The sequence below is a fragment of the Urocitellus parryii genome, chromosome 2 (genome assembly GCF_045843805.1).
Source record: "Urocitellus parryii isolate mUroPar1 chromosome 2, mUroPar1.hap1, whole genome shotgun sequence".
In the NCBI taxonomy this organism is placed as follows: domain Eukaryota; kingdom Metazoa; phylum Chordata; class Mammalia; order Rodentia; family Sciuridae; genus Urocitellus; species Urocitellus parryii.
This window is the reverse complement of record NC_135532.1, coordinates 17,358,284-18,511,716: the sequence shown is the minus strand read 5'-3', so window position 1 is coordinate 18,511,716 and position 1,153,433 is coordinate 17,358,284. Positions and strand designations below refer to the sequence as shown.

At 34.3% G+C, this 1,153,433-nt stretch overlaps 1 protein-coding gene and 1 pseudogene across 1 annotated transcript; both read left to right on the top strand.

The window, feature by feature from the left end:
• The first annotated feature begins 190,312 nt into the window (after positions 1-190,312).
• Gpc5 (glypican 5) lies at positions 190,313-909,323 on the top strand. Its single transcript, XM_077795349.1, has 8 exons — positions 190,313-190,475; positions 235,750-235,911; positions 442,573-443,267; positions 467,728-467,861; positions 487,533-487,658; positions 593,351-593,471; positions 810,449-810,608; positions 909,094-909,323. Exons 1-8 carry the CDS (start codon positions 190,313-190,315, stop codon positions 909,321-909,323), a joined length of 1,791 nt encoding a protein of 596 aa, XP_077651475.1.
• Positions 195,462-195,592, top strand: LOC113190971 (U2 spliceosomal RNA; annotated as a pseudogene).
• Positions 909,324-1,153,433: the final 244,110 nt, after the last annotated feature.

The window sequence follows — 1,153,433 nt, the reverse complement described above, 5'->3', positions numbered from 1 at the left end:
ATGTAGATAAGCTGGCAACCTTCTACATCGCTGGTTGTTGCATTGCTGTGAAAAATATTTTGGAACTTTCACAAGGAATTTAGCTTTGAATAGTCATGCGACCTAGAAATTTCACTCCCACTTATATTTGCAAAAGACATGAAAACAGGTACTTAAACCAAAACGTATACACACATGTTCATAAAAGCAATATTCACAATAATCAGTGAATAGAAACAACTTCAGTGTCCATCAATAAATGGATGCATAAACAAACCTGGCAGATTCATGCAGTGGAATATTATTTAGCCATAAAAATGAATGAAGTACTGATGCGTGCTACAACCTTCATGTAACTTAGAACATTATGTTCAGTAAAGAAGTCAGACACATATGGTCGCATATCATATAATTCCATTTATATGAAATACCAAGAATAGTTAAGTTCATGGAGGCAGAAAGCACATTGGTGGTTGGCAAGGGCTAGGAAGAGGGGGAAATGGGGAAGAACTGCTTCTTGGGCATGGAATTTCATTTGGCAATGAGGAAATGTTTGAAAACTTGAGAAAGGTAGGAGCTGAACAACATTATGAATATGCTATTTTACCATACAGATGAACTATATTGCCTATATTTGCAGAAAAATACAAGGAGGATAGCACTATTGGAAAATAGGTTAGAGAGTTGCTCTATTCATTCATATGCAAAGGACATAGGAAAAAGTGACCACAACTGTAAGCATATTTTCATATAGACCTCTAGAAGTTTCAATCATCTGTGCTCCATTTTTTTCTTTTCTGGAGAATACCGAAGGTCTTTTCATTGCCAATGTTTGGTGAGTCTATGGGATGTGCCAAACACCATGATAGACACCGAGTTCTTAAAGGCGAATAAGTCAAACTTCCAGTCCAGCAGAAGATAAGTAAACAGGAAACAATGCCACAGAAGGGTAAAGGGGAAAGTAAGTTCAATGGGCACCAGAAACGGGAAAGACCCCTGATCAATATGGGATGCTGAGCCATGGAGTCAGGTGGAGTAGGGAGGATTGGAAGTAGGAAGTGGGTTTAAGCTCTGGAAGGTTTTCCTTAGAGAAGTCACAGCTGAGACCCAGAGGACAAGAACTATTGAACTCAGTAGGGCAGGGTCCAGGGCAGAGGTACAACAAAGGTTTCTGGTCAAGTCCAGAAACTGAGACCTGGAAGAGAAGTCTTTGTGTTAACAGATCCTGCTACAAAGGAAACTGTTTTATCGGAAAATTGGCATGTTTCATCCACAGGTGGCAGGACTTATATTTATATCAACCAGAATGATATTCTTCTGTTCTTGCACCTTATGGTGGCCTGCCCCTGGACTGTCCCTCTCTTCAAGGGTACTCAACCGAGCACCTGAGCTTTGGGAGCTCTCTTCGCCCACTACTGTTCCATAAAAACCATTTTTCCTGTCTAGTCCCCGAGTCACAGTGACTGTCCATATTGTTTAGTTTTGTTTGATTACACAAGGATTCTTATCTGGTTTCTTCTGCTGGTTCTATTCAATTGTGTTTCTGTCTTTTCACTGTATGGGATTGCACTTCATGTTTAAACTAATGATTCATGTTTTGCTCTCTTTTTTTCTTTCTCTCTTACATTTTACTTTTAAATGAGGAACAGGAAGCAAAATGACACACTGGATATGATGAACAGATTTCAGTTCACACAAATTCATCACTTTCTGCCTAAAGGTTGTTTTTCTCTTTCACCAAGTCCCCAGTCAATGCAGCGATCTGTATTAGGAAAAATAATGTTGTTCTTGAAAATATCTAAATACTTTCTTTTAGAAAGATCATCAACCAACAGTCTACTTCTGGGGAAGACTTCATCTACGCCAGGCCTCTGATAGTTTTCTACTCAGTTTCCAACCAAATCCCCGTTCTCTGTGGGCTATGGAACTGACTCTTCTAGATTCTCTGTGTGTATTTCCTTCCCTGCTTACACATAACTTAAGTAGGTAAAGTCACCATGTCCTAGTTATGCTCTAAAAGTGGCCAATAGGTGATCCATTCACTACTGTTTTTGATGTGTGTGGTTTTTCAGGGAAGGTTTAGGGAGATTCAGGCTTGGGTGTCTGCCAATGTCCTATGGAACCTATGTGTCCTCTGAAGTATGATAAAATTTGTTTTCTAAGTTTTAACTCTGAACTGAATAAATACTTTAAGTATCATGAATTTCTTTAAAAATTTACAGTATTCAAATATAGGAACATTAAACCAAAACATTTATTTCAACACTACTGTAAGGTACCTGTGAGCTTTCTGTGTATGGTGATTATACACCATTAGTGTAGCTAAAATTTCATGATTATTGAGCAGCTGCTGCATAATGTGATGGGTTAGCCTAGAATAAAATAGCCATTTTTACTTCTCAAGAAGAAATTTTATTTTCAGTACCTCCTAAAGGTTATAATCTATCCCAACCAAGATAAAAGTTGGAAAGAATATTTTCAACCCTTTTCTTCATTCATTTTTCTTCCCTAATCAGTACTTCATCCTTCCCCACCCTTATATCTCTCTAGTCTAGATTATTAGAAATCTAGTTGAGGAATTGTTCATTCCCCTGGACTTTAGTCCCATCTTTTAAATTTGAATGTTGCTCTACGTCATAGAAGACTGATACTAACTATTTATGGCTATGGTCAGATTTCATGTATTTGAAATCATGAACAGGAATGGAAAATAACAAATAATGGTCTTTGCCCATCATTTGTAAGAAAATCATCTTATTCCACAAACTCTCCCACTAAGAAATTTACATTCTAAGTGTATATTTCTACTAGATATTTAAATACTCTTCTATTTTCTGCTTTTGACTAATGCTCTTGGAGGAAAATATCTTGTATCTGGTCAGCTCATTTTAGAAGGTGCTCAACACAGCCAATACCACGTGGTTACACACTTAAGACCTATGTTTACTGGAACAGCAGGCCCTGTCCCATTTAGGCATTGCAAAAGACGAGGAGAAAAAAAATGAAAGCATGACCTTTATTCTGCTTTTATTCATCCAACTGATCCTTTCCTTGATGTTCTTGTTATAGTATTTCCTCTTATGATTTCCCAACTGGCCAATTTCTTCCCCCCAAATTTTGGCTATGTAACAACAATGACAACTCAACTGCCTCTAGTCTACCCCCACCCTCCTCGGGTTCTCCTTCCTCTGTATTCTAAGCTTCACATTCAGTACTGAGCCATTTTCACTCTGCACCTCTTTCCTTCCCCTCTGAGACCTCTCCTTCCCCAGCTGGTAATCGTGCCCACCCATTCATACCCACTAAAGGCATTGAATCAAGGGTATGTATAACTTTCTTTTCTGGACTATTTAAACAAACCTCTTAAAATTTAACATTAGACATTCTGGCCTCAAAAATCCCTGAGCCATCACCATCTCTAGAGAATGTTTCCTAAATGTCCCTTTTACTTGGGTAAACTCCTGCCTTATCAGACTGACCCTCTCCCTTCTGGGCAGCTCCCCACCATCCAATTTCTTTTTTATTTTATTTGAACCCAATTTACCAACCTTCTGTTGTGCTGTCTCCTTCCAATTCCTATAAGCATCAGTTCCCAAGGTCAGACCATTAAACATTTTTTTTTTTAAACAAAAGACTCCAGAGAAAAATTATACCACTTCCTTAGGGGCAAAAGCATCTATGCTGTTTGTAGTTTTAACTAGCATTTTTCCCCCTCGGTGTTACTTTATTTCATTCAACAACAGCTAATGTAGTTCGTTATGTCAGGGTCATAATAACCAGAGAGTCCCTGAAACCCCTCAAGCTTCAGAAGTGCTTTTGCGGGAGATTTATAACAGCCTAACTCAGAGTCAGAAGAGATAACAACAGTGATGAAAGAATTAAAATCCTCATTTTCTGTTTCAATATGAACCAGTTCCGAGATGTGAAAAAGGCAACACTTCTTTTATTCTATTTCCAAGTTGGAGAGGTGCAGAAACATTAAGCAGACTGTGACTAAGTCATTAATTGAACAGTATGCTAAATAAATTAAATAAGCAAATGTCTTGTAAAAGCACAAGGCAATCATGGTTATGATTAGGGAAGCTGAGGTGCAGAACACCCAGAGAGAGAGCTGACGGAAGTATTAAAGACTCCATATGGGGCCCACCTGGCTGGAAAGAAGTCTGGAGAATAAATCAGAAAAGTAGATGAAAAAGAAAGATGGAGAGTAAAGTAAATGGAAGTGAATTAAAAGAGAAGGAAAAAAAACTTTTCTATAATATGACATGATTTTAAGGGAGTCAAACAACACTGAAGAAAGCTACTGTGTATTTTGTGTACACAATTTATCTATTTGTAAGTTGTCTTGCTGGGTAGCAATCAGTATGCGTTTTCAGCAACAGGAGCCAACTCAAACTGAAGAACAAAGAAAGGAAAAGAAACCAAGAAAGGAAGGAAGGAAGGAAGGAAGGAAGGAAGGAGGGAAACTACTAAAGGGTACCACTGATTTGGGGGAGGAGGGCACTGGAGAATGAGTTTGAGAAATAGGTGCCGACACCCAGGGGACAGGAGATGGTTAAAGGCCCCCACTAAGCAGCCTGATTAGGATATTCTCTTATTAACACCACACTCAGTGGGCCCTCAAGACATCCTCATCACCATTCTGGAAAATTCCTCCCCAGTCACATTTTCCCTTAAGATCAAAGTCCCAGGCAAGGACATGTAGTTGACTGAGCCTGAGTCACAAGACCACTTCTAGAATGAAGTAGCCAGGCCTCTCACCACAGCTTACAGACTTGCAATGGGGAAGGGAGCTGGACTTCACCAAGACAGAAGCTCCTCCTTTAGCGCCCCATACACAAAATAAGACACGTCAATGGCCGCCCCAGATACTGAATATTTCATAACATTATCAGTTTAACTTAGACTGACAAACAGAAACATCTAGAATTAAGTCTTCCTAATTGATCTTTTCATCACAAAACAGAAACATGGGGTATTAGGGGAGAGGGGGTCATAACATATTATGTGGGGAGGGCATCTTTAAAATCTCAGTTATCTCAGTTATAACATTTACCATCTTTGGACGTGGGTAAATCTTTTACAGTTTCATGTTGGTGATAGCAAAAACGGTAATGACAATGCTCTTTACCTCACAGAGCTACTCTAAGGAAGGAATGATTGACGCCTCCAACTTGCTTACTATGTTGTCTGGAACATGAGCAAGTGTTGATAAAACACCAGCAGCTCCTTCCCCTCCCACTGTGGTGCCAACACAGGCATTGCAGGCGGGTAGTTTGAACAGATTCTTAATCTGCTATTTCTCTTGCTCCCAGAGTTGAGGAGTGTCCTGATGTAAGGTTTCTGCATCAATGATCTTGACTGCTTTACTCAGTTTGTCCAGTCAACCCCATTTACCTTGAGCCACAACCTACTGAGGCTGTTACCTTGTGAGTAGAAGAAGTTCTCCTTGTGTCTCTACTCTTCAGTTCCATACTGGGTTTTAAAAAAGAATCCCAGCAACCCCTTCTAGGACTAGAGCCCAGTTTTTATCTGACCAGACAGTTGGCTGCCAATCTCTAGCCATCTAGTGTTTGGATCCTACTACCATGACGTCAGCAGGACGACAGATGGACTCGACTTTTGGGGCTTTGAATCAAGCTTTCCCACTTACAAGATTTATGACCTTAGACAAGTTACTTCACCTCTCTGGGCCTCATGGACATCTTCTGTATAATGAGGATGCTAAAGAATTTGGAACATAAAAAATGTCTTTAATATCTCAAAGACTGTGCTTAACTGAGTCACAGAAGCTTCTGGTGGATACCATATGAGAAAAGGTTCTACAATTTTCCCCCATGAGAGGATGCAAGTAGAACTAAATAGAAGATGTAACAGCAGCTCTGTAATAAATGAAGATTAAGATTACTACATTCAGGAACTTAATAAAATTATTGCAAGACCAATGGGGATAAAATCCTCTTGCACCTCAGCCCTGACATCATCATGGAAGAGGCAACCACGATGTGACAGTAAAAGGGACAACCTCACAGTCAAATCATCACAGGATTGGAGACCAGTTCCCAGTCTCTGGATTGTGTTTTATCCAAAGTGGTGGTTTCAGACCTGGCTGCAAGATGAAATCACTTGAAGTTATTTTCAAAAACACCAATCTCCAAGCCCCAACCCCAGAAGTCTACCTCTTGGCTGGATTAACAGGAGAAAGAAATATAATTTAAACATAATTATATAAAATTTTAGAAAAAAAAAAGGAGATTGTGCAGAATCACTGTCCAGTAAAGTTACTGTGTGAGGTCATCGTCATCTGGGTCATTTTTCTACTTCCTAAATGCACCTTAAGATCTGTACACAAAATATAAAAGCCCTGAATACATTCTTGGTAGGGCTGCTCATGTGCCTACTGGCTCAAAATTTTACAATTAAGAAATTCTTACCAGAGTCTAATCTAACTCCTTCCTGTTGAAAGTTAAGCCCCAGTTTTATAGCTCAGAGTTAGTTTAGCTCAAAGGAAACAAGAACTGTTCACAACATCCAAATTTTACCCCTTTCCATCCTTCAAATGTCATCTAGATTTATACAAGGTGAGCTTCTTTTGTACTTAATGAAGTCAACCATTTCTACCAATCTGTACTGTCAATCAGCTCATAAGCCACTCAGAGGAGCGTGCTGCTTGTCTCCTAAACCAGGTGAGAGCAAGCTTCCCTGTTGCGAGACCATTTCACGGACCCATGGCAAAACCCAGAATTTTAGCCTCTGCTCAGAGTAACCATAACACTGGCCTTTGGCCGCCAGCCCCTGGTGGTAGCCTGACTTTAGTAAGCCTTTCTGCCAATTCTGGGAAATGAAAAACGAGTCTTTGGAAATCTCCAGTCTGACTCAGTGTACATGTAAGCCAAGGTATGAAATATAATAGCCACTGTTACTGAGCATCTAGAAGGCTGTGCCAAAAGCGTTGTAACAATTAAGGGAGAGACTTTAGGTACACAGTGTACTGCCAGGCACATGGTAATCTTGATAAGTGATGACTACTGTAGACATTACTGCTAATCCCAGAAGTGTCTGTGAAAGGGTACATGATCACCCTCATTTTAAAATGAGGAAATTGAGGCTCAGAGAGGTTCCATGACTTGTGCAAGGTCACACAGTTCATAAATGGCAAAGCAGTCATTAAAAGCAGGGTAACTGTTTAACAACAGAACCTTGCTCAGCATTGGTAGGGGGGGAGTAGGGGCAGGTTCAGCTGTTTATGATGGTTTCCCTGATGATTGGGAAAGAAGGTGAACGAATTACCTCTTTTTTTTTTTTTTCCATTGAATCACATACCACCTCAAACTAATCCTCCAGTAGACTACTGTTTCTGTGGGCAAGCATGTGATTCATTAATTTAATGGGACTAGTACAGAAGCAAGTACCAAACTGGATTGCATCAAAGACACAAACTAATCATATTTAAAAATGATTCAACAATATCAATCCTCCCAATTGGGAAAGTATTTATTTTAAGAGCTTATTATAGGCTTGATACTGAATGCTAAATTCCTCAGAGGACGTAAAGAAAAGATATGACAGAGTACCAACATTTAGAATTTGGTGTAACTAAAACTCTCTGTGACACAGAGAATTAAAGAAGATAATAAACTATGCAATAAAGTGCTAAAGTAATCATAAAATTAAGTACCAAAATATAAAATAAATACCTCCAGGATGAAAGGCCTTAAGGAAAGAGTTAGACAGTTGTCATGAGAAAAGAGAACTAGAAATAGGGACCTGGGAACCTGAAACCAAATACAGAAAAGACCATGACTGATCCCCCTTGGGGATCAGCCAAGGCAAGTCCCCTAAGTCAGGAATCCATTTGTTCATCCAGTAAGTAAACCTACTGTGTATGGATTCTCTGGTAGGAAGAGAAATAAGCAGGATGTGCACTGGGAACAGTTGAAAAGCCTACTCAACAGAACTGAGTCTAATGGGGAGTTTTAGGAAAAGGACCAGGGATAGTCTAAGACACCATTTTGTACCCCTGAAGGACAGAAATTGGATAACTTAAGAGAAACCTGTTTAACTTTTTGCATAGGGGAAAGATAAATCATAGTGGTGTTAAAAGAAAGTAGATTCGTGGTACACACAGACATATTCAAACACTACTATGTAATTTGCTTACCTTGAAGTGGTTCGGCCCAGCTTCAAGAAAAATAGTTTTTGAACGTGGTAACAAATACTCTCAAAGGCAAAAACAGAGTCAGTGGTCTGCCAAGTTTTCAGTTGTTATCTCTGATATCTGATCCCATGACTATCCCCTTCTGGGACATTTTCTCCAGTCCCATCATGGAACTTCGCACAGGCTTGGCTTTTTATTACCAGGAAGCAAGGAATATCGGGAAGTTTTTCATCTGCATCCAGGAACCCATATGGTTAAACGGGGTAGTTTTTTGTTTTGCTTTTTTTTTTTTTTTTTTTCCATCAGAGACATGAGGTAATTGGTAAAGAAAACAAGATCTTTCAACAAAGGAAATCCAACTAGCTTGGTGTGCTTCACTATTACAAAAAAAAAAAAAAAGAAAGAAAAAAGAAAAGAAAGAAAGAAAGAAAAAAAACATAGTACAGAGATCAAATGTTATTTTCCTATTATCAGACCAAACTTCTCACTTTTTAAGGAATCTATGATACCTCAGTTAATTAGAATGAATCTGTACTAAATTGCAATCAGCTTCATTCCATGATATTTAAAAAAAAGTGACCCTGGTAGGTGGGAAGTGAAAACTGCCACAGAATGGCTTTAATTTTAGAATACTGGGAAAAATGTCTCCTGGCGGCAAGCATAATTTCACTAAAGCTGCATGAAAACAGTATATACCTAAACTGCTATAAATCTTTGCTTGTAAAAATAACAGTAAATGCAGTACTTCTGATGAATAAAAATGAAGTTTAAATCTATGTTCAATATTGGCGTGGCTGCCACCTGATCAGGTCTAAATCTTGGTTTATGACCTGCTTGCTTAGCTCCAGAGCATGTGACTTTGCTTTCGCATTACCACTTTATCAAACACCAAAGCAACCATCTCAACCAACTGTTCCTTAAACAAAAGCAAATGTGTTAGTCTTCACTCAAACACTGCCTATTGGCACACAGGTGTTTCAGCCTAGACAGGAGTTAGCTGAGACTTCAGAATATGGCTATATTGTCTTTTTATTCCAAGTCTACATTGTCCTTTCCTGAGGTACACATCATCAGCAGGGAGAGCAGACATGGGGATATAATCAAGAAAAGGAGCTTGGAAATGTTGGACCCGTGAATTCCTCATGCCCAATCCTACAACAGCAATGACTGCATTACTCTGGTTTTACAGTTTTTCGAGAAACAGGAGTCATCACTATTCATTTGAAGGCTGGCCAATTTTGACTAGTAATCCTGTGCTTCCTACACTATTGCAATTGTTCCTGTGAGAAGAGGGCATCAAAGTCAGCTATGGGTTGGCAAAGGGAGGAACTTGCTTTTGCTCCTTTCAACACTGACGACCATCGTGAGACTCAACTATACCCACATGCCTTTTGTAGTGATGGCAGTTTGACTGACAGTCTCTGAACTGTGACTACAAACAGATTAACAAAGTATAATCTCGCTTCCACAGTATAGACAATTCAGCTAGCCAAGTGCCCTATCAGTCAGACCTGTATTTCCTAGCCTTCCTGAGAACTAAGAGTGATCATATCACTATGTGTCTGGCAAAGGAATACAGCAGAAGTTATGGATGAAAGTGAAACAACTGTCATTGGGAAATAAGGCTGTGCCTTAAAACCATGAACAGACCTGTTCTGGGCTCTCTCCCCTTCCTTCTTGTGCAACCCACACAGGGTAGCAATTCTGTTTCTTAATCGCCCAGAAGGATCCAGAATACTGACCTGCATACATCACCTAAGAAAGAAACCAACTTCTATATTCTTTAAGCTTCTGTCTCCTTGTAACTTGATCCCAAATAATATGCCTCACATATCCAATATAGCCACACTCGTCAGTTAGTTAATTCATTATGAAGTAACTTATTAATCAAAAAGTGGCTTTGAATATTCAATTTCTTGCCATCTTGAACTAAAATAAAGCAAATTCTATTTGTACCTGATTTTTAAAAAAGTTTACATGAGCTGTGCTTTCCCAGTGATGTTTTATTGTTGAAGTTGTTCCATCTGAATGATATCCTTAAACATCTCCAATTCAAAACTTTCACCAATACAATTTTTGAGAGGAGGAAGCATATGACAAAGGAATTTTTTGGAAGAATAAATGCGCTAGAAAAGACAGGATTTAAAAATAATAATAAAGAGATTCTTCCCTTTGAAATAGTAAAAGACTCTTTAAAAGACTGTGATCACTTTTTAAAGGGGATGTACTGGTCAGAGAAGATACAGGTGAATTCATTCAGATGAGAACATACAGATAGGACAGATCATAAATATAAAAGTATTATGCACACAAACACATACACACACATGTACACACATGCATACACTTGCATGTATAAACACATACATATAAATTTACATTTACATATGGCTATGGATTGAATGTGATTTGTTCCCCAGAGTTTCATGTGCTCGAAGCCTGGCCTTCAGTGTGGTAATGACGGAGGTGGTACACATTTAAGAGGTAACATTTAGTGCAAATAATCAGGTCATTGGGGGAGCTGCCTTCAGAAGGGGTACATGTAGTTCTTTGGAACCCCAAAATGGTTCTCACAAAAAGAGCAGGTTGTCATGAAAAGACAAGACTGTCCCATTCCCCACTCTCTGGCTTCCTGTCTCACGTGTGCATGCTCCTGCCATGGTACCATCTGTTAAGATGTGATGCAACCAAGGGGGCTCACCAGAGGCTAAATCAACTATGCTGCCCAATCTTGTACTTTTAGCCTCCCAAACTGTGAGCTAAATAAAACCCCTTTTCTTTATAAAGTATCAAGTTTGGGGGTATTATTATAGCAATGGAAGATGAACTAATACAGATATATTTTGGGGTTAAAGGGGGCATCTCAGAGAAAAAGAGAGGCAGAGAGCAGAGAGAGGAGAGGAGGAGGGCATAGAGAAAAAGAGCAGAGAGCAGAGGAAGAGAGCAGAGAGAAAGAGATTAGAAGAGAGGAGAGAAAGAGAGCATAGGTGATGTGGCAGGTGCTGATTGGCAGGGTGACTCAGGAACAGCGAGCGAACACTGAGTCCCATGGGGATTAGTCAAGAAAACCTTTGAATTTGGTGCTCTTCAGCTTGGAGCCCTTTGGAGAGAAGGGGGAGGGGTAAGGGATTCCATGATGTTCTCCGGAGAAGGGGGAGTCTCCCACACACCCAATACAAGCTGTTAATAAAAACAGTGCTGGGACAACTAGCTCTCTTTGAAAAAGAAGCAAAAATCAACTTCTACTTCACCTCTCATAGCAACATATAGGTCCAGACCACTCTCCCCTGCAATAAATCAATGGCCAGTCTCATACATGTGCCATATATGAAAAAATAAACTTCATAAAGTTTATTTAATTAAGAGATAGGAAAACAATTGCTAAGAGTCACAGCCAAGTAGTATGATGCATGGCATTTTTGGTTGAAAGGTGACGCCAGCAAGCCATTGAGATGATATGATTATGTTAAGATTTGCATTCATACTGGACTCCTGCTGTCCACCTCGGCCTGCTACGGGACTCCTGGAGAGTTCCATTGGTTGGGGAAGTGCGGTAGGAGGGAATTCCGGGGGAAGAACTTCCTCTTGGGATCCGGGAGAACCCTGCGTGCGTCGATGGGCAATCTTCCCGGGAGCATATGGGGCATTGGCGGCAGTTTCAAAAAATAAAGTTTATTCCTGCTTGAGTGGCTCATGATTTTGTGCCCAGCCAGACTACAGCAACAATTTCTGAGAATGACAAAGCAGATCCTTCAAAACAAAAAATAATAGATTTGTGTAAAAAGTTAAATTTTCATTATCAAATTTTTTGATTCAAAGAAAATGACAAAAATGGAAAGTATACAAAAGATATCAATGTCCTTAAAACACATAAAATTCTTACAAGTCATTAAGAAAAGATGAAAAATGAATTTGAATAATCAGTCATAGAATAGTGATTTAAAAGTGTGAGCACATTACAATCTAGATATAAGGTATCCCCCAAAGGCTGATGTGTGAGACAATGCAAGAATGTTCAGAGGCAAAATGCTCAGATTTTGAGACGTATAATTTAATCAGTGAATTGATCCACTTATATCAATTAACTGGGTGGTAACAAAAGACAAGTAGATACGGCCAGAGGAGGTAGGTCACTAGCAATGTGTCTTTGGTGTTTGCATTTTGTCCCTGGTGAGCAGAGCTCTCTACCACCTGGTCCCCATGTCTGGAGCTGCTTCCCTCTGCCACACCCGTCAGCCATAATTTTCTGTCTCATTTCTGGCCCAGACCTATGGAGTAAGTGGTCTGTGAACTGAGACCTCTTAAACTGTGAAGTTCCCAAAAAACTTTCCCTCCTCTAGGTTGGATGTTTTGTTCACAATGACACAAAGCTGACTAAAACTGAGCATAACATGTTTAGTTCCAAAGGTATATAAAACTTGAACTCAAAACAAAAGCAAAGAGTGAGACCTCAACTATAAGACTGGTAACAAGGCAATTCCATTAGCAGGAGAACTGCAAACTCAAGGAGTAAATGCACATTAAGGTTTATGAAGCCCTGCCACCTGGACCACCCGTGCCAGCAGGGTCTCTTCTATAAACCTACAAAATCTCTTCCCTCTGTTTTAAACTTCTATAGTTTCATGAGATGGGCCTTTATTCACACCTACTATCACTTTTGCTGTCTATACTTAGGATTCTAGAAGGTTCTTTCTGGGGCTTATATCATTAAAAATGATCAAGCACACAAGATGTTAGAAAAATATCACCCATTGTCAAATAAGAACTTTGGTTGGCTACAGCTGAATGAGAACTGTATAAGAAAAATCTGTTGGCTAATTAGGAAAAGGTTGAAGGGGCTGGGGATGCTTGTGGAATGAATTTCAGGCTCACAGAAGAACATGCTTGGTAAGTAGCCCATCTTTGTTTCAATGTCCTCCCTGCTTTATCCACTTTTTGGATCATCTGCCATCAAGACTGGGCCTTCTTTTTTTTTTTTTTTGTTTTGTTTTGTTTTGTTTTTCCAGATTATCTTCCTAAATGAGACGGCTTGTGTCCCATTTCCACTTCCCAAAATAAGGAAATCAGCCAAACTACTAAATCAACCATTCCTAGTAATGAGGTAGCAAATAAACCTATTGTCCATCTTCTTTTGAATCCAGTGAGCTAGTCTATTAACTGGATCCTTAAACTAAACAGGTGGTCCTATAATGCTGATTTATGCTGGCACCGTGGCATAGTTCTCAGCCCTGGCAGCAAATGAACAGCACCTGAGGATGACACCAAAACCGAATTTAAAATAAATCAATGGCCAGTCTCATGCCATACCAATTTTATAAGAATATCTGGCAGCAGAGCTAGGGCATACATCTTTTGTTATTTTTATCCCTGTTATTGGTTTTGGTTTGTTCTGATTAAATTTAAAGCTCCAGAATTGATTCTGATGCTAATGTGCAGCAAGAATGAAGAAGAATCAATCCCTAGAAGAGAGGTTCATCAAAATGTGGTCCCCAGATGGGCAGTTTCAGAATCACTTGTTAGAAATACAGATTCTCCAGCTCCACCCCAAACCTTCTGAATCAGAAACTCAAGAGGGGGGGGCCCAACACTATTTTAGCAGTACCTTCAGGCGACTGTGACAGGCTCAAGTTTGAGAGCCACTGCATTAGGTCAGTCATTCCAACATACTGTGTGAGCCCTTCCTGTGACCAGGAACACTGCTTACCAAGATGAAATGGAAGTAAAATCTATTTGATGTGATAAACATCATTAGGAAAGATTAATTTATGGACTAGAAAAATCTAGAAGAAAAAATGAAGCCTCCTTGTGGGAAGGCTTTTCACACATCCCTTTCAAAAGCTTCTCAAGTATTATTGTGGCCCTAAGATCTGACCCTGGCCATGGACACCGCCATGTCAAGTGGATCAACACAGATCATAAACTGGCTATCTTAAGCCTAAGTATCCAGTTTACTGCCCATTTTCCGAAGAGATCTGCTGCCCCAGTTATAGAATGAGTCCAGGCACAAGGAACACCACGGCAACTGGGATTTCCTTGTGTTCTGAAGTCAGCTCTACCCGGTGCCCCCACTCCCGCTGAGTCTTTCCCAGGAGATGACCAGTCAATTTTTGCTGAATTTAAAGACTCTCATTTCATTCCCCACCGTGCAGCCTGGAGCACGTGACCAGGGCCAAACCAAACCCATGCCAGACTCCAACACTCAGCGGCCCCATACACACACACACACACACACACACACACACACACACACACACCCCTCCAGATAAACCCCAGGTGTGCCTCATTCCCAGCCCAAGAAGTCTTTGACAAAAAAGCTACCCAGAAGGAAGGAAAAGGCACAAGAAGCCAAAGCGTTCGTCGTCTTCTGCCTTTTGCACGGGGAGAAGGACCGCGCGCTGCCCGGCCGCTGGCCCCGAGGTCCCTGCACGTCCGCGGTGCGCGCAGTGTCCAGCCCCTAGCCGCGCGCATCGCGGGAGACGGGAACCGCGCTCGCTCCAGGAACCGCGATCAGCGTTCAGAAGGAGACCTAGGGTCAGGTACACCCCGCCTTTCGCTGGGAAACAGCAAGCCCGGTGCTAGTGTCCTCCTCTGGCCGGATTCCGTCCAGCTCAGCTGATTTGTGGTCCCCAGGGGACCTGAGGGCGCTGCGCCCAGAGCCTGGAAGGAACCCCTGGCGCTGGGATCCGGGAACCTCTTGGCCTCCGGGCCCTCCTCCTTGTCTCTCCCCACCCTTTCTCCACTTGTAATTCTTGCCCGCCTAGTTCCCCCTCTGCTCTAGAAACATGGGAGGGAGCAGTGGCCCTGCTGCACTCCTGACCTTGAGCATTCCTGAAAGCACCTTTCAGGGTGGTTTGAAAATAAAAAAAGCAAATGCTGCTGAAAAGAATCTTCGGAAATTATTTCGATGAACTTCCATTCGCCCCCCCACACGCACACCTGAAAGCCTATAGAGTGGTTAACCCTGGGCAAAAAGTCTCTTTAATGTACTATGTCGTTCTCCACCCAAGAGAAATGGGTCTCCATCCTCTCATTTTGCTCAAGGCTTCCTGGGTGACTGGAATATATTGGCTCCACCTTGGTTTGGCCCACACCTGCTTTCCTCTCTCTGCCCTGCATCTGGACTTGTCTCTCCCTCCTTCCTTCCTACCAAGTTTCTCCCTTGCCCCAATCCTTCAGAAGATAAGTCCTTTCCAAACAAATAAAAAAAAATAGACCTCATATTTTTGCTCAGTGTATTTTATACTAATATTTTGGTTTTCTTTAGATGTGGGAACCTTGTCATAATCACAGAATCTTCATTTGGCATTAATTGCACTATTTCTCCAGATAACCCTTTATGAACTTGAGGTCTTGCAGGCAGGATCATCTTTGTGTTGAAAGGGATAAGGATAGACTCTGGGGTAATAGACGTCACAATGTAAACCCACAGGTTAAAAGCATATCTCAGTTTATCAGGTATCATTGGAATGAGGGTTGGGTTTATGGGGAAAGGGTACTGTGGTGTACACTCAAAGCACTGGGGATGGGCTTAAATATATATCAACCATTTTTTTTTAAAATAAAGACTATTCTTTTGCTCTAAGATGAAGTCTGGATATAATTTTGGGGTTTTGCATTACCTTTTTTTTTAAACTCCTTTGGAAATTCTAAGATACTGTAATGATTGAGAACTGCTGCTGTAGAGCAGTTAAAAACATACAGTTCCAGGACCAGCAATATCATTATAAGCTAAGAGTTTGTTAGAAATGCAAATTCTCAGGTGACACCCCAGAGAGACTGAATGGGGGAATCTGGGATAAGGCCCAAGAGTTTGTTTTTCAACAAGCCCTCCAGATCATTCTCAGGCATGCAAATATCTGAGATCCATGGGGGTTGTCTGATCTATATCACTCTGAGTTAAACATAGTTTGTTTTTAAAGCACTATAAACAAACAAAAAGGCTGGGCAACAGTCCTATGCAGCCCTCAAAATCTAAAATAGTTACTCTCTGGCCTCTTTCAGAAAAAGACACCATTCCACACTGTTGTGTCATACATATGTCATCCCACCAGACACTGGCAGCATGGGGTTACTGGGAAGTTTTATGAAGTAAGGGCTTGTAATGTAGGGAAAGACAGGGAGTATCAAGAGTAGAGAGAAGGAAATATATTTTATTCTCAATCATGTGAAACCAGGCATGCTTAAGAAACGAGCTAAAATCACTATTGTTCAAAGATTGCTCTCTTTTTTGTAGATATATATTATTATTAGCATCAAGCAAACAAGTAAGGATGATAGGTCTTGAATTTGATATATGTGAGCCTCAGCAGTGTTCCAGGTAGAATCCGAAGCAGGCTGGTTCTGTATTCAGCCCACACCAGTAGCTCTGTCCTTACCAAGGCTGTTGGTGGGTGGTCTTGGCTTTCCCTAGGAACCTTTCAAGTCCTTGGGGACACAAAATAGAGACTGTACTTATCTCTGTAGTAGTGTGGCCTGAAGTAGAACAATGGGTGCACATGCTCTACTTAAATGTGTACATATTCAATAAATGTTTTAAAACTAGTTATATGTAAAGAGTCTTTAAGACAGTAGTACCAACACTGCAGATGAGCAAGGTTAGGTATTTAGGGGAACTGTAACAACTTTCAGTTAAAGGGACAAAGAAAAATGTTAAAGGCCCTGCAGCATACAAAATAGTGAAAAGTATGTATTCCTAAAATAAATAATGCCTACCTTTGACACAACAGGGTGTCCTCCATGAACTGGGGTACATCTTTAGCCACTCAAAGTAAATATTGAGATGGAAAAACCTAATGCTGGTTACTGTTAGTGTTATTTCTTCGCCTTATATGGGTCACCTTCCAGCTCAACATTCTTCATAAGTTTAGCCAACTAAATGTGTACATATAGGTTTCAATTTGAAAAACTAGAATTATAGCATCCATTTCAATTGAATGATGCTATTTCTAGGCTTTGGATGACAGCCATTACTAATACTACTTGGCTGTGGTGAGGCTAAAATGAATTCTATTAAAAGAAAACATCCTAAGTAACAGATATGTTCACAAGTTGCTCTCCATTTAGCATTCAATCTGCTTAAAAATATGTGATTCCTTTAATCCAGAATTAATGTAAAATTATTGCATTTCAGCACAGTATTATGTGTTTTATTAAACTCAACTGCTATGCCAAAAACGTCATATTATAATTTGGGGAAAGGCGATCATTTTGGGTTAGGGTAGTCTTTTACTCAGGGGGGAAAAAAAAGTTTGTTTCCTCAAACTCATTCCCACTGGAATTACTATTATGTTTCAAGGCCCCTTCTGACACTCAGGTACCTTGCTTGTCATTAAGAAATGATGTAACATCACCAGCCTAATCTTCAGTGAGACCTTGTATACTAGTCAGTTCCAGCTGCCAATGAGAAAGCCAGCATGGTCAGTTTCTGGTGAGGCCTCTCTTCCTGGCCTGCAGTGGGCCTCCTCTTCACTACATCCACACAAGGGGTGGAGAGAGAAGATTCTGTCTTTTCTTATAATGACACTAATCTAATCAGATCAGGGTTCTATAGTTATGTCCTCATTTGACCTTTATTTCTGTAAAGATCCTACCCTTTTTTTTTATTGGATTCATCTGCAGGCATAAAATAGCCAGAAACCATCTGAAAATATTTTTCCATAGTAGGAGCAACAAAACATGGTTCTTGCCTTCAATTAACCTTCCAGCTATGGGACAATGATATAAGAGTTTCCGTGCTTCAGAATGAAGAGAAAGGAATAAACTGACATGCATTGAGCTCCTCCTATGTTCCCTAGTCTGGACCAAGTGTTTTAACAACACTGCTTTACTTAATCTAATAAAATCTTGTGTTAAGAGACAGTTCTCTGGGGTCTCTTATGACTGTGCACAATTTACATGCAAAGTCTCTCCCAGCTTTTGTTCTAGAATTTCAAGTGAATGCCTTGAAAGATAGAGATGGTGTCTCCTTCCAGAGCAGAGGGAAGGGTTTTTGTTTTGTTGGTTGGTTGGGCTTTGTTCTTGCTTTTACTGTCCAGTAAAATAAAGATAATATCTTACTCTGGACAAAAGTCAGGTGGGTTTGATTGTACTTCATTATATAAAGAGATCGGAATCTTTTTTTAAGCTTGAGATACCTGAGCTGTGTTGCAAACCCACTTAGTACCCAGCACCTGCCTGGGGTGTCCACTATCACAGATCACACTTGGGTGGCAAATGGAACCAACTGGGACATGAAACTCAGGCTACTTGACATGTTCTTAGTTGATGACCCAGGAATCCTTTGTCTCTTCCCGGCATCCATGAAACTGCACCAGGCTAACTTATCAGCTTGCAATGAGGATCAAATCTCAGACCGCTTCTGAAAGACACTAGGAATATGGGACCAGAGTAAGCCAAGAGAGGCACCTCAGACCACTCACTGTGGGGATCCTGCTGAGGCCTCTGCTGCAGGCACCCTTACTCCAGTCCTGATCTCACTCCACACCTTGGATATACTAAGGATCATTATGCATTTCATGGATGAATGTTTTTCAAATGTGTTCAGTTCTTAAACTGATATATAAAATATGTAATTATCATTCAAAACATAATGTTTCAAAGAATATATGCATTGTGAAATGGTTAAATCCAGCTATTTAGCAAATGCACTATGTGTATGGTTGGCCAGGTTTTGTTGTTTTTTCAATCCAGTACAAGAAAGATAATATCTTACTCTGGAGAAAAGGTCAGGCAGAGTCTCCTGTACTCCACTGTAAAAGGGCTGGATCTTTTATTTTTAATGTATGTGTGTGTGTGTGTGTGTGTGTGTTTACTATTTTTGTGGTGAGAACATTAATTTTCTCTCCCTTAGCATTCTTCTAGAATACACTATGTAATTATTGACTATAGTTCACCATGCTATACATCTCTTGAACTTAGTCTTTCTAAATATGAATATACAGATAAATTATATTATATATAAGTAATGTGGTTAGCCCAAGATCTGTCTCCATTCAAATCATATTTTGTCGTGCGTATATATTCCTTCATGAAGTGTTTACAAATAGAAAGGATCCGAATTGGCAATGACACTCAAAAATTGTTACATAAAAACAGAGTTACCTGAAAGAAACAATAAACCAAGCTTCTGAGTTGTTTGGTGGAAACTGGACATTGTCATCTCTGATACCATTTTGATTTTGGAGTTTGGAATGCGCAGTCCCTCTGGTACCACAAACAAATCGCAGTGTGCTAGGCTCTGTTGCATGGCGACACTAACGTATTATCTGGCCTTCACAGGGAAGACACCAGAACTCCCACTGGAGTTTTCCACATTGAAGAGGAATCCACACTATAGAAAATTGGTTCCTATGAAAGAATAACTCAGTCTGAACTAAAATGCTTTGCAGACCATGAAGGAAAGAGGCAGAGCTGTAAATACTAATGGGCCTTGTAAACAGTGCCTTCAGACATTATATCCAACTACTGTGGCAGATGAGTCACATTTTTTTTTTGTCTTTAGTGTCAGATGCAAGCACAGAAAATACACATCACTGGCAGCTTCCTTGAAAGCTGATGAAAAATTTTATGGAATATAAGAGAAAAGGAGATCTCTAGGAGACTTAAAATAAGACTCTCATTCCTATCACTTAAAGGTTTTTTTATTTCTTGAGTTCTCTTAAATGAGGTGCTTAACTCTTTATTATAAAGAGTAATTTGAGAATCTTTACTTGAAAAACCTGAATTACATTAATAGGTATTAACACTAGATTCTGATGTTGATCCATAAGGTAATTCAGATGGATAAGAATTAAAGGGCAGATAAAGTCAAATTTAAAGTTCATGTTTTTTAAAAAACATAAGATATGAAGTATGCTTAGAACTTCTAAAATATCAGTCTTTAAACAATGAAAGTTATATCATAGCTAACTTTGGTTAGATGACATAGGCCTGAAGGAGGTGAGATCCATACACATGATGCAATCACTCATATGTAAATATAAACATATAAATAGAGATAAATACATGCATATGTACACATACCTGTACACAGGTATTATTGCCAGACTCAAGTAAGTTCTATTAAGGCAGCATTCTGTTAAGAAGGCTACTTATTTTGATTGTCTGTGGACTCCATATCTTTACTGAGGTCACTAGGTAAAAATCCTTTTAGTCCTATTGTTTTTGTAACCATCTAAAGGTATCTATGAAATTACCCAGATGGGTTATTTAATTTAGAGTTTTATAAAACTATAAGACTTCATGGAGAGTGGTTAGACAGACATGGTAAAAGACTCATGTTCAGTTTTACTCATCAGTAAACTTAAGTGCTGACACTGAATTACTTAATTCAGTTATTTAACATGCAAGTTACCTAAAATCTTTTAGTTTCATTTTCCTCCTGAGAAACATAATGGAAAAGAATACCTTCACATTATTGTGGTTTAAAAATTATGCAAACAAAGTGCTTAACATGCACCTAGTTTTTAAATTTGGAGGCTATTTTTTTTATCATGCATATCATAGAAAATATACTTCCTCCTCACAGAGGCTTGGTGAACACCATGTCATGAATGATGCTGAGGCTCTGAGTTTCAGTTCTTCTCTTTTGATCTCTGAGTTCTTCTTACCATCTTCTGAGTTCCTTACAAGGTTCTTATTCTACCATCCATGGGAGTCGGATGCCTTCCTACATCAGGGCTGAGAATTCTCTGATGTTATCTGCAATATCTCAAAAGTTCACATTTCAATATCCAAGTCTTTGTCTACCATAGTAAATGATCTTCAGCCTCTCCTCCAGAGTGCTCTTCTGAATGCCTGCCAAAGATTACTCATGTCCCAGAAAATGGTTTCTCCCACAGCTTCCTGTTCCTCTCCGAGGGCTCTGAGCCTGATGCCTCTCCCTGCTGCCAGATTTGTGTCCTGAGCTCTACTCAGCTGCAGGGATGGAGGGAACCTGATTCCATGACATTTCCGGTTGGAAGAATCACCCCTGAGTTTGGTCACGGCTGAAAAGAATCCCTTCTTTTGTGACAAGTCAGTCATGGAGCCTATCTAGCTCCCCAGAACATCAACTGAGGGACAGCAGCCAAGAGACCTCATTTTTCATGAATGTCATCCCTGATATTTTGTGCACTGCAAATACAAACATACTCTAAAAGTGTTATTATCACAAACACCATGACATCCCCTTTTACCCCTTCCCCCATACACAGCACACATTTATAAGGTGCTTTCTATATGCCAGCCATTGTTCTAAGCACTTTATATATAATAACTCACTTAATCTTTGACAGCAAGATGATAAGATTAAAAATTAGTATCATTGCCATTTTATAGATGAAGAATCTTAGGCACAAAAGAGTTCAATTGATAACTCGGGACATAGCTAGGGAGCTGATAAGGGATTCTAGTGCTCTGCTTCCTTCCAAATGGCACTGTAAACTCCTATTTATATAATCATTATAAATCAACTTAATAAAGCCATTCTCTTGCTTTGAAATTGTAATCATTGGCACATAGAAATTTATATCTATAAGATAAAATTTGTAAAAAGAAAAATACTTTGGGTATAACAGTCGAGTTAACTAATTGGAAATAAAAGCCAGTTGTCTTACGGCAGCTTTCCTAAAACAAGAATTAATACATGGTGCAAAAGATTACAAAACCAGACCTGAAGTAGATTTTATGCTTTCTCTTTATAGAAGAAGAAAATACCAGATAAGTAACTAATTCTTGAAATATTCTTGGGAAAACCGTAAGTACCTTTAAAAATTACTGCAACATAAGTCGGCTTGAAATATCTTGATTAATACTGCCATCTAATGCCCAATGGAGAAATCCAAATTTAGTTCACACTGAATTATGTCCTAGCACTGTCCTCCAGCATTACTGACAGAGATGGCAACATGAACTGTTATCAGCTAAGACCCTATAACTGCATCAATCATTTGCAGATAAATTTTAAAAAGAGATCTGGTCTCTTTAACAATACAGTCTAGCTTCAGACAACTTCAGTGTGAGGGCAATGTGGTTAGTCATAAAAAGGAATTTCATTGTAACTTCCCATGTTATATAAAACAAACATCACACAGCAGTGACAATAAACCCTAATCTTAGAATCAGTATTTATTCTGGTCTCTGGTCTCTCTTCATATTTTTCAGATTTTTTTTTCCTTTCTAGCTTCTTCTTGAAAAGCATATTGATAAAATCCATCTTCTCTTGACCTTAGCAACACACCAAGACAAAATGCAAAAATTAATGAAAGCTGAAAATAGAGCCAGGCATTCAACAAATTTAAAAAGGTACAATTTATTTTCACATTCACATATATGTGTTAATGTAAATACAAATTTTTCAAATGTAACTCTCTTGGATATTTCTTGGTACTCAATTGAAAATTATTTCCTGGTACAAGTAGACAAGTTTACCATGTATTAACAAATTTTGTCTAGCTAGATATAAAATAAAGGAAAGGTTATTTATTGTAACCTATATACTAGTAAGTTAAAGAAATTTGATGCTCAATACTTCAGAGATTTTACATGTTAAATATTACACTTAAAATATTCTATGTATTATTACATTCTCAAAAATTCAAGTGTTGGCTACAGGTTGAGTATCCTTTACCTAAAATGCTTGGAATCAGAATTGTTTTAGATTTCAGGATTTTTGGATCTTGGAATATGTGCATATATATAATGAAATATCTTGGGGCCGGAACACAAAACTAAATGCAAAATTCAATGTTTCACACATACCTCATACACATAGACTAAATGTAATTTTATATAATATTTTTAATAATTTGGTATATAAAACAAAGTTTCATGATGTAGAATTTTCTACTTGTGGCATCATATTAGCACCCAAAATATTTTGAATTTTAGAGCATATTAGATTTTGGATTTTTGGAGTAGAGCTTTTCAAACTGTAATAGTATTATTTTAATGTATGGTAGTATTCTGTTAATTATATCCTCATTTTTGTCAACATGGTTGAGCAATTGTTTAATAACTATTGCTATAATAACCACATGTATTTTATACCTAGAATTCATGATCTAAAACTCGTCTGATCATTCAACTTCCCCAAAATAAAAATGCTTCAGTTGGTACAGCAAAACCACAAGTGAACCATCAGTTAATCAGCTTCACAAGTAAAATTCTCACACCATGAATGGGCCTAAGACATGGATCCGCCCAGATCCCCTGTGGCATGTGGAAGGACAACTTGAGCAGGGTACAGAGTGGAGTATCAGGGTCAAGACAGAGGATTCTTAGGTGGGAGGTGAGTTTGCCATAGCTTACCCACCTATCATCTCCTTTCCCCTTTGCCCTCAACTCAGATTTGCTTGTTGCCCTGACAAAAGTGTGCTTAACTGTCTAGAGGCAGAAAATCATTTAGGACTAGAGATACCAATTAATTCCATCCTATGATATTTACATAATCATAGGATGGGAAAACGAGAAAAGATGGTACTTATGCAATTTTATGATTTTTTTTAGGAGTTGATTTATTGTTAAAATGATTCTGGACATCCATAAAAAATACTGCCGAATTTATAACTAAGTAGCTATTTTCAGAGTAGCAAGTGGTTTCGGTCCATTCAACTTCTACTATTCAAATCATTTTGTGGTTGGCAAAGCCGAAATCACTTGCTGGGGTATTTGGAATTGAACAAAAAGAAAAGGAAATAGCTTGACCTGACATTAATTAATATAATGTTGCTAGGAGCAATTTAGCTTGCTAGTTGCAAGACCAAAATTCTTTGAGATTTAACCTTCTGGTATGAAGTACTTCTAAGCAATTTTCAGCCACTCCATGTGGAATTCTTAAAATGCAGAACTAACATTATTATAATAATGGCTATGAACCAAGGACGAAAAATAGGCGGACATTCATCCAGACAGAGATAAATAATAGGCAAAGTAAATTACTGTATTAGCTGGATACTTGTTATACATGAACTAAACCGGCTCACTTATATTTATACACAAAGCATATTGGAAAAGGAAAGACAACTGTACTGGAATCTATTCAAATGAGCACAATAGTAGTTACCAGGGAAAAATGATTTTGATTGTATCTTTAAATTTAAAACATTCACTTTAGGCATTGAACACAGCCCTCAAGTGGGCTTTTTATCACAGGCTTAATGTGAAGAGTGCAGGAAAAAACTTGCAAGCTAATGTTTTTAGCATCTAAGACTCTTCACTCTGTGGTTAGAATATTGAAAAATACACATTCAGGAAAAAAATATATAAGTATTGCATTCCTCGATACAGCTCCAAAACTAATGTGAACACAAATTAAAATGAGGGAGGGGGAAGAGAAAGCTCCATTGATCTTAAGAGATTAATTCCAATAAATTTTATTTTACAATTGAAAAACTACTATTTAGACATAAGACAGCATCAAGAAAGGGGGTTTTCTCTCTGCTCAGGTTAGCGAATTTCTTTGGTCTTCTGGGTCTGGGAAAAGGTCTGTTCCCTGAATCATTCACCATGATCTGAAATATGTGTACATTATGTTGAGCAATAATTACCCATGTTTTGAGAAAAGTATCTGTTATTTTGTTGTCCTGTTCTCGCCCAGTAATTAAGGTGGACCATTTTGTGCAGTGATTCTAATCTTCCCAGTTGTTTCTGCTGTTTTTGACACATACCCCTTCAAGAATCTGATGCTCCTACAGTATTATTATAGCATTTACCTTACCCCTATCTACCCATCATGTACCGGTTATGGTAGATAACTAAAAATAATCACATATGTTTTTAGTCTATCCCATCAAGAGGTAAAGTCTATTTGTCCATTTCATGAATCTGATCAGCTTTGTGATTTCCTTTAACCAACAGAGAGACCTTGTGCATGTCCCAAGCCTAGGTCTCAGGAAGTCTTGCCGCTTCTGCTCCTTCTTTGGGAATCCTTCAACCATGCAGGCAAGCCTGAGCCATCTTTATGGATCAAGGGTCAGCAGACATTTTCTGGAAAGAATCAGATGGTAAATATTTTAGGCTTTGAGGGCTTTATAGTCTCTGGCAGAACTGTTCAACTCTGCCTTTTTTGTGATAAGGCAAATATAGACAAAAATGTAAACAAATGTATTCCAAGATAATTTATTTCCAAAACAATCAACAAACTGATTTGGCTCCATGGGCCATACTTTGTAGCTCCCCATGACACACGATAAGAAATGATCCAATGTGAGACCATAGCTATTCCAACTGTCCTTATATATCATCCCCGCTGAGGCCCCAGATGTGTAAGCAAGCCCAGCTTAGAAAAACTGAAACTTCTAAGATCTGAAGGGTTGTCCAGCTGAGCCCCACCAAATGGGCAGTCTGAAGAAAACAGAAAAGAAGACATGGCCTTTCAGCCTCTAAGCTGTTTGTCATGCTGCAAACCTTAAAAGCTAAACAATATACACATTCCAAGCTTCTTTACCAGGCACCCATTCTCCAGTAGCTGTGAGGTTGCTGAGGGACCACAACATCACCCTCTTCCTGAGAATTGCCTTACCTAGAAAATTACACTCTGCCCCTGCAGAAGCCCACAGTAGATGATTGACAGTAAGCAAACAAGTCAAATCCTCACCTCAAAATGGGATCAACTCTAGTGTAATTCATGATCCACAGGTCCTCACTGGGAGGTTAGTTTCCACCTGAAATCTGCTTAGTTTTCTTCCCTGATCCATCTTCCATCCTTCACTTCCCATCTGCAATGTCTTCTGCAATAAAACCATTTGCACAAAAATCCCATCTCCAGTTTTGCTTTTAGGAAACCTGAAAAAGATAGTTTCTAAGATTTGTTTTGTTACTCAGGGCACAACTTGGGATCAAAGACTAAAATGCAAATGTACAGGACAATATAATAAAACAAAAAGGGTACATTGAACCCAGCTTAAGGATAAGCAAAAAGAATATGATCTACTACCTCAAATTCCCTGTCTCAATCTAGAAGTATTAGGAGGGCAGGGGAAACTAAAAGTAGAATTTCTTGGAATAAAATTAAAAACTGATAATTTTATCTCACTTAATATCATTTTATTAAAGTTAGTTAAATCAACTAAATTTTTGACAGGTGTTTATCATATTGCTAAAAACTTATTCCACTGGACATAGTCATACTATTAGATAATGTCAGTTCTAAATCCTGTCTGGCTTTTGTTCTTCACTTCTTCACTCACTGAAACCAGCCGATCCACCCACCACCTCACTCAAAAATTGAGCCTACTGATGATTTCATGCCCATAAATTACATTTAAATCATCAGATGAACAGTAATTTATAAACACAATATGCCTATCATTATTATTATTCAAACTGCCTTCCTAGTATTTTGAATAACAACAACTAAGTAAAGGAAAAGAGATATTGCCACCAGCAGGTTTTCTGCAAACTGGGAATTGGGTAGCTGGCTAAAGGAGAGATCTGAAGGAAATCTTAAGAAAAAGTAATGACAGCAGCAGGGTTCCCCTTTCAAAAGGAGAGAAATAAGGAAGTGTCAGAGAGGGAGCATTAATAACTAGCAGAGTGGAGTATGTGAAAAGAATCTCTAAGTGATATGAGAAACAGAAAGACAGAAGCCCAAATCTAGAGGCTGGGAAGGGAAAATACAGGGGAAATGCATTTATTCAGACAGATGAAATACTTCTTCCATGTTGTTATGTATTCTAAATAATGAAAAACTCAGAAAAAGAATACGGTGAAAAATAAAGCCAGGGCTACCTACAAACACCCACTAGACTTGTACACTCTTAAATATTTCTTATTTAAAAAAAAATAAAGATTTATAACAGTATTTTAAGTTCTACTTGCCATCATTTCTATTATTGCATTTTTTTCTTAGTGATAATGACTATTCAAAATAATTCTGTCATAGTTGCATTATTAAAAAGAGAAAAGATGGAGAGAACACCTCTAATTACAGACTTGTTTTGAAACCATTCAAATTTCCCTGTTTCCTCATCTGTAAATGAGTAAATCAGGCTATGTTTCAATATTCAATAATTCTTGGGGAAAAAAAATTGCGTTTTTATTGCATGACTACTAACAGGAGGAAACATCCTAAATGGCATTTTAAAGTCAAATTGCTGTTTGTAACCTTAGAATACCACTTAGAAAAAGCAATACTTTCTGCATTGCCTCAAATCATAAACCAAAAGTACTCAGAAAAGCTAATTTGGTACAGCTGGGAAGAGATCTGAAGATGTATGTTAATCTAATGACTGTTTAGTGTAGGAAATTATAGCTTAAATAATGTATACGAATTTGGATATTCATTAAGATTTTACCGCATTTCAAAATGAGTTATTTTAAGATTAAGAACTAAAAATAGTGGTATTTTCCTTCCCAGAAACTATAAGTAAATGGCAAAGCATAATCAATGCACACATTACTTCATTTTAGGGCTTATGCAAAGCAAGAGTTACAGAGACTAATAAAGATAGTTTGGGCTCAATATATGTAGATATCTGCAGGGAATACCAGATTGAAAAAGGAATTCACTAGAAACATTTAAAGTTAGCAGGAAAGTTTAGAGTTTTGTGGATGGGCTTGAGTTAGTCATAATCAAGCAAAGGAGGAAAAGGGAGAGAGTTCAAGATGGCCACGGATACTCAGGGAGAAATGTCCCAAAAGAGAAGGCACGAATGAGGGCCATGCTCATATGGAAGGAAATGCAGAAAATCAACTGTTCCTCAGACGGAGGGGAAATGAAAAAGAAAGAGCAAATGTGACTAGCTGCTCCTTGCCAAAATGCTTGCTTTGCCAGTTCTAGTGTTTGTGTTTAGTTCTATGCCATTTCTCCTTGCTGCCAAGATCTGGAAGTGCATCCTGACTTCGTGTCCTTCCAAGTCCCTGTGTCGTGCCCAACCCGTTTGCATTGTGACAAACACTCTCTGGGTTGGTTCTAATTCTCTAGTTGTAATTGTACTCTAGTTGCAATTGATGTCCTTATGAAATTGAAGTTGCAGTAGAATATATATTCTTCCATGAAAAAAAGCTAATTATCATTTCCAAATGGAATAATATGGATAAAAAGATTAACTAATAAATAAGATTGTACTATTACTCATAATTTTGTATTTAAATTTTAGTGAACATTTTTCAAATGAAAAGAACATGGTTTAATTAGACACTGTTATCTTTCTAATTTTACTGGCAAGTCTAAAAAGAAAATGAAAGACCTTGCCTGAAAAAACAAAGGTCATTTAATTTCCTTTACATTGTTCAGTAATCTTTTTAAAAATATTTTAATGAGCAATAACATTCATGCCTAAATTTATGTAGATTTTCTCCACTTCAATCACTTTATCTTATTAAATATACTCTAATTACTGATGTTAAATATAAAAGTGAACCACAGATGACCTAAAAATCACTTCTTAAACATAATATGTAATTATAAATTCAAACATTATGAATGTGAAAGAAACCTGTTAGAATCCTTGATTTTCATGGCACAGAGTAATATCTCTATGCAATTTTTACAATGAAATGTTGATGCCTATATATATATATATATATATATATATATATATATATATATATATCAATAATGTTATTTATATGTGAAATATAATAAATGTGATAACACACATGTATCCTACTCTCACTATTTTTATTCAACAATGATCATTCATTCATTTAATTACCCCTATATTGAGTACCTATAATATATATAAGGTGCTGTTCTAGGGTGTTTTGACATTTATATTATGACAAAGTCTGTTTTACATGAACTTCATTGTTTTTGAACTTCTGTCATACTTGCATTCTTAAAAATAAAACTAACATTTTATATGTGCATGGCATGTATACATGGATTTTTATAGGTTTTGACTCCAGATTTACCTGGTTTTGAGTAACAGTTTTGCCAATTACTAGATATGTGATGTATGTAAGCTACTTTTCAAGCTTCACTTTTTTCTCATCTGTGCAGTAGAAACAACCATAGAGGTTTTTTAAAGGCAGTTGTTGCTTAATGATTACATCTTATTGAATCTCACTGCTGCAATTCAGGAAAGATCATGCAGAGTGACACTCTATTGGTTTTCTGTTGCTACAGTAACAAATTGCCACAAATTTAGCCATTTAAACAATACAAGTTTATTATCTCACAGTTCTATAGATCATAAATCCACCACAGGTTTCACCAAGTTAAAAACCAAAAGGGCAGCATTCCTTTCCATAAGCTCTAGGGGGAAATCTATTCCTTTGCCTTACCAGCTTTTAGAGAACACCTACATTCCTTGGTTCATGGCACCTTTAATCTATCTTCAAAAGCAGCAATAATGGATTGAGCCCTCACATCACATCACTGTGATTCTTGCCAGGAAAAGTACTCTACTTTTGAGGACTCATGTGATTAAATTGTACCCACAAAGATAATCCAGGATAATCATCACATCTCAAGGTCTATAACATTAGTGACATCTGTGAAGTCTTTTTGCCATGTAAGAAAACATATTCGCAGGGTACAGGGATTATAAAATGCACATTTTTAAAGAGTTTTTTTTCTGCCTATTAAAGGTGCAATGGGAACAATTGGAAGTTTTGCCATCATCTCCCTGTATTGTGGCACGAATGGCAGGAACTGAGATATAGCTGCAGCTGTTGTTTGCATGGAATCTCCCTGGTAACATGCAAATCGATCCTAAAGAAATTTCAATTCTTCCTCTATTCACATGAAATCATGCTTAGAATAAAATTTATGAATTTAGAAACAATCATATACTATATAACTTTTCTAAGAAAGTACTATGCTAATAGTATGCAAGAGTCAGAGTGAAAATAAATTCATTTAGGCTGAAATCCTTGAACTCTCTGAAAACACCTTCCTATCACTAATCAATACATCTCATGCTATAACTACCTGTAGCTTTAGTGCTTAACAACATTATGTATTCTGTCACACTGTATGTTCTTCTGAATATTCTGAGCAAGATGACACAACTGTTTAGGCAGCTTCACCTGGAGAAAGCAAGTGGATGATTCTAAGTGGTTCTACCTTAATTCAGTTTTGCCATCATCTCCTATTTTCTGTCTAATGATCAAAGATGCAATAAACAATTCAAGTAAATCATTTGGCCACTATATTTAATTCCTTTAAATGAATTTATCTTGTAGAGGAAACAAGATATTTGCTATTTTAATAAGCAATGAAATAGAGTGGGCAATTTGTTTGACCAAGTCTTAAAATCAAAGAATTTTATGCAACCTCAATACAGTTTATAAGTATTGGGGCATATGGTATTTCTACAAAGTTCTGAAAACTAAGTAAAGTAACAGAGCTTCCATGATGAAATATAAATAATCACTTCACTCAAGCTAAACTAAATTCAATGTAAAGTCAGAGACTCTACCATACAAATCTCTCATTTAAGCAATAAGGTAAGTGAGTTCCTAAAGATTTAAATGCAGCTGGTTCCACCTTTGATACATAATCCACCTTCTGATCCCCTGAAGTAGAATTCATTAGCAAGATGGGGGTTCTGGGATTAGTGAGGTCAGAGCACTTCGCAGGGCACTGACTCCAATTTTCCTGGTAATTCAAGAGAGAAAGGTGGAACAGAAGATACCAAGCACATTAACATTACTAGAGAAGCAATCACGGAAATGGCTGGGGCTCCCTTGTCAAACACATCAGGGCTTTCATTTCAGTCCAGCGTGATGTTGGCTTGTGAGCTTTAGCAAAATGATTAAACTTTCTAAGTCTCAGATGCTTAATTCGTAAGGCCTAGAGACAGCGTGGCACAGAGAACAAGAATCCAGACTTCTGGCTTCAGAATCACATGGGTTTGAATCCTGGCTCTGCCATCTTCAAGCTGAGAAATCTTGAGCTCATCACATGCTCTCTATTAATTTCATTAATCTGAGAATGACAACACTTGCCTCCAAGGTCTTGTACAAGGAGTGGATGGTGTAGTAGAGCACAGAGGATTGTGTCTGAATAACAAGAAGTATGCAAGGAATGGTAATAAGAAATATTACAAATTGATTTGCAAGTGCATTGTGAAGATTTACAATAAAGGCAAGCCAATCTCCTTGTAAATGAAAATTTCCTTAGTCTGCACAGTTGTGTCCCCTCAAAATTCAGATGTTGACATGTGAACACAAGGTGATGATATTGAGAGGTAGGGCTTTTGGGAGGTGATTAAGCATCTTGAAAGTGAAAGCCTCCTGATTGGAATTGACACCCTCATAAAAGAGAGCTGAGAGAGACCCCCTTGCCTCTCCCAGCACGTGAGGACACAGCCAGAAGCAATATCTATGAATTGGAAAGCAAGCCCTCCCCAGAAACCAAACCTGTCAATCCCTTGATCCTAGACTCCTCACACACCAGACTGTGAAGAATGAGTGTTTGTTGTTTTAAATCTACATTTCTGTATTATTTAAATAGTTTATGGCATTTTGTTATGGAAGCCCCTGTGGACTAAGACAGCAATGGTATGCATTTCTATATCTTCCTAACAATTTATATTTCTAAGTTTCTATAACCATGGACCCTGCCCTGGTTATGTGGTTAATTTTTCTCCATTTCTCAAAGTGGGAATTTGACTTTGGAAAAGTGCAAATGGTTTGGGATTATATATTAAAGTGGGAATGGAGAAAGAATTCAAATTCCATGACCCCTGGCTCTCTACTTGCTGCTTTACCTGTTAAGTTATGTCACCTTGGCAGTTTAACAGTACACTGGAAACATTTTCAAGGAAGAATATTTATGTACACAACTCTTGGCAACATAAATATTTGTCTGAATTTATCCTGCTCGGGGCCAATCAACACCTTGTGAAACTTGTGATTTAAAAGGCTTGGATTTTATTCATGCAATGTTAATATAATGGAAAACAATTCAGTATCTCCAGCAGGAGTGATTTTACAGGCATTAGCAGGTGGCAGACTACATAAACTTTGCCTTTCTTGACATTTTTAAAGAACTAATATAGTTTTAAAGCATGTACATTTCTATATTATTTAAATAGTGAAACAATTAATGACATATAAGGCTTGTAAGGAATGTGAATCTGAAGTATTTTGTTTACATTGAGAGAAGTATGTATAAACATTGATAAATGCTAATGGGAGTTATCAATGCACATTCCTTCCATAGCAATGGAAGAACATTCTGTACAATTCCAAATACCCTTTTTAACCTTGTGAAAAATGAATAAGGAATTGGAGTGTGTAGCACACTAAAGCATAATAAGAGCAGAAGTAAATGAGTTTATTCCAGTTCATTCTCAGGCTAAATAGCAAAAAATAATTTCAAACAAGCGCATTTCACAAAGACTTATACATTCATGGTTCTTTCCTTCTGGCCTAGTCAATACAGAATGCTCTTAATTACTTGCTACTCATTTCTCCATAACAACTGTCTGGCTTTCTGCCTTATCTGATGTGCTTTTGTAATGCCATATTGAATTAGAAATATAATTAGCAAGTATACTCTAATTTATTCCAGGAGAGTGTATTTAGCACCAAATACCATTTACAATAATAAACAAGATAGCTGTCCCTACTCTCCAATAGCTTAAAAACCAGTGAAGAGCACAGAAACTAGGCAGAAAGTTTCAATACAGTGTAATAAATGTGATGGTTTAGATATTAGGTATCCCCAAAAGCTCATGTCTGACCCAATGCAAGAAGATTTAGAGGTTGAATGACTGGGTTATAAAAGCCTTAACCAAAACAGTGAATTAGTCCCCTGAGAGAGATTAACTGAGTAACTGAAGGCAGGTAGGGTTGGCTGAAGGAGGTGGGTCCCTAGTGGTGTGTCCTTGGGGTATATATTTTGTATCTGGTGAGTGGAGTCTCTGTCTATATCCTGATGCAATGTCCCCAGCTGCTTTCCTCTGCCACACTCTTCCTTCATGGGCCCCAGGGAATAGAGTTGGCCATCTATGTATTGAGACTGTTGAAACTGTGAGGCCCCAAATAAACTTTGCCTCCTCTAATTCTTCTTGTCAGGTCTTTGGTCACAGAAACAATAAAACTGACTAAAACAATAGCTAAGGCATAAAGTGGGAAAAGGGGTAAGACCTAAATAAGTTGGATGTTCAGAAAATACATGGAAGCACATTATAACCAAGTAACTAAAGATTCAAGTGCAAGGCATAGAACAGTTGCTGAGCCAGACATTGTATTCAGTTCCTGGTGTCCAGGGAATTCATTTCAATTGGGAAGACAGAGCCAAAAGTTCTATTCTCCCTTTCTCCAGAATCAAATTGTCTCCTAGACATCTTTTGGGATATCTACCCATGACTAAAACTTACCATATACAGTACTTGAGTTTGTCTCCTCTCTCCAGTCTGGATGCTTACCTTCTGCATCTATAAGCACCTGGTTCCAAGCATTTAGGTGGCATGCTTAGGGGCAATTTCTTCACCTCTTACTCCAAAAGCACAAGACATTGTTTGAGAAGGTGAATAGTAAGGAAATAGGATTAGCCCACAATGATTTTGAGTGACAGGCCAAATATTATATTTTAGGCAGTTTTTTCATTAAATTACTGCTAATATTGCCTTGTCATGTAAGAAAAAAATAAATATATTTATAAAATGCTCAGTAAATTATTATTAGTGATAAATATACATTGGTTGGTTTTCATATCTGACTAGTAAACTCATCAAGGAGAAATTTCTCTCAAATCATAAATACATTCTAAAGATAAACATTAATAGGAAGAAATCATCATTTAAATAAACAAAGGTGTATATACCAAATTCTAAAGCCACATATAGAAAGCTGTGCAACTTTTTACAATAAGCATATTAGATAATGCACACAAAATTGTGTCTCTTGAAAGTGGTCATTTCAATAGCCCACAGAGATAAATGTTTAAAAATCAAAGCTTCCTGTATCAGATAGAACTTCCCTGACATTGTGCCATTTTCCTACCATAAGGCTTTGGGTCAGTAATTTAACCTGAATTTTCACACTCAGAAAATGTACATCCGCTCAAAATTTCAGAGTTTTTGTGATAGTTAAAATACGCAACTAAAACTGAATACACAGTAAAGATTCAATAAATTATAACTACAACTAAGGTTTCTTCAGGAAAAAAAAAAACAAGGAGAAAAATGGCACTTGGGCTGTGAAGAGGTCATTTTAAAGCTTCATCTGGCTTTTTGAGGAAGAAGCTATTAATAGCTATATGAATATACTGACAAGATGGTAGAATAAAATGAAATGAAAATTATCCGGAAACAAACTCCTAGAAATGTTATATAAAATTTGCCTAAATCCAGCCAGGTGCAGTGGCACATGCCTGTAATCCCAGCTGCTTGGGAGGCTGAGGCAGGAGGACCCAAGATTCAAAAGTAAGGTGCTAACCAACTCAGTGAGACCCTGTCTCTAAATAGAATACAAAATAGGTCTGGGGATGTGGCTCAGCAGTCAAGTGCTCCTGAGTTCAATCCCCAGTACCAAATATATATATATATATATATATATATATATATATATATATATATATATATATATTGTTTTTAATTTGAATGCTAGTTGAAAGACCAAAAGAGGGAAATACAGAGAAGTTATAAACAAAGAGTGTTGACAACTAAAGCTTCAAGTGAATATACTGATGGGTAATTTTCCCCCTGCTTGGGGTGATAAATGGGGACAATTTTCATATACTTAGGACATAAGTTTAAATACCATGAGCAACAAGAAATGAGGCCCATTTAGTTAGAACTAAAATTCCCGCATAATCTGAGACCTAAAAATGTCTCCTTATTAGTGAAAAGTATACTAGAACAAAAAGCACTCATAAACTCCACAAGGGCAGTAAGCTCTGTCTCTACCATGGGTTTTCATGGAAAAAAATACAATAAAACTTAGAAAAATCTAAGCCATAGACCAAACACCTCAGATGGGTTTTTGATTCAAAATTCTTCTACCCATTTTGTTTAGGAATTTCTAAATAAACAAATAAGTAAAAACAATAACAAAATAACTCTGGACAGGAATGACTTGTTGGATGTCTGATAGAAGCAAAACCAAGCTGCCTTAGACAGCAGGGCCTCAATTTACTCTCCCCTACTCTTGCACATACATGTGCAAGCACACTGAGGTTGGGATGCTAAAATGTGTTTACAGTTGCTTTGGGATGTTCTTCAATGAGCAATGCTCAGCAGTCACAGTGAGCAAAAGGATTAGAACCTTACAAACTTTATATAATAGGAGGATCTGGTGAGTCACTTAGAAACAAGGAAGTTTAAAATTATTAAAAGAGAAATCAACCTTAAGAAAGTAACAAGGCAATATAAAGTTGAGAATATTTCAAAAAAGAACAATTAAAAATTCTAAAATTCGCAAATACAATCATGAAAATTAAATCTTAATAGACGGATTGTAGATAAAACACAATATGTCACAATTAATACAACTGAGCAGATCTGAGGAAATTGCCCAGAATATATCACAGAGAGATTAAAATGTAAGGAAAATGAAAGACAATTTAAAAGCCCAAGAAGACAAAATGAGATAATTCAATATAGAGTGCATTAAAAATGAGTTCTAAAGGATGATAAAAATATAAAAAGAATATAGAAGTATTACTTTGAAAGAGCTGAGAACAATCCTGAATTGATGAAAGAACAAAACTGTCATTCATGAATCAGAAAGCAAAAGAACCTGCCAAGATCAATGAACAGATAGGTATTTAATGGTAGATATATAGATAATAGGTTAAGTAGGTAGATAGGTGGGAAGGTAGGTAAGCAGAGAGGCAGGCAGATAGTGAAATTGTAGAGTAATAGTTATAGATGAGACATTTAAAGTAACTAAGACAAAAGTAGAGATTATTGACAGGGCACCAACAACCAGACTGACAGCAAATTTCTAAATAACAAAAGATAAGACATTACCTTTAAAAGCTAGGAAAAATTAAACTGTTACCCTAGATTTCTCTTCTTTTGCTAAGGCAAATAGCTATGTTTAGTATTGAAAATATGAAATATATATTACCTTCATTTCTTTGGGGCAATTTTAAAGACAGAATATAAACTTCTTTGACTACATTGCTTTACCTACCATCCTTCTAAAGGCTAAAATGACATAACAAAAATATAAAACAAGATCCCTTGCAGCTCTAGGACTCAGTAATTTGGGGATTTATAATTCAATACTTCATCATTAAAGGTGTTGATTTCAAGAGTGTATTGTAATCTTTTCAACCCTGTAGCCTTATATCAAATAAGGAAAAAATACAATTAACGATTAGTACAAATCTCTCCCAGGGACAAAGACTCTACTCAACTAACTCTTAAAAGTATTACATGAAAAAAGACAGCAGCAGACAGTAGACATCATTAAGTTTTTATCGCATAATTTTATTTGGTTTTAAAACCGGTAGCAACAAGATCTTTCTCCATTTATAACATTAAAACATTGGAGTTCATGTTTTTCTTAAATTCAACCGCTAAAAAAAAAATGCTAGCCTGAGTTATTAGAATGTATTGTCTTATTCAAAAAGAAAAGCTGGCGGAGCATGGTGGCTTGTACCACCATAATACACTGATTCAAAATTCCAGGGGCTCAGGAGGCTAAGGCAGGAAGTTCGAAAGTTCAAAGCCAACCTCAGCAACTTCACTAGGTCCTAAGCAAATTAGTGAAACCCTGTCTCAAAATTGAATATTAAAAAAGGACTGAGGATGTGGCTCAGTGGTTGAGTGCTCCTGAGTTCAATCTCAGGTACCAAAAAAACAAAACAAAACAAAAAAGCTGGAGAGTCAATTTAGAACATCTTACTATTTTTTTTTTAAGTTTTGTTGTTCCTAAAATCCATTTTTGTCCTGGAGGAATGCCTATGAAATAGATAAACAGTTAGGAAGAGGAGGAAGTGGGGGTGTTTGAAGAAGTTGTGCCTCTGAGAGATCCTATATATCCAGGGGCTTCTGAGCTCTAATGTACCATAAGTAATTAAAATGTTTTTCTTTGTTAATGAATTCTGACTTAATAACTTTGATTACTTTTTGTCTCCACTATAGTTCATTTTCACATTATAAATGTGATTATGGAAATATACATTTTTTTCCAACCAAATAATTGGGTAAATTGTATTATAAAATATTTCCAGCCTACATATGTATAAGTGTTTTAAACATTTCTATATACCTTTAAAGGATACTTGAACTGTCTGAAATGTAGGGTTAACAATTCAATGACTGAAGTTGAAAATGTTTTTTAAACTGGGAAAATAACATCAAACCCTTTATGTCAGACAAATCTTTAAAAGTTACCTAATAATATTCAAAATATATACTATATACCCAATAAAATATTCAGATCAAGACTCTAGATAATTTCATATTGTTTACTTATTGTCTTCCTAAACTATAGTGATATCTTTAATATCATTTTTACTCAATACTTGTCAAAACAAAAAAATAAAAATAAATTTTTTAATGGAAAAAAAATCTGGGCATCAAAATCCAGGATATATTTACACCTTCGTTTGGAATTACAAACAATTTCATAAAACAGCCAAAACTCATCACATTCACGAGCATCTTCGGGCTATTACAAGAACTGAATGGCAGCCAAAGATTTATTTGTTTTCCAACAGATACTGAAGTACGATATACATGAAATGATTTGACAGTTACCTTAGCGGTAGAATAAAGAAGACTTTATTTCATAAACCAGCTTAAACACTAAATTATTAAATGACTGAAACTCGATTTACAAATGATGGGCTTAAATAAAATCACAAAAACTAGCAAGTAAGTGAATACCTAGAAAGTAGTTGTCAAGTTACACGCTAATATACCTGAATACAGCAGAAAAGTGGAAGTAAAAATAAAGATTGAATTGTACAAAGTCATTGTGCAGCCAAGATTTGGGGGAAAGAAGTGTAGACTTTCAAGTTTAATAGGAAGTTGACACTCTGAGTTACATAGTCTTTCTTGGTCTGTGTTCTCAGTTCTTATCACTGCATAGTGATTTATCTGGGGGGAAAAAAGAACAATAATAATAGCTCATGTTTTAGAAGAATGAATAAGGACAGGCACTGTTTTAAGTATTTTACATTTACTAACTCAGTCCTCATAAAAAGCCTTCAGAGATAGATAATGATCTATCTCCATTTGACAGATAAAAAAAACAAAGGCAGAACAGAGTTGACTTTACTTAGCTAAGGTCATTTTGTTAACAAGACAGACAATTTGAATATAAACAACTAATCCCCAGAGTCAGTCTTTACGTGTTGTGTGTGTGTGTGTGTGTGTGTGTGTGTTAGAGTATAGTAACATAAAACTCACTATTCTAATCATTTTCAAAGTGCATGATCAGGATCATCAAGTATATTCACAATGTTGTACCACCATCACCCCCATTAATTCCACAATTTTTTCATCCTCTCAGACAAAAATTCTATGTCTTTAACATAATAAATCTTCATTTCTCCTACTCCATGCCCCCACTGCCTGTCTTTTTAACTTCTATTTCCTTTTATTCTTTTCAAGGGTGAGGGAGGTTATAAATGAGGTGGAACTGAATGTCTTTAATAATGAGATTTGAAAAACTAAAAAAAAAATAATAACAAAACAGTTTATCACCAAATATCCTTAATAATGGAAAGCCCAAGGGTATATGTTAAGCAGAATGAAAACTATCCCAGAGGGAAGCTCTGAAGGAACCATAAACAATTGTAAAATTTTGATTAAATCTAAACAATGTTGATAATATAAAATAATGTTAATTTAAAAAATGTAATGTCTAAAATATCAGACACCAGTGGGATATAAATTGGAAAAAAATATGATAAGAATTAAATAATTCTAAGATTCTTACATTTTTCAGAAATATAGTCAATATCTTGCATAATTTGATACTCTGTTGAATATACAGGTGAAATAAATAGGATAACTTCTACAAGAATATATTTTAAAAAACTGATAAACAAGCTAATGAGAAATAAGCAAGATGATGAAAAGGGGAAATAAATTCAGTCTAAATAAAAGATAAGAAAAATAAAAAAAGAAGCACATACATTGTCAAAAAATTAATTGGTAAAGCTATGGCTCTTATAGTGTAATATATTTAACTAAACCTGAATTAGAAAAGTAGAATGTTAAACATTAACAAATTTAGTGTGGAATCCAAAAATTTAGTAAAAGAACAGAAAGTTAAACACAAAGGAAGTAGAGGAAATGAATATTAAAGATAAAATCATAACAATACCAAGCAAAAACAAACAATAGAAAGAATCAACAAAGTCAAAAGTTGAGTCTTTAAAGAGATTAATAATACAGAAAAGCTACTGACCAGATTATTCAAGAGGTGAAGAGAAGACACAAAATAGAAGAGAATATAATTGACCCTACGTACATATGTGACTACAGACTAGTATGAGTCTACATCAGGTACAACCAGAAAAATGAGAAATTATACCCCATTAATGTATGATGTGTCAAAGTGCATTCTACTGTCATGTATAACTAATTAGAACAAATAAAAAAGAATATAATTATAAATGCTACAGAGATTAAAAAGATGAAAAGTGATTAGAGGCTCTAAGATTTTGAAAATATTGACAAAATAGATAAATCCTATAAAAATTCAATTGCCAGGGCTAGAGTTGTGGCTCAGTGGTAGAGTGCTTGCCTAGCAGGTGTGAGACACTGGGTTTAATTCTCAGCACTACATATAAGTAAATAAAATAAAGGTCCATCAACAACTAAAATTTTTTTTAATTCAATTGCCAAAAAACACTTAAAAGGTTATTTGTCCCATAACCATTAAAGAAACTGTATCAAGTTAAAAATTTAAAGTCCAAATGGCTTTATAATGGAAAACTAATCATGGTTAAAATCTTTCACCATTCTTCTCTTACCCCTCCTTTCCTCTTATATGTAATTTTGTAGAATAATACAAGTGGAAGAAATGATTTACAGTAGAGAGGGTAGAGAGAGAAGAGGGGAGGGGAGGGGAGGGGAGGGGGGATAGTAGAGAATAGGATAGACAGCTGAATACATCAGACACTAGAATGGCAATATGTAAATCAATGGAAGTGTAACTGATGTGATACAGCAATCTGTATACGGGGTAAAAATGGGAGTTCATAACCCACTTGAATCAAACTGTGAAATATGATATATTAAGAACTGTGTAATGTTTTGAACTACCAACAATAAAAAAAAAATCTTTCACCAAAGAGAACACTAGGTCCTAATGGCTCTATAATACAAAATTCTAATCCTATACAAACTTTTAGATAATTAAAAAAATAAAAGTTTCATCTTCCTTAGTATATTCTATGGTGCTCCCAGGCTGTGATATCAAGGGAAAAAAACAGGAAAATACGACTCACCAATCTCATGAGCATAAATTCAATAAATTATATATAGCAATATTAAAAAGAATACATTGTGACTTGGCGCTGCAATAATTTAAAAAAACTAAGATTGAATTAATAATAGATAAATTACTAACATGATCCCCAACTCTAAGAGGAAATACAAAGAAAAATATTTTATTACCTCAATGGATATAAAAGAGGAGTTTACAAAATTCAGTATCATTCATAAGAAATGCAAACAAGCAGATAAACAAGAACATGGCAAGAGAATGCATTACCTTTCCCTGAAAAAGAAAATTAAAACAGACATCATACATAATAGTAAAGTGTAGAAAGTATTCTCTTTTAGATAAAGCAACTTTATGATGAAGACAGCCATTGTTATTACTGCTATTGCAAAAATGTGAACTAAAGTAAAATTGTATTCATACTTTCTATCATACACAGAAATCATTTTAGAAGGATTAGTGAATGAAACTTATTAGTTTTGGAAGACAATTTATCTTCATGACTTCAGAAATGGAAAAGATTTCTTAAAATCCCAAAAGCTCAAATTATAAAGAAATATATTGATAGATACAATATATCAAAATTTCAAACTTCAGCTAATCAAAAGATACTATTAAAGGTATAAAGTAAGAACCACATAATGGGAAAATACTTGGTTTATAGATAATTAGCCAAGAATTAGTACCCATATAGTTAAAGAACTCCTACAAATTACTAGGAAATAGGAAAACCTATAAAATCATGAACAAGAAACCCCTTTTAAGTTTCACACACAATCAGGGATGAAATCACAAGTTATTGTGAACCACAATGTCATTTGACCTCCTAAAGTTTTTAATTTTAAGTGAGATTAGTTGAAATAATCATTTCATGAATTGTTCATTCTCTGAAATTTCCCTAAATGTAGTATATCCAAATTCTTGGCTTGGGGTCAATTACGGGTCTCTGAAATTCTCCTAATATCCCTTCTACTGTGACTTCTGACTCATGTTAAATTCTGTTTCTGTTCCCTGCCCTGTGTCTCAGGGGTTCTTTATAAAGAAGGTAGACCAAAGGTTCCTCTTCAAATCCCTTCAACAACACAAACAAAATCAAGCCTATCAACTGTAGCAAAACCTGAACTGGAGATTGGGGTGATTCTGAGGAGGCAGTTTGCAGCCTCTCCCTCTAAGGGCATCTCAGGAACAGATTTAAGGCCATGTGGCATCCAATCTTACTTACTTTGATTCCACACATCACCTCCACCATCTCACACCGTCGCCTTCTCTATTTCTTCCCTCTATTTCTTCCCACTCTGGCTTAAAGCAGCCCTGCAATTTCTTTTTACTCTCACTTCTTGCCCTGGGTTGCTCACTGCTCCAGTGAATGCTGCATGAACAAAAACAATAGTCCCCTAAAAGATGTTTCCCTGCTGCATTTAAAAGAAACAGGTCATGTGCCAGGATTGGCAATAAACAATGATTCTTATAAAGATATCCCACATATTGAGATTTTTATAACAACCACAATCTGTTGAGAAAGAATATTTATTAGACTATTCTTCCACCTAACCTTTAGGTCATAGGCTGGCAAAGTCTTATTTATTAATTATTTTAATCCAGATTTAAATTTGAATCTCATATTTTTGTTTGCTTAATGTTTTATCTATTCCTTTTACATCTATCATCACACAACTTGATTTATTTAAGGTTTTCCTTTATAACATAGTTAAGAGTAATTTATTCTCATGAGAACTTTATAACGTACTTTTCCCATTGAAGGACAACTGCATTTTAGGATCAACGAATCACTATAATATAAGTGATCTTTTAAGGTTGGTTTTCAAATTAAGACAATACACGGATATGTCTATCTTTGATCATTCTGCCTCACTTCCACCCCCAACCAGTTTTCTGCAGTGTGGTATCTAGCCTGAGTGCTACCACCTGCTCTTCTCTAGATAACGGCTAGTAAAGATGGGAAGTGGTGGCCAAAGAGTGGGTCCCTAGTCATGACTGTGATTGACAAGTTTCCTAAACCATTTCCTCTTCACATAATAATGTCTCTTGGTTTTGTGACTTCCTCATCTTTACCAACACTGAAAATTATTCTTAAAAAAATCAAATGGCCTCCATTGATAAAAAGAAGATCAAACTAACAACTTTTTAATAAAAATAAAAGCATTAGCATTATAACTCTTGGAACAAAGCTTAAGGCACTTTTATTATTACAATGGAACTGAATTCTACTCCAAACAATGATATTAAAATTAATGCTCTTGTTCCTTCAGTACTCCTCCTGTCTTTAAATACTCCCACTGCATTGCCTTAGGCTTCTATACTTAACACTTGGGAATTGACAGCTAGCAAACTTCACACACATAACTGTTTCTTCCCACAGTTCTCTAGAACTTCTCAGCAGTTTTCGCTATAATGATGTTTACAAATTGCAACATGAAAACTTGGTTAGAATCTCCCAGGAAAATGGATTTCTTACTATGAGATTTTAAATTTTTGCATTACAAGACTTTAACACCATCACGCAGTCAGGGAGAATCACCACAGCCTAACAGGGGCCACAACAGTTATTTCTGACAAACAGAAGGATGCGTCCCAGCCACATTACTTCACAGTGGCCAACATATACATAACCACAAACTATTTAGGGTTTAGCTTGGAAGAACAGTGAGGCTTACCTAAAACCAGTAATTAAGATTTCAGCCTAAAGTTAGCTGTTTTGAAAATCTTAAGCCTTCTAAATTCCAGTCAGAGAGGAAATATATTGAGATAATATGCCCTGGTCAAACTCAAATTTTTTTCTTGAGAGAAAAGTAGATGAAAATAGAAAAATGGAATCTGAAAGTCAAAAAGTAAATCTAACTTTTTCTAATGTTTTAGCTTTACTGGTCTCTTTTCTCAGCAGGTATCTTAGCCAGAAATACAAAAACTGGAGGCAGGGAAACTACATATGCTTATTCTCAGGATAATAGTCTTTCTCTTCTAGGACTTGAAAATGGTTCCTGAAATTATGAAATTCCCCATAGCTTTGGGGATAAATGTTTTGTTTTATTTTTTATTTTTTGCAGTTGTTACTAATTGTTTTATTCTTAAAAAATAGCTACGAATATAAATGAATCTTACGACTTGATACTAAATATTTTCTGTTTTTTAAAAAAATATCGTTGGACTGGGGATATATCTCAGTAGCAGAGCACTTTCCTAGCATATATGAATCCCTGGATTTGACACCCAGCTCTGAAAATAAATAAATGAAATAAAAATTTTAAAATATGATTTCTTTGAAAGGTAACCTACTTTATCATTCTAATGATATGACATCCTGGAAAAAAAACTATGTAGAGAGTAAAAGGATTGGTTGTCGGGGACTGGGAAAGGGGAAAGAAGCATGAATATTTGGAGTGCAGAGGGTTTCTAGGATGATATGAAATGACACTTTAATGGTGAATACATGTCGTTATGCTTTTATCAGAATCCATAGAATGCACGACACCAAGAGAACCCCAGTGTAGATGATAGGGCTTAAGAAATATTAATATAGTCTCATCAGTTGTAACAAATATAACACTCTGGTGAGGGTTGCTGATGGTGATAGAGACTGTGTACATGTGGGGACAGAGAGCATTCAGAATTCTTCCTACTTTTTCTGTTCAATTTTGCTACAATTCTAGAATTGCTCTCACACAGTCTATTTAGCAAGTATGGTTAGTAACTAAGATAATAACATAGTAAGCAATGGCAGTTATTGTCCTACAAAACCTCACATTACAGAATTATTGCAATAAATAATTTTAGAGGAACCTACATACAACACTTCAGGAATGAAATTTAGTCTCAAATGAAAACTCTTGCATGAAATCCATAACTATGTGACTGTATTCAAAACAGAAGCATTATAAAGGGCCACAAATGTTGATGTACACATGTTCTGTCATAAGAATAACAGGTTGCAAAGGAAATGAGTGTTGCTTAGTGTGTACAACGAAGGAACAGAACCATGGTTTAGCAATGAGACTTCCTCAACCGAAAATAGAGCTCTCAAGTTCAAGTTTGATCTATTCCTTTTCTTCAATGATGTTGAGTCATTTCCTCTTTCACCTTCTTCTGAGAAACCAAAACTTTGAAAATCTCACACATTTTGGAATTTCAGGTGGTCTGAGCATTAGCACAGGGAATGTGTGTACTAAGGTAACATGCACCTGAACTTGGAATTATCAATCCATCAACCCTATTTGATTCACTCTCATGGAGAAAAAAAAAATACGTTTAGCTTGCATTCATTTTTCTTAACTTCCATGCCCATTTTAAAATTTATTTTCACAATACCTCTTCACATAACCATCTTAAGAATTATATCTCCATTGTAAGGGCTCAGAAAGTTAAAGGGCACTAATGCCAAAGCACTATACTGATGCTGCCCAATAAAAATTTTTGGTAAAACTAATTTCCCTCCATGTCTATAAAAACTTAGAAAATTGATCTCACATAGTAAAATAAAATTTTGTATATTCTCTATGTGTAATTGCCCATAAAGAAGTTGTCTGGTCCACAGGATTAGTTTGCTTCTGAATTCCTGTGAGATACCTTACTGTTCTACACCTTACTTACTCTCTAAACAAGTTACTCCCCTAAAATACAAAATAAAACTAAAAAACTAGACATACCTATACCTCTAAATTTTCTTGTATTTCTTGACCCTTTGATGTCAGTATAGGATGAAAATAGAAGACTTCTGATTTCTAATGAAATAATTAGAAAGAATGAATGAAAAAAGCATCCCCTTAAATTTCCCTAGGATTCAGAAATATTTGGTATATACTTAAAGACATGTTTAATTGGACTCAGTTTTTGGAAAACTCAGATGCCTCGAAGTTTGAGACTAGGTGAAGGATGCAGCAAGTGAAGAATGTGATTGAATTTTAAAAGAAATTTCATTCCTTATGAAGGTAAAACTAGAAACTATTTACAGGTGAGAAATACAAAGCAATGGCAGGCTCAACTTGACTAAAATTTCTCTCAAGAGTTCTAGCTATTACACACAGGCAGAAGAATATTGCAGATTCTTTACTCAATTAAAAAAACACTCGCATTCTTGATAGAAAGAGCACTTTAAAATTACATAATTTTCACAAAAGGTTCATCAATATCTCATCCTGTGATTGACCAAAGAACAGAAGGAGTCCTCTAGTCTGGCAGAAAGCAGGCAAGCCCAAAGGCGATTATATGATATAAAATATGTGCATTCTACTGTGATGTATAACTGCTTAGAACAAAAATAAATAAATAAAAATTAAAAATAAATAAAATAAAATATATGTGATTTATTTACTCCATTTCTAACTGACCAAACTTGTAAGACAAACTCCAAAGTCACTCAATTCTACCAAAAAAAAAATCCCTAAAATAAAAGCTTCTATATTTCAATTTATTCAGCTCTTCTCAGGAAAATATATAATAGAAACAGATTATGTTTATCTCAGGACATAAGCACGGACAAGTGCAAGAGGAAGGATTGATGATCAAGGGTCTCATCCTATCTCTCAAAATTATGATGCCTGGTGTAGCTAACCAACAAATCAAAGAGATAAAATGCAACCTTCAGTATTTTTTAAAGTTATCCATCCCTTTCTTTGAATTCTGAAAATGACAGAGCATTTATTCTTTCATTAAATTATGTTCATAGACGAACTCTAGATAGGGCAGAGGGGTTGGAGGGGAAGGGAGGGGGCATGGGGTTATTAATGATGGTGGAATGTGATGATCATTATTATACAAAGTACATGTATGAAGACACGAATTGGTGTGAATATACTTTGTATACAACCAGAGATATGAAAAATTGTGCTCTATATGTGTAATAAGAATTGCAATTCATTCTGCTGTTATAATAAATAAAATAATTTTAAAAAAGAAATTATGTTCAATGGGAAATTTTTTTCGACTCATGCTGGTTTTCCTGCTTCCCCTTTTGTTGGACTCTGTGGATGTGCCACCCTGATGTCTCATTGCCCCAAACTTTCTTTTCAGTGAAGCCTGCTAAGACTCACACAAAATGTATTCTAGGTCTCATTTTGCTTTATTGTGTTATAGAAAATAAAACTTGACGATTCTACTTGCTTTAAATACCAGGGTTTCAACTCCTTCACCAACAGGTCTAAAGGTTCCCCCCCAAAGATAGGAGGAAATAGAGATTGGCTTCCTTACCCCATGACCCAGCTCTGCTTTCGTTTTACATTTTGGACTTCCACATGTTTGCTTAAAGGATGGGCTCAGTTCTACATAGATTTGAAAACCATAATTTGATATCTAAATTTTAATGAATTTCATCTGATCTCTTATTTATACATCCTTCAATCTGCAGAGGAATAGGGTCCAGCAGTACATGGCAGGAAACTGAGTTAGAGTTTTGTCAACCTGCCCAATAACTCCAAGTGCTTCATAAAGAGCGTGCACAAATAGTGTGTGCACAAATAGCAGGTGTAGACAATTGTAAAAGAATGAGCCTCTCTGTTAAGCCTGTCCCAGAATCCCCTTCTAGTTGCATGCCTTTGGTGCCTAATATCTTGTACTTTCCCTCCTACGTCAACATTCACACCTTTCCAGCAGTGTAAGTCCCTTATTTCAGTGTTAGTATCTTGTTCTTCATATTGCTAAAGCCTTATTTTAATGCATTTCTCTCTGTTATTTAGAGGAATGAGAACATGATTTTTGAGATCTAGAAGAGATAAAATAGCTCTGAATCAAACTTCTAATGGAGATTAATCTTTGCAAATCTGTCAGAGACTCGCAAAGTGTAAAATATATGTTTATTTTCTAACGAATATTTGTTGTGCTTTTACCGATTCCCATAGGCTTCTAAAACAACACTCCAAGGACACTTGAAATCTCAAGGTGGAGGCATAGCTGGTGAATAACCGGCATTTAGCCTTATAAACTGTGAATCTCAATTTCAGCTTACTCAGGGGCAGGGAAGCTCCACAAACGTAGAGCAATGATCACAGGAATTGGAGCCAAAAACAGAGGTTTCCTTCTGGTTGCATAGCTTATTAGCTGTTTATGCTTTTAAGCAAGTGACTTAATCCTCTAAGAAGAAAAAAAAAGTTAAGAAATAATACCTGTCTCCCAGGGTTGTTGTGAAGATCAGATGAAATGGTGCGTACAAAAGGGTTTTATATACTGTCCCTGACTGAACACGTGGTGGTTAGATTGGCTTCAGGAGAGTCTTCCCAAAGAGAGGGGACTTCTACGTGCCAGTAGGCACCCAGCAGGGATTCCCTGCAGGCGCCTTTTGAAGGCTGATAAGCATCTCCAACAGCTGCATAAGAGAATACAAGGACCAGGCTAGAGGGCAAGGGTCATGCCCTTTGCCCTTCTACTTTCAGCTCAAAGGACATCTGCCAAAGATCCCCTGGAGGGAAATGTAACTCTAAGAAGGGAGGCCCGGAACATTTCAAGGGATCCTAACATGATCACTTACAGACCTCTTTACCTTTGCACACATAGTGTTTTTCCTATATCTTCCATCACCTGTTTAATTCAGCATCCTATAATACTCAGTTCAAGCATTAACACTTCTGCAAGTTCATCCAGATTCTCCATATTTGGGGTTCATCTCTCTTTAGTGCTATTTAGAATTCATTCTTGGCAAACTCTCACCCAAATTTCTTACTCCTTACATGGAATTCCTTAAAGCAGGAATCATGTGTCTCCAAAGTTTATTTCAGCAATTCTAACAATTTAGTCAATTGCTAAAGACACGCTCCTTTATTCCAGGAGATATTAAATGCAAGGCATAACTGTCAAAATCTCACGGGATACTTTTTAAATTAAAGATTTCTCAGTCTCTGCAATTTTGATTCAAGAGTTTTAAATTAAGCTCTTAGGGACTATATAAAAAAATTTTGAATGATAACAATTCTAAGATTCCCCAGGTCATTGTGATGCAGTTTACCCAAGGCACATGGACCCACTAATTTCAACTACTGAGATCATCTTGTTGGAATTTAAATATTAAAACAACAACTTAATTTCATTAAACATTTACAAATGCCTTCTTAGAATGACTTCATGTAATTGTATTCTTTTTGCTTCGGGTGTTATTTATGCAGTTGGCTATCTTTCATTATATAGTGAATATTAGTATCAGTTTCACTAAAGGAGCCTGCTTCTCTTTTGTTTTGTTTTGTTTTTTAAGAGCTTTTTACTGTAGATTCCAAACACTTCACTACTGTGGCTGTGGGCATAGTACACCAGTACACCATGCATTTAAGAAAATGACCCAGAAAGACATTTTCAAAACAGACACATAACTGTTGGAGGAGGAGCATGAGTCTATTTTTTTTTTTTTCAGAAAAGGATCTTAACTGCTGACTGCTTTTCTGCTGAGCTCCTGACATTGGCATTTTTATAGAAGAATAAGAGATGGCTCAATGGAAGTGATAAGCAACCTCACAACAATAAAGAAGCAAAAGCACAAAAAAAACTCACAAAGGGAGTTCTGACATCCAAAGTTAATTTCCATCAATCACATTGACTTTGAAAACAGATAAATATATGTGGTGTGACATTTAGCAAAGTGACTTTTAAAAAACTAACCTGCCATAAGTCATAAACGGAAATAAATGTTGTCCCTTTATAATACTTGTTTTCATCTGAGCTTTTAGTCATATTTTTGTATTGCTGCTACAGTAGCCTAAAACCATGGATCTCTTCTGAAAACAAAAGAAATGTTTTGAAAAATATAAATATGACAAATTGTGTTGATAACAATCTGAATTTTTGTGAACAGCCAGGATATCTATAGCTCCAAATCTGACCCCCCAAAAATTGGGAAAATGCAAGAAATTATGATTATATAAGGTGAGTAATTTTTGGTCTAATTTTAATTTAGTTCTGAAGACAATCAAAACCTTGGGGCTGGGGATGTGGCTCAAGCGGTAGCACGCTCGCCTGGCATGCATGCAGCCGGGGTTCGATCCTCAGCACCACACACAAACAAAGATGTTGTGTCCGCTGAAAACTGAAAAATAAATATTTAAAAATTATCTCTCTCTCTCTCTGTTTAAAAAAATTTAAAAAATCAAAACATTTCTGCAAAGTTTTAGAACATAATGCTATTTGAGTAAGAATAAAACTTCTTATTATGTAATATGGTTTTGATAATATTTGTTTGAATGTTTATATGCTAGAAGGTGAGAAAAGTCAATCCAATTATTTTGTAGACATACTTAATAGAAAGTATATGACATGGGTCCTTTTAAACTGTTTTGCACATTTAATAAAAAAGAAAAAGGACAGCTTCCTCAGTTTGCATAAGGATAGCCAGTGTACCAGATGGCTGCTGTCTGTTCTCCTAGTCCTTTTTTCTACTTAGATTTTCTGAAGTATTCAAAGCATTTCTTCATTTGAGAGCAAGAATTTAGAAAAAGAAATATTCAAGGTGCAAATTAAAAGAACTGCTTTCATGGAAAGCAGGAAGTTCTTGGCACAATGAAAAATAAGCTGTGTCAGAGGCACCACATCTGTGAGACATCTTTGTTGGATGCACCAAGGGCTCCTGAGATAGGAGTGATGGATGGATAATTAGAGGCGGAGGAACCAAGACTCTTTCCAATATTTGGATGTGATCCCCCCATGGGCAAAACCCAAAAAAGTAGAGCAAAGATTGTGTTGGAAGATTTTCTCTTCCCCTTTTAATTATCACAAACTGTCTCTCAAAGACCCTTATTAAGGTATTAGCTAATAACGACTTAAGGAATGTAAATGAATTAACCCCAGCAAAAAGGCCATAAGTGAGCTGAGGACAAAAATGTTTCCTTTGCTATGGGAATTGTGCCCCTATTGCCCCTTTTAGGCTGTGACTGATGGGAGATTGTTATTTCATTCTCTCACCTAGCATTACCCGAAGAAGATATACTTTCCTACAGTTTCTTAAAGAGAAAGTACTGTAAACCCAATGAGAGAGCCCTGATGTCAAATCCTAATTTGAGGAGCTGTTGTCATTCAGAAAGACCCCTATGCAGGCTTTCCTGAGACCCACCAGGCTGGTGACCACCAGTGTTGCCTCCTTGTGATGCTGATTTACCCCATTCAAGACACCCATGCCATTTTTGAGGCACTGCTATGCTAGTAGCAGGGTGAGACTTTTATCAAACATGTCACAGCATCGATAAAAAAAAATGAAACAAACAAACAAAAAGTATTCAATGACACTCATTAAAGCATGGTGAGAAAGACTGTGTTCAGAACTGTCATAGGTGCATGGGTCACAGCAATGTGGTCTTGCAGTGGGGATTGTGCTCAGTCCCAAAGTCATCATGAAAAAGTGGAAATTAATAGCCCAGGGGCAGGTTGTGGGTCAGAGGATGAATATGAAGGATTCTGGCTAAACCAGCCTAACAGGATTCTTGCTGGAGACAGGTCAGGGTGATCAGACCTTACCTGAGGGGCCATGGAGATTGAAAAATCTGATCACATATCCAGGGTGGGGGAATCTTGCTGAACTGCTTCCTTAAAATGAGACACCTGAGCCATTTTCAGTGCACTACAGGAAAATTAGATGACTAGGTCTAAGAGAAATTTCAGAAGCTTGACCAAAATTTGGCCAAAGAATCTTTATCACCACATGGCAGAGATATCTAATAGATATCTATTAGAAAAAAAAGTGTGTGTGTGTGTGTGTGTGTGTGTAAACACATAGTATTTAACATCGGTCGTGTATGAATCAGCCAGTTTTCTCTGATAGTTGAGCAGTGACTAGAACTGACGTTTTGCTGCATAAGCATATTTGTGTCTCAGTATTATTGTGACAGAAGGGCCCTATGAAAAAGAAGGAAGTCATTCTTGCAATGACTCACAGTCATTTTACTTGAAAGCATAAAGGAGTTGATATCCCATCTGGGGCTTGGTGCATTACCCTTGAACTACATTATTGTTGGACACAGAAAGTATGTGTACGTTATGAGTCATAGAGAATCAGAAGTTAAAAGGAGCTAAGATCCACGAAGGCCCTCATTCTGATAATAGATTTCCTGATCCCTGCTACTCTGTAACCATTTCTCAGTTTGAGTTTGATTCAGTATCACTTTCCTAAATAATCTGTATTGTCTTCCCCACCTCCAAAATCAGATAAATAATAAATAAGGATTGCAATTCAAAACAAACATAACCATAAAATTCAAGATTTGAGTTGAGGAATACCACAGTGAACATTACCCACAATTTATCTTCCAATCCTTACCCTAGGCTACTATAAGTTAGGAAATCAGAATTACAAGTATATTTTAAACACATTTATATTTTCATGAGGAAATGTGTATTGTAGAACCCATAAATAAAACCATATATTCCTCCATCCAAAATTATCTCCTCTCTCATCTCTTTAGAGAATATTACTAAAAGTAATATTGCCACTGAAGGAAAGCACCCAAATTCATTCTTCAGAACTAAAGAGAAATAAAACATATTTATGTGTCTTGCAACTCCAAAAAGTAATAAAACAAGAAGATTTTATTAATTCCTGGTTCAAAAACATATTTTATTGTGACATAATCATAAATATTGATGCTATAGTAATGGTACCAATAATAACAATAAGCATCTGTCCTCTGTGTGTAAAAGTGAGTCTATTCTTGCTGGAAGTTCTGAAAAAAAATTATGATATCAAATAAGCATGCATATGGCATTATCTTAGTTCTCCTTTAGGTTATATTTCCTATTTCCTGAAGCAGTCTTTATTTTTCTCTCTTTCAGCTCCTTGGGTTGTGTTATTCTCACTGACACTAAATTTCAAGAGGGCATCAACCAGCTCCTTGCTTCTTTTTCCATACCCTGACTTTCTCAGCCTTTTCAGGGATCTACCATATGCAAAATGCATACCACCTCCCAGCCCTAAGTCATCCCAGCTTAATTTTTAGAAATATGTCAGTTCCCAGCTAGCATGATCTTGGCAAAAAAAAAAAAAAATCAAGCTATCTAGATTTCTACATTGTGTGGAGTTAAGTTTGATGTCATACTCCCTAGTACACATCAGCAGTTGTTGTCGTCCCTCACTCTGAATTGTCTGTTTGTACAGTACTATGAAACATCTTTGAAACCACCCAGTGTCCCCATGCTTATCAGTAGTTGTGTTAGTTAGTTGTCACTAAATCAAAATATCTGAGATAATTAACTTAAAAAAAGATAAGACTCATTTAGGTCCCCAGATTTGGGGGTTCCAGTCCATGATCAAGTGACTCTGTTGTTTGGGACCTGTGTGATATAGCACACGATGGGAGTACATGATGGACCAAAACTATTTATCTCATCTCCAGGAATCAAAAGCAAAAATGAGGAGGAAGCCAGGGTACCACAATCTCCACTGGAGGCATGCCTCCAATGACCTAAGGATCTCCTGCAAGACCCCACCTCCTAAATGCTCTGCCACTTTCCAATAGTGCCATCCTGGGACCCAGTTCTTTTACACATGGACCTTTGTAGTACATTTATCCAAACCATAGCACTGGCAGTGAGTATGGATTCCCCAATAAATTTACACTGTCATAATGGTGCTTCCTTTCTGAAAATGGGGGAACACGATTTCTACAAGTATGTAAAAATGAGCAAATATTCTTGCTTTGTTGTTGTAATCAGGGAAAGTTTAGCCTACTTACTCTTTGGTTAAAAATATGATTACTATGGGCTTATATTATTCATTTAATTTAGATCAAATAGGAAAGTATTTTATTTGTTCAACAAAAATTCATATTTCTTAAGCAAAACAAATCAGAGCTCAAGATCATCTTCTCTGATTTTTCCAAAACATTTTGGTACGATTTATATTTCTATTAGCAATTCTGGCTGGTAAATCTGGCTTCAGCTTTTGGAAATTTTATTTCAAGAACAGTTTTGCCATCCATATCACAGCTTAGATCCTATATCAAGCTAGGCTTCTCAAGTACTATAGACTATTTTTAAACTAACAAGGAAGCCCAGTTTCATGGATGCTAGGAGAAGACAACAGAACCTAGGTCATCGAAAAAAAGCATAGTTTATTAGTTGCAAAAAAAGTATTAGTCAGAGCATCAATTTTCTTGTGCTGATTCCTTAGTCCCAATTAGGACACTGTGGAGAGGATCAGGTAACACCTGCCTGTGGAGTGGATTGTATTAGAGAAGAACAAGCCTGAATTTAAGGTACCAATATGTTTTTAAATTAGCAGTCAGAGTACCTCTCTTTTTCTCCAGAAAGAGACAATAGCTCCATATTCCAAGGCAGTTTGCTACACACACACACACACACACACACACACACACACACACATACACACACAAAGGTGATTGGTAGTTCCATTCAAATAATTGAATCAGTAAATCTTTGGAGAGATTGTCTGAGGATCATCAATCTAACCTGCCTATCTTTCCATATCACCACAATAACTGCAAGAATGAAGTTCAAAAAGATATACAGATGATTTGCATAGGAGATGCAGGATTTTGGACCATTCCTGGTGTTTCCAATAGGCTTTTAGGCATAGTTTTAGAAATGGAGATCAAATCATGGTCAGAATCACATGGTAAAGAATGGCAGATCAGAAGTTAGTTAATTTTAAGGTATCTACAACACTTTGAGAGAGAAACATCATACTATTTTCTTTTATGAGAAAATATTTAATATTCATTCTGAAAGACTGAAATAATTAATGTCCCTCCTTCCTCAGTACCTTCTGGAATCTACAGTGTTTATTTCCCAGGTCATTATTCTCCTTCTACCACCTTCCCCAAAACAAAAACAAAAACCCTAGTATGTTCTATTCCACAACTCTACCTATTTCCAATAATCCTTTGCTTGTACCTGCTCCTTTTACTAAGAAGATCAAACCCAAAAGTGATAAGTACAACTTTATAAACCCTTCAAAGATCCCTCATATTTCTTATTTTGTTTTATGTGTTCCATCTTGGGGAAACTCATTGACTAATATACACACCTATTTGTTCATTACCCATATGCTCTTAGACCTTATAAATCTAACCAGAGAATCCAGGTAACTGAATCAAAATTTAAGCCTCCAAGCCTAGGCTGCGCCCGCCCCCTCAACAGGTATATGAACCAGACTAGACTGTGGTACTATGAAGGAAAAGAAGAATCATCATGCTCAGGAATGGTCAGGGGAAAATCCCAAATTTTTCACAATAGGTATATATAACTCCCCTGCCCAACCCTATTCACCTTGATCCTAACTCAGGAAATAGCAAAGAGAAAATAATCCCTTTCTGAAATTAGCCATTCAGTGACCAAACTGCTTTTAAGTTACACAGATCAGAAAGAGATGAAAGTAGATTCGAAAATGTTTTTGAGTTAACTTTTGAGAAGGTCATTCCAATTCTCAAAATACCAGATACTTGATGAATTACATAAATCATGGAAGGTTTATCATATATCTTGACTGTTAGTTTACTCAGCCAGTAATGTTGTCACTCAGGACAGTGCAGCCCCAATCAGCAGCTTGGTTACAATCATTCTCATCAGGGAACAGTGTCTTAACAATGACTATCTGCATAAATAATTCAGATGGCCACCCTTTGTCAGGCACTCCAGTGAGCAAAACCATACTTACATGGACTGACTTTATGGTCAATTTTCTCAAGGTACTCATTGATTCAAATTCTACCAAAGGAGGCTGATCTGTAGAGTAATTGATATAAAGGGCCAAGTAAAATGCCCAGATGAGACACATACTGTCCCTAATACACAAAAAAACTCAATAAGGTGAGGGGTCTCCTTTTTGGTGGCAAGGACAAAAGACACAATACTTATTCCTTGACTGCTGAAGAGATCGAGCGTTATGCATCTATCTACAGTCCCAAGAAATTTTATCTTAATCCACTTATAGCACCTTGTGTATAGGAAGCATTCAATAAACATTTGTTAAGTTGCAAGATTATTATGGGGAGTAAACCCCAAGTAGTAGCTCCCTTTCTCTGAATTAACTTCACATTATATTATCCTTATCCCCTTCACATTCATCCATCTATAGCTACACATGACACTTATAACAAGTTGATCGTCCAAAATAAAACATGAACTTAAAGGCAAAGTGGGGTTGCATCCATATCCTGAGGTAGAATAAGTACTGATAAGTGTTGGAGCATGCATACCAAATTTGAAGAGGTAAAAGGTTAAAAGGATATTTCTCAGAGTTAGTTAAGAGGTAAGCAAATCGGGTACCAAATATTTGCTTCCAAGTTATTATTAGTCATCATAATAAACCACAAAATTCATAAGAGGCAAATACATAGATACAGAAAGCATATTAGTGGTTTCCAGGGTTTGGGAGAAGGAGGGAATGGGAAGTGACTACTTAATGAATATGGAGTTTCCTTTTGGGATGATTAAAGACTCATGGAACTGGGTAGTGATGGTATATGTATATTGCATACGCTTTAAATAGTTAGAATAACTAATTCTATGTGTTGTACCACAATAATAATAATGTTAAATAATATTATCCACACAAGTGAGAATATGTTTTTTATTAGGAACACTGAGGCTATATCAGAGATGCTGTGGGGGGTGGTGATAAATGGTAAAACGAGAAGGAAATACATGTCTAAGTAAATCCAGAAGAAAGGATGGATAGATACATAAATTAAATGAAATTTATTTACTATTGGAATTTTATGTGTTACTTTGCAACCAAAATTTCACTGGATTTAAAAAAACATTCCAACATCTATAATTAAGTAGATGTAGTCCATAAAACTGATAGAATATGATTAGTCACCAGGTCAATACACTCAGTCTCACATTTTCTCTTATCTTTTATATTTCAGTTTACCATGGTAAGGAATAATAGTCTTCTTTGTGAAACAGAATTTTCATAGTGCACACATTGTCTTGAATCCTAAGCCCAGTTATGGCATTTATAGGGTTTATTCTTGGTTTTGTCTTTTGTAGGATATTATTATAACTCAGGGGCACAGTGAGTAATGAATTTAAATGATTTCTTCTGAAATATAGTTCCACCAATAAATATTAATCCCTGTTGGATGCTTCAACATTGCTTTTTTAAGAGTGAAACTCAATGAAATTATATAACTGGTGATTGTGCTGAGCACCCTGTGGCTGGCTGTTCTATAAATATTAATAGAATTGGAATGCAAACATAGAGACCAGGAATGCCTGGAAGTAAGAAGTCCTTGCTGAATTAGGATCACATCCTTTTGTGCTACAATACAGAAAACATTAAAGCATAAAGAAGCCCTCTTTTTAGTGGTTCTATCAAGAGATGTTAACTCAGGGAAGCCGTCTAGGGATATTTTAGTTTTTGAGACCATCTGTCTGTTTGAATGAGTTTCATTTAAATGAATGAATTTACACTGATGCTATGAAAATTGGTCAGCAGCAACTGATTATTTGGTCAATTAGCTTCACCCTCCTCTCAGTTTCTAGAGCAATTTTTAACACTTAGATGACTGAATACAGTCTTTACAGCATAGGATCTTCCTTCCCCGTTAGACTATGAGATCCCTGAAGGCAGGGAACAGGACTTATTTATATTTGTAGTCCCAGGATCTAAACACAGGGTCAGTTGACATTAAGCAAATATTTATTAATAAAAATGGGCTGCAACTATGGAAAACTTTTAATCAGCAAGTTCACCATGAATACTGTGGTCAGTGATAATGAAAAGCACCATGGAAAAGAAAACAAAGGAATATACTATCTTCAGGAATATCAGAAAATAGAATCCTACCTCAAGTTCTATAATTTCCCAGGGTTACAGAGAGAAGGCAGATTAGGGGAATATGGTATATTTTATGAATCAAGATATCATCATAGAAGCCAGTTTGCTTGGTTGACTTGGAATTCTTTAACTAAAGTTACAACCAGGTATCATTTCGAAAGTCCATTTCAGAAAGACAGACTTTCTTTTTTATAGGTAAACTGCTTGTAGTATCTTAACCAACATCCTCTCTGTTTAGCCATGTTTCATTACCATGACAGTCACCCACATGAAAATTAGACTGAAGGTTTTGGTCGAGTGACACGATAGATCCTATATTTTTATAACCCCCTAAGATGGAAGAACCACACACAAATCAGGGCGCTTACATTCCAGAGGCTTCTGACCAATCTGGAGTCCTTGCCCCTGCCCTTCACCCACCCTTACCATAAACTAACCCAACATTATGCTTTGAAGATCTCAGGTTTTCTAAACTATATGTGTCTTTGGGGTTAAACAAGAACAGTTTCTCATCCTCATCAAAAGTGCTATAACATATGACTGATAAGAGAAAAGTTCAAGCCAGCTTAGAGAATGTCCTAAAGCAAACAGTTGAAAAACAAAGAAAACCAAGAAAGGCTGCAAAATAAAGTGTATTCTCTCTCTCTCTCTCTCTCTCTCTCTCTCTCTCTCTCTCTCTCTCTCTCTCTCTCTCTTTGCAGTTACCCAGCCAGAACAGTGAGAAATGATACTAGTACTGATATCATGAATAACCTATGCTGAGGTCTTATTATGCACCAGGCATTGTGATATACATTTTACATATATCAATACATTCATTTCCATCTCAACCCCACTAGGTAGCTAATATTATTGTCCCTACTTATAATAGAGGCTATGGAGGCTAAATACCTTGTCCAAAGTTTGAAGAATGGCTAAATACCTCGTCCAAAGTTTCCAGGCAGTAAATAGGAGAGAACAGATTGAAGCTGAAGACAACCCACACTCTTACGGTAGTTGAGGTAGCTGCTCCTGGAGTTTGTGTCAAAACTGTCCACTCTTCAGCACTTCTCAGTCCTATTCTGAGTGGATTTTATGCCTTTATGTGACTTAATATTATTAATAAACACAAAAGTTCAACTTCATAAAAAGCAGAAAAATTCTATAAAACCAGAACTGAGAAAGACTTCTCTCTCTTTCTCTCTCTCTCTCTCTCTCTCTCTCTCTCTCTCTCTCTCTCTCAAGAAGGTGAGAAATCTAGTAGATGAAAAATACTGATGTCACTTGAAAGAAATGGTTTTTGTCCTCTTCTCTTCCTGGCTTCAACCAGTTAGAAACTGGTCAGAATGTGCATAACAATGCCTTCTGAATGATCGTGTGAAATGACTTTCTACAGGAATGTTAGATTTATCTGATGATTTTAGTACCCTTCATTCTAAAATGCTATTATCCTGAGTGCATGCAGGGGACAGTGCACTTAGTCATAAATGATGGATGAATTCATTATCTTCAGCCAATTTTAATGGGTCATCTAGAAAGGAAATCACCAGTCAGTTTTGGCTATTGAACATTGCTACCTCAAGTACCTTATTAAACCAAATACAAAAATGAGTGGTTTTTCATTTTCCTGTCAGACAAAAAAGGTCACCTATGGCAAGCTTGAGAGCTAGTCAGGTTTATTTCCCTTTGGCCTAAAAAAAATAGATAGTGTCAAAGTTTTTATCTTTTCCCATTGTGCATTGTATATTCCAGAACTGTGTGCCCCATAGAGAGGGAAGGTGCTTTGCAAGAATTCAGAATGAAAGGGTTCCCATGAAGAGAAATAAAGGTTGACATTAATGTATTCCCTGGGTGACATTTTTAACCTATTGGCACTATTGAATAGTAGGGCTTCAGCCCCATCATTAAGTCGTGGAAGTAAACACATTGGTGTGGAGTATAAGCAAGTGTGTCTAGAAGTGTCACTGATGGTCTTGTAGCCTCAGGCACCAGGAATCAGAAATATTAATACACACACCAGTACTTATTCATCTCTCAACTTTCCTTTTCTGTTCTGGGTTGGTAAACCCTGATTTCTTATTTTTTAAATTATCATTTTTCATTTGACTCATCAACTTCACCTTTTACTCTCTGGCCTGATTCTGAGCATCTGCAACTGTTGAATACAATAATAGTAAACAGGTATAAGTTTCAGAATCTGCTGCTCCTAGCTAAGCCTCCCTACTGTTGGTTCTCAATTGAGTAAAATTGGACATTATTTTAATGCAGTTATACATCGAATAATTATTTGAACTGTATTGAAAATGCACAGATTAAAAAATTCTGCATTATTAGCAAGTTGTTGAAGTATCAAATTGTACAATGAGAAATTTTATGACTACTAAGAATTAAGGAGACAAGTATGCTGTAAAAATTCTAGTGCATATTTGTTATACCAAAATAACCAAGAAAAGATATTGGGACTATATTGTAAATGCCTGGAAAAATTCCAATAAGAAAATTATTGGCAGATTGATTTGATTGCTATTTAATACAGCTCATCATTGTTGCACCCTTGAGTAAGAGATGATCATTTTGATGATTTTGTCTGGTGGTTGGTAATTGTGTTTAGAACTAAAAAACATTGTTTCAAAAAAAAATCTTAGATGAAACCTCAGCAAGTTAAATTTATAAAAGTAGAGCTGCTCTGTAGAAGGGGGACATTTAGGGATAAAGTCTTGGCTTCAATCCCCTTTCTTCCCTCTCAGAGGTTCTTAGAGGCCAATATGGGATAGTAGGATTCAAAAAGGTCTGTCTGAACTCAGTGGCCTAGCCCAACAAGCTTAGGAAATGGACATCCAAGAGAGTTGTTCTACCTCAGTGATTCCGGCTAAAGATAGTCCCCTAAGTAGCTTCTTTAGAAATGATTGTGTACGTAACCAACACTTTTTCTACAAATAACTGTCTGTCCTGAGCTTCTTTGAGATACTAGCTTTAAAATTTTGCTTTATAAAATAATTTTAAAAGGCATCATATTTCTTCTCACATAAGAAGCAGTCCTCCATCAGAACTTGAAATTTATGACTAATATTTTAGAAAGCATATTCCTTCCTACAGCTAAATATACTTGTGAAATGCTCCATTATAATAAATAATTTTCTATAGAAGGTAACTGGAATAGACAAAAATTTTATTAAGTTTGATTTTTTTTACAATAAACTTAACAGTAACTATGTAAGTAATGGTCTATTTTTTCCATTAAATTTGGTTAAGATTTCTTGAAATCTATATCATATTTCCTGGGTACAATGCTCAAGGCGACTCCCGATGACTACTCAAACTACAAGAGGGAAACTCTTAAACAAAGAAGGGTGACGTTAGTATCCTTTTCTTGGATACGGTTAATGAACTTAATAAAGAATAATTTGTTTTTTGTTGATTGAAAAAACATACTTGTTATGAAAATAGCAAAGCAATAAGAATGAAATTATTAGTGAAATATACTTTGAAAATTGTAAAGTCATAGAAATAATTATTCAGAACAAAAGTCTTTCCATCTCTTTCGCCCATTTCCTCTTCCATGAATTAAAACTACTATCTAAAAACAATCATTTTCTTTAGAATTCTCAAAAATATGAAAGCTCAAGAAAAAACACATTTCATTTTTCAAATATATAGTCATCTAGAAGTATTGAAATATATCTTACACCTTATTTCTAAAATGGATAGAATATTGTCCATAATATAAAAAGCCTTGCCATATTATAACTTACTAAAATAAATTTTAACAGAAGTTACCAAGGATTTTAAGCAGATGCAAGTTACTTCTACCATACCCTATGTTTATGAATATGGCCCAAAAAAATGTTAAAGAAGATTTTAAGCAGTAGCAGATAACACAAGTCCATCTGCTTATGTCATCTGCTACTCTTTATGTGACACAGTAAGGATTATAAAAGGAAAATCAAATTCACATAACATAGCATTTATCTAAGAGGATTCTATAACTGAATTCTTAAAGGATTTTTAATTTCTTTTCCTTTACTTTTAACTCTACTAATTAAAATAGTAAATTGATACTTTTTATTTTTCTTTCTTTGTTTAAAGCAATACTCTTGATATTTACTAACCCAATTTGATAGGTTCAAGTTACTTTTTTAAATACTTTATTAATTCATGAACCTATCATGAGGCAGAAATATGTTAGAACACACCTGTTTGACTTCCTCCTCTACTTTTAGTGATTATTAATTAAAATTTTAAATTGCACATTAATATTCAGATCTATATGATTGACAATACAACTGTAGCTCTCATCATTCTAATTTAGATCCTATCAGTTTTTTTCTTCATCTATTTCAATGCCTTCCGGGCCATTGTCCCAGACTATAACTACAAGCCCTAATCATTCCAATCTAAGTCATGGTCCACCTAAAACTTCACTGTAAAGGACATATTATGGACGTTAGCCAGAGGACAACCTTCTCCCCATTCTTCCTAGGAATGCTCGAGTCAGTACCAGACTCATTGGGCAGCAATTCCAGGAGAAGGTACTTTGGGTAGAGCACACTAGAGAAGGTCAATAGTTTGGTGCCAGCATGGAGCCACTCATCAGGGTGCATATCAGTCTTAATGTCCTGCATGGAACCGGAGCACCTTCCTGAAAGTCCTGGGCTATGCCTAGTGAAAGAGTATGAAATAGAACCCTTGGCCAAATCTGCTGCAGGATTTAAGGAGTTTTTTTCTTTGCCATGTTCTTCTTCATTCTTCTTTTGTCATCTTTTCTTCTTCCTTCTTTCCTCTTCCTCAACCCTCCTTATTCCTCACCTCCTCCTTCTATTCATTCAACAAATATGCACTGTATGAATCCAGTACTGTGTCAGTTCCCAATATAGGTTGAAGAAGACACTTATGGTCCCTTCCCTCCTAGATCAAGGAAGATAGATATTAAACAAATAATTTCATCAGTGATGGGAATAAGAAAGGAGGAAGTTTAGGATGTGATGGAAACAATAATAGAAGCCCTAATATATCCTGCAAGGCCACTTTTCAGAACTGACATCCAAGTACAGATCTACAGAAAACAAGAATTAACCACTTGAGTAGCACAAGAAATGGGAAGAGTACTGCAGGTAGAGAAATCTGCTAGAAATCACAAAACACTGAGGAAAGAAGAGAAAGAGAGAAGGAGGAAAAGGAGAACAAGAAGAGGAGGAGGAGGGAAGAAAGAAAGAAGATTGATGAATGCTAAAAATTGAAAAAAAAATCAACTTATTCAGAGTAACCATGAGGGAGAACTAGTAAGAAGAGGGAAGTTTTATATACACAGTAGAAGGTAACTAATAGAAGAAGGTCTTGATAAGGGATTCTACTAGAATTCATGCAAAAATATAAGGCATATAAGTCAACAAAAGGGGACCCTCTGCTGGAATGACAAAAGGAAAGGAAGAAAAACAAGATTTGTAGGGTAAGATTGAGGTAGTGCCTCTCTTGAGATTTGTTGGGTTTTTTTGTTGTTGTTGTTGTTCTTTTTGTTTGTTTGTTTATAGTGAAGTCATTTTCTTAAACAGTAGAGTTTTGAAACAATTGTTGTGGAGCACAGGAACATGAGCCAATTGAGAGGTATATTAAAATTACCAGGCAATGTTGAGAGCCCCAGTGAGGTGATGATTGTAAATTAATAATGGTACCAATCTTCTTGCTTATGCAATTTTCTACAACAAGTCTTATCAGGCAGAGCAATGGCACAGAGACAGTAGAAGTTAGATTCATCCAAGGATGATGACTTGCCAGAGTAATGTGATGAAAAGAAAAGAGAAGAGAACAACTGGCAGTAAAGTTGCTGAAATTGTAATCAAGATAATTTATGATAAAAAAAGAAACATAGAGGAGTTGACAGATCAATTGACTAAATAACTAAAGTAATTGAATAAACAGACAATTCCTGTTCCCTTGAAATTCACATCCAACCAGAGAATAAAATAAACAAATAAATGAATGAGTGAGGAAGTGGTAAATACCATGGAGAGAACTGAAAAACGATGAAATGATAGAGAGGGACAGGGTGGTTGCTTGATAGGGAGTAGTCAAGGTCTCTGAGGAGACACCATGTAAGTTGAAATCTGAATAATGAGAAACATTCAGCTTTGAAGCATGAAAAGAAAGATGAATTCAGAAAGATGATAAAGCAATGCAGATGCCCTAAGATGGGAATGGGCTCAGAATAGAAAGAAGGCTCACAGCAGCAAGAAGAATGACAAGAACAAAATCCAAATGACATAGTTCGTAGTGTGTACAGCTTAATAGAAAAAGAGAGGGGGCTTTTTTTTTCTTTTTTTTTCCCTTTCTTTCTTTCTTTGGCTTTTTGTTTGTTTGGTTGGTTTTTTTTTTAAATTTTTCCAGAAAGGTAAAGTGAAGGAGTGATCTCTTTTATGCTTTGAAAGATGTATCTGGCTCCAGTTGTGTTGACTGTGAACAGCAGGATCAGGGATAGGTTGAGGGTAGTCATTCCAGGGATCCAGGGGAGAGATGAAGGGAAAGTAGTCTAAAGGGTGAGACTGAGAAGGTAAGGGATGGAGTGTTTAGTAACTGGGATGTGGGAAATAAGAAAAAGAAAACGACAAGGCATGGAGGCAACAAGGCTAAAATTGGCATCATTTTCTGAGGAAGAAAGACAAGGATAGAGCAGATTTAAGGGCACAGATAAGAAATCTATTTTGGCACTATTCGGTTTTGAATTGTTTCTTAGGTCTCTAAATGGATATCAGTCATGGAAAGATAAACAAAGTGAAATTCTTAGGACTCCAGATAGAAATTTGAAAATAACAGGCATAGATATAGCAAAGGAGGCGAATAGGAAGAGTCAGAGAAATGGATAGCGGAAGCAAAGATGAGTTTCTTAAACATGAGAAGATCGGTGATGGAGGGACCATGTCTCGATGTTTCAATTCACTTGCACAGAATATTAGGAGGAGTTATGTTCAGGGGGAGAACCAGGTTTTGCTAAGGCTAAAAAAACTATGGAATCTCAAGAAGGATAAAATTGATGAAGAATTCACAAATGAGTCAGGAAGAAAAAGCAAAATTTTATAAGAGAAAACATGGAGAAGTTTATATTTTAACCAGAGAGAAGGAAACCTGTAAGATGTGGAGCAGAGGTTGGAATTTGAACATCTCTCCAAATTCTTGGAGAATTTAGCTGCAACTTAGAAAGCTGTGTTAGTATATCCTCTTCCTTATGCTGCATGGCAGCATCTGCAAACTACATTTGCTGGCCTAATCCTGCCCAACACCTGCTTTTTGTAAATAAAGTTTTATTGGAACATAACTATACTCTTTCATTTATGTAATGTCTATGGCTGGTTTCACACTACAGTAGCCAAGTTGACTAGTTGTGACAAAGATCATACAACCCACAAAGCTGGAAATGTTTATTATTTGGCATTTCATAGAAAAAGCTGATCCACAATTGCTGATCCACAATCTATCGGTCTAAGAAGAGCAGTGATGAAGGAAATTTTAAAATGTGAGCAATTCTCAGAGTTAGGGACACAATAGAAGGGGTTTTGGGATCATTTTCTAAAAGCTTGAAGAAAGATAATGCAAGTTCTCACATAATGTAGACCATACTTCAAACAATGTGATAATGTATTGTAGAGCTCTTTCTATTACACTTGAGTAAGTCCTGCTCTTTCTCATTGTTTGTAGAGCAAGTCAGGACTCTGCTTACTCCTTGAAGCAAGACTCCATGCTTGATTTCAATGCTAACTGCACAGAGCATGCTTGCCATTATTGGCATCTAAATCCTCTGGGTACTTAGTAAAAAGATAATACTCTTTCTACTTCTTGATCAGACAAGAAGAATCTCTCAGGAAGGTTCCCAGGGGTCCAATTCAGTTCAACTGTTTTAATTCACACACACAAACAATTGCCCCCAAACAAAAATACACTGCCGTTGTGACACCCGGTACATTTTAAGACTAGTAGGGGAAGATCTAAAAGGCGAAGGTTTAGATATATGTTTAGATTGGGGTCACATACACAAACAGCTACACACACTGTATCGGATTATAAATTTGCAGCATGGAACAGATGATAAGAAAGAATGGGTATTGTGGCACACTGGAAAAACCCTTTCCCTATCTAAACAGAGCAATTGCTATTCAACTCCAACTTTGTGGCCATACAAGAATAAAAATCCAATCAAACTGATTGTTTAAGAATAGTCAGATCCCAATTTTTATGCTAAATTTCTGGTTTCTTTTAAGCACTATCATTGGCAAACAAAGACTGTGTTGAATTCCCAAAAGAAATCTTTCAATATTTCATATACTGCTAAGTTTAACTCAATTTCTAAAACAAAGAGGAAAACCCACAAGCCTGTTCTTGGTAGCAAAGCTGAGACCTGATTTCAAAAACAGTCTTTGTTGCAGGCACATACCTCAATTCATTAGAAAACCTCACAGGTTAAGGATTCCAACTCCCTATCTGGTATTAAGGTTCCTTTTCACAGTTTTATCTTGGGCTGCTAAACTCCACCAGATATAAGACATGCCTTAGTACCAACAGCCAGAGATAAAAAGCACTGGCTAGTACCAGCTTCTCAAACCCTTGGAAGCCCTCAGCAGCCAGATTCTAAGAAGGAATGTAGAGAAGACAAGACAAAATCTTCAGCAGGACAGTCAAGGTCCTCTATAACCTGATTTCAGCAAACATTTCAAACAAATCTTCAGTTCTGTACTCCACTCAATTACTATATTTAAAATAAAGTAGGCATTTTAATTCTTACATTGCCCCCTTTTACCTCTATGAATCTAGTACATTATGTCATTTTTTGGTGATTTTTCAATTCTATTGTTCTCTGACTCTTATTTTTTTTACTTCCTGGTAAAATTGTTTTTAATTTCTCTGAGTGCATTTGATTTCATCATCATCTAGTGTGCTACCCCGGGTCTTCCAAGAATAAGATGTCAAGACATGATTAAGCATGCAAAGAATTTTATTAGGGGAAATGCCTGCGAAGGTGAAAGGGAGCTAGCTGGAGAAGACTGAGAGAATCAGCCAAGGTAATGCAAATTGGATCTTAAAAGAAGAATGGAGAGAAAGGTTGGGTAGAAACATCATAAACTGATGTACAATTAGAAGGTCCAGCACAACACTGCATGAAGTGTCTTTCCTTGAGCCAAAATCCACTGCCACAGGAGTCTCAGGTCTCTCTGGAATAGACTGCCTTATTATTTCATCTGTGCTCAGTTGCTGACTGAGACTGTCTCCAGGAAGTATGACACAGTGCCTATGTGGCAGTGATGGACCTCAGAATACAAGAGCAAAAGTCTCTTGCTAATTGCCCTCCTTACAGTAGAAGAACTGAGAGGTACATTCTTGTGACCATCATTAAAGAGATAATAATAACCTCTTTAATGATAGAAAGCATGTCCAATATGCTTTTTTTCTCTTCCACAGCAATTGGAAAAATATCATGTTCAAAAACACACATACATGCATACATGGTTACATAAACACATTACTAGGTAATATATAAACCTTTAATTTAGGTTTAATTTCTATTTTTATTTAAAATATAAAGACATTACAAGTATGAAAATATTCCTTCCCCTCTACAAATAAAGCTATTTTACACATCTAATATTATTTAACTTCATATCCCTAAGTGTATTCATATTTATCGGTAGCTAAGAAATCCATAAATAGGGCCTCAAAAACTGACCATTGGCTTGAAATAATTATTCCACATCTCCAGTATCCCATACACCATACATAACTCCCAAGTGACAACAGAACCCAAAAGGATACTAGAGCTTATCTGAGATATAAAACACACAATCCTTTGAACATTATAATATGGTAAATGTTCCTTATTGGTGTGTGTGTGTGTGTGTGTGTGTGTGTGCGCGCGTGTGTGTGTTCCTTATTTTTTACTTAATCCACTAGTAGAGGTCATGGAAATATCACTTAGATTCTTACTGCATACTTCCCACACTTTCATTAAACTAATTATCTTGAAATATAATTAGCTAATTACTGAGAAAGGTAGATAATGATTGTGAATGGAATGTGAGATAAGCATTAATGAACAACAACAGGATCCAAATATTCCAGTCAGGGAGAAGACATTCAGAGTTGGCAGAGAGACAAGGAATATTCAATAACCTTTTGATCAGTTGCACTTGAATCAGAGCTAACAATGCTACACTGTGTTATTGCAACTGGGTAGAAATCCAAGTCCTCGATTTTTAAATCCTAACAAAGCTTCTTTACATTTCAGTAATGCTGAATGATGTACTGAAGTACCCTGGTGCAGACTGATTGCAATTTGTCAACCAGACTTTTTCATCTTTCCCTTTTTTTTTTTTGCCTTTTTAGAAAGCATTATGTGGAAAAGATCTGTTTTCATTTGTAGCTAATGTCAAAGCCATGGAATTTATTATAATTAAGTTACAACGTGTTTTCGGAGGGCCAATATTCTAAAATTTAAATTATTCACAGTATGGTAAGGGCCTGTTTGTTAGATATGAAAAAAGACCAGGTTGAAAATAGGTTTGTAATTAACTGGCTCAGGATCAGAGCACTTTTCAAATGAAAATACAATAGGGCATCTAATCAGATAGGTTATTTACCCAGAATAATTGAATCCATGCTATAGCAGACGCCTTTAAAATGTGGTTTTGCTGCCATGTTCTTTAGTTATCTTAATGTGTTCAACTACCTAGACCATGGGACTAATGTAACATCTAGCCTGGATAAGATACCTGCAGGAACGAATATCCGCCCTGGAGAAGTACCATGTCCAGACAAGAGCAGCCACCCTGTAATCATCCCACAGGTAGTAGTAGTAGTATATCCCTAAGATTTCCTGGGCAACATATTCATAATATTACTTCAGAACAATTCACTTGCCCAAATTCCCTGTTAGATAGTGGGTTCCTTTTGAAGACAGAGATTTAGCCTAATTCACCTTTTATCCCCTTCCCAGTACTTAATGGACCCTCAATAAATGCTCATCAACTTAAAATGTAAACAGTGCAGAAGAAACTAAGGCTAATTTGATTCACTGCATTACTTATTTATGTTAGACAAGGCATGGAGCTGGCTACAAATGAAAGAGAAGCCATAGGTATCATCTGGGAATGTGTAATTATCTTGGAATGGAGCATCTAGGATGTATAATCCTGAAAAGATAAGACACTCACTCATGAAACATTAATAGCCAAATAAGGGGGTTCGAAAACTTTCTGTTTTAATGAGTGCTACAAATAGTGAATGCTGACGGAATTTTTTTTTTTAAAAAAGAGGAATCTATGTAGGTAGAAGGTAAGGCATCCACTGGATGGAGAAATCAAGTCAGATACATTGATAGGATGGCTGGGAAATGGGTGTCTCTGGAGTGAAAGATTCAGGATAATGAGTAATGAAGGTAAGAAGGGAGAGGTCAGGTTTGACAGAGGTGAGCCCTGAGGCTAATGTGGGAAGTAGGGACTGGGTAACCGGAAAAGCCCAGAACTGAATCAGGAGATCTGGCTCTAGGCTTTCCTTTGCCTCCCTACCCCCACCCCTGCCCTTTGCTCTGACCTTGAGTAGAAAGTGTACCTGTCTGGCTTCAGTTTCCTCACACAAGGAGCGAGCTAAACCAACAAGACCCCTACAAGTCCAAGGTCTTTGCAAGATTAGATTCTGAGAAGACAATTTATGAACAAGGGAGTAGCCTGAAGAAAGAAAGGTTTTGATGACTAGGGTCAAAATGGGCCCTGGGGTTGGCCAAGGTAAGGTTTACACCAGTGAACCAACACCTAGGGGCCAAGTGCTGGGATGAGGGGCTTCAAAGGAAATGGAATGTGGGCAATATTTGAAAGCATTATCATTCAATCAATGAAGACCTGATGACTTGTAGAGACATTGACTCAAACATAATGCCATTGTGTTCAACCTAGGTGACTAAACATGAAGTCTAATTAGAAAAAAATACATATACATGTGTACTTAATTGTTTATTAATATCTTTAAGTTTTTTATGCATATCTTTTATTTTGTACTCTGTCCAAGAAAATTATATGCAATCATTACTCTGGCCAAGAAAATTATATGCATTTTTATTTGAAAAACTTGATTTATATTTTGGTTCAAAAATGCTCAGATGCTTGGGTGTTTTTTTTTTTTTTAAAGTCAAGAAAGAAGTAATACAGAACTCTCAAATTAGCTGTTTTTTTGGTTTTTGTTTTTAATTTGCATCAGATCATGTTGTGTGCTACTAAATCTATTTGATACAGCAAGTGGTTACTAAGCACTTAACATGTGCATTAAGGAAATAAATCAGGACACCTTCCCCCAGGGGTGTGTAATTTTGTGAAGAAGGTAGTATTTATATGCAATAATTAAAATACAAAACAATAGATAAAAATGTACTTTAACAGTGATTCAAAACACTAGGAAAGTGGAGCAGTTGAGGATAACAGATTACTGATAGGCTAATTGAGTTTACTGCATATGCAAATAAAGAGAAATCTAATTACTAAAACCTTCATGAACTAAAAAGAACTTTGTAAATCCCTGGAAGTCCCTGGAGATTCAAGGAAAAAAAATATTCTTCAAAAGAGAGGCTGAAAATGTTAAAAAGAGAATTAAGGAAGAGATGTCACAAGTAGCTTTGTCTTCTTTGCAGAGACTGAAGGTGGAATTTCAATAATGAGGATTAAGATAAAATGTGTCACCTTGTTTATATTTTAAGCAAAAGTAAAGGGTAATTTGTTAGCCTCCAATAACCATCAAAGATAAAGTCTAGGTAATATGACCATTCTTATATGACAACCTTAGAACTACCTCATCTGTTGTTTATACATTTTGAACAAACTGTATGTGAAAGAATCCAAAAACCTTGAATGAAGATAAAGTTATCTGATCCATTCTTTATTATTGGCTACTATGTTTTAGGAACTTGATTTCTCTATTGTTCTGTATTATCCCACAGTAATGTAAAAATTAGAAACCTATATATATATTTAGTAAAATAGAACAATTATCATAACTGTATATCATTCCTTGGAAAAATTTAGCAGGATTTTTTTTTCATTTTTCCGGAAACGATGATATGAAAATTGTAATCAGATCTCAGTCTGATTCCTTATAACATAGTGCCATCTAGAGATTAAAGCTGATGTTGCTACAAGCTACATTAACCACAACTGGCTTCTAAATTATAATAGTACATTTTATAGCTAATAAGTTTAGTAGGGTAGGTTAAGTTTCCATTAAACTACATCTATATGGAGTTCATTTTAAATAAATTCACGACTACTTACACGGATGGGTTCCCCTCTAGCACATTGATATCTTCTGTTCCCATCATGTGGTTTCTGCTCTAGGTGAGGGAGTCTTTTTTTCATTCATACATAACACTAAGATGTCTAGAAGTTTAGTGACACTGTGGTATCAATGAAGTTAGATGGAAATGCGATTGTGTGGAATATGAATTTAATCATGCTTTGTAAGGAGGGATAATTTAATTTCTACAAAAGCAAAGACAGTTTTCATTATAAATATGAAATATTTAGTAAGTACCTACTATGACTGAAGCATTGTACTTACTGTCTGTATTAGTTTGTTGAGGTCACAGTAACAATGTACCACAAACTGGGCAACTTAAAATAACAGAAATGTATTCTCACACAGTTCTAAAGGCAGAAGAAGCCCAAAGTCAAGGTACTGGCAGCTCACATTCCCTCTAGAGTTTCTCCCAAAAACTTCCGTCTTGTCTCACAACTTCTGGGGCTGCCAGCAATGTTTTCCTTCCTTGACTTGTTGTTGAGAGCCACAGCCAAGTCGGGATGGCGCCTGGCATTTTGCCAGAAGGAGTGGTTGGGAGGTGATGCTAGCCAGCCATTGGGATGATGGTGATTAAGTTAAGCTGTGTATAATTATTGGGATGGTGACTGATTGCTGTAATTGGATGATGCTCGATTGGGGCAAGCTGTGTATTCAGTTGTGTATGTGGACTTCTGCTGTCCGGCAGTGGGGCGGCTCCTGCTGCCTTGGGTGCCCGCTACTTTTGAGTTCTCACGGAGTTCTCATTGAGTTCCCATTGGTTCTCGCAGAGTTTCTGGGGAGTTCTAGAGAGTTCCCGTGGGGTTCGGACAATAAAGTAGTTCCTGTTTGAACTTACATGTGGCTCGTGACCTCTTGGTTATTTTATGCCCAGCCAGACTACGGCAACTTGTGACCACATCTCTGCCTGTCTTCTTGTCATCTTCTCCTCTGTGTTTCTGGCTATGGTCGCACCGTTCCAATCTCTGTTTCTCAAAGACGAACAATGACAAGGACACTTGTCACTGGATTTAGGTTCCCACTTGGATAGTACAGGATGATAGCCTCATTTCAAGACCCTTTAATTAATTATATCTCCAAATACCTTGTTCAAAGTAAGGTAATATTCACAAGTTCCAGAGACTTGATGTGGACTTACCTTTTTTTTTTTTTTTTTTTTGGAGGGGGGCATCATTCAACTCACTACACTATGATTTTTAAAAGGCAAAAAAAAAATATATGGAAAATTAAATGATTTCTGGTTCATTGAGTTTACAGCATAATCAAAAGAAAAGCTTATGTACACAGAATAGCCTCCAAGACAATGTTTCTCAACTTGGCACTATTGATATTTGGGCTGGATTATTCTGTGTTGTGGGGACTGTCCTGGGCATTTTAGACTGTTAAAGAATTCCTGCTTCTACCCATGAGATGCCAACAACACCCGCTCTAGTCATGACTACTAAAAATGTCTGAAGACATTGTTAAATGTCCCCTGGGGAGCAAAGTCAACCTCCGGTTAAGAAGAGTGATTCTGATTATCATAAGCAAATGTCAAAAGATAGAATGTCAAGAGAGGAAGAAATTAAAATGAGCCAAGGTAGTTAAAGAAGGTTTCATGGAGGAGGTAAGGAATGAACTGTTGATTGGAGGAAGATAGAGCCTTGAAATGGAAAGATAATGAAAAGCACAGTCAACCTCTAACACCTCTTGCTGAGAAGCACTGTGAGCTTGTCAAGACTGAAGGCCAGACCTTTGCTTATCATTGTGTGTGAGATCAGAGCACAGTCCCAAGGGCAGAGTATCTTAGAAATGTTTGCTGAGTGAGTCAATCAATGAGGTTAAATTACTAGGATGGTGGAGTCATATTATAAAACATCTTAAGTGATAGGCTAAGAAACTTAAAAGCTATTATGTTGGTTATGGAGAAATCTCGAAGGATTTTTAGAAGGAAGATGAACTGAGTAAAGACAAAAATGGCATAGAGAAAATATTGGAGAGGTCAAAATGATCAAGATCAGCTGCAAAATTATCAAAATAGTCCTTTTGTGATATGATGAGTTCTGGTACCAGGACAATAACAATGGGAATTAAAATCAAAGATGAGGAAAAAATAACTATGCCTTTCTCATTTACTGATTCAAAGCAAGTAAAGGAGAGGCATAAAGAAAAACTTTCAAGGTGACTAAGAAAATAGAGTTTATTAATTTGAGAAAAATAAGGATGTGAAGAAAGGAAGGAATATGATGCATTGAGGTAAGGATACACATACACATTGCTGAGATGCAGAACCAGTGACTTTTGGTTAATGTTAGGGTCACCTTTTTAAAAAAGTTATGGTGAGATATTACCCAGCTATCCCCACTCATTGATGTATATCCAAAAATCTAAAATATAGGGACTCAGCCACATTGATGTTTATAGCAGCACTATTCACAATATCCAAGATATGGAAGCTACCTACATGCCCACCAACAGATGAATGGATAAAGAAAATAGCATATACGTGGTGGGGGTGGTGGGTATGAGATTGGCTTACACGACTGGAAGCTGGAGAATCCCACAGTGGTCACCTACAGGCTGGAGAGCTAGAGGAAACAGTAGCTGCTCTTAGAAGAAAATAGACCTCAGAACAAGAGGAATCAATTATGTGGTCTGAGTTGTGGATCAAAGGCTTAGAAACTCCCTGGAGAGTCACTGGTCAGAGTCTGGTTTGAAAGAGTGAAGGAACTGGAGTCTGACATCATCAGGCATGGCAGCAGCAACCAAGGAGCCCCTCAAGAAGATCCAGCTGCTATTTCCTTGTTCTTCCAACATTTGTTCCATCCAGGACGCCAACCTATTGGACTGTGCTGCCCACACTTTGGGTGGGTCTGTGACTCAGTTTGCTGTCCCACATGCCAATCATTCCTAGAAACACCCTCACTGAGACACTCAGTAGCCTCTTAATCTTAGGCATCTCTTAATCCAATCAAGTTAAGAATTCAGATTAACTCTCATAATATATTAATATAGCACAGTGAAACTCACCTTTATGTGAGTTTAAGGCATTAATTTTTTTTAAATCTATAAGTAAATAGCAGAAAGATCAATAGAGTAGAGGGAAGAGAACAGAGGGTGGAGAAGGGACTGAATTAGAGCAAATTATATTCCGTGGTTTTATAATTATGTCAAAGTGAATCCTAATGTTATGCATAACTAAAAAGAACTAATAAAAAATAAAACTGATGGTGAGAAAGAAACTTAAAGTGTAAGAAATAATTTATAATCAAATTTAGGAGTTGCTTGCTAGATATTATTCCCATAGAAATTCACAAGGCCTCCGGGTCACTGAACAGGGTCATTTTGCAAAGATTTCTGAAGTAATTAATCCCAACTCAAAATAATGGATTCTGTTTGCATTCAACCATTCAACAACTCACTTTAGACTGACTCTGACTTGCCAGTCACTGTGTCTTGAAGAAAGAATGGTATTCACAACAAATAAACCTTAAAACAATAGTTATTTTAGCATGGAAAACAAGTCTGAGAATGCCATTTATCTTTTTAAAAAGATAAAACATTTTTAAATCTTTTAAGCTATATTTTCCTCATTGTTGTCTATAGTTTAAGCAAACTGATTATTTGTGACTTGAAGAGATAACTATATAGGAACTTCAGTTAATATTTTTCCTTTTTCTTTCTATTTTCTATTTGGCAAGTTTGATTTTGTCATCTTTTGTAAGCATTTTAGCATTCTAAGTTACAAGGTACCATCTGTGATGGGTTTTGTTTTGGTTTGGTTTTTTAATATTTTAAAAATATCTTTTAGTTGTTGATGGGACTTTCTTTTATTTATTTGTATGTGGTGTTGAGAATCAAGGCCAGTGCCTCACACATGCTAGGCAAGTGCTATTCCACTGAGCTACAACCCCAGCACTGTGGTGGTTTTTTAAGAATAAAATATTATATGTTTAATCAAGAAAACAATTGTATTTCAAAAGCATCTCTAGGCTAGAAGTTACTAAATGAAGAACAGAGACAACTCAAATTCTAAATGTCTTAAAGTAAATGAGGATTTTGTTCTACTACATAGAAGATTATCTAATTATCTCATTGTCTGAGTGGCAGTTTTAGAATCACAATTTGAAAACCCCTTCCTAACAGTATTATTGATAAGTAAAGGCAATCCGATATCTAGCTTAAATAGTAATTTTGTGCACACTGGAAGGAAAACTTACATTTAAGAGTTTTTACTGCCATATGCCAGAAAATTACAAATATATATGAATCTATCTCTCATTGCTTCAATGAATGATTCTCCCTAGGTTTTTATTGTCATCTAACCTGCACAACTATTCACAGTGGCCACAAGTATATTGCTAAAAATCACTTCCAGCTAAATGTGATTATTAGTTTTCTATGTCAAATAGACTAGTCCACAGGGCACCCAGATGTTATGTTAAAGATCCTGGATGTTTCTGAATGAGACTGACATTTGAATTGGGAGATCTTGCCATGCCCATTGCGGGAGAGCTTCATGCAATACACTGAAGGCTTGGATAGAACCAAAGGCTGAGCAGGAAACAATTTCAGTTTCCCTGTTTGAGTCTCTGAGTTGGGACCTAAGTCTTCTGCCTTCAGACCTGGACTGGAGTTGCCATCATTGGCTTTCCTGAATCCCCTGCCTTTGGACTGCAGAATATGGAACTTCTTAGCCTACATAATTGCATGAAGCAATGCCTTAGGATAAACAAACGGATAAATAAACAGCCTATTGTTTCTATTTCTCCAAAGAACTCAAAACAACAGGTTAATGTATCAGATTAGCCTTTTCTATTTTAACTGTTTTAGGAAATGTGACATTGTCTGAGTCTGTGTTTGTAAGGAATGATATAACTGGAATCTTCTATATTTTCATAAACCCCTCAACATAATTAAGGAACATTGAAACAAAAGAGGAAATTCTAAAGAAACTAGTAGAGTTTATGGAGGGAAGGTTTGCATCAATTAAGAAACATGCAAAAATTGTGTTTTGGTGATTTGGCTTTTAATTGTCAAAAAATAACATATGATATAGAAGACATGAACTCAGTCTTCATTGCAAGCATAAGTAAAAACAAATCTTTGTCTAGTATAGACTTAGAATATAAAGTATGGAATGCAGATGTGAGTGTATTAACTAGCACATGTGTATTCACTATGCATATTGGCATTTTTTATAAAGAATTCAATAATTAATTAAAATTTCTTTTAAATTATTTAGCTCTAACAATTTTGCCTCATGTGATAATATCTAAAAGACTGATTTATTTTTCCCTCTATTAGTATAGTGGTTTTAAGTAAAGCAAGAACCATAAAGGAGCCTGATTCTCTTTATGGTCAGGGTGAAGCAGTCACAAAAATAAACAAAAGGATATTGGGGCTACGTAAGGGCTTTATGATTTTCCTCATAAAAAAAAATGCACAGGAAACTTCCAAGATACCTGAGTATTTTTTAATATGTCATGGATTTCAAGAATGAGGCAGGTTTGTGGAAACATATACGGGTTTTTTTTAGGAGAATAAATTCAAATTTTTTCTCCCACATCATATAATCTCAGGAAAAAATGCTTTCTTTTGCTACATGTAGTAGAATCCCTTAAGTGGTATCAGAGAATGGAATTAAAGGTAATTTACACCTGATATACATTGAATGTTTACATAGATTTTTGTCTCAAGATTGATTTTAAAGTTGTTACATGTAACATACTTTAATTTTTTAAAAAGGTGAAATGATCAATTGTAATTTTATTGAGATCTTAACATGATTTTGTTTGAGGTGGTTGTTTTGTTTTCGAGTTTTCATCCTCGGGGATGCAGGTAGACAAATACCTCGAAGTATTCAGATAGCCAGGTGGGTGTGCAGAGTCACAGTCCTGAGGGCCTCACTCAAAACCAGCACTGGAGACACGGGTGGGCCAAAAGTTGGAACTCGGTAAAAACCTATAACTCAGTCTGTGAGTTTCTGAAAACTCAAAGTGTATTGGACAACAGGGTAACATAGCACTTCAAAATATCAGGTTAGAATCAGACATTAAAAATTCCAGTTCCACCATCTACATATCATCTAATGTGGGTAACTTCTCATTCTTCAAGTCTTGATTTATTCATCTTTAACGCAGTTGAGCAACAGAGGGACAGTGGTAGAACCCTTCACTGGACCATCTACCAACATCACCAGAACCCAGACCATATTTACAAAAAACCCAGAGATGACAAGTAGGCAGTCACTACACCCATTGGTAATAATTGTTGGTGCTGGCAACTTTCCTAAGTACATGGTTTCCTTTCATTTCAGCTGGAAAAGGTGTCCCCTGATTTTTCAGTGAGACTTCAGTCCTTCCTTGTTTCCACCAATGAAAGGAAAAAAAAAAAACTATGCTTGGGAAGTGAATTAGATTTACTGAAAAAATAATTCACTATTTGGCAGAGACAAGATTACTCTGCTCAGAGTCTGTTTATTCATTCACAACACCCCCTCCCAACCTCTCTTCTAATACTAGAGACTGAAACAAGGGGACTTTATCATAGCTTTAACATCTCTAGATCTTTTTTTTTATTATTATTTGTTATTTGGAGACCAGATCTCCCTAAATTGTGGAGATTGACCTTGAATTTGCGATGCTGTAATCTCAGACTCCTGAGTAACTGGGATTACAGGTGGGTGCCACTGCAGCAGGCTTTATTGTGATTTAATTAATGAAAACCATGCCACTTTTTATTATAATTTTCTGAGCTTGTTACTATTGCTGTGATTGACTTTAGTGCTGGTATACATGAAGACTACACTGTCAAAAAAGAAAAAAAGTTCATGCCATTTCCTTACTTCTTTAACATCACCTTCATTTGGGGATCATTTCTTTTTAGTTTTATCTTACTCAAATATCACCTTGTATTGAAATTGAGAAAACAAAGATTATTATGTTTTTCCTCCCTGGTTTCAAAAGCAAGAATTAAAATCAAAGGAGATAAGAGCACCCTGAAAGTTTATAATTTAAATCATCAAAATACTTTTGTGTGTTTAACTGATTATTCAACAATTATTTTTATTTATGGTGCTTATTGGCATTTAATAAACTGAATAAGGTTATGCTAACCTATGAATATAAATTAAAGAAAAGTTAAATTCAGTTCTCTTCTCCTAATTTATTTTTAAAATACCAACATTGAAGAATATTCCTGCAAGAGAATTAAGACTATTCTATACTGCAGTAAACCTGATGAAAGCTAAGCTTCGATGTTTACATTAAGAACTTTTAATTTCTTTGCACTCTTACCTATCAGCCCAATGTTCAATTATTGAAACATGCATCTTATGCATTGGAATCCACTCATCTCTGTATCACAGAGTTCTTCTCTTTCTCAGGAAGGAGTGTGCATTCTAAATACAGAGGAGGCTCTTTCAGAAATTAGTACAAATTCCTTAAGATTAACTTTAAACATTCTGGAACCACTTCCCTCAAACTAAGACATTTTCTATTGTGAACACAAATTTACCTTAAAGCACTTCACAAGTTCAAAAGCTAAAGGAACATTTTACTCACACAGCTCCTAACTCATTTTGAAAAAACCAAGTACCCCTCATGTATTTTTAAATCACCTAAAATTTTTCATCATGAGTGTAAATTATTAAAATACATACAATTTATAACATAGTGTAAATATGACATTGTAAATTAAAACATTAAGTCATTGTTTTAAATTTTATCAAGGGAAAGCTAAATATCTTAATGATATATATATATTACATTATCATCACAACTAAAACAAAACTCATCTTTACCATTCATTTCACATTTTTTTGTTTTTTAACTTGTGTTTTTATTCTCTTCCTTCATTGAAATGTATTCTTATATGTTGTATCGTGCTTAAAAATTGAAAATCATGGGTATCTTTTGATGATTACATATCAGATTATCTATAACTAATATATATAAATTTTATTCTACATACCATTAATAAACAACTGATTAAAATGACACAGATACATTATAAATCGTAACTGATAAATATAAAAAAAAAAACTACTGGGAATGCATCTCTTACTTGAAGCAGCTGAGTACAGGTTCTTTTTCCCAATTATTCCACATTTCATGTGGTCAGACAGATACAGGTGTCAGCATCAATTCTTTTGCAATTTTTCATTTTAACAAATGTAAGCATTGAGAAATGAATAAGTAGAAAAGAATAGAATGAGTTTTGGCACTCAGCTGTCACTAAATTTTTAAACTTTCTGAGCTATCTGTCAAAAATCACGAAATTATCTATTAAATGAAAATTAAATGTTATTTTTTGATACTCTATCAGGTGTCTATTCAAATTTGGCTGAAATCCAAAATATTGAAAACCTACTTAAAGTACAAAAACAAATTTTGTGAACAATCATTCATTTACTTAATTTCAAAGGAGAAAATTTATCAAAACTTATCAACTAATTATTAAATAGTCTGTTACTCTCAAACTGATAATCTTGAAGACGTTAACATTTTTTTCTGGCATTTATTGTTTAAGTTATGGAAATAAACTTGTTTATATCCAACAGAATTTTGACATTTCCTACACACTAAACTATGAATACCTCCCTCATAAAAATCATACCAATAAATGATAATGGCAAGATATATAAAATTTCCATTGCTTTTTAAGGTATGAGCATTCAAAAATATCAAGTAACAGCAAATTGAGAAAAAAAAGAAATAATCTCCAGATCCAAATTCTACTTGGAAAAAGAAGTTGACAAGTTTCTATTCTTTTATTTATTAAGCTATACATGATGGTGCGGAAGAGCAAGGAGTTTATAATCAGACATGCTTTTATAACCAGCCTGCTTTAATTGGGCCCAAATTCTTAAGACTAGAGCCATTTTAGCAAAAGGCTAAGTTTTATTCTTTGTTTTGTTTTTTTAAATATTTATTTAGTTGTAGATGAACATACAGTATCTTTATTTATTTTTATGTGGTGCTGAGGATCAAACCTAGTGCCTCACACTTTTGAGGCAAGCACTTTACTTGCTACAGCCTCAGCCCCAAAGCTAGGTTTTAAAGTCAGTGGATAAGGTGAAAATAGGTACCAAATTGGGGTACATTGGAAAACAACATCATCTCTTAATAATTCATAGTAGTTAGTTTTCTTCTTGCCTTATTTCTTCCACCAAATACCAGATTAGTTGGTGTGTGTTTAAGGATCACAGGATACAAAATAAATAAACTCTACCTTCTCATTCAGTATTGAGAGTTAAAGAGCCAGGTATAAGGAAACTTTGCATTATTTAAATTGTCATTTTGCTTCATATCTTCCTCCCTACAATTGTCCGGGGAATCCCTTAAGATTATTAATGTATAACATGACACCAAAGTAAAGATAGACACAATTTCTCATCAGGAGAATCAGGAATACAACATCTTTAACGATAACTTTCAAAGAACTATCAAGGGGATTGAATAAGATTGTATATATTAAGTACTCAGGAGAGTGCTTGTAAAGTAAAGGTACTTAATAAATTACAGCTATCTAATTAGTTCATCAAATAATTTTTTCTACAAATAAACAATGATAGTCACAAAATTTTACTTTTTGACTTTGAAGATAGAGGCAAAGTTCTACTTCTATTCCCCAAAACACACAAAGCTAATTCATAAAGCATTAATATGACCACTCTGTGTTTTAGAAGCATGTTTTTATATCTCTGTGCCTCTCCAAAATTCACTCTCTCCCTTCTCTGCCCTGGTCTGTGCTCTAAAAGACTGAACTTGGACTGGATCAAAGAGGTTCCCTGGTTTTCAGTTTGAGTCTGGCCAATAAAAGAGATTGTCAGGAGACAGAAGAAGGGGAAAAATGTGAAATTAGTATTGGCTCCCCGTGTCGCTCTGGGCTGTGTCCCTCGAGGGCTCTGTTCCTCTACCAAATGCCTAGGTCTTGTCACCTGCCCTCTGACAGCTAGAACCTTCTCCTTTGGTAGCAATTTCTTTTCCCTGCCAGTGCACATAACTGCTGCCTTCTGTCACATGGTTTTGGATTGGAGGGGAAGAAGACTGGAAACAGAAAAGAGTTAGAAAGTATTGGCAGATAGGAAATAAAGGTGATCTGACCAAGCTATGGATTATGAACCAGAGAAAACAAGACAGAAATAATATGCATTTAGACTCTATTCAATATAGGATAGAAACAAAATTATAACTTTGGAATTTGACAAAGAGCAAAGGAGATAAAGGAGGACACCCAAGGTTTTGCTTTAGCAAATAAATTACTGACGCCATTGACAGAGACAAGAGATAGTATCATACGACTCTTTTTTTCTCTCCTCCTGGTGTTTACTAGGACTTATTTGGAGATTGACCATTTGCTTCTTTGGTATTTTATTTGGTATTTGCTGGGACCTCACATAGTCTCTTTTATAAGACTGTGAAAATGATTTGAGTATAAGGATTTATTTTTAGTCCTCAGACTTCTTAGAGCACTCTTTTTAAAATTTTAAAAAATTAAACAGTTTTATGTCATGCATATTTGTTATAAATTGAGTCTGGAATGTCCCCCAAAGGCTCATCTGTTGAAGACCTGGTCTCTGTTATGGTTTGGATATGAGGCATCGCCCAAAGGATCCCTTTAATGCAGGAATATTCAAAAGTGAAACGATTGATTGTGAGAGCTGTAATCTAATCAGTCCACCCTAGTTTGAATGGACTGATAGGTGATAACTGTAGGCAGGTGGGGCCTGGCAAGAGGAGATGGGTCACTGGGTCATGCCTTGGAAGGTTGTTCTTCTGTGTCTTCCTGACCTTTCCAGGAGCTGAGTAGGTTTCCTCTGCTGGGCCCTTCCTCCATGATGTGCTGCCTCAGTTTGGGCCAAGAGAAATGAAGTTGGCCATCTATGGACTGAGACCTCTGAAACCATGAACGCCAAATAAACTTTTTTCTCTTCTTAAAATTAATTAATTAATTAATTAAACTGTTTTATCAAGATAACATTGACATAAAATTGACTGCATTTATGTCAAGGGTACAATGTGAAAATTTTGACTCACAGGCCTGTGTAGCCATTACCATATACACTAGCTTTTAACAGGTCATTGAACAAGACCCCTTAAAGCTTCCTGTGGGTCTTTTGTGATTTATCCTTCTCACACACCTTCTCACCCCACACAAGCTCCAGACAACAAAGATCTGCTTTTTGTCAAGATAGGTTAGTTGCTTTTTCTGAAAGTTCATGTTTTATATATTTGTATTTTACAAATAAAAATGTCTAAATTTCTGCAAGTACGATAGGTGTTTTTAATCCCCTTAGCTTCCTTCATTCAACATAATTATTTTGAGAATTATTCATGTTGAGGTATGTTTTCCTTTTTGGTACTGTATAGTGTTCCATTGTATGAATAAACCATACTTGTTTATACATTCTCCTGTCTGTATATTCACCCAGAGGTGCCTATTGAGGTTATTTTTCCCATTTTTCTAACTATCACAAATAAGTCTGCTATGAACACTAATGTGCACATCTTTCTTTGAGTCTTTCATTAGAGAAGCACCTAGAATTTAAATGGTTGTATTATATATAGATGCATGTCTAATTATTGAAGAAACTGCCAAAATGGCTCTCCAAGAAATGAATTACAGTAGAGGGGGTAGAGAGAGAAGAGGGGTGGGGAGGGGGGATAGTAGAGGATAGGAAAGGCAGCAGAATACAACAGACACGAGTATGGCAATATGTAAATCAATGGAAGTGTAACTGATGTGATTCTGCAATCTGTATACGGGGTAAAAATGGGAGTTCATAACCCACTTGAATCAAAGTGTGAAATATGATATATCAAGAACTATGTAATGTTTTGAACAACCAACAATAAAATAAATAAAACATGCATATTGAAAAAATAAATTTAAAAAATGGCTCTCCAAAGTAGTTGTAGCATTTTGAATTCCAGTGGTGTGGAAATTCCAGTTCCTGCACATCCTCACCAACCCTTTACATGGTCCTTCTTTCCAATTGCAGGTATTATAGTGTATGTAGTCCTATCTCCCTCAATATTTATTATCCAGTTCTGCAGCGAATAACGATGTTGGACATCTTATGTTTATTTTATATCTGGATATCTCTAGTGAAGTATGTCTGTTAAAATCTCTTGCTCATTAAATTGTCTTTGTTTTCTTAATGAATTTTGAGAGTCCATTGAATATTCTGGATACATGTAGTTATCATAAAAATGATTTTCAGATATTTTCTTCCAGTCTGTGGTTTATTTTTTCATTCTCTTACAATGTCTTTCAAGGAGTGAAAGATCTTAAATTCTGAGGAAGGTCAATCTATTATTTTTTTCTATTTTAGTTATGCTCTGGTTTCTTAGCTGAAAACTCTTTGCCTAAGTTAAGAGCTCAAAATTTTTCCATGCCTCCTTCTAAAAGTTTTATAGTATTAGGGTTTATATTTAACTCAATTATAAATTTGAGTAAGTTTTGAAGTAATATCAAGTAGGATTATATTTGACTTTTTTATTTTTTGCTTGAGGATATCCATTTGCTCTGGGCCCTATTTATTTCAGAGGCTAAATTGCCACTGGGTTGACTATGTGCCTTTTTGAGAATCACTTGCTAATATGTATAGATGTACTTCTGAACTCTCATTATGTATTATGTATTATTTTTCTTGTATTGGGTCCATAAGTTTGATGAAAATAATTATAGTTCTACATAAGCTGAATTAAGCCACAAAAATTAACAAATGTTTATACCCCTGAGAATTTAAATATCAAAATATAAGACTTATTAAAATTGAACTTTCAAAAAGTTTTTTTTTTAAAAAAAGAGAGAGTGAGAGAGGAGAGAGAGAGAGAGAATTTTTAATATTTATTTTTTAGTTCTCGGCAGACACAACATCTTTGTTGGTATGTGGTGCTGAGGATCGAACCCGGGCCGCACGCATGCCAGGCGAGCACGCTACCGCTTGAGCCACATCCCCAGCCCCTCAAAAAGTTTTTATTACTGGATTTCTTAGGACTATTGAAGTAAACTGACTTTGCATCCCTCAGCATTGAGATTTATTCTAAACAAAATGAAATCCTTTTTCACCTATTAGCCTAAGACCACAATAAATAAATAAAAATATCTCGGTGCTTGCCTAACTATTTAAGTTTTATCTCTGTGTTCAGATTATATACATCTGAGTACTGGAGTACTGTATTCAATAGGAAAAGAATTGTATTCTTTCAATCCAGTGGTATGAGAACATTATCCAAAAACATAAGCAATGAAAAATGGGAAGTAACAATGAAAAGTGTTTTGACTCAGATTTGCAGTCTTCTGTAAATTTTTGCAGACCTAAAAATTGAGAGATCGCTTAGAAACTGCTATTGAATTTCAGTATAATTTTGCAGTATACCAGACTTCAATGTCAAGACTCTTGGTTTTTCTGAAGCTTTTGTTTAGATTTCTAACTCCTGATGTTGCAATAGTTATCTGGGAATTATTCTGTAAAGAATCCTAAATCTTGGGAAAGTTACATTTGTTTTAAATATGTATTTTCTTCTATGTGGTTTTCAGAGTGATTTTCTTCTGAGCCTTGTGGGGAATGAAAACCAGTCATTCCTCTAAGAGGAAGTCTGGAAAAATATCCCACTTAGCTGCGTGGTCACGTGCAGCTTCCTGTTGCATTCCAGGAATTGCTCTTGGGCATAAACAGTCATCTTCCAGGGAGCAGGTCATGGTGCATCTGCCTTGTCCATCACTCTCCACTTGTAGATCCATGAAATATAACACAAAGTCTTCACTTGTTCATTTGCAGACTTTTGTCAAGCTAACTGAATAAGCACAAGTTTTAGACAACTGTGATGTCAATAGATTCAGTGCATTTCACCCAAATAAAGCATGTTTCAAAGAAAAATTTCTACAAACTATTTAAGCTTTCCAGCATCTGCCAACAATAAAGATGATAAATAAGGCCCTGCCTAGAAAAATGCCCAGAATGTCTTTTATTCAAAACACAAGAATACATGGTTTGAGAAGTTATTGAAAGATGAAGAACCAACCTTCTGGATCATATATATTACCTTAGTTATAAGTTAGGATTTTACTGCATATAGTTGTAGATTTCTGTCCTCAATGACTTAGATAGAGATGTGGCCAACACATGAAGAGTTAATATTAAAGTTGATTAAAGGTATAAACTATGTTGCCCAATATGGAAGCTACTAACTCTGCTTGACTATGTAAATGTAAATTAAATAAAATTAATAATTTACTTCCTCAGACTCACCTGCTACATTTCCAGTGTTCTAGAGCCACAGACAGTGGCAATCAAAATAATAGCATAGGTATAGAACATCTCCATCATCAGAGAAAGCTTTATGGGATAGTAAGGGTGTTCAAAATATAACATATAAAAAAAGATTGAAGAAACAAGGATCATTGCTCTTAGGAACAAAGGAATGAGTGACTTCTATAGCATATGAAAACTTTATATGTTGTTTATATTGATTTTTTAAAAAATATATGCTTCATCTTAGTTTTTGAATTAAAATGACTATAAGTTTTAACTATTGTTACATGGTACAGAGGAGAAAATATAGATATTGTGAATCAAACCTATAATTCTGTAAATTTTTTTAAGGAAAAGAAAAACAAAACTCATTACTCAGAAGAATATCTTTTATTCAGAATGAAGAAAGAACATAACAAATGGCAACTTTAAAAATACTGACAAATAGCACAAATATTAATAATTTTAAATATATTATTACTTATATTGAACACCCATCATTTTCCCTCATTCTACAACAAAGTTCCTCTATAATGTTTAGATGATATATAGGAAAGCAAGTCAATCTTTCATTTAGATTGGTCAATTGAATTTTTAATTTGATATTAAGATGCACAAAAATGTGATTTCACACAAATATAAGCTGTGTGTGTGTGTGTGTGTGTGTGTGGTTTAAACTCTTATTTTTAAAAAAAGGTATGTATGTGTTGTATTTATAGAAAATGAAGCTTTTTCTTTTTTTATATTTTTTTATTGGCTGTTCAAAACATTACCAAGCTCATGATATATCATCTTTCATACATTTGACTCAATTGGGTTATGAACTCCCATTTTTACCCCAAATACAAATTGCAGAATCACATCGGTTACACACTCACATTTTTACATAATGGCATATTAGTGACTGTTGTATTCTGCTACCTTTCCTATCCCCTACTATCCCCACTCCCCTCCCCTCCCATCTTCCCTCTCTACCTCATCTGCTGTTGTTCAATTCTCTCCCTTGTTTCCCCCTCCCTTTCCCCTCACAACCTCTTCTATGTAATTTGAAAAATGAAGCTTTTTCTAGTACTCACAAGTTTGTTCTCCACAAACACGCACTTCAATCAGTTCTCCACTGTGTAATTCCTGACAAAAAGGGAAAAAATTATGTATGATGCATTGATGATTGTTTGTGCTGCATGATAAGTGTTCCTGATGAGGTAGAATTTCCATTTTGACTAGGTGTTGTGAGAATTCATTCTCTGCTTAAAGTTTTACATCCTGACAAATAGAAGAATTTTCCACAGATTAGTTTCTGGATCTATACACTTTAACCCCTTATGTGTTCCTTCTTCCCACATAGGTCCAGAAGCAAGTGCCACAGGACAAGCTCCTATCATTTGACAACATGTGGCCCCAGATCATCATTTCATGACATCAGTATGCCATAACTATGGATATTCCTGGATGCAATTCCTATCCTGGGGTAACTAGCAACAACTGTAATACACAAAGAAATGATTATAAACCACAAAAATATGTCCATGAAACCCAAACAATATGTATCTAACCCTCCACATCCTTTCAGCTGGATCCCCAAAATGCCCATGTCCATTCTACTGTTGTTTAGTACCAAGGGAAAACATTGCAATGGTAATAACACAAAGTAAGAGCAGTCTGAATGCAATTAAAATATCCTAATTTTGCAAACATTGTGAAAATGTAAGCCCACATAACACAGTGTCTGAGTCCCTCCCAAGTCTTGGAAGGAGCTTATGCAGGTGAGGAGGCAAGAAATAGGACTCCATTTAGTTTTATTATAAATCCATCTCTGATATAGGATGGCTTATTTTCCATAACCAATACTTATAACAAATTTAGAATATAAGGATTCCAATTAAATATGAGATAGATTCCCTGACAGCATTGCTGATTTAGTAAGAAGAAGAAGCTGTTTACTTCCTTTTTTGTTATTGTTCCTTTGCCTTTTGTTTTAAATATATTGCTACATAATAAGTGCACTTCTAAAGTTTTTATGGCCTAATAATCTGCATTTTCATTACATGAGAGCAAGTCAAAATGATATGTCTACATTAAACAATTCTTTATAATATCAGGGAAACAGTACATATTAAAGAAGTAAATTTTAAAGGATACTGAGAGTTACACTAGACACTCATTTTATTTATTCTCAATTATTTTTCATTCTTTTCCCTATACTTTGCTAAGAACAGAACAGTTTTCCCTACTCTCTCTCTCTCTCTCTCTCTCTCTCTCTCTCTGTTGTTGGGACACATTCAGAATGCTGGTGTTACATGGCTATAAAAGCATTTGATCTTCTAAAAAAAAGTGCCAATGTTTTCCAAGTGTCTTTTTCTTTCCCAGTTCCATATAATACAAACAAAGCAATTGCCCCAGAAGGATAGATAGATAGGTAGATTCTGAAAAACAGAATTTTCATTTGTAGTCCTCTTTCTCCAGCCTCCTACACTAGCCAAAAGAGAAAGACCACAGAAACCCAGCAACTGTTTCCCCAAATCAAGTTTTCTGTCTTGTCACTTCGAGTTCATATTTACATTACATATGTAGAGGATTCTCCCTCTCAACTTTATTCCTCTACCCAATCCCATTCATTTATTTTTATGACCACCATCTCAAAGTTAGACACATCTGCTCTTTGATAAACTCATGTGAAACAGCATATAATTTAAAATTTAAGTTTCTGTTAGAACACAACTTTAAGCAGATGCATTTGATCAGAACATATTAAATGTTCTAAAAACTAAGATAAATTTGTTTCTTCATAATTGAAAAAGATCACTGGCTGAGACTAAAATTTTACAAAGTGTGATTTGTAAAGATGATCTTAAAATCACCAAATATTCCCTCAGTAATTGTAAGTATTATTTTATTTCTCTTATAGACTAATATAATTAAAGAAAAGGACCATTAAAGCTTCTCTAAATAATAATAGTACAAATTGATAATTGGTACAAAATATATAAAATACAGAAAAATATATAAAAGATATAATTTATATAACTGCACACAGTTATAGAAAATAATCTGTAGGAAAGCGTTTGAGTTACAGTTTGAGGGGTAGGTGGTGTTATGTGAACACAGGAAAGAGGGAGAAAAGTAGAAGACATATGTATATGCTTTATTATTTATCTAAAGTTAGCATGGGAGAAGAGCTAAAGAAAAATTTCAAATAAAAGTTGGGGACAAGAAAATGGATGTAGGACTTGAAATCAAGTTAAGCCTTTGATTGTATGGATAAAACAAATCCAATGGGGAAAAGCTTATAGATTACTAAAGCCTGGGTATGGTAATTTAAGAGCTGTAATCTGGCAGGGTTATCAATATCATCTCATTTATAGAAGGAAGACCAGAGACAAAGAAATCCATTCTATTATTAGAATCCCATATGTTGAAGCATTCTTGAGTTCCAGGGAAAATTTTCTTGCCAATAATGAATTTGTTTTCACTTATTATTAATCATATGAAATAGCATTTTATTTAAGATTTTTTGTCTATACATTGCAGAGTTCTCTCTTATGATTATAAGAGAAATATTCTCCTATAGTGACATACTGATCATTTTATTAATGCTATAACTTACTGAGTGCTTTCTGGGTGTCTAGAACTATGCCAATTATTTTTCCTTCTAATTTTACAGGACATAAATTTAAGCCTACAAGCAGCCACTTGTCTTAGGCTACACAACCAGTGCAGAGAAAGAATCTGAACTCAAGCTGTCTCTTTCGAAAGCTAGAATTCTGACCAATATGCTATGCTGTTGTATGGAATAAATCAAGAACTTTCTCATCTTTACATCAGAAATCACAAAGCCAGAAGGCAGTGGGATGATATATTCAATGTGCTGAAAGAAAAAAAAAGTGTCAACCAAAAATTTTATATCCAGCAAAACAAAATCTAAAGAATAAATTAATGTTCACTCAAATAAGCAAATCTAAAAGAATTGGTTTCTAGCATGTTGATCCTATCAAAAATACAAAAGAAGAGCCCCATTGGCTGAACTGAAAGAATATTAGACAGACTAGAACATGATGAAAGCACACTAGCTGACAAAAGAACACATAGATACAAAAGACAATAAAAATTACATTCGTGTCTATTCTTTTCAATTTGATTTTTCCAAAGATTCCCCCTCCAGAGATTATCAAGAGAATATTACACCCCAGTTTTTATTTCTCTATGCTTTCATTTTAAGGTCTCTGTCTTGAGTGTGGATATAGTAAACTCTAGCCCTGCCCTGGTGGGGAACACCAGAGGATTTGGTTATGGATATTTATAGTGCACCTTTCATGCAATACTTTTATCTCTTTATCTTAGCAGTCAGACTAATTCTTAAGTATCCAACCCATGGCAAGGTCCCCTTTCACAGGAAGCTTTTATGAACTGGTAGAAACCATTGTGATTCTTGTCTGACCTGCATCAAAGTTTCAGGCAAACATAGCCACTCTCTGGAAGAGCCTTGAATGTGAAAAAAGTTAGGTTTGTGTGTGTTCTCTAGGTGACTTGTAAAGGAAGCAGCACAATAAAACACATTAAATAACAGAATTGCTTTATTACTTACAGGTCAGGAGAGAAAAGAGTTATCAATGAGGAATGGTCTTAGGGGCATTGCATACAACCAGCAGATGGGGAGCTGGACAGAAGTTGGCCTTTATTGTGGTCCAGTGTGTTATCTAAGCAGCTTTCTTGCAGAGAGTGTTAACTGATACAACTAGCAAGCAGACACAAGTCCAGTGGGGCCATGCTATGACTGAGGAATGGTCACTACAGTATATCTGCACGGTCCATGCAGGGTGTGGGCATCAGTGTGATGAGCCCAGGAGCTTGTATCTACATGTCCCATAGGGAGGCGATTACTAGGAGGTTGTTATATGGGACAGATAGCTGGATCAGAGCTGGAAACTGAATGGCAAACACTGCTTCTGATATGAGGCAGTCATCCCTATTCTTGCAGTGAATGTTGATGCAACATAAAATTACAAGTATTTCTACACTTTTGTTCCTGCAATGTTCAATATCTTAGTCTGATAAGCTGGCCATAAAAGGATACCAAGACCAGATGACTCAAAGCAACAGAAACTTATTTGCCCAATTGTCTGGAATTTCTAGAAATTTCTAGATCAGGGTACATGTGGATTTGGTTCCTGGTGAAGGCTTTCTTCCAGATTACAGATGGTCACCTTCTTGCTATGTCCTCACATGGCAGGAAGGGAGAGATACTCTCTGGGGTCTTTTCTTTAAAGGACTCTAACTCTACAGGATCAAGTCTCCAATCCTATGGGATCTCATTTAACTTTACTTACACCTCAGAGGTCCTACATCCAAATACAGTCCAAATACACTAGGGATTAGGATCCACATATGGATATTGGAGGGACCCAAACATTCAGTCCACAGCAGACTACACCCTCTACTGGTTCCTCTCCTTCTTGTTTGACTCAGAGAACTTTAGTTCTTCACTCTTACTTCCTAATATCACCTTCCAAATAATCTATCAATATACAGGTAGACCAAGTTCTCCTTTCAATCTTGTTATATCCCTCTTCAGGAGTTACATTCAGGAATTTCCATAATAGTACTGTTAATAATAGAGAAATAAAAGAAGGAAGGAAGGAAGGAAGGAAGGAAAGAAGGAAGCAAGGAAATGGGAGGGAATCCAAAAGAGAGGGAGTGAAGGAGGGTGAAAAGAAGGAAGGAGAAGGGAAAAAATAATTTATATGTTATTTGACTCACAAATAGAAAAAATAAACTGTGGTATATTCATAACTGAATTAAGTACTGAAGTTAAGATGACATAGGAAGCAAACCAAAGAAGAATGCATACAGTATAATCCAATTTATGTTGAGTTCAAAACAATATGCCATGTTTGTTAAAGGAATTGCTTCACATGTGACAAGACTATTTAAAAAAAATTAAGGAAATTATAAACATATCATTGAGTGGCTACCTTTCAGGATGAAGAGAGAGGGCTTCAAAGTTATTGGAAATATATTTCTTAAGCTGAATAGTGGATCCACGAGTGTTTGTTTTTACCATTTATTTTTACATCATACCTGTATCTTTATAGAATAAACATCACACTTAAGAGTTTTATATGAAGGTATAATATGTTCATTACACATATTAGTTAAAGTAGTTAATTCTTTAAAATGAAAAATATTAGTTTGAAACACTCACAGTATATTTTTAAAATACAGGTTTTGTTAAATGGTTCATTCATTTAAATTTTTTAAAAAGATGCAATGGCAAATTTGTTCTTACCAAATATTTTCAGATTCAAATAGGGGAAATCCTGGGAGAAAAAGCTTTTCCTTCATAGGCAGTGTATATTTCAAAATCTACCAATAGGAAAGCATCTGTCAAGATGAACTTCAGGATGAAATCAGCTTATAATTAGCATGTAGTTGGCTGCCAAACTTTAGTGACCGAAGCTCTAAACCAAGTGGCAACAGATCTAAGGTGCTTTTTTTCTTTTCCTTTCACGTTCCACTTCTGGGAACTGGATCCAAGCCAAGATCTTCAGATGACTCAATTTTTCACTCTATAAGATGAAGACAATACCTGCTGTCTTCCAAATAGAGGTTTTGAGGATTAATTAAAGCATTTGGAGGTCTTTATAAAGATTAAACCCATATATAAAATTTGTTGTATTTTATACGTGTGAGTTTGCAAGACCAGGTACCTTGAAAGAGCCTATTCCTAAGAATTAGGCCTATGGTTTAATGTCTTATGACACCAATATGTGGTTCCATCTTAGTTAGGGATTCATGGTCTTGAATAACTAGACTGCCCACTTGATATGGTTAATTATGAGAGATGATAACAATTTGTCCTTTAGATATTTGCATGTATTTACCCTTCCTGAGGTATGGCTGAAATTTAAAATATTGGAGCTGGTTCCTAGGAGTGGCATGGGTTGGGTCTTACTGCTGGTTTAAAATCTAAAAATCTATGGGGCTGGGGTTGTGGCTCAGTGGCAGAGCGCTTGCCTTGCACATATGAGGCACTGGTTCAATACCACATAAAAATAAGTAAATAAAATAAAGGTAAGTGTTCATCTACAACTAAAATTTTTTTTAAAAAAAATCTAAGTGTTTCATAGAAGATGGACATGAAAGTTCATCTCAAAAATGTAGTTGATCTGGGGCTAGAGTTGCATCTCTGCGGTAGAGTGCTTGCCTAGCATGTGCAAGTCCCTGGGTTTGATCCTCAGCACCACATAAAAATAAATAAATAAAGGGCATTGTGTCCAACTACATCTAAAAAATAAATAAATATTAAAAAAAGATATACTTGATCTAGTCAAGGTTGCTTTTTTTCATTAAAAATCATATCATTAACATTACAGTTTATTGATTAAATACTATTTATATATTAGCATTAAAAAGAAAATACATTTAAACAATTCCTACCTATCCCTTGTCTAAACTTAAATTTCTATCTACTGTTTTATAAAGGTGTTTTCAAGATTTAAAACACTAAAAAATAGCTCTGTGCTCCAAGTAATGAGCTTCAGGGTCATTTCCATTCTGTTTTCAGCTTGGCACCATCTCTGATTATATTTAACATGCTCACTTTTCTTTCACCCAACTTCACACATTCAATTTTCATTTATTTATTCATTCATTCCACAAATGTTTATTAAATGCCTACTGTTTGGCAGTTTCGTTAAGTAAAGAGATTCCAGTAAAATATTGTTCCTGCTTTCAAAGAAATCCATAGTCCAGTAGGTAAGACAAAGATGGAAACATGATTACGATACAGTAACATTTTTTAAAAATCAACAGTTTAAAAAATTAAATGCATTTTCATGCCACTCATGTATGAATGATTGCATCATACCCCTAGTTAAAACCTCTTTACAGGGCTGGGGTTGTAGCTCATGGTAGAGCACTTGCCTAGCACATGTGAGGCACTGGGTTTGATTCTCAGTACCACATAAAAATAAATAAATTGAATAAAGGTATTGTGTTCATCTACAACTAAAAAATATATTTAAAAAGAAAACTCTTTACAGTTTCTCTTTTTAGGATATACTTGTATTATGTGTACAGGGCTTATCATGAATGTCCCTGTTCCCCACTACCAGGATAGTGGCATCCTGCAACACCTGTAGTCAAGTGACTTCATGGCTCAAGCTGTGCTGAGTTTCCCTCATTCTTTGCCTATGCTGTGCCTTCAACTGGCCTGCCTGTTAGTACCTCCTCTTTTGCTAGATCATTCTTATCCTTCAGGTTTCAGCTTAGGAGATTTCTCTACAAAGCCTCCTCTGTTTCCTTTAATTTTATTTAAATGCTGTACATCTTTGCCCTATACAACTCTGTGCACACTCTTCATATAGCATTTATCTTTCCCTTTACTTTCTCTGATAGACTATTCAGTCCCAGAAAACAATACTGTATTTAATTTCTTTAACTGAAATACCTATCACAGTGCTTTCCTTCATAGTATCTGCTGAATAAATTTTGCTGACCTAATGCTTTACCAAATTAATACATGATTATACCTGTATAAAAAGGTACATCTGATAGAGTACAATATAAGGAAATAAAAGAGCACATAACTCAAAATGGGGATGGGAGGCAGGAAAAGGGTTGATGCTTTCCTGCAGAAATGGTATTTTCTGAGCCAATATGAAAAGTGGTCTAGGAATAAGCCATACACAGTGGAGGAGATAAGAAGTGGTGTCTTCCTGCTCAGGGAGCAGCATGTATGATGACATAGAGGTGAGAGCTAGTCTCTCAAAGCAACTGACCAACAACACAGAAAAGCTCACCCACAACCAAAAGTGGAGGATGAGTCGTTGCAGGTTTCCCTTTGTCAGGCCTACCATTAGCTTATGACTGAGGGCCTGGGCTAGGTTAGGAGTGTCCCACCTCCCATTTTACTTTCCTTCCTTCCCAGCCTCCATTTACCTGCCTCTCTGACTCTCTATCACTCTCTCCTCCCATCCCCATGTTCCTTGCTTATGTTTTTCCTTCCAGTCAAAGCAACAGCTGGTTACTAGCATATTTGGAACTTAAAGATCATCCTGATCTACTCCATTATACAGAAGAGGAACAGGAGGCTCAAAACATCCTGACTTTTTCTAACTTATCACCGTCTATCCTAGCTGGCAACCTAATGCTGAGATCACAAAATCTGATTATTCCAATAACTTAAGAAAACAGCAAAGAAAACACGCAAAAGAGTACCTTTTCAAAATCCAGAGATGGCTCTGTGACCTTAGGGGTCTGTGGAAAGTGAGAGAGCCACTAGAATTCTTTATTCTTATATAGGGACACACAAGGGGAGGTTCCATGAAACATTCTATCCCCCAAAGGGCAAAGGGGTAGGATGAGTGTAACAGGTGAGTGTAACTCAACCCCACCGAGTGATGCCTACACCTCATTATCCGAGTGGAGGTAAAGCCCAAGTTATTGTGGGGCGCAATAATTGTTCAGTATCTCTTGCTCAGGACTTAAGGGTGTGTATTTCCAGAGTGGCTCCTGACACTTCTTATAGCAATCACTCTAAGTGCTAGAACAAAAAAAATAGGACCCTAGTTTTGGTTACTGACAAACTGCTACAACTTTATGCCTATGGAATTTTTAAAAACTATTGAGGCCCAGGAGAATTGTTTTCAAAACTTTGCTTTCTCACAGCATGAGAACATTTTTTTCTCCATATAGACTATAATATTGACTTCCGGGAGGCTGCAATGATCTGAATGTAAAACACATTATTGTTTGGATAATGTATGTGTAAAGCTTGAATATTTCCTTCTTGTTGAACTATATATTTTTATATCAAGGCACCCATTTATATAACAAAGTCAGAAATTATGACATTAATGTCCAGCAGAGGTATTCATCTTAGGAATTCTGTATTGGATAGGGTGGCCCTGTTTATGTGAATTGAAGATGAATTAGTTTATTTTCTGTCAACTATAATTAAATATCTGAGTCAGGTACTTTACAATAAAACAGAGTTTAGGTTCCAGGGCACGGTGCTAGCATCAGCTCAGCTCTGGTGAGCAACTCCTGGTAGATGGCATCATGGAGTGCATGCAAGGAGAGAGATAACATGCTGAGACAAGCAGTCAGAGGCCAGGGAAGGGCCAGGTTGTTCTTTTAACCCTCTCACAAGAACTAACCAGGATCCCACAAGAACAACACCAATTCTTTCTAAGGGCAGCAACTTCAATGACCTAATCAGGTGCAATCTGGAAGTTTCCATACTAACTTCCAACACCTCCACACTGAGGATCTGGCTCTCAACACAAGAACCCTTGGGGGAACACATCCAAACCATAGCACAGGAGAAAGAAAGAGTAGCAAGTAGAGTTAGCAAGACACTTGAGAAATTGCTCCATTCCTGAGCTCATCTCACTTCTTTAGTCAGATTATTAAACCATCAAAATGTTTAATGTGAAGGGACTTTGGTGGAGACTGAGGCGTGACAAACCTCTCCACTCAAGTTAGCTTCAATTAGAAGGAACACATTGCAGCAATCCTACAAATACCTCTCCTATGTCATATCCTCTTCTTTTTATCAACAAAACTTCCCTTTCATTTCAGGGTGAAAACATGCCCGGTCAACAGTGCTGATCAATGGGACACAAATCTTGAATTGAAGAAGATTTTGATTTCTTAATTTGGTTGCCATCCTAACTCTTCTATTTTCCTACCCGCAGTGTGATCGAGAGCTTGAAAGCGAGCCCATCATTTGCAGCCAGGAGAATGAAAGCAGCATGCTGAGGTGGAAGGACCAGAAATGAAGCAACTTGAGGCAGTGATGACATTGTGGAACCAGACTGAGAAAACTACACACTGAACTGAGCTGTTGCAAACTTCTAAAAGCAAGTCTTAACTAATAAATATACACAAACCAAGGAGAGAAGAGAGACAGGAGCATGAGGTAGTAAGCTGGAGGAGAATTGTCTGAAACCATGGGGAAGGCTTTAGATTCTCACAGACCTTAAACTAGGGAGTTCAAATTATATTCAAAATCTGAGAAAAAATAGAGATTCCACTGTACATCTTGGTGGAATTGTATAGTAAGAATTTTAGTCTCAATTGGATCTGCATTTATCCTAAAACTTGGGCTTAACTGGGGAGACTATATAGGTCTTAGGAAGTAGGAATGATGGGAGGCTATTTACAGGAGAATAGAAGAAACCTTCTGGAGAAGCTCATTCTAAAGAGACAAATATAGATGTATAGGAGATTGTTTCAAGAAAAATGGAATTGTTTTCAATGGAAAATGTTTTATACAGTGTTTTTATTATTATTATTATTATTTTAAATTGCTGTTTGGACAAATGCCTGAGGTCTTCTGCTTAAGTCCTGGGAAAAGAAGACCATAAAAGGAAAGAGTAGAATTAAATGCACTTTTCCTAAGTATTCTCTTGAGGATATTTAGCAACTAAAATTTCAGAAATTTCTCATCATAACCTGTGATAGAAATCAATGACTAAGGCAATAATCACAGTAGTGACACACACACAAAAAATTGTAAAGTCACAGGCATTGTAATGATAACTTCAGTGTCCTCAAATGCCATCAGTGGGTATCCAGATGTTATGCTCTGAGTTTCCCCTGTATGCAACAAAGCTATTAGGACACTTTAGTCATAATTCTGAAGATGTCCCTTGTCCCAAGATACCCAACACCAGGTAATTCAAACACTAAGCTAAGTATTACTGTAAAGAGACCCTGCAAATGTAATTAAGATTGTAATCAGCTGATCTTAAGGTACTGGGGGTCCAAGGTAATCATGTGAGATCTTAAAAGTCAAAGAGAAATGTGCAAGGGTAAGGTAGAAGAAATGAGCAGAAGGAGATGTTAGAAAATCAAAGTGGGAGAAAGACCTGACCTGCCCTTTCTGGCTTTTATGATCAAGAGGGCTACAAGCCAGGGCATGTGGGTGATCTTTAGAAGCTGAGAATGGCCCTCACATCCAGCCATAAGGAAAAACATCCTGGTTCAACAGCCACCTAAAACTGAATATTGCCAACAACCTAAAACAATCTCCAGAGGCTCCAGCAAAGAGAGTAGCTCTCCTAACACCTTGATATTAGTCCAGTGAAGTCCATGTAGGAATACAAATCCATCAAACTGTGAGATAATACATTTTATTTTAATATACTAAATTTGTAGCAATTTGCTATCACAGCAGTAAGAAACAGATATATTATCCTAATTCTTTGTATTTATTTCTCTATATTTCTGTCTCCTCTACTAAACTTCTGTTCTTTGGAGAAAAGAGAATGAATGTCTCAACCATCCTGTTATTTTTGTTCCTTTATTTTGCCTACTCCACCTAGCCAAGACTTGTGCTTTTTTTCTCCTTTTAGATATAAAATTTCTACTACCTTTTCTTTGAAATATTTATAATTTGTATTCAATTATTTCTGCAAGAATAATAGTTGTATCTGATTTTGCTAATGTCTTTTTTAGAAGGAGAAGTAAAACCTACTCTTATTTGATCTCAAATAATAAGAGTTACATTTAAAATAGGCATATATGTGTTATGCTCATTTATGGGGCTAAAGCTACTTAATAGAGAGTTGCATTGGTTGCTTCTAGTTAGTAAGTCCATTGAGAAGAATTGCAGAGATACTGTTATGCCTTTTTCATACCTTGGGAATTTAAACTTGTTCTGATATCTTCTCACTACCATTTATAATTTTATTGCTTTCACATTTGTAGTTAATTCATGTTCCCAGTAGAAAACACATTTAAAAATCTTTTTATTTTGAAAACTAGGAAAAAAATATATTAAATCACAAATCTGATCACTGTTGTTTCTTTTCAAAGGAATTTTTAAGGTCAAATAATGAGTCATAGGGATAAACAATGAATATGGTATTGATTTTATTTAACTCGTAATTGATGAAGAAACTGGTAAAATGTTAAAATCCATTCAAAGGAAAATACAAAGAACAGTCACATTTATGGATCAAAACAAATGAAATGAACATTCCAAGAGAGGAGGGAAGTATATTGAACATCCCTATGCCAGAATTTGTTTACATGACTATAGCTAAGGAGTAGTTTGCATTGCTATCATTTACCTACAAGTACTGTTTGTAAGATTGTTCAAAGGTAATGAAAAATGCAGAATCCCCATAGAATTAGAATCATTAGGAAGTGAATATTCTGAACTATGCATTAATTTCCACTCAAACACAAAATTTCACCTACCCTTTTGTGTATCCCATTTTGTAAAGCATTATTGTAGCAATGGGAAACAAAAAATGATTTTGAGCAGGATAATAAATTATAGGTCTAACAATACAAGTTAATCAGAGAGCTATAGGCCAAAGTAGAAAAATTTAGAAATAGTAGGTAGTGATTTAAACTTGAAATAATTTAAGAGATCCTTGCACAAAGTGATAGCAAGTATATCTAGGAATGGAAAATAAACAAGTAAAGATAACTTCACTAAAGGAGATAGCCATGTTTTTCTCATAAATTAAAGAGAAAATGAGAAAGATAAGTCAATGAGTCTGAAAAGTTTAAATCTGAAATCCCAAAAGAAGTGTTTCATATTAATGCTAGTAGAAAAAGGGAAGTTATAGGATACGATAGAGCCTGACTACAGGATGAAGAAATTTATTTTTTTTTTCATTTTGAGATGATATCCAGACTTCCTAATTGCAGGAGGAATTAGGAGCCTGGATTTATAAGACTGGTTTGTACGACTGCTTAATTCTATGATTCAGTATTAGTAGTCTCATTTGTCTGTCACATAAAAACATATCTTCCAAGTCATCTCTAACAGTAATATTGATTTGATATTTGGTATTTGATTTTTCAATGAGTTCAGAGCCCAGGACAAAAAAGAAATGAGGCTGATTTGGAATTCTCTATATTAACAAAAAACATTCAAAACAATGCTACACTTAAAATTTTTAAATTTATTTCATTTTGCATTGTGGGGTGTTGAACCCAAAGCCTAACAAATGCAAATCAGGCACTCTACCACTGAGATACATTCCCAGATCAATGCTGCATTTTCAAAATTTGATGTTGATTTGTTATTCTTTAAATTCATAATACTAAATAGTTTTTCACTTTTTCAATTCAAAAATAAAGTTGGAGGAGGACATTCTATTGTTAGTTTATTTTTCTGTTCACCATAAGAATGATTTTTACATTATTTTATACTATTTATTCAATTTTAAGCAGTCAAATTGCAGATTAATGCTTTCAATATAAGCTAATTTAAAATTAGAGAATTTCTATTATACTTATATGAACGACCCCAGGTAGAGCACTTAAGCAATCTAAGACTTGTGGCTGTAATATTTCAACAAGATAATCTAAGTTTTCTTTCATCTCTCTTCAAGTGTTTGCTGTGATTGATATAGAGAACTAGTTTGCAAATATACATTCATGGGTTATTTTGCATTTTGACTGAAGACCACCTTATACTGTGGCTGCATATTACATTCATTCCTATGTATAAGGAAAAAGTAAATATCCTTAATTAATGAAATTTAACTGGTTTCACTATTAAATTTCAGTTAGGTGATGTCTAACTTGAATTACCTACTTAAAAAGCATTTATTAATGTGTGATATTAGAGACTATTATTATAACTACTAGTGTTTTATATATATGAATGATCCAGTTACAGTATTACTTATCAGTTGAGTTTGTTAGTACTTCCCAAAATTATACATTGAGAATTGTTACTAATGATTTGCAATTTACATCTTTATATGAAACAAATATCTTGTTGCTATTATTGGGGATATTCAACAAATTTTAAATCCTTGAAATGCTAAGTAATTTAGTTATTAGAAATACAAAATTATTCCATTCTTTTTTATTCTACATTTTAATACTTAGAAAATGAATTTATTGTTCCAGCATTAACTATTGTACATATTTATTTCTAACATTTTTCTATAATTGTTAACACAATAAAATTAACACATTACATCACTGCTATAAAATATAACTAGTGTTTTCTGATATATGAATACAGGCATATATTTGGTTTTATCTCTTGATGTTTTACATGTAATTTTTTAGCTTGTTAGGTGGGTAGAATGAAGAAAGGTGAAAAAGATATTCTTTGTGAATATTTTGTTTGTTCTATTTCTTTTCAAATGCATTCAACCTTCATGAACCTCCTTTAAATTAATTTTAGCAAAGAAACTATTATCTAGTAACTATTGTCGTAACCTTATCCACTCCCATGAGAAACTGAAGGGCAGCCAAGGAATTTTCAGCAGCTTCAGCTTGATATCTAATGCTACTTTCCCTAAAATAGTCAGAACAAAAGTCACATACTAATTAAAAGGCTTACAGGTTGGTTCTACATCTCCAGGATAATAAATGTACGTTCAAAGTAAAGGCAGTGAATACATCTTTTACAAAAAGTAAACAAGAATTCCATGGTGGTAGACAAGAATAGGGTAGTTATTGATAAAATAAGTTAAGGATTCTTCCTGCCTTTTCTTAAAGGCATCTGATCTCTGCTTCTTCCACCATTCCTGCATCTTAACTGTGACCCTGCATTTTACTGACAGAAGCCTGGATTGAATTTTTGCCCTGTAATCCTTTATTATATTGCCCCTTGCTGTTTGAAAAGTTCATTTTCAGCCCTCAATTTTTCTTCTAAATTCTATAGGAAAATTCAAATATGTTCCTATTATGTTTTATAATAGATAAAAAGAAGCCAAGTAGCGCCTTCAGTACACTGCCTGGAAATCTCCTTAGATTATCATTTCTCCACAATGTTGCAAAAAACCGTGATGCCAATTTTCCACACTTATGTAGTAAGGGCCTCCTTTCCTTCAAATTTCTGAAGTATTTTCCTTGCTTTCATGAAGCATCGACAAGCAACTTTCTTAAATCCTGTCAATCTTTTATCCATTGCTCTGTCACCCAAACTGCTTCATGATGACGGCTTTTTATACCATAGCCCACTCTTATTATGAAATGCTTTACCAGTTATCTACAGCTACCTAACAAGTGAACTCTGAATACTCACATATCCATGGCTTAAGAATTCAAAGACAAGGCTAGTGTTATGGCTCAGTGGTAGAGTGCTTGCCTAGCATGTGTGAGGCACAATGAAAAGATAAACAAATAAGGGAATTCTGTCCAACTACAAAGAAAGTTTTAAAAAAAGAATTCAGAGACTATGTTGTTTGAGTACATTTTTTTTCCCTTCATAGTGCTTGAAGTCTCAGCTGAAATACTTGCATGATGAGGGATGACACAAACAGCTAGAAGCGTGAATTATCTGGAGACTTCTTCATGCACATGTCTGGTGCCTGGGATGGAAGGACTTGTAGGCTGGGATGCAGTTGGGATATTGATGAAGAAGCTTTGTGTGTCCTCTTCATGTGATCTGGGTTTTTTCACTGCATAGTAGCCTGGGAGAATTTGGAGTTATTCTATGGTAGGTCAGAGTTTTGAAAGCAAGTGCTCTATCCCATAGCACAAGTTGCTTGACCTTTTATGACCTCATCTTGGAAATTGCATATCATCACTTCCATCACTCTCTATTGTTCAACAACATAGTCACAGCCCACCCAGATTTAAGTTAAAGGGACATAGACACCACTTCTCCATGCAGAAGTATCAGATAACCTATGGCCAAGCTTTGAAACAGCCACAGGCATTAAATCTAAACAATTCAAAAGTAAAGCTGAAAGCAGTGTCTCAGCAAAGTAATAGTTTTGTTTGTTTGTTTGTTTTCCCAAAATGTAGCAAGTTTCAACTGTGTTCTTCTGGTGAGGTCTTTCAAAGCCTGAACTCAGCACGATGATCAACTACAGTTAGACATAGTGTATCACTGAGCCACCACCAAGTGACAGAACTGGTGTGACCTCCTGGTGAGATTCATTTGCTCTGGTACTCCCTCAATACGGACAACTTTATGGTTGATAAGTAGTCATTGGTTAATTTTTTAAAACAAAAAAAAATCTATGATCCTATTTAGTTGCTTTTGAAAAATTATTTATTTTGAAAGAAGTGAAACTTATCATTTTATTTCAGACAAAAAAAGTCATGCAAATAATCACTCCCTATTTTTTCCAACTGATATGCTGCTAATATGAAGCATCTATAATTTCTAAGCTTATCAGTCAAATAACACAGATCTGGCCATTAAACTAGTACACTCTTCACTCTTTAGCTGCATTGTCGGTTCTTTTTGTTATACTGGCATAATCACACTCCGGAAGAGTTCAACAGAATTTCTGGTTTACACTTTAGTTAACACTTTCTGGAGCCTGTCTAGTTGACGTCTTAAAAGCTGTATATTATGTACCAAAAAGAAAAAAGAAAAGAAAGCAAGCATTAATCAAGTAAATCTTGCCTAGACTTGTGACATTTAACCAAAAATCACAGAAATAATCTCAAGTGAGACTCCAATGATAATATAATGATCATCCATTTAACTTAGGTTGGAAATTGTTTCTGCAAAGGGCCAGTTACTAAACACTGTGAGCTTTGTAGGTCATAAGATCTCTTGTGCCACAATTATTTAACTCTGTCACAGAAGCACAGTTGCAGCCATACAAAGTAAAAATGGATGTGACTGTGTGCCAATAAAGTTTTATTTACAAAACCCAGGAATGGCCAGATTTAGCCCATGGGCTTTAGTTTGTGGAGCCCTAATTAAAATCAAAATATGCTCCTGGGACCTCAGCATTCGCACCACCTGAAAACTTGTTAGAAATACAAATTCTTAGATCCTACCCCAGGTGCCATGAATCAACCACTCAGTGCATGAGGTCACAATCAGTGATTTAACAATTCTGCACATAGTTCTGAAGTTTGAGCTCTAATGTTAAACAGGCAATGTAGATTGATTTTCATCAACAGATGACAGATTTAGTTGCATAATATTGATTATAAAATATTTAGGAGATTATTATTTCCAATTTTATAGCACTCATATAGCAATTTCATAGCCTTATTTTACAAATTGAATGTTGTATCTGTGAAAAATGAACTCAGTTTATTCCTTTTGCATCCTCTACTCCAAACAGCACATAATACGCTGTTCAAGAAAGATTTTTTGAACAAAAAAAATAAAATAAAATAAGAAAATATGAAGAAGCATGTATTGACTGATTTTCCTTAGAAGAACAGTTTGCCAAGGAAACTAACTGCTCATTGCATTTGTTTTTTATTTCTAAATACTGAGTGAATAAATGAATGATTAAAAAGGGGGTAGGAAAACATGTTAATTTATCTGTGAATCTTAAAATTATATTCTCTATGCTTAAATAATTTAAAAGTAAAAGAAATAACTGTTAGCACTGACAGAGGTTAAAGGAAAAGATCCACATTCTTTCATTTCATTTAAAAATTGATGAATCTTTATCTCAAAAAAGTGAAAACAAAGTACTAGGAAGTAAGAAAGACTTTCAAAAATTTAGAACAACGTTGGGCAAAATTACTAAAGAAAAATGATCTAAATGGCTCCTCAAAAAATTCCTGCTATTCTCAGGCCCACTTCAAATTCTACTTCTCAACAGTGCTTTCCCTGGCCCCCAACCTAAGCCCTTAAGAATGCCCAGTGGAAACACAGCTGAATCTACTTCAGAAGAGGTAAACCTAAAACATCCAATAGATTACATAAATGTCAATTGCAAGTGTTTCTAGAAATCTTGGTCTTTAGACACATTGGTTCCATAGTGATGTTCCTTTAAGAGCTTCAGAATTTGTCTATTTGCTTTTCCTTCCAATTATGTCCACAGGTGGGTTATTAGTATTTAGCACTGTGATGGAAATATAATAGAAACTTGACTAATGTTTGTTGTAAGAACATGTGAGCTCACTACACACATTCATCAGTAGATTTTAATATATGTATTATAATAGACACTGAATAAAAAATAAATTTATTTATTGATCTATCTATCCATCTTTAGAACTTTTAGCATGAATCTTGTCCTTACAACATTACCCAGAAATTAAAGGGCCTGAACTAGTTTTACTTAGTGTCCTGAAACAGGCAGCCAAAATGATTCATGAGTAGACTTTTTTTTTTTTTTAATACTGAGGATTGAACTCAGGGGCACATCACCACAGAGCCACATACCCAGCCCTTTTTATATTTTATTTAGAGACAGGGTCTCACTGAGTTGCTTAGGGCTTCACTAAGTTACTGAGGCTGGCTTTGAACTTGCAATCCTCCTGCCTCAGTCTCCTAAGCCTCTGGAATTACACACATGTGCCACAGATGCCAGATTTAAGTGATTTTGAGAGAAAAATAATACAGTGCCTTCAATTTATAAATAACATTGCATCTTTGGGTATATTTTATCTAATAAACAGTAGAAAACAGTTTTCTTCCACAAGTGTTTTTTAAGCTATGGTTTACAACCTACCAGCAGACCATGAAATCAGGTTAGGGGGTTTTAACCAGTGTTTTTCTTTCAGTGAAAAAGAAAGGAAGACAAAATTTCTGAGTGAAAACCAACTAGCAAGATCATTCTTTTGTGAAATTTTTGTTTCAGTTTTATATAATATATATAAAATATATAAGTATTTGTAAAATATGTATTACATATATATGTATTTTTATATGCTAAAAAATTTAGCAACATGATTTACAGTCAAAAAAAATTACGGTAAACATATGCTTCTTCATGTTTTCTTATTTTAAGTTTAAAATTTGGCTGTATGTGGTTTGACTCTCAATTCTCCTATATAGATTCTTCACAGCTAATTTTTAATATCAATAATAGAATAAAATGTGTTAATTCTAGAATGGAATTAATCCTACAAGTTGCAGTAGATTTCTGTAGTATTAAAAGACTTACTGACCAATTTTGCACAATTACAATGTTTCACTTCAGCTTTTCTGAATATCAATGTCAGATGTTGACTAATTTAGTGGGGGATTATTTTTTTTTTCCTACAATGAGGAACAATGACCCATTGTTTTGGATTCTAAGAAAGTTAACCAATGGCTATATGGCTGGTTTCAATTTCTCTGAAGTAGAGAATTAGTGGGGACAGTGCCTACTAAAATGGCAGTAAAATAGCAAAATAATTTCATAAGAATAGATCATGGATAATGTGGGCAATGTATTATAAGTACATGGAGAGAGCAGGTACAAAACTTAGCCATTTTCTTGTTATTTACACATAATATTTGTCATCCTTTCCTTTAATTTTATACTACAAATATGCCCATACCAGAGACAAAGATCAGAGTAAAATTAAAATTAGTTGTCAATTTTCTGGGTATTTACAATTAGTAAATCTAATTGGTTTAGAAACAAACAGAAAATAATTTATATATTTTTAAAATTATCTGATAATTTGGATTATACAGAAACATCTTCAAATTTTAGCTACCCAAGGCAAATTTGATTTCAAAATGTTTTCAAGAAATTGGGTAAATAACTTCAACCATCATTAATTTCTATATAAGAATGCAATTAAACTTAATTAGCATTTGTGTATATAACTTACTTACATATGAATAGGATTAGTCTTTTCATAATATAATTTCATAAATAAAAATATGTCTTCGTTATTAAAAATGGATGCAATTTTCTTTTACTACAGAATCCAAAGTGATGACAACTGTATATAAATAATACAACATTGTAATACAAAATCTATTATTTTTACCACAAATTGTTTTGTCAGATGACTGTCCCTTCAAACATTAATGTTGTGGGATGTAGGGTAATTAAGAATTTAAAAGGATTACACACTGTTGATATTTGTGGAAATGTTTCAGAATTGCCCTTAATTTGGCATATTCTTCAAGCAGGAATAATATTAAGGCTTAAATCTTTGGCCCAACACAGTGCATCATTTAACAGAATTAACTGAATACCTCTTATTTAAATTATGGAACAAAAACATTCACTTATTAACTGAATTTCAATGAACAGAGGGCATAGTTGTTACAACTGATAAGGGCTCTTATGTCCCTGGGGAAAAAAAAAATGTTAGTTTCAATATCTTTGCAACCATCAGTTCTATGTTTAGTTAAGAGTTGTTTTATTAACTATATTCATCAGAAGCAATGATAAATAATTTTAAAAAGTGAAATAGTAAAAAACTAAAATGAAAATGAATAGAAAATAAAGTAGAAAAAAATGAACACTTGATTTTTTAAAAACTGTCTTAAAAATATCATCTTATTTCTAATTCTCCAGGAAAAATTAAAGATAAATGTATTTTATGAATTTCCTTAAAATATTATGTATTACCTGATCAATTGATTTATTTATCCTTAATCAATGCTTTCAGATATTACATAAAACACACAGATAACACATAATCAAAGTTATCCCAAGGACATTTTTTTAGGAATCCAAAAATAACATTTTAAAAGCAATAAAATAAGATTCATAAACAGAATACTACTTGCTGATTCTTTTCAAAGTTTTAGTTATTTAATATAGGAATTCATTTTTATCTAAATTTCATTAAAATAATCTAGGCAAATTAAAATTTTAAAATACAGATTGATTTTTAAAAACTTTTTATTTGGAAATAATTTCAAATTTACAAAACAGTTGCAAAAATAAAAATAGTACCTAAAAATTCCATATACTATGGTTAACATTTTATCCTATTTGCTTTATAATATGAGAGGTGCACACTTGTGTGTATTTGTGTTCTGAAAAATTTGAGAGTAAGTAACATATTTCAAGATTTTGTCCTCATGTATCTCAATGAATAGGATTATTGTTTTACTTATATACAATTAACTTCAACAATTAACACAGGTTAATTTTACTTTTAGTTAGTCAATCACCATTATCCCAATTTTGTCAAATAACTCAATAATGTCCTCTATAACACTTTCCTCTGCTACTACGAGATTCAGTATGACTTCAAGTACCGCATTTAGTTGTCAAGCTTCTTTCGCCTTCTTTAATCTTGAACATTTCCTTACCTTTTGTCTTTTACAACATCAGCACTTTTGAATTATAGAGTCCACCTTTAAATAGAATGTTTCTCATTTTAGGTTTGTCTAATATTCCTTGTGACTGGATTTAGGTTATGCCTTCCTGGTGAGAATACTGACTTTATATTCTCACAAAATGGCCATCTGCTCCTTGTGAATGAAATTAATTTTGGTCATAGCCTAAGTGTTGTCTAATTTCTCCACTAATTACTATTTTTTTCCCCATGTAACTAAGAAACACTCTACAGAGGGACTTTTCAACACCATACAAATATTCTGATCCTTCAGGTTTAGTGTCCATTGATGATTCTTTCCTTATCAGATCTTTACTATTGATAGTTGCAAAAGGTCAATTTTCTAACTCTAGCACTCCCTCCACCTTTTCCAGTTGACCCTCAGAACCCTGCTATGATCAAAAAGTCTCCCTTCTCCTTTGTTCTTGCATTCATTCATTAATTCATTCATTCATCAACTGATTATTAAGGTGCATCATGCATCCTATTGAGTTTTTTACACTGGTTTATAATGAATTTTAGGGCTCAAATTTTCCAGATTTGACCAGTAGGAGCCAATCTGTCACCTCTATTCTTGTAACATATGTATCTCCATTTGATTTTTATTGGCTTGTTTGTTTGTTTTTAGTTCTTTCTTAACTTTGGGCACAAGTTTTTGTTTCAGGCACATCTTATGCCTACTCCATCTCCTCCTAGGGATCAGTCATTTTCCCAAGGAGCTCTGATTACTTCTGGTGAGGAATGCTATTAGAGACCAATATCTGAGCGCTGGAGGTGCTCTCCAAATGTATTTGTAATAATTGTCAAAAATTAGCTAAATGCTATCAAACAGTGGAATCCATTTTTTGACTAAATGAGATCTGCCTTATGTAAGTGACACCTAGTTCTATTTTATTATATATTGAGAGTTTATACAGATAATAAAAAATCATAAAGCATTTCTGATGAAGAAAAAATCTTTTAAAAGACGTACATACTTACGACATGATGGCACCCTTGGCATAACGATCTCTGCATTACACAAAGACCATAGGATATTTGCAGATATTCTTTTACACAGTTCAGATCAATCTGAAAGGAAAACTAATTTCTTTGATCAAATGTGAAATTATTGTAACTTTTGACAAGGGAAAAAATCATTTCATAGATGATATCGCAATCTTCTTTAAAATTTGTTTGGAATTCCACCTCTGTATGTCTACACATATGACGTGAGTCTCACTTTAATATATTTTACCAAGGCATAATATAAAATCTTTTCAAATCTTAGGTATTTAGTGGATTTGTTATAAATTGTTCTACTTTCTTGGGGCTATGTTCTCTGATCCCCATTTTTATCAGGAGTGGAATAGGGTCCCCTGACTTGCTGCATAACAATACTCATTACATTCTTACTTTCTTGACTGATGGCTATCTTCTCTGTCAGAGAGAAGGGTACCTGAGTGTAGAGACCACATGTCTCCAGGGGTTTGTTATCTGGTAGGAAGAACCATAACCCAACATGGAACATGTAGATAGCATTATTTAGCGTCTTCAGTGAATAACTGTATGTCTTATCCCAAATCAGAAGACTACATTAAGATTTCAGTGGAGCAGCTAGGAGACTTAAGAAAGCTTTGTAGGGTACATTAGAAGTTGCTTCAGCTTAATGCTTTATGAGTGTACAGTCTTCCATCATTTTGACTGGTGGAAGCTGTGCATTTATTCAAATATTCATCCTTGATCTGGAGTCCTTTCTGCTCACATCAAGGGACTATGATGAATCCATATGAAACACAGGCCTCATCCAACTTGCAACCACTTCCAGTAAGTAATAAATAAAGAAAGGAGGATTAGGAAAGATTTAAAGGAGATTTCAATTTTTTAAAAAAATCTTGATTAGTAACATACTTTTTAAAAAAATGATTGGCTAATAAAATAACCCGGCATTTATGAAGATTTTTCACTCCTTTTGGTAAAATTAGTATAACCCTACTAGAAATGCTATTCACACTCTCAAATATCTCCTTCTCAAATATTAGCAAGCACTATTTATATTAACTTAGAATTTCTGATTTTCAGCAGCATATCATCTTCCCCAATTATTGTTTAAAGAGTGAATTGAATCAGGCAGAACAAGGAATAATGAGTAGAAATTAAAAGGAAGTCAATGGCAGATCATTATAAGGAAAAACTTTCTGACAATAAGCATTATTAATCTAAAAATGTAATATTTTTTTCCTCTTTCTTCAGAAACTAGGTAAGGTAGGGGAAAAGAAGATAATATTTCAAACATAGTGTGATTTATTACATGAGATACAAGGGGATATTTATAAAAAGGATAGTTGATTGTTTAAAAGGATGGATATATAGAGAGAGGACTTGTACATAATATAATTGAAGAGACTAGATGGTAATAATAGAATTAATAATAATGACTGTATAATAATACCTACCATATTGTACAGTGGTATAGGTACACATTCAGTCTTAATTTTTTTCAAAATTTATTCTCATAATTATCTAGAAAGATAGGCATTACTATCCCGGTGTTATAAAGGAAGATACTGAGGCAAGTCAAGAAGGCAATAAGATAATGAATTGAGAGTTAAACACACTATTAAAATTCTCTCAATCAATAATATAGATTAAGTCCATCTAGGAAATGTATAGCTCATACTTTGTATAGCGCATATTTATATATCAACATTTTCTTCCAAATAATACATCAAACTCTAGGGATTCTTCTTAAACTAATTATTTGTTGAACATTTAATTAAGCAAGAGAATTACATCTTCAAAATAGTAATAATAATAATAATAATAATAATTAAATGGTGTTTACTGTGTACTGAGTGCTGTTGTAATGTGTAATTTATGTCAGATTTCAACATTATCCACAATAAATCTGTATTTAAATATTTAAAATATGTATATATATATATATCATAATATAGATTCAAAAAGTTGTTATCTCTTTTACCAATGAACTAACCCTAAGTTAAAAATAGGAAGTGAGATAAAAGCAAGACACATTTCTTCCTAAAGTACCATCTTCCCTGTTCATGAAAGTATCTTTAGAGACTGTGCTACCCTTGGGACCTTTTCCACTCCCTTGGGGTTGCTAACAGAGATTCTTGTTAATTGCAGAACTGCCAAATTTTTTCTTTCGTGAGACTTTACCAAATTATTTTAGTTTTGTTCTCACAATTAGTCTACTTTACAATAAATTCACTTGATTATTATGGATAATTTTATACTCCATTTCAGATTTAAGATTTGTTAGAGTTCCAGTGCCTTGAAAATCAACCATATCCCTCCTCTCAGGCTCTCACAAGGGGACAATACTAAGAATAGACCTGAAGTTGGATGGGTCACATTTTCGTAAAGATCTTTTGCCTCCTCCCTAGCACTACTTCAGGTACTAAACCAAACATGTCACTGGGCCAACTCCTCGAGCCAAAGTTAAGGAATCAAGCAGAAGCCACTTTATGTCATGCTTTATGACTTTACAATCTTCCATCATTTAGACTGGTTCATTACTGGGACTCAAAATCTTGGGGCTCAGATTTTCCAGATTTGAACAGTAGGAGCCAATCTGTCTCCTCTATTTTTTTTTTTAAGAGAGAGTGAGAGAGGAGAGAGAGAGAGAGAATTTTTAATATTTATTTCTTAGTTCTCGGCAGACACAACATCTTTGTTGGTATGTGGTGCTGAGGATCGAACCCGGGCCGCACGCATGCCAGGCGAGCGCGCTACCGCTTGAGCCACATCCCCAGCCCGTGTCTCCTCTATTCCTGTAACAAAATACCCAAAGACCAAAAAACAACAACAACAAAAAAAAAAAACCTGTCACTCTCACTTGTATTCTTGGATCTTGATCACTTTAATGCCACTTGTTTTCTGTACTAATTCTTCCCCTTTAATTCATTTTGCAGGAATGTAGTGAGAGCCTATTACTATACTAATCATCCAACCCACATATTTCTGAAATCAATACATTCCTTTCCCCATAATTAGGTTTATTTGATGCCTACTTCTAAGTCACACCCCAGCCCAAGGTTCTGAGGATTAAAATGAATGGGGACCCTGGAAGTGCAACTGGCCCCAGTCACTCTTTCTGTGACTCATCATGCTGAAGCTTAGGCCAATGCCAGCAGAGTTTTCTGGGTCTGACAGCTGAGGGTCAGCTTTGCCTCTGCTTCTCTGTGGTCCCGTTGGGCCAAATGCTCAGAGCTCCCTGGAACTGAAGCCCCTCCAAGATTTTACTGATTCCTTTCTCAGCTTCTGAAACTCTTTCTCTAAACTTTTTCTAAGTAAGTGTCTGGTCATCAGTGCCCGTACAATGGTAGTAACATTCAGATGAGCATTAAGGGGGCTCAAGCAAATTTGAAATATGTGACTAAAACACTGTACTTCTAAAAGTTAGCCTCTTCCTCCAAATTTCTGGAAATTTTATATCTTTGAATTCAGATAGTACATTATAAAATCAAAACATCTTTAATTTGTTTTTACTTTAGTCATCAAATTCCTATTGTAAATTTTTTTGAAGTCTAAATATTTGTTTTTCAAAGGATTTAGTCACAAAAGAAAATTGTTATGATATTCTGAAAAATACATATAAAGTTTCAACTTTGTTTGTTTATTGGGATAATACTTCCACTTGCTCAAGTTACAGAGATGGAATATTCTGTTCCATTTTGGAGTCTCATTTTTTAAAGATAGCGTGATAGAAATATTATTCCAGAAATAATACTAGAAATGTTAAAATATCTTCAAAAAGTATTCCTTTTTTCTGAAAAGCAAAGCAATTAATAAAATGGGAGTACATACTATTGTTTGACAGACTCCTTAGATTTTTCATGATTGAAAATCTAAAGATATTATACTATATCAAGAAACTACTATATGATCTATCCATGTTCTTCACTTCATTTTAAGGTTCTAATTATTAGCCTCAGGTAAAAGTGTCTCACAAGTGGACAAGAAAAAGAATAGATTTGAGTAGATGGTGCAGTTTAGTGGTAGAGCACATGCTTGGTGTGCATGAGGCCCTAGTTCAATCCTTAGTACTGCAGCACTAAAAAAGCAGAGGAGAAAGGTTATGAAGAAGGGTTATGAAAAGAAGATAGTACTGTCTGAGCAGACAAACTATGGGAGTATCCATTTTAATACAATATTAAAATAATTCTGCCTTTCATCAAATGTTGAGTTTAAACAGTCGGTATAAATATTTTTTTATTTGTACACTAAAAATATTCATAGGTCATTTGCTGTGTGTTTCTGTGTTCTTCAAATAATAATGAAGACATTTGGCAATTCCTGATACTGAGAATATAGGAGAATTTTTCCCCTATGGATATTTAAGAGAACATAATAATACAAAAAGCATGCCTCCTTATAGTAAATACAGCTGTTTCTTTTAACTTGCCTCAATGTAAAGCAATGAATACTCAATAAATTTTTTTAAATACCATAAAAGAGATTCTCTACGGATTAATAGGTTTATAAAACAATAGAATCCACATATAAATTTCTGTTGGTCTGTCTTGTCTAATCCATGGATATAATTCTGAGCATTTTTTCTCTCTCTCTCTTTTTTTTCTTTTTTCTTTTTTCTTTTTTTTTTTTTTTGCTTGTTTTTGAAATCAGTATGAAGAGAAGGGGGTGGAGAGGAGCAGATAAAACATATCCAAAGAAAACTACTCATAAGCACAATACATTCAATGCCAGTCCAATATTTTCATAAGTTCCAAGATGTAAAATCATGGACTATGCAGATATTGCTTTTTCAATTTCATATCCAAATCTATAAGAAATTCATAAAGTCACTTTAATGGTTTGGAATGGCACCCCCTTCTCCTTGAAAGTAGAGGAAATTTTGTATTTATATATACAGAATAGGAAAACATTGTGGTTAAATCCAATTCATATTTATTATAAGAAAAAAGGTGAATAAAATAAAGTTTTATTTGATAAATAAACATCCCTGAAGTTCAGGTAATCCTGACAGAAAGATTTGCTCAAGAGAGATCATATTTATAAAAACTTACAAATTAGATGATTAGGGCAAAATGAAAATATGGAAAGAGAAGGAAAAAAATGATTTGAAGGATAACTCAAGTAAGGATAACTTATTTGAAGGATAACTCAAGTAATTAAAATATTTTGATAAAGATTAAATTAAATGAAATACAGAAAATAATAAACACAATAGATAATGACTTCACAAAATAGAATATGGGAAGAAGAAAATTTTCTAAAAGTTACAAAGAAATAAAAAGATAAAAAGGATTTGAAAGAGTGATAAAATAGAAGACAAGCAATGAAAATCAAAACACATATAATGAATATTAATTGAACAAAAAATATTAAAAGCTATAATCTAAGAAAATTTTCTGAGCTATTTGAGAAAAATATTATTTTGTTAATTTAACAATTTTTTTTCTAAAATAAGAACCCTTAAAATTAATTTTATGAGTTTATATGACATGCCTAAGTAAATTGACCCATCATGGACTACCCTTATCTTGCTGGGAAAGCTGCTGGCCTAGTAAGTATAAAAACAGAAGACTTTCATCCTTTCAAAAAAAAAAAAAGAAAAGAAAAAAAAAGATCTATCCGTTTGTAAGGAAAGAAAATTAGATTATTGTTTGTTTTTTGCATGCAAAATATTTTATGTAAAATAGAGAAGTATATTTAAAAATCCTCAAGGAAAAAATAGAAGCCACAGATTTTATCTCTAATGAAATCAGATTTTAAGTACAAAAGTGAAAGAGAAATTAACACACATATGCAAGAACTCAGGAAAGATTGTTTCCACAGACCCTTCATGAAAAATTACCTAGACAGAAACTTCAGGTATCCAAAGAAAATGGAGAGACATTAAAGTTAAAAAAAAAAAAAATGGCCAGGGTTGTGGCTCAGTGGTACAGCGCTTGCCTAGCATGTGTGAGGCACTGGGTTCTATAATTGGTACCACATAAAGCTAAACAAACAAAATAAAGGTGTTGTGTCCATCTACAATATATTGACCTATCTGTAACTAATTTATGTTTAAAAGGGAAATAACATAAATATATGAAGGCCATGTACTCTTACAATATAGGTACAAGCACAACCATCAAAGAATAAAGTAAGAATGAGAGTGTATAAGAAAAATATATGAATGCATTTGCCTTGGTATTTGTAAAATAGAGTCAGAGAAGAAGAGAAAAAATTAGAGTCCAGCAAACATAATAATGAAAAAAAATTGGCAAAGTTTTGTCTCTGTTTTATATAACTGTCTATTGTATCAATATATAAAAATTGCTATTTGTGATGTGTAGTTAAAATAGTAGGAAAGCCATTGTACCTGAGGATCCTGATCCTAGGATTTAAAGCTTTTGTAGAATATTTGCAATGATTGTATTGTGCATATTATAGTGAATTTTCCCAAATAGCTTTTCTTTCAGCTGAAATCTTTACAAGAATAGCAGGGCAATGATACCAAGGCTATTCATCCTCAGAGTTACCTGGAGTTCTATCATATTTCTCTCTCTCTCTCTCTCTCTCTCTCTCTCTCTCTCTCTCTCTCTCTCTCTTTGTGCATTTGATCAAAGCCAGGGCCCCAGGTACACTAGGTAAGTGCTCTGTCACTGAGTATATCCCCAGCCCCTATTTCACCAATTTTAAGTGTTATATTTTCCTTCATATTTTCATATCTGAAATTAAAGCATCTTTTGCATTTTATGGTATCACAATTATTTCCGGAATTTTTTCTTTCTACATATGTTAAATAAGTAATTAATTTCTGTTTCTTACCATTGTGTTATCTTAGAGTATGAAAATATAACAGTTCTCCTGTTATTTACAAAATGGTCCATTACATGCTTTACAAATTTTAAAGGAGTTGGCCTCTTTTGGTCAAAAGTAAAACAGTTTGTCCACTACAAGAGAATTCAACACTACTTTGTCCAAGAGGCAATTAAAAAAATGTAAATAATTACTATTGGAAGTACAGAAAAACTGCATATAAAATTATACAGAAAAGTAATTTATCACTTGAATTTTACTTTTTAACTGATTTCCTAACATTTAAGAGCTTAATACCTGTGGTAGCAACATTTGTAATTATGATTTATTAAACTTTTATGAAGTCAATGTTCTATAAAAGAATGTTGGTCCTATAGAAATCAGGTTACAGGGCCAGGGGTGTGGCTCAGTGATAGAGTACTTGCCTAATATGCATATGGCTTCAGTCCCCAGCACTGCAAAGTAAAGAAAAAGAGAAAAAGAAATCTGGCTATAAGCAAATTAGAAATTTGAATAGAACTGAAACAAAATCTGCAGTACTGATATCACTCACATCGTTTGTGCCCACTGATACTATATGAATTCTTTCTCTGATAATAATAAACACAAGGAACACAATGGCTTATTTTTAAATCAGTAAATATGTTAAAACAAAAATAATGTAAGTATTATAACTATGTTGTGTCCATCATAGATCTCTCATGTGATAATGTGGTACTTTATCCGCTAATGTATTAGTCTGGGCTCAACCAGGAGAGAAAAATCATCCAGTAACTTAAGGAGGAAATGTTTAAAATGAAGAGTTATTACGTTATGATAAGGATGTTTAAAAAGAATGCTAAAGGAACCCTGTGGTTGATGAGAAGTACCTATGGAAGGATAGACTTGGAAGGGGCCTCCCTTATCAGGGCTAATTGGAGAAGGTATTATTGTAGTCCTCTAGATGGTGGAGAGGTTTTGCCTCATTGCTGGATCACAGGTAGTAGCTAGAAAAGCTCTTGAGAATAAAAGGAGCAACAGGTAGCAGGAGTATGTGCAAAGGAAGTAGGGGAGCTGCTATGGGTAAGAAGCCTCCAGTGTGCAGTGTCAACCTCACAAGGGCCACAGGAAGATGGTCCTGAGGCCCAGGCCAGGGATCCAGGGTTTCCCAGAGTACACACTCAGGATGCTTGGTCAGGGAGAGCCCCAGTGCATGTCTTCACACATGACCACTACTGACTGACCTCCAAGCAGGAGCAAGAACAGAGAATACCATACACAGAAGAACCAGGAGAAGTTCCTCTCTCCCTCCTGCAAGGTCCTTCCCACTCTTGTGGGCTAAATTTACATCATGCTCATGAAAAAGAAAAATATTTGAAGATTTTAATCTGGAGTATCAGAACAGGAATTGAAGGGTAAATCTAGAGCCTAATAAGCTGATAATTTGCAGAGATCAAGTAACGAAACACATCTTTGAAATGTCTGCTTTAGGGAAGGACTTGAAAACCTGAAGCTATATGCCAGCAAAAGCCCTGGGAGGTTGGGGGTGTAGCAGGAGTAGGGGAATGAAAAGGAGATAAACAGGAGTAAAGAAATCAGACTTGCCAGGTATGGTGGCACATGCTCAGGAGGCTGAGGCAGGAGGATCGAGAGTTCAAAGCCAGCCTCAGCAAATGGGAGTTGCTAAGCAACTCAGTGAGATCCTATCAGTAAACAAAATATCAAAAAGGACTGAGAATGTGTATCAGTGCTTAAGTGCCCAGAGTTCAATCTCCAGTACCCTCCCCACTAAAAAAAGAAATTATACTCATGGAGAATATGCTTAGGAACATAGTGTCTAGTTCTTTCTTTGTTAAAAAGAACTCCTAGAGGATTAAGACTTTTATAAAATACTATATATTATATTTTGATCCTGTGGGATTAGCTTAGTCACTTCTATTATAACCAATTTATACATGAGGAGACTGTGCCCAATGAGCATTACCAGACTTACCCAGACTTACCTAGTGAATATCATGGGGTTCAATTTATATGTTTAGAAATGCATGAGTAGCTAGCACTATGATACATAAATTGGCACTGATCATAAAATTAGAGATTACAACTGTCTTGGGGTCCTGTTACCTGGAACCATGTTGCAAATTGCAAATGAATCTCTGAGCAAATAATCAAGAGTGTGCTCTAGTGGTCTAGCCATCTTTGTTATTCACTGAGACAGCAGCTATTTCTTTCCTGTACAGCTGTTCTAAAGAATCTTCTTCTAGTACTCCCCCATACACATGTGCATGCACATACACCAAAAAATACAAGGGCGCTACTGTGATGCTATCTAGCTGTGAATATTTTTAAACCTTATAAAAATAACCTGTAGCTAACTTTTTAGATTGAATAATAAAATAAAAACCAAGGTGCTAAGCAACTCAGTGAAACCCTGTCTCTAAATATAAAATACAAAATAGGACTGGGGATGTGACTCAGTGGTCAAGTGCCCCTGAGTTCAGTCCCTGGTGACACACACCCTCCCCCCCAATCCCCCACCCCACAATCAAATAGTCCTCTGGGAAAAATAATTTGATAGTACAATTTTTCCCCCTAATTCTTAATGTGGACAGTAGATCATAACCCATCTTTTTTTCTAGGAATGGATAGCAAAAATATTTAACCTTAATGGCCATCCATTAGTTTAAAACAATCTTTAGCCATGTCTACCTAGATTTAAAAACTTTTGTTGTTACAAAAAAAAAACTGTCCTAAAAATATCATATTTTTCTTTACTTGCAACTCCAAATTTTTAAGTGCACCAAATGCAATGATTCACAGTTCTGTTTCCTTTATGTTTACATACAGACACACACAAATAAATGTAAAGCCTAGAAATAAATGCAAAAAGGGGCTTCAACTCAATAAATTTTTAAAATTAAAAACACATTTAAGCTTTTAAATCTTTTCTATTTAAGAACATTTTAAAGTTAAAATCATTTTAAATATACATCAATCACAGGAAGAATTATTAGAGCATACAAAGGTAAAATTTGACAACACACTAATAAGTAGACTTGCTATGTTTTAATATGCCTGTTATTTTTCCTGACTCAATGAGTTCCTCCCTTATTCAAATAATTTTTAATGCTATATAATTAATCTCAGACACAATCTTATAACTTTTCAAATTTAAGTCTTCAGTTCTGCTGACTACACACTGCTTTAAGTAGTTAAATTATGCCTAAGGGTGAACATAAGAGAATCATAGTTAAAAAAAAAAAAAGAATCTGTTTCTACCTAAATATCTAGATAATAAAAAGGAATACTCTATTTCATTTGAATAACACAGATGATTTCCTGTACTTTCCAAGTCACTTCAGATATTTGCTACACAAACTATCACCATCCACTATGGGGTTGTTGACTTTTTTTGTTTTGGGGTATTTCTGGTACCTCTATGAAACTTTGATTGCCAGAGTACGTGTGCCCCAGCCGGGGTGTGATACAGATCCTTGCTTTCCTTCTTGGTTCTCTATGAAGCTGTTATATTATTACTAAATACCACCACCAGAGGGTAGGCAGGATAAGGGCAAATCAGTGAAACTGAAAATTACTACTTGAAATTTTAGAACGAAGCGGAGACCAGCATTGAGTGTCTGATTGTCAAGTGGACAAAAGCAGAAATAATTTCCAAATTTACAAACTGGGAATCTTCCTTATCTGAAGGAGAATGATTAGGATGATGAAGAGAAATGGATGAACAGCCTAGTTTTCAGCTGCTTCCCTTTCCTTCATGGAATTTTTCTTTCAAGTCTGCAAAAATCACAAATCTCAGTCTTAAAGCAATTTACAATAACAGCAACATTTAATGAAACCAAACTTGAGTCTCTAAAATTGTTTGGAAAAAAAAAAAGACTTTTTAAAAGATCTGGAGATCTAAATAAGGAAAGCATTTAGTATGGAATTTTCTTGGAATAATTTTTTTAAATAAGTATTTTTCAGAAAATCGTGCTGTTTAGCACTCAAAGGATGATTTCCTGGGGTGTCTCTGTTAAGCTGCAAATGCCATGTCAGAAGCGGGATAGAGAGCCATATTACAATACAGACTGCGTGAGTCAGGCAGTAAATGGTGGTATGAAAGTGACTGTCAGTCAAAATCACACTTTAAAAAAAAGCCACACATTTAGTTGAATTAAGGTCATTACCACTGAGCAGGAGAAAATGCTCCACCTTTTCACACTGAAAACAAAAGATATTTGAAAATAAAAACTTTGCAAAAATAATGTAATGACACAGGCAGGTTTTGTTTGTTTATTTATTTGTTTGTTCTAACAATTCTCTGGTCATCATGTACTTTGGTTTCTGCAGATGCTTCTCAACCCATCAAGAGAATTCTGCCTCACTCCTATCTGCAGACCACCTAGATTTTTGGGTAAATAAAATTTTCCCTTATTTATTTTTGTTACCTAAATCTCCTTTCTAAGACCTTTTTTTTGTAAATTTTTTACCATTGCAAATCTTGATTTTGTTGAAACAGTGAATAAAATATTTTTTCATAATAAATAAATATGCAGGGTTTTACATGAATTTCATTTTCTTTTTTAGATCAAATGTTTACAACTGACACAAAATAGCAGCAAATACTCAATACAGTCCCTCAACTTTTTGTATTACATAAAATTTTCTATGACATCCAGAAGTTTAAAGCTTGTATATTTAGTATCTTAGCTTAAGTCAGATGTGAACCATATTTTAGAAGTAGAATTCGTTTTTTAAAGGCATTTATGTTCTCTGGACTTCAGAATCATTATAAATTCTGAATAGATCTGTTTGAATGATTCTGGACAAGCCAACTTTTCAATTGTCATCCATTTTCATTAACATTACTTGAGAAATTCAGGTAATATCGTTTAAATATGAAAAACCGTTAGGCTTCTAATTCACACACCCAGAGGCACAGTGACATTTTTAGGGAAAATTAGACTTGCTGGTAGATGACGTGGTGAGTCTGCCAACTACTATGTATTTTAAAATCTGTAAGTTGAAAATAATAATTTTAAAATATGTGCTTTGTGGGTCATTGTGAGCGATTTGAACAAAGGAGGACATGGAGATTAATATATGAAGAGTCAGGTTACTTCGGATAATAAAGAAAACACAACTTTTAGAGCCTTTTCCTTCCACAACCTATTGAAAGGAAAGCAGTTAGGTTGAGCTTATGTGAACAACAAGCTTCACCCTTTTCTTGACTATTAAAGCCACTAATTAGCAGCTGTTCAATTCCTTAAAATAGTCAAACTATACATAACTGGGGCTTAGGACAGAGGGCACAAGTAAAAGAAAACCAGTAGCAAATCCATTGTTTCCCTTTTAAAGGATAATTGTTAAATAGGATCATATGCCTTGACTTCTTGTCTTAATATAAGCCTGGGTCCTGCTAGGAAATAGTAAATTCACAAATACTTATCAAACATAAACATATTTTATACCAATGAAAATATTAGTAAAGTATAAAACTGAATAACTAAAATAACATGTATTGGCTGATTCTGTAAAAGTTAATAAATGCCCAAATATTTTTTGATGATTAGTGTAATTTTAGGCAAAATTCTGCTGCAAAATAATTCATGGTGTATTTTAGATGTGTATGAAACATTTGGGGGGAAATAGTTGAATTGGTTAAATATTTTTTCTTAGCTAACAATTAATAATTATTTTAAGCAATTATTGGCTGATTAATTTTTAAAATTATTATATTTGTAGAAATAGATCATATAAATATACATAGCAAAAATGTACAATTTGGATGTATTTAAAACAGAGTATATTTTGTTAATTTCAACTTTTTATTTGTAATTTTATTTATTTGTAATTTTCTTGTATGTCCTACATTTATTAGAATCTCCTGTTTTTATTAGTTTGAAAATTAGGATCAAAATGCTATATTGCCTAAAATATATTAGAAACCTGAAATTAAAAATGTTTGATAAGATGATTAAATCCAAAATTTTAAAAATTAAAATCTTTGTCATATGTGGCAAATAAGTCACTGTTTTCCAAATATTTTAAAAATATTTCACTAGTATCATTTGGAATAATTAAGAAATAAAAGTTGTTAATTGTTGAAAATGTAAAACATTTTCACTTCAAAAAGTACAAACATCAAAAGCAATTTATAGAATTCTAGGAATGTTATTTCAAGAAAATTTTAAATTAGAAAATGTTCAGTAATCTGCTAGCATCAAAAGAAAATAATAGATTGACAAAATGATTTTCAAAAAAGTCTATAGTCAACCCTCAACTTTGCTTTATTACAGTTATTTTAAAATAAGGACAAAAGGTTTTTAGGATGTATTACCATATTTTCAGCATAACATATATTCTCTGAATTTACCCTTCACCTTCTGAACAATTAAGTTTGAAGATGCCATTAAGAGGAAATAAAGTTTTTTTTTCTTTTTCAGATCTACTAAGTGTTTCTTCATTTAACCAACATTTTAAATTAATATAAACAATCATACATACTGTCTGGCTCCCCTTTTCCTATGGGGAAAGATTCTTCTTTCATCCAGCTGCATTTATTCGGCAGCAATTCAGGATGTAGATAAATCTACACATGTCTGTGTTGTATTGAAAAGTTTAATTTAAATACACACACAGCTGTTGGGTGTGTAAAATGCTTCAACCAATGCAGAAAAATAATTTGATTTACATGGTAAAGTTTAATATATGCACACTGTATGACCATCATTGTGTATGATCTTATAATCTGGAAAAATTGCTTCACTGGTGTTCTGGGAGACATGTTTATCCAAGTTCATACAATATTGTTCACAATAGCAAAAAAATGTATGTAAATCAAAAGTCCAGTGGCAGTGGATAAGATAAGCGAGTCATGACATATTAATATACTGTAATGCTTTATGAGATGGAAAATCAATTAACTACATTTATAAGCGTCAATGAGAAAGGATCTCAAAAACACATGAAATGAAAAATTAAGCAACAGAGAAATACAATATGATTGCTTAGATTTTGATTTCCCAAACAGGCAAACTAAATAGAATGTTTATGAATACAACCGAATATAGTAAAATAATAAAGAAAAGCAAGGCAATGATAAACCCCAAATTCAAGGTAGATATTACTTCTGGGGTGAAGGAAAGAAAGGGAAATGAGGGTGTACACTCAGAGGACTCAAGGGTACACTCTCTGGAATTTCAGGGGTGTCTATGAGATCTTTTTTTCCTTGAAATCAGTGGCAAGTACACAAGAGTTCCAGGTTTGTTTGTTTGTTTGTTTGTTTTTCTTTTCATACTGGCAACTTTTTAAAAAAAATTATTTCATATGTCACATTTCACCAAACAGAAAATGAAATAAGAAATAAATTTAGTCACGTAACGAAATTAACAAACTGATGGTAATTTTCTGACCAGATTCAAAATAATCTATCAAGTAATTTTTTTCTCTTCTCCCAATCACAATCATGTTCAGAGTAAACCTAGAAAGATATTAATTCTAACGAATAAGCAACTGAGTCTAAATTTGTCAGAGGTAAATTACAATGCAGTAGTTTTCCGCAAAACTGCGGTGTGATCTTGAAAGAAAGAAGAAAGAGGGGAGGGAGAGGAAGGAAGGAAGGGAGGGAGGGAGGGAGGGAGGAAGGAAGGAAGGAAGGAAGGAAGGAAGGAAGGAAGGAAGGAAGGAAGGAAGGGTCCAAGGCTGACACTGATATTAAGTCAGAATGGTGGTGAAGGAGTTTGAAGAAGGCTGCCTCCCCAGTTTTACATTTTTTTTTCTTTCAATTTGAAGATCCCAATCATCACCTTCATCCATACACCTTCAACAAGAACTTACTGAGCACCTACAATGTGCCAGGCACTTTGTCAAATAAAGCAGTGAACAAAAGAAACAAAAAGTCCTAAAATTTCTGAAATTAAAAAAAACACAAAGTAGTAGTCACTTATCTGATAGAATTAGCACCAGTGTTTAGTGTATTAGTGGACATTTATAACTATACATAGGCACCTACAGTTCATGCATCATTCTTTTGATACATTGTACAGTCAAGTCCTTTTCTTTGGGTATGAGCCCACTGACGGGAAGCTGAAGATATTCCCATAATGCACTGTGTTCAATTTCACGGTTCATTTTCTTTCAGGTGGAACAAGAGCCAAAGGTTGGCTAAAAGTTATTTAACCCATCATCTTAAAAGACAGTTATCCAAGAGCAGAATTTGTTGGGGGGGAGGGGGGTAGTCGGGTTTTTTTCCTCCTAACCTCAATCTCCCACAACTAATTTAATAGTGATTTTTATCGCTTAACTTTTTCTCATGGAACATCCTAAAATATTCTACTTAGTTTTCCTAAATAACTATTTGCTTTTCAAGTTTATCTTGTACCTAAATTATGCCATTAAAATAACAACTACCACTGACATAAATGGGTTTAGAACCTCACATAGTTTGGGGAACTAACCTGGGGACCGGCTGGATGTAACTTAACTATTGGCATCAAAGATGAGCAAACTTACTATGAGGGAGGATTTTGCTAACTTTAAAAGTTCAGTGTCTTTGTTATCAGTCAGCCTATTTTATGAAACAAATGAAGAGGTTCTGTTAATCAGTTAGGAGGAGACAGGTTGTGAGAATGAATTCTATCAAAGCAACAATGATGGGCTGGGCTTGTAGCTCAGTGGTAAAGTGCTTGCCTAGCCTGTGTGAGGCACTGGGTTCAGTCCTCAGCACCACATAAAAATTAAAAAAAATTAAAATAAAGGCATTGTGTCTGATTACAACTAAAAATTATTTTTAAAAAATGACAATAACAGCAAAATGTTGTGAGCAAGAGAACAGGAACTCTGGGGAATTCTGTGGAAAGAAAATTTCTGTGTAGGAGATAGTATCCCCTGAAAATTCAACTGGTAGAGTCTTCAGTCCATACCAATAGGTGCAAAGTTTCTACCAGATTCTTATCCTATAGCTACCACTCACAACGTAAAGAAAATATAACATAGAAAGCAGTTGTTATTAAAGTTAGCAATAAAAATGATGCTGTTTCTAATGACTCCCCAAGGAAGATTAAATGCCTATGGTTAGGTATTGAAAGAAAATTTCTGTCACAACCTATTGGCATTACCCCATTAAAAACTACATTAAAAAATGAAAACATTGATATTTTTTTAACCACATTGTGAAAAACAAAACAACAACCAGAAGCTAAGCTTTGAGTTTCACAACACTCCTATAGAGCCAGCAGTACTGATGCTCTTTGGGGCAGAAGTGTGGATCCCACACAAAGGCTCAGACTCGACACAAGGGATTGCTCCTGAAGCACCAACCAGGAAGGACACAGCCAAAAGGGGCCCGAGTGGGCCCAGGGGGAGTGGAAGCAGAAAAGATCTTGGCTGCTCTGTGTCCCATTTTCCCTAGAGATAGGATGCACAGGAGCAGGTCCCTCCCAGACCCACCTCAAGCCAGGACTGGAGGTGATGAACCTCTGTGGACTATGATTTCTATAAAGAGAAGTGTCTGAAATTGGTTACATAATAAGAATATAAAACGAGAAACAAAAACTCAGAAATGAATATATTATAATTTTTTAAAAGACCATATAAAAGAGGGGAAAAAAACATAGACAAAGATCCCTTCCTTCTCACATGAGACTGAAATTTGGTAGAATTGGAGGGGAGAAATGTTCCAAACGGATGGTGTGGTTCTGCCTCTAGGACTGTATACAGTGGGACCTGGAGTTTCTATTGCCTTCTTCAAACTGCCCTCAGTAGGCTGTAACTAGCTACAACATCTCCAACTAAACCACATCTGCCACCAGGTGTGTGCAAGGAGTGCCTGGATTGACAGACCCTGGTTCCTCCCCTGAACTTTTAAAAGTGTTGAACAAGCAGAGTTCTCTTTCCTTTGAAATAAGTTTCAAGTAACCGAGTTTTGAGAATTTCATGACATTCAATGCAACAGCTGGAGACATACTTGTTTTGTAAAATCAAGGCTTGGAGGAAATTTTCAAGACTTGAAATCACTAGTATGCGCAGTTCTAGACATGTGTATTTCATAACCCAGTCTTTTATTTATGTTTCAAATTTTACATTTTATTATTTAATAAAAATAAATACCATTCCTTAAACATAATCATGATTGTCCTTTCAAAATGGGCGTTTTAATTCCATAGAAATAAGAAGACTCTAATCTTGATAAAATCAAAAACACTAAATTTACAAAAAAAATTTTCCTTAAATTTACAAAAAAAAACTTACAGAAACTCACTGATGCCATAATTATTTTTCTTATTTTTGCCCTACCCATGCAAATTCACAAATGTGAGAGCAATGAAGGCATATTTTCCTAGATCAGTTTGATAGCTTAATATGTAAACCAAGAGAACTCTTAGAGGTGTGCTTGTATGATCATTGCTCTTGTTCAGCATCCAGACTCACTGAAAAAAAAAAAAACTCCGTGCATTATCAATTTTCCATTGCTCTAACAAAATACCTGAGGCTGGGGAATGCATAAAGAAATAAGAACTATTTAGTTCATAGTTTTGGAAGCTGAAAGTTTATTGGCCCCCTTTGCTTGGTCTCTGGTGAGGATCCTCTTGGAGGACAGCATCTTGGCAAGAGTTAAAAGAGAAATCACATGGTGAGATAGAAAGGCAGAGAACAGGCAGGGGCCACTCTTGTTCATACATAATAACCCTCTTTTTGGAAACTAATGGGTTTCAGGAGAACTAGTACAAACTACGTTAGTCCCTTTGGAGGGCAGTGAACCCAGCGAGTTCACTACCTTGTACTAAGCTCCACATCTTAAGGGTTCCACCATCTCCCAACATCACTATAATGAGGACCAAGCTTTCAACACATGAACTCATGAAGTATGTACTTGAATCACATCCAAGCCATAGCACTCCATTTCCCCAGTTCATCAATAGAGGTATATATGCTAATCATGAAATGAATAAAGTCTAACCATTAGGCTATTTTCAGAAAACATATTTATGTGAAATTGTTGGTTGGGTGCTGTTGCTGTCCCATGCTCCATTAAGGCAGTTTCTAATTTGGGATGCAGAATAGTGTTCACCAAGGTGACATGCCACGTGCATGATGCAAGTGGAAAGGAAAAGAACTTATCTCTAGGACATTTCGATAGCATTCCATGTGATCAATGGAGAAAGCTGATAAAGATCTGTTCATATAGTAACTCATCTCTGTGGTAGGAATGCATATAATATTCTTTTTGAGATTTCCTTGCACATGATGACTTCATGAACTGATTTATTAGTGTTAGTAGGGTTTGATGGATCAGACAGGCCCAGGTTGTTTCCTGACTTAGCCACTTGATTGTGCAAAGATTCAGAATAAATTCTGTTGCTTCTCTGAGCTTCAGTTTTGTCTTTTTCAAAACAATGGTGGTAATCTTTATTTTACTAACTCATCATGAGAATTTAAACTTCTAAGTGTAATATGAAAGAATATTTTTTAAATTAATTTTTTTAGTTGTTGATACAACTTTATTTTCATTTATTTATATGTGGTGCTGAGAATCAAACCCAGTGCCTCACACATGCCATGCAAGGGTTCTACCACTAAGCTACACCTCAGCCCCATGAAAGGATATTTTTTTAACATAAATACACGGGAGAGAATATCTATTCACATGTACACAGTGAGTTAAACATGAAAATGACCTATGAATTGGAAGTATTAGCAAGGTTGAAGCAATGTACTCTGCCTGCACATGATGATTGTACATCTGGGTTGGGAGTGCAGAAAAATCTTAGGAGATAAGCTCTCTTATCCCTGCCTGAGTACAAGAATTGGGTCCCACAGACTTCTTTGGCTTGAGACTCTGCAACAATTACAGGTCAGAAAGATGAAAGCTCAGATATGCAGGTATACTTGTGGGCCCGTAGACTTTAAAAGAGAGTTGAGCTCCTGACTTTTCTTTATGTTTAAAGGGAAAGAATAAGGAAAAGAGGAGTCTCATTATCCCTTTTACATCAGAATGCCTGTTCGAGAAGTTGTGGCCAAATAGTTTTTCTCAGACTTCACCACATCAGTCTTCAATGAGCTGGTCACAGAGGGGAGGTCATGGGAAGTAGTCAGAGGCAACAATGCTCACTCAGCACTACAGGGGGTTTCTATGACCTTGAGGGTCTAAATATGGAGGCAGACCAAGAAGAGCATGTGACTTAACAGCAGTCAGAACAAATATATCCTTCTCTAGAGAAGAGGATCGGAGCTCAGACTGTAGGCAGACTGTCAAATGAAAATCTTGGCTCCACCCCTAACCAACTGTGTGACATCAGGGAAATGAGTCAACCTCTCTGTGCTGCAGTTTCATTACCTTTAAAATGAGAATCATATCTTCAAAGAGAGATTCAGAATATACAAATTTTCTTTTTGCCCATTAAAGACATTTTAAAACTGTTTCTATAATCTTAATTTTATAAATGTCAATTTTAACACAAAAAACATAAAATGAACGTACTTTAGAATAAATATCAGTTTTTAACCTTGATTACATTTGGATTTTAAAATAATAAATTGTCCTTATTTTTCTGTTTATATTATGGGTTAGGGAACATTATTCAGAGACCAGTGTGGGAGACACTGCTGTAGACCTCGATACTCATGAGACAGTTTAACCACATACAACACCACGTCTCCTGAACTACCTTTGTCCCTTCAAGTTGAGATACACCAAGTCTTACAAAGTGACCTTGATTTTAGGAAATGATAAAGGGAATCTGTTTTCTGCTTTACAAACCCAAGTTATTCTAACTACCTAGAGGTCTCAGATATGGCCAAAAACTTTACTAAATGCTAAGATAATCAGTGTTTAATACTGCATGATTGAAATGAGGCTTCTCAAGAATTGTGACATGAAAATTAACAAATTTCATGCAAATAGTGTGTATTAATATCAAAACAATGCAAAATGGCAAACTTTTATTCAAATTAGGTTAGCATTACAGTATATTAAAATAAAACACATACACATATGCATTTTATTCTGCAATTTAAAAAAAATATTTAATTTTTAGTTGTACACAATATCTTTATTTTGTTTATTTACTTTTATGTAGTGTGGAGGATCGAACCCAGGGCCTCACACATGCTAGGTTAGCGCTCTGCCTCTGAGCCACAACCCTAACCCTCTGCAATATTTTTGATGTAAGACCAAGACTGTTTTTCAAGTATAGTTTCACTGATTAGAATTTTATTTTAGATCATATCCTTCACATAGATGCCAGACTTCAAAGCATCCTCTGAGATTTCTAATATTTAGTTTCTCTAAAAGGAAAATAAAGACATAAACGATTAGCAAAATAACATGAAAATTTTGTGGATTTGGGATTTGTTTTCTGCATAAATTTTTTGTCTTTCACACACATCTAATTTAACAATATTATTTCTAAAATTATATTGCTTGTAGGGAGTGTTTCCAAAGAACTCAATCTAGTTTTCCTAAATACGACACCTTTTTTCTTCCAAGTCTTATTTCACCAGTTCATGCAACATTTAATGCAATTACATGATTACAGTAACGAGTGGCAATAACAACCAGTTTGGAAACAAATGCAACTGACATTTGTCAAGACCCCCAACACTGCCTGGTGGAAGTAGAAACACGGAGTACAGTGGAAGGAAGCTTCCTAGTTCTAGTAAACATTCTGGCCTTGGGTCAGTATGTTTTGTAGGGGAAAGAGAAGGCTTTGGTTCATCTAGTGAGTATAAGAAAACATACATTTGGTCTAGTTTCTCATTTAATTTCATGAATTATTAAAATGCTAATCATAAGTCAGATACTAACATTTTTAGTATTGTCATGTTAAATAACAATGAAAATTGTAATAGTGATATGCACAAACCACAAAACTTAAAAAAGTTATATCTGGAGTGTTTTGGCTTTAAAAAAAAAAAAAAGACTATAGGTCTGAGGTAGCAATTTTTTATCAACCCTGCTCTTTCCTGAGATTTTTAGTTGGCAATAGATAAACTATAATATAGACAAGTTTTGTTTCCTTTGTTTTGCTATCCACAGGTCTTCTTTCAGAAACTCATTGCTTTTATCCCCCTTTTTTTTCTTACTGCTTCTTTCAATTCTCTAGTAAATATGGTAAGCTGCTTCCTAGCTGGTCAAGTGCTTTTAATTCTTGGTCTCCAAAATTCTACCCCCTCAAAATACTCCCATATCAGAAGTTTCCTTCTCCATGTTTCAGTCCTTCAGATTCTGTTTTTTCTAAGTTAAAGTACTTAAACAGGTAAATTAACACGAATATCTTATTGTAGCTAACACACGAATGTGTAGCAAAGGCCCATAAGTTACTGTGTTACCCCACTAAATGTGAAGTTTAACAGAATTTCTTTGGAGGTAATCCCTCACTAAAAAGGTATGATTAATAGTAGGAAGTTTAACTGATCCTTTGGAGACTTAGGAGTTGGAAGAGAATTTTCAATGACTGTATTTTTAAGCCCTCTTTAAAAATTAATACTATAGAAGTCCCTTAATTGTTCTAACCATTAAGGCTAGCTCTTAACTTCTTGTATCAAAGACAAACACAAAGTTATCTCTTCCAAAGAAACAGGGCAAATTCACAAGCTGCATGTGAAACTCAAAACTACCTTTATTTTATTTTGATCCAGAATGTCAGTTTCACTCTGTGTGTATGTGTATGTGGTGTGGGCATGCGCCTGTGTGTATGTATATTTTTGGCATGCTTGTTAAAGTATACATTTCCGAAGGAAAAGATGCAAACCATATTAATTTCTAGAGGAGTGCTTATTTCATTTTAGATCCTGCCAAAGGGATTATTCTTAATAGAACAGACTCACATCTTTATTAACAGGCATCTAGGTGGCCATAATCCACAAGCCACCGGCACCATGATTGTCCCCAAACTTAGAGTTGGTCTGAAATCCTTCTTTTCTCCACCTCTTCCCCAAGCTCCATAAATCAGGGAATGGAAACATTTATTCTCAGTCCATGCCAGTTTACAGCAAGTACAGTCAAGTGTTTGTTATGTTGGAGATAAAGTCTAGGTAAAAATGGAGAAGAGTACATATGGCATCCAGTTCATTCAATAATTTTCAAGCATCTTTGAAGCTTTGTTTTCTTCCTTTGGTTTTCAAGTTCTATATGCTCCATTTTAAATCTAAGGCCAAAAAAAAATGATTCTACAAATTCTGATTGAGACAATATCACTTTTATAAGTGCATCATCACCATTTTTTAAAGTAGGTTATTTTCCAAAAGCTCTTTTCACTGTTCAGTTATTTTTAGAATCACCACACATCCTTACCTATCTAAACATAGAATCATTTAAAAAATATCTGCTGTTTGTCTTCATCCATTAGGGATGTATAACTTAACAAGAATATCCAAAACCATGCATGTGTGTATATACAGGCTTTCTGGATCAAAGTGGCTTATTTATTTTTATTTTTTTAATTTATTATATTTTTTTGTAGTTGGAGATGGATAGCATGCCTTATTTTATTTGCTTGTTTTTGTATGCGGTGCTAAGGATCGAACCCAGTGCTTCACCCATGCTAGGCAAGCGCTCTGCCACTGAGCCACAGCCACAGCCCTCAAAGTGGTTTTTTGGCAGGGAGGGAATTTTGTTTTTTTAAATTCTAAATGTGACTCCTAAATTCACCCCACTTTTTTAGTAGGTAGTTTTGTGGTATATCTTCCATGCAAGGAATTAAGATTCAGTCTTAAAAATTGGCTTCTACCAAAGTAGACTTCTGAACTGTCTTGCTTTCTATAGTTTTGACAGCTTCGATGAAGATTATATGCTTCCTTCCATGTAAACCACTAAAGATAATTATAAAAGTGACATTTTTTAAAGTCTCTTTTAAAATGTATCGACACTGGTTGATGGCCTGCTTGTAAGCAAGGTTTTCAAAGATAGTTGACTACAGACACAGTTCATTTTAGAAGACTATTAAAAGCTTCTGGTTGGTAAAAGTGCTATATATCTAAAAATACTTAATTAGGGAGTCCACAAACACCAAGAGGCATAAAGAGCTCCATTGATCCAGATTGTTGGATCCTATCCTCATAGCTGCTTGTTTCACTGCATAAAGATCACCCTTGGAAAACCAGAGAATCCCAGCCCATAAGAACAACACAGTATGCAATTATGATGATCAACTGAGGTGTTTGCATTTTTTGTGAAGCTAATGATAATGAATTAACATCTCCTAGGATGAGGTTAGAATCTTAGAAATAGTAAGGTTCTCTTTTTTTCATGCACATATTTACACCACTCAGAATAAATTAACTTTAAGAAGGTTTAACTCAACCTTAAAACTTATTCTCTGTTGTTTTTCTCTTGGTGCATTTATCTGATTCCCATTTGGCAGAGAGGGGAGTCTCTAGGGGAGACTGGCTAGAAATGACTGTGAGCGAAACAAAAATGAAATTAAGAAAAAGGTAGAACAAGGAACTAGAATCTTTATGTTGTGAAGAATCTTTTAAAAAAAAAACGTGGCTGCCCCTGTAAACCTTATATTTAAACGGAGAGGCAGAAAATAAACAATAGACATGATCAGAAAGGAAGTTGAATAGAAAGTTTTAAGATAAGTGCTAAATAGTAGAGCACAGAAAATGTTGGGGAAGATTTGCAGTTTCAAATGCATTCTATAAAGAACACAGAAAACAGCATTTGGCTCCAGATTTGGGGTGAGGGGGAAGTCCTGGTAAAAGAATGTTTAGAGATATATGGATGAGACTTCTCTAAATAATTGAGGAAAGAAGTTAGTGTTCCCTTCCTTTTCCTGTTTCCCCTCGCCCATCCATGAGCCAGGGCTGGCAACTCTCTTAACCTCAGTTCTCTGTCCAAACAACACTGAATGATACAGGCAGATTGGAGAAGATTACTTTCTGTATATTTATTTTAGAAATGTATAGACACATACAAAGAAACCCTGTGCCCAGCATCTTCTCGCTGCAAGACATTGTGCTGTCTGTTTTCCTATACAATACCAGCACACACGTCCATTCCATGGATATTTCTCCTTGAAAACAAGCTGTCTGTGTTATACATTTCTGTATCCACTCAAGGATTATTTGTTGAATGAATAAATGAATGAATTCCTTTATTGAACTATTGGATTTGACAGAAGGAAAAACAAAGCGAAACTGGTTCTATCATGCTCCAAAGGAGGATAAGAACAAATTCAGTTTAGAGCAAATGTACCCATTTAGAGGTGATTACAAAGTTAAGTTGTCATTCCTGTAAATCTTAACGAGAAGAGAAGACTTTGAAATAAAATAAGTTTTTCCTTCCCTTTGTACTAACTGCATAATTAGGATCAAATGAATTGTTCATTTTACTTCATAAACACAATTTGCTCAGTTCTGTATCTTCTGCATGTATGCATACATATGTATGGGTATGTAGATATGAGTCTATGTAGGGCAGTATTTAAGTACTTTTATAGAAAAATGAACCATTTTATGGTGAAAATACTACAATAATAATTTACTCAGGAAACAGGATGTTTGGAACTGTGGTTCAGTATGTATAACTATATAATGTAATATTTTTCAACAATAAAGAAGAATCTAAATGTTGAAAACTAATCTTACATGTTACATTTTAACTTTAATAGTTAATAGTTAATATTTATTAAGCCCTGCATGGCCTTCATGACCCTCAGCCATTTTACTTACAACATCTCATTTAATTCTCAAAACAACCTGATAAAATAGATGTTCTAATTCTAAAGATGAAGAAATTGAGTAGTTAGAAGGTTGACCCTGACTATAAACTAGATGTAAAAGATCTGGGACCACCCTCGAGTCTCTAAGGCTTTGAATTACATTCTTTAACCTAGTATAAGTTATTTATATTTTAATAAGTAGCTTTGGAAATGCCAAATGTTTTATGGACCATCTGAAAATATTTTGAGATACGGGAGACTTTAAGAGAAGTTAAGAAATATCACTTAATCTATGTTATAGTCTCAACTTTCTATTGTCTAGATTAAATGGCAACATGAGAATAATTATTAGCTTTTGTTTCTTCTAGCAATCAGAACAATAATGACTTTGTTATTTATTGAATCACTTTGGAACTAAAGAAAGTGAGACACATTTTAAAGGAGTTTAGGTGTCTTGAAAATGTTAACATTTTAATTATTGTATTTTTATTTAAAACATTCATGCCAATTTCTAGTGACCAATAATTCCTTATCAAATTAAGATTGGCATTTATTTAAATTGGCATTTTTTAAAAAGTTGGTTCTTTTCAGTTATACATGAGAGTAGAATCCATTTTGACATAATTATAAAAGCATGGAATATATCTTTTTCTATCTAATTCAGTCCCCAGTACCTCTCCTTTGGCAGTTTTTTTGTTTTCTTTTCTTTTGTTTCCATACCAGAGATTGAACCCAAGGGCACTTAACCACAGAGCCACATCTCCAGCCCTTTTTACTTTTTTTTTTTTTTTTTTTTTTGAGACAGCTTCTCCCTACATTGCTTAGGACCTCTCTTAGTTGCAGAGGCTGGCCTCAAACTTGCAATCCTTCTACCTCCACCTTCTGAGTCACTGGGATTACAGGCATGTGCCACTGTTCCTGGCTTGTTTGGCAAATTTTAGGTTACAAAAACACACAATATTCCTAAATAAAAATGAAAATTAAATGTATAGGAAATATTTTAATTCTTTAAATCTCTGAGTGTAGTTTAGCTGATATTGTTTTAATGTCCTCTGAAACATTAAATATGGTAGTACACCTATGAAGTATTAATAAAATGTAACGTGTAGTCTTGTCCGCAGAGAGTGAATGGAACTAGGGAGGAGCCTGTTTCTAGAGCCAGGTAAGAGGATAAACATAGGGAGCTCTGTAAAAGGTGGCCTCTGATGCTTTATCTTAGAATCTACATGTTCTTGGTTTCTTATCACTCTTACAGTCTCAGCTTTCTTACAGTCTCAGCTTTCCTCCTCTACCTTCTTGGTTCAGGACTGCCAATGGTTAGATACCATCTGCAAAGGATATATTTAAGAAATTTCTAATTGGACAGAATTTAGTCAAGGATCATAGTACAATCTACTACAATCTCTTAAAGGTCTTTCAGAGTTCCGGTCAAGTTTGTCTGATATAAATATCCATTTCTATCCCACATCTATTTTGGGTTTAAGTCAGGATTATGTGATACTCTATACAGGTCCCTAGAAATCTGACTAATCAACCTATATCTAGTCCATGTCTGAATTCTTGCACTTGCAAAAAAGTAACTGATGTCAGAATGACTCAGATGACTCATGTTCAGTGGAGAAAGGCAGTTTCCAATGCTCTTCAAGGCAGATCTTTACCTGTGAGTCAGTGATGCTTTGGGAATCATGGAGCCATCCCAGATAGAGCATGCTTTCCTAATATTCATTCATGACACCAACAAGTGATTCTGCACCTCACCTCTGCTTCTGCTTCTCTGATCCTGAATCAGTTGATTAACCATTTTTCTGCTTCATTGCCATTGTGATTACACCCCCTATCCCTAGCCATTATCTATGTTTTACTCCTCGATTCCAACTCACTTCCGATTTCATAGCTCAGAAGCCTGACAACATTGACAGATTCAAGTATTAGTATCTCCATCATCTCTTCATCCTGGAACCTTCTGATCTATAATCTCCCACTTTTTATAATACACTAGATGAGTGTAAATAAAACGAAAGATAGTCTGTGTCCCTTTTCAGATAGGACACAAAACTTATTTATTAAATATGTCTCAAAAGATACATTAATAATACGGGGATTATATTCATTATTCTGAAGATAGAATTTTCATGTTCATTGATTAATTTAACAATTTTTGAGCAATATTCTGTGGCAATTATTTTAGATGAACACATTTGACTTTAAAAACAGAGTTAATTTGTTTCACTAATATTTGGCACTAAGCTATCTTAAACACTAGATATTGAAAAAACCAGCCACCATAGCTAATGTCGTATGGGGATCTAAACAATGCAGTATACCTGGATAATGTAAGATGCAGTCATCTCTTAAACATTTTATGTTGAAAAAGAGGATTCTCTTGGCTAACGTTAGAGGTGAGACTTTCTTAATATTTGATATCATAAAAGCTAGCTCTTTAATAGTTTCTTAAATCATACCTGATACTGATTTGTCCATTTTATCCATGGCTCTATAATTGCTATGAGTTCATTCACCTATAACCACTTAGAGAACAAACACCAATAGACTATATGCAAGTGATTAACCACACTGACCTTGTATGTGTCTCATTAATCCCTGTTTTCTCTTTCCCCTGGGTTCTTTTTTTGGGGGGAGGGGGAACGGTTACAGGGGATTGAACTCAGGAGCACTCAACCACTGAGCTACATCCCTAGCCCTATTTTGTATTTATTTATTTTTTTAATTAGAGACAGGGTCTCATTGAATTGCTTAGCACCTGACTAAATTGCTGAGGGTGGCTTTGAACACCGGATCCTCCTGCCTCCACCTTCTGAGCCACTGGGATTACAGGGGAGCACCACCATGCCCAGCCCCCGCCTTTGGTTTTTAAACTGATCCCTTTCTCTTGGTTGCTGTTGTTTGTTATTCCTTTCAGTATTATTTTTTTGAGGTGTGAGAGATACAAATATTTGAGATATAACCATCGAGCACAAAGTACAACAGTCATAAGTGTCTACTGATGCCCCCCCCTTTTTTTTAATAGCCCTGTAGTCACCCATCATCAGATCCAAATACAGATCATTTCCAATATTCACCTTCCTAGGCCTTTTTTCATACCCTATTCCTATCCTTTGGACTCTATCTTCCTCCTTGTTTCAGCTTTCCTCATCCTTTCCTATCTTGACATGGCTTAATACTTTCTTGAATTTGTTTTACTTGCAGCCCTTATTCCCACCAGAAAAGGAGCACAAATGATTTTCTCTAAATATTTTGTAAGCAAAAGTTAACACTGAGCACTTCTAAGTTTATATAGCTAAATCTAATATCAATTGCTTTTAAATTCATTCTCACATAATTTTGGAAAATGTCTATAAATCAATGTGTCAGCCATAGCTGATCTTCCTACCAAAACAATATCATCGTATGTACATTCTCAGACAACAAATAAGATAGCTCACATTCTTAAGGATAATTTCTGAGGCTTGGGTGGACACTGACTTCTCTCTGGACAATTACAGTGCAGATTTCCCACTCACTTTTCATAATGTTAATCAGCCTTTACACTTTTATCTTTTCAGACATAAAAATGAAATCATTTATTCCACTTCAGTTTGGGATTTATTTGGCCAAACTTCTGTAGTATACTTGTTTGTTTTGAACATTGATATGTGAGAAAAATAACCTGCCATGTTGGAATTTACTGCTTACATGGGAAAAGGCTTAATTAACTGGTATGTAGGAGAACCAGAGAACAGTTTGCAGGAGTACCATCAGAAAGGCCAATTATTAAAGACACTAACTTCAATAACATATTACATAAAATAAAATTTTCACCATCTTGATATATATAGAAAGTATTAGGATGGACTGTTAGGATGGAAATTATTTACTTAAGTGTACTCTTGTAAACAGTATAACAAATATGAAACTTTATTATTTTGGCCAATCTTAAAGAGAAAATTACATCATCAATTTCTTCATTTGTTCCTAGAACTACTATCTAATAGAATTAACCTAAATAATATATATAAACAAAATCTAAGAAGCTTTTAAAGAATTTAATGACATTAGTTAAAAGTAATAGCATTTGTTAGTATCTCCTACTCTAGCCCCTTTTTGTTGTCTATCTTGTTGTTTTTAAAATGTTACAGATAACCCAGATAATCTCTGATTCTAAGTAGTGATAGAAGAAAAAAATTCAACATGTCATATCTAAATAAGCACACTTCGGAGATTTTTTTTTTTCAAACACCACACAATTTATGTGAGGAATAATCTTCTATTGTTAAGAAAATTTCTTAAATTTTGCAAGAACAGATAGCAAAGATATAAAACAGCAGTTTACAGTTTACAGTATGCCTCATAACACAAGGGTGCTACAGTTGACATTAAGCCTTTAAAAATTATTTCTGAAGGTTTTGTCTTTTTTAAAAAATCCTTATTCCTATAAATACTGACGAGGGGTCCAGTATATCCTAGGCCACTGTTTCACTATTTTTCTGTGTCTGTTAGAAAGAAACATATGCCATGTGGATGAACACAGGCACAAGCACCTATCAGGTTTAACCAGCTAAGCATGATGACTAGTCAAATATTTTTATCTATTGCAACAACTGAGTACCAGACTTGACAGCTTGATTTCACACAAGCATGACCTGGGAATTTTTAAAAAGTGATTTTGGCCCCACTTGTGAGTAAATTAGAATATCTGAGAATAAGGGCCAGACATTTACATATTTAATTGTTCCTTGGATGATCATAAAGTACAGCCAGTTTGAAAAGCTCTGAATTAAGTTGAGAATAAGAAATTAAAAGTAAGCTGCTTCTAATTTTGATACTGTATTCTTTTAGTAAAAACATGGGAAACCAGTGAACTATTTTATTCTAATGTGCTATAATGATACATTTTCTTGAAATGTGTAATTGTAAAAACATAGGATTTTTTTCTTTTTCATGAAATTCATGCAGTTTTACACATATTGACAGACATTAGAGCATACTAAAAAAGTAAACTTCCCGAAGGGTAGAAACTGTCACTTTTTTGTGACAAGTAGGACCTAATAGAACTGGTTTTCTTAAAAACTCATCGGTTACCCCCATCTGGTTCTACAGAGTACCACAGTGACAATTTCAAAAAGAAAATAGAAAGTAAAAAAGAAGGAAATGTTCTTCTAATTGTTTTTTTCTTTACTAAAAGCCCACATTTATTCAGCTTTCCTTCTATGATTTATAATTGCTTAATTCTAAAACCATAGATGGAGCCATCAAGTTAAATGATCAAGTGATCATGGTCTTTGTATTCACTATAAATTTACTATCCTTAATAGCATTTTTAATGTTATTTATAGCCAATAATTCCTGTTTATGTTATGCATAATTATCAAATAACATATACAAAATTTAAATAACCCTGCTGTTAGAGAATTATTCGATTACACATCAAAGGAGCAAATAAAAGCTTGCAGACGTGACACTTTAAGCTTATTTATGAAAGATTCTTGGTAACCAGTAACTGTAGTTGTTGAACTTTCGTAGGCATGGGCTCTATCTTATTCTTTGGTATAACTTTGATTGGTATAGGAAGAATAGCAGGCACTTAATACATGATTGCTAACTTGAATATTCTTTAAAATCCTAAATATTAAATATAATTAATATGATAGGACTAGATTATGCATTTTCAGATATTTAGAAATAATCTGTTGAAAAAAATCCCAAAATTCATAAATTTGTGTCACTGATCAGTGTGTTGCACTGTAAGAATCCACAATGTTTTTAAACTAGTTCATTTTCTAAACTCAAAGTGATATTTATATATTTTCTTTTTCCCATTAAATGCAATACTCAGAAAATAATAAATAACTAGAGTATAGGCATCTATGTTAAAAATGTCAATTTTCTAAAATATGAAATACATTTAATTGCTATGACTAATTTATAGATTATACCTGAATTACTACTTAAATATACACATGTTTAAAGTAACACCAAGGATTCATATTAATCTTATATTCCTACAGGATTTCTGTTTTTACATGTATAATGTGAATGTGATTGTCACTTTGAGTTTCTTAAAATTCTACATTATTCTAAAAAAAATTTTTACTGTTTAATTTTTTTAAATTTTTTTACTTGTAGATGGACACAGTATCTTTGTTTTATTTATTTATTTTTATGTGGTGCTGGTGATCAAACCCAGTACCTCACAAGTGCTTGGCAAGCACTCTACCACTGAGCTACAACCCCAGCCCCTTAACTACTTTGTATTTTGAGAATTCAACACAGTTGAGTCAATTGACGCTGACATAGTTAAACAGCAAAAGATATGAAATAAATTCTTAATGTTATTAATAAAGTCCACAAATTTTTCCTTTAGTTATAATATATATTAAGCTGTGGCCCCTGAAATTGAGGAGAATGAGTTTCTAATTAGTGTATGTATGTATGTGAATGTCAGTGTGTGTGTGTGTGTGTGTGTGTGTATACACAAACATACATTTATGCTTGTGTATACACACACACATACATAAAATATTTGGCTAAGCTTTAAATTGAGATTGAAACTTTTCAATTCTATCTATTCTTAAGATAATTTATAAAATTTGAAAGGAAGTATGAGTGTAGCCCTTAAAAATAAAATGCAACCTACTAATTCTGAAACTTTCTGGGATTTCCAAGACAGTAGGTTTAAATGAATTTACATCTTCTAAAATCTCGATTACGGTAAAAAAAATGCATATATTTTAAGAATTAAATCTTGTATACTGTAATCACAGAAAACAGTTGATGGTCAGATTTCCAGAGAGATATTGTTAGATGTGTGAAAACAGCTTTTTAAAACTGGAAGTATTTCAGTGTTGATTTTAATTGGAAGGAAACTATGAGATAAATAACTCTGTCCTGCTAAGAAACTTGTTTATAGGTGGGATTTCCCATGATTCTGAGAACATGGTGAACACTTTTATCACCCTCTTACCCCAACCATTGTAATTTAAAGCGGAAGATAAAGTTTTAAAGAAAAATTTGCATACTAGTCAATGCTGGCTAAAAGTAATGTAAATGAGAATTTTAATAAAATTAGAAATCAGTTTTCCCCTTTGAAAGATTCATAAATTTTTATATTACAAAGAGATATTTTAAATACTGTAAAATTTCAGATTTGGCCATCTACTTAGAATTACAAAGCAGGAAATGTCTAGAATAGATTCTTAATATAAAAGAGTAGCAAATCCAATACTCTAATCCATTTTTATATGATCACCAGTTTGACAACTGAATTTAAATGAGGCATGATAAAATAAAGGTAGTAAATGGCAATATTAACTCAATGTCAAATATCTTGACATTTGGATATTACAGACATCTCTGGGTAAAAGGTGTTTTTACAGTTACTTTCTATGAAAACACAAAATAGTGATATGTGTTTTCCAACGACCACTTACTGAATTATTTGAAACCAGTTTTAAATTACTGTATTTGTAATAAATGTTATGAATCCTCACTTCTTTTTACAATTACATTTCTGAGAATTCTGGAATTTCCTGAACCACAATGTGTAAAAAGAGGTGCTCCTGAGTGGGCTCCTTTTCTCAGTTTTGTGGTTGTTGATGAGGTTCTTTCTGAGCTATGCTCTTTCTCCTGGAGAGTTCTCACTAAACGCAGGCGGGCATGGGAGGATCAGGTACTGCAGCTGTGAAACCTCTGCTCAGTCCTGCGTTTTGGTTTACACAGGGCCAGGTTAAGGAAACAGACTTCAACGATTTGTGTATTCGTAACAGACTCTGGTTTAATGTGTTCATTTCTGGTCTAGAATGATCTTTGCATTGAGTAATCCTCTTTCGATGTGCGAGTAAGTCACTGGATTTTATTTATCTCTGATTCACGGTGGCTTGAAGCAGGCCGCTAATTACCACCGAGCCCCATTAGGGGCAAGTAAGTAAGAAACCTTAATTCCATCGCGTCCCGTCGAGCCCCGTCCGGGGAAGTGCACTACTCTCGGAAAGCCCCAAGCAATGTGCGCTTCCAGGAGGGTGTGCGGCGCGCGGGGGTCTGCACGCGCGCACAGCATGTTAACGGAGGGCGTGCCGGAGGCGTGGCGCGAGGTGTCCCGGCGAGGCGTTCCGCATGGCGGGCGGCGGTGGGCGGGCCACGGGGGAGCGCGGCCCGGGGAAGGTTGCGCGGCGCCGCAAGCGGCTCACAGCTCCCGCTCTCCCGGCCGCCAAGAACGAGCCGCCGTGGGCGGGGCCTGCGGTGATTGGCGGGCGGGCGGGGAGGTCGGAAGTACTTTGTTTTTTATGCTAATGAGGGAGTGGGGCTTGTCCGTATTTACGTTGAGGCGGGAGCCGCCGCCCTTCATTCACCCACATGGTCCTTCGAGGTGCCGCCGCCGCCGCCCGACCCGCGCCTTCGCGCCACTTCGCGCCCTCGAACGAGGCCGAGGGGGTGGGGACGACCCCCGCCGCGCCGCCGCAGCTCGCGCCCCTCTGCGAAGCCCCCTCCGCGGGGCGGGTCGGCCGGCCGGCCGCACCCCCGGCCTGGGGCCTCGGGTCGTAGTAAAGCGGAGGCGGGTGGGGAGGCGGGAGTGAGAGCCCGCGGCGGGCCAGGCGAAGATGGTGGCGGCTACTCCTCCCGGTGAGTGTGCCCGCCCCTCCGCCGCCTGAGTGAAACCTGTTGTGTGCGGCCCGGGTCCGGCGGGCGGGGCGCAGTGGCCCGGGGCAGACTGGCCCGGGGCAGCGTGGCGGCGGCAGGCGGGCGGGTCTCGGGCCGTTGGCCGCCCGGCGTGTAGCAGCCGGACTCGCTGCCCCTCACTCGCACGCGGGCTGGCGGAGGGGCAGGGCGGGGAAGGCGGGGTGGGAGGGGGCGGCGGCCGCGCCCGGGACCCGCGCGGACCCTTCTTGGGCCGATCCCGGAGGGCGGGTGGGCGCGCGGCGCACACAATGGCCCCTCGGGGAGGGGACGCGCGAGGCCCGCGCCCCTGTCTGGGCTCGTAGTGCGCGCGGCGCGCAGGGTCCCGGGCAGGCAAAGTTTCTCCCGGGGGCGAGAGTTAAAGCGCCTCCAGAACAAAGCGGCGGCGGCAGCAGCACATGGGGCAGGCCGCGGGCCGGGAGGGGGCGCGCCCACGAGGTACCTGCGCGCCGGCGGGCGGCGTGGCGTGGGCGGGAGCCTACGGTCCCCCAAACTTTGTGCGCGCGAGGGTGGGCGGAGGGGCGCAGGAGCTCCGGGCGGCGCGGCCTGGGCGCCACCCCCACTCCGCGTGGGCTTTGTTAACCCTCGTGGGCAGCCCCGGGGTCGGGCTCGCAAGTTCCCTGGACATGGCCCTCGTAGGAGGCCAGATCCCGCCTCGGTCGTGGCGAGGAGCCGCTTGCGCCCGCCCGCTCCTTGGGAGCGCGGAGCGGGAGGGCCGCCCCGGCTCGGCGGGAGCGGCGTCCCCGCCGCCATGTTCCTGCGGGGCGGGCTGCGCGGGGGTGAGGGCGGGGGACATGGCGGCGACTGCGCGCCGCCGCCGATTGTTCGCGGCTTAGGCCTCGGGCCGCGTGCAACGGGCACCGCCACCGCGGAGCCCCCGCCCCTCTGGGCCGGGCTCGGGGGGGTCGGGGGACACAAAGGAGGGGCGGCGCGCCCGCGTCCCCTCCGCACTCGGGCCTCGGCGACGCCGGTCGCCGCGCGGCTGCCGCCGGGAAACGGGGTGGGGGGGGGGTTGCCGCGTCCGGCGCGGCCGGTCTCTGACCTACCGCCCCCTGGCGGACGCGCGGGGAATCGCAGGGCCGCGCGCCCCCTTGTGCGACATGTGCTGCCGGCCCGGGCTCCATGAGCGTGGCGGGCACTTTGCCGTCTCTGGTGATCGTGCCGGTTTTCTGTTCTTAAGCCAAGCAAAGGTGGAAAAGAACTGGAGAAGGCGAGCTCATTGCTGCGATATCTTCAAAAGAACAAAAATTAGCAACATGCCATCAGGACCACAGCAGTTGGGGGAAACAACTCTTTATCCCGGCTTGCAGCCACGAGGTCTTGATTGGGGGAGGGGTAGTGAAGAATAGTCCCTTGGCTGCTTTTTTTCCTCTCATTGGAGCTGTACAGTAGAGTTAATGATTGCTGCTGATCATACTGAAGTATTTCAGGAGCTTATTAATTAAGGCATGAATTTGATACCTAGGGGTTTTTCAACTTAATAATCTTACACATTTTCACCCAAACATCTTTGGTCTTTTAAATCTTGTTAACATTGCTTAGCTCAATTATACTTGATTTTGTAAGTGGGTGGAATTAATTGGCATTAGTGGGGTTGGAAAAGAGCAAATATGGATTATGAGAATGATGGTAATTTTGAGCAAATGTTTCTCTCTTTTCCCCGTTTTCCCCCACCCCCACCCCAGTCATACACGTGGACCTAACCGCACCAAAAGCTTTTCTAAGGATATTTTGCTGCGAAGGAAGTTTACTGGAATGGGTGAGTATGTTTTAATTTTCTTCTTTAATTTAAATTTCTCTTTACTCGAAAAATTTGGAGTCGAGTAAATACAATAGGATTGGGCTTTTAAAGCATGAAATAAGTGTTTTGGACTTTGTCCTATTTACCTCTTTTAGAAAATTAACTAAGTTTCGGTCAGCTAGTTTTTAAGGTAGTAAAAGTGCATCTTTGGAAATGAATACAGATTACAAAATGTAATCTTAGGATTTCTTTTAAGTTGTAGAGTAAGGAAGACCTAATCTGGGATGGCAAATTTAAGATTTTAAAGAGTACATTTAACTTGTACAAATAAGTTCTAAACTTGAAATGAAGTCTGAAAGTAATTTCATTAATCATTTTATCAAGTATTTGCTAATTGGAAGCCAGAAGAAAAGGAAATGTTTTGCCACTTGGATGTGAAGATTTCCTCTAAAAGGTACTCATGAGTCAAAATGCCTTGCTGATATTAAGTCTTACTTTTGTGTGGTATGAATTTTATTTTTAAGTATGTAGTATGTATTTGGGAAAGGCCAACAAGGAATAGCCACTACCACTCTGTTATGGTTTTTGAAGTAGTGGTTAGTTTATGCCTTCTGTAAATAGTTTTCCACTTCTAAGGCATGTCTAAGTGGAACTCGTTTTTAGATGAACTTTTTTTTTTTATTAGAGGTTAAGCTGAATTTTATGTTTCATAGCTCTTAGTTTGAGGTGTTTATCTAATTATTTGTTTCAAATTTAGCAGGACTAAAGAGAACATCACCTTGTAAAACTGAAGATTGTGACCAGTCAGAATAATGTCAAAGTGCTTACAGTGCAGGTAGTGATATGTGCATCTACTGCAGTGAAGGCACTTGTAGCATTATGGTGACAGCTGCCTCGGGGAGCCAAGGTGGGCTTTAAAGTGCAGGGCCTGCTGATGTTGAGTGCTTTTTGTTCTAAGGTGCATCTAGTGCAGATAGTGAAGTAGATTAGCATCTACTGCCCTAAGTGCTCCTTCTGGCATAAGAAGTTATGTTTTCATCCAATAATTCAAGTCAAGCAAGTATATAGGGGTTTAATAGTTATTGTTTGCAGTCCTCTGTTAGTTTTGCATAGTTGCACTACAAGAAGAATGTAGTTGTGCAAATCTATGCAAAACTGATGGTGGCCTGCTATTTCCTTCAAGTGATTTTTACTAATTTGTGTACTTTTATTGTGTCGATGTAGAATCTGCCTGGTGTTTCTGATGTGACAGCTTCTGTAGCACTAAAGTGCTTATAGTGCAGGTAGTGTTTAGTTATCTACTGCATTATGAGCACTTAAAGTACTGCGAGCTGTAGAACTCCAGCTTCGGCCTGTCGCCCAGTCAAACTGTCCTGTTACTGAACACTGTTCTATGGTTAGTTTTGCAGGTTTGCATCCAGCTGTGTGATATTCTGCTGTGCAAATCCATGCAAAACTGACTGTGGTAGTGAAAAGTCTGTAGAAAAGTAAGGGAAAATCAAACCCCTTTCTACACAGGTTGGGATCGGTTGCAATGCTGTGTTTCTGTATGGTATTGCACTTGTCCCGGCCTGTTGAGTTTGGTGGGGATTGTGACCAGAAGATTTTGAAAATTAAATATTACTGAAGATTCCAATTTCCATTGTAAAATGTTAAAAAAAGACACAAAGTATTAAAAAAGAGACTTTGTAACTTCAAATTTGTTCCTTTTTGTTAGTGTAAAATGTTTAACTTTGTATCTTGAAATCATGTGTTGTCTTTGGTACTAAACAGTTCACTTCTTTGGTCTCATGTTCAACTTAGCAGTATAAATGTTGACACTTTGTGGAGTTAACACTTGGACTATCAAGTGGTCCGATATGATTGCAATTGTACAAAAAATTCATTGTAAATGCATGACAAAAAGTTATTGTTTTATATTCATGTATTTAAATGGATAAAAATGTCAAGTCTGTTTAAATCCATGTCTTATTAAGCTTGATACTCAAGATTAAGGCCTCATAATACATGAATTCTTGATGTACAGCAGTTAGCTGGTATGCACTCAATTCTTTGTTTATGATGTACATCCTGTAAGTGACCCAGGATGCTGTTTTTGCCATCTAGAAACTTTAAAAAGTTGGAATAAAAGAAAGACTGGTACTAAAAGAGTGACAAGTACCTGTTTGTGTACATGCATTTCTAAAGCCAAGAATGTGGTGAGGTGAAAATTTGAAGTTTTTTTTATCCAAGTCTATATATGTTTTCCCCCCATTTAATAAGCATGAGTTCAAAGGGGAGTTGATTCCAGGTTGCTGTCATTTCTGTCTCTGGTGTAGAAACTAAGAAGTGCAGCTTAACATGACATTTCTGCATTTCTTTTGTTTCATCTCTAATCTGTTGTTTTTATGTGTAAAAATATTGGATGTGGCTGAGTGGTTGAACACTCCTGGGTTCAACCCTGGTGCTAAACACAAAACATGGGTATCTTGACCTGTTACATTGGAAAGGACCAAACTGAACTCAAGCAGGGAAACTTGGATGCTTTCATTTTGCAAAATATCAATGTATTTTGAATGAAAGTTGCTTAGTAATATGAAGTGAATTTCCTTAACTTTAGCACTTAACTCACCTGATAAATTTTAGAGAATGTCTTTTAAAATACATTGGGTGAAATCTTAATGGACGTTTTCACCTCTAATGTATCTCTTTAGAAATTTTAAGAAGCTTAATCTTCTAGTAGAAAGGTAAGAGTTACACAGTTCTGGAATTACATGGTAAACTTTCAAGAAAAGAAAATAATCAGAATTGTACAGTGATAGAATGAAGTAGAAATCTAATTATTCTTTACCCAAATCTTTTGAATTGAAGGAAACCTAAAAATTGTTTTGTTTTGGTTATTTAATGAAAAGCATTGGCTTTAAACTGTTTTAAAAGTTCCATAAGGTTAACCTATCTTAATGGTACTCTGCAAAATGGTACTATCTGGTTATAAGCGGGAAAAAAAGTGTATACATGTATCAAAATGTCTTGTTCAAAGCTTTTAAATATCCTAGCAGTGGTTTCTTAAATGTGCTTTAAATATGTCAAAATTTGTAATAGTCATTAAATGGTTACCTCTATCCCTGGGTTTTAAATCTATGTTACAGAACTTATTTGGACTTGAACTGAGATTTTAATTTCAGTAAAAAAGTTAATGAGTATGTTTTTTGTGGGGTTGGCAGTAAGCTGAAGTTATGTTGGTTTTAGTGGGAATTGTTTTGATTTGTTTCTGGTTTTAGAGTGGCAAGTTTTGTTTTTGATTCTCTTTGATTTCTTTTCCTTAGGGATGATGACATACATACCAACAAAAATGTAAATATATAAACTTTGACATTAACCATCTTGAGGTACAGATGAGTCAATAATTGATCTGGGTGAAACTGTTTTGGCATTCCTCCCACAGTGCTTTAATCAAGTTGTAATTTGGAGTTGGTGTTGCTTCAAGCCTTAAAACTTTAGGAAAAGAGGACTTTCTGCATGTTATGCTTAACACTGCTTGCAAAAGTATTGGTGATTTTACTGAAAACTTTGTTGAGATCTTCATTTTTACAGGCAAACTTGTCTAAGCAAAGCAAACCAGACTTTGGGTTTCCCTTAATCATAGTTTGAAGAGCCCAACATGCTGATTCCTGACAATGGAACCTGCAACTGCCTGGAGAAAAATTCACTATCACATTAAAAGTTTATTGCATGTTTAATGAAATACTGTTGTTAGTAATTGATAATCATGTAGATTGTCAAACAGAATTGAGCCTATCAGCTGAGCAATAAAGATAAGGAGAGCTCAGCATGCAAGTCCAGTTTGGGGTATTTGAAAATGATGAGAAGCAAGCATCATGCCCCATTGAGACTTTGCAGACTATTCTTTGGCTTAAGGATGTTTTAGTTCACTTTCTTCTTGAAGCCTAAATTAATGTAATTTTCTGTATTGGTAAATTAAAATCAGTATATATTTCTGAACTTTTAAAGGATCATTAAGAACATGCATGTATCCCCGTGAATTTTAAGACCATTAAAAAAATTGTTGACAAAGTTCTACATCTAATAAGCTGAATATAGAGGTGCATACCTAATTATGTATTTAGTTTGGTCACAATATTTAGGTTTTAGTGCATTTAATGTTTAAAATATTTTTAACTGCTTGTTAAGAAGTTGTTCAAAATAAACACTGAAATAAAAATTATTTATTGTAGCTTTTTTTTTTTCCTGGTGGCTACTTTCTTTTTGTTACTACAAATGATCCAGAAGTTTATGTTTCTTAATTGGGAAGGTGGGGCCAAGTACCAGTTGTTTGGTTCACTCTCATTTTCTATGAAATCTGTTTTTATATCCTAATTTTTATAGGTGGGAAATTATTTGAAGGATACAAAGCTGATATTCAAACACATACTCAAAACTTGTCCCCTTTTTTTTGTTTGCTTAATCTGATAAATTCTCAAGTCATGCTTAATTTTTTTTAAATTTGGATACTTAAGTTTCTAATAAGTAAAAATATGATATGAAAGACTCTTGAGAACTATACTGAGCACTTAAAATCTAGCCAGTCAGGATTTTATTAATCTAGTCATGTTTGTTTTGACTAGGTTGTTTATATCCTGGTGATACATTGAAGTTTAGAAGAGACCAACGTATTTTATCCCTAATTTATCTGATAAGTAGACACATGCTGGTTATAATGGGTCTACACTGTTTAAAACAAATTGACATGGTTCATGGAAGCAGCAATTTCTAGGTGACCAAACAATCATAAATGTGCTCGTTTGTGGCCAGTAAAGCTGGGAAATTTCAAGTCTCACACTCAACCTTAAACAGGTTTAATTTTAAGTGAGGTAAATACTTAACATGAAGAACAAAAACATGAGTATCAAGGAAGTGTTCAGTAATTAAATCTTATTGGGTACATCATAAGACCCAGAGGCCTTAATTTAGGGTCGTATACATTTTTCACAACACTAAACAGTAGTTAAGCTAGGGAATACAGAATCAACCTTCAGGAACACATTTTTGAATTGTCTAAAATCACTTCCCTGTTACTCAAAAGAATTGAACCTGTACCTCAGTTTAGGTGTAGTTTCATTTCATCTGGTCATTTATACTTTGTATGCCCTGATACTGTTCTGAATTACACAGCGTCCTTTTAAAATTGAAAACTTCCTTAGGACTGGGGATATAGCTCAGCTGGGGGGCTTACCTTGAATCCATGAGGCCCTGGGTTCAATCCCTAGTCCTACACATAAAATTCAAGGCTTCCATCTTTCAGTGACCTGCCTTTTACCCCTCATAGGAATCTTCGAATTTCCTAGGTTCCATACTTGTTCCTAGCCTAGAAATCCTGCCCCAGATAAATGATTTAACCTTTTCCTCCTTGTACTCTTTGTGTACAAGTGTCAGGTCAAGCTTTTTGATTATTTTCCCTAATGTAATTGTGGTATCATTATTTCTCAAGAAATAGAGAACCAGAGCATTTATCCAAACCAGAATTGGCATGTTCAGTTTTAATAATGGAAGGAGTCCCTTCCCCTGCTACAATTAATTTGTAAGCTTCTTGAGGGTAATGATTTGGGGATGTGTGGTTCATTGGTTTACACTCAACACCTAAAATCACATCTGAGGTAAAGAACATATATAATTACCTTCAATGAACAAGGGGAAGTGTCTATATTAATATTTTAAGAATCAGAAGGGAAGGGAACAGCAAAACTAATACATGTCCCATAACTACTTGAGGGTTTAATTCACTCAGCTTTAGTAAATGAATTAAGGAAAGTTCATTGCGGTGGCGGGCTCTAAGGCTGTGTTAGGGATTTTCCTCAGCAGTATTTAAATGTCTGTTGAAAGACTTAAGGAGAAAAAGGTAAGTTGAATCAACTTCCCAATTGTTCTAGTCTATGTGAAATGAAATATTGCTTGGAAGAGCTTATAGTGCACATCTCAAAATTCAGTGTAGGAAGTATACATCAGTCAACTAGCAAATTAACTAAAAGACCTCTATGGGGAAACAAATATTTGTTAGCCAATAAAAATGTAAACATTAAAGAATTGCTTTTGGAAATAAAATCTGTTAGGAGACCACCAGGGTTTGAAATCTTAAAATTAGCTCATATTGGGAGTGAACCTTTGGAGACAGGTAAAAAGTAAGCAATTTATTCTCTGCTTTATTAATTATAAGAATGGTTTGAATATATTTTATTTTTATTTCAAAGAAGCCACCAGCAAAACACTACTTGGAAATCACTAGGGGAAAAAAAGAAGCCCACAAACGAGACAGGGCCTGGCATGGTGGCACATGCCTGTAATCCCAGAACAATTTAGGCAGAAGGACCACGTATTAGAGATCAGCCTATAATCCCAGGGAGGCAGAGACAGGAGGATCACAAATCAAGGCCAGCCTTTGCAATTTAGACCTTATGTCAAAATAAAAAGGACTGGGAGCGTAGTTCAGTAGTATAATGGCCCTGGGTTTAAAACTCACTTTGAAAAAAAAAAAAAAAAGCATTTTAGTTGAAATTAAGCACAAAATATATTTAGGTTGTGTTTTAACTCAGTTATACTTAAGTTTCATAACATGAAAACAGTTATATTTTCAGCCATTGGAAATGTAAGCAACTGGTGATTTGTCTGTAGTCAAAGGTATATCGTCTTCCTTACCTCAGTACTTTCCCAGCAACAAAAGTGGTTAAATCTCAGGTCCTTGAAAACAAGGGATAGATCGTCCCCAAAACAACTCAAAAATATTTTAAATGAAAGCTACTGTTAAACAATATTTTACCATTAGTATATTCTTTGATGCACTGCAGTGGATATTTCCATACCATTCATAAATTTCTCATCTCCTTATGCCAAAATTTGTTCAGAAGTAGGGACTGAGGGTGAAGTTTGTTGGGAAGATTAGCAAGAGACTAATGTGTGGCAGGGGCACAGGATCAGTGGATACAAAGAAAAAGCTCTACACACATCTATGTGTGGTTTTCAGAGTGAGATGGATGGCTGAATAGAAGAAAGTGACCTGGTTGTTTCTGGGAACTTTATTATTGGGTCATAGTGTGATAAAAGGATTTAGAATATATCTTAAGCAGAATTAATCAGTAAAATTCTACACTAGTTTCTTTTTTACTTTTCAGCTATTACCATTCTCCACCAGATCTCTGTAGTCTTATGCATAATCCTATACTAAAGGCTATGTGCCCTCAAGGAGATTATATAGGTACTTTTGAGATAAGTCTCCAGGGTAAAATTAGAATTAGTAAAATGAATTGATAATGGACACTAAATGAAAGACCAAAAAAGTAAGTGTGCTTCTAGAGTTCAGAAGGGGAAATGACTAATACAGTAAGTACCATGTGCATTTGGTACACATTATAACACAGGTAATTAAAAGGGCAGACTTGTTAGTCTAATTTAGCATACATAAATACAGTAATGAGACTTTTTAAAATTTAGTCATGGTGTGTTGATCCTTGCTTAATGTGAAGAATCTAATATTTAACATTTTTTAAGCCAAAAATGAAATGTGCAAGTTAGTACCAAGTAAAACAATTCATTCAGTCATAGTTGATTGATAAAATTTACTGTCAGAGAATAAATTCCTGATTTTCTTATATAGGATTTGAGACATCTTACTGGAATAGAAGTGCTGTATGTACTTAAAATGATGATGGAATATTAGAATATCAAAGACCCTAAGCACGTTTTATTTATTTCAAAGATTTATTCAATCCTATTGATGTTTAAAACCTACCATAATATTTTAATAATAGGTCTGTCTCCGGAAGGATGCCATTCAAAAGTAATTTTCATTTTTTTGTATAGGTTTATTACTTTGTATTCATTTGGTTTATAAAAAAAATAAGGGACAGCAATACATTTACCAGTCATGTAATTCAACTCTAAATTACAGGTTTCTTACACATATCCAGTTCTGGATAATGATAGGATCTAGAAAAAGAAAGCACTGATGAACTTAAAAAAAAAATCTATGGGGGCAATGTTAGAATCATACGTTACAATGCAGCAGTTAAGTAAACATGTAATGCCATTATTTTAAACACTGAGAATGATTTAGCCATGACCTGTGCTCATTTTTAAGAAAGAATAAAATGCTAGTTCATTACAGAGCACATGCTAATAAGATACAGAAGAAAATTCTGAGATTGATCATTGTTCTTATACATTCAGTATATTTTAATAGTTTGGTGCTACTGAAGCTATTCTTAAACTCATCAAATAACCAGGTCAAGTTTGAGGAAATCGATCTCTACTAAATAGTTAACCATAAGGTATATTTGTGTTAGCAAGCAAAATGCTTTCAAAATGTTCCACTTTTGAAACTGAATCTTTTATGTTGACCCAATGACTTTGTTTGCAAAGGTAAACTGAAGTGGAGTTAAGCAATTGATTGGCAAATTTGAACACTGCAGATGACCATACAGGATAAAATTAATAAAAGTGATTTTCAGAAAATTTACTCAAGGACAACAGAACTTTACTGTTCCTCAATGTTTAGGAGATTTTGTTTATTTGAAGAATTGAAATTGTAAGATTGCATGTTTGCTTGCTGAAGTTCATTGTGTACAAGGTATTAGGAGTAGAAGATGATAAAATATTTGAAGAGTTTGGTCTAGAATCATTTAATATAGTGAGTAGGTTAGAAAAGAAGAGGGGAGGCGTAGCTATAGGAGGAGGGGATGAGATGAGATTAGAAACAGTCTTTGTCCAACATGAACTTTAACTTCTGGGCCCACAAAAAAAGTGCAAGAGGGCCACAGCTACTCTTACCCATTGACAGGATAAAAGTGGATCCTACTAAAAAACAAAACAATCTATTGTGCCTCCTCTGGACCTTGACCCCACAGTAAAAGTATACCTCTTACAACTGCCTTTGTCCCTACTTATTTAGTTTCTTAGAAGAAATGAAGTAATAGACAATCTGCTCTATGGAAAAACTGCCTTGGGCAGTATAATGATTTCACTGGGTAAAAACTTGGAAGAATGATGTTTTTTTTATGATCTTAAATATCATGTTTAGTAACTTGAGTAATTTTCTTAAAAGTTATTCAGCCTTCCATCCTTCATATAAGACTTGTGAATATTTCCCCCCCACACATTTTAAATTGGCATTATATTTGTACACATTGATGGATTTGTTGTTACATATTTGTATGTATGCACAGTATAACAACATAATTTGACAATATCACTCCCCAGCACTTCCCTCTCCCTCTGCGCTTCTGACCCCTTAGTCCCTTTCCTCTACTGATCTCCCTTTGATTGTTAAAAGATCCACTCCTACTTTTGTTTTCCTTTTTTCTCTCTAACTTCCATATATGAGAGAAAACATATGACCTTTAACTTCTGAGTTTGACTTATTTCACTTAACATTATGGTCGCTGTTTCCATCCATTTTCCAGCAAATGCCATAATTTAATTCAGTCTTTATGGCGGAATAAAACTCCATTTGTATACATATACCTCATTTTCTTATTCACTCTTCCACCTAGGCTAGTTCCATTGTTTAACTATGAATTGTGAGTTGTGCTGCTATAAACACAGGTATGCATGTATCTCTGTTGTAAGATATCTAATTCTTCAGGAAAAGTACCGAGAAATCTTATATCTGGGCCATAGGAGCCTCCATACTGATTTCCATAGTGGTTATACCAATTTACAGTCCCACCAATGATGTAAAAATGTTTCTTTTTCTCCACATCCTCTCCAGCATTTATTATTATTTGCATTCTTGATGACTGCCACTCTGGTGTGAAATGAAATCTCAGTGCAGTTTTGATTTACATTTTCCTAATTGCTAATGATGTTAAACATTTTTTTCATGTATTTGTTGGCCATTTGTTTGCCATTCTTTATTTAAGAAATGTCTGTTTAATTAATTTGCTCATTTATTCATTAGGTTATTTGATTTTTTGGCGTAAAGTTTTTTGAGCTCTTTACACACTTGAGATATTAATCTTCTGTCAGAAGAGTGGCTAACGATTTTCTTAAGAGAGAATCCACAGGACTTGTGATATTCTTATGAACATTATTATATTAAGTCTACTTAAAATTAATAATGATAACTTAATAATCATTATCAAGCACTGGGTATTCATTTAATTCTAACATAAACTCTATGAGATAAGTTACTATGAAGATTATTTCTGTATAGATGATAAAACTGAAGCAGAAAGAGGTGGTAGCTGAACAGGTTCAGAGGGCTAAGTGGAGGTGCCAGGACTTAAAAGTAGGAAGTTTGGTTCTAGAACCAGTTTTCTTAACTGCTATACTGACTTTAAAGCCAGCTAACACATTATGATAACTATGTTAACAAAATTCAAGGAAATAAAAAAAACATTGTTAATCACTGAGCAGAAATATTTGGGAAGTTTTGATATCCTATATTTATACTCTTACCACATTTTGTAGAATAATTACATTACTGTTACATTTAGAAAAAAGTTAATACTTAAAATTTTTACAAAAACTTTTGAAAGATTTACATAAAAGACTCAAACCAGAAAACCTGGGAGAAATATATACAATATATTTCATTGTGTATTATGAGTAGTGATTTTTTAAAGTTTATTTTATTATTCTGATTTGTTATATATGACAATGGAATGCATTACAATTAATATTACATATATAGAGCACAATTTTTCATATCTCTGGTTGTATACAAAGTATATTCACTCCATTCCTATCTTCATTCATGTACTTTGGATAATCATGTCCATCACATTCCACCATCATTTGTAACCCCATGCCCCCTCCCCTGCCCTTCCACCCCTCTGCCCTATCTAGAGTTTGTCTATTCCTTCCATGCTCCCCCTACCTACCCCACTATGAAACAGCTTGATGCTGGTTGTTTTAATGAATCATAATAATAGCCAATATTTATCAGGTGATTAGTATGTGACCAATACTGTTAAAACACTTCATGAACTAGATATCTTTTAAAAGTCATGTTTGTTGAGGTATAATTTATATATGGTACAATTTACCCCATTTAGTTTTATAGTTATATCAATTTTGAAAACACAAATATAAAAATGACAACATATATATGGATATATAGTACTACCATCAAGATACAAAATATGTTACCTTGTTCTCCTTTACTACTTCTTTTAAACAGAGAAATTAATTTTAATATATTTTCATTTAACCCAATGGATTACCAACATAATTTGCAAAGAAAATAATTGTTAGTAAGATATTTCATGTTCATCTTCTTGGTCCTAGTAATTATTTGGAATCTAATGTCTATTTAACACATAGCACACCTCAATTCATACTAGACACATTTCAAATATTCAGTGGCTTCATGTAATCAATGGCTGCCACATTGGCTTCTTTCTCCATCTTTCACCTTTTGGTGAGACATATGTTGTAACCTGCATGATAAGTTCCCTTGTTATGAGGTTTCTTGTTGAGTTCCATCAGAAAGGGATATCAAAGAGATGAACTTAGACTGTATAAGAGTAGAGCGAGGTGTTTTATTCCTCCCTATAAGACTTTATTAGACTCTGAGTTGGTTTCTACATGCTTTTGGTGGGAATAACCTCAGTTAGGTCACCTTTTCCTATAAGTTTTTTCATAATGGCTCTCCTTTATTTCACCTCCTATCTCTCCAAGTTTAAAGAAGGAAAGGTGCTTCACAAAATTTGTTAGTTACCCTCAACATTGCCCTTACTTTTATAAATATCTTATTAAATAATTTTTACTCTAATTGAACTTTTTCATCCTTGAATCTTGAATAATGGATTTTAAATTATAAGAGAGTAAAATATACCTCATCTCATATCACAGGCAATGTATATACACATACTAGATTAATTATATATTAAAATACAAAATGCTCAAACTTTTAAAGAACATATTTGTATAACTTTGTGAAGAGAAATTGAAAACAAAAAATATGAAATAAACAAAAATCTGAAAAATTAGATGATATTGTAGTTAAAAAATTTATCAAAAAGAATCGAAAGAGACATGAATTGTATTAAAGGTCATTTTTGTTTATTTTTAATATTTAGCTTGACTTAGTTTCTCTTTTGGTTGGCTTTTCCTTTATGCCCTTTGATGTCTCAGGATGAGTGGTGATGTTTTCAGTGACTTTTTTTCTTTTTCTGTATTTCATTTGTTGGTATTTAGTTTTAAATATATAGATTTTAAAACTAAAGTAGAACTTGTATATAGGTTGTTTATGCTAAAATATCAGCCATCTTTAAATAATAACTGATTTTCTACAGAAAGTATATTTCCAAGAATAATTCAGAAAACAAAGAAATTGTCAGCAAATCAATAATCAAGAAACACTTTAAGACATAGTTTATTACTTCCATCAAAGACATTGAGCCTAGAGAATCTGGGGTATTGAGTTATTTTAAATTTCTGAAGTACGGTAGTGTACACCTATAATTCTAGCACCTAGGGAGACTGAGGCAGGAGGATCATGTTCAAGTTCAGCCTCAGCAATTTAGCAAGACCCTAAGGAACTTAGTGAGACCCTGTCTCAAAACATTAAAAAGACTGAGAACCACTGGCTTCAATCTCTAGTACAAAAAAAAAAAAAGGAAAAATTCTGAAAATAAGTGAATTCCAATGCTGTTATGAATTGTTAACAGAGGAAATGGTAAAAAGGCTTCCTAATGTGTTTCATTAAGTTAGATTAAAACCTAAGAAATATAAAAAAATGTAAAAAATATATTCCCATTCATGATAAATACATAACTACATAAAATAATGCAAATAAAATCAAAACAAATATAGTAGATATTAAAATAACTGCTGTCACCACTAATACTTAGCTCTGCTTTGATTAGTTAAAAAGCTCAGTGAAAGAGCACAGAAATAATAGGCATAATTATTGGAAAAGTAGAAGCAAAAATATCAATATTAGCTATTCAAATATTGTCCTTCGAAAACTCAAAAGGAATTATTAGAAAAATTGAGTACTGAGAGACTTCACTAAGGTAACTCAACAAAAAAATCAGAATATAAAAACCAATGATTTTCTTTGATACTAACAAACAGTTACCCACCCCCTCCAAATCTGCAGAATAGTAGCAACAGTATAAAATATCTAGAAAAGAAAATATAAGAGACAGAGAGAGTTAATGGTAAATAAATAAAGAGCTACCAAGTTTTTTGTATGAGAAAAAACAACACACTTACTGTATTATGTGGGCAGCACTGCTCCAATAAAAACTTAGTAAAATTTACTTTTGGACTTGAGAAAAATAATTCTAATGTCCATATAAAAGAACAAACAGGTGATAAGATGAGTAAATTTGAACAATATGGGAAATACATGACATATTAAATGTTTTGCAAAGTTACACTAATAAAATGAGATAAACTGACAATAATCAAGATAAGTCAATGGAACAAAACACATAGATCTCAAAGCCTTTGCTATATAAGTAGAACCCAAAAGGATATATTTAAGAAAATGCCAGAACCAAAAATATAATATGTTAATCAAGGAAAACATGAAGCAAATATGGAAAATAGGACTACTCTGCTTAATTTTAAGCCAATAATTATAAAAGAAATCACAAACCTCTGTAAGAGGTAAACAGGCAAAAGATAGGTGTGGATAATTTAGGGAAAATGAAAAATGGTATGTGCTGATTAATAGTAATGGCCCTCAAGCAGGGGCCCTGGCCAGACATCCAGGGATTTCTACTTGGAGGTAGAAGGAACATTTTTAGAAAATTGTTCAATAATATTACTATTTTCTGTATGTTGCGAAAGGAATTGCTTATAAACACTCCCATATTTGCTTCTCTCATTTCCCATCTAGAAACAAGCTCAGCAAAGTTTCCCTCAGGGACTTCTGTCCAGACTCCTTACTGGAGGAGTGGCTATTTGACTAAGTTGTCCCTGAGAAGTATAAGAAGTGTTATATGCAACTTCCAGGTTAAAGTAATGTGCTCTGCTTTCTCTGTCTCTTCCCCATTCCCCATCCTTTGGGATGAAATACCAAGGTAGTACCACTAAATAAGCTTTGACTATTGCAGAAAAAGAGTGGAACTCCAGGGTGAAAGGCTTTGTTCCCTAGATGACCTTTTGGAGCAGTCTCCTTCCATTAATTAATTTGCCTTCATATTAAAGTCAAAGACATTGATCTACATACAAGTATATAATTTATTGTAGAAGTGATTCCAGGGATGGGAATGAGGGGAGTGAAATGAGAAAAGAGTCATTAAGTTGCCACCATGAAAGTTACCTGGTTTCCAGCCCATGAAATCCTCTAAGGACCTTTATGAAATGCTCCCCAAACTGCTGAGGAATGAAAAATGGGGTCATTTTTTCCCCACTGGTTCTCTTCTCTTATTGTTGTCTCAGAAGTGAATGAAGTAAGAGGTGTGAGATTTAAGACAGTGCACAAAGGGTGTCTAATACAGCACACCCCTGGGCTTTCAACTCTGCTTTTATTGTACATTAATTCTAATCCATAACAGAGCTCCCTTCAGGGTTGTAGCACGCCACAATCCTATGTTCTCTCATGTTTTAAAGATTTCTTGGTGAAATCTTACTTTTGCCTTATGTTCTAAGCAACATGTATCCTAGATACTGAGACTACAACACTTTGCCATGGGATGCATGTAATTCATGCTGGCCTGTCCTAACTCAGCAGGGGTTGTCCCTGACCTGGTGCTTCTCTGACTCTTAAACAGCTATTCCATCGATGATGATGATGATGATGATGATGATGATGATGATGTTGTTGTTTCTGAGTGAGGAGCAGTGTTTAAGACTTTTGGACAATGTGTCAGTGGCCCCAATTTCTTTGCTAGAAAGTGAGATTCTTGATTAGAGGAATATGTGAGATAGTATGCTGAACTGGATGCTCTGTAAATCTTCAGATAGTAATGCTATAGAGACAAATCTATAAAAAGAGTTACAAAATCTATATCTGGAGATGTTATCTATTTAAGGAAGGACAAATTGTTTCTTCCTTCAAAGTTTAAGTTTAAATCATGTAATCAACTTGTGTCCCTGGCTAGTTTCTTGGTACATCAGATTTAACCATTACTCCTGCTATAGACACTAGCCTACTTCTTACACTATGATGTGAAGAATTACAGATGTATCTGTTGTTTGAACCACAGTTGTTATGACAGTTTAAGCCTTGCTTGAGTTAATGTAGACATTATTACCTGGACATAGGGTATTGCTATAAGAAAAACTTAAAATATGTGCGAGTAGTTTTTTAGTTAGGAAATGGATGGTAAAGAAATAGATATGGCAGGCTAGACAATGACTGTCATGTAAGAATGAGTCACATTACAAGCAGAAGTGAAAAGGAATAAAGAAGGCCTTCTTATTCTATAGTAAAAAACATTAGTCGACTGATTTGACAGTATTTGGGGACTCCCAGGTTTAGAAAAGTCAACTTCTGTACCCCAAAGTAAGAAATATCATTGTTCATCAGGGCATGTCTCAAGAACCTGAAATAAATATCAGCCAGGAAGTGGGAGCCAGCTCTACAACAGTAGTTTAAGGTCATTCCATTCCCACCTAAACCTATTAAATTTAAGTAGCCACAAAGTAGTTACTAATAAATTAAAGGAGAGCAGGATGCATTCAACACAATGACCAGAAAATAGAAAATGAAAACTTATAATTACAAAACTTGATGTCTGATTGAGGTTGTATCCACTTGCAGGTGACTAGGAATATGTTGTCTAAGAAACTACTGAATGTGGAGGTAAATTATTTCCCAAAGAAATCACAGTCATGGTGTCTGTGTCTACTAATCGCCAGCTAGAAAATACCAGCAGAAAGCATACTGTAAAAGTCATGTAGTTACCAAGAGGGTTACTCTCAACAACTCACTTCAGATGTGTGCCAATTAACTGATGCTTCCCAGCTCTAAATTTAGACTTCATTGTGTGCACTGCAAAAATGGAGCTTCAAAGATTTTGCCATGTCAGATGATATAGTGTTAAGCTTTAGAAATAACAGAAGGAAGAGGTTTTCTTTAATGCTTCTGGTATGCTCATTGTCCAGATCCTTCAAGGTATAACAGTAGCCCCAGAGACAACAGCTTCCTTAGGTAGTTTCATAGTAGGATTTGAATGGCAGGACACTGCCTTATGAACAGCTATCCTTAATACTTTAGAGGATGGGTTTCTAAGAAATTTCACTGTTTTGACCCTGTGGAATTCTCTGCCATACAGTGAGCCAAACTGACCCTCTCCAATGACGTCCATATCTCAGTCCTCCTGTGCTGTTTTCCTTTACTATCCCAGCCCTAGGGATAATTATTGCTTCGTACATCTTTATTTCTATATTCCTTTTGAGTTTTTAAAAATTCTTAATTACTAAGTTCTCATTATTACAAACCCCTGTTACAATGAGTAATATACTGAACTTTCCTTGTTCAAATTACTGTATAGTTTATATCCTGATTGGACTTAAACTGAAATAAGATTATACCATGTAGATAATGGATAATTGGAGGCAATGCATTTACCAAGAGGTAAGTCTAGTGGCCATTGTAGGTAGGATATAAAGGAGTTCATTCCAGTTATATAGAGCCTGATGAAGGAATTTATTTGATTTCCTGGGAAGAAGTCTTTCTGAATTGATATCAAACAGGAAAACATAGTGATCGTCGGGTTTCCCATTCCTTATTTTCAGAATGATAGTTTTCATTGCAGTTCTTTATTTTACTCCATTTTGCATTAAGATATATTAGGCTGAAAGTAACTTGTCAATCAGATAATAAATATGTGGTCCTTGAAGAGCCACTGTTAGCTCAAGTGGGGAGAAATAAATATTTAGAAATCTTAGATTTTTGAACTGAGAACAGTAACTGGATGATCTTTTTATTCCTTGGGAAGGGTCTGTGTTCTCTGTGTGAAAAGATTATTGTATGTGTATAATTGGGGTGGGGTAGAAGCCAAAGGCAGTGACTTCTAATTGTTCCCCAGTGTACTTTCCCCATTATCTTTTTTTTTTTTAAGAGAGAGAATTCTTTAATATTCATTTTCTAGTTTTCGGAGGACACAACATCTTTGTTGGTATGTGGTGCTGAGGATCAAACCCGGGCCGCATGCATTCCAGGCGAGCGCGATACCGCTTGAGCCACATCCCCAGCCCCCCATTATCTTTTTAATAATAAAATCCTTTGATTTTTTGCTGAGTGCTTGTCCAGAGACTACATTTTTTTCACTTTTTCTTTGTAGATATGTAAGGCTGAGTTCTTCATGATGGAATGTGAGGAGAGGTGATACATGTGACTGTCCAGTGTTATTTTAAGCACAATTGGGTATATACTCAGCTCTCTGCTCTTTTCCTTGGTTTTGAGTAAAGACACAGTGCTTGTGAGCCAGTTTTGAAATGTAGTCAAGAAGGAGCTCTTGAAGGATTTCAAAGAATCCCATACAGAAAACCTGGGTTCCTGAATGTACCCTTTTTATACAATGTTTCCTGCTTCTTCTGGACTGATGTGTGAAAGAATAATAAATTTCTCTTTTTGAATTTGTGTATTCTGGTCTTTTTGTTATATCAGCCGAACCTGTTTCCTAACAAACACAGTTTTCTCTCTCATATGCATTTCAAATTAAATATTTTCTTTCTATTGGATATGCAACTTTTACAGTATTTCTTTCCCTTGAGTCTCCTTCTCCCATTTTTTTTTAGAAGTGTTTGCAGAAATCTTTGGTTTCATCTCATTACTCTTTTACTGTCACTGCCTGCAGGCAGAGCCTATATTGTAAATGTAAAATTGTGTTTGGCATAAGTCCCCTTGAGTATGTAATTATAATGCATTCCAGGGTGCACCTAAATAAGAATCTGCTTCTCCAACCTAAGATTGCTTTTGGTGTCAATCACACAGTAAGATATAGACAGAGGCAATAGTGTAGTAACTAACACTAAATGAGGCAGAGCACAATATAAAACATTATCCATTTTCATTGCTGACGATCTTGAAGAATTCAGATAACATAGAGGGCCTAAGGGTAGAGTAGGAGAATTCTAATATGATTGAGAGATGTGCAAAATGTTTCATAACAAAATAGTATTTTTGTTCATCTTCAAAAGTTACCATGTGATTTAGTTCTGTTTATTCTGAACACAATGGCTTATTAACAAAACATCAGTATTTTCTATCATCAAATCACAAATACTGAACAAAGTGTTAGACATTGGTTTCCATTACTGTGTAATCTAAAACTAACATACAAATATGAAAATACTTTCATCTATATAAATATGCTCAAACTTTTTAAATGTAAAAAATTTACACATATAGAACTCTAAAAACATGCACATAAAAGCAGTCATTGTAAGGTGATTGTTGAACAGCTATTTTATTTGCTAAATTATTTATTTTAAATCTTGAAGTTTTAAATATGAAGTGAAAGTTGCAAATTATTCTGATTGAATCTTTTTTTTAGAGAGAGAGAGAGAGAGAATTTTTTAATATTTATTTTTTAGTTTTCAGCAGACACAACATCTTTCTTTGTATGTGGTGCTGAGGATCGAACCTGGGCCGCACGCATGCTAGGCAAGCGCGCTACTGCTTGAGCCACATCCCCAGCCCTGATTGAATCTTTAAACACATAGCACAAAACTTGAAAGTATGGAAGAGAGTAGTTTGTGAACCATTCAGTAAAAATATTCAATTATTAAAAATAAATGCTTTCCAATTCTAAAGTAGATAAGCATAATTGCTGACATTAACAAAATACCTTCTGAAAATTTATTTTGGAAACCTAAAGGGTTAAATACTAGAACTTGGAGTCAAATAGATCTAAAAACTTAGAAATAAAGGACTTCCCCAATGTTAATAATTTTAAAATCACATTCACAGTTTTTTTCCATATACACATGACACCTAAAATAATATTTACCAGATCTTTTTATATTTCATTCCATTTTTACTTAAGTGTGTTTGAATTTTTAAAAAGCATCATGGTGTTACTTGCCATAAGTATTATGCTCAACACATATCATTTTCATTAAATAGAAAGAACACATATTAATACACAATCAATAACTACCTAGTTAAGTAAAAATATTCTTAGATGTGCTATGTATTAAATCATCATACATCACCCACATTATACACTTTAATAATTGATATAGCACAGCAGTACATAAAATCTTAAAGTATTCAAGGCATATTTTCTTTGAAAAATCTGCTGGATTCAAAATCTCATTGTGGCAAAAGTGTGCAAGGCCATCAGTCATAAATGGTGTAATAGGTATGTCTCCCATCACTTCCACATACTAAAGTTCTAGAGCAAACCAATAAAATTCAAAATAGACTATATGCAGAAGAGTGATCTGACACAGTATGCTGTTATTAATAAGGTTACCTTCATAAACTGTTCAGACTTCACATGACTACAGTTAAAGAGCTAAAGGCAAATGGCAAGGCCCCCAAATGAACTGTATCTCTAAAATTTTATACTTAATAGCAATTATGTTATTTAACAAGACTTCTTTTTTAAAAAATTATTTGTTGCAGATGGATAGAATGCTTTTATTTTACTTATTTTTCTGTGGTGCTAAGGATTAAACCCAGTGCCTCAGGAGACATGCTAGGCAAGAGCTCTGCCACTGAGCTACAGCCCCAGCCCTTAACAAAACTTCCTTAGACCCAACTTTTCAGGAATGTTTCTTTTGCCCAAAACAATTTAATAATATATTTTGTAATCATCTTTGCTATAAGAAAATAAAATTATCATGGCATTTAACAACTTTTTGGGTTTTTATGATTGTGATTGTGGTTTTTGGATATTTGTAAATTACCAATTTGCAAACAAGAACTTTAAATACTTGAATTTATTTATTGGGCTATAAGTAAAACAATTAGCCTGATTATTATAAAGTTCATTTAATTTTAATTGACTCTATATCTTAGGGAAGTGATTTGGAGACAATATATTAAGGATAGGATTTTTCTATCATCCAGTTCCTTAGATTATTACCTGCTAGCAAACATATTTATACACCAAAATGGTAGATGGAATTGAGTTTCAATCCTACATGGATCTTAGAGTTTTGTCTAGATCAAATGTGTGTGGTAAACTGGGACACTATACATGCTTTTGATGGACTAAAGTTGAGTGATAACACCTCAATACCCCTACCCTTCCATGTCGCATCAATGTATGCTTTTCCAGAGTGCTGAAAGGGATTTATTCCCACCACCTTTGTTGTTGTAGTCCTTTTTCACTGCTATATAACACATCGCTGCAAATTTATCTAGCAGCTTATAACAGTACCCACTTCTTAGCTCACAAATTCTGCAGATCACAAGTACAGAGATAGCATGGCTGCTTTGTACTCAATATAACAATATGGTGTCAGTCAGCCAAATTCTCACATGGGATTCAAATTCATTTTTCTAGCTCAACCTCCTGGCAGAATTTAGCTTTTGTGGTTATAGGACTGAGGCCTCTGTTTCCTTGCTGGTTATCAGCTAGGCAGAGAGCTTTCAGTTCCTAAGGTGGATCTCCATAGTCTGCCACTCCTTTACCATGAGATCCCCTCCATCTCAGCAACTGCATAGTGCCCTACTAATTTCTCTGACTTTCCCTTCTGTGAGTTGTCAGAGAAAACTCTGTTTATTTTCTTTATTTTTTTCTTTTTTTTTTATTGGTCGTTCATAACATTACATAGTTCTTAATACATCATATTACACGGTTTGATTCAAGTGGATTATGAACTCCCGCTTTTACCCCGTATACAAATTGCTGTATCACATCAGTTTCCCTTCCATTGATTGACATATTGCCTTTCTAGTGTCTGATGTATTCTGCTGTCTGTCCTATTGTCTACTATCCCCCCTCCCCTCCCCTCCCCTCCCCTCCCCTTTTCTCTCTCTACCCCTTCTACTGTAAATCATTTCTTCCATTTGTATTCTCTTGACTTACCCCTCCTTTCCTCTTATATGACATTTTGTATAACCCTGAGGATCGCCTTCCATTTCCATGCAATTTCCCTTCTCACTCCCTTTCCCTCCCACCTCTCATCCCTGTTTAATGTAAATCTTCTTCTCAAGCTCTTCGTCCCTACCCTGTCCTTGTTTACTCCCCTTATATCAAAGGAGTCATTTGGTATTTGTTTTTTAAAGATTGACTAGCTTCACTTAGCATAATCTGCTCTAATGCCATCCATTTCCCTCCAAATTCTATGATTTTGTCATTTTTTAATGCAGAGTAATACTCCATTGTGTATAAATGCCACATTTTTTTTTATCCATTCATCTATTGAAGGGCATCTAGGCTGGTTCCACAGTCTTGCTATCGTGAATTGAGCTGCTATGAACATCGATGTAGCAGTGTCCCTGTAGCATGCTCTTGTTAGGGCTTTAGGGAATAGACCGAGAAGGGGAATAGCTGGGTCAAATGGTGGTTCCATTCCCAGCTTTCCGAGAAATCTCCATACTGCTTTCCAAATTGGCTGCACCAATTTGCAGTCCCACCAGCAATGAACAAGAGTGCCCTTTTCCCCGCATCCTCTCCAGCACTTATTGTTGTTTGACTTCCTAATGGCTGCCAGTCTTACTGGAGTGAGATGGTATCTTAGGGTAGTTTTGATTTGCATTTCTCTGACTGCTAGCGATGGTGAGCATTTTTTCATGTACTTGTTGATTGATTGTATGTCCTCCTCTGAGAAGTGTCTGTTCAGGTCCTTGGCCCATTTATTGATTGGGTTATTTGTTATCTTATTGTCTAATTTTTTGAGTTCTTTGTATATTCTGGTTATTAGGGCTCTATCTGAAGTGTGTGGAGTAAAGATTTGTTCCCAGGATGTAGGCTCCCTGTTTATCTCTCTTATTGTTTCTTTTGCTGAGAAAAAACTTTTTAGTTTGAGTAAGTCCCATTTGTTGATTCTATTTGTTAACTCTAGTGCTATGGGTGTCCTATTGAGGAATTTGGAGCCCGATCCCACAGCGTGTAGATCATAACCAACTTTTTCTTCTATCAGATGCCGTGTCTCTGATTTAATATCAAGCTCCTTGATCCATTTTGAGTTAACTTTTGTGCACGGCGAGAGATAGGGATTCAGATTCATTTTGGTGCAAATGGATTTCCAGTTTTCCCAGCACCATTTGTTGAAGATGCTATCCTTCCTCCATTGCATGCTTTTAGCCCCTTTATCAAAAATAAGATAGTTGTAGTTTTGTGGATTGGTTACTGTGTCCTCTATTCTGTACCATTGGTCCACCCGCCTGTTTTGGTACCAGTACCATGCTGTTTTTGTTACTATTGCTCTGTAGTATAGTTTGAAGTCTGGTATCGCTATACCGCCTGATTCACACTTCCTGCTTAGTATTGTTTTTGCTATTCTGGGTCTTTTATTATTCCATATGAATTTCATGATTCTTTTATCTATTTCTACAAGAAATGCTGTTGGGATTTTGATTGGCATTGCATTGAACTTATAGAGAACTTTTGGTAATATCGCCATTTTGATGATATTAGTTCTGCTATCCATGAGCAGGGTATATTTTTCCATCTTCTAAGGTCTTCTTCTATGTCTTTCTTTAGGGTTCTGTAATTTTCATTGTATAAATCTTTCACCTCTTTTGTTAGGTTGATTCCCAAGTATTTTATTTTTTGGGGGGATATTGTGAATGGAGTAGTTGTCCTCATTTCTGTTTCAGAGGATTTGTCGCTGATATACAGGAATGCCTTTGATTTATGCGTGTTGATCTTATATCCTGCCACTTTGCTGAATTCATTTATTAGCTCTAATAGCTTCTTTGTAGACCCTTTTGGGTCTGCTAGGTATAGAATCATATCATCTGCAAATAGTGATAATTTAAGTTCTTCTTTTCCTATTTTTATGCCTTTAATTTCTTTTGTCTGTCTAATTGCTCTGGCCAGTGTCTCGAGGACTATGTTGAACAGAAGTGGTGAGAGAGGGCATCCCTGTCTTGTTCCAGATCTTAGAGGGAATGCCTTCAATTTTTCTCCATTCAGAATGATGCTGGCCTGTGGCTTATCATAGATTGCTTTTACAATGTTGAGGTATGATCCTGTTATCCCTAATTTTTCTAGCGTTTTGAACATAAAGGGATGCTGTACTTTGTCGCATGCTTTTTCTGCATCTATTGAGATGATCATATGGTTCTTATTTTTAAGTCTATTGATGTGGTGAATAACATTTATTGATTTCCGTATATTAAACCAGCCTTGCATCCCAGGGATGAATCCTACTTGATCATGATGTATAATTTTTTTGATATGTATTTGAATCCAATTCGCCAGAATTTTATTGAGGATTTTTGTGTCAAGGTTCATTAGAGATATTGGTCTGTAGTTTTCCTTCTTTGAAGTGTCTTTGTCTGGTTTCGGAATCAGGGTGATGTTGGCCTCGTAGAATGAATTTGGAAGTTCTCCCTCTTTTTCTATTTCCTGAAATAGCTTGAAAAGTATTGGTGTTAGTTCCTCTTTAAAGGTTTTGTAAAACTCTGCTGTATACCCGTCCGGTCCTGGGCTTTTCTTAGTTGGTAGTCTTTTGATGGTTTCTTCTATTTCTTCTATTGTTATTGGTCTGTTTAGGTTGTCTATATCCTCCTGGTTCAATCTGGGCAGATCGTAAGACTTAAGGAATTTATCTATGCCTTCACTATCTTCTATTTTATTGGAGTATAAGGCTTCAAAATAGTCTCTGATTATCTTCTGTATTTCTGAAGTGTCTGTTGTGATATTGCCTTTTTCATCCCGTATGCTAGTAATCTGGGTTCTCTCTCTTCTTCTCTTCGTTAGCATGGCTAAGGGTCTGTCAATTTTATTTATTTTTTCAAAGAACCAGCTTTTAGTTTTGTCAATTTTTTCAATTGTTTCTTTTGTTTCAATTTCATTAATTTCAGCTCTGATTTTAATTATTTCTTGCCTTCTACTTCTTTTGCTGTTGTTTTGCTCTTCTTTTTCTAGGATTTTGAGATGAAGTATGAGATCATTTATTTGTTGGTTTTTTCTTTTTTTGAGGAATGAACTCCAAGCAATGAATTTTCCTCTTAGAACTGCTTTCAATGTGTCCCATAGATTCTGATATGTTGTGTCTGTGTTTTCATTTAACTCTAGGAATTTTTTAATTTCCTCCTTGATGTCTTCTAAAACCCATTGATCACTCAGCAACCTATTGTTCATTCTCCAGGTGATGCTTGATTTTTCCTTTCTTCTTTTATCATTGATTTTCAGTTTCATTCCATTATGATCAGATAAGATGCATGGTATTATCTCTACCCCTTTGTATTGTCTAAGAGTTGCCCTGTGACATAGTATATGGTCTATTTTTGAGAAGGTTCCATGTGCTGCTGAGAAAAAGGTGTAGCTACTTGATGTTGGGTGGTATAGTCTATATATGTCAATTAAGTCTAGGTTGTTAATTGTGTTATTGAGTTCTATAGTTTCCTTATTTAACTTTTGTTTGGAAGATCTGTCCAGTGGTGAGAGAGGTGTGTTGAAGTCTCCCATGATTATTGTATGGTGGTCTATTAGACTCTTGAACTTGAGAAGAGTTTGCTTGATGAACACAGCTGCACCATTATTTGGGGCATATATATTTATGATTGTTATGTCTTGTTGGTGTATGGTTCCCTTGAGCAGTATGAAGTGTCCTTCTATATCCCTTTTGATTAGCTTTGGCTTGAAATCTATTTTATTAGATATGAGTATGGACACTCCTGCTTGTTTCCGCGGTCCATATGAGTGATATGATTTTTCCCAACCTTTCACCTTCAGTCTATGTATATCTTTTCCTATCAAATGCGTCTCCTGTAGACAGCGTATTGTTGGGTCTTGTTTTTTGATCCATTCTACTAGCCTGTGTCTCTTAATTGGTGAGTTTAAGCCATTAACATTTAGGGTTATTATTGAGATATGGTTTGTTCTTCTATCCATATTTGTTTATTGATGTTACTAAACCTGATTTGTTATCCTCTTTGACTACTTTCCCCCCTTTACTCTCCTACCTCCCATTGTTGGTTTTCAATGTTATTTTCCATTTCCTCTTCCTGTAATGTTTTGCCAAGGATTTTTTGAAGAGATGGTTTTCTAGCTGCGAATTCTTTTAACTTTTGTTTATTGTGGAAGGTTTTAATTTCATCTTCTAACCTGAAGCTTAATTTCGCCGGATACACGATTCTTGGTTGGAGCCCATTGTCTTTCAGTGTTTGAAATATGTTATTCCAGGATCTTCTAGCTTTCAGAGTCTGTGTTGAGAGATCAGCTGTTATCCTGATTGGTTTACCCCTAAATGTAATCTGCTTTCTTTCTCTTGCAGCTTTTAAAATTCTCTCCTTATTCTGTATGTTGGACATCTTCATTATAATGTGTCTAGGTGTGGATCTCTTATGATTTTGCACATTCGGCGTCCTGTAGGCTTCTAGGATTTGGGATTCTGTCTCAATCTTCAATTCTGGGAAGTTTTCTTGTATTATTTCACTGAATAGACTGTTTATTCCTTTGGAATGGAGCTCTGTGCCTTCCTGTATCCCAATGACTCTTAAATTTGGTCTTTTGATATTGTCCCATAATTCTTGGATGTTCTGCTCATGGTTTCTTAGCAGACTTGCTGAGCTGTCTATGTTCTTTTCCAGTTGAAATACTTTGTCTTCATTGTCTGATGTTCTCTCTTCTAAGTGATCTACTCTGCTGGTAGTATTCTCAATTGAGTTTTTAAGTTGGTTTATTGTTTCCTGCATTTCTAGAATTTCTATTTGTTTGTTTTTTATTACCTCTATCTCCCTGTGAAATTGATCTTTTACTTCCTGGATTTGTTTGTCAATGTGATCTTTCATTGTCTGATTTTGCTGTCTCATGTCTTCCTTGAGACTCCAGATCATCTGAAGCATATATATCCTGAACTCTTTATCTGACATTCCCTCTGTTGCAGCTATTACCTCTTCTAAAGTTGAGTTGGCCTGCATTGCTTGTGGTCCTTTCTTTCCTTGTCTTTTCATACTGCTCGCGTTTCTTTCTGCTTGGTGCAACTGTTGTGTTTTGAAATTTACCCCCTATTTATTTATGTTGCTCTTGTATACTTGAAAAGTCTCCCTTGCAGGTGCGGGCGGTGGCTGTGCCCCTACTCCAATTGGGGTGACGTGTCTACCACGCTGGCGGCTCTCTGGGCCTGTTCCGGGAGTGGAAGGTGGCTCTGCTCTGTCCCTATTCCAATTGGGGTGTCGTGACTACCATGCTGGCAGGTCACTGGGCCTGTTCCGGGCGTGGGCGGTGGGCTTGGCTGGCGGGATTCCACCTAATGGCAGTCCCTAACCTCCCTGCTTGCTAATTAATGGCTTCTCTGAGGCGCCACGCCTTCTGTAACTGCGGGGCAGGCCGAGCGAATCAGTTGGCCTGGATCTCCGGGGTCCTGCTGCTGGCTGTTTTGATGTTGCAAGCTGTTGGAGAGTGGTGGTGTATCCTTCAGCTTTCCCGGATGGTGGCCGCTGACTGCCTGGATGGAGTGTCCGCTGTTTTGATGTTGCACTCTGAAGGAGAGTGGCGGTGTATCCTTCAGCTTTCCTGGATGGTGGCCGCTGACTGCCTCGGTGGATGGGACTGTACCGCTTCCTTCCCCTTCTGAGATCCCGTGCTCGGCCCAAGGGTCCGTGTGGGCTTGGCTGGCGGGATTCCACCTAATGGCAGTCCCTAACCTCCCTGCTTGCTAATTAATGGCTTCACTGAGGCGCCACGCCTTCTGTAGCCGCAGGGCAGGCCGCATGAATCAGTTGGCCTGGATCTCTGGGGCCCTGCTGCAGGCTGTTGGGATCCCTGGCACTCTATCACTTTGATTTTTTCTGCTTGCCCCTCCCCCAGTGCTGGCTAGCCAGGTTTCGTTTTGGCTGCTACTGGGAGGAGGGGTTGGAGGTCAGGTGTCTCTAGTTTCCCCCTAGTCTTTATGGAGGCTCAGCTTGATACTCCCTCTCCTGGCAAGCCTAGGAGAGATTTTATGCGAATTCCCGCTGTCTGGGGGGTGAGCTGAATGACACCGACCTGTTTTGATGTTGCACTCTGAAGGAGAGTGGCGGTGTATCCTTCAGCTTTCCCGGATGGTGGCCGCTGACTGCCTCGGTGGAGTGTCCGCTGTGGGGGATGGGACTGTACCGCTTCCTTCCCCTTCTGAGATCCCGTGCCCGGCCCAAGGGTCCGTGTGGGCTTGGCTGGCGGGATACCACCTAATGGCAGTCCCTAACCTCCCTGTTTGCTAATTAATGGCTCCACTGAGGCGCCACGCCTTCTGTAGCCTCAGGGCAGGCCGCGCGAATCAGTTGGCCTGGATCTCCGGGGCCCTGCTGCAGGCTGTAGGGGAAAAACTCTGTTTAAAGTACTCGTTTAAGTCTGATTCTCCAAGAGGATCTCCCTATTTCAAGATTATTAGTATTAAATCGTATACTATAATCACAGGAATAAAATGGCTCAAATTCATAGTCCTGAGGATTTTGCAAGTTGTATACACCCAGGACTTGAAATCTGGGCTATAAGGAGTGGGATCAGAAGTTGACACAAGAGCTCTTGGAACTCAACTTCCACATTTTGGTTGGGGTTACTAAGCTGTGGATGACCCTCATTTCTACAATGTGGAGTGGGTGGGGAGTTTACATGCAGAATAAAACAAAACACAGACAGGCAGAACAAGAGAAAGCCTTCCCATGGACAAAAACCACGAGTTAACTGTGCTGGTATTTGTTTCATCCCCATTTCAAGGAGAAGGGAAAAATAACAAGGACTAAAATTAATTTTAAATTATTCAAATAAATATTATGATAAGTTGTTTTGATTATGCTTACATGTACTCACAATACAACTTGACTGGATTAAACTATTTTAATCACATTTAATAAATGTTTAGAGAATGATAATAGTATAGTTTTAGATTAGGTAACTGGAAAGAATATAATAATTTTTTAATATTCTCTATCAGCAGGAATTTCTTATATTTGTATAAATATAAAAGAGTGCTCAACTTAAAAGAAATGTCAAACCTCTTTGAGATTCTACAATGCTCAACATGTACTCGTATCATTTTGGGATGGTTGATAATTTTATTTATAATTTTAAATTGTCAAACTCCCCAAATATTATTCTTGAATATGATCCATGCACTAGAAGGTTTATGAAGATTAGTGTTCACTGAATAGTTTTATTTCCAATAGTAAAATCTTTACTATTGACTCTATAGAATATTGACTGCAGAAAAGTAAATCTTTAATTCTTCCTTAATAATGAAAGTAGTGTCATTATTCATATTACTTATATAATAAAGCATAATATTTTAGAAAGTTGGTATTTTTTAACAGAATCAGGTCTCACTATATGAAGGACTTTGACAATAAATAAATAACAGACTTTTGAGGGCCACCAATATTTATTCTTTAATTAACAGTAGTAGTATCTCTTCAGAATCATCTTCTCTAATTTTGACTTAACTGTTCTCAAATTTACATTAGATCATTATAAGAAGTAACCACTTGAAAACTTGCTTTGACATTTGTATTAAACATTTTGTTAGTACATTATCTTTCCTAAAACTAAGTGAACACATACTGAGAAAAGAAAAAAAAAAGGACAGACCAAGAGAGGGAAAAAAGAATGAAGGAAAGAGGAAGAAATGGAGAAAGAAAGGGAAAGAAGGAAATAAACAAGAAAAAGGAAAGAAACAAACAAAAGAACTTTGTGTCTTAAAAAAGTAGGGCCTTTCTTTTTTCTGAAAAAAAAAATTTAAAAATGATGCCTATTGCCTTGTCTGTGTTACCAATAGGTCTATGAATTGAGGGCAGTAAGTGTATCTTTATCACTTTTATTTTTCTGGTGTTTAGAACAGAATATTGTACATTTTACATATTAAGCATATTTAATAAATGAATTAGTCATGTTTTTTCTTTCTTTCTTTTGCCCTAGCATAAAGGCTAACACTTTCACTTCCTCTAGTACTTTGGCCTTTGGTTTTCTAGTTTAATATTTTCAACATATTTTTAATGTGGTGGAAACTGCACGGGTTCTGAAGTCAGATTGCTCAGTTTTTATTCTTATTGCTACTGTGATGTTTTCTCAATATCCTATTCCAGTCTAGCCAAACTCTTGTCCTCATTATTCCACCAGCAACACAAATTTATGTTTTTTCTTTATTCTCTCATTTTGTTCTCATTTTCTGGAATATCTTTCTCTTTCCTTCCTTGTTGTCCAATTGTTCTTCAAATCCCTCATGGATTTCTACTCTTTGGTGTAGTATATGAAGGTTCTTTGAACCACTGTTAAGTTTAACACCATTCATATTTTGTAATTTTCATTTCTGTGCCATATGTATTAATTTTGCCCCACCGCTAGTCTGTAATTTCTATTAGGGTAGAAATCAAGTCTCTACTTCCTCTGTATAACACAAAACAGCTGGATTCTCTTTTCTACCTTCAAGGTATACTTTAAGAATTTATTGTTTTTCATTTGAAATTGCATTAATGATAACATGTTGTATGTTGCAAAACTTTCACATATATTTGTTACCCCAAACAAGTGTTATTTTTCAAAAGAATAATTCTTATTGTAAAATTATACCTTAAACAAAACATTTTAAAATGAGACTTTCAATAGACACACTTAAAAGGTGTTCAATCAAAAACAATTTGAGAATATCTTAAAGTTTTAGCCAAAAAGTACATTTGAATTTAGACATTTACCAAGAAACTGATAGTTCCAGGGATGTTCACAGAAAAGATTTTATTTTTCATATAATTCAGACAAGAAATCTTAAAATGTTAAATTTCTGAAAATCTTGATATGAGTCCACAAAGGAAAAGATTGTACGATTATCATAAAACTGAAAAAAATCTCTTTAAAGTTTTAATTTTTTTTAACTTGCCTAAAAATATGTGTCTTAAAATACAGATTGCTTAAGTTACCAAACACAGTTTTCATGTCTGCTGTGGTTTGAATGTGGCTTCCAAAAGGTCATGTGCTGGAAACTTTCCCTCCATTGTGATGGTGTTAAAGTAGTAAATCTTTTAGAGATGGGATTTAAGGGAAGGTGATTAGGTTACTGTGGGCATTCCCTTGGAAGGGGTTAGTATAGTTCTCTTGAGATCCCAGTTAGTTCCCACAAGAGCTGTTTTTTGTTTGTTTATTTGTTTGTTTTTGTTTTTTAAATAAGTGAGCCTAGTCCCTGATTTTCTCTTGCTTCCTGTCTTGCCATATGACGTCACCTTCTCACACAGGCTGCTACCATCTGCCATGTTGTGATGTAGCCAGAAGTCCCTTGCTACAGCCAAGCAGATGCAGTACCATGTTCTTGGACCTCTAAAACTGTGGGTTAAGTAAACATTTTCTTTATATATTACTCAGCATCAAGTTTTTGCTATAGAAGCAGAAAGTAGACTAAGACTATGTCTCTCTTCAAAATTGGCTGGTGCAATTAGGCTACTACTTCTTATAATTCTTCTCTAATGCCATCCACAGTACAAATGTGTCATGTTTCATTCTGATGTTCTCTAAGCACAGACATTTCTTTCACATGTTGCATCTCTAAAGTTCATTTTGTTAGTAAAAAATAAGATGAGTGTTTGGTAGTAGTTTCTATCTGGATGAAAATACAGAGTTTAAGATTTCTCTTTGGCTGCAAACATCACAGATAAAAGTAATGGCCTGTCCTTTTTTAGAGAGGATTTCCCAGAACTACAGGATATCTTTGCTGAGCTTCTTAAATACCATGAAAGACCAAACTAAATGAGTTAAATTCTATTGTTGGAACTACATCCTGTCCATTTGAAAGCTTAAATTTGCTAAGTTTGTGCAGCCTGCATTTTTCAGCCTCAGCAGAAAATGTATACCTCCTTATTCTTGGGGCCAAGTAAACCTGCAAAATTTTTCATCAAACCAGTCTGGGGACCTTGGATCTCTGGAAAGACCCAGAAGGGTCCATCAAGTCTTAGCCACTACATGAAGTACCTAGTCCTGTATGAAATACCCACTTGCATTTAGGGGAACTTCAGTCATGATTGTCATTAGCAACATTAGTGGATGAAAAAGGGCCCTGGAGGCCATGTCCCTTAGATGTCAATAGATTTTTTTTTTTTCAAATTACAAAGAAGTTCTCAAATTTATGAGCATTTCTTTTCAAAAGTATGTGTAATCTGTTTTGTTAAATGTTGCATGAGCTATTAATTGTTTTCTGGTTTCTTCCAATTAAAAATTTCAGACAGCATAATAATATGTGAATCTATTTATTATGTATCATAGTCTCTTTACAGTTTTGTATATTCTTATCAGTATTCTTTTATTATGAAAAATTTCCATCTATTTTCCAAATAGAACTTATTGAAATGCCAGTATTTTTTTCTTGATAGACAAACCACTCTAATTTAAAGTAGAAATTATGGGCTGGGGATGTGTCTCAAGCAGTAGCGCGCTCGCCTGGCATGCGTGCGGCCCGGGTTTGATCCTCAGCACCACATACCAACAAAGATGTTGTGTCTGCCGAAAACTAAAAAATAAATGTTAAAAATTCTCTCTCTCTCTCTCTCTTAAAAAAATAAAGTAGAAATTATACATATCACCTACATGATATTCTCAACATTTCTTTTCATTACAGAATTGTGTTTCTCACACATGCTTAGTTCTAGTTCTGCAAAGAATTCAGCAAGCTGGGTATTGCCACTTTTGAACAGTTGGTGGCTCCAATGCTTTGCAACTGTCTTGTAAGTGTGGTACCAAAGTAAGATGGCTCTCTTTTAACTGTTCAAGATATAATTTGAAACCAAAATTCATTTGAGTAGATATAGACATTTTATGAGAAATGAAAAGATTTTTTATCAGATGGATTCAAAAGAAAAGTTTAATACTAACATATGCTTCAGAGTACAGTGTGATACCTATTAGGATGTTTACTAAGTGCATTTAAAGGGTTTAAAGTATTCTAATAGACATATAATATGATCCACATTTGTAACTTTTAATTTCCTAGAAACCACGTACTAAAAGTATAAAAAGGAATGGATGATCAATAGTAATAACATATCTTAGTTCAGTTCACTCAAATTCATATCATTTCAACACTAATATAAAAATTACTGATTAGATATTTTATGATTTTCTTTGGTGCTAAGTCTTCACCCTATGGTGAAGATGTGATGGTGTTAAAGTGGTAAAATAAATAAAATAAAGGTGTTTTTATTTACACTGATATCTAATAAGAGTCTAGGTCAGTCTTCCTCAGTGTATTTTATATTTAAAACATATCTCACTTTGGACTAGTGATATTTCAACTGCTTAGTATCTGCATGCATCTAGTGGCTGCTGTACTATTAAGCTGAGATCTAAAGAAATTTAAATGCCAACCCTTCTATTCAAATTAGATACATTCTATGAATATTTGATGAAAAGTAATTTTGTAAAGGAAATATTATTTTTGCACTAGTTTTTGTCATCACATTGGATTTCTTTTCCCACAGAAAATAATTCAGAAAATTTGGTTCACAATTTTGGTGAGATGAGAATGAAATATGTAGCTTAGCTAGCAGCACATTAGTATTGTGGTATTTGCATTTCTAGGGTTTTACATTACTAAAGAATTCTTGGATCTCTCTAGAGACTTTGTTGTTCCCTAGTATTTTGGATAGATTGTACAATTGCCCCAAATGCTGGACTTCACTTTCTGACTCTCCTTTCCCTATATTTCCAGAATTTAAGTGATCTATTATTTTACTGGCATTTAGAAGTTCTACTGGACTCAATATTTGCATCACACTTTACAGGCTGCTGTTATCTGGGCTGTAAAGAACCTGGCTCTGAAGGCTCCACCATTGATTAGTCCTATGAACCTTGTCCAATTACTCCTTGTGCATCATATAACATTTTTAAAAATGTAGAAAATTATAGTATCTGGCTCATGGGTTGTTATGAAGATTAAACAAGATATATTAACACTAGATATCTAGCACACAATAAGTACCAGCACACACATGTTTTAGTTCAATCTATAGATTCTAGCAAATGTACTAGTATTCTGTCTTATCAGGTTTGTTTTATTTAACAAAATGAATTGGCTTGACACTAGACCTTTGTTTTATTTATTTATTTTGGGGGGAGTGTGTACTGGGAATCAAACTCAGGGGCACTCAAACACTGAGTCACAGCCCCAGTCCTATTTTGTATTTTATTTAGGGACAGGGTCTCACTGAATTGCTTAGTGCTTAGCGAAGTTGCTGAGGCTGGCTTTGAACTTGCAATCCTCCTGCCTCTGCTTCCCAAGCTCAGGCAGACACCACCGGGCCTGGCCTTGTTTATATTTTAATTGCATATTGATTATGAGGCATTTCATTAGAAGGTGTTTTTATTTACACTGATATCTATTAAGAGTCTAGGTTAAACTTCCTCAGAGTGGAGGAAAGGATCTTCTGAAATTTTCACAAAGCAAGTGCTGAGTAAAGCTCAAGAGATTGCAGTGCATTGATGTGAACAGTATTTTGGAAAGCATGGTTTCAAACAAAATGCATGATTTTCTTTCCATATGCTGTTTATTCTTTAAAAAGCAGGATCCATTCCACTGCTAAAAAAAAGTAAAAATTCAACTTTTTAAAGTATGGTGAGTCTGTACATCCATACAGCATATCTATTTCATAATTGTGGAATGCTAGAAATAATAGTTGTGATATTGGGATAATAGGGGAAAATGAGGAATTTAGAAAGTTTGAGCACAGCAAACTAGATTTGGATCTTAGGCAGTAAACTCAACTTGCTACTTAATTTCATAGAAATTGAATAAGTTTTTGAAGCTAGTTAAGAGTGTTTATTACTTTTTCAGTTATACTAGCTTTCACATTAAAACATTTAGAACATCTGGAAAAACAAGTAATCTATACCATCTGCTGTTGTCTAATTCAAGAGTAATGATCTGGAGATGAAAACCATAAGTTGGTAACAATTCCAAAAACAACTGCTAGAAAAATATTTGTGTAATTGTTGGTATCTGAGCTTTTCAATTGGTAAGCATTTTCCATCAGTGGCCACAGCTATTAAATCTACTTCTGGACAATAAAAATCTGGGATAAGTCAGGAACTGAAAACACACAAAGGATATCATAGAATAATTTGTGATGAAATTATACAGGAATAACATGCCATGTTTATGCTTTAATCCTCTATGCCATTAAATTCATTAATGTACAGATAATATCTCTAACTTCAGTAGTGTGTAGGTCCCTGACATCTTTTAACTAACTTAGTTGTCACACATTTGGACCTCTTTTGTATTTAATCATTTTTTAATTCTTTTGAAGGGACAGCTTTCATGTTGTAGCTCAGAGAGGTCTCCACAGAATGGATAGGTTATTGGTAGGTTGAAGCTTTGATTAGTCTAAAGGTTAAGAAAAATCCCACAAGGGGAAATCCCTGAAAGTTTCTAAAGGGAGATTTAATGACACAGAAGTCCCTCGCTTATCCTGGGGGGATATATTCCAAGACCCCCAGTGAACATCTGAAACCACAGAAAGTACAAAATCCTAAAATTTAATGCTTTTCATCACAACTAAGCACTTACCAGCCACTGTGGCTATAACTTTTGCAATTTGATGTATGACAGAAAAATGAGAATGAATTTATTTTTTCTTCTTTGAAATTTCATGGGTAGAAAATTTGTTTTTAACATAGATCTAAGCAACCTCAGCATACATTTTTTTCTTAAGTTTCAGGTTTGTGGTTTCTCTTTGACATATCCTGATTGCCAGAATATTGCTCTTTTACTTTGGGCCATTATTCAATAAAATATAATTAAATAAAAACTTGAACACAGACACCGTGATTCGAGAACAGTCCATCTGATCACTGGGACAGCTCTTGTATTCCCATCAGACAAGTAGAGCATATAGTATGGTTGCACTGCATAACAGGATGATTCTCATCCTGGTGGGGATGGTAGGTGATTTGATCACACTACTCAGAATGGCATGCGATTTAAGTTTATGGATGATTTACTTTTAGAATTTTCCATTTAATATGTTTGGACCATGGTTAATCTCAGGTAACTGAAACCATGGACAAAGAAACTACAGGCAAGGGGGAACTACTGAATAACGATTGACTAAATACTCACGTTAAAAAGGAAATAAATATCAGTAACACAAAATAATAAGATGGTAGCTATTTAGTATTTATGTTGTGGTGAAAGGTGAGGCATTTAGATAAGATGGTTTTCTTTTTCATAACCATAGTTATTTGGGGACCAGAAGGCTGATAGATTCAGTTTTTGAAGAGGTTTGTAGGGCAGTGAAGCAGACAGGAAGCTTTAATTGAACAGACATATTTTTAAACAAGCCAAGATACTGTTTGATGATATACTGGGTTTTTTTTTCTTTTTGCCACAAATAGTTGGCAATGAAACGCTCTGCAACAGAACTCCATGGCCTGAGAGGATGGATCAATTCTGTTAGCGTAAAGTTTTTTGATCCATATTTTCTGCTTCTAATTGAAATCTCATCCTAAGAAAGAAAACTTTTTTCAAATTTATCCACATATAGATATTTTTACTGTGAAGATACTCCTATGTTTTTCTTTTATCTTGAAGTTCTATAGGTTAACCTGAAAAGTCAATGAGATTAAAATTGTAAAAGTGATTTTCTTTGATGAACTTTAAAAATTATTAGATATACTGTTTTATTCAAAGTATTAACAATTATTATGAAAATAAGAATTTTAAAAAGAGCTCAGTGGCTCAAATTGATGCTTTCCCAACATTTTGGTGAAAGTTAACTAAACAAAAAATAGTATCAGCTTTTTGTATTTCTTTTTTCTAATTTAAGAGTGTATGTTTTTTCCTTTTAAATGATATCTTGATGAGACTACCTCCAATTTCCATGTTACCAAGCTTTAAAAAATTCATTTAAAAACTTTCTGAATATCTGAGAACAAATAGTAATATTCTGCATCAAATCTTTCCTCCTGTGCTAGATTTTTTGAGGATATAAAAATGAACTCTTCACTGATTCTGTGTATAAGGACTTCACTCTACAAGAACTGACAAAATCAAGACATTTGAAATGTAATACCCAGTAACAAGGTGAGAAATGTCATATGAGGAGCACAGATGAAGTTATATGTCAGTTGAGGAAGGGATTATGACTTCCAAATCAGAAAAACTGGTTTCAGGAACAATGGATATAATTTGAAACATGATTAAGGACTGAGAATAAGGATCTAGAAAGAAACAGCTAAAGACACAAAAACAGGGAAAGGAAATGTTTCATTTTGGTTTGAAGTGAAGTTCATATGAAATGGAACAGTGAATTACAATTCTAAAGAGATAGGTGGGGTTTAGTTCAAGAACAGTGGGCTAGTTAGTTCAAGCAGAACAGTATGCTAGGTAATGGATGCTTGTGTGTTGTTGGGCAGAATAAAAAGGGTTTATGAACACAGGCAAATCAGACAGACCTATGTCCAAGGTCTTGTTCTGCCATTCCTGCCTTTGTAACCTCAGGCAAGTTACTTAACCTCTCTGAGCCCTGATTACTTTCATTTGTGTAACCTCAGTTGTAATTGTACCTAGAGGCTGTAATGTGGATCAGATTTAAAAATGAGTGTTAAACATCAGACATTATCACACTCTAAGTGGTGTTTTTTTTAAAGCAACTGCTAATATCTGTAATGCTAATAATTAAGATAGCCTTAACTTTTGCATTATGTAAAATTGTTTTAATTCCTTAGTTACCCAAATCATGAGACAAAACTATCCACTGCCATGCCTTAGCAGAGCTAGACTTATTTTCTGTATTATTATTGATTGTCTGTCTTATTTTAATTATTTATATTTTAGGTGCTGTGTTTATGTACATGTACAACATGAAGACTAAAAAGTCCGTATGATTCTTCCAAATCTACCTAAATAGTTAGAATAAGTACCTGTTTATTTTGAGCAATTAAGCTTTTTCTGCTTATTGTTTTTCAAGAGACTTTGTTTAAAATCAGTAATTCTCTTGCTCTTTAAAGAATTCATACCTGCAGGAGTCTAATAGGCCTTTTAGCTTGGCCCCCCTCTTGAGTATCTTTAAGCTGAGAGTGTGGTGACTGGCTCCAGTTAATAGAACACTAAAAATAAAGGGGCATTTTGATCATACCCAGGGACTGTTCATTTTCCCTACTCCTCCTTCCTGTTTTTGTTAATGTAATATGATTAAAAGTGATTTTTTTCCCTAAGAGCTTAACACAGAGAATACTGCAAAGAACCTTATGAGAATTCTTTGGATATGTAATATAAAGTAATTGGAAAATACTTTATTCCACTTATAGTATTATCCAAATTAGCCTCCAAACAGCACAAAACACCACTTACCCATTGCCTCTTGGATTTTAAAAAATAGTTGCTATATTTACTGTTTATATTTCACCATTAGTGTTTAGATTGATTTGATTTTACCTTCTGTGTGCCACCTTCCTGACTCTCTGTCAGTGGAGTTACTGGTGGGTAGGGGGATATGAGGCCATAAGGAGAGGAAACCACAGGCAAGAAGGACAGAGGGATATTTCATCATACTTTAAATAATTGAAAGTACATAGTTGGCTTCAATCTAACTACCATCCCATTGACTTTGGCTCCTAAAATTGCATTAAGATTCATTAATTAATTTGGATATAAAGATTCATATTTAATAAAAATTTATTGAGCTGCAGAATGAGCATTTACAAGCTCCTGTGAAATATTCTGAAAATCTTTTGTGCTGTGAAGGTAAGATGAGTGCTAGCTTTCTTTTCAGAGCTCTTCTTCCACTATTTATTTATTTATTTTATATACTTTCTTTTCTTCCTCTAATATTGGGGAACATGGATATTTCCTGTAAGTACAGTGTGGAATTTGTGTATCATTCATTTTCAAATTACAGCTGTAAATATGGAAAATACTTGAGACCCACAAAAAGGAAGTAATAAACCATAAATAACTAGATAGTATATTTTTATCTTCCCCTTTTCGATGAAATTTGTATTGCAGCTGCTGTCATATTTTATGTACAGTTTTACTCTAAGTCTTCCCATCCAACATTCCTCAAGTTTTTTGAAACCTTTAAAACATAGTTTTTATTAACTACATTCCTTTCCATCATATTGATGATGTGGTATGTGGATTGTTTTCACAAGTTCTGTGAGTTAAAGAGGGTCCGAATGCGAATCTATGCTTTGGAAACACTATGATTTTCAGCATTCCCCTATCCAAATGACTTATTTTAAGGAGATTCTTATGCATTATTTAAAATTTTTATTTGATTAAATTGCATTTTGAAATATTAAGAACATATGTTAAGCAATTGCACAGGGAAAGCAGCCTGGTTGCCGAGCCTCACGTCTCGTGAAGGCATTGCAGCCTTTCTTTGTGTACTCTGATCAGGGCATCTGTACCCTTTCATGGTCCTTATTTGTTTATGTGCTTGTCTAGGCTTCTGAATTGTACATTTTTTTGAGGGCAGGGACTGCATTTGATTCAACTCTGCATCCCTAGTTCTGTACTTGGAATAGAGCCTGGCATGTAGATGCTTTGATGTTTGAATGAATCAATGAAGTGATTCAGGGCATACTGAGAGTTGATAAAGAAGTCAATGGGGTTTAGTCTGAATGAATGGTTTAGGTAATGCTTTTCTGATTCTGAGGAAACATTCAGTGTTAAATATGTGGATAGGGATGATATTGCAGATCCATGTGATTGTTTCTCCAGTTTTCTCTGGGTAACATCTGAGAAGTGAGAATAAGGAATACAGAATTCAGGGAATGCATTTTGAATTCTGAGATTTGTAAAGTAAAACTTCCTTTTTTTTTTCTTCTGAGAGAAAGCTAAGCTAATTAGTGAAAGCCAAGGCACCATTTAAAAACACATGTTGTCTTTTGATTGTAAAGGTTTCTTCAAGTGCCATTTGTGTTTACACTTATTTGCATTAAAAAGATAAATCAGGTTTGTAGAATCTATGTATAGTAGATACTCCTCTACTATATTTATGTTTTCCTCTTCATAAAGAGCAATAGAGATTATTCTATATTTATCTTCCAAAGTTCATATGCCTCAGACCAAGAAATCATTGTTTTGATTTACATGCATGTGGTAATGCTCAATAGATATCTGTCAAAGTGAATCAGTGATTTATATTTAAGAGTATTTAAGAGTGAATAATGAATATTGATAGGTTTCAATTTTAAATTATACTTTTATCTATATAATAATTATTTGTTTAGTGTGTTCATCAAATTTTATTGTTTTAAGAATCATTCATGGGACGGGGGATGTGGCTCAGTGGTAGAGCACTTCTCTAGCTTGTATAAAGTCCTGGGTTCAATACGGGATACTGACAAAAATTAAAAAATAAAAAAGAACAAATCAGTGACTATTAAACTACTAGAAAACATGATTTAAAATTGATAGTTTAAGTCTAGCTATCTACTCTCAGGTTCCTGAGGAGCAAATATAAGACATATTATCACTGTTACATTATCATTAGCCTTCATAGTTTTGCTCAAAGTGGAATGAGCAGGAATATAATTGTCTGCCTCCCAACTATTTTATTTTTAAGGAGGCAGTTTACATCCTGGTTGGTCTTCTATAATCATTGGTAAGCTTTCAAGGTGCTACCCTTAGGATTTCTTTCAAGCATTCATTCAACACACATTTACTGAATGTGTAAATGGGTCATTATAGACTAGATTCTGTGAGGGAATCTGGGCAGTTAAAGTTTTTTTTTTTTTAAGGAAACAAAGCAAAACTATATAATACCCAAATAATCATATATAATCAGCAAATAGTAATTGGCCATTAACATGCTATAGGAATCCTGAGGTGGAAGAAAATAATGTGAGTTGCATAGCTGGAAAAGTTCTCATGATGAATATGAAACTAGAGTGGAACTTCTAAAGAAAGAGAAGTGGAGAGGAGGAAGGAAGTAAACTAAGCTAAACAAATGTTTAAAAGTGGAAATGAACAAGGTGTATTTTAAGAAAGATAAATGGTGGATTTTTCTGCCCCTGGATTCAAATAGAAAAGTGGCTTTACAGCAAAATAAAGGGAACTCACTAAATCTAAATCTTGAGCTAGAATAAGCATTTTATGAGAAATTATCTGGATCCCAAACCAAGACTATGATTTGGATATGATACAGGAATCTGTATTCTAATAATCTCAGTAAATATGATGCTGACATTCCCTAAACTATATGTGAAGAAACACAAGGGTAGATTCTAGGGTCTGCTTTGTCATTAATAACTGATTTCTTTGAATATAATAAAGGATGCACATTGACTAACCTGTGCACAGTATGGCAGTTGATTTAGATCAGAAAGAGACTTGAGGCAGTGAACCCTCTCCAGGATTAATGCAATCAATCATCTTGGAATTTAATGAGTAGTGGTGGGAAAGTTGGGATGAAAAAGATGAATACGAGAGGTAGGTGGATAAATGGGAAAGTCTTGTAATTCATATTACATAGAGAGATAAAAGAGGAGTGGGATACAAACAATTCTGGGTTATCAAGGAAGACTATATTGCTGAAAAAGCACAGACCTCAGAATTTTGTTTGTCAAATCAATAAATTAATGGATGAGGGAGTGTTGAACTGGAGAGAAGACGATAAAATCCCTTAGTAAAAATAGAGTTTGAGATGATGGCAGAATACCCAAATGAAAAAGAAGAGGCAGATAAGAAGGCAGTCATGGAGGGAAGCATCTGCAGATATTCAGTACAGATGCTAGAGGTGAAGGCATGAACACCAAAAGCCTTCAGCATATTTCCTAGACCTGCCACAGCCACAGACTTGGTGGCTTAACCCAGAGTTACATTCTCTCACAAAACCAGTCTCCAGAATCTGAAATCAAGGTGTTATCAGAGTACTTTCCTTTTGGAGGCTCTAAGAGACAGACCATCTCAAGACTCTTGGTTTTCAGGTGGTGGTCTGCATGCTTGGCTTCCTTTAGGTTGCAGCAGATCACTCTGATCTCTGCCTCTAGCTTCATGTCACCTTCTTTCCTGTCTCTGTTCTCCTTTCTTCTCCTTGTAAGGATGTCAGGGTTCACCCTAAATCCAGAATGATTCTAGTTGAAAACCCTTCATTAATTATATCTGCAAAGACCCTATTTCCAAATAAAGTCACATTCTGAGGTTCCAAGTTCACTGGTGGATATGAATTGTGGGGGGGGGGGGAGAGATTCACCTCCTAGGAATTACATGTAGAAAAAGAAGAGCAACCCTTAAAGCCAAAGCCTTGGGAAACTTGAAAGCAGAACAAAGGGGAGAAATAGGCAAAAGAACAAAAAAAGAAACACTGTTGAACTAGGAGTCCTAGGGCAGTGCATTGTTAGAAAAGCTGAGTAAAGGAGGGACTTCAAGAAAGAATGGTTTATATGTCAAGTTAAGCACATCCATGCAAACACATGGCCTGTAGGAGCTAGACAAATATGACTAATGGACATTACGAGAGTAGTTATAAGATCATTTGGAAATAGGGGTAGATAAAATAGAGAGAAAAAGTTAGGATGCTCCCTAGAGATCTGCTAAAGTTGGGAAAGACTGGAAACAATTCACCAGGAGCAGAAAGTTGGCAATTGCATGAAGTCTCCTCTGGCATATCCAGACAGAGGATTGTTCTCTCTTCCTCTGAAAATGTGGATCAAGAAGAGTATTCAGAACTGGTCAGAGCAAGGGATTTCTCTTTTCTGCTTGAGAGCATGAACTGCTTGTACCTTTTCATATGCAAATATAAAGGATTAGGCTGAATACTAATTAAATTGCAAAGACATTTGTAAAGTAATATCACATCTAGGGGCAGTTAATAAGGTCTGTACATGGACCTTATTTATAAATAGCCAAGATTAAACATATGATAAAAGGAATCTTTACATGGAACAATTAAAGATCAATTACGACAATGGTATACAGCAGTGAAAGCCCCTGGAAGAACTTCCTTCTCGTTAATCAGAGATAATTATCAATTATGAGGCTTAATCATTAGTAGAGTGTCTACATTTTGCATCTTAAAAAGCTGATTATAATTAGTCTCCAGATCTTGCTCCAAGGGCTCATTATGTTCTGAGAGGAGTGACTTTCTTTCTTTTAAAAGTGACTTTTCACTCATGACCTTGAGCAACTTGAACTATTCTACACCTATACTGAGTTGAGATAGAAAGCTCAATTTTTCCTGTTATTCAAAAAAATTGATTTGATAGATGGGTATACACTAAATAATGTAAAAGGACCCTATTACAAATATAGGGAAAGAAAAAGATTTTACTTTTGAATAGTTATTGATTTAAAGGAGAAGGAATTATTATCTAGGATGTGACTAATAGATCATGAATTAATGACAAGTATTTTTCTACTGGAGAAGAAGAATGTCTGTTTATTGAAAGGTCATATGAACCAAAAATTGTAAAACACTCTTTATGCATATTATTCCAGTTTACTCCATGAACAACATTATAACACGGAAGTTAAACTTCCCCCCTCTTTTTGCATAATAAAGAAAGGTGTTATCAGAGTGGTCTCAATGACTTGACCAAACTAACACAGACACTGAATAATAATTCTGGAAGATTTTTAAATCTAGTATTAAAGTTAATTTTACCCAAATTATTAGTATTTAAGATACTATCATGTCAGATGTTGCAGGAAAACAATTAGGAAAATAATTCTTTAATTCTTGATTCAATAATTTATTTGGTAGTGACATTAAAGTCTTCAAGCATATATATTTATTTCATCAAAAGTAAATAAAAAGTGAAACAGACATTAAATATTTACTGAAAGTCAAATACTAGATGACTCAGTGGTCCATAAATAACTTTGCTTAAAAAATGACAACCTGATTTGAATGTGTTTATTGATACTATTCCATCTGATAGTAATTTTTTCCTACTTAGAAAATAATATAAAAATCTAGGGATTGAATTGAAGTTAAAATGTTCAGTGCTTCTTAAGAAATAAAGACTTTGGATGAAGATATTCAGGATACATGAGAATGTCAGACTTAGGGCTGAGTCCATTCAATAAATTTAAATGGTGCCTACACACTTGCTGTTCAGAGGGTGGAGGTGAATGAATACAAGGAGGCTCAGCTGACCTCATGAGGTTTCCTGTCTGGCAGTTAGACTTCTGTGGCCCCTTAGTTTTTATTTTAAATGACCAGCAGCAATCAGGTGTAAAATAAAGCTTTTTTTTTTTTTTTTAGTTTAATTTCTAGAAAACACTCATTTTAAGGAAGAATATTATGTAGCCCATATAGAAAACAACTTAATTTATTTTTAAATGCAATTATTTTTCTTGAAAATATTGGTATAATTAATTATGGAATTGAATTTTGGGTGTGCATTTTGTTCTATTTGGAAATAAAAATGGCATCATTTTGGTGCAAAATGTACATTTGAAATTGAGAGAAATTTGTATGTATTCATTTACTTTATAATATACAGTAATTTATACATGCATTATATATTGCAACTTTGAAGGACATTGTTTTGAGTATTTTATGGAGTATTTTATTTGCTGTGTTCTTTCCTGTCGTCTGTCTTTTCAAAACCATTGCAATCTTGACTTGAGAAAACTTCTGGAGAGGATTCCTCAAGTTCCTCTGGATACCAGGTGGCAGAAATTCATTGCCAGGGCCAGCTGGGGCTAACCTCTACTTTGGTTCCCTTTGTTAGTGCAGCTAAGAGCATATAGCTGACCTTTGAAAGAGATAGAAGGTAGGGCAAAACAAAAGTCAGGTTTTAAAAAAATAACTAAATGGAAGTATTTGTTTTGAAGATGTTCTTATTCCGATGATCTTATTCACCCTGTTGATGAAGAAGGGAGCCGCTTTCCCTAAGTAATATGAGATGAGGACACAGACAGTACTGAGCAGATGAGATAGTATAGCAGTTTGTAAGTCACACAAACTTAGCAGCCCAGGGAAGGAGGACACCTTTGGAGTGAGGACATGCCTTGCAAGACTACATGGAGGTTGTACTTGGGGCAGAATGAACCAACAGGGGCGGTGAAAAGCAAAATTTCTAGTGAAAAGAAGGTGAGGAGGACTCATGGTTCCACAGGAAGATATGATTGGCTTGCTTGAATAATTGCTCTGGTAGGGTGGTAAACCTAGTAGGGTAAAGATAAAGTGGGATTGAACTGGCCCACCTCACAGGAGAGTTAGCTGAGAGGGATCCTTCACTACTGGGTGATGGCCATTCCCTGGCAAGAGAAGGAGTATTCATAGCTATGCTTTTTGGATCCTGTGACGCTTTAAGAAGTCAAGGTAGTATGAGAATGTTAGTCTTATATTTCCCATGGTTAAAAGATTAGGAATTGTCAGCGGGAGGAAGTAGTACCTGGGTCATTTGCAAGGCAATGAAAAACTGCTGGATCACAATGCAGCCACTATAAAGAAGAGGTAGAGCTGAGTGTTCACAAGATAGTGAATACCAGGGTTTGTACTCCTGTGAAAGGGTGAGTTCAAGGGGCGACACACACCCAATGTATGGCTCATCAGAGGCAGGAGAGTTCATGGGTATGGAGTGTGGAAACTGTCACACATTTGGGCTCTTATCAGACCTGTGGCGTATGGAAGTTCACTTAATCTCTCTGTAGTTCAGTTTCTTCCTTAGTAGTATAATAGTAACTGTATCATGGGATGGCTAAAATGTTAAATGAGATAATACCTGTAACCAATTATCTATTATTATTGATTGGGCACAGAAGTTACCCAAACCTCTTCTGAGGGTGAGCTAACTAGTGCTTAGCTCTTGGCCTAAAGTAGCAGTCAGGGTTTAAGACTCTGCAATATCATTAAGAACACTTAAACTATACTCGAGATTATCTCTCTTTACAAGGTCCTAAGTGACAAACTATAAACTGTTACATAGAAGTATTAGGGAAGCTCTGCATTTATAAAATTATTAAGGTGCATTTTAAATAATAACACTTTAAAGATTCTCCTGTCTAAGGGTATTGATATTTTGAGAGCAAGGCCCAAGGCCTATTATTACATAAAAGACATTCAATAAATTTTGATTGAATAGCTTTTGAAAAATGAGGCATTGTAGTTCTCCAATTATGGTAATCCCTCTGTAGCTTCATTTGTAATATTTGCAAGTAAATTGAACAAAAGATTAGTTGTAGTCCAGTTTGCAAAGATTGTCCCAAAATGTGCATCTAAAAGGCAATATTAAACTGTATTCTGATTGGAAGATGGGAACTTGTCTTGAAGTTCCAGAGAAGAACATGCATATTATTTATTTGGATATAGGGATACATAGAAGAAAAATCTCTTCCAAGCTACTTGTTGACTCATCCACTGTGGTAGATGTAGGGAATAACAGTTAGTAACAAAATGTATTTGTTATTTTTGACTGTAAACATTTTATACAGACTAAACACACTTATTTTCTTGTTAAATATTACTCCCTTTTTATATATGACTTCCTACCTGTTTTGTTGAGATAAACTGTAAAATCACCAAGAAGAGAGCTTGCCTGCATGTCACTGTAAGCCCCATTATGCCTAATATAGTGTTTTTTGATGTCATGTGTTCAATCAATATTTGTTAGTTGACTAGTTTTTATTGATTCATCAATACTTCCCAGTTGTGTTTGTGATTTTCTCCTTGCAAGACAAATTGTTTTAGAGACTCCAAGTGAATGAATTGTACCAGGTAATATAAAACTTCTTTTAATGTTCACAGTCTATGGTGATTAACTCTATCAGGGAGAAATCTTAGTAACAATAAAGTAGTTCTGAGAAAACTTAGGAATTTATGAGACATATATTAACTTACAAGTGATTCTACAGAATAAAATTATGTAGATAAAAATTATGTATATTACTAGAGAAAAGTATGATAGACAGCGTTTGGTGTAACTGACCATAACCTGTTAGGTGCTTAAGTATAGCATGGAATGACTGAGGAACACAGGTTCTGGCTTCCCATGCCCCAGTTTGATTCCTTATCTTAGATCTTGTGCAAGCCATCTTACCTCTCCATGCCTGCTTCCTCATCTGTGAAACAATGAAAATTGTAGTATCTGCTTTATAGGGTTATTATAAAGATTAAATAAGTGATTTAGAGTTCATAAGAAACTTATATTATCTGGTACATGAACACTATATAATTTTTACTATATACACTTCACTATAAAAATTTTCTCATTTCTTCCCATAGACTTCCAAGCATTCTTTCCATGATGGGGGTGGGCAAGCAAAAGATATTCATGGGAAATTTTCTTTTCTGGAATAAAGCTTTGCTTGAAGGTCTAGAATTTACAAGTGCTATTCTCATTTATTAAGAGATCTCATTTATTATGAGATTATTATTAAGAGATTTATTAAGAGATGTTCTAAGAAAATAGTCTAATATTCAGCGAATGAATGTCAAAAGTGAAGTGAGCGAATTTCAGATGGAAACAGTGTCCCAGCCATCACCCTGGAATGATTTTAAAGCAAGTAATCTCCTGCTGAAAGTGCTGTCTTTGATATCAAATGGCCATTAAAAATCCCATGACACTTCACTAAGACTTAAAATTATTCAACACTATCTCTAGGCAAGCATTCAGATTTGAGATGAAATTCCCCTAAAGTGGTTAAAGTATTTATAGTCCCCTAACGCTTTTAAATAGTTTTCTTCTGCTGGAGGAGCATTCTCTTCAGGTGGCCACAGCTGAAGATTTGACACTCTTTGTCACTCATCCAGGTTAAGTTGTTGAGTCAATCACATTTCCAAAACATGCTTTGCCTTTTGGTTTATGGTTTTCCATGAATTCTGTTTGTAAACAGTAAATTGACAAAATTCTTTTGTCATCTTTAAATTGCTAAAAGTCTGTTTTTTTCCTTTTCATGAGAAATTTCCCTGAGCACTCTTACCTTAGTTGTTCTCTAAGAAATGTTTCAAAGAAATTCAGAATCTGATAAAAACTTAGTAAAGCCTCCATAGAAACAAATTGTTGAAGTAAAGTATGTTAAAGAGTGATCAGAGAATAAACTAGACTTCACTATGATAAGTATGTGATAATATTTGATTTCAATTCTCATGACTTCTGAATTCTTTCAGAAAATTGTGATGCTATAGAAAAATATCTTCAAGCAGTAACAAAAAATAAAAAAAATTAAAAAAAAAACTCTTCACATGTACTGTTTTGAAACCTAAGTGCTATTCGGCCTCCCGCAAAATAGTATTTTGTATTATGCCCTGGTCCATTTCATGAAATTTTAATACAAATTCCTATGAATAGAGAACACAATTTATAGAGAAATGTTTCATTTTAGTTTCAATAGATGTTTCTTATGTCCTGTATTCTCTGATTCTCTTCAAACATTCCCTTTTTTCCTCAGACGACGGTTTCCCTTTGCTTTTATTTATTTGATTCTTCACACCAGTCGTGGCTGGTCTGATGGCTCTCCAGCCGCGGGACCCGGGTTGACAGCGTCTGAGTCGGTGCTGAGAGGCGCCGCGCGCCGGGGGCGGGGCCTGAACGCGGGGCGGGGCGGGGCGGGGGCGGGGCTTCCCCGTGGAGCGCGGCGCGCGGGCACATCCCAGGTTAGCTGCTGTGAGCCGAGCCCGCGGCGGCTGCGGCGGTGGCAGTGATCAGAGCCGGATGCTCGCCGGCTCTCCGCGGCTGACTCCAACGCTTCTCTTCGTCTGCGCCACATCGACTCGCCTGGGCTGGGGAGGGACACCTGGCAGTGATCAGCCTGAAAACTAGTGGCACAGCCTCGGGACTGAAGAGAAAGCTGAGTCCCTCAGGTGAAGCCAGTGTCGGAGCGCAGTCCCTCAGCGCCCGACTTCTGATCGCACCCCCGAAAACCTCCACTGCCCGTCTTCAAGCGCCGGCCGCGCAGGGCGCGTGGGGAGAGTGGGGTTCACTGCGTGGGAAGGGGGGGCCGGACACCGATGATGGACGCACAGACCTGGCGCGTGGGCTTTCGTTGTCTCCTTCTTTTGGCGTTCGTGGGGTCTACCCGAAGCGAGGGTGGCCAGACGTGTGAAGAAGTTCGGAAACTTTTCCAGTGGCGGTTTGTGGGCGCTGTCAAGGGGTGGCCGGATTCGCCGCGGGCAGGTAAGGAGCCGCTAGCCGGCGCCGGGCACTGCACTTGGGCGCGGTGCGGTCCTCTGAGCGCTCGCCCTGCGGTACGCGGGGCTCTCGGAGGTGGAACTTCGCGGGAAGATGACCTTTGGGCCCCTCCAGCCGCGCAAGGTGAATCCCGTGGCGGCTCCTGGGGATGCGCCTGGGGAACGTCCGGAGCGCAGCGCGGCTCCGGGCTTTCCCTAACGCGCCCGAGGCTATTCCGAGCTCGGGCGTTCGCTGCCCGCCCGGGCTTCCCTAGTCTCGGATGATGTGTTGGAAGGAGCTAGGAAAGCAGAGAGGTGTGGGGGACAGCGCGGCCTGACCGTGTTTCTGTTGGGGGGCAGAATGTCACCGGGGTGTCCTGGGTTTGCCATTTTCTCACAAACTGAAGGAATTGGGTTAGTCGTCCCAACTTGGATACTAAAAGCACAGACCTTCATTATGCGCCTTTGTTGGAGTATGGCGAGTGGGCCACTAACAAGGGCAGCCCATCTGATCTCATCTGTAATTAGGATCCTGACCCCGTACACCTGGCTTTTTCCGTGCACCAACCCTTCCTTTCAGGAGCGCAAATTGCACAGTGTCTTCCGGAACCCCGAGGTAGTTTCAAGCCTGATAGATGTTAAGGCAACAGGCGGATCAAACTCAACCTATTGGGGAGCCACTTAGCATGGATAAGATAACAGAGATCCAAAGGGAAAGAATACAGTTAGTGTGGCCAGTGTAGAATATGCTTCCTGCAAGCGCCCTTTGCCTGATTTTTTATCACCTCTTCCCAGTCCTCATCACGCAAATTTTTGTCCCCTGGGGGCAGATCCAGTGCTCCTTCTATCCCGAAGAATAGGTCTCAGTTGTCAACGCAATAGCAGGTGTCTGGAACTAACTCAGATCTTACTGGAACAATGCACCTCTTCAGCTGTGATTATGAAGCCAACACATAGGGCTGAATGCTGTGAGGTTGTTGGTTGAACAAAGAAGTTGTGGAGAATTCTTGTCTGAAATCCGTTTTCAGCCTGAGTCTCCAAGGTGAGGAGACTTGCACTCAGCACTACCCAGCAGTGAGGTCTTCCCTGGACTGTTTTTCTGGCCATGCACTCCATTCTTGTCAAACCACAGGAAATCTGTTTGTTTGGGAACATTGAATCCCTGTGTGTGTGTGTGTGTGTGTGTGTGTGTGTGTGTGTGTGTGTATTTGGGATTGAATGCAGGGGCCCTCTACCAATGAGCCACATCTCTGGCACTTATCATTATCTATTTTGAGGCAGGGTCTGACTAAATTGTAGAGCCTGGCCTCAAACTTAGAATCCTCTTGCCTCAGCCTCCTCAGTAGCTGGGATTACAGGCGCGTGCGACACCCTCAATGCACATGGCTACAAGAACATTTTAAAACACATTAATATTTATTTGAATGCCTATTCAGTACTACCAGATGATATTCTCAGTTTAGGATAATTCTCTCCTCATACAAAATACCTACTTATGAATATGTATTTTCTTATTTCAGTGTATTCTTTTCATTAAGAAATAAATCTCACTTAGCTGCTGATAAAACTAAAATTGTGTGTGTGTTGGGGGTGGGGTGGGGGGTGAACTGTGAAAGCCTCAATTGAGTTATTAGACTTTGCCTCCTCAACACCATAGGTTAGGTTGATACTTCAAGTGAATGTTGACATCTCCCCAATAAGGCCTTGACTTCAGTCCCTTCTCATATCTCAATATATCTGGTACCTGCTGAATACAACACATAGACTAGAAGGTACTGCATTTCTGAAAGCTTGTATGCCTCATCTCTGTTGAAGAGGAAGTTCTCAACACATTATGAGGTGGCATTTTAGCAGGATAAAAGGGAAAACCAAAGCTCTGCTCTACCTTAAAGGATTCGGGGGCCATAGTTTACAGTTGATACACAGAATACAAATAAGTGCCAGGGTGGCAATGATCTTCTAAGTCATTTTGGATTGTTTCCCTGTCTTTATGTGTGGCTTACGGGGATGGAGAACTCACAGCAGCACCCACTAATGGGGCTGGTTTAAGTTATAGTCTTAAACCCTAGTGGTGCTAGTGAAAAGATATGCTAAATTCCTTTAATATTTTCATTAAGAAAAAGTCATGTGAATGTATTATTCTGATTTAGGCTCACCCAATAGAAGACATTCATATTTGGATTTTATATAATTCTGCATTTTTCTTGTTTCTGTATTATTGGTGATTTTTTATTTGAATAATTCAAGAAAATATTAAACACTTTTCACATTGGTTTCTTTCTTCTTCCCACTTAAAAAATCTCAAGTAAATCACATATAACATGTTTCATAATTTTTTTATATCTGTATCTATATGTAATCTGTAATGTTTACCATGATTGAATTTAGTAATTGGATATCTTATTTTCTAAAATTATCCTCAATCTCAAGAGAGAATGCAGTTAATATATAAGTACTCATTTCCACATGAGGATACAAATGTTAATATTCTTTTTAATAAAATATGTTTGTTTAGCACTCAGCCATTCATTGACTAACATGAATACAATTAATTTGATATTTGTTTTTCTTGAAGGTATATTTCTTAGTGCTTTTTATTTCATTTAGTTTTTCCTCAGTGGTTGATTCCTGAAATGCCTAGTCAAAATGCTGTTTTTATAATACAAGCAGGTAGAATAACTTCTTACAGTTTCTTATATTTGTGACTTTTATATCTTCTTAAAAATATTTTCTAATTTGAAATTATTAAAATTGTAAGAACAGCCATTCTAGCTGTTTCTCAGATTTCCCTTACCTTTGTTCCTTATGCTGCTCCAGTTCTTTAAGCCTATTGAGCTCCTAAGAATGTTTGGATGAGAAATGTAAAAAAAGAAAGAAGGTGTAAATGTGATTAGAATTACAGATTTCCTTGTGTTCTGATTTTATTTCCTAAGTAGTAGTCAAGGTGCCCTTTGCTCTTATTTATTTTATTCAGGAAAGAACTGTTAGTGTATTTTAAAAGTTCTTTTATTTTTAATTTATTTATTGGGGAGAGGAGATAATGCTTTCCCATTGAAATTCTCTTCACACATGCATTGTTCACTCATGTATTATAGTCTCTTTGAGAGGATAATTCAGAGATTTGTACATCGAAGACTACATTCAGATAATTTATTTGCCAATTTTTAAAAACCAAGCATTCTTTGGTAGAGAACTCTATGTTGAATACTCTCTCCATGTCAAGTAGTTTGTCAAGGGTAACTGTCAACTTCCACTAATATGACAGAATACCTGAGGCAATTAACTTGTAAAGATAAAAGATTTATTTTGGCTTATGGTTTTGGAGGCTGTAGTTCAAGATCCAGTGGCTCATTGATTTGGGCTGCTGGCAAGGTAGCACGTCATGGCAGGAATGCCTGGCAGAGGAGCAAACTACTTACTTCATGAGCCAGGAAGCATAGAGAAGAAGAGGCCAGAGACCCACAATTCCCTTTGAGGATATGCCTCCAGTTGACCTAAAGACTATCCCACAACGCCCTACCTCCAAAATGTTCCAGTGTACCTCCCAGTAGTGCCACCTTGGGGACATTTAATGTCTGGGGGACGTTTAGCATTCCAAACTATATAGTTAAAAGTCCTATACAATTTTCCTTGTTAGATATTGTCTATGAATAGAATAGTAACAAATTTGATGCGGCAAAATGAAATTCTAATATTATTAGACTCTTTTAAGTAGTACTCTATAGCTTTTTTTGTTTGTTTGTTTTAAACTGCCTCCGTTAAAATCAGATCTTATAATCACTCCAAGGACAGTTCATTTCATTCTCACATCCAAGGAAAACAATTTACCTGGTAACCTTGAAGTTTGGAATTGTAGACATCTGAGTTTTAGTCTCAAACTCGGTTCTTCCTTTTGTAGTTCTGTTAATCAGTTATCTTTGAGCCTCTTTTTCATCATCTATAAAATGGAAATATTCTAAGAGGTGGTTGCATAGATGAAATGAAATAATGTATGTAACATGACACAAATCCAGGCACATAAGTGTTTAAATATATTCTTGTCATAATTCTTTATCTCATGTCTTGATTTTAACTTTACTTGATTTTTAAGGATGAATTTTTTAGTTTTTAACTCAAAATTTATATTCCTGTGTATCAAATATGTATTTTATAATCATTTGTTTTTTCAGTTAAAAATGATCATTTCTAAAATTGGGAATATTTCTGTCCAAAATGGTCTTTATTAGGTTATTGTCATTTTTTTGTTATTGTTAACAAATAAAACTAAGAAAGAAACAGGGTGGAACCACTGCTAGCCACTACCTCCACTTGCCACCACCACTATTCTGTCTGTATGCAGTGACAAAATAGTATATAAGGTGCAATTACTCATAATTAGCTGGCTAGTGGCTAGCGGCACTTATTGACAGCAGTCTCAAACTGGGCTTCTCAAATGGGGGCCTATGCCTGTAATCCCAGCTACTTGGAGGATTATGGCAAATAAGGGTTGGGGATGTAGCTCAGCAATAGAGTGCTCCTGGGTTCAGTCCCCAATTATGTTTCTCATGAACTAACCCCTTTTTTTCCTATTTGAACTTTGTCATCATGGTGATCAAATTTCCAAAGCTCAAATTGAGACCTGTGGTCTGACATAGGGGTGTATTATTTATGTGAGGTTTGCCCTGTGTTGGAGCCCACCATGCAAGAACTGTTGGAAACAAGACTGTGGTCAAACAAATGAAGTTCCCTTTACTTGCTGCAACAATGAAGATTGCGCACTACAGGAGCCATAGGTGTTTTGGTAATAAACAGTTGGGAAGGCTTTGTATAGGATTTGTCCTGTGCTGGATGATATTAAGCAGGTTTAATGAAGTGGGGCAATTCAGGAATTGGCTATCTTGGTAACTTTTATCTAGGTATTAGGAAGATTAAGGTGGGCATAGTTGTCATTAATGAAAGAGGCAATGGTAACCAGAGTTGGTCAAAGAGGAAACTGTTCAATAATTTTATGTTTATCGCTTCTCGGCCTTTTGGCTAAGATCAAGTGTAATAATTTTATGTTTGCAGAGTATCTTTGTCCATGTATGCTTGCATCACAGTCTCAAAAGGTGTTATCTCATTGTTGTCTTCTATACATGATTTATAAATGAATGGTCTTTTGGCATAACTGTCAGTTTGTTAAAATGAAGCCAAGGGAGATTTCAAACATATGCCTTGTTGAAATAGATTTTTATGATTGTGGTACTTGGTCTACTCAAGTAATGATAGAATTTGATTTTAATAGAAAATAGCCATTTTTTATATCTATCTTTTTTCATAGAAGTCTGACCTTCCCCTAGAAGAGTCCAAATATCCTCAATTATACTTTTTATCTGTAATAAATTTTAGATTTTACTAATTATGCTGCTGAAATCATCCTAATATGAGTATTTATTTTTCTGTGAATTAAAAAAATATAAAGCTTCTTATTAGCTGTATTAGGTCTGCATATGGCTACCTTGTAAATTGAATGTATAATGTGCTTTTATAGAAATAAAATGAGATCTTGTATTTTTATGGTTTATAAAATACTACACATTCTATTGAAATCTTAAAATACTGAAATAAAGTGAAATAATTTTAATATTCAAGTAACCACAGAACTACTTGTGTTTTCTTTTCAGCACCTGCATCAAACCTCTGCTAAACGTATATCATTTTGAAAGAACATAGAATCTTTTTGTCTTTCTTTGTAATATGTTTTTTCCAACTATGAATATGTTATAGTTGGTAATAGTATCAGTATCAGTATAGTTGGTATAGTATCAGTAATTTCCATGCCTTTAAACATTTATCTAAGCATATTTTTGGTGGCTGTATGGTACTCTAGTGAATCACCATAATATAGGTTAAATTCTCCCTTGTTATAAATGTAGGTTTCTAGTATTCATTACCCTAAAGTCATGTGGCTTAGGACAGAAAAGGCAAACATCTCTTAAACTCTTACTTCATCATAGCTTCACATATGATCTGCATTCATTCTACACTAGAGATTTTAGCCTCCACACTATTGTGGAGATGGATTGTCCTTCATTATGAGGGCCTATTCTAAACATCCCATAATATACAAAATAGGCCCTCATAATGAAGAACTATCCACTCACTAGATCCTGTTAGCAATACCACCAGCTCTCAAGTTAACTTATTATAACCCATAATGTCTCCAGACATTGCCAATAGTCTTGTGGAAGGAAAAATCATCTTGGTTGAGAACAACTTGCAAGAATTTGTACAAACTGTTGACCCTTCAACCCCCCTCCCTTCCACAGACACACTCACACACTCTCTCACACACATACAGAGATTGTACAGCTGTATTATTTACATGTTTCAATTTTCAGTTTAAATGTCAGCTATTCAGAGAGAACTTTCTTAAGGGTCACTAAACTAGATTACAGCAGTTATTGTGGAGTTGCTTTTGTCTCCCATGTGGCACTTATTATGATGCTGCATTTATTTCTTTTAACTCTAGATCTTTCACCATATCTACTAAGGCCAGTTACATGGATGTGTGCTCAGCTTGTGCAGTCCCATAGGATTCCACATTCAGAAAGACCCCATGGTTGGTTTAGTGTTCTTTTGTAACCATATTGAAATTTGAACAAAAGTCCCTATATTTTATATTTTGCACTGGGCCCTGCAAACGATGTAGTTGGTTGTAATGTGTACCTTTTTTCACTGTAGACTCTTTGGTGTCTAGAGCACAGCTTGGCTCAGACTAAGAGTTGAAATATTTATTAATTTAGTAAAACTGCCAAGAGCATCTTGGTACATCTTTTGAATCTCTCTGATTCTTAGGTTAACCTCTAGCAGTAAGCCTTTGAGATTCAGCAACTAGTACACAGGGAAAATTTTTAATGTTTTATGGTATTAAATAAATGGGTTAAATAAAGGGTTTCCATTCTTTTTATTCTTCACAGTGGGCTGTGACCAAAGCCTAAAGCCCCCTAGGGCCTAACTTTAAATTTTCACATCCAATTGCTTTAAACATAGCTGAACTAAATGTATTTTTAGCCATTTAGAGCCTGCCTACTTTGCATAGCCCATAAAACTGCACCCAGCATTTGCAAACGGTAGATAAAACAACCCCTGGGGCTATGAAAGACCCCAAGCCTTGGCTGTCTCTCTTAGCTCTCAGGGACCCAGAGACTTCATGTCTTGCTGTTGAGGAATATCATCTAGATATGTGAGTCCCCTCCAATTCTCTGTTCCCTTGAGCATTTTCTTGGGCTCTTCCTCTTCTGCAATGGCCCTGAAACACTATCCTTAGAAGGTCTCATGTTATGAGGGACTTCCAAATCTCATTGTTTACCACTTCCACCTTGTGATCTTGTCTTTTTCTTGACCACCCTAAATCTTGAAACTCACAGCATATGGGCCAATGCTTAGTCATTTCTAATATAAAGCAGACTCAAAGCAGACCATAGGCTACCTGAGCTCAAGCTCTGTAATTGGTTTCTCTTTTTATTTTGTTATTAGGCCAACATTAATCAAGGCATTTTTAATGTGTAGAATTAGTTTTATATTTATAGTTACCTAATAGTTCATTTATTGTGCTTAGTTATAATTTTTGGTTGATGTTAATATAATGAAAAATATAGTAGACAAAATATATTAAAATATAATCTGAGTGTGTCTGAGTGTGATTGTGTTGCTCAGTAAATTGTTTTCATAGTTATTTTTCCTTTGTTATTTTTTTCTTAGGTAACTTTGTCACAAATTCTACAAAGTGACCCAACCCTTTTAAATTTAAATATAAAGGAATTTTTATCTATACTATCTAATATTTTGAATGGAATAAATAAATTACCAGACAAATACATGGAAGAATGTTTCTCAAATGTCCTGGAAGGAAAGAAAGGGAAATTATTTAACATTTAAAGGATTCATTTGCACAGCTTATTTGTCATCATGTAGCCAGTGTGATGGATCTACCTCAGCATTTTATTGACCTGTTGTTGAGAGGCTTGAGAAAAATAAAGGTGACTAAATACTATTTGCATTTGGGTCTGAATTAGGTGGTCTATGTTTAGTTTGGATGTTATTTCTTGCAAAATTAGATTTTTCACAATGAAATTAATAGCAGAGAACTAGAAAATGATTCAGTTTCTCTATATTCCACCTTTGTTAATTCTGTGCTGGAGGAGAAAGACTTATTTATTGTTGATCTGTGGAATTGTTTCCAAGCTGAGAAGATCATTCTTAAAAGATACTGACTTGAAGTTTAGACTTAAAGTAGACCAAGTGGTGGTTATAGCCTTTCCGTCCTTTACATTTAAGAAAATAATTGCTATTAATTCACAAAATATATATTATCAAACTATATTCACCATGCTAGACAACAAATCTCTTTGATTTATTCGAACTGTATTTATTTTCATTGACCAATAACTTTTGCAAAGTAGTACATTCCTTCAAATGATGGCTGGTAGCCACCATTCTGCTCTCTACTTGTATGAGATTCTTTTTGGATTCCATATGAGTGAGACCATGCAGCAATTGTCTTTTTGTACCTCGCATGTTACACTTAACATAATATCTTCTGGGTTCATCCATGTTGTTGTAAATAACAGTATTGTCTTCTTTTTAAGGTGGAACAGTATTCCACTGTGTATTGGTTGATGGATACTCTGGTATGTCTAGTCTTTAAGACTTCTTTTCATTCATATATATATATATATATATTTTTTTTCCTGCATGAAGTGTGATTCATTATTTGTTTAGGATATCTTATAAGAAATGTGAAGTAATCTTACCTAAATAGAAGAATTACTTAATTCAGTGCTAATAAAACACACACATTTTGATAGTATTCAATTATATATGCTTCAAATACAGTCATATTTATTTTTTACACATAATATAAAATGTATCCTCTTAATAATTTTTAACTGTACTGTTCTATGATATATATTAAGTAATTCATATTGTTGGGTGACCATCACCGCTATCCCTAGCACTCTTTTGCACCTTGCAAAATAAGAAATATTATTTGGCTGGATGATTGAATATCTTTTCCCTTCCTCTATATTCATGCATGTTTACCCTATTCCCTCACCCCTTTTTATTCTTGGTACCAGGGTCACTTAACTACTGAGCCACATCCCCAGCCCCTTTTTATATTTTATTAGAAACAGGATCTCACTGAGTTGCTTAGGGTCTCACTAAGTTTCTGAGGCTGAGTTTGAACTCACAATCCTCTTGCCTCAGCCTCCTGAGTTTCTGGGATTACAGGTGTGTGCCACAATGCCTGGCTTCCTTTTTTTTTTAAAAAAAAAATACTACTAAAAGCTGTATTTTGTTATATTTTTCTTCTTTCCACATTTTAGTGGGTACATTATAGTTGTATATAATGATAGGATTTGTTGTTGCACATTCATACATGCATACAATATAACAGTATAATTTGGCCAATATAACTCTCCAGCACTCCTCCTCTTTCTTCCCTGCCTCCCATGCCCTGGTCCCTTTCCTCTACTTCTCTTCCTTTGATTTTCATGAGATTTCCAATCCCCCCTTCTACCTTTCTTTTCCTTTTTCCTCTCTAGCTTTCGCATATAAGAGAAAACATAGAACCTTGACCTTTTGAGTTTGACGTTTTATTTAACATAATGGTTTCAAGTTTCATCCATTTTCCTGCAGGTGACATGATTACAGTTTTCTTTCTTTTTTATTGTTGGTAGTTCAAAACATTACACAGTTCTTAATACATCATATTTCACAGTTTTCTTTAATGCTGAATAAAACTCCATTGTTTATATATACCACGTTTTTTTCTCTATTCTTCCATTGATAGACACTTAAACTTGTTCCTTAATTTGGTTATTGTTAATTGTGTTGCTATAAACATGGGTATGTGTGTGTCACTGTAGTATGATAACTTTAATTTTTTAGGATAAATAGTGAGGAGTAGGATGGCTGGGTCATATGGTGATTTTATTCCTAGTATTTTGAGGATCCTTCATAAGGATTTCCATATTGGTCATAACTAATTTACAATCCCACCAACAGTGTAAAAGTGTTCCCTTTTCTCTACATCTTCTCCATTTTTATTGTATCCTTGATGGCTTCCATTTCATTCTAACTGGTGTGAAATAAAATTGTGTAGTTTTGATTTGCATTTCTCTAATTGTTGCTATATTGAACATTTTTTTATGTATTAGATGACCATTTGGATTTCTTCTTTGTGAAGTGTTTAATTTACTTGCTCATTTGTTAATTGGGCTCTTTTTTGGTGTTTAGTTTTTTGAGTTCTTTATATATTCTAAATATTAATCCTTAATATAGTCATATTTAAGAGCTATTAAACATTTCTCATTTTGTTAAAATTTTTTTTACGCATATTAGGATATTGAGATTGAGTTATTTTTTCTCTCCCTCTATATTGTGATGACCAAATCTATTTTAGTTTTCTTAATTCTATAGAGGCAATATAATTCTATTCACAAGAAATAATTAAATAATCTTTGCAGCTGTCCTTTTGATCTTCTGCTTTACTGTCTTACAGTTTGGAAAAAAGATACAATCTGAGAAGAGTGTTGAATGAAAAGTGTACAGATGTGCCTGTATTGATCAAATGAAATGAATGAGAAAAAATTACTTTTGAATGTCCTTATTCATTATATCTATATTCTCTAAGTGGAAGACTGTCAATATTAAATTACCTGTTCAGATTTATTTGCTTTCTGAATAACTCTTATTCAGTAAGGTAATACCAAGTTGCATTTGGTTCATTTTCTTTTGATCATTGAGATGTCTGTGTTTAATGAGCTGAAACTGAAGTAGGTCAATAAAATGAAGAGATTAACAGTCCATCCTCACCAGGCTTGGAACACATTTTACTCTGGGTAAAATAAACAGTCATTTTTTAAAAAAAAACGTTTTTGATCTACTTAAAAGGTAAAGGAAATAGGAATAACATAGCAAAACTTAAAAAGCTGAGAAGCCAATGAGTTCTTTAGTGTACCTTTTGTCATGTGAAATTATGTGGGTCTGTGATTTGTACAGTTAAGAACTTTAGTTGTCAAAAGCAAAACTAAATTTTACATTTTCATTTAAAAAAATTTTTTTAGTTGTAAATGGACCTTTATTTTTATATTTATATGTGTTGCTGAGAATTGAACCTAGGGCCTCGCACATGCTAGGCAAGCGCTCTATCACTGGGCCACAACCCCAGCCCATACATTTTCATTTTATAAGTAAAGGTGCATCAAAGAGCTTCAGATTATTAAATATTTAAAATTCATTTATCTTTGGAAGCATCCTACATTTTTAGTAAGGAAAAATAGTTTGAAAAAGCACTGAAAACGGGCTGGGGTTGTGGCTTAGTGGTAGAGCGCTTGCCTAGCATTGTGAGGCCCTGGGTTCAATCCTCAGCACCATATAAAGATAAACAAAGAATTGTGTGTATCTGCCACAGTCCGGCTGCAGCAAAATAACCTTGGGGGGGGGTGGTGACGAGCAACTTGTGTAGATTGATACAGCAGGAGTGGGAGCCGTTTATTGTAGGACAGGAGGGGTATATATACATTCCACACAGCTTATCTTAATTAACATAAACTAGATACAGCAGTCAACCAATAAGAAATCTCCACACTTAATGGCTCCATGGCATTACTTCATAAACCACTCCCCCCTGGCAAAATGCCAGGCCCCATCCTGACTTGTTTATAAACTCTAACATGTATCTACAACTAAAAATTATTTTTTTAAAAGCATTGAAATGGGATAAATAACTGGAAAAAACGGATACCTTAACAATTTGTCACATATTATAGTTACATATTATAGGGACTATAAATGAATGTGTAGTTTTTAAATAGTTTAGATATGGTACAATCCTTTAGTAGCTGTGTGACCTTTAGCAAAAACTCAATCTTTCAGAAAATGTTTCTCTTTATTCACAGAGATGGTGATGTAGGCTTGTGGTTTTTACCTTTTGATGGCTTTAAGGATCACTTGGCTTGTTAATAGTGCTTTTTAACGTTTTTCTAATAATTTTCTAATTTTTTGTAACATTTTTATAAAATGTGACATAATTCTATGACCAAACTTCTTTCTTAGTTGTATTTTAAAAATTCTTCATGATAGATCAGGCAACAAACACAGAAATCCATAGAATCATTTTCCTTCATGCTAATAAAATACCAAACTCATAAATATTTGTCACTCATCATTCACCTTCAAAGTATTAATCCTGTACTATTAGGAGAATAGTCCATGCTTTCATTATTTATTTAGCTTAATAATTTATTTTTTATAGTTTAATCCTTGGTAAAATCGGAATTGTTTTTTCGTATATGTAGTTTAAGAACCAAAGACTGGGCTTTTGCAAAATAATACTATTTAAATTAATTCAATTAAGGTCAAGAGGGTAGTACTTCACCTGAAAATATGAGATGGTTTTAAAACTAGAGTTAATGCATGTATGGATAGGTTCTACAATGTGTGGCTGACTTTATCAGGCAAGTTGGATTTAATTCTCAGCTTTTGTTTTATTATACTACTAATGGATCTTTGCTTGCCCCTTATATTTTAAATAGGAATTTTCATCAATAGAAATGGTGCAAGCATAGAGTGTGCCTTCTGATGGACTCAACCCAAATCTGTTTCTGTACTTTGTCAGTGTGCATTCTTGTGTCCAGCAGTTAATGGGAAACAAAGGTTAGAGAAGGAGATGGGGTAAGTGGAGTAAAGTGGATCCCAGGCCTCACCTTGTAACGTCACTGCAAGCTGCCAATGTTTCTTTTCCTAAAAGCACAGCACCTGTAAAGTGACCTCACAACTCTGAATTCTGGTAAATGCTTCTCCCCCTTGTTCCCTAAAGGGGAATAATAGTGCCCTATCTACATGATTAGCTAGGAAGAATTGGACTGAAACTTATAGTTTTTCTAGACCCTGTCCATTATAGAAATGTAATTAAATAATCCAATTTGAGAGTGCCAACCTATTTTCTCCCAGGATTCTCTGTGATAAACCTTTATATACTTTAAATATTTAAGCCCACAGCTTTCAGAAGATAATTTGATTTGCATTTAAAATGTATAGAAACATAAATCTTTTCTAGGGGTACTTTCTAAATATTTTTAGAAGTTCCAATTAGTGATGACTTCTCTTTTCACTTTCAGTTTCCTCATAATCCTGTTTTTGTTAATTGTTTATTTCCCTCCCTCTCCCCTGCATTTATGAAGAGCATCGGTGCTGCTCACTTTTTAAGCTTCAGTTGGAAATGTGACTAAATCGATAACACCTCATGATAACATTCTGTGTTTACTCACAGCTGTCCTACCAATTCAGCCAGTCACCAAATTATCATAGATTATATTCCAGAAATATCTCTGTAATTTCCCTACCATTGCTACGATCATGCTTTGAAAACCTGCTGTCTTTTCATGGATGAATTACTCACTTAGCCTACATCTGCTTTTGGCCCTTGCCAGTTCAGTCCCCACTGGGTTCCCAGTTGAGTTTCCAATAAAACTCAAATCTTATCTTTATGTCTTGTGTTTAATGCTGCAATGATTTTTCATTGCCTTATTTAAAAATAAAATAATATGATTATATTTAAATATGTAACTTCTATACAACAGAATAAAATAAAATACCACAGTGAAATAAATGGTGGTGGGGGTCCCTTTGGCATTTCATCTGTAATACATAGCAATTAAAAGATCGGTATCCTTGATCATAACTGAGCTTTTATAAATCAGCAGCAAATATATTACTATTCTGAGAGAAATGAAAAAGAACATAAGGAGGAAATTGAAATGATACAAATGACTAGTAAGGATATGTGAATATGATTAAGCTCAAATTAATAGAGGAAAAAACAATTCTCATTAAATCACAGTGTTAAAGATTAAAGATAGCACTATCTAATGCTCCTGTGATTAAAGAAAACAGTGCATCCTAATCTACAAACACTGGGAATGATGATGATAAAGATTATCTCTCCATTCAAGGAGAATTATGTAGTATAACTTAAAATGTACATATTGTATAACTTTGGCCACAATAATTCCAATTCAAAGGAAAGTAATTGGACAAATTTAAACAAATGTATGTATATATACCCAAACATACTTGTTTAATGCACATACAACTTGCAGGTAATGCAAATATCTACTAATGTCAACTAAATGACATTAATTAAATCAAGAGGGTAAAGGTACAAAACCAAATTAGAAGAGGTGACTTAATGTCATTTTGTAAAGGAAAAGCAAGTTATGGCTGTGTTTTAAAACAAACTACCTACTTATCAATTTATGTGTGAACAACCCCCAAATAATGTCAAAAAATGCCGTTAATTGTGGATAATATTGGAAAATAGGAGAAAAAGCAGTTAAGAATAAAAATGGTGTACTTAATATGTCCTTTGAATTCTTAAAGATTATTTTAAAAGTGAATCATATCTTTAAATTTATCCTGTGATAAATTGAAGTTTATAAAGGTTTGTGATTTCCCCTTACAGAAGCGCTGAGATGAAGTCCTTGCAGTTTCACCTTCCTGGGGCTCTCTGTGTAATTACACCTTTAAGACTCCTGGGATTGAGTCTAGTAGGGCAATGAAAATGGAACCCCATTTCTCCTTATCCTAAAGGTCTTGTATTTGGTGTAACTTACCAGTCCCTTCACAATCTAGCCCCTTCTTTATATGATCTTTCTCTCCATTTGGAAGGGTAATGTTTGATGTTGAGCAGTAAAATTATTTCTTACAAATTATGCCTGGAAATGAGGTGCTCTGAACTAACTACAGATACAGGAATTGTTCTGGTATCATCTCTGAGTCAGAGTACCTAGGTATGGCCATATCTTTAAGGACATGTCTGTCAGGGTGAAGAAACATTTCTCCCTTGGACTGTTATGTCAAGTCTACTGGTTTCATCTGAGTGGTGTCCTCATTGGAAGCCATTTTCCTTACTGCTTCAAGGTGATGTTTCTAAATGATAAACCTTAGGCAATTGATCCTCTTTAGTTTTCTCTTTCAAAAAGCCAGACTAAAACTGTCTTAAAAAAGGAGTCCATTGAAAGTATATTAAGGGGTCTTATGGGCAATGAAGATAAAGGAAGTGCAGGGATGAAGATGGACTAAAAAAGTGAAATTTGGGATGAACATGCTTACAGATTCTTAATTCTGTGTGGTTTTAGGATTGTTTTCCTGCTGCTGAGTTGCCTTCTTCACATGGCCGAAAAAAACCGACTGTCCTAAAACTTCTACCAAAAATGAGAAATTAACCCAACTCCTGAGTGCAAATTAAGGTATTTCAGGAAGGGGATCACTTATAAATTTTTTTATGAACTGTAAAGATCCATTGGCATCGGGAAGAGGAGGTCCTAGAAAAGCTACAAAAGCCATCCATAAATCCAGAGGTGTTTGATATACAAATGAAAACATCCTTCATCATTCCCTGGTGCTTATGGCAAAGGCTCAAACTCCCATGTATTACATTTAAAGTTCTCAGTGATAAAACTCTTGGATTTTTTCTAGTTTTGTTTCCAGCGTTCTGTCACTCCTTCTCTCTCACCTCCCTGTTATAAGAAGTAATGCACCACAGCCTCTGACTGGATTTGCATGTTTTTACTGGGTACACCTACAATGCAAGGTTCTGGCTTCCCTTTCCTTGGGCCATTTTTCAGTGTTGTGTTAGCAGCTCATAGAAGAATGGTACCCTCCCAGAACAAAAAACAGACTTAGGTTTACTGTAAAATAGTTGAACACCAGTAAGTTCAATGTTTCTCCATGTAAGGCAATCCACTATCTATACAGGCATCTCTCTAGAACCCCTGTGGACCTGGGTGACTGACATGATGTTCATGCTGCTTGCCAAGTTGTGTCTCATGTCTTCTGCTGCCATCTAAGAAATGGAAAGTAGGGAAAAATTCCAGACCCTTCACAACTCCCTCAACCTTCTCCCAGTTCCAAAACCATACATATATCTGGCAATGCATTTTAGCCAAAGCTTAATGCTTTAGGTTTCCCCAGGGAATCACACCTCCACACCCTCTCTGGAATATCATTGCCTTCCTTCTTTCTTCCCATTTTTGATCAGACTGAGTTCAGATTTGTTTTGCTACTCATAATCTTTATAAGTTTTGAGGAATTTTTACAATGAACCTAATTTCTCATTTATAAAATAGGATTAGTTTTACCTTACAATTTGTAAGCATCTATTTAAAGATGATAAAGAAGTTGCTCAAAAATCTCCTCTGACCAATTCTTTTTGTTTTTGCAAGAAGAAATCCTTCCTTCCTCTGTTCCCACAAAACTTAGTACATCTTTTATGACATTTTATCACATTAATTTTTTTTTTTAACAAATCTGCCTCCCTCTAGCCTGAGCCCTGAGAAATTGCATATTATCCTTCTTGTTACCCTTAATAGCTATCATAGTGTCTTGTACAGAACAGGTGCTTAATCAATATTTGATGAATTCATTTGATTTATTAATCAAAATAAAGAGCAGGAAATTACTCTGTAATTCAGCACAGGTGGAAGGAAGACTCAGCATCTCCTGAAAATTCCCCTGAGAAGTGGGGACAGAGAACACATTTATACTCTAGGGCTACCCACTTCTTCCACAATGTAGATTGCCAGTTTGTCACTGCTTAACACTCTATTTCTAAGAACTCTGGTGAAGTTAACCTCAGAAAGAATAAGGAGTAGAATCCAAACTGTGTTCTGCTGCATTTCATTTCGTTTAGCTGCTTATTAATGTTGGAAGAAATTCTGTAAACTATATACAGGTTTTTTAAAGAGCCACAATATACATTAAAATTTTAAAGTTCTGAGAATTTCTACACTTGAGAGAATCTATTTGGTTATTGAGAACAATTAATTCATTTTCATAGGGAAATGTTTTGTGACTTGGCTTACCTGGTATTTTATTTAACTTAACATCAGTCAGAGAATCACTTTTGGAAAAGCAGATGGAGATATTAAAAAAGTAGAATTGTTAGGTCTTTTGAGGGAGAAGGAGGTGTCTAGTATGATTCCAAGATTTTAAATAGCTTTCAGGAAGTAGAAATTACTCTGTGGGGAAGAAGGCATAACTTCTATCATGTCAATGTTGAGGCTATTGTGGATATCAAGGTGCTAATGTATAATAGATAGAGACATGGGTCCAAATATCACTTGAGAGAGTAGCATCAGGTCAAGATTTTGGAGACCTAGTGTAAGAAAAGAGAAGGATTTTGAGACCTAGATGGTATATCATGTCATATTTCACAGAGGTCAAAGGTGGTTAGAAAAGGATAAATAGTTCTTAGATTTGCAACTAGTAGTTCATCAGTTACTAAGTGTATGTATTTACCACAGACGGGCAGGCTCAAAGTTCAAGTTAGAAAAGTAGTGCAGGAAGGCAATGGAGAAAAGAATTCAGACTACTCTTTTAAGAAGCTTAATTTTATAGAAAAGAATAATCTATAGTATTATTTGTAATTCTTGAATGTGTTTGTTTTGTATAGTACACATTTCATGAACGTGTCTTAAGAAAGTCATTCGGTGAGTGCAGAAGAGGTGAATGAAGGAGGCTGCAGTCAGTCGCATAAAACCTTTTTTGGCTTTGTTAAGGATTTTGGACTTTATTCCTAGTGCAATAGAAAGACATGAAAGATTTTTTAGCATAGTGCCATGATCAGATTTGCATATTTAAAAGATCTTTTCTGCCTGTAAGGTATCCATTTAAGACTTCCTTTATAGGTGTGAGATTAGAATGGTGGGAATACAGATCTGAAGAAGTAGTTCAAACATTATTTAAGAGATTGAATCAATATGATTATGATTTATTTCTTCTGGTTATCCTGCAATGAGAACCTGTTTAGGTCGCCATGAATACAATTTTTAGGTTGCACATGCAGCTGAAATTCAAAAAGGCAATGGTAATATATTGACCTTGGCTTCACGACTGTGAGAATATCTTAATTATATTGTGTGTTGTGGTTGGCTAATCATATGATATAAACTTCTCACTACACAATTAGTCTTATGCTGTAGGTTCCTTCTGGTCATCTGAGTATAAGTTACAAAACTTCTAGAAGAGCTAATAATTTGAGAAATAAGGAATTAAGTGATTAAGTTTATATTTAGCTATAGATATTTTATGTATTTGAATTCTATATTAGTTTACATAAATGAACAGGTTAATATAGTCTGAGGATGATAATACTGAAAAAATAATATGAATCCAAGAATTAAAAATAATGTTAAAAACAGGAATAGGAAAAACAGTATGCAATCAAGCATAAGGTTAGAACACAAAATACATGAACATTTTATTTTAGCAAATAAGGCATCAAAAGTGTGAACTCTGATGAAAACTTTGGTTTTGAGTTTTCTACTACAAAGAATTTCTATTTACAAAGTAAAATTATTTAGAATAGTTATTAGGAAGGCAGGGTGGAGAAGATAGAGGAACAAGAACTTTTCTACAGATCCTTCTCAAATGGATTATATGCCATTATGAACAATAAGTTAGAAGGTGAGATGTCTTTAACTAAGAAATACTCCATGTGGAATATTTGGATTTTGGTTTTCCTGGCCAGGAAGAGACAAAATGAAGAGGAGACTTTTTCTGTGTAATAAGGTTGAACTGAGATATACTGTTAGAATGGAAGTCAAGATCCCATAGGTCTATCTTGTAAAGATGCTAAGTATATCTCCTTGATGACAGTTACTTACAGATTTCTTATAGTGGGCTATACCTGTCTGTGCTTATGATGAACAAACCTGGTATATTTGGATCTATGGGTATAGATCACAGGAAAATATTACTTTAAAATTTGTAATTATCAGAGTATAAAATAAAGATATTTCTTGACCAAATATTTTTTCTTGTTTGTGAAGTATTTGATGACCTCTTATATTTATGAACCCTGGATTTATTCTCAGGTGGCAAGGAGGGACATGGAAAGCTGCAGGGATTGCCTCAGATGTCTTCTTATTAATTACTTATGTTTCATAATCCTATAAACTTAGGTCTCTTAGTATACCATGATCTGATGTTTAATTCTGTGAGTCTGATTTTACAATCCAGCTTTTTAAAATATCTAGCTTTCTACCATAGTGAATTTTCATACTTATGGCTTTCCTTTATTATTCCTTTATTTTCTGCATTTTACATATCAAAATTTTGGGTTAGATAAGTGATATCTACTTCCTCTATTCAAAGGTGGATGTTCGTCTTGTTTTTGTTGAGGAATTACTGAAATGCTTATATCTCCTTGACTCATACCTCTGTACTCTGCTACTTAAGATTGGGAAACTAAGGAGTCTTTATTTTTGGGACTTCTGGTCTTCTGCATGTCAAGACATTATTCTTCATCTTTTTCAATTCTTACTCGATATAGCTACCATTATTTATTCATTTCTATAACCCTTGAAATGTTTTCAGAAATTTCACCATATTAAATTTATATTAATAAAATATATTTCTTCCTCTTCAAATAATATGTGAATAAATTTATGGTATATCTTTTAATATCTTGAAATGGAGAATGTGCAAGGGAAGATCTTTGAAATCAACTCATTTCTCACTTTATTAAGCATAATTATGCTACCATGAGTATATTTTTGTCATTCATTGCAAAATAACCTTGCCTTCTATAGTCACCAGGCCTGTAAAACTAGTAAATAAATACTTCCAAGGGTTTTAGAGTCATTCGTTTTTAAACATTTTTATTTATTCCTTTTAGATATACATCTCAGTAAAGTATATTTTGACATATTATACATACATGGAGTATATCTTATTCTAATTAGTATTCCAATCTTTTGTTTGTATATGTATGGAGATTTACTGTGGTATATTCATATATGAACATACAAAAATTATGTCTAATTAATTCTTCTGTATTTTCTATTCCTATCCCTCTTCCTTTTCCTTCATGCCCTTTTGCCTAATCCACTGAACTTCTATTCTCCCCACTCCCTGTTGTGTGTTACTATCCACAAATCTGAGAGAACATTCAACTTTTGGTTTTTAGGGATTGGCTTATTTCATTTAGCACCATATTCTCCAGACCCATCCATTTACTGGCAAAAGTCATAAAGTTATTCCTTTTATGTCTGAGTAATATTCCATTGTGTATATACTATATTTTCTTTATCCATTTATCTGTTGAAGGGCACCTAGGTTGGTTCCATAGCTCAGCTATTGTGAGTTGAGCTGCTATAAGCATTGATGTGGCTGTGTCATGGTAGTATGTTGATTTTAAATCCTGTGGATATATACCAAGGAGTAGAATAACTGGGTCAAATGGTGCTACCATTCCCAAGTGTTTGAGGAATCTTCATACTTCTTTCAATAAGGGTTGTACCAATTTTTAGTCCCACCAGCAATGTAGGGGTGTACACATCCTCTCCAACATCTATTTTTGCTTGTACTACTGATTTTTTTTGCTGGACTGAGATGAAATATCAGTGTAGTTTTAACTTGCATCTCTCTAATTGCTACAGATGTTGAACAGTTTTATCATATATTTGTTGACTGTTCATATTTCTTCTTCTGTGAAGTGCCTGTTCAGTTCCTTTGCCCATTTACTGATTAGGTTCGTTGTTCTAAATGAAACAAAAAAAGTGAAAGCATTTCTTATATAAACTGGAACAGGACAGGGATGTCCTCTTTCACCACTTCTATTCAACATAGTTCTTGAAACACTAGCCAGAGCAATTAGGCAAAAGAAAGAAATTAAAGAATACAAATAGGTAAAGAAGAGCTCAAACTACACCTATTAGCTGAAAGACATGAATCTCTATTTAGAAGTCCCAAAAAACTCCACCACAAAACTTCTAGAACTCATGAACAAATTCAGCAAAGTAGCAGCATATAAAATTAACAACCATAAATCAATTGTGTTCATATACACTGAAGATAAATCAGCTGAAAGAGAAATTAGGAAAACTGTCCCATTCACATTAGCCTCAAAAAATATACTTAGGAATCAAACTAACAAAAGAGGTGAAAGACCTCTACAATGAAAACTGCAGAACAATAAAGAAAGAAACTGAAGAATATCTTAGAAAATGGAGAGATCTCCCATGTTCTTGGATAGACAGAATTAGTAGTCAAAATGGCCATACTACTGAAAATGATATATAGATTTAATGTAATTCCTATTAAAACTCCAATGATGTTCTTCATAGAAATAGAAAAAGAAGTCATGAAATTCATTTGGAAAAATAAGAGGCCCAGAATAGCCAAAATAACCCTTAGTGAGAAAAGTGAAGCAGGATGCGTCACAATACCAGACCTTAAATTATCCTACAAAGTTATAGTAACAAAACCAGCATGGTATTGGCACCAAAACAGATATGAAGATCAATGGAACAGAAGAGAAGACACAGAGACAAAACTGCATAAATAAAGTTATCTCATACTAGACAAAGGTGCCATAAACATACTTTGGAGAAAAGATAGCCTCTTCAACCAACAGTGCTAGGAAAACTGGAAATCCATATGTAATAGAATGAAGTTGAACACTTATCTTTCACCCTGTGCCTATAGAAGACAAAGTAGGCCCAATTCTCCATCATATTGGCTTAAGTACCAACTTCCTGAACAAGACCCTTAAAGTATAACAAGTAAAATCACAAATCAATAAATGGGATGGTTATCAAACTAAAAAGCTGCTTCACAGCAAAGGAAACAATCAAGAGTGTAAAGAGAACATACAAAACTGGAGAAAGTCTTTGCCACCTGAACCTTAGAGCATTAATCACCAGGATATATAAAGAACTTAAAAAAGAGGGCTGGCGTTGTGGCTTAGTGATAGAGCAATTGCCTAGTATGTATGAGGCACTGGGTCCGATCCTCAGCACCACATAAAAAAAATACATAAAATAAAAAGATATTGTGTCCACCTACAATGAAAAAATATTAAGAACAAAGAACTTAAAAAGACTTAACACATATGATTTTCCCTAATTGAATCAGGATGATATACACAATTTAAACAGATCAATTTCAAGTGAGGAAATAGAAGATGCCATCAGAAGCCTACCAACCAAGAAAAGCCCAGGACCAGATGGATACACAGCCGAGTTCTACAAGACCTTTGAAGAAGAACTAATACCAATACTCTTCAATTTATTTCAGGAAATAGAAAAACTATCCAAAACTACCAAAACTCATTCTGTGAGGCCAATGTCACCTTTATTCCAAAATCAGGCAAAGACACATCAAAGAAAGAAAACCTCAGAACAGTATCTCTAATGAACATAGATGCAAAAATTCTCAATAAAATCTGTTAAATCGTACACCTATCAAATAGATAGTGCACCACAATCAAGAGGGATTCATCCCAGGGATGCAAGGTTGGTTCAACATATGGAAATAAATAAATGTAATTCATCACATCAATAGACTTAAAGATAAGAACCATATGATCATCTCAATAGACACAGAAAAAGCATTTGACAAAATACAGCACCCCTTCATGTTCAAAACACTAGAAAAACTAGGGATAACAGGAATATATTTCAACATTGTAAAAGCTATCTATTCTAAGCCCCAGGTCAACATCATTCTAATGGAGGAAAAATTGAAAGCATTACCTTTAAAAATTGGAACAAGATAGGGATGGCCTCTTTTACCACTTCTATTTAACATAGTTCTTGAAACACTGGCCAGAGCAAATAGGTGAAAGAAATTAAAAGGATACAGATAGGAAAAGAAGAACTCAAAATTAGCACTATTTGCAGATGATATGATTCTATATCTTGAAGATCCAAAAAATTACACCAGAAAACTTCTAGAACTAGTAAATGAATTCAGCAAAGTAGCAGGATACAAAATCAACACCCAGAAATCAAAGGCATTCTGTATATCAGTGACAAATCATCTGAAATGGAAATGAGGAAAACTACCCCACTTAAAATAGCCTCCAAAAAATAAAGTATTTGGGAATCAACCTAATGAAAGAGGTGAAAGAGCTCTATGAGGAAAACTACAGAACACTAAAGAAAGAAATTAAAGAAGACCTCAGAACATGAAAATATCTCCCTTGTTCTTGGCTAGGCAGAATTAATATTGTCAAAATGACCATATTATCAAAAGCACTATACAGATTTAATGAAATTACAATCAAAAGTCCCAATGGCATTCCTCATAGAAGTAGAAAATGCAGTTATGAAATTCATCTGGAAAAAGAAGAGACCCAGAATAGCTAAAGCAATCCTTAGCAAGAAGAGTGAAGCATGTGGCATCACTATACCAGACCTTAAACTTCAGAGCAATATAACAAAAACAGCATGGTACTGGCACCAAAATAGACTGGTTGACCAATGGTATAGAAGAGAGGACACAGAGACTAACCCACATAATTACAGTTATCGTATATTAGACAAAGGCACCAAAAACATGCATTGGAGAAAAAATAGCATCTTCAACAAATGGTGCTGGGAGAACTGGAAATCCATATGCAACAAAATGAAATTAAAACCTTCTCTCTCACCATGCATAAAACTCAAAGTGGATCAAGAACCTAGGAATTAAACCAGAGACACTGGTTTAATAGAAGAAAAAGTAGGCCCCAATCTCCATCATATCAGATTAGGCCCCCACTTTCTTAATAAGTCTCCTATAGCACAAGAGTTAAAATCAAGAATAAATGGGGTGGATTCAAACCAAAAAGTTTCTTCTCAGCAAAAGAAATAATGAGTGAGGTGAATAGAGAGCTTACAACTTCAGAGCAAATTTTTACCCTTTGCACGTCAGATAGAGCACTCATCTCTAGGATATAAAGAATTCAAAAGAAGCTAAACATCAAAATAACCCAGTCAATAAATGGATCAAGGAATTGAACAGACACTTCTCAGAAGGTGATATATAATCAACCAACAAATATATGAAAAAATGTTCAACATCTCTAGCTATTAGAGAAATGCAAATCAAAACTACTCTACGATTTCATCTCACTCCAGTCAGAATGGCAAATATTAAGAATACAAGCAACAATTAGTGTTGGTGAGGATATGGGGAAAAAGGCACACTCATACATTGCTGGTGGGACTGCAGGTTGGTGCAGCCAATATGGAAAGCAATATGGAGATTTCTTGGAAAACTGGGAATGGAACCATCATTTGACCCAGTTATCCCACTTCTTGGTCTATACCCAAAGGACTTAAAAATAGCATACTACAGAGACACAGCCACAACAAAGTTTATAGCAGCACAATTCACAATAGCTAAACTGTGGAACCAACCTAGATACCATTCAGTAGATGAATGGATAAAGAAACGGTGGTACATATACACAATGGAATATTATTCAGCAATAAAATCATGGCATTTGCAGGTAAATGGATGGAGTTGGAGAATATAATGCTAAGTGAAGTTAGCCAATCCCCCCCAAAAAACAAATGCCAAATGTTTTCCTTGAGTTAAGGAGGCTGATTTATAATGGGGTTTGGAGGGAAAGCATGAGCAAAGGGAAGGGAAGGGAGTGGGCAAGGAGTGTAAAAAAGATGGTGGAATGAGATGGACATTATTACCCAAGTACATGTATGAAGACGTGAATGGTGTGAATATACTTTGTATACAACCAGAGATATTAAAAATTGTGCTCTATGTGTGTAAAATGAATTGTAATGCATTCTGCTCTTATATATTACAAGTTAGAATAAAAAATAAAAAAGACTTAACACTATAGAATCATTCACTTTTATATGTTAGCTTATATTTAAAGAGTCTGGTGGATTATTTCCTTGTATCCATGGGTAGAAACTTCTCTAAAAGTCATAAAGAACACCTCACTATAAATTTATTTTTAGGTTTTTTTTTAAAAACTTTATCCTTTTTAGTTATACATAACAGTAGAATATATTTTGACATATGCAAAATTATATTCCTTATATAATGTGTGTATATATGTATGTATACACATATATGTGTATATATGTGTATGTATACACACATATATCAAAAAATGTATGTGCGTATATGTGTATACATATACACACACATTTGGTTTTTTGGGATTGGCTAACTTCACTTAGCACACACACACACATTATATATATATATATATATATATATATATATATATATATATACACATTATATATATGGAATATAACTTTCCATTCTTGTGGTTGTACATGATGTGGAATTATACTGGTTGTGCATTCATATATGAACATAGGAAAGTTAGATCCAATTCATTCTTGTTTTCCATTCCTCTCCCTTCCCTTCATTCCCCTTTGTGTAATCCAATGAACTTATTCTTCCCTCCCCTTCCGTTATTGTGTGTTAGCACTTGCATATCAAAGAGTACATTTAGCCTTTTTTTTTGTGATTGGCTTATTTCACATAGTATGATAGTCTTGAGTTCCATTCATTTACTGACAAATGCCATAATTTTATTATTTCTTATGGCTGAGTAATATTTCATCATGTATATATATCACATTTTCTTTATCCATTCATCTGCTAAAGGGCACCTAGATTGGTTCCATAGTTTAGCTATTGTGAATTGATGTGGCTGTCACTATAAAATGCTGATTTTAAGTCCTTTGGGTATATGCCCAGGAGTGGTATAACTTGGTCAAATGGGTTCTATTCCAGGTTTTTTGAGGAATCTCTCTATTGCTTTCTAGAATGATTGCACCAATTTGCGTTCTCGCCAGCAATGTATGAGTGTACCTGTTTCTCCACATACTCACAACATTTATTGTTGCTTATATTCTTTATAAATGCCATTCTGACTGGAGTTCTCACTATAATTTTTGGAATGTGATCGCCTTTTTCTTTCTAAACAGTGTCATGCCTCTCCAGAATTTTTATCTTTTTACAAAAGGATACTTTATAAAAGGGAATAATAAAATACCTTCCAGAGTGGATCCCAGAAATCCTAATATTTTAACTCTGGTTTTTCCTTCCTCATCCTCCAAATTATGATAAAATGACTAATGGGATAAAACAGGAAAGATTATAATGGAATGTTATTCAATACCAAAATATTTGACAAATTTCTGTGTGATAAAGTTCATGGAAGACAAGAATGTAGGGAAGACCAATAAACTCATAATTTGCTATATCTTTTAAAAGTGAATTTGCTCCAGAATTAAGAAATTCTACTATTTAAACAGCCTCACTAACTCTATAGAGCCCCTGGGAAAGGTGAGCCATTAGACAATCAATGAAAGTAGACAGAATTGATTGCATTCGTGTCTGCTAAGTTTCTCCTTCCACTTGTTGGAATTCACAAAGGTATGTACCTTAACAAAGCTGCATGCTATGTAAAGCAAGGCTACTGCTAAATTGATTCCCAATGAAGACTGGGTATCACCTGGAGAAGGAAGTATCAACTTGGGGACCACAGAAACACAGAAAGGAAAATTGGGCAGAGCCTTGATGATCTCCTCTCTTCTTAGTGATGATTATCCTTTGTGATGATTATTCTTTCCCATCTCAGTTGGATGCCTGAGTCTTTCAGTACTGAAGAAGCACAGCAGAAAACACTCAACATTCCTTTTTGTCCTGAAATTGACAACAGAAAGTTACAAAATCTGACAAACCAGATTTCAACTCCAAATACTCCATAAAACAGTAACTTCTATATGGGTTCATATAAAAAATAGAAGAACAATTTTAGATTTGCAAAGAAACAAAACTGTTTTACTTTAAGGGATGTACAGCAGGGGCTGGGGCTGTAGCTCAGTGGCAGAGCGCTTGCCTAGCATGTGTGGGTCACTGGGTTCGATCCTTAGCACCATATAAAAATAAAGAAATGAAATAAAGGCATTCTGTCCATCTACAACTACCAAAACCAAAACCAAAACAAAACAAAAAAGAACTTAAAAAAGAGATGTACAGCAAAGAGTATTTCATATCTCAAATTCCTATTTTGTGTTGCATTCATAAAGACAAAATAGCAAAACCTTGAAATTCATATTAGAACAGGAAATGATTTGTGAAGATAAAAATCAGGTATTTTTGATTTTTGGAATCTGAACCCACGGGTGCTTTACTATACTGATGCACATCTCTATTCCTTTTTAATTTTTAAATTTTGAGACAGGGTCTTGCTAAGTTGGTGAGGGTCTTGCTAAATTGCTGAGGTTGCCCTCAAAGTTACAGTACTTCTGCCTCAGTCTACGAGTAGCTGGAATCACAAGTATATGCCACTATGCCTGGTGAAAATAACTTTTTTAAAAAAGGATTTGTTGAAGCTTGTGAAAGGTGGACTGCATAGGAAAGGTAATCTTAGAGGTTATAGGAGAAATATTGCTGAATCAAACATTTAAAGCAGTATAGTTTACTGGTGCAGTCTGTGGCTTTGGAGCTGCAATGGCACAGTCATTTCTTAGCTCAGCCTTTTATTAGATATTTATATTATTATTTTTTTCCTATTTGAATTGTTGAAATGGTGTATATTCTGGTAAAATTTCTAAATTTTTATGACTTAAAAAAACAGAAAAAAGTCAATAGAAAACAGATTAGTAAAAGAACAGATAGCATTTTCAGAGCCACATAGCCATAAAAAGTATGTTATAGGTATATGATTCCCTTTTAAAAAAAAATTAAAGTTTCCAAGTCAATTGAGATATAATTGCAAATAATCATTCATAATAAATACACTTGGAACAAAATGACCAGTAACAGAAGAGAAACAAATCATAATAATAATTTTGGGAAATAAAGAAGATTCTTGATTTCAATTTTGTGTTTCCTGTTGATTCTAAATCATAAATCTGCTATTAAATTGCTGAAGATAATGAGAGAACCAAACTCTTGCATCATTGTAGATCAGGTTTGGAACTCAGTGACCCATGAGCTTTATTCAAAGTGGGTTTCTGATGATTTACAGGGTCCTGGGATATGCAGTGACAAGTGCATCAATTTCATCAAGACATTGCTGTATCTTCTTGAAACAAGAAAGATTTCTTTGGGGGATTGGTGGCAGACAGGGTAGAATGCAGTGGATGAAGACTGTGCCTTGTAGAAGCTAGCACTTTCTCAAGATGCATACTCAGAAAGTAGTTACACCTATTGGATATTGTGGTGAGGACCAATATCCCAAGAGCTTAGGGAACAGTAGGCCCTGTAGAGGATGGCAATCTAATAATGGTTGGGGAGAAAAAATTGACCCCATTATTGGAAGTGCAATTACCAGCAAGAATGTAATACAGTTACTGGAATTCAGGTAAGTTAGGAGAAAAAGGTACTTAAACATGTTGAACAAATACTGAATGGAATTTGAGGACTTAATTGAACCCTTGAAAAGAATTCAGTTAATATTAGGATCAAGAATAGAAGGAGCAGCAGGTAAGAATAGGGTGTATTAGTTGAATAAAGTGAAGAATTCTAAATAGATTGTTAATTTTAAAATGAGTTGTTGTGAAAAGTTTGATCAATGCATACTAAGTTACAATTAGATAGCTAAGAGAAATTCTGATGTATTATTGCAGAGTAGGTGACTACAGATAATAGGTTTGATGTATTTCAAAACATTAGAAAACAGAATTTTCAAGTTTTTACCATAAAGATAAGTTTTGGGGAGATAGATAGGTTTAACTTGTTTTAAATATTACACAATATATACATCTATCAAAGCATCACATGGTATCCCATTAATATGTACAACTTTTATGTCAATGCATTAGTCAAAATAATATTTTAAACTTAAAAAAATCAGATATTTTTCATTTAAATGGGATGTGCAGTTATTAATCTGATATTAAAATAAGAGTCAAATATTTATTGATAGTTTTCCATATGCTAAGTATTTGCTAAGATTTTAAATAAACATTTTTGTTAATTTTAGTGTATTTAGACACAACAGCAGAGATTTTAAGAAATGTAACCAATTTTCAAATTGCAATTTGCATTTTTTTCTGGATTTCAGTTTTTGTTAAAGAGAGAGAGAGAGAGAGAGAGAGAGAGAGAGAGAGAGAGAGAATTTTTTAATATTTATTTTTTAGTTTTCAGTGGACACACATCTTTATTTTATTTTTATGTGGTGCTGAGGATCAAACCCAGTACCCTGAGCATGCCACCCATGGATTTCAGTTTTTAGGTGAGCAGTATTTGAGAAAGTTCAATCTCTTATTATTCACACATTTCCTGGGTGAAATACATCAGGAAGTAGGAACTTTTCTTTTCTCCAAATTCAAAAAATTCAAAAGCAGTTTTTTTGTTGTGGCTAATGCTAAGCTTTAAGTAGTTCTGAAATAACAAATGCTTATGTAAATATAAACCCCTTTAAAAATGGACATTTTTATTTGCCTTATCAATTTTGAATTTTGTTTTAGGGAAAAAAAGACTTTAGGTAGAGTTTGTAGTTTTTAAAAATCTATTTAATTTATGAGCCTCTGTTTTAATAAAATTTATTTGTTCTTCAAGAAAACTCAAGGACTAACAGAATAACTAGATTTTTATTTCTTTTCTTGTTTGACAAACACTAATAAGATGTTGCATAGAGGAGAAATATTATCTGGTCTTTGTGCTCAAGAAGCTGACTACTTGGAGGAAGCAAAGATAATTGGAATAAAATTATAATAAAATATTTTACATACTATTACAGTGGTTCTGGCAGCATTGAATGAGGACCCAAGTGGATGTGAGTGTGGGTTTGCTAATCCTAATGGAGGCCCTCAAGACAGAATGAGTGGAATATCAAAAGAGGAGAGAGTAGTTAGAAAGAAAGTGGGAACAGAGGTCAAGGGCATCCTTGCCTGAGGGAGAAGTAATTTAAAGTCATGGAAGTGATGGAACACCAGTCTGTGTTCAGAAAATTCCAAGTAATTCAGCAGTACTGGAGCGGATGGTGTGAAAGGAAGCAAAGTGGGAGGCAAGGCAAAGGTCAGTGGCTCTCAAATGTTCATATTGCCAGACAAGAACATAGCCACTCTTAGAAATAAAGGTCTTCTAAACGTCCAGATTCAACCAGTTTGGGACTGTTCATTTTCATGAATCATTTCACCTTGTCTGCATTAATGTCATTGTCCCAAGAAGCAGGAATGCAAGGAGGAGTTTTAAGCTGGGATATTTTTGTGTTACATTGTTCACTATGGCAACAATGTAAAAGATATGGAAGAGTGCAAGATTAGAGAAATTACATTATTAGGGAACTAGGCCAAAGCTCTGCAACACAAGCCATGACATACAGTGGCTTAAATAAGATTCAATTTAATTTTATTTTTTGAGACAACAAAATAAACTTCCAAGTCATAATTCCATTTGAAACTTGAACAAGCATAAATATCTACTAAATTAAAGAGCAAATAGAACTTTAGATCCTTCTACCTCGATGCCTTCAAATATTTCTACATTTAAACCCATCTTCACTATGATCTCTTATTCTTAGTTATAAGAAGTCTTATTGTTTAGGAATTGAATAGCCCAAGGCTACAAGGATGGGTTCTACTGTAAGGCATATGTGGCCCCTAAGATTTTTTTAGAGTTGCTGTTAGATTGCCATGGGAAAGGAGAGGATGGTGGGAAGAAGTGTCTAGCACAAATATTTTTAAAGGAGATACCCTGAAGTTTGTATCTTTTTGATTTGAATACAGTCATGTGCCATACCTCAGGCCTAGGGGTACCCACTCTGGTAGCCAAGAGTGCTCATGAGAGGAAAGGTGAGCACTAAGGCTTGTGCAGATCTCAAACATGTGTTTGGAACTGTTTTGAGTAGAGAATTTCAGGATAATGACTTCTATGTATATGGTGGAAAAGAGGGGTTGGGCACATTCAGGAAGGCCTACAAATTTCTCACTGTATTAGGGAAGCACAGCTGGAGAGCCAGGTCAGGGGCCTCTTTTGTCTGGATCAAAGAAGCAGTACTGTCTGTAAGAAGGTAGATAGAAGAAAGATGATGAAAGTAAATAAGCAGGAGGAAATAACCCAATGAGTGGAGGATATAAAGTTATGGAGGTGAGATATTTTGTGTGTGTGTGTGTGTGTGTGTGTGTGTGTGTGTGTGTGTATGTATGTATGTGTTTAATACTGGGGATTGAACTCATGGGCCCTTGACCACTGAGCCACATCCCCAACCCTATTTTGTTTATTTAGAGAAAGAGTTTCTCTGAGTTGCTTAGCACCTCGCTTTTATTCTCCTGTCTCAGCCTACTGAGCTGCTGGGATTACAGGTGTGTGCTACGTGCCCAGCTGATGTTTAGTTTTATATGTCAACCACAGGATTTCCAGATAGCTATTAAGCATTCTTTCTCAGTTTGTATTTGATAGTCTTTCTAGGAGAGATGCATTGGAATTGCTGGACTGAATAAATTAGATATACCTTCCAAGGTATATGGGTATCACACAACTTGTTGCTTGCTCAAAACAAAAAGGCAGAAGACTGTTGAATTCTCTGTCTCTTAGCTGTACTATAAGAGCTGAGACCTCACTCCTCTTTGAACTGGGATTTATACATGTTTTCAGGGATTTGGACTCAGACTCTGAGATTTATACCACTAGCTTTCCTGGATCCCCATATGGCAGATCATAGGACTTCTTAGCCTCAATAATTACATGAACTGATTGCTTATAATAAGTCTTATTCTAAGTGTTAATTTATGGATTAATGAATAAAGAAAATATGCCATATATGTGATATATCTTCTCTATATATCCCATTTACCACTATATATACAAACACAGACACACACCCTCATACACAGAATATTATTTAACCTTAAAAAAAGCAGGAAATCCTGTGACTTTTGACAGTATGGATGAATTTGGAGGATATTATTCCAAGTGCAATAAACCAGGAACAGAAAGACACTGCATGATTTCATTTCTCTATGGAATCTAAAAAAAAAAAGTTAACCTCACAGAAGCAGATAAATAGGGAGATTCTGGTCAAAAGATATATGTTTCTAATATAAGATAAATAAATTCTGGGGCTCTAACATATGACATGTTGATTATAGTGAATAACACTGTATTTTTACTTGAAATTTGCTAAAAGAGTAGGTCTTAATTGTCATTTCCTCAGTTCTACCACACAGTCATAACTAAGTATGGTTCTGTATACATTAATTAATTTGATTATGGTAATCATTTCACATGATATATATATATATACATATATGTATATATATATACATATATGTGTATATATGTATATACACATATATATATACACATGATATATATATACATATATACACATATATGTATATATATATACATATATGTATATATATATCTAATCATCACATTGTATGCATTGAATATGTATGTATACTTTTGTCATTTGTACTTCATAAAGTTGAGAAAATCTTTTTCTGTCTGTAGAATCTAATGCGCAAACATTTGTTAGATATTTTTCTCTGGAGAATCTTGTCTAATAAAACTGAGGGTTGAACTGAGGGTGCTGGATCTAACTTCCAGAGAAGTGACACACATTTTCCTGAGGTCATAAGTAAAGATATGTTTAAATGTAGGGATATTTGAAGGCATGGAGATAGAAGGATCTGAATTCACATTTGTTGTTTAATTTAGTAGATATTAATGCTTACTCAAATTTCAAATGGAATTATTGCTTCCAAGTTTATTGTTTTAAATTCTGTCCAGCAATTTGGGTAGGAGAATGAAACTGACAAAATAATTCGTGTTATGATAAAAACTCAAAACAAAACAAACCTGCTTCTTGGTAGGAATGTAGAAACTCTTTCCCCATTGTCAGTAAGTATCTTCAGGGACTCCAAAGTGTATTTTGTGTACCCGCTAATTAGTTTGGATTCCACTATACAGTGGTATAGGAGTTGGCACTCTCTCAGGAAGAAGTAAGTAAGTAAGTAAGAAGTCAATTGCTCCTGTACTGGTCACTGGCCATTTTCTAGTCACTGTCATCCATAACACTATACTATTTTTTGGTTTGAAACTGAGCTACTATTTCTTACACATGGATTTTAAGTTGGATTGACCCAACCTTGACCTTCTACTTAGCTTAAACCAATCAACATCCATCATATTTTGGCCACAGTCATCATTCAGGTATGGGTTTTTTAAACTAGCGAGAGCCAATAACATGTGAAGTTTGCTGAGTCTTCTGAAAAATACATTATGTCTTTCTATTAGAACTACCTTAAATATATTCTCTTTTCTCCTTGGTGTAGACTGAATTACAGCAGCCATTTTGCTACTTGAGGCTAGAGTTTCTTGGTGTGCTCCTTATAAGGAAACTAAGGATGAGGCAAAGTCTACAGGAATCGAAATGAAAAGTCAGAGCAGCAGGTCTTCTGTGAAACTGTTGAAGCGGCTATATCAAAGATTGCTTAAAATTATAATTGTACTTTTAGTGTTCTGAATCAAATTAAACCCCTTATATTTTTCAATTTGCATAGGATTTTTGTTTACTTTCATTCATAAACATCTGGATGACACAGTTCCCTTTAACGTTATTTGTGTTAAACAAACATGGTAGTGGGAGTTCCCTACAGAAAAGCTGGTGAAGTGTCAGGATGCAGTTTATTTTTAATATATGATTTATTTCTTGGGACATGAAATATCCAGATAATTAGGATTGGGACAGTTTCAAGTATCAGTAACTATCTGCATCCCAAACCACTCTGCCTTCCTACACGTAGGTTCTAGGTTTGGCTTATTTGACTGGGTTTTCCCTCTGCTATTTCAGAGCTCCTGAGAACCTTCTGTGTGATGTTTTTTTAAATCCCTCTTCTAATACCTTCTTACTAGTGTTAGACAATTTCGTTTCAATAAATAGAAGACAATTTTTTAATCCCTCTTCTCCTAATACCCTCTTACTAGTGTTAGACAATTTCATTCAATAAATTGAAACTAATTTTGCCTATTTAGTGCAAATTTTTTTTTTTTAAACCTTTGGGTGAGATCCAAAGTATAGGAAATACTTGAGCCTCAGAAAAGGACTAAAACAGGAACTATGGGGAGCCTCGTCTAATGATTTCCTGTCTATTTCTTTGGGCTTCTTTGTTTTGGTTTCTTTTTTGTTTTTGAGATTTCTTTGTCTCTATGGTGAAATAGCAGGGGTATTTCACTCTTAAATGATATATAAAACAGCTCTACTGCAAATAGGTTAGATCTATGTTATAATCCTAAATTCCCAGGTGAAAGAATCCAATTGGTTCTGTTTGAATCATAGATCCAACTTTACTTCAACAAACAAATCAGAAATGTAAGGTTACTTGACACAAATGTGGCAGGGAAGTGTCTCCCCCAAGGAAGAGGTGTTGAAAGAACAGTTCTCAGAGGAAATGGGGCTTATTATGAGGTGGGCTTGATACCCAAGACATTATCTATTGAAGTTAAGTAAGTTATTTTGGTTTGAGCTCCATTTATGGTTAAAATTTTCATCCCCTTTCCCACATCTAACCCTACTCCAGCAAGTCTTCAATCCATATGCATCAGTTAAAGTAAATATATGCATGAAAAACAAGACATAACATTTAATTTAAAGTGCCAGTTCAAAGTCTCAGCTTTAGCTCTGCCTTGAGGAGCTCTGTCACATGGATATGGTTTCATTTGGAGAAATGGTGTGGGTTATTGAGGTAGCAGATTGTTGGATACTAAAGATAAGTGAATTGGTTAAAAAGCAATAGAAAAATTTCATACCTCCTTTAAAATGTGTGAGATAAGATTGAAATTCATTTTTTCATCCTTTAAGTACAAGCTATTCTGCTGCTGCTGTGTGTGTGTGTGTGTGTGTGTGTGTGTACCTTTTCTCCCCCAGAGTTTTAACTGTTAACTCCAAATTCATGACTTGAAGTTTAAGAAAGCATTTTGTTTAGCATACTTTCTTTATGCTTCTAGACAGAGAACATATGCTTTCATATTAGAAATTCTTGCTATTAGTAATAAAAGAAAAGATTTAAGTACGTCATTTTGTGTGAACATTAATCATCTGTTGCTGGAAAAACTCTGAGCACAGTATCTATTGAAGAATCAATGATGCCATTTATATATTTGAAGGACAACATTATTATTCTATCTGTGAATATTGTGTTGACCTTATTTTTTAATTTGTAGTGTGCTGAATGTTTTTATTGAATCTGAGACTATAAAAACTCATAGTTACTGAAATACCCAATATTCCTTTGAAATTATTTTAATTTTAATGAATAATATCAATGCATACATTTGTAGAATAATGCCTTAGTCTTTAAAACAAAAAGATGAATCTATAAATTATAGCGATACATTAAAATGAGTAATATTTGTAAACATGTAAATACAGTAACCACAAACATTATTCCAAATGGTTTATTGAATCAGTTTTTGGTGTCTTCAGCAATATCTTCTTTAACACACACACACACACACACACACACACACACACACACACACAAAGCTTTTTCATTAATTTTGAGGCAAGGCACTGCCTTCTTAGATTTCTTAGGAAATTATGTGCAAGTTAGGAAAAAGAGGATGACTAATAATTTATTGAAACTCCTTTATGCCAGTTACTGTTTCAGTTACTTACAATATGCTTGGAAATAAAACAAAGATGGTCCTTATCCTTTTGGAACTTATAGATTTGGTTGAGAAATAGTATTGAGTAAGCACACATATGCAAATGTTCAAGAAAGCCAGACACAAGGTGATATTAGGGAATTTTGGGCAGCCCTTCTTATCAAGAGTGGCAAGTTAGAAAGAATGACTATTAAAATTGGAAGGGATGAGTGTTAAAATTGTTAAACAGGTTTTAGTACAACAGCTTTCAGTGAGGTGAGCTGACCTTTTCATTATTCCTTGTAATGTATAGGATCCCAAATGCAATTGTGATGGTTTATGAGCAGCTGTGCAGTTACAGTTAAGGAAACAACCAAAATGGTAGCCCAGATGCTTGCAGGTCTTTACAAATCTCAGACTTCTTTCATGCGTCTACTTCCCTAAACAATATTGATCTCCTTTTTAAAAATACTTACACAGGTCCTTACCTCCATTCTTTTTCCTTCTACTTCATTGGCCACTCCTCAAGATCTTTTAAAAGATTCCTCCTCTTTTCTAATCCACATTGGCACCCTTAGGCTTTGTCTTGCCAGTGGTTTTTAACCATTGGTGATTATACCCAAGGGAGGCATTTAGAAGGTATATTTTAATGATCACTCTGTGTGTTTGTGTGTGTTGCTAGTGGCCTTAAATCCATGGTGTTCAGGATGTTGATAAACATCCTGAAAATTCTCTTGCCCCAAGTTACAGTAGTGTTGAAATTGAGAAACTCTCCAAAGTTCACTAACTAAACTCTTTCTTAAGGTGATCGTATCAAAACCCTCAGTATTTAAACCATATATCTGATTCTTCATATGTGCAGGAATTTTATATTGTCTCTTGGATACTATGAGTGTAATATTATTGTGATTATGGAGTCTATAACATTCCTCCAAAGAGTGTTAATATGTTCCTCCTAGGAGAAATTTAACTGGTTTGTGCTCTAATTGCCAATTGTGCCTCTTAGGGCAACAACTACAATCTTTTTTTAAAAATATTTTTTTAGTTGACAATGGACCTTTATTGTATCTATTTATATACAGTGCAGAGAATCGAACACAGTGCGTCACTAGGCAAGCTAGGCAATGCTAGGCAAACGCTCTACCACTGAGCCACAACCCTAGGCCAACAACAACTACAATCTTTATCCATTTCCTTCACACTCATCAAAACCTTCATATGTGAGGTATGGTCAACCAGAGATTTGGGTAAGGTTTACACAGAACTTGGGGTTCTCACTCTCTGGTTCTCACTTTCTAGCAGCTGTGATTGCCCTGAGCTCAGTTTTGTGGTCTTCATTCCAGAAAGACTGTTAGTTTCTGTTGGAATTTTAGTAACTTTATATAGGGAGTGTCCTCAGGCCAAAGCCACAGAGATGAGAAACTAACCTTACTCTGACCCCTTCATTCGAATGTTGATTCCTCCACAGAATCTTTCCCCTTTAGTTCATTCTCTAGGGTTTTGATGGTTTTGTGCAGAGTTAATGGCTTTTAGCTTAAGATAGCACAGCCTTACTATGTGTGGAACCCTTCCTATTTCTTGGCCAAATAAAGTTTGTTTCCACTTCAGGATGGGGATCTTGAGCAGCATTCAAAGGCTGTTATCTGTCCCTCCATTTAGTATAAAGTCTCTTTAAAGTTCTGGAAAACTATAAAAGAAAATGGAATGGTTTGACCTGCTATTACTCTGGGCAATGCTATTATTGTATTGGGTAGATTTCTCTATATTGCAGATGATAAGAGAATCTATGATTGATCTAGTCTTCACTCAGAGCTGGAAAATGATTATGATATTGGCAAGGCTTTCATTCTTGCATCTTTAAATTCAGTTCTTACAGAACAGTGAGAACTATGTTCTCCTAGGTATCTCAGCAAATACCTCTTTGAATTTATTTTTTGTGACTGGCTGTTTCTCACATAGTCATTATGCTGACAGGATAGGATACAATGCTTTAGCCAATAAACTATCCTTATGTGGAAATCAGTCTCATCTAAATTACATGTATGTGAGTGAGAAAGAAACCTTTAAAGGAAATTCCAGGAGATGAAGTTGGCTCTCTCTTACCAGATTCAATTCCACTTAATAATTCTGTGCTAGACTTGAGTATTTTTTATTTTACATGGAAAAAAGAAGAGAAAGGGATGGAGAGATAAGTAGTATATCAAGAGTCATGCAAGACAAAAAGTTCCAGAGATCTGCTATACAGATCTCTGTACAGCAATAGTATAACACACTTAGATATTTGTTAAGAGGATAAGTCTCCCGTTATATTTTTTATTATAATAAAAAGGGAAAGATATAGATAGCATAAAATATTTTTAAAAATGGACAACATATTAAACTATTTTGAGAAAGACAAAGAAGTATTTATAAAATTCAGTACAGTGGTTACTTAAAGGTGGAAGACAATTTTTTGATTGGGATGGGACTTGTGAAGGGACTCTGTCACAGTTCAACTTCTTGACTTTGGTGGTAGGTACAAGGGTGTTTAACTTATAATAACTTACTAAGCCAAACATGTGTTTTGTGTGGTTTCTTGTATCTGTACTTTATTTTATAATAAAAATGTTTTAAAATAGAACTCTTCTGGATACATCTTTTGAGAATCTAAGCCACTTGGCTTTCAGTTTCTCAGTCCATATATTGCTGGTTGAATATTTATGGTGAGGCAAAAAAATGTTCCTTAGTACATTATGTTTTCTCCAAATTGGCAACTGGATTCACAGACTGGATTAGATTCAGGTTTGTTCCTTTGGTAAGACATTAGTTGGTATTTGGCAAGATTGTGAGAGGCACTTAATTTCTGATTGTCTCTTTTTTTTTTTTGTCTCTGATTTTGGCAGCAATTGCTGGCTAATGTCTATATCTACTAATTCATTTGGGCTTAATAAATAGGGTATTCTAATTTTGTTATTACTCTTTCATTTAGTATAAAGTAAGGCTTCCCTAATCTACTATTTGTACTTATGGGTACAGTTTATATCTGAAAGGTGGAATAAGTATTTGCTTCTTTGTTTACTAGTTTCTAGCATAACTGATCTCTCTTTCATCTTTTGAAGGTGATAAACTTACTTTTTAAAATAAAATTTTAAAATTAAATGTAAGTATTCACATTTAATCACATGGGTTGTTTCCATTTCATTGAAATTATTATTGAAGCTCAAATTGTCCCATATTGACCACTGACCACCTTTGAAGTTGGCTTCTGTTATGAACTAAATTGTGTCATCTTAAAGTTCATTTGTTAAAGCTCTTTTGTGTGTGTGTGATACTGGGGATTTAACCCAGGGGTGTTCTACAACTGAGCTTCACCCCCAGTCATTTTTAATTTTTATTTTGAGACAGGGTCTCATTAAATTGCCAAGGCTGGCCTTGAACTTGTGATCCTTCTGTCTCAGCCTCCTGAGTCTCTGGAATTATATAAGTGTGTCACCATGCTGGACTCATCTGTTAAAGCTCTGACCCCCAAAGTGAATGTATTTGGAGATAGGGACTTTAAGGGAATAATTATGGTTAAGTGAAATTATTAAGATAGGACCCTAATCCAATGTGATTATTGTCCTTATGAAAAACAGAAGGGACACCAGAAGTGCTTCATGTGATAGACACAGAAGATAGCTCATCAGCAAGCCAGATAGAGACCAACTCTTCAGCTGGTACCTTAATCTTGGACCTCAGCCTCCAAAACTGAGAACATAAGTTTCTTTGGCTTAAACCACAAGTTTGTGGTATTTTGTTATGGTAAACCTGGTGGACTAATACAATTCCTTAGTTATTTTGATTGGAGTCTAGTAGTTATTCAAAAACTTCTTCACTGTCTGGTGGGTTGTGGTGAGCCGTTTCTGTGAACTGTGGCTGCCATTACAAGATGGCGCTGGTTTCCCCTGTAGTCTGTGACAAACAACTCCTTATCAGAATGAGTTGGCACGCTGTGACTTGGCACCCTATGAGAAAAGTCCACGTGGCAGTTGTGCATTGGGGCTTTATCTGATTTATTAAGGCTGGGGCACGTAGCAGTAGTAGTAGTAGGAGTAGTGGCAGTAGGAGGAGTAGTAGTAGTAGTAGTAGTAGTAGAGAGAAAAAGAAGCTTCCAGAGACACATAAGTAAAGGCCTGAATAAACTGCTGAAAGAAGATTCCTGAGTTGTGTCTTCCTTGCGGGCAAGGGGTCGCGACAGTGGGTAAGATGTTTTAGTATCTGTCATCTCATGTAATTCCTGCTTCTGTTTCTAAAATGAACCATGTCTTTAAGGAGCCCTGATTTCTTTTTGAAGAGAAAAAATATTACAAGACTGTTACAAGGCACAAGGGATGTCCTTTGCTATTTGCTTAGTCATTTTTTTCTAGGCCTTTTTAATGAAGCTAGGAAACATAAACTTTTTAATGATAAAATTTTTTCATGATTTACATTGATACTTTCAAGTTTAAGATTACAGAGCTTCTCCCAATCGCTTAATGATATCTGTCTCTCTTTCACACTAAAAATTCTAATTTGCAAGGATATAGTATAGAAGTAGAGAAAGGAACTTGAGTATTTCACAGCTACTTGTTTTATTCTATATTACACTTGTAACTGTTTCAGAATAACCTAAAATACAGCTTTTAGTATTTATCCTGTTTTCTTCTTAAGGGACTTATGTTATTTGTACCTCTGTTCAATATTAGTTGTAATTGTCTTTCAAATCCTTTTGTTCTTTTTGATTTTTCAGAATTCTTATTTTTCCTCTTGAGGCATTACCCTTGTGTGATAGACTCTTTTGTTCCTTCTAGTTGAGTCTTCATTTAGAATTTTGTTTTCATCTTTAATTCTTTTCTGAATACCGTCACCTCCTATCTGATTTTTCCAATTCTGATTTATGTAGTTCTTTCATCTCTTGTGTTGTTATCTTTTGGTTTGTTTTGAATAGTGTAGCTAAGTTTCTGATGTTTTTTGTTGTATGTCTTTCAATGGCATGTTTTCTTTCTGTGTAGGGATGTTATTCTATTCTTCTCTTTTTTATTATGACTCTGTGTGAGATTTGACCCCAATATTTGTTGTTGTTTGTTTTATGTGAAGTTAGTTTTTCTGAACATTTCAGTTGAGACGTGCTTCAGAATAGCTGTTCTAACTTGACTGGATTTCCTCTTCTGATGTTTTCATTTGGCATTCAAAAACATGGTTGCTTGTTTCCTGGCATTTCCTGCATTTGTTTCCCTTTCTGCTTTGGTCTAGACCTTCTTTTTCTATGTCTGTTTATTCCCTGCTCTGTTGAACTCTATTTCCACTTCTAGAAGTTTCTCTTCTGTGTAGGATCTGTCTTGGAAGGGAGACTTGTTGCCCGTTGTTCACTTATTTGTTTCTCTTATTGATCCATCACACATGTTCAATAATTGAGAGGGCAGAATTCTTCCAGCCCCACTGCTATTCCCAAATCAGTCTGCTCTGCCTTCCTGTGAATTCTATTCAATACTTTGGGTTTCTCTTGTTCTCAGGTCCTTCAGACATTCCTTCATTGCTTCCTTCTTTTCCCTCTTGTCCAAATACTTATATTGTGAAGAACTTGTGGCTATTGCTGGTCTGTTCCATTCTGTTTGTATTTTGAAGTTTTGGGGGGATATTGCTATCATGTTAACTAGTTTTGTAGTAGTTTATTGTGGATTTGTTTTGTAGTTCTGTCTGGTTTTATGTGAGGATTTGGAGATAGCGAAAACCATGCTGCCCTTGCCACCGCCTTTTCAGAATGCCTCCCTGTTAAAATGTTCCTACTTTAGCACACTAAACACACCAGCAGGTAGATGGCTTCAGGTTTCTTATGCTGGAGAACATAAAGGAGTAGTGATTAAACAATACTGCTGCTTCTAAGTAAGAAATCTGGAAAGCACCAATGATTTTGGTTGAAGGCTTCTGACTGGAGGAACACTATTTTATTTTGTTTTTAGTATTTCTTGCAAAGTTTGATTTTATTGTTCAGAAACTTGACAGCTGCCCTAGAGCGTGGGCACTCTCACTGTTTCATATCATCCTGAAATGATGCCATGTTTCTTAAAGCCAAGCTTTGAAATCTTTTTTAAAATATCTCTTATTGCCATGTGGTATGTTATGGGTTAATTCTAGCTTTGCTTTCTTATGATGCCTGTTTTACTTACAACAGGAAAACTGCAGTCTGGGCTTTTTTTTTTTTTAATCAACAAGCATCTTATGTCCTTTGTGCTTATTCTAGAAACAAGTAAGACATGGTCCTTTCCCTGAGGATCTTGTTTAGTCCATCTTGTCTGTCTCTTGGACTGATACAGGAAGGAACAAAGGGAACTGGAATCTTTTTTGCCAACTCTTTTCCTTCTCTACTGGCACCCCAATTCTAAGTTATTTAAGCATATCTTGTAGGTGATATTAATGAAAAATATCATGCCTAATAGGTAAGTATTGTGCCTATTTATGGTGCTATAGCTCTGATTTGGTTTGGAATTTAGTTTTATCTTGTCACTACAAACTTCTAAGATTCTAAATGAAAGTCTGAATTAATCAGTGCAGACCCTCATCAACTTGAGGAATGTACTTTGGCTAAGTGGTCTAAATTGCTATGTTTGCTTACTCAGAGTTGCTGAGGCATAATGGTTTTTCTCCTACAGGATATTTAGGATAGCAGTAGAGGCAATTTGTTGCATCTTTCTAATGTATTTTCTACCACTTAAAATTGGGCAAAGAAGCAAATGGCAAGTCTATAGCTTTGTATTTTAGTCTATTTTATTTTGATAAATCTCCTTGGATAGTTCCTAACCTAAAATTTATTTTCTTGCAACTTACTAAACAGATGCCTTCTTTCAGAACAGGAATAGGAGATGGCTAGTTATGTCTATAAACAATCCATTTATAGATTTAAGACTTTCTTTCCTCTTGTGGAATAATGGTGAAGAACATAGTTCTTCTGAGTTAGTTTGCCTGTTTCCCAAACACCAGCTCTACCATTTTGTAATCTGGATAGTTTTCATTTTTCCTTTTCTTTATCCATTTCTTTTCTTTTGCAGTATTGAGGATTGAACCCAGGTCCTTTTGCATGCTAGGCAAGCACTCTACCATTGAGCTACATTGTACCCAACCCTGACACTGGATAGCCTCTTTATGTGTTCATCTCCTCATGTGTAAATGTGGCAGTAATATCATAGTGATGATTAAATTAGATAATACATATGCATTATTGCGTGTTTAGCATGTATTAGGCAATGTTCTGTGCAACTGGAATATAAAAGCAAGCAAAATGGTTCCCTGATTGGAACTTAAAGTATTGGTGAGGGAACAAATTAATTAGAATCACCTGAAAGAATATAAAAGTACAAAGATGACATGTGCAGTGGAGAGATATGTGGCCCTAATGTCATGTTATCTGGACTTGTGTTAACTGGGAGTTTACAGAAAGTTTCTCTAGGGAAGACAGAGTGGGGATCTTAAGAAAAATGGATAGTAATGAACTAGGTGATGGTAGGTGTTTGGTGCATGTGTGGGTGAACATAGCTGGACAAGAGTGCCCCAGATAGAAGAAAGTATTGGGGAATGACTCTGTGGCATTGTGAATATGAGGAACTGAAATGGGCCTGCCTGTGAAAGGAAGAGTACTGAGGCCTCTGTTTCTGGAGAGGGAGTGGGAAGAAGGGTCACATCTCAGGGGTCCTTTATAGACCATGTTTTTGAATATAATCTAGCCAAACAGTGTTAGATATTTGACCTCAGTAGGCATATTTGCAGTGAGACATTATTATTGTTATTATTATTTTAAAATCCCCTAGTAGTTATTCCCACACTAAATAGATTTGTACACGTCAATATTTATTCATTTGGTTCTTTTCCCTAGTCTCTATTGTTGCTCTTCTCTGAATGCTAATTCCTCAATCCTTCCATTTAGGAATAAAACTGAGAAGATAGCTTTGTTTCTTTCAATCAATTTTACTATTTGAAATAGAATTAGCTTTTGTATAACTTTAGGTAAGATAAATGAAAAACAATTGCCAACATGTTACCTACTGTGACACTTATAAATATTTTATGCTTCTTAGCCTTTGTAAAATGCTCAAATGCTGTCAGTTGTTGTCTATCTTCAACAAACCAAAGCTGAAATTATTAGAAATGTTGGTGTCTTATGTTGGCAGGAAGCTCAGAGTGATTTCAAATGTTTTGATCTTATCCAGAACCAACTTTTGGAAATGTAAAACCTGAGGCTGACTGTGTGAAGAAATAGGAAGAGCTTGAACAGTGTGAAGGCTGTCACATGTATGCGTTTGTGTGCGTGCACAGGCATATTTTACTTTTGCTGATCTAAAATCAGTCTATGCAGAGCTAATGTGGGAGCTGTGAGACTCCCCAGACACCAAGGGCCACAGCACTTCTTCCTGTTCTGAAATTAGAGAATAACTGTTTCAGGGCCTGTAAATAAACTTGTCACGAGCATTAGAAAACAACTTGTAGGCTTGGGATGCCTGCACATTGTGGTGTTCCATTAGGGGTTGGTTCTCTCTTCAGAGGCTAACTGTCCCCTGTGTCATACCTTTTCCTCTTTGTCTTCTACCACATGTGCTGTGTATTCAGGTGCTTTCTTAGCATCTCTATCCAGGATGAGAATTGTTCATCATGTTAGAAAATTATTTTTTAAGTACAAGTATGTGTAATGACTTTACATTTAATGTAACATTCATCCTCACTGGGTTTTCTAAGTATGATTATACAACCAAAAAGTGATTTAATGGTAGGAATTGCCTCTAGACAGATATATAGTGAGTAGAGTCTTGGATCTTGGATTTGGGCCCATGGGGGATTTCAATCTACTGTCATTTTATTGCAGAGGATATTTTATTCCTCAAGAAGCACAAGCATCGTGGGAGTTGAGAAATCAGATGATGTTCTTTGACCTTTATTTGATGCACAAAATTTGATTTCACTTCCTCATGAAGAAAACCATTTTAGCCTGTATGATTTTCTATTACATATTTAGTTTAAATAAGTTTGGCCAAATTAATAAAATAAGCAAAAATTAACTCTTTCTGATCTATTGCTTATGTAGTAGTTAATTTGCCACATATTAAGTAGACATAATTAATATTGGATCAAGAATTTAAATTATTGAGCAAAGAGTTAGTGGTTTGGAATTTTTTTTCATGGTTGTATTAATGGGTGATAGAGAATTTTTCTTACAGTAAGTAGTTTTGGTAAATCAATTCCTCACATAGAATATTAACCACTTCCCCAAGGACTTAAAAATAGCATACTACAGGGATACAGCCATATCAGTGTTTATAGCAGCACAATTCACAATAGCTACATTATGGAACCAACCCAGATACCCTTCAGTAGATGAATGGATAGGGAAACTTTGGCATATATACACAATGGAACATTACTCAACATTAAAAGAGAATAAAATCATGGCATTTTCAGGTAACGGATGGAGTTGAAAAATATCACCCTAAATGAAGTAAGACAATCCTGAAAAACCAAAGGCCTGATATAAGGATGCTGACTCATAATGGCAATGGTGGGGGGAGCATGGGAAGAATGGAGGAAATTTAGATAGGGTACAGGGAAGGGAGGGGGCAAGGGGGTAAGAATGATGGTGGAATGAGTTAGATATCATTACCCTAAGTACATGTATAAGACACGAATGGTGTGAAAATACTTTGTATACAACCAGTGTCTTGAAAAATTGTGCTCTGTGTGTGTAATATGAAATGAATTGCATTCTGCTATCATGTATAACAAATTACAATAACTGAATAATTTAATAAAAATATGAACCCCTTGTATGTAGGACTTATAATGCATGACATATGACATGTAATATTTTTTTAATGGATAGATGATCATTCTGGAAAATCTTATATATGTTTCAGGACCTGATCTTCAGGTTTGCATATCTAAAAAGCCAACATGTTGCACAAGGAAGATGGAGGAGAGATACCAAATTGCAGCTCGCCAAGATCTGCAGCAGGTGCTTCAAGCATCCACCTCTACATTAAAGCTGCTAATATCTCGAAATGCAGCTGCTTTTCAAGGTAAATGTGCTTGAGCTTTGGAACTAAGGACCAGTTCTGTGTAATTTGCCTATTTTAGTGATAATGGTAAATGTGACTAGGTATATTTCCTTATATTTGCATATTATTTTGGCATAAAGTAAAGTTTTATCTTTTTCTAACCCTTATAATTTGTTTTGGAGGTTATCTTGGGCATATTTTTGAGTTGGACTAGAGAAACAGTTATATTACTAAAGTTGTCGTTAAACACATGCCTAAATTTATAGGGTTCTTTTGGGTTCTCCAATATTCTGACCCATGGTTTTACTTAAGTGTGAACATACATAATTATTAAGTTTTATGAAAAATGTCTACAGCATAAAATCTCATTGCTTTTATCTGGGTAGTTATAGGTAAATTTTTAAAAATATGACTTGAAGAAATATTTGCCTGAGTTTTCCCCTGCACCTTCATGTCTTTTTTAAAAAAAGTTTTAGTTGTTATTTTATTTATTTGTATGTGGTGCTGAGAATCGAACCCAGTGCCTCATGAATGCTAAGCAAGCACTCTATCACTAAGTTACAACCCCATCCCTTTATGTGGTTTTCATGAGAATATCAGTTCAGTATATCAAAGTGCAGGCAGGTAGGCCTGGTAAATAATCAACTGGGGAATATTAATTGGATGTTTAAGGATCAGCTAAGACCACAACTCAACTATGTCTCAATATGTTCAGAAATAAAATTAATGAGTTATAAAATTAAGGAGCAAAATGAAAAATACATGATATTTTTCTTATTTTAGTCATCTCTTCCATAAAATTTCTTATTGCTACAATAAAATAGCTTAATTTATTTTTCCCTTTTATAAAGCATTAGCTACTCTGTATATGACTAGAATGAAAATATCTGTATTACATTGCTTTTCAAACAAATTTATTGCTTTTGTTCAACATAGGATATAACTTCTGTTAATATTCCTTTTTAATAAGTATATTAATGTCAATGTATTTAAATAATTTGCTTTGTTTGCACACATAGCTGATTAATTTTTAAAGCCATACTTACTAAATAAAATAAATACAATAAATCAGAATAAAATTTAAGTTGAGTTAAATGTAGTACATGATGAATTGATATTTTTATATAAATGTAAAAATGTTAGATTTTAAGATGCTATTAATTTTACATTGTGTTAAGATGGTTTAGAATGTGATTTTATTCTGACATGGGATTTATTCATATGAAATTGTTGAAGAAAAAATTTTTGATATACATTTTAGTACAAGAAATGTGGTTTGAACTGGTTGAATTAGAAGGTTGCAGCTACCCACTGGAAGTTATATAATTATTTCTCATGAAAATGATAGTGTGTACAATATAGAAAATGCATTTTAGAGGTAAATGGGCAGTGAATAGAAAAGCCTGAGTCAAACAGAGGGTTAGTGGTTGTCAAACAGATGCTGGTAAAGGTATGCCAGACTCAGTGAAGAAGACTTCAAACACAAATGTTAAGTTTGAGTTATTGAAATTTTTAAACTGGGAAGCTTTCTTATGACTTATCATCTTTTAATGTCAAAACTACATTTCTCCAAATAAGAAGATGCCTGAAGATCATGATGAATCTAGCCTGTTTTTTTGAATAGCAGTATTTGTAGGTAAGAGCAAGTTGTACAGTTACTAACAGGCCCTCAGTATAGCTGAAAATTTCTGCTGCCTTCAAAGACACAGACACAGACTTTTTACATATTCTTAGATAAATTGATAATGATGGAGCATATTCAATTCAAAGATTGGAAAACCTGGAATATTTAGATTTTAAGATGAATTGAAGCTACTGAAAGCTTTTGGTGATATTGCTAAAAATCGGTAACTATTTAAGTAACAGAAATGCATATTAGGGTATGAGATTGTCTTTAACTACCAGAGGGCCAGGTAGTTTTATATAACCTTTTGTTATTTTATGTTTAATAAATTGCACCTCTGCATTTAATAGGTTAATTTTTGCTGTTTATTTAAAACTTAATTATAAAAGTAAAAAGGTAGAAACATTCTTAAATATGATTTGTTCTAAAAAATTGTCATTTTTCTCTTTTCTCTGAATGTCAAATTTTATTTAAGAAGCATGAATAGGCAAGACAAATTTAGAAGAAATTTGCCTAAAGGCCAAGTTTACTAGAATAAATTATCTTTCAAGAATTTCAGACTTTAATTTAATGAATAAAATAAATAGCTTTAGGCTTATTTTCATGAAAACAAGCGTAAGTATATAAATGCTAAAAGCAATATGAGAGATCTTATTTGCTGTATCATAACTGAGCAGATTAGCATAATTTTTCAATAAGTAAAATGCTGTCCATCTAGTTTCTATACAATCAAAAGAGCTGAAAAAATTTCAGGTCTTTATTTTCACAAGAAAAAAAAAGTCAACACATTTTTATTAGGAAATCTTGTCTGCTTGAGAGAAATTTAATAGCAAAATCAATTTACTTCTCCCATGATGTAAGTAGATTTGCTATGTTTTGATCTTTAATTTTTAAATACTTCATGTATATTTTACTATGCATTACATCAACAATTTTAACCTTCTTTTAAGTGGTATTGAGTGTATTAAAGATGTTGGACTGGGATATAGTATGGTGTCTTCCCTTATGGCTCTTACCGGACTCCATGGAAACATTTTTTTTGAACAGTCCCTTGAATTTGGAAAACGGGGATGATCCCTCTGGTCTGAGGATTTAGTGGTTCCCACACTACTCTTAGATGAAAACTGTGAGTTTGGAAGTGCAAAGGGGAGAGAGGAAGCCCTGCGGGCTGGCTCCTGGTACTACAAGAGTCATAAAGTTATTATTCTATGTGGAGTTTGCATTTAGCTCTGGAGTCTGCCACCAGGGTACGTATGGGTTAGGCAAGAGTTGGCCTCTGGGACAACTCTACATTTTTTCCCCCTAAGAAATTTATTGTAGTTTGCTTCGGTCAAATTTTCTTAAAATAAACAACATAGTTAAGACAAAAATCTGTTGTTGAAGGGCCCATAATTGTGACCTAGGATATCATTATTTCCTAAGGGCTACTCATGCAGGATTTTAGAAAGTAAAAGGAACAAGCTGATATTCCTGTTTTTGTTGTTCACAGTGAAGAAGTGCTGTTTGCAAGAGAAGTGCTGGTCTTGTCATAGTGCAGACAATAACTGTTCTTCATTTGCAGGGGCTTAACAGTGTTCAGGAATAAAACAGAACTGCCTGGAGTGAGGCAAGAATTTCTTTTCCTTCTACTATTTTACTATGAGATTTTGTTCTTTAAAAGTAGTTTAGAATTTAAAACAAATAAATATATATATATATATATATATATATATATATATATTTTTACGCTGAAGTATACTGCGAATCATGAAGAAATAGGGGAAATTGACAGAACATGTCACTAACTATAAAAATTAACTCTTATCTAGTGTTCAAATTTGTCAGTTTTAAAATCCCTTCAAATAAGATAATGGGAATTCTTAAAATTAAAATTAACTGAAATTTTAGCTTCACCTTCAAAAATGAAATTAAGGAATATTTTGGAGGGCACTACTGGAAGATTGCGTTTTGTTGAAATCTTGGGGAGATGAAGTTAATACTATATTTTTCCTTATATGTATAACTTTCTATATTTCTCTCATATTCAAATATATTCATGTATTTATAAAATATATGGTAGATAGTCTTTATTTTTTGAAAATTTCTAGTTTTATATATGTCATCTAAAATGAATATTATTACAAACCTTTGAGTGATAAATGATATTTAGAAGAGGAATGATTTCACATTTTTTTATTCTTTTGGCTAATTAAATATTCATTCCTTAATTATAAGTACTTGAAAGATTGGCAAGCTTGTCCTCTCAGGTTGAAATGTTAAATTCTAGAATTTAGTAAAAACTACATTCCTATTTTTAATGCAACATAGGAATCTGTTCAAGATTTTAATGTCTTATTTTAAAAAGCAGGTGAAATGAAAATATGACTATAATTTATGGATTTCTCTCTTTAGATACAGCTACTGTAATGTGCAGAGATAGTATATAGCTACTGGGAAACTAAATTGTCTATACATATACACATATATTGTCAAAGACACAATGTATTGAATATATTATAATGCTCAGGAGGGCAATTATGTTTGTATAAATGTTATAATGTTAAGCACAGAGAATGTTTATTTTATTCACTTCAGTTGTGCTTTAAAAATATGGATTTTTAAAATAATCTCTTGAAGGAGTATTAGGCGGAAGGAATTATAGAATAATGATATTTCTATCACTAAGGATTCTTTTATCAAAAGCTCAACGATACAGAACAGATAGCCTTAGGTAGGCAGTGTCGGGGAGACTTGTTTCTCTCAGTCTATAGCACTTAGAGCAGACACTCAGCAAATGTCAAATGAACTGCATGAATATATAGAGGACGAATGGCACTGAGCAAGAAGATGGTTCCCAAATAAAATGAGATTCCTTCCCTCTCACTCTTCCCTCTTTACCTTTCTCTTTCTCTCTCCCCCTCTTTCTTTCTATTGATGCTTAATACATTTGTTTACTACTTACCAATACCAGAACTATCACATGCTAAGGTTGTATATGGTATCCAAATACTCAATGTATTTCACTTTTATTGGCTCCCTCAGACTTCTAAAGTCCTAACATATGTTTATTAGTTTATTAATTTATAAACCAGATTGGGGTATATTATAGCATTTCTCTACATTCTGAATGTAATTGCTCTTTCTTCTCCTGCAGTTTTAGGCAGCTCATGGTTTATTATGTTCTCATAGAGCAGCTATCCATGCAACTGGTCTTTATCCAACTGTCCTTTATCACTGAAATGTTAAAAAATGCTTCTTTTGAATCTGTGTTAGCAGGTTACCATTAATTATGAAAGAGAAGTAATTTTTCTGTATTCTAGGTAAAAAATTATAAGAGCTTAAATTACTTTACAGCTGGAAATAAAGCTTGCTTTGCATGAAATGTTATTGATACTAGAAAAAATTAACTGTGGACTTACAACTGGGTTTATCTTTGCAAACTCTAAGAAGTGAACTTAAATCATCTTAATTCTGACAGATGGTAGCTATGATAATATTACCTATGGCAATGGTAATCTCACTCTGACACGCACAGAAACTTGCTCATAGTAGGCAAAACAATTCTTTCTTTATTTTATGTACATTTTCAGTTAATCTTTTCAATATGAGGACTGTACATGTACTGTCTAGAAGATGAATTGACATTTAATCAGATTATCATTTTATCTTTATATTCACTAATAATAGTTTAATCTTACTTTTGCATAAGGAATCATAGGGATGATTCTTAAAAGCTGTCTGTTGGGAAAAGCAGACTATCTAAGGGATGACAAGTAGTTATGTTTTGAGACTCACCTGTCTATCTATTTATCCCATATGCTGTCTATCTATTTATCCCATCCATTTTATTTGATTTATTAAATTCCTTTTTTATACTGGGGATTGAACTCAGTTAAAATTACTTTTTATAAATGTGTGACATTTATCAGTCTCCTGTTGATGGGCATTTCAGTAATTTCCAACTTATTTTTACATTTATGTTGTGGTGAACATTCTTGATAATGTTTCCATGGGTGTGTTTCTCTTTTTATAAGTAGAAGTGCAATTGTGCTTATAGGATCCCGCATTGTCACTTTTACTAGATTACTAACTAAAGTTGCTCTTATAGGTAGCTGAATCAATTTACATTCCCAATAGTAGTTTGTGCACATTGCCATTGTTTTACATCATTCCCAAAACCTATTGTCAGAATTTTGAAAGTTTTAGTAAAAAGATAGATGTGAAGTGGTGCCTTATTTTCAAAACATGTGGTTCCCTGATTATTAGGGAGTTAAAATGTCTTTTTACACACAGTTATTTATTTTGCATGTTCTTTTTAAAATTTATTTTATTTTGAAATTTGTCTTAATTAGTTATATGTGACAGTAGAATGCATTTTGACACTTTTTACACAAATGAAGTACAACTACTTCTTTCTCTGTCTGAACATGGTTCAGAGTCACACTGGTAATGTAATCATACATGTATATTGGGTAATAATGTCCATCTCATTCCACCATCCTTCCCATTCCCACACCCCCTCCAGCCCTCACTCCCTTCTGCACAAAGTTTATTCATTCTTCCCGACCCAATCTCCCCCCATTATGGGTTAGTATGTGTTTATCAGAGAAAACATTCATCTTTGTTTTTTTTTGGGGGGGGTTGGCTTATTTCACTTGGCATGTTATTCTCCAGCTTCATCCATTTACCTGCAAATGTAGTACATGACTTTTCAGCTTTTCTCATAGGGCATGTTTTAATAGTTGTTAGCACATTTAGTTTTAGAAAGGGTGACTTTTCTGTTAAATAGCCACTGCAACTAATTAATTAAAAAATAACAAAGACAGTATTTTAAGAATTCATAGTTTTAAATATTTTAAGACCATACAAAATTTATCTAAGATGATTAATGATAACTTGATTAATTTTATAGGAAAGATAGAATAATGACACTATTAAAATATTTAAGAAGTTATTTTACAAGTAGATGATCTATCTTTTTCATCTTTTGCATTTACCTCATAACAGTTTATCATGAGATATCAATTATGTTTTGGCATGGTTATTGTGTAAAATATGTTACATGATAACTGTGTGTTAGTCTTCCATTAGTGTGACAATGTATCTGAGATAATAGATTAAAAGAAGAAAGATTCATTTTGACTTATGGTTTCAGATGTGTTATTCCATGTTTTCTTGGCCCTGTTGCTTTGGGCTTTTGGTGAAATAGAAGATCATGGCAGGGAACATGTGTTAGAGCAAAGTTCACCCCATGGAAGGAGGGAGATAGGAGGAGAAAGAGGAGGGTATCCCAACATCTCCTTGAGGTCATACCCCAATAACCTAATTTCCTTTCACTAGCCCCTCCTTTCTAATAGTGCTATCAGGTGGGGACTAAATCTTCAACAAATGAACCATTAGGGGACATTTTAAGACCCCAAACATAACACTTTTTCTTCTCCTTTATACCTGGTTGTTGGAGCACCAAATTTTGGGGGTTACCATCCTTAATGGCAGTGTGCTTAAGAACAGTGAACTCTGCTGTAGCTAAAGGGAGTGATATAAAATGGAATAAGAAGTGTGTATATGATTTGAAATAGCTTTTGTGGGAAAAGCACGTGGAAATTAACTAAAAAGCAATTAGAAAATTAACATTAGAGATAGATAATTAATAGTAACACCATTATGCACAATGTCTTGATTATTTTCATTTTTAGTCCTTTATAGTACCTAGGAGAAGATATAAATAGAGTAGGACCATATATATGGTTCATTACGTACAGCAAAAGGTGATGGATCATTGAATACCTGTTCATTCATCCAGTAATTTTTCCTGAATTAATGCTATTTTCCAGCATTGTTTTAAGTGCTAGGGGGTGTATCATTGAATAAAAGTAAGATCCCTATCCTCATAGTTTGCATTTTTATCCAGAGAAGACGGAAAATGAACAAATAACAAATATAATTCAGATGTAAGTTAGGAAGTGTTAAATGTTTTAGAAAAATTGCATAGAGCTAGGTGAGGGAGAAATACTTAAGTGTTGCAAAAACTTGGAAAAAGCGAAGGCATTAGTCATTTAGATATCTGGAAGAAAAACATTTTGGGCATCAGGGGCAGACCATGTAGGGCCTCTTAGGCTTTTCTTCTGAAACAGGAATTTTTGCTATAGAACTGGCTATATTTAAAAATACTTAGTCATTAGACTAGCCTATATATACAGGGCTACACTGAAATCAAGAAACCCAGTTAGGTGGTTATTGTAATAATCTAGAAGATATATCATGGTGATTTAAACCAGAGTGGGTAATGGAAGTAAGAAGTAGTCATATTCTGAGTATATTGTCATCAGCGGGCCTTGGGAATAGTAGGAAAAGAATTGAAGCCAATATGGGCCAGGGTGTGGTGAGATCTATCAAGGTTGTACTGTGTGGTGGGTGCCTGGAATGTAGTAGTCACAGAAGCCCTGGCTGTAGGTATAGGATGGGTTTCCACATGGACTTTAGGATCTGAAACTTTTGATGGAGTTGATGTGAGACACACTATAACCTGTTTTCCCAAAGTACTCAATGAAAGAAAGCCATTGATTGTTGTGGCCAGGACATTATTTGATTACCTGGTAGAGGCTAATCTTTGACACAGATTGAAAGAATAATGGCTTGGCAGAGCCAGAAAATTTCTAATGCTTCTCTACTATCTGACTCTTTAAAGTGATAGAAATGTAGTTTTTATAGTCAAATATCTAGAAATGAAAACAGTTGATTTTAAGTCATGATTCTATTTGATGAAATATTCTCAATATTTAGTGTAATTTAAAAAGTCAGGGCATGATAAAAATGAATAATGCACAAATAGAATCAACTAGACTGAAATTTGTGAACAAAAAATTGGAGCATTAAAGGCAGAATACATGTAATGAGACAGTGTTGAATAAAATTGCATACTAGTAACTAGGGTCAAAATCAAAGAGTTTGAATGTGAGAAATTTGCTTAAAACAAAAAGATATTAAAGGGTTATCTTACAATTGAAAATAAAATTCTTTATTAGTTCATAACTCAGCCAGCAAGTATATTGTATGATGAACCTAAGGCTCTTGGAACTGAATTTTGAAGAGGTAAGTCTCATAAAATTAAGAACACATTTGCTATTTTATACAAATTGAAAATGAATTGAAGTTCTGTGTGCCAAACAACATTAATTATTATCAAATATCTTTTTATTTTATTATCTTTTATCTAATTAGAATTTTTTAACTAGCATTAGTGGTAGCTAAAAATTTTAAATATTACAATTTATTGTAAACCATGAATACCCTTTATTAAAAATGTGGAAATTGTCTTAATATTTAAGCCTTTTTTCTAGAGCCTTGGAGGAAGAGCAGATTAAGATGAAAATTATTATAGCACCATCCATAATATTCAATTGGCAAAGTGATAAGATATAATGGAAAATAAGATACCTCACTTTCCTCAAACAGGGGACTTAAATTTTATAACCATTCCTCAATGTAGCTGTTCATGATGGGAAATTATCCATGCATATCTTTATGCTTTTAGCATAAAATATATCTAGCAATAAATACAATATAGATGCTATAGCTTTTATGCAGAAGGCATAAGGCTTGAAACGATATCTCAAAATCCAAAGCTATAATAGTAAATAAATAAAGGGTAATTCTTGGATAGCTATGCTGTGCTTTTTTATTCTAGGGTAATTCTGCCTGTGGGCAAACTTTTGTATAAACAAAGATAATTGAACTTTTGTACCTTAAAGGATATTGTTCTCTTGTACTATTTATTTGACTTCATCCCCACTGGGTATAAACTTGACTTGAATTGTACCTTAGGAAACATATTCAATATTTTTTTCCTTAAGTAGGAATAAATTTAGGATACTCCATAATAGAACAAACATTGTTCTTTGCTGTGGGAAAACATTTCTTGTAATTGGATAGGCAATATACAAATTCACAGTTTAAGAACAAGGGCTTAGAGTTTGAGAGTTTCAGTTTGGATTTCCTATGTTTAGACTCACTTGCTGGGCCTTGATTTCTTTGCTTGTATAATGGGATAATAGTATTCTCTTCTAGGCTGCAATTACTGAGGTAATTCTTGAAAATTTCTTAGCATGGTGCCTGGTACATAATAAGCACTCAGTATATGTTAGCTATTCTTCTTCCTTTATTTATGGAGTATGTTTTTCCCTCAATATTTGATAGGCAGTAGGAATGTTTCAGGGAAGAAATTGTCTAATGGCTTTTCTGTAAAAAGGTTAAGGGGAATTGTATGAATTCAATTGTCAGTTTATTAGAAGTGCTATTATAGTGGCCCAGTGGGAGAAGGGCCTAAGCAATACAAACTCTTAGATTCTTTCTTGGATTAAGTGTGCTTGATGGTGTTTCCAAGAGTCACATTGTGAGTGCTTCGGGTTATGGCCAAACATGTTCTACATTTGTGAAGGCAAGCCATTGAGAAAACTTTTTTGGTGAATAATAATAATTTGTACATTTTAAAACAGACTTATATCTATTGCCTCGCTGGTAATTAAATGAAATTTAAAATTTCATTAAATGGTTTTTAATTGTAATGTTTTAATTCTCAATGAAGCTGAAGCTAAGATGAATATTAAAATCTGAGTTTTGACTAACAGAATGATGCAAAGGGACAGAGTCCGTGAAAAAATATTAAAAGGCTGGCTTAATGAATGCAATAATCTTACTGTTCTCCAAATGATAGTATCTCACATGAAAGAGTCTTCAAATTTTTGATACCACTCATTGATACTGGTCACATTCAAGGATATTTGCAATTCATTTTGATATATCTTAATACAGTTAAGCCTTTAGATTATGCAATTTGCGTTATTAGATGGGATCACTAACTTGAAGTATGTACTTTTCACAATAGCATTACTAAATAAATGCATAGCCCTCAGAACAATGTGAAAGACTTTGTTTGATAGAATATGCAGATAATCTAATCAAGAATGGTTTTATATTTGATATAATATGGAATAAAAATTAATCTAAGAATTTATTGAATTTCTTTGGAAGCCAGTGTTCATTAAGATAGTTTTTATCTTGGTTGAAATGTTGCTACTCATTTCTTCATAAAATTGTATAACTAATAGTTGAATTTCTGGACATGTTGAAATGCAAAATATTATCACTTGTCTGCATAGCATTTTAGAGAATCTTTTCTCTATACAAGAAACATAGTGTGGAGAGAGATGGGCACTTAAAGTCTCTGCAAAGAATGCTTTAAGAATCTTCACAAATCATTCTTGGAAGGGTGGGGCAAAATTGTCTATTGGTTCAAGAAGGAAAAGTAATTGCTGTATTTGCATGTTGACTTTTAAAATCTGTGTTTAATGTGCTTACTTTCTAGCCATACTCCCAGGGCAATACTTCAGGATGATCTAGGCCAACCGCTTATCTGTTTTTATTGCAAACCTTCAAGTAGATTTAAATTAAATTATCTATGTGTTTAGCAACTCCTACTCAATATGTTAAGTACATTTCTTATTTTAATGAGATCATATATTTTGAATGTAGATTAAGAATACATTGAATAATTGTTATAGCTATTTTGGAGTGCAATTCAACTGCACTTATTTAAATATGTGTTACCCACTGGATATATTCAGTAGGTAAAAAAATCTATATCTCTCTCTCTATATATATGAAACTATAAATATATATGTGTGTATATGTATATGAATTGTTTTTTAGAGACCTTTGTTGTAATAAACAGGTGTTGAGAAAATGTGCATATCTATAATTGAGGGAAAGGTAAAGAAATTGCACAAAAATGGAATAGCACTAATCATTAGGAATAAAAGGATGAATATATACATAGTGATATGGATAGACTTTAACAAAAAAGAGTGGAGGAGTGGAGTGATGAAAGAAAGAAAGAAGGAGGTTTATAATACAGTACTATATGTGTATCCTAAATATGTATGGAAAAATTCTATGTTCATTACTAGAACAAATGCAAATAAAAGTGTTCATATTAAGCATGTTAGATTGATTGCTTAAAGGTATATAATAGTATAATTTACCATTAAATGCTAAGCATAGTTAGAAATAAAGTGAAGGAAAGTTAAAACCTTAGTTACAAATCTTCTAAAACATGCACTGGCTCAGTATGCTAAAAATGCTGATGAGAGAAATCAAAGAACCTCACTAAATGGAAAGGCATACATTTTTCATTAACTGGGTGACTCAACATTGTAAAGATAATGGATTCAACAGAAGGACTCTATAGGCTGAATATAATTTCTCTCAAAAACCTAGAAGACATTGTGTAGACTATGAGATAATTTGGAAAAACTTTTTTTTGTAACTGCTGTACCTTGTAAGCGCTACGCTAATTCTTTAAAATTGGTGATTTTTAAAATTATAATATTTTGGTTCTGAAATGCCTAAATATTTCAGCCTAAAAATTTTCACAGGCACTGCCTTTTGTGCCTTCATTCAGAACACTGTTCTTTAAATTATTTTCCTAAGGCAAAAATTATTAAAGAAGTCATCTCTGTGATTCTTTTAAATATTTTAATAAGTCTAAGTACTGTAAATCATAGACCTTTTCACTGCTAGTTAATTCTGGTAGAGAATATAAATTTATTCAAATAAAAATAGCAGTTTCATCAAAAGAGTGTTCCTACAACTAGAATTAATACAAGTCACATTTAAATTATGAGTGCTATTTGAGATTCCCACTGTTTAATTTATTCAGTTCCTCTCTTGCTTTTAGTTGGGATAAATTTTAATGGCTTTTTTTGAAATGTTGTCCTCAAAAGTTGAAATATATTATAAGCTTGAAACACTGAAGTTTTTTTTTAAATTTTTTTGCTACTTTCATTAAATATTTTGACTTGGGATTCCAGGTGTTATTTTTCTGGCTATACACTGACCAGTTAGGCTATTTTAATAGTTAGAGAAAAATAAAAGGAATGAGTTTTAGTAATGATGACAGAGAGGAGAAGAAGTTTTTAAGTATATTTAGAAGGAAATTTTAACAGGACTGGTAATAGAATTATTGTAAAGTGGGATTAGGCAGAAAAGGAACCAAGGATCAGAATGAATATTTCAAGAGACTCCTGGGATCTTTTACAGCAATTTCATTTTCTTTACTTTTATCTTTTAGTAAAGTTTTTTTGGGGGGTGGGTGGGATTCTCCCTAACTCCCAATTGTCTGGGTAAGTTTCTATAGAGAATGCACCCAATTTCTCCATCAACATTTATTTAGTATGTGTTAAATACTGGACACTGGACAAAGCATTTCTTCCTTTGAACAATTTTGTGTGAACTGAAACAGGTGTAGTTAAACTGGGTCCTTACTTTTCATAACTCAATTAATCTGTTATCAGGGAACTGCAAAAAAAATGTGCTTGTATTTCATAGTAATATGACTGAAAATTATGACTTCTTTAAGAAGCTTACAATCTTTTGTGGAAAATAGAACAATGATTGTAATTTGGTGTGCTTTGCTGTGATTAAATTAAAAATATCATAGAGAAGACAGCTGATATGGACTACTGGGGAAAGAGGTGTTGTGGAAGGAGGTAGGGGGAAAAGTTCTGAAAATGATGCTATTACGGGGAGAAAAATGGTGAGGTTATTTCTGTCCCTAGAGAGGAAGATGGACTCTGGGGAACCTAGAGGACTCTTCCACCAAGGCCCAGCCAAGTGCAGGCAGTAGGAGCATTGGGAAGTTCGCCCGGAGGACGCCTTGTGTTATTCTAATTTCCTGGGAATTTATGTTTGTGTCGTTTCATATTCCTAACTTTTCTCTTTTTCTTTATTCTCTTATATTTATTCTCATGTTCTTATTAGTAAAAATACTTAATATTACAAAAATATTTTTAAAAGTCTTTTTAAAAAAAATCTGCTTCTCATGAAAATAGAGGGGAGACTAGTAGAGTATAGGAAGGGGACTAGGATGAGGAAAGAAGGGATGAAAAGGGGAGATCACTGGGGAATTAAATTGACCAAGTTATGTTATGTGCATGTGTGAATAGGTAACAGTGAATCCCATTATTAGGTGTAATTATTAATAGACCTACTTAAAAAAATCAAACATTTTCCTTATTTGTGTAATATTTTAGGATGGACAATTTTTTTTTTTTTGTATGGGGGATTGAACTCAGGAGTACTTAACCACCGAGCCACATCCCTAGCACTTTTTATTTTTGTATTTAGAGACAGGGTCTTGTTAAATTGCTGAGCTTGGCTTTGAACTTGCGATCCTCATGCCTCAGCCTCCTGAGTAGCTCAGATTATAGGTGTGCATCATCATGCCTGGCAGATAACAATTTTATAAATTTAGGTTTTCTTCTTGGTAGTTGCCACAGTCTGGCTGGGCACAAATCAGGAGCCACTGAAGTAGGAACAAACTTAATTTCTGAACTCCACCAGCACACTCCACACATGCTCCCGGGAACTCCTCCCCAAAGCCACTCGGCTGGTCCAGGAACCAGCAGCTGGAAATATCCTCCGGAAATCCCTCCTCCTGCACTTCCCCAACCAATGGGAACTCTCCGGGAATCCCCGGGATTTCCCCACGAGAGCTCCAAAGTAGCGTGAGAACTGCGGATAGTAATGCCTTGCCTGTCAATCAATACTATTGGCAAAATGCCAGGGGCCATTCCTACTAGGCTATGGCTCTCAGCAGGTAGTGAAAGTATTCTAGGGGGTAATTTTTCCTTTGTTTGCACTCTTGCTATATTGCATAGGTTTTATTATGAAGTGTTATTTTCATTTTGTTTTAGGTAGTCTTCAATTTTACTTTTGCTTCTCCTTTTTGAAGTTGTTGAAACAGTTTTTGGTCAGAATTTGACTAAGTTACAGTGTCCTCAAAATATCAGTAGCTTGTCCCCACAAAGAGGCGCAAGACCTCTATGAGCAGATGATGTCTTTTTCTGCGCAGGCTGAGGAGGAGCCCTGTTTGAGATATTGGTGCTCTAATGGCGGTGGCAGAGGGGAGCTTTTCTCCAAATACATCTGCTTGGGAGTGGGGCATGTTACTTCCATTTACATCCCATCTGCCAAAGTGACTATCCTTGGTGTCAAGACATGTGTTTTTGAACATTTCTGCAAGGAAAGAAGGATATATCTTGAATGAAAACTCTACCCTAAAGAATATTGCCCCCCCAAAAAATAATAATAAAATAAGGTAACAGCACTATAAAAAAAAAAAAAAGAATGTTGCTGTGGGTTCATTTGTGTCCCCTCCCTCCCTCCCTGAAGTATGTTGGCTTCTATATTCCTGGTACCAGAGAATGTAACCTTACTTGCAAATAGGGTGTTTGAATAGGCAATCAAGTTAAAAAGAGGCTATTAGGGTATACCTATCCCATATATCTTATGTCCTTATAAAAAGTGGAAATTTGAACACAGAGAGAGACATAGGAAGAATGCAAAGGAGTGCGTAAGTCACTGGAAACTTGGAGTGGGACGTGGAAAAGATCCTCTCTCACATTTTTCTGAAGAAATCAATTTTGATGACTTTTTTTTTCTGTTTTTTTTTTTTTTTTTTTTTTTGGTATAGGGTTGCTCTATCAATGACTTGCATCCCTAGTCCTTTTTATTTTTTATGTTGGGACAGGGTATCACTAAATTGTCAAGGCTGGCCTTGAACTTGTGATCCTCCTTCCTCAACCTCTCAATTTGCTGGGAAATACAGGCATGTACCACCATGCCTGGCCCTACTGATATTTTGATTTCAGACATTTAGCCTCCAGAACTGTGAGACAGTAAATTGCTGTTTCAGTCATCTGGTTGTTGGTGTTTTATTATAGCAGCCCCAGGAAATGAATACAAACGTATTTAAAATTTTCCATGTGTTTGGTTCCATTCTTCTTATTTCTAATTTTATAACATTTTCATTAGAAAATTTAGCCAATAAAATCTCTACTATTCAATATTTAATTTTATTCATTGCTAATATGATCAGTTTAAAAAATTAGTTTCAAATAAATTATCTACTTGAAAATTTCAAAGGTTATAATTTTTTTCTGTTTAGAATTTTAAGTAGTAGTAGTATTCTCTTCTAACTTACTCAGTTTTGCAAATTTTAATTATGTAAAGTTTAGATTCATGTTTTTAAATAAATAATTAAAATAAGTACCGTTGGTCCTATGGTATGCTTTTCTGTGAGTTTTAAAATTAATTTGCAGTGACCAGAATGATTAAAAGTATACTGCATTGATTATATCATTCTGTATTTTACCATTATTATTCTTTTTCTTTTGTTGTTTCAATTTTCTTTTATTATTTTTTAAGTGAAGCAACATAATTATTTCCTTCATACATCTCACTACAATGCCTGTCTATAAATTCCTCCATCTCTGTAAAACAGTTCCTTAGAGGGTAGAAAAATACTATTAACTACTGAAATCTTCATTTTCTTACAAATTTAGATGAGACAGATAGTGATATTACATACAGTTCAGCTGGGAAATGTGTTGGTTAAAAAACTGGACAGGAAGGAATATGGAAAAGAATATAATACATGTTGCTTTGTTGTCTAGAAAAATTTAGATGCCATTGGAAAGGATAGAATTTAAGTATATGATTTGTGATCCACTGAAACTGTCTTCACTATTCTGCATCATGCAAATATTATTCTGTGATGTGATCTATTTAGAGTAAGAGCATTGTTTTAGCTTATGTTTTTTGGCTTATTTATCTCAAGCACTATGACCTTGATGCTATTTTAACTTACATGTTTATACATGTAAAAGTATCTAAAGTAATTAATATAACCAGTATTGTATCTTTAAGATTAGCTGTTTGCATAGAGGAAACAAGCCTCTGTAAGAAACAGGAGCAAGCCTTCCAGTTGGACTATATTAGAATTCTATCTACATTTTAATTTTGTTCCTGCTGTGTGGATATATGAGTCTGAATCTATTACCTGGCTCAATGGTCCTTTCAGACAATTTCCCTTTCTCATTCTGATTTTATTGTAAGTGATCATCAACATACTGTAGAAGTGTGCAAATCCAATTTTGATCATTTCCATGAGGCATTGGTCACTATAATCTTACATTAAAAAATAAGAACCAATGGAGTATTGTAATATTTAATAGGTCACCTTTCTATGAAAGGAGCTGGTTACATAGTGTTGTGTGAGACTATAATATCCTTAGACATTGCTTCTTTAGTGATTCTTCATTTGGGTGCTGTGCATAAGAAAATCCTATAGCAGTCACCTCTTGGGCAGCAGGACCTGATTTAACAGTTAACATTCTTATTTTATGTTAAACACTATTTTGAGTTTCCTCTTTTCCTGGTGATCTTGAAGCACCTGGTGTTTTTTCATTTGGAGATAATGTTTCTTTGAGAGTTTATTATAACTTCATCTTTAAATATAGTCCTTTCATGCATTTAATACAGTTAATCCTTACTGTGAAGCAGATTAATGGACCTTGGGTGTAAAGTTGAGGAACATTAATTTAGTTTACTCTGGTTTTTTAATTGTGTTGCAGTCTTACCGGGGTGTACTTTTTTAGGACATGTCTAGAAATTAGAGAGATGGTGTCACATGGTAATAACATGGCATTTCATTTTCTCATGCTGCCCAACAGTGTGATGAAGAGCACTTTTAGAGAAATATGACTAGTAATTACTGATTTGATTTGAAGCTTGATGTTCTCTTCCCCATCTTCAAAACTGTCTACAATTCACTTTGATTCTGCAACCCTGTTTTGATCCTTCATCCTTACTCTAGGATTACTTCCTAATTCTTTTCATCTTTTCTTGTCAATATTTTTGATATTTTATTCCTAATGCAGAATTTATTTCCCCCTCCTGTTCCTATAGATACTTTTATCACAACAACCTCTTGATGGGGCTAACAACTTTCTATTTTGTCATCTGTTGATACCAAATAACCTAACAGATAAAGATTTTAAGTTAGGATATTCATGTGTTTCCCTCCAATTAAATTTTTTTCTATGCTTTGTAGTTTCCTCCTGCTTAAAATGATATTTAATATTCTTAGCTTTAAATGTCTGCTGTAATTTCTGTTATATCTATTCAAAATTAGTTCTTACATATTTCAATGAATTCTCTCCCACAGTAGATTCTGTTTCCAGATTTCTCGTTTCATTCATTATTGTTACTTTACTGAGAACAAAAATTGTATCTTAAATTTGTAATTATGAGTATATCACTTTCCTCAACACAATGTTTAATTCATGAGAGATGTTCAATTATTGTGATTTTTGTTTTTAGATTTTTTTGTTTTTCAGTGTAAATGGGGTTGAACTTTAGATGGATGGTATAGCGATTTAACATTCATTCTGGTTTAGACCTTAAGGATACAGTCTTTGGAGTCACGTCCTCTGGACAATCTCTAATTATTGTTGTATGACCTTAGAAAATTTTACTTAGGGTCTCTGGTCTCATTTTCCTCATCTGAAAAGTGGAGATAACAGCTATAGTAATGTTAAAAGAGTTATTATAAGATCCCTGTACAGGATTTTAAGAGAATGAGTGATACCCCTAGGAAGCACTCAAGTAATTATCAGTGAGATTTGGGGTATGTAATATATTTTTGTAAATTGATATTACTAAAAACATTTCTAGGAATTGAGCAGTTATATAGAGAGAAGGATCTTAATTGTGAAACTCAATTTTTAACTTTATTCCTAGTCATTGACAATGCATATGTTCTTTTTATAATAAGGTGTTTACAGATTCATAAATGATTTTGTACTATTGAATCTGATATATGAAAATTTTCTTGTAAGTGCTGATAACAGTAGGAATATTGGATTTACTAAATGTCTTTAAAGATTAATTAGATTATTATTAATACTGTTATTACTCCTCTTACCACTACCATCACCACTATCATTTATAGAGTACTAAAAATTTGTTATTTGAGTTTTATTAGTAAAACAAAATAGTAGGCAAAAATTTGCCACAAAATATAGACAACATATATTATTACATAAGAGTATAAGTATGTTAAATGATTAAAATTATTATTCTTAAAATTATCTGATGGGAAAACTGCCAAGTTTACAGATTATCCTTAATTTCTCTATCTTCTTTATCCTCTATTGTCTAAAATATTTCTCTATAGTGTAGAATTTGCTGGAATTTGTTATTTATGATACAGGCTTTTATTTTTCCGCTACTTTTATTATATGAGACAAAATACTTAAAAATGATTAAAATGTGAAATGGCATTTTCTGGTAATATCTTTTAAAATGTTTTGGAAAAAACATCACTATTCAATAAGGAGAATAATCTGACTTTTCCTGTTTTGTAGCAGAATTTAACGTTTTCTATAGCATTTGAGCCTTGATGATATATCCCAAAGTGAAGATTTGGGAAAATGTATTGGAATGACTATTGAATTCAACCTAACAAACATGTTCAATATTTTTTTCTGGACCTGAGATTCTTCCAGGTGCTAAAGTATAGGGCTTCCTGAGGTGTAGTCCTTTCCCTGGTATTTCACATATGCTGATAAGAAAGAAAATAAATAGTTATAATAGAGGGTGGTTAACAGAGCAATAGAAGTGTGTTTCAGACAGTGGATTGATTAAGTTTTTAGGAGGAGAAACATAAACATGGTTGGTTGTGGAATGCTTCCCAGTAGGGGTACAGCATGTGATTTCTTTTTTTTTTGTTTTTACAATTTAATTGCAATTTAGTTGCTATATTTCTTTTTATTTCCATATATTTGATATTAAGCCAGAATATTTTTCTGGCTGCTATAAAATTGTTGTACCAAATCTTCCTAGCCATGACATAGTCATATACCTTACTGTAAACTTCAGTTTTATCTCCTTCACAGGTGATATTTAGAGTTTGACATCCATCAACAAAGCTTCAAAACAGAATACTACTAGCAAAGCAAAGGAACTTAAATAGGCAGTTCAGAATTTTATTCATACTGCAGGAATAGTAAGGAACCTGTTTATGACTGCTATTTCTCTTCTTTCAGCTAAGATGCTTCATATTTTAACAGTGTTACTTGAGCAAGGATACTATGGAAAAATAGTTTCTTTTTTTTTTCAGGGTACTCTAAGCTATCAATTTTATAGGCTTTGCATAATTCTCAACAAGAATATAGTTTGAAGCATGCTGCTATGACTAATTATTGCTTATTAACTGGATCTTCATTCTGCATGAAAGAATATTGCAGGTTTTTTTTTTTTTTAATTCTGAAGTCTTATATTAGATTTGAAATGCACTGGGAGAAGTTGGAAGACGAGATGCCCAGGGTGAGTTGTAGAGAGACCAGGCATGTTGAAACCTTTGCTTGTGTAGCTTGAAACCATTCTAGTTTCATTGTAATTGTTCAATAAAAGTAAATTAGATTCTCAACAGAAAAAAGTGTTAGAGTCATTTTTGATAGAGATATATTTCATATCTTGTGCTTTATATATGTCTTCTCTTGGCTTGGCAGTTTTCCTTCATCATTATTCACATTTGTTTTACCTAGAAGCTCTTGAAAGAATGCAGTATCCAAAATATTAAAGTCATTGAATTCAGATCAATTTTTTGTTTTACAGGATATCAACTAAACTAATAACTTTGTTAATCAATATTTATATGAAGAAAAACTAAAAAAGTAACATGCAATTTATCTATCCTTAATCTTTTACATATGTGGTAGGGGTATAGATTTGTGCATATGATTATATGCGATTCCTCCTTAATAGTTGAGCTGAATCTATCATTTCTCAATATCTACCTTTGAGAGTCTGATACATGTGATTATGCAAATATAAGCAGTGAAAACAATGTAAGAAAGAAAATGTCCTAGTTTCTGATTTACAGGCAAAATTTGACTATATATGATTAGAATAACCATTTCTAATAGTTCTACTCTTTTGTAGGTGCTTAAGAAAAACAAGAGAAAAGAGTAAATGCTTAGCATTGTTATATTAACGGAACCTGACTACCACAGAAAATTTGTGGAAATACCTTTTTATTAAATAAGAAAATTTTTGTTAGCAGTTTTAGAAGCTAAGGACAATATATGATTGATGGTGTTTTTTGATAATAAAACATGCATACTTTAATAGTAGTGTCCCCACAGTAGGGGACACTACTATTAAAGAACATAGTGTACAAGGATTTAAGAAGGGTAATATACTAATCTTCTGTGTAATCATAACACACCAACAAGAAGAAATCAAAAACCAAAGATATAAGATACATGAAGGGAGGGGAATGGGAAAACCAAAGATGGTGGAATGAATCTGACATAGCTTTCTTATGTACATATATACTATAGTGAATCTCACAATCGTGTACAACCACAAGAAATTAATTAAAAAATAACTATGAGTAAATGGCAGAAAGATCAATAGAGAGAGGGAGTGGGGGTGGGGGAGGGAAAGGAAAGGAGAGGTACTAGGGACTGAATTAGAACAAGATGTATCCCATGCTTTTATAATTATGTAAAAATATTTTTTAAAAAATATAAAGCATGTATCTATAACTTAAAAATATTCTGAAGAGTAACTTTATTTGCCCCTGTAGAGAAGTTAATCTTAATATATATATTTTTCCTAGTCATATGAAGTGACAAAAAATGTTATTAATGTGATTCTTATCATATTCCTTTCCTGTAGGTTTTTAAATTTTGTTTTTATTTTTTATTTTGGTACTTGGAGAATGAACTCAGGGGCACTTGAACACTGAGACAAATCCCCAGCCCTGTTTTTGTATTTTATTTAGAGACAGGGTCTCACTGAGTTGCTTAGCGCCTCACTTTTACTGAGGCTTTGAACTTGTGATCCACCTGTCTTAGCCTCCTGAGCCACTCTCCTGTTTTTTTTTTAAATGAATACTTACTTAATCAACAGTCTCACTTTTTGGACATTTTCCACTAGTAATAAAACCTTTTATACATAGATATATAAGCTTACACACAAATTGAAGGGAAGAAAATCCTTTAGTAGGTGATGCTAAAGCTATTATTTTATTTTAGAGAGAGAGAGAGAGAGAGAGAGAATTTTTAAAATATTTATTTATTTATTTTGGTTTTCGGCGGACACAACATCTTTGTTTGTATGTGGTGCTGAGGATCGAACCCGCATGCCAGGTGAGTGCACTACCGCTTTAGCCACATACCCAGCCCCCAAATGCTATTATTTTATATTCTTCTGTGAGAGATTCAGTTCTGGTAGGAATATATCTTAATGTTGAGGGTTTTTTTTTAGCTTTTTTAATGTAGGGAAAGTAATAGTAAAACAGCATATGGTTTATCAGTCAGATGTCACTGTATAACAGATAGCCACAAAATCTCAGAGGTTTATAATCATAAGCATTTATTTCTTACTCCTCTTTGCACATTGTTAAGACTTGGGTGATATATGTTCAGTTCTTGGCTTGATCAAAACTCTGGATCCAGACAGGTCTATTTCAAGCTCTGGCTAACGGGATGTGTGTAGATGTGTTCCCTATGTGTCCATTTTAAAGCCTGTATAAAGGGAAAAGCACTTAGGAGAAAACTTCTTTGTTGTTGGCAGGAGTGTTAGAGAGCAAATGCATACATGCTTTCTTAAAGGCAAGGCTTGGAACTGGCACATTGAAACTTCTCTTTGTATCCCATCGCTCAAAGTATGTTAATGGATGGGGATGTCAGGGAGGGAGGGAGTGAATGTTTACTGAACAATGTTGTCATATACACAAGAGAAATGTGATTAGTGAAATCACACAAATTCAAATTCTATGAGAGATTGGAAATAAATGAATCTCTTTTTATTTACAGTCACTATCGTTTAAAAGCACTAAAACTGATTCGTACTATGATAAAAGCATGCCTGTATTGCCCTATGGTTTTCTCCACCTTGTGCCACTGACTTCTGGGACTAGGTAATTCTTTGTTGTGAGGAACTTGCCTGAATGTGGTAGGATATTGGGCAGCATCCTGGCATCAACCCACCTGATGCCAGTAGTGTCTTCCCTCTTCAAACTGGCTTCAGACATTGCCAAGTATCCCCTCACTCACCCTGGGAAGCAACATTGCCCCCAGTTGAGAATCCTTATTGTCTTATCTATGCTGGCAATCTTTGCAAAAGGAGAGTACTTTAAAGATGGATAACCTGAGGCTCAGAAAAATGGCTTTACCTGGGGTTACACTGAGGTAAATAACAGATTTGGGAATAAAATTCAGATCTCTTAATTCCAAAATACATGGATTTACATGTGTTGCTAGGAGCTAATAAAGAAGGTGGATTTGGATAGGGTTTTCCTTCAGTAGTGTACCAGAAAAAGCAATTTCAATATTCAGATAGTAAGATCTCTAAAGGTGTGCTCAGGAAATGATGAGGTAATGATGAGAACAGAGGAAGATTATTCTTCTCATACAATTGAGACAAGCAATAGCAGGATTAGTTGTACTACTAAGGGGTTAATGTTAATTAACCAGTTGAAGGAAGGCAAAACAGGCCTCATTAAATAGAAGGAGCAGTATTTATACAGTCTTATATTTATTTATTTATTTATTTTCAGAAAATGGAAATGGCTTCAACAATGAAAATGGTAAAAAATGGGATAAATGACTGAATGTGAAGTAAAGGTAAACCAACAGTGATTTAATCCATGCTATGAATCTTGAGCTTTAATTCTGAAAGCAATGTTGGAGCCACTCAGGGATTTTCAACAGAGAAATTACATAAACATAGTTAAGCCTTTTCCCTGGGTAACATTACTCAGTCCTCCTGTGGAGGTTGGATCAGAGGGAGTATTACTGGTGACAGGAAAATTTGCTATGGTGGAAACAAAATTATGTGGAAGAAAATATATTCAAATATTAGGAACATTTGCTTTTGGATGAAGATTATGTCCTTAATTTTCTTTTAATTGTGTTTATTTTGAATTTTTCTACAGTGATAATGTATGTTGCTTTGTAAAAAGTATAGTAGTCTCTCCTTATCTGCTGGGAGTATATACTGAGGCCCCCAGTGGATGCCTGAAACTGTGGATATTACCAAACTCTAAGTAATATATGAATGACTGAGATGGTTACTAAGTGACTAACAGAGAGGCAAGACATATGGTCTGAATATGATGGCAAAAGAATGATGCATCCTCATCTTAGAGGATTTTTTGTGATTTCTTCATGCTACTTAGAATTCAGTCTAAAACTTCAGAATTGTTTATTTGGGGAATTTTCCATTTAATATTTTTGGACTGTAGCCTATTGTAGATCATTCAAACTATTGAGAGTGAAATTATATAGTTGAGGGGGGACTATTACAATACATTTCATAAAAATAGTTCATTGTGGCAATTTAGTCAAAAAACAAATAATGATGGAGGAGAAAATAATTTATCTGAGAGTGATTTAGTTGTATGTCTCTCCTAAGATGTGATTTGTGGAGTGTTACTGCGAGAAAGGGAAGAGTCCAGAAGGTTCCTTGGGTTCCTGTCTTGAACAACTCATAAAAAGTAGGATTTAAGAAGATGGAAAGATGTTTTTGGGAAGAAGAAACATTCTGTTTTGATTCTGGAAGTACCTTGTGGGCACCTACATTGAGAAGGTACCTAGTTGTCTGTTGGGAAGGGGATTTGAGAATTTAGGATAGGTAGGGATGGAGAATTATAGCTTTAGTAGTAACAAAAAGCAGAGTGATCTGTTTAGGTGACATTTTCCAAGAAGAAGGCCCTATTGAGAGAAGAAAAAGGCTATGAATGTATTTCTGGTGTTAAACATGAGACATACAGTGAGTTAAAGTGTCCAGGGTCATGTCAAGGAAGCCAAGACAAAGGGAATTCTCAGAGGAAGGGAATAGGAAATATAAAAAATGACAAGGAAAGGCCAAATGTGGTGCTGTGCCATCTTTATATTTAGCATGTAGGTTTTTGGGCCGAAGTCAGAGTTGGAAGTGAAATAGCAGTGGCTTGTGGTAACAAAAGATACACCACAAGAGAGAAACATACTTTTAAGATGTTTTCTTTGAAAAGAAAGTGGAAAGTGGGTGGTTATTTGATGCACCAGAAGACTTTCCAAGTTATCCATGTTTCTTTAGTCTAGGAAAATTTTCTAAGATAATTTGGAGGGAAAAAATATACACATATGGATGGCATAATTTGATATTAAGAGGACTTTTAATATGAGAATCATCTGTTTTGTCTTTATTTTGCTTCATTGTTAAATTTATCTATACCTTAAAATATCCATAAAACTTTCAAAAAGTTAATCTTTGTGTCTGATACTTGGTATTACTCTTTTTGTTCAATAATGGAATTAAAGTACTAAAATTAAAAGAAAGATATCCTTTTGAAGGATTTTACCTTTCCACTGGTATATGCATTCATAAACTTACTTTGTATCTACAAAAATCACTCAGTCCCTTCTTATTTTATTTCACTGCCTTTTCTTTTCTGAGTCATTTTTTTTCTTTCTTATATTTAAAAATTTTAGTGTTATGAAATGTAATTATCATTATTTAAAATATGTCAGGATGTTTTATATATTGCCAATTGTTTTATATTTTTGTTGTATTTTTATTATCCAAATCATTATCCTTTGTATTTTTTAAGTTATTTACCAGTTTATTTTAAAAACCTTTAAGGTTTCTTGTTGTAAATGCTTGGATTTTGAGTGCTCAAACTTATTTTTAAAAAACCACTTCCCTCCTTCCATTTTTTTCTGTATTTCTCCTAGTGTGATCCATACTTATATGAGGGAAGCCTAATAACGTAGTGGAGATCAGTTATGAATCGGGAGAATTGAGTTCAAGTCACTGGGCTTGCTGAGTAACGATGTAACTTTGGTGAGGTTATTTATCCTTTACCCACATTTTCAAGTTTCACTTGCTATAAATAAATCTTTGGGATTTTAGAACTATTAGTCCTTTGCATCTGAAAAATGAATTTTATCACATCAGGAAAGCATCTAAACATTCATTGAAAGGTATGTTTTAAAATAGGAGTAGTGCATGACTGTGGGGCATGAAATAATCTGAGCAGAGACTAAATTGCACAGTGTGTGTTTCTGAGGCACAAGTGCAGTCAGCATCCTTGGGCAGTAATTATGAACACACTTGGGTTTCTGAGGGTAAGAATAAAGAGAAACAGGATCTAGTAACAGATAATGGAAATTGAGATAGAAGGTTATTAAAGCTTAGAAATTTCCCAACAAGGTAGTCTATTTAAAGATTTCGTCGGAATTGGGGGTGAAGCTACAGCATTTTTGCTCACATTCGGGGCGCGCGGAACTGGGGGGGTCCCTAGTGGGCGCCCGCAGTTAAGATGGCGTCCGCAGTGGAGGGGGACGTGGGAAAGGTGGTGGAGCCGATTGGGGGTCTATGGTCAGGTTTTGAGGAGCTGAGCCTTAACAAGTTGGCGACGTCCCTGGGCGCGTCGGAACAGGCGCTGCGGCTCATCATCTCCATCTTCCTGGGGTCTCAGTAGATGGCCCAGGCTGGCCTAGAACTTGCGATCCTCTTGCCTCAGCCTTCAAAATCACTGAAGTCACAGACGAGCATCACCACACCTAGCAGCTTTAATGTAGATAGTACACCCCCCAGTCCGCACCCCCTCCACGGGGGTCCCGAAGGTCACAGCTTGGCCGCTGCTGCCGCCGCCACCGCCGCCGCTGCAGCCACCGCCGCTGCTGACACCGCTTTCCGCGGAGCACCTTAGAACAGACTCTTAACCTCGAGAGTGAGCTGCCGAGTGAAATGGAACAGCTGATAAGATGAGTGACAATTTAAAATCTAAATGATCCAACATGGCGGCGGACGCAGAGAGATCAAGTCTCTAACCCCTTCAGCTGCGCGGGCATAGGGAGAAGTAAACTGTCAAAATACTGTTCGCTCAGGACCACTAGGCACGGTTGAGCTGAAGTGGACCCCGGGCGAACAGTCTAGCCTTCTCAGAACACACCGAGCCCGAATTGGCTGCATTCTAGCTCCGGTTCGCCTGCTTCATGTGACTCAGCACTAATGATCCCACTGAAATAACTAGTCGGCCCACCTGAACTCAAAGAGGTAAAAGCCAACTGAGCACCACAGCCAGACCCAGGGAATCAGGAGTGACGCAGGACTAGCGGCGCAGGACTCCCAGCTATCGCTATCACCAGTGCTGACAACAGGTCCCTTGCACCAGCTATCAGGGGAGTTGCTGCTACCTGAGGGCAAACAAATTCGCTGGGGGCCCTCAGCCCCAAGCCCAACAAACTTAGGGTCTGAGGGAGGCAAACAGAAAGGGTGTGCCCAGGCACCCATGAAAACAGGGCTCCCAGGAGCAGCAGACCTGGCGTGTAGTCAGTATTGTGGTGAGTGTCACAGGTGAGAGGGGCCTGGCTTGAGGAACCACAAGAGAAGGCCCTAGGCACTCAGGATTGGAGACCCGCACAGTCTGGGAAGAAGAGCTGAGGCACAGTGATTGGTTCCCACCTATCAAGAAGAGAAGCCTGGCCCAGTGGGCATAGCTCCACCAACTGGAAGAGAAGTTAATTGAGCTATATGACTGCATGTATTATTATTATTATTTTTTTTAATGATTATTATTAGTATTTTTTTATTTTTTATTTTTTATTTTATTTTCACTTTTTGTTGTTGATGTAGTTGTTGTTCTTTAACGTTCTTATTAATGGTTTCAATTTTTTTAAATTCTTTCTATCTTATTAGTATTACCATTATTTTTTAAACTTTAATTTCCATTTTTTTACTATCATTATAAAATTTTTCTTTTTTTTTGGTTTTAAATTTTTATTTTTTTCGTTTCTTCTTTCTTTCTTTTCACTTTTTTTTTCTTTTGTCTTCTCACTTCTTTTCAATTTTCCTATTCCCCCTTCCTTGAACTCTACCTGCCTACACTCATTCTCTTTAGTGACTTCTTCCCTCCCCTTCTAATATCTCTCCTCCCCAGTGCCTGCAAGCTAGGCAAACCTGCAACCCACGGGTGGGTCAGGTCCAGCAACCTGCCGAGTGACAGAACAGCTACACGTGTCTGCAGGGAAAGCGGACAGGACCCACAAGTAGGACAGGGCCGGTGGCTTGCTGAGGGGCGGAACCGACCCCTCCCCCAGTGCCTGCAAGCTAGGCGAACCTTCGACCCATCGGGAGGTTAGGCCCAGCAACCTGCGGAGTGACAGAGGTTCCCCTCGTGCCTGCTGGGTAGGCGGACCTTTGACCGACCAGCAGAGCAGACCTAGGGCCTGCCAGCGTGGTAGACGGATGACACCAATTGGAGGAGGATCACAGCCACTACCTGCCCTGCAAGGGTGATTTTTCAACTATACAAGAGCAATATAAATAAATAGAGAGAAAATTTCAAAACACAACAGTTTCACCAAGCAGAAAGAAACGCCAGCAGTATGAAAAGACAAGGAAAGAAAGGATCACAGGCAATGCAGGTCAACTCAACTTTAGAAGAGGTAATAGGTGCAACAGATGGAATGTCGGATAGAGAGGTCAGGATATACATGCTTCAGATGATCTGGAGTCTCAAGGAAGACATGAGACAGCAAAATCAGATAATGAAAGATCACATTGACAAACAAATCCAGGAAGTAAAAGATCAATTTCACAGGGAGATAGAGGTAATAAAAAACAAACAAATAGAAATCCTAGAAATGCAGGAAACAATAAACCAACTCAAAAACTCAATTGAGAATACTACCAGGAGAGTAGATCACTTAGAAGAGAGAACATCAGACAATGAAGACAAAGTATTTCAACTGGAAAAGAACATAGACAGCTCAGCAAGTCTGCTAAGAAATCATGAGCAGAACATCCAAGAGTTATGGGACAATATCAAAAGACCAAATTTAAGAGTCATTGGGATACAGGAAGGCACAGAGCTCCAAACCAAAGGAATAAAAAGTCTATTCAGTGAAATAATACAAGAAAACTTCCCAGACTTGAAGAATGAGACAGAATCCCAAATCCTAGAAGCCTACAGGACGCCGAATGTGCAAAATCATAAGAGATCCACACCTAGACACATTATAATGAAGATGTCCAACATACAGAATAAGGAGAAAATTTTAAAAGCTGCAAGAGAAAGAAAGCAGATTACATTTAGGGGTAAACCAATCAGGATAACAGCTGATCTCTCAACACAGACTCTGAAAGCTAGAAGATCCTGGAATAACATATTTCAAACACTGAAAGGAAATGGGTTCCAACCAAGAATCGTGTATCCGGCGAAATTAAGCTTCAGGATAGAAGATGAAATTAAAACCTTCCACGATAAACAAAAATTAAAAGAATTCGCAGCTAGAAAACCATCTCTTCAAAAAATCCTTGGCAAAACATTACAGGAAGAGGAAATGGAAAATAACATTGAAAACCAACTATGGGAGGTAGGACAGTAAAGGGGGGAAAGTAGTCAAAGAGGATAACAAATCAGGTTTAGTAACATTAGTAAACAAATATGGCTAGAAGAACAAACCATATCTCAATAATAACCCTAAATGTTAATGGCTTAAACTCACCAATTAAGAGACACAGGCTAGTAGAATGGATCACAAAACAAGACCCAACAATATGCTGCTTACAGGAGACGCATCTGATAGGAAAAGATATTCATAGACTGAAGGTGAAACGTTGGGAAAAATCATACCACTCATATGGACTGAGGAAACAAGCAGGAGTGTCCATACTCATATCTAATAAAATAGATTTCAAGCCAAAGTTAATCAAAAGGGATAAAGAAGGACACTTCATACTGCTCAAGGGAACCATACACCAACAAGACATAACAATCATAAATATATATGCCCCAAATAATGGTGCAGCTGTGTTCATCAAGCAAACTCTTCTCAAGTTCAAGAGTCTAATAGACCACCATACAATAATCATGGGAGACTTCAACTCACCACTCTCATCACTCGACAGATCTACCAAACAAAAGTTAAATAAGGAAACTATAGAACTCAACAACACAATTAACAACCTAGACTTAATTGACATATATAGACTATACCACCCAACATCAAGTAGTTACACTTTTTTCTCAGCAGCACATGGAACCTTCTCAAAAATAGACCATATATTATGTCACAGGGCAACTCTTAGACAATATAAAGGGGTAGAGATAATACCATGCATCTTATCTGATCATAATGGAATGAAACTGAAAATCAATGATAAAAGAAGGAAGGAAAAATCAAGCATCACTTGGAGAATGAACAATAGGTTGTTGAATGATCAATGGGTTTTAGAAGACATCAAGGAGGAAATTAAAAACTTCCTAGAGTTAAATGAAAACACAGACACAACATATCGGAATCTATGGGACACATTGAAAGCAGTTCTAAGAGGAAAATTCATTGCTTGGAGTTCATTCCTCAAAAAAAGAAAAAACCAACAAATAAATGATCTCATACTTCATCTCAAAAGCCTAGAAAAAGAAGAGCAAAACAACAGCAAAAGAAGTAGAAGGCAAGAAATAATTAAAATCAGAGCTGAAATTAATGAAATTGAAATAAAAGAAACAATTGAAAAAATTGACAAAACTAAAAGTTGATTCTTTGAAAAAATAAATAAAATCGACAGACCCTTAGCCATGCTAACAAAGAGAAGAAGAGAGAGAACCCAAATTACTAGCATACGGGATGAAAAAGGCAGTATCACAACAGACACTTCAGAAATACAGAAGATAATCAGAAATTATTTTGAATCCTTATACTCCAATAAAATAGAAGATAGTGAAGGCATCGATAAATTCCTTAAGTCTTATGATCTGCCCAGATTGAGTCAGGAGGATATAGACAACCTAAACAGACCAATAACAATAGAAGAAATAGAAGAAACCATCAAAAGATTACCAACTAAGAAAAGCCCAGGACCGGATGTGTATACAGCAGAGTTTTACAAAACCTTTAAAGAGGAACTAACACCAATACTTTTCAAGCTATTTCAGGAAATAGAAAAAGAGGGAGAACTTCCAAATTCATTCTACGAGGCCAACATCACCCTGATTCTGAAACCAGACAAAGACACTTCAAAGAAAGAAAACTACAGACCAATATCTCTAATGAACCTTGACGCAAAAATCCTCAATAAAATTCTGGCGAATCGGATTCAAATACATATCAAAAAAATTATACATCATGATCAAGTAGGATTCATCCCTGGGATGCAAGGCTGGTTCAATATACGGAAATCAATAAATGTTATTCACCACATCAATAGACTTAAAAATAAGAACCATATGATTATCTCGATAGATGCAGAAAAAGCATTCGACAAAGTACAGCATCCCTTTATGTTCAAAGCTCTAGAAAAATTAGGGATGACTGGATCATACCTCAACATTGTAAAAGCAATCTATGATAAGCCACAGGCCAGCATCATTCTGAATGGAGAAAAATTGAAGGCATTCCCTCTAAGATCTGGTACAAGACAGGGATGCCCTCTCTCACCACTTCTGTTCAACATAGTCCTCGAAACACTGGCCAGAGCAATTAGACAGATGAAAGAAATTAAAGGCATAAAAATAGGAAAAGAAGAACTTAAATTATCACTATTTGCAGATGATATGATTCTATACCTAGCAGACCCAAAAGGGTCCACAAAGAAGCTATTAGAGCTAATAAATGAATTCAGCAAAGTGGCAGGATATAAGATCAACACGCATAAATCAAAGGCATTCCTGTATATCAGCGACAAACACTCTGAAACGGAAATGAGGACAAGTACTCCATTCACAATATCCCCCCAAAAAATAAAATACTTGGGAATCAACCTAACAAAAGAGGTGAAAGATTTATACAATGAAAATTACAGATCCCTAAAGAAAGATATAGAAGAAGACCTTAGAAGATGGAAAAATATACCCTGCTCATGGATAGGCAGAACTAACATCATCAAAATGGCGATATTACCAAAAGTTCTCTATAAGTTCAATGCAATGCCAATCAAAATCCCAACAGCACTTCTTGTAGAAATAGATAAAAGAATCATGAAATTCATATGGAATAATAAAAGACCCAGAATTGCAAAAACAATACTAAGCAGGAAGTGTGAATCAGGCAGTATAGCGATTCCAGACTTCAAACTATACTACAGAGCTATAGTAACAAAAACAGCATGGTACTGGTACCAAAACAGGCGGGTGGACCAATGGTACAGAATAGAGGACACAGTAACCAATCCACAAAACTACAACTATCTTATATTTAATAAAGGGGCTAAAAGCATGCAATGGAGGAAGGATAGCATCTTCAACAAATGGTGCTGGGAAAACTGGAAATCCATTTGCATCAAAATGAATCTGAATCCCTATCTCTCGCCATGCACAAAAGTTAACTCAAAATGGATCAAGGAGCTTGATATTAAATCAGAGACACGGCATCTGATAGAAGAAAAAGTTGGTTATGATCTACATACTGTGGGATCAGGCTCCAAATTCCTCAATAGGACACCCATAGCGCAAGAGTTAACAACTAGAACCAACAAATGGGACTTACTCAAACTAAAAAGTTTTTTCTCAGCAAAAGAAACAATAAGAGAGATAAACAGGGAGCCTACATCCTGGGAACAAATCTTTACTCCACACACTTCAGATAGAGCCCTAATAACCAGAATATACAAAGAACTCAAAAAATTAGACAATAAGATAACAAATAACCCAATCAATAAATGGGCAAAGGACCTGAACAGACACTTCTCAGAGGAGGACATACAATCAATCAATAAGTACATAAAAAAATGCTCACCATCGTTAGCAGTCAGAGAAATGCAAATCAAAACCACCCTAAGATACCATCTCACTCCAGTAAGATTGGCAGCCATTAGGAAGTCAAACAACAATAAGTGCTGGAGAGGATGTGGGGAAAAGGGCACTCTTGTTCATTGCTGGTGGGACTGCAAATTGGTGCAGCCAATTTGGAAAGCAGTATGGAGATTTCTTGGAAAGCTGGGAATGGAACCACCATTTGACCCAGCTATTCCCCTTCTCAGTCTATTCCCTAAAGACCTAACAAGAGCATGCTACAGGGACACTGCTACATCGATGTTCATAGCAGCACAATTCACGATAGCAAGATTGTGGAATCAGCCTAGATGCCCTTCAATAGATGAATGGATAAAAAAAATGTGGCATTTATACACAATGGAGTATTACTCTGCATTAAAAAATGACAAAATCATAGAATTTGGAGGGAAATGGATGGCATTAGAGCAGATTATGCTAAGTGAAGCTAGTCAATCTTTAAAAAACAAATACCAAATGACTCCTTTGATATAAGGGGAGGAAACAAGGACAGGGTAGGGACGAAGAGCTTGAGAAGAAGATTTACATTAACAGGGGTGAGAGGTGGGAGGGAAAGGAAGTGAGAAGGGAAATCGCATGGAAATGGAAGGCGATCCTCAGGGTTATACAAAATGACATATAAGAGGAAAGGAGGGGTAAGACAAGATAATACAAATGGAAGAAATGATTTACAGTAGAAGGGGTAGAGAGAGAAAAGGGGAGGGGAGGGGAGGGGAGGGGAGGGGTGGGGGGATATTAGAGAATAAGACAGCAGAATACATCAGACACTAGAAAGGCAATATGTCAATCAATGGAAGGGTAACTGATGTGATACAGCAATCTTTATACGGGGTAAAATTGGGAGTTCATAACCCACTTGAATCAAACTGTGAAATATGATGTATTAAGAACTATGTAATGTTTTGAACGACCAACAATAAAAAAAAAAAAAAAAGATTTCGTTTGTGGCTTGATAATAGGAAATTCACATTTCCTAGTGCAAGTTGTAAGGAATGTTAGAAAACACAAATAATATGTTGTTGAATTAAATAAAAATATAGCTTCATTTTCTAAATCAGCATACGTACTAATACTAAATAATGATTAATGTAGATCTTCTATTTTATTAAATAATGTGGAATGACTTATGTGGTATAGTGAGAGAAAGTAGAAGTCAATGGCTGCTTTTCTGTGATTCCATTCTCAGTCTCCATTAGCAGTGGAGGATGAAATTTAAGGGTAAAAACTTGCTAAGAATATTTGTGAAGAAAAAGAAATGCCTTATTTGGACTTTATGAATTTATAGAATTAGAGAGGAGTATAGGTTTTAGGCTGTAAGTATTGTTTATATGGACTTTGCAGCCCAAACCCATTACTCTATGTGCATCGAATGTGGCTATATCAGAGTTAAAAGTGTTCTAAGTAGAATAATTAAACACCTTTTTATATTAATGAGGAGGATTCATTTAGTTCAGTTTGGCAAACTTTATACATTTGTCTTCTTTTAGGTTCCTGTTGTGAAATGTATGCTGTATACAATATAAACACATCTTCATTTATAGAACCACAAAGAGCTTCGTTGTGGACAGGGCATTTCTCCTAAAACAGATGATTGCTTTTACAGTATGGAGAGAAAAATAGAGCACTAATCAATTAATTTTCTGAATTTCCCCTGCTGTGGGTTTCCTTCAGTGTTAAGTCCTTCACCACATGCACACATGCTTCTCTATAAAGAGTGATGAGTGGGAAGAGGTAGTTGAGCTGCCATTACTTGAATGTGTGGAAAACCACTTTCTAAAATCCATTGCCAAATTCACCCTGGCTATCCATTACTTACTACTAAAAGGCTCTTTTGTAAAACTTTCTAAATAATTCACTGGAGGCTCAGTTTTCTATCAAGATATACTGAGTGGGATTTCTGTTAGGCTTTTTCTTGAAAAGACAAGTTGAGGATAGGAAGAGTATTTCTAAATTAAGAAATGTCTGGGAGAAAAACTTTCCATATATCCAATAGCTTTAGAGCTACTAATATTGGGGCTGGGGTTGTAGCTTAGCGTAGAGTACTTGCCTAGCACAGTTGAGGCACTGAGTTTGATCCTCACCACAACATAATAAATAAATAAAAATAAAGGCCACCTACAATTTTAAAAAAAGAGCTACTAACTTTTAATGTTTTGGAATTTCCACTTAGTATTTTGGTGATGCCATAGGCTAATATCATCATAATTTTCAGATTCATAGCTTCTGTTCATTGTGAATAAACAGATCACTTCTGTTTTACTTAAGTAAAAGAGGGATTTTTTGGAAAATTTTGAGCAGTCTCTCAGTATTGAAGAAAACTTTGAAAAACTGAGCCCAAAGAAAGAAAGAGCAAGGCAACTTGAGGGACCTCATTAGCTAGTTTGTGGAATTTTTCTCTAGAACACAGTCCTAAAATAAGCATCAATCATTCCTAGTCTCCTTGTGCTTCTGTTGATATTTCAAATTCTGAGGCAGAGAATCATATTGGTTCAGTTTTCATCAGGTATCAGATACTTGTTTCACTGGATAAATCAGCTTTGCTAGTGGCCAAGGCCACACTGTGTCCACATAATCACGGGATTTCAGCAATCGCATATTTTGTGCCCAGTGTACAAGCCCAAGGTGTATGTGTTGTGTTTGAACCCTTGTCCTTGAAAATAACCCATTGTCACTTCAGCTACAGATTTGAGAATCAGTGTTATGGGATTTCTGTTTTCTGAGTCCAAAGTCTCTTGGTGATTTTTATTTTTTTACTATTACATTATGATTTAGGGTGTCTTGAATATCTATAAATACAGAATAATAGTAAGGAAAAAAGAAAGAAGATGTGAAAATAAATTTTATGTGTTTAGTATCTATTTACTTTGTGAACATATATATTATGTACATACACACAAATATATATATTATGTACATACACACAAATATATATATTATGTACATACACACAAATATATATATATATATATATATATATATTCACACACAGTACACTATACTTACACACATATTTATACGAAATGACTGAGAGAACTTATAGTCTTGGAATAGTAAGCAAGAACTTGTAAACAGAGACTACAATTCTTGATTCTGCAAAGGACAGAATCACAGATGGTAGTTGATTTTTGAGAACAATTTCAAGTTCATCTTTCTTTAGCCTGGCTATATCATTAGTGGATGGGAGAAGGATCTTTAGGCATAACCTCGTTTATAAAGGGTTTGCATCCTTTATAGTTGTAGCTGAGCAGAGTTGCAAGTATAGCTATATCCTTACTCCTTCCAACTCAGGGTGTTTAGGTAACCTTATTCTTTCTTGATGAACAGGACAAGGAACTTTAACCAACACAATTATTCCCATATCTACCTATTCTACTAGATGAGAATTCCCAGATAGCCAGGTGGCAATCTCAGTTGGAGCAATAATCATTTTGTTTTCTGTCTTGGAGTTATTCTCTTTTTTCCCTAAAGCCTGCAAAATAACAGAACCTCAAGTTGTGTGGTTGTTTAAACTAGGGCAAATGGGCTTCAGTAAATGATAGTCCATGTTTGTGCCTAACCACCATGGATTCTATCTTCACAAGTTCATTAAACAAACATCTGGCTTGCTTTTCCATGTGAAGAATATCCTCAGAATACATTATCCTACCACATGGTTATTACCAGCCTTTTTTCAGATTGTCTTCTATTGAGTATTAGTGTGAGACATGGGGTATAATTATTTTAAAGCTATGGTCCCCAAATCTCTATGAAATATTTCCAACCTCATTCTTCTTTCTTGCAAAAATTAGTTCAAATGTTAGCTATGGTGGAGGTATCTTATCTAAACCCTAATCACAGTCTATTATTCCTCTTAGGTAATGTGGAAGATCCTAAGTGTCTACCCAAATTTTTGCACATAGAAAAAACTTGCCTTCTACATTGTTTTTCAGTGTCATCTCTGAGAGATATTGTAATCCTAATGTAGTACAAGTCTAGCAGGTGCTAGCATATTGTGAAGCTATAAATCCAATTTATGTTCAGGAACTCCTTTGCTATGATGGTTTGGGTTGAGGGAGGCTCAGAGGCGTGGCTGGTGTCATGTTCTTGGCAATGTGAATAACACCTTGCAACTTACTCATGCATGTGGGGAATCTCTGCAGCCTAACTGCATAAATCACCTATACTTTATTGTAGAAAGCTGCTGGGTAGCCCAAACTTTACAGCTAAATTGATTTAATAGCATATACTTGATGATGGCAGCTGGGTTGAAGGATCACCTAAGATGCCATCCAATATTGGAGCCAAATAGCAGACAGAAAGATGACACTTGTTGAAGAACATGTTGGCCTTAACCCCAAACTCTAAGTGCCTCTTTCAGATTCTTTTGTCCGGGGTTGGCATAAGCTTCATGCATTATTGAGAACTAAGTAGCAGAATCATTTGTACTGGAATCTGGGCCAGCTAGATGTCTTTCTTCAGCTTTGTACCTGGCTCAAATTTGATAGCCTTGGAAGGACAGAATAAAAGGGTAGGAGCAGAATATCCCCAATCTGTCACTCTGCCTTCTTGATCCGAATGGTTCATTTTGGAGGACCTAGGCCAGCTTTTCAACTATGCTTCTTTTAGTGTGATCCATAAAATAGTACCCTATCATTTAGAAGCTTTTTAGAAATGAAAATATCAGACCCATTTCAGACTCACTAAATCAGAACCAGTATTTTAATAATATCATCAAGTGATTTGTATGCACATTAAAGTAGGAAAGCACTGGAGTAGGAGGCTGCTTGTTTCCTAGGGATTTATCTCCACCCCTGCCATGTTCTTCCTTGCTCTATAGATCTTATCAGCATGGCATCATTAATGCAGTGTGTCTGTGTGGTGCTCTGTGGGAAGGTTGGAAATCCACAGCTCTCCTTCAGGTTATTGACAGTTGCTGTTCATGATTTCTGTGTGTGAGAATGAAGGGAATTTTTTGTTATATTATTGGGAGTGCTGTAAGTCTGTTTCAATTAGAAGACCACATTTAGGATTGCAGCTAATTCTAGCAGTATAGCTCTGATTATATTTATTATAATCATGGTAATTTTTATGTAGACTTTCTAGTATTTTACTTTAGCCAAATTGGAGTGCAGTGTTCCAAGGTTCATAGGATCTAGTTTTAACAGAGAACTATTATCCATTATTCTCAACCATGTCCTTCGCAGGTGACATAAATGGGGTTCCCCTTGGTGGGTTGGGCTGGGTGAGAAATAAAAGCTAGGAAAAATAGAAAAACAGAAAAACCACAGGACACAGAAAATAATTTCAGAAAGTGGGGACAGGACAGGCTAGCTGATCATATGGATGGAGCTTCTATACTCTGGCAAAATGGAGCCAGCACTTGCTTTATTTATATTGGGGACATCAAAGGCAGGGATAAGGTTTCAAGGGCAGAGTCTTACTTCCTGGTGTCTTGCAGTCAGCAGGTTGATTGACATCTCGGCAGGGCACACCTATCTCAGGTGCTGTGTGGGTCATGCAGAATGGGAAAGAGATTCACCTTGTCCCTGGGAAGGGACGCTAACCAGAGGAAACGTCCACTGGCCATTCCCAGATACCAAATGTCTTTATCCACAAGGCTTCCATGTGCAGTGACCCATATGCCCCCCATGGATGGCTCGTGACACACTATAACCACAAAATTTGTTCAGTCCCCTTCATGTAATTTGTAGCCATCTAGACCTTTATTGTTAAAGATTAAATGAGGGATCATAGTACAGGTTGGTGAAGGTCAAACAGGTCCTTGTTAGTAGCTGATCTTCTCTTCATATAAGGGGCTCTAAAGTCTGATCTAGATATTGGGTTAGAGCTATGTTCTCTAGGCTAGTGACTCAAGTATGTCCTTTGTAAGCTCAGGAATTGTTTTATTTTATAGCAATTAGTCAAGATTTTAGGGAATGTGTAATAATTGTGTTTCTGAAGATATCTTGATTAATTAATGATATCCAGTAGTCTTTTAATGCCAGACTGTTATGAATACTCTGATGACTGTTCTAGCCTGCTGCTTTTTCTGATGCTCATGTGCTATGTTCCTGGTAATTAAATGCTGCTACCTGAGTTTGGCCATCCTGGATTCCTGTGATCCCCACTGGAATTGGGTTTACACTAAGCTTGCCCATGAACATTTCTGACTTGGAGGTAACAGTTGATCAAAGCGCTATTGAAGACATAAATATTTTTCTTAATAATATTCTCATTTTAGGGACTGTAGAATAGTAGAGAACTATGCAGATTAACATTAAATAACATATAATACTTTCCATGAATTTACCATGTGTCAGTATTAACTTCATATTCATTTTTATAGGAAGCATTGTCAAACTAAAGCTTATATTCTCTTTGAAAAATAGCATTATTACAATGTTTACTTTGTAGAATGTTTTAATTATTATAAATAATAACACATCAATTTACAAATTAATGGGTTTCCCTGGAACCTTTACACACATACATATAGTGTGCCTTGATCATGTTTCCATTCCTTTCTGCCCTCTCTTACCCTTCCCTGTCCTTCTCCTCTTCCCTAGCACCCCCCCCCCTTTCTTCCCTTAAAAAGTTCCTCTTCTACTTTCAGGACATATTTTTAAAAATGTCTTTATTTTTTAGTTTCCATATATGAGAGAAAACATACCCTACTTGTCTTTCTGTGTCTGGCTAATTTTATTTAACAAGATGTCATCCAGTTCCATCCATGTTCTCACAAATAGCATGTTTTCTTTTATGGATTTTCTTTATCCATTCATTTATCCATGAATACCTGGGCTGATTCTTTTTTAAAATTTTTAAAATTTTTTAAAATTTTTTTATTGTTGGTTGTTCAAAACATTACATAGTTCTTGACATATCATATTTCACACTTTGATTCAAGTGGGTTATGAACTCCCATTTTTACCCCGTTTACAGATTACAGAATCACATCAGTTACACTTCCATTGATTTACATATTGCCATACTAGTGTCTGTTGTATTCTGCTGCCTTTCCTATCCTCTACTATCCCTCCTCCCCTCCCCTCCCCTCTTCTCTCTCTACTCCCCCTACTGTAATTCATTTCTCCCCCTTGTATTATTTTTCCCTTTCCCCTCACTTCCTCTTGTATGTAATTTTGTATAACCCTGAGGGTCTCCTTCCATTTCCATGCAATTTCCCTTCTCTCTCCCTTTTACTCCCACCTCTCATCCCTGTTTAATGTTAATCTTCTTCTCATGCTCTTCGTCCCTGCTCTGTTCTTAGTTACTCTCCTTATATCAAAGAAGACATTTGGCATTTGTTTTTTAGGGGTTGGCTGGCTTCACTTAGCATAATCTGCTCTAATGCCATCCATTTCCCTCCAAATTCTATGATTTTGTCATTTTTTAATGCAGAGTAATACTCCATTGTGTATAAATGCCACATTTTTTTTTTATCCATTCATCTATTGAAGGGCATCTAGGTTGCTTCCACAGTCTTGCTATTGTGAATTGTGCTGCTATGAACATCGATGTAGCAGTGTCCCTGTAGCATGCTCTTGTTAGGTCTTTAGGGAATAGACTGAGAAGGGGAATAGCTGGGTCAAATGGTGGTTCCATTCCCAGCTTTCCAAGAAATCTCCATACTGCTTTCCAAATTGGCTGCACCAGTTTGCAGTCCCACCAACAATGAACAAGTGTACCCTTTTCCCCACATCCTCGCCAGCACTTGTTGTTGTTTGACTTCCTAATGGCTGCCAATCTTACTGGAGTGAGATGGTATCTTAGGGTGGTTTTGATTTGCATTTCTCTGACTGCTACCGATGCTGAGCATTTTTTCATGTACTTGTTGATTGATGGTATGTCCTCCTCTGAGAAGTGTCTGTTCAGGTCCTTGGCCCATTCGTTGATTGGGTTATTTGTTATCTTATTGTCTAATTTTTTGAGTTCTTTGTATACTCTGGATATTAGGGCTCTATCTGAAGTGTGAGGAGTAAAGATTTGTTCCCAGGATGTTGGCTCCCTATTTACCTCTCTTATTGTTTCTTTTGCTGAGAAAAAACTTTTTAGTTTGAGTAAGTCCCATTTGTTGATTCTAGTTATTATCTCTTGTGCTATGGGTGTCCTACTGAGGAATTTGGAGCCCGACCTCACAGTATGTAGATCGTAGCCAACTTTTTCTTCTATCAGACACCGTGTCTCTGATTTGATATCAAGGTCCTTGATCCATTTTGAGTTAACTTTTGTGCATGGCAAGAGAAAGGGATTCAGTTTCATTTTGATGCATATGGATTTCCAGTTTTCCCAGCACCATTTGTTGAAGATGCTATCCTTCCTCCATTGCATGCTTTTAGCCCCTTTATCAAATATAAGATAGTTGTAGTTTTGTGGATTTGTTTCTGTGTCCTCTATTCTGTACCATTGGTCCACCTGCCTGTTTTGGTACCAGTACCATGCTGTTTTTGTTACTATTGCTCTGTAGTATAGTTTGAAGTCTGGAATCGCTATACCGCCTGATTCACACTTCCTGCTTAGCATTGTTTTTGCTATTCTGGGTCTTTTATTCTTCCATATGAATTTCATGATTGCTTTCTCTATTTCTTTTTTTTTTTTTTTTTTTTTTTTTTTTTTTAAATATTTATTTATTTATTTTTTTAAGTTTTCGGCGGACACAACATCTTTGTTGGTATGTGGTGCTGAGGATCGAACCCGGGCCGCACGCATGCCAGGCGAGCGCGCTACCGCTTGAGCCACATCCCCAGCCCCCTGCTTTCTCTATTTCTACAAGAAATGCCATTGGGATTTTGATTGGCATTGCATTAAACCTATAGAGAACTTTTGGTAATATCACCATTTTGATGATGTTAGTTCTGCCTATCCATGAACAGGGTATATTTTTCCATCTTCTAAGATCTTCTTCTATTTCTCTCTTTAGGGTTCTGTAGTTTTCATTGTATAAGTCTTTCACCTCTTTTGTTAGGTTGATTCCCAAGTATTTTATTTTTTTTGAGGATATTGTGAACGGAGTGTTTTTCCTCATTTCCATTTCAGAGGATTTGTCACTGATATACAGGAATGCCTTTGACTTATGCGTGTTGATTTTATATCCTGCCACTTTGCTAAATTCATTTATTAGCTCTAATAGTTTCTTTGTAGACCCTTTTGGGTCTGCTTGGTATAGAATCATGTCATCTGCAAATAGTGATAATTTAAGTTCTTCTTTTCCTATTTTTATGCCTTTAATTTCTTTCGTCTGTCTAATTGCTCTGGCCAGTGTTTTCAGAACTATGTTGAACAGAAGTGGTGAGAGAGGGCATCCCTGTCTTGTTCCAGATTTTAGAGGGAATGCCTTCAATTTTCCTCCATTCAAAATGATGCTAGCCTGAGGCTTAGCATAAATTGCTTTTACAATGTTGAGGTATGTTTCTGTTATCCCTAGTTTTTCTAGAGTTTTGAACATAAAGGGATGCTGTACTTTGTCGAATGCTTTTTCTGCATCTATCGAGATGATCATATGGTTCTTATTTTTAAGTCTATTGATGTGGTGAATAACATTTATTGATTTCCGTATATTGAACCAGCCTTGCATCCCAGGAATGAATCCTACTTGATCATGGCGCACAATTTTTTTGATAAGTTTTTGAATCCGAATCGCCAGAGTTTTATTGAGGATTTTTGCATCTAGGTTCATTAGAGATATTGGTCTGTAGTTTTCTTTCTTTGAAGTGTCTTTGTCTGGTTTAGAAATCAGGGTGATGTTGGCCTCGTAGAATGAATTTGGAAGTCTTTTGATGGTTTCTTCTATTTCCTCAATTGATATTGGTCTGTTTAGGTTGTCTATATCCTCCTGACTCAATCTGGGCAGATCGTATGACTTAAGAAATTTATCGATGACTTCACTATCTTCTATTTTATTGGAGTATAAGGATTCAAAATAATTTCTGATTATCTTCGGTATTTCTGAAGTGTCTGTTGTGATATTGCCTTTTCCATCCCATATGTTAGTAATTTGAGTTCTCTCTCTTCTTCTCTTTGTTAGCATGGCTAAGGGTCTGTCGATTTTATTTATTTTTTCAAAGAACCAATGTTTAGTTTTGTCAATTTTTTCAATTGTTTCTTTTGTTTCGATTTCATTAATTTCAGCTCTGATTTTAATTATTTCTTGCCTTCTACTTCTTTTGCTGTTGTTTTGCTCTTCTTTTTCTAGGATTTTCAGATGAAGTATGAGATCATTTATTTGTTGGTTTTTTCTTTTTTTGAGGAATGAACTCCAAGCAATGAATTTTCCTCTTAGAACTGCTTTCAATGTGTCCCATAGATTCCGATATGTTGTGTCTGTGTTTTCATTTAACTCTAGGAAGTTTTTAATTTCCTCCTTGATGTCTTCTATAACCCATTGATCATTCAGTAACCTATTGTTCATTCTCCAAGTGATGCATGATTTTTCCTTCCTTCTTTTATCATTGATTTTCAGTTTCATTCCATTATGATCAGATAAGATGCATGGTATTATCTCTACTCCTTTATATTGTCTAAGAGTTGCCCTGTGACATAATATATGATCTATTTTTGAGAAGGTTCCATGTGCTGCTGAGAAAAAAGTGTAACTACTTGATGTTGGGTTGTATATTCTATATATGTCAATTAAGTCTAGGTTATTAATTGTGTTATTGAGTTCTATAGTTTCCTTATTCAACTTTTGTTTGGAAGATCTGTCCAGTGGTGAGAGAGGTGTGTTGAAGTCTCCCATGATTATTGTATGGTGGTCTATTAGACTCGTGAACTTGAGAAGAGTTTGCTTGATGAACATAGCTGCACTGTTGTTTGGGGCTTATATATTTATGATTGTTATGTCTTGTTGGTGTATGGTTCCCTTGAGCAGTATGTAGTGTCCCTCTTTATCCCTTTTGATTAACTTTGGCTTGAAATCTATTTTATTTGATATGAGTGTGGACACTCCTGCTTATTTCTGAAGTCCATATGAATGATATGATTTTTCCCAACCTTTCACCTTCAGTCTGTGTATATCTTTTCCTATCAAATGCGTCTCCTGTAGGCAGTATATTGTTGGGTCTTGTTTTGTGATCCATTCTACTAGCCTGTGTCTCTTAATTGGTGAGTTTAAGCCATTAACATTTAGGGTTATTATTGAGATATGGTTTGTTCTTCCAGCCATATTTGTTTATTTATGTTACTAAACATGGTTTGTTTTCCTCTTTGATTATTTTCCCCCCTTTACTGTCCTACCTCTCACTGTTGGTTTTCATTGTTATTTTCCATTTCCTCTTCCTGAAATGTTTTGCCAAGGATGTTTGAAGAGATGGTTTTCTAGCTACAAATTCTTTTAACTTTTGTTTATCGTGGAAGGTTTTAATTTCATCTTCTATCCTGAAGCTTAATTTCGCTGGATACACGATTCTTGGTTGGAACCCATTTTCTTTCAGTGTTTGAAATATGTTATTCCAGGATCTTGTAGCTTTCAGAGTCTGTGTTGAAAGATCAGCTGTTATCCTGATTGGTTTACCCCTAAATGTAATCTGCTTTCTTTCTCTTGCAGCTTTTAAAATTTTCTCCTTATTCTGTATGTTGGACATCTTCATTATAATGTGTCTAGGTGTGGATCTCTTATGATTTTGCACATTCGGCGTCCTGTAGGCTTCTAGGATTTGGGATTCTGTCTCATTCTTCAAGTCTGGGAAGTTTTCTCGTATTATTTCATTGAATAGATTGCTCATTCCTTTTTTTTAATGTATTTTTTTTTAATCTTTTTTTTAAGAGAGAGAGAGACACACACAGAGAGAGAGAATTTTTTAATATTAATTTTTTAGTTATCGGCAGACACAACATCTTTGTTTGTACGTGGTGCTGAGGATCGAACCCGGGCCGCAAGCACGCCAGACGAGCACGCTACAGCTTGAGCCACATCCCCAGCCCCCCAATGACTCTTAAGTTTGGTCTCTTTATGTTATCCCATATTTCTTGGATGTTTTGCTCATGGTTCCTTAACAGTCTTGCTGAGCTGTCTATGTTCTTTTCAAGTTGAAATACTTTGTCTTCATCGTCTGATGTTCTATCTTCTAAGTGTTCTACTCTGCTGGTAGTATTCTCAATTGAGTTTTTAAGTTGGTTTATTGCTTCCTGCATTTCTAGGATTTCTGTTTGTTTGTTTTTTATTACCTCTATCTCCCTGTATAGTTGATCTTTTGCTTCTTGGATTTGTTTATGTAATTCATTGTCGAAGTGATCTTTCATTGTCTGATTTTGCTGTCTAATGTCTTCCTTGAGACTCCAGATCATCTGAAGCATGTATATCCTGCATTCTTTGTCTGACATTCCATCTGTTGCAGCTATTACCTCTTCTAAAGTTGAGTTGACCTGCATTGCTTGTGGTCCTTTCTTTCCTTGTTGTTTCATACTGCTCACGTTTCTTTCTGCTTGGTGAAACTGTTGTGTTTTTGAAATTTTCCCTCTATTTATTTATATTGCTCTTGTATAGTTGAAAAGTCTCCCTTTCAGGGCGGGCAGTGGCTGTGCTCCTCCTCCAATTGGGGTGATCTGTCTACCACGCCGACAGGCCGCTGGTTCTGTTCTGCCGCTCTGTCGCAGGTCTGCCTACCTTGTAGGCGTGGGTGGCGGCTCTGCTCTGCTCCTCCTCCAGTTGGTGTGATGTGTCTATCACGCCCGCTACCCCTCTGCCTGTTCTGCCGGTGGGTCGCAGGTCTGCCTACCTTGCAGGCATGGGCGGCGGCTCTGCTCTGCCCTTACTCCAATTGGGGTGATGTGTCTACCACGCCGGTGGGTCTCTGGGCCTGTTCCGGGCCCGGGAGGTGGCTCTGCTCTGCCCCTACTCCAATTGGTGTGACATGACTTCCATGTCGGCAGGTCGTTGGGCCTGTTCAGGGCGCAGGCGGCGGCTCTGCTCTGCCCCTACTCCAATTGGGGTGTCGTGACTACCACGCCGGCGGGCCACTGGGCCTATTCTGGGCTCGGGCGGCGGCTTTGCTGTGCCCCTACTCCAATTGGGGTGATGTGTCTACCATGCCAGCAGGCCACTGGGCCTGATCCGCCGGTCAGGGGCAGGTCTGCCTACCTTGCGGGTGCGGGTGGCGGCTCTATTCTGCCCCTCCTCCAATTGGTGTGTCTACCACACCTGCAGACTGCTGGGCCTGTTCTGCTGGTCGGTTGCAGGTCTGCCTACCTTGCGGGCGCAGGTGGCAGCTCTGCTCTGCCCCTACTCCAATTGGGGTGACGTGACTACTACGCTGGCAGGCCGCTGGGCCTGTTCCGCAGATCGGTCGCTGGTCTGCCTACCTTGCGGGCTCGGGCGGCAGGTCTGCTCGGCCCCTACTGTAGTTGGGGTGAAGTGATACCACGCCGGCAGGTCGCTGGGGCTGTTCCGGGGGCAGGCGGCGGCTCTGCTCTGCCCCTCTGGCCTCCACAGTATTCAGCAGGATCCTGACCGAGAAGCAGTTTCCGCGGGTTCTTTAGCCCTGGGCCAGAGCAGTTCCGGGAGCCGGAATTCGGCCGCTCGGGCTCGGTATATGTTCTGATAGGAGCAGGCTCCAAGAAGCAGTTTCCGCTGGTTCTTTAGCACTGAGCCTGAGTAATTTGTCTGCGAGACGCAGGCGAATGGCCTGGACTGATTCTTTATCTTAGCTGTTGTGAATAGTGTGACAGTAAATGTGGGTATGCAGGTATCTCTATTATATACTGACTCATTTATTTCAGGTATGCCCAGGAGTAGGATAGGTAGATCATATAGTAATTCTATTTTTTTTTGAGGAAACTTCATACTGATTACTGATTTCCATAGTGGCTGTACTAATTTTCATTCCCACCAACACTGTATAAGGGTTCCTTTTTCTCTACATCCTCACCAATATTAGTGTTTTATCTTTTTTTTTTTTTTCTTTTCTTTTCTTTTTTTTTGCAATAGTAATTCTGAGTAGGGTAAGATGAAATCTCCATGTAGTTTTGATTTACATTTTCTTGATGGCAAAGATATTGAGCCTTTTTTCATGTCTCTATTGGTCATTTGTACTTCTTTTCAGAAGTATCTTTTTAGATCCTTTGCCCACTTTTTTGGGGGTTATATATTCTTTTATCAGTCAGTTTTTTATGTTCTTTATATATTTTGGATATTAATCCTCTGTCAGATGAGTAGCTTACAAATATTTCTCTCCCTTTCTGTTGTTGTCTCTTCACTGATTATTTCTTTTTTTGCACAGGGTTGTAATTTGATATAATCCTACTTGTCAATTCTTGCTTTTGTTTCCTGAGCTATTGGAGTTCTAGTCAGTTGCCTGTGTGAATATCTTGGGGTGTTTCCCCATGCTTCCTTCCAGTAGTTTCAAAGTTTCAGGTCTTATGTTAGGTCTTTGATCCATTTTGTGTTGATTTCTGTGAAACATAGGATTCTAGTTTCAGTCTTCTACATGTGGATATCCAGTTTTCCCACACCATTTGTTGAAGAGGCTGTCTTTTCTCCAATGTATATTTTTGGCACCTTTTTGGAGAATCAGTTGGCTATCTATACTTAGGTTTATTTCTGACTCCTCTATTCTGTTCCATTGGTCTATGTGTCTGCATTTTCTATTCTACTCTCCAGTGTCACTGGTTTTCACCAAGTCTCTGTCTTGAACTTCACCACTGAACCACAACATTCTCTCATGGTCACTGACCCTAATGAACAGCTACATTCTAGTTGTTTTAATTTGGTCTCTTGGAGACAGAAGGAAGGGCTGGGTGATTCTCTAGAATGCTTTTTTTGTTTGTTTATTTTTATTTGAATGAGCTCTCTTTTCTCAAATGTTTGACATTATTTATTTGGTGTTTGTACTATGAGGTCTCATTTGCTTTTTACATTAATTTTCAGTGGATTGAGTAGAGCACTTTGATTTAATGAGAAATGGGATAATGGAGGATAATCACTTGGAGAACAAAGCTCCAAGTGTTGGCTGAAATATCCATAGTTTAGCAATCCTTGGAAGGTTCTCAACCTCCTTCTCAATTTCTTTTTCTAAATAATTAAATATTTTGTCTGCCTGAAAGGATTATTGCTTTGACTACTTAATATAAATGTAAAAATAAATTTTCTTTTATATATACCATGAAATCTTATTTAATCTTGTGAGAAGAAAATACCTTAATCCTGATTATTTTGACTCAAGATTAAATAGAAAGGTGAAATATTGTGAGAAAGGTTGGATTAAGAGTTTGAGGCCTAAAATTATTATTATTTTTTAATCCACAGGTAAAATTATATGAGGAGTTGGAGATACTGTAAGCAAATAAAAGACATTTGTTGTCTTGCTTTCACATATTTTATTGGGAAATAAAAGAAAATTTAGTTTTAAAATAGTTGAGATATCTTTAGCGATAGAGACCAAAACCCAATCAAAACCAAAACAAAAAAATCCCAACCTCTAAAATTGGAAAACAGAGCATCCTAAATGAGAGACCGTTGAAGAAATGAGTTTTGAATGCTTACTTTTTCCTTGATATTTTGTGGGTACCTTGACATCGTTTGTACTTTCCCTGTCCTGTGAAGCTCCCTTCAGAAAGTTCCTCTATGTGAGTGAATGGTGCTCTCTTCCCTGCCTGCTGCACAAAGCCTGGTCTGCAGGTCAGCAACATGGGCATCCCCTGCGAGCTTGGCAGGAATGCAGAATCTCAGCCCTGCCAGGCTGCTGCATCAGTGTTCTCACTTCAACAGATCACCAGGCGATGCTTTGTGTGTATCAGCATTTGAGAAACACTGCTCTAGATCACATGTACAAATTTAGGTTTTAATTTTAAAATTCCATATAACTTTGTATGCTTTTTGCTCTATTACCAAAGACTTCCCCCATCTTCTTTTTATTATGTTATTTTTCTCAACTTCTTTTCCCATGTCAGAATAGAAAAAATTAATACTGGTAATAAGTAATGAACCATCTTTTTTCTTCTTCTTCCCACTAAGATCCTATAAGGTTCAATTTCCTACTTTAAATAGTCACCTGGATAACCAAGATTCTGCACTAGTTATTCCTGGATCCCCTTCTTGTTAGAATAACCACTGGGCTCATTTTAACTCCCCCTTGCCCCGCGCCCCCCACTTCTTCATGATGAATTGGTCTTTACCAATGAATTACTTTTTTAACTGAACCCTGCAATTTACAATTTGCCTCTCTATTCAAGCCAAACTGCTTCTTAAATAGACATTGACCTCCTTTTCCCCCTCACTGAAGCTTTTCAATATATTTGAATAAAACTTAATGTAGCAAAATAGTTTCAACTGTGTCAAACCCATTGGGTTCTTTTTAGGGACCTTAAAAGAGATCCTGGAATAATACTCTATAGTCATCTGCAAGGTTGGCTAAAGATTAATTTGATACGAGCTTGCCAGGTCTTGGAAGATGAAAAAAAAAAAGTAAGGGGTAGATTGGATTGAAGAGTGATTCTCTTATATATTGCTGGAGTGGTTCTCTGTGTCAAACCTACATTCCTGAAGTACAAAAGATGTGACTGATATCAAGGGGGGAATTGAAGCTTGTATAGAGTTTATCTGAGAAATAAAAATATATGAATTGAGTTTTCATTCAAGCTTTGATATCTAAACATTGAGTGTTTCATGGATCAGCTTATGATTGAGGCAAGTTTAATTTTTAACCAGATGGGAAATCTGTTATCTCTATTTCTCCTTCATATATCAGATGTTTACATTAGATGAAGCTTGTTGTGAGTATTTCTTCAGGCTCCATTTTATATCCTTGTTTCTATCTTCATTGCAAGAACCTATATGTTTTTATTATCCTTCCAAATAATGTCATCAGAAAAAATTTGCTGAGCTCTTACCATGTGGGAATTCTAACATGAAGCAAAGAGATTTCTTTGGGGATATGTACAGTATAGCTAAGGAGATAGATCAATAAAAAGTAAACAAGATAGCATGCTTAGAGAAAATTCACTATATACACATTTAATTTCAACATAAGTTTTTGAGTGGAGGGAGAGAAAAGAAGAGAGAAATACTTATGACAAAATACACTGTTACATTAACGAGGATAATATGATCCAAAGAATAGACACAGTGGGAGAAATGGACCAGTTATTCCAAGTTTCCATATTACTATTATGGTGTAATAAGACCTTGATATTCTTAGTAGGAAGCATCTCACTGGCTGAGTATGATGCAGAATTAAGGTTCTTTCTTTTATGGGAAATTTAAAAGACAAGAAAGCATTATCTGGACTATACTTGTACAGTGTCCCATATCTGTAATGCTTGATACTAGAAATGTTTCAGATTTCAGATTTTTGGAGGGTTTTGGAATATTTAAATATACATCATGAAATATCTTGAGGATTATACCAAGATCTAAACACAAAATTTATTTGTTTCATATATGCCTTTTACACATAGACTGAAGGTAATTTTGCATAATATTTTTAGTGTGTCTGTTTTGATTGCAACTTGTCACATGAAATTACGTGTGGAATTTTCCACTTGGCAATGTAATGTCAGCACTCAAGTTTCCGGTTTTGGAGCATTTCAGAGTTTGTACTTTGTATTTAGGGTGCAAGTCAATGCTATGCTTAATTTTCACTGTATATACTGAATTCTTGTAAGTTTCACCTTCATAATGCCAAAGAGTGTCATTCTAATGAGAGATTAGAAAAGTGAATTGGTTCCCTAAGGGAAGCTGTAATTACTTGAGTTGGGTCTTAAAAGTAGGATAGAAATAAGTGGCACAGAATCAAATCTGCAGTGTGTTAAAGGTAATGGTAAGAATAAGTGAATTAATACATATGACCAAGTTAGACCTAACTAACCTCTTTTTACTTTTAAAATGATTTCAGTTTGAATGATAATGTACATAAAAACCATTTAGTTCATTTTACTTGAGACTTCATCTTTGTTTATTCAAAATGAAGTTAATTTTAAAAAGTTTTAGTTGCTGTCATATATATGACATGATATATATATATAATGCATTTCATAGTCTAAGGAAGTCAAATCTGCACCCTACCTTTTTGAAGTAAGAAAAATGTTTGTGTTAGAATTATTTTAGCAAAGCCTAATTTCTCTAGAAAAACAGACACATAGTTACAGATATAAAAATACTTACAATTATTGTTACCAATTTAATTACCTCTGAGTAGGGAAATAGGAATTAGGACCATAGATATTAAGATTTTTGTTTCATTGTTCACTCTTTTTTTTTTAGTTGTAGATGGACACAATATTTTTATTTATTTATTTTTTAATGTGGTGCTGAGGATGGAACCCAGTGCCTCACTCCTGCTAGACATGTGCTCTACCAATGAGCCACAACCCCAGCCCTCACTGTTCACTCTTAAGCACATTTGGAAATTTGCATCACAAGCACCCATGAATTATTAAAAGAAGAGGGTGGGCTACCTAAGTTGAAGATTGTATAACATTTTTTATATACCTATGTTCTCTTATTCATTAGTTAAATATAAATGAATAAGATCAGGAATAAGTAGTATTTGGTAAGGGATGGTATGCATAAATCAGAACATTAGTTTTCGTACACATTTTAATAATTTAAAGAGGGGCAACTGGAGTCAGAATTTAAAATTAAAGTGCTACAGTGGAGTGATGGATGGAAATAGAGTCAAATGGGTGAGTTTCAGAGATACGTGCCTGGAGGAGCCATAGGTACCTCTCTGATGGCAAGAAGAAGAAATGTCAAGCTTTGAGACCTGGATCCTGATGAGAGTACCACTTTCAGATGGTTTAGGGGGGAAAGTATTGATTTTGGACTTTTGAGCAACAGTCAGACGGTGGACTAGGATGTTTAGGTAGCATTCTCTCAGGTCTTTGCTCATTGTTTTATTTATTTCCTAACTCTTATCAGACCTTTTTAGCCATTAAGTTCAATTATTTAGCCTGGTTAAGTATTAATAAACAATATGGTAAACTAATTATGAATAAATGTTCAGGACTGTTGGTGTTATTGCCCAATTTGCATTTTAAATTAGGGTTTCAATTCCTTAGTACAATAAGAGTAAAAATAGTCCTTTGAATAAAAATGGATATAAATTTGACTTATTTTATGTTCTTTCTGGATTTAGCCCAGAGAGAAATGGCTAAAATTTCAAACTTCACTCAAGGAGAGAACAGTCCAACAGCTTTCTTCTTTGCTTCCTCTTCTGGTTTATTCCGTTTACTATAAAAATTCTTCAATTTGCAGTTTATATTTATCATGTCCCTGCAGCTCTTCACTTTTTAAAATCCAGATATATACATTCTCCTCCCAGAAAACCCCTTTTTTTCTCTTTGTGTGCTAGTCTTTTTTTCACAGGGACTTCTATTTTCAAAATGAAAATCAGGTTCTGCTTTTCACCCTCAACCAAAACCTGTTTCTCTTTCTCTAAGGTAGAAACCTCTTTGCTCAAATTAAATTCTACTTCTTCTTTGATAGCCAGCCAATCATGAAATGCTATTAGTTGCAGCCGACAATTAATCTCTTTCTTAGCCTGGGGCCATTGTTTAGGTCAAGCTATTAGCATTACTTTCCAGTGCAATATGTTACCTGTAATAACTGATTCTCCAGTTACAAGAATTTTCTTACTCCAATCCATACTTCATATTATCATGAATTGTGTTCATGCCTCTTCTTCATCCCTACAATTATCATATAACTCTGTCTTAAAATATTCATTGCTTTATGGGAATCTTCAGAATAAAATCAAAATTCCTGTACTTGCTATGCTACATGTGCAGTATTGGGCACCTAACCTCGTTTCCCTTTCAGAAATGTCCTGTTCCTTCATTACTCCTTGCCTTTGAACATATTGTCTGGTATAATATCTCACCACATACTTTTAACTTCTGGGTTTTCACACTCTTATCTTTTTTGTTTTTAAATCAAGATTCAGTTCATCTGTCTCTGTGAGATTTTTCCATTGTGTTTGCTTCCCTATATTCATTTTCACAACAAATTATCATAACTGAAATGACTTAAAATGATAAAAATTTATTTTCTCACAATTGCATAGGTCAAAAATTCAAAATCAAGGTAAGAACAGGACTGTAAGCCCACCAGAGTCTCTAGGGGAAATGCTAGTCCCTGACTTTTCCAGCTCCTGGTGGCTTCAGGTGTCCTTGGCTATATTTCTCCATTCTCTGTCTCTTATTTTTATATCCCCTTGGTATTGGTGTCTTTGTCTCATTTAACTCATTGCACGTAGAGACTACCTGGGCAATCCAGAATGTTCTTCTCAAGATTCTTAATTTAATGATAGTTGTAAAGATTCTTTTTCTCAGGTTCCAGCTGGACATAACTTTTTTTCTTGGGGTGGGGTACTAGGGATTGAACTCAGGGGCACTCAACCACTGAGCCACATCCCCAGCCCTGTTCCTGGAATTTTAAAAGGGTCATTAAAACTGTCTATATTTGCAGTCTACAATTTCATCCTACTCTCTTTTGAATCTATTACAATAAACTTTCCCCTATGTCACCTCAGAAACACTTCTTATCAACATGCCTGTTGATCTCTACCTTGTTAAATCCAACAGCCAATTCTCTATCTTTATCTTGATTGACTTGTCAGTAGCATATGACAGAATGAGCACTCCTTTTGGAAATTTGTTTTTTACTTGACTTCCAGGTTACTGAATTTACTGGTTTTTCTCCTTCTGATTGATTGATTGCCCTTCTTTGGTCTCCTTTGCTGGTTCCTCCCTTTTTTCTTCCAGTGTTAACTCTAAAATGTGCCAAGTTTCAGTTCTTAATTCTCTTTTTCTTCTTTTTATCTGTGTTTACATTTTTAAATTATGTTGCCAGCTCTCATAAAGCTTTAAAATTCTGAACTGCTATCTTATCATAGATTTCCATCCCAAGTACTGACTAATATATAAAACCATATTCTGGACATCTTTATTTGAATTTCTAATGGATATCTTAAACCCCAGACTGAGCTCCTGATTTATTCTTCAAACTTGCTTCCATTCATATCTCAATGAATGGAAATTCTAATGTGGGGTCATGCTTGGCTTCTATCTTTTTAAGATGAACACATATTATTGACTCCAACCCAAATATATCCTCAGTCTGACCATATTTCATCCCTTCTACTATTACCAGTACAAGGCACTGAAATTTATTTTTTAAAATCTAGATTCTTACATTATGTTGCTGGCTTTGCTGTTTCTTTCCTTGCTTACTGTGGTGTATTTTTAATGATATCAGAGGGATCATATTATGTCACATCTGCTCAAAGCCATCCAGTGGCACCCACTTCCACGGGATAATAGTCCTGCAGTGTCTTTCAGGGCTTTACTCAATCCAAACGTCCCTTCGATGTCATTCATACCTTCTGTCCCACTTTCTCATTTTTCCAGCAAGGTAATCCTCTCATTTTAAATTTATTTATTGATAATCCTACCATCTGCTTTTTTTATAATGTACTCACTGTTTTTCTATTTATTTTATTCACTTTTATATATGAGTAAGCAATTAATATACTTTTTTTTTAGCTTCCAGGTTATTTTTGTGAAAAAATATTTAAGACCAGTAATGGTTCTTTATGGGACAATACTTGTCATAATTACTAAGAAAGATGTATGGCCATTTATAATTATACTTAGCAGTTTAGAGTTATCTTAATCATATTTCTGTCCAAACAAACTTGATTTAAAATCTTTCTCTAGGCTATTATGTGTCAGATATCTTACTGGGGTCAGATATAGTTTATGCTTTTTATTATTATTTTTTAAGCAGTGAATTCTCTACTACAAAGAAAAGAAGGGTCATTAAATTAGTCTGGCTTGGAAATTTTGTTAGTTCCTTAATGCTCTCTAAATAATGGTTCACTTTCTCTTTACTTGTTCTAATTCCTTTAGAAGGGATAAAAGTAATTTTTAAGTTATTTCAAATGCCCCTTCTCTTATTCATGCTTCAAATAAATATCTTTATTCCTTCTAGCTTGATCTAATAGTTAGAGTATACATGTACCTTCTTAACTATGCACAAATTAATCTGCACAAATTAGCCTATGAAGATCAATACAATTCCTCCTTAGGTAGGATATACTTAGGCACAGACTAAAGAGGAAGGTAGATAACTGAAACTGCACTTTGAGTAAGGTAGAACAGTTTTGGGTGTTTGCCAATGTCAGAATTTGTAAAAAGATAAATTCAATCTATTTAATTTAAAAGTGGAAATAAATTATTCTTACCATTTATTTCAATTTTATCTTAAAGTGAAGACTTAAATATTCCACTGCTTAATACTCTCCAATGACTTCTAGTTACACAGGGTAATATTCAGATTCCTCACTATGGTCTCTAAGCTCTCTTTCATTTTTGCTAATGCTCCTTCACATCATCCCTTTCATTACTTTTTGGCTATTTGCATTCTATTCCTGGCCTCTTGTCTTAAATATCATCTTTTCAGAAATTCTTAAATGTTTTTTTTTGTTTACTTCATCATGGTTATCACTATATATATATATATATATATATATATATATATATATATATAAACATATATACACACATATATAATACATATAACATATATATATTATACATATAACATATATATTATACATATAACATATATATTATACATATAACATATGTATAATATATACATATAACATGGCCAAGGCCATGTGTCCACAAACATATATATGTATATGTATATATGTTTATATATATATATATATATATATATATATATATATATATATTTCCTTACTCATTTTGTAAGTTGCAGAACTTACTGATTGACTGACTAAATGAGTAAATAAAAGGGAAAAAAGAGCAGCCTGCCTTATGGGCAGGCTACTGTTTGAGGAGAAGTCTAGAGACATTATGGGTCATGATTTGATGGTTTATATAATAAGAGGAGGCAAGGATTCCACTATGCCTGGGATGTGACCTGGGTTGGGATGTGTCCACAAAAGTACAAAAGCATGGGGATTTGGGACAACATTGTGGCTTTAAATATGGTAGTGATATGAGCATAGTTATGTTTTAAAAAGGTATCTTAGGAGAGTAGAGAATGAGCAGAATAGTGGGCAGAATAGCCACAGCAGAGTCATTATGAAGCTGCCACCATAGGCCATAATGAGTGGAACTTAAGAAGTGGCAGAATATGAAAAGAAATTGGAACAGGGATGATTTTTGTTTTTTTGCATGGGTGGGGTCTAGAATTGGATTCACATGGCCCATGAAGGAGGGAAAACTAGTCAGAAATGGCTTTGGGATTCTTCCTCAGTGACTGGATGATTGTTATTATCCAAGAGTAGGAAAAGGTTATTAGGTGTAATGAGCCAGGTTTGGTATGGTTGAGTTTGCTGGAGCAGTATTCTGTTATTATGTTCAATAAATAATATGCATTTAGATCTTGAGAGACAAAAATATTAGCCCTGAGCAAGGAAGTAAATACTGAAACAGTAGGGGGTAAGCAGAGGGAAAAAGATAAACCTTAGAGAAGGGAAAGAGAAATACCTTGTTTTTTTTTTTTTTTCTTATAATTCTCCAAATGCTTCTTAGTCAGCTTTGCCATACCTTCTTCACCAAATAGATCTTGAAAATCAAGCTTTCCTTAACATATGACTTCATCAGTTAATCCGCCACTTATTTTTTTGCACAAGGCTCACAGTTATTTTGATTTTCTTTTCCTAGTAATTCCTGTTTCCCTTCTTCTGAGTCATGCAAATGACAATGGCATTGAAATGTGCTTTGCATTTTGGTGCTGTTTGTTTACTCTTTCTTCCATTAGGCTTGTCTGACCTGGTCACTCTCACCCCTTTTCACAGGCAGTCCTGTCAGGGGCAGCCATCTGTAAAGCAGCTTCATCTCCATTCATCAGATTAGTCGTTCCTAACAACTTGATCTTAAACATTCCCTTTCTGATTCATCACCCTGTATTAATTTCTACATAAAATTGACCACTACTTGATAATCTTCATGAGTTGGTCTTATTTATTGTCTGTATCTATAATGGGCTCCATGATAGCAGTTACTAATAGGTTTTGTGTTTCATTTGTCCTTAATGTTTGCTCTCCCAGGAAATTCTTCCCTTAGAGATCCTTTTGGATCACATTTCAATTCAGTTCTTTGCTTAAGCATGGGCTTATCAGGCAGGCTTTCTTTGTCTACCCTAGATCAAATGTATTCTTCCTTCTACTCTTAGAAGTATTTACATAACTCATTTTATATAACAGATTGACATATTTTTATAATTGTTTTTCTCTTGCCATTTGAATGCAAATCCTTGAGGATGGCTCCTTGCATGAAGCATTTACTTAATTAATATTTGTTAAATAACTGGCAGAATAGAGAAAAATAGAGAAGTGTCAGGCAAGAACCTGGGTCAGCCAGTGTGACCATCTGATACTTCATACAGATACATTTCTCCCTTATACTTGTAATCCATTTAACACACTCAGATTGGTATCTAGGGAGGATTCCCATGAAGAGAAAAAAACAGAATGCCCAGTAAAATATTACTTTCAGAAAAAACAACAAATATTTGGTTATGTATATACCATGTAGCTGGGCTACATTGCTAGTAAAACCTACTTTCTATTGTACCATTTGGAGATTATCTTTGGAGCCAGATAGTTATGGACTATTGTTGGCCAAGTCAGGAGATTTGTGTTATCTGTCCATTGATCTGTCTAGATGGCAATTCTTTTTCCTCAAAAACATAGTGGGCTTTTGATCTCTTTGTTTCTGGTCAATGTTATATTCTAATAAAAACATCTTCAGATTTCTTTTCCATTTTTGGTGCTTGGAATTATACCCAGAGTCTTTCTAATGCTAAGCATGCATTCTACCACTGAGCTACACCTCCCCCGCCAGCCCTCAGCCACAGATTTTTTATATAGATATTGTATTGCAGATGTACAGTGTTTATCATTTAACATCAGAACTCCATCTGTTAGTGCATTAGTCAGCTTTTTTTTTTTTTTAACTGTGACTAAAATACCTGTCAGGAACAACTTAGAGGAGGAAAGATTTATTTTGACTCAAGGTTTCAGAATATTCAATTCAATTAATGGTCGAATGACTCCAAGACAGAAACACTATGGTGGCAGGATGTAGCACAAGAAAGCTCCTTAGCTCATGGTGGTAGGAAGGTGAGGAGGGGCTGGGGAGAAAAGAATTCCTTCCAAGGCATACCCCCAGTGACCTATGTACTCCAGCTAAGTCTTACCTCCCAATAGTTCATTCAGCTCTCGGTGGATTAACTCATAATTATGGAAGTCAGTTTTTTTTTTTTTAAAGTCAGTTTTTTTTTTAACATAGCAAGGAAGGGTTAGAAAATTGGAATGAAAACTCAGAACAATAGTTTCAAGGTATTTAGGAAGTGATTCAATGAGAGTAGTGCATACCAGGCTTATTAAATAAAGCAATAGCTATAAATTCTAGGACCCCCCTTTCCCTCCCTACAACATCACCACCAAAAGCAGCTAACATTCATAGTATGGCTGATACTGTGTTAGTTTATTTTCATATTATTTCATTTTGTTTTTTTTTCTTTACTAGGCAAAAACTATTTTTATATCTAGTTCACAAATAAGAAAGAGCTTTAGAGTACTCGTAACAAAATAGTGAAACCAACATGTGTACATTGGTTCATGACTCCAGGGATCATGTACGTATACTCTGGGATATACTGTATTCAGAAGAATAGACATAGTTTTAAACAACTTCATTATTCCACAAAAATGATCTCAAATACATCAAATATATGTATTTTAGGAAAATTGTACTGAAGTTTTAGGAAAATAGAAGGAATAAATAAAAAGTAAAATAGAAATTATTTAGAAAAACATCCACATATTTGGAATAATTACTATATATGCTTCATTAAAAAAATAAAGCAACAAAATCAGTAGGAGTGAGGGAGAGAGAGAATAAGAATCCAAGCATGGAAAATCAGTACAAAACCATGAATATGTACATAGGTATGGTAGAGCTTTTCAGAATTATGAGAGGCTCAGTCTCCAATTTTTGACTAAAATTTTTAGAGAACTATGATCCAACAAAAATTGACTAAAAGAAAGGAAGAATCATGAAAAACTGTAATACAATAATAATGTTCACCAAGAATTCCATTCCTTTCCAAACTTTACCCCTTTCAAAAAAGAAGAAAACTAAAAGTCTTTAGAAGACCCAAGAGAATTTCTGAATAATTTCTTTCAGATTGTGAAGAGACAGATATTTACAATTAATAATGAAGCCATCCTGGAGTACTAAGAAAGTGGGCTTTCCAAGAACTACATTGCCATAGCTCAAAAATCTCACACAGAATCTGTAGAACAAAACAATCAAATAAAAAACAAAAAAATACAAGAACTAGTTCTGTCATTATTATTATTGAAGTAAAATATGTGTGCAAAAATAAACCCAATAGTATATTAAATAATATATTACAATTTGAAGGATTTTTTTCCAGGATCATTACAATTCATTATTATTAAACCTATTGATAGGCTTCATTATAATTTAAAGATAAATATTCTTCTAAATATATTGAGAAGATTTCATGAAAGTTAACTTTTATTTCTGACATTGAGATGAAATTCCCTTACACTTAATATTTCAAAAAAATTTAAATCTCTGAAATGAGTAGACAACATGGCAGGCATTTTTATACCTACCACCTAAAATTTTTTAAAGTGTAAAGTACAAGAAGTTACATATTCATGTTATTTTAAAAACCCAAAGTCTCTATAAGCTTAATTCATAACCCTGAAATACCAAAAGCATTTTCAGTGCAGTCAGAAAGAATACCAGGAATCACATAATCATTGTAAGTGATAATTAATGTGATTGGATAAATATATTGAAATACAGTTATCAGGCAGGGGAACTAATTTCTAATGATATTATAATACTTATGAAACCAAATGATTAAAGAAAATAAAAGCAAATGATTACAAATAATAGAATATAGCCAAGTTATGGATTATTCTTATATAATGACAGTAACTTTTTAGAAATTAAAAACAAATGATAAAGAATCCCATACAGAATGATAGAAAGTAAATAGAATATCCTTAGGGATAAATTTAGCCTTAAATGATAAAACTTATGAAAGAAATTCGAACAAAGCTGTGTGACATAAGAGATAGATACATTGTTTTCTTGGATAGGAATAGCCAATGATTTAAATACATAAATTCTTTTTTTTACATTTTTCTTTTAGTTGTAGATTGAAACAATATCTTTTATTTTTATTTATTTATTTTTTATGTGGTGCTGAGGACTGAACCCAGGGCTTTACACTTGGGAGGCAAGCATTCTACCACTGAGCTACAACCCCAGCCCACATAAATTCTTTACATATATTTAATGTAACTCTAATCAAAGCTCTAAGACATTTATTTATTTTTTGAACTGTAAAATGAGAACAAATATTTCTAAAGTAAACCTGGAAAAATAAACAATAAATATAGTTGGTAAGATCCATCTTAATAATCTTGCCCTACTAGATATTGAACATTCTTATACATAACTAAAATAATAGAACAGAAGTGGGCAGTAGTGAGATAGTTCAAGAGAACAGCAGCAAAACAAACAGACAAACAAAAACAACACTCTAGAAACAGACTCAAAAATATATATAGAATGATAATTTGGATAATCACACTTGCCCCAGAAATATTTAAATACCATTAACCTGAACCCCGTTCCACTATCTGTGGAAGGAGAAGGCCCTTCCCCAAATTTCTACATACTTCCAGTCTGGCGGCAGGGACATTACGTTCCCTTGCCCTCCTCTATCTTCTGCACTTCTAATTTCTTATGTGCTCTGCTACATCAGTCCAAATAAAAAACTCAACTGTGTTCAATTTCACAAAATGGAAACTAAAATCAACCAACTAATCAAACATATGCTAAGTGGGTTGCTACTCCTCCATACTGTGTCCATGCTCCAGAATTTTAGCTGTCCTTATCTGCTCCTTCTCTTCTCTTGGTCTTGGCCTTTCCCACTCTTATGTTTGTTGCTTCAGTACAGATTTTATAGGGACATCCGTAAATGTATGCATTTAAGATGTTGCATAAACTGGAATCTTCCTCCCCAATAATTCCTTTTGAAAAAAGATGTTCTGTTCTTAAATTCAGACTTTTGATTAAATCTCAGAAAACAGCAAGGATTTTTTAAGTGGTTTAAAAGTGCTATTATATTATTTCCCTTTTCTTTATAGGTAAGATTTATTCTAAAACAAGGTAGTTAATATTTGTGTAATATTTACACAATATGTTCCTATTGTGAGATATGGGCTTTGCATGGATTCCCTTATTTAAAACTTCATAGCAACTCCATGAGTAAAAATTAAGGATGTCAGACACTAATAACTTTCCTTAAGATCAGTAAGTAAATAAGCAGCATATTGAAGTGAAGGCCTAACTGGAGCTCATCCTTTCACTATATTCCTTCTATTCTGTTAGGAGTAAACCCAGCACTGTTTAGAAATGAATAGTTATTTTCTTAAGTATAGCTTCAAAAAATAATTCCAAGCTAAACAGTTATATTTAAAGATGAGAAGATAAAGATGAAAAATATAATATAGTAAAGCCACCATTATACCTTGTTTTATCCTCTAATGTTCACAGCCATCAATCTTTCTCTTTTGTTTCTATGGGCTTTAATAATGAGTTTCTCTGTTGTATTGATGTGTAGTCCAGTTTCCAGTGTTTTATCTTGATTCTCTCTTCCTCAACAGGATACTGCCAGATATTACAAAATTACATAAAATTCTAAAATGAGAAAGAGCTATATGCCAATAAACTCTTTGTGTTTATGGATAATATAGAAACAAAGTAGTTAACAAAGGAATAAGTAAAATTTATTTCCATGCTGTAAACACCAGAGTGTTTGAGAAAGGCAGAATATTTAAATGGAGTTATAGAAAAAAATGACTGACAAAATACATTTTAGACATTGAAATTAAAACCCAAGAATGTTGTTATGAATTTTAAGATAAAATGGATTATTTGTAGATGACTTTTATTAATAATTCAGATTGTAAAACATGATGTTCTGGGTATTTTTTGCTTATTAAATTGATGGATATTTGCTTATTATAGCTATTATCCAAATATGAGTTTAAATTATAAAAACAAAATGACAAATGAAGTGAATGACACAAAAAATGCAAGCTGCATTGTCTATAAATTTCTACCCCTCAGTGCTGAGCTAATCATGATTAGTGTTTTGGTGTGTACATTCTTATACCTACTAGATATGCTTTGTGCCCAGACATTTGAAGTTGCTTTGAAGGTATTTTTAGATGCTCCTAGCATTTAAATCAATAGACTAAGGAGGATAACCCTCCATAATGTGGGTGGCCCTCATTCATTAGTTGAAAGCTGTAAGAGAGAAAGACCACAAAGGAGAAGGAAGTTCTGCCTGGGGAATACCTTTGGACTCATGGCTGCACTTCAGCTCTTCTTTGACTCCCCTGCAGGCTTCCTTGCAGGTTTCAGGCTTGCCAGTCCCTACAACCACGTGACCAATTCCTTAAAATAAATTTCCCTTACTAAGTATTATAGCCTGTTGGTTTTGTTTCCCTATAGAACCCTGACTACTAACTAATACAAAGCAGACTGCTTATCTCGAAGCAATAAAATGCACCTGTCAAAGCTGGGTAACTAGGGTAGTTTAGCAGAAATAGAGCAAATTAATGATTTCCGGTAGAAATGATGATTTGGGAATTTTGGTACCTATTGAAGAATAATCCAAAGTCATTATCATTTAAAAATTGTTTAGGGATTTGGTCATTTAAATTAATTTGATAAAATAATTTCAAATACCAATAGATGTATTTGTGTATTAGAAAAGTTAACTCCTTAATGGATGTTCTAAGCGAGTTCAAAATGAGACCCCATGATAATTTAAATCATCCTTCATTATAGGGAGCAAGGCCAAACCTCTTGTTTGTATTTGGCTATCTGCCCTGCTGTTTCTCTTTTCTTCTTCTTCACACAGTGGAAAAAAGAAGTTTGGTTTCTGGAATTGTCAGGCTGGCATTGTTTCATAAGAATTGAAACCAATTCAAGAAAATTAATATAAAACACAGTCTTAATACAATGAAAATCTTAGTGGGTTTCTCTGCTTTTCATTTAAGTTCCACAGTATTCAATATTATTCTAGGAATTGAAGCTGAAACAACTTTTGTAGAGAGAGAGAGAACTATAAGCACATACTGAAGAGCACTTCCAATGAGTGCCTCTTTCTACTCATGACTTAGTTAAATGTGAGAGCCATCAAAGGGATGGATACAAGTATGTTTCTTTCCCTCCTTTCCTCCTTGGCTAAATTTTTCATTTCTTATCAGCATAGAGTGCTTCTTACATGATTTTTTTACTTTAACAATGACATTTAACTTAGAAAATACAAATAGTGTTATATAAAAATCTGGAATAGAGTCCCCTATAGCTGTGCACACTTTTCTTAAGGGTTTTGATGCATTCTTTTTAATGCAGAATGAAATAAATGTAAAAAAAGGGGAGTGTCACATAGTTTAGAATGTCTGTTATCCAAAAGATAATTGATAACAAATGCTGGTAAGCATGTGGATACAAAAAGGAAAACCTTGCCTACTGTTGGTGGAAATGTAAAGTCATTGTGGGAAACAGTATGGAGGTGCCTCAAAATTAATAAAGATTCTGTGTGATGCAGCTATCCTACCCTAAGTATATATATAAAAAAGAAATTAAATCAGTCTGTCAAATAGAGTCTTGCACTTTATGTTAATTGCAGTATTATTCACAGTAATCAAGATAAGGAGTTGACTTTGGTGTCCACTGATGAAGAAAAAGTGGTATATATCCAATGGAATAGAATACAGTCTTAAAAAGGGAGGAAATCTGTGGCATTTACAATAACATGGATCAACCTGGAGGACATTATACTAATTGAAATAATCCAGACACAGAAAAATGCTGAGAGATCTCTATTAAATGTCTCTAAAATGTCAAATTCACAGAAGCAGAAAATAAAACAATGGTTAGTAGGAGGGAGTGGTGGGGCTTAGAATGAGGAGAACTGGTCAAAATTTTAATTATGCAGGTTGAATTATTTTGGAGATCTAAAAGTACAATAGGGTGTTATAGTTGATAATACTGTATTGTATATTTGACACTTGTTGAGAGTGGATCTTAAGTATTCTTGCTACATACACACACAAATGTAACTATGTGAAGTAATAGGTATGTTAATTTAACTACTTAATAATTTCACAATGTGTATGTGAATAAAAACATGTTACACACCTTAAATACATTCGATTTTTATTTTTTAAAAAGTACATAATTCCAGTGAATTAAAAAAAATATTTTTGAGGACATCTTTGGAAGAGTTTTATCTACTTGCATAGATAAATCATAATTTAAAAATTATTTATTGTTGGAAATCTGGATTTTATTTCTCTATTTTTTGGTTATAATAAGAATACTATAATAAGTGTAAGTAAATTTCTAAAATTCAAAGGAAAGCTACAAGTAGGGATACTCTTGGAACTTTACAAAAATCTCTAAAATGAACAATTAAAAGAGTAAATAATTTTAAGCTTCTTTAAAATTCCTATCCCCTCTCCACACCAATACTTAAGAAGGTGAAAGCTGAGACTCACAGGTTTTAACCGCATGATTTGCCGAACCAGGACTAGTACCCCTATTACTTTGGACTCTTAGCTTAACATGTTGTACCTGATGCCCTGTGGTGGAAATAATCACTCTAAAGGTGAGTTTCTTATGTTGCGACTCAAGTTTAGTATGGTGTTATATTTTGATTGGTTCAGTGTGGTCACAATTAACTTTAAGATTTCAAAATTTCATTTCAACTAATATATATACTTAACTATGAAATTAAAACAAGGTCAGATCACACTGGGAAGATTTTTAGTGAAAAAATTCTACAGTCTCCTACAACACTGGATATCTAGAATTTGTAGGGTACCTTATTTTTTCAAGAAAAAAAAATGATAATTATATTTTTGTTAATATACCAATTAAGGGTTTATTTCCATTAAGTTATTTCTCTTGCTTTCAGCTTTACTTCTTCTGTGGCCATGAAGAGTAGGAATTAGTTCTTTGCCTTCATGTGTATGTTACTCGCTGCTATAGTCAGGAATTGACTGCTTCCCTGGATAACAGGGGCTGAGGGCCACTCTGTGTAGAGGAGAGAACATGATTTATCCTTTCTCAAGTATTGCTTTCCTTGGTATCTTATACTCTGTACAAAGTGGAAATATATAAAAGAATATTTCTTTAGTTAAATGCTCTTTTCGGTTTTCTTTTAAAAAGGTTGAAACAATTGAGATTACATATAAGTCTACCACATTGTTAATGTTTTTTAGAAAATTACTCCTGTATTACTAATGAAAAGATATAATTTTTCCATTACTATTAAATTATAGTCAGATATGCAAATGCAAACATTGATGTTCCTTTAGCAGAGTACACTGTCAGAAATTTTTATTAATATTTATGTAGACAGTTTCCTCTTGAGTTTTCATCCCTTTCTCTTTTCCTTATATATGTACAGCTTGTTTCTGTATCCAGAAGAATTGTGTGTCTTTCATGTGGGAATAAAAAGTGCATATATTCAAAGGATTCTAATTTTTATTCTGGGAAATACTTTTAGTATTCTATCAGTGGAAATTCTTTCTAGAGCATCTGGAAGGATTTAGTAACTTGTGCAGTCAATAAAAATCTTAAAGTATGTTGTTTGTATGTCAATATTTAATATGCATTGATAAATTTAAATGTTATTTGATACTAAATATTGAAATATATTAATGGCATACACCTCTCATTAGGTTATACATAACTTCAGGAGCTTATCAAATAATTGGTTATATTACATACTAGCACCAGTAAAACTTGTGCTTAATTATGGATATCTACAGAACTGCAGACCTGAATACTGATTTTGTATTTTTTGTACACCATCATTTTCTGACAGTTGACTACAAAGGATGGGATAATATGAGCCAGGTTCCTGAATTAGAGAGAGAAGGAGCAATTCATATTGTGTGCCCAGAAATTTAATTATTCAACTGGTGTTGTTTTCTTTTCAATATATATACTACTTTTGGTTTACTGTGTGTAGGGTTCTGAATTCATTTTCATTTCACTGCAATTACCATAGTGTTTTTCTATCAATAATTTTGTGCTTAGAATTTAACATAAAAATAGGACTTCAATCAAAAATTCATTGGAGAAAATAACAACATATATTTTATAATATTCATCATGCACAACAGACCTAAACTATTCTGGGAATTAGGAGAAGTGGGAAACTTAGCATTTGTTTTCTATCACTTACTCACAAGATGTACAAACTGAAGTATGGTGGTCTTCAGGGAAAGTAATTGAGAATTTGGGTGTTTGAGAGACAGGGTATTGATAAAATGGGAGGGTGAGATGAAAAAAAATTCTGTAGCTATTATCAAAACATATGGTTCTTTTAAATTTTGGTTTAGAAAGTGCTATCTAAATTCAGGCATGGGGATGAGGGGATGGGGTGGAGACAGAGGGAATATTTTAATACATTTGTGAGGTACACTGCTGCACCCTTTACAACTGTCATTAGTTTTTTTTTCCAGCATTTATTCAACTTTCATGGAACACATGATGCTGGATGATGGGAATAGAAAGATGAATTTCTTTTGCCTTAAGTTCAAGAAGCTTGCCACTTTCGGGAAGTGATGAGTGGTGAGATAAGAGGCAATCCTGGCTTCACGTGATAGAACCATAGTGAGTACTGCTCTGTTGTACAGAGGCAATACTTATTTCTTCCAAGAGAAGTAAAAATGGAAATCAGAAATGTAATATCGTCTCAAAAACTGTGAGAGAAAGGTAGATTAGAAAATTTAGAATCCAGAAACCTAGATTTAATTTTTGCCTTTTTAATAGTTTTTGCCTTTATGTGATTGACAGGAAGTTTTGCTTTTCTAAAGGGTACTGCAGAACTTGTCAAACAAATACAAGTCTGTATGTCAGAGGCTATGACACTTGTCATTTTCAGTGCTGTTTTTCTTTGCTTAATGCTAGAATTTTGAAAATGATGAATAATGGTGGATTTTATTATTATATTTTAAGTATGAAATCTCAGTATAATTAGTACACAAAAAGCGAAACTATTTTTTGGCTTATGGAGTAAGATTCTCTTTTGCTTAGTAATGGTTATTCTTTCAGACATCTTAGATATTTGTATCTCTTAAATTTTATTAATGCCTCTCCTGACTTCTTAAAAAATAAGTTTAATTTACTTTTAAATATTTTAAAATATTTTTGGAACTATTGAAACTCTTAAAGGTACTATGTAAATATGTATGCTATTGAATTTTCCCCAATTTCATTAAGTTTATCTTGAAAGAAATGTAAGGAAGAGGAAGTAAAATCACTAGAAGTAAAATGCATTCTACTGTCCTGTATAACTAATTAAAACAAATAAAAAAATTTTAAAAGTTCTTATGAAAAACTTGTTTTCTTAAAGGAAAAAGAAATAGCTGTGACGTGATACCCAGATATAAGCTTTAGCTCTCTTTGTTTCCTGCTTTATGCTTTGAGAATACTTATCTCTCTAGGATTCATGGAGTTGTTAAAAGGAATATCTTTCCAAAAGTAATCACATAGTAAATGATAGTTTTTAATAACAATAACAGCAATATTGTTAAAAAGATTTTGTGTGTGTGTGTGTGTGTGTGTGTGTGTCTGTATGTATATATGTTTGTATTTCCAGGATCCTTTGAAAGAGTCCCAGGGATTGTCCTTGGGGCAGGGGGTGTTTTAGACTGTGTAATAAGGCCCTAGTTATGTAGTGTTTGACTATGACCTAAGATGGTTGTGAGCTGGGGCATCAGCTCCTGGCTCTGCAGTGTTTACTTGGCCTCCTTTCTTATCCTTACTCTACTAGGCACATTGATAGATGCTAAATGCTAAACCCTCAAGTGCACTGATAGCCTAGGTCTCACAGTAGCATTTCAACAAAAAATAGTCTCTGCCTTCTTTTGTATTACATGAACATGTTTTAGGGATTGATGGATGGTTACACCTTTATGCTAGACCTTCCACAATATCTTGTCAGCATACATGCATAGGAGGTTTTCCCTTACTTTGGTGTTGTGAAAATCCTGACGTTTGGGTCATTATTGTCCACTTAAACCAACAGTGATTCCTGCATTCATTTATTTACCTTTAGTTTTCTTAGACAGCAGGTTGCTGGAGCTAGCTCATGCAGACTTAGTAAAGGTGATTAGGAATTTTTTAAGCAGGCTGATGTCATCTTGGTAGCTTGAAATCAGCTATACTGGCACCGTTACACCATGATCAGCAAATGCTAAAAACCAGGAATTCCCTGACCCAGAACTAACTTGAGTTGTAGTTTTGGGCCTCTGAAGGCAGTATTCTGACATTTGGGGCTAAGGTATTAGTCAATGAATAATGTCCCTCTCTCATTTTAAAAATAAAAAAAAATGTATGAAAGTCCTAAAATTTTTTCTGTGCTGATTTCACCTTATCTTTGTCAGCAGCTCCCATGGTACAGAGCCACTATCTTTTTATATCTTTCCACCCTGTTTAATAATAGAGTGCATGTTGACATTTGTAAAAGCCAGTTAGATTTCATTTACTACAAACCAAATCAGACTGTGATTATATTAGGCCCCACAGGATATAAGCTACCAAGGGAGCAAACTATTAGCATGCTAAAATTTCTTTTCTTAAGTAATTTTTGCAGCATATATTTTATTTAATTTACATTAGCATCTTTAGAGTTAGTGAACAACATTCTCCCTAAATTGGTCATATTCTTGATCCTGCTATTTATTATGTTATAAAAAAACTCTTCTGAGAATTGTGATGAAAAGTCGTTTGTTACCTTAGTAAGGATTGGTCTGTGTCTCAGAAATTTGGGTTTGTTGGATTTCTTTTCCTAAACTTGCTCAGTCTTACTGCTGATAATGAATTCCTCAAAACTGTCTCATTTAGCAAGTTATTTTAGAGAATTTATCTTAAAATTTTCTGTGTCTACTAGATCCAGCTCTGAAGAATACTACTGGAAGACTGATCTGACTGAGGTAGACTTCATAATACCTTTGAGTAATGATATGATTTACAGCTTAAATATCATTGTAGCACATTGTATTTAAAGTCTTATTTTGTGGTATTGAGGTTTGCTCAGAAATGATTTACAAGAAGTGGTTCACTGTTTTCTCTAAGGCAGCTTATTGTTTATTGGATAGCTTGTTATCCAGGTCATTCTAAAACCTGAAATGATTTAGAGAAGTTACTATGAATAAAGAAAAGATCACAGATTTTTTTTTTTTTACTCTAGAAATTCTGTTTTAACCTAGTGACTCTCTCTGAGGTACTGGGAGGAAAAACAGCTATTAGAGAAATATCCTAGCTTGCTCTTTTAAAACTCACAAAGGCAATATACTTCTTAGTATAAATGTTGAAACTTAACTCTGGGTTCCTTTAGGAAGTCCTCTCTCACTCTTGTGGAAGAATATAGGGGCATTTCATTAGGTATTAGGTACATTATAAAATGTTAGAAGACAGATATCTTTATACTCAGTCCTTATTCAAAGAATAGCTATGTTTATGTGCTTTTCTTTCTCCTTGCTCTTTATAGGAAAGTAGCAGCTTGGATAGAAACCCTGCTAAGTGTGCTCTAAATAGTAACTGGTATGTGTGGTAAAACTAGAGGGTAAATACTTTGGAACTGACATTTCATTTTTACCAATTTCTGTGTAGTTTGTCATTCAACTTGATGCTTTCTTCGACTCTGAGACTGAAAAAGGTGATTGAAATGCTCTGTTTCATCCTTTCCATGAGTCTCTTAGACCTTCTCACTAAGACTAAATGTGTTACATGCAGTGACATGATTTTGTAAAAAAAAATTTTTGTGGGCATCCAACTAACAGAACTTTCAAATCTATTCAGGTATTGAGCATTTGATGATTTGGCAGGGAATTAGATAAGTGATTCTAAGAAACTCAATTCACTCCTTATTGGAAAACATAAAGAGGGAAGATTAAGGAAATTGACACTTGAGTGAAGAGTTTAATACAATTTTGACAAAAATCTTGAATATTCATTTATTGCTTGCCATTATTAAAGGACTAGCTAAAAATGATTAAATTGTAAATGGTCTTGAAAGGGGAAGAATTTAGCAGTTATATAAGCCAAAATGCAGGAAGGAGTCCAAGATCAATCAATTAAATGATTCTAAGTAGAGACAAGTACCAAAGAAACGTCAGGTCCAAAATAAATGAACTGTGTTGCTAATTGCAGTCTCCCTCTAATTTATTCACAAGCATATCTGTTTTTTTTATCAATAAAGTTTCTAATGATCAGGAATTTTTTAGTCTTTCTTTCACATATAGCTTGGTATATTCATTTACTTATATATCTTACAATCTGTTTTGAATATTTTATGAGCTATATAAGCTTTGGTGAATTTAGTCAGTAAGGGAAAAATAATAAAATAGTGCCCCTTATTAAAAGATATGTGATCTAATAGAAAATAGAAAATACATATTGGCAAACAAATTACTGGTTGTTTTAGACAACATTTTTAAATGCTGGGACTAATCTCAGGGGCTCTGCACTGCAGCTTTTGCTTTCTACTCAAACCTGCTTACCTTGCCTTCTCAGGGAGTGCCCATAGGGATCTAACCATGCTGCACTTTGCCTGGCTTCCAAGGCTTTCCTTTGACATCTTAGTGGAAACCTCTATGACCCCCTAACTGTACCAAGGTCTGCCATCATCTTGAGCAGTAGCCAAGCCTATAGGGAACATGACTGCTGACTCTGAGTGTCTGGGTGGCTGAGTGTCTGGGACTTAGGAGAAAAACCTTCCTAAGCCCTCTTGTTCAAGAAGGATTCCCCATGGGTCTCTTTTCAAGAGAATTTTCACTTTTACTGCCTTGAGCTTGAGATGGTTATAATATTGCCAGCTCCTGAGATGCCCCCAAGTCATCTTTCTCATTGTCTCTGGGCAAAGTCTTTAGCATACCTTCAGTGGCTATAAGTAATGTCTTTAACAACTTGCAACTTCCTTAGCCCCAGTTTTACTCCCACCATTCAAATTCAAGTTTTTCAAATCTTTCTGTTCTGCTTTCTGCTCCTGATTATCACAATAAATTTGGATAAAAATTGCCAGCAATATCCATGCCACCACCCAAATGCTATACTGTCTAGAATTTTTTTTCCACCAGCTAAAGAATTCCATTGCTTGCTTGCTTTCTTTCTTTCTTTCTTTCTTTCTTTCTTTCTTTCTTTCTTTCTTTCTTTCTTCCTTCCTTCCTTCCTTCCTTCCTTCCTTCCTTCCTTCCTTCCTTTCTTTCTTTCTTTCTATAATTTAACCTTTATTTATTTGTTATTCTTTATTTTTTTATTTTTATGTTTTTTAAATATGGTGCTGAGGATCAAACCCAGGGCCTCACCCATCTTAGGTAAGTGCTGTACCACTGAGCCATAACTCCAGCCTAAGAAGTCCATTGCTTTTAAAATCAGCCTCACTGAATGTCTCAGGACATGACCAAAATGCAAACTTCTCAGCCAGAACATAAAAGGAATGGCCTGTAGTCCAGATACCAATAACATCCTCTTTTTCCTTTAAACCCTCTTGAGCACTGTTTTCACTGTTCACAGTCCTATTGGCATTCTGGTCTTCTGAGTTCCCACAAGAATCAGCCATTAAGCTCTGCTTATAACATTCTAAAGCATTTCCTGCTTGCACTGCTAGGCATCTCAAAATTCCTCCACCAATTCCAAAAAGCTCAAGGAACTTCTGAACCACATGGTCAGATTAGTGACAGCAACACTCCCACTTCTCTGTACCAATTTCCATTTTAGTTAGCTTTTTTTTGCTGCTGTGACTGAAAGATCTGACTAAAAAATTATAGAGGAGGAAAGGTTTATTTGAGGGCTAATGGTTTCAGAGGTCTTATTCCATAGACAGCAGACTCCATTCCTCAGGTCTCAAGGTAGAGCTAAACATCATGGCAGAGGAGTGTAGCAGAGAGAAGCTGACATGATTATGAGGAAGCAATGAGAGACCTCCACTTGCCAGTTAAATATATACCCAAAGCCACGCCCCCAATTCTCCACCTCCTCCAGCCAGATACCATCTGCCTTTAGTCACCACTCAGTTAATTCCATCAGGGGATTGATTTACTAATTGGGTTAAGACTCTTACAACCCAATTACTTCTCCTCTGAACCTTCTTGCATTGTCTCATACATGAGTTTTGGGGACACCTTTCATGCAAATTTGCAGATGGATGCATGGATGGTTACATTTACTTATGCATTCTAGAAGAGAAGAAACAGAATTTGGAGTTAGATGTTTAATCTTTGAATATGTTGCAAAGATAAGATAATTTGAACTATAATTTGAAGCTTGAGAGGTAAAAAGAAAACTGTGGGTAAATTTAAAAGCAGGAATGTATCTGGTAACTGCAGGAAAGAGATGGAAATGGGATAACTGTGGAGTGAGGGGGACCAGGTGATTTTTCTAACATATGGTATTTCCCAAGTTCTTTCTGTTATTTCCAGTGATTTTCAAGGAACTGATGTAATCATATTTTATGGAGAAAATTAGTTGGCATACTGTAACTATCATTAATAGTTATGTTTTCATTTTCTCCAAGGGTCAGCTTATATTTTTTTAAATAAAAGAACCCACATGGTAATCTGAGATTAAATGTGCCTTAGTTCCATGTGTGAACTAAGATTTGGGCTATTGTCAGAAAATAACAATCTTCAGCTTTCCACCCTGTTTGGGGAAGATAGATAATTAGCAATAGAGAAAGTGCTGTATAAGAGAACTTATAGAAGGGTCTTGGAGCATTTTAAAATGTAAATAAGATGGTTAGCAGAGGACACCAAAGAATGTGAAACTTGAGCAGCTCTATGAGTGTCTTTGAGTAACCTCCATAAATTATTTTCCCCAACACCTGCTCAGTACAGTATATATTAATTTGGAGGTAATTAGGTACTTGAGCCTTATGTATGATTCTAAATTCAAAGATTTAGAGCTCTCTAAAGCATACTCCTTCCAAATCTGAATCATAGACTTGACATCTAGAATAATGCAGTTAATGAAAATGGGGAAGGGGAGATTTCAAATGAAATATTATCTGTGCTTTAATATTTTTAACGAAATAGGAAGCAGCATTTCTTCTCAGCTGCTCCCCTCTGAGAATTTGCATTCAAGCACAATAATACAATTTGTGTGTGTGTGTGTGTGTGAGAAAGAATGGTCTGCCCTGCTGAGAAGACAAAGCACGTTTTGTCTTGAAAGGCCATTATAGATTTTATATTGCTCACCTAAAGTTGGAGTACTTCATGATTATGTATTTTGATTTAAGTATAAATTACTTAGGAAGGACAGAAAATAATTTTCTATTATTAAAGATGAAAACCTTATTCTTTGCATCTCTCTTTAGTTATAGAAACCCTATGTGTCTGCACATACACATACATATAAATTTATTAGTTAATTGCACATTTTGTGTATTTTAATGTATTACTTATCTTACTCATTGCCTATATAAGCCTTGACAAGTTAGCTAAATTCCTTATGCCTCAGTTTCATAGCTGTAAAATGGAGTCTGCTTTTTATAATGTGAAGAACTTTGAGCATTGCTATCCTGTACATAGAATTTAAAATATATATATATATATATATAGCAGTTCCTACCGAGAAAGTTAATTTTATTGAAAATCAAGTTGCTAAAATTAAGCACTCATTGTGCTGGAATTAATCTTCATAGAGAAAAAAATGATAGATCAGTAGAGTGTGATTGAGAGGGTTTGAAAATGTAACTCATGGAATACTATTGTGGGGAGGGTTGTATCATCTTTAATTTTTCTACCACCCTTATTTACTCTATTTAATGAATCATTTAATCCTGCCAATTGTACTTCCTTAATTTTTCTAAAATTCTATTTTTTTCTTACCCCAGTACATGTCACCATTTTATTGCTATATCCTGTGGACTCTTACAGCAATATTCTGATCCCCATTATTCATCACAGAGTACTTAGGGTGCTCTTTTAAAAGTGCAGTTCTAAATATATTGATTTTCTGTTTAAACCCACTGAATGGTCTTCCATTGCTCTTAAAAGCAGATCCAAAATCCTTTAAATGGACTCTATGAAGCCTTGCAAACCATTTCTTCTCAGATTTCATTTTTATCTCTACCCATTTGCTCTATTTCTTCAGTATAATGAGTTTAATCACAGTCTCCCATACCCCAGGAGAATTGCATGGACAATTTTCTTGGTCTGGAATTTTTTCTTTTGCTTTCATAATATTTGGTACTTATAATATAGGACTTAGTTAAGAGACACCCTTTCATCAGAAAGCTCATTTATGGTATCCTTGATATAATCAAATCACCTATATTTTGTACTGTAAACCCTAATTTTTATCAGATATATGAGTCTGCCAAATAATCTCTGTGTAGCTATACCAGTTCCTGTATCTTTTGTTGCATCAGGAAGCCTGAGGCATGTGTCATTCAGACAATAATGTTCCATTGCCTTTCTTTTCATCTGAAAAGAAAGTGCTATTTAATATAGTTAACTTATAACAATATTAATAAAATATTATATGTATATTCATTTATTTGAAATTAATCCTTCAAAAATAATTTCTATATTCCTCTTGAGTGTCTAATGTTTTGAGACAGAGTATTAACATGTAAATACAGCCTCTCTCCTTAGGAAATCACATTTCAGTGGAAAGTAAAGCAGTTAGCAAGTGGTAATGATGAATAAACATATCTCATGTATCATGGATATGCAGGGAGCCTTTGGGTCTATGTGACAGAGAGGAGTGGGGAGAGCATATCTAGAGATCTCATACTTAATTGGTTAAGAGATGGCTATTACAATCAGACATGCCTGAGTTTGGATAGTTGTTCTGACACTTGCTACCTGTTCATCTTGGAAAAGCTACTTAAGCTCTAAGATTCAGTATCTACATGTATAAAATGGAAAGCTTTCTATCTTTATAGCATTGGTGTGAAAATAAAATGAGATGATGCATGAAAATCATCTATCAGTTTTAACATGTAGAAATGTTTAACAAATATTAGTGGTTAATACTATTTCCTTGAATCTTAAATCATAATACAAATAGATATCAGTAACAGATGACAATTTGGGACAAACAAATGTCTACAGAAAAAAAAATACTCCTAAGTAATGAATGGCTCAAGGAGGAAATCACAAGGGAATTTAAAAAGACTTTGAGAATAATTAAAGTGACAATGCAACAGATCAAAACTTACTGTAAAAGTAGTGATCAAGGGATAATTTATACCTATAAATGACTACATTAAGAAAGAAGGAATATTTCAAATCAATAACCTAAACTTTCACCTTGAGAAAAAATAAGAACTAAACCCAAAGCCTGAAGAGAAAAAAATAATAAAAGCTTTAAGGGGAAATGGATAAAGAAAACCAACAAAATCAAAGGTTGTGTATTTGAAAAGAACAGCAAAATAGACAAAACTTTTAGCTAAGCCAAAAAGGAATATAAGAAAGCTGAAGTGATAGAAATCAGCAATGAAGGAGGACAACACTGCTGACTTTATGGAAATAAAAAATATTACAAGGAAATTCTCTGAATGGTTGTATGACAACAAGTTAGGGAACCTCAGTGAAATTTAGACATATTTCTAGAAAAATTCAAACTATCAAAATTTGTTAAATAAATATAAAATCTGAATAGATATACTGGTATTATATCAATACGAAAAATGTTCCATAAATAGAATTTTAGAACTAGATGGCCTCAATGATGAGTCCTTCCAAACATTTGAAGAATTCACACCAATCCTACATAAGTTATTTTTAAAAAATGGAAGATGAGGGAAGATCTTCTAGCTCATTTTGTCAGGTCAGTGTTACTCTGATACACAAACCAGATAAAACCATTTAAAGAAAAACTTCTGACTAGTATCACTTATGATTATAGATAGGAAATTCATCAACAAAATAATAGCAAATCAAACCCACAGCATGTAAAAACATTTTATGCCACGAGAAAGGGGAGGTTTCCAAGAAGTGCCACTTGGTTAAACATATTAAAATTAACTAAAATAATATACCATATTAATGGGATAAAGGAAGAAAAATCACATTATTATCTCAATAGACATGGGCAAATATTTAATAAAATCCAACATATGCTCTTGATAAAATCACTAAAAATACCTAAAGGGAAATTCTTCAACTTGAGAAAGGTCATTTATGAAAACTCAAATCTAATACTATATTTAATTGAATAGATTAAAGCTTTGCCCCTAAGATCAGGAACATTATAAGTGTATTTGCTTTACTATTTATTCCACATTGTATCAGAAAGTTCTATCAAGAGTAGGAAGGCAAGAAAAAAAACCAAAATGCATACAGATAGGAAAGGAGTGGTAAAAACTATTTATATTTACAGATAATATGAACTAATATATATAGAAAAAAGATCTAAGACATAAGTATGTAAATTTTACAAAACTCAAAGATTATGTTCATGGTGCATATGTAATTACTTAGAATATGCCAGATAGTGATAATATAGGAAGCCATACAATCAAATCAAACATAGCAGAAATAAAGAATAAAATTAAGGTAAAAACATAATATAATTAGAAAATGGACAAGTTATAGCACTGCTTTATATTGCCTGAGAAGAAAGGATAATTACTGGGAGCAAATAATTGATATAATTGCTCTAAAATAAAAAATAAGATATCCCTTTCATGTTTTACATACTGCAAGTCAGTGTTTCCGTTGGAGGCACCAATTAATGTTGCAAGGCAACAGAAATTTAAAATATATTTCACAATAGAAAAGCATTAGATGAAGCTGCATAACTGAAACAAAGGTAATACTTCATCACTGATGAAAGAGTGCTGGTTTCCAATTTTATTTTTCATTTCTTCTTAATGAAATATCTTTTTTTGAGGGGTGGTGGTATGAGGGTTTGAACTCAGAGGCACACAACCATTGTGCCCCATCCTGAGCCCTATTTTGTGTTTTATTTAGAAACAGGGTTTCACTGAGTTGCATAGTGCCCCATGGTTGCTGAGGCTGGCTTTGAAATCGCAATCCTCCTGTCTCAGCCTCCCAAGCAGCTGAGATTACAGGCATGCACCGCCGTGCCCAATTCATAAAGTATCTTATTGAGTATGTTTTATAATGCAGGCTTTCTAGTTTGGGTAGTTGTTCTGCCATTTGCTACCTTTTCACCTTGGAAAAACTACTTAAGCTCTAAGATTTAGTATCTACATCTATAAAATGGAAAGCTTTGTATCTTTATAGCATTCTTTCAACTTTTGTTTTTCATGGAAGGTTTATATTTTATTGTCAATTCTGAAGCTCAGTTTTGCTGGGTATAGTATTCTTGATTAGCATCCATTTTCTTTAAAAGCCTTGTATATGTTATTCCAAGATCTCCTACCTTTTAGATATGGGTTGAGAAATCAGCTGAGATATGGATTAGTTTCCCTCTAAATGTGACCTGTCATTGATCTCTGACAGCCTTTATAGTTCTATTAGGTGTTAGGCATTTTTATAATAATGTGCCTTCGTGTGGGTCTGTTTTAATTTTGTATATTTGGAGTCCTATAAGCCTGTTGTGTTTGGTTTTCTATTTGTTCTTAATGTTTGGGAAAATTTCTGATATTATTTAATTGAAAAGATTGTGCATTCTTTGGTTTGTATTTCTGAACCTTCATCTATCCCAAGGGATGTTCTCTTTTACCAGTTCTATTCAATATAGTCCTTGAAACTCTAGCCAGAACAATTAGGCAAAAGAAAGAAATTAAAGAGATACAAATAGGAAAAGAAGAGCTCAGAATATCCCTATTTTCTGAGGACATGATTCTATATTTAGAAGATCCAAAACACTCCATCAGAAAACTTCTAGAATTCATAAACAAGTTCAGCAAAGTAACAATATATAAAGTTAACACCCATAAACACTAAAAATCCCCATCAATAAATAAGTGAAGGAACCGAACAGACATTTCACAGAAGAATAAATACAATCAGTCAACAAATATGTAAAGGAATGTTCAACTTTCTGGCAACTAGACAAATGCAAATTAAAAGTACACTGAGATTCCATCTTACTCCAATCATAATGGCATTTACCAAGAATGCAGGTGACAATGTTGGCAAGAATGTGGAGGAAAAGGTACTCATACATTCCTGGTGGGACTCCACATTGGTGCAATCACTATGGAAAATAGTATGGACATTTCTCAGATAACTGGAATGGCACTTTCATTTGACCCATTATCTCAATCCTTGGAATATACCCAAAGGACTTAAAATAAGCATACTATAGAGGTTCTCAATGGGGCTTCAGTGCCCCATGGAGTGGGCTTTTAGAGCAGGCTTTTGTACCAGGCTCACAACATGGCCACAGAAGGGTGACAGGTCAGGACAAGTTTGCTTGCAGCAGTTCAGGATCCCCACCCTGCAAGGTGGGCTCCATGCTTCTGCAGGTCCTGCTTGTCACAGGTGCTCCATCCCACCCAGGCCACCACTCCACTACTGCTGCTCAGCCCCACAGGGGAGCCAGAAGCTATGTTATCATCACTGCCCCTAGCATGTCCTCCTGTGTCTTTATCACTTACTCTTAATTCCCTTTGGATTTCTAAAGGTTTTCACTTTTCCATCTTGTGTTTCTCTGAAGACAATACCTATAGTTTGTATACTCTGGCATTCCATACAGAAGTCTTCAGCTTAGCTTTTCTTTAATTTATAACTTACTCCTATTATCTTTCAGCTGTCTTCCCATGTTGTTACTCATCTTATTTCAAGTTTATAATTTATGTTATTAGTTCATATGGTCTCTAAATTTCTGAATTTCTTTTAGCCCATTTTGAAATATTATGTCACAATCTCAAGTTTGTTTATCTGGTAAAACTTTATTGCCTATAGGTCTTATTCTGTACCTTACTCTCTTACATCTAAAATTATACATATATATATATATATATATATACACACACACATACATATATACATACATATATGTGTGTGTGTTTGCACATATATAAAACAATTATAAATAGTTATATAAATGCATATAAATTGGGCTACTACAATTATTTATTATAAATTACAAATGATTATATATAATTATATATGCACTGCCAAATTATATTATCAGTAGGCAATGAAATTTAGCATACTATATTGATGTGTCCACATTAAATTTTATAGCAGCTCAATTCACAATAGCTAAGCTAAGAAACCAACCCAGATGCCCTTCAACAGATGAATGGATAAGTAAAATGTAGTATATATACAGAATGGAATATTACTCAGTCTTAAAAAGATAACTTTATGACTTTTGACAGTAAATGAATGGATCTGGAGACTACCATGCTAAGTGAAGTAAGCCAGTCCACAAAACCAAAGGCCAAATATTCTTTCTGATATATGGATGCTAACATAAAACAAGGGGAGAGGAGAGAAGAATAGAAGTGAGTGAACTAAACAAAGGAAAATGAAGAGAAGGGGAGGATGGTAATAGGAAAAACAGTAGAATGAATAGGACTTAATGTTCCTCTGTTCATATATGAATACACCATCACTGTTACTTCACATCATGTACAACACAAGAATGGGATCTGAATTAGAATGTTATACTCCATGCATATTTAATATGTCAAAATAAACTTTACTGTCATGTATATCTAAAAAGAACAAATAAAAAAATATAGTGCTGGAACTTAAGCAAAGTAATTCAGCTGAATATTATAGGAAATGCTTACTCCTAGAAGAAACATGAGGAAACTGTTTATTTACTTATCAAATGTAACAGCTTGCTTTTCAAGATTTGCTTCAAGATATTCTTAGTGCTAAAATAATCTAATATAAATTCTTCCCACTCTCCAACACATCTCCGTCTTCTAAGACCTGACATAAAGTCACTGAGCTACGCCCTAGAATCCTTTAAAGAATACACATCGTATGATTCCCCATTTATATGAATTTTATGTAAGGCATGCATTTATGGTGATAGGAAATACCTTAATCTTTGAGGAGACCTCACAGGACTCAGGAAAGTGAGGATGCAGGGTTTCTTGGGTGATGGCAAAAATATTCTTAAGTTGATGATTACATAAGTATGAAATTAGAATTGAAATTGTAAAATCCAATGTGAAAACCATTAAATTGTACAACTTAAGGTGGTGCTTTATATATATAGCAATCAAGTGGATATACATTTAAAAACATGTAAGTGGATGGACTTAGAAAGTAGAACAAAAATAATGTGCATTTGGAAATTTTATTCTTGTCATTAGTTTATTCAACAGTTATATATGCATTCCTATTGCACTTCTGGAGCTGTTCTAGATGCTGTGGATGGGGAAGTGAACAAAACAGCCAGATTGTCTTGCAGTTATGAGTCTTAGTGTAGAGCAAAAGCATGAGTCCCAGATGGCAACCAACTGCATGAATATAACCTTCAGAGTTCACATTAAGACATGAGGTCATATAGAAATAAAAAAGCAAAACTGGTAACCAGTGGCCACGACATGGTGGTTAACTTATGAGTCAAAATTCATAACTACATTTCTGGTAGTGAATGGATAAACATTTACATTATTTTGTACTTTAGAATGGTAAATTTTATCTCAATTAAAAAAAGTTAAAAACACACACATACATATATTCACAAGTCTTGGTCCACATTTTCTAAAGATTGTTCAGCTGAGATACATTTTTAAAAAGTGTTTCATTTACAGTAGGAAATTTCTCTAATTTTTGTGTATAAATGCCTACAATCAAATCAGTGTTGTATTTCTATTTAAAGCATCTAAATACTTTTTAAGTGTTCATTCACAAGATGAAAGTTCTATGTACTGTAATTGAAATTGAGTTGTTAAAAATAAAATTAAATGTTTCAATGTGGTTGCTTTTTTTGTTCTCAAGTTGTGTATTTATGTAATTTGTCTATTCCTCTGAGTACAGATGATTTTTCTTATACATTTACTGTTCAGATGGCAAAAAAATTAAAAGTTGGTTAATTGGATAGCCAGTGACATTTTCCCCTGGATATTTTCTGTCACTCTTGCAGAAGAGTGAGTTATAAGTCCCTTCTGTATGAACCTGTAATACCTCCTTTATTACAAACTTCATTCTTTGATTTACTGGGTCTGTGTCAATGCAATCTGCTGTATATTTCCAATTATTTTAAAAGATTTTTTTCTTTATTTCCAACTATTTCAATTTTCTTAAATATACTACAGGTGTCTTCTGTGCCCACAATACACTTACAATATATTGTAGACAGAAATTGTAAACAATGTGACTTTCTGTTTTGCAATATGTGTTTATTTCTATGGTCTCTAGCATATCATTTTATAGAAGTTTCATTGACATTAGTATTTTATGTTTTTAAGGTAACATGAACAAATAACTATTCTATAACTATTAAATGTATCATTAAATTGTTATTGAAATGCTATTTATATTTGTTTAGATTTTTTCTTTCTCTCATTTTAGCTACTGCATTTAAAGAGTTAAGTATTTTATTTTCTCCTTATGTTTTTATGGTTTTTTTTCCTGTAGAAATTTGGATACTTTCTTTTTCAGCACTATACTAGTTATCTATTACGCCGTAAGAAATCACCCCAAACCTTAGCAGCTGAAATCCAAAAATTTCATTTTCTCATTTCTCACATGGTTTCTGTTAGGGATATTTTATGGATTCACTGAATATTTCTGGTTCAGGAGCTGGCCTGCCATCCAGTGGGGCTAGAGGATCTGCTAATAACAAGACTCACTCCATGGTGATTGGCTGGAGGCCTCAGTTTCTCACTGTTTCCACATCCAACACAGGAGGCCTCAATTTCTTTCTGGTGCATCTAACAACAGGCTCCTCACAACATGGTGTCTTACTTCTCCTAGAGGAAGCAAGGAGAAAGTCTTAAGTGCTTTTTGTGACCTGGTTACCAGATGTATTTCTATTTAAAGCATTTAAATGCTTTTTAAGTGTTGATTCACAAAATGAGGCACTTATGCTTTGCTCTGGTCATTAGAAGTGAGTTAAATCCCACAACTATTCAAGAGTAGTACTAGGCTCCACCTTTTAAAGGGAGGAGTAAGCAAAAACATTTGGATATATTTTAAAACTGCCACAAGCACCTAAATATTTGTGTCTATAAATCTTTATTGTATATTTTACATTATCATTAAAATTTACTATTGCAAAATGATCTTCTAGAAGTAAGTTAAAGCTTTGGAGGTTGACTTTGAACTCTCCTGATAAATTTTTTATTCATTTGACTGATGCATATTTATATATCTTTTGGTTTTCTTTTAAGTTTATGTCTTGAAGATGACATTAAAATTAATTGTAATTTGTGGATTTATGTCTAAATTTGGGTAAGAGAAATAAATTTTTTTCATAAATGCATATTTATATAAATATATTATTTTTCTTTAATTTTTTTAAAAATTGGATTTTATTGGTACATTATACATATACATAACAATGTGATTCATTATTACATTCATGTATGCACATAATGATTTGATCAGTCTCATTACCCAGAACTCTCTCTTTTTCTCTCTTCCTTCCAGAAATATATTTTCTTTATCACTATATTTGAAAAAAAAAATCATTGTTCTCCCGACCACTTAATATGAGATCTATCCTTTTTATAAATGTTTATATGTGTAGCAATACCTTATTATTGATTGTAAGTACAATGTTATATAGCCGATCTCTCAAGTTTATAATCTGGCTTTTAAAATTTGATGCCTTTTGATTAGTAACTCTCCATTTGCCCTTCTGCTTAGCCCTGGAAACTATAATTCTGCTTTGATTTTATGAATTTGACAGTTTAAAATACCTTATGTAAGTGGGATTGTGGGATATTTGTCTGTCTTACTGACTTTTTTGACTTAGCATAGTGGCCTCCAGTTTCATTCATGTTGCAAATTGTAGAATTTCCTCCTCCTTCTTCTTCTTCTTCTTTTTTTTTTTGTGGGAGACAGGTTCTGGGAATTAAACTCAGGGGCACTTGGCCACTGAGCCACATCCCCAGCCCTATTTTGTGTTTTATTTAGAGACAGGGTCTCACTAAGTTGCTTAGTGCCTTGTTGTTGCTGAGGCTGACTTTGAACTAGCCATCCTTCTGTCACAGCCTTCCAAGCCAAATTTCCTTCTTTTCAAAGGTCAAAGCATGTTCAATTGTATGCATATACCACATTTTCTCAGTCTATTGCTCTGTCCATGGACATTTAGGTTTCTTCTGCATCTTGGCTATTGTGAATAATGTTACAGTGAGCATAGGAGTGCTAATATTTCTTTGAGATCTTGATTTAAATTCTTTTGCATAAATACCCAGCAGGGATATTGCTGGATCAACTGACAGTTCAATTTTTAATTTTTTATTGGTTCTTTTTAGTTATACATGACAGTAGAATCCATTTTGATATAATTATACAAGCATGGAATTTATCTTATTCTATTTAGGACCCATTCTTATGGATGTACACGATGGTGAGATTCACTGTGGTGTATTCATATATGTACATAGGAAGATTATGTCAGATTCATTCCACTGTCTTTCTATCCCTTCTCCCTTCCCTTTATTCCCTTTAGTCTAATCTAATGAATTTCTATTGAGCAGCTGTACTAATTTGCATTTCCAGTAAAGATTTCTCTTTCTTCACATCCTGGCCAACACTTTTTTTTTCTTTTTTGTAATAACCATCCTGATGGGTGTGAGATGATATCTCATTGTTGTTTTAATTTTAATTTCCTTGATGATTAGTGAGTTTGAACATTTTTTTGCATACCTACTGGCAATTTGTATGCTTCTTCTTTTTGTTTTCAGAGTTACAGATATGAGCTTATCAGAAGGCACTGGACAGGGGAAAAGGAGACAATTTCAAGGGCACAGAGGAGTTTGTCCTCTGAGACAGGAGAGGGACAGAACCCCCCTCCTGTTCTCCAGTTTTACTGGGAGTCTCAGGGAAGTTTCCAGAGTCTCATCCAGGTCCACCTTTTGACTGTCAACTGACAGCATTGGAACTGCATGAACTGTCTCCAAAAGAGGATGTTGTGGTGCTCACAGAGTTGGATTTTTTTTTTTATTTTTAAAAGAAATTGGGTCCCTGTTTTTGTCTCAGTTTCCTGTCCCTTAATTGGTTAATTATCCTTTAGATAATCCTCATCAAGCTTTCCTTGCAAGGGTATTGATGTTTTGGTTGCCAGAGTGATTGGGGATTGTTGTAGTTTCAGTGATAAGAGAAGGTCCAGGCCACCTGGTAGTGTATGATATGATCTTGAAGCAGTAGTTTTTCTTAAAAGGATGTAATTAAGGTTGGGGAGATTTTAATATGTCAAGTATTAGATATAGAAAATGACAAACCCCCAAATAGTGTGGCCTGGGAAGAGGGAATGAGGAAGAAAACAACACATTGATAACATTGATCCTTTCCCATTACATTCTTTCCCAGTGACAAGACAAGCCCTGGGGAGGAGATATCCATTAAGCCTGGAATGAAAGTCTCTGAGAAGAGGCCAAAGCATTGATCCTTTCACAAACAAATCCTTTCTTAGGCTCTCCATCTGGCCCAGTAAATACAAATCCCAGATACAGACCACTGACCCCAGACCCTCCATCTCACCCAGTAAAAACAGATCTCAAATTCCTGAGGGCCCAAACTGACACGCTCATTAATTCAAGTCACCTCTCAGGATAACCTGTATAAGCACACACTCCCCCTTTGGCCAGTGGCTTATCTTCCACCAGGAAAGTGAGTCCATCAGAGGTGTGACTCTGTTGCTGAATAAAGGCTCCACTGATCCATGAAGTTTTCACTGGGCTCAGTCCTTTTGTGCTAACACCAAGCCTCCATCTTTCAGGTGCTTTTCTATAATATGAGCTTCCCCATGGTGTTCAGTCATCTTTCATTGTCTTTTCCCTGCTCACCCTTTATAGCTAACTGGCTGTCTAATATTTCTCTGCTTAAGGACATGGATCCCTGAATGCTTTTAGGGTAAATTGGAATTGATACGGACAGTTAAAGGTATTTTGTATCTGGGTAGTCCATAGTGGCTGTTAGTGGTGACTGGATGAGGCCTACATAGGGAAGGGATCATGCTAAGACAGCAACAAATAAAACAAAAGTGTTATTTTTTTTTTTTTGTAAGCAGTTAGCACAAAAGCAATTAGTAAAAAAGAGCAATTAAAAAAAAGAGCAATTAGTATTATCAACCATGAAGGCAATAGCTCATTAAAGCATAAGATAGAATCCAGCATGCCACCAAATTGTGAATGGAGGCCATTTAAGGCTTTAGAACCATTAGCAGAGTTGCTAGAAATAAATACATAACATTTAGTTTTTATAATGGCACAGGTGTCCTCTTGAACTGTATAGTTAAGGTGTCTAATACCATATGTTTTGTGTAAAATCGCATTTTATTAGCATTGCTTTTGTTTTAGTAGAGGGGTCCTTTTAGCTGTGACTTTTAAAGTTCTCCTGGTAAAGTTAGGGCTTTTATGTGACACATCTTTTATACCAGTACAAGGAACACATGTTGGAAGTAGATAATTATACCGGTGAAAATATAGGCCAAGTCTGCTCTGTAGGCAGTTAGGAAGCTTTAAAGTTGTGGAATCAGGCTCAGATTGACTGAACTACTGTCCAGTACTTTTAACTCAGAACTACACATAATCTATTGTCTTGTAATATATGGCTTATTGCCTTAAGTTAACTCAGGTTGTTCTGTAACAAGTAGTCCTTCTGCAAAACACTAACAGGTAATTGTTATAAAGTTTGACAAGGAAAATTCAAAATGAAACTAACAAGAGCAAAAGCATTCAGTTTGTATAATGGCTTTGAATTAAGAAACATTATTTTGGTAACACCACTAATACATCTTTGGGATCCATTTAACCCATACAAAAGACCAATAATTTTTTATAAATAATAAACATAGCTTATGAAAAACTTATTGAGTAAAATATTGCTGTACAGGCCTGCCATGTGATTAGGTTTTTCAAAACCTAAGCCCTGGATTATGATATTTAATTATTTTTTCCCACATTATCCATGTAAATTGCCTTCTTATTAGTGTCTTGAGATATTGCATTGGGATCTGTCTTCCAGGCAATAGAATGGTACATGAGCCCATGTAGAGATTCTTCATCAGTAGTTTTTGAATCTCACAAATCAGTCTTCCTTAATATTGTCTTCTCTTTTTTAAATAATGCTTTATAGTTTATTTTACATATGTATTTATGGTTAGTTATATTTATGTTTCTTTTTTTATTTGGTATTTTTAGATACACATGACAGTAGAATGTATTTTGACATATTATACATACATAGAGTACAACTCATTCCAATTAGGATCCCATTCTTGTGTGTGGAATTACACTGTTTGTGTAGTCATATATGAACATAGGAAAGTCATGTCCAATTCATCTACTTTCTTTCCCATTCCAATCCCCCTTCCTTCATTTCCCTTTGTCTAATCCAATGAACTTGTATTCTTCCCCTTCCTTGTTGTGGCTTAGCATCCAGATATTGGAGAGAACATTTGGCCTTTGGTTTTGGGGGACTGGCTTATTTTACTTAGCATGATAGTCTTTAGTTCCATCCATTTACTGGCAAATGCCATAATTTCATTTTTCTTTATGGCTGAGTAATATTCCATTGTGTATATATACCACAATTTCTTTAACTATTCATCTATTGAAGGGCATCTAGATTGGTTCCATAGCTTGTTTATTGTGAATTGAGGTATAAACATTGATGTGGCCACATCACCATAGTATGATTATTTTAAGTCCTTTGGGTATATAGCAAGGAGTGGGATAATAGGTTAAATGGTGGTTCCATTTCAAGTTTTCTGAGGAATCTCCATACTGTTTTCCATTGTGGTTGCACCAGTTTGAGTCTCTCCAAAAATGTATGAGTGTACCTTTTTCCTTACATCCTTGCCAACATATATTGTTACTTGTATTTTGATAATTGTTACTCTGACTGGAGTCAGAAATAAAATTTCAGCATCAGTTTAATTTGCATTTCCCTAATTGCTAGAAATGGTGAACATTTTTTTCAGATATTCTTTGACATTTTATTTCTTCTTCTGTGAAGGACCTGTTCAGTTCCTTTGCCTATTTATTGATTGGGTTATTTGGTTGTTTTTGATGTTAGTTTTTTGAGTTCTTTATATATCCTGGAGATTAATGCTCTAAATGAAGTGCAGGTGGCAAAGATTTTAGACTGTCTGTTCAAATTCTTGATTGTTTCTTTTGCTGTGAAGAAGGGTTTTAGTTTGATATCACCACATTTATTGATTCTTGATTTTACTTCTTGCGCTTTAGGAGTCATATTGAGAAAGTTGCTTCCTGAGCTGACATGATAGAGAGTTGGGCTACTTTTTCTTCTAGTAGTCACAGGGTCTCTGCCTTAATGCCTAGAGGGCCAATAAATTTATCAACTCAATCACATATGATATCCTTCAAATTTTATTTTCTTCTAAAAACTCTTTTATAACCTTCAAATACCTGTTTATAATTTACCCAAACCTTTACTTAGTTTTCTATTATATCCCTTTTTATTTTGAGATCACAGTCATCTTTATAAATATTTTTCTTTTGAACATAATTTTTAAATAGGCTTAATTCTGATCTACTTTGGAGCCATCCTAATATGGTATAGGATGAGTGTGGTATGTTCTTATTTCAGATGAGGCTGGCCTTTTGACAGATCCCAGTAAAGTGTTTTATTTTTAAAGCTCATCTTTGCCACTTTTGAAAATATCATTCTACAAAATTCTCATATATTGTTACGTGACACTATGTAAGTATCAGTTAATATGACATCATATCTGAAACATTAATCAAATAGAAAGGCTTAAGAGAAGTCTTAACTTCCATTTTTGTGTGTATGTGTATGAAAAAGTGGCAAAATGGTTGCATGTTTTACATTGTCAACCTTTAAGCAAATCAGATTCTCCTTCTTACTTTCCAATAATATATTTAAATTCCAAGCCCACTGTAATATTATTGATAACAGTTTACTTTGCCAAGTAGAAAACATTACATGGTATAAATAATCTCCCAACTTTTGCATAAGTCTGAAATACTATTGCTTCAGACAGATTTAAGTTAGAACACCAGCTTGGTAAAGTATTCCCCTAAGCTTTGCATTTAAAAAGACTTGGAAAACATGGACACATCTGATATATGAATAAGCCAGTAATAATTAGCATCACAATTACACAGATGTTCTTATATTAACTTAATTTGAACTTTTAAAGTAAAATTTAGAATCTATAGTGTAAGGTAACTATAATCACATCACTGCCCCAAATCAAAGGATAGCTTTAAGTCTCTCATAAGTTTAGGAAACAGTGTTAATGTTCAGAATTCAACTTGTTATCTTATTTGTAAATGCATCTCATTAATATAAAATGTTTATGTAGTCAAGGCAAACAGATGTAAGCCAGGTTTTTAAATGGCAGTTTGGCCCTTTTGTGTCAAATACAAGGTTGAAGAGAGAGCATTTACTAGTTACCTTGCATATATTAAATCTGCACAGTTTTCTTCTTTTTACAGATTTTTACATAACACTTTGACAAAGCTTGGAACAATTTAGTTCTCAGATTTATACACATCTGTAGTCACATATATTTAGGATGTCAATTATATTATAATAACCTACAGTAACTGTTTAATTGGCTTTATAAAGCAGTCATTCAAAAGATTTTAAAATAGGTATAAACCCTAATTCCTTCAAGACTTAGTTTTCCTAAGTAATAAAACCAAATAGACATAAGAAATTATCTTGATAGATCAGAACAGATAAATATTTTAAGAAACCTTTGTTATTTTAACTCAGAGGATTAGATTTTGTTTTTATATCAGCACATTCAAAATAGACCTTAGAAAAAAAATTAAATAACTTTGTGCTAATTATAGCCATATACACACTTTTTGAGATCTGTCTTCCATAAACCTTTTGTACATTTAGTTTTGTCCTCTGTTTCTTTTGGGACTTTAGGGGGAAAAATATTATTTTGATACTTTCTCATAAAAAACAACTTTTAAAAAATTTTGCTTATGAAATATATTTTCATACTTATAACTTTCTTATTTTTCTTTCCTAGTTGCTGATCCTTTCCAAGTTTATATTACTGAAACATTCCTTATGAAATTTCTGAATTTAGACTAATTACTCCTCTTTAATAAGATTAAATACTTTGTTTTCTACAGTACTTTAATCAAAACAGCCAAAATTTTTTGTACTCTGTATATAGGATTATATCTGTCAGAATGTTAACTTTTAATAACTTTGCTTTTAGTGAAGTCCTAGAAACAAAGCAATCTTAAGCTGTTTTTTCATTTACCATCAATTTATAGAAGCACTTTTAATAGACCCAAATATGTGTTGTATTATAGAATTAAAAAATCTGAGAGTACTTGCATCCACACTTAGCAGTTGCCATGTTTTAACTTTGCATAATAATTGTATGCCTCTTAATAGATATATATATATAGAGAGAGAGATTAATCCTATTCATATTAAAATTAATTTACCCAATTTTAACTGCTAACTTTAGGTTATCCATGAAAACAAAGATATCCCACAAACCTAGTTAACATTTAAATCCACCTCTTTCCTACTGAAGAAAAATCCAAAAATCAATGGACATTATACTTCAAACATTTTACAGTAACCAACATTCACTTTTTTTGGTTGACCACTTAGAAAATGTGTGGATTAGTAATTTTGAAGATATCTTAACTCTTATTTTTAATCAATTTAAATTGACCTTTTTTATTAATAATTTAAGTCATGTGAATTAAAGACATTATGATCCCTTTTTTTCTTACTTTATGAGTACTTAATTATCTATAAGCCAATATTGATACGGTGTAAACTATTTAGACGCAAGCAGGCATGCAAAATATACATTAATCAGACAGGAAACAAAGATTTTATAGTGTTTTATAGGTATTTGTTCCCCACATATAGGAGACTAAACAACTAGAGATATTTATTATATAGACTGTGAATTTTAACTCTTTAGAAGTTAAAACAGAGTATGCCAAAGATTTTTACAGTGTGACTTGGATATGGGGAGAGCCTGTGCAGTGGGGGATGTTAGTAGTAGAGTCTGTCAGCTGTGCTAAAATTGAAGGTTCAGAGGGCTGCTCATCCTCCATGGGAGTGGATTTACTGAATATTCCTTCCTTAGGACTTTCCCAAGGAGAAGATCACCTTTAGTTTCCAGTGTATTTGAGACTTTACCCTTGAATAGTTGGCCTCTGAATACAAAGACAGCAGGAAAAAAAATGGAAGGCTAAAAAAATAAAATAAAATAAAACAAACAAAAAATGTTCCAGTTAGACAAAACAAAACAAATCAGAACAAAAGTATATTAATTTAGGTGAGCAGGACCAAAGGTGAATTTACCAGGAAAAAAAAAAAAAGAAAAAGAAAAAACTAGAAAACAAGCTCTAAGAAAGGAGACAGGAATTAAACAAACAAACAAACATATCAACAACAACAACAACAAAATGACATGGCTGTAATTATATTAGTAAAGGAGCACGTAAGAACATCTATTTTAGACCAGAGTGTTCTTTTTGATAATATTAGAGTCAGTCTAGATATTTAAATAATGTGGTAACCTATGAAGAGGGAGGATCTCAGGAAAAGATTCTCAAGAAAACTTGAACTTGCATGTATGGGATTGTTCTGTTTTCCTTTCTTGTACAATTGTTTCCTATCTAGAGAGAAGAGAAAAACCTGCAGGAAGTAGGATGTCCCCTGACACTCCTCGGCTTGGGTCTTAGCTTACTGAAGCTGAATCCCTTTGGTTTGGGATAATACCTGCTGCATTGTCCCCAAAGTAGAATGTAGACCTCTTAAGCATCCTCAAAACGTCTGGGACCTGACATAGCTGGCCTATCCAGATCCCCTTATTCTTTGTTTCCCCCTTTCTCTAGCATTGAGGAAGGAACTTATTGAGAGAGCAGAATCCCAGAATGTAAGAAAAGAGAAAAGAGCCATTTATATTTCCATAGAAATTTGGATTTTTTTTCCCTTAAACTGGCTTGAGTAGTTGCTCTGGCAGCTAACATTCCCAATGAGAGCCTCAGAGGGAGAAATATCTGGCAGGCAGCTAAGGAATAAGAAAAGCTGCTGCTTTGAGCATGATGGGTAAACGGCATGAAATAGGTCATACCTCACCCACAGACGGAGGGTACCCCTTTACCTTAGTAGTAAATTTGAGTTTCCACCAATTTGAGCCTTGAGTGAGGTCCTACAATGTTCTTATGGTTCAGAGATAAGAATAAAAGGATAAGAGAAAGAGAAAGAGGTCAGAGTTGAAAAATCTTGTGATCACTGAACTTCAGACTCTACAATAGTTTTGCCCTTGCCAAAAATCTTTCAATTGCCAGTAGGTGAGTTTTGTCTCAATTCTTACCCCTAAGGGCTGAGGGAAATTTCAGTTCTTGACTAGAGTTTGCTCTATCCCCAAATCATCAATTATCTCAATTTTTTTTTCTTTAGTCACCAAGAACACAAGATGCACACAGGTTCATAAAAGACTGAGTGGAGAAAATACAGAGAAGAATTGGTGTAGCCTCTGATAACCAGGTGAAAACACAAATGTCACAAGTCAGACCCACTGTGAGGTGAGATAGCTGTGAAGATCAGTCCTTCACCTGGATTCCAGCAATCATGCCAGAAGTATTGCAGACATATCACTCAGAGTAACAGGCATGAGTTTATTAGAAGGCACTGGAGGATGAAATGGGAACACTCTTAAGGGAGAAAGTGGTTTCTATCAGAGAGGAAAAGGACCTCTAGGCTTCTTTTGGGAAATAGCTTATTCAAATTCTTAGCTCATATTTTAACCAGTATATTGGTTATTTTAAAGTAATAATTTATGTTTTCTGATTTCCCTCACCCCCTATTTTATATTTTTTAAATATAAAATGTAATTTTTAACTTTTTTCTTTTCATTACAAAGATATAAAGATATTCTTTTTATAAGTAATTACATTAACTTGATATTTTAAAAATAATGTTTTAATCAATTCTATGGATATTTAATTGCTTTATAGCAGAACATTGATTTGTTTTTTGCCATAAGGTAGTATGCAGTCATATTTTAGATATAATAATCTTTTTATTTGATTACTACTACTTAAATAATATTCTTGGTTAGTATTCACCCATGTCCTTTTATTTATTGTACTTTAATATTGGCCTTGTTTCTAGTATTTGAGTAATCACTCTGGGTTTTTATCTCCTGAAATATTTCCACTTAACATAAATTTATATAGTCCAAGTGACATATTAAAATTGATGTGGTCATGAAATAACCAATTTTTATTGAATAATGTAAGCATTGTTCTTGCAGATCATTTAGTATAATGTCATGATCTCAATTAAATGAAAATTAATATATCTATTATACCTTTCTAGTTATAGAAGTACAATAGAAGACCATAACTGTTATGTATTTACTTTTAAAAACATGATTTAAATTAATGGTACAGCATAAAGTATGATGTAAAGTAACATATAAATTTATATTTTGATGTCCTCAGATAGCTTTAAGTATGCCTAGTTGAGTTTCAGAAATCAAAACTGTGCATTTTGAATAAATAGAATAATGCCTTAAAATTAACATTATATATGATGCAGAAACAATGTTGCAAATGATAAAATATCCCACTCAGTTTCTGTCAAGAAACTTAGTAAGTCTGTAATTAGTAATTTTGATAAGCTCAGACAATGTAAAAAAATGTATTACCATTAGCCATGTGATATTTAGTTAAATTTTTATAAAAGACTTTCTTTTTAATTCTAGACTAATTTTTTTTCTAAATAGGTCAGAGACATTTAAAGATGAATTTATTTGCTGTGCTTGACAAGATTTTTGTGTTTTAGGAGTATTTTTGTTTACTCTCATTTTTTTTGCAAAAAACTTAGTTTGTCTGGAAGAATTAAAAAAAAAAGACCAGTAAAAGGAAGCAGAACACAATCAAAAACATCAAAATGGACATTAAAAAGCCATATTGAGGATTTTAGATTTTGACATAAAGATAGTTGAAAACATTGAAATATTTTAATTAAGTGATCACTTTGCATTTAAAAAGATTGCCTTGCTTAAAATTAAGTATGAATTGATTTCCCTGCTTAAAATTGAGTGTGACTGTGACTCAGAGAAGATAGTGTAAATCCAGGTAGAACAATTTGAAGAGTAGCTTAGCAGAAATAGTTTTGCATTGAATAGGGGGAGGATGATGAGAATGGAAAGAAAATAGAAAATTCCAATCATATATGAATAAATTTTGGTGTGCAATAAGAGAAGAAGATGTCAAAGAATGATCCCAGGTTTTGACCTTGAACAACTGAGTGGATCTAGTTTTATTTTCCCAAAGAGAAAACACTACAGAAACAATAAGTTTGGGAAGAAGTAGATGAGTTCAGCATTGGAAAAGTCAGATACATTCTGTGACATATCCTGCTGGAGATGTTTAGGATATATTCAGCCATATTGTTCTGAAATTTAGGATGTTGGCCTCAAATGGAAATAGAGTAATGTTATCTAAGAAAGAAGAAGTTACCAATTACCAAGAGTAGACAAGAAAGAGAGGACATTACTACAGACACCATGGGCATTAAAAGGACAAAACAAACTAATGTTACATTCTACATCCACAAATTTGATAGCCAAGGTAAAATGGACCAATTCCTTGAAAATCACATAAGAAGTAGAAGATCTACATAAGCCTAAATCTCCTTTAGAAATTGATGCATTAAGTTGACTTCCAACACAGAGTGCACTATGCCTGAATGGGTTTACTGATTAATTCTATCAAATATTTAAGGAAGAAATTATATCTATTTTGTGTAGTATCTGCAGAATGTATAATCTGAGTGAATACTTTATAACTTATTCTGATGCCAGCATTACCCTAATACTAAAAACCAAAGACTTAAAAGGCAACTACTGATCAATATCTCTCATGAGTGTAGATGTAAAAGTTCTCAACACAATATTAGAAAATTGAATCCCATGATCAATTTGCAGGTATGGAAATCTGCTTCAGCTTTTGAAAATCAACATAACCCATCACATCAACATGCTAAACAAGAAAAATCACATGATCATCTCATAGATACAAAACATTTTTTACGACTTTAACAACTATTCACAATAAAAACTTCAATAAACAAAGAACAAAGGGGAACTGTAAAAATCAAAAGAATCTATAAAAATCAATAGCTAATATCAAATTTAATGATAAATTAGAAATTTTCTCAGTAAGATCAGGATCTTGGCAGGTGTATTCCTTTTTACCACTCCTTTTCAGTATTGTAATTTATTTCCTACCTAGTACAATAAGACAATAAAAGGAAATGAAAGGTGTACAGATTGGTAAAGAAAAAATACAAATGTTTTTCTTTGCAGATAACAAAGATCATCTATGTAGAGGATCATAGTTCAAAATCCCAAAGAATCAACAACAACAACGAGTCTAGAAATAATAAGTGATTATAGTAAAACTGAAGGCTATAAGATTAAAACATAAAAGTTGATAGTTTTTTATATATACCAGCAATGAAAAGTGGAATTTGGAAATAAAAACATAGTACCATTAACATTAGCATCCTAAAAATGAAATACTTATGTGAAAGTCAAGTATGCACAGATCTGTATGAGAAATACTGCAAAACTCATGGAAGGGATTAAAAGAGAATTAAATAAATGGAGAGATAATCCATGTTCATGAATTTTCAGACATCTTGACATTGTCAAATTACATTAATCAAGGCAATGTGGTGTAGGCCAAAAAATAAATAGATTAATGGAGAGGATGAATTCAAGAAATAGACTCACATAAATATAGTCAAGCTGTCTTTGACAAAGGAGCAAATACAGTACAATGGAGCAAAGATAGCCTTTTCAACAATTGGTCCCAGAAGGACTGGGCACCAAATTAAAAAAAAAAAATCTAAACACAGACCTCACATACTTCATAAAAATTAACTTAAAATAGATTATGTAACCAAATGTAGAATGCAAAAACTATGAAATTCCTCGAAGCTTAGAGGAGAAAATCTAGATGACTTTGGGGATAGTCATGACTTTTTAGGTATATCACATCAAAGGCTTACTCCATGAACGACATAATTAATATGTTGTACTATGTTAAAATTAAAAATTGCTGCTCTGACAAAGAAAGTATCAAGAAAATTAGAAGTCAAGCTAATGACTAGAAGTGAAATATTTACAAAAGACACATTTGATAAAAGACATATTCAAAATATAAAAACAACTCTTAAAATTCTACCACCAACAACCTGTACAAATGGACCAAAATCTAACAGATGCTTTAACAAAAAAGATATATGAATGTTCAATAAACAGGATCATATGTTCAACATTATGTTATCAGAGGAATGCAAAAAATTGTGAGATAGTACTCTACTATCTAATGGCCAACATTCAGAACAGTGATCATACCAAATGTTGGCAAGGATTGGGAGCTTCAGGAACTCTCATTAATGACTGGTAGGAATGAAAAATGATATAGCCACTCAGGAAGACAATTTGGAAGTTTTTGACCAAACTAAGCATACTCTTACCATACGATCCAGCAATCCCCCCCCAAAAAAAAATATGTCTCTTGGGTTTACTCAAAGAAGTTGAAAATGTATGCCCATGAAAATCTGCACATGGATGTCAATAGCTTCTTTATTCATAATTTCCAAATACTCAGAATGAATCTAGAAATCCCTCCATGGGTGAATAGGTAAATAAACTATGGTACATCCAGACAATAGAATATTATTTAGTGTTAAACATAAATGAAACATTAAACTACTAACAAACATGGAGAAATCTTAAATAAAAGCAACTCGGTGAAAGAAGTCAATTAGAAAACTTTATTTATGATTCCAACTTTTTAACATTCTGAAAAAGGCAAAACTACGCAGACAGCAAAAAGATTGTTTCTTGCGAAGGGTTGTTGTGGAAGGGTATGAGTAGGTGAGACACCAAGGATTAGGGCAGTGAAAATATTCTATATGATACAATAATAATGAATAACTATCATTTTACATTTGTCCAGACCCACAGAATGTACAGGGCCAGGAGTGAACCCCAGAGCAACCTGAGTACTTTGGTGTGTTATTGTGGGTTTGTCAATTGTAACAAATGTACCCCTTCGGTGGGGGATGTTGACAATGTTCAGAACATGCATGACTAGCACTAGGGAGTACATGGAAATTCTCTGTAGTATATGATCAATTTTACCATGAACCTAAAGCTGCTCTAAAAAAACTAAAGTCTTTAAAAGAATATCAGCACAAGCATTAAAGGTACATTTACTTATTCATTGTTGATGTTCTCTTTGATGAAAAATTATAGTTAAAGGACTCCAAACTTTATGTAAATGGGAACATCAGAATTGTACTTCTGCCAGTAGGGAGTAGGGAAACTTTGGATGAATTTATTAACTAATCTTAAATCTAGTTTTCTTAGCCATAAAATGAGGCTAGTCATAACCATGTCCTGGGTTATTGTGAAGACTGAATGAAATACCTGAGCTAGAGAATTTCATGTAGTCTTCTTTAATTAGTCATCCCTAAATAGTAATTCTAGGAGGGTGAACATCATTGTAAAATGACTAGGTTAATATTCAAGTGCATTTTGTTTTGGTTCAGTGAATAGAAAGTAAAATCTTTAGTGTACAAAATCAGATAAAATGGAAAATTGCTCATAGTTGAAAAATTATTATTGTACATTACCCAATAATACATTATATTTTATAAGAATTTTAAAAACTAAGGAAGATACTGTGTCAATCTCTGTTTAATATCTTCTAGAGTAAGGAAGACAAGACAGGGCAACATTTCATAGAACACCCATAAAATAAAATGACAAGAGTTAAATGGCATAAGATATCAAAGTGACAATAAATGTGAGACACTTGGAATAGTTTAATCCCATACTATTTTAGGTATTGCAGTGGTAATTGAATCACAGGTTAATTTTGGGAGTGAAGATTAAAGAAAAATGTATAATTAAATGTGTATGGAGGCAAAGTATAGCCCTGTGAGTTCTTTATCTATGATGAAGTGATAGTTAACTTTCATTTATTTTATGCTAATCACTATGCAAATACATGAAAAGTAGAATTTTTTAAATTAAGCAATTTAATGAAAATGTATTTTGTACTTTTTATAATATCAGGGGACAAAGGACAAAGTAATTCATGAAAAAAACCGATGTTCAAGATGCAGTGTTTTCTTTTAGGATGTGTGTGTGTATTTTTTTTCCTTGTAGGAATGCTATTTATATTGATATTAAACATAAAATAGTTTATTAATAGTTTCAACTTTATTAATATATATTAAACATTTATTTTATTCTGTCTAATGTTTTAGGCTAAGAAATTAGACCAGAAATATCAATATAAATATTAACAGAAAATAACATAAGGATGGAAGTGAATTTCCAAGCTTTATTTTGCTTTACTACAAAAAATATACTGCATTATTAAATTGGTGCAGCCAATATGGAAAGAAGTATGGAGATTTCTTAGAAAATTGGGAATGGAACCATCATTTGACCCAACTATCCCTCTCCTGGGTCTATACCCAAAGAACTTAAAAACAGCATACTTCTGGGACATAGCCACATCAATGTTTATAGCAGCACAATTCACAGTAGCTTTACTGTGGAACCAACCTAGATGCCCTTTCATAGATGAATGGATAAAAAATGTGGCATATATACACAATGGAATATTACTCAGCAATAGAAGAGAATAAAATTATGGCATTTGCAGGTAACTGGATGGCCTTGGAAAGACAATGCTAAGTGAAGTTAGCCATTCCCAAAAAACCAAATGCCAAATATTTTCTTTGATATAAGGAGGCTGATTCGTAGTGGGATAGAGAGAGGGAGCATGAGAGGAAGAGATGAACTTTAGATAGGGCAGAGGGGTTGGAGGGGAAGGGAGGGGCATGGGTAATTAATGATGGTGGAATGTGAGGGTCATTATTATCCAAAGTACATGTATGAAGACACAAATTGGTGTGAATATACTTTGTATACAACCAGAAATATGAAAAATTGTGCTCTATATGTGTAATAAGAATTGTAATGCATTTGACTGTCATATATAAATAAAATTTTTTACAATTAAAAAATATATATTGCATTGTTATTGTTCTGTTTCAATCTTCATGAACATTATATATAATGTTATATTCATAATATTTTTAATGATCATTATGCTCATTTTAGACAGGAGAAGCAAGTCAAAAATTGAATTTCCCAATGGTAGGGCTGAAGTTTTATTCTATGTCCTTTATTTCTTGGTTTTCTCTGCTAATTGAATATTATTTGAGAAGCTTATTAGTTGTATGGGTGATGGGCACAGCTTATTAAATAAGCAGTTCTTTGTTTTGCCTAACATGCAAAGAATATTGTGTTTTATGGATTTGAATACATTTTGTTTAAAATATTTTACCATCTCTGAACCTAGAATTTATCTTAAAATCAAGGCATTAGATTAAACTTGATGATGCATCATAGTTTTACTGGCAGAATTTTCCCTTTCTAAATAGAATATAAAATAATGATGAATGTTGTAGTTGATATTTTAGATTTGGTGAAATATAGTATCCCTTGTACATCTTGAAGAGCCAATTTAATTGATTTGGATGATAAATATGAGGGGAATGTAGTAATTTAAGTCAGTCTAGATAAATGACTTTGTAGCAGATAACATTTTTTCTTTATATCTTTCCCTTTACTTTCACAAGATTATGATGCAAATTAAAGCTCTCTTTCTATTCAGATACTGTTGTGATTTGGATCTGGAATGTCCCCCAGGTCTGGTCTGTCCCAAAATTTGGTCCTCAATGTAGCTGTGCTCAGAGGTAGAGCTTTTAGGAAGAAATTGGATCTTGAGGGCTCTAACCTTCTAAGTGGATTAATTCATTTGATGGATTAATAATTTGAACAGATTACTGGGAGAGATGGAAACTGTAGGCAGGTGGGGTATTGTTGCAGGAAGCAGGCCACTGGAGACATGCCCTTGGGGACTAAATCTTGTTCTTGGCCCCCTATCTCTCTGCTTTCCTGCTACCATGAGCTGAACAGCTTTCTTTTGCCACATCCTTAAGCCATGATATTGTGCTTTGCCTCAGGCCTAAAGCAATTGAACAAGTCTATAGTGGACTGAAAACTCCAATATCATGAGCCAAAAGAAATCTTTCCTCCTTTAATTTCTTCTTCCCAGGTGTTTTAGTCACAGTGGTGAAAAGCTGACTAATTCAATCTGTTTAATTTCTAAAAAAAATATGAAGTAAGCCAAGTGCTTTGATTTGGGGGAGGGCAGAAATATCTTACTACTTAGGTAATTTTTACCAAAGTTTAACCAACATGCAAACTCCCTGCAGGCAGGAATAATGTACAAATTTATTCTCTTTCTATTATTTATTAAAAAGTACAGTTAGTGCTTAGGAAATGCCTATAGAACTAAATCTATTATACTGTGCATTTAGATATCAAAATGAATTTTCTATTACCTGATTCAGTTTGTATATGAGGTAAATTCTGCCGGGCCAGGAACTTGCAGGAAGTTTTTTGATTTTAAATCAGTTTGTCTTTGAACTTGATGTATTAATTTTTGCAATTTTTATTTCCTAAGGCATTATTTTATTTAAGAATTTCATGTCGTCTTAGAAGATTCAAAGTGAAATAAATGTTTTTATATGTTATTTCATTAAGTGAAAAGTATATATGTCTAGGGCTGGGGTTATGGCTCAGAGGCAAAGAGCTCATCTACCATTCATGAGGCATTGGGTTCGATCCTCAGCACCATATTAAAATAAAATAAAGATATTGTGTCTACCTATAACTAAAAATAAATATTTTTAAAAAGTATATATGTCTAATGGCACTGTTTACGTTATGGTTTGAAGATGAGGTGTTGCCCAAAAGCTATGTGTGAGACAATGCAGGCATGTTCAGAAGTGGAATGATTAAACTATGAGAGCTATGACCTAATCAGGGGATATATTCACTTGAATGGATTGACCGTGTGGTAACTATAGGAAGGTAGGGTGTGGCTGGAGGAAGTAGGTCACTGGCAGTTTGCCTTTGGGGTTGATATTTTGGCTCTGTGAGATGAGCTCTTTGTTTCCTGACTGTCCTGTCCTAAGATGTTTTCCTCTGCCATACCTTTCTGTCCTGATGTTCTGCCTCACCTCAGGTTCAGAGCTATGGAGTTTGCTGACCTTGGACTAAACCTCTGATATTATAAGGCAAAATAAAGTTTCCCTTCTCTAAGGTTTTCTAGTCAGGCATTTTGGTCACAGTGATAGAAAACTGACTAAAACATTAATTATGCACTTCTAATAAAAGAAAAGCAACTCATAGAAATTACAAAAGGAATACAAAGCTCTCTTAATAATACACAGCTGGGACCAGTTTTAATTTTTAAGAAGAGTGAAGTTAAAGAGTGTTTAATAATCAAAGAGATTAGAAATTAATGAAAGATGTAATAATCAAGCAACATGATGTTATCCTTTATTATAATAAGACTTTAAATTTAAATGGGTTTTAGAACTGGAAATTCTTAAATATTCATTAAATTTCCCTTTATAATCAAGCTTAATATAAGTCTTTTTGGTTTATTTATGATTGTCTTTAAAATTTTTTTTTAGTTGTCAATGGACCTTCATGTAATTTATTTATTTATGTATTTATACATGATGCTGAAGATCAAACCCAGTGCCTCAAATGTACGAGGCAAGTACTCTACCACTGAGCTACAACCCCAGACCTATGATTGCCTTTTAACACTATGTTTTGCCCAGTAAATAAATATTCAACCAAAATTAAATTGAAATTTCTTGTTTGCATCTTAAAGCTTGACAAAGAACTTAAAAAGGCAAGAGTTTTTCTATTTTCTTTTTTTTAAATATTTTTTGCACTGAGATTACTCAATTTATTTGCCAGGCATGGAAAATAAGAATAAATGTACACACACACACACACACACACACACACACACAATAAAGAAATTCACAAGACAATTTGCTAAAGGGGCAAAATAGGAAATAATGTAAACAAATCCTATGTAGCCTTTACCCATTCCCTGCCCCATGACAAAATAGCAATAGCATCACCAGCAAGATGTTGTCATTGGTACAAACAAGTATAGATATTTGCATCACTACAAGAATCCCTCCTGTTGCCCTTTACAGTCATACCCTCCTAACTTGAACCATGACAATCTTTAGTTTGCTTTCCATTTCTATAATTTTTGTCATTTCCAGAATGATATACAAATGGAATTGTACAGTATGTGATCATTAGTATTGATTTTCTTTTCTGTTTCTTCCTTTATTCTTATCTTTTTAAACTCAGAATAATTCCTTAGAGATGCATCCAAGTGTTATGAATCTATAGTTTTTTCATTTCTGTTGTTGAGTAACATTCCATGGTTTTGGATATAACATAGTTTGCTTAGTCATTCAGTGGTCAAAAACATCTATCTTTTTTTTGTTTGTTTGTTTTGTTTTGTTTTCTATTAGGAGTAAAGCTGCTATAAACATTCATGTATAAGTTTTTGTCTGAACATAGTTTTCATTAGTATAGTGGTAAATACCTAAGAGTGAAATTGGTAATTGCATATTTAATTGTAAAAGAAACTATCAAATTGTCTTTTCAAGTGATTGTACCATTTTACATTTCCACCAGCAATGTATGAGTTATTCAGCATCCTTGCCATTATTTCCTATTGTAAAAAAAAAAAAAATTCACTTTAGCTGTTCTGATAGCTTATGTGGTTTTAATTTGTATTTCTCTATGGCTAATGATGTCGAAAATCTTTTCCATGTGCGTATTTCCCTGCTTTTTAAATATAAATTAACTTTTCTTTTTATTTTTTCTTTTATCCTTCACCTAGATCAGCAAATCTAAAATTTAGCTCCATTTATTTCATGACTGCCTTTGGTTCCTGAGAAAGTACATAACCAGCCTCATTGTTGCCTCTAGTGCAGATGACTTCTGACCATGAGTGGGCTGATGTGCATGCCCAGGGCTCAGTATCCTGTTGTTCTTAATTGTGGAGGTGCCAGAGCGTTTAGATTCTAGACAGAATACAGAATACAGAATCTTCCTGACTTCAATATCTACTAATTTTTACATTGACCTTCTGAAAATGCACTATTATTTCACAATTTTCCACATTTAAACCAATTAATTTGTTTTCTAAAACTGCTTAAATAGGAGCACAGTAATAAGTAATCAACCTGGGAATAAATAACTTCGCAAGAAAAAGATGTTCTTGGAAGACATACGTTATGTGTGAAGAGGTATTTCTGCCTTTGACCCAACAGCTTTTTTATCTTAGCCCCTGCAGTGCTTTTAGCCCTTTAAAGCACAAGTTCTGCAACTAATCCTGATTGGGTTATGGGCTCTATTGTTGACTCAGAACACACCAAAAGACCAGCAGGAAAAAAAGGGATTGAAGCAAGCTAAATTTATTAGGCTTAACATAATTAGAGAGAACACTCTTTTGTAGTAGAATTTCAGAAGTTCAAAGTTGGAGAATTTTAAACTGGATGATTGTAAGGTGGAGTTTACAGAGTAGCAAACTGGTTGACATGGACCAGTTTCTGCTTAACAGGTATAACTTTGGGATAGGTGGGTACTGAGAGGTAAGGTTATGGAATGAAGTCTTAATGAGCAAGCTGCTGTTGCTGATACGTAACATGTTCAGTTGCTCACAGGTTTTATCATTCAGAAACAGGAAATTCCTGGAGCACATAGCAAGTTTATGTGCTTAGTTTTAGTATTGGTTGGTTAACTTAAAGACCAGGGAACATTATGTCCTGGTGTAAACAGCTTATGTACAAAAAAATGTGCTAGACTTTACAATTGTATATGTTCTAAAATACGGGAACCCCATAAGAGCAGATTCAGAGGGTATTAAGCAAAAAAGTGCAAAACATAATAGGAAATAAGGCTGAATTTTTTGATAGGAGTATATTTATTAAAGAGTTTAATTTTAAAAGTGTTTGCTTGTGCAACTTGAGGCAGCACCAGTTGCTTACTTGGTTAGTTGACTACTCAGTGGTGGTCCATGTTTAATGAATTGGAAATGGAAGAACTTACTGGATATGAACTGGACAAAGGAGAAAAGAGTTTTGGAATGAATTTGTCACATATCCCCTATAGTGTTCTATGATATAGTTCTGAAGACGTACTCTTCACTAAGACATTGAGAAATTCATGGGTGAGTGTGGTACCCACATCCTTAAAATGATGGGTTTGGATCTGTGATCTTTTGTCATTCAGATTTAGAGGTTTCTACCACTGAGATGGATTTCCTAATTTCAGTAGTAAAAATGGGAATACCAAAATAGTCAGGACTCTCTGTGGCAGCACTTAACTACCCAAGACAAAATGAACTCATTTACAATAAGGTAAGTGGAAATATACTCATAATCAAAATGCCTTAAAGAGATTTTTGGTAATTGCTAATTGACCAGAATGAACATGAGAACAAAAAGATAGGCAGCCCACTGATACACTGATCTATATGAGTAGAAAATCTATAGGTCCAGAAGCTTAAACCTCCACTTGAATCATGATCTCTTTCTCAGTTTTCACACTTAATACAAAAACATGGGATCCTTTGATTGAAGTGTAGGCCCTGTCTTCTTGAGAAATGCTCCTCCAATGGTACCACAAGGATACAAGGTTTCTCTGAGCTTTTCCCAATAGGGCTGCACCCATTTAATAAAGTGAACATGCATTCAGTGATGGGAAATAACAGACCTTTTATGGATTACTAGACACTGTTCTGGAACTCTTGTTAATTCCCAGAGACTCCTAAAAATTCTGACTACTCACTCTAAGAAGAGGTTTATGGTGGCCAGGAGATAGATGGAGTCTTAGTTTGATTCTGCCTTACCCAGCTGGTTCATCACTCATCCTGCGATTATTTTTCCAGTTGCTGAATGTTTGTTTGTTTGTTTATTTATTTATTTATTTATTTGTACTGAGAATTGAACCCAGGGCCACTTAACCACTGAGCCACATGCCCAGCCATTTTTAAATTTTTTTAAATTTTGAAATAGGATCTCACCAAGTTGCTTTGGGCCTCACTAAGTTGCTGAGGCTGGCTTTGAACTTGTGATCTTCCTGTCTCAGCCTCCTGAGCTACTGGTATTACAGGAATGTGCCACTGCCCCCAGCTTGGATTTTAAATTTTAATAAACCCTTTTAACAATTTGCAGTGTAACCACATTGATATATTGGCTCAAGGAGGGAATCTCATTATAGTACGAAAGGATAAATAGAAGCTCCTGGAATTGTCTTTACCTGTCACAATGGCAAAACCAGCAGCAATACTACATCTCTTGGAAATTGAAGATATTAATGCCATCATCATAGACTTGAAAACATTAGACATGACAGTCAGTACCTGTCACACCCCCACTTAATTCATCAGTTTGGATCTTGGAAAATAACTTTGAACTATTGCAAACTTTATCAGTGGTCATTACACTTTTGGCAGTTTTCCCAGATGAACAATGTGGAGTACGAAAAGTGAACATGTTTTCTGATAGTTGTTACTACTGACCTGGGGTAGTGATTTAATCCATACTAATTTGAAAGCTACTACCAGTAATGCATACAGTTTAATGATATTTACTTTATATTCACTACAGTGTTTTAAAAATTGTTTTGTACATAGTAACTTAACACATATTTATTGATTGGAAATCTTATTGTCTGACCCTTAAAACCAAATGTGTAATAGAGAGAGAAAAGAATGGTAGTGAATAAATAAGAAAAGAGAATTCACACTACAAATATTAAGGACAAAAGGGAGCAGGTTGATGATTTGTGGATAATTAAGAAGTGGAAAAAGTGAATAAATATACCATGAAAATTCATATAGTGAGGTATATGTGGTCACTTTCATGAATGTATGGGGGGAAGTCTCTAAACATTGAGAAATATGAATCATCAGCAAAAATTTATTATGTTGCTAGCAATGCCCTGTATTTACCATTGCTTTTTACATTCTTACTAGTTATTAAATGAATAAGATCATTGGAATGGTAAGCTGTCATGTTCCTGGAAACAACCCAGGAACTTAAAAGGCTGCTTTTGATGGGACTTCTGTTGATGGACTTCTGTTGATGAGACCTTTGTTCCTGGAATTAAACTTGTCTCTAAACCATCATTAATTTCAAATGAAGGTCTCATATTTGAAAATTTTCTTAGGGAGTATGTGTTATTTTGTATCATTGAGAAAAAAAATCAGTTCCTCACTGAAAATAATTTTATATACTAATGTTTTATCTTAAAATGTCATTTACTATCCTGAATTATGTTTAGGTTTATTGTTCACTAGCACAGAAAATAATATTTTAAAATAAATTGTATTGTCAATTTTTGTTCTATTCTTTTTCAAAATTTATTCTGTGCAAAAAAAATTGTAAGTAACAATTTTAAAATTACATATATAGACAAGTTTCTTTATGTTATTTCATCAAGGGTGCTATTTTTAAAAATAACATCCCAGGTCAACCAATCAGGCACATAGATTCACTTAAACAGACATATACACATACATAGGTACTGACTGCCTGCTAATTATGTCCAACCATAAAAGGAGAAAATAATATCAGGAATTATGGTATGTTATTCTTTGTAGAAGTAATTTCATAAAACTATCTGCATCAGACACTAATGCAAATGAGAGAATGAAAATGATTTTATATTTACATGAATATTTTTATGCTGACATATATTAAATATCTTTGACATCTTTCAATGTTGAAACCTGTAATCAAGATTACATATTTAGTGAAATGAAATTATTAACATTTTAATGGAAGTTTAAGTAGTATTCTAACTTGCAAGTAAAACTACTTAATTGCCCTTGAAATTTTTTCAGTTTTATTTTTCAGTTGAGACATGATAAGGAATTGACATGATAAGGAGTATACATGTGTGTATACATTAACAATGTTGATATGTGTGTTATAACAAACTGTGTAATCCTCATTTCTGTTGACAATACCAGCAAAAATCTTTCCTCCCTCTCCTCTGCATGCTGTCCCCTTCCTTCTGACTGATTCCCTGTTTAGCATTGCTGCTTTCCCCCTCTGAGGGGTCTCACTAGAGTATAAGCTGAATTCTCTCATCATGAATAATGCTTAATGCCTCTGAAATTAATTGGAAATGAGTATTTTGCCCACTGAAGACAACTCTCCTTTTGGGCCTCAACAAATGCTCCACAAGGATGAATTTAAAAAGTATTTAAATGACAATACCCAATAACCTGAACCTATCCCAAACTTAAGCATTGCTAATGTTAGACATGTTTCCTAAAACAAGACATTTGCTTTTGGTTCTTTCTGTTCATTTATTTGAATGAATGCACCTTTCCTGTTTCCTTACCATTATTTTGGTGATGAATCTTCTTATATTCAGTCTATAAACAACAGTCAGTTGTGTTACTGAAAGATCAAATATGATCTGTGCCAGAACTTTCTACTGGTGGATCATGACCCACTTGTATGTCAAGAAGAGGTGACAGGTATGCTAACATATTGATCAGTTCAGCCTTTGGGACTACCTGGCAGGATTTGTTTATACCTGGTCTCAGACAACCTTGTCACTTTAATTCTGTATGGAAAGTTAGTATTCTTTAGGAGGCTTATGCTTTCTACAATTTCAAGTAACATCCCTGGGATACAGATAGACATGAATAATGCAGATAAAGATTTAGCAATCTAAGAAAATAATTGGCAGACACAAATGAATTTTAACATATTTGCAAAGCAATCTCATGAGCATGTAACTCGGAATAGCATGTGGCAGAATAAATCACCTGCAAACTGTTTTCTAATCTCTGCTATCTTAATGGACTAGCAAATTTGTTTATAGGTATCCCTGATATATATAGGTGTAAATAGAGATAAATAGTATATTTCAATTTCTTTCCAGGTTATCAAATAGGACTTTTACATTTTAAAATTATCATGTATTCAGGTGATTTTTGTTTCATCTTTAACAATTTTACTAGTCTTCTCAAATTATATTACATTTTAACTCAAATAAAATATTTTTGTATTTCATAAGTTATATGAAATTAGTCAAGGTAGTAAACTAAAAGATTTTTTCCCTAGGTCTAGATTAGTTTTGACTTTTAAATATTTATATTTCAATGAAAAACTAGAGTTCAAACAAAGTCTAGTTACTTATAACTTAAAGTATAGTTGTTAGAGAATTTTGAATCTTTGCTTTTATCAGTTAGGATGTTTTGGTATTCAAGTTATAACAGAATGTTAACTAAAGTGTCATAAACAGTAGGGATATATTATTTCATTATTACAATTTCAAAGTTAAGTGGTAGCAGAGTTATCAAAGAACTCAGTGCTTTTCATATTTCTCCTCCACTTTCCTAGGCATATGAGTTTTCTTCTTCTTGTTGGTCCCCATGTGGTGACAATATGGCAGCTGCAGATACTGGCCTTTCATTTTCTTATAATTACATTTAAAGCAGAGTGTGAAGGGCCTTCCTGAGCATTTATTTTAGGGAGGAGGATAAGCTTCCAATAAGTCACTACAGCAGTCTTTTCCTTGTATCTCAAAATATTAATTTTTCTCACAACTTATGATTTTCTGACAACTAATTTATTATTTATGTTCTGAAATCATAAGGGACCTGATACCAAACATGTCCTTGAACCTGTCTTTGAAAGTGTGAACAGTTGCTTTGGTGACATGTCAGAGATAGATTTCTGTGTTTATGAAACCTAATTATTCACCTAATTTTAACCTAGTGGCAATAAAAGAATGTAGTATACGACAAGGTTAAACTTGGAAGCTTTGAAATCAGTCCTCTCTGAGTTTTAATGTTGTACTAACTGGCTATGTGTCCTTGGGAAATTAGTCTTTTTTAGTTCTTAGTTTTCTCATCTATAAAAATGTAAATGATATAAACTCAAACTCTTAGAGATGATATAAGGGTTAATGTAATTAACTGGCATAAAATATTTAAAATAGTAAATGTTCCATTAATGACAGGTCTTGCTATACTTTTATAAATGACTCAAGGAATTTTTTAAATTCCTAAATATTATCACTAGGAAGCTATATAGATGTGGATTCAATCTCTTACTGTTTTATATTCAATGTCCATCTTTTCTGGACTTACTGTGATTTCACTAGCATGTTTCAGACATGGACACAATAAATATTATTGACTTATTAATTCGCTACTTAATTATAGGGAAATATAAAAATATCCTTTGTACAACAAGAATAAGATTCTAGGATTTTAAATATATATTACTTAATGTTTTAGAACTGTGGCATTAATCCTGCTATGAGTTTATACTTAAAGCATTTGTATACTATTGAATTTTTGAAGGACACCTTTTGTAGTTGCAATAAATTTATTTTATCAAACTACAAGTAAAAAATTCCATGAATATATAATTTAAGGATCAAATATTATGTTATGATATTTAATGAGACTTTTTACAATAGTGTTGTGTATTTCTGAAAATGGAATTCAACTTTGTAGATACCTGCTTAACTCTACCCATATATTTGGAAGTTAGCCCTCTTATAATTTAGATACATGGGCTTATCACAAAAAGTTATTTGGCATATTAAAAAGACTATTAATTCAACTCATTAGCCTCAAAGAAAAGGCAATAAAAAAGAAGTAAATAATTAGTAAAGTGTTCTGGGGAAGGGGTAATTAACCTACAGTGTATCCTATGCAAGATCCAGGAGATACTAAGTTGGAAGAAACTGTTATTTAAATAAACCAAACAAGATCTTAGAACCTCAATTGATTGTCCTGAGCGTTGTGGCTGGCACACAAATACTTAACAAATATTACCTCAGGACTCTGGCAGAGTCAAGTTTCTTATTCAAATAATATCTTAATTATAAAACTATACAGCCCTCTAGTTAGTTTCTATTATACATGGAATCAACAACTTATTTTTTTAAAACCATAACTTATCTCAATAGTTACTTTTCTTTTCCTAAGGATTTCCTGTTTTTTTTTTGTTTTTTTTTTATCTCAAGCATCTGTCTGATGCTGGAGTTTGCATACAGCATCCTAAATTTTCTTTGCACCTAGCTTTATTCTAATGTTTCTTATCTTTGTGCTACTGACTAACAAATGTTTTACAAAACACTGATGTTCCTCCCTGGAGGATGAGTCAGAGTTTATTTTGCATCTAGAGCCAATGTTCACTTTTAATCAATGATTAGTATGCAAGTATAAAAATGCCTTTCATTTGCACTGGGAAAGAAACTATTTGCTTTCAATTCTCTGTGAATTCCTTGAATTGTCTCCAATAGAGGCAAGTGTTGTGGAGCCTTTTGTAGACATTACTGACAGTGGGGAGGAGGAAAAGATCTGATCATTAATGGAGAATCTTCTGCATTCTTTTGTTTTCCTCCAATTGCCAACTTTTTATTTTGCCATATAAGGATATTTAAAGCCAACAAAGAAAACAATTACATAAAATTTATAAGTAAAAAATATTTTTACACTATCAGGTAGCAGAAAATTACCTTCAGTTAAAGGACAGTTCTTTCCAAGAAAAGACAGTTTAACCTTGGACCAACGAAAAACATTTATTTCCCAGTATTAGACCATACAAAGTTTAAATATTCAATTTCTAATTTTTTGTAGTTTGCTTGTTTTCTTGATGCATTTGCCAATCTGGAGATTTGTATTTACTCCTGATTCTTGGTTCTTATTATAATACTCACTGAAAATCCATGGCCATAAAAGCATATTGTTGAAAATTAAAGCAACTCTTAACACATCTTCACTCAATTCAGAACATTCTGGCAATACTGAGAAAAGCTAAGGAACCATGTCCATGTTACTTCTTTGATTACTTCCTTATCTTCTTGACATTCTGGGAAGAAAGTAGGTTCTGGCAAGCCAGGGTGGCTATAAGAGGGCCAAGTTTTATCACAGTTAAGGTTCAGGAAAGTGCAAGTTGGTCCCTTATTTCTAAGGAAAGCTGTCAAGAATTTATGTGAGATTGATGTAGACTCACAGGCATCCTCCGGTTTATTGCTCATATGAAAATCAGTTGAACAACCACATTTGCCTCTGCAATGTTTAATCTAGTTAAGATAGCTACTTTGAAGTATTTTAGTTTCACATATATGTATAAGCAACTTGCTAAATACAGATCATTTCTTGTGTAGTCCTAAGGATTGTTCAGAGAAGATGACTGCTTGTCAAATCTTTTTTTTTTTTAAGCTTGTTTCCTAGTACCATTCATGCTACAAAGTAATGGATTTTAATGTATTTAGAGTTATTGACTATTTTCATTAAAATGCACTTAGTGATTATTATATAAAATGCTTTTAAGAGTTCAAAATGTATCTATATATTAATTATAGTATTGATACTTTTATTCTCAAATATTTGAGGCTGAAAAATTTTTCACTGATAGCTTTTTGGTAGCTATAACAGGTTAATTTTCTAATGATATATTATATAAACATATTGAAATCCTTTTGCATTCTTGAACCCTAGTCAATATAGCAGTTAAGACTACATTATAGATTATTTAAGTAGATAAACGTGAAGAGATTAAATTCAAATAGACTCAGATATGAAAGTAAGTGACTCAAAATGAAAATATGCCTCAAAAATTTCAGGAAGAAATGATAGTATCACTTTTTTGATAGAAATGTAAAATTGATAACTCTAATGTAAATTTTAACATTCCATAAACCTTTATACATGTTGAATACAACCAGAACTAAATTCTAATTTTCCATTTTGTGTTCTGGAACTGAATTTAGCTAAGTACCTCAAAAATATGATATTGGAAATATGGACATCTAGTTTCTAGTCTATCATTACCTGTGTAACTTCAGTTACTTAAACTCTCTGGGCTTTGGTTAGCCAACTGTAGAATAAAATATATTTAGCTCAAAATAGTACTTTGTAATTCTAAGAGTCCATGGGTATTAATAGGTAAGAGACAGATGCTTTAGGCAACTTCAAGTGTCGGAATCAAGTGACTCAATGGATTCTACAAGGTCAAAAATAAGGCAAGCACTAGTACTGAAAATTCTTCTCAGGAAAGAAAGAAGAATAAATAGCCAGTCAGAGGATCAGTTTGCTTATCAGAAATAATACCAAAAATATTAGAAAGTCATAGGATTCCTACCAAGAGGAAGGACACCATATGTGTATACCTACTTCTTGCCAGTCCCCAAGGTGGTTACATCACTTGGTTTAACTTTTGCTTTTCAAGTGTCATGAAAGTAAAGGCATTACCCCCAACATAAACTATCTGCAGTAAAGGTTAAATGAATTGTACAGTGCCTTACAATTTGAATTCTAGCCATGTTCTGCTATGGCTACTGACTAGTTATAATAATGATTACTAAAACCTAAAGTTCTGTAGATGCAGTTTAAAAATATAGATCTCTCAGAGTCATCTTAGACAAGTGGAATTGAAAATGTGAGCAAGATGCCATGGAATCAGGCTTCAGGTATGACTCAGTGGTAAAACTTTGGCCTTGCATGTGTGAGGCCCCGTCTTCAATTTCCATTTTGAGAAAACAACAACAAAAACCAAAAAATGATTGTGTGGAGTCTGCTTTGCAAGAGAGCTCTCCAGAGCACTCCCAGAGTCCATGCAGAGAGGAAGACTAAGCAATAATTTAATGTGTGTATGAAAATTTATATTTGATTATTGAGGTACTTCTGAAGTTTTTCTATGAATATCCTAATTTTATCCATTTCAAAACCTATAAACCGTCTTCCTTTACCTGTTTTACTACATAGAACTTGTTTGTAAAGTATTCAACAACACAACAAATTTTCATTTCTTGCTTTCTTGGAAGAAAGCCTCCTAAATTATAGTGTAATAAGGTCAAATTTCTAAGTATAATCACAGTTATTGAAATAGATGAAATGCAAACCCCACATGAATTACATTGTGTTTGTTCCATGAATTTGAAGCCTATTGCTAATTGACACTTTGAAAAGTCCTAGTATTACCCACTTAAAGATAGGGTATATTGAAGAAAAAAGTTCTGAAAAAGCCATTTGCAACTGGAAAATAGGCAAGTTGAGAATAACAGCCCTATATTAAAAACTACCCGTTAGCTTGCATAGTCTCCCCCCCCTCCCCTGCCCCAGCCCAAGGAGAACATATCATTTTATATGCATGTTTAAAACTTAGCACACTGGCAGAAAAGTTTTATGGACTAGCTGCATGATGCTTAATTCAATAGCCTGCAGCTTTTCTATTCCTATCTACATGTTAATTAGTCATTTTTTTAAAGTTTTTCTATTTGAGAAATAAAAAATATATGAGGACAATTTGGTGGCTACAAAGTAAGAAAGTTGTGACTTGTTCCATTATTAATAATTTGAATAATGGGGCTATTTTCTGTAATAGTGTACTTGTGTAAGCAGCTATACACTTGAAAAGCTATTTTTGTATTATATCAATTATGTTTTTAATGGCTTCTAGTTGCTATATTACTTTTAGTGCCAAAAAAAGAGTTTTATCAGAACAAAGGGAGGGACAAATAATTGAATAAGTGTTAAAAAGATTATTATATTATAGATGTTAATAATCCAGTAATTTAGGCCAAATTTATTCAGTATAAAAACGAATAGTGTAAGAGTATCAAAAAAGTAGTAAGTACAAATATCCTGAATTTTGTTAGTCAAAAACAATGTAGGATTATGGTTACCATGAGTTGGGGTGGGAGCATTGGGCAGATGTTAGTCAAAGGATACAAAATTTTCTTTAGAACAAATAAATTAAAAAGATCTGCTGTGCTAAATGGCAACTATAGTTAATAGTGATGTATTATATTCTTGATGGTTGAGAAGAGTAGATTTTAAGTGTTCTCATCACAAAAAACTAATAAGTATGCAAGGTAATGCCTATATTAATTAGCCTAATTTAGTCATTCCACAATGTATGCAGATTTCAAAATACATAAATAAATATATACAATTTTGATTGTCAATTAAAAAATGAATTAGAAAACAGAGCAAAGTCAAAGGCTGAAAATAGGTAGTAAAAAGCAAAAGTAGATTAGAGAACTAAAACTGCTTAGAATAAAGCAAATTGGAAAAAAAAAATCCATGTTATGTCAGGATCCCAGCAGGGAATAGCACTGTGATTTGGGATTTTTGAGGAAACTTTCAGTTTTCAAAGGTGTGTGCCAAATTAGAGACACAGTGTGTGTTAAGGCATGCAGGGATTAGCGGCATCAGGATGATATCACACCTCAAGGGACAAGAGAAAGAGATGTGTTATTAGAGCCTGCTGAGAGCTGGAACAGTGTAGAGAGAGATTCCTGCCAGAAACTGTGTCATAAAAGGTATGTAGCTAAGCCAGTGCATCACATCAGCAGTAAAAGGTACATAACTAAGCCAATGCCTCATATCAATAGAGATGAAACAGAAAGCTCCTATTGGACAAATTCAAGTGGAAGTCACAGCTAAAGAAATGTTTTAGATATTTTGTATTTACATATAACACTTCATGTCATGCTTTAGAGATTTCAAAATCAGTTGGTTACTTACACTTCTCAGCCTCTGATCCAGCTACATTTTTTTTTTACATATGAAAAGACATTTGTATGTTTCTCTCCTTTTCTTGTGTCAGAGTTTTTTGCATACATTCTATATTCAACTGCCTACTCATTCCTTACTCATTTTTGCAAGGGTGCTCTACCAGCCAGGTATGTATTTTCCATATAACTGTTTAAGTAGATTATAGGTTCTTATCTTGCTAGGTACTATATTGATTTTCCTGGTGTAAGTTGACTGAAAGGCTGTGTGATAAGGACTTCCTTTTAGCCACATAAACTGTGAGATGGGGGTTGTGGAAGCAGTTGGTCAATTAAACTTAATAAATGTGCTTCATTTTCTCCATTTATTTTTTGAAATAATGCTAGTGAAGTTAAGATCAGTTAGTAAAGGAGTAGATGATGTCCCAGTAGGAAGAACTATTTGAATTATAAATTGGTTTTTCTACCACTCCTCTACCCTCACAGAAACATCAATTCCTTGGCTACTTTGAAAAGAAGTCCCCTTACAGAAAAGCTCTAGGGCCTAAGAACTTTTCTTTGGTATGCTGATGATCCATTTTTCCACACTGCCAAATTTCATGGCTGTTAGTAGTGCATTGTATGTAATTGGCTCCTCAATTATTGTTCAGTGTGTTTCTTCCTCTATTTCTTCATGTCCTGTCCAGAAACTTATAGATCACAATCCTTTTTTACTGTGACAGATTTGTTATTATTATGAAATATGGTTAGAAAGAAAAAAATGGTACCATTAGGGCTGAACTTCCTCTTCTAAAGGCTTATCTGTGGACTTCCCAGAAAGTTGTTGATTTAAGGGTAGAAATACTGTTTGGCTTTAAAATAGTTTTGTCTTTTGCAAAAACTCCTGACACCTTTCATCGTTCATTATACTAACATATTTATGGTATATGTGATGGTTTGTGATATGTCCACCATTCTTTGACTTCCCTTTCAAGAGATGGAGCCTACTTTTTCTCCCTTTGAGTATAAGCTGGACTTTGTAACAAGTTTCTAATATAGAATAAGGCAGAAATAAAGTGTATGATTTGTGGGGAAAGATGCTGTGGCATCTGCCTTCCTCTATGATCATGGATCACTTATTCTGGGATAAGCCAGCTGCCATGTTGTAAGGAAGCTCAAGTAGACTTTTTAAATAAGCTTATGTAGTAAGTGACTGAGGTCTGTTGCCCACCTGCAGCAAGGGCATGAGGCCTGCTGAGAGTCCTGTCAGTGAGCCTTCTTAGGACCAGATCCTCTAGCTCCAGCAAAACCTTCAAATGACAGCAGCACTGACCAAAGTCTTAACTGCAACCTCACGAAAGACCCTTCAGCCAGAACCTTGTAGCTAAATTGCTTCCAAGTTCCTGACCCATGAAAGATGTGAGATAATAAGGGTTTTTTTTAATATTTATTTTTTATTTGTAGTTGGACACAATAACTTTATTCCATTCATTAATTTTTATGTGGTGCTGAGGCTAGAGCCCAGGGCCCCACATGTATTAGGCAAGCACTCTACCAATGAGCCACAACACCAGCCCCAAGGGTTGTTGTTTTAAGCAGATAACTTCTAGCTAGTTGCTTATTCAGCACTACATTTTCTTTCAAAATTTACTATTCCTTTTCTTATTTTACCACCTGTGATAGAGGAGAGTTGTTGCTAATTTCTTAATGTTCTATTCCTGAAAAGAAGTTTGATTCAAATTTTACTCTGGTCCCTAAAGTTGATAGTCCTTATATTAGGATAATTCAATTTTATTTTGTAATCTACCTTCTTCTTTTATTTGATTTTTTTCTATAAGGAAAAATGTATAGTTTAGTCTTAACTGTAGTTTTGAGTCTTTTATTTATTTAAAAAAATTTTGGTACCAGTGATTGAACCCAGGAGTGCTTAGCCACTGAACTACATTCTCAGCCCTTTTTATTTTTTTTTATTTTGAGATAGGGTCTTGCTAAATTGATTAGGCTGATTTTGAACTTGCCATCCTGCTGCCTTAGCCTCCTGAACCTTTGGGATTACAGATATGCCCTACTGTACTTGGCTGAGTCTTTTATTTTTATATGCTGTGCTAATGCTTTATGTCTACTTTTAAAATATTTTCTAAATTAATTGTTAATGAATTTGAATTCTGAAGATTTACTCTTAAAACACACACAACAAAACAAAAATATGTCATATTCCTTCTGAAGTTATTTTAACCTCTTGAAACAGTCTCTGGTGACTGCCAGGCACTGTCATGCCTGATTTAATCACAGAGAATACTTCTAAGTTTCCTCAGAGGTCAGCACCTTGCATGTCTGTTTTGGATGCCTTTTGGGCCTGGAATGTCTTCTCAGCTAAATGTTTGCTTTTTCAAAACTCAGCTCAAGTTTTATCTTTACCTATGCCTCTTGTTCCCAGTCACCTCATTGTTTTAGACCTCAGCCTTTTCCATACATGCATTTATGAGAGTGCTGTAACATTTTATAGTTCTGACTTCTCTGATGTATCTGTTCCTTCTTGTCAGTCCTTGACAGTGTGGAATCATGCCTGATTTATTGGTTTTCAGCTCTCATCTGTCACCTGAATATGTTGAGTAGGATTTGGCTCTACCTGTTTTACTTGTGTTTTCTACCATTCTTACTCATTAAGCCCTTAAAATTGGGAGTTTGCATTATGATATCTTTCTGTAATTTCATTGCTGTCTATAAGAGGTTCAGAATTAATGCTTCAGAATGCTTTTCAATCTTTATAAGGTACTACTTAGGTCATAAATTTATATTGTGTGAGAGATTTAGCATTTCAGTGGATACATTTTTATCATAATTAATCTCTCTTTAAGGTGCTTACTTTAAACATTTTTAGTAGACAGTGAATTTAACCAAATAAGTTAAAGATTATTGAGTATTTCTCTCTATAAAAATGTTACATATGAGTAAAAATAGTTTCTTTTCCTGGAGTGAAATTTTTGGCAGCCTTATTTAGTCAGTGAGAACTTTTTCTTTTCTTTTTTACCTGAGATCTAGCCACAGGTCTGATCACCAATAAACAGGAGGGACAACATAAATTAGATCAACCTCTTACTTAGGAAATCTCAAAAAAAAATTGTTGAAGGCATTGGAGAGCTGGTATGATAGTAAATAATTATAGGGCCAAAGTCCAACAGAAAAATGAAACTCAGAATGGTAATCTTGGTTTAGAGAGACTTTCTCCCTTGTGTTTCTAAATTTCTAGGTTCTGAAAGAGGGAACTAAAGACTGAGACACCAAGCAGAGATTTTAACAGATTTTACATGACTGGGGTGATAAAACTTCAAATTAGGTCTTGCCAAGATTGGGGTATCGGTTTGTCAGAGTAAACTTATATTAGGAGTGAACTATTTCTTCTTGGGATGGGAGCTAGGGATTGAATAATCTCAATTCCTGCTTAGATCAGTATGATATGGGCTTCCTAATATTCTTGGCTAACTCCAAAAATCAAAAGTAAATATTTTCTGGGAAATAAAATGTCATCAGAGACTTGAGATTATCTCTTTAATGTTCCATAGGCAACATCTGGCATGTAAGCAAAAGGCAGACAATTTGAAAACATGATAGCTACTCCAAAAAGGGGCTCACAGAGGTTGCAGGAAATATCAGGCATCAACTTAAAAAAATATATGATATTTCTTTTTAGAAAAAGGAAATACAAGTTGAGATTTTTGACAACAGAAGTTTGATTAATATCAGGAAATCATTTAATAATTTCCTATTTTGAGAGAGCAAAGGGAGTGGGGAGCAGGAATTTTGGGATCATCTCAATATAAGCACAAGCTCATTTGATAATATTTGAAATCTGTCATGGTAAAGACACTTGGCATTTACTACTGGTAAATGATTTGGTAAAAATAGCTAAAAGAGTGTCAGCAAACATTATATTTGAAAATCAAATGTTGACGACATTCTTAGATTGCAAAGGAGGCAGTGATGCTCACTCTCATCAGTGCTGTTCAGACATTGTCAGATGTGTTAGCAAAGGAAATAAAAGGTACATAGTTGGAAAGGAAGAAAACTTATTATTCACCAACAACATGATTTTATAAATTCCATAGTAACAGACAGAACTGAGCTGTTAAAATCAGTAAGTGAACTTTGCTGAAGTTATAGATATAATAAGGTCAATTTTAAAACATCACTTCAATATATCAATAATAAAATAAAGCTTACCAACACTATAAGCTAAAAATGAAATATACCAATATTAAAATAAAATTCAAAAAATAGATGCCATTTATAAAAGCAAATACCTAGGATCAATAAGATTGATGTGAAGGATAAGGGAAACTTTATTGAAAAAAAGCAGATGTATATACTCAAAATGGTTTCAGGCAAAATTTGTGATATTGTTTTTTCTTTTTCTTTTTCTGTTTTGGTGGAAATTGAAATGGTGATTCTATAATGTATATGTAAAATCAAAGAGACAAAAACATATAAGAAAGTTGTAAAACTCTTGAAGAAGGTAGGAGGACTTAACCTATGAGTATACAATATTTATTTAAGCATGTTATACTTTAAAAAGTTAAAGAGAATTTATTGTCCATAATTTAAAATTGAATTCTATTAATTTTATATACTTTTTTCTGACATCATTTTCTTCTTTTTACTATTATTTTAAGTCATATTAACATGAAAAAATGAAAATCAGATACATTTTGAAAAAAGCAAACAAGAAACTATATTCTTTAAAAAATGAAAATCTCAATCATAATCCAAATTAACAGTAGATCCTTCAGGTACTGTGGCAATTTAAAGCTCAATTATGATTATACCTTAAATATAATGGACGAATCAATTTGTTTGCATACAATAGAGCCCAGTTTTAGTTACATATATGTAGTTAGGTAATTATTTATTTAGTTAGGCATACATTTAGGTAAATTTCTTAAGTTCTGAATTTGCATAATATGATCTTTGGAATTAAATTCCTGATTTCCAGGCATATGCTACTTGGCTGTGTGTGGGAATATCAATTGTCTCAAAGGGTATACTCTAGTCAAGGATGAAGTTCTAGAATCATCCTGCCTAATATGAGTGTGTTATCTTGGGAGAGTTCTTTAATTTTGATTAGTATGGTTTTGTAAAGAGAAATATTGTGTAGACACACAATCTTAATAAGGATAATAGAAATGAGTTTAAATATATATTTAAAATAAAAATTTCAAGTCTATATTTATGTATAAAGTAAGACACATTGGTATTGTATTGGTGGCCTTATATAAACAACTTAAGAAAATAAGCAAAATACGAAGTAGTTGGGATAAGAGATTGACTTTTGCATTTAACCTTCAGATTAACCTCCCTTGCTTCCTTTTCTCTTTCTTTCTTTCTACATTTAGACAGTCATTCAGCAATATTTGGGAGGACCTTTTCATCTTCTTTTATGAAACACTTTACAAACTTTTATTGTATATATCGAGTTTTCTGATCTTATAATTGCATTTACTTTTTGAAATGTCATCATTTTATTATTTACTTTTTAGCTCTTTGATGCATGTTCTTTTTTTCTTATGAGCTTATAAACTTCTGACAGTAAGAAATGCCTTTTCTTGTAACAAAGAACACAGAATATACCCAAGACTTCTGACAGTAAGAAATGCCTTTTCTTGTAACAAAGAACACAGAATGTACCCAAGACACCCTCATCAACTAGGGTTGTATAGTTAAAGGTTGAGACTTGTATGTATGAAGTGCAATATTTGGGGGAGATCACTGTTTATAAAACTTCTCCTGCATTGTATATTATCCTTGCTCTGCTGCTATTAAAGTAATGAGATTTCTGGTTCAGTACTCATAATGTGGAACTTCACAGTAAGAAATGATAAAGAACAGCTTCATGTTAGCTTTAATATTGGTTTCACATATAAACCACTAGAGATCTTCTATGGTACCTTACACAGACTGGATGTATTTGAAAGGCCAATTGACCAGTGGAAATTAACAGCAGTGATGTGCTCTTCACTGGACTTGGAGACGTATTGTTTCAACTATAGGTACTTTGCTTTGTTGGACTGGCTGATACTAATCTTACATCAGTAATCTTTACATACCACTAGGAATAAATGTTCTTAAGTTTCAGACTTGCATGACTTTTATACTTCCAACTTTCTGGGCATGTGCTACATGACTACATGTAGATTCAGATTATCTAAAGCGAATTTTGCCATTTGAAATCATTAGAAACAAAAATCTATAAATTTCTATATATTTTTGTCCCATGCTAGCCACCATATTCAGAGCACTGAAATAAAATTGTAATACATGTATCATTTTTATTTGCTTTTTTCACTTGTGTGATTAATTAGGAATCTGTTACATTGGGTGTTAGCATTTTCTTTTAGGAACCTCTTTCTACATTCTTCGTCACTGATCCTGTATGTAAGGTTTTGACATTTTTGTTGCAGTAATATTTTATAATATAATTCCATAGGAAGTAAAATTCTACCTCATGGTGGCCTACCTTTTTCTCTCAGGTTTTTTTTTTTTTAAATCTCTTGTTTGCCTATGCTTGTATGTTGGACTAGAAATACAATAGATTCCTTTGTTTGCTTGTTAAGATTTTTTAAAAAAATACTTTTAGTTGTAGCTGGCACAATACCATTTATTTATTTATTTATTTATTTATTTATTCTTATGTGGTGCTGAGGATTGAACCCAGCTCTTCACACATGCTAGGCGAGCGCTCTACTGCTTTGTCACAACTCCAGCCCTTCCCCGCTTGTTAAGATTTTTTGATCTCTGGTTTTGAATTTGAGTAATTGAAAATGGTGGGGAGAGAAAGGGACAAGATGTAAGCAATATTTGGATAAAATTTAATAACATGTTTTGGATTCCCATACATTCACCCACTCCTGCCTTTTGTAGATGCTTCATTTTATATGCTGCTTCATTTTCTCCTCTTTAAAACATTCACTTCTTTTTCTTTTTATTCATTTTTCTTTTTTTCAGTTTCCTATACTAATCACCCACATGAAATTCTTTATTGTGTTAAAATTATTTAAAAATATGCCTTAAATAATTTCTATGATTTAACCTTCTCTATGAAAATCAATCATCTTGTAGTAAAAATCACAAGTTCTGGACTTTATCTCATAGGGTTGTTAAAAACATTATTGATGTTTGTGAGATTCTAGGAAGAGTGCTGGGTACTTAATGACTACTTTAGAAGTGTTGGTTAAATACATATGTGTGTTCTTTCTGGTTAAATACATTGTGTGTTCTTCCATCACAATTAAATAGAAAAAAATGCCTTGTTGCTTCTCTGAGTCTAAATTTTCAAATCAAACATGAATTCTTAATGTCCCTCACTTCCTCAGGGATCTTCCCCATTTCATAAATTACCTTTTAGTATTCTCAAGCTGGGCTGGGCATCATACATCTGTGATAATGTTTATTTGCACAGTGAAAAAATTTTTGTGGTAGGATGAGATATTTCTAATATGCTATCATCTTTGGGCCTTTATGTAGAACTTTTCCTTTGAATAGAATTCTTTTTTTCCCCACCTTGTTTATCTGCCCTGAACATTGTTCTGATTTTTACATTTTTAACCTCCTCTGCTAGAACATCAAGTGCATGCCTTCCTCATAACCTAGACCACACTGACTTGTAAATGTTGCTTTATTTGCCTGGGCGCAGCAGAAATGACTGTTCTTAGAAAGCCATGATGTATTCTTCTGTCTCATGTCCTCAAAAAAATCACTGGTCTCAGTTATATGTGTGTGTTTTGTTTTTTAATCAGCAAAATAAATGAGTGTTTGAATTTTATAAACCCCTTATTGTTCTGTTGTATGAATCTTTTTCTGTAATGTATAACTTTATAAGTAGCAAAGAGATTCTCTTTCTAGCCATGGTTAATAACAAATGTGCTCTCATCAAGAATTTAAAAAACATAAAAGGATGCTACTTGATAGCCTAAATGACAAGAATAACTTTATTTTTTAACAAATTCTGACTTGGGAGAAAGTCTCATATATTATTTATTATAAAATTAACTATCCAGTGTTTCAAAATGATCAACAATTCGATACATTCCATGTTGCTATAATCTTTCTTTATAGCTTTTTGCTAGGAATTAATTTTTCTTGAGGTTAATGCAGATTATATTTTTAATCTAAAGGGAAAAGATTAGAAAATAATGTTATATCATCTCATTATAGAAATAGAAACGAGTATGATTAGTTTCTGTGACTTCAGTGTCTGAACATATGTCAATAGCATATAGTCCCAAATAGAGGCCTTCAAAAAATATTTAGTGGCTTATGTATGCATTTTTGAGATATTGAATGTATGGTTTAGTGATTTTTATACAAGAATTCATTGTTTCATTGATCTTATATATTTCTGTTTGCCTTTGGTAGGAAATAAAAGTGACATATTTGTTCTAGTTTGTTTTGCAAATACAAATGGCAACATATTTCCAGTGTGTCTCTCCTAGTGCTTTGCAGGTTTTGCTTTTAAGCATTGATCTGCTATCTTTTTGATAAGATTGTCAAGAAAACTTTATATCTTATGTTCTTAAATAGTCCAGATATAGTAATAAACTTACAGAGCAGCTATCTTCCTTTCTATTTTTTTAACTTCCAAGTAGACTTCTTCTTAATTAGTAGCTAGCCTTTAAAATTTTTAAATATGTAATTTAAGATTACAAATATCCTTTTGATACCATTTTAGCTCCCTTACCCAAATCTTTATCTCTAGTACCTCTAAGATTTTTGCTTAATTTAATGTTCTTTATAATTTTTATTATGATTTATTCTTTAGCTTATGAATTATTTAGACATGTATATTTAAGTTTCAAATATGTGAGTTACATAATCCTCCTTTTACTGGCTTCTTTCCCCTTGTTCTTATAAAGTTGTCTCTTGTAATTTTCTTCCGTCTGGTACTTAATTTTTTCCACTTGAACATAAATTTCCCTTTACTTGTATATATTTGTTCTAGTTTGTTTTGTATCTCAAAAAAGCAAAGAAAATTTTTGGCCTCACATTGACCTTTGTTCAACTAATTTCTTAGCTCCCCTGTATAGCATCTCTTTGTAGCAGCCCTTTTAGATTCAGTGTTACCATGTGGTGTCTTTCCATTATCTTCTCAAACAACTTTAGCTTGGTTGCTGTCTCTACCATTCTCCTTCAATTGCTTTAATGACCTTTATCTTACCAAATCCACTGGTGATATTTTGGTCTGATTACCTGTCCATTCTTCTGTCAATTACTGAAAACAGAGTACTGAAATCTGATTTAAATTGTAGATTTTTCTTTTTTCTCTTTGCAATCTGTCATTTTTTGTTTGCTTCAGGTATTTTGAATTGTTATTGAGTGCATAAACATTACTGACTTTGTATCATCCTGCTGAACTGACCCCTTTATTATTATGAAATTGTATTCTTTAAACTTGATAATAACCTTTATTCTGAAATACCTTTTTGTGACATTCATATAGCCATTCAAGTTGAATTTGATTAGTAAAGGAACATATAATTCTGATATACTTTAGTATATTTCTTCTTTTAATTTATTGTTATCTTTAAAGTGTGTTTCTTTTAGGCAGTATGTAGTTGAGTCTTATGATTTTTTATCTAATCTGTTAATCACTACCTTTAAATTGGTGTGTTTAGGTAATTTACATGTTATGTGATTAAATATATGGTTAGATGTAAACCTATGATCAGTTTTAATGTCTTTCCTGCTAATTACATGTTTTTCAGTTCTACATTTGTTTTGATTTATTGATCTTTCTTTTAAGTATGGGTTGTGGTTTCTTGTTTCTTTGCATGCCTTATAATTTTTAAAATTAAATATAAGAACTGTAAACTTTACCTTCTTGAGTGTTGCATATTTTTACATTCCTATATAAATATTCTTGAGATTTGTTATGAGATACAGTTAAGTTTGGTATTTGGGGGGCTTTCCCTTGTAAGGGAAATAAGAGACTTGTTTTTACTGGGGTTAATTATTCTCTACATGAAACAAGACCCTTTGTGTACTCTACCCAGTATTCCGTTAATTATGAAATTTCCAAGTGTTGCTGGTAGGAACAGATACTATCTCTTCTGTGAGTCCCTAATATTCCCTCTAATTCTTGAGTAACTCTTTCTCCTTTTCTTGGTATTAACCATATATACATGGTCTGATTAATATTCTGATGAATAGTTTAGGGAGACTTAAAGTCTGGAATGTGGTACCCCAACCAGAGTTCCTGCATTAATGTAGGAATATTCAGAGGTAAAACAATTAGGTTGTAAGAGCAGTAACTGCTGTTCATTCTAGTTTGAATGGACTATTGTGGTAGTAACTGTAGGCAGGTGGGGAGTAGGTAGAGGAAGTGTGTCACTGGGAGTGTACCTTTGGGATTCTTTATCTTGGACCTCTGGCTTCTCCATCTGTCTGCTTCTTGGTGGTCATGACCTGTAACTTTCCTCTACCACACCCCTCTTACATGTTATTCAGCCTCACCTCAGGCCCAGACTAATGGAGTCTGCCCACCATGGACTGAATCTCTGAAACCAGGAGGCAAAATAAACTTTTATTTCTGTAACTTCTTTTCAGGTATTTTGGCCATAGCAATGAAAAGCTGGCTAACTGTGAGCCCTAACAGATTTTTAGAGTTCTCCTCTAACTGTGCATCTCCCTCCTTTTTGGTTCTCCATCTTGTAAACTCTAGCTATTTTGACTTGTGCAGACTCTCAGCAGTATCCCCTAATTAAGCAAATCTTTCTGAGTCTGCATGAGTTTCCCTTCATAATTAAAGCCCTGGAAAAATAATACTTTTGCAGGACTCACCTTTTTTTTTTCTACATCTCAAGAATTACCATCTTTTATTGAAAATATCCAGGATCTTGAAAATCATTGATTCACATATTTTTATTATTTTTTATGATTGTTTACTTTTGACATGATGTGAAATTTAGTGCCTGTTATTTAATTTTGGTCAGAAGCAGAAGTCAAACTTCTTTTAAAATTATTCTTTAGTATAACTAATGTAACAAAATTAATTCTTATTTATGCACTTATTAACACTATCTTCTCAGCATCAAACTGGCTCATAATTTGCAAATCTTCTCCCAGGATTATCTTCTGAGAAACATTTTCTTTTATGTACTGTGTTAGTTTTCACCACTATTATTTGAGATAATCAGCTTATAAAGAGACAAGGTTTATTCTGGTTTATAGTTCAAGAAGTTTTAGTCCATGATCAGTGGCCCCATTGTTTTGGGCAAATGGTGCGAGTGCTGGGTAAGATCATGTGGTGTAGCAAAATCACGTACTTCATGGTCAGGAACTGAAAGAAAAATAATTCAGGGTAGGGTCTCACAATTCTCTTCAAGGGGATGCCCCAGTGATCAAAGACTAACCATTAGGCCCCATCTCCTAAAAAATTTCACAACCTTCCAATAGCATTATGCTAATGATCTGGGCTTTACACATAAACCTTTAGGAGACATATATCCAAACCATAGCATATAACCTCCCAGTGAGCTAATTTGAGTCTGCCAATTCATTTGCAACCTCAGTTTATGTCAAGGCCTCAACTCATGAATTTTGCTCATTGTATAGTTGTGAGATCTTGTCTCTTCCACCATACTCCATGAAATATAAGCCTATTTCAAACCAGATTCACTAAGTGAATCTGTACCTGCATCCTCGCCACAGGGAACCACTTATTTTAGTTAGGTAGATGAGTAGAGACACTATTCTTATCCTTATTCATGATAGAAACTATATTTAACTCCTGGTTTCACATGGGATACTTGTTTCTGCCCTGAGGTCCAAAATGGGACATGTTTGTGACAACCTTATTCTTGATACCTACAGTCCCTTCTTGTCTGTGGGTTATGGATTTTAGTTCCTGTTTTCTCTTCTGGATTCCCTATTTTTTTATCATTCATAGAAATTTGCTTATTTGGATTTTTTTTCAAACATGGAATGTTTTCTATTAATTTCGTACTTTTGGAAGAGAAAAGGAAAGTGTTCAATTTGTGTTTAATCTGATATTTAACCCAGAATAGGTTTTAAAAGATGATAGAAAGTGAAGACCAGGGGGAATGTATCGAGTTATTTTAGTAACCTATGATTCTGTATTATTTGAAATTCTATGATTTTACATTTTTTAATTATTTTGTATAGACTTTGTGCTTATCTTGGCAGACATTTTGTTAAAAGACTAAAAAATTAAGAGCCTGATTTAAGAGGGATGATAACAGTCTTTGATGAGGCTGCTGCTATACTAGTGTTTTCCACAATTTTGATAACAATTGGAAGAAGGTAAGACTAACTTGTGAAGTGTTAGTGACAGTGCAATTTTATATTGTATGAAAAGAGACATCCTGAAAAACTAAAAAAAAACTTAAATGATATAGATTCTTAAATATATGTTTCTGATAGAGCTGTTTTATCAAGAACTTTCAAATAAAATACAAAGAATGAAAATCTGATTAGAGTATTTAAAAGTGAGAAAAAAGATTCTGGTTATGGTCACTCTATGACTGACTTTATGTTTCAAGTCTTTGCTGAGATGCACACTCCAGAATTTCCAAAAGCCTTGTATACCTTAGTCCATTTTTACCTTGATGTTCTTTGTAGTTCATTGTTTTAAGACAAGGCAATAATTTCACATTACATGTATTTTCACAAATGTAATGTAATAGTTGAAGTTTTCTGATTGTGTTAAAAAATAAGTGCTAAGAGTCACTCTTATTATCATATTTTACTCATCTTTTTAAAATGCCTAGCAATTTAAAACTCTCCTATGAAATATTGGTCCATATTCTTATAATTCTTATTCTTATAATTTTCCTTGCAGAAATGGTATTATATAATTTCACTTGTTTTTATCATTCTGCTATCAGTTTTCTCTTTATAGTTACTAAAAATCTAAATACTCTTAACATTTGCATGTTCAGGATACTTGAGTCTCTTCCTAACTTTATAAAGTTTCTGTTCATTTTCCTCTTATTATACACCTGACTTAGTAATTGATTATCATAATTGTTATCTTTGAGCATTTGGACACAGAGCAGCCTTAAGCAAAAATCATCATGAATTGAGTCATAATTGATTCACATTGAGTCTGGTTTTTCATTGAAATTATTAAACAAAAAAGTGTGTACTTTAAAAATTCAATAGTATAATTAAGTGGAAATAAAAATAAATAAAAATATTGAATGCAGTTATTATAGGAACAATTCACTTTTATAAAGTAGTAAAATTAATATACAGAAAGAACAAAAGAAAATTCACCTCATAAATTTTTAATTACATAACCCTCCATTTTAGGGTAGAATATAGAGCAATGATATGTGTTTTTTCATGAAAACATTTTATAAATTGAACAAGCTATTTAAATATATATTTAAATATATTAAGACTCTCCTGCATTTAAATCTGTTGATGTGATTTGTTGAAACCAAAACTGTCTTGGGGAGCTGTGTTTGTGGCTCTGTGGTAGAGTGTTTGCCTAGCATATGTGAGGCACTGGGTTTGATTCTCAGCACTGCATATAAATAAATGAACAAAATAAAGGCCCATTAATTTCTAAAAGAAATTTTAAAAAAGTCTTGGGAGTTTTCTAATTAGTGGAAATGTGGCAAAAATTTACATGGAAAAATAAGCATACACAGTATACATAGTAAGACCTCAGTGAATGTGTTTTCCTTTTAAAATTTTCTTTTCTATTGTAAAAGTAACTACTTGATCTAGCTAAATATATGAAAATGTTAATTAGCTTGATTGTGACAATTATTTCACAATGTGTATCAAAACATCCTATGCATTATAAATATGTACAATTTTTGTAAATTATACTTCAATAAAACTGGGAAGAAACATTATAATAATATTAACAAACAGGAACCCCAATTATTGCCAAGCATGGTGGCACTCACTTGTAATCCCAGCGGTTTAGGAGGCTGAGGCAGGAGGATCTCAAGTTTGAGGCTAGCCTCAGCAAGCAACTTAGTGAGGCCCTAAGCAACTTAGCAGGGCCCTGTCTCAAAATAAAAAAAAAATAAAAAGTGCTGGGGATGTTGCTCAGTGGTTAAACACTCCTGGGTTCAATTCCTGGTACCAAAAAAAAAAAAAAAAAGAAGAAGAACCCAATTATTTATAAATCATGAATAATTATTCTCTAGTAGCTGTTACACTGGGGCATAACTACAGACTTTCACATTTTTGCATCCATTATCTATTTCAGTGTTATGGCATTGATTTAATGTCTGATTTTAATCTCATAGGAAGATGTATATTCCTTTGTCTTTTCTTTTTAAATTATTTTCAGGGAAATCATTAGAAAATACATAGTCAATACATAAAAGAAATTGGTGTATTTGTCTTCATCTTAACCTATAATAATTAAGGTATACATTTGTTAGTACATGTTGAGTTAAGCTTGCCTAGAATAATTTCTTATCTCTAGAATATGTTCAAGACACTGGGTTAGGTCATGTATACATGTAAATGAATATGATCATGAAGCCTCTATTCTTTTTTTATTTTTTTTATTTTTAGTTGTAGATGGACACAATACCTTTATTTTATTTATTTATGTGGTGCTAAGGATTGAAACCAGTGTTCTACACGTGTTAAGGCAAGTACTCTACCACTAACCCACAACCCCAGCCCTAAGCCTCTATTCTTTTTTTAAAATTTATTTTTTATTTATATATGACAGTGGAATGTATTACAATTCTTATTACACATATAAAGCACAATTTTTCATATATCTAGTTGTATACACAGTATATTCACACCAATTTGTGTCTTCATACCTGTACTTTGGATAATAATGATCATCACATTCCACCATCATTAATAACCCTATGTCCCCACCCTTCCCTTCCAACCCCTCTGCCCTGTCTAGAGTTCATCTATTCCTCCCATGCTCCTGCTCCCTTCCCACTAAGAATCAGCCTCCTTATTTTTTTATGAAATCTACTTTAATTCCAAAAAATATTAATCCAGAATGCACTGTATATTTTGTTTCTACTCATGCAGTGAAAGAGTGAAAGTAACAACTTTCTATATGTAATAAAAGTTTCCTTACTTATGTATTCTACATATGATCATTACAGCATAGATTTAAGAGTCCTGATAGGATTGGAACATCTTCTTGCAACTATTGCTTTATGCCTGAGAAGGGTAAAGACCACATCTGAACTTGTAATGACCTCCTATCTTAAACTCATTAGGTGTCCTCAGAAGAAACCGTCCATAAATTTTTAATGACCTGATTCCATTTAAAAAAGAGAGAGAGAATGGTTTCAGAAAATGTGAAAATAGAAAATCCTGCTATTTCTTTGTCAATTCATGATATAAGGGGAAAAAAGAGATATTGCATTCCTCTATGGAAAAAATAGATTTGGAGCAGTGTTCTGATAGGTAAAGTATCAAAAAGTCTAAAACAGCCCCCTTCCTCAGGGCAACAAAAATGACTTTCATGTGTTTATCTTCTGAACTGCTCAGTAACTCCAAGTGATTTTCAAATTGGGAGGCAAATCATTGGCATTAAGTTCATCAAATTTAGATCTATCTTGAACAGGGACATTATAGAAATCAAGAACATCTCTGACCCTGCACATCTGGTAAAGCCTGGAGTTAGGCACTGCATGGCCCAAGTCATCATCCAAATGTGCCAAAAGATTAAACTTCATATGACAATCTTCCAGGGAGATATCCTGCCAAATACTAGGAAGGGATGAACCAAAAACTTCTTTCATATGAGATTCCAAACGTTCGGCTTCGTAAGGGAGGACACACCAGAATAGGCTCTTTTTTTTTTTTTATTGATTGTTCAAAACATTACAGAGCTCATGATAAATCATCTTTCATACATTTGACTCAATTGGGTTTTGAACTCCCATTTCTACCCCAAATACAGATTGCAGAATCACATCTGTTACATACTCACATTTTTACATAATGGCATATTAGTGACTGTTGTATTCTGCTACCTTTCCTATCCCCTACTATCCCCCCTCCCCTCCCCTCCCATCTTCCCTCTCTGCCTCCTCTGCTGTTGTTCAATTCTCTCCCTTTTGCCCCCTCCCCCTTGCCCCTCATAACCTCTTATAATTTTGTGTATCATTGAAGGTCTCCTACCATTTCCATATGCTTTCCCTTCTCTCTCCCTTTCTCTCCTCCCATTCGTCTTTGTTTACTGTTAGTCTTTTCCTCATGCTCTTCCTTCCTGTTCTGTTCTTAGTTGCTCTCTTTATATCAAAGAAGACATTTGGCATTTGTTTTTAGGGCTTGGCTAGCTTCACTTAGCATAATCTGCTCTAATGCCATCCATTTCCCTGCAAATTCTATGATTTTGTCATTTCTTAGTGCTGCATAATACTCCATTGTATATACATGCCACATTTTTTTATCCATTCATCTATTGAAGGACATCTAGGTTGGTTCCACAGTCTAGCTATTGTGAATTGTGCCGCTATAATCATTGATGTGGCCGTATCCCTATAGTGCGCTCTTTTAAGGTCCTCAGGGAATAGTTGGAGAAGGGCGATAGCTGGGTCAAATGGTGGATCCATTCCCAGCTTTCCCAGGAATTTCCATACTGCTTTCCAAATTGGCCTCACCATTTTGCAGTCCCACCAGCAGTGTACAAGTGTACCCTTTTCCCCACATCCTCGCCAACACTTATTGTTGTTTGACTTCATAATGGCTGCCAATCTTACTGGAGTGAGATGGTATCTTAGGGTGGTTTTGATTTGCATTTCTCTGACTGCTAGAGATGGTGAGCATTTTTTCATGTACTTGTTGATTGATTGTATGTCCTCCTCTGAGAAATGTCTGTTCAGGTCCTTGGCCCATTTGTTGATTGGATTATTTGTTATCTTATTATTTGATTTTTTGAGTTCTTTGTACATTCTGGATATTAGGGCTCTATCTGATGTGTGAGGGGTAAAAATTTGTTCCCAGGATGTAGGCTCTCTATTTACCTCTTTTATTGTTTCTCTTGCTGAGAAAAAACTTTTTAGTTTAAGTAAGTCCCATTTGTTTATTCTTGTTATTAACTCTTGGGCTATGGGAGTCCTATTAAGGAATTTGGAGCCTGACCCCACAATATGTAGATCGTAGCCAACTTTTTCTTCTATCAGACGCAGTGTCTCTGATTTGATATCTAGCTCCTTGATCCATTATGAGTTAAATTTTGTGGCTGGCGAGAGAAAGGGATTCAATTTCATTTTGTTGCATATGGATTTCCAATTTTCCCAGCACCATTTGTTGAAGATGCTATCTTTCCTCCATTGCATGTTTTTAGCCCCTTTAACAAATATAAGATAGTTGTAACTTTGTGGATTAGTCTCTGTGTCCTCTATTCTGTACCATTGGTCCACCCGCCTGTTTTGGTACCAGTACCATGCTGTTTTTGTTACTATTGCTTTGTAGTACAGTTTGAACTCTGGTATTGCTATACCTCCAGATTCACACTTCCTGCTTAGAATTGCTTTTGCTATTCTGGGTCTTTTGTTTTTCCATATGAATTTCATGATTGCTTTATCTATTTCTACAAGAAATGCCATTGGGATTTTGATTGGCATCGCATTAAACCTGTAGAGAACTTTGGGTAATATCGCTAGTTTGATGATGTTAGTTCTGCCTATCCATTTTGATGATGTTAGTTCTGCCTATCCATACCTCTTCTATTGTCTCAGTCTCCACTGGTTCTCTTTCCTTTCTGGGTTGAGACCAAAATTCTCTGCATGTCGTCCCTAAGAGTATCCACGTCAAGCCTCTTCTAGCAATGCTGGACACACACAGCATCGCCATTTTCGCGAAGTGCTGGTGACCTAAATCGTCAGCCTCCTTATATTAAAGAAAATATTCGGCATTTGGTTTTTTGGGGTTGCCTAAGCCTCTATTCTTAATTTTGTTGTTGTTGTTGTTGTTGTTGTTAGGCTATCTTCCAGATTTATTTTTAAAATTCTTTGAGAACAAATGAGTATTTAGTCGATGGTTTGACAGATTATTTTTAAAGTAAACAATCATACAACAACTTTCTTAGAAATATTGAGTTAACAATATCTGGTACAGTTGGGTACCAAAAATATATGACTCTTTGATCTAATGATTGTATGAAGAAAATATTACTAATGACTAATGAAGAAAATATTACTAATGCCCAATCTTGGCCTGTTTTTGCAAGTGGATGTTTAAAATATCTTATATTACTAGACATAAATTTGCAGATTAACTAATGGAGAGGAATGGAAGGTAAAAGTCATTAATGAGGTAGGTGAACAGCAAATACATTGTCTTCTCTTCACTGTCCAGGTACAATAATGTGTTGGAATGTTGCCTCCAGTGCCTCCTTTACCTTTTTATTCAAGGTTTATCTGTAGAAGAATGACACACATGTAATCACAATACTTCTGCATAATGCGGTATTTTCTATATTCATTCTGGAAATATTTATACATCCAAACTCTTCTAGCTTCTGTAAGCACTTATTTCAGATAAATTGGAGTCCATTTGTATGAATGTGGTGTACTTAGTTCATTTACTAAGTAGTTGTTTTAGATAAAAGTAAATCATTACCCTTATTGAAATCAAAAGTAGCAATCTTTAGAGTGTCTTGACTTGCATTTTTCTATCTTGGCAAGATAATAAACAATTAATCCAGTGATTAGAGTGCAGGAGATAATTTGTAATGATGGATGTAATAATGGAATTTAATTAACTTCAAATAAATATTTTAGTGAGAAGTCATTTGCACATCAAGATATTTATTTATATTATAATAGCTTCTTTGTTTGTCTTTAACCACTGCACAAAAATCATGCAGCAAAGATATTATCAATTTAAAAGGCCATGATCCAAAAAGTCATAGCTTTTTAGTGTTTGTAGCGTTTCTATCATGATCAGTATTCAGACCACAAAAAGACTGTCAGTCTGATGTGATTCATGATATTGTTTTCTAGTTCTTAAACACATTGCTCAGATTCTTTCAGATAGGGTTGTGTGTAATGGATGATTTTGTATGAGATTGGGTATTTCTTGATTGATCTAAGGTCATCATTTATAAAGCATACTTTAAGAAACCCCCTTTTATAATTATTAAAAGAAATAATCTTTTTCTTCCTCTATTATTTGAATTAAAATAGTCAAAAGTATACTAACATATAGGATTAGAATGTGAATCATAGGGGCATCCTTCAACTCACATTTGTTTGACTCCACCAAGTTACAAGGGGGTAAGGATTCTCTCTTTGAAAAGTAACCACTATGATACAAATTTAGAAACATTTGGGCATGACTGCAGTAGTGGGCTGGTAATGAAAAAGAAGGTTTCTGAGAATTTATTACAAGGGTAATAACATCAAGCAGAGGAGCTTGACTTAGCTGTCTATTTTGGTTTCTAGAGGGCCATCTTAGTTCAGGACAGAGTTAGATCATTGTTGTTTGAACCCAGCTCTCATTCAGACCACCTGGCAGGGAAGATAGGCTACATGTGAAATTCTCAAGACTTCTCTCCATAAATGCAATGTCCTGATTCAAGCAGTTTGCAGCAGGGCTTCTGTCAGAGCAATGAGTTGCTTCAGTCATAAGCAGTGGCAGCCTGGCCAGCTCTCTGAGTGAGGGTAGGGCATTGGCTAGTGGTTCTAAAGTGCCCGTTGTTGTTTCACAGTTATTAATACTCATGGAACATCAAAATACAGTTCAGAAGTGGTGGCAAAAGTGGTCCTTTTCCCATTACAAATAGTATGAAATTCCCACTGGGATATGCAGTGATAATATGGCTGAAGACACACCTTTTTTTTTTTTTTAAAAAAAGGTTATTGTATTTTTTATACCTTTATTTTATTTTTTTTCTTTTTATGTGATGCTAAGCATTGAACCCAGTACCTCACACATGCTAGGCAGGCATTCTACCACTGAGCTACAACCACAGCCCTTGAAGAGATATCTTTGAATTCACTACAACCAGAATGATGCAGGTACTATTTATTTCTAAGTTTACTGAAATTTGTACATAAAAGTTAATATGATCTAATTCACAAACACGGGCTAGCTAGATGTGTGTTTTTGCTTTTGATGTGAAAATCTGAAACTGTTTTTACAGTGAAATTTGAGATCAGCTAAAAGATTGTTCTATTTTATGTGCTTCTTCTTAAGGAAGAAAAGCAACCATCTAGCTATTATGGAAGATGGATTAATGTGGATACATTTATAAAGCTTTCTTTTGTATTTATATATTAACACTGAATGATGCCCCAACAATGGACACTTTAATATTTATGTATTATTGCATATTTCTGCATAAGAAATCACCACAAAATTAACAGTTGAAATTAACACTTTTGTCATCTCAAGAATTTGTATGTCAGAAGTCCAGGCATGGCCTGAATGGGTCTCTTGTCCAGGGTTTCTCAAAGCTGCAATCTAGGTGTTGGCTGGAGACTCAGAGAGGGGAGAAGCCACTTTCAACCTCACTCAGGTTGTTGACAACATGTATTTTCTGTGATTATAGGACAAAGGTGCCAAATTTCTTATTGCTGTTAATGGAGATTACCTTCAGATCCTGCTGTTCTTGCAGGTTGTCCATCCTTCTTTGCCACCTGTACTTTCTCAGCATGGCCACAAACCTCTGAAGCCTGCTGAGTCTTTAGAATGAATATCCTAGTAAGAGTCTTTAGAGTGATTCTTTACTTTTGCCATATCTTTATTAGAAGCAAGTCAGAGATTCTGTGTACACTCTAGGAAAGGGGATTATATGAGTGTGTGGCTACTAGGAAGCACGATTCATGGGGGCCACCCTCAAATCTGGTCACCATAATTGTTTTATGGTTTATATAGCACATATTTATTTTAACAAACTCAATATTTTCCTGAACATGTATTATGCTAAATATGGGTTGAAATAATGATCTGAAGTTTAGGAAAGTTCTTTATAACACTTCCATTTAGAAGTATTTATTATAATTATTTTTTATTTTTCTCTGTTCTGACCATCTAAAATCTCTTCCTAGGCTCCCCTGATTGTGCTATATTTAGTTATAAACATGTATCATGTAATGTTAACTGCTAAACTTCCTGGGCTTTGTTAATATATTCTTTAATTATATCTGGGTTAAATGGTTTGACTGTATGTTACAAATTCCTTCAAACTCCCTTATTTTAGCGAGTTAAACCTTTGAAGAAAATACTTGAAATAACAAGCAAGCAGTAAATAAAGGGTTCTAGGTGACCATGTCAGTAATAATGTATACAGTCCTGAAAATCACAGGATCTCCTCAAGATCTGGGCACATTTTGGCTCTGAGAGTCATATCCTTCCGTGTCTGGGTGGGATGCTGGCTGAAACCATAGTTCATAAATCCTAAAGTACTTATCAGATTTTGGAATTTGAAGGAATTATTTTTTCCTCAAACAAGTTGGGTGATTTACCCTTGCCACATACAATTTTCACAGGCTGGGGTAAGAGCTCCCACTTGTCTTATGTGCTTTACCTGCCAGAGGGGAAAATGGATGGCAAAATAAAAGAGAACTGTTCCCCCGTCCCCTGCAGCCAGCAAAACTCATTCAGAGGGTTCAGATTATAATACCAGGTCATAAAACAATCCTTTGGATTGACGAATACATGAAATAATAAACACTTTTTTTTTTTTGGTTCTGTATATGAATCTAAGCAAAGGATTTTAGAAGAAGGTAGCCTAAGCACATAAACAAGGGTTCCATTTCCTGGCTTACTACAAGATGTAATCGTTACCTAATTCAAGTGTTGTTTAGTATTCATGGCCAGATTTTTAGAAAGTTTTCCCCCAAAGAAAAGCATGTGGAGAAAATCTGCAGTTCACATTTCCTAATATCTGTATCCTAAACATGAAAAGGAATGGGCCTTTTATTCATTTTCAGATAGAGGAAATAGGGAAAAGAGAGTAGAGATGGAAATAATATTTAATATTGCTTTAAAATTTTTTTTCTGAGTTTCTCAGTAATGACAATTTTGAGATACTTCTGAAGAATATTTTTTAGTTCCACAATTGTTATTCTCAAAAAATGTATTTATTTTAATGATTTTCCTATGGGAAATTTTCATATTTTAATATTATTAAGCAAATTTACTTTATATGACTGCTGAAATGATTTTTCTCCTAAGGAAGTGATAAGTCCAAACACTGTTCTCAAGTGACATGTTTGAGGTATATGGGAATAAGGTGGTTAGGTGTAATAACTTCAGGGAGTTCATTGATTATTCAGTAATCGTTTGTGTAACATCCATTATGTTCTACAAGTGCTAGGGCTGAAATACAATAGTGAGCTGGTTCCTGCCAGTAGAGAACAGGAAAGAAGAGAATTTGTCCTCATTTTCCTAGGGGAAAAATGCTTGTATGGTATTTTTAATCTTTACAAAATTTGATTTGATTTTAGGCTATACTGCAATGCTTAGTTGCTTACATGTACAGGTTGTGGCAGAACCACACACTTACTTTTTCCTGAGAGTGCCTTGTGACTGCAGCTGCATCAGTGAGATATGTTATAGAGAGACTAGTCCTAATTTCAAAAAGAGTACAAATATGTACAAAGCAACTTGTACCAACTTAAATGCCTGCAGTTATCTAGGGCTGTTCAAGGGGCTTAGAGTGCTAAACCAAGAAAAAAGGTTATAATAGAACAGATAAGAAGTGAAAGAAAACAAGTATTAGCTAATTTGTATCATATTTAGTTTTTCTCAGTAAGATTTAGAAAATTCCAAATTGAGATGGTCTGAGCTGGTTTCAGTGGCATGTGGTGTTAATGATTGAGCATCAATCTTGTGTTTGCTTTCCTCTTTGAGTATAGATGTGGAAGCTGGCAGTTAAATTTAAATTTGTTTATTTAGGATTTGTGTCCAAGAAAAGATTTTATCTGGGGCGATTTAATCAGACTATTAATAAAAAGTCAAATTCAATGTGACAACTTTGCAGGTGTGTGTCATCCAGGTATAAAATTTAGATGTGACCAGCAAATCATGAGGGAGCTGGTGATAGTGTCTTTGTCAAGGAAGGAAGATCAGTCTTTCAGGCATATTAAATGAGGTAAATATTTTGTTAGAATCTCCTTCTACCACTAAGATGCCAGTTCACAGAGCCAGGTCTCTGAAATTAACAGGCCATGTAATTCTGTATCTGACGAGATCCAAATGCTGTATTAGGTTCCAGTGGCTAAAGCTTCAGAGCCAGGATTGGCAGGAGAATTTTAACAGGAACAATTAGCTTCTTTGTATAGTACCTTGGAGTAAATGGATACAAAGAACAAACAGGAGAGAACTATAAAATATGCAGAGATACTACGAGAGGCAGAAATCAAAAACTTGATTTGGCAACAAACTTGGTTTATCCCAAGGATTTTTTGTTTTATGTTCTATGTTATTATATTTATCATATTATAAAGTTTATTAAATTATAAACTAAAGCATATTAGATATATATGTGTTATATCTATATATTTTATGCATAATATATAGATAAAGCATGGTATTAGATCAGTCTATTGCTAGTCTTTTCATGTTTTTAATATCATTGACAATAGTCATAGCTGCTTTGTAGTGATCATTATTATGATGTTGACTGTTTTCATAATCATGTCACCTGCATTATGTCAAAACAGCTTATGAAAGTATTCTTATAACTTTTTGCAGATAAACAGTAAGGCTCAAGGAGATATAGTAGGTGGCATGAGGTCATCATTGTAACCAGATAAAAGAACTCAGTCTCAGTCTTACTAAGTCCTAGTGCTTTCTTCTTTAATGGACAATGTCACTTTCAGATAATGATTTCTGACTAAGTTCATTAGATTTATTTTTTTATCAAACATTTCTACCTACTCTGTGGGATATACTTTAGGCAAAGTTAACTTATATTCAAGATTAAAGTAAATCTGCACTCCATAAACCAGATCACCTTAATTTGGCATATTTCCTTCTGAACTTTATCTTCCATGAAGTTCACCCATCTTATAGTTTCATTTACCATCTATGAGTCTAATATACATGTCTTCAAGACTTATTTCCAAAGCCCCAGGCAGATATTATATCATTTGGAATCCAGAGAGGTAAACAGAAACTATACTAAATATTTAAAAAGAGGACATTTATGTAGAAAATCTACAAGTTTGGAAGTCTGGAAGAGCAAAAAATGAGAAGATGGTTACCCTAGAGATGAATAAATTTACCCAGTAGCTGCACTTGTTGTTTTCTTTTTTTTTTTTAAAGAGAGAGTGAGAGAGGAGAGAGAGAGAGAGAGAGAGAGAGAGAGAGAGAGAGAGAGAGAGAGAGAGAGAGAGAATTTTTAATATTTATTTTTTAGTTTTCGGCAGACACAATATCTTTGTTGGTATGTGGTGCTGAGGATCGAACCCGGGCCGCAGGCATGCCAGGCGAGCGCGCTACCACTTAAGCCACATCCCCAGCCCCCACTTGTTGTTTTCTTTCAGTTGCAAGTGAAATAAACTCAGCCTAAATTCCCTTAAGAATAAAGGGACCATACTGGGTCATAGAGCTGAGAAGGAATCAATTTGGTTTTGCTCATTGGAATCAAAGGCCAAGGAAAAGAGTTGAGACATAGGCAGTACAGCAAGATATATCTGTCCATTCTCTCCCTTTCTGTCTTCTTCCACTATTTTCTTCTTCCTCTCCTTTCCTTCCCCTTTTCTCCCCAACAATTGAATGTCTTTCCAAATTTCAGAGAGGATAAAGCCAAATTCTCATATTCTTGGTAGAAAAACAAATATTATATTTAATTGCTGCTTTATTAAGATATATCCATATCTTAATCCACTGTGACGATTTTGCTCACAGGAACAATTTATGTTGTCAAAGGAATAGTCTTCCATAGATTGGTTGGGCATGGGTCAAATACCAATTCTTGAGATATGGAGGTAGAATTGTGGGAGTGGAATTTCCTAACTGAAGGGATGTTTATCAGGCAAAACCATCATATAGTCATATGCCCACACAATATTATTGTTGTTGGTGGTTTTATTTATGGGAAAGATAAGGAATTTTTTGGAATACTATAAATAAATAAATAGATAAAATATCTCAATCCTGGTTTGATATTATACTGACAGTTGAGCTAAAATAAATATGCCTATATTCTTCCATGTCTTCTGTGCTCAACTTTTTTTTTATCTTCACATTGAATTCTAGAGTTCCACATATTCTTGAAGCAGAATTTGTATTTTTTAAGGCCATTGTCTGAAAGAAACTGATATGTTACCCAGACTTTCTAGCTTTGCATTTTCATATAAAACAATTTTCCTTCTTCAAAATAATGCATCTGTAAAAATAATTTATAGGATAGAAGCTATATCTTATTTTTATTTAAGCATGTAGAATCTTTTTATAATATTATGGGAAGAGGTTTGTTTTAAAAATTTCTTCAGAGCCACCTTGTTCAGTAGAATACCATGCAATGAATCAATCCTGTAGGATGACTCCAAACACCCTACCAGTTTCTGTTAAGACTTTTAGAACATTTAGAAGATTTTGCATAAACCTCACTACCAGAGTTTGAGTCAAATTAGGTATCATTTGCATAAGACATCAGACAAAGCAAATTCATTACTCACTGATAGACAGTGAGAATAAACAGAAACAGAAGCCTAAGGATACATGGAGAGCCTGCCCTTCAAATACTGGAAAGCTGTGCATGGTGGATGAAGTCTTGTCTATGCATGTTCTTCTTTGCACCATAGTTGAGGGACCCCAAAAGCATTCCATTCTGGGTGTGAAACCCCAGGGCATCTGTTACCTCATGGCTGAAGCATTGCAGGGCATCCTGTTCTAGGAGGGATGTGAGTGAAATCCAGACTGTTCCACACTGTTCCTTTTTGTCCTAGGATGTTTATTCTCAGTATATCCTGACTTAGAAGAGAAGAGATGGAGTGCTGAAGGCCATTCAAAGACCTATCCTTTTGCACCCCTTTTTGTACATTCATTTATCCACTCAGTTACTCAGCAACTATTTGTTGATTACTTTCAATGTACCATGGGTGGTGTCAGCTGAGTCTTTACTATCAACTACACAATTGTTACTATAAGGGCACTAGTTAGCATAAACATCACAGATTTTTATTTTTTGCTCAGCACTTAATGACTGTGGATACTTCTTAATTGTGTCAGATCAGTAGGAAGGTAGATTATAATGTGATTATAAAATGTTTACACATCTCTGAGTCCAATTGTTTTCCAGGGGATGTATTGGTGATTGAACCAAGAAGTGTTTTACCACTGAGCTACATACCCAATCCCTTTTATTTATTTACTTATAAGCACAGACTTACTAAGTTGAAGAGATTCTTGCTAAATTTTTAAGGCTGACCTCAAACTTGTGATCCTCATGCCTCACCTCACAGGCATGTACCACCATGGCTGGCCTGAGTTTAAATTTTATTTTTATATACCACAAATATAAATGTCAGCAAATGTCTTTGATTCTGGAAAAGAGTAAGAAAAAAGATTTGCTCCTGTTTAGTTATTTATTTGACTTTTTTTTTGGTACCATGGATTGAACCCATGGGTGCTTAATCATTGAGCAACATCCCCAGCCCATTTTTTATCTTTTATTTTGAGACAGGGTCTCACTAAATTGCGGTGGCTGGCTTTGCACTTGTGATCTTCCTGCCTCAGCTTCCTGAGCTGCTAGAATTACAGGCATGAGCCACCGTGCCCCACAGTTCATTTGACACTTAACATACCATGCTTTATTACTATATATTTTTCTTCCAGACATCACAAACTTTAGCCATATTCCTTAAATGTCAGGTTCATTTTATCCTTATAACTCATTTTGAGCCAAGTGGTGAACGCAAATGTAAGCCATCAAGAAGAAGACATCATCTTCTTTAAATGCGACAGGGCTATTATGGCCATGTCAACACCCCGTCAGGAGCTCATCAGTGAGTATGGCTCTGAGTCATAAACTACCGTCTCCTGGTGGCTTTCATCTTTTAAATCATAAAGCTATAAGTTTAGCTTTACTCTTTTGTTGACTTCATTTAATTTTTCAGGGAATGTATTAATTTATGTGATTGAAAAACAAAACCTGCTTTTATAAAGTAGTGTTTTAATGTGGGGATAAATACAAATAATGCTAAATTTCCAAATTAAAATAATAATGACACTTTAATTCTTTCTATTTCTGTCCATTAGTCCAAAAAGTGGAGAGGGGTTGTTAGGTTACATGTCGTCTTCTAGTGGAGAGTTTTACATTTGGAACTGTAAAGATTTGCTTAAATGTTGAGTACTCTAAGATTTTGCCTCAAGTTGAAGGGTAGATTTTATAAACAGGATGGGGTCTTAATTCTATCCTAGAGCAAATGAGGTTTTAAAACTGACAATGATGATAAGGTTTCTTTCTTTATTTTTTATCAGCTTGTCTGATAGAAATTACAAGGGAGTCTGGATCTCACTGGGTGGTTATGAAAAATTTGTCAGATTAGTTAGAATGTTCAGTAATATAATGACATTAGTTAACTAAATTGCTTCCTTAATGAGGGCATATGACATTGGGTTTTTAAATAATAGCCTAAAGATTTTAGAGATATGTAGATTAGGAGATTCAACAAATGCAAACCAGTAAAAGAATATAAAAATTCTTTGCTAAGCAATTATGAAACATCTTTGTTGTATGAATTTCTTATAATGATTTTCTGAGCAGTCAAGGCTATTAGGCAAAAATGACAACAGTGTTCTTTGTCCAAGGTCATGATTTAAAATGATAAATATAGAATTGTGAACCCTGCTTTTATCTCAGACTTTAAGTCCCTTCATTGGATTCACTTATTTCCCATCAAACCCAGGCTGACTTCATATTATGGATCTAGTTTTGTCCCCAGTTGGAACAATTTTAAGAACCTTCAGCCATTATGTTCAGCAGAAACTCAGTCTACTACTGGCTATCTTTGGTCCTGAAATCTAATCAAGATTTGTCATCATTTTCTAGGACTAAGCTCCTAGTTAATATTCCAGTTTCAGTTCTCAGGTACCTATATAATTGCAATGTGCCTAAATCCAGAGTTTGGTTCCTTACCAGTTCTCCTAATTCCTCAAGAACTGTAATCCTGTCACAAGAATCCCTGAAGTTCATCTGACTTCAATCCTTATTTTTATTCCCTGACAATCCTGACACTCTGGCCAGGTCATCTGCTTACTGTTTTCTGCCGGCTCCTCTGATGTACCTTTTTCCTGCCTGATGAGATGTACACCTGCACACTGATGGGCCTTTGTGCTGCTGACTCCCTGACTCATTACCTGTCAGGACTTCTTTGCATGGTCTGCAGCTGCATCCACTCTGATCACTTCTTCCATGTCAGTGGTCTCTGTGTTCTTACCTATATCTGGAGAGGCATGTTCAAATCATCTGAGCTTTCGTAGAGACAACAGTAGCCTACTAATGTTATTTAGTCATTTACTTGTATTCATTTCCAAGTTGGGAAACACTATTTAATAAAATGTTGGGAAATACTAAACGAGACTAAACGGCAGGGACATCTTATTTCCTAAGTGGTTAAAAACTTCCCCAGATAACCGTGATAATATGAATAGTACTTTTATATGGTCCTTGTATGTTTTCACTTCATTGTCCCTTTATTCACATCCATCCTTCCATCCTTTCTTGTGCTCACAGATCCATCCATCTATTCACATATCCCTCCATATCTACAACTTAAATCTTTCTAGATGTTCTTTCATTAACCACATATTTATTGATTGATCCACCATGATTCATAATGAGGCATTGGGAATATACAAATCAGTATGAATGATGCTTTTGGTTTTCATGGGATTTTATTTTACTTAATTTTTGTTATAGGGATTGAACCCAAGGTTATATTCCCAGCCCTTTTTGTTTTTTGATACAGGGTCTTGCTAAGTTTTTTAGGGTTTACAAAGTTGATGAGGCTGGATTTGCTTCAGCTTCCTGAGTCACTGGGATTACAGGCATGTGCTACTAGCTCTCACAGGGTATTTTAATTAAGATAAAGATTCAGCTTAACCAAGATAGATACATACTTCTCTATTTAAGTCGTTCCAGAAATTCAGGTTCTTTCCCTCTTTTTACCATCTCATATGTTTATCCATGTAACAGGAAATAGTCCATATATCCACATACTAACCAGGGGAAGGAGGAAAGTGTCTGCTTTCACTCTTTAGTCCAAAATTTGAATTGATAATTGCACAATTTTTTTTCTTTTTCTTTTTTTGTTATTGGGGATTGAACTCAGGGACACTGGATGACTGAGCCACATCGCCAGCCCTATTTTGTATTTTTATTTAGAGATAGGGTCTCACCAAATTGCTTAGCACTTTGCTTTTGCTGAGGCTACCTTTGAACTTGTAATCCTCCTGTCCCAGTGTCCCAAGCTGCTGGGATTATAGGTGTGTGCCACCACACCCAGCAATAGTTGCACAAATTTCTTTAGTTCTTATTTTTTTGGCCAGAAAAAAAAATCACATCTTGCCTAGTTTCAGAAAAGACTCAAAATAAAGTCTTTACTTTGTATGACCCTATGACTAGCTAAGAAATCTAGGGGGGGAAAAGGAGAAGCAGATACTGAAAAACGAACAGAAATTTCTCACACACAGAGCCAGTGTTCTTGGAGTTATAGGCAGGTGAAGTCACAATTTCCATAAATTTCAGAGAGGTCACAGTGGTAGAGTGTCATGGGAGTTCATAGGACTGTCTCATGGCCAGGATTTCTACTGCAAAGTCCTTTCTGAAGGTTTTTTTTTATTACCAGAATTAGCACTCAGCATTCCCCATGTCAAATACTCTTTTTGTTTTACTTTATTTATTTCCCCAGAGTAACTCACAAAGTTTTGAGAAAAAGATAGATGATTAATTCATCCTAACATTTCCATTGCTAGTCACTTTTTAACACCTTCATCCCTTGTTATGGTTTGGATATGAGGGTCCACTAAAATCTTGCAGGAATATTGGGAGGCAAAATGATTCGATTGTGAAAGCTGTAATCTAATCAGTCCATCCTACTTTGAATGGACTGGGTTGTAACTGTAGACATGGTGGGAGGAGGTGGATCATTGGATCATGTCATTGAAAGGATTCATCCTCCCTGGGGGTCCTTCCCCTTTCTCTTTTTGCTGCTTCCTTCTACCATATGGTGAACAGCATCTTTCTGCCAGGAATTTCTCCTGGGGTGTACTGCCTCACCTTGGATCCAGAGCAATGGTGTTGGTCCTCTATTAACTGAGACTTCTGATACCTTGAGCCAAAATAAACTTTTCCTCCTCAGTTGATTTTGTCAGTATTATTGTCACAGTGACAAAGAAGCTGACCAGAACAACTTTGTTATTTACATTACTAGAATAATTTCTAGTATCTTAATTGGTGGATTTTCAAGGTATTTTTAGATTGAACTGGTTAATGTGCCATTTATTATTAACATTTGAAGCTTAGAAAAATTAATTGAGATATTACTAAAAACAATACAGTAATTATATTGACAGTGGCAAAAAATAGGAGTTTAAAAGAAAAAACAAACAAACAAAAAAAAACAAACACTGGTCTCCTGAATAGAAGAATCTTGTAGCAAGGAGCCTTACATGGTCTCATAGAGTAGATACAGCCTCAGGTCAAACAATTTCCTCTGTATGACTTCTAATTTCTTATTCTTGATTCATTATGGAGCTGGACAATATTTCCATTGAATTGGCTTTAGTTTTAAAAACCAAAACTGTTATGAAGTAATTAAATATAACTGTCTTCAAACTAAACAGATCAAAGCTTGGTAAAATGAGTATAGAAATAGTATCTATTAGGCTTAGAAACCTTGGAAATAAGAATGCCCTCCAGTGTTTTCTACAAAGTTATCTCTAGGGTTGATAAACTATGGGAAAGCTTCAGGCAGCCTGGGAGTAAAAATAACACCACTAAATACAGATTATCTCATTAAGGGTAATTCAGTTTCAGTCCAACTATATCTACCTGGTTATTTTGCTGTCTTATGTTCATTAAGGATTTTTATGACTTGTAATTTTTCATGCTGAATGTGTTTATCTCTGCCCATTTCTCTGATTTCAGTGTTATTTTTAAACATATAAACTAAAAATTTTGTTAATCCATGGATATAAAATTGTTCTTAAGGGACTGAAAACAACAGATTCTTCTAAGTGATATTTTATAAATTGCTATGTAAATTTAAAGAACTAGTATTATGATAGGTTTAATTTTGACAACTTTAGGTAATTTTTCTGTATATTATGTACTATTTATGGTTTTTTAGAAAGGAACTCAAAATTTGATCAAGAGGTGAGTAATAATATCCTTTCAATTGTCACATTAGGAGCCTTTATATTGATTCTGATGCTACTATCTTTGCATAAAACCTTTTATTAGGGGATTTGAGTTTTTCACTTAAAATGGAATTATAATTTAATTTTACAAGAGTTTTTATTTAAAAAACGTACAGTCATGTCACAACAATTGTTTAGATATTTTAGTGTTATACAATTGGCTGGTTATTGATCTTTTTATCAAACAATTATTAAACACCGTTTGTCAATTAAATATCATCATTCATTTTTTAGGGTGCTCATAATTGTGTTAAGTAACAAAATAGTTAAAGCAAATTATAATATATTGAAATTATTGACTCAGTGTGCTATACATAAGAGTGAAGAGGAAGGAGCAATTTCCTGGCTCCCTCCTTCCTTTCCTTCCTTCTCCAGTAAATTTATTTGAATGTTCCTTCATAGATGCTGGGGACAAAGAAGTGAGCAAAACTGGAATGTTGTCAGCATGGAGCTTACATTCTAGCAGTGCAGCTTACACTGTAGATCAGCAGTCTGAAAATTGCTTCTGTAAATGGCAAGTTAGTAAATATTTTAGGCTTTACAAGCCATTTAATCTCTGTTGGAACTACTCTACTCTTTCAGTGAGAAAACTATGGATAATACATAAACACATGATCACAGCTGGTATTATTTTATTATAAAACTACAGTTATACACTGAATTTTGAATTTCATAAATTTCCTGTGTCACAAAATCTTTATTCTCCTCCTCCTCCTGTTCTTATTCTCCCTCTTCCTCCTCCTTTCTCCAATCATTTAGGAAAATAAAACTCATTCATAGCTCAAAGGCTATACAAAAACTGGTAGGGTAGATTTGGCTCACAGGCTATTGTTTGTCAAGCCCTGTTCTAGAGGTTCAGATTAATGGATGTATTAATTGACATTATCTGGGTGAATCAAAACCAGTTAACATATTTAAAGAATTTAGAATGTAGTCCATGTAACTATAATATAAAACAGAGAAATTATCCAGTTCTGCAAGAGAGACACAAATAGAAGGTTTTGGGCCAGGGATAGTCCTGAACATTAATGCCTAAGTAAGTAAAGGTCACATCAGATCTTCTGGAATTTCACTTTCCCCCTTCAATGCCCAGGCTTTTACTCACATGGAATTTTTGTATATAAGTTATTCTGGCGGTATCTCAGGATATCTGGAGGTATCCAAGTTCAGCTGAACCAAGTTCTTGTCATCAAATTGTGGAATCCATTCAGGCATTATCACTATTTATCTTCACCTACTTTTGTGAACACAGTCTAGTGTATGATTTTCTCAAATGAGGGCTGCAAAATTAGAATGAGTGTAGTAATCCAGATGTTTCTGAAAATAAGCTATTGGGCCTTCAGACTAGTTGCAAGACATTGTCTGTGCATTTTAATGACATGCTTTTAATCAGCTCACAATATTACTGTGCTTCCCTGTTGAAATTCTGAAGTTATTGGTGCCTAGAGGCCAAGCCTAACTGTAATGAAGCTGTGTGACACTGCACATCATCAGGGCTTTGTCAGCCTTAGTTTTCTATTTTAAAAAACAGGAATGATACTCATACCTAACTTATAGAGATGTTGCATTAAATGAAATAATTATCTTAATCTTACAAAACACATAATAAAGTATTTTGCATATAGAAAAATTAATTGTTACAACCATTACTGAGATTATGGGAAATCAGATAAAATTCAGTACTTTTCTCCTAGCACAGTTTTGGCAGCTGTTTTTAATAGTGAACAAATATTAGAAAGAAGAGAGAATTAACTTACTTCAGAAAAAAAATCTTGATTTAAAATCCTAGGAATATTTCAGATAATACAAGAGGAAATTAAAAATGAGCGATATCATTTTGAAAGAACAAAATCAATTGTTAAACATTTCAAAAAGTTTAATTTAGGAAAGGTTAATTACCTTTACTATGTCAACTGCATTTTTAAATGAAGGATTTATAATTCTTTTGAAGCCATGCCCAAGACATATTCATTTGTTAATTTAATGTTGTTTATGGTGTGGACTCCCAAATTTGATAGGAACAGTATGAACAACTATAATACATCTTGACTTGAAGTCTCACCAAGGCCACTGTTGATTTCAGTTGCTAAAATTAGAGTATGCTCTTTTCAACTCTCAGAATTTGCCTTGGTTTGACACAAGTAAGAGGTTTTATATTTTCTTTTCATTTCTGGGAAGAATTCTAATTGGTTCCATGGCTCTTAGTCAAGTATCATTTTGTTTCTCAACAAATGATTTAGACTTTTGAGGAATCATAGTATAATTTAACTGTAGAACAGTGTAGGACTTGACAAACACACACAGCAGACTGGAGATATTGATGATCTGATCTTTATAAGATTGTGTGAAACGCTAATGATTTGTCCTTACAGTTTTTGTGCTTTGGAGGTTTTCTTCAACAGATAGAAAAGACAAGGTGATTCCTAGACATTTTCATTTCCAGTTTGCTTTTTACTCAATGTTTTTGTACATGTACATGAACATAAAAACATATTTTTTTAACTAAATACTTAGAGCACATGGAATTTATTTATTTATTTAAATTGTACTGATTCATACATGGCCATTAATTCTTCTATCAATCCTTGAGTGAATTATTTCTCCTGCCCTCAATTTTCTTTTCAGTGAGATAAAACTAATATCTGGAAAGGGATTAATAGGAAGTTGAGAAAAGATATATATTAAATGGCTGATTTTATGCCTTAATTACCACCTGATTTCTTCCCTTCCTTGTCCTATGCTGCTACTTTGACACTCTTTTCTAAATCATGTTTTAACCACCACCAGGTCTCACCTGTGATTTCTAAAATCACTATGTAATTTATTTATACTTTTGATCACATGCAGAAAAATATACTAGATGTAATGGTACTGATTCAGAGAGTTTCAGTTTGTAAATTATGAATAACTACCCTAAAGATAGGTTGCAAAGAAAACAAAAGGAGACAGAAGCAAGATGCAGAGACAACAATGGCTTATTGGCAAAATGGCTGCTTGCCTGAGCTGCTGGCTCTATTGGTATCAATAGATTATATATTCTGTCACAATATAAAATGTTTTGCTTATGATTAGACATTTGTTCTGGCCAAGCATGCATTGGTTATCTCAAGAGTACCTAGGAAAGACTGCAAAATATTCCAACCATGGGAAACATGTTGCCTGTTACCCCTGGGAGTTTGCTCACCTTAGGAACGCTGCCTTGTACATTTCCATGGTCAGAACTTCTACAATAGGTTTTAACATAAACTAAATAATTTGATTATGAAATCAACATGAATCTGTAGGCTGTTATTGTGTTTATGGTTGAACATGAAAATGTAGCTGTCATGTCTTCCAGTAAGTGAATTTTGATCAAATGACAATCAACCTCTAATTATTTCCTCTTTGACCACCCATGAAGATTTGGCTACTATTTCCTATTGCCAATATCATGAGGAGACCCTTCCTTTCTGCCTCTTTCTCTAGTGAACTCTTAGATTGAGTAGTCTGCATTGACATCTCTACCACAATAAGATTATCTGGCTACTTATAATTCTTCTCTTCCCCCAAAATATCCACCTTTATTACTATGAAGTCTTTGACTATGTTAACTTCTAAGACCTTGCAGACTTTTCCTCACCTTCAAAGTCTTTGTGAGTGAGCCTGTTTTGTCACTTCATGTTTAGAATTATTTGCAGGTCACGCTGATGGAATTGTTCAAGAGGTTTGAAATGGTCTCACATAAGCATCACTATGGTGTATATCTATTGGTCTGCAAAATCTTATTTGCTTTGGGGCTTTTACTATATTAGGTCCCAAAATGGTCAGCTGAGTTGCCAGAGAGTAGATAATATATGTTTGAAATTTTGTAATAATAAAATTTTATAGTGGACATTTCTGAGCAATCTCCAGGCCACTATCAGGTCTGGTACTAAAGGATTCATGCAACAGAGATGTCCACAGCCAAGAGATCTGTGTCTACTATTATTCTGTGTAATATGTGAGGAAGAAGCTCATATATGTCTGTTTAATTCCATCATATCTCACTAGCTTACTGGTTGGTAATATGGATTTGAAAACAAACAACTTAGTTTGTCTGATAGGAAGTTTTTAAAGGCTGGATATATTTTTATACTTTCTTTTAAAAGATAGAAATCAACATCATACTGAAAATAGATAACTGTTGTTTTGCATGCTTCATGCCCATGTCCCTTTCATCTAAGAGCAACACACTCATTTTCCATTCACATGTACCATCCTTATGGTTAAAATGAAGTTAACCTGGACACTAGATGATGTGGGCAGGTGATGAAGCTTGGCCCAACTTGTGCTTATTTCATTCAGCAACAGGGAGGCCCATTAGAACTAAGGAGAGAAATCCAAGGCTTCTTTTCAAGAATTATTAGAGCAACAAATCTCTCTTTTGATGGCTGTGTCTTCTACAGTGGAATGCAAGCCTACAGTTGCCATCAGCAGGAGACAGCCTGCTTGAGAATATTTAACTACTTAAATATTTTGTGTAACATTCATTTATCCTACTGTACAGTTGTGCCATAATTTGTCATTCTTTCATTGTTTACTATTTTATTTTCAATGAGCAGTAATATATATCAGCATTTGGTACATTTGTAAGATATAGAAATGGCATTGCTAATTCAAAGTGTGTAAATGCTTTTTAGGTCTTTTATATATTAGGCCATATATTGAATATGTTGGTTACTGCAAGAGTATTGTAGGTTAGGTTTTGATTTTGTCCCAGTTTATAATATTCACAAACTGTTATGAAAAAGTTTAAATATGGATTGATCAAATGAATAATTTTCATAGAAATTTAAGAAACAAGAATCATTTCTGATCTGGGGTTAAAACTAAATCAAGAAAACTAATGAATTGCACAATAGAACATAGGCTGTGGAATCTTCAAACAGCTACATCTGGCAGGATATGCTTTTGTATTTTTAAACAGAGCTCAGAGAATTATACAACCTGAGCATGTGTAGTTGGGATATCTATTTGTGATGCTAAGATGGAGATAGTGAAGGGGAGCTTAGTGGCATGTCTGACTCCTCCCCTTTGGTTTCTATATCTCTTACCCTATAAGGATGAAGAGAGGTTAGCAGTATTCTCCAAGTCATACATAATTTCCCTTCCCATGTGGCCCCAACTTCCAGATACACACTGTGGCCCTAGGAGTGGTACTCCCCTGCTGGTCTTCCATATTCCATTACCATGCCAGTATGTTGAGCTAGCCCTCAAGGGAGTCTTCCTGCCTTATCTCCTTTCTGCAGCCCAATCTCTCCTTCTCCAATGCCTACAGCTCTTGCCTCTCTGAAGTACTCTCTTGTATCACATTCTCACCTCCCAAAGGGCTCCCTTGCAAAGCCAAATCACATTTTTTTTCTAGTTGAATAGGTAATGTTAATTATACTTACATAAATACAAAATTTGTATTAGACACTTTCTAATTCAAAAAATAGATGCTATAGAGGAAAACATGTCACCTTTGAAAGAAAAAATATTGATTCTCAACACAGTTGTTCCACACACTTTCTCTGAGACTCTGTTAAATTACTTACCACTTCTTAAGTCTTTGTCAACTTTTACTACTAAGGATACCAACCAGCAACATAGAATCTTCCAAGCAGCCAAAAAGCAAGAAAAAAAAAAGTGTTGGTTTTTTTTTTTTTTTTCCAAATGGTAAAGGGTGACCCACATGATAACAGCCCTGTGCTTCCCAACTTTCCAAGAATGGCTGTTGTTTCAATGCTCTGAGGAGAAAGAAAGGAGTGATCAGTGGGAGCGGATATGTAGACTGTTGAGAACAATCAGAACCTCTTACAGCGACAGCTCCTAACCAAGAGAGATGCTGTAGTAGTAGACTCACTCACTCTTTATTTCTCTATTTTTATCTCTGGCTATCACTCTGCACAAAGCTTTTAAGTAAAATAAGGTCAAGCACAACAAAACAAAGAAAAAGACATTTTTGACATTAAAAGAAAAAAGGTAAATTTGAATCAAAAGTATGATATGTCAAGATCATTGTATTGTCTTGAGCATCTAATAAAAAAAAGAAAAGAAAAAAGGTAAATTAAAATATCTAGTAGATGAGTTGGAGAAGGTGGCCAAATTAAAATCAGAAATTATGGTTAGAAAGACAGAGTAGAAGAAATAAAACATTAATCAGAAATATAAAGTGATGAAAATTATGAAGGTAAAGAAGAAAATATGAGGGAAGATTAAAGAGACTGAACATGTGAATATTAGGAATTGTAAAGAAGAAAAAGTTTTGGATAGAAGTGAAGCAATGTTTTAAAAAAATATATAGATAAGAACTCAGCTGAGTTTGTGAGTCTGTAGATTTAAAATCCCCATGAGCTTTTGGTAAAGTTGAAGAAAAAGATACATACCTTTGTAAATCCTGACAAAATTTCTGAACTTTAAAGACTCAAAGAAACCATGCAGGCTTATAGACTGAAAGAATGTACTTACAAAATAGAAAAGGATCAAAAGGATTGTGATTATTATCTACAATACCAGTGTTTGAAAAAGGTTGAGGGGCAGCTACAGATTATGGAGAGAAAAGCACTTGACAGAAAACTACAAAACCCTCTGTGTCACCTGTTAGTCTAATGGTGCATAGAGTAAAGGCATTGTGGACATTCAGTGATCCAAAGAGTATATCACCTATGTACTCATGACAGTAGCTTGAGAATAAGCTCCATTAAAAATAGTAATGTATCAGCTCAGAGACTTCAAGGTAGAGGAAGAAGAGAGGAAAAGTGGTGATTAAATCTAACTTTATATCTCTATATTTGCCAGATTTTTTATCATCTCTCTCTCTCTCTCTAACTGGTTAAAAATAGGGAGAAGGAATATTTTTTAATACAAGTAATAGTTTTTGAAGAACAAAAGCAATAACAGGAAAGTAGTTAATAATCTAGAACTCAATGTACTATATTACTCCAGCAAAATGGGTGTACTGAGTTCAGGGATGATGCCTGAAGTGGTAAGAGCACACAACAAAGTTTATCTGGTGGCACTTTGACAGGTTTGCATGTGAGGGGAAGTCCTTCACAGCAGGGCACCAAGTGGAAAAAGAAAGGGCTAAAGGAGTATTTGAAGAAGGGAGGATTTTTGTGTCTAGGTGATGTCACTTAGACACACTACAGGGAGTCTGGTCAAGAAAACTTCAAGGGGAAGCAATGCTTTGGAGTCTTTTATGGCTCCCAGGTTTTGTCTTATCTATGGTCTTCAAACCTTAAGTATTATTTCATGGGGTATGCATAATGAACAGTCTTTAAAGGTCAAAATTCTGCATATGTGTGCTACAGTTATATATATATATAATTTCTTTAACTGTACCACACATTTGAATTTGGCACTGGCAAAATTCTGGTCTAACAATTGTCCTATATGCAAATATGATTATGTGACTGGTGTGATTCTACATCATGTTTAACCAGAAGAATGAGAAGTTATACTCCATTTACGTATGATGTGTCAAAATGCATTCTACTGTCATGTATAACTCATTAGAATAAATTTTTAAAAACAATGCAGGGCCAATATACAGGGACTATATTTGGCTTATTTATATAATAAGTTGATAATGGGAGCAGATGGTCCCAATGTCTAATCTAGGGAAGAAGAGTACGGAAAATAAGAATATCATAAAGGTCTTATCATATGGAAATGGGATATAAAAATGGCAGGAAAATATATTCTCCAAATGGAAGTGGGGTATAAGAAATGGGGGTAGGAGAATTATATATGTATTTTTTAATAATTGAGGGATATTTAATTAGAAGTGGGAAAGAAACTAACAGAATGGAAAAGTAGAGTGGAATTTCCAATTCAACATGAAGCAAGCAAGTGAAAGAGAATGAGCAAGCAGTTTGACCAGATCAGAAAAATATCAGAATAGGAATAAAGAAACTAAATTTCAAAAGAAGATAAAAAATAAAACAACTAAATAAAAATAATTATGCCAATTTTAAGCTAATCTAGAGATTAACAATCTCTTTCATACTATATGCTATTTATAAGAAGCACAAGTGGTAATAAATAGTAAAGATAGTCAAAGGCACTTACAAATGTATAGGCATTATATAATAATACAGTGTTGAATACACCAACAACATAATTGCTAAAAATGCATTGAAAGAACTGTATATTAATAAAAAATTCAGTTATAAGTGTAAGATATTAATATTCCTGTTTGGAAATCAGTTCCAGTAGACAAAATAATTGAGAACAAGGAGGAATCAGATATCAATAAATATCATATAAAATATATGTCTAGAATTTTATAGTTAAAAGTAGAAAGTATTGTTTTATATATCAATAAATACTTATAATGAAGCATATACTTGGCTATGAGGAAAACTAACATAAAAATATAAATTTTCAATTTATAAGTTACATTTTGTATCATAATAAAATGAAATTAGTAATCAATAAGGAGATGCAACCTCCTCAACTATTGGAGATTAATAACCATGGTACTAAATTTTTTATGGATCAATAAAATTACAAATTACATGCACAAACAGAAATTATAGATTGACAATTATTTTGAAAACATTATGAAGAAAACTATTTATTTATTTTTGTGCTGGGGATTGAATCCAGGGTCTTGTGCATGCAAGGGAAGCATTCTATCAACTGAGCTATATCACCAGCCCGTGAAGAATTCTTTATAAAACCAATAGAATCAACAAAAGTTTAACTCTGAGGAATAATTTCAAACAATGACAAAGAAAAGTTTCTTTATGCTTTAAAAAAATTAGAAGAAAAGGAACAACAAAATATAAAGTAGATAATAGGAAGCACCAACTTCAAGTTCTGTAATAAAATTGAAATACAAAGGCTAAAGTGAAACTGTTTCACTTGTACGTATTCAAGAAAATCAATAAAAATCTGTTGAAGCAAAGAAAAAAGAGGAAGCAAAACTGTGCCTGCTTGTGGCTAAGAAAGATCACAAAACTATAGAAACTGAAGAGATAAATGACATAGGCAAATACTATATGCAAAATCAAATAATCAAAATTCTAGAAGAAAATTGAGCCTATTCCATAAACACGGACTAGGATTCAGGAAGAACTAATGAATCAAGAGAGGAAACCTGGTAAATATTAAAGAAAAGATAGATAAATTTTCAGCAAAAACATAAATGAAGTCAAGGAAAATCAATAGGTTTTTGTAACATGACCTTTTTTTTTTTTAATTTGGAGGAAAATATGGAAGGACTATGTCCTAGGCTATTATCACTGGTCACTTAGTGGTTGGGTAGAGAGGGTGGGTGAGTAGAGTGAAAGAAGTGGAAAAGCTTTAATGCATACAGACTTTAGGTAGAAAATCTACAGATTCTCTACTGTACAGTTTTTCAATCAAGCAAGTACCTTATATGGTAGAAGAATCCAAATGTGAGGAGATTTTTCTAAGTATCTAAAACTCAAAACTATCCCATTTAATTATATTACTTAGGGAGAATGAATCAGAGATCCTATAAAGCAGTGTGATATGATAAGGGTCTCTGATTCGTCCACCCTAAACAATAAAGTTGTCATTGAAAATAGTAATATGTTGATCAGCCCATCAGAAGTGTCTTATTTGTGTGGACTTACATACTATTGTTTCTTCCCTTCAAACCTCAATTTAACTTCCATGAATCTTTTTTTCTTAATCAGTTTTAAGCAGACATATAGTTTTTCAAATTCACTTGCCATGTATTTTTGAAGGAGTAATGGCCCCGTCAACTGCTTAAGGCCTGACCTGTGTCAAACAGGGTTTATTTTGTGATGGATGAAACAATAGCCTGTTTCTTAAGAAGCAATAACTAATTTCCTAAGAAAAGATTATGGTATTGGAGTGTTTTTTTTTTTCCTACTTAAAATCTTGGAACAGGAAATTCCCTAACTTGTTTTTTGGGGGATGGAATTCTTTCATTCCATATTTCAAGGTTACCAGTATGGAGAGACATTTGTTACAATGAACACAAATCACCGCCATATATCAGTTTGACATATAAAGTCAATAGCACATTTCTAAAATAGAAATACTATGTATTATTAGTTGAAGTACTGGAAATCTACTTTGGATCTCCTGCAGATATTAACTGACCATGGAGTTTAGGACCTGTTACTGAATTTCTCCTGGGTCTGGTTTTTGACTACAGTATCATCCTGGTCTACCTTGCCATAGGGTTTGTGGGTGAAGATCAAATGAACACTTTTTGTAAAAGGTATTTGTAAACAAGAATTCTCTATGTATACATTAGGACTTCTGTGTTCCCCTGGAGTCCTGCCTTCTGCTCTGCCCAGTTGGTTTGATGTCAGCATTGCCTGAAATTACATTCTTAAATAATATTTTTCACAGTGTGATTGAATAGTATTTTTCTTTGAGGAAGGCATTTTATAAACTTTTCTGTTAGACCTTAGATTTTACTTGTCATTTTGTGCATAACGTCTAGGCAGGGATTTATCAGTAGTACAAAATTTGAATTTCTAGAGATGATGTTTGAATAATAATAAAAACATTGTTTTATTCTTGTTCATGGCATGAAAGAAATACCATATAAGGGAGATGTATAATTGTGTTCAATCTTGCAACAAGTACTTAAAATACCAAACGAAGTTTGTCTACCTGGACTCATTTTAATTCTGTAAAATGTGATTTCATAAAATAACTAAAGACCAAATTTTCATGTAGTACCAGATTCTCTACAGCCTTCTGAAGGATATGATCTAAAGCTATAATAAAATATTATGTTCCCTCTAATAGTATTTTTCAACATAAATATATTATGTAATTCTAAGCAATTACTACAAGTGGATGTTTACCAGTATTACAAGAATTCTATTTCTTTGTGTATAAGGGAAGTAACTTATTTCCAACATTCTGGAACATTATATACTTGTATTATTTCTTTAATCACAATTCATAAAAATTTAACACATGCAAATAAAATAATTTAATTTTTAAAATAAATTTCAAAAGACTATATTAACAGGGTAACTTTGTGTTAATGAAAGAAATTAACTATTTGTTTTAATGGTGCCTATGTATTATCATTACCTCTTAGAACCTGAAACACTGTGTTTCAGCATTTACAACACTGTTATAACATGATTATAACACGAGTGATTAAAATATTTTTAGTCTTTCTAAGTGCTTGGTCCTGGTTACAGATTTAATTTTTTTCTATTAGGTCATCATAATAGTTTATAATAAATATTAGCATTACTTCTTTATTCACATGAATAAATGAAAAATGGCATTAACTGTAGATTGAAATAGACTCAAATGAAGGGCAGTGGATACTATTTTGAATGTTATAATTCACATATAAATTTTAACTAACGCGGTTGACTATATCTACCTATTGTTTGTATTTATCTACCTAATCTGTCTACCTATCTGTCCATCTTTCCAGCTATCCATCTATCTACTTACCTACATATTTATCATCTATCAGTTAAAGTAAAATAGAATATAATTCCAATAGGAAAATAGCATAATATAAAAGAAAAATTATGGGCTTTGAAATCACATGGGACTTGATTTTACCCTCAGCTCTAACCCTAATCATGCAAAGGCAACCTCTTTGAAGGATTATTTTTTTGAAAAGACTATCAAGTTTTTTATAACTTTCAAGCTACTAAATTTCTCTATCTTACTTGATTTATCAATAGTAACACAGACATTGGCTAAATATCTCTCTTTTGATTTCAGAGGGTAATACTGCCTACTCAATGCTTGTCAAATTTTGTGAATAGGCATGTCCATCCTAAGGAAGTCTTTCTTCAAATACAGATTCTGTTTCAGCATATCTGAGTTATAACTCAAGGTTCAGCATGTCTAATAAGCAAATAGATCACTGATCCATTTTGGGTAGCAAGGTTGTAGTGTACACTGAAATGCAGAAGGTTGGATTCAGGATGGATGTGCTCCTCTTCCATGTAAAATAGGCATAATAACATATTTGAAGAGTGACTGTGGCAGTAAAAGATGATGAGTATATACATGACTACCCTGTATTCTGCTAAGTGGAAGGAGCTCAGGAGACATCATCACTGTGATCATCTTTTAGGAATTATCTACGTGCAAATAAATCATTTATGCTTAGCTCTAATGCAGGTCACAACTGGGAGTACCAAACAAATTATTTTGTCTGGATTTCAGAAGAGGAAACAGATTTCTAGAAGGCTAGTTTCAAAACTAATACCCTTTTCATCCCAATACAGTGCCTCTCTTGTCATAAAACCTGAATACATTTGAGAGATTTAGTTAGGAATGATCTAAATTTAATTTTTCAAAGGTGACTAGGATTGAGAAGAAATTTAAATATACAGAAGGAAATTCTTACAAAATTAAAAAATACCAGTAAAATTGTGGACTTTTTTGTGCCACGGTTGCTTAATGTTTAGAATCACTGTTTTGGGCACAAAATGTGAAAAAAATGCTACTTTAATGCAAAAATGACTTTGAGTGCTATAATATATACTCAGGAAAATCATGTGCAGTGAACCAGGTCAGCTAGGACTGTCCCCACACCACACTGTGAAGTTGGAAAAGGGTATTTTCAACACTTTCCCTTTGCCTTTCTGTGATATTTTCCAGTGACCATGTTGATTATGAGGCACAGAATTTTCTCTTGGCTGCTAGGTTTTCCCTCTCCAGGGAGACACTGATGTGGTATGCTCCTTCATGCTCTAGGAATCAAAGAATGAGTTCTTATAGCTATATTTGTGCTAACGACAGCAAACAGACTCCAAACATTAGGGAGGCTGTAATGTCTATTTATTAGGGTCTTGTTTCCTTTCAAATAATGTTATAGAAACTGTTCTTTTTTTTAACCTTTTTGGAGGAGTAGCTTCTATTAAGGCTTCAAAATAGCAGTAGAAGGCAACCTCTTCGAAGGATTATTTTTTTGAAAAGATTTCAGGGAACATTTAGACTCTGAATATATATTTCTTCCTTGTTTTCTATAGATGATTGGAGGACAGAAGCAAGGTTTGAGGGGCTCAATAAATAATGCTATCTTGTTTTTCCATCCCCATTTTCCCCAGATAAAGAAGCCATAATAAGGAAGACATAAAATCAGGTATATATATATATATATATAAATAAAATCATTGTGTCACTGATGGGGATGAATATAGGAAAGTCTGCTCTTCTAGCCAAGTGGGTTTGCTAACAATCTTCCCCTCAAGGAGAGAGATTCAGCACAGGTAATTGCAGAGACCCAATTATATCCAGTGGCAGCTTGAAAGGATAGTGGACCTCCCTCAATATGGCCAACCTCTGGAAATTACAGGATGGAGGAGCATGCTTTCCATGGGGACATTGGTGGCTGTAAAAGGGTAGAAGTGCAGAGCTGAGCTACCCATGTTCAGTTCCAGCTCCCAAATGTACCAATCAGAAAACATTCACACTCCTTCTCTGGGGGAAAAGTGAGGAGGGAAGACAGAGGTCAAGAAGCTACTTTAATGAACATCTTTCAAGAGGGATAGGAGATACATTCTTCTCTAACATTTCACAATTTTGTTCTGTTTATCCACTGGTTTAACCATAGGCCCAATATCTGATTTCAGAAGGTTAAATTTTGTCTCTGACTGATTTCTCTATCACAATTAGTTCTGAACCCAGAAAGGAAATGTGATCTATTTATTGGAATCACTAAAATTTATTATCTTAGGCTTTGGGTAAAGAAAATTTGATAAAGAATTTAAGGGTGAAAACTCCTAGCATGGACAGAATTGGTGGCTTAAAAATTTAGGTATTAGCAATAATATAGTGGCTTATATTATGCAGACTTTAATTTGTGTAGTTGTTTTTTAACTGGTGGGACCTGGAGGAGTAACTCCCTGCCTTAGCTTAATAAACATGGGTACTGCCAATAGAGGTCAGTACTATACTTCATGAAGACTTTGTCCAAATATATACAGCTATTTTTATACCACAGTCATATAAGATATGCCTTTATAAAGCAGTAGCTATTTGAAGGCCAGAGCATGTATGCTATTGCCATGAACTACATAGACACACTAAGATTCTGGTATTGTAGTCAAGGAGCATATAGAAATTAAAACATTAAAAAAGTGTTTCAGTCTCAAAGTAAATAGTGCTTCAGAAAACAAACAAACAAAAAAACACACCAAATCCTCAACATAGCCAAGAGCTACCTGTGTCATGGAATTGTAAGCTGTTTTTGTACTGTTTGCAGATAGGTACTGATAAACGGAAAAATCTATCTTCCTTTTACTGCAATTATAGTTGCATCACTCACCTGGAAGTTGAAAACACTTGTGTGCTTATATTATAGAAATGAATTGTTCATGGGTTCAAGATAGAACCAGAGAATTTGGAAAACACTCTTCAGTTTCATTATCAGGACAGTAATAGTAAAGGAGAGAAAGTAATAGTAAAGGGAGAAAGAAGTTGATGAAGCTGGAGGGACAGAGAGAAAGGTTGCATTATGGAGAGCATGACAATTTAGAGGACCACTGGAGGAATATAAAAGGGAGTTGAGATGGTCAAAAGAGGCAAAGGAGGTACAAGGAGGCCTTAAAGTCTTATAAATGGAAGGGCCCAAGATAAGTCTTCCTAGGTCTTAACTGTTGTATTCTGCTACCTTTCCTATCCTCTATTATCCCCCCTCCCCTCCCCTCCCATCTTCTTTCTCTACCCCATCTTCTGTAATTCATTTGTCTCCTTGTTTATTTTCCCATTCCCCTCACAACCTCTTATATATAATTTTGTATAGCAATGAGGGCTTCCCTCCATTTCCATGCAATTTCCATTTTCTCTCCCTTTCCCTACCACCTCATGTCTCTGTTTAATGTTAATCTTTTCTTCCTGCTCTTCCTCCCTGCTCTGTTCTTAGTTGCTCTCATTATATCAAAGAAGACATTTGGTATTTGTTTTTTAGGGATTGGCTAGCTTCACTAAGCATAATCTGCTCTAGTGCCATCCATTTCCCTGCAAATTCCATGATTTTGTCATTTTTTAGTGCTGTGTAATACTCCATGGTGTATAAATGCCACATTTTTTTTTTTTATCCATTCATCTATTGAAGGGCATCTGGGTTGGTTCCACAGTCTAGCAATTGAGAATTGTGCTGCTATGAACATCGATGTGGCAGTATCCCTGTAGTACGCTCTTTTAAGGTCTTAAGGGTATAGTCCGAGAAGGGCAATAGCTGGGTCAAATGGTGGTTCCATTCCCAGCTTTCCCAGGAATCTCCATACTGCTTTCCAAATTGGCCGCACCAGTTTGCAGTCCCACCAGCAATGTACAAGAGTACCCTTTTCCCCACATCCTCGCCAGCACTTGTTGTTTGACTTCATTATGGCTGCCAATCTTACTGGAGTGAGATGGTATCTTAGGGTGGTTTTGATTTGCATTTCTCTGACTGCTAGAGATGGTGAGCATTTTTTCATGTACTTGTTGATTGATTGTATGTCCTCCTCTGAGAAGTGTCTGTTCAGGTCCTTGGCCCATTTGTTGATTGGGTTATTTGTTATCTTATTGTCTAATTTTTTGAGTTCTTTGTGTACTCTGGATATTAGGGCTCTATCTAAAGTGTGAGGAGTAAAAATTTGTTCCCATGATGTAGGCTCCCTATTTACCTCTCTTATTGTTTCTCTTGCTGAGAAAAAACTTTTTAGTTTAAGTAAGTCCCATTTGTTTATTCTTGTTATTAATTCTTGTGCTATGGGTGTCCTATTAAGGAATTTGGAGCCCGACCCCACAATATGTAGATCGGAGCCAACTTTTTCTTCTATCAGATGCAGAGTCTCTGATTTGATATCTAGCTCCTTGATTCATTTTGAGTTAACTTTTGTGCATGGCGAGAGGAGGGGATTCAGTTTCATTTTGTTGTGTGGCCTAAGATTTAGTGAAGCAGCCTCTTATGGAGAAGCCTCTTGTTTTCAGCTGTGCTCATGACTGGTTACATATTCCCAGAGTGGATTAGGCAGAAATAATTAGCAAGTTTGCTTACCTGAATTCCCTTATATGCCAGTGTAGCCTGACTCTTATGACTGTCTTTCAGTTGACATCAATATTGGGCTGGGAATGAAGACATCAATTACTGGAAGACTCATATTTTATCCTGAATCATGGCATGTCTCAACGGTATAGATAAATAATCTTAAAATAAATCTTAAATAAATCTCTTAAAATAAAAAAAATTATTAGTCAAATATAATCTATTTCTAAAATTTCTTGAGTTTGATTAGGCATAAGTTACTTTAGTATTTATTAAAGAGTTTTGGGTCTTCCGTGAAAAAACCTCTAAAAGTCATGATTTTAAATGCCAAGAGGTCTTTGTAATTGTCTATTTTAACCCATTTTTGTTTGTTTGTATGTTTAAGTAGTAGCTGAAGAAACTAAGACTGAGAAAAAAAGAAGATACCAGCTTAGGACACAGTTAATTTGTGGAAGAATGATTTCTCTTTTTTCTTTATAACCTTGACATAAGCTGAGTTTATACTTACAGTTGAATTAGAACAAAAGTAAATGATTACTAAAGTCCCATAAATCCAGGATCTGCTTTTAAAACAAATCACCTAATTTAGCTCAGTCTTCCAATCAAGTGATCTCTGTTGTTTATGGCATACTCTTTACACTTTTGAGAGTAATAAATTTTTTTCTACATTCTTTATTTCACTTGATAAATACTGATGTCTTTCTGTGTTTCTACTGGAGCTTGAAATTAATATAGTTTCATATACCACTGTTACCAATTATGTGAGCACCATGATGGCTATCGGGCTTAACTCATTGAGGAGAAGCATAGAAGTAGCTTTTACTGTTAGGCAGAGTATGCCATTTAATAAATGCATGTGAGTAGGCTGGACAGATAGAATGACTTGGTCATGATTGTGTTATTCCCACTCTCTTATTCTTTGGTTACCAACATTTTTTTCAATATCCTCAAGAACTTATGTTCCTTAATAACTGGCCCTCCCTCATTTCATCATTTTGTCTTTGTTGGAGAGTGGGTATAGTTTATATTTTATCTCTTTATGTGTATATGGTGCTGTATCCTGAAGTTAAATTTTAGAGTAAGGTCCAGATTTGGGGAGAAAATTAAAGATGAATATATTGAACCCCAAGAATGTGGTTTGGCCAGAGTCATAGATCCATTAGTGGGTGAACCTAGACTAGAGTCTCAAACTCTTAATTCAAATTTCAGTTTTTCTACTCAGTATTTTAATATTTCTCAGAGAAGAAAATCTTTTCTTTATGCATGTAAAATTAATATAAACCCATGCAGACATCTTCAGCAATAGAGAAAATAATAATAATTAAAACACAAAGGTATGTACTATTTTTTGAAATACCAACATGATTGCCCAATTTAAAGATATGCCATATTGTATACAAATATTTGCCTATTGTTGGACATGTTTTCACCAATGGCATTTTTTATGTTTTTTTCTAGCAATTAAAATATTAATGAGTATTTGATTTAATATCTTTACTATTAAATTATATTACAGTGATACTTTTAAATCATCTCGAAGGTATTAGAGAAAAGGCTATGGGGTAGAGTTTGAGCTTTATATTTTCCAAGAACATAATTAGTTTCCCAACACTACTTACTGAATTGCCTATCTTTTTTTTTTTCACTCTACTGATTTACTGATGCCAGGTATTCTGAAGATTATGCTTGCAGATAAACTTTGGAGTTATATTGTCAATTTTATATTTTCCACCCCCTTGGTATTTTGTTGAATTTACAGATTTCATTTAGGGAGAAGACTGACATCTTTACAATGTAGAGTCTTCCTATTGAAGAAGAAGATGATGTCTCTACATTTAAGTGAATCTTCTTTTATTCCCCTGAGTAGTTTTATATTTTCTTCATTATACTTTCTGCACATCCTTATTGCTTATTTCCTTTTTTGGTTGTTATTGTTGGATCCATACCATTCATTTATATTTAACAGGACAAGAGGTACTTTTTTTAAGTGTTTGGAATTTTCAAATTCTGCAATAACATATCAAAAATAATCATTTTTGAGTATTTTTAATATTTATACTTCTATTTTACTGTCTTTTAAGTTATATTATCTAGCACTTACTTTGTAATGCAAATGATAGTATTGTTTATAAACCTCTGATTTCAATAGAAATGTTAGTATTGTTTTATCATTTAGCATGTTGACTGTGTCAAGCATATATTAAATTCAGTATATGACTTATACAATATATAAAAAGAGGTCCTGCTTTTATTAAAAACATACATATTATGCATGTGTGTGTATGTTTACGTGTGCCTACATTATACATAATGTATTATATATGTATATATATCCCTTTAAAGCAAAATCAAATTTCTATGCAATAATAACTATTTTTGTTTCACAATTAGAGGAAACATGTAGTATCACTTTATAATTTGGGATATAATATGAATAAATAAGAATATTTTTCAGGTTTTGATAAAGCAATTTCTAACAGATGAACTAAATCTCACTATGGAATAATAGTTTGCTGGCAAAATCTGACTGAAAATATTTCTTTTTAAATTAATGAATGTGCCTTTTGTCAGTGACTCCTTCATTAATTAAAATTAATGGAGTGAATTATTAAAGTAGTTTTGACACCTTAATATAAATTAGTTAATCACACCTTGACTGTTGTGAAAACAATAAGATCTATATGGACTGGATAACTGCTAAGTAACACAGGAAATCCTCTTACTTATTTCTGTGGATATAGAATGAAGGAGAATATCAGAGGTTGATAAAAGTTTGCTAAAATTGGTTTTGAGTGTAATAAACTTATATTTCTCCTGAAATATATTTACATTATCTAGGCACATTCAAATATCACTGTCCCTAAGAGAGTGAGGAGTAAATCTATGATACAGGGTAAAGATTTACATCATAAGAATGATATATGTTCTTAAACATAAAATGTTTTACAAAGAGCAAATTCTCAGGGAACAGAAATTTTATTATGCCTACATCTGTGTGAAAGGTGCATGCAGTTATGAAGGAGAGAAGGAATCAGATACCCGATAAGTTCATGATTCTGGAAAAATTAAAAAGTAGATAACTTCAGAAGAAATGCTATAACATCATTAAAAATATACAAGAAAAGGGAGGAAAAAGGGTAGGAAGAGACTAGGAAACACTGATGCCAATTAGAAGAAATTGGAAACAATATAACCAAAGATGTCACTGCTGAGATGAAGAGAGAAAGGAGCTGATAAGAAAAAGTACTGGCCTCAAAGGATAACTCAGAAAAATCTTTATTGCTTTGGTGGGGAAAAAGAAAATCAGGTTCAATTTTAATCCCTCAATTGGATTTGGTTTTATAGCTCTGCCTCAAATGTGTCAAGCAATGTAAAGTTTTGGGTGTCCCAGGACCCTTACTGTTGCCAAATAGAAGCCATGTAAAGTTAAACTTAAGTTACAAGAAAAAAAAATTCTGATGATCTTTATTGGAATTTGGTTTTGGTAGCAGTGACACTTCTTACTGCCCTAAATGCCAGAAGTTTAAGAATTATGTTATTCTTCACATGCTTTTTTTCTAACTCCACTTCCACTTAATCTTAGAAATCCTATAGAACATAAGATTTCAGTCACAATGACAGGCACAGTCCTGGGCTGCAGGAGATGGTTGGCAGGCTGTCTAGCACAAGTAATTTTTTTTCTTTCTCAGAGTTAACTGAAGACATACCACGTTCCAATGTTATTCCACGTCCTTCTAATGTGTCATTTCAGTTTATTCTTATTAGAATTCTGAAAATGGACTTTATTTTCCTTATTCTACAAATAAGGCAATTGAGTATAAGAGAGATTAACTCTGTAAAAGCAAAACAATGGATGCTGACCTCAACAGCTTCAGCAAAGGTGCTTTTGTATTCGGGATTCAATCACTCAGGTACCGAAGGGTATGGGTAGAAAACATGGCCATAGGTTACAGAAAGGGTTTGAATTTTATAGGGTATGATGAGGATGGTTTAGTTATTGGAAACTGCTGATTTGCCCATTGGACAATCAGGGAACTAGTTGTGCAGGTAATTCAGGAAGGCAGTTGTAAAAAGTTTGAAACTCATTGTTACTGGGATGAGATAGGAGCTAGTATCCCAAGGGATGAATACTCAAATCCTACCCATTGCTTTTTTGCTTCCTCTGGGATTCATTGTTTCCCAGAGTTTCACTATTTATGGAGTCTGGGTTCAGGACTAATTGGCAATGGGGGAGGGTCAAAGTTTAGAACCCAGTGTTCAGTGTCTACCTCCTTTCCTTAGGGCCCATTGTTCTGGAAAAGGATTTACTGGGAGAAGTTTAATGTTTGGCTAATTTCTCTCCCACCTCCTAAGCCACACCATCTTTCTATTTTCCCAGGCTGTCTTGTAGTAATATTATTTCCCTTAACCCTTCAAACTCTCAAGTAAACTCTAAGGCAAGGAATTAGACTTAAGTCAGTCCTATTCTGTAGTTTATTTACTATGCCATGATATTCCTGTAGGGAATATTTAGTTCTCATTCTCTCTTTTTTTTAAATATTTATTTTTTAGGTAGATGGACACAACATAATGCCTTTATTTTTATGTGGTGTTGAGGATTGAACCCAGGTCCCGCCCGTAGCTAGGCGATGGCTCTACCACTGAGCCACAATCCCAGCCCCTCATTCTCTTTTTTTTCCCATTGATTTTTTTACAGAAAGAGAAACCATATTCATAAAAGTTGTGTTTCTATTATTTAGAATTCATTGGAAAGGCAGCTGATTTTTTTATAAGTATTGATGCAGTATTACATTTGTATTAAAAGTCACATAAAGATTGCCATCTAAAAGTTTGTAATTCGTAAGTAATTTTGTTGTAGTATAAAACACTAACACTACCTCATGAGAACAATTTAGAGGAGGAAAATTTTATTTTGGTTCACAATTTTTGAGGTTTAGTTCATCTGCCAATTTCATTGCTCAGAGTCCAAGGTGAGACACAAGATCTTGTTGGAAGGGAGTGATAAAGGAAAGCTAATCAAGTTATGGCTGCCAGGAAGCAGAGAAAAAGAGAGGGGAAGGGGCTGTGGGGAAGATGAATCCTTCCAGGGTATGCCCCTTCAGTGACCCACATTCTCTTGCCATACTCCACATGCCTATTTCCCACCAGCTATTCCATTAAAACTAAGATAGTCTAATGATCTTTTTACCTCTGAATATTCTTGCATTAATATAAGAGCTTTTGGTGGACATCTCATATCCAAACCATAACATTCTGCCCCTGGTCCCCAAAATATTACATCCATCTCACAATGCAAAATTTATTTAATTCACCTCTAAGAATGTTCATAGTCTTAACAATTTTAGCATTGCCTGAAAGTCCAAAACCAAAGTCTTCCCTGAGTTTCAAGGCAAACTCATTCATGTATAGCTGTGAGCCTCTGTAAAAATCAAAAGCAAAGTATATACAATATATAATGACACATAATAGATTTTCCTATTGTTATGCTCGAATTCAGGACCCCCAAAAGACCACCAGAGACCAAGATCCATGTAAGCAGCAAAGAGGTGTTTATTGCGAGCTAGCTCGGTCCTCCACATGCACACAGCAACTGGGGACGCTAAGAGGCCCTGAGCCCAGGGTTTGCAGCAGTTTTATACACTCTTTCGGGAAGACAGGGACTTCACATACATCATAGCATCTCTTAGCAAATCATCACACACCACGGTAAAATCATAAAACAACTCTAAAACATGATTAGCACATTCACTGGCGGGAACAAGTTGGGTAAAGGTGATTGGTCAGTACAATAGGGGAATTCCTTTGAACTGATTGGTTTAAGCCATGAGGGAGTACTTGCTGAACTACATGGTTTCCCAACATATTATCAACCACCATAAACTACTGGGAGGGTCACCTGGCATCCCAAGTATTTTCCCTGTCTCATGCTGATTGGTGGTTGCTAGGGGGGTGCTATGGGTCCCCACCTAGCCTGACTGAGTCAGGGACACCTTGCACAGCAGATCTCTCCAGTTATTTGTAGATAAACAACTCAGCAGAGTGGGTAATGCCTAGGAGTGCTCTGTAGGTCTTTCCAAGGACAAGGGTCATGCCCCCTTCCTTGGACAGGCTTTGCTCTGAGGTAGAGGCTGGTTTCTCACTATTCCAAAAAGGAGGGACAGGTACATATAAAGAAGGAATGGAACTAAAACCAGACCTAAACATATCCAGGTATATATTTCCTGTACTTCTACTTTTAGCATCTGGGGTACAAGGTGGTTCAAAGGTCTTGGGCAGTCCTGAACCCATAGCCTTACCAGTTTCTTAGCTTATTTCTTAGCTTAGCTCTGTGCACAAGCAATATCTTTCCTTGCCCAACAAGTCCATGTTATTGGCATCTCTTAATTCCTGAAGTCTCCATTCTAGATTCAGCTCACCTACACAGCTCCATGAATCACCCTATCAGTGGCAGCCTGCAGGATTCCAACTCTGTTATAACTTTCCTGATCCCATCCACTTTCTTTTGAAATCTTAGTGGCAACCTCTATGACCCCCTAACTCCTGCATCCTGCATTCCTGCAGAACTAGTACCCATACTGATAATGCCAAGGTCTGCTGCCAGCTGGAGCAGTAGCTGGGCCTTCTGGTACCAAGGCTAGAGCAACCTAAATTCCTGGGTAGCTATGCATAGTGAAATTAATCCTGAGGAAACAGCTCCCTAGGCCCCCTTTTGAGAGCTGGTGCCCACAAGGTCTTTTAAATGAGTTTCCACTTCTATACTCTAGAGCCTGCAATGGGTATGGTTTTGCAAATTCTTGAGATGCCTTCAAGCCTACTTTCCTGTTGTCTCTGTGCAAAGTATTTAACCTCTCTTTAGTGATGGAATGTTTTCAACAACTACACTTTACTTGCCTCCCTACCTCCCCCCCCCACCAAAAAAATTTTACATGTACTTTTCTTATCAAAGTGCTGGCTAAAAGCTGATAGCAAAATCCATGACACTGCCTTGCTGGCTTGAAATTTCCTCCACCAGATTATTAGTCTATCACCTTTTCATTTGTCCTCACACAAAGTCTTAGGACATGGGCATATGCATATAGGTTATTTGATAGAATATAATAAATGGCCTCTAGTCCAATTCCTGATCAAATTTTTGCTTTTCTCTAAAACTTTATGAGCAATCTTTACTACTGCATTCCTACTGGCATCTGAATTCCTACCAGAATTGCCCATTAAGGTCCACTTACAACATTCTGATACATTTCCAGCTTGCATCTTAAACTTTTTCCAGACTCCTCTGACAGACACATTACAAAGGCATCTGAACCACATGGTCAGGTTAGTTATAGCAGTGATCCCACTCCTGGTGCCAATTTCTGTTTTAGTCAATTGTTGTTGGGATGAAAATACCTGACAAAAACAATTTAGAGGAGAAAAAATTTATTTAGGCTCATGGTTTCAGAAATTTAGTCCTTGGTCAGCTGACTCTATTGCTCTAGACCTGATGTGAGGCAAGGAATCATGGTAGAGGGTGTGGTTAGATTAAGGTTTCCATAATGTAATCATTTCACCTTTGAATATTCCTGCATTAACAGAAGAGCTTTTCGGGATAAGTTGTGTCCAAACCATAACATGCTCATCTAGTATAAGATATCATATTTAGTTTATCAATGGCTACATACAAGTTATAGATATAAAAACATGGGTTGTGTATGAAGAAAACTGAGTGCTTTTCTAAGAAGTCATCCTGAAAGCTGTGGAAGTCTTGAAGGATTTTGCTGTGAAGTTGGATAGTCTTGGGGAATTGGTCCTACTGAAGGACAAAACCTAGTTGAAAAAGGGTAAGGATCATACTAAGGTTGATACTGGAGATATGTTTCAGATAATGAATGCTAGAGAATACATTTATGGGAACAATTTTAAGTGCAAAAGTATTTTCCTATATTTATGGATTACCTGAATGGATTTTTGATAATGCCAAAGATGTAGGTAGTTTAACAAATAGACAAAGTTATCTTATACAAACATTTAGGAATAGCTAGTTGATGGAAAATTTGTTTTGGTGATTTTGAGAGTGATAGGCATCAAAAAATTTGTGGGGGGCAGATAATCTGTATATTATGTGTTCCTGAACTTCAGGGAATGCAGGCTCTTGTGTTTGTATTTTTGCAAATAATTTTTAAAGATAAATGCTTAGATTTCCATTTGTCTTGGAATCTGTGACTCAAAATGTTTAAAAAGCACTGGTAGACTTGGTGATGGTAGGTATGGTTTTGATGAAGTCATTGGGAGGGAAGTAGGGAGATATAACACAGTGAGGGGACCATGGCCCTAAGAATGAAAAACATAACACACACCTAGTAATCAGGAACAAGCACCAGAAACATAACACATGAAGAGACTGAGAAGGAATGACTGGAGAAATATGAGGAAAACAGGAGGAGGAATTATGTCATCAGAAATGGGAGGGCTCTAAGGATGATGGTAATAACAATATTGCCAGTCACCACAGAAAAGTCTAAATGACAAAGTCAGAAAGCATCTGTGAAGTTTGGTGATATGGAGATGATTAGTGATACCAGAGACAAGAATAATGGAAGTGATAACCCAAAGGCAGTGGGAGTGACCACGCTGAGAGGAAGAGGAGTTACGAAACATAAAGTTAAGAAAGAATTTTGCTTTTCCTTTTTATAAATGAGGTTTAAACATGTTGTATTTTGAGGATATGGAAGCATTAGACTGGGAACTATTAATTGGAAATAGTTAAGTAACTATTAAATAGATAAATCTAATAAATAGTTAAAACTGTTATATATACATAACTGTTAAATAGATAAATCACAATAGGTAGACAATTGCTAGAGTATTTGGTCCTGAGAATATGGGAAGGGATTAGGTATAAGTACATGAGTAGATTATTGAGTCTGTTAAAAAAAAGAGCAATCCAAATGGAACTAGAGATTTGTAATCAGAAAATTAGTAATGCCAACTTCAATTAAGAATTCTATTATCCGTATGTAGTTACAAGTCCTGTATGGTAGAAGTTGCAGTGAATGGTGAAAACTTAAGGTTTAGCTTTACAACATAAGTTAAGGCATCACTGTCCAATCTGGGAGTCCCTCACCATACAGGCTACTGAACACTTAAAATGTAACTAGTATAACTGAAAATGTGCTGTAGTGTAAAACGCACACCAAATATTAAAGACAGTTGATAACAAAAAGATTTGAAATTCTTCAGTTGACAGGATGTGAAGGATGTCTTGGATCTAGAATCTGGACTCTAATCTGCTATACAATAGTCCATCTTTATAAAGAAATTAGTATGTATTTTCATTAGTGGGTATTTAAAAAATATTAATTATATTACTTGGCACTGTGTACATCTCTAATTTCAGATACTTCCATTTTTCCTTGGTCATTATAGCTTTGGTTATGATAGCTTTTTACCTCTAGCATCCTTTACTAATCAGTATCTAATTTTTCTGGTTACCCAATGTGTATTTTATTATGTACTTTACTGACTTATATACTTTGTACAGCAGAGCAATGTATTTTTGCTATTTTTACCTTGACTTTTGTTTGTAACCTTCAAGCTGTTATCAGAAAACAAATTTTCTGTACATGTATAATTCTTTTTTTTTAAATATTCTTTAGTTGTTGATAGACCTTAATTTTTTTATTTATATGTGGTGCTGAGAATAGAACCCAGTGCCTCACACATGCCAGGCAAGTGCACTACTGCTGAGCCCCAGCCTCAGATCTGTATAATTCTTTTACAGAAAATCACACAGTATGCTTTAGAATAGTATTTATTTTGTGGTAGATAATGAGTATATATGAAAGATTATGGAAAAATGCAAAGGAATGAGTTGTGACAAAAAATCCAAATATGATCTTTATTGAGGGAATGATAATAATTTAAAGCCCTTTTATTCCAAGTAAGAAAGATATTTAAATGATTTAAGTTTAAAGAAATATTATGCTTTGTGCTCATAAAGTTGAATATGTTTATACTGAAAAAAAGCTGAATTGAACATTTTGGGAAACTTTGCTTTCTTTTCCTGGCTTTATCTCTTACTATATGATCTTGTCTTAGGTAGACAAAATGAATCAACACAATTGAGTATCAACACAATTGAGTAGGAGGTTAACTCTCAGAGCTTTCAACAGGTACTTCAGGGACTGAAGTTCTTACCTTTGACTTTAGTTCAACATCCCGTTATTCTACCATCTCTATAGCATCATCTTTGACCTTGTATTAAGTTTGAAACTCATACATCATTTCACCCATAACTATTGCCAATTTTACCCTTTGATGTTGATTGACCTTTGTTTTTTCATTTGGATACAATAGTTTGGTCTTCACTTCCATCAGACTTTTTCTGGTAATTATTTTATACCTTAACTTTGTGAGCTTGACACTTGATTACAGTTAAGACTCAAGTTAACCTCCTCTGTGGAGCTCAGTAGTAAGACCTAGCAAACACTATCCCTCTTCTTGATAGTGGAACCCTTAAGTCTTTTTGTTAAGGGTTTCTTTATAAGAATTTCTGACAAAAATTTAGAATTTATCATAAATGAATTTGGAAATTTGTATACAATAGTGTGTGGCCTTTTGGATAAAGGATTTCGCAACCTATTGTATTTACATATTGAAGGAACTTTCACATTAAAAATTAAGTCTAGTTAATCTAAATTTCTTTTTCTGTCTCTGAGGAAAATACATGGCATGCTGTCATGTTTACCATTGCTTCTCAAACTTCAATATGCAAAAAGTCACTCAGAGAGCTCATTGACTTCTGGCCTTCACCCCAGAGACTCTGATTTAAATGATATATGGAACCTGCAAATTTGCCCTTCCATCTAGCACCCTGGTGATGTTGATGGTATTATTCTGACTCACTTTGTATAGCACTGACACAGTGTAAATATCCAGGAGACTGTTCAGCTGAAATGACTTGGTAACATGTCAGTAATAGGTTGCAAACATGTCAACATCATTTATCTAAAGAAAAATAAACTATTGATAATTCTTTGGTTTCTGAATGTTATATTAAGCATAATGTAATGAAAGGGAATGACCTAACTAAAATGCACAACTAGTTGTCTTCACCAGGTATGCTTTTTTTTAATTGTTGTTGTTATTTGTTTAATTGGTGCTGGGGATTGGACTTGGGGCCTCATGCATGCTAAGCAAGTGCTCTACCATTCCCCTAGGCTATAAATATGCATTTTAAATACGAATTTAACCTTAGTTGAAAATGGTATAGAAAATGAATCCTTCTTGTTGTTGGCTGAAAATAATTAACATTTAAGGAAATGTGCTTTAATATGTAATACTTTTGAGATAAATTTTGGTTTTCAAATATCAAAATAATTTCTATTGTCAGTAAATTAAGTATAATGACACTTAGATATAGTTATCTACATTCAGATTTTAGAGTGTATATATATATATATATATATTTCCTTTATATATATATATATATATATATATTTCCTTTATCAACAAAATATTGAGTATATGCTATCCATTGAACAATCAATTAGATAATCAAGACATAAGAGCCATTGATTTTACTTTTAATCCATGCTCATGGTATAGTATACAGACTCCCAAGTGCACTCTACTAGGCAAAAGACTTTAGGTGTTTGAAAAAGAATAGAAATGTGATCTGTAACCAGACCAGAAAAAGTATAGAATGCATGAAAATATGTGTATGTATCTGTTAATGAGGGTAGGTGTGTAAATGTAAAAGTGGAGAAGAATTAATGGGGCTTTTGTAATTCAAGCTATCATTCATTTTTATATATTCTGAAAAATTAACTATTTATTTTTATCTTTCATAACTTAGCTATAATATTCTTTTGATACACTAAAATTAAGCTGGCAATACAACTTAATGATAGAAAATATTTATGAGAGAAATGTCATGTTAAGGAACAAAGTATAATATGTATGTGCATGTGTATCTAAAATGTGCCTATGGTATTCATTCATATGTTGTTTGAGTGCCTCTTCTTTATGTAGGATATACATTTGGCAAACATATCAAGAATAAATGTAACATATATCTCTATTTTTTCTAATTTTCTGATTTTTAGATTTTCTGTCAGGTTTGCTACTCATGAGATTGTGATTACTTCATGGAAAGAACCCACCCTGTAAGTTAGCAAGATATAACATTTTACATTTGACACCATTGTTAAAATTAATATTAATGATTATTTAAAACAAAAGGTCATCTTTGAATGCATTATTTAGATGATAATTTTGTCTTGTATGCTATCTACATCTGGGCCCTGATCAAGACCCAGGCCCAGAGCACTGTTACTATATTTCTGCTGAGGACATTCCTCCACAGCTGGTCCTTATCAGGCATGTGTGAATGTGGCAGGGCCACTAAGTCAGGTCTCTCCCTGAAAGACCTGGGACTTCTATGAGTACTGACTTTGGCTCCAAGATGACCTCATCACCTTAGACATTTCCTTAACCTTACTTTTTTTTTCCTGTCTTGAACTCTGGGTCAGACTTGTGTCATGGTCTGAAAACTCTCCCAGAATTTTCTGTATCCTTCTCAATTTTCTGTCATTGGCATAGTCCCTAATAAGATCCTTGCAAAAAGTTGATGAATCACATTCTGGTACCTGCTTCTTAGACACTGGCATCTTCTCCTTAATGCACTGTATCAGTGACTATACAACCAGCTACCAAAGAGGCATGTACATTTAAAAAATTTGAAGCTACTGATGAGAGCCTGTGATTCTGTTCTCTCACTGCAGTGTCAGTCATGATATCTGAAAGCTCCCTACTACTGCTAGAACTATGCATCTCAAGAAGTCTCATCTCTGAACTTTCCTTAAATTTTTATTTACTGAAATGTGATTCTCTTTCCTTTGAACTTCTTGATAGGATTATATATTAGTATGGAAGAGTACCTGAGTATACACAGTGCTATTCTTATTCTAGGTTGCTTCCCTTTAGCCTTTTCATTCATTTATCAAGCATGTATTGTGGATTGATTTTCTGTCAGGTTTGATCCTAGACACTGGAGTACCTATGCAATGTGTTGGGCATAAAGATTTTTTGTTATAGAAGTGGCATAATTTCATCTTCCCATTTAAAGCAAAATAAATATTGTCTTTAATTGCATTAAAAATTCTTTGTAATAAAAATGTGGATCAAGAACCATTGAAAACTAAAGTAAAATATGAAATTGCCATTTTGATATATATTTAATAACAGGTCATATATATGTGGTTTTTCTGGAGGCAGACAGTCATTCATAAGGCAATTTAGGGTCATTTTTGTTATTTTAACTTTTTACATATAAAGTGTTTATTATAAAATGTAGAAAATGTAGGCTAATAATATATAACTCTAGCATCAAGAAATAATCACTGTTAACTTTGTGATCTATATCCATCTCGAATTTTTTTTTATCGTAAAGCACACATACTTTCTTTCTCTTTCTCTCTCTTCCTGATATATTGCCATCATTCATTTTGCCATATATTTAGTGAGCATCTTTTCTGTGCCAGGCACAGTGTGTGAAGGCTGTGGATGCAGAGAACAAAAGAAAACATTGTTCTTGCTCTCCTGGAACTTGAGATTCAATACAGAGTAGTATAAAGAGGATGAACTCCGGAGTGAGGCCAGTTGTGTGTCATGTCTCTGTTGTGTACTATTATCTGTCTTTGGATATGCCAAACTGACACTGGCTCTGCAACTTTAAAATGGAATAATAGCCCTAACTACCACAAATGTTCCTAGAGAATATACAGCAGATTCTTATTTAGATGTGTCCAGCCTATAGGAAGTGTTGAGCCATTGCTTTTATTACTGCACTACTAGTTGGCCCTTCCTGATATTACCACAAAACCACTGCCTCCCATAAAAGTAGTCAATCCTTAGTGCTATTCATTCTGGATTGCCCTTATGATTGTAAATAAGACTTAGATTTACAATCATGGTCATATTGTTTGACCACATCATGTTGCTATGAAGGGCATGACTATAGTGGCCAGCATTCACAAGGGCTTTTGTTTACCTCAGTCATGTAGCATCTTTGTAGCCTGACTATATTTCTTTTACATGCTTACACACCCACACTAGTGCCCTCTAAATGTATTTTAGTGTAGTCCATGTGGATTGTATTCTTCTGATCATCCCAAACATATCATCTAAATTTGATATTTTTCTAGGAAGTAACAAATCATCAGAAACTTAATTTGTTGCCAGTAATTAATATAGTGAAGTTTGTAAAATTCATAGTTCTATTTAAAAAAATAACTAGAGACTCACAGGAAGTTATAAAAATACTACATAGAGTCTTTATTCAAATTCTTTATTCAGCTTTTTCCATTTGTTGGCATTTCACATACCATGGTGCAACAGCAAAAAACAGAACAATGACAATGGAACACTACTGTTAAGTGGACTACAAATCTTCAAATCCTACCCAGATTTTATCAGTATTCATATGCATGTGGTGTGTATGTGTGTGTGTGTGTATATATATATATATATATATATATATATATATATATATATATATATATATTTCCATTTACTTTGATCATATAGTTGGATTTTTATATCCACCACCATAATCAAGTTACAATACTGTTCCATTATCCCAAAGGAACTCTATCATGTTATCCCTTATAAATACACCCATCTCTCATCTGTGTCCCTGTCTCCAATAACCTTTTCTTCATTTCTGTTGTTTTGCCACTTCAAGAATATTATGTAAATGGTATTTTGGAGTATGTAATCTATTAAAATGAAGTTATTTCACAAAACACAATTTCTTTTTTTATTTTGTTTTAATTAGTTACACATAACAGTACAATGACCTTGACATATCATACATTTGAATCAGATAGGATATAATTTATCATTTTTCTGAGTGTACAGGTTGCAGAATCATATTGGTCATGCAGTCATATATAAACACACAGTAATACAATATGCTTTTGTTTTTTTCTTAACTCTATATATCATGAATATTGTGTTAGTCAGTTTTTTGTAACTATAACAAATTACCCAATAATGTTAATTTATAAAGATGAAGGTTTATTTGGCTCTTGGCTTTAGAGATTTTAGTCCATGATTGATTAGCTCCATTGCTTTGGGCGTGTGGTGAGGAAACATCATAGCAGGAGCATATGGCAAAGTAAAATCTGCTTACACCATGAGCCAGAAAGCCAAAAAAAGAGAGCAAAAAGGGACCAGGGTTTCACAATCCCCTTCAAGGATATTCTTCCAATGACATAAAGACCTTCCAGTAGTCTACATCTCTTAAAGTCTGCACAACCTCCCAATAATGTCATTCTTGGATCACACCTATAACACATGGTCTTTTGGGGGGACATTGAGTATCCAAATTTCAGCAAATAACTTTTCATTACACTTATGACTTCTCTATGTTCTTGGATATAGAAAAACAAAACAAAATGAAACAATACAAAACAGTATCAGACTGTTTGACAAAACTTTGAAGGGAAAAAAAATTCTTGGCAGATATAAAGTATTAGAGAGGTACTTGGTTTTCAGTTTTCACTTAAATAAAACAAATAAAAACAACTTTAACTTAAACTGAAAGTAAAAGGAAATAGTTGGTCTCAGTTATATCTTACTATATATTAGACTCCATGGAAAGCAAGTACAGAAAAAGTATGAATGTCTATGACACAAAATTCTTAAGATCTTATTAACATAGAGGGCTGAAAGTCATTTGTTCTCTATTGGAAAAATATATTTTTAATTTAAATGAAATTATAACATTTTCTGATAAAGTTTAAAAGAGTTTTCATTTATGTAGGTGCCTTCTATCCAGCAATTTTAAGCAAAGGATTTCCTTCAAAGTTGTTAATATTGAGTATATTTCTAACATTGCTGAATATTCAGTAAGTCATTGATATAAATTCAAGTAATTCAGATGTCAGACTGAGTTCTCAGTGGTGATTTACACTAGCAAGTGTTTTATGAGGGTGCATTATTAGTTTGCTGACTTTCTTAATATATAAAGGTTGTAAAAATTTTTATCCAACAGTTATGATTTTTAGCATATCTCCAGGTAGATGTAAATACCCCAAAGAGTACATATCTTTAAAACTTCTACAGAAATAGTCAAAAGTGATTCAGCTTTTTAAATTACGAACATCTTTTTCTTTGTTATTGTTACATGATATTTGTAGTCTTCTCACATTATGAGTGAAAACATATCTGACAGCTGTTCTAATAGTGTTGTATAATCTCAGTATTCACATTTGTTTATGAGCACCACCCATTCCTTGTCTATCTCTGATACTTCTATCTCTGATATCTCTATTGGGACCCTGAGTTTAACCATATGTGCTCTTTTGGCATGACATATTTTTCATATATTCATTTAAGAGTCTTGTCTGTGTATATATTATTCAGATGGTGAAAGTGGAATCTCAGAACATGATTAAATTTGGAGGTTTCACTGTCTGTGTAAGATTTGATTTTTAAATTTGCATGTGTAAGCATACAACTTTATTCATTTCCCTAGAATCAATCATTTAGGTGCCAGCTTTTAAAGAAGCTGATTTAAAAAAAAATAAATGTAATATATTAATTATGGAATTCTAAACATGTGTTTTCAAATGTCACATTCTCCTAGAGACAGGGAAGAAATTACCTTCTCAGGAAACTAAGACGTGAAGAACTTATTGGACAGCGAATTAGTGATTTGGGTGTTTCTTAGGAAACTGCTTCAGGAAACTAGAGAGATGTAGGTTCTCTGTTTCTAGTCCAAAGATTCAGGCTTTTGTGGTCTAGGTTCTGTTATAGATTACTAGACCTATCAAGATTATCACTGTGCAATTAAGCAGACATATACTGTTTTAAACTCAACAGATTGCTAGGGGGCTCTATGAATCTGTTGTAGTTTGGTCAGAAAGGGCTTTTTTTTTTTTTGTATATTTCTATTCTTTTGGTCAAAGAATTCTTTTCCAGTACAAACATTTTCCTACAGGGTGAACAGTCTACAAACTAGGCAATATTCTATAATTCAGCTGAATTGTAATAGTAAATAGGAACTTAACATCAATATGATGACTTTATTTATTGATAGCACATTTTTTTGTTTCAAATGGATTTGTTCTAATTTTTAGGGAAAAGGCTCATATCTGTTCTTTTCAAAGATCTGTTAGTTTTCAAGATTCAATTAATCAGGCCAACTTCTTCAGATAATTGATTCCAAAGTAGAAATTTTGATCCAATTATCCACTCAAATTGACCTTTCTTGTGAAATACTATTTGAATTGCTATACTCAGCGTATGTTTAATTACAGTATCTGACTATGTTTAATTATTGTATCTGAATAATGTTTAATGAGCTCCCATGTTTAATTACTGTATCTGACTAATATAATTACTCCTAAGTAATCTCTGTCATTATCAGCTAATCTCCCTAAGCTCTATGGAGTCTGTCCTCAACCCGATTCTCCAGGCTCATCTTTCTTCATCTATCTCTCTTATGTATTTTGTGCCAGCCATTGGCATACTTTCAGTGCCATTAATGTGCCAAGCTGCTTCCTACCTCAGGGCCTTCATGCTTGCTGATTCTCTCTCTTCTGCACTGGTTTTTGGATCTCAGCTACAGAAAAGTTTCTCTGGTTTTCTAGAATATTTCACGGCCCCACTTCATTTTAATGTTATCATGTTACCATATAATTTTCCATTATATCAGCTACTGCAATTTTTCTGTTTTTAATCTCTATTTTGTTAATATTATGCATCAAGCCCTAGGCAACAACTCACCATTGTATACCCAGCAGCATTTGTTGAATAAATAAATAAATAAATAAATAGATGAGTGAATGAATGATTCCGTCAATCTCAAAATTAAATAGACATTTAATTTCTAGTCCTTTATACATATGGGTTTCTAAAGCCAAAAAATTAGCCCAGTGATCAAAAATACAAATGCACATAAAACCCAGAAAGTAACAAAAATTAGTGAAGCCAATAGGGAGCTTGATGAAAATTTTCAGGACAGTAGTGAAGTAGATAATTAAAGCCCTTGGAATTCAGAGTCAAATACTTTTAATAATCTGGGAGGTCAGTGAATAACAATATTAAGTCCATGGACCAAGTATGGTAGCTGTTGAAATCTTGGAGCAGAGGCAACCATGGGACACTAATCTGGGCAGATGGTTAGATATGGTCATTAACACAGAACTGCTTAGATGTCACTAAATCAAAGAACCAAATGTGCCTATGAATATTCAGGAACAATCATTTAATTATGTATTTTCTAAGATGTACCATTTATTTAAACAACATTGAGTTACAATGTGTATGAAAATGGGACAAGTCTAAGAATAATCTTTTTCAAGGAATCCAAATAGAAATTTATGCTTAAGATCCCAAACTTGAATTAGCTGAGAGGTATTTATGAAAGAGGTAGGTAAGACTATATGGTGGCCATCTCTTATAAGCCCCCAGGGATGTCTATCTCATGAGGTTCTGAGCCTTGTATAAAATCCTCCACTTGAGGGTAGGCTGGACTTAAATAAATTGGGACTACTTAAATCATAACTAACAGACTATTCAGAGCTTTCTGTAATAAGATAGTCAATGTAGTCAGTCTCCATTTGCTTCTATATGGCTGTGAATCAAAGGCAGGCAAAAGAATGGGAAACCTTTTTTTTTTTTTTTAAAGAGAGAGTGAGAGAGGAGAGAGAGAGAGAGAGAGAGAGAGAGAGAGAGAGAGAGAGAGAGAGAATTTTATTTATTTATTTTTTTTAGTTCTCGGCAGACACAACATCTTTGTTGGTATGTGGTGCTGAGGATCGAACCCGGGTCGCACGCATGCCAGGCGAGTGCGCTACCGCTTGAGCCACATCCCCAGCCCCAATGGGAAACCTTTATAGAGGAAAAAAGGACGTCTTGAGATATGCTTTTATTGGACTCTATAAGGGTGGGGAAGTGGTAGGCAGGGTGATTAGAAGTGGGTAATCTCCTGTGATTAGTTAAGGGAGCATCCTTGGCTTTCTTCAGTTGTTTCTCCACTGGAAGTATCAGTTATTGATCAAGTCTTGGCCATCTGGGGCTAACTGCTACAGAAACTATGGCTCCTGGTCAGTTTTCTGCAGAGCTTGTGGTTTGGTTTCTAATTAGTTGTGGCAGTTTGTAGTCTGACCATTTTCTGTTTGTGTGTTTGATCTCTTATGAGACAATCCTACACAGAGGCGCACCTAAGTGAGTTCAGAAGCGGAATGACTAGACTTGGAAGGATATCCTCACCCAATGAAGCTTTGAAATGACAAAAGCTGTGGCAAGTTTCCTGATCATAGCCCTATGGAAGGTTCTAGGGTGATAGTCCTCAGCTAAGTTACTGTCTGATTCTTGACAGAAAGTGTAGGATGGTAAATGCTTATTATGTTTGGTAAGATAGGTATTTTGTCAATCAGATCAGTAAGTAATGTAGCTCAATATCTTCAAGTTGGTTTGTCTGTGATATAAAAATAAACAATGAATTTAATTCTTATATGTAAAGACAGATTCTACATCATCACATGGTATAGCATAAAGAATAGGCTTTGTTAATACACATTGTAAGCCAAAGGGCAGCAAGAAAACTTATAGGTACTGCTGGTAAAGTAGCAACTCTATGTTCCAGTGAAGGGACATCACCTTCTGGGTATTATCTTACTGTGAGAACATGGGACCAACTACATTCGTTGTTGAAAGGACTATTTGAGCACTTAGACTATGTAGACAGTAGTTAAAGTTGTTACCTGGGAAAGCCAGTTGTCCAAACACTTGCAGACCCTGGAAGATTCAAACCCTTATCCATGGATATCTATGGAGCTTCACTTTAGGTCCTCTACCCATGATGGTGGTGGGGGATCCCCCAGTTCTTTGTTACAAGCTCATGCAATCACTTTCTGGAAATTCTGCTCATTGTATTGCCACGATAAATAAGTCATTTATACAATATATTATGTGATAAGTAAAATGCAGGAAAAAAAGTCGCATATGAGATGTAGGGCTGGAGGGTGCAACATGGAGGATGGGTTCTTATTTTAAATAGATCTGTTGAAAAGAACCTCATTGAGAATGTGACATTTGTGCAGATTTGAAACAGGGCATTAAACATGAGGAAATCTGGAATAGAACATTTCCAGAGGCAAAGCAATTGTCTCTAAGTAAAGAATGTGATTTGTGTGTGAGGAGCTGTGAAGAAGCCAGCAGAGCTGAAGTGGAAAGAGAAAAGTAGAGGAGAAAGTAAGAGAAGTGATGAGGAGTCAGCTCATTCAGGCTTTGTGACTTGAGAACCTTGTTTTTATTTCTAGTGAAATGAGGAGCCTTTAGAGAGTTGTCAGCAGTGAACAGATATGGTTTTTCTTATGTTTAAAATTTTTAATGCAGTGTTTTGAGCACAGTCTAGATATATCTGGAATTTATGAAAGAGGTTTAGACTAGAGATAGGCAAATGGGACCCACTGACTCACATATAATATTTAAAACATGAGAGTGGATGAGATCATCCACAAGTGAATGTCGGTATAGAACTTAGGCACAACCCCTGAGCTCTCTAAAATTTGAAGGATGGATGAAAAGTGGGGGAGGAGGCTCGTAAGGAATAGCTAGGGAGGTAGACAGAAAGAAAACCAAGGAAGTATAGTGTATTGGAAAACAAAGAAAACATATCAAGTAGGAAGGAATGAGCAACTGTCAAATACTGATGACATGTTGTCTGTGATGGGAACTGAAATTCATTAATGTATTTGGCAATCAAATGGTGGTTACCAATGAGGTTTTCAGAATTAATTTGGTGGAGTAGTGAAGGTGAAAGCATGATAAAAGTGATTTTTACTGACAACTGAAAAAGAGAATTGGAAGTAATGATAATTGGATTATGGAGTTCTGTAGTTCTTGCCTATGACACCTGTTTCTATGCATATCTAGCTTATACATTCTTACATTTGACCACCATTTTCTTCAGAACTTTATTTCTGTGTTTTCAATTATTTAGATTCTTTTCTTTCAAAATACCCTCTACTTTGATCCCTCCCTCCTATATGCTTTCAATGTAGACTCCAATCACCTCGTATTAGAGTACTTATTATTCCCTGAAAATTGTGTCCTTTGTTTATTTTTTCATCTTCTAACTCATTCTGTGCACCATAACTCAGTTTGTGCACCAGATTATTGCCTCTAAAATATTTCTTAAATTATGCCAGCCTGGTAGTAGCTGGCAGCAAAAATGGGGGTATGAAAAAGACTATTTTTATTTTCCTTAGGATCTAAGTAAGAAATCTGTCTTAAGCCCGGGAGACATTTGGATATCAATTTTTGTCCCCCTTTCCACTTTTAGTTTTTAACATTATTTTCCTATATCTACTATTATTACCTTGTTGAATTTCCTCTGTTCCTATGTTTTATCTCTCTGGACAATTACCCTAATATCTCACTATTTTCATTATTGCTATAGTTTCATCTCATTGTTATTATAACATCTTCTCAAACATAGCTTGCTGTAGCTGCTAAGCCTTCTTAATCTTCAGCAACCAGGAAGAAAGATACGTAAATCAGAGTTGAGAGAGAAAGTTAGGCCTAGATTGCACTGGAAGGATGGTCTGCAGGATGGAGCAACAATTGTAATATTTGCAGTGTCTACACAATCATGCAGAACATTACTCCTAGTCAGGGTCTTTCAGTGACCAAAGTCTGATTTTTATAAGTAATAATGTAAGAGGTGTGGATTTATGTCTCCTTTGCTGTCTATCCAGGTGATACTGGGTGTTGGATTTAGGGGCACAGATGATTTTAAGGACCTACATTTTGAAGAATCACAATGTTTTCTATGTTAATTTCTCATTGGTTCCATTTCATCTTCATGTGGAAGGTTTTTAGATCATTAGATGATGTTTGTTGCCACATTCCATGTACATATCAATACATGCTTATCCACATTATGAATAAATATTTTCTCTACAAATATATGTTTTATGCTTATATTTTAGCATCACATTTTCTTTCCTCTCATTTTAGAACTGATTTTATTTTGTTTTAAATAATAAAACATCATTCATTTTGTTGATGCAGAAATATTACTGCTTCAATAACATTTTAAACAATTACTGAATCCAGACAGATTTTTGTGTGCTAATGATAAACTAGGCCCTGACTGGATAAGAATTATAATTTGATGTAAAATATACTTATTTGTTTTTTAAGGAATTATATGTCTTGAAATCAAAGGTTACTTAACACAATAATATCACATATTATAAATCAATGTTGTACAATAAGCTCTAACTAGATGGCCTTTTATAACTTTTGGTGACATTTTGGAAGACCTTGAGACACTACAGGCAGGTTATTCATACTAGAAAAGATCAGATGTTTCTGATCAAATGCTGATGGCTTAATTTCTGTTTCAGCCAGAGGATAAGAACTCAAAAGCTTCCTGTAAAATCATGTGATTCAACTCTATGAAGTTTCCCTGTATTATGAATATTCTAATTAAAGCATTTATCCCTTAGTGCTGGCCTTGTCCCTTGTGTTTTGTGTTTTACAATCACCTCCATAACCACATATTTGTGTTTTATTTTTCTGCTTTGAATTACATTTTGGTTTACTCACCACTCTTAGAAGGAAATTACCATCTGATATTTTTTTTGCCAAATTTTAAGTGATAGTGTTTTTCTAAGTATATTTCCTCTCTCAAAACAGATTTATTCATTTTCTATGACATGACTTGTATCACTAAATATTTCATGCACATTGTGAGAACAGGAACTAACATTCATGTTCTGCATTGAGATTAAGGTCTATATATTGTTTACTGTTCATGATGACTAAGACACATATTCTTTAGAGTTTTTCAGTTTTTTCACTATTTAAATTTTACATTAGCAACCTATGCAAAGGTGATACTAAAAGGGGACATTAACCACAGCTCTTGCTTATAGACCTTAACATGTATATCCTCTGTGAGGCAAATCACAAGCTTTCTATGATTGATGCACATTTTCTGAAACTAAGCTGGAAGGTGCCCACTTCATTCTCATATTATGCATGTAGTTAATTGGTATTTTGATTGAACCAGCAGAAGAATAAAAATGCCTATGAATCAAAGGAAATTATTCTCATTAGATATGAAACAAAGAAAGCAGTGGTTTCAAGAACAAATATTATTCAAAAATATTCTCATTAAAAGAAATTGCTCTCTTTGGTATAATAAAATTCTTCTAAAGAGAAGCATCTGGCAGAATCATATAACTTACTGTAGCATAACATTTGGGATGAATTAAGTTGCTTCATGCCACAAAATGCTTTCAAGGCTTCTCAATATTTTTTCTTCAGTTTAACTTATCTGTGTCTCACAGTTCTGCAATTAGGTAATTTTTTAACTTCGTATTTTGTTTAAGGTATCCTGTTATGAATATTACATAGACATTACAGTCCCTTGAAGGCTAGAAATATTGCTAAGTAGAATTAGTTCAAACTCTTGTGTGGAATGTGAAAGTCTTTTTGTGTTGTATCCACCTGCCTGGTTGTCCACATTAGTAGCTGGGCAGGTTAAACTACAAGTGCTCAGACAAATGAGCTATGGGTAAAGAGTACAGAGGAAAAGGTAATCATTTTAGTTCATGTATTATAGGTCACTTACATGTAAACTTATTTTCACCCAACTCTTAAGCATAACAGATTTAATTTGTGCTATTGAAATCATAAAACTAACTTGTCAGCAGATCTCAAAGTGGGAAGGAATTTTGACGTTATCTCATTCTTTAATCTCTCCACTATCTCAGATCAGTTGTTACTAGATTCCTTTAACAGGGTACTTACTATTTTTGCAGAGAAACCATTTCCATTTTCTAAAAGCTTTTATTAATCTAAAATATGCCCTCTTCAGGTTTCCCATATCTAGAAAACTTTTTGAATCCATTTTCTATATAAGGGTTTTTAAATTTCTTATGGAAACTTCCACACATTCCCTAAATATTATTTAAGCAGTATGTGCATAGCAATGTGGGAACCTTAAAGGGAGTTGGAATATTGCCTCTGCTTCTCAGAAGAATGTATTGGAATAAATATAAATACTCTGAGTTTTAGACATACCAGGGTAGAATTCCAGCTTCTAAAATTGCAAACTCTGAGGAATTTCTATTAAAATATATTTAAATATGGATAATATCTCTACTAATTTAGTTATATTTTCTGTGATTTATTAATCTAGTGTTCTGCCAATTGTACCATATAGTTTGTATATTGATAGTATTTTAATACCTAGAAGCCTGATCCCATTCAGTATTTATCTTTATTGTGTTTTGGAAGCCATTTGTAGATATTTAATTAAAATCAAACAATTTTATTGAGATTGCATTCAATAAATATATTAATTTTAGGATATTTGATATTTTATGGTATTAAATGTTTTTAATCTAACAATGTAGGATGTCTTTCCATTTACTTAGATTTCTATTTTATTTAAATTAACAAGTATATTTTTAAGTAAAACCTATATATCTCTCTAATTGTGAGATTTTAGCATTTTATAAACAAGTGTATAGGGTATTTTTTAATTTTCCATTTTCAGATGGTTAGGCTATGTTAGATAAGTGCTACTGATATCTTTCTTTAACTTATCTGTACCAAATTTCCAACTTATCTTACTTCCTTTCCATAGCCTCTTGAAGTTTATAGGTAAAAAGTCACATATATTTATCATTTCATTTCCAATTCACTTGACTAAACTCTTCAAAACAATTTTTAATGCAAATGGCAGTGAAGGGCACTATTATTTAGCATTTTATCATTTGGAATAATTAATGTTTGCTGTTTGTTTTGAGAAACAGTCTCTTATTATACTTAAGTAGAATTCTTCCATTTCTACTTTATTGGAGTTTTAATAACACAATGGAAGAATTTTTTATCAAATGTCTTTTTCTATCTGTCATTAATGATGGTTAGTGATCATGGTATATCAATATGATGGGACTTTGTAGGTTATTGGAGTTGTGGATTGTGATATTAAGCTTATTTTAATTTAATCATCTTTACCCCCTAGAATAAATATTTGCTTTCAATTATTCCTTGTTTTCTATTATGATGGCTCTTGTAATGAATTAACCATATGAACTACAAGTAAGTGGTTGCTAATATGTATACTAGTGTTTGGCTCTAGTACAGATGCTCATGAACCTTTTCCTTTGTATGTGTATACATGTACACAGAAGGTCAATAATTCATGAAGACTTGGTTTATGATTGTGACTCTATGCTGGTGTGAAGCTATGCACATGCAGTAGACACCATACTTCAAATTTCCAAATTTGACCTTTCCCTGAGCTGGGGTATGTAGCTCTGTTGGTACAGTAGCAGAAAAGCTGCAGCTGCCTGCCAGTCCTGAGATTCCATGTGGAATAAACCCCCTATCTACAGTGTACTGTGTAGCTAAGTTGTAATGTTTGGCAGTTTAGGAATACTAAATGCATTTTAGACTTTTAATGTTTTCCAGCTCTAACAGATCAGCTCCTTTCTCTGCCATGTTCTCTAGCTCTAGGTGCAGCTCCATGGAATAGAACCTCCAGGACCTGCAGATAGTGGGGAATATGCTCAGTGAGCCATGTGAGGTCAGGCTGGTCCTGGTGTGGTCTATTCATGGCTCTGATGTGTAGAGAGCCAGAAGCTCCTGAGCCCTGAATAAGGCACTGCACTGCCCCAGTGTAGACTGCTGCAGTTGAGGCTGTGAAGAATATATTTTCTTCTTTTTTCCATTGCTCAGATAACGCAACACTGTTTTTGTTAGGTTTATTAGTAATATTTGATGGCCTTATTAAATGAACTGTGATGGCTTCTACTTTCTACTGTAGTCAATAGAATGATGATATTTAGATATTAGAACAAATGCATCCTGTCTTCTTTATTCCTTTGCTCACAGACCCACATCTGAATCTAGATTCTGCCACTTATGAATCACACAGTTCACTACATACATCAGTGCAATTTGAGCACTCCACAGAAAGGAATAGAGGCTACATCCAGCTGTGGTTTGCTTTTCAAATGCTTGGTTCTGGTATAGATAAGCATGTACCATATCCTGTTTCACATAGAAGTTACCATATCAGCAAACAGCACATAGGATTGAAAGGAAGGGAAATTAATGCAAGCCATTTCATCCCATTGAACTTGTTTTCTCACCAACTAAATTGATTTTTTAATGCAACCACTTCTTACCCTAAATTCTCAAGTGCATGTATTACAATTACTGGAATATTTGGCCTTATTTTATTATCTATGTAATTATAATATTTTATTAATATTCAGATTTTAGAAGGATAATCTTGGAATTCTACCACTGTTTATATACATTCTCTGAAAAAGAAAGATACTAGAATGCCGGGGGAATGAATTGTCCTTGTCAAAAATAAAAAATAATTCCAGACCATAGTAATGATTTAAAAGTCCAGTTCTTATTAATCATTATCTTATTGTTTATGGGAAAACATTCAACATGACAACTCGAAATATAAGTCATAAAATAGGAAATGTTTAACAAATATACCTTTATCACTGTTCTCTATCTTTGTAAATGAATGCAGAAATTGCAGTGGCATTTTCTAACAAGGAGAATTCAACCAATCCATTTTTATAAAGTGAAAATAGGCGTCAGGGTAAAATAGCACACATTGATTAACTACTTAATACACCATTGACTTTACAAGGCTTAACAGAGGAATACTTTCAAATGATAGTGCTTAAATAAAAAATAATATTGTGCAATCCTGCATAGTAATTACAAATGCATTAGGAAACTCAACAGCTGTGCTTGGAATACATATCAGAATAGACTGTGAAATATGGTTCCAGTATCATCTTTAGAATATGTTTGCATCTGAAGGACTACACTGTGCAAGCCATTGATAGTTGTTATTTTGATAATATAGAAAATATATATTACAAGATTACAGCAAGCAAGAGTGAGACGAGTACATGTTTCTTTCAAAGGATGATGATCTAGGTCTGAATGAATTAACAGTTGTTGTAGGAGCAAGGTGATGTGAGTCAGAATATGATTTCAATTTCTAGCCAAATCGGAGAACTTACTTCACAATAGGATAGTGAAAGTTTCAGGTACAATCAGGCAACAGAGAACAGGCATTAATATAAAGTGGGGTATTTGATACGAATAAAGATTTCAGTAGCCATCCTTGTTAGCCAATATGTCCTCTACTGATTTTCTAAGAGAAATTTCATTATATCCTTAACTTAAAGAGCCAGGGAAAAAATTAGTAGAACTTTAGCTGGATGTTAACAGCTCAGAAAGTAGGAGAGGAATACATTAAAACAAATAAACCAACAAAAAAGAAAAGTAAGGTAATTCAAAGGAGGGGGTTGTTCATTATCTCTGGATTATGTTATGAAATGTCTATAAAAGTGATGTTTCCATTGCGATCACAGCTGAAGCCTCACCAAAGCCTCATCCTCACCGAAGTCTGAAAAATCTGTAATGACCCTAAACCTATTTGATAGCAAGAGATGTATTTGTCTGGGTGTGTGTGAAGGTGAATCTCTAGTAGATACTTATGAGTAATGAGTAATGTGTCTTTTGAAAATCTGAATTCTCATTTTATCAGTAATTTTTCCTGGCCTGCCTTGTTAAGATCTCAAAATATCATGTATGTCAGTTGTTTGATTGGGCACTGAGTGCATCCAGAGTAAAAGAAGGATCACTATAAGGTGACTACAATGGGTTTCCAGGGAGAATTGAGATGTGAGCTATGTTTTGAAGGACTGTGAAGAGTGTTATGAACAGAAGCAGAATCTCAAGTTGGTGCTTGAATGGCAGTACAGTAAAGCCCCTGATACAAAGCTTTAAATGCCAGCATATCACCTTGGTTTACTCTCTGGCAATAGAGAAACTTTCTGTATTTTGAGGAATGAATGCACATGGCAGTGTTTGGAGATTATAAGTGTATTAGTGTTTTGTTGGAATTAGATTTAGGAAAGAGTTCATTGTTGAGTCTATTGCAATAATCAAAGACATGGATGTAGAGATCAAACTGGCTACCACAATGTAAAAAGTAATAAAATCTGACAAAATGATGTGAACCAGGAGAAAGAATCAAAGACAACTTTAATGTTAGCATGGGATTAGGCAGGTGTGTGAGATAAAAATCAGAAGGGGAGCTCATTTTGGAAGATTAAAGCAAAGCAAATCTTACTGTAGATGCACTCTATTCTATTAAAAAACATAAACGAATGATTTTCAACTAGAAACATCAGAGGCTGCAGCATCTCCAGAAACTTACCACAAATCACTGTCTTTTGTCCTTGGATCTACTCCAGTCAATAATTTGGAATTCTCTTTTTGTCTGTTGCTGAGGTCATGCCTGTTTGAGGGTGTGGCTTAAACTGTGCAGTGTAATTTAATATGAAATAATTTCTGAGGCTGTTTTTTAGTTCCTGAGAACAACTTCAGCATGATTATCTCTTCCTGACTGCAGACAGTTTTGAAAAAAAAAAAAAACTAGCTTGGCATGAAATTGACAAAATATTTTCTTCTTTAAGGAAACTGATAGGATTCCATCCCCCGCAATATTATAACCCTCCTTTAGCTTTCCTAAATCATACAGAAAGCCAACTATTATGACAGCTATTGTTCATATCTTTGGGTATTACTTTTCATGTTTGACATTGATAGCAATTAAATCCCAGGAATGGATCACAAATTAAATCCCAGGAATTAGATTTAATGTAGACATCTCAATGAGCTTTGCTTTTGATATGTAGGTATAATTAGTGCATTGAACACAAGTTAACCCTAATTAAGTTGATTAACTTGGGCAATATTTGCCTGGGTTGATATAATGAAGTAAGCCTAAAGATTCCTTTTTGATTTAGCTTATTTTTCACTTAGTTCATGTCTTACTGGATTCATGGCTACATGGTCACAGTCAACTTTAGTAATATATTTTAGATTTTATGCTGTGATGGAATAGTCTTGAGACTTGAATAATTCTGTATTAAAAGTTGCAATATATTTAATAAAAAGGAGATGTATATCTTTTCACATCTCATTTTCAAAAGAATTTGGTCTATTCAAGTGACTAAATGTTATCTTGTTGCTGATTATTTGTTCTGAACTTATCTAATAACCAAATTGATCAAATATGTTCCAGTTATTCACATTGTGCTTCTTAGTATGAGTTATGATGTCTCTTAGGAGAACACATTATAAACAGTTTAGAGGATGCAGATCTTTTCCACCCTTATGAAGAGGTAGAGAAGGAGCTGCTTCTGGGCATGATCTCCTGAGGATGGTAGTAGAAGCTCCTGTCCTGATAAATTAGTGCAGGAAACGCCACCCCAGAATAGGTACCCACTACTCCTCATCAGTGCTTTTTTTAATGGATTTATTATTTGTTTTTTACTTTGACATCTCTCCATAACACTCCTTGATCTAAGAGGATTTAATTATTGCTGATAGTAAATGTTTAATTATTAATTATTGATAAGACAGAAGTGGGTGTTGATATTCTCAATGACAGCCTAAAGAAGCCCTATATCATCACTATAATAGCATTTATTTTCATTTTTGTCTTTTCCATTCTTGCATCGACTTAGAAACAACAAAATAAAGTCTGTAAATCTACTAGACACATGTCTTAGTCCACAATTTCTCTGCATAGAGCACAAGCCAGAGAGTGTCATTTTAAATTAATTATTATAAGTGTTGTCTCTTTAATTTTATGACCAAAAACTTCACAGATATCACTGAACTTGAACTGTATGAAAAGAGAACGCAAATTTCACAAATGTTTCCATGTATTTGGTGTTATATGGGTATAATATTTGGAGTAGACTAGATATTTGGTTTAACATTATTTCTTGGCATTCTGCAAAGAAACTCTGAAGGCAGTTGACATTTAAATCAGTAGACTGAGTAGAGTAGACTGCCTTTCCAATAGAGGTGGGTCTCACCCAATTTATTGAAGGCCTGAATAGAAGGAACAACTGAATAAGAAAGAATTCTTTCCCTTAGTCTTATTATCTTTGATCTAAGACATTATCTTCTGCCTTTTGACTCTGACTCAGACTGGAACTTAAACCACAAACTCTAGTGGTTTTCCTAACTTTGACCTGATATTATAGTATTAGCAGTTGCAACTGATTATCAAATCAGCTGAAAATTTTGAAACAAAGGAATAAATTAGTAAAGTAAGCCAAAGAAGTTCCTGGATATTTATGCTTAGTTTATAGTTTGCTGGATTTGTAATAGTGTATTGACATTTAAACGAATAACCCACATCTTAAAATTATAGGAACATTATTTCATTTCCTCAAAGAACTGAAGGTTTATATATTTTCCTCACACTTTTTCTTTCCTTCCTTTTTTATCTCCTTCCCTTATCCCCTTCTTTTTGCTTTACTTTCTTCTTTCCATACTTCTATATAATTTTAATATAATATGGTGTTTATCAATAGAACATGGTCCTGTAGTATATAATAGTCATTGGTTCTCTAAAAATGAGCTCATCTTTTTTCCTACAAAGAAGTTACCAAAAAGATACAAATGCCCATTTAAATTAGGAATATAGTAAACTAGCTTCTTGAAAAAGTTGTCCAGGTAGATAACAAAATAAGTGAGTATATTTACATTAAAGAATAAAGAAAAATCTTCAACTGGACAGAATAAATCATTAATTCAGCAAATATTTTTTTTTGTGAAAGTATTGTGTCTAACACCCTAGAAAATACTGGAGGTTTCAGATGACTAAAACTTAGAACCTGTTTTCTGAATGCTTATTGTTCAGTGTGTGGGGGAGAGGGGGTGGGAACTGAAGCATGCTGAAGCCCAGTGTGAGAGAAGACTGAAGTAGTCTGGAGGCAGGGTTGGAAGAAGTGACACTTGAAGGGATTAGGAGACAGCCCAATTAAAGGAGGGGGCAGGTGTTTACCAAAAAGGAGGATAATGTAAGCAAAACTGTGTTTGTTTATTGGAGACAGAGGATACAGAATTTTGTAGAGATGCTCTGAGCAACAAAAGTTTATGTTACCTTCTGCAGACAATTAAGGCAATACTACGTTAAACTATGTCAAAAGAAGTTAGGTAATTTTAGTTTTTCCTTTGGCATTTTAATAATCTTTTTTTTTTCTTAGAAAGAAAATAAAATACTAAAATCTTTCCAAAAAACTTTCCTTCTCCCCAGGCCCTCTGCTCAGATGGGATATAGCAAGTCTGTGTTTTAATGTCCCATTGGGTATCAGCACTGGCAGTAATGGGAAAAGAGATGCAAGGACAGAGCCACATAAGCTAAACAACCCTGTGCAAAGTGTCCTCTGAGGGCCAGCATTACAGGAGGTTCTGAGAATACCATTGTTCCTGCCCCCAAGAAGCTCACAGCTGAGTGGGGAAGGTTCTAAAGTGAACCAAGGGTAATGATGCAATTTACAGAGTGCTCCCTCTAAAAGAATTTACCCCTGCTTGGACAGTTTCAAACAGGAAAGTGTTGTGTGCTAAGTGACAAGTCCTTCTGCATCTCCCTTAGTAAGTACCAAAGAAACAAGTTTAGCTTTTTTCCTGTATTAGAGTTTACAATCAAGGTGTTTTCATCTTTATTCCTTTCAACCACAAGACATGTATGAGGACTGCTTTATAAAAAATAAAAGCACTTTATATTAAGTGATACAATCATAACATTTAATTCCAAAGTATCTAAATATCTAAATATCTAAAGAATACTTCACTAGCAGTGTGAACCTATGATTATAAAGAGTAAATGTGAATTATGTACACAATACAGGAAAAAAATTCAGATGAAGGGTTTCATTGAAGACTTTTTTATTCTTTCTTTTATTATTAAGAAAAAGTAGTATGCTATCTTATGGATACCGATCAAAGTCCCTTAAAAAGATTAACTGATTTAATTTAACATTAATCTATGAAATAGAAAGTATTATTATTTCTATTTTATAAAGAAGGATCAGGAACACAGAAAAGTTAAATAATTTGCCCAAAGTCCAGGGAATGGGCAACAAAGCTATAACTGGAAACAAAGCACAGATTGTGGAACATACACTCACTGGTGTGTCAGTTTTGTATTACTAGTGCTTCAGTCTTCTAGGCTCACACTTTCTTACAGAAAGTCCTTTTATAAAAAGTCCTTAAGTACTTTATATAAAATGACATAGTATTTGCATGTACCCATGTACATTACTCTCATGTACTTTAATTCATTTCTAGATTACACCTAATCTAGATTATACCTAATACAATGTAAATACTTGCCATACTGTAGTGTTCAGGGAAAAATAACAATAAGTCTGTAATGTTTAGTTCAGACACAATCTTTTTCCAAATATTTTCATCCATAGTTGATTGACCTCATGAATGTGGAACCCATAGATAGGAAGAACCAGTTGAATAATGAACAGTCTGATTGATCAGGGAAACTTCATGCATAAAGTGGCATTTACTCTTAAGGGTGAGGATGAGAGTTTCAAGCAGAAAGGTAGAAGAAGGAAGGGAATGCATGAGGGCTTGAGAAAGCAAGACAGTTATCAAGTGTCTGTGTTTGGAGCATTATCTTCCTGTGTGGTAGATGCTAACTGTGTGAGGTCATATATAGCATCTCTACTAAAATGTCATTGATGAAACTTTACCAAGTGTTTTTTTCTTTTATACCCTCCCTTAAGAACTATAAATCCAATTAAATAACTTAATCATTCTGAACATTAAAATAGGATCCGTGCTTTGAGAATAACTATAGATTTTCTTCACTGTACTGAGGTTTTCGAAAACACTACCACAAATTATATGTGGAGGGATATGTGACTTTATTTAAACTACCAAGCTTGTTATAAGCTTCATCCAGAGAATAGTTTTAAAGAAGCCACTGTTGAACATGGCTGGAGTGGTAAGTGGGCTAGCACTTACCTCATCAGGTTTAGTTGGGCAGGCAAAGGGCCCACTACTCTGAGGCTGTTGATGGACTCTAGAACAAAGTCTGAATGTTGTCCCTGGGCAAGGGACAGCTTGTACATCACATTATGGGAAAGTGGAATCTGCATGAAAATTGAAAGTATGATCTACATCATGAGCAACGTGGAAAAGCTCTTGAAATAAATAATGTTGATGATTCCGTTGGAATCCATTGTGGAAATAATAGAAGAAGCATCATGGATAATTCTTTCAAAATGAAAGAAAATAGGAATCAAAAGTAGAAGTGCTATGCATGGGAATTATGATGGAGTGGTTCTATTAACGCTCAACGTCGATTAGTCCCTTCTTAAATGATGCTTTCTACTTTTTAATGATTTTCAAATGCGAGCTAATAGTAATTTCCAAGAAAACAAATTTAGAAAACAAAATGGATTTTAACTCTAGTTTTATGTAATTTGGTGTATTAGCTACAAAGCCACTCAGTTTTGACTGTATTAAAATGGCAGTGGAGCACTGAGAGAGGTTTTTAATTTGGAAGTTTTGTTTGTATTTGTTTGTTTTTTAATAGAAGAGAACTTCAAGTCCCTGAGCTGGTTATGGGGGCATTTTGGAGATAAATTAGTTTATCTGTCAAGTTGTTTTGCATTTCTAACATACTAATATTTTTCTAACATACTAATATCCCAAACACTTTGCCTTTGCTCTGCAAAATTGTGGCAATATGATTTTAAAGTCTTATTTTAAAAATTCATAAATAAGGAAAGCAATTTCTTTTGCATTGGTAGATGTTCATAAAATATATATTATTTCATGTCTTTGGAATCATAATTATTTGAAATTTGGATTCCTACAAGACTTACCTTTGGAGCACTTTTATTTTAAAATTTATATTGCTAGTGAAAGGACTGTTAGCATCACATAATTGTTACACCCTAGTCTTTCTACTTTTGACTGTGTTACTGTTGGAGTATTTTGTGATAACAGCTATGAAAGCAGGAATGGATATTGTAGTAAAACGAACTCTTCTTGGTCTGATTGATTTTGTGCTTTATAACCCATTTCGGTTATCAGAAAGTATTGCAATTTTTTCTCCTGCTATTTGGAAAGAATGTAATAGTCTAAAAGATTGCCTACCTTCTAAAGGAGTTTCTCTCTGTCAAGATAGACACAGTATATTTATTAAACTGTCTGTAACTTTGGAGTGAAAACTTTCAATTCATTTATTTCTCTGTTTGCTGATCTGTAAGGAAGAAGGCACTAAAACATGACACTTGGCAATATGAACCAGCAAATCTGTAGGACCAGGATCAGAATGTTCAAAATTCAGGAGTTTCCAGAATGGAATTGAAACCAGTTTTTAATTCCCTTATGTTAGACCATATGGTTGTTAGAACTCATCAATATTAAACTTCAGTGTGCATTTGTATAATGACTTAGAAAATATTCCTGGGTTTTTAAATAAAATACCTTAGCTATTATTGTACAGCTAATAGAATCAGACATATTTTTAACACTATACTGTAGGAAAATATTCTAACTACCATGAGAAGAGGAAGATATAAAAGTCTGTGATGCACATTAATATATTGTTCTTGGGGAAAAAAACACCAAAACTTTCTAGGTTTTAAGAAAAGCATGGAAATTAATAGTAATTCTTAGAATGATAAATGTGATCAAATGACTTTTGGTGAACTGGTAAAATAAAAATATAATTAAATATGATGACAAAGAAAAACTAGTATAGCTGTTTAAAGGATAGTAAGAGATTTTGCTGGAGGCCATTTCCTTGTGTATTTTTATGTATTGTATAGAGATAACTGTAAAAAAAAAGATTGAGGTTAGTTGTCATATAGTCAGAGGAATGATCATTCCAACTAATTCATTTCAGTTTAGAATGCCATGTGCTACTTAATGAAAATGACATTGCTAGCATCTGGATATGTTTTTAGGTATGTTTTGGAGACACCATAATGCAAATAAAATTTTGTTGGTTTATTCAAGTACATGAGGTTTGGATTGGGTCCTGGAGTGCACATTGTATTTAAATAAATGTATGGGAAGAAATATGAAAACAACTAGAATATTCAATATAAGAATGAATAAAACTGTGCTTAGAACTCAATGGGAGCTTTGTTAATATTGTAGGCTAAATGAGAAAGATTTTAGGGAAAAATTCAACAATGAATAGATTAAAAGAACATTTAAAGTACAGTTATTGATGACTGACTAGACACTGGAAAGTTTAAGACCATGCATCTTTATGCCTAGAAGATTGATCCTAATGGATTAGATAAAGAAATCAGGAAGGTACTGAGACAGTAGAAAGGAAAGGAATAATTGTCAAAAAAAGATCCAATTTGATATGTTGATGTTTTGAAAAATAACTAGATCTTAGATGAATATTTTTGCTTAAACAAGAGTTCTCAGAGTTCTAGAGAACTTTCTGAAGTGCTCGGACGTGAAACTATTTTAATAATACAATTAAGTCATTGATTGCCTTTTTCCTGCATTGACATTTGCCTTGATAGTGCAAAAGCAATGGTGAGCAAAACTATGGGGACTTGAACACAAATTGAATCAGACGCACCATATTGTATCAGCAATAATAGTATGTTTTACATATATGAACACATTTTTAAAAAGCCAGATTCATTTAGGAATGTCCTGATGAACACTATACTTTATTCCTTTTGTTTAATATAAACCTTGAATTACACATGTACATATTTTTCATATTCTATGTTACAAAATGAGAAGTATGCACAAAGTATGTCTTCTGGATTGAGATTTGGGTGTTTAGCAGACAGTTTCCTAAAGTTTATGTAACTTTAAAGAAAACAGCTTACTGCGTTTGTTTTTTCCAAGGATAACTGTATTAGTCAGTTTTCTAGCATAGTAATGAAATACCTGAGATGACTAATTTATAAAGAGGAAATGTTTATTTTGGCTCTCAATTTTAGAGGTTCCAGTCCCTGATCAATTGACTTGGTGTTTTGGATCTGTAGTGGGGGCATGTAGCAGAGCAAAACCACTCCTCTCATAATCCAGAAAGAAAGAGAGAGATAGAGGAAGAGGCTGGAATCCTGCAATACCCTTCAGGTGCAGACCCGCAATGGCCTAAACACCTCCCATAGATCTCTCCTTCTAAAGGTCAATAGCACCTCCCAATAGTGCCACTAGTGGGGACCAGCCTTTAACACATAGACCTTTTGGAGCCATTTATCTGAACCATAGCAATAACATTTGAGCTTTCAAGAAAACTTAGAAAATTTATATCCATCACCGTGACTTTGACAGATTCTTAATACTTTAAAAAGTGATGTGTCATTTTTGGGGAAATCTGCATAACCTGTGAAAAAATATTTTTCAAATGTCAATGAATGACTTACAAAATCTTGCCTGGGTAGCTGAACCATTCATAGTGGAAGAATGACCAATGAATGTTGATTAACAGAGTATGAGAAGGTCATTGATAAACTTTCCTATTCTACATTGCAACTAAATTTGAAGAAACAATTTATTATTTCTTGATATAAAACAAAAGAAGAATGTTACCAAAGATGTGGAAAGGCTACTAAATATCTCTGTCTTTCTCAATGTCTCATCTGTATGAAGCTGAATTTTTTCTTTTTAAAAATTTTTTATTTCTTTTAATTAGTTACACATGATAGTACAATGACCTTGACATATCATACATTTGAATCAGATGGGATATAATTTCTCATTTTTCTGAGTGTACAAGTTGCAGAATCACATTGGTCATGCAGTCACGTATATACACACAGTAATAATAATGTCTATTTCATTCATCAAGAAAAACATGTACTTTAACAGATTGTGTTCAGATATAGATATGAGAATCTAGCCCTTTCTCATTGAGACAAACTTTAATTAAATTTATAAGGATATAAAACAATAGTGCTCTTCACATTAACTCTTATTTTATATATATATAATATATATTATATATATAATAAAGTAATTATATAATACAAAATAAGTATCTAATATAATTATGTTTGTTGTGGTTATCTTAATATAATAAATGCATATTGTAGATAGTATCAGTTTTTTATAAAATAATTATGTATATGTCCAAATGAAACCCACCATAACAAAAACTCTTCAAGTTTTTCAATATGTTTTTAAGAGTGTAAAGGATTCTTAAATCAAAATCTTTGAGGATTACTAACTTACATATATGTAAGTGTACAAGTCATCAGCTTGGACTTTCATTTGATATTGTAAAAGTTGTGCTGCATTTTTAATTAAAAAAACATGGAAAAAGAATGAAGACTTTTAAATATCTAGAATAAATGTAGAGGAATGAATGAACAAAATAGTACTTTCAGTAAATAGAAGACATAGAAAAATCCGAGGCACCAGATTTAGAAGCTTGAGTAAATAGCAGAATCTGAGCCTGGAGAATTAGTCATTGATGTTGCAGTTGCTAAGGAAGAGGTTGGCAGAAACCTGTGAGCCATGTTAGGGGCTTAGTACAACCTGTTGTCTGAACTAATCAGATCTCTCTCTTCCTGCCTAAGTCTTCCACAGTTCTGTAATGGAGTTGATGCACTTCACCAGAGACATATTCTCAAGCTATTCTCTGAAAAGAATTTCACCTTCTTTTTCTAACTAAAATTTTGTACATTTTTCCCATATGTTCTCTTATGGCACAGATATTTTTGGGTAGGAGAAACTGATGAAGGGCAGAAGTATTTATTTACTTTTCAACAGTGTGTTTGGTGATAAAGAATTTACATAGTATCTTTGTTTCCTAACGGTTGCACATTTTTCAGTTTGTAATTACAATAATAGAAATTTCTCACCTGAGTGCTCTCCAACATAACACACACAGAACTTTTTCTTGTGGCAGAAAGAGAGATCCCTTCTAAACCCCAGCCCTGCACCCTTTTTTTTTATTAGCTCTTTGGTTTGATCTAGGATTCCAATTAATACAGGAGATGATTAACAAGAGAAAAACATGCAACTTTTTAAAAAAAATTTACAAATATCTTGGGATCTTCACAAGAAAGTGAAGTCTGAAAAAGTGAACAACACATGATGCTTTTATGCATTTTGGACAAAGAATAATAAATTTGTTAAGAAAGGATAGGAAAAATGGATATCTGGACTAGGATAGTAAACTCTAGGGATGGTACAGAGATAAATCGGGGGAAATGTATAAGCTATATTTAAAGTTGCTTTGGCATTTGTTTATTCAATTTTATAGCACCCTAATTAATAGTCTCTAGTGACAAAGACTGGATTTCAAATTCAGCCTCTGGATTTGAAAGACTTGGTGCATGTGAGGACAAACAGGCCATACGGCCCTTTCTGAAGTTACCTTTCTTAGAGTGATGTGACCATAATCCAAGAATGCCAGGGGATGCAAGCAGCCACACAAAACTGGAAGAGCAAAGAAAAAGTTTCTCCTCTAAAGCCTCCAAAGGGAGGTGTGGGCCCAGCCCACACTTTGCTTTCAGCATGGAGTTAATGAACTTGGAATTCTGCATCCAGAACTGCTTCTAATTCCTGTTGTTGAAACCACCAAATTTTCAGCACTTTGTTTTAGTAGCAAGAAACTAACACAAGTATCCTCTGTAAGTAATGAGGTGTGCTTATTGATCTACAGAAATCTCACCATTCTCCTAAAAAATCCCCTTGAACGAGGATACCAGAAGTTTGACCACCTGCCAGCCTTCAATGTTGGCTTCTACCTTACTTCTGATCATGTTCCTTTAGCAAGTCAACCTCTTCTGACTTGCTGTCTTTCTCTTCACATTCTCTTATGGTCATTCTTGGCACTTCAGCATCCATTAAAATATTTAATATTCTGATTTCTGTGAGTGCTCAAGATCAAATCCTTTTGCTTATTCAAGGAATTTCTTCCTGAAGTTCCCATTCCCCTGATAAGTCATCAATTTATTGCTCTTTGAATATTCAGTAAATTCTTCTTCCTCATCAAAACAAAAGCATTTGACTTCATATTCCCCTCCAGTGTCTACCTTGGATCTCTGATTCTATTATAGTCAGCATTTGTAAAAAGTTGTCTATACATTGGCTCAATTCTTGTTCTCTTTAGTGCTTATGTTCTGCTGAAGCAGCTCTTATCAAGATCCTTGAGAGCCTCTCTCCTGTCAGTTCCAATGGTCAGTTGTTGTTACTCTTCATCTGAGTTGACCTCTTAATAGCATTTGACATGATGGATTACTTTCTTCCACTTGAGTCATTTTCTTCCCTTGATCTCTAGAGTACTACTTTCCTGATTTTTTTTAAAGCTCTCTGGCTTCTAACTCTCTTCTTGATTATTTTTCTGATCATCTGTATCCTTACCTATCTTCTGCCTTTAGGTTGTTTTATCCAGTACCATGACTTTATCTTCCATGTTAATCACTCTCAGATTGGTATCACCAGCCTTAGCTCTTTCCTTGAGATCTGAATTACTTTACCTAACTGTATACTAATACACACTTTATTTGAATTTGTAAATAATGTCTCAATCTTGACATGCCCAAAATAGAACTTTTAATTTCCAACTTCCATCACATATAAACATGTACCTTTTTACATAGTCTTACTTTTTCTGTTAACGATACTACTGTGTATCCAGCAGCTAATGCCCAGGATTCAGAGTTATTCATTTGTGCCTTTTGCCTATACACCCTCCAAACAATAACAAGTTCCTTTGTCTATTATTTCATTATGTATGGCCAATGTGATCACTTATTGTCATTAACTCCACAACCACCATCACAGTCCAATTTACCATGGTCTTTCACTCATATTCTTACCAAAGCCTTTTACCTGGGCTCCCCGCTTTCACTTAGCCCTGCCTCAACACTCTGTTTTCCACACAGCAGCCACTATATTCCATTAAAATGCATAACAGGTCATAGTTCTCTCATGTTTAAAATTCTTTGATAGCCTTGGATCCCAGTTCCTCTGAATAAACTCACCAATTATATTACCAAAACTGGTTTCATTTTATTGCAGAAGTCTGCTCAAAGTTGCCTCCTGAGAGAGGGCTCTGTTGTTCACCTTATTTTAAATGGTCAATCTTTAGAAAGTCACTCTGTCTAAACAAATTTGCCTAAATACATTTTTTTGGCCACATGGCCAGATATATATATATATATAAATTCAGAAAATTTTCTTTTGGAAATAGATTAATCATGGAACTTCTTATTTTTGGGGTGATGGTGGTGGATCTAGGGATTAAACCCAGGGGCACCTAGCCACTGAGTCATGTTCCAGACCCTTTTAAAATTATTTTGTTTTTTAAACAAGGTCTCACTAAGTTGCTTATGGCCTCACTAAATTGCTGAGGCTGGCTTTGAATTTGTGATACTCCTGTCTCAGCCTCCTGAGACACTGGGATTACTTACACACATGCACCTCTGTGCCTGGCCAGGGAACTCATTTTTTATGGTTTTTTAATGCATTGATTATAGACAAACTGTCTTAAAGCTGTGTAAAACAGTGCCCCATCATTTGTTCTAACCCCAACTCTAACCTCTCTAGTACTTATATATCATAGTTTTTTATTTGTTTGCTTTTATATTTTCTTTCCTACTCCAAAGATAATAAACTTTATGAGACAGAAATTTGTATGGCTTCCTTAGCTCTTGCTTTAAGGTCTAGAATAGTTATTCAAAAATCTTGGTTGAGGCGCATGCCTATAATCCCAGTTGCTCAGAAGGCTGAGGCGGGAGGATTGCATGTTCAAAGCCAGCCTCAACAAAATTGATGCAATAAGCAACTCAGTGAGACTCTGTCTCTAAGTAAAATACAAAATAGGGCTAAGGATGTCACTCATGGGTCTAGTGCCCCTGAGTTCAATCCTCTGTACCCTTCAAAATAAAAATAAATAAATCTTGGTTGAATGGATGAATGGAGGAGTAAGTTTAAAAAAATTAGATGTGAATACATTGAAGAGGGAAAAAGCATTGTGCCAATGGAAGTAAAAAATATAGATCATTTGATTTTCTTGAAATGTCAGAAAGAGAAAAAAATAAATGAAAGATTTTGTTTATTTAAGTAAGGGAGACCCATGTCTTAGAGTGTGAAAAGAACAGAAAAAAAAGAGGACAAAGAACCAATGACAAAGGGTATTGATTTATTTGTTCTGTATAAAAGTAGAAAATTATATGAATTAGTAAGAAATAGCTCTATTATATGGCTGATTTGCATTTTCAGATTGCATTTCTGAGTTCATGTTAAAGACTATCGGAAAATTTGATTTTAAAGTCTTCATTTCACAATAATTTATGAAATAATCTATCATTAGTTGTTTGGCACTGATCTTTATCTGTCACATAAGAGTTTAATGGAGTTAAAATTTTTACTAAAACCTATATTGATTTTCAGAAAATAAATGACTATAAAATTATATTAGAAATAAGTTTGATGCACTATGATAACTGCATTAATGAAGAGGGAAATGAAGAAGAAAAGTTGAGAAAGCATTTTTCCATGCAATGCTTGCCTTAGAAGACTAAATTAATTACCAATATGCTAATTCTTGGTGATACAGATTAATATTCCAGTATTTGTATAGATGACTAATTTCTGAAGAATTATAAATCATATGGCATAACATTTAAAAAGTCATTAAATTAATATTCCAGAGAACTTTTATTACATATTTGCTTTCTGAAACAATTGAAGAAGTATGCAAATATAAGGAATGAATTTGGTATAAACACTTCCAGGCTGAAAAAATATGTAATTCTTTATTTAATATGCATATCTTCAGAGTGGCTATAATGGTCTTTGGGTGATTCAAGGGATTATTAATGTGAAAGTGTTAAAATCATTGGAAGACATTTTTTTTAAAAAGTAGATGGAATTAACATTTATTTTAATATACATAGGTTAAAAACTTATTGAGAAATTACTCTTACAGTGATGTACCTATCTGTTCATCTATCCATAATTTAATGCACAGGGATACATAGTGTCAGGAACAAAATAGGTTTGAAGTAGCCGAGTAATAATGAAATATCTGTTGCATTAATGTAATCTGTGGCATATAATACACTCACTCTGAAATTTTTTCTTCAACCTAGATATACATTGTAAAATCATCTGATTATCCATGGTTGATATGATTGATTTAATCTTTTTTATCTATTTCATTGCTGTATTTGAGAATATCTGTGGCCTTAAATTGTAATTGACACTTCACGTTTTGTATTTAAAAATGTTCGTATATCAAAAATAATAGGAAGTATGAAGAGTCATAAAATGTTATTCATGTCATGCTGGAGAAGTTATTGCAATACTTATTTCATGATTGTTACCTTTTGGGGTCAATTTTATCTAAAACCAGTAAAAGTCTTACAAATATTGTTTCTTCCATTGCAAAACATCCCATACATACGAATATTTACTGAATTTGTGATTTGTTAAGTTTAATTTAAAATAATTATCACAATTTTATCTACAGTGTTTTATTTAAACTTAAATTCTTGATTTATGTTTCAGTAATCATTGGTATGCATGATAAAAGATCATCAAAGGGAATATGGTCTGGAAAAGTAGAAATAAAATTTCCATTCTTAAGTATTTTGTCATGAAATTATCACAGAATGTTAATGCTGAAAATTAAAATAGATTCATGCATTTTAACTTAATTCTTCAGTTGGATTACACATAACTGATTTTTATGTATAGATAAATTAATTTCCCATAAAGCTTGGAGGAATTATATTTTTTGTTCCAACAGTAACTAGACTGCAGCCTTTTATACTGCCTACCACTCAGGCATTACAAGGAAAGCTGGAAATTATTCTGTCTTGATAGATTACTGGAAGGAAGATCTTATTGAAATTGTCAATTACAAACACAAAAAGAATTTTTTTTGTAGTCTATTATCTAAGTTCCTTAACCAAACCTGGTAAATGTTTCTGTTTATTTTCAAGATGCATTAACTATTTTAGCACTTGCATAGAATGCTGCTAGTAATATATCTAGGTTGAAAGATGTTTCATATATATTAAATCTTTGAAATAAAAGGTACAGTTTCTCTTTAATAACTAAGTAAATATACAAATTATTTAGCACTTAACCTAACTTGGATTTGTAAGTGCTGATTTTTTTTTAATGTGGAATGTTCTTTTTCACTCCAGCAAATAATGTTTTGTAATTATGAATGTTTAAATTCCTGCTAATACCCTATGTTAATTTTATAAAATGGAAATGCTCAACTTTTTGGTAAACATGTTATGAGAACAAAGTGATGGATTTTTAGCTCCAGAATTAATACAAACAATTTGTTTTTATAAATTCAACTCCTGATTTTATCAACTTTTTGTAACCAGTTATCAACAAGATCTTCCAATGGCTGGTTTATTAGATTGTTCATTTTTATAGGTGTTTATATATTCAATTTTTTGAAGAGATTAGGATGGAAATACACAGCTATATGTTTAGGTAATTTAATTAAAAGAATGTTTCAATATCAGATTTAATACAGTTTGAAAGCAAAAAATCCAATCCTCATATTTTAGTGATTGAATAACATAATGAAAAAACTATCATAATAACTCAATTTTTAAAATCCACTTTTTTGTTTAGACATTCGAAAAATAATCAGAATATTGATATTTGGCAATATATAATACTTCCTGCAAAGGGTACTGAAATCAGTACATATTTATGAAAACTAAAATTTTAATGGGGATATTATTAAAGTTAAAAAATTTCACATAATGATTCTTAAAATCTTTAACTGTTTTTTGTTATTTTATTTTAGAGAAAGAATAAAACTAAATCAGAGGAGAACTAGTTTGATATAAATACCATCAGAACTGCAGACTTTGTCCAGAAATTTATTTTTAATTATAATCTCAAACACTAATCAAAATTAGTTTGTTGCCAGTAGTACAAAGTGGACTTAGGACATAATGATATCTGGAATTACTATACTCATTTTTATTTTGAATGGATACCTCTAAATATTACATTCTCTTTGATGTTGCTTTAACAAAATAAGTTATTTTGTAAAACTTATAATTATGGTTACTGAAAGATAAGTTCCATGTATTTTTAAGTTAGTGTGTTATACATTTAAGTGTGTTATATATTAAGAATTTATAAAGAAACATGTTACTTTTGACTTCTAAAAATTTCACATTGGAGCATCATTTAGAATTAGCAAAAATCATATAGAACCTTTGTATTGCCAGGGTAAGCAACATTCAAACTTTATTCCACTGAGAATAAATGGCAGATATCTGTTAAATAAAGGGCACTTTAGAAGCCTAGTGGAAATCATGTAAGAGTGCATGTAAGAAAGAGACAGAGTACCATTTAATTTGTCATTTTTTATCTTAAAACTTAATTAATTTGCAAACAGTGCTGTTTAACTGTTACTGGTAAACAAAATCATTTGTGATCTACCTCACAATTAATAGCCACACACAAGCAATTAAGGAAAATTAGCTTATATTATGGAGAAAATTATAAGTTTGGAAATTTTGCTTTAGCCAGGTGTGGTGGCACACTTTTGTAATCCCAATGGCTCAGGAGGCTGAGGCAGGAGGATTGGAAGTTCAAAACCAGCCTTAGTAAAAACAAGGTCAGTGAGACCCTGTGTCTAATAAAATATAGGGCTAGGGATGTGGCTTAGTGGTTGCGTGCCCCTGAGTTCAATCCCTCATACCCTCGTGCCCACCCACCCCCCAAAAAAAGAAATTTTACTTTAGTTCAGACCACAACAGGTCAATCTGGTTTCCTCTTGTGGAAAGTACAAGTATAGTGGCTGAGTTTGCATCTGAGAAGCCAGAGGAAGGCTTGCTTATCTATGCTATAAGAGCAGTGGACATTTGGCCACATTTGTAATTTCAGTGTTTCAAACACTAGCTGGATTGAAATAATCACCTGGGCTGCTTGTTAAATATATATTTCTGGACCAAGACAAACCTGCTGAGTTAGAATTCCCAAAGCAGAGGCCTGATAATCTGTATTTCCCCTACTGCAGCCTCATGATCAGGCCAACTGGGCAAACTTGATAGTAACGCTGTCTCACTTGGCAGAGATGCCAGTCAAAATTGAAGTCTTCAGTTACCATCTCATTTTTATTGAGTTGCTAGTGTGTAGTCAGTGTGTAGTCAGTGTAGTGGGCACTAGAGATGCACAGATAACACATGAATCCTAACCATCTAGTTTGTAGTGCTCTGTTAAAACAGTTGCTATAGCCTGTAAGAGCTGTTGCCTTTGATTGCAGGGTAATATATATTGATACATCACCCTAAAGCCTGGGACCCAAAAAGAATCTATCTCCAGGCAAAATAAGAACACATGAGATTGTTTTGTCATATATTTGTATTCTTCATAAAAATGTGTTTTTTTATATCTTGTTTTGGTGAGGATCATGTGGTATATTCATGATACAGCTACTTTATTAGCAGCTCTCCCTGAACCTCTGCTTTTTATTCTTTCATTTTATTTTATTTTTTACTGTTCTTCCATTTCCTTTTATAATATACTTAAACGAGATTTGCTTCCCAAATTATTTTGTGGTCTTTTACAGCCTCATAAAATAACTCTGAGATTGGGGCTAAGGGAAATCATTTTATTGAATATATTCTTAATTAATTATGATTTGATACAGTCTAGTATCATTGCTTAGGCTAATTATAATATATAATTATTGGTATAGCCAATGCTTAATGCTATAATTTGAAACACTATTTTAACTTCCTGATTATTCTAATCTCCCATTTTTAGATTTTTTTCTTTAATTTGTAGCTAAATTATTCTTTTTTTTTCCCTTCTGTGGAGAAACTGATTTGAGAGCATCAGTTAAGTAAAAAAAGAAATTATCCCACAGTAAAGTCTTTGAAGATAAGATGATAAAAACAACAGACTATAACTAATAAGGGGTCACAATTATTTACTATCATCAAATAATGTCACTCATGGTTTTCCCACTGTTTAATGAGGTGTGATAATTTGCAGGTGGTCTAATAATGAAAGGTTTTACTTCTTAGTTTGAACATGTTAAAAGGTCTGAGGATTGTTAGGTTTTCCTTTGGAGTTTAGCCTCTCTTTGTACCAACTAGTGTGTAATCTACTAGCTTTCATTCTGGGAAAATAAAAGATGATGAAAGTACAGAAATATAGTGGGTGGGAATTCAAGTATTCAATGTTATCATCTTTTGTAAATAATGAACTCAGGTTATGAAATACATTTATTATTAGTGGGTTATGAATGACTAGAGGAAATAGTAAGAAACTACCTTTACATGTAACTTGTTTTTTAGTTCTGTACTTTTTTATCAGACTTTGATTCTAGGAAACATGTCAGTATGAATCTTGTATGTTGCACGTAATGACCATGGTTGTCCAGCCATTATCCTTGGAAAATTAAAGTTGGTTTAGTAGATTGAGAATTATGGTAGATCCTTAAATTAGTTATGGTACATTAAATTCATTTACTGTCTGGAGCAAATGGATGAACAGTTTTAAAATGAATATTAAATCTTTTCATCTTTTACCTTTGCTGTGTTACAGAAACCCTTGAAACTCTCATCAGACAAGCAGAAAATTATACCAGTATACTTTTTTGCAACACCTACAGGAACATGGCCTTAGAGGCTGCTACTGCAGTTCAGGAGTTCTTCACCGATGTAGGGCTCTACTTATTTGGTGTGGATGTTAATCCCGAAGAATTTGTAAATAGGTTTTTCGACAGTCTTTTTCCTCTGGTCTACAACCATCTCATTAATCCCAGTGTGACTGACAGCTCCTTGGAATACTCGGAATGCATCCGCATGGCCCGCCGGGATGTTAGTCCATTTGGTAACATTCCCAAAAGAGTAATGGGGCAGATGGGAAGATCTCTGCTGCCCAGCCGCACATTTCTGCAGGCCCTCAATCTGGGCATTGAAGTCATCAACACCACTGACCATCTTCATTTCTCCAAAGAGTGCAGCAGAGCTCTCCTAAGGATGCAGTACTGCCCTCATTGCCAGGGCCTGACTCTCAGTAAGCCCTGTATGGGGTACTGCCTCAATGTTGCCAGGGGCTGTCTTGCCCACATGGTAGAGCTTAATCCACATTGGCATGCATATATCCAGTCCTTGGAAGAGCTTTCAAATGCAATGCATGGAACCTATGATGTTGAACATGTGCTCCTGAACTTCCATTTGCTTGTAAATGATGCTGTGATTCAGGCTTACCTCAATGGACAAAAACTAGCTGAACAGGTAAGCAGTCAAGCCATGCCTCCTGTCTCATTTCTCAAACATTAACCAGAACATCATAAATTTAGTTGATTATTAGCATATCATTATGCAGTTTAAAACAATGGCAGTTTAACAAGTATATATTTTAGGAAATAGTAGGAGGATGCATGGGGTTAACATATTTGATTCAGTATATTATATTTTATATAACATCTCAAAATGTTGATTGGTAAAAGTACCACTTTTTTCCTAAGCATTAACAGCCTTATCAAAAGTTTAGTTTATTGAAGTGGCAAAAACTCAGGTTCTGAATTAAGAACAGCATAGATTTGAATCTGCAATCAGCAATAATTACCTTCATGAAATTAGGCAAATCTCTTATGCTTTTTGACCCTCAATCCTTATTGATAAATATGAAATAGTAATACATATTTTCTGAAATATTCCTCTTTGGAGATAAGTGTTTTCTTGGTATAGTATCTAATACTGAACAAATGGATAGTTATTGTTAGAATTTCAGAGGTATTCATCTATACTGTAGAAAACATCAGTTGTGTATCCATGAAAGTAAGACTTGATATCCATGTGTTCAAAGTGTTTCTTTAGAGCCTCTTCAGGATCTGTCAAAGTGATAGTGTGATGATTTTTTAAAATGTAGCAAATGTGGCATATATACTGTCATGCTGTTTTATTTCTAGTAGACTTGAGAATTTTTTGAAACAGAATCATCAGATCAAGGGATGTAAGAGTTTTCTCTTTCTCCCACATCCATAGAATCATATTCTTAAATATTCATAGTCTTCCTTAGTAATGGTTCTCACGTCCCATACAATAAAGAGGACATGTTGCTAGTGGTTCTCCTAAATCTTTTCCCCTAAAATGATATTATACTCCCTAGTACCAAGAAAAAAGTGTTTCTCTACCCTGGTTCTGATTTACTGAATTAATAAACATTCTCATGATGAGCTTTATTTCTCTGTTCTTTTAATTTCTGATAGAAATTGGACTTGAAAAGCTTTGTGTTTAACTGCTTCCTTCCCTTATTTTCCTAACTCTCAGGTCTGTAGGGCCTGCATGAGCCTACATGATACCTTTCTGCACATTAGAGCTGGCACCATCTAGGTGGATGCAGCAGGTGATGTGGTAGAGTGACCTGGATTTCATATGCTCCCTACTCCATGAAGCTGGGTTACCCTATCCAATGAACAGGATTCCTAAATTCTTGTAATAGTCAGGTCGCTTCATCCTTTCTCATCACTTATGAAAATCAAACATTAGCCAGAACCTCTAGAAGGGATTTAAAATGGAGGTACAAATGAATCCTGAGATTTCAAGTATTTCCTAGTTAGGGGAAATAAGCATTTAAATGCAGGGAATAAAATGTCCATAATGGGATATCAAGTATCTTCACAAGGGAAAATAAGCATAAGAAATCTAAGTCCAGATCTGGATCATTAATTTGGGGGTATGGCATTTAAAATTTTATGTCAGAGCATATTTATATATTTTATGTAAGATATATATCCTCTTTGTTATTTTGACCTTAGAAAGACTTTTTGAATTCTTAAAATCCATAACATTAAAAATGATATCTTTTTCCTATTATAGAGGCTAAGTCACAAAGGACTGTAGTAGATAGACATGTTTTCACATACTTTGTTTTCTTCCGATTTGTGATCTGGGTACGCTACTAAAACTGCTGAGAGGAAGTAGTGGTTTAAGTGGGGCCAGCCCTGCACAGATCATGGTGAAGCAGTTTATTTTAGTATCTCAAAATATTAGAATCAAGTGTGGGCTTTATAAATAAGTTTTGCACAGAATTTTTATCACATGAAACTTTTTGGTGGATTTTCAAAGAGCACTCTTTTTTTTAAGCAAATAGTCTGATTTCATATAATAAATAGTCTGATGATTATCTTGAAAAACATCAATCATTACTAATAAATTGTAGATTCTTTTCTAAGTAAAACAACTGAGATCTTTTTTACTTATGGGGAAAGAAGAAGAAACTAACTATAAGTTCCTTGAAAATTGACTCATTAATATTTATTTCTGCCAACTTCAAAGTGATTTATAAGCTGTTTATCAAGCTTTGATAACCAGTTCACACATCAATGAAGCTAACAAATTCAAAGTAAATTACGGAAGAGCCAGCAAATAATGACTTTCTCACATTCCCAAAGCAATCTGTGAGATCAACTACTTCCAAGTCTAGTTCTCAGTAAATACATATTTCCACTTTAAGAAATCCATAGAGGTAACCTGATATATCATATGTATGTTGGATGAATTTCAACTGGAAAAAAATGTTCTCAGTTTCTTGAGAAAGTTGTGTCTTATATTTGGAAAAATCTTCTAAGAAACAAAAGCCAATTTATGAGAGACTGTGTGTTAATTTTATAGTTATAATTTCATAGTCAGAAACTATTTAACTTTGTGTTCCCATGCCCCAAGTACCTGTAAAAAAAAAAACTTAGGGAAGGGAAAATTGATTTTGGTTCATTGCGCTGGACCCAAGTTGAGGCACAATATCATGATAAAGAGTGTGGTTTAAGAGTGCTGCTCCATTTGTGGTGAACAAGAAGCAGAGAGAGACAAAGAGAGGGAAGGGGAAAGGGGCCTCAGGGAAGAGACACCCTTCCAGGTCAGGTCACCAGTGATCCAGTTCTTCCAGCTATGCCTCACCTGCCTACTCTTACCCCCAATCTATTCAAAGTAGGATACACTGATTAGTTACAGCTCTCACAGTCCAGTCATTAAACCTCCAAATATTCCTGCATCAGCACAGAAGCTTTTGGGGGACACCTTATATATAAATCTATAACAAAAACAATGTCAGAAAGAAGTAGGGATTAAAAGTACAGGTTATAAGTGTCAGGATGGATTTCACATCTCTCTGTACCACTTACTAGCTGTGAGTTTGGCTATCTCAGTATTTAGTCTCTTAGCTTTGATTTCCTCTTTGGTTAAGAACACTTACATTATAGATTTCTTGTGAAAATAAAATGAGCTTTCATGTTCAGATCAGTTTCTCATGCATAATGTTTAAATCCTATAATTATTATTATACTCTTTATAAATCCTTTATTGATTTTTTGGTATTTTAAATGCTCTAAAAGTAAATATTCCTTTTTTAGGAGTACAGAGCTTGAAAGAAATATCAATGATGTAGAGCTCAAAACATATCTGTATTTTTGAATGATCTGTTTAAGTGATTATAAGCAAATGATTGTAAAGATTTTTCTTGAATGAGAAAATACTGGAGTATTTAAAAAATATTATTTTTTTAACACAGAGATCATTCTCTTGCTAATCATTTATTAATTTTATAAATATTTTTGAAATTATACTTTTTATTAATTACATCTAGTATGACATTTGTTATAATTTAGCAACTTATTAAAGGCACAGGAACACAGAATTGGTATTAATTTCAGTGTTTCAACATATTCTAAATGAAACAGATATTATGAGGAAACTACTGAATACTAAGTCTGTATAATTTCAGAAAATCTGTAGTGGGATAAGAAACATAATTTCCAAAAAGAAATATCTAGCTCTATTTTTTGTTTAATTTATTTTTCATCTCTTTTACCTATGCAGTATTAGTAGACATTCAACTGGTTGCATCCAGATTACCTTAGAATCAGTTTCAGTATATGATTCACTTTAAAATAATAAATCTTATCAAAATTTAGTGTAAGATAGATTGTGCACACTAATGAACTTTAATTAGCTGTTAAAAATTGAATATCTTATCATTTCCTCTATGTGTACAAACATTTATCTAATCTCTAAAAAGTATAGTAAATATTCTTGTGTTTTTATATAAAAATTAAAGGAAAAAATAAAATATACTTTAGATTAATTAGGGCACAGCATATATTTTATTTTCTAATTTCTACAATGTTGTATACACTTTCCTAAAATATCCCTGTGTGAGGGATTTTTTTCAAAAATTTTGCTTATGGAACAAATAAGATTGGGGGAAAATAGTTGAAATCTCAGTTTCCAAAATAACCCAATTAAATGTAATGCCATTGCAGTTTTAGATGGTTTAAGTTGGTTATCTTAAACATCATATTCTGTAATAAATATCTCACTTGAACTTAAGAATTATGGGTTTCCTTAATGACAGTCAAAGTAGTGCAGTGTGGGGCTTTTGAGTAAAGAAGATGTAGCAGAGCCTATCTGTGTTTGCAGGCTGAGACATTTTCTCAATCATAAAGCTGGTAATCCATTCCCCCTAGTGAAATGATGCTCACTTATACACAAACATATGCAAAATATCACATATAATTGTAAGAAATTCACAGCTTATTCTGTGAGGCCACAGGCAGAGGTATAAGGACCCCTGGGTTAAAGAAAGGACATCTTTATTCTTAATGCAAAATAAGCCAATAGTAGAGTTAGTTCTTTCCATCTTAGACTAGCATTTAATTTCAAAATTGAGTGTAAGGTGGATTGTGCACACTAATTAATGGCTGCAATTATTTTGAAATTTACATTGGATATATATAGTATATAGTGTGTTCTTTTGGCCATGCTATATATTGGAATACACACACACACACACACACACACACACACATACACACACACAAACACATACAAATGCATATGCACATACATGAAGAGGCAGGATCAAAATGAACTAAAAAAGTAGAATCTCTAGGATACTCCAGGATCTATGCTAAATCAAAAGCTGAGAAGATATTATTTATGAAACAAATTTTTAAGAGCTCTCATTTATGTATTTATTGAAGTATTTATTGAACTGCTATAAAATAGAAGATGGTGATTCAAGGTTTTATATCAGCTACCTCATGGATAATGTTTGTGGGTGGTTGGGCAGAACTCCATTGATATTTTCACATTATGTTGAAGATGTAATTTTTACCTTTGCTTATTTTTAAAAAATTTATGTGGTTGGTTGAAGTTCAATTTTTAATAACTACAGTTCTCTAATGAACTGGCCTTTCTGAGAAATGAGACTGGAACTAGACAAAAGAAAAGGGAAATGTATAAGAATTAAATTAGTAACAAGGGGGAGAAATATAAGCTTCTAGGGGAAGAGAGATCAGAATGAATCCAATTAAGGTGGGATGACGAGAAAGAGAGAGAGAGAGAGAGAGAGAGAGAGAGAGAGAGAGAAAATTCTATAAGCTAACAAAGAAAAGGAAGATGAGAAATTCATCCATTACAACTCACCATTCTATACAGAGATCACCTCACAGGGTTTTCTCCCAGTAATTTTGGGACACTAAGTAGCGATAGGAATCTTTTCTCCGTAAGTGGCCGTCTTAAGCATGTGGAGACAATTGGTGGTTTCTCTCTTCAATGCTAGACTAAATTTGTTTCTGTCCAGTATGGAATGAGGGTTTTTCTGATTAGAGATATGTTAGAGTAATTTTATTACACATTGATTTTTTTTATTCACACAAATATTATAGTATATTAATGTTACTCTATAATGTTTTTAGCCTCTGCTGGTTGTTTATTTTACTTTTTATTCCATGCCTGATTAGATATGAATTCTTTACCTTTTGAAGATTTGTCCCTAGCTCATGTGGATCACTGGGCTGTCAAGGTGGTGGTAGTTTGTGGATTCAAATTAGCCCTTTGCCAGCCTCTTCTGAGGATGAAGTGATTGACAGTAGTGAAGGACAGTCAAAACCACATATCACATATGAGGCAAGTCAAAACTTGTTTAGGAACACATTACAAAACAGGCTTGAATAATTTTTGAATAAATATATCATAGAACTTTGAAAATTTTATATGATTAAATTTGAATTTTATCTTTCTGGAAAAGATTGTGGCATGATTTGGTAAGGATCAATACTGAAAATCATAATTCTTTATATCTAACTAATTTCCTTAAAGAAGAATTACTGTCTTGTGAATAGCTGAAGGTATACAAAGAAGAATCTGGATGAAGTTCTCCCAGAACAGTGTTCCACTATGTTTGTAGACAACTCCAGTTGTTTCCATCTTCTTTCCTATCTATATATCCCTATTTCAATCTAAAAGTGATAAAGGTAAAATAACCACTTAAAATTTTTCTCAATTTTTATATCAAGTATGCTTTGGTTGTTGTTAATTATTAAGGTTCCTCTGAACTGACAGAGCTCTTATTATTCAAGTATTATGAGCTTTTTGTCCCATAATATTGTTATTAAATAATAAGTATTTAATAAATACTCAGGGATGCTGTAGAATTTTTCTGAAATAGTATCTTCTTCAATTTTATAAGAATGCAGCTCTTCACATGCATCACTGATGTTTTCAACTGCTATGGAAATAGTCTCTGCTACATTTGTGGGTAAATTCTCTTTAAATAAGATACTTCATAAAACTTGTTGTGATTTTTTTTACAGTTTAAATTTGAACTTTTAAATTTTAAAATTATTTTTAATTGACAAAATTTTATATTTTAATGCATAACGTTGTGAAGTGGTTATATTAAGCTAAGTTTTCCATTGCCTCACTTATATTTTTGGTAATGAGAACCTTTACAGTCTATTCTCTTACAGTGTTTGAGTATGTATTATTATTAGTTATGATCGCAATACTATGCAATAGATCTCCAGAGCTTATTCCTCCTGTTTAAATGGAACTTTGTATGCTTTGAACAACATTTTCTATTTCCCCTCCCCACATCCCCAACTCTGGAAGCATTATTCTGTTCTCTACCTCTATGGTTTCACTTTTTTAGAGTCTAAAAATAAGTGAGATTTTTGTCTGATTGAGCAAAAAATTATTGTTTTACTTATGTGAAAAATAGTAATTATATAAATCTAACATTAGAAGAATATTTCAATGTAAATCATGTAACTAAAAAGTCTAAAGGTATAGATAACTAAAGGACTGACTTTATCTCATTTTTCATAAATGTTATCAGAATTCTTCTTTCCTTCCCAATGAAGTTTTTGTCTACATGAGTTGTTTCTCAGGCAAGCTGTTCCCAAGTGATAGTAAGATAAGCCATTATATTACAAGGCTCATCCTCTTCTGGTTTAGCAAGAACAAACAAACAAAAACAAACAAACAAACAAACAAAAAACTGAACCTATTTCCCATTGCTAAAATCTAGTGTAGTTCTAAGGTAAGTTTCTGTGCAAATTTTGCAACTTTTTAGTAGGTTTTTGTTGTTGAATTACCATTGGAATATGGTGAGCTTTTAATTCATATTATGTTTAAAATCACTTGATGTTATATGTGATAAGTAGCCCCACATTTGAAAATAGTTGGTAAGATGAAGATATAGGCTGAGGCCAATAGAAGAGCAGAGACTGAATCGATTGGGCTGGAAACCAGAGCAAGTTTCTGATAACCTGGATGACATATTTGTGCCAGTAATCCTCTACTGCTGAGTTATAAGAGCAAGAGATAATTGAGAATTTATGTAAGAAAATTAAGGAATGTACTACACAAGACAAAGATGAAGTAGACAGAGATTGGCAGGCATCTTTGAGGATGCTCAAGAGAAACATGCAGAGATAAAGAAGCTGGTGCTTTAGTGCATTGGGCATCTGTTCTTATCTGGGGAAAACAAGCAACTTTACTAACAACTTCATTGCTAGTTCTTTAGTGAAGTTTCTAATGCCTCAAACTCACATGTGGTTTACTAATGCCAATTTACCAAATGTTGAAAGTTTTGTGTTGGCCATGAGAAGATCTCATAGTTATTAACTTGCTTTGGGTATTTTTGACCATATGAAGGGATCTCTAGAATTAAAAATCTATTGGTATTTTCTTGATATAGTTACATTTATGATGTTTAAGCTTAGACAAGCAAACTAACACTTTAGTTTTCTCAGAAAGTTTATCTCTATCATGCTACCTGTGCTAAAATTGTGTAAGGTTAGTGCAAGTGATTTAAGCAGTACAAAACAAAAGTTTTTAAAAGTTGTGCTAATTTTTGAGGAAGTTTTTAATAACTGACCCCCTATTTATAGATTGCACATTAAATAGAATATCACACTAATGTGGCTAAAATTCAACATTCTACATATTATATGTGTTTGTTGTATATTATAATTAGCATCCCAAAGTGGGAAAAAGCTTATAAATTTAAAAGAAAATGTATATGACTTGCAAGCAGAAAAGGGAGAAGAGAAATTGGGAAGTTTTTTAAATAGTTTTAAAAAATTTAGATGGTGAGAGACCAATTTATTACACGAAATATATCAAATAGTAAGGGTTCTGTAGTGCAGGAAACTTCACAGAACTGTTATTTATTTTGATTTTTAGCAGTTTGTTTGCTGTATATTGTTTTACTCTGGGTGACCCTAGTTATTTACTCAAAGTTTCCTTATATCTAAAAACAAAAGAGAAAATATATTAAGTATATTCCTATGTTCTAGCTCTTTGCTCTGACTTTGGGCTTCTGCCTCTTCCTGCAGCCTATGTTGCATTCCAAATAGACATTCTGGGGCCATATTCCCACCTTGGAGCTATGTGTGGGTTCAGTTGATCTTGTATGTCAACCAAGAGTCCTAGAGTGTTCCCCAGAGGATGAATAAATGGCAAAAACAAAAATGGAAAATAAGAAATGAATGGTATAATTTATAATAATAAAGGATGCAACCCATAAAGAATATCAACTAGTTAGGAATGCACCAAATAGCAACAACATACATGTCACAATAAGTTAATAAAAACATCATAGAAATAAATACAAAAATTCAAGATAAGGGTTGCATGTGTCAGTCAGTGGTAGAGCAAGGGCAGGCTTAGCATGTGTAAGTCCCTGGGTTTAATCTCACTCATACACATGCAGACAGACAGACACACACACACACACACACACACACACACACACACACGAAAGAAAGAACAAAATGAGAATACAACATAGTAGAAAACTGAAAAATATATAATTTCAAGATTATAATGGAATTATTGGAAACATTTGCTTTAAGTTCAGAAATAAGACATTTCTGTTATATATTAATGTTCCCATGGAGGCAGTGTTTAAAATAATTAGACAATTCTTACCACTCTTCAAGGAAAGCAATAGGCAAAGGGTTTATTTAAATATACATTGTTTTTGGGCTGGGGTTGTGGCTCAGTGGTAGAGTGTTTGCCTTACATATGCAAGACCCTGGGTTCGATCCTCAGCACGACATAAAAATAAATAAATGAAATAAAGGTATTGTGTCCAACTATAACTAAAATATTTAAAACAAACAAACAGACAAATAAAGAAAGAAATAAACATTCTTCAAGGAAGGTCTGCAAATGGCCGATAAGTATATGAAAAGTTGTTCCACATCAGTCTAGATACATGCAAGTCAAAACCATAATGAAACAATGAAATACCACTTCTCACTTCATAGGATGGCTATAATAAAAAATATAGGCACTAACAAATGTTGGTGAAGTTGTGGAGAAATTTCAGTACTCGTACACTTTCAGATTGCTGAGGGAATGTAAAATGGTACAGCAACTTTGGAAAACAGCTTAGCATTTTCTTAAAATGTTAAATCTAGAATTAGCATTTAACTCAGAAATTTCATGCAAGATTTTATATACAATATAATATATATGTCCACAGAAAGTATATACTGATTGATGATCATCATAACATTATTTATAAAAGTCAAAAATGGAAACTGAGCAAATGTTCATTGAATGATAAGCAGGTAAATGGAATGTTTTACATTCATGGAATGAAAATTGGTTGGCAATAATAAAGGATGAAGTACTGATACATGCTACAATATGATTAGACAGTGAAAAAATAAGTAAAAACAAACTTGGTGACTGTAGAATTTTAGAGTTTATTTGAGCCGACAACTCCAGACTGCAAATGGTTCAGGCTCTACTGAAGGGCATCAAGCAGAAAACTTTTATAAGGTTTTCATCACAGAAATAAGACAAAGAAATTACTTGATTGGTTAAAGTGAAAACATAGTCTTAGAAGTTAATTGGCCATTTCTGATTGGTAAGATTAAGTTTCTGTTTCCTAGGAGATGAAGTGTACTGAGCTGGGTTCCTGGTTTTTTGTTTTTGTTTTTGTTTTGTTTTTTGCATAAAATCCCAGAAGGCTGGAGCCTCCTCAGTCCATTTGCCTCCCAATTAATTATTTTGAACACATCTTATGTTCAATCAGTCTAAAAGACCACATATTATATGATTCTAATAAAATGTAAAATCCACAGTAGCAAATCTGCTAAGACAGAAAGTAGTTCAGTGGTTCCCAAGGGCGGGGGCACAGGGGAGTGGGGAATGACTACTAATATACTGTGAGTTATTTTTGGGTGGTGGTAGAAATATTGTAAAATAAGATGTGGTTTTAGTAAAATACACATAAAACAGTAGAGTTACAAAAATGTTACAATGTATAATTTTGAAAATTGATTCTTAGAGTTGGAAAACCAGTCTATTCCAGTGAATAATTTCTAGTTGTGGGTTCATTCTATTGTTCTTTTTGTTGGCACACTTTCTTGAGGCTTTGGGAACTCTAGAGGAACAATGTATCTTTTCATTTGTCACCCACAATGACACATTAAATATATTTTTTGAAACATTTTTACTTTAATGTTACAAGGTCCTTAAGAGAAAAAAAAATCCTCATATATTAAAACGTTTGTTTTCCCCACAGATGGTAAACTTTCAGACCTTGGAAAACCTTTTTTATCATTTAAAAACGTTGGGGGGTCAGATAAATTAAATGGGAGGAGGATCTCATTCATTCAATCAAGCATTCAACTGATAAGCATTGAGTGCTTTCCATGTAGGAGGCACAACTAGACATTGGGTGCATGCCCACTGGGCATGCTGTTGCACTGTTGGAACTTAAAATAGGCTAACTCACTTTTTAATGACCTCTTTAGTACTTCTAGTGTATTCTCTGCACAGAAGTCCGAATAGTCTTTCCAAAATACAAAATAGATGGTGCCTAAAGTCTTTCAATGGCTTCCTTTGACCACAGAATAAAATCTAAAAGCTTTATACTGATCTTTAGTGATTTGTACAACCTGGATGCTAGACCACTTTACCCTCAGCTAATGATCCCTCACTGTAACCAGGCTGGAGTGCCATCATCTCTCTTGAATCTTGTTGTTCCTCTGATTAAAACAGTCTTATCCTTGACTTTCTCCTTGAAAACTTTATCTAATCTAATGCTACTCCTTATTTTTTTATCTCACCTTAGATATAAATAGCTATAGGAAGTTTCCTTGATTTTAGAAGCAAAGCATAGGTAAATTTCTAATATATAATCATAGTATATAAATAGATATATTTATAGCACTGTACCTTCTGTAGAATTTTGCTTGCATCAGCTATGCATTATTTGTTTACATTTTGTATTGAATTTTAGGTGCCAGAAGAGCAAAGTTCATTACTTGTACTTATCACTCTATCTCTGCAGTCTAAGTCTTGACATATGGGTTTTACAATTAATATCTATTAATCAACTGAATAAATCTGACCTTTATCATTATTACCTAAACTAGGAGAACTTACTCCAAATTGATCTGTTGCCTCCATCTTTGCCTTCATGAAAGAATCCAAATTCAGCATGGTATAGAAGTCCTCCGTGTGGACTATTCATCTGTCTGGCACATTCTAAGCCTCCTGACTTGCCCTCTTTTCTTATGAGTTCCTATCAAAATACATGTAGTCCTTTACCCATTCCACTACCCCATGTTGTGCTGAATATTCTCCTACCAGGTCTACCTTACCAGTGAAGCTGGGAAATTATCCAGATAATTCATTGAGTCTTCTTAATCTTTTTGTCCCCAGTACTCATTAAAGTGTCTGGCAATATTCTTTGATCTGAAATGACCTCAAACTCAACAGCAGAAGCTTTTTGATTTAATGCACTGAATTAGATTTAATTTGTCACTTACAGTTTTCACTGAAACTTAAATTACTAACATTTCATGTCTCCCCCGAGAGCACAGCAAGACAACTGTGATAATCTATGATTCTTTTAATGAATGCACAAAATATTTCCATTTAAATTTTTATACAGACACTTTGGCATTATTAATATTGTATCTGCATTTATCTTAAGTCCAATCAAAAATCCTATTTATCAAATTAGCTTATTGAAACTAAGGACAAGAGAAAAATAATGAACAGTCAAAGAAAATCGTGATAGAGGTTCTTATAATTTGCCGCAAATAGTTCTTGGAGTGGTCCTACAGCAAGCCTTCCAGCTTCTAGTTCTCAGCCCAGGAATGCAAATGTCAAGTGTTTGGACTTTTCCATCTCACTTCTGGCTTCCAGGGCAACCAGAGCTGTCCAGGATACTGGAGGAGCACAGTCTCCACTGACAACCTAAATGCTCTTTAGATTCTACAAGCCTATTTCTGATTCACAGAATCCCAATGGTTCATCCGAGGAATTCTTAAAGTTATTTTGTGCAGTTCACTAGTGTTCATTTAGATTAGTAGGTATTCTTTGAAAAAAGTGTTACATGGTCTTCAGTTTGAGGGAAACTCTGTATAATTACCATTTCCTAGAAAAATATTGCAGGTTGTCTTATGCAAATTATGTGTCAAAACCTCTAATAATTTTTGCCTAGATGTCTATTAACTATAGTAAATAGAATGTTTTCCATTCCTATTTAACCAAGAAAACCATTTGGGTCTGGACACCTTATGGACATTTTGCTAAAAACACTTTGGGAAATGCTGCTCAGAGGTATGTTTCATGATTTCTGAAGTGGTAATTCTCCTAACCAAGCTTTATTTGGGGGCATTGTGCATAAGCAAATTACTTTCGGGGGACATGAAAGGTAAAGTAATGTGGCATTTGTCCAGGTAGCTTCAAGTTTAGCTAGAGTATCGCAACTGTGATCCTCCTCAAATTGGTCCCCACCATCAGGGAAAGGATATATTACTTTAAATGTTACCATGGGCTCTGGGAATAAAGTTGAGAAATGGGTTTTCTTTGAAAAATACATGTGCATTTGGTTAAATTAGATTTTTCCCAGGTGAAGCAATGTGAAATCAGAACTCAACAGTCTAATGCCTTTTAAAAGGTGGCCTTTTTCCATAGAGAAATATGACTCCACACAGCTGAGATAAATATATTTGTCTGAAGGATATTTTTCTAACCACTTTACTTAATTTTTACCCATATAAACTGAGTTTTAATATTCACAAGGACCATTAGGATAAATTCTCTAGCTAACAGATAATCTGATTCCCACACCTCCTTGACAACATTTGATAGTATCAGTCTTTAAAATTTTTCCTATTTGAATGGATAAGATCGTACTTTGAAATTCACAAATGAACATCAAGTTTTAGTCAGCTTTTCTGTTTGTTGCCTTCATATTTTTTCTGTTACTTATGTATCATATTCTTTTTCATTTATTTTTCTCACTAGATTATTTGTCTTTGTTTTTCTAATATTCTGAACACTAAGCGTTTGTCTATTAAATATGTTGACATTATTTTCCCAGGTAAAAGTGACTCTTTTCACTACCTTTCTAATCTCAATTTTAGGACACATGACTATCATATTGAATGATAGTTATGGGTCAGTAGATTGAAAATAAATAAAGGTAGAAAAACTTTAAAAATTTCTGTAAGTAGCAAGACACAATATAATTTTTTGAGAACTGAAAGGGAAGAGAGTATTTAAATTGTTCTCTGAATTGTCATTTGACTATATCCAAGAAATGAGGTAGTTGAGAAGAAAACTTAATAATTCATTTAAATAAATGTGTATTAGCTATGTTGGGGGCATATTTATATCTGAGAACTGAAAAAAAAATACAACCAAAGAAAATATTTCCTCTTCTGCACTCCAGACTGCTATAGACAAATCCTGTTGGGGATGTACACAACAAATGCTTGCAAGATTGATAAATAACCTCAAGTTGAGAGATCAAGGGCAGCTTAATTTCACAGATGATATTTTAACTGAACCTTGAAAGATGGTAATATTTAGGAAGATAGAAAGGAGGAAAAGGACAGAGATGGAAAAGTACAGGGAAACTCTGGAGACCATAAGTAACACAATGTCGCTGAAACATAGGTTGTTTAAAGTGGAGTGCTGGGAAATTTGGAGGTTCAGCTGTAAATTGACATGAAATACTTTGCTTTGTACTCATTAGCACATGGGAGGAATCACCAAAGGCTTTGTAGCAGAGAAGCATGATCAGAATTGTACTTTAGGAAGATTAATCTGGGAGCCTGGAACGGACCAGAGCTGGATGGTGATAGGAAGAAAATCTACAAGGAAGCTCTTGCATCTGCAGGGAAGAGCCAGGGAGCTCCACTCTTAGTGATAAAAATTATGGTGCAGGGGAGGAGAAGTGGAAATGCAGGACACTTGCTCAGAGGTGACAGCCTTTGCTGCTGCCATTTCTAAAGCATCTTCATGGTTTTTCAGCTTTTAAAACATGGCAAAATTGGTCCATATTGATTTATTCACATTTTTCTTTTTATCTAATTATTATTATTTAAAATATTTACCTTTTCAATTTAGAGGATTCTTACTCTGTCTGAGAAATTAAATGATCAACTTCAATTTTAGGTATCTTAGCTTTTAAGTTTCCTTTATTCTTAAATTTAATTACAAATTGCTTTTCTTTCTTCTTCTGTGGCTTCTCACTACCTTAATGTTGAGGTGGTGCAGGTGGTTGGTCTCTTCTCTTTGTGACAGAACCTCATAGTTGGTGGAATTTTGTACTGTCTGACTTAAAATGTTACAAAATCCAATTACCACTTGAGGAAAAAAGTATTCTTCCCCCCGCCCCCCAAAATCAATAATTGCAAAATGTAATTGAATCAAGCCTTACTTAACCAAAATGATACCCACTGTTCAGAGTCCTGTCCCATCTCTAACCCTTCAGATAGGATTTTTTACTTTCCACACCGATTCAAGGTTTGCCTAAAATCTTTCTTGGTGGACTGGTTCAGAGATTTTATAGGGTTTCCTATGTAACTTATGCTTACAGTATTCATCTGTTATATATATTGTACTGAATTCAACTTAATGAATTTATCAACTTATGTCATACTTGGAAATCCCACTTCTTTTCTTCTTCTTCCTTTTTTTTTTTTTTTTTGATACTGTGGATTGAACTCAGGAACACTTGACCACTGAGCCACATGCCTGCCCTATTTTGTATTTTATTTGGAGATAGGGTTTTACTGAGTTGCTTATTGCCTTATTTTTACTGAGGCTGGCTTTGAACTTGAGATCCTCCTGCCTCAGCCTCCTGACCAACTGGGATTACAGGTGTGTGCCACTGCACCTGGCCTACTCTCCTTCTTAAAGACAAGAAATCATACACTTGACAACATACATTCTGGGTCTGGTTCTAGTTTTTAGTGCCATTGTCAATGATCCTTCACATAGTTTAAAGAGAAAAAAGAAATACCTACACTTTAAGTGTTTTTAAAAAATTTATGGATAAAATCCTCATGGATGCAATATGAATTAAGCATGCTTATTTTGCAAATTTCAAAAGATGGACAAATTTTACAAACAAATTGCTTGAAGTCAGATAATGCCTCTTCTCCTGAAATCTGTGAATGCCAACTGCTCTTCCAGGATAAATCCATTATCTTATTTTCTGTTGTAGTTTAGATGTGAGGCATCCCTTAAAATCTCCTCTGTTAATGCAGAAATGTTAAGAAATAAATTTATTGGATTGTGAGAACTGTAACTTAATCAGTACATCCTCTTTTGAATGGCTGGGTTATAACTGTGGGCAGTTAGGGCATGAATGGAGAAGGTGGGTAATTGTAGGCGTGCCTTGGAAGGGTGCATTTTTCCTGTAGCCCGTTTCTTCTATCTCTGCTCTACCACCCTGTTGTGATCCAGGCTTCTTTCCTCTGCTGGGCCCTTCTACCATGATGTACTGCCTCAGCTTCGGCTCAGAATAATGTACTGGACCATCTATGAACTGAGTCCTCTGGAACTGTGAGCCTCAAATAAACTTTTGCTCCTCTCATCTGTTCTTGTCAGATGTTTTGGTCACAGCAACAAAAAAGCAAACTAAAACAATATCCCGATACTATCAGTTTACTGACAGGATCCCAAACTTTTGGATTATCTAAGATGGTGAGTCCAACCTGTATGTCTGGCACTCTATTTCTAATCCTTATTATGTTCACAAACCAGTTACCAATAAGTGAACTATCTCTGAATTCTGCAAATCAAATATTTCACATTATATTCATCATTTCTGACAATTTCCTCTGACTTACTCTTATATGTCTAATCTCAATTTTATCTTATGGAAATGTTCAATACACTTAGTCTCATATCTCTTCTTCTTATTATTATTTTATTTTTTATTTTTATTTTTTGCTTTCTCTGCTCTGGAGAATCATTCTATGATATACTATTTCCAATATCTATAAGTAATCTATAAATAATCACAGAAGGAAAATCAGCCTGAATTAAATTATTTGTTTAAACTACATGTTTCCCTGGCACGTACACACTATTAAAAATTTTGTCTCATTTTTCTAGGAGCCTCATAAATATGTCTTCCTTCTTTTACTACCAAATTCCATGAATGATGGCATGATTTTTAATTTTTGCTTTGCTTTTTTATTTACTTTATCTCTTGTAGCCCACTGACTATGCTTTTACCCTTTCTCTCCACCAAAACTGTACTTTCCATAACTCACCAATGACTTTTTCCTCATGAGATCCAAGGATTAATTTCAATCATCACCTTATTTGAACTATCAGTAGATTTTAACATATTTAATCATTCTCTTAAAACAACAACCAAAAACCAAGCGCTGTTTGACTTTTGAAGTATCCCATTCTGAGATTGCTCTTCCTGCTCCAAAATTTGCTTTTTAGACTCTTTACTACCTTCTCTTTGTCTTTCCATCTAAATGTTGGAATGCCCAGAAATCCATCTTATGCCTTCCTCCTCCATCTCTTTTCATCCTAACAACATGCTATTGATAGCCTTTTATTTCTTGTGTCTGACCTTTTCCTTGATTTTACAGTTCATATAATAGATTCTACTGGACAGCTCTTGCTGTATAAATATTTCTAGGAAGTAAAAAATGTTCAGGAGAGATTTTTAATATCTCCCCAAATCCTCTCTTGCTTTAGTCTTCTCTATCTCATTTAATGGCACATCCATTTGTCTAGTTGTTTCAGACAGAAGATACTATAAGTCACTTCTGGGGTCCATGTTTCTTTTCTTGTTATTTTCAAGTCCTGCTTGCTATCTCTATCTTCAGAAGTCCTACTGTCTCTATCTTCAGAATGGATCAAATCTATAATCTTATTTTCTGTTATAGTTTAGATATGAGGTATTCCCTAAAAGCTCCTCTATTAATGCAGGAATGTTTGGAGGTAAATTTATTGGATTGTGAGAATTGTAATTTAATCATCATCCTCATTTGAATGACTGGGTTATAACTGTGTTCCTTCCAGCTGGATCTCAGTGCTTATGGATGTTAGCAAAGGCAGTGTCATCTTCTCCCTGAAATATACCCAAACCTTCCGAATGTGGACTCACTCTTTCCCTATAACTTTCTTATGCCCTATTCAGACTTCTCTCCATACAATAGCCAGTGTGAGGTTTTTAAAAGATAAAACAGTTAATATTATTGCCATGCTCAAAACCCTTCATTGACTTCAGAGCCATAGAACATACAGTTGTCCCTTAACAGAGAATATATGAAACTACATGATCTAGCCAGCCTGTCTCTAACCTTACCCCACCCCATTTCCCAGTACTCTATGGTATTCTTTAGTTGTAGTGGCCTTCTTTCTATTTGAAGATTTATTTTAACTGCATTCTCTGTGCATATGAAGATCTTCCCTGCAGTTCTCCTATTGCTGACTTTTAACTTTGTTCCGAGCATAATTTACATACTACTTTCTAAAGAGAACTTTCTGACCACCTACTTGAAGTAACCCATGATAACTTCACCCTATTTTGCTATCAGTGATACACTTGTAATTGATTATTATTAATAAAGACACAAAGCAATCTATTTACTGTTATAATTTCAGTTTCTCCCAGTAGAATAACCTCCCTGAAAGCAGGTTTAGTGCTGTATTCCCACCTCTTAGAATACGGACCTACAAATAACAGGCATTCAATTTATTGATCAGCATTGTAATCTGTGTTTAAACAAGAACCAAAATCCATATCTGACTCTGGGTCCTCAGAACTTGCTAAACTAATATGTCCCTATAACTGAAATTAAGGGATATAAGAAGGAAAGAAGGTAGGAAGGAAGAACGGAAAGAAAGGAAAAAGGAAGAAGTAAGAAGTAAGGGAGGGAATGAAAGTAACAGGAAACATTGAAGCCCTTGGTCATTTTCCATATCTATTCCTGAGAACAAGGCAGTTTAGACAGGACAAATCAGCCTTTTCAGACTCCACAATCACTTATTAGTTGGTTTTTCCATTTCTCATTTGATCACAAAGGCTTTGCAGCATGAGTCTGGTAGTTTTATATAAAGGACTTGATTTTTATGAAGATTTCATGCAGATGAACATATGTCACTTCAGCTTACAAGTTGGATTTTTCTTTAAGAGTCCTTAACTAAATGATTTTGAATGAACCCATACATAAATTTAATTAATGATGATGAATAGGATTGAAATGCAGACGCTCCCTCTGGTGGTTTAATTTATAACTAAACAAAAACAGTGCAAAATGAAGACACTGCTCACAGTGGGCCCAGAAATGATTGAAATATTCTTCTTGGCTCCCTGTCCTCCTTCTTTTCCCTACCTCTCCCTTCTTCTTCTAATGTGAAATGTAATTATGAGTTAGAGTGGAGACCTTTAAAATGATAGTTAGCAGAAACAATTATGGAGAAGCAACTTCTGGAAAATTAAAAGGAAATAAAGAGGACAAAGAGAAGCCAACAGCCCAAGCCTAGATGTTCTGTGCTTCCAAGTAAACATTTTTAAAGTGAGTTTTCTGTACTCTTAGCTAACTGCAATGTAAATATATCTCTAGTCCTTGCAAGGTGGAAATAGCGGGTGTTTCACTCTTTGTTAAACTTTAACCCAGCTTTATTTTCTTGTCCTGAAAAACTGGTCACTTTACACCAGTTTGGGATTCTCCAATTGATAGCATATTTAAAAAGTGGTATTATGGTTGTAATTTTTTTTATCTTTTTCAAATTGTGCAGTTATTTGTACCTTGAATTTCTACTAATCATGCGCATTATTTGGATGGTGGTGGTTTCATAGTTTTAGGTCATGATTACATAATCACTTATTTTCTCACTTCTATTGATTCAAACAGCTAATGCTCTTTCTTTCTCTTCCTCCATGTTTTTTGGTTTTGTGTTTTTTTGCAGAGAGGAAGTACGTTAGCGTTCTGTTTCTCCTTCTGCCTGTGATGTTCCATCTAAACTTTTTACATTCTACATACATTTTGTAATTTCATCTGTTTTCATGAGTTTAACTATTGATTCCATGCACATGATTCTGTACATAAACTTGCTTTTTATCTCTAATTCATCATTTAGAACTGCCTTTTAGAAATTTCCTCATGAGGGCCTGTGGTTCTGGCTCAGTGATAGAGTACTTGCCTAGCATGTGTGAGGCACTGGTTTCTATTCTCAGCACCACCTATAAATAAATAAAGGTCCATCAACAACTAATAAAGTATTTTAAAAAAAGAAATTTCCTCTTGAGTATAGTTGTAAAAGGGAATTAACCACCCATACCAAAGCACAGATGTACCCAATACTTTTACGTATCAATTATCGGCTCTAACCCAAAAGAATGATCTGGTTGCATTGTATAAAACTACCAATAGCTTTAGCTTTTCCTTTTTCAACTCATAAACGGAACCAACCAGAAGCCAAATTCCAGTCATCCTGCTCATCAAAGGGCTTTTTCTTCCCATTCCTCTTATTCCACTGGTTCTTGCTGAGTTTATTCTGATATTCTCTTATATAAGAGATTTTATTCTGATATTCTCTTATATATTCCTTGTTGGGTGCCATGACTGCCAAATCTTTCTAACATAGGCTTTGATAATTCCATTTCTTTGTTCATTAATTTGTAATATGTTATCATAGTCTGTAAAATGAAGTCTAAATCTAATGAACCTGGCACTTAACCAGTGTCCCTCTTTTGCTTCCAGATCTGGCTCAACTTACTTTTTTCCTAAATTTATTTTTATTGAATAAAAAAGTAAGGTCATGGATTTTATCTCTGTCTGGGAAAGTTAACAGATTTTTGCTCTTAACAAATTGCTTCTAAAAATCATAAAGTTACTGAACATGAGAAAATAAAATCAAATTTGTTGTTATAGCTGTAAAAATGACCAGTATAACATTTCTTCCTGATAGTTTAGAAGTAGGTTTTAATATAATGGAGCATCAAACATTTGATAAAACACAACCTTGTTCTTTATTTCATTTATTATTTTTGTTTTTAAGGGTATGTAGAGTCATTTTTTAATGTAATTCCTGTTGATGTTTTCTCTGTTAGCATGAAGCATCCTAGAAGTGGCACAAGGAACAGCAGTCACCCTTACATTCAAGGTGCTGTAGAGTGTGCCTTTGCCTCAGCCTCTGAACCAAATTGCTCAATAATCACACATAGCACATCTGTAATTGTTGACTGTCAATTTGTAATATTCTAAACTTATTTCCTTTTTCAACTTGTATTTTTAATAATATACACTTTAAAAATAGCATTGTGAAAGATTCCTAGTCTCTGCAGATGAAAGTGAGATGAAAAATAAATTAGTTTGGTCCTTAACAAAACTTTTTAGAATTATCAGTAGAAAACTTTGAGTATTTGAAGATTTGAATCGGACTGAGTGAACAGACACAGGGATGCAGTAATGAAAGATAAGTTTATATTCTGTATGTGGTGCCAAGATTACTTTGAGAATGGGGAAGCCAGCTAAGTGACAAGGAGTTGTTGAAGCAAATACTTGGAGTGGGAGAAGTGATATGGGTTAGAAGCAACTAAGAGAGTCATTTCAAGGTGAGATGGGAACTTGAAAATCAGTGGGAAGTCAGAGATGGAACTTTAAGCAGGAGTTGATAAGTATTAGGGAGGAAAACAATTTTTTTTTGAGACATGTAAGACTGATTACAATGGAGAATGGTAGAGACCAGGGAGGAGAATAAGGAAGAAATTGCAGTATAAGTCAAAGATGAAAAATTGTCAATGTAAGTGTGAAGGTTTTTTCAATAACAAGAAGGAACTTGTATTGAAATATGCCACCCAAATTGGCTCACCTCAGGGGAGCTAAGGTGACAGGCTAATGTGCTGGTAACAGATGGTTTTCCATTCCCTTTCAATAAAGTGTGAAGCTAGACTCCCTGATAGTAAGTCAACAAATATAAGGGTTTTGAAATTCATTTGTATTTATTGGAATCTGCTATACATGCTTGTATCTTTGGATACAATCAAAGATACCTTGAGTCCTTAGTTTGCACATTCTCTTGTATTTGTAAGGAAAAATTGCAAAGGTGATGATAAGAATAAAGACCCTGTGAGTCTGGCATTTTACAGCTCTCCATCAGCTTACCTAGGAAACATTCAATAACAGACATGGTTTTAGGTTCAACCTAGGAGGGGCAGGGTGAGATAAGATTTCTCTTAATTTATGACTGCTAAGTGATCTTACTTTCTTGAGTTTCAAAGATGGAAAAACAGATTCATAGAAGTTCCATAACTTGCTGCAGTCTCCATGGATAGTCATATTTAGATGATGATTGCAGATTCTGTTTTCCTTTCTCTCTGCTCCAAAATATCCTTCCAAACATCTTACTCTGGACATTTCCACTATCAACTTATATCATCTTCCCTTCATTCTTGTTACTAGGAGTTGTTGACATTGGAGATTCTCTCTCTATTTAGAACCTTGCTGATGTATTTACATTCTTCTCTCACTAGTTTTTAGTCTCTGGGATTGGAAATTGAGTCTTTTAACAACTTGGCCTTTATGTTGCCCTTACTTTTCACTTAAAGTCATTTGTCAAAGCATGTTGATTTTACTTCTATCTAAAAGGCATGACTGTCACTGGTGTAGTTCAGAACTAAAATATCTCTCCTTGGGAATGCTCAAGGAATCTGTAAATGGTTTAGTAGTTTTGTTTTCTTTCTTTATTTTTTTCTTTCTCTTTCTCTCCAGTACTGCTTGATGCACTTGCTAAAAACCTGCTTTGGTATTTTACTTTTCCATTTGGCAGCCAGCAGTTGCCTTTGTCTAATAAAGACATCTTTTTAGCCTAGTATTCATTGATCTGTTTCCAACTACCCTTAAAAGAATTTCCTTTTAATAATACATCTATGACCCCTTCTTACCAGATAAATAAAAATTTTAAACATTTTCTAGATCCAACCCATGTATTCTTGTACTTCCATCTCAGGATTTTTTCTCTTTTATCATATTCTTTGTTCATTAACCAAATCAGTCTCCTAGAGCTACTGTCTTTCCCTCCTTGGCATCTCTGGTATCTGCTTCTTCTTTTTCATCTTCTGCCTCATTGGGCCCTCACATTTCTCTTCTGGCCTGGCCCTCACTCTCCACATTGCTGTCATGATGATTTTTCTCTCGTGGCAGTCTTCATTTCCTTGCTTGGAAACTTGGCTACAGTCCATGTTTTGAAGCAAGTCCTTGAGCTTGGCATTCAACTCATATCATGGCATTTTCAAATCTTTCACACCACTCTTCCTTCTTTCTTGACTGTATGGTGTACTTTTTTTTTTCTAGATGTGCAGCTTAAGTTGTTGCATATATGTTTGTTACTCTACTCTTTTCTGAAATTCTCGCCCCTGTTTTTTCCACCTCACAAATTCTTAGTTCATCCTTTAACTTGTTGTTCAGGCATGACTTCCTGAAGCATTTTCCTGAGTACCCCAAAAAGAGTTAATATACCTATTTTCTATGTAAGTGTTAGAATGTTACTGACTTTCATGTAATTCTACAGTTGCTATCATGCAATGACACAATGGTTGTTTTGCATGTGTGACTTCTATTTTAAGTGTGTGTAGGGGTGCATACCTTATTCATATTTGCATCTCTAGTACTTAACATAATGTGCTATGAGAAATATTTATTTATAACTAGGTTGAATTAAAAGAAACCTCAGCATTTCCAAATCCAACAGAAACTCCAGATCTTTCTTTGGGTATTCACTTAGTGTGCCTTCTCTTATATCAACCCCAACTGGGAAGGATCCCATCTTCCTCTAATCCAGAACATATTCTAAGCTCCTTTTTTTTTTTTTTTTTTTTTGGCTGGTTGGGGGGCAGGTACCAGGTATTGAACTCAAGGGCACTCAACCACTGAGCCACATCCCCAGCCCCATTTTTGTATTTTATTTAGAGACAGGGTCTCACTTAGTTGCTTAGCATCTCACTGTTACTCAGGCTGGCTTTGAATTCTCAATCCTCCTGCCTCAGCCTCCAGAGCTGCTGGGACTACAGGCCTGTGCCACCACACCTGTCTCCAAATTTTGACACATGCTACTTGTGTTTTGATGATTGTGGATACCTTTTTCTTCTAAACTCTATGGTCTGTTAGGAGAAAATTTAATTACCTTTTATTTCATATCATTTAATATATGAGCTTTGCAAATATTAGAAGACAAATATGGGTGAAATAAATGAATAGATTCATAAATCTTGGAAAATTAAAGAAATTTAAAACTTTAGAGAAGATTAGAATAATCTCTTTCATTATACATATCAGATAATCAGATTCAGAGATTCTGTCATTTTTTTAAGGTCTTAGCATCAAGAAAAGAAAATTCAACAAGAAATAGTTTCCTGGTTTCAGGGCAATGATTTTATGTATTATCTAGTTTTGCTGCTCTGGATCTTCATGTATATAAGTTATATGAATCTTTTTGATATATTACATGGTTAATTAATTACTTAATTTTTTCCAGTGGTAATTATGTAAATTATACAAATATATTTGCTAGTTTAGAATTTTTAAAAACAATAAATTTTCCACTTGGATAAATGTTCAAAAGACTATAATAACACTCTGGAAATCACAACAGATTAAGAGAGAAGATATAGAATGATTATAAAATGAGATATTTATATTAAATATACTGACATTTCTGAAAAAAGACTATAAGAAGAAAACTACAAAGGTATTTGCTTTTACCCTTAGTACTCATTTTAAAAATTAGGGCATATTCAGTAGCAAATTAGTTTATTTTAAAATCAGTACAAGGATGTGATTATTCATATTCATAAATGTAAAACATAAATATTATCTATTCATTGAATGGAAAACAGTTCAGTTTATTAATTTAGTTCTTTAATTTTGCATATTTGCATATGCATACCGTAACTCATATAAATATGTTTGTCACCATGTATCATGGTTGCCATTTTCTGCATATAATTTGATTCCCTCTGTTTAAAAACTGACAAATGTTACATGTATTATAGGTTAATATTGAGATATAAGCAAGAACATGTCATTGTTTGGGCCCCTGTAAAACATTACATTCCCAGAAAAGCTGGAGATTGATTTCTAACTGTCTTTTAATGTTTTCTCTTTAAAAGGTAAATAAGATTTGTGGCCATCCAGTAAGAACACCTACACAAAGCCCCCCTTGTTCTTTTGATCCTAGCAAGGAGAAGCATGGAATGAAGATCTCCACAAGGAATGGTGAAGAGACACTTGCCAACAGAAGAAAGTAAGACATTTGTTTTACAACCAGAAAGAGAAAAGAAAGTAAGCCATTCATTTTACAACAGAATAGAACGTATTCATTAAGTAGACCCAAATACAGTATAGAAGAAAAAAGATCAGCGTTCATTAACTTTGAAATTCAGTGGCTGTACCTGTCCCATTAATTTGGAAGACAGATTCAGCTTGTGAGACCAATAAAAAAAGTCCCTGTAGTAATGGAAATTATTCTATATTATAATACGCTAGGTACAGACACACGTGACCATTGTGCATTTGAAATGTAGGTAGTGCAACTGGTGATTGAGTTTTTTATTTTACTTGTAAGCTGAATTCTGCATACAGCTAGTGGTGACCCTACTGAACAGTGTAAGACAGAATAAATTTAAATGATGTATTATTGGGTTCAGCATTATTGAATATTTAGCATCTCTTAGAAATAGTTGGATAGAAAAGAAGTTTCCATACAGCTTACCTGGAATAGTGAAAATGGCTGTGTTTTGGTACAGAATGGTAAGAACTGAGCTGGGCTTGCTTCTAGAACTCACATTTCTAAGACCATGCCCATCATTACCTCACAAATTAAAGCCTTTATTAGTGTTCCTTTGCTAGATAATTGGTACTTAAGCTGAAAAATTCTTAAAACTGTCAGTAACTGTACTTGACTGTATACATATAGGCAAACAAAAATTGTGGGGGTGGCCATTATTATGGACTGATTGCTTGTATTAGTACAAGAATAAAGGCTATTCAATTCATGAATGGCAAGTAAAGTCCCATTAGTTCTTTAATTAAATCTGTTGTAAATTTGTCTTTGCCAATATTTTCAAGGGTAGTATATAGTAAAGTACTTATATGTAATAGATACTTACAGAAACATAGGAAATAGGATGAGGAATGAAGAAAATACATAAATGAAGATAAAACAAATAAGGAAAGGAGTAGTCAGATAAATTAGGATACTATGGCAGGAATTGAGAAGGATATTCAACTCATCCTTCTGTATCTGAGAAACAGATATGCTTGAGCATGAATATATATTCACACACACGCTATTATTGAAAAGTATTTTTTAAACTTATCATTCCCTAAGTAAAAAAAAAAAAGTTAATGTTCTCAGTTGAAATTTTCATGAAAACTGATGATACTCATTTTTTTCATTTCATATGTTAATATTGTTTTTCATTGTAGTGTGTATTAAATATAGTTACCATACAGAGATAAAATAGGATTGGACAAGTATAGCTGTTGACTTGTTTGGATTTCCCACTATGACTCACTAATTAAAATTTTTAAAAATACATGAAAAATAGATAAAAAAGAAATGAATTTCTAAGTGACCATCTAGATCATTAACAAAATAACTCTGTGTAATTCATTAAAAAGTGAAGTAAAAAAAGTTTATGTATCCTTAGTTACTTTTAAAAAGTGAAGTTAAAAAAGTTTATGTATCCCGAGTTAATTTTTATAAGTTATTGTTAAATACATGTTAGTTTTTCTTAGGTATTCATTTTTTAAAATTTACTTTGGACAATTCTTATGAGAATACTACTAGCAGAAACTACTTTCTATAATTTAAACCAAGTCAAAACTATTAAAAGAAGGACATGGAACAAAATAACTTAGTAGTTATTATAGTTTAATATAGTTTCTGTGGTAGCCCAGAATACTCAATTACAAAATGTGCCTATGACTTGGCCAGTGAAAATGAAGATAAAACTATATTATGTTGTCTAAAATTTTAAAATGCATTTTATAGAAATAAGTTGTAGCCTTTTCAAATTATATTTTTATAGTTTACTTTAGACTTAGTTTAAAATTTCTAGAATGATGGAATCCTAACTTAAAAAAAATCATTTTAGTCCCACCAGCAGTGAACAAGAGTGCCCTTTTCCCCGCATCCTCTCCAGCACTTATTGTTGTTTGACTTCCTAATGGCTGCCAGTCTTACTGGAGTGAGATGGTATCTTAGGGTAGTTTTGATTTGCATTTCTCTGACTGCTAGCGATGGTGAGCATTTTTTCATGTACTTGTTGATTGATTGTATGTCCTCCTCTGAGAAGTGTCTGTTCAGGTCCTTGGCCCATTTATTGATTGGGTTATTTGTTATCTTATTGTCTAATTTTTTGAGTTCTTTGTATATTCTGGTTATTAGGGCTCTATCTGAAGTGTGTGGAGTAAAGATTTGTTCCCAGGATGTAGGCTCCCTATTTATCTCTCTTATTGTTTCTTTTGCTGAGAAAAAACTTTTTAGTTTGAGTAAGTCCCATTTGTTGATTCTATTTGTTAACTCTAGCGCTATGGGTGTCCTATTGAGGAATTTGGAGCCCGATCCCACAGCATGTAGATCATAACCGACTTTTTCTTCTATCAGATGCCGTGTCTCTGATTTAATATCAAGCTCCTTGATCCATTTTGAGTTAACTTTTGTGCACGGCGAGAGATAGGGATTCAGATTCATTTTGGTGCAAATGGATTTCCAGTTTTCCCAGCACCATTTGTTGAAGATGCTATCCTTCCTCCATTGCATGCTTTTAGCCCCTTTATCAAATATAAGATAGTTGTAGTTTTGTGGATTGGTTACTGTGTCCTCTATTCTGTACCATTGGTCCACCCACCTGTTTTGGTACCAGTACCATGCTGTTTTTGTTACTATTGCTCTGTAGTATAGTTTGAAGTCTGGTATCGCTATACCGCCTGATTCACACTTCCTGCTTAGTATTGTTTTTGCTATTCTGGGTCTTTTATTATTCCATATGAATTTCATGATTCTTTTATCTATTTCTACAAGATATGCTGTTGGGATTTTGATTGGCATTGCATTGAACTTATAGAGAACTTTTGGTAATATCGCCATTTTGATGATGTTAGTTCTGCCTATCCATGAGCAGGGTATGTTTTTCCATATTCTAAGGTCTTCTTCTATGTCTTTCTTTAGGGTTCTGTAATTTTCATTGTATAAATCTTTCACCTCTTTTGTTAGGTTGATTCCCAAGTATTTTATTTTTTGGGGGGATATTGTGAATGGAGTAGTTGTCCTCATTTCCGTTTCAGAGGATTTGTCGCTGATATACAGGAATGCCTTTGATTTATGCGTGTTGATCTTATATCCTGCCACTTTGCTGAATTCATTTATTAGCTCTAATAGCTTCTTTGTAGACCCTTTTGGGTCTGCTAGGTATAGAATCATATCATCTGCAAATAGTGATAATTTAAGTTCTTCTTTTCCTATTTTTATGCCTTTAATTTCTTTTGACTGTCTAATTGCTCTGGCCAGTGTTTCGAGGACTATGTTGAACAGAAGTGGTGAGAGAGGGCATCCCTGTCTTGTACCAGATCTTAGAGGGAATGCCTTCAATTTTTCTCCATTCAGAATGATGCTGGCCTGTGGCTTATCATAGATTGCTTTTACAATGTTGAGGTATGATCCTGTTATCCCTAAAGGGATGCTGTACTTTGTCGAATGCTTTTTCTGCATCTATTGAGATGATCATATGGTTCTTATTTTTAAGTCTATTGATGTGGTGAATAACATTTATTGATTTCCGTATATTAAACCAGCCTTGCATCCCAGGGATGAATCCTACTTGATCATGATGTATAATTTTTTTGATATGTATTTGAATCCGATTTGGAAATCGGTATGGAGATTTCTCGGAAAGCTGGGAATGGAACCACCATTTGACCCAGCTATTCCCCTTCTCTGTCTATTCCCTAAAGTCCTAACAAGAGCATGCTACAGGGACACTGCTACATCGATGTTCATAGCAGCTCAATTCACGATAGCAAGACTGTGGAACCAGCCTAGATGCCCTTCAATAGATGAATGGATAAAAAAAATGTGGCATTTATACACTATGGATTATTACTCTGCATTAAAAAATGACAAAATCATAGAATTTGGAGGGAAATGGATGGCATTAGAGCAGATTATGCTAAGTGAAGCTAGTCAATCTTTAAAAAACAAATACCAAATGACTCCTTTGATATAAGGGGAGTAAACAAGGACAGGGTAGGGACGAAGAGCTTGAGAAGAATATTTACAGTAAACAGGGATGAGAGGTGGGAGGGAAAGGGAGTGAGAAGGGAAATTGCATGGAAATGGAAGGCGATCCTCAGGGTTATACAAAATGTCATATAAGAGGAAAGGAGGGGTAAGTCAAGAGAATACAAATGGAAGAAATGATTTACAGTAGAAGGGGTAGAGAGAGAAAAGGGGAGGGGAGGGGAGGGGAGGGGGGATAGTAGACAATAGGACAGACAGCAGAATACATCAGACACTAGAAAGGCAATATGTCAATCAATGGAAGGGTAACTGAAGTGATACAGCAATTTGTATACGGGGTAAAAGCGGGAGTTCATAATCCACTTGAATCAAACCGTGTAATATGATGTATTAAGAACTATGTAATGTTATGAACGACCAATAAAAAAAAAAGAAAAAAAAATCATTTTAGGTCTTTTTCTTTCCCTAAATCATTTTAGGAAGAGCTTAACTTGTATAGCCTGGATGACATCAAAGAATTCTTTTCAATGTATGTTAATACAAGTGTAGGAGTAGGAAAAATGGCTTCCCTCCACCCTCCAGGTTTTTGGGCTGAGGGTGTGAATTAAATTGACATAAGACAGATCAACCAGAAAATCTATTTTAGTTATGTAGGTAGGCATTGAAGGTCCCCAAAATATATGAGACTCAAATTTGAGGCTCCTATGGGATAACATTTAGACCTACCAAAAGGCTTATGGATTCTTGGAAGTGGTGGAAATAAATTGTGAGAGGGGGAGGGGAAAATGTATGGTGAATGGAGTTTACTTTGTTTACTAATGATAATTTCCTTTATATATGTAAATTTTTTTATAGAAGGGCAGCTTTTCATAACTACTCCTGTATCTGCAGTTTCTCAAAATATCCAGCTTGAAGTAATTGATAGCTGAAGAGTTATAGTTTTGAGTGGCATGTTCTGGTCTCCCCTAGTCATGTTTTGATATTTTGGGGTGGTATGTCATACACACAGCATAAACATTGTTGATTTATAAAAAATTTGACCAGCTTCCTTTCTTTTTGACTAGCCAACAGTGTGAAGTGATGATTAATCAACCAGTCTTTGTTATACAATTGGAATGTTTAGTCCATTTTTGTAGTCATAAATAATATTCTAGTTTTTCATAAGTAGTTTTACTTAAGAGTATCATCTTGCTTTTTATCTTCTCTTTACTCTGTGTATTTCTCTTTATTCCTTCTTTCTTGCCTTCCTTTGAATTAAACTGACATTTATTATTTCTTATCCTTTCATAGCTTTTAGATATGTATTTCTTTATTATTCTCTTAATGGTTACCATAGGATCACAATATGCATTTTCAATTTTTAATATTTTAAATAAGGACTTGTATCACTTCGTGGAGCAATAAAGCAATTTAGAACAGATTTACTCCATCATTCTTTTTCCATCTTGTGTGGTTATATCAGCAAATATCTTACTTATTTTCACAACTCTTAGGACATTAGTTTTGTTCTTATTTTAGATAGTCAATACTTACTTATAATTACTCACATTTTATTCTTTCTGGGGCTACTCCTCCCATTTCAAGTGTTAATCTATAATCATTTTACTTTTACCTAGTATATCTCTCATTGATTTTGGTGGGGATGGAAAAGATTGAGGATTGAACATAGGGCCTTGAACATGCTAGGCAAATATGTTACCTCTGAATTAAACCCCAGCCTTCACTGATTGTTATTATCAATGAATTCTTTTAGTTTTTGCTTGTCTGTGCAATCTTCATTATTGCAAAATATTTTCTCTATGTCTAGCATTTAGAATGTTGTCAGTCTATCATTTTTAGACATAATGTCTAAGTCAACATTAAGTTCATCACATGACATTATGTGTAAGTAGTAGGGAAAGTTAAGGGGAACCAATTTAATGAGTGAGAGTCAAGGTAGCTGATACTGCTGTTGCCCCACTCATGTGCCCTCTACCTGGCCATTTTCCTGACTGGCTGCTGTGTCCTGGCTGCTAACTCACTGCTGCTCTCTTCTCTGAGGAACTGTGTTGAACAAATCAGAGCCATCGGTATTTCTTATCTATTGCTACCGAATAAGTCATTATAAAATTTAGTGCTTAATGCAACAATAAGAAATTATTATTCTATTTTCTGTGGGTTAGGAATTTGGGAGCTGATCAGTAGTGGGGCTTTGGCTCAGTCTCTAGGGAGATTGCTGTCAAGAAGTCTCTGGGGCTTTGGTCATCTGCAGGCTGGAGTTATCGAGTTATCTTTTCCCACAACAGTTTAGTGATGTGCCTGTTAGCAGTAGGCCTCAGTTTCTTGCCAGGGTGAACTTCCCTAGAGCTTTCTGAGTGTTCTCTTGAGGTTGTGACTGGCTTCCCTGAGGGCAAGGAATCTAAGAGAGAGCCAGGCAAGGGCTGTAATTTTATAATCTAGTCTCAGAAGCCACACTTTGTCATTTCTGCAACATTCCATAGGTTACACAGCTTAGCTCTTTTCACTGTTAGAAGGGGTACACATGGCATGAAGGGAAGATTGTTGTGGTCATCTTCAAGAGAGGCTACCACCCATCTTATCTACATTAAGGAATAGGTAGACTCTCACCTACCTCATCTGTTTGTCAGCTGCTGACAGGCAATAACTGACAGGATGTGGTGATGTAAGAGGTTTGCTCCTTTCTTAAGGTATTGAAATTAGTGCTTTAGCACTACCTGTGATTTTTGGCTAAAACTCACATTTTCAGCTAATCTTCTTCTTCCCCACCCTCTCCTCTTTCCCTTACTCCGTTTCTCCAAAGAATTATCTATCTGATTCCAAATTCCTGTCTTGGGCACTGCTTCTAAGAAATCTGACCTAGAGATGTCTGAATTTGGAAAAGTAGCTAAAATAAATGCAGAATGAGTATAAACTAAGAATTTTAGTATCATAACTATAGATATTTCTTTCAATAGCACCAAATTCATAACTTTTTCTTTCCTCCCTCTTGCTCTTTTGTTCACTTTATAGAAAACTCTGTTAGATATATGCTTTTATTTTGTACTAATATTTGAAAATGAACAATTTTCTTATTAAAATATGTCCTTTTATAAGACTTGTGCTAAACAGCTTCATAATGTATGTAAATCTTTCAGTTTGGAGAGAAGGGAACCAAACTGGAGTTGGATTGTTTTTGTTTTGGAGATGTGACTGTCCAGTTCAATCTTCCTTATTTTTTTTCTATATGCATAGGCAGTCTAATTGAAGACTCTGGATTATTGATACATGCTACTTTCAGTAGTCTCCAGCGTTGAGCAAAGCAAGTAAGAGCTACTGCTCCTTTAAACAGCTAACAACACATCACTATTTCCTCCTTTTGGGCAGAAACCAATCAGTACAGCTGTATGGGACATTGCACTCATATAGATGTCTAAACCATCCCAGGCAGAGGGATCTCCCTGTGGCAGTTCCTGTTCTCTGCTTGATTTCTTGAAGTTAGCTGGTAAGAATAAGCTATTAGCAAGCTTAAATCGGTGATAATTAGCTGTACATTATTATTTCAAAGTGGTGTGGCTGTGCCAATTAAGTGGGTAATTAGGAAAACCCCAGGACAATAAATTAAGACAGAACCTCAACACAGGGCCCCATCTGTTCGCCAGCAAGCATTCCAATTAGGCAGGCCTCTCACTGAAGAACACAGGAGGAAGGGGATTGGTTACATTCATGGGTGTGTATTTGTTGGTAAGGACTGTCCTAGGTGCTTAATAAAAATAATATAGTTTTAATACCAGGCAGAATTTTTGATGCCACGTTGGGGTGGGGAGAATTTTTTAAAAATATTGTATTTGTAATGTTTCAAACAAAATATAATAGTTTATGGATCTTTTTCCTCAAAATTTCTCTTCAGAATTAATTGGAACATCATATCAGGCAATTCCATTTTATCCTAATGTGTTTCTTAAATCATGATTTGAGTGAGAACTTTATCACTTGGAACATTAACAATTTTTTTTATTGAGATTAAAAACTGAAGAGGACTCTCAAAATTTCAGAGTTTAAGAAGACAATGAGACAGGGCATCAAGAACAGTGAAATGATTAAATTGGGAGAACTTTAGCCTTATATTAAATAAGAGAACTTAATCCTATTTAGGATTATTGCTAAGATAGATAGAATAGTTTCATATAAAATTGGCTCACTTAAATACATGAGTTTATAGTTTCATAATCAAATCTTATCTATCAGAATACTTTATTATTGAAAACAAAATAAACTAATTTTTTAAAAATTTTTGATATAGTACACTGGGTATATGTGGTTTTTTAAAACATGGTAATTAGTATTAAGATATACTGGGTTTAATATGATGTATCAAAAATGCAAATATTCCTTCCATAGAAATATTCATAGGTCGCAGAAAAATCAACTCTTTGAGAAAAATTTAATATCACTTATAGTAGTAAAGAAAGCAATTTACAATCTATTTCCTAAAGGAAGTTAGTGCTTCTTTGAGGTGCCAATATTATTTATTACCTGTAAGTTTAATTTACTAAAATAAAGGTCATGTTCCCTTCAGTGAGAAAATTTCTGTTTAATTTAAAACAGTGCTTGGTAGGTGGTGGTGGTAAGTGCTTCCAGGGCAGGGCAGGCCAAGACAAAGCTTTTAGACAGGCGCTGAGGGAACACAAGCTCCAAGGCAGGCCAGAGTCAAGACCTACATGAATAATGAAGATCAGGACCTGCAGGGGGTCAAAAACCAGGCACACAGGAAGAATGAATGCCAGAAGGCAGAGCAAACATATGGCAAAAGTTTAGGCTAGTTCTTAACATTTGGGGATCACATATCCCACTGAGAATGTGATAAAGCATTCCCAGGAAAAGAAAGTTCATAAACAAATGCATGCAGAATTGTGTTGCATTGGAAAACAATTTGCTCCTCCTGAAATGAACATTAAAAATAAGATATATATTTTTTAAAATTAATGATTTGTTTTTATATTCTATATATGTTTCTGGAAAAATTCATGGCCATTTCGTGAAATATCTTAAACTAAATCCAAGTAATTCAACTAATATTAAATATTATTATCTTCTTCTGAAAGGAGTGACAGCTTTAACTGTTATAAAATATAAGCTAAAATTGTGATTGACCTTAGATGAGCCTATATGCACATAGTTTGGTATCCAACAGAATCCCACTTTGTGCTTTGATAGTGACAGGAACCAAAAATTGTAGAAATCTTGTGTAACTATCATTGGCTACAATTAGAACTTTAATAAGCTTGCTGGCTTAGATAAGGAGAGATTTTTTTCAGGAAGCATGAGATTTATTGTAAATTCTTCAGGTTTCACCAGTGTTCCATAAGACTTTGGTTCTCCAGTTAAATTGTGATGTTGGTAATACTGAGGCTGTCAACTTTAGGATAATGTGAGTAGAAGTAAATCTTCCTAAATTTCTCATTACTGAAAGATTAGTAAGATACATATTTTCAAGCTGTAAGAAGAATGGTTTTTAAATTGGACAGTTTTCAAATGGGTTCTGCACAATCCTTCTATTTGTAAGTAGCAGTTTTGCCAGATGTAACAAGAGCTTTCAACAATGTTCATGATGGTGACTAAGGTTATCTCATTTAATGACTCAAAATATCTCTTCACTGTAGAAAACAAACTATGAATGAAGTTCTCCCCAAATAATATGCCTGAGAGTATATTTTCCTCAAAAAAGGTGGGTGGGTGGGTGGGGGATGGGGGGGATGGGTAAACATCTGCAGGATTGAAAAGAAATTAACATTTGGCTACCATTTTTTTTTTCCTACTGAAATTCTCAAAGAGGTGAGGAGAATTCAAGGTACATGACATAGTGAAATTGATTATTTTTATGAGTATATAAAAATTATATCAGAATGTTTCATAGAATCTATGGGAGCTGATAAAACAAGATGTTAAGTGAAGCTTGTTCCTTTTACTAAAGTAGCCAAATTAATTGCATTGGAAGCATCATGGGTCCTTGATCTACATCAAGAGTATCAAGCACTGTCTTCCTCTTTTATTCTTTTGCATGTCAAAGAACATATCCAACATTTTAAATCTACCAGTGCCTTTGAAATATAGATTGTAAGTGGTAGATTTCCTGACCCCAAAGCCCATTTCTATATTAGAGTCCAGAGACACAGGTATTTGAACTCAAAAAGAGAAAGTATCTGAAAATATGCATGAACACTTCAAACCAGGTAAATATGTCCATCAATAAGATAAATTTTTGGATGCGCCCAAGCATACCTGATTATAAGAGCAAAATGAAAAAAGAAATAGGATAAAGAAGTCCATTCATTATTAAAAAGAATATATTTTGTTATTGTTTTTCTTATCCCAAGAGGAAATACTAAACATTGTCCAAAATATGTTCCTGTTCCCTAAGTCATGAAGTTTAGTTTTAAAACATTAGTAGCCACAAAAAAATCTTATTGTAAAAAAAAAAAAAACTTTTGAGAGTTTTACCTAAAATACTGAATTGCAGAATATAAGTTCTCAAGAACGATTCTTTGTATGAATGACATGCTTGAAAATCAACACATTTGCAAATACCACATTTGACTTAACCTTCTTACTGGTTTTGACTTAATCATGAAAAAATAAAATCAATAGAATACTTCTTTAAGGTACTAGGATTGAGCAATTAATTGTGTATTTGAATTAAAATGAACAAAAATGTTATGAAATAGAGTAATTATATCACATCTCTTTTAAAATACATGTCCAGTTGACTACTATCTGATATATTTTTTAATCTTGAACATGTGGTCTGGTATTTATTTAAAACAATAGGTAAAAGACTTTGTTTAAAGTCCTTTTTTTATATGAAGAAACGAGTCAGTTCTTAATTTTAAGGTACTTTTTTTTTTTTTTTTACATCATGGAACAATGATATTAGAACAAGTTTTGAAAGCCTAGTTTTGGAAGTAAGTTGAAATCACCATAGAGAAGGATCCCTTCAGTTTTACTGGGACACTAAATGGTAACATGTTGGGTTTGAAAAGCCTTTGAAGAGGGACGACTGGAAATATCCTAATTGTGCAGGTGGCTATGAACTTCTAGCTCAGGACTCGCATAAAATTACCAGAAAGGGCTAGAAATGAAGCACCTGTCAGAAATGAACTCTCTGCCAAGGATATCAAGGATATTAGTGAATTTCATGGGCTTCTTTCCATTTCTCTTTCCCATTATTTTCCCTCTTGCTCCTCAGCCTACCACCCATTCTTAACCCCTCAACTACGCTGAGAAATCACAGTCAATCCTTTAATGAAGGAAAATCCTGTCATGTGAACAAGACTTCCTCTGAAGAAGGAAAAACCTGGAATCACTTAACCAGAAAAGAAAAAAACTCTTCTCTCTGAAAATGGTCTCGAACCTTAGGTCACAGTTCCCATAATGAGCAGTGAGTTCGGGTGAGGTTCAGAGAGCAGACTTCATGAATTTCTCTTTCAGAACAAATATTTTTTTTTTCTTTTTAATCAAATATGAATGTAATATGTTTGAAACACATTTATGTTTGTGATAAATGTGCCTGGTGCCATATATTGCTCCCATGATGAATTCTCCTACTCCTCCCATCTCTCTGGGGCTAAGAAACTTGACTTCGACTCTCCCTATACCTCATCTAATTCCATAAATTTAATTATTTTCAAGCATTTACAATGGGGTCTGATACTGCTATAGGATAGAAAGCTAAAAATATTTTGTCAAATAGAATAACTTAGGTAAGAATAAAGTTAAATGATTAAATATAGATTCAGAACTGCAAGAGAAAATAGCTCTTATCTAGAAACATGTAATTATATATTTCCTCTGCTGAGCAGGAGACTGACATTTTAAATGTCTACTGTTTGACAGCTGTGGTCAGACATCTCTACAGGGTTGAGCCTGCTCATTAGTGCCACATTAACCTTAACTTTGCCTCAGGCCATTAACTAGCAAACTGCACATTTGACCTTTGTTCTACAGATATTTTCAAACAGTTCGCTAGGCCCTGCTTTTAATTTGGGTTCTGTATTATGTGTGGACTGACTTTAGGAGTAGAAAAAAAATCAATCATGTCATTAAATAAAGAAACATGTGGTCTGAGACATTCCATAGAGAAAAGCTCCATTTGAAAATAAGATTCTTCTCCAATACGTTTTAAGATAATTAGCCTTGGTCAAAGTTAGAAATAGTCTCTTTTGTATTATAGTCAATGGGAAAAAAAGGAGTGGAAGTACAGTATGTGACAATTTATAAATGTTTTAAATGAAACAAATTGCTACTAGTTGAGGCCATTAGATGGAGAGGTATGCCTTTTGAAGATAGCTGTTTCCAGAAATGTCTTAGGAAGTATAACATAAAATCAAATGTAGATTATTGCCACATGCTTAAAGGAGAACATCTCCCTAGAAAATCAGCAAAGTTTGAGACTTACATGGTTGCCACTCTTCAAAACATACATATGAGGAGTATGCTAGTCTTATAAATAAAAACCCAAATTAGTTTAGTGAAATATCTTGTTAGACTATGACTGTTACCATATTCAGTTTATGACATAGTGTAACAGCTCTATACACATAAGTGAGACCTATGTTTGTTAACTTGAAAGGAGTTCAGGATATACTGTCTAGTGAGAAAATTCCTGTTTTCTCCATGTATACAGATTGGTACCAAGTTTGCAAACCCAGGTCATCTATAAGTCTCTGTCTCTTTATCTTTAGCTCTTAGCTGTCTGTCTCCCCTGTCTGATTGCTTATCAGTGTGCATGCAGAGAAAGCTGAGGAAGGACAAGCATCAGACTGTTGACATGGTTCCTTCAGGAAGAAGGGATGGAAATACTATGGAGAGACGCATAATAACCTGCTCTTCATGCACTTTTAATTATTTTACCACTTGGTAGAAGATACGTAACTTTTAAGTTAAAAATAAAGTTTAATGATAAGAGTAGAGCCAATTGAAAATGTTGCTTAGTTATACAGTAGTAACTGGGCAGTATTATGTCAACAGACCCAGAAAGGACAACTTCAGGGTGGGTTTCATTTCCTTCTTTAATTTTTTACCATGTAATATGTCAGGAGACCTTTCTGGCATTGTTGGCCTCAAGGGCATGGGAAGCAATGAAGCAATAACTATGCTAGTCCATGTTTCTCCCTTGCCTTTAGTAAGCTCAGGGCAAACAAGGCTGCAGGCTATGAATGAGCAATTGTGCTGAAGCCTTTTTATTCTTTACTGTGCTAGCACAGTGCACAAAGATGGTCATTAGCCAGTGATTAGAATTTACCCCACTCCCTGCTTCCTGCATTGGGCATTTTAGATGGGTCAAAATATATAGATCACTTCTGTCTGAACATACAGCATTCTGTAGACTTTGGCAAGAAGAGATTCATCTGTTTTCTATTGTAACAACCCAAGAACAAGTGTTTTTGTTAAAAAGGATAATTTACATGAAAATTTAAGGACAGGTGGAAATATTTTCTAAAGATATTGCTAAGATATATCATTTTAATTAATTAGCTAATTAATGAAATAAGATATGGAAGTCTGCGTTGACTAAATTCCTGACTAAATAATAACTAGTCAGAATTTTCTTTTTACTTCACTGATTTTCACTTTCCTAATTTATAAAATGAAAGGTTAAGCTAAATCATTGGTTTTGAAACTCAGCTCACATCAGGGTCCTGAAGGAAGCATTCACAAAACCCAAACTCTTGAATCATTCCTTAAATCAATGAATCTGAATGTCTGAGAGAAAAATCTAGGCATACAGTTTAAAATGTTTTCTTAGTGGTGATGTGCAACTAGGACAGAGAGCTGCTGGAGTGGATGATCATGGATGATCCTTAGGGATTTAACTCTGTCTCCATACATTACATCTATGATGTATTAATTATAATAGCTGTATCACACAGAGGTGCAACTAATGTGTCACCACATGTTAATTTCAACATCACATGTACATGGACGCTGTCTTGAAGTAGAGTCTGACACAGTTTGAAATACTGCCTTTTAGATTTTTTTTCCTCCTCTTTTCTAATCAACACTCTAGGAAGGTCTCTAGTATTGTTCCACCATCTAGGAATAGCTCCACTAGTATTAAGTTTCAAAGTCGGGCTGGGGATGTGGCTCAAGCGGTAGCTCGTTTGTCTGGCATGCGTGCGGCCCGGGTTCGATCCTCAGCACCACATACAAACAAAGATGTTGTGTCCGCCGATAACTAAAAAAAAAAAAATATCAAAAATTAAAAAAAAAAAGTTTCAAAGTCATCTGTATTCTAAAGGTATCATAATTTTTTAAAAAATATGTACTTTTGTAGGAACTTATAATTTTAGAGGTTGATAAAAACTAAGACTGCAAGAATTTGTATGTGTGTTGGGTACCAGCTATAATCCAAACTCTGGAGAAATGAGAACAATATGGCTCTTGCCTTGAGAGAATACATCTTCTACTCAGGAAGACAGACTCACATGTAAAGGAATAATAATATCAGAGAACGAGGATGTGAGCAGACAAGTGCAGGACGAGAAACAGGGATGAACTCACAATGCTACACAGGTTGGTCAGGGAAGAAGTTGGAGAGAAAGTGAGATTTAAGTGAGATCTTGAAGGATGGGTAGAAAGACAGAGTAGGAGGAGAAGGCAGTTCTGGATGGAGGAAACTGTGTGGGCTAAGCCTGGAAACAGGTTCAGTAAATACTGAGACATTTTATGAAATGTGTGTAATATGGTTTTTGCTGTAGTGTGTGGGGAGAAAGAAGGAGGACAAAACTATGGGCAAGGAGACCATCTGTTATACTTTTGCAAGCCCAAGTAAGAGTTTAAGTTTTTATATGGATCTGACACACAGACTTCAAATAAATACTGAGACCAGGAACATATTCTTCTTTTCCTTTAAATATTTTCAAACTATTACGCTCAATAATTATGTCTGATTTCTGTATTTCAAGAACAAAATAAAAATCTGTCACAAGTAGTACAGTTCTTGAAGGATAATTAGCTGGAACTTCTAATATCTCCCTGCATTTATTAGGCTCCCAATTTTAATTGGAAATATTCTTATGATTGTGGAAAAATAATTGTATGGTTGTAGTCACTCTTCTAGTACTTAATTTTAGAATCATCTTAAGAATGTAAGATTATATTCACTGAGACATTTCAGCTAAAACTGGGAAAGGAGTCATGTATGTAGTAAAATGAACATAGATTTGGGAAGAGAGGTATGAATTCTGGTAATAGACCAATATTAATTGGCTCTGTGGCAGTAGTTAAGGCTTTCAGTAGTCCTCTCTAGGACTACTAGTATTCTATTTCCTCTATTCTCTCTATATTGCACCAATTCAATTATTTTTTTCTACCCCTCATATAGATTTTTTTGGTCTTTAAATGCAACCATGTTTTGCAATGCTACGTTTAATTTCTGAGACCAAAAAAATAAAAATATGTAAACACAGAATATAGTGTTCCAGAGCAGAATCTTCCCTTGATTTTTTATCTTCATAAATCTTAACATTCAGAGAATATCTTCTCCTTATTTCTATCTTAGAGGAAATTTCTCCAAAGCTACACCTGTTTTCAGTAATCTTTCCTTTCTCTTTTCCTCTGAATTTATAATCTGGGCACAGTGGTGCACACCTGTAATCCCAGAAATCTGGGAGGCTAAGGTAGGAGGGTCATGCGATCAAGGCCAACCTGAGCAGTATAGCAAGACCCTGTCTTAAAAGAAAGAAATTTGCAATCAGTTATTTATTTTTGTGTTGTATCATTGTATCAATCAAGAGAGACTAAGTGATAATGCAATAACAAACTATTCCAAATCATCATTGGTTTAGGAAAAATACATTTCTCTGCACAGTCTGTGCCCATTTCAGATCTGCTGGAGTTACTAATGAAGCTTTCAGTGCTTACTCAAAATAACCAACAAGGTAGTTCTGAAACCACAAGTCATGAAAGAACGTGTACACCCAAAGCAAGTCCTGAGGCCACAGCTAAACTTACAGGGGGTCAAATGCCCAGAAAGCTGAGAATTGGAGTATTTGGGAACAAGCTAATGACAATTGTTATCTTCATTCCACTATATACAAATATTTCCAATTTTCTCTTATGTTCAAGTAAGCACAATCATAAAACAATCTGCTGTAATTTTCCTTTTTGAGACTTGCTACCTCTAGTTTCTCATCCTCTTTGAATGCTCATCACTCTCCAAATCTATATCTCCAAGTCTATGACTCTACTTCAAATGTTTTAATTATTTTATTAGTCATCTAGGGCTGTCATACTAAAATTCTAGAGGCTGAGTAGTTTAAATACCAAAACACATTGTCTCACAGTTGTGGAGGGTGAAGTTCAAGGTTAAGGTATCAACAGGTTTGTTTTTTCCCCTGAGGTTTCTTTTTTTGGCTTGAGATGGACACCTTCTCCCTTTGTTTTCATAGGGCCTTTTCTTTGTTCACGTATATCCTCATATTTCTTTCTCTTCTTACAAGGATGTGTAATGTGTAATGTCCTTATTCTGTGGATCATGCACGGTCACAAGTGCATTCCATGTTAAAGTTCCAAGGCCTCATCTTTGACAGCAAACCTCCACAACACCCGTGTCTCTTGTACCAGTAGCTGCAGCTTCATCTGTGCTTTTTTGAAATGGAGTATTTTGATCCCTACCATAGAACTATTAAATCTCAATGAGCCTATTGGCAAGATTCCCAGATCATGTTTACACATAGAAAATTTAAGAAGTAAGGTTCACTTGATTTTTTTTTTTAACCTGAGTCTTCCAAAGAAATCTCAAACCAAACACATTGAGATTGGAAGGATTAATTCCATGATTTTTACTCACTGATTAATTTGATAACTATTAATTGGACTTACTGTATGTCATCTTCACTGCTCTAGAATCTATAGCTGTGAACAAACAAATACCCTTACATTGTTCTGTGATGATGTCACTTTCTTCCTGAAAATCATTTATGAGTCTAACTTCCTTCTGAATAAGACTAAAATACCTTATGATGATCAATAAGGCTGATTAAATTAGTCTCTTCCTATTTTTTTTCCATAATTTCTTTCCATAAGCACACCCCCCCCCAAAAAAAAATATTAGCATATTCTCTTCTAATCTTTGCCCATCCTGATTTTTTGGTTTTTGTTTTGTTTGTTTTGCATGGAAAACTAAAGTGTTACCTTGTTTGTAAATATTTCCTGATTCTTCTCCTGCCTAAACCTTGGTACTAACGACATTATTCTTGTGGATTTTCATCAAAGTGTATATTCTTAGAAAGCAGGGACTGTCTTGTTTACTAGTGAATTCCTAGTGCCAACACTTGGGATTGTATCACACACCAAGTACCTAGAGCTGGTAACCCAATCCTGCTTAGTATTTTGTGACAAAAACAGGATAGCTGATTATTCATAGAATGAGTAGAAATATTCTGAGTTACCATTCAGAGCAAGCATGTGCAAAGGTATGAAGATATTTGGGGGGAACATCAGATACCTTTCTTTTTTTATGGGACCTACAGTATGGCTTTAGTTACTGCCGAAATTGAGATGAGAAAGTATCTTAATATGCCTTTCTAAGAAGTTTGGATTTCATGCCTTAGAGAATGGCCATTGATTGGCTTTAAACAAGTGAGTGACAGGCTCAATGGCATATTACCTTTGAATTTTAAAAGGAGATTCTCATTGAGAATGGGAGGTGTTTATTAAGGGAAGAGGTTGGGGTTGGAGATATGGAGTCTCTGTGCAATAAGTACAGAGAAGATAATAAGGGCTTGGACTAAAGCTATGACAGCATAGCACTGGGAAAAGGGGACAGGAAAAGAAAAATGTAGGCTTCTCTACTGGTGTCTGCTGGTTTTGAAGGGAGAAATGAATCTAGATACTATCACTAAGATTAGAGTAGGTGGGTTGGGGTCCATTAAAAATATGTATTCAGCTTTATACTATCATTTTTGAGTTCTCAACAATCTGTGCCAGGCCTCTTCATTTCTAGAAAAAAATTTTGATGCAAAACAAATGATCATTTATAGTAAATAAAATTTAGGGCAGAAGTCACAAATCCTTCCATTCAAAAAGTAATTGTTACTTTCTCAAAAAAATAATTATGTTGTCATGGGTGAAAGAATTGATAATTTTTTATGCATTTAAGTTAAGGATATATCTGTCAGAGAGGGACTTATTTTCTAGTACAGGAAGCTGACTTAAAGTAATAATATGAAATATAACTGCTGTGAAATCAAGAAAATAAAAATTTTTTATCAATCATAAGTTAGAGTTGAATGAGATTTATGCCTTTTATAGTCATTTTGTGGTTACTAATCTGGTAAAGTTTTGTTAAAAATGAATTCTTGCTATGATAACTTCTAATCATGTGAAAATATGTTTTCTCATGCTACATTTTTAAAAATCATGTTTATTCTTCCTACATATCAACTCCAACAATTTTGATAGTTATTTAAAAACTAAAAAGAAAGAGAATTGTAAAATTAATGCAGTTAATCAACAGTGCTGTCAAAATCAGATTTGATTTTTTCAAAATTCGTTATTCCAGCTATAACTTAGCATCACTCCATTTTGATCTCATTTTCAAAGAAACTGTGTATTTTATATTTCAAAGGGGATGTGATTCCATAATTGCTACATTTCAACTGCTCATCCCAAGAATGAGCAGTTGAAATGTAGTTTGCTTTCCTCTCAATGTTTCCTTCTCCTGCTCCTCTCTTCTAGTGCAGAGAATATCTCCTCTGTAACAGGATAGATATTGTCATTTCTTTTTCTAGAATATTTGTTTATGTCAAAAATATGGAGCTAATCTCTTTAGGTCTTGATATTTTGAAATGCTAAGACTCAAAGTTTTTTATACTTCAAAGTCTTGGTTTTACAACTCAGAAGTCTTGACCTTCTAAATTAAAAATACCCGTACCTGGATTTTTATTCTGTTTTTTTTTCTCCCATAATTTTTAGGGGGACAGGAAGTAATGTGGGAGGACAAAAACTTCATTTAACATATTAAATATTAAACTCTCCAATTACTTTATCACTTTTGTTTTCATGCTTCTGAAAATCTTATATAGCTGGGGTTTTGGGTCATAGTTAGTAAAGACTTACTAGTTTATATTCTTAGATACCAAAGAGAAGATCCAGATAGGAAAATAACCCAAGTCTAATAAACTTTTAATCAGTAGGCAATTAATTAGCATGTTGTAAGCATCTGACATTTTGTTCATGGAAAAAGAAAATAATTAGTACCACTGAGTTTTGATGCCAGCAGCTAGTGAGGACTTTAGGGAGGTTAATGAAGGGTACATGAGTGTGTGTGTGTGTGTGTGTGTGTGTGTGTGTGTGTGTGAGAGAGAGAGAGAGAGAGAGAGAGAGAGAGAGAGAGAGAGAGAAAGACGGACAGATAACAAACACTGGTATGGAGTATTCACAATGTCTTGCACCTGGAATTATATAATATTCATACCAAGTGAAAAATTTTATTCAAAGAATAAATTTGAATGTTAGTATTCTTTTTTCAGGATAATATATTGTTCCTGATTATTTGAAAAGTATCTGAAATATGTGAAAATGAGTGAGAAAACAAAAATGTTGCATTCTAAACATTATATACAACAATATATGTCATTTGTGTTAACAGTCATTATGGATTTGGAGGATTAATTGTCTTCTTTGTTCTTTCAGAGAATTTATCAACAGTCTTCGACTGTACAGGTCATTCTATGGCAGCCTGGCTGATCAGCTTTGTGTTAATGAATTAGCTGCTGTGGATGGGCTGCCCTGCTGGAATGGAGAAGATCTAGTAAAAAGGTATTTTATGTTTCATGGTCTGTGAAAACATAACTGCTTGTCATCCTCCCTTTCTTTTCCTGAATCTTGAATGAATTACTTCAGTTTTAACTTTGCCACACAAGTTAGAGAGTAATTCTTTCTCTTTAGTTTGTTCAAAGAAAATCTGATTCTTTTTGAAATTTTAAAAACATAATATTATGTAGTTTTTTTAAAAGGTTCTCTTTTCATTTCCACCTACTTGTAAATTATACAACAATCCTACTTTTATTTTAAGTATGACTTATCCTCCAGTCATTTTATCACTTTTTTTTTTAGTTTAATTTCATGACAATTAGAAATAAGGGAATTCAGTAGAATGAAAATACCTTGCAAGAATTCATTGATATATGAAAATGTGCCTCAGTAGTTTTAATGGTTTCTTCTTACAGTGGTCTGTTTATTATTGGGGGCACTTTTATGTATGTCTGTTTGAAGCATTGTTTTTTTGTATCTCTCAGTTGTTTTCAAATTTAGGAGTAAAATTTCACTTTTACCCTTTTCCCTCCCTATGTGGAATATCTTTGACAGCTTCTTCTCCTTGGCTTCTTATCACTGATTATACTCTCAAATAATCTCCTAAAGATGAGAAAGTCTTAAATTTTCCCTCTATGTTTAATAAAACTAGTTGGAAATTAGTCCCTTGATTTGCCAATGCTGGTGACTTTAATAGAATGTGGGATGATGAGACTTTGAGTATATATTTGAATTTTAAAACCTAAAATAAAATAGACTTTTTATTTATGTACTTTATTCATTAAAATGTGTACTTTGGATTTGTATCTGTTAAAATGTGCTTATTTTGAACAGTCTACAAAAAAGAATATAGGATTAGGTATGCTTTCTTACTTAAAAAAACACATATTCCTTATGAAGACAGGTGATTCAGCTATCAGAAAAGCAATGAGTTCATTTAAAATGTTATTTACCAAATTAAATTTAGTATGTGTGTTGGTCAGTTTTTTGTTGCTGTGACCAAAATATCTGACCAGAACAATTTAAAGGAGAAAAAGTTAATTTTGGCTCATGGTTTGATCCATGATCAGCCAACTCTATTGCTATAGGTCAGAGTGAGGTAGGACTTCAGGGTGGAAGGGCTTGGTGGAGGAGATCTGCTCACCTCATAGCCTCTGGGAAGCAAAGAGAGTGTAGGAGGATTGAGGGACAAGATATATAATCCCAAGGCTACCACTCCAGTGAGCTATTTCTAACCATGACTACTGTTACATAAGGCCTAATAATCTACTCATATTAATAAGTGATCAAGTAGCTTAATTCATTGATTAAGTTACAGCTTTCATAATCTAATCATCATTTCACCTCTTGACATTCCTGCATTGTCTATCATTTGAGCTTATTTGGGTATACCTCAAAAAATTCATTACACTATGATAAATATATACTAAGATCAAGTTTAGTGTCAGTTTATATAATAGAATCTATTTACATATTTCTGGATGATAATGTTCATTATTGTTAAAAGTTATATTCCTGAAATATCAAATAATTAATTTACAGTATATATATGAATAGCTCATAGAGACTATTAAAGTTCTCAGAAAAAGGTCCTTGAAGGCAAGAGCTATAATTTTAAGTTTAAATGAAATATGTGGCCAATATGGCTAGTGCTATGTTTTCATTATGTTTCTTAGACATTAGAATGTAAGAATTTCCTAAATATTTCTTTGGCTTTTACTGAGAGCAGTCATAGCATGTGTGGAACTTTTACTTATAAATGTAGTTATGCCAATATTGTTTCTATTTCTAGTTTAGGGTAATTCATTTCTATAATATTTTATGCTTTCTCTTTGCATACTATTCAAACTTCAGATAAACATTTTATGTGTGTTAATAATTTTTTTCTACAAGGACTAATGAGACTCCCACAGTGATTAATGAAAAAATAAGCATATAATGTAAATATATTAAATACATTACATCATCCAAATCTATAGCTGTAAGAATTTTAGTTTCCATTTTCCCCATACTTTTCTTGCTAGTTGGTCTGAGATTTATGTGACAGGAAATACTACTGGAGAAATCCATGATTTTACTAAAATTTTTGGAGAGATAGTATTTCCAACTTAGAGACCAACTAGTTGTCCTGATGGAAGCTCATGCCTTTCCTTTCCTGTATACCTGGGCCTCCTGTCTATTAGCCCCTTCCAAGTGCACAGAGATTCCAGGTTCCTGTGAACAAGCTTCACTTGGAGTCCATCTATTTTTCAAATAAAATCTTCTAATTTCATTGCCTTGGTGGGCAGTTTTCCTTCCTTCCTTCCTTCCTTCCTTCCTTCCTTCCTTCCTTCCTTCCTTCCTTCCTTCCTTTCCTCCTCCTCCTCCTCCTCCTCCTCCTCCTCCTCTTCTTCTTCTTCTTCTTCTTCTTCTTCTTCTTCTTCTTTTAAATTTTCATGGCTATCTCACGGGTCCTCTACCTATTCCTACTCCCCTTGATTTGCAACCAACAGATACAGACACACTTTACATTCTTACTAGATTCTTTCCAAAATGAATGCATTTCAGCCCTGATTATTTTGTAGCAGTGAGCTAAGGGTTTTATAAGCATTAGCTTGTTTAATTCTTTCAAGACTTTAATACTCTAAAATGAGTTGATTGGACTATATTTCTTTTTTATTTGTTGTTGAAAAAACTTCATGTTTACTTTGACTTTTTAAAAATTTAATTATAATTCCATTTTTGACTCAATTCTTATTGTAAATTTAGAATGACATTTTTTAGTGCAAACTCAATGGTAAAATCTAAATATTCATACATTGGTTGATTGATTATGTGTATTCAGCATGAAATAAATGTAGCAGTCAGAAATTATGCATAATTATAAATGCTGTTATGATGTTTTCTGAAACAATTGTTAAGTAAAAGTAGCTAGCAACAAGATACTATCGTTTTTTACCAGCATACTTAAATAAATAAATAAAATGGATACAAATATTTGTTCTACATAGACTATTTCTGAAAGGTTACAGGAAATTGTTAATCTAAATTTAGAACAAAGTCCTGTGGGTGGAGTTTTATTTTAGAATTTTATCATACATATTTATTTTTAATAAAAACAGGTGTTGTAGCGATTCAAGAAGGGGATCTTTATATGGGACATTATTGTTTTCTTTTCTTTTTCTTTTTTATAACTCTTTGCAAAAAAGTAAGAATTCATTTGCAAAGAGTACTACTTACAGTGCCATTTATTTATACATTAAATTTCTACTAGATTTCCATGACTTGTGACCTTGTTGTGTCAAAGCAGTAATGGATATGGTTCAATTTTGAACTACTGAATTTACCTAAGAACATTCCTATATGAAGCTGAGTCCAGAAGACTATAGCAGTGTTAAATCTTTAACCATTTTCTCCTTGAGAAAAAATGAAGTATAGCAGTGAGCAGAAGTGAAAAGCTAAATGTGATCCTCATATAAGATATTCATTTCAGAGAATGTATAGTTAGATAAGGTAAATAATGCCATTCAATTTTGAGAAAATGGATGCCAAGTGAATGTATATAGACTATTTTCCTTTTTATAGTGGGTTATAATACTGAAGTTCATCCTGGAAAATTACACCAAGCACATCAATGGCTAAATTGGTTGCCAAGATTGAGTTTATCATTCATTATAAGAGCAGAGTGATTATTTTGGCAAGCTTTCTTCTCCTGCAGGCATTTTTTAGGAGGTGGTTGATAAGATTATTTATGTGCACAGATGTGCTGCCTCAAAGAGTAGGAGAAGCACAGAGACTGTTTCAATATCATTACAGTCCTGTAAAAACTGGGGGAAATCACCGATGTGCTCATCAAAAGAGGTGAAATTCCTTTGTGCTTGTAGATGAAAACATCTCAAATATGTATAGTGTATAAAGCAAGTTTAATTTCTGAAGCAGAATCTGTTTTAATTCAACTGATGTTAATGACTGAATTATACATACACTGTATGGCAACACCAAGGTCAACAGTTCAAACAATTTTAAGATGAAATTTTTTACTGAAATCCACATAGTCTTTATCTCCTGAGGTCCCTCTTATCAACCCCCTCTGTTTATTTAGCATGAAAGGAGATTGTTCTTTGAAAGACTTGTCAATCCCTACTCTGCTCTCAGTTCTCTGTGACTGCAAATTGATTGTTCCATGATTTGTACTCCTCTCTCTGGGCATTGAAGTTCAGGTGACAGCTTCTTAATTACCAGAACTTCCTTTTCCTTTTTGATTAATAGACAGATAATCTAGTAATTCTCCTTCAATCGCCAGGAATTTATGATCTCCACAACAACTCTTAAACTAGTCAATAGCTGTTAAGTACTCTTGTAAAATTAATGTCATAGTATTTCCACTTCATCTTGATTTAGTTAATGCTTCTTTCATAATCCACTTTTTTTTAGCTTTTATAATGTGATCCCTTTTCTCAAATAATTATAATTGGATTTTTAAAACCCGATAAAAACAGAAAAACAGAACTGTCTGAAATTTTGTACTTACCTATTACCAGTTTCCACTCTACCCAGTCAATGGAATTTTCCCTGGCCACTTTTTCTATTTTTTCAATTTCCCTTTTTACCTATTATGTATCTTGAAAGCCACTTTACTTTCAATCTTATTTTCCCCCCTTTTTTCTGATCTTACAGCATTCAATTTTGTTTTTCCTTTTTAAAGGTGTGGCCTAGTTTTCAAATGTTAGGAACTTCATTTTTAGAAGAATCAGTTTTCAGGATTTTTCTATTTTATTAATGTAACAACTAGTTGCTTTTGCTGTGTTTTCTGTGCAAAAGCAATATGTTTTTCACATCTTAAACACCATCTGCTTCCTATTTGTTTTACTTTCACATTCTACCTATCCAATCGGGTTTTCTAATATTGTTGAAAAATACCTTCCCAATAGTGTTTTCATATCTATGCCCCATTGTATTTAGTCCAAAATTAGAGGTTACCCAAAAAATGTGATTTGGAGATGTCTCCTTTCATTTATCAGCAATTTACTATGGAGCTTAAAATTCCCAATATTGACAGAATAATTTTCAACTACTTTATTTTCCCCATGTAACTGTATATACAGCTTTTCAAACTCCCACTTTAACTTGAGTCCTAGAGAAATGAATCCCTTTATTTGTGTTCCTAAATTTGTTGTTGTTGTAGATGGACACAATACCTTTATCTTATTTATTTATTTATTTATTTTCATGTGGTACTACAGATCAAACCTAGTGCCTCACATGTGCTAGGCAAGAGTTGTACCACTGAGCCTCAACCCAGCCTTTGTGTTTTATTTTTACTCCTAAGTACAGCAAGACCACTATAATACTTTTTGCATTTATATGATTTATATTTTCTTTCTTTTATCTATTATAATTTCTTTAAAAATATAACTCCTGTATTATCTGAGAGGCTAAAAACAATATCATTGAATATCTCTGAGTAATTTTTTTAAACAGAGAGAGAGGAGAGAGAGAGAGAGAGAGAGAGAGAATTTTTTAATATTTATTTTTCAGTTTTTTGGTGGACACAACATCTCTGTTTTTTTTTTTTTTTTTTTTTTATGTGATGCTGAGGATCAAACCCAACGCCCCACGCATGCCAGGCGAGATTGTTACCACTTGAGCCACATCCCCAGCCCCTCTGAGTAATTTTTTTGAAGATAAAAAGACTATGAGGAAATGGAATTTTTATAAGTGTTCGTGAGAACTAAGAGATTTGGTGCTTTGAGAAGTGGCTTTACGATAATACTTTAGTATATAATATGTGCTTCTAAAGTGAAGTTGGGTATCTGAAAGGACAAATAGAATAAGAGAAATTAATCATTAAAGTTTCTACCTGTGGCTAAATTTGAATGGGAGGTTTTTTTCTTTTTCTTTTCTGATTTAACTTTAAGATCATGTATAGAATGTACTTCCATTGATTTTTTTGTGAAACCAAAGTCTAGAAAACACCACTAGTATCAACTGTTTGAACTAAAAACATATTGGGCTGGGATTTTCCCAAACAAAAAAGATGAAGCACTGGGGTTGGGGGTGAATAAAAGTACAAACGCTTGCCCAAAGTAGAAAGTCTGAGTTTATGATCTTCAGTAAGGAAAGAATTGAGATACTTCAGTTCTTTGGTGGCAGAAATGAAAAGGTAGTTTTAGATATATTGAAAGGGACTGTGGGAATCCTTGCATTGCAGAGTCTACACTGTAGGCCCAACTGGACAAATACAAGTGCAGCTGATATATGAGATTGGGAATGAACAGAAAATAAATCTCAAGGATTCATGGCTATGCACTATGTACCACTGGAAGCCTCTCTCTGCCTTACTCTAGAATACTTTCTTGGCAGATAATTCTTATTTAAATGACAATCTCTGAAGTAGCTATCCCATGGTTTGGGTCTATAGCCAACAATATAGAAGATGTTAACAGGGCAATGTACATTTACCAACTTTGCTCCAAATACTGGCACTCCTAACTGCTGTTGAAACCTAGGAAACAACCCATCCTTCTCAGGCTAATATACATATTTTGGTCTTTCTGAAATGCTACATTAATTGGTCAATAAATTGCATGCTATCTCATCTTCCAAACTTAGACATTTCTTTTGAATCCTTTCTTTTAAATGGGACTTGGTATTCCTTTTTTTTAAAAAAAAATTTTGGCTATACTGTGGATTAAACCTGGGCCTCACGCAGGCTAGGCAAGTGCTCTGTCATTGAGCTATAACTCAGCCCAATCACTTATCTCATTGTTAGGCATGTAATTATTATACTCAGAGATCTGTACTCAGAAAGGCATTAAATCTGTGGTATTAAATCTACTAGAAGGCTATTTGTCAATAGAATGGAATCATGGACAGTTCTCAGAACATTTTTGGTTACTGTTACTGTTAGTGTCTAAATGATCTTTGGTTACTGATTAATCTTATGAAGTTAAATTCTGTAATGAAAGTATCCAATCCATAATGGCGTAAGAATGGGAGAAAGAAGAGGCAAAAGAATGCTCTTTTGACAGAAACTTTCTTGATATCTCTTTTATGCCTCTTTTGGCAGGTGTTAAGGGTTGCTTCCTTAGGGTTTTAGAGGGTACAACAATGACAATGACTCTTCCTTGCACTTCTTTATTTGATGGTAAGTTTTTGGTCCCTTTCTGCTGAGATGTTTTGGTAGGTTCTGTATCTCCCACATGGTCTGTTGGAAACCTGGCCCCTTCTCTGCTGTGTCTGTCTTCCTTCCTTCCTTCCTTCCTTCCTTCCTTCCTTCCTTCCTTCCTTCCTTCCTTCCTTCTTTCCCACAAGTCTACTACAGAGCTCCTTCTAGCTCTAAGGATTCTTCAAATCTCTTTCACTTAGGATGAACAAATGAGGGAATACCATAGCAGTCCAAACAACTTTCTTTAAATAAATTCTCCTATTTGACCTTTTCAGTATCTATGTGAATGTCAAGCTGTGGAACTAAAAACCATGCTTCTGTCATTTGCTTTTCATGCCTAGCACCTCACTTTGGAGGATGAGGGAATATGTGCCATCAATTTTTTGTTCTTAGCTGAGATGGAAACAAAGTACTTTGTTTTGCATCCTTTTATGTGTATTTCAAAGTAGTTGGGGGGCAGGCAAAAATACTGGATTCGTGTTCAAGAAACTGCATTACACTTTGAATGGAACATAAAGTTATGTAAGATATTGTCCCAATTTTTAAGGAATTTGGAATATAAAAATGTGTAGAAAACATATTCACAATATATGCACAACAAAGAAGACTCTGAAATAAAAATGGCATAAAATCCCACAAGTTTTTTGTGAAAGACTTTCCATTTGATTTAGGGGATTTCAACGTTTTTAATGAAAGAAGCAATATGTGATATGTATCTCCTTTCCTTAATGTAAAATAACTTCTCTGAAAAATTTATGGATGAGATGAGATGATGTCTGAGAATACTTTTAAATAATTCAGTGAATGGGGGGGAAGAGAGTCATCCTCCATAAGAAACAAGGTTTTCTGAGTGGTTAATCACTGAGGCTCTAAGATGGTCCAGGGATGTTTGTTGTAGTATTCTCTGTGTATTTGTTATGTTTGAAAACTCTAAGAAAATAATAAATATAAAAACATAGGAAAGCATAATAAAATCAACTTGTTGGGTAATTACTCTGTCACATACACTGTTCCAGACAGTGGGGTTACAGTGATGGAAAAGACAGACCTATGCTTATCTCCTATATAGAACAGAATATAGATGAGACAAATCATGAACAAATTCAGATGTGATTAGTTTACAAGATGTTTAAGATCAGATACAATTTTAATCAAAAAACTTGGAAGAAAGAAAGAGATTAGGAGCAAATGTATTCTTCAGTGAAATGCTCCAAGTTTGGAGGCCTCTATTCCACATTATTTCCGTTTGTGCAAAATCTTTCAGGTTGTTTTCTCCTTCTTGCTGGTCTCTTTATTTCAGCTTCATGGTCATGTTCTAACTACTTAGAATGAACTCTTCTCTCATTCACTATAGTATACCCATTCATTCAGAAAGCTGATGAAACTCATTGGTTCAAGAGCCAAGGTACCAAGGTTCTCGATAAAGATTAGTCACTTACTACTAATATAAATTTAGGTATATTTATTAAACTTTAAGTGTATGAGTTTTCTTATTTTTAAAATATGGTTGAAGCAATGCTTACCTAGTATTTGAAGATAAAAAGAATTATTTACATAAAAAACTTAGAATACTAGCTGTCACATAGTAAACATTCAACAATTGTTAAATCATATTATGATTAAACAAGATACATACATTTTCTCTCTTGTACTGAATGTCTCTCTTCACTGGATGGATTCTATCTTGGATCAGAAGACGCCCATTGGGAAAACAATTATGTGCAAAGGTTAGTTTATGAGATAACAAAAATCAATATTAGGGACTTGGGGTTGAGAGTAACAGATAATCCTTTATTAATACACCAGAAGTTTATCCCATTAGGGCTAGAAGTAGGGAAAATCTATCTTAATAGGCAGTTCATCAAATACTGCAACTGTGCAGGGATGTTCTGTCTTGTACAATCAATAAATCATATTTGTCATGGGAGAACTTAAAGTTAAGATACAAAGACAAAGCATTACAGAAATCAAAAGAAAACTTTTGTTCCTGAGCAGTATTTGAGGAATGAATTGCTGGTGAGGCTTACAGTTGATCACAATGAACCATCAGTTGACTGGAAATAAATCTCTTCAGCCATGCTAAATTTCAGTGCATCATACAACAGATTGTTTTGGATGACATGACAGTTCTAAGGCCGCTGTATTCATTGTCACTTCCCCTCATCCACTGAATTTTTGAAGCAAATGTGTATTATAAACAGGGTCCCTAGAACAAAATGAGGTTGAACATCAGCCATCACCATGTGCCTGCTCAGTTTCTCCCCATATTGACGCTGTACAAGTGGACTATTTTTAACTTGTTAACATGCTTGTACAAGGCATCTAACAGAGGAAAATAAAAAGATATAAGACAGCAAGATGAAAGTTCACTGAAGTGGAAACCTAAAGGACATTTTCCCGTCTGTTTAGCACAGAAGTTGTTATCTGTGGGGGTATGGATTTCATTGCAGTTCCATAGATTGTGACTTCCAGATTGTGTTATTGCAAAACATCAGCAACCTTAAAGGACTCCAGGATCCAAATATTACTTTAGTCAGAGAGTTTATTATTTAGCACTTGTTTTTATATTGGGCTTCTGTCTGAAAAGCTATTCCCTTGTCAGTAAAATGGATGTAAATATTTTTTCTTTGATTATTAGTTCCTGAATTTTCATATTATAATCTATAAATTTATCATGGAATGATTTATTACATTTTAAGTAAACTACTAGAAGAGAAATGAAAAAAGAATAGTCATTTATTCATATTTCTTTTCTTAAAGTAGACTCCAGTGAATTCTAATTTAATTTCTAAAAATAGCTTATCAATTATGAGCAAGTTTTATTGCCTAACTGTCAAATGCTTGTTTTCTGATACATTTCTCAAAATAAGTAAATAATCAACTAAATCAATAAACTGATAGATATTGTCAAAAAGAGTTTCAGAAATCTGGTTTGAAATTACTTGCACATTAATAAGAGTAACATGTGTACTATGGTATATTTTGGCTTGCACAAGTAGCATAATTATATATTTTCTTTTTCTAAATTTTTATTTCCCCATGACTACTCTGAAGTGAGATATATTTTATTTATTTGTATTCTTAGGGCAACAGATAAATAGAAATTATTTTTTGTGTTCATTTATCCATTTTCAAAGTTACATCTTTAAACAATTTTATATGATCATAGTCATAGAAGGTGGATGTTATAAATATTTGAGGTAATGAGTAAGAAACTCAAGAATCTCAGAATCATGAAAGAAATGGATCTCACTTTTGAAAAAAAAAGCCTAAAAATCAGTTCATTCTCTACAAATAAAGCTCTAAACAATGGTTGGGAGAAGGGGATATACAAATAAAATTATTATTTCTGCTCACTTCAGCATAGTGCTTGATTATTTTTACATAATATGGCTGTATTATTATTACTATTAAAAAATCATCTTTCTATTTTAAGAAATGCCTTGTAACTCTTGAGTTCCCTTTATCATCCTCAGACAACCTATACCTTAATTGGTACAAAGTTGTCCATTTTGGGGCCCCATTTTATGTAATTTTGATAGCAAGAAAACTCTTCTGCCTAATAATCTAAAGCCTTATTGGTAGTTTATCAGCTGGTAGGGTATGTGATGTTGCAAATATATTCGTTTACATAGATTAAATATAAAATACAATCAATTATATGTATGGATTAAATATGGGTCATTTAAAATTATTCTAGATAGAATATGGACATTTTAAGATTCATTGATTGAATCATTAAATCAATAAGAGCTAAGAGTAAACTTGTTTTGTTTTAACTTATTTTGTATCAAAAACCTAGCTTACCAAGCTTCCCTGAAGATTTTAGAATATTCAGCCCCTGTAAATACATGAGTCAATACCTTAAAATGACTTTCTGTCTATGTATAATGTACTTTTGTTTGATACAAAATAAACCCATTTACTTTAAATGTGTCTAGTGAGCATGACATATTTAAATACACAAAATATTGCTAAGTATTAAAATGTATATGAAACTGTTGGCTTGGAATTGTGTCATGACTATTGAATTTGACATCATGCTTATCATATTGAAATATGTATTTCTACAGAGGTAAGTGATGATACTCTGTGGGCTAGAAAGAGCTATAAGATGATAGTCCCAGAGTCAAAGGACTTGCTATGCCTTTGTGGATAGCATGTTAGTTATTGATCAGAAAAACGGCTGTGCCTCTCTTCTCTCTCTCTCTCAAATGTGTGCATGATTGATTCTCTCCCATTGTTCTGAAATCTTTTTGTTTTATATATATGTGGATAAATATGCATATTATGTACATCTATATTCCTACTCATGCATACATATTGTTATACACATACAAATACAGTGTTAGTCAACTTTCCATCACTGAGACAAATAGCTAAGATACATCAATTTATGAAGGAAACAGTTTACTTTGGCTCACAGTTTTGGAGCTTTCAGTCATGATTAGCCCCACTGCTTTGGGTCTGTGCAGAGAAACACATTAAGGTGGAAGCAAACAGCAGACCCAAACTACCCACCTCATGGCTGGGAAATGAAGAAAGGAAAGAGAAAAGGGGCTAGGGTGCCACCAACCCTTTCATGGGCATACTCCCAATGACCTGAAGACCTCTCACAAGGCCCCACCTCTTAAAAGTAGGTTCTGGCACTCCCAGTAGCACATCTGTGGACCAAGTCTTTACAATATGGACTTTGGGGGCACATTTATGATTTAAACAATTTATAACACATACACGTATATGTGTGTGTGTATGTCTATATACACACACACACAGATATATGTGTGTATGTATATACACACACACACACACAAATATATATGGATTGTTTTGAATTACTCTAGACAGAATATAGACTTTTTAACATCACAAGATTTCAGCATAAATGAGTTTAGCTTATCTTGTATCAAACAAAAATATTTAGCTAGCTAGCTAGCTAGACAGAGAGAGAGAGACAGGGAGCTACTTTAAGGAATTAGCTCATGTAATTGCAGGACCTGGATACTTCAAAATCTTCAGGGAAGCTTGTAGGCTAGAAATTCCAGTAAGGGTTCATGTTGCACTGTTGAGTCTAAAGACAGTTTAGAGGTAGAATTTCTTTATTTTCTGGGGACCCGTTGCCTTTTTTCCAAAGGCATTTAGCTGATTAGATGAGGCTCACCCACATTATGGAGAGTAATATTCTTTATACCGTGTCTACTAATGTAAATGTTAATCAAACCTAAAAACAAATCTTCACAGCAACATATAGACGGTTATTTGACCAAACTTCTGAGTACAGTTGCTTAGCTGAGCTAAATAAAATGAATCATTATAAGTAATGCTCTGGGTGATGAACAAGGTGTCAGATTGCACTCTTGTGGGCTGATGTTCTAGAGTGGGGGTGAAGGAGGAGGCTATGTTAGATGAGGTATCCAGGGAAAACTTCTCTAAAAAGAAATCACATTTAAGCTGAACATAAGGGAAGATGTGAGCATTCCAACTACAGAGAACATCATGCTTTGTGTGTCTGAGGAACAGAAGGGAGATCAGCATGTGCAGAGCAGAATGATGTGCATTGCCTGGAATGAGATTGTAGATGGGGCAAATGTTGGATCACATGAGCCAGGGAAGAAGTCTGGATTTCATTCTAGGAACTTTGAGAGGTCATTGGAGTTTTCAAACTGTAAGATAGGAAAAAACAAACTTTCTTTTTTCCCTTTATGCTCATAGGCAATACAGAAAACTTCAGTGACTAAATATAGGGGTGTGTCCCACAGTACAAGATTCTCTAGTGCTCTTCAGACACTGCATGTCCTACAATTCTGTTCAGTCTGACATAATCCGAATTGTCACAGACCCCTGGGGTTAAGGGCTTTGTCCCAGAGGACTACTCCCTACTTAAGATGCCAATCTAAAAAAAGTAGTAGGTTCACAGTTACCTATAGCTTCTGTATGACTTGGCTACACGTTGCAGGGTCTTACAATCCCATTCTTGAATTCTATCATTTGCTAGAATAATGTACAGAATTTAGGGGAACACTTTACTTACTTTTATCCTTTTATTTAAAAAGATGCAACCTAGGAACAGTCAAATGGGAGAAATGCATAGAGCAATATATGGAGGAAGGAATGTAGTCTTCTGTGGCTCTCTGGGACACCCTGCCTACCCTGCACTTCCACATTCTCTGGAACCTGGAAACTCTTAGAAATCTGTACTTTGGGGATTTTTATGGAGGGTCTATTCCCTGAAGCATCAGGGGGTAAGGGTGAAGGTTCCAGTTTCTAATCATGACTTGGTCCTTCTCGTGACTGGTCCCATCCAGAACCCAAGCAGAATCACCTCAGTAGAATATAAAATGCTACTATCACTAAGATCTTTTTTTTTTTTATTTCTATACCGGAATATCTAAGACTGGATAAATTGTGAAGAAAATAAATTTATTTCCCCATAGCTCTGGATGCTGAAAAGTCCAAGATTAGGATACTGGTATTGCAGAGAGCTTTCTTTCTGCATCCTCACATGGCAGAAATCATCACCTAGCAGAAGGGCAAAAGGAAAAGGGGGCAGAATTCTCTCATTTACAATGGAATTAATCCTACTCACAAAGGCAGAGCCCTCCTGGCCTAATTGCCTCTTAACAGTTCTGTAACAGTCGTATCTCTTACTATATTTACAGTGGCAATTTCAACATGCATTTGGGGGGAGACAAACATTCAAGCTATAGAAATCCATACTTAAGAGTTTTTTTTTTTTTTAATTCTGTGTCAGGAATTAATCAGAGGAGACTAAACAAGAAGAAGGACTGAAATTGACTAACATACCTGGACAGACTTTTGTCACACACCATTGTCTTTTATTTAGGTTCCATTCAGTACTCCAAAGAGAATGATTTTGAAGCCAGTGCCTGTTCTCCAGGCTAAATGGACTTTGTGCCAGACATTGTGTGTTTCCCAAGTTGATATGATTCCCCTAAAAATCATTTATTGTTCCTCCTAGGTATTGCATACATTCCTATTCTCCCCCTTCCCTACAGAAAAAGGGGTATATAAGTTTCAGAATCTCCTTGGGCTAGTGTTTAATTATATTATGTGGTTGTCTCCATGCTCGTAATAAATTTGTGTGTCTTTTCTCCAGTTAAACTTTCTTTGTCAGTTTATTCCAGCAAACATTCAGAAGGCATAGAGGAAATTTCCCTTTGCCCCTACACAAACCAAATTAAAGAATTTCTAACAAATCAAATAAATGCAATTGAATAAAAATCCAATAAGTATTTTTTTGCTTATTATTATGGCAAATGTCATGAAATTTTAAAATCCAGGGCATTGTCCAAGGCATGAAGGCAAAGGTATTTCTATATCCCAAAAAGAGATACAATTATTTCTGTGTTTTCAGAGGGCAACTGGGCAAAATATATCAGTATTTCAAAGGCATATGACATTTGAATCACCTATTTTACTTGTAGAAATCATTCAACATAGTTTACATTAGCATATGATAGGAATAGCCAAAATGTTCTTTAGTAGGCAAATAATTATGGTTTACTTTAATAATGGACTATACCTTTTGAGTTTTAAAAAGAGGTAGCTCTATAGGTAGTGATATTGAAATAACTATGGAAGAAGAGAGTTGGATGATAAGTTTATGAGGAAAAATCGATCATTTTTCTATATGCTTTCATAATTTTTTTACCATGTACTTTTAAAAAACCAATTAAAAATAAAATCAAATCATTCTTGTTATGTGATGGGAAAATTGTCATTTGTATAAAATTCAGAAAGATATCTTGTTTAAGAACAATATATTGAAATGTAAATGCATTTTAAATAAAACTTAAGCAAATTGGCAAATAAAATTAAAGCAAATAACAAATTTTAAATGTTTTAGTGTTGTTTATAATTATTTGAGAAATGAATTGTATAGAACTTAAAGAATGTCTATGGTTGCTACCCTGAAAGTCAGCCCAGTAGTGGATTAGAACTGACTGAAAACTGCTTTACCAACCCCTGTGAGACAAAACCAAAACCATGTGGTACCCATACCATATCTGGAGATGGCTAAGGATAAGGAGAGCACTTCATCACTGGTGATGACTACTCTTGTCTTTTTTTAAAATTAGAGTTCCTATAGTTTTTTATTAGAGCACATGGGTCTATCAGGAAATGGTGTATTACGTTTTAAAGTGAAGTGTGTCATAAACTTAAATTCATTAGTACTGTAGTATAGAGACAATAGGGGTGGTATAATTAAAAAGAAACAAAAAGTTAACCAGATACTGAAAACACAAGTGATGGCATTTGGAAATTACATAGAAATAATTATTTTATATCTGATTTTCATAATATAAAACCATATATTCAGGAATTTCATAATATAAAACCATATATTCAGGAATATAGTTGTGTAGTCATAGGTAGTGTTACATTTGCCTCTGTTATTTGAAACTTTTGTGTTGATTTGCCTTATTTCCATTTAATCACTCTTCTTTTCCCTTAAAGATTTTTTAAACAATAAAATAGGTATATTGTATGTCATCTAATTCATTAGTGAAGAATAAAGATGATTAAGGGAAATGCCAATTATATTACATGAAGATCTTCAGGAGAAATGCAACTTGATACTCCCAGAAGGAGATAATAAAAAACTTTTAAGAACTTGATTCTTAAATACATTTTTATTTCATAAACCTTATGTTCAGTAGTTCCCAGTGTGTGGTTCCTAGAGTCTCAGTCCCCAAACCCTGGACCTCTAGTAAATCAGAAATTCCAGGAGTTGGGGCCTGGATTCTATGTCTTAACAAGGCTTCCAGATGATGATTTCTTTCAAGTATGAGAACCTTATCTTAGGGCACCACAATTATTTTTTGAAATAATTATTGTTTCCCCCCCCTAAGATTTTTAGAGTTTTTTTTTTAAATAGTAAAGAGTAACATTTCCATCACAAGGGGTTCAGATAGCATGATATTACAAATCATATTATAGAAATGTTGCTGAGATTCTCATTTGGATGAAGATTTTAGAGCAGTTTTGATATATGATAGGATTTTATTTTGATATACAGAGCACCTTCTATAAAATGAATTTTGTATTTCAAATGGATGAAGCCTTTAACACAGATGGAATTTTAAGTATTGCCTATTTCCGGAAGAAAAGCATTGATCACATCCTCCTTAGCTATTTAGTATCACCAATGGAAATTAATTATTTAAACACATTTGGATCTTCAACAGTCAGGAGGTGAAGTGTTTTAAGATCACCATTCTTTCATAAACATATACAAAATATAATAATATTGAATTCTGCATAATAATGACTGTTTGGGGCTTTCTAAATACTGATCCTAGTAGACTGCTGAGTAACTGAAGATAAATTTAAGGTAAAGATCAATCCTACCTATTCTTAATATAGCAACTGCAGAAAAATCTGGAAGGAAAACTCATGGATTATTAATGATGGTTATTTCATTTAAAAGAAATGTTAGGACTGAAAAAAGACTGTCTCTAAGGAAGTTTGAATCTTTATATATAATTTTCAGTGCAGGTATTTGGGATAAAGATTTTTATTTTGAACATGGTTTTCAATAATGTTTGGTTTTACAATTTTTAAGTATTGGCTAAAATTGCCTGTCTAGTCCAGACCAGCAATCAAGCTATTTGTAGAATGTAAAAGCTTCAGGACTGGACAGCTAATTAGGAATTTATTCATGCAGACATGCAAGTCAGCTTCTCTTTGGGACTCTGTCCAATTCAACACAGAAAGCATCATAATGCCTATGCAGACCCAATCCTTTACTATTTATACTAACGTCATTTATCATGCTTTTTCATGTGTATCTTTTGGGAACTATTCACCCACAAACTTTATTATTATTTTTATTATTACTTATCTTTAAAAAAATGTGATGCTGTTTCTGAGAAAACATATTGTTGTTTTGGGATTCCTAATTAGCAGTTTCCTGTTCATTTTACTTGCAAATGCTTTGCTTTCCTCTCTGAAAGTTTTGTAACAGCCCAAATGACAAACTATTCAGCTTCCTGAAGAATTCACCAACAAAACAAATGTTTTGTGTTTAATTCATAAGAAACTGAAGAGCAACTTTTGGGTGGTACAGTATGGAGCAAAATCTCACCTGTCCAAGGGATTCTTACAAAATGCATGTGAACATCAACATTCTTTCTCTTTTCTCCACCTCAGTGAAGCAGATGGTTTGTAACTGCATGCAAACAAGTACAAATAGCTTGACATTTTACAGTGTAAACTGCTTCAAAAGAAATTTCCTATTGGAAAAATTTCTGTTATGGGACTTTAACTTCCTCTCAGTTGAACATTAACAATCTTTATTGCGTGCCTACCACGTGTGAGGCTGCAGATCAGGGCATTAATAATACATAGCAGTGATCCTTGCCACCCTGGGAATCACCCCTGTGGGTCATGGGATAGTGTAGCACAGGGTGCTATGGGAGTATATTGGAGAGGCACCTGGAAGTCAGAGTCAGTTCAGGATGGCAGTAGCCATTGTTGGTTCCTCAACCCCCACTTTCACACTGAGGTCCACAGGAACAGCCCCAGTGCCTCCAAGTGGAATTTCTGTTTTATTGCTTCCTGGTGGGACCAGAGGACATTATATGCCAGCTGACAGCCCCAACCCTCATTTGTTACAACTTGTATCTCCTGCTCTATCTTGTTTCTGTCATTTTCATTCCCCTTAGAGTATTTCCCCCCAAAAAACTGCTTCAACAATCAGACACTTCTAGGGAAAGTGATTTAACAGAGTTTAATCATTTCAAAGAGACCTTCAAGGTTAGTAGGAGTAGCTATAGTTAAAAGGAAAAGGGTAAGGGAAGAAAAGGGTTTTCCATGTGGAGAAGATATCAGCTATAGTGGGGAACCAGCACACAGGAGAGCAAGAGTTCTGGTTAAAGAAGAGAGAGATGTGTTTTGGGGCAGGGTGTGAGAGTTGGTAGTAGGTGGCAAAGGAGTCATGTGAGATGATGTTGAAAGGATTAAGAAACATTGTAAGTCAAGTTGCAAATACTTCAACCCAATGACAAAAAGTTGAGAAACATCAGATTATTGCCTGTATTTTAGTTTATATAAAATATGTGATATTTGAAATTATTTATGTACTTAAAGATCTTATGGATATTGAAGGGAGACCAGTAGGATAGAGGAAAGGGACAGGAGAGGGTAGAGAGGATGGAAAGGGGAAATATGAGGGAATGATGTTAGCCAAATCATATTGTTATATTATGTGCATGTATGAATATTTATTGAAAAATCCCACCATTATATACAACTGTAATGTACCAATAAAAATGGGAAGAAAAGTTATTCAAAGTAGTGTTCTAAAATGAATTCCTTAGACTGTACTACAGGAAAGAGGCTGCCATCATCTGATTAATCCCAAAGGGCCATCTGTGTTCAACCTTACTTATCTTAGTCCTCAGTATTAAAGATGCAGCTTGTGGGCAGACAGTGTTGCGTATAGTGGACTTCTCCTTCTGTTCCCCAAAGGAAGACCCCCAGATGTGAGATGAAGAACACATTCTAAGTCTATAAAGCCTAATGTTTAACAGTCCTGTGAGAAAATGTGTATTTCATATAACATTTTCCATTTATCTCAGTGTAATACAAGTTTTCAACCTGCTCATTCTGATATATTCTATAATCTATATAATAAATATGGAAAAAAATATGTATTACAAATGACTGCCAAACATAAAACTAAACCAAGAGTTATTTTCTCACACTCCATTCTTTTCTACCATTTGTGTTGTAATTAATGTTGCATTTCTATTTGTCTAGTTGCAAATTGTGTATATGTGACTGTCTACAAGTACACTGACCTGAAAATATATACAGAGGTAGGGAATACTCAGAAGGAAATTAACTTGGAATTGTGTTCCTCCCTTTTTCTTGTGCTAGTATTTCTGTTTTGCCACCATTCCTCTTTCACTTTAGTCCTCATTTCCCATTATCTCTGGATTTTTATTCCATCCACTTGCATTTTTGTGCCATCCTCCCTTGTGATAATTTCTCCATAAAAAAATCAACAATTCAGTTCAGTACGTATAAATTCCTTCACAGTATGAATTTTTTTCTGCATCTTCAGATCTCTCTCTCTTTCTACTCTATCTTTCTACTCTCTCCCATATGTCTCCAGTTCAGGAATACTAAATATACCTCTTCATATCTCTGTGGGTTGGGGTAAATATTGGTCTTGTTGAGTGTATTTTTTTTTTGGTCTCAGTCTTTCAAAATCAAGATTAAATGTTGCCTCTAAGACTTGATCAACTGGCCATTTCTTTCTCTAGAGTTGCTTGCACTTGGTATGTACCTCTGTGAGAGCATTTACCTAAGATGTACTTTAATCACTTGCTCATATGTCTATCTTAGATGGTTTCATGATTGAGAGTCCCAGATTTCATCTGAGCATAATTCAGATATATGGCAAAGTGAAACTGGGACCATGGATAGCTAGAATCCTACTTTCTGGAATATTTATCCAGAGAAGAGGAACAGACACAATGAACTGGAAATTAGGTTAATGTAGCTTTGTTTGTTTATGGAACCTTGTAGGGTTTGACAGCCTACTTGTAAATATTGGGATGCTGTTTAGTTAATTAGAGAATATTACTACTTCTTGGAAGCCTAGCTATAGCTAAGTACTTTGTATTATCTTTTTACAACTACCCTATTAAGGAGAAAGAGAAAACAAGGATTGGAGATATAAGTCACTAAGTCAAGATTCTATCAGTAGCAAGTAGCAGAGCTAACACCGGAAATCTGATGCCAGATCATGTTATTTTCATTGTTATGCTTCAGTGCCAGTCCCTAATAAATTACACATGTCAGTGATGAACTACTAAATGAATGGATGTGAACATAACTAGTGTAATTTTTCATTCAAAAACAGCACATATGTGTACACTGTAAGCATGAATATTTTTCAAGTGTCTGGTATGGCCCACATAATGAGACAGTGTTGCAGTCGAATTTATGGTTCAAATCCCAATCTGTTGCCAACCATCATGCAACCATCAGAAAATAATTAAATCTCTTTCCATGATCCTTCAAAAGCTCTTTTTAGCTCCTTCCAACACACACCTATTTAACATTGTAATGTGTAACTGCCCAATAAAATTGCTTTTAAAGCCCTTCCTGCTAACCTTTAACCCTCAGGACTGTGCATAATTTATTATCCTCTAAACAATCAAATCCTTTCCTTTCTCATTTTTGAGGATTTCCTTTCTTCCTCCTCCCTCATCAACATTACTTTCTTTACTGGATAATATAGAATCAAGACATTTTGATTATTTGTCATTTTAATTTAAGAGGTAGTTCTGTGTTTCTAATTAGCATTTAATGAAAATAGTTTGTTTTCTACAACAAAATTGTTGCTTGGGTTTTTTGTTGTATTCTTTTGGTGTTTTTATTTTCCCTCCACTTTTTGAACCAGCATTCATTGAAGGAATAAGGAAGTTGCCATCTACTCTTGGTTAAGCTATTGCGCTCTGGGAGTGTTGTGATCCCAACCCAACCAAACAGTCCACTTTTTCATCTTTACATATGCAGAGAAACTCAGTATGTGAAGTCATGCGAACATGTGAATCCATACTTTTTGAAAATGATACATGATTATAGAAATGTCAGTGCTCAATTCCAGAATTAATTCTGTTGACTCATTACTTAGATATACAAGGACAGTTATATTCTATAAAGGTCTTGTAAATTTGTTGAAGTCTTACATTTCCAGGCTCCATACAAAATTTCTCGTCTATTAATTAAAACATTACCTTGATGTAAGGATGTAAGATTGATCTGGATTTTGAGTAAATTTAGATCCTAGACAGGAACCCGAAGGTTCTATTTGCTCATCTTCAATCTCTGGACCAACACTTCTAACTTTTGTTTTCCTCAGTGTCCTTGCTCAGCTTCCTTTATCTAAAAGCACTTCCTAAAATCCATTTTAAAAAAATTTAAGAGAATAGTTGGGTAACTTCTTCAGAGTAACATGTTTAACTGTTAAAATCTCAGGGGTGTGCCTGTCTCTATACCACCACAGGCTGTCTTTTCTAAGCAGCTAACAGTCAGTTGAAGCTCATCCCCCAGTGGCACTTCAGAAAGCCCACCTTCATAAACACTACTCAAGTGCTGTCTAAATTCTAAAGACAGCTAAAACTACTTTCTCAAATATCAACTTCATTTCATCAGAGTCTACAAATTCTCATATGCAAAAGTTTCATAAAGGATTTTCAGAATTCTTAAAAAACAAAAATGTGCCTTGGCTATGAAACAACTCACTAGAGGGCCAAATTGGTACTTTTGTTCTTTTTACAACATCTTTCAGGAAAATCTATAGCAAAATCTTTAGGAATCCAAGCGATGCTTGTATTATTAGGTTCATCTGAGTAGCTAGTTAAATGAAGTATACAAAGCAAAAGTTAAACTGAGCATTCAAACCAAAGATTATGGAACTGGTCTTGGTCTTCTGCACTTCAGTAGTTTCTAGGCCATCTCCTCCTATTCCCATCTTCATTCTTTATCCATTAAACTGGATTCTCATTCATCTCTGGGTTTCTGGTCACATAATTAACTCTCTCTTCCATCCTAATACAACTTACACAGTGGTTTTCCAAAAATATAAATACGAACATTGGGTTGTTTTAATTAATGAATTCTCCAATGCCTGCCATTTCAGAAGTTCAGATGAACTTCAAGCTTCTTTGCTTGATGCCTGAGGCTAGCATTTACCTAAATGTGTCTAACCTCATGTACTTTCCTTTTACATCCCCTGTATGTGCTTTATGTTCCATTAATGTAGAATTTCTCATATACTTGCCCTGTGATTTGGAGCTTGCTCTTCTCTTTATAAGGGCACTTCCTTTACCCTCTTTAGTCTAAAAGTGAGTCTAGTTCTTTTCAGCCTGATATACCACTGACTTGCTTAATGAAGTATCCTTATCAAAAATAAGATGGTTGTTATCATTTGAAGCTAGATTTACTTGTCCAACACTGACTCCCAACTTAAAGGAGGAATACCTAAAAACTCAGTCTAACAGAGCACTTGCCATACTGTGGCAATAAGTAAAAGACATTGAACAGAAAAAAAAAAGAGGATGTTTACTTGGTTCAAGACTCACTAAACAAGTCTAAACTTATTTATAAGACATTGTTTAGAAAAGCATCACACAGAATGAGTGAGAGGTAATATGTGGAACATCTTGCTTGTAATGGAGTCATATATAATCAAAAGTCATCCAATTTTGTCATATTGTAGCTTTTTGTCTTTTATATGCCTTTTATTGCAATTGACAACTTTGCCTGAAAAAGTTTTTCCCTATTACAATTCTATGAAATAGGTATTTTTTTCATATGTGAGCCAACTGTTACCCAGATAAATTAAAAAAAAAATACACCCTGTTTCATAGACTCATCAAGCACTGGGGATTAAAATTCCTTTTCAAAGCCAATGATCTTTATCTTGGCAATATTGCCTCTGATAAAGTACTGTAGACAATACTTCCCACTCTTTCTCACTTCTCCTTTCTTTAAATGAAGATTGCATCAAAGGAATACATTGGAAGCTGAGTTTTAAACATTTATTACACTCTGAGCTAGTCTGAATGAATAAGAATCAGACTATCATGATGTTTTAGATCATTTTTCTCAAAATACAGTAAAATATGATTCATTAAAATATACTATATTTTAATTAAACAATTTCCATTTAATGCATAAACTAAATTATAATTACTTCTATTTTTTTTTTTACATGTAGACATGCATTTTCCTTTAAAGTAAGATCCTTTTAAATTCCTTTTGAAATGTGAGACTCTTCAGGCTGCTTCTCATGCCTTCCCACTGTTTCTGTATCTTTGGTTGCCATCCAGTGGCAATAGTCACATACTTCACTTGAGAATAAGAGAAGAGAGAAAATCCCTCCACTTTCTAAGCAGACTGTCTTTTATATTCAAAAGTGAATGATACATATCCATTTTATGTAATTAAGATTTTAGCCATGACTCCTTCTGAGTCTAAGAAAGATAAAAATAAAACTAGATACTGACCTAAATAACCTGTAAGTTCTAATTAAGGAAAAAATTAATTCTTTTATTTTTCTCACAAAATTTATAACCAACATTTATCCCTTCAGAAAATCATTAGAAATAAAGTATTTGTATTAAAATTTTTTCCAGGGTGAATAATCTATAAATCCATGTATTGGTGATGAACGCAGTATAATCAAATGCTACCTTCCTTATGGCATTCTTATTTATAATATCTCACCCATGAGAGGAAATTCTTGTGTAAAACTCTGAATGGAGAATTTAAGATAATAAAGCGTGTGTGGATGATTTCTTCCCAGATGGGCAAGTTGTTATCTGTAACACAGATGTGATATATAGGAAATAACTTTAAAGCAACATCTTCTAGAACCATCTTAGAAACTTATATGTGAGCAGAGGTGAGGAAAATATATTTCTCTTAAACAGAATGGAATTTCTGTTTTTTTAATTTCTAAATTTATTTATTTTTTAATAAAATTTATTATATATGACAACAGAATGCATTACAATTCTTATTACATATATACAACACAATTTTTCATATCTCTGGTTGTACACAAAATATAGTCACACCATTCATGTCTTTATACGTGTATTAGGGTAATAATGTTTTCTCATTCCATCATCTTTTGTAATCACATTCCCCCTCCCTCCCCCTCCCACCCTTTACCCTATCCAGAGTTCTTCTAATCCTCCCATACTTCACTACTCCCAACCCCATTATGAATCAGCACCCTTATATCAGGATAAATATTCGGCACTTGTTTTTTTGGGATTGGCTAATGCCATCCAGCATTATCTTCTCTAACTCCATCCATTTACCTGCAAATGCCATGATTTTATTCTCTTTTAATGCTAAATAATATTCCATTGTGTATATATACACCACATTTTCTTTATCCATTCACCTACTAAAGGACATCTAGGTTGGTTCCAGTTTAGATATTGTAAATTGTGCTGCTATGAACATTGATGTGGCTGTGTCCCTGTAATATGCTGTTTTTAAGTCCTTTAGGTATAGACCAAGGAGAGGGATAGCTGGGTCAAATATTGGTTCCATTCCCAATTTTCCAAGGAATCTCCATACTGCTTTTCATATTGGCTGAACCAATTTGCAGTCTCACCAGCAATGTATGAGTGTACCTTTTCTCCCACATCCTCACCAAGTCTTATTGTTTTTTGTATTCATAATAGCTGCCATTGTGACTGGAGTGAGATGAAATCTTAGAGTAGTTTTGATTTGCATTTCTCTAATTGCTAGAGATGTTGAACATTTTTTCATATATTTGTTGATTGATTGTATATCATCTTCTGAGAGGTGTCCAGTTCCTTGGCCCATTTATTGATTGGGCTATTTGTTTTTTTTTTTTTTTTTTTGGTGTTCAGCTTTTTGAGTTCTTTATATTTCCTAGAGATTAGTGCTCTATCTGATGTGTGAGGGGTAAAATTTGCTCCCAAGCTGTTGGCTCTCCATTCACCTCATAAATTGTTTCTTTTGCTGAGAAGAAGCTTTTTAGTTTGAATCAATCCCATTTATTGAATCTTGATTTTAATTGTTGTATTATAGGAGTCCTATTAAGGAAGTTGTGGCCTAATCTGACATGATGGATATTTGGGCCTACTCTTCCTTCTAATAGGTACAGTGTCTCTGGTTCAATTCCTAGGTCCTTGACCCACTTTGAGTTGAGTTTTGTGCATGGTAAGAGATATGGGTTAATTTCATTTTGTTGCATATGGATTTCCAGTTTTCCCAGCACCATTTGTTGAAGAGGCTATCTTTTCTCCAATGTATGTTTTTGTTTTGTAAATTTTTTCAATTGTTTCTTTTATTTTAATTTTATTGATTTCATCTCTGATTTTAATTATTTCCTGTCTTCTACTGCTTTTGGTGTTGTTTTTTCTTCTTTTTCTAGGGCTTTGAGATGTAATGTGAGGTCATTTATTTGTTGACTTTTTCTTCTTTTAAGGAATGAACTCCATGCAATTAACTTTCCTCTTAGTACTGCCTCATAGTGTCCCAAAGATTTTGATATGTTGTACCAGCATTCTCATTTACCTCTAAGAATTTTTTAATCTCCTCCTTGATGTCTTCTTCATTGTTCATTCAATAGCATATTATTTAGTCTCCATGTGTTGGAGTAGCTTCTATTTTTTACTTTATCATTGATATCTAATTTAATCCCTTTTGCTTAACTTTGGGTTTAGATATGAGAATGGAAACCTCTGCTTGTTTCCATAGACCATGTGAGAGGTATATTTTTTCCCAACCTTTCACCTTAAGTTTGTAGATATATTTTTCCATGAGATCAGCCTCTTGAAGGCATCATATTGTTGGGTCTTTTTTTTTTTAATCCAAACTGCCAGTCTGTGTCTTTTGATTGGTGAGTTTAGGCCATTAACATTCAGGGTTATTATTGAGATATGATTTGTATTCCTGGTCATTTTTATTTATTTTTTGTATTTAACTTGACTTTGTTTTTTATTTGATTGGTTTTTCATTTAGTTTAATACCTCCCTTTGCTGGGTTCCAGTGTTGTTTTTCATTTCTTCCTCATAGAATATTGTGCAGAGTATGTTCTTTAGTGCAGACTTTCTATTTGCAAATTTTTAAAAATTGTGTTTATCATTGAAGATTTTTATTTCATAATCAAACCTAGAGCTTAATTTTGCTGGATATAAGGTTCTTGGTTGGCATCCATTTTCTTTCTGAGCTCAGTACATGTTGTTTCACGATCTTCTACCTTTCAGGGTCTGGGTTGAAAAATCTGCAGATATCCTAATTGGTTTCTCACTATTTGTAATCTTATTCCTTTCTCTTGTGGCTTTTAAAATTCTCTCCTTATTCTGTGTGCTAGGCATTTTCTTTATAATGTGCTTTGGTGTAGATCTGTTGTGATTTTGTACATTTGGTGTTCTGTAAGCCTCTTGTGTTTGATTTTCCAATTCATTATTCATGTTTGGAAATTTTTCTGATATTATTTCATTGACTAGAATGTACATTCCTTTGATTTGTAACTCTATGCCTTCCTCTATCTCAATAATTCTTAAATTTGGTCTTTTTGTCTTATCCCATAATTCTTGAATGTTCTGCTCAGGGTTTCTTGACTGTGTGGTCAACATTCTTTTCAAGATTGTATATTTTTTTCTTCAGTATCTGAGGTTCTGTCTTCCAAGTGATCAAATTTGTTAGTGGTGCTTTCTATTGAGTTTTTAATTTGGTTTATTGTTTCTTTTATTTAAAGAATTTCTGTTTTTTTCCTTATAAACCCTCTATCTCCTTATTGAAGTAATCTTTTGCTTCCTGTATTTACTGTAGCTCTTCTTGAAATGTTCTTTTGCTGCCTGTTTTTGTTCTTTCATATTATCCTTTAATTAACAGAACATTTTAATTATGTACATCCTAAACTACTTCTCTGTCATTTCTTCTGTTGTGCTGGCCATGGATTCTAATAATGTAATATCTTGGTTTGTTTGGGGCACTTTCTTCCCTTGTTTTTTCTTGTTGTTTATTTGTTTTTCCTTCTAGCATTGTGGATCCTAGGTGTCACAGTTTTTATCCTATAGGCTTATGATATCCCTGCAGGGATACCTCTTCTTCAAGGGGGAGAACAATGTTAACAGATCCCAATACAAACAATATACAGCCTTAAACCAAATAGCTGCTATTAAGACATTGATGGTTTTGTTGCAATTTATAGAAATGGAGAGTTGAGTTATTTTCTACAATATGAACAGTAGGTTGGCAAAAGGGTCTACAGTTTCTGATGGTGGACAAAGACAGAACCAGGGGTTGTATATATGATGAGATATTAAGGAGGTAGGAGGTGAGGATGTAGAGTTATTAGATCTTAGGAAGCATGAAAGAGGAATCTAAAGAAGTTGGCTAGTAGCAGGAAAAAAGATAGAAAGTGATTTTGGGAAGACAAGTAAGTGGGAAGACAATGGAGAGAGTATAAAAACAAACATAAATATTAAGAAAAATAAAAAGTATAAAAATAGGAGATAAAAGAATATATAACACAATTGTAATATACTATTCAGACATCCCAGTCCTCAGTAGACTAATTCATGAAAAGTACTTGGTTTCACAGATGTTGGGGATGTGAAGGCGGGAGAAGAGAGACAAAGAAAAAAAAAGGCAGGGGGAGAAAATAAGTCTTGAGAGAAGATACAAGGATTGTTTTTGTTGGAGTTCAGTATCTTTCCTGCTTCTCTTCTCATCCAATAGGTGTGGGTTGTCGTTTGCCCGTATCTCCACCCTCAGGATGGTGAAGGTTTTTAGGGCGGTTGGGTTGGTCTTGGAGCAGAGCTTCTGGAGGTAGGGTATAGCACTTGTCATTCCCTGATGGCAGATTGCACAGAATGATCTCCTTTTTGGCCTGTTTGTGTGATATTGGCATATGTTCTTATCTCCTTATATCACCTATAGACTTCACAATTCCTGGTCTCTAATTTGGTCTCTAACTGTATCTCACTCACCCCCTCCATTTTTACTTTCCAGTAAAGAACCTTATGGGCTGTGCTCTGGGGGCTGTGCATCTGTCACAGAGAGCTGTTTTGAATTGGGCAGTTCAGGACCAGGTTTGTGAGCTATGGACCAGATGCATAGATACAAGCACTGTGCTGGTTAGTGGCTGCCAGGGAGAGGTAGGAGTTGGGGACTTCAGGTACATTGATATTGCTTCTAGGCCCCAGCCAGTGTCCCAGGCTGGGAGTTGCCCCAACTAAAGATGGCAGCAAAGGTGTCCCAAGATAGAGGCGACCACTTTCAGAGATGGGCTGTCAGAATGGGTGGGGCCAAGTGGTAGCATTGGGCAGCGTGTTTAGAGATACAGCTCTGTGGCGTGTGGTGTTGTGGCTGGCAGCTGTCTTCACACCCTGTGCAGTGTACCCAGGTACAGGCTACCACATGTAGGTATAAAGCAATATCTCATGGGTTGAAGTGTCCCAAAATGGAGGTGACTGGGGGAGCCCCATGTTGGTAGGTGGGAGTCCACATGGGAGTGGTGACCACAGATCTTGCTCACGGGCAGTGGCCAGGTGTCCTGTGTGGGTGCTGATGCCAGTGGTCTTGCATGGGCAAGTGGCCAGGAGTTCTGCACTGATGCTGAGGCCTGGGGACCTGTGCCAGCATGGTGGCTATGATTCCTGCATGGGAGTAGCTGTCGGGGGTCCTCTAATAACTCCCAGAGAAAGAGTATTCTCTACTTGAATCCTGGAGACACAGAATGCAGCCTCCCTCTAGCCCGCCATCTTGGATTTCAAAAATTGTGTGTCTCAACACTTCTACAGACCCCATCCTAATTAATCTCTAGCCTTTGGTAACCACCATTTTACTCTGTTTCTGTAAATTTGACTGTTTTATACTCCATATTAGAGAAACCATTCAGTATTTGTCTTTTCTATGCCTAATTAACATAAGGTCCTCAAGATTCATCCATGTTGCTTAAAAAATGTTAGCATTTTCTTCTTTTAAAAATCTGAATAGTACTTTACTATGTATTTATACCACATTTCTTCATCCATTAATCAGATGATGGACACTTAGGTTGATTCTATATCCTGGCTATTGTGAATAATGCTGCAGTGCACATAGGAGGACAGTTACCTTCTGAATGCTGAGTCCATAGCCTATGGATATGTACCCAGCAGTGGGATTGCTGGATCATATGGTAGTTCAGATTTTGATGGTTTGAAAAATGTCCACACTGTTTTCCTTAATGTTGTATTGATTTATGTTTCCCACAATAATGTACAAATTTTCCCTTTACTTCAAATCCTTGCCAATACTTATATATTTTTCTTTTATATAACAGTCATTCTAAAAGGTATAAAGCGATATCTTGTTGTGATATTGAGGTCCCCCACCATGTACCATTTGGCTATTTGTATATCTTTCCTTTGAGAAATATCTATTCAGATTCTTTTAAAAAGACCTAAAATCTCAATAGTAATTTTTCTTAGAACAGTCTTCTAGGTCTAAGTGAAACTTCTCTGGTAGATTCAATATGTTATTTAATTGTTAACTCTTGCATTCAGACATTTGTTCCTGCAAATATATTTATGTTGTTGGTATGTACCACACTTTCTTCTAATTGCCAAAGGTACAACTTTTAACAAAACAGAGCTCCTAATTTTTTGAGCTACATTCTAGTTCATGATAAAGATAATAATGATTAGCTCTGAGTTGTAAAATCAGAAATTTAAAAAGAAGTGATATGTAAGTCTCATTATTTTAGATAGGATTTGTAATAATGTTTTTATTTTAAAAAAGGAGAACCAACTTTTTCTTTGACATGTTTAGCGCATTTAGAATATTCTCAAAAAAAAAAAAGAAAAAGTAACTGACACAACATGATAAACTAAGCACTTGTAATTATCTTCCCTCACTCTAAAAAATTAAAGTATATCATGACTGCAACAGGAAAGTCTCCTTTGGGTAGTAAGCCAGTTTTTGGATTCTTGAAATAAAAATATATGTTGATGAATTCTTAATAGCTATTTATTTCTTCTCTGCACATTTCCTGTAAAGAATTATTTGTAATGACAAAATAACTTGGGACAACATTATCTGAAATAGTTGTATCTTTTATACCCATATTTCTCCCCATTTTGTGGCACTTACATTACCTTGAGTAAACTTTTTGTGAATGCAAGTGTCTTTGATAGATTTTAGAAAAGGCTGATGATCCTTCAATCAGAGTTCAAACAAAGACTGGATTATTGTTTTCTATTCTCACAGTTTTAAACACAAGGCCCTCGCTTGTTCTCTGAAAATAAATGCTGTGAGAACTAGCATAAATGTGGTTCACAGAGACAAATCTGTCTCCACTAGCCTAACACTTCTGATTCTCTCTAAAGCTAAGTAGCAGAGGAACAAAGGGAAGTGATAGTGTTAGTATAGCCCAAGGAACCTCCATGGAAGCTGGTGCAGGCTGCCAGGTGGAAGTCTTGAAGGAATGCAGAGGTAGAGCTAGTGTTGCAGGAGCTGGAACCATGAAGCACAGATGTTGCCTAGATGCCCTGTGGAAGAAGAGAAGAATTAACTATCATCTTGACTTCTCACATGCTACAGCACTCCAGTCTCCCCTGAGGGTCTCTCATGGATGATATCTACTGGGAAGCGAGTTGGCAAGCAAGAATGGAAAATGTAACTTGCAGATTATTATCAAGTGTTGGTTCTGAAAACGACTGGTACAACTCAACCCTTTTGTAACTAAGCCTCTGTTCCCATCTTTCTACCCATACATTCAAGTCTGTTATAACAATGACAACTCCATGGGGCAGCTCTCCAGTGCACATACAAAAATAGTTTCTCCCACTGCATTACAGGGGAGATCTGGTGCCCCAACTCTCACCATGTGCATGTCAAAGTTCAGCATTTCTATCTGATGGTATATCATGTCTGGATGTGGTTTCTAAGGACTGATAACTTATAAACTCATTGTAAAATTAAGTAATATGAAACAGAGGAATGCCAGAGGGGAAAACCAAATAATTGGTTAAAATATGCTGCTACATACATAACTCACATATTTGACTATGATTCTTTTTTACTGAATAAGTAACAAGATCACACTGATAACTGTCATTTCCTTTTCTCATCACCCATTCCATGTTCTCCTTGGTTGCAGCCAGCATCTTGGAGAGTAGGAGTTTATGTGGTTGAATGCTTCAAACCTTCCTTCCTGAAGGTTCCTTGATGTTCTTAAGAGATGCCCCAGTGAAACTGCCAGCTACTAACAGTTTTCCTTGTTCTCACTGTGTAACAGCAGCAGATCATTTCTTGACAACCAGGATTGATAACCCCAATAGCCATTCATTGTTTACCCCATCTACTATAAGAATATATGCATTCTATGCCTTGTTATTGGCTCAATAACAGGAGAAGAGCACAAAAATAACAAAATGACAGTCTCTATTCCTAATTCATTTAAAAGCTTTGTGTCTTTTTTGTAGAATTAGTTCTCCTTAGGGATTAAGAGCCCCTAAACAAGCAAAGCCCATGATTATAGTGTTATAAAGCAAAACTCTGCTTTTTGCTGGTGTGTTCATTTATATTAAGAAGAATAGCAACTATCATTCCCACACTTTGATTCCTAGACCCATGTATTTTGTTTATAAGAAAAATAGTATAATATTGGTAGCTCATTCAATGTATATTTTCCTTCTCCATTATGACATCTCAGATTAGCAGGGTATTGCTTCCTGCAAGGAGCCACTATGTTCTTGAATAGCTATTTCTTTGTTCTTTTCGATTAACTATTGCAAGTGATGCCATTTGTAGTAAAACCAGTGAATTCCATAGCGTTGATTTTTATGCATTTCTTTTACTTTCAAAAGCAATTTTGCATAGAACATATGAGATTATCATGTGATTCTTCCTAAGGAATGGCAGCACTATATTAGAAATACTGATATTAGCAGGTGACCCTCAACAGTAGAGCTAGCTAGACAAACTTTGAGGAAATCCCGTGGAGGGGCGGTTATATCAAACCCTTGAAATAGTTCATTGAAACCCTTCCCACTAGATTACGATAAGGAGGTGACATTTACCCAACAAATATAGTTCTCTCCAGAGAAATTTTTCTTCTTAAATCTTTCATCAGTCTTCCATGCTCTGAGGAAGAGTATTCCATGCTTTTTATAACATGTGGGAGTATGAGGATTTGAAGAATCCCTTCTAGCAATGTACAGTACACTTCAAATAAATCCTCATATTTTTCCTTATTCTCCCTTCACACTGACCATACTATACATCCTTGTGAGGTTCAAGACTTTATAAAAAATTATGTGATATTTTGTATATGAGTCTGGCACATTCATTTGTAGTATGATATCTTTTGTATTTCAATGTCCCAGAAAAAGTTTATTGCTGTCCTTTGGTATCCTCAGGAGATTGGTTCCAAGACACTTGAAGATACAAAAGTCCTTGGTTGCTCCAGTCCCTTATCAGAGTAAATGGTGTAGTATTTGCATATAACCTATGCACATTCTTCTGTGTACTTTAGATCATCTCTAGATTACTTATGATACCTAAAACAATGTAAATCATATGTAAATTGTTGTTACACAGTATGGTCTGGGGAATAATAACAAGACAAAGAGTCTTCACATGTTCAGTATGGACACAATTTTTTCTGAATACTTTATAATTGTGTTTGGTTGAATCTGCAGATATGGAACCCACAGATAAAGAGGGACAACTGTATGTAAAATTATAAGTAATGTAACAATGCCTCAGTGGTATTCCTCCTTCTCATCCCCTACCATCTGATTTATTATCCATTTGTATCCAGAACAAGTTCTACAAAATAAAATCTCTTATGCAAAACTTCTTTTCCTTCTGTCACCTGAAGTTTTTAACCTTAGACCAGAGAAAACAGAGATCTGATTTCCAGAGCTAGAAATTGTAAACCTTGGTCCAGAATTGTAAACACTTAATTATTTTTATTTTTGCCTCAAAGTTCTCTCCCCCAGTCTCCCTTGCATTCTATAAATAAGCTGAGAGGGATCTTTATGATGTGCCTTCGTTTCATTTAAATAGATGCTTTTATTGATATTTCTTGGTATATCTTCTTTAGATCTGGCTTATAACATTTTTTGATGAATGTCAATGAATAAAACATCATCTCCTCCTGTCTCTTCCCTATCTTTGGCCCATTTCCTTTGAGGTTAAGTTTAATTTTTTTTATTAAGGATTCCTTAGTTACTTTAAATAAAATGACAAAACCTTTATATTCTAGTTTACCTACCAAGGGCCAATCTGCCCTCCATCCTGGCCCTCCTCATTCTGTGAGTGGAGAGCACATGTGTGGCCTCCTAGGCTGCCACTCATTCTGTGAGTGTTCTGGGCTTTCTCCACTGATTCACTCAACACCATCTGTTTGAATGCTGTCTTTCAGAACTGTATTGAAATCCTGGCTTAATGTATTACTGACCCCTGTATTTGTGGCTTTTAAACACATTATTAGTAGCTAGAAGAGAGGATTTTGACTGTTCTCACCACTAAGAAATGATAAATGTATGAAGTGATAGAAATGCTAAAAGCTTTGATTTGATGACTGCACATTGTATACACATCAAAACATTATATTGTCAAAACCATGAATATATGCAAATATTGTATATTAATTAAAAACCAGCAGAAGAGTTTAATTTCTTATGTAACAACAACTAAACATGTTTACACCTTTAGGGTCTGTTGTGTTTAATTGAAGGCTGATGGCCAGCACGTCCATTAGAGAGTAAAGTGCGTTTAGTTGGTTCCTTATACCATTTAGTGTGTGTTTCTGTATCACAGTATTGTTAGTTAAGCAGTAAACCAGAGATTTAAAAAACCCTAAATTATTATTTTTTACTTCCATTATAATAAGGGATCAGAAAAAGATGTAATACACATCTCCATTTGACTACATTAAAAGAGAGGATGTTTGATTCCTTGTGTGTGTTTAATTTACTTATTGGTCAATTTAGTTTTGTTCTTTGTTTGCTTTTCTTTTGTGTGCTTTGTTTTAATGGTAGCATTTGATTTGTTTTTTGTTTTGTTTAGTTTTTTTTTGTGGCGCTGGGAATAGAACCCTGGGCTTTGCTCCTGCTGGGTAAGCAGTCTGCAACCAAGCCACAAACCCTTTCTGCCTTTCACTTTATTTTTATCTTCTTGAAAGGATAGGAAGTTGTGCTGTTTTTTTTTTTCCCCAGTAGTATATAAAATTTTAAATTATCTGCCCTTTTTTATATTCTTCATTTATAATAAAATAAAAGCATCATCCCTGTTTTTTAATTTCTTCTGTCTAAACAATTAAGACTATTTCACTATTTAAAAAACTTAATTCATTATATAACAGAGGTACATCCTTGAACTCACTGATTGACATTTGTAGTTATAATTTGTACTTTCCCTGCAGATGATGTTAATAAGCTAATGATTTTTACCTTGATATTGCATGTAGAAAAAAAAATAGTTAGTACTTATGAAATTCTGAACCTGAAAGTTAATGATGCTGATTTGGATTCAAACGAAAGGGATGAGCCCATTTTAGTAGCTATTTCAGAGTCTCACTCACCCGGCATTCTATTGTATATTCTGTGTACTGAAACAAGCTCCTAAATCTTAGAGGTCAACAGTTTAAAACAGTGAACATAGGAACTGAAACTCATGACACACTCCTGAAACTGAAAGAAAGGAATTTGTCTGAACGCTATAGATCACCTCCTCTCAGCCTTCTCCATTAGCTCAGAGTAATCCAGTTTCCTCCTGCAGTAACCTCATTTCCTATCCTCTAATCACAAAAGTGGGCATTTTTGTGCAGAGCTTAGAGTATGCTTAATCTCTTTTGTTAATAGAAATTTAAAAAGGACCATTGTGCCCTTCACTGAGGCTATAACTGAGTCAAATGGCAAGCATTCTGGCAATAAAATTTTTAGATAAAAGTATTGGGTTTAAAGGTAGATTTATAACTGCTTTCCCCTATATATTTTTTGAATATGCTCTAATCATATGGTTTCTAAAGTTTTGGATATGGTATGGCAGATTTCTGGACATGGAATCTAGAACTATATTTTCATTTAATTTTTTCATCTTTGGGTAATTCGTATATTTACATATTTTAAAGTTTTATATTTTCTGTTTCCATAGTATTCTCATAAGATAAAATGGGTTGGTATGTTTTGAGTTCTTAAGACTATGAAACTATACTTTTGTTTCTTTTAATTTTTAAAAATATCATTAACTTTTTATTTTACTATATATTTATTACTCAAGCCTGAGAAAATAAACATACTATTTAGGTTTTATACTGCGGGCAAATCTTTCTGCCAGTTTCTTTTAGCTCTGAAATTCTCTTATGCTGAAATAATGAGGGATATTTTGTTAGCCTAGTCATTGCATAAAAAATGTTAAGACCATTAATAGTGAGAAGCAGTTGTTTAATCTCATCATCACTCTCTACATGGTTTTATCTAAATCTAAACCAGATGTTGAACAGGACAAATTCCTGTGACCTTCATCTTTACATGTGGATATATTTGAATGTGTGTGTTTTCCTAAAAAATCAGAATGTTTGGTTGTTTTCTGATTTTGTTCTGAAACTTTAGCAATCTGACACTGGAAACACATTTTAGAGTTTATAATTGTTTGTTGACTTGAATTGGAACAAATTTTATACAGCATTTTTAATTATCCTTGGCACAATTCTTTCTTGTGTTCCTTATGTGTGTTGTTCCTCTCTGAATAAATTCTGTGGCTGTCCCAAAGAAATGTGTCCTTGAGTTATGGATTATACCATGTAATTGATAACAAAATCAAATAGATGATCTCCAAACAATAGAAACAGAGGTAAAGTGATTAATTACTCTACATCTTCATATCATGATTTTTAAATGCCCTGTAAGTACATGTCAACAGTGGAAATATTTCTAGTAGCTAACATTCATTGAATACTTCCTATATATTAGGACATTGTGGTAACATCTTTGTGGTGCATACTGCTACTATTATCACAGTTTGCACCTTGCAGAGATGATGTGTGTAGTCCAATACCAGTGCCCACATTGCAAATCCATGCATGCCACAGTGCCATGGAGAAGATGGCTCTCTATGGCCGAGCACTTCTTCACAGCACATTATTAAATGAGAAGACACTCCTTGGATGCATTTTCTCCATTGCTTCAACAGCCCAGATTAAGCAAACGATACTGTGCACTAAAAACACAAACACAGACCTGTTGGTGTATTTACACATCAGATCCTAGAGACCACTATTCGCAGTAGACAATACTAAGTCAAATCCCAGAGCCCACTATTCTTAGAAGACAGTAGACAAACTGAGTATCAATATAACATTAAAATGTGAACCCTGATCTTACATCAGAAGATATGGACTCATTCTCTCTCTTCTACTTGATAAATGAATGATTTAGACAAATCACTTGAACATCACTGAATATTTCCTCATTCCTAAAGGGAAGGTAATGATACTTTTCTCTGGATTGTTTTAGAGATTAAATGATCTGATGAATATAAAGCTAAAAGTAAAGAAATATAGTAGAAAATAAATATGATAGTATTTTTGCTTCTTTCTTTCCAAGCAGATAGTTTAAAAATAGTTGAAATAATTTATTAAAAGAATCCAGAAACTTAAAGTTTTTGACAGAGGGTTGTTTGATTTTTGATAATTCTAATTGAAGCCCAAATTAATTATTTTAAACCATTATTTATAATAACTTTTGTTGATTAATCATTTTAAAACTGTAATTATTGAAATGCTAGTTTAAATGATTGATCCTGACCATACAATTTTTAAAAGAATACACTTATAAAACATGTTTTATTCAAATTGTTGAGTTGTGGTACATTCGAGGGTTATGAAATCAATTTAGACATCATCTATTTTTTCAATACAAAAGGAGAACAGAATAAAGCACAGTATATTATTCATAGTAAACTTCAGTATTATTTTTTGAATCTTACTATTTGGTTTTGCACATACACACAGACATATACATTTTCTTGGTCTTATGTATGGATGTGTTCTTTTGTGATATCAATGTAATTTATTACCATAAATTTCAGTATTTAAAAAATTCACTGTTTTAAAGGCCTACTAATCTCTGAACAGTAAGTTGCTTTTTTTCCCCCATAAAAGTGTAGCAGTATTGCATTGGAATTGTTTATATTCAGACATGGTCTTTGCTCTTGTACTCTCATGCCAAGGTATTAGCACATTCTTTATAATTATGATATTGACTTTTATTCCAGTGCTCGCCTACAAGCTTTTATTACAAGTAATTTAAATAATTTTTAAAGTCACTTTCTTAAGGCAAGAGATGTTTCATTTAATGGGTGCATGGTTTTTGCTACTAGTTGTTGTAAGGCACCAAAGGAGGTTTGCAGAATAGAGGGCAGGTGAGAGGGAAAAAGAGTTTATTTGTTCATTTATGCTCTTTTTCTGATAATTCTTACTAATTTTGATAAGTTTAAATATGCTAAAATGATCTTGTGAGAAGAGTTTGATAATTGCATAGCACATTAGGTTAGCAAGGCATTATGTCAACTTTTCTATGAGAGGCAGGCTTATCAGTGCAAGAAAGATCTGCTTGTTACAGTGAGATTTTACTGGAGACACGCACATGCATACCTTCACTCAGGCATGGGAACTGGAGTAAAGGAGATGAAATCTCAATACCAGGTCTGGCAGGCTTGGTTGACATGAAGGCCATCTGGTTCCTGTCACTAGTGTCAGGTGGTGGAATGAGCAGGGGGTGACAGCATGCTGCTTAGTTCTGTTTCCTTGTGCACAGTTTCAGAGCATGAGGGGAACACTAACTCTGTGACCACCACAGATTTCTCCCAACTCTCTCTTCTGCCTTTAACAATCTGGGTTAGTGGAGTGAGTGACTCAGGAAACAAACAAACAAACAAAATATAGGGTGAAAAAATGGTGAAGCCAACAGAAAGTTAGTGGTGTATCTGACTTTTTACTTTTAAACACATTTTAATAATAAAACTTCACAAACTCCTCTTCTGCTGCCACTCCCTCCAAGTGCTGTCCTCTATTCCCATATAAAATTGAACTGAAAATAATTAAAGCTAAAGGTAAAAATGAGAGGTAGGAAGAGATTTTGCTTGAAAAATATGAGTAAAGAAGCTTTGCTATTTAATCCCTTGATACTTTTTTATGTATGCACTTAGGAGCTATTGGAAGGGAAAATACAATATTTTATTTACCAAATTAAGGAGTTGTATTTTGCTTCCATTAAGATACCCTAGGCTTTGCTTTATTGCATCATTAATTAGCACTTGAATGGTCAAAGGGACTTATTCAGTTACAATGTATCTTGCAACACACAAGAGGCATATATTAATGAAAAGCTAAAACATACCCAGGAGTCTCTTATTGCTATATTAAAACATTTATAAATGGGACTTTAATTTAAAGTGCTGTTGAAATGAAAATGAAATGTTATATTGATTCTCAGGCCAGATGCTCTTTAGAAAATGCAGCGTTGTGTATTATTCCCACTTCAAATTATAACTTCAAATCTGACCTGGACATTCTCAAAGATAATTCTCTGAAGACCAGATGTAGCAAATAAGGCAATTAAACTAAGTCATTTAGATTCTCTGGGATGGCTTTGTACACTAGATGGCAGAGGTATCTAAGATTATCCTCTAGTATCAAGTACCATCATCTTGTCTGCAAACGAAAATGAAAGTTCATCAAAATTTTGTTTTTTTATATTTGATTAAGATACTCTTTTTTACTTACTTATGGGGAAAGTTTGTACTGGAATTTAAACAGCATATTTTGTTTTATGTGCATCTTCAAAAAATGCAATACATTTTTTCTTTATTGAACTTATTTGTCCATACCTAAGCAGACATAGTCTTGTTATTATTAATATTTAATTTAACTTTAGTTTGATTAATTTACTTTTATTTTTACTTTAACACATCAAAAATCATATTTAAATTACATGATTAAAATTAGTCCATGACAGGGTATAATGTCCCACTTTTATTTCATCCTTAATGCATTAAGCTAATTTTATAGAATAGTAGAATTTAGACAAGGTAAATAACTTCTCCCAGATTAAGTAGTAAATGATACTTTTTGTTTTTCCTGATTTCTACTTGAGCATAAGAAAATTCAATAGCATTTTAACTCAAAAGGAACTGTAAGCATATTAATTAGTGGGAATGTACAATATATTTATTGAAGGGATACAGATACAATATTTGGTAATAAAAGGATAGAGAGAAAAGTCAATTAGATGAATTTGTCATTTGAAAAAGTATAATTTTCAGCATTATCTTGAAAATTACAAAAATTTTAATTTCCATCAGCATTTTTAATTGAACCATTTCTATATGGTTTCAGTGTATTCAATTCATGGTATTTTTTTAGGTATTCAAAGAGAAGTGAACTTTTTGTTAACAGACCAGTGTTTCTTTAACCTGCTTCTAATATCAAATTCACCAAGATTTTATTAAAAATACAGACTTCCAAACCTTATCAATTTATTTATTTATTTATTTTTGTGGTGAATGAAGATATTTTCATTTTCAACAAGCTTTTCTGATGTGGCTACTATGTTTTGAGAATCAACAGATTTTACTTTTTTAAAAATATATGGACACAAGAAGAAATATCTAAACAGGATTATGATTACCAAATCTTCTAATTATCATTTTTTTTTTGCAAAATACTATTTTATGTATAATAGAGGAGATTACATAATAAATTAAATTGGAAATCAAAGTTGGAAATAAAGAAAATGAGTGCATGCCCACATTCACACATGTTCACTGTAATGCAAGGGTATTGAGGGCTGTAAATGCCTCCAATCAAATACTAGTTAATAATATTATTCTTTGGAAAATAAGATGAGAAGTGTCAAATTTTTTTTTTCTGGAATTTATTTTTACCTTTGATTTCTATGTAATCTACCAATCAGCTATTGTACATTCTGTTTGTTTTCTGGTGTAAATTTGGCAAATAATTACCAATGGTAATAGTAATAATTTTGAGTGATGATTATCTGTTATGCATTTTAATGAATTATATTAAAAGTACTGAAAAATGAGCTGATCATTTACATAATGTAGACATTAATATTAGTGTAGATCAAAGATAAATCATAAAAATCAATATTTTCTGGGATTTGATTTAGGAGATATTCAGAGTAATAATGAGGAAAATGTTTCAAATAATTTTGGAGGTCTTATTTTTTAATTAGATATATTTTTATTTGTTTTTAACTGCAAGGTTCCTTAAAACAATTAATAGGCTTAGTAGTGAATTTTTTGAAGGCACTGGTATAGGTGCACTGTTTACTGAACATAATTTGTAACAAAACATTTCTAATGAGGTATCTTGTGGAACTGGTGTAGTATAGGGCATAGTTTAGGAAATTTGAATTTAAGAGTATATAGCACCAACAAAACACATAATTTATTATTTCTAGTCTACTTAAGACTGGTCTTTTTAGGAAACAGATGAATTGTGGATGTTCTGAGTATGGCTTATTGTAGAAGTATTAAAACCTCCCATCCCTCCTTCCTGCTCAAGGCATCTCTTGCTAAAATAAGTGGGCACAAGTAATTTTTTTAAATTACTTTGAACATGATATAATAATCCAGAGGCCTCAAAGAAGGAAGAGAACACCATTTCATTGGTTACTGATTATATCTCTGGCGATTTCATACCTTCCCATATTTGCCATTTTGATGGATTCTGATACATCCTATCTATTGAGAATCCAGCTCCTTTTTGAATCTTTGATCTGACACACAGACCCTGATGAGTTCTGTTACAATTTCCTGAACTGTGCTCTTGTTTATTGAATATCTCATGGATTCCTGACAGTTCTTCACTATCTCCACTGCAATATAGGATTCAAAGACAGGTGAATGGGAAGTTTAGATCAACTAACTCATTCTACAGAAGAGGAAATAGCACATATTTTTTCTATCTACTTCAGCCCATGAACTCTGCCATGTGACAATAGTTCCTTGAAATTTCTCTGATTTTTAAACAATCTACAGCTCTAATTTCTCCAGAGCTGTGCCTTCAGACTTCCACTTAGGACATGCCATGCCATTTGTTTTAGTCAGCTTTTGCATTGCTGTGCTCCAAATACCTGACAAAAACAACTTAGAGAAGCGGAAGTTAATTTGGGGCTCACAGTTTCAGAGGTCCTTCCTTTACTCTGGACTCAAGCTATGGCAGCACATCATGGGATAAGAGCCTAGCAGAGGAAAGGTGCTCAGCTCATGGCAGGGTCACAAGGCAGGGAAGGAGGAGAAAGGGGATCCAGGGAATATGTACCCCTCCAGGGCACTCCCCCAGTGACCCACCTCCTCCAGCCCTGCCCCAGCTGCTTACAATTACCACCCAGTCAGTCCATTCAAATTGATGGACTGATTGTATTACAGCTCTCACACTCCAATCATTTTGTCCCTGAATATTCCTGGATTTACACAGGAACTTTTGGGAACAGGACATGTTCAAACCATAACACCTTTGAAGTAGTCTGAGGCAACTGCAACCCCCATCCCATTGGTGGGAATTACACTATCAGTCAGTAAATTACTTCTGAGCAGTGGGTAGCATTATTTTGTATCTCTGTATTTTAGTATTTTGCTTTCCAGTTTGTGGCTAACACAGAGAAGTTCCTCTGTACCTTTGTGTTATGACTTAAAAGCAATGTTTAGAGTAAACTACATAAAAAGGGCTAGGTATCAGCAATATGAATTGTATATCTTTTTAATTAATTTTTTAAATTAAAAGTTGATTGTTATTTTCATTATATCTATAAGAAATATGTATCTAGTACAGCACTAGATTATTTTATACTTTCAATAATTAGTTGATAGTTTTACATCTTTCACCTGGAAAAATGCCATCAGTATTTAACAGTTATTTAACCACCACTGAAATTTTAAGTCCATTGCTGTTTAATCACAGCAATTATCCTGTCTGCAGTTTCCAATGACAAAGAATTACTCTGTGACTGACAACTAATGATACTAACTCTGGCTAAAAAGAAGTGGAAATCCTTTCACACTTTCTTTGGCTTACCTCGCGGTGTCAAAACTATAAGTAACCTACCCACTAGCTGACATTGGATTTGATAAAACAGTAATTGTCTTGTTGGTTGTCGCTTTGCTAGAGAAAAAAATAATATACATAATCAGACTGAATGCCAGCTCAGATGATTTCCTCAGCCTGCTTTTGTTATAGAATCAACTAGAAGTTTAGTACCCTTTCTGATTTACATTAGAATGTGTTACAGCAATCAAATTCATTTTCCACTAGTAAAATTCCTACTTACTGCTTTGTTTTTTATAAAGAGAAACTTGTAGCACAGACTACAAAGACATGGTGAAACATATGTTGAATAGACTACATCAAAATTTATATCTACTTCTCTGAATGATTCTTGTGAATATGTGACATAAAAGATACACAATGGAATATTACTCAGCCATAAAAATAATGATTCTATGACTTTTGCAGGAAATGAATGGAGAGATTATCAAGCTAAGCGAAACAAGCCAATCCATAAAATTCAAAGTCCCAATGTTCTCTCTGATATGTGGATGCTAACACACAAAGCAGGTGGGGGTAGGAGGGAAGAATAGAAGTTCAGTGGATTAGACAAAAGGGAATGAAAGGAAGAGAGGAAGAATGGGAATAGGAAAAACAGCAGACTGAATCAATAGTAACTTACCTATGTTCATGTATGAATACACCAACAGTGAAACACCTCATCATGTACAACCACAAGAATGGGATCCTAATTAGAATAAGCTGTACTCTTTTTATGTTTAATACCTGTCAAAATACACTCTCCTGTCACATATATCTAAAAAGAACAAATAAAAAAATTGAAAAGAAGTTACATCTACATTAAAAATGTAAATAAAGTTTTTTAATGAATTTTTAAGATTAAGTAAAAAGGAAAATTACTTTGTAAATTATCTCTGGTAATTTACAAAGTAAATTTCTTTGGTTTCTGTTAATAATTGAGCTGAAGGAAATAAATAGTTTATTAGTTTGGGGGATATATATGTCAGTGGGCCTTTAGGAAGGTTATAATGTAGAATCTAAAACCAACGTGTGTGTGTGTGTGTGTGAGGGGGTGTATTTTAGATTCCATATATATGGAATTTTGAATCGTTAAAAAGCAATACTTTAGTGGGCACTAGTATATAATTGTGCTCAATCATTTTATTCCAAAGGGAAAGCAAAATCACTTTTTTTTAAACATAAAAAATACAAATTTAGAGAGAATTCAGAATATAATAAAACAAATTAATTTCAGGGAATCATTGTAATAGTAGACTACTAAATCTGAGATTGCAAGCTTATTATATATGTGACTAAGTCATGTGATGTCATTTTCCTCCTCATTTGCTAAAACAGCAAATGGCAGGAATTGTTTTTTATGTTCTAGAATTTCTATTAGATAATTAATAGATAATAAAGATTACTCTTATATCATTCATTTTAAATTTCATTTTATATATTAGGGCAAAGAGCTTGAAGACAGTCATAATACCTAATGTTATAGGGCCAGTGAATGGTTGAGCTTAGAGTTAAATACAAACCTTAATATAAAGTCAATGTTCTAAAAACTCTACAATTACATACTTAGCCTCTGTAAGAGTTGTCTTTCTTTTCCAAGAATGGAATAATCAATTCAGTTAATATAGTAAAACTAGTATAATTTAATTTCTTGAAGAGTTCAATTTTATAGACAAACAATAAATTAATATAGAGTAAAAACCTTTTATAACTCTGATGTGCCTCACAGAACAGTAAGGGAGGATGATCTCAATGTCCAACAGCAACAGATGATTAAACAAATGATGCTAGATCCTTACAATATGTAGCACATTTTTCAAATCACCTTTTAACATAGTGTTTAATTACATGCTGAAATGTTATATTATAAAACCAAGGGGAAAATAATTAATACCAAACAGGGTCTTGATAACATAATAATTAACATTTTATCACTTAATAGTAGTATTATAAGAAATGCTTTCTTAGTTCTTTTTTTCTTTTTACTTAAAATCACAAAGATCTCATTTAACCAGAAAAGAAAACAAAATCAGGAAGTGTCTCACATATCCTAAAACTACTAACAATCTCAGCAACACCATTTAGGAAACAAACAAAACAAAACAGAATAAAAAAAAGGAAAAGTTCTTCAGGTCCTAACCATTTTCTTCCTTCTTTAAATTTCAAAATCTACAAAATTGTCACAAATTATTTTAAAGTAACTTGAACTATCCCATATTGTTTAGTAGTCTGGGTGCTTTATTGAACACAGAATGAAATCTTAAATCTTTGAATGTCTTGACCTTCAAAATTATTTTATTTCTAAATAGCAGTTAGAATTTGACCTAAAGACGTGATATATTTAATTTTTTTAACTTTCATAAAATAATAGTAATTACACTAATTCTAACTTTTCAGAGAAAAGAGATAATTCTTGCTTAACTTGCTTAACTGTGAGGTGTTTCACTGATTTTGATATTTCTATGTAATCCATTTTTAAATTTGATGTTTTAGGTTTATATTCCTTTACCATGTTTTCCTATTATGTTATATAATGATAATTTATTATTAGCAAAAAGAAAATATTAATAAATATTTCTTCGGAGACACTGAAAGGAACTATAAGCTATGCTGGTTGTACGACTTTAACTGTTGAATAGTATCTTATTCCAATGTGCAGTTGCTGTCTATTCAATTTCATAACTTGATACCATAAACAGAAAGCAACTTTAAGGTCAGATTGTTTTTGAGAGAGCATTTCTTTTCAAAAATACAATAATAGGTCATTTTTTAATTTAGTACAAAATACATTTATGGAGAAAATAAAATCATTACTATATGCTAAATTATGGGTTATATAATCCTGTTCCAGATGTGAAGGCCCTCTGGTCTTCATATCTCCTCTCTGATAAGAATCTTCATAAAAGACAGTAACACATTGATAACATCTTATTTTCTAAATGATATTATCATTTCATACTAAAAATCTAAATACACATTTAGCTCTGAGAACATTTTCACAGTCTAACCACAATGTGGAGCTGCAATGTAAATGAGCCACATCCTGGGCGCTGAGACAACTTGCTGAGTCTAGGGAAACCAAACATGTTAGACAGACTGAATGAAGTGCAAAGACAGAACCTGAAAGCTTGCTTTAGGCTGAATCAGAAAGATCTGCATTTTCAGTGAAGAAAATACTTATGATTGTGTTACCTAAAATGAAATTAGCTCTTAGAGATTCAGAGTGACACTTCTAGAAGTCCAGGCCATAAGTATAAAAATGTGTTTGTGTTCAAGTCTATTAAATCTTCCTGTTCTATTTCTTGGAACTAGGAAATTGTGCCTGTCTACATTCACATGCACTTTTTTTTTTAAGTGCATCAATTTATGTTGCTTTGAAACTATAGAATAAAGGAACACTGCTAGGAAAATTAAAAAAAATTAGGGAAACCCAAAATAAGAAAAATATTTATGAAGCACTTCAAAACACTAATTTACACAGTGCAAGAAACTTAGGAAGAGATTTCAACATATTTTAGTAATGTTTTCCAAACGAGAAAACAAAGACCCAGGAAGCTTAAATAGTTGCCCAAATTTACATCTCCTGGTGAAACCAGCATTTGTTCCCTGTTAATTTCAGCATTTCTTTCAGCCCTTGTGTGGGTGTGTGGGTGTGTATTTATTATCTGATATTCCCCAATTTTCTGTATTGAGTTCCTATCCTGTATGTATTTCTTCCTTTTAGTGTTACAATACTAATCACTGGCCAATAGAACAGCTTTCTCATGCTTTGTTAATCCTTTATAACCAACCACTTAATTATTGGAACAGCATTAATTCAATAGCAACAATAAATATAGTTGTTGAAAAGTCAGAAATATTTTGCATTTATTCCTTGTATTTTCCTTGTATTTCCTTATATTTTCCCAGTTTCCAATAATATATTAGTAGAAAAAATCTTGACTTCTTTGAATTACTATCCACAAACACTAAGACAAAATGAAGTTCACAGTCATTGTCTCCACATATGTTTGTTGGTTAAAATTATATTTGCACAGTACAGTTCAAGTTGAAGGGTGATACAGCTGCTACATTCTGAGAGCTCAATGCAGAAATGTTAAAGTGAGACATTCAAACTGCAGACATATATGTTTGTTCTTTAGACCTAGAAAATTCGTATATTTGTAACCTCTTGTCTGTTTTGATCATCTTGTAGCTACTTGCTAAATATTAAAAGAGGTTTTTTGACACCTATAAAACAGGGTTTATATGTGCATGTTTATTTTTATAATTTGCAGTTTTTGCTAGGTCCAAGAAGCCTTTGTATCCCTTCTTTGGATTGCTTTGATGCACCTGTTAGGATCTCACTGAAAGCACTCTTGCTTCTCTGGAACTCTGAGAAAGCTTTGTACCTTTGAAATTTTCATTAGCTTTTGACTGGCTGCCAAGACATTGGCTGCTGTGCTCAGAGCAGAGGCGGTCAAGCATTGGGCTGCCAAGTCTCAAGCTCCTGCTTTGCATGACAGCGAGAAACTTAAGACCTCACAAAAGCAAAGTTCATTGGCAGAACAGAACCATATTCCCGCAGTAAGTTGTTGGTGCCAAGGTTGAGTTGGTCCTAGATACAGTGAAGTCAGTAAGGTCAAAAATCAGAAGTTTCCTTACACGTGGTTTCCAGGTCAGGGGTGAGTGGATAGAGATGACCTTGCCAAGTATGATCTGTATGGGGGATATTTAGAAAAGGTGCCAGATACTGATCTTAATCTAAGTTTTCCCAGCATCTGCTCTTTTTATGAAAACAGTACACTCTGGAATAAAAATAATATATTAATAATATATTAATATTAATAATAATTAATTTAGAAAACCAAATAAATAAAACATAAGTAGAACATTTTTTAAGACTTAGACAATGCAACATTTAAAATATCTTCTTCCCCCAGTTAAATTTTATCCATGTATATACAGATTTTGGTAAGATAATTAATATTTAGATTGATGTTTGAGGATTATCTTAACTGAAAATTTCAATACAACTTTTAGGGATATCTGTAAGTACTCTTGAAATTCTGTCATGTAGTTCTCTATTGATATGTACCTTTCTGTATGTCTTATACATCCAGATCCATCTATTGAACTCCCATTTTTGGACTTTGTAAATTGTTTCAACAGGGTATGTGTGACAAAGGCGCCTGCCATTAAAATATTCAGAATTTTTACAAATATAGCATTGAAATTTATTCTCAAGATCTTGGAATGCAATAGTTTTTGATTGCTTGTTGTCATACTGCCACTGTATTTATTGGCTGAATGTCATTATACATGGGGAGGTCAACACCTAGGTTTCAGTTTTCTCTATGGCATGCATTTGGAAGATTTTGAAAACAGTATAGCCATAACTTGCATTGTAATTGCTTAAAGAGCTACTTAAAACTGAGTATGGAAATCAATAGTTGTTCTTAATGCTAGTTTTAAAAGTCATCACAAATAAACCTGCAAGAGAAGGCCAATAGGCTTACCTCCTTCTTTAAAGAAGCAGATCAGGCAGCCCAGAACGTGCACTCCTGTTGGTGTGTAAAAGAGACAAAGTAATTTCATTCCATTTACTGGCCTATTTTCCTTTCTTTTCTGGAATTCTTTTAGTATTTATATTTTATAGCACTGTCTCCCCAACAACCCGCACTGACAAGATGAACTGGGTTTAAGAGAGCTGGCTGAAACATTAAACTAAGAAAGTGGCAAAAAAATCACACAACACAGACTTAAGTTTTTCAGATGGAGGGTGGGATTGACCTTAAAGGTCAACTTCCATGCTGGAAAGAGCGCTGGAAAAGACAGCGTGCACCCAGAATCTCTTTATGTTTATAATGGGACTCACAAAGGAGTTTCCATAGAATGCTCTTCACCAAATAAGGCAGGGGATAAGGCAGGCATATAAGTCATCTGACCCACAGTAGTGAACATCTGGGCATCTTGATTCCTACTTGAGTGTAATGTTGATGTACCCCGCTGTTGTCTGTGATGCTGACCAGCTAGGCTCCTGCTCCAGCAGTTCCTTCACACCCACATGGGACCAATCTCACTCAAGATAAGAACAGTGTCTGCCTCTGTCTACGTCTGGGTTTTTACACCATGTCTCCTCCAGTTTTGATACACAGAATTAATATTTTTTAAAAATTTAAAATTTTTATTTTCCCTAAAGGTGTAGAATAATTCAAAGGAAACTCCCTTTTTCTTCCTCCACTCCTTATTGTCATCTCATGCCTCCCTTTCAAGTCTTCTCCTTCCACCAGCACACTATGAAATACCTGTTGATTATTTACTTGAGTTGTCAAGATGGGAAAGAAGTGTAACACATTGCCCCCTTCCTGCAGAAGCTTACCTAGAGAGGTGTGTGGGGGGAGAGAGAGAGAGAGTGAGAGAGAGAGAGAGAGATCAGTAAGGTCTAAGTTAGCACAGAAGACTTCATTTAACAAATAGTTAATGATGATTCACTGTTTGTAATTTATTTGCCTATAGACTGCAGTAGACTCCCAGAATGCACCCTTCTGCTGTTATAGACTCTTCATGGGCAAGGACTGTATTTGTCTTGTTCAAATTTGTCCACACTTGCTTATGACACTTATGGTGGGCACTGGGAATGTTTGTTGAGTGAATATGCAAATGAATAGCAATCAGAGCATTGATGTCCTTTTTTCTTTCAGTGATATGATACTTCAGAGGGAAACCATCACAGGAGGGCATGATAGACTTATTTTCAGAGTGGGAAAGTATATTTCACTAGAGTCCCTCTTTTCGGATTCCTATTCTGTCTAGCTTAATAAAGGGTGAACTCATGCAGCATAGAAATCAAGGGGAAGATGATGAACTACTTAGTCATTTATCTGCCTTCATCCCAGCAGCCAACTGTTTTCTGGATCATATTTTATTACAATTTATATATAAAAAGTGTCTTTGCAGGAAAAACATCCACTGCAGCAGAACTCAGAAGTTTGGAAATAGTGTGTATTTTACACCTACATGAAAAAAACTTCCTATGAGTTACCCTATAAAAGCAAAAAATCAGCTCACTCCACCTTTTTTTAAAGCTGTAGAACAATTCCCCTGGATTTTTCAGTTTGGGTAGAATGGAAAGAGGGTTAGCCTTGAGGTTAAGGTCATGGGTCTGAAAGTTCGCCCTACCACCTTGTGGTAGGGGGTGGGTTTGATAAATGAATTAACTTGGGTGTGGCTCAGTTAAAACTTCCCTCACAGGGTGAGGAGGCTTGAGAACTAAGAGAGAGTGCTTGTGTTTTAAATTTTTTTAAAAAAGTTTTTCTTTCCCTACATCTGCAGTACAAAATTTACTTTCTTGGAAGTCTATCACATAATTTAGGAAGTATTTCAATTCGAATTATTTGGTGGGTATTAAATCTTGAATTTTAGCTTGATTTTAAACACTTTGTGGGAAGCTGATATTATATACTAGTTTCATTATTTTGTAATTCTCCCAAGACAACAAAATACAATGCCAACTTTCAATATATTGTTCTATCTTTAGGCACAGAGATTGAATTCCCTTGTATTATAAATAAGTGGATTGCATAGAGCATTGCATGGTATCTAACTGGAATGAATAGATTTTAGAATTTATTGTACTTCATAAAGAACAGATGTTACAAAATTTAGAAAATCAGGAAAAGAACTACATCTTTTGGAATTTTCCTGTAAAGCATTTATTTTGATACTTTCAGAGAAGCTGGTGAAAATATGCAGTCAGGTCTGTAGATGGCATCCTTGCACCAGTTGGAGTTAGACAGTAATTAAGTATGCAAGATCTTTCCCAGAACAATCAACCTGTTTAGTGTGAAGTCCATGCTTAAGAATCCATGATATTGGTATTTGGAATTGGGAAAAGATATGTGGGAAGTTGATATGTACTTTTGAGAAAAAGTTGGGAAATCAAACACAACCTCTTAGGTGCTATAGTAATTGTGCTAATTTTAAAAAAGTATTTTAGAGAACAAAAGAAAAATTGAAAAGGGGTTCACATAAAATGTTTCACCTTTATTTTCTGGAAATATTTAATTAAACTAAAAAGGACCAAATTAGACTTAGTCTTATCAGTGTCAGTCCTATACTACCCTCAAAATAAAATTATCTATTTCCTCCTCTCCTTGGGCATATTTATGTTACAAAGAACTTTCATAGCTATTTTATTTTCTTATGACTTGTATTTATTCTGGCTTATGTAAACTGCTCACAATGTATTTATATTTCTTATTTAATGAACCTATTATTGTTTTTGTGTTTCTAATCCTGGCTAGGGTACTAATGTTTCATTATTTTTATGTTTTTATAGTTTATGAAACATTAATGGAAATTTTGTCAAAAGGATGTTTTATAATTTGGTTATTGCAATAAATTATTATAATACATTGTATAGTCTTATCTTGAAAATTGGCATTCACTAACACAAATGATCTATTACATGTGTGGGTTATTTTTTATTCTAAATTACAGTTAGTGTACAGAGATTTAAAGACAAGCAGATATCATTATCTCCTATGAACTATAAATTCTTTGTTCATTATTGTTTAACAATTTGTGTACACAACTGTTGGTCCATATCCACTTTAACCAAATCATACTTGAACAAATATTGCATCAACCTTCACTAATAGTAAATAACACTCAACTTTTCATCTTCCTACTTATTATGAACTATAATAGTTACCATTTATAGCTGATATTATTAAAATGACCCTAATAAGGTAATTATTGCATAATGTGATCACAGCTACAATTATGTGAACGGTATAGTTCTTATAATATTTAAATTTAATTTTTCTATAAAGGAATCATCTTACTTTCCATAGTTTATTTAGACTCACTTTTGGAGATTCCAGTCCATGGTGAGTTGTCCCAAAGACTTTGGGCTTGTGGTGAAGCACCAGATCATGGTGGTAGTTCGAGCAAAACTGCTTGCCTCATGGTCAGGAAGCAAAAGAGAAAGGGAAAAAGACTGAGATCCAACAGTCCTCTTCAGAGTCACACCCCAAATAATCTAAGGACCTCCCACTAAACTTCACTTCTGAAAAGTTCCACCATCTGCCAATAGCAGCACTCTGGGGACTAAGCATTCAGCACATGGACTTTGAGGGACATTCAAGATCTAAACTGTGTCAGGTTTCCATTGTAGAAAAATATGACAAAAAAATAATTAAGATGCCGCATTCCAGCAGACTGGTTGATATGCCTGTGTTAAGGTCAGCATTAAATAGAAGACATTTTAACACCAACAAGTGCTAAGTACTGTGTTGGGCCTATAGATACAAAACTGGAAAACATGGAATCCCTGATTTTGAGAGGCAATAATTTTGTATAGAGAACAGTAACTTGCAAATAAGGAATAAAACAAACCTAGAATTATAAGATATGTAACTAAGTTTGCTTGAAGAAGTTGGGTCAAGCTTTAAGTGTTGGAACTAAGTCTTGGTGACAATCTTCGGAAGATTTTACTTTAATTTGCATTTTTAATTGTTAATGTGACTCACAGTGCAAAACATGTATGAGCAATTTAATGAATAAATATAAAATGAAGTCATATAAGCATCATCAAGCTAGAAGACAGAATATTAAAACAGCCCCACTTAAAAACGTGGGCCTTTAGCCACATTGCAAAATGCTGCTTCCTCCTTGATGTAACCAATATCCTGACTTAACCAAGAATCATGCCTTTGTGTTTAGGAAAAAATACACATTTTTTAATTTGTTCTTTTTAGATAAACATGACATTAGAGTGTATTTTGACATATTGTACATACATTGAGTGTAACTTACCACTCTTGTAGTTGAAAATGATGTGGAATTACACTGGTTGTGTATTCATATATAAGCACAGGAAAATTATGTCTAATGCATTCTACTGTCATTCCTGTTCCCATCCTCATTCCCTTCTCTTCATTCCTCTTTGTCTAATTCAATGAAATTCTATTCTTCTTCTTCCCTTATTGTGTGAGAACATTTGGTCTTTGGTTTTTTGGGATTGGCTTATTTCACTTAGCATGATATTTTCCAGTTCCAAACATTTACCAGCAAATGCCATAATTTCATTTTTCTTTATGGCTGAATAATATTTTGTTGTGTATATACACCACAGAAATACACATTTTATTTCACCTATTGTGTATTTGTATTGTATATTTCAATTATACTATACTCATCCTTAAACAACTGAGTTTTGCCTATTTTTGAACAAGTATGATCTATGTATTATTTTGTCTCTGATATGTGAAACTTGATATTTTGTTTGCAAATCTACCTGTGTTCTTGTGCACAGCTATAACTAATTCATTTGAATTTTTGAATATTTTGTGACTATAATACACTTTATTGATCTGTTGTGTTTGGGAATTTGAGTATTTTTATGTTAGGATGATTCAGGACAACACTGCAGGAGCTGTTCATATATCACTGCTCATATGTATGTCTCTCTTGGTGGACACTAAGGAGTGAACCTACAAAATCATGTTTTGCATACGTTGAGGTTGCTAGATGATGCCATGCTACCTTTCAACAGGAATGATGAGAGACTTCCCACTGTCCACATTCTGAGCAGCACACGGGTGCTACCAGACTATACATTTTTACTAAGTTTATAGTTATGTGTCATTTCTTTTAATTTACATTTCTGTTATTGCTAATATAACTTGTCATTTATGTTCCCTCTTTGTGAAGCTTTTGTTCAAGTATTTTGGCCATTTTTTATCCAGGTAGTCTGTATTTTTCTTAGTACTTAGTTGTTGAGATAGGAATTTTTGTTATTAGTGGTGGTGTTTTGTTTTTCTAGTTCTTGTTTAGTCTTACTTTTAAAAACATCTTTTCCCATACTGTTGCATCACTGATTTGCATCTGCCTTGAGGTTTCCTGTGCAGAAACTAAGTATCCTTTAGTGTTCACACTGGACAGTTGGCTGATGGATGCAATGTTTGGCCTCGAATAATCCAGAGTACCAGAAATGGAGTGGATGAGCCAGGCCTTACTGAGGGTGCACATAAGAAACCCTGGGAACCTAGTGGAAATCACTGTGTTTGGGCCACTCTGCATATGGAATCAGGTGAAGAGCATTTATTTCCCTGAGCCTGGCATCTTGGTACTTGAAGACATAACACTTTGAGGAAGGCTTCACTTCTTGAAGGCTCCTCATCATGGCTGGACACTCTCCAGCATCCAATGTCTTAAGGTAACCCATAAACATGGCAATAATTAGACCAATGAGGACAGCCCTGTTTTTGTTAGAGATGGAAGAGAAGTATTCCTAAATCTCTGCATTACTTTCTCCTGTGCCTTTTGAAAAGGAGTTTATTTTGTTGCAAATGTGTCTGTAGAACTATTTTAATAAATGAAAATTTGTCTGGAGTACAGACATGAAATAAAGCAAATTTATAAAATTAAAAAAAATGGGGGAGGAGAATAGCATTCAGCTATTTAACCTGCAGAACTATGAAAAAATAAGAGCAGAGAAAATGTATTCAATCACCCAGTCCCCTTAGTGTGCACAGCTGAAAGCTTTGTATGTTATGCCACTAACTCTCAACTGCCAGTATGTGGAAAAGATATATCATTTACACAGATTTAGAGGTTCTCTCACCTCAGCCTATATCTAACACAAAGGGAAAACACATTCTTAACAAAATTTGTTCCTTTGGTTTATTTGATGCTCCCCAGATATGAATATGACATAACAGACCCCTCATAACAAATTCTAAATTAGAGTACAGTTAGCAACCAGCATAAGAAATTAAATCTATGCACCACTACAATTGAGTGAAAGAACTGATTTATTCCAAAGATTTACCTTCTTTGTATTTCTTTCATTTTCTTTAATTTGAAGTATATGATTCATTGTTATCCTTAATGTTTTATTAATCTCTTAAAAGTTATGATCTGAACTCTATGAAGTATCATAAATTGCATAAAACTGATTCCTAGTATATAGGAGGGCATTTTTTGGATAAAATCTAGTATCAAAATCAGTCTTCATCCAGTATCATTATATGTAATGGTGTCTTTCCTTTCTTGATGGCTGTTGCATTTCTATGTAATCAGACCTTCCAGTATTTCTAGAACTAATGTTTAGAATCTTACATATAATACCTGAAATTTATAATTCTATTTCTAAGACCATTTCCCTCATGGCTGAATGAACTCTTTGAAATGTCAATATAGTTGGTGTTGTACTTTCAGCAGAGTGTCCTAATGGAGATCTTTAGGACTGGCTAGTACAGAATGCATTAGCTAGGTAAAACAGTAAGTGGTCATATGTGATTTAATAAAACCAGTGCAGTTAAAGACTTCAAGGAAGGAATAAGACTTAAGTCTAATTTACTCTCCTCAATGCTTAAAACAGTATAATATGTGATTATGTGCTATGTGAAAAATTTTAAAGCATCATAAAACTAAATTTTGGAACTAATCCAATACAAATGAAATAAATGGATAAAAAGAAAGAAGGTTCAGGTCATGATTGAATTTTGGTGGCAGGAAATTTTGAAGGAAGAAATTTAGAGTACTATGTTGAAGAGGGTGTGAGAAGACAGTCCAAGGAAAGAAAGTCCAGAAAGCATTCAAACTGCAATGTTTTAATAATAAGAGGTTTAAATGGCTCAGTGCTCACTTCAGATTCATAATAATCCAATTTTGCAACATGAGGAAGTGAAATGTGATAGGCTTCTGATACTGGCTGAGATACTTAATGGTTTATGATGGTGGATAAATGACTTCAAGATTTCTAAGATTTAGATTCTTCATCTGTAAAAATGGAAGTTAGATTTACAGAGTGTTATGAAAGCCAAATGCAATCATATTCAAAAATGATTGCCTCTGTATTTGGTATAATATACCTCCTATAACTTTTTATTGTCTTCCCCTTCCCATTTAATATTCTTGAGACTCTTTATCCAGTTGTGATAGATTAAATCTGGTATAAATATACCACAAGACAGTTTACTTAATTTTTTTGTAAGGAGATTAAACCCTTAGTATCTTGAAATAAAACTTTATTCAGTAGTTACTCTAAAATCCAATCTCTGTTGAGCGTTCTATGTATATCACATATTCTGTTTGAGATACCACATTTAATTCTCACAGCAATTTTACATGTTATTACTGTCATCCCTTTCAGAGATTTGATTGTTACATACAGGGAGTAAGCGATAAGCCAGGACTAAAAGCTAAGTATGTCTCACTCTGAACCCATGACCTTTACCACTAAATTATATGCTTAATTGATACACATCAATGGTGTTAACATTTGGATATTACAGATTTAAGATCTGCTTGTTTTCCAGAGAGAGTGAGTGAAAGACCTAGAGGGAATACCAATAGAGTATGGCATGACTATGATTGATTTTTACTCTCTTCCTTATTTTTGAAACTGTCCAAGCACCAGTATCTCTCAGTCTTACATTTTGCAGTGTGAAATTGGATAAATATTCCTATCTGAAATGTTATTTTAGGATTAAGTGAAATTATGTTCATGTGTTAGGTCTAAGCACGTTTGTATGTATAGTGTATAGCACAGCACTATTCTTGGCAGACTAAGAAAATGAGCTGCCAGTTTTTATACATTGAAAATATTTGAATCATAAGGCCTCATGATGACTGAAATAAAAAGTGAACCACTTTATTCCAATTCCAATAATAGCAACAGAGTTGGAACTAAGACATATAAACTATGAGGAAAATACAAAAACAGCTATTTGAAAGCACAGGAGAACGACCAAAAGAAAGCAGATTGTAAGTGATTTGACCCATAAAGAAGAGAACTGTAACTGGGGAGATTCATGTTTAAATGGATTTTTTATCAGAGAAAATTTTCAACCTCACATGATACCACGTGGCTAGAATCCAAGACAAAGCCACAGAAGTGGCTGGAGGAGTCAGAGGGTGAGGTTTGAGTCTACAAGAAAGGTTTGAAAGTGAAGGGAATCTAGTGAAGAAGGAAAGTACAATCCTACATATAAATTCTTCTCAAATCTTTGGCTCAAACATCTGAAACCAATGTAAGAACTAGAAGCCTAAAAGAACTGTGTGAGCTTAGCAGCTGCCCACCAAAAGAAGGTACACCTGGAGTCAGTCCAGCCAAGTTAACTGCAAGAACTAGAAGTGACCTTCTTCAGAGGAAAGTAACATTATCCAGAGTTAATTGTATATCTACAAAGTTCAGTTTAAATATGTGTGTATACACATATATATGTACATATACACATATTTAAATGCAAAGAATTATGACAAATAAGATCTAGAATCAAGAGAAAAAGCAGTTAGTATTCAACAAACCATAAACTTGAGATGTCCACCTGTTGCAATTAGCGGGTGAAGATGTTGAAGCAGCTATATGAAATATATTCAAACAATTGAATGAAAATACGTTTATATTAAGATAATTGATGCAGAATATCATTATCTATGTATTGACAGTACTAAATGGAAGTTATGGAACTGAAAAATAAAATACTGAAAATTATACTTTTTCTAGGAAGATTTTAACAATATATTGGAAGAAGATTCTGTAAGTCAATTTGAATTCAAACCAATAGCAATTATCCTAACTAAAGAAAAGAAATAGTAATAAAAAAAAGAGAAATTCAGAAACATTTTGGGTGATATAACATGAATTGCCCTGTATGTAGATGGAAATATAAAACATGAGAAAAAATAAGACAGAAAATGTATTTGAAGAATAGACAAGATTTCCAAATTTAGTGAAAGCAAGTAATTGAAATAACTAAGTAGATCAGTGGACTCAAAGTAGGATATATATAAGAAGAACAATGAAGTAGTCTATCAGAGTAAAACTTTCAAAAAACAAAGATGAATTGAAATATTTGAAAGTCACCATATTTTTAAAAAATACTTTCTTTACATGCTGAATGAAAATAACTATTTTTTCCCAAAAGAACTAAGACAAAAGACTATGGAAAGATATTTTTGAAGCATTGTAAGAAAATTATACAAGCCTCTCTGCTAAGAATTCTTTAGCTAGTGAAGTATTTCTAAATAATTGAAGCAATATACCACATGTATGGATTGAAACACTTAACATTGTTAAGAGGTCAGTTGTTCCCTGTATTAATATGTAGATTCAATGAAATGTCAATCAGAATCTAAATAGGTCATTTTATGTAAAATGACAAAATAATTAAAAATATATAAAGGGCATAAGATAACCACAAAAGTCTTGAAAATGATGCCTATATTTGGAGGATTTATACCACTTTACACCACAATTAAATTAAAACCTGAGCATTCAATATAGTATCCAGCTGACAGTGGAATAAGATAAATGTATTGCCAAAACAGAAGAGTAAGATCAATTATTTTATAGCAAAGCTGGCAAAACAATTGAATTAGGAAAGGAAAGTATCCTCAGATGGTTTTAAAATTCCATTCAACTGAATGTGTTCTTTAAAGATCAAAACAAATGCATTTAAAGTGAAGAGGAAGTAGTTAGGGAAGAAGCCAGTTGGAAGAAAATACTAATAATATATTTAAGTATTAAATATTACTATGTGCTCATTAGAAAAATATTAATAATTAAACAAATGTTATAATTAGAAAATATTGAATAGTGATATTATTATTTAGGAAACTGATATTATCATAAACACCAAAATCTGAGTAACAATTTTTTCACACCATACACAAAAATCAATTAATGATGGATCACAGGTATAAACAAATATAAAATCTATAAAGCTTTTAAAAGAATACAGCAGTAGTCTTCTTGAAAAGTAGGTTTGAGAAAAGACAAAGTGAGTACATAGTCACACACTGGACTGAACATGCATAAAATCTATGTTGGGCAAAGGTTTATCTAGAATATATGAAGAATGCTATAAATTAATTTTTGCAAAGGACAAGGTAATAGAAAAACCAAAGACTTGAACAGACACTTAGATCATAAACGGAGGTATATGAACTGGCAAGTAGTGTTTGCTCCTTTCTCAAAGTTGTGGATTGGTTCCTGGACTAAGGACAAACAAGTATCAAGAGACTCATTAAGGGCAGGCATGATGGCCCAGGTTGTGCCTATTATCCCAGCCATTCCACAGGCTGAGGCAGGAGGAATCAGACTCAGGAGACCCTGTCTCTAAATAAAATACTAAAAAGGGTTAGGGATATGCCTCAGTGGTTAAGCACCTCTGGGTTCAATAATCCCCTGGGGTGGGGTGGGGGAGACTCATTAGGATAGAATTATATTAAAGTGTTAAATTCCTGATTTTAATAATTGATGTTGGTTTAATAAGATAATTCCTTCATTAATGGAAGTATACACTAAAGTGTGTGCACATGGGAGAGTGAGGGATATGGGAATCAAAAAACAAAGGGAGTAAAACCTAAATGATTAACATGTCTTGGTGAAAACCATAATAGAATCTTTGCACAATTTTCACAAATATTCTATAACTTTGAAACAATAAAATGCATACCTTTTACCATTATTATTTATATTTTATAGGTACTGTTTATTCTGCAAAAATTTCGGGATATAAATATGGTTACCGTCTCAGAAAATAAGAAGTATTACATTAATTAAATAAACTAAATTAATTGTGACAGAGGAAAAGAAAGACTGATTGTAAAGATTTTAGATCTAATACTCAGTCACACAATTTATTAATGTCTTACCCTACTGTGATTATTCTGTCTCTTTAAGATTAAAACAAATGCAATGAAAGTGGTGGAGAGGAAGTAGTGAGGGAAGAAGCCAGTTGGAAGAAAATACTAAGACTATACTTAAACATTAAATGTTACTATGTGGTCATTAGAAAAATATTAATAATAATATAAATGTTGTAAGAAAATATTGAATAGTCTTATTAGCATTTAGGAAATTGATATTCTCATAAACACTAAAATCTGAGTAACTGTTTTTTAGGAAATTGTTTCTTTCTATACCATTGTCCTGTGTTCCTTTTCAGTTTTTACTTTCTATTATTTTATATTGAATTTTTGAACACTTTCTTCTTTTGCAGTATAGTCAATATTCTTGCTCTTCTTCTGAAAAAGAGTTATGCATTTAAATTTGGTGCCAGTGTAGAGTTACTTCCAGCCATATATACACATATATTTATTCTGCCTAAAATATAACTTTCCATATTACTATTTGTTTCAATTATTAACATATAATCAATTTAAAAATTAGCACTTTTTGATATAATAGGTACATTTATAAAAGAATGTGTGTTCTTAATCATGAATTTATTTTATCACATAAATACTAATTTAATCTGACAATACATTTTAATACACCTTTAAATATCACCCAAAGTATATTTTGAAGTTTATTTTATATTTAAGAAAACAATTTCTATTCATATTTGCCATCATTTACATTCATATACCTCAGAGTCCTTAGTTTTTACTGGCAAGTGCAAATTATAAAAACTAACAAAGTTATTTACTACCTTAAGTATATGTAAGTATTTTAAAAATATCATTATTATACTCGAAAAAACATCTGTTCCCATTGTAAATCAACTATGTTGTTTTGTTTCCTAGAAAATTTTGGCAAATGATTTTGCCTGATTGAATATTTTAAATAATTAGAGGTTTTAAAAATATTAAAAAATTTATATCTGAAATTTAAACCAGGATGTATGATTTGGCATTGTATATATATATATATATATATATATATATATATATTTTTTTTTTTTTTTTTTTTAAATATATATTTTTCTGACTTCTGAAGTAATTTAAAGTTCTCTAAGTTGTTTGTGTTTTCCAATTTCTTCTGAGAAATCAACTGAATGTCTAAATTACTATTTATTATAAACCTCTTTCTTATTAATTTTTTTTAATCCCCTATTTTAAAAGGACTTTGTCAGGGTCTCATCCTGTAGGAAAGAAAAATTCACCAGAAACTGATCCATTTGCCTTTCCTGTGTGAAAGTCAGTTATGGTTCTATTATTGGGAATTAGGAATTGATTCCCTGAATGACAATATGGGTCAAGATCACCTTGATGCTTGTTAAAGAAGATGCTCATCCAGAGACCTTTAGCTTAATGACCCAGCTTCTTCTGCATAAGTTACAGTCTGGGGCCATGCAGGAACTTTCGAAGCTTCATTAGCCTTTTAGGCCACAGGGGAAACATTAAATTAACAAAAAAGGAAAGAAAGAAACAAAGTCTGAAGTCAATAATCTCAGAGGCCATGGTGTGTTGGCTTTCTAGTACTCCTTACCTATGAAATACTACTTTGAGTCATATTTTGGTAAATTTTGCATAACTTCTGCTGTCATTTAACTTTGGAACATGTCTAAATATATTAAACAATATTCCATGGTAATAACTTTTTGCAGTTAGACAATTATTGTGTCATACTCTTCACACTGTGAACTCGAAACACCTTTGCTGCAAAGTGGAAGTTGGCTTTAATAAGTCTGAAAAAGTAGTTGGGGATTAAGAGTCTGAATCTCAAGGGAGAAATGAGAGACAAAGTCATGAATTTGGATGTCATGGTGATAGGTTGAAAAATGACATGGATGAGGTCACTCGGGAGAGTGTTTAGAATCAGAAATCCAGGGAGCTGAAGATAAGATTTTGAATTCTCAATTCAAAGCAGCAAGAGATGTAGTATTGAACCTGGGGAGAATAACATACAGAAAATGAGGGGGGACATTTCAACATTAAGTGACAAATAAAGCAGAGAGGCCAATTATCAGACATATTTAATGATGTAATGCAGTCTTAGCAATAAGATCTGTGGAGTTCTCAAAAAGGAAACATATCTGTGATAAACATAAAATCAACTGAATAGACATAACTGAGTAAAAAATGGAGGAGTTTAACAGATAATTGTTATTATAGCCTGGTGGATTTTTATTTTATTTTATTTCAAGAGTATTGCTGAAAAAGGAAAGTAAGCAATGCAATACAAATGAGGCTAGACTAAATTAGTACACAAAGGATCATCAACATTTGAAATTTAATTTTCAAAATTTGGGGAGTAATAGGAATAGAAGGCATGGTAGAAAACTACTGCCCCTGGGTTTCCTAAGGCTCCCTGCTATCTCAGCTTTCACATCCACAGGGACTAAGTGTCATCCCCAGGATCCTGCAACTAAAAGAAAGCTCTCTGGCTATTGCATAAATAGTGCTGTATTTATCATTCAGTCTCTTTCATATCACCCAAGAGGGTACCAACAAGCTCAAAGGAGGTTATATTTTTTGTTACAGTTTTTAAGAGTGAGATCATGCATGTTTACAGAATGAAGAGAAGTGTTGGATAGAGAAATCAGTGTTGAAGTCAAGAAGAGAGGGAGCGAGAGAAGAATCCTAAGGTGCACAGAAGTACATATTAGTCTTGGGTGAGGGGGAGGCAGTCATTCCCTGGAATGGATGAAAAGACTGAGCATGGGCAACTCTGCACAGTGGTGGGTAGGAAGATGGCAGGCTCCTAGTCAGGGTATATTTTTGTGTGTAAATTAGGAGATACTGTCATTACATTCCAAAGTGGACAGGAATAATAGGGGGCATGGGAAAACACTTCCTGTATGTAATGTGAAACATCTGCTCTTTGTAGGGATCTTCTATCGTTGAATAAATTTTAAGATAGGGATCAAATGTTAGTATGTATTTCATTCCTTCGATTAAAAAATGTATCTCAAGAGTGATAATACTAATAGCATAAAATATAGCCCTCAGTTTCCCATGCTTCTGCATACATACCTAGACATAATAAAATTTTTGTTAAAGACAGAACTTACAAAAATATGATCCTTCTCAATGCTATGTATATTAAGCTCTAATATTTCTTTCATCAACATGTAGTAGTCTTTCTAGTAGATTATCATATAAATATCTAATTCATCTTTAAGTAACTATATAGTATTTAATAACATGCTTTTACTAATTCAATTATTCTTCTCTTAATGAAATTTTACGTTATTTTTCCCCTGTACAGTATATATTTTTGTAAACATATTGTTACTTGTAAAAAGATTTCTCATATTTTTATATTGCTTTGAATTTTAATAGATATTTGGTATTTTAATATATATTTTTCAAAGAGATCTAGCAGTTTATATCTCACAGGCAATCTATGAAAACCCTTTTTTTCTGTATCCATACCAGCACTGAATAGTAGTATTTTCTGTCTGCTTTGGGGTGGAAGGTAGAAATATGGGCCAGTACTCTATTTTTCTTTACATGTGTTTGAAAGTTAATCCATATGTAACTAATAAAAATCTTTTACATATAACCAACTGAGTTGCATGCAAAGTTTTCTGACTATAGGAAAAATAAGCTGGTTCAAGCTCTCGCTCATCCTTCAATGCCTTGGGAGCCTGATCCATTTCCCTGTTTAGAAATTTAAGCACACATAGTAGCCAAGCTCTGCTGGTCAGGGCTGAAATATCAGCTTCATAAGTTGTGAAGACATAATAATTTCAAATTCTTATCAAGATATTATTATTTCAATTATGAATTATAAATTATCATAAGAAGGGTGATAATGATTCCTTTTGAGATATTATACAATCAGAATATTGAAGATGTTAGAATTTTATGCCACAAAGTTCACTTACAATTCAATAACAGTGAATGAAATCTAAATTAGAGATGATGGCAACAAAGGCCATCTATCAGGGTCTAGAACTTGCTCTTGATAATTATCCTCCTTCTAGATTATTTGTTCCTTATATGCCAGCACTATTCCTGAGATCTGCCATGCATGTGCATCCCTTTCAATAGCAGTGTAAACCACTGAATGGAGTTAGAATTCCTTTGCCCTCTCCCTGCTGGGGAAAGTCATGTTCAACTGACAGGGCCCAACTCAATGCCAAAATTTTCCTGGTACACTTCTAAACTTTTTTATGTCCAATTTTTTCAATTAGATCTATTTTTATTTTCACTAACGCTACATGTCCTTGTCTTCTTTACTAGATTTTAGGAGTTTTGAGATGAGGGACTTTGTCTTACTCATCTTTCTGTTTAATAACCATTTATATTATCTGACACCTATCTTAATGCCTCACACATAGGAGACACTCAATAACAGTTGAATGAGTCAAAGTATGTGTGGATGATGAAGTAGGCTAGCTAAATCAGGTTGGAGAAGGTGCAGCTGTCCATGTCCATTGCTGGTTATAAATCCTGGGAAAACTGTATTAAGGACTTCAGGATATAATGAAGGCTGCAGTCAGTCAAAATGCCCTTTCACAAAACCTTCTGGGAATTGAACAGGCCAATAGATTATATAAAAACAAAATGTGAGACACAGGAAAAATTAGTCTTGCTTCTCCTCCCTGTAGGTATCCATATTTGACCATGTATTTTCATATTTGCAATACATTTTTTCTTTGCATCATCCCAGATGTGTAGTTAAAGAATTTTACTTAATTTGGGGAGGGTTCTAATGCTAGTAAACAATGATTTAAAGATTTCAATTTTATGCTTTTAAAAAATACATTTTTAAAAAATATTGACTAATATTTGAGTATAAATTCAAAACTCTTACTGTATGTTCCTGGTATTTATTCCTTAGTAAATATTATAATGATTAGGAAAATCTCTGCTGGTAACAGCACAATGTGAGTCAAGAATAATGTGTCTCATTTTTAAAACTCTGGTAGTGTGCTGTCTTTTAGAAATTCTTTTATCTCATAACTGTAGAAATATCCTTAAAAACTAGAAAAATGTGATCATAATATTTCAAATTGATTATTTTCTACTACTCTGACATATATATATATATATATATATATATACATACATATATACACACACACACACACACACTTATTTTTAAAAAGTGTGAAAGCTAGTCTCTCTGTAGATGCTAATACACACAGAACAATCCATATATGAATTCTGAAGGAGCCTAGAAGGAAGAATTTTTCACATAGACAGATGAATTAGGATACTTAGCTGACAGGGTCATCACTACATTTCTTATCGGAAAAATGGATTTCTACTGCAGGGCTAGAAAATATTAAAAAAATCCTCAAATAGGCTGTAGCATTCAATGAATCATGTCATAAATTGAATGGGAAGAGAAGCTGAGCCTGTCTTGCAGAATATGGAGTGAGAAAGCACCCTGCAATATCAGGCATGCTAGATAAAGAAAAATACCTTATGCCAGCCAAGAGAGCCTTTGGGCTTGAGGTAGAAAATTGAAGGCTTACGTTTAAGTGAATGCTTCAGTAGCTTTTTAAGTAAAAAATTCATCTGTTTTCCCAAGTAATATACTGTGCTAAATGTTGTTTATATCTTCTAAATTATTTCACCCATATAAAGATTATGGATAGAAATTCAGCAGTCGTGGAAGTACTCAGGTTTAACAAGGTGACCAATGAATAATACTAACAGTATTTACTCTTTGCAAGAACATCTTAAAAGTGGATTTATACCAGAAATTTAGAATAGCTTACAGGCCAATTGAAGGAGGGAAAAGAAAGAAAAAACAGGAAAGGAGAAAGGAAAGAAGGCAAGAAAGAAGGGAGAAAGGAGAACAGCGGGCTATACAAGGGAGGATAAACATTTAATACAATGACAAGCTATCTCATTGAGTCTTTGGCCATGTGGGCAGCCTGAAGCACTATTGTCAATATGTGCCATGTTTTATGGATATTGCAGTATCAACTGGACTTAGTGATTCCTGCATTCCACAGCATAATGTAGATTTCAGCTTGTGCCAGGGAAGAGAATCCTTTTGAAGGACTCATTTGAAATTTGATGTAACCTTTTCAACTTTTTCACTATGTCTGTGTGCACAGGTACTAATGGTGATGCAGGGGTTTTCACACTGTTTGATTTTTATCTATGCTACACATCTGTAACCTCAAAGCATCAGACCATATTCTTCTAACATTCAAAAAAAGGCTTTCTTTCTATTCATAAATATTTGTGTTTAGAGCCAGGAATAGGAACATATTTAAAGAGATAGCATTCATTTTAAATTTATCTGATCAATGGTATGTAAATAAAGGAAAATAATAGAAGAATGAAAAATTTCAAAGTAATTTATTTCAGAAGCTTATCATCAAAAAATATAGGAAAGGTAGCAGAATACAACAGTTACTAATAGGGCATTATGTAAAAAGGTGAATGTGTAACTGATGTGATTCTGCAATCTGTATTTGGGGTAAAAATGGGAGTTCATAACTCACTTGAAACTAATGTCTGAAATATGATATGTCAAGAGCCGTATAAGGTTTTGAACAACCAATAAAAAAATATTTTATTTCATCCTTAAATTTTTAAAAATTCTGTTTTTTGAATTTTAATGCTGCCAAGGGAGAACTATGTTGTTTTTCCAAAGGAACTCAAGGGGCAAACTTGACTCATAAGAATGATATATTTTAATTTTAGGTTTGTTTCCAAAGATCTTCAGAATATCTGATGTAAAGTTAATATGAAAAATGATGACATATACTCTCTAAAAGTTGTTGACTTCTCAGAATAGATTCTAGTCACCCAAATTAATGGACTTCTCTTAATACTCTAAGGTTAAAGTAGAGTAAGGTAATATGAATTTCATCCTCTTGTATTACTTAATGCTTTTATATTACTAGATGTATTATTGTGTTTGGAAATATTTCAATGCCTGCTTTGCTTTTAACATCCAATTATTCCCTTTTTCTTTTCATATTTTTAAAGGATTATTTGAATAGAAAACATAAATCATCTGTAGTCATGATTTTTGACTTTGCAATCATTTATTATTTTAGAATTGAATTAAAAACGTTTATGGAGCATCTCTTTTGTATAAAGCTTTGTGCTATACAACAGAGTAAAAATAAAATATAATGACTAGTGATATTCATGCATTTAGGTATTTATAGTCAACACACTAAGAATGACAAATGTACACATAAAACTCCAAACAGGTTCAAATGTCAAACTTTCAAAATGGAGATATAAATATATATTACAGATTCATGAGGGAGAGACAATATGTTGACTGAAGTATCACTTAAAAAGTGAATCATTGAGATTTAAAAAACAGGAGTAAAATTAATGGGTATGTGAAGGATCAAGGCATTACAGGGGGAGAGAGAAACATGAACAGACACTGAAGGGTAGAATTGCAGGGTTAGTGGGATTAGCTAAAAGGAATGGATTTGTCTATTTTATTAAAATGAAGCCAAGTTTTAAAAACAATGGTGTGACAATTTTGACTTGTACATAAGTATTTTATGGAAATTTTAACTTTTTATTGGTTTAGTAAATTAGTATTTCTTAGGAATCAATATAAATAAGTAAACTGAATTTGATGTTCAAATATTACTTGAATAAACTGAGCAGCTTTAGGATACCTAGATCCTTTTGAAGTGCAGTGTCACAGAGAGAAGGAATACTTGCTTGCTTATTCTTCTCCATCCTTACACCTTAATTGGCCACATACTGAAGCCAGACTGAAAGAAAGACTTAGAATAATTTCTAAGTACTTGAAAACCTCTGTAAGTATAGCCAAGTATTATTTCTTTACCTATTCTCCCATTTCCTTTTCTTTCTTTCCTTTTATTTATTTATTTATTTATTTATTTATTTAGAACCAGGGATTGAACCCAGAGGTGCTTAAGCACTAAACCACATCCCCAGCCATTTTTATTTATTTATTTATTTTTATTTTGAGACAGGGTCTTGCTGAGTTACTTAGGGTCTTGTTATATTGCTGAGGCTTACCTTGAATTTGCAATCCTCCTGCCTCAGCCTCCTGAGTTCTGGGATTACAGGTGTGTGCCACCACACCCTGCTCTCTCCCATTTCCTTTAGCTAAACTCATCTCAAATTCTTTAAATTTTGAAAGTACTTTAAAAAGAGATAATAACTTTCAACATTTAAAGGAATTAAAGAGACATTGAAAAAATGGACAATATTAATGGAAACATCCTTAGAGAAATTATTAGTGCGAACTCTAAGTTCAAAGAGGATAGATGCTTAACTAGTGTTTTGTGCAGCTGAAATATATGTGAAAATATAATTGACAATTCATAACATGATTACTAGAAGTTGTGATTCTAAGGATGCCTCCACCTTGGATAGCAGTTTAATAGGTTTCTAAATATACATTTATTATAATATTGTGTATATATATATTTGAACACACATACTTAAATTGGAATAAATGATGGCCTTCCTGTAAGTAGATCATAACTCAATTGGAAAAAATACTCTGTGTTAAAAAGAAACACCATACAAGAAAGCCTGTATATTTGTCATTCTTAGTATATTGACTATAAATACCTAAATGCATGAAGATCACTAGTCATTTTTTTAAAAAAATTGATGTAGTAATATTTCTTTAGTTCCAAGTTGCAAAGTGAACAAAGAAGACAATAAACTCAAAAGAATAGTATGATTAATGTTTATATAAAAAGATTAATGTTTAGAATATAATTTAGTAACTATAACAGGAAGGAGGAAGTATTTAGAAATAAATTGGTAATTAAAACAAATTATCCCCTCTTGTTTTTGGGAATATGATTGGAAATTATATCTCCTAGTTCTGTTCACTCATTTCTGAGATTATTTTATGAAGAAAGACTTGTTTTGGGAATAAATCTTAACTCTCTTTAAAATTTCTTTTAATAATTATAAATATGATTTTAAAAATGGATTTTCCTTATAGTTTACAGTAGAAATTACAGCCTTGAGTGCCATACTCTTTTCATCACTTGGGAGATCATTTATCTGGTTGCACAAATACTTTTAATATCTGCATATAGAAGCAGCTCCTTTGCTAGTATCACATAATTATTTCTTGCAGGATTCTGGTTTTTAGAAAGCAAAGAAATCAGTTCATAGTGTGGGAACAAACCGCTTCTTTTCAGTCTTAACTTTTCATACACATATCAGAATTATTGATTTTAGTAAGTCTGATGCCAAGTATTTGAATGCCAATTTTTATTTGAATGTCAATATTGTTTCTTATTTATTTACTCTCACCCTGAAAAAGTAGCTTGGTCTATTTTATAATGGAGAAAGCACAATTTTTTTGGGGGGGAGTGTCACCTCAGTTCATTTGTTATATACATCTGACCAAAAGTTATTTATTAATTTTTAATTCATAAGATATTTAATGTGGGCTCTTGAATATTAAATGCAATAGTTGAAATGAATTTAAACCATAAGTTCTATCCTCAAAAGCTTCTAATAATAGGGAAGGGTAAAGAAAATGCATTGAGAGACAAGCCCATCTGGAAACATGCCTGGGGGCGATTTCTGGGGGAGGCTGTGCCTAACCCAGTGGGAAGAGCAGAAAGTGGAAATGGAGCAGAGAGGAAGTATAACAGGGACAAGGTTCAGACTAGAGAAGAAGATGTTTTCAAGTGGTTCAGCTTCTTTCAAAAGTGAGGAATATCTGTAGGTTATGAAATGAAGGCAATAAGGTATTTGATCTAATCTCTTAAACCACAGTAGTAAAGATTTCCAATAGATTCCAAATAGTATAGTTATGATTCAGTTACAGAGATATTCCAAAGATAGATTCATTGAAAGTTTTATGTTATTGTTATTCAAATAATTTTTATGTTATTGTTATTCAAATAATTTGCAAGTTATTACACCTATGGCCTTGTAATTAAATAGTTTAAAAATTCACATATTTATAAAAAAGATATTTTTATACAATATGGCTATTTCCAAAATTTAATAAATTTAATTGCTGTTATTTTATGTATTATGTTGAATCTAGAAATGCTTAAATATAAAGCTATTTTTAGAGATGACAAGGCAGATCAACCCCTGTCTTTTAAAACTTAGCTTTCATTTATTAAAAGAAGGAGGTACCCTCTTCCTGACACATTCCACTACCTGACCCTGCAGTTTGTCATTTCTACCTATATGCTACAATCCTGTCAATGATTTAATGATGAATACATTTGCTCCTGATTTGTTTTCACATAGATGTGTCTTAAAGCCTTGTGATTTTCAGTACACTTCCATCTGCCCTCATTGTGTTGTGATGTGATAAATGTTGCTGTGCTCAGAATGAACAGTATTTTTGCATCTGACTTTCCAGGCTGATTTTTCTCAGACACTCCTGTGGAGTCACTCTCCTTCCCAGCAAGGCTGGCATGAAAAGTAGAATGAACTAATTTGTACCCATTGAACATGGTTTAACAGCTCCATAGGCATTTCACACATACATATGTTTTCAAGTGGTTTAACTTCTTTCCTAAGTGAGGAATATCTGTGGGTAACTAAATTAGGGGTATGATATATTTGAACTAATCTCATAAACCACAATAATAAAGATTTCCAATATTTCTGAATAGTATATTCTTGCTTCTGCTATGTATTTATAGCTGAGTGTATATATACACATACACATACATATATGGACATAGATATAAAAGGAAAATACCTTCCAGTATTTTCCATATTTAACCAATTTTTATGTTCAAACAAAGATGTTTTGCCAAACCTTAAAAGAAAATCATTAAAACTTCTGTTTTATGTTGAATTATTGGAGAGGGTTTGGAGCATCACCTGCTTAGCGGCCTTTAAATGTACTCCCTTGAATATCCATAAAGCAAAGTTGGAAAATTATTGCCTTAAATCAAAGAGACACTTGCAACTGGCTATTGAGACAAATATCTTTTTATGAAAGAAAAACTCCAACAATCACGCTTTATGCAAAACTCTTACAGATGAAACATTTCTATGCATAAGTCAAGAAGGGAATATTTTTATTTAATTGACAAAATGAACTCAAGATAGGGTCATATGATCATGAAATATTAGAGGTATAGACTAGGAAATAATTCAGGCCTTCAGTGTGAAAATGAGGAAAGTGAGGGACAAAATTGAAAAGTCTATTGCTTACACTGTCAAAGAGTAGAGGCAAAGATAACTTGGCCACTAATAGTTCTTTAATCTCTCTTCCAGTATATCAAACTGGAACTTAATAGTAATCTACTAAGTGCTGATTACTTATATCTGTTTTACAGTAGAGCTTTTTCACATCAATATTTGTGTGAAAGTTATGGAATTAGTGTTTGTTTGGATATCACTAATCTCACCTTTGAAGGCCAGTAATACCTAACCTTTGATAACCAAATATAATATATCTAGCTAATGATAACATCATTAAATTAACCACCACTATGTTTTCATCATCTATGCATTTTGCTAAATCTTCCTTGAGTCTGTAGAACAATCAGGGGCACTTTTGACATTCAGGTAACATTTACCCATTGGCTGTAGCCATTTTTGCTGGTCATAGTAAAGAATTTTCTAGCCTGAAATGTTAAGGTTTATTAAACCCCTCTAGGGGATTTATTGTTGCTCTCTGCAGTATCTATATGTAGTAAATTACATGTTTCCTATACTAGTTGAAAAGAAGTTGGATTTTCCCTATCTTTTTGGATTTTAAGCACTTGTACTTGCTCCTGTGTTGTAATAGTTCATATTTTGGGTGAAGAGTTATGAATGTTTTTGTCTTTATTTTATAGAATTTTCCCATTTTGTTCTAAGGTCTGTTTTCAGAATCTAATTTCGCATGAATGTCATTACTTTTCCTTTCTGATTTTTCAGACCCCATTTGTTAGATATGCTTAGATATATAGAAAAATCTTGTATTTTATAGGTGAGACTCTCTTGTAGATCTATAAACAAATAAAGCTGTGTTTTCTGGCATGTATTGCATTTGGGTTTATATTCTTACTATTGATTAATTATTTCATGGGATGATTAATAATGTTTTTTTAATACATTGAAGAAATGCTTACTGAGTCCAGGGAATGCAAGCTAGATACATACCTGCTCTCTGGAGCTTAGCTTTCTGGAGGACATACATAAATGTATGATAAATGAGATATGATGTGGATGGAAAGAATATGGAGGGTGCTGTGAATGTACATGATGTTGGCATATAACCAGGGAAGTGATGTTTGATCTGAGACCTGATGAATGATATGGACAAAAGAATTATCTCTGAAAGAGAAAATGTGCTTCAATATTTAGAGGATGAGGCACAGTCAGTGCTCCATACAATTCAAAATACCTTCATGAGATAACTTAGAGCTTCAAGAGCGTTATTTCATATATGTTCATTAATTATGAACCATTTATTGAATGATTCCTCTAGAACAGGCCTTGTTCCAGGCATCAGGAGAATGCCTGAAGAAGATAAGTGGAGTCCTTGTCTTCATATGGCTTACATTTCAGTGTGGTGGTTTGTTAGTGTTATTAATCTATGTGGGCAGCATCCCACTAGCAGACTTCAACCTTTATACACTCAGTACAGGTACTCTCATAGACTGTATAATGCATTGAGTAGGAAGTTAATGGAATATAAAATTACCATAAAATAATAAGTTGCTGTTAAATTGAGATCCATTAGAAATTTGTTTTAAGAAATTTTGATATTCAGTTCCTAATTCCTCAAGCCATCCTTTGGGGTTTCTTCTTTTCTCCTATGGAATATAATGGTTAATGTGGCCGAGGTTTTTTATCCCCCTTGGAGAGATTTTACTCCTTTTTCATTTAAAACATAGTTGATTTGGCAGATACACTGACCAGTAGCACTTACAGAATGGTCATTTTTAAAGCACCATGCTAAGTTAAAGACCTTTCAGAAGAGGGTATGTTCCAATTACGTGGCCCTTACACTAAAACATGTGGAGACTTTACCCTGGCACTTCAGCATGGAAAAGTTTAAAACAGCCTCCAGTGGGTGAGATGTAGCTAAAATATTAATGGAGAGTCAGTTATCAGTACTCTTAAAAATGCATTTTTAAGAAATTTCTAGAAATACTCATATTATCATATGTACTATTTTTCACAACATCTTCAAATGTTTACATTGATAATATTCATGAAGTTGATTTTGAAATTTTTAACTTAAAATGGTTCTACAGTTCTTTGAAACCATATTTTTCAGAGTTCTGATTTCAGTTTAGTCATGTTGGAATAAAAAATGAAGTCATTCAGGGAACTTATACTGGAGATAGCTGTTTCTAGGTCATAACATTTTATTGGATACAATCAGAAAATGTGGTGTGGTTGGCAAACCCTACTTTGGGTTTTGAAATTACTGTGCTACCAGTATGTTCCAATCAATGAGATCCTTTCAGCCATGAATTTTTATTGATTTGTATTCCTCAGAGTAACATAAATAGCTTTCCTTAAGTCTTCCAATTTCACTATCATCATTTTTTCCCCTGAAATCTCTGCTGTGAAAAGTTCTGTGTATGCACTTATTCTATTGCTTTCCAAGCTTTTTACGTTGGGCCAAGGTAGGTATCAGGGTTCTATGAGCAAGTGGGAGTAGGGGAAGGATGCTGTGACCAGTTACATTATTCTATGTAAAGTCGGACATGAATATTTCTATAATCAGAACTACATTTTAGCTTTAAAAAAACAAATAATATGCTGAGAAGTTTGAGTATAGAAAGAAAAAGGGAACAATTAAATCTATTCTAAAAAAGAGCCTGGAACATTTCAATAGTATCTATTCACTTTAAAAAATATGTGATATCTAGGCCTCCACTCTGGCATTATTGATAGATATATTTTCAAAACTTCTTTAAAAATAGGATTTTGGGTTCCTAGAATGACGATATAATGTTTAAGTGATAATTCAGTACCATCAAGGTGCACTTGATGTTTCTCCATTCTTTAATATGTTATTTATTTTTAGTTGCCTAGAAATGTGAATCAATGTATTAAAAAACAATCTTATTGCTTATACAAATTAAAATACACTGAAACATTTCTATTTCTATTGTCCAATTGCTTTTTTATCCTGTTTTAAAAATTTATAGATTAAATTTCAGAAAATATGGCAGTAAAAACTGATAAAGAGGAAAATGTAATAGATGTTGGCAGACTTTATCTTCCTTACATATGTTTGCATGTTTTCTTATTTTCCAGTAACTGTGGAACAAAGATAAAAATATATAGCTTCAAACTCCATTGACTTTCTAGCTCTGAAAAGTACAGTCTTCTAAGCAATGAAATCTTGCTTTATTTTTCTTAAAATGTCTGTAAAATGTGTTCTTTCCCACTACTGTTGCAGTCTTTATTCAAAGATGCATATGAAATAGGTTGCTCTTTCCTGATATATTAAAGCTTCAGAAAATTAGTCCTAATGGGGTAAAGGCTGTTTATATAAATCATTATACTGTTCTAATTTAGAATAATAGCAATATTATAAAATGGAAAGGTAAATAAGAATTGAATTTGACATTTCCTAGTAATTTAAAATTAACTTATCCACTACTTTTTCATTAAAGTAATTAAAGAAGTTACTGCTAGGACACAAGGAATGGAAAGCATGGTTATTTTTATGCATATAAATCTCAGGTTAAGAGTGATTCCAAAATGCCTTAACATTGAAGACATAAAAGGAATTTTGCTGCCTTAAGATCTCTGATTACATTTGTAAATCTTAGTTTCAGTGGTATGCTTTTTTTAATGATAGACTTTAGTGTGTTTTTAGTCCTAACTTTTCATCATTATTGGAACATTATTTTAAAAATTATTATATTGATAGAAAATTTACATTATTTAATTTTATTTTTGCATAGTTTCATGAAGACAACACTTGAATAAAAATACAGGAAATTTCTGTGTCCTAGAAAGTACCCCTTGTGCCTTTCCAGTCATTCCACAGCTCCCAGAAGCAAGGTCCTCTCTAAGTCTATCTCCATGTATTAGTTTTATCTGTTCTTGTATTTCATATATATTGTGTCTGGTCATTTTTATTTCAAATATATTTTTTGAGATTCATTCATGTTTGTTACATATCAGAAGTTCATTGTTATTATGGTTGAATTGTATTCCATTATATAGAAATACTGAATTTAATATACATATTCTTTGAATGAACATTAGTTTTTTTTAAGTTTCATTACTTTGAATAATACTGCTACAAACATTTGCATAAAATACTTTGGTGGACATATTTCTGTTTATCTTGCATAAAATAGTAGAATTGGTGAGTAGTGTGGAATACTATTTAAATCTGTAAGAAACTGAGATTGTTTTCAAGAGTGTGTTTACTATCTTTATCTTGTCTATCAACAAATAACAATAGTTTGAGCTGTGTCATGTTCATCAATGCTTAGTGTAGTTAACGTTTTTCATTTCATCGGGTAAGGTAATATATCCTTGCAGTTTTAACTGCATTTCCATTTGAATAAGATGCTAGGTGCATTTCCATGTGCACCACAGCCACTTTTATGTCTTCTTTCAAGAATTATCTATTCAAGTCTTTTATCAATTTCTAAATCTGATTATCTTTTATATTACTGTAGTTTAGAATTTCTTTTTATTTATTTAGTTTTTATTTATATATGACAGTGGAATGCATTATAATTCTTATTACACATATAGAGCACAATTTTCCATATCTCTGGTTCATACAAAGTTATGTATTCAGAATTCAAGGCCTTTGTTCAGCATATTTATTTTAAATATGTTACCTCAGTCTATGACTTGACCTTTTATTATCTTAATAGGCTTTTGATGCTATTTTTTTACTTTGAAGAAATCCTACGAATTTTTCATTCCTCTAGTTATTTTGACATGTATAAGTAATAATTTTATATTAGAGTTACTTTATTGTACTATATAGCATAACTACTCCCCGCCCCATGTTATAGTAATCATTAGTCCCTTCCTTTTTCCTGTCCTTCATAGCCTCTAATGACCTCTCTTCTACTCTTCACTTCTATGTGATCAACTATTTTTTCTTCTAACTAATGAATGAACACGTCTTATTTATCTTTCTGTACTTGTCTTATTTTAATTAACAGATGTCCTCGAGTTGTATCCATGTTACTGAAAGCAACAGAATTTTATCCATTTTAAAGCCAGCATAATATTCCTTATGTATACCAATACTTTTAAAAATCCTTTCATCTCTTCATGAACATAGCAGTTGATTTAATATATTGGCTATTCTTAATTACAACGCAGTACATTTAGGCATGCAGGTATTTCTTTGATGTAATGATTACATTTCCATTGGATGTACACTCAGTAGTGGGATTGCTCAATCATATGGTTGTTTTGTTTTCATTTGTTAGAGTAATTGACATGTTGCTTTCTGTAATGAGTAATGAAACAGAATAGAAATCCAGAAAATAATCCACCTGTTTCAGCCAGCTGATTTTTAAGAAAGGCATAAAAAGTCATACATTGGAAAAAAAAAAAAACAGTCTCTTTGATTAATGGTCCTGGGGAAACTCATTGTACATATGCAGCAGAATGAACTGACCCTAACCTCTGGATCAAGGACCTAAAAGTAAGTCAGTCCCCAAGCTATGAAACTTGCAAGAAAAACAGTTGAAGTACTCCAAGACAGTGAGGTAAACAAAGATGTTTTAAAATAAGATGGTAAAAGCAAAGCTAGATAAATAGGATTGTATCAAACTAGGAAGCTTTTGCACAGCAATAGAAACAGTCTCCCATGTCCTTAAAGATTTTTCTCTGTGTTTGCTTTTTACCAGTTTGAAGATAGTGTATTCTGTGCTCTGTTTTGCTGTATTTTTTTCTTGTTAAAATTTGCTTCAATTCTTAGATCTTTAACCATTTGATATTAAGCTTCCAACTTGATGCCCCATCTTCTACAAGTATTTGAGTAGAGTGATTCTCCAACTGGAGCAGTTTCTCCCTCCAGTGAACATTCTATAACATCTAAAGATGCTTTATTAACCTTAGGCCAGGGTGGGTGGGTGATGCTTTCAGTTACTTAATAGGGGCAGGGCATGTTCTAAGCATCCTACAATTTTAAATAAATCCCCACAAAAAAAGAAATCTGTGGTCTAGACCAATAATGATTGTTCCAAGTTTAAAGAACTCAGATTTAGTCTATATTTTCTACAAATTAAACACACACATATAAAATTTATATGTTCTACACCCCCCCACACACACAAATGGGTGAAGAATACAACCACCACCACAGAAATTTGTACAATACATTGCTACCATCTAATCCTAAGGACCCATTAAAATTTCACCGGCAGTACCAATAATGTATGTTATAGCAAAATGATCAAGTTCAGACACATGGATTGCCTTTAATTGTCATATTTTTTACTGGTCTTTTGTCAGGAAGAGATCTTTAGACTTTCTTTCACTTTCCCATGACACATTGGAAGAATTCTGGCCTGTTTTTAATCCTCTCCTCTCCTCTCCTCTCTATTTTTCAGTTCTCTTCTTCTTTTCCATTTCCCTATACCTCAGTTTAGGGGTTCTGGTGTTTCCTTGTGATTAGATTAAGTTAATTCATTTTAAGATGAATATTGCACAATTGAAGCTCTCTCTTTTTCATTGTGTCTTATTAGGGAGTGCATGATTTGAATTTGTCTCACTATCGATCATACTTATTTTTTATACCTTTATTTTATTTATTTATTTTTACATGGTGCTGAGGATTGAACCCAATGCCTCACATGTGCTAGGCAAGTGCCCAGACCCTTATTATACTTATTTTAACAGTGAAATCAAAGTAGTGTATTCCAAGCATCTTTTCTGTTATTCTTTGACTAAATTTTATTATTTTATCAGATGTTACTTTTCTTAACAGGCAATAGGAATTTTTATGTGATTTTTTTACATTGAGTTTTGTTTGTTCCTTAAAATAAATGGTTTTATTCTTTACTGTACTTTTAGTACATAGTACCTAGTATAATACTCAAACATTTGTTGAACAAATGTCTGGAACGAAGTCTGTGCTTCTCTCACAAACTTGTCTTCCTGTAATTTTATTGTCAGTAGGAATATCACTAACTACCCAGGTGGTCAAGCTAAGATTTTAGGTAAAATAACTAAAGCCCTTGAATGCACATTATTATCAAGAAGCTGAAGTTTTATCATCCTACAAATATAGTGAAAGGTCCACCAGTCCTCTAAGATTTGAGATGGAGAATCATGCAGCCAAAGAGTGGAATGGAAACTTATTCAGGCACAAACCCACCCTGGGTTCATCTCTTCCATATAATGTGAGAATGAAAATTACTCTATCAATGGGGATAGAGTTATTTTCAACTAGATAAAAAAGGGAATACATGAAATATACAGTAATTAGCTCATATGTGTAATATCACATGTATGCCTGCCCATACAGCCTTTTATTAGTTCTATTTCTTTAGAGAACCCTCATACAAAAAGTTAGTAAATAATATTTATGTATTTACTGATACAGATGCCTAACAATTATGTCTGTGTATAGATTTACATCAAGGTTTATGTTTACTTTATTCTTATTAAAACTTGTTCTAATCCTTATGAAGTTGGTTGTTATTAGAATGAATGATAAATGGAGATTTTTCTGTTAGTAAATTATGTGTTTGTATACTCATAACTTGGGTCCAAATTTTAGAGGGTGAGTAAAATGTCGGACTTAAGGAACTTTGTGTGCATTCTCAATGCTTGGATTAAGATGATATCTTCTTTGGAAGATTTGGAGGATTTGATTTCTTTTACCATTCATTCATGACCATTTGTTCATTTTTTCACATATGAATTAGGTTTACTTATAAAAACTAAAGGAAATCATGCTTTTTTTCCCCTCAGGTGCATTATAAATTGGAAGCTTTTTCCTGTCTTTATTAGTACAAAAATATTCATGTTGTATTATGTTATAGAATCTGTTAAGTCCTCCAGATGCAGTGGAATGTTCTGTGATTCTAAATGCAAATGTATCTGAATGGTATCTGGACCATGTAGCAAGTTTTGCCACACTACATGTAAGTGACATTAATATGAGTTATCTTTAGCAAAATCAATTTAGCAGTTAAGCTATAAATAAAACTGAGTAGAAGTCTAACTTTTAATATCAAGTGCCATTATAACATTGAAAGAAAGTGCCTTTTAAATTAAGTATTTGCAAGATTTTGATTTTAAAAAAGCGTTCTGCTTAAAAAGTAGATAGAATAACCAGAGTTTGCAAGTTAAATACCTGTGATCATATTCAGGAAAAGATATTAGAAGTACTCTTTTGAATGTTTGACTCTGGAATTCTGAAACTTTTTAACTGTCAGCAAAAATTATAGTAAGCACATCTCTTCAATTTGATTTTGTTTTAATTTTCAATGTAAAATGCCAGTATTTTTTAAATGACTTTGAGAAGAATAGAAAAATCCCCAAGTAAAATTTAAAAAGCTTTTTCCTATTCATTTTTGTATTTTACTTTCTCTTAAATAGATATCTCTTATACAAATATTACTAGTTAAAATAACAAATGATGGCTTTGGTGAGCAGCAATTCATATAGGCATTAGTTTTGCTAATGCACAAATGCCTGGAATAAAAATCTGTAACATATAATGCAATCCCCCCCCAAAAAAAAGAAAAGAAAAGAAAAGAAAAATGTAGAGGAAAAAAATTTGTAACAGTCAGCATAGTGGTGCACTCCTAAAATCCTGGGTACTCAGGAGGGTGAGGTAGGACTATCACAAGTTTGAAGCCAATCTGGGCAACTTAGTGAAAACCTTTTCACAATAATGGAAGTTATCAAGAATACAATAATAAATGCCGGTGAGGATATGGGGTAAAAGCTACACTCACATATTGTTAGTGGGACTGCAAATTAGTACAACTTCTTTTGGAAAGCAGTGTGGAGATATGACCTAGTTATCCCACTCTTTGATACTTATCCATAAGAGCTAAAATTAGCATGTTCTAGTAATACAAGCACTACAAACATTAATATTGATAGCAGTGCAGCTCACATGGAACCAGCAAAGGTGCCCATGAACAGATGAATGGACAAAGAAAATGTGGTATATACATACAATGGAGTTTTACTCAATCATAGAGAAGAATGAAATTATGGAATTTTCTGGTAAATGGATAAAACTAGAGAGCATCATGTCAAGTGCAATAAGCCAGACTGGGAAAGTCAAGGGTCTAACACTTTTTTCTCATATGCAGAAGCTATAGCAAAATAAGGAGAAAAAAGGGAGGGGAGAGAATTCCATAAAAATAAAAGACCAGTGGGATAGAGCAAAGAGATTGAGCAGGAGCAAGGAAGAATGGAAAAGGTGAATGGAATTCATGGAATTATGCTATGTATATATGTGAAAATACCACTGAAAATTTCACCTTTATCTATATCTATAAAACACTGGTTATAAACCAATAAATAAATAGAAAATTAGTAGAGTAGATGAAGGGGAAGAGAAGAAGAAAGGAAGGGGATCAGGGAGGGAGGGAAGTAATACTGGGGAATGTAATGTATGTAATATTATGTCAAAATAAGCTCTACTGTTATGTATAACTATAATACACTAATAAAAATATTTTAAAATAAAATTTAAAAACATATAAAACATAATATGGTGATATAGTTCAGTGGTAGAGCATCATTGATTTGATTCCCAGTACTATAAAAAATAAAAATAAATAATAATAAATAAAAAATCTGCAACAAATGGAAAAAGTAAAAGAACAAGTAAGAAAGCAAAGTTTTTAATGAGGTCCTTTTAAAAGGAGTCATCATCTGTTGTTCATGTTAGAAATTTACTATACTAAAATCACATTTTATTTACAACTTTTGAATTTTCTGAAATTTTAAATACTCAGAGATTCCCATAATGAAACCATCAGGTAACATCTAAGCATTTTTCCTTTTCCCTTCTTTCTTTATTTTCCTATTCTCCCTTCTCATCTCTTTTTTTCTTTCCTACCCACTACTCACACCCTGTTGCCCCAGGCTTTCTCTTTCTGTTTCATCCCTGCACTATATAACACTCAAGTTCACCTGGTCTCAAATCTGCACTGAGTGCTTTTACATTTTAGAAACTTTTAAAGAATTAAAAAGTATAATTATCAAAAATAACAAGTTGTGTGTAAAATAAAATGAATACACTTACAATAAAAGGCAACAGACTGAATACATACCCACATTTTATATTAACATTTTATTTCTCATTTCTCTTATTTGTGTGGTTGCCTTCCACTTTTCCACTAATAATACATTTTTAACTGACTTCAATATGCTTTAAAAATTAATATACTTTTAGCTATGTTTCAGGAAGTATTAGCTTTCACTATTGAGGTAGATAGTTCACTGAAACACTGTTGTAGCCCTAGCTATTGTGTGTTTACCCTCAGCTCCATCTTTAACCCAGGGGAGCAAGGAGTCACCACAACTAATGATCCATGTTTGCTGGTACCTTGATTTTCCACACTTGTTACAGAAAAGATGAAAAAGTGGCTGTCCAGGGCAGATTGCCAATTGTAGAAATGATGTCTAGTCAGTATTTTCCTTTGTTGCTAGCTATAAAAAATAAAGAAGGTAGTGTGGTTAAAAGAGAGAGAAGTTTTAATAAGATGTTTTTATTCTAATAAAGTCTTAGGGATACATGCATCCTCCAATATTATCTCAAGTACAAAGGGTGATGTTCAGTGTTCTTGCTCTCTTCTCTCTCTCTCTCTTTCTCATCAATTTCATTGTCATTTACTCAAATTTCAATTCTACTAAAAAGATTTTTTTCTCAAAACTCAACAAATGCTTTGTTGTTAATTCAACATTATGAATTGAGATGAGCTGTGAATTATTTGGAAGTTCAACTAAGTTATATAAACAAAGAAAAATAATATCAAATTTTATTAAAAAATTTATATATTTATGATCAAATATTCCTAATTTTATTCTAAATAAACAAAAAGCACATAGTATTTCAAAACAATGGACATTCCCATTGGAAATCCTGTCTAATAAACATTATTCACGTTTCTGGAATATTTTGTGTAAATTCAGAATTTTTCAAAACAGGATATAGCTAGATTTCTAAGTGTGATTATTGTTGAATAATATGCTCACAAATTTGCTAACTGGTTAAAGCACTGTGTGAAATGTTTATAGTTTTGTAGATACAGGAATATGGCATATTTTAACCACTGTATTAAATTGGGCTGTTACTATTCAAGAAATCATCCAGTTTTAAGGTCGTGGTGAAAAGTGAGATGCAAAGAAAGCTGACAAAGAGCAGCCATAAAGAAAAGGGAAGTGAACTGAGTCAGAGAGGCCAAAGCAGGTAATGGTCCACCATGTGGAAAACATTAACATTAGATGGCCAGCAAGATGAAGCCAGAAAGCAGCCATAGGCTGTGACAACATGGCAGTTAGTAGAGACTTAAAAGTGTCAGTTTTAGAGTAATTATGTGATAGACACCTAGTAAAGAGAAATAAGAATAATAGAAGGTAAATTAGTGGAGATAAATTTATCTAAAAAGGAACACAAAAAATGAGGTAGAGATCAGAGATGCTGGGAGGTATTTATGAGAGTTTACTTGTTTTGTATTTTTTTTAAATATGGGAGATAGTAATGCTGATGTGCAAAAGAAAGATAGGTGACATTTTAGAGAGGTGTATAAGGCAAGGACCAAGTTCCTTGATCATGCAAGGAGCTTGGCCTTTGAGAGGATAGATGTTTCCTTTGTTGGAAGAGGAGGAAATAAAAAAAAAAAAACAATAAGTGTGGTTACAAGTAGATAAATGAAATTATCCAGTGATGGTGTTTATATGTGCTCTTTGGAGATTATAAAGTACATTCTTAGGAAAAACCAGGGCACCAGAAAAAAAAGATAAAGGTGCCACAAGAAATCAAGATCTTGTGAAATTCACTTTAATAAATAAACCTTTTATTTACTATTTGATATACTTATCTTTGTCATTACTGCTATTCTGCAAGTAACATGTGTTTCCACCTACATTGTCATTGGGATTTTTATTTCAATGCCTCTAAGGCCTGTCTAGCCCCAGGACTGATTTGGTTTTCGTAGTATAAGTACAGCATGACTTTCTGATAATATTTTTTCCACTTTATTGGATATTCCTGTTGATAAAGACTTGTACATTGAGAATTATTTGGACTAATACACTACATCAACTTCTCTCATTCACTAAGGTAAATTGAAAATCTATTTTCCCTTTTTTGTACCAATATAACTCCTACCTCCCTAAAAATGAAGAACTCTCTTATGCACCATAGAGTAAGAAATGCTTCAAGAACAAGAGAATGGTTCATTAGAAAATGAGTAGGTAAAGATATTTAAATAAAAGACAGAGATTCTTATCCTGAGCCTTAACTTACCACCCCATAGGGCTGTCTACAAGAGGAAAGTATGATGAAAAACAGTTAAAATATTAGAAAGTAAAAGGAGAAGCTCACCACACTAAGCTCTTATAAGATAATCACAGTCCTACAGGGGCTAGCCATTATTTTTATGAATATAATTATGATTAAATGTACTTATTAAACAGAAGATACAATGGGATACTTACAGTGTCATTTATTTTACCTCTAGTAATAGGGAACTTACCATGAATGAATACCTTCAGGGCAACAATGAGTAATTTCTTCCATCATTTGGCTTCTTCACACTGGAGATACAAACCTTGGAAAATTATGTAATAAAGATGCAATCGATGAGCTTGGGAAGACTTAAGAGTTTGGGAGTTCATTGTGCATACAACATAGCATGAACTTACAAAGTTATCAGTATATTTGAGTGAAGTTCTTTTGGTTTCTTGCTTAAACAATAATATGTTAGAAATACACAGGCTTGACAAATTTATTTAGTTGATAGTATTTCATTTGGACAGAATATAAATTTGCCTAAAGTAGAATATATAGAAATAAAGTGAAATGCTACTTTTAAATTTAGAAAACATGGGCTGGGGATGTGGCTCAAGCGGTAGCGCGCTCGCCTGGCATGCGTGCGGCCCAGGTTCGATCCTCAGCACCACATACCAACAAAGATGTTGTGTCCGCCTAGAACTAAAAAATAAATATTAAAAATTCTCTCTCTCTCTCCTCTCTCACTCTCTCTTTAAAAAAAAATAAAATAAATAAATTTAGAAAACATGATAAATATGTCATTTCTAATTTATTTTTTGGCTCAGAATCACCAGTGTAAGTTTCCAATCCAATGTTGATAAGTCTGTATAGTTTTAATATGTTAATTACATGGGCTTTAATGAAGACTCGTGTTTGCAAATTCAGATTATTTTCTTTAGTTATTTTAATTAGATTTTACATCTCTAAAATGACTTATTTTTGGAAAAATCTCCACTGTTCTTTATACAGTAATGGAGTGAGCAGAAAGAAATTGAATTACCACTTTATTATCTACAGAGATAATAAAGGGCTTCAAACTTCTTTCCAGTTGACCATGAAAAGAAGCTGCTCAATGTGTATGATAGAAAGGATAAAAAGGATAAGGAAGGAATGCCAATTTCTACTATTTCAGACAAGAAAATAAATAGGTTAGAGAAAGCAAGGCAATGCAAAGGAAAACTGAACCTGTAGCATTATGAAAACACTTGAGGAGAGAGATTAACAAGGTGTGGATGGTTTCATTTCATCTCCTGGGCATTTTCCTCTTTAGAAATGGAAGAATTAAACTAGATGATGGTGATGCTGCCTTTCTCCAGGCTCTACATTCTTATTGTAGTATTTAGTGTACAGGAGATCCTTAAGATAAACCAGTAAAGAAAGGCCTGGAGAAATAGCTCACTGAAGTCAAAGTACTATATATAATATATAGTATATATGTTTTATATATATATATATATATATATATATATATATATATATATATATATATATAAATGTGCATTTTCTTATTGAAATGGACTTATTTCTCACAAAACCATATAACATATGTAGCATAACCTACTTGATGTCCAACCAGATAGAAAGTGATAGAGAAGATATATGGATACTGTTTCCCTATTGCATATCCCATACATTTTACCATTATGCTTTATTGATGTTGTTAGAATACATTCAATGAAGAAAAATAACTCAGTATTAAACCTAGCAAATTCTGTTTTATAGTTAGTACAATGGTGTTCAAAAAAAGTTTTATAGAAGAAAGGACAAAATAGGAAATTTAATGATGATTTTACTTATAAAATCAGTGAATAATTAAAAAATAGAACCACAACTGGTCACATGATATGGATTTATTAATCCACCATCACTGTTATTTTATTTTTATATTGTACCAATAGTGATCAAATAGCTTCTTTGTTTTGTTATCAATGAATTATTGAGCCATTTTAAATGCCTTTCTTACAACAAATAATTTGCAAATAACATAGACAATCTAGACAATTTTGAACTGTTTTAAATAGATAAACATTTCTGCAAGTCCAGGCTTTCTTCTTAGTACTATGATATGCTACTTTCCAGTGTTTCTGAGGAGTATTTTTCATAGTGATTAAGGGTAGGGACTTTCCAGCCAGATTATCTTGCTTTAAATTCTACATCACCAAATTGGGGCAAGTTATCAAATGCCTCTGTGCCTCTGATTTCTCATGCATAAAATGTGCTTAATGATATTATCCATATCCCTGTGTTCTCCCATGAATTAAATGAGATAAAATACACAAAGTACTGAAAGGCATGCCTGGTAGTACTAAAAAGCACAGCATAGGTAGGTGTGGAAGACACCCCCTGTCTCCAAGTGAATCCCAGGTTAGGTCTGTTGTCATAAATTACAGGTAAACCCTCTTTCACTCTCACTAGTGCCATTGAGTAGACATTTTATGTTTGAATTTTTTTGCTAATATTTCTATGCATATTCTTAATTCTGTATGATCGAAGTTGAGGTAATAACTAGGTAATTTTGCTTTTGTTACCTTCACATGGTGTAGTCAGAATTTTTCCATGCCAATCAATTTTTTCATAAATATATCTTAATACTTGTATAATTGCTAGAATTAATAGTTCACAATTCAGTTATGTATACTTCTATTGTTTTTAGATTTACTCATCAAAATAATTCTTGATGAAAATTTTTGTCCATATATTTTGACTACTCTTCTGTTCAGTTACTTATAAATGTCAAGCGACTGGGTCAAAAGTAACTAACATTTGGTAGAACTCTGATAATGGTTTACTATCTTCAGCTATGGAGAATTTTAAAATATAGTTTAATCAAGAAAAAAGGCAGCCAAACTGTTTCTGCCCAGGCTTTTGCTGAAACTGCATTTCAGAGTTGACATTACATATACACTTAGGTTGATTCTTTCACTTGACCTTTATTGCTGAATGCCCTTTTTATCTTGTGTTGGTAATGATATTCAAGTTTCTCATCTGCTTGGTATTCTTACACCATATCCTAGCTGTCATTTTGTGCTAATTTTCCATAAATTATCTAGCAAAAACAAACCACTCAATAACAAAGAATGAATTGAGTGTATGCCCCTTTGACTTATGAATGCTGAAGCTGGAGATCCCTTGTGGTTAAAGGAAAATATTCACCATGTCAGTGTTATGTCAAACATCAGTTCTGAAATTATCAGGTAATCTCAAGTCTCCAAGGCTGTTGCTGTGGGTTCCAAGAGACTTGCAGAATTGTTTTAAAGGAAATAGGAAATGTCAGACTTGTGTCTCTAAGGTTTGGTCTCCCGAGTAAAGGCTTGTATGTGTCCTTTATTGGATGCCCTTTGTCTCTATAAAACAGAAATATTCAGCCTGTTTGGAATCTGTGCTCTTGTATTTTGATTCTAATTAGGCTTGACAATTTCATATCTTCCCTTTGTTTGCATTTTTCCCAGGGTAGTAACCTTTGTTTTTGTAGCTGCTTTCACACATATTAAGCTCCTTTTTAGTGGTAATTAATACTCAGTAGTACCACAAGATAAAGCTGTGTTTAAGAGGATACCTTTCTGTTTTAATCAAGAAAATCTAAAAAGCAAATTAATATTTTAGAAAATTTCAGATTGTGGTAGATCTATAATCACAAAGAGATTTGCTATTTCTCAATTTTAAAAATAGGCAGTTTTTAGTAATAAATTTCTATTTCATTTAATCATGTTATAAATTTTTTTTCCTCAGATAACATTTGTATTTGATCCTCATTCTTTCACTTTGAAGGATGAAATCCACTACTTCTAAAACATTTCCTTTTATAATGTGTCGTGCAACTTTTGTTTTTCTCTTCCTGAAGCATATTCTCTGGGATTTCAATTTGGGTTGATTTTTTTTTAAGTTTTTCAATTTTGAAATAGTAATAGACTTGCAAAAAAATCACAAATAAAATGCAAAGAAACCCCAAGTATTCATCACCCAGCTTCCCCCAATGATGACATTTTAGGTAACTTCATGTTACATTATAAAACCAAAGAAATTAATGTTTATATAGTATAATTAACTAGACTAAGTTAACTCAAGTACATGAGGTCTTGGCAGTCTAATTAATATTATAAACTATCCATAGGTAGCATTCGCATAAGGGGTAGAGTTGTATTTCAGAAATATTATTCTGAGTATGTATTTCTTATTTATTCTATATATTTTCTTTATATCTATGATTGGAGGAAAAGGAATCATCCTAAAATAAATAATTTTGCCTTCCTTCTTTTAGTTAGAATAAAGGTAACCAATATTTGTTTAAATGCCTTATAAAAAACACATGAATATTGGTGTTATGCATGCATGGTTTCATTTAGCATTTAGATCAATCTTGAAAAATAGGATACAGTATTATTATTTTAGAAATTTGACAATTGAGGCTCAAGAAGGCATAATGAATTAACAAGTCCAGATTGTAAGTTAGAGACTGATATGGAATTCACATTCAAGCTTTGTGTTTGACATTGGAAATCTTTGTGATGAAACCATATTTTCTTACACAAAGATAGAGATTCATTTTGGGATATAGTTGCCTAACCTCCTAAGTATTTTCCATATGTCATTTATGATCACACAGAATTTATCGTAATTGAATTAGTTTTAAAAAGCTACTGCTGATCATTTACTCTGTCTTTTATGATATAAATTATTTTTATTTGTGCTTCCCTCTAATGCTTTGACCATAATAAAATAATAATGAAATGGTTTAAAATAGTTATTTAATCATGGTAAAGTCATATTCTGTAATGACTTCATTGAATTTTGTCAGTTATTTAAGAAGATGTTTAAGTCAATTGGTCTGCTCTAACATAACACCTTAGGCCAAAATATAAACAACAAAAAATGATTATTCACAATTCTAAAGGTGGAGAAGTTCAAGACAAAGGTGCATGAAGATTTAGTGTCTGGCGCAGGCAGACTCCTGATTTCTAGGTGGTTGTCTTATCATAGTGGCTCACCTAGTAGATGAGGTAAGGCAGCTCTCTGGGGCTCTAATGGTATTAATCCAATTCAAGAGGGTTCTACCCTTATGGCCTAATCACCTCCCAGAGGCTCTGCTTTCTAATACCATCACATTGGGATAATGATTTAACATATGAATTTGGGGCCTTAAGAGTCTTAGGTCTATAGCATTTGAATGAATGTGCAGTATAAGTAAATGAACCATTTATTGTTCTGTTGCATCAAACTGACAGTTCCTGGTACTGAGCCATCCTCATCTGCCTAAATTTGAATCTTGAATCCCAAACTATAGGAATGGGTGATTTCTAACTAAGTATGTAATTCAACTTTTTTTGCTTTTAGTTGAGCCAATTTTAACTATGATCACAAAAGACACTGTTTAATTATTATATCTTTTGTATGAACTTTATCAAGAGTTGGGGTAGATTTACGTTTGCTTTATAAAATGGAATGGAAAGGAAGCTACTATTTCTTGCTTTAATAAATATATAGTTGGTCTCTGTTTTACCATGATTTTGTTCATTAACTAAATTGTCAGGTTATGGAGCATATTTAACAGACATTTTCAAAATAAACTTTTAAAGTTTTGTGCAAAAATTTTATGTGGCTAGCCTTTGTATCATTTCTAGAGTAAATTTAAGATTCTCTTGCCCATTACATGTTCGTTTTAATGAAACATAATTAACTTTCTAGCGTAATATAATCTGTATTAAGAACAAAGTATTCCTTGCCTTTATTTTGTACTTTAAATTTCAATTTCTCTTAGTTTTTGTTATACTTAGCATCATTTTTTTATTATGGGTTATTTGCTTAAAAATGAACTTTTGTATGTGTTTATAAATTTTTATTATTTTGTATTTATATCCTATTGCCTTTTGATTTAATATTTAAATAGTGTATCTTATAATTTTATTAGGTAAGTTTTGCTGAGTTATTTCTAAATTTGCTTTAAAAATTGCTTTAAAATTTTAATTTGCAAATGATTATATTTATACCTATGCATCTTCTGTTGAGCTCAGTTTGGGATTATCTTTCTCAAAACTGATCATATTTCTTTTTTAATAATTTAATCTATTTTATAATATTATTTACAGAAGGGTAATAGTAGTGATAGTGGTATTTCTATTGTAACTTTCTCTTAATTTCTGATTTTATGAATTTTAGGTCCGTAATAAAATCCATGTAATTTCTACTTTAAAAAAAAACATGGAGATTCTTACTGTGGTCTTTGATATGATCTATAGTTTTATAATGAAGATTTGAAAGAAAAATATTTTGTTTCATCCATTTTTTTGTGTATGTGAAATCCTATTATAATATTCAAGTTATTCCCTTTAAAACTTTTACCTGTTTACTTAGTCATAAATGCAAGTATGGTGAATCTGTCACAAACGATAACATCATAATTATATCTTGAGTAGATAATGAATCATTATCCTGAATACATAATCATGGTTCTAAAATATATTTTGTTTTGTAAATATTGACAGTATGAAGCCTATTGGGAAAAGTAGTTATTGCTGTTGTACATTTATTGACTATTTTTATTGTGCTGTGTGATATTTATATTGTTTACTACATGAAAACATTTCATTTAAATGCTACTTTATCTGAAATCAATGTTGTTAACCAAAATTTTTGATTTTTACTTTTCTTATTAACATGTACATTTTGTGTATTGTTAAACTTTTAGATAAGTTTGTACATTTTCTGGAGCTAGAATAGAGCTTTTTATGTTGTTAAATCCAGTTTGAGTCTTATTTGTAAAATAGAAAATAGTATAATTCATCCATGTTTATTATACCTATTTTTTTTTATTTCTCTGAACTTATTTATGCTTTCTTTATAAATAGCATTGTTTGTTTACTCTTTCATTGAATTGAATATGGTTTTGCGTGTGTATGTATGTACATATATATACATTATATATATTTTTATTACATATATTTATTTTTTATTTTAGGTATTGGGGATTAAATCTGGGGGTATTTTTCACTGAGCTACTTCCCTAGATTTTGATTTTATTTTCAGTTTTGAGATAGGGTCTTGTTAAGTTGCTGAGGGACTCACTAAATTATTGAGGGTGGCATCAAAATTTTGATCTCCTACCTCAGCCTCCTGAGTCACTGGCATTACAGGTATACACCACCACACCCAGCTTGGTTTTATATTTGTAAGTAAAACCCTACAAATGTAACCTCTATTACCATTTAGTATTACCCATTCAATATTCAACAAAATTTATTGAGTGACAACTAATAGATTTTTATACTAGTGAATAAAGGGCATAACAAAATAAATGGGCTCATTTGTTTGGTTTCTTAACAGAGAGTATATAACATGAGGAAAATGAATCAATGTTGTTAACCAAAATTTTTGATTGAGGGCAGTAGATCAGTAGATGTAGGGTAGTGTTATAGTTACTATTCCTGCTTAAGAAACTAAACCATAGTTTATTAAGAAAACAATACTTTATTATATCTCCTAGAATCTGTAGGTTGGGAATTCAGAAGGATTCCTCTGGGACATTTCTTCTACTCTCATGTCATCAAGGAGGGTGATCCAGTGATACTCAACTGACAGGCCAATTTGTAAGGTTCAATTAACTGACTTAGTCATCTCCTTTCAGGAATCTAGATTTGTAACTTATTAATTCTTTCAGCATTCATTTTGAAGATTTTGATTTCTAATACATAATCATGTATCTGAGTAACTTTTCATTAGAAGTATGAATCAATGTCAAGATACAATATACAGATGCCATTCTTTTGCATTCAGAATTAGTCAACTTGATAGATATATTCTTGGTCATTATTCTTACTCTTAAAACCTTCATGAGTTCTAAAAATGTAAATAAAGCAGAAGAAAAGTCTGATGCAAATCTGGCATAATTTATTTACAAGGAACTTTTCTTGGTATGTGGTAGTGGCAGGCATATATAGCATTTTCTTTATTTTCAGGATTCAGGAGCTTAGCTAGTCTTAATATGGGTAAACTATGCCCCATTTCTCTCCTATCTCCCTTGGAATTGTGGGTCTTTTTGTTTGTTTGTTACTGTTTTATATCTATTTCCTCCTTTTTCGTTCCCCAATGCACAAATTATTCTTGGGTCTACACTCTTACCCCAGCACCCTGTTTGCCTTCTTCTCCCTATTACTGTATCTCTTTCTTTTCCTTGCTGGACTCTGATTCAATTACTGCTTTAACTTTTCAGCATGGCAGTTTTCTTCTCCATGGATTTCACTGTGGATGGAAGATCTGCTCTTACATTTTAGTTTTCCTATAAACCTTCTAATCTCAGCCATCTCTAACTTTGCCATGGGGCCTGTTTTGTCATTGTAACTTTCATTTCTTTTTGCTCAATGACATACCTTTCTATACATCATCCAGAGTTAAGTAAAAAGCCATGTGATCAAGACCTGGGCCTGCATGGGCACAGATTGCTTCTAGCACCCAGACTGCTCCACTGCCTCCCAACCCTGCTCTCTGCCCCCAAGGCTTTCCTTGAGGGCGCTGTGGCCAGTCCTGGCTTCTCCTGATGCATTTTGTTCTTATAGTATGGCTTCTGTCTCCTAAAGAATTTACCTATATTATCTTTGTGGGAATGACCAGTGTCTGGTCCCTCCAAAAGCAGGGCTGAAGTTGTAAAGAAACAACCTGTTACCTGGGATACTCCAGGAGTCTAACTCAGGTTGGGAAAATAAACTACCATCTCATGTGATTTTCATATTGTAACATTAAAGTATTAGCATGTGTGTAGCACCTGAATTTGGCACGTTGAATTCAATAGACAATAAACTCTTTTTATACAAGATAGCACTTATTTTAGTGATAATATGGAAGTAAGAGCAAAAGTAAAAGTGATAGGCAAGAGACAAAGACAGAAAATATAAAACCAGATCAGGGAAAACACCAACACCTGAAGCCATGTAGCTGGGGAGTCCTGGGGCAGCTTTTCAGGGTCCTGACTGGAGAGTCTCCAGCAGAGAATCCTTTCCATGGGTGAGACTCCCAACTGGGGCTCCAGTGGGGCTCTTTGAATACAAGTTAGAGCAAAAAGAGCTCCATTCTAACAATCTGTGTGACCTAGTGATCCCCTCAAGTACACTTCATCTGCACAGGACTGGCCAGGTCCCTGAAGGGAGAGAGGGATAGCCTTGAGATAAGTGATGGACTGAGTTCCCCTGAGTGAGCCAAATCCACCAAGAAGTCAGCATTGTTTAGATGTTGCCTCAAGGGTGAGCATAGGTCACAGTAGGCACAGGGACAGGGAAGATCTTTACTACTTTCCTTAGCCCTTTACATATCCAGGAAATTCTTGCCTTAAAAAATAAAATATGCATATGACAGTTTAATTTAATTGTTCATACAGTTAGTAAAAACAAGATCAGTCTAAGTATTGAGTACCAATTTTAGTCCTCGGTGTTAAGGTCATGTTATTTATTTATTTATTTATTTATTTAATTTTTGGTGGTGCTGGGAATTGAACCCAGGGCCTTGTGCATGTGAGACATGTACTCTACCAACTGAGCTATATCCTCAGCCCTCTTTCTTTATTTTTTTCTTTAATCTTTCTTTCTCTTTCATAGGGACTTGGATGTGACTCCATTACAGGCTGCCATTCAGATGCTGTTTAATACTGGACCAAATTAGTATTAAAAGGAAATTATACACTCATAAGATTTGTTACTAGAGTCAGGAATGTTTAGGAATAACTGATATGAATCTTACAAGACCCATTTCTGAAGAACATAAACAATTCCTTAAAAATTGTTTTCAGTTTGCTTTCTTATCAATCACACATTCACTAAGATAACGGATACACACTGAGCTCTCTCATGGTCTGAACATTTTGTCAGGCCCTGGAACTTGATGATTAAAACAGATGCACTGCTTGACGTCAAGAAATGTACCTCACACAATTACTTTCTTAATTACAACCATGATATGTGCATCCTGGAACAGAAAGTGTGGCCAAGCAATAGTATATGGCAGAAGCAGCCCAGGAGGATTCCCTATTTTGGGGACTGTATAGTTTCCTGTGGCTGCAGTGACAAACCACTACAAATGGAGTGACTTAAAACAGAGTTTATTCCCTTACAGTTTCAGAGGTCAGAAGTCTGAAATCTCTGGGCCAAAATTAAAGTGTGAAGAGTTCCATGTTCCCTCTCTAGGGAAAACCCACTCCTTGCCTCTTCCAGTTTCTGGTATTCCTGAGCTTGTGGCTACATCACTTCAATCTTGTCTCCTTGTTCCCATTACCTTTTCCTTTCTGTCTTTAAAAACAGAAATTTTATCTATTTCTCTCTTAAAGGGATACATGTGATCATATTTAGTATCACACAATCCAGGATAAGCTCCCCATTTTAAGACCTGTAATGTAATCATATTGGCAAAAACTCTTTTTTAAGCCTACTAGAGTTAATTGGAGAAAGAGTTCAATGAGTTACAATTTTTCATGTAGGGAGGCAGAGTGTATAAATCCTGAGGAACTTGGCAGAAATCATTTGGGGCTGAAAAGAGGAGAATTAGAGGAATAGTGAGAGAGTGAGGGAGATATTGGCCAAATTTACCTCTAGGTGTAAAATATCTAGGTCATCTGGACCAGAAACATCTATTCTATTTGGACTCCAGATACGTTCAGAAATCTCATGTGTGCATTTTCATATGCTGAGTCAGCCAAGTGTGTTTGTGGGTAACCACAGCTATTAACAATCCCAAAGTCCCTAGACACATCTAGTTCTATGGAGCTGAATTTAGCTGTTTTCTGCACAACTGGGTTTGCCAAGAAATGGCTAGAGAAGCAATTTTCTCACATATGCAAGTGGATACCAACTGAATTCACTTACTCATGTGGATGATTTTCTCAGGACTATTTGATAGTAGGAACTTGGCTGAAGTGCAGTTAAGGGGAAGCACTGATGGAAAGTTCCATCATTTTCCTACCTCCTCTTCCATCTCTCTTCTTCCCCTCCTCCCTCTTTATAATAACCATTATTTGAAACTTATCAATTTTTATTTTGTGATTCAATAGACCATAAAATAGAACTTTTGGATGGGAATTTAAGTTGGAATTGGAGATAAGATTAAAACTGTTATGTTCAAATTTTAATTATTTTCAAATGCTAATTACTAAAGTGCTATCTTATTTAAAAAAGTGATCTACAAATCTTTCACATTTTAAGCCTCTTTCACAGGCACAGAAAATCATCTTGTTTGTTATTAAAAGTAAAAGCAAATATAGGAAGATACGTGTATATGTGCATGCATATGTGTGTAAGTAAACACACACTAATTTCGTTCTCATGTTATTATACCTGGTATTTAAGTGTCCTTTTTTTCTGATAAATTCTAAAATAAAAGCAGAAAAAGAATTATTCATAATTAAAGTCACACACACACACACACACACACCCCAAACAGATAAACAAACAGGTTTTGACTGATTTGACAAGCTCCCATTCCAAATTCAAATGCACATGAACCACATAGTGAGACCATCTGATTCATAAAGCATTGATAATGGACCTGACTTAAAAAGTCTGAAAATCATTTATTTTATTAAAAATATAAAAATGTGCAAAAGTGTAAAAGAAGAAGACAGTGACTTCATTAAACACGGGGTCAATAAACCTATTAGACAATATTCAACTATTATTAAAATGCATCTATGTTACCACTGTTCCCACTCTCATCCTTGTTTGTAAATTGCTCTCCCTTGTCCCTATTTGCCGCACAATGTAGTAGAAACAGCCAGCCTCTGCTTTATGATTTATCTCATATCATTTCAACCCTGAGATTCTTTTCCTTTAGTGATCAACCAGTTACCCAGAATTTATACTTTCCATGAGGGGTAAATTATCAGTTAAAACAAAAGTAAAGTCAGGAAAGTATTTGTCAGTTGTTCTTCTAATTCTCAAAGGTTACATTTTATCACCAAATCACCATAACCAGATCCCAACAGAATAATATTATGCAGGCAATTTAATGTCATGTAATTTAAAATCATATAATTCAACATCAGGCAAGAAGCTTCAACAAAGCATCATATAAGAAAAGTTTATGGTTATTTACATCTTAAGTGTTTTGAAATGTTTTCATTATATTGTTATTTGTTATTTAAAAACTCAAATCCTGCTTAAGAGTTTAGCAATTTACCAGAAGATAGCTACTTACATGTACAAATACTCTCTTTCTTAGCTAATAAGATATCTTTGAATTCTGATTTTCCTGTTGCCTTTGCTGACCAAAGCCTAAGGGTAAGTTCTGGCCTGAGGATTGGGCTCCTTCCCTAGGTCTCTTTGTATAATTGTCACTTCCTTCTCTTCATTATTATGTCATTTACCCTTGTTTTATAGTGTCTGTGCCTTTCATTATAAACTGTCTCAGAGGCTTTCCTGAAATACACAGTGCATACATACAAAATGATGAAATAAACATACTTCCTCATTTCATTTTAAAAGATGCTTGGGTTGAACTAAATGACCTCTAAGGTCCCTTCCAGCTCTAAATTTATGTTGCTGTCACCAAAGACAGACAAAAAGAAAATCTATTAGGCTATAGGCCAAGAGATGAATGCCAAGTACTATATTCCTGCTTTAGATATATTTCTTCTTGAAGGCAGAGCATCAGATTCAGCAGCCTGCTAAAGATCCTCACAGTCTTATGGTGATAAAACATGAGAACTAATTGCTAAAAAAATAAAATCTCAGTCAAAACCACTTTTTACTAATAAGCATGAACAATGGCAAAATAAGAAATGAAAAAAACAGAAGACCCTGGTTATTTATTTTGAGTCATTTATATAAATTTGGATAACTAAGATGAGTCTAATGAATGCAAAAGTTTAGTGAAATTAGTCACATTTGACTATTGTCACAATATTGCTATCACATTAACATTTGTGTAATTAAAATTTATTCTATGTGCCTAAATGGGTCCCCATAGCATCAGCTGTCAACACCCTCATAATAAACCAGCCCTTCAGTGCTTTTTGGGCACTTTCAGAGCAGGTGGTTGGGCCTTTGCTACAGAGAAATCATTTTTAAAGGATTGTTCCTGTTTGTGTAAAGTAAAACATAGAAGTTGTCCTCTGTACTGTTTATTTTTGATGGGAGATAGAAGTCATTAAAAATATAGAAAAAGCTAGATAATGTATACTGATAATTTCCAAAGCTGCTGCTGCTGCTGCTGCTACTGCTGCTGCTGATTTTGGTACTGGGGATTGAACCCAAAGGCACTTTACCACTGAGCAATATCCCCAGATTTTTTAAATTTTTTATTTTGAGACAGGGTCTTGCTAAGTTGCTTAGCACCACTCTAAGTTGCTGAGGCTGGCCTGAAACTTGTGATCATCTTGACTGAGCCTTGGAGTCACTGGTATTCCAGGCATGTGCCACTGTTTATAGTATATAGTAACAAAATTTACCTTGTGGAAAAATAGAATATGATCTTCATGAGGTCCAAGTGAAGAAAATGAAAATTTGTTTTCATTTAGACAACTTCCAGATTTTTACCCTTATAGTGTTCTGTGTACTGGGGTGAATGGAATACTCCTGAAGTTAATGTCCACAAGGGTCTGTGAATTTATTTGGCAATTAATATAAGGATAAAGATTAGATAGTCCTAGATAAGGGTGGGCCTGAAATCTAATCTAAGTTTCATTATGAGAAATAAAAATAAATACAGAAACACAGAAAAATTTGTAGGCAGATTGGGGCAGAAATTATAGTGATGTGGCTATGAGTTAAAGAAAGACAAGGATTCCTGGGAGCCACCAGAAGTTGGGGGGAGACAAGGAAGAATTCTACCCTGGTATCTTCAGAGAGAGTATGGCCCTGCTGGAATCTGGATTGCAGATGTCTGAACTTCAGAACTGTGAAATGTATTTGTGTCTTTGTGGTAATTTGTTGTAGTGACCCTAGAAAACTAGATTATCCCATAGTTTAGAAGTTCTTTCCCGTGATTTCATTATATTGTTTATTGGCACAAATAACCCAGGTATTGCATTTTCATAGTTTGTTAGTAATCTAGTTTGTTAGGAATTATTATATCTTGCAACTGATTTTAAACTATCTTAATGTAGTCAGTAACTTTTTTATCTGAAATTTAATTGATGCTAATGTCAATTACATTTGAATAAATATGTAAGATTCTAGAAATGTTTAAGATTTCATCATGTCTCTAATAAAATACTACATGAAATTCATAACCTTAATCTTTTGACTACTAGTTAGCTCAAATATTGTTAATTCTCAGATAATAATTTCCCCCAAAATATATTTTTACTTGTTGATATTGGTATCAAATAGTGAAGTGAGAGAGAAAATCAGTGCAAATTGTGATTATTAATCAGTATAAATTCATGAAAGAGATCCTTGATCTAAGAAGAGTTTAATTTTGAAATGTGTGCTGGAAAATGGAGTTAGCTATTATTTCAAAATGCACTAGTTTTCTAGTAAAGTTGGTTGATTAGAGTTAGAACTGATAATTTTAAATATCAACAGTCACTTTGAATCAAAAGAAGGTTATTACACATCAAACCAAAGTAAATTCAAAACAACTGAATCTTTAAATAAAAAAAAGTTAGATTTTAAAAGCAGGGCTTCAACTATAATAAAGGTATTTATGATTTCTTATTAAGATTGGGGAGGGAGGTTAGGAAAAAATTAAGTATTTTTAAATTATTTTTTATTTATATATGACAGCAGAATGTATTACAAATCTTATTACACATATAGAGCACAATTTTGTGAATATACAAAGTATATTCATACCAATTCCTTTCTTCATACATGTGTTTTGGATAATAATGTCCAAGTAACATTCCACTATCATTTCTAACCCCATACCCCCTCCCTTCCCCTCCCAACCCTCTGCCCTATCTAGAGTTCCTCTATTCTTTCCATACTCCCCCTCCCCACCCCACTATGAATCAGCCTCCTAATATCAGAGAAAACATTCAGCATTTGTTTCTTTGGGATTGGTTAACTTCACTTAGCATTATCTTTTCTAACTCCGTTCATTTACCTGCAAATGCCATGATTTTATTCTCTTTTATTGCTGAGTAGTATTCCATTGTGTATATATGCCAATTTTTTAAATCTATTTATCTATTGAAGGGCATCTTGGTTCCACAGTTAAGCTATTGTGAATTGTGCTACTATAAGCATTGATGTGGCTGTGTCCCTGTAGTATGTTGTTTTTAAGTCCTTTGGGTATAGATCAAGGAGAGGGATAGCTGGGTCAAATGGTGGTTCCATTCCCAATTTTCCAAGTAATCTCCACACTGCTTTCCATATTCGCTGAACCAATTTTCAGTCCCACCAGCCGTGTATAATTGTACCTTCTTCCCACATCCTCTCCAACAATTATTGTTGTTTGTCTTCATAATAGCTGCCATTCTAACTGGAGTGAGATGAAATCTTAGAGTAGTTTTGATTTGCATTTCTCTAATTGTAGAGATGATGAACATTTTTTCATTATTTGTTGATTGATTGAATATCATTTTCTGAGAAGTGTCTGTTCAGGTCCTTGGCCCATTTATTGATTGGGTTATTTGGTTTTTTTTGGTGTTTAACCTTTTGAGTTCTTTATATACCCTAGAGATTAGTGCTCTATCTGATGTGTGAGGGGTAAAAATTGCTCCCAAGATGTAGGCTCTCTATTCACCTCCCAGATTGTTTCTTTTGCTGAGAAGAAACTTTTTAGTTTGAATCCATCCCATTTATTGATTCTTGCTTTTAATTTTTCACTATAGGAGTCTTATTAAGGAAGTTGGGGGCCCAATCCCACATGATGCAGATTTGGGCCTGTTTTTCTTCTATTAGACACAGGATCTCTGGCTTTGTTCCTGGTCCTTGATACATTTTGGGTTGAGTTTTGTGTATGGTGAGAGATAGGAGTTTAATTTCATTTTGTTGCATATGGATTTTTAGTTTTCCCATAACCATTTGTTGAAGAGGCTACCTTTTCTCCAATGTATGTTCTTGGCTCCTTTGTCTAAAATAAGATAATTGTAATTTTGTGGGTTGGTTTCTGTGTCCTTGTACCATTGGTCTACCAGTCTGTTTTGGTACCAATACCATGCTGTTTTTGTTACTCTTACTCTGTAGTATAGTTTGAGATCTGGTACAGTGATGCTACCTGCTTCACTCTTCCTGCTTAGGATTGCTTTAGCTATTCTGGTCTCTTATTTTTTACAGGTGAATTTCATGATTGTTTTTTCTATTTCTATGAGAAATGTCATTGGGATTTTGATTGGAATTGCATTAAATCTGAATAGTGCTTTTGGTAGTATGGTCATCTTTATAATATTAATTCTGCCTATCCAAGAGCAAAGTAGATATTTTCATCTTCTAAGGTCTTCTTTGATTTCTTTCTTTAGTGTTCTGTAGTTTTCATTATATAAATCTTTCACCTCTTTCATTAAGTTGATTCTCAAGCATTTCATTTTTTTGAGGCTATTATAATGGAGTAGTTTTCCTCATTTCCCTTTCTGAGAATTTGTCACTGATATACAGAAATGTATTTTATTTATGGGTGTTGATTTCATATCCAATTAAGTACTATTTTTAACATAGGATAAAGTTCATTTGCATTGGTTTTTATTAAGTAGTTATTTATTTGAAAAGACAGTTTCTTAAATACTACAAAATCTGTAAGTGTAGTCAGTAATTTTTCATATGGAATACCATCTTTGAAGTTCACCCAGCTGCTTATTTTATAAGATGTCATGAAACTACTTACCTTTGTTCACTTGGCTAAACAGGCAAGCATAATGCATGCCTTACCAAATGAAGTTCATATGGAGTGAAGAATATCCATTATTTAACATGTTTATTTTTTCTGAGTTTTTCTAAACATATTCTTATTGGGTTTATAATTGATATGCTAAACATCCCTTGTTAGTTGTTATACAAAGCATGATTGCCTTATTATATTAAAATAAATGAGTATTATCTAATAGATACCACAAAATATGGTATCTTAAATAGGAAATGAGTTGTTTGTAAATAACAAAAAAGACTATAACATGGTCTCCATTAATTCTATTTTTTGAACATCAAATTCATAAATGACTTCTCATATTTAGACATTATTCATAATTATTAGAGGCCAAATAAATAGTACAGATTAACTTAAAAATTTTTTTAGCTCGACAATTGAAGTGAGATAGTGGAATAATGAAACATAATTTTTGAATGGATTTTACAGTTGTTTTTATTCTCTAAATCTCCTGTAAGCCCTGTATATACTATAAGATGTTATTTACATAAATCTAGCACATAAAATCAATCATGATTTCTTTCCATTCTGAGATTTCAAAACTTAGAACTTTCAAAGAAGAAAAGATGATATAGAATCAGAGTATAAACAAAGTAGCACTGTCCAATAGTGTTCACTGTCACCCATGAATTTGAGGAAAACTTACAAAATCCAAATCTCCAGTGCTTCCTTTCACATTTGCTACCAGAACCAGGAAGTGAGGTCAAGAGATGGTCTGGAATGTATATTTGTTTTTGCAGAAGGGATTTATGGGCAAATACTTACAATGTATTTACCATACCTTCTTTGAACCTAAGGTAGCAACATATATTTCAAGGTCAAAGATAAAATCAATATTATATCTCCTAGAAGTTAGAACCCTAGAGATGGAAGGAATGTTAGTATCCAACCATCTACCACTTCATACAGCAAAGTAATGAATGGACAAATTAAACAGCAAAAATAATAGCAATAGCAGCATGGTTCCCATTCTCAATCTCCAACTGGTAGTAGAAACAATAGTAAAAAGAGAAGAAAATCCTGATCAGGGATTTTCCTCATCTTGCATCAGTGACAGTGGTCTTACATCTTGTCCCAGTGAAGTTATTGAAGATATCTGCAATAGACTCCTTAATTGATTTGTAATCCCAGCATCAGATTCCTGATACTTTTGCCAAAATATTATATACATACTCATTAAATACTATACTTCTAGTGTGACTCTGAACCAAATTCTGTTGTATTAGAAAGAAAATGAAATTAATATTGGCCAACAGGGTATGGCATCAGTTTTCAATATGAAATGTTGGTAAAGTCAGGAGAAGTAACTTCCCAGTAACATTCTATTTACAGATTTATTTGCTTTTTCCTTAAAATTTTATATGTTCAGCACAAAGAAAACTTTAATCTTATTTAATCAGCATTTTGAAACATTTTTGTAGAAATAAATATCTCAGTACTTGTGTAACTTCCTTGTTTGAGAAAAACAAGTGCTTGGGAGTGAGTATTCCTATTAAATTGCCATCATTCATTTCACAGTTCTACTGAGAAGATGTAAAGCAATGTAGTGAGTCTATGACTTTTCTAAAAAACAAAAAGAAAAACACTTCTTTTTTTTTTGATTTCTTGTTTTCCACTTCTTGAAATGTGACCAATTATTTTTAAAAAATTAATTTTATGGTTGTAGATGGACAGCATGCCTTTATATGTTGTTGTTGTTGTTGTTGTTATTATTATTATTATTATTATTTAATGTGGTGCTAAGGACCAAACCCAGTGCCTCACATATGCTAGGCAAGCACTCTGCCACTGAGCTACAGCGTCAGCCCTGATCAATTATTCAAGTCAAGAAAACTCAATAAAAGATCCAATATAATGTTTTATCCAATATAAACATACATTTAGAAGGAAATGGAATAATGATCTTTTACAATTTCATAATGAGAGAAATCCAAAACCTATTTATTTGAAAAATTTCAATTAATTTAGAAAGTATATATTTGAATGCAAATTAAAGTGTACATGCAATAAGATTTTGCATCAAACTAGGATCCTAAGTTACTCACTTACTGATGACAGAACTATTTTTCCCACATTATATGCCTGTGTGGGTCTTTCATTTACAAATTTATACATTTCTTAATACAGATTTGTCTTTTGTAAATATATTAAGAAAAAGAACACAAAAATTTTGAATATATATGTTTTATTTAGTTTGAAAATTCATTTACACAGTAAAATGTGAAATATTAACTATCAACTCAACATTTTATTTTTACCAGATAAACACTCTGCAATAATCAAGACCCAAATTAAGAAGAATGATATTTTTTCTTCCAGAAACTCATTGTGATTTGGGATATAATTCATAAGATTTTCAAATTTTAATCAATGAATAATAGATTATATATTCTGCTTCTTCATTGGTTTAATATTTAGTTTGTAGGATTAGTCAATCATTGACTTATTGTTAATTTATTTATTTTCATTGCTGTAGTTCATATGTGATAATACTACCATTTATTGCCTATGATGATGTTTATGGATATTTGGGTTGTATTCAGTTTGGGAATATTTTGATTGGTGCTTCTCTGAGTATTCTTGTGTCTGTCTTTAGGTTAACATAGTTGGATATTATATTAGTTTATGATCCCATCCACAATGGGACAGTTTCAGTCACTCTCCATCCTTGTCAGTACTTGATATTATCTCCTTTTCATTTAGACCATTCTGATATTTATGCAGCACTGTCACATTTATATACAGCATAAGAAAATTGTGAAAAATTGCATGTATAAGAAAATTGCATTCTTTTTAACCTTACAAAAATAGAAAATAATAACTAATTTTAATAAGTTATACTCCATTCAAAGTATTTTAGATGTCCTATTTTGCAGTAGTTTTCCTTATTTAAATGATAATAAGAATAGCGATGCTGGAATACTTAATAGTACTATAGCTGGAATTGAGATTCTTGATCAATTATAATTCTGATAATTTTTACCTAAATCTCTCTAATTTTTCAACTGTGTTATTAACTATGATAATTAAGAACAAAAACAAAAGGCAAGAAGTTCCTCTGACTAAAATTTAACTATACTCCTGTATCTTAAAAGAAAGTTTCCTGATTTGTAAATAAACCAGAATGTGAATCAGTTCATAGCTTAAATGAAATTACGAGATGCTTCTGTTTCCATTGCCTGCATTATATTTGTGTTTCTAAAGAAACATAGGAAGGCCATATGTCATTCTGTTAGTTTTTTCTCAGACTGCCAACATCTGTTACTTTAGATTTTAGCAAGCACCATGTAACTGCTTGCTGAGGAGAGTTTTGAAGGAAATTGTACATCTCTTCTTAAACAATGGAGGCTTTGTAAAGGTTGTAATTAGAGGGAAAAAATACTCTGCACCAAACTAATCCTATCTTTAATGTATATTAGCTGGATTCAATAGTTTTCATTAGTAGCTGTTAAGTGATTGTATTTTGGAGTTCACATTTCCTGATTTCAGATCCTTGTTTTACACTTTACAAATGGCATGGCCTTTGAATAGTTACTTAACCTATTTAGATCCCAGATTCCCAAGCTATATAATGGATATAATTATAACACAGATATTACAAGGTATGTTAGGATGAGTTCTCCAAAAGAAAGGTATTAAAAAGAGGTTGAGCAAGTATGTTTGATTGGGTCTTGTAAGATAAAGATATTAGTTTTAGAAGAGTCTATATTTTCAGTATAAATATTTTACCTGGAAAAGCATTACAGCTTCACTATTGGGGAGAATCCCTGTAAGACATACAGAGGGTTAGCTGTGTAAGGCTGAAGGAGCTGTTGGCTGTGAAACAAGTCTGACTAAAAGTGAAGGAGAGAGAAAAGGATGGTTGAGTGGAAGCACACTAGTCCCATCCTGTCTAAGGAAGGTTTACCAAGGACTCCAAGGTATCCTGCACTAAAATTGGCTGTTGGAGAAGCCGTATGTCTTCCTATGTTGGAATTGCTTTAGTAATTATCTACACTCAGTCACTGGGGGAAGTAAGGGCAGATGCAGAACTAGAGTTTAGGCAAAGCAGCAGTTGACCTTAATCAACCAAGCTTCCTATACTTGAAGCTATGGAGGGACTCATGGCTATCACAGATAATTATCATGAAGATGATTTGACAAATTCCAAATACAGTAACTAAAACAACATCTGCATCACAGTTATGCATTATCCACTTAGTTTACTAATCATCATCATTATTAATACTTAATAGAAGTGCCACATGTGCAATATGCCTGGAATGTTGAGAAAGTGAATAGTAATGTAACAATGCTACATAGGATTAAATTTTACTTGATTCATTCAAGTTGGAGAACATTACACATTAAAAACATAAATGTAGTTTTCCTTCTACTATTTTTATTGGTGTGTGTGTGTGTATTTCTAAATCCTAAATGGATACTAGAAAACCTAACTCTGAACTCCTCTGTTGCAGCACAAAGAAGTAGATTCAAATTTGTTTTATTAACATTATTATATTTGTCATATCCAGTTGATATTATCAATTTCAAAGGATTCTGTTATTTAATATAAGTTGGAGGACTTAGCAATTGCTTGGTTCACTTTTTAAAATTGGTCATTGGGAGTATATAATCTTAGAACCGAATATTCCTTAAAGGTTCTTTCATATGGCAATATTCTGAACAGTGTAAATTCCTTTAATCTTTCAAAGATTTTTCCATTACTGAAGAAAATTCAGAAGGAGAATATTAATAGTTGTGACACTCTGCACAAATAGTGGGAAGGGGCCAGGCATGGTGGTGCTCACCTATAATCCCAGCAACTCTGGAGGCTAAGCAAGAAGACCACAATTTTGAGGTCCGCCTTCTTAACTTAGAGCCTTTCTCAAAAGATGGCAAAAAATAGCTGGGGTTATAGCTCAATGGGGGAGTGTCTCTAGATTCAATTCCTGGTACTTGAAAACAAGAAAAAAAAAGTGGGAATGAAAATTACATTAAATTAATATGAACATTCTTATTGAAAAGTTTCTGAGTCTATGTTATTATATGAATGTAAGCATACAGATTACTCAGAGGACATTCTTACACCTATCTTGAGAGTGTGACTCCTTACATTCCTGCATTTGTGACTCAACTTTGTAGACAGAAGCCTAGTTATTCTTCTCAGTATGGATTGCTTATGAGCCTTTGCCCTTTTTCCTGCCAGTATGTTATCCTCTGCTCTGGAGTTCTCATTAAGCACACCATGTAAGACCCATTCCTACATTATTACTTAAAGTGATACTTAAGTTCTAACTTCTCCTTGATATTTTGTCAAGTGTCTTTGCCCTGAAGGGCTTCTCCATTGCCGCAGTCTGGCTGGGCACAAAATCACGAGCCACTCAAGCAGGAACAAACTTTATTTTTGAAACTGCCGCCAATGCCCCGTATGTGCCCAGGAAGATTGCCGATCCACACATGGGCATTCTCCCAGAACCCCAGAGGAAGTTCCTCCCCCGGAATTCCCTCCTACTGCACTTCCCCAACCAATGGGAACTCTCCAGGAGTCCCATAGCAGGCTGAGGTGAACAGCAGGAGTCCAATATCCATGTGAATGCATATCTTAACATAATCATATCATCTCAATGGCTAGCTGGTGTCACCTTTCAACCAAAAATGCCATGCATCATATTACTTGGCTGTGGCTCTTAGCACTCCATGTTCCAAATGCCCATGGTGTGTGTTATCCTACCTCACACACTGTTAAGAAAATCTGAAAAAATACCTGTCAAGAAGCGAATGAAAGAAGGACACACACACACACACACACATACACACACAGTGCAGGGGCAAGAAAGCAAGTGGCTGCTACTCCCAGCAGCTGCCTTTATTATCTCAAAAGTTACATAGCTCCCGTTACCATGACTACATGCTAACTAGTATTCCTTTAACCCTGAGAGCTAGCTAACTGAGATAAGGTCTAGGTTAGTACATATAATACAAAGCCCCTTCTCTCCAACGACAACATCATAGAAACTAGATAGTGCACCTGCATATTTATCTTAATAGCTTCAAGGGGAAACTGCTGGGCATTCCACGCATGGCATCAACAGGGCCCCAATTCCCCCCTCAGGAGTTTGCTCACTGGGGGAATGCTTCCCTGTATATTTCCACAGTCAGAATACCTACAACACATAGCTTATAGGGTTCCTCTCAGCTGTTCCCACAGTGTGGCATTTAAACTGTTCACTTGTCTTTGGGCTCAGCTATCCTGTTCAGAAAACAAGGGCATTTGTAGGGCTGCAATCTATTAGGTATTCTTAAATTATAGTAAAATGTAATGAATGAATTAATGTGTAAATGAATGGCTTAATTAATAAATTCCTACGTGAGTAAGGAGCATTTGAGGACAAGAATTATGCCATTTTATAATCCCAGCCAACTAGTATAGAACTTTGACTATAGAAGGCATTTAATACTTCTTTGAAATTGATGAATTTAAATATTTTTATGAATACTAAGTTGACATTATATTATTGTCATTTTGGGAAGGTAGTGAACTTTCAAAAGGCTTTCATTGCCAAGGAAATCGTCCTTTTACATACAAATGAATTTTGGTAAAAGAAAATTGTTCTTCTACTTACAAAAGATTTTGCAGAACTTTGGTTGATTTTAAAGTTAATGATTTTGACTTGTCCAGTTAAATATATATAAATTTAACAATATTATCAGGACTTATTTAAATGCTGTATAAAGTAGAATAAAATTACCCAGGTAATATGGATACAGATGTATATGTAATTCACAAAGAATTGGTAACAAAGTCCGATGAATATTGATTATTACCAGAATATTAATAAATATCATTATAAAATAAGTATATTTGGTTGGGTCTTGGAAGACAAAAATGTTAGTGTTAGAAGAGTCTATATTTTCAGTATAAATATTTTACCTGGAAAAGCATTGCAGCTGTACTGGATTATGTTCCAAGAAAAAATACTTTGATGTATGTTCATCAAGGAGGAGATTCTGAACTTGAATTAGTTCAAGTAGTTGGGGTAGATAATACTCAGCAGTTTACTAAGTCATGTGTCTTTCATTTTCTACTTTTTTAGCTATACTCAGCATGTGGTTGGAAATGGAATCAAGGCCCAATCTGGGAATCCTGAAGTCAAAGTCAAAGGAATTGATCCTGTGATAAATCAGATAATTGATAAGCTGAAGCATATAATTCAGGTAAGGAGATCCTGTATATACAGGCTTGGTTTATTGACAGTAAGTAATAAATATTACTTTATATTATATTTAATAATTTTATTAATTGTATCTGATAGTCCTACCTAAAAATGGGTACTGAAATCACTTATTTCTATCTGGAGGTTTAGAAATACTTGGTTGAGTGGTTGTCATATAGTCAATGTATAGTGGTGTTTTTATGAGTAGACAGTCTGTACCTGTGAAAAGCAAGCTGTTGCTTCAACATTTTAAGAATGAGAAAATATTTCATCCTCCACAAGTAAGTGTCAATCAGAGGTACAACAGTTGCCACTGAAGAAACACATCAGAGAAGAGAAAATGTCAGCATTACATTCTAGGTAACTCTTTACCTTGGTGTGAAAATATTTGCTGTATTCTCAACAAGACATAAGCCATAAATGAATAATCACATCTCTAGTATTTATTTCTTATATCATTTTGTACATGCTATTTTATAATTGACTTAATAGTTTTTAGCAAATACATTTTTATTTTTAATAATACTTCTGTTTTATATTTAATAATATTATTTAATCAAGTGAATATATACTGCTATTTTTAATACATAACATAAGAAGGATGAATATAACCCGGCAAAAGACTATTATATTGAAATAATCTGTAAATTGGGACAAAATATTTCGTTACATGTTGCAGTTACCACCTCCTATGACAACTGGTTTTGGGGGTAAGAAGAACTATTTTTTAGTTATTAGTCATTTCATAAAAAATTATGTATGTGCATGTTGATACACACACATACACATATATCTATTTTTAAGCAAAATTTTTATGGATAGATGATGCTGATTTTTGGTATTGTCTGTCAGAAAATATATCTAAATAGTACTGAATCCACATATAGCATATTCCAAAATCACTGGTCTGAGTTTCATAATTGCTCTGTAGAGCTTAAGTTAATGCAGGTCTAGTTGATAGGACCCTATTTTCATAATAGGGCCCAGATTTCATTTGCACTATCCATTACAGTAATAGTTACCCTGTTTATTCTAGTGCATGTATTGGGAAAGCATAGCTTTCAGTTTGGGTAGTGAACCAAAAGGAAGTTCCATTGAGAATAGGGTTGAGAATAGGGTAAAAAAAAAAGAGAATGGCACCAGAACCACCAGTGAGTAAGCCTCACAGCCTCTAGTGAGTTGAACTGATTCCCTGGAAGGGAAGCCTCCAGGGTAAAGTAGGTGCCTTATGCTGCTAGTGGGCCAACCACTGAGGCATTTCTTGGAGATGAGCAGCCTTAGGTTGAGTCAAGAGCTCAAGTGACAGGGAAGGAGTGGTCAGAGTGAGCTTTGGAAGCTGCAGCTGGATGGCTGAGGTCAAAAGGAGAGAGCCTCTTATCCTCAGAAACAATTACATTCCATCCATCAGTGAAAATCATTCATGCCTCAGAAGAAGTCATTGTCATTGCCACATTTTCTCTTATTTGGAATGTATTTTAGAAAATTTTCAGAAGAAAAACAGTACTTCTAGGGGAAACTGATGTAGACTCAGTGAGAAAAGAATGAGGCTTCATGACACTTATAATATTACTTTAATTCTTGACTTTCCAATGGTTCAATAAACAATATATTGGGAATTAGATATTTAAGCAAAATAGATTTCTCGTATATGCTGGTGTACTCTTGTGTTTCCTGGAGTTCTCCAGGAAAAAGACTGCAGGATAGGAATTTGTGGCCAAGCACCCCTTCAATCTGTAAGGAACTGGGAGGTGTAGGACTGTGCAGAAGAAGGAACAGGATTGGGCTGCAGTTGGAACTGAAGCCTCATCTGAACCCAACAGGAATTCTGGCTAGGAGGGCCTTTTCACACTATCTTATTGTGAAACCAATAGGCATGTTTCCATTCCCCTGACCCACCATCATTGGCCAGTGCTTCTAGGGTAGAGGTGGACATGTTAGCTCAGCTGAGTGAACAGCAGCCAGTACTCCCACCTGCAGCTGGAGGAATAATAACCATGGTCAAGGCAGTATTTCATCACAACATTTAGTAAGAGATGGCACATAGATGTAGGTTAATTGAAACCACTGTGCACAATTGATAGTATAATCAAAACAGCTATAATATTAATCAGCTTCTTTTATTGCACATAGCACATTTTTAGTGGCTTTCAAAGTGGACTAAGCATTATTCAGGGAGTGCACAGGATCACCCCCTGATTACAGAAAAAAAGCTTAGAAATTTAGTGTATTTTTATTCTATCTCCTTTTAATTTTAGGGGCATGTAGGAAGATATTAAAATATGTACTATACTAGTGCAATAATGTGTATAATTTGTGAATATGTAAATATCATATAAAGTGTATATTATAAATATACATATTATATGTATTCAAACTCTTTTATGGGATATACATATCCCATATAAGTTTATTCATATATATATCCCATATAATATTTATATTTATATTTATATATTGATATGAATATATTTATATATTTTCATATCAATATATAAATACACATATCATATGTATTCAAACTGTTGTATGGTATATACATGTCCCAAATAATATTTATGTCTATATTATATTATATAATATATAATACATACTTTATAATATATGTATGAAACAGAATGGAAACCCTGTATAAATAGTGAGGATGGAGCTGCTGTCAGGAAAAATTGTTCAGATATAAGAATACATAGGTATCCAAAATATAAAGGTTTATAAAAGCCCTTTGGAGCAGAGCTTTCTGATTTGCTGACCATTCAGCCTAACATTCCTCCATTTTGTTGAATAGGTTTCAAAGCCGTAGCCTTTTCAAGGTGGCAGAGGGAAATATTTCTACTTTTTCTTTTTTAGTTCATGTGTTAGATTTAGTCCCATTCTTTCATCTTTGTAAGAATGTGCAAAGTTACAATTATTCATGCTTAATTTTTATTCTAGGGTTACTAGAGAATATCAAATACATTGTCAACTTTGAGGTCTACCTTTTTAAAGTCTAGGAGTATGACATGATTGAAAATTAGATTTTTGTAGAGGATAGCACAAAGTTATATCTTGAACAGGTGTCACTAAAATATTAACCTTTGATTCCTTAGAATGTACTCTTTCATAAATCTACTCTCCTGGAGATAAAGAGAAATTTTTGATTCTATCAGACTTCTGACTGCTGATAATGTGTATTGTGCCCTGACCAAGGGAGTGCTGTTGTACTGTGTGGTGGTATACAGGGGCAGTTAGCAGGATCCCCATAGTTTCAACCATGAAAGAGTTCAGAAAATTGCCTTCTGTTAGTGAGAATTTATTAATTTTGAATTAGTGTGGACCAAGGGAAGATATAGACTCAGGGACATATTTCAAAATCAACTTGTAGTTTCAGATGATCCCTTAGTGTTTGGATAGAATTATTTTTATTGTAATGGATGCTAAGTACATCTCTAAATCTATCTTTCCTGATAGAGTTAAAGAAATATTTCTCTTGCCCTTTTTGTCCACATTCCAGTATACGGAAATAAGTCACATTAAGGGAGTGGGTAGAAGCCTGGTGTTGACCAAGAGTTATTAGTCAGGTGGAATGTTACATGGTTCTAGAGACCAAAGTAGCAGTCCTTTAGAAATCTTAGCCAAAGACTGGTGTCCAAGGATGTCCAAAAGAAATAATTTAGTCAAAAGACAATTTATTTAAAGTTTCATGGCTTCCTAGAGAGAGATCATAGCACAAACAACCTTAGTTTTATTTCATCCTTTAGGCAAGTATTATACTGATTATTTTCCCTGAAAACAAAAATGCTGAGAAGATTTTATGTTAATAGAGACCTGTGTATTATAACTTGGTCCTCATGGGATGTCTGAAGCACTTCAGTGTTCCCTCACTAAACCTGCAGTTATTTTCTGAATTTAAAACTGGAACCTTCCAGAAAAGACCAGAGTCATGATCCCACTCTTCCACCTGTGATTCTGATAACTTCTTCTGTATCAGACATTGTGTAGCCTCTCAGAGGACTTTCCAATATTTCAAATATTATTATCATTTCAATATTATTTCCAATATTTCAATATTTCCACATTTCAAAGCCTATCCCTGAGGTAGCAATGCTTGTATCTTTGATGATCACCTGTGATAAATATGTTGAAACCAACAGCCAGTGAAGAATTCAGTGACATGTAATATTAGCTATTTTAGATGTTTGCATCAGACTGAATTTCCCTTTGATAATATAGACTAGAAAAAAATGCTTTATTCCTCTTAGCATATATGATAAAATGAACAGACCTTTTTAATTCAAATTTGCTTTCCTTAAAAACTTATTTTGAAACTTCTTGTTCATATTGATTATATTTGTTTAAGGTAAATTTGTCAGCAAAAAGTACAATTATGCAGCAGTTAATCCTTAAATAGTAAATAACATTTATAATTTAAAAAAATAATGTTAGCAGTTAAAATCCTAACTGCCAAGCACTATTGGTGGTGCATGCTAATGCTGTACTGCTTAAAATTCATTTATTCACTTTTAATATGAAACATACAAAGTATTATCATCACAATTTTCTATAATCCTTCACTGCACAACTAATAAACATTTTACCATTTTTACAGTAGTAGATTTAAGTAATATTTTATTTCTTCAAACCTCACAATTCTAATACATATAAGGATATCATTTCTATTAAATATTCATTTTATCAGAGCTAAACTTCTTTACAAACATGTTTTCATGTATAAAATAAATTTGATTTTCAAATAAAGGAAATCAATAATTATAACCATTGTTTAAAACCAAAAAAACTAGATATTTTATATTACATATTGCAATAATCACAATGTACTGGATTGAGGCAAAGATGAGACTCTTATTTGATGTGGGAAGCCACTGTTCTAACAAGACTCTTTGCCTTTTTTTACTCTGTTCCTAGAATACCAATATGATAGGTAGTAATTTTAGAACTATGACAGATTGAGAAGAAGTTCTAATTTAAATCTCAATGAATAGTTATAAGGATAGTGTTTGCATATACAAAAATGACAAGAATTTCTAAAGATATTAATGTCTCAAAGTTTCTGAATTCTGAAAAGTGCCCAAGCTTTCTTCATTAAACTTACTATAAAACACATTTTTTAAAATGTCCCTGTTTTTAATGGCTTATAATAGTGATACAGAACCAGTTAATCATAATTGATTGATCAATTCCTAATTGCAAAGCCTTCAATCAAGGACTATCAACTGATTCCATGAATTTCCTTCACTTTTACCAAATTTTCCTAGCTTAGGGAATGCACCACAGGACTCGGACTGCAACACTTAGGTCTCCAGGTTTATGATTTCAGAAACTGTTACTAGAAAAACATAATTTTTTCATTTTAATCACAACACAGTAGTAATCAAAACACATGCAGTTGTCTTTTGGATAAGAAGAAAGTACTTGAAATCCACTCAATAGCTTTGAGTAGTCATCTAATTTAGCAATTAGTTTGTCTGAGTAAATTCAATGGAAACTGCTTTCTGGAGGGCCTGATGTAAAGCTCTGACTTCACTACTGACGGTTCCATTTAAAAAATCAATTGTCAGCATAAAGGACCTTTTCAATCAGTGTACAATCAACTCAAAATGATGAGTTAAGAACTCTTTTTGAAAGTAATGGAATTAAGGATGACCATTGGTATTTTATTTTTTTATTATTTAAAAACTATATTATTGTTTTATGTTGAATAGAAGTTTAACTTTATATTAACCCCAATGCTGTGTTGCTGCTAATCTTATGTTATTATTACCCATTGAAACTTCACACATGTATTAGCTATATTTTCTGTTTGTAATATTCTGAAAGAATTTTGAAAATTAGGACCTTCATATTTTTCCTTTAGTTAATTAGAAAAATCTATAGCCATTGCTATGCTAAAACTTCATATCTTTCTGTTAAAAATAATGCATAATATTATTTATTTCACAAAATGAAATCCCACAGTATAGCCAGCTCCTACTAGATTCAGATTTGTTTTATAAATTAAAATCACTGGGATTTAATTTTTTGGAGGATTATTGTCTAGGATATAATTATGCAGCATAATATTACAAACAATTATATTAAATAATAAAAATAACTTGACTGAACTATTTACTTAGTAATATCAAATAACAATGACAGAAAAACAAATAGAATCCATTTTAGTCTAAATAAAACATGCTTACCACTTAGGCATATGGCATATGGTTAAATTCTGGCTTTTGTAATCATTAACTGTATGTCTGTAGTCACCTTACCTGACATCTTTAAGCTGGTAGAATTGTAAAATTTTGCAATGATTTTGGAAAACAGATCAGGGCTCCTTAAAAGATTAAGCAGAGAGTTACCATATGATTCAGGAATTCCATTCCTGTCTACTCAAGAGAAGAGAAAATGTAGGTCCACACAAAATTTTGTACATGAATGTACATAATAGAAGTATTCATAATATCCAAAAAGTGAAGTAATTCAAATATTCACTCACTGATAAGTAGAAGAATAAATTGTGATATTTTCATACAGTGAATTATTATTCAGACACAAAAGAGGACTGAAAAAGTGATATATAGATAAACTTTTAAAATATTATGCTAATTGAAAGAAATTATCACAATAGAAAGCGTTGTATGATTAAATGATATGATGAATACTGAGAAAATGTTATATTTTTATTAAAAAATAGATTTTCATTTGTATATAGAACATTCTTTATACTAAACCATTATTATTAGTTACTGGAGCCTTATTGCACCTAACCAATGGTTTTACAAATACTGTGCTAGCTAATTATAATCTTTTCCTTGATATCTGTATGTCTGCAAAATTTTATCAGTTTTACACTTTTTAGTTCCTCACCCACTGTTAATTCCCCAACACACTGCCTCTACTACTCCACTGAAATGCTCTTGGTATCTTGGTATGCTCCTTGCATATTCAGAAACCAGCAGTCTTTTATCAGTTTTTATCTCACTTGGTCACTTAAGAGCACTTATCTACATTGCTTACCCCTTTTCTTTTCTCCCCTCTCTTGATTTTCCAAGAATCTCTCTTACTACTCTCATTCCAGGATCTCTGTATCTTTCTTTAAAAGGTATATTCTGGGATCTTACCCAGTTCCTTTTTCTTCTCATTTCTCCCCTTTCTCTGCATCCTCCTGTCTCATGGCTTCATGATAGCCACCAATTTGTCTTTCAGGATGTTTCCTCTGAGACTGAGAAACTTCAGTCTACCTTTATACTGGGCCACAAACATGGAGATTCAACTCAAAATGGCCAGAACAGAACTCCATCTTAATTAGTCCCCTCTTTCTATGATTTGATCTCCATTCTGTTTTCTCTAGTTGCCTCAGATTTTACCTGGGGTATCATTTTAAGCATCCTTTGTTATTAGTACTAATCCATTAGTGAAGTCTTAATTTTATCTTCTAAACTCTGTTAAATCTGTGCACTGCTCTTGATTGCATGGTCACTCTATTAGCTATGAACACTAGAACAACTGTTTCCCAAACATTTCTGCAATCACTGGTTCAGAAAATGACTGAGGACAGTGAACTATAGTTGCCATCTCCAATTTCTCTCTTAAACAAAATTGCACATCACACTAATGCCTGAATCACGTATTTGCTACCCACTGAAATGCTCTTGCAAAGTCACTAGTTATGTTTTGTGGCAGTATTTGATAGAGAGTTAACGATCTTTTGGAAGACTGGTTATGTCAGTAACCATTTTAAACCCATTTTGTAATCACTATTCTATTATGATGAAGTCAGATTTCTTGGATTTTTGGGTAAATGTGGAAATCTGACAACCTATGTACCTCTTTTCTAAAACCCTTCTAAAATAGAAATAAATGAATTTAAATATATTAAACCACAAGGAAAAGTCCAGTACATTTTTAAAACAGGCAAAAACAGTTAAAAGAGTGATAATGACATAAATAGCCGAAGTTGTAATACAAATGAATACAAAGAGATTTACTTATAAAATGTGAGGCTAATTCATCTGGCAGCACTTGGAGTACCTGGAAGTTGTAGTTAGCATGAAAGACAGTGATGGAGGGCCTTGGGAAATGCATGCATATTGTTTCATTCTTGCTATAGTTTAGATGTTAAATGTCCTTCAGAGACCCATGTGTAAGTCTTGCTCCCTAGCATGGCGCTATTTGGAGTTAGTGGAACCTTTGAGAGGGAAACTGGTATGAGTTCTTAGGTCAGTGGACTGTGGACTCTAGCCCCTTCCTCCATCTCTTGTGCTTCCTGGTCATAAATGGAGTGAGGCTTTGACTCTATCACGTGCTCACCACCATTGCTATCTAGCACCCACCAGAGACCTAAATGCAATGGATCCACTAGATCATGAGATGGAACCTCTAAAACCATGAGCCCAAATAAATCTTTTCTTTTTATAATTATCTCAGATATTTTGTCACACTGATGAAAAGATGACTATCACAATTCCCTAAGTGAACACAGCACCCAGGTTATTCTCCTTTTCTTGTTCCCTTGCAGTATTTTCTGGGGGAAAATTGTCCCTTGCTCATTAACTTTCACCAGGGATATAAAGCAAAATAAACCACAGAGCAGAAAATAGGGGAACTAAGTGAAAATTCATGTAATGATCTACCTGTTTCAGAAAACTGGCATTTAAGTACACATTACCCAGGCCAAAAACAAAACAAAACAAAACAAAACAAAAAAACTTAGAAGACTCTTTGTATAAAATGATTGATTTTAGAGAAAATAATTTTATATACTGATTGGGCCTCCATCTGTCAAGAAGGTAATTTTCCATCTAATTAAATGGTAGAAAAATCTTCTGTTATGCCTTCTCCATATACATGAACAACCAGGTAGCTTGCAATACACAGTATCAATGGTAAATCAATGATCATTGTACATTTTAGGAAAATCTGCAAAAGAATATTGAAATAAATAATATAGACAACGGAGAGCATGAGGAAAATACTGTAAAACTATATAAATATCTTCTAAAAATTGAGGCAGTAGAATTTTAAAGCAATATAAAATTGCTTCCAAAGGATCAATAAGAGAACAAAAAACTAACTTTAGAAAATTAAAAATATGAAAAAATATAAAATTCATAATTTGATAGAATGGTTTAAAGATAAAGTCAAGGAAATAGTCCAATAAGTAATTACATGATGAGAAAAGGAAATAGGAAATAAAATGATGAGACATTAGAATTTTACTCTAGAAATCCACATAATAAGAATTTCAGAGAAAAGCACTAGCCTAATATGGATAAGAGATTAATGAAATACATAATATAAAATTATCTTCAGAAATGAAGAGCCATAATTCCAGAGTAAGCCCAACAAGTGATCACAATGTATGCAAATGCTCACTCACATGACAATCACTGCAAAATTTCTGATGAGATGCTGGTGAGATGACATTAATATTTTTCACAGAAAGAAAACAAACAAACAGGTGGCATAAACTTACTGTGGATCAGCAATTCACTTACTTTTTGTACCCAAATGCCTAGATTATCATACTACTAGTAATTATTTCTGACCATAATTTCATATTCCCTGTCTCATATATTGAGTCATATCTCACATATTTGGCTAATTTTTCAGTCCATCTTGGCTAATTTTTTTTTTCTAACTAAATGTTCCAGAGACATCCTTCCATTAGCTTATTCTGGGTGTTAACTTAAGTTCAGAGTTCTACCACCAACCATTGAAATCTGGGTTTCTGTAGTCATAAAAGTTCATAAGCTTCCCAAATTGAACAACCCAGCCTTTGTACTCTTGTTGTCCTTGGTTTCCTAGACCAGGTGCAATTCTCCCCTAGCAAGTGTCGCAACTCGATTTCAGTCAATTTAAGATTACACATGTAAAAATAATCCCTCTTTAATGATCTTTTAAGAACTTCTGTTTTGGCATATATAGTTTTTGACTGGCTCATCCATAATCTCAGCCTTATGCGGGTATATTACAAGTCCATAATGCTTTACAGACTCAATAAATGTACTCTAATCACTTGAATGTCATTTTATGAATGTGCTCTGAAGATGTAATTCGTCAGAGCAGAGCAGTTCTTGTATATATTTCTTGCAGTTTAGCAGCACTTAACCAGATGGCCCCCTGTAGTTTTGGAGCAGTTAATGCACCTAGAAGATAGGCTGACTTATGAGAGGAAGACAGTTGGTGGGGATCAGTGGGAGTTTCTCAGGCATAGAATATTGGAAAAGTGAAATAAATACTATATAATGATTCATTAAAGACCAAACTAACTTAAAGTTCTATAGTAAAATTAAAATATGCATTATAATAATCCTATAAAATGTGATGTCTTATAAATGTAAATTTTGCAGTTATTATGTGTTTCACATTGAAGTGATGGAAATTTAATCAGTTTCATTAGATATAAAACAAATCATGAGTTTTGTAATAAGGAGTCTGAATATATATATATATATATATATATATATATATATATATATAAATGTACATGGCAGGTCAGTTACTATTTCTGAAAATTATCATTTTGAAATTTTATATCTTGAAATATATTATCAAACCAGCCTGAAACTCATTAAATGGATGGTAAAATCTAATTTAACTTCCTTTAATACTCCTTTCTTTTAATCTTATAAAAGTAAATGAGCTTGTCAGTTTTTAACTATGAAAGTCTAATTTTAATTTATAAGATATATATAGTGAAACAAGATATTTGCTATCTTCTCACTACCCTAGTAATTTCCTATCATATAGATTCATTTTCATTTAATAAGAAAATTCTTTTAAGATTTTCATAGAAGAATTACATAGCTAGAGGAGATGCTTAGAATTTCTAAGAAATTTAATACATTCTTAAGATAGTAAATAGTTTTTGAAACCAAATCTTATTATTATGAGTTTTGAACATATTTATTTGTACCCATTAAAATATATGTAGCTGGGGGCTGGGGATGTGGCTCAAGCAGCAGTGCGCTTGCCTGGCATGCGTGCGGGCCGGGTTCGATCCTCAGCACCACATACAAAGATGTTGTGTCCACCAAAAACTAAAAAATAAATATTAAAAAATTCTCTCTCTCTCTCTCTCTCTCTCTCTCTCTCTCTCTCTCTCAAAAATATATATGTAGCTTAAAAATTTCATAATTTCCTGTCTTGAAGTAAAACATACCTCAAACATATCAAGCCAGTTTTGCATATACATTCAAGTCTTGGATTATAATTTTAAAACCCCTGCATTATTTCATTCATTCATCTATTCACTAACCAAATATTTATTTACTGCCTACTGTGTGGCAAGGCTGACGATAAATAGAGGGAGTGAAAAATGAATAAATAAGGACATGGAAGAAAGTGATGATGTCCTAGCCAGAACTTATATTTAGTATGGAATAGTCTGGAGAAGGAAAGGCTAAAAATAATCTCTTCATTCAACAAACAATATGGAGATTCTTTTATGGACCAAGAGCTCTTCTAGAATTTTGTGTATAAAATTGAATGAAGCTATAACTCCTTGCAAAACTACTAAAAGCCAGAAAACAAAAAAGGAAACATATCTATAATAAACAGGTAAAGAAGGGAAGCGTCTTGTAGAATTTGTAGCCAATCAGCTAATTGAATCTGGGCTTAACTAACACTGTTTGATGGACGGTCTGTATGCAGACCTGTGGCACTTGTGTGTTGTTCTCCTCAGATCACAATGCATAACTTATGTTATTTTGATGGCAAATATCAGTAGTGTAAGCCTTCTTCTGCAAAAATGCCATGTTTCTGGGACAGGAGATCTTGATGAAACCTAGGCCAAAGCAGTCACACAGCAAAGACCAAAGTCCAGCAGTGAGGAATTATAGCCCCTGTCAGAGAGGGAGAGAGGGGAAGAGGTCATATGATTTCTACCAAATTCCTGTTAAAAATTCTAGGAGAATAAAATTAGCATTATTTAATAAAGTCAAACATTATTATTGTTTAAGACTTTGCATAGAAACAATGGAATACAAAGGTACTTTTTGAAATCTTTCTCCATATTCATAATATTGCTACATATTGGTCATCAAAATTATATCTCTTATAATTGCCTTTGTTTACAAATTTAAAAACTTGAGAACTTATTAGTTAGGGAAAATCATATCCACTTACATCATCATATAAGAAATATTTAATATTTTTGTTGGTGATATTAATATCTGATAGAAAAATACTAGGAATCATAGAAGCTATTTCTAAGCCACATATTGATTTACTTTAACAAATTATAACTATCAGACTAAATTACTAAGAGAGAAATTACACTTGAGAAACTAGTCTAGCCACAAATGGGATTGGATTTTTGTGTTAAATATTTGGCCTCTAATTATTTTGTTAGAATTGGTTTTTTAAAGCATAATTATAACATTATCAGTAGAAAAACATGTACTCTAATTAAATAATTTAAGTAATTGTTTCTTGAGGTCTTAATATCCTGGATTTTTTACTTCATTGTGGTAGATAAGATTTCTTTATAAATGCAACTTATCAGTAGTTTATTTTGCTGGAAACGCTAGAAAATTTAAAATTCTGTTAACATTTAATAGTTATGTTTTCCTGATATTGATGTATTAAATTTATATAAAATCATGAAACAAGACAGAAATGTAGGGTGGTTAGAACGTTTGTAGTTTATGACAATTATCAGTAGCAACATATTTTTGAAAATTTTGTCTTTAGAAAAATATAGATGATTTTGGAAATGGGCTAATTCCAATTTCAATCTAGGAAGAACTATGTATATACTGAAGTTTTGTATGTAGCATTCCAAGGTTTTCAAACATAATGCATTATTTGTTTAGTTTCTCATAGTCTATACCAAGAACTTGTTCAAGCAAGTTGCTAAAATTAATAGTACTAGTATGTCTATATTGCAGACATCTCACTGTTCTTCCCAGCCCATGAAATTTTTCTCTAGGATGGGGATATTGAAATAGAGCCAGTGATAATGTTGAGTTTTTGCTAATATTTTTTTTTCTCTTTAAGACAATTCCTCAATAATAAAAAACAGGAAATTGTTGAGGTATTGTAAATGTATATTCCTGTCAAACTCAAAAAGTAGATCCAACTAAATGAATAAATTCAGAGTATGTGGTTTTGCATGAGTGTGCACACATACTTACTTACCTATGCTTTCTCAGTCTGTTTTGTGACTGAATGGTTAGACTGAACTAATTAATCATTGATTGTGTTTAACCAGATAGGCTCTCCTTGCAGAAGCGACAATGTCAATTACTTGGTTGTCCTCCTACTTCCTTTCATGCATCAGCTACTCACTTCCCTACTATGGCCCTTGCTTAACTGGTCTCTAAACATCTTTTCCACTCAGATGATGCTGGTTGTCTTTGTTGTAAATGACTTAAATAAGCATTCACTCTACCTCCTTTTATCCTAATTCAATTTTTGTGTGATATGCCCCATGGGAGCAAAAGGAGTTACCTGAAATACTTCTCCATGACTTTACAAAGTAAAGAAAGAAAATTTGTGTTTAGAATGAGATCTGTTTGATAAAGTATCCTTCCAATAACCAGGAAGCTATGAATTACATTTTAATATAGGAGGCCAAAGTGAAAAGTCCTAAAAGTTGTTTATTTATTTGTTTTAGCAACCAACTATTGGTAACATTGCACATTTCAAGGTTACAAAGGAGTCTCATGTTGGTGCAAATTCAGAACACAAGGTGACATTTAATTGGGCTCAATGATTAAAAATCAAAGCCAGGGCAATATATCTGAATTTCACAATGTCAGGAAGGCAACTTTTGGGAGCAGGCATCCAGGGAACTTCAGAAATCTCTTCTCTGACCTTACAGTCCTGGATGTTCAGAAATATACACCTGTTTTCCTGTAGTAAGATATTATTTATGGTCACTACAACATCAAAAATCAACTTTAAAAAGCAGTAAATATAAGGTAAACAAAATGATTACAAAGCCACAGCAAGCCCTGAGGAACAAAGAGGAAAGATGTGAAGAGGGAGAAGAGAAACAGCTAAACATTAGAGGACAGGGGCATAATGCTAACCAGTGTTTTAAGAAAATATTTACTCTAGAGAAACGATAGTACTTCATAGACTATCCTTTCAACACCCAAATCACAATTATAAGCATAATTTTATATTTTTTTCTCTCAATCTTTTTTTTTTCCCACAGTGAAGTTCAGAATAGGGTAACTGAACTCAGTTTTACCACCACACAGCTGCAGTTCTCTTCTGAAGGGTCCAAAGTCTTGAGTCCTTTCTGGTTTCCTTCTCACTGCTCTGGAAATCTTTGTTTAGTTCAAGATGTCTTCCAGCCTCAATACTCCATGTCACCTCAGCTTTTCCTAACATTAGTGGATTCCCTCTGCTATTCTTCTACTATTACTGATATCATAAACAATTTGTAACTTTATTCTTAAATAACTATGAGGTTTATTCCTTCATGGTGATACCTCTAAATCTATCATAAGACCCTAAAGGATTTCAAGTCAATTGAAGTAAAAATAGAACCACAACAAATGACATATTCAGTTGTTTTTTAAGAAACAGAAAAGTGACATTTTTTAAAAAATGGATTATGCATTATTTGTTTCCTGAGCTTGGACTGGGCTACCCGACATATTGCAGAAACCTACCAACCACAATTTTGATTTTATTTTTTATTCTGAGGATTAAAAAATTAAAATTGAAATTGATCCACCCATTCATTTCCTGTTTACTGGATGAGTGCCCATAGATTGCATTACCTATATCTTAATTTTCATAATAAACTTTTTGCAGAATCTTTCATTTTATCACCATGTAAACAGATGTGATTTTTATTCTTTTTCCTTTTCATTGAACATTTACCTCATTTGAGATTTTTCACTTGATTTAATTTAACTTTTTTTTTTTTTTTTTGCTGATAGACACATCTGTTGCTACCTGTATCTGGACATCATTTTAATGGTTTGCCTAGAAGCTATAAACACAATAGTGGTATATTTTCCTGCTGTTCCTTTATCATTTTGTGTATATCTATTTTCAAGAAATTGAATTCGTAAGTTATCAGAGAATTCTTTTGTCTCTTCCAGATTTTCATCTATACTCACTTTTTATTTACAGTTCTGGGAATTCTTTATGATTAATTGATGCATAAAATGCCAGAACCTTTTAAGAAAATTTTCAGTGTTTGCCGCAGTCCGGCTGCAGCAAAATAGCCGGGGGGTGACGAATAACTTGTGTACGTTGATACAGCAGGAATGGGAGCCATTTATTGTAGGGCAACAGAGCTATTTATACATTTTGCACAGCTTATCTTAATTAGCATAAACTAGATACACCAATCAACCAATAAGGAATCTCCACACTTAATGGCTCGCTTTTGTTACTTCTCAAACCACTCCCTCTGACATTTTGCCAGGCACCATCCAGACTTGTTTACGAACTCTAACATTTCTCAGGCAATATACCAGGTGTTATTTTGACTTGTCTACAGACCTTAACATATCCCCCTTTTGTTTAATTTAAATAACGACCATAGTGGTTTTTACAGAAACACCATAAATAACCTGCTACAAACAGAAAGTGAGGATACAAAATGTAACAATACCAAGCCACTTGATGGCTCCATGCAAGAAGCCCTTGGAAAAATTATACCAGCAATGACACCGCTTGCAAAGATATTGAGTTACAATTTGTTGTAGATTACAGTTTGTTGTTTCAGTCTAGGTAAAGCAGTGTCTCAATAGAATAACTCACAGTCCAGGTAAGTTCTGCAGGCAGCTAGCTTAAATCACAGTCCAGGTAAGTTCTGCAGGCAGCTAGCTTAAATCACAGTCCAGGTAAGTTCTGCAGGCAGCTAGCTTAAATCACAGTCCAGGTAAGTTCTGCAGGCAGCTAGCTTGATCCGAAGTCTTGTCCGGTTCTCAGCCGAAATCTCCTCCGGTTTTCAGCAACGCTGGAAATTCTTCCACGTTAGTTTTCACTGGCACTGGGACAAAGGCAGGAACTCTGCAACGCTGGCTAAAGAAAATCCTGTAGCATTCCACTAAGAAAACAACTTTTTGAACAATTTAGTACATTATCTCAAGGTTTTTTACATTTGAAATAAGCCTTAATAGTGCTCATTACTCATTAGCTTCCTGGTGTGGGAGAACCATTGTAGTTTAGTTATTGGCATTGAAAATGACCAAAAATCAGGGACTCTGGTAGCATCTTCTGCAGGCTGTAGCATCCTGGGCAGCCCCAGATGGCCCCAGGGAGAGTCTGGGGAGTGTCCGGACTCAAACTGCTATTGGACACAGGGAGCAAGAGCCTGGGAGACTGTGCCTCCAGGTCAGGTCTAGATTTGGGCTCCCAGCAGTGGAAGAGCCGGCTGCCTCCGCTGCTTGGAAGGTACTTGCTGCACCATGACCCGCTTGCGCACATGGCAGCCGCTGCACAGATTCACGCACCCTCCGGTAACGAAAAGTATTCAGTAATAGCCTTTTGCTGCAACTTTTTTTCTGATAATCCTTTTTTTTTCTGAACTTTCTTTTTCTTTTTCTTTCTGACTAGAGTTCCTGGGCTTTTATCAACACATGCACTAACTATTCTTGGTTCCATTGGGGTGTCTTCTTCCCTTAGTAATTTACTTCTCACCCCTTCCATATTTTCATTGCAAAGACAATACAATACACTGAGACAAAACAAGACACAAACATACTGTATCAATCTTCTCCATTTTCTCGAAATGGCCATTTTTCCTCTCGCCCTATCTGCCTAGGGACGAGCAGATTGCTCCCATCCTATCTAAGGACGGGCAGCTTTTTTTCGTCACTTACCCCCGAGTGTCCCGGGGCTCCCCGTAACGGGCCACCATCTGCTGCAAGTGTTTCAAAAATGCACATTGATGTAGATTATTTAGTTGTTACAATAAATTTTGTTATGTCATGTCAATTCCCAAATGTAATGTAAGAGTGATAAATTAGCCTTGATGACCTAGAATCTAATGTACATTCATCATTTTAATCTCCACACAAATGTGAGACCATGTATTCAGTATCAATTACATTATTTTCAGGATGCAGTACAAAATGAAAATGTAGAGCCTCATTCATAAGTTACAAAGAATTTCAAGACCATAGCTCTAGGTAATGCATGGTCTTCTTCACAAACACACAGGGAACTTCAGAAATGTGTTTGTGTGTGTTTCCTTTTTCTTTTTTATTAAGTCCTAGTGTTTGGTTTGAAAGCAAATTCTTTTTGAGAAAAGCAAAACTAACGAATATCTGTACTTAAATCTTTAAAAGTTATAGACTATTAGAGCCATAGAAATAAAAGTTATTAGTAAAACCACACAGCCAACATCAGATTGAAACTATGGAAATCCTATGTGAACTCCATGACAGGAACTAATATTTCAGCTATATCTCTATATTTGGATGTCTCTGGATATCATTTTTACATTATTTAGCCTAAAACCTAACTTCAGGAAATTCTAATTATTGCCCCAAATTTCAACCTAAATAGATCATCCAGAGATAGCTCTATTTTCTATTCTTCTTGGTGGAACCATGTGAAATTGTCTATGTTCAGCTTTTTTTGCCCTACAACAATGAGAGTTTCGTGTGTTTCTACCTAACATGACAACCTGTTAAATATATGAAAGTAGAAACCATGAAACATACACCCTAAACATTCTCAAACACATACACATAACTGCCGCAGTCTTGGCTGGGCACAAGAATCACGAGCCACCACACACCTTGTAGATTCAAACAGCAATTCTTTATTCCCGAACTCACACCGGCCCTCTACAGACACATTCTGGGGAAATCCAAGTTCTGTCCGCACAATTCACGTCCCAAATACTTTCTGAATTCTATGAGAACTCAACGGGAACTCAGGCAGCAGGAACGCCCTATTCCCAGCAGGAATAACCTTCAACCTGGAACTGCCTTAAACCCAGATTGTCTTAAACCTGGAACGCCCTAAACCCCAAATGTCTTAAACCTGGATACTTCCTAAAACCTGCAGGATACACCCTAACCTGGATCCACCCTCGTCCTTGAGCAGGGTCACCTTTCTCAAACACACATGCAATGTCACAGCAAATTTCCAAGGCAAGTCCATTTAACATGGGGTACGCTGGCAAGGAAATTTCCATGTGTCATTCCTACTTGGCAATGGCCCTCAGCACATAACCCTTTCCAAATATCCCAGCAGGTCTTCTTTCCCCCAAGCTAATTATTCTTGACTCTTCACTCATTATTCATATGGGAAATTTTATAGACTCTTCAACATGTCAGCTGAGTAGCTGTAATAATTTCATTTATTAATCTTTCCCTCACAATTTGGCAGTCGTTATTGAAAAGAATGATCCATATGTTGACAAATGATCCATATGTCCATGGTGAACATGGCTTACTAGTTCCTTGGTCTAAAATAGTGGAAACCCTGACTCTGAATTTTTTTTAAAAAAATCTTCTGAACAGTAGGTATACCAGCATAAATTTGTGCAATTTATATGTGAGACCTAAAGATTATTAATGTCACATATTCTTACCTTTATTGCCAGCATGTAATCCCCTCAATAATATACTATCTTTTCACCTCTTTATATTTTTATATCTTACTGTTTCCATCATTCTTTTCATTAAAAATTCAGAAGTTTCCTTTGAGAACCATAATTCTTGCCTTATCTGAATCAATCCTGCAGTGTTCTTTCATAGTCATATCTTACATAGTGTTCAAAAAGCTGCATAATCTTGGTATGTGAATACAATTTTAGATTCTGTATGGGCCATGTATAACATCAAAGAACTAATCAATAAATATTGTTCTGCTAAAGAGTATGGTCTAAATATATAATTTTATGCTGGTTTCAACTAAGGCCAAAATAATGTTGATACAGTCATGCAGCACTGGATTTCCAGAATTCTCATCAGAAAATTTTATACAAAAGTTTCCACATGAGAAAATTCTTGCTCATATTGAGCTGCTTTATCCATTTGGGCCCTGTAGAAACCCTACTATTGGCAAACAAAAACAGCAACAAGCTATTAAGTCTAAATTATTGGTAGCTTAACCCAAACAAAGTTTATTTATTTGTTTGCTTGCATCAAGTCCCATGTCAATCAGGCTGCCCTCCTCTATTGCTAAGCTGTGATACACACTGCATAAAACTTTCAAGGTACTGTAGTCAGAAAAGGAGTTTGAGAATAGGGCAGAGCTTTTTACTGCTTCAGTCCCACAGTGATACAGGTACTTCATCTCATCATCTATTCGTTAGATACTTTCACATGATGCCAATATAACTGGAAGTCTGAAATATCTGGGAGTGAATGAATATTTGCTGGGATTTAAATGTCTCAGTGCCTTTGTATTTTCTTAAGATGTTCCCTGACTCTTCTTCTAAAACTTTACATGGAATTATATATTTAAAAAACCCTAATTTAAATGAATGACTTTCTTACATTTCAAGTAAGAAATAACATTCTGTGAAATGTTATTCTCTAGTAACAAACTTGTCATAACAAACTGACTACAAAGAACCTCATGCTGTATTTTCTGAAAGAGGCTGTAATGCCAAAATTACATTAACTGAAGGATGGACATCTACTTTGACCCACTAACAGGTGTGAAGCAGGGGTGCTATTAACTTTGGTCTCTCTGAACTTCATGGACAGGTTCAGCAGACACAGGGGCATGCTCAAGATTTCAAATCTAAAAGATTTCTAATGATGGAGTGAATAGATGAAATTTAAGGCTTTCAGAGCAGAGACTGTGCTTTCTTCATCCTTTTGTCCTTCACATTGAGCAACTAGGTACTAGCTGGGTTTTATAAATTAAGTTTTATTGACAGGAAATGAAATCTCCATCCACCTGCCAAACAGACAGTCCAAAGCAGGCCCTTAAGTTCCGCACATCCAAAATGAGTTTTTATTTTTTTTTCCCCTCAGAATCTTGCTCTACTTTCAGAGGTCCAAATTTCTGTTACAGATACCACCTGTCAGACAATCATCTGTACGTAATATTTTAGAGTCTGTGCTGGGTCTTTCATATTCATTACTCTCTATAGTCACATTTCAAGGATGGTTGCCTCCAATTCATGCCTTTCTCTCAATTTTATGTTCTCCAGTCTAAGTCATGTACATATTAGCTCTCAAGTGAGCTACTATGATGGCCTCCAAGCATCCAAGTTCTCCTTTTTCAGAATGATAGTTCTGTCAGAATTTCTTGTTAAAGTAGAACTTAGACCCTATTTCTCTAGATATGTTCCAGTGACACTCGAATGAGGTCATTTAATAAGTGTTACAGGTGGAGAAGAGAAAACTTAGGTTAAACAATGTTGAATCAGGCTCTTGCCATTTTGATATGCATTAAACATTTATAAAAAGGCATTTCATATATAGAATGTTCCTAATCTGTTTAACAAAAGAATCTATTTTCTTATAAGCATTCTTTCAGAACTTCCATATTTCAAATTTTGGGGGATTCCTCATTACAAAAAAAAAATCCAAATATATTAACGTTGTATTCAAGGCTCCAAACAACAGACTTAGTGGACATTTCAAGTCTATCTTTTATTCCATTTTCTCCTATGTATTTTTTTTGCTTAGGTCCATTTTAAATCTTGTCAGTCTTCCACTCTATGACTTTAGTCTTGCATGTTTTTTTTTTCATGGATTTTTTTCACCTTAATTCAGTTTTTTATCTTTTGAAAAAATATAAGTCCTTAATCATGAATAAATCCACCTCTTTCTCTATTGAGATTTATTAAGATTTCCCTGCTTTTACATAACAAAGTCCTTAGTTATCTCTCCATAGGATGTTTCTATAGAAGGATGGAAAAGTTCTACTTTAATGGCATATTCACTATATACCCAATAAAGGACAACATATTTCCTAGTTTATTTAATCATTTCATTAATTTGGTGAGAAAATATTAGTAAACCTAATTCCACGTGTATAATTTTTCTCAGTTAATTACTAGCCAAACTATGATTTAAAGTCAAATGTACCTGTTACCAAAATTTCCTTCTGTTGATTACACTATATTCCATATAACTTATTTTTGTAAAAATATATTTTTAAAAAAATTCTAATTTGTTATATATGATGGCAGAATGCAAATCATTTCATATTACATATTTAGAATACAATTTTTTAAATCACTGATTGTATATAAAGTTTTTTCACACTATTTGTGTATTCATACATGTACTTAGGGTAATGATGTCTAACTCATTCCACCATCATTCCTACCCTTTTTCCCCCCTCCTTTCCCCTCCCTCCTTTTTGCCCTATCTAAAGTTTCCTCCATTCCTCCCATGCTCTCCCCATCATTGACATTATGAGTCAGCATCCTCATATCAAAGAAAACATTTTGCCTTTGGTTTATTGGGATTGGCTTACTTCGCTTAGCATTATATTCTCCAACTTCATCCATTTACCTGAAAATGCCATGATTTTATTCTCATTTAATGCTGAGTGATGTTCCATTGTGTATATATATACCAAAGTTTCCCTATCCATTCATCTTCTGAAGGGTATCTAGATCGGTACCACAGTTTAGCAATTGTGAATTGTGCTGCTATAAACATTGATATGGCTGTGTCCCTGAAGTATGCTGTTTTTAAGTCCTTCAGGTATAAATCAAGGAGTGAGATAGCTAGGTCAAATGGTGGTTCCATTCCAAATTTTCCAAGGAATCTCCATACTGCTCTCCAGATTGGTTGCACCAATTTGCAGTCCCACCAGCAATGTATGAGTGTGCCTTTTCCCCCATGTCTTCGCCAACACTTATTGTTGTTTGTATTCTTGATAGCTGCCATTCTGACTGGAGTGAGATGAAATCTCAGAGTAGTTTTGATTTGCATTTCTTTTGTAGAACTTAATATATTCTTAATGAATTCTGGTGATTTGTAGTCAGAAGTCATTCCCATTGGAATATAAGCTCTTATAAGAAACTATCTCCTTAGCTGTATAAATATAGTAATTTTCATGTCTTTCTGATTTCATATTAATTTGGAGTTGATCAATTCTGTTATATCAGTTACTCTTATAACATTTTGTTAATTTCTATACAATGCATCATCGTTTGTATTCATTCAAATTCCTGTTGAAGTATCTACAGGAACCAAATGCCTATGCTGTGCTTCTCTGAGACAATTCTCCTGTTCCAGGATAGACTTTATGACTTAAAGTTTACTGATAAATTTGCTTTAAAATGATGGCAGTAAAATCTCATAGTCTATGTCAGCATATAAAAAGTAAAGAGATTTTCTAGGACTCTACTGATATAGGAAAAATCAGAAGTTACAGAGAGGTCATCAATGACCCAAAGGCATAACTTTTTAAATAGTTAATTGAAAGTATTTTTTACATGTGCCTTGCTCCCAGAGCAGAAGTTAAGTATACTAAAGAAAGGGTTAAATATTAAGGAAAGCTCAAAAATGCTTTTCTTCAGTAGATACAGGAATGACCTGGGCAGTTATGCATTGCAGATTGCTCTCTAAATTATCATCTTGAGAATAATATTTGCTTTTAAACATATGCTTAAAGTAATTGTATTCTATGACTAATGTTGGCTGCCTGAGAGTCACTGAAAATAGGAATTCTTCATTTTTATCTTAACAAACTGGGTGTCTTCCAAGGTCAAACTTGGGGTTTAGGTTTTATTTCAAAGCATACTAAATGTCAACAAAAGAATTTACACTGATTCCTTCAGGAACTCTGCCCTGATTTTGGGTTCATAAACACTAAGGGTGTCTTCAGAATGATTTAGATTATTGAATGATGTGTTTTATCCCATTCACATACTAGAAAAAAAGATATATGGTTGAGAGTCCTCATATTCCTTCCAAATGCAAATGGAACCCAGATGTTCTCAGTTCTGTCAAGCTTCAGGGGTCCTGCCTCACTTCAAGCTGAAAGAGACTATTCCAAAACCCACCACTGGTGACCACAGGATATCCAGTCTTTGGATTTTTCGTATAGTTTATGCAGAGTCTTGAGAAATACATCACTGGATTAAAATCTGTTCTTATTGCTTTTGATCTGTTAGTGTGATCTTGCCACATATAAATACTATTTATGTGGGTCACCTTTTGCCATCTCAAATCAGAAGTTTGTAGAATAATGTTGTGCTGCCTTTCTGGCTTTGTCTAAAGTAAAAATAAAGGCCTTTTTCTTAATTCCTCAAAGCAGATTTAATACCAGACTGTAATATTGTCCTTACTTTTACTAGGATTTAGCTACACTCACAGGAATGCTTCAGATGTATTCTTCAAATTCCCATTCCAAAGTATAAAGTATTTTCTTTCACTCCCATCAAAGCCATTTTCTTCTAAAAGTTTAAAATCTGTACTAAAGAAAATTTCAGCACTAAAATAATAGTCACCTTTTCTGTTGTGGGACTTATCACATCACTGTCTCAAAACTTTTTATTTCTAAATTAGTCATTACCCTTCTTTTTTTTCTGAAGATTTATTGATATATTTTTCCCTGGAAAGAAGGAACAAATCAGCATGCCCCTCTTTTTACCAGATACTTGCATTTGTTCCAGAAAAAAAAAAAAGTGTATTGAGCACTTTTTCTTTGAGAAGCATTATTGGCAATTCAAGGATTATAAAACCAAGGAATACATAGTCTTTCCCCTCATTGAGCTTAGTTTTATGGGAAGGATGGGTCTGAATTAAATGGCAATATGTTTAATTATATCTAGATTATATATATGAAAGGAGGGGGGATGATGCTATGGTTACAAAGCCTTAACCCAATCAGTGAATTAATCACCTGGTAGGATTAATTGAGTGGTAACTGAAGGCAGGTGTGCTCTGGCTGTAGATGAGGCTTTGGTGCTGTGGCTTTTAGGTATATATTTGTATCTTGCAAATGGAGATCTCTCTGTCTGCTTCTGATCATCATTTGAGCTGATTCCCTCTGCCACACTCTTCTGCCATTATGTTCTGCCTTACCTCAAGCCCCAAGGCATGGAGCCGGCCATCTGTGGACTAAGACCTCTGAAACCATAAGCCCTTGAATAAACTTTTCTTCCCTTAAAATTATTCTGGTAAGATCTTTTGATCACAGAAGCAAAAAAATGGTGAATAAAATAGTTTGAGACTACCAGAAGATGAGAGAGAGAGAGAGAGAGAGAGAAAGTCATTATGACTGAGATAGCCATTATGAGAATTTGAATGGAAGCCATTATGACTGAGTTCAGAGAGCAAAGGAGGAGTGGGATAAATAGTTCTGAAAGTAGGAAAGTGTGTGAACCACACAATGCCTTGTACTTAATAAGTGATTTGATCTCTATCAAAAAAAAAAATAGAAAGACATAAAGGAGTTTTAAGCTTAGGCAATTATTAGATTTCACTTTAAAAAAATAATCACTCTCACTGCAGTAGGTAGAATAGATTGAATGGAATGTAAATATATATGGGGATCATTTGATGGATTATAGCAGCAATGCATAGCAGTACTATAGATTGAGAGAATATAAACAGGATAAAAATAGATGTATATGAAAACTACTGAAACTACTTTGTCTGAATTGTTGGTCATTTTGCTCTGAGGATAGCGGAACATCATAGTGCTATAGTTTGTTTCCATTTGTTGAAATCCTAGCCCTCAAGGTGATGGTATTGGAGATGATTAGATCATGAAAACAAAGGACTCATGATGGTAATTGGTCCCCTCATGTGCAAGACCCCCAGAGAAAGCTAGGTTCTTCCCCTCTGTATGGTTACAGCAGCAGGTTGCTGTCTGTGAACCAGAATGTTGGTTCTTACCAGACAATTGAATCTTCTGGTGCCTTTATTGTGGATTTCCTGGCTTCTGGAACTGTAAGAAATGCATTTATTTTGTTTAGCCAACTATTCTATGAAGTTTTGTTTTAGAAGCCTGAACAGACTAAGCACATGGTATTAGAGACAGCTCCTGGGTTTTTTCTGTCTTATACAATCAGATGGAAAGTGGAATTTCCCAAGATGGAAATCACTGTAACAGAACTAATACATGAGGAGATGCATTCATTTACTCTTAGATATATTAAGACTGGAAAAATTTTTAAGAATTAATGTCAAATGTAAAATTGACTTTGCTGATTTTGACCTCAAAGGAGAAGTCAGAATTAGAAAAATACACCATACATCATTATTCAACAGAGAAAATAGATTATGTAGGTTTGCTTGAAATTGCCTATAAAGAGTAACAGAATGACAAAAAAAATGGTTCTAGGACTGAGCATTGAGGAAGAAACTCAACATAAAATGTGTTCAGGTAGAGGAGGCTTATGTTCTGCACAGAATCAGAAGTAACATTTAGGGTAATTTAAGCTTAAACAAAACAATTACTATCTTATCTGTCTTTGTTATCTATCTACCTAAACAAATACTTATATAATGGTTACAGTATATCAGGTACTACTCTAATACTGTTAGAAATTTTTCTTTACTTAATTTTAAATAGAATCTTCCCCGTTTCGTACTCCTATCTCCCCTTCCTTATAGCAATGGGTTTTAGTTATCAAGTTATGTATGTTTTAGACATTCTGGTAATTATCCTAATTAGAATAAGCAAACTACTGTAATGAATAGTCATAGGATTTCTATTGAAAAGACATTCAGTGTTCCAGGCTTCTTCTATCATGTAGATCATACTTCTTGAATTGTCAAGCTTAATCCAGAGTAGATTTTAATGGGATCCACTTGGGAGTAACCTACATCATTTATTCTAACAACATCATGGCCACGATGTGTGAGAGAGCCTGAGTAAAATAATACCACTAGGTGTTCAGGAGGAAAAGGAAACAGGTTTTCATGACCACAAAGCATTATTAGTGCCACAAAAATCTAGCATAACTTAGGGCTGGGAGTGGGGCTCAGTGATGGCGCACTTGCCTGGCATGTGTGAGGCACTGGGTTCGATTCTCAGCCCCACATAAAAATAAATAAAAAAACAAAGGTCTATAAACAACTTAAAAATAATTTAAAAATTTATTTTAAAAATCTAGCTTAAGTTACAGATTCTTGTAATAAAACTATGGTTGTTTTTATTTTTCTTAAGGCATGCAGTCTTATTATTGTGGAATCTAGTCTTCCACATAAAGGGATGTACCCAGTATGTTCCATTTTCTAGAGAAAATAGAAAGCAAATATCCATCTCATTTCTCTAGGAACTTCTACAATATGTCAAATAATACCATGGACATCTCTTGAAATTAGCTCAGGTTCTTAGAAAATAAATAGAAGGGAGCTAAACTTGAGAGTCCATTTACTTCAGAGTCTGTGTGCTTCCCTGATGTGTCCTTCGGAACCATCTACTAAGTAACCTAGGGATAAATTCTATTACAGCTTTGACATTTTCCAATCCAATAGTCCATTCTTCTCTGCCTACCACCAGGGCTATCAAAATTATGCAAATCTAACCACTACAACTGAGTTCTTTCTGTATGCCTGACATCTCATAAGCACAGTGGTGAAGAACTGTATCACACAGTGTGCTGTGATAAGCAGATGTGAATGCATTCTGGTTTATTTGTTGCTCAAGTTTATTCCAAGATGTAACCACAACAAAAGAAACAGTACATCTTAACTTCCTTACTTAAATTATAATTTTTTGGTCATCACAAATTTTCTATGCCCATGATCCTTAACAATGCAGATAATTGGGTCAAGGATCATGTGAGGACACATCACATAGTTATGCCTTGGAGTGGGAATCTCTCTTTCTCTTCAGTTATTTTTATTCAAAAATTCTTACTTCAATTAACAAATGCACATATTGTTTAATGACAGAGAAACAGTATGACAACTGATTAATTTTCAAAATTTTAAAACATAATTTGGAAAATGAAGTTCTAGTCTTAATATAATTTTTATTATTAGAGTTAGCTGTGCTCTATAGAAGAGCAAATTGAAGGTGGGAAACTAGGCCAAGGAGTTAAAATCTATGGCACATGTTGAAATCTTCACAGGTAAATGCCTTAATATTGATCTTTTATATGGGTTTGAAGAGCTGTCATGAAGATCTATTGACTTATGTGGCTAGAGATGAAGGTTATAGATACTTTTCTTCAGATTGTATTTCTCCACACAAGATTTTACAAAAATAGAGCTGGACTTGTTTTGAAAGACACATTAGAAGAGGGAAAATGTATTTTCCAGAATTTGATATATAGACACACTAGGTTCAATTTCTGACTTTATTTCTGAATTGTATGTAGGTTTATTGAAACTGATAAAGACGAACAAATTTAAGTAGAAGACAGAAAGATAAGCCTAAGGGTGGGAAATAGCCATGACTCAAGGGAGCTATGCATTATATTATCTCAGGACAGCCCAGAACTTAAGTACCTTTGATTTTTTCCTCCAGAGAATAAAAAAGTAGTGATAGGTAGTTAAAATATAATGCTCTTATATTGGCCAGAAGTGATATGTATTTGACAAATATTTTGCAATCTAAAGAAGTCAGGATACCCTTTGAAAGAGTGGAAATCCTTAGACTTCTGGAGCAAGTTAAATCAGTTTTATTAGCAGCCTAGAACTTCAGGACTTCTGCTAAAATTGGTTCCTTCCAGCTAAGTGCTCTAGTGATAGAGTGCCAGTTTACAGAATTGGGGTTAAAGCCATTGCCTTCTGTCCAGTATTTAAAGAGCATCCTGTATCCAAAAGGTTAAGGGAAAGATAAGAGGTGAGCTTTTCGTTTTTAGTTAAAACTAAAACCATTCTTTCATGGTATATTTTATTTATCACTGTATTACTTGCCTCTAATTACTTCACTGTTTGGTATAAGATTAAGGTATTCATATAAAGATGAAATAAATATTGTACGCATTGGCCAAAAGAAGGAAGATATTTAAAAATTATGTAAACTGTTTTTGCAATGATAGTTTTCGGTTTTCCTAGTAACAATGAAAAGCAATACCTTTGTATTAACTTTTTGATTTTTATAAATATGCAAAAATGCAATTCCTCTGACAACCTACTCCTTTGACTATATTAATGGTAACTATTTTATTTTTACTCAGATAATGCAATATTAGGAGCTAAGTAAAAATATCACTATTAGGAAAATATGTATTATCCACTTTTGCCTTCTGGAAGTGCCTGTCAATATGTATTTGTGTAATTATTAAGTTAATGAGAGAAAAATTACAAATAGAGATTCTAGTAGGGAATACTCTTATTTAAAAGGTAATTTTAATTTTTATAATGACTAACTTACTATAGGATTTTATCTATTTATAGCTGATTGCTAATTTAATAGCAAATTAAATAATTACATTGATGAACAGAAAACTACATCATCAAAAATATTTTATCTCTCCACATATAAAGAAAACACGATTCAGAGATGTTTTAGTTACTCAGAGATTTAATTAACTTAAGATATAGCCAAAGAAGACTAGAACTCCAGGTCTTATATCAACTCTTTCTCTAGATTGAATTCCTTCCATTATAGAAAAGGCCAAGGAGGGTGAATCTCTGTGTCGGAATTCCACTGTAAGCAACTTAACAATTAACTCTTCTTATTCTCTAAACAGACCTTTGACTTAGGCATTGTTCTACCTCTGAAATCACGAATACCTAACCTTTCTATCCTCTTGTCAGCTCTTTCATCCTGTCGGTTCCCCTACATCTAATTTTTTGCCCTATTTAGACTTCCTGTTCTTTAATGCTTACATAGCCTCATGATTTTTTATTCAGCTTAGATACCATGATCTGTCATTTAATAGTTCTTGGAAAAAGTCTCAATTTCCCTGTCCCATTTTGTCCCTGCATGGAGAATTCTTCTGGATTAACACAGCTAAACCTGGACTGCTGGAATGTGTTAGAGAAAATCATGAAATCAAGCAAAGTGGGGATGGTACAAACATTTATATTCCATGTTCTTCCGCTTCCCTTCATATAAGAACACAGAATGAGTCCTTCCTTCTGTCTGAGACAACTCATCCACCTCTGCTTGGACCTCACCTTATTTTTGCTGCCTTTCCTTCTCAGCATTCTTCTGTTACCAGGCTTTTTGGACACATTAAAATCTCCCCGCATCTCCAATCTAATTTTCCTTCAGTTATTTATTTTTCTTGGGTCATTGTCTAGTTTATAACTTACCCTCTCTGACAAGCAGTTGGATCTTTATGGTTAATGTCCCTAAAGAGAAAATCCTACCTCTTTTCTCTTCAGAGTGTAGCTTTTCTGTACAATATTCTCCTCCCTATGATCTCTCAGGTAAACTGAGCACCTTATATTTCCCTGTTCCTCAAGATAATAAATGTAATGTAATTACCATATTGGCTCAGATTCCAGTGTATGGGAAGGGGATCATATTTTATCCAGATTTATGTCTCATTTCCAGGGTCCAGCTCTAACAAGGCTCTTGAAACATGTTTCCTGAACCACTTGAGTAAAAAATAAAAATATTTCTGTATCAAAGCCAAAGAGTACTATCTATTAGTAATTTGATAGGCAATAAATATAATTTATGTGCACATTTTGTAGAACATTTCTTTGGTAAAGCAAGACAAAGTTATATTTTTTCTCCATTCCTGTCTTTATTGAGATTAAAATTGACAAATAGGAATTGTGCGTATTTCTATCTTTTGAATATTTATATACTTAAATGATCACCACACTATAAAATTCTTAAGCAAATCAACACACCCATCAATATTTATTTATTTGTTTGTTTGCTTATTTATATATGGTAAGAAGACTCAATATCTGCCATCTTAGCAAATTTCAAGTATACTTTATATTAGATCTTTAGGAAGTTAGTTTCTTAATATTGCTTATATATGATTTGACTTATTCTTTCCTATGAGGATAAAGTTTTTATCTAATTAACAAAATGCACAATTTCACTCAGAATTCTGAGTTAAGGTTTGATCTCTACCTTTAATTTCAGAATAGATTTAGTTCTTACATATTTTTACTTACTACCTTTCTAGTTATAGTCATTTTATCATTCAACTTGGTGCAAACAGTCCATCAGGTCTCTAACAAGAGAACAATGACACAAAAAATGGAAATCTATACTATGAACAGGTCTTATATCAACCCTTTCTTATTAATTTTCCCTCTGTTCTCAACGTCTAACTCATCCTGACTGAATCAATCAAAAAGCTATTACTTTCATACTTGGAAGTGTTGCTTTCAAAATCAATAAAAACACAGCTCATTTTTAATATGCAATATATTATATGAATGAAAATTTCCATTTACTTGAGTTGAAATTTAAGGAAAAATTACAGTACTTGGAAAATTCTTGTTGGAAATATATATATACATAGACATACATATACATATGTATGTATATATACACACACACATATACATATATGTGTGTATGTGCATGTGTATAAAATTCATCACAGGCTTTATATTTAACTCCACAGTTTTCATTATGATTAACATTTGTGTGTTGTGCATATGTGTGTATATATACATATAAGTTTGTGTAGATACATACTTTAAAGGAAACAATTATTGTTGTATGGTGAATTGTTGATAAAGTTATAAATCTCAGTTGTAAGACACCAAACAAATCAGCATCTTTGATATCTTTTAGCCACAGTCAGTAATTCTGCACTTAAACAATATATTAACTATCAAAATATCTCCAGCAAAAAATGTGTTTAAGTTCTTCATAGGAACATTAAAAGCATCTAGCTACACAATTGTTAAATAGATATCATTCATTAATAGGAAATAAATAGAAACTCTGTCTTCTATTTGAGGATGATTAATTAGATTGAGCATCTGTATGCAGGGATATCTGTTTGCTGACATGGTTTAATCACCATTCATCTGCACTTCTACCATAATTATGCATGTTTGAGATATTGAGCTTGAGACAATGATTAACATCAACTCACATGTAAGATTCATTTGTGCTTCTTGGTTTATTTCAATTGAAAATGCATAATGGTGGTATTAAAAATATAATTATATATAAAATAAGATATTTGCTTAACAGAATGTCTTGGCATCAGATCATATATGGTATATACCTGACACACCATAAAGTATTAGGTAGGGTAACTTATTATTTTGGCATTTTTGACAAAGTTTGTTATTACATTGAAATTTTTTTTAACTGATCATTCATGAATTTTCTGTATTCTTCCTTTGAATGTTATCACATGGTCATGGAAGAGAAGGTTTAGGTCATTAGAAGTTGACAGTTTTCAGTATAGTATATGTGCTTTAGTATAAGATAGAATTGAGTTTGGTACATGGGTGATGGATGAATTTTACCGAATGATGTATAGCTGCTCATTCTGTTAATGGCATTTCATCTATCAACTATTTTTGATATGGTTGATCACAAGGTGTTGCTGACTCAATTTTTGTAGATTAACTGAGGTCAAAGTGATACCTGTTTGAAGTTTCACTAATACAAATCTTCCCATCCTGAGAGTAGGATGGATTCTATTATTTGTTAAGACATGTTTCCATGTGAGTCCTTTACTGTCAACTTTTTTGTTCTGTCAACCATATCTCTTCTGTATTAGCTGGAATAGAGACTTACATTCTTAAATGATTTTTCCATGTCATGGAAAATTTATGACTATAGCTCTGTATTCCTTTTGTTAAGCTGCAAGTAGGAATTGACTTTTTAAGAAAATGAGATGAATTTCTAGTTCTCTGTGGCAGGGTAAGCTCCCTATAGTCCATCCTTCTCCTTAGTGCAACTGAAAATTTGAAAACCACAGGAAAACAAATAACTGAAGGAGCTGAGAAGCAAACAATTGTGGGAGCATTATGAGGACTAATCAAAATTTGGAGAGGTACCTTGCATTGGTATGAGATTCATTGTATTTATCTCAATTGATCAATCAATCAAACGGAGCAAGAAAAAAACCAATACCAACAAAACACGCAAGGAGAATAGATATGATAGATACAGCAGAAACAAGAAACAGAGTTAGAACCAGAAGGATAGAATTATCACAAAAATAATGTGAAGTGAGTATTTTGAAAATAAACAAGTTTTTAAAGGAAACAAAAACATATAAAGCAAAGAATAAGATGACATAAAAATAGACTGAAAGTTTTCTTGTTTGTCTTTGGTTTATCTGAGCCTTTTATTTTTAAACTATTTTGGATCTCTTTGATATTGTTGTATTTCTTAAATATATCAAAGAATGGAATATTACTTTCTAATATTTTTAGAAAATGTTTTGTTGTCAAAATTATTAATTTTCATTAATAGAGCAGATATATATTGTTATTATTATTATTATTATTATTAGGTAACACAAATTGAACTCAGAGGCACTTAACCACTGAGCCACATCCCCAGCCCTCTTTTGTATTTTATTTAGAGACAGGTCTCTGAGTTGCTTAACACCTCACTTTTGCTGAGGCTGGCTTTGAACTCATGATCCTCATGCTTCAGCCTCTGAGCTGCTGGGTAATTATTATTTTTATAATTTTGTCTGCATTTAAATCTCTTCGATTTCTTTAGAATGGTTCCCTACTGTGAGAGGCAATAAAAATAGACTCTCTTCAATTTCTAATTTCTCCAGTCCTCCTGTATTATTTGATTTTGGATATTTCTTAATATTTACATTTGTATTGTTCATTGTGTTAAAATTATGATGGGCAAATTGTGATTTTAAAATATAACCTATTCCTCTCACTTATTATAGATAAGGCAACCAGGATTCTAACTCCTACTTTCCACTCTGATTCTCTCCTCTTAATTCTTGTAGTTGGATTATTTGTACATTGTCAGAATTGTCAGTAAAATATATATTTTTTTTACATTTTTGATGCTATACTTCCCTTAAATCTAAAGATGAATGCATTTGACACTCACTTCTTGTCTCACTTGCGGTATTTCACCTACTTGGCACTAGAGTTATTGAAATTTGTCTTGTGTGAGATTCCTCAAGATCTTGTCATAAACAGTTTCCTGAATGTATGGATGTTCATAGCTGTCAGCCCAACACTCAGTAGATGTCTTGTGAGCCTAAAGATAAAGCACTTGCTTCTCCTTCTCTTCTTGATAACTTATAGGTATGTTCCCCCATCTTCTGGCATTATCATTTGCTGTAGAAAATGATGTGAAATTGGTTTTCTTTTATAAGTGACTTGGTCCTTTTGCTTAAGCTCCCAAATAATTCTGTCTTAGTCTTTTAAGTCCAGGTTATCATACAATTATAGACCTTGAAGTTGAGCATTCTGGCAATATGACAATATGTAAGTATATAATATAATATAAATAACCATGTCTATAATGATCTTTCATGGCTTAATACAGATAATTATTTTTTTCTTTACTTCTATTTTATCCTTTAAATTTCTACTTTTTTAGAACAGAAACAGGATTTATTTTATTTTGGTTTCTTCTCCCATCTTTGCCCTTGATAATCCTTACATTTAGAGTCCTATTTTCCTTGTTCTCTTAATAATTTCTTATTTTCCAAAATGATTTTGTTTTTTAAATCTTATCTTTATCATGAATTCTGGCATCTTCTATTTTTCTTTCAGCCATATCTTTCCCCAGGTCTTGCACGTTTCTTCATGGTGTCTTTATGTTTCATCACATTCTTAAATTTTATGTTGGAATATTTTAATACTCATTCCTTTCTTCCACATTTTTATAATAACATATTTCTGGTAATTAAGAGCTATAGATTCATTTTTACCCCTGTTCTGATAGCATAGTCACATGATGCTAAGCAAAACCCATTACCTTGACCAGATAAAAGCAGAATTTTTTCTATATGAAGAGGGAAAGGGGATAGAATGTGCCCACACACCTTAGCTCAAGGGTGCTCTTATCATTTGCTACAACAACAGACTCTTGCCTCATTTTTAGGATATTATGGAACCATTGTGTTCTGCTTCCCAGAGCCCCAACTGGTTTGGGACAATTTCCATCTCATGCTTTCTGCCCCATCTTCAAGTGAAACAATCCTGGCCTTCTAAAGCACTTCACTCAGTTTTATTTTGCAGATGTTTTCTGTGGTTGAACAACTCTGAGCCCCAAAAAGCATGTGGGGGAATGTTCTTTTTTCATCTCCCTGTTAGCACTTAACCCTGCCCAGCATTTCTGAGTGTAGCTTTCCACTTCTGGGTTCATCTATTTGCTCATGAATTACTACTGCTGTACACCACTGGGGTCCAGCCCCTCTCAGTTCTTCTTGCTGCTGCCAAAGGACTTCCTCAGCTACTCCTTGCTCAGTTTAGTATTGTTTGTGACAAAATATGATAGAACTTGGAGTTAGGACCTTTTCTTTGTCTGTTGGTTTTGATAAAAATAATATTTATAGCTTTGTAAGGGTTTACTTGTTTGTTTTCCTTCTGGGTGGAGTAAGATGACTTGGAAATCAGGTGCTACCATGGAAATATACAGATCTTTGCTAAATTTTAGAATTACAATTTTAAATTTACCAGAGCTCCATATGCTTCTACATCTACTCTTTTCAAAAAAAAAAATTAGTTTTGCTGTCTCTTTTAAGTCTTATTTTTAACACGATTATACATAAAACACAGATTTTGAAGAATAATTAAATAATCTAGAATCTTTTTTGTAGGGAAGTAGTGAAGCCCAACAACTTCAGAAGTTTGGTTTTTAATTCCTCATTTCTGTGCACTTTTCTTTAATACAAACTTGACCTAGATAGGTGCCAGGTTATTGCTAGCCCTTCAGATTATGTTTCATGCAGCCTCTGTAAATCTAGGAAATGGACAGCAGATGTCACTGCTGGATGAAAGGAGCCATTCTGTGAATCCCACCTTTTCAGAGAGTGGCTTTCTAGACTCCAAATCCTGGAGTTTACTGATAAAGAGGAAAAACAATTAAATTCAAAACATTGAGTAAGTTTCACAATGTGGCCTCGTACCTTAGGGCATGGGAGTAAGCCGTGTACAATTAACTGAACTTTTTCATTTAAAAACTGAAAAAAAAAACATTTTTTCAGTTTACTTTGCATGATGAAAAATTACTGATGATACTAGAATTCTGATTTCTTGTGTCTTATTGTGCTATTGTTTCCTGTTTTTTTGAAACACAGACCTAGAAGTTTAACTCTAGCAGCATTCTGTCTGTTCAAACAGTGAGATAACATGACATTGGTAACCATTACCTAAGGAAGAGACATTTAGTATTAAAATGTAGAATTGAACAAGGTTATATTTCAGTATATTCATCTTCTAAAACTCACTTCCCAATATATTTTACTATGCATTTTGACATTTTCAGGAGCTCATGGCTCAATATATTCACAGTAAGAATTTAAATCCAGATACTTTTAATTTTCACAAAGCCCTTGTTTCATGTAAGAAAAAAGAAAATAGCAGCAATTCCTGAATGAGTCTATGATATTTAGAATCTGACTTGTCTATACTATCCTGCTGATTCCCCTGCTTACTTTTCAAGTAATTTTTCACACTCTAGGTCAGAAGATCTTCTAAATTACCATTTATAAGCAGCTGGGTATATTGTTACTAATTAATTATGCTTAATTTTGGTTTCTAATTTTGGTTTTCATAATTTATTCCTACTCAACTATTTTTAATTTTGCTTCACAACCCTTTCAGAGAAGAAACACCAATCAGAGTAGTATGACATTTAATCTTAATTTCATAGCCCTTAATGGGCTAGCTCATATGATCTTGCTGTATAATGTGCTGGCCACAATAGCAGTTGAGAGAATGACTGCGAAAGGTAGCAGATAAAACTCATTCTGTCTTTTGAAACATTTCAACTAAAATTATATTTTTGTCTTCCTATCTTAAAATAAAATTTAATTTATTTCGCTCACTATTTATTTTGGTTCCTATTTTGCATTTATATTTTGCTTGTTGGTAGTAGAATGCCAATGAGTGGACTTTTTCCCTATACGCCTCATTGAGTGCAGTGTTTGGCTTACAGAAAGAAATTAGTCGTTTTTGAACAAGGAAATGGTGATTAAATAGATATAAAATAATTATAATATTTATTTCTAGCATTACTAATTTTAGGCTAATAATATGCAATGAGTACAGGCAGAATTTTTTAAAAATCGATTAAATGAGATACTGGGGTAAATATTCATCCATGAATTAAATGGATTCATTGAGCACCTACTACATTCTAGGCAGTGTTTTGTGTTGAGCATATATCAGTGACTCTCTCCCTTGTGGAGTTCACATCTAATTTGGAAAAAGAAGACTTATATTTTGTTTTGACTTTATAAAAATCAAGTAATTTATTTTTCTATGTTAGATCACTTATTTAATGATGTAAAACATACTCCATAAATACATAAAATGTGTGTTGTTGGACAAAATTCATGTCATTTTAATAATAAAACCATTTGTTTAACTTCGTAGTTTCTCTCTAGTGGTTATATTTAGGCAATGTTAACTTGATAGGTATATTTGAACCCATACTGTGGCACACTGGTATATATTGTAGTTATAACATGCATTAAACACCAGAAAGATTGTAAAGCTGCAAAGTCAATGTAAATTATCTATGTAGTATCACCAATGCAACTTTAGTATAACGTGTTAGTGTACATGTCAGCTAATTTTTTTTCTTTTTCACACAGTTATTACCATCTAGAAGAGACATATGGTATGTCAATGGTTCAGCTTATTAAGGTATTTGAGAAAGGAATATTAAGAAAGTGCAGCAGATGGTATTTAGCTGCATAAGAGCAGAAATGATTACCAGATAGTTGCTACTGTCTTCTGTCCTTGATATTCATTTATAACTCATAGTACATGTCCAAACAATTTTTTGTATTACTAGGGACTGAACCTGGGCCCTTGTATATCTTACATAGTGCTCTACCATCCCCAACCCTTTTCATTTTTATTTCAAGGTAGGATCTCACTGAGTTGCCCAGGCTGGCCTTGAACTTATAAGCCTCCTGTCTCAGTCTCCCAAGTAGCTGCAATTATAGGTGTGTACCACTATAGGGAATTAAACATATACTGGCTCAAACAACATTTTAAATATCAATGTTTTCTTTGAACATTCTTTGTTGCTGTCCGTAGTTACATGTTGACTCACTGCCCCTATCACCTTTACCTCTAACAACTCTCTCAGAGGGAGGAAGCTCACCTCCATGTTTTCAGAATTCAAATGGAAAAAAAAAAAGTAAAACAAAAACAAGAACCCAGAACTCCCATTTATGTGTATGCACTCAATCAAACTATAAATATTATACATGTTTTACTATTGCTATAAAGTAAATTATAACTAAAAAAATCAAAAGTCAACAATGAAAAAAAGAGCAAAATTCTAAAATACAAAGTCTATTTCAAAAGGTTACATATAGGAAAACTCAATTAATGGATTGTGAAAGAAAAATGAAAAAATATTGGGCAAGTTTTTATGGTTTGGGAAATACATTCATATAAGGCAAACATCTTGAAAAGATGCATCAAGTAGTAGTTTCCCATAGTATGTGGTAGGCGAAGTTATACATATGAAATCAGTGACACTCCCATTTCATGATGGTGGACAGCTAAGTAAGATAGAAAGCAAGTGAAATGTTTGCCATAACCATTTTGATTACTGAATTTAGGTTGTAAAAATGGGAAAATTTATACTTCAACACTAGAAAATCCTGAACATATTGATGAACTCCTAGAGACATATGACCTACCCAAAATGAACCAGGAGTTAATAGAAGATTTAAACAGGTTAATATCTAGTAATGAAATTGAAGTAGCTACCAAAAGGCTTCCAACAAAAATAAAAAGCCCAGGACCAGATGGATTCTCAGCCGAGTTATACCAGATGTTGAAAGAACTAATACCAATCCTCCTCAAATTATTCCATGGAAAGGAAAAGGAAGGCACACTACCAAACTCATTCAACAAAGTCAGTATCACCCTGTTACAAAATCAGACAAAGACATATCAAGGAAAGAAAACTTCACACCAATATCCTTGGTGAACATAGATGCAAAAGTTTATAATAAAATATTGGCAAACCACATACAAAAACACATTAAAAAGATCTTTCACCATGAAAAAAAGGGGGTTTCATCTCAGGCAAGCAAGGTTGATTCAACATATGGAAATAACTAACCATAACTCATCACATAAATAGGCATAAGAACCATCACATGATTATTTCAGTAGATGCAGAAAAAAAAATTTGACAAAGTAGAGCATCCATTCATGTTCAAAACACTACAAAAACTAGGTATAGAAGGAACTTACCTCAACATTGTAAAGGCTATACATAACAATCCCAAGGCCAATATTATTCTGAATGGAGAAAAAAATGAAATCATTTCCTAAATAGAAACAAGACAAGGACCATCACTTTTGCCAAGTCTATTCAATGTAGGCCTTGAAACTCTAGCCAGAGCAATTAGGCACCAGAAAGAAATTAAAGAAATACAAATAAGAAAAGAAAAGTTCAAATGATCTCTGTTTGCTGAAAACATGATCCTATATTTAGATAATAAAAAAAAATCCACCAAAAGACTTCTAGAACTCATAAGTGAATTTAGGAAAGTAGCAAGATACAAGGTCAACACTCATGAAGCAATCACATTCCTATACTCTAGTGATAAATCTGCTGAAATAGAAATTATGAAAAGAATATAATTCACAATAGGCTAATAAATAAAATACTTGGGAATCAATCTACAAAAGAGGTGGAGGACCTCTACAATGAAAAATATAAAACACTAAATAAAGAAATTAAAGACCTTAAAAGATGGAAATACCTCCCATGATCTTGGATAGGTAGAATTAAGGTTATCAAAATGGCCACACTAGAAAAGCACTATATGCTCAGCATAATTCCATTCAAAATTCCATTTTTGCATAGAACTAGATGAAGTAGTTATGAAATTCATTTTGAAAAATAAGAAAACTATAATAGCCAAAGCAAACTACAGCAAGAAAAGTGCCATAAGAGGCACCACAAAACTGGAACTCAAATTGTACTAAAGAGCTATAGGAACAAAAGCAGCATGTTACTGGCACCAAAACAGGCATGAAGACAAATGGAATAGAATAGAAGACACACAGAAATCCACATAAATACAATTATCCGTTACTAAACAAAAGTGCCCAAAACATACATTGGAGAAAAGATAGCCTTTTTAACAAATGGTGCTCAGAAAACTAGAAATCTATAAGTAGAAAAACTGAAATTTAACACCTGGCTTTCATCCTGCACAAAAGTCAACTCAAAGTTAATCAAAGATATAGGAACTAGACCAGAAAAACTGCTAGAAAAAAATGTAGGTCCAACACTCCAACATGTAAGTAAAAGAACCAACTTCCTTAACAATACTCCCAAAGTACAAGAAATAAAATATCAATAAGTGGGATGACATCAAATTAAAAATCTTCTGCACAGCAAAGGAAACAATTAAGAGCATGAAGAGAGAGCCTACAGTGTGGGAGAAAATTCCTTGCCACCTGCTTCTCAGAGTTAATATCCAGAATACACAAAGAATGAAAAAAAGCTTAACACTAAAATATCAACACAATCGATAAATGGGAAAAACTAGACAGATACTTCTTAAAAGGAGAAATACAGATGGTCAACAAATATATGAAAAAGTTTTCAACATCTCCGTCAATTAGAGAAATTTATATTAAAGCTACATTGAGATTTTATCTCACACCAGTCAGAAGCAATTATCAAGAATACATATAACAATAAATATTGGTGAGACTGAAGAAAAAGGCTCACTCTTACATTGTTGATGGGACTGAAAATTAGTGCAACCACTCTGGAAAGCGGAATGGATATTCCACAAAAAGCTAGGAATGGAATCACCAAAAGACTCAGGATTCCACTCCTCAGTGTGTATCCAAAGATTTAAAATCAGCCTATTACAGTGATACAACCACATCAATGTTTCTAGCAGCACAATTCACAATAGCCAAGCTATGGAACCAAAATTTATGCCCTTCAAAGTAATGAATACAAAAAAAATGTACTATATATACACAATAAGTATTACTCAGCTCTAAAGAAGAATGGCATTATGATATTTGCTGGTAAAATATATGAAACTGAAGACTATCATGTTAAGTGAAATACACCAGTCCCAAAAAGTCAAAGGTCAATTGTTTTCTCTGATTTGTGGAAGCTGTTCCAAAATATGGAGCTAGTACATTACAACAAACATGAAGGGGGGGGGAGGAAGGGAGGAGGATGAGGAGGCAAGAGAAGAGAAGAGGGAATTTTATCAAAATTCAGAAAAGTTCATTGGAGTAGATGAAGGGGATTGAGGAGGAAGAAGAAGGATATGGCACCCTGGGTCCCGGCATCAGGTGTATTCACAGGACACTAATTTAAAATGAATGAATAAATAAACTGTAAATGGATTGAGGAGAGATCAGTGGAATGGAAGGAAGAGAGCAGGGGTAGGGAGCAGGAGTGCAGGCAGAAGTTCTTTGGACTGAATCAGAGCAGGTTGGGCTCCATGCTTTTGTGATTATGTCAAAGTGTATCCTGGTGTTGTATCCTAACTAAAAAGAATTTTTAAAAAGCAAGGAAAAGAACCTAAACATTTGTTTTTTAAATGGGAAAGTCAAATCCTTATGGTTAACTGCAATGAAGCAGAGGTCAGCATAATGATATTTTTAATGCAAAATTAGTATAATTGCAGTTAAGAACTATTATATGCATTTTGTGGTAGAAAGATTATCGGATTTCATATGATAACATGTATATTCCTTTTGTTTGATGATGACATGAAAATAATGTCATCATCAACCTTTCACTTTATCTTTGGACAACGTGAACCTTTCTGATTACCTTTTGGAGAATTTAATGCCACATAAAGGAAAAAACAGAACTAGGAAAAGAGCATCTGAGTAAACCAAATGCTGAAATATAGTAGCCCCAATTAAAAAAATTATAAATGCTTCATCTCTAAATATTAGCATGAAGAGAGATATTCAGAACTTGGGCATAGTCAGCTCAGAGTTGGGCTTCATTCATTTCACAGTAGTTGAGATCAGCTGATTGTATAAAGTTTCAATAGAACTCCTGCATATCACACATCATCACACATTTCATATTCTGATCCCTATCTCTCCTTACACCGATAGACAGAGGACTCTTCCCTAATTATTAAAACCACCATATTTCATAGACTAATATCCTTAATGTTCTCTTCCTTCAAGCTGGAATGTAATTCTCTATTTTCTTTCCTTAACTGATACTTATGTTTCAATTACAATCCAAATGACCCACTTTGTTATGGTTGGATATGAGGTGTCCCCTGAAAAAGACATTCATGAGACAATGCAGGAATGTTCACAGGTGAAATGATAAGATTACAAGAGCTAAAACTAATCAGTGGATTACATTTGATAGGTTAATAATTTGAATGGAATAATGTGTAGTAACTGTGGGCCAATGGCGTCTGACTTAAGAAATGAGTCCCCAGGGATATGCTGTTGAAGATTATATTATCCCTGGCTCCTTGCCCTCAAGCTCTCTGTGCTTGCTGGTTGCAATGTCCTGATCTGCTTCTGCCATGATGTTCTGCTTCCCCTTGGACTCAGAGCAATGGAGTCAGCTGACCATAGACGGAACCTCTGAAACTGAGCCAAAATAAATGTTTCCTCTTCCTAGATGTTGTTGTTGAGTCTTTTGGTCATAGTGAGGAAAACCTGACTAAACACCTCTAATCAGTATTGTCTGAATTCCAAAAGAAAACATTTTTGCTCCATCTTCTGTGCTAAGTGGTTGGTTCAAAATACATGTAATCATCAGCCATGACTGGATTCCAGGTCTAGTAGTTATTCATTGTTTGACTTAGGACAAATCACTAGTAATTTTGATCCTCAATTTTTTCCTTTTTAAAATTGGAATAATAATAACATATCCCTGAGTTTTGTGAGAGTAAGAATAAGTCAATTTTTATAAGATATCCAGTGCAGCACAGCCATCTACTAAATGCTGCTGTGCACAATGTGTTTTCTGGTATTGATGCTAGTGAATATTTTTAGTATTTTCAATAAGCCAAGCACTCTTCTAAATAAACTTGATATGTGATAACTCAATAGTTCCTTTTATTATCCTTAGTACAAAAAATAGACAAGGAGGCACAAAGAAGCTTAAAAACTTGCCAATGTCACATGCCTGTAAGAAGCAGAGTTGGAATCTGAACCCATGGGTGTGTAAAGTTTCAGTAGAACTCCTGCATACGACCTTCACTCCTGATAAAGTGAAGGTGTGATTGCAGACCCTACCCACTTCCCACCACTCTGCTTCTACCACTATGACAATTCCTCCAGATAATGGGACTACTCACACAGTTTTAGCACTAATCATGTGGCTTTATATTTTATTCTTCATCTATATTACCTTACAACTAATTTAAGAGCTCTTTCAGGGTGATCTGTTTATCTTTTTTGCCAATCTAGTATGCCTGGCCCATACTACAAACTCAATTATTTACTGAATAATAAATTTAAATTTCCAATAGATATGCAAGAAATTAGGAATTATAAATGGCCAAGAAGATCATTTTTTACAACTATGTACCAATTTCTATAGTGCTAGCAAACATACATCATGAAATATAACTGTCAAGAGTTACTAAAATTGACAAACCTTGTGTATCTGTGTATATATGATATGCATATTTATTTATGTATGCATATGTGTAGGTGTATATGTATTATGTATGTAAAGACAGTAGGAAAATATGTTTGTTTAGTGTCTTGATTATAAATTCTAGGTAGAAAATAAGAACAATTAGTCTCCAATATTAAAGTATACTGATGGTTTTAATCCCTTTAGCTCAGTTTACATAACTGCAACATGTCTGAGGGTTGTGTTAGAAACAACATTTCTGAATTCCTACATGGAATTTTGCACAAATTTTACATTTTTAAAGCATTCATGGCAGAAGCAGAGGACTCTTTCATTTTTTGTCAAATAGCTACACTTTTAAAAACATTAAAATATATTTTCATACAGATTCCTTGTTATTGATGACAACAAAATTAAGGGATAAAACAAGAGGTGTGTCTCTAAGGCAGAAGAAGTAAAAACAACAAAATTAGTTGTAATGGTAGCTAAATAAGTTTAAGTGAAATATTCTGTTTTGCATTTTATAGTTAATATTCTAAGTATCCTAATTTAGAAGATAAACTCGATCAGGTGGGATCACAGGTGATAATTAACTTAAAAAGTAACTGCCTCACTTCATGAAACAGGTAATATGGTGTGCTATTAACAGGAAAGAAGAAATAAATGTTAGAGATTTTAAAACATGGTAAAGTCGTAAAACTTTGCAAGTAGCTGGATGTGGCTTGAGGAAATTTAATATCCAAAATTGTGTGCAAGATTTATGGCTTAGATAGCATATTGATATTAACAGAAACAAACAGGATAACAAACAAGCATGGGCTAGAATAAGTGGTTGATTTGTAGATATGTTTAATTTTATATTTATGAAATGGACCAATGAATATTACAATGTTAGGGGTAAGAAGCTGGAAGTTATGTGGAAAATGGCTTCTTGTTATTTAGTACTATCCTCTGTGTTTCACATTCTGGAAGGCTGAGAACTCCATTTCCAAAAATTCCTTGCTGGGATTCAATTTATATTTCTAAATTTGAACTGGTTCTTAGTGGAGTTGGATTTCATATGTACTCTCTCTAGGGTTAGTCTGAAGAGTAGTAAATAATAAGTTTGTAGAAGACATACGTTGTTTTCTGAAAGGACAGAATAAAATAGGTAAATCTCTAATATAACCTTAATATAACCTATCAGAAGAAATAAGAGAGGCACCCATTAGCAATGTGAGGGCTAGAAAAGGTACACTGCTCACAAGAGTATGTAATTATCAGAGCATTTTCTTCATTTGGGTTGCTATAGCAAAATACCATAGACTGTGGGGTAAAGTACAGAAATTTAATTTTGACATTTCTGGAAGGTAAGTCCAATACCAAGATACTGACAAATTTGGCATTTAGCAAGGACCTTGTTATGGTTTGGATATGTGATATCTCCAAAAGCTCATGTATGAGACAATGCAAGAACATGCAGAGGCAGATGTTTAGGTTATGAGATGTATAATCTAATCAATGGCTTACTCCACTGATGTGGATTAAGTGTGTGATAACTGTGGGCAGGTAGAGTGTAGCTAGAGGAGATAGGCACTCAGGGTTTGAGTTTGAGGTTTATATTTTGTTCCTGGTGAGCAAAACACTCTCTTACTGGTAGTCAAGTCCTGAACAGTTTTTCTCTGCCTTGACCTTCTCCCATAATAATCTGCTTCACCTTGGACCTAGAGTTACGGAATCAGCAGTCTATGTACTAAGACCTCTGAACTGTGAGTGCCAAATACACTTTTTCTCTTCTAAAATTGTTCTTGTTGTATCTTTTGGTCACAGTAAGAAAACAAAACAAAACATTAAAACAGTCCTGTTTCTTGGTTATAAAGCCTGTTTTTTCATTCTCACTGTGTCCTCATATAGTTTGGCTAGTTGGTTCTCTGGGATTTAATCCTATTAATGAGATCTCTGGACTCTTAGCTTATTCATCTCCCAAAAATCAAACCTCTATCACCTTGTGGGTTAGGATTTCATCACAAAACTTTTAAGGGAGCATAAACATTCAAATCATAGAAAAGATATAAAGAATAACTTTATGCCAACACAAAGCTCCCAATGTTAAAGTACAATAGAAATTTGAATTGTCCCATATTTATTATTGTACTTGATTCTGTGATCTAATTCTCCTGTAGAAAAAGATACAGTCCTATATGGCTTCAACAGTACCATTTTCCAGACATATTAGGAAGGCCTGTCACAATTCTTATACCAAGTATGCTACAGATGAGAAAAAGTGCTATCCAAACACATTTAATAAAGCCAGAAAATCATGTATATTACAGCATGGCAGAAAAAATGATAATATTATAGTTCAATTTTTCTATGAATATAAATTTAAGAATACTAAATAAAATATATATAAAAGGAATACAGAAATATATTGAACTAATAACACATCCAAACTAGTATCAGGCTTGCTTTAACATTCAAAGATTAATTAGTGTAAGGTACCAAATAAATATAAATGAAAAATGTAAATGGGAAAATACATATAATCATCTCAATAGAAACAGAAAGGAACTTGAAAAAAATTTAATAACCACATGATAAAATTATTATTTAACTTAACAATAAAAGGGAATCTCAAAATGATAGTTTCTTTTTTTCCTTTGCTATATTTTATTTTATTTTCAGATATTGCCATATTTTATTTTTTATACATGTACTTTGGTTTTTTTTGCATTATAATTTTTATTACACATATACATCACATTTTTTCATCTCTGTGTATAAAGCATGTTGACACCCAATTCATATCTTCATACATGTACTTTGGATAATGATGTCCATCACATTTCACCATCTGTGCTAATCCCCTGCCCCCTCCGTTTCCCTCCCACCCCTCTTCTCTATCTAGCACTCATCTATTCCTCCCATGCTCCCCCTCCCTACCCCACTATGAGTCAGCCTCCTTATATCAGAGAAAACATTCAGCATTTGTTTTGGGGGATTGGCTAACTTCACTTAGCATTATCTTGTCCAACACCATCCATTTACCTGTAAATGCCATGATTTTATATTCTCTCTCTCTCTCTCTCTCTCTCTCTCTCTCTCTCTCTCTCTCTCTCTCTTTTGTGATGCTGGGAATTGAACCCAGGGCCTTGAACATGGGAGATAAGCACTCTATCAACTGAGCTATATCCCTAGCCCAATAAAGTTACTTAAAAAAAAAGCCTCACTACAAATACTGTAAGTAAATGTAAATAATTAATTTTTTTCTCTTGAAATGGAGAAGGCAAAAGAATTCTTGAAATTATTAATTCTATTCTATAATTAGTATAGTGGACAAATAGTAGAATAGAACAAATATAAAAAAGATAACTGTAAGTATCATAATAAAGAGAAATAAAACCACTCATTGACAAATGATATAATTATCAGGGAAAATCCCTAAAGAATATAAATATAATTATGATTATGATTAATAACTGATTCTGGCAAGGCTTTTTGATGTAAATTCAATATAGAAAAATCAATCATTTAAGTATTCTCTAACAAGAAAATTTAGGAAACAGTAAAAAACAAAACAAAATGCCAAAATCTCACTGATGTATCAGATACATAGGAATAAGTATCAGAAGATGTGTAAGACATATAACCTAAGAACTATATGATCATATTAAGGGGAAATTTAAAGAAAAAATAATTGCAGAGATATTGGAAAGCTCAATATCACAATATTGCCTATTCTCCCCAAACTATTCTAGAGATTTATTTCCAATAAAATTTCACCTGTGTGTCTTTTTAAACTAATATGATTCTTAATACTATGGAGAAATACAAGCGGTCAAGATATTCAACATAATTCTCAAGAAGAACAAAGTTAGAATTCTTTATTCTTGTACATATTAAGACTCACCATTAAGCCATTATTAAATAAGATGTAGAGGTTAATTAATTAAGGACAAAGAATGATGGGACAGAATAGGGCTCTGACAGAGGTAGTCCCATCTATTGCCACTTGATCAATGACCCAGGGGACTGAGAATACCAAATCTTGTGAGTATGTGGAGTAATGAGAACATTTATACACTGGCTTCAGGAGGAAGTGAATTTGAATAACTATATGAATTCTATATAGAATTCTGAATACAGAAGCCAAATGTACCCTTCAAAAGGAGAATGGACAAATTGTGACAAATTCATAAATTATATTTATAAATATAAATCAGATATCATAGATGGATCTCATTAGGAAAATTTCAAGCCGAAGAAGTTAAACACAAAAAAAGAGAAAATTCTCTGTAGTCCCAAGAAAGTGCACATGAGGAAATGTCAACAGGAATCAGGATGGTGCTCTGTGGAGGAAGGAAGTGAGTGAATTGGAGCGGGCAGGAAGGACACTTGTGATATGCAGATGTTATTCTATCTCTTGATCTGGTTGGAAGTTACCTAGGGAAGAGCACTTTGTGAAAACTTACTAATCTGTAAATCTATGTTTGTGGGTCAACAATATTTTTTATACTAAAGGGAAAGTAAAAGTAAAGAAAGTAAAAGTAAAGAGTAAATCATAAAACAGATGACTGGTTAATTCAGACGTGGATTAAATTTAGATGAAGAATAAGAGACAGTTATCGAATTTCATAACTAGAAGGTCTTTGATAACTTTCTAAAAAGCATCTCAGATGCAGTGGTGTGGAGTAGATACAGAATGGAGTGTGCTGAAAGTGTTTGGGCAAAGACACAGCAGTGTTAGTAAATGCCAAAATACTAAGACCTTTTTGTAATTTAGAGTAACGCCCTTTTGCTAGGCATAAAGAATTGTGTTGGAGAAATCTCAAATTTTTTTTCTGAATATGCACTCTCTTCTTCAATGAGCTTTTGTTTAAATCATTAGAGGAATTACTTTTTTCCTGACTTAAAGATAGTTGCAACAAAGAATATTATTTGATTTTGTGTCTGCTTTGTATGTTATGGTTTGGATGTGAGGTGTCCCCCAAAAAGCTCATGTGTGAGACAATGCAAAAAGGTGAAATGAATGGATTTGGAGAGCCTTAACCCAATCAGTGAATCAGTCCCTGATAGGAGTTAACAGTGGTAACTGAAGGCAGGTAGTGTGGGTCTGGAAAAGTTGTGTCATTGCATGCATGCCTTTGGGTACATGTCGAGTGGAATAGGGCTTGCTTGCTCTTTCTCTTTCCCTCTCTCCCTCTCTCTCTTTCTCTCTGCTTCCTGGTCCTCTTGCCTTGAGCTGCTTCTCTCCACCACACTCGTTTGCCTTGATGTTCTGCCTCACCTGGAGCCCCAAGGAATGGAGCTGACTGTCTATGGATCTAGAACTCTGAAACTGTGAGCCTCCAAATAAGCTTTTCCTCCTATAATTGTTCTTCTCAGTTCTTTAAGTCACAGCAGCAAAAAAGCTGACTAAAACATATGGGCTATGTGATCTCTAGAATAGATTGATAGAACAATAGGATTCTTTTATACATTCTTGGCCTTTATGTACTAGACTGAATTGCCAGAAATTTATTGTATAATCTTGATAGCAATTTAATGTACCTATCTGTTCTCACCCATGGCATCAGATATACATTTAAAAATTTTCATTGTGACTCAAATATGACAAAAAATGTACTGCCAGTAGTGATAGCCTTTGCCTAATCCTTAAAAAACAAACAAACCATGGACAATCCATACAAAACAGATGAAGTTGGTTCACAATGGGATCTGTCCTTTCCCCATTGGTGGTAGTAAATGAAAGCAGGTTTAGAAATGATTCTCCTGGGAACAAAATCATTATATAGAAATCAGATAATAATGGCTTCACTATTAAGTCCACAATATTTATATTTAACTATATTCTCCAGTTATTGTTTTTGGGTTTTGTTCCATATTTAAATGTCACATATCAGTACCTGTACTCTTCAGTTTATTACTCATCCTGGAGTCTTATTTCTGCCTTCTAGGATCGAAGTAGAGAATAGTGACCAAGTGAGTGCTTTGAGTCCAGACTACTTGGGGTGGAATCCTGGCTGTACTATATGATTTTGGGTAGTTACTTAATATTTTGGTACCTCTGATTTCTCATCTTCAAACTGGGGATAAAAGAATTTTGTAAATATTAGGAATAAACACAAGGATCAATATTACAGAACAGAATAATTCTGAGGAATGGAGCAACATATAAATATACAGGCAATGAGTAGGTTAAATGTAGCAGAGACACACCAAAGAGAATTTCGCAGCAGTTAAGACACAATAAATGCACACAGAGCAATGTGAATGGAGCTTTAAGTCTAACAGGGTCAGACAAAGTTAAAAACATTGAAATATAGATTATGACAAAATTTAAATAAATGAAAAATATGTAAACAAACATACATATTTTTTAAAGAACCTGGGAAAACAAAAAGATGTAGATAAACACATTAATCATTAACTCCAAATGCGCATAGGCAGTAAGTAATGGCAATAGGATATAAGAATAGGAATAAATTAAAAACAATAAAAATAATAATGATGTTGATAAACCATAATCTAATGGGACATTCTGAGTTCATTCCACAATTTTTTCCAAAAATGAAATTAAATGAAATCTGATGGGATGCCAGTCATATAGTGCTTTCCTCATAGAAGGTAATGTGAGAGCCTGTAATCCCCACTACCTGGGGCCAGCTGGGAAATGTAGCAAGACTCTATCTTAAAAGTAAAAATGAAAAAGACTGGGGATGTAGCTCAGTGGTAGAGCCCTCCTGGGTTCAATCCCCAGTAGGGCAAAAAAGAAAAAAAAAAAGATATGTCAAGAATTGAATTAAACAAGTAAATACTTTAAAAATCACCTAGAATATTGCCTAGTACACGAGTACTCAAAACTTGTCAGCTGTACACTCACATATGCAACTTGCTTGACTCCAAAGGCATTTTAGTTGTGAAGACAGGTATAAATGAATGCTCATTTGGAAAAATGTTTTAACCTTAAATTACTCATTAATCTGTTTTACTATGATATCAATAAATAAATAGTTAGATTTTTATAACATTCCTATTTCTTCTTCTGTTCTCACTTAACTACTTCTTCTGTCCTTCCAGTTATAGGAATCTTAGATCCTCACGTGTAGTTGTATCTTCAAATGCATCACAAGAGGAAAAAAGACACATTTGCTGAGAGCATAAGGGATTTTAGCCAAAGTAAATGAATGAGAGGGTTTTAATTCACAAGGGTTCAAATTCATTTAGGCCTGTCATATCCTACAAAGGAAAATCATCAACCAGAAAGGGGCAGTCAGGCATGATATTAAACAGCTGAGCATATCAAAATAATCACTCTGTGGTTATGGAGTTCCATTCACTGCATCGGAGCTTGAGCTGTGTTGCCATTGTGTGGGATTTTCACCCTTCCTGATAAATTGATCTGTTTTTCCTAATGTAATTATCATGAAATTTCCTCTGAAATGCAAATTTCAACTGAATAAGTCCGTTGATTATAATTCTTAGAATATTTGATTTAAACATTAAATAAATTTAATTTGTAAAGTAGGTTTCCATATGGGAAGAATGCTATTTTTTGCAATTTATTGGCATATGGTAAAATTGGATGTACTTACTAGAAAATAGAAATTTTCTTCATAAATTTCCTGAACTTTTAAATAGAAATAATTAGACAAGTGAAAGATTCCTTCCTCATACATGCATGTGAAGGCAGCTGTTTTGTTGTTATTGTTGTTTTGTTTTAAGCTCGGCAATGTTACTATAAAGATTCATTTTTAGGTTGTTCAGCAGACTAACATCAGTGGATTAAAAAATTCAAGAACAAACTTAATTTAATATCTCCCTTTAGAGTTAGCATAGAAAAAGTAGTGGAAAAAGTAATAAACTTCTATCATATAATCAAAAGCAAATAAAGAGTAGTACACAGTCAGAATCATGACTCCCTGTCACTGTTCATGGGATATGGTTTAACCAAGAGACTGCAAAAAAATTTTGTTTTGTTTCAGCAAGTAAAAAGATAGAATAACCAACAAATAGCCTCTTAGTGACATCTTTTAGTCCATTTATTAAATAAAAGAAATGCAGATAGCCATTGAGATAGGTGAATACATCCACATTCCAATTGTGTTTATTTATAGGATAATATTTCCTTGCAATGTATGTGCAAGGAAAAAAAGACACCAGAAGTCCAAAATCTCACTGACCCTGGCAGTCAAAAGTTTAGTTACCTTAATCAGATATTTGCAGTTGTAAAAGTGCATCACTATTATTATTTTTACCTGAACAATTGTGTAAGTTATAAAAGACTTGCATCATTTAAAAACTAATACTGATTTTTTTTAAAGGAGGGAGAATAAAGAAACAGAAACCATTGTAGTCATTGTTTACAACTGAGAGTTTAAATTAAAAATTGCAATTTGATTATATACAAAGAAATGTATCCCCTCAGTTCTAAAAGTTTGAAATAATTAAAACCCTATTTCCATATGTTAAAGTCGCACTCATGTACTATTCCTTTTTAATTATTTGTTTTTATAGTTTTAAATATTTATATATTTTAGTTTTATAAAAATAATTATACTCATTTAGAAAGTTGAAACTATAAGAATTATCAAGATCTTAAACTAAGCCATATTTTGAAAAATGATTACATTTTTACATTTATTTTTAGAGTCTTTTGCCTTCTCCCTGTTTTTGGAAATGTAGTTAGATTCATTTTATACAAGCTCATATGCTCAGTGATATACATGTTGTTTTAATCATATAATGCATCATAAGGAATTTTGAAAATTATCAGTGCTTTTAAATACATCATTCCCAAGGCTACATAATATGCTACTAGGTGAATGTCCCATAATATAGCCATTAACAATAAACATGTATATGTAGTTTTAATCTTATAATTATTTTTATATTCAAAATTCCAGACACTTCTAGAATAAAAGGCACACCTTTTAAAATTTCTTAATATTTATTACCACATTGTTTAACCTAAAGTTTGCAAAATTCACAACTCCCTTTTTCATATCAGAGTTCCTTTTCCTATGTCATGCTTGCCAACATTGTTTTAAATATTCATTGTTTTCTTTTGCATTTCTCTAATTACTATTGAAATTCAGTATTTTGGGTCAAATATTTATCAGTTAAAATAGTTCCTTTTCTAAATTTTCTGTTATCACCATGGTAATATTTAGCTATTATATTTCTTTCCAATGAGTTCAAATAAGTTTCTTATATTAATTACATTAATGTTTTAGTTGTCAGATTTGTAGAATACAGATTTTAAATTTATTCAGCTTTTATTTTGTTAACCGTGTTTTCTTCATTTAGAAATTTATTTTATTTACTTATGTACAGTGACTTCTCTGCTTAGTTTTGATTGCTTCTGTACTTAGAAAATTTTTTCCTCATACATTCCAAAAATTGAATTATATTCATGTATGTATGTTTTCTATTTAAAAACCTTTTAGTTTTTACTTTTAATCTATTAATTTTTCTAGATATAATTGTGATATATAGTATGAGTATGTAAGACTTTTTCCCAATATTTACTATATTGCTCAAGTATTATTATTAAATTGCAAGACAATTATATATGATATTATTAAAAGTATATCTCTATATACCAAATAGTATGCATCTCTGAACTTATCTCCTTACAAAATCAAATGTGAATGCAAAAGTTAACTCAAAATAAATTAAAGAGTTAAATATAATGCTTGAAACTGTAAAATGCCTTAAAGATATCAGAGAATAAAATCTTTGACATTGCTCTTGACAGTATTTTGGGGGGGAGCGTTAAATGACACTAAAAGCACAGGCAACAAAAGCCAAAATAAACCCGTGGAATTGCTGAAACAAAAAGCTTCTGCACAGCAAAAGAAAGCAACAGAATGAAAGTATAGCCTTTAGAATGGAAGAAAATACATCTGATAAGGTATTAATATCCAAAATATAACTAAGTCTATACCAAAAGTACTATGCACTCCCACCCATGTATATATGTATTGTGTATATGTGTGTATACATATGCATAGAATTAAATTGCAAGATGATTATATATCATATTAATATAGGTTTATCTATATAGCACATTCTACTCTATTGCTGCCACCATATTACTCTACTTATTGAAGTGTGGGAATATTTTAATAGTAAAATCTCATGCAGTGACTGGCTTATTTCATTAGCATAATGTCCTCCAGTTTCATTCATGCTGTTGTTATATATGGCAAGATTTCCTTCCTCTTTAAGACTAAAGAGTATTCCATTCTGTTGTGTACATACATTTAGCCTTAAAAAGGAAGGAAATCTTGCCAGAGGTAACTACATGGATGAACCTGGAAGACATTAAGCTAATGAAAAAAGCCAATGACTGCATGAGTTTTTATTTAAACGTGGGATCAAAGAGTAGGACTCATAGAAAGGGGGAGTAGAATGGTGGTTGGCAGGGACTGGGGCAAGCAATGGAGTAGGGGCAGGTGTTTGTTGACCAAAGGACACGGACTTTCAGTTTTAAGATGAATTAGTCCTGGTCATCTCCTGCTGAATATTGCAGCCACAGTTAATACTGAACTGCATACTTGAAATTTGCAAAGAGTGGGTGACAATGAAGAGATGACAGCAGTGGGAGGTGACAGATGTGGGTGAGAATCATTTCACAGTGTATGTGTACATCAAATCATCACAGTGTCCATCCTAGATATGTCAATTTTTATTCTCAATTATACTTTAGTAAATTGGAAAAATGAAGAGAAAAATACAGGAAAACAGTAGAAACAGTGTGACTAAAACCAAAACTTAAAAAAAATAAAATATATAAATAGACACATTGAGTTCAAACAATAAAAGGACAAGCATGAGGTTTATTTAGAATATACATTTATAATTATACTGTTTTCTTAATTCATGGCTTTATTTCCCTATTATATTCATAAAACATGAGGGAAAAAACAGTGCTTAGGAATGAATCCTGTATACAGAACTAAATATTCCCTCAACCTAGAAAGAAGAAAGAAAGTAGTTTGTTAGAATTAAACAGTTGAGGGAATACCCTTTTTAGACAGTACTTCTTTTTCTAACTCAGTCTCTGTCATACAACTGCCTAACAGGCCAGATGTGTTTTAGAATTTAATCTTCAATAGTAGAGTGTCACTCAGTGTACCATTTAGGTATAAGGATTATTTTGAGCTAACAGCACTTGAAGATTCACAGATGCAAAGATGATATTTTCATCTCTGCATTTTTTCCTAAAATCAAGAAATTAAAAAACAGAATCTCATCTGAAAAATTCCTTCCTTGGGCCAGGAGAAAAGAACATTCTTGGATAAGTGGCCTCAGCAAAGAGGATTTTGTTCAAGCAAACCTTGTTAAAATAATTCTTATCTTTACCCTTTCCATATAAAAGAATTAGTGTTCTACATCATCTCTCTTTGTCCAATCTGATTTCAGAACATTTATGTTTTGCTGCTTTGGGTCTCCCTTATGAAGATTTGTATGTCGTGTAAGACATTAAATTTGTATTCTTTTCTCCTGTTACTCTGTTTGCCAGATTATGTTTTATATCAATTTAATTTTTAGGCCTAGATGCAACCCTTAAGGAGGTAGAGGTAAAATTTTACCTGCTGTATATCAGCATGTTCTGATTCTTGCTATTTTTCCCCAAATTCTATTACTAAAAATTCAGCTGTGTTCCAAACTTCTATTTGCTTATTAATTTATGAATGAGCACATTCATTGCACAACTTTTTAAATGTCTCCTATGCACCTAGAATGTAGTCCCCACTTTCATGGTACAGTATTTGGCATGGAGAGTTAAATAAATAAATGCATAAGACACTTCTAGTTGTCGTAGGCATGTGCTAGAATAACACTGGCAAATGTATGTGTGTGAGACAGAGGCTTACAGGGTAAGGCTACTATAGATTAGATAATGAGGTTAAGTCTCTATTGTTGACACTTGATTTGTGACCAAGAGACATATATGTAATAAGATTTTCCTAAAGTAGAGATAGAGGCTGGGGAGTTGGAGACTGTTGTTCATCTAGAGCCTTGTGGTTTATGGGAAGGAGTTTAGTTTTATTTTGAATGTATTAAAGAGTCATTTCAGGGTTTTAAGGGAAGAAAGACATAATTTAAGAAAAATAAATCCATCTATCAGCTTTGTGTGGAATAGTTACTCCAGGGACAGGATGATTGATTCAGTGATGCAGCAGTCCAGGTAAGATATAATGATGACTTGGAATGAGATTATGGTAGCAGAGCTGAAGAGGACGTGGAAGATTTATGATCTGCTTTGAAGAAAGTATTGACAGAACAGGTTGATAAAATGAATGCAGGGAGTGAAAGAAGTAGGCAAATTGGCCATACAAGTATTTTGCTCTAGTTGTTGGGTAGATGGTTTTACAATTTACTGAGGAGTAATAGAAAGAGAGCTAGGTTTGGGTAACAGTAGAGATTAAGTCTACTGTTGTGGTTATGAAATGCCTGAGTAGCCATAAAGCAGAGATGCTGAGCAGGTAGGTAGTTGCACATTTTCTTAACTCAAAGGAGAGAGAGAGAGATGTAAAAGTAAACAAAACAAGCAAAGCAATGAATTATTTTTTAAAAACCTTTGTCATCATCAGCAAGTAGGCATTCTGAGCCATTTGTCAGGATAGGTTTCCTTATGGAAGCAGCAGATAAAGAATAGGAACTAAAATGAAGGCCCAATACATTACAAAGCCATATTTCATTGATTCAACTTATATTTCAAGTTCATATTATACCATGTTTTCATATTTTCCAAATGCCCTGATAGTACTACATCTTCAAACCTGTTGCCTGTATGGGAGTTACGTTATTACTCTTCCATGCACATGGCTTATTCATACACAGTGTGCTAGTCAATCTCTAATTCAATTCAGCAATTTCAGATGATAACTCCTTTCTGTGAGTGCTATGGGTGTGATGTGTTTAGCTATCAGATAATGCATGATAAACCTCTCCAAAATCTGTGATAATCTTGTGCATCTCAGCCACAGAGCAATTGAGACTGATGTTATGATGATATGATGGGAGCTTGGTGAAAATATGCATCAGTCTCATGTTTCTGCATTTACTTTTCTGTTTCTTTGTCTCATGTTCTTTAGGCTTTCAGAAATTCCAATAGGCACAAATATAAGACTGTACCAACAGTTTTTGTTCTCTCATAGGTCCACAGGTCCTCAAACTCTGTTCTGTGTGATCAGAAACATCTTTGCATAAGGCATTGTTAATACGTATGACCGGGTTAAACAATGGTAATCACAAATCACTCATATAATGTGTTGTTTCTTTCATACATAGGTGCACCTTTTATTTTAACCTCCACAATGAAAGAGTGAGGTAGATGAACCAGAGATTATCATAATGAACAACTGAAGTTAAACAAGAGAGTAAAGGCACTAGGTCATCTATTTATTAAAGAGGAGAGCAATTATAGGGAGAAAAAAAACTTACATTTTTATACAAATACTGTTAAAAAATACAATCCTATAGAAAAGAAATTATTATATATTTGTACAAAATTTCACATACCTACTAGAAAGAGTTCTAAATTAAGAATCAGTGATATGATAGCTAGGCCTTCTTCTGCCACTTAAATTAGTTTTTTTTTTACTGGAAGAGATACTATACCCATAGGCCTGAGGATTTTCATCTTTAAATGTGAAAGACGTGGATTTCACTCAACCACTTACTTATTTATTCAACTAACATTTTGCAATAGGTACAGTCCTTATCACCATGAAACTGGCATAGAAGAAAAATGATTAAAAAGAAATATTATTGGTAGGATTAAAGATATGTGGACCAGATGTAATATTAGTTTGTTGGAGGGCCATTTAATCCTGATTCATGCTTATTCATTAAAAATGTTATGGGCTGTTTTCATCTGTTTCTTCAATTGTGTCAAAAGCTGAACATTCAGCAGTGAATAATGAAAGACTCTGGATAAGAGTTTGAGATGCTTCATCAGGACATATTAGGCAGAAAAGAAAAAGCAAGTAATGAATGAGTTGGCAAGAGGTGAGACTGAAAGAGGTATAGTATAATCCTCTCCAGAAATATAATATCTTCTTCAGGGGCCCTCCCTTGTTTGGTAAACCATAGATACTTAATTCTAAAATTCATGGGGACTGGGGAATTAGGAAAATGGCATGGTCAGGTCTATGCTAAATACATTGGCAACAATGTGAAGACCAGATTAGAGGAGGCAGATGCAGAGAGGTCACTTAGGAGGACAGCCTTGTGAGTTGCTGACTTTATGTCTTCTGATGATTTTGTGACCAAATTGTTGTATCTGTTTCCATAACCATGGATCATGCCTCAGTCTGGTTCAGTAATAAAAGAGCATAGCCATTGACATCAACAAATTTGATAGAATGCTACATCTGTCCACCGTGATGATAACTTGCAGATAAGACAACCAGTGGCATCAGTTGTAACTTCAGGTGAATTCTTTGACCTAAACTGCAGGCAATACTCTTGGCTAAGAAGCATACCTTTCTAAGGTTCAATCAGGGATGCCCTATTATAAGCATGCCCATGTAGTCATTTTCTATGTGTAACCGGGGTTGAAGCCAGGGATGCTTTACCATTGAGCTCTATCCCACTCCTTTATTATTATTATTATTATTATTATTATTATTATTATTATTTAATCTTGAGACAGGATTTCACTATGTTGCTGAATTTGGCCTTCAACTCAAGATTTAATTGCTTTAGCCTCTTGATTCACCGGCATCATAACAGTCATGTGCCACCATGCCTAGCAGGGAGGCTGACTTTTAATTTTAGTTATTCTTGTTGTGTGTATTGAATTGTGGTTTTCATTTGCATTTCCTTGGCACCTAATATGTGCCTAGTATCCTTTCTGTGAAATACTTCTTTAATTTTTTTAACATTATTTTTTAAGTATTCAAATTATTTACATTTGTCCATTTCTATTTAACTGCAGTATTAACTTCAGGCTTAATTATGTTGTAGACAGAGAATATGTTCCATTTGATTTAAATAATTTGAAATTTTTGAGAATTGCTTTATGATGCAAGAATATGGTCTGCCTTGGTAAATGTTCAAATGCACACTTTAAAGAATGTATTTATGTACTTTTTTGAACAGTTCCAAATGTGGCAAATTAACTCAAATTGGCAAATTGTGTCTTTTTGTCACTAATGACATTTTATAAGCTTTTTCTAATTATAAAGGAATGCTAAAATATTTAGCTATGACTATGTATTTGTCTGTTTTCCATTTTCTGTTCTCAACTTTTGTCATCCATATTTTGAAGTCATATAATTTGTTGTATTCAGGATTAGGATTTGCTTCATGTTTTGCTGAGCTATTTCTTTTATCACAAAGAAACCAAATGATATCTTCTAAAATTTGTCTTTAAATCTATTTTGACTTATTTTGGCATAGCAGCTTCCCTTGTTGAATATATTTCAAGTAAACTTTTCATCATCATTTATTTCTATGCTTCTGTGTCTTTATATTGATGTTTGTCCACATATTATAAATAACATTTTATTCTGTTGTGTCAACCTTGGCCTTTTAAGTATTTAGTTCACCTACCTTTAAAGTGTTTTTGTTTGTGCTTAATATTTGTCATCTTGCTATTTATTTTCTATTTGCTCTATCTTCCCTTTAATCCTTTATTCATCACTTTTATTTCATTTAAAATAATTACCTTTAGAATTGATTTTGTTCTTTAGAACTTGCTTTTTAGCTAATCATTTTTATTATTTGTTTTGTAGTTAAGCTCATTTTCAACATACATTCTTGATATATCTTGGCCATTTATAAAATAGTACTTTTACTGCTTCCCCCAAACAACCCAGGAAACTTTCTATTATTTAACTTTACTTCCCCATCCCTCCAGCCTGTTAAGATATTTGTCATATATTTTATTTCTACATATGTTATAAACCCTACAGGGGAAGCACAGCTTGCAATGCCTAAAAACAGCACATAGGATAACTCTTTCAAAATAACTTAGTAAAGTTGCATTCTGAAAATTCTTAGGAGATACATCCAGAAAGATGAAAACAAAAATATAGTTTGACTTTTCAGTGGCATATAGAACCCTAATCCTGCCAAACCTCTCAATTGTTAAGATGAATTTTATTACCCAAGTAGTCAATACCTGTTAAAACCCATTCTTCTAATTTATTCTTAGTCTAAAGACTGGGTTCATTTACCACTTTTTGAACCTTTTAAGATTGTGTTGGAGCTTAACTATGCTTATTTCTTTAGAAGAAATGCACCCGTCTACGACCTGCCTTCTCCTTTGACTGCTTCCTAGTCCCTGCTGCATTTTCCTGTGGTTCTTCCATATGGTCACTTCCTATCCCAGGTTTTGTTCTACTTTCTCTACAAAGCTTTACCGGACTCCAGAGGTCAGCATCTCTCAGTAACTGTCTTATGTTTGCATAATAGCACTTTACATAATTGTTATCTAGGCAAGTGTATAATCGTCCTCACTAGATTTGGCTTCTTTAGGTCAGCGCCCATGTATATATATTCCAATATTATTTATCACAATACCTCACCTAGAATGAAAGCAGAACAGTCAGTTGACACATTGACATTGCCTGCATGACATATACATCAGTAAAAACCTAGGTGTTGCTACAGCATTCTTAAGCCAAAGCTAATTTTCAAGACTGCTTTGTCAATGGATTCTTTTGTAGATGTGAGGTGACTGTAGCTGAATGCTTCATTAAGCAATGGGGTTTGTGTGCCAGGGGCAATATATCAGGGATTAATTATCAGTTGGTAAGCAAATTAGATAGCAATCAAGGTTACACAAAAATTACACTGTCTTAAGAATAAATGTTAGCTGGGAAGCCATAAATGAACTGATAATCAGGTGGGAAGACATTATGGCAAAGGCATGTGTTTCCTTAAACAACTTTTATAACTAACAGAATTTTAATAAGGTATTACTCTCCCCTCCCTGGTCAATAAAATTCTACTGAAAAATAATGAAACCTCCAAAGGTGATCCTTGTAATTCTGCAGATACCAATGGAGTCTCAGTGGGAGGCTCACTGGTGCTTCTGCCTGCCTCTCCTACTATTTACAAACATAATTAAAATGAAAATGAATCTGCTGCTTGACTGCTACTGTAACAGCAATGACTGTGAGAAGCATATTGTTTTAGTTCATCTGTCAGGGTGACCTTTATGAATTTCACTGTTGCTAGGAAAATCAGGCAGATTAAACAGTGTTTTCATTTCTTTGAAAAATATTTAGCATCATATTGGCCTCTTTTCCAATATTGCTGGAGAAACGTTGCTTTTAAATTTGCTTTAGTATTCTTTTATTTTTAATTTTTTTTCTTATTTAAAAATTATGATTATGTTATGACAAATGAAGAAGAATAAATGGAGATTGCATATAATTTCCCAGAAATTATTGACTAAAAGTCCACTCTATCCACTGCTTAATCCTTGTTTTATGTGATTAGTAGGAATTATCCATTTTCTATTTTTTTTTCATAGTGCTAAACAGCAGGCCTACAAAGCTTTTAGGTACATATTTTAATTCTGTTGTTTGAAAGCATTTGAAAGAGAGACAGAAGCCTTCACACTTTAACCCCAAATCACATGTTGTTTTTCCTCCAAAATAAAAATCGTATGTTTTCTAACCCATATAATAAACATTTGGTGTGGAATGTTATGAATGTTCATTCATATGAGAAAGCAACAAGTTCAAGGAGACAGAGAACAAAATTCAACCATGGGCTCAATTCTCAGTGAATTTTGGCTTTCATCAAAGATCCCTGCCTTTGGAAGTCAGGAAGACGCTTAGTCTGAAATCTTTGTCTCAGAGTTTTGTCTTGACTTTCAGAAAGGCCTTTTAGACACTTTCTTAAAACCAATTGACTACACAGGTTTCTGAATGGATAGGTTATCTGATTTCTCAGACAAAAGCTGATTAAAAGCAGCAAATACAAAGTGGATTGTGAAAGACAGGCTTGTCAATAGCAGACCAGTGGTCTGATACCCAACATGAAGAAAAACATATCAGAGCTCCTGAGTGCCAGTCACACAATTACTGATGGTCATGCTTATGATCTTAGTCATCATAGGAAATTTAAGGTATGCTGAGTAGACCAGAAAAATAAATAACTACATAAAGTAAGTATTTTAGAGACAGGTTTTCAACCATGATTTAAACACAATTTTCTTAAAATCAATTGCGTGGAATACTCTAATGATGCCAAAATGATGGTTTACTACTTTTATGGTTTCAATGTCTATTCCCCAAAGACTCTTGAGTGGGACTATGCTGGAGGGTTTTCAGCTGAAATGACTGGATTGTGAGAGCCTTAACCCATTCAGTGAATTAATCCCCTGGTGGGGTTTGGCTGAGTGGTAGCTGTAGGCAGGTGGAGTATGACTGGAGGAAACAGGTCTTTGGGAGTGTGTCTTTGGGGGTCTGTATTTTGTCTTTGTTAAGCAGAGCTCTTTCTGCTTCCTGATATAATGTCTTGAGTCACTTCCCTCTACCACACTCTTCCTCTATGATGTTCTGCCTCATCTCGGGCCCAGAACAATGTAGTCAACTGTCTATGGACTGAGATCTCTGAAATCATGAGCCCCCAAATAAATTTTTCTTCCTCTAAAATTGTTCTTGTCAGATCTTTTAGTCACAGCAATGAAAATGCTGACTAAAACATCTTCGTGGCTTGATTAGCTATAGGTCAAAAACCTCAGTACTGAAGTTCTATACAAGATTTGAAGTACCTCACAAGCATTATTTGAAAGAATTAAAAATAGTCATATTGAGTATCACTATGACAATTGTATAGATAGTGTAATTGAAGTTCAGAAAAGAAAGGGACTATATTAATGTCCTAGAACAAGAAGAAGAAAAGCAAAGATGGAATTAAGGTTCCTGTTGATCCTTCCTCTGCCACTGTCTCTCTGCCCCCAGTGGGAACTTGTTATAGTGGAGCCACATTGGCCACAAATCTCCTTATCTGAGAAAGAACACCTAGTCCTTCCAGGCAGTTTTAGAAAATAGGTTTCTCAGTGGGGTTTTTCAGCATTATCATGTGTAAAGAAAAGTTCGAGTTTGTTAAAGAAACATTATACAAATTAATTTAAATGTAGTCTCTACTCTGCAGACGTCTGCTTCTACGTGTGATTCCCACAACTCCAGACGTGTAAGATGAATGTGACTGCCTCTGACTTATACTGCAATGCTGAAATCAAAAGAAGCTGAATTCATGCTTCCTGCATAGGGATAATATCAATTTTTATGTAAAATAATCTAATACTTAGAAGTGAGAGGTGACTTCAAACTGTATAGCTGAAACATAAAGATGTGCTTTTAATGAATGTATAGTTATTACTTTGGTGGAATTTTTACATTCAAAGATTATTTGAAAATAAGTGTCTTTTAGTACCTGCTATATTCTAGGTACTAGAAATAGGAAGGAAAGTATAACAGGCATGTCATCAATTCTCTAGGAGTTTCAAAGCATAATTTCCTGGTTCAATAAGTAAGTGCTATTAATAATTATCATTAACCTTTAGTAGTAAGCAATTATCTCTCTGTAAGAATTAGCACCAATATGCAATAATATTAAAAATACTACATAAGTGTTAATGGTGTATTTTATTAATATAAATTTATTACTAATATTATTAAATATAAAATTATTATTGCCATAATTTCAGTAGCCCATACATTGAATTGGGTTGACAGTGGGCACAAAACATGGGGATGAGGCCCAGGGAAAAAAAATGCCCTACTTTTTTTTTTTTGCTTTCTTTCTGTAATACAAAGTTAAAACTCACATAGTTCCATATGCATAACTGTATTTTTAAAAATACCTCAGCTATAAATAACATCTCTATTTTCAAATAGATGTCAAGATAATGTTAGAGTTTCTGTCTGTGATGTGGCTATACAAATAATATTTTGATTTTTTTATTTCTTTATAGCTATGTACACAATATCACTTATACCATTGAGGAATATAAGTTATATTCTCTTTCATTGAAAAATGTTTACAATCCTCAGACTTGAGTAAAAGTGAGCAAATTGCCAGAAGAGACAATATTGTGACTCTAAAAGTGTCAGAAATGGGGTTGGAAACAACCTCCAGATCTCCAATCCATGGGATAAATAGGCAACTTAACTATGTTTATTAGGCAACTTAATTATGTTCAATATATAGCTATGATCATTAAAAATGGTGGGCAATGTCTTTTTTTGTGAAGGAAAATTTCCCAACATATAAGTTGTATGTAGCATTTGTAGTCAAAGTAGTGGAACCCGCCCAACAGCACAGATTAGTCAACAGCAGTGCAACCTAAACAAAATGCACCTATGATAACCAGGACAATGGCTTTCATTGGCTATTTGTCTCTTATAACATTATATTTAGAATCTCACCCCCTTTTCATAGTTCTGATAATTGTACTTTTGTGCTTTCCTCATCTATGAAGTGAAAGGGCTAAACAAGAGAATTCCTAAAGTTTGGTGACTCCAAACCTAATATTGCAGGACAGCTTGCAATTTTCATGCTGTCAGAGACACAGCCTGTCTTATTGGTCAGCAAATGATGAATGAATAGTGTTTGATGATGAATAAATAGTGTTTGATTTAGTCAGGATTTGTGAAGATGTGATCCAAATACCCGAAAAGAACAACTTGGAGGAGGAAAAGTTTATCTGGGGCTCATTGTTTCAGAGATTTCAGTCCATAGACAGCTGACTCTATGGCTCTTGCCCCAAAATGAGTCAGTACATCATGGGGAAAGGGCCCAGCTAAGGAAAGCTGCTCAGTTCATATCGAGGTCAGGAAGCTGGTGATGGGGGCCGGCACAGCAAAAATGCACCCTCCAGGGTGCACCTCCAGTGACCCATGTGCTCCAGCCATGCCCCAGCTGCCTAAAGTCACCACTTGGGCTATTCAAACTAGAATGGAATGATTAGGTTGTAGCTCTCATAATCTAATTGTTTTACCCCAGAATATTCCTGCATTAACAGGAGCTTGTTGGGGGGGGGCATCTCATATACAAACCATAACAGTATTTAAAATATATCTTATCTTCTTTCCTAATGGTAGCTATGCTTAAAAACTAGCAGTAGTCTTTCAGTAGACTCATTTGAAGTAGATGTTATCTTTGATATTTTCATAAAATATCCTAGTCTGGCTGAGTGCAAAGCCAGAATGAAAAAGAAATACAGGAAGAAATTCACATATGTAGGGAAAGAGAAAGAGAAGGGGAGAGAGAGATTTTCTTTGAGAATTCACAAAAGTAATGTCTTGTGAAAATATCAAAGACAGTACTCATTTAAGTGAGCTGATTTGAAATATAGTACTAATTATCAAGTATAACTACTATTAAGAGGAAGGGGAAAGGATAGAGATAATAGGAAGAAGTTTTTCTTTCTTTCTCTCTCTTTAGAGAAAGAAAGAGAGATAAGAAAGATAGAGAGATATAATAAATTATATTATTATTTTTTGCCTATGTGTGAAATTGGACAACTGGGAAGTATGCATGTGGGATTACAATTTTTTGAATTCCCAAAAGAATTATATTATGAATATTTTTCATGTGATGAAAGGAAAAATATTATGATTTTTAGCATATTCTTGGTTAGAAGTGCATCATGTATTCTATTATTTGTCTTCCATGTTGTACAAATGGTAACTCAAGATAATTAATCTCTTGGTATCTTAGATTTGCCACACAGTCTTACTGAACTCCTGTAAACACAGGTGTGTAGTTAGAAAATTTATTTTTTTACTTTTTGATATAAAAAAAATTAAGTGTTGGTTTACTTTCACATGTGTGCTTACTGCACTCATAACACATGTTTAATTTTATATTATTCACTAGGATAATAAATAAGGGCCATATTTATAACCTTGCCAGTAGCCAGTAGGAATGATCATTGCTTTTCTTTAAAAACTTAAAAAGATTGTTTTATAGAAGGAAATTGGTTTAAAGATCTGGCCTTTAAACATTTTAATAAAGCTGTTTACCTTTTGGTAAAGTTCTATGTAATTGTTCATATGTAAACCTTGATATGAGCATGTCCCTGCTTGTTAACATCATTACTGGTAACTACAACAAAATGTTCACAACAGAGGTCTTCTGCGGGTAGTTCTAGGAAAATGTCACATTTAGAATCACCTGGTCACCTGAAGGGGTAAAGGTGTCTCTCTGCTTGCAGGATAAATGAAATAGCTGAGACACAAAGGAACAGATTTAACTCATTTGACCCCATCCCCTGTTTACAGCATGTGTCATGATGTGGCTGTAACCTCACAAGTGACTTGGGAACTATTTAAGGAATTTGTTACTTTATGTTTCACTTGTTGGAAACTTTAATTTTCTGGAGTAAATTAGTGTTTTTGGTGAATGTTCAAAACATTTAAAATGTGTATATAGTATCTAAACATCTTTCCTTTAGTACCACCTCCATCTTAATATATCTTAAATTTTTCCATGAAATAACTTGTGTTGATTATTTGCAGTCTTTCTGAGACAAACACATATTGCCCAATGGCCTTTGCTCTGCACAGTAGGAATAAAAACATTTATTCAAAGTGAGCAAATTTTACTGAAGAACACAACTCTGCTGGATGCCTTCACTCCTGGTCTGAATTCTGTTTACCTGCCTTGATCAGCCTTTTCCTGCCTCAGATCCTTCTTTTAGTTTTACTTCAAACCATCACACTGCCATTCCGTTTCTGAAATGTGCCATATATTATGTATGCCACCATCATTCAAAACTAAGCACACTTTTTTTTTTCTGCATGAATCCTCCCTGAATTATGGCTCTCTTTTGATTTCTCCCATTTGTTTAAGAATGCTGATTTCAAAAGCAATATATAATACTCAAGATTTTTTGTAAGCTCAGATGAAAGAATAAAGAATAGAATTTGTCAAAATTCAATGGAAATCTAAGTTATCTCAGATCACTTTTCCTGTATTTTTGGTGAGTTCCAAGCTGAACTCTGCATGGGGTGGGGGGGTGGCCGGGGTTGCACTCATGTGCATACACATGTGTGCGTATCTACTAATGTTGCTTCAAGGTTTATCTTAATATTCACATTGAATATTCCTTTCATGAGAGGGAAATGCCCATTTTTACTGGTGAAAGCCCAGTTCCTTTCTTTTTAACTTGATTTCAAAGTACCTCATATGTTTAATAGTAAGTCTTCATCTCACTTGAAAGTGTCAGTTGTAGTGCAGGACCTCAACAATTCAGTCACCTTAGTTCTGAGCTAGGAAATAAGAAAATGACCAGAATGTCTGTAACAATAATATATCAAGTGATAGTTGATACAGTACGAAGTCCAAGAGCAGTGGGGAATGAGCAAAGAAAGCAAGCCAATTTAATAAAAGGGGACAGCGAAATGCAATGACATAAATCCCAGAAGCAATTTTATAGTCAGCATGTTTTTTTACACGGAAACCAGGGAAATGCCTACAAGCTGAGAATGTTTTTCTGACTTTTTCACTGGTATATGTCACTTTAGCTCTATTGCCAATATGTTGCCCATGAATTAGTGGAAGGTTCAAAGGAATAAAAAACAATGGTAAGAAAAGGACAGTGTTTTCTAAGTGCAATATTGAAAGCAAATATGAATTTATGCCTTACAAGAGGGAAGACTATCACATGAACTGGCCCTAAGGGGGAGGGGAATCTTTATAATAGCATCCAACACATTCACTCACCTCTCCCAATTTCATTTATACACAAATGTGCCTGACACATTACTAATGCATCATCTAAGAAACCAATAAACATGACATTCAGAGCAAATTCATTCACAATCCAGCAAATATTTATTGAATGCCTGTTTATACTGAGTTAAAACAGAAAAGGAATCATACATCTTTAGTTGAAATTTGTTGGTTCTTAATGATTTTTAATTAAACTCTTATCACATCTAATCATATAAATCTACCTAATGTTATACTATGAAGCCCGTACTATCTCACCTACCCTGAAGGAAACAGTGTCTTGCCTAAGTCCGGATATATATTCTAGTCTTTCACCGAGCTCCCCAGAAATTGCCAGAGAATAGAACAGGGTACTTAGCATACTACAGCTCACTAGTTCCATTTTTAATTATGTAAAAGTCATCTGCTAAACAATCTGTTCTAGAATTTTGCCTGGAATCAACCTGGTTTCTGTTTTAGCAACTGTCTATATTAGAAAAGAAATGAAGTTAATTCCGTGTCCTCTGGTATTTCTTTAATTCCATTAGAACTTAGGTTGTACACTTATTCATTTATTTGTTTTCTTATTTGTTTGGTTGACAGTGTTTTGAGTTGGAAACTTATCTTCCTTTAAATGACTTTAGGTAATACCTTTCACTTTCCTTATCCATTTTAATTTTTCCTTTTTTTAAACTATCATCTGGTTATCTTTGAAGTTCAAAAGTTTTTAAGTAAAAACTAATAATGATTGAAAAGAGAGTAAGAATTAACTTTCAGGCCCTACTGTTGGAATTGAAGCATGCCTCCAACTCTCACAATCACCATGTGACATTCCTAAGTAAGGTAAAGATTAATGTTTATTGAATCTCTCCACTCTGTTTTGGTGTGCATTCTGAAACTGAGATGTTTTGTTTTTCCTCTTGTATGCAAATTGGAATGTGAATTTTTTTGTTTCTAGTTTGTAGTTGGCATGGAAATAGACTTTTATTTTGTTTTATTTACTCTCCTTATTGATCTCTATGGATTTTAGAATATGAGCAGTATGATTTTTATTTAGGTGACCATCATTATTCTATAAGAACTGAAAAGTAAAGAAAATTAAGTCTGTCACTTTATGGATATTTTTTCACAGGACATCACATCCTTGATTGATAACTAAGATATATATATATATATATATATATATATATATATATATATATATATGATCAATCAAGATATAATGTATGCAATTTGAAAATATTTCATTGTCTTCTGGTGTACATTATTTCTGTTGAGATGTTATATATGTACTAACTCCTATTGTTTGAAAATGATTTGTACTTTTCCTCTTTGTAATTTAATTGTATTATAGGAAGCTAAATTAAGATGTTAAAAACTCCTACATTGAGTTTGTAGAATTTCTTAAATCTCTATACTGAGATACAAATAATTCTGAAAAATTTTAAGGCTTTCTACTTTAAAGGTTTTCTTCTGACTCCCTTTTTCTTCCTCCTAGGGTACTGAGTTTCCATATATCAGATTTTCTCAAACTTCCCTTTACTATTTTCCTCTGTTTTTTTTTCATTCTTTTATCCTTCTGCTCTTTATTATTGGATGTTTTATTCAAATTTATCTAACACTTCAAAAATTCTTTATTCAACTGTGTCTAATTGGCTATTTAATGAATTTGTTCATTTTTTAATTCTTGTTCATGTGTTTTTCAGTGCTGGAGCTACTCATACAATGAATACTTTATGCCCATTCTTGTTCTTTGCCAAAATATACAATCTTTTCTTTTGTATTTTTGAATATTAAGCACCATTATATTAATTTATTTGTACATCTACTATCTATCTACTTGAAGTTACTGTGAATCTTTTCCCATGTACATTTTCTATGTTTTTTGTTTTCATTGTTTTGTTGTTCCTTTTAGTGGCTGCTAACATTTCTTGTGAGTTATTTCTTTGGCAATTTCTTGAAATGGTTTGAGGCCCATGGTGACTTCTTCATGCGACAGATGGGATTTGTATTTCCTTGTGCAAGGCACTTGTGGTATGAACAATCCAAAGTCTTAATGTTTATCATGGAATGGGGTAACTAAGGAGGGCCTTGCAAGGACTGTGTAGCTCCAAATGATCTCAAGCCAAGCATTGGAATGGTCTCCCTCCTTCCTTATTGGCTATATTATTTCAAGCTTCCTCCTCCTGCCCAAAGTACTATTCAACACATTAGCTACTCACAAAGGTCACTTACAGTTATTCTAGTTTTCTTTTTTTTCTAGCAAGAAATTGGTCTGAGTCAGCTTATTCACCTTCCAAAAGTCAAAGTCCCAGAAATGAAGTTTTAAATGTAATTATCTGACATGCACAACACCTAAATGAGAATGGCTTTAAATTGAACCCTATAATATATATTTGTGTGTAGGCAATAGAATCTCCCTGAGCCTTTTCTATTAGAGCTAATAAGAACTTCAGTAGAAGACAGCTCTAGCTTAATATGCTCTGAAAGTTCTCATTTTTTGACAGTTTACATTTTTTTCTCTTTGACCTAAATTTTACAGTTTGGGTCACTGCTATAATTTGTTCTTGTGATTTCTCTATAGGATCAACTTTTTTTCTTTGATGAAAGAGAAATTTCACTTCATTTCATGAAGAATCCCTTCTTCTTCTAGTGCATCGAAATAAATTTTTTTTGTGTGTGTAATACTATGAAACATCTTCTAACACAGGAAGTTAACATTTAATTCCATAGTGAGTACTAGCACATGGCCTCCAAACACATCAGAATTTTGAACATAAGTAGGTAAAAATATCTCTTCAAAAGATAATTTTGAAAAATTAAACTTATATGACCACAGTCCACATTATCAACTTCAACTTCATGGAGGGGAAAATTAGAATTATGGTATCATTTTATCTATATGTACTTTATTTTCCTTAAAAAGTTAATTCTTTAAATTATCCTATTTTGACTTGTTCGTATCTTTTGTTTCCCTGTAGATTCAAAGATGTTACTTGCTTGGAGGTCTATGATGTTTTTCCTTTTTAAATATATTAGACACCGTCTTAAATTTCCTCCAAGAAGCAAAACTAATACTCACAGAGCATAATCAAAAAATAGTGCATTCCTTTTTATCCAGATTTGGTCCATCTTTTCCAGAATCCATTTCTGACATCTTAATTATATTTTACATTTAAGTATAGAGAAATGACATGATAATAGTACAAAAATATATATGGAACCCCTGCTCTGTATCCTATTATATCAATATTGGACAAATTAAATTTGGCTAAGTCCCATTTTCTATATTTACAAATAAATCTGAAAATTCAAGGAGTTGCTTTGAAAATTACATGATCAGATCCATTGATATATACAATAAACTATAAATGTCTGTTTATAAAATCAAGGTATGTTTACTGAACTGAAACCTGGCCAGTGATCTTTACAAAATAGCCTTAATTTTTAAGAGAGCTTATAGTATTAAAGATGAAATCAACCTAACATTTTAAAAAATGTAATCCATGAATACAATTTTAAATGCAATAACAACCATCTGTTTCAACCCCATAGGTACCTGTTTAGCTACCCCATTCCTGTGTAGTCACTTTCATATTTTTTATTCTCAAAAGAAAATTCTGAACAGCATATGCTTACATGAAAGATGGTTTTTCAGACACACTGAGCACAAACACTGTTGCGTATATGAGTTTTTAAAAAAATAGTGCTGCATTTGGTTAAAGAAAAACAGGTACTGCAAAATATGACTAATACCCTTATATTTTGTAGATTCAACTCTTCAAAAATAAATATAGATTCGTTTTTAAGACAAAACGAGACTTTAATGTAAAACACATTTACTTGAGTATTATCGAAATAGTAGCATGTTATTATAAAACAATATTTTTGTGTTGCAGTGCTGGGGATTGAACCCATGCCTTGCTCATGCTAGGCAAGCACTCTACGATTGAGCCATATCCCCAGCCCTACAGTATATTATTGATTTGTTTATCTAAAATTATAATCATCATTTGGAAGAATGTAGGAAATTGTATTGTTTTGACCTTAAGTGACTTTAGATATATATTAGTTCCCTAATGAAATATGCCAAAATTCATTTTATTTGAAACACAGAGATGTGTTGTTTGAGTGCCCTGTGGATGGCCTGAAGTCTCTGGGGAGCACATTAATTATAGCCAAAGGGAGGCAGATAGCATGCCCTCAGACACTGGCAAGTAGCAGACCTATCATGCAAAAGGACTTTATGATATTTAGCATGCCTCTGAAATTCAGAGGAGCCACAAATTTTATATATTTTTTTAACTTAAGCAATGTAAAACAGTATATCTATGGCCAGGCATTTTTTTACCTTTTGCATTTATAAAGGTTCTCAGATCCTTCATATCCTACTCAAACCACTGAGAAAACTGGATGTATGGACTAAATGATCACCACACAGTGTGAAACAAATGAAATAAATGGTCTACTTTAGCTCTGTTTTTGCCACACCCAGCACAGTACCTGCTATATACTATACTTTTAGCAAACATGTCTCCCATGGATATCAAATATGACTTCTATTTGATCACATTCATCTTCACAATTCCAAAACTCAAACAGGCACATTATAGTATGTTTATTTTAAGCAAAGCTATTGAAGGTGAAGTTGTCAGTACTATTATATAATTTATATTCATCCCTAGTGAAAGCATTCCTTGACTAAACACAAATGTGTTACTTGGAAAAGCAATCAGCCTTGGGAAAATTAGCTACTTGAAAGCTTCTATTACTGGGGAAAAGGTTTGTTTTATCCTATAAAGGTTTTTATGAGTTTTGGCTTTGTGTTAAAGAATATCTAGTGCCAAGAGTTATTTGAAGGTCAGTCTTGATAATTCAACATGAAATTGCAGTTAACATGTCAGAATTTCATTATAAGTTTTATGCTTTCTTTTGTAATAGAGCCTGAGCATTCCTAACCCAAAAATCCAAAATATGAAATTCTCCAAAATCCTAAACTTTTTGAATAACACCACAAATGGAAAACTCCATACCCAATCTGTTAAGTGAAATTTTATATCATGCACAAAATTATTAGAAATATTGTGTAAAATTACCTTTAGGCTAGTTACATGTGTAAGGTGTATGTGAAAACATGTATGAGTTTTGTGTTTAGATTTGAGTCCTATCCCTAAGAAGTCTCATGTTTATGCAACTATTCCAAAATCCATCAAATCCAAAATCTGAAACACTTCTAATCCCAAGCATTTTTCATAAGTCCATTTGTACTATTGTTCTTAGGGTTTTTCCCCCTCCTCTAAGATATCTGCCTTGCCTATTTTTGAAAAAAGTTATTGTAATCCACAAGATAATATGTTAATATTAATAGTGGAATGCTGAAAGATCAATTTACTCTAAATTTTTAGAAAAAATGGCCATGTGGTAAGTGAAAGCAAAGCCTTTAATACTTTATATTAAGAAAAGTGAATTTGAACACAAAATGTAGTATAAAATTAATTTAATTTGTATTCCATCATACTATATTTTTATTCCCATAGTAAAACTATTTTATGAAAGTACAGGATCTTTTCAAACAATCTGTTTTTCTTATTGTAATAATGAGCAGTTGGAATTAATATTTAGGGATATAGGGACTAAATTCAAATAACACATTCTTGCTCATCATGGATCATGATATTCTTGAATTTGCGTGGTCTGTGTGACAATTAATTATGAAAAAATATGAAAATATACATACTCAAATTGGATCTATAGTTACACATTACTTAATGGCAAAATGCGTTCTAAGAAACATGTTATACAGTTTTTTCATTGTGCAAATATCATAAAGTATATGTACACAAACCAAGATGGCTATGATATCACTATTCAATATAATTTAAAAATATTTTTATTTGTAGATGGACATAATAACTTTATTTTGTTTATTTTATTTTTCTTAATGTGGTGGGTGCTGATGATCAAACCCAGTGACATTACAATGATCTTGACATATTATTTTTTAAATTTTTCATTTTTAAAAAATTTTTATTATTGGTTGTTCAAAACATTACAAAGCTCTTGACATATCATATTTCATATTTTATGCATTTGATTCAAGTGGGTTATGAATTCTTATTTTTACCACGTGTTCAGATTGCAGGATCATATTGGTTATACATCCACGTTTATACATACTTCCATTCTAGTAGGAAAATTTAAAACACATTCATATTGGACTTATTACATGAAGAGGTAGATACTTTCCTGAGTATGTTTAATTTGATTATGCTTCTTCATATATCACATGTTCAAAAATAACAAATGGATTATCTCCTGGGTGGAGAATTTGACATCATAATGAGATTATAATGAACAAAGTTCATATAGAATGACTAGAGCAATTTTGTGTGGCACCTTTTGGTTTTCTCTGGAGGGTGTCTTCTGAAACAAACAAAAAACAAATGGAAATCATTTAAGGGGGCAACATCTCCCCTCCCCTAGAAAATAGGGGCATATCTCTTCAAGTTCCTACCTGGTATTTAACTTTCCTAACATTAATACTTCTGATGTGAATTGCTTTTGCCATCCTAGTTTTTGTTTTGACATCAATTTTATATTATTGAGCTATATGGGTTGTATATCATAAATTTTTGCATGGCAGAAAACATGGTAAAACATTCCAAAATGAATTGTGTACAATAAAGAATAACCCTTTCTGTGTCTCTGCACCTGCTAGCCTCCCTAACATTTCAAGTACTGATGTATGAGAGTTGGAAACATTTTGTTTTGCTTTCGTTTTTTGTTTTCTTTTTCTTTTTTAAAATGCTTTCTGAGTATTTTGGAGAAACTGATTCTGCTTCTCTGAGGGACTTATAGATTGGAGATATCAATCTCTGTTCCATAAGGAAAGAAGCAAGAAAGGATTAATGGAATGCTTCTGCAGAGCAAGAACTAAGAGGTCTGTCAAATGGTATACAAAGAGCATACCACTGCCCTTAACCTCCATGATGCCACTCAGTGAAAGGTAATGCACTTTCACTTTGACACCAAGAAAGAAATTCTAATCTGTCACCATAAGGAACTAAAATACTCTCCTTTTATGCCAAAGTACAGACCAGAAACATCCTTCCCGGAACTGTGCAGGAATCAGTAAGCCATAATGTTCTACAAAGAACGAAATACCACTGCAAGATGTCAGGCCAAGCTGACATAAATAATACTGTGTTGGATATCTTGGAGAAGAGAACATTTTTCATAGTATCAAGTTAGAAAATAAATCTAAATAGGCATAGAAAAAGTAAAATACATGCAAAGGATTAAAAAAAAGAAGAAGAACCAACTCAAATAGGCAATGTTCTATTTAAATTAAACAGGAAGCAAGGTAGGCATGGGGCCCATAAATTGAACCAGAAAGCTTTTTGTAAAGCAAAAATGTATCAATGGCTGATATTCCTTTCCATTTCTGTAAAAAAGAAAATAGTCCTTGTCTTTATTCAGTTAAGATGAGCTGAGAACAAACTGCAGAAGTGAATCAGAATGGAAGTGAAAGTGACTCTGTACAACCACAGTGGTCTCCTATGTTGATAGTTAGGAAAAAAAAAAGAGCAAAGTATGGGAGAGCATTGGGATTAATGAGTAGAAAACCCTGAGGTATTTGACAGAATTCACATTGGCAAAAACAGTATTATTAAGTTTGACATTGAAGATAAGCACCTTGTATTTGTTCCAATCTGTAAAACACCAGAAATTTGCAATCTAATACATATTTTTATCAATGTCAAGGACGTTTGTTTTCTTTAATTAAAAATTAGAGTCAAATTCTATATGCAGTAGTTTGAATTCAAAAAATAACATTTAATAAGTTGTCAGTATCTCAAAGTAAGGCTGAATTGTATACTAGATGGATGCAAAAAAAAGTTCAGTCCAAATGGTTTAATTAGTTAATTCTTGATGTTAATATTGCACATCAGTTCTTTATTTTTATCCTTTTTTTGCTATTATACAAGTCCCTTCTTTCCTTGATTACTAAACAAGCAGAAATATAAAGAAGTAACAGCTCTTTCACATTTACTATGAACAATAAAGCAGTAAATCATGAGCAGTCTTGATCCATATTGATGAAATGTTACACCTCAGAATTCAGGCAACACAACCACAGAATGAGAGAAAATTAAAATCACTAAATTTGATCTATGAGAAGATTAAAAACAAGCCCCTTATAATCCTTCACTGCTGCCAGAAGTGGATTAAAAAATTAAAAGGTTCCCCTACCCTCACCACTAGGAATTTCATGAAATATGTACTATGATCATCAGTAGAATTTTGAACAACAAACTGATAGGATAATTTAGCTGAATCTCTTTTCCCTGTAGAGCATATACTTCTCAGAATTCCATTAATCTAGGAGTAGTTTCAACTTTATTTTCTCAAAGCTTTGATTTTTCTTATGCACTTAAATGGCAGTATAGCTTGGCTTGCAAATATGAATACTTATCTTAAAAGGTGTATGTGTCTCTATACAATCATGCAGTTATGGATTAAAATAAAGTTAATATAAGAAAGAATAGCATCAAACGTTTATACAAAAACAATCCCCCGGTGCATTAAGATTTTCTTTGCATGACTTCCATGCCTACATCAAGAGAAATCAAAAGAGAGCCCTGGAAAATTTTTATGCTTCACATAATAGTGGCAGCATAAAAGGGTACACTTTTGCCTTTTATTAAAAAATCTAAAGCTAAAAACTCACTCTTGCTCAAATCTTACTTCCCTGCCCAGGCTTCTCCCTCTGAGGCTTTTCCTTGGTTTCTCCTTCCCTTCTGTCTAGGATCTTCTGGATTCTGGATTTTCATTGCTTATTCTCTCAACCTCTTCAGTCTTTACACCGACATCATGTTTCCAATGATGTCTAAAATAGATATCATAGAAGGAATGTTACCACTTCTTCTTTTCAATGTTCCTTATCCTCCTCCCATCCCTTACTTTTGTTTATATTGTATCTTTTTATTACATATATGTGTATACTGTTAATTAATATATGCACATATAGACTTTGTTTAATTACTTTTATCTCCTTACTCGAATATACACCCTAAAAGAACTAGGAACAGTGATTGTGCTTGCTGCTGTATCTCTTGTACTAGGAATTGCCTAGCCTGTAATAGGTGGTCAACAAATATCTGTTGAGCAAATGAATGAATGAATGAGTTAATAATGTTGGAATATTTCTTGAATTTTTATCCCTGAGAAAGAAAGATTTTGTAAGTTCATTAAGTAAATTACTAGTAGCTGTTGAAGAAAAATTTCCCTCAAGTAATGAAGATGCTTGTGAGTTCTCAAAGAGACTCAAATATATTGATGGACATGCTTTATAACTAAGAAGGACATACAGGGCCTAAAATGAGCACATATGCCATGACCTGAAAGAAAAAGCCTTTCCTTTCTAATCTCGTCACTTGGAGAAATACCTAGTCCATTTATGCCCTATAAAGGGCAAATCTTAGTTCACCAATTGTGTGTATTATAACTATATAATGATTGTGACTTATGATAACAAATGGCAAAACAATATAGAATAAGTATTCTTAGTATTCTGAAGAATCAGAACTATAGTGAGAACAAGTAACATAGTAACTTAAGTGGATAAATGATAACTAAACATATAGAAATGATAGAAGTATCCATTTTTGACTATGCGTAATATGAGATTGTTTCCTACATGAAGTTTAGTTGGTTTATCTGGAAAAGTTGTACTTCTGTGATAAGCAATTAGCACTCTCTGGGACTAGGAAATTGTGTGTTTTAAAAAAGTAAATAAAAATTGATTTCCATTTGGCTCGAACTGTTTGAAACTCTATTTGTCTAGCACAAAAGTGCTTTACTACTACTTTTGTCTTACACTGGGATGTGATTTTTTTTTCTCCTAATGCAAACCCACATCCAAGTAAACTCTTTATCTTGTGCCAAATGCAATTGAAAACGTTTTTTATTTAAGTTACTTTCAAAGAGAACTTTCTTGATGTACCAGGACTTATTAGCAAAGATGGCTGCAATTCTCAGTTGACTTTTCATTATTTCACATAATGAAAATGAAAAGAATGAGACATACACAAATAAATGAACACACACACACACAAACACAAACATAGAGGTTTAGCAGGGATATAGTCCTTAATTAATTTTGTTCATTTCATAGCTTATAGACTTGGAGAACAATCAAGTTGGCTAGCTTTTCGTGATCTGCTCATTTGTTAATTAACTTTGTTTTATCACATAATTCATTCTTAATAATTTTGGATGTTGTGAATTGCATTTTAATAAAATGAATATAATCATATTACTTAATAGAGTAATAATTCCATTTATCATATAGATCACTTTCTTGTGACATTTAATATGATAGAGTAAATCTGTGGTTAGTATGGAATTATATGCCCTTTATGAAAGATAAACCAGAAAAATTTAGTAGGCAATATGTGTATGTTTTCCAGGGAAAATATTCTTAGGAGTTTTCACAGTGTACATCTCATATCTCCTCTTTGGCAGGTTCAAATGTGGGGATTGCTCAGTTTACAGTCCCCAGTTACTCTTGCCCAGGCATGTAGAGTTTTGTCCTGTACATATATGTCTTAGTATTCAGCAACACAGACAAAGGGAACCCTGTGCAGATTTCTGGAAGTGGTTTTCCTTGTAACTCTCCACTTTCTGACTTATCCTCTGGATTTCCAGCAAATTCTAATGGCTATAAACAATTGTCTTTGTCTCTTCAATTTGTGGGCCATTCAATCTCACTTGGTGACTGCATTCCTGAACCACCTTCTCAAATTTCCTTCAGGCAGAGAGCCCAAGTAATAAAAGACTCACCATTTTGGTTATCTTTTCTTACAGATCAAAGTCCTGTATTACATATGTTTCAAGTTCAAAGCATTTATTTCATAGATGCTCTCAAATTTCGTTTATTTATGGCATGAAAATAAGACTAGGTCTTATTTTAATATTGGAAAGAAGTAAAATTGATTTTAAGATTTTGCAAAAATGGAACACTTTGTATAGATATACACAAATGCAATAATGTGATAAATAGCACAATACATAAATACATACGCACTAAAGATAATATAAGCTTGGCATATTTACTCAAATTCCTCAGATATTTTTGAAATGCCAAATTTTCTGTGAGGACTTATCATTTCTGTCCTATTTGTGATCCCAATCCATTCCCATTCCCTACCCTCTTTTCCAGTTTGAAAAAATATTTTAATATAGTTATCATTATTTAACTTATTACATATTATACATATTTATTTTGTTTATTTTCTGTTGCCTTCTATATCCAAAGCAGAGTAAAGCCACATGAATGTGTGATGAATGTGTGATGATACTGACTGTTTTTAGACTGTTATTTTCCAATATAAAAAATAGTAAATCACATATGTAGATATTGAATAGGTATTAGTTGATTGAGTAAATAAATGAATGCCATGTAAGTCTTGCATCCGACAAGGGAAAAAAAGACATGGTTGAGGAAAAGTTTTTTGGATATTTCAATTGCACCAATCTTGTGGCTTGAATTGGTCTTCTCTAATTCATTAATTAAAACACTAACCGAAAAGTGACTCTAGTTGGAGACAGGATTTTAAGTGGCAGTTAAGGTTAAATGAGGTCATGAGAATGAAGCCCTAGTGCCATAGCATTCAATCCTCATAAGAAGAGGAAGAGACTCCGGAGCTCTTGTTTTCTCTCACTCTGAACACAAAGGAAAGGTCATGTAAGAACACAGCAAGAAGGTGGTCCTCTGCAAGCTGGGATTGAAAGGGATGCCAGAGTTCTCCTTCTCTCTTACTCCCTTTCTTTCTTTCTGTACACAAATAAAGGTTCGCTAAAAACATAGCAATAAGGTTGTTGTCTACAAGCCAGAAAAAGGAGCCATACCAGACACCAACCCTACCTAAATCTTGATCTTGGACTTCCAATCTCCATAATTGTGAGAAAATAGATTTTTGTTGTATTCTACCCAGTCTGTAGTACTCTGTTATGGCATCCTGGTAATTTGAATAAAAATGATAATACAATATTTCCTTAAAATTAAATGGAGAAAATATGCAAAAAATATTATTACTCATTTTTTAGAAAGAGGTACATACTCTTCAATAGTATAAAATGCATTTAGAATCATAATTCTCAATAGATACAGATGACTACATATATCAAATATGGATAAACATATATATTAACTACATAGAGAAGACATATACACACATGTGTATATGTAAAATGAACACATTCTAAGAAATGCACTTCCTTCATTTGAAAACGGAGTATGGCAAAACATTGCATTGTATCTAGGCCATGATAGGATTAAGCGAGTAATATCTTTTCTTCTCTCTCCTCCTTGACCTGTATTAAATAGATTGTTTTATGAATATAAATAGATCAGTTTGTGAATCATTTTTAGCCATTAATATGTAAAAAATCAAAATCAAAACACACATCCAGGTACAATGGTGCACACCTGTAATCCCAGCAGTGGGTGGCTCAGGCAGGAAGATTGCAAGTTCAAGGCCACCTTGCAATTTAGCAAGGCTCTAAGCAACTTAATGAGACCCTGTCTCAAAATTTAAAATAAAATTTAAAAGGGGCTGGGAAAGGCAGCAGAATACAACAGACACTAATATGGAAGTATGTATAAACGTGGATGTATAACCAATGTGATCCTGCAATCTGTACACGTGGTAAAAATAAGAATTCATAACCCACTTGAATCAAATGTATGAAATATGATATGTCAAGATCATTGTAATGTTTTGAGCAACCAATAAAAAGGGGGGGCTGGGAATATGGCTCAGTGATGAAATAGCACTGGCTCAGTCCCTAGTACAAAAAATAAAGTAAAAATAAAAAATTAAAACCACAATGTTTTAGCTCTGAAATCTTACCCACTCCTGGTCTAAAAGTAACAATCACAGAACTGCCCCTTCCTGATGAAGCATATATTCTATCATGTTCCCCAAGGGTATCCAAAGTTTGCAAAATATTAAATTTTGATCCATGTTTTTAAGATTCCTTGAGTTTGTCAATCATTAATAGCTTAATTCCTAATTTGCCTCTGAGTGCTGAAGATGCTGCCTGAGAGATGATAGAAGAAATTGACATCCTGTTAGGAGACATTACAATGGAATTCTAAAGTAACCACTGAGCTCCATTTTGTAAAACTATTCCTTATCTGTCATTTTTAAAATCAATTAAAAATACCCAAAACGTTTATAAAGTGTTAGCTTGGAATCAGCAGTGAATTAAATAATATTTTTTTTGTTTATCAGTATATTAACATCATTAATTAATCTATTCATTTTATAATTGAGTGGACACTGAGAAAGTTAGAATTCACACTACCACAATTAATTTCTGTAATGTTTAACAGTCAGTGTTCACATTGACAAAATTTTTAAAAGTTCATCTTTACAAGAAAGAGTTTCCTTCCAGTTACTGTATCTTCCATTCTCATCCAGAATGAGGAAGTTTTAATGGGAGTCCATAAGAATAGCTGTGGAATTGACCCTGACATAATTGACTAAGTCAATGTAGAACATCTAGAAAATAATATAATAACATCTAACATATAGTAGTTCTAGTAGCTCTAGGCCTGAGAAGTTTAGTAAAATATATTTTATTTATCAAATTTTATTTCCATTTGCTTTATAAGGTCATTTCAGTAATAAATTTCATTTTTCAATAGCCCTCATTTGTCTGAGATTCTTAAAAGCCTCATTTTAGAAAGTTTTAATTTTTTTCATTCCCTAACCACCTCTTCTCTACAAGTTTGGTTTAAATACTGTGAATAGGGACTTAAGCTATGAAAGCATGCTAATTATACCGAATAGTAAAGTAAATACTTTTATAAATAAAAACATTTTTATCCCTATTGCCACTTTCAACTTAAATTACTTATAATCCAAAGTTTCCTAAGTATTTTCTTTTTGTATATTTGAATACCAGGGCAAATCATGAGTAGTTAAAAAAGTCATTCTAATAAAAGAATATAACATTTTTACTGATGGTTTGGGAAAGTTAAGTAAGCATCATCTTGTTCACATGATCAACCTCATTGAAGTGGAATTTGAATTTGAATCATTAGTTATGCACATATTTTATCTACTTAGTTGCTGTAAACGTAAAAACAAAAAAGTTATCATTGTTTGGTTCTAAATTGTATTTCAACCTATAAATTTATCATATAATAATGTAGAGTATTTATTTCTACATAAATATTATTGTTTGTTTGCCATAAATTTATATTTCATTATAATATGACTTTGAAACAAGATAGGAATCATTAGTAGTCAGTTCACATTTTTCCCACTGATAAATTGCCTAAGTTGAATTTATTTAGAGATATGATGGACTATAATTCTGTGGTTTTTCTTTTTTTTTTTTTTTTTTGATAGTAACAGGTCTTCAGCCTGTGTTGTCAGCGGTGCCCCAGTTAACACTGACAGCACTCAGCACCCTCCCTATACACTCTGATCTAGAAAAACATAAGAAGAAAAATTGATAATGAAAATTTCTCTGATGTTATTACATCAATTATAATGAAAGTGTGTGTTACAATATGAATAGTCAAATAACTTTTTTATACTGACCACAACAGTGATTTGTCATGGAGTACTAATTATTGAATTAATTTTTAGTGACATCTTGAATATTTTCTGAGCTGACCTATAATATACTTGCACTGTTAGTAGTAGAATAATGTATTCATATCTGTGCATTAAAAAGATGATTCTGAATTGTCAAAAGAATTTGGTTAGAAATTGAATATTCTCAGTAAGTATGGGAATGCCTTGACTATTTGAAGTGGAAGAGTTTCAGTGGCTGCTTTGAGTAACAAAGTCCCTGTGTATGTGTGGTCCAGTGCAGGGGACTCTAGCGTTAGGCAGTTTGCTCAGAAAGTCCTTATTTTTCCCACCTTGGATACTCTAAGACACATTCAATAAATTCCTTTAACCAGAGGTTCTTAATGAAGGGGAAATTTTGTCCTACAAGGAAACATTTTTCAGTCTAGACATTTTTGATTGTCACTCTGGTAGGTGGTTAATACTGATCTCCTGTGTCAGAGGCCAGGATTGCTTTATGTCAGAGAACATGGGCAAGTCTCCACAACAAAGAATTAAGATTAAAACATAAATAGGGATTGCTATTGAGAAATCCTGCCTTAGATTAAGAAAACATGCAACATCAGTATTATTGTTTTTATTACCTATCTAGAAGAAGAATCTTTTTTCTTCAAAATCCTCTTTTAGACATTTTAGAAGACATTAACACATAGAAATTAGTTTTTATTGAAATTTCTTACATACATGACGATGGTGGAATGCATTACAATCATAATTATCCATTCACAGCATAATTTTTTGTAACTCTGTATATAAAGTATGTTCATGCCAAATTATGCCAATATACATGAGCTCTATTATTATTATTATTATTATTATTATTATTATTATTATTTACACTACAATTATTAATACACCTTTATACCACAATTTATCATATCTCTGTATACAACAAATTCACATCCTCATACATGTATTTTGTATAATGATGAGGGTGTCCTTCCACCATCCATGCTATTCCCCTTCTCCCTCCCTTTCTCTCCCAACCCTATTCCCTATCTAGAGGTAATCTTCCTCCCATGCTCTCCCTCCCTACCCCATTTTGAGTCACCCACCCTATATCAGAGAAGCATCAAAAAAAAATCACAAATAATCTAATCAATAAATGGGCCAAGGACCTGAACAGACACTTCTCAAAAGGGGATTTACAATCAATCAACAAATATATGAAAAAATGCTCATCATCTCTAGCAATCAGAGAAATGCAAATTAAAACTACTCTAAGAAACCATCTCACTCCTGTAAGAATGGCAGCCATTATGAACACAAACAACAAGTGCTGGCGAAGATGTGGGGAAAAAGGTACACTCATACACTGCTGCTGGGACTGTAAATTGGTGCATCCAATTTGGAAAGCAGTATGAAGATTCCTTGGAAAGCTAGGAATGGAACCACCATTCCAGCTATTCCTCTTCTTGGACTATACCCAAAGGATAGCATATTACAGGGACACAGCCACATCAATGTTTACAGCAGCACAATTCAAAATAGCTAAACTGTGGAGCCAACCTAGATGTCCTTCAGTGGATGAATGGATAAAAAAAATGTGGGATTTATACACAATGGAATATTACTAAGCACTTAAAAAGAATAAGATCATGGCATTTGCAGGGAAATGGATGGCATTAGAGCAGATTATGCTAAATGAAGTTAGCCAAACCCAAAAAAACAAATGCTGAAAGTTTTCTCTGGAAATTAGTTTTTATGGTCAGAAGAAACATGATTCCCAGGAACTTTCACCCAGATATTTTCTTCAAAAGGAAAAATACAGAACACAAACAAATAAACAATGGAATGGGCATAGCAGAGTTATGTATGCCTGTGTATTATTTGTATTTTTTTTGAGAGGCAGTATTTCTGTTTCCCTTACAATGTAGTTTGGACATTTTGAGACTCAGAAGAATCTTTCTGTCTCCTCCAGGTCACTCATTAGGGGAATTCAAACCAAGGGCCTTAGATATTATGCCCAGTAAAATTTTAGAATCTGTAAGTTGAATAGCTTTTCTAGATGGTCACCATTCAAATATTAATATTGAATGGTGATCATCTAGATAATATTTAATGATGACCATCTCCATTTATCTCATATATCTTCCCTTGGAACCTATTTAAGATTGTGTGTATATGTGTGTGTGTGTGTGTATTTAGTATAATTGTGCATGTACATATTCCAAAATATGAAGGAATGAGTGAATGAAATCATTGCTTTTGGGACACAGGTGAAATATGTGTTACTGAACATAAATCTTTAAGTTATTAATTTTCAATGGCTTATAAAACAGTAGTTTATTTCTTGTTTATATAATAGTTGGCTATAATTGTTTCTAGTTAGTGGGCAGCTTCCTCCACGTAGTAATTCAGGGAAAGGAGTGGAAAGGCACAGTCTCCTGTAAAATCTCTGTCTTGATATGAATCACTTACCTTTACTTCTGCACTGACAATAACTGGTACGTGGCTACATCTAGGTACAAGTAGGGCTGTGTATGTATATGCACAACCTAAAAGGAAAAATTTTAAGTCTTGTTTTATCTTTATTTTGCTAAGCCTTGTGTATATAACTATATGATATGATTCTACCATTGGGAGAGCAAATTCATTCAAATTATAATATGAAACTCTTGTTTCCTTTTTACAATTAATGATGATTAAGTATGGTCAGATTGATCTCAAATGCCCATTCGAATTTTTATAGTGTTAAAACAGAGAGCTAATTATATGACTAAGAGGCATGGTTTTGGCCAAGAAAATATATTTACTGGGAATCAATAAAAATTAAGGAAAATCATATAAATAAAAGAGGTGGCATTTTAGAGACAGTCCTTGAACTCCAAACAAAAATGAAAGAATAGTACTATATTTTTTCCTTTTTTGCTATTTATTATATCTTGTTTTACATGATGGCAACCCCCTTTTTTTAGCTAAAGAGAGTATTTAATTCTAGCTCATATAAATACTGGAGGTTTGGAATAGAAACAGGAAAATCTCTGCTCTCTCTTCCAATCAGTCCCTTCTGTTTTAAAATGTAGTGACATCCTCTATGGTTCCGAAACCTGCCATGGAGGTCATCTTCGTTTTAGTACCAAAGTTTATGAGAGATCAAGGACTGCCTTGAAGTTTTTATATGAGTCAGACCTGGAAGTAAGGTTTATCACATATGTTTTGATTTTCCCAGATAGACTTCCATTATGTGGTGTAATCTAAGAAGAGGTTGAGAAATGCAGAATATGTGTGTCCTAGAGAAAAGAAAGTGGGTTTTTGAATACATATATCCTCTACCATATAGGTCTTTTCCTCATGAGTACCCTGATGTTTTCTGAGGTGTGATTTTTCATACCAAAGATTTGCTACATTCATTATAACTATAATAATAAAGTTCCTCTCCTATGGATTCTCTGGTTCTTGCTGAAATCAAGTGACTTCTGGTGAAGTGATTTACAACATTCTTTATATTCAAAAACTTTTCTTTCCTGTGTAGATTCTGGAATGTAAAATATGGATGTCTTTACACAGGTTTTCCCACACTCATTATTAATGTCTATACAGATTTTCCCCTGTGGGATTACACTGATGCACTCTGAGGTTAGACTTCAGAGTAAATGTGTTTCTACATTTATTACATTCTTAGAGCTTCTCTCTTGTGTGAGTTCTGCAATGTATAAGTGATGACTTTTGTCAGAAAGTTAAAGGTCGAATGGTCCCTCTTATATGTGGATGCTAACACACAACAAGGGTTGGTGGGGGCGGGGAATAGAAATTCATTGGTTTAGACAAACGGGCATGAAGGGAAGGGATGGGGGTTAGGAATAGGAAAGATAGTGGAATTAATCTGACATAAATTTCCTATGTTTATATATAAATACACTTCAGTGAATCTCAATATTATGTACCTCAACAAGACTGGGATCCTAATTAAAATAAGATATACTTTATGTTAATATAAATATGTCAAAATAGACTCAACTGTCTTTTATAACTAAAAGAAACAAATAAAAAAGTTTTAAAAATCACCAAAAGCAACACATGAATAGATTAGAGAGCTGAATTTGGAGAAACATTCAATTTGAGCTCAAACACCACCAAATGTAATTATGGATAATAAAAGTTATGAAATAATAAATCCTGAGAGTTTTAATTTGTGATAATGAAATTCTCCATCATCTGCCTGATAAGAGCCATGCTGGAGATAAACATGATGGTCATAGTATATCAGGGAAATATTTAGCCTTCATGTGCATCTTATTACAAGATTCAAATTGGGCATCAATCATTTGAATATATTGGACAAGTGACAGCTTTCCACATAGAGGCAAAATTATCAACATCCATATGCAAGAGACCTTTTGTAAATATAATGAATTTGGGTTATGCCAGTAAACATTGAAGAAAACTTTCTGTAAAAAAATCTAAACTCACTAAATATCAGCAAACACACAGGAGAGAGAAAACCTATGAATACTGAATGTTAAAGAAACTTCATTCAAAAATTAGAACCCACAATGCATCAGAAGATATATATGGGGGAAGAATCCCACTATAAATGCGCTCAATGTGATAAAGCCTTCAACCATGTCAGGTTGTACTCTCAGTCTGAGAATTCACATAGGGGTAAAATCTCTGTGATGTAATGCTTGTGGAAAAACTTTCTGTCATAAGGGTGCACTCACTGTGCATCGGAATTTACAAAGGAAATGATGGCAACTCTTTACTAGTTTAAATAGTGCTTTAGACTTCTATCTGCTGCTATAACAAATTGCCACAAATGTGGTATCTTAAAACAACAAATATGTTATTATTTCGTTCTGTAGTTCAGAAATTTGCACAAGCACCCCTGGGCTAAAATTAAGATGTTGGTAGACCTGCATGAATTTCATCAGGGTTTAAGAAGGATGCATTGCTTCCTTTTTCTGCCTTCTAAAGACTATCCACCTTTCTTATCTCATGATCTACTTCCACCATTTTCAAAACCTGCAATATCGAATCTCTCTGCCTTCTTTAATAGACCCATTTTTTTAAAAAATTAATATCATTATTTAATTTCATAGACCCTGTTTTTAAATGTTGTCTTCAAATTATGTCATGAATGACCAGAAGAAATTATAAGCCAAACAGAAAACAAGCAAAAAAATTCTAAATATATCTTTCAAAGTGAAAGATTTATTCACTCTATATAATTTGCTTCATTCATCAAAGAAAAATAATGCTATCCATACTCAATTGTCATGTAAGAAAAATCAATAGCCAAATTTGTGTTTACTATATGCATGTAAAACACTTAATGAATGACAGGTTCATAAGATTTGAACATTTTATAGCAAAAGTTGTGTTTTTAGTCTCAACAAATTAAACTTGAATATCTTTTAATATGATTTTGATTTGGGGGTTATTTACACAATATTGAGATTTCAGAGGGTGTGTGTCTGTGACATCTTCATTTAAGAATAGATCTCTTTCCCTTTAACAATGTTTCTTTACTGAGAACACACACTCAGAAATAAAATTACAAATGTATTTTAAATGTTTAAGTCAAATATATTTGCCCATACAAATGAATCCATAAGTGGCAACATGCCTGAACTATCACTAACTGCTTTAAAAATTATTGTATTTATCTACTATCCTCCAACCATTGGATTCATCTCTGGAAAATAGCCTTCATTTTACATGAAGTCTTTGAAAATTATTTCTAGGATAAGTGTGTATGTGTGTGTGTGTGTGTGTGTATAGTTTTTAAAATACAACTGATTGACTTTCCTTAATCATCCTATGAGGTGACATTATTATACCTATAGCACTATCTTTTAAAAATGGCTTATAACCAGGTGTAGTGGCTTGAGAGGCTGAGGCAGGAGGATTGCAAGTTCAAAGCCAGCCTCAGCAAAAGCAATGCACTAAGCAACTCAGTGAGACCTTGTCCTTCAATAAAAATAGGGCTGGGGATGTGGCTCAGTGGTCAATTGCCCCTGAGTTCAATCCCTGGTACCAAAAAAAAAAATGCTTATGCAGTGAAATTATTTACCCTTGATTAAATAGCTTTTAATAGTAGGACCAGAATTTAATCATATATATATACATATATGTATGTATATATACACACACACATATATTAGCATATATGTGTGTGTGTGTGTATATATATATATATATATATATATATATATATCATTCTAAAGCTGATGCTCACAAACTCTTTGTTATAGTGCCTAATAAATTAGGGAATCAATATTTAGTTTCAGAAAGAGGGCCCTGCTTTCTCACCTTGTGTGAGTTGGTTGCTTGGCAAACCCATTCATTTCACTCATATTTACCCCTAAACTGCTATAGATTACTTCCTTTTTGTTTTCCACGTTTTTAGCTTTTAAAAGTTCTTATTGGCACTGCTATAACATGTGTATTCAAAGATAAACATCAGTGATGTCTGGACCTTTGGCCTCTCATTGTTTACTTCCACTGGGAATCTGATTACTGTAACTGTTGCTCATATTTCTCTCTCATCTCTCAGCACACTTTCCCACTTTAAGGTTCTATACCAAAAATTAACTTAATTTGGTGTTTCCCTACTTTTTTTCCATTAAAGAAAACTTAAAAAAAAATCAACATGATCTACAATGAACTATCTTAACCTATAAAATTATTTGTTCCTACCTGAGATTATTTAAAATTACAGCAGCATGACAAAAACTCATTCTCTTTTTAGGATGGTATTTATTACTACTCTTGCTTAGGTAAAGCTTTCCTTGTATTCCTATCTTCAACTAGGTGTTTATCTATTTAAGTGCTTTGGAGATAAAACTGCAGGCCTATTTCAAATGTGTAAATACGTACTGACCAATGTTTCCCCCTTCTTACCTCAAAACATTCAATCTTCTGTACAACACATAAATCATACATCTAGTGCTATAGAAAGGGACCTAATGCTTTTATGTGTTTTATGGCTATGGGTATAAAAGTTATAATTGTGAACATTAGCATTTCATTTTCACTAAGCAGCTGCCAGTTTATGATCCTCTAGGATTTTATTAAATTTGTGAGCAGTGTTGACAATCACCATGCTCGCTCAGATCTGTTCCCCATCATCATACAGCAGAAACACTCCTCCAAATGAAATCTTTAAGGCCAACAGAACTCGGGCACTAACTGCCTGTTCCATTGTACTATCCTTGTTTGTCATATTTTGTCACCTTTTTGTTGTCGTTGTCATTTTTCTTTTTTATTCCTGTTAACTCCCTTGTGGTATTATCTGGCTTTTGGGTGATGATTGATTTTAAACAAAGTCTAATTAAGATCTTAGATTTATTTGTTTTTTTATTTTTGCCAGTTTTTCCCAAGACCTTGTAAAGAGCTCAAGAACAAAAGGCAGAGAGATTAACACATTTAAAAGTGATATTTTTGCTCCCTCCTCCTCCACCTTCAAACCTCCCAAACACTTCTGTTTACAGAGAGAGATGACAAAATTCTAAAGAAGGAAAGGAACCACCTAAATATATTTTTGACTTATAATTTTTCTCTTCTCTCCCTCCTGCTCAGCTGATAAAGTCTCATAAGCCCACAAGCAAAAGATGGGACCCCGGAGAAGTGCATTGTTGTAGAATTCAAGTCAGAAATGGTCTAACAGCTGACTCTGGGGCTGGTTAACTTCAGGTCATAGAGGGATCTAACTATGAACTTTAGAGACAGGAAGTTAGTGTTTCAAAGTATTTAGCCAATTGCGCCAGCATATGCCTAGTGTGAGTATAGGGAGAGGTGTCTTCTACTGTCCATGCCCATGGGGTACCACAATCTGTTGTATCCTATGTGAATGTCCATTCTTGGTTTTGTTTATTATGATAGATAACCAATGCTTTATATACAAACCGAGTTACTTGTGGTACTTGACATGTGAGCTAATGTATACCTAAGTCATTCTTTTTAACATTATCTAAGGCAGTGTACACAGTGACATGTACATAATTGCACATGAAACATTAAAAAATAGTGTACCAAAGTCAGTTTTCATGAATTTCTTGATCTGGTGTTGGTTTAAATCAAAATTGGTGCCAGAAATATTTTAAGAAGACTGCTTAAATAAATCCTTATTCATGGACAGATTTGAATGATTCCATACATAAACAGTATTTTCACAGAACTTCTGAGCTATAATTATAACAAAATTTGTTGCTTGTAAGGCAAGGGGTCCAAAGAATTGAAACTGTTTTCCAGATGTACCTATATTTCTGTCTTAAAAATTCTGAATCCTTGTTTCTGTGAAGTAAAGAGAAAATAAGAAAAAGAATAAAGTAATGTATGTTATAGAATTACTCTAGAGTCATGCATATAACCCAGTCCTACTGCCTCATAGAATATTTTTTACTTTTTAATATAATTTTCCATATTTATGCTTGTTCTAAGTATAGACAAATTTAATGAGAATATATTTCAAAAAATTTTTTGCTTTTAAAAATTTATTTTTGCTGAAAACTGATATAAGTAGCAGAAATTATTTTGATGGCTAGACCTATGGATTACAGTATTTTTAGAGCTGACACAGTAAAACTATCACTGTATCTATAGCAAAGATTCCTTTTTGTTAACATGTTTCTAAAATGTGACCAATGTTCAGATACATGTTAAGTGGTTTGTTTTGATTCAATGGATGTGTAGTAATTTTGACAGACCTTTGTAAAAGTTCATATTTTTAAGTATTCACTTGAAATATCAGCTTATATTCTGAGAGTAACTTGAGGAGAAGTGAATTATATTGTGGAACAGGTCTTTGTTGAAATCACAAAGGATTCATATGAAAATGATTGAGCCATATCGGGTGTTTTTATCACCAATGTTGATAAGTATAGAATTTCCTTTTAGGAGGAAAGTGAAATAAAGGTGACATAAAGTTACAAATAAAAGAGAAAACTTTTGTTAGGTTTATTTTTACACATCCATTGTAAAAGTAAAAGGTAAACTGTATGAAACTCCTTCAAAAATTGGTCACGGTCTATTAACACCACACACCATACAGTGTTTGAAAGAAGCAGAGTAATATCTCAAAAACGTCACCATTTTATTTATTTATTTTTTATTTTTTTATTTTTTTTATTGTTGGTAGTTCAAAACATTACATCTATTTTGATATATTTCACAGTTTGATTCAAAAGGGTTATGCACTCCCATTTTTACCCCGTATACAGATTGCTGAATCACATCAGTTACATCAATTACATTTCCATTGATTTACATATTGCCATTCTAGTGTCTGATGAATTCTGCTCTCTATCCTATTCCCTACTATCCCCCCTCCCCTCCCCTCCCCTCCCCTCTTCTCTCTCAACCCCCTTTACTGTAAAACACTTCTTCCACTTGTATTATTCTTTCCTTACCCCTCCCTTCCTCTTGTATGTAATTTTGTATAACCCTGAGGATCACCATCCCTTTCCATGCAATTTCCCTTCTCTCTCCCTTTTCCTCCCCCCCTCTCATCTCTATTAATGTTGATCTTCTTCTCCTGTTCTTCATCCCTACTCTGTCCTTAGTTACTTCCCTTCTATCAAAGAAGTCATTTGGCATTTGTTTTTTAAGGATTGGCTAGCTTCACTTAGCATAATCTGCTCTAATGCCATCCATTTTCCTCCGAATTCTATGATCTTGTCGTTTCTTAATGCAGAGTAATACTCCATTGTGTATAAATGCCACACTTTTTTATCCATTCATCTATTGAAGGGCATCTAGGCTGATTCCACAATCTTGCTATCGTGAATTGTGCTGCTATGAACATCGATGTAGCAGTGTCCCTGTAGCATGCTCTTATTAGGTCTTTGGGGAATAGACCAAGAAGGGGAATAGCTGGGTCAAATGGTGGTTCCATTCCCAGCTTTCCAAGAAATCTCCATACTGCTTTCCAAATTGGCTGCACCAATTTGCAGTCCCACCAACAATGAACCAGTGTACCCTTTTCCCCACATCCTCGCCAACACTTGTTGTTATTTGACTTCATAATGGCTGCCATTCTTACTGGAGTGAGATGGTACCTTAGGGTGGTTTTGATTTGCATTTCTCTGACTGCTAGCGATGTTGAGCATTTTTTCATGTACTTATTGATTGATTGTATATCCTCCTCTGAGAAGTGTCTGTTCAGGTCCTTGGCCCATTTGTTGATTGGGTTATTTGTTGTCTTTTTGTCTAACTTTTTGAGTTCCTTGTATACTCTGGATATTAGGGCTCTATCTGAAGTGTGAGGAGTAAAGATTTGTTCCCAGGATGTAGGCTCCCTATTTACCTCTCTTATTGTTTCTTTTGCTAAGAAAAAACTTTTAGTTTGAGTAAGTCCCATTTGTTAATTCTAGTTGTTAACTCTTGCTCTATGGGTGTCCTATTGAGGAATTTGGAGCCCAACCCCAAGGTATGTAGATCGTAGCCAACTTTTTCTTCTATCAGATACCGTGTCTCTGATTTAATATCAAGCTCCTTGATCCATTTTGAGTTAACTTTTGTGCATGGCGAGAGAAAGAGATTCAGTTTCATTTTGATGCAAATGGATTTCCAGTTTTCCCAGCACTGTTTGTTGAAGATGCTATCTTTCCTCCATTGCATGCTTTTAGCCCCTTTATCAAATATAAGATAGTTGTAGTTTTGTGGATTGGTTTCTGTGTCCTCTATTCTGTACCATTGGTCCACCCGCCTGTTTTGGTACCAGTACCATGCTGTTTTTGTTACTATTGCTCTGAAGTATAGTTTGAAGTCTGGTATCGCTATTCCACCTGATTCACACTTCCTGCTTAGCATTGTTTTTGCTATTCTGGTTCTTTTGTTATTCCATATGAACTTCATGATTGTTTTATCTATTTCTACAAGAAATGCTGTTGGGATTTTGATGGGCATTGCATTAAACCTATAGAGAACTTTTGGTAATATCGCCATTTTGTTGATGTTAGTTCGGCCTATCCATGAACAGGGTATATTATTCCATCTTCTAAGATCTTCTTCTATATCTTTCTTTAGGGTTCTGTAATTTTCATTGTATAAGTCTTTCACCTCTTTTGTTAGGTTGATTCCCAAGTATTTTATTTTTTTGGAGGATATTGTGAATGGAGTAGTTGTCCTCATTTCTGTTTCAGAGGATTTGTCGCTGATATACAGGAATGCATTTGATTTATGCGTGTTGATCTTATATCCTGCCACTTTGCTGAATTCATTTATTAGCTCTAATAGTTTCTTTGTAGACCCTTTTGGGTCTGCTAGGTAAAGGATCATGTCATCTGCAAACAGTGATAATTTAAGTTCTTCTTTTCCTATTTTTATGCCTTTAATTTCTTTCGTCTGTCTAATTGCTCTGGCCAGTGTTTCGAGGACTATGTTGAACAGAAGTGGTGAGAGAGGGCATCCCTGTCTTGTACCAGATCTTAGAGGGAATGCCTTCAATTTTTCTCCATTCAGAATGATGCTGGCCTGTGGCTTATCATAGATTGCTTTTACAATGTTGAAGTATGATCCTGTTATCCCTAATTTTTCTAGAGTTTTGAACATAAAGGGATGCTGTACTTTGTCGAATGCTTTTTCTGCATCTATCGAGATGATCATATGGTCCTTATTTTTAAGTCTATTGATGTGGTGAATAACATTTATTGATTTCCCTATATTGAACCAGCCTTGCATCCCAGGGATGAATCCTACTTGATCATGGTGCACAATTTTTTTGATATGTTTTTGAATCCGATTCGCCAGAATTTTATTGAGGATTTTTGCATCTAGATTCATTAGAGATATTGGTCTGTAGTTTTCTTTCTTTGAAGTGTCTTTGTCTGGTTTAGGGATCAGAGTGATATTGGCCTCGTAGAATGAATTTGGAATTTCTCCCTCTTTTTCTATTTCCTGAAATAGTTTGAAAAGTATTGGTGTTAGTTCCTCTTTAAAGGTTTTGTAAAACTCTGCTGTATACCCATCCGGTCCTGGGCTTTTCTTAGTTGGTAGTCTTTTGATGGTTTCTTCTATTTCCTCTATTGTCATTGGTCTGTTTAGGTTGTCTATATCCTCCTGACTCAATCTGGGCAGATCATAAGACTTAAGAAATTTATCTATGCCTTCACTAACTTCTATTTTATTGGAGTATAAGGATTCAAAATAATTTCTGATTATGTTCTGTATTTCTGAAGTGTCTGTTGTGATATTACCTTTTTCATCCCGTATGCTAGTAATTTGGGTTCTCTCTCTTCTTCTCTTCGTTAGCATGGCTAAGGGTCTGTCAATTTTATTTATTTTTTCAAAGAACCAACTTTTAGTTTTGTCAATTTTTCAATTGATTCTTTTGTTTCAATTTCATTAATTTCAGCTCTGATTTTAATTATTTCTTGCCTTCTACTTCTTTTGCTGTTGTTTTGCTCTTCTTTTTCTAGGATTTTGAGATGAAGAATGAGATCATTTATTTGTTGGTTTTTTCTTTTATTAAGGAATGAACTCCAGGCAATGAATTTTCCTCTTAGAACTGCTTTCAATGTGTCCCATAGATTCCGATATGTTTTGTCTGTGTTTTCATTTATCTCTAAGAAGTTTTTAATTTCCTCCTTGATGTCTTCTAAAACCCATTGATCATTTAGTAACCTATTGTTCATTCTCCAAGTGATACTTGATTTTTCCTTCCTTCTTTTATCATTGATTTTCAGTTTCATTCCATTATGATCAGATAAGATGCATGGTATTATCTCTACTCCTTCATATTGTCCAAGAGTTGCCCTGTGACATAGTATATGGTCTATTTTTGAGAAGGTTCCATGTGCTGCTGAGAAAAAAATGTAGCTACTTGATGTTGGGTGGTATAGTCTATATATGTCAATTAAGTCTAGGTTATTAATTGTGTTATTGAGTTCTATAGTTTCCTTATTTAACTTTTGTTTGGAAGATCTGTCCAGTGGTGAGAGAGGTGTGTTCAAGTGTCCCATGATTATTGTATGGTGGTCTATTAGACTCTTGAACTTGAGAAGAGTTTGCTTGATGAACATAGCTGCACCATTATTTGGAGCATATATATTTATGATTGTTATGTCTTGTTGGTGTATGGTTCCCTTGAGCAGTATGTAGTGTCCCTCTTTATCCCTTTTGATTAACTTTGGCTTGAAATCTATTTTATTAGATATGAGTATGAATACTCCTGCTTGTTTCCGCAGTCCATATGAATGGTATGATTTTTCCCAACCTTTCACTTTCAGTCTATGTATATCTTTTTCTATCATATGTGTCTCCTGTAGGCAGCATATTGTTGGGTCTTGTTTTGTGATCCATTCTACTAGCCTGTGTCTCTTAATTGGTGAGTTTAAGCCATTAACATTTAGAGTTATTATTGAGATATGGTTTGATCTTCCAGCCATATTTGTTTATTAATGTTACTAAACCTGTTTTGTTTTCCTCTTTGATTACTTTCCCCCTTTTACTGTCCTACCTCCCGCTGTTGGTTTTCAATGTTATTTTCCATTTCCTCTTCCTGTAATGTTTTGCCAAGGATTTTTTGAAGAGATGGTTTTCTAGCTGCAAATTCTTTTAACTTTTGTTTATTGTGGAATGTTTTAATTTCATCTTCCATCCTGAAGCTTAATTTCGCCGGATACACGATTCTTGGTTGGAGCCCATTTTCTTTCAGTGTTTGAAATATGTTATTCCAGGATCTTCTAGCTTTCAGAGTCTGTGTTGAGAGATCAGCTGTTATCCTGATTGGTTTACCCCTAAATGTAATCTGCTTCCTTTCTCTTGTAGCTTTTAAAATTCTCTCCTTATTCTGTATGTTGGACATCTTCATTATAATGTGTCTAGGTGTGGATCTCTTATGATTTTTCACATTCGGCATCCTGTAGGCTTCTAGGATTTGGGATTCTGTCTCATTCTTCAAGTCTGGGAAGTTTTCTCATATTATTTCACTGAATACATTGTTTATTCCTTTGGTTTGGAGCTCTGTGCCTTCCTGTATCCCAATGACTCTTAAGTTTGGTCTTTTAACGTTATCCCATAATTCCTGGATGTTCTGCTCATGGTTTCTTAGCAGTCTTGCTGAGCTGTCTATGTTCTTTTCAAGTTGAAATACTTTGTCTTCATTGTCTGATGTTCTATCTTCTAAGTGATCTACTCTGCTGGTAGTATTCTCAATTGAGTTTTTAAGTTGGTTTATTGCTTCCTGCATTTCTAGGATTTCTATTTGTTTGTTTTTTATTACCTCTATCTCCCTGTGAAATTGATCTTTTACTTCCTGGATTTGTTTGTCAATGTGATCTTTCATTGTCTGATTTTGCTGTCTCATGTCTTCCTTGAGACTCCAGATCATCTGTAGCATGTATATCCTGAACTCTCTCTCTGACATTCCCTCTGTTGCAGCTATTACCTCTTCTAAAGTTGAGTTGACCTGCATTGCTTGTGGTCCTTTCTTTCCTTGTCTTTTCATGCTGCTCACATTTCTTTCTGCTTGGTGAAACTGTTGTGTTTATGAGGTTTTCCCCCTAATTATTTATATTGCTCTTGTATAGTTGAAAAATCTCCCTTGTAGGGATGGCAGTGGCTGTGTTCCTCCTCTAATTGGGGTGATCTGTCTACCGTGCTGGTGGACCGCTAGGCCTGCTCTGCCGGTTGTTCGCAGGTCTGCCCACCCTGCGGGTGTGGGTGGTGGCTCTGCTCTGCCCCCACTCCAATTGTGGCGATGTGACTACCACCCCCTGAGGTCGTTGGGCCTGATCCGGATGCGGGTGGCTGCTCTGCTCTGCCCCTACTGCAATTGGAGTGACGTGTCTACCATGCTGGCAGGCCTCTAGGCCTGTTCCGCTGGTGGGTCTCAGGTCTGCCTGACTCTGGCAGTAGGGGGAGTTGGGGGTCGAGAGTCCTTTGGTCCTTGCGGTCACATCCACGAAGAGATTTTGAAGTTTCCCGGTTGTTTGCCAGGTGGGTGGGGCTGTTAGCAGAGCCCGGAGGGCATGGCCATGTGCTGGGCCATGTGGGGACCCTTCTAGCTGAGTCGGGCCACCGGGAGCCGCCTGAAGAGCGGCGCAGCTGTGTCTGCATAGCTAAGATCCGGGTGGGTGATTTGGCTGTTCGCAGAGCTAGAGCAGGGCCTCCCAGGAGAGCCAGGATGGCGGGGGCGTCTGCCGGTTTGGGCTGCCACTCCACTCCGGGCCGCCGCCGCTTTCAGAAGCTGCTGGTGGCTGCGGAATGGACCTCTGCGCCAGCCGGGGGGGCCACCTGTAGAGCCGGGTAGCTGCAGCCGCGTGGTTAGGAACTGGGCAGGTGAGGCGACTGCTCCCAGAGCGAGAGCTAGGCCTCCCAGGGGAGCCCGGATGGCGGAAGCCGACTGCCGGTTCAGGTGGGGCGGGCCAAGCCGCTCCGGGTGCCGGCCCGCTTGCAAAGGGGGCTGCTGGCTGCAGGACTTAACTTCTGCACCCGCCGCGGGGGCACCTGTAGAGCCGGGTAGCTGTGGCCGCGTGGTTAGGAACCAGGCAGGTAAGGCGGCTGCTCGCAGAGCGAGAGCTAGGCCTCCCGGGGGAGCTGCTTGCCGGAGCGGCTGATGGCTGAGGGACTAGACCTCTGTGCCTGCGTGGCCGTCCAAGATCCACTTCTCTGGGACAAACTGTCACTTCCAATAAACCTACCAGTTCACAGCAGCTCCCCTCTTTAGGGAATTATGCTAGAAGTTCCTCCGTAGGTAGGCTGCAGCTGTTCCGATGGATCTTTCTTATCCCGTTAAAGTGGAGACGTTGGAGTTGCTGCTTCCTCGCCGGCCGCCATTTTGGATTCTCCATTTTATTTAATTCCATCCTCCAAATGTGCCGACAGTGCTGGGATGGGGATTATGTAGTTACCCAGTAGTTTAAAGTGCTGAATCTCAATATATGCTGTTTATTTCATCTTTAATCGTGTTCCACAACTACCAACACTTTCATCAAAGGAATTTCCATGGTTTCTGATGACTCTGGCACTGAACTCACCCTCTCAACACCTAGTGGATGAACAAGAGCCATGAAAGAGATAACCGGAAAGGAGAGTTGTCTGACACAGATATAACAAGGTCTCTGGTTCAGAGAAGGGATTTACTTCTTCCTTCCTTCCTTCCTTCCTTCCTTCCTTCCTTCCTTCCTAACTTCTATTCTTCCTCCCTCCCTCCCTCCCTCCCTTCCTTCCTTCCTTCCTTCCTCCCTCCCTCCCTTCATAAAATACCAGTATTCCTTAACCCCTCTCACCCAATACACTGATATACAAAATAATTTTCATCAAATGGACACAATTAAAAACCAAATGAAACAGGCATTGGACTAATTATATAAACTGCTTTTGAAATATAGATGTTAGCTAAAATACCAATAAAAGTCAATAATAATAAGATGTTGATGTAGAGGGGAAAACTGCATACTGCTGGCAGATTCATAATGATAACTACAGAAGCTTAGCTGACTTTCCATTTTAAGCCTTGTTTCAAAACCAAACACTATGATTAACATTATAAAAATAGTTTATACCTGCTTGTATTGGAGAGAGTCATCTCCCTATGAAAAAAATGAATTTCTTATGACTCATTAAATCAGTAGCACTACTATCAATCATAAACTTGTTAAAAGGAAATTGTTTAATATAGATAGACCAGATCCAGCTGTTTAAATATCATATAGCATATGGAGCTTAGTAATTGGACTAAACTGCTAAGTGTTAAATCATTAGAACTTGTGTTAGGCATTGCACTTGTAAAGAGGAGGGCAAAGTGGTTCTTGAATTGTTACTACTCTGAATGATATTCTTTTAACTACAGGTGAACATCTTCCAAAGTAAGTCTAATTGTTGAATTAAAGGGGTTTCCTTTGATGTAGAATCTAAAATGTATTTGTTCTGGGTAATTTCACTGCACCATTTGTTATGTGCTTTGTTTGGCATTGAATTTTAGCCTAACATTTTCTTCTTCTTCTTTTTTTAATTTCATTTGCTTGTTTTTAAATTCCCCAAATTTCTATTTTAAAGTAAAGCTCTCTTAAAATACAGTCTTGTCACCAAGTAACCCCTGTGAATATCTATGAAATGGTGAGATAAGGATAAATGGGAGAAACAAAGGAAAATGTTTTAGTTTTCAAACCATTGTCATAAAGAAGCAGGTCCCTCTATTAAGAGTCAAATGGCTATGTCTAAGCATTTAGGATTTGACAAAGGATCTGACAGAACCAGGAAGACGTTTGAAGTCATATCCCATGATGCTGGTAGCAAGAAATTCAAGTAAGATAGGATATATGTACAAATATGATTATACTTCCTCCTTGAATATGGATTCACTAACACAACTGTTTGTTAGAACTGGTTTTTTTTCTAAATTTAAATCTCTGAGCTCTACTTAAACTTATTATATGAGCCAGAAGTCTACATGTTTATCTAATTTCCCTTGGGAATTTTTACATGGCCAGCACAGCATCCTAGCATAAGCATTTAGAAATGATCATGAAGGTGGTGGTGTGGGGGGGCACTAAATTAAATTATCTTCATGAGGAATGAAAAAGAAAAAGAGGAAAGATACCATTGTTAGGTCATTGTGTTATAACAATCATGTACTAAGTCAGTAATTTATCCATGGCAATTCTTGTCCTTAAATCTGATGTTCAGTAGAGCTTTGCACAAGTCATAGAGGGCAGGTTATCTCTATGCATTGGGTCTGTGCTGTTGGAATCATTCTTGACCTTCTGCTCTACACTGTCATAGATGGCAAGTGAGAGTTGTCTGTGGGCTTCCTGAGCCAGGCTGTTTCAACAAGAAGGAAGGGAGAACACACATGCTCCTTTTCCTTCTCTGCCTTGCCTGAGATTCCTGGGTGCCATAGTATCTCATCATGTCCCAGGCTCCACTTCTTCTCAGCCTTCCTGTAATGGCAACTTTTGATGCACAACCTTAGCTCCTAAACTCTAGTGCTCCTGTCTCTTCCTGTATTTCTCCAGTTTTGAGGAGAAAGTAGTTTCTTCTGCCCTTAATTTGATTCACTGTCTGCTGTTTGATTTCTTAGTATTTCTTTAACCTGTTTAACCAACTCCCTAAGCTAAATTCCTTTCACTTCAAACAGTTATAGTAGTTTCTCTTTTTCTGGATGGATTCTGACTGATACAATATCCAACATCAACTTGATGTTTCCACAGGGAGGTGGTAAAACAGATGAGGTATGCCAGTCTTCCTCCCATTAAATATCAAATGTGACAGCTTGGGCACACTAATACAGTCTATAGAAAATTAACCAAAAATCTATTGCTTACTGAAGGAAGCTGAAAGAAAAAGTACTAGGAAAATTAGTTTGGATCATAAAAATTACAGGCCATAACACTGAGTAGAAAATGCACCAGACCTCCTGAGCATTTTCTCTGAAACTAGAAATACCTGCAATTTAAACATTGCCTGGCAAGCATACAGTGTAATTTTTTAGATGAAATAGTGAGACAACATTATGAATATTGGGCATAAAATGAGAGTACTAATTAATGGTACTCTGAAAGACTTTTTCAGAACCAGAAAAAAAAAATGTTTCAGAACTTTGTTTTTCTGTCCATGGCTTATGGCTTGAGAAAAATGATGCCTCTTCTGGGGAATCACTCAATTTCCTGTTATAATAAGTTCTCTACCAGGCTTCCCTTCTTTCCTTCTATGGCACTAGTTAGTGTAATTACTCCTTATTTCTCAGGCTCACCTCTTTACTTGTTTTAGATTCTATCTCCTTCTTAGTAATGGTTTAGTATCCTAATGCCAAATCCTCCTCCTTCTCCTCATTCAAGTTCAGCTAAAACCATCTCATTCCTCCCAAAACCTTCAAAGAAAAATGTTGTCTGTGAGTATGGTCTCCATTTTGTCTTTTCCTACTACTCATTCCATGAAACTCAACAATGAGATCTCTCTCCTGTTATTCCACCAAACCAGTTCTCAATAAGGCCACCAGTGACTTCTGGCACTAAATCTCAGCACTCCTTTTTCTTAGTCTCTCAGTAGCTTTTAATCCCTCTTTTGACTTCTGGCATGTTCTCATCTCTTGGTTTCTGTGACCCTGGTCTATTGGTTCCCTTCTTACTGCCCAGGCCAGTTCTGACAGATTCCCATCACTGGCTCACCTATCTCACTCCAGCATTGCACCAAGTACTTCCTCAAAACTTAGCTTTAAAGCCTCTTTCCATTTTAGCTGGGTGTTCTCTCCCTGAGGAATCTCAGACCTCATTACCATCTTCATATCTTTGATTCCAGACATCTAACTGCACCTCATTCCCATCAAACATCTGAGCAGCACAAACAGATAGTTGCTGAATATCATCATTTTCTTAGTTGGAGGTTGAAAATATATATACCTGATACATTTAATCCGATTTTCAGATGGTATTGACATCCGGTGAATATTTAGTATTGTAGGTTTTCTTTTCTATTTTTGAAAAATTTCAGTGGCAATTTAAATAGAATACGATTCTGAAGAGAATATTCAATGAAGTTATATAAGGAATATATAATTCCCTGATGTTTAAACTGGAATGGATTTCCTTCTTTGGCAGTCTTTATGATGTTGAACTGAATCTACATTCACTCAGAAAAAAATTGCCAGTAAGACACACCAGACTGGTAGAATCAGCACTAACTCATAAGACATTAAACAAGAAATTTTATCTCAGCCCTACTGCTAATGGTTGTGACCTCCAGCCTTAATTTTCTTCATTTGAAAAATAAGAAAAACTTTTTATATAATCCAAAATTATAAACAATATAATAATTTTCCACCAACAGATTAATGAATAAATACTTAATGGTGCATATGTAAAATTGAGCACAACTTCTCAAAGAAGATGAAGGACATATAGCTAAGACAAAACAAAGCAACAACAACAAAAACAACAACAAACCCAGCACGGATAACTCTAACAAATAAATTGTTATAAAAAATATGACAAAGTGAAGGAGGAGGAGGGAGGGAATTTGATAGTGAATGGATACATTGAGAACTGCTTGGATACAGAAAATATTCCATCTTGGTGCTGAGAGATGGTTACATATATGTTTACTCTATACTTATTGTGTTAAATTACACCTTTGTTTTATGTACTCTCTTGTTTCCATATTTTATTTTTGTTAAATTGTGGGACTTTCAGTTCTTCTCAAGTTCTGTCATTCCTTGTCCCTGAAAATGTCAGATCCACTCAACATTGTGTTAGAGTTAGAGGTATAGATTTGATGATGTTTTTCTGTTTCTTTTTTGTTTTTACATCAGAATGCTTTTGAACCACTTCATCCCAGGAGGCGTTTAAGTTGGAATCACCATCCTAAACCGACTGTGTCAATCTGCTACTTGTGTTAATGAACATTACTATTGCTCTGCCTTTGTAGAAAACCACTTCTTTGTACATTTTGAAGAAGTCACCTCAACTGGGAAATAAGATTTGTAATTTTCGAACTGAAAAATAATACATCTATGTAGTCTTTCTTTTCAAAGTACAGTAGAAAATAAGGGTCTTAAAAAGTTTAATTTTTCTTCAAAACTATTTTACATATACCCTTATTATACTAGATGTTCCTTTCTAAGAAAATATTAAAAAAATAATCTCTGAAGCTACCTGATTTGGTGAGAAGCTTTTGCCTTCCCTGCAGAGATCTGAGCTAAAATCCTCCATTCAGTTTTTAATCTTACAGCATTTATTCTCTTTCAAGACTTTCCAATTTGCCAATTCATTGGATTTTGTTTATCACCTTTTCTACAAAGGCTCATTTGTTCATTGACAGTTGCATTCTAAGTTAAATCCAAAGTAGGGCAGATTAATGAATATTCAAACTATCCCCAAGGGTTGTTGTTAGCTTGATAGTTCTATCACATCAACCATATGTAAAATCTATCTTCCAGTTAAATGTGGCTGCTTTTGCTATGTCAGAGATTATTTATTGCTCTATCCTCTATTAGTCTTGATTAACAGGAAGTTTTTGATCAAGCAGGGCCTTCTCATCTCTGACTGCTTATACATCAAACATTCTTTTGCTATGGATTTGACATATTAATGGTTTTATAGCATTGCTATTTATTTGTTTCATGTTTCTTGTATATTTTAGTGCAAAATAAATGAAACAGTTGAGCAAAGATCTCATTTTATAGAAGAGTGTTAAAAAAACTACATGTACAAAAGGTGCTTTGATGTCTAGTTACTGGCCCAAATAAACAGCATGTTCTTGATCAAGTTATAGGAATAAAATTAACAATTTTAAGGAAATATTATAAAATTAACAATTTTTATAGATTTTTATTGATCCCTCTTTTATGTTCATAATAGTCACTTATTATGAGAAAAAAATGGATATGAAATTCATATTGTTTCAATCAAAGCATGAGAAGAAAATTAATGTAATCTCTCTATTAAATAGATTTTGTTCCCAACTTTATTCCAGTCTCTATATGTAACATTTAGAACCTTTCTGCTGAGTTTTTCTCTCAATTTGGATGTCAAGGTAGTAACTCATATCCTAAACACAACTCTTGATTTTCCCCCATATCTGCTTCTACTATAATCCTAGACCTCTCTATATATTCCATGAGAAAATTTACATAGTTGCTCAAACCAAATATTTGTTACACAAAGATATATTAGACTTTTCTCTTTTTATTAGATCTTCAACAGTGTAGGTCTACCATCTAACAATCTCCAACTGTTTCCATTCAGGTTAGTACATTCTTCACTCACTGCTCCTCTCCTGGAACAAAGTAGCCAAGTACCTTCCTCCTCCATTTCTCAAGGAGTAGTCACAATGATGTATATATCGTCTCCACCGGAGTATAAATTTCATGAGAAATAGGATTTAGGTTCTTTAATGGATTGTTAAGGCCTAGAAGAAGTGCCTGAATGCATGAAGATTCTTTAATAAAGATATGTCAATAGTTTTCACTTATTTTTTTCATTTCATCTTCATGGAATATTTTGTTGAGAATATTCTGAAGTATAGGCTTTCTGGTTATAAATTCTTTTAATTTTTATTATGGAAAGTTTTTATTTCATTTTCAAATCTGAAGCTTGATTTTGCTATATATAGGATTCTTGTATGGCTTTCATTTTCCTTCAGAGCTTGGTATAGATCATTCCAGGACCTCCTAGCTTTGAGGGCCTGGGTTGAGAAATCAGCTGAGATCCAGATTGGTTTCCCCTATATGTAATCTGATATTTTCCTCTCATAGCCCTTAAAATTTTATCCTTTTTCTCTATGCTAGGCATTTTCATTATAATGTGCCTTGATGTGGGTCTGTTATAATTTTGCACATTTGGGGTCCTGTAAGCTTTTGTGTTTGATTTTCCATTTCATTCTTTGGATTTGGAAATTTTCTGATATTATTTCATTGAAAAGATTGTACATTCCTTTGATTTGTATCTCCATGCCTTCATCTATCCCGAAAAAATCTTAAATTTATTCTTTCATGTTATCCCATAATTCTTGGAAGTTCTGTTCATGGTTTCATAATATCTTCTCTCTGTCATCAACAAATTATTATGTAAATTTCTATAACTTAATCGACCAACACTTAAAAAGTCCACAGCATGAACCATAATGTCATGGGAAACTTTGATGAAAACTATAAGTTTTACATGCCCTGTGGGCTTTAAAAACTGCCATTTGCTAATGCACTGGTGACTATAACCTGAGTTCTTATATCCTAAGTTTGGGTACTCTGGAATTTTGTTTGTCAGGAGTGAAATTGATTTTAAATTCAATTCTTCTTCTTCATTGTCAGTTGTCAGTAGATTAATATCTGATACATATTGAAATTTTAGTATTCTTTAGCACAACTGTGAATATTCTATAAATATTTATATGTCAAATTAGAATATTGCAAATACTTTACCTGAATAATCCCATTTAATTCTCATAAAAGTTCCGTCAGGTAGGCAGAATGTTTATCATTGTCTTTTGTATGAGATATGATGTCATAGCTATGTTAAGCAATTTTTCCTGCTACACAGTAAAATGATAAAGGACAGACTAAATATATGCATTGTAACTCCAAAATCCATAATGTTAGCCACTCGACCTACTTCTCCTGTATCCAAAACAAACAATTATCTAGATAATTTACCCAGAGGAGTTTAATACCCACAATCACATTATCTTTTACTATTTACTGCTGAAATTTTTAATTTACCTTCTAACTACCATCTTTCTATTCTTAAGCAGAATCATATGAATATATTTCTACAACTTATATTTGTTTATTTCCAATACATTTTAATGAATTAATGGTGATTACAGAATTAAAACAATATAACTATAAATATTTTTGCCAATTAGTAATCTAATGAATTGTTGGATTGTTCAATAATATAATTAAAAAGGAAAAGATGTATGGGCAAAACATTTGACACTTATACAACAAACATGTCTTTAGCCTGCTATGTTTTAGTGTCTTGTGACAAGCGGTAGATTAGATATAGCTCCTACGAATGAAGTGATTTTCTAACAAAAATAACAGCCTCATCAATAGGTAATTCCAATAAATTCAATATAATTAAAAATGCACTGGAGAACAGATTGTGGACAGCCTTGCATATCATGCTAAAGACAAAGTTTAGTTTTAATCTGAAAGTCCAAAGTGTCTCATATAGGAGATGTGAACAGCAAGAGGCCTTACACTCATCTAATAAAGTATGGGAAAGAAATACTGGAATTATTGTTGCATGACTTAAATATAAATACTCTTACTTAGTAGAGTTGTAGGATTTGACAACTGTATTATGTAAATTGACAGGATATCGTGACTGATTAAATATGATATAGTGATGAAAAGGGAGGATTCAAGAATGATTCCCAGATTACCAACTAGAAATAGGACATAAAGTAGGGAATACAGGAAAATAACTATTTTATTTTATTGATTACAATGGACTGTATTGATGGAATGTGAAGAATGGAGCTTCCTAAAGAGTCTGGGATATAAATTGTGAGGAGAGGAGATTCTCAGTGTTCTGGAGACATGAGTTGGGACAGAGACTCCCTAGAAGCTGAGGGCCTCTTTCTTCCTTTTATATTCTTGCTGGAGTTGGTGGTCCAGGAAATTTTTATTTTTTTGGAGGCTGATAGATGATAAAGCCCAACATCTTGTTGCTATAGCCAAATTATTGCCATACTAGAAAACAAGCTTGAGAAAGTGATCACAGAGGGCAATGCCAGACCCACAAAGGTGAAAGAGTGGGCATCACAGTTAAAGTCACAGTAGACAACCTGGTCCTCAGGGTAGTCCAGGATGCCTATTAGGGGCTTCTCCTTCTGATGCCTGTTTACCACCTTCTTGATGTCATCATTTTTGACAGCTTTCACCAGAAGGCAGAGCAGATCAATATTCAATATGTTGGAGGCGGACACATGTAGGCCATTCTGGTGAACTTCCCATTTAGCTCAGAGAGAACTTTTCCCACAGTTTAGCTGCACCTTTGAGGTGATGTTCTGGGCAGTTCCATGGCCAATCACATCATATTTTTCCATAGAGGTCCTCCCATGATCTTCTGGTAATGGCATAGATTATGTCATAGCTCGCTCCACAAAGCCAAAGTTGTTGTTATGGTTTAGATATGAGCTTTCCTCCAGAAGCTCATGTTTGAGATAAGAATGTTCAGAGGTGAATTGATTAGATCAAGGAGCTGTGACCTAATCAGTGGACTGACCCATAGTTGTGATTAATGGAGTGGTTACTAGAGGCAGATGGGGTATTGGTAGTACGTCACTGGGGCATTCTTTTGGTTCATATTTTGTCCCTGGTTTGTCACTGCTTCTTGACTGTCATGAACTGAGTAGCTTTCCTCTGCCATGTCCTTCATCTATGATGTTCTGCCTCACTTTAGGCTAAGAGCTATGGTGTCAGCCATCTATCAACTGAATCTCTGACACCATAAATGAAAATAAATTTTTCCTCCTCTAAATTGTTCTTGTCAGGTCTTTTGGTCAGGGTGACAAAAAGCTGCCTAAAATATTTGTCGTGGAAGGCCTTGGCCAGAGGAGCTAAAGAGTTGGTAGCACAGAAGACATTTCTAATAATTTTGAGGGAGGAGTTATACTTCTCATGGTTCACAACCATTACAGTCATGGGGTATTAGCAAAGAAACAGAGATTATAAACTGGGTCTACTCTTCAGGTGAGTCTCAGCCTTCCCCAGGAGAGTGAAAACACTAGTGGACTCTTCAACATCTCAGCTCCAGCCCCATGGATGTTTTTGGGATTTCACTCCAGGAACATGTAGATGGGTTTTACATTGATCATAAGCTTCCCATTCTCAGCCTTAACTGTACTGGAACATGTAGACCATAAAGTTCACGACAATGAAGGAGTCATTGACGACAATAGTGTCTACTTTGCTGGAGTTAAAAGCTACCCTGGTGACAGGAGCCCATTATATTTAAATACATTTACTCCAATCTTCACCAACTCCAGAATGTAGCTGGAGCTACTCCACAAGATGCAGATGTCTGTTGAACAGGAATGAGCAGAAAGGCAAGAAGATAAAATTTAGGTAGGAAGGTTATAATTTCATTTTAGGATATCTGACATCTGACATTTAGGACAATGTGGATTTTACAAAATGTAGACAACATATAGTATAAAAAGTAGTGGCTTAATATAGAATTCTTAGCAATATCAATGAGAGTAAGGAAGAGACACATCTGAAGAAAGTCAAATAAAAAAGAATTAATTGATGTGAGGAGAATAAATATCATCCTGAGAACTATTCATGAAGCAGGGAGTCTTGCCCCAAATTCGGTGAGTAATATGGTCTATTGGCAATTATGTGCTTATGATCAAATTGAATTTGTGTTTTTCTGGAATATAAATCCATAATTTCCACTTTTATATACACAGAAGCTCTTAGGTAACCTACAATGACAAGTATTTATGGCTCATAGGGAAGAGCTAAGATTGAGATGCCATATGAGCATTGTTTAGAAAACACTGAGAGATAGCTCACTGACACACAGTGGTTTTCAAAAACTGCTCATGCAACCCCTAAAAGAATTTTTGAAAAGTTATATATCCTCCATTGTCACTTGAAATTGACATCTCAAAATTTATTATAAAATTAAACATTTGCAAATCATGTATTTTTCTGGATAGTTTTACTGTATAAATGATTTATATAAATACATTAGAACTTCAGTTTAATTCCTTCTAATGTATAAATAAAATCATGGTAAAGCTCACTTTCAGTGTTAAACTCATCAGGAAATTAAATGTTATATCAGATTTTTGTTTTTTCAAATAAATACATTAAAATGCCCTCCTCTTTTAGCCACCAGGTGTTCTTAGTCTAAGTCTCAGGTTTGTGGTTCATAAACCTTTTGAGGTGTGGTATACATATTTCATGATGTTTTTCCCTCTCTATTTTGCTTTCCAGTTTTTCATACATCAGGCCATGAAATACAGAAAATGGTGAGAGGTTTTCTTTTCATTTGTGAAGAAGAATAAAAAGATTTTAGAAGAAGAGTTGAAAAAAGAGAAATAGAAAACACAGATATATTCTTAGCCAAATAAGTTTTTTGGGAAGCATACATATGAGGAAATTGAGGATCTGGAAGCTGATTGTCTTAAAGTTATGCATGTCTACACAGCATCTGTTCAGTCCTTCGTTACTCTCCTGCTACACTGCTCCAGAAAATTCAAGTGTAATCACCCAAGTGAAGTACCACTAGTCAGTAACCTAAATCACTCCTTCATCTCTGCTTGTTCCTCCTTGGTATTGCCCAACTGATTGCTTTCCTCTGGGTCATGTTAAATTTCGTTAAACCAGAGGATATGATGTGGTGGAAACATGAGGTAGGCCATTGCTATGGACTGAATTGTGTCTTCCTTGAAATAATGTATTAAAATATTAAATCCTAGTGTGACTGTAGGCATAGGGTTGTGAGAAGCTGATAAAGGTCAGAGGGCCTTAATCCCACAGGGCTAATGCCCTTATAAGAAGAGGAAGAAACACCATAACTCTTTCTTTCTCTGCCATGTGAGGACACAGGAAGAAACCAGCCATCTGTAAGCTAGGAAGAAAGGCCATAACAAATTAACCACATTGGTACCCTGATGCTGGACTTTTAGCCCCCATTTCTCTGAGAAAATAGATCTCTGTTATTAATACCACCAAGTCTTTGGTATTGAGTGGTGACAGCCCATCCAAACTAATATAGTCATATTGTGTGCAGTTCAGTTGAATGTACATTATCTGATATGCCTTGCTAGGTATGACATACCCATTCCTCTTTTCTTGATATTCTTATCCTAATTACCACCAGTACACTATCTCATGACTTTGTTACCTTGCCTATAGCTAACTGGGAAAGGCCCCTTCCTACAGGCCTTGCCTTGGCTGGTGATAACTGCCTTGGGAAAGATTTTGTCCCCAAGTGGCTTCCATCTAATGACTGATTTTTTTGGTGGGGACCATCTCCCTGACCAACTCAGAACACTTCTACATAGTCATTTCAGCTTTGGAACTCCTATTTGTCAGCTGAGATCTCTGTTGAGAATACATTGCTGCTCAACTTCTCCTGCTACTTCCTCTGCTGCCCCTCTAGGTGGCTATCTCAGAGCATGAGCTAAGAAGGCCTCTGCATGCTAATCTTCATCTGGGAGTTTGCTTCTTGGGTAACACAAAATTCAGTAACACAGCCCCGAAATCTTTTTTCTAGATTGTGTTTTTGTGTATGTGAAGATAGATCCAAAATAAGAAGTTACTGTATTCTGTTATGATTTTTCCATTTGTATATCATTCTTTCTCTTTTTCATGATGAGATTCTGGAGGGCAAGTATGCATTACTCATAAAACAGTCCACAGTGTTTAGGGTTTTGTCAAGCAATAATTGTTTTTGACAAAGGTTTTCTGAATAAACTTCAGTTATCATTTCTTCAAAGATTAGATTAACTCAAAGCTAAAAAGTAATCTAAATATTTTCATTATCAACCCAGGGCTTTCCATTGCATAAAGTGTGGTTGAACTCCTTGAGTGACAGTTTATACTAAATCTTTAATAAAAAGTCTTTACAGAGTATAAATGGAATTATTTTACACATAATGACATTTTTTTCTCATACAGAATTCACATTTATTGTCAGTTACTGCCTTAAAACTGAAAGTATAAAAATATACAATCTCTACATGGGAAAAGATTTCTTGTTTTTAGTAATCAAATTAATTTTAACTGATATATAAAAACATAAAAATTGCACATATTAATGGGATACCATATGATGTTTTGATAAACATTGTTATAATGTTTAAATTAGGTTCATCACATATATCTTCTCTAACCTTTATCATGCCTTTATGGGGAAAGCATTCAAAACCCTTTTTTCTAACTCTTTAAGACACATAGTATGTAATTTTTTTATAGTTGTTTATGAAGTTGAGAGGGCACTTGAGCCCTTTAAATTTCTCTAATTAGGTAGTATTTCAAATATATCTATGCTTATAATAGCATTACTAGCTGCATAGTGTGACACATTACTTATTAGTGATATGTATTTATTATAACTACATAAATCAGATACAAAACAAAAAATATTAACATTTATTTTAACATTTTCCTGATAAGGATAGTTTGTAAAAGTACTTGAAGATAGGTTCAATGTAGAATTCTGCCTGTCTTTGAGCTTTGCATAGGCCTAACTAGGAATATGCAGATGACTAATCTTCGCAATCAAGATGTTGTTTTTCTAAATGTAATCTAGGTGATCTTTGTTTAGGACCTCCTATGCTTAATCTATTAAATGAGATGAAATGCTATCTAAACACTTTTTGTCCCTGAAAATTCTATGTCAAATGAACCACTTCTAATCTTACAAATGCTTGGTGAAATAACAAGTCAGAGTATCAAAATGATGATACATCATAATATAGGCAATGAGTGGTACCTAAATTTCTGGTAGGACATAATGTTTTCCAATGAGAAATTGAACTTAAGTTCTCCTTACTTATTTCCAGCTTTTCAGTTTTGTTTGCTTATTCATTCATTCATCCATTTAATTCATTTAACTTGCTTGGTTGTCTCCAGATTCCTTCATTCAAGTGATCCTCATGTCTCAGCCTCCTGAGCAGCTGAAACCACAGGCATGTATAACTGTGCATAGCATTATTATTTTTCCCTATTTTTTCCAGTTTCCCAATTTTATATTTTAAAATTTGCTCCTTATGTTTTTCATTTATTCAACAATTATTTATGGAGCACCTGTTTTAGATTAAGTACTTTCTAGGGGCTTGGGGTTTATCAGTAAACAAAACAAAGATGTCCCTGCTCATGAAGATCATATTCTACTTTTGTGAAACAGTGAACACAGTAAACATATAAACTATATTTTAAATGACAAGGACTGTGGATTTTTTAACTTTTAAGGAAAAAAAGAGACTGATGAGAGTGTCAGAGGTGGAAATTATAGCAAGTGCAATGTCAAATGAGGTGATCAGAGGAGTCTTAATTGAGAAGCTTAGGATTGATTAGTGTGTAAAAGAAAGAAAAAGTTGGCCATGCTGATGCTTGAGGAAGAGAACCCCAGGCAGAAGAGATAGCTAGAGTAAAAGGGCAAAGGCTGGGAGGTGTTGTGAATGTTGAAGGAAGTATAAGGACACAGTGTGATTGATACAAACTAAGTGAGGCACAGAGAGGTCAGGAATCAAAGGTGGAGTTGATGATAGAGGAAATATATTCAGTGTGGTATTTGGGGCCTTTGAAAGACATTGAATTTTACTCTGGGTGAAATGGGCCACCACTGGAATATTTTGAGCACATTTTGAAGCATAATATGGTCTTACTTGTACTCTAATATGATCTCTCTGGTAACTTTGAAGAATAACCTAATTGGAGCTGGGGATATAGCTCAGAAGTAGATTCATTTCCCCATCAATAAAGTAGAGTTCTTTCCCAGTCTATGGGGTTGACTTCCTAGCACCACAAAACTAAGTGATAGCATAATGGTGCAAGTTGTAAAGGTAGAAGTAGAGAGACCTACTTGAGAGATTATTGATGACAATGAGGTAAAAGGTAATGGTAGTTGGCAGTGTTATCAGTAGAGATGGTGAGATAGGGTTAAGATGGTACCAACAAAAATCTTCCATTGGCTTGGCCATGAGGCATGAGAGAAAAGGGGGGATTAAGGATTGCTCCAAATTTTTCATTTGAATGAAAGGAATGATAGAGTTGGTACCAAAATGGAGAATACCGGTAGAATAAACGTTGAGTTGACAAAGATTGAAACATAATAAAACAAAGTGTTTATTGTGTGTCTGCTGGGTAAGCAGATGTACATGGGACCTAAGTGTGGTCTAGATTGGGTATATAAGTTTGACATGCTTTAGCACTTACGTGTTATTTAATATCTCAAAAAAATAGAGAAGTGGCAATAACTGAGATAGGACATTGGGGAGTTCTACTAAAAAGTAGTTGAAAAATGGAAATGCAAGTTATTTAAACTGAGAAGAAACAACTACTGAGGTGTCAGGAAAACCAAATGAGTGTGTTCTCATTGAAGTCAAATAAAGATAGAGTATCAGAGGAAGGAGTGATCAGCTATGTGAAATCTTGCTAGAAAGTCACATAAGGAGATGTCTGAAATTTTCTATTTAATTTAGAAACAAGGAGATAATTGGTGACTTGATCAGATCAGTGTAGGAAGTGTGGTGGGAGTAAAGCCAGATTGGAATGATTTAGGAGAGAAAGAAAAGAGGGGAATTGGAGACTGTGAGTCCAGTCAATCTGTCTGAGGATTTTTGCCAAAAACAGGAGAAGGAGTTGGAAGAAATGGAATAAAGGAGTTTTTTAAAGGAAGCATATTTGTGTGCCAATGGAAATTATCAGTAGAGATTAGAAAATTATAATGGAAGAAAGAACAGAGGAGGCAGAAGAACTTTTATAAGTCAGTTTAATAAGCCCTTTCAGAATGCAGTATAACTTTTGAAAGTTACAAATAATAACAAAAATTCAACAATTATTTAAAGTATCTATAAATGGTTCTAATGGCATAAACAAGTAAAGAAATATTAATTCAAATGTATCTACTAAATTTTAGTAAAATCAACAACATACATTGATACATTGGTCGACTAGGACTTCCCTATAAAATATCACAGACTTGGTGATTCCTAAAACAGATTTCATTTTCTCATAGTTCTGGATGCTAAAATTTCAAAATCAAGGTATAGGCAGTTTGGATTTCTTGTGTGGCTTATCTCATTAGCTTATAATACCTGCTTTCTCATAGTGTCCTCACATCATCTTTCCTGTGCGGAGCACATGTCTGTGTTCATTTTTTTTTCTTGTAAAGATATCAGTCCTATTTGATTTCTATGGCCTAATTTTACCATAATTGCCTCTTTAAAGGACCTGTTCTGATTTGGATTAGGTCCTGCAAAAGCTCCTGTGTTAATGCAAGAATTTTCAGAGATGAAATAATCAGATTGTGACAGCTATAAACTAATCAGTGGATTAATCCACTTAATGGATTAATAATTTGAATGGACTAACTGGCTGGTAATTATACACAGGTGGGAAATGGTGGAGGAGGTAGGTCACTGGAACATGCTTTGGGGATTTATATTTTGCCTTTGGAACCTTGTTCTCTCTCTACTTCCTAGATCTTATGAGGTGAGCAGCTTTCTTTTACCATGCCCTTCCACCAAAATGTTCTGTGCCATCTTTGGCTCAGAGCAATGGAGTTACCTGGCCATGGACTAAGACCTCTAAAGCTATAAGCCAAAATAAACTTTTCCTTCTCTAAGTTGTTCTTTTCAGGTATTTTGGTCATAGAAATGCATATCTAGCTAACACAGGCCTTATCTCCAAATACAGTCACATTTTTGAGGTCCTTGGGGTTAGGACTTCTAATTCAGGCAACAACAGTGTTTATTCTGCCTTACCCCTCTGCTGGGGGGAGTAACTTTATTTGGGCTATAGTATGCAGGGTTCCTTTATATAAAAATGTTCTTAGAAACAACAAAGATGTTGGTGGCAAGCAATTAAGATGAGCCCAGCTTCACAGTACAAACAAAATGATGGAAAAACCAAAAAGTCCCATTGGAATCACAATTAACCCTGAGGGTTGAGAAGGATATGAGTCTACTTCAAGTCAGGAGTAATCAGAACAAGTATGAGGTTGACTTTTTAAAGCACTCCCAACCTCATACAGGCACATCAATATAGTCTCACTGGCACCCAGAGCCTTAAAAACAACTCTGACAAAAACACTGACTGAACAATAAGCAACTCTGATCCAGAGGTGACTCCTAGGAAACAAGACTTTAAAATAAAGTTAAACACACCCCTAGCAGTTCAGGAAACCACCTGCATACCTAGATTATGTCCACTCAAAAGTGACTGTCATGAGTTGAGCTGCTATGTATTAAAGAAATTAAGACTGTGTGTTTAAATGAAAATAATGATTAAGGTTTTATTCATTCACTGCAATGGTAAACAAGAGCCCAGAAAGAAGGTGCCAGCTCCCCATTGTTTCAGCACCAATAGGTGGGATCAACATACTATAGGGGAGCTAATAGTGGGAAAGTATAGATTACTGGTTCAGAGTGAAGTGTCTTCAAAGGTTTCCCTCCACCCCCTAATAAGGGGATATCTACAGAAGTTCCCGGGGAGGAACATCCAAAAAGGGCACTGTGAGAGAGGTGCCTGAGCTAATAATGCATGTAGGCAAAAGCAAGGCTGACCAGGGGTGCTGAGTCCTTGACCTCAGCTCCTTTAGAGGCTGCAAAGCACTGTGCATCACACCTGAATTGGAGGGCAGCTTCTGCCATGTGGCCTACCAGGTAGATCTTTTTATTTTTATATCAACGATTGAACCCAGGGGCGTCTAAGCACTGATCCACATCCCCAACTCTTTTATTTTGAGACAGGGCCTTTCTGAGCTGGTTTGAGCCTCACTATAAGTTGCTGAGGCTGGTTTTGCACTCTTCATCCTCCTGCCTCAACCCCACAAGCTGTTGGGATTTACAGGAGTGTGCCACCACATCCAGCCCTATCATTGGATCTGAAAGATCACACATAGATTTTTGGTCAGGAGCTGTAGTACTTCTATCAAACAAAAGGGGATCATCCATGCTACTATTAGGCAGTTAAGAATACTGGGCAAAAAATGTAAATGCTCTGAACTGTAAACAAACAACAACAACAACAACAACTATATATATATATATATAAATCTAACCTTCCAATGGGACTTAGGCAGAATCTGTTACCAGTAAATGGTTATGATAACTCATGAATGAAAACAAAAAAAATATCTACATTATGAAACAAAACAATTTGTGAGATGTGAAAACAGGGAAATTTTGCCCAAGTGACACTCACAAGAAAGAAAAGTATAACAAACAAACAAGAGATTAAAATAAATAAATAAATAAAAGCTGCCATTAAGGGCTAGGATTGTAGTTTAGTGGTAGAGCACTTGCCAGATATGCTGGAGGCCCTGGATCTATCCCCTATTGTGCAAAAAAAAAAAAAAAAAAAGGAACAGAAAGGAGCTGCCATTGAAAGGGCCCAGTTGGTGGACTTAGCAAAGACTTCAAGTCAGCAATCATGAATATATTCAAAATATGTTCAAAGAACTAAAAGAATCAAGCTTAAAGAAGTAAAAGAATGTGGATAGCAGAGTCTTATCAAATACAGAATGTCCATAAAAAGTGAAATCATGAAAAAGAGCCAAGTAGAAATTCTGAAGCTAAATTACATAATAAATCAATATGAATATTTCAGAAAGGCATTGCCATAGATTTTAGCAAACAGAAGAAAGGGTCCATGTACTTAAACAAAAACCTATGGAAATCATACAACCTGAAGAACAGAAAGAAAAAAATATGTTGAAAACTGAACAGAATTTAGAAAAAAATGTGAGAGACTACTAGTACCAGAAAAAAATGCATAATGAGAATCCCAGAAGGAGAAAATAAAAATAGTCAGAAAAAAAATCCAAGAAATAATCATTGGAAACACAAAGATGTATACAGTAATCACCTTCAGAGTCTCTGAGAACTGTGATATTCAAGTGGATGAATCAGGACAGTTGTGGAGAATTCTCCAGCTATATTTGCTCATGTGGGTCAGATAGCATTAGGGGAAAGCTGGATGGAACTAGAGTAGCAATCAGAACAAGCAAACAAAAATATTAGGGGACACAGCAATGAAGGGGACATACAGGTGATTATACAGACCAGAGAATTTAGACTGGACAAGGAGAGGAGGTCCAGAGCATTAAGGGAATGAGGAACAGAGAAAGGATATCATATTAATGAAGGACAGTCCTTCATGTGCCACATGGAATAGAACCATTTAGGGAACTAGGAATACAGGGCACTGGAAAAGTCATGTGTATGTATATGAAACTTGCCAGCATTAAGTCTGAAGTTTTTTTTTTGTTGTTGTTGTTGTTGTTGTTTTTTTTTTTTTTTTTTTTTTTGGTACTGGGGATTGAACTCAGGGGCACTCAACCACTGAGCCATATCCTAAGCCCTATTTTGTATTTTATTTAGAAAAGAGTCTCACTGATTTGCTTAGCGCCTTACTGTTGCTAACGCTGGCTTTGAGCTAGTGATCCTCCTGTCTCAGCCTCATGTATGGCTGGGATTACAGGCATGTGCCACCGCGCCCCGCAAGTCTAAAGTTTTGATGGATTGAGCAGGATGGAATCAAGAACCAGAAGTCGAATGTTCCCTTTTTCTGTGGACTGTGTGCTTAAAATTCAATTGCTTCAACTGCAACTATAATTCTCATTGTGTATCATAATGTGACCCTTTTGACTTGGTCATGGAGGGTTGACAATTATATTCTGTTCAATAGTCTTTGACCTCATAATTTCTCCATGAATCTGGGTATATTTTTTCTTAGTTCTACTCTGTACAATATTTCCTGGGCCAGCTAAATCTACATTCTGTATTCTTTTCTTTAACCGTATTCTTGTTTCAGTCCTGAGTAATTTTACTGAGCGTATTAACCAAAGTATTTATCCACAAAAAGCAGCATAGATCTCATTTTGGATTACAATACATATGTTATAAAGTGCAAAACTATCTCATGGATTAATTCAAAGGGTTATAAAACAAGGCCTTCTGAGAACAGCCCCCTACTAGACAGAGCTGAACTCTGGTGGTTTAAGAGCATCTACCTCCATATGACTGTAAGCTGTGAAATCAGAAGCTGCCATCATGGGCAAAAACTAGTCAGAGAGCTATTTAATTTGGGTTCTGGGCAGCTGCCTCAAAGCAAATGAATACTTTTGTTCCAAGTCCCAGTTCTCTATAGAGGTTTTCCACCCCATATCAGATTAGCAAAATATAAACTGTATCTGAAGCCTCAGCAGCAAGGGATTCTAATTCTGGAAATTGTAGGGTTTTTGTTTTTGTTTTTGTTTTTTTCTATCCAACCCATACATGCTAGAAAGGTGTTAGGGTGAATGTTGAATGTTAGACTATTTTCTATCAGGTATATGATTTTGGCCTTTAATTTAATTTGGAATAGAGTAACATCACTAAATGCACTTACAAAATATGATGATGCCAAAGACTTTATATACACATTCAACCCCAAACTCAATATGTGAATTTCTAGTATTTTCCTAAGAAAGTTTTAAATAGAAAAATATTATTTGAAGATGATTGCTTCTGGCAGAAAAGTAAAACTTGGGGCTTTCTAAGCTTGAAAAGGCTAGTGAGAGTAATCTATATCATGACCACCATCATTATTTATACATTTGGTCAACAAACCTATTCTCTCCTGATTCCAAACCTGTATGGAAATGTGTAACAGTCACAGAGGAAGAAATCATCTGTTTTTCATAGGTGCAAATCTAGGATAGAAAAACATATCTTGGATTTTGAAAAAGACCTTTATCTTACTTTTTCCCATCTATAGAACTTGTAAAAAAAAAAAAAGTTCTCAATAGAGCAGTTGTAACAGAATACTCTGAACCCGTGCAACTGAAGGACCTAAGCAAATAGATCACTTCTATCAAATGATGATACTAGTATAAAGAGCAGGGCTAACTTCTTCCCCTAATTTTTCCTGAGACCTTTTCTGAGCTTACCAGGAAATTTATAGAGGGAGGGGATGATTTCTCCCACTGTCATTGATGCTGCCACTAGGATCATGAACAAGGAACACTAATATCACTTCAAATATTTGCAGAGCTATCCACTATGTGAACTGCTCCCATGGCACTCAAGATCCAGAAGATTTTGAGATTGAAAGCCCAAGGCAGATTTATAGTTGTCATTAGAGAATATATATTGTTGGGAAGAGTAGAGTTCCAGGAAGTATGTGTGGGCTGAGTGACACACCAGAGCTGTGGCGATGGAGTTAATTAAAGGAGGCTCAGGGAGGTAGGTATAATTTTGGTCTGGCAGAAATACTGGTGTGGAAACTCAGAGTGTAGTTCTTATGCAGATATGAGGGGGAAGAAAAGTCATGATTTACCTCATACTAGAGGCTCGGACCAGTTTACAATTTCATTTAAAAAAAAAATGAGTTTGATCTTTTAGGAGATGTAATTCTTAATTACCTACTTCTCGCTAGATGATTAATTCTTCTTAAAGTCTCTCTGAATCTAGTCTTTATGACATTGTGTTTTTTCAAATATATTTCATCATTCTATTACAAGTTTAAGAAAGAATTTTTATTTCAAATGAACAAGCCATCCTGTTTTCATATTCTCCACGTAAACCCGACCATCCAGAGTCCTTATATTGAAAGCTTATTTTCTTCATTGTATTTTCTTTTGAGAATTAAGAAGCATGTTAGGAGTTTCAATTGGATACTATACGATGTTTCATAATTCTAAACTATCTTGAGGATAAAGCTGAGATTATTCAACCAAAGGAAAACAAATGTTCTAATTTCTAGCCCAGTCTTCTTCAAGTGAATACTAATTTCCATGAAGAAAATTTACTTTTATTTTCTTTCATTCTGTCCCTAAAAACCTTTATCTTCTTACCTTAATAAAGAGTCCCTCTGATTTATTCTGCTAATTAGTCACACAGTTCTGCATCTTGTTAGAAAATCCAACAAATGTAAAGCTGTTCTGCTGCTCAAGTATTTATAAATAAGCCATGGAGTGAATACAAAGAGATATTTTTTTATTATTGGAAAGAAAGATAAAAAACATACTTTTATCTTACCTTTAAGCAGCAAATAATAGCAAGTGGTCTATTGTCTTTATAATAAGTGTAGGCTTATTTTTGCTTGGATTTTCTTAAATGCTCATGATACCCATTTAACATTTTTAAATCACTAATGTTTTTATAAAACAATGAGGAGTAATATTCAAAAGCACATGTGAGGTCTATTTTTATCTCATTAAATACATTGAGTTAAGTGCTTTTTCAGTTTATTTTATTTTACTTCCCTGGTACAAAGAGAATTCAATTTTCAAGAACACACAATGATAACATAGACCTAAGCAGTGCTTTACATTTTCTTTTCTCCATTCAGGAACCTGGTTTAATATGAGCCCAGAATAAAAGAAAAGAAAACAAACCCTTGCTAACTAACAGCTACAAAATTCTAGCAAAATTAGGTGGTCCCTGATCACTTTCTTCTTTTATAGAAAAACAGATTACAAAAACAGCATTAATTAGATCATCTCAGACCTGAATCCTCAGTAGAATAGCATGAAAACAAAAACTGACAACAGGAACATGGGTTCCAATAACTGAAATGCACCTGACACACTGACCAATGTTGTCTTCTATCAGATTGTGAGAACACGCCTCTTGATTTCTGCCTTGTCATTATAATTCCTATCTGCTCCCATAATCTAGTGAGGCTCCTATTCTGCACAAATTCTGGCACATGACATGCTGGCATTATTATTACTGTAATTTCTCCTAAACTTTTTGAAGCCAGATCAATGAAAGGCTTGTGTTGCATATACAGGTATTGCTACAGTAGTTTTTTTTTTTTAATAAACCCTTTAACCATATTTTAACTAGGATTTTTGTACTTTAAGAAATAAGATATTCAACCTTTAAAAACCTTTTTTCTTAATGTCTACCACAGTGTTCTAGCAGGATGTAGCATGTGCTCAAGTAAGTGTTGGAGTAACAATTTTAAATCTACAAAGAATTCACTAATCTAAGTTATTTTGGGGGGTTGGAGAGAGAAATCAGGAAACTGAAATATAGAGAAGCTGAATGATATGACAAAGATCAAAAAAACAATGATTGACAGAAAGAAGAATGGAGATCTAGCCTTATGCCTAGCTCATTTCTAATGGACATATGGACATAAAAATAAGAAATTTCTAAAAATGTCACCACTTTTTTCTTATTTCTTTATTTTTCATAGAAAATATGGTACAGTAGTATCTTATTATGACTTATTACTTAAAATATAATAATTCAACATATATCCTATTAGCACATATATATAGACTTTAAATAGTTGAAGACATGGAGGCAAATGTAAGTTCAGTCTTATTTTCCTTACATGTTAGTTGAAATAATAAAACTTGTCTGACAGGGTTATTCTTGTTTTTTAATTCTATGTAACATATGTAATACTTGTTATGGTTTGGATGTGAGGTGTCCCCCAGAAGCTCACATGTGATACAATGCAAGAAGATTCAGAGGAGAAATGATTGGGTTGTGAGAATCTTAACCTAATCAGTGAATCAATCCCCTGATAGGGATTAACTGAGTGGTAACTGAAGTGGTAGGGTGTGGCTGGAGGAAATGGGAATCGGGGACATGGCTTTGGGGTATATATTTGTATCTGGCAAGTGGAGACATCCCTCTCTGCTTTCTGATCATCATGTGAGCTGTTTCCCTCCGCTACACTCTTCTGCCATGATATTGGAGCCTCATATTGAACCCTGAGGAATGGAGCCTGTGGTCTATGGATTGAGACCCCTGAAATCATGAGCCCCTAAAAATGCCTTTCCTCCTCTAAGTTCTGGGTGGATCCTTTAATAAAGCAGTGAAAACCATGACTAAAACATTACTATTCCACTATGATTATATATATAAAATCATATATAATATTGTTATATCATGTAATAATATGGTTGATATGATTACATAATTTATGTTAAATTACAGATAAGATATATTATTATATTAAACTTGTGTTCAAAATTGAGATTATGATAAAAATCTTGGATATTCACAACAATCTCTTGATGGATCCCACCAAATACTAAAGATAAATTAAAACAAAAGCAGATTGAAGCGCAGAGTTTCAGTGTGAGAGTATAAAAAGGCAACCAGGAGGGTGAAGAGATTTCTTGCATGCTCAAATTCTACTTAAATGAGCATCTGTACAGTAGGCCAAAAGTATCAATTTCTAATTTATTTTGTGTAAACTTGAAAACAGATGGTGTTCATTTTTAGTTGACAGAAAACATTTAAATACAATTTATTAGATTTTATCCTATTTCTCAATTTGTGTTATTCATCTTGTCTCTATGACCAAACTACCTGATAAGAGTAATTTTTAGACAGAAAACTTATTTCAGTTCACAATTTCAGTGATTCAGTCCATGGTCAGCCAACTCCATTTCTCTGGGCCCAAGATGAGGCAAAATATTTTGGCAGAAGAGCATAGTAGAGCAAAGTAGCCTGTCTCATGGTAGACAGGAAGTAGAGAGAGAAAAAGGGAAAGGGGGTCTCAAAAAAGATGAACACTTCCATGGCATGCCCCCAGTGACTGACCTCTTCGAGCTCTGCCCCCACCTGCCTACAGTTACTACACAGTCAGTCCATTCAAACTATGTTGGGCTGATTAAGTTATAGCTCCCACAATCTAATCATTTCACCTCTGAATAACCCTATTTTAACACAGAAGCTTTGGAGGGGCACCTCACATACAAACCATGGCATTATGTGATATCAAGTAGCTCATAATAATATGGTTCTCAATTCCATTGTTACATTGGCCAGATTTTAATCATAATGTGGAAAAAATATATAACAATACATATTTTCGTTTCCTTAAAAATATAATTATAATTATTAACATAACTACAAGTTCTAATTTAAACAGAGTTCATTTGGATTTAATTTATTTCTATAAGATGAGGTTTTTCTCTCTCTACCTCATCATGCCAAATAAAAAGGGCTATAGAGATTTTGAATAAATTTGGAGATGATTTTTTGTATGGTCTGAAAAATAGGGGCTATAGAAAGTTCATGGAGATGTACCTCATTAATAGTTAATCATTTTAGAGTAACTAAAACTGAGTGTGGAACTGAGTTGACAGGGTATAACTGGGATAATCTGATCAAAAAATATACCTAAAACATAGCTAATTGATTGTGTCTAAATAAGTGAACTCTTACTACCCTACTCAAGCCATTTTCTGTTTGTTTAAATGATTTTGTTTCCTCTTACTACTTATCACTACCTGACATTCTGTATTTATTTTTTAAACTTTTATTAAATCCCCTAAGCAAGGTATTTAATATGCACTAGATAAATATCTTTTGAATAAATAAGTACTGAGGGAAAGTAAACAAGGGTTGATTTCAAATCTGGGCTCCAAATAAAAAGTCTCAAGGGAAGCAAGAATTATAGGTGTCTATATATCATCGAAGTTCTATGCATTTTCTTAATTCTGCTTAGTTGGTTTCTTAAATTATCCATAATGATGTTTAATAATTCCTTTATGAAATGCTGAGTAGAGAACATGGTCCAAAATGAGTCTGACTATTGGTAATGTATAAATTAATATTTTATAATGTTTTAATCATTGATTGTCTCTGTAGTTATTGAATGTGTGAAATAATTATAATTTGGTGTGTCAGTTGAAATTAGATTGAAACTTTAACCTTTATTATGATGCAAGTTATTTGAAATTTTAACTAACCTTTATTATGTTGCAAGTAATTATAAGAGAAAGCAAACTCTATATGATAACGGTAAAGAGAAAATGAATGAGACTGAAAATAATATACTTTTTAGCTAGAAAATAATATGGCTGAGAAAAATTTGACAACACATTCACAGGTAGATTGCACTTTTGATCAAAATTGTCCATATAAGCTCTAAGTAAAGAAGGAAAATATGGCAATGAAACTTCATGATTATAAAACTTGTCTTCCTGGACCCTACAAAATGATAGAAAAAATTTATAAGGCATTGAAATAATGGAACAACTGAGAAAGAAACACTCAGTGAGAACATGATCATTCAATGAAATAAGGAGAGTGTACTAACGTGTTTTTTTCATATTTAGTAATTTATTAGTATAGTGCTCTTAATTCCAAAGATCTAACAAAGTTCATATTGATGCTATTCACAGAGATTATTTTTAGATACAACATATTTGAATTGTTAACAACATATATAATTCTTTTTTCTCTGAAAAGAAGATTTTTAACCTTAAGTCTTCTCTATTTAAAAAACCAATAAAGAATAACATATCCAGGCAATTTTAGGTATTTCTTATCAGAGGATGGCTTGAACAGAGAGTTCATGGTGGTACTTTAGTAGGAAAGTAAAAATGATATTTTTTCTGATAAGGGCCAAGAGAAGGGGAACATCTAGAGTCTGATTATATCAATGGATGTTGATATTCAGGTATGTGCTAAGTCCCTGACCCCAAAAGACAGAATGCAAGTAATGTGTCTGGAGGCAGCAGTGAGAAAATGGGAGCAAACATCACCTATTTTAAAATTTAATTTTAAGAAAATAAGATATTTCACATAAACAGCTTTTGTAATGTGTAATTTCAAACCTCAAGCAGGTATTATTGTTTTGAACCAGGGATTGAACCTACAAGTGCTTTACCACTGATCTATATCCCAGAAATTTTTATTTTTATTTTGACACAGAGTTTTGCTAAATTGCTAGGATTTCACTAAATAGCTGAGGCTGGCTTTGAACTTGTGATCCTCCTGCCTCAGCCTTCTAAGTGGCTGAAATTACAGGCATGCACCACCATACACACTCAGCTTTTCTGATGTTTTAAGTAGAGTTTGTATGATAGAATTTAATCAGTTCTTCATAATTTTAAATACAATTTTCCAAACTTTTTTTTTACAAATTCCAGTGTTCCAAGGGACATTAATATACAACCTCAACAAAACATTTCTTCAAGGTCAAATAGCTTGGAGAAATATTGTATATGCCATTTTTTCTCTTAGAATATAACAATGCTTAATTGGGTGGTAAGAAATCCCAAAGAAAAGGAATACGCTTAACCTACTATTTTTTAAAAAATATTTGATTATAAAATCTATTCCTTGGGGAACATATTCTGGAACATATAAATTTTATAAGGAGCACAATTTGGAAAATTATTTTGAAACCCTCACTATCAATAGTCCACTATTTCAGTGTTTCTCGAACTTTAATATCATATGAATTTCCTAGAGAAATTCTGAAATGTAGATTCTGATTCAGTTTTATTAGAGGTGTGTATGAGATACTCTACTTCAAACAAGGTCTCAGGAGATGCCTAGGCTGTGGTCTAGACCCATGCTGTGCGCAGAACAGCCCTGTGCATGGTGGCTATGCAGTGCCACTGAGATTACTGACATATGGACAGATACTTGCTTTTACACGATGGTTTCAGCTACTTTTCTCATGATGTGAAACAAATCATTTGAGTAGAAATCCCTCAATTTCAGCATTGGCTGGCATAAGACAGAATAAAAAGGCCTTCTCATCTACAAATTAACAAAGAGATCAAGGAAAGAAGACAGTTCCATAACTCCTAGATCACTTTCTAGGCAAGACCCATGAAAAAGTGTCAGATGTGGAGAGAGATTACTGACAGGGCTCTTTCAAGAGAGCTGGGATTAGCCCTAGCCTTTCTTTGAAAAAATAGAAGTGGAGAAATGCCCTTAGAGACCCAAACCTAATAGCAGATGATAAAACAGAAATAATTAATGTTGAAATATATTACTTGAGGTTGAGGAACACTGAGTACTTGTACCAGACTCATTCTTGAGACTCCTAAAACAGATTGTCAACTAGGTCTGATTTATGCTTAAGTGACATCCTAGTGAAATTAACCTGTACTTCTGTATGTAATCTTTTGGCATTTAGAGGTAGATGATCATTTCCCACAGACCTGTTGTGTGACTCATTGAAGAGAAAACCAAACAACACTGCTTTGGGTCATGTCCATTAGGGTTGCCATAAATCACAGAATAAAGAGAACTCCACAGAAGGAGTCAGGTTTTGTGTCCTCAGAAGTGATGAAGACAGTGCAAAGAACTACTGCAAATGAGCACAGGTGGCTCAACCTGAGTCAAGGGACTGAAGGAAAGGTCCAGGAAGAAGCCTCAAGTGTCCTGAGAAGAGTGAGATATAAGCTCTTCCCTACCATGGTCCTCCTCTAGGTTTCTATCTTAAAGCAGGTAATATAGGGGAATTTAAGTTTAAACTGTAAATTGATTTGTTGCACTGATTTCTTATTCTAAATTTTAACTACACTTAAATTTAAACTGGCACTTAATATGATATAGAATTCTCTCTTATCTAATAATGAGCAAAAAAGCCATGGTCATCTGATGAATCCATTCATGAACACATGGACATGAGGACTGCTGAGTGGATTTCCACTCAGATGATGGAGGATGGAAATGAGCTATGTTTTGTTTATGTTGGGAGTCAGGCATGTTCAACACTCTGGTCACAGAGAATTAGGACAGATCTGTTCTCAACCATTGTCAGTGGTCACCTGTCACTGTGGCCACTGTCTCTGCTTCTTACCTTCAGTTTGTACCTTCGAATCAATAAAGGAGCTTCGATACAAATAATCAGGCCCATTTACTGAGTGAAGAGAGAGAAGGGCCACTTTTACATAAAATGTAAGAATTTGAACTCAGAGAATTTACTTTTGTACCCAAGATTTATTTTTTTTTCTCTTTGTAAATTTTAAGTTGGCTCTTTGATTGTTCCCTCTTTCATTCTTTTATTTGGATTTTGAGATATTATATCAGATCATGGTAATCTATTTGTAAAAAAAAAACTCTACATATACATATCTGGAAATATGTACAAAACACATCAATATCGTCTGTACCATCAAAATTGTATATTTGTTTCATAATTGTTAATTGCTTTATGGAATTTCTTTGTGAGTTCTCATTCAAGGGCTGAAAAAAACTTAACTTTGCTTATTAAGTACACACATAAAAAAATAAATAGAGACAAAGAGCCAAGGCATAGTTTGGTTGTTTGGCAAAATTATATCCTTAATTTTCTTAGCTCTTGCAAGGAAACTTTCTGTCTTTGGAACCTTAATTCTTCATGAGTTGAGACAATGACCATTCAGTTTCAGTTTGATTGCTCTTAATATTAGCAACCATTTGTTGATCATTCATTGTGAATTAGAAATTGTACTGAACATTTTATATGCCTAAATTTGTGTAGATGCCTGATGCAGGCATTTTTAAACACAATAGCATGTAAGTAAAAGCAGGATCCCTGGATGTCAGTGAGTCCAAGTCATAGCAGAGATCATACATGCTTAATGAAAACAGACCTTGAACCAAGTGAACTGCCCAATAACACCTGCACACAGGGCAATATGGCAAAGTAGAATATAAATGTTTGATATTTTCAAGGAATCCACTTTGATCTACAAATGAAATATAAATGTTTTGAGGGGTTTTTTCTATTTACAATGCCATTACAAAATTATACTACAGCTCTTCCTTTGCCAGTTATTTCCAATAAATGAAATTTAATATCATCTCAAGAGATAACATTAAACTACACATACTCCCGAAGACTAAAGAAAAGTATACTTAGATTTTACTCATAATTCTTTTTGGCAAATGAAAATCTGAACTATTCTGAGTATTATGGGTATTCTATATATGTACATAAAGTTAATTCAGTCTCAAGAGTAACACAGGCATAAAAAGGCCAATTACGATTTTATGAATAGGAAATATAAGATCTGGGGCTTCGATTCTGCTATTGTTGTGTTCTAAATAACAGCACTGTTTCTAGGGAATACTTACATCCTTCCTGACACAGAACAGCTAGCAACTTTGATTAGAGAAAAGTCAAACCAGATGCCTTGTGAGTCCCTATATAATGCAAGTAATATTAAAATAGACTCCAAACTGGTGTCTTGTTTTGATGAAAACTCAGAAGACAATTTGGAGACTGTTTGTCAGACTCTAGAGACCAAGGCACAGATGGAGTTCTGAATTAAGTGACTTTGTATTTGGAGATTTGAAATGAGCTCTAATCCCAATTGTATATTTCAATGATTATGGACTAATTGGATGTGGTAATTGATTATTAAAGGATTTACACTCATAAATTTTTTAAGTTAATAAATTGTAATTTAAAAATTGCTAACAAAATTCAAGATGTAAACTATGTCTCCGGACTAATATATATGGAAAGAACCGCATGAACCATGTTGTTTTTGTTTGGTAACAAAATATTCTGAATTACTGAATTTGCTCTAAGTGAAAGAAAAGTTCTTGAGATATCAAAAGTTTAAATATTTCAGCTATTTTAATATGTAAAGCAATGTTTAGTACTTGCTTTCCTATCATACTAAACAGTTTTGAAGTGAAATTCTTTCTTCTCCTTCCCTAGGTTGCCTTGTTCAATTAAGTTATTTAGGAGAACAGAGATTAGGTGTACATGTTTACACACACACACACGCACACACACACAAATACATATATGTATAAATTAGAAATTAAAAGTGGATAATTAAATGATTGCAATGGATTATATATGTATAAATATTCATCAGTTTTATAATATTTTTTATTTTTGTATTTTATATGGGGAGTAGTCCTAAATATACAAGTTAGAAACTTATTCCATGTCTCTTATATAGGTTAAAATAAAATAATAAATAACTTATAATTGGGTATTTATATTTCAAAAAATTTAATATGGATTATATAATATACCTCAGAAAGGATTTATATATCCATGATGCCTCTTCAAAGCATATTTTGCATGCCTTAAGATCCCTTAAGATCGCTTATTCCAATTCTACTATTTAAAAATCACAGTGTTTTTGAATCTCATGACATACTTTAAATAGCTGTAGTTTTTCTTTTGTCATACAATTAGAAAAAACATTTTTCTGATGATTTATTTATTTTTTGTTAGCTATCATTTAAGATAAATAATTATAAGCTCATTTTCAAAATATTTAATAATCTATTAATTTCCGATTGCTCCTGTAACCAATTACTGCCAATTTAGTGGCTTAATGTATTACCTTATAGTTCTACAGGTCAGAATCTGAAATGGATCCCATGAGGCTAATGTTAATGGCTGTGTTTCTTCTGGGGGCTCCAGAAGAGAATCTCATCCTTGCCTTACCTAACTTCTAGCAGCTTCCTGCATTCTTTGGCTTCTCATATCCTCCTAAATTTTCATCACAAATTTTTCTGACTTTCATATTCCTGCCTTTCACTTTTACCTAGAAAAGATCCTGGAATTACATTGAGTACATCCAGATAATCTGTGTTAACCTTCACCTCAAAAATCCCTTAATCTAATCACATCTGCAAAGTCCCTTTTGCTGTGTAAAGCAAGGTACGAACAGACTTTGGAAATTTGGATGTGGAAATATTTGGAAAGGGGAAGAATAATTCTTTTTTGCTGTAACAACATTGTGTATTATTATATGAGATATAAATATTAATTTATAACCTTAGAAGGAAGTATTATGCACTAAATATGAGAATTAATCTTCTTTTCAAAACCATTTTTTTCTGTACCTTACTTTTTTTTTTGAGAGAAAATGTTGTGGTACAGTACCATACAAATTGGATCCAATGTATACATTCTGAGCAGTTTTTGTTTGTATGCTTCTTTCTGTTTCATTTCCATAAGTTTACATAATTTTCAAGATATAAAGCAGAACAATATATGACCTTACTTTTTTAAGGCAATGTTTGTAATTTTATATTCTCTCCCCAACCCAGATAAGGAGGAAAATATTAGTTTAAATCTAACAAAACAGTTCCTAATTTGATTAACCTCATTTACAGAACAGTGGAAACTGATCTTTTGTCAAAAACAGTACATTAAGATCCCTTATTCCAAGATTAAAAGTTAACCACTAATTCTCTCCCCTTCTTCCCATTGAAAGATGGAATCTATTCTTCCTTCTCTTGCATCCGGGAGGCTGTGGGGCTGGCTTTTTCAAATAGAATGGAATGAAAATGATGCGTGTCTGGGAGTTTGGGTGTCAAAAGATTTATGACTTTCTCTTTCTCCCTCTTTGGTCACTGTGTCTCAGAGACAATCCACATATAGGATGTCCAAGTCTCTTGGGACCTCTGTGCAGAAAGGAAGCTAAGAGAGCCCATTGAGGGAGACAATGTGTAGTGACAGAATGTGGAGACTTCCTAAAGTCATTCAGACAACTGACCCCATCTGTTGCCCTGTAGAAACAGAACACAGCCCAGCTGAACCTTGCCCAAATTTCTAACCTGTATAATCAGAAAAAAAAAAAAAAAGTTGTGTTTAAAGCCATTAAGGTGGGGGGGGGGTAGTTTGTTCCTTACTAATGGATAAGCAAATGGTGACTTTCTTTAGTAAACTGAATTTAAGAATCAGCTCTATGCCTCTTGCTTTTTTGTGTGATGCATCCAGAAGTAAATTTCATTTTTTTCTTATCTTTTTTTTAAATGTCTATATGATACAATATCTCCCAGTGACACAATGGCTACTTCTATATTATCTTTGTCTGGTGAAAGCTTTAACTTTATTTAGTGTAGATCCAGGATGATAGTACAGTGTTTTGAATTTTATTTTTATTAGGAGGACAATAATCACCTTGGACAAATTTGTAATGTGGATAGAGAGAACTTATAGCTTTCAACAATAACCATTTTTAAATGGTTTATTGAGATATAATTCCCCTATCATCAATTCACCCATTTAAAGTATACAACCCAAAGGTTATTTATCTGTTCAATTATGCAACTGTCACCACAATCAATTTTAGAACATGTCATCACTCAAAATTAAAAAAAAAAATCTCCATAAATAATAGTTGTCATTCCCAGTTTATCTCCCCCACCAACACCTGCCCCAGGTCCCAGGCTGTCTCTTAAATTCTTTCTGTATTTCTGTATTTACCTATTCTGTACTTTTAAAATTATACATTCCCTCTAACTGTAATTATATATACTTTGACCAAAATCTACCTCTTTTCCCCTCTTTACCATTATATTCTTTTATTTCCTTTCAATAGTACATTTATACCTAATAGTTGGGTTCATTTTGACAAAATCATACATGCATGGTATTTGATTTATTCCATTTCTGTCCCCAGCCCCCATTCCATTTCTCTTCACTTCTCCCTCCCCCTAATCTTCTTCCTCTAACTCTACTGGTCTTCCTTTCACTTATTTATTTATTTATACTATTTTTGTTTGTTTGTTGCTACTGAGGATTTAACCCTGGAGAACTTACCCACTAAACCATCCCCTTTTAATTTTTGTCTTTTGAGTCAGGGTCTCCCTAAGTTTCTTAGGACCTCATTAAATTCCTGAAGCTGGCCTTGAACTTGTAATCCCCCTGTCTCAGCCTCCTAAGTTACTTGGACTACAGGCACCTGCATATTTATTTATTCTTTATTTGTGTTTTATAGATATACCAAAAGGTGGAGTTCACTGACATATTTAAATATGTACACAGGGTGCTTTCTAAAAATTCATTCCACATTTCCTTCCCTTTCTAATCCCTCCTCTCCCTCTCAATCTCCATCTATTCACTGATCTTCCCTATATCTTTATGATATCCAATATTCCCTTCCCCCCTCATTTTGCTCTAGCTTCTGCATATGAGAGAAACCATTCAACCATTGATTTTCTGATTTTGGCTTATTTCACTTAGCACGATATTCTCTGGTTCCATCCATTTACCAGAAAATGCCATAATTTTATTCTTCTTTATGGCTGAGTAAAACTCATTTGTGAATATATACCACATTCTCTTAATATATTCATCTATTAATGAATATCATGACTGGTTCCATAGCTTGGCTATTGTAAATTTTGTTATAATCATTGATGTGGTTTTATAACTATAGTATGCTGATTTTAGTTCTTTTGGATAAATATCAAGGAGTGAGATAGCTGGATCATATTGTGGCTCCATTCCTTGTTTTTAAAGGAATCTCTATATAGATTTCCAAAGTGGCTATACTAATTTACAGTCCAATAAACAATGTACGAGTGTACTTTTCCCCATACTCTCATCAACATTTTTTATTACTACTTTTGATAGTTGCCATTCCAACCAGAGTGAGATAAAATTTTAGTGTACTTTGATCATCATTTTCCTAATTACTAGAGATTTTGAACATATTTCAATATATTTGTTGACCATTGTATTTCTTCTTTTGAGAAATCTCTATTTAGTATTTTTTGTCCTTTTATTGATTGTATTATTTGTTTTGCTTTGTTTGATTTTGTTTTGTTTTCTATGTTAAATCTAATGACTTCTTTATATACTGGAGATGTTAATACCCTGCCAAAGGACTGGCTGGCAAAATTTTTCTCCTATTCTGTAGGTGTTCTCTTAATGTTCTTCATCATTTCCTTTGTTGTGCAGAAGATTTTTAATTAATGTCATACTATTTATTTATTCTTGCTTTATTTCTTGAGCTTTGGGGGTCTGTTAAGGAAGTCAATCCCTGCCCAATATGATGCTGATGACCCTGTGTTTTCTTCCAGCAGTTGCAAAGTTTCTGATATAATTCCTAAGTCTTTGATCCACTTTGAATTGACTTTTGTTCAGAGTGAGAGATAGGTATCTAGTTTCATTCTTCTGCATACCTTATATTCAGTTTTCCTAGTACCATTTGTTAAAAAAGCTATCTTTTCTCCAACATATATTTTTGGCACCTTTGTAAAGTATCAGAGGCTATATAAATTTGGGTTTTTCTCTGTGTCTTCTATTCTTTTTCACCGGTATTCCTATCTACTTTTATTCCAATTCCATGCTGTTTTTGTTATTATAGCTCTGTGGTATAACTTGCCTCCTGCATAGCTCTTCTTGTTTGGGATTGCTTTCACTATTCTGAGTCTCTCATTCTTCCAAATGAATTTTAGAACTGTTTTTTTTCTAGTTATTTGAAGAATGCTATTGGTATTTTGAGGGTAATTGTATTGAATCTGTATAAGGCATTTAGTAATATGATCATTTTGACAATATCATTTCTTTCTATTCAAGAACATGTAATGTCTTTTCATTTTCAATTTCTTTCCTCAGTGTTCTATTATTTTCATTGTAGATATCTTTCACTTTCTTGGTTAGATCAATTCCCAAATTTGTTGTTGTTTTTGAGGTTATTGTGAATGGGATAGTTTTCCTGATATTTTTTTCTCAACAGAATCACTATTGGAATATCGGAAAGCTACTGATTTATGAAAGTTGATCTTGTATCTTCTACTTTGCTGAATTCATTTTTCAACTCCAGAAGTCTTCTGGTAGAGTTTTTATTGTTGTTGTTGTTTTCTTTTTTTTTTTTTTCCTAGATGGAGAATCATGTTATCCGCAAGCAGAGATAGTTAGATTTCTTCTTTTCCTGTTTGTATTCCTTTAATTTCCTTATCTTGCCTGATTGTTCTGGCTCAATTTTTAATAACTACACTGAATAGTAGTGATAAAAGTAGATATCCTTGTCTTATTCCTTATTTTAGATGAAATGCTTTCCATTTTTCTCCATTCACTATGATGTTAGCTTTAGCATGTCATATATGGCTTTTATAATGTGGAAGTAAGTTCCTTTTATCCCTGATTTTTTCAAGGATTTTTAAAAGGAATAGATGCCAGATTTTATCAAAGGCCTATTCTGCATCTATTGAGATGATCATGTAATTCTTGATCTCAATTCTATCAATGTGGTGAATAAACTTATTGATTTATGTATGTTGCACCAACATCCATCCCTGAGATGAAACATACTAAATCAAGGAGTTATCATCTTGATGTGGTTTTGAATGTGGATTGCCAATATTTTATTAAGGATTTTTGAATCTATGTTTATGTTCATCAAGGATATTGGTCTGTAGTTTTCTTTACCTTATTGTGTCTTCTTAGACTGGTTTTGGTGTCAGGGTTCTGCTGGCTTAATAAAATGTATTTGGGAGTGTTCCCTTCCTTTCAATTTCATGAAATAATTTGAGGAAGACTGGTGTTGGTTCTTCTTTAGACTTGTGGAACTCAGCTGAGAATCCATCTGGTCCTGGGCTTTTTGTTGTATTGTTGTTGTTGGAAGGCTTTTAATTTCTATTTCAATGTCATTAGTTGATTTTGGTCTGCTTAGGTTTTCTTTATTGGTTCAATTTGGGCAGGTTCTGTGTGTCTAGTAATTTGCCAATGTCTTCTAGATTTCCCAATTAATTGGAATGTAAATTTTCAAAATAGTTTCTAATGATCCTCTGAATGTCAGAAGTGTCTATGGTGATATATCATTTTCATCTCTAATTTTATTTATTTGGAACTTTTCTTATTTAATTTGGTTAGTTTGGATAAGAGTTAATCAATCTAATTTATCTTTTCAAAAATCAACTCTGTTGCATTGATCCTATGGGTTTTATTATTCTCATTTTATTAATTTTGGCACCAATTTAATTATTTTCTGTCTTCTACTGATTTTAGAATTAGCTGTTCTGTTTATAAGGCTTTAGGTCTATTATTAGATTATTTATTTGGAGATTGTCTGTTTTTTTAAAGTAGGCACTCACTGATATACTTTTTCTCTTTGAATTACTTTCATATTGTCCCAGAAATTTTGATGTGTAGTATCACTCTTCTCTTTTGTTTTTAAGTATTTTTTCTTCTGTAATCCATTATTCATTTTAAAGAGTATTGTTCATTCTCCATATATGTATATGGTTTCCTAACCTTGTATTTCAAAAACAAATCCTGTAATCTTCATATCAGTTTCTGAAGCAGATTTTCATTGGGCTACCAAGAGGGTAGGGGGGAAGGAGGGAGGGAGGGAGGGAGAGAGAGAGAGAGAGATCCTCTCCTATACCTTTGAAATATATTAGTTTTAGTCCAGGATAGAGGGCTGTAATCTCATAGATCATTTTCTTTTGATAGGAAAATAAATGGTAGATATGATCAAATGAGATCATATCTACCTTCATTTATTGACTCTGTCCTAATCTTCTGACTGTTGATTATAGAGAGAAATGAAGAGATGGATAGAATCTTGGTTGAGTCTTCTAAAGTGGTCAGAAGATATCTACTACCATGATTCCAGAACTTAATTAGCAGACAGTCTTTATGCTTTTAAAAATTGATAAATTTTATTTTTAGGAAAGTTTTGGTTTCATAGAAAAAATTGAAATTATAGTACAGAGAGTCCCCAAATATCCATGTCCCCACACAGGTACAATCTTTCCCACCATCCACATCTGACAAGAGAGCAGTACAATTGTCATAATATGTAAGCAAATGTTAACATCATTATTACGTAAAGTCCAGATCAGAAGTAAGTCTTTACATTTTTATTTTATTGCTTTACTACAGAGATGGGAGCAAATGTTCAGGCCTTTGCCATCATAATTAGAAAACCATTGACTCTGGTCCTATGCAATTTTTTGTGCCCCATCATACTTTTGTAATTATCTTGTCTTTCCTCATTTTTGTTTATTAGTAAATTGAATTGGCTTTTTCCCTTCTCATAAAACCATATATTTCATGTAAAACAGTTGATCTCTAAGATATGTTTGTTCCCAAAATGTTTTCTATTACTTTTTAAAAAGATTTAAGGAATATTCACAAAAGAATACTCATTTGACTACAACTGTTTAGAATGTATTTATATTTACATTACCTTACAATGCCTCAAATGAGAAAACCACAGGTAGTCTCAATGTCTCAACAATGGGGCACATCTGGAGGGTAAGCAAAAACATTCAAACTCATTGCACAAAGATGGTTAATGTTATTAGCATTTTGGCTTAAAATGAATAAATATATATCAATACAAATCTGGTTGCCAAAGACGACCATTATTCATAAGTTAAATATGTATACAAGCATATTTCTGTATACATATACTCTAGCATTATTTTATATAAAAGGAAATAAACCATATATGATTTTGGATGTAAGCTTCTTTGTTCACTCAATTGTATATTATGGAGATCTTTCCATGTCTCTACACAATATAATTTATAATGACTATCTAGTTGTTCTTTGTAATGGTGTACCTTCATTTATTTAGCCAAGATTGTCTTTTACAATATACTCATTTTTATTATAAATAATATACTATGAATAGCTTCCTAGCTATGAATTTGCTTACCACTGAAACATATATAAAATATATTCCCTTAGGTGTGAAACTGACTTTTGCATACAGCTATAAAAATGTTAATATGTATTGTTCATTTTGTACAAAGAAGTTTTCATATTTATTTTGGATTTCATAATACTATAATATGTTTAATATTATAAATATTCTTAATATTATAAATATATTTTTATAGATAGAATTTTCATGTGATTTTTTCAAGGATAATTTATATTTTCCCATTTTGTCATTTATTGCCCTTTATAAAGATCAAAGCTCTATTCAAAGAAGCTTGTAATAATAATGAAAAACTCATATAATTAATGTAAATGTAAACACAAGTATTATTGATTGAAATGTAGTTTTTATTCTTATAGTTGATGCCTTTGTGTTAACTCTATCTATTCTATTTTAATTTGAACATATATTAAAATAATTTGTTTTTCCTAAAATTATTTCATTTCTTTGTCCCCATGTATAGTATAAAAATCATGATTTTCTCTAATATGACTCCCCATTGCTTCACCACTTTTGCTATTTATAATCTAGTCTCAGAAAAACAGTATATTGGTAATATTCCAAAACCTCTTTAAACATAACATAATTAGGGTACTCATCAATCACAGAAAAGATAAAGAATTCTCAAAGTTTTCTTTGTTACCTAATAATAACATGAAAACAAAACCTGGATATAAAAGTAACTTGCTAATATGGGTATGGAGTAGCTATTCAGGATGGCAGATCTATATGTTTTTACTGTGAATCAATATAATTTGTTGCACATTGGATAAAATTTGGAAGTGTAATTATGCAGAATGCTTCTCAAGCTGCTGTTTTCAGTTTTAAAAAATGAATTACAATTTGAGAAAGTAAATTATTAAAGAAAGTAGAAAAATATGTCATTTCCTTCATGTAGTCCAAATCATCACCAATTCCAGTTAATTATTCAACCTATTCTAAAAATCTTTAGAAATCCCATCATGTTCAGCCCATTTTCCACAACTGTTCATAGTCATAAAAGCAAACCATGTACTTTACATTAATTGTGTTTAAATTCTAAGACATTGACCACATCTACTGTGAAGCATAAAAGACACATTAATTCCTCCCCAGAATTCATTCTGGATTTAAAATAGGGTGATTTGTATATGTCCTTCTTTGTAACCAGGTTGCTATTGAGATAATGTGTAGCACTGTAGTCAGTAGAAAATGGCAGAACCTTTTGCTATGGGGATATGATTTCTCTTGAAAATGGATGATAAATCACAATTATACAAACTGGGTGAAGACATAACATACCTATAGGCTGCATAATAATAATCATAGCAAGAGGAACCTATTGCATTTGCAAGATTAGAGCTAATCGGTTTTGTAGGGAGCGCAATGCAATAAATCAATTTTTAAAATGTCAAGTCAAATCAGGTGTGCTAAGCTATTAACTAGTATGTGGTTTACAACAAAACGAGAAATTGAGTTATAGAATTTATTTTAGACACCTTCATTTGCAAAGCACATAAGAAATGCTAAGAGGTATGGTGCATTTACATATGCAGCAATCTTATGCACTGATAGGAAAGAAAAATTCAAACTGCAATGCAAAATAATGCTATTTCTGTTTTATGGGAACTGAATCAATTTGTGAAATTAAGTTTTAAAAGTTAATGATCACTTCTATACGGGATTATGTCTTTAATATAATCTAGAAACATAAAGCAAAAGCAAATTAATCATGGGCATGTAATATATTCCACTAATACTAACTCTGTGGCCAAGAAACAGTCATGCCCTCTAGGGAAATGGGATACTTTTGCTGTCTACATGAAAACAATATTTATCTTCTAAAGTTAATTTTCCTGTAGCTGTCTCTTAGGATTCATTGAAAAAGTGAAAGAATGAGTCAGCAATTAACGTTTTGGGCACTTGTCCATTTCTTTTTATTTATTTATTTATTTATTTATTTATTTTTTATTGGTTGTTCAAAACATTACAAAGCTCTTGACATATCATATTTCATACATTAGATTCAAGTTGGTTATGAACTCCCATTTTTACCCCAAATACAGATTGCAGAATCACATCTGTTACACATCCACATTTTTACATAATGCCCTATTAGTAATTGTTGTATTCTGCTACCTTTCCTATCCTCTACTATCCTCCCTCCCCTCCCCTCCCATCTTCTCTCTCTACCCCATCTACTGTATTTCATTTCTCTCCTTGTTTATTTACCCGTTCCCCTCGCAACCTCTTATGTGTGATTTTATATAACAATGAGGGTCTCCCTCCATTACCATGCAATTTCCCTTTTCTCTCCCTTTCCCTCCCACCTAGTGTATCTGTTTAATGTTGATCTTTTCTTCCTGCTCTTCCTCCCTGCTCTGTTCTTGGTTGTTCTCATTATATCAAAGAAGACATTTGGTACTTGTTTTTTAGGGATTGGCTAGCTTCGCTAAGCATAATCTGCTCTAGTGCCATCCATTTTCCTGCAAAATCCATGATTTTGTCATTTTTTAGTGCTGTGTAATATTCCATGGTGTATAAATGCCACATGTTTTTTATCCATTCATCTATTGAAGGGCATCTGGGTTGGTTCCACAGTCTAGCAATTGTGAATTGTGCCGCTATGAACATCGATGTGGCAGTATCCCTGTAGTAAGCTCTTTTAAGGTCTTCAGGGAATAGTCCGAGAAGGGCAATAGCTGGGTCAAATGGTGGATCCATTCCCAGCTCTCCCAGGAATCTCCATACTGCTTTCCAAATTGGCCGCACCAGTTTGCAGTCCCACCAGCAATGTACAAGAGTACCCTTTTCCCCACATCCTCGCCAGCACTTGTTGTTGTTTGACTTCATAATGGCTGCCAATCTTACTGGAGTGAGATGGTATCTTAGGGTGGTTTTGATTTGCATTTCTCTGACTACTAGAGATGGTGAGCATTTTTTCATGTACTTGTTGATTGATTGTATGTCCTCCTCTGAGAAGTGTCTATTCAGATCTTTGGCCCATTTGTTGATTGGGTTATTTGTTTTCTTATTGTTTAATTTTTTGAGTTCTTTGTATACTCTGGATATTAGGGCTCTATCTGAGGTATGAGGAGTAAAAATTTGTTCCCATGATGTAGGCTCCCTATTTATCTCTCTTATTGTTTCTCTTGCTGAGAAAAAACTTTTCAGTTTAAGTAAGTCCCATTTATTGATTCTTGTTATTAACTCTTGTGCTATGGGTGTCCTGTTAAGGAATGTGGAACCCGACCCCACAATATGTAGATCGGAGCCAACTTTATCTTCTATCAGACGCAGAGTCTCTGATTTGATATCTAGCTCCTTGATCCACTTTGAGTTAACTTTTGTGCATGGCGAGAGGAGGGGATTCAGATTCATTTTGTTGCAAATGGATTTCCAGTTTTCCCAGCACCATTTGTTGAAGATGCTATCCTTCCTCCATTGCATGCTTTTAGCTCCTTTATCAAATATAAGATAGTTGTAGCTTTGTGGATTAGTCTCTGTGTCCTCTATTCTGTACCATTGGTCCACCCACCTGTTTTGGTACCAGTACCATGCTGTTTTTGTTACTATTGCTCTGTAATATAGTTTGAAATCTGGTATCACTATACCGCCTGATTCACGCTTCCTGCTTAGAATTCCTTTTGCTATTCTGGGTCTTTTATTTTTCCATATGAATTTCATGATTGCTTTATCTATTTCTACAAGAAATGCCGTTGGGATTTTGATTGGGATTGCAGCACTTGTCCATTTCTATTATTTTCTATTTATTTTCATATATTGACATGTTGAATATTTTGTTAAAAAAATTCTAAACTCTAGACTCTAATGTTCTTTTGCCTACTATTCTATTTTTCTAGAATAGCAAGAATTTACCATTCCATTTCTAAATTAACATGTTTTAAATTTTTGATGTCAGTTAAACCAAGTTTCTGTTGTCAAGCTCATAAGAAAAATTTAGACTTTGCAAAATTTCTTATCTGTAAAAGATCAAGTAATGATGTCAAAGAGAGAAGAATATTAAAATTAGGAAACAGAAAGCTGTGAGCTTTTGGGTGGGGAGTAGTGCGGATTTATGCACTTATTCTGTATGTCATTTTAAAATGATGAATTAGGTAACAGTAAAAAAGGGTTGGCTAGATAACTATTTATAAATTGAAAGATTTTCACTTGTAGGAAATATAGCTATATACTTTCTAAAACCAATTTAGATTGCTAACTGAGTAATGTTGTCCCCCTGCTTATTTATATTGTTTTATTTTATAGCCATTTTTAATATTAATGCTTAATTACTTATCCTTAATATTCTGATATTTTCTAAGAACTTCTAAAAATAAATTATCATGTTTCCTTTATACAAAGGAAAACAAAAGGGGGATTTTGTCATTTTTTAGTAACAACCCAAATTTGCATAAGCCCATAAAATACATAAATACATAATGTAGAAATTTCCAATTTTATCCCAGTGAAAGTATTGGTATTTAAGCTATTTCTCTTGAAATTCTCCCATATGTCTGAGCAGTATGAATATCCATATCTGTACTGGTGGCAAATTTAAGGATGAATTCTGCTTTGTAAAATAGTAAAATAAATTTTTTATTCTAATGAAGAATGTAGAACATCAAGTATGATGGTAATCTTTTAGTGACACAGTAGTAAGTCTCATATTTTATAATAGTTTGGGATCTGGTTCTGAAATCGTGTTCCAAGGGGAATTAAAACATTTTCTTTTAAAAGTATGAGTTGCATGAAATGATATATACAAATACTGAATATGCAATTTGATGAGTTTTAACAAATTCTAAACCTCTGTGTCACTCATCCACTAAATATTTATTGAGTACCTAAGGTTAGCCCCTAGTCACTATGATACAGATAATGAATCAGATCAAATCACTACCCTAGTAGTATGGGGAGAAAGATAAGAACAGTGGTTTGTCATACGATAGTCAGGGTTCTATAATATCAACAAGCACAGGAAGGAAAGATGATGAGAGTATTCAGTTCTACTTAGGGATGCAGGTTGAGAAAGACTACCTAAGGGAGATTTACTTCCTATCCCACCTCATCAATCTATGAATTGACATGAAAAGTATTGTTCACTTAAAATGAAAACACCAAATTTATGTGGTAATTCAGGTCACAACAACCTTGGATCAACAACCCTTTCCTGAATTAAATTTTCTAGTTAGGCTCATAGAAGAACTCTTGGAATGAGGTCTGGTAAAACATATTATCATGAGATTTATTGTGTTTTCAAGACTAGTTGGGTTAATATCATTGTTAATAATCACATTCTAATTTTATTTTTTGTTAAGTTAAATTGTAATATGAAAATTATTTTTACAAAAAAAAATAAGTAACTCAAAATTTGTTAGGTCCCATTAAAGAAAAGGGCAAAGTTGTTTTCCAAATTAAAAATATTAGAAGCAACCCTATGCCTATTTAAAATGGTGCAGTAAGTAAAAATTAGAGAGAGATCTTCTGAGGAAAGATGTGCTTATTATTCATGAATTAAAGGTATCTTATTTATTCCTACCTTGCTGTGGACCCAAGAAATAAATTAGTTAAAAAACAAACTTAGGGGAGAATTTGAAAACTAACTCTGAAGCAAATTTCATGTAAATGAATAGATAGATAAATAACTTGGGGCTAAAACTTAAAGGTGAGATCAAAATCACCTTAGAATGTGCCATAACAAGGACTTTCCCTCTCTGTAAGATAAAATGCTTAATGATATGACACAAAGGAGTTTATTTCCTACAGAGGTTAACAGAAAGTATTTAATACATAAGAATTCATGTAAGTGAATTCTCAGAAGAGAAGATGCTCTTAGGAACTCTATGTATTAACAAATTGATCTTAATAAATGAAATCTACAGCTTACTATTTACTTGAAAATTATTAAAATTTTTCTTATTTTCTTTATTTAAAAATGACCCTATGTCTAAAGTATGCTTTTTTAGATGCATATTTAAGTGGCTAAAATTTGACCAAGACCTGCCATTTTTAAATAAACATATTCCAACTATGAATTAAATATACCAATAATTTTTTATCACCATTCAATGGCTCAAATTTCAAATTACAGGGGCATAGAAACAGTGGCTTTATAAAAATAGCAGTACTGGAACAAATAAATAGCTCTATTTTATAGCCATAAATTGTTCACTGATGCCATTTTGCCATTTGTAATATGTTAGGTTATTAATAGGAAAGTTTAGGATAGCCTGAGGTCATTTCTCACTTGAAATGGTGTTTTTCAACCATGACTGCACTTTGGAACCACCTGGGAGTTTTAGAAATTACTGATGTCTGAGTTCCACCCCTAGAGTTTCCGATGTAATTGGTCTGAGGTCCCTGCTGGACATTAGGACTCTGCACCCTAGTTGAGAATTGCTGCTCCAAAGAAACTTGAAATATGAGAAGCATGGAGATATTAAGGGAGACCCAGAAACAACTGAATTGCAGAAATTATGGCAAAGTAACTGATGCATATTAGTCAAAGGTAAGACATATCAGGTAGGGAAAATACACAGTGAAGGATTTCTCAAACGTGTTTAGCTTGGATTAAAAGTATTCTTTTCTATTTAGAGATCGTGAAAACAACAATGTAAGTACTTTTTCCAATAAAAACCATCATCATAATTTTTGTTAAAACTATTGTTGATAATAATGTTGTTTTATAAAAGTTTGATAATGCTGAAAGACCTTCTCAAATCAGTCTTGTTAAAAATCAGTATAACCTTGAGAGTCCCTGAAAGGTCAATTAAACTAGGCCAAGTTTTTTTTTTTTCTGATAGGAGGGTAGAGATCATTCCTTTGCTTTTGCTCTATTTTTAAAAATATATTAGCCAAATAGTTATAAGTCAGACTTTCAGGTATGGAAATTATTTTACAGGTAATCTTTATTCTCTCAAAAAATAAATGGGACCACAAAATCTTTACTCAAGTTTCTGTGGAGACCATAAATAATTGCTTTCAAGGGATGCTTAAATGGAACTGTTTCCCTGACTACAAGGGTTGGGTTGGGGTTTGGTGAAGATTTGTCCTTTGTGAGTAATGAGAACAGTGCATTGGATGTAAAATTAGTAAAGAAATAATTAGTTTAAAAAACCTAAATTCCATGTTTAGCAAAGTTAATGAGTCCCTAAATTCCTGAAGCTGAATATTAGTGTAGAAATGAGCACTCCAAACCAACAGAGAATAGCCTCAATATTCATAGCTATTGTGCTAAAACCTCATTTCTTCTTATCATTCTGTATCTTCTAGTTCTAGTTTAGACAGACGATTTGGTTCCTAAAAAACTCAAAATGAGTTTTACTTTTGACAATGCACTTTACTAGTGGGCTACTGTTTCATAGTTCTTTGTTTAGGAAAAGATTAAACTTACATTTTAAAAATTTTATGTCGAAATAATTGATGATATTTATCTGTTTTATGTTTTTCATTAGTTTATGATGTATAAATATTTTAAAATATTTGTAGAAATTTCATTGACTGTTTTTTATTGAGATACTGCATAGTTTAACCACTTTTAAAATTTTTGGAAGCTTATGTATTCAAGTCTTATTATAGTCTGAATAATTTAAGAGACCATAGCTCTATGGTCATTTGAGATAATAGTAACTGATATGAAAGAGTTCAAAAGACAAGATTGAACTAAGACAAGTATGAATTTTGGAGTTTGAAATTGGAGTCACTACTTGATAAAGTGAAAAAAAATATGTTTTATTGGAAAATTAGTTTTTATTTCTCTTAGGATTTTTGTAGAACAAATAGCAATTGGAGCGGGGAAGGACACAGAAGCTTAAGGGGAAATGTTGAGTAGGTAAACCTGGATAGTTTAAGATCCATACTTACATAGTACTCAAAGGTCTTGAAAATAGACAAATTGGCTCTGTGACATTTAAGGTTTAAGGCTGCCATTTGTGAGTCATTCCATGTCTAATCAGATCCTTTAAAGCGCTTTCTACAGAGAAGGGATTTAGTAAACATTTAGTAAATAATTGTTGGATTATGGAATGAGGGCATCGTGCCAGAAAAAGAGTAGTGAAAATAGGGAAATTAGGAAAGCAAGTTTATGATTTACTAAGATTGTGGTACATTAGGTTTTGATAGAATGAACCTAGAAAGGGGAATGAGAGAAAAGATTAATGGAGCACAGCCAAGGCCAAGATCTCTAAACATGTGCTAGCCACCCAGGCAATTCATTGGATCTTTCATGTCATAAATGAGCAGCTTATCTGGAGGTGATTTAGGTTTTCCAGAGTGAAAGAGTTCAGTCCTACAGACTCCATTTTCCTAATTCATAGTCCAGAGGCCAGACAGAAAAAGCAGCTGATTTTCCACAAGCAGCTAACTTCACAAGTTATTTTTCTATACCACCTTACAAATTGCACATTTTCACAAATGTTGGCTCTTCAATCAAAGTAGGAAAATAATATTAAAACATGAGACTTGGTGTGAAGGGCATATTGTGTTAGTTGTTTCAGCCAGCAAATGAATCCTGGTAGACCTGCAAGAGCCTGCTATTAATCCAAAATAAATAACATGTGTTTTACTGGAAGTTTTTAGATATATCAAGGAGTACTTTGACCACAAGTACACAGCATACTATCAAGATAATTCCTTTTTTACATGCATGTGTAATTTGTGCTTGTGCTTGATTTTAAGAGATTTGAATGCCAACCTTATTTAATATATTCTGTGTCAATTGCTGTATACAGATTTTTTTTTATGGTGACAGGAGAGAAGAGTGGAGAACATTAATTCCAGATGGCTTTAAGCAAATATTAGAAAGGTGAACGTTCATAGGCTTCCAAATATCTTTTGGCTAGTTGACATTTACAAACAATGAGCTAGGTAAGCTTCCTCTGTTAGCAATATTAAGGTTCTCGAAGCAAGTAAAGGATGTGTGAAATGAAGTATGCCATTCAAATACAGTAAAAAACAAAAGGAAGACTATAACCATCATGGATGAAAATCAGAGAACCAAATCTTTGTTACATTAGGCATCCTATTAAGGCATCATGCAAAGTTTAATTATAGCTTCTGTTATTTAAAATATTTGGAACTATTTGTTCTATTTTCACAAGTTCACATTAAGGTTCATATATTTTTTGAATGAGATATTATCTATTTAAATGAGGGAACAATATGCTTTGAATTCCTAAGAGTACCCTGTTGAAACTTAATGAGAACAGAAGGCAGTGTTAATAAGAAAAGTGGTATTTACAAGGATTGCTTAAGGATGCAAGCAGGAGACTAATTGTAAGTCTTAAATTCTGGTATGTGTGCATCCTTCCAATTGTATGAAAACACTATGTGTATTTTCAAGCTGTATGTTTTAGGAACAGAAGAATTCCAACATAATAAATATTACATTCCCAAATGATATGCCAATTGGTACTTCAAACAAGAATCTAAAGAAAAGAAGTCTGAGCAACATGTGTTGAATGTAATTAATGTTTATGTGTGTGTGTGTGTATGTGTGTGTGTACAGGAAAATAGCATTTCAGAAATGTGCATTAAATAAATAACTCTAGGATTTTCTTCAAGCTTTTAAAATTATTTTATTTTTAAAATTTCAATGTAATGATAGCAACATAGAGATAACATAAAATTTACCATTTTAGCCATTTTTATTTGGGGAGGGGACAGATACCAGAGATTGAACTCAGGGGCACTCCAGCACTGAGCCACATCCCCAACCCTAGTTTGTGTTTTTATTTAAAGATGAGGTCTCACTGAATTGCATAGCACCTTGCTTTTGCTGAGGCTGGCTTTGAACTCACAGTACTCCTGCCTCGGCCTCTTTTGTGACTGGGATTACCATTTTTAAATGCACAATTCAGAATTATTCAATATATTCACATCATTCAGTAATCAATTCCAAAATGTTTTTCTTCTTGCAATACTGAAACTATACTCATCAAAAAATAACTTCCTATACTCTTCTCCTTCTTCGCCCTAACAACCGTCTTTCTACTTTAATTACTGTATTTATTAAAATCCATGTTGTCTAAACTCAGAAATATGAACAATTTTTAAATATATTAAGATTATAATTGCAGAATTAAATTTTTCCATCTATTCAACAACCAATTCCTGTGTGTCTCTCACATATACATATGTGTGTGTGTCTGTGTGTGTATATGCTCCCACTCAGGTGTGTACATCCACAATCACACATATACATACACAGACTATAAAGCATATATAAGGACACACCAAAATATCAACAGTAAATGTTAATACTTAAGTCTTGTGGGTTATTTTCATTTTCATTTTCTAATTTTTGTGTGAGTCTATTGATTCTATTACTCTATTAAATCTATTACTCTTTAAAAACAGCATTTAGGAAAATAGATCATTCTTAAGAGCCTGTCATTCATATCTAAAAGTGTTCTCCAATAATAGGATAGTCCTGAAATTAGTATGGATAACCACAATATAAGAAATCTAGGTCTTAATTTTATGGGAAATATTTTGGATATTAATTTAATAGTGTTACTTTTTATAAATATTTTCAAATGTTCTGCTTTGTCTTGTATCAGTTATGGTAGTTATCAGTTATCATATCTTTCTAGGAATTTGTCCATTTCATCTAGAATTATATGATTTTCTGGAATAAAATTGTTCAGAATATTCTATTTGTCTCTATAAGGGCAGCAGCAATGGCCCAATTTTCATGCTTTATTTTAGTAATTTGAGGCTTTTTCATTATTGATTGGTATACCAAAGTTTGGTGGGTTTTAAAAATATCTTTGAGAACCCAACTTTTGTTTCATTGAGACCATAAACTTACCACACTTTTACATAAAACTACTGGGGTCACAGCAGCAAGAAATGCTTCCCATCCTAACTTTCTATTGCTGCACCTGTTTTTCCTTTCCTCATCTCCTTCAGTGTGGTTCAGTTCACCACAAACATTGTGAACAGCTGGTGTGTGTTCAGCTCAAGGCTAAGACATAATAAGTTGAGACACTGACTGTAGAGGTTTTGGGAACAGTGGGAGCAGAAGCTAAATTGCTGTAAACAGAATAGACAGCAAGAGCAGAAGACTTTCAAGAAGTTGAGCTATGAAGAGAATGGGCTGAGAGCGTTAGTAAAAACTAACAAACTTTATATATATAGTTTCTCATATATATAGTTTCTTTATATATCTGAATGGGGATAGGGATTTATAGAGTTGAGACTTGAAAAATAATACTTATTTAAAAACGTACCAGAGAAGCCATTTGAGAAAAATCTTTGAAGAACATAAATTGACAGAAATATAAGGAAATTGTTCTTGAAGTATAAGCAAAAACTTGTAATTAGAAATATACATGCACACATTCACAAAGGGCATACGAGTGGAGGAACTGTAAACATTTCATTTTGGCTAGATCTCTTCATTGGTAGGTAATAAAACTGATTCTGGAGTGCTGGGGTTGTGGCTCAGTGGTAGAGTGCTTGCCTAGCTTGTATGAGGCATGGGGTTCATATCTCCAGCACCACATAAAAAACTAAATAAGCAAAATAAAGGTATTGTGTTCATCTATAGCTAAAAGTATTTTTTCTAAAAAATGACTCCGTATAGGCAGATTTGTGTCACAGTGTGACACAGAATTATATAATTCATTGTTTTATCTTTATCCCAGTTCTTGACTTCAGTGGATTTTTGAATACCATGAGAAATTGACCCTTCCTAAGACTCTTTAAGGATAGAAGGCAGTAATATTTGTAAACATAGAAACCCATTGATGATACCTAATTTGTTTATGGGAACCAGAAGAGGGTGATAGGAACTGAGCCCAAAGCTAAGTGACCCCTCCCAAGTCACCACCAAACTTCTGTTTTTTTTATTCCCCCCCCCCATTGTAGTATGCTCAGGAAGGGGCAACTTTTTCCTAGTAGTGTATTGTTCACATTAGATTATTGGCAAACAGTGTCTGCATACTGTGGAATTAATTTTCCTTCTATTTTTTTTAATTTTGCCTGTGTTTCATTGTTTTTGGTTTGCTTTCTTGTTTGTGTGTTTTTAATATAGTTCATGATTCTGCTGGGCTATAAAACTTCTTTGCATTTGCCTCTTTTATTTTCAACTGATAACATCCACAGTATTCTTGGGAAACTTTTTGCAAAATGACAAGAAGATACACCTGATATATCCTGCCCATACCTTCAATGATATCACCAGATACTAACATTAACTTAGACTATTCTACCACATGATAAGCCCTTTGTGGCTACAAATGAATAAATAAATAATAAGCAAAGTCAAATTGTCTTTGTAAGAAAACTCTCATCTCAAGCAAATTTCATCCTAGAATTTCATCAGTAGTATTAAAGACTGTGCTATTTGCAATGACAAAGTTTCTCAAAAGGATAACTGGAAAAGTACCCTAAAATTAGCTATACAAAGACATTTGAAGGCCCATGATGCTTTATAATGGAACCATCTTTAGTTCTTAGTCTCAAGACCATTTGGAAATATTCACTAAATTATCAGAGTAGATTTAATTTGGCCAAATTCTAAAAATTTTATATAATCAATAATTAATTACACCGAAAGTGTCTTTCAAATCACTTCAAGTCAAATTCTAAATTAAAATGCTTCAATGGATTGTTTTTTGTATTTTCATTATTAAACTTTAAATACACATGAGATTATGATATATTGAAACATTTTAATTGTGACCCAGGATTTCTCCTTGAGCAGCTTTTCATTCACTGGCTTATTACTACTTCTGTTGATGAGATTAAAAGCCCAAAACCTTTAATTTTATTTAATTAAGTGATTTAGTGCATTTTAAAGTCAGTACAAAATGTGTATTACATATTATTTTTAATTTGCACATCTGTCACATTTCAATAAACTTCTTTAAGTTAATCAATAACATCAATTGAGCTTTATATTGTATGTTATGTGAGTCTACTAATTATCATGAGCTTTTTTATTATACTTTAAGGAAAACAGCCAGTATTTTTTTTCAAGATTATAACTTTCTAAAATGAGAACACTTAATTTTTAAAAAAACATTAAATGTGCAACATCTTGTGAGATCAAATAAACCCTGTGTCATAGAAAGGGAAATTATAATTTTCATAGATCCTTATTTCTCTAAATTTCCCTATATGATCTTCTGTTGACTTTTGTTAAATTCATTTTACATCTGAGTTGTTATATTTCCCTATATGATCTTCTGTTGACTTTTGTTAAATTTATTTTACATCTGAGTTGTTATATATGTAAATACACAAGCCACTTGTTGAAGATCTTTGAAAAAAAATTGGTAACTCATTATTTTTAAGTAACTTGTTCTACCAAATAAACTGAGCTTCCATTGTTAATATAACACAAATGTAAAGAGCAGCAAATTAAGGGACTTTTTGTCAGTCTAATTTTAATAAAGTTGGCAGCCCTATGCCTATGAATCTCCTGCAATGGGGGATCTTTAGAATGGTGACTCCAGGGGTATCACCAACTGGAGATTTGTACAGCTTCATGGTAGCATTATCCCAGAATGCACATCTGCAGAATAAGATTTTCTGTGTTGTAGATGAAAACTTTCAGTCATCAGACAAAGAGGCCAAATTCCAGAATTGCTACTTCCCTCTTTATCTATGCTGCTCTGGCAGCAGCTGCAACATTAGATGACAAATTGTATGATGCACAGAAGGGACGTTCTAGCTGAGAGTAAAAAGCCAGAAAAAGTGTAGGTGAGAGCACAGAGGATGAAGTTTTAAAATTGAGGAGAAATACCTCATTTAAAGAAATATCTCATGTTAGAAGAATGAAAAGTAGAGCTTAATATCACTTACATACATATGTAGATGTAGATAGGTGGATGGGTGAAGACAGAAAATAGATTGAAATAGTAGATGTTTTGAATTAAAGATACTTTTTTATATATCACATATGTGTGTGTATATAATAAACACATTTAATTGTTATTTAATATATTATCATATGTATATCTATATATACACATCAAAGTCTTAATCTGATTAATTCCATAGTTTTTAGCAATTCATCCAGTTTCTCTGTAGCAGAGATTCAAGTCAAAAACATTTAAAGCCATTCCACTGAGTCTCAGAAAGCAATAAAGTACCTTTATTCTTAGTGCTGCTGTGAACATTTTACCAATTTGATGCCATGATGATTCTTATTTCTGTCACCAGAGAAGCAATTTAGACTTCCTAATATTTCAGACAAGGAGCCATATCTTCTGCTTTGGTGCTTATTCTATATTTATTATCTATGTGAACTTGGTTAAGTTTCTTAAATTTTCCATTAAATGATAAGGCTTATTTCATGGGGTTACTGTCAAAATCAAAAGAGTTAATATATTTACCGTATTGAGAACAAAGTCCAGCATATGATAAATACAGTTAAGTGTTAGATACAATTATTATTTTTATGATCAAAAATACATCTTCCCTTCTCTTTTTTTCCCTCAAAGTACATTGTCCTTCTTTACCATTAATCATTCTTTTTCTACTCTTGCTCCAACATTTAACTTTGTTTATTTTCATTCCATTATACATTGTTTCCTAGATCTTCCTTTCACAACCAAAAAGCTTTCTCTCTCCTTTCAACCTGCCCAGTGCTAGTCTACCATGAGGTTAGGTTGGTTTATCATTCACGTTTTTCCATGCTGACATTTTGTAACCCATACTAATGCTGTCTCATGTTCAAGGCAGCACCATTCAGCTGTACCATCATCTATCCCTTCTTCATTGGTCTTTATGATGATATCCATTAAAGGTTTGGCCTTCAGGTTCACCATCTCTGAAAATATCGAAAAACCTATTCATAATCCTTGATTCCTCAATGCCCCATGGAGATGTCTTCCAGTTCCCTGCCCTCACTTTTTCCTAACTGCTGTGATTGAATGACTACACCTTCCACTTCAGGATCCTACTTCTTGGGTCCCATACCCACTCACCATCCATGCTCTCACTTCTCAAATCTTGACTTTCAGCATGTCACTGTGATTATTATTTTATTTTTATTGAAAAAGGAATTCTTTTTTGAATAATACCTGTTAACATTTTTTTTAAAAGAGAGAGTGAGAGAGGAGAGAGAGAGAGAGAGAGAATTTTTAATATTTATTTTTTAGTTCTCGGCGGACACAACATCTTTGTTGGTGTGTGGTGCTGAGGATCGAACCCGGGTCGCACACATGCCAGGCGAGCGCGCTACCACTTGAGCCACATCCCCAGCCCCTGTTAACATCTTTATACTACAAAGATTTGAATGAAGGTGAGATTCATTTACCATCAACTTGCACCTCTCAAAAAGAGACTAGGAAAGTCTACACTCCCACTGATCAGCAAATATTTTATGTAAAGAACCCTACAGTAAATATTTTAGGTTTTCTGGGCCATCTAGTCACTACAGCAACTATATAACTCTGCTGCAATAGTGTAAAAACAGTCATGAACAAAAATAAAAACACATAAGCATGGCTGTGTTCCAATAGTTCCCCTATCCTTGGGGGATAAACTCCAAGACCACAGTCAATGTCTGAAACCATTTATAGTAGTGAATCCTATATGAACAGGTTGAATACCCTTGGGATCAGAAGTGTTTATGGTTTAGAACATTTGAATATACAAAATGAGACATCTTGGGGATAGGACCCAAGTTAAACATGAAATTCACTTGTGTTTCCTATAAAACTTATACACATAGCCTGAAGATAATTTTATACAATATTTTTATATTTTTATAATCAACTGTGTTTTTACTGCAAATCATCACATGAGGTCAGTGGTGGAATTTTTACCTGTGGCATCAAATTAGCACTGAAAACATTTCAGATTTTGCAGCATTTTAGATTTTGGATTATCCTGAACCTATATTTTTTCCTATTCATCTTAGAATAGATTTTAGTAATATCAGCACATAATTTTTCCTGCTTTCCTTATTATAACAAGATTTTTACCATTTTTTTACTTAAAGGAAGCATTTTATGGCTTTTTAAAAAAATTTAATCTAAACTGCTGGCATCACTGCTCTTGTGTTCTGGGGCCATTCTGAAATAATATAAGGATTAAACACAAGCATTTGCTATCCATGCAGCTGATAACCAAATTGGCTACAAGTAACTAACAGGCAGGTTGCATATACAGTGTGGATACACTGAACAATGGGATAACTTACGTTGGATGTGATATACTGGACAAAGAAATAATTAGTATTGGGCAGGACAGAGCAGGATGGTGCAAGATTTCCTCACACTAGTCAGAATAGCATGCAATTTGGAACTTATGAATTGCTTATTTCTGGAGTTTTTCATTTAATGTTTTGGACCATGGTTAACCAGTGGTAAACAAAATGTGGAAAGCAAAACCATGGATAAGAGGGACTACTGTACTTATGTAAATAAGTAATAATTAATAGTTCAGATTTGATCTATAAGCCATAGCTTCCTGACCTCTGCTCTAGGCTTTTATACATTGCCAAAAGGATAAATTAGTTTTAAACTAAGTTAATGTTTCCATTTCTCAAAAGGGTTTAAATCTCAATCATAACAATACTCTTGTTCTACCTGATATGTGCTTGTTTTTGCCGTACTCTCAAAATTTTTACCAACTATAGATTCATTTAAATTAATAAAATGCAAATAATATTTAGAAAGTCAAGAAAATAATTTAAAAGTAACAACATCTTTTTGTGAATAAGTATGATTAGATACATTGTTAATCTAATATCTGCTAATAGGTTACAGAACCATTAGAGGAAAAGAGCAGAAGGGCAAATATCAACATTGGGGTAGGCTTGAGTAGAGCCCAGTGGTGGAGTATTGTGACCTGTGGCTCACAGCATTTGTCCTAATAGATGTGCTAACATTGTTTGATGTAAATGTTCACAGAGATGGTTCATTGCAGTCTTTTTCATACAAGAATACTTATTTCCTTATTTTAACAATACCTGCTTCTAAGTTTTATCCATATCTATACTTTTGGTGTCTTGACTCATATAATCCTCCTAGGAAACTAGATTTCTGCTGTTTTCTACTTAATTCCTTTTTCAAGCTTAGACCCAAATGTAAACATTTAACTAGTAAGTTCTTACCATTAACCCTTTTGTGGTAGTAATTATTCTTATATTCATATGAACCAACCTCAAACCAAAAAAAAAAAAATCAATATCCCTTGCTTATCTACCTTTCTACCTCATCAGAATGCTTCTGTCATCAATAAGTAATCTGTACCCACTCTCCTCTACATCCATATTTTCATAAGCTTGTTTTATATAATCATAAAGTTTTATATAATTATAAGCAAGTTGGTAATTCTGCAATGCTTTCATTAACACTGTATCTATCACTGTCATCTCACCTCCTTTTTATAGTAAATTGTCTCAGAGAGGGGATTTTTATTTATTGTATCATTGAATTATATTTACCTACTGTGATCTGTAGCTTCTACAATCTCCCTATAACTGTGTTCACTAGGACACTAATGATCACTGTGTTTTTTAATACATTAGAAATTTCTATCTTTATTTTACCTGATTTGCCTGCAGAATTTGCCACAATTAACCAAATCTTTTTTAAAAGTCCTTTCTAACTTGGTTTTTATAATACAAACTTCCCTGGAGAGGCTTCTTCCCAACTCTCACACAGATATTTATTTACATATTCTGCTTCTTATTTTTCTCTACCTGTACCTAGTACTCCACAGGTTCTGTTCTAGGATTGTATTATCTCCCCAGTACACACTCCCCTTGAATGATTTTATTCCCACGATGGCAACCAAGCATGTACCTTTAGCCATTGGCTCAACTCCAGACCTAGGTATATAATTGTTTGCTAAAATTTTTACTACTCAATTATAAAACTCAAAAAGCCACAAAATGAAAAGGCCCACCTCTCCAAAGCCTCTCCCTTTTGAATTCCTTATCTCAGTGAATCATCCCACAAGCTATCTCTTACTAAGATTTCTGCATCATTTCACTCAAATGCTGACATTTTTTCTTCTTGTATCTATTAGAATTTCTGATTTTCATGCTCCTCACCACAGTGGTTATTGGACTTTAATTCTTATGATTGATCTCCTTGAAGTTCTCTCTTTCATGTCATTATGCTCTTAAAATATATTTCTGTTTAGTTTACCTTGCTAGAAATCATTCCTTGTTTCCTGTCTTGGATATAACCTCTCATCTCTGTAGCATCAAATATAAATAAGTCCTGGCTACATCTCCAGCTCATCCACCACCTGATATCCCTTTTATACACTTTCTTCTGACCACATCAAACTTCCTGCAGTGCCCCCAGCCCATGTTCCCTGATACCACAGTGCTCGTGTACATGTTGTCTTTGCAGAAAATTTCTTCTCCGCTCTAGACTATGGAATACTGTTATTTTAATATACTTCTAGATTGCTCTTTTCTTTCTTTCCATAGAACTATCATATCTGTATCTCTTTTAATCTGTCTATTTTTATCTTTTGGACTGTGTTTTTCATCACATAGCAAAGTTTTAGAGTAACAGCTGAATATTGATAATTAAATGGATTCCAAAAATCTAAGTGGGGGACATTTCTACCAAAAAATATACCGATATAGTATACTCCAAGGTCTCTATAGTTGTGTCAGATGGAAATTAACATTCCCTATGATTTATTCCTATACTTCTACATTCTCAGGTAGAGAAAAGGACTTTGAGAATTAAATATGTTCTCTTATCCCAACATATAATGTTGATAATCTATATAAGTTGTTCACTTGGGATTATATTCCAAACATAAATGAAGCATAATTTAATGAAGTCCATAGGAAAGGTGAAGGAAAAGTGAATTCCCACACCCATGTGTTAACTAAATTATTTTAATCACAATAATTGTTGTGTATAGACCAAGATTAATAGTTTCATCAATTATGTAATGGTTATATTGTTTTAAAAATATTTTATACTAAAGCACAAACATATAGTGTAACATAAAAAGAAAATGAAATTATGTATATATGCACAAATATATATGTATATTTGTAAACTACATATATGTATATATACATATATGTATTTTGAGGTTGTGTGTGTGTTTGTGTGTGTGTGTGTGTGTGTGTGTGTGTGTGTGTATCCATCCAGAGCAGTTATAAATAAATAGAAAACCAAAGCCCAGGTAAAAGGAAACATAAGTATTCATTCCAACTAACATAGGTAGTAATTATGATTAAAGATGGCATTATTGAAGGATTTCTCCCCTTAATTAATAAGAAACTTTTCCCCAAAGGGGAGGGGAAAACTTTATGCAGTACTCACTTATGTGTAAATGCCTTTCCTGAGACATTAGATACATGGTCTATTAAATGAAAATACTCTTCAATAATATTTCTGTATTAAAAGAAAAAATTTCTGTAATAAAAGACAAATATCTGTATTAAAAGACAAAATGGAGTTGTGTTTTTTATTTGTTGTGTTTTTCAGTGGCTGAGTGCCCCTGAGTTCATAACCTGTAATCCACCCCAAAAAAGTAGGGCATGACCTCAGAAATTAAGAGGAAGAAAATCTTTTAGGGACTAGCAAATAGCTCAAGCTTGTAGACTTATTGTGGTCTTATTTGACCAAGTCTAAAGTTTATAATAGCAAAAGTATTATAAATACCCAAGTGATCTTCTGTAGTTTATTATAGATGGGGTCCTTATCAAATATTCATTTTTGTGTGTTGACACTTTAAGATTTTCTAGTTGTTTTAAAGTGTCATAAAACATTTATTTAAAAAGAAATCCTTAGTAAAAAGTAGTTTCTCTAAAATAAATAATTTGCAAAAACTTTCAGTGTCTCTATTAAAACTGAAAAGGATAGGGTATTCTGTCCGGAACTATTGGTATTTAATAAACAAGAGTCAAATTTTCCCCTGAAACACTTTATAATTGAGCCATTACTTCATTAAATTAAGAAGGACAATAAAACACCTTCCAGATACTTACTATATGTTATATACTTGTGCTAGGCTCTTTTACATTTTTTGTTATTAAATGTTGGAATTAAACTAATGAACATCTAAGTTACTGAAAGTAAATATTTAATTTTTGTGGACTTATTGAAATCCAATATAGAGATGTGTCTACCTGGGATGATGAAATCAAATAGTTAGGAGAAATTTATTTTTAATGGCATTCTAAAATCAGTGGCCAAAACCACAAGAAATAAATGAACAGAATTTATAAATTGATTCATTAAGTTTATTCCTTTAGGTGAATACCTTGGGTAGGCTTAGAATACTTCAACTGGAGTTATATTTAAAGATTTGCTCTATACAAATGTAATACAATTTATTTTATAGAATTTCCCTTTGGGGGATAAAAATTATTAATGCTTGTATTTTCCAGGCACTCCCTCTCTCTGCTTGCAAATAGGGCCTCTGGCTTTGCCGGCTCAGTCTTGTCCCTGTTGCTGTTCTCTGACACTGCTGGTGGCTGACAGGTGATTTACTCTTCAGTGTTGTCCATATCAGTACAGTGGTTAAGAGGAAATCAGAACTAGAAAACCTGGAGGGGAAGGGGGATAAACTGAGAAGGAAGATGCATCATGGTCTGGGGGAGTTTTCCTCTGAAAAAAAAAAGTATATATATATAACCAGGGAGACAAAACAGGGAAAGGCACAAATACAAATGAGGGATATAAAGGTGTTTACTTTGTATTATATATTTCCTTGGGATATTAACAAAATGAGGTAGGAAGCTTGAAGTATTTTTAAATCACCTTTTAACTTTTTTTCAAGCCACAGCACTATGTCATATTATTCACATATTTATACTTGTATAAATTCTTACAAATGGTAAGGCATAGAATGTTTAAACTCGCTAGGCTAGAGGTGAGATGCAAGTTAGGTAGGTCTTGCTGGGAGTCACTTGAGTTTGTGCTGCAGCTCTAAATTGATATTTGTCTGTGGATGTGTTTCTGAAGTTGTTTTCTTCACAGTATAACCACTGGCTAAGAACAGAGTTATGGGAGTCAGACTGATTAGGGTTTGAATCCCAATTTTTGCAGGATGCCCTAGGAAACTTATGCCATCTAAGCCTTATATGTCTCTGTTTATAAATGCAAAGAACAGTAACTACCTTCAGGTTGTTGTCAGGATTAACTAATGTAATTTATGTAACATGTTTCACAGGATTTGACATATCTTTCTAGCAAACCCATGTCATTTTAAAATATGAGCGTTTTTATTAAGTCACAGTTATGATATCTTACATTGCTGAATTTTCTTAATCTACTCACACTACTTTAGATGGGCTAATTACACACAACAGAAATTTATTGCTCATGGTTATGGAGGGTGGGAATCCAAGATCAAGACACTGATAGATCTGGTGCTTCATAGATGATACCCTTTAGAGGTCCTCACTTGGGAGGGGTGATGGAGCTTTCTAAGTCCTCTTTTATAAGGGCACTAATCACATTTGGGAGGTTACCTAATCAACTCCCGAAAGCCCTACTTCTTGTTACTATCACATTTCAATATGAATTTTAAGGAGACATGTATATTCAGACCTTAACACAAGTCAATATATTTATGTTAGCTTCAAAAGAACACACACACATACACACACACACACACGCACACACACACAAGCATCCATGCAAATGGAGAGGGAAATAGGAAAAGAGAGAGAGATTAATTCAGTAAAACCTAAATTCTGTGTTTTTTTAAAAAAAAAATTTTTCAAGAATACTATAGGAGAAACAAGTATATGGCATTGAAGCAAATAAAATGCAATATGAATATTATGAATTTTTCTGAAAATTCTAGTTTATAATAAATGTATTTCTATGGCTCACATTGTTTAAAGCATTTTAATCCTGGTGAACCATGAGTTGAATAGTAGACCCTCTAAATAGTGGACAAAAACAATTGATACCCAGCAAGGTTTTTAAGTGAATAGGTCATTACATTCCAACATCTGGAATATAAATGTGAATAGTCACTTAGGAATTGACACTGTGTCGCCTTCTCTAAGGAAAGGACATTGGAGGACTCATCTAAATTTCCTGAAGTTTCATGTCCACATGCCAGATGTGGCTCACATTCCCCAAAGGGCATTGCTGCTTCAAGTCAGTACTTCACTACCTCTGTGAGTCATGCCTGGATGACCCACATTCCTCCAGTTTCTAAAATTTCCTGCTTTCTAGGAAGGCGCATCTGTTTTTTAAAGAAAACTCTGGCTACAAGCCCTCAGGATTTTCCCCCTGCTATCACTCTGGGTAACTCTAGTGCTATTGTGAAAAATATGTTCAACCTCCTGACTTAGTGCCTTGGTGGTCTCCTAATCTCCAGTAGCATGTGCTTCCGTTCTGAAGCCCGCACACATTGCTTCATCAGGAATCATGGTGTCTTTTGTGGCTATTCACGTTGTATTTCCAAACTCCAGTGGCTCACCTTTGGTTTCAATTTCTTATTCTTCCAGTTTTACAAAATTTTTATTTTCTATTCATATGTTAGTTGATCTCACAGAATGCAATACTTTCTTAATCTATTGTATCTTTATAATCTATTGTATCTTTATAAGCCTCACTGTTCCTTTTTGCTGTTATTTTCCAGAGGCCACTGCTCTTTGACCACATAGAATAATTTTTGTTCATGTTTGTGTGTGTTGTTAAATGAGGTGATATTTAATAGTAACATTTTTTTTCCCTAAATGTCCCTTGGTCCGTGCTTCAGATCTACTATTACTACATGTAGTAATGGAATTTTTTAATTTAAGTTTTATATGATAGAAGAACATAAAATATCTATTTTAACTTTTATCCCCATAACCATCTTTAACCAGAAAATTAAATAAGCATTAAAAATCTGGAATGAAATACTAAATGTCAGGCTGAAACTTTAACTTGGAAGTGTGCTTTCTCTTTTTCAGTAGCATCTAAATTTTTATTATCATACCAGGGCATAGATGAAATATCAAAATAGTATACTTTAAATTAAAACTGTAAAAATTATGTACAAAATTCAGTAGTGCATATTGGCCATGTAAAACATTTTGCCTATTACATTCTTCATGTTGATGGTAGCAATGGCTGGAATCTGTAGATACTTGGTTTCATTGGCTTTTATAGCTGCTTAGGTTAAACATATTATAGTATATCAGTCCCTGTTGGCTTTAAAGTACTTGGAGTTTTAAGAATTTGAACAGCAGTGGAATAACAGAGTACTAACAGACAGGCAAATATGATAAATGTGCCATGAATAACACAAAATATTTTCCGCAATGTCACATAAGGAGTCATGCTGTATTTTGTCAATTTCCTTAGTAAATTCAAAAGTTCCCAACTCATGAATCAGTCAAGTATTCCAACTCCCACAGTGAAAATAGAGATTGTGAAAACAGTCACCTTCTAGTCACTGTAAATCACAATTCCAATTCCACCCTGTCCCAAGGAAGATATTTACATTCTTCTCATTCCAAACACTTGCAGAAGGGCAAGTTAATAATCTCTCATTCTTTTAAAGTACCACCTGATTTTTTTTCTTTCCCACTTCGTTAATAGTTAATAGGCCTCATGACTAAATGGCTGTAAATAAAGGATGGGAAGAGAAGTAGTATGCTCCCTGCATACCTCATGGGTACTTACTATATTTGTACCTGATTACAGAGTGTACACCTCTAAAACTAATAAATCATGAGTTATTTTCTAGACAAATTTGATGAGGCATTTTATTTGGTAACAAATTAAAATCATGTCCCCTTGATGCCAACACTTTGACTTATAAAACATTATTTTCTACATAGGTAAAGAGAAAATGAAGGAATAGAACAGAAAGCTGTTAAAATTACCTAATTCCACAGTGCTCCTGGACAGCATTGTACTCAATATTAAATAAATGAAAGTAATCAAGTACTATTAAAAATCACTGATGAAATATTTGGGACCATATACCATCCCCAGATTAAGGTATATGCCTTACATCAAATGTCAAGATTATGGGAAGGGGAAATGTCAGACATCAGATCCAACTAAAATTAATTTTTCCCTGGAATTGACCTTGAGAAACTTGACAGCCTCCATTTCTGGCAGGTCTTAAGCAAAAGATACCACAACACAAGATAATTTTTTTTAAAGGAAGTTAATGTCTTTCATATAAATGTAAACTAGATGTATGCTAAAGATTTTATTTAATTCATTAACAAGTATCAGTTAAGGTAAGAAGTTGTGACTGATTCGAGGGAGAACCCAAAAAGTGAACTTTTAAATAAATCACCAAGAGTAAGTGTTGTTTAAAAGGGCAAATATAACAGTAAATTGTTCAAAATTAATTTTAGTTATTGCCCATTAATATCTTAGAAAGTGTGATGAAAAACAGACAAAGAAGCAAGACAGAAGTGCTACAATGAATTTGCTTAATATTGCAAAACTTGCAACGTTCGTCAGTATCTATAGGAAGCTGATAAAATATGTCTCCTGCATAATTTTCACCTCAATGGACAAGAATCATTTACAGTTTACACAGTTGTGAAATAGGTTAAAAAAAAAAGGTGAAAAATAAGCAATAAATAAGCAAAAGCCACAGAAAGTCTATAGTATCACCTATTGAAATCTTTAAGAGTCTTTGGGGATTATTTCAGACTTTCAATTTTTCTCCAAGGAAATGTCTGATAATTATTTGTAGTGAACATTAAATGGATTTTTATTTTGTTAAATTAGTATTATGAAAAATTTATGAAAGGAGACAGAATATAAAACAATTACCAAGTTTATCAATTAAGTGTTATTACAAAGACCTAATGACAGTTTATTTTTTTCTTCAAAAGAAACAAAAACATTATCTATATCTTTTCTGCTATATATGTATGTGTGAATATGTATATCTATACACAGATAACGTTTTTGAAAATTGTGCCACCTTTTTGAAGTTATGTTATCAAGGAGTTATTCTTAATTTTACATGTAATAAAACAACACTAGAACTTTGTATATCACTATTTGAAACCTTTAGCCTTTCCCTTTTAAGAATTCTAATGTACTCTATTAAAGGTAGTGGCATAAAACCCTATCAGCAGAGTGCTACCTCATTGATTTGTTTTGATCAAACACAACATTAAGATCTACTGTGTGCCAACAATTATGAAAACCACTAGGGTACACAAAAATGACTAGAACCTTGACTTCAGCTATGAATTATCAAAATAAATTACTGAAAAAAAGTTGTTTAAGGGTAAATATAACAATAAATGGTTCAAAATTAATTTCAGCTATTGGCTATTAATGTCTTAGAAAGTGTAACAATAGAAAGAACAAATAAAAAACTTTAATAAAAAAAAAGTACAATGAAAAACAGACAAAGAATGAGTCAAACTTTTCCTCCCTTCACCCTGGTCAAAGAGATAATAGAAAACTAAACAGTCCATTTTAGGTGACTGTAAGTTGATTTATGAAAATGATGGAATATCACTGAAATCAATCTTTAGCTTATATTGCTACTGTTTGCATTTTGAAAGCATTGGTATCAATAAATTATTGACCTTTTGAGGCACTGTTTTTAATAATTAGCCCAAATCATTTATGTTTTTTCTTGGGGGTTCAATTTAATGTTTGATAGTTCTTTGACATTTAATGACATTTAATTTAAGGTTTGATAATTTGACATTTAGGCATCATAATTTTCTTAAAATATAATTTGATATTGATTATTCTAAATTTGTCAATATTTAAGTATCTTTTAGGCAAAAGAAATTTGTCTAAAACATTCCATTTTAAATAAGAAATTTAAATTGATTTTTTGTCAACAATATCTTATAATGTAATAAACTGTATTAGTTAGCCCACATACATATTTAGAGTCACCTTTTTTTCTTAATATACATGTTCTAATATTATGAACAGTGATTTCAGAAATATTCCAATTTTCCTTTAGTATGTTTTCAGCAGATTGTGCTATTTCAAAATATTTTATTTTACCCAAATTTATTTGTTCATATAATGCTTTTGTTGATATTTTTGTATTTTAAAAAATATTAACATTATATACAGTAATGTTGTATTTCCATTTCTGTTTTTATGTTTTATTTTGTTCCTTAGACTTTAGCTTATCTTCTTTATCATATATTCCCATTTGTAGATGTAGTTTTCAAAACAGCTTTTCTTATTTTACACAAAGGCAAGACTTTTGAACCAAAATATTCTAAATGTAATCAAAGTCAAGGCTCAAACATTTCTTGGAAATGAGATTTTTCTGAGTTGGGAATCAGAGCCATCTATTGCCTGATGTAATTTGAGAACAGAACTTGTTACAACCCTCTATGCATTAAGAATAGAAAGAAGAAATGGGATAAAATGGAAGTAAAGAATATACATTCACAGAGCAGGAAGAAACACCAAGGGACTAACACAAATTGGGTTTATTAAAGTAAATTTACCAAGTTATGGTATCAATTCTCCTGTTTCATTCAGTTCATAGAAGAGTTCTTATTGCTTCCAATTCTTCTTTTCTCTGTAATAGTTTTCCCAAAATGATTATTTTGCAAGTCCACACATACATTTTGTATTTATAGAGATCTCTTATTTATTATTTGATTGTCACATGAACTCTGTGCAACACAACATGCACATATTATGGGTAAGGGGAAATATATCATTGAGACAGAGTAACCTTCACAAGGTCACAAGACTTACAGGTGTCAGTGTCAGTATCACCAAGTAGCTCTCCAGATTCTTTTATCTATTCCCTCTTTCACCTTTCAACTCTGAAGCCCTTCAGCTCAGTATTTCGCATGTCAAATAGGCAATGGCCCTTTTAGAAAAAACATCATTATGTTACTTATTGTTTGTCTTAACAACATGAAACTTTTGTGGGGGGTGGCATTTATTTTGTAGTACTGGGGCTTCAACCCAGGGCCTCAGGCATGGTTTTCACACTGAGCTTTATCCCCAGCCCAAAAAACAGGCATCCTTGGAACACCTGTGATTTGTTGTTTTGTTTGTTTTCTCCCATCATTGTCCCAAGACCTCAGACTCCACTAAACCCCCTCCCCAGAGTCATCCTGAAATAATCTCCACCACGAAAAGCATTAAAATCCAGATATTCATGACTGTATCAACTCAGAAGTTTCAGTGAAACTCTTACTGAATGTGTCCTGAAGTGAACCCATCAGTTGTATCCCAAGGTGTCTGTGGTAGACAGAATAATTACAGTGAATATATTGGTGACACGGTGCTATGGTCTGAATGCCTCCCAAATTTATGTGCTGAAAGTTAATCACCATTGTAGTGATATTAACAGGTGGGGCCTTTGGAGCAATAACTAGGTCATGAGAGCTTTACCCATGTGAATAAATTAATGTCTTCTCAAAGGGCTGGAGGGAACCAGCTTAGGCCCTTTTTTCCTCTTCCATTTTATAGTATGTGAGGACACAGCATTCCCCAGTTCTGCTCTACAAGGAAGCAGCAAGAAGTACTCAACTAGACACCAGTGCTGGTGCCTACATTTTAGAATTTTCAGCCTTCAGACTGTGAGAAATACATTTATTTTCTTTATAAATATCTCAATCTCAGGTATATTGTTATAGCAACATTTTTGGGCTAAAATGAATGATGAAGAGGAATTAGATTTGTAGATGAGATTAAAATTTTATCAGTTAAGGAATCAAAACTATTAATCAGTTAATCTTAAAATAGGAAGATGAACTTGGTTGATCCTGGTGGGACCAATATAACCCAAGTATAATTTTAAATGAAAGAGGAGACAGAAGAGAATAATCTCTGAAACTTTTTAGATGTGACTACTAAGAATGGTCAGAGAGACTCACAGGAACTGATTATGAAGACGTATGAAGAGACAATCAAATCAAAGATGCATATAGCTTCTAAAAGCTGAAAGGGCAAGGAAACTGGTTATTCTCTGGAGGTTTCAGAGAGGAGCATATCTCTTGCCAATGCCTCAGTTTTAGAGAATTACCTCTGTTACACTTCTGAACTACAAAAATGTAAGATAACAATTGCACTGTTTTAAGACACCAGGTTTGTGATATACAGTTGTCTCTGAAAATGTTTGATGCCTGGAAATAATATCCTGTAACAAATACCTAAAAATGTGCAAGAGGCTTTGGGATTTGGTGATGGATATAGGCTGTAAGAACTGTGATGAACATGATAAAATAATCCTGGATTGTCTAACACAGTGTTGTCAGAGCTGTGGATATAATGACTTTGCAAACTAGGACTTAAAAGGATATGAGGAGCATGATAGAGCACAAGCAGTGCCCTCAGAGGATGCTAAAACTATCATGAATAGACTGTCAGTAGGAGCCTGGACATTGAAGGATCTACTGGTGAGGGTTCAGAAGAAAATAGGGAACATTTTATTAGGAACCACAGGGAAAAAGGTCCTTGTTATTCAGTGACAGTGGAAGTTTAGTGGAATTGTTACCTGCAGTTATAAGGAAAGGAAAGCACATAAGTATTACTTTTTTTTTTTTTTTTTTTTTTTTTTTGTACCGGAAGTTGAGCCCAAGGGTGAGTGCTTAACCATTTTGAGTCACATCCTTACCCCTTTTTAATTTTTCATTTTGAGACAGGGTCTCACTAAGTTGCTTGGGGCTTTGCTAGGTTGCTGACACTGGCTTTGAACTTGCAATACTCTTGCCTCAACCTTCTGATTCACTGGGGTTACAGGCATAGGCCACCACACCAAGCAAATTGTACCTTTAGCTGAGGGAATATCCCAGGAAATTGTTGGACATTCAGAACTGCTTCTTGCTGCTTGTAGTAAAATGTTGGGGAAAAGAGAAATGAATTGTTAAACAAAAAGGAACCAGGACTTGCTTATTTGGAAAATTCTCATGTTATCAATATTACAGAAGACATGAAAATTAAAATATTGTCTCTCGGGAAAGTAAAGCATACTTTTAAAATAACTGAGGCTGTGGTTGGGAAATATTTTGATAAACCTGAGTGAGGATGATCAAAACAGAAAATATTCCACTGCAGAAAATGTTATGTGATGAGGTTAAATCTGTGACAACTATACTTCTAACATCTCATTATAACCTATAAATAGAAATGAGATTATATGAGACTATCTGTGGACAACCTTTTGATCTACCAGAGAGAACCCTGTATTATAAGAGATACAGAAAAAATATCTTAAGAATGCTATACCAAGCAAGACACTGCAAGCTTGGACTGTAAAGGACACGAAGAACACAGAATGAAAAGATGGCCATCAGATTCCAAAATTCTATGGGGAGAAAGCAGGCTGATAAATCTACTCAATTGTAAACACATGCTGCACTTCATGGAAAGGGAAAGATGATCCAGGAGGCAGAGCCTTGAGGCCAGTGGGCCTAGCCTTCATCCCAGAGAGTGGATCCAAAACCAGAGGTTTATTCCTAAGTATCAAATCCCACTGGAGCTCTCCTCTGAGCTGTGAAATTCTTTGTAACTGTAATACCGTTTTTTCTTTCATCTGTATGGTGTGTTTGTATGTATGTGTGTGTGTGTGTGTGTGTATATATCTATATATATCTATATCTATATATATCTATATCTATATATATCTATATTTATATATATATATATATATATATATATATATATATATATATATATATATATCACTATTATCTTATACCTGTCCAAATCTGTATTTAGGGAGTAATATGAAACTTTTGAGCTGATGGAATTTAGATAAAATGTACCTTGAGTTGTTGTAATATGATGAAAATTTTTGTACTATTGAAATGTTAATTAAGGTATTTCACGTGTGAGATGGATGGATATTATTGGAAGTCTGAGAGAAAACTATGGAGAGCAGAGTAATACTCCCCAAAATATCCATGTTCTATTTATTCTCTGGAACCTTGTGGTTATGCCAAGTTAGCAAAGAGGATTTAAGATGGCAGATGAAGTTAAGGTTGGTAACCAGCCAACTTCATTGTAGGAATGTTATCCTGGGATAGCCAAGTGGTCCAGTGTAATCATAAGAATTCTTAAAATTGGAAGAGGAAGGATGTGTGATGCTTCCCTGGACCCTCTAGTGTTGTGGGTCAGGTCACTCAGAAAACACACCAAGTCCCAGTTTTTGTCCAAATTGAAGAGTCTTTATTTAGCCGACCAGCTGGTGACCACTCTCTGTAGGACCCGTAACTGTCTCTGCAAGGAACAGCCCCAAGCTTTAGCATGTTAGGATATTTAAAGATAAAAACTACATCTGGGTTGATGTAGCTATAAGCAATCAGGTACAGAAGCTGGATTAGGCAGTTAGCGAGACAATGCAATAGGTACATTTGTATTTCCCACAGGACTTTCCAGATCGGCATAGCAGCAAGCAAGCAGAAGGGAAGTGGATCAAAATGACCCTAGTTGAGTACAAGTTAGAGAATGGTTACTAATATCTAGACAATCAATCTCTGACAGGGTACATCACCCAAGAAAAATGGAAACCAAAGAGAACAATTTTACATTGTATAAGAATTGCTATTTTGTGTTGCCAAGTATATTATGCTAGGTAACTATTAATGGGTACAGTGGTGGGGCTTTCCCACGGGAGAAGCTTTCCCATGGGAGTCTGTTTGGTCATTGCCCATATAGCCTGGCCCATAACACTAGGAAGGGATGGAATTCTGTTTGATCTTAGTCCAGTGTGAGATGTCAGATGTTTATCCCTCAGAACTGTAAGATCAGACATTTGTATTAAGCCACTAAATTTGTAGTAAATTGTTACAGTAATTGGAAACCAATAATCTATTCTTGACTCTTCATTTATTTCAGTTTAACAGATCCCTCTTAAAACATTCCCTAACATAAGATGCTAGAGATCATTCTTACATCCTCTATCGTTGTTAAACCCTGCATCTAATCAATTAATGGGTGTTGTTAACTGATCTCCTAATTTTTCCAAAAATAAATCTTGACTCCACACCAATTACATGTTCCTTGATTAGTTTCATTATTTTTAACAAGAGTTTATTAATATTCTTAAAAGTGTACATGTATAAAGTCACAAATTGGTGTCAACATACTTTATGTACAACTAGAGATATGAAAAATTGTGCTGTATATGTGTAATAAGAATTGTAATACATTCTGCTGTCATTTATTTTTAAAAAATCAATTAAAAATAAATAAATAATAAAAAGAGTCTATTAATATTCTTAAAAGTGCCTCCATCTAACCAAGTCAAACCTTTTTTTGATATCTTTCAATGACTTCCCATAACCTATGCTACAGATTAATATCTAAGCTATTAAAGCTACACAGAGCTCTCCATGCAGGGTCCTTCTAACTGTTCCCTCGTCACCTACCTTGTGTTAATAGTTAATATTGAGTGAACACTGAACTACTTCAATACCATGTTCTTCAGTATTTTTCTTTCTTGGCTTTTACTGTTCCATTATATACAGTGTTCCTATCTGTGAACTGCTTTTACACTCCTAAAATTACATCTTCTCCAAGATCTGACCCTTACTTGCAGGGTTCCTGCTTTGTTCCTGCTTTGTGCTATCTTCCTTTCCTAGCATATTGTTATCTTGATGTTTAATGTAATAAACAGTGATTATTTATTTAAAGGCTGGTAAAAGTCAGAGTGCCTGCTGCATAGTAGCTGATCAATAACTGATTACATAAGTTGAATTAAGGTGCTCCCCCACTGTGCTAAACTCAGCCTAATGTGACTGTCACCCCACCCCACCCCACCCACACACTAAGTGATACCTTTGTATAATTCCCTCTCCTTGAATTTAAGCTGAATCTGTGGTTTGTTTCTAGTTAACAGAATGTCAAGGTGAAAGGATTTTTTTCAGGTATAATTAAGATCTCAATTTACTTTATTTGAAGTTAATCAAAGGGAGATTAACTTTTGCAAGCCTGACTTAAATAGCAAAGTCCTTGAAACAGGGACTTAAGTCCTGGTCCATGTTGAATATTGTCATGCGGATATGAAGAAAGCAAAGAGCCAGTGGTGAACTCTCCCTGGGGAAGCCATGTCTTGGGGAACTAGGGCAGCTTCTAGGACCGGAGGTTAGAATCCCACCAACAGTCAGGAATGAACATGGAAATAGTTCGTCCCCAATCAAACCTTGGGATGAGCATACAGCCAAGTCAACACCTTGACTGTATGTAGCCTTGGGACACCCAGATCACAGCAACCCCATCACCCCTGACAGAGTGCCCCATGGAAAGTGAGATCACGAATGTGCACTGTTTTGACCCTCTTAGTTTGTCATTGGTTTTGCAGCAATAGAAAATTAATATAGCCCTATACACCTAGACTTTCAAGCAGTCTTTAACATTTTTCATTTTCTATTTAAAACCAAGCAGGCACCATCTTAAACAAGTAAACAAAGTTAACATTACCAGCAATAGGACATGCCAGCATCATATTACGCACTGAGAAGAATGAAACATTACTTCAGTAGCTTGTTGCCAAAAGAACATAATCTCAGTCTAATGATGAGAAAATACTAGGCCCACCCAAATTGAGGGACATTGTACAAAACAACTAGCCAATATGAAAGGACCATTCATAAAAGACAAGGGAAAGTTGAGTAACTCTCCCAAATTGGAGCAAAAATACTGACACCCAAAGGCCACATAGGAGTCTAGATAATAAAATTAGTTGATAAGTTAATATAATTACATTAGTGTTAGCTTTATTACTTGAATAATTTGAATATATGTGCCTGTATATGTAATATTCCTATAAGTCTAAAATTACTTCAAAATAAAAACATTATAAAATTGCTTACAAGCCTACTATATACCAAAATGATAGCCATTTAAGTAAATCTTCTTTATTAATTTTAGCAGGAAAGATTTATTTTTCAAAACATCTAGGAGATTCCATTAAAATATGTGATACATGATATTGTAAAATCTAGCACTGTTAGTCTTAGTCCACAACCTTGTACATGAGTAAGACAAAACATAGTAATCATAATCAAATTTAATCCAATGAGTGCTTCTGGTCTGTAGTTCCACAGAAATGAAACTTTTACTTACAGATGATAATTAGACTAGAGCAGCCATTTCCAGTTACATTGCAGAACATAAATATGAATGACTCAGGCTGTAGAGGCTGCTATAACAAAACACCTTATATCTGGTGGCTTGTAAGCAATAGAAACTTATTTTTCACTTTTCTCAAGATTGGTAAGTCCAAGATCAGAGTGTCAGCAGATGAGGTGTCTGTTGAGAGCTGCTTCTTGACTCATAGATGGTCCCTTCTTTTCACAGGATGAGGAGGCAAAGAAGCCCTTAGGGGCTCTTTTATAAGTGCACTAATCACATTCATGAGGGTTCTACTATCAACATCTGTTATCACCTCTGATAGCCCCACAAACTTTAAATGTGCATGTCTGTGTGTGTATTTTTAAAATTCAGATTATTTTTCACTTTCACCTTTCCTTCTTCCAAAAAAAAAAAAGGATAAAGGGATAAAGAGACAAGTAGAATATATTTCCTTACAAAACAACAAGAAAAAAAAGTTAAATTCAGATAACATCAGAAGAATAAATACTGCAAAATAATTATGCTAATTATAGCATAACTCAAGTTTGACATAACTCTCATTTTTATATATCAATATTAAGACCAAGCAATACGTAAACATTAAATGTTCTAGTTAAAATTTAATTCTTGAACTTTTAAAAGTCAAAATATACATTTTTTTATTTAAAAATGAATTTCATACTACAGATGTCATTTTATTATTACTCAAAATTAAGTAGAAAATTCTTCAAATCTTTGAACATGTCTAATGAATAACATCTCCAAAATGGAGGTCATTATATAAAGTGTTAAAAGATACTACTACTTTGACTCATTTCCTTTGGTTTCATTATTTATTAGTTTATGTTATTATGATGGAAATTTTAAAAATGTAAGAAGCAGTTTTGATACCTATAGGATTGTCTTCTTTTAAAATTCAAGCCTAAAATCTTACAGGAAAAAAGTCACAATACTCATTTAGCAAGTTTAAAATTTTTCATATATTTATTGCCTAATTGTACATACTTTTCTGTGAACTGACTGATCATATCTTCAAGTGGTGGGTGATACTACATAGTTTTGGATAACACATTGTTATATGATGTAGCATTTTATATTTGAAACTCAAAGTTAGTTGCAATCCACTATTATATCTTTTTGGAAAAATTTAATGGGGACAACTAGAAAGGCCAAGACCAAGGAGCTTGAAAGTCAAGTTTTACTAAACCATGAAAGCTAAAACATGCAAAATCCTTCTTGCCCCTAGGGAATCTTCATTATTACAGCATGACCAACTTTAGAGACATCAATAAAGAATAACCTTTGGCCACAGTCCATTTGCCATATCAGATTATCACAATATACAGTAAAGATTAGACAGGACATAGTAAAATAATGCAATATCTGAATATATTTTTATTCTCTAGTTAGAGTTGCTACCAAGATGTTTCAATAGTGTGATAAATTGTGGTCATTAATAAGAAAAATAATACATTTGTTTTTATAGCAATGCAGTTTTCAATACACATCTATTCAATAAAGGGTTAGGGAACTGACCTATTAAAATATCAAATGATAAATATATTAGTTGTGAGTTAATGAATTCTGAAAAAATAAAATTATTTAAATATCATCTTACCCCATTATTTTATATATTTTTAATTTTTTTCACACTGCTTTCAATTTTTTTGCCTGGTGGAAAATAAAATTTTACTATTTAATATGCAAAGGTTCCAATAAGCTGCTCACTTTCAAGATGACATTTTGTTTTAGTTTACACTGAAAGGTGACAAATACAGGGCTTAGCAACCCTACTCCTTAGGGATATAATTAGCTAGCTTGTTTACACAAACCCTGTTGAGTTTGTAAGTGTCTATATACAGATTATGTTGGTTACCATAGGCTGGCCATGTCCACAGTGAATTCCCAATATGTTTTTATGCATATATTCACTCTTTCCAGAGCTATCCCTGATATCATTTAATTAGGATGCAAACAAACTGGAAGAAATGAATTTAAATTTGAAATTTTCAGCAATTAGGATGAAAGTGTTTAAACATGGGTGACTTATAGTTTATAATATCAAATTAATTTATGTGTTCTACCTCAAGTCATTTGTAGCAAGAATAATCAAAATTAATAGTAATAGCCTTAGACTTTGCAGTTGGTTCTGGGAAACAAAATGATGTGTTCTAAAAAGTCAGTCTATTCTACAATAATTTTCCTTTCAAGATTTTATAACAATTATCCACCTTGAAATAAATCCTGGCTAATACCAGTTGTGCCTCAGGCATATGATGAAAAAAATTAAGAATATATGATTTTAGGGAAAAATAAATCTAAACTAGCAACTTCAAAATATTCAAAGTAATAGTCTAATGCCAAACTGAAATGCATATGAGCTCTCTGGATATTGTCAACAGTCAGTGATTTTCTTTTACCTTTGGAATATCCAGAAGGAAGAATTTGCAAGGCGAATATAAGGAGTCTGGGAAAAGGTCCAGATAGGGCCTACAGATTTGTCATTCATAAGCATATGGTCAGTGATTGACATCCTGTAAATAGATGAGCTTTCCTTACAAAGGCAGACAGCATAAGAGAAAGATGGGTGAAAAACAGAAAAATACCATTTTTTTAAAAAAGCAATAGGGAAAATAACTAGAAGTAAAAGGATGGGGGAAATTATGAAAACCCAACAGAAATATTTTCAGAAAGCAAAGATATATACTTTTAAGGAGACCCCTAACCATATCAAATAGTATAAGGTTGTCAAAGACAAGCCTGAAAGATTACCATGGCCCAAGGTAACTAGTGTGTCTTTGTTAATTTTCTTTAAACAGCAAGAGGGTGGCCAAACAGGGATTAGACACCAGAGGGCTGAGAAGAAAGTTGAAAAGAAGAAGTGAATAGCAATTCATATATTTATATTTTTTAAGATCTTCCCATGAATGTAAAAAGAGGACCATATGTAGCCAATATGGTCAGAAACAATCACTGTTTTCCCCAAAGTATAAGCAGTCTGGGTCTGTTGATAAGAGGGGAGAAAGAACATTAGAGGAGAGTTTGAGAGTGTATTAACAGTTCAAATGTGCTGATCAGAGTGGTAAGGACAGAAGGCAAGGCTTATGTAGCACAATGAGAAGGATTCATTTAGGATTGTAGAATGGATTCACTTTTCCTCTAAAAGAACCTGTGTAGGGAAAGATCTGTAATGTATGTAAGGATAAGTATCCAGTTGGATCTGAAAATTTAAATGGAGTACACCTGAATGCTGGTTCTTTCTCTGTAAAGGATGAAGCCAAGAAAAGTTTTTAATGGTAAACTTGAGGGGGGAAAAGCTTATAAAAATATTTAGAAAGTTTGAAAGAGGAAAATAAGGAATGACATGAGATAGTTTTCTGGAGACTGCTGAGAACAAAACTGAAGTTAAAAACAGTTTTGAACAACATGGTCCTATGATATTATTTTAGCATATTTATGAATCAGATTTTGGGACACAGAGTATTATTGGTGTTTTGTTTTGCTTTTCCTATGTAATTCCAGATAAGTATACATGCATGACATTCTAAATATTTGTTCTAATATTTTTAACATGTAAAAATAAATGCTTAAATTTTGTCTTACTTAACCAAAGAATGAGAAGTTATACTCCATTTATATATGATGTGTCAAAATGCATTCTACTATCATGTATAACTAATTAGAACAAATAAAAATAATTTTGTCTTACTTAAAAAATATTGTCCTTCCTAAAGCATCAATATGCCACTGAAAATTATGATTTTTTCCTTCTATTTTCTGCAATGCTAGTATAGTAGCTGTTTTTGGTTTGCGGTTTTTTGTTTTGTTTTTTTTTTTTTGTGTGTGTGTGTGTGTGTGTGTTTGTTTTGGAGAAAACAAGGATCAGGATATTGTCCCTAGTAAATCAGGAAAATGTCCAAAATTATTGTGGAACTTTCCTATTAAAAATATGTGTTTGTGTGGATACAGATGATTTCTTTAAATGTCTTGTGCCTTAATGCATCCACTATTTTCTCTGTGGGGCCACACTTTTAACATTCCTATGGGAACTTGGCCTTCACTTACTGCTTTCACAGTGCCTCATGGTCATCCAGCAATATGAGATAATGACTTTTCAGGTTCTCATGGAAATGCATACAATATTGCAAATGCAATTGTTTTTGTAGATTTCCAGGGATGTATTGGGGCTTTTCATAGCACCATATAGATGTCTCATTCCTCATCTTTCAGAATTCCTTTTAAGATTTGTGGTCAACCTCTTACTTGTTCCATCTACTCTCATCATTTTAGAAAGCTGAATAAAGCATTGACATTGATTATTTTGGCAAATTCCCTGGCGGGGGAAGACTATGCTTGTATTGAGAGTGTGTGCACTAGGTCAAGTAAGGATGCAGTATGTAAGAAGTTTTGAAGGAACTGCCCGTAAAACAATAATAAATTCAAAAGTGGTGCTTTTTAGGAACTCTAAGCCCGTTTTGCCCTTTCCACTCATCCCTGTCAATGGTTGCTAAATTGTTGATTTTACCATGATTTAAGGGCTTCTTATTTTTAAATTTACCACAGAGCTGGGGAGACAGGGATGGGAATAGAATAAGGTAAAATGTTTCAAAGCTTACTGACTTTCCGTATTTTTCTTGAAGAAATACTCCTGGAATTATTATGCTCTTTTTTTCAAAGTTCTGAAAATTTGACTTTGGGTTTTTCCCAGTGTTGTCTTTGACTTATACAGAAGTATATTTTGAGAGGTCTTTACCATTCTAGAAGTCAATGTGTTTTAAAATTACAATGTATTTTAAAATTATGTTCTCACAGATGCTCTGGAAGTAGATCATATACATTCCCCATTTATTAGGGGATACTCCTGAGAGGTTGTGGATGAAATAATTATTTTATGGTAAACATGAGTGGAGGATACCAAGTCTTAGTTCAAGACTTTCTTCTGCTAAAAGTGATGCATAAAGTGCTGAAATACAGAGGTGGAAGTTTGGAATTGTGCAGGCAGAGTAAGAGGAAGGGAGCTAGTGGGATACTTTGGATGGATCTCTGTGTCTCTTGTTCAGGTTCCTGTTGAAAAGGTTAATCCAAACTGGTTTGGCAAATTAGAGGTGACAGGTATAAAATGGATTATGTGAAATTCAGAGTATTTGGAGCTCTAGCAAGTCCTTTGCAGTGACGTTGTAGTTGACAACCCCACCACCATTTAATAAATGGAACTGTCAGAAAATATTGAATTAGGTCCATCATTGATCTGACCCACACACTTGTGTTCTTATTTTTAAAGAACATATGAGGGTTAAGGTGTAAAGAAGCAACTGAAAGATGTTGTGTATTTGCTTTTGATTTTTTTTAATTGCAAAGGGGTTAGAATATTTCTAACTTTTTAATAGATTTTTTTCCTGTGTAGGCCATGGTCATTAAAATAATTCACTTTGATGTGAAAAAGAAGCTTCTTCTCTTAGGGGCACTTGTGAGGGGAATTCACAATTATGGATTGCTTTAATTGAATTATATCCTTAGAGCTTTAGTTTTGAGCTCTGAATCCACAATCTGTAATTTGCAAGTAATCAATGATATTTATTTAATTGCTCTTGGGTAAAGATAATATGAAGGGAGAAACCTGCTTATTTCTAGCATAAAATTGTTTATTAAGCAAAAGAATGGATAATGGCAAATTAACTGTTGAAGTAAAATCTATGTATTTAACACTTCCATTCTATATTTACTGAATATTTTTAGGCATACTTTATGTACTCTAGTTCAACTATTGTTAAAATGTGAAAGTGAACTTTCAAAGCAAGCACTAATACTTTTTCAAAATTTAATAGTTCTAGACATTTTCATCTGTCATCATATAATATTCTCTGTATTATATTATAGCATCGGTGTCTTTCAAGGAAGGTGATTCCTAGGCATCTCTGAATCCAAGGTATAACTCCCTCTTTTATTATTTCTACCGAAAAAGAGAGCTGAGATTTTGTTTCACTCAAATTGGCATTATAACCAAGAAATACCATACAGAACAATTTTTCCTGAGCTTATGTATATTTTCTTATTACATTTTCACATGATATTCTAAGCTTCATAATATTTTTAAAAAGTCAAATTTCCCTAATATCAAACCGCTTTAAAGAGCTCCGAATAACCCCACAGACTTATTTCCAGAATAACACAAGAACATTTTTTAAAACTGTTTTACCCTGAAAATTAATGTACCTGTCCTTGAGTTTCCATTACAAAGTCAATAGTTATTATTTCCAAAAATTGAAGAAAGTATATTCTGGAAAATATAGGTTTTTTTTTTACTATTCTCTTAAATATTTCTGTTACTCTCTTTTTTAGATTCTCTCAGACTAAAAAGACAAAAATATATTATGGGACTTAGAGTATAACCTATAAAGGAGCATGGAAGTTGACAGACTAAGTCAATATGTAGAATACATCAGAACATAGAGACCAACTGATGTAATCACTCCATTGCTGAATTTCTACCTGGTTACTCAGAAGCTGTTCTCAACCATCTTTTCCCTTCTCAACATGAGTACCACTAGAGGCTCACCATATTAAGCATGAGCAGATTTCTTCCTTGAAATGACTAAATCAACTCAGTACTAATTCCTCCAAATTACTTTTTCTTTTCTCTATAAGAAAGTTTCAATTCATTACTTTTCTATTTTCTTCCCTCCCATTTCAGAAAAAAAAATAGTACTCTCCTCTTTCCAAGGCCCCTTTCTGTATCTGAAATGCTATTCCAATTACTTTGCTCCATCACCCACCGATTTCATTGTTACAGCTATCCTCTTAGGCTCTATAGCTTCTCCCTTACATATTTTCTTGAAATTCTTCCATCCTAAAACTTCCCATCAACATCAACAATAATTATACACAACAATGATACTATAATTTATATCTGTCATATGCTATATGAGTGTACCAGTTAGGGTTCTTTAGAGCAAAAGAATCAACAGAAAGTATGATTATAAAAAGGGGATTTATTAAATGGCTTTGTACTACCAGAGGCTGGATAGTCCACAATGGACTTGTCTGCAGGTTGGAGACCTGGAGGAACCAGTAGTATGCAATCCAAGAGGCTGAAGCCCCAGAACAAGAGAGAACAATGATGCTACCCTACTCCAAGACCCAAGGATTCTGGAAGCTCCCTGCAGAATCACTGGCAGAGGCCGATTTGAAAGAGTGAAGAAGTGAGAGTTTGATAGCCTCAGGCGATAGGAACAATCAAGAACCCCCTTTAAGAAGAATGGAGTTTGCATCTGCTGCTGCTTCCTTGTTCTTCCAATTTTTATTCCATCTAAGTCACTATCCTATTGGAAGATGTGACCCATGCATAGTAAGAGTGTCCACTTTAGTTCGCTATCCCACATGCCAATAATTCCTCTGCACCCCCTCATTGACATACCCTGAAGCCTCTTAATTATCAGCATCTCTTAATCCAGTCAAGTTGACAATTCAAATTAACCATTACAATGAGTAAAAGTTGTTACTCCTGAAAGTTCACTTTCACATTTTAACAATAGCTGAACTAGAATACATAAGTATTCCTAAAAATACTCAGTAAATATTGAATAGAAGTGTTAAATACATAAAGATTTTACTTGAACAGTTAATTTGTCATTATCCATGAGTTTGCATAATAAAACAATGATAATTTAAATATACCAATTGAACATTTTGATTTTACAGATACTTTTTCTTGTTTTTCCATGCATCAACAATAATTTAATCATGAAACAATATTTCAAGGAAACAATAATGTAAAACCCATTGAGTATTGAGGAAATTTGTTTTCAACAAAATCAGCAGGCTCTATCCCATATGCAGGGACACTGCAGTATTCTGATTTTCCTTTATGCTCCAAAGGGTGCTCTTGCTTCTTTCTCTGTCTTCCAAACAAGGAGAATTTAACATTTTCTACACTCACAGTCTTTGTTCTATCAAATAAACCTATTGATATTACCACAATATAATTTTAATTTCCAGTATTCTACTGAAATTTATTTCTTTACTGGTAGTTGTAATCCTCATCTCAACTCTTCCCAGTCCTATTTTGGACAGATTTTATATAGTATTGGAAACTTAACCAAATCTATATGCAGAAACATACTTTTCCTTTGCATGCCCTGCCAATTTCAAAGTTTCCTCTCACCATTTGAACCTATCTCTCTCATTCCACTGTTATCACTTCTGATTCTATTGTCTTTCCATGTCATTGTATTTATGGTCTTATTCCCACTCTGATTATTTTCTAGACATGTAAGACTCCCTGATCACTTTTTTAAATTAATTTTTTATTTATATATGACAGAAGAATGCATTACAATTCTTATTACACAATAAAGCACAATTTTAATATCTCTGGTTGTATACAAAGTATATTCACACCCATTCGTGTCTTTATACATGCACTTTGGATAATAATGTCCATCACATTCCACCATAATTTTTAAACCCATAACCCCTCCCTTCCTTTCCCACCCATCTGCCCTATTTAGAGTTCATCTATTCCTTCCACTCTCTCCCTCCCTACCCCACTATGAACCAGCCTCCTTATATCACAGAAAACATTTGGAATTTGGTTTTTTGAGATTGGCTAACTTTACTTAGCATTATCTTCTCTAACTCCATCCATTTACCTGCAAATGCCATGATTTTGTTCTCTTTTATTGCTAAATAATATTCCATTGTGTATATATGCCACATTGTTTCCCATTCATCTATTGAAGGGCATCTAGGTTGGTTCCTCAGTTTAGCTATTATGAATTGCCCTAATCTTCATCATGTGGGATTAGGCCCCAACTTTCTTAATAAGACTTTTTTGGCACAAGAATTAAAATCAGGAATCAATAAATGGAATGGACTCAGGATAAAAAGTTTCTTTTCAGCAAAAGAAACAATCTGTAAGATGAATAGAGAGACTACATCTTGGGAGCAAATTTTTTACCCCTCACACATCAGATAAAGCACAAGAACTCAAAAAGCTAAGCACCAAAAAAACCCAAATAACCCAAATCAATAAATAAGTCACGGACCTGAACAGACACTTTTCAGAAGATGATACAGAATCAATCAACAAATATATGAAAAATGTTCACCATCTCTCGCAATTAGAGAAATGCAAATCAAAACCACTCTAAGATTTCATCTCACTCCAGTCAGAATGGCAGCTATTATGAAGACAAACAACAATGAGTGTTGGTGAGGATGTGGGGGAAAGGTACACTCATACTTTGCTGGTGGGACTGCAAATTGGTGCAGCTAATATGGAAAGCAGTATGGATATTTCTTGGAAAATTGGGAATGGAACCACCATTTGACCCAGCTATCTCTCTCCTAGGTCTATACCCAAAGGACTTAAAAACAGCATACTACAGGGACACAGCCACATCAATGTTTATAGCAGCATGATCACTATTTTTTGTACCGGGGATTGAACTCAGAGGCAATCAGCCACTGAGTCAAATCCCCAGTCCTACTTTGTATCTTTTTAAAATATTTTTTTAGTTGTAGATGGACACAATATCTCTGTTTTATTTATTTTTATGTAGCGCTGAGGATCAAACCCAGTTCCTCACGCTTGCCAGCAAGCGCTCTACCCCAATCCCAACCGTATTTTTTATTTTATTTAGAGACAGAGTCTCACTGAGTTGCTTAGTGCCTCTCTTTTGATAATGCTGGTTTTGAACTCACAATCCTCCTGCCTCAGCCTCCCAAGCCCCTGGGATTAGAGGTATGCACCACTACACCTGGCCTTGACCACTTTTAGTTCTCCAAAGTTCAATGCCATCTCTGTGCAGATTATGTCTAAGGTGCATGTATCTACACTATGAAATATAAAACACGTCATCTCTTTCATCATTTATATGTACTTTCTCTACTACTTTCTCTAACACACCCTCATAATCACAGTCATCAAATCCTCTTGATATTACCTCCCTGCTATTTTCTTTCTAGAGCATTCTGTGCCCCCAAACACACTTTTCTTATTATATCTTCATAATATTTCATCTCCTGCTTAGTCTTACTCTATGCAAATTCTTTTCTTAAGATTCCCTTCTGTCTAAAATCTTTCTATTGATGATTCCTTCCTTCAAGCTGTATTGACAATCCAAAATTATTTTTTTGGAAGAGCAAATTCTCCTAAATATGGATTCAATAAAATACCAGATTTATGGAAGCTAATGCCATAGAATAGTGGGACCCTGAAATAGTTGAAACTTTTACTAGAATATTCAGCTGTATTTTTATCATGTCATATATGGTCTATGTTTTCTCCCTTACTGAAGTGTTTCAGGACTCTTAAGGATAATTTGAAAAAAATGTTAATACTAATTATTTTATTACATCAAATGCTCATTAACTTTGGTGGTTAATAACAAAAAAAACACTTTAAATGATTTTTGTGGTACTCTAATTTTTTTATTGATTTATCTATTATTTATAGAAAGTATATACTATACTATGTCATATTTTATGAATACACATTCAATAGATTAGACCAATTTCATATACCGAGGAAATGTACAAAAAAAAAGTGACAAATACAGAATAAGAAAACAGACAAATAATCAATATATTATAGTCTAGCCACTGGAAAATTTAAAGATTATATAGGGAATAAAAATTTTATTTAGGAGGTAGAATCCATATAACAAGGTAACCAGCCAAAAATAAACTAGTCCAGTTAAATGCATTGGCAAAGCCACAGACAGGCAGCTTTTGATAGTTTCAGATATGATAGATGAAGAAAAGTAAAAAACACAGGATTGATTTCATCTTATCTATTATGCACATAAATTATCACTACCCCAAAATATATGCAAATAGAGACACAGACTAAACAGTGGGTAATAGAGGGGAATTTTTATGATTTTAAACTTAAGCAGTTCTGTTTACTGGTATCAATACTACTTGAATTTGAATGCAGGACCTTATTAACTATTTGACAGGAAAAGTTTTGCTAAAAATTTGAAGTGATCCTTCTGTAGCTTCCATGAATTATTCTGTCTATCATGGTGTATGTCAGGGTATTCAGTCGTTGACAGATGGACACTAATTTCCTGCTCACTAGAAATGAATAAATGAAATCTGTTCTAACAACAACAACAACAACAAAAAGACCAACAGATATCTTCCAGACAGACAGAATTTAAAGGGGAAAATTGGCGCTTGCCATTTAATAGTTAGTGAATTAAATGACAAGAAAACAATTTAGCAGTATTATGGAATTAAGCAATTGTAATGTCATGTTAGTTTTCTCAGGCTAAAGGGATAAGTGAAGGATATGAAAATTGTAAGTTTACCTCAATATTCTAACTAATAATGTATCATTCTCTTCTCATATTTGTAAATTTAAGGAAATAGAAGTTTCTGAGTCTTTACATAACTTTTTGTTATAATATGCCTATTCTCATTTAGAGTTAAACATTTTCTCTCAATGTCCTAATTTTAGGAGAGGAATCTTTATTACAGAATCGTCTAGGTGATGTTTTTCCAGTTAAAACCTCACATATACCATTTATTGGAATGTAGAATACACTGCCTGCCTTCAAATGGCTCCCTTTCCAACATACAAGATGTTTCATTCGGAACCATGTTTGGCTCTGACTTGTGACAGAAACCCAGCTGTGGTGGCATTGCTAAGAAAGGGGTCAGGACTGGCAATTCAGTTCCGTACAGTGCTTCCTGGTATCAACACTGAACCAGCACTGCCTTTCTTTTCTTTCTGCCATTCTCCACCTGTCTTTCTGACATTTGCAAAATGGTAACTTCATCTATATACGTGGCTTCTGTAAATCAGAGAAGGAGAGGGAAAAGTCAGAAGGCAGTGGCACGTGAGACAGGTGGGATTTCTCTTTCCCCATCATTAGGCCAAGTAGGCTTCTGATCACATCGCACTGGCACAAGTCCAGCCAATCATATGACCCTCTCTAGACACGAGAGCCTAGGAAATCAAGATGTTAGCCACACATATCACCGCGCCTAATGAAACAAGACACTGTCAACTAGGAAATAACAAAAAAAATTAATGTAAGCTGATAATAGATATTTCTACCTTGGTAGACTTGTTCTCATGCCCAAAAGAAAAAGAACAATGCTGTGCAGTAAGTACTTTATGGAGGTGGTAGATAATGGTGCTGGGAAAACTGGAAATCCATATGCAACAAAATGAAATTAAGCCCCTGTCTCTCACCATGCACAAAACTCAACTCAAAGTGGATCAAGGACCTAGGAATCAAACCAGACACTCTGTGTCTAATAGAAGAAAAAGTAGCCCTAATCTTCATCATGTGCGATTAGGCCCCAACTTCCTTAATAAGAGTCCTATAGCACAAGAATTAAAAGCAAGAATCAATAAATGAGATGGACTCAAACTAAAAAGGTTTCTCCTCAGCAAAAGAAACACCCTGTGAGGTGAATAGAGAGCTACATCCTGGGAGCAAATCTTTACCCCTCATACATCAGATAGAGCACTAATCTCTAGGGTATATAAAGAACTCAAAAAGCTAAGCACCAGAAAAACAAATAACCCAATAAATAAATGGGCCAAGGACCTAAACAGACACTTGTTAATTGATATACAATCAATTAACAAATATATAAAAAATGTTCATCATCTCTCATAATTAGAGAAATGTAAATCAAAACGTCTCTATCATCTCACTCCAGTCAGAATGGCAGCTATTATGAAGACAAGCAACAATAAGTGTTGGTGAGGATGTGGGGAAAAGGCACACTCATATGTTGCGGTGGGACTACAAATTGGTTCAGCCAATTTGGAAAGCAGAATGGAGAGTCCTTGGAAAACTGGAAATGGAATCACCATTTAACCCAGCTATCCCTCTCCTCTGTTTCTACCCAAAGGACTTAAAAATAGTATACTACAGGGACATAGCCACATCAATGCTTAAAGCAGCACCATTCATAATAACTAACCTACAGAACCAACCTAGATGCTCCTCAGTAGATGAGTGGATTAAAAGAAATGTAGCATATATACACAATGGAATATTACTCAGCAATAAAAGAGAATAAAATCATAGCACTTGCAGGTAAATAAATGGTGCTGGAGAAAATAATGCTAAGTGAAATTAGCCAATCCCCCAAAAAACAAATGCTGAATATTTTCTCCGATATAAGGTGACTGACCCATAATGGGGTAGGGAGTGGGGCATGGGAGGAATAGACAAACTCTAGATAGGGCAGAAGGGTGGGAGAGGAAGAGTGAGGGCAGAGGGTTAGCAATGATGGTGGAATGTGGTAGACATCATTATCCAAAGTACATGTATGAAGACATGAATTGGTGTGAACATGCTTTATATACAGAGATATGAAAAATTGTGTTCTATATGTGTAATAAGAATTGTAATGCATTCCACTGTCATGTATTTAAAAAATAAAATTAAATATTAATAAATAAATAAATAAATAAATTCTGGAAACACAGATGATAAGCACTTCAAAAAATTCTTCCAAAACAGGTAAGCTTGTGGTAAATTTTAACAATTAACAAATCTTTAGTTAGGCAAATGTGAGATATTAATGCAGGAAAGAGGTTCAATATGAAGAAATGCATCAAGGTTAAAAAAAAATTGTTCACTCAAAACCAAAAACAAGCTGGCATGGTTGAAAGAACAGTTAATTAGAGGTGAAAATATGGGTTGAATTTCTGTGTTTGTAATAGCAAATACTTTGGAATTCATATTAAACACAGTGGTAGCTATTTAATGAACTTATCCCAAAGAATTTTATGATCAGATGGATTGGAGAGAGAATGAGACTTGAGATTATAGTATGAATTGAAAGGTCTTATTCATAGGTTGGAAGAAGAAGTCTGTACAGAAGAAAAATGAGTGAATATTACACAAATAGGGTTTAGGTGAGAAAGGACTTATTTGTTTATAGAAACAGAATTTGTGTTGTCTGAAGAGATCCAGGAGCATCTGTTCCGAAAGGCAGAGGATTTCGAAATGAGAAGAATATTTTGAGCTGGAAACACTGACTGTAGAAACATCAGCTTATAAGACATAGCTGAAGTAGTTGTTATAGATAAGGCCACTTCAAAAAAATAATTTTTTATTAAATAAATAAATAATTTTGCATCAAACATTTTTATAAGTCATTAAAAACATAAATAAATCTAAAAAAATAGAATTGAAGATAATGGAAGAGAGATGGGTGGGAAGAAAAACAGCATAGAAACTGGAAGAAGAAATAATGATCAGATTTCCCTTTTCTCTCCCTTTCCCTCCCACATAATGTATCTGTTTAATGTTGATCTCTTCTTCCTGTTCTTCCTCCCTGCTCTGTTCTTAGTTGTTCTCATTATATCAAAGAAGATATTTGGTATTTGTTTTTTAGGGATTGCCTAGGTTCACTGAGCATAATCTGCTCTAGTGCCATCCATTTCCCTGCAAATTCCATGAATTTGTCATTTTTTAGTGCTGCATAATATTCTATGGTGTATAAATGCCACATTTTTTAATCCATTCATCTATTGAAGGGCATCTGGGTTGGTTCCACAGTCTAGCAATTGTTAATTGTGCTGCTATGAACATCGATGTGGCAGTATCCCTGTAGTAAGCTCTTTTAAGGTCTTCAGGGAATAGTCCGAGAAGGGCAATAGCTGGGTTGAATGGTGGTTCCATTCCCAGCTTTCCCAGGAATCTCCATACTGCTTTCCAAATTGGCCGCACCAGTTTGCAGCCCCACCAGCAATGTGCAAGAGTACACTTTTCCCCACATCCTCGCCAGCACTTGTTGTTGTTTGACTTCATAGTGGCTGCCAATCTTACTGGGGTGAGATGGTATCTTAGGGTGGTTTTGATTTGCATTTCTCTGACTGCTAGAGATGGTGAGCATTTTTTCATGTACTTGTTGATTGATTGTATGTCCTCCTCTGAGAAGTGTCTGTTCAGGTCTTTGGCCCATTTGTTGATTGGGTTATTTGTTTTCTTATTGTTTAATTTTTTGAGTTATTTGCATACTCTGGATATTAAGGCTCTATCTGAAGTGTGAGGAGTAAAGATTTGTTCCCATGATGTAGGCTCCCTATTTACCTCTCTATTGTTTCTCTTGCTGAGAAAAAACTTTTTAGTTTAAGTAAGTCCCATTTGTTTATTCTTGTTATTAACTCTTGTGCTATGGAATTTGGAGCCTGACCCCACAATATGTAGATCAGAGCCAATTGCATGGTAATGGAGGGAGACCCTCATTGTTATACAAAATTACACATAAGAGGTTGTGAGGGGAACGGGAAAATAAACAAGGAGAGAAATGAAATACAGTAGATGGGGTAGAGAGAGAAGATGGGAGGGGAGAGGAGGGGGGATAGTAGAGGATAGGAAAGGTAGCAGAATACAACAGTTACTAATAGGGCATTATGTAAAAATGTGGATATGTAACCAATGTGATTCTGCAATCTGTATATGGGGTAAAATTGGTAGTTCATAACCAACTTGAATCTAATGTATGAAATATGATATGTCAAGAGCTTTGTAATGTTTTGAACAACCAATAAAAAAAAAAAGACTTTTGCTTTTCTCTCTCTCATGACCCTTCCCTTGGCAAGAAAGCCTGTTCTCTTCTTAAAAATGAAAATTGCAAATAAAAACAAAGCAATACTTTATAAAAACTCAAAACCAAAAAAAATAATGATCAGAGACAGAAGAAAACCTAATTGAAACTAGTCTTTGCAAAATACTAGAAAACTTAATTATTAAAGAACAGGAAAGGAGGGTCAAGAGCGTCAAACACTACGTTCTGTAAGACTGGGATAGAAACTGCTCTTTAAATTTCAGTATTACATTACCACTATCCGCCTAGGGGAGCAGGTTCAGTAGAGCTAAAAAAGAAATGAGACAGCAGCAGGACATGGGGAGAGCAGACGCTGCACATTGTGGAAACTTGGAAGGAGTCATTAGGAGGAAAGAGGGCAGTCAACAGACAGAAGCCGACCACAGGATTTTAACAGGGTCATGTGTAGGGAGGCGTGTACATATGTGTGTATATGTATTGGAGAGATTCGAGCATGCTATATGTTGTGGAGGAAGCCGGCAGAGAAGGTGCTGCTTGAGAGGTGCTGATGGAGAATGCAGGCTGAGGGACAGAAGACCATTCCTGATGGTTGGTAGGGGTGGGGAGAGTGTTTTTACAGAAAAGTATTTGTGCCTGTGTCCTTGATAGGTGCTGCGCAACTATTTTCACACTGATTATTAGCTTGATCACATCAATTGCCTACCCTAGCCAGAACGCTGGGTCCATGACCATCATTTTATGCAAACAAAACTTACTGGATAAAACATCTATTGATTAGTGCACAATAACTCTCTGTTTTGAATTTACATTCAAAGGAAAAATAAATCTATACATATTCCATATAACTATTAAAATAGTGTTACTAAAGAACATATGCCTATTTTGTAATTAAACATTTTTATAAATAGCACTAAATCTAGAGTTTGTTCATCACTAAGCTCATTTCAGACATGACTTTCTTTTATCAATTATTTTGACTTACTTCTTTATGTTGACTAACTGTCTTTACAACATATACAATTCAAAACAGAGCAATGAGGTTAAGCAAAAAGTAGAGAACTTGGATAAAAGTTCTTGCTTATATCTTCGAACCCAATTGTTTCAGTGTGAAATGTTAGCAGCATATTAAGAAGCTCTCTAGAAATGTCATATACAAAAAATCATAAATTAATTCCTTGAAATGGTATTAAACCTGTAAAATATAACTCTTGGATTTTTAATTATTTTCATTAATATTTTTGGCCAGAGAAATAAAGGTTGTTCTTGAGTAGAATAAGGCAATAAAATACTTTAAATAAGTGGTCACTATAAGAAAGTATTAGGAAAAAATGCTTTCCCAAATAAGCATTTAATGGTCAAAAGAGCAAGCTAGGGGTTCTCTTTGAGAGAGCACTTGGAACAAAATTTATTTCACTTTTCTTTTTAACCAGTAATAAAAAACTAAACGTGATGGGAATATCTAGCTCTTCCTTCCTAATGTTTGCTATTTGGCTGTGGGGTTATTGTTTATGGTTATATTAGATCACAAAAAAAGCCACATACCCATTTCTCTGGGCTATTTTTTTCTGGGGGTTCTTTTGTTTCTTTTCAACTGATATCATCCATATGCTCTTTTCCCTCAAGTAGCAGTTTACCTGAATAACAGGTAAGATTTAGTAATTACTTCATACTTCAAAAATGAATTAACCTGGAGAATGAAATCTTCCAAATTATTCTGTGTATATGTATGAATATACCACTACGAATCACATATATATACATGTGTGTGTGTGTGTGTGTGTGTGTGTGTGTGTGTGTATATATATATATATATATATATATATATATATATATATATATAATAGCAATAATAATAATGGGAAGGAAGTTAGTAGGGTAGATCAGGGGGATGGGGGAAGAAGGAGGAGAGGGGAAGTGAAGGTACTGGGATCTGAGATTGATCAACCTATGTTTATGATTGTAAGAATACAGCATAATGAATCTCACTAGTATGTATAATCATAGTACACCAATAAATTTTTTTAAGTGAATGAGTATAGAACTGGAGCATTCTCATCTGCTCTTTCTCTTGCTTTGATATATACATAACAATACTGAGGAATTTTCCATGGCAGAGTCTCATATCCACTCCTACCGGAGAGTCCCCAGGGCCAGTACATCAGCACATAAATGAGTGCACACACACACACACAAATGCACACACACAAAGCCCTACTTCAGATCTTCACTGGACATCTTTTTTCTTTGCCCAGCTTTGACTTCCATATCAAGAGTGGAAGCTCAGGTTGTTGGGGCTACCTTTATTTGTTTCTGCCTGGACAAGGTGATGTTATAGAAGTGAGACAAATGACAGCAAATAAGTTGTTTCTAGACTAAGTAGAAGACCAAAGGTTAAAAACCCTGGAATAATGCATTGTGATAAAAGAGAAATAATAAGTCATTACAGGACAGTTAAACAGCTCTCTCCATCTGGGTCCCACTGCCTGGTCTTTGTATATTCTGCCACACAGGTGTTCTCCCAGTTTTCAGAAACAGAGATTATGTGAATCAATAAAAATTAGTCCTATATGGGAACCTATACAGGTTACAGTTGTATAAATAGATACCCTCCTGAGTATGGACACATCAATTTTCAGCTTGAGTTTCTCTAGATCTATTGTTCTCTTTCTTCCTGAATAAGAAAAGGAGGTGTGGTTGAGTATAGAGCCCAGTAATGGTGAGCAATTTTCAAAATTAAAAAAATATATATATTTTTTTTCTTATCTACAAATAATGATAAATAAATAAATTAAGTCTGGTCTTTATGAAATGAATTTATTCAAATTTACTTCTATTACTTGCTAAAATGTATTTATATATACTTTTCCACAGAATCTGATGAGGGTCAATTTTATTGTTATCTTCAGAATAAAGGTACACTCATAGCCAAATATTTTAATAAAGGCTATTAGAATAATCCTATTTGAGTTATTATGGAATTTATATAAAGTGATATCCACTTTTTTGTATAGTTCTATAAGTTTGAATAAATGCATAATCATGTAACCACCAGTATCAAGATATAGTCCAATTTCCCTACCAATAAAACACTCCCTTATGAAGTCCCTTTTCATTCAAATCCCACATACTGTCCCCCAGTTCCTGACAATCATTAGATCATTAATCTGTTCTCAATCCCCAGAGTAAATCCATTTCCAGAATTTCTTGTAAATGGAATCACAAGGAATATACACCCGTGAAACTGGTATCTTTTACTTAGTATTTAACATTGATCCATATTGAAATGTATGTAGTTCACTATATTTTATTGCTGCATAGCATATCCATACAGAGGAAGTTAATTATTTCATTAATTAAAGATGTTTTTGAGTTTTGTCAGCTGTCTGACTGTATACTCACCTCCATTTTATATATTGGAGTTTAGGCCCCCAGAACATCAGAATGTGAGTGTATTTGTAGACAGACTTTTTACAATAATGATAATTAAGCTTAAATGAGGCCCTTAAGGCCAACCCTAATCCAGTAGGCCTTGTGTCCTTATAAAAAAAGACTGGGACACAGAGGTACCTTTAAGCAAAACCATGAATGAGAAAGATCTCAGAATGAAACAACTCTGCTAACACTACAAGCTTTGCTTTCTAACCTCCTGAACTGGGAGAAAATAATATTCCTTTGTTTAAACCCCCTAGTCTGTGGTACTTTGTTAAGGTAGTCATAGTAAATTGACACCCCAGGTTTGTTGTCAGTTGATGAAACTTCCATAATATTTATAAGCAAGTCAGTAAAACATAACTTTTTTATGTAGTAAGAAAAATCCAAGAAGAGGGCTTGTTGAATCATATGTTAAACATTACAAATAGACTGCCTTAGTATTTTCAACATGGCGGTGTGATTTTCCATCATTCCCATTATTGATGAGAGTCCAGTTGTTCCACATTCATACCTGCACTTGATACTGTGATTATTTTTCCACAGTGGTGTCTTGCTTCAGTTTAATTTGCATTCTCTTATGACTGATATGTTCAACCTCGTGCTATGTGCTTGTCATTAATATTTATTGTTTATTAAAATATTTATTTAGTCTTCTTCTCAGTGGTATTGGGTAGATTGTTTCCTTATTATTGAGTTTTGAGGCTGTTACATATTCACAATACAATTCTTTTATCAGATGTGTGAGTTGCAAACATTTCTCCTAGTCCATGGCTTGTCTGGTCATTTCTCTATGGAGCATCTTTCACAGAACAAAACTTTTTCATTATAATGAAATTCATTGTATCAGTTTATCTTCTTCTATGAGTTGATTTCTATTTTTGAATCTAAGAATATTTGAATAACCCCAAAGTTACAAAGGTCTTTTCCCCCCTGTGTTTCTTTACATGTTTAGAGTTCTTTTTAAAGTATTTAAGTGATATTTTGCATATGTATGTCCAATAGTTCTAGTACCATTTGTCAAAAAGAGTATCTTTGTTTGTTGAATTACCAATACACCTTTCTCACAGGAGAATTCTAGGCATTATTATGAATTTCAAATATTATCCCATTCTCTGGTGGTGTGCAAGTAACTTATCCAATTCCTTTGGTTGAATCTTTATCCTATTCATTTTTTACTTTTTGATGTGGAAGCTCTTTTCACTTGTCTAAAAAATGTTAACCAGAGCTGGGAATAGGGCTCAGTGGAAGGCCCTAGGATTAATCCCTAACATTGCAGACACAAACAAGAAAATAAATAAATAAATAAATAAATTCACCATACTCTTTTTGTGAATCTATTTCTGGACTTTCTATTCTGTTCCATTGATATTTCTAGTACCACATCTATATGTATTAACATAAAATCACAAATTATGTATGATTTCTCCAACTTGATTATTTTAAAAATATCTTCGCATACTTTAAGTTTTCCTCCTTTTCCTATATATTTTGAAATAAAGTTGTTGCTAATTACTAAAATACAACTCTGCTAGGATTTTGACTGGTATTTAATTGAATCTTTAAGTATATTTGGAAAGAATTGAAATCTCAAGAATATTGTTTTTTCTAATCCATGAAAACCATATTGCTCTCTGTTTATTAAGTTCTTTGATTTTTCTGACCATTTCTTAGCTGTTTAAAATACTATTTCTGCACACATTTTTGGAAATTTATTCATAAGCACTTCATGTCATTCTAAGTGGTACATTTTTCCATTTTTATTTCCAAATGTTCATAGTTAATATATAGAAATATGATTTTTTATATTGACTTTGTGTATTGCACTCTTGCTAAACTCACACAGTACATTGAAGAGCTTTTAAATAGGTTATTTAGGATAATTTTATGTAGAATATTATGTAGTCGGAAAATAAAAAAGTTTTATTTTTTCCTTTCAGTTGTGGGAATCATTGATTTTTTTTTAATCTGTATTATTGATCTGACTAGGACTTTCAGTGTGAAGTTGAACATATGTGGAAAGGGCAGACTTCTTAGCCTTGAGCCCCATCTTAGGGAGAATCAACCAGACATTCATTCACCAGTAAGTGTAGTTTAGTGGTAGTTTTCGTTGTTGCTCTTTTGTTTTTATCCTTTAACAGGTTAATGAAGTCTCTTCTACTCTTACTTTGCAGAGAGTATCTTTGTTTGTTGAATTACCAATACACCTTTCTCACAGGAGAATTCTAGGCATTATTATGAATTTCAAATATTATCCCATGTTTTTTTCTGTAGACTGGGTATTGAAGGTTGTTAAATGCTTTGATGCTTTACTGAAATCACGTGATGGTTTTCCTTCTTTGTCTGTTAATATGTGAGTTATATTCATTAAACTTTAAATGTTTAACTAACTTTGAATTTCCACCATAAGTCTTTGACTGTGAAGTACTGTTATTTTATTTTCTTTAATATCTATTTTGTTTCTTAATAGTTTTTGAAAATTTTTATATATGTTCTTGAGGGATATGGGTTTGTCTTTATCTTTTCTTTTAATTTCGGGGTCTCAAAGTTTCTGCGCCTGTCCATTGTTGACACTATACTAGTACTTTCACCATCAGAGTGTATATGAAAAATGAGAGCAGGCCTTTTGGGTAAGACTAGGTGGGAAAAAAGAAAGACACAAGATTATTCCTCCACCTGTGTTCCACTTCACCGAGGCCACATTTCCTAGTTCTCTAGGTAAAAAGGGTTTCAGAAATTTGTCCACCCCGAGTTCAAAGCTGGGGGAAGAAAGAAAGGAAGATCCATTAAACCCATCCTTATTACAGGCCATTTTCATATTTAGGCTTTATTTTCAATTTTAAGAGTACTGCTATTTTCACTTTTAAGAGAACTCATGAGTTTCTTTTTATGTCTAGACTTTAATTTCAGTCAGTAGGAGACTTACTCATCTCGCTGGTGCCAGTGATGGACCAGTAGCCATCAGTCTCATTCTGTACTCTTATGATGGAAGACATGATTTTAAACACTTTATCCACTGTATAATTTAAAGCAGGTTGAGACCCAAGCCCTTCTCTTTGCCTATATACATCCAAAACAGCAGAAGTAGTTTTATGTTACTATGAATTAATTCTCCCACAACTTTACAAGAAAAAACGTCCTTCTTTGGATTCCAATTTCAGATAAGTATTCTTGTAGTTTCATTTTATTTCATTCAGTGAATAAGTTCTATAATCAGTATATTGTCCATGATTGACCTGCATGTTCATCCAAGCAAAAGAGCTCTCAATACAAAGAATGAAGACAAGAGGAACACAGAGTCTATATTTGAATGAGACAGGTTAATAGCAGATGCCACTGGGATTTGTAAATCTGTGTATCAGAGAGAGTTTGTATATAACATAGATCATAGAAAAGTTGATCACTCAGACAATAAGTGCAGGTGTTGAAAGTAGCATTAATAAAGTACTTTAGTTGTTCAATAAGTAAGTTGCAGTAACTCATTTTCCACCCACTAATTTGTAGGTTACAACCCCTCTATAGTAACAAGGAGTACATGCTTCATAAAAGTTACACTTCATGACAAATCTCCGGTCTCTCTTATTTTGCTGCAGTGCCTTCTTTTTAATGAGTATTTTTAAACTAAGGGTCTTGGTGTCACTTTTCTACATAAAGTTATGAGTTAATGTTGATCTAAATCTATTTTAAATGCTATATCTTATTCTTCCCCATAAATAAATAACCATGTTTATACTTGTGTTTGTATAAATATAATTGTAGTATTATTAAAGTTAAGTTGTAAGTTACTTTACTAAACAGGAAAATTTTATAGTTGAAAAATGAAGATTTGAAACTATCTAATTGATCTATGAACTTTTCCTTTATAGTTTCCTGCTTTGGCTACATATTAACAGTGACTTTACCTTAAACCAGATTTTACAAACATGTATGTGAATGAATTTTTAACATTTAACTTTTCAATTTATGTAGAAATCATCAGGTACAATTAACTATTTCCTACCCACAAGCAAATCCCCTCATCCTGCAGTCTGAGAATCAAATCCAGGTTCTTATGCATACTAAGCAATCTGTCCATCACTAAGCTTCAGCCCAAGCCCCCCAAAACTTTTTAATCACAACAATAATCTTTTTCTGAAAAGACTGAGCAGCTGCTTCATTGAGTATGCTTTTGATCTCTTATTATGTAAGGGAGGACAGAAATGCCCCAACCCCTCTCTTTCAAATGCATATACATATAATTCCACTACTACTAGAAGTAGTAGTACCTCTTTTTAACAACATAGACCATAACGATTTTTACTATCATTGAAAACATTTCTGTTCTTTGTTCTATTTTGTTGCTGTGGCTTTGATGATCCTACTCAACATTTTCCTTGGGGGTTGCTCCTAAGCCAATGGGCTTCATCATATGGAGGAAAAACATGTTTGTGGGGATCCAGAGGAGAACTCTTCTTTGAACCTACCTCACACCTCATTGTCATTTAGGGTGTTGTGCTAGTCTCTTCTGCTCTTTGAGGAGAAGTCACAAAAATGGTTGCTAAGTTGACCTGTCAGGTTGAGGTCTCATTCAGCTATGTTTCACCAGGCCTGTCCTGGACAAAGCCATCCCCCGGAGTATCTCTGTGGCTTTATCCTGTGTGCAAGAGATGTAGCTGAGGGGAGGGGTGAGATGAAGCAGTGGAAGGCTGACCTACATCGATATTTCCATAGGTAACAGCCTCAATCTTCTTGATTTCTGTTCCTCTTCAAAGTTCTAATCATACATCAGGATTTTATGCTTGAAATTTGCCTCAATTCTGTCACTACATGTACTGGAACTATGGGTCCCTTCTCTCCAGCTGAATCATCATGACAAACCTATCCACCCTCTGAATTCCAAAAAGATATTGCATTTTCTTGCTGCCTAACCTCCTTTTCTTTCATACACAAGATTTTTATGGCTGGTTTTCAATGGGACAATGGCCAAAAGTAAAGTACATCTTTTCTGAATGGGTTGCTGAAATGTGATGAAAATGCCCAATCTATTTGCTCACAAAATTATAATGTAGGGTAAAGTTTAAAATTGAAATTAGGGCAAGGATATTTTCATCCAGTTACCTTTTCTAGTAATCAAATCAAGGCCAGAGAAGAAATAAACTCTGCTTCAGTCTTTGTTAAAGTCTGAAGTAAATCATACACCTAGAGTCTCTGTGACATTATTCCAGTGACAGAAGCAATATTTCTAGTATCATGTGATATACAAAAGTGTAATTATTAAAATATTTTCACAAGTGCCCATCAGGCACTAATTACTTATCCTTGTATAGTGGTTTTAAAAGAACATTGTATTTGAGGACATGAAGCTTAGGCATTTTGAGGTGCACTTTGTCCATAGGGTGGCAGTGTACCTTGGGCTCATGGTGAGATTGTCTGTTTTAACAGCAGCACCGTTTCTTGATCTGCTGGCCTTTTTGCTTTGAGCAGACTCTGACTTCTTGGCCTTTTAGAGGCCCAGGAGCGCAAATCATCCAAGGAGATGCTGCCTTGAGCTCTTCTCAGCAACAGAGGTGTGAAATCATAGATCCAAGTCTGTCTCCGCTCCCTGCAGCCTGCTGGCACTTAATTAGGTGCTTATCCTGACACCTTAGAAAATACCTTCTGTGTGCAGCTTAATTCCCAAACCATCATATTTGTTTTTTCTCATAGTTTCTCCAACTTCTCAAAACTTCTCCATAAATAAGGTCATGCAGTCAGTTTTCTCATTATGAACTCACCTTCCATTCAGAATGGAAAATAGCACTCATTGCTTCTGGTTTGATTTTTGGTATCTTTCATGTTATCAACAGACTTTGCTCCTGGTCTTCTCTTAATCAAAAGTTCAGATTACATTTTTTATATTTTTAGTCACTTAATTTTATTCCATCAGAGGCTAAACCTTGAATACCCACCTCACTTTAGAACAGTTAAAAGTATATTGGCAACAAGAAAAATAATTTTAAAAAATGTTTAAAGTACATAATTCTTTATCTTCTTTTGTATACTGAAAATGCAAAATATTTGGAAACTATATGTTCTTTTTTTTAATGTCATTACTTTTTATTTTATTTTATTTTTAAACATCAGAAATTTATTAGTTGCTCAAAACATTACATTGATCTTGACATATAATATATCATACATTTGATTCAAATGGGGTATGAATTCTTTTTTTTTATTTATTGTTGGTCATTCAAAACATTACATAGTTCTTGATACATCATATTTCACAGTTTGATTCAGGTGGGTTATGAACTCCCAATTTTACCCCGTATACAGATTGCTGTATCACATCAGTTACCCTTCCATTGATTGACATATTGCCATTCTAGTGTCTGATGTATTCTGCTGTCTGTCCTATTCTCTACTATCCCCCCTCCCCTCCCATCCCCTCCCCTCCCCTTTTCTCTCTCTACCCCTTCTACTGTAAATCATTTCTTCCATTTGTATTATCTTGTCTTACCCCTCCTTTCCTCTTATATGTCATTTTGTATAACCCTGAGGATCGCCTTCCATTTCCATGCGATTTCCCTTCTCACTCCCTTTCCCACCCACCTCTCATCCCTGTTTAATGTACATCTTCTTCTCAAGCTCTTTGTCCCTACCCTGTCCTTGTTTACTCCCCTTATATCAAAGGAGTCATTTGGTGTTTGTGTTCTTAATGGAGACTATATATGACACATCAACAGACCACACTGAATGAGGAAAAGCTAAACACATTTCCTCTAAGATCTGGATCACTACAAGGATATCCACCCTCACCACTCTCAGTGCACATAGTACAGAGGCCAGAGCAATGAGTCAAGAGGAAGAAATAAAAAGCCATACAAATAAAAAGGGAAGAAGTTTACTCATATTTTAAATGAGATGATCTTACATATAGAAAAAAACCTAAAGACTCCACCAAAAGACCAAGTTGGTAAATTCACATAAAGTTACAAGATAAAAAAAAAAAATCAACATATAAAAAATCAGTATTATTTTTATATACCCAAAATAAACTTAATGAGAATGAAATCACTCCTATTCACAATAGCTGCAAAAGAAGTAAATAATTGAAACCTACCAAAAAACTTAGGAGGAAATTTAATCAAGGAAGTAAAAGGCCTCTAAAATGAAATTTTTTAAAAAAATTATGAAAAAATTTAAGAGGACACACACATGAACAACACACAAATGGGAAGACCGCTCATGTCCATGAATTGAAAGAATTAATATTATCAAAACATTCCTACAATCCAAAGGAGTTTCTAGATTCAATGTGATCTCCATCAAAATACCAATAATATTCTTCAAAGATCTAGACAAAAATAATCTTAATACTTGTAGGAAGCACAAAATGCCACAAATAATCAAAGCAATCTTGAACAAAAAGAATAAATCTGTAAGCAATTTGAGACCTAATTTCAAGATATACTGCAGAGCTACAATAAGCTCAATGGCATGGTACTTGCTTAAAAACACACATGCAGACCATTGGAACAGAATACAGATTCTGGAAATAAACCTGTACATTCACAGGAAATTGAAACTTGACAAAGACACCAAATATGTACGTTGAAGAAAGGACAGCCACTTCAATAAATGTGCTGGGAAAACTAGGTAGTCGCCTGGAGAGGATTGAAACTTGACCCTCATCCTATAAAAAAATAAATTCAGAATCAATCCAAGGCCTAAAACTGTGAAGCTACTAGAAAAGAATACAGCAGAAATGTTTCAGGACATCAATGTAGGCAAGGGTTTTTAGGATAAGACCCCAAAAGCACTTGAAACAAAAGCAAAAATAAACAAATGGGTTTATATAAATCTAAGAAGCTGCTGTGCAGGAAAGAAAAAAAAAATCAACACATTAGAAAACCCACAGAATGGGGAAAATATGTGCACGCTATTTATCTGACAGGATTAATATCTAGAATATATGAGGAAATGAGAACATTTAAAATTTTTATTATAAAGTTGACAAAGGATTGACTAGTTATTTCTCAAAAGAAGAAATTCAGGTGGTCCAGAGATATAGGGAAAAAATGCTAAATATCATTAGTCATCAGAGAAATTCAATCATAACCATGAGTTATCAATTAGAATAGCTATTATTTAAAAAATAACAAATGTTGATGAGAATGTGGAGAAAGGGAGTATAAATTAGTATTTCCATTAGGGAAAGCAGTATTGAGATTCCTTAAAAAACTAAAAATAGATCTACCTCTTCTATTTCTGGGTATATTTTAAGGAAATGAAATCAGTATGTTATGGTTTGGATATGAGGTATCCCCAAAATGAATGGATAAAAAAAATGTGGCATATATACACAAGAGAGCTTTATTCAACCAAAAAGGAAAAGGAATTTGTGTCAATTACGGGAAAAATGATGGAACTTGGGAACATTATGTTAAGCAACATAAGCCAATCTTAGAAATATCAAGGGTCAAATGTTTTTTGTTTTGTTTTCTCATGAGGAAGCAAGTGAGAAAAAAGGAAAAGAAAATTATGAGGGATGGGATCTTAAGAAAATCAAAAGGAGACCAGTAGAATAGTAGAAAGAGACAGAATGGGGAGAAGAGGCAAAAGAGAAAACACTGGGGAATGATATGGGCCAAATTACACTGCTGTATGTTCTGCATGTGATATGTATATAACAATGGATCCTATCATTGTGTATAATTATAATGCATCAATTAAAAATATGGGGGAAAAGGAGAAGTCACCACCAAAAACTCATGTGAAGAAAACTTGGCCTCCCAGTGCAGCAATATTCAGAGGTGGGCTCTTGGGAAGTGATTGGATCTGAAGGGCTCTGATTTCATCTGTGAATTAATCTACTGATAGATTAAAAATTCAATGACATTAGTGGAAGGTAGAAGAAGCTGCAGGAGGCAAGTCCTAGTCGGAGGAAATAGGTTCCCTGGAGTGTGCTTCGGAAGGGTCTCTCTTGTCCCTTGCCCTTCTTTTGCTTCCTGGTGCCATGTGTTGAGCAGCCCTCTTGTAACACACCCTTCCACCATGATGTTTCTGCCTTTGAGTTGGCCGACCATGGACTGAACATCTGAAACTGTGAGCCCAAATGAAACTTGATTTAAGTATTTCATATCAGATATTTGGTCCCAACAATGAAAATCTAATTAATACATAGCGCTAGCAAAGAGATATTGCATTTTCATGTTTGCTACAGCATTATTCACAATGACCAAGGCATGAAATCAGTCTCAGTGCTCATCATTGGATGAACAGATAAAGAAAATGTGGAGTATGTGCACAGTGGATCAGTCATAAAGCAAAATAAAATTTTTGCCATTTTCAGCAAAATGGATGGGAGTAGAAAATATTACCCTATGTGAAACAAGCCAGATGTGGAAAGACCAACACCATATGTTCTCTCTCATAGGTAGAAGCTAAAAAATGTCAGTCTGAATGTAGAATTATTAGTCGAGATTGGGAAGGATGAGGTAAGGGGGTATTGAGGAAATTTAGATAATGGGAACCAAAATAAAGATAAAAGGATTGAGTTCCGTTGCTCTTTAACATGGTAGGGTGACTGTAGTTCACAACAAACTTCCATATAGCTTATGAAGAACTAGAAGGGAGAAACTAAAAAAATCCAAAAAATGTGATGAAATCATAAGGACATGGAAATGCTAAGTACCCTGATTTGATCAGTTCATGCTGTATACATGTTAAAATATCACACATGTCCCATAATTTGTACAAATATTGCATACTAATAAAAAATTAAAGAATAAAAATAAAACCAAGTAAGAACAAAAAATAAAACAAATATGTTCTGCTCAGGTTATTTATGCAGAAAAAAAATTATTTATCCTTCAAAACTGGTCTTATTTTGACCACACATTGAGATAAGTTATGAGGCCAAATGCTCTATTTGAAATGACAGTTATCATTCATTTACAAATAACTGACAATTAAAATGGATAGTCATCATAATAGAAATTATTTAACACCTACAAATAGTTCCAAAATATGTGCATGTACAAATATGTAAATATGATGATATTTTCTTAATTTGAAATTTGCAGCTTGGAAAATATTTCTAAGATTGTAGTTTTATGACATCCATAACAGAAGCACTTCCTATATATAGTTTGCTAGGATTTTGGAAGCTGATTTTAAAATATGAAAATAAAAAAGAAGACAGGGAGTTGAACTTTCTTTCATATTTATTATAAGTCTTATCAGGAGCCAGGATCTCATTTATGTCACCATGGATTTATTGTACAAGTTTGGACTTGCAAAAATGTGCCAGAATTTGAATGCTTGATGTATTTTTTTGGAAAGCAACTACAATCTGTAATACACTGACCTTTTAGTGTTCATTTTGATTGGTGAATGGTTACACCTTTACGGCTCAGTCAGACTGTAAACAAGAGGACAAAACTGAATATATAAAGGTCATGAAGGTATAGTGACAAAATTTATGAAACCTTATACTTTTCTTATAAATAAAAGAAGATTAAAATTTATACATTTGCTTTTAAATATGTATGTAAGAGTAGTAATCCTTAAAAATTAATTCAAAACTTTCATGATTAGGTGATGAAATTGCGACTTCATCTTGTGAGCCCTTTCTCTCTGGCTGTCATTTGCTATGGCCCTCTTTCTGGCTTGCTGGGATAAAAAGAGCTGCTGCTATGGTTTGCACATGGTCTAAGTGTCCTCCAAGCCTGCATGTGTGTCATGAAATCCCCACTGTGAGATATTAAGAGGTTGGACACTGAATCTAACTAAGGCGTTTAGAGGTGAGGCCTTTGGAGGTTGGTTGGATTAGATTAGGTTATTAGGGTGAAACCCCCATGATTGAATATTTTGTGTTTTATAATAAGAGGAAGAAAGACCAGAAGAGACATATGTGGGTACTCCCTCTTTCTTATTATGTGATATTCTGTGTGATATTCTAGACTATGCCAACAAGAAGGTTATTATCAGATGTAGCCCCCTGACCATAGACTCCACAGCTGTGTACCAAAATAAACCTCTTTTCTTTATAAAGTTACCTAGTTTGTAGTATTCAGTTATAAGCAACAGAAAATGGATTAATACAGCTACCATGTTTTGCATGATTTATAAGGATTCTCACATGGCAAGGATCCAAGGGACCTCATTACAACAACTCATGAGAAATACTCCTGCCAACAACCATGTCATAAGCTTAAAAACAAAACCTTCCTGGTTGAGCCTTGCAATGGTTGTAGACTTGTAAAGAACTAGAATCAAAGGACACAGCTAATTAATACCTGGATTTTCAGCCAGCACAAAAACTATCAGATAATAAATTTATGTTATTTTGAAATGGTAAGTCAGGGTAATATGTGGCACAACAAAAATAGATAACTGATGATGGCTTAGAGACAAAATAAATGATAGAAATGAATTAGGAGACTATTTTATTTGTCCAACAAAGATATGTGAAAGGTCTGAATTAGGTTGATATCAGTGAATGGCATAAAAGATGAGTGTGAGACTTTAAAGGACTTTCCAATAATGTGGAAGGGGCACAAAGAGGAAGGGAAAGAGAAGAAAGAGATGACTTCAATGTATTGCATTTAAGCCAACTGTAAAACCATTAGCGGGATTTTATTATTCAAGTATTAATTTAACCATTGCTTTCCAAGCATCTGTAATGGTAGTATATTATGTAATACATATAGAACATTCAAAATAGTCCTGTATTCAAGATGATATAGTGCAAAGAAGCATAATGTGAATGTATAGAGAATTGGAGAAGTTTATCCAATCGGTGAGGTTGAAGACCTGTGTATGTGAGTTAGACTTGGGGTAATAAAGTTAAGGTATAATGAGGAGCCAGCTTGAGAAACAGAACAAAAATTTCATCAGAAATATATACAGAGAAGTGTTGATGGTTTAATTTCACTAGACTGCAGGTATATGAAGGTTAATGGGAAAATAATGCCTCTCAGTTATCAGCCAAATATAAGCATCTCATTCTAAAGGGCAATCACAGGACAGATAAATTGATGTCTTGCACATAGAACAAATTACTAATGTAAAGAAATAAATGAAATTATTATATTAATTAAGGAAAGAACATAAGAAAAAGCTGTAATCTGTAGGATTTATCTAGATTCAGGCCCACCAAACTACTTCCCCCGGACCAAATCCAGTCTACAGATTATTTGTGTTCAAATAGTTTTGCTGGAACATAGTCATGCTTATGCATTAGGTATTATCTATGGCTTCAAAGGAGATAGTGTGACCTGCAAAGCCAAAAATATTTACTGTCTATCCCTTTTCAGAATAAGTTTGTTCAGAAGAACATGATCTAGTTCTCAAAATGGATATGAATAAAGAGAAATGGGGGAAAAATTATGCCTGTATTGTTACAGCCTTGAACCAGTGGGTTATAACAACAGAAATGGAAAGGAGAGGTTTGTGGATACGTGTATGCTGCAAGTGTGTACACATCAGTGGGTGTGTGTGTGTTTATGTGTGTGCTGTGATGAACTATGTAAAAGAGGAACCAGTGATGACCCATAACTCCACAGTGCTGAATTGACAGTCTCCTCCCTTTGTAATGAGTGCAGTTTTGGAGAGAAAGTTTTTCACATGCCCTTAAGTCAGGAGGCTTAATCAGCTTGGTCATGCTTTTCTGTAATGGTTAGGTGGATCAACAACCTAGAAGGAATAACAATATTGATGGAGATATCATAATAATTGAAAGGAGGGGAAATTGCAGGTTTCTAGGAAAGCCTGAGTGAATAGCTATCTGTTGATAAGACACGGAACACATGAATGAGAAAGGAATGGTGAGGAGATGAGAATGGCATCCAAGAGAAGCCAGTTTGCACTTAAGTATTACCTTTCATACTGCCATTCAAAAGATTCTACTATCTAAGGTTTAAAATTAAAATGCTACCTTGTATAGTGTGAAAGGAAGTAATATGGAGAAAAACATACAATGATGTTTTAAATAAAATTCACGAGATTCTTTTTGTTGTTTAAATTCTTAGGCTGGGGATGTAGCTCAGTTGATAGAGTGCTTGCCTTGCATGCACAACGTCCTGAGTTCAATCTCCAGCCCCACAATAAGTAAATACATAAATAAATTCTGTAATAGAGGGGCTGGGGATGTGGCTCAAGCAGTAGCGTGCTCGCCTGGCGTGCATCTGGCCCGGGTTCGATCCTCAGCACCACATGCAAACAAAGATGTTGTGTCCGAAGAAAACTAAAAAATAAAAATACTAAAATTCTCTCTCTCTATCCTCTCTCTTAAAAAAAATTCTGTAATAGAACTAAATAGGGTTTTCCTATGTAGGGTTCAAGAGCCAGAATCATGTGTATTGTGCTCAGTGTTCAACATATTAAAGACTAATATTCTTGAATGAGTAGGGCACAAATATGCATTCACACACAAGACAGAGGTTTGAAAAAACAGTTACTTCTCAGTAGGATAAACTATCTAAAAACACATACCTGGTATAAGGACAGGATAAAATACTAGATAAACAGTGATTTAAAAACAACACTAAGATGGACATTTAAAATGGAAATGTGTAAGTTGTTATTGAATTACAGAAGCTTTTCCATATTGCTTAAAATTTTAAGAATAATAAATTATTTATACAAAAATTAAAGCCTATTTTTTATAATGAGACTGAACCCAGGGATGCTTCAACCACTGAGTCACATCTTCAACACTTTGAATATTAATTTTGAAGCAAGGTCGCACTAAGTTGCTTAGAATCTCACCAAATTGGTGAGGCTGGCTTTGAACTTGTGATCCTCCTGCCTTAGCCTCCCAAGCCACTGGGATTAAAGGTGTGTGCCACCATGCCCAACCTATTTTTGTATATTTAAAGAAAGAAAAACACAAATATGCCCATCTAACACTGTAGATCATTTTCTTTGGTAATATTCACCAGGCCAGAAAATTATTGGGCTAATTTGAGTCTCCCATAAAATTTCCCTCTGTGATAGAAGACAGAATGCTAACGGTTCTGAGGTTTTTCTTCACCCATTCTTCTTCTAATGACTTCTCTACTGTTCCTGAGATCAATCTTTCTCTCCTCTAAATATTTAGTTTATTTTAAAACCTACCTAATATTGAGTCATTCAACTTTCCCTCCTCTTCTCTCTTTTCTCTCAGAGTTTGATAAAAGATGCTGATATACCTGTCTGTCACTCCAATATGATTCTCAGGGTTTCTTTGATATTTTTTCCTTCATTATCCAAAGCCCTACAATCCAAAGAAAATTACTCTCTCAGAACCACTTACAGAAAGTGGTTAATAGTAGTGTTCCTGACATTACACATTTCTCTTCAAGGAAGCATCTAAAGGTTATATATCCCATATTTGATTTGCCTTAGGTCAAATAACCTAAAACAAGATGCACAATCACATTCTAAGCTACTATCTCAGTATATATTGGTTAAAATCTGTTGCCTTTCCTTCTTCTAGGGGTATTGCTATCTGCTTGTGTGGTAGATTCTCAGAGTGTATCTCAATAATATCTCCTGGAGTGGCCATTACATTAACCAGAACTTCCTATCTTATGTCTATATCAAGAATTCAGAGACCCATTAGCAAAGTCTCTAGAATAGACATTTTAAATCCTTGTATTAAAAAGTCTAGGTATTCTTTAAATTTAAGAAGAAATCCTGGATAGTAGATTTTTTCCAATAAGAACATGTAAACAAAGATAATAAATCTGTATTTGCACATATTTTAGAGTAGTTCTTCAAAAATTATTTAAGATGCACAATTTTATAAATAATAAGATACATTGGGAAAAAACATTAAGAAAGGTTATATGTTAAAAACAAAATACTAATTAAAAAGAAAATAATTTAAAAAGTAAGTTGTGGAGGTTAGAGTAGGTCAGCAGAATTGCTTCAACATCAATAAATTACAAAATTATAAATTTTAGACATAAAGAGCTGGGAAAAGAAGAACTTACGTATTATAACTACAATGTTTGCTAACTGTTGCCAATATCTGCTTCTCTTATTTTGAGGCAGGGTCTTTTATGATTGTAGGTAGAGGCTAAGGTTTGAGCCTGGCCCAGACATATCTTGGGATAAAATTAGCAGTGGCATAATAAAATGTTTTCCCTTTGGCATATTTGTTGAATTCTTGTACAAAAAGCAAGTCTGAGGAACTTTTCCAGGAAATTCCAGTAGGCAGATTGAACCTGTAGTTTCTGTTACTCAGGAGACTGAGGGAGGAACACAAATTTAAGGCCAGCTTTGGCAACTTAGTAAGACCCTGACTCAAAAATAAAAAGGACTGGGGTGTAGCTGAGTGGTAGAGCATCCAGGGATTGAATCCCAGTAATGCTGGGTGGGTGGTGGTGGGGGGGGGGGGGGGACAAGGGATAGTCAGCATAGGTAAAGAATGATCTGGCAGGATTGGGAAGATGGGGACTGGTTCTAAAGGAAAGGAAATAAAATTTTAATACTCCAAGAGCCCTTCCCCCCTCCTCCTTCAACCTGTTGCCAAGGTTACCTGCCTTTAGGGGATTGTTCCTCTTGGCAGGGAGTTACAGGAGTTGTTAATGAATGCCCTCTGGGCCTCTCCCTTCTTGCTCAATATCTCTGGGCAGCTGGCTTCTTTCCTGCCCTCAGATCACTCCATCTTTTGGCTCACCTTTTGGTCATTAGTCACATAGGCAAGATAAGGGGAGAAGGAGAGCATAAGAACAAAGGAAATAAAAAAACCTATAAAAGAGGGAGGACACCCCCACTTCTTTGGACACCCAGCTCTGGGGCCCCTTCTCTTCAAAGAAATCCTTTTGTTGTATCCTTAAATAAAAATTGTTTTCTGCACTTGCCTCAGCGTTTCTTGGGTGTTCAATATTCACATCTGGGAAATGGGACTTGGCCTTGATTCTCATCACTGGTGTAACTGCAATAAATTCATACATACATACATACATACATACAATGAAATCTGTCAGAATATTTCAGTGAGATAAAATCATTGAAAGGAACAAAGCCTGATTTAAATGCATGGCTAACCCTCACTTCACCTACAACATTGCCAAGATTTTGAAGCTGCTTGGAGTGAGATGCTAAAGGGCAAAGCTCAATATCCCTGAAATTAGAATTTAATGTCCAACGGAATTTCAAGCCTAAGAAGAAATACATACAGCAATTCCACATCAGAAAGCTCAGGAAGAGTATACTTGAGAAATAAAAATGCACCAAAGGTGGCAGAGTCTTGCTAAAACTACAGCCCAATCCTGAATTTTCTAATAACTAATTGTATTTATATGGCTTTCTACTAATCCTACCTGCATAATCACAGGAAAGTAGGAACACATTCTGTGGAATCTAACATTATTTGAAAAGTTCATTAATATTTTATATACAATGTCCAGCATGAAATAAAATAAAACAAAAAAATCTAGGCTATAAATTAGAAAAAGGTTTCTATTAATCAACAGAACAACACTCAGAGACAGTAAACACAGATTCTCAGATAATGTAGTCCTGAACTTAACTAACAAAAACTGAGAATAATTATTGCTAACATAATAAAATAGAAGTAAACAAACTGGATGAGATAATGGTGATTTTACCAAAGGAATGTCTGCTAAAATATCATGTGGACAACCTAAAATTGAGAAGCACAAGAATTGAATAGCTACTGCAAAATAAATGTTAACCTGAAGAGAAATCTATAGTAATAATCTAAAGTAATCTATAGAAATAACCTCAGCTCACGAGACTGGATGAACCAAAACACAGCATAAAAAACATGCAGTAAAGACATATAACATACCTGTAGTTGAAGATCAAGAAATATAGGTAAGAGAGAATGGGGACATAAGCAATATTTGAAGACCAATTGGTCAAGCACTTTGTAAAACTGATAAAAACATATAAATGTACTTTCAAGAAACTTAACAAAACCTAAGCAGCATAATACAAAGAAAACCATCACAAATCCGTTGGTGAACCAAAACTAAATGAAAGTAGAGCAAGTAAAAGAGAAAAAAATATATTTAACAGAGACTGTAGAAACAAAAGAAAATTAAATGGCATTTGAACATGCTGAAGAAAAAATTATACCAATATAAAAATCGATAGTCAGTGAAAATATACACAAAATTGAGGTATAGTAAAATATTTTAGATAAATAGTTCTTCAGCAAATGTTTGACAAGATTGGGACTATAAATACACTATTGAAAGTATTACTACTGTTACCGCTGTTAGCCGGTGAGGAGTCCTTGCTTCCCCGATGTTGAAGAATAACACCAGAGAAGCACGCCGGGGCAAGGTCAGGGTAGAAATTAGAAGTTTATTAAAGGACAGCAGAAAAGACTTCTCCAGGAGGAAGAAGGGGACCCAAGAGGTGGAATCCGTGGAAGTGTGGTTGTCTCTCCATTTTATAGTTTCTTTCTTTCAGTGATGGAATGTAGGTGGGAAGGCCCAAGGGGTGGGACACAGGTGGGCCAAAGAAGTAATCTGGGCAGGAAGGACTTCATTAACACTTCTTTGGGATGGACTTTGGCCTAGGGCCTTTTCAGGACTTCATTAACATTCCATGAGTTGTCCTGCGTTTCCTGGAATCATTCTCAGCATGGCCTCCATTTTAGATTTCACTCGGTATTAGACCCGATTTATCTAACTACACTGACTACCTAATTTTAAATCTGGCTTCACTACTAAGGAGAAATAATCCTAGATAGAAGCATGAAATTGCAGGAAGCAATGAATTTCACCGAGAAAACAGCCTTTAAATATTGTAATAGCTTTAACAATCTGAATGAGCTGCGTCTGTCATAGAATCTATGTCTATATTTAGCACATTTCTCACGCACAAAACAATTCCAAGCACAGGTGGATTATTTGGTGAATTCTTTAAAAAATTTAAGAAATAATACAACTACTCTTACACAGTATTTTTTGGAAATGGATACACCAAAAGCCATTTTCAAGATTCTCACAGCAAGATTATTTTTATATCCAGATCCTCAAAACAGTACAAATGTCCACCAATAGGAGAACATAAAATAATCTGTTTCATTAGAACAGTGGAATAAAATGTAACAATTAAGAAGAAAGACCTACTGTGTTTAAGTCCACATTTTTATAAGGAAACTAGTCATGCTGGATTAGGTCCTACTCTAAAGACCTTGTCTTTACTGTAAAGACCCTATTTCCAGATAAAGTCACATTCTGAAGTATCGAAGGTTAGTATTTCAATATATGTTTGGGGGAAAATACAATTTGAAAAACCAGCCTCTATCTCAGAGCAAAGCCTGTCCAAGGAAGGGACATGGCCTTTGTCCTTGGAAAAACCCACAGAGCACTCCTAAGCACATTCCCACCCTGCTAAGTGGTTTATCTACAAATAACAGGAGAGATCTGCTGCGCCAGGTGTCCCTGACTCAGTCAGCTAGGTGGGGATCCATAGCAGCCCCCTAGCAGCCACCAATCAGCATGAGACAGGGAAATACCTGGGTTGCCAGATGACCCTCCCAGTATTTTATGGTGGTTGATAACAAGTTGGAAAACCATGTAGTTCAGCACGCACACCCCTCTTGGCTCAAACCCATCAGTTCAAATGAATACCCTTTTTGTACTGACCAATCACCCCTACCCAACTTGTTCCCGCCAGTGAATGTGCTAATCATGTTTTAGAGTTGTTATTTTATTTTCCCTCAGTGTGTGATGATTTGCTATGATGTATGTGAAGTCCCTGCCCTCTCCAAAAAATGTATAAAACTGCTGCAAACCCTGCGCTCGGGACCTCTCAGCGTCACCAGTTGCTGTGTGTGCATGCGGAGGACCGAGCTAGCTTGCAATAAACACCTCTTTGCTGCTTACATCGATCTTGGGTCTCTGGTGGTCTTTGGGGGTCCCGAATTTGAGCATAACAAATTAAATCTGAAAAAAGCACATTATTTCAATTTAAAGAATCTCAAATATTACATCTAGTAGAAAAACAAACAGAATTAAAATGAATGTCAGAGAGGCTTGCAGTAAGGCTTGAAGATATAATACCTGTTTCTAAACCAAATGTTAGAATGCCATTTAAAATATAAGAATTGAAAATTTTAGAGCTATGATATGTATTTAGGAAATTTCGGTGTCCTCAATTTCTTTTTTATTTTTTAATGAAACATTTAGTTGAAGAAAGATTAAGTGATTTGTTTAAGGTCACACACTTAAGTAGTGGGAAAATCTGTCCTAAAATCCTAGTCAAATACCCACCCACCAGCTCCCCAAGCAGCTAAAGTTTCAAATATTGTACATTTTCCTCAAATAAGTTCTAGAATATTTCTAGCAAAATATTCCCTTTCATTTGGCATATCTTTGTCCACAATTTTGTGGTTTAGGTAAAGAAAGGTAGGAGAATTTAATTGTAAAGGTGAAAATCGGAATGACATTTGTGAAGCTGTAATGCTTGTTACCATCTGGCATACACAGGGGTGTCATACTAAATGGGATCAGAATGAGCTCCTTTTGGAAAGAAACCTTTAATAGACTGGGAAACTTTAAGGGAATCTTTCTTTTTTAATAGAGCATTTGAGAATGATCTCTGCACAGCTGGCCAATGAAGGGAATCTAGATTGGTTGCCAAAGTCAGATTTTAAATTAATTTCTATCGCTCAGAGTTCTTTTAGAAAGGCAATGGAAATTTTGGTGAATTCGATGAAAATCTTTACTAAGCAAGGAACCCTACATGATAATGTAAATGATTAAAGCTCACCTTCCTCCCTCTTTTTTTTTTCTTTTTTTTCCCTTTTGTCCTCTTTCTTCTTCCTTTTAAAAAAATTTTCTTTATCTTTCAATGATATCAGTCTCATGGAGACTAAAAGGGCAATGGTTAAAGCACATCCATCTGAAGAACATAAATATTGTAATCCTGTTAGAAATGTATTCTTGATACATAAAAATAACAAAAAAAGTCACAAGATAACAACTCTAAGTTAATTATGAAAAATGCTGATTTCCATATTCTGTGTAGAAAGTGCATGCATGATTCTTTGGCCCTGGCAATAAGTGAAAAGCTAGTGTTGCCCATTCTTTTCCTAATGATTGGGCCAGCTGAAGCAAATTTGAGCAAATGAATTGAGGGGGGAAAAAGTTACTTAGCTAAGCATAGTGGTGAACACCTGTAATTCCAACAGCTCAGCAGGCTGAGGCAGGAGGATGGAAAGTTCAAAACCAGCCTCAGTAACTTAGCAAGGCCCTAAGCAACTTAGTGAGACCCTGTCTCAAAGTAAAATATAAAAAACTGGCTGGGGATGTGGCTTAGTGGTTAAGTACTAAGGTTCAATCCCCATACAAAAAAAAAAAAAAAAAGGAAGAAAACCGTTTCCTTGGTACTATCTACATTATTCACTAGGAAAATAAAACATTCTTTGTTAGGGTCTGTAAACAAGTCGGGATGGCACCTGGCATTTTGCCAGAGGGAGTGGTTTGTGAGGTGGCGCCAGCGAGCCATTAAGTGTGGAGATTCCTTATTGGTTGACTGCTGTATCTAGTTTATGTTAATTAAGATAAGCTGTGTGGAATGTATATATACCCCTCCTGTCCTACAATAAATGGCTCCCACTCCTGCTGTATCAATTTACACAAGTTGCTTGTCACCCCCCGGTTATTTTGCTGCACCGGACTGTGGCAATTCTTGGTACTATAAGTCCTGCTTTAACTTCTGTTAAGTGTGGCTAGTAGACACCCAATTTCTCCAGATGATGTTGAATTGTCTAAAAGTCACCTTCAGTCAATCCATCCATGTTTTGTAATATATTTACTCGCTATCCTCACACTCAGTAGATATTCAGTATGTTCCTTGATTTTGAAAATTAGGTTACTGAATACTATAATTTTAGAAAGATGATATGGGACTTCTGGGCAAACGGTTAGGCATTTTCTCAGCAATAAATTTCTATACCCTTGCTTACCATAGTACCCATAATGAGGAGAGAACGTTAACTGAGATAATCCAGGCCACAAGTAACTGTAAATTTGTGAAAAATGTTAAAATATATATGTTAAAAATGAACCAATATATTTGTATTATTAACTGGTTTGATCGTTAAACATTTCCTGTGCATATGAAGATCAGGTTAAAAAGATGCAGGCTTTTGAAGTGTTGAATAAAAATGACTCCTTGATAATAAAGCACTCTGTGAATAATATAAACTTATTCTGTACCTAACCAATAAAAAAGAGTGAAATTGTTTAATATCTCATTCTTGTTTAAACTGCCCTTTATTTGACCATAGGCCAGCCTGGATCAGCTATTAGTTATTTGTAATGGCCCTGTCCAGGTATATTTGTGTGGTTATATATGTATGTGACTTGTGTTAATTCTGTGGATGTAGGTTAATATGCAATAATGATTTAGAGAATTAACATATTAAATTATAAGTAAAAGATTGGCTTGAAGAGAGTAATCTCACTTTTCTTTTAATTTTGGGAAGTATAATTATAATATATCATGTCCTACAGAATATAATGTTTGACCTAAGAAACTAGATTTATACATCTATGTATTTCATTAAATGCATTGTGGTTATTTAATTTACTTCTAACCTTCATTTTTCTATTTTTTTTTATTTATTTTTTTTTATTGGTTGTTCACAACATTACAAAGCTCATGACATATCATATTTCATACATTAGATTGAAGTGGGTTATGAACTCCCAATTTTACCCCAAATGCAGATTGCAGAATCACGTTGGTTACACATCCACAATTTTACATAATGCCCAATTAGTAATTGTTGTATTCTGCTACTTTTCCTATCCCCTACTATCCCCCCTCCCCTCCCCTCCCATCTTCTCTCTCTACCCCATCTATTGTAATTCATTTCTCTCCTTATTAATTTTCCCATTCCCCTCACAACCTCTTATATGTAATATTGTATAGCAATGAGGGTCTCCCTTCATTTCCATGCAATTTCCCTTTTCTCTCCCTTTCCCTCCCATCTCATGTCTCTGTTTAATGTTAATCTTTTCTTCCTGCTCTTCCTCCCTGCTCTGTTCATAGTTGCTCTCATTATATCAAAGAAGACATTTGGTATTTGTTTTTTAGGGATTGACTAGCTTCACTAAGCATAATCTGCTCTAGTGCCATCCATTTCCCTGCAAATTCTATGATTTTGTCATTTTTTATTGCTGCATAGTACTCCATTGTGTATAGATGCCACGTTTTTTTTATCCATTCATCTATTGAAGGGCATCTGGGTTGGTTCCACAGTCTAGCTATTGTGAATTGTGCTGCTATGAACATCGATGTGGCAGCATCCCTGTAGCATGCTCTTTTAAGGTCTTCAGGGAATAGTCCGAGAAGGGCAATAGCAGGGTCAAATGGTGGTTCCATTCCCAGCTTTCCCAGGAATCTCCAAACTGCTTTCCAAATTGGCCGCACCAATTTGCAGTCCCACCAGCAATGTACAAGAGTACCCTCTTCTCCACATCCTCGCCAGCACTTGTTGTTGTTTGACTTCATAGTGGCTGCCAATCTTACTGGAATGAGACGGTATCTTAGGGTGGTTTTGATTTGCATTTCTCTGACTGCTAGAGATGGTGAGCATAACCTTCATTTTTCTTCTCCCCTTCTTCTCCCATTCTTCTGTTGCAGACATCTTGCTTATTCACAAGATGTCTTTGTTTCCCCCTGCACCACTGCCATTCATCCTCTGTACCTTTCTGGCCAGCTTAACATGGGTATTGTGACAGAAGGCTCCAGAATTAACTCTAGAATTGTCTTATGAGAAAGGTTGTTTGCTTTTCCACCAATTCACTTCAGATTTTTAGAGTGGTTTCATAGGGTTGTTGCACAAGAGCGTTGGAGAATTGATAAAGTTTGGCATGCACTCTCCTCCTTTGGCCCTATGCTTTTTTCTGAGTTCTATCTGAGTTTGTTTTCTATTTCCACTTTTATTCCTGCATTAACTCAGCTTTTATTTTCACCCTCCTGAGAAGTCTTGAATTTGGAGTAGGACACAAACTCATAATAAACTTGAACAGTTCATTTTGGAGTGATGGCTCAGAAGATGAGCTGGTTTTGTTCAGAGTTGGAGATAGGGATCAGACATAGGGGTAAGGAGACAAACAAAATTTTCTTATGGGAACAAGATTCAATAACTTTGCAGTATTACCACACAGAGAATGAATTCAGTAAGCCTTTTCTAACTTCAGTGTTCTATTTACAAAATCACAAGACTTTTATAAATTGCCAGACTGCATTGCATAAGCCAAATGCCAGCAGAGCAGTGACCTTTCAAATTACTGGTACAACAGAAGCCAAGATCAGAAAGCTCCAACTTAAAGCAAACACTGAAAAGAAATCCTACAGAAATGACTTCTGTGTCCGGTCAACTTAACATAACATGACATATTGTAAAACATGTTTGGCTTTTTAGGTAGAATAGTCTGTAAGGATTTAACTATTTTTGAAAATATAAATCTGGAGATCTGTGGTATTTGAGTTTATGGATAAAATATTTTTTAAAAAATTTTAAAAGAGCAATAGTGGGAAAGTTTGCTAAAAGAGTTGTATGAAAGATGATTTTAATAAGTTAATGAGGGAGGTGAAAATGGAGTGGAGTTGGATGGGTTTGGTTGGATGCACATCTGGAGGATTGGGGAAAGTGAAGTTATGTTGTAAACAAAATAACAAGAGCATGCCAAGATGTTAGGTCTCATTTGAAATATCCTATAGAGATAAACTTAAAAGTAGATCATGAGGAATTCTGAATCAGTTTTTCAATTGAAAATTTTATGAGCTTCCATAGTTTTCCTGTTTCATATACATTTCTTTATGGGCTTTACTTAAAATATATGAAAATGCAAATACCAATCCATTTATGACAAAATTAGATTCATATATATGTACATATTTGAGTGTGTATATATGTAGAAAATTTTTCAGTCTATATTTAAAATGTTCTTTGAAGATGTTTTATCAATGATAAAGTGAACAGTACTATTGTTTTTAGATCTTCAGTTTTCTGGTTTGCAATTTTCCCATCATTTTAATTTTTGCATACATACTCTCATCATTAGAATAAAATAGTAAAATTGCAGATCTTGACATATTTATATTTGAGTAGATGACCAGGATGACCTATATGATGCTTAATGCTTTCTAGACACATATTTACTTCTCATGTATCTGTGGAAATGACTATGAGAAGGGGGGAATTTTTAGAGATTATCATTATGTTTGGTGTTTTAAAGCACATTCATCTACTCTCGTGTCTGGTGATTATTTTAACGTGATGAGTGTTTCTTTCACAGCAAACGTGTGTATGAGCTATCTATAGCCAGATTTTATCACAAGTGTTTGAAAGGCTTTTGCAGCTACAGGGGATTGCCAGACAGTTAGTATAAAGCAAATTGAGTCTATTGAGAAATTAATTCAACAGCTGAAAGTACATTTGCCTTAGAGTCATCAGATATTCTGCCCACCAAACTCATCCTCCAAGATAGCATCCCTAATGAGCTTCCTAAACCAATTAAACATAAGCAGGAAGCATCAGTCATCAAAACTGACTATTTTCAGCTAATCAGCTGCCTGCACAAACTGCATGGCATTGAGGAACAGAAGAGCCCTCTGAAGGGTGGTCATTTTATTGTTGTTGTTGTTTTTCACTCTGTCCTCACTTTGTTGGTTTCTCAATTTTATGGATGCGTTGCTATGCACAGAACCCTGTCAACGAGCTTTATAGTGTATAAAGTGCTTTTCCATGCATTATCATTCAGTAGAATAAAATGAGTTTTAATAGGCTTAAGTGATTTGCCTAAGGCACACAATTAATGTGTGGCTGGGACTCAATCATGCCCTTTCCTCTGTTGTAATTGTTCTATAAATATGTATGTATTGATTGACTTTCTATGACAGGCCATAGGCTGAGATTGTGAAATGCCATCATTTTATGTTTGGTTGAGGCAGATTCAAATGACAGAGCCAAGGCAGAGTGGGATTGTAGATAGGGATTTTTATTCCCACATGGGTTTCCTCCTTTCACAGTATCAGATTCTACTGGTAATAATGGTAACAATGATCAAGTTAAGTAACTATCACTGATCACATACAATGTGCCAACACTTTACATAATATAACACAAATAATACTCATAAAACTTTCCAAAAAGACATTCTTATCACATTTTACAGATACAGACTATATAGGCCCAGAGACATAATGTCAAATTTATTGGGGATTTTAAGTTTTAAAAATTCTCATATTGTATGACTGTATGGAACATCTATCTATTCATATACGTGGTTAAAATTAGGAGATTTGTTATAGTATATCGCATGAATGTGTGGTCATTAATTGAGAAATTTTCATGTGTTGCTCATAGATTTCGGTTTCATTATCATTCTGAACTCATTTTATTTCTTTGTGTTCCTTTAAATGTGTATACAGGGAAATCCTTTTGCTTTACTAAATATCAGTTGGGGAGTCTCCTCCATGATAGAAATATGCTTATTTCTCAAGATTAGTTGAGAATAGCATGTCAAATTGTGCTTGTGTCTGAGGGTGGAACCAAGGGAGCAGAGGGTAGCTATGTGTCTGGAGTGGGAGGGGAATGAAGATAACAGATTCCTTCTGTAGGAATAAGGCAGGAGTTCATTACCTGGTGATCCAAATCATAAAGCTAAACTTTCCTCCCTACTCTAGAGACAGACCTTTTGCATTAATCAACCTTTAACAATATGTCCATATTTATTATGAAACAGTTCTATATGTTTATTTTAAATGATCCCTTTCCTTTATAGTTTATAATAATTAGATGCAAACACAAATATATTTAATATATCTTGGCATGATTCATGATTCTTCAATGACAATTTTTTTGTTGTTGTTTAAACAATTTCTTAGAAGTCTCCAGGTACTCAGGAATAAGATTGTTTTAAATTATTCTTATTAAGATTATAAAGAAACATAATTAGTAATAGCACAAAATTAAGCCTTCAAGCTATTTCTTCTTTTTTTCCTGCTTTTCAGATTATATAATTCATTTTAATTTTATCTTGTTGCATATTCGTAAATATCATCTTTGAAATAAAGTATACATTGAGCATTTTTTAAAAACAAAAAATACTGTATTCTCTTTTGATATAGATGTTTAGCTTCCAAAATATCTGTTACACAGTACATGCTCAAAAAAAAGTCAATGAATTAATATGTGAATCAATCAATCTGGCAGTCAAAAAGTACGAATTCAAAGTTATTCCAGAATATTATAGCCTTGAATGTCTTCAGCAAAGTGAAAGCTCTTTAATAAATTAGCTATACAGACATTAAAGACAGGGTTAGCTTAATTATTTTTAAACTTTAAATCAATCAATCAATATATGCACATTTAACATTTATCTTGTAATAAGCACTCTCTTCATAATGGGGAGTGGTATAGAGAAATCTAAACCCTGGTCTAATCTCTGAGAAACTTACCATTAATCAAGAAGGGTGATATATGCTCAAGAAAACTGATTAAGTGCCAACAAACGGCATAGAATTTAAAAGATCACAGATATACATATGGAATAGAAAACGATATATTTGAGTTTGAACTTGAATGTTGGATATAATATGATGAGTTGAAAGGAAAGTGTGTATTCTTTGTGTGGCAAAACAGGAGTTGAAAGTGAGGGGACAATAAAACAAGCATGAACAAAATTATAAAGTCACATGATTTCTGTGAGAATGATTGACTGCTCTGTAACCAAATTTGGGTGCTGAGGAGCTGTGTTCAAATACAATTTTTTAAAAAGAGAAGCAATATAACAATGGCACCTTGACTGCTAAGTCACCTTTGGACATGTTTTCTGGAACTCATTTCTAAAGTATACCAGCATGTGCTAAGTGAGGGGAGATGGGAAATTTGCTTATGTAAATTTGGGAAATGTGAGGTAAATCCTAATTAGACAAGTTTGCTTCCTGTGATATTTCTACTGAGCTTTCAGAACTAAAAAGGGGAAATCATGTTCATTTCCCAAACATTTTACCACTGTTCTTTTTACCCATTTGTTCCCTCTTCTAGGTACATGTTATAAGTGCTTTTTGACAGTAGAGTGTCTCAAAGAGCATTAAGAATCAGAAATGACATGGTAAAAGTATTGATTTGGGGAAAATAAAAATATATGGTGGTGTTGGGTAAGAGAGACTAATGACCCCAGCAGTATGGGATATCAGAAGGTATGTTTTAAATGCCAAGTGAATGGTGAAGATTAATAATTTTGCTGGAATATAGAAAGTGGGAGAGTTCATCTTTACTTCTAACCACAGCTTAGAGGTGAAGTAAGCGGTACATGGAATATGAGTTAACACCAGATGGTAATGTATATACAGGTGGAGGCACAGTCTGTTAATCTGTTAGGATGAGCTCCCTGAAAGAGACTAAAATTAGAGGATTTATACTCTTCACTGAAACACATTTATTAAAAATCCTTATTTATTTATTTATTTTGAAGTAATTGGGGAGAAAGGTGAACAAAAGAAGAAATTTGGATAGTATAGTCTAAGAGAAAGAGAGAGAGAGAGAGAGAGAGAGAGAGAGAGAGAGAGAGAGAGAGAATATGAGCAAAGTTCTTATTGTGAAAAGCCCATTGTTTTGTTTTGTTTTGTTTTGTTTTTTTGGACTGGAAATTCACTAATATTTTTGTAAACTTTAAAAATTTTGAGAATGAAAACGAACATTTGCTGACAGGTAGTAACTGAGAATTGAGAAAACGAATGAGAAGGGGTAACTATTGACCCTATCAGAGGGAGAGGGGCTTATTGGAGACCTGGAGTCATGGATCAAATGGGAACCTGGATATATTTGGATCAGTTGATCACAGGAAGTGGCAATTATACCCCTTATTCAGAGACATGAAAATCAGTGAGAAGGATTATGAAAAGGCAGAGAAAATGAAAACTGATGCAAAGGTGAAATCTGATAGCATGTTTCCAAGGGTACCATCTTATTGATAAGGTGGTGTCTTATGGAAATTTTCAACTCTTGTTCTGAAAAATGTGGTAAAGAATCAGAAGATATCAGACAAAATTTCCAAGAAGTAAGTGTGGCGCAATCAGGGATTGGAGAGTATATTATTTTCTTCTTGCTACATAGCAAATGACCACATATTTAGAAGCTCAAGACAACTTCCATTTTTTAGCCCATAGCTTTATTGATCAGAAGTTTGAGTTGGCTCATTGCTCAGGACTTAACAAGGCCAAAATCAAATTTTCAGCCACAATTTGGAGGTTCTGAAAGGAAATCCACTTCTAGGCTTAAGTAGGCAGTAGAGAGAACACAGTTATAGGGCTGAGAGCCTCATTTTCTTGCTGTTGGCATGGCAGATCACTCCACTTTCAGCTGCTAAAAGACACTAGAAGTCCAATTCCTTGCCACAGGAACTTTAATAGGCTCTCACAGTATCCCAACATATACCTCCACAACAAACAGTTTTCTTGGATTCAGTGTCCCTGACCTTCCATGCTTCAAATGTTTTTTGACTCTGGTGATAGCCAGAGAAATCTTTCCCTTTTAAAGAACGTATGTGATTATATGAATCCATGCCAGAGAAATCTTATTTATGGTACAAGACCAACTGATTACTGACATTAATAACATTTGAAACATTTCTTTGGATATGAAAGGTAGTAGGTATGAAAGTGACATCATATGTTCAGTCCCAAGGATAGAGTAGGAGGTCTTGGTGTCAGTTTTACAATTGTGCTCAGTACAGATAATTTGAGTTGAAATATAGTTTTATACAATCCTATATCTTAAAAGTTTGAGGTGCTTAAGTATTTGCTACAATTTCACTCTAGAGAAACGTAGATAACATAATAAATGCTTTTTTAAAAAGTTCCCTATTATTTTGTATCAGTCAATACAAATAAGTGAATAATTCTCTGACAATGAATATATTTCAAATGAGTCTTATTTCCTAATGTAGTAACTTTTGTTTTATATGGACAGTTTTTCAGCTTGAATTTTTTAGTTCAAATTCTTTGGGTTGTGGCCTTGTGACTTATACATTGTTTATATTGTTAAGGAGATTTCATCAGGATTCTGGTAAAGATCCCAGTAAAAATAGTAGCAGAAATCTTAGGGAAATATGGTTGATATGGAAAATGTTAGAAAAAGATGTCAGGGTCAGAAAGGAAGCAGGACCTACCAGAGAAGTTGTCTTTTGTTATACTTGTCAGATAATACTTTAAAAAATATAATGTGAGTTGTGTAATTGAATTCTTTATCAAATAATTCTTTCAAGTAATGTGTTCTGGGTGTTCAAATAATATTGTAATAGAATATATGATAAAGTAGATAATAATAATCAACATGTATTATTTTTAATGTGCTGACACTCTAAGTATTTGCAAAGTGCTTTACATAATTTTTTCTCACACTGTGAATGTGGCATACATAAATTCATGTCCGTACTTTAGATGTAAGTAAAGTGAGTTTTTAATTAAGTTATCCCAATCCAATGTGTCTTGGTTAGTGTATGTCAGAATCAGGATTCATATCTAAGTAGGTTGGACCTCAGAGTCCAATCCCTTTGTGAAGATACTAAATGCATGATGAATGGCATGATAAATGGTATAAAATAAAACCTTTGTACTTACAATTCTTTTTCATATTTTAATTTTTTTATGGTTTGTTGCATTTTTATATTTCCCCATTGCCATGGACCTGCCCTTCTTTTCTAGGAAATAGAATACATACACATCAGCACATTAAACATAGTAAAGAAGGTTTCTTAAATGTAATTTACTAAATTCATTTGATGTTGAAAGAAGCCTTCTTTTAAATTTAACACATATTATATAATTTTTGAAAAATTTTGGTAAAAAGTAAGAATTTTAACCAGTTATTTTGCATACCTTTAGAAAAACTAAATCTTAAAAACTGTAATAATTTAGAATTCATGACTTTTTTAATTTTGAAGTTTATAATTGTCAAAGTCCAGTTGATTAATATAAGTATTCTTTAAATGTTAAACATTTTCATCTTAGACATGCTGAAGCTATTTCACTATTCTTCAACATGAAAGATTTAATGTGGGTTGTGTAATTAGTATTTGCAAATTGATACTGTTTTTTTTGAAAATCACAGAAGTCACAATCCTAAATCTTTCATAAAGTACTATGAGAATCTAAATGGCCATTAAGTGGGCAGCAGAGGTACATATCATTCATAATATAGCACTTCCCTCTTGGGCTTATACTGGTTTATGTGTTCCCCTAAACTACATTAGAGTAGAAAATGTCACATATTGGATTATTTTACTCAGTTTTAGCTTTAAGTGAAACATTCTATTATTTATAACATCACCTTTGTGAAAAGGAGTTCAGACACACTTCCAATATTATTTAAAAATATTACCAACACTCCTATGCTGCAGGGGAGAATGGCTATTCTATCTATTTTACTTATAAAGGTAAATGAAATCCATAAGAACTAAGAACTGAGAAGTTAGCTAAACTTCTTAAATACCTTGTAGAAATTGAAAACACTACCTGAATCTTTTGCCCCAAATTAATTTCTGGGCCATAGACATTGGGCCTTATTTTTTTTTATGTGAGAAAGTTTAAATAGAGATACTAATGTTTGTGTTCAAAATTTTGGATTCTTTAGATGAAATTATTTTCTAGAAAGATAGTACTCTAACATTCGAGAAATTTTGGATAGTACAAAACTGTACACTATTACAGGTGAACACACTACAAGGGTGGTTGTGTCCTTTTGCAGTTTGCTTTACCAAGCTTAAGCATTATTTTTTAAACAGTAAAAGATCCTCTGACCAAACTACCCATAAGAAAAAAAAAACAAAAAACTAGTTTTATTTATTTCCTAAAGCATTATCCAAAGACTTATCACAAAGTTAGTAGGCAGAGTATAGCTCTTTATGAATATAAGTTTTTGCCCATTATTATGAATTCAGTTGTTTTAATATTTTGAAGATTTGACTTAGTAAGGTATCTACACCAAAATGGTGGATCCCTATAAGAATGATTGTTATTTCTACCTAAGTTTAAGAATTGTGTTCTTAGAAGTTTTGAATTTGCTAATAATAAATATTTTTTGGTGTCTGCATTTAGTTGTTACAGGGTAGGTCACCCAAACCCAACAAGTGGGAGCTTATTCAGCTGGGCAGTGGTGGTGGCATGGTGGAGCAAGTCAGTGGAGACTGTGATGATGAGGATGGTTGCGGAGGATCGGGGAGTGGAGAAGTGAAGAGGACACTGAAAATCACCAACTGTAAGTGGATGATTACAGTACTGCTTTTAAAGAATTGGTTCTTGGGGCTGGAGATGTGGCTCAGCGGTAGCGCGCTCGCCTGGCATGCGTGCGGCCCGGGTTCGATCCTCAGCACCACATACCAACAAAGATGTTGAGATGTTGTATCCGCCGAGAACTAAAAAATAAATATTAAAAATTCTCTCTCTCTCTCTCTCCTCTCTCACTCTCTCTTTAAAAAAAAAAAAGAATTGGTTCTAAAATATAATTAAGAACATTCATTATGATGATCATAAAAAATATATATATATAATATGTATATATATAATTTGCATATAATAATAAAAATGGCAAGTAATTCAGAAGCAGACAACAATAATTATAAATGAAAATGAGCTTTATTTGTAGTTATTTAGGACATATATTCTTGGGGATTTTGTGTTTTTAACTAATGGATTCAAATGGAAATTATATTTATCCATATAAAACAATGAGTGATCATTAGTTCTGAGAATTAAAAGTTTTAAAGTGGAATAGCTCTTAGACCATAATGGATATTAAATGTATATTGATAAGTAATGTGAAACCAGCATTGGTAAGTGCTGTACAATAATCAAATTTTGCATTTTTAAAGTGTTATTATGCTCGTATGTACAGGTTTTTTCCTCTATTAGGTTTCCATTATAAAAAAAATACAAATAAATTGGTAAACATATGGTTAGTTCTATTTAAAAACAACTTGGATTTAACTCTTTTGCACTTTTCCAAAAATCTCACCAAGTGAGATCACTTTGTTTAATTCCATGAATTTAAAGCCATTTCTGGTATCGCTAGACAGGTCACTACCACAGAAAAATATAACTCTCGAGTAACAAAAAGGAAAATAAGAAAGGAAAAGAAAAACAACCAAATGGATTTCTCTTTCTGGTCTTCACATAAAAGAAGAGGAATATAGGCTCTATGCCTTCCATTGTTATGTGCCTACAAAAGCTCTTATGAACAAGACAACCAGAGTGACCACCTGAGAAATATATGTCAAGGTACCCAAAGCACCTGGCTTTCAACCATTCATTTAGCTCTGATTCTACCAAATATGAAGCTAAATCCATCTGATGGGCACATACTGCCCCACTTGGAGGTTGGCACAGTACCCTCCAAATCACACAGAGGTGCTTTGCACCTGTTTAGACATGTTCTATAGTGAAAGAAAACTTGGTTCACTTTTCAGTTCTATTGTAGGGAATTAAGAACACTACAAATGCTTCAAGCATCCATTCTTCATTCTTCTACAAGGTAGTTTTATAAGCCAAATATATTGGTTAAAGAAATGGAAACCAAATAGAGATGTAAAATTAAAATACAATTAATGTAAAGGTATTTTATTTGACATAATAGTTTTATTTACCATACAATGTAAATAAATAGGAGTTAGTGTACTTGAGCAAGATTTGAACAAAAGACCATGAAGTGCTTACTGCAAATCAAGTATCTATATTTATATGTAGAGATAAGGATATGTCTTCTTGTAATCGGTGTTAACACAATTCGTCACAGTCTTTATATTTTTTAAGGAAAACAAATGGTTTGCTCTAGGAAAAAATCATTTTTGCTTAAAGTTAATATGTTCTCCACTGTATTTAGGAATTTTGACACTTATCTATTAGGGTTATATTTAACTCAATAATATTTTATTCTCATCTTTCTAGAATATTTACATACATTATAATTTTATTGTTATTTAAATGCTAGCAGGACTTTACAACATCAAAATTATTACAAGAAAAAGAGTACAGGTTTAAATTTCATCTATAATTGTGTGTGTGTGTGTGTGTGTGTGTGTGTGCGCGCGCGCGCGCGCATGCACACTTGTGTGGAGTTTGTATCTGTATGGGGTTTTTCACTTTCTGAAGTTACTTATAAGCTCAAGGACTTGTTATAAATAACTTTTTTTGGTTTGTTTCATAAGAGAAAAAGAGTGAAGGATATTCAGCTAACGTTTTCTCAGGAAACTATACTTGTCAAGATGGCAAGAATTTTTTTTTTTAACTTCCAAAATCCTGGTTTCAATTACTGTTGAAATGGACAGGTATGGTAAAGCAACTACCCATCAGAATTGGGGAGATTAAGATACAGATGATTTTCAGCAACTCCAGGCAAACATCCTTTCAAAATCCACATCTGCTTACTCTAAGTGGGTTACCCATTATGTTTCTAAGAGCTTATAACTGTTGCTTTTCAATTTTTAATAAGTGGCTAGGAAACTACTGTAGATAGCATGCTGAAATAAAGAAGGATAAGAAAGCTACCAAAGTGTAGGTCCCATTTCTATTTTTATAAAAGACTGTAATATTTTTCCTGTTTGGGCTAGTAGGATACATTGGTAAAGCAAGTAAAGATGTCATTTCAGATGTTCTTAATATCTTACAGACATTGTACTCCATAAAGTTTACTAAGTGTTATATGGATTAAGAAGTTAGAATGTGCCATTATTTCTTCCTTATACTTATGTTTATTTTTTATAAAATGTAATATAAATATAAGTTCATTTGTTACCTCAAAAAGTCTTATTAGGAACAACATCTGATTAGGAATTAAAAGAAACAAAAGACTGATATGAAATTATGACTTACCTATCAGGGTTATATTCAATTCCATGATCTTTTATTTTCATCATATATAGAATATTTACATGCACTATAATTTCATTGTCAGACTTTATATATCTGATTGGGAATTAAGTCTGATTTTATATAAATATATATATACATATACATATATACACACAAATAGATATACATGTACATATAGTTATATATATTATTTTAATATATTTAATTTTTTAGTTATAGGTGGACACAATATCTTTATTTTATTTTATGTGGTGCTAAGGATTGAACCCAGTGCTTCATGCAGGCTAGGTGAACACTGTAACTCTGAGCCACAGCCCAACCCCAGTTTTTAAAGGAATAATACTACTATTGTGTCCTATAATTTCAATGACTCTGCTCCACTTAAGCTAATATACAAATTGATAAATATTTTCCTAATTACTCTTGAACTGATTTTTTGTTTTTGTTTCTGTTCATGTTTTTTTTTTTTTTTTCATGCAACACAGGGGTCTATAAACTCAGTATAGTATTTATTTTGGCAAAGTTTTACCACTAAAATATTTATGCATCTTTTAGGTGTCATTTTATTTTCATTAATTATTTAACATTTTTTTGAAAATGTAAAAATTATCTCCACTTGTAATCCTACCTGTAGGCTATTATAAAGTATGAATTAATATGTTTCTTATAGAAGTAAGCCACCTATACTATGTAGTTTTCATTGTTAGGAAATGTAAAAATATTTTCCCATTTCAGTAAAGTGGCTATACATCTCAGTATTTAGGAAATATTTTCTATGTTTTATAATATTTAATTTGCTCTTTGCATAGATATGGATCTTTCATTAATACCCTGAAATTTCAGGATTGGCATGACTCTGAACCTTCACTTTGCTCCCTGGCCAACATACCTGATATCTGCCACTGTAGCTACTTCATGTAGGTTGTAAACACCAATAGAAAAAATAAGTTCTCTTCTTTTAGGAATGCAGAACAAACCAAATATCATTAAAATCAATACCTCTTTAACAGTGTAACTACTATTCTAATGCCTCTAAATCCTGATAACTTCAAATGTGAAAAAAATCAAACCAGAGTGCTGCTAAAGATAGAATATAGTTAAACTATACCACATATGATTTTGAACATCTGTGGTAGCATTTCTAACAATTCTTATGTGATATTATGATTTAAATTGTAATACCTTTGCTGTAAAACCATATATCACCCATAAGTAATATTTTTTTGCAAATTTATTTTAATAAGGTGGTTCATAGAAATAATCTCAGGTGAAATGAGGTCATAAGTTCATTCAGATGCCAGATGATAAATAAGCTTATTTTAAGTCTTCAAATTATTTTACATAACTAATCTCTATCTGTATATTCATCATTATTTTTTTACAATTTTGTTTAAACTTTATTATTTATTTATTTATTTATTATTTGTATGTGGTTAGAGAATCGAACCCAAGGCCTTGCACGTGCAAGGTGAGCGCTCTACCACTGAACCACAACCCCAGCCCCTTCATCATTATTTTTATATGATATTGTATGTAGTGTAATTTAGCAGTTTTTAAAAAAGTTTTACTTCCACTTAAAGTCCTATAAATGACATCAAAGTTTGCTCAGTGTGTGCCATTGATGTTTTTCCTTGTGGTGGCATCAGAGTCCCTGCAGGGCAGTCATAATATGAGTTCACATAGAAAAGAGCATTCAGAGAACCAGAGCAGCATTCTGAGCCCTTGGCCCTGTGCAGTGGTCTCCTACCTATCCATCCAAGATCTTTCCTTAGAAGGACTGTGAATCTTCATGCTCTCTTCTTATGTCCTATGCTGAGGTTTTCCTCCTATTCCTCATCATCCCAAACACTAAATATTTGAACAACCTAGAATTCAGTTCTCAGCCTTTTTATTAGCTTGCTTTACAATTGTCCCTTGTTCACAGACTTCTTACTCAGTCATAATAACAATAATAATAAGATTCCCTGCCACTCATAGTACTATCCAGTTCATAAGCATTTACCAAGGTGACATTTCAGGAAGTAGAATTACTGAGCCAAAGTATTCAACTTAAATAAGATTAATTTAGAAATAGTAGGATAATACATTGGAATATTAAATTGCTAAATCTTGAAATAATTCTTGGTGGATATTCTATAATGTAAAATAAGTTGGGCTATTATTTATATTGTGCTCTGCATTCTCACTTAGCAACCTCATATTAGCCTTTAGCAAATGAGTCTATATCCTGGTACTAAGAATGAACTTGGTAGAAAATATTGTATTCAATATCTTTTCCATGTGCACAGTAAAGTAAAAATAACCCTTTGTTGACTATTAAAGAATAAAGGATGCTGATTTATTTGTAATGCAGGATTATAGAGTGAGTGAAAAAATCTCAGGTTTCTTACACTTATTTTACCAAAAATCACCTTTTCCTCAAAATCTCAGCTAGGCATGTAGATTTGGGAGAGCTAAAAAATACGACTTTATTTTCCTTTCCAGAAATACTAAACTATACATTTGTATACATTGAGCTTATTATGTGTTTACTTTATCCATCCATACAAACATAAATCATACTTATAGGGTTATTTAGATTAAAATTTTTGTGGCATATTGAAAATAATCTTGAATAATGGCTGTGCACATTGGTCTACATTTTACAAGTGTCTCATACTGAAGGAACAGATAGAACTCTGAATGTTAAAAACCACAGAAATATTCACAAAGACATACTTCTTGATCTTGATCTTGTTCAATGTTCAAAATTGTAAATACTTTGATTTTTACTAACTAGGGAAACTTCTGTGATACTGATGAAAATTATACCAAAGAAAAATGAAATGTATATCTAAGATAAATTGCATTTTAATTAATATGTGATCACTATGAATTTAATATTCTGATTATACATTTCCATTTTGATTTATAAATAATTGACACTTGTCTTAGCTGTTTGCTATTTTTTTAAACATGATTGTGTGTAATGGAATATGGGTATCTAATGAATCACGTAAAAATCATCTTTAATTCTCTTGAAAAGTTATATATTGCATTCACAGATTTAAGAAATAGAATTGAAATAAAGGCATTTGTCCTTGAATGCCTTAGTGATGATTTTCATTGCATTGACTTATACTGATGTCGAATCACTGAGGTGAAAAGGGAAAACTTATTAATTAAAATTTAAAGAAGCCTCCTACCTTGCATCCCAGATCAACTAGCAATTCTGCAGTGTCTCATAACTAAATCTGTATCACACCAGAGGACATAAAATAATGTTATCATCTTTTTTGAACAGCATAGTGCTATGTTGATATGACCAACAAAAGAAATAAAAAATTAAAATCCCAAGAAAATATCAGATACATTTTATCATGATATGACTGTCATGATAGCTGTCAACAAAAATCATAAACAAACCCATATATCATTCCATTGAAAATAAATAGTACAGATATTGAAATTGTAATACTCTCTCTTAGGATTAATTAATAAAGTATACCATCTAGGAAAATTTTAGTATACCTTCAGCTCTTCAACAACTTCTTTATCTCTATGTAGAAAGAGTGATTTTCATATAGATTTTCATATAGTGATTTTCATATAGCTCTGGTCCCAGAGCTTCTCAAAACTTATATATACAAGTTACTTGGATGTCCCATTACAAAGTAAAGCAGGAGGATGGAGTTAGGATACTTCTTATGATCAGATGATGCTATTGCTTGTAGTCCAAGGAATGCATTATAAGGAGCAAAAATTTATATCTTTGTATACTACAGTTCTTCTCTATTCATATCTCCAAAATAAGTCTCTAGTAAAAAAAAATAAACTTTTAAAGATTCTAGCTATAATTTTACATTATTATTGCAAAAGAGCGTCATATGAATGAGAACATTAGGAAACAGTACAATTGAGCCAATAATGGTGGCTTGTCCTATATGAATTTTGAAGTCCACCTCAGTTTTATTTTTGAGCCGTACGTTTACTTCCTAACACTGAAAGAGAGCTATTTTCATCTTTCCTTGGGATAGGAAGTCCTCAGGTTACCCTTGCTTCCATTTTGAATCAGTACCTCTGGTTTCTCAACAGAAATGCTTCCCATTTATCACCTCCTCCAGGTTGTGATGAACACTGAAGAAATAACTTTCACAATCCCCTATATTACATTAAATGCCAGCAGAGATAAATCAAAAGTTTTATGTGTACTCAAGGAAAGGAGAGCGACTATCCAAATGGGGAAGTCATAAAATACTTTGTGAAGGAGACAGACAAAGGGCAATCTGGGAACAGACAAACAGATTGTGACTGCAATATTTATGAGGAAGTGGCACATGAGAGGGTGGACTTATGATTTGATTTCAGGAACTGATGATAGGAAAGGAGAAGGCATCCTGGGAAAAGCAAGTATCATTATTATCTCAGGATTCTTCTAGTGCCTTCCTTAGGAAGGTCTTGTGGAAAAACGCTGCATAAGTCCTTTCAAGGTGAGAGGGTGCATGCCCTTTATATTTGAAAGTCAATTTTGGTGGCACAAGATGTTGGTTTTCATTTTCTTTCCTTGCATTTGTAAGTGAGGTTTCTCTGCTTTGGCATTACTTCTAGGTTGCCATATATTTTTAAATGAATTTCTATTATATTTTTTTTAATTTGGGGGATCTCTAACTTCTTTTCTGAGTTTTTCTAATTCTGATTTATGTTGTTATTTGTTGTTGTATTCTTCACGTAATTTTAGCTCACTTTGAAATTGTATGTTTTTGAATATACTTTTCTGGTGCTTTTCATTGTTTGTAGAATTATCACAGAATATGCTGCTTCCTTGTGATTACTTCTTGTGGTATTTGATCTTGATGATTTTCTGCTCTTTATTTTTGTGTTAATTTAAATTTTCCATTTTTATTATTTGTTTTAATTAGTTATACATGACAGTAGAATGCACTTATATACTTTGATGTATTATACATAGATGGGATATAATTTCTCCTTTTTTTTGAGTATACATATAGTAGAGTCACATTGGTCAGTCACATACATACATATAGTAATAATGTCTGTTTCATTCTACTATTAAGATTTGACTCATAGATTTTCTAAAGTTCTGATATTTTCAATGAATATTAAAATAAAATGTAATGATTCGATTTTTGAGATGACCTGTCTCTCATCCCTACATTTATCCATATCTTCTCTTTCTAGCTCTTTGCTCTCCTTGTCCCATTGTTCTTAATTATATATTTTTTTTTATTTTTTTTTATTGGTCGTTCATAACATTACATAGTTCTTAATACATCATATTACATGGTTTGATTCAAGTGGATTATGAACTCCCGCTTTTACCCCGTATACAAATTGCTGTATCACATCAGTTACCCTTCCATTGATTGACATATTGCCTTTCTAGTGTCTGATGTATTCTGCTGTCTGTCCTATTGTCTACTATCCCCCCTCCCCTCCCCTCCCCTCCCCTCCCCTCCCCTTTTCTCTCTCTACCCCTTCTACTGTAAATCATGTCTTCCATTTGTATTCTCTTGACTTACCCCTCCTTACCTCTTATATGACATTTTGTATAACCCTGAGGATCACCTTCCATTTCCATGCAATTTCCCTTCTCACTCCCTTTCCCTCCCACCTCTCATCCCTGTTTACTGTAAATATTCTTCTCAAGCTCTTCGTCCCTACCCTGTCCTTGTTTACACCCCTTATATCAAAGGAGTCATTTGGTATTTGTTTTTTAAAGATTGACTAGCTTCACTTAGCATAATCTGCTCTAATGCCATCCATTTCCCTCCAAATTCTATAATTTTGTCATTTTTTAATGCAGAGTAATACTCCATAGTGTATAAATGCCACATTTTTTTTATCCATTCATCTATTGAAGGGCATCTAGGCTGGTTCCACAGTCTTGCTATCATGAATTGAGCTGCTATGAACATCGATGTAGCAGTGTCCCTGTAGCATGCTCTTGTTAGGGCTTTAGGGAATAGACCGAGAAGGGGAATAGCTGGGTCAAATGGTGGTTCCATCCCCAGCTTTCCGAGAAATCTCCATACTGCTTTCCAAATTGGCTGCACCAATTTGCAGTCCCACCAGCAATGAACAAGAGTGCCCTTTTCCCCGCATCCTCTCCAGCACTTATTGTTGTTTGACTTCCTAATGGCTGCCAGTCTTACTGGAGTGAGATGGTATCTTAGGGTAGTTTTGATTTGCATTTCTCTGACTGCTAGCGATGGTGAGCATTTTTTCATGTACTTGTTGATTGATTGTATGTCCTCCTCTGAGAAGTGTCTGTTCAGGTCCTTGGCCCATTTATTGATTGGGTTATTTGTTATCTTATTGTCTAATTTTTTGAGTTCTTTGTATATTCTGGTTATTAGGGCTCTATCTGAAGTGTGTGGAGTAAAGATTTGTTCCCAGGATGTAGGCTCCCTATTTATCTCTCTTATTGTTTCTTTTGCTGAGAAAAAACTTTTTAGTTTGAGTAAGTCCCATTTGTTGATTCTATTTGTTAACTCTAGCGCTATGGGTGTCCTATTGAGGAATTTGGAGCCCGATCCCACAGCGTGTAGATCATAACCAACTTTTTCTTCTATCAGATGCCGTGTCTCTGATTTAATATCAAGCTCCTTGATCCATTTTGAGTTAACTTTTGTGCACGGCGAGAGATAGGGATTCAGATTCATTTTGGTGCAAATGGATTTCCAGTTTTCCCAGCACCATTTGTTGAAGATGCTATCCTTCCTCCATTGCATGCTTTTAGCCCCTTTATCAAAAATAAGATAGTTGTAGTTTTGTGGATTGGTTACTGTGTCCTCTATTCTGTACCATTGGTCCACCCGCCTGTTTTGGTACCAGTACCATGCTGTTTTTGTTACTATTGCTCTGTAGTATAGTTTGAAGTCTGGTATCGCTATACCGCCTGATTCACACTTCCTGCTTAGTATTGTTTTTGCTATTCTGGGTCTTTTATTATTCCATATGAATTTCATGATTCTTTTATCTATTTCTACAAGATATGCTGTTGGGATTTTGATTGGCATTGCATTGAACTTATAGAGAACTTTTGGTAATATCGCCATTTTGATGATGTTAGTTCTGCCTATCCATGAGCAGGGTATGTTTTTCCATCTTCTAAGGTCTTCTTCTATGTCTTTCTTTAGGGTTCTGTAATTTTCATTGTATAAATCTTTCACCTCTTTTGTTAGGTTGATTCCCAAGTATTTTATTTTTTGGGGGGATATTGTGAATGGAGTAGTTGTCCTCATTTCCGTTTCAGAGGATTTGTCACTGATATACAGGAATGCCTTTGATTTATGCGTGTTGATCTTATATCCTGCCACTTTGCTGAATTCATTTATTAGCTCTAATAGCTTCTTTGTAGACCCTTTTGGGTCTGCTAGGTATAGAATCATATCATCTGCAAATAGTGATAATTTAAGTTCTTCTTTTCCTATTTTTATGCCTTTAATTTCTTTTGTCTGTCTAATTGCTCTGGCCAGTGTTTCGAGGACTATGTTGAACAGAAGTGGTGAGAGAGGGCATCCCTGTCTTGTACCAGATCTTAGAGGGAATGCCTTCAATTTTTCTCCATTCAGAATGATGCTGGCCTGTGGCTTATCATAGATTGCTTTTACAATGTTGAGGTATGATCCTGTTATCCCTAATTTTTCTAGCGTTTTGAACATAAAGGGATGCTGTACTTTGTTGAATGCTTTTTCTGCATCTATCGAGATGATCATATGGTTCTTATTTTTAAGTCTATTGATGTGGTGAATAACATTTATTGATTTCCGTATATTAAACCAGCCTTGCATCCCAGGGATGAATCCTACTTGATCATGATGTATAATTTTTTTGATATGTATTTGAATCCGATTCGCCAGAATTTTATTGAGGATTTTTGCGTCAAGGTTCATTAGAGATATTGGTCTGTAGTTTTCCTTCTTTGATGTGTCTTTGTCTGGTTTCGGAATCAGGGTGATGTTGGCCTCGTAGAATGAATTTGGAAGTTCTCCCTCTTTTTCTATTTCCTGAAATAGCTTGAAAAGTATTGGTGTTAGTTCCTCTTTAAAGGTTTTGTAAAACTCTGCTGTATACCCATCCGGTCCTGGGCTTTTCTTAGTTGGTAGTCTTTTGATGGTTTCTTCTATTTCCTCTATTGTTATTGGTCTGTTTAGGTTGTCTATATCCTCCTGGCTCAATCTGGGCAGATCATAGGACTCAAGGAATTTATCTATGCCTTCACTATCTTCTATTTTATTGGAGTATAAGGATTCAAAGTAATTTCTGATTATCTTCTGTATTTCTGAAGTGTCTGTTGTGATATTGCCTTTTTCATCCCGTATGCTAGTAATTTGGGTTCTCTCTCTTCTTCTCTTCGTTAGCATGGCTAAGGGTCTGTCAATTTTATTTATTTTTTCAAAGAACCAGCTTTTAGTTTTGTCAATTTTTTCAATTGTTTCTTTTGTTTCAATTTCATTAATTTCAGCTCTGATTTTAATTATTTCTTGCCTTCTACTTCTTTTGCTGTTGTTTTGCTCTTCTTTTTCTAGGATTTTGAGATGAAGTATGAGATCATTTATTTGTTGGTTTTTTCTTTTTTTGAGGAATGAACTCCAAGCAATGAATTTTCCTCTTAGAACTGCTTTCAATGTGTCCCATAGATTCCGATATGTTGTGTCTGTGTTTTCATTTGACTCTAGGAATTTTTTAATTTCCTCCTTAATGTCTTCTAGAACCCATTGATCATTAAGCAACCTATTGTTCATTCTCCAGGTGATGCTTGATTTTTCCTTCCTTCTTTTATCATTGATTTTCAGTTTCATTCCATTATGATCAGATAAGATGCATGGTATTATCTCTACCCCTTTATATTGTCTAAGAGTTGCCCTGTGACATAATATATGGTCTATTTTTGAGAAGGTTCCATGTGCTGCTGAGAAAAAAGTGTAATTACTTGATGTTGGGTGGTATAGTCTATATATGTCAATTAAGTCTAGGTTATTAATTATGTTATTGAGTTCTATAGTTTCCTTATTTAACTTTTGTTTGGAAGATCTGTCCAGTGGTGAGAGAGGTGTATTAAAGTCTCCCATGATTATTGTATGGTGGTCTATTAGACTCTTGAACTTGAGAAGCGTTTGCTTGATGAACATAGCAGCACCATTGTTTGGGGCATATATATTTATGATTGTTATGTCTTGTTGGTGTATGGTTCCCTTGAGCAGTATGAAGTGTCCTTCTATATCCCTTTTGATTAGCTTTGGCTTGAAATCTATTTTATTAGATATGAGTATGGACACTCCTGCTTGTTTCCGCGGTCCATATGAGTGATATGATTTTTCCCAACCTTTCACCTTCAGTCTATGTATATCTTTTCCTATAAAATGTGTCTCCTGTAGACAGCATATTGTTGGGTCTTGTTTTTTGATCCATTCTACTAGCCTGTGTCTCTTAATTGGTGAGTTTAAGCCCTTAACATTTAGGGTTATTATTGAGATATGGTTTGTTCTTCTATTCATATTTGTTTATTGATGTTACTAAACCTGATTTGTTATCCTCTTTGACTACTTTCCCCCCTTTACTGTCCTACCTCCCATTGTTGGTTTTCAATGTTGTTTTCCATTTCCTCTTCCTGTAATGTTTTGCCAAGGATTTTTTGAAGAGATGGTTTTCTAGCTGCGAATTCTTTTAACTTTTGTTTATTGTGGAAGGTTTTAATTTCATCTTCTAACCTGAAGCTTAATTTCGCCGGATACACGATTCTTGGTTGGAGCCCATTGTCTTTCAGTGTTTGAAATATGTTATTCCAGGATCTTCTAGCTTTCAGAGTCTGTGTTGAGAGATCAGCTGTTATCCTGATTGGTTTACCCCTAAATGTAATCTGCTTTCTTTCTCTTGCAGCTTTTAAAATTCTCTCCTTATTCTGTATGTTGGACATCTTCATTATAATGTGTCTAGGTGTGGATCTCTTATGATTTTGCACATTCGGCGTCCTGTAGGCTTCTAGGATTTGGGATTCTGTCTCAATCTTCAATTCTGGGAAGTTTTCTCGTATTATTTCACTGAATAGACTGTTTATTCCTTTGGAATGGAGCTCTGTGCCTTCCTGTATCCCAATGACTCTTAAATTTGGTCTTTTGATATTGTCCCATAATTCTTGGATGTTCTGCTCATGGTTTCTTAGCAGACTTGCTGAGCTGTCTATGTTCTTTTCCAGTTGAAATACTTTGTCTTCATTGTCTGATGTTCTCTCTTCTAAGTGATCTACTCTGCTGGTAGTATTCTCAATTGAGTTTTTAAGTTGGTTTATTGTTTCCTGCATTTCTAGAATTTCTATTTGTTTGTTTTTTATTACCTCTATCTCCCTGTGAAATTGATCTTTTACTTCCTGGATTTGTTTGTCAATGTGATCTTTCATTGTCTGATTTTGCTGTCTCATGTCTTCCTTGAGACTCCAGATCATCTGAAGCATATATATCCTGAACTCTTTATCTGATATTCCATCTGTTGCAGCTATTACCTCTTCTAAAGTTGAGTTGACCTGCATTGCTTGTGGTCCTTTCTTTCCTTGTCTTTTCATACTGCTCGCGTTTCTTTCTGCTTGGTGCAACTGTTGTGTTTTGAAATTTACCCCCTATTTATTTATGTTGCTCTTGTATACTTGAAAAGTCTCCCTTGCAGGTGCGGGCGGCGGCTGTGCCCCTACTCCAATTGGGGTGACGTGTCTACCACGCTGGCGGCTCTCTGGGCCTGTTCCGGGAGTGGAAGGCGGCTCTGCTCTGTCCCTATTCCAATTGGGGTGTCGTGACTACAATGCTGGCAGGTCGCTGGGCCTGTTCCGGGCGTGGGCGGTGGGCTTGGCTGGCGGGATTCCACCTAATGGCAGTCCCTAACCTCCCTGCTTGCTAATTAATGGCTTCTCTGAGGCGCCACGCCTTCTGTAGCTGCGGGGCAGGCCGCGGGAATCAGTTGGCCTGGATCTCCGGGGTCCTGCTGCTGGCTGTTTTGATGTTGCAAGCTGTTGGAGAGTGGTGGTGTATTCTTCAGCTTTCCCGGATGGTGGCCGCTGACTGCCTGGATGGAGTGTCCGCTGTTTTGATGTCGCACTCTGAAGGAGAGTGGCGGTGTATCCTTCAGCTTTCCCGGATGGTGGCCGCTGACTGCCTCGGCGGAGTGCCCGCTGTGGGGGATGGGACTGTACCGCTTCCTTCCCCTTCTGAGAACCCGTGCTCGGCCCAAGGGTCCGTGTGGGCTTGGCTGGTGGGATTCCACCTAATGGCCTTCCCTAACCTCCCTGCTTGCCAATTAATGGCTTCACTGAGGCGCCACGCCTTCTGTAGCCGCAGGGCAGGCCACGCGAATCAGTTGGCCTGGATCTCCGGGGCCCTGCTGCAGGCTGCTGGGCTCCCTGGCCCCATTGTTCTTAATTATAAATCCAGAAGTTTATCTTCAATTGTGGACTTCTCTTGCCCTAAAATTGTATAAAAATATTGCCAATTTTTGTTTCAAGAGATTATTGGGCTTCAGAGATCTAGCCCTCTTAGCCTTACTTATTGTGTTTAATTCTTCAACTTATGCTTTATACACATGATAGAAGTACGCAGATTGTATGTCCTTGCTCATTTCTGTTTCCAGCATCATGAGAATAATTCTTCACTAACATTTGCTTAAAATGACATCATTTGATTTTAGTTTTGCAATCAAATTACCTTTCTATTTCATGTAAGGATTTGGGGGCATCCACAACCTATGTTGTCACCATCATTGTTACAAATGATGTGACAGAAATAGATGATATGCTGATGTTTTCTACGTCTTTGGTCCTGACATATTTATAAGGTGTTTGATATTAAACCGCAGAGATTTTAAGTTTATATATACCCAATTATGTCTCTGCCAATGAAATAGACTTCATTACAATTAATGTATGAATGTGCAGCAATTTGTTGTCTGTTGTTTCCAAATTTAATGAGTACAAGTAATGCCACAAGCAAACCTCTCTATGCATATGAGTTTGTGTTATTTCAGGTTGTAAAATTGATCTTCAAAGTGATTGTAAAAATTTATGTTTGAACTATCTCTGAAGATAAATTATTAGATTTTTTTTGCCATGATTTCATGTCTATAGACTTTTTAATTTGCCAAAGTTTGAGTTTACATAGTAACAAGTGTTTTTATGTGTGTCACAGAAAAATGTCACCAGACAAAATTAAATAGGCAAGAAAGACATCACTCAAGAGTATTACAATAGGGAAGAGAAATTTAACTCCACTGGCCAAAAGGCAGAGAAGTTTTAGGACTTGAGGTGAGCTTGTGGAAAAATATTGGGATGGCAATAGGGGTAAGGCTGGTCAATGTGATTAGGTAGGCCATCTATTAGCTAACTGGTGCTTGTATTACCTACTACCCTCCTACCATGTGGGACAGGGTACTGTCTTTCTTAATGATTGCATTTCATAGAAATGCATCCCAGGTCCTTGAAAAAGATGACCCTGAGTTGTAAACCTGGAAAGAAGCTAGGAAAAGGTTTCCATCCCAAAGGGGCAGAAAAAGAATTTCTGGTAACATGTTTTCATTTTTCATTTGTGGATTAAAAAAATGACAGCGGAATGCGTTACAATTCTTATTACACATATACAGCACAATTTTTCATATCTTTATATAAAGTATGTTGACACCCAATTCATGTCTTCATACCTGTACTTTCGATAATGATGTCTATCACATTCCACCATCCTTGCTATTCCCCTGCCCCTCCCTTTTCCTCCCATACTTTTGCCCTATCTAGAATTCTTCTATTCCTCCCATTCTCCCCCTCCCTGCCCTACTATGAGTCAGCCTTCTTATATCAGAGAAAACATTTGGCATTTGTTTTTTGGGGATTAGCTAACTTCACTTAGCATTATCTTCTCCAATGCCATCCATTTACCTGCAAATGCCATGATTTTATTCTCTTTTATTGCTGAGAAAAATTCCATTGTGTATATATGCCACATTTTTTTTCCATCCATCCACTGAAGGGCATCTAGGTTGGCTCCACAGTTTAGCTATTGTGAATTGTGCTGCTATAAACATTGATGTGGCTGTGTCCCTGTAGTATGGTGTTTTTAATTCCTTTGGGTATAGTCCGAGGAGAGGGATAGCTGGGTCAAATGGTAACAGGTTTTCTAAAGTACATTCTCTAAGAAAAAGAATTTCAGGGACTTATGGTCTGGAAGAAATGAAAAAAATGATTCTGTAGTCAGGCCCAAGGTTAAGACTGATTACATTAAGACTGACTTAATGAAGTGCATTTCACTGGTTACTGGTGAAGTTGATCATCACTTTTGTTTATTGGTCATTTTTTGTGTCTATTTTGTAAATTTTCTTTTTTATCCCTTTTAATATTTTATTCCGAGGTTGATTTGAAATATCTCATTATAAACCTAGCTAATAATATTTTGTTAGTACATAAGATTGACAAGTTATCTCCTGCTTCTGGCAAGTCTTTTAAGGATATAATGTGTTGCCTTTATAATCATAAGGTGCTCAAAATTCAGAAGGAGAAACAAGCAAATGTTGAACTGTGAGGTTAAAACCAATGGAAAGTATGAGGCATAGAGGGGGCATTAATGTTAGAAGGTAACATTTTTCTAGGAAAAGCATCCTGGAAATTACACTTGGACTAAGTGAGCATGCAGAATCAAAGAAAGTCGAATGAAAAGTAGGATAAAATTTATTCCAGGCATAGCATTCACAAAAAGCACATTAGTTTTAGATACCACAGTGTTTTCAGAGGTGCACAATGTGTGTGCTCTTTCTGAAACACACCCTTTGAGAAGATAATGAGAAAAGAGGCTAGGAAAGCAGCCAGAGATTTCAGTAACATAGAAGAATATATATATAATTGTCTGGCTAGTGGCTGGGCTTTGTTCTATAGGAAATAATGGATTTACTCAACTTCAAAGGAATCCAAAGGAAAATCTATATATTCAATGCTCAAGGTACAATTAATATGACAGGTGCTAGTGATAGTTAAGCAACAGTCAGCTCTAGACTGTCAAATTGACAAGTCTAAAATGAAATTTACCATCTTTCCTCCGAAAGCAGAGTTTATTTTGCCTTTTTAAGTGGAAACATAACCCATCTCCGTCCTCCAAAGCTGGAAAGTCAAGTTATCCCCCTATCATCTGGTTCCCTCCCTTTCCACATGAAATTAGACCCATTGCCCTTACTGCTAAATTCCTTTTAAACATATTCTCTTCCTTATCCCTATTGCCACTTTGTTAGCGAAGTTCCTCAACTTCCTGGCTGGAACCGTTTATATAATGTCTTGTCTTAAAGTCTCTTTGCTCTCTATGGACCATTTCTTTGCTCCTCTTGAAATGACATTTTTAAACTAATGGTCTGGTTCTTTTCTGAGATTTCAGCCCACCATGGGATATCATTAGGCAGAGAATTAGACCTCTAAAAAGAGGAGGATAGCTTAGTGTTAAAATTTTATGAACAGTTGAACAATAGCTTTTAGATATTTGTTCCTTCAGACACCTATTTTTTTAAAAACTGGGAATTGAACCCATGGGTGCTTACATTTATTTTTATTTTTATTTTTATTTTTGAGACAGGATCTCACTAAGTTGCTTAGGGCCTTGCTAAGTTGCTGAGGCTGGCCTCAAGCTTATAGTCCTCCTACCTCAACCTCCCCAATTGCTGGGATTATACATGTGCCAAAATACCTGGGTAGATACTCAATTTTAATTCTTTCAATGACATTGAGATGCTTTTGACCAAATTAAATTTTCTCAGTAAAATGAATAGTGACATTCATTTGTTCTTTCTTTCTTAAGATAATACTTTAAAAATCAAAATAACTCCATAGCTCTTGTGCTGGTCATTTGCCTGTTTTGTTGTAAGCTCCAAGGTTACCCTTCTATCATTTGTTTATAATTATGCAAAATACATTCTCCAAACTCTTCAGCCAAGTTCCCAAACTACATGAGACCTATAAATTTACCAGATTCTTTTGCCAGCTAGCTTGCTGTTACTTATTCTACCAATGGAAGATCCTAAAAAGAAATTAAATAAAAGAGATACTACTTTCTTCCTGTTTCCAGTTCCTGTTAGTATTCAATCCATGATGGAGGATCTTCTCTTGCTCCAGACACTTTTAGGTCTTATATTAGCAGATACGCTTTACTGTTTAGGATACCCGTACTAGTTACCTTTGCCTCTTTTGCCAATCTATAGTGCCTCCTAAACATTTGAACATCATTCAGAAAAAGCTATACTCCCATTGTCCATCCTGAGATGTATACTACCTTTCTGAGTCCTTAGAATTTAGCTATCCTATCCCTTATCCCTCTTCAATACTAGCAATGAAGGCTGCTTCCTGTAATTGCCAATATACATATCCCTCAACTCCCCTTTACGTGTCTATTTATCAATTTCTGTATTTAAAATTGTTTCTGTTTTCTTGACTGGAACTTATCTGATACACCTAAATTTAGAATCAAAACATACTTATGATCTGAAAAGCAGTCTTCCTGTCAATTTTCAGGGAGTTCAAACTGTTACAGTTTTCTGTGGATATATATTCTGCTGCAGGTTGATATCTGTTTTGCCATTTCCTCCCAAATTCCAGAGGAAAATGATCACATAGAAAATTCAATGAAATAACTCATTCATGCTTGGATCTTGAACAGAGAGTAAGAGAAAATAGTTGTCTTGTTGGTAAGAGGTACCCTAGAGGCAGCACTGGACCACTGAATCTTTGATTTAATTTGATATTGTATCAAACTCCAAGAATGAGACTAGTATGGAAAACTACTTCTCTGAGGAATGACTTTTGGGGACTGTTGGGTTTTCTGTGGAGACAACAATATAGAGTTAGGGAAGATTGAAATATGTTAATTAATTCATACATAAATAAATAAATAAAAAGCAAATAGAGCCAAGATATGGTATGAAATGTTTTCATGTCTTGAAAACAAATTTCAAGTCCCTTTACTTCATTGTTGCTGACTTCAAGTTCACCTGGGCTTTGTATATGTGCATTGACTTTGTAAAATACAGTCAAGTATTTCTTAAACATCCTATTTATTTATCAGAAATATATTTAGTATGGACTGATTATCTAATCTGATAACTTTGTTGGTTCCTATGGTCCACTCAAGAGTTTAGTTTTCCATATGAGTTACAATAATCATAATACACTGTAAGATATTTTTTTTTTTTAGAGAAAGTCAGGAAACATCTTTTTATTTTTCTGTCCATAACAACCTTTTTTTAAATCATGGAATATATAACTTACATAAGACTTATCTCTGTGCTTGTTTAAAATACAGATTGTAGAGTTCTACCAGAAATACTAAAATCACATTTCAATAGAAGAGCCTAGAAACTCATATTCAACAAGCATAATAAATAACCATTATTTCCAGTAAAGCTTAGAACAACTGCCTCACAGTGCTTACCACAATGCCTCCAAATGCAAGACAGTTAAGGAATGTGTTCTGAATTGCATGAATAGATATGAGCATAATCTACATGTCTCTAAGAAATGTCTTAATTAACGTTAACAACCAAATTTTCTAACAAATTAAAAATATTGACATTTATTGTAGTAAAGAATATTATTCAGAAACCAAAATGAATATAAATATGTTTATATGCAAAGACCAAAGCTGAGTTAAAACAGAATAAATTTGGTAAGTATAGTTTTCTTCAACAAATATGAATTGTATGAATTATATAAATAACTTTCATATTTTCACCTGGTAGAGACCTGACTAGAATTTTTTACATTAGTTAAATGTGCTATTTTGAGTGAAAATTAATAATCAAGAAGTAATTATTAAGTGCTAATTGTTAAACCGAACTGTAAAGTACTGAACTTAAGAGTGTAATTTTCCAGATTAATGTGTAATGTCTCAGTTTTGAGGGAGATACATTAATACAATAAGTACTGCTCAAGTATAGTTTTTGATTGATTTTGTTTGACTTCCTTTAATTTTCATATAACTTTAATTTCTTATGCTAATTTTTAGAATATAAATAATTATGTTTACCTATTAAGCAATGTATAAAATTTAATTCTAGTTCCCTGGTTATAAATATGCAAACAATATGGATTTTATATTATAACACTTCAGAATGACTATGAATAGCTCTTACTCTCACTTTACAAGTATAGTCTCTATAATCCTTTTTTGTTTTTGTCCTGAAATCTAAACTACATTATAGAGCTCAGAAGGAAATAACATGGCACTAATTTCATACAAATTTTGAACTCCAAATTAAATTTGTGTCTCTAGTCACTTCTTCTTTGTAGTCCTAACCCCATAATTATCTTCTCTTGGCAGTTAACCCCTTACCTCCACAATGTCCACTCATTCATGCATTGATTGAACAAATACTTTCTTGGTACTAATTCTGTCCTAGTCACCATGCAAATTTCTGACTGTAGGGGATAAACATGATTAATCATGAAGTTATGGTGCAATGTGAGAAATTTTACTTGGAAAAAGCAGATTTTATGGGAGCACATAGGAAGGATAACTCACCTAGCCTTGGGGATGATGGAAAGACTTTCTCAAGGGGAAACATTCTGACACCTGAAGGCATAATTATTAATAAAGTCATGGATAACCAGGGAGCAATCACTATAGAAAGAGAAAGAAGCGGCAGAAACAGAAACCTGATCATTAGAGAAAGCTGGCCTTTCTTAGGGAACTACATCCAATTTCAGAATGTTATATACAATATAGGCTGGAGATTGGCATGAGCCACCTCATGAGCCAATTACTAGTACCCTGCTGTGCCAATAATCCAGTCACTGATGCTCAGATTTTTCCCTATCAAAAGTTCTCAAATTGCAATGTTAAGAATTTTTTTTTAAGAATGTATTTAGAGAGGAAGTTTAGGGCCTATCACTGTAATCCAAGTCCACAGTATAGATGGACATAAGTGAAAATCAAATGGTTTTTCCCCTGTGATTTCTCCACCTCTTCAACTGAACTTGATTGCTTTCTCATCTGCTAATTTAAAATTTTGGGTGTATCTATATCATGACAATATAGTTTGCTTATTTTCTTCTTTATTTGGGTTGATTAACTTCAGCATCTCTGATGTCTTGAAGATAACTTGTCATTATGACATAATGTTCCTCTATGATGGTTCAGCAAAACTTGCTCAAGCTCAGTGAACAGTCATGTAGTAGAAATTTCCCATCTCAAAGAGTTTATTATTAACAAAACTTAAATATAAAATATGAAAATTGAGTTTTTAAATAATCTTAAGAGCATACTGGCACCATAAAAATAATAGATAATAGATATCCAAAGATATTCAATTGTAGTGCTTAGCCTCCTTCTGAGTATATCCATCCATTAACATATTAAACCTTAACAGAAACCTATAGGTAATATTGTTGGCACATGCACATTGAATCCTTTGCCATGAATTACATTAACTTTAGCTAGCATGCTACAGAGCCAAAATTCAGAGCCAGGAAAAAATAGTACTTCAACCAAAAATAATGTAAGAGTAGTCTTGGGAGATTATATATAAGAAACTCTGTGCCATGTTTTAAAAGCTTTGAAGTTATTTGTGTATTGATGGGCAAAATAGAAAACTACAAAAGAAATTTATTTGAAAGGATATTTTAAAATATTTGTCTAAATCTATGAACAAGCAACTTAAAAAGTAAATAGTGTCAGTTCAGTTATATACTTAATATAGAGCAAGGATTTGTTTGATTGCACTTTTAAAGAAGACCATGGATGACCTTTTACAATAAAGTGATAGGTTTCATAAAAGAAGTACACTGGAGAATGTATAAAGTAATATGACCTCTAATTGTGGTTCTATTTCTAATGTCCAGGGACCTTGAACAAAACTTGGATCTCATTTGCCAGAGAGGCTCACAAAATCTATTTTATCTCTTAAACTTTATATTTCAGAGAAGGGCATATTACAAAAGAATGGTTGTTACTTATAAAAGATCTTAGGTATAGTTGATCTTGATGAAAGCCACCATTTTAAAACCCATGTATAAAGACCACCAGAGACACATCTCTTTGCCAAAGCTAGGTTATTCATTTGAAAAATCCAGAGAAACAACATAACAAAAGACCTTTGAAGGGACTAATGAAAGGTATGTTGTAAGTACTGACTTGCAGATTTGCACTTGTGCTGAATAAGTCTATGGATTAACTTAAAATGAGAATAGATTGGCCCTGAATAGGTGCTATTCTCCAGGGAAGGCTGTTTAGCTCTTGGGTATCAAAATGTTCTTTGTTCAAGAGATGAAGGCTGAAGCTATCCTGAAAAATCATTGATAAGAAAGAATAATCACTTGTGTGATCTTGGCTGTGTTTTTCAGAAAAATTGCTGTAGGTTTTGTTAGGAATATTGTAGTCATCTCTTATCTATGTTGGTCAGTCAGCTTTTCATCCCTATGACCAAAATACTTGATATAACCAACTTAAAGGAGGAAAGACTTGTTTAGGTTTATAGTCTGAGAAGCTTGAGTTCATGGCTGGCTGTCTCCATTGATCTGGTGCCTGAGGTGAGACAGAATATCTTAATGGCAGGGTGTAGTGTAGGAAAGCTGCTTAGCCCATGGCAGATGGAAACAAAAAAGAAAGAAAGAAAGGGTCAGGGGCAAGATATAGTCCTGGAGTGGGGAGGAGGGCAGGCCTTCAATGTCCTACTTCCTCCAACCATGTCTATCTGCCTATAGTTTCCACCTCCTAGTGGTAGTCCATTCAGGTAATCGAACCATCAAATGGATTAATCCACTGATGAGGTTGAAGCCCTATGACTCCAGTCACTTCCTAAAGCCCCACCCATTGGGGATCAAGTCTTCAACACATGAGCTTGTGGGGGTCATTTCAGATGGGAAACTATGATAGCAGCCAAAATGAGACAATAACACACACATACACACACACACACACACACACACACACACACACACACAGACACTCGCCTAAACAGTGAAATTTTCTTTTCTAATTGCCAACAGAATTTTACAGGGAAAGTAATGAATGTAAGGTGTTTTAAAATTTTTCTCATAGTTAACTTTATGGCCCATTTTATATGAAAACATCTTATATTTAAGACCTTATGATATTGATTATCAAAATTATAGATGCAGAATTGAACAGTATTAATGACTCATTATAATCCAGTAGACTATAACAATTTATATTTCATGATCAATATTTATATTATTTTAGTGTTCATTACTGGGCATTGAAGTGGAGAGAGAAAAAATTTTCTTTTTGTTAACAATAATTTTTAAATGGTTCTTAATGTTGGGAAGAAAGAGACCCAAGTTACAAGTCATATAAAAATCCACATTCCATGGTTGTCTCAAATGAAGTGAGTAAATACAATTTAAATGACTCAAGCTGAAAGAAATACACTTGAGAGTCAAATCTAGAAAAACAAGCAGAAGTAACAATGTATGAAGATATACTGCACTGTTTTCTGGACCAGGAGTTAGGACAAAGCAGTGCTGATTGTAAAGTCTCTTATATACAGAAAAAGGTTCAGAGGGTAGCTTCAGGTAAGTGAAAAACTAAGTTATATGTCAGACTACCTGCTGTGGTTACACAGGGCACCACCTCTGGACACAAAAGCTTCCAGATCCCAGCCTGCTGTCATGGGAATCATGTGGATACCAGAGCTCCATGCCTTTCAGAAAATGTCATTTATTATTTTAAATTGGCCTCTTAGATCAATTTAATTTTTTTCATTGTAGTTCAACTTTAGTTTTTACTGTCAACTTAAGACCAAGAAGTATCAGGACAGAAAGGGAAGGAGAAAATATATATATATATATATATATATATATATATATATATATATATATATATATATATATATATATTTAGTCTCAAACTGAAAAGCCTGCAAATTGAATTGTCATGTTGTTAATGAGATCCAGTGAGGAGGTCCAAACCTTGTGTGGTTCCATGACCTTGAAGTATGTGATGGCAAAGGGACTGGGGTAGCTGTCACTTAGTGAGGGTCAGCTTAGGTTCAGCTGATGTGCTTCTCAAGGTTGGCCCTCCTTCCTTCTTGGCAGTCCTGGTCCTGATGAGGAAGGATCTGCTACTTTGAGTAGGGGAGACTTCTCATTGAGGCAGGAGTCTTTCTACTTGGTACAAGTGACTATCCCCTGTCAAGGTCCAGCCCCGGCTGGGGAAAATGAGGGTCCAGGGTGGTCCCGAAGGAGGAATGGTGTCGACAAAAGAAGAAGAGTCCAGATGACAGGTTGCAAGTTACAAGCAACCTCCAGAAGACATCTCATTGCCCCTGGAGGGACCTTTATTTTTATACCTTTTTTACAGGTGTTTTTTTCAGGTAGTTAATGGATAGCTTGAAAGCCCAAAATTTTTTTTTTTGATTTACATAATTTTCAAGAGTTACAATCTTTTCTGACATACATTGATTACCTAAGATATTAAGTACATTGTTCAAAATATTTTTCTGTAACCTTAGACAATCATGATTAAGCTTTTACATTTTCACTTCAATCACTAGGTGCTAGGCGATGCAACTAGACTACATGACTCCTGACCTATTATTCACTTGTAACTTTAAAGCTTACCTATAATTATTTCATTAACCTTTAACTTTAAAGCATACTTACAATTATTGGTAAGCTTTCTTACTTCTAAACTAAAATCCCAGTAAAACACACTTAAAGTGGTGAAAGTCTATTATTTAAAAGCCTACTACTCTGAAGTGCCTCTAAAATATATCTATGTTAATTTTACATTATTCTATTTTTAATTTCCAAGGTAATTTCCTTTTTTCATATGACCTATTTGACTGCTTTCTTAAAGAACTTTCTTGATCCTTGGTCAAAGCACACCAATTCTTAGGTCTTTGTAATCTTTAACTAAAGGGCAGGCTTTACACCTCAACTCATTTGTCATTTATATTAACTATGTGTTTTCCATTTTCATTATAAGTTTCTGCATAAAGCAAAGGAGGGTCTATTGGTTGGGGAATGTATTTTTATTAGCCTCTTGTCTTTGAGGGGATACCATAAGCTATAGGTCCTTGTACTGTTGGCCCAGCAATTGTTTTTCTGTAACTAGGCTATTATACAGGTTGTGGCTTTAGGATGGAGTTAGGGGGGGGCTAGTATAAATTGTTAACCATGGGATAAATATTTCTCATTGCTTAGGCTTGAGGAATAACACTATTGTTTGTATCCTGAGAGACACTGAAACGCACCTCATGGCATGTCTCCATTGTATCCTTAGTCTCATTTTGGGAATTTTCCTGCAATCTCAGGCAATACGTACTTTTATTATTGATTGAACATATGCCCTGTTATCCATATCATGAGTATCATAAACAAAACATTTAACATTCCTAATGGTTCCGGTTTCCAGATGGTGTGGCCTTGCCATAGCATCCCCCACACTGTGACCCTGCCAGACAGTGGGTGCAGGAACGCCTTCACCAATCCCTACTGGTAGAAGATCCAAATAACCCCCTCACCTTAAATATCTCCAACATCTTATTTAAAAGAGCCTATTATACAACCTCTAAACCCTCATTCAATATCTTGAAGTTTAAAAATTCACATTTCTCTGTGATACATTTCTTTTTCTGAGAAAATCTATTCTTTTGTCTTATTATCTTTTACTTCAAAGATGATTTTTATAAAAAATTAGAAACAGCAAAAAACTATTATAATAAAACACTGGCGCTTTTAAATGTTGGATATCACAAATCCTTATGTATAGAGTAAACTTTGAATTTCTTACCTTTTATTTAGTATTAACCTTTCTTTTCATAAACTTTGTAGGATGATAAGAGAAAAAATACAATTTACAGTCTGATGTCTGGGAGTATTTTCCCCTAAGAGAAATATATAAGATTTAGTAAAGATATATCAAGTAACAGTTATCAAATGAAAGAGCAAATTTATGTGATAATTTGAAATAGCATAACTGTTCTTAATGTGAAAATCAAAAGCTCCTTATTCAAAAGTGCATTAAATTAATTTGATGTAGACTCTAAGTCTTTAAAACTATTTTATTTAAGTATATATTGGTCAACTTCAAGATATTTTTCCTAATTTAAAATATTCATTTTAAATATTATTTTTAATGATAAATTTCTCGTTACTCTCATTCTGTAGCCACCAGCAAAGGATACTATGATGGAAATAGCATCAAGAGAAATGTTACAAATAAATTATCCACCCATCAGAGTCTTTCTAGGAAAATGAAGATAGATAATTGGTAGAGAGCTGAATTTGAAACTAGGTAAAAACTAACTTATTTAAAGGACCATTTATTTCAAAATATTTGGTAAACTTTAACAAAATATATTTATTTTTCCATTAAATGAATGGTTGATCTAGTTTCAGTGTTTATATTTAAAATTATGAGTAGAAGTTCTTTTGCTTTGAATTTCTAATACACTGAAAAATCATAGTAAAGCTTATTTAAATGGTAAAACTGAGTATTGATTTTCTGATGATGTTAATTATTTTTAAAACAGGATTTTCTCCATGAAACAAAAGTTTCTATTATTGTAGGATATTTAACTCCTATCTCTACATTTCTCATTATCATAGGTCTTATTTACTCGAATCTTAAATGTCAGCTCACCTGTTTTAACCTACAAGATTGCCAGTTTTGTGTATGTCTAGTTAAAAGGTTGTGTTGCCAGTTCTAAGACACATTCTAGTACTTTAAAATTCTTTTTTGAAAAGAAGAGTGAATGGGTGAGTGGAAGCAGGGAGGGATGGTTGAAAAGGTAGAACTGTGCACTTATGGATTTGGGGTGGTTCAGAACAGAATTTCCACTTTGGAGTGTGGGATCGAGATGAATTGTGTGATTACCTAAAGGTACATGAAGAAGATGATTCCAAAGCAGATGATAGTAATCATAGCCACATAAAATATTAGGATAAAATTTCCAAAATTAAAAATTATTCAGGGTTTGTGAAACTCTGAGATGGTTTTACAGTATTGAAACTTTCAAACAAAACATAACCTTTTAAATTTACTCTTAGATGAAACTTTAAATTTAATTTTGAGAGATCTGAGGAATAGAATCAATTTCGAAAGAGTTCTAAGGGGTAAAATAAGGTAGTAAAAAAGGGAGGATATCTCAGTGTATGGGAAATTTTTCATGTGCTTTATAGTCATAATAAATTTTATGTCTCCCTTGTTCATCTAATGCTCCTTTCATTTAACTGACATGTCACCTTGAAAATATTTTCTGAGAAAGAGCCTTTTATAAAAAGCTGGCTCTTCTTGCCACTTAAAAGAGATACTATCCTACAGGTTGTTTAAAAAAGGTTTGCTCATTGTTATTTTATTTCCATTGAAACCCAAAATAGGCAACATGATGGCTGAAACTAGTTTTTCCAACTTCATCAGTTTAATGCTATTATTAAACAATCCTAAAGGAATTAAGTCTCATTTCTGCATTCTATATATATATATTTTTTTTTCAAAAAAAAAAAAAAATATATATATATATATATATATATATATATTTGAAAATCTATAATAGATGTGTTTTTTAAAGAAAAAAAATATGCAATTGTTTAATTCAACTGTACCTGGTACTAAGACGAGAAACATGATAGTAGGCAATATTCAGTTGTAATTACAGGGAACCTGTGTCATTGCAAAGTCTTATCTATTCCAAACAAATTCTCAGTTATAGATGGAATTATTCCATAAAACTCGTGCAAAGACAAAGTTCTTCATCTTCCATGATTGATTTAAAGGCAACTTCCATTTAAATCAATAATTAGTGAATTTTGTAAGAGTAGGATTACTGTGTTAGAAATAAAGCTCTGCCTTAATCACGAGGGTCATTAAGTTCATTTTACTGCTACCTTTTTCTTAACTTAATGCCCTTTCTGGTTAGATCTGGGGGTCTGGGGGTTTCTGGTGTGTGACAGCTGTGCTGCTCTAACCTACTTAACTTGCAGGCTTTAGTGCCATGTTGCTTCTCTTCCTGTCCAATGTGCCCTGAGCACACTAGAGACAAGTGTGCCTGAGGCTAGAACATACCCTTTACTTAGTTTCTTCCTCTTAATAAATACTTTCTATCATAGTTTCTTATTCAACTGTTTGGATATGAGGTGCCCTCGAAAAGCTACCCTGTTAGTGCAGGAGGTGAAATGATTAGAATATGAGAACTGTAACTTAACCAGCTGATTAAGCCATTTGACAGAGTTATACTTTAAAAGGACAACTATCCTGGGTAGTAACTGTAGGCAGGTGGCTGGAGGAAGTGGGTCACTAGGGGTATGCCCTTGGGGATTATATCTCATCCTCTTGGCTCCTTCTTTCTTTGCTTCTCGGTCACTGTGAGGTGAGCCCATTCCTCCACCACACCCTTCCACTATGATGTTCCATATCACTTCAGACCCAGAGCAATAGTCTGCCTACCATGGACTGAACCTCTGTGAGCTCAAAATAAAAATTTCTCCTCAGAGTTGTTATTGTCAGGTACTTGGTCACAGCAATGAAAACTGACCAACACATCAACTTTTACTGATTTTTTTCCAAGTCAGTTTACTAAAGTCTTCCTTGTTGCTTCAAACAAAAAAATCATTCCTCCTATTAAAATACAAAGAACAAAAAGCAGGTGGCTTCTTCTCATCTTCTCCTTCTATAGTATATTATAACTATTTATATAAATATTCATTTCCCCTTACTAAGACCACTGATGTAATCAATAGTTACTTTTATTATGAGTCAAGAAGACAATGCTAAAGATAACTTGAAATACTCCCATACTGGATTATGAGATTCTATTTTACTATTATGAAAGTAATACCTATTTGTGTGTGTATGTATATAAATGTATATATATGAAATACAAGGGTAAAAGTTTAAATGAATTATCTATTACTTCATTCATACATTTAACCACCATATACCTATTTATTAAACAAAAATTATTAATAACTTTATTGAGCCCCATGCTTGGAGCAAGTAGAAAAACCAGATGAGTATAAAATCATACATGAAAGGAAAAAATAGCAAAAGTATAGAATAAAAAAATACTTAGTAGAGTTAAGCACAGGGTACAACAGAAATAACATACCATTTGACTTTAAAAATGCTCCCCTTTGAACTTCTTTATTGGCACATTCTGGAAACATAGAGTTTTCTTTTATCATGTGTTGGAATATTAGTGAAACATTTATTTATTTGCCTATTTCCAAAATCAATGGCCACCTTTCATGTCCAAGGCTTTATCTGTCTCTCTATGTCTGTATGTGTATCTGTATCTTTATCTAAATCTTTGTCAATATTTATATTACATATTATATCTACAAATAAATGAAAGTGTCAGTTTAGGACGTGACACGTGTTTGGAAGTCAATAAATGTTTTCTCCTTTTCTGGTTCTAGATTTTGTTGAAACTTATGAGTGGGTTCTATAAAGTTGAAGAATGACTGTGTAAGGGGGTATGATGATCTCACTGGGATGCTCTCTGGGGTGTAGTCGAGATACCTGAGGGCTGAAGTGCTTTTATTGCACTCTGTGGCTTTATTGTTGGCTTGTCCCCTTTAGAAACCTTCACTGAACTCTTGGTACAAAGGCCACTAGATGGGGCTTGTGTGCTTAGTACTTTATGGTTTGGGAAAATGCATTTCCTTCTAGATTTTATTATTATTTTTTTCAACTTGGATTACTCCTCCTTAACCTATGCTATTTTTTATTAACTGTAACACCATAAGCAATTCTCATTAGAAATCTCTTTATATTAGCAACATAACTACTGCACTTGCAAATGTAGTATTCCTCAAAGTAAGAAAACAAATCTGCTTACAATCAGGTGCATTTGTCTTTTTAGAGGCTAGATGCATGATCCCATTCCCAATCTAATAGTTGTTTTCAAGAACTATCTTGTCATATTAACAAAATCTCAGATATAGGACCTTGGAAGCTCTACTTCGTATTTTCTAGAGTGAGAAACATGCTTTATCTTTGACCACAAAGGTTCTCTTTATCACTAAGTTCTGTTTTCTCAAATCTCAACATGTATCAGCATCATCTGAAGAGCTTTGCAAATTTAAATTGCTGGCCACACACCAGAATTTCTGATTCAGTGAGCCTGAAACAGGGGCCAGTGACTCTTTAGTGCCCAGATGATGCTGATCTTGCTGGTGCAGGGGGCATATTTTGAGAACCTCTGCAATTTCTGTGGATAAAGTGCATCCCATTCATGAGCTGTCCCTCCTGTTCAACAGTCATCTTTTGAGGCACTGAGACTGAGAGACTAGGAGAAATAAGGCATGGTTTATGCTTTCATTATGATTATGCTTCTAACCACTAGGCACCTAACATGCTATCTTAGATAACATTGAGCTTAATCAACAGACTTGGGTATACTGCCTGTATATTCTAGTAAGCAATAATTAAGACTCATTTGGGGTGTGGGAGAAGAGTTCTGCCCAAGGCATCAAAGCTATGGATTTTGATTGTCCTATGGCTCATGATTTTCCTTTGGCTTATCGACTTGGATTTTCAACTTTTCCCTTTCCTTTTCTCCCTATCCTGCCTGCCTCATCCCTAGGACCCCATGTCCATCCGAATTTTTGAACTCTCCTAAATTCCTGGACCCAGCCTCATGAACCCACTTAACCTTATCTTTGAATTCTCAGTCCCTTTTGCACCAATTTCTATCTTACTCTAAGGCATGATTTTCTACTATGCCTTTCCTAGACATGCGCTTCTTGTTTATGTACTATAACTAGTAATTTAATTCCTCATCTATTTCTCCATTCATCAGTTATTAAATGCCAATGCTATGCCAAACATTGTCTCATCCAGTCACTATGGATACTGTGGTAAAACCATCTTTGAGATGCCCATTATTGTTTGGATTGATCTTTTGAGAGTTTGGATACCTCTTTTTGTAGCCAACTTATTTCCCATCTCAGTTAACTTCTTAACTTATACAGTCTTGGCTTCCAGAAAGCCTAAAAGTCCTGTATGGCACTCAGCTTCTGTTAGAACTTGCTGGATTCTACATCCTTGAGCCAACATTGTCTCTGCAACCTAAGTATCTTCCATCATTCCTGCTGAGCTCCTGCATCTTCATTGGCAATATAATGATAATGCCTTACAAGGCAGTTGATCTCTCCAATGATGGGCTATCATTTCCTACCTTGTTCAATTCACAATTTCAAATCATTAACCGTTTTTGTTTTTTTTTTTTTTTGAAAATTTTTGTTTCCAACAATTTCAAGTACTTTGCCTTCATATGATTTATATTTTATAAATTCATAAATAATTTAAAAATTTGGCCCATTTAAGTAATGTTTTACCCTTTTTTATATCCTGTCATCCTATAAAATGTAGAACTTGTATGAATAAAAAAGTGGGTTGCTAGCATGTTGTTTGTGTTCTCCACTGTTATCTACTCACATTACCATTAATTTATATAGATCAGATATGAATAGCCTTTGATCAAAATGATCTCTCGCAGCCCAGAAGCTTCCGATTATGCTAGCAAAATCATGTTTACTTCACAGTCTTTGATATATTTTTCCTCTCCTCCATATGACAACCCTGAATACATGCCTGAACTCAGCCTCCCATTTTAAATCTTCCTACCTTGAAAAGACTAGTCATAAAATAGTGTGTGCATATTATCAGTTCCTTTAAGTCAAAGCTCAATAAAAACTGACCTCAATATACCATAATTCTCTCCCAGTTTAAACAAGATATATTAGTACAGTGTCTATGTCTATGAAGATACTCATATAAAATGATACTTTAATATTCTACATGCGGCAAAAGTCATTTGCTAATGAAGAGGAAGATTGCAATTGCTGGGAATAACACAAAAAGTTCAGTCTATAAACAGTGTAGAGGCTTGAAATTGAAGGGGTTAAACTAATTTGGTGCATAGAAATTTTACCAAGCTCTTAACCTAATTATATTTGCAATACAAGTTAGGCTCGATTTATACACCAGGGATGCTGCAAAATGAAGCTTATCACGAGTACTAAGGGTAATAGAAACAATTGCTTCAGTGAGCCTAGGACCATCGCACAGCCACAGCAGAACAGATGGCTCTGCATTTATTCCAGTCTAGGGATTTAAATTGGCAGTAGTCAAACAAAAATCCTGAAAAGCATGTCAGCAGTTGTGGAAAAGAGTTTTCTTTATTTAAAAAGTCATTCATAGCATTCCATTGAGAATGCATGTAAAATTGGAAGTATTTACCACTTTAATTTGCCATTTTGTGTACTTGTTAATTTATGTATATATTTATAAATTTTATATGCCTATAAATGTATTATATGCATACATATCAGTATTACAGTAATTTGAGATATATGCGTAACTTGTAGCTGCTGTCAAGTAACAGATATACTATTACTCTTTTATACAGTATATTATACCTATCTTATATTCCAAGTCTTCTTAGAAATATGGTAATATTTAAGTAGGGTATGGAGGGACACTTTTGTAATCCCACATACTCAGAGAGGCTGAGGCAGGAGGATTGTGGATTCAAGGCCAGACTGGGCAAAAGAAGGAGACCCCACTTCAAAAAAAATAAAGAAATACATCAGTATTATATATCAATATTTGCTAATTCATGACATGCATATATGTTATCTTGTATTTTTTAAAAAAAACTATATTACTACTAGCATAAGAATTTTAAGTTTTTTTTAATTTTAGAAATAAGTAGTTTAATTCATTTTCATGAAAACATCCTACCATAGACTATGAGAATTTTTTATACCTGAAATGATTTGTGGTCAAATATCTACCTTTGTTTATTGGCATCTTTTTCCTCTTCACACAATGAGTAATTAATATGTCTGTGGGAGTTAAGTGATAACTGATTTGATATTTCTGGGCCAAGAATGCTAAATTTACTCTGGGGAAAAACAAAAAAATTTGCATATTCCTCCAAATTTTTGTTAAATTAACCAAAGGAAAAAGAAAAGAAAGACAGAATACTATCTCAGTCACCTACAATGATGTGAAAATGGAACTGTCTCCAAATGAACCTGGCTCTCCCTCTCTTGTACAGATGACAGAGCCAAGTACAGCTGTCTATGGGGAAGTTTTTCTGGGTTGTTAGGTACACTGAGTTTACCCACACACAGTAAGTGTCCTCATGTTAGTCCACCAGCCAAATTCTAGAAGACCTGATCCTTCATATCTGTACTTTGCTAGAGGTACACCCAATTCTGTAATTGAACTAATAACCAAATCATGGAAGATACAACATCTACAATTACCTTCTCTCAGTAAGTAGAAGTTATTGAATCATAACTTTTGTAAAATATTTAGCAGTACGTTATTCACTCTACTATTACATTGTCAAATCTATCCTAGAAGAGAAAAATAGTTAGGTCCTACCTTTTTTTATTTTCAGATTTATTACTTGCTTTTAAAAATTCAATTCTGATGATTTATGTGATTATATTTTTCCATTGTGGCATATAAGAAGATTGTGGGGTTTTTTGTTTTTGTTTTTGTTTTTTTATAGCAAGTTAATACCTATACAGATTAATTTTTTTTTTTTTTTACAAAGAGAAGGGACTAAAGAATTCAAAATAACACAGAAATCCAGAGCTAAGAGTTTGGGAGAGTATACTTTGTGATTAACTTAAAAAAAAAAAAAGATTGCTTCTCTGATTAGAATTTCCTTTCAGCTACAATATAGCAATTCTATAAAAACTTTGAGAGAAGTAAAAAACATAAACCAGGAGCTAGCTATCCACACCTAGCCACAATGAAAAACCAATTGTACTAGTGCAAAAATTAGATTAGTGATTTTAAAAAAGACTTTAAACCGAATTTAATTCTTAAACCATAATTAAGAAGATATTTCCCTTTAAAAATGATAGATAATTTTCTTGTTAATATGAATTGAACTTTAAAATTCAAAATTTTTACTGTTATTTATTACAAAGTTATCTAATGACCATGAGTTAATTTATGTAAAATGTTTAAAATTATGAGTAATGACAAAGTCCTATTTAATACTTACTTATTAATAAAGTAACTTATATTTTGAGAGGTTTCACAGTGTGAAAAAAATCCTATTGTTGGATAATAGAAATATTAAATTGTTTAATACTTTTTTGTTTTACTCCAAGGTCCTAGTCATCAAAACCAAGGTTGCAGAAGAAACTATAGTCTAAGTTACAGTGTGTGTTTTTGGAAGAAGTTGTTAATGTGTCTCCAAAGTATTACAGTTTGTTTTACAGTATATAGTAGTATATACTTTGTTTTATTCCAGTTTTCATACAGGGGTTGTTAAATAATATGGAATTGATAAGAGTGTAAGCAAATACCAACTTATTCTTTCCCGTCACTCTCCATTAATCTCATGTTGTGTACATGTTCTTCCACATAGCCTTCTGGACACAGGTATATAATAAATAAATAGTATTTTATTATTGTGTTAAAATCCTATTTCAGTCTAATAATCAAGAATTTCTGGCCAGTGTGACAAACTCTTACCCTGTGTAAACTTCTCTTCCCGTCAACGTGAGCTTGACTCATTCTTCGAAGACTGAGGTCAGATTGGGAGTTGAGGTCAGTTTCATTTTTTTTCCTAGTTCCATCTATCCCATTTCCCACTCTTCCTTGATAGAAATCTGGCCTTCCCGTGGTGTTGGAGAAGGAGATAGATTATCAGCTGTGGACAGTTTTTGTTTTTGTTTTGACAAGACAAAATTCCATTTGAAAGAGAATTTTTGCCCTTCCTGGAGATTTCCATCTCTTTTGAGCAGAGCAACACCTTTCTTCTATGGGCTTCAGATGGCTATTTTCTCTTTTGATGAGGAAACTTATACTTTCAAATAGTCCTCTTTCACAGGATCCCTTTCAGCAAGACCTCAAACCTTTCCCTTCTGAGGGACTCACATTTAACCAGAACACATGTTTTTGCCTACCCCTGTTAGAAATGCAGTTACTTTACAGTCTACCCACTTTGCCTTTCTAGGCAGGCTGAAGAAGTTCCCTCTATGTCCTGAAACCCTGTGTTGTGTCATATAGTAGTCACTAGCCACATGTGGCTTTTGATCACCTCAAACATGGCTAATCTGAGATACTCTACAAATGTAAAGTATACTTTGGATTGCATAAACTTAGTATGTGTTATGATTAGGATATGAAACGCCTCCCCCAAAACTCCTGGGACAATTCAGGAATATTCAGAGTTGAAATGATAATTTGAATGGAGGAACTGATGAAAACTAAAGGCAGGTGGGGCATGACTGGAAGAAGTAAGTCACTAAAGGCATGGCCTGGGGGATTCTGTATCTTGTACCTGGTTCCTCACACTCTGCTTCTTCATTGCTATCAACTGAGCAATTTTCTTCCACCACACCTTCCCACCATGATCTTCTGCCTCACCTCAAACCCAGAGCAATGGAACCAGTCGACCATGGACTGAACCTCTAAACCCATGAGCCCCAATTAACCATTTCCCCTCTCGGTTGCCTTATCAGGTATTTTGGTCACAGCAACAACAAGCTGATTAGGATGTGAAAAAAAAAAAGAATCAAAAGTGCCTTATTAATAATCATTGCATATTGAAATGACAATATTTTTAATATATTTGATTAAATAAAATATATTTTGAAACTAATTTTACCTGTTTATTGTGTACTTTTTAATAATTTAGGTACTAAAATACTACATTACATAGTGCTTGGCATTGGACAGTGTCTCTCTGCTTTTAGGCTTTTCAGGAATCAATAAAATACCAGTTCCCAGGTGCCTCAAGCTCCATGCTCTATAAATGGAACCTGCTGCCACAAGTATGACTTGTTGTGAGATGAGCTCACTCTTTCATCTAGGGTTAAGGCACACACCACAACTATCCTCTAAACTGTCTTTCTCTCAGCCTCTTTCACTTCTTGTAGAACTGAGCAACTTCTATCATGTCTCATTGGATTTTGTGGGAGGGTGTAAGCACCTCGTGGGTGACATATGAATACCTTAGTATCCTATTGTTGGTTTATGGAGCCATTACAAAAAAAAATCCAATACAAGATTTCTGTTGATATGGAAAAATAGATATTTTTAAATGAAATTCAAAACAGTTATATCCCCACCCCCACTGGAAGAACATGGAACTCTTTCAAACAAACAAAAGAACACAGAAAGTAATTTAGCACCAAGAATTATAGTAAACACACGTTGGTGACTATTTTATTTCCAATGTTGCTTTAATTCTGTGTGGTTTCTTACAACATAAAACTAATATGTAGTGCTAAAATTCTACTTCTTCTTATTTATCTCCTTACTTTCATAGAAGTAACCTCTAACTTGGAGTTATCATAGATCTTCTCCTTGATATTAATATTTATAACTACATGTAACCAAAAGGTAAATGTCATGATGCATATAAAAATCTATTTTGTTTCAAAATTTATAAAATTGTTAACATTGTTTACTTATCATTTGCAACACTATGTTTTTTATTAGTTATTCATATCTAGACTCATGTAATGATTTATTTCAGCTTTTTTATAATATGACAACCTTAAAACAAACCAAATTTTTTTCCTGTTTTGGAATTTTCCTCCAGATATTTCCTTTTGTAAATAACAAACTTCCCGAAATTGCACCATGGTCTAATTTCATTGACTATATTCTTATTAATTAACCTTCAGAGTGCTCTTGTAGATTTACATTTCTATTAGAAGTAAATCTTTGCATATCTGATGCCATTTGATTTTATCAGAACTAATTGTTGCCAAAATTGATTAAAATGGATTTAAGGTATCTCATTTTTATTTTACTTTGTATTATTCAAAAAATTTTTGAAGTTGAGCCTCTTCTCATAAGGTATATTTATATTTTGTGTGCATATTTTTCCTATTAACTTAACCAATTTCTTTCATAATGGGTCCTATTCTTTTGTGAGATATATGTTTCTAAAATTTTTACTCCTAAACAGCAACATGTCTGTTTGCCTTCTAAAAATAAGCATGCTTTTCTGAAGAACAAATTCTTGTTTTAAGATAGTTAAATTTATTAAACGTTTCTTCATGTTTGACATATTTTTGCACCTTTAGGGAATTTTCCTTACTCTGATATTTTAAAATTATTTTTCATATGTTTTAATTTTTCTTAAAATCTCTTTTAACAATTAGATCTTCCAACCAACCAGGATTAATGTATTTGTCTATTATTAGATAGGGGTCTATTTTTGAAAATATTTTTTTTAGTTGTTGATAGATCTTTGTTTTCTTTATTTACATGCAGTGCTGAGAATCTAACCAAGTGCCTCACTCATGCCAGGCAAGTGCGCTACCACTGAGCCCCAGCCCCAGCCCAGGAGTCTGGTTTTATGGTCTTTATTCCAAATAGACACACATGATTTAAAAACAATTTCCTCATTAATACATCATTTTCTTTCATACTCACACTTTTGAATTTTTTTATTTGCCAATGCAACATAAATGTACATCATTTGGAATCTGACCAAAATTTTCTATGAACATATATGAATATACTACAGTGAATTTCATCTTCATGTATATCCATAGGCAATAATTAAAAAAAAAAAAACTATAAATAAATAGAAGAAGATCTACAGAGTAGAAGAAAGGGAACAAGGGGAGGAAATGGGGAAGTGCTAAGGATTGAATTAGAGCATATTATATTCCATGCTTACATAATTATGTCAACATAAACTCCAATATATGTATAACTAAAAAATTCATAAAATTCTTACATAATTATGTCAAAATAAACTCCAATATATATATAACTAAAAAAAATTCATAAAATTGCAAAAAAAAGCACATCATTCTTTTTTCCAAACATTTAACCTTGAACTCATAGAAGAATGATTTAATTGCCATAATGTTTTTAAAAAATTGATATTTAAAAATTATTGCTACAAATTTGGGGTCACTTATATTTGAATTATAAGATCAAAATCTGAATAAACAGCCAGAATTTTTCCTTGTATTTCATTTAATTTATACTTTAATTTTTTTAATCATAAAATAATTGAGGAGTAAAAAAATTGGGGAGAAAAGTCATATTTATGATATTAAATTACTTTATATTTTAGTCATTTTGACAAAATTTATCTTTTTAATAACAATGCATTCTGTGTAACTTCTTAATACATTATATTCCATTTATTGATTTTCTCTTTGACCCTATCTATTATTATGTTTTAATTCAATCACTGATTCTATTAATTTAATGTTTATTATACTTTCAAAATATTCCATAAAAAATTTAATTATTGTAAACAAACATATTTTATATTGTATATCACATTATCATTCTATTATCTCAAATTCCTGTGATTTAATCTTCTTTTCTTATATGTGTGATGTCTTTTGTTCATGGTGGGTATTTTTATTAAAACTTGTTTTCCCTTGAATTTTTTTTCCCAAGGAGAATACCTCTAGAAGGATATAACATAGAATGGCTATGTTAGCTATAATGATAACTCCATGGGATATCTCTCATTAGTTACATATATGCATATACTATTAGTTTGAATAAAAAACTACAATAATTAAAAACTTAAGCTCCTTCAAAACCTCAGGGAAAGTTATATTCTTTGGAGTCAAGAGACCATGAAAACTTTTTTTTAGGTCCGTGTGCCATTACCTAGATTCTTCCAAGACAGTCTTTGAAAGGGCAGCCCTCTGAGGGTCCCAGCTTTGTGGACTACTCTTACTTTTCACACCCTACCTCCTCTTTAGACTCAAGTTTTTGCTTCAGTTTCATCATTAAACTTAATCTTTGCATAACCAAGAGCAGCCATCAACAATATATTCACTATTCAGAGAAACCCCAGTCAAGGGTTAAACACTTATTGTTCTAAGTTTAAATCCCTTCTTTTAGGAAATCTGGAGATTCCTTTTTTTTTTATTCTTGTAAATTCAGCTATTCATTTACAATATTTTTGTTTAATATTTGTTAAACATATCTTGGTGTGTAGTGGAGAGATATTAGAATATCTTAGTCCATCATTATATTATAAAAGGGTATCTATGATTTTTTAATGACTTCTAGTTCTAAAACTCTGTTTTATTTATTCTTTTCTTGATAACTAATTTATAATTGTACACACAATGATTTTAAAGCAATAAAACAAAGAACACTAGAACTAGAAAAATTATAAGGCCATGTCTACTAATGTACTAGGACCCTAATGATGAAATTCTGAGAAATTTACTAATGGAGAAAAATCAGGAAATTTTAAATGCTAGAAAGGAGAAATTTGTGATAATTTTTTTAAATTAAGTCTTGGAAGCGAACGCTTGCAGTAGGACAGAACGGACTCCTAAGGCTCTATGCACTTGCTTACATCAGTTCCCTTTGTTGATTAATCAGGAGCCAGTCTTTCAGTTCTGACTAGGAAGTGTCTTGTGTGGGAATCATTAAATATTTATTCTGAGGCCTTTATCAACTTCCAGCCCACTAGAGTCAGAAGGATAAAAAATAAAATTTAATTTTGCTATATTCTTAGTGCATGAAAATTTTTCCTCTTTAACAATATGTGTATAAGTGACTACATGATAATTTGGATTTCCAAAATAGTATAGCAATATGCACCTGATCTCCAGATTAATATATTAGGCTGAATTCTCTTCAACTCAATAAAATGTACCTTTCCATTTATTTTATTTTTTTGCACCTCAAGGGAGTAATGACTCAGATCTCCAGAGACAGAAATAAATTGATTGCATTTCTATTCATAAAGGGATTTTTTTATTGGTGCATTATATTTGTACATAATGGTGGGATTTGATGTTACCTATTAGTATAGTCACAAAATATAACAATATAATTTGGCCACTGTCCCTTTCCAGAACTTCTCTACTCATTCCCCTCTTCCCACTCCTCGGTCCCCTTCCTCTATTCTACTGATCTACAATAAACTACAATAAAGAGCTATTTTGGAGTATTTTTAAAAAATGGGCCACTATTCACCCCAATAATAAGAAATGCATTATTTTCTCAAGTTTATAAGACGAGGACTTTTAAGATCTAGTTGAATTCATAAAACTGGCAAATTACCTGATGATATGGATTTATTAATATCAATTTAATTCCAGTTAAAAAATGAAACAAAACACCAAATAGTATAGCCCCTCATTAATCCTATGTTTTAAGATTTAAAATTGTTCTGTATTATTGTCAATCAACTTATAGCACTGTGTTGTAACCAAGAGATAATGTGTTGATTGATCACAATATAAATACATACTTTAACAAGAATATGCAATCATCATTAGGTATTCAGTGAATTTCAGAGAAGAATAAACAAAGTAAAGCTTGCATTATTTTCATTTTACAACTTGATCCCCTTCCAATAAACATACATACAGATACAGAATACTAACAGTGATTCAATTACTGAAAAAAAAATTAGAAAAAGTAATGACAATATTTTGAATAGTAATGAATTATTAACTTAAGGTTAAATGTAAGCACCATAATCAGGAACTACTAAAGATTTAGTGAGAGGATAGAGGCCTCAAAGGAAGTTTTTCTTCAGAACCAGATCATAACAGTGTTGCTCTGAAAACACAATAGCCAGAAAATTGATCTTTTAAAGAAATCATTGTGGTAGAGGTTATCACGTGAATTTTTATAGAAAATATTTAATTCTAACCATTTTAATCCAGAAGTTATGCATATGGATCCCTAATGTCTCTTAAATTTTTCAGTATCTCAGCAATGAAATATTAAAAAGAACCTCAATATGCTTGGAAGATTAAAAAATGTATTGTCATTGTCATTGGGTATGACTGCAGGGGAAACTGAGATAAAGTTTTTCTGAAAACATCTATCCATCTATCCACCTAAGTGGTTTAGTAGCCATCATCAAAACACAATATAATATTTGTGATAGATGATGTATATAATGAATAAATTTTTACAAGGAATTATATAGGTTTCTGTAATTAAATACTATATATGGGAACTAGTAGTTAACTGACTATATTGGGCATGGGGAAGGAAACAGTAATATTCTGGGAAAAGTTAAGAGAAATAAATATTGCTTCTCTTATACAGAACAACTTTCAGATAGTGAACTGACTGATAGGAGGCATTTCTTTGGGAAAAATAGCAAATTTGAGTTGGAACCCTGGGTTACAATTTGGAAACTCCACTCATAGTGTCTTTTGAAAGAGAAGTGACTTATGCACTTTGAACCTGTTTCTTCATCTGTGGTAAGCTATTTCATTGGCTGTTATAAAGATTAAAGAAAGCAATGAATATACAAACATATTTCAGTGGAAATTCATTTGCACATATTATACAGAAATGTACTTCTGAAACTGTTTACTCAGCATGTATGAAAATCTTCCATGTAATATGTATTTACATGCATAAATCAACCTCCAAGATAAAGTATGCATCTTAAAAATAGCATGCAGTATGTTTTAATGTTTGATTGGTGGATCTTGAAATCAATATTTCTTTTTATGTTAGATTTTTAAAAACAAATTATTTGTTTGCTGTCTTTTGACATATGAAATTGGTAAGCCATGTCTAGTTTGATACAGAGTTTGTTTCCCATGAAAACTCATAAATACTTTGTTAACTTTATATTGAATCATGTTATCAATAGATTAAATTTACACTTGGTGCAAATAATAGGATGAATGAAACAAATGCTCAAGAATATCCTTCTAATTTATCCTATTGCATATCCACAACTGCAGTCCAGTGTTCCAGATAATTCTCTGGACAGTTAAAAGAGATACCCCTCTCCTCCAGAAGGTGGCACTGCACTCCTCATGGATGACATTTAAGGTGGGTACCCAGAAGAGATCATTCTCTATCTAAAAAGAAGCTGGGTTTTAAACATTTTATTTGAAATAATGAGACACATGTGATTAATTTCCTAAAGAATAATTTGACTTTCGTCATTTTGAGGAAAGATGTGCACACCAAGTAAAAATGAACAGCTGTTGAGAATAAAAGGAAAATGCTTCATTTAGAATCTATTAATTTCTATCATCATTGCTCAATACAATATTCTGAGAATTAATTACTCATGTAAAGAACGTTATGACTAAATGCAAAATAAAGTTTTCTTTATTTCTCTTATAACCATAATCGTGTCTCACTTTTTATTTGTTTACTTTCCTTGCTATAGAAATCCTACTAAGGTAACTAATTTTGTTCTGAAACCTAGTTATTCATGTCATTATGTGACAGTAGCCACTTTGACTTGATGCCTCTTTCACTACCTCAGTCAGAGTTAAGTGGATACATCTCTCAGTCATTATGGATGGTTATCTGTATTTTGGGAGAACAGGGCTCTAGAATTATGAGTATAGCATATAGTATCAACAAACCAATTTTTTTCTACCTGGGATAACTTAGTATTTATGTAAAGCTAAATGTATCATAAACTGACAGCAGGAGGAAAGAAAGAAGATTGTAGATTATTGACAGCTGAGAGGCTCAGATTGATTATATATAAAGAACTGTAAGAAGAAGAATTTTATTTCAAGCATAGCTTTGAACAAGCCCTCTATTAATTAATTGCCAGGGTTGAGACTAAAAATGGCACCTGTCAAAAAGTAAAAAGAAAGGGTAGAAAAGAATAAAGAAGCTCATTTTATGTATGCATTTATTTTGTACCTTTGATTTTCACTAAGTTGTTTTATATGTGTTCACTAAGTGCATGATAATAAATGATGACATTAAAATAAAAGCAAAATACAACAAAGCAAGACAAGATAAAAGACACATGGGCTCATTGTTTAAAGGAATTGTTTCACATTTTATTGATTAGATTCAATAAGTAAAAGATAAGAGCTTGTTATGTTTTAGATGTGAGGTGTCCTCCAAAAGCACATGTGTGAGACAATGCAAAAAGGTTTCCAGGAGAAATGATTAGGTTATGAGAATCTTAACCCAATCAGTGAATTAATCCCCTGACGGGATGAATGGAGAAATAATTGAAGACAGGTAAGATGTGGCTAGAGGAAGTGGGATCACTGGGGCTGTAGTTTGGGGTATATATTTGTATCTGGCAAGTGGATATTTCTGTCTCAGCTTCCTGATCATCATGTGAGCTGCTTCCCTCTGCTACACTCTTCCACCATGTTGTTTAGCCTCATCTTGAGTCTGTAGGAATACAGCAGGCTATCTATGAACTAAGACCTCTAAAACTATGAATCCCCAAATAAAATTTTCCTCCTCTTTAATTCTTCTTGTCAGGTCTTTGAGTCATAGCAGTGAAATAGCTAACTAAAACAGATATAGCCAATAATTATATAGCCACTCCTTATTTTTCAAAATAATTTTAGAAATAATTAGGAAAATAATTAAATATTCTAAAATATTTTATTTATATTTATATAATTTTTATTTATATTTACAAAATAAATAAAAAGTCAACAATATAAATTTAGTTTATTTTGAATTTGAGTGTGGAGAAAACAGTATCCCTTAATTTGAAGCATTTGGTGGACATCTGGCATCCAGTTCAGCTTGCAAAGGGCCTAGAAGTCACCACTCTCTTCTACAACCCAATGAAAAGTTGAAAAATTGAAAATTCATCTGTCAGGGAGGTAAGATCACAGGGCAGTCCTTGCTGGAGAGATGTACCAGCAGACACAGAATTCAACTCCAGAGCAGAAACTGTGGAAACCTGCATGGAACCAGTGCCGAGTGGGGAGTGGGACAACCTCACTGCTACCTGGTGATTTCCAGGAGAACAGAAACCTCTTGTGGACCCTCTTGCTCTCCACACCTCTCAGTTTTACCACCAAGAGCGCTACAAGTCCTCACAGTGAATAACTGGGGGAAAAAAAAATACCTGCATGTTCCCAGCCAATTGAAGAGAAAAAGAACTATTCTTAATTATTCCAGAGTGTTCTAATCCTGTTAACAAGGTCTGCCTTCAGGAGAATCTGACCCAGTGGCTAACCTGCTGGGGTTTTGTCAGGGCATAACTAGCCTGACAAAGTAAATACCCAAGAAGTAAATACCCAAGAAGGGGCCCTGGCTTCCAGTCCCCATCTAAGCAGGGGAAAAAACTAGAAGCACTAGTAGAGTTCCTAGTGCAGGAGCACAGGCTCACAGAAAGAGTGGGCCCTGAGCATAGGACTGTGTGCACCCCACCCCCACAGGTTGCCACAACATTACTGAAGATTTGTTCACTTTAGTTTCTTTTATCTAGTACATCATGTCTGCCGTTCCACACACAAAAAAAATTACAAGACATACTAAAAGGTAGAAAATACAGTTTAAAGAGACTGAACAAGCATTAGGGCCAGAGTAAGAGATGGCAGTAATTTTGGAATTATCAGGACAGGATTAAAAGAAAAAAAAACTTAATATGCTCAGAGCTTTAATGGGAAAAAAAGTAGACTACATGCAAGAACAGATGGATAATATAAGCAGAGAGATAGAAATTCTAAAAAGAGAATTAAAAAAATTGCTAGAGATCAAAAACACTGTCATATAAATGAAGAGTGCCTGGTGATGGGCTCATTAGTAGATGGAAACGTGGGAAAATTGTCGATGAGCTTGAGAGTATGAAAATAGAAACTTAAAAAAATGAAAAGCAAAGAGAGAAAAGATGGAAAAAAGAACAGAATATCCAAGAAATCTGAACTACAAAAGATGAAGAACACAAACACGGGAATACCAGAGAAGAAAAGACAGAGAAAAAAAAAATCAGCAATATGTGAAGCAACAATGACTGACAGTTTTCCCAAATTAGTGTCAAACCCCAAACCACAGATTCAGGAAACTCAGAATATGCCAAGCAGGATATTTGACAAAAACAAATAAAACAATGGAACATTCTATACCCTATGAAATTACCTTTGAGATTGGAAAAGATATATATAAAGGTGGAATTCATTGTGGTATATTCACATAAATATATAGCATAATTTAGTCAATTTCATTCTCAGTCCCTCCCTTTCTCCATCTCTCTTCCCTGTCCCTCTACCTCATTCCTCTAGTTTGTTAATCTTACTTCTGTTTTCAAGGGACACCCCTCCCCAGCAACACACACAAACTCCCCCCCACCCTTATTTTGCTCTAGCTTAGAGAAAACTTTTTGAACTTCTGACTTTTTGAGTCTGGCTTATTTCACTTAGCATAGTGTTCTCCAGTTCCATCCATTTTCCAGCAAATGCCATAATTTCATTCTTCTTTATGGCTGAATAAACTCTATTGTGTATATATACCACATTTTCTTTATCCTTCCATCTTGGGATGAGCATCTAATCTGGTTCCAGAGTTTGGCTATTATGAATCTTATCACTATAAATAGTGATTTGCCTGTATTACTAAAGCATGCTGATTTTAGATTTTTTTTGTGATAAATACCAAGGGGTGGGATAGTTGGGTTATTTGGGGTTCCCATTCTTTTGATGAATCTCCACATTGCTTTCCAGAATGGTTATTTTAGTTTGCAGTCCCACCAACAATGTAAGACTGTACCTTTTCCCTCACATCCTTGCCCACATTTATTACCATTTATATTCTTGATGATTGCCACTCTAACTGGAGTGAAATGAAATCTGAATGTAGTTTTGATTTGCATTTCTCTAATTATTAGCAATATTGAATATTTTTTCGTATATTTTATGGCCGTTTCTTCTTTTGAAGAGTGTCCATTTACTTCTTAAGGGTAAGGAAAGACAAAATACTGGGGATTAAAAGGGAGAGAATTATATTTAATGCATGTATAAATTACATTCCATGCATGTATGATTATGTCAAAATGTACCTCACTATTATGTACAAGTATAGTGGACTAATAAAAACATTGTAAAAAAGAGGCAGAAGCATTAAGGTTTAAATTAGAACTTATCCAAGAGAAAAATGCATCTCTTTAAATTCATGCTTGGGTGTAAATTAATGCAATCTTTTCTGGAAAAGGAAACAGTTGGGAAAGGACTCTAAGGGACTGACACAGGATGTTGAAGACGGGCTGGGCACTATAGGGAGAAGAAAAACAGCTCAGAAAGCAAAGTCTGGACATTTTAACAATATTAGTTCTTCACATCCAGGAACACAGGATATCATTTCATTATTTGTATATCATTCAGTTTCTTTCAGTTGTGTTTTATTACTCTCAATGTAAAAACTTTTCATCTCCTTGGAAGAATTTATTCCTAGATATTTTGTTTGATGTTATCATAAATGGGATGGATTTTTCACTCCTTTTTAAGTTAGGTCATTATTTGTGGATGGAAACCTACTGATTTTCATATATTAGAATTTTATTCTGCAATATATAGATTTAACCTAATACCTATCTCTTATGGTATAGATATAAGGTGTCCCCCGCCCCCCAAAAAAGTCCTGTTACTTCAAGAGTATTCAAAAGTCAAATAATTGAATTGTGAGAGCTGTAACCTTATCAGTTTCCCTAGTTTGAATGGACTGAATGGGTGGTAACTAAGTAGATGGGATGTGGCTGAAGAAGGTGGGTCACTGGGGTATGCCCTAGAAAGGAGCATCTTCCCTGTGGCCCTCTATCTCCCTCTCTCTCTATCACTCTTTCTCTCTGCTTCCTGACCCCACCATGAGCGAAGTAGCTTTCCTCTGCTGGGTCCTTCCTCCATGATGTGGTGCCTCACATTGGGAACACAGCAGTGGAGTCAGTGTCCTTGGACTGAGACCTCTGAAACTATGAGCTCTCAATAAACTTTTTCTCTTTGAGGTTGTTCTTATCAGGCATTTTGATCACAGTGATGCAAAAGCTGACTAAAACATCATGAACATTCCAATGTAATCATACGTATATATAAAATTTCACATATATTATAAGTATATATAATGTGTTTATAGATGATAGATAGATAATAGATAGAATGGAACATTATTTGGCTTTAAAAGAGGTGGAGATCTAGCAATTTAACACCACACATAGATGGACCTGTAAGGCATTTTACTAACTGAAATAAGCCACATTAAAAAAGAAAAATATTTATCTCATATATGAAATTAAAATAAAAACCAAGATCAAATACACAGAGGTAGAAGATGAAATAATGTTAACCATAGATTGGGATTCAGGAGAGAAGAAATGAGAAAACATAGGTCAAAAGAAGATATATGTAGGATGAACAAGTTTAGAGATCTAATGTACAATAAAAGGACCACAGTTAACAAAAAATCATACTGTATTTGGGGTGCTTATCAAATAAGATTTTAGCAGTTCTTGTTACACAAATTTGTACCTGAGATAAGAGATATGCTAGTCTTCATCACTGTCACAAAATATTTTACAATATATGTATCTCAAAGCTTCATTTATAAACTTTAAATATACACAACAAATTTTATTTTTTTAAAGAGTGAAAAAGAAATGAAGACGTTTTAGACAAATAGAATTTGAGTGAATTTGTTGCCAGTGTAACTTCCTTGTAAAAAATGTTAAAATAAGTTCTCCAGGGGAAAGGAAAGTGATATAAATTATGAATTTGGCTCTGCATAAAGGAAGGAAGAGCACTAGAGAATGAATAAATGAAGGTAAAATATGAACTTTCATTTTTCTTATTCTTAATTGATTTAGTACATAACAGTTTCTTTAATAATAGCAAAAATGTATTTGGTTATGTATATTTATGGGCTGTATATATCTACATATATACTCACGAGTGCTTATGCATAAGTGAAAGGAACCTCAGCCTGATACAAGGGACAGGAGGAAGTAATTAGGGATATTTTATTTTGTTAAGGTTCTTACACTACCTCCGAAGTAGCCTAGTGTTTTTTGAAAGTAGACTTGAGTTAGTTGTAAATGTATTTTGTAATCTTTTCAACAAACATTAAAAGAAGTTAAAAAATGTAATTGGTATGCTAATGCAGGCCAGAGAATGGAATTCTATAAATATGTTCAATTAAATCCATAAAAGATAGAAAAAGTGTAGAAGACAAAATACAGAAATAAAGAACAACAGAAACAAATAGAAAGCCATAGCAAGTAAGGTAGATCTTAATCCATCCGTACTAATAATCACCTTTTACCTCAAAAGTCTAAATTTAGCAGTTTAAAAGGCAGAGATTATCAGGATGGATGAGAAAACAAGACCCACCTACATGTTGTCTAAAAGAAGCCCACTTACATATGAAAACATATAGATTAGAGGGAAGGAGAAAAATATACAATGTCATCACCAATCAAAAGAAAGTGGGAATAGCTATAGTAATTTCAGAACAGACTTCAGCAATAAAAGTTATCAGGGATATAAAAGAGAATAACATAATGATAAAGTGGTTGTCATTCCAAGAAGTCATAACAATCCTTAATGTGCATGCATCTACCACCAGAGTATCAAAGAGGCAAAAAATAATAGACAATCACCTCTCCATTAAGATTTAAAGATGGCTAATAGGCATATGAAAAGATATTCAACATCATATGTCACTGGGAATTGCAGGTTGAAACAACATCAAGATATCATTGCATGCCTTTAACGATACCCAAAATCAAAAAAGTAATGACACCAAGTACTGGTAAGATGTCAAGCAACATGAACTCTCAATCATTGCTGATGGGAATGTAAAGTAGACAGCCCCTATGGAAGGCAGTTTGGCACTTTTTGAAAAAACTAAGTATATTCTTACCATATGTTCCAGTAATCATTCTACCCAAATGAATTGAAAATTTATTTTCACACAAACACGCATATGGATATTTATAGCATCTTTATTCATAATTGACAAAACCTGGAAGTAACAAAGTTGCCTTTCTTTGGTGAATGGATAAATAAGCTGTGATACATCAGAAAATGGAATATTATTGAGCTTCAAAAAATGACCTAGCATGCCTTGAAAAGATATGGGGGAATACTAGGTGCATATTACTCAGGGAAAGAAGTCAATCTGAAAAGACTATATACTATGTGATTCCAACAATATCACATTTGACAAAAGGCAAAATTAGAAGGATAGCACAAACATCAGTGGGTTGCCAGGATTTGGGGTGCAAGGAAGGATGAATAGGTGGAGCACAGAGACCTTTCTGTATGATGATAGAGTAGTTGATGCATGTTATTTTTCACTTGTCAAAACTCAAAATATACCACACTACAAGTGAACCCTAATGTAATCTATGGACTTTGGATGATGATTTCAATACAGGCTCATAGATTTTTAACACTGTACCACTTTTGTGTAGGAGGTCTGTTGTGGGGAAGTTGTGCATTTTAGAGTAGGAGGCATAAGGGGAATCAATTTTTTAGAGGAATTATTCAACATTTTAAGAATAGGTTTAGTTAGTAAGTAAATGTAACTGCATAATAACAGCAGTTGTTCCTTTTCACATTTCTTTTTCCTAATTATCTTGAAATAATAAAAATTCAGCAATATGAGTTTGGTTTATTTTTAATTTGGAATGTGGATGGAAGAAGTATTATTTAGTTGAAGCATCTGGTAATTATGGAATTAGATATCTATGGGAGAGAAGAGTATTCATTAATTTTACTTGGCTAGGGAATAATAAGAAAAAATTTCATTTTAGGTTAATTTTATTTCTATGTCTAAGCCTGGGATAGAAGATTACTTAAATGCAGAACATAATTTATAATAAATAAGTCTAAAAACATTGAATTTGCATGACAAATACACACATTTTCCATTATTAACTTTTTCTGACATTTGAAATGTTTATCAGACACAATAAACATGAAAATGTACTGAGAGTTTATTTAAAACATATTGAATATTATGCTCCTGTAGAAATTTAAAGAATATTATTAATTCAATTTCCATGTACAAAGTTCTGCACTGAAACAAAATATTTCTTTTTCTGTTAAAAATAACAAAATTTACAGGTACATAATTCAAGATGGAACCAAAGTGGCATATTTATACTTATATTGCTAAATGATACAAATTTTGAGCTCAATATGTATAGTATGAAAACATACCTAGAATTCATGTTACCATGGATATGCAAGTAATGGTGAAGGTACGCAGAACATTTTACTACATTGGATAATAGATGAGAGGGTTTTTAAAGTCTGGATTTGATCAAGATGATAAAATACTTCTTGAGAACAACTACATGTAAACTCTGAAATGTAAACTTTATACCATTTTATTATCATTGTGACTAAACAACTCCTGCAACCACATCCATTTCTGCTAGCAAGGGGAAGAGCCTCATTAGGTCTGCCCCAGAAGTCTTTCTTTGTTGTTGAGACTTCTACAATTGAATGATATTCAGAACCATTACATTCTCCTCCAAAAGCCTTTGACCAGCCAAGAGGATGGCAGCCATTTTCTGGGCTGCCATTATAGACCATAAGGCATTTTATTACACAGGTGTCTCAGTCCACTTACTTTTGCTGTAACAATACCACTTACCCAGTAATTTATTTAAATATCTATATCAATATCTATCTATCTATCTATCTATCTATATCTTACAGTTATATAAATAACTATATATAAATATTATATATTATATAAATAATTATATAAATATATAATACATTATATATATATTTTATATATATATATATATATATATATCTTACAGTTCTGAAGGCTGAGAAGTCAAAAATCAAGGGGCCACGTCTGGTGAGGGCCTTCCTCTGCATATTAACATTACAAAGTGTAAACCAGGATATGTGAGACAGAAAACAAGAAAAACGAGGGCTCATCCTTTTTTTTTTTCTTTTTTTTTAATCAGGAAACCAGTCCCAAGAAAAAGTGTTAATCTACTCATGAGGGTGGATCCCTCTGACCTAATCATTTTTAAAGGTCCCAATGCCCACAGTGATAATTGAATGTTAACATGGGTTATGCAAGGGATAGTCAAACCACAGCCATAAGTAACAATGTATTATTATATTTTACTTGTATATTTCCTATATACCTTTAGAATAAAATAAATAACATTCTAATTCAGCACCATGGTGAACTCAGTGTTTTCCCTATAGCAGAAACATGAAGAAATGAAAAAAAAAATGAAGGAAGGGAAGAAGGAAGGATGGCAATTATTTAAGTCCTTTCATGACAGAATTTTCAATCTTTATGAACAGTTACATGTCGTTTTGAATTCTAGATATTATCTGTAGACATTATTTTATGCTCTCAAAGTTTCTGACCACCTGTCTTTTCTGTGATCCCAGGAACCTAGTCTTACAGCCCTCTCTGTAACACCCCTGCCTGATGTCACTTCTTCACCCTACCCATCAGCATTTTGCCCAGAAAATGACAGCCGTTTGTGGTAGCAACATGATGCATTGAATAGCATCCTGTTTAGTGAATACATTTTATTTCATATAGCCTTAGTGCCGGTAGACTACATGTAACCTAATAATAAATACTTTAGCTTATAAAAAACATGGTACATTTTAATAGTTATGACTTTTTAGTTTTATTAAGATGCCAGTTCTTTACATTACAAACTTTATATTTGTAAGATCTACTCAAAAAATGCTTAAATTATACACTGAATTTAATTTAAAAGCTTGGGTGTTTACATAATGACTTTTTGTATCGAGGCTTAATTGGGTCTGAAAATATGTCAACCACAAGCTGCTAACCTTCAACCTATTTGTCCAACTTGCATTCCATATCTAGCTATCGGGAGCTATGATTTATTGAGCCCATCTAAACACCATTGCTTCTCGAGGCCAATTTACTCTCTTAACACTCCTGTAAAGTGTCATCCTCATTTCACAATGAAAGCAAACCAGACAGAACTACTGCTCAGAAAGTCAAAGCACCTTGCCTGAAGATGTACAGTGCATTCTGTGTGACTGAGATGGAAACTACAGACATTTCTGTTTGAAACTGGAGCCATCCCATGTGCCTCCTGTCAGGGTATTGGGGCACTCAGACATATGAGTGTGATATGTAAGAGGCTTTCCCTGCTACAAAAACACTTAATCCTCATACTATCACTGAAGTTCAGGTATTGTGATTGGAAGATGAGAAAAAGGAAAAGTTAAAATGTCTTCAAGCAAATTAAAAGGGCCAGGACTCAGAGATCCCATGAGTACATATTCAACCTGTCTTACAATGCTTTTGCATATTTTTTCACAGACAAATAGCATCTTCATTCAGAAATTAAATAACTGACCATTGCAGGATAAGTGTCCTATGAATTTAGAAACCAATTCTAGTTTATCATAGCCTGCAGGTATGCTCAAATGCATCAGAGAAGAGACTAGGAAAAATACAATTCAGATGTTGAAGGGATTAGAAGAGAGCATACATTAGACTGTTTCTGACCTTTTAAATTAGACTTCCTTGCAGATCTGATTTCCAATAGTCTTTCTCCAACATTATGGTTCTGGGATTCATTTCCCCTTACTCTAAGGTAGAGTGAGATGGAAAGTGATTGTTGGGGTCATGATTCAGAATTTTATCAGAAAAAAAATAAGGGGTTATTTCATGGTAATTATCATTTGAAAATTCCAACCCTTAAATCAGAAAAGCGTTAGCAGTCAAAGGTTCTGCAATAGATGTATGCAGGTTGTATACCACTAAGGATAATTTAGGAAAGCATAGATAACAATTAAACACAAGGATACAAATCTGCAAATTGAGTCAATAAGACCAATGGTCTTTCAAGATAAATCAACATTACAATACAATTTGATATCAAGCAAGCCCTATATATGCATTTTTATAAAATAAAATATTTTGTATCTATAATATAAAAACAGAGGTATGTGATTTTTTTTATATAATCAGTGTTAGGCAGTATTTAAAACTAAGACAGGGCCTAATCAGTATCTTTTGTGTGGGTGGGGGGGTGCGGGTGGGTATTTCAGCTTCTCTCTTTTTTTTAGTGATTTTAATTTTTTAAATACATGACAATGGAATGCATTACAATTCTTATACATATAGAGCACAATTTTTCATATCTTTGTATATCAAGTAAGTTCACACCAATGTATGCCTTTATATGTGTACTTTGGTTTTTTTTTGCATTACCATTCTTATTACACATATATACCACAATTTTTCATATCTATGTTTATATAGAGAGTATGTTGACACCCAATTTGAGTCTTTATACATATACTTTGGATAATGATGTCCATCACATTCCACCATCCTTGCTAATCCCCTGCCCCCTTGCTTTCCCTCCCACCCCTCTTCTCTATCTAGAATTCATCTATTCCTCCCATGATCCCCGTTCCTATGCCACTATGAGTCAGCCTCCTTATATCAGAGAAAAAAATCCACTTTTTTGGGGGGGGAATTGGCTAACTTCACTTAGCATTATCTTCTCCAAAGCCATCCATTTACCTGCAAATGCCATGATTTTATTCTCTTTTAATGCTGAGTAAAATTCCATTGTGTATATGTGCCACATATTTTTTATCCATTCATCCACTGAAGGGCATCTAGGTTGGCTCCACAGTTTAGCTATTGTGAATTGTGCTGCTATAAACATTGATGTGTCTGTGTATGCTGTTTTTAAGTCCTTTGGATATAGTCCGAGGAGAGGGATAGCTGGGTCAAATGGTGGTTCCATTCCCAGATTTCCAAGGAATCTCCATACTGCTTTCCATATTGGCTGCACCAATTTGCAGTCCCACCAGAATGAATGAGTGTACCTTTTTCCCCATATCCTCGCCAACACTTATAATCAGTATCTTTTATTAAAAATTCACAAAAGAATAAAATAAAATTAAGTCTGGCACTATACAAAGTATATTATATTTATTAGATTTTTAGTTGTGATTTAATTGAATTTTTAACCCTTTGTGTTGAAATATATTGGTCCCCAAAACAACTAACATTAAATGGCTTCTATGAGAGGGCAAGTATTTTAATCTAGGATCAGATCCAAACTGGTTTGAGGTCAAATCCTGCATCATATTCCCACTTATGGACATGTATCATCAGCCATGGAAAAGAGAAGCAGGGCACAAGAATAAGCTACTGATCTAGAATCATATACTGAAGGTAGATTTTAGGGCACAAGGCAAATAGAAAATCTCTGGCAAATTAGGTTTCAATGAAATTTCTTTAAGTAAATAAGTGCAAATTATACTTTGAAATAAATTATTAATGTATTTAATGAAATCATTATTTTGGCCTTTAATTATTAAAGTTTCCTTGCCATTGACCTTTTCCCACGTTTTCATTGATCCAGACATTCATCCACTCATCTTGTATTTATTATGTGCTTACTGTGTGCCAGCACTCAGCAGGGCACTCTGAGAGCAAGCTGAAGAGTGAATAAGTGTTTCAGGTGAACGTATAGCATTTGACAAGGACAGCAGAGCCTGTGCACAGACCCTGAGGCAGGGAGTTGCTGAGTCTTCCTGAGACTGAGAGGGAGCCCTTGGGATAGGAGCTTAAAGAACCTGGAGAAACACAGCAGATAATTAATTAGATATAAAGTAATTTTGCTTTTCAATAATACTTTCAATTTTTTTCTGTGTGGAATATTTATTGGAAAAAAGGATGTATAGCACTGAAAAAAGTTATTGCATGACACGCTATCAATAAAGTAACTAGTTTGAAAATTTGAAATATAAGTATTAATTTTATAACCATTTATGCTGATAGCACCTGATATTTCCTAAGATTTAATTAGAGAGATTATGTTTCATTTTAAGGGCATATATTCCTTTGTACACAGAAGTATGAATAGAAATGGAGATTTCTATGTACAAAATCACTTAATATATAAATATGTATGTTTAATATATATTTTAAAATCTAATTGAAATGATTTTTAAGACGGAGAAGTGAAAGTTTGATTAGCTTTTTATTGTTGTATATTTAATCAGTCCTAAAATATGATTAAAGTCTTAGAATATAATTATTCTCCAGATGAAAACTCTATTAAAACCTACCTAGCTAGCCTCATTAGGATTTTAGTCATGAAATCTTAGAGAAATTTCACTCTTGTTTGTAAAAGTTTTGCTATGGCCCTTCTGTTCACACTCCGAAGGTGACATTTCTCTAGCTGCTAAGCTATTCTGTTTTCTGCTTTCTAACATGCCAACATCAAAAGCTGGAACTCTGCCCTTTCCTCTCCTTACCCATGTCAGACGTGGGGTAACCAGGAGAACTTTCAACAGCAACAGCAGCTCATCTTACTGATGAACAGGGCACAGAGACAGAAGCCATTTCCAAGCAGAGAAAGCAGTGGGTGGAAGTGGGGTAGACACTTCCTTCTCAGTCTTTAGAGAACATAAAGTATTCGATAGTGAATGACATGATCCTGAGTTAAAATGATATTTATTCAGGAGGGCCTGCTGCATAGCAAATATTAAGATGCTGAAAACTGCACAGTGGAAGCAATATCAACTGTAGAACTAAAGGTGAGTGAACTTGGAAGACGCGGGTAGTGAATAGCATCAAGACAGCAGTGAAGAGGGCAGCATGGTCCAGGCTCCATCCACAAAGAGCCCCTGGAAGTACCTCCAACCACAGATCCTAACACCCTACATAAGTCTCCTTTTCTATTTATTCAGTTTCCCTTCTATGAGCTTCTAAGCATACAGAATAAGAAGATGAAGTCCCCTAATCCAGCCTCTTCTTATAGACTTCATATAAACAAATAGGTGATAGATATAGATACCTAGATATGGATATCTGTATCTAGACAGATTTGTATATAAATCATATTTTCCTCCTTCCTTCTTATTGCTTGATATTGATGGATAGGTAGGTAGATAGATTGGTTCATATAAAATCTTCATCTACCTATCATCTATCTATAGATATCTATGTATCTATCTATATTTACATGAAATCTATATCTATTAGTATCCAGCAGTAAGAGGGATGTTGGAAAATTTGATGTATATGCAAACTTCAAAGCTTTTTAAAAATCACTTCAAGCACATCGCTACTCTTAAAATAAAATCCATATGTCCCACTGCTTTGTACCTGATTCTGTATGGTAATTCTGCTTTACCTCTAACACTCCAACCCTCTGCATGCCAAGGCTACTACATTGCAGACACATAAGCCTCCTTTTGATCTATAACACACCAAACAAAGCCTTGCCTCAAAGTTTTTGCACTTACTATTTTTCCCATCCTGGAATTCTTGTGCCTAAATCTTTGGATCTGAGATTCCTTCTCATTTTTTCAGTTAAAGGTCAAATGTTACTTTCTCTGAGAAATGATTTCTTTCTTGATCTAAAGAGATTATTCATCTTCTCATTATTATAACACCCTAATATCCTGCATCACACAACTTACCCCAATCTAAAAATGCTTAGTAATATATTGGTTTATGTATTATATATTCTATACTGTTTCTCTTATCTTACCTCCATGAGAACGAATTTTACTAGTGCTGGACTTCCCTGTATCACAACACCCAGAGTTGAGTCCATCACTCAGAAATGCCCAGCAGAAATTTCTCCCTTTAAGAGGTTAGTTTATAGCTCACTGACAGGTCATGGATATATTCCTTATTAATTTACTAGTAAATTGCTAGGTAATGGTTCCTTCATAGCACTTTGAGATTTAAATTTATGACCTGTAGTTTAAAATTTATATAACATAATTAGCTCAAATATTATTCTTATTTCTGTCATGAGTGAAAGACTGATGTGGGTTAAATGTAGGCAGATTGGCATGAGTAATGTCAGAATCTTGGAAGGGTTCATTGCCACCCTGTAACAGGAGACTACCACCTGCCCAGCCCTGCAAATCACTGACAAAGAACATATACCCGGCTGGTGAAGTTCTGCATCTGATTCTGAGTGGTCATTGGTATCATCCTTGTAAGGAGATTATAGTTAAGAAAGGATCCAAAGAAGCTCTTCATGGTACTTTGGGGAGGAAGGATCACGTCTCTATCTCAGATACAGAGGCATGTTCACATACTAAAAATGAGAAGAAAACAGTGCGCCTGAGCCAGGTCTTATTCCATTAATTTCACGCCAAAATTGTGATAACCATCGAGGTGGCAGACCCCATATGATTGTAAGTAAGCTCAATTGGCAATACATATTGGAATTTCATTTCTAAAAGTGTTTAACAGCCAAGGGGAAGTTAAAAAATACTGTCTGACTCTCTTCTATGGAAAAAGAACTTGCCACCAGCTGTCATGCGAACTTCACATCCAAGGAAATTAAAGAGACCTCAATATTCTGGGCAGCACTACAAAAAGGGAACCAGCCCTTCTGGACATGAATCCTCAGGACCACAAGTGTCATCCCCTCTGGAAAGAATGTGTGTATGATCCCTGCTTAGGAGCAGGGAAGAGCCTTGAGTAGTGCATCTTACTGTTTCAGCACATGGATCAGTCTCTAAAATCAGCAATTCCAGCCTGTGGCCCACCTAATTAAAGGACATATAAAATATCAGGGGATCGACGTCATTAATTCTAGTCACCCCCTCCTTAAAGTTAGAAGCAAAATTAAACTAAATTCATCAATACACTCATTTAATTCAAAACTGTAAATGTCTTCAGTGACAAAAATTGGTTAATTCTCCATGTTTGAAATAAATGATGAAAAATGATTTATTCTTTCATAAAACTTTAAAGTTGGTTTCATAATGGTTTGAAATGAAATATTGCCTCCCTTCAATTAAAATATTATAATTTCAAAGAGAACATTACTCATTATTATTATAATGTACATTTGCTTGTTTTATAGGTAAGTATTAAAGGCCCAAGATCCTGATACTGTTAAAGAAATATTAGTACTAAATCTGTCCCTGGAGTTTCTGTACACTCAGGAGATTCTCCCATTTGAAAAAATGGACATGTTACATCAGTCAAAGAAACATAGAAGTTTTATTTTAAAATTCAGGCAGAAATGTTGATACTGTCAGTATCAATTTAAACACAGTTTCTCTTTTTTTTAAGCCAAAAGAAATCCCTCTAGACTAGTATATATAACTTTGTGTTTCAGGTATTCCTTTGAGGAAATAGGTACAGGTAAAAGACGGCAATATATTTTTTATAAAACCTCAGAGCAAACTGAGAATTATTTGAGTTCTGCAAGAATGTCAAGCTGAAAAACACCTCGCCTTGCCTAAGTTTTTACTCAATGTATTCTCATTGAGAATATTTATTTTGGTTGTATAACAACATATCTAGAAAAGATTACTATGTTTTATCTGTTTTAATTTCTTTCTTTTATATTTTTCTTTTCCCAAGTGCCAAATAAAATTTTGCTGAAACATTTACTTTTAAAACATGAGCTCAGAATAAATCTAAAGAAAAAGTTATTCTTGATAAAGTTACCACATTTCTGGACCTTAAAATATTGTGTAGTTATTTGATTGTCATGCAAAAAAATTACAGTTATCTGTTATCCTTAATAATAAAAATTTACTGAGTATATATTTATTTAAATAACAAAGTCATCCATAGTTCTTTTGGCTGTAAGTGTGAGAATTCCAATTTAAATATACTTAAGTAAAGCAGGTAATTTGGCTCACATTACCTATAGAAGAGTCTCAAGAAGAGGAACTAGCAAATTAAAACAGTCGAGATTCTCTATCTCCATTTTCTGCTTCTCAAACACTCTCAGACTGTCTCTTTTGTTCAGGTGAAAATCATGATTTCTGATGTTGTCAGTGCTTGAATTTTCACATCTTTATGAGCAGAAAGCGGAAAAATAATTTATCTTTCAGATTTATTTTTCTGGGGGAAAGTTTCTAATTGCCATGAATGGGTTGTGTTCTGGGAAGAAGTGTCTCCAAAATGATAGGTAGGGGACACTTTATCCAGAAGAAATCAGAGAACAGAGAAGGAAAACAAAGCTCACATACACACAGACTCACACAGGAAGTTCAACTTTGTCTCTTTTTGTACTTTTTCATGTTCCCTCTCATCAGACATGTACTGATCATCATATCTGCACTCTAGTGAATGCTAATGCTAAGGAATTGACTTTATATGTATTTTTCATAATCTTCATTTTTAGAAGTTTGAGGTGCTATTATGTATGCCTTTTACTCTCAAAGAGAATAAGAAGGTATTAATATGATGGACAAATACATACGTTTTAATTACCCAAGATTCTTAATCACCTATTTGACAATGGGATTTTTTCAGTTCTAAGTCACATTTCGGCCACTTGGTTAAAACTAATAATTAATAGTGTTAGATGTTGCTGTGTCCAAGTGGGAGGAAGAGTTTGCTTGATAATACAAGTACCAAGTTCAACTGTCAAAGAAAATATTTTCAGCAAGATTACACTATGATTCAGCATTTAAACAAAAAAAAATATTTTGTTTGCAGAGATTCCTTGGAAGAGAACAATGATGCATGCACTTGGTATTTATGAAGTAAATATTTAGACTCTGAAGAACTCAATCCCTTTAAGAAAATACCTAGTACTTTGGGAATCTATGAAAGGAGGATTCCTGTGAGTAGTTGATGCCATGCTTGGCTACTGCTCCAGGCTCCACAGAAGTTAACAATGAGGATAGATGCATTAAAAAGAAAGGAAAGAAATTTGAGAACATGAGAGCCTTAAATGCCCAAATTATACAGAATTCTCATTAAGGTATGTCATATTTTGTCAGGAATTTTATTTCCTTTATAGTAATTAGTACTACATCTTATAATTGATGGTGTTTTGATGTCAGTGAAATATAGTAATAAAGGAAGTTGATTTTTACATTATGGGAGTCATTTTGGCAACGTTATGGAGTGGCTAGGTTATGATATTAGGAATCAGATTGTGTGAATTCTAATCCTTGATTCTGTCATCCACTAATTATGTTGTCTTGAAGGAGTTAATTAAATACTTGTATCTTCATTTAATCTGTAAAGACATTGGAGTAGATTATGTCAAAACTCAGTCCCAAACACAGTCACATGGTTCTAGATGGAGTGAAAAATGCAAAAAAGGAATTATTTCTTCGAGAAAGATGATTTGGAAATAGCATAACTGTTGCTTAGAGTTGTGTAACTTCCAGAAGCCATTTTAATATTAATTTTATTTCTAGATTAATTTGTTCTAATCACACACCTATGTTCCCAGTTGAAATGCATCTACTATGCAAAACATGACACGATTTTTCCACCTTCAAAGTGCTTAGTGTTTTGATTTAGTGTTTACAGCTTCAAACAAATTAGTAAAGCAATAAGTAGGAGAAAATGCTCATGGACAGCTAATCAAGTGAGTGGATACCAAATAGTCAATTACTACAGACTAAATTATAATTCAGAAATATGTGAAGCATTATCATCTTGACCCAGTGCTTTTAGACCAAAAGTTGCGACCATACCAGACATATGGTTGTATACTAGCACACTTGGTCAAATGGTTATTAAGAACATGAGATTTTCCATAAGATGGTAATTTCCTTTCTTTCCCAGATGCCACAGATAGTTCTGCTGCTCATTTATTGAAAATATAGTGCCTTATATACAAAATTTGAGCCCTAACATTTTATCCTATTTGTCTATTAGTATCTGAGAACTCAAAGGTGACTTAAGTTGTTATGTAATCCTTTTCCCATCTTTAAGAAAGACAAAAACTAAATCATCCCAGTCAAACTCTTTTAATTGAAATATTTACTGAAAAATAAAAGACAGCTTCTCATGGTGGTGCACACCTATAACCCCAGCAATTCAGAAGGCTGAGTAGGAGGATTTCAAATTTGAGGCCAGCCTCAGCAAATTAGTGAGACCATCAACAGCTTAGTGAGACATGTTTAAAAAAAAAAAAAAAAAGTCTAAAGCCCCCTTTCTTTAAAGGGCTAGGAATGGAGTTCAGTGGTACAGTGCCCCTGGGTTTCTCTAGTATAGAACAAAACACAACAACCAAATAGATAAATGATTACCATGGTCATCTAGAGTAGCATCATATAAAGCATTTTTAATGAAGCATTTTTAACAATTAGTCTCCTATGCCAACTTTTCAAAGGAAAACCTAAGACCCTCACTTTTTAATTTATAGGAAATAAAATCACAAAATATTAGAACTAAGAGAAAGGCTTAAAATCATATATTCAATTTTCAGTTTTATAAATTAAGAGACTGAATTTCAAAGGGATTAAATAAAGTGCTCAACCCCACAGAAACAATGGATGATAAAGTGAAGTTAGAATCCAGACCCTTTAACATTTACTTCAATAATGTATTTATATGTTTCACTTTCCATTTACTTTAAAACTAAAATAATCTCTAGCAATCAGTTATGCCTTTCCTTTGTTATCTAGTCCTTTGATCCCTCTGTTTTGATGTCTCAGCAGTGCATCCTGGGAAAATTGTTTCGAGCCACCCAAAGGTACAAAATGTTTAGACTAATTTATTCATTGACAATTAAAATTCTGCTTCCAAGGCTTTTTTGTGTTTATGAGTCTATCACCATAACTGTGTTTTCTGCTTATCTACTTTTCATATCATTTTTATCCCCCAAATGGAAATTTTCTTTGAAATATCATGATCAGACTAGTATTTAATAAAGGTAAATCAAGAGATAGGAATTGGACTGTCTCAAGGAAATGCTGTAAAACCCAGCCTGAAGCACACAACTCAGAACACATGAAGAATACAGGACAGGTCTAACCTATGCACTATTGGAGTCCTGGAAGGGGAGAAGACAGAGTCAGAGGCTATATTTGAACAGATAATGTATAAGAATTTCCAAAAACTCTTTAGGAAACAAAAATCCATCAGGTCACAGGAGGAAAATTACAAAGCCTCCTAAGCAAAATAAACAAAAAGGCAATCTTTCCAATAGGAATTCAAGGTAAAACCACTGATATCAAACCCAAAGAGAAGATATAAATGCACCCCAAAATAAAAAGTCTTTTTTTAAAGGCCATTAATAGAACTTATAGATAACTTCTCAATAGAAGAAAAGTGAAGTCAGAATGCAATGATTTCATATCTTTAATATATGAAAGAAAATGACAGCCAGTCTTAAAGTTCATTCTGTATTAAAGTACCCTTCAAACAGAAAGTAAAATAAAGGTGTATCTAAACAGCCCAAAAGTAATGGAGGAAATTTGTTTCTAGCAAATCTATATTAAAAGAAACACTAAAGGGAGTTGTTCAGAAGAAGAAAAATGATCTCGGAGAGAAACACAGAAGTCAGGAAGAAATGTACAGCAGTTGGAAGTGTAAATTCATGGGTAATTATAATTTACTCCCATAAAATGATTGTAATGGCTTATGAGGATTAATACATATGCAAATTAAATAAGAGTTAGAGGACTTTAAATGGAGCCAAAAGGTTTTAAGTCTCTTGTAATGCCTGGGAAGTGGTGCCTATCATTAAAGAAATAACCATAGAGTCAGAGGTTACCTTTCAGGGAGTGGAAACAAAGTATAGATTTCTCTTTGAGCACGGCTGAATTCTTTGCTATACAGGGCACACTCTGGCCTTCAGTCAAACATTCTTATAGCAAAGCCATATTTGTTTGGTATTTCCATTTAATAAAACATTTATATGACGAACACAACTATGATATCAATATAATTATGGCTAACATTTGGAATAATCTAGTGTGGAATAATGGTAAGTTTATGAACAATACTCCATCCTATAATGTTATGACATGTATTTTCAGTTTTGTCCCTTGATATGCCATTATTTGTACCATATGAAAAAGTTATTGGAAACTTTTTAGCATAGAAATTAGCTGATGGTCAGCTAAATCCAGTTTTTCCTTAGCCCAGCCATTGCCATTGAATCCAAAGAAAATGTTTATTCAATGTCCCGATACATCCAACCATCAATATTGATTTTATCATCGTACTGATGATGCCAGTGTTACACTATATCATAGTATGACATATGAAATCTGAAAGATCAGAGTCAAAACAGACTAGCATGTTACTAGATTCCCACTAGTAATTAATCCAACACATCATGACCACAGGACTGAAGAAACTCCAAGAGCAGTGCTCTCAGATTTGTAGGTTTCCATTCAACTTCTCCAGCTTCCCACATCAGGAGCATCCCCCTTTCAGGCATCTAAGATAACTGAGCTAAGAGACAATGTCATCTCTTACTCTGAACCACTCATGAGCATTTATATAATACTGCATTCCCCTCATTACATAGTTACTTGTTCATACATTTACCTTCAGCTATTATATATATATATATATATATATATATATATATATATATATATATATATATTCTATTCATTTGTCATTTTACCTAAGGCTTTCCACCTTTGGAAGCAATGTTAGATTCAGCCACTGTGCCATCCAGATGCCAATGGCAATACTAGGCAGCAAATGCCTCTTTCCCTTTCTGCTCCTATTAATTTCAGTAGAAATAGACAGATAGTGCACTACCTTGAGCACTGGAAAATCCAGGTCTACTCATCTTTAATCTAAATTTCACCATGTGGATGAAAGCCTAATCAACCCTGGGAATTACATTACGTTCTTAGAAATTCTGGTATAAAGGCTTAAATATATATTTCCAATTTCTTGCTTAGAGGTCATTTATACTTTCTATACCCACATTAACAACATGATTATGAGACCTCTGCATCAGATAGGAAAAAATAAAATTGAGAATATATAGGAGGAGAAAAGGGAAAAAAAATGTAGTTGTATCACCATGTGCTCCTCCCTCCATCATGGAAAGAATAGCATAGTTTTACCAGCATACTCCCCAAATTTTACTTCCCCAACCCCCTGGGAAATGTAAATGAATCTCTTTAGTGGGAACCCTCCCTTGATCACATTCATGTTGAATGTGAGCATGCTCTCTTGCAAATGTGTATTCAGCCCTTTTCATCTTTGTTTACTCTCAATTTAGTTAGCAATGGTTGCAATTACCCATTCCAATTCTTTTTTTGAACTATTACAGTGCAAATGATATCTCTCCTATTTTAATATCACTTCTTAAATTCCCAGAGTGACTTACATATGGCTCTATTCCATATGGTTTTCCATTTACTAAACTGGTTCTCCATTCTGCCTGACCCTATAGGCAGACCATTAGCCACTGATCATGAGTCAGTAGAAACCCAAATATAGGGGCAAACAAGATGGAAAGAAGCCCTCTGAATTATTAATTGTTACCTTCTTCAGAATGGAAGACTTCCAAACAAGATGCTGTCTGTTCAACTTAGAATTAGCATCTATACATAAACCAACAAAGTATTTTCAGGAACACATTAAATAAAATAACATCAGAGAGTTAAAAATAAAAAGGATGGGGAAAGACAAAACATGCAAAAACTAAAGAAAATTGCTGTAACTATGAATATCAGATGAAGTTGTAGACTTTATATCAGTAAGGAACAAAGGGTATTTCATAAAAATAAAAGGATCAAACTGCCAAAATGATATACCACTTCTAAATTTATTTGCAAAGATTGACAGACTAAAATAATAGAATTTATAGCCCTAGAGGGAGACATTTATGTAACCCTTTTAATAACTGAAGAAAAAGCAGATTAAGATAGTAAGGACATATCAGACTAACAACATAATTCACAGATCTGCTCTAATTGACACAGAGACCACTGCATCCACTAATAAAACATTGAGCCCCCAAACAACTGAAAGTAGACTCTTTCCAAGTACATCAGGATATTTTATCAAACGATAATAAGCCTGGGTCATAAAAATCCAAAAAAATCAAACTAAAATTATGTAATTAAACACAGAGTAATGTTACCAGCTACACTGCAACCCTGGAACCAAGTTAATCGAACAGAGAATCTACAAATATAACTCTTATTTTGAAGTTATTCCTTTTATCTATTCTGCATAAATTACATCACAACTTCTAATTGATCTAGACACAAGAAATGAGCAGATAGGTTCCCCAGATCTTTGTCACTTATTTTTGAGTGCCTTAAATTTATATAAATGTTTGGAACAACATAGAAACATATCTACTTATAATAACAGGTTAATTTCAAGAATTGTTTGTACACTACTAAAGATGTTCATAATAAAATACTGAAACTTTAGACCTGGGAATAGTTTGGAAGCTGTAAGTGGAAATACAGTGTCACCTCGTTGAAAGAATAAGGGGTCTTTTAAACAAGGGAGGTTAAGTTATAGCTTTGTCTCTCTCTGTTCAGTGACCCCGGGTGCAGGGTATAAATAAACAAACTTTAGTCATTTTTTTAATAAAATACTTATAATAAATTGTTGCCTACTAACTATGAAAGAATATGAGGAATTAGAGCTGACATCTGCTGAAGGTCTAATGACTGCTGGTAATAAGCTTAACCCTGAATCTGCGAGTTCTTTGATTATAGTTAATGCTCTCAACAACCTTTAGACATATATATAAATAAACTATGTAGGCGAATCCTGCATTAACTATAAAATTAATGCTTAGTTATTATATCATGAAAAAATTACATTCTCATCCACCCTTATGTTAGATGGTAGACATGTTATCAATATTTAAAATGATAAGAACATATTTTGATTTTATTCCAGTGCCATAAAGATTCAGAGTTTCAATATGCATCATGGAAATTACTAAGTTTTTTATCTTTTATTCAATGTGGAATCTAATTTCTTACCAAATAACACAAAATGTTTAAGTGTGTAAATATGCATTTAAAACATTGCTTTGGGAAATTTTTGAACATTCTTCATTGAGATTTGGGATTCAATTCCCATCTTTTTCTTCTTAGCATTTTTAAAAGTATTGATTCTTCTTTGTAACTAATATTTAAATGAAGTTCTCACTTGACTTTCTTTTATCTACAGCTATCTGTTATCTTCAGGCAAACTAATGAACCCCTCCAATCTTTAATAATACTAATAATAATCATTTATAATTTTTTGGATACCCAAACTATGATGTAGATAATCAGTGTTACAGCTGACAATTAAGATCTGTTAGACAATGTATAGTGGCCCTCTAATTCCAAGGATTCCACATCAGTAGATTAAAAATATTTAGGGAAAAAAATCACATCTGTACTCAAAGAAACATATTTGTTTTGTTGTCCTTATCCTCTAAACCATTTAGTATAATGACTATTTGCATAACATTGACATTGCATCAGATTTTATAAATAATCTAGACATGCTTTAAAGTATATAGGATAAGCAGGTCCTCAGACACATAATAAATTGATGAGTAAAATAAATGATAGTGAAAAATAATTTGTGTGTGTGCTTGTTGTGTATGCTTGTGTTACTGGGGATTGAATCCAGTAGGGTTCTCCATGAGTTACATCTCCAACATTTTTTTGTTAAATTTTACTTTGAGATAGGGTCTTGCTAAGGAGTCAAGTCGTAAATTCTTGGTTAGGAAGACTTTTGAGGAAGAAAGGAAAATGTATATAGTACATAGTATATGATTGCTAGTAGCCAATTTCATTAAGAGGATTGTTTGGCTGCTAATTTCTATCCAGAATCCATTGTCTTGCTTCCCCCTGTTCCTGATACTTGATGCCCCATGTGAGTCAAGGAGAGTCCATCCTGCCCTCAGCTCTAAAGGTGGCTCTTGAAAGCCAAAGAAACTATGGTTCTTCCATAACTTTGCCAGATATTTGTTCAAGAGCCCAGCCTTATTTAGGTAGTTTGTGGCTTTTCCCTGAAGACTGATATTGGCTAAAGCTGAGGTTTTCCAAGCAGGATCCTTGGCTTCTCAAGGACTTGGTAGACTTGTAAATTCTTAGCTCCAACTGAGACTTACTGGAAGAAATGTGAGGAGGGAACTCAGCAATCTTTGTTTAAGTAAGCCCTGGAGGTGATCCTGATGAACTCTCAAGTATGAGAATTAAATGTGCTAAGGGATCAGCACCTGATTTAAGTAGGTTCAGTCTGATCCAGGGGAAGGGCTTTTATGTCATGGATGTGACAGGCTTTACCTCATCCCATCGATTTATATATGAACTAAATTGCTCCAACTGCTGCTGGCAGACTTTCCATAGCTTCAGAGAATTCCTCTTGCTGAGTGCAATAGACCGAATATTTGTGTGCTCCCCAGCCCCCAGCTCATATATTGAAACTTAATCTCCACTGTGTGGTATTTGGAGGTGGAAAATTTGAGAAGAGATTAAATCACAAGACTGGAGATTTTATGAATGGGATTAGGAGTTCCCAGAGTGCTCATTCATCCAGTCTCCCAGGTAAGGACACAGCAAGAAGACAGCAATCTCGAACCAGGAATGGGCCAGCTGACACAGAATCTGCCAGCACAGTGATCTTGGAATTGGAAGCCTCCAGGACTGTAAGAAATAAATGTTTCTTCTTTAAGACTTCAATTGAATAAGAACAAGGCACTTCCCAATTCTTGAAATAAAAACAAGGCATTTGCTTATTCTTGAAATGCATTTAGCTCAAGTTTTCTGTTACTGCAGCGGAAAACATCCTAATGGATACAGGACTAAGACATGTACAAAATTAATGCGTCTATCCAATAAATCTGTACTATGTGCCAGCCATTGTTCTAGTAACTGGACATACAAATGTGAATTAGGATACCAAAATAACATCCCAACTTAATGGATTTTACATTTTTATTAATGTAGACAGATGTAAAAGCTGTAATTACAATAATAAAAAAGATCAGCTTATTTAGTAAAGTGATAAGTATTATTATAAAGCAAGGCAGATGACAGCATGAGTTTTGCAATTTTAGATGGTAAGTCCAGTAATACTTCCCAAGAGGATTCAAATGATGCATGGAGAGATCAGTGATGGAGAGGGAATAGCAATGGGGTAGTAACCATCACTCTCACCTTGAACCATGCAAACAGAAGCAAGGAGTTGAGCCAACTTGCCCAAGGTTTCAAAAGTAACAAATGATAGGAACATGATTTGAACTGAAAGCTGTCTAGTTCTAGTCTGAGTATTTTACATCATGTTATATTTCCTCCAAAGATGTGTTGTGACATTTAAAAAACAATCTTCTATTATTAGTAATAATGGGATAACACAGCAGAATTGATAAGTGGCTTTATTAAGTTTCTTTGGAACCCTTCCATTTCTTAAGACAATCATTCAAAGAACAAAATAAAGAGAGAGGATATTACATCTTCTTATCATATTTAAATCAAACTGAAGGCCATATAGGTCTACATTTTACTGGGAGTCAGGGAGATCCAAACAGAAGTGAATTGCCTTTGTTTATTCTTGAGTTTATATTTAGTTTGTATGGAACAATTGTTAAAACACTAGAAAACTTCAGATCAAAAAAAAACAGCTGCTGCTTTATGCACCACTAATGTCCTCTGGGCATTCTGGAAAAACCTTGTAGCTCCTTAGATGCTTTCTCTGGTCCAGGATCTACAGAGTCCCCTCCCCTGGCACACAGGGGACCTCAGTATCTCATGTTATTGTTAGAGCCCATTCTAATTGGTAGATGCCTTCACTGGCATGGTTGGTAAGCAATCTCCATATCCTCCTTGTACTCTGCTGTCCTTGGGGTGGGATATATCACCAAAATTACCTGGCAGTATATCCAATGGAAAGGATAGGGTGGTAGTGAAGGTGTTGAGCCACCACCAAAGGACATAATCTTGATAAGATTGTGATTGATACAAACCACAGTTCTGCTTTCCTCTGCAGTAACCCAAAGGAAAGGGAGAGATTTCTCTCTGAACTCAGAGCTCAGGTTTCTCAGACAAATGATCAAATAGTTATGTTGATGATTACCCTGAATAATAGAGGTGTCCCTCAGTTAACAGATGTTCCCTACAGTTGCTAAATATAAATTGTATATTTTCAATGTGCTTTTCTTCATATCAAACACGCATATGACAAACTCCCCATCCTCCTAGAGCTTACAAATCAGTTTTTTAATGGAAAACTTGGGAAGACAGATTTTATTTCATACAATAATTTTCAGTGAATAGAAGGACAGCTCAGAAAAAGAAATGCCTTGGAAGAGAAAATTTTTATGTTTGCTATCTATGGAACACTTACCTTTGAGAATCTGTTAGAAAATGAGGCCTTATCTTGCTTGACAAAAATCATTATCTAGTGAATAATTCCTTTTGAGGAATTTAAAACTTCTGTCTTTGCCCCTGAAATGAGTGTATAATCTGGCCAAGCCATTATGTCAACTATGCTTAGGAAGCAGGGGTTATAACTGCATTCCCCCCAAAAGTTAATAATCTGTGACATCCCCAAATCACAGGAGAAACACTTATGTCGGTTATCCCAGTAACAGAAGCACAGGGTTCCTTTATGGGTCTTCAGAATCAAAAAGCCCATATAGCCAACTCCTGAATATAGTTTAGGTCACTTGAGTTCCATCTGAGAGTGCCCTTTTGCAGTCCTTCTTCCATTACACACACCTAAACGTATCTCACAAGCTAAAGGTAGAAGATTCACAACCTGTATAAAGGGAATTGTCATAAGATTATAGGCAGAAAATTCAAATCCACCTGTGTTGCAGCTTTCATTGACAAAACAGTTTATTGATTTATCTGATTGTAATCTGCTCTTTATTTCTCTTCTTTATAAAAGCCTTGAGTGGGTTCCTTTTTGCTAGGATCAGGGATTTAAAAAAAAATCATTCATGATGGGAGGAGCGCCACATTTTCGTTGGTTGCGGTAGTCCTGCACCATGTTGAGCTTCCCGGCCATTCTCTAGGACGGCAGGATCTTCTATCCTTCATGTGAAAAGCAAGGCTGCTCAAGTCTGAATCCTCAAGTCTGTTTTAGGGTTTAGATAGTACTTCTATGTGTTTTTTTTTTCTTTTTTCAATGTTTGTGGTTTATTACAAATGACTTCAAAGTCAGGAAATATATCCCTGGTTTTGCATGGCACTACAGAAAAATCAGTGGCATTTAGTTTACTAATCTTTATGAACAGCACTGAAGTGTTCGTTTAAAAGTGTTATTCTGTTCAAAAACCAATACCCTCCTTCTGAACATTAGCCTCTGAGCCCCTAAAAACAGAGTTGGTGTAGGTGCATAATTAGCTGCCAATACTATTGTTTAAGCTTTCTGATACCTTTAGCCATGGTGATGCTTGGGTCTGCTGTGGAATGTCATCCTGATCCGACGTAAGCGTGTAGTAATGCATGTGAGGGCAAGACTGGGAGATTCTTGTTTTTCTGCCCTCTCTCCTTCATCACTGTCCTGTGATAGGCAGAATAATGACTCTCCAAAAATGTCCTAATCTGAATCCCTAGAAACCTATAGAATATGTTAGGGACTTAAGGGTGCAGATGGAATTAATATTGCAAATAACTTAGCTACCCTTGAGATGGGAAGTTTCTGGATTATCCAGGTGAGTCCAATAGAATTAACAAAAGTGGAAGAGGGAGGACAGAGAACCCGAGAGCAAGCCATGAGAGAAAGCCTGGGCTGGCCATTGCTGATTTGGATGATGGAGGAAAAGGACCTAGAAACGAGGAAAGAATCTGAAAGGTAGAAGAGTCAAGGGAAAGAATTGTCCCCCAGAGCTTCCTAAAGGAATTAGACACTGCTTACATCTTACTCTACACCTGACATCCACTTCAGACTTCTGACGACTATGATTTTAAGGTAAGAAACTCCAATTGTTTTAAATCCTTTTTAAAAGGCAGATTTGAAAAGTAAAGTATCATTTTAGCAAAAATGATTCTAACCAGGTAAAAAAACAAAGAGGTGAGAATCCGCAAATTTAAATTAAAGAAACTAACGTATTGTGAAAGAGTTTTGTGACTTAAACCTTGTTGGCATCTATTTTTCTATCAATGTTTAGAATATTTTCTCATCTCTCTATGCAGCTTGAACAAGTTTATTTCCATTAAAAATGCTTGCAACACTCTTAATTAATTTGAGAGAATGTAATTGCTGGAACAATTAAACGAGATAATTAAGGCAATTTTAATACGTCAACATTTTCTATTTGGCAAAGGAATTGGAAAGTAAAATAATGCAGTTTCTCTTCCATAATTTTGTGTTACTTTCTATCAGAAATTCTAGGAGGAATCATGAGCTGGTAACTCTGGAGATCTGTGTTTCTCTTTGGTGTCATTCTGTACTACCATACAAAAGTGGACTGAGTTGTTCTGAAAAATATGAGGTAGAGATACTTGGAAGTGTTGGGAAGCTTCACCAAATGTGGACTCTGCTAAACCCATTGCAGCTTTGTAGTTTGCATTAAAAGCCCTGGCGGGGAGGGATGCAGAACCACCCATGATGAGTCCTACTTGTTGGTGGTGCTCATCTTCTCTTGTGTTGGGCCCTGGCCAGCCAGGACAGTGGTGGACTCAGTTTGAGGGAATGTTGGTCACCCCACCTTGTTTCAGGTTTTGCTGTGAAGATGTACAGGGCAGTGCATGGTGAGAAACCTTGGGTAAGGGATCCAAGCCATTTCTTTGAATATTCTTCCTTCCAGGAGGCTATGGCTACCGTTGGAGTATCCTTTGGGACCAAAAGTGTCCTTTTTTTTCTTTTTCTAATACTTGCACAAATATATAATGAGATATCTTAGAGAAGGAACCTAAATTTTAATGTGAAATTTATTTATGTTTCATATATACCTTGTACACATAGGCTGAATATTATTCCATACGATATTTCGGTATTGTGTATTTATGCTTTGACTGCTGTCTACCACATGAAGTCAGGTGTGAAATGGTCCAACTGTGGTGTCACATCGATACTCAGACATGTTCAGAAACAGGAGCATTTCAGATTTGGGATAGATGAATTAGGAACACCCAACCTGTAATGCCAGGTACATGCTTCCAAACACAAGTCCAAAGGCTGTTGTAGCCTAATGGCATTTCCCAGGGAACCACCATTACTGACATAGGACAAACAGTTCCTTGCTCAGCCAAGGTTCTCACAGTTGTATTCCTAACTAGTGAAAACGTGTTTCTCCTTTTCACTGTCTCAAAAAGCTGATGAAGGGCAAAATAAGATTAGAAATATAATAATGTTACCAAAAGATACAGAACAGGACAAAAATGACAGCTTACATTTATAGGGCAACTGCTCTGTGCCAGGATCTGGATACTATTGTTACTACCATTTTAAAAATGCAGAGAATGATTCTCAGAAAGTTTGTGTAGCTTGCCCACTGTCACACAGCTGGAAAGTGGCAGAGCTAACTCCAGACACAGGCCATGTGAGCCCAGAGCTTGTGGCCTTTATAACACATGACCTTTCCTAAAGATAGTGGCAGCTTATTGCTTTAGATCGTCCTTATTCGTTTCCTCTTTCAGGCATGAAGAATGTATTCTTAATAACTATAAATTCCATATACTAGAACGTGCCACTTAGATTTAACAGAAGCATAATTTCAACTCACAATGGCTATATACTGACAAAGATTCATAGCTGTTGAGCTATAACGTTAATCAGTCTTCTCAAGCGCCTAGGCTCATCTGTGCATCCATCTTAAAATCCAGTTTTAGCAAGAATCCCTCCCATCAAATCACCCTGGGTATGATAGTTAATACAGTTCCTCATCCTTTACCACCCCCTCCCCCTCTGGCGATGGCTGTATCACCCTGACCTGTCTCTGAGAAGAGTAACTGCCCAGTGCTTTTGCCCAAAATTCTCCTTACCCCTGATGTTTCCTCTTACTAACTTTCTATCCACTGACATCCTTTCCCTGAATCTTGGTCTGCAAATTCTCATTCGTTCATGCTATATCCAGGGTTTAACCCAACCTCTCTCAACCACTGCAAAATCACCTTGCTGTCAATACAAACCAGGGCTTGATATCAGATACCACCGGTAGCCAGTTCTATGGCACCGAGTTTTTGCAAAAAGAGAAATCTTCATGGAGTAGTCAATTAGCAAGGAGACTAGAAGCAGGAGAAAACAAAACAAAAACCCCAACAATTTAATAAAATCTGCCTTCCAATAATAGTTGCTGGTGTGTGTATGGGGGGTGGGGTGCAGTTTATAGGAGGCAAGGCTGCTTGTTGATTGGATGGTGAAATCTGGAGGCCTAGGGGTAGTTTTGCACAGATAGTTATGCCAGTTCAAAGGTTGTGTGTTTCCATTGCTGGAAGTTATGTTCTGCATGAAGAGCGTGGGGGGACATTAAACTTGTGACATCAGAAGTTCATTAGGGAGCTGGCTGCTTCTGTCCACCTCCATTCTTAAGGTTTCAAATTTACTATTTACTATTGTCCCTATACCTACCCAAACAGTTCTGAGTAAACTGTACCTTTCTGTGCTTTAACAAGTGTAAGTAAATTCATTTCTTTAAAAACACTCATGATCACAAATTTTTACTACCCAGTTCCCTGTGTAGGCTTGCAAAGCACTCTGCATACCCCGGAACTCCTCACCATTACATTACATTATTATTGTAATGTAATAACAATGATACAACCCATAAAATGCCTGTGATATCTTCATCCCCCAACAATTACATGAGACTGGTACCACTTTTAAGTCCAATTTTAGCAGCCAGAATCTGAGGTATCCACAGGTTCAGAATTCCAAGTTACAAAGAATTAGATTCATCTTTAAGTGAAAGCAGGATTTCATTCTCTTTAAGATTAGTGTTCTTTTTTGCTACTTTATTTTTCTAATCCTTTCCACCTGGATTCTGATCATACTGTGAACACGGTCAAGTAATATTACTTTAGATAATATTTCCAGAAAATTTCATCACTTTATAAATTTTTTGTAGTGTCTTTTTTCACCTTTCACTTTATGAAGCTCTATAAGGCTAGAGACTCAGGCATGTGCCCCAGAATTTTCACTTCATCATTCACACAGCATCCTCTTTATACCCTTCTGTCCTTCACTACAGAATTCCTTTTATTTTCTTCACCTTAAAAGTTCATAAAGTCTTGATGCACCTACACTGAAAACATTGGGTGCTATATAAGACCTGGGAGTTTCTTTAACAAAAATTAGCAAGAGGTTTTTCAATCAGCTGTCCTGGAATTGTAGATTAAGTTCTATAGTGGGTGATTCACTGATAACAGCTGAAACCACTTCATCTACAAGTTAATGGGTGAAATTAGCATGTTAAAGAGTTGGAGGGCTTAATTAGAAAGGCAATCCTTTGGCAAAAAGCCTCTCAGTAATTCTAAAGCAGTTGGTTGATTTTGTTTGTGTCAGGTTTAGGGATAGAACCTGGAAATAAAAATTAACTTGGAAAACAATGTCCACAGTGGAGTGAAATCAACTTCAGGCTTAGTTTAAAAGAAGTATGCTCATTGCTGCTGTATGATCTCTTACCTTCCATGACTTTATTCCATTTATCCTATCATTCCGGTGAGAAATGGTCTGTTTATTGAGTGGGCTTTGCTCATGTTTTCTCCCAGGGTGTTGAGTGTGGGTTTTGGCATTCTCCCATGGAACCATCTCGGAGAAAGAGGTCGCTTCATTTTGTGTGCAGCTGCTGTCCTGCCTCATTGTGTCACTTACTGGGTCACAGGCAAATCATCTCCTCCGTTGGGAGATTTTGTTCCTTTTGACATTCATTCCTATATTTTTAAAATAAAAAGAACTTAAAAGACCACTATTACTAAATTTTACAAGTTTTATCATTTTCTATTACCTTTACAGTACAGTTTAGGATTTACATGTCTTCTCTTATTCCCACATAAACATAGCCTGTCTCCAAATCACCTTCCTATAATTACATGATAATTTTAGTAAATTAATAATAATGTTTGCATTTTTATGACTACATAAATATTTTCAGTTCAACATGCAGTGTTATGACTACATAAATATTTTCAGTGCAACATGCAGTGTCTTGTGTATACACTTGCTTGCTTCATTTTTTTCCTCTTTCATTCATTCAATGAACATATACTGAGCACCCTACCTTCTTTAAAGCCAGTCTTCTGGTAATGAGATTTAATACGAAGAAAGAAAAAAAAATCCTCTAAGGGGCTTGCATTTTATTGGGGAAGCAGGAGAACAAAGAATTTAAGAAGAAATGATCTGAAACTACTTTGCTTGTGTTCAAATACTGATATACATTTTTTTCATACTTAACAACTGTGTGACCTTAGCAAGTTACCCAACCTTTCCATAACTCAGTTTCTTCATCTATAAGTTAGAAATGCAAATCTAATTGCAGACATGTAATAAAGATAGGGAAGTAAATATAACTTTGGACAGTGGTGTTCAAATGCTCTGCCTAAAAACACAGACCACGTTTCTGTCTTTCCAAAATGTCAGGATTTATTGAATATCAATAAATTTGCAAGCTGTGTCAGTTTCATCAGCTTTACTTTACCAAGTAGTCCTGGTTTTAGTTGGAGTTGTGACCATGGCAAGTCCTTTATTCCATTCCAATCTTAATCACTATTGTCTTAACACTCAAGTCACTTCTCGCACTTAAAACAATTGTATTAGGTTGCAGAAGTTGGAAGGGAGTAGAGTGTCTACAGGAGTTAAAGTGTCCATGAAAAGAGTCAAAACAAATGCCAAGAGTCACTGTAGGTGGCCAGGTATGGGGTTAACCAGAATCCTGGAGATTTTGAAGTGAAGGGTCCTGAGCATACAGAAATGGGCAATGTCAATAGCCCATAATAAGCTGAGACAAGGGACAGTTCATTACCTTGGATATCTCCTGGGCAGAGACTGATGAATATACTGCAGCAGTTAATGTAAAGTAAAAATAGGTTGTTATGCCATCCCGCAGTCTGAGGTGTCTCTGCTTTTATGCATCTTGGATGAGGTGGTCCTACCATTGGTTGGTCTGGTGTGTCTGATAAACTCACAGGTGGCAATTTTTTATTAGCACAAATAAATCACTTATCAGTCTGTACCTTATGGTTGTGCTGGGCAGATGGAGGCTGTTTATTTGCATAAACAAGATGTTGAGCCATTCTCCCTTAGCATTTGTACTCAAAATGGAGTAACTCCGAGCAAGCTACTGCTCCATGCAGGCAGGAAATGATATAGAAGGAAAGCTTCAAAAAGTATGTCAGGAATGCTATGTTAAAAAGGAAAACACAAAACAAAACCATATAGGAGACAGGGAAGACAAGTTTGAAGATTATGATATTAAATTGAAAGGTCAAAGCTGGACATTTTTTCTATATCTTTTAATATATTCAGCCTCGTGTGTTTTCATTGTTTTCCTCAATTTCCTATTTTTATGGATTCCTGTCTTTATTTTTGATGACTGTCATTTCATATCTAGTTATATTTAAAATGGGATAGTAGAAGATCTCATTGGAATGTCTGTTTCCACGGACAGAGATCTTGGTTGCTCATATTCTGAAATTTTTTGTTGCGGACACTCTAATATCACTCTTTATGGGCCTTTTCAAGGTAGGGGAACAAGTCAGTTTCCTTGGAGAGAAATATTGCCATTTCCTCTTGTGGAGGAGGAGTACAACATTTTATCATTCGTTCTCATATATACAGTGTGAAAGGTGCTCGTGCTGGTGCTAAGAGGTGGGAAACCCAAACTTTCAAGAATGAAAGCTCTCTGAAATAGAAGCTAAAATTGACACTGCTAGCCAGAAAAGGACTAGGCCCTTGAACAAGTTCTTGCAAGTTTCAGAAATGGGGCCAACTAGGAGTTGGAAAAATGCCTACTAGACCCTGAGCTACATCCTCATCTTTTTTTATTTTTTATTTTGAGACAGCATCTCACTATGAGAAATAGAAAGTCTGATGGTCCGTTTTCAGAATACAGAATTGAGCTTTAAATGTAAAATTACTGAGGGTGTAAGAAAAACATCTAGAGGGCAAATAGAGAGCAGAGTGGTTACCAGCAGTTAACTCATACAATAGCTCAATGGCCTGTGGAAATGGCAGCTGATTCAAAAGCACTTGCACCTGAACAGACCTTGCAAGGGAGGTAGGGGAAGACACTGGACTGACCAATAAAGATAGAAATTTCTCTTTTAAGGAAGAGAAACTTGGTCCAGGAGCAGTGGTGCATGCCTGTAATCCTAATAGCTAGGGAGGTTGAGGCAGGAGGATCACAAATTCAAAGCCATTCTCATCAACTTAGTGAGGCACTAAGCAACTTAGGGAGACCTTGTCAAAATAAAAATTTAAAAAGGCCTGGGGATGTGGCTCAGTGTTTAAATGCCCCCTGGCTTCAATCCTTGGAACCTTGTCCCGCTCTGCCCAAAAGAAACTTGGATAAAGAAGTAAGAACTGCCTGTATGTCAAATTTTACTCAACCTAGTAAGGCCTTCCTGCCACAAGAGGACAAAGTGAGGTAGAGACTTAAAGGTACATTTTTTTAAATAATCCAATAGGAGACAGTAAAACCTAGGCAATGTCTGGGAAGATTGTCCACCCCATAGTACTCAGCCAATGAGGTACCAGAGGAGAGACCTTGCAAGCTAGGGGATAAAGTACTGATTGTAACTGCTCTGGGTAACTCTGACCACCACACACCTGATCTTGCAAGACCATCATTAAAGCCTTGATCCCAAGACACCTCATGTGTCCACGTCCATTCTTTGGTTTTGGGCAGGTGAGTGTTAAGGAGGCTGGTCAAGAACTTGTGATCCTCCTGTCTCAACCTCCCAAGTAACTCAGATTACAAGTATGGACCACCATACCCAGCTAATTAGGAAAATTTAAAGTAAAAAATAAGCATACGTTGTTTACATTGCGCCTGTATTGGCTATAAATTAGAGGGTGGGATCATTCAAAATAAGAAGAATTTTGGGATAGGAGCGCAGTCATTAATGTAAAGTAATTTCTGCTTCTAGATTGTTTGGGTTGGAAATAGGATCCAATTGTGCCTGATGATCAGCCTCTGGGGGCTTGAGCCCAAGTTTTGACATCAATCATCGATGTGGAATAGTGTTTTTTTGGTTTTGTTTTGTTTTGGTTTTGATGTGGAATAGTGTTTTTTTGGTTTTGTTTTGTTTTGGTTTTGATGTGGAATAGTGTTTTTTTGGTTTTGTTTTGTTTTGGTTTTGGTTTAGATTTGGCCTATAGCTATTAACTAATTCATTCTCCTTATCTTTTTTCTCCCTCATTTTGAGACTCTCATAATGACAATTTTTCTCTTATAAGAGGTATTATTATATAGATGAATAAAATAAAATTGTTAAATTTGGTACTTTGGGATTGATGCATTCTCTAGGGCAGATTTATTGAAATATAGAGATGGAAGGAAGTCCGATTTATCAGACAGAAGCTTCTTTCTCACCAACACCCTTCCCATTTTGAGCACTTCCCTCCCAATGCTCCCATGCCTTCTGTGTTGTTCCTGTTGGAATAGGCATATGGTAGGGATCTCAATGCCATTTTGCTTTGTGAATGAGGTGAAGCAGAACATCATGGTGGCCGGAGTATGTGGAGGTGGAGGCAGTTCATTGCACAGAGGTCAGGAAGCCAAGAGAGGATAGAAGAGACCAAAAACAACGTGAGAACTTCCAGGGCTCAGCCTTTGTGGCCAACTTTCTCCAGCAAGGACCCAACTCCTACAGCTTACACTAACTCCTAATAATACACTCAAACTATGAATTCCCCAATGGATTAATACACTGGTCAGGGCCCTCATGATCCAATCACTTCCCCAAGTCCCTACCTCTGTACACTATTGCTTTGGGACCAGGCCTTCAACACAGACTTTGGGCAACATTCCAAATCTAAACCATAACATGTTAACTATTTCTATTGGACTCCAGTTAACAGATACCCTATCTATCTCTTCTTTTTTTAATTTGCTCTTTTTAGATATACATGACAGTAGGGTGTATTTTGACATATTATACATAACATGGAGCATAACTTATTCTAATTAGGATCCCATTGTGGTGGTTGTATATGATGTGGATTTACACTAGTCATGTATTCATATATGAACATAGGAGAGTTATATCCAATTCATTTTACTCTTTCCCATTCCCACCCCCCCTTAACGTTTTTCCCCTTTGTCTAATCCAGTGATTTATTCTTCTCTCTCCACCCCCTTATTGTTTGTTAGCAACTGCATATGAGAAAAGACATTCGGCCTTTAGTTTTTTGAGATTGGATAATTTCACTTAGTATGATAGTCTCCAGTTCTATCCATTTATCAGCAAATACCATAATTTCATTCTTCTTTATGGCTGAGTAATATTCCATTGTGGTTATATATACCACATTTTATTTATCTATTCATCTGTCAAAGGGCACCCAGGTTGGTTCCATAACTTAGCTATTGTGAATTGAGGCTACATCACTGTAGTATGATGATTTTAAGTCCTTTGGATATATGTCCAGGAATAACTGGACCAAATGGTGGTTCCATTCTGTCTACATCTCTTGATATTACTCAAACACTTACACTCCTGCTAATAAGGTTTAGCTCCTTAAGATTCCTGGAGAAAAGTGCCAATATACATCCAAATTATCTCTCAGAACAATAGATTTTTACTGTCTTATTAGTATCCTCCAGTTATAAGAGAGAATAAACAGCAGTTAAAGAGAAGCATTGTATGAATCACATGATATTTGAAGATTGGGTATAAATGAGTTGGATTTTTGACCTTTAGCTGGTAGATATTTTCTTATCTTCTTGTTTTCCCAAGACTAATCTGTGCAGTGAAGCAGCACTTTCTTGTGTTGTGGCCAAGTGATTATCTTTCTGTAGAATCTCCAATCAATTCTGTGATCTCTAGCACCTTGGACCCTGTATGGGAGCTTGAGGAAAAAAATAACCCTTAGTGCACAGGAGGCCAGTACTGCTGGCATCCTTGAACTTGCCTGGTTTGCATGGGAAGATGGGAGGCAACAGTAACACTAAATAACTAATTGTAAATGATGACAAAATATTTTTTTTATGATCCAGTGATTGTACTATTTATTTGATGCATTTGCAATTGTTGATTAAATACAGAGATGCACATAAACAGAGACTTGATAGAAATAATTAGAGAAAGAAGTTTAATTACAGTAAATTAAGAGAAGAAAACACTGTGGAGCAGAAACAACAGATGGTCAAAGAAGAAAATGCTAATTTGAAACTATTGGAAACATTGAGAGGAAACTAAGAAATGAAGCACAGACACTAAACAATGCCTTCCATTCCTTTCACTGATTTTTAAATAATTATTAACATATCTCAGGAATATTTTCTTGTCTCTCCTTTTTTTAAAAAATAATCTTTTTTTAAACTCTAGAACCTCCCTAATTTTCTTATGCTTTCATTTTGGAGAATGTTTTCCAAATTAGAATATTTTCTTTCCCAATTATTCTTTTAGAATTTCAAGTATTTCAAATATCAATAGTATTTCTAGTATTTCTAGCTAATAGGTTAGAACTACTTTTCAATTGTTATTCATAGCATATCAGAATGTGTTAATTCAATAAAAATAAACCATCACAACTTAGTGGCAAATATCAGTATTACCAGGCACTAGACTACAGAACTTGTTTTCACACTGTATAAAGAATTAAGTTCTTTTAGAATGTTTGAAAAATATATTGTGGAGTAGTATTCACCAATTTCTCATGAACAAGGCAGTCATGAATATAATCCCTTCCCTTCCACATTTTCTCCTTGTTCATAAAAGATTAACTAATTTTTATATGAAGTGTGACCATTAAAAACTGAAGGTAAAAGAAATAACAATTTTAGTTTATGGTAGTGATTTTAGTTTAATAGCACAGATGAGCGTTTATACCTGACCTCTAAGCCACTCTGTTTCATGAAAGTTGGACTTGGTAAACTTGAAAGGTTTCTGCCTCTTGTGTTTAACACATGGAAACAATCATCATGTTAGCTACACCCCAGTAATTATAGCCAAACTTATTCCCACCCTATTGTGGAGATAAAGTAAATTCAATTTAACATCAGAGGTCAACCTTTCTTTCATTTTTTTTTTTTTTTAGCAGCCACAGAAAAGCCTTATCTTTAAAACTAGAGGTCTTTTATCAGCAGGATGATTTATAACTAGCTATTTAAGGAAATAATCTTGTTTTTCTATTCTATTTATTATAGTTTCCTTCCTTCACCTCATATGTTTACAAAAGGACACTGCCTCCATGGTCCAGGGCCTTAATTCTTCAGTCACCTTGATAGAAAGCCCAAGTTTTGAGTTATCAGCATGTGACATAAAAAGCTGAAATCTCATTGCTGTCTTTTTTCCCTAACCCTTGGATTCTTTAATAATTATGACCCTGGGTAGTGTAAAAATTAGGTTGAAAAGGTTTGTTGGAAACTAGCTTTTTATATTTAACAAAAGCTTGCTTTGTCATAGCATACTTGCAGTTTATTTAAAAAAAAAATCAAAGTTTGAAGGAGCAAAACTAAAGAGGCAGGCAACAATAAAACCTATTTTAGTGTGGGGGGGAAAAAAAAAGTTTTGTGAAGAGCATTTCAGTTTCAGATTGGCCTTACTGCTTAAAAAGCATTTTACATGAAACTCATAGGAGAATTCCAATTCCAAGAGTATGAATGGAAATAAACAAGCAAGGGAAAAAAATGTGTTAGTGAAGCAATTTATGTCATGTTTAAAAAAAAGTAAGCACCCAGGACACATACCACACACACACACCCCTAAGTTATTTATCTAATTCTTTGTAACAGCAGTATGAAAATTATGCTTTCATATTTGAAACAAAACACAATGCATAAATGAAAGGTTCTGATGACTTGAAATTTTTTAAAGAAAAATCTGATTTCTGAGAGAAAACATTCTGGGATATTTAAAAAAAAAAAAACTAATGAAAACTTTACATAATGTACTAGCCACGCCATCCGCATCAGGATTTTACTCATATCAGCAATGTTATTCTTAAATCAAGAACTTTCTCTTCTCTGAGAACAGTGGAGATAAACAAATGAAACTTTAGATTACTGTGTAGGATGTTTTCATGTCAGTTTTTCAATATGGCATCAAAAGTAGATTCATAGTAATATTTGGTAATAGTTAATGCTTCAGGAGGGTTCTAGGTTTGGTATTGATTAGACTTTTCATAAACTCTGTTCTGCAGTTGGTAATTGTACAGAAGAGAACTCACATGGCCGGCCTGAGGCTGCTATCCTGAGAGTGGCTGGCTCGCTGGTTTGTCCTTTGCCTGGCTTCTGGGAATTTAGATTTCACAAGAGTTCCCATCATTCCCAGAACTCATAACAGGGGCTCACTTTCCTAGACAATTGCACAAACAATGTGGCTTATGCTGAACTTCATTTCTAAATGTCTGGAAACTGGGTGCATGGTAGGTAGATGGTACCCACCTGATCTAGTCCCAATAAAAATTGATCAGGTGAGTTTTCCTTGAATATAATATTTCACACATACCATGATTCTGTGGCTAGGAGAATTTAGCACTTCCTGTGTGGCTGTTCTGAGAGAGGACTCTTAGGAGTTTGTGTCATGTTTCTTAGGGGCTTTGCACCCTGTCCTTTCTCTTTACTGATTTTGCTCTTCATCTTTTTGTTGTAAGAAATCAGAGGTATGGGCTGGGGATGTGGCTCAAGCGGTAGCGCGCTCACCTGGCATGCGTGCGGCCCGGGTTCAATCCTCAGCACCACATACACTGAAAACTAAACTAAACTAAAATAAATATTAAAATTCTCTCTCTACCAGCCAAGTGACAGCAGATACACGCGCCTGCAGGGATCGCGGCCCGGACCCACTAGGACAGGTCCGGTGGACAGCTGAGGGCAAGGCCCGTCCCCTCCCCCAGTGTCTGCAGGTAGGCGGGGGACTGTGAACAACAGCAGAGCGGCCCCAAAGCCTGCTGAGGGGCGGAGCCGGCCCCTCCCCTAGTGCCTGCAAGCAAGGCGAACCTGCAAGCCACGGGCGGGCGGGTCAGGCTCAGCAACCAGCCAAGAGACAGCAGATACACGCGCCTGCGGGGAACGCAGACCGGACCCACTAGGACAGGTCCGGTGGACAGCTGAGGGCAAGGCCCGTCCCCACCCCCAGTGTCTGCAGGTAGGCGGGGGACTGTGAACTACAGCAGAGCGGCCCCAAAGCCTGCTGAGGGGCGGAACCGGCCCCTCCCCCAGGGCCTGCAAGCGAGGCGAACCTGCAAGCCACAGGCGGGCGGGTCAGGCCCAGCAACCAGCCAAGTGACAGCAGATACACGCGCCTGCAGGGAACGCGGACCGGACCCACTAGGACAGGTCCGGCGGACAGCTGAGGGCTAGGCCCGTCCCCTCCCCCAGTGTCTGCAGGTAGGCGGGGGACTGTGAACAACAGCAGAGTGGCCCCAAAGCCTGCTGAGGGGCGGAACCGGCCCCTCCCCCAGTGCCTGCAAGCAAGGCGAACCTGCAAGCCACGGGCGGGCGGGTCAGGCCCAGCAACCAGCCAAGAGACAGCAGATACACGCGCCTGCAGGGATCGCAGCCCGGACCCACTTGGACAGGTCCGGCGGACGGCTGAGGGCTAGGCCCGTCCCCTCCCCCAGTGTCTGCAGGTAGGCGGGGGACTGTGAACAACAGCAGAGCGGGCCCAAAGCCTGCTGAGGGGCGGAACCGGCCCCTCCCCCAGAGCCTGAAACGAGGCGAACCTGCAACCCATCGGGAGGTTAGGCCCAGCAACCTACGGAGTGACACAGGTGCCCCTGGCGCCTGCTGAGTACGTGGACCTTTGACCGACCAGCAAAGCAGACCTAGGGCCTGCCAGCATGGTAGATGGTTCACACTAATTGGAGGAGGATCACAACCACTACCTGCCCTGCAAGAGTGATTTTCCAACTATACAAGAGCAATATAAATAAATAGAGGGAAAATATCAAAGACACAACAATTTCTCCAAGCAGAAAGAAACGCCAGTGGCATGAAACGACAAGGAAAGAAAGGACCACAGGCAATGCAGGTCAACTCAACTTTAGAAGAGGTAATAGCTGCAACAGATGGAATGTCAGATAGAGAGCTCAGGACATACATGCTTCAGATGATCTGGAGTCTCAAGGAAGACATGAGACAGCAAAATCAGACAATGAAAGATCACATCGACAAACAAATCCAGGAAGTAAAAGATCAATTTCACAGGGAGATAGAGGAAATAAAAAACAAACAAATAGAAATCCTAGAAATGCAGGAAACAATAAACCAACTTAAAAACTCAATTGAGAATACTACCAGCAGAGTGGATCACTTAGAAGATAGAACATCAGACAATGAAGACAGAGTATTTCAACTTGAAAAGAACATAGATAGCTCAGCAAGTCTACTAAGAAACCATGAGCAGAACATTCAAGAGCTATGGGATAATATCAAAAGACCAAATTTAAGAGTCATTGGGATACAGGAAGGCACAGAGCTCCAAACCAAAGGATTAAGCAATCTATTCAGTGAAATAATACAAGAAAACTTCTCAGACTTGAAGAATGAGACAGAATCCCAAATCCTAGAAGCCTACAGGACGCCGAATGTGCAAAATCATAAGAGATCCACACCTAGACACATTATAATGAAGATGTCCAACATACAGAATAAGGAGAGAATTTTAAAAGCTACAAGGGAAAGGAAGCAGATTACATTTAGGGGTAAACCAATCAGGATAACAGCTGATCTCTCAACACAGACTCTAAAAGCTAGAAGATCCTGGAATAACATATTTCAAACGCTTAAAGAAAATGGATTCCAACCAAGAATCGTGTATCCGGCGAAATTAAGCTTCAGGTTAGAAGATGAAATTAAAACCTTCCATGATAAACAAAAGTTAAAAGAATTGGCAGCTAGAAAACCATCTCTTCAAAAAATCCTTGGCAAAACATTACAGGAAGAGGAAATGGAAAATAACATTGATAACCAACAATGGGAGGTTGGACAGTAAAGGGGGGAAAGTAGTCAAAGAGGATAACAAATCAGGTTTAGTAACATCAATAAACAAATATGGATAGAAGAACAAACCATATCTCAATAATAACCCTAAATGTTAATGGCTTAAACTCACCAATTAAGAGACACAGGCTAGTAGAATGGATCACAAAACAAGACCCAACAATATGCTGTCTACAGGAGACGCATTTGATAGGAAAAGATGTACATAGACTGAAGGTGAAAGGTTAGGAAAAATCATATCACTCATATGGACCAAGGAAACAAGCAGGAGTGTCCATACTCATATCTAATAAAATAGATTTCAAGCCAAAGCTAATCAAAAGGGATAAAGAAGGACACTTCATACTGCTCAAGGGAACCATACACCAACAAGACATAACAATCATAAATATATATGCCCCAAATAACGGTGCAGCCGTGTTCATCAAGCAAACTCTTCTCAAGTTCAAGAGTCTAATAGACCACCATACAATAATCATGGGAGACTTCAACACACCTCTCTCACCACTGGACAGATCTTCCAAACAAAAGTTAAATAAGGAAACTATAGAACTCAATAACACAATTAACAACCTAGACTTAATTGACATATATAGACTATACCACCCAACATCAAGTTGCTACACTTTTTTCTCAGCAGCACATGGAACCTTCTCAAAAATAGACCATATACTATGTCACAGGGCAACTCTTAGACAATACAAAGAGGTAGAGATAATACCATGCATCTTGTCTGATCATAATGGAATGAAACTGAAAATCAATGATAAAAGAAGGAAAAATCAAGCATCACCTGGAGAATGAACAATAGGTTGCTGAGTGATCAATGGGTATTAGAAGACATCAAGGAGGAAATTAAAAAATTCCTAGAGTTAAATGAAAACACAGACACAACATATCGGAATCTTTGGGACACATTGAAAGCAGTTCTAAGAGGAAAATTCATTGCTTGGAGTTCATTCCTTAAAAAAAGAAAAAACCAACAAATAAATGATCTCATACTTCATCTCAAAATCCTAGAAAAAGAAGAGCAAAACAACAGCAAAAGAAGTAGAAGGCAAGAAATAATTAAAATCAGAGCTGAAATTAATGAAATTGAAACAAAAGAAACAATTGAAAAAATTGACAAAACTAAAAGCTGGTTCTTTGAAAAAATAAATAAAATTGACAGACCCTTAGCCATGCTCGCGAAGAGAAGAAGAGAGAGAACCCAAATTACTAGCATACGGGATGAAAAAGGCAATATCACAACAGACACTACAGAAATACAGAAGATAATCAGAAATTACTTTGAATCCTTATACTCCAATAAAATAGAAGATAGTGAAGGCATAGATAAATTCCTTGAGTCTTATGATCTGCCCAGATTGAGCCAGGAGGATATAGACAACCTAAACAGACCAATAACAATAGAGGAAATAGAAGAAACCATCAAAAGACTACCAACTAAGAAAATCCCAGGACCGGATGGGTATACAGCAGAGTTTTACAAAACCTTTAAAGAGGAACTAACACCAATACTTTTCAAGCTATTTCAGGAAATAGAAAAAGAGGGAGAACTTCCAAATTCATTCTACGAGGCCAACATCACCCTGATTCCGAAACCAGACAAAGACACTTCAAAGAAAGAAAACTACAGACCAATATCTCTAATGAACCTTGATGCAAAAATCCTCAATAAAATTCTGGCGAATCGGATTCAAATACATATCAAAAAAATTATACACCATGATCAAGTAGGATTCACCCCTGGTATGCAAGGTTGGTTCAATATACGGAAATCAATAAATGTTATCCACCACATCAATAGACTTAAAAATAAGAACCATATGATCATCTCGATAGATGCTGAAAAAGCTTTCGACAAAGTACAGCATCCCTTTATGTTCAAAACTCTAGAAATATTAGGGATAACTGGATCATACCTCAACATTGTAAAAGCAATCTATGATAAGCCACAGGCCAGCATCATTCTGAATGGAGAAAAATTGAAGGCATTCCCTCTAAGATCTGGTACAAGACAGGGATGCCCTCTCTCACCACTTCTGTTCAACATAGTCCTCGAAACACTGGCCAGAGCAATTAGGCAGACGAAAGAAATTAAAGGCATAAAAATAGGAAAAGAAGAACTTAAATTATCACTATTTGCAGATGATATGATTCTATACCTAGCAGACCCAAAAGGGTCTACAAAGAAGCTATTAGAGCTAATAAATGAATTCAGCAAAGTGGCAGGATATAAGATCAACACGCATAAATCAAAGGCATTCCTGTATATGAGCGACAAATCCTCTGAAACGGAAATGAGGACAACTACTCCATTCACAATATCCCCCCAAAAAATAAAATACTTGGGAATCAACCTAACAAAAGAGGTGAAAGATTTATACAATGAAAATTACAGAACCCTAAAGAAAGACATAGAAGAAGACCTTAGAAGATGGAAAAATATACCCTGCTCATGGATAGGCAGAACTAACATCATCAAAATGGCGATATTACCAAAAGTCCTATATAAGTTCAATGCAATGCCAATCAAAATCCCAACAGCATATCTTGTAGAAATCGATAAAAGAATCATGAAATTCATATGGAATAATAAAAGACCCAGAATAGCAAAAACAATACTAAGCAGGAAGTGTGAATCAGGCGGTATAGCGATACCAGACTTCAAACTATACTACAGAGCAATAGTAACAAAAACAGCATGGTACTGGTACCAAAACAGGCGGGTGGACCAATGGTACAGAATTGAGGACACAGTAACCAATCCACAAAACTACAACTATCTTATTTTTGATAAAGGGGCTAAAAGCATGCAATGGAGGAAAGATAGCATCTTCAACAAATGGTGCTGGGAAAACTGGAAATCCATTTGCACCAAAATGAATCTGAATCCCTATCTCTCGCCGTGCACAAAAGTTAACTCAAAATGGATCAAGGAGCTTGATATTAAATCAGAGACATGGCATCTGATAGAAGAAAAAGTTGGCTACGACCTACATGCTGTGGGGTCGGGCTCCAAATTCCTCAATAGGACACCCATAGCACTAGAGTTAACAAATAGAATCAACAAATGGGACTTACTCAAACTAAAAAGTTTTTTCTCAGCAAAAGAAACAATAAGAGAGATAAACAGGGAGCCTACATCCTGGGAACAAATCTTTACTCCACACACTTCAGATAGAGCCTAATAACCAGAATATACAAAGAACTCAAAAAATTAGACAATAAGATAACAAATAACCCAATCAATAAATGGGCCAAGGACCTGAACAGACACTTCTCAGAGGAGGACATACAATCAATCAACACGTACATGAAAAAATGCTCACCATCGCTAGCAGTCAGAGAAATGCAAATCAAAACTACCCTAAGATACCATCTCACTCCAGTAAGACTGGCAGCCATTAGGAAGTCAAACAACAATAAGTGCTGGAGAGGATGTGGGGAAAAGGGCACTCTTGTTCATTGCTGGTGGGACTGCAAATTGGTGCAGCCAATTTGGAAAGCAGTATGGAGATTTCTCGGAAAGCTGGGAATGGAACCACCATTCGACCCAGCTATTCCCCTTCTCGGTCTATTCCCTAAAGCCCTAACAAGAGCATGCTACAGGGACACTGCTACATCGATGTTCATAGCAGCTCAATTCACGATAGCAAGACTGTGGAACCAGCCTAGATGCCCTTCAATAGATGAATGGATAAAAAAATGTGGCATTTATATACTATGGAGTATTATTCTGCATTAAAAAATGACAAAATCATAGAATTTGGAGGAAAATGGATGGCATTAGAGCAGATTATGCTAGGTGAAGCTAGTCAATCTTTAAAAAACAAATACCAAATGACTCCTTTGATATAAGGGGAGTAAACAAGGACAGGGTAGGGACGAAGAGCTTGAGAAGAAGATTTACATTAAACAGGGATGAGAGGTGGGAGGGAAAGGGAGTGAGAAGGGAAATTGCATGGAAATGGAAGGCGATCCTCAGGGTTATACAAAATGTCATATAAGAGGAAAGGAGGGGCAAGACAAGATAATACAAATGGAAGAAATGATTTACAGTAGAAGGGGTAGAGAAAGAAAAGGGGAGGGGAGGGGAGGGGAGGGGAGGGGAGGGGGGATAGTAGAGAATAGGACAGACATCAGAATACATCAGACACTAGAAAGGCAATATGTCAATCAATGGAAGGGAAACTGATGTGATACAGCAATTTGTATACGGGGTAAAAGGGGGAGTTCATAATCCACGTGAATCAAACCGTGTAATATGATGTATTAAGAACTATGTAATGTTATGAACGACCAATAAAAAAAAAAATTCTCTCTCTAAAAAAAAAAAAAAAAAATCAGAGGTATGAATACTACTATCTAGTGAGTCCTATGAATCCTCCTAGCAAATCACCAAGTCTGGGCAGTCAATAATCTTAGAAAACTGTTTTGTCAATTTGCCCTTCCAGCTTTCCTACCTTTGCTACCTGACTGAGTCCTGTTAAAACACTGGTACTTGCTGACTTTGTGCCCTACTCCTAGATGACCCCTTACCCCATTGCCTAATGACTGAATTTTTCAGTGCTGGCATGGATGAGACCCCTTCTCAAATTATTTGTGACTTTCTCATTGTTGCCCAGCTTTCTGGAACATCCTGACTTTGGCTATCTATATTAGTTTGTTAGATGAATTCATGCCACGAATTAATGAATTTGATTTGTGTATGCATATTACCACTCTATTTGACTTTAAGCTATTTGAATGTGGAACATTATATTTGTTGTGACACCCATAGCTGCTTGTACTCTATGACTCATGTCTTTGACTTCAATGAATGTACAAATACCACATTAAATGATTTTGATAAGTCATTGAAGTAAATGTTGCTTCACAATATCTGTCTGATCTCTGGAACTCTACAGAAACTTGAATTATCTGAGGGGAAGTCTTAAACTAAACTATAGAATTTGAAAATTAAGCAATTTAGTGGTCTGTAAATGATTAGTGCAGTCTAATAACTTTGATTAATTGACCTGAAATAAAATACATGGACTTCTGCCAGTTTTCTGAATACATATAAAAGAAAACAAAAATTACTCTAGAGAATTGAATTATTATTTTTAAAATGTATATGAACATGTATGTACATGCCCCATAACAGCAAGTACTCTTAAGTTGGAAAAGCAATTCCTAAGGAAAATAAACTAATGCCAATCTTAAATTCTTCCCCAAAATGCCTTCATAAACTCTTTCCCAAAGGCTCAATTTCATGTTTTTCTTTTTCTTTCTTTCTTTTTTTTTAAAAATTTTGTTCCTGTTAACATTATTCAAATCCAACTGGTAACAATGGGGCTTTAGCTAAAGTTTAAGAATCTACTGTTTAGAATTTTTTTAAAGAAAAAAATTTAAAAGCCATCATTACATTTTAAGTCCATTTTTATTTAACTTTTGACATAATTGTCTTGGGAATATGTATGAGAAGAGCAATAAAGTATTCTGAAGGTATATCTCTGTGTTAAAATATTTCAGAGATGATTCTTTATGTAGTTATTTATTTAATTAAATATAAATTTACAATTCTAATACCATATTGTAAACTTCTCAATAACCACAGCAGACTAATCAAATATAATTTCTCTTCTTCTCCCTCTTAAAAATGGGGAACTACGGCAAAGTGTCAACCAAGATATAAACTGAAGTGGGATCTAGGATGGATATCAAGTGGTTTCTAATATGGAGAGGTAGCAAGTACATTCAGTTAGAGGACCCCAAAGACCCTGAACTTGGACCAGTAAACTTAAAAGTATAAATGATGGAAATTGTTGAAAGTCAATACATGGAGATGTTAGAAATCTAGGTCCTCTCCTCAGACTTGAGTAATCAGGCAAATATTTGCTTGCTTTTCTAGTGTCTTCCTTTTGCCCCTTTCTGAAATATACTGGTAGTGTAGTCCTCATATAGAAAGACTAAGAGACTCTGTATCACAGTACGAGACCATGTAGGGATGGAGGGTGAAAGCAAATCTACTACTTGGACTGTGAGTTGAGCATGTACTCAGCTTCTTGTGTATAATTTAGCAACCATATTCATTGGCTTTTCGAGGTTCTAAAAGTTACTCTTTAACTTTTCAGAAACTTAGAAAAATAAAATGTGAAAAACATGATGTAAGTAATAGAGATATTTTAAATAGTTATCCTCCATACACTGTTGACAATTTTGCTATGTTGTCTAGACTGACCTTAAACTTGAGATCTTCCTTTCTCAACCTCTTAAATGGCTAGAATTATGTGTCACCATCCTGGCTTGATAAGATTTTTAATAATAATATATTTGTCTACAGGAGAAAAAATAAAAGTCATATTAGAACTATGTTGATCATTGATTTCAAAGCAGATGTGGTCTAATATGAAAAATCTAGAGCAAAGTTAGCTTTGCAAGTCATATGGATTGGATTAATATCTCTATTACTCTTAACTACAAAGTAAAAATTAAAAAGTTGAATTACAGGAGAACATATTTTATTAAACAAATTATAGAAACCCTAGGAGTATATTTTTAGAGGTATTTTGGAGCTATAAGGCAATTTGTAATTTTTAAAAATTTAAAAATAAATATGGTCAAATTGTATGTAATATTTGTCATCTACCAATTAATTTAGAGAATATCAGTGTAGTATACAATAAAGAAATACAAATTTAAAATTTCAACACAAATGATTTTAGAGTAATTTTATATGATTTTCTTACTTTTTGATATCACCATATGTACTTCTTGACTTTAGTTAAATTTTAATATTGAGATTTCTATAATCTTTGATTATCTTTTCCTTATTTTTCTTTCACAGTATTTCAAAACCAGAAATAACTTCTCTGTGCTAATTAGTGTTCTACTAAGTCAGTTACCTTTCCAAGAATGTAGAAAATCCATGAGATATAGCTTGAGTATCAGTAATAATATAAAATAAACATAAGTAACATTTTACATAGAAATATGATCAATTATACTTTTACTTGAGAGCAAGGACTGGTTTAATTATCCTATTTTCTCAGAGGCTGGTACAATGATTGGCACATAGCAGATTCTCAAAATTTCACTAATTAATGAAAAAAAATATAGACTTAGCATAAAATTAGAAATTATAAAATCATAATTGGTGATCATATAATTTATTCTTTTTCATAAGTGAAATCTTCAATAAATGAAAAAAACCCAGAAAACTTGCTGCCTCCCAGTTAATCATGGAAATGTAAAGTCTCTTTCAATGAAATGCCCAAGAGTTGGAATTTGCTATTTCTGTAACTTTGGATAAGTTAATTATTCTTTCCAAATATCAGTTTCCTTAGGGTAAAGTTGGTAATATCACTGTATACCTTGTAAGATTTTCCAGAGGATTATATAAAGGATTTAACACAGACCCTTATTATACAAGAGATGAGACTTTAGTTAGAATTATGCACAATTTAATGTTTTGCCACTCTTCAAAGAGGTTAACTCATGAGAAATCCATTTCCCCTTTTATTTCCATGCTTCTCCATAGTACATTTTACCTCTTTGCCAGCAAAGAAAATTCCAAGGGTGAGATAATAATTTATATGACCATTAAATGTGTCTTCCAGTGCTCCCTATTCAATATAGTCAACAAAAATGCTAATTAGTACTAATTGTTTGGCGAACACTTGGTGGTCCATTAATAGATGCAGAGACCCCTAAACATCCCTCTGAAATTAATTTCCCCTGAGATAAATTTAGCCCTCTCATTAAGAGGTAAAATGTTTTGAATTCAACTAGCCTTGATCTCTTATTTTAACTATGTGTAGGAACATATAGATCCAGATATATATGTATTCTAAGATTTGCCTGATTTATTAAGCAACAACAACAAAACAGAATGCAAAGCAGAAATTCCCCAAGAGTAGACTCCCGCCATCTACCTTGTTCATGATGAGATAAATGGAGTTTCATGTGAGTAGCTTATGATTCAAAAGTATTTTGGCAGAATCTCATGTGGCAGTAAGTATTGGCTTACATTTGCCAATTTTCTTTATTAATTGCAGAAAGAAAAATAACAGACACTTTTTTTACGAGTATGATATGTTTTAGCAGTATTATTGGCAAGTCCATATAGCCAAATTTAACATAAACACAATATCTGTGAAAAATGTGGAAGTCTTTATGCTTTCTTCAATTACACATTTAATGTGGTCTGTTTAAATTAGAAAAGGCACATCCTACATGATATGATCTGTTTAGTAAGAGAAAAAAGTGCATATATATTTGTGTGTGCATACCCATGGAGCAGTTCTGTGTAACACATCAAATTCAAACTGTTTTCTTCTTTAAATTTTAGTTTATAGACAGTCTGGCTACTAATATTGTTAGGATATTTTCATTGCCCATTTCTCCTAAACATCATAGCATCTCCGCATCCTCACAGTCAACTGAGGGAATGTCACAATGTCTGATGAAATCTAGCCAGGATCACTAGTATTTCTCAGGAGTTGGCAGGTTGTCTGTTATCATTCACTGATGGAAATTCTCAAATACATCAGATCTCCTACTAGTCTTCTTGACAGATAAATTCTTGTTTTAAACTGTATAATCTTCCTCCAAAAGAGAGTGTTAAGGTAGCTAAAAAAAAAAAAAAAAAAAAAAAGTTCAAGCAGATTTTTGGAAATTTATCATGAATTTTTCAGCCTGAAATATAGTACAAAACACTTCAGTGGGTGTAAAAATGTTTTTGAGGTAGACGTTTCCTATGGTTACTGGAGTTAATCTTATTAAACAGATCATATTATGTAGGATGTCCCTTTCCTATTCTAAACTGACCATATTAAATGTGTAATTGAAGCAGTTATCAAAACTTCCACATTTTTTCAGCCATTCAAGCAAGAACATTGAAGCTGTTTTCAAGAGAATCTTCAACTTGACCTGAAGAACTTCTTAGGATATATGAATAGTGCTCTTTCAAAAATTGCTTGAACTAAATTGAGCATTTCTATCATATCTAAATGTCAGCTACTCTTTGTAGCTGCCATGCAATCTTTCAGGGCTGTCTATCTCTGCATTATTGCTTTATTGCCACTCTGGCTACAAAATGCTTTTGCACTTGGTCATCATCTCATTTTAGGAAAACGGAAGAACAATGCCTATGGCATCCACATTAGAAAAGCATCTTTAAATGGCAAACTTGCCTTATAGCAACAAATTTAATTATGAGATTGGATGAATGGAAGAGAAAACCCATTGCTGTCACCAAGCCAAGCATCACATTTTACTATAAAACAAAGTTTGTAGTAATTAAAGAGGCATTGTCATTTACTGTAGTTTGCAGCAATTCATCCTTCCCAAAGAAAGCATTTGAAGCATTCACGTGTTAGAAGCTAACAATGCAAACATTTGTCCATCTGATGGGACTGACTTTTGATAATTTACACAGTGGCTGAGAATCCAGACTATGTTTTTAAATGGGGACAAAGAAACTATTGGGGAGAAGTTCTCTGTCTTCCATGGGATCTTTGGGTCTACCAATTAGACTGACATATGACAAATCACCAGGAGAAAAGCATGCTGTTTTATTAATTTTTACATGAACTTGGTGACCCTCACAGGAGAATGAAGACCCAAAAAAGTGGCAAAAGCAGAAAATGTATACATCTTTTGGACCAATAATAAATTTGTGAAGGGGATTAAACTAAGGGCAATAAATAGTGGATTTTTCATGAGGAAGTATATGGGGAAGGGGGAGTATAAAAGTGGTGGAAGATAAGGTTAGTTTTCATGTACAGATCCATGGAAATGGCAATTCCCAGTCTTGGTGATGAGGGATATTTTCTCATCCTGAGATAAATTTAGCCCTCTCATTAAGAGGTAAAATGTTTTGAATTCAACTAGCCTTGATCTCCCATTTTAACTGTGTGTAGGAACATATAGATCCAGACATATACGTATGTCTGGATCTATATGTTAGGGGGTTCTTTATTCAAAGAAATTTTTATGACTTGCTCCCAGTAGAAGACAGGTTATATCCCTTTCTTTATTTGCTATTTCTTAAGAGCCTTTAGCTCAAAATAATCAATAAGCTTGATTGGCACACTTTGGGATAGCTTAGCCTTAACTTCTTCAGTACCAAAAAAAAAAAAAAAAAAAAAAACAATTTGAGATCACATAACCTAGCAGAAAGAGATTAATAAATCCATGAAGATAAAAAAGCAAATGTAGGGGCTGAGGTTGTGGCTCATGCTTACCTCGCATGCGTGAGGCACTGGGTTCGATCCTCAGCACCACATAAAAATAAATAAAATAAAAATATCTGTCCATCTACAACCATATATATGCATATATACATTTGTACATATATATGTATATGTATGAGAGAGAGAGAGCAAGAGTGCAAATGCAGGGAACATTGAAAAAAATTCCTTAAAGAAGTCTTTAAATATATCTTAGGCTTTTGGAATAGATAAACCTAGTCATTCCATAAACAACCAAACACGTTGGCTGAGAAAAGAGAGATTTTAAAATCATTTTCCTTTCTGAGCTTCCAACTCTTAATAAGACTATACTTTTATTGTCTCTAAAGTCTTCATGTTCCTGCTATAGCTTTGTGCCTTTTAATACATAATTAAAAATAAATTTGGAAATTTTTACTTTTTATTTACCAAAACACACCTACATTGACTGTGGGTTACTGATGACTAATATTGCATTTAATGGCAAAGCATCTTGAAAAATAGAACTAATTTTGTCAACCATCATTTTTAAGTATTTAAATATTAAATATAACTTAATTTAATAATTTACCTGATTACCCAGGTAAAAACTGTATGTTTACAGGGATATGTTTTTTCTTGATCTTCATATCCCATTTTTACATGTTAATTTTATGGTTTTCCTATCCACACTCACCATAGTTTCTGGCTTAGTTGAATTTTGTACTTGTCTGTATGATGGTGTTTGATTCAGAGCAGTGGCCCAAATAATCCTTTTTCTTTTCCTTCCAAAAATAAGATTGACTGATTAACTTAGCAAATGGAGAGTTACATCTTACTTTACTAGGAAAGATAATTTTCCTGTCTTCATTGGAAGTCCTAACTTAATTCTCTGGCTAAGCCCCTAAGGATAATGTCCTATGTTTCTGCTATTCACAATTTGTTCTTGCTTTTCTTCATATATTCTTTTGCTCTCATTTTTCTCATTGCTTTATTAAAAATCTTTATTCCTTGTACTTATTTTCCCAAAGCCTCAAGCCCTTTTATTCTACTATCACTGACCTAACAATGATAGCCCCTGATATTTTTAATTGTACTTGAAGTTAAAATGCTGCTGACACTGATTTAAATAAGAGAAAGAGAGAAGCCTGGTGTGGTGGTGCATACCTGTAATCCCAGCAGCTGGAGAGGCTGAGGCAGGAGGATTGAGAATTCAAAGCCAGCCTCAGCAAAAGCAGGGCAATAAGCAACTCAGTGAGACCCTGTCTCTAAATAAAATACAAAATAGGACGGGGATGTGTCTCAGTGATTGAGTTCCCCTGAATTCAATCCCTGGTACCCCCAACTCCATCCTACCCCACCTCCACCCCTCCAAAAAAAATACAATAGAAGTTCAAGGCAGGAGGATCACAAGTTTGAGGTCAGCCTCAGGAACTTAGGCCCTACTTAACTTAGTGGGACTCTGTCTCAAAATAAAAAATAAAAAGAGCTGGAGATGTGGCTTAGTGGTAAAGAACCCCTGTGTTTAATCCCCAGTAGGAGAAAAAAAATGGAGGAAGAAAGGATATTTTAAAGAAGACTATTATAGTAATAACATTTTATAACATGTGACATAAATCTATTTAAATAATCTACATGGAAATTTAATTTTATACCCTCTGCATGAAGTACAATATCATGAAATAGAAATGTCTATATGTCCCAGTAGAAAAAAATAGAGGAATATATGTGTTGAAACAATGAAATTCTGGAACTGAAACTGAATTTGCCCGACTTTGAGTTAACGTTTCAATGTTAAAGTTGTTTGAATAATTACATGTTATTTTAATATGAATTTCTAAGATAATTATTTTAATGGAGGTTCAATTTTGTTTCTTTTTTTACCATTTACTTTTTGAAGCCATTATTTACATTTTTGAAGATTAGACATCTTTTAGTTTTAGCTTAATGTATATAATTATATTTAAATTAATTATGAAGTATCTCTTGTTGATTTAACTTCATAATTATTAAGTGTTTATGATAAAAGTAGCACAATGTCAAATGTCTTAAAATTGTTCAATAGGGCTCCATATGTTCCTCACATGTATGTATTACTTTCTTGCCTGGATTACTTCTGCTCTTACCATTTCTTTTAAATCATTGAGCTTGAATTTCTTTATGCTCATCATCTTATGTATCTCATCATGCAATCAGAGTTGTATAAATAACATTCTTTAGTTAATGTAAGTTACCAAGACATTTTCAGTGCTCTGATTGATCATCACAGTATTGATAGAAACAGTCACACCTGGTATCTTGAAGGATAACCTAGGGAAGTTGACATATTCTGAAGTCTCTCTTCTTGAGTTTTTATATGAGCTCAGATAACAGTAAAAAGCACTTTAGATTTTGCTTACTCTTTTGTTCACAACAACTGGGTAAAAATTAAGGGTATTGTCTTCAAGTTTTCTATATTAGCATTAAAGGAAAATTCTTGATTATATGATTTTTCTAAGAATGTGCACATTTGACACAACCATATTTTTTATGGTTGTATTTTAAAACTCCATTATTTTTTTAACATCTTTAATCAGATATATTTCACAAAGCTTACATTTTTTTCATTGAAGTTGTGTTTTTCAATGTTTTTTAGTACAGTCAAAAAGTTCTGACATCATTACCACAATAAAGTTTAGAATGTTGTTATCACCCACAAATGAAATACACATTCATGAGCAATTGCTGTCCACCCATCACCCTACCCCCAGGACTAGGCAGCACAAATCTTTCTTTCTTTGTAGATTTGTATATTCTCGATATTTCTATAAATGGAATCATACAATAAATGGTCTTTATGTCTAGCTTCTTTCATTTAACAATGTTTTAAAGATCCATTCATATTGTAGCATATATTTGTACTTCATGCTTATGACTGAATAATACCCTATTTTATGACACATTTTGTTTATCCATTTATTATTCTGTTGACATATAGTTTGCTTGTCTCTTGAGTAATACTCCTATGAGTATTCTTAGGGTTTTTAAATGCATATTCATGTTTTTATTTCTCTTGGTTATGTAGTTAGAAGTGGAGGTCATATTACAACTATGTTTGATCTTTTGAGCAATTACCAGACTGCTTTACATAGCAGCTGCACCATTTTTTTTTATTACCATCAGCAGCATATGAGGTTTTCAATTTCTCCACCACCTCACCAGCACATGGATCTTTTCTGTTCAAGCCATCCTACTTTGCCTGAAGTTGTATCTCAATGTGATTATGATTTGCATTTTTCTGGTTGCTAATGAAGTTAAATATATTTTCCTTTGCTTTTGGGCTATCTGTTTATCTTACTGAAGAAATATCCACTCATAGTATTTGCTTATTTTTAAAAATGGGATTATTTACTTTTGTTTTATTGAGTTGTTAGAGTTTTTATATATCCTAAACATAAACTTATTGTGATATAAGTGATTTGCAAAATTTCTGTCATTGTATGGGTTAAGTTTGCATTATCTTGATGGTGTTATTTGAAATGCAAAAATTTTTAATTATATTTTAAAATTTTTTGGTTGTGCTTTTGATTTCCTATTTAAGAAACCATTACCCAAAGTCATAAAAATGTATGCTATGTTTTCTTCTACAAATATTATTGTTTTAATACTTATTAGTATTATAGGTCTTTGTTCCATTTAAAAAAAAATGTTCATATATGGTATGAGATAGGAATCCAATTTTATACCTTTACATGTGACTATATAGTTCTCAGAGAATTATCAATTGATAAGAGTATTTATCTACTAGTTAATTATCTTGGTATCTTGTTGAAAAATCATTGAATATTTCTACAAAAAATAATGAAGTGCTCTACACTTGCTTCTCAACCAACATGTAATGTTGAGAATGTAATGATATTAAATGTTATCTATAGAAGAATATAATTCAATATACTGACAAAATAATTTTCTCCTTTTAGCTATATTCAATCTAAATCCTATGCCTGGCATTCAGCTATAGAACAGGTAATTTCAGGCTGCTGTTTGCCTGTGTCTCGCAGACAAATGACTCAGGCTCAGTGCTAAAGAACCCGCGGAAACTGCTTCTTGGAGCCTGCTCCTATCAGAACATACACCGAGCCCGGTGTGGCCGAATTCCGGCTCCCGGAACTGCTCTGGCCCAGGGCTAAAGAACCCACGGAAACTGCTTCTCCGTCTGGGTCCTGCTGAATACTGTGGAGGTAAATACCAACCCAGCCTTCATAGGCAGTGGCAACAGGATTGAGAAGGGGCTTGTGAGGGCCGGTCAGGACTCACCTGTTGCTGTGGTCAACAGGCAAAGGGAACGGAAGACTGCCATTTGCATAGGATACCAATATGGCAGAGATCTGATGTCATCAGAAAGCGGCGGAGGAGATAACTTCATCAATACCAGCGGCGACAGAAAAGGCCCAGCAACCCACGGGAGTGGTATCACGTCACCCCAACTGGAGTAGGGGCCGAGCAGAGCTGCCACCCGGGCCCACAAGGTAGGCAGACCTGGGACCAACGGGCGGAACAGGCCCAGCGGCCTGCCGGCTTGGTAGTCACGTCACCCCAATTGGAGTAGGGGCAGAGCAGAGCCACCACCTGCGCCTGCAAGGTAGGCAGACCTGTGACCGACCAGCAGAACAGGCCCAGCGGTCCACGGGCATGGTAGACACGTCACACCAATTGGAGGAGGCACAGAGCAGAGCCGCCCATGCCTGCAAGGTAGGCAGACCTGCAACTGACCGGCAGAACAGGGCAAGGGGTCTGTGGGCGTGGTAGACACGTCACACCAATTGGAGGAGGGGCAGAGCAGAGCCGCTGCCCTCGCCTGCAAGGTAGGCAGACCTGTGACCGACTGGCAGAACAGACTCAGCGGCCTGTCAGTGTGGTAGACATATCACCCCAATTGGAGGAGGAGCACAGCCGCCGCCCACCCCTGCAAGGGAGACTTTTCAACTGTACAAGAGCAATATAAATATATAGGGGGAAAATTTCAAAGACACAACAGTTTCACCAAGCAGAAAGAAACGCGAGCAGTATGAAAAGACAAGGAAAGAAAGGACCACAAGCAATGCAGGTCAACTCAACTTTAGAAGAGGTAATAGCTGCAGTAGATGGAATTTCAGATAAAGAATTCAGGATATACATGCTTCAGATGATCTGAAGTCTCAAGGAAGACATTAGAAATCAAAATCAGACAATGAAAGATCACTTCGACAATGAATTACATAAACAAATCCAAGAAGAAAAAGATCAACTATACAGGGAGATAGAGGTTATAAAAAACAAAAAAACAGAAATCCTAGAAATGCAGGAAGCAATAAACCAACTTAAAAACTCAATTGAGAATACTACCAGCAGAGTAGAACACTTAGAAGATAGAACATCAGACAATGAAGACAAAGTATTTCAACTTGAAAAGAACATAGACAGCTCAGTAAGACTGTTAAGAAACCATGAGCAGAACATCCAAGAAATATGGGATAACATAGAGAGAACAAACTTAAGAGTCATTGGGATACAGGAAGGTATAGAGGTCCAAACCAAAGGAATGAGCAATCTATTCAATGAAATAATATGAGAAAACTTCCCAGACTTGAAAAATGAGACAGAATCCCAAATCCTAGAAGCCTACAGGACGCCGAATGTGCAAAATCATAAGAGATCCACACCTAGACACATTATAATGAAGATGCCCAACATACAGAATAAGGAGAGAATTTTAAAAGCTACAAGAGAAAGGAAGCAGATTACATTTAGGGGTAAACCAATCAGGATAACAGCTGATCTCTCAACACAGACTCTGAAAGCTAGAAGATCCTGGAATAACATATTTCAAACACTGAAAGAAAATGGGTTCCAACCAAGAATCATGTATCCAGCGAAATTAAGCTTCAGGATGGAAGATGAAATTAAAACCTTCCAGGATAGACAAAAGTTAAAAGAATTTGCAGCTAGAAAACCATCTCTTCAAAACATCCTCGGCAAAACATTACAGGAAGAGGAAATGGAAAACAACATTGAAAACCAACAGTGGGAGGTAGGACAGTAAAGGGGGGGAAAATAATCAAAGAGGAAAACAAACCATGTTTAGTAACATAAGTAAACAAATATGGCTGGAAGAACAACCCATATCTCAATAATAACCCTAAATGTTAAGGGCTTAAACTCACCAATGAAGAGACACAGGCTAGTAGAATGGATCACAAAACAAGACCCAACAATATGCTGCCTACAGGAGACGCATTTGATAGGAAAAGACATACATAGACTGAAGGTGAAAGGTTGGGAAAAATCATATCACTCATATGGACTTCGGAAACAAGCAGGAGTGTCCATACTCATATCAAATAAAATAGATTTCAAGCCAAAGTTAATCAAAAGGGATAAAGAGGGACACTACATACTGCTCAAGGGAACCATACACCAACAAGACATAACAATCATTAATATATATGCCCCAAACAATGGTGCAGCTATGTTCATCAAGCAAACTCTTCTCAAGTTCAAGAGTCTAATAGACCACCATACAATAATCATGGGAGACTTCAACACACCTCTCTCACCACTGGACAGATCTTCCAAACAAAAGTTGAATAAGGAAACTATAGAACTCAATAACACAATTAATAACCTAGACTTAATTGACATATATAGAGTATACCACCCAACATCAAGTAGCTACACTTTTTTCTCAGCAGCACATGGATCCTTCTCAAAAATAGATCATATATTATGTCACAGGGCAACTCTTAGACAATATAAAGGAGTAGAGATAATACCATGCATGTTATCTGATCATAATGGAATGAAACTGAAAATCAACGATAAAAGAAGGAAGGAAAAATCATGCATCACTTGGAGAATGAACAATAGGTTACTGAATGATCAATGGGTTATAGAAGACACCAAGGAGGAAATTAAAAAATTCTTAGAGATAAATGAAAACACAGACACAGCATATCAGAATCTATGGGACACATTGAAAGCAGTTCTAAGAGGAAAATTCATTGCTTGGAGTGCATTCCTTAAAAAAAGAAAAAACCAACAAATAAATGATCTCATACTTCATCTCAAAATCCTAGAAAAAGAAGAGCAAAACAACAGCAAAAGAAGTAGAAGGCAAGAAATAATTAAAATCAGAGCTGAAATTAATGAAATTGAAACAAAATAAACAATTGAAAACATTGACAAAAGTAAAAGTTGGTTCTTTGAACAAATAAATAAAATTGACAGACACTTAGCCACGCTAACAAAGAGGAGAGAGAACTCAAATTACTAGCATACGGGATGAAAAAGGCAATATCACAACAGACACTTCAGAAATACAGAAGATAATCAGAAATTATTTTGAATCCTTATACTCCAATAAAATAGAAGATAGTGAAGGCATCGATAAAGTTCTTAAGTTATATGATCTGCCCAGATTGAGTCAGGAGGATATAGACAACCTAAACAGACCAATATCAATTGAGGAAATAGAAGAAACCATCAAAAGACTACCAACTAAGAAAAGCCCAGGACTGGATGGGTATACAGCAGAGTTTTACAAAACCTTTAAAGAGGAACTAATACCAATACTTTTCAAGCTATTTCAAGAAATATAAAAAGAGGGAGAACTTCCAAATTCATTCTCCGAAGCCAACATCACCCTGATTCCTAAACCAGACAAAGACACTTCAAAGAAAGAAAACTACAGACCAATATCTCTAATGAACCCAGATGAAAAAATCCTCAATTCTGGCGAATCGGATTCAAAAACATATCAAAAAAATTGTGCACCATGATCAAGTAGGATTCATCCCTGGGATGCAAGGCTGGTTCAATATACGAAAACCAATAAATGTTATTCACCACATCAATAGACTTAAAAATAAGAACCATATGATCATCTCGATAGATGCTGAAAAAGCATTAGACAAAGTATAGCATCCTTTATGTTCAAAACTCTAGAAAAACTAGGGATAACAGGAATATACCTCAACATTGTAAAAGCAATCTATGCTAATCCTCAGGCTAGCATCATTTTGAATGGAGAAAAATTGAAGGCATTCCCTCTAAAATCTGGAACAAGACAGGGATGCCCTCTCTCACCACTTCTGTTCAACATAGTCCTCGAAACACTAGCCAGAGCAATTAGACAGACGAAAGAAATTAAAGGCATAAAAATAGGAAAAGAAGAACTTAAATTATCACTATTTGCAGATGACATGATTCTATACCTAGCAGACCCAAAAGGGTCTACAAAGAAACTATTAGAGCTAATAAATGAATTCAGCAAAGTGGCAGGATATAAAATCAACACGCATAAATCAAAGGCATTCCTGTATATAAGCGACAAATCCTCTGTAATGGAAATGAGGACAACCACTCCATTCACAATATCCTCAAAAAAAAAAAAATACTTGGGAATCAACCTAACAAAAGAGGTGAAAGACTTATACAATGAAAACTACAGAACCCTAAAGAGAGAAATAGAAGGAGATCTTAGAAGATGAAAAAATATACCCTGTTCATGGATAGGCAGAACTAACATCATCAAAATGGCAATATTACCAAAAGTTCTCTATAGGTTTAATGTAATGCCAATCAAAATCCCAATGGCCTTTCTTGTAGAAATAGAGAAAGCAATCATGAAATTCATATGGAAAAATAAAAGATCCAGAATAGCAAAAACAATGCTAAGCAGGAAGTATGAATCAGGCGGTATAGCAATACCAGACTTCAAACTATACTACAGAGCAACAGTAACAAAAACAGCATGGTACTGGTAACAAAACAGGCTGGTGGGCCAATGGTACAGAATAGAGGACACAGAAACCAATCCACAAAACTACAATTATCTTATATTTTATAAAGGGGCTAAAAGCATGCAATGGAGGAAGGATAGCATCTTCAACAAATGGTGCTGGGAAAACTGGAAATCCATATGCAACAAAATGAAACTGAATCCCTTTCTCTCGCCATGCACTAAAGTTAACTCAAAATGGATCAAGGAGCTTGATATCAAATCAGAGACATCGCGTCTGATAGAAGAAAAAGTTGGCTCCGATCTACATATTGTGGGGTCAGGCTCCAAATTCCTTAGTAGGACACCCATAGCACAAGAGTTAATAACAAGAATCAACAAATGGGACTTACTTAAACTAAAAAGTTTTTTCTCAGCAAGCGAAACAATAAGAGAGGTAAATAGGGAGCCTACACCCTGGGAACAAATCTTTACTCCTAATACTTCAGATAGAGCCCTAAAATCCAGAGAACTCAAAACAAAGAACTCAAAAAATTAGACAATAAGATAACAAATAACCCAATCAATAAATGGGCCAAGGACCTGAACAGACACTTCTCAGAGGAGGACATACAATCAATCAACAAGTACATGAAAAAATGCTTACCATCGCTAGTAGTCAGAGAAATGCAAATCAAAACCACCCATCTCACTCCAGTAAGATTGGCAGCCACTATGAAGTCAAACAACAACAAGTGCTGGCGAGGATGTTGGGAAAGGGGCACACTTGTACATTGTTGGTGGGACTGCAAATTGGTGCAGCCAATTTGGAAAGCAGTATGGAGATTCCTGGGAAAGCTGGGAATGGAACCACCATTTGACCCAGCTATTCCCCTTCTCGGTCTATTCCCTAAAGACCTAAAAAGAGCATGCTACAAGGACACTGCTACATCGATGTTCATAGAAGCACAATTCACAATAGCAAGACTGTGGAACCAACCTAGATGCCCTTCAATAGACGAATGGATAAAAAAAATGTGGCATTTATACACAATGGAGTATTACTCTGCATTAAAAAATGACAAAATCATAGAATTTGCAGGGAAATGAATGGCATTAGAGCAGATTATGCTAAGTGAAGCTAGCCAATCCCTAAAAAACAAATGCCAAATGTCTTCTTTGATATAAGGAGAATAACTAAGAACAGAGTAGGGACGAAGAGCATGAGAAGAAGATTAACATTAAACAGTGATGAGAGGTGGGAGGGAAAGGGAGAGAGAAGGGAAATTGCATGGAAATGGAAGGAGACCCTCAGGGTTATACAAAATTACATACAAGAGCAAGTGAGGGTAAAGGGAAAAATAATACAAGGGGTAGAAATGAATTACAATATAGGGGGTAGAGAGAGAATAGGGGAGGGGAGGGGAGGGGAGGGGAGAGGAGGGGCGATAGTAGAGGATAGGAAAGGCAGCAGAATACAACAGACACTAGTATGGCAATATGTAAATCAATGGAAGTGTAATTGATGTGATTCTGCAATCTGTATACGGGGTAAAAATGGGAGTTCATAACCCACTTGAATCAAAGTGTGAAATATGGTATATCAAGAACTATGTAATGTTTTGAACAACCAACAATAAAAAAAAAAAAGGAAAAAAAATCCTATGCCTGGTTAGTGCTTTTAAAGAAGATTTTTGCTAAGTTCTTTAAATTCTTTTCTAGGTATTAAAGTTTCTCTCAATCACTTTTTAATAGTTTTTTAAAACTCATAAACTCTATATTTTATTATTATTTTGGATACAAGTAATAGAAACTAAAATTTCAAGTGACTAACATAAGAGAATGGACTGAGTATACAGCTGAAAATTTTAGGCATAGCCAAAGTTCAGGCAGGGCTAGATCTAGCTGTTCAGGTAATATTGACAAGAATCTTGTTTTGTTTTGTTTTATTTTTTTCTTTCCATAATTTATTAATTTTGCTATGTCAAAGCATTGACGAATAGTTGAATTGCTTAAGAAAATTAAAGGGGGGGAATTGATGTGTTCTAAATGAGTTGTTGAAAACATAGGCATATTATGTAAAAGATAATTAAAATAAATTAATTGGAGAAAGGGATTGACAACAATAGGAGATGTGGAACTCCTCAGGGAAATGGAGGTTTCAACAAAGTTGAGATACAATGTTCCTTGCATAGAAAGCGTGGAAGGAAAATATTCTATAATCAAATACTGAATGATTAGTGTGTCCAATTTTGGATTTTTAGCAGCTCACAGTAATAGTAGCTCGGGAATAGAGGGGAAGAAGTTGGGGAAGTGTGTCACTAATCCTACAAAAGATGAAAACTACAGATCTTTGGAACACGGTTTGAAAATCATTGCATTAGATGGCTTTATTTCTGAGGGATTGATTATGACTGCAGCAATTTTAGTGAAAGCCTCAAAATGTGTCATTTTATTTTCTGAAAAAAAATAAAAAGCCGAACTTGCAAGTGAGTTTCAATATTCTTATCTGAATATGGGAAATGTATGTGTCTTTGAAGTTTCTGTACTGTTTTCATCTGAGTGTGGAGAGGTCTTAAAAATTCTCTTAGAAAAAAAAAAATCTTAGGAAGTACCCTGTTAAATGAGTTTTAGTATAGAATTTTCTGTGACACATTTACTAGCTCCCAAAGAGAAGATTTCATCCCAGAAACTTAATACTTTCTAAATTCAAATTCTGTAACTGCAGAAGTAAGAGAGTCAGAACAAACAAACAAAAAATCTATTTAGCTCAAACCTTTCTACTACCACCTGATGTTAAATCCAGCTTTTCTCCAAACACAATTTAATTGATTTTATATGACCACAGTATCAGCCTCCACAACCATACCTTGAAGACAATTTCTAATGTACATTCATCTCTGAATAGACATGCCTAGAATTTGATTCCCATTTTAATGGACTGAGTGTTGTCCTGTTTTGTTCTGCCCCAGTTTTTAATAGTCCTTTATTATACTGTAGCATGTGCTTTTCACTTTTTTTTCTAAGATTTTTAAACACTAATTATTCCTCAGGCTTGAAGTCAGCTTCAAAAACATTTTCATATTGCAGAACTTCATAAAAATCTAACTCTATTCCTACTTAGATTATTGTCACTCTCTTTAAAGTCATGTCAGAAATTGTTCAGAAAAATTCATTAGTGCTTCATGCAAAACCATTAAGCATGAAAAAAATTATAGACCATTAGCCCTTGTGTTAGAAAGTAGCCCAAACACTAGCCATTTCATTTAAAAACTTTTGTATTCACAAGCATTTAAAAGAAAAAAATATTAAAGCCCTAAGTTTCTATACATTTAACTTAATTTCTATTATATATTTTATTTAGTAATTATCCAAAATAATTTAAACAAATACTTAACTTAAATCAATATGCCCCAAACCTCACATTTGTCTCCAGTTCACAGTTTTCTCTGATAGTTTTTGCTCAATAAACATTGTTTACAGTTATACTAAATGTTAAGTTTTCCATTAGCTCTGCTTTTAAGCCTTATTTTAGAAATGATACTCCCCATAAGCCTATATTTTTCTCAGACTTAATCTGACCCACGATTGCAAATAATTTCACTCTAATTTCTCTTTTGCAACTCTCAAAACCTATTTCTCACAGACATTGCACAGCCATCTATTTTGAGGCAAGGCTACATTTTGAATTCTTTCCATTATGGGTGGATCATAATATTTCTGTCAGATGATCCATTTCCCTAAAACCCAGTTGCAAATTTACCTTACAAGAAAGAAGTCTCCCCACTGCTGCAAAGAATGATCTGTAAGCAGTCTTCTATTTTGAAGAAATGGATTAAAGAGTGTTTGATGAAAAGCAACCAGATAAATTAGGAGCCTACTGCAATAGTATAGAAAAGATGTGAGGTTGGCTGGGATTATGTTGTTGTCAACAGAAATGGGGGAAATGGGTAGATCTGCAGCACATCTTTACTGTTGACACCCTTAGGATTGGTGGAGTGGATATGGCTGGTAGGAGAAAAAGAAACGAGGTTGATTCCACATTTTTAGTTTTATTAGCTATGTGGATGATACTGTCCTTAGCTGATTGTGAGGAGGCCTGGTGAAGAAATTGATTACTTGATAGAAAATTAAGATATATTTTATGGGCACAATTTGACTGAAATGAATTTTTATCATCCTGAAGGAGTAGAAATTAAGATTTTAGGGATTGAAGTTTACAAAGAAGATCTGGTTAACAGATATAAATTGGAAGTTTATGACAGTTTTTTTTTTTTTAGTCTTTCAGAAGTAGACCTGTGTTCTTATAGAGAATAGCTAGAGAAGAAGGGGCACCAGGGACCTTTCCTTTTGGGTACTATAATTTTGGGTAGCTCAGTGAAAATATTGCAGCAAAGGAAACAGAAAATGTGAAAATGAGGGAGAAGAAAGACCCTGAATTATAGAGCCAGAAAGTGAAAAATAAATAATTTTAAAAAGAAAGGCTAAGTTAACTATGTGGAATGAGGCATAGAGGTGGAGGAAGATGAGGGTAGAGAGTAGGCTTTGAATATGGCAGTATATCAGACAAATGGGCGTTCTTGGTAGACTTTCACACAGAATTGAATGTTTAGGTTTATAGTTGCATATTTTGAACTTCAAGGCCTAGAATAACTTAAAACTTATTGCTGCTAAAATTGGTGAAGGAAGCAATTTATATAGATGTATATCCAAAGTAGACACAATGCATTCTTTTTTTTTTCAATATCCCAACATGTTTAATTCAGACCATCAGAAGTTAGAAATCATGATGATTTCTAGAATAGAAAATTTGGCCGAATTTTACTTTTGATATTATGACTTTGACCTATATAGGAAATATCGTAAGTTGCCTAAGAATCATAGGCCAGGTATAAAGGACTAGAGTCCATATTCTGCATCTTCTGAAAACTCCACGCATTCCCTAACATTCCAATAAATTCTGAGATTTATAATTTTATGGTCCAGTCTAGATCAAAGATATTTTTCCTATTGCTTTGAATTTTGTTTTCTTAAGTGATGTTCTTACTCAGAGACCTCTGCTTTTTGTTTTTTTCAATCTTTAGACTCCCAAACAACTAGCACAATGATCTAGTCGTATAAGATATTTTTCCTTCTCAAGCTGCAATATCATTTTCATTACTGCATATCATTGTAAAAAAAACAACTTAAAATTGTATATTGTCCTTCTGGATAATTCATTTCAGGTACTTTTCCAAACTTCTTGGATATCTGTGTCTTTTAAAACATAGGCATCCTTCAAAACTACCTCATGTTTTTTTTTTTTAACTTTTCTTTTTATAACATAGTCTTTTGGTATGCATACATCATTCACCATTGTTTTATTGAAATCTCTGCTCCTTTATCATATCAAATAGACTGCCCATTACCATGCCATCTGCAATAGCTTCTGGACCCCCCTCATTTACTTGTCCTTACTATGATTTATTTTTATTTGTAGTGTTTATCCTCACTTGAACTTTATATTTATTTATCTGTCTCCCTATGCCTATATTCCAAAGCAAAAGCTCAAAACAATAGGAATTTGATGTGTTTGATTTACTATTGCATTCCTAACACCCAGGGTGCTATGGTAGGTGCTAAACAACAGGAGTGATGGATGAGTGATTGAGTTAATAAACACCTCTGCACCTGTTTCTTTATACACTGGTGAAGGTACCATGTTATTTAAGTCACAGAATATTTTCAGAGTTAAAATATATGAAAATGTTTGATTATGTGCTTTTATACCTATCAAATTTCACACATACGTACAGACACCCCTCTACTGCTACTGATTTAATGATTTAATAGTGTGTAAAATGGGGTGTTTTTTTGACTATTTGCTCTCAAGATAATTTATTAGCATAACATTAAATCTGTAAGTCAAATGGATACTAGACTCACTAATGTTGACTTGGATATATGTAGTCAGAATATTTTTAAAAACTTCATACAATATTTTTCATTTTAACATCTGCATGGGGTATACTTCTGTGTTGGGTTTTAATTGTTTTAAGTTTGTGGGTTTTTTAAATAATAAAATAGGGTGTTTTAATCATGCAAATGTCTATTTCTTATTTCTCTTAATTTTCTAACTTACCATTGTTTATACTTTGTTTTCCCAACTCTTTGAATGTCAGAGATATGTCTTTTTAATTGTTTTAAAAAACATTTTTTTGGTATCATTTACCAGGAATTGATACCTAATGGGCAATGAACATTTGAGCTTCCTTTAACAGATACAAAGAACTAGACCATTGATTGATACATTCAAGCCTAGTGTCAAAACTGGTAACAGGAAAAAAAAAAATAAAAACCAGAAATGAGTGAAAAGCTAGTTTGCTGTAGTCTGTCACATTTCTTTTGGCTTCGACACATCCAAAGAGAGGACACACATTAAGAGAGGCGCTTTATGGCCCCGGCTAGAGGAACTGCAGGAGAGCAGAAATCACTGATCAGGTACAACCATCCTCACCTACCAGTGCCATCACTGGGGCGTGTCTGAAGAACGTCACTGGACAGACAGAGTGCAGGAAGGCATGACCCCAGGAGAGTGGGCAGACTGCCAGGAGCTGCCCTTCCAGGAGAATGCAAAGAAGACCAGAGGGATGAATTCAAAGAGGGTCTTTTTGGATTGACCCCATGGGATAGTTGTAAGACATTTAAAACTGGGAGAGTTGTGGGCTTTTGGGTTACTTCAATTTGCCAATGTTGCATGATGTTTGTCATTGACTTTTCCTTTGAAAACTGATTTTCCTTTTTTCGGTTGCCATGTGCCTATAATCTCTCCTTGGTTTATGTTGATTTAACTGTACAAAAAAGAGGTTTCCCTTGTGTTTGTTTTTTAACGTCTATATAAAAAAGAAAACTGTATTGTATAATTTATTATTTAATACAAAGATGAGAAGTAGACACTATTCACAGGAAAAGACTAATAAATTAATCAGAAAGCCATTGTATCACCCATGATCAAACCTATGGGATCTGAGTTACTGAGAGATAAGAGATAAGTATAGGAAAACATTCTGCTCCATTTGAGTTGCAAAGAATAGTCTGCGCTGCACATTTTTCTGCATATTCTAAAGTAGCTACTTGTGAATGTTAGGTTTGGAAGGTATTATTCATTTTAAACTAGAGGTCTTTATATCCGATTTTGGTCTTCATTAGCATGTTGGTTAGAGGACAGTGAAACATTTCGTTTTCCATAGAACAATATTATGATCATTGAATTCACTCACTAGGATAACACAGCTACTTAAGTCAGTGGGAGACAATTGTTTAAATAAATGATGGTGTAAGCTTTAATTGCTTGTCCTTGTCTGTTCCTTATTGGGACCTCAGTAGCAAAGACAGAATACTCTGTCATTCACAGAGGTAAATGATACATGTAAATTACCATGTCACACCCATGGTCTTGGAAAAATATCTTATCAGTTGATATTATAGATACATTGGAGACTTGGTAAAAGGTGGAGTGACTGTTCCCAGTCTCCTAATGCTTTCTGGAAAAACAGATGATGCTTATAATGGTATTAGAGGGTCTATCCTTCACATGTAAAAACAATCTAAATCATATAAAATCCAGAGGTGAACTTTGAAACACTATGGAGTTCTTGAATTCTAGTTTTTGGCTATGAAAGCATGTTTTTCTTTTGAATAAATCATTTTTCTGTTAGAGCTTATTATGGTTAGACACAGTGTAATGTTTTTCATCTTTTTAACTGTGGTTTTCAACATTGATTTTTAAATTAGCTCATCATAATTGTAAAAGATTTGGTACACTAACTCTAATCTTTTCATTATCCACTTAGACAAAAATCTCCAAGTATCTGTGGTAAAATCTATGCTCAGTGATTCTGATGTGATGTGACTATTTCTTTTCCAATTTTTTTGCCATATTGGATCATGATTCTCTCATACTACAATGGTAGCCCTGTGTGTGATTAAAGAGAAGCAGTATACTTAGATATGTGCATGACATCACATACAACTGAACAATTACAATATATCATTTAAGCCACTTACTGTGATTTAATCTGGCTTCATTCTAAAATATAATGATACCGAAGAAAAGAAAATGAAAACTACTGTTTGCCAAAGTTGTTATTAATATTTGACTATCTGACACCTTGAAGTTCACAAAACCCTTTATGTATGCATACGTGTTATATGTGTTTATCTGAAACCTTGATTGTTCCTCATGAGAATCACATAAGAAAACAGCAGTAAGATGGATTATGAAGAGATTAAGATTTAGATCTGTTAAATGTCTTATCTAAGATTGAACAATAACCTGACAGTTGTACTGTGGTTCAAATATATGTCACCGCATTCCATATGGCTGGGGACCGAGATAACAGGCAAACTGCCCAGTAAATCATATCCCAGTGGGCAACCTAAGCAGTTCCTGAGGATGTAATGTGGACATTAGGGAAACTTAGGGGAGATAGAATGCTTGGGTGGGTTGATGGAGCACAAAGTCGAGGCATGGCCATAGAAAAATATTGGATTTTTATTCCCTTAGGCTCAGGCATTCAAGAAGGCTGGGTACTGGGATCAGGGAAGGTGAAATAGTATGCCAGCAAACCAAGCTTAGTGTTTTTATCATCTACCAGCAGACCACGTGTGACAGGTTAGACACAGGAAAGAAAGCTGAGCATAAAAAAACCAAGTATCCAGCCATAGGAACTAAAGGTTAGGTCTCTGGAACCAAATAGGCTGCTTTATACTTTAGATTTCACTAAATTTTAACAGCATGATCTTGAGCAAGTTATGTAGCCTTCTGGGCCTCAGTTTTCTCAAGTGTACACTGCTAATAATTCTGTCCCTATGTAGGGTTGTAGGATGACTGAGAAAATATATAAAAATTGGTCATGAGATACTCATAACAAAATTAAACTATTATTATTTCTCAACTCAGCAGAGGGAGGTTTACAGGTCTAACCTGCAAAGTGCGTAAGGTGCTGGCTGAATGTAGGGCGATGAGATTGGAACCCCTGTTTCTCTGCTGCTAAAGATGGTTTGGCCTGATCCAGCCCTTCATGCATTGGAAAACTATGGTAGAGTTCTTCAAGTTTTGAAGAGTTTTGTGAGATGGCTGAATTTTGGTAAATATGATACTTGCTTTAAGCCAATGTTACAAAGGTAGTACAAAGGTCTTTGCCTAATACAGTGGCACCTGAAGTCAATATGTCTCTAATGACTCTTCAAAGAACTGCTCCTAAGGGTCTTCAGTGTGGCTCCTCTTATGGAACATCCAACATGGTCCATATGAGCAGAAGCCAAAGCTGACACAGGATCTCTTTATGTGTGTCCTAAAACGTTCCTGATGTTACTTCTCTTTTGCTGTAGATTAGCTTTGAGGTCATGGTCAGATGAGTCTGAGTGCATAGCAGGAGAATATTAACATTTTTTAGGAGAGGGTATTAATATGATAATGACAATGTTTAGGAGACTTAAGGTAGTGGCAGAAGGTAAAAATGAGGCCAAGTAGAGAATGAAGAGCATAGCAAGACATTCAGGGTCTGTTAGTTATTTAATTAGTTCTATTTTGTCAACATCTTATTCTACCTGAACAAAATATCGAAGGATATATTAGAAAACACATGTCATGAAAACTTTGCACAGTGGAAATATTATCCATTCATCTCCTTTAGTTCCAGGACAATGAATGATTCGCCTGGTAGCCATCTTACATGGTAAATTAGTTAACAAAATTTGATGTAAATCCATACTTAAAACCAAAGATCATTAACTTCCTTACAAATACATGGTAACAAGGATCAATGGATAATAAACACCTTTGCCTTCATTTTAATTGATATACACTTTATTTTTCTTTTAAAAATGGCAATCAGATTATAAATTGAGGTATAACTTCAGAAGCACTTGATAGAAATTTATTGAATATGTTCAGCAACAGAAATTAAGAGAGGGATAAAGAAAGCCATTCAGCCTTCGGTGTGTTACACATGCCATGCACTTGTGTTTGTGCAGCAGGTGTATGGCTTTTTATGTGTATGACTATGTGTTTAGGTTCGTAGGTATGGTTTTAGGCAGAGTTTTACCCATACTATGGGTAACTGCCAGATGTCCATTTTAATATTAGCCTTCAAATAAATGGAGAGTGGTTTGAATGAACTCCCACTAATGACAGCTTATAATTATGGCCACAGCTGACAGCTGTCACTGAATGTGGTGCAAAAAGGTCCTCAAGAGGACAATGCTCTTTACACCATGTGTCTTGAGTTGAGCAGAGTTCACACACGCCTTGCCCTTCCTTATGTCTGTAGAGAGGCTGCATAATTAAAGACACTTAGACAAAGAATAACTCTTAGAAGTCACAGGCCACACCACAGAAAGGCTCATCAGAAGTAGTGTGGCTGACCTCCACTGCTGCTGTTTTCTCTCCTTCAATATTACCAATTGCGACATGTGAAACAACCACAATTTGATACTATTCACAGGAAAGAACTATCACTGGAATATGTAAAATCTATTTAAAAAATGAATTTAAAAACTACTTTTGGCTGACTGATGTAATTAGTTTTCTCAGGCTTTTCCAGGTCCCACTCAGGGAGGATAAAATATAAACTAATAAAAGTTAACGCTGACTGGCTTTATGATGACATATGGTGAGTCATTTTCATTGTTTTTTTTTAATAGGATGTTTGTATAGTATATATGAAAATAAAATAAATCTGTTCCAAAAATTGGCATTGGATTAGAAATTCAAGTTAAAGTAGTTTAAATCCTTAGAGTATGGTAATGCCTTCAAAGTATAAAAGCCGATATTTAGGATTCTCTGTAGTCCGTTGTATTCTTTGTGATTCACATGCTCTATGTGTAGATGCTTTCATAATGCTACATAGCCCCCATTAGATTGCAATGCCATGGAAAGCTCCAAAAAAAAATCTAAGATATCGGGAAGTGAGGCTGGGAATACAATTAAGGGTAGGATTGATGAACTGAGAATACTGAAGTAGGCTGGATACACAAGAGATGGTGTTTTCGAGACCGAGCATTTAAAATGGAACTTTGAGTTCATGAAATCATTGCAGACATCATGTTCCATGTGGGAGACTGAAGTTTGCTCCTGGGAAATACCAGTGCCTGGTGGCTTGTGTAAGTGCCCATGTCTGTGTCCAAGATATTCTTCCTGTTTCAATTCTCCTTTCTCTTCTTCACCTGCTGCTGTCTCCTCATCCTTCCAGGCCAAGCTAAAGAGTCCTGACTCTCTCTCCAATGCCAATACAGATTAAATCTTTCCTTTCCACATATCACATGGCAATTTCTTCAAGTGTCAATCACAATATTCACATTAAGGAGTCCCATTCTGTCGGGTTGCCTGTGTTCATCTCTACTAACAGAGGATAAGTCACTTCATACCAAGGCTATATGAGAGGACACTCTAATATTAATTTGTGGCTTTGTGTTTGCACTTTTGGATTTTGATATATCAGGTATTCTTAAAGCAGACATGACATTTCTATGACAAAAATATAATAGGTACTAGGAATATATAGATAGATTTTCTAAATGGATTAGATTTTATTTTCTGTAAGCTCAAGTGGACTAAGGAAGATTATACATTTAGGTAGATCAAGTTCATAAGTATTTCATATAAGTTTTAATTAAATAGTTTTATTTTTCTTTTAGCATGGAATATAGTCAGTCAATGTCTGATTTAGTTTTATCTTAATCATGTCAGTAACAATGATTATTTATTTGTAGAACAATAGTGAAAATTCAAAAATGTGAATTTTAAATAATAATTCATTCTTAACATAATCATGTTTATTTTCCAACTAGCAAATAATACCGGCAATTTCATTTATATTTCAAAGTGCTTAAGATGTCATAAAGAAAAGAAATATAAACTAACTAGATAAAGAAAAACAGTCCAACACTGTGTTCGGTGTTGTTTCAATCAATATTTAAAGCATTAGAGCTGGTTTTTGGGTTTCTTATAGTGAAATTTTCCTATATGTTTTCAAATAAGTGGGAAAATAATTTGTACAAGTTTCAAGGAATGATTTTATAAGACAATAAAAATTTAGAAATGAAGTTCCTCATCAGTTAGGATTAGATTCATCTGCATATAGCAGAAGATACCAAATAGGGTTTATTGAAAAATAAGCAATTAACATCTCTTACCATGATTTTTTTTTCAAATTTTCTATTTTTCTGTTCTTATGGCTAACGTTGATTCTTGGTCCAAGATAACTGCAGTAGCTCCTGTAGTATCACATTACATCTACTAAGTGGTAGGAAGGTGGAAGGAGCAGGAGGGTGACTACAGGGCCTCTCCCTCCAACATAGCTAGTTTGCTTTAAATAGTCTTTTCTGAACTCTTACACAATATCTTTCTTTTTTGCAGCAATGGGGACTGAATCCAGGTTTTTCTGCATGCTAGGCAAGCACTCTACCACTAAACTGTATCCTCAGCTCAACACTTCTATTTTTATATACTTGGTCAGAACCAGTCATGGCCAAATAGCAGTAGATAGAATGGGTTACTTTAGTCCCAGATGAAGTTAGTCTTCCTTTTACTGAGAAACAGTCATGAGTGGTAACCAACAGTCTCTACCACTAAGTACTATCTTCATGGACAATAAAATTACTTCCATTTTCATGAGAGAATTTAGTTTGACCAAATATGAGCAGTAAAATATTTCTTTTCTTTTCTGTATGATCTGCCATGATAACTATTTAACCCTCAGAAAAATAATATAGAATAGGATGTACTGAAATCAGGTATTAGTAATGAATATGAGTATATGCAATATTAATGATTTAATCATTGATAATTTATGTACATTTGTGTACAATGCATAGAAACACATAATTTTCATTCTAAGGATCAAAGTTTTAAAATCAACCAGGATATGTAGGAAATTAGAAAAAAAAAAGTCTTCTCTCCCTTGTTACATATGGGGATTAGTAACAAGACCACTGTTGCAGATACCAAATCGGCAGGTTCTCAGGTGCTATGCTATGCTATTTAAATTATTATTAGACTGTATTGTTTAGTGAATAATAGGAAAAGGAATAAAAGATTCATAAAGACATAATTTTTTAAGTAATTTTGTTTTATTGATGATTGAAATCCCTGACACAGAATTCATGTATATGGGAGGGCTGACTGTGTATAAGAAGATCCTTTAAGTAATTAGCATTGACAAGAGAAAATCAAGAGGTGGCTTTCATTCATTTTAAGGACTTTCTTGTGGAATAGAAATTTATATATATGGCTCTGGAACCAACTTCTGGTAGAAGTTGTATTCATTAATTAATTCATTTGCACACTCATTCTCTTAACAAGTACCTATTATGTGTCTGGTAGTGTTTTGTGTTCTGTAGATGTAGTGGTGGACATGATAGACATGTTCTCAGCATGCATGCCACTGTGTTCTAGTGAAAGGAGGTAGACACCAAACAAGCAAACTGAGAATTGCAGATAATGCTTCAATGAAAATGAGGTAGGTCTATGGGAGATAGTCCCTCGTGTTGGGAACGATGAGCCTCTGACATGTGGTTTTCCGGAAGTCTTCTCTGACTCATGGGCTGAGTCTGAATAGGCCTGAATGTGTCCGCTTTACCTCTAAAGCACTCTCATATCTGCCAATTTATCTTCATATTCCCCTCCACACCCTATTCCATGTCACCATCATAGGCCTCAAGGGTGAGAGCAGTAGTCAAAATGATCATTTTAAAAAATATCCAGATTGTGTCACTTCCCTACTTAAGATGTACAAATGACTTCATGTTAGCATTAGAATAAATTCCAAATAATTTATCAAAACTTAAAGGACTACTTATGACACATTTCTGCAGAATATTCTGCCTTTATCTCAATAATGAAATCCATTATTCTAATTATTCTTGGGCTACAGGAACCTTCTTTATATATTTAGTATAGTAAGCTTATACTTACCTCAATGCATTTATATTTTCTGTTGCCTCTACCTGGAATGGAATGGGGGCTGTTTGGTGTACCAGGGGTCGTATTTTCAAAGCTCTCTGATCCACATCTTCAGGCTCTCTTTTACTAATCACTCTAGACCAAGTTGTCACCTGGACACTCTGTCATACACCCTTATTTATCACTTTTATAACATACATCAGTACCCGAAACTACCCATGAATTTCATTTGTGAATGTTTGTCTCCCTCCTACATTAGCATATAAATCCCCTGTGGGGAAGAAATATAAATGACTTGGAAAAATAGCTTCCCTACTTCCTAGAATATTGCTTGCATATAGTAGGCATTCAAGAAATATTTTTGAAGGATTAAATGATGTTTCTTCTAAGTTTCTAGGATACCACTTAAGAAATGTAATGGAGGTGCAAAACACATTGCATTAAAGGTTGATTTCTTCTGTCATCTGTAACTTTAAAGATATTGTCTTGGGCTTTGTAAAATTTTACTTTCTGAGTCTTAATGGAATATGAAATATTTTCTTTTTATTGGTACTGTTTGAATTCTGTCACTATTTAATAGAATATAAGCCCACTTTGACAGGATATATCATCTGTTTGTGTTACTGGTTTATCTCCAAGGTCCAAAACAATGCCTGGCATATGGAGTTGCATGATTATTACTTGTTGAGTAAATTAAATAGTTTATGAATATGCAAAACTGCTAGTATGAAATTATGTACTAGTCCAAAATTGGAAGGATCCATAATAACATTTCCTAAGGCTTTGCTTTTTGTTGAATCTAGATAGATGCTCTAAGTGCCTTTAACACCTTACCTTCCTCTTCTGTCAAGTGTCTTCATCTCCTTAATGCAATCTCTGACTGTTGAAACTCTTGCATGAAAATATATTTCTGTAATAACACTTGAGCACTCTCAAGTTCAATTCTGAAGCTGACAATTGCTTTAAAAAAAAAGTCATGTTTGAGTGGCCAAGCGATATCTGGTCAGAAGGTATGTCTGCTTCATACTTACCTTTCAATACTAACTATCCATGGATGGTGGGGATTATTTGCATTGAGTTTTTATTTTTTGATAGTATACTGTATCCTCCTTTTCAATATTCAAGGGCATACTTGAGCTAGCTCTTATCAGCTTACAAGAGCCAATTGAACACATTTCTTCCCATGTCTACATCTCTGATCTCACATTGTCCTGAAAGTAGCCATCATGGAAGAATAAAAACCATAAAATATCCAAATGCAAAAAACAACTTTTTTGGTCTCATTTGCAAGTTTACAGTATATATATATATATATATATATATATATAAATATATAAATATCTCCAAGAAGGTGCTGGGCTTTATCAGAGCTGTTTTTACTCTCAATTTCTCTGAAGAATCCTTTGGGTGCAGCATAAGGTAAGGAAAGTTCTAAAGAATTAGAATTTGATTCCATCAACTTTCTCCTTGTGGGGAAAAGCTGGCTTCTGTGAACCTCATTTATAAAATGCACTTTTTAAAAGGAATCAGAAGGAAGTAGTTTCTTAGCACAGAACCTGACTCATACAAGCCCTTGAATGATAATATCAGTGTGATAGTGAGAGGTGGAATAAAACTGAATGCTCACGAGTTCTTCTATTAAGGCAGAGCAACATGTGCTTAACTACTATGAAGCAAACCTTCATAGCCCCAATTGGTTGTATTTATTCTGGCTCATTTCTAAATCATGTGTGATTCAGAGGAAGCTGGTTCCCATCTATAACACAGCATCATCCAATAATGCCGAACAAGGGTAAATGTAGTTAGAAGCAGCGAGAACATCAAACACTCTAATGTAATTATCTCAAACTGAGTTTATGCAGACAGAAGGTAAAATAATATCTCCAATGTGGTTATATACTTTAATGTTATGTCTCATCTGAAAAGATAAATTATCTGAGAAAAGTTGGAACTTAAGTAGCTTGGAGCATTAAGCCACACTGAATTGAGGTAGCACTCAATCTGAGAAGGCATTAATGACACAGCTGGATTCTGACATGAGCCCATGTTATTTTTTAAAAGAGGATAGAAAAGAAGTAAGAAGATACGTGTGTTTAAAGATGATATTAGGTTTTATTTGTAGTACAAGGAGATTGATCAAGTAAACTGTGGATGTTTCTGGTTAACTGTGTAAAGCACGGATATTTCATTTATGAACTGAAAATAATGTAATACATAAGAGAGAAGTTCCTTCTGTGGTTGCAATGTAATAGGTATTACATATCTACCAAAGTATTAAAGTATTTAACACCATCAATACAAAAGTAGACGAAATACTCACTCTTCCTGCTTTTTACTTAAAGTTTCTTTTGTTAAAATTGTAAAATGATGGCTTTGTTCTTGATATTAGAATGTAATAGAGTAAAATTACATCTAAAGGTATGTATTTACTTACATGGGTCTATACTTTTATATTCTTAGATTAAAATGACCATTCTAGAAAAAGATTTCTTTTGGATTATATTTTCACTGCTGATGTTTATCAAAGTTGTACAACATACCTCAGAAGATTTTGTTTTTATAAACAGTAAAAAGGATTTTATAAAGCGCTTGTTAAAAGCAGCAATCAAAAATTTTTAAAGGAACATTTCTACTCACCAAATATTGAGTTGACATTCCTAAAAAAAAAAAAAATCACAAACATCGTTTTCTTTGAGCCTAATTCTTTGAGTCAATCAAGATTGAGTGTCTACTTGAGCACCACAAACATGAATAAGACACATTCTTTACCTTTTAATGGTCTAACATACAATGATGGACGTATAAAATATTTACATAGACAACCAATTTGTAAGACAATGAGATGAGGAGAGTTGAAGGGTATGAAGTGTCATGGGAATTTCGAGAGCAAAGCAATTTCTTTCTTGCCAAGGAAACCCATAGTGGCATTTTAACTGGGTCTTTTAAGATGGGGAATATTCTATTGGTTTCTAAGAACTGAAGAAATTTTATTAAGGAAAGGAAGAAAAGTAAGGTGAATAGGAAAAAAATCTGGTAAGATTGTATTATAGTCATTTATCTTGACTGAAGTACAGGGAGTAACTTTCAGAATAGTAGTGTGTGGCTAGATAATTGGGAGCTCTGAAAATTATTAGTGGGTAATAAGAAGTCTTGGAAAGGTTTGGGCCTTGGATGTACCATGAGAGGTCTGACAAAAGTTTTGTACTGCTCATAGATAGGCATGAGTGAGACACACTAGAATCTGCTTGTGGCAAAATTTATTTAGGGCTTTTGTTAAAAGCCTTACAGATAGAAATAATGAAAGATAGAAAAGAAAGAGATGATACTAAAGGCACTACAGAGAGAGAATGGAAAAAAATTAAAGTAGCCATGCAGATCAAGGAAGTTGTCAGTGTGTAGCTGAGACCAATTGCATTGATGCTAAGATAGCATTCTGGATGACTATGGGCATGGTGTTGCAAAGCAAATCTCAAATGCGTACAACAGATATAATAAAGCATAGCATAGGTGGTTGTGAAATTAAATGAGATAATGTACACAAAATGGATTTGCTAATTAAAATACTTTAAATGAGTCATATTGTTGGTTTTATTAAGAATTAGCATAATAACATGGCAAGAAAATAATGCTGTTTAGTCAACAGAGCTAAACAAATTTTTTTAAAAAGAATATATTTTGGGGAAATTAATGATTTTAATTTTAGGAAGATCAAGATTAAGATATTTCATTATTTAGGGTCCCCAAAGGAAAAAAAAATGTAGGGTAGTTCACACAGAATTGGTTTTCAAAATGACAGAGCATAAACTAGTAGTAAGGGTTTGAGAAAGGGTACTTCAGAAACCCTGAGTACATAGCAGCTCAACAGACTCCACCTCTGAGCTTGAATGGGGGAGGCAGTTAGAGATGGAAGGAGAGAGAATTTCTTTCAAGGTAAGAGCCTTGAAAGAAGTCAAAGACTACACTCAGCCCAAGGCAACATCACAAGACCTGAACCACAACAGAAGATTGAATGTCACTCCTTTCCCTTCCTTCAGTATCCAGCTGAGATTCTCTATTGGCTGAAGAGAAAGGAAGTCAAACAGCAGGAGAACCAATTGATGTAATCCATATATGTTGGCCTTCTGTGACAGGAGGGAGAATAATCCTGGAGAGCAAGGAGAGATCTAATAGGCATAAAGAATTACTAGTCTTTACATGGAGTTTCAGAATTAGTTAAGCGCTCTGGTGGTACTGACAAGTACTCAGAATGTATTCACTAATTAATACCCCAGGCAAACTCAAAGATCAATGGAAGCATCTTTGAAGAACCTTCAGATCATGACAGGTAATCTGCATTTAATAAAGTTTTTATATACTCACATTAAAGTACTTTGAAACTAGTTTCTTATCTACTTGGCCTGAAAAAGAAACAACTTGTGCTGGACAAATGGAAAAGAAACTATACTTCAGGGTACTTCCTAAGGAAAAGAATATATTGGTAAAACAGCTGTGAAAGCAGACCCCCAAAAATTCCCTACTTAATTAGGATGTACACACTTTCCTTCTGTACATCAAACAATAATAAGATTTTTCTTAATGTAGAAGCCAGGGTAATTCAAATCCATGAAGTTGCCTGTAAGCACATCTAAACCTAAAAAACATAAATCCCTTCAGGTTTTGGTTGGCAATGGTTTTGTTTCCATACATCTGTTCATCTAGACACACACACTTGAAAAATAAAAAGGAGGGTTATTTTAGATTGTCATATGTCTTTCAATATTTGAAAATATTGTAATAAGCATGTGTGAGCTTAAATATCATGACATCTAGGTTCCATATTAAGAAATAAAATACAGTGGCTCAGGCAGATTTTTTTTTATATACCATCAGCCCTAGTCTAGATTTCCCCATTAGATCTCTTCGTAGATTTCTGAATATTAGCATACATATAAATTTCAGCAGTAACACAGCTGGGTCCATTGGAATCTAGGCATTTGGAACACATTATTTTGTTTATTTTAGCTCTGTCCTTGTTTTCTTTATGCATTTGTTTCTTAGTTTATGTTGTATCTAGCTCTATTCCAAGGATTTTCATTGCCTTGCTAATTTCAAAAATGCATATAACATCTAGAAAGAAGGGAATATTTTATATAGATTTCTCTGAATGCCACTATTAAGTTGATTCAAAATAATATCTTACTTTTTCTAAGGTGCCACAAATTCCATATCCATTATTAAAATATTCTTGAAGAAGACTTCATTTATTTTTAGAAGGTTTTGATTTAGAATATGAGTAGATGCAGATATATAATTCCTAGCACATGAGGGATACTATCTGTGGGTGTACCATTAAAAACCAATCTTGACACAATAGTTTCTGGAGTGATGGTTCAAATTCTATTATCTTCTACTAAACAAAACAAAAATGGTATTGAATGTTGAATGTACATGCATGTACAACTATAAAAATTATTATGTATAGCACATTATATATTATCTCAAATAGTCATAAGATCTCCTTGGAACAGACATATTTTCATAAAAAGAAAAACAAAAATCAAGTAGGTTAATTTACAAAGTCAATTCTCTAAATGTTACAGATATTTTTAAATCTAGAAGATCAACAGGGATTATCCAGACTTCACAATATTTGAGAGTCCTTGGACTTTCTGCAGCTGTGGAGAAAATGTACTTTCATCATTTAATTTTTAGCATTACTTTTATCTTTTTTACTTGTAATTCTCAAGGTAGTAATTTACTCTGCACTTTTCAAATGTAACATGTTTCTCACTTTGACCTATTGATTGTTCATTGACAAGGAAAAGATGTCATAATAAAACATTTGCCTAGCTCAATATGAATCTGTGCCAGTGAAAACCAATCCTTGAATCAATAGTTCCTGGAGTGATGATTTATATTCTATTATCTTCTTCTAAACAAAACAAAAATGATATCCCTCTGTAGACTTTTCCTTCATCTTTTTGAAAATACAAAATCAAGTTTGATTTGTTTGATCCTTTCTTTTGCATTCTAATTTTTAAAAATTATACTAGAAGGAGATAGTTTCTGAGTATCCTTAAGATATTAGAAACTCATAAAAGTAAGTGAGCTTGCTTAATTACTGTTATGAATTATCCTGTTTTAGTCAGCTGTTGTCTCAGTGTGACCAAAACACCAGACAAGAATAACTTAAAGGAGAAAAAAAAGGTTAATTTGGCTCATAGTTTCAGAGGTTCAATCTATGGTTAGCTCACTCCATAGCTCTGGGCCCAAGGTGAGGCAAAATATCATGGTGGAGGAAAACAGCTCAGTACATGGCAACAGAAAGCAGAGAGATAAAGAGAGAGAGAGCACTCCACTCGCCAGAGACACAGTAAAAACTCAAAGGCAAGCCCCTAGTGACCTACTTCTTCCAGGTACACCCTACCTGTCTACAAGCTGCCACCTAATTAATTCATATAAGTGGATCAATCCACTGATGAGTTTAAGAATCTCACAATCCAATCATTTCAATTGAACATTCTTGCTTTGTGGCACACATGAACTTTGGGGGCACATCTCATATCCATAACAATTCCTTACTCCATCCAGTTCTAGAGGCTGGCAATCACCATTCCATTCTTGATTCTATAAATTAGACTCTTTTAGATACTTCATATAAGTGGAATCAGGCATTAGCCGTCTTTCTGTGGCTAACTTATTTCACCAACAAAATAAAGCTTAAAAAGAACTTCTAAGAAATTGCTCATTTGGGTCTAGATATTTAACTTCAGGGAAGTCCTTGAAAAGAATTAAACCTGTGATACTTAAAGCATGATGATATAACAGAAAAATGATATTTGGAAATTTGGGATATTTTCACTTATATTAATATATGCAATTGCTACTAGGTGCAAGAGTCCACATAAATTTCTGCACCTTACATATATTCATAACATTTAAATGAGCTAATTAAATTCTTTATTAACATATTAAATTTTATAAATTAATAGGTTTCACTGTGACAAATCCATACATGCATATATTATGAACTGAACATGGGAAAATTTGTAATACAAATATTTTTCTGACAAGTCATTGTCATTTGAGTTGTAGAGCTCATAAACTAAACTTTCTATTTAATAGTAATAAAACCAAATTATTTAGAAATAATGCAAGTTTCTTAAAGGTAAAATAAAAGATAATTTTTAGATTTTTTTAAATTTCCAAAATTTATTATAATAACATTGTTGACTCATTAGTTGCTCAATAGTAAATAATTAATTAAAATATCAAAGGCATTATAATATAAAAGAAAAAAAACAGTGGGAAACTAGTTAATTTCTAATACCTAAATGCTTAGGTTATTTTTCATAATAACATTTGGTGAGAAGATAAAATTTCATTTATAAAAAGATTTAAAAGCAAATTCACTTAAAATATAGAGCTATATCTCTCAAAGTACCAGAAAATGCTAATTCCAGTGTTGGTTAAGTCAAATCGTAAGGCATTTTCTAATGTGTGCAGAAATATATCCTAAAACCTGGTGAAAGATCTAATTCTTCTGGATAAAAATCACAACTACAGTACTTGCTATATTACTATTATTTGCTATAGCCTTTGTGATACTTTAACAAAATTGGGAAATTCCAGTGATTCAAATTATTAAAAAGTATGTTTATCTTCTTGTTAATGCATTAATATCATAGAACATAAAAGTAGAGAATCCAAAACGTTTTTCTCACAGAGCTGATACAAAGATAAAACACTTTCTGGATTTATTTTTACAATATAGCTCCAAATATATTAGATTTGTTAATAGTTAGAATTAATATTGTGGATTTTTTCTTAAATCTCATTAATTATAATTGGTAAATCCTGAAACAGACTTTATACTATGCCCATACATACATAAATGTAAACACATATACTACATAAAATCAGTTTTGTGGCTTCCTGGTAACTAAAACTGAGATTCTATTTTTTGCCAATCAAATTGGTAAGAATTTGTCTTGTGAGAGAAGTGAAATTTACATGTTCATTTACCATTCAAGGGAATGCTAGACTGCAATTCTGCCTAAAGCTATTTCAGAAGTCATGAGCTTACAGAACATTCTTTGGATACATAGACTTATGCCATTTCTATCTGAAATGGAATCAATTTGCTTCCAAGCTCCCATTTCTGCGGTTAGGAGGGACCATTTACATTTGTCACTTCAAGTTTCCTCATTCACTTTTCGTTTATAAGTTATTTCATTTGGAGTAAACATTTAATCATATATATTCAGCTTTATTTTGCCTTCTCTTTTCCATTATTTATGTCTGGGTGGCATCCAAGGATAAGTAGAAGCTTATAAAATATTTTGAAAATCAAAATGCATGGAATAGAATGAGAAAGAGACTAAATTTTGTCTCCTGCCATCCCTTTATAATGTATTTTGTGGAGAAAGTTTCTTCCCTACTCCTGATTGAGACTCCCGTAGTCTCTAATACTTTTCTGCCCACTCTTGATTAATAGAACCCTTTGGTGGCATTAAGTAAAAAATTAGGTTCAAATTTATACATAGCATCGCCTGTCCTTCCTTGTCCCCCATTCCTGGTATATAGTTTGACTCCTGTTTCTCATAATAGTAACCATTATGTTATTATGTTATTATGTCATAATACTAACCATTATGTGACTGATCCAGAATTAGGGAAAGGCATCTGGGAGGGAAGAAGAGAGAATCCTTCTTCACAAGGAGGATCTTGTGATCACATCAGTCTTCATCAGTTGGGGACCTTGGAGCTTTCTTGACTTGAGCAAAGCCCTCTTCACTGGCTTGCTGCTTCCCTGCTTTGGTTATACTACAGACCACAAATTCACAGTTGGCCTCTGGCGGTTCAGTTTTCTATCACCCTGTTAAGTGGCCCATTTGGCTAAAGTCCAAGGCAATCCTCATGCTGGCTTTCACATGTATGGGATTCAAATCTCATCCATGGGAAATAGTCATGCAATCCTTGACTCAAAAAGCTCTGGAAAAATAGGCTAAGCCTGTTGCTATAGCAACTTCTCTATAGTCTGCAACCAGAGCAACTCAACTGCTCATTCCTCTCCCCCTAGGTTTCCACATATAAGCCAATTCTCTCTCTTCACTGAGGCTGGGATTCATGTCAAATTCTTTGGAACATCCAGTCAAAGTCCAACTGAAATTAGATGTAAGCGCTTATCTCTCTTCTACTTTGCACATGGAGAAGGTGCTAAAAATATAACAGCTCTCCAGAAACTCTTAGAGGGACTCTCAAATCTCCAATGTAATGAATTTCGTTACTTCTATGCCCCTTCTTTGAAACTTTGCAATATGGTTTATCTAACTCTCTTTGGAGTAAAGCATCTATTATCTTCATTCCTCAGTTGAAAACAAGACAGGAAGACTTCTATTTCAATACCCTGTTATTACATTAAGTTAACATCATGGTAGCATGGGGAGAAAACCCTGCTTTACAGAGACAACTGTACATGCTCATCCTAGCAAGCTATTGGGCTGTACCTTCTGCTCAGGGCTGTGCTCCCCACCTTGCAATCTGTTCTTACTTCCACTATGTCCTGCCTTAAGGCTTCTCACTCCTCTTGTCATGCCTGCAACTCCTCACTGAGATTTCAAAACCAGCACATAAGCCATAGGAAATGAATAGGGTAGATTTGGTCACTATTGTAAGCCATGATTTTATTCCTTTCTCCTCTGTCTCTTCTTACCTCTTCATAATATTCTTTTATTTTCTTGATAGAAAAACCTATTATAGTACATCCGTTTTCATTTCTATCTTATTACTTGTTTTCATTAACATAAGAATTGAGAGCCAGCCAGTTCTCTCTTGCCTTTACACGTTCTCTGCTTAAAGACATTTATATTTAGTATGAATCAAAAGTGACATGTTTAATTCTACTTCCTAAGAACGTTAATTCTGAGGACCTCAAAGTTCAGCTATTATAATAGTCAAAATAACAAAACGTATTGGGAATTATACATCATATAAATTTTCTAAAACTAATGTCATTTCTTATATAACAACAGTTGGATACCACAATGTCCATCACAACATTACATCTAGTTTTTAAGCAGTTTCAGTATGTAAAATTAAGTCATTAAATTATCTGCTTAAAATAATGTGGAAACAATTTTATGATATATTACTTAGTGAAGAGTAGATAAATAACTAGTAAACATTAGTTAGCTCTTTGTCAAAAAATTGTATTATTTTTTGCTCTTTAATTTTTGTTATTTGTCACTTTTTCTTGTATAACTTCACATGAAAATTATAAATTTAGGTAGAACCATATAATCTTATAATCTTTCCATTCACTATGTTATATAAGCAAGGCAATTAAAAGCTCACAAATGTTTTGAGAATAAGATTTTCCAATCAGTTTCTTCATTGTAATAAGAAAATTTATATATGAGTTATTGGTATTGGTTAGTCACTAGTGTAGTGATTGGATCATTGTCTCTAAAAAGGAAATGTATATTTTCACCTTAATGGGAAACAAAATCTCTGTAATGTACATTACTCATTTAAATGGAAAGAATGTAGAATTGATTCCTGCCAGCTTTAAACAATTGATTGACAGATAATATTTAATTACCACTAATTATACAAGTGAGAAGAATGATGTATAGGTCAATAGGAAAACTTTACTGTTTTCATATTTAAAAGATATTAATCCATAAAAAACTCATTGTTAAATTTTAATAAGGACTAGGACAATGAAAGCATGCTGACATTTAACTTCCATCCTTTGTAGCATCTCAATCTCCAGAATTAATGTAAAATGATTCATTAAATAAAGAGCCAAAGTAAATTACCCAGTATTCCTCTAAAAATGATTATTTGTTTCTTCAAAAAACAGAACATGGCTATTCATTTGGTTTAGCAAAGGAAATAGCATGACTTGAACATAAAACTGTATCCCATAGCTTTCTACTGGTGAATATTAATGTGTAATATATATATATATTTTTTTTTGGGGGGGGGGTATAAAATCAATGTACACAAAGTAACCTTGAGAGGATAACTAAAAGCTTTCCTGGAAGTGAAAGCCCTCCAAATATCTCTACTATAGCACCTTTCAGTGTATAAGTTGTTCAAGTATTAGTGTCTTTCTAAAACTATTTAACTTACTATTTCCTGAATAAATTTATATAGATGAACAAAACCAAACTCTAATTCAATTTAATGAAAGCATAATATGACCAATTTTAAGTAATTGGGAAGTGTGAGGAGAAAAAGTATGGGAAGAATCTTAAGTGAATTATTGCTTTGATTAAAAAGTGATTGCAAATTAAAGAAAACCAATGGTGCTTTTGAAAAATGACTTCAAAATATTTAAAGTAAACATACAAAAAGTAATTTCATTAAAATAGCAAACTTGGGGGAGAAGAAGTTAATAACAACAACAACAACAACAGAAACTAGATAACTTGTTCACTGATAAAGGAAGATAAGAGGGTGAGGCCAAGGACAGATCCTTCCTTTTGTCATCTCATATGTTATGGTATAGTAAAGCTAGGGTAACTGACCCAGATGGGAAAAATAATAATGATTTCATGGGAAATTTCTCTAAACTATTAAATGCAACTGTAAAAACTACATGGAAATATAAAATAGCATATGATCAAATATTTTATAAATAAAGGCTATAATGGTGAATCTACATCCTATACACAATTCTATGTATGCATGCAAGCATATCCTTATAAGGAGTTTGTTGAAGTATTGTAAATAGTTTGAGAGAGAATAAAAAAAAAAAATCTCTTGAGACTTTTCAGTACTTGGAGTTGGATTCTTCCTTTTCCAAAATTACCGCTTTAATGAAATATACCTAAAAAGGGGAAGGGAAAGATCAATCTGTGAGAGAAACAGAAGCCAAATTCTCTGCCCTTTTCTTTCTAGTTTTTTCGCTTCAGGTCCTTGGACAGTCATGGGGAACTTAGAGCTGCTTCATAACATCTGATTTATATTTTGTTTCTAGCATTTCACAAGTGCAATATAACTAGAACCGGAGCCAAAGTCTTATTAGTAGAGATGCTATGCAGTGAAATGTCAACACAGGGCATTTCTGTTTTACTTTTATTGCTTTAATAGATAGTACATTTTGTGACAACATGGTCTATTTGAATAATGTGACATTTGGGGGAGTTTTAAAATTGATTTCGTTCAGTTGATATTAATGTTGGGTTAAGACCTGATGTAATAAAATAAATATGTCATTTTCTATCTCTCTTTCAGAATGAAGGAGTTTGGGCCAGAGGGTCAACAAACACTAAAACAATCTTTATATTTAGTATTAATGCCATGCATTTTAGCTCACGTATTTTCAGAGCATACTTAATAGGGTCTTTTGAACCAAATGATTGTCAGATACCAATAAAATACAGCTTCGACAGTAATGAGTCATGAATTCAGACAAATGCTTCAATAGTAAAAATAAGCTGAGATTTCCTTATTATATTGCCTTACAAGTAATCTAATCTATACATCCATATCTATCTGTAGTTTTGTTCAAACACATTTCACATCATAGGTAATTTCAAGTTAAAAGACTAATATAAAATGTGCTTCCTGCAGAATTACGAGAAAAAAAACTTAAAGAATTGAGAATTATTTCCTATTATCACATTTTCATCATGTGCTTCATGAGTTTATCCTTCTGTATAAAACTGTTCTTCTTATTCCAAAATTATTCTGTGTCCTATCACTCCCATATTATTCAGCTATCGGGGGACACTATATTTTATACACGGTTATAAAATGTTAAAATATAAAAATTATTTGAATTTTTGACTGAGAGTAACTATTTTATCTTATGGAGAAGTTGGAGGTCTATCTTCCTTGTGCAGAAAGATGAAAACAATAAATACTTTTAGAGAGATAAAATGGAAGGAAAGGAAAAGCTATCCTGAGTATTGTTGAGACATTTACATTCCAAACTAGAAACATAGGTCATGTGCAGCCTAGAGGATGCACCCCCAGTTCACCAACCCACTGCTCCTTCACTGGCCGTCCTGAGCGCAAGCTCACTGCCCACTCAGCTGAGAAAGTCAACATGGACTTCAGAGAACATGTTTTCTTTCTTTCCTCCTCCCTAACACAATATTTCTTTCTATCATTTTTTCCTCTCTTGTTCTCAATTTAAGAACAAGAATGATTCTGAGTTCCAAGGACAATATTCCCTTCTTAGATCTTTTACATTTCTGTTTCCTATCTTCCATCCAGCTTGACCTACCATGAGTAGAGAGTAGAGAACTGAGCTCTGGAGTTAGGAAATACTTCAAATTCTACTGGGTTACAGTAGAATTCTACTTGCTTATGCTGCCCGTTTATACATGGGGACAACAATTTGACAGGTAGTGTTCAATTTTTCTCTTGGAGCTTAAGAATCCATTCCAACTTAAGGTCACCTGAAAAAAATTATTTTTTCCTGTATTTTAATCCAAAATTACTTGTAAAAATTTTAAAGTGATAGGCCAAAGATTTAGTTAAATGGTTAGCAACTGAATTTTTGGAAATTAAAAAGACTCCATTTATTATAGAATTTGCTGTGCCAATTGCATAAAATGTTTACTATAATAAATATACTGCAAAATTACTAAAACAGTAAATTTTAAGTGGCTTCACAAAAAAGGATGTAAAGTGATGAATTTGTGAATTTAATAATTTCACATTGTAAATGAATTTCAAAACATCACATTAGTCCCATAAATACAGTCATTTTTTATTGATTGAAAACAAAGTTAAAGCCGGGCATGGATACTGCACACCTGTAATCTCAGCAATTTGGGAGACTGAGGCAAGAGAATCACAAGTTCAAGGCTGACCTTAGCACCTTATTGAGACCCCAAGCAACTTAGCGAGACCCTGTCTCAAAAAAATATAAATGGAGGCTTAGTTTAGTGGTAAAGTGCCCCTGGATTCAATTTCTAGTACAAAAATAAATAAATAAAAATATATTTTATCTAATCCAGAGGCAAAAGCTGTTGCTGTGATATTTGAAAGTGCTGTCAACCATACATATATTTCTCCATAATGTTTAATAATTGTATAATTAACATAAATATTTTCTAAAATTCTTGAAGAAATAAAGTTACGCTTTGTATGCTAAATTCTCTTTTGTGTGCTAGTATTATTTTTAAATTGTCAACTCATCTCAGTGGAGGACAAATATACTAACAACAAGAAAAAAATAAATGTTTCTATGGAGGCATGGATATAGAATTAATTTTTAAAATTGAACCAAGGCAACAACATAGATCACGGAAGTAGGAAATATGTAGAGGTGAGCCCAGAATTTGGTATAGTCTTTTACCTCCAAGCCTTTTCTAAACTCTGATCTAGCACCACAGTAGCTGAGTGGAATAGAAGAATAATGAAAATAAAATATGGAAGCCAAGAGAGTGGGAGGCTATGTAGACCTTTACATTTTTTTGGAGGAACACAAATTAGATACAAAATTGGGGTTCATAAGTGAAATATTCTGAAAGGAAGGACTGTCTGGAAAGACCTGCTTTGCCAGCGTGCAAGATAACAGGCAAAGTTGATAGGGCTGTCACTCCTCTCACCATAATGTGTTGTATAAGAAACCAAGTCAGAGTCTCTCCAGAGAGGCTCCTTCCTGGCCTGATGCAGAGACCACACTTGCAAAGCCCACATGAGTAGACATCATAGTTGGCCTTTAAAAAATAAAATACTTGGGAATCAACCTAACAAAAGAGGTGAAAGATTTATACAATGAAAACTACAGAACCCTAAAGAGAGAAATAGAAGAAGATCTTAGAAGATGGAAAAATATACCCTGTTCATGGATAGGCAGAACTAACATCATCAAAATGGCAATATTACCAAAAGTTCTCTATAGGTTTAATGTAATGCCAATCAAAATCCCAATGGCATTTCTTGTAGAAATAGAGAAAGCAATCATGAAATTCATATGGAAAAATAAAAGACCCAGAATAGCAAAAACAACTCTAAGCAGGAAGTATGAATCAGGTGGTATAGCGATACCAGATTTCAAACTATATTACAGAGCAATAGTAACAAAAACAGCATGGTACTGGTACCAAAACAGGCGGGTGGACCAATGGTACAGAATAGAGGACACAGAGACTAATCCACAAAGTTGCAACTATCTTATATTTGATAAAGGGGCTAAAAGCATGCAATGGAGGAAGGATAGCATCTTCAACAAATGGTGCTGGGAAAACTGGAAATCCATATGCAACAAAATGAAATTGAATCCCTTTCTCTCACCATGCACAAAAGTTAATTCAAAATGGATCAAGGAGCTTGATATCAAATCAGAGACACTGCGTCTGATAGAAGAAAAAGTTGGCTCCGATCTACACGATCTCCGATCTGTGGTGTCGGGCTCCAAATTCCTTAATAGGACACCCATAGCACAAGAGTTAATAACTAGAATCAACAAATGGGACTTACTCAAACTAAAAAGTTTTTTCTCAGCAAAAGAAACAATAAGAGAGGTAAATAGGGAGCCTACATCCTGGGAACAAATCTTTACTCCTCACACTTCAGATAGAGCCCTAATATCCAGAGTATACAAAGAACTCAAAAAATTAGACAATAAGATAACAAATAACCCAATCAACAAATGGGCCAAGGACCTGAACAGACACTTCTCAGAGGAGGACATACAATCAATCAACAAGTACATGAAAAAATGCTCACCATCTCTAGTAGTCAGAGAAATGCAAATCAAAACCACCCTAAGATACCATCTCACTCCAGTAAGATTGGCAGCCACTATGAATTCAAACAACAACATGTGCTGGCAAGGATGTGGGGAAAAGAGTACTCTTGTACATTGCTGGTGGGACTGGAAATTGATGCGGCCAATTTGGAAAGCAGTATGAAGATTCCTGGGAATGCTGGGAGTGGAACCACCATTTGACACAGCTATTGCCCTTCTCAGACTATTCCCTGAAGACCTTAAAAGAGTGTACTACAGGGATACTGCCACATCGATGTTCATAGCAGCACAATTCACAATAGCTAGACTATGGAACCAACCCAGATGCCCTTCAATAGGTGAATGGATAAAAAAATGTGGCATTTATACACAATGGAGTACTACGCAGCACTGAAAAATGACAAATCATGGAATTTGCAGGGAAATGGATGGCACTAGAGCAGATTATGCTAAGTGAAGCTAGCCAATCCCTAAAGAACAAATGCCAAATATCTTCTTTGATATAATGAGAGCAACTAAGAACAGAACAGGGAGGAAGAGCAGGAGGAAAAGATTAACATTAAACAGAGACATGAGGTGGGAGGGAATGGGAGAGAAAAGGGAAATTGCATGGAAACGGAAGGAGACCCTCATTGTTATACAAAATTACATATAAGAGGTTGTTAGGGGAATGGGAAAAATAACAAGGAGAGAAATGAATTACAGTAGATGGGGTAGACAGAGAAGATGGGAGGGGAGGGGAGGGGGGATAGTAGAGGATAGGAAAGGTAGTAGAGTTACTAATATGGCATTATGTAAAAATGTGGATGTGTAACAGATGTGATTCTGCAATTTGTATTTGGGGTAAAAATGGGAGTTCATAACCCACTTGAATCTAATGTATGAAATATGATATGTCAAGAGCTTTGTAATGTTTTGAACAACCAATAAAAAAAACTGAAAAAAAAAAAGAACTGAGAGCAGACTTCAGGTTCTCCTGTGCTCAGGTAATGTGTGGCTTTTTTCTGTTTTCTCCCATGCAGATGACCATAGTCACCCATAGTCCCTGTGATTGTTATTTCTTCCTATCCACTTCTGTTTTACTCTTTGGAAGGATGCCTTTATACTCAATTTTGTTATAAGTGTTTTCATGGTTTGCTGTTGAGTTGCTACATACACACACCCCAAACACACAAGATTGTTAAACAGTTTCAATAAATTCTACGGGACTTAAATCAAGTAGAACATATCATATGAATATGGGGTACTTAAGCTAGAAATTAGTAACAAAAACTAGAAAAAACTGTGTCATCAGAAAATTAATCTACTTCTTTCTAAATATCATGTTGTCAAAGGAGAAATAATTAGCAATATTTTGAATTAAATGATAACAAAAATAAGGCACAAAATTCTGTGGTATGCAACTATGGCTGTGACAAGGGGAAAATGTCTTGCTTTACATTCATGTAGGTAAAATAAGACTGAGAGTTAACATACATATTTAGAAAAAAACATTAAAAATAACTACAAATTAAAGAAACAAGCACATAATGATAAAAGTAGAAACATAAAACAAGCACTCATAGTTTCTTTTAGGAAAGAATAAAAAAAAAACTTTATGGAAAGAAATAAAAAAGTGACACTGAGAAGAACTAGAGAGAGAAACTCAGAGGAGAAAGGCAGAATTACTAATGTCACAAACAAGAGAACATTATTTTATGAATTAAGGTATGATATATAAGAAAGTAGTATAACAGCATAATCCCATTTTTAGAAAAAAATTTGAATTTTTTGATGAAATGCACAAATTCATAGAAAAATACATTAGCAAATTTATAATAAAATCTTACACTTCGGTAGTCCAAATTCTATTATTGGGATTGAATATTTATTTAAAAACAAATCCTGAAAACTTCCCACAGGGAAGACTCCAGGTTCAATGTCTTCGATAGTCAATTTTTACTATGATTTGAGAAAAAAAAATTCTTTCACTGGATAAGAAAAAAATGAAGAGAAGAGTTCCAACTTTTCTTTTTTTCTTTCAATAAAGCCAGCATAAACTTGACAACAAAAGTTGACATCTTACATAATGGTTAAAATTCATAAGTTTCCTACTGAAATCCAGAATAAACCTACCGTTTCATTTTTTATTTTGGTGCTGGCTAGACACTTAACATATAGTTTGAAAACTCATTCACTCTGCTTTTATATTGTGTGCTTTCTTGGGTGTACATTTAATAGTTCAGTTTTAAAAATTAAAAAAGATGGCTCATACACATTTATCTTTGGATTCCCTGTACTTAGCAAAATTTTTGTCAGTAAGACTAAATTAGTAGAAAATTTATGTTTAAAAATATCCTACTAATATGCCTACTAATGTTTAGAAGAAAAACTAGTTAAATACGTGCTTAAGCTCTTTCTCTCACATTCCATTTTGGGCATACATTCAAATAACTTTAAATTTTTTATAAGTACCTGTTGTAATATAGGCTAATAGGAATAAATGATACCAAAAAAATTAGGGACTCCTGTTTACGAAATATACTTTGCTGGTAGGAAGCACATAGTTTAAATTTTGCTATATGAACATTTGAAAAATGAGAATATCAACATAAAAATTTTTTTTTAAAGCTATTTTTTTCTATCAAGTTAGTTCATAATAAGATATATTGCATTTACAGTAATCACACAACTATATTTACTTTGTTACTTGGTTTATCTAAGGCCACTGAAATGAAGAGGTCTGAGTTTACTACGATTATTTAATATACCATATGATATTTTTTGTCCTAAAAGAGGTCTGTAAAGTCTCTGGTGATATTAGGGTGGAGAAGGATATTTTGGTTATACTGATGTTTCCTCAATTTTAGTTCACAAAACAATTCTAACTCCAGATAAGCTATAGAAAAAGGTTTCTCAGTTTACTCAATTTGATGGGTGTTTGAATGGCATAGAATTCCTATTTCCAGAGAATGATTTTTCTTTTCTCTTTGGCAGTAAAGCAATTTGGTACCTACATTCCTTGCTTGTAATTCCTCAGAAAACATCTAAAGTTCAATTGCCTTTTAGACTTTTTATAATCCTTTATATAGAGCCAGCATTTTCACATAGTTGAGATCTATCTGTTCATTACTGGTTACTGAATTATTATCTACTTCCTGTTCTCATGTAATTTTTATTTTTTATTAGTTTCAAAATATTTCCATAAGCTCTGATAACAAAATTCCATCATAAAAAAACAAACAAAAAAGCAAACCAAGGTCATAATGACAACTGTTTAAACGAAATATTAGAATTATTTTTTGAAACAATTTTTTTCTTAACAGAAGACTTGCTCCACTTATTTGTGCCTATATTTTAATAAGTTTATGAAAATTTTGCTGCTAGCAGCTAATTTTAAACTTATCCTAACTCTCCTATTTTGAACCAACCCTTCTTTGTGTGCTGCTTTTTGATAAATAGCAAAAATAAAGGGTGTCTGTGTAAGTAGTTTTAAATATTGGGAGCTATAGTAAGAAACATTCTTTAATACATATGTTAATTCAATCATTTAAAAATTCAATCATTGCTTTCAGTACTAGGCATATATTAATATCCAGCCTTATGAACACATGTACTCTTTTTAAATCTTTTCTACCTAGATATTAACAATATATAATAAAGTGGTGTTAATATCAGTTTTAAAAAGGTACTATTAATTAATTAGTGAAGCTTCCTCTGGTTGGAATTTTAGATATTTATGTGATTATAAACATTTATGTTAAGTGTGGAGCTCTAGAGCTATTCAAATATTATTATTACCTCACCAAATTTGAAATTTGAGAACCTGTAATTTGGACCCCAACAAAGCTTTCAGAAATTGTTCATCTTAAGTTTATACATACCTTTGGAAGAGTTTTATAAAAAATAGCAAATATCAAAGATCATAAAGCAGAGGTAATCCTACATTGAACCAGCTTTCAGAAATCTCTTTATTTCTACTTCTCTGTCACCAACAGAAAATGTCTGATGCCTTGCAACATGTGTCTTCACCAAGTTTTCTTGAAGACAATTTTAACTTCAAGACTAATAATTCAGACTCTATGTTCTTTAAAATTACCCAGAGGTAATTGATAAGTGCACATGTTGTGCTCTAATGTGAAATGAGCTGGGTCTGAGGCAGGGAGCTGAGAAATAGCTAATAGATTCAATAGGATGCATTATGAGAAACAATGCATTTGTTCAGTTATCACTCTGCTAAATATACCCCAATGTTAATCCTGTTATTGTTACTTATATATTTTTAAGTTTTATTTAAAGTTATTTTTTCAAGTATTTTATAGTTTAAAGAATCACTTATTATTTCTCCATTGTTGATCATATTTATGAAATAATGACATTGTTTTTCTAATTGATTTATCTAGTTACCTTTACCAAAAATGAATTGATCATGTGTGAATGAGGCTGTTTCATTGATTTATAGTATTCTTAACAATTACCACAATCTCTATTACTGCAGTTTTATAAGAATTCTAAAATCTGGAAGCATGAAAGTATAAAATCACTGAAATTTTTGTTATTTCTTTCCAAAGTCTCTAACATGGCTAGACCCTTTGGATTTCCATATAAATTTCAGAATCATCTCAAACAATGTAGAAAGATATTTTGCTAAACTTTGTATTTGTATTTTCTTTCTTTCTTTCTTTCTTTTTCTTTCTTTCTTTCTTTCTTTTTTGCTGGTTGTATATAAAGTTAATGCACACCATACATGTACTTTGGATAATGATCTTCATCACATTCCACCATCATATCTAACCCCTTGCCCCCTCCCTTTCCCTCCCATCCCTCTGCCCTATCTAGAGTTCCTCTTTTCCTCCCATGCACCCCCCTCTTTTCCTCCCATGCACCCCCCTCTCCACCCTACTATGAATCAGACTACTTATATCAGAAAAAAACATTCGGCATTTGTTTTTTGGGGATTGGCTAACTTCACTTAGCATTATCTTCTCCAATGCCATCCATTTACCTGCAAATGCCATGATTTTATTCTCTTTTATTGCTGAGTAATATTCCATTATGTATATATGCCACATTTTTTATCCATTCATCTACTGAGGGGCATCTAGGTTGGTTCCACAGTTTAGATAATGTGAATTGTGCTGCTATAAACATTGATGTGACTGTGTCCCAGTAGTATGCTGTTTTTAAGTCCTTTGTGTATAAATCGAGGAGAGGGATAGCTGGGTCAAATGGTGGTTCCATTCCAAGTTTTCCAAGGAAAACTGTATACTGCTTTCCATATTGGCTGCACCAATTTGCAATCCAACCAGCAATTTATGAGTGTACCTTTTTCCCCATACCTTTGCCAACACTTATTGTTGTTTGTCTTCATAATAGCTGCCATTCTGACAGGAGTGAGATGAAATCTTAGAGTAGTTTTGATTTGCATCTCTCTAATTGCTAGTGATCATCAACATTTCACCATGATACCAGACCTTAAACTATATTACAGAGCAATAGTAACAAAACCAGCATGTATTGGCACCAAAACAGAAGGGTAGACCAATGGTGCAGAATAGAGGACACAGAGACTAACCCACAAAATTACAATTATCTTATATTAGACAAAGGTGCCAAAAACATACATTGAGAAAAGATAGTCTCTTCAACAAATTGTGCTAGGAAAACTGGAAACCCATGTGCAACAAAATGAAATTAAACCCCTTTCTTTCACCATACACAAAACTCAACTCAAAGTGGATCAAGGATCTAGGAATTAAACCTGAAACTCTGCATCTAGTTAAAGAAAAAGTAGGCCCTAAACTTCATCATGTCGGATTAGGCCCCAACTTCCTTAATAAGATTCCTATAGTGCAAGAATTAAAACCAAGAATCAATAAATGGGAGGTCAAACTAAGAAGTTTCTTTTCAACAAAAGAAACAATCTGTGAGGTGAATAGAGAGCCTGCATCTTGGGAGCAAATTTTTACCCCTCACACATCAGATAGAGCACTAATCTCTAGGGTATATAAAGCACTCAAAAAGGTAAACACCAAAAACTCCCAAATAACCCAATCAATAAGCGGGCCAAGGACCTGAACAGACACTTCTCAGAAGATGATATACAATCAATCAGGAGAACTGATCTTTCCTACAACATTGAATCTTTCATTTCATGAGCATAATTTCTATCTCCTTTTTTTCAACCTATTAAAAGATTTTCAGTAGTATTTTCCAGTTTTCAATGTACATAATTTCTGTGCCTTTTGTTGGTGAGTTTCCTGTTGAAAATAGCCCTTGAGTGAAGTATTCAAATGTTGCTGTTTTAGGTGGCCTTTGCTTGGCTGAGAATCCAATACCTGACAAGAACAACGTAAAGGAGGAAAATTTTATTGAGGGCTCACAGTGTCAGAGGTCCCAGTTCATAGATGGCCAACTCTATTGCTCTGGGCCCAAGGAGAGGCAGCACAGCCTGGGAGAGGTGCCCAGTGAAGGAAGCTGCTCAGCACATGGCGGGGTCAGGAAGGAGAGAAAGAGGGAAAGAGGGAAGGGGGAGGGGGAGAGGGGTACCTTGATTTGCTTTGACTTCCACCTTTCTCTGACCTCCTTCTTTCAGGCTCCCAGCCCCACCAACATTCAGGATGGGTCTACCCAATCTTTTGCTGTCCTACATGTCAATAATCTGTGGAAACACCCTTACTAAACCACCCCAAAGTCTTTTAATCCAATTAAGTTGACAGCCCATATTTATCACCATAGCTTCCTAGTATTTCTACGTACAAGGAGCCTACTGGGCCTTCAAAGAAAAATGAGAATGTGAGAAAAACGTTTGGGTCTAGAGCTATTGGCTGTGAGTTCAATGTCAGTGAATGAACAACATATACTAAAGGTACTGTCTGTAAACAGAAACACATATCAAACAAGGTATGCATTGATCATTTGATAAAAATGTGGCCAAAGGGTCGCTATTTTTCCCCTATAGGCAGTGGTTTGGTAACTGTTAATTGGTGTTTTCATAAAAAAATAACCACTATGCATAATGTGAATAAATTGTATGGTAATAAATATGAAATTATTTTTATATTCATTCAAAAGTTTGACAAATAATTATGGAGAACATACCAAGTGCTACTATTTGTTCTGGCCATAAGCAATCCTACAGAGAGACAGGAATAACACTGGCTATTATTTGTTTTAGATATTGTCTAGCTGTGATTACTTTGAAAATAACCTAAATTTACAATGTAATGATAATATGTGCAGGTTCTCACATAGTAATAGCATGACAAAATAATAAAAATTGAGATCATTTTCAAGCAAGGCAACAGAAAAAAAAACAATTTAGGGCCAAGGCAGGAAAATGCAGGGGACAATGTTATATTGTTCAGGGTAGTTATTATAGAATTGGGTTGTAAATGTATGCTTCATATTAACACACATTGTTTTGGATATGCTGATTACCTCTAAAAACATATCATAATTAAGACAATAAAAACTTACTTCCAAATTTATAAGCTACTTTTTATATTGAGATTATTTTCTAAAAAGTTATAATAAGGAAATATTTTTAACCTAGAGGTTGAAAAATGAATCCATACATTTGTATTCAACCATAATTCACTTTGAATATGATGATGTAACTATTGAATATTTATTAAACTTTAGTTCCATTTCAAAACTAAAGATGTAATTTTTATGTTGATTACTGAGAAAGCAAATAATATCTGTATTTGTTTTGGTTCAGCAGGAAATAAACTCTCAGGATTCTTGTCAACATTAAGAAATATGGGGAAAAATTCTTGCAAAGAAAAAAATAGTTTATTACAAATAAAGTTTTGAAACAATTCAAGAATATATTTTGTTGCTCATTCTATCTGTATAATAACTGATTACGCTCATTATGAAGTATAATTGCAGCAAATTGCTGTCAATTTGAATGTCTCTGACAACAAAGTTTTAAACTATATGCTTGCCTTCTAATGCCTGTTTCACCTGTTCTTTTGAAATCTGGGTGATGTTTCTCTTTCATGAAGTTGTGCATTAGTTTTCACTGGGATCTCTTGGAATGTGATTTGAAGTTGTCTTTTTTGTCAATATGCATGTGGATTTTGCAACTTTTTAACAAGAAAAAATTTGCCTACTATTTAGGATAATGACATATTAAAGCTCTGATTTACACAAACTTAGAATTAATAACATTGCTCTTAGGAGAAGGTCCAGAGTTTTAATAAGAGTTTTGAGGCTTTTTTGTGCCTAAGATCCCTGGCAACACTCTGGCTTTTTATAGCTCCCCATTTTCCTTGACAATCTCTTGCTACACTGAGCAGCTTTCCATCACTCTGCTTCTCCAGTACACTAATTCATTCTATTGCAATTAACATTTACTTTTCTGCCCCATTAAGCTAGTTGTTTTGTGAGGTCTAAGTCCATCTTTAGGTTATATATTTTTTTAAGCTTGGCATTGTTACTAATATATGATATAATCAATATGTGTTTTATTTTGCTTCTTAAATTGTATAAAAATACTCTGCAATATGGAAACTGGGGTTTTTATATTGCATGACTTAGCACCAAACTTGAAGTTCTTTGTAAGAACAAAGTAGAATCATGGATGCTCAGTGCAAGTTTTGGAGTTCACAATATCCCAGATCTAGCACAAGTTCATCTTTTTCCCTTTTACTTTAATGTACACAATCATTTCAAGATTTTTTTTGAAAGATTGCACACTAAGTATTAGATTCTCTCATCCTATATGTTCGTAATAGGAAAAAAATTACATTTAATTTATTTCATGATTCTGTGCTTTTGTTAACATTGAACTCTGTATAAAAAGGTATCTAAAGTTCCAAATGATCCCCAAACCTGGAAGTAGAATGAGAAGTGAGAATAATTAAGTGTGTGCTGAATATCATGGGGAACTTTGTGTTGGTTATTATATTATTGTGTTTATTGTTATATTATTTTGTATTTAATTGTTGTTTTAGTTTTGAAATTAATATTGGAGTAGAAATTAATAGCAGAATTGGCAAATTACCAAAGAAATGATTTATGTAACGGTAAAAGGCACAGAAGAGGTTGAAAGCAGGAAGATGGCTATCAGTGAAATGCTGCAAGAGTGGGATTCTATTTGATGAGTATTTCCTTTAGGCCATCATTAAATATTACCAAAACCCAGTGTTTTCTAATAATAATGGAGGTAATGTCTGAAAAAGATATAGCAGGCAGGAAATTTAATGAAGCAAAAAATATGAAAACAAAATACAAATAGCCACTAAACCGAAATAAAAGGGAACTGCAAACCAGAATCCTATTCAAGGATTTATTCTACAGTTTTCAGATTTTAAGAGATAAAGAAATACAAGGAGTGATACAACGATTTGAGTAAAATAACTAATATGTTCAAGAAAGTGCTAACATTTGGTAAAACATCCTTAATGGTTGAAGACCAAATTCTTTCCCCCTACTCATAGTGTGATGGTTAATTGCATTGCTGTTTAATGAATGTCCCATGTGCCCTTGAAAAGAAACGTGTATGTTGCTACTTTGGGCTATAGTGTTCCACAAAAGTCAATTAATTTGTTAACTGTGATGTTCAAGTTTTATTTTTATGCACCCTTGCTATTTTTTTTGTTTATATGTTCTATTGATGTTGAAGATTCCAAGTATAGTTTCAATTAGTTTGTTTCTCCGTTCAGTTTATTACTTTTGAAGTTCTGGTGTTGGGTACATACACAGAATTAGTTACTTAGTTATTTAGTTAGTTAGTTTCCCTTTGAGGTCCTAGAGATTCCACCCAGGGCCTTGTGCATGCTGGGCAAGTGCTTTACCACTGAGCTGTACCCCCAGCTCTGCAATTAGAATTGTTATATTGCCTTAGTGAACCGATCCTTTCATCAATGTATAGTGTTTCTCACTATCTTTAGTCATTTCCCTGGTTTGGATCTGAAGTCTGCTTTGTGTAATAATCGTATAGCGAATGTAACTTTCTTTATTGTTAGCATAGGATATCCTTTCTCATCTTTTAAATTTTAATCTACCTACATTTTTAAGAAAAGATTTTATAGTATACATTTGGATTTGTTTTTTGTCTAATTAGACAATGTATTTGTATTACTTAGTTGATGTTTTTATATTTCTTGTGAGTATTGATTAGCAGCCCTTCTCTAATGCAGTGGCCATTTACATAACATCTACTTGCAATGAAAATATCAATGTTTTAATTTTTCTTTCACAGTCAGTGTTATAAGTTTTCTTTCACAAGTAATGCATATTTTGAAGAATTTGAAAAGCAAACAACCTTTACTAAGATAGTTTCCCTTTATTTTCCTACTCTGTTTTTCCCCCTTTTATACCTTTCTTCATGTCTAATGTTCCTCTGTTATTATTTTCCTTCTGATGGAGCAATTTGTTCAGCATTTCTTTTAAAGCATTCTAGTGATGATAAATGCCTCTAGTTATCTTCCAGCTAAAGTTATCTCTGTTTTGCCTTCATTGATGAAGAATGTTTTCCCTGGATACAGGATTCTGGGTTGATGGTTCACTTCAAGCATGTTAAAAAGTTCTTCCATTGTTCTATGACATACTCCGCATTTCATGAGAAATCTGTAATCATTTAAATCTCAGTTCATGTGTATATGTGGAGAAGGGAGGTTTGTCTCATTTTTCTCTCCAGCTTCTTCAATTTTCTTTCTGTAGGTTAGTTTCTTGGGAGTTTGATTCTAATATGTCTGGGTGTGGTTATCTTTAAGTTTATACTGATTAGATCTCAGTTTCTTAAATCTTCCAATTTATATATTTCACTGAAATTGGAAAAGTTTCAGCTACTATTTCTTCAATTATTTTGGCTAACTGCATCCTGTGAGCTGGGTTATGGCTTTTCTTGTAAACAAAGTCATTGGAAAACATCCACACCCATTCATTTATACATTGTCAGGTTGCTTGACCACAGCAGCAGAGTTGAGTAGTTCTGACAGAGAGTGTATTAAAACATTTCCTGTCTGACCCTGGAAGAAAAATAATGCCAACCTCTATCTAGAGCAAAATTTCTTTAGAAGGATGTGAAAGGCTCTTCATAATCTATTTCTTAACACCCTTTTGAGATTTGTTTCAAAATTGCATTTTAAGTTCTGTAGTTCCTAAGCATTTGTTTTTCCTTAAATGCTTTGCATCTGTGTCCTTATACGGTTTTTTTCCCCCTCTCTCAAATGCTTTCAGAAATTACAGTCTCTTGGGAAACGATATTTTTGTCCTTCAAAACACAACAGAGATACCAACCTCCTTTCAAACATGAATCTCCTAAAATGATTATTTCTCTTTGTCAGTGCTAGCATGGATTAGCCTTCTATTATTGGACACAGTGGGCCCTCCATGTATGCAAGTTTTGCATCTGCAGATTCAACCAACCATGGATTGAAAACATTCAGGATAAAATTGCGTTTGCAACAAATACATATGGATTTTATTCTTGTTCTTGTTCCCTAAACAATATAGTATAATAACTGTTTACATAACATTTCCATGGTATTTTATATTACAAATAATCTACAGATGATGTAAAGTATACAGGATGATGTATGTAGGTTGTATGCAAATACTACATTATTTTATAAAAGAAATTTGAGCCTCTGAGGATATTGGTATCTATGAGGTTCCTGATACCAATCCCCTATAGATACCTTGAGATGATTGTATATAATGTTGTATTTTACTGGGTTGAAACCAAATTTGGCGGGAGGGGATTTTTTTTTAAGTTAAAGAAAATTTTTAAAATGTTTCAAATATTGACGTTTTTATTATAAAATGTATGAACTACAAATGTTTCTCCCACTCCAGCCCTTTAGTTATATCCCAACTCTTCTTTCAGAGTTTACCACTGCTGTTAATTGGGCATGCATCTCTTTCTATGTTCTTTTATACTCATGGAAAATATAGATAGATAGATAACAAAATAAAATGATACGCAGTCTTTATCATAAATTTTTTAAAAATACGCTTTTAATTCATTTCTATCAATGCTAGTGCACCACAAATCTATTTAATTTTATAAAATTGCTACATTGTATATTCTAGAATGGCTGCAATACTATGAATTATCTAACAAGCTCTACATAATGAACACTTAGATGGTGTCTCTTTTTGCAATTTCACAATACTTTAAAGAATTTTGTTCCTTTATCTCTATTTCTGCTAGAATTTTTATAGCTATAGTTCTTAAAGTGAAATTCCCACATAATTTTATAAGATTTATTTTCTTACACTTATTTCTCATATTGAAATATCTCGCAGATATGAAACAAATATGTGGCCTCAGCTTAACATATGAGCATTATCGGAGTCATTTTTAGTTCAGAGCAAAATGCATATTTGTCAACGAAAAGGTCACTAATCTTTCAGAGTTGATGCTTTTATCATTCATATTGTCAAAATTTTTAGTACACTTAATAGACATTTATATCCATGTTTTCATTAATTGCAGGTTAGTATTATTTTATATACCTCTGTTTTTTTGCTCTTAGATATATGCATAGAAGTTCATTTGGAAAAACAATATCATTTCATCTTTTTATATCTCTAGATGCTTTATTCCTAGCTCACAACTTATCATTAAACATTATTTATGGTTCCTTTTAATTTTACTGTAATCAGGTTGGCCAACTATTCTCTTGGGGACACTTCATTACTTTGATTTTTCAGGAGCTCTACTTAACAGATATGAAAACTACTCTTTTTCCTTATGTAATACTTGGACCCCTTATCCTTTTGGAATTGATTTCATTGTATGCTGCACTTGGGAATATTTTGTTTCTTGCAACTGTAAAGTAAATTGTCCCATCTCATTCTTTAAGGGCTCATTCATGCTTTCTTCACTGAACTGAAATACCCCGAGTGCTATATATTGGACTTTACTTCTTTACTGTATTCTTTGCAATTTTCTACTTGTCAACCACATCAAGCTATTTTAATAACAGTACTTTTGTTCATTTCCACATCCATTTTTGCATTTTAATTCTCATTTGACTTATATTTAAATTCTTATTAGATTTAAACTCTTAGAGTAAACATCTCATCTTACTCATCTCTGGTTTTAGACATATCACAGTAGTGATGCTTAGATTTTGTCACTAAAATATTTCCTAACTTTATTGACCTAGGATTCTCTTGCTCTGTAAAACTTCTGCTGCTCTGTGTTGGCTAAGTACTCCCAAAATGTATTCAGCTTCATAATTATTTACTGAACATGTGCTATATGCAAAACTCTGTATTAAGAACTGCAGAAAATGAAAAAAAGAAGGATCTCTCTTTGAAGAACTTCACGCTAGCATAGTGAGCATAATACATCTGTGCAAGTAAGAATAATAAATCATCCTATTAAACAATATGAAAAGTATTTTTGAAAAAAATCAATAATTTGTCAAAGGTAGACATAGAAATAATGTTATGGTTTCTCTCAACCACTTAAAAAAGGTGTAGAATAAAAGAAATAGTTAATTTTGCCATTTAGATCAAATAGCTATATAAGTGAATTTAAAATGATATAAGGTACATAGTACATACTCTGCAGGATTTCTTTGGAATCCTTGCATAGCTTTCAAGTTATTTTGTCTTGTGGGTCACAGCCATTTGTCCAAGGTAGGGCATAATACTGGGTTTTATTTGTTTTGTTTTCCCTATTTCCTTCTTTTTCAGAACTCCCAGATCTGAGGAGTGACTCAATTATTGCACATTTTCTGAATTTTTCTTACTTCTTGCTAATTATTGCTTTCACCAAAGCCCAGTTTAGCACAAGTACTTTGCAGCCACATTCTTTGAATAATGTTATGTGTCCCTGTAAGACATGTGCACTTGCTGGATGTCATATGGGACCTATGGTCCAGTCAGAGTGAGGAGGGCTTCAGTGGGGAGACGAAGCTTCCCATGTCACAGTAATAGGAAAAAATAGGGACCATATTTAATAGTGACATAAGTATGTCAAGCACACATACTGTTATAAGAAGCTATTTTTAATGGCTGATGGAGTGAAATGGATGTTCACACTGTGTATCTAGGAAATGAGGATGATTACCAACTCCTTTTCATTAGATAGTACCAGATAATGTAAATTGTACATAATAGGGAGATAATGTGAAAATATCTGTGTTTTCATCTAGAGAAATCTTCACATATAAGTACTGAATTCAATTCATTCATTTAAATCCTGTTTTTGGTGTATCACAAAGCTAAACTCCTTTAAAAAATAGAGAATATAATGTGTTTTCTAAAGTAGTAACAATTACAAAAGTTAAACTAGTCCCAACTATAGTATGCTTATATAATACATAAACTTCTCTGTCTTTGCACACCTAGAGCCGTTTTAGCTCTAGTGGCTTGTGTAGGTTTGTTCACATCACTGCTATATGCTTGAGTGCTGGAGTATATTTCCTTTTAAAAATATTTATTTTTGCCTTCAAACAGTAAACATGTCTACACTGGGAGTTTGGGAACTGACCTATCATTTGATTAATACAGTAGTTTCTAGTCCTCTACAGAAACAATTTAGAATCTAATTTCTTGGAGTCCCAGTGCTGTGAAACAAATATGTGACCTCTTCTTTGTCTCTGAACAACATCCAAGTAATTTTCTCTACAGAGCAACAGCAGGGTAAGACGTTCAGTGCACTTTGCCAAAAGGTAACATTTTGGAGAGAAATAAAACATTGTACAGTCATATTTGGCTTTACATTTAAACTAAGTTTAGAATGAGAGTTACCTGTCACTTGAAGCAAAAATATTTTCCCAGTGATCATGATAGATGGACACTCTGTTTCTAACCCTATGCTTTTATGAGTTGTACCTTACTTGTTAACTCCCCTGAACATAGTTTGCCATGAGTCAAAGAGAGAAGCCTTAAATATATACAGCTTGGTGATACATGTTGCTGTGTATAAAATCAACTGGTGAAACCATCTTTTCAAGAATGAAATTGATGGACAGAAATAGAATGCTATAGGCATATGAAACAGTAAGTCATAAAATAGAGAAAAGTTCTCCATTGTCACCTCTGCATAGTAAGCATATTTCGTAAGGATGTGAGGCACAGCTGTTCTTCTGAGATAAAGAAGTATAGGGTGAGGTTGGAAGGAAGCTGGATAGCTGAATAGAGAGGCAGAAGGTAGAGATCTAGAGATAAATGAAATGGTAGGTAGGAGTCCAGCATGGCTCTTTCTATTGTGACTAGGTAAGTAATAAAGAGGTGACACTAAAGATATGTTTTTTTTTTCCTTCTCCTCGATTCTATAGTCATCCCTTGACATCCATGAGCGACTGGTTCCAGGACCCCTCAAGGATACCCAAACCCATGGATGTTTGAGTTCCTTACTATATAACATGTTTTATCCATTGTTTATAATCTATGCACATGTTTTATCCTTTGGCTATACCTATGCACCTATCTCTTGGTTACTTACAATACCTAACATAATGAGAATGGTATGTAAACAGTTATTATATAGCATTGTCTAGGAGCTAATGACATGAAAAATAAGTTTGTACTTGTACAGGGCAGATGCAGGTATTTCCTCGAATATTTTTGTTTTGAGAATGCAGAACCATAGATATGGACATCTTTCTTAATAGTATTTCTTAGAGAGTAATGTAATGATTGCAGATGAAGTAAATATGAATGTTAAGGACAAGACTATGCACAAATAAATAGAGCCTTAAATCAGCCACACCCATCCTAATGGTCTGACAAGAGATAACCCTCTGATTGTTTCTGTTAGGGTTCCCTGGTTTCATCTGGCAAATCTGCATCCTCTCTGTTCTAATTGATAACTCTATTTGTTGTACTCATCCATTGAAGGCAGGGATAGGGTTAAGTTTTAAAACTTGTTGAGGTTAACATTGGAATAAATGACCTTATATGTAAAACTTAGTTTTACTATTTGATTCTAATACACCTTTCCCCAAAATCTGTTTAGCAAAATATACTATGAGAATCAAAGAATGGAAGGGAGGAAGAAGACAGGAACAAAGGAAGGGAGGAAGAGGAGCTCATGTCATGATAGGGCTTAATAGCCTGGGAGCTAGTCCATTGTCTGTTCCTGAGAGGAATATCCACAAGCCACGAGGCCCTTGGAGCTATACTGCAAACCCTCCCTAATGTCTAATTATATAGCAATATTTTGATTTATGATATAGAACTGATCTTCCTATTTGAATTATGATAGAAAGATACTCCCAGACATTGAAATTGTACTAATTTGTCAGAGGACCATGCTGGAGCATGGCCAAGGCACACTGGAGAATTGGCACTGGGAAATTCTGCTCCACTACACAGGAAGGAATTAGCCTGGTCCTTGCACTGTGTAGCCACTGATCAAAACCAAGGGCATATGCTAATTCTGCCTAGTTCCTTTGTTGTTAAGGATGAGAAAAGTAATGGAACCCAACACCACAGGGCTCAGAAGAATATATTGTAAATTGGAGGGAATAGAATCTGAGACTCAAAGGAAAACACACTTCTATAAATGATTTCCTAAGGCGACCATAGACATGTTGGAAAGTAATTTGACATCCTTGATAGCATGCTGGAGACGTAGCATGGCTCCAAATTGAGTAGAATAGGAAGCCAGACTGTAGCAAAATACAGAAATAGGAAACAAAATATGAGTGAGAAAAGAACTACTGACACTGTAGAGGCAGAAGTTGGGGAGCTTAACTGTTGGGAATCAAAGAATAGGTGGTATTACTCCTGGGATTTCTCTGAAAACTGTCTGGTAAAAATTTACTTGAAACCAAATAGGGTTTTCTCTTATTGCTGAGATTTACTGCTTTAGACATAATGATTTCTTTAGTTTAAATTTAAAATAACTTTTCAAAAGTCTTCTAGATTTTAAGATTTATCTTCTGTAGTTACAATATTCCTGTTACCCAACCCCATGCTTGAATACTGTAGATGTCTTTTAAGTATCAGTTGAATTTATCTATGGGTGATGATTTAATATTAATCAAAATGGACTTTTAGATTCATCCCAGAGCAGGTCAGTTTGAATCCTCTCACTAGCACTCTTTAGCTTGAAGAAATGACCTTCTGTGCATCAGTTTCTTCTCTAAAACAGAGATAGTAACAATATCATCTAAGTATGTTTTAAGGCCATATAGGGATATAGCATGTAAAAAGTGTTTGTCCTAATGCCTAGTAATCGATATAGAATAAATGTTAGCAACTATCATTATATTAAAACAGGAACAACAAAAGAAAACTAGGTGTAATGAAGACGGTTTGATGTTCCAATCAAAATGAAAGGAATCTCATCTCCCTAGACAGGGTCTGGTAAAATATTTCAAAATATAGATTTAGAAAATCAAAGCAGTGGTTAAAAAAAAAAAAAAAAAAAAAAAGGATCCCCAAAAGAAGTGATTTGAGAGAGAGAAGTTCCCAAATGAAGGATTCATCTAAGGTGTAGATGGTTTGTATGGCAACTACTTTAGAGAAATAAGCAGATATCCCTTCCTTTAATTTACTTCACTGAATAGTTTTTCCTTGACTGGATTCTTTCTTTCATACTTTCCCTCAGTTATTAGTTTTCAAAATATTTTTGAAAGACATGACTAGTTATGTTAAAAAGTAGGGACATAATAAAAAGATAATTACAATAAAACTAAATCATCAAATAACTATTTAAAAATATTATTTAAAATAAAGCTCCCTGTCTTCTTTCTAATGCTTTGAAATCTGCATTACATAAATAACATATATTTGCAGCAATGTGAGCATCACCACAACTGTGTGCAGAATCTCCTATTTAAATGATTTCACCATAGATTTTCCTTGACCTCTTGAATTATAACTTTAATGGTACACAGTAAAACTACTTCATGCGGTGAAATCGACTTCATTGAATTTCATAACAGGAAACAATTTTAATTTCCAATGAAAAATAAATGAAATAAGATAATATCCTTGCAAACTTTGTCTAAACAGTAAATCACAATTGGGGAATAATTGTCTAATAAAAGGGAACACCATTAAATTCTGTTTTCTTCTTTATTTCTCCTATAGGACATTTGAGCATTTCTCTTCTCCTTGATTTTGGATTCTCTCAAGTAATAGATGACAGACCTAACTAAACTGAACAAGTAGTTATTATAGAACTGTAATTAATGATCCTTGCCAAATACATAGTACCTAATATAATAGGACAATATTCTTGGGGCATGTATTTATAGTTACCAAGGATAAATAAACTCTTTTTCAAAACTGTATTATACGTGGGTTAATGTCTGTAGAGGTTAAAAATATCCAGCTCTGAAATATCATGACCTGACATTAATGACCCAATAATAGGTTGACATTTGCAATTCTTTCTGGGAGGGGTAATAGCCCACCATATGCAAAGATCAGCTTCTTCATTTGTTGCATATCTCAAAGGAAAAATATGAGTAATAATAGTGCAAAGGAGGTTAATAACAGGTATAGGCCTAGCATAGCTTTTATCAGTCTGTTTAGAAAATGAACTGAGAATTGCTGTCAACTTGATTGGGAAGGGGAAAGGAAGAATGGACCCATATGGGAGGCATCATTCAACTTCCAGTGTATGTATGAAGGTTGTTTGCAAGGTTACCTGGGCTGATACAACATAAAGCTCGAATTTGCATGTCAAAGCTTTGTTCTTTCTGTAATATACTGCCACACATTCATTGGCCCTAGGGTTTAAATTTCACAGATGTCTAAACTCATTTAAAAATTAAAGTGCAATAATTTGTGATCCATAGTACATCCAATCATTCTAATTTTAAAAATGGTAGATTTTTTTTTAACCATTATGTTTTGTTCTTACCTATTCTTACAATCTGAAATTCTAATTTTCCATAAATTATTTCAGTTTTTCCCTTGAAAACAAATATATCCTTTGCCAAAAATATTCTTTGAGATTATTGTACTATTACTATAGTTTGGAGAATTAAAAAGAACTCATATTTGAAATCACAACTAAAAATAACTCAGCATTAAATTGACTATTACATTTTCCTGGGCTTCTGAAAAAATGTGATTCATAGGTGTTAGATTTTCATCTTTGTTATTTACTGAATGATGATTATTTTGACTACCTACCTACCTAGCAATTATCAAAACACATTACAGAGAATGTTTTCACTGTGTTATGCTTTGCTCTGTGGATTATTTCATCAGAATTAATGACTTTTCATTATTAGAAAATATCCTAAGATGCAATGAGCCAATAGATATGTAATGACTTGCTATAGATTATATTTATGATCATATTTTCTAACATTGTCATTAGTTAACATCTTTCCTCAGTAAAGATGAAAGCCTTACATGATAAAATTTTAGTATAAAGTTCATAGAAAATAATTTCAAACGATGAAGCAAGGAGAATTTTATTCATCGAGACTAGATATTTATTTTCAGTATTATTCTATTACTATGAAAATATGAAGAGTGAGCATTGCTTTTAGTAATGTTTTTTGGCTTTTCCCTGAATTTACAGGAAATACTAAAACAATATGCTATTGATTATTACATTTGGGATTAGTTGAAATTACACATGGTTGATTCAGTGCTACAATTTTTTGCCTTTGCCTTACAATTATTATTATTAAATAATGAAAAATAGAAACAATTTCCAGTTCAGTTTTATGTTTCTCACATTGGTGTGGATTTTCTTCCAAGAGCATAGAAAACAGGCTTGCACCATGGGACTGGAAACACTTTAACAGCTTGAGTGTCCTTGGGCAATGGATAAAAGGCAAAGTCAATGACCATACAAAGGTTACTTAGGAGAAAGTATAGAAGAGAATTTTAAATGCCATATACCAAATTAGTCACTTTATATATATTCTAAAGTAATGATTTCAAAATGGGGTTAAGAAGTAATACATTAGTTTTTCTCTTTGTTGCAGAATTATAGTTCTGAATTATGTTCGAGAATGGTCAAAATTAGGAGAGCAAAATTAGGATAGTCAGTGAAAGATGCCACAGTTTGAAAATACCTCCCCAAACTCAAAAATATGGGTAAACTAATGGATTCATTCCCTTATTTCTTGCTAATAAGATGCTTAATAAGTCACTTTAAACATACATTCAAATTCAATTCTAAAAATTCCTTGCACTTTTTTTTTTTCTGCTGTGGATGATGGCCACTGTAAAATTAAAGGATCAAAAGCTTTTATGTTTAAAACTGAGGTTGTTCAAATTTTTTATCATAAAATTGCTTTGCAGACATGTTTCCCTATCTCTAATCCCTGGCTTAATGACATTTAGACACAAGAAAAATACAGTTACATATTCTTATTTTAGTCTGATCTCTAAATACTATTTGATTAATAATATGTAAGCAACTCATTATTAAATAAACAATGATTTAAATTGTTATTTAGAAAGAAACTAACGGAAATATCCTGAAGGATATTGCTATCTAGAATTAGCCAAAAATCCTAGTACTTGTATGAAAAATTGACAAAATAACTATTACACTTTTGGTTTGGAAAACAAAAATAAGAATATGAAAATATTATTTCACATACTAGCATAAACAAAGGTTTTGAAATTTTTTTAACAAATGGATTCCCTAAGAATTTGAAGTTTAAAGATTTTATTTTTAAAAACATTTATTTTTCAATTGTAGTTGGACACAATACCTTTTATTTATTTATTTACTTATTTATTTATTTTTATGTGGTGATGAGGATCGAACCCAGGGCCTCACATGTGCTAGGTAAGTGCTCTATGGCTGAGCTATAACCCTAGCTCCTAAAGTTTTTATGTACTTAAACCTTTTTTAGAATTCATACTGTTTTTGTTAGCTGAAACATTTAAAGCAGTGCTTCTCATCTTGAAGTTCCTGGGTACTTAGAGGACACTAAGTCTACATATAGAGCAAGAATTGCTTCTGATCTGATTTAAAATATAATCTTCCTCTCATATATGAACATTTTCCTTATCTATTAGGTTATAGTTATGATGAATAAATTTAAAATATTATTTTATTCTTTTAGAAAATATCAAATTCACAAAGTATCATCAATATTAACTGAGTCTCAAAGAACAACTTCTATAATTTGGGGTAGCCAATATACTGTTTATGATTATTTTTATATTCCTACTTTATTTTTTTCTTTTGTTACTCAAATAAGAACCTGTTGCCAAATACCAAGTCATGAATATTTACCCCTATTTTTTTCTTGCAATCATTTTTTTTTTCATTTGGATTTTTATTTAGGTCGTGGTTAATTTTGAATTAAATTTAATCTAAATATTGAGGTTCAACCTCATTCTTTTTCATTTGTTATCTGGTGGTCTTATCCTGATTTAAGAAGTTATTCTTTCCTCAGTTGAATTGTCTTGGCACCGCTTTCAAAATCAATTAGCCATGGATGTTTGCATTTGTTTTTGGATTCTCAATTCTATTCTCTTTTTCAATATGTCTGTCCTCCTCCCAGTACCACAGTTTTGATTACTGCAACTTGTAGTAAGTTTGAAATCAGAAGATGTGAGTCTTAAAACATCATTTGCATTTTCTGGCCATTCAGGGTTACTTCTAATTCCATATTTATTTGAGAATCAGATTTTCCATTTCCCCAAGAATGACCCCTTGGATTTTGATAAGAGTTGCACATAAACTACAGAATACTTTGGGGATGTTATTTTCTTAACAATTCTAAGTATTTCAATTCATGGCCATCTTTCCATTATTTGAGTAGTTTCTAATTCTCTAAAAGCAATGTTTTTTGAATTTTAATGTACCAACTTATATACCTTGCACTTCCTTAACTTTTTCCTATTTTTTTTTCTTTTGGATGTTATTTTTAATTTTTAAATTTTTTATAATTAGTTATACATGACAGTAGAATGCATTTTGACACATTGTATACAAATGGAGCACAACTTCTCATTCCTCTGGCTGTACATGGTGCAGAATCACATCACTAGTGTAATCATACATGTATATAGGGTAAAATTGTCCATCTCATTCCACCATCCTTCCCATCCTCACACCCCCTCTCTTCCCCTTCCTCCCCTCTGCACAATCCATAGTTCCTTCATTCTTCCATTCTCCCTCCGTCACTATGGATCAGTATCTGCTTATCAGAGAAAACACTTGGCCTTATTTTTGCGGCGGGGGTGGTGGTGGCTTATTTTGCTTAGCATGGTATTCTCCAGCTCCATCCATTTAACTGCAAATACCATAATTTCATTCTTCTTTAAGGCTGAATAATATTCCATTGTGTATATGTACCATATTTTCTTTATCTTTTGGATGTATTATAAGGAAGTGTTAAGAATACTTTTCTCCTTCTATTTTCTTAGAAGAATCTAGATTGCATTTCTGTTAATAATTTAAATGTTTGGTAGAATTCACTGGTGAAGTTTCTTGGGTTTTGGACTTGGCTTTGAGTTGAGCATTTTAGTTATTGAGTCTTTATTTCTACTTATTATAGGCCTGTTGAAACTATCTTTTTTGTTTTGAAATGGATTTGATTATTTATAATTTATATGTGTGGAACAATCAACAAGTAAGTAATTGATAGTAGATTATGCATCCTGAATTTGCCTAGTACTATAAAAATATAGACAGTGGACTCTTGGTAAGGAATATAAGCCTCCATTGTAACCTAATTCATATGAACAATGGATTTGCTTTACCTTATTTTTATTATAGCACTGTTCTATAAACATAAACCATAATTAATGTGAGAAACCCCATTACTTTGCATATTTGTTGACACAAATAGAGTTTAGTAAACTTTTTGAGTACAGATATAAATAAACTGTGAATCTGAAACTGGACATTTTATTAATCAAATTTACAGTTAGAAAAATTTTTATATGATTTTTGTTTTCCAGTTATGTTCCAGTAGTTTATGGAATTGTAAAGAGTACTTTTAATGAAAAGACATTTGAAATATATGAAGCTTATCTTTCCAACTCTTAAAATGCCTTACAACATTTTTTCTCTTTGTTCCACAAGGCACAACAAAGATTGTTATAGGTATCTATTTTTAAAGATATAATTCAGAACTTCAGAGCAAACTTCCACATCATAAACCATATACGAGCTTAGTCTATTTCTGAGTAATGAAGATCTCTAGACAAAAACTGATATACATAGAAGAAAGCCTCTGGTGGTTCATTATCTATTCAAAGAAAGGTGAAACACTGGGTCATTATCCTGATCTCCAAAAGAGGAGTGACTATGAATAATGACTGTAATTAATGTTTAGATTTATAAATGTCACTTTCCAATACCAACAATTCCTTTTAAATGAAAGTTTTAAATGTCTAGAAATGATCTTACCAATCCTAACATTGCTATTATAACAAACTAATTTTTATATACATGGGGTAAAAAACAAATAACATAATAAATGTAAAAAGAAATTTATGTAACAAGGATATTTTCTCATTTATCAGAATATGATTTATAACTATGATTATTTCTGAAGGCCACAATAAAAAATGGATCTAGTACTATTCTAGTTTAAAAATTCATGCCACCATTTGTTTTTTTAATCTTATGTATCTAAAATTATAAGCCCATTTAACTCACTAAAGAGTCATCAGTAATGATTGTTTTAAATTGAAGTTTATTGCAGTATGAGTCTTTTATCTAAGTATAGTACGCATGATAATTTTAAGCTGTCGGTGTTTGATTTTGATGTATTACTTTTATGGTAGGTAAGTCATCTAGTCACCCTGAGGTTTGTGAATAACTGTTTGGTGAGAGTGCTCTGTAAGGACTACCCACTTACTTTGCACTCCATGGAACCAGATTTTATCATGTTATATTTATAACAATATTGGGAATTGTTTAATTTTTAATGTTTTTAAATTAAACTCATTGTGATAGCAATTGATTAATAGCATATAATAGAATATATTCATTTTAGTTAGAAACTACATAAAGCTGGAACCCCTTATTCTTTCCAAAGATAGGTCTTCTGGAAGCACACCCCCACACACACACATATTGAATATTATCCCAGAATGTTCTTTTGAGTATAAATACCTACATATAGCAGTGTGGTCTCTAAAACCCATATCCCCAAATACACTGCATCAATATCTCTGATTTTCTTTTTGAAAGTCCTGTAGCGATTCCAGCTTCCTCTTTATTCTACCTAACTCTTCACTGCAAGCACCCTGATGATCAAAAGTGAGCTCCCATGGAATCCCTGGAGGTTGTGTTAAAGAACAGATGTTAGGCTGCATCATCATTAGGTCTGGTGAGAACCACAAAATATGAACTCCTAACATATTTCAATTGATATTGATCTAGCTATTTTAAGGATTATAGTAACCTAAAGCATGAGTCTAATTATTTGACTTAAACTTCTTTATAGACCAGGCCAGGAATGTTAATTCAAGAGACATTGGAAAACATAATCAATAGGCACTGGTGAGAACTATGGTAAATAGAATGTGCTGTTCCAACTTTAAGGCTTTCTAAATGGCATCTTTTAATACAGTATGATGAAGAAACAAAACATGTCCGAATTCAGCCTTTATATTTCAAGTTCTCAAGCAATATGATATAAACTTTCCTTCCATTTCTAGTTTCAATTGATACTGCATTAGCCTATCAGCCAAACTCTTTTCTTCCTTAGGAAGTGTGGTAGGAATGCAAAACCTGAATAACTTTATTTTTGTTGCTATCAAATAAGATTCGCTAATTTAAACATGACAAAACATATGTGGTTTTTATATAAATATCCTGGTCATTTTCCCTGGAAACTGGTAAAAATCTGGATTACCGGCTAGTAGGATTTCAATGCAATTTTAACAACAGTAACATGGGAAATCTTCTATGTCCTTATTGAAGTAGCAGGGTAACCTTATAGCACAGAGTCTAAGATAAAGGAGCGCACATTAAAATGCAAATGGCACCAAATGACATATACTTATATGTCAAGGAGAGATTCCTTTTATTCTTAATCAAAAGGAAATATTGAGGAAAATATAGGTTATTTCATAAGCATCAGTTTGGGTATTCATTCTTGATAGCAATTTCTTGAAGTGGTACATCACATGATCATCTCCTGCACAGAAGTCAAGAGTGGGATAAGAGTTTAGAGAGACAGAAGATTTGTAATTTCTATGGTTGTAAATGGGTGAAAGAGATGTGCCAAGACAGGAAAAGACTTCCGAGAAGCTTGTTAGATTTGAAGATTATAATGATATGTGAATAGATACAAAATATTTAAAAAATATTGTAGTAAGATAATTATCTAAAAGTTAGGAAACTTGGGTTCTTGCAAAACACTGACTTTTTTACTGGCTTTCTGACTTGGCACATGTAGGTTAACCTAACTATAACTTAGTTTATTTCATTGGGCTTTCCTAAGGATCATCATCAAAAAGTGTCACAGCTCTAAAAGATTTTATATATTCTGAAATTGTATATAAGCCTAAACCTTTATTATTTTTATTAATAGGACTATAGTTTAGACTTATTCACTCATTTTAACTTGTTCTTAAGATAATTGAATATATATAGTGAAGTAATCAAGTTAATATATCATGTCATGAATATATACGAATTTGACCCCCTGGACAGTAGTTTTCTATACATTATTCTTCCATTCAGATTTTTTTCAAATGAAATGTTGATTTTCATTGTCTCCCCTTGAATTAGTGATATACTTAATGTTTATTTTTTTTTTCATAATGTTGTTTGAGGACAGTTAGGTAAGATAATATCCTTCGAGAAAAGAAAGGACCACAATTGTTGACACAGATTTATTAAGAGCTTCTATGCATGAATTAAATGATCTTAGTATAATTATTAGAGTGAAAATTGTGAATTTGAATGGTGCCCTTGGACATTACCCAATGCAAATGAAAACTCCATTTTATTATTGTAGTTTGCTTTAAAGGAAAGAATGTATCAAACCAGACATGAAAAGAATTGACTTTTAAACTGAGTGTTGCATTTATATTTAGTTCTACTATTTTATTAAAATGTTCTGTATTTTACCATTCCTTTACTTAGAAATTATTAAAGTAGCATATGAGAAATTCTATTAAGTTTAATCATGATTCGTGATCCACTTCTGTTGGTGGGTAGGGACTCTTCTCAGCATTTAATGGTAATGAGACTTGACCAATTGCATATTTTTGCTGTGCAGCATCACCTGGACCCTTTGTTTCCTTAAATTCATAGCATTTTTATTCCCTGGGGAATGACAGCAATTTTTCAAACACATTCTCTATTTCCTTAGCATCTCATTTTCAACATTTTCAATTTTCTCTCTTGAAATAAAGTGTTTCTCCTATTATTCTTGTAATAGGACCAAAGAAGTAAAGAGAAGATCTAAACTTTTTAATATCCTTACCTATTTTTGTGCTTTTCCCACATTTTGAAAACCATGTTTTCTGTTATCCAAATTACTTTTCCACTTATGATCTAGAATTAAGTTGTATCTTTTTTTCATAACTAGCTCCTTTATGTTCTCTTTTTATCCTTTAATATTTTATTATTATTTTTTCTCACAGGTTCCTTTCTTACAGCTTTGAAACAGATCTTGTCAAAATAGTACAAGTAAATTCAGTATGGAGTAGAGGTGTGGGGACTGATAGTACTTAGGCTCAAGTTGGATAGCCCTTGTTTGTAAGAGAGACCCAAAGTACCATGCCAGAGTCTCAGTGTGGTCCAAAGGATTCCTGAGCATTGAACCTGTTAGAGAAATTACTAAGTTTATTATAACCAATCAGGCTTAGTGTTCAGAAGTTAAAGGCAGGTGAATAATGTGTAGTTTGAAATAGATCAAACTCAAAATCTAACAATATCAAGCCTGTGGGGTAGGAAAAACAAAAGTTAAGATTCAAAATAGGTCAGCATGTAAAAGGTTATTGGAAATAATAATCAAAATTTAAGAAAAATAGATCTAGATGGCCAATAGAATTGTACTAAAGAAAGAGGACTTCAGAGGCAAGAAGCAAGTTAGGAGTATAGAGACTAAGGCTTAGTTTATAAGCAAAGTAACACCTAATGGTGGGTCTCAAGGATTTGGTACTGACCAGGCAGCATTGCCAGACACAAAACCAAAGTAGCTGGTCTACAAAGACCTGAATCCCTACCAAGGTCATTGTGCATAGAGAATTAAAGCCCAGAAAACAAATGATTGCCATGTAGCACTTGGTATATTAATCTACTCATTCATTCAATATGCACTTGATGTCTACTTGGTGGCACTCTGTAGTAGGTTCTGGGACCATAGCAGTTCATAAGAGCTGTATTCGTTATACACAAAGTAAGAGGATGAGCACATAAATAATTTCACACTAGTAGAAAAAGACCCTGAACATGCTGTGATTACTTTCTATACATGATGTCCTTCTTTCAACTTATACACATTATTATTTACTCTTGAAGTATGGTGAATATTCATCCATGAAGTGTAACTTTCCTGACCTCATGTTATCTGTTTATGGTAAAAGCCATATTTTGTATTATTCACTCACAGTTTTCAATCTTCCACACATGCCCATTTCAATTTTTATAATTTTTCTTGCTTATTAACAGTATTCATTTAAAATTCATTTTCAGAAAAATCATAAATTTGTATTGTTACTTGGTAAAATTGGACAGTTTGTTTCCTTTTAGATTTTGATATATTTCCCCAACTGTTGTTATATTGAAATTAATGGGATAATTGAGAGAAATGGATCATGGTATCATAGTCAAGATCTGTGTTAAATCATTTTGCTGCCTTTTATAAAAGATGCAAAATAATATAGTCCTCACCATTATCTCAAATAAATAAATATGAACAGAATATTGTTTACTTTCAAAGATGTTAAAAATATGCTAATTGTTGTTATTAGAATACTTTGGTCATTGCTCATGTTTGGCTCTTCATACTGAGAAAGTGCCATTATCATCAGTATCAGCCATTAAAGCTACATTCACTGAAGCACAGGACAATGCATGTTACCATCCCTTCAAAGCAGAGGTTACTGATGTTTAAAAAGGTGTTCAAAAGGTAGTTGAGAATTATCAAAATTCATACATCATATGCATTTATCTAATCAAGTGTGTATTTTTTTTACTTAAAAATATATATAAAATATATAGATTCTGATAAAATCCAAAATAACTCTCCTGACATCAAAACATTCAGTTGACTAAATTTTTTAGTTTACATTGAAAAGTGAGATCAGTTGTCCCTTAGCATCTACCTGCAGGACATTTTTCTGACTAGATCAACTGGCTATTTCAATATTTTTTTCTTTCACACAGTATTGTTATTATGGAAATATTATGGATTATAAAACTAGATCATCCAAATTTTCGAATACTAATTTTTTAGTTCAAGGAACATCATGAAAAGTATTCTAAAGCAAATAAGTGCATCATTTTAAACTTATGTCCAAAAACTTTTAAGGATATGTTCACTCATAATATTACTATTTCCCTTTTTCATAATTACTTATTAAGCATTTATTATGTCCAAGACAATTTAGTCCCAAATCTTCAGATTCCAAGTTGATGATATTTTTCCTGCCATGAATTGCTTTGACTATCAATAGTGGCTTGAAAAATGGGATTCAGTGAAGAATTCAGGGGAAGAGGGAAACTAGGATAGTAGATTGCCCAGGAAGGGAGAAGTGAAGTAGTTTTTTTGTTTGTTTGTTTGTTTTAAAGGGGGGAACTCTCAGTTATTTAAAGTGATACAGATGAATGGGAAAGTATGTGGACTGAGAAGAGCAAATGAGCTGGCTACATCTATTAAGTCCAGCTGTGTCTCTTAAGGGATTGTTTCAATGGAGTGGTGAGATTGGAAAGTAAATGAGCACTAAGAAACTAAATGAAGTGTGAATAGACCAATGCTTTTGAGCTTTAGATATGTTTTGTTTCCAATGTGAAAGTCCATTTTTTTAAATGAAATCTTGTGTAAAAATCTAAACAGGTATGAAGTGGAATTTGTATCCCTCCCTTTTTTCCCAGGGAGACCTAGGGGTCATAGTTTGAGTATTGAGCAATGTAATCTGCAAAGTGAAGATGGACCAGGATTTTGAAAATTTTAACAGAATAAGAAGGAAAGAAATAGCAGAAATAGGGTCACTAAATAGGTACACAGTAAACTGTTAAACTGGAAAGGGAGAGTTTGAAGTATCCTCAGAGGTGAGCAAATTTATTTGGTGACAAGTAGAGCTTTCATGTTAGAGAAAGATTAGTGGAGATCTCTGCTCCAGCCAGATGTGTCTCTTCACTTCTGTTAGAGCTAATTCCACCCAGATCCTGCCACTCTCAGTCCTTGAGCCATACTAAGAGCATATGTTGAATGTTGACCCAGAGGGTCTTTTAATCAATTTAAATTTTTTTTGATGTTTGATAAATTTTATTAAAATAAATTAATGAAAAGTATAAAGTGCAAACATTGATGTTAATGAGAAATATTTATATCAACTGACATAAAGAGGTACTACAATAGATTGTAGAGTGAGAATATCTGAATTCATAGAGTGTGTAGAGCAATGGACACACACACAAGTATACACACTCTCAGACAATAGTGTATGACTAAGAGTATACCTGAAAAGATGTTTTTAACCTATTGTAAGTTTTAAATGCTATTATTTTGAGCTCACTTTACTTTCTTCATTATACTTCATTATCCTGTATTTTTGATGTTTTCAAAATGATCATTTATCAATTTTTTGTAATCTGATGAAAAGCTATGAAATTTTGATGTAAATGTTAAACCATTAAACTATACAGATAATGTATTAGCAAATGGTTCTATTATCTTTCAACAAGTGGGAAATGCCTAATACTGAAGTCAAATTTAATATAGAAAGTGATGCATATTTTTTAAGGAAAAAGTTGTCTTTATACAATACATTTGCAAAATACAGTTTTAATTTTTTTATTCTAATTTGTTATGTATGGCAGCAGAATGCATTACAATTCATGTTACACATAAAGAGCACGATTTTTCATATCTCTGGGTGTACACAAAGTAGAGTCACACCATTTGTGTCTTCATACATGTACTTAGGGTAATGATGTCCATCTCATTCCACCATCTTTCTTACCCCCAAGCCCCTTCCTTTCCCTCCCTCCCATTTGCTCTATCTAGAGTCAGTCTAATCCTCTCATGCTCCACCCCCCTCAACCCCACTATGAATCAGCCTCCTTATATCAGAGAAACATTTAGCATTTGTTTTTTTGGGATTGACTAACTTCATTAGCATCATATTCTCCAACTCCATCCATTTACCTGCAAATGCCACGATTTTATTCTCTTTTAATGCTGAATAGTATTCTATTGTGTTTATATACCACATTTTTGTTACCCATTCATCTACTGATTTAAAAATTCTTTGTCACTGTCCCCATCTCACCTTCAACCTGTGGCAGCAATATTCTTCTATATTTGAGCTCAATTGTTCAGAGTCCCTAGAACCAATTAATTCAGAAAACCATAATTAAGATTTTTTTTTAAAGAAAGATCTTTTGATAGGGCACAAAAGCCAGAATCAGTAGAAGAAGAATCACAACACATAGAAAATGTCTATTGTTTAACTACTTTGCCTCTTTTTAAAATTTGATTTTTTATAGAAAGGTGAAATTTTGAATATTTTCTCAGCTTCTTAAACTACCTCTCTGTTGATAAGACATTCATGCTGAAAAGTGATAATTGTTGGAAAAATGTGTGTTCTTTTAAAAATAATGTTATCTCCTTTTTAAGATTACAAGTAGATTCTTGAATTAAGATTATACACTGAAATTTTCAACTAAATCAAATTCTACAGAATATTGAAAGTTTTGTAAATATTTAGCAACCTGAAGAAAACGTTTAGCAATTTTTTCTGTTTAAATACAACCATACACTTACAACATATATATATATATATATATATATATATATATATATATATATAATATTTTCTTCATTATTTGAAAGCTTGCTATTCTTCTCTGATATTCTAGCATTTTGGTGTTGGCCCAAGAAATTTCCTTTGAGATCAAACTTGATCATGAAGGATTGAAGATCCTTTACTCTCATCTACTTTGTGATAACTCTCTGAATACTGAACCAGGTAGAAAACACAGAAAGGAAATACAAAGACACCCAGAAAGACTAAAATATTAAACCCAAACAATTTATTTCCAAGAAACAGATTTAGAACACATAGCAGTAAGAGATTAAAGAGCTTGACTCTCTTCTCACTATCTAGAGATAAATATTTTCAAATTTTGTCACATTCATGTTTAATACACACAGATACATATCTTAAATATGTATGGTGCTACAATTTTTTAAATTATTTTTTAAAATTTATATGTGACAGCAGAATGCATTATAATTCTTATTATGCATATAGAGCACAATTTTTTCATACCTCTGGTTGGTGCTAAAAGTTTTTTAAGTAAATTTTCATTTTGGAATAAGTTTAAAGTTTACACAGACAGAACAGGGCATTACCATATTTCCTTCATCCTGTCTCTCCTAATGTCAAGACCTTAGATAAATATGGTAAATTTGTTTAAACCAAGAGATTAACATGGGCACATTATTGTTAAGCAAACTCCAAACTTAATTTGGATCTTATCCTTTCTTAGAAGTGTCTTTTTTCCCAAGATCCAATCCAGAAAACCATGCTGTATTTAGCCATATAACTTTAGATTTTGAATCAATAGAATTCCAGGAAGAATTTGCTTTTCTATTTGTGGAACTACAATTTTGATTGTCAGAAATTGATGGTAGAGAATTTACATTAAATATTAAATCTCTCACTCATTCACATGTTCAGATAGATCTTTTCCAAGGTTATCACAGTGTGGTTCAAGAAATATAGCAATTAAAAGCCTGGTCTGTGGAATCAGGAAAACAAAAACAAACAAAACACAAAAATCTTTTGTTCTATACCTGGAGTTACTCCTTTCATATTGTAGGACAAAATAATCTAAGATTTCAAACCTCATTTTCCCTTTTTGTAACGTGAAAATAATAAAACCCAACCCATAGCATTTGGCAGAGTTATGTAGGAAAGAGCTTACATTGTGCCTGGCACACAGGATCTTCTACAAATAGAACTTTTTTTATAATCAAGAAAAAGAATAAGGTCATACTTAGAACTGCCATATTTTTGGTATGTGTGTGTTTCTGTATATCATTCACATATATAACATATACATGATTTATACATATGATGCCTTTCAAATATGCTGCATCAGTTGTCCATCATCCACTAGTGCACAATTATTAAACCTTTTTTCCCACAACTTAAAATACATGAGAAGCTTGACCTTGTTCTCAAGGAATTCAGCCCAGGTGGGGGAAACAAATATTTATCTATAATGATAAAATAATAACTCTCGTACAATGTATGTGAATGTAAAAGAAGAGTTTTATAAATGGTTATTGAAGATCCTTGTTTTAAAAACCCAATGAGGTTTTGTGACAGAGCATGGCCATTTCATATTTAGTTATCTTTTTCTAATACCCTGTGTATATGGTTTATTCAATTGCATAAAGATTTAGGAAAAAAAGAGATTCAATAGGAGCTTCTGGTATTGACTTTGAGTAGGGTTCTTAAGTTTCTTTTTAATAATCTTCCCGTATCTTTTTCAGTGTTTCTTTTTTTCTTAGCACAAAGCAAGTTATGGTTCAATTGACTTTCTGTCTGCTTAATAAATATTGATATATTGGATGCATTCAGGCATGGCCATGTGTGATCCATCTTTAAAGGTAGAGTCATTATGCAGGGAGGTTGCAATTTATTTATTCCTCATTCATTCTCTCATCTTTTGAGAGGAATTCATTATGCAAATATTGAGCACATTCATGAAATGAAAAACAAAAGCAACACTAGCTTTTTTTTAAAAGAGAATAGCTGTTGAAAACAAGATATTATCTGCAGCAGAATGGAGTGAATATAGACTCTATTGTGTATATTGTATCGGTATATTTTCTTTATATAATGGGAAAAGGTAATTGAAGGTAAAATGTGCAATTTTCTTATTGTAAGAGCTGCAGTACACTGCAATGAGAGAGGCAAAAATTATATATTTCTTTCACTAGGAATCTATGAGTAGAAGGTCAACTCAGACCTGAAATAGGACATCATTATATGATTTCTCAAGGGTTATTTTAGACATTTGACTAGGAGAATGCATGACTTAATGTGTATGTTTAATTACACATATGGATTCTTATTCATAGTGTTGTAAGAATCAAGTAATTTAAGTCTGTTTTCATATAAACAAAATTACTTAGTACGTTTTTTCGTACTGCTAATTCAGACTACTGCTTTGGTTTGGCTTATTCATTTAGCTTATTGGTTGATTAATAACTAAGAAATGTAAACATCTGTAAACATCATTTTAACATATTTTGATAAAATTTATTTTCCCTTGTTTTACTGAGGAATACTTGACAAAGAAAAATTGTGTATTTTTACAGTATACAGTATAATGTTTTGATATATGTGTGCATTGTGAAATTAATATCATCAAGCTAATTAATGTATTCACCTTGCATAATTTAAAAATCATTTTTGTGGTGAGAATATCTAACATCTATTCTGTGTGCAATTTGCAAGTATCTAATGCATTATAATTAACTGTGGTCACCACACTGTACAGTAGATCTTCAGAACTTATTCCTCCTGTTTGAATGAAACTTAGTATCCTTTGAACAACATCAGTGTATCACTCCCCACCCTACCTACCCTCCAGCCCCTGGTAGCCACTATCTACACTCTGTTAATATAACTTTGAATTTTTTAGATTGCAAATGTAAGATTTTTTTTTAGATTGCAAATGTCTTTCTGAATTTTATTTTGCTTAGCATAAAGCCAGTTCATCCATCTTGTCATAAATGACAAAATTTCCTTCCTTTAAAAGCCTGAATAATATTCCATTTTCTATTTAAAGAAAACATACAATATATAATATCTATCATAGCTACTACATCTTTTTATCCATTCATCTATTGATTGATTACATATATTGGCTGTCACTAATATAATTTTAAATTTCTCCTAAATAACCATATGCATCATTTTCCAATTTTTTATTTGCTTTTAATTTTCACACATTTGATTTAAACCATTTTTTTCAGTACTATATATTCTAAGATTAGAAATTCTGAGCAAAATTGATGAATGTGTTTTGTCATCATATTACTCAATTCTGTATTTATTTGTATCCATCAGTGATGCAGCAGAAAGATGCAAGTAATTTTGCCAAAAGTTTGGCCCCATGGTAAAGCTCTACCTTGTAGGAAATCAGAAATGTGGTTTTAATTGTTGCATTAGATCCCATTTCATGCAGGCTTCATTTGATGGCCACCTGTAAAGCCATTTGTGCAAAGTGTCATGAAACTAAATTAGTAAGAAAATCAAACCTATACTTTATCTGCAGATTTTCCATGTCTTAGAAAAAGACAGGTTTTCTCAATTGTTTTACAAAAGTGTTCATAATAAGATCATATTTTTTCTATCCTCTCTGTGGCCTTTTTCTAAAATTGTGACCTTATTTCTTTATATTACAATACATGCATGTTCTGAATAGATATGAAAATGTAGAAAAACCATTGAACTTGCACTTTGAATACATATAATTACCAAATTGTAGGAGGCAAATAGTGACTGGCTAACTGCTGATTCATAGTGATAGCTTTGATGAAAAATATTTTTGAAGCAAAGTTTGGGTGAATAAATATTTGGAGGATTACCCAAGATAGATGTATTGTATCATCATTTCATGAATATTTTCTGTGTCGGTAGTTATTGTTTTTAGGTTTCAAATGTTAAAGTAGTCTGAAATTGTAAGTAGAGGGAAAAGAAAATAAAAGGTTCACAGAGAAAAGTGACATTTTATGTTCTTTATGAAAAAACAAATAATTATAAATTCATAAATATACTGTATATGTATGGGAATCTATGCAAAAGATTAAGCCAATTCTAAATTATAAAAAAGCCACAGTCATTAAAAAAGCAAAAAAAGGTCATTATTCAAAGCATTTGTAAAACAACTAGCATGTGCCAGATCTATCATAGCCACTGAGCCTAGAGTAGGAAGTGTGGCTGCTGCTCCCCCTGGTTTGAGTTCTGCTGGAGAAATTGACATTTAAAAACATTTATTGACCTCATGAGTCATCATATGTTCTGTGGAAGGCAAAGGAAAGTACAGGAGAATTTGATATAATCTCCATGCTAATGACTGTTCTGTGAGGAAAGGACTTTTGCCAGTGTGTTGAGGAGTGGAAAGTGTAAGGCAGCAAAAGGGAAAGGAATCCACAGTGGAGGGAGCCAGTGTGAAGGTCCTTAGAACAGAAGGAGCAGGGAGTGTTCTGGAATTTGGTGAACGCCAGAGCTGAGAGGCAGAAGAGAGTGCAATAAGCCAGGTGAGATGGGGACAATAAATCACAGCATGGTGACCCCATGAAGGACTTTGTCTTTTATTCCCAGTACAAAGTGAGGTCATTAAAGAATTTTAACTATGACTAGGAGAAGATCAGAATTGCTTTCTTAAGTGGTTACTTGGTAGACTGTGGGACTAGCTCAAGTCTAACCCATGTTGAGTTGTAAAGGATGTGGATTTCAAGGCTTTTTCTGTAGAAAAAAAATGTTGAAACTCTTTCGAGGAGCTTCACTTTGCATTTGCCATGAGACAGGATTTGTGTGGAAATGGGAAACACTATATGATGTATAACAAAAACCACACTGTTAAATGCTGAAATACATTCCAGAAGAGTCTATCAAATTAATATATGCAAAACTCACTCCATTGTGTTATATATTTTGAAAACATAAACTTAGAGTGACCATGCCCAGGAACTAATGAGAGTGATTATGTGAGAAAGGTATTTCTTTACATTTCATACCCATTTGTAATGGTTCATTCTTGCCTTCAACATTTATTTTCAACTAACTGCTTAATATTTTACCCTGAATATTCATTAGTTGTTGAATAAAATCCAAGTATTATTTTCTCCCCCAAAATTCCACCTTGAAATTAATCACAGAATTATTATTTGTTGACATTATTTTAAAGTGACATAGACATAGTAAGTCTTCATATAAAATTAGAAGGTAATAATTGTCTGTGAGTTTAATTTTGCCTTCATTGTTAACAAGTAACATTTCTGCTTAATGATTTTAATCTCTTGAATTAAATAAAAAAGTCTTTTTTCTAGCTCTTGGTTACAATATTCAATATCTGTGTTATATCTAAAATGTCATCTGTGGAATAGGAATTTAGTTTTTCTAATGCAAATGAGTGCTATATTTCAATACCATTCATTAATTTCAGATTGCCAGCTTTCAAAGAATCCCACATGTAATGGGATAGTAATATGGAGTTCATGATGTGGACCACCAGCTCCTTCATATGGAGTGTGTTTTCTAACACTACTTTGTCAAGTTGCTGTCCTTAAAGTGAAAATTCCAAATGTAAAAACAAACAAACAAAAAACAACAACTAGAACAAGAAAACCAATATAAGGAGGGAGAAATAAAATTGAAACCTATCTGCCCACACACATGAGCATATTTTCTGGCCAACAGAGGTCTGGGAACTTCTTGATTAGTTTTCACTCCCTAGAGAATAACACACAATGTTAATCCTTGGGAATCATGCTGAGAAGAGTAACAGACTTTTATCTTCATCTACCTTACTCACACAATCCCCAAATTGCACCCAAAGGAAACGATCTTTCTGCACTGCAGATGTTTAAAATACTTTGCGACAAAGCAACACAACAGGAATAAGATTATTTAAAAAGCTATTCAAAACAAAATACATATGGAGTACCTAAAATCTACTGTTTTCAGAAGGTGAAGTTTTATTTTGCTGATTGTACCAGATGTCAAATTTCCCTTGCCTTGGCCAAAAGATTTCATATAGCCAGTTTGTTTTGCCTAAGCCATGTGACAGAGGAGATACAGAAAGGCTACTTTAGTCAAATTGCTCGACTAGATTTTCACCACAAATCCCTAGTCTATTGTCATCAGCATAAGCTAATTGGGATCAAGTACTACCCCATGCCACACTTTATCAAGTTCCTTATTACCTAAGGTCAAATCTTGGGCCAGAGAGAAAAAGTCCCATAGGGACCTTTCCTTTGTCTTACATACTCTCAACCCTTAGTTTCCTTTTCATAACAGAAAATCTTTCACACAAAAAAAGAGAAGAAAATGAGAAAGATCTTCCCATATGCTGATGTAATAATTACCTGGGTAAACAGGCACTTCTGTTGTTCACCTGGCCCTGCAAGGTAGTGTTATCACAGGTCCTTTCATCAGTTTAAAATAAAACAGCTCAAAACACTGATACTGTCAAAAAATTGCACATGAAGTTTGAATCACCGAGTTTGTGGGATTTTCCTGAAGTTTTGTGAGGCAAATGAAGAAGATTTTTATCGCACCTTACATTACAATACTTCCTGCTGTTCACCCATACCTGCTCTTTCCTGATTTTTCTTGGAGGATGGGCATCTAGGAAGTTGCTGGATGTTTTTGTCTATCTGTGTCTCTCTCACTCTGTCTTTCTCAACCTTTTCTGGCATACCTTGTTTCAGTTATTTGTATCTTTTGGACTATCAAGATACTTCAAGGTATGTGTACTACTATGGAAAGATAATCTCACAGCTACAGAAATAACTGCAACAAGATAGTTTACTGTAATGAGAGACAGAGAGCAATGCAGGTGGTTAACATTTCCCAAACAAGAGGTATGGATTAAATGATGTCACACATGGCAGTTATTGAATAGTAACTATAATATTTATTTTGGGTTTTTTTTTTTTTTGTGTGTGTGTGTGTGTATGTGTGATTTTGTTGTTTGAGACAACAAAAACAAGGGTGGTCTTGAACTTGGTGCACTCCACCCTCAGCCTCCTGAGTAAATGGAATTACAAGTGTGCCCAACTGTGATTTTAAGTTTTTTTTGTGTTAGTGGATGTTGAAAGCAGTGCTACTCTACCTCTGAGCTATATTGCCAGTTCTATTTCATCTCTTTGTTTTGAAACAAGGTCTTGCTAAGCTACCCAGGCTAGCCTAGAATTTGCCAATCCTGCCTCAGCCTCCTGAGTCCCTTCGAGCATGCACCAAGGTTCCTGATTTAACTATGATTTTTAAAAGAGCACTTATTCGTTTTACTCATTCACTACTCATCAGTTTTCTTTAATTGATTATAAATGCTAAGGTATTCTGTGTGGAGCATAGCTAGAGCGGCAAATGATAAAAGTGCAATTCCAGGGGGATGATGAGATAGAAGGGATTTCTTTATGAACACAAAATTACCCAACCAACCTGCTCCAGGAGGTAAGGAAATACCTATGAGCTGACTCCAGATAAATAAATAATTGTATACAGACGGAAATCAGTCTGGAAAAACTGAATAAAATGTCCAGAAGTGCTTTCCAAAATGAGAGAAATTATGTTTGAAAACATGGTGATGAGGGGGAAAACCTAAAACACAAGGCAACAGAGGATAGCGTAATCATGACATTATGGGGACACTGAGGCAGGGAGAACTACAAGATGTCTTTTTAAAAAATTCTGTTTATACATACATGACAAGAGAGTGTATTCTGACCATTATACATACATGGAGATAACTTAGTCATGTATTCATATATGAACATCTAAAAGTAATGTCCAATTAATTCTACTGTTTTTCCTTTTCCTATTTCCCCTCCCTTCCCTTTAGTCCCCTTTGTCCAATCCAGTGAATTTCTACTCTCCCCGCTACAACTTATTGTATGTTAGCATCCACATGTCAGAGAGAACATTCAGCCTTTGCTTTTTGGTGACTGGCTTATTTCACTTAGCAGGATAGTCTCCAGTTCCATCCATTTACTGGTAAATGCCATAATTTCATTCTTCTTTAAGTAATATTTCATTGTGTATAAGTACCATATTATTTTATCCATTCATCTGTTGAGGGGCACCTAAGTTGGTTCCATTGAGCTGCTATCAACATTGATATGGGTTCATCACTGTAGTATGTTAATTTTAAGTCCTTTGGGTATATACTGAGGAGTGGGGTAACTGAGTCAAATGGTGGTTCCATTCCAAGGGTTGTTTTTTTTTTTTTTTTAATTGTTGGCTTTTATTAAAAAATCAGTAAAATACTACTTTAGGTTTTAAATTCAAGGGTAACATAATCCTGAAGATTCCGTAAGAGAGTATTAACTTTACAATATATTAGGAAATAAGAGAAGGGCGTGAAGGAAACAGGAAGAGACACTTACAGAGGGCTCTGGGGTAGGCCAGGAGCAGGAAAGTGGGTACTGGGCTCCAGTAATGGCAATGAGACTGGAAAGTTGAGTGCTCCAGGAATTTCAAGGAGATATGGGGATGAGAGTTGGACCTCTGGATGTCTTCTTCTTCCTCTCAAGTTTCAGTTTCAGCTCCTTAGAAGTTTTACCAGGTCTTCTCACCCCCTCTGGAAAAGGTTCCAGCTCAGGTCCATAGGACAGGGTCATAGCTACCTAACCACCCCTCAATGCTTCACTTTCCAAAGTTGGCTGTTGGCTCCCCTCATTCAGTCCTGTGCTTTGATATACAAGTGCTTAATTTAATGACACACAAAACATCAAGAATAAAGGGAAAAGAGAAACTGAAGATTTTTCTAAAAATATGAAAACTCAAGTTGCAACACAATCCAATAAAGGTATAATACTAAAAGAATTTTGTTGGGTTAGGTGTGGATTAGAAAAACAATTAGTAAATATCTAAGAGGGACTTTCACTCAATTAAGAACTTTTAATACTTTAATTTTTGCTATTTTTAAAGAAAGTGAAATTAAAACCTGAGAAACATGATGATACCCTGTCTCAAACAACAAAACCATATATATATTTTTATTCATAAAAAGATATATATATATATCAGTTACTATTCAATAACTGCCATGTGTGAAATTATTTAATCCTATAGCTCTTGTCTGGGAAATGTTAACCACTTGCATTGCTCTCTGTCTCTCATTAGACTTATTTCTGTAGCTGTGAGATTATCTTTCCATAGTGGTACACATACCTTGAAGGTGTTTTGATAGTCCAAAAGATACAAATAACTGACATAAGGTGTGCCAGAAAAGATTGAGAAAGACAGAGTGAGAGATACACAGATGATTATTATGGGTGTGGTTTATGCAAAGACAATTCAATCATTCAGTGAACATTTGTCCTAAAGAAGAGAACTTATCCCTATATAAAAGACCAGTGAATAAACATAATTTTTATTTGTTAAAGATAATTTTGCAAAGAGTAATGTGATCATGTATAATATTAAAATGAATATGCCACTTTAATAAACTTTCCTATTAATTATCTACAGGTTCAGAGAGCGTTGGTTTAAAGGAGTACATTGTGTTTAAATCTTTCATTGTTTTTAAGTACTTTTTCATCACATTGAAATCCATGTACAATGCTGAGGGTAAGAATTAGTATGAATTTTTAATGAAAATTAAACTAGCAAGTTTAAATTTAGAAAAAAGTGAATATTGACCAATAATGTTCTTTTGTCCAATCAAAAGTTAGGATTTTAAATATTTGCAAGTTAAGTAAATATATCGTGTGTGTATGTATGTATAAATCTTAATTGATTTTCTTCTCAAAAAGTAGTAGGAAAAGTAATTCTGAACAATGGGAAATAAAAGGATAATTATTACCTTTCCTACAGGTAGTATTTCCTTCAGTTTTGGGTATTAATATAGTCATAATTTTGATCTATATATTTATTTAGATTTCAGTAAAATTAATTTTTATTCATGAAAAGATAACAGCTTAAATGTAAAGATTTTTGTTGTCATTGTCTTGTTTTTATTTTACTAAATAGCTTACCATAAAGCAAAGTATAATAATAAAAGACAAATTATGCATTCTGCCTATTAACAGAATAAGCAATAACTCCCTATTGGATAAACTTCAAGTAAACTCTCAAATAAATGTATAAGGAATTTTTAAAAGATTGTCATTGAGTTTGATACAGTAACTGAAGATATATTTTCTATTGAAAAGTTACACATGTATCATTATTGGTTAAAGATTTGAAGGAAATATCCTGAATGGAAAAAAAAAAAGGTTTTCATGATCAAATTTTGATGTTGAACATTATTTCTTCTGCTGTGTTCTTTCTTGTCAATTAAAACATTTTATCTCTAATTACCTCAAATTTTCATGCAGGGTGGTTTTTTTTCTATTTATTACTCATAAATTGCTCCTATTTCTAGATGATAAATATACTACATAACATCCTCAATAACCGTAATGATTTGTTATCCTTCCTTTGTATGTGGTCTTATCTGTTTTTTTTCCTGTATTACAGAAGAAATCATAGCATATTTCATTCCAAATCAGAATGCATGCAATGTTATTCATAAGCTCTCATATTTTTAAAAATGTAAATATGTCAAAGTTTGTATTATTCTATCAGCCAAACATTATTAATGTGTGGTTGTCCAGAGCCTTCTTCAAACCCCAAGAGTATGTTTGGAAGTTGCTCAAAGGGCAGGATTCTTGAGATAAAAGCCATCATAGTGAAGGATTTTGTGCCTGGGACATCAGAACAGACTGTCTGGGGCTGTGGGCAGCAAGGCGAGGCTGTTTGTGATTAGTCTGGAATGCTCTGGGTGGAAAGATGGGTTGTGGGGAGGTGGTAAAGAAAGATAGCTGATGGAGAGATTGAGTTTTTTAGGGAGAGAAGGGGCTTCAAAATATAGGGAAAGATAGGATTTTAATAGAATTACTCCCCATGTGTTCTTGTGTTCACCTATATATGCTTGAAATTCCAGTTAACATTTCTGTTGTACCCTGCTTCTGTAACTGCTCTGACAATCTGAAAGATGTTGAAAGTAATGTGATTTTTAAGTATTTCAAGCATAATGAGTTTCCATTCTGGATAATGTAAACCAATGCATAAATTATCTCCCAGAATTCAGTGATTAATGTAGGTCTGATGGCCTCCTATCTGAAAGTTAAAAATGGAACTGGAGAAAATATTCTTAATATTTAAAATATCTTCAAGCGTAGAAACCAACTACCTTTAACACATTCTTTTCTTTTCTTTTCTTTTGCTACTGATATCATTGTGAAACAATTGTTGCTTTGAGTACTTTTAATGATATACTGGAAAATATTTAACAAATAACTTGCTTAAAATACACCCAGGAACACCCAGGTGTGCATGTGCACTATTGCAAACCTGAATTGCAGTGCTGGGATATAACTATTCTTATGACAGTTCACACATTTTCAATATGAGTTCACTGAATTTGGAAGAGGGGAGAGATATGCAGTAACACACCCTTTTAAACTATTTCCACCATATAGAGGTAAATAAACTCAATAGCACAGAAAACTGTGAAATGCAGCACAATGAGTAGACTGTTTAACCACTGGATCCCCAAACCCTTGACAATTGTTGCTATCATACCAGTAGTACACCTCTTTTAAGAACAGAAATGCTATCCATCTTAAGAAGCATTGATCAATTTAGATAGTCAGTTATTGTTACAATGTTGGTCTTTGTCTCTGTTTTACCACAAATTGCATTTTTATTCTTATTTTAGACATTATCGAAAGGTACTATCATTTTAATATGTGTGTATCCTCACTAACCTCTGAAGTCTTTGCTGGAATGGTAGATGTGCTCTTTTTCTTTTTTTCTTGCATTTTGTTTGGTTTGGTTCTGTAAATATTTTTTGTGTCATTCCATTCCCTCGAATGAAAATCTGCTGCAGCACCTAGTATGAAGAGTATCTTCAGTGAATGTTTCTTGTTTGGTTGGTTGAATGAATGAAAGACAGATATGGGGCTAATGGGCAGAGCAGAGCAAGGACTCCTTTATTTAAATGTGAACCTTTGCTGCAAAGTTATCTCCATTTCCTCTTCTAGATGGTTGTTGAGTGGACAATGGAAACTGAGAGAGTGGGGGATGAATCTACTTTCTTAATATGATAAGCTGGCATTTATTGAAAATATACTGTTTGCTTGGTGACAGGTATTTCCATACACTCAGGCTTTCCATGAATACTGAGAATATCTGAACCAGAGCAGCAGTGTGAACTTCAAGTCACTCTCAGTCAGTCAAAACTACAGATAAAATAGAAATAAAATCTCTTGCATTTTTAACAAAGGATAATTTGAATGTGTGAATGATTAGAGATGACTGTTTCTTCACCATCATTTTTAGGACTGGTATTAATGAATTAAATATTCATGCATTTCATATTGCCAAAGGCAGAGTAATTCTGTAAAAACACTAGGAATCTTAACTATGTACTTTATCACAATTTGGGACCAAAGTATTTTTATTTTTTCTCATGAGAATGCATCTCTAAAATTGAAAAAAAAAAGTAATTCAGTTAGAATATACTGATTTAGTTGGAAATACATTCTTTATGGAAGTTGCCTAATTCTATTCCCAGTGTGAAACCCTCTTAATGTTGAGAGCTTGATTCCTCTCCACCATCTACACACTGTCTGGCAAGTGAGCATCTTTGTGTGTCTTTCACAAAGATACTGAAACTCCATAAGATAACTGAAATGACTTCTCCAGTATCAGTTGACTTTTGTTAAGGGAATAATCTGCTTTATTAATATGAGTAACTCACATTAACTGAACATATACTCTTGACTTGGTGATAGGATTTCATTCAGACATCACACACAAAGTATCACCATTGCTATCATCATCATTTTTTCAGAGAGAATTTTCAAGGAGTTTAAAAATTCTCACACCAAGTCACATTCCAATTCTGAAGTCTATCTATCTAAAAACAGTCCTCTCTAGAGCACAAAACATGAGTCATTTTATGTGTCATTGTTTTGTGTTATAATTAGAATTATTAATCTGTAACTTCATTTGCTTCATTCAGTCTTCGTATATTTTTCTCCACTTTAAGAATCTTCAGCACATATTAATAAACAGTTCTAATTCAAGGTTATTAATGTACTTCTTTTTGAGTGAAAGGAGTGTGGGACATTGCTGATGAATTAACTTTAAATTTAATACCACTTTCTTTTGTTGTGGCTCTCAAGTTCTGTCCTAGATATGCAAGAGATGCAAAATCTTAGCATAATAGGGAGGTTCATGAATATTTGTGTTTAATGATCTAAGGAATTAAGTTATCATTTCAAATATGTAAAAGTAAAAATCAAAACCAAAATATTAACCATTTTGTTAAATAAAATATGATATAGGATTAAATAAATTTCATAAAGACCTTGTTTACTCTATTGAAGAAAAACACATTTCTATAATATATAGGATAATGACATCCAGGTGGTTTCTCTAGCTATTCAACTTTTACCTTTCAATAAATCTACTTTATGTCATTTTGCTTGTAATTTTTGGCTTTGGTTTGTTTATTTAAAAGGCCATATAAATATACTCTTTCTTTTGGTACATGGTGTTCCTCATAAGTGTTTTATTAAGCTAACTAATGAGTTCCAGCTTGCCTTTTGCTGGATGCCCTATTTCTTAATGACCCTTGATAAGGGAAAATATACTTTTGTCTAAAATCTCTCTCTCTAATCAAAGCTGCAAACTTCTCATCAAAACATAAGGCAAATGCCAAATCTGATTAACAACTGGAAAGACTGTAAGACAGAAAATTAATTAAGGCCCCCAATGCCTGAACGTACATAGAATTGTTTTAAAGATTTTGAAGTACAACACTGTTTATGAAAAGACTGAAGTTGTTTTTTTTTAATGTGGATTCTAAAAACCAGTAATGATCCACAGAAATATGTAAATCAACATTCTTTTATCCTTGACAATGAATACATGCTATCTTATTAAATTTGAAATTCAGTGTGAATTATTTTGCTTGATAATAGCAACTTACTACTGATTTTTTTTTCTATTGTAGAATGTAGCACCAAATTCTTAGAAATAACCTCCTAAAAAGAAAACATGGAAGGTTTCTCTGGAGTAAGTTATTCAACCCTCCTTTTAACAAATGATGATGACTTTTCTGTTGTCATCATTTTACATCAATGTATCTCCAAGTAAATTACTTTTAAATGTGAGTTAGGAAGTTAAACATAAAAACTTTAAAATGCATAAATTAAAGAGGATAAGGTTGAAGATGAGTCTATAGCAGAATCAGATCAAAGTATTAATGGAAAGGAAATCACGCAGAAACAATTTATATCTTTATGTGTTTATAAATTGTAGTGTGATGATTATGCCACTAAATATCTTTATTATATTTTCTGTTGTAATTCAGGATAAGTGGTTATTATGTTTGCTTGCTGTCTCTGAGACACTTTGAGGAGGTTGAGAAAAGTCTTTGTTTTGCTTGACCACTTTCTTTGAAAAGGTTCTAGTCACTATGAAACGAGCAAAAGTAAACATGAATAATAATAGTGAAACAGTCTTTGTGATTTTAATTGATATACTTTTTCTTTTTTCACTTTAGAAATTAATTTCAGCAGAAATTAAATGAATTTATCCATGTACCAAGCATTTACTTAATGCATAATGTATTAGCCCATCTTAGCAATACGAGGATGATATATATCCTCTGAACTCAAGTGAGAAGACTGAAGCTCACAGAGGTTAAATTACCTGTGTAAGGTAACTATGTACACAGTGCTTGTAGAGCTTTAGATATAACCTTAGAAGAGAGGTGAGCAACCAAGTAATTGAGTAAATAGAATAATTTTTTACTTTTAATTATTTATCAAATCCCTAATAAAGATTAATTTTGTGCCTAAAATTTGTTTTTTGAACAGAAAAGACAAAAAAAATGTTTAAAAAGTGGAGTGTTTCCTCGTGCATGAATCCTGATCTTAAGGACAGGTCTGGTGAAGTCAATAGATCAGAAGCAGAGTCCTTTGTTCTACTAATATCTGTGTTCGTGTACATAATGCACACAAAGTGTGATTAATTATAGAGATAAGGCATGTAGATGGTACACCAGGGTAGTGGAAACCACAGCCCACTATTACACGTGATTTCAAGGTGTCTGAGAATTAATGATTCACTATATAAAAAAAGTATTTTACACAAATTGTATAAAGATGAGAACAATTTTAATAATGTCCTTTTATCTGCTGTATTTTGTGGACTGTTGTTTTGATGTTGTTTCCATTTAGGAAAAATTTTATGGCAATTCTATTTTGTCAAGAGATTCAACTATATCATATATAATTTGTAGAGATTTCTGGAGTTATTTATTAAAGATTTGTGAAAGAGTAAATCAATGAAGACAGAATTCTTCCTTTTGTGAATATTTTATTTTACAATATAATAGGAAAATGTATACACCTCAAAATAAAGTGTGTTGCATGTGTAGAAGATAGTACTGTACTGTAAACTGAACAAAACTTCAACATATGTCTGGAAATTTTAATACTATTAAAATTTTAACATTATTTAATATTACTATAATAACATTTTAATGTTATATTGAATATTAGAGATAATATTATATCTAATATTAATTTTAATATTACTTACCATATTAGTGATAAAAAAGCCAATAGATGGGTACAGGTCATTGTATACATTTAGAACTAATGTATTCAGTAGTATTCGATACTGAAAACATCTGTTGATTGATAGTTCCAATGCTAGACTTAAAATGGTTGTAATACCTACCTCACACAAAGGACAGAGAGATATGAATGAGGAACATTGTACAATTGCTTAGAACCACATTTGCATTCTAGGTTATGATCAGACAGAATGTTTTCTGTAGACCAATTTAAAACAAAAAAACCTTTGTACTCGAATATGGATGCTTAATATTATCTCAACAAGAAACATTTTGCAATAAAAATAAAATATTTTAAGTGTTTAGTTGGCAGAACAAGTAACTGAGAGTCAAACTCAATTAAACAGGAGGCAGCTCTCAGGCCTTTTATGGTAGATGAGTTGAGATCAGAAAATGAGATCCAAATCAAGAGATAGAAAGGGAGAAATATGAATTTAAAAATGATAATGAGATGATAGCACATAGTTGAAGTGTATTGTTGTAGTGTTAGCTTGGAACACTGTTATTTGGTAAACTAAAAATAATGCTGTAAATATTATTATGTAGGTGACTTTCAATTTCTTCCATATTTTCCCCTAGAGATTTAAGGAATCTGAATAAATTATTGTAGCCCTGTACGTCACAAATAAAAGACAAATTTTGACCAATATCACTTTTAGAGTCATTCTTGAAATTGCTTATTTAGGCATCCTCACAATACTTAATATTGCATATAAATTTTGAAAAATGTTAAGTAAAAGCATAATTAGTTCAATTTGCAGAAGGAAAAAATGATTTAACAAAATACATATAGTAGATATATTCTTAATATACAGTAAATATAGTCTCAAACCACGCGCACATGCGTGTGTGTGTGTGTCTGTGTGTGTCCTAAGGATGTTTACACATATTTTAAGTTTAAAAATAAAGTAAAGTACTTATAGGACTATGTACATTGGTACTAGAGGGAAGTGAAAAAAGAGTCCATACCTTTAGAAATCCAAAGGGATTAGATTGGGTAGAGTTAACTCAGTTGGCTTTGTAGATTAAAACAACATTGTTTAACACCAATAATACTGCATTTGTTACATGGAAACCAATCATCAATATATATTTAACACACTGCCACAGCTATTGGCCTATTGTTTTGGGTTTCAGAAGTGTCTACAAGTGTTAAACTTACCAAACAGTACATGGAAGTGTGTGGTTTATTGTAGGTTAAACTCCAATAAAGATGTCTTAAAAAATGACTTTCCAAGAGACAGTTTGATCAGTAATCCTTGAATCACAGATGTGATCTTAAGATCTTTCAAAAACATTGGAATCATGTAGGCAGGAAATATTATTTACTATGTTATATATATATATGGTGCCAACCTGAGTAAAGGATGCTATTTGGGGGATAAAAAGTGAAAAAAAAATCAAGTTTCTGATGTTCAGGTATAATTCCTTTTACCAGTAAGTAGGTTATATATCCATGAAAATAATTTAGACTTGCACAAAATGGGAAAGTGTTATTCTCATATTTTCTTTCCTCTCCCTGCTACTGAAACATTTAACTTTTATAGCCTAAATATATATAGTCTAGGATTAAAATATTTTATAAAACAGCTTCCATAAAAAAAAACTAGTATTTGTCAAGAAACTTTAGCTAATATGTACATGTATTTATATTGTTTGCTGTTGGTGATTTATTGATTTTCTTTATTTTAAAAGCTTGTATAAATCTGTTAGACTTCATATTAAATTTATAATAGGGACAGAATATTCATGTTTCTGTTAAAAATTAATGAAATATCAATAGTTTAAAAAATAATTTGTTCTCCAAGCTTGTTAAAACGTAAGCACTTCAGTCAGATAATCTCTTTTGTTTTTACATGCTTCTCTAATGTCCTAGCTAGTCTGTTTGTTCCAAGGATGGTTTCAGTGGTCATACTGTGAGATTCCAGTTTGATACTTGGTTGAATCAAGAAAAGGAAACATCTTTGTCTAGAGTAAACTGAGAATTCTTGAGTGAATTAGGCCTTTCTCAATGGACAATTCAGGGCCACTTAATTGCTATTACTGTATTTTTATAAATGATAAAACTTTCATTCTAGAGACAAAGCCTCATATTCCATTTTTAGCACATACACATACAATCTGTAGAATGCCTTGCACATAGTGGGGACTTATTGAACACTGATTTCTAAGTAATATGTCATTTGTAAGAACTTGTTTATAAGTGAAAAGAATAACATGCATTACTCAGAAAAGTTTGTGTGCTTTCCTTTGAGAGAATGTGTGCTCCATTCATTCCCTAAGGCCAGAGTGTGCTGGGTGGGGTGTGTGTTGGAGGGATACAGGGAGTGTGGGCAGAAGTTCATTGAAGCTGCTGCCCTGGCATAGCTTGAAGTGATATATGGATAAGCCTATTCCCCTCGCCTCTCTCCCCTATTTCCTACAGAGAAATAATGAGTGATAAGATAGCCAAGTGTTTGTACTTTAGCTGTTTTTGTGAAGATGCAATGTCCTGTCCTCATCTCAATCAAGCACCAGCTGTGTAAGGAGAAGTAATTTAAGTGTCTGGGAACCTTGGCTGAATCCATCAAGGTGTAGTCCCTCCAGAACAATGATCCAATTCCCTTAGATTCATGGTTTCTCCTTCAGCAACACCTGGATGAGAATCTTTGGGACTTTAAAAATGGAGAGATTAATTACAAAGGTCCAAAAATAACGTCTGGATTGAGTTACATGCAGATACTTAACTAAGACATTTATAATAACCTTTATAATTCAAGTGGTAATCTACTCTAAGGGTTTTGTACTATCATTTAAGGAAGTTTGTGCTCAAGTATAATTCTCAAAATATTAAAAATGAGATCCTCATACAAACATAAAAGTTATCTATATGCCAAAGATTTCATTTAACATATTAATTACTGAAGGGACCAGTAAGATGTTAACACCAGTTCAAAAGAAAATCAAGGAATTTATAGGTTGGTCAGTCAAAGGAATGGGGAATGAATATTCTAATAGATACAAAAATGATTAATGTCTTTCAATGCAATAAACAGTAACATCTGGTGTTACTTTTTATCCTGGACAGAAGTTATCTATATTGCTATTGAATAAAACTCATTTTCATTATCCTCAGACAATAATCATTTGCATTGCTATTGGTTTCTACATGCTAAACCCAATTCTCAAAGAATTGCTAAATGTACTTGTTGACAGCAAATAGGAAATCAAAAGTACATGTACTTAGGAAGTTAATTCCTCTAGCAAATTGAACTACTTCTGTTTTGAAAACACACCATGAATTTTATTTTCCTATTTCCAAATTTGGGGTCATATTTTACAAGATAAATTTTAACCACAGTCTCTGTCCTGATGATGATTTCTTGGGTTTCATGTTTGTACTCACAAGTCTGATCTGCTTTTTTGTATCAAGGCTGGTTGGAGTCATGTCTGATTGAGGAAAGCTTGCACCTTTCCTTCTGTTGTCATGGAGATTCATTTGTCATTAGTTTTTTTTTTTTTCGTCCACATCTCATCATTCATAAGTTGAATTATACTACTGGGGGGAGCAGATATTTCTCTTAGTCTAGAGAGAAAATATGCATCTTTCTCTTACAACAGTTATTGAATGTTTGTAGGTTCTATGTTAAGCACAATCTATATACTATCCAACTTTGTTTCCTATTTGTTGCACATAAAAACTTAATAATAAAGCTGTTTTAATGAATCTCTGTTTTATACATGATTAAAAAATAAAGGCAAGGGATGGGCAGCTTCTTGCCAGATGCCGGGCATTAGTAGGTCATCTGGTAAGTGATGAAGCCAAGGTGTAACCTCAAGTCTATATGGCTGAAGTCTGATTATTGCTTTACTATGTTAATTATTGCAGAAAGTGATGTAATTTTGTTCTGTTTTAATTTTTATGACATTCAAGTCTACTTTGAGTAACTTTAAAATATTTTCTTGGATTTTTTTTATTTACTTCACTAAGGACAGGTATTAGGACACCAGGTCACACCTCTGTCTGAATCAGGCTGTGGAGTTGCGGAGGAATGCCTCTCACCTATCATGAACATTTTTCTCTTGCTCAGCCTGTGGCTTTGACTGCAGTGACCAGTGTGGCCCTTCTTGAGTTATGCCCTCAGCCTTCTAAATCTGCCTATCTGCTTAGGCTAATCTGTTTCAATGTTCCCTTTGCTCATTACATTTGGAGAATTAATGTTTACCCTAGTTTGGTGATTTCCTAGCAGGGAGAAATAGGCTCTTTACAAAGCACTATTAATGATATTTTCCTTTAGGAACCAAGACCCGTTTCACTATAGTTTTTGTCTTTGCCTTCTTCAAATCATTATCTTTTGCTCCCAGCTGATAGCAAAGAACCAAATGCCCATGTTTAATTTGCAGTGTTCTTGCTTAATTCAGACTTGCTGCTATACTATCAGAGAAGCCCAATTTATCTCTTTAAAACACTTTCCACTCTAAAACACTTCCAATTCGTTACTGTCTCCTGCTGGGTATTACACATGCTTGTGTTACCATTTTATACACTGGAGGAAATTATACTTGTCTGGTTCAGAAAATTAGGATCTTCTCTGAGATATTTTGAAGGGTAAGATTTCTCTGATAATAGGCATTCAACCTTAAAAATATAAGGGCTGCCCTGGCCAAGGGTCAGGAAGCTAAGTTCAGTGGCAATGGTGCATATGCAAGAGCAGAGCAAGTAATATGTTTAGCTCCCAGGAATAAGAGCTGGTGAAGGTCTTACTGTGTGCAGCCATCTTCAACAAAACCACCAGCCTCATCTTGTGAATCACTGACGTAGTTATGCTCTCATTTTAAAAGTGATCTGTGGCTCTTGAATTTCATATAGGACAAAATCAAAACTCTTGAGTCTGACATGCAAGGACCCTTCATTTTGTCCCCAAGCCACATTTCTTGCATCATTCTTACCATCCTTATTTTGCTCACTAGCAGATGCCTTCACTTCCCCACACAGAAGGTTTTCTAATTCCTCCATGCCACTCATAATGCAGTTCCCTGCATCTGGAAAATGCTTCCATCTTGTCGTACCTGAGTGAAGTCTGAGCTCATGTCCAAAGCCCCACATGGGCCCTGTGAAAATTTCATTGGCAGTCTTGTCACCTTCTTACAGCTGTATTCTGTGGAAATACAATTGTGTTGTTTTGGGACCAAGAAAGCATTGTGTGTACCTCTAACGATTTAGGCAGCTATTAAGAAATAATTCTTATTAAAATGAGAATTATTTTTAGTAGGAAATAGATATATTTTTTTTTGTACTTCAAGGAATATGCACATGCTTGGCACATTGTAGTGGATCCCCAAATTTTATTTGTGGGAAAAATAAGGGAAATGGAGCATAGCATCTGGAAGACATACAATCCAGTAGGAAATTCCCCAAAGGGGCAAACTATATTATAAACTGAGAGACCAAGATGTAGGCTCTGGGGTAATTAGATTTCTTGTTTTTTCCTAAGAGAGCAATTGAAAGAACTGATAATTTTATTCTTGAGAAATTGATTGTATTAGAGAAAGTATTAATTAAGGTCTTGGACATACAACAAAGACAGTGAAACCATTACAGGAACTAGTTTTTAAGTTAGGAATGTTCCTTTGAAATGAATTAGAGTACAAAGTTCAAATTGAACAAGGAACAAGGTACCAGACATGCCCTGGTTAGTCAGATGTTTGTCATTGTGACCAAGATGCCTCACAAGAACAGCTTAGCTAATGAAAATTTTATTTTGGGGCTCACCATTTCAGAGGTTCAGTCCATGGTCAGCAAATGCCATAGCTCTGGGCCTGAGGTGAGGCAGAACATTATGGCAGAAGGGCATGGTGTAGGAATGTTGTTCCACTCATGACAACCAGAAAGCAAACCAGAGAGAGGAGACAGAGACAAGATATATAATCCCTATGGCATGCTTCCAATGACTCACTTCCTCTAGCCATGCCCCATCTGCCTACAGTTACCACCTGGTAATCTATTCAAATAATTAATCCATCAAATGGATGAACCCACTGATTAGATCACAGCCATCATAATCTAATCATCTAACCTCGTGCAATAACACAGGAGTTTTTAAGTGGACACATCACATCTAAGCCAAAAAGAGATGTAATTTTCCTTAAACTGACCATGACCAACAACATACTTATCCTGGGGTGTCCATGTCTGATCAAATTCATGCTCATCACTCTACCTTAATGGAGAGAGAGAGAAGCGTCAATCAAAAGGCTGGACATTATGAAAGAATTACTCTAGGTTCTGTATCTCTTCTGGTTCTGTTAGGCATTCCTCTGCGTGCATGATTTTATTTTGGTTGTTATTTTTAGCCCCTAATACTTAAGACTTCTGAATAAATGATGCAGTGTGTTTTGCCCTTCAAAGCTGTTTTTCTGTTTTCCAGCTTGAATTTACTTGCTCAGCTACCAGGTCACTCCTGATTTACCCCTTTCCAATTTTTCCTTCTTAGGGCTTTATGCCCCAGGCTACTTCAGGATTATGACCCTGAATTTTGAGTAAAGTAACCTAGATGAAAGCTCAGGGTATGGAGTCTTCTACAGAGTCAAGCAGTTTATTTATTCACTTTAATTTGAAGACTCTCTTCAAGTAAAGATGTCAGGCCTCGCAAAGTAAAGAAAACCATGAATATTGCATTCTATTAATAGTGGCAAAAAAAGACAACTATCTTGGTAAACACTAATAAAGCTAGGATGCAGAGTAGAGATCTCTCGATAAGGGTGTCTCACATCCACTGATAAATTGTGCTCTTACTAATGTTCTTGAGTTGGAAGAAGTTTTCCAGTTTTTGTGTTTTCCCCTTCCATCTCTGGAGAACAGGTGGTTATGAGACTATTGTGTTCTGAAATGGAAGCTTTTCCTCTACTTATCCTTGCCCTGAGCCAACTTCTAATTAGTCAGATGGAGAATTAATGGAACAGTTGGAATACTCAGAAGTTGAGGAATAATGTGAATCATTTGGGAGTGAGAGAATGTGTTTAGCAATAGATTGGTATACCAAGAAGACTCAAGATCTGACCCTGAGGGAGGGTGCAGCAATCTTGATTCTAATCCCTCATTACTTCTCTTCACTGGTAAATGGAGGTGGCCAGGAAGGGGTGCTGCAGCCAATGGTGGGGTTCTGCTCTCACTGCCCACCCCTCTCCTTCAAAGCTCCTTCACCTCAGTTTATATGGACATAGTCCTGTTACCATCTCTTGGCTTATCTTAAGGGTGAAAACATTTCCCACAGATTTCTCCATCACTTACCATTAGTTTGATTCACCCATCAATCTAACAAGCAGTTTCCACGTACATTGTAATTGTATGTATGTACGATTTAAGAAGGGAATATGCATAATTCCGCAATGTGAAAATAAAACAAATATAAAAAAAATATCCTGAGCATTGTTCTCCTGGCATGCTGAAAGTGGAATCAAGAATTGGGAAATTATTCAGAGAATTTTTCATCTAAATCTTCTCTAAATGACTTCCTTACAAACATATTTATGTATTACTCTTATTTAACAGGAATCCTATTAGATGCTTTGCCAATTTTCCCAGAGAGAAAGCCAAAACTAAACATGAGATGTGTCTAACCTGGGTTACCTTTTCCAGAACACAGTGCACCTAATTCAGGAGTGGAGCACAGTTGGTGCCACAGCCAACCATAGCCTATTATTAAATGCTAAGGGACCACATGACGAGCTTGCTCTCTCTATGCTTCCACAACAATAACCCATTATTGTTTCTCAAACTTGACTGATTCTAAATAAAAACAGCAGACAGTTCTTTTCATTTTTTACAGTTTAGGTCACTTAAATTATAATTAATTTTTACTGCTCCTATCATTTAAAATTCATTGTAAACAATTTAACAAGAAAACATCTGAGTAGCTTTCTTAGACACTCTAATAAGGACATGTCACATGGTGAATCTTTAATTACCTGTGCTTTATCTCCGCTCATTCTTGAGTGAAATCTGAAGGAGTAATTTCAATGATCCAGTTGTCTTTTTTTTTTCCCTCTCAATCTTTTAACGCACATGAGTATACCCTAAATTCAGTGAAGCAGAAAACAAAGTAGGAAAATGTTTTGAAGCATAATTATTACAAAATGCCTCCAGTTGATATCTTCTCAAAATGAATCAAGTCTGCAGGGTTAAGCTATTTCATCTCATCCAGATCCTCTCTTTGTCTCTGGATTCTTTGTCCCATAATGAGAAGTTGATGAATGGTGAAATTTGAAGTTTCACCAAAGAGAAGACTAAATTGAAAAATAAATAGTTTTCTCAGTTTTTGTATTCACAATAGTGTTAATTATAAAGCAAAATAAAAGTGACTAAGATATTGGGTTGAAATAGAAGCACCATAAAAACACTGGCTGTGCTGATAACTGATAGGGTTTCAAATAGCCTCCCTCTAATTTGTACTCTTTTAGGCCAGGAGTAAATATTTATTCAGCTTGATATAAAATAATTCACAAAAATGATTAATGATAGATATCAGTTTTTTCTCTGAATGCTGAGCTGAATATTTATTTCACCTCATATTTTATATCAGCATAACCAATCTTTTGATCACCAAAAAAGCACTCTGATTTCAACAGCTGTCTTCAGATATTTGCCAGACCCTTATAACTTTTATTAGAAATGAGTATTTTTGCCTGCTTACTCAGATGCATGCAGTAGGGGGTTCTTTATTGTTATCATTTGAATTCAATAACAAAAATAAGAAAAGTTGAAGCACTGAATAAAATTTCGATTACTAAGCAGAGTGAGAAGTAATTACAGTTTTCAGCACTGTATAAACAACTCCATGTATAAAGTGTGTAATTAGAGATACATGTGCAAATTTCCCTTTTTATAGCACTGGAAATCTTCAAAACGTTTCCCAAGCAGTTTATTGCTAATATCATCAGTCTATTTTACACTGTCCCCCCATTCTTAAATGGTTCTCTTCGTGATAATAACTTTGAAATCCTTCAGCTCTTTTCAGTAATACATTTTCAGAAGTTTTGATTGAATACATAATACTAAACTATACATTTTAGGTGAGACAGGGTATATTTGAATGCCACTTAAGCCTTTTGAAATGTAACACTTCTTAATGGGACTAGCATAAACAAACTGAGGGTGTCAGTTTGATAACTTCTGTAATATTGTTCTTTCCTCTCCTTTTTACTGGTTACATGATGATTAGCAATGAGACGAAAGATGATTGACAGAAATAATATCAATTGTAAGAGCTTTAAAGTCATAGGGATCTGGCCCCATCCCAGATTCATTTAATATTGCTATCTCCTGGAATAATTCTTAATAGCTGCCTCAATTTTGACTTTTTTAAATTTTAAAAGTGGAGCTAAGGCACTAGGCATTTAATAGAAATGTGAAAAATCATAGCATAATATAGAGTAAACAATTGACGTGTTAATTATTATTATTATTTTAGGCAAAACAATCATTATTTTCAATCACTTATAAGTAACTTAATTTGGAAGAGAATCACAAATTACAAAGACAAAAGTAATTTGATTTCCCAAGAAAATAGCTATTTCTAACTGCCTTTTCAATCTGAATTTCATCCCCGATATGGAAATAAAAGGGAAAGGACAGTGAGGGAGATGTCTTCCTCTCATCATACCATATAGGTTGGAGAGACAGATCAATGAATACACTGAGTCATGGTCTACAGGAGGAGAGACTCACTGTGAAAACCTCTCCAAGACCCAATCCTGTGGAAAAATACCTGAAGAACTGATGAATTGTAGAAGCTCAAAATAGATATGTCTGAGAATTAAAATCTCTAGGGGGACCCGAACATCAGGGGGCCTCCAAACTTTGGTGAGATTTACCTCCTAGAATTTGGCCACATTCTCCATAAATATCAGTGAAAAATCCTTTCTGCCTGATATTAGGAGGAGAGAAAGGGACCATTTTAAAATATATCAGAGCATTCTGTTTATAAGGAGGTCTCTCTACAGGAGTAACTGGTTAACCAGAGCCTATCTTGATGGGGTTGTACCAGAACCTAACCAATTGGGTAAAAAGGAAATACCCAGCCTCATCAATCTCTAGCCTTCCAAATGGAGTGAAGGAAATACACAACCCCTGCTTATTCTATTCTTCCATATGGGAGAAGAGAAATATACAAATTCAGCCTATTGTAGCACTCCTGCATGGGTGGTGCTAAGAAGCACTGGCATAGTCCTAGACCAGAGGCACAGGCTCAATAAAAGATGGAGACCTAATAATAGGACTATAGAATTCTTACCTCCTCCCATCCCTTGTCACCCATTCCCATAGGCTTATGATAGCAGTTCCTTTTACCAAGTAACTCATTCACATATCAAGGAAGCAAGTCATACTACAATGCAGCCCCCCAACAGAAACCCCACAAATTGAAGAGATAAGGCCAAGAATCAGAATCCAACCTGCCATGAATAACCTACTTATCAGACTGGGAATTTAAACAAGTATATTTTTATGCTAAGGGCTATAATGGGTAAACAACATGAAAGAACATATTGGCTATGTAAGCAGGGAGATGAAAGTGTTAAGAAAGAACCAAAAAAGAGTATATTAGGGATCAAAAACATTGAAACAGAAGTAGTCCTCTTTTTCTACATCATATTGGAAGTACTAGCTATTACCTTAAGAAAAGGAAATAAAACGTATACATATTGGGGCGGAAGAAATAAAACTTTTTTTCACAAATGATTTGACTATCAATGTAAAAATATTTAAAATAATCAATCAAAAACTCATGGAAATATTTAGTATTTATAGCAAGATTTAAAATTATGAACACAAGGTTATTATGCAAAAATCAACTGCTTTCCTATATATCAGCCAAGAACAAGTGCAACATAAAAACACAATTCCTTATAGTAGCAACTCAAATGAAATACTTCCATATAAACTAAATAAAATGCATCCAAGATCTACATGGAAAAAATAAATCTCTGATAAATGAAATTGAAAAACTAAATTATAAAAATTGAGAAACTCTATTAATAAGAAGACTCAGTAGTCAGGATGTTAGTTCTTCCTAACTTGATCTATAGATTCAATGCAATCCAAATCAAAATTGCAGCAAATTAGTCTATTTGGAAAGGAAGAAGACCTAAAAGAGCTATGTTGAAAGAGAAGAACTAGGTTGTAGGATACCACTCTCAGACACTGAAATTTATTATCAATCACTGTAATAAAGGTAGTATAGTTTTGGCAAAAGAATAGAAAAATAGATCAATGGAAAGGAATAGAGAGTCCAAAACCAGACCCACATAAGTAGTCAACTGATCTTTGACAAAGGAATACCGGCCATATAGTGCAGAAAAGAGAATCTTTTCAACAAATGGCACTGGAATAACAACAGTTACATGGAAAAAAAAAGAAAAGAAAAAAAATAATTTAGAGGCAGACCTTACACCCTTCACACAAAAGGCATCATGGACCTAATGTAAAACACAAAGATAATAAAAATCTTAGATGGCAATACAAAAGAAAATTGAGGTACTCTTGGGTATGGCAAAAGCATCATTCATGAAAGCAGTCATTGTTAAACTATATTGCAACGACATTAGCAACTTCACCTCTGCAAAAGAGAATGTAAATAAATAGAGAAGTTGCAGATTGGTAGAAAATATTTCCAAAAAGACATATCCAATTAAGGACTGTTATTCTGAATGTAAAAAGAGCACTTAATACTAAAAATTAAGAAAATAACCCAATTAAAAAACAGACCAAAGACTTTAAAAGAGGCCTGACGAAAAAAAAAAAAGGTAAATCCGCTGATGAAAAGATGTTGCACATAATTTTATAATCAGAAAAATGCAAATTAAAACAGCAGTGAGATATCACTGCATTCTGCTAGGCCAAATCCAGAACACTAATGATAATGATACCATATTTTGGTGAGGATGTGGAGCAATAGGAACTGGTAGGAATAAAAAATGGTGTAGATACTTTGAAAGACAATTTGGCAGCTTCTTATAAAGCTAAATCTATACTTATTATGTATTTCAGCAATTTTGATACTGAAAGTAATTGAAATCATTTATGTTCACTCAAAAACTGTCATGTGAATATTTATAGTTTTATTCATAATTGACAAAACATGGAAGTAGCTATATTACCCTATGGTAGGTGAGTGGATAAATAAGGTATGGTACATCTAGACAATGGAGTATTATTCTTCACTAAAAAGAAATGAGATATCAAGCCATGAAAAGACACAGAAATATTTTAAATAAAAATTATGAGAAATAAGCCAATATAAGAGTTTCAAAAGGGTTATATGCAATATGACATCCTAGAAAATGGAAAACTATGGCAACAGAAAAAAAAAAGCCAGTGGTTTCCAGAGGTTAGCTGAGCAGAAAGGATAAGGATGAAAGGTAGAATAAACATGATTTTTTAGAGTAGTGAAGGTACTCTGTATGAAACTGTAGTTGTGAATAAATATCATTTTAACAACACCAATAGTAAATTTTAATGTAATCTGTGGATTTTGTGTGATTATGATATATCATTGTGGACTCATCAATTGTAACAGCTGTAGTACTCAGTGGGAGATACTGATCATGGGGGAAGCTAATATATGGAGGGGACAGGAGTCTGAGAAAGTTGTATATCTTACAGTCAGCTTTTACTGGAACCTAAAAACACTGAAAAATAAAAAATGAAACAAGGTCTAAAGTGCTTGCTTGACATAAATTAAAATGTTTAAAATATTTCTATTCAAAGAAAAGAAACTAGAAGTGAATCTGGAACATATGTATGTATATATATATATTCTATGTAATAGAATATGTATCATATTTTATATAATATATTACATATATTTCCATGTAATATATATTATATATAATATAATATATGATATGTATTCTATAGTATTTATCTGTTACATCCCTGTCTCCAATATTTTTTCATGTTTCTTTTGCTTACTTTGTTGGGTAAAATGATTTTTATGCTGTGATGTGTTAATTTTGATGAATCACTTTCTACATTGCTTCACAGACTTCACATAAGAGTGATTGTGTATTTGAGTAATCAATGGCATTTTTAAGGAGCCATTAAATATTTTCTATAAGATTGGCTCATCTTATTTCATTCAAAATGAGGAGAAATATTTGGAGAATCACCCTTCATGACATTAACCAGATTTCTAGCATATTTCTTTCAACTTTCCATTAAAGAATGAATTAATGGCATTATAACTACTCAATCAGTTAGCAACTTGCACTTTGAAGTATGATTAAAAATCATTGATGTCCTAATACCAGAAATTTTTTGTTGGGTATATAAAAATTTGTGTTTCACATCCAAGGAGTTGGCACTGCTATTGCAACTGTAGTGCTATTTTAAAATTAATTTCAATAAAACTATGCAAGTGTTTCTGAAGATCTACACTTTCTCAGAAGGCAGGAAATGATAGGTAAAATAAAGCATTGTCACTTTTATGATTATTTCAAGCAAGCACATATTTTTAATCAATAATTTATATCTGACAGCTGTTATTTTTATCTCTGTCTTAACAATGTATTAAATGCATTTATGATGCTAATTCACACTCATACATCTTCAATTTTTTTCTTTGCATTAGGCAAAAGTATGCACACTATTTGTACCTATGAACAACAGCATAGAAGGATTAGAAGGATGAGTGTATTGTTTGCTTTTTATAAGAAGAAAAGACATGTCTTTAAATGTTTTACTAAAATATATTCAGAATAAATATTAAATGATCAAGGTTAGAGAAAAAATTAATATTACCTTAGTATTTAATGTTTGAGAAAAGATGGAATTTTGGTAAGTAAAGATCATAATCAGGAATTTCATATTAGATATTTGTACCAAAACTTTGTATCCAAATGATACTCGTTAACTTTCAAGGACAAAAAGTGGTGGATTTGGGGTAATAGCCTTCGATTCAATGAAGTGTTCATAATTCAAAACAAAATTGAATGTTGAACAAGTGGAGGCAATTAAATAAAGATGTATATATTCCCAATTTCTGAAATCTGAGTAAACCTAAATTTAAAATAACCTTTGAGAATAATTGTAAAATGAAAACATTAGATTTTTAAGTACTTAAAACTTTTTTACTTTGAAATATTTCAAAAAACAAGTGTTCTTCCCTTTTGCAAGTGCTTTTCAAAATTACATTTGCTTGCATTATTCATCTTAGTTAAAATTTTTGACATTTTAATAGTAGACATATTTTAAGAAATTTGTGCTGGCAATAAAGAAAATAATGCTTCATTTTTGTTTTTGTTTCAAGAACATTTTGGTTAAAAGAAATATGTACACATTCTCAAGCAAAGAAGAGTTTTGTTGATAAAATATTCAGTTAAAAACACCAAATTTACAAGCATCATTGATGTGGTCTGAATTTTTCCACCCAAAAAAAGGACTTTCAAGGGCTTTGCTTTGATATTTCACAATGTATTTATCTTAACAAGCATTAAAGGAAGAAATAAATTTATACTCTAGCTCCATTTATACTTTATACTGAGAATAATCAATAAAAGTACATTGGTGAATTATGTACTAGTAACTTTCAACTCACAAATAAAATAATCATGAAAGCCATAAAGGTTATTTTCATTTTTATTAAGACCATAGAACAAAACATGGATTAGATTATAAGATTGAAAGAAACTATTTGTATAGGTAATTTTATGACAGTCATATAAATGTTTTAAGAACTTGTTTATAGCAAGACCCTTTTTGCAGATTTTCTTCAAATATATCTTTAATGAATAATTAGGAGTTGAAGTGCTGATTTCATAAAGTAAAATTGTTTAAAAATGTCATTGATTACAAATTACATGAAGTTTTCACTAAAATAATCAACTTTTAATGGAAATTAGTTTTTGTTAATAAAATAGGAATTGTTTTAGTATATTCAATCAAATGTTAAGAAAATTTAGAGGGTAGAACCTATTGTGGGAGAAAAGTTTACCAATAAAAATAAAAGAACAGAGGGAAGGAAGAATATATATTAGACAAAGGTGCTAAAAGCATGCAATGGAGAAAGGATAGCATCATCAACAAATGGTGCTGGGAGAACTGGAAATCCATATGCAACAAAATGAAATGAATCCCTTTCTCTCGCCATGCACAAAAGTTAACTCAAAATGGATCAAGGAGCTAGGGATCAAACCAGAAACTGTGCGTCTGATAGAAGAAAAAGTTGGCTCTAATCTCCATCTCGTGGGGTCCGGCTCCAAATTCCTTAATAGGACACGTATAGCACAAGAGTTAAAATCAAGAATCAACAAATGGGACATACTCAAACTAAAAAGTTTTTTTCTCAGCAAGAGAAACAATAAGAGAGGTAAATAGGGAGCCTACAATCTGGGAACGAATTTTTTCCCCTCACACTTCAGATAGAGCCCTAATATCCAGAGTATACAAAGAACTCAAAAAATTAAACAATAAGAAAACAAATAACCCAATCAACAAATGGGCCAAGGACCTGAACAGACACTTCTCAGAGAAGATATACAATCAATGAACAAATACACGAAAAACATGCTCACCATCTCTAGCAATCAGAGAAATGCAAATTAAAACCACTCTAAGGTGCAATCTCACCCCAATAAGAATGGCAGCCATTATAAAGTCAAATAACAACAAGTGCTATCGAGGATGTGGGGAAAAGGGTACACCTGTACATTGCTGGTGGGACTGCAAATTGGTGCGGTCAATTTGGAAAGCAGTATGGAGATTCCTTGGAAAGCTGGGAATGGAACCACCATTCGACCCAGCTATTCCCCTTCTCGGACTATTCCCCAAAGACCTAAAAAGAGCATACTACAGGGATAGAGCTACATCAATGTTCATAGCAGCACAATTCACAATTGCTAGACTGTGGAACCAACCTAGATGCCCTTCAATAGATGAATGGATAAAAAAATGTGGCATTTATATACAATGGAATATTACTCAGCACTAAAAAAATAACAAAATCGTGGCATTTGCAGGGAAATGGATGGCATTAGAGTAGATTATGCTAAATGAAGTTAGCCAATCCCTAACAAATGCCAAATGTCTTCTTTGCAAAAAGGAGCACGACTCAAAACAGAGCAGGGTGGGAGAGCATGAGAAGAAGATTACCATTAAGTAGGGACGAGAGGTGGGAGGGAATGGGAGAGAGAAGGGGAATTGCACGAAAGATGAAAGGAGACCCTCATTGTTATACAAAATTACATATAAGAGGATATGAGGGGAAAGGGGAAAAAAAGAGAGAAATGAGTTACAGTAGATGGGGTAGAGAGAGATGATGGGAGGGGAGGGCTAGGGAGGGGGGATAGGAAGGGGATAAGCAAGGCAGCAGAATACAACAGACACTAGTATGGCAGTATGTATCAACTTGGATGTATAACCAATGTGATCCTGCCATCTGTACACGTGGTAAAAATAAGAATTCATACCCCACTTGAATCAAATGTATGATATATGATATGTCAAGATCATTGTAAAGTTTTGAGCAACCAATAAAAAATAAATAAATAAATAAAAAATAAAAGGACAATAAAAGTCATGATACTTATGGGAATGGGAGGGAGATTTGAGAAGAAATACTGTTTTCCTGCATGGGACATGAATTTATCATTTTCCTGCTATTCTCCTAAAATTTCCATTCTAAACCTTGATGATCAGTTTATTATTTCAACCAGTTTCCCGACATCTCCAATTCTCGTTTTCTCCACCTTACCATAATCACAAATTCCCAGTGACACCTAGAAACTCTCTCACCTTCAATTGTTCTGATCTTAAACCTGGCCACAACCTCTGATCTTTGCCATTTCTTACTACTTCGATCTCTTAGTTGCCATCTTTGGGTACTGAGTCCATTGCTCTGTGCAGAATTATGGGTTGAAATCTAACCCCCAATGCGGGGGTCTAAGAACAGGATCACTGCCCTTAGGAAAGAGTGCTTTGGGAGTCTTTTCATCCCTTCTTCCCTGTAAGGATGCCGAGAAGGCGCCATCAATGGGAATAGGCCTTCACCAGGCACAAAATCTGCTGTGTTTATCTTGAACCTCCCAGCCTCCAGATCAGTGTAGGATAAATGTCTGTCATTTATAAATTACAGCAGCCCAAAGAGACTGACTGCCAAATGATACCTCAAAATATTAATGTTTTAATGCAGTTCTGGTTTAAAAAGTTTTCATTGTTTCTCATTGTTTTAAGATGACTTTTCAATTCCTAATAAACTCGAAAGCCTATTTTCTATTACTCCAGCCTCAGTCAGGAATTCCTACTTAATTTTCAGGGAATTTATTTAAACTTTTATGTATTATTTTATCAGACCCATGTACAAAAATTTCCATACATTTCACTTTTATATAATATTTAGTGAACTAATTGTCTCCATCTATGCAGCATGTGTACATATTTAATATTTTAATTAAAATAATTTAAATAGATAATATATGAAACATTTCCATGGTAGGGTGGTTACAACCATAAGTTTTCTCTTTCATTTTTCAAGGGACTAGATTTATCTTATTTCATAATAATAAAATAGATCTAGTAATATCCTTGTTCCTAACTACAATAAAGTACTGGATGTTGCAACACCACTTAGACACTTAATGCAAACTGATAATTTACAGTTAGATCGATATGTCTGAGCCTCCATGCCAAAAAGCTCAGGAGAGCAGCAAATTGCTAATTAGTGATACGGTTGGGAAGACTAAGTGAAGTTCAGTTGCCCTGTGTTATGAAAAAATCACAATGCTTTCAGTTTGATTTTATGGCTGTGCTGATCTTTTTGTCTTCAAAGTACATTTATTTTACCTTCTTCAAAAATGGAACTGAAATAACTTCATGAAACATTATACTTTTATTTTTCTTAAAGCTACTTATTCCATATTACAATTTTCAAATTCTGCATTTGACAAATTAGGCAAACTAGGCTATTTTGTTAGAAATTAGAAATGTATTGAAACAATATGAGTATCTTTTTTATACTTAAATGATCCTATCTGGGTATGATTATTATAAAATAAAGATATAAATAATTTCCTGCTAATGCTGAGCACATTTCAAACACTGACAAAAATGTTGTGTCCACAGAAAACTAAAAAGTAAATATTAAAAAAACTCTCTCTCTTAAAAAATGATTATAATATCACAGTTTCAAAATTTGACATAATCCACAAAATTGCCATCACTAATTAACCTAAATTAAATATGGCAGCATTTTTATACTTTGTTCAAGACTGTTCTATGTAAAAATTAATATATTTAGTTTCTTTCCTATCAAAGGTTACTATGAATGTATTATTATCCAATTCAATTTTCTTTCATCCAATGTCCAGTTTCACTATTAGGAAATAGTTGAAGTTGACAGTAATGACAGGATGCATCTTAATTTTTAAAAAATAAGAATTAAAGTGTTTTCTAAAAGGTATTGATGAAAATGTTGTGTTCTCATAAAAATGAGAAAGTAGTTTACATAGAAAAATTATGAAAATAATTTTTATCACCATTATACTTCTCAGAAAAATATATTTCATACAGTATTACTATTGACCCCTACTAACAAATATGCATTATAAAGATGTTTCAGAGAGATCTCATCCAAAAAACAGGGTACATATTATTACTCTATTCCTGGGGCTTCCTGTTCCTAACAGTGTATTGTTATGTAACTGCTTTTGCATTACTGGAAATATGTGTTTGTAGTGGATACTTTTTTCCTGCAATATGATACAAGTAGACAGCTATTTGGAGATGATATGGAAAACAAATTATTGATAATCTCCTTTTTTGCCCTATCTCTTTGATTTCTTCAGGAAAAATGGTAGAAACTTGCATTTTTCTGGAACCGAGATAATAGAAACTTGAAAAATAATTTCTAATAGTTATTTCTTCTTCCCAGCCTGCTTCAAACAGGTAGGGGATTTTTTAATCTTGGAAGAGCAGTCTTTTCATTTTTCTTCTCCAAGAGAATTAAAGTGGTGAATCTCTGATTTGATAAGATGTTTTGTTGGGTGAGAAAGCATTAACTATGAATTCCAGGTAGTAGGAAGCTCCATCCTAATGTTTATCCATAATGGTTTGGTTACCACCCTGTATAATTAGAGAGATCCTATCTAAAATTTGGTTTAAAACTAGGAGTAGCCATCTTTAGATAAAATAGATGAAATCAAAAACAGTAAAAAGAGACAAAAGAGTCATCACATATTGATAAAGGAGTGAATCAAGCCAGAGGAAATAGCAATTGTGTGTTTATATTGGTTTATACTGTTTTTTCATCCCTATTTCATTTATTTTGACTTTATTTTTAACCTTTATCATTTATTAATTTCTAGTAATTTGGAGTTTTGTTTGTTGTTGTTCTACTTTTCTGAACTTCAACAAAAGGCTGTTTAAGATCTTTTTTCCTTTTTGATGTAGGATGGTTACTATAAACTTTCTTCTTTGTGCTGTAGCAATATCTATCAATCTCTCTCTCTATGTTTGTGTGTTATGACTTAGACATTAGATGTCCCCAAAAAACTTACAAGTGAGACAATGTAAGAAAGTTTAGATTAAAATGTTTGGGTTATGAGAGCCTTAACCCAATCAGTGAATTTATCCCCTGACAGGGATAAATGGAGTGGCAGGTAGGATGTGGCTGCAAGAGGTGGGTCCTTAGCAGCATACTTTCAGGGTGTGTATTTTATCCCTGGTGAGTAGAATCTGAGTCTCTATCTTTCTTTCTTTCTCTCTCCCTCTCCCTCTATCTCCCTTTCTCTCTCTCCCTCTCCCTCTCTCCTTCTCCCTCTCTCCCTCCCTCCTCCCCCCCCATCCTTCCTAGTTCCATGCCCCTAGGCACTCTCTTCTGATACACCCTTCTACCATGGTGTTCTGCCTCATCTCAGGCCCTAAGAAGTGGAATCAGCCATCTATGGACAGAGAACTCTGAAATTTGAGCCTCAAATTTTTTTTTTGTAATTTTTCATATATATATATATATGTATATGTATTTCTAAATATATCCTAACATCAAAATACTTAGATATAGAAGAAAATATTATTAAACTAAAAGAGAGAGATACCAATATAATGCAAGCAGGGGACTTTAAAACTCAACCCACTTTTAACAATTAACATATTATCCAGACAAAAATCTACAAAGAAATAGTAGTGTTAAATTATGTTCGAGGTCAAATGGACTTTACATACTTGTATAGAACAGTCTTTGCAGTAATTACATAGTACACATTCTTCTTAATAATATGTGGAACATCCTCTAGCATACATCATAATATAAGTACCAAAACAAGACTCAACAAATTTAAAAAAATTTAAAATAATATCATGTATCTTTTCTGGCCATAATGCAATAAAACCAGAAATCAATAACAAGAAAAAATTTGGAAAATAGACAAACACATGGAAATTAAATAATTCAAACTTGAATAATCAATGATCAAGGAAAAATTAAGAAGAAAATTAAAAAATTTCTTGAAACAAATGAAACTGTAAACCCATCAGACTCTATAGGATATTGCAAAAGCATCACTAAGAGCAAAGTTTATAGTAACCAATGCCCTCATCATCAAAGGAAAAAAAAAAAGCAAACTATTGTTGGATTTCAAGGAACTAGAGCACAACAACAACAACAACAAAAAAAAAACAACGTTAGTAGGAGGAAATATATTATAAATATCAGAGAAGAAATAAGTGAAATAGACACAAAAAGAAAAAACCCATAAGATAAAAGAAATGAAGAGTTGTTTCTTTGAAAAGATAAACAAAATTGACAAATTTTTTTCTTTTTGCTGCAATCTATTGAAGCTGAAGCAAGGGTTGCCTAAAAACTGAGCCACATTCCCCACACTTGCCCTTTTTTTTTTAATGTTTTGAGACAGGGTCTCACTAAGTTGCTGAAGCTGGCTTTGAATTGAGATCCTCTGTTTCAGCTTCCCAAGCTGTTGGGATTACAGGCGTGCCCAGCAAAATTGACAAATTCTTAGCTAGACTATTTCAACTGTAAATTCAAAGAAATACATAGGATCATTAGAAAATATTACAAACAACTGTTATACCAACAAATTTGATAACCCAAAGAAATGAACAAGGTCCCAGATGTATATACCTTATACGATTGAATCATAAAGAAATAGAAAACCTGAATGGACTAATAACAAGCAATGATATTAAATCAAAAATAAAATTCTCCTATTAGAGGAAAGTCCATGAACAGATAGCCTTACTGATGAGTCCTACACATTTAAATAACAAATAATACCAATTCTTTTAAAAAATATTCTGAAAAAATAAATAGGAAGGAATTCTTCCAAATTCCAAATTCATTCTATGAGGCCAGTATTACACTGATACCAAAAAACATGCAAAAAAAAAAAAAAACAAAAAAACAAAAGAAATAAAAAGAAAGCTGCAGGCCAATGTCATGATGAATATACATGCAAAAGTCCTTGACAAAATACTAGGAAGCCAAATCCAATAACATTACAAAAAAAAAAAAAATCATTTCCCATGATCAATTGGGATTCATTCCTAGGGTGCAAGAATGGTTCTTGCACATCAATATACAATTAGAACACATCAAAAGAAGGAAGAAAAAAAAAACATATGCTCATCTCAGTAGATAAAGAAAGAGCATTTGATAATAACTTCCCTTGCAAATTATATATGGAAGAAATATATTTCAACATACGTAAGGCCATATATAACAAGACAATAACTAAAATTATATGCATGGGGATGGCTAACTAAGGCTTTTGCTTTGTGATCTAGAACAAAATAAGGAGACACACCTTGACCAGTTTTATGCAACAAAGTACTTGAAATCTTAGCAAGAATGATTAGGCAAGAGGAAAAAGACATCCAAAAAAAGACATCCAAATTGGAAAGTAGGAAGTTAAAGTTTCATTGTTTGTGGATGACATGAACTTATATATAGAACATTCCAAAGATTCCACCATAAAACTGCTGAAATTAATAAATTCAGTAAAGTTGAAGGATAAAAAATCAATATGCAAGACACAATAATGTCGCTAAACACCAGTAGCAAATGATATGAAATAGAAGTAAACAATGTAATTCCATTTTCAATGGCTTCAAAAATAGGAATTTGTATAACTGAAATAATAAAAGATCTCTACAATGAAAACTATGAAACATTGATGAAAGAAATCAAAAAGGACACACACACAAATGGGAAGGCATCTTGTGTTCATGGATTGAAAGATTCAATATAGTTAAAATAGCTAAACTACCTGAAATGATCTACAGATTCAGTACAATAAAATATGTAACAGACATTCTTCACATAACTAGAAAAAATCCTAAATTTTGTGATAGAACCACAAAAACCCAAAATTGCCAAATAAATCTTGAACAAAGACAACAAAGCAGAAGGTATTATACTACCTTACTTAAAATATATTACAAGGTGATAGCAATTTAAACAGCATTGTATTGGCATAAAAATAGACACATAGAGGATAAAAACCTAAAATAAACCATGTGTCTAGAGCCAACTGATTGTCAACATGGGTGTATCAGGTAAAGGACATTCTTTTCAATAAATGCTGTTGGGGAAACTGGGTATTAATATGCAGAAGAATGAAACTGAACTTCTTTCTCTAGTTACAAAATTCAGCTCAAAATAGATTAAGGACCTAAATGTGAGACCTGAAACTATGAAACAACTAGAAGAAAACATAGCAGAGCAGTCACATAGGTGGATGATGTGATCTTGGTACCAGTTAACAAACAATTCAAACTCAGCCTACTTATTCCAGGGATACAGGAAATTTCAATTTTATTATAAGTGAACATAGTGGGTGCTTCACAGAATTAGAATGGATAAGGATTTTTTTTTTTTTAGAAAATCCTCAAAACACAGGAAACCAAAGCAAAAAATAAAAGAGTGGAATTGTATCAAACTAAAAATCTGTGCACTAAAGGTAAAACTGAACAGAATGAAGACATAACCTAAAGAATGAAAGAAGGGGCTGGGGATGTGGCTCAGCGGTAGCGCGCTCCCCTGGCATGCGTGCGGCCCAGGTTCGATCCTCAGCACCACATACCAACAAAGATGTTGTGTCTGCCGAAAACTAAAAAGTAAATATTAAAAATTCTCTCTCTCTCTCTCTTAAAAAAAAAGAATGAAAGAAAATAATCACAAACTATATATCTGACAAGAATTAAAAACCAAAATATATAAGGAAATAAACTCAAGAACAAAACACACAATAATCCAGTTAAAAATTGGGCAATTGATCTAAATATATATTTTTCAAATTTAAAAAATTCAAATATAATATTCATTGCAAAACATTTTTCAGTTTTTTTACATGAAATGATTAGGATAGGAAAGCTGGAACCTAATCAATGGATTAAGCCATTTGATGGATTAATGATGGGAATGGATTATGGGTGTATCCATAGGCAGGAGGAAGTGGATCACTAGGGGCATGCCCTTGAGCATTATATCTTGTACCAGATCCTCGCACTGCACTCTCCTAGCTGCCCTGAACTGAGCAGCTCTCCTCCACCACACCCTTCTGCCATATGTTCTGCCTCTGCTCAGGCCCAGAGCAGTGGAGTCAGCTGACCATGGACTAAAGCTCTGAAACTGAGAGCCCAAAATAAATGTTTCTTCCTCTAAGTTGTTCTTGTCATGTATTTTGGTCCCATCATCAAAAAAGCTGACTAACACCAGGTGCATTCCATCAAATTAAATCATGTGATCCTCTTATTTTCTCTGTCAACTCCATCCTCCCTGTCTGTCCCCTTCATTTAATGAAGATTTAAGTGTTTACTTATGACTTCTCTTTAATGATTTTCCTTTTGTGATGATTTTGATACCCACCTAGATGAGGAGTCCAGCTGATGGACTTCACCACTCTGTCCACTGTCCACTACAGGTGGACAGTGTCTACCTGTCCACTGTCCACTACAGGTGGACAGTGTCTACCTGTCCACTACTCACATCAGCCACATAATGTCTGGTCCTTTCATAGACCTGGTCATTATCAGGAAGAGCCCAGTTCCCAAAATTCAATTATAAGCACCCACTTACTAACAACCACCTTCTTCCTATCTGTAATAGCCTCATTGAAACAATTGATTGCTCTGGCATCTCTCATTCAGTGACCTTACCATCTTTTCACTATAAACTATTTTCCTTAAGCCCTCATTTCCCTCATTGTTTGACTTAGATTCACATTGTCTCTTTATAAATAATTTTGGGGGGGTTCCTTCTATAAATAATTTTTGGGGGGTTCTGCCATAAATACACGAACCTCTTTAACTCTCTTTCTCATCGTTAGTCCTAGTTGGCAAATTTCAGCTCTATTATAAATTCAGCTCTCTGCACACTGCTGTTTTCTTTTATCTTATAATAGTTAAGTTCCCTGCTCCTTTCCAAAGTCTTATCTGGCCAGAAACACCCAATATAGTCCTGGTATAGTAACTACTTAATCCATTCACTTAACCATTTATTTTGTAAATTTTATTGAGAATACACATACTTATGTATATAATATGATGAAGATAGCAAGGATTTCAGGGGGATGGAAGGGAGTGACCCAGATAAAGAGCAGTGGGAGATGAAGTCAATGAGATGATGAGGGTGGAGGAAAAGAAAGCTAGAACAAGTTTATTTGCTCCTGTAAATTCTTCAGCTTTAACTCAATAAGTTGAGGGCCACTGGTGGGTTTTGAGAAGTATTATTACACTATTTATCTGGGGCTGGGGGCAAGAAAGGAAGCAGGAGGGCTGACTAGGATGTTATTTACATAATCTATTTAGAATAGAGTCTTAAGTCAGACCCCTACTAGTGGAGGTAATGAGAAGTTGTTGGATTTTGAATATATTTTAAAGAAAGAACCCCCCCTCAAAATTATCAACCGTGGGACATAAATATGAGCAAAAGAGTGAGTCAGTGATGACTCCATGGTGTGCACATGAGAAACTGGAAGGATGGGAATGCCATTTATTGTGAAAGGGAAGACTGAGCGTGGAGCAATTTTTAAATACTCTGACCCTATGTTATTATTATTATTATTAGTAGTAGTAGAAGTACCAGGGATTGAACTCAGGGGCACTCAACCACTAAGTCACATCCCCAGCCCTATTTTGTATTTTATTTAGAAACAGGGTCTCATTGAGTTGCTTAGTGCCTCATTTTTTGCTGAGGTGGTTTTGAACCCCCGTTCCTCTTGCCTCAGCCTCCTGAGTAGTAGCTGAGATTTCAAGTGTGTGTCACCAAGCCTGGTACCCTATGTATCATTAACATTGCATTGCAGAGAGTGAGTATACAGTATGTGTTACAAAGTTTCAAACATAAATGCCAGTGGGGCAGAGCAGTCACATAAGTGAACGATGTGATCTTGGTACCAGTTAACAAATAATTCAAACTCAGATTTCTTAAAGACTAAGACAACAACAGGGAATCCTAGAGACTGAGAAGCTCATGTTGTAACAGCTGACTACTATGTAAGCATATCATGGAATCTGCCACTAACTCCAGAAAATTTCAATTATAAAAATATTTATATTTATTTACATAAAGCAAAATATTATTAGTTTTTAAAATTGATATTTGCTTGTTTATGTGATATGATTCTACATCATATACAACCAGAATAATAAGAAGTTATACTCCATTTATGTATGCTATGTCAAAGTGCGTTCTACTGTCATGTAATCAGAACAAAAAAAAGAAAAACTAAAATAATTATATTTACTGACTCAAGTCAAGAAAAAAGTAAAACACAAGTAATGCCAAAGATAAACCATAGTAAAATAAGTCTATCTACTTCCTACAACTTGAAATATCTGGTGGAAGGACCCTAAAGTTAGCCTTGGAATTGAAAGATGTGAATTTAAATTCTACTGGGGCAATTATGCTGTTGGATTTACTAAAGCCAATCATTTAAAATGTCTTTGTCTCAGTCTCTTGCTCTAGGGATGCAGGGTGGCATAGTGCAGGAGGAAATGTAAGTGCTAAAATCAAGATGTTTTCTTAAGATTCATGGATCTAGATTTTGATAGCTAGCCACATTGGTCATCAAAGCTAGCATTCTTATGACAATACATGAAATGAAAGAGGGTAAGAAAGGTCTTTCTTTTTTCAAACATTACCTATTAGTATATCAATGTCTGATCTGGAGTGAAAAGTGAGGCTTACTAGGTAAGATGCTGTCAACCAAAAAGCATGGTAACATTCTTGCTTCTTAGGGCCAAGACTATCCTGGGAGAAAGAGGGTGTTGATCATTCAGCAATAAACTGAACACAAAGGTCTGTCTCAAGAAAGTCTCAACATAGTATACATTATATCTAATGACCTGTTAGTGGGTTATCTGGCAAGACAAATGATACTTATCAGAGTTCTATTTGATGTTTCCATTTCTGACTTTGATGAAAGTATAAAATGCTGATGATCTATATGGATAAATGTGTATAATATAAATAGACATGACAGTTTAATGCAATTTTTACATTTTTGCTCTAGAACTTAGACATACTTTTAAGATATCTTGGAAAGGTATATCCTTCAACTGAGATATTGGGTAATAAAAGATAATTATTACTCCTACTAACTCCAGTTTGGGTTAAGTTAATGCAGAAGAATCAAACAATCTTCTACTACTGCATCCTCTCTTACCTAGTGAACGTTTTATATGCTTTTATTACTTCAAATCCAGACATGTCTGTGAATTTGTATGTGCCTTTGTAGTATCTCTCTTTTTTATTGGACTATAGGATTGTTTCATTTCAAACTGTATTGAGTCCATAGATAATGAAACTGGTACAGAGTGGATATTGTTATAGTACTGAAGGAGGTCAGAAGTCAAGACAAATTTGTGGGAACACAAGAAATGAAACTTATGATTAAGGAATAAAAGACTCTTTAGTCTTTTTAAGATGTGACCACAAAGAAACTATTACTAGCTGTTCACAGTCTCTAGAGAAAGAAGCAAACCTGTTTGACATACTGTGGCAGGATTTACTTCTATGAAGAGAAATTGAACAAGACAATTTCAGTCACCTTGTTTCAGTTATTAAGAGGATTGAATATTCTTCTTTTGTGAGTACTTTCAACAGCAATGTTCCCTCTATCTTTGAAGATTTCAGTACTTAATTCACCCCAGCAGAAGCATAGGTTTTGATGGTCCTTTGATTTCTCATCACCAGGAACCCGAATGTAAATCCTATAAGACTCTGAGAACTCACAGGAAACATTTTCCTCAGCTTGAAAATCCATTGCTCACTTCTTCCATTTCTCTTCAGGGTAAAAAAAAAATAACAACAACAAAGCCCCCAACTAAATAAACAACACCAAAAAAAAAAACTGTGTTTGCTAGAGGTAAAAGAATATTTTCATAGTTTTTGATAAAGAATCTGCATTAAAGTTATAATTAATATTGGGGAGTTCTACTTCTTCTCAAGATGGAACAATGGGCCAGATTTACCCTCCTATCTTAAGTGACTAGAAAATTCGATGATTTATACATTTAAAATGATTTTCATACACTTGGAAGAAGGCAGAGGGCAGGGAAATAGTCAAGGAATCAAGGTGAGACTGGACAAATGCCTCTCCTTGCTCCCTAGAGTTTCCAAGCCATTGCACAAATGGGGAAACCCAGCAGTATTAGCCACTGAGTTGAGGAAGCAGAGACAAGAGTTTATAGTGACCAGGATGATTAAAATTTATGGAATAGAATAACATAGTGAAAAAGAACATGGATGGGGGAATCCTCTCACTATTGAGAAATAACTTGCACCTAATAAGAAGTAACTACCCCAAATACTGGGGGAACACTAGAGAGCAAAAGAACAACTTACACTAGGCTATGAATAGTTACTGTTTCCACCATCTAGAATGCAAAGATTGAAGTACATGGGTTACTGGATGGAATTATCATAAATTTGTTTCTTACCAATAGGTTAAGTTGACCCTAGACTAAGGCTGTCTTGTATCTGTTCGTGAAACTTAAGAGCAACTTGAATGTCAGAATAGTGGTCAGCACTCTTGATTAAAAGACATCAAAATCTAATAATGAATAGTATCAAGCACCCAATCATGAATACACAGCCAAATAAAAATACAGAAAACATGCCATCATATTTGGGAAGAAGGAAGACAGATAAAGAGAGATTTACAACTGAGAAAGATGATGGAACAAGTAAGTAGACAAGAATGTACTGATTGTGTTTATAATTATACTCCATATGTTCCAGAGAGTAGAGAAAACATGCCATGATTAGAAGAGAATTGGAAGATATAAAAAAGGAACTGATAAGTGTTTTATTAAGCTTATAAATTTGAAAATTGAAAGTCTAGTTATATTTCAGAAATTACAAAAACTGTGAAATTCAGAGAAATGCTGGAGTAGTATTCTGCAAAGATATCCCACAGGGTTTACTAGAGCATATGTCAGTATTTCAGAAATCGTGAAAACTGTAATTCAGAGGACTGCATGGGTAATATTCTGCAAAGATACCTTACAGGCTTACTTTAATATATTCTCATTCATCTTTTTCTTGCTGGTAGGGAGTACTATACTTACTTAATACATAGTTAGTAATTCCATATTTTCTAAAGGGATATTGGAAAGACAAACAGGTCTGGAGTTATTTCTAATTATAGTAAGGTGTGAGCTTTGTTTTAAAATAATATTTGCCTAATTTTAATGAGTTGTAAGAGATATCAACAACAGATGTTTCGGTTTTTATACATTTCTATTTTTGAAATTCATCATAACTTTTTGAAATATTATTTTCATCTTTTTCTTTTTGCCAACTTAGCATTGACCCTAAATAGGTTTGTAAATATAATGCCTCCCTTTGTTCTCTCTCAGTTAACTCTGTGAGAATAAGGAATTGCAGGCAATTGATACTTCACCAATTTGTATAAACTTTTAGTACAAGGTTGAAAGAGAGTAAAATGTTTTCCTCTGTCACAGAGAGAGTATATATAGATAAATAATGATATAAAATAAAGTACATCCTATAAGTAAATGCACAAATATATGAGACAACAAATAAAGTTTTGTAATTATTCTTTAAAAATAGTATACATAGCAGCATGATTCTCTGTATTTCAATTCTGGTCCTGCCTGCTTTTCTCCTTTATTTCTTTCTTTTCCGTCTATGATCTGAGAAATTTTCCTCTTTAAAATTTTTCTAATTTTTTTTTCATTTGTTTAGTGATTTAATACCTAATGGGAATAGGTGCCTCATGCATAACATTTTTTTGACATAAGCAAGTATAACTAACAGCAAACTATAATAAAATCATCATTATTGCATCAAAATTTTTTCTGAAATTCTTCACAACTGCATTCATAAATGTTAAAACATCTTTTTATAAGAGTTTTAATTTTAAATATAGTGTCTGAAGAGATATATTCAGATTTGGGTGCTATATCTGACATTTCAATTCAAAGGTAAGGCTACCAGCATTTACAGCTACTGCTATTCCATTAAATATTTGTCAGAGAAAAAGACAAAGAATTACTGTCTTTCATATGCCCAGTGTGTTCAGCACTATACCTGAGAAAAAAATGTCATGCAGACATCAACACAAATTTCATTCTTTGATTGAATCTCTGATGGCATTCTTATTCAGACATTGGTAATAGCACTTCAGGATTAGTGCACATATCACAGATATGAACACAATTTTGTTATTTGAAGAGCAAGATAGAGGGATTTGAGAATTGACATATTGCAAAAATACTTAATTTGCAGTTTACTTGGTATGCTTTCAGCACTATTGTCTAGATTTATTTCACTTCAAAGCATAGTTTGAACTTCTCTGAATTGAATCATCATTTTTACACTCATTCTAGACAGGACAGTTGCATTAGTAATCTGTTTGTTACTGTATGTTTCTTTGTGTACAGTGAGGTACACAAAGAAACAACTGAACACAAAATGAGGCAAGGAATATTGCATTAACAATAGCTACGAAGTCCTCAAGCAAAGAGTTGGTGCTGTCAGGCTCTCTACTCTTAATACAACAAAAAGTGGCATTTTCAAAGCCATGAGGCTTCATTTATGGTACATACATATTATTTTGTGAATAATTTTGTTAATACCACCTACAAACTTATTTTATTGGCATGATGATCTCATTAAGAGTGATGTTCTAGAAGGCCCTTGGAACATTTACATAGAAAGACTTGTTGCCACAAAACTGTTTCATGAAGAATTTTCAGAGTGGACATAGTTATGTAGATATACTTGCTAACATATCCAACAGTAACAACATTTCATTGTCACACTATTTTTTTTTCCTGAACAAACATCATTTTTCATCTTTGTCATACAGTTGGTGTTATAAGTCTGAGGTTCGTAAGGGATATTTTATACTCAGTACATAACACTTTCAGTAACAATATTTTTCTCTTTTGAAAACTATTTTATTTCATCCCCAAAGATCACCACATTCTAGACTTACAACTTTGTCTAACTGGGTAAACCCAAGGATTTGTCCATGAAGAAATGTGAGAATTTAAAATGTGTTTTCCCATTTCCTCCCTACCTTGCAAGGCAATATGATGAAAAACACAATTTTTCTAGGGTCATAGTGATCAGGAATGAAAGTGAAATATAGGGGTTTCCCCCAGCACTGAAATGAGGGCAATGCATATGGAAGGAATCCCAAGGCTTCCCTGCCTCTAGAGATGGTAAGTCAACTTTGTGTATTGGAATGGTCAGTAGCAAAGCATTAAAATTACTGAAACAAAGGCCTTTATTGTCACCAATAAGCTGAAAACCATTCTTCCAGCCTCAGAAACACATTTCTAAAGATTAAAAAATCTGAAAATTAAAATATGAAACTGCCACTTTAAAATTCTGGTCTGATTATAAAATGTGTAAGGATAATTATTCGAATTGCTGTAGAATTTAGTATTAACCAAAGTTCCTTTAAAAGACTGGAATCTGACTAAGTTAACTAAAGCCAAACATACACATTTTTAAAAAGTTTTTGAACATCTGAATGCATCCAACCAACAAATTAAAATGGTTCACAAGAAAAAGGTCTGGTATTGATGTTTTAAAAAGGCAACTGCTTAAGTATTTGTATGGATTTGAACATCAATCTCTGTACCACTCAGCTTCATGCAATTCATCATCCATAGGCTCTCTCAGCCACCTCTGGTGACTCAAACTTAACCATACCGCACCCCTTAGACTTCCCGTTCTCCATCTTGATTTTTGTTGAATTTGTCCTTTAGCATCTTCCATGTAAAATAAAAGAGGAGATTCTTCACAAAAATATACACATTTTTGAATAAATAACTCCCTCTCGTTTTCTAGGGAGATGAGTAACCACTGAATTTCTGTTAACATTTCTATGTATGAGAAGCAAAACCATCTTTATGTGTTGCAGTCAAACATGAATCGATGACATACACCTGTATACTGTTTTGCTGATATTTATCAAAGTTAAATTTAGATTTCTATTTACAAAACAAACCCAAGATTGTATTCACTGCCAGGCAGGGTGGCACATGCCTATAATCCCAGTGGCTCAGGAGGCTGAGGCAGGAGAATCATGAGTTCAAAGCTACCCTCAGCAACAGCAAGGTGCCTCAGCAACTCAGTGAGACCCTGTCTCTGAATAAAATACAAAGTAGACTGGGGATGTGATTTAGTGGTTGAGTGCCCCTGACTTTAATCCCTAATCCTCTTCCCCAAAATAATAATTATGATATTTACTGAACACTTATTGTTTGAAAAGTGCTGGGCTAGATCTATAGATAATAGTAAATAAGTTTCAATCTATGCTCCCACAAAGATTATAATTAGTAAAAAAGATAAGGCAGTTAAATATTATATGTGAAATTGTAACTATCATATCATCCCTGCATCTGTAGAGCTGCTTTTAGTGCCTTAATTGTTGCTCTATTCCCCCTCGGTACCCAACATAGCGTATTGAATTGAGTGCTCTCAATATGCAAAGCTTGAATGAATGGAGCTGTGGAGAGGAGTGCTACCAACTCTTCCAGGAAAACTATGAGTCTGGAGCCATTTGCTCAATGAACCTCAATAAAAATGAATTAACAGCAGTAATAATATCAAGTCTCAGACTTACCCATCATAAAAATCCTTGCAGTTTAATACATAATCACTTACCATTAACATTTCATTTCCTTATCTTGTGCCTGTGCTGTATTATATATAGTAATTAGAATTGATTTTTATAGTATAATTTCACAAGTTACCAAAATAAGTACTCTACTAAAGGCCAAAAAAGATTTATTATATACTTTCAAATGTTAATTCTATAATTCTATTAAAGAAAATCAACACATGTTTAATAAGCTCGTGTAGTATGATGCTCATATATGTGTTATCCTGTCAATGTTTACAGGGAAGTTCTTTTTAAGACCAGTTAAATAAGCACTCTCAGTAGATGACTCCTTCTCCCCTGCTCCAGGATCAGTAAAACAGTATTTCAAATTTAAGGCTACTGATTTTCTTAGAATTTTTACTGTCATCTACTGCTGTTTAAAACTTCAGTTATGTGCCACTCAACTGCATTTCCATCAGTAATGGGCTGCATATAACATGGTGGTCTTGTAAGATGATAATGGAGGTGAAAAAATTCTTACCACCTAGTGGAACAGGAACCAGGTTCAGTGCTGCACATTACTTACTCATGGGTTTGTGGTGATGCTAGTGCGAATAAACCCACTGTGCTGCCAACTCTATAAAAGTTTAGTATATGCAAATATATACAGTATATGGTACTTTATAATGATAAACCAATACATTATCAAATTACATATTTACTATATTATGCTTTTCATCATTGTTTTATTAGAGTCTACTCCTACTTAAAATCAAAGTTTACTGTAAAACACCGTGCCACATGAACACCAGCAGCATCTATGATTACCATGATTCTTAAATGCATCTTTTCCTCTCATGCTTGATTTAGTCTCATGCTGCCTTGTTCATGATAGCTTAGGAGCAACAGGCTGTTCCATATATATGTGTGAGTATATATATATATAAATAAATATAATATATGTATATATATACTATCTATATGCTATGTATGTATATGCATTATATTATATATACACACATATATGTATATATACACACATTACATGGCAAAGAGTTTTGCAGTTTTAATTAAAGTTATTCTAAAATTTATTATTCTAGATTTTAAATATACATATTTAAAATGTTTATATATAAATATGTAATATACTTGTTAACACTAATGTGCACTGCTTTTAATAATCTGAGACACAGATTCCCATGTGATTGACACCAAAGTTTCCATAAGCTACATGTTATGTTATTTCCTTAGGAAGAAATGATAGGTGTTGAGTACTAGCCATGGAAACCAGTAACCCTGGCCTGCAGCTACCAAATCCCCAGCTTTGCTCTTAATTCTCACATGAGAATCCCAAGGTACACTTTTGGGGATTTCAGTCCAAACTATTAGGAAACTTGGTCTTTGTATTTTCTTCTCTGGTAAATGCTTTATTGTTCTGTGATGATAACTTCTTTCTGTCTACCTTATAGGCATTCACATCCCTAATAGTATTCTGTTGTTAAACATGTCTAATGAAAAATATTCTTTTAAAGCACTGCATAAAGGTTATGGAGGTGAAATTCTATACATCACTAAGTCCATTCTAATGAACTTTCACTATAGGAAAATTGTATTCAGCTCCAAGCTAGTTTCATTTTACTCTGTCTAAAAGGGACAAATCCCACCAGGTCACAATACTGTCCTTTCATCTGATTAACAGTGAAGGAGGCAGAATTGTTAGTTTCATAGAACTGTTAAATAATTCATAATAATATGATTGGTATAGTGTTGCTAGGTGTAGTTACTAAAATGCCATTCATATTTTCTTGGAATTATTCAATAATTCTATTAATATTATAGCATACAGCTTTGACCTTGAGTTGCAATTATCCCACAAATGAAACAAAACTCTGAGCTTTGATGTGAGTTTTACTTATTTTATTAACTCTTTCCATAACTATAGAATCAGAGTTGGTAATTTTTTTATTTCAGAGAAATAAACCATGGTATAGATTCCAACCTTGGTTCAAAACGCAGTCTCTAAACCTGTGGAATGTTTCAGAAGTACAATAACTCTTTCATCTGTGAGTTTAGATTCCTTATTAACTAGAAACACCATACCTTATATTGAGTAAATTTAAGAAAATGAGCTCTTTGACCCTTGCTATGCTTATTAACATAGCAGAAGACAAGAGTGGGAGGCTCTGATTTGTAGTATTTACTGGCTTGTTGTTTAAATACTTCCATAATGATTGATTTAAAACTGTCAGCACGAGGTCACTGAACTCCTTAGTCAATACCATTGGCTCTCATGAGTCAATAAGTCTTTTTCTAGGTAAAAAATAAAATGGATTGTTGATTTTCTTGAAATAATTCTAATAGTTTCTGCACAATGAGACTCACTTAGACCAGTGTTTTGAATTATAATTTGCAAACAAATCACCCAAACAGGTTCTTATTTAAAAGGCAAATTTTTATTTAATTGGTTTGGTATAGTCCTGACATTCTCCACTTTCAACAAGTTTCCAGATGATACCAAAATTGCTGTCCTAGACCACAGTTGAAGCGCGTAGTAAGACGCTATAACACTTCGGCATGCCAGTCACATGTGGCCATTTTTTAAACACATTTTTTTCTAGGCCTAATCAGCAGAAATTCTGATTCAGTATTTCTGGAAAGGGCCAACAATTTGCATTTCTAACAAGCACCCAAGTGATGTTAGGGATTCTGATCCAAAGACCACACCTTGAGGACCAGTGGTCAGAGAAATCTAGACTCCTAAAGAATTTGGGTTTTAACTTAAGGACATATACAAAGAAAATAGAGTTTCAAATTAATTGGGTTTTTCTTTTATAGCATCATTCTTTCACGAGCATGACTTGGCTATCCATAATGCTTAGAAGCTTATGCTCTTTGTGTGTATGTATGTGTGTGTGTGTAGGGGGTGTCACAATGGAAATTAATGAAATCCTTCTTTGCCTTGGGGACTTGGCAATTTAAAATAGGGTATTAGCTAGGAACAAATGACAGCCACATAAAAGATGTATAAGAAAATCCATCAACACTGAAATGTGATTATGTGAGAATTGAGTAAGAGGAGACAAGAGAAATGATTGAGAAAGGTGATGTTTTAAGTTATTCCAAGATATGATTAAACATTCTGTGGGAAATATGCATCATAATATAGAGTCCTATAAGGATGATGCAAAATTTGGTGAAGAAAGTTTAAAGGAGCATTGCAGTTTAGAACTGAGCGGTCACCCTAAGCTGTTGATAAATATGTTCATATCAAGCTCTGTAAAATCCATTACAGGCACATCATTGCAGGAGGAAAACAGGCATTGTGAGACCTTGGCATCCTAGTCCAATTTAATTGGGAAACCTGTCAAAATTGTTACTTATCTCTCATATTTTCTTCTCCATGTTAAGTTGGTGACATTGCTAATGTGGAAATAAAGTGAAGAGAGGCTATTCATTCATAGAGACTCAGTCACCATCAGAGCCTCACAGTCAGGCAGAGAATTGGGAAGATTTTCCAGTGAAAAAGAAAAAAGTTTCAAGTATGCTCTTACTAGAGATGTTGGTAGGAGGAAGCTGAGAGTAGGCTAACTAGAATTTGCAGAACATAATTGAGTTTCTTTAACTGTAATTTGGGAATGTCAACAAAATAAGAAAGGTGGCAGTGATTTTTGCAGAGATTGTGGGTAGTTTTCTTATGTCATGTATTGTACATTAGTATATTCAATCTGTTTTGGTCTTTCTCTCATTTGGAAGAGGTTGGCCATAGAAAGGAAGATTAAAAATTCAGATCTTCACTGCCAAAAACTTGTTCAGTTGTTTCCATAGTTAACTGTGTCTTCAAGGATCTTTGTGATCTTTTTTTTTTTTTGTTAGAACCTTATGAAAATTAGATGATGAGTTAGAAGTTACATAGAGGCATTTAATACTCTAAATAGAATTCAGTGAGTAGACCAGCATCATGATCACTGTAATAAAAAACAATAATAAGAAATATATGAAAGAAACTTCAGAACCAATTTCTCCAATTGCTCTACCAAGACCAAGAAAACAATTATAGTCATCCTTCAGTAACTGCAGGAGGTTGAGTCCAGGATTTCCCATGGACATCAAAATTGTTGGATGGTCAAATGCTTTATGCAAAATTATATGGTACTTGCATCCAACACAGATACATCTTCTGCATCATCTCCAGGTTACTTACAATACCTAATATAAATGCTATGTAAATATTTGTTATAATATTTTCCCCCAATATTTCAATCTTGTGTTGCTTAAGTCCATGGATGAGGACACTAAGAAAATGGAGAGTCAATAGTTTCAGTGGACCCTGATTTTGTAGCTTTCTCCTTGGGACAACCTAGTGCCTATTGTACTTTACCTGATACATTGATATAAGTACAACAAGAAGTATTAGCAGTATGGTACAGATATCATCATGATGTGCCAACAAAAAGTCTAGAGCAATGAAACTGCCCAGCACTACTTGTGACAATGAATTGTGACTGATAATCCATCCAAGGCAGAGGAGACATTGTTAATGATGTATGAAATTTCTTAGTTCATAAATGTCTTAGTCCTTCTTACTTACACATTTACCAAGATGAGGACCATTGCTCCAATTGTTCTCATATTCAGTGAACTAGCAATTGTTCTAGCTTAAAATTGTTCCTGAATGGGGCAAGTTGACCTCATTTTGGTGATCATGTCTGAGGAGGACCTTCCAGCCTCAGCTATTTATGGAAGGAGTATCTTTATACAGACAAGTGTCTCAGTCAGTGAGGGCTATTAGAGCAAAATATCTTAACTGGGTAAGCAGCCAAAATTTGTTACTCACAATTCTGGAAGGTAGGAAGTTCAAGATCTAGGTGCTGGCAGATGTGGCATCTGGGGAAGATTCTTTCTGCTTTGTCTACTTCCTAGATGCTAACTTCTTGATAAATCCTCACATGAAGAAAGGGACAAATAAGATTCCTTAGCATCTTTTATAAGATACAATCCCAGTGCCTTTATAAATGACTAGGGCATACCCCTTGTGACCAAGTTTCTGCCCACAGCCTTACCTAATACCAAAATACTGATAATTGGATTTCAACATATGAATTTTGGAAGAGCACAGTATTTTTACCATACAGAAAGTTTTGGCATGCTGTTCCTAGAGTTTATAAGAGGCTAGGCTGAGGTAAAGAAAATGAGGATTCCTGGCCACAAAGGTATATCTGGTAGGGCAGAGTTGTAGAGGACAAGGAGTTATTCATGACATAAGGCTGGAGCTGAGACCTTATACTACCAGAATTCTATATTTGAATCTCCATTAGTTTTCTAGGTGTCAAGTACTTAAATGGCCCATAAACCTACAAAACCAACAAATGCAAATACATAAATATGACATGAGGTCTGATCAATAGACAGTAAGACCAGGTTTATTTTGTGGAAGAGAGGATGCTAACAAAGTCACAAATTGATCTGTTTGAAATCATTTGTCCATAGGTGGGCAAGTCCAACACCATCATCAGTGATTCTATATGGTATTGTTGGATTAGATAGGAATCACCTGGAGATTTTTATCATGGCATTACAATGATAGATATCATATCCAGCCTCGGAAGGACTGAACATGGTTGCTAGTATTTAAAATAATCTAAGAATGTTGTTATATTAAGTATCATTGACATAGCAATATAATGAAAAAAGAGGCCTTAAAATGACTAGTGTTTTAAAAATAAAAAAAAATATTGTAAACAAGAAGATAAAATGCAAAATAGTAAAAACAAATTGGCAGGAGTGTTGGTTCCAAATTTTGGATAGAAGATGTACACTATTAAAGGATATTGATTAATTCTAAAGATTTTGGGTCAGCTCTCTGTTTCCAAAAGTTGACTAGTACTTGTACAAGTTCTATGAGAACCCTTGGTTTCATGTCCCCTATTAATTTTTTATTTGTACCAGGTGCGATGATGCGCACCTGAAATCCCAGCGGCTTGGGAAGCTAAGGCACGACGATCAGGAGTTCAAAGCCAGCCTCAGCAAAAAGTGAGGCACTAAGCAACTCAGTGAGACCCTGTCTCTAATAAAATACAAAATAGGGCTGGGAATGTGGCTCAGTGGTCTAGTGCCCCTGATTCAACTCACTGAATCCCTAGAACACATCCTCCCCCACCCCCCCCAAAAAAAGAGAAAAATTTGAGTCTTGTGAAATGTGAAAGCAAGGATTAACTCCTTGGGGTTTCACTGTTGTATTTACTGTTAACAATACCTAATGAGATAAAGTCTTCCAATGAGACTGAAGGTCAGTTTTTCTCTGACATTTATTGAAGCACACTAAAACTCCTTAATGAAGATCATGAAGAAACTTTGAAGATGTTGCTGTGGGAAGGCAGCTATAACCAGTTGGTAATAGACCTGTGGATAGTATATGAGTTCCTTGCAATATTTTGCCGTGACTTCCTCTAGAAGGGCAAAGACTAGTTTCAGAGGAGATGTCCCTGAGGCTAGTACTTTTATTGAGAAATTTAGTTAATATCCATTCGAAGTCATCTGGTGCCAACAAGTCTCTGTTTACCAAGTACCAGAGATTATCTGAGTGAAGGACCAAGCCACATTTCTTTTTTCCATTCTTTCATTTTAGGATCTAAGACTAAGCCTTGGTATTTTACAATAGACTTTTTGATTCTGTCAGAGATTTCTTTGAGGGTTTAGTTGGGATTATAATGTCAGTTATTTGACTTAGTGATAGATTGGAGTATATTCTTTAGTTTCCATATCATCTTTCCTTACATGAACTCTTTCCTGTCTGGAAGGTAGGACTCCATGTGAAAGTTCCCTTTCTTGTCCCGCTGTCCCCCATAAGTGGTCCAGCAGAAGTAGGGCGATCACTTTGTTTTCAAAGCATACCAAACTCAACATACCTGTTGTCTACATAGAGGTTTGTTTTCTGATCTTCAGCTAATCAAACTCTATTAAGTACAATATTTTCTTCCATCTGGGCTAATTTTACCTCAGAGGACTCTATTCTGAAGGAGATTTAATTTAGTGATATAGTGTATTCTGTTTGATAAGCTTCAGTTGTAGTTTTGAATTACAGTCCACAATTGGGGTTCTCCGCAGGATCTCTAATCAATTTGAGCAAGGTGAAGAAACTTCCCTGAGGTGAGAGAGTTAGGAGGTGAATTTCTCTGTGTTCCCCAAACCTTAGTTCCTGAGTCAAGTTCACCATGAAGTCTTTCTAAATTCCTCCACAGAATGAATCACTCCTCTGGGTTATCTTTAGACTTTTCTTTTGCTTGCATTGCTGCAGTTCTCCTATGAAGTTTAATTACATTCTGCATGTCTGTCTAAGCCCCTTGAGGAGAGGGACAACATTAGTACAGTGTTCAGTGAGTGTTTATTGAATTACGTTTGAATTAGCATAGCATTCTAAGTATTGTTGGCCGATACGTAGTGTAGGCATGAAGCAAAATTGTTCAATACTGAACAATATGGAAGCAAAGACACAAATACTTGTTTTGATAATGTTACCTGAAAATTCCAACCAGAAATTTTTGTTAATAATAATTTATTTTTTAAATTGTTCAACTTCCCTATCTTTAGAAATAATTAAGCTAGGATTTATGAGGATTACTGTGTGTCAGGCCTGCACAAAGTACTAAAGTGTACTAACCTAGGAAAAGTACACTAATCTATGAAGTGTCCTTATGTTAACCACAAAGGCCATATCCTATGATTAATGAATCTTGAAGATCAGAGAGAACATTCACTAAATGGCGCACCAATTTCCAGATTTTGAAGAGTCCACCATTTTCTCCTCCGTGAATCATTATGCATTTTAATGATTTTTGTCAAAATTTTAAAATTTTAACTATTATTCAAATGTAGTTTAAATGGACTTTTATTCTAAATTCATTCTAATGTTTGCAATCATATGTGAGTTTATACTTATCTGTGAACTGAGGTTTAAAATGTTTTTCTGTGAAATTCTGAATGATATGAGCTATGCATTGTATTTCTAATGAGTTAGAGGTTCAATCTCTGCCATTTACTCATTGTCTTGCCAACCCCCACCCACAGTATCTTCTCTTCTAATACCTTTATTATCAGGCAGATCGCCTCAAAGTTGGGAAATATGGCCACCAAGGCTCCAGGCTTAAAACATTTTCACATGTAAGGATATCACCCAAAGAAAATGTCACTTTCTTGCTAGACCTATGGAGATTTTGGATTGGCCTACCCTGGAACAAATAACAATGATCAAAAGAACATGACTCATTTTGGTACTACATACAGAAATAAGGGATGGGGCTTAATTCGCAACTAAACGTAATACATTAACAGTGGTACTTTGTACAAAGAGATTCAAGATAGTTAAAGAAAATGTCCACTATGAAAACCATGGCTGCTCATCATTTCATCATGAAAAGAAGATTGAAATTATTCTTTTAGAAGGACTATTTATAAACAAAACAAGCAAACATCCTTTAACATGTTATTTCCAGACTTTAACTCAACTTGAGGTTGTAAATTTGATTTGTGATATACACTGTTTTTGTCTTTGAGATTATAATTAACAAGGTATTCAAAACATTATGGGTTTAGGAGCCAAGAAGGCTTTTATTCAAACCATATAAATTTCCTTGGCAACCTGACCTAATTTTATCATCAATAAAACTGGGTTTAATGAGACCTCCTTTACCAAATTTTTTGTGACCTATGAATGGGAAACTTTAACTCTAGCATTGTGTTTATTATGATTTAAAACATAATTATTTGCATACATGTTTTCACTTCTAGATTATAAGTACCTGGAGCAATGGGATTTTCCCAAGTGCATAGTATATAGTCTCTGGCATATGGTTCACGAAAACTAAATGACAGGCATCTTTAACCTTGCCTTGATTTCCTGAAAGTTTTTGCTTGAACAATCATTCTAACTTTCTGCACTGCTGTATAATACACAGAACATAACGCATATTCCTTGATCTTCTTTCAGAAGAACTATATCAGCCACACAATATGCAGTTAATAGATGTTCCTGCAATAAACATGTTAAGGTGGGTATTAGCCATCTCACTTGGCAAAATGAGAGAACTGTAGCTTAATAATTGTATTAAGCAACTGGCCAAAGGTTACTTACTGAGCCAGTTTATTAATTTGGTAGGATTCAGACATGACCCATTTCTTTCCGTAGTCACTGAGATCACACACAGACTCCCCTATTGATATGATGGGAGGCAGAGCCCAGGTTTTTCTAGTCAAATCATGTTCACTTTGGTTCAATGAATCGGTGTCTCTTCTGAGTCAGTGCTCCTGTTCTTTCTCCTCTCCAAAGCTAGCCAGGCCCCAGCTTGAGCCACCTAAAATGTCATCCTCTTTTCTTTTATTCCTTCCCCTCTTCTCCTCTTTCTTCATTATTGGGGAAATGGGGGACTAGAATAAAGGGGCAAAAGCTGTTAGCAAGATTAGCACTATTCGTTCCTCTCCGTGTTCTCAAATGTTCCCTCTTTCAGAACTTGTACATGCCTCAGAGCAGAGATTCTCTTCGGCTTGACATTTGCTTCTGCTGCTGCGTCTTGTCCTTCAGCTAAGTGGATATTCTGGCAGGACCTCACCTGACCAGCAGCCTCTTTGTTTGCATGCCAGGAAGATGGCTCAATCCTGGTTACTATCAACAGTGTCTACATTATGTGCCAAAAGGTCACTCACCCTTCTCACGCCAAACTGTTATTACGCAGGCTGCTTTGCTGCTAAACTACCTGCAGCCTGCCATTTCAATTGAATTCATTTTCTCAGCTTGGCAAAGTGCAGAGATTAGGAAGCCCACTGCGTAAGTACATTTCCAGTGAGGAAATGAGATATTGGTCTCCCTTTCTTTGGCAGCCCCCTTCCCAAGCTATTCCCTTGATGGGCTCTCTTTACTTAGCTTAACCTCTGGGAGACAGGTAACCAGGTCCATCCCCACATAATCTCTCAGCAAGAACATTACACTCCTGAGAATGCTTTCAATTTCCTTTCTCCTACTAGCTCTGCCCATGAAGACTGGAGGAGTGCTGTCGGCTGGTGGAAACAGAGCCAGCTCTGCCAACTTAGCAAGTTTTGTGTAAAGTAAGTCTGGAAGCTCCTTAAGGCTCTTTAGAGTATGAGCATATTAAGGTTTTGCCTTTGAGACTTCATCCCGTCTTAAGGCCACAGGGAAATTTCCTTTTGACATTCTCTTATAGAGTGTAGCAAGCTTCTTTATTTTTGTGTTGCTAGGGATGGAACCCAGGCCTTTGCATATGCTTTGAATGTAACACTTTCAAAATATCAATTTCTTCCTGATCTGAGTGTTTACCCTAAACCTTGTAAAATCTTTTTCCTACTCTTTATAACAAAGTTTCACAGAACACTGCACAAGATGTAGGGTCTGTCAAACACCAGCTGCTTCTAATTTTGCAAACTAAATTGTGTTCTCTGGTCCTTGGTTTCCTGCTTTTGACATTAATTATATGTGTCGTACTTTGCAGTAATGTTGAATGAATACGTGAACATTAGAAAAGCCTGATTTCACATCTATTCTGTAATGTGGCTGGAGATCTAGGTCATCTCACTAATCTGGGGAATGGGTACAGTGCATTTTTACTTTAATTACAACACAATTGATCACAATGAGAAGAGCATGTTTGGGGATATATTTGAATGGATTTATTCCTCAAAATTTTCTTGGTTGAGGTGGTACATGCTGGACTCCATTATATGGACAAAAGTTAAAGTGTAATTTAAAGTAAAAATGTTGACCAAGTGCTATATAAGAAAATTGTTAGTTAATGGAACATCTACATTACTAGAAATCACATTATGTGCCGAATACTTTCATAATTACAAGATAGAGGACAAGATTGTTCAGTTCATTGGCCATAAAAAGGACAATCTCATATTAATATGTATGATACTCCTTGTTCTCACATCCTCTTCAAAAGCCATTTTGTTTCCCAGAGGAAACATTAAAGTAGTGGGGGCTTTTTCTTTTCTTTCTTAATGTAAAGGATGTTTAAACCAATATCTTATGTAGAAATTACCATGCTGTATTAGAGAACTAAAATTCACTGGATAAAGCAGAAATGGTCCAAGTACCTACTCATAAAATGCTTACTTCCTTTAAAACCTAAGGGTAGATTATTTGATTTAATGGCCTTTCAAAACCAAAAGGAGACAGTATCCGACACCTTTGTTTTGCGTGTAGTGCTGATTGTCACATAACTGAAAAACATTACAAACAAAGAAAACAAGCAGATATTATTTAATTTTGCATATATGTAAGAGTAAAAGAACAAAGATGAAGATTTTAGCAAGCTTACTTTGATTTAGTGCACAGGTATATTGACTCTGCATTCTTTGGAAGTAAGAGTCTGCAAAGGGAAAGGAACCCTGATGGCGACACATAGAAAGCATCATTGCTAGATTTTTTTTTTAATATTTTTTTTTCTTTTTTTAAAGAGAGAGAGAGAGAGAGAGAGAGAGAGAGAGAGAGAGAGGGAGGGAGGAGAGAGAATTTTTTTAATATTTATATTTTAGTTTTCGGCAGACACAACATCTTTGTTTGTATGTGGTGCTGAGGATTGAACCCGGGCTGCAAGCATGCCAGGCGATCGCGCTACTGCTTGAGCCACATCCCCACCCCATTGCTAGATTTTTAATCAATAAAATATTTCAGTAATATTCTACTAACCATCATGAATCCCTCTTTATTTAATTATTTCAATAAAGCCTGTTTTCTTGGGGGGTACTGAGATTAAACTAAAGAACAACTCAAGACCTACTGTAAGTAATAAATTTTATTTGCACTCCAATTTTTGGCATTTAAAAAGTTATTGAGAAAAATAATTTTTGAGATTATGAAGAGTAACTCTGCATAAATACCAATAGTAACACTAAGAATGCAGCTGCCACGTTGTAAACGCTGTTGCCCAGAGAACAAAATTAAATACTTAGCACTTTTAAATTTCAAATACCTCTAAGTATTCATCAACGCCACTACAGTACAATTCAGTTAATTAAGGTCATTTGTTCAGCAGTTCCTCTCATTTGAAAGTTTAAAAAAAATAAGAGTTTCTGACCAGTGAAGAGAGAAATATTTTCAATTAAACATATGCAAAAATTGCCATATTAAGGTAGATATATAGAGAGAGTATATATAAATATATATTTTTTTTCACTTTGGGTTCTTTCCATTGCTATCTGATACGTACATAACTAAAACTAATTGGTAGGTTGGTCAAATCTCATAGGAAATGAGGAAGCATTTGTACAAAGATTGGATGATTATGCAAATATGGCATTTGTGCCCAGTTTGTAATCCATCTCGTCTTCCTGCTGCAGGTCTCTGAAATTCACTTGGAGACACAGGATGAAGTATCACAAGCACAAAACTTATTTGCTCTTATAATTTTTTGTTTGGTTTTTCCATCTATGTTGGACAAAACTTGCTCTTAAAAATCAAATTATTGTAGTCAGTTCTATTAAGACACAGCATGACAAGGAAATCTAATTATAATTTCATCATTTATTTAATCAACTTAAAGTTATATCCTATAATATTTTTCTGAAACATAAATATCCCACCAGTACAAAGCAATGTGTGTCACTTCTCTTTCTTTAAAAAAAAAAAAAAATTGCCCAAAGTGATTTTAGAAGCAGACAATTCTAGCATGTGGACTTGGAGGCCAGAGAGGAGTGAGGTACCCTCACAAATAGCATTGCCATCATTCAGAGAAAGAATACCAGTGTGGAAGAGATGGCCAAGGATGGCAGCATAGTGGGCATAAGGGAACAATAGCTATGCCCACGGTGGTTATCATCTTCTTTCACCTCTGAGCAATTTGTATTCCGAGAGGCATGGGTGGAGTCATGCTCTGTTGAAGTCTAGGACAAGAAGATGTTCATCCAATGTGTTCACTAAACACTAGATATGTAGCCAGAGAACCCAGAATTCCCTTCACACCACCGCCTTTGACTTTGAAAGCACACTCCAGGCTGATCTACCCTGATTTACAATGTATACATGTAACTACTAACTTGGTAAGTCCAGGATGCTTGTGTTACAGGATAACTAACATAACAATATTTTATCTGTAGAAGAGGCATGAAAACTAGGCTTAAATATGGCCTTTCTTTTTTCCAATTGTCATTGCGGAGCAAAGTACCTCGTCTTTCATTAAGAGTGTTGAAACACCCTGATGGTAGCCTACCCCTTCCCACTTAATCCTGTATAAATATTCTATCTACACATTTCACTCCATTTTAGCTATTATGGCAACACTAGTAATTTTAGAATTTGGCTCTCATATATCCATTGGACTGTGTACTTTATGTATGTGCTATTTGTAGACATATCTCATACACATACACATACATACACACAAAATTTAAGAGGAAAAGATATAAAACATAAACTACCTCATTTAGGGACCTATAAAATCATACCCAAGTGACTCACTTAAGCATTAGCAGATTAAGTAGTCGCTGGCCTCAAAGTGAAGAAGCTATATATACCTCATAAAACAATCCTGTTTCTAGCTAGGGTAATGTAATGAACCTTAGAATATCCATTGATGTAACTACCTTTGCCTACTTCATCAAATTAAACTAAGCCTATTTAAAGCTTTGCAAACTGAGTAAGATGTAGTTTCTTTTAAATCCTTAGTTCAACATATGAGAAAAATCATGGTCCGTGAAAAATCTAGGAATGTTGTAAAGGTGTAGAATCCTAGAAACGTTTTTAAACTCATGATGAAGAATTTGCTAAATGTGAACCCCAGGCAATTTGCTGCTCTTAAGTATAGTATTATTTTCTGCCACTGTGGCTGAAACCTTTTGCAAAAGCAAACTTGTTAACTATATGTAGAGACCCAAAGGGACCTTAATATCATCTCTTTTTACTTGTTTCATAAGGTCAGGGACAGTAATTTGCAGACATGATCAATGTGCTTTAAATGACACTTGGATGTGATCCAACCATGTCATGAAAGTATATGATCAAAAGGTCGATTCTGGAAGGCATGCATGAATCTCTTTCTCTCCACGTATCTTCACCTAGAGATAGTAAACTATTTTCCAGATGAATTGTTTTTAATATAGCAATTTTATCTAGCACAATGTTTAGTTGAACATTGTGTATGATTTAATCACTAAATGGGGAAGTCAATTTCTAGCTACTTTTGAAATATATACTTGTGATATTATACCCACTACATATTTGATAACAAGTAGCCATTCACAAACTTGAACATGATATGCTTCATCACAAGACATTGACTTTGTGTATTTAAAATATGTATTTTTTTAGAATACATATTAATTAAACATCTTTATTAAACATCTCTCTAGTTTCCATCTTTTAATTCTAATCTGTTGTTTTGGCCCATAATTTACTGTGTTATACTATGTCTTTACTCTGACACTCTGTTCTTATTAACCATGAGAAGCAAGACTGACATTTTACTAGCTCCTTGGGAGCTCAACTTCTAGTTTGCTCACCACTGAGGAAGAGCGGTTTATTTGACTTCTCCACTGACTTTGAGTCAGCACTAAAACTTTGCTTTCCTGATATCAAATCCCAGTAAAGATCATGTGCTGCATGGCCTATAATTATCTTGTTTGCAACTATCTTTAGTGAGGTTATAATCAATGAGTCAGAAGCATACACACTAGCCTTTGAGTCATTTAACCTTACCAAGCAGTCGCTGCCTGATTTCTTGGGAATTTATAGTGTAGCTTCAACACAGATGGCCCTCTGAAGTTTTTCAATCCCTATTATCAAACATAGAGTTCCCAAGTAGGGAAATGTGCCATGTTCCTAGGACAAATCTGAACCCATGGGAGATTCAGAAGGAATTCCTAGTTAAACATGTGGCTCTAGAATTAGATTTTTTGGGGTTTGAATTCCAACTTTATCATCAAAATATGTAAATTCAAATATGTTTCTTAACCAGTTTGAGCCCTGATTTCCATACCTGTAAAATAAAAACTATTATAACTTATACCCAAGGGGTATATTAAAATAGTTCAGATAATCTTCGTGAGGCATGTGGGATAGTACCTATATAGAAGACAATTAATAGATCATGATATAAGGAATTTATTTCGATTATACTGACTGAGGTTTTGCCCCAATTCAACCTATATTTTATAATTAAGATTTTGTTACTCTAGATTTTTCATACTTATCAATGATTTAGTATATTAAATTATCACCAAAATTAAAATTAATCATATATAATTTCTGTCTTAAAGTATATTTCTTTTTTATATTAGTCTTCAAAAGTATAGCTTTAGTATGGTTTAAAAATTCCTTCTGAACTTTTTACAGCATAATTCATATCTTAAAAGTTTAAAGTAGCACATATTAACTTGAAAAATTTAAAACTACTTTAAAAACCTTTAAGAAAAGTTGAAAATAATTGACTTTTTTTTCCATTTTGTTAATACAGTGCTTGAGTTAATTAAAAAGGGGAGAGTAAATTAATTATTTTAATCTTTAATTCATATATATGTATAAGGAAATGCAAATGGATTTTTAATTCCAACTTTGCTATTTACTATAGCCTCTGGTATCTAAGTTCATGAGATCTAACTGGAAAGAAATACTATCTTTGTAAAGTGGTTTTTGGCCTGCATAGTGGCAAGGACAGCATGGCTATATATGTCATTTTGAAAAGAAAATGGCCACCCCAGTTTAACTTTCAAACCTAACACGACCAGAAATGTACCTGCAATTGAACAAGTTGAATGTATTGCTCTTCACCCTGAGAAGGAAAACACACCCTGAGGAACCATGGAGCAACTCAGAGAGAAGGTTTTCAGAAGACTTGAAGATTTGTGTATCCATTGGATACTTTGGAGAGTACTGGGAAAGCAGTAATGGCCTCTGGAGGAATACTGTCAGGAAGCACAAGTACTTTTATGATTAATATTTTACTAGTTTCAAAAAGGGGAGAGACTAGAATGAAACTAAACTGTGATTGGCAAAGAAGTACAGTCCTTCATATTAACTAGGTTAGGGAGAAGTTTGATCAGTTTGTTTCTTCCAAAAACATGTTTTGCCTAAGTTCAAAAATGATTATGGAGTCTTATTGTTTTGTGGTGCTCCAATATGGTCATGGAGTGATGTTCTGTGAAGTTGTTTATTTCAACAGGAAAGCACCAGAATCCCACTATGACAAGAAGCAGCCAGGCACTCTGTGTCTCTTCCTTATTGTTTTCATAATGTATGATCAGTAAATATTGCCAAATACAATCAGTATGTATTGAATGGCAACTGAGTGCCAAAGACTGTGATGGATGCTTCAAATACATGACCACACTATACTTACTACACAAAAATCTTGGTTTTACAAGAAGAGAATATTATCCTTCTTCGTAGTTGAGGAAACAGACTGAGAGATAGCACAATTTACTAATGTAACACACTTTGGAAGGATGAGATCTTGAAACTGTTTCTCTAGTGTGTCCTGTTTCCACTAAGGCATGTTTCCTTCATGTGTTTTGAGTTACATGCAGAAGAAAGAGGATAAGGCCCATATCTTTTAAAAATGCAGCATGGGCAATTTTCTTCAAAACTGCATCAGCAAGCATGAGGAAAAAAAAAGGGCTCCTCTTAAATCCATTCTATATCTCTTATAGGATCAACCCACTCTACTTTAGGTACTATTCTAATAAACATTTAGCCACAGCTGCAGCTTTGAGTAGATATATACAAAAATGGTAATAATAAGATCTCAGGGATAGGGTAAACTTTTGCACATTTTCCTCATTGCTAACTACTAGTAGAGAAAGCGTGCAACAAAAATGCCTAATTAACAGACACATGGATTCAAAGAACAAATGTGTTTGAAAACATTGGCTATAAAGACAATTGGTATAATAAACTCTGAGGCCATCAGTGTATGAACATAGTAGAACACTAATTGTAATTAATTGTAAGTGTTGACAAAATGTGAAATAATATTCATCTGATTAAGTTTATGTAAGCAATACATTTTTTAAAAAAAGTATATTTAAAAATATGAGCTGTAGCAAGTTGGCTGCTAATCAGGTAAAATTTTGTAATGTAGAAAATTTGCTTCTAATAACTTCTACCACTTTGTCAGATAAAATTGGCATTATGGTAATATTAAAACAATAATCTTATCACCATTTCACAACTTGATTAGAATTTTGTCTTAATTCAGGGAATTTGCTTAAATGACATAAGTGATCATAAAAAAGGGTTAAAAAATAGTAATCTACAATGCAAACCCGAAGTCAAAAAATGAAAGTATTATGCAATAGTTAGAAAGACAGCATAAAATTGGAGTAAGCTGACAAAGATTATTTTATTTGAGACTTTAAATTATCTAATGAAGATAATGCAACAAATATTTGCCCAGAAGATTTGTATCAGTAAAGTGGATTATTTGAACTGTGCATGGTCTGGATTAAAGGTGGTAGACCACCAGCCTATTATAAAGAGTGCAGCTGGTGGCACGTTTTTGTTTAGTCTGAAGAGTATTGATCTAATTGGGGCAAAGGAAAAAAAAAAAACAACATAAGCTGATCTAGGCAAAGGTAAACAATGAACCAGCATGAGGGTGACAGACACATCTGTGTGTCCCACCTTTCTGCATGACATAATCAGCTGGGGCTGAGGAGCAGCTGCCTTTTATGGGACTGTGGTCAAGGGAGTTCCGCGCACCTGGAATACTTTATCCCTCTGCAGACACTGGTATTGATGATCCCAGGCAGGATATTTGCTTAGGTCTCCTCTGTTTCTGTGATTCTTTGTATTCATCAGTATATTTCTCTTATTCTTGTTGACTTTTTATGCACAAATTTATTGTGTGTGTTTTTTTTTTCAACCAGAGAAAGGTACAACTTTTCTGAAGCTGAAGTTGGTTTATCAAGTTATATTTTTAATGAAGAAGTTTTCATTTTAAATTTTGTATATTAGTGATATCTATTTTCAGCAACTGCCTGGCAAAGATGTAAGGCTTTGGTTCAATTTGTCATGTTATCAAGGCATGGCTTAATTTTATTTTTAAATCTGAGAATTAGAATTGGATATAATTATTATAGTTCACTTCAAATTTAGAGAGAAAATTATACAAACATAGAAGAAATTAATATTCATTTATATTCCTCTATGTATTTTTTTTGACTTTTTAATTTATATAAGCAAGATGACTGGCCGCCTGCACTGCTTAAGAAGTATCACAAATCACACTTGGACAGAGCTCCCTATTAATAGAATTCATGATGTATTTATTAAACATAGGAAAAAACAAATTACATTTTATATTAATGTTGTGAATTCTTCAATCCATATTTTTAGTTGCTACTTTTGTGACTGTAAATACTAATTTTGCAGGGATAAGGGCTATATCACAATTCTATTAGTTTTAAATTTTTACTGGTAATGAGATATGATTGTCCATTAAGCTACAATTCAACCATGAACACAAATTACACTATTGTGAATAATAGGGTACAATAATAAATTTCTCACAGTAATTTGCTTTAATACAAAAGATGATTTAAAAGTTTTTTTTTTTTTTTTGATGGAAACCCAACTTTGTGTATTTTACCTCTCTTGGGAACTTAGACTGAATACTTTAAGACTCTGCATACATTATAATCCTCCTCTCCAGGTATAATGGAGTATTCCAAAGACCCTATTTTGTAGATAAAATGTTATACTATGTATCTATTCATTCACTACTAAAATTATGATATCCATCTTCTGTATTACTATTCTTTATATGAATAATATATATTCTAATTTTTACTTTAACATCTGATATGACATTTATTCATGACCTTTTTCTACTAAAATTAGCCAATTTTATTCTGGCTTCCTGAAGAGGCCACCCCCACGTCCTTTAGGCACTTGCACAGAATTGAAGGCATATGGATTATCACTCTCTAGAAGGTCATGTCTCACATAAAATTGGCCAAATTGAGTTTCTCAGACTTAGGCTTCATGTTGATGGCAAGGTAGGGTCAACATATTAGCCATCATTATTTAAATTCCCTGTATGATAACTCCAGCCTTTGTGTAATTTCTGAGTCTGTTTTTGATAATTTTCTTGCTTCTTCAGTCTATTTTATCTTGCCTCTGACATGCCTTGTAATTTTTGATTGAAAGTCAAATATGTTTTATTGAATACAGACTTTTACTTTGAGGATTTATGTTAATCTACATAAGAATTGGGCTGAACATTTGTTGCAGCTACTCATGTCAGAATTCCCAAAAGGTGGCCTGGTGCAAAAATCATAAAATGTTAGAGCCTCTGAATAATTTGGTTTCTGAAATAATTCCAATTAATTGGTCTTTAACAGTTATAACATCAATGCTTTGAAAACTTATTCATTACTTCTCTTTTGTCTGATTTCTTCCTTCCTTTTCCCCAGATGTATAGGGCAATATTCTTTGTTTCTCCCAGCCATGTTTTTAGTCCAGTATCATTTCTCTAAGTTTTCAACTCCCTGCCAAACATTACCATGTAATTACATCAAGTGTTCCTTAAAATCCCTGTGTCCCCAACTAAAATAATCATTTCATTGAATAAAAAATATTTCTTCCTATTTTTGTTAAAGATTCTACCAAAGTTACAGTTCTAAAATCTCAGAAACTGCAGGGTGTCTTTTGTTTCCTGACCACATATAGAAATAATTGCTAAATCACTTGATTTTCTTTTGAAACCCATTTCCTGTTTTCTCTCACTTTCCATCCTCAGATCCTCCTTCTGCCCATCCTTACTCATTGAGTAGTCCCTAACTTGTCTCTCCCTTTATCTCTTTCTCCAACCTTGGTTTCATGATGCTACTGGACTAATCTTCCTAAAGTAGAGGTGTGGTCAAATCAGACTATCCTTCAGAACTCTCTCCACAGATTAGACCCTGCCAATTTTTATCCAATATACTCCATGATTTGGTTCCACATCTGCATTTCTTTCACAAACTCTTATTGATTGCAGACTAGACAAATATATGCAAATGTACTGGAGGCTGAGATTACAGAGATGAATACAAGTAACATTAACAATTAGGCATGGTGGTGCACACCTGTAATCCTAGCACCTCAGGAGGCTGAGGCAGGAGGATTACAAGTTGAAAGCAAACCTCAGCAACTTAGTGAGGGTCTAAGCAACTCAACAAGATCTAGCATCTAAATAAAATATTAAAAAGGGCTAGAGATGTGGGTCAGTGGTTAAGCACCTCTGGGTTCAATCCTTAGTAAATAAATAAATAAATAGAATATCATAAATGCGTGAGATAAAATAGAGACCCCTAAAATAATTAAAACATGAAATGTGATAAGTATCAAGGCAGAAACCTTCATTAAGTGCCATTGGACAGTAATCTATGGGACAATTCTCTGGACCCACAAGATCATCCTGTGCTGGTCCTATCATAAAAATCAGATCTGAAAGGAATGTCAGACATCATTTTACCCATTCTACTCATTCTAGGGTACTCCTTAAGTTAAAACTCAGTTGTTCCTTTCTATGCTGTATCTAACATATGCATACAAGCATACACAAATTAAACCTCTGCAGCAGGGTCCTATTGTTGCCCTGATGAAAGAAATTATTTTCACCTAAAGTGCATATGATTCCAGGCAGGAATAAAGGTGAATTTCCAAAATTGTATTGTGCAATACCAAACATAACTTTATGCAAAGCAAGTTATTACCCACAAAACCCAGCAAGTGTGAGAACCACAGTTTAAAATCTACTATCACTTCAGACTCATATATCATATTTGCCTAAATATGAACTTTGTGTGCCTCTGTCTCATGTCTTCAACTAGAAAACCTAGTTATTTCAGTATAATAATTACATTGCACACTTGTTTTCCCAGGGGCATCTAACACAGCAATCCACCCCAGTAGGCAATGGAAAATTATTTGTGGCTGACTGTAGGCTTTCATAATTCAGTTTGTGGTCAAGTATTGGCTTAATTTAGGGGAAAAAATCATTCAAATTTGCAGTCATCCCTGGCATGTGGAACATGCCACAGATTGCCATTTTTCTTCTACACAATTCATTTTTAAAAAACAATTGAATAGGCAAACTGGTGATTAATCAAATCTTAGACCTATTCATAAGATTCTGAACTCTAAATGAGATAAAACGTAAAGCATGGGCCGGGGTTATGGCTCAGCGGTAGAGCACTTTCCAAGCATGTGTGAGGCACTGGGTTAGATCCCAGCACCACATACAAATAAGCAAAATAAAGGTATGATGTCCATCAAAAACTAAAAAAGTATTTGATAACAAAAAATGTAAAGCACCACTAGTGTCAATCAATATCATATGAGCCAGTTGCACTTGACAAAGCTATTAATATAAACGTGTTTTGAAGATTCTAGAGTCAACCATGTTCTCTCTTTTCATTGGGAGTACTTCATGACAGTAACATTTGTATTTATGGCATTTAATGATTTGCCTACTAACCCCCAAACCCTTATATCCCATCATTTGTTCTAATTCATGCCATCTAACCTAATAACGAAAACCTCTGCATTTCCATTTGCTTTTCCAGAGTCTAGTTTTACACTCATGCTGTTTCATTGTCCTAAAAGTCCATCCTACTTTCCCCCATAATCCCCAATTTTAATGTTTTTAAAGATTTAAGCTAAATGCCATGATAGCCATGAAATTCCCTTTCCCCCTGTATGGGAGGTTCTTTCTTCTTCCCTGACCCTCTACAAATGTATTTCCTATGACATTTATCATTTTGTCTTGTGTTATAATTACTTTTAAATTTTGCTAATTAAGAGTTCAAAAGTGTATTTTATATAATTTGGTAAATTAAATACTTTAAAAATAGAGATTATGGTAGATTCATATTTGCTTTCTCTATTTCAATCTTGTGATTGTTTGAGAAATAAAATTTTGTCTGAAATTATATGGTATATTTTTTTTAAAAGTGATATCAGTTCTTGGGTGGGGAACTGAATTTTTTTCTTATTATATAGAGAAATCTTAGGTATATTTTGGGATATAACTTATCACCTTTTATTTCCACATGACCTTATAATTTGCTTTATGAAAAAATAATTTTATTTTTTCATTTTTATTCCCCAAATGGAGTTTCCAGTGCTATACCTGCACAGAACATTGGCCATTAGTTTGCATATTTGCTACTAATTTTTCTTTTTTGTTGCAAAGTGACAATTTATAATTGTATACATTTATGAGATATCATGAAATTATGATTTATGAATATGTGAACAATTAAGTTAAGCTAATTAATATATCCATACCTCAAATGCCCATCATTTTCTGTTCTAAAATATTTGAAATTTACTCTCAGCAGTTTTGAAATATATAATACTCTATTATCAACTATATTCATCATGCTGTGTAATACATCTCAAAAAAGGTATATTATCTAACTAAGATATCATACACTTGAACTGTCATTTCCCATTTCCCAACCTTAAACTCTGAAAGCACCATTCTACTGTGTTTCTATGAGTGTCATTGTCTTAGATTCTAGTTAAAGTGAAAACATATTCAGTATTCATCATTCTGTGCTTGCCTTATTTCATGTAATATAATATTCCCCAATTGCATCCATATAGTTACAAAGACAGAATTTCCTTTTTCAAATTTTGTTAATTAGTTTTATATGACAGTAGAATGCACTTTGATACATCATATATAATGGAATATAATTTCTCATTCCTCTGGTTGTACATGGTGTAGATTCACACCGTTCTTATATATGTACATAGGATAATAATGTCTGATTCATTCTAATATCCTTCCTATCCCATACACCCTCTCTTCCCTTCACTACCCTCTACCTAATCTAATGTAACTTGATTCTTCCCTCACCACCTCTCCCCAGTGTGAATTAGCATCCAGATAGTAGGAACATACATCAACATCGTAAAAGCTATATATGCTAAATCCAAGGCCAATATAATTCTAAATGGAGAAAAATTGAAAGTATTCCCTCTAATAACTGGAGTTTCCTTGTTTTTAAAGGCTGAATAGTATTCAGTGTGTGTGTGTGTGTGTGTGTGTGTGTGTGAGAGAGAGAGAGAGAGAGAGAGAGAGAGAGAGAGAGAGAGAGACAGAGAGACAGAGAGACATTGTTGCGTTTTCTTTATTCATTCATCTGTTGATACTTAGGTTGATTCCATACGTTGGCAATAGTGAATAGTGCTACAAAGAACTTGAGAGTGCAGAAATTTCTTTGGCAAACACTTCAAATATTTTGAGTAAATATACAGAAGTTGAATTCCTGTATTATATTATAATTATGTTTTAGTTGTTTGAGGAACATAATACAGTTTTCTAATTTTCATTTTTACTAATTTGCATTCCTGTCAACAGTATACAAGTTTCCCATTTCTCCACATCCCTGCCAACACTTGTTATCTTTCATCTTTTTGATTATAGCCATTCTGACAGGTGGCATATATCTCTTTGTGGTTTTACTTTGCAATTCTCTAATGATTCTTGATGTTGAGCATTTTGTGTTCATGTGTGTGTCTATTTTTTGTTTGTTTGCTTAAAGACATATTTATTCAGATTCCTTGCACATTTTTTATATTTGAGGGAGGTGTGCTATTGAGTTTCTTATATATTTTATATATTAATGCCCTTAATGGCTATATGGCTTTCCCCCCCCCTAATCAGAAGGTTGTCTCTTCATACAGTTCCTATACAATATCTTTTTAGTTTGATATCATCACATTTATCTATTTTTCCTTTGTTGTTTGTGCTTTGGGGGTCAAATTTAAAAAAAATGCTCTGATCAATCTCAGGTAGTTTTTTATGCATCTAAATTTTTAAAATATTTTTTTTAGTTAAAGATAAATATAATACCCCTATTTTATGTATTTATTTTTATGTGGTGCTGAGGATCGAACCCGGTGCCTCGTGCTAGGTGAGCACTCTACCACTGAGCTACTACTCTCTTTTCTTTTTGACTGTCATGAGGTGAACAGAGCTCCTCTGTCACATACTTCCTTCATGATGCACTGTGCCACCACAGACCCAAAGAATAGGGCCAAGTAACCATGGACTGCAATTTTTAAACAATGAGTCAAAATAAACCTTTCTCTGTTTATGTTGATTGTCTCAGGTATTTTGTCACAGCAGCTGAAGGCTAAGTAGCATGATCATTATAGTAAATTTTACTGGTTATGCCAGCATTTTGTTTTTAGTTCCCTGAACATCAATTTGGAAAAACAACATGTGCATTAAGAAAGTACTACATAAATTATGCATACTACATACATATGAAGACATAGGGTCTTCAATTCTTTTTGTTGCATACTCTACCTTTTTCAAAAGGTAAATGGTTTAAAATAACAATTTGCTAGCTTTCCTATGGCAGACTGTGTAGATTGGCAGGAACGATAGTATAAAAAATTTTGTTTGCTTACAGAGAAAGACAACATCATCCATTTTAATTACTATTACTAAACAATCAAAAGCCCCTTACTAAAAACAGTTGAACTAGTTTGTTCCTTTTTCTCAAAGTATATATTCTCCTTGATGATTTGTTGAATGGGACTGAAGTTAGCAAGCATGATTATTCAACTATATAGGATTCTAACCAAAATATAAACTATAGTTAGATAAGATTTTCTCCTTTTATATTCTGTTGTGATTTGAATCTAGAAATGTCCTCTGAAAGTATTGAAAGCATATTCCCCAGTGGAGGAAAGTTCAGTGGTGGAACTGTTAGGCACTTATGCCATCTCATCAGTAGATTAATTCATTAATAGATTAACAATTGAATGGATGACTGGATGGTGACTGTGGGGCACAGCTGGAGGAAATATGTGACTGGGGTATGGCCTTGAGTAGTCTATCTCGTCCCTAGCTCCTTGTTTCTCCTCCTCTGCTTCTTGGATGATGCCAAGATCTAATCAACATCCTCCACCATGCTTGTGTATACTTGTTTGTTTATTTATTTTTATCTAGGTGGTTAAGCTCCTGGCTTCTTTGTTTGTCACTGCTAAATCAAAATGGAAGCCAAAAAGCTTTTCTAGAAAGTCAGTAGGAAGCTCTTGACAAATCTGTAAGAATTTTTGTTATTTAAAAGGCCCCCCCTGGGGCTGGGGATGTGGCTCAAGCGGTAGCGCTCGCCTGGCATGCATGCGGCCCGGGTTCGATCCTCAGCACCACATACCAACAAAGATGTTGTGTCCGCCAAGAACTAAAAAATAAATATTAAAAAAAATTCTCTCTCTCTCTCTGTCTCTTTCCCCTCTCTCACTCTCTCTTTAAAAAAATAAAAATAAAAAAAAAATGAAAGGCCCCCTTGAGTTAATTGTGCTCATGGAATATCTTATTTGTGACATGGATGATTCATAGAGCAAACTATGTAGCTCCCTTCATGCTTCTCTACCACCCAACTTTAAATTTTTGAGATTTCTTTCTTTCTTTTTTTTTTTTTAATTCAGGATACTCTTTTATTCACCCCTTCAAAACAAAATTTTGAAAAATAAACAACTTACATACCCCCAGTTTCCTTGTTCAATGGATATTCAAGGCATTAGTGAGAATCCTCGTGTCTACAGAATTGTGTAATAAAGAATTAGGTTTTGGTAAAGAATGTTTGATCTAGGTTGACTTCTCAATGTCAGTGTCACCAGTACTCATTCAAAAAGCAGCTCTTTAGTTTCTGTCATGTAGCAAGCCCTGATATAAAATTTTTCTGAAATAAATTTTAATTAGATTTGAACTGACTCCTACGAAGCCATCACTTACCATAGAACATAATCTTGACTATTATACATCAGTGCAATTAATGCCATAATCAATGGCATAGAATATTTTGTAGTGTCAGTTAGGAAATAAATTTCCTAGAGAAACTGTGGAAAAGTCAGAACACCCCAGAGCATAGGCCCAGAAGGAAAAAATAAATAAATAAAAACTACTACACAGTGAGGAAGGTGTTCCTCCAGAATCATTAGTGCCTTTAAGCAATCAAAATATATTTGATGTAATTCCTTTTCATTGGGACCATGTTTTTTAGTACTAATTGATTTGATTCATGCAAATGAACTGATTAGAAACCATCACTTTACCATTTGCTTTTTTTTTTTATTGTTGGTCGTTCAAAACATTACATAGTTCTTAATATATCATATTTCACAGTTTGATTCAAGTGGGTTATGAACTCCCAATTTTACCCCGTATACAGATGACTGTATCACATCAGTTACCCTTCCATTGATTTACATATTGCCATTCTAGTGTCTGATGTATTCTGCTGTCTATCCTATTCTCTACTATCCCCCCTCCCCTCCCCTCCCCTCCCCTCCCCTCCCCTCCCCTCCCCTCCCCTTTTCTCTCTCTACCCCTTCTACTGTAAATCATTTCTTCCATTTGTATTATCTTGTCTTACCCCTCCTTTCCTCTTATATGTAATTTTGTATAACCCTGAGGATCGCCTTCCATTTCCATGCGATTCCCCTTCTCACTCCCTTTCCCTCCCACCTCTCATCCCTGTTTAATGTTAATCTTCTTCTCAAGCTTTTCGTCCCTACCCTGTCCTTGGTTACTCCCCTTATATCAAAGGAGTCATTTGGCATTTGTTTTTTAAGGATTGGCTAGCTTCACTTAGCATAATCTGCTCTATTGCAGCTGCTTAGCTCTACTATGGTTCTCTGGAAGAATTTAGTCATGCCTTCTTTTCAAATCTCCTTAATGATTACCTGAAAATGTTTCTTATGTCAAATTTTAATTCATTATGTTCATATAAATAGACAACTGTAACAACTCAAATTCCCTATTTAACTATAGAACTGCTGTACCATGTTCTCATACTTTTGTCTAACACATTTCTATGCTACTGAGTTTGCCTACAAAATTGTATCAAGTTATTCTACAGCTGACATGTTACTAGTCTGGGTTTAAGAATGTAACAGCTATATAAACTAGCCTAAAGCAATTTAAAAATATATAGTTTTTCTCTATTCATTAAGCATTATAAAAGCAACCTGAAACTTGCTAGCATTTTAAATATTCTAGAGGCATTTTATATTAGCATACAATATTTATTTGTCTGTTCTTAATGCGTGAGAGGAAAAGAAGATGTAGATTTCTGTAAATAATGTATAAAGACAACTAATAAATGCTAATAAGATATTGCAAACTCTTAAAAATTTTTATCTTGTCAAATGACAGAATATTCATAGAGCTAATGGTTTCCTCAAAATAAACAGCTGATACACATTAATGTATTAGCAATATTCATTGTTGAAAAAAAATATTCTCTTTAAAAGAATGAGTTATTGGGAATTGTGTTTTCAAAAACAAATCAGCATTGTAGGATGTATGGTTTTTCCAGATAAACTTTGTTCATTTAACTGTCATTAAATTATATAATATTCTTAATGCTCAATAAATTGCTTTCTATTTGAAACATGAGTGATTTTGATTATGTGAAATTACTAAGAAAGGAGTTTAACCGAAAATTTATTTTTTGAATACCTAAGCTTTTCACTGATATCCTCCTGTGTTTGGTATCTCATGAATAACAAGGACTCATTTTCTTCTATTACTACTCAATTAAATTAAATAAATAATGTCTCATTTTCCTAATAGGTAGCTATGCAAATTGATGCAAAGCATGGCTTCATTTTAAGGAAAGGTAGATGACTTACAAACAAAAGTGCTCAAAGACTTGAAGAATAGAGAATAATCCAGAAGAAAATATGAAGACATAAAAAATACAATTATGATTTGTTTAGTCTAATTTTATTACATAATATATTTTTTAAAAACCTATGAATGAATAAGATAAAATGATAAATATTGAAAAGTAATAGAAGTTTATGGAAAAGTTTAATTTCAATCAATTTTAAGGAAGTAGAAGTTTTATATATAAAGGGAAAGCTCAAACATAATATACATTGATCTTAGCAAAGCACTTGATAATGCTCATTATTACTTGAAGTTGATTGTTGTCCTGAATACTAACACTATTGCCTGTATTTAACACAAGGTGGAGGATTTAATCACACCATACCAAGATGATGAATGAATATGTTGAAATATGTCCCCTTGTTTAAATATCCTCAAAATTTGAACACAAAGAATGCATTATGAATATGCTTATTTTATATAGTAAATCATGACATGCTTACTTTATGGACAGTATGAGATATACAATAATTTCTTCATATTTTGAACTATCCTATTAAAAAATGCACAAATTCCATTTACTGTGCTACGCATTGTTGTTACATGACTTATTTGATACTTCAGACCTTCATTTCCTACTATGTAAAATTAAGCAGACTCATCTTTCAGTCTTTGGTTTCATTCTGCATGTAATTTTTCAGAGAAACACAAATTAGGCATATGCTTAATGAATGCTTAAATTGGTAAAAGCAGTTAATTTAAAGTCATATATGAAGATTCTGTCATTAAATCACATGAACAGCTCTTAAAAAACTTCTTAACAAAATAATGGATGAATTTTACTTGGTATGATTTTTAGGAAAAAAATAAAGTCTATCCACATTCATATCCAGCTATTTCTGAAAATAACATCAATTCCTTATGTTTAAAGAATATAGATGTTGGCAATTAAAGACCTACTTTAAATAGTTAATATATAACCAAACAGCAGTAAAACATAAACAATTATGAACTGAAAGAACAAATAAAATCCCAATATTATTTAAAATTCCATAATTAACAAATATGTAAAATTCATTATCTGTGTCATCAAAATATACACATAACAAATTCAGAACTTATCTCTTAATTTTATAAAGTAGTTCACAGTGTAAAAATATCCCCAAAGCACTGAAAAATGTAAAGTACTTCTATTTTGCTTTTTTGTTTTAAGTAAACACAAGTGACCAGAATCATATATAACAACCTTATATTTATGTAATATAAAAATCCCTATGAATAGATTATTTATATTATAAATTCTCTAAAATGAATGGTCACTACTTCTTCTTTGATTATTCATAGCTGTCTATTTCAACAATTCTATGTAGATTTAAACATATAGTTGTTGATTCATAAATTTATTCATCAATAATTTATTGAGGTTCTTAATAATTAATATGGTACTATGTTATATATGGCAGGTAGAACAGATGTAAACCCTATATTCCTGTGCACTTTCAAGCAGAGATAGACTGTGCAAACCAATAATTTTACTCCCTAGTAGTGGATGCTTTCAAGTTGTAGGAATAATAGTATAATTGGTAGTTGGTAGTCTGAATAATGCCCCTAAAAAATGTTGACATCCTAATTTCTAGAACTTGTTAATATATCACTTTAAGTGGTAAAGAGCTTTTGTAATTGTGAATAAATTAAGAACCTTGAGCCGGGTGCGATGGCGCATGCCTGTAATCCCAGCTGCTCAGGAGGCTGAAACAGAAGGCTCCAAGTTCAAAGCCAGCCTCAGCAAAAGTGAGGTGCTAAGCAACTCAGTGAAACCCTGTCTCTAAAGAAAATACAAAATACGGCTTGAGATGTGGCTCAGTGGTTGAGTATCCCTGAGTTCAATCCCTGGTACCCCCCACCCCCCCCACACACAGAAAAAAAAAAAAACCTTGAGATTGGGAGATTAGTGTGGATTATAAACCTTTCTCCAATCTAATCATATCAGTCCTTCAAACTGGAGAAACTTTTCAGGCTATGGGGCTATGGTCATTGAAGGATATGTTTTGTTGCAACAGCAATAGATAACTAGGAGATGATGAAAGAATAGGAACATAGGAACACAGGCCCCATGGAAGGGCCCTGTCTGAAATTTATGGATGGTTAGAAATTTGCCAGGTAGACAAACTAGAAGAGCTGTTCAGATGGAGAGAACCACATTGACTAAGTTACAGGGTAGGTAAATGATGTGTTCTGGAAGCTTCTAATTATTCAGAATGGTCAAGCAACAAAATGTGAGAGTGGAAATGAAAGAAAAATAGCTTATATTTAAAGATAAGTGACTTTCTATTCAAAACAATATAAATAATTCCTATATCCTATTGAAAATTTTACATGGGCCTTGCTATTTTATTTTCTTTTTAGTTATACATGGCTATAGAATCCATTTTGACATAATTATAGAAATATGGAATATATCATGTTGTAATTAAGTTCCCTTGGATTTTCATTTAAAACTATGCCTGGAAGATGAACTAGTTTAAAACAAAATATCAGCTGGGGATGTGGCTCAAGCAGTAGTGCGCTCCCCTGGCATGCGTGCAGCCGGGTTCTATCCTTAGCACCACATACAAACAAAGATGTTGTGTCCGCCAAAAACTAAAAAAAAATAAATATTAAAAAAATTCTCAAAAAAAAGAAATTTAAAACAAAATGTCATCAGCTTGATAGATATCATTTGATGTTTAATAAGTTTGTTTTATACCAACAACCTTATTCAACAGATTACTCTGTGTAGTTAGTATTCATCTCAAATTTACATTGCTTTAAACAGATATTCAATATGTAATTATCAGGTGGTTCACTCTTAAAATAGAATATCAACATGAACTTTGATCTGTAACTTGATTTTTAAAATATATGGATCTGCTCTTATTTTTAATTTATAACAGTAAAGCTTAGCAGTAACTTCATTCCTTTTGTGTGCCCATCTATATGGTGTTTTTTGAATATATGTTTCACTTTTTGTTATATTATACTGAATTTGAAAAATTATTTTTCTTTGCTCCGGGTCTTTGTTGTACAATATACTGGCACATGATATGCTATTACATTGTTATTTAAACATTCAGATAATGAGAGGCTTGTGGGTTCCCTGAAGGATATACAGTATGTCCATTAATCTCATTATTCAGTAATGTGCATGTCAACTAAACCAGACAGTGAGACTGCATTACTATTACACTCTTGGAGATGCCATCGGTAAATTACAAAGAGTCATTATGAGTTTGTAATTCACTGTAGAACATTTCTAAATGATTCTGTTAAAACTAAATTCAGATCATATCATTTCTGTGCTTAAAATTCTTCATGTTTTCCCATCTGTACCAGCATAAAGACCCAGATTCTTAGGACAATGGAACACTAAATGCTCTGGTCCCCAATCCTACACTTCCTATGACACTACTCCTTGTTCACTTCACTCTTGCCACTCTGTTTTGCTACAAGTCCTCAAAACATATCAGTCTGGTTCTACTTGAGGGCCCAATTCGTCCTATTCCCTCTGTCTGGTGCTCTTCCCTAGATAGCTGCATGCCTTCCTTCCCCCTTATTTTGTTAAGGACTTTAAACAAAGTCACCCTCCCACTTATTGCCTAATGCTTTTAAGCATTTAATTGGTTTTGGTTATCTATATCTCAGTTTCTTATAGTGATCAATTATTTCCTTAACATCCCCAGATAATCTAGATTATTTCATCATTTCTCGCTGCATGGAATTATTTATTCCATTTCCTTATCAATTGATGTTACTCTTTAAGACCCAGAACAAATGCTACTTTCTCAGTGAATAACTCCCTCAAATCAAAAAGCACAACCAGTTGTTCTGTTGCTCTCACAATGCCTGATTTATATACTCATACTGTTACTGGAAGGATGGAAAGTCCACTCTGGTACCTCCAATAAGGAGTTCCTTACTGATGGGCCGCAGGGGAGTCTTACAGCTTTCCAGGACAAAACCCCATCCATAGCCAAATGAAAACCATGAGTCAAGGCCTCCCAATCTACCTCGACCTCCAGAGGCAAACAGCTCTGCTTTCCTTTCCAGGGAGAGCTTTGCTCTGCTCCTTTGACTACATTGTACCTCCAGCTTTGAGTTGCATGTAACTTTGTCAAGGCCTTGTTTTATAAGATCTTTCCTTACTACTACCATAGGCATTAATTTTTTATCTCAGTTTTATAGTTTTGCAGTTACTTATTTCTGAAAGGAAGCGTCTGTTTGGATAAGTGTGGATGATGAATGCCTCCAATGCAAGTGGACTAGACAGGAATCTTATCTGTGAACTCAGGTTTGACCAGAAAATGGGGTTATCTAGGAGCCCCAGGATACTCTAGGCCCTCACCTAAAGTCAGTCTGGTAGGAAAACATTTCAAAGGAAGGTTTTGAGGGTGGGCATGTGGAGGACAACGTGCATTTTTTTAAACATAGGCTGTATTTGGACATGCAGATCTCTACTGCTGTGCCGTAATGCACTTGTAAACCAATGAGTACAAGGATTGGCATTTTTCATTTTTTTTACTGCAATGATAGAAATTTTAAACATTGATTCAAGAGTATGAAGGAGATATTTTGGAGCAAAATATGTTTGTAGTGATGAAAAATGAGTCCCATTAACATGAATAATGAAAATATGTAGATCACGCACTGTGTAACAAGGAAGTATGCTGGATATTTTGCAATACAAAAAGAGTAAGAATTCATGATAGCCAACAGTAGACATGTTCTGTCTAGTCACAACTCTATATTTTTGGTGTACACTAAGTGAAGTTCAAACATAAGAGTTTGACTAGAATAGTGACATCCTAAAATATAGGTAGTACTTGAAAAACATACAAATATGCAAAATGTAAAACTACCACGGGAGGCAGGGCAGCTATTTTTTTAACCAATTGAAGAACTATAATATGAAAGTGGAAAGCCAATTACTTCTAGACCACTTGAAAATGAATGAAATGGCTCCAAAGAACTTAGATATAATAAGATTAGATATCTACCAAGGCCCTGTTAAATAATAACATAGAAAATTATAGCATGGATATTCCCAGTCTTCTTATCAGAGGGTGGTCTCTAGGCAGAAGAGATTTGCTGTTTAGTACCTTATGAGCAATGGCCCTATGTGGTAGATACTGTGGGCTAGATAGCACTTTGCCTATCCATAGCCATCTTTCCTTTGACTACATTCACTTTATAGCCCATGAAGCTGCTGTTAATCAGGGTATCAGTTACTCATAGTTTCTTACATTTTTAACAAATGCAAAATATCTGTATCCACCAGAAAGGAGCCTGTTATGAATCAGAAGTATAGAGGATATCACAGAGAAGAAGAAATTATTGTCAAAAGACCTATAGGGCAACTTATCACACAGAGTTTATCTACCCAAGCCAAGTGCTTTATGAGTCTCCATTGAATAGTTGTATCCATTACACCATTGAATATTCGAATTAAATAATAGACTACCTTTGTTCTTATTTCATGCTCAATCAACTTTTTAAATTATAATTTATGTTCCCTTGTAGCTCATTACATGGAAACAATATAATACGTGGAAGATGCAAGGGCTGTCACAAAGGCATAATATTCAATTATCCTTTCTGTTGTACATTTAAACTTGAACATGTTTTATAATTTGAGTTATCTGTGAGTAAGTCTGAGTCCAGACTTCACCTGTGCAATGAAGGGGTAGCTTTTCAGACGTAGGCAGTGAGAAACTGGCATCTGGTCATGTGTGTCTACTTCTGCTAACAAGCTTCCTTGCAGACATATGTTCAATATAGTATCAATGAATAGTCAAAAGATTTTTTTTGATACATGGCAAACTTATTCTATAATTAATAGGAGTGAGAAAATATGGAAGAATAAAGATGGTTTTCCAAAAGAATAGCAATGATGGTGATCCTCTCTTGCCATATTCTTCAAAACTTCACTGACCTGAAATAAAAGAAGCAGATATATACATGTATAGGAACAACAGATCTATGGAACACATATCAGATTACAAACTCCATCAGGAATATAGTTTATGATGGAGTTGGCATTTTAATACAGAAGGGTTACTCAATAAATGATGCCAACTCTGACAGAGGTATGAAAAATTCTGGTATATATGTGTGTATTAAGAATTGTAATGCAAAAAAAGAGTACATGTATAATGGCATAATTTGGTGTGAACATACTTTATATACAGAGTTACGAAAAATTGTGCTGTATATGGGTAATAAAGAGTGTAATGCATTCCACTATTATCATGTGGAATTATCATGCCAACTGTGAATATTGTCTATGTGCTGGTAAATAAATAAATGACCCTCCTTACTCTTCACACATTTGCACAATAAATATTCAACCATGCATTTCAGATGAAGTCAAGAGTTAACATTAAACTAACACATTTAAACTGTTAAGATATAATTGGAGAAATAATTTTATAATATTTGGCAAGGAAAACAAGTCTAAGTAAGAACAAAAACCCCAGAAGCCACAATGTAAATACTGATTGACTAAATATCAAATATTTTTCAATGTAAAATATAACTTTAAGAATGCACATGACAACTAGAAGAACCACTTTTACTGAATAGTTTACTAGGGTATAATAATAATACATAATAGTATGTTTATACATGCATATAACACTTTGGTCAATTTGATTTCCCAGAATTTCCCCTTGTTTTCCTCCCCTCTCTCCTCCTGATCCTCTTCCTCTATCCTACTGGTCTCCTTTCTACTTTCAGAAGATCCCTTTTCTTTTACCCCATTTTCTCTGTAGTTTCCACATATGAGAGAAAGCCTATGACACTTAACATTCTGAATCTGTCTTATTTCGCTTAACATGATATCAATACTTACATACATTTTCCTGCAAATGACAATTTCATTCCTGCTTATGGCAGAATAAACTTCATTGCATATATGTCACATTCTCTTTATCCTTTCATATATTGATGGACACCTGAATTTGTGACATATCTTTGCTATTGTAAATTGTGCTGCTATAAATGTGGGTATGTATATATCACTATAATATGCTGATTAGGATTTTTTTGTGAGTGCATGTGTGGTGTGTGTATATGTGTGTGTGTGTCTTCATACATGTACTTAGGATAATGATATCCATCTCATCTCACCATCTTTTCTATCCCATGCTCCCTTCCCTTCCCTTCCCTTCCCTTCCCTTCCCACACTTTTGCCCTAACTAGAGTTCATCTAATCCTCCCATGTTCCCCTCCCAACCACACAATGAATCAGCCTCCTTATATAAAAAAAAAAAAAACCATTCAGCATCTGTGTTTTTAGGATTGGCTAACTTCACTTAGCATTATCTTCTCAAATGCAAATGCCATATTTTATTCTCTTTAAATGCTGAGTAATATTCCATTGTGTATATATATACAACATTTTCTTTATCCATTAATTGACTGAAGGACTTCTAGGTTGGTTCCACAGTTTAGCTTTTGTGAATTGGGCTGCTATAAACATTGATGAGGCTGTGTCCCATGGGTACTATTCTGTTTTTGAGTTCTTTGGGTATAGGTTGAAGAGTGGGATAGCTGGGTCAAATGTCTTCCAAGGAATTTCCATACTGCTTTCCATATTGTCTTCACCAATTTGCAGTCCCACCAGCAATGTATGAGTGTGCCTTTCCCACATCCTCACCAACACTTATTGTTGTTTGTCTTCATAATAGCTGCCATTCTGACTGGAGTGAGATGATATCTTAGAGTAGTTTTGATTTGCATTTCTCTAATTGCTAGAGATGTTAAACATTTCTTCATATATTTGTTGATTGATTGTATATCATCTTCTGAGAAGTGTCTGTTCAGGTTCTTGGCCATTTATTGATTAGGTTATTTATTTATTTATTTTGTTGGTGTTTAGCTTTTTGAATTCTTTATATACCCTAGAGATTAGTGCTCTATCTGATGTGTGAGTGGTAAAATTTGCTCCCAAGATGTAGGCTCTCTATTCACCTCACTGATTGTTTCTTTGCTGAGAAGAAGCTTTTTAGTTTGAATCCATCCTATTTGTTGATTCTTGTTTTTTATTCTTATACTATAGGAGTCTTATTAAGGAAGTCGGGGCCTAATTCGATATGATGAAGATTTGAGCCTACTTTTTCTTCTATTAGGCACAGGGTCTTTGTTTTAATCCCTAGGTCCTTGACCCACTTTGAATTGAGTTTTGTGCATGGTTAGAGACAGGGATTTAATTTCATTTTGTTTCATATGGATTTGCAGTTTTCTCAGCACCATTTGTTGAAGAGGGTATCTTTTATCCAATGTATGTTTTTGGCACCTTTATCTAATATAAAATAACTGTAATTAAGTGGGTTAAGTTTCTGTGTCCTCTACTTTGTACCATTGGTCTATAGGTCTGTTTTGGTGCCTATACCGTGCTGTTTTTCTTACTATTGCTCTGTAGTATAGTTTAAGGTCTGATTTAGTGATGCCACCTGCTTCACTCTTCTTGCTAAAGATTGCTTTAGATATTCTAGGTCTCTTATTTTTCCAGATAAATTTCATGTCTGCTTTTTCCATTTCTATGAGGAATGCCATTGGTATTTTGATTGGAATTGCATTAAATCTGTATAGTAGTTTTGGTAGTATGGTCATTTTGATAATATTAATTCTGCCTATGCAAGAGCAAAGTAGATCTTTCCATCCTCTAAACTGTTCTTTGATTTCTTTCTTTAGCATTCTGTAATTTTCATTGTAGAGGTCATTCACCTCTTTCATTAGATTGATTCCCAAATACTTTATTTTGTGGGGGGTAGTCTTCCTCGTTTCCCTTTCAGAGGATTTATCACTTATATACAAAAATGCTTTGATTTATCAGTGTTGATTTAATATCCTGCTACTTTGATAAATTTATTTACTAATTCTAAAAGTTTTCTGATAGAATTTTTTTGGGGGGCGGTCTTCTAGGTATAGAATCATATCATCAGCAAATATTTGCTAGTTTGAGTTCTTCTTTTTCTACCCATATCCCTTTAATTGCTTTTGTCTATCTAATTGCTCTGGCCAGTATTTCAAGAACTATGTTAAATAGAAGTGGTGAAAGAGGGCATCCCTTCCTTGTTCCAGTTTATAAAGGGAATGTTTTCAATTTTTCTCCACTTAGGATAATGTTGGCCTGGGGCTTAGCATAGATAGCTTTTACCATGTTGAGATATGCTCCTGTTATACCTAGTTTTTCTAGTGTTTTGAACATGAAGGGGTGCTATATTTTATCAAATTCTTTTTCTGTTTATTGAGATGATCATATGATTCTTATCTTTAAGTCTATTGATGTGATGAATTACATTTATTGATTTCCGTATGTTGAACCAACCTTGCGTCCCTGGGATGAATGCCACTTGTTCATGGTACATCATCTTTTTGATATGTTTTTTTATTTGATTGCCAGAATTTGAGAATTTTCGCATTTATGTTCATTAGAGATTTTGGTCTGAAGTTTTCTTTCTTTGATGTGTCTTTGCATGGTATTGGAATCAAGGTGATATTGGACTCATAGAATGAGTTTGGCATGGCTACCTCTCTTTCTATTTACTGAAATAAATTAAAGAGTATTGGTGTTAGCTTTTCTTTGAAGGTCTTGTAGAACTCGGCTGTGTATCTATCTGGTCCTGGGCTTTTCTTGCTTGGTAGGTTTCTTATGGCATCTTCTATTTCATTGCTTGGAATTGATCAGTTTAAATTGTGTATATCATCCTGATTCAATTTGGAAAAACCATATGACTCTACAAATTTGCCCATGCCTTCAATATTTTCTATTTTATTGGAGTACAAGTTTTAAAAATAATTTCTAATTATATTCTGTATTTCTGTAATGTCTGTTGTAATATTACCTTTTTCATCATGTATGTTAGTAATTTGAGTTTTCTCTCTCTTCTCTTTGTTAACATGGCTAAGGGTTGTCAAGTTTGTTTATTTTTTCAAAGAACCAACTTTTTGTTTTGTAAATTTTTTCAATTGTTTCTTTTGTTTTGATTTTATTGATTTCAGCTCTAATTTTAATCATTTCCTGCCTTCTACTGCTTTTGGTTTTTCTTCTTTTCCTATGGCTTTGAGATGTAATGTTAAATCATTTATTTGTTGATTTTCCTTCTTTTAAGGAATGAACTCCATGCAATGAACTTTCCTCTTAGTACTGACTTTATAGTGTCCCAGAGATTTTGATATGTTGTATCAGTGTTCTCATTTACCTATAAGAATTTTTTAATCTCCTCCTTGATGTCTTTTGCAACCCTTGGTTCATTTGGTAGCATATTATTTAGTCTCCAGGTGTTAGAGTAGTTTTTATTTTTTATTTTGTCATTGATTTCTAATTTCATTCCATTATAATCTGATAAAATGAAGATAGTATCTCTACTTTTTTGTATTTGCTAAGAGTTACTTTGTGGCATAATATATGGTCCCTTTTAGAGAAGGATGCATGTGCTGCTGAGAAGAAAGTGTATTCACTTGTTGAAGGATGAAATATTTTATATATGTCAGTTAAGTCTAAGTTATTGATTCTATTATTGAGTTCTATAGTTTCTTTTTTCAGCTTTATTTGGAAGATCTATCCAGTGGTAAAAGAGATGTGTTACAGTCAACCAAAATGATTGTGTTGTGGTCAATTTGACTCTTGAACTTGAGAAGAATTTGTTTGATGAAGATAGATGCTCCATTATTTGGGGCATATATATTTGTAATTATTATATCTTGTTGGTGTATGATTCCTATGAGAAGTATGAAATAGCCTTCTTTATCCGTTTTGATTAATTTTAGCTTGAAGTCTACTTTATTTGATAAGAGGATAGAAACCCTACTTTCTTCTACAGTCCATGTTAGTGGTATGATTTTTCCCAACTTTTTACCTTAATCTGTAGATGGCTTTTCCTATGAAATGAGTCTCCTGGAGGCAGAATATTGTTGGGTCTTTTAAAAAATTTTTATGTTTTGGACTCAATCTGCTAGTCTATGTCTTCTGATAGTGAGTTTAGGCCATTAATATTAAGGGTTATTATTGAGGCATGATTGTATTCCCAGCCATTTTTGTTTATTTTTATTATTTAACTTAATGTTGTTTCTCCATTGATTAGTTTTTCCTTTAGTGTAATACTTATTTACCTCTGCTGATTCTCATTGTTGGTTTTCATTTCCTCTTCATGGAATATTTGCCAAAGATGTTCTGTAGTGCAGGTTTTCTAGCTGTAAATTCTTTTAACTCTCATTTACCATGGAAGATTTTTATTTCATCATCAAATCTAAAGCTTAATTTTGCTGGTCTTGGTTAACATCCATTTTCTTTCAGAGCTTGATATATATTGTTCCTGGATTTTCTAGCTTTCAGCATCTGGTTTGAAAAATCTGCACATAACCTAATTGGTTCCCCTATATGTAATCTGATTCCTTTCTCTCGTGGCCTTTAATATTCTCTCCTTGTTCTGTATTTTAGGCTTTTTCATTATAACGTGCCTTGGTGTGGATCTGTCGTGATTTTGTATATATGGTGTTCTTTAAGCCTCTTGAAATTGGTTTTCCAATTCATTCTTCATGTTTGGAATATTTTCTCATATTATTTCATTGAAAAGATTGACCATTCCTTTGATTTGGAACTCTATGCCTTCCTCTATCCCAATAACTTTTAAATTTGGTCTATTTGTGCTATCCCATAATTCTTGAGTGTTCTGTTCATGGTTTCTTACCATCTTCACTGTGTGATCTACATTCTTTTCAAGATTATATATTTTGTCCTTGTCTGAGGTCCTGTCTTTCCAGGAGTCTAATCTGTTTGTGATGCTTTCAATTGAACTTTTGGTTTACCGTTTCTTTTATTTCAAGGATTTATTTATTCATTAATTTATTTATATTTAAAACCTCTATCTCTGTATTTCTTCCTGTATTTGTTACTGTATTTGTATTTGTTTATGTAGCTTTTTGTCGATATGATCTTTTGCTGCCTGTATTTGCTCTCTTATATCATTCTTTAATTCACAGACTATTTTAATTATGTACATCCTGAACTCCTTCTCTGTAATTTCTTCTGCTGTGTTGGCCATGGATTCTAATAATGTGGTGTCTTAATTTGTTCAGTGGCACTTTCCTCCCTTTTCTTTTCGTGTTGCTTGTATATCTTCCCTTCTAGCACTGTGGATCCCAGGCACTACCATTTTTACCTTATAGACTTACAGTGTCCCTGTAGGGTTCCAATACCTCTCCTTTGAGGGGAAGGACAATGTTAACAGATCCCAATATAAACAATATACAACCTTAAAAACAATTAGTTGCCATTAAGATGTTTACAGTTTGGTCACAATGTACAGAAATCACGAATTCAATTATTTTCTACAATATAATCTGTAGGTTTGTAAAAGGGTTACTGTTTCTGATGATGGACAAAGAACCAGGGGTGAGGTGTAGGATGGTATGCTGAGGTGAGTATATAGAGTTATTACATCTTAGGATGTGTGGAAGAGAAATCTAAAGAAGGTTAGTAGCCAGAGAATATAGAGGAAGTAATTTGGGGTAGACAAGTAAGTGGGAAGACAGTAGAGGACATAAAACAAATACACATGTATATTAAGAAAAATAAAAAAATGTTAAGACCGTAAAAATTAGTGGGGAAAAAAGAATATACAACACAACTGTAATACAGTATTCAGATATCCCAGTCCTCAAAATCCTAATTCACGCAAAGTACTTGGTTTCACATATGTTGGGAATGTGAGGGTGGGAGAATAGGGGAGGGGAAGAAAAAGAAAAAGAAAATCTTTAAGGAAGAAACAAGGATTATTTTGGTTGTAGATCAGCATCGTTTTTGCTTCCCTTCTCACTCAATAATGTGGTTGTCTGTTGTTAGCTGATATCTTCGCTGTCAGGATGGCGAAGGTAACCAGAGAGTCACTGTGCCAGGTTGGAGGCTCCTGGGGACACGGGGGAGTTAGAAACTGGGTACCTGACTAGCTGGTGTTCCAAACTGGGAGTTGCTCCCACTAAAGATGGTGCTGATGATGACCTAAGATGGAGGCACCAGGTTGGATGGCGGGGAGTTGGGTGATGGTGTTAGACCTGGATGATGTATTCAGAGAGCTCTGTGACATGCAGTGTGTGGTTTGGGCTGACTTCAGGGATTGTGCGAATGAAGTTCCTGGGTGAAGGCAGGCTAGGGGCGTAGGGGACTATATCCTCTGCTGTAGAGTCCCAAGATGGTGGCAACTGAGGTAGCCCCATGTTGGTAGATGGGGGTCCATATGGGCGTGGTGGCTGGAGTTCCTACTTGTGGGAAGCTCCCCGGTGGCCTGCATGGGAGTGGCATCTATGATTTCTACTTAGATGGGTAGCCAAAAGATGTACGCTAGTGCTGCTGCCACCAATAATCTTGCTCGGGTACCCAAAAGTCCTGTATGGGCAAGTAGTTGGGAGAACTACTCTGATGCTGAGGCCTGCAGGCCTGCACAGTGATGTGATTCCTGTGTGGAAGCAGGAATATCGCTCGCAGAGAAACAGTATTCTCACGACTTGAATCCAAAGTCACAGAGCAACACGGAATCCTGCCTCCCTCTGGCCTGCCATCTTGGATCTCCTATTAGTTATTTTATATAGATACTGGGAAGTGATATAGCAAGATCAAATGATAGTTTCATTCCTAATCTTTTGAGAAACTTTCATATCAATTTCCGTAGTGGGTGTACTAATTTATATTTCTAACAAATGCACATGAGTTCATTTTTCTCTCATGTCCTCATCAGCATTTATTGTTATTTGCATTCTTGATGATTGCCATTCCAAGTAAAATAAGATGAATTTTCAGCACAATTTGATTTGCGTTTGCTTGATAGCTAATAAATATTGAACACTTTTTTAATATAATTGTTGGCCATTTGTACTTCTTGTTTTCACAAGTGTGTTTTGTTCATCTGGCCATGTATTAAATAGGTATTTGTGGATTTTTGTTGTTGTTGTTGTTGTTGTTTTTGAAATTTAGTTTTGAGTTCCTTATGTATTTTAGATATTAATCCTCTGTTGGAAGAGTAGATGGCAAATATTTTCTCCAATTCTGTAGATATTCTTCAAGCAATTATTTTCTTTCTTCTGTGAAAACTATTTTGTTTGATGCCATCCCATTTATTAATCTTGGTATTATTTACTGAGCTATATAGTCTTGTTGAGGAAGCTGCTGCTCATACCTGAAGATTGGAGTGCTCCCCTATGTTCTCTTCTAGTAGTTGCAAAGTTTTGGATTTTATTCTTTGAACTATTTTGAGTTGACTTTTGTACAAGATGAGCAACAGGGATCTAGTTTCAATCTTTTACATATGGATAACAAGTTTTCCTTACATCATTTGTTTAAAAGGCCATCTTTTCTCCAATGTAAGTTTTTGACAGCTTTATATAAAATTAGATGACTGTAACTATGTGGAATTGTCTTCTACTCAGTTCCATTGACTATACATCCACATGTATTTAAGTATTAAGACATTTTCTTTTTACTATAGCTCTGAGCAAAATTTGAAGTTGGGTATTGTGATGTCTCCAGCTTGACATTTTGCTTAGAATTATTTTGGCTATTCTGGATCTTTTGTTATTCCATATAAGTTTTGTTAATTTTCCCTCTAATTGTGAGAAGAATTTTATTGGTATTTCAATGGAGATTTCACTGAATTTATAGATCAATTTTGGTAATATGACCATTTTAACAATATAAATTTTGTGAATGAATCAATGAATGTGGGAGGTTTTTCACCTGCCATTGTCTTATTTCAATTCTTTCTTTTGTATTCTTTAATATTCCTTGTAGAGGTCTTTTACCTTTTTGATTAGATTTATTCCCAAGGGTTTTGTTGTTGTTGTTGTTATTGCAGCTGTTGTTGTTTAGATGTTGAGGATTGAAGAACCCAGGGGCACTTTACCACTGAGCTACATCCTAAGTCCTGTGTATTTTTAAAATTTTTTGATACAGGGTCTTGATAAGTTGTTGAGGGTCTAAGTGGCTGAGGCTGGCCTCAAACATGAGATACTAATGACTTAGCTTCCTGAGTTGCTGGTGTTGCAGGTGAGCATCACCAGTAGCGGTCCTAAATATGTTCTTGAGCAATCGTGAATGGAATCATTTTTTTCTTATTTCTTTTTTTTGTAAGATTCATTATTAATATATATAATCTATTGATTTTTATATGTCAATTTTGTATCATTTTACTTTGCTGAACTTGTGTCAGCTCTAAAAGTCTTATGGTGGAGTTTGGGGAATTTTCCAAGTATAGAATCATATTATCTACAAATGGACAATTTGAATTCTTCCTTTCTGATGAGTATCCCTTTTATATCCTTCTCTTGCTTAATTGCCTTGGCTAAAATTTCAAGTACCATATTAAATGGAAATGGTAAGGTTGTGTATCCTTGTCTTGTTCGTGATTTTAGAGGAAGTGCTTTCATTTTTTTTCCAGTTCAGTATGATATTGGCTTTGGGTTTGTCATATATATATATATCCTTTATCATGTTAAGTGAGTTACATCTATCCCTAGTTTTAAAAGTAGTTATTTTAAACAAACACAACATTCATAGAATGATTACCTATGTAACAGTGACTGAAAGAGAATCCAACAAAAGATGAATAACAATTAAGAATACTTAGCTAAGAGACCAAAAATTACAGAAAATTTCCAAAAATATATAAAAAGTTATTTGACTTCACTAATATTGTATGCAATATAATTAGTCAATGGTGTGTTATTTTATATCTTTGTAATTGACCATCACCAAAAGGATTAATCATACTTAAAGTGAATAAGGAAATATAAAAACCAGTGACTATAAAGATGAATCACTTCTGAAGGAGAAATTAGCCCTATTTTCTTCTTTAACATATGCATCCCACTTAAACTAGCACTTCCTCTCCAGGAATTAATTCTAGAGCAATAATCATCCATTATGAACAAGGTCTATGGAAAGGATGTTCACCGCAGCATAGTGTATCATATAATAAAATGGAAATCAATAAAAGGTACATCAACATAATTGAATGAATTGTGATGCATATAGGTTGCAGAACATATGGATTCTACAGAGCTATATATACGGGCATGTAGCAATTTCTAAGACACAAAGTCAAAAAGGAAGAATAAGATAAGAAACAATCCACAAAGGATACTCCTATTTAAATGGAAATAAGGAATGAGTGTGTGTATGTGCACATGTGTGCAAGCACAAATACATAGGAAAGTAGTTTGGATGATAGAGACCAAGCAGTTTGCAATGGGAGTTTCAGAGGATGTATGTGTACATGTGTACATGTGCCACACATGTAAAGAGGTTATTTTCCAACTCACTCCATATATTTAGATACTGTCCCCAAGGACTGATCTACTCCTTCTAGTCACACCCCACCTGCTTATAGTTACTACCTAGTACAGTGTTCTTTTCATATTGTTAATTCAAGCCAGGAGCCATGACACACACCTCTAATCCCAGTGACTCAGGAGGCTAAGGGAGGAGGACTGCAAGTTTGAGGACAGTCTGAGAAATTTAGCAAGGCCCTAAGCAACTTAGGGAGGCCCCGCCTCAAAATAAAAAGGTCTGGGAATGTAACTCAGTAGTAAAGAGGGCCTAGATTCAATTTTTAGTACCAAAAAAATAAAACAAACAAACAAAAACAAACAAAAATCCAAAGAACAACAACAACAAAAACCCCCAAAACTTCAAAAAAATCCATCGAATGGATCAATCCTGTGATTAGGTTACTGCTTTCATAACCTAATAATTTCAACTCTGAAAATTCTTGCATTAACACAGTAGCTTTTGGGGGACACCTCATATCCAAACCATAACAATTTCATATATTTGAATATATTATTCATTCACATATTATCCAAGCAAAATTTTTCTTTGATAATTGATGTTTTATAGAACATTTCATGCTTAGACTCAAATGAGCACTAATTTGCCACAATCCGGCTGCAGAAAAATAACCAGGAGGTGATGAGCAACTTGTGTACATTGATACAGCAGGAGTGGGAGCCATTTATTGTAGGACAGGAGGGGTATATATACATTCCACATAGTTTATCTTAATTAACATAAACTAGATACAGCAGTCAACCAATAAGTAATCTCCACACTTAATGGCTTGCTGGCATTACTTCACAAACCACTCCCTCTGGCAAAATGCCAGGCGCCATCCTGACTTGTTTACAGACCCTAACACTAATTAATGGAACTTACAGAGAAACAGTCTGGAGGGTTTCTGTATTATACATTTGGCATTGACCATATTCATGTTGGGGTTGGGTGACTGTCGACTATTCCAGGGAAGGAAGTACAGGAAATAAATGACTGTTGATATTCTATTATTCTTTGTTTCAAAATATAAACTATGGGCCAATTAATCCCTGCATGATACTCTAATCAGTCTCTTACCGTGCAAGTGCTGTGGTTGTCTGTTTACTGTGTATATGTCTGGTGTGACTGAGTTTGTTTAATTCTGTTTACTTGTTTGAAGATGACATTAATACTACTAAAATGGGAACTAGATGTTACATGTTAACATTGCACAAAGTGGACTTATTTAACCCATTAATCTTAGTGGTGATGCTTTTTTCTAGTTCAGAGAAAAACAAGAATTTTCTAAGCTCTAGCTATGACAACAGAAGCACACACACACAAAAAAAAATAATTGAGAACTGATGCAATGCAAAAAGAGTGCCAAAATATTAGTAAGAGTTGGTTGCAAATAACATAAAAACCATTTTAATTAACTTGAGTTAAAAAGTGGATTAAATTGTTCTCCTTAAGCATTCAAGTATAACAATAAATTTGTAACTTCTAAATTGTGATTTTTGCTAATACTATCTGAATAAATCCCATAGTAATAACTCCATTGTATGATCATTTAAGTGTTACTTATTTTTTCAGCCCTCTTTCATTAAAGATGTGCTGTAATTCTGACAGCTGAATATATTTCAACTTTTGCCTATCAAAAAATTGCTTGAGATACAGAAAGTCTGCTAACTTTCCTACAAAATTATACATGACCAGTTGATCTACAATATAAAACATCCCAGTAATTTGCAGGTACTATTAAAAGTGAAAGTTAAAATATTAACTACCCAAATTTATTTTACTATTTTTTTGAGAAATCACAATATGTAAACATTGTTAAGAAACATTATTTTCCTTTCCATTGCCAATGGAAATTAAGATTTATGGTAAGAGGTTTGAACCTTATGTTTTTTGAATACAAACATAGATTCAACATGACTCTTGACATTGTGTGAAAATAATTACCTTGCAATTTTCAAATAAAGCCAATTAATTGCTGATATTTTAATAGTGTTAGTTTTTCTAAGGTGGATATGTTCACTTTGTGATTAATTAATCTCATTACCATTTAACTGCCCTGATCAAATGTCTGTTTAAGTATCATATTCAAAGATTAAATTTACATGTGCATAACAATTTTTATATATCATATATGAATTAGCTATGTAACATATGGATATCAAAAATACAATTTATATGTTTAGAAAAATGTTTATGGAATATATATCCATATATCATCCATATATGTATAAATATATATAATTAAGTATATACATGTGAATTATATAGTTATCTCTCTATAAATAATTGCACACTCCCTACACACAAATATAAATATATTATTGCCCCTTTACCATATAATTCTCTTCCTCTCATGGTTTAAGTTGTAACATTACTTTGGAGAAATAATCATTAAGTTAAAATTCGTCTTTTGAAATCTTCTATCCTCTGTGTCATAAAGACATGTGAAAGACACTTAAAATGATGCTAATGTTAGAATTTCCCATTGTTAAGTTTTTTTTTCCTGGAATAAACATTTTGCTCATTCATTTTCTTGCCATTCATTTTTCAGTGTTTATCATCTACCTTATGCCAGCCACTATTCAAGGCATTTGGAATTTAACAGGAAAGCAAATAAAGAACTCTAAGTTTATAGAGTGTATGTATTATGAAGGGTTGAGGGTCATGAAAAAATAAATACAATAATTTAATAATGATAGAGTATGTCTAACAGGAAACTAACACCTTGGGCCAGATCAGGCCTGCCACCTGTGTTTGTATGAACTGTGAGTTAATTTTTTAAACATTTTAAATGATTGAAAAACTTTTTCAAAAATTATGAACATAATAATTGTATGAAATGACAATTCCTGTGTCCACAAATAAAGTTTTATTGACATGTAGTCATGTTCGAGGTTTACATATTGTTTATGTGCTGTATCAGGAGAGTTGAGTAGCTGAAATAGAGAAAAAAATGGCTTGCAAAGTGCTAAAATATTTACCACTTGGTCCTTTACAGAAAAAAATTTGCCAACCTCTACATTAAATAACTTGGTAGTATTTTACCTTTATAAACAAATTCACAATTAGTTAATAAGTATGTACACAGATCTATTGGTGTCTAGATATCAGTTTGTGGATACATTATTTGCTAGTAGCTTTTCCAAATTAAAATTCAAACATTGGGGTGTTTTATGGCAAGAAATATAAAAAAGACCTGTCAGGTCTCCTAAGTGTCTCCAGTAATAGATGTGCTATTGTTAGACAAATCTAGAATTCAAAATATGATTTGCATTGAACTAAAAATATAATAGAGTACTTACTATGTGCCAAAATGCTCTTGGTTGCATTATCAAATTATTTTTTCAAAGCAACCCACTGAAATAGGTACTTCTCTTCCCATTTTACAGGCAAAGACAATTGAGATACAAGAAATTTGAGATATTTGACCATGATCAGGTTTATACCTGGGTGATTGAGATTTGATTAAATCCTGGTCTCTTGACTCTGAGTCTAGTGAGGTCCTTCTATCCTAGAGTTACCTTAAGTCGTTCATTATAAAGAATATTAGTCTTACAGCTCCTTAACACTGCTTGGCAATCAGTTGACACTGAAATTTAAGTGGTATCATCAATTTGAGTTGAAAGTGTATAGATTACTATCTAAATCCTAAATAAAATGAATATATAAAGATTATTTCTCTCAGTAGACACTATGAACAGGCATGTTCCTATTTAATGAATTCTGTCTCTGCTTTTGTCATAAGAACAACGTGTGCACTCTATAAAACTCTAACTCTGACTTAAGTTTTTTTTATGCTTACTTAACTCAGGAATATTAGTTACTCACTATTCAGTTTTAGTGGGTTGGATGATGGTATAGTGGGACAAATAACAGACCATCAAATCAAGAACCAGGAAAGATTGAGATGTCAGGAAAAGGACTGATATTATAAAGCCCTGCAGCCAGCATAGGTAATCAGAGATAAATGTGAGCTATGGGCTCAGGTGAGGGAGCACTGGGCTCAAGAGCCTGTGTCAGTGGAAAGGCTGTAGAATAGGCCTGTCTTCAGGGTTTGTACTTGCAAGACCAGGAAGAGAAGGAAGGCCATGTTGAGGTTCATTTGCAGATTTAAAGAATAAAGGGAGGGTTTAAGGCTCTTCATTTTTATGAAAAATTCAATATATTTCTTATCGTGTATGTTTTCTAACCAAGGATGGATGAGATCATAATCTACAAAGTGTTTCCATTTTTAAATTTTTTCCTGGTTTTGTCTTTCTAATTCCATTTCTAATATTTTGCTATTTTATTATGTAAATAAGACTTTTAAGCCAGAACAAATTATTAGTAAAGAAAATTGAAGGGTGGTCAATCACTCATTAATTATAAATACTTCTTGAGTTTCTTTATCAAGTCAAATACTATGCCTGAGAACTATGTGGTCCCTGAGACCACAATGATTCTTTCCTCTCTATGCTCAGATTCTGTTGTAGAAACAGATAACAAGCTGCTTATTACATAATTTATTACCTAGTTAAAATTATTCAAAATTTTATGAAGGGAATTACAGGGTACTTTGAAAGCTTTTAAGAGGGAATTGATCTAATCAGAACCAGATATTTTTTTTTGAGGATAATATATAGGTTAAGAAATTAAAGATTATTAAGCAGTGTCTTAGTTTGTTTGGGTTGCTTTAACAAACTACCATAGACTAGGTAACTATAAACAACATAAATAGATTTCTCACATTTCTGGAGGTTAGGAAGTTCAAAATCAAGGCACTGGCAGATCCTGTGTCAGCAAGGGTCTGTGTCCTGGTTCTTTCTAGTTTGGTCCTCACAGAGTAGAATGAGAAAAACACCTCTCTGAGATTCTTTTATAGAAGTATTAATGTCTTACAAAGGTTTATCATGGTCTCATTACCTCCTCAAAGCCCCATCTATCCCATTACCTTGGGGATTAGCTTTCAACATGTGACTTTGGGGACATTTGAACATTTAGATCATAGCAAGGGGTTTCTTTCTAAATATGGCTAGAATGTGGCAGAGGCAAGCACACTTAAACAGGCTCTAAAGCAGGGAGGGAAGCTCACCTGATGAAAGAACTGAAAGAAATCCAGTGTGTCTGAATGTGGGAGTGAGGGAAGAGAAGAAAGAATGAAGCTGAGGAGCTAGGCAGAGGCAAGGTATTGAAACCCTTTGACAATAATTCGAGATGAAAATGTTTTGTCCTACTAACAATTCAAATTAACTATGTGATTTTAAATGGAAGCATGATTTTTAAAGGAGCCCTCCAGAGAGTAGAATAAAGGGGGAAGACACAGAGTGAATGTAAAAAAAAAAAAAAAAACACGGAAAATAAGTAATCTGATCCAAGTGGAGCATAAAATAAAAGGTCACTGATAGAGCCAGTAGAAATCAGATAGTTATGCTCTATTTTTAGAAAAATAAAATTATACATATAGATAATTTTAATAGTATAGAGAATTTTATATGTAGTAAATAATTGGATACTGGAAATAAGAAGTTTAAGGAAGAATCTAGTCTCTGTGACTGGGTGAATGATTGCATTACCAAATGAGAGAGAACACTGAGGCCAAGAATTTCATGGGAAATATCATGATTTAGGTTTTAAAATATTGAAATTGGAATATCCGAGAAATATCTATGTCAAGATATGGAGCTGTCAATTAGATATGAATCTAGTGTTTGGAAGAAGATCCCAACTAGAGATAAAAACTGATGTTAGGAGAGGGATAATAAGAAACTATCGTAGGCTGTGCAGAGGGACCGAGAAATAAGAACATATTGAGAAACTTTCCTTGAGGAGCTCTGGTCATATCACAGAAGATGAGTCAATTGATGAGATCTGAAATAAGATGAGCACTGAAAGATGTCTGTTATAGGTAGTCACAGGAAGCTTACTGGTGAATTTGCAAGGTATATTTCTTCGGGAAAATCAGATTGAAAATATATTTAAGCCTAAATTGTAGGTAAAGACATACAGTAAACAAGTATAGACGACTTCTTCAAGAAAAGCAGCTGTGTGAAGAAAAGAGCTTTGATAACTGTGACACTGAAGGGGTTAATTCCAGGGGTTGAACATTTTAAAAAGGCAAGAAAAAGAAGCAGCATATCAGAATGCTGCTAAAATGTACTCAATGGAAAAGGATATAGCTGGGGCTTAAGTGAAGGCAAATTTATCCTAGTTTACCCTAAAAGTTTAAGTTGACATCTGTTGTCACCACAAAATTATTAGCAATGACATTTTTTTCCCATCACTGAGCATATAGCTTTAGATGATAAATTATATTGTCCTTCTAGATCTATAAGAAAGAAGGGATGTTTGGGGTATAAGGTGCTGAGACAAATGAATATCCTCATGTAAAAGAAATTTAACTTGGTCCTTTACATCACGCCACACACAAATAACTCAATGTATCATAGATATAAATATAGTACCTGAAACTATTAAACGCTTAGAAGAAAATTCTAGGATTAAATTTTCATAACTTTTAATTAGGCAAAGCCTTATTAGATCTGACATCCAAAGCATAAGAATCAAAATGAAAAATAAATTAGACTTCATCAAAATTTTAAAAGGTTTTACTTCAGAAGATACCATACTGTGTGCGAAAAAAGACAATTTATCACATAGGAAAAAAAAACATTTGTAAAACATATATATCTGATAATACACTTTATATCTATCTTGTAGCTAGATAGCTAAGAACTCTTTCAAATAAATAATTTTAAAAGCATCCCAATAGATGTTTCTTTAAAGGTGTTTCAAATGGTCAAGAGATGCATGAGATTGAAAGATGTTCAGCATCATTACCCTCATTAGCCAACATTGAAATGCTTATCAACACCACAATGAGATACCATCTCACATACATAGGATGGTTATAACAACAACAACAACAACAACAACAAAAAAAAAAAACAGATAACTATACGTATAGGCAGTTACTGGAGGAACTATATACTTTACTGGTAATAATGTAAATGGTGCAGCTTCTTTGGAAGATAGTTTGACAGTTCCTCAAAGATTAAACACAAAGATTTTATTTCACTACTTGATACATGCCCAACAGGAATGGAAGCATGTGCTCTACCAAAGATTGCACCCAAATGTCCATAGCAACCATTATCCATAAAAGCCAAAAAGGCAAAAAAGAATCAAGTGTCCAAAACCAGATGAACATATATATCTGATAAGATGCTTTATATCTATATTTGTATCAGCACAAAATATGTTACAAATATATGGTGGAATATTATTCTACCATAATAAATCAATGAAATATTGATATATGCTAGAAATGGATGAGCTTTGTAACAACTAAGAAGCTGGACACAAAAAATCAAATGTATATGTTTTGATATATATGAATTTCCAGAGGAGGCAAATCTATAGAGACAGAGAATAGATTGATTGTGAGGAGCAGGGGTGGCTGGCTAGGTGAAGAAGGAGGTGACTGCTAGTGGACACTTAAATGGGTGGGTTATATGCTTTGTGAATTGTATTTCAATAAAGTTTTTATACTAGAAAAGCATTAAGAGACCAGATTATTCACTGATAATACAGAGATGGGAGCACAGATGATTGAGATATAGAGGAATTTGGAGTATGTAGTTTAGGAAAAAGGAGAATGCATTGATTTAAAAAAGAATCTACATGAAAAATAGAGGAAGATAACATTACCAGAGAGCTGATGGTATAGTGGAGGAGCAAAGACAAGAGGCTTGAGATCATTAACTTATCAAATTCCTAATTGTGAAAAACATATAAAGCCAGCCCTAAAATATGTATTCATCTTTCTTGGTCTTAAAACACTGTACATAGTCTGAAGTCATCATGTTAGAATGTAGGTGAGAGCAACTAGTTGTACTTTAGTCTGAGTCTTCCCATAATCACTTTATCTCTTGAGACATTGGGCAGATCAATCTTAGCTTGCAAACCAGTTTGATTCACATTCAGCTTTGCATGCTGGACAGGAGGAAAGGTTAGTTACCAGAAATATTGCAGAAATAGGTAGAAAAATAAAACTGGGTAAGCACTTGATCCATAGGACTCTTGCCTGCTGAAAGCATAAGATCATTGCTATGAAAAAATTATCCCACCCTCCCAGCCCTTCAGTGGAGCCCATCCACAGCCCTGGAGAGTAAACATTGCCTGCCTGGTGTAAATAGTAGATAAACAACTTCTCCTCACGTTGTTCATAAGATGTGTAAAGGATGAGAAGACTGTGCAAACCAAATAAAATGAACTGTCAATTTCACTCAGGGAAGCACTTAAGACTAGTTATGCATATAAGCTGCAGCAACTCATTTACTCATAAAAATCAATAAGACTGCCACCTGGGTCATCAGCAGAACCATCTCCACTGCAGGAAAACAATTCTGAGCTTTCGAAAAAATGAGACAGAAGCCGCATCCTTCATTAGACTACAGCCAAGATCGAGCTGTATCTATATTTTTTCAACTGAGAAACTGTTAAGCATTGTAGCATTGTTATTGCTTTTCTGGCCTTAACAAGTGACTTTTTTCCCCTTTTGTAACCCATTGCTCTCTCTTAAATAGTGGTTTCTTTCTGGGACACATTGTATAGTGGTAGAGGTGAATCTCCAGAATTAGAATTTCAGATAGAATCCTGACTATATAATTATATCCAGGTGAAATGGCCAATGTTAAATATTATTGAATGTCTTCCTCAGTTTCTTCAATAAAGAGTAAATTTAGCAGTACTGAACTCACATGTTTGACTTTTAATTTCATATTATGCACATAAACTCTTTGACCTGTAGTAAAAATAATAGTCATTTTGTTTTGACATTTGACAATCATTGGAAATGTTTCATAGACTAGCATACTGAAATTCCTCCCTAGTCCACTGGCATGGTTTAACATTCATAAACATTCTTTACCAAGAACTCAAATGGAAAGGGTAATTTATTGAGTTTATTCACCTAAGACTAAGAGATCCCGTTAGTTTCTTTCCTGCCCTCTCCATTCCTCATTATTTTTTATTTGGGTGGTCTGGACAGTTTTTCTTCATAAAGGGCGTAGCGTTTTCTGAAGCCTTCTGGCCATAGGTCATTGACTGAAGAAGATAGATGAACAAGCCTGAAGCCCTATCTGTGACCTGCTGCTAAACTCAAGCATCCCTCCACCTACCTCCACCCGGTTCCTTTCCCTCAAGGCACAATCTGTCTCTGACTTAACCTTAGTCTTCAAAGCTATGTTTCTATTGACATATTTCCTCCATCCCAACCTTAGTCTTAGGGGTCAAAGGGCTATTGGCCAACCTATTTTTTTCTGAAGGGATGACTTATAATAATAATTTATAGACTAAAAATCAATTGTTTTCTGATTAAAACTTTATTTTTCAGCATAAAATTATTATCTGATACATTTATTTCAAGCCAAAATGTACTTAATATTCAACATTGACTTAGGTAGTTATTATTTTAATTATTCTCCCAGCAGAAAATCTAAAGGGGACATTCTGTTGGAAGGTTTCCATTTACAGATCCCATTTATTCCTTTTCTTATTGCTAAAGAATGGAAACTAGTCACAAATAGAATGGAACCACATTTAAGTGAGAAACCCTAAAACACTGGGGAATAGGAAGTAAACATGAAATGACTTGATGGTTTTCCCAATCATTCCTTTTATTAGTAGACTATTAAATGTCTCTCTCCCTCTATGTAGCAAGTACTTTAATGGCATCTTTACCAAGTTCCGTAAATTTCCTTTTACTTGGTTTAGAGCACACTTTCACCTGTTGCTACTGATGACTTCAAAGAAAACCATCAAAAATATGCCTCTTGCTCTTCCTGAGCTTTGGTTGTGACCATGTGGACTGCCTGACCCACCTCCCTCAGCTAATGGTGGTCCCTCTGCTGTAGATCAGGCAGGTGGACGAGGGAACCAGTGCTCTTTCATGTTGGTGATGGGAACAATTCTTTGTCACACTGAGGTGCTGTTTTTGCTAAGGCTGCAGTGGCGGTGGTCTTTTTACTGGTGATGTCACTATCCCCTTTATCCTCAGTGTAGTTATTTCCCCTGATCTATGGTTCCAATTTCTGCAGTTTCAGTTACCAGTTTTCAATTGCAGTCCAAAAACATGAAATGTAAAATCCCAGGAACAAACAATTTGTAAGCATTAAATTGTGTGATGTTCTGAGGAGCAGAATGAAATATCACTCTACCATGCTCTGTCCTGCCAGGGATGTGAGTCATCCCTTGCCTGTGAGTCACTTAGTAACCACCCTGGTTATCAGATGGTCTGTCATGACATTACAGTGCTTGTGTTTGAAGTAACCCATATTTTACTTAATAATGACCACAAAGTGCAGGAGTAGTGATGCAAAGGAGGCATCAGGGCAAAAAACACAGAAGGATGAAATAACTCTGGTACAATATGGTAATTCTGCAAGACATATAGGAAAAACATAGAACATACAGGGTTTTATTCTGTCCATAGTTTTAGGCATCTACTGGGGGGTCTTGGAACGTATCCCCCACATGTCAGAGAGCACTACTGAACATCATTGCTGAATATCCTCCATCTAATGTAGAAAACTCTGTCTTCATTTGGTCTGGCCTGAATTATACACAGTTAGTCAGGTTTTTGTTGCTGTGATAAAAATACCTAAGAAGATGGGCTGGGGTTGTGGCTCAGTGGTAGAGTGAGCGCCTAATAGGTGCGAGGCCCTGGGTTTGATCCTCAGCACCACATGTAAGTAAATAAATAAAATAAAGGTATTGTGTCCAACTATAACTAAAAAATAAAAAATATATATTTTTAAAAAACCACCTCACAAGAACAACTTGGAAGGCTGGGGTTGTGTGGCTCCGTGGTAGAGCGCTTGCCTAGCATGTGTGAGGCACTGGGTTTGATCCTCAGCACCACATAAAAATAAATAAATAAAATAAAGGTATTATGTCTGTCTACAACTAAAAAAATATTTGGAGGAGGAAAGATTTAGTTTGGCTCATGATTTCAGAGGTTTCAGTTCATGGTCAGCTGGATCCATGGCTTTGAAACCGTGGTGAGGTAGAACATCATGACAAGTGTACGCAGAGGAAAGCTGCTCCCCTCATGGCATCCAAGAAGCAGGGAAAGAAGGGAGGAAAGGCCTGGGATAAGACATAGTCCCCAAGGGCATACGCCCACTGACCCACTTCCTCCAAACATGCCCCACCTGCCTACAGTTTATCCTCCTCTCAGTAGTATATTCAAATTATTAACCCATTGAGTGGATTAATCCACTGATGAGGTTATAGCCCGCCCCCTCTACCCCCAGACAGTGACACATTGGACCCAATCTTCATCTAATGAGCTTTGGGGGGCACATTCCAGATCCAAATCATAACATCTACCTCAGCGCCTTCTCAGGACTGGATGTCCTGAAAGTCACACAACTCCTACCTACCACTCTAGTTCCCAGAGCTGTTTCATGCACCATCATTGAAACCATAAAACAAAGTGAGGAAGGAAAAAAAAAAATTCCTTCTCCAAGGGCTGTGGAGAACCTGAGACTCGCTGGAGGTTGCTTCATATTCTTCTGAAGCAAATCTTCTTACGACTATTTTTCAAGCCCTGCTGCCACACACTACTCTACAAAAATCTCTGGAACTGAAGAAAGCTCTAGCTTCTGTTTTAAAAATCTCTCTCAACTTCAGTGGATACATGAACAGTGTCCTTCACTTCCCTTCTTGACGGCAGATAGGGTCTAAACTAGGACAACATACTTGAGACAGAATTTTCTGGAATGCTATTTCAAGTGAAATAACATTGCTCTTTTTATTAAGTTATTTATTTATTCTAATTTATTATACTTGATGGCAGAATGCAATTCATTTTATATTACACATGTACAGCACAATTTTTCAAGTCACTGATTGTGCACAATGTATTTTCACACCATTTGTGTCTACCTACATGTACTTAGGGTAATGATGTCGAACTCATTCCACCATCATTCCCACCTTCTTGCCCCCTCCCTTCACCTCCCTCCCCTTTGCCCTATCTAAAGTTCCTCCATACCTCCCATGCTACCCACCCCTATTGCCATTATGAGTCAGCATCCTCATATCAAAGAAAACATTCTGCCTTTGGTTTTGGGGGATTGGCTTGCTTAGCATTGTATACTCCAACTCCATCCATTTACTTGAAAATGCCATGATTTTGTTCTCTTTTAATGCTGAGTAACATTCCATTGTGTATATATACCAAAGTTTCCCTATCCTTCAGTAGATGAAGGGCACCTGGATTGATTCCACGATTTAACCATCGTGAATTGTACTGCGGTAAACATTGATATGGCTATGTCTCTGTAGTATGCTGTTTTTAAGTCCTTTGGGTATAAACCAAGGAGTGGGATAGCTGGGTCAAGTGGTGGTTTCATTCCAAGTTTTCCAAGGAATCTCCATTGTGATTTCCGTATTGACTGCACCAATTCCTCCCACCAGCAATATATGAGTGTGCCTTTTTCTCCACATCCTCACCAACACTTATTATTGTTTGTATTCTTGCTAGCTGCCATTCTGACTGGAGTGAGATGAAATCTTAGAATGGTTTTGATTTGCATTTCGCTAATTGCTAGAGATGTTGACCTTTTTTCCTATGTTTGTTGACTGTATATCCTCTTCTGAGAAATGTCTGTTCAGGTCCTTGGCCCATTGATTGATTGGGAAATAACATTTCTTCAAGTGAATGAATCCTTGAATTCTGTGGGTCAGCAGGCTTTCAGCCCAAAACAAGAGGCCAATTTCCCATACTGCCCTGTACCCTGAAACTCTATGAGCTATTTCTTCAAGCACCCTGCTTCCCTTCCATTACACACACAAGCACATATGACTCCACATATGGAAAGAATTCTCCCCTTATCTTCCACTTTTGTGCTATTCGGCTTTTCACCTCTGACCAAAATGCCTGGAAAGAACAACTTGGATGAGGAAGAGTCTACGTGGGGCTCACTGTTTCACATGTCCAATCCCTTATCAGCTGACTGCATTGGTCTGGTCCTGAGATGAGGCAGAACATCACGACAGAAAGGCCTAGTGGAGGAGCATTGCCCAGTTAATGACAGTCAGCAAGCAGAGTGAGGGAGAAGAAAGGGACAAAATATAATCCCTAATGTCACATCTCCAGTGACTTACTTCCTCTAGCCAGACTCCATCTGCCTACAGGTACAACCCAGTAGTCCCTTCAAATGGATCAATCCACTGATTAGGTTACAACTCTTACAATGTAATCATTTCAACTCTCAATATTTCTGCATTGTCTGTCATCATTAGCTAATTGGGGGATATCTCATATCCAAACCATAACACCTGTGGAGAGACAAAGACTAATGTCTTTCTGAATCTGTCCTCCTTCTACTCACCTCTCTTATGTTAGACAAAATTGAGTGCATACAAGACTGTTTCTCAACAATAATCTTTCAGTAAACCTGCAGAACGGAGATGGTCCCAGTGGCTCGTCGTACTAATTGCAAAAGATGTAGTCATGTTTCACAATTCCAAGACCAATGATTACTTTCTATGAGCCATTTAATATCTTTCTTTAAAAAAAATCCCATATTGCTACAATATAAGAATCACATTAGCAAATCTAGTCAGCTGACCTGGGCCACTAATTTTTATTTTGGGGATTCTGTATAGTGTATTCACACTGGTCTTAGTTCTTCAGGATACTACAACAGAATTCTGAGTGGCTTATACACAGCGGAAACTAATTTCTCACACTGTTCTAGAAGATGGGAAGTCCAAGATTAAGCTTATGTCATTTGGTGTTTGGTGAAAGCCCTCTTCCAGATTCAAAGATTGCAGAACTTTTGCTTCATCCTTACATGGCAGCTCTCTGGGATCTCCTTCATAAAGGTAGTAATCCCAGACTTGAGAACCCTACCTGTATGACCCAATCCTCCCGACGGCCCCACCTCCTAATGCCATCAGACTGGGAGTAAGTCTTTGTACTGAAGGAGATGTAAACCCCCAGTCCATTGCAATGCACTGCTTGAAACATAAAATCTAGAATTATAAGAATATATTTTAAGAATTTGGGGCTGGGGATGTGGCTCAAGTGGTAGCGCGCTGGCCTGGCATGTGTGCGGCCCGGGTTCGATCCTCAGCACCACATACAGACAAAGATGTTGTGTCCGCCGAAAACTAAAAAATAAATATTAAAAAAATTCTCTCTCTCTCTCTTTAAAGAAAAAGAATTTATCCATTATTATGTACAAACAATTATAATATTTGAGGCAGAACTATGGATGTCTTGCTATTAATGCATTTCATTGTTTAGACTCTCTTCATTTGCCTAATTTTTATTTTCCCATCCAATCACATTATTTGTGTATTGTTTGCTAATAGAGAGATGGGAAGAAAAAGCACTCACAATGATGTGGTGTATTAATTTGTTAATTTCGTTAAGCAATTGGAAGAATGAAAACACTAACTGTTATTGTTGCTTGGAGAATAAAGATGTCTCTAGCAAAACAGAGAAGGAACTGCAGAGTTACAGTAAATTCAACCTGATGCTTCCATTAGCTTAAATGCCTTGGCTAAATGATACCAACTGAGATCATTAACTTTGCTTTCATAGTAATTTTCTTAATGTTACTTAGCAACTTCACTTTGAAAATACCCATTTCACATTCCTGTAGCCTAAGGAGCATCATTAGTAGTCAAATTACATGTTTGATTGCATAGGCAAAGAAGAGTTAAAGCTATGTCCCGAAGACCTATCACAGGCTGCTATAAGTCTGCTCAGACAGTGTGCATTTAAGACATCCCACCGAGACTTGGTATCAGAGCTGCATTAAAATCACAAAAATTTATCTACCATTGATTCAGAATATTAAAGGGAACAATGTCACAAGTGGTATGCTGTGAAATATGAAGTCCACATCTATTCAGCATTGTGTAATAAATACAAAAATCAACAAAAAGTTGTGTAAGATGAAAACCATTTAAAACATGAAAACTAAAATGTACTGAATGTCCTTTGAGAAATATATGATATAAAATATACATTTCCCAGTGTAACCTAGAAATGATGCCTTTAACAAATTAAAATTTCTCCAATGATATGAAAATCCCTCCAGGGTAATTGTTTCTCCAGAAATCAATGCAATGTAAAAACTATAGAAATTCAAAAGTAATCAAAACAATTACTGTAAAGGAAATTCTTCTTCTTTGCAATTTTTTCAGTTGCTTATAATTAGCATGTAGGGTAGTATTTTTTTGAGAGAGAAATGAAGTGATTTCATTACCTTTGAGCAAAGATATTTAATCTAGTTAATGTTTATTGAATAGCTATAAACAAACACTGGATATGAAACACTATTAATTTATTTTTAAATCATTAAAACAACATTCTAAGTAACTTCATCTCTATTCTTGAAAAGGCACAAATTTATATTTTTGCTACACAGGAATTTCTGTTCAATTTATCTTATCAAATGCAGAATTCATCCTTACAAATACACAAAAAAACTTTCAATATTATTAACAACTCATCCTTCCTCCCATCATTCAATGACATAATGTCCAATCCTGGGTTTCTCACAAATCTCTTTTCTGATCACTTCCCTTGAATTATGAATATTACTCAAGACTTTCTTCTTTTTCTCTGTTTCTTACACACTTTGATATTTTCCCTATTATGTTTGTATAGTTGGTACTTAAATCAATATGCATCTATTTAGCCATCCATCCGTATATGCATAACTTCATTCATACAGCATGTGCTATTGTATGTGCTACTGTAAGTGCTACTGTACTCCACACAACAAAACCAGTTTGTGGGGCACAGGTGTTGAATACCTGTAATCTCAGCATATCAGGAGGCTGAGGCAGGAGAATCTAAGTTCAAAGCCAGTGTCAGCAATTTTGTGAGGCCCTATGCAACTCAGTGAGACTCTGTCTCTAAATAGAATATAAAAAAAGGGTTGGGGATGTGGCTCAGGGGTTAAGCACCTCTGGGTTCAATCCCTGACACCAAAACAACAAGTAAACCAGGTTTTAGTGATTCAAAGATGAATGAGACAGTCCTTGCTCCAAAGGGTAAATGAATTTGAATATTTCTGTCTGGATAGGTTGATGTCTCCTCAGGCTCAACATATCTAAATTAAACATTAGCCCAAACTGGATCTCTTGCCACCATTTTTTATTTCTTTCATGATTATTTTATGTTTCTGTTTGCTTAGGGTCAATTTCCTAACCCTTCCCTTCAAGATACCCATCACATAGGTCTCCATTGCTACTTTATTATTCTCCCACCTCCATTGCTTCTTATTAGGGATTCTAGGTTTGAAAAATTCTACTATGAGACACGTTTTAAATGTTTTCTCTCAATGAATTATGGTAGAAAAATATGTAAATTAAATGTGTACAATATCTGTGGTTAAGATTTACCATCATATATGCGTATCTCAGAAATAATAGTAGCTAACATTTCTAATATTTATTGATTGGTTCATATCTGTCAGGTGCTATACTAAGGACTTTTATTCCTTACACAAAAAGATAAAAAAATAAAAAATTACAACATCCTCATGACATAGAATCTATTTTTATCATCCTTTTATCACGAAGGAAATGGTTGAATTAATTAAAGTCACACGACTTAGCAGTGAACTGCAGGGGACTGTCCAAAGTTAAGCCTAGGAAGTCTATGTCCTTCACTTTTCTGAGAACCTTTGTAAGAGTCAGTCATTTGGGGGCTTCCTTCTTGTAGCTATGCCCAGGATCCTAAATAATGTGCCTTTGCTTTAGAAGGTTAAATCCAGACCAGGCTTATTGGCTCCCCATTAGGAAAGGTATGCATTCAGTTCATTTTTCTTAAACTCACTTCCACTACTTCTTCCTTCCAAATACACATATACTTTTATCTATTTTATAGGTTATTTATTTTCTTCATTTTACATTGCTTTATTCCAACAGTACCATATTATACAAAGCTGCTATTGGTCTTTATTTTTCTTTTAAAATAATCTTGCTGATATTATTATGTCTACACATTTACAATCCTATTGTTATTTAAATGGATATCTAAAATTCTACTCTGTTGTAGTGTATTTACACTCATTGAATGAGTTCCTTGTTGATGGATATTTAGACTACTTCTACTTTTCTAATACCCAACACTGAAGGTCTCTGGGATTCCAGACCTAAAAATATTTTCTCTGAATTTACAAGGATCACCATGGAAGACTTAGTTCTTCCAGGAGGTTGTTAAATTTATCTGAAGGAGAATCTTCCTCTTCTTCCCTCATTCCTAGAAGTATATGTGTGGTCAGCTATCCCATGGCTTCAGGTGAGTCAGAGCACCCAAAGTCTCTCCATCATAACCCTCCTGTTTGGCCTTGATTCTCCCCTATCCTTCCAAAAGGCCAACTCTGAGCCTGTAAGCTTTTAATAGAAAGTTATTTCGAAACTTCAATGTAAGATCAGTTTTCATCCAAGGGAAAAAAAAATAAGTGAGACACATTCCCTCTCAAAGGGTTTTCTGACGTATTTTATGTGGTTATGTTTGTGTTTCATTTTACTCAATTTATTTTTTCTTCACCTAAGCTATAATCACATAGTGTACACAAATTAAAAGTTAAATGAAAATTGGAAATTCATAAAACTATAAATGCAAGAGATAGGCCTAGAACTAGTGGAAATTAGAGTAAAAGACACTTATAGACCATAGATTATAAACAAAGTGCAACTCATCCGTCCCCCTAACTATTGTGAATTAACTTGTAAGAAAGTTGTGGAAATGAGAAAAGAGAGAGAGCCACTAAATCAAGCAGGAAACTGAGCCACAAATACCCATAATGAGGTTGTGCTGAGAGAGATGAATCTACTTTTCGGACCAATACATAACTTCACTCAATTCCTGGCTGCCTGTCTCCGTGAGATTGTCTTACTGCACTGCATGTGAATGTGGAGTCTGAATATGTAAACAAAGCAATTTCACCTAAGGAGTAGCTATTATTTTCAATATTGAAGAAGCTGCTGGCTGGTTGTGCTTGATTTATTGGAACATGGTAGGTTAGCTTCTAAGATGTGACCTATTGAAGGAGATTTTAAAGGAGGAATTTGATGATATATTATTTTGACTTCTATGCAGTCTTTAAAATCTAACTCCTCTACAAGTGAGGTCTCCATTTCATTGCAGCTGACTGCTAAATAACAGGAGATAACTGCCTCTTCCAGAAAATGATACATGATTCATTATGTGATTCTTATTTTTCAATAAAAGAAATGTACAATTCTTCAGGAGGAGCAAACTATTTTTTGGAACTTAACTCTGAGATATAAGTTTATAAATTCTTGGATGGCTTTGGATTGGAAGAACAATGAGTGAGAGAGTGACAAGTTGCCTGACAGCATTTAGATGAAATTTTCTGATTACCCTATTGTCTTGAATAGTGACTGGAGGAAGATAGCTATAAACAGGTATGAACTCCTTGTATGTGCAAACCTAGTAAATCCCTGAAGATGATCATTTCTGGATGCTGCCAGGAATATTTTTTTTAATGATTCCATTGGAGCATGTCATCTTGTGAGATGTGTCTTTGAAGTCAATGACCCAGAAAATGCCAGCCTAACGCATTGCTTTCAGAACATGAGTAAGATAGATCCACAGGTCTCAATTAGTAATAGAAATTCACTTCATTACGGCTTCATTGAGGACAAATGAAACTCATGGCAAGTTGAGTTAAAGAAGAAATATTTGCCAGAATGTAATTAGAGTATATTTGCATTGTTTCAACAAAACTAAGAATTAAGTCAACTTCCAAGATAGAATAATTTGGACTAATAAATTAGTTTAAAGCCTATGTCAATTTTTGTTCTCTAACTTTATGGCTTATTGAATATTGTAAACAAAATATTTCCTTCACTTTTTTGCCTATTTTTTTAAAAACCTGTTCCTTCTAATTGTATATGACAGTAGAATTGCATTTTGACATATCATATATACATGGAATATAACTTCTCATTCTTGTGGTTATACGTGATGTGGAGTTACAATGGTTATGTATTCACTTCTGAATATAGGAAAGCTGATTCATTCTACTATCTTTCCCATTTCCATCCTCTCTTCTTTCCTCCATACCCTCCCCCACCATCCAATCCAGTGAACCTCAACCCTCCAGCACCCTGCCTATTGTGAGTCAGCATCCCCATATCAGAGATAATGTTCAGCCTTTGGTGTTTGGGGATTGGCTTATTTCACTTAGCACGATAGTCTCCAGTTCCATCTATTTACCAGCAAATGTCATAATTTCATTCTTCTTTAAGGCTGAATAATATTCCATTGTGTATATGTGCCACATTTTCTTTATCCATTCATCTATTGAAGGCACCTTGTTTGGTTCCATAGCTTAGCTAACAAAATGTTTTCTTGTGTATTAATCAACAAAAAAAGGAAGGAGTCCTAAATACGTAGAATTGATTCCAAATATCTTCTCTCCATTTTTTTTTTTTTTCATTTCTGGCCAACCTATGGTAATTACTTGGTTTCTATCAGAATAGATAGAGTTTTGCTGATGTGATCAAGGATCCTCCGTCTTAGGTGATGTCCAGGCTGAGTTGGGCCCTATTTTCATTTGTTTGTGAAAGCATCATTTGAACAAGAACGATACACCTTGTGTCTTTCCTACATCCTCTGGGAAGACTGACTCTTCCATAGGTTACATTCAGAAATTCTGATTCGTATCTGATTGGCCCATGTTTTCTAGTATCATCACACAAAAATCAGTTCTCTCACTGCCTATTTCCTACAAACATTCCATCAGAGAGATGAGTACCTCCTCATTATTGGCTCAAATATATTTTACTCTGGAAAACTGAGTTGAATAAAAGAAAATATCAAAACATTTCAATGATCAGTTGGAAGCAACAGTTTAGAGTCATCTCTAGTTCACATTATATTTTATACCAAGTGTACCCAAAGGCTTATTATTTTCCACAGGAAAATTCATACATAAGACTTGACACCTGCTTTATTCATTCTAGCCCCCAGGGTAGAATTTAAGAATGCTTCTGTACAGCTAGCCATTAGTAATTGATCGTACTGAATCATGTTTTGAATATAAAATCATGCTATTAAACAAAAATATATATAGATGGAAAAGAAGTCTGGTAAAACTTTGACTTTAAGAAATTAAAAGAAAACAATTTCCCTGTACATGTATAAGCTTACTATATAAGAAGTCTGTGAGGAAAAAAAGAGATCAGGATTGAAAATTAATAATGTAACTACTGTTGGCTGACTTTAGGGCCCAAAATACATTGCAACAAATCCTATGCAGATTAAAAATCGAGAATAGAAAAAATATTAAAGACAAAGGAGGATTTAAGTATGTTGTTTTCACAATAACTAAAATAATTTCCTATCAATAATATGAGTGGGAGAAAATTTAAAAATTGGAGAAAATAACTGTGAAAGTATTTTCATATTATTAAAGGGATCCTTAAGCAAATCATTAATTCTCCCTTCCAACAAAAAGTGGATACAAGAGAGTTATCATATTGTACAATTCCAGTGGGCACAGATTCACATTGTAATGTGACAACTCAGGAATAAATAAATGGTAGTAATAACAATACATAAATTATTAATTATGTGCTTAAAATTATAATTTTTAAAGTCTATTTTTAAGATATTATAAAACACTTTACATATTAGATTTTTATAAATCTATATTGTTTTACAATAGTAAAACATATTTTAAAATTTAAATTCCTTTCCCTAAAAAGCAATGAAACTTACAAGATCATTTCTGTTGGAAGCGAAAATTGACAAAAACCTTTTTAATAATTATTTGCTGGTTTTTTTTCATGTTCCCTGCTTTGGAAAAATTTTTAGGAAGTTATCTATGAAAATAATTCAGAATGTACATGAATATTTATCTGAAAAGAGGATTATTGTGCATCATAAGTGCTGAATAGATGGGTTGGATAGAAATCTTATGTGACCATTAAAAATTATTGATGCCGTATCACCAATTTTTCTAAATATGTTGACCAAAGGATACAAAATTTTAGTTAGATAGAAAGATTAAGCTAAAAAGATCTATTTTGTGAAATGATAACTATGGTTAGCAATGGATCATAATTTTTAAAATAGCTGAGAATACATTTTAAATGTACTCACCACAAAAAATGACAAGTATGTGAGATAATGCATGTGTTATTTAACATGAATTTAGCCATTCCATAATGTGTGTGTGTGTGTATTTCCAAGCATGTCATATATGATGAATATATATTATTTTTTATCAACTAGATAACAAAATTAAGGGACTGGGAATAAAGCTTAGTAATAAAGTGCACACCTAGCATATATGAGGCCCTGGATTCAATTTCTAGCATCACACACACACACAAACCTTAAAATAAGAAAATTAAATTAAATTTAAAGAAAAAGAAGAAAATACTAATATAGCTTTGTGAGGTGTGAGAACAGGGACATTTTTCATCATACATATATTCTGTAGAATATCTGACATATGATATATGCTTAGAAAAAGCGGGGAAAGAAGAAATATATTATGTGTTTTGATTTAATAGTAGTTAACTTTAGTCATGGGATTATAAGTAATATTATATATATACTTATTTGGTACCTGTTGGATTTTTTAAAACAATGTATTTCTTACATTATCAAGGGAAAAGAAAAACTTAATATACTAATTACCAACAAGATATTGTTTTACAGCCATCCACTAAGAAAGGAAGCTCCTCAAGGGGTCAAGCAGAGTGATGTTACCTGAGAATTAAATGTGGCATCACCTGCATCAGTATCACTTTCTGTGTTTACTTAAAATATAGCTTTCAGAGCCAGGTTGGAAGTGGAGCATAAATCTACATTTTTATCACATTTTTGTGACTCTTCTCTTGATGGCCAGATGGTTCTCCTCCACATTAAAGCTAGAGCATCACTGAATTAGGAAAATCATCAAAATTCAGTGAAATACCCCAAACAGGAAGGGTGGCCTTTCAGAGAAATTTCTTAAAAGCCTGCTGAATGTGGCTGGTAAATTGGTGTAACAAACCTTACAAGCGAGTCTGTGACTTTGAAAGGGATAATGGCCCTAAGTAACAAGAGTAAAGGCATCATCAGTGGTAAACAGCATTAAGCTTATACATAAAAATCATTTTAGATAAACTTAATGGCTTGCAATTTGTTTTCTCAAACATACAAATGCAAAAATTAGTTCTAAGAGTAGACTTTTTCTAACATGGGAAGCAATGATCAGAGATACTATATAAAATATGCCTACATTGGTAGTCTCTGATGCTGACTAGCACTAAGGAATAGGTATCTGGCAAATGCAGAATTTGCTATCTTTCCCATACAATTATACTCTACTAATTCTGAGACTGTACATTTAAATATCTTAATATAAATAAACCACAAGTGTTAACCACTCAACAGATAGTTACAAACTACTTCCTAAGTGCAAATATATTTCAAGGAGTTAGATATGAAATGATGAGCAAGGCAATATTCTCCTCAAGAAAGTTCTACCCTCCTAGTTAAACACCAACAGTAAACACATGACCATATATAAGGAAGATAATTGGAGATAGCGATTACTAACTACCATATAGAAAATAACACAGGATGCTATGATTGAATGTGGAGAATTAACAATGCAGCTTCCATAGCTCAAATGGTAATCAGAAAAATCCCCTGTGAAGTCATCTGGCAGCCGGATAGATTCTGTAAGAAAAATACTTCCAAAAGATTAAATAACAAATGGAGAATCCTGGTAGAGTCAAGGTGTGAAAGCAAGATTACTGTGTGGAGCAAATGGAGATGAAGTGAAATAGATGATCCAAGGAAAGACATGGAGGCCATGTAAGGAGAGATGCTGAGGAAGCCATTGGAGAGGTTTAAGCAGAGAAGAAACATGGTAGCAAAGGGATTTAAACAGGTCACTTTGAACTTTGAATTGAAAATGGACTGTAATCCAACCAGAAGATCGAAGGCTCTTTCTGTGTTATAGATAAGAAATCATGTAGTTGGAACAGGTGGTGAGGCAAACTTGGTGAGAAGGGATTACATTTGTAAGTATTATGGGCTGGCTCACTATGGGAAGTATCAGAAAGAGAGGAATCATGTATATAAAATAGAAGTCATCAACTTAATTGCGTCCTCCCAAATATTATATTTTGAAGCCATTTAACAATGTGATTGTATTTGAAGATGGGACTTTGGAAAGTAATTGATTTTAAATGAGGTCTTATGGATGAAGCCTTCATCATGGAATTAATGCCTTAATAAGAAAAAAAAAATCAAAACCATGATTTCTCTCTTTCTTTCTCTCTGCCACACAAGGACACAAAAATTAAGGGGGCATCTTCTAGGCAGGAAGAGCCATCACCAGAAAATGATCATGCTGGAACCCTCATGTTGAACTTCAGCATTCAGAACTATGGGAAAATAAATTTCTGTTGTTTAAGTTTCTCGGTCTATAATGGGATTTTGTTTTGGAAGCCTGAGCTAATACACTAGTTTTAGCCTCAGCAACTAGATGTTACCATTTACAAATCGAGGATGTGGGGAACAGTAGGTTTAGTGTGAGGAGAAGTCAAGAGTTTGGTTAAATATAAGATTCCAACTAATTTCAAAAGATAGGTTATGTTTTAGATTAGGGTATCTTACCAAAGCTCATGTGTGAGACAATACAAGAAAGCTTAGATATGAAATGCTTGGATTATAAAAGGTTTAATCTAATCAGTACATAATCTCCTGTTAGGGATTAACTTGGCATTAACTGTGTGGAGCAAATGGAGATGAAGTGAAATAGATTATCCAAGGAAAGACATGGAGGCCATGTAAGGAGAGATGCTGAGGAAGCCACTGGAGAGGTTTAAGCAGAGGAGTGACATGGTAGCAAAGGGATTTAAACAGGTCACTTTGAACTTTGAATTGAAAATGGACTGTAATCCAATCAGAAGAGCGAAGGCTCTTTCTGTGTTATAGCTAAGAAATCATGTATCGTGATGAGTCATGGTCTGAGGCCATGACTTTGGAGCTTATATTTTATCCCTGGTCAGTGGAGCTCTTTTTGTTTCTTGGTGGCCATGTCCTGACCTGTTTTTCTTCTGTTACATTCTCCCTTCATGATATTCTGCCTTGCCTTAGGTCCTAAGGAATGGAGATGACCAGCTATAGAACGAGACTTGTAAAACCTTGAGCCCCCAAATAAACTTTTCTCCTTATTGCTCTTGTCAGGTCTTTTGGTCACAGCATTAAAACATCTAACTAAAACAGTATAATTGTTATGTAGAAAGTTGTATGATTTTGGTCATTGTTGTTTTTTTAAGGAATTTTTTCCCCTGTTTTGTTTTGATTTTGGTCTAAGACTTAGGAGGATGCCCTTGCTGAAGATTAATACTTTGCAGTCATCAGTATCAATATGACACATAAAACCCGTGACTAAGAAAGAGCACTAGGGAAAGTGTTATAGAATAGAGAAGAATGCCAGTGACTGGTATTTTAGAAGAACTCTGATGGACAAAGAGAATTTGAATGTCCTAGAGGAGAAAGAGAAGTCAAAGAATAATGTTTTAAGATAATCAGCACTTAAAATGCTTGTAGGCTGATGGTGATAAACCATAGACTAAAAGGCATATATGAAGCAGGAGTGAAAAACTGAATACTTGGGAAAGTGGAGACACTGAGAAAGTGATAAGGGGTGAGATTCAGAGCAAAGTTGAAGATCAGGATACATTATCCACCACAATCCAAAGAGTGAACTGAAATGCAGATACAGAGACAGCCAGGTTGATGTATTTGCTCAACAAAGCATGAGGTTGTTCTCTATGATTACATCCTTTATTCTCTATGAATTAGGGGAGGTGGTTATCATCTGATAGTGGAGTAATGGGTAGCTCCAATGGATGGAAGCTCCTGATGAGATCTGAGAACTGAATTTGAAAATTATAGTGGGGGGCAAATGGAAAATACTGATCTGAGAGCAGAACACTAGAGATCATGGTGGCAGTTGTGAAGTTGTTATGAGACTTAGTAGAAGACAGATGTGATAGGGGTGAGTAGGTGGCTAGAACCAAGGGCCTCTGGAAGCTGAGAGATCAAGGTTCTAGGTGGATTCTCTATGTGAATGTGTTCAATAATTAATTAATACAATAATTAATATAGTAATTAGTACAGAAATAGAGGTGAAGAAAACAGCAAATAAGATACAATAAGTAATGGATTATAAATAAATGAGAGAGACATTGACAGATTATATTCAAAAGGATAAAAATCCTGATGCCAGGTGTTTTCAGTGGAGCAGGGGTTGGAAAGAGTAGGGAAAGAAATGGGTTGGAAGCAGCAAAGGATGACAGACTATAGGTTTTAATGAACATGAGAAGCACTTCACATGCATAGGATTCTCATGGATCAGCCAAGCATAGGTTTAAGGAGAGGGAGAAAGATGAAATATGCAATTTGGAAAAATCTGTGAAAAGGGATGTGTAGTATTTCTGTCTGGCAAAGTTGAGAATAATTTTGAAAAATGTGATAAAAAAAAATTATCAATGAGTATAATGTGGATGTATGGTTTTTCCATGGATCTTTAAGAACTTGGAGGTAAATACTGAATAAGGTATTTAAAATGTATTTTGGAGTTACTTTCAACTGACATCATACCAAAGCACTATAAACAAGTAAATATATGCTTAAGTATGAAAACAGGAATCATACTATACCATACTATATATATCGTCAATAAAAATCAGACTGACATTATAATTGTACCTTTCATTAGCCATATAGTCTTTCTCAATAAAAGTCCCAAGAACTATGTACTAGTAAACTGGAAGAAGAGTAGCTTATAAAATCCCTCTGATGCCAAAAGTGGGAAAATGGGATTGTTTCTGTGGTTTTACTGACTAGAGAAGGGGAAATTTCTTGATGTAACAAAAGCAGTAACACCATATTAAATCTAAATGAATAGAGTAGTCTTTTGATCTTAAATTGCTACTTAATTTTTAGACCTCATTTTCTTATCTGAAAAAATGCAAATTTTTGTATCTATGTCATGTGATTGTTGTAAGCATTAAAAACAATGTAGCCATAACATCTAATCAAATATCTAGCATGCTCTAAATAATTAATAGTTACTAATGACACTGTTATTTTCTGTTAGAGGTTGAAATTACATGAATAAATACATGAATACTAAAGCTAATGTCTCTATTTTTATTCATGAGTGTCCAGGTTGTTCTTCTAACCTGTTATAATGAAAAAGCAGGTTTGATTCCATTTCAAAATAAATCCTATAAACTCTTAAAACTCAGTTCCACCTATACATTATTCTTTAATATTTCAACTACATCAGAAAATCTATTCATATATTGCTGACATATTTCTATTCTTAAATATTTAGAAGTTATTTTGAAGAATAATTTTATATTCATGCAGCCATACGGGTGACCTCTCAATGAGCCTATGAATGGCTCCACAGCCCTAAAGGAAAACGAAGAATCATGAATGGAACTACAGAGCAATGAGACAGACGGATGGAAAACTCACTAGATCCAACATGGCGATGAAGAAGAACTGGTGACCCCGTGGTAAACAGACACAGTTAGGCACTGACATTTCAAAATGAAGCAGAAAGATAAATACAAGGGACATGTTATAGGAATCTAAACAAAGCATTTTTACCCAAAAGTTTTGAGGCACATTCAGTATGTGAAATGAATTGGAGATACACAAAGTGAACAACATAGCAAGTCTGACAGCCTCTTGATTATTAAATGCTAATGCAGTCTTTGGCAGACGAGAGGATTGAATTTGACACAGCAAATCAATTTATTATTTTCAATAGATTATGAGTTTTGAGAAATAATTAATAATTTATATAAAAAGGAACTCTTAATGAATATAATTTATACTTCAGTGAAAAGGCAGTAAAGCATTAATCGCCTGGTAAAGTTTCTGACTGCAGCCGTGGTGAGGGTTGTCAGACAATAGCACCTCCTTGCAGAGCCTCTGCTTACTCACAGCTGGGTGCTGAGGGTAAGTATCCCCAGATGCATCAAGTTAAAGCCTAATCACAAAGCATCACTTAAGCTGCCAATGTAGGCTCCACTCTTTTTGGGAGGATTCTTGACACCCAATAGTAAGAAGTGTTTTTTAAGGAAGTTTTCTTTTGAACATATAATCTTTTAAATTCTATCAATTTTTCTGATCATCTATTTATGAGCTCTACACTCCAGTCAGAATGGCAGCTATTAAGAATACATACAACAATAAGTGTTGGCAAGGATGTGGGGGAAAAGGCACACCCATACACTGCTGGCAAGACTGCAAATTGGTGCAGCCATTATGGAAAGCAGTATGGAAATTCCTTGGAAAACTTGGAATGGAGCCATCATTTGACACAGCTATCCCACTCCTTGGTTTATACCTAAAGGACTAAAAACAACATACTACAGGCATTCGGCCACATCAGTGTTTATAGCAGCACAATTCACAATAGCTAAATTGTGGAACCGATCTAGATGCCCTTCAGTAGATGAATGAATAAAGAAAATGTGGTATATATTCACAATGGAATATTATTCAGCATTAAAAGAAAAAAATCATGGCATTTGCAAGTAAATGGATGGAGTTGGAGAATATCATGCTAAGTGAAGTAAGCCAATCCCAAAAAATCAAATGCCGAATGTTTGCTCTGATATGAGAATGCTGAGCCATAATGTAGATGTGGGGGGAGCATGGGAGGAATGGAGGAACTTTTGATAGGGCAAAGGTGAGGCAGGAGAAGGGAGGGGGCATGAGGGTAGGAAAGACAGTGGAATGAGATGGACTTCATTACCCCCTGTATATGTGTGAAGACATGAATGCTGTGACTCTACTTTGTGTACAATCAAAGACATTAAAAATTGTGCTCTATATGTGTTCTATGAATTGAAATGTATTCTGCTCTCATATATAACAAATTAGAATAAATAAATAAATAAATAAATAAATAAATAAATAAGACATGAACACACAAATTTCTTACCTTTGTGTTTTCTTTAATATTTTTCGTTTATCTTTATTATAACTTCACTTTCCTGTTCATTGCCAGTTAAAGCTAACTCTCAAAATAAGAGTTAGAGCAGGAGAATTTTGGAGATTATCCTTTGGGTAAGAAACATGACTTTTCTGGTTTTAGTGACCAGTTATTTGCTTGATATTATAATGATATATGTTATCTTTGTATAATTTTTCATATGCTAAGTATTTTTGTCAGATGAGCACTGGCTCTGTATAAATGCTTCACATGGAAAATTCATGCAAAATGTTTTAGAGAACATTAGGATTTCACTTAGATTTTGAAAGCCCAAAGAATTTTCTCAATATACTAAGATGACCAAGATTACTTAGTGGTTAGTGAAAATGTAGGTAATAGTCAAAACAGATAAAAACTTGAAGACCTCTTGGCTTTCTAACCAAGAAGTTTTAATTAAAACCAAAGTCCAAGTTTTTAAAACATCCTTAGAACGCCCACTCACCTTGCCAAAGAAGATAAAAGCTGTCCTATAAGAATGAATAATCAATGTAAAGGTGATGTGACAACTTAGCAGCAAAGGCAAGATTAGAACACAGGTCTTCAGAACTCCTATTTCAAGTCAACCAGCGATTCATTATTCATACTATATTCATGCAGCATATGATCATGTTGACCTAAACAATGCAGCTAAACTTGAAGAAACTTTACTGATTTTCTTTTATGCAACTTTGATCATAATTTTTCTCATTTCAATAAAATCATATCAGTTAAGTGATTACATGCATTACATGTTATCAATATTATAGTTTTTGTACATCCAAATTCCTGGTATTAAATATTGCAATTATTTCAATATGAAATGAAGATTTTTTTGTGATATATATATATATATATATATATATATATATAATGGAATATTACTCAGCAATAAAAGAGAATAAAATCATGGCATTTGTAGGTAAATGGATGGAGTTAGAGAAGATAATGCTAAGTGAGGTTAGCCAATCCCCAAAAAACAAGTGCTGAATGTTTTCTTTGATATAAGGAGGCTGATTCATAGTGGAATAGGGAGAGGGAGCATGGGAGGAATAGACAAACTCTAGATAGGGCAGAGGGGTAGGAGGAAAAGGGAGGGGCATGGGGTTAGAAATTATGGTGGAATGTGATGGTCATTATTATCCAAAGTACATGTATGAAGACACGAATTGATGTGAATATACTCTGTATACAACCAGAGATATGAAAAATTGTGCTCTATATGTGTAATAAGAATTATAAGGCATTCCATTGTCATATATAAAAAAAAATTTAAAGAAATGAATATTTTTTCCCTAAACCAAATTAGGCTTTCATATTTATAACACATTATTGAGTTCCATGCTAATTGAAACCAGTAGCATTTGGCTTTTATTTTTGAAAGTCAGTTGAATAGAATCTATACATGAAGATTTCTTTAATATGTCTAGCAGTTTTGGAGCTGGTGGCCAGGTACACAAACTTGATAACCTTTGTATTTAATAAGGAAGTATTTAATGTGGTACCATTTGAACATTCTACTTGGAATGCAGAAAACCTATAGCAGAGTTATTTGTACTGAGAAATATATTTTTAATGTAAAAGTATAAAGTTAATAGTAGGAGATAAAAACTATTTAGACCACCAAGACACCTCTAAAAATGATTCCCTTTTCTTGACAAATGGAGCAGAGGAAGAGATAATCAAATAATTTTCCAAACTCCTTTTCAATGAAAATCTACTTTCTTTAGGAAAAGGCTTTAACAATCAATTATAGTACTCTGTACTGGAAGAGGCCAAACTTACCAAACTTGGCTAAAGAAAAAATAGATTTTCTGGAGCCATAATGTAAAAATATTAGGGAAATGCCTATATTCAGAATGAAATTTTCTTTCAAGATTCTATAAATGTATTTGGTGATGTCAAGAGAAAATGGTACTTGAAATAATCTCATTATAACTTCAATTTGCCACTGTACAGGTTAAAGAACATGCCAAGTTAATATTTTAAAGATAATATAGTTTTGGAGTAGGATAGAAATTTACAGTTAAGAGAAATCTTTAAGAAAATCAAGACTTTTATTTAGAAGTGATACAACTCTGGACCAGAACTATTAAGTACCTCTCTCCAGGTCACATTTAGTTAATTACGTTAAGTGCCTGAGCTGGTTCCCACAGAAAGATATCTATTGCATTATCCATCCAGAAGGTCATACTAACTATATAAAAACAGATACCATGTGCTTTTTCTATCAATATTACATTACACTTATTTAATTTGTCCAATTAAAATTTGGTGAAAAGCAAATAATACATATAGAAAGTCTCCTTGCATTTTTATTGCAATTATTATGATTGTAGATATAGTCAATGGCTCAAGACAAAATGGTATCAGTATTTTAAATATAGAAATGAGTGAATTTTGACAATCTGGGAGGAGAAGGATAAAAGGATACAGTTTCTGTGCAGTGTTTCTCAAAAGGTATGAAAGGTCTGAAAAAATTCAAAAAGAAACAGAAACTTTTTGTCAAAGAGAAAAGATGATTCTGTTCTAGGCAAGAAGAACAAAGTGCACTCATTGCAAATTTTTAAAAGGTACTGACATCCTGTTGGAAATAGGACGTGAAGAAAAGCTTTACAAAGACAAAGTTAGCAATGTCTGAAAAGAACTGAGTCATGGGCAAACTATGGGGAGGGATACATATGCAGAAAAACAGCTCAGCTCCAAGCATTGATTATAAAAGAACAAAGACTGAAATAACAATATTTTGGTCAACCAACCATATTTGTGACTGTGTGTAGGAGTTTGTGCTCATGAACACAGGCAATTCAGAGAAAATCATGCACATTTGATTTAAAATAAAAAGTGAACATGGAATTTAAAAATAGCTTGAATTTGGTTGAATACATTCAGGACATTGAAGACATTTAATTCAAGCAGAGATAATTTGGGATTCAAATTTTCTGTCCTTAAAATACAGCACTTCATTTGCTAAAAGTACTTGTAAGAACCATTGATGACACAGCATTTAAGAGATTCATTTGAAAAAATGTGTGTGTGTGTGTGTGTGTGTGTGTGTGTGTGTATGTGTGTATGAATCTTAAATCTTATATAGGCAGTAGCAGTTTATTGATTAAATTGATTTTTGTGAATATTCAGTTATTTTGATATTAAATTTTTTCTTTCATACCGAACAGGTCCAATGAGATTTTACATGTCATATCCATGAATGTTGATGTGGAAATAAAATGGTTCAGATTTGGGTTGTGTTTGTAAGAATTTATTTATTATTTATGTATCTGGTAACAATTGAAATATTTCCTCTCTTTGTGGCTACAACTCATGGCTATCTGGCAAAATCTGTCTTAGATTTTCTATAATCCAGTATCTGAGTTTGTTTTATGCGTGTAAATAAATATGTATAGCTTTGTAGCTGAAACAGGATTTTATTATTCATATTCCTTTTCTGAGAAGAAAAATGCCCTTTTCTCCTTGTGTCTTATTCAGCAGCACTCTTGGGTCTTGCACCAGCAGCCATGACACTGTGACAAGCTATCCTGTTTGCTTGTGATAGGAAAGTCTCAGGCTCTTCTTGCTTCTTGCCACAACTTTTCCAATTCCATCTCTTGCTGCTCCCTATTTTCCAGTCTACATGACATTTAGATGACATCACTCACTGTCCCTGAAAATTTTCTACGATTCTATAATTTACAGATTATTCTTTCATAAGCCTCAGCTCAGGAAAATTCTCTTCAGGTTCTTTAAAAAATATTATTCTGTTCAATCCACTCCTGAGGCAAAATTTTGTCCTTTTATCATTTAATTTATGCTGTTATTTTACTACAGTATCTTTTGCATTAAAAACAGCTATATATGTGATTATTCCGTAGATGGTGTTCTCTGTGACTAATTTATTTTTATATTCCAAGTGCCCACTACCATGACTGACATTTTTAAAAATTTTAATAAAAATCTAAATGAACCAACACAATAATATTTCAAAGGTTCATCTAGGGTCTTTTTTATTATTATTATTTGTTTGTTGGTACTAGTAATTGAACACAGGACCTTGTGCATGGTAGGCAAGTATTCCACCACTGACCTACACACCAGCCCTAGATTTTCTCTAAAACTACCCTCTAAATATTATTATTAAGATTATTCAAAGCAAAATAAGACTCAAATCTGGGTTCTGTAGCTTTCCTTACCTTCTTGTCATAGGAAATGTTTTCTAAATAGAGCGAGATCGAAAAAGATATAAATGCAAGCAATCAAACCACAATCCCAGAACAGCAGGTGGTTTGAATACTTTGTTTGAAAAAACAGACATTTTACATTGCTCTGACATAGATTTAAGAGTTGCCTCTAGGAAAAATGGCAAGTCAAAACAGGAGCACTAAGACAGTCACCCAGGAATGTATGTGGGAGACAAGCGCATCAATAGAACCAACCCTTTTCAAACCAATGACAAGCATTCAGAGCTGGATCTTTTATTGAATTACTAATAATACTGCTGATGTTGGAGTCTTTTTTTAGCTCTTTGATGGATGCATTATATATTCTCTTATAATAGACTTGTTAAATGTACTTTAATATTGAGAAGTTCTTGGCCTAGAGATACTGCTTAAATTACCCAGGCAACATCAAATGAATCAACTTCAATACTTAATCCAATGTTAACTTTAAAATCATATACATTTTATATTGTAAAAAGAAAAATATAGAGTTATAATTCAAAGTACAGAAAGGTTTGGAGTATTTTGTCTTTATGTTTTTTCAATTCTTAAAGTAGCATAAAATTAAATCATGCTGCATAGTGAAAGTACAACTGTTTTAGGAAGTTGCTGTATTATTTTTCTATTACTGCCATCACAATTACTGAATACTTAGTGGCATAAAAAAACACCCACTTATTATCTCATAGTCATTTAGGTCAGATGTCCAAGTGAGCTAAATTGGTTTTTTTGCTTAGGGTCTTATGAGGCTGAAAGCTAAGTACTTGATCTGCTTGTTATGAGAAAGTATCTATTTCCAACTTAGGACAGGTTGTTGGCTGAACTGGAATGATGATGAATCTGTCTCAAGCTTTGCATCTTTTTGACTTTCTCTTCCACTAGAGAAAATTTTGCATTTAAAGGCCTTGTGTAATTGGAATATGCCCACGTCAATAATCTCCTTTTCAATTAATCTAAAGTTCACTGATTATTAGTCTTAATTATGTGTCTGCCTTTTATCACATAATGCATGATCTTCATCATTGGGATGATATTGAGTCACATTTACAGTTTCTTCCCACCCTCAGGTGTTGGAAATTATATAAGTGCAAGGGTAATTGGGGGTCATTCTTAGACTTCTGCCTACTTCCTATGCTAAGTACTGGAATGGAATTATGAGTAAAGTAATCAGTTCAGTCTTAAAAATATTAAACTTAAGTAAAGGGGGCATCCAATAGAGTAAGAACTTTTAAGGAAGCATTTTATATATATGAGAGTGTAAATGGAATAGCTGACCCCATCTAGAAAGATGGGTGAGTATTCCCAGGCAAAATCACAATGTAAACTGTGACCTGGAGAAAATAACAGAATGCATTCAGTAATGAAGACCACTGCAAGGTGAGACAGTAGAAGAGTATTCAAAGCAAAAGAAATGATATAACAACACAAGCCTTGAAAGAAGTTCAGCTTAAGCATGAATGGCCTGGTTTTCCAAGTATGCAGAGAGGACAGTATTCAAAAGATGTCTAGTATTGCCTTGAAAGCAATGGAAAACTATTGAGAGGTTTTAATCAAGGGTGCTATTTGTTTAAATGTGTGTTTTAGGAAGGTCATCCTGGCTTCAGTGCCAAGACAGCTTCAAGAGATGTAGAACTTGAGGGAGTGAGACCCCCTGCAAAGCCATGAGGCATAACCCAGGCAGGTGAGAATGGTACCAGGACTATGGCTGTGGCATAAAGGATGTTTATAAATGGACACTTTGAGAAATATGGCAGATGGAGGAAGGAATTGATAGATAAACAGATAGAGGGGAAAAGGGCAAAAGGAGGTCAGAATGATGTCCAGATATCTAGTTTGACCCACTAGAGGAATGATGTGCCATTTTCTAAAATCAGGAATTTAGAAGGAAAAGCAAGCATGGGTAAAAGAGGAAGGGATCATCCATTCATCAATTTCAAACATTAAAAATGTGAAGTCCCACTTCACCTTTATGCATACGTACAAAGAACCAATCAAATATAAATAAATAGACAAGCAAAAGGAAGTTTAGTAGAGTAGAAAAATGAGAATGGGAGAGGGGAGAGTGGGAGGGAAAAGGGGGAGTTCATGAACTGAAATAGAATTAATTCCATGCACGTATGAGTCTGTTGGGATGAACCAAACTATTATGTATAATTATAAAGCTCTAATAAAAAATTAAAATTTAAAAAAGTTAAGTCCCTATAAGACATCCTAGTGTGGATGTTTATTACTTGCTTGGATACACTTGTCCAGAGATTCAGTGAAAGGACAGGGGACAGGGCTGGAGACATACAATTGGCAAAACTCAGCATATAGTGTCAATTGGAGTCATAAGGTGAAAACTATCCTTGGGGAGGGCAAGAGCCCAATTTTATTCCAGAACTTAAAAGAGAAAAGAGGATCTAAAACATAACCATCCAGTCCACTAATACTAAGGGACTAGCTCAAGCAAGTGCTGTAAAGGATACAGAGAAGAAATAACTCCTATATCTGACTAAGAAAAACTGGGACAGTTGCTTTTATGTAAGACAAGGAAATGACAGTTTCAAGATGGAGAAAGCAGACAGTGTTTTCAAAGGCTAGAGAGAAGTCAGGTGAAAAAAGATTAATAAGTGGATCAGGTTTATGACAAGAGATTTAATTGTGACTTTGACAAAGTGGTGTAATGTGAGTGCACTACAAACTGTAGTGCATTTAGGAGTAAATGAAACCTGAGGAGATTCTCTTTTAATTATATTTATTTGGTAATTGATATTCTGTTGGTAAACCAAGTTCCAGTTAAGGCCAAGAGTTGGAAGAATACTCATAAAAGTGTATAGAATGGAGGGGAATTTGTTTGCCATAAAATATGGGAACCAGAGAGAGCACAGTGAAGTGGGTTTGGCTGAGAGGAGCAATGCAAGAACAAGGCACCACTGAATGAAGGAAATAGAGTTTTTAAACAATGAGAATCAACATGTTAGAAAACAGAACTTGAGTCTAAGGGTGTCACCAAGGATAATGGGGGATCTAAACAATGTGTTGGACTCATTGGGCATCAAAATAATTAGATGCCGTCACAAGAAAATCAGTCAATAAAGGAGACAGAACACATAGCCCATTGTGATAGTGTAGAAGGAAGGCAATCCAGTCTCTCTGGACTGTGTTATGAACTTTCACACTCCTGGTAGAAGGAGAACTTTTTACTCCTCTAGAAGAGAAAGGACCTGCCTGGTGTCTGGCTTAAATGGGAGAGCTCCAAAAAGAGTATATTCCTCAGTGGTGCTGGCACACAAGGCTCTGGGACTTCATGGAATAGGAAGGGCTGTGTAGCAGGGACTGTTGTTAACACACATGGAGCCAGTGATAAAGTGAAAGGGAGATGACTGGGCTCAAATGGTAAGACAAGGGAGCTAGAGATGACCAGGACCACACACTTGCTATGTGGAAAACTTGAATTTAATATGCATTACTTAAAAAGCAAAAACCAATAGTCTTTGACTCACAAAATAAATACAACATTTGGTTGGTAGGAGTGTATAGAGTGAAGTGCAATCTCAAGACAAATAAAGAAAATTAAAAATACCAGACTGAAATGATTGCTAAAGACTGTCATGGAATCAAAATGAATATATTTGTGTAGGCTTGTTAAATGCAAAGCACTAGCTATTTACTGAGATACCAAATATATATATATATTTTGGTACTGGAACTTGATTGAACCTGGGATACTCTACCACTGAGCTACATCCCTGGCCCTTTTCATTTTTTTTTTTTTAATTTTGACACAGGATTGACAAGGCTGACTTTGAACTTTCTATCCTGTCTCTGCCTCCCAAGTAGCTAGGATTACAGATGTGCATCACTGCACTTGACTAAAGATGATCCAAATTTATAGATAATGTCCAACTTCCCCCCAGTAAGTTATGTCACTCTTTCTTGATCCTAACATTCAGGTAAATGTGATAGGGTCATGGATTTGGAATACTGGTGGTTTCAGGAGGTTTATATAATAATTCATGAAGTTTTTTTCTGAATAAGTTCAAGAAGACCCCAAAGCCCAACTACAAGGTGGTGCATCCAAGACCCTCCCATGTCTGTAGGATCCTGGAAAGTGTTTCATTTATAGTGGACACAAGAATGAATTTATTCTCACATTAGTTCCTGGTAGCTTTTTACCCAATAGCTACTTGAATCAATAGTAGATGTCCTGAACAGCATTAAAAATAAAGTGAGAAACAGATATTGAAGTGAACACCTTTGATTAGGACATTGTTTAATTGGCAGTTTAGCATAAAACTGGAGACAGAGAAAAATGAATTGTGAATTTTGAAGTCAGCAATAACCATGATTGTGAAAACTTACCAATATTATTGTTGAAATTCTTTCACAAATTTTCAAAAGTATTGATTCACATTATAAAAGTAATTATGGAGCTCCTTGCAGTATATGAAAAACCTTAAAGATTAGGAATAAAATAATTGAGTTGGCTCCTACAAGTGTTTCAATGTATAATGAGAGTGGCACATGTGTGAGGTAATAATTATAATGTATTATTGACTGTACCCTAAGCAAAAGTAAATAGAACATGTTGCAAAAGCACAGAGGGAACATGAACATGTAGAGAGTTGGAGGTTCAGCTCCAGAAAATTATTCCAACAATGCAAAGCAGACAATCTAGAAAATAAAAATGGCATTTGAGAGTTGGTTGAGATGATGAACTAGACCTCACTATCAGAAATTTTTAAAAAAAAATGGTGGAAGGGAGGACAGTTAGGAGGCCCTAGAAAGATTCTAGGTAAGAAATAATGAAGGCATAAACTAAGATTATGCAGCAAATTGAAGTGGGAGAGGATGTATTTGAAAAAAGACTGCACAAAGTTAACTGAGAAGAATTGGGGTTCAGCAAGATATTGGGGGTAAGAAAATGGTAGCAGGCAGTCACAGTCCCTGAATTTCTGGTTTCAGGAATTTCTGTTGGCAGGAGAGTGGAGACTATCAGTGAGAGAAGGAGCAAGAGAATGAGCCAGTTTGGGGTGGGTTAAAATGGGTGTGTGGAGGAAGCTGGGGTTTAAGGTCCTGGATTTGATTGTCGGCACTGAAAAAAACAAAAATAACAACAACAACAACAACAAAAACTCAGACAAAAATGATGGGAAAGATTTCAGTTAGAATTTTTCATACTTCGGGCAACTGTCACAGGCAGTGGAAGGTATATATATATACCTAGAATTTGTGAGTACTGTCAGAGTTGAAGATAGAGGTTTGAACTCGGTTAATTTATCAGCGAGAGATAGGATCACATAATTAAAACACAAGGAAAGGTTAGAAAGGAATGGAAACCTGAAAATCCCTGGACTCTGAGGGCCAAGCAGTGTTGAAGGCTTTAGCAAGGGAATCAGAGACTGAGTGTGCTTTGACTTAAGGGGGAAGTGTCCTCAGAAAAAGGCAGGACAGACAAATGACAGAGCAAAATGCAAGAGGATTTAGAAGTGGGCAGGATTAAGAATATCCTGGGTAGGTAGACATAAATCAGACCTCCCCTGAGGGAAAAGCAGCACTAAACTCTGCACAGTTAGCCACTCAAGAAGGTGGAGTTAAGAGGCAGTGAGGGCTTCCATGTCCAGTGGCTTCAGCTTTCTGAAGAGTTAGGATAGTGGTTGCCTGTTGAGTAAGACAGGCAGGAGAGGGATGTGGAGAAGGCAGTGGCAGGTTTGAGCAGTCTCTGATGGAAAGGCCAAGTGGACCAACTGCATGGAGAAAAATGCCGGATGTTGTGCAGGGCCCAGCTGAGCTCAGAAACCATACTTCTATAGGTTCAAATTATTCTCCAGCCCTCAGCTCTCCTAGTTCTCAGCTAATTGATGTAGGAGCTCACATGTGGAAAGAATGTTGGGTGGGCTGTTTTGTAGAGTGAGAGTGAAAAAATAGAGAAGACTCCAAGTAATGATGGAGTTCAGTGGACCTAACAAGTTCAGAGTCCAGACCTGGAGTCCCTAGGTCTGATAAGCTGGGGGCATTAAAGGTTCCAAAAGTTGGAATTATGCATTTTATAATCTACACCCAGATAGAGAAGGAATGAAAGCATTATTAGGTATTGTCTGGAAAACGGAGATTAGCTCTTTGATAGATGTATAGATTTCTGTGGTGACACAGGTTATATATTCAAGAATTCAAGAATAAGCTACAAAAATCAATAGAGGCAGTTGAATGTGAGAAGCAAGGAAAATAGAAAAGTTATTTATTCAGCAAATGTTTATTGGGCAGCCCCTTGTGTCTGGCATCATACCAGCTGCTGGAGATACAGAAGTGAATCAGACTCAGTCTATGCTCTCAATTGGATTGGACTACTAAAGTGATTCATGGAAATACTGTGAGGAGTTCTTTGGAAATACTATGGATGGGATGGTTGCAGTTTTGAAAGGCAGATGCAGAAAGTACAATCGATGCACATTGAAGGAGTAGCTGATGCAATAAACCAAGTGACAATATAAACCAGACAAGCCAGATAGATGAACCTATAATTGTGACATTTGTTTTACAGAGGGAAAACCTTGGGGAATATATGGCATGGCCCTCTGGACAGTGGGTAGAAGGAGAAGAGAGGAGAGTGGACAACTGCACTTTCATAGAATCCAAGATTGAGGAATGTGTAGGGAAGAAAGGAGCCATTGAAAGAGAGCAGAGATGACACCCTGTGGTTTGCTTTTGAGACAAATAAGGAAGGTGCATGGAGAAAGAAATGGTCAATATAGTCCAGTGATTCTGAGATCCAACTGAGAAAGACAGAATGGCTTGAATAGATTTGGCAATTAGAAAAGCATCAATGATCTTAGCAGGTGCCAGTTCAGGTGGCAGGGATGGCATACACAGTCCTCCAGGTGGACTTCAAGGCTGATGAAATCGTGTGCTGTCAGTTGAAAACCAGCACTCTCAAGCTATCTGCAAACAATGGGCTTTATCATGGGTCTTGTGGATAAGGAGGACATGCACATTTACTAGCGAAACATGATATAAAGTATAAGATACACAGAGGATGTACAGAAATTAACCTAGAGCTAAAATGGGAAGAAACTAGAATGTGTTTTAGAAGATTTTCTTTTCTTTTGTTGTTATTGTTTGTTTGGTAGAGGTATAATTTTTTTTGTGGAAATAAGGATGGCTTCAAAATTTAGTTTTATCATCAGTACATAAAAAGAATACCTCAGTAGTTATAATCAAATTCAGTACTCAACAAACCTCAAATGATTTACACTGTCATTGTCCAACAAAGAGAGAAATCATTTGCTTTTGAAAGCAATTAATTATTCTGACATAAAAACATACCTTACTTACATATTACCTTCACATTTTAAAGATGAGATGAAATATAAAGATCTTTTATATAAAGATCTTTTATAAAGATTTAGCAAATGACCTCCAAAAAAGGCCACCTTCCAGGGCTTTGGTAAGTGAACATATGTTTAAGGGTACTATTGCATTTTCAACATAATTAGTCATTTAACTATGTATCCTAATAAAGCTAATGGATTTCCATGTACAATTAACTATGATTTATCTAAGAGCATTGCAGTTGGAATCTTTTCTATCAATTTGTCCATAACTATTCTTTTATATAATTTGCTAATAATTTATGGGCAAATTTTATTCTGAGTACATTAAAATATGTTTTCTTGATGCACTATATATTGAACAGTGATTAAGAGGGGAGATTGTAAAAAATACAGCTTCATTGTTTTGCAAAGAGAAATATTATTTGAAAGATTAAGCAAATAATTTCTTTTAGGTGCATTTTAATGGAATTAAAAATGAGAAAATTTTTAAATATTTTAAAATTGAAAAAGACTGAACACATTAACTTGTTCTTTAACAGTGTTATTCATTGATTTTGGTTTTGTTTATTTTGCTACTTGGAGGAAAGAGAGTATATGCATGTATTTTCTGTGAGTTTTTGTTGAAGGACATGGGGAAGATAGAATATAGCAAACTAATGATTTATTTTAGGATTATTTCCCAAATACAGTGTACCTATAGATAAATACAACTTGATTTTAAAATTATCCAGTAGTATTTATTTTGAAGGTCTGGTTAGGTATGTATATGAATTCTCTTTCCACCATCTTGAAGCCTGTGGAGGACTACTGGGAACAGGAATTCTGAAAGGCTCATGTGCATAGCCATTTGTACTGACTCTAAATGAGCCTCTGGAACCAAAAAGTAGCATTCAGCTCTTTTTAAAACTGACGGTGTTTGTACCCAAGATGAAACTGAATTCAACTTGAGCAAAATACATGCTTATAAAAGGCAAACAAAAAAATAAAAGACAAAAAAGAAAAAAAAATACAGTGTTTTCTGGCAGTAAACTAAACTTGTAACCTGGGGAAAGGTAACTTGTATCCATGGAATCAGTGGTGTGGTTCCTGCCTAATTCCAAAGTGAACTTCCTGCTGAGGCAATTGGACATAGTATTCATGTGATATTGTATCCCTCAGGGATTTAAACTAGTGAAAAGTAAATAAAAATGGATTGTGTTCTTATAAAAAAAAAGACACATGAGATACATGAAATATTAAACAAAAGTTATCTAAAGTAATGTCATATAAAATAATGAAATGTAAATTTTAAAATGCCCTAGAAATCCTTAGTAAATACTGAAGTGATACATGTCAAATATTATCAATATTTGATAAGATTTATTAAATGCATTTAAGATTTATTAAATGCATTTTCAGGAAGAAAAAACTAAAACTAATCTGAACTTCATGGGAATAAAATCAGACTATACTTAATTAGTAAAGTGAACCCAGGGAAGATTATTATGCCATTATTTTTTGTTGTTGTTGATTTTATCATTTCATTTTGGTTTAAGAAATAGTGTGCCTTTAGATATTCTTTTTTAAAATTGCTAATTCAGCATATAGAATTAACCCATATTAAATCTCTACTTCTAGTTATTGAATTCTGATAGATTGCCATTTAATGGTATAAAAGACATTCCTAAGTGACAGAACCAACATAATTATACCCACCCACACCCTCCAAATCTAATGTTATTAGATACTGCAAAACTGTCTACTGTGAGGCCTATAAACTGTAGGAATCAAGGCCACAGAGTCAGAAAGATGATGTGTTATGTAATTCACTTTATATTCTAAATTAATTCTGGTTACTTCTAGGTAAAGCACAGGTCTTGGACTCTCTGTACATCATTTTAATAGAAACTTGTTTTTTCTACTAATAAGTCATCCCAAGGCTATCAATCCTAAGATATTCCCAAAAAGCCATATTCAAGAATTCTTAATTAAAGTGAAAAACCCATTCATGGATCAAAGAAAGTTGAAACAAAAATAACAATAGAGGGTTATCATTAAAATAGTGTATGAAGCCCTAATCTTTTATCTTGTTGCTGCTCCTTTAGCCCTTGACCACTGTACTATGATTCTGTTTCTGGTTTTCAGCATTCAGATGAAACCCTCTTATGTCATTGAGTCATATGGAGTAATTAAACCCTTTTCTCAACCCCCAAGGAATCTCACATTCAAGAATAGAGTATGGAAAAACCTACATTTATCTATATGTTATTTATAAATATGAGTATGTATTATATGTACTAAATATGAATACCTAGCATTGATTGCTTTTATTAGGATGCAACTTGAGATGGGTAGTTCCAGTTTTTTCTATTAGGACAATAGGCATTCAATACTGCAATGACTAGGTTAGATAAAGAAAAGAATAAAATGGGATAATTGTGTAAGAGTTCTAAAACAATAAGAAGATATGGCAAAATGTCATCCATTTATAGTGCATTATGAATACTGAAAATCAATAAGAGTAATTAACTACACCATGGACTTCTGCCTTGGGTGTGTTACTTTAAAGGTAACTTTCATGTAAGTTCATTAAAATAAAGTAAAATCAATAACTTAGCATATGTCTTAATGATCCTATTGTTATAAGAATATTACAAAAGTGCATGTATACTGCAGTGATGTTATCCATTAAAATATGCACTATGTTTTACATATGTTAATTATAGTCAAGTGAATTAAAACCCAGGACCCTAAAACCTATATTTCATCCCTTTGAAAAACAACAAAAAAATCTTTTTGGCAGTATTTTTATTGATTCTTTTAGTTATGCATAACATTAGAATTCATTTTGACATAATCTGCAAAACATGGAATATAGTTTACTCAAATTCAGTTCCCAGTATTTCTTCTTTCCTTCATCTCCTCCCTTTCTCTGTTCCCTTTCTGCTACTCTATGGCTTTTTCATTTATTTACTTCTAGATTTTTTTTGGGGGGTAGCATCTTATATATACACATGATCATAAGATCCACTGTGGTATATTCATATATGTACATAGGAAAGTCAGCTTTGATTCATTCCTCTGTTTTTATTCATTATTGCACTCCCCCGCTCAGTCCTCTTCATCTTGTCCACTGGTCTTTCTTCTATTTAATGGAATTTTCTCTCCTCCTTTTCCTTTTTTTTCTCTCTCTTTTTCTTCTTTGTTTAGATCCAGCTTCTGCATAACAGAGAAAACACTGAACATTTGACTTTCTGGGTCTGGCTTATTTCACTTATTAAGCTGGTCTCCAATTCCATCCATTTGCTACCAAGTGCCATAATTTTATTCTTCTTTATAGTTGAGTAATAGTCGATTTTATTTATCCATTCATCTGTTGAAGGGCATTAAGGTTGGTTCCATAGCCTGGCTATTGTGAATTGTGCTGCTATAAACTTGATGTAGCTACATCACTACAGAATGCCGATTTTAGATCTCTTTGATGTATACTGAGAAGTGGGATAGCAAGATCATGTGGTTGTTTCATTCATAGTTTTTTGAGAATGCTCCAGGCTACTTTCCTGACTGGTTGCACTAATTTTCAGTACCATGAAAAATGTATGAGTGATTCTTTACCCCCATATCCTCGCCAACACATTATTATTTGTATTCTTAATAATTGCGATTCTAACTGGAATGACATAAAATCTCAGTGTAGTTTTTTTTATTTGTTATAATCAGTTATACATAACAGTAGAATTAATTTTGACCATCATACATAAATGAAATATAACTTCTCATTCGTCTGGTTGGACATAATGTAGAGTTACACAGTTCATGACATCATATATGCATATAGGGTAATCATGTCCAATTTATTCCACTATCATTCCTACCCCCATGCCTCAAACCCTCCCTTCACTCTCTTCTGTGGTAATGTATTTTTTATTTGCATGGCCCTGATTGCTAGAGATGTTGAATTTTTTTTTATATATTTGTTGGCCAACTTTATTTCTTCTTCTGAGCAGCATCTGCTGAGTTCTTTTGTTCATTTCTTAATTGAGTTATTTGGTTTTTTGGTGTCAAGTTTTTGAGTCCTTTATATATTTTGGATACAAACGCCATGTCTGAAGAGCAGGTGGCAAAGATTTCCCATTATGTAGGCTCTCTCTTCATATTCTTAATTGTCTTGTTTACTTTCCTGTTCAGAAACTTTTTCATTTGATGCCATCACACTTAACTTTTTTTTTTAATTTTATTTCTTACACTTTAGGAATCTCATTAAGGAAGTCAGTTCCTGTGCCAATATGTTTGAGTATTGGGCTTACATTTTCTTCTAGCAGTTATAGAGTTTCAGGTCTAATTCCTATGTCTTTGATCCGTTTTGAGTTAACTTTTGTGTAGGGTGAGATATAGAGTTCAAGTTTCATTCTTCTACATATAGAGTTCCAGTTTTCCTAGCACTATTTGTTTAAAAGGCTTATCTTTTCTTCAACAAACATTTTTGGCACCTTTGTCACATATCAGATAATTGTATTTATATGGGTTTATCTCTGTTTGCTATTTTATTCCATTGGTCTTCATGTCTATTTTAGTGCTAGTACCATATTGTTTTTGTTACTATAGCACTGTAGTATAATTTGAGATCAGATATTGTGATGCCTCCTGCATCACCCGTGTTCAGGATTGCTTTGTCTATTCTTGACCTTTTATTCTTCCAAATGAATTTAAGGAGTGCTTTCTAGTTTTGTGAAGAATTTCATTGATATTTTGATGGGGATTGCATTGAAACTGTATAATGCTTTGGTTGTATGGCCATTTTAATTATTTTAATTCTTCCTATCCATGAACATGGGAAATCTTTCCATCTTCTAAGGTCTTTTTCAAATCATTTCTTTAGTGTTCTATAGTTTTCGTTGTAGAGGTCCTTGGCATGTTTTGCTAAATTAATTTGCCAATATTTTTGAGGTTGTGATGGAATGGTTTTTCTAATTTCTTCTTAAGCAGATTCATTATTGGAGTTTAGAAAAGTGATTGATTTATGTGTATTGATCCTGCTATTTTACTAAAAATGTTTATCAGTTCTAGAGGTCTTCTAGATATAGGATTACATCATCAGCAATTAGAGATAGTTTGAGTTCTTTTTTTTTCTTATTTGTATTCCTTTAATTTACTTCTCTTGACTGATTGCTCTGGCTAGAGTTTCAAGGACTATGTTGAATAGGAGTGGTGAAAGTGGATATCCTTCTCTTTTTCCCGTTTTAAGATGAGATGCTTTCAGTTTGAAAAAAAAAGCACATTATTGTTATTATATATATGAATCATTGTCTGATAGAATAAAACCAATAGCAGAAAGACTCAAAAACTTTCACAAAAGGAAAGTATAACTCAACAAAATATATGCATCATTGAGAGAATTTAAGAAATAAAAAGTTTTCTCCCTGTTTTACAAATACACTGATACTTAAAAGGTAGGAAATTTGGACAAAAAAAAAAATGGGAGGCAGTGTGTATATTCCCTGGATTTCAGTTTCCTGCCTCGACAAAACATCCAGAGCTGAAGGTGTGTTTTTGTTTTGTTTTGTTTTGGGGTGGGGAGGGCAGGAGACTATACTTATGAAATAAGGAAAACTTTTTGGAAGCTGCAGCCTAGTTGGAGTTGTAATAGAGAAGAGAACTTGTAACACTTAGCACTCAAATGCAAATGCATTGCCAGCATACAGGTCAGGCAGTGATCACAGGGGTTTAACATCACAGCCTGTGTTTGCAATGCTCATCCCTGGGACAGGGTTCCAGGAGGACCCATGTCTTCTGCACCTGTCTATAGAAGTCAGTGGATATTTCCACTTTTCTTTTTAAGTCTTAGTCTTTTAGTTTTAGTTTTTTTATTTTTTCATCTTTAATATGTAATAATAAGGGCTTGGGTTGTGGCTCAGTGGTAGAGCACTTGCCTAGCATGTGTGAAGTACTGGGATCGATCCTCAGCATCACATAAAAATAAATGAAATAAAGGTATTATGTTCATCTACAACTAAAAAAAGTTTTAATAAAAAATATGTAATAATAATAATAAATTGGTGAGGGAAAACAAAATGAGTAAGGAAGCCGGTGTTATCTGTTCCTAACACAGAGATATCCTCAATAATAGTTATCTATTATCTTTATTATGAAAAATAATGACTCTTGAGCACCTAGTCTTTTGACTCCAAGTTTAAAAACAACAGCAATAATTAAAGAATTGTGACTGTTAGTATGAAAGTACACATGTTCTAGTGTGCTACTTGTTCATACACATCTCCATTATCCACGTCTTTCCTGGGTCTTGCTCAAAATAATAATTGTTGCTTCAGAGGCAACTAGGATGAAGAATCACATTCTGTCATTTTACTTTTGGGTGTCATAGTGCCAGAAGCCTGTATTTCTCCACATTTATGAATGCATTAAAAATCAGTCAAATAATTTGTTCCTTGGGAAAACGAAATGAGCAATCTGGCATAGGTATCCCTGGACATCTATAAAGATTTCTAGCTTTTTGTGGAGAATTGGTCTATTTCCACTATATCATTTACCCCTTAAATTTATATGAGATAACATGTACAAAAAAGTGTATTAATACTTGTGCAGAAAAATAACTACAAAATAATTTTAATGCCATGCAGGATAGGAATGAGAAGGATTCATATTATCTATATGGCCATTGAGATATCTATCATAATAAGAAATATGTAGGCTAAGTAATTTGTTCTTCATTTGCCATAAATGAAGAACACTAGACATTAGAAAATATGTTGTTATAATTAAAAGTTTCTATTCCAGTCTTGTTTATAGACTACTTAAGATGTGTCAATAGAGACTGATTTTGAGTTTTCAGCACTTTATATTCATCACTAATTAGCAACACTTGGGATTTCTGTGAAACTGGTGAAAAGGTTAGGTAAAAGGAAATGAAGAACATATATAAGCTTCGAATATAATCAACTTGTATAAACTGAAGAGTGGTCTAAGTGTTATAAATCACATACTTATTATCTGAATTTCTGCCATTTTGCAATAAACACACTAAAAATAAACAAAAAAATAGTTTCTTCTCTTTAATACCATGCACTTGAAAGAATATGGTAATGAAAATAGGATCTAGGGCCACCCAGAAAAAAAAAAAAAACTTATGCAACTTTTTAACGAGAGAGAAACAAATATGATACAATCCTAATTAAAATAATAGTGTAGTTAAAAATAGTAAGACCTTAATTGACAGATAAATAGTACAGTTACCATAGGAATATATACTTGAGAAAATTGTGATGAAAGTAACTTGGAGAAAAGAAAGGTTGAATCCACTAAATTATAAAACCAAAGGCAAGCTGTATGTCTAAAAGAGATGGTAAACTTTTACCTATGAATCTAAGCATAGAAATAGCTATGATTATGTTTTAAGAAGTCCTAGTTATTGAAGAAACCTTGCTGGTAAAGTCACTTTTTAAACAAAACCCAAAAACAACAATAAAGCTAAAGTTCTTAGAAGGAATAGAACAAAAATACACTAAATAAGACTTTCTGTAAATATATTTCAAATTTGGGAAATTAATTTAAATAAATTAAAAAAAAACTAGCATTTGAGACTATTAAATGTGTGCCCAGCTCTTTCTTCAAATTTATATTTAGGATAGTCCATGAAGGAAGCATAGTTATTGCTCCCATTTATACAGGTAAGGGACATGTGCCTCCAAAGGACTTAACCCAGATAACCAGCTATCCCAACTGCTTACCGGGGGGCATGCAAAGGAAGCCCTAAGAGCTGGACTTCACAGCAGATAAGATTGGTTCCAGAGTATGTCCTTCCTCAAACTCTAAGCCACCACACTGTGCAATACCTTAACAACTCAAAGTGGAGATCACAACACTAACATGACCCTCTAATTGCTCCCATACTGAATTCACATAAGCATGATTACTTTTCCTCATTCACTCCTTACATTCTAGAATAATATGCAAAGGAAAATATAACATGTCATGAAAATGTGATTATTTATCATAATTTTAGCTTAAATTGTATAAAGCATTAAAATCAAGTTCAAACTTAATGAGTACATAAATAATATATTTTCTAATGGAAAATTATCTAAAAATGTTATTTCCTACCAACATAAACTTGGTATTTATGTTTTTTTGTTTGTTTGTTTGTTTTTTAAATCCAGGTCAGTATGTAGAGGAATTCTAGGTTGCAATGTGAACATAAGTTTGAAAAATAAGGTTTAACAGAAAGCAAGCAGCAAAAGACCTAGATTGACCAAACAGCTCTGGTATGCAGAATGGCATGAGCCCTGCAACTGACTATAATATTAGCAAATATATTGAACAGAGAGAAAGTGAAATATACAAGCTAGTTCCAGATTTTATAATTATGAAAACAGAAGTTCCTAACTAAAGGCATTGAAGTGTTTTGAAGGTCCTAAAATATTCTGACAGAAATTGCAAAATGCAGTGTTAATGAAAGCAGACTGTCTTTTCTCCCTAATCTCTCTTTAAAAATAATACATTCATCTCTTTGAGGAAAATGAAAAATCAGCATCACAGGAATGGCAAAGTGGAAATGTAACACTACATTTCCTCTTTTTTATTCCATGCTATTTGTCATTTTTTCATAAATATTGGAAAACGAGGCACTATATTTCTTTGATATAAAATTACCTATTATTTCAGCAGGGGGAGGGCATGATTATTTAGGCTAAAAAATCCTTGTTAATGATAAAAATCTCCATTGTCATATAAGTAGCATGAAATATGTCTAATTTTATCCATCTGGATCCACAATATTTATTAGCATCATTTTCAGGGTCAGGGTTAGAAGAAAACACTATAACTGTAGTTCATGATAACTTGCTCAAACCAAGATTAAACCTAACCCTATGGTTAAACTTATCTAACTTTAGTTGAAATTATCCTCTCCAAGCACACACACACATACACACACACACACACAAACAAGACAGACATGTGTGTACATACATATGCACACACACAAGCACAACACATGTGGTACTTTTATCCACATGTCTGTAATGAATTTTTAATGCCTAAAAACATTTCTTTTTTTTAAATTTCCAATATTTTTATATTAACATTTGTAAATTTTTTTAATTAATTACACATGACAGTAGAATGCATGAATAAATTTCATTTCATTGTACACAAATGGAGCACAACTTTTCATTTCTCTGGTTGTAGGCAATGTAGAGTCACATCATTTGTGCAATCATATACGTAACTAGGGTAATAAAATCCTTCTCATTCCACCGTCTTTTCTATCCCCATACCCCCACTCCTTTGCCCAATCCAAAATTGCTCCATTCTTCCTATGTCCCCTCCCCACATCATGGATCAACATCCACTTATCAGAACATTTGGCCCTTGTTTTTTGGGGATTGGCGTATTTCACTTAGCATAATATTCTTTAATTCCATTCATTTACCTGCAAATTCCATGATTTTATTCTCTTTTAAGGCAGACGAATATCCCATTGTGTATACATGTCACATTTTCTTTACCCATACTGAAGGGCATCTAGGTTGATTCCATAATTTTGCTATTGTGAATTGTGCTGCTATAAACATTGATGCAGCTGTGCAACTATAGTATGCTGATTTTAACTACTTTGGGTATAAACTGAGGAGTGGGACAGCTGGGTCAAATGGTGGTTCCATTCCCAGTTTTCTGAGGAATCTCCATACTAGTTTTCAGATTGGTTGCATCAATTTGCATTGCCACCAGCAAAATATGAGTGTATATCCTCCCCACCCCCACATCTTCACCAACACTTATTGTTGTTTGTATTCTTGGCAACTGCCATTCTGACTGGAGTGAGATGAAATCTTAGAGTAGTTTTGATTTGCATGTCTCTAATTACTAGAGATGTTGAACATTTTTTTCATATATTTGTTGATAGTATGTCTTCTTCTGATAAGTGTCTGTTCAGTACCTTAGTCCATTTATTGACTGGGTTGGGTTATTTGGTTTTTTGGTGTTAAGTTTCTTGAGTTATTTATATAGGCTGGAAATTAGTGCTCTATCTGATGTATATGTAGTAAAGATGTTCTTCCACTCTCTGGGCTCTCTCTTCATGTTATTGATCATTTCCTTTGCCGAAAGAAGATTTTTAGTTTGAATCCATCCCATTTATTGATTCTTGATTTTATTTCTTGTGCTTTAGGAGTCTGGTTAAGGATGTCAGGACCTAATCCGACATGATAAAGATTTGGGCCTAGGTATAGGGTATCTGGTCTTTGGTTCCTTTTTTAAGGTCAAACATTCTTTTATAGGTGTGACTTCTATACTGCAGTATCAGAAGTTGATTTACTTACAGTTTTAGTTTGTTTTGATCAGAAGCAGAATGACTGACTATATGTTTGCATCACTAGAGTATTTCCTGGAAAGTAGAGACATGGAGGAAGTCTGCCTGAGAGTTCTTGAATATAATCTGAAATTTAAAGGATAGAAACAGTCTTCAGCATTCCTAGAGCAAATGTCCCAGCAGATTCCATGATAAATTTCACACCCTGGGATTAAATACTCAGAAAGATTTTGAGCATGTATCCCTCATGTACCATGAACCAGTCTAATGGGGGAAATAGTGGGCAAGATAGATTTTACTTCTTCCCACCAAGGAATTTTCATGCTAGTGTGATGTTTCTGGATATGGTCTGTAGTTGTCTGCATTAGGTGTCTGTATATGAAGCCAAAGAAAAAGTCTTTATCCTGGCCAGTGGTAAAGACTCAGCAGTTCAGGAAAAAGACAGAGCTTTGGTAATGTTGATTTTTCAACAAGTAACCATTTTTAGTGGCTCATTTAACCTCCATGTATTTGTATATAAAACAGGAAGATCTCGTCCATTATATTTAAGAAGAACAATGAGAAGTAGTTGAACCAAATAAACTTAATTTTATTATTCTGCAGCAAGAACACAGGCTCTTATGATGATACTGCCTCTAATATCCTAAAAATAAATATCCTCAGGGAGAGAAGGTATATCTTATGGTTTCAATATCCCCCAGTTAATTTGCATATGGTATGTATTAAATACATTTGGGGGAAAAATTATGAACTTGGAATAAGGAATAGAAGAGTAGTCATCTTTCCCACACAAGGCCAGGCTGTAAGGCAAACAGGGCTCCACATTCAGGCATGGAATATTCCCTTACTGGTAGTGGGTACAAAATACTGTAGGAACTTGGTGACTTTTTTAGTTTCACTGAAGATGATCATTATGAATAGCATAAACCATGCCCACTTATAAGTAGAAGTTTGTACTATGTCAGCTTATCTCAGTATTCTGCCTGTGGAACAGAATAGAAAGTTTTGGAGATAAAATATTAATTTTCCCTAAAGAAATACACTGCATATATTTTACATATAATCTGAAAAATTCAAGATTTATTTGGAAAAATTCAATTAACACAAGCAAAACAGATAAGCTTAAAAGAGAGTCAGTCTGCAATATCTCTAGAAATATCTTTTGTAAACAGCTCTCATGTAAGCAGTATCCATGAAACAGAAAAATACTGATTTTATGATAAATATTAGGTGCTCCAAGTGTATTTTCATAGGGCAATGAATAGAAAAGATAACACACCCTGAATCACAGGTATTAAAAATAATTAGGTAAGTTAAGACTATTATTATTGCCCAACTTTTGAGACACAATTTTTAAAACTAAATTTTGAAGTGTTTCCACTTTTTAAACTCAGTTATAATTTTTGTTATAATTATATTTTCAAGTCCATTTCAGGACTAACATCTCTGAAAATCTATGCTAAAGGTTTAGAATCTGCCATTGCCATATCTCAAAGTATAAGGGGGTAAAAGTGAACATAACATCAATATTTCAGCCAAACGTTTATCCTCACTATACATGATAGGTTACCACACAATGTCTCTTACAAGAAGAAAATTAAATTCCTTCCAAATACCTAAAGTGCTTCCGGAGGGGGAAAAAACTTTCTTAAATAGAGAACGCTCTAGCATTTAACTATTACACTCTGATTTTAAAATACAAGGTCACCATATCTTATTCCCTTTTAAAAGATTGAAATGGTCATTGTGCATTTTGCACGAAGCATATACTAACTATGTCACATAAGTGATATGTGTGATAAAATATTATTCTGCACCTTAAAATATTGTGTTAGCCAAAAGTCTATTTCCAGAGATTTTCAATGGTGCACTCACTATAGATCATTTCCTTTCTGATGTATAACTGATTAACATTAATGGAGGTTGCCTCAAGAAGCCCTTGCTCCTAAAAGTCTCTGTGCCTTCTGAATGCTGTCCACTGCAAAATTTTCTTAAGTATACAACAATGATTCTAAATCAATATATATGAAACTCTGCTCATTATCTTTTCCTCAAAACTTGAACTTCTCACTTGTATGTAGTAAGAACACTACTACTAAGAGACTTGGCATTAAGTAAGTTTCATTTCTCTTCTTCAGCAACTCCACATTTATCATTCACTCTCCTTAACAACTCTAAAGTCCAACACCTACAACTGGCTTCATAATTTGCACAGCCTGTGAAACAGGAAAATGTAGAGCTTCTTGTTCTGAAATACTAAGAATTTCTAGTAGAAGCAGTACATTTACAAAGTGTGGTTCCTTGTGAATTTGTAGGTCCCTGGGCAGGTGCCAGAGTACATGCCCCAAAACTAATACTTCCATCTCCTGTGATGTAAATGCTCAGCTACCACAAACTATTGTCCTTCACCCTGGACACTGCTCTCTGTATTCCTGTTGCATTCCCACCATCTACCCTCTACATTGAAGTTTTCATCTTCAGCATTGTTAACATATTGGACTGGATAATTTTTTTTGTGAAGGACTATACTGTGCATTTAACAATTTTTAACAATGCCCCTGGTTTCTACTCCTTAGATGCCCCCAGTAACCTTCCCCACCCTAAGCAGTGAAGGTAACATTTCTATAGAGGTAGAATTGTCACCCATTGAGAATCACTTCTGTACAAAAGAGTCTTCTTTGCAATATATGGAGATAGTTATCCTACTTCTATGGTTATAATCTCTGAAGAACCCTCTCAAGACTATAAAATAAAGCCCAACTCTTTATCATGTTATTCAAGGCTTGTGATATCATGGCTTTGTGTATCTCCCCGACTCTAACTCAAATTTAGCCCAATTCCCCCTTGCACTCTATACTACATCCTTTCCAAAGGACTTAGAGTTTTATTCACATGATCTTTAATCCTTGTCACTCTACTTTAATATTTCTGATTATATGATCATGCTAATTATCTGTCCCTCACCCCAAATTCCTGAGTCTACATTTTTAAAGGGAATCTAGTATATCATATTTTGATGAAGTCTCACTATCCTTATACCATCCCACAAAGAAGGGACTATATGCTTTTTTTTCTGCATTATACTTGCAAACACAATGCACCAATGTACTATTCTAAATCTAAATGATTAACAGAGGTTGACATTTTTAATCCTTCGAGACAATCCCAGAAATTAAAAGAATGAAACCATCTTTACAACATTACAAAGAGACAAACAAATTTTCTTTGGATCCAATGTTTTGTATGAAAGGTTTGAAATAAAAAACATCTTCTGTTACACCTTTCATGTAACACAAAGTTATTGTGCTTGATTTTTCTACAAGCCTATATCAGTATCTGAGTCTTGAAATCTAGAAAAGATTCATTGTACTTATTTAGATTTCTTATATCATACTACTTAACACATAGTAGGTGTTTACTTATTCTGTGTTTCAAAGAAAAGAAGGAAAATGGAAGAAAACAAAAGTCAAGGAAGACAAAGCAATAAGGAGAAAGAATAAAAGCTCTGAGTCTTTCTATGTATTGGCTGTAAATGAATATTTAGGCATTAGTTCTTGCATGTAGCATGTTCATATGCAGACTGTCATTATTTGGGTCATCACCACCAACACATTAATAAATACAATGATAAGAATACATGCAGGTGCTTGTTAAGTGCTTCTATACAGAACTTTTGAGGGAGTCACATACTTCATGAGTGCTTAGTATAATAATACTATTTTTTCCTTCATTTAATAATTTTTATAATATTTAGTTGACACATAAAATTGTACATATTTGGGGGTACCATGTGATGCTTTAATTCCTATACATATAATGTTCAAATCAGCATAAGCATATTTGTTTCTTCAAATATTTACGTTTATCTGTGGTAAACACATTCAAAATAGTTTCTTCCAACTTTTAAAAATGTAGACTACATTATTGTCTGTTTACCCTACTCTTCAATGGAACACTAGAATTTATTTCTCCTATCTAACTATAACTTAGTACCTGTTGAACAATTTTTCCCCATTCCGTCCTACCCCATCCATCTACTATAATATTATCATTTAAGGGCTTATATTTTATTGTGTTTGGATATATGCATATTTATTAACATGTACTATAAATTTTGTCTAGCAAAATATGCTGAATTTTAATTAAAAATGTAAAGGAATAGCTTTGTTTTTAGTCTCTTTATCATGTTGAAAACATAATTTCCAGTTTGTTTAGCAAAAATATTACAAAATGAATCACACAATCACTTGCATAACTGCCCACAGAATTCTGATAGTGTGTAGACATACTCCCTACAAGGATGGACAGGCTATCAGGGAACAAACAATGCCTAGTGCTCAAGATAATGTCCTTCACTGAGGATTTGACAGAAAATTCCAAATCACTTTCCTCATGATTACACTTTGATTATGAATTTAAATCTCTTGAATCCTTCTGTTCATCAAAGACTAATTTACTGTCAAATCCAATAAGTGACAAGGTATTCCTTTCTCTTACTTCTGACCTTGTTATTGGCACAGAAGTAGTTGGTTCAAATATGACAAATTTTCCCCCAACAGCTGGACGATTTTTCACTGTGGCCAAATGAGAAATCTGTTGCAGGGACCAGACAGGTTGGATGCACCAAATATTTTACCATTCTGCAATGTTCTTTTGAATGCATTTATTATTTCTCAAAATTTCCTTTGCTGTGTTTAATAATTTTCTACCTTTATGCTCTGTTAGTCCCATGAAATGCCCACATCGTATCTCTGAAGACTTTTGATACATAACCTGTGCTGCAGGCTTGTTTTATTATATTTTTTTAAAAAAACTAAATTTCCACTTTTTCTTCCTCATGTCCCTTTAGTTTAAAACATTTTGTGAACTCTTAGCTTTATCTTAAAAACATAAAGAGAAGGCATAACTTAGAAATAGGAAGGGAATTTATCTATTCCATTACCTCTTCTTGAAGATGAAGGTCATGTTTTTAAGTATATCTTTACATCTCTATCCCATAGCAATTAAAAAAAAAAACTGGTAGATTTTAAATTTAACAATCCAGGAAAATCACTTAAAATACTTTCACCAGGAGTAGTATATAATTATTATGAATCAACCATTGCTCAGTATCTGCAGTTTTCACTTTCCATGGTTCAGTTATGTGCACTCAACTGGTATCATCTTGACTGAGTGTTCGCCCCTTGATGTGTCATCCAAAGATCTGCAGTAACCTAACACTAGGTCCCAAGGCCTCACTTCATGTCTTTAGGAGAGCATTGTATCATCTCACATCATCACAATAAAATTCTTACTTTTCAATTACATTTGTACATTACCAATTATAGTACACTGGACAATTAAAGGGCACAATTCCTGTGATATTTTTATTACAGAGTGTTTAAGTGTTAATATAGATTTGCTAATCTTAATGTGTCCTCACTGAAATCATTGAATATTAAAAAGCACAAAAGTTGTGGAATACAGAAGGCATATTTATTCCCAAATTAAACTACAGAGAGAGAAACAAACAGTAAGTCACTATCAGTTCTTTGCTTCTTTCCTTCCTTTTTTTTCTTCTTTCCTATTCTTATTGCATGGAAAAATTGGGTCCAATATGTACTAGGCATTTTGCCATGTGCCAAATGAACAAATAACCATCACAATCTGTATGATGTATTTCCTAGTGTATATTGAAGAAATCTGTGTTGTTACATCAAGAGCAATAAAGTTGTCCTGGAAAACAACTGAATGCTCAGTTATGGGACTCACTAAACATACAGTAGTTATTCCCAGAAGGAAGAAAAAATTCAGGATTTGCTGCAGCAAGGAAGTCAAAATGAACTAGATATTGAAGACTGGCTAGTGTTCAAGGAAAGGAAAAAGGGCTGAAAAAGATTGAAAGTTTTGATATAAGTTCTAAGAAATAGAGAGTACAAGAAAGTAACAATGCGTTGAGCTGGGAACATGACTCTCTGGGACCCTGGATCCCAGGTAGAAGACCTAAAACCTGAGAGGCAACCCTAAATCCTAGGATGACATGATAAAAGTTGTGCTTTTCTAGGGGGAGAGAAAAACTGTTTTACAGGAAAGGCATTAGGACTAGGAAAAACAGGTAGGATGCTGTGAAATGTGAGAGAAACTTAGTGACATTGCAAAAGAAGAAACACTGGATCTTAAAAATATACTAGTAAGGTTTCCTGTATGCTGTAGCTGTGTAAGTCAAAATGGTCCTCTTTTTCTGGAGATCAAAAGGTATCAAGGAGAATAAAAAAAAAAAAAAACTTTTGCAAACCTTGTTGTAAAACAAGTAAAAGGCATTTTCCATAGACTCAAGAATACAAGCAAGATGCTAGGGCAAAAGTATATAAAAATGGAAATAATGAGAAATTGGGGGAAGCAGAAAACTTTCTTAATTGGTTCAACAAATATTTATCAAACTTCTCCTCTAAGTCAGGCCCTGCTTCAGGCATTGGGAATTCAAGAGTTAAGGAAATGGACCCAAGTTCCTATCCTCAAGGGCTGTGTACAGTTGAAAAGATAAATAAACAGGATACTTAAACCATATAGTGTAATGAAGGGTGTTAATGCTATGAAAAAAAAATGGAGCAGCAAAAGGGAATGGAGTGTGGGAAAATGGACAATTAAATTTTAAATGAAGTAGTCAGGGAAGGTGCTTTGGTAGGAATGTTTGTGTCCTGTCCCCCTGCAAAATTCTTATGTTGAATACCTCATCCCCACTGTGTTACTGTTGGTAACACATCTGGTGTCTGGGAGGTAGCTGGCATGCCAGTGTTGCTGGACTTGATAGAAGAAGCAGGTGACAATCAGGGAGCATGCACAGACAGGTGCCAGAGTGTCTACTTATGAAGGGCCTTGAGAGTGTTAGTGAAAATTGAGCATTTAATCAGAGTGCCATCAGAAGCCATTGAGGGATTTCAACTATAGAACAGACTAATATGACCTGGTTTATACATACATAGAATCATGGAAGGACTCAATGTGGAAGCAGAGGTACCAGTTAGGAGGCTTTGTAACATATCAGGTGATAAATATGTTGAAATGGGCCTAGGTGATACAATAGAGGTGGTGAAAGTTGGTTAGAATCCAGATCCATTTTGTGAGTAGAGGACTCGGTAACAAGTAAAAAATGGGATATGAGAAAACAGAGTCCAGGTGATTCCTAGTCTTTGGCCTGAGTAACTGGAAGGATGGAGTTGACCTTAGCTCAAATGGGGCAGGTTTTGGAAATGTTAAATTTGGGGTGCCTGTTTAACATCCACGTAGAGATATATACAAAGCAAGTCTGGAATTCAAGGGGTAGTTGTGGGATGGAGAACTACATCTGAAGTTGTCCTAGTGTAGGTGGTATTTAAAACCACACGCCTGGATGTGAGCCACAAAGGAGATCTGTATTTTGAACAAAGAAGCACACGACTACTCTCAAAAACCCTGGTAAAGATGAGAGCACACCTTGTTATACTTTATTTGTGTTTTTTTTTTTTTTCAATTCCAGCATGAGGAGGACCTGTGTCAGGGCCACCCATGGTATGTATGGATTCAGAGAATAAGGGGGTCAGAGTTTGCCCTTCATGGGGAACCTCAGAAATGCCCCACCATCTTTGCATAAGAAAATATCAACATTATCTCAAGATTTGGATGATATGTTGAGGTTTAGAAGACAAATATAGTGTAAACAGCATGTTACATTTTTCAATAGCTGTTAAATGTTTTTCTCTTTCCCTGACTCTGATGCAGTTTTCTGCAACACCCTTGATGACAATCAGCTGCCCAGGCTGCTTGTCACACACAGCAAGCTGATTAGCAGCCTTATCCCTTAGCACCCAACTCCACTCTTGGGTGAGGCACTTAACCTCTTTCTGCTTTGCTTTCCTCATGGCCAAGGGAAGGGCTTGCCAGGCAGTTGCTCAGATCCCTACCATCTCCAAGTCTATTACTCCTAATCCCGAACACTGATTAGATCTGCTCTAACAGCTGGTTGAATGAAATTGTGTTGCTTTAGGATAAAGCCACTGTGATCTTTAAACTATATTTGCATGTTAAATGATCTCAGTTTGTGGAAAGACCTTTTTTTTTTAAATTGGAAAAAGCTCCTCAGTCGTGGGATATGGTGCAAATCTTTTTGCGACATTGATGCACAAAAAATATTTAGTGTTTTCCTTTATATTTCCCTTAATTTATATTTATCTTTCCAGATAGGGTTCTATAAATAATATTTAATAATTATAAAATATGAAGCTATTTTATCTATGGAAGGTCATGTTTTTATTCCAGTTTCTACTACTTGAAGATGTGGTTTTAAAATAAAATTTTAGATTACTTTGCAATTTAATGGATTAGACCTAAAATTTTCTCAGAGGCATATCTTTGCACACTTAATTATTTATTGTCTTATGTATCTTGTCTTTAATGTTTTGTGACTTTTTAAATTCAGAGGAAGAATGAGAATAGGCCACATATGCTGGTAATGCAAAGTATCTCCCAGGTAGTGTAAAGTATTGGCTAGGTAGTGCTAAACACCTACTGTTTCAGTTAGTAATTGTAATGTGAAGGAAGTGTTCTAAGGAAGAAAGTGAGACTTAAGAATGCTTAATAACTGAACTAAATGTATACAATTAAGCATTCAGCTCTGACTCAAGAGACCAGAATTTTTCCACCTCTCCTTATACTTTAAGCAGTCATCATATCTAACTTTGAGTTCTGGGTTTGACCCATTGCTTAAGACTTACTTCACCCATGTGAACCAATCATTTAAAATGATATAAATTTAAAAGTTTATTAATTATTTTTTCTTTTATGTCTGCCATAGAATTTTCCACATTTTAAATCAAATGACTATACATAGATTTTGCAGAGTCAGAAATAAATTTATGGATAAGTAAATCATGCAGTCTACACTTTTTCAGGAAGTATCTGTCTTGTTTGGTACTACTTTATCCATCAATCCTAAAAAAAAAAAAAAAAAAAAAAAAAACAGAGAAGTATCGAAGTATGAAAACTGCATTTATTTCTATCAATTTCACCATGATTAATGTTGTTAAATGATGGATTTGGATTCAAAAGTTCTTTAAAATATTATAACCCCATTGAGTTTCTTTGTAGAGCTCTATTCTTACATATAACAGTACCAACATCATTGCTTAGACATATTATATTCCCTAATCTATTCTGTTTACTTAAATTATGGGATGACTGGCACCTTAGGGTTCTGCAGTGAGTAACCTACACAACTCCACATCATAACTCTCATGGTATAAAAATATTCCACTTAGAACCATGGAGATTTTTCTCAATTACTCATTGCATAATATATTGCACATACTGTCATTAATACCAGAAATATAAACACTTCCAAATTCATATAGAAATTCACCCAATGCCTATTAGTTTACTTCCAGTTTGTCCTCAATGACCAACATTATTTAAAAAAGATTACAGTTATGTGAATGTCTACAGATACATTGACCTACATATATATTTTTATATGTATACAATATACTTAAATATGACATATCTGCAGTAATTAAAAGTAATGCATTTCTGTGTTTCCCTACTATCATTGTAAGTCGGGAAAGTATAAATTGAAAATTTATTTTTTTCCAAAAAGTGGAAAATCTGTTTGTTTTTAAAGGGCATACACAATTTGCAAGTAGGTCATGTGAGCCTTGGGGCATTGAAGACACTTTGCACACATGTGTATGTTATTGAATGTTCACAGTTTTTATAACAAATAGGGAAACACTTTTATTCAGATATTTATCCTAACATTCAAACAATGCTACTGCAATATGGCTTTTTGATGAGATAATTTCATACATGGTTGAAGTATAGACTGCTTAGCAAAAGAGCTGAGGAGAAGTTTTTTAGAATATTTGAAATGGAATGATTAATCAGAAAAAAGAGATGAAAAGTATATTCTATCAAGTATTTTGACATGATGTTTTGAGTAAGATATTAAATAATTTGATGCTATTCTTCAACTCAACCTGGAGTATTTATTATAGTCTATCATACTTAGGGGGAGATCCTATACACTTTAAAACTTAGCTAAGCCTATCCATTTTAGAGTCCATGCTTTGTTGTCATACTTGAAAACCCAACTCTGTTTTCTTCCTGAGGTGTCACATTGTTTCCACACAGCTAGCATTATCAAAGTTCCTTTAGGCAAAACCATGCTTTCTGTTGTTTTGTTTTCCTTAGGAAGTCAATGTTTCATCATTAGATCAAGTCAAATAAAATCCCAAATTCTACACCCATAGCAGAGGGGGTTTTATTATACAAATTTAGTCCAATGATGTTCCATAAAAACCATTGCATCCTCTTAAACTAGGGGATATTATTCAGTATTTAATAAACCAGTGCAGAAAACGCAAATACTCTATGATCTTACATGTGCACATACACAAACACACACAAATAAAAACATAAATATTGTGTATATTTATATGTGTATGTATATGTGTGTGGGTATAAAATCTAAAGTCAAAATTATAGAAATAGGAAGTATAATTGGATGGAGTAGGAGGCGGAGAGAGAAAGGGGAATGTTAGTCAATGGACAGAAAATTTCAATTAGGAGGAATAAGTTCTAGTGGTCTGTCGTACACCATGGTGATCATAGTTAATAATAATGTATTGTACATTTCAAAATTGCTTAAACTGAGAACTTAAATATTCTCCCCCCAAAGAACTGATAAGTGAGATGATAAGTATGCTAATTAGCCTAATTTAATCATTCCACAAAGTATACATGTACCATAATGTCATATTTTACCCCATAAATATATAAATTATTATTTGTCAATTAAAGTTTTAAAAATTTTAAGTAGTATAGTCTTACTTTGTGGCCATTAGGATAATTTCAACAGTGAATGAGTCTCATGCATCCGAAGAAGTTGTTTCATGTGTTTTGAAAGACTATTACTATTTTATAATAACAAAAATGAGGTTGATAAAAGAAACATGGGAAACTCCTTGTTTGGGTATATAAAATCAAACCTTAAAATCATAGGACACTTATCTCCCTGTTTACTCTTAGATAAAATTATTCATTCAGTTCATCTCGAAAAAGTTTGGCACCCTAGAGTAATAAATTAAAGAGAGGGGGATTAAAACATGGGTTTGCAATATATCATTTGAGATTTTATTTTATCTTTTAGCACACTGTTCATGGTAAACCTAATTTTTACAGAGGCAATGAAATGTATATTTTATAGAAGCAATAATAGCTAGGGCTTTTGACCAGAGTGGATTTCTCTTCTAATCAAAGGTCAATGATAGAACAATAAAGAAAGGATAAAGTTTTATGTTGCTCTTGTTCAATGTCCTCATGAAGGTTTAAACAGTGCTCAGTATTAGAATGGGTAGTACCTGGAAATTCTATGGTTCCTAGTGTGAAATATTGGGCTAAACTTTTAAAACTAAGCTGGCACAAACATCATTGAGTAGATATCAAATAGTCCCATAATTTTCAGTAAGTAGAGTATTGCTCCTTCTGAAAATGAGGCAGAATACACTTTGATTCAATAGAGACAAGAGGGGACTGGGTATGAGGTGTTAATTAAGGGTTTGCTGTGCACCATCCTAAACAGTCTTCAAACTGTTCTGGCTGTCCTTTCTAATAAAAAGTGGAGCAAAGAGGCCTCCATTTCCCAAGGTAGGGCAGCACTTCCAGCTTCCGGCTGTCAATAATGCTTTGTGATCTGCTATGTGAGCAAGCCTTTCTCAAATGGCTTTTGAAGACACTCTTAAAAGTTGTTTGAACATCATAAGACTGCTTAGAGAGCTAATAAGGACCTTGAACCATTTCACCTTTATCTTCTGAGCTTTTCAGATATTATTGGTGTCCTTTGAAGACAATTAAAGAGAGGGAAAGGATAATGGGCAGAAATTTCTCTCCATCTTAAGAAAGCAAGCACAGAATAACTACAGAATGATCAAATTGGAAATCTAAGTATATTATTACACATAAATATAAGCTTATACTTACAAATTAATCTGCATGGCACAGAATAACTACAGAATGATCAAATTTGAAATTTAAGTATATTATTATAGGTAAATATAAGCTTATGCTTACAAATGAAGCAGGATGGATGCTATCTTTTTACTTTCATATGCTTATTTCTAAATAGAAGATTGTATAGGAAACAACGTCCCAAATGATGCATATATTGAGGGTTTGTTATATTTTTGTCCCTGTTCTACACATATTCTGTGCATTCCTTTATTTAACTCTCACACACATGTACATGCAAGTGAAATTTATGAAGTAGGTTCTGTTATTTTTTTCCTCAGTTTTATAGGTGAGGAAACTGAACCCCAAGAGGAAAAATAAGTTGTTCACTACTTAAAACTGGCCTATAGAAAAGACAGCACCTTCCCTACAAAGTCAGATCTACAACTGTTGTGCCACACTGTTTCTCAGTATTGCATACAGGTAGACATAGTATTGAGGACATCAAGGAAAATTCTGAACTTTAAATTTCCCTCTCCAAAACAAGGTTATTTGTTTAATGAAGAAAGTATGTACATGTAGCTCAATTGACTGTCTAATAAAGCCAAGACATTTAAGCAGAATAGAATGTACCTTGATAAGTTATACACACATTAGGATATGAAATACCCAACACAAAGTTGAGTTTAACAGGAGCAAATAAACACCGAGGCAAGAGACCTCAGAGTTTATTCCCATCTCACTTAGAATGGTTTCTAGCTTAGCTCTCCAACTTTTTGATAAATATAGCCTAAAAATAAAATGAGCATAAATGTTTCTGAAATAATATTACAGAATCCAACTCTTTATAGGCAAGAAGAGTTCAGTGCCTGGGGGGGGGGAGGCACAACAAGTAAATTAGTTGATTCAATTATGGATTTAAGATTCTCAAACAAGATTCCAGCTTCCATATGCACAGGATATTACAAGATCTCCAGAGCAATACTCAAATCCAAGTATAGAAAGTGATTTGGAGTTTAGAAAAGGTCTGTCTCACTTCTGAAAAACATTCCTATCTGTTTGGAATGCAGGTCTAGAGAGACTGCACATCTGGGGAGAAGCAGTCACTTGCTTTTTTCAATTATCATTAGTCTGTATTGAGTAAGCAAAGTGATCTGAAACAAAAAGCAAAGAGATATGAGCTGGGGATTTCCCAGATTCAGAGAAGAGTCAGGGGTGTAAATAAATTGGAACTTGTGCAGAATTATTCGGAAAGTATGTTTATTTACCTGAGATATTCTATGCTTAAAAAAAGTGCTTAGCTATATTTGTTACATCATGTTTTTGCATACCTAGAACTAATGAGACACAGACACACACATACACACAGCCCACTTATTGTTTGATGGCAACTGGGAAAGACACAGTAGAACTGGTCAGGCACTGCACTCTTCTGTGCCTTGCAGTCATGACCATTCAGAACTCCTCACAATTCCCTGGAAGGTGCTAAGTGTCATGGTGTGCTTACACCTTCTTCACCCAGCCTTTTCTTAATTGGCCCCTTCATGCTAGCTCCAGGTGTCACTTCCTCCAGAGAACCTTCTTCGCTGACTCCACTCTCTAGTTCAGGGATGTGCTGATAGCTTCTGGTTTCCATTACACAAACTGATCTGTTTTTAAATTACCTATTTGAGAGTTCCTTGATGTCTTATGAATTTTTGATTTTGCAGTGTCTGATATAGGGTGGGGTACATAGGACTTGGCAATACATATAAACTGAAGGAGGAGGCACTGTGGTTAATTTTGTTAAATGAATTTCTTATGGTACTTAAAACGTCTAAATAGGTTATCCTGAGGTCTCCATTCCCTCTGAATTCTCATACCATTTTTTCATACCAACATTACAGTGTTACCTAATCATAGAATATGTGAGGTGAAAGGGATATGGATGTTGACTAGTTCAAGCACTTACATCACCCATGAGAAAATGCAGCTCAGAAAAGGTTAAATCATTAGTCCATGGCCTCTCAGAGAGTTAGCATTATGGTGGAGACTAGATTAAATCACCTTCTAATTTCTTTTACCGGGTTCTTTCTAGCTGTTCTAGATTGTATAATTGATGACTGAGATGATGGAATTTTGAGTCATTTTGAGCTTTAAATCACATCTGTACATTGCACTTCTTGTGCAGTGCTGTAGCAGACACTGATTAAATACTTGTTGCCTTAAATTGCTTTTAATTTTCATGTTTAAGACTATATCTCCCGATCCCTTGCAAAGACCTCAATTATGGTAAACAGCCAAGAGAGAATTCATGTAATAGTTAAAGGTATAACAATAAAAACAATGGTTTCCAGATCCAAACATTATCACTATTGTCTTGTAATAACTCATGTGTCAGGAAGAATGAAGTTGACACCTTGACTCACAACCCACACTTAAATACTGAAATTGGTTTTTCTTTCATGTAACAAGGTGTCTTTAGGATACCAAAACTGATAATAACTATGAATTCATAGGAAAAGTCCAGTGAATATTTGAGAACTATCAGAAATAAATTGAGGATTCAATAAAACAAAGGCTGACATACACCTGGAAGTTGTTGTGTTCCTGATGGTTCTTAAAAGTCATTTTCTCTCAATTTGGGCAAAATAATTCAACCTATTCATTTTTTTTTTGCTGTAGCATGTTTAAAGATTACTTTTAATTTTAGGGAATAGAAATTAAAATATATATTTATATATTTCTACAGAGAGAGCTGCTCTACAATTAAAATATTAATATGTATACTTATTTTCCTGTTACAGTTAATCAATTTGTATTTCAAAGAACATTGCATAAAATTCAAACATATGTTTTATAAAAGGGTTGAGCATTATGTTGTCTCTCAGCTATATTTTTTATCTGTTCCCTTCTTTCATCTGAATATGATGGGACATAGTCCTAATGCATCTGGGAAGAGAAGAGGGCAAACTCTGAAAGGCAAACATAGCACTAAGAGGACGTCATGTGCTTGGCCTCACCTGACTGCTCAACTTAGCACCTTCCTCCCTTGACCCCTTCCTCCCTTAAACACTAATGAGCAGTAGCTTTCTCATTTCAATTATTCCTAATCCACAGTTGAGAGAGAGCGAGAGCGAGAGCGAGAGCGAGAGCGAGAGCGAGAGAGAGAGAGAGAGAGAGAGAGAGAAAATATCTCATTTGGGTTGATGGAGGTCTGAAAGCCAATCTGATTTAACCTTCAGAGTTTGCAAAGGACACACCACTAACATGAGTGTGTAAATATCAAGGTTGGTATGTATTGAAAGGGCTTTGGGGGACTTAGCTTGGCCCTCAAGATGCCAAGGGCTTCACAGACAGCATATATTTTTAGCAATTATTCTGTACCTGCTAATCCTGTAGGAGAAGAGGCAAATTTCTTTGATAAGAGATTTAAATGGGAAGAAACTGATTTAAAAAATAGACCTCTTTCCTGAGTTTGCCACAGAGGATCTAAAGGATGAAAACAAACTCTCATGTGATGGAAAACCACAACAGGCCATTCCCTGAGAGGGCAGCCAAGTCCTGTTCGGAGCCAAAGAGAAGGCCTTGCTCTCAGCCAATAGAAATGTGAAAAGGGATGTTGACATGAGATCCAGAACTAGTCCTAAGAAAAGGACCAGAAACACGGATGAACTAAACTCATTTATTAGTGTCTATATTTCCTTATTTAATTTATTTTATATTGCCTATCATGTTTTAAGTATATTTATAAAAGACCCAGCTTTTTGAGCTCTACTAAAGAAAACTTGTAAAGTTGTTTTGGTCCAATCTGGAGATGACATTTTAGATGAAACATGCATCTGTATAGAATGACATGCAGGTGTACATGGTCATCATTTTTGAGCACCTGGAAATAATAGGAAGCTCCAGAGGAACAAGTTGATGTCATTTGTTTACTCATTGTTCCCTATGTATCAATATGGCATCCAAGATTGGAACTTTAGAGACTTTTGTTTGCATTTATAAGAAGGAAATCATATAATAGAGTCAGAGCAAGAAAAACAATTAAGTGGCAGAGAATCACTTTTTTAAAACAATGAATAATTGGGGGAATTTCAAGGAGTTACAAGTGCTTATGATAAGACAATTTTATGAGTATTCAATTATCCAAAAATTACTTTTGTGAAGATTTGTGTGAAGGTCCGTGTGTTAGATCACAGTAGAGAACCTCAGACATTTGTATACTTGATCCACCAAGAAACTCCAAATGGAGAGCTGGAGGGGGATACTATTGCCCATCTGTTCCAGCCTCGCCACTACAGGTGGTTCTGTTTCTACAGAAAGTGAGTGATGTAGGAATATTTTGACAGCACATCTGTTTAATCATCTTTCTTTCTTCTGACTTAGGTTCCAGATAATTGTGCTCTTCTTAGCTGTTGGCAAGCACAAATGAAGTCAGAGGTAGTGTTTTGAAAAGGCAAAGACAGGTAATACATATATACATGAATGCACATTTTGTCCATAAAACATGGGTTGGTGGGTTGGGGATTCTGAAAAATTAGGATTTGAATTCTGAACTCATTACTTCCACTCCTTGTGATCATGGGCAAATAATGTATTTTTCTTTAATTTTACTTTCTTTCGTCCTTTACATGAATATAGTGATTTCATTTTCACTTCCTTTTACTTCTGTCCTATTCCCTTTTCAGAAATATTTATTGAGATTTTCTTTTTCCAGGCATCTTAAAGATACAATGTTGAGCACAACTGATCCTGTCCCTCATCAGGTGGAAATGGCTAGCAAGTCTGTTGTGAGAATTAAATAATTAAATGAGATAACATATGTAACTTAGCTCATGTATAGTTTCTCAACAAAAACTGAAACCCTTCCTTTTTTATAATAGGCCCTGTGCATGCCTTCTGAGGGTATTCTGTGTAGCCGTCTAAGTAACCCTTGCCAATTGTTCGAATGATAAAACTAGTTCAGAGGCTAGGAGAGAAGGGCCAATGGATTAACAAGTTCAACATATAAAAAGTTAAACACGAATTTAATTTTCCTGTCTTGCAATTATTTTGTTGCAGTTTTATAGATGGGTTATATACAAAAAAAAATGTAGAATCCATTCCTTGGGCTATAGTGGGATAAATCTTGTGAGTAGAAGCATTTCAGACATTATCAAGTTAGTATTAATTGTAACTTGGACTGCAGTGCTGTGTCTGAGGAATCTCCAATTTTGTTAATGGCATACTTAATTGACAATATAATCATGACTCTGAAGGTTGTGAAATTAAAATCTTAAGAAGCACATAAAATAATAGCACAATTCTGTAGCTCTGAGTGAACAAAGACATTTAATTGGATAGCACCTTATTTATGATTGGCTTTTCATACCTCGAGAAAATTTTGGTTGATATCAAATAGAAAAACAGATCTAAAACATTAATAGCCATTTTTCTAGTTAAGAAAAAACTGTCAAAAATAGCAATGAAATTTCTAAAAATTACAAAGTAGAATACAACATGTATACATATCGATCCCCAGGATTGTGATTTGAAAAGTGCATGTTTGTTTTCATTGTCTAGGTCTTTATTATATCAAAAACTTTTATGATATTTTTTGCAAGTGCATATTTTCACTTATTGGTAGTGACACAATACCTTTCAAATACAGTGCTGATGCTACTAACCAATGGCTGTAAGTGAGATAAGGACTGTGAATTTTGTGTTTGAGGAGTGATGGGTTGCAATGCCTTATTTATATTCCATCTCAGTGTTTCTCCCCAGCTCCAGCATTGTGATTTAAGCTTTATATCTGACATTGGACTAGGTGACTGAGTAAATGTTACATGGATCATATAACAGGCTAGAACCAGAACTGTGTCTTTGGACTGATGGTCTAGTGTGCAGAACAAATGAGCTTTTGAAAACAAGTGATTCTCATCAGTATTATTACATGCACTCTTAACAGATCAGGCTTTTTTGTTTAAGTAAGAAATAGCTGATTTAATTTAAACTACAAATAATAATATACATTCAATTTGAAACATGATATTAAGTAAAAGGATATGAATATTTGTTTTACAGTGCAGCTTAAAAATAGTTATGTAATTGTATGCAGGATACTGATAGACAGAAATCTGTAAATTGGATTCCTTATTGCTCTTCTGTTTATCATAGTATCATCAAATACAATAAAATTGCTGATCCATTCCATTTAAAAATGCATGCTTATTAGCAAAATTGCCAGGAAATTTATACACATACTCAGGAAAAACCTTAGCATGAGATACTTTGCCTAAGCCTGTATATCACTTGAACTTCCTTTGAACTCTGTGCACTACTTGCCATTTATGACAAAGAAAGCCATTGCTCAAAGTGTATTGAGTTTGCCTTTGAAGCTGTACCAGGAGACCATTGACAAAAGGCAGAGTGAGATTAGATGCTGAGGGTTATTGTCTTTCTATAGTCCCAAAGCAATGTGAAATGTCAGCTAATTGAAAATGGTAATTATCCCACACAACAACATAAACTGTTTCATTCTAGGATATGTGTTGCTTTTAAATTAATAGCCATTGATCTTTTGGTTTTTCACAATTCTTCTCTGTCCTTTTGTCAAATTATCCAGCCATCAGTCCTTGGGACAAAACCCATTTCACCATTTTTATTGACCATGGTTTAATGAGTGACCTGGCCTTCCTGTTTGGATAGATTGTAATAGGTTCATCCATCTGAGGGTCTGTCAGATAAACTGAGCTGTGTAACCTTTATTGTATATTTGGTTTCTAAGTGGAAAGGTTTTAAAATGAAAACTTCAAATAATTGTATTACTGTGGCTATTTGCATTTCTTTCCAATACTAGTTGGGAGAAGTCATATTAATCACAGTAGTAATAGATCTTCAAATTATGACCTACAGAGAAAAGCCATCCCTTGTGAGATGAATAATATATATTCAAAATGCTCGGCTTGCTTCTAATAGGCAGTACTTCACACCAAATGGCTTTGAGGGAAATGTGTATAGTATAATTTTTCAGACAAAGAATTAAAAATCTCAGTTGTGATGGGGGAAAAAAGCTGTCAAGTGGAAATTAGAAATACATATTCTCTATTGCTATAAAATGAACTACAAGTACACTTTGATCCTGTAAAATTGAGTTACTTCAGAAAATATTTCAGAGTAACCTAATCCCAAGTCAAAGCTTTCTATTGTAAAGGATAGACAACCCAAAGACAGTTGGGGCTTGATCAGTTTTAACAAAGTGAAGAAGACAGAAAGAGTGTGAGAAATTATTCAAATATATTCAGGAAAGAATCTGCTGAGGTTAGATGACTAATACAGAGTGATTACTGAAAAGTTATATTCTGTTCTTAGATCAAGACATGCTGGAAAACCATAAAACGAATTTTTCTTTTGTGTGTAAAAGAAATGAGGATGTGTGTTTCTATTAGTGCTGGAAACAGGAACTTTTGTATTTTTAAGTAGTAAATGATAACCATATAAGATGCAACCATATAAGGCATGCAATTTGCTCATAGGTAAACAAATTTGGCATTGAAAATGAAAGCAAATTCATCTGACATATATATATATATATATATATATATATATATATATATATATATATATATATTTTTTTTTTTTTTTTTTGGTGGTGCTGGGGATTGAACCCAGGGCCTTGTGAATGTGAGGCAAGCACTCTAACAACTGAGCGATATCCCCAGCCCACTTTTAATAGCTAACAAATTTCTCTTGTGCTCTATAATATTTAGGCACAGATATAAAAACATTCATTCATTTTGGAAAACCATGACTTTGTATCTTAGGAAAAGAAAGTGGAGAGAAGGAATTTAGGGCTGAGAAATAACTCAGTCACTTCTCTTCTTAAAAAGAATAATTCCACATAGGATTATTCTTCTCATTTTAAGGCAAATTTGTTTAGAATGTTATGTCTTATATGACTCAATATACAGTAAGTGAAAGTATCTGCCAGAAAAACTAAGCTTAATACTTTTGAGTCTTAAGACAAATAATTGAGCCAAAGCCAAAAGCTTACTATGTAAGAGAAAGTAAAGGAATATTTTTGGAATAACCCTGGCATACAACTGTGATAACCTAGGGAACTTCTGGTTCTGGATAAGAGAGAATTCTCTCTCTTTGCCCTCTGATCTGTCCAGGGCTGTGCCTTTCTCTCCCCTCTACCCATGAAGGGAATTGACTAATGCTTAATTGTCATGTCTTTCTGAAATTAATACTATGAAATAAAAGTGTCAGGTTTCTTCCCTGAAAATACTGACTTTTTATAAATAATACTTTCACCAAATCCATCCCCCAAAGATACCCCAAAGGGTATCTTTGAATGAACAATAAAAAAAATAGTCATGCATTCTGTTCTTTAAAGTAAACTGAGCCCCAGAAATCTTTCCATCCAGTGTTCAGATACCTTGTAATAAAGAATCTTTGGAGGTTACTAGGATGCAAAAGCATGCAGAGTTATTGTGTCTCTGCATAGTTGTAGAAGGAAATAAACCAGTAGTGGCTCACTCTATAGACTACATTTGTGTAATTGGTGTTCCCTGGTAAATTATCTGGCATGCAAACTGCTAAGTATCCAAAGTACCTGGCATTTATGATGGTTGCAATAGTAAACTGTTGGCATTTGGTTTATTTTCCCAAGCCAGGACATTTTGTACTACTCTTAAATATTTTGGCTTTAGATCTTTGTTTTTGATACAGATAATTTCTCTTGTTATTTCCCTGTTTCCCTTATTGCTGCCCTGCATTTAACTGCAATTTTCTGTAATTGAGTCATCCTCATGATCATGGAGAATTTGTTTAGCATTTCAATTTTTAGCTGTAATCTCATTTTGAATTGTTTATCCTGATGATTAACATTATTGCATGAAGACTCTGTAGAGAAAAATATTATGTGGGAAATGCATTCTTTAATAGTTAATATAAGCCTTCAAATGCTGAGTTGAGTGCCAAAGCTTTCTATGTCTCTTTGATCCTGAAAAGCTTGTCAACAAAAACAGTCCAACTGCAGAAGCTGAACCAATAAAGACAAATATTTTTAGAAATCAGCTTTGACTCTTGAGGATTTTGAAATTTGCATAAATGATCTGAATCTCAGCAAGCTCTAAATAAATAGCAACTATTTGATGGGATAATTTAAAGAGAGCCTGCCATCAGAGGGACAGTTATCTACAAAAGTGGTAATTCACTAAGAAATTATGTCAAACTTCATAATAATGTGATATCACAGTGGCAATTTTTAATCAATAAACTGGAATAAATCAGTTTGTGGAATATATAAGCCTGCTTTGGTTTAATGAAGACTGATAAATGAAGAAAACGTAAAAATCAGATTAAATTCTTTGGAAAAACTTAAAAGATATTCAGTTGAGCATCTGCTGTAATACTTAGCATGGAATAGAACAGGGTCAGCACAGGGCTTAGATATTCAACAGGCTATTTAGCAGGGCTTTGCCTAATCATGGATCTTCCCAACAAACAAGAAAAGAACTTACACTCCTGCTTCTGAATACTTAATGTATGTATTGTGTGCTTTTTTTCTGTGGTGGATGGTGTTGGATCAGAAGCCTTTCTACTCTGCCTTTTAATTGCAATGTGAACACGGGCAAGTTACTCAGCTTGTTGACATTTTATTTTTCCCATCTCAAAAATGAAGTAGACTGAGAACACTTTAAGCCATTTGCTTTGCTAAAATTCTATAATATGTGAGACATCGAGTCTGTAGTTGATTATAGATACCATAGCTCCAAAGAGAAATCAAATTGAGTGACTCAGATTTTGAACTTCTATTTATATAGATGCTGGGTAAAATGTGAAGACTGGTTGAATTTAAGAGGCTACATGTATACATAGAAAATAGTCTAGGGCTCAGAAAAGAGTCTGGGGCCATGCCAACATCAGGCAACTGAGATTAATAAAGGAGTATCCGTGTCAGGAGATAAACAAGAGAAGGTAGGGTTTCTGAAGTCAAGAAGAAGAAAGCTTTCGATGAATCCTGTTGAACACTTCTGAAACAGTGTAGACAAGAACATGAGTTACTTTTGGATTTTGCTGCATGCAGCTCAACAAAAGTTTGTAAACGCTGTTTAGATAAAAGCTCAGTCAGAATAGACAGGAGTGAATGGAGATGAGGAGGTCTAAGATAGGTGAATCCTCAGAAGATACAAGGCTATGGGCTCTAGCACAAAAAGGGTCAGCACCTGGTAGAAATGGAGTTGTTCCAGCCATATGATAATTATTATGTTAAGGAGATTTAATTGAGAAAACATAGTTGAGAACCAGAAACTAGCATGTGTGTGTATGTTGGGGGAGTCAGGTGTAAAATGCTTTTCTCGTTATAGGTCCTGTTCCAAATTTTTTAGAAGTAAAATGTCTTGAGCGATCTACAGTTAGAAGACAGCCAGATAAAGCCTAATTATCAGAAAGAATACCAACTGGAAAAAAATAGAATGGTCTTTGATGTAGAGGATGGGAGAATTTCAGGAATTCATATCTAATTGGTATTATCAGATACTGCTGAGAGATTTGTGGGATATAGAGTTCAGGAAAGGTTTTTCTAAACAAGTGTTTACAATGTGACTTTGCTTTGTTCACATAATTCAAATACCATGCAGTAAAATATGAAGAAAACAAAAACAAACAGAATTTAACCACTTAAAATAATCTTTATTTTAGGACACTGTTTTTTCAAAATAAGGTCATGGCCTGTTACTAGGTGATAACATGAAACCTATTTCTTACTGTGAATGACTTCAAGAAAAGGAAACTCAGATAAAAATACTTTAACCTTTGAGAGTTCATCTGTGTCACACATAAGAATCCTGAGTTTTACATTTACTAATAACAGCTCATTGTTCAGATAAGTGTCAGCTTTTGCATTTTGGAATGGTCTTTCTTTCTCTCATCTTATTGTGTCATGGTCCAAAGACAACAGACATCTCCAGGTATCATGTTTATATTATAAGAATGAACACACTGTGGTGGGCAGAAAAACACTCCACTCCAAATATGTCTGAATTCCATTGTTCTGATTCTGTGAATATATTACCTTCTGTAGCAACAGGGACTTTGCAGATGTGATTAGATTAAGGATTTGGGAATGGAGAAGTTATCCTGGATTATCTGAGTGGATTCAGTGTATTCACAAGTATCCTTACAAGTAAAAGAGGGAACCAGGAGATTCAGAGAGGGATATGTAAGAATTTTGTAAGCAGAGTGAGAAAGGATCAGCTGGAAATAGCCAGTTTTAAAAAATGAAAGAGCTCATGAACTTTGTCTTGTGAATATCCTCCCGAAGCTGGGAAAGGAAATAAACAGAGTCTTACCCAGAAGCTCCAGAGCTTTTTACTCAGTCCCACTTTAGAATTCTGACCTCCAGAATCATAATACATTTGTTTATTGCAGAATCCCAAATTTGTGGTAATTTGTTACAGCAGCAATGAGAAACTAATACAAACATGAATGGGCAAAAGGAAGAAAACAGACACCACAGCTGAATTTGTCATATTGCATCAGGAAAGCAAAAGACTTCCCAGGGACTCTAGTGACATGGTATCTGCTTTTCTTATTATCAAAAATTGGGCCACACGATCACCCTAAGTCAGTCACTGGCCAAAAAGAACTTAGTCATAGCAGTGCTAGAGAGTCACAGTTCATCTCCTGAAGCTGAGACAATGGATCTTTTCCTTTCTAAGATCCACTAACTTCTGTCAGCAGGAGGAAAAAACAAAGTCTGTTGGAAGTGAAGAAGGGAGTTGAGGGTTTGGGTTTTGAATGTTCAGCTGATGTTGGAATGCTGGTTGTAAGAAGAAACACGGAGGTTGGTAGATGTGGATTGTGTCTGCCTCAGTGCCCACATATCTTTTCCACCAACAAGTCTCACTGGTTTCTTTCAAAAATCTATTTCAAAGTTGTCTTACCTCATGTCCAAAGGCACCATCTGTTTCAGTCTCACACTATCTTTCTTTGATTTCTTTGGAATTACTAAAGTAAACAGCTAGTTCTTCTCCTAGAATCTATTTCATTTCACTCTCACCCCTGTATTACTTAATCCACCATCAGGCAGCCAGATTAATCTTTGCAAAAAATGTGTGATGTCATCCCCTGGGATTTTGTGTATTTTTTTTTTTTGAGTGTCTAACAACTTCTTATTAAAGTTAGGATTAAGATAAAAATCCTTAACTGGCTTGTCTCTTCTCAACATTGCTTATAGGGAAAAAGATTTTTTAACAACTTCTGTTGTCTAAGTTCGGGCCAGACTATTTTTCCCCCATTGAGTAGTTCTGTCTTTTATATAACACACTGTTAGTTGGTAACTATGTATTCATTTGTATTATTATTTGATTAATGCTTCTGTTCTAAAGCTCTACTATCATGAAAATTAGATCCTCTTTAGCCCAATATGACATTGCATTTAAACTGTAACCACTCAGTCAATCAATAATGAATCAATAAAATGAGAATAAATAACAGTTCTCCCACTTAAGAACTTTCTGAAAAAAGAAAGAATGACTATCATTAAAATGATCCAAGCTACACTCTCTAGAAGGGCAAGAGATATGTGAGTTTGGATCATTATGGGTCAGATGTGCTTATTTGAAGCACATGGATTTGGAGATGCAGCAAGGAGAATGTTGGCAAGACAAACATTTCAGCTTTAGTGAACAATGGAAATTAAAGCAAGTTGATGTGAACAAGTAAGTTTGATTATAGATCCTAGATTGACATTTTCAGGTGGCCTAGAGAATAGAGAGAGGGGGAGATAAATTCTAGGATTTTGTGGAGACAAGTTTAAGGAAATTTCCTAACACCATAAACCTGTACAAATAAATTCTATCTAATTTTGGTTAGCTTTGTTTATTTTTATTAGTAATGAAGAGATTGAATTTTTCTCTAAATGTATGAGTGCTATAACCTTAAAGGTATTATAAGAAATTAAAATATCAGGGAATGATACCAATTAAATGCTATTCATTTAATATCTATTCAACAGATATTTTTGAGTGTTAATTACTAGAGTCCAAAATAAGCACTATGGAAATTTAAGGGGCTAGAAACAGAAATATGATCTTTGCTTTCATTTAAAAGTTCCTTTTCTCAAATCTTTCAAATTCATGATTCATTTTGTCTCCAAAACAATACCACAAGTTCATTGAGAGCCAAAAAAAAAAAAAGAAAGAAAAACACTCCTTATGTTTCTCCAGTTTCAATCATGATACAGAATTAGGTATTAGCAATTAAGCCATAATCCTCAAGTATATTTATTAATGGTATAATCAAGAAGTTTCTAAATAGCAAAAATTTGATGGAATACTATATGTTACCTTGAATAGTTACAGATAGACCTTACATAATGTGACCAAAGGGAAGAGACATTTAAAAATTATGTAGTTACATTAACTCACATGGGCAGCCATGGATCATTCAGGTTGGAAAATACTCTTGGAGGTCTGAAGGATCCAGATTCTTGTATTAAATAAAAGCAACTTCCAAATATTTCTTCATATTCTGCATTTTCTTACTACAGCTTGGATGTCTTTTTAAAATTAAAATTCATCAATAAAATCAAAGCATTTAATATTAATTAGAATGAGAGTTCCTTGACTAAATTATATAGGCTGTCAGGTCAAACTGACAGTTCTCAATGAGAACAAAGCTTATTCTAGTCTGATTCCCATCAGAGAACACACTGAGCAATGATATTTCTATCCTACTATCATAAAACATTTTTCAGTCCATATCATTGTCATTATAATTATATGTTAGAATAATAGTGATTATAATTTGTTAGGGTCTGTAAACAAGTCAGGATGGTGCCTGGCATTTTGCAGAGGGAGTGGTTTGTGAAGTAAAGCTAGTGAGCCATTAAGTGTGGAGATTCCTTATTGGTTGAATGCTGTATCTAGTTTATGTTAATTAAGATAAGCTGTGTGGAATGTATATATACCCCTCCTGTTCTACAATAAACAGCTCCCACTCCTGCTGTATCAATGTACACAAGTTGCTCGTCACCCCCCGGTTATTTTGTTGCAGCTGGACTGCGGCAATAATTCAAATTTTTAAGATAAACTGCATGAAATTTGCTTTTAAGAGCATGACATAATGTTTTAGTAAAGAAGAAAAAAAACTATAAATTTCCAACTCTTTTTAAAAATGAGTTTGTTTTATTGATACGAACTACAGGGCAGGAGTGAAATTGAAAAATGATAGAGTTTCTGTTCCCAACATCCAAAAACCACATTAACTTTAAATTTATCTTTTTGACAACTTAGAAGTATTTGATTATACTTCTCTGAAAGGAAATCTTAAGAGTATAAAGATAAGGATCACTGTTTAATTCCTAGTATACCTGGGGTTGTACCGTTCAAAATGACAGCCACTAGGCATAGGTGGCTTTTTACATATAAGTTTTATTAAAATTATATAAAAATTAAAATTCATTTCATAAGTCTCACCTACCACAATTCACAAACTCCATAGTCACATGTGGCTGGTTGCTACTATGTTAATAAGATAGCATGGGTATAGGATATTTAATCATCTTAGAAAGTCCCATGGACAGCACTGTTTTGTGTTAGTGTTTAAAATTTGCATTTTAGTTTATTGTTTCTGGGAAGATAGTACAGAGTACATTAAGGAGGAGGAGAAGGAGTTCCCCAACGTGAGAAACTGATTTTCCCATAAGACTATGGGCACAAATGCCAACCAAGTGATTTCTAGAGAATCAATGTAAATGGAGCCCTGTGTATCTGGGATTGGCACCATCAGAAGGCAATTTGCAATTACAAGACCATATACTGATAGTTGTTTCTAAAATTGCTTTGTTGTGATTCATCAAGGCATGTTTTCATGCACCATCTGCATTTTGAGATGAGATAGTTTATGGATAAGGTGATATGATCAGTGCCTGCTTCTAAAAATAAAATAAATAAATAAAACTTTCTTTTATTTATTTATTTATTTATTTTTAATTTTAATTTTTTAATCTGTTATATGACAATAGAATGCATTACAATTCATATTACACACATAGAGCACAATTTTTTATATCTCTGGTTGTACACAAAGTAGAGTCACATTCTTTATGTCTTTATACATGTACTTAGGGTAATGATGACCATTGCATTCCACCATTTTTCCAACACTATGCCCCCACTTCTCCTTCCTCCCCTTTTCCCCTTTGCCCTAAATAGAGTTCATTTAATCCTCCCACCCCCACCCCCCACATCATATTATGAATCAACATCCTTAAATTAGAGAAATCATTTGGCATTTGGTTTTGGGGGATTGGCTAATTTCACTTAACATTATATTTTCCAGTTCCATCCATTTACTTACAAATGCCATGATTTTATTATCTTTTAATGCTGAATAATATTCCTTTGTGTATATATACCACATTTTCTTTATCCATTCATCTACTGAAGGGCATCTAATTTGGTTCTACAGTTTAGCTATTGTGGATTTTGCTGCTATAAAGCTGCTATAAACATTGATATAGGCCATGTCCCTGTAGTGTGCTGTTTTTAAGTCCTTTGGGTATAGACCAAGGAGTGGGATAGCTGGGTCAAATGGTGGTTCCATTCCCAGATTTCCAAGGTTTCACCATACTGCTTTCCATATTGGCTGCACCAGTTTGCAGCCTCACCAGCAATGTATGAGTGTACCTTTTCCCCCACATCCTTTGCCAACACTTATTGTTGTTTGTATTCTTAATAGCTGCCATTTTGACTGGAGGGGGATGAAATCTTAGGGTCGTTTTTATTTTCATTTCTTTAATTGCTAGAGATTTGAACATTTTTTATATATTTGTTGATTGATTGTATATCTTCTTCTGATAAGTGTCTGTTCAGTTCCTTGGTCCATTTATTGATTGGGTTTTTTGCATTTTTTTTCTGTTATGTGTGTGTTAAGATTTTTGAATTCGATATATATTCTAGAGATTAGTGCTCTGAAGTACATGTGGTAAGAATTTATTCCCAATTAGTAGCTCTCTATTCACCTCACCGATTGTTTCTTTTGCTGAAAAGAAGCTTTTTAGTTTGAATCCATTTCATTTATTGATTCTTGATATTAATTCTTGTGCTATAGGAGTCTGATTAAGGAAGTTGTAGCCTAATTTCACATGATGAAGATTTGGGCCTACTTTTTATTCTAATAGACACAGTGTCCCTGGTTTAATTCCTATGATCTTGATGAGTGGAAAACTTTCTCTTTCAGAGACCCATGATTTTCATCATCCAAGAGTGAAAGGGTTTACTCCCAAACTATATTTAAATTCTATACAAGTTTAACCAGATATTAGTTACAACAGGGTGACTCAGATAATATTAATTATATTCTATTGTTTATTAAATCCCTCTGAGAACTGGAAATATATTTTAGGTGATTCTATAGTAAACATTACCATAAATAATAGGATATATAAATAATATTAATTATTAAAATGCTGGTGTCCATCCTAAGGCAGAAGCATAAGATCCAAAGTCCTGGCCCCCAAATCAAAATCTATGCAGAAAATTTAGCTAAGCCTGAGGAATTGTGAGTAATTTATTTTGAAGGGTTTCATGTGTCCTCTTTTAGTTGTTTCATCTTTATTTTTACTTTCATTTCTTTTTTCTTTCTTTTTTTTTTTTTACACTTTCTAAAACCCTTTAATGTCCCTGATACTGCATTGTCCTGATCAGCTCAGGCTTCTATAACAAAGCATAGAGTGGATGTACCAGAGAGTAGATGGTTTAAACAATGGAAATTCATTCCTCATAGTTTTTGAAATCTAGAAGTCAAGAGAGTACCAGCATGGTTAGCTCTGGCAAGGGCTGACACATGGTCACCTCCCTGTGACCTCACATGGCCAGAAAGAGTACTTTTTCCTCTTCCTCTTCTTATAAGGCCACTGATTCCATCTTGGGGCCCTATCCTCATGACTTCATCTAACCCTCATAGCCCCACCATTTCCAAACACTTGGGATCAGAGTTTCAACATATGAAATCATTCTGCAGCACCTACTTGGCATATAATTCAGAGAAAAATATTAATCAAGTCTGTATGAATGTAGTCTGAAGAATAAATTTTACTCTAAGAGTATAATATATTATTACTTATTTCTTATTATTTATTTTCACATAATCAATATTATCCTCCCTTTTTTCAAGTATATTTAGTGTGACCTTGTTTATAGAGTAGTGGTTTAGAGTTCAGAATTGAGATTCTGGATCCACTAGTTATATGTTCTTAATAACTCTAAGATTCAATGTACACATCTGTACAATGGGGATGAAAATAAAACTATTGCCCAATTCATGGATTTCTTCAGAGGTTAATTAAGTTCCTTACAGATAAATGATTCATAACAAGGTATGACTCAATTTGAGTGTTCACTGAAAATGAAATGTTCTTATCCTTTCTTGTCTCCAATGTCTTTTAAGTATCTTGTCAATGTTATACTATCACTACCTCATCTGCTTGATTTCTTTATTTGTTTTATTTTCAGTTCCTTAAATTTTATTAAATATTTGCCACTGGAAAACACAAACATGAGTAAGACATACTCCCTCAACTTATAAGAATATATGTTCTTGAATGGTTGTTATCTTTTATTATGTATTTGCTTATTAAATATACAGATGCTTCTCCAGATAGGATAGGATTACATCCCAATAAACCCATCATAGCTTGAGAATATCAGAAGCAAAAATGTACTTAGCCACACAGTACACTGCAGAGCATTGGTTATTCACCACCATGATCAAGCAGCTTACTGGAAGCCACAGCTCTCTACAGCTTCCCAGTATCATGAGAGTATAATCCAGCATATTGCTAGCTGGGGAAAATATCAAATTTCTAAGGGCAGTTTTCATGGATGCATATCGCTTTTATACCATTGTAAAGTTAAAAATCATAAATGGAAACATCTTATATTAGGAATCAGGTGTAAGCAGAACTTAATGAAAATAGATGTTAATAATTTGGCATTACTGGAGAGATTATGAAAGGGAAAATGAATCACAATAACCCATTATATCTGATTGTTTTAAAGTTGTTTTGTTGTTTGTGGTGATGGTGGAGGTAGTTTTGGGGATTCCTGAGGGTTAAACCTAGGGCGTTGGGCATATTTAAGGCTTTATATTCTGACATGTTATCTAAATTCTTATAAAAAAACATAACCTGATTATTTAATAGTATCTCAGGCCAAGCAGATTGCTAAGAATTGGCAACTTTTGTCTATATTGTGCTACTTTCTTGAAGAAAATCATGATCTCAAATAGGGACTTTATATAGACAAAAAAAAAAAAAAGAAAGAAACTTATGTATGCTATTAGAGGTTAGAACAGCCAATACCTTTGTTGGGAAGAGGTAGGATCAGTGACTAGAAGGGAGAATGAAAGGACTCACAGGGATGGATATACTTTTGGTTTTATGGCATGGGTAATGATAAACAATTGTTGAAAATTCATCAAACTGTACACTTAAAATATTTGTCCTTTTCTTTACATTATACTTCAATAAAAATGTAGATATATACACATACCTACTTATATACAAATATATATGTGTGTATGTGTATGTGTTTATATACACATGTATATGTATATATGCTTGATTCAGCATCAAAACTTACATAAAAACCCATTTCCCCCAAATGTGGTTATTACTAAGTTATTTAAAGATGGCAAACTTATTAAACAGTACGACTTTTTTCAAACCAACTTTATATTAACACATGATTTTATTGAAAGACAGATTTATGCATCGCTCTTGCATTTTGGAATGCTAAGCAGATCCTATCCAACCCTTACTTCAGAAGCACTTCATTTCCAAAATGCCACTGAAGCATAAGATAATTAAATTACATAAATTCCAGGCAGTGATGGGGAAAGTAATCTTTGATATAAGTGCATATTCCTGCAAAAATCCCTCCATTGCAATGTGTGCTGATCCATCAGCTGCTTAACTGTTGGCATTTTTTATCTGTCCAAAGGGAAGTCATATTTAAGTAGGTTAGTTATCCCTTGGCTTGTGAAGCACTATCATTTTTGTTGTTTGCTAATAGTCTTGTAGGGCAGAATTCATTCAAAGGCAGACAGGAAATATAATGATATAAAAATCTTTTGTTTACAGTGCAAATCCTCTGAATTCACAGTTATACTGTGTCATAGGTGGTGGGCTCCTGCAGGCATTCCATTTCACTTGATTCATGATAATGTTTGGGACTTTGCAATAGAAATCAGCTAAAATTAATTCTACTTGTGAAACAGACCTCTAGAAAACTCTCCATGCCTATGTATACAAATATACTAATGTAATGTTGACAAAAATAGAGCCATTAACAGATGAAACGTTAGAAATGGCTTTTTAACAAGTGAATTTCAGGGAAATGTTTTAAAGTTTAGAAAAAATAATGTACTACATCCCAGATATTCATATAAATATGAGTATGTCAGTTATTTTCTGTGCAACTCAATTATTCATATGCAAATCAGTATATTTATAATTTAGTTAGGTCTTTGATTTTGTTTCTGTTTGATAATTTATTGAGTCATGGAATAGAGAAAGACTGTGGACTTTGAGGTTTCTGGTATACTACTGTATTCTGAAGAAATGACAAAGTGCATATTCCTGCAGGATAATGATTTCATAACCCAATTAAAAAACCCCTGTGATTTTCATGAACTTGTCTTTTACCTATGCCCATTCATTTACCCAATGATTCCATAAATATTTACTGAGTATTAGTATGTAATAGGCAATGTCCATCTGGTTATTAAAGGTATATGATAGGGGAACTCACAAAAATGATTGCCTTCTATTCAGTGTCTCTGCTATACATGAGATAGCATGTAACGGAGAGAGAATCTCTCCACGGGATTTAGAGGAAGAAAACTAGCTCTGCTACTTCCTTATTGTGTAATTTTAAACACTCGTGTGTAATTTTAGACACTTGACTAAGCCTGAGTTTCCTAAGCTCTAAAGTAAGCATATGAATAATAGCTGTCCCTATGGAGTTGTTGAGGGTCACAGAAGCTGACACATAAAGAAGTGCTATGGGCACTTTGAAACATTCTTTGCCTGTTCATTTCTATGACTAATTCTGATATTATAAATAGTCACAATTGGAACCTAAGAAGGACCTAACCATCTTACAGATAAGGAACCAATAATGGGTTAAAATTAATTGCCCAAAAAGTTGCAATGAGTTGAAATTATACATGCATGAACAATGATAGTCCAATAAACCTGAAATTGTTGGAAGAAATGAAAATTCAGTGGAAATCTTTGCATTTGCCATGAAAGAAAAACTACAAATCTTAGGGGAAAGTTTTGCAGCACCATTAGGTGCAAAGAGCAGAGAAAGCAATAGAACAATGGTAGACAGCTCTGGAAACTGGGATGGACTCAGGTAGAAACCCCGGTGCATGGAACTAAGTTTCACTTAGTGATAAATTAGAAATTGTTATTGTGTTTTCTTGTCAGATATCTGCTCAACTACTGATTATTTCAGGACTACAACTATACTAACAGTTCACCATCAGATCCATGTTAATTAAAACATGCACTTCAAAATGAATAGATGTCCTTGATATGTGAGGTGCTATTCTAATTTGTTTTGGAATTTTCTACATAACCACAAATTATACCCAAAGAGATGCGATTTTTTAATCTTCAAACCTGCAAAAATATAGCCTAGTTTAAAAAAAGGGGGAAAGCCAGAATTATGTTATATGGTTAAAAGTCAACTACTGAACATACTTGTAAAACTAGTACATTTTATAACTGGGCAATTAATGTGTGTTTTAATATTTTATCCACATATTAAGCCCAGTGATTTACTTCATATGCTGCAGAAATTTATTTGATCAATATTTAATCAGTGAAAACAAAGATTTTCTTTATATACAAGGATAGTGTTTTTATAATCATTTGTTCAGGTTTTATGAATAAATAGGAATCTTAGAAAACATGCTAATGGAATATAAGAATTAATGTACTTTGGTCAAATCTGTGTTATCCAACTCAACATTTTGTCTGAGGTAGCCAGCAAAAATATACCCTAGAATATTCTGTTGTTTTCCTTAATAGTACTCTAAATTAAGGAATACATGCCCAAACTATTCATGTTTTCGTACTTCTCCAAATTCATATTTTAGCAATTCTAACTAGAAAACTAAACCTAATAAAATTATCATATTATGTCAAGTAATATTTCTTTTTATTTACCTTCAATTTCCTTCTCTTTTGGTTCAAAGAAGGTTCTTTTTCACAAAATTCAGCTTAAATATATCCTTAGCCTACATGATTGCAGAATCATCCCTTTTTTAACTTCTCTCTCTCTTTTTTTTATCTTTGCTGTCTACAGTCTACATCATTTAAGTCTGTCCTCAAAAAGCAGAATCCTGTCCCTTTGATGTTCTTTGCATGCTGTGATCTGGACTTAAAAACCTTTCATTTTATCTTACTAGAGATGCAACAATACCATATGTGAGAAACAGGTATAGATTTAATATTTTGCACAAGAAATGTATTTTTTACATTTTTCAAAAATTCCCCTAATTTTCCAATAATGTCAATGTCATAGTTTGTGCATGTTGTGTGTGCATGTGTGTGTTTAATCCTGTATACAGTACCACATTGATTTCTTTAAGATAATGCATTAAACCAGGAGCACATATGGGTAAATGTTTGATCAAAGGAATGGTATTATAGGCAACAGAGACTATAAGCAAAACCAAAACATTCAAATAAACACGATGTGAGGTAACATTCTTCATCATTAGGAACCTCCGGTGAATAAAAATGAATATTCAGGAACTTGCTGAGTCTCAAAACATAATTTTTTGTGTGTGTCTCAGAAATAAAGGAAATTTGCTTCTTTTTAACAATGCCTAGTAATCCCCACACAGTTGTCCAGCCTTTTATTTGCAGCCACAAGTGGCAATCTCAAAGTTCTCCTTGACTTCCTATCAGGAGGATGCAGAATAATGTTTCCTGTCTGATAGTTGCTGAACAAAGCCACCTCACCCTGAGGCTGACTTCAGTATGTCAAACAAATGACTGTTCTCTCACAAATAAATGACAATAAGCCTGTTGGTTGCCTTCTGAATTCACACTGAATGGGCCCCCTTCCAGGGCCCCAAGTGTGCAGCTGTCTGTCCTTAACACAAACTAGACAGTTTTAGAGTGCTATTTTTTAATAGAGTTTCTGCAGAAGCTGTTTTCTTAAAATTCTCATTCATAAGAGATAATTTCATACATTGAAATGTATGTATCAACTTGAGAACTCTTTTTAACAGTGAAGTTTGATAGAGATTAAACTTTTTCCTTTGCTAGGCATGCTGGTGCATACTTAGGAGGCTGAGGCAGGAGAATTGCAACTTTGAAGCCAGCCTGGGCAACATAGTGAGACCTGCCTCACAATAATTATTCTTTAAAATGGCTGAAATTCCAACTCAGTGGTAGAGTGCTTGCCCAGCATATAGAAAGCCCCAGCCTCAATAACTAGCACTGCAAACAAACAAACAAACAAATAAATTCTGTCCTTTAATTGCTGTATGTTGATGGGAACAATACTGGAGAAACTATAGCATCATTTGCATGCACATAGCTATAAAAGGTAAGGGGGGATGGGGGCAGAAAACATTCCCTTTTTCCTTGAAAACACCATGAAGTTTATCAGCATTAATGAGGCTTAATAGAATAGGAGTTCTTCAATAGAATAGACACTCTTTTTCTAGGTTATCGCTGCTGGTTATTTGCACATTCAACTGCACATTCAACATTTCCATTGAGGAGTAAATGATGGATCATTAACAGAAAAGGTTTTGGCTTCTGAAAAATCTAGTTCAGAATATTGGTATCATCAAGTACAGGGTGGGGATAATAATTCAGACTTTTGTTTTCAAAGATTAAATAATCTGAATGACATGTATCTGGGACATTGTTCAGTATATACTATTAAATCAATAACTATTGTTTATATGTGCATTTTCTCTTATGTCTTTATATTTATATTTCAATTTTTTTCTTTTTGTGATACTTGGAATTGATCACAGAGCATCCCACATGAAAGGCTAGCACATTATCACAGGGCAAGCAGTTGGAATTATAAGATGTGTCACCATTCTGATCTCTCCTGCAACTTTAAAAGATACAAAAAATATCATATACATACCAATCAGGTACAAAAACTTAATAATGCAGAATATTAATTTTCAGAACACTTTGCTTTAATCCTAAGGATAATTAATTCCAACCCTGTCATTTTCCACTTTTGAATTGTTCAAGTGTATTTTTCTCAAGTCTTTAAAATGAAATTATATGATTATAACATATAAAACTGTTATTATATGTAGTCCAGTTAATCCATATTAGTGGATTAATGCACTGATTAGGTCAAGATTCTCATAACCCAATCATTTCATCCCTAAATTTTTTGCATTTTCTCACCCATGGGCTTTTGGGGGACACCTTATATCTAAACCCAGACATTCCAGAAACCCAGAGATCATTAAAGTCTATTTGGAAAACTTATGCTCCAATAAATTGGAAAACCTAGAAGAAAGGGGTACATTTCTAGAGACACGTGACCTGCCAAAATTGACTCAAGAGGACACAGAAAACATAAACAGATGAATAAATAACTAGCAATGAGATAGAAACAGTAATAAAAAGCCTTCCAATAAATAGACACCCAGGATCAGATGGATTCTCAGATGAATTCCACCAGATCATTAAAGAAGAGATAACACCAATGCTCCTCAAATTATTCCCTGGAATAGAAAGGGATGGAATACTTTCAAATTCACTTGATGAAGCCAGTATTACCCAGATAAGGACACATCAAGGAAAGAGAACTGCGACCAATCTCCTTGATGAACTTCTATGCAAAAATCCTTAATAAAATACCTGGAAATCATATTAAACAAGATATTAGAAGCTTGTATATTATGACTAGGAATGGAGGGATGATTTAACCCATAAAATACAATGTAATTCACCACAGAAAATGAATTAAAGACAAAAAAGTCACATAAGTCATTTGAATAGACGCAGAGAATGCTTTCAATATAATTCAGCACCCATTCATGGAAAAAAACTAAACCACTTAGGGAACTAAGAAACTAGCAATAGAAGGAATTTATTTCAACATCATAAAAGTTATATTTGACAAAGCCAAAGCCAACATCAGAGTGAATGGGAAAAAAATTGAAAGAATTTTCTTTAAAATATGAAACAAGTTAAGGATGTCCACCCTCACCACTCCTATACAGTACAGTACTAGAAATTCTATTCAGAGTAATTAGGCAAGATAAAGAAATAAAAGGATAAATTTAAGGAAAGATGAAGTCAAATTATCACTCTTTGTGGTTAATACAATCCTATACTTAGAAGTTCAAAAAGCTCCACCAGAAAAGTAATAGACCTAATAAATTCAACAAAGTAGCAGACTACAAATTCAACATTCAAAAAATCAATACCTTTTTTTATACAACAATAATGATTCTGCTGAGAAATAAATTAGGAAAGCAATCCCATTCATGATAGTCTCAAAAACAAATATAACAAAACAAAATCAGGAATAAATATAACCAAGGAGTTGAAAGACTTCAAAAATTAAAACTATAGAACATTGAGGAAAGAAATTGGAGAAGACACAAGAAAATGGATAAACAAAATTAAGACTGTTGAAACGGTCATACTACCAAAACAGTGTACAAAATACAAATGACATTCCTTCACAGAACCAAAAATAAAGAGTCCTAAAATTAACTTGGAAGAATAAAAAGACCAGAATAGCTAAATCAATTCTAAGCCAATAAAATCAATGCAACAGGCATCACAATTTTTAACTTCAAATTATACTGCAGAGCTATAGTAACAAAAAGAACATGGCGCCAGCATAGAAACATAGATCAGTGTGAAACAATAGAGACCCAGAGACAAATCCACACAGATATGGTTGTCTGATCCTGGAAAATGGTGCCAAAAATATACATATGAGAAAACACAGCCTTTTAAACAAATTTTGCTGGAAAAACTGGTTATCTCTACATAGAAGGACGATACTAGAACTTTGTTTCTCACCCTGCATGAATGTCAAAATGAATCAAAGACCTAGAAAGTACACCAGAAACTATGCAACCCCTAGAATAAGACACAGGGTCCATACTCCAATATGTAGACATAGGCAATGGCTTCCTCAGTAGGAACTCTGAAGTTCAGGAATTTATATCAAGAATTAATAAATGGGATGGTATAAAATTTATTTTAAAGCAAGGGAAACAAGTATGTGAAGATATAACTTACAGAAAGGGGCAAAATCTTTGCTGGCTAATCATTTGGCAGAGGATTCCTGTTCAGAATATATAAATAACTCTAAAAATAAATAGTAAAGTAAATAAAAAATAAATAACCCTATTAATAAATGGGCAAATGAACTATACAGACACATTACAAAAGAAGAAAAGTAAATGGCCAACAAATATATGAAAAAAGTTAAACATCATTAGCAATTAGGGAACTACAAATCAAAACTACAGTGATATTTCATCTTACTTCAGTCTTCTCACTCCAGTCAGAATGGAAGTCATTAAGAGTACAAATAATAATAAATACTGGAGCGGATAAGGAGAAAAAGTAATACTTTCATTTTATTGGTGGGATTGTGAATTAGTACAATCACTATGGAAATCAGTATGAAAGTTCCTCAGAAGACCAGGAATGGATCAACATATGACCCAACTATACCACTTTTCAGTATTTATCTTAAAGAATTAAAGTCATTGTAGTACAGTGCACTCATGTTTATAGCAGCACCATTCACAATAGGCAAACTGTGGAACCATTGTAGGTGTCCATCAGTGGATGAATGAATAAAGAAA

Bases quoted from the DNA above. Each gene is read 5' to 3' on its own strand.
- Gpc5 (XM_077795349.1), top strand. From the start codon at position 190,313: ATGGACGCACAGACCTGGCGCGTGGGCTTTCGTTGTCTCCTTCTTTTG. The intron at 443,268-467,727 runs GTAAGCAGTCAA...TCTCTTTAAAAG, and splicing joins GACAAAAACTAGCTGAACAG to GTAAATAAGATTTGTGGCCA. The intron at 810,609-909,093 runs GTAAGTGGATGA...CAGCCTTCATAG, and splicing joins GACACTGAAAATCACCAACT to GCAGTGGCAACAGGATTGAG.